We start from the raw sequence: 1,097,755 nt of genomic DNA, 5'->3' as shown, positions 1-1,097,755 counted from the left end.
AGAGAGATGGAACCATTAGAAAGACGAATTTGATAATGAACGGGAGAGGAGAAAAGTGATGGAACGACAACCTTGAGGCAGCCGGAGGGATGAGGTGAGAGCATCAGTCTTCAAAAAGAAAACGAACACATCTTTTGAGTCTAGAGAAAAAATATAGGTTTGAATGCACCTTGAACAGGACCCAGGGGCTTTAGAAAGGTAAGATTTGGCCAACTGCTACAGCTATCATGCTCTACGTCCACTGCCACGTTTGCAGTGGCCACACTTCCCATGGGTTGCTCGCAGCCAAGACGGAGCATGGCAGGGAAATGATTCCCAGGGAACCCACTCCCAGGAGATGGGGGCTGACTGCTCAGATGGTTCATCTGGACACAGGGACTCCCCAAAGGCCGTGCTGAACCTTCCTCAGGTACATGGCGGTCTCAAGATACTTTCACCCAATCTTCCCTCCTTCCTTTCTTTACTTGGGGTCAGCCCTGCATTGCATCTGCCGGCTCCTCCCACTTTCCCCAACTCCCTATTTTCTCTCAAGAGTGCCTCTTAATACCATCCTTGTACATTTAGTCCTACTGGCATCTGCTTCTTAGAGGACCCAGACTAACATAGCCACCCAGGCACACATGGATAAAATCAGAAAGGTTGAGTTAGGGAGACTCGGATCCCTCAGTGGGAGGTGATGAACCTAAGGAGGCTGTGACGGTTCTGCGTGTGAGGGCAAAATGGGCGGTGGGAGTGCAGGGGGTATCCTGGTCACCTTCTCACAGAAGCCTGCAGCTCACTGTTGACTGTCTGCCAGGCACAAGATAGATTCTCAGGAGGTCCAGGCAGATGTGACCACATGAGGATGGATATGAATACAGACAAATGGATGGGGGCTGGTGGGCACCGGGGGAGAAGCTGAAGGGGTTCCCACTCTCTAATTCTCAGAGAGCAGGAAGTGAGGTCAGCTCTGTGAATATGACCAGTCCACGGGGTGGGACCTTGCAAACTGGAGGTTTGGAACAGCTGCTATGGTGAGAGGGAGGGAGAGACGGCTGACAAAGACTGTAATGAAAAGAGAATGGAGAAGCGGCAGGGGCAGGAAAATGTTTTAGGGCCTTGTAGGCCTTGGGAGGGTCTCTGGATTTTACACTAACTACTAAAGGGAAACCTTGGAGGGTTTCAAGCTGGGGCCCTACAGGACTGGATCTGTAACTTAGAAGGACATTCTGGATACTGTGGGAGATGAGAATGGATGCAGCAGACCAGTGAGGAGGTTACAGCAGTCATCCAGGCAAGAGATGACATGCCCCAGAGCCGGGCAGGAGCAGTGCAGATGCCAGTAGCTAAGAAAGTTCCCCTCTGATGACTCCTATTCTCCCACTGAAATAAGAAGCAGGGACACTGACATCACCTGAGAGGGGGGCTGGATGGGTAGGTGGGATTGTGCTTTTATCTATATGTTGGAAGGGTAGAAGAAAGAGGCAAAGTTGTTAAAAGATAAGTAATAAAAACTTACTTTAATGTATAAAATAGGTAACTAATGAGTACCTACTGTCTAGCACAAGCAACTCTACTCAATGCTCTGTGGTGACCTAAATGGGAAGGAAATCCAAAAAAGAGGGGGTATATGCATACGTATAGCTGACTCACTTTGCTGTACAGCAGAAACTAATACAGCATTGTAGAGCAACTATACTCCACTAAAAATTAAAAAAACCCTGCGTATTTAAGAAAGAAAGAAGAGGCTTAAATCTTTCATTACATTCCATTTTGAGCATTGGCCATAAGACTTATCTTTGATAGCATAGATTTTTTTTTTTTTGATAGCATAGATTTTTAAAAATCCCTGTATTTTCCTTGATAAGTGATACCTAGCCCCTCCTCCCAGTGAAGTAACCACTTGATTTCTTTGCAACTCATGAACTGCTGCAGTTCCTGTTAGGATGGGGCAGTAGTTACTGATTCCTGTCCACCAGACCTTCCCTGAGTGGTTAGATCTGTAAAATTCGTAAGTGTGTGTGTGTGTGTGTGTGTGTGTGTGTGTGAGATGATCACATGCACTCACACAACATGCACTATGTATGACAAAACTGCTTTGACAAAGGTTTGCCTTTTTAAACAAAAAGTGTGTCATATATTTTTATTAAATCATAGAAAACTCATTTGTATACAAATTTTTCCACTTTGGGGACAACGGAATATTAAACAGCTGGGTAACAAAACAGTTGAAAGATACATCTCACTTTAAGCAGAGACAAATTTTAAGTTGTCACATTTATTTAAAAAAATGTTGAAATAATCAGTAACAGGTTATTGGCTTTTTTCACCTTTGGGTCAGAGGAATATAGTATCTCTTATAAAGCCCCAATTCTCTTTAAGGATGCTTTTCATTACTCAAACCAACCATGAGTTTAAAAAGGTGATCAACTTGAAGTTTTAATACAAAATCAATTTCTTTTTCCCACCCATGGACTTTTAGGGTATTGTAAATGCCGAATTTCAGGACAGGGTCTCCTGTCACAGGACCTATTATGCTTCTTTTCTACAACAGCAAATGTGTATAATGGTACAGAATATATTTCAGAATAAGTTAAATATTAAGACATACAGTATGGCAATAATGTCCTACTTTTCTTTCTACCATGTAAATTCAAAAGTTCATCCTAATCTTACACGTTTATAAAAGGGTGAAGACTGAGGGATCCAGTGATAATGAAAATGCACAACCACCATCAGGACCACATTCTCTACACACTCTGGCTGAATATATACAAATGGTCCTGCCAGAATCATGCCTGCGTTTGTTCCACAGGGGATCTAAATGAACAGACGCTGAAGGTCACCAAACAAAAATGGGCAGTGGTTTTGCAGTTTAGGTTGTCACTTGTTCTGCTTTTGAGCAGAGACCCAGAGGTCACACTGTGACATGTCTGCACTCACCACAAACACTCACAGAACATAAACACAAATTAAATATTAGCAAACATTTTAAATTAAATTGAAGACCGCTATTTTTAAGTGCATGAAGTATTTCCCCCTAGCTTCTTAACGCGTGTTACAGAGCGAGAACTAAGATCCCGGGTAACATTTGTGTTCCTACGTATTAGAGGCCAACGTGCTTCCTTTCAGAACTCCCTGGAGTAACACATGAGATCTTCAGGGGGAAAAAAGGCAATTCTCCAATCTAAATGGAGGGATAGTCTCAAACAGTCATTTTCCCAAACTCCAGTTTGGATTTCAGACTCATTAAAGCAGGGACTCAAAAATGTGATCTTTGGGAGTGGCTCCTGGTGTCACCCGTGGTGACAGTCTGTGTCCCAGGACACTCGACTGACCCTTAATACTACAAGCCTCACTTCAAGCTGCCCCCAGGTCCTGGGACCCTGCTGTCAACTTGCAGACCTGGAGCTCTCCCAGGGAATGTGTAAACAAATCTGGGGAAAACCACGTTTCTGCAAGTTTTTGTTATGTCAGTGGTAAACCTCCTGGGCTAAGAAAAATAATAGGAAACGCCACCCCAATGGCAACTTCTCACGAGGCTTGTCTTCTGCTCATCCTGCTGTCGAAGACTATGAAGTCAACTCAAATATTCTTCGCCTCGCTTGCCCCAAATGGTAACTAAACAGAGTTAGAAGCTTTTCTTTGGACTACCTTATTCCTGAATTACGACAAATGCTTATCTGAGCAAACGTGGTCCACTACCTTGTTACTGGAGGTGAGTTGGAGAGGAGGCTAGGCTTTTGTGCAGGTTGGGATTCTGGCTGTGTCTGTTTCGACTTCGAACAGACGAGAACATGGTGTTGCAGCCCGGGACTTTGCACTTGTGGAGCTGGCGGAGGTGCACAGTTTTGTAGTGAGCCCTGAAGGTCCCTTTATTACTGTACGTCTTTTGGCAGAGGTGACATGTTATGGGCAGCCCAGACGGCAGGCTGGCAAGGCTCTGGTCGGCCTTCTCCATCAGGACGCAGATGGGATAGTCATCCTCCCCGGGGACCAGGCTCGCCCCTTCACAGTTGCCATCGCTGTCCTCCATGAGCACGGTGCCTTCCTCGCTTGCCCCGTCTGAGTCCCAGGAGGAATGGCTGCTACTCTCCGATTTCATGCTCGAGGTAGTACTCAAATCCAGGATGGTGCCCTCGCTTGGTGGACCGGAGGTGTAGCTCTCCAGGCTGGCGCTGTGGACTTGGGCTACTGGGTAAACCAGGCTGCCCATCCGACTCGTTCCCTTGAAGATGACAGATGTCGGGGAGGCTTGCTGTGTGAAAGCCACATCCTGACAGGCCTCCTTAGCCATATCTTTCAACAAGTAAGCTGCATGGAAATGGTCTTCACCGCTCTCCAACACTTCTTGAGTCAACACTTTTTGGTGGAGGTTTAGGTTTGAACTGTGTCTACAAGAGTGAAAAGACGGTTAGCAACGGGTTGGGCTGTTGTTTCTGTTGTGTTAAAGACAGCCTTCATTCTGCGTAGAGACACTAGGCAGATACCAGGAAAGCTTGTGGCGTGCGAGAAGTGATACAGTGTGTGTGTGGTGGACACTGCTCACTGCCGTTCACCACTTGTCACAAGTTAGCATTTGACCAGAAAGGTCAACGGAATATGTAGTTCTCTTCAGTTTCCACGATCTGATTGACACGTAAGTTCTGGTACCTTATCTTTAGAGAATGGCTAGACTACTTCAGTTAGGCCAGTTCAACTGGGACACTGGAACCAGGAGATCCCAGAAGAAAACTGGTCACAGACAATAAGGAACTAAGCAGAGGACTTTATTTCAATGAAACCAGGACATTTTATCTTCTAGAGCTGCACTGTCCAGTATGACAGCTGCTCATAAGTGTATGAGCACCTGAAAGGTGGCTATGACATATACTAAAATGATAATATTTTGGATAGGCTGAGTGAAATAAAATATGTTACTAACACTTACTTCACTTGTTTCTTTTTACTTTTTCAATGTGGCTACCAGAAAATTTTAAATTTCCTATGTGGCTTGCATGGTGGTCTAGAGTATTTGCATGCTCACCCCCACGCAAGTTCTACAGGTGTGATAATCTGACTGGCTAGAAATTGTATGTGTGTGCATGAGTGTATGTGTGCTAAATTTAGTTCAGATCTGCAACATTTCACTATATACCAGGCAGAAATCCTGCAAATGCAGCACCGTGAGCACACTGCCAACCATCTACCCAATGATTACTCCTAAAGGGCAGATAATAAGTATCCATTAGGACACATGCCTTTTACTCATAAGATATCATTTGGATGTAACTTGTCAATCAATGTCGGCCTTGCTCGGAGATCCCCTAACTATTGACGAGCAAAAACACCCCTTACCAGAGGGTACAATCTTAAAGGTGATTGGAGAATTATTCCAAACAGGGAAAATACCTCCTCCAACACAGATCAGAATGCATGCCAGGGTCAAACTGGGAAAAACACCCTCACCTAAATGACAAGGAATCAAATTTTCTCTTCTAAATCTCCAAGGACATATGGAAGGGGTGTTACTCATAAAATGTATCAAATTTACTTCTGAACTTCTTTTTTTTTTTTTTTTTTTTTTTTGCGGTATGCGGGCCTCTCACTGCTGTGGCCCCTCCCGCTGCGGAGCACAGGCTCCGGACGCGCAGGCCCAGCGGCCATGGCCCACGGGCCCAGCCGCTCCGCGGCACGCGGGATCCTCCGGGACCGGGGCACGAGCCCGCGTCCCCTGCATCAGCAGGCAGACTCTCAACCACTGCGCCACCAGGGAAGCCCTGAACTTCTTTTTAATCCTCTTATACATTCTTTTCTTGGGACATAATCAGAATTATACTCCCAGATCACCCACTTTGCAAGCAGCTCTTCTCAACTGCAACTCTGCCCTGTGATTATGTCAGCACCCTGGGTTGAAGGGGCAGGTATGTCTCGGCAGAAAACCAGACATTAGATTGACATACAGGTTCCAGTATACACAAGTGGTCAAAAAAAACGTCTGACAAACACATTTACTGGAACACCTTGCACAGAAAGGTCCCTGATGCAACAAAGCAAACCTCTGGGCCCTTTGCTCAACTCCTGAGGATCCCATGAACACCAAGAGCTAACATGTGGGAAGCCCTCTCTCCTCCTTAACCATCCTCAGAGGGTTAGATGCACTTCCCAAGGTGCCATGTCCCCTGAGACCAGTGAGTACCACAGCTTCAAAAACCCTGTGGACCACGTGCCAGGCTTTCTGTTTCCAGGACTAATGCTGTGCCTACTGCCCAGGTCTGCATTTCTTCCCTTCAACCTCTACACCTCCCCCCTCCAACTCTTCCCTCCCGTTTGTGACTATTTAGATTAGCTGAGACCAGTGGTTTTCAAATTGCGGTCTGGGTACCCCTAGTGGTCCCTGAGATCCTTTCAGGATGTCCCTCAAGTCAGACTCCTTTCATGATGATACTAAGACATTGTTTTCCCTTTTCAGGCTCATTCTGTCACTAGTGTAGAGTGGAGTTTTCCAGAGGCTACGTGACCTGTGATATTGCAACAGATTGAATGCAGAAGCTGGTATGAGAACCCAGTCGTCTTCTACCAGACCAGACATTAAAGATGTTTGCAAAATGTAAAACAAAGCCACTTCTCACTAAGTTTTTGATCCAGAAAATGTAGTTATTTTTCATAAAAATGTAATGGTAACGCATAATAGGTTTTTTAAGTGATGTGATACGTATTTTTTCAATTTTAATTTCTAATACAGTAAATATTGATAGATATAAACCCAAATAGACAAAAGTTCTTGAGGGTCTTGAGGTTTTAAGAATTTGTAAAGAGGCTGTGAGACCAAAACTTCTGCAAGCTGCTGGATTAGACAGAACTCCTCTGGGAAACCATCCCTAACTTCTCAGAGAGTTTGGTTAGGCGCCCTCCCATGTGCCCGTAACAGAACACCCCCGCTTCTAGCAGCCACCACCTTCAGCTGTAATCACCTGCTTACTGCTCTGTCTTCCCCACTGGCCTTCGTGGGCAGGGACTGTGTCTAGAGCACCTAACACAGAAGGTTATTAACTATTTGTTGGATAAGTATCCACAGTGCTGTCCTCGTCCCTTTGTGATGGGTCCTAGGAACTGCTGTTGGCAGTAGCAGTGGCTTGAAGAGAGGACATCAGTTATCATTACAGCCATGCAATTCTCATCTCTGACTCAGAAAAATGGTGGTGGGCCCGGGACTGCTCACAACGTCCTGTTTAAAATAGTATCATTTTAATCACAGATTCTAGGGAAAATGCAGTCCAAGTTCTAGACTACTAGAATTAGTGGTTTACATTTAGAATGAAAGATGTTTTCCTGTGGTGGGGCAGGAGGTTTGCATCACAAATAGGTTCCAAAATAAGAAAATGTTAAATATATGAAAAATAAATATAAATAGTATCTTAAATTCAATATGTCTTCTAATTTAGTAGACAATGTAGGTCAGAACAGTATCATAAATATCAAGGATAACCTGACCGATATGACTATCTCTTCTTTATAACGACAGCTTATTCACGATCGAACACCCTTCCTGGAGGGTGGAGGAGGGGCACTGGCTCACTAATTTGGGTATCTTGGTGGTTTGGTGCAACATCCAGCAACAGAAACAGGAATTTTAACTAATATCACCCCTGCCGTACCCTCTCTGCTCAAGACAATGTGTGTGTTCTTAGGAGCCCTGTCCAGGAATGTGTGTGGGAGTCTATACATTTTCACCCTCTTAATAAATTAGGTGCTACAACTTGGACTGAGGCAATGGTGGTGTTGAGCTGCTCGAAGTCAAGCTTGTTTGAGAGAAGGTAACATTTTGATATTCTGTGAACCATTTAGCATCCACAATGCTACATTTCATCAGTGAGCTGGTTCTCTCCTTAAAGCCTCCTAGGGTCATCTTTTGGTAAGCTTCCTCTTCCCTTTACAGGCTGGGGAGGAAGGCGACCTGAAGAGTGGTTATGCGACTCAAGTTCATTAAGAAAAGCACAAGTAAGATAGTAACGCCAGTGCTGTGTCCCCAGAGCGATGAGAGATACTCTATACCCGGGCACTCTGTACAAACAGTCTGACTCTGTGTGGTGGGGTCATGAAAACCCGGCACTGAAAGACTTCTCATCTTTGAACCATACATCACAGACACTGAAATAACCTGTGAATTGCCTTTACTCTTTGATAGCTTAGTATTTCAAAAATCTTCAATCAGGCAGTCATTCTTCCTTTCAAAAATAGTGGTTAAATAGAAATCGGAGAAAACGTTTCATTCTGTGGACTTCATAGTGTGAAATGAAAATCAGACAAGTTTTGGGGAGCTACAATCCTAACTTTAAAAGCTCCCCCGCTTCCTCCCCCTCTATTGTGTGAACTAGTTCATGACGCCTTATCCCAAGCCCTTGGGGCCAGATGTTTCTGAATCCAGAATTTCTCAGGCTTTAAAAAGGCAGAATGATGCATATACTGTCATGTCATGGCAATGCCCCCATAATAAATCCATTAACATTTCTGTACGGAATATACAGTAAAAAAATCCACACAAAGGGAGATTTAAAAAGATTAAAATAGCCTCACATCATTTCAGGTCAGGTTTTGTGGCTAAATGAGTTTACATTCTGGAATTGAAAATCCAGGAATCTGGAGCTATAGAACACCGTTTCTCAATCTGTGGTCCCTGGAATAGCATCAGTGTCCCCTGGGAACTCAGCAATGCAAACTCTCACATCTCATCCCAGACCAAGTGAAGCAGAAATTCTAGGGGGAGGGCTCAGAAGTCTGTTTTAACAACCCTCCAGGTGACTCAGATGCATGCTAAAGTTTAAGAACCCCTGCCTTGGAAGAAATGATTGCCACCAGACGTCTTACCTGTCTCTGCTCCTGCGGGAGGGGAACGTGGCCTTACAGCCCTCCATCGTGCACGTGTGCGTTTCTTTGGCATGCAGGTTCTTGTGATGCATCTTCACACCGCAAGCGTTTTTAAAAGTCTTCTTGCAGATGTCACACTGGAAGCGATTTTCCTCCTTCGGCCTCGCTAATGTGTGCTGACCTGAGTGCTCCAGCTCTTTGGAATCTTCAAAACAAGGAAAAGCCATCCCCCCGCTGGACAAAGCACTGAGGAGGCCCCCAGCCAGCAGGCGCTGCTGCAGTTTGACGTAGTCAGGAAAAGGGACACAGGGCTCCACCCCGGGGGTGAGGTGAGGTTCACGGCCACCATCCTCCCCTTCCCGTGGCACCACGGTCAGCACTGACTTCTGCTCAGTCTCCCTCTCCGAGTTGTATGTGGCCTGCTCGGGGGTTTGGCGGAGGGCTCCGCTGGACTCGATCGCCGGTTTGAGATGGCAGGGCCTCTCTCCTTCAGGACCAGGCTTCCCTAAGCTTCCCAATGGGGCTCTGTCTGACCGGGGGCTGCAGGCCTCCAGCTCGTCTTCACTGACCACCTGCAGGGGCATGTCTTCATCTGAGCTGAGCGTGTGCCTCTTCTCATCCACTATCTCCACAGCCTCCTTCTCTATTTTGATGGGCATACTGGACTTGCGTGATTTCTTCTTGGGCAGGGCATCGAATGGCATTTCGTTGGAAACCAGTTGTTCCGGGATTGAAGAGGACAGCAGAGGGAGGGAAGGTAGCATCCCAGGTGTGTTTGCTAGCTCAGCCGGGGTGGCCGGACTGCGGTAGAAAGGAAGGACCGGCTGGACCGTCTTCAGGTTGGGAAAAAGCACTCCGTTTTGGCCGATGCTTGGGAAGGCTGGCTGGCTCCGGGAATCCTCCCCTGAACCAGTGTAGCCAGGGAAAGGTCGACAGTCTGGAGAAGTCACCCTGAAACCGGGGCGCTTATAGCTCTCAGAGGCAGCCAGGTTCAGGCTGTTCCTCAGGTCTTTGTCCCTGTTGTTTCTGTTCATTGGCATGTGCAGCCGGGGGTTGGGGTTGGCGCTGTGGCGGTTCCGGCTCCTCAGGGAGCTGAACACCATGTTACAGCCTTCGATGGTGCACTTATGCTTGATCTTCAGGTGGACGGCATTGTAGTGGATCTTGAGGGTGCCTTTGTCGTAGAAGGTCTTCTCACACGCTGTACAGAACACCCGGCCCTTCTTTGTGCCGAGGCTGTTCCTCTCAGACTTCACTTTGCCCTCTGGGGACAACTGTGTCCTTTCGAGCTTTGTGATGATGTTGTATGAGCTGGAGTCACTTAAATGGGCACTGTCTTCCTTTTTAGTAACAGGACCTGGACAGTTTAGACACTGCTCTTTTTCAACCTGAAATGGGGTGGAACTGGAAGTTAAGAAGCTGCTGTTGGGGAAGGGTCCGTGGATTTCCTGTTTGGGGTCCTGACTTTGGTCCTGACCCTGCTCCAGCACATATGGTTCGGGCACTGACCCTATCAGTGCGGGAGGCACGGGGTTGAAGAACTGAAAGGGCAGCATGAAGGTCATGTTGTTTATGAGGTTCTCAAAGGGGTGTATACTGCCGGGGTTTCCTTTGTCTACAGGAGGGGGGAGGCTGCCACTCCGGTGGCTGCAGCTCTCGATGAAAGCCCTGATATCTACGTTCGCCGTGGAGGGCGGGATGATGATGGACTGCTCTTCCTTCTCTTGAATTACCATGAGCTCAACGATAGACTTGGTCTCTCCAAAACGAAGGAACTGCTGCAAGGTGGCCACCTCTTCCTCACTGGTCATGATGCTCCAGTGATCCAACACCTTTCCTGATGCATCCTAAACCCAAACCAGAATTAAAAAGGGCAATTAATTTACGATTCCTTACCCTTTTCTCTAAGAAAGGAACCACGTATGTGGCCAGGGCCTCCACCAGCACCACAGGGCACTTTCGTACGTATTAGAAAAAGACACCCCTGTGAGCACAAGGCTTGATGAGTTCAGCCCTCGCTCACCCCACTGTCCTAGGACAGAAACTCTGTCCAGAAAATAAACTGCACAAAGGTAAGCAGTGGTCCAGAAGAGAGAAATAAAATGATATCACTCAAGCCTAAGGGAAGTTTGGTGATTATTTTCCATCTTATTTCAAACGAATTGGTTGTCTTGCATCAGGCATAATTTTCCTCCACTAAAATTAAAATATGTATCATTTGAACAATAGTAACTTCTTTATCTAAAGAGTATAGATGAGGCAATCAGGCCTAGATATAGTTCAAGTATTTATTCGCTGCAAGTTTAATAATCTTTCCCAAGCAACTAACATTGAAAAACAAATGAACCTGTATTGATCTATTGCCTATGTTCACAAAGCAGAGCTGTAATTACACTGGAGTGTTGGAGATCTTTCAAACTCTAGCAAGGCCTAACTTTTCCCAAAACTACAATAAATATTTTATCACAGAACATGTATTTGATGGCCTACTGAGATTTTTCACAGTGCATGTAAGAGTTCTGAAGATGATGAGGAATGTAACATCATAAATTTTTCATGCACTAGAGGTTCAAGGTAATTGATTCCATATTTTTAATCCTAACACTAGAAAGCAAGATTATTAGGATCATTAAATATTGATCTATGTCATAATGTAAGATCATAATGCTGCTCTACATAAAAGGTGGTTTCTAGCCTGCTGGGGGTCCTGCACTCGAGGTGAGCAAACATGTTTCCAGAGGAAGACTGGAGGCATTGTCAGAGTTCAAAAGAAGTGGGTTCAAATTCTCAGTCTGCTGCATACAAGCTGAGTGACTTCAGCAAGATTTAGAAGCACTCAGTCTCTGGTTTTCCAACTGGAAAATGGGGATAATCTACCTACCTTGTGAGATTACTGGAAGAGGGTCTAAGTCAATAAATGGTTGTTATTAGTGTTTGTTTCAGGGTTATGGCCCAGCTAAGTTAGACTGAAGTGTATGTTAGTCTTGGAAATAACATTCATCCGCCCATTTCGTTGAAATTTTTATCAAAGTTAGCTGACATTTTCTAGCGTAGTGACAAGAAAGAAAATGCTGTAGCTGTTTCATATGTCAGAGAAATGACAGAATTCACACCAGGGAATATGTTCTTTGCTGTTGAAACACCTTGATAGCCTCTCTGGATAGGAAGCATAAGGCCTACCCCCCACAGTATGGTACAGAAAAAGAGGTACAACTACTCTGCAAAGGAAAGAGATGAGAGAAGGGACGAAAGGCATGGAATGATGGAGAGACGTAGAGAAAATGCGAGGAGGCCAAAAGGAACTGGGGAGGCAGAGAGAGAATGAGCCAGAGCATGCACACAGAAATATCACAAGGTGATGGAGCCTGGGTAGGAAAATTAGCAGTAGGATGGATGGCAGAGGGCTTTAAAGAACAGGAAGGTGTGGCATGAAACTGTAACTGTTTGCTGTGCCGTTCTGCAATGTAAGTTCCCTTCCTCAACCCCACACTCTCAGTAAAATCTGAAACATGATGTCTTGTGTCAGTAAATAGTTTGAGGATAATAAAAGAAACGGAGGCAGCACCAAGGATGGGGCAAATGGCTGACTGTGGAAGAGCTGGCTGAGTGAAACCTAAATCAGAGAATATGTAATGCTCCCGCATCCTCAAGTCTTACAGATACCTTGAGGAAAGGCACTGGATTTCACCCAGAACATGAGGTAGGGCTTAAGACATTAGAAATGACTATGAAAGGGAAGGATGACTACCAATGGCTGTAGCACTCACTGTAGGCAACTGGGTTACATCAGTTCCATGGACACGAGCTTCGGAAGACATTCTAGGAGAACAGTGCCCATGGTCCCCATACCTGCAGCACGTATCCACGGATGTAATCCTGGAGGGTCCAGTCCAAGGCATGGAGGATCTGGAGAACCTCATCTTGCTTCAACACACTGAAGAGCCGGTCCAGTAGGATTTTCAGGCGAACAGGGATGGCCTGGGTCCCATACAGCATGAGGCTGCTGATAGCAAACACCACGTTGGACTGAACAATCTCCACCTGGCTTGCTGGATACACGGGGGGAATCCTTAGCTTACTTAGAGCTGAAAAAGTGAATTGAAGAAATATCGTTTTTCAAGATTCTACTTTTAAGAGAAACACTGCACAGAAGTAGGTTAGCGCTAACTCTCAGTTATTTGTTCCAGTAGAAAAACCACAAATATGCAAACAATTAATAATCTTAATAGCTATCTGGCTCCAAGTTATTCTCAGGAACTTCTAAAATAAAATGGACTAGCCTGAGAGGCTTCTTTTCTCCCTTTCCTGTGGCATACCTAAGGAGTAAAACAGCCGCAAGTAGGGACCGTGCACGGAAAACAGGTAAAAACGAAGGCGGCAGGTGCATAATCAAGAGGATGGAAAACCAGGAAGCATGGGGTCTGGGGAAGAACCTGGACTTGGAAATCCAACAGATCTGGGTTTGAGCCCTGGTCTGCCACTATCTAGTTGTTGGGCTGGGCAAGTTAAGCCACTGAACTCCATGCTGTCCAATGCAACAGTCATCAGTCACATATGGCTATTCAAATTTAGATTTAAATTAATTAACATTAAATAAAACTAAAAATTCAGTTCACCAGTTGCGCTAGTCACATTTCAAGTGCTTGCAGCCACATGTGGCTAGTGTAGGGCTGTCAGGTATAGCAAATAAACAAATAAAAATTAAACTTGAATATACATTTCAGATAAAAAATGAATAAGTGGTATACACTTAAACCAAAAATATTCATTGGGATATACTTAGGCTAAAAAATTATGTATAGTTTAACTGAAATTCAGATTCAACTGAGCATTGTTTTTCCATCTAGCAACCCTGCGTTAGAGGCTACTTACTATATTAGGCAGCACAGAACATTTCTATTGTTGCAGAATGACAGCCCTGAAGCACCATTTTCTACATCTTTAGAAGGGGGTTGATAAACACTTATCATATAGAGTTGTTAAGATTCAAAGAGATAACATATATAAAGCTCTTAGGCTGTTACCTGGCACATAGCAGTAACTTACAAATGTTAGCTGTCATTCTTAGATATTAAATCTGTTCCTGAATAACTGTAAGTTATTTAAAGGGTACACTAAAGGCCAAGAGAGGGGGCAAAATAAAGTTACCGTGGGCCACCCATCCATGTCTGCACTGCTCACACTGACGGTGGTTTATTTTCCCTGGTTTGAAGCTTTGGCAACTACAGTTCAGAGTACAGCCGATGGCCTGCAGAAGAGAACACAGGGATACCTGGCATGTTAGTGAGGTGTGGAACACACATCACATTTACATAACAAAACACACTCCTCCACTGAGCAACGTTCTTTGAGTGATGTGTGCCCACTCTGTGCCAGGCCCAGACCTGTATAGTGTATCCTGGAAAGCGGGGAAGCTGGCCCCAGACCTGGAGACGGTGAACATGCTACACAGATATTCTGCATGCGAGAATGGGCTAAAATCCCAGAACTCTTTATAAGAAAGGATTACAGGTGGGAAGGAAACATCTTGCTTGTTATTAAGGACACAGAAAGGGTGAAGAAGAGTCACATTCTCACTGAATCTCTAAGTTGACCAGAACAGCAACCCTGAAAGGTATACAAGGGCTACCCTGACACAAGTAAATAGGAGAGCAATCAGAACTGAGAGTAACACACATGTGTAATTCGTTACCCCCCAAAATGAGGCAGAGGCTGAATATCAAGATAGATTTGAGGACATGCAATGGCTGACCACACTGACGATGATTCCCTGACCCCGCTCACTGGACTGTGTGACCGACAGATGCACACAGGCTGGACAAGCCCTGCGTCGATGCCCAGGTGCAGTCGAAATGTCAGGTGTGGTGTGGGGGTGTGGAGTGTGCAAACACACAACTGAAATTGAAACTGGAGATGTACGTGACAACAAAGTTCTAGTATTAAGAACAAAGCTTCGTGTGTATTTTTTTTTTTTTTTGCGGTACGCGGGCCTCTCACTGTTGTGGCCTCTCCCGTTGCGGAGCACAGGCTCCGGACGCACAGGCTCAGTAGCCATGGCTCACGGGCCCAGCCGCTCCGCGGCATGTGGGATCCTCCCGGACCGGGGCACGAACCCGTGTCCCCAGCATCAGCAGGTGGACTCTCAACCACTGCGCCACCAGGGAAGGCCACTTCACGTGCATTTTTAAGATGAATTTCTCAAAAGGGGATAGAGGTCTGAGGAACGTAATCTATTATTAAAGAGAAAAAGTTCTCACAGGAGCTCTGTCAGTGAGATTCCTGGGAAGCACTGCTGTGTGGAATCTGTATGATTCAAGAGAGCTTTGACACTGGGGAGTGTCTCTGTGTTTGGAGGGGATGAAAGAGCCCTATGACTATGGGTTTAAACCCTCCATGTGACAATTAAGGGACTATGTGGCCTTGGGTGGGGACAGGGAAGAGGAGAATCTGGCCTAGGACACTTTAAGGAGTATATAACTAGTCCTCACTCAAAAATCAGTTGCTGGTGGGATTGTAAAATGGTGCAGCCACTTTGGAAAACAGTCTGGCTGATCCTCACAAACACAGTTACTATACAACCAAGCAATTCCACTCCTAGGTATAAGCTCAAGAGAACTGAAGACATACATCCACGCAAAACTTGTACCCAAACTTTAAAATCAGCATTATTTATATTAGCCCCGAAGTGGAAACAACCTCAATATTGATCAGCTGATGAATGGATAAACAAAATGTGGTATGTCCATACAATGGGATATCACTAGGCAATAAGAATGAAGTACTGATACCTGCTAAAACATGGGTGAACTCTGAAAATATTATGCTAATGAAAGAAGCCAAGTACAAAAACTCACAGGTGGAATGATTCCATTTATGTGAACTGTCAAGAACAGGCCAATCCAGAGAGGCACAAAGCAGACTAGTGGTTACCGGGGTCGTGGGGAGCAGGTAGGGATGAGGAGTGACTGCTAATGGGTGGTAGTGGGGGTAAAGGGTTATCTTTTTTGTTTTCATCTTTTAAAAAAAATTAATTAATTAATTTTTGGCCGTGTTGGGTCTTTGTGTCTGTGGGTGGGCTTTCTCTAGTTGCGGCCAGCGGGGGCTACTCTTCGTTGCAGTGCGTGGGATATACTCCTAGGAGTAGAACTGCTGGATCATATAGTAACTCTATGTTTAACTTTTTGAGAAAAATACCAAACTGTTTTTTAAAGTTTATATTCCTACCAGCAGTCTATGAGGGCTCTGATTTCTCCACATCCCCACCAACACTAGTTACTGTTTGCCTTTTCTACTGTAGTTATCCTACCAGGCATAAGTGGTATCTCATTGTGGTTTTGATTTGCATTTCCCTGACGGCTAATGGTGTTCAGCATCTTTTCATGTGCTTGATGGCCATCTGTATGTCTGTACAGATCTTTTGCCCATTTTTAAATTGGGGTGTCTTTTTAGCATTGAGTCATAAGAGTTCTTTATATACTCTAGGTACAAGTCCCTTACCAGATATACGATTTGCAAATATTTTCTCCAATCCTTGGCTTATCCTTTCACTTTCTTCACAGTACCCTTTGAAACACAGATAGTTTAAATTTTGACCAGAGTTTCTTTTCTTTTCTTTTTTTTTTTTTTTGCAGTACGCGGGCCTCTCACTGTTGTGGCCTCTCCCGTTGCGGAGCACAAGCTCCGGACGCGCAGGCTCAGCGGCCATGGCTCACGGGCCCAGCCGCTCCGCGGCATGTGGGATCCTCCCGGACCGGGGCACGAACCTGTGTCCCCTGCATCGGCAGGCGGACTCTCAACCACTGCGCCACCAGGGGAGCCCCAGAGTTTCTTTCTGAGGTGATGAAAATGTTCTAAAATCAGGCAGTAGTGATGGTTGCACAACTCAATGAATACAGTGAAACCACTCAGTTGTATACTTTATAAGGGTGAATTTTATTGAATTATATTTTGATAAAAATATTATTTTAAAAAATCAGTCCACTATACTCCTATTAGAATGGCCAAAATCCAGAACACTGACAGCATCAAATGATTGTGAGGATGTGGAGCAACAGAAATCTCATTCATTGCTGATGAGAACGCAAAATAGTAATAAAGCTACTTTGGAAGACGGTTTGGTGGTTTTTTTATAAAACTAAGCACACTCTTACCGTACAATCCAGTAACTGCACTCTTTGGTATTTACCCAAAGAAGCTGAAAACTTATGCCCACACAAAACCTGCACATGGATGTTTATAGCAGCTTTATTCATAATTTCCAAGACTTAGAAGTAGACAAGATGTCCTTTAGTTGGGAAATAGATGAACTGTGGTACACCCAAACAACAGAATATTATTCAGCACAAAAAAGACATGAGCTATAAAGCCATGAAAAGACATGGAGGAAATGTAAATGCATATTATTAAGTGAAAGAAGCCAATCTGAAAAGGCTACATACTGCATGATTCCAACTTTAAAACATTCTGGAAAAGGGAAAACTATGGAGACAGTAAAAAGATCAGTGGTTGCCAGGGGGTTGGCAGGGGTTGGGGAATGAACAGGAAGAACACAGAGGATTTTTAGGGCAGTGAAAATACTCTGTATGATACTATAATGATAGATACTTGTCATTGTACATTTTTCCAAACCCATAGGGTGTACAACACCAAGAGTGAACTCTAAGGTTAAACCATGGATTTTGGGTGATTATGATGTGTCAAATGTTGGTTCATCAATTGTAACAAATGTACCCTCCGGTGAGGGATGTTGAAAATAGGGGAGGCTATGCCTACGTGGAGGTAGGGGATATATGGGAAATCCTTGTACTTTCCTTTCAATTTTTCTATGGATCTAAAAGTATTCTAAAAAAATAAAGTCTTTTAAAAAACCAGTGACCTACCTTAAATACAAGTTAAACTTTACATGATTTGACCGTTATCTACAATTTCTTTTGGATTACAATGGGCCTGAACAGAACAACTAGACAGAGATTTTCAGGTGAAGGAATAGGGCTGTTTATAACTGAGGTGTACAGCAGACAGCAACAGTGTTACCTAATCCCTTCAACAGGCTATCAAAAAACAGGAAATACGGGTAAAAGGGTTTTGCTCTTTGTAAAGTCATAGAATATAACATAAAGAACTCCAGATGGTCAGAACAGTCTCTCACTCTAATAATGCATACATTCTCATCTGGGGTATACCATCCCCAAAGGGTGAAAGCTATTCCATTCTTTTTATGTATAGAGCACACATATACATACATAAACAGATATATAGTATATGGTGTGAAACTAAAATTTCATTGTGGTAGGCACAATTAGAAAAAAATTTCTAAAGTCTCCTTAGATGCGTGTGGGGGGGTGAATAATGAAAAATAAGATCAAGAAATATTGCTCTAATGACAGAAATTATTTTACTTTTTGGTTATAGAGTTTCTACTTGTGTACACATATACAAATGTATTATTGATAAATATACAAACACACACATCTATATACCTGCACACATAATTATATAGTTATCTTGACTGGAAGTTAAAGGATAAAAATGAGTAATGGTTTAGTTTCTGCTACACACTGTCAAAATTTAAGAGTGTCATTACCTCAGTTTGCAGCATTCTTATGTTGTCCAGCTTCTAAACTTCCCTGCGACTCCCTGAATGTCAGCTCACAGGCAAACCAATCATCTATACTCTCAATAGCTACCGGCACACTTAGTACTAAACCTCTGAAATATTTCACCACCTACATTCTACAAATATGACTGTTTTAATGGAAATTTTTAAAAGAAGAAAAGTTCTTATTTTGGATTATGTCCCTCAAGATGCTATTCATTCTTTAAAAACAAGGTATTGGAACTATATAAAGTGAATTCACATTTTATTTACTTGGAAAATAGGACCTGCCTGAATTAGAGAAAGATGTCCTTGAGCACATACTTCCTTCACTCCCTAAAGAGTCTGCTCAGAAGGCTGACTCATGGGAAGCCCCCAGGAAACTCTGAGTGACACTATCTCAGGCCCAGCACAGTGAAACTACAGAGGGAACAATTCCAAGCACATTTCATAGCCTAAGGTTGAAACTCATTTTTTTCTGCATCTCTGGACACCAACTCAGGGTTTCTCAACGTCAGCATTATAGACATTTTGAGCTGGATAATTATTTGTGGTGGGCGCTGTCCTGTGCATTGTAGGATGTCGAGCAGCATCCCTGGTTTCTACCCACCAGGTGCCACAGTAACACCTCCCTTCCCCAGTTGTGAAAACCAAAATGTTTCCAGACATTGTCAAATGCCCCTAGGGGCAAAACTGCCCCCAGTTGACACTCCCTGATCTAACCTGACTATTCACAGTTATAGCAGCTTCTAGTTTGGGGACTGAATTTTAAGCAGTTTTATCTGTAATTCCAATGTATGAATGCTGCTTTATAAGAAACATTCATGTGGTTCTATATGAACCTGTTTGAATAAGGCTTTAATAAAGCTCATTAAACATCTATGGAAATAAATCTCAGAAGAATTATTTATGAACTAAAAATGCTAATTACAGTGTCTAAGAAAACTTCCAATATTAAAGCCCTTGGGTTTTTTCCACCCATCTCAGAATCCCACGATGTAGTAAAATTATAGCACCATTATCTACAAATTAAAACTTCTAAGATGAAATCAAATCAAAAATTCTAATTACAGGACAAAAAGTACTCATGTAAATCAATAATGGAAAACTCTTAAAACTTACATCCTTTCTTTCAGAATCCTGATACTTGTTCCATTCTTCAGAAACATAAGACAGATAGATGTTTACAACATTCCGAACTCATCAAGACATGATTATTGCTTTTTACGCACTCATTTTAATCAGACTATTTCCGAGTTGTTATTAATCACTTTGATGTGCTACAAATCAACATTCAAAATTCTGGTTTGCCTTTTTGTAACTATCATTTGCTCATTCATTCACCCCAAAATTACTAATACACCCAGTATAGGATGGATGATTTGGTTTTTTTCAGTTTGGGGATGGAAAGTCATGACCTAGATTTTAGGTAGATTTGAGGGTCCCACTTCCTCTCCCAGATACCCTCTACCTTCAGCTTGGGGAGATGCTGCCATGGGCCTTTTGTCAGTAGATGCTGACTTGAACTCCTAGCAGTGGCCAGTGCAGGCACACAGTGGGGTAGATGCACAGACATCCACTGCTAGACAGTGCAGGCCTTTGATGGGATTTGAATTATTGAGCTTGAGAGTAAAAACTGTGCACTTCAAAGCTGTTTTCATCTCTAGTACATGCAAACATTTTCATATCACTGAAGATAAATTCAGGGGGATACTCTTGGGGGACCAGATGGAAGTGGGGAGGAGAAAAATCATAGAGGACTTTTGGGATTTCCAGATTCATGGTATTGACCCCTTTGAGGGAAGTCATTTGCGATCTGGCTCAGGAACAAGACTGAACTGCATACCAGCCAGACAACTTTGTAGGGTTAAGTTACTTAGTCTGCCTTGTCCAACAGTAGCCACTAGCCACATGTGGCTACTTAATTAAAATAAAATAAAATTTAAAAATTCAGTTCTTTGGTCACTTAGTCATATTTCAAGTGCTTGGGAGCCACATGTGGCTAGTGGCTATTGTACAGGACAGCAGAGAGGAGAACACTTCCATCATCACACAAAATTCTACTGGGTAGTTCTGAGTCCAAAGGCGAGACTAGCTATTCTTCCAGCGTCTGCCCTTCCACATGGTGGCATTCGTATGTAATAGGTGATCACATTCAATCCTCACTACATCACCGTGAGGAGGGAATTATTCTCAGGAAACGAACTTACGGAAGATTGTAATTTGCCCAAGGTTACATAGTTTATGATACTGATTGCTTATTTATTACGTGTGAGGCACTGCAGTAAGCAGTACCTATGTGTTATCTCATTTCTTACCACCACCCCGTTGTATAGATGAGGAAGCTAGGAACTTATAGGCTACTTGAGGGTGGTCTCAAATCTGGATATTGAGCATAGATTATATCTTGAATTATCAGTACCTGGTACTAACTGCACTTATATCTATGGTTTCATTTAATCTCGACAGAAACTATAAGGATATTAAAGTTCCATATGGTAAAGAAACCCCATTCACTGAATAAATATTTACTGAGTGTTTATGAGCCAGGCATTCTAAACTCTGGGGGCTAAAGTGTTGAATGAGAATGATGAGGTCCCTTCCCTCAAGGAGCTTATATTCTACAAGAGAGAGACAGAATAAACAAGTAAACAAACAAACAATACCTTTTCAGAATAAGGTAAGCGCTATTGAAGAAATAAGCAGAAAGCTCGGCTAGCAATTTTACTGGGTGGCATGGAGAGGCAGGAGTATTGGTAAGTGCCTTTTAGACAGGGTCATCATCAAAGGCTTTTGAGGAGGTGACACTTGAACTAAGTCCTAAGGCATGGCAAGGAGCCAGTGAAGAACTGGAGATTGAAGGAGTGTTTCGGGCAGAGCAAGTGCAAAGGCTCTGAGGCATAAAAGAGGCTGAAAGTGCTCAGGGAACAGAAAGGGGGCCAGGGTAGCTGGAGTGGAGTTAGTAAGGTTAATGGTAGAAAATGAGGGTCAGAAAGGTGACAGAGACCACTGTGCATAGGATCTTGTGGGGCAGGCCAAGGAGTATGGTTTTGTCCTAAGTCTAACAGTGAGCCTTTGAAAAAAGTATGAAACGAATATGATTTGCCTGTTAAAATGACACCTCTGGAGGCAGAGCTGGGGAACCTAAACTCCTTCCCCCTCATCACACTGAGCATCTTTCACTGAGAGGTAGTACAATCTATGTCCTCAGTCTATGTCTTACTTTTTGTTAAGCCATATAACCTTCAGCTCCATGCCTTGGAGTCTTTGACTATAAAGTGGGCTGGATATCTGTTCCTGCCTATCTCAGAGGCCTATTAGTCATATTAATGAGGATATACAGATGGAGAGTTGAAAAGACCAATTACCACAGTGAAACTGTTGTTGCTACCAGGTCTACAACAAGCAAGATCTTAGATCCTCTGGGCTCTAGTGATCTGACTCTGCACAGACAGAGCTACCAAAAATACCTATGATAAAGGCCTCCAAAAACTTGTTCTATAATGAATCATTCCCTAAAGAGGCAACAAAAGTGAAACTCCAAACCAATACCTAGTGGCTAGCACTGGGCCTGATACTTGGTAAGCTTTCCACTGGTATTAAGAGAATAATGAATGAAACAATGAGAAAGCCGCACCATGCTTACTAATCACAGACACCCATCCAATATCCTTTGCCTGATCTGCCTTAGTAAAGGAACCTTAATTTCCACGTTTCCTTTGGTGGCCAGGTGACTAAGGATTGACCAATGTGTGCAAGCAGAAGTGGCTGGGTGGAGCTTTACAGAAAGCTCCTTACAAATGGGAGCTGACACTATGGAGAACAGTATGGAGGTTCCTCAAAAAACTAAAAATAGAACTACCATATGACCCACCAATCCCACTACTGGGCATATACTCTGAGAAAACCATAATTCAAAAACAGTCATGTACCACAATGTTCATTGCAGCTCTATTTACAATAGCCAGGACACGGAAGCAACCTAAGTGTCCATCGACAAATGAATGGATAAAGAAGATGTGGCACATATATACAATGGAATATTACTCAGCCATAAAAAGAAACGAAATTGAGTTATTTGTAGTGAGGTGGATGGACATGGAGTCTCTCATACAGACTGAAGTAAGTCAGAAAGAGAAAAACAAATACCGTATGCTAACACATATACATGGAATCTAAAAAAAAAAAAAAAGGTTATGAAGAACCTAGGGTCAGGACAGGAATAAAGACGCAGACATAGAGAATGGACTTGAGGACATGGGGAGGGGGAAGGGTGAGCTGGGACGAAGTGAGAGAGTGGCATGGACATATACACACTACCAAGTGTAAAAGAGATAGCTAGTGGGAAGCGGCCGCATAGCACAGGGAGATCAGCTCGGTGCTTTGTGACCACCTAGAGGGGTGGGAGGGAGACGCAAGAGGGAGGAGATATGGGGATATATGTATATGTATAACTGATTCACTTTGTTATAAAGCAGAAACTAACATACCATTTGTAAAGAAATTATACTCCAATAAAGATGTTAAAAAAAATAAAAATAAATGAGACCTGACTCAGCTGGGGGAATTCTTTGCCTTTCCTCCTTCCTCCTTCTTGGAACAAGAACATGATGGCTGGACCTCATGGATGCAAACTTGAGGTCAACCTCAAAGTCACGCCCTAAGGATGGCTGAGCAGAAAGGATGGCAACCATTATTAAGGAGCTCTTTTACTAGCAGCCAAATGCTGTTCCTAATTTACACATTGACCTTCCTACCGACTGTGGAGAGTGACACATAAAAATCATGTGAAAAACTGCTAACTAGTAAAGATCACTGAGGCCAAGTTTAGAGTCTATGGTCCTCTCTTAAATATGAGATTCTAAGGCTGTGTCAGATTCTCAGTTCTGAGAATCATAATTTCCCGATTTGAAATCAAGGGACCCAGTCAGCTAAATCACAAATCACTTTTTAAAAGTCACCAAGCTTTAGAATAAAAATGATGCGGGTTTTTCCAAGTTGTATTTTTAAATGTTGAATATAGACAATGGCTTTTCATATGTTTGAGTCCTGGAAATCTACAGTGCATATCAAAAACTGCCCATCTATATAATAAAAAACATCTTCTAAAGCGGCTGGACCACCCTTAGCTTGTGGGGACAGAACTTACTTTCTTTTCATCTCCAGTGAAATTGTATTCCCATTCTCTCTGTGGCTGCAGAGTTATACTTCCTGGTTTGGGAAAATGCTTGATTCAAGGATGGGAGGTCTCTACCCCATTGCTCTTTGGAGCTACTCTGCCTCTTAACACACATTTTATACTTCTAACTTCTCTTACCAGAACTGGCTTTTTTTCTTGTTTTGTGCTCCCTACCTTCCCTCCTCTCATTTTGCTCTAACTTCTTACACTTTTCATTAAGTTTTTCATTGTTTTTCTAACATATGCAAAACCACAGAGGTACAACTAGGATTCTGAAAATAGTAACATCATTTTCCAGGTGTCCCAGGACAACTGGGATGAAGGGAGAAGAAAACCCATGAGGTCCTTTTGTGTGAGGTAGCTTATCTGCTGCTGGCAGCACTGGACTGATGTCCACCTGGAGAATTACACATGGACCAGATGTTCATCATGCCTTCACCTTCCATTAGTAGTGTGACAAAATGAAACCAATTTTTTTTTTTTTTTTTTTGCGGTTCACAGGCCTCTCACTGTTGTGGCCTCTCCCGCTGCGGAGCACATGCTCTGGACGCGCAGGCTCAGCAGCCATGGCTCACGGGCCCAGCCACTCCGCGGCATGTGGGATCTTCCCGCACCAGGGCACGAACCCGTGTCCCCTGCATCGGCAGGCGGACTCTCAACCACTGCGCCACCAGGGAAGACGTAACAAATTGTTTTTTTGTGGGGGTCGTTGTTTTTTTTTTAAAGCATCTACCATGTACAAGTAACAGTGGGGAGCCTCAGGGAGACACGAAGATGAGGAACTCCCAGTGTCCGCTCTAGGGGAGCACATGGCTTCATTGGGGAAAAAAAGTCAGACACCTTGATTCGTCAAGAATTGCTGAACAAGGACTTCCCTGGTGGCGCAGTGGTTAAGAATCTGCCTGCCCTTGCTGAATGGATACAAAAACAAGACCCATATATATGCTACAAGAGACCTACTTCAGACCTAGGGACACATACAGACTGAAAGTGAGGGGAAGGAAAAAGATATTCCATGCAAATGGAAATCAAAAGAAAGCTGGAGTAGCAATACTCATATCAGATAAAACAGACTTTAAAATAAAGAATGTTACAAGAGACAAAGAAGACTACATAATGATCAAGGGATCAATCCAAGAAGAATATATAACAATTAGAAATATATATGCATCCAACATAGGAGCACCTCAATACATAAGGCAACTGCTAACAGCTCTAAAAGAGGAAATCGACAGCAACACAGTAATAGTGGGGGACGTTAACACCTCACTTACACCAATGGACAGATCATCCAAAATGAAAATTAATAAGGAAATACAAGCTTTAAATGACACAATAGACCAGATAGATTTAATTGATATTTATAGGACATTCCATCCAAAAGCAGCAGATTACGCTTTCTTCTCAAGTATGCATGGAACATTCTCCAGGATAGATCACATCTTGGGTCACAAATCAAGCCTCAGTAAATTTAAGAAAATTGACATCATATCAAGCATCATTTCTGACCACAACACTATGAGATTAGAAATCAATTACAGGGAAAAAAACGTAAAAAACACAAAACACATGGAAGTTAAACAATACTTTACTAAATAACCAAAAGGTCACTGAAGAAATCAAAGAGGAAATCAAAAAATACCTAGAGACAAACGACAATGAAAATACAATGATCCAAAACCTATGCGATGCAGCAAAAACGGTTCTAAGAGGGAAGTTTATAGCTATACAAGCCTACTTCAAGAAACAAGAAAAATCTCAAATAAACAATCTAAGCTTACACCTAAAGAAACTAGAGAAAGAAGAAACAAAACCCAAAGTTAGTGGAAAGAAATAAATCATAAAGATGAGAACAGAAATAAATGAAATATAAACAAAGAAAACAATAGCAAGGATCAATAAAACTAAGAGCTGGTTCTTTGAGAAGATAAACAAAATTGATAAACCATTAGCCAGACTCATCAAGAAAAAGAGGGAGAGGACTCAAATCAATAAAATTAGAAATGAAAAAGGAGAAGTTACAACAGATACCGCAGAAATACAAAGCATAATAAGAGACTACTACAAGCAACTCTATGCCAATAAAATGCACAACCCGGAAGAAACAGACAAATTCTTAGAAAGGTATAACCTTCCAAGACTGAACCAGGAAGAAACAGAAAATATGAACAGACCAATCACAAGTAATGAAATTGAAACTGTGATTAAAAATCTTCCAACAAACAAAAGTCCAGGCTTCACAGGTGAATTCTATCAAACATTTAGAGAAGAGCTAACACCCATGCTTCTCAAACTCTTCCCAAAAACTGCAGAGGAAGGAACACTCCCAAACTCATTCTATGAGGCCACCATCACCCTGATACCAAAACTACACAAAGATACTACAAAAAAAGAAAATTACAGACCAATATCACTGATTAATATAGATGCAAAAATCCTCAACAAAATACTAGCAAACAGAATCCAACAACATATTAAAAGGATCATACACCATGACCAAGTGGGATTTATCCCAGGGATGCAAGGATTCTTCAATATACGCAAATCAATCAATGTGATACACCATATTAACAAAGTGAAGAATAAAAACCATATGATCATCTCAATCGATGCAGAAAAAGCTTCTGACAAAATTCAACACCCATTTATGATAAAAAGTCTCCAGAAAGTGTGCAGAGAGGGAACCTACCTCAACATAATAAAGGCCATATACACCCAACCCACAGCAAACATCATTCTCAATGGTGGAAAACTGAAAGCATTTTCTCTAAGATCAGGAACAAGACAAGGATGTCCACTCTTGCCCTAGCATGGAAGCCCTAGCCATGGTAATCAGAGAAGAAAAATAAATACAAGGAATACAAATTGGAAAAGAAGAAGTAAAACTGTCACTGTCTGCAGCTGACATGATACTATACATAGAGAATCCTAAAGATGCCACCAGAAGACTACTAGAGCTAATCAATGAATTGGGTAAAGTTGCAGGATACAAAATTAATGCACAGAAATCTCTTGCGTTCTTATACACTAACAATGAAAGATCAGAAAGAGAAATTAAGGAAACAGTCCGATTCACCATTGCAACAAAAAGAATAAAATACCTAGGAACAAACCTACCTAAGGAGGTAAAAGACCTGTACTCAGAAAACCATAAGACACTGATGAAAGAAATCAAAGATGACACAAAAACAGATGGAGAGATATAACATGCTCTTGGATTGGAAGAATCAATATTGTGAAAACGACTATACTACCCAAAGCAATCTACAGATTCAATGCAATCCCTAACAAATTACCAATGGCATTTTTTACAGAACTAGAACAAAAAATCTTAAAATTTGTATGGAGACACAAAAGTCCCTGAATAGCCAAAGCAGTCTTGAGGGAAAAAAATGGAGCCGGAGGAATCAGACTCCCTGACTTCAGATTATACTATAAAGCTACAGTAATCGAGACAATATAGTACTGGCACAAAAACAGAAACATAGATCAATGGAACAAGATAGAAAGCCCAGAGATAAACCCACGCACCTACGGTCAACTAATCTATGACAAAGGAGGCAAGGATATACAATGGAGAAAAGACAGTCTCTTCAATAAGTGGTGCTGGGAAAACTGGACAGCTACATGTAAAAGAATGAAATTAGAACACTCCCTAACACCATACACAAAAATAAGCTCAAAATGGATTAGAGATCTAAATGTAAGACTGGACACTATAAAACTCTTAGAGGAAAACATAGGAAGAACACAATTGACATAAATCACAGCAAGATCTTTTTTGATCCACCTCCTAGAGTAATGGAAATAAAAACCAAAATAAACAAATGGGGCCTAATGAAACTTAAAAGCTTTTGCACAGCAAAGGAAACCATAAACAAGATGAAAAGACAACCCTCAGAATGGGAGAAAATATTTGCAAACGAATCAGTGGACAAAGGATTAACCTCCATAATACATAAACAGCTCATGTAGCTCAATATTAAAAAAACAAACAACCCAATCCAAAAATGGGCAGAAGACCTAAATAGACATTTCTCCAAAGAAGACATACAGATGGCCAAGAAGCACATGAAAAGCTGCTCAACATCACTAATTATTAGAGAAATGCAAATCAAAACTACAATGAGGTATCACCTCACACCAGTTAGAATGGGCATCATCAGAAAATCTACAAACAACAAATGCTGGAGAGGGTGTGGAGAAAAGGGAACCCACTTGCACTGTTCGTGGGAATGCAAATTGATACAGCCACTATGGAGAACAGCATGGAGGTTCCTTAAAAAACTAAAAATACAATTACCCTATGACCCAGCAATCCCACTACTGGGCATATACCTAGAGAAAACCATAATTCAAAAAGACACATGCACCCCAATGTTCATTGCAACACTGTTTACAATAGGCAGGTCATGGAAACAACCTAAATGCTCATCGACAGATGAATGGATAAAGAAAATGTGGTATATATATATATATATATATATATATATATATATATATATTTTATACACACACACACACACACACACACACACACACACACAATGGAATATTACTCAGCCATAAAAAGGAATGAAATTGGGTCATTTGTAGAGACATGGATGGATCTAGAGTCTGTCATACAGAGTGAAGTAAGTCAGAAAGAGAAAAACAAATATTGTATATTAACGCATATATGTGGAACCTAGAAAAATGGTACAGATGAACTGGTTTGCAGGGCAGAAGTTGAGACACAGATGTAGAGAACAAACGTATGGACACCAAGGGGGGACAGCGTCAGGGGGTGGTGGTGGTGGTGGGGTGAATTGAGAGTTTGGGATTGACATATATACACTGATGTGTATAAAATGGATGACTAATAAGAACCTGCTGTATAAAAAAATAAATTAAAAAAATAAAGAAAAAAAATCTGCCTGCCAATGCAGGGGACACGGGTTCCAGCCTTGGTCTGGGAAGATCTCACATGACACGGGGCAACTAAGCCCATGTGCCACAAGTACTGAGCCCACGTGCCACAACTACTGAAGCCCACGCGCCTAGAGCCTATGCTCCGCAATAAGAGAAGCCACTGCAATAAGAAGCCCACACACTGCAACGAAGACCCAACACAGCCAAAAATAAATATATAAATACATTTTTAAAAATTGCTGTATTGTATCATAGTCACACAACAAAATACACACTTTAAAAATTTCATTAAAAAAAGAATTGCTGAACAGAAAATATGATTTGCTAAAAATTAGTGCGAGTCATTTACTATATTAAAATCTAGCAATTCATAAGGCAGTTAAAAACAAATGCAAAACTCACTGGCCCCCTTTAGAGGATGCTATGGAACCAAAAGATGTTAAACAAAGGGAAAGAATTAAGCATGTATCCTTTTTCATACAAATTGTAGTTCAGGGCAACCAAATCACTGATGAGGCAAAGATTCTCTTTATAGTATTCCAGTAAATAAATAAATGAAGAATTAGAATATCAGCATTCTGCAACTCTTAATGAAAAAGACAACAACTAGGTCACCTGCGCCTGCATTGGAGGATACACACTACTACATATGGGGTGTTCTTGCCCAAAAAGTTCAAATCTGAATTAGATCAAGCCTTTTGGTATAGGGGATAGAGGAATGCTTAAATGATATCACAAGGAAACAATCACCAAAATCCAGGCTGGGGAGTACTCCACAAGACAAATGACCCAGATTTTTCAACAGATAAATTGCAAGGAAAAAAGTAAAATGTAAACCTATAGATTAATAAACACAATTTATGGACCCTATTTGAATACCGATTTGAACAAACCAATGATAATATAAACTTAAAGGGACAATCAGGGGAATTTGAACACTTTAGAAATTTAATGACATGCATAGTTATTGTTAATTTTTAGATGCTATATGGTATACTGCTTTTCTTAACAAAAGAGCCTTTTATTTCAGAGCTACATATTAAAGTATTTATGAATGAATGCTCAGGATTTGCTTCAAAGGAATTTAGTGTTGGTGACGGTGAGGAGAATGGGTAGGGAAAACAGACGAAACAGGATTGGCCCAAAGTTGATCACTGCTGAATGCCCAAGCATGTATCACCAAGCTTCATTAAACTAGTCCAATTTTGCTTGAAATACTCTATAATAAAAAGTGAAAAAAAAAAGGGGCTTCCCTGGTGGCGCAGTGGGACATGGGTTCATGCCCCGGTCCGGGAAGATCCCACATGCCGTGGAGCAGCTGGGCCTGTGAGCCATGGCCACTGAGCCTGCGCGTCTGGAGCCTGTGCTCCGCAACGGGAGAGGCCACAACAGTGAGAGGCCCACGTACCGCAAAAAAAAAAAAAAAAAAAAAAAAAGTGAAAAAAAAAAAAAAATCAGGACTCCACCTCTCCCCCAAATTTTAGTTTTGAGTAAGATGGTGTAGAGGGAGAGAGCAGTGTTATGCAGAGAGCCCGGAGGAGGCTTTCTGCAGGAGGCAGCAGGCATGCTCTCAGCAGTGCATGCAGGAAATGCCACAGTCCTAGGCGTAAAGAAGGCTCACCCTGTACATGTCTGTCAAGCCCAGGAGGCTGGGCCACAGAGCACAGATTTCTGTCATGGGCAACAAGAGCCGACCGAGAAAGGCAAAAAGCGGGGGGGTGCTGTCCAGATGGGCAGCCATGAGTCTCTCTCTTGGGTTCATGGAACCATCAGCGTTCTGAACAATGGGAAGACACCATTTATCATGAGCATGGTTGAAAGAGGGGACCCTGGGAAGGCTCAGAAACCAGGCAGGTAGCATTTGCAACATAAAAATGACACTGAAGGAGAACTGACAGAATCTGGTTTCTTGCTGCAAGGATGGGGATGAAAAGAGGCCGGTCAAAGAAGACTGAGAGGGTGGAGAAGGGTCTGGCAGAGAAATGGCAGGTGGGAGGTAGAACTCAGGGAACAGATGTTGGGCCAAGTCTACCTGTTAGTAGAAAGTATGCATGAGGCACTTGTGGTGTTTTCTCTTGCTGCTTAGTTCAAAGAGGGAGATGGGGAAAATACTTGTTCTTTTGATCTCTATAAATCAAAGTATAAACTCTGTGCCAAAATAATTTAACAGCTGTGCCTTTTTCCTTAAAATTATTAGTTCTAAAAACAGAAAATATAAAAAGTAGGAAAATCTGCGAATCTTACCTTAGAAACCAAACCAAATATTTCTTCTTAAAAAAACTAACAACAACAAAAAAAACTATACAGGTATATAAATGATACGGAGACATTTTTTGCCTTTATAACCTAAGTTTCAGAGACCTCAGTTGTAATCTTCAGAAAACTTTGACAACAAAAAACAAAAGGACATTAACTATACACGTAGGGAACTTCTGGATACAACAGTCAGTCTAAGGAAAAAAATAAAAACCCAAACAAAAAAAGACATTTACACTTCAGGATAATTTCAACTATACAAACAATGTAACTTCACCATTGCTGCTGATGTAAAATAACGATGACATTATGAACATCGCTAAGTAAAATTGTGCAAATATTTCTTCTAGGAACTTAGTGAGAACTAGATTTTAAAAATGAAGTGTAAAAAAACCCCTAGATTTTCCAATTGAAATTTTTGAAAAGAAAAGATCAGACTTACTTATGACATCCTGATCACTGTCTTAACATTCAGCATGGTGTATCGTGAAACAGAGCTGTCTGTATAAAAATTTTATCCTCATAATGAATAACGAAAGAAATAATCAGAGGGCTACAGAGCAAGGACAATGCTTCTGGAAGCTGATGTAGACCTGGAAAATAATTTTGATGTTTGCTAGCATGTACTGAAGGCTCATACAAATAATGTGTAAGAGGAGACAAACTAATATATAACTCTATGAAAGAAGTTAGCAGCCTGAATTAACTTTACCTGAGACAACCATTTCCCTCCACATAGGTTGTTTGGACCTGGCCTTCACAACATTTTATTTGTCCATCTTTCTTTTCTCTCACATTAGCTGAGTGAAATTATCAACCCCCAAGGCAGCGTCCTCCTGTGATATGTTAGGCTGGTTTATAATAATGAGTCCATGTGTGGACGGGAACAGCGATAGCTGGTTTGCTTATTTGTGCGAAGTTTGAGAAGGCCCCAAGTTGGACCCTGAGTGAAGCAGGTCTGCACTGTTTAGACCCACCCTTTTTGGATAAAATAGGCATGTGTCTGAGTAGAGAAATGGGGCTGCACCCGAATCGTGGAATTTCCAGAATTAGGAAAAAGGGCTTCAAAGAATGACAAGATAAGAGGAAATAAGGTTTTCAGGTGGAAACTGATTTAAAAGGGAAAAAAAGACCAAAAAAACAACCCTTTCCAGATGCCCCTTCTGTGCAGAATCAGTTAGTTTTAATATCTCTCAGATAAGTCATCAAAAATAAAATATCTAAATAAATAAAATTTTAAAATCTACAGAATACTCAGAATAAAGTAAGTTAGAAAACTTATTGACTCTAGCACTGAGATTTCACCTTAGCTAAGATATTTCTAGTTCTTTTTAAACAGAACTGTTTCTGACAAAAGTAACTCATTCTAAATGACGTCTGTAGAGGTGAAAATTCACCCTGGGGTAAAGCATGCTCCTCCTGCAAGTAATTTACCTTGTGGAACCTTCAGGGCAACTCTTTAATGGCTACTGTCAAAACAACTTCTAAAGCCATACACAAAAGCTAGAAGACACTTATGCCCCTCACCCCATATGCTGTGGTTTAATTTTACTGACAAACTAAACGTTTAAAATGTTTTCCCATTTATATTTGTCCACAGGCATTCAGAAATAATAAGTGTATGCTTAAAGGACAATTATTACTTGTTCCACAGGGAAACCGATATGGCTTTTCTCACCCAATGGGTTGGTTCGTCCTTCTTTCCAAGCTGATGCTTCTGAGGTACAGAATATGGGCATGGGCTTGGGACGCAGGCCTAACTGATACATGGGAGAGGCATAAAAATTAAAATAAAATAAAGATAACCCTCTATGTAAACTTTATGCTTCCACTGCAATTACTCCATTTTTGTTAACATTTCTAGTGTGAATTATAACCAGAGCAAACAGATCATCGTTCCACATCCCAGTAGATGTCAACAGCCAAATAACCACTTCAAACTAACCACTCTCTCTGTCTGACTGAAGAAGGGGCACATTGCTAAATCCTTACTATTCTGAAGGGAATAGGAACTCTGGGTACAGGTGATATTCCAAATTAAATTATGCAGATGTCTGAACATATTTGAGTTCCCAGAGTATGAGCAGTACTTGTTCTAAGATCTCACCACCTCTTCTATAACAGAACATGTTCAACCACAGTTGAGTTGAAATAGTAACACTTTCTTGGGGAAATTAAAGTTAGCAAACTTATTAGATGAGAAATCAAATAATGACTCACATCTTATTCTTTTAAGTATGACAAAAAGCTATTTATCAAAATTTATTTTAGCAAAAGTTGTGGCTATCTTTTCACACCTATTTAAAGCAAAAATCAAATCCTGGACAATCTGTAACATTTGGAGTAATGCTCTTTTACATCATGCACAAAATTTTTATTTTGACGTATTCAATTTTAATGAAATTTTAGTAATATATATCAACAGATTTGGGGACAGCTGAGGAGCCAGTATATTTATCACTGAACAAAAGTTTTAACACGTAAGCACGTATTTGCAAAAAGCAATCTAAGAAATCTTATGAAAAGATCCCATGAAATCCAATATCAAATTAAAACAGCAAAGAATAAAAGGACACCAGAAAAAAAAAAGATCTGTTAAATGCTGTTTTTCAATTCACTTACTGTCCAACCAAAATCTTTGTTGCTTTGATGAGAAGAATATATTTTTAAAAAATTCTTGCTAGATCTGCTCTATGGGACACACACACACACACACACACACACACACACACACTGACAGGGATTCCCAGGACACCAGTGGGGCCTCTTTTAGGCCCCTTAAGTGTTAACAGCAGAGGCCTGGCTGCAACCAGGCGCGTCTGGCCCGATTTAAATGCCCTGTCTTCAGAGGACTGCGGTGAGCATGGCCATAAAACTAGGGGACATTACTGAACCTTAGAGTGTCTGATCCTCCCCCCAACAATACACACAACTTTACTCATACAATTAAGGCTGCTAGTTGGCATTCCATTTAACTGTCAAAGTCAGACCGGTGGCAGCCCCGCAGCCACAAAGAGATGCCTTAAATGAGAAGAACATGTTTCTACACCGCATTTGAGAAAGTTTGGCTCCAAGCTATGCACTGATTAATATCAGATCTCCTCCTTCATTCTCTGCTCGACAATCTTGTCACATCTGGCTGACAAATCCTTAGGAGGTTATGCAAAACCAGGCGGCCGGTGGGGCTCGGGGTCTGGCCAGCAGCACCTGAGGGGCAGCGGGGACCACTTCGCGGCCTCCTCCTCCGCCCTCGGGCACCCCCCACCCCCGGTCCCCTGCCCCACCGCCCGGTCGGCAGCGGGGACCCGCCTGGGCACTCGGGTGGCGAGCGAGCGCGGCGCCCCCGGGGCCGGGAAGCCGAGTGCGGCCGAGGTTCAACACCCGCGACGCGGGACCGGCTGCCCCGGCGCTTGCAGGCGATGCCGAGTGCGGCGGGGGTACCGCCGCCGGCTCCGAAGCCCGGTCCAGTCCTGTCACCTGCAGGCTGCCCGTCCCCAAGTAGCCAGAGCCCACTGTGTCTGGCTTGGACGTGGAAACCCTCGAGCCTGACCCCGATTTCTGGGGCTGCCTGAACCAGGGGGGAAACACCTAGCGCTGAACTGTTCCGCGCACCCGGCAGGTCAGCTGTAACCTTTATAAAAACCTGACCTTGCACCCTCGAATCTATCCTGTCCCGGAAGCTTCCTGAGCCGACCTGTCTGCGTTTTCATTTGCAGTTTTGTACAAAAGATTTGTAGACAACCCCTCCCCCCCCGCCCCGGACAGGAGGCCCCGTCACTGTCCCTCACCCAGCTCCGCAGTTCTCCGAGTGACCGAAGGCTACCGTACGTTTAATTCTCCGGAAACAAAATCCAGGTAAAAAAAAAAGGCCACTTTAAAAATCAGCTGTTTAATTAATTCTGAGGTAAAAGCGGTTGAAACAGTCCCAATGTCCTTGGACCGAAAGCCGAGGTGCTGAGGGGGCGGGAAGAAGTGCGGAAGGCGGCCGCCCAGTCTCTCCTGACCCCGCACTTTCGACGCGCCGGGGCTGCCTCGGGGACGCCGGGGTCCCGCCCCCGCCCGCCAACCCCGGTCGCTCACCCAGAGCGCGTCGGGCGGCTCCGGGACGTCGGGCGGCGACGGGTCCGGGCGCCCCCACGGGCCCTCCCCGCCGCAGAGACGCTCCCTCACACCCTGCCTCGGGGAAGGACTGTGCCGCCGCCGCGCAGGTGGCCCTCGGGGAGATGGCCCCTGGCGCACCCCCGAGTACCGACCTGCCCGGGGTCCGAGCGGCGTCCCCGGCCGCCCCGCCCTGCGCGCTGAGGGGGCCCCGCGCCCGGGGAGGGCGCCACGCTTACCTCGGCCATTCTGCGGCCGCTGCAGTGCCGGGGCTACCGGCGCGTGTCCCCGGCTCGGGCCGCCCCGCGTCCGCCTCGGCTCGGCGGGCGCCGCCGCATCCAAGCTCCAGCCGTCGGGGCCCGCCGCGGCGAAGTGGGCGGCTCCCAGTGCTCCCAGGCCGCGCGGCGCGGTGGCCGCCCCCGCCCTCCGGAGCGCCGCGCACCGCGTGTGCCCGCACGCCCGCCCCCTGCGCCCCGTGGGGGGGCGCCCCTCCTCCTCTCCCCTTCCCCTCCTCCTGGGCTGCCGAGTCGCCCGAGGCTCGGGCGCTGCTGCGCAGCACGGGAAGCCGCCTCCTGCTCCCGCGGCCCACTAACGCGCTAAATCGATGCAGCTGATGCGAGGCCGTGGCCCCCGCAGACAGCGGAGACCTAGCCGGCGGCCGGAGAGGAGGTGTCTGCCCCCGCCGGGCTTGAAGGCACTTGTCGGTAAAGACACAGACGTGTTGGTGTTTGCCTGTCCCGGGGAAGGGCGAAATGCTCTGAAGTTCTCTGGCTCCCATGTCGGGGGATGATTCTGCCGCCCTGCTTGCTCCGGGGCGCCCTCGGGTCCCACCGCGGCCAAGAAGAGGGCTGTGCTACCCTCGTCACCCAGAAGCTTTATTTCCAGAGGAAGTTTGGGGACGTGTCCCAGGATGTGGAGAAAGGGGGGCGCCAGGAAGTTTTATTACGAACTCCAACAGGCTTCCCCGCTTCCCTTCTGTGGTCTAAGGAGTTATAGTCTCAGCTTTACCACTTTCCTGGGACAAGTCTTTGCTCCCTGAGCCTCAATTGCTTCCGTTGTAAAATGGGATTAAGTTTTCACCTCTCTTATTGGGTAGTAAGGACGAAATGAAATTAAATGTCTTGGAAAACCAAACAGGAGCTTGGCCGCCATGAGCAGATGGGGAGGGGGCTGCCGGGAGAACCGGTTTCCTGTCCTGGGGACAGGGGATGCTTTACCCCTAGGGGCTGACAGAGATGGCCCACAGCTGCTGAAGCAGGACCCAGCTTTTCTTCTGCCCCGCCCTGGGGCAGACACAGAACCTGAGGAGAGTCAGGCCTCTCCCTTTACAGGTCCCTAAAAGGATTCTCTGAAGGCTGGATTTGGGGGAATCCTACTTCCTTCTCCCCCAAGTTAACCCACCTACCTTGCTGCTAGTGGAGGTCCTTGGAGGGAAACAAAACCCTTGCACATTGTGGAAAAAGATGTGAGATGAAAGGGGAAAAGAAGCGAGTTGCACTCATTCAGACGGAGGGTACTGGTCCTAGCTCTGAATAGCGCAGGTCTCTGAATGGAAGAGGAGGGAAAGGAGTGACCATGGTGCTTGTGGAAGAAAGTATCTGGGCTTCATGGGGTCCACAGAGCCCCTGTGAGAGCTGCCTGTGCCCTGCAGGCTGGACACACATAGCTTACGTTCTGGCCATGTCCTGGGTCTGCAGTGTGGTGCCCTTCCTTGCAGGTATGAGGTTGCCTGGCCTCATGTGATGGACTCTGCCCTCCCTGCCTTACAGGTGGTGGCAAGATTCATTTTCTCACATGGCTGACTTTATTATGAAGCTTCGCTTTGTGAATTCCAAACCTAAACTGCTTACCTTCCGTTTGTGTCCTCCTCCTTCCCACGCCCAGCATTTCGACCTTTCTCCTTGCTGCTCTTCTCTGCTTGTTGTAAACACAGTGCATCCTTCAAGACCTTTCTCAAATGTCACTGCTTCTCAGAAGCCCTCCCTGATCCACCAGCCCTCCACTCTGTGTGCTTTTGTCCTCTTCTGACCCCCAAGCACTTGTATCTGCCTCTCTAATTGTGCTTATTACATTCTCTAGCCTGGTTGTGATGTGTCCTTGTCTTAACTTCTTTGGTCATTACTCATCTTAGTGGCTTCTGTTATGAGTTGCTGCAGCAGACAAAGTTCAGGTTTTGAAGTTAGAATGGCTTGGGTGTAGCTGGTTCGCGCAACTGGAAACTGAGAAAGTCAGCTTTCTAGGCCTCATACTGTCCTCATCTTTAAAAGCGGGTATGAAGCCCTGTTTCTGGCTGGATTGGTAGAGCTAAATAGATAGTTTCTGTTCTGCAAACGCTGTTCTCCTTCCTTTGTCCTGCACGTAAAACTGATTTTGTAATTAATTTAAATTTGTTACCAGAGGAGTCCTTGGTTGTAGTATTATTGAATGGCCGTATATGCTTATTATAAATACACTGAAATGTCTAAGACCCAGACAATGGCCCACTTAAATACCTTTAATCTGTTCTGTCTGATTGATGGTTTTTGTCAGTATCTTTGTGTGTGTGGCAACTGAATTATATTTTAGTAAAACTTTTCACTAGCAACAAATATCACGATCAACCTGTTTAACTCTTTCTGGTTACAGACAAGGAGGATTTTTGGCAATACACAATTTGAAAAGGTGAAAATAGGCCACCTCTCCCAAGATGCACCACTGGGATCCACATACACATTTCTTCAAATATGACAGTTTGGACCCCCATATATGGAATCAGTAGGACTAGATGAAAATTGCGAATTAATCTTCTACAGGTTCATTTAGAATCCTATACCTGATAAATGTGACTCCTGAAATCAGTCCTCATATTTATTCCCAGATTTGATGGGCTTCTCTGCCACTCCTTGGAAACATGTAAGCAGAACCTGGGACGGAGAAACCATCCTTGAATATAGAAAAGAATGTGGCACCGGCTGGATAAAGATCGTCCAGATCACGCTTCTCTTCTCCTACTGGTCAGTAATGGGACCTGGGCATGACTTTCCTGTCTCTAGGCCTCAACTTCTTCATCTGGCAAGTGGGGCATCCTGAGGACCTACCCTGTTCTCACAGTCTTCCCTTTTTGCTTCTATGTGCTTCTGTGCTTCCACCTTGCCATTTTTCTTTTGTGTCCAATTTTTTGTTGTAGCAAGCACGAAAAACGGAATGTCTTCACTGATACCAGGGATTAAAAAGACCTTTATTAAAAAGGGTAAAAGTCGAAAAGGCACAAAATAAGAAAATCCCTGTGACCTGTTCTTATGGAGGCATAAAGCAGCTCTTCTTAAATGAGAGACTTGGTTGGGTTGCTGTCTTCCTGAGTGAGGCCTTTCCTGAGGTGGGTGTGCTGAGATTGCCCATCCTGAGAACCACTGGTGTATACTGAGGGGTGGGACAGGTTGCGTCAGGGGAAGCAGGGCAGGTGGGGGTTGTGTGAACCGAGAGCCAGTGCATGTGTGAAGTGATCAGTTGTTGTTCTGCTTGTCATCAGCTGGGAATGTGGGCTCACTTTTGCCAGATTTCCCGAGTTTGCAAGAGAAGCTGGAAATATTCTGATATTTAAAAGTTGGCAACTAATTCAAATTTTTGATAAATACGGTGTGAGTCAAACAAAATATGTTTTTGGGCTGAATCTGGCCTATGTGCTGTTCATTTGCACCCTCTGCTGTATACAGGGATGTCTTCTTGAGGCCTGGGCTTGTAGTATATAGTAGGTGTGCAGTAAACATTTGTAGAGTGAATATGACTCCTGGTGGCGAATGGCTCACAGCCCGCCTAACCGTTAAATGGAATTCTCAGAAGCCACACAGAGACGAGTAACAACCTTTGTGTGTTGGATTCAGAACCCACTAATGGGCTGGTAAACATCTATAATATTTATATCCTGATAAGTCTCCATCTAGTTGTTAATAGTTCTGTGAAGTTCAGAATAGCCTCTCGTTGGGAAACTAATTCTCACAAGAAAAATTTTCCCCAGTGGGGACAAATGAACTTGAAAAAAAATTGTTTTTAATTAAAAAAAGGGTATTTTTAATCATGGGATCATCGTGTTAAAAAGGGAAAAAGAAACCCCACCTTTACCTATGGAGGTTTGGGCACCACTGATGGGAACAGCGTATTACAGCAGGGCAGGTGGGTAGCTGTCTCCCTCCTGAGCTTACCAGTGGCCTGGAGGAGGAGCTAGCCCTGGGGCAGTTGGCAGGAGGACTATGTTGAGGGCCAAAGGGGCAGGACAGGGAAAGGCTTTTGACATGGCAGCATGGGCAGAGAGCTGTGGCTCTGTCGAAAGTCTTCTGACGGGCTTCCCTGGTGGCTCAGTGGTTGAGAGTCCGCCTGCAATGCAGAGGACTCGGGTTCGTGCCCCAGTCCGGGAGGATCCCACATGCCGCGGAGAGGCTGGGCCCGTGAGCCATGGCTGCTGAGCCTGCACATCCGGGGCGAAAAAAAAAAAAAAAAAAAAAAAAAAAGAAAGTCTTCTGAGGTGGCCTCACTTGGAGTCTTCCACATTCCTCTGAGGACAGTGCCGGGAAACACTGGAAGACAAGAGTCACATTTGCTCCGTCCCCTCCCAGCCCAGACACAGACACCTGGCAGGTCTGGGCACATCTGCTGCTCAGCTCAGCATTGGAGCCTGACTAAGCCGCATTGAGGCCAAGCTGCACGCCCCCCCCTTCCCCAGCTGCCTGCTGGGGGACAGGCTGGCTTGCCACAGGCCTGGCCCAGGTGTCGCAACTTCTTCCCTCTAGCCCCTGGGCTGCTCCCTATTGCGAGGAAGGAGATGAGGCCATTCCAGAGGTGGCACAGGGTTTTGGTGGCAGAAAACTGTTCCTGTTTCTCCACCTCTCACCCAAGGTCAGGGATTGCGGGGACCAAAATGCCCTGAAGGTCCTGCTACACCAAGGGGAATGCACTGTGTCTTGCATTTGGGGTTTTGGTAGCCAGGACTGCCAAATCTCAAGGAGGGGGATGTCAGTAAGGAAGAGTGATAAATACTGTTGTAAATTCCAACCTGCAAACAAACCCAGGCCTGATTCTAAACTGCTTCCCTGAGTGCGTCTGACAGTGATGCAGTTTGTGAGCATCCGTGGCACCCTCTGCAATCAGGAAAGAATATTCATTTCTGACGCGGACAGATTGAAGGCTTATGATGGTTCTTTCAAGTGTAATGCTTGGAGAAAACATTGCAAGTTGGGCTACCATTGTTTTGATATGTCTGGGATGCGTGAAGTTAGCTTCTCATTTATTCTGTCCTCCATGGCCTTTAAACAATCAATGACAATCATAAGAAGGCTGTGGCCTGCCTTCCAAACAGCTCATCCTCTCTTCACCAAGGCAGTGGAAAGAAAATATCACAGGTGGACTCCTCCCTGGACACTTTATTTAGTACTACAATAGCAAGTCTGAACTCAAGGAGCTCTATTTCTATGTAAAGTGTAGAAGAGATACTTAGTTGTTGAAAATCCCTTAGACTGGCACTTTGCATATTGAGTCGATGAATTTGGAGTGGATTTTATCAGGACAGGACAGTTTTGGGAGGCGGGTGAACATGTGTCAGAAGAAAACTTTTAAGGTTCATTATACCTTGGAACAGGGCATCTTCTGAAAATTTAACAACCTATTATTCAAGTTGAAGGAGAAAATATTTGGGTTACTATAACGGAGAATTCCAAGCTAGGTCATATTGCTTTTGGAAATTGGGAAGAAAGGGTAAGGGAAGATGGACTATAGGATGGACTTTAAATCATTCTCAATTACTACTGATAGCAAACTTCTAAAATATTTCTTTGGGAGTTTCAGTGTATTCTTAAGGGAAAAGAGAGCTATGAAAAAACAAACTTAGAGTTATGCATTTTATGATTTTGAAAAAGTAAAACCATCTTTAAATTTGATTTATCAAATTTAGAGGAAATAGATTCCTCTTTACAGCCCTCATTTCTGATACTGAATAAAAATTAATTAGTAATCCAGAGTCTAGGCATGAAAAAGGATTGCAGCACATACTATGCTGTGATTGTCTCCTCAACCTCCATTTCATTCCTTCTAAAGCATGTCGCAGCCATTTCTTCTGGGTGGGTACCCAACCCCAATCCCACAGGTAATTGGTTCAGGTGACCCAATCACAGGGTTTTTCCTAGTCCCAGGGATTGGTTCCAGGGTAGTCCAATGAGCGCAAAGCTCAGGATTTTGTTTGATGGTCATGGGAAGCCAAGTTCTTTCCCCATAGGCATGAAGAAGGAGATGTGTAATACCCGATGTTACCTGCAGCTTGAGTAGAGTTGAGAGAATTGTAAGGAAATTCAGCTGAAGCTTTGATCAAACCATGCGTGAAGCCTTCAGCCTTCTTAGATTTGTGAACAATTAAATCACTTTTATCATTTAAGCCAATTTGAGATTTTTTCCCCCTTATTTTCAATGGAAAGCTTCTCAACTGATACAGATTTTTAAAAAATAAATTTATTTATTTATTTATTTAATTTATTTTTGGCTGTGTTGGGTCTTTGTTGCTGTGCACGGACTTTCTCTAGTTGTGGCGAACGGGGGCTACTCTTCGTGGCGGTGCGAGGGCTTCTCATTGCAGTGGTTTCTCTTGTTGCGGAGCACAGGCTCTAGGCGCATGGGCTTCAGTAGTTGTGGCACACGGACCCAGTTGCTCCGCGGTATTACCTTCAGTTTTACTGGAAGATTATTCTGGGATAAAGGATAAATGAAATACCAAGTGCCCTATGTTGATAACAGTCTTTGTTCATTCTTTCGCTCTTAGATGACCTTGGTGATAGACTATTAGGAGAGAATCTCTGAACACAGGCCCTCAATCCACAGACCCTGGGCAAGTGAGGAGATCCTTCTAATTAAAGCACATTGATGCTGTAGTCATGATTATCTCCTTGATCTTAAGTAAAATATTTTCCAGAAATGCACTGACCACATACTTTAGTTATTTTTTTAATTTAAAATTTTATTTATTGATTTATTTATTTTGGCTGTGCCAGGCCTCAGTTGTGGCACGCAGGATCTTTGTTGCAGCATGAGGAATCTTTAGTTGTGACATGCGAACTGTTAGACATGCATGTGGGATCTAGTTCCCTGACCAGGGATCCAACCCTGGCCCCCTGCACTGGGAGCGCAGTCTTAGCCACTGGACCACCAGGGAAGTCCCCACATACTTTAATTTTTTTTTTTTTAATACTTTAATTTTTGAAGAGACTTTTCTTCTTGGCTTTTGAGATTCAGAGGGTAGGGACTGTTGACTTTTACTGTTCTAGAACAGTGTTCTTCTGTATGCAGTCGGTGCTTCTTAAATATGGGCTTACCTATAAATGTATATATGAAGAGATTTAAAAACATACTCCTGACTTGTAGCTTCTTAAAAGTACCTTCTTGTAAATGGCATAATTGAAGTCTTCTAAAAATGTAATTGCCAACTGCACTTGGGAATCCACTTTGTTCAACTGTGGCTTCTAACACCTTGTGTCTGACACCAAATCAGTTTTGATACCGACGTTTCCCAGAGGTGTGGCTTTAAATCCTCAAGTTACAACACAAGTTTTAACAGGCCAGTTTTGTCTGTTACCAGGAGTTTAGTAATTAACAAAATGCCCCGGTACTAATGGTTTATCAAAAGGTGAGTCAGTAAGTAAGAGACATTATACAGGAAAATAGACCTGTATGCTTATGAAAGAACTCATGTAAGGAGCATGCCAGTTACATGTTATGCTCAATTTGGACCCAGTCACTGAAGCTCAATCTAAGACTTCAAAGGGAGACCAAAATCAAGCTTTGGGCATAGATCCTATATATTAAAATCTACTGACCTTCATAACGTCCATCCTGGGATTCACACACCTCAGAATCATTTTCACAGCTGTGGGTATTTTGCAACAGCCTTTGTTACACACCTTCTAATAAAAGTTAGTGGTTTTCTTGGAAGTCTGAAACAGAGCACATAACAGCCAGTGAGTAACCTGCAAGTAATGCCGTGGTGACAATTTTGCTTTGTTCTGTGGGAGTGTAAGAAGCCGAGTCAAGACACCGATTGCTCTCGTGAGTGCTGGGAAAGGAAGGTCCACACGCTCCAAGAGGGGAATGTTCTCTTTATCTGAGGTGGCTGCCAAATCTTAAATACTAAAACATGTAGGTGTACTTGAGTAAAGAGAAGGCACTGACATTTCAGAGATAACGTGATGGAAGGAAAGGAAAAAGAGGAACTGGTTCACTGGGTAGAGATGTAAATTTACCCCTGTAAGGGTAACCTGTTTTAGAACCTCGGCGTCCTCAGATCCTGACAGAAGGGTCCGCACACGTCCTCATGCTTGTGTTTCTGCAAAGCAGGCTTTCTGCCTGAACCTCTCCTCTCACTTTCTCTCTTCAGGACACCCCTAATGGATCACAGATGTCCCATTTGGTTAGAAACACGTTTCAGATACATCTGCCCTTCTTGCTTTTATGCAAAAAACACCTGCAAATCTTTATCTTTGGTTAGATTAACCACACATTTGAAGCTTTGAAATTTTGGTCCAGTGGGAAAGAGGAGCATGTCACCACCCTCCTTCTTCTTCAGTTGGATTCCATAATGGACAATAGCCTTTGGGGGAGATGTTTTCATTTTTCTTTAAAGATAAGAGTTGGGAAGGCTTTAACAGCCCAGACCTACTCAGCTGAAGGCTAATTAATTTCTTTAAGCCTGTAGAGTCTATGGGAAAATCTATGGTGACTGTGGGTGGACAGCTATGGTGCGTGTGTGTCACTTCCTGATTTTCTGAATCTTAGCAGAGAAGATGGGACCACAGCACCTGAAGAAGACAGAACAATGAAATGTTGGCAAACTGGCGAGGATATGGTTACAGGACCAGCTTCCTGGAATGTGCCTTGAAAATGCATGTGTTGTATTTCTAATAAGTGAGTCCCTCTAGGCCTCAGGGAAGGTTTTTAGCCACTCCCTTTAGTCATTCAACTTTAAGATATTCCATCCCAGCACCCAAGGGATGACAAATGCCACTTCAGTAGTTTTGGGATAATAAAGTAATAAAATCATGAGCTGCCTCTGGGAAGGTTGAGAAGGAAATCCATATTTAGTGTGGTTTTGTAAGGAGGTGGGAAGCACTGGCTAGCTGAACACTAGCTGTATAGCTTTGGGAGCCTCAGTTTTCTCAGCTGTTAAGTGAAGAACGTAGATTAAAGTCATTTGTTTATTGCACAGTAATTATTGATACTGAGAGCCTTCTATGTGTCAGACACTGTACTGGTGCCTGAGAACACAACAGACCCAGTCTCTGTCCTTGTGAGCAGCCCCTCAGCAGAACTGTCACCTCCTGGTCACTTCCCATCGTTCACTGCTGACCCTGGGGATTGGCTTAGAACTTTCCACCCCAACTGGACCTTCATTCATTCCTGGATTTCAGTGTTCATGTGGCCTGCCTACCCAGTAATCTGACCCTACGATTCTTGGACCTCCTCGGCCTTCAACTTTTCTTCCCTTTCTCACAACTTTGTTCACACTTCAGTGTATTTTGAACTTATAAAGACCTCTAGTTTCCTGACTCTTCTATTTCCTCTATCAGTCTCTTCCTGGCCTCTGTCTCTTACCTGTGGAGTAAAAACCCCATTTCTATTATTCAAATTACCCTCTCCGGTAATCCATAATTTCATGGCACCACTATCCTTTTGCAGCATCCAACAACCAAATTCTAAACCTGAGTCAGGGGACTTCTCTGGTGGTCCAGTGGTTAAGACTCGGAGCTTCCACTGCAGGGTGCATGGGTTCCATCCCTGGTCAGGGAGCTAAGATCCCACATGCTGCACGGCGCGGCCAAAAATAAAATAAAATAAAATTCCTCTTTAAAAAAACCCCCCTGGATCAATACTATAATCAGCCTCCTCAGCTTCAACATGCAGACTGAGCACTGATGGAGAAGCAAAATGATGGTGGGGTTGGTGTTACCACAGATACCAAGTCTCTACCCCAGTGCCCCATTTCCATGGACAACTCCCCTTTTTTTTCCCCTCAGTGATTTAACCAAAATATATTTAAACACCTGTTTTATTTTATTTTTTAATTTTTAATTGTTTCTTCTCTCTCTCTCTCTTTTTTTGGCTGCACCATGCAGCATGCAAGATCTTAGTTCTCCAACCAGGGATGGAACCCATGCTCCCTGCAGTGGAAGTGTGGCATCCTAACCACTGGAGTGCCAGGGAAGTCCTAAACACCTGTTTTAAATCTCACCTCCTCCAGTCTCAGAGGATGCTGTTCCTCTTCCTTCCCCCACCAAGTGCACCCTCTGGGGTTCTATTAGTGATAATCTCTCTTTATTGTATCTTCAATGTCTCCCTTTCAGTTAGTTCTTTTGGGCCCAGCCTATAAACATTTTAAACTCTCTCCCATTTTAAGGGGAAAAGAAACACGATTACAATGAACTGTTATATCGATAGATTCATCCTTCCAAGTCTCCCGGTATTCACAGCCTCTTGTAGTCCCCTCCCACGTGGACTCTAGGCTTGACCATGTAGTTTGCTTTGGCTAAAAGGTCATTAGCAGGTGTGATGCAAGTAGAGGCTTGGCAACGCTGAGCTTATCTCTCTTAGATTACAATAAGTCCCCTACATACGACTGAGTTCTGTTCTGAGAGCGCGTTTGTAAGCCCAATTTGTTCATTAAGTCCAACAAAGTTAGCCTAGGTACCCAACTAACACAATCGGCTATATAGTACTGTACTGTAATAGGTTTAGAATACTTTTCACACAAATAATACATAAAAACAAACAAAAAATAACGAAAACATTTTTAATCTTACAGTACAGTACCTTGAAAAGTACAGTACAACAGATGGCACTTCTTAGCAGTACCATCTATATCACTGCTGCTTTTACACTTGCTTCCAGACGTCCTGGGCTTGAAATAAAGATACTGTACTACTGCATTCTATACAGTACTGTACAGTACACAAATGCGCCACCACTTGTAGAGGATGCATGCACGTGACAATGTATGACAGACACGTGAACTAACTTACGTGATTGGACCTGCGAACGCACGTTCCCATCTTTGAAAGTTCACAACTTAAAGGCTTGTATGTAGGGGACTTGCTGTATTCCATTTTGGAGCCCAGCCACCATGTTGTAAGGAAGTCCAGACTGTCTTGCTGGAGAGAATGGCCACATGGAAGAGGCCCTGTAGAGTGACTGACCAGTTTGGGAGAGAGGATCTGAGACCATGTGGAGAGAGAAGCCTAGTGTCCCAACTAGCCCAAGCACATGACCCACCCGTTGAATATAGCCCAAGGGTGACCGAAGGAGAGACCAGCAGAAGAGCTACTGCATCAATTGATAGAATCCTGAGAAATAATAAATCCTTGTTTTAAGTCATAACCTTTAGAGTGGTTTGGTGTGCAGCAGTAGATATCTGAAACAACCCTGAGAAACAAAAAAAAGAACATTCCCTTGATCTCACACCTTCTCCACTCTTTCTCTTCTTCTTGTCCAAGCTTTTCAAAGTAGGCTACACTTGCTGCTCGCTTCCTCAATTTCTCATCTGATGGGCATTCTTCAGCTGTCCACACCACTCTCTGCTGTATTAGTCTCTGTGGACCACAGTTTCCCTGAGTTCCATGGCATCTCATGCTCCTGGTTCTCCTCATTCCTCTCTCACCAGATGTTTTCCACGTCCTTCATGGGCTTCTTTTTCTCCACCTGCATTTTTCATGTTCCTCAGTCTCTGTCCTCAGCCTCCTGTTGTTTATACTTCACACTCTGCCTCCTTTGGTTTAGACCCTACACATACAGTATGAAAACCATCTGCACTGTCTTAGGCCTGTAGACCATCGTGGTGCATAGTCATTTTTCATTAGCAAGCTTGTCTCCATGCCTCCAATCCTATCTCTTTTGCCTGGAGTAACCCCACCGGCTGAGGTGGAACACTGCTCCCCCCACCTCCCTGTTGGCTAATTCCTACTCTTCCTTTAGGCTTGGTTTAAGCTCACTGTCCTCCAAGAAGTCTTTACTGATAGCCCTCTGTTTTCCTTTTCCATGCTGGGCTAGATGTCCCTATTCCATGCTGTACTCTGAGAATAGATTTCCTTTGCATTTAACACGTTTTAATTGTTTTTATATCCCCCCCCCACCACACACACAATTAGACTCTTTGCTTCTTGATGACAAGGACCATATCTTACTGATTTAGTATCTCCCAGGGTTTAGCATAATGCTTGGTGTATCATCTTTGCCCAGTAATAGGTGTTCAGTGAATGATTGTAGAGGGACTGAATGGTAGAGTTAATGTCCTTTGGAGTTCCATTCCATTTTAGGTTTTCATATCTCTATTTGTAAGGGAAATTGGCCTGTAATTGTGTGTATGTAAGTCAAAGAAGTTTGGAGTCCATAGACATGTTTATTTTGTAACATCAGTTGGTAGCTTCCCATTTTTCCCAGTGCTACATAACATGGAAATTATGTTCCTCTAAGATTTGACAGCATTCACCTGTGTATTCCCTTATTCCTGAAATCTGCTGGTAGGGGTAGAGAGGTATTTTTAATAGTTTTTTTTTATATTCATTTTCCTTTATTACTCTTTTCAAGTTTTCTGTTTCTTCTGCTTTCAATTATTTTATTTATTTTTAGGGAGAAATATCCATCTAGTTGCTATTTTTAAATTAAATAACATAATTGTGTGCAATGATATAATAATTAAAAATATAGCTATTGTTATGTCAATTTTCTCAATTCTAATTTTGTTTCCTTTTCTCTCTTAATCAGATTTGTCACTATAGTGTCTATTTTATTAGTTCCTTCAACAAGTCACCTTGTTTTATTTTTATTATCTTCTTGATCTAATTTTTCTTAGGATTCCTTTAGCGTTTTATATCTAGAACTTTAAGTTGAATGCTAAATTCTTTAAAAAAAAATTTCATGCTACAAATTCAACTCTGAATATATCATTAAACACATTTGCTATATTTTCTTATGTAATATATCCATAATTATTCTTTTCTGGATCATCTCTTATTGTACTATTCATATTTTTCTTTGAGCCAGATGTTATGTAAGGCTTTCCAGTTTATTAATGCCTTCTTTTTTGGTCTTAAACTTTACGGTTTATCACTTTACTACACTATGATCAGAGATTATAGCGAATGTAATTTCTATTTGTCTGTGTGTGCTTTAGGGTTAGGGCTTGGGAATCTTGAAAGGCTGTTTGGAGAGTGGTGCTGATATGTGGATTGTCTAAAATAAAAGGGGTTAAAAATACTAAGGTAGAAAAGGTTACATCAGTCAACTTTTCTTATGTCCTGTACTTCCCTCATTGTTGCATTTACTATCCTGTGTTATAATTGCTTGTTTGTATTTAATGTCAGATTGAATCAGGCTTGTTCATCAGGTATCCCAGTAGGGGCTCAATAGATATATTTGTTTACCAAATAAGTAAATATTGTTAGATTCTCTTTTTTAAACCAGCCTGAGATTCCTTGTTCTCCAAAATGGTACCTGGTCTAATTGCTATACTTGCTCTGACTTAAGAGATTTCCTTTCACGCTTTCTCAGTGTTTCTTTGCTATTTTCATGCTACTTCAACACACAAAATATGTTCTGTTTACTTTTGGCTATTTGGAAGCCAATCACCATATTGTTAATCCTAGTAATAATTTTCGTGAAACATTTAATAAATTTTTTGTTCTGTACTTAATCAAAGCTGGTATCTTTTGACTCCCTTTGATGGAAAAAAGAAATATTATGCCCTCCTGCACTTCCCTCTTCTTTCTCTTCCTCTTCCCATTCTTCTAAAATCTAAAATATAATCAGACAATACAGGACTTCCCTGGTGGCGCAGTGGTTAAGAATCTGCCTGCCAATACAGGGGACACAGGTTCGATCCCTGGTCTGGGAAGATCCCACATGCTGTGGAGCAACTAAGCCCGTGTGCCACAGCTACTGAGCCCGTGTGCTACAACTACTGAAGCCCACGTACTTAGAGTCCATGCTCCACAACAAGAGAAGCTGCCGCAATGAGAAGCCCGTGCACCGCGATGAAGAGTATCCCCTGCTCGCTGCAACTAGAGAAAGTTCACGTGCAGCAACGAAGACCCAGCGTAGCCAAAAATAAATAAATAAATTAAAAAATAATAAAATATAATCAGACAATAGGTATGATAGTTATATATTGCCGTGTAACAAATTATTCTAAAATTTAGTGGCTTAAAATAACAGACATTTATTGTCTCATAGGACATAGGACACGGCTCAGCTAGGACCTCTGGCCCAGGGTCTCTAATAAGACTGCAGTCAAGGTGTTGGCTGCGGCTGCAGTCATCCCAAGGCTTAGCTGGGAGAGCATTTGCTTCTCACTCACCCATGTGGCTGTTGGCAGGCCTCAAAAGATCAACTTCCAAGCTCACTCATGTGACTTTTGGCAGGCGCCAGATCCTGGCTGGCTGTTTGCCAGAGTTATCAGTTTCTCGCTGCATGGGTCTTTCTATAGGGCCGCTTACAACAACATGGTAGAGCAAGCAAGAGAGAACAAGAAATGGTGAGCAGGGTGGAAGCCAGAATCTTTTTGTAACCTAATCTTGGAAGTGACATCCCATTACTTCCTCTCTACTTTGTTAGAAGGGTGTCCCTAGGTCCAGCTCACATTGCAGGGTAGGAGATTTCACAAAGACCTGATTACTGATTATCAGATAATAGTATATTCTTTCCTTTGAGGTTTAAGAATACATGAGGATGCGTGTTAATATTGTTTCCTTTTTATTGATCTTATCTGGGATAATCCAGGGAGTCCTCTTGATTTCCAATGTCAGGTTTTTTTCCCTCCAGATTCTGCTTTGGTATATCCAAATTGAGCTTTGATAATCAATTCTTAACCAGCTGTTCATTCTTTATCAGGAACGTTTTTTTCATAGTTTGGCTATCAGATCTGTGTTCTGTTTTTAATATCTCTTGTCTTTTTTTGTTTCATTTAAAATATTTTATATTGATTTATTCTGTATTTGGTATATCATTCTTGACATTATCATCTATTTGAATGAATAGATTCTCTCTAGTTTTCATTCTGCTTTTATTACTTTTAATGAAGACCGAATTTCAGCTGTTACGGGTATAATTTTGTTGCATTCTTTTTATGCTGACCTGTTCGTTGACTGATGTAATGAATTCTTTTACATCATTGGAAATATAAAGCAGCTTTATCTTCAAGTTTACCTACTTGAGGAGGAAGGGTTTCCCTTGGGGTCTTACATATTCTTTAGTGCTACAGAATTTTTTCATAGGTCCCATGTTTCTTCTTCCTTTGAGTTTGAGTTTTTCTAAAAGTCTTTACTATGTTTGGAAGACTTGAGGGACTGGATTGCTTAAAAACCCACATCCCATGATTCATTTTAACATGGAGAGCCCTCCCTGGGACTAGTGCCAAAGGTTCAATCAAAAGGCTGCCAATGACTCCCTTAGGAAGTTCCTGGATCTGAAAATGAAGGATAGACCAGGAATAGCTGAAGGTTAGCTAACCTAAACCTTTCTTGGAATAAGATTGGAGTATAAGGCAATCAATAGATGCAGGTTACTCATTCCTCCTCTGCTGAATGGCTGAACAAAGAGAATCTAGGGCAGACCAATTGCTTTCTTATTAATGCTGGTGAATTATTTCTTTGTTTTGGCTCATGTTTCAACATTTCCTCTTTATCTTATGCATCTTCAGGTAACTTCTGGCCCAAACTTACAGTCAACAGTTAATCTACCAGTACATTTTTCCCTATTTTGGGCTCTGTTTCTTTGTTCATACCGCCTTGCCTCCCTTTGGGTTCACTCTTCTTCTTGCTGAAGTAAGTCCTTTGGTAGTCTTTCCAGTGAGGATTGTGAATGGCACATACCCTTAGACTTTGTAAATCTGAAAAAGCCTTTATTTTGCTCTGACTCATAAATGGTAGTATAGCTGTGTGAAGAATTCTGAACGGATGGTTGTTTATTCCATTAGAAGTCTTCTGGCTTCTGATACTGTTGATGAGTGGTTCACTGTTGATCTAACATAATTCTGTTGCAGGAAATCTGTCTTGCCTCTTACACAGCTATAATTTTTTTCTTTTTATCCCTGATTTTTTTTCAGTTTCATAAAGATGTGCCTAGGAATGATTTATTTTAAGTTATCCTGCTCAATATTTGGTGTACATTTCAATTTAAGGAAAAATTCTCAGCCAGCATTTCTTCAACTATTGCTCTCCTCATTTTTTCTATTCACTTACTCCAGACTCCTGTTAAACGTATGCTGGAACCTCTCTTCTGAACTGCTCTTTGTTATTTATCTTTATCTTTCTATGCTCAATTTGGGTAAATTTCCTGGTATTATCTCTCAACATTCTACTTTTCTTTTTGTGTTCAATATAGAAGAATATATTTTACATTAATAAATATATTTTTCAATTCTAAGATTTATTATAAGTTCTTTATCATATTCCCCTGTTCGTGTTTCATTTCTGCCTATTTTGTTTCATAACTTTTTGTTCTTTTCTTTTATTCTTTTATGGTTGTTACTCATTCATTTAGCTCTTTGAAGACCCTGAAACAGTCATCTTAAAATCATTTTCAGGTAGCTCTTTTATTGTTATTTCATCTGGATTGAATTCATCTACTCACTGTTCATTTAAAAAGCATGGGGACCAGATACGGTATCACTGTATAAAACTGAGATTAAGGTGGGACTCCCTTACCCATTAAAGAAGCCTGAAAAAAAAAGTAGACTAAGACTGCTTGCTACCTCTTAAAAAAGCCACATACTTATGGAGGTGAGAGAAGCTCCACCTAGCATCCAGGACCTGAGAAAAGCCATGTCATTGCTCAGTGTTTGGATCTGTGTGGTTCTGCAGTGATCCTGGCTTTGGTTGCCCATCTCTTGCGGGGTACTCGTGAACCCACCAAAAGTACCACTGCTTACTACTTGTAAGCTTGTATTTCTGATAAATATATAGTCCGTGGAAGTGCTTATTTTCTTTTTGAGCATGATTATACATTTTTAGTATTCTGTTTTTACATTTTATCTATCATTGTCATGTGGTTAGAGTTGGAGAGGGGCTTAAAGTGTAAACTTAACTCAATTTTGACTGTCCTGCTTCCAAATGTATAATCTATATTAGAAGTTCAGTATCAGTTTCATGTCTTCAGTGTCTCTACATTTCAATAGGTGTTCTGATTTCCAAGAACAATTTTATAGTTCACTTACAGCAAGCAAGCATTAGATATGATTCTTTAATTTTGAATTTCTATTTTATTACCTGTATTGAAAATCAGGCGGTATGCACAAAGTTATCTCCAGCTCACAGTTCTTGTTTATACAGATTTGGTTGGTTCTCTCAGGCAGAGATGTTTATTGATGACTTTGCTCCTGGCCCAGTGCAGTCCCGGGGCCTGGGGGCAATCAAATGCACTAGACATAGGTCAGCAGAGGCCCTCCCCACAGAGGCTCTGCACTGCGGTGCAGACTTACATCATGCTGTGTCCACCAAACGTCTGTGTAATGGCCAGAACGAAGTGATAACATGAAGGGCAGAGGGTGGTGTCCCTGCCAATGACTGGGGAAAGGATTTGAGGTGTTGCTTACCCATATTGTCTTCTTTCTATCCCATAGTCACCAAGGAATACTTGCAGCCTCTCTTTTCTGCTTTCTCGGCCCCAGGGTGAGTGTGTGTCTGTGCGATATGTGTCCTCCCCCACACTTGTGTACCTGTAGCTACAAGATATAAACTTTTCAGACAGCTGCCTTAAACCCCTATTGACCTGCTCTAAAGGAATAACTGTCTAGGGTTTAACATGAGTTTCTGGGAGCAAAGAACTGAAGGGTATTGGGAGGGAAAGGGCTCTAAAGCTCATACTAGGAGATAAATCCAGACTCCGGTGGCCAGTGGACAGAGGATTACAGTCTGGTTGTATGAGAGCCTCTAGGATCATGCAGCCAAGAGGACTGGTCCTACTCAGCCAGCCTATGTGTATTCTGAGACAGATACTGCCACAGAGTGAAGAATGCCTGGGGAAATGTGGCCTGGAGAACTAGCAGTTTATCACTCCTCATTCACTCACTGTGGTGGTTTAAAGTGAGAAGAGTCAGTACGTAAAGTCAGCAACACCCACCTTAACGCTTGTACTATGCACAAGATCAAGAAGGGGGGGCTTCCCTGGTGGCGCAGTGGTTGAGAATCCACCTACCGATGCAGGGGACACGGGTTTGTGCACCGGTCCGGGAGGATCCCACATGCCGCGGAGCGGCTGGGCCCGTGAGCCGTGGCCGCTGGGCCTGCACGTCCAGAGCCTGTGCTCCGCAGCGGGAGAGGCCACAACAGTGAGAGGCCCACATACCACAAAAAAAAAAAAAAAAAAAAAAAAGAAGGGATTTGTTTCATATTACTAAATTCTGGGCACATTATATAAATTTTATTTCCTGTATTGCTCATCTCATTATATTGGAGTTCTGATAAGCGACTCTCCCTCTCAATACTTACCCCTGTTACCAGAGTACACTCTGCTATTTTTATTCTGTTCTGTTCTGTTCTGTTCAGAGTTCATTGTATTTTTTAAAAAGTCTGCAGATGTACATCAACAGATGAATAGATAAACAAAATATGATATGTATACCATGGAATATATTTCACCTTAAAAAGGATGGAAATTCTGCCACGTGCTACCACATGCATGAACCTTGAGGACGTTATGCTAAGTGAAATAGCCAGTCACAAAAAGACAAATACTGTATGATTCCACTTGTTATATGAGGTACCTAAGAGGGATCAATTCATAGAGACAGAAAGTAGGATGATGGTTGCTAGGGGATAGGGGAGAAGGAAATGGGGCGTTGTTTCATGGGTACAGAGTTCCAGTTTTGCAAGATAAAAGAGTTCTGGAGATGAATGGTGGTGATAGTTGCATGAAAATGTGAACATACTTAACACTACTGTACTGTATACTTAGAAATGGTTAAGATGGCAAATTTTATGTTATATATATTTTTTCTAACACACACACACATACAACACAGTGAGGTAATTATAACAAAGCAAGTGGGCTTCTATGGGAACATATAGCAGGGGTACTCTGCCTAATCGGAAGTTGGTCAGGGAAGTCTCCCTGGAGGAAGTGGCCTTTCAGCCAAGACCTAAGGGATGAATGAAGTTAACCATGGAAGGGTGTGGAGGGTGGGGGTTGAAGAAGGCTCTAGACTGTGAATAGGTTAAGCAGCCACCTCCCAGCCCTTATCAAATGGTGTGTGGGTTACTACAGTCAACTGGCTTCCTGCTTTCAGTCTCTTTCCACCTGCACACTGGTGCCAGATTAATTTTTCTAGAACACCACCTGCATCATGTCACCTCCTACCTTCCTGGGTAATCCTTCCAGAACTTTTTCCTTTTTGCCTGCTGAATAATCCCTCTGCCTGGCACTCAAGGCCCTCTTCATGCGGCCTCGCCCTGGCTCTGCAGCCTTGCTTTTCCATTACTTTCCAGTGTGAACTCTGGCACCAGCCATGTTCCTCTGTTATTGTTCCCCGAATGCAGCTTAGTAGTTCCTGCCTGAGCACCTTTGCTTAGGACATTTCTCCTGTCAGGAACACCCTCCCTTTTCTCCTCCATGTCCTGGTACATTTTGTTCCTTCAAGCACCATCTTGAATGCTTCCACTCCCCAGGGATCATTCTTTCTGGATTCTGTAACATGTTATTTAGCATTTGCTTTCTTGTCCTTTAACTTCACCCCTCCTCTCCGCCACCTCTGCACACAGTACCTGGGAATGGAGTCTTACTCACAGTAAGTCCCTAGTGTTTAGCGCCACATCCAAGGGGCCCAAACAACACTTGTTGGTACGTAATAGCCATCATAGCAGTTAGTCCTTAGGGTCAGCAGCTTATCACCAGCCAGTGGGAGCTGGCAGACTGGAGACTGATGTCCAGCAGGGAAGCAGCCTGTTTACCCTCAGCCCTGAGCTGGGAGCCCACCTCCAGCACCATTCCATCTACTCCTGACATTCTTGAGCTGAACATCCCCTGACCAGGCCCTCCAGATGCTTAACAGGATTATCTACCTAACAGTGCAGCCCTCCCAGGCAAGTGACTTTATCCAGGGAGAGGCAGGGGCAGTAACAAGCAAAAGGCACATTTTCCTAAAACCCAGAGGACAGAGTTTGGGGCCGGGGCTGGTGGTGGGGAGGGCGGAGGAATCAGGCGGAGGCCCTGGTTTAACTCAGGAGAAAAGCCGCTTTCACAGACTGTAGTTTTGCACAGCAACTCACTGCCTAGCTATTCAACTGGCAAATGCAACCATCTTCGTGAGCCTGAGCGGGGGAAGTGGGGGCGTAGAGTGAGGAGGCGTGGGGGTTGGGAAATCCACCTGGATGCCATCAGTCTTGCCAGAGTAAACAGAGCTGACAGGAGTGCTTGCCGGCAGCCTGGTACAGGTTAGGGGGGGTCACAGAAGCGGCCTGGTGACCCGCCTGCCTTAAGGTAGAGACGCTCTGGAATCTGTCACAAAGGACAGAGCTGAAAGCTCATTCCTCGCTGAATGAACTCGTTTCCTGACATTCCACACAATTGGGAGTGCATACACTTTTAAAATGTTTTAAATGTAAATCTGAGCTGGGATCAAATACACACATTTAAAGCAAAACAAACAAAAAAGATCTCCCCCACCAACCTCAAAGTGGGACCCATATTATAGATGTCACTTGCAATAAAAAATAATTTTTTAAAAGCTCTCTCTTGGTTTTCTTGAAGCCTGAGAGTTTAGAAAAAAATAGCTGGATTTATGAGGAGAACCTACCACTTAATTATCTAGAACTCTCCAATATAACAGCAGAAGCTAACTTGAGCAAAGGACCTTTATTAAAATCCTGTAATATGGGAGATGGAAATCTCTCTTCCTAAGAACAAAAACCTACAAACACTTAATTCTTCATAGCGCAACTGTAAAAGAGATAGCAGCATATTTAGCATACTTCACAGGACTCTTCCACATGCTGTACAAAGTGGGAGAGAAATTGTATATAAAAGAGTTTGAGTAGCTAATAAGGAATTTTTGAATTGAAAGCACCAGTAAGGCTATCATTCATTCCTCCCTTCAGCAGGCACTGAGGTCCTCTTCTGTGCCTTGTATGTGCTGGAGTGGATGGGGGCCACCCAAACATTTAAAGTCATGGCCATGACCCTCTAGCTCAAAAGTCGCACAACTGGTTTCTTGCAAGGCTGAAGAAAAACAGTCACTGCCTAAACCTGCCTGTGCCCTCCAAGATGTCCTGCTGATTTGTTTTGTGACCTTGGGCAAGTCACTTCACCAGCCTGTGTCTTGTTTCTTCACCTATAAAAAACAAAGATAGGAAAACCCTGGTGCCTTCGGGGTATTCCTGGCACTAATGAAGGCTCATAAAACACTTTGAGATCCTTAGGATGAAAGTCTTTTCAGAACAGCAAAGCCTGATTATTATGCTTCGAACATGACATTCCCATGAAAACCCTGGTCAGGCTCTTACCCTACCTCTCAGTGAAGATTTAATAGCAGAGAGTTGTAATAAGTTCTTAAAGGATAGAGACCTCCATTACTGATACCAAATACACTGCAGTGAACTAGCATATTAAGGGCTATTATCATGAATAATTAAGGCCAGGTTCTACTTACAGATTAATGAACGAAATGTATGTTGTGATGTAGTGGATTTTCACTGGGGCTTCCCCCAACCAGCTACTGTCATGAAATTTATTTATTCTCAGTGGATCCTCCAGTTTGCATGAATTAGCAGGTTTACTTGACAAAATAGGTTGGCAAAGTAAACTTCTGAGGGATACTTGTATTTCTACTCTAAGAAATAAACCCAATTAGAGCTCTCTTCTTGGTACAGACGAAAAAGCTTCATTAATGATAATGAAGGGCTGAGCTACATTAGGCCCCTAAGTTTGTAATTAATCTTGCACAGATCTTCCAGCTTGAAAATATTGAAGATATCAAAGTCCTGTACATTGCTCTGGGCTAAAACACATGCACATGAAAAGGAGAATTCAGGCTCATGCACAGACATTTTGGCTGATCTTGGACAGTACTCCTGATGACACATTCACTTTGGAAGGTGGAACCATAATTAGATCAAATAAACCTCTAGATAACTCACGTTTGATTATTAAAAATCCATAATTTCTGAATTGAACAGCATCGATAGTCATCCAGAGTTAAGGGACGAAGTGTGGATTTTAAAAGACATGGCTAGGGCTTCCCTGGTGGCGCAGTGGTTGCGAGTCCGTCTGCCAATGCAGGGGACACGGGTTCAAGCCCTGCTCCGGGGGGATCCCACATGCCGAAGAGCGACTGGGCCCGTGTGCCACAACTGCTGAGCCTGTGCGCCACGGCTACTGATGCCCGTGCGCCTGGAGCCTGTGCTCCGCAACCGGAGGCCCGCGCATTGCAGTGAGGAGGGGCTCCCGCTCGCCGCAGCCGGAGAAAGGCCCGCGCACATGCAACGAGGACCCAACGCAGCCAAAAATTTAAAAATAATAAAAAATAAAATAAAAGACATGGCTAAGAGGAATTATAGACACTAATGTGTAGTAATCAGTGGGATGATTTAGGTTCTAACTGTCCCAAGATGATTTTAAGCAAATATTCCAAAGTATGTGTTTACATTGTGTGCTCCTTTTCTCTGATTTCTCTCTTTTCCTGTGATTTTTAAAATAACGCTGCTGTTGGAATTAGCTAACATAAGGTAATTAGCAATGCTTGTGTGCCCGTGACTGTAAGAGAGAAAAAGATTATTTTGTGCTGGAGCTAAGGGTCACGTTCAGATTTCTGGAATGCTATTTGAAAAGGGAAAGGTGCTAGGTAACAGATGAAGGATGTTACACCAGTGAGCTCTGTCTTTGCAGCTGGGAAACTCATCTGCAACTCACCTTGATGGGCCAAAATACTGAAAAAATAATTAAGGACATCCAGAACCATTAGGTTTATAGATAAGCAGGATAAACTAACTTGCAGGGGAACCTGAAATTCTTTTCCTGACTCAAAGCCAAGTTTTCCAAACATGGTGTGCGTGGGGCACCTCCATGCCTTTGCTCGGCAAGTACCTCCACCCTTAATCCCCTCTCTGCCTGGGAAACTCCTACTCATCCTTCAACATACAGGTCTAACTATCTTTTGCTCTGTGGAGCCTTCCTTGGTGTTTCCAAATAGAGATAGTTGCTTCCCTCTTGGTGCTTTCACAGCACTCAGTTTACACCTTCTTCTACCGTGCAGTAGATCCTATTATAAGTATTTCACAGTGTCTACTTCTCCCTTGAGGCTTGAGCCTTTAAGCACTGGGACCATATTTTAATCACCTTTGTTGTGGATCCAGCAACAGGTGTGATATGACAAAGTGCTTGGTGCCTAATACAAGTCCATTGACTCTAAGTTCAAATGTTTACCAACCAATGTGGCACAGACACTGACCAATCAGAGCAAATGCTGGCTGTTAACAGTCATTAGGGCTGTTCTGGAAGATAGCCCTCTGCAGGCGGCATAACAGGCACTGAATGTTTATTGACATAAATTCAACTGTGGCCTGAATTACAAAATGGGGCTTTTATGGCCCTAGAGCTAGGTATCACAGTTTGCCCACCTATAAAATGGGAGAGTAATACCTTCTTTGTGATGTTGTTGTAAATCTAAGATGAGGAATCAAGTGAGAAAGTCCCTCATGCCTAATAGAGGTCGGCTGATTCTATACTGCCGTGGCCCAGGTTCAGTCCCTGGTCAGGAAACTGAGATTCCACAAGCTGCCTGGAGCGGCCAAAATAAAAAAAATAAAAACAGAAGTTGGCTGATTCTGTATGTGCCTGTGGCTAAATCACCAACTATTAAAAGCTCTAGAAAAATGGCCCTAACTCCTTATTTCAAAAGGGATCATTATCTCTCAAGTCATCAGGGATCTTTTGAGGAGTTTGGCCTGGAGCCCCTTCAGAGAAGGTTAAATGCAAGGGTCTAGGTGAGGAAGTGCTTCTACTGGCCAGGTAGCCCAGCCTTAGGTAAAAGGAACCAGTTAATTTGGAGATAAGCAGTGCCTGGTGGGAAACATCCTGGGGTGAGAGCTCTCCAGCCAGTTTGCTTTCTTTTTTTTTTTTTAAATTTATTTATTCATTTATTTATTTTTGGCTGTGTTGGGTCTTCGTTTCTGTGCAAGGGCTTTCTCTAGTTGTGGCAAGCGGGAGCCACTCTTCATCGCGGTGCGCGGGCCTCTCACTGTCGCGGCCTCTCTTGCTGCGGAGCACAGGCTCCAGACGCGCAGAGCTCAGTATTTGTAGCTCACGGGCCCAGCTGCTCCGTGGCACGTGGGATCTTCCCAGACCAGGGCTTGAACCCATGTCCCCTGCATTGGTAGGCAGACTCCCAACCACTGCGCCACCAGGGAAGCCCCCAGTTTGCTTTCTTAAGGGCATTGGTTCTCAAATTTTGCTGCATATTAGAGTCACCTGGGGAGCTTTTAAAGCTACTGCCCAGGCTGTACCCCAAGTGAATTAAATCAGAATCTTTGAGGGTAGGACCCAGACATGGGTATTTTATAAAGCTCCCTTGGATTATTCCAGTGGGTAGCCAAGTTTGAGAACCAGAGTCTAGGGCATAGGGGTCACAGATCTAGGTGCCCACAGAGGCTTGGCTATGGACAAGACAATGTAAGACAATTGGGAGTGGTGAGGACTGTGGTAAACTAGAAAGCACACGTCCTATTTACAGATTTCAACTTTTAAAAAATGAATACACTGTTCAAGCCAAATGAAACACATCTGCGAGCTGGATTTGACCCATGGGACTTTGGTTTGCAAACCCTGCCTGTGCTAATATTGCCTGAGAGGCCACGGAAGGTTCTCAGAATAGGTCAAAGCCAGGCCTCAGGAAGTGCTGCTGAAGCTATCAGCTGCGTGCTTCCCAAGGATTTCCCCTACATTCCATTCTCTTTTCCCCAAGCAGCATCTCCCCAGATGCAAGTGTTAATTGGCTTTTATTTATTTTACATGCTTTTACATTTCAGGTGCTTAGAAAATATATTTTAAAAGTGCCACCTCAGCATATGCCCACGAAGGTTGAATTTCATCTTGGCAGAAGGTTTTTTTCACAGTGATTGCTGCTGACATGGCTCTCATTGAAATGAGTGTACACATTCTTCTGCTTAAAGGGGAGGAAGTAGATCAGATCAGCCACTCGTTTTTTTCAGTCAAAAGATTAGATGTTCTTCAGGACAGATCCTTCTCTCAAGACCATCCTTGCAGTGTGGGGCGTTTCCTGGTAGAGGATTGAGCAGGTGGACATTAAAAAATTTTAAACCCCAGGTACAACCTCCGCTGTGTCCCTTTAACATTCTTTGGGTTCAGAAGTTGTGACTAAACTGGGTGTGGCCTATACAAGACTGAACGAGTCCTGTCACGTTTTCCTCCCAGCTCATCCCCACCTGTTATTAGTAAGTAATTCCCTTACTGCACTGAGGCCTCACAGTCCTTATCCCCAGGTAGGCCTTGGGTGGGATGGCTAGGGCACTGTAATTCTCATCAGATTTGCCCCCCAGGGAGGATGACCCAACCTCCACTTCCTCTTCCACTCCTTCTGCAGGTCCCCATTGTCACCACAGGGTGAATGAACAGCATCAGCTTCCCATCTGCAATGTTTGAATTTCGTTCCAGAAACGTCCCCGCTTTGTATTGAATTGCTGTTCCTCTATCAGCTTAGGAAATTAATGTCTTTAACAAATGAAATTACTCAGATCAATGACAGTAAAGAAAAACAAACAACACCTAAGCATAATGATGATGACATAAGAATAAACAAGCAAAAAAAAAAGAATACACAAGTGTATGTGGAATGAATGAATGAAGGAATGAACGATGCCTCACCCCAGACCATATTTCTCATGGACCCATAGCACACAAGTTTCATGGGGCAAAATGAGGACAGGGTGTGATTCAATTTTCAGTTCCACTGGACATTTTTGAGCATCTGCTCTGTGTCAGTCGCTACGTCAGAACTGGGGAACAAAGATGAACAAGTAAGTTCCTGCCCTCAGGGAGCTGCCTGGAGAGTGGAGTGATCTATGAGTGCTCCAGTGTGCCCCAGCGCTCCAACAAAGGGGTGTAGGACGTGCTGTGGGAGCACAAGAAGGAAGTGACTAACTCTGCCTTGGGGCACAGGGAACGTCTAAGAGAAGCTGGGACATCAGGGCTGGGTCTCAAAGACACTCCCTTTCCCAGCATGAGCCTGACTCTAAGTTTGGGGACAACGTCTGCCCTCAGGGGAAAAGCCAGAGTTGGGCCCCATGCCTGGTTTCGCAACTCCTCTTTCCCAGACACCTTCATGGGGAGAAGAAGCGGACAGACACAGCCTTTAAAGGCCATCTTGTTCCCTCCCTCCCAAATAAAGCCTCTCATTCTCCTCACCCATTACTTGGGGTACCAAGAACCCCAGTGAAGAGAGAGGGTATGGGAGGTTGATGGTCAGCCTCACAAATAAAACGGTAGAACATCAGAAAAGCTAGGAATCAAAGCCATGGTGTACCAAGGCTTGTGGGTGGGGTCGGGGGGAGTGGTCCAGTCCACCAGGTTGGAGTCTTTTATCACTGACATTGTTTAGAATTGTTGGCGATGGAGATAATAGAAAGCAGATCGACTTTTAGTTAGTTCTGTTATTGTTTTTAAATTCTCTGTGGACAAGGCACCCCTTATCCCTGCACCGAAGGTGGACTCCTCCTGTGCTCCCTGCCCCATTTGTCACTCAATAAAATAATTTCCTGAAACTTCAGAAAAAAACTGAAAATTCAGACTCTTGCCCACACCTTGGGGTTTCGAACAGGTTCTGGCTCTGGATGTGCCCAGTGCATAGCATCTGGTGGGAGAGACTGGGACTTGATCTGCAAACTCTGAATCCCCCGAGGATACAGTGCCATGAGGCTCCATCATGCCAAAAGCCCCAGTGGTGGCTCACCCCTGTCTTGCTCTCTGGATGTGAACCTATGGGACAGTGGGGTTGGGGAACAGGAAAGGAGATCCAGGGGATCCAAGGAACCCCACATCTTTAGGATCAGGAAGGAGCAAATGGATATAGATGATACAGGACATTTCTCTAGGACCACCCTGACTCTCTCAGAAAGAGTAATGATAGCCCAGTGACAGGGTAAGAAAGCTTTCCCAAATGACAATGGCAAGATGTTTTTTGGACCCAGAAGTATAGATTTATTGTTAAAGAGGCCCTAAAAAGTCTGACAAGACTACAGCCAGAATGCTTAGATTTGAGTCTTGTGAGCTTAGGCGAGTTACCTAACCTCTCTGTGCCTCGGTTTCCCATTCTAAGGTGGGGTTAATAGTAGTACCTAGTGTATAGCGTTGCGGTGAGAATTAAATGAGTGCGTGGGAAATGCTTGGAATGGAGCCTGGCAAGTAGTAAGTGTTGAATAAATGTTAGTTATTATCGTTAGTGGAGACGAGTCCATTAAGCTGCTCTAATTTGATGTCATTACATCCTCCTTTGCTCAGTGATTTGGGGGGTCTCTGAATTCCGAGATAAGATATTTAGGGAAATAAAAATTCCTCTAAGAACACACGGTACTCTTCAAGAAGCATCGTTTCCTTGAAGTTGCCAAATTTTTTCAAGAGCAGAGCCCTTTTTATGACTTATTTTATTTTATTTTTGGCTGCATTGGGTCTTAGTTGCAGCACATGGGATCTTCCTTGTGGCATGCTGGCTCTCTGGTTGTGGTGCACGGGCTTAGTTGCCCTATGGAAAGTGGGATCGTAGTTTCCCGACCAGGGATCGAACCTGTGTCCCCTGCATTGGAAGGCGGATTCTTTACCACTGGACCACCAGGGAAGTCCCCAAGAGCAGACCCCTTTGCTTAGCAGAATCATGTGCTGTTATGGTAGGAAAACAGCATAAAGAATATTATTGTAGGAATACAGGGGAAAGAATATTGTAGAAATACAATGGAAAGGATACTATGGTGGGAATACAGCTGAAAGAGTCGGACCTCCAAGGCCATCCATATTTTACTCTGCAGTTTACGCATTGCTCTTGGTTTCCATTTCCTATGCATATGAGAGTGTCATCTCAGACAACGGAGTGTCCCCCTCAGTTTTACATTACATGCCTTTAAAAAGTGAAAAGTAATTGTTTCCTTATTACAAAAGCACTATATAGTACTTGCAGAAAAAATAGCTTAAAAGAAGAAGAATCCATGGTATTCTCCTCACCCAGAGACACCCTCTGTAATGCTGCGTATACAGCTTTCTGGATCTTTTATATCACATGCACAGCTTTTAAAACAAAAGTTGGTTTTTGCTGTATATGCTATTTGGTAACCTGTATTTTCCACTTGACAGTTTATTATGAACATCTTTCCATGGCAATAAATATTAATTCTACAACATTATATTTTAAAAAATAAATTTATTTATTTATTTTTTGGGCTGTGTTTGGTCTTAGTTGCTGCGCGCGGGCTTTCTCTAGTTGCAGCAAGCAGGGGCTACTCTTCGTTGTGGTGCGCAGGCTTCTCATTGCGGTGGCTTCTCTTGTTGTGGAACACGGGCTCTAGGCGCGAGGGCTTCAGTAGCTGTGGCTCGTGGGCTCTAGATCACAGGCTCAGTAATTGTGGCGCACAGGCTTAGTTGCTCCATGGCATGTGGGATCTTCCCGGACCAGGGCTCAAACCTGTGTCCCCTGCATTGGCAGGTGGATTCTTAACCACTGCGCCACCAGGGAATTCCCTACAACATCATTTTTAATGGCTGAATAGTATTTCATTTGCTAGATGGACCATATTTCAACATAACCTTTATTATTTAACACATAGCTCCTTTCTGATTTCCAAAATCTTAAGGTTGCTGATCAACCACCTGGTGGATAGTTGTTTGGACACACTCTTAACTATTTCTTTAGTATAAATTCATGTAAGTGATATTGCAGAGTCTCAAACTTTAAAGGTCTGAGATGTACATTGTCAGATCGTCCCCCCTCCCAGAAGTCTGGACTCTAACCTATGAAAAATTATTTTTTTATTCTTTGCCAGTTTAGCAGGCAAAATATATCTTAGTTTAACACACACACACGCACATATATAAAGTATAGTTTACTTACAGTATTATATTAGTTTCAGGTGTACAACATAGTGATCTGATATTTTTATATATTACAAAATGATCACCACTTTGAATTTAGTTACCATCTGTCACTGTAAAGAGTTATTACAATATTATTGATTATATTTCCTGTGCTGTACATTACATCGTCACAACTTTTTAATTTTATAACTGGAAGTTAGTACCTCTTAATCCCCTTCACCTATTTTGCCTATCCCCTTCCCCCTCCCCTCTAGTAACTACTAGTTTGTCTCCTGTATCTGTAAGTCCGTTTCTGTTTTGTATGTTTGTTCTTTTGTTTTTTAGATTCGATATATAAGTGAAATCAGTGGTATTTATCTTTCTCTGACTTATTTCTCTTAGCATAATACCCTCTGGGTCCATTCACATCACAGATGGCAAGAATTCACCATTTTAAAATGTAAAATGCAGTAGTTTTCAGTATATTCTTAAGGTTGTACAACTATCACCACTATCTAATTCCTAAACAATTTCATCACCCCCCAAAGAAATCCCATACCCATTAGCATCACTCCTCATTTCCCCCCTTATTCCAGTCCCTGAAAACCACTAATCTGCTTTCTGTCTCTATGGATTTGCATGTTCTAGATGTTTCATATAAATGAAATCATACACTACATGGCCTTTTGTGTCTGGCTTCTTTCACTTAGCATAATGTTTTCAAGCTTCATCAGTGTTGTAGGACAAATCAATATTTTGATCCTTTTTATAGTTTCCATTGTATGGATATGCATTTTGTTTATACATTCATGAATTGTTGTGATTTTATGATACATTTTCAGTGGTTCTTAAAGTGTGGTCAACCTTCAGTGTCACCTGGGAACTTGTTTGGAATGCCAATTTTCAGCTCTCACCCAGATCTACTGAATTACAACCCCTGGGGTGGGGTTTAGCCCTCCATGTTTTAGCAAGCTTTCCAGGTGATTCTGATGCATACTTGTTTAAGAATCACTGGCATACCTTATTACTCTTCTTTAACATTTTCTTGGTTTTCCTAGGTATATTAATTCCGCTGGTGGAAGTCTAGTGTTTTGGAACACGTACTCAGTTTTTAATTTTTGTAAGTTGTTAAAGTCTTCCTAAAGTTTTACTTATGCTTCTTTCATTGTTAGGGTCAATAGTTAACTGGTATTTCAGTCTTCCTCTCTTCTGTTTCTTTCATTTATAAACTCAGTTGGGGTTTTAGATCCAGATTATTATTATTATTTTTCAAAATGTTAATTCTCTTCAAGAAAAAGATGTTCACATTTGTATTCACTTTTACTTAATTTAGAAATTTCTTGTTTTAGTTGGTTTTAGGGCTCATGATAACTTCCCTGTTCTTGGGCTCTGAAGTACTGTAAAGCATAAAAACTACAATTCCCAGCATGCACTGCTACCTGGATCCTTTTGTCTCCACTGCCTCACTTGTGGAGACCGCATCTTGAGATACACAGTGTGTGTCACCATTTGCCTGACCTCTTTCTGCCAAGGTTGCTCTTCTCTGTGTAGGTCTGTAGACATGATTATACTGGGTGGTGTGGGGCAGGGCAGGCAGAAGGGCTCTTGTAGTGCAGTGCCCAGGAGGTGGGCTGCCTGGGTTTCTGGTCATGATAAGGAAGGTACAGATATCTTCCTTTTTTTCTGTTGATCTCTGTTTTGAGAAGTGAAGCCAGATCATTCCATGAGCTGAAAACTAAAGTAAGTATATAAAATTTCTGCTTTGTTTGCCTTATTATCAGTTCCTCCCAATATTTTCTTTTCTTTGTTTTTTGGTGGGGGCGGAGGGGGTGTCAGTTTTCAGCAATGTGAATTGAAAAAAACTTTTTCCCCCTGTTTTCATGGGTATGTTAGTGACAAGTTGAGAGAGGGTGTGTTGGGGTATGGTGGCCAGACACCAGTTTGAAATATAGTGGCACATTCTCTTCAGGGCCTGTGTCTCAGGAGAGAGGCTCTTGTATCTCAGGATCCGGAGCCATGGTATTGACTCCATGGCATTTTGGTTAAAAAAAAATTACATTTGGACAGAGAGGGACAGAGACAGTACAAAATGAATAGAGGCCTTTGGACTCCCAGAATTCTATCGAGAAGCAAACTGAGAAAACTACGCAGCTACAAACATATGTCACCTTTCATGGAAAAGGAAGGAAAACACAGAAGGTGGAGCCAACAGCCATGAGAATCACTTCTGAGCAGAAACAGGACTGAATCCTAATTAAGGAACTTCCAAAATTTGCCCAGCTGAATTTCAGAACTGCTACTTACTAGTGACTTCGTTGTGCCTCCTGTTTTAAGCCTTTTTGAACAGAAGCATTAATAGCAGTTATCTTATGCCTGTTACATCATCTTATGTTGAGTGTGTGTTTCTCTGGGTGGGGCAGATAACTTGTATATTTAGTTCAGATCGAGAGGAACTTTACTCAAGGAGCTGCACTTAAGGAGCTATATATACCTGAGGAGTTTCATCCGCACCTGGACTTGATTTTAATGATGGGATGCTGGGCTTTGAGCTGACCCTCAAATGGGATGAGACTTTTGGTGGCCTTGGAAGGGGGTGTCTTTTGCATATGGGAAGAATGTAAATTTTGGTCAGTGTGTGGACTTTGGTGGTTTCAAAAATATGTCCACAATTTAAAAATATTTTTCCCTTCCAGAGGTGAACCTTAATTCTCTTCCCCTGTGTGTAGGCTGAACTTGGTGACTTTTTAAAAAAAAAATAATTAATTTAATTTATTTATTTTTGGCTGAGTTGGGTTTTCATTGCTTCATGCAGACTTTCTCTAGTTGTGGCAAGCAGGGCTCCTCTTCGTTGCGGTGCACAGGCTTCTCATTGTGGTGGCTTCTCTTGTTGAGGAACACGGACTCTAGGTGCGCAGGCTTCAGTAGTTGTGGCACGGGGGTTCAGTAGTTGTGGCTCACGGGCTCTAGAGCACAGGCTCAGTAGCTGTGGCACATGGGCTTAGCTGCTCTGTGGCATGTGGGATCTTCCCGGACCAGGGCTTGAACCTGTGTCCCCTGCATTGGCAGGTGGATTCTTAATCACTGTGCCACCAGGGAAGCCCCTGGACTTGGTGACTTTTTTCTAATGAATACAGTGTGGTGTGAAAGATGTTATGTGACTTCTGAGGATAAGTGATAAAAGACATCATGGCTCTTCCTCACACTGCTTCTCACTCGCTCTGGAGGAGGCCAGCTGCCATGTTGTGAGGACCCTCAAGCAGCCCTATGGAGAGATCCACGTGGCAAGGGACTGAGGCCTCCTGCCAACGACCATGTGAATGAGTCATGTTGGAATTGGATCCTATAGGATCCGGTTAAGCCTTCAAATGCCTGCAGGTCCTGCCAACATCTCAGTTGAAACCTCATGTGAGATTCTAGGCCAGATCTACCCAGCTAACGTGCTCCCGAGTTCCTGACCCTCACAAGCTATGAGATAATAAATGTTTGCTCTTTTAAACCACTGTGTTTTGGGGGGGAAGGTAATTTTTTATACAGCAGTTGATAACTGTTACAAAGGCAAACTGTTATTCTGGTAGAGCTCGATTCCTGATACCTTTTGATTTTTGACATCTATCTGGAAAGAGGGATCCAGGCTAACATCTCTCCAAAAACAGTGCATGTGGCAGAGATCTGCTTAGAGACAGACACCTGTATGATAGATGTAATACTCAGTAGATGGTCACAAGCTGAAAACGTGTGCAGTCGTACCCAAATCAAGAAACAGTTCACTATCAGCATCGTAGAACCCCCCTCGAGCTCCTTTCCAGTCATTACTCCTCCAAGGGCAGTTACTATCTCTAACAGCAAAGATTAGTTTGCCTGTTGTTGTACGTAAATGGAATTACACTCTTTTGTGTCTGGCTTTTTTACTCAGTGTTATGCGATGCATCCAAATTGTTGCACACAGTCGTAGATTGCTCATTATGATTGTCCTGTGTGTGAAATTCCACAATTTATTATCCATTCTATTAGTGATGGGCATTTGGATGGTTTCCAGTTTTTGACTATAACAAAAAGTCCAGCTATGAACATGTAAAGATAAATTTTATGATATGTGTATCTAAAGATTAATAATCGAATATGGGAGTTACTTTCCACCGCTTGACTTTCAAACGTGGAAAAGAGGAAACAGAAGATTGTAATAATTGAAATCTCTGTTCCCCAAAGCTAATCTGAATCACTTCTACAAATGAACAGCACAAAGGGACTCCCATTGGAACCATTCATTCCTGCATATTCACCAACTGCCTACCATGTGCGATGCTGTTGGGGGAGAGCCTGGTCCTATTCTCCAGGAGTTTTCCACGTAGCATCAAGTAAGGGGACTGGGCAAAGATCCACGGGGCTGGGATCAGAGTAGAACTCTGTAAGAGCCAAAGAGATCCCTTAATAAAGTGAGTCTGGAGGGATCAAGGAGGGCTTCCTGGAGGGTGGATCTTGGATAATAGACATAATCAGACACCCAGAGTTGGGGATAGAGTAAAAAAAAAAAAAAGGATGTTTCAGGAGGAGGAAATAGGAGGAGAAAAGTAACAGAAATTGGCATTATTTATAGGTAACCCACCTCATAAAAAATAATTTGAGAGACTTCCCTGGTGGTCCAGTGGTTAGTATCCTGCGCTACCACTGCAGGGGACACAGGTTCGATCCCTGGTCGGGGAACTAGGATCCCACATGCCTCTCAGAATGGCAAAAAAAAAAAAGATTTGAAGAATCTCAGAGGTGGGAAGAACATATCTTCATTCCAGAGCTTCCTGCATTGACATCCCTATTGTTAAAGAGGATGGCAACTTTTTTCTGCAGTAAAAATCCTTCATTTCAGACACAGACTTCTTTTGAACCAAAGCTTATTTTATTAAAGATTAGTAGGTCTGCATTGGAGATTTGATTTAAGTTAAAAGATGCCAAGCTCATTCATTCATCCACTGAACATCAATTGTGTGTGTAAGTCACTGTCCCGCAACCACTGAGGGTTCATGTGAATGAGGGATGTCCTGAGACAAACCAGTTCCCAGTGATCTTACTGCAGCCCACATGGAGTGGTATGAAATGGTTAAGCAGCAAATTCCTGGGAAAGCTTGCCACAGGAAGCTTGGTAAAGTTGATGATATCTGCACGGTGGGGGAGACATTTTTAAGTTGTTCTCAGCCTGGAAATAGTTCCCTTCACCAAAAAAAAAAAAAAAAAAAACAGCCAGATGTTGTAAAAGTTCCCTCATGGCCACAGTGATGATCAGAGATGCAGACTGCTGGGTGGAGAAAGAGTTTATGGGCAAGAAGTGCATGGTCCAAAGATGTAACACTGATAGAGCCATGCAGGGGGCATTTTGTATTATATGTGCCAGAGCTCATAGCATGAGCACAGGTCTGTGTAGTAGCCGGTAGGAACAGGTCTACTCAGAGCTATATGAATTATGTTGATAAAGATGTGCTTACCGTGTAAACTCTGAGTAATGGTGGGTAAGAGAGAGAGAGAGCCCATCCCTATTGATTTGAAAACAATGAACAGCAAGAAAGGAGACCTTCCCATACAATCCGTGTTGAATATGGCATGGCATAGGACCCAGAAAGGGTCCTGTGGGTGAGGTAAATCCAAGACAGTGACAGAAGAAGAAGATATTTCAAATAGCATGTGAGAGAGTTTTCTTTCTCACATATGGCTGAGGGCCTCTGTGGTGCAGAAGTGGATGCGAACAACAGAACCCCTGATGTTGTAGGGTATTTGCATTACAGCAACACATACACACATATATGGTTAATTATTCTGGAAGCTGAATCTGGCACATTTTACAAGATGAACTCCATTCTTAGTAGTAGGAGGTACCTGGATGAGACCAGCCCAATAGATAAAAAAGGCCAAATGCAGTAATTCATCCTGCCTTTAAAGTCCTGAAAAAGAACCTTCTTAGCAGATTTCTGGACAAGGTGGACTCCACCCACAGACCAGAGACTGTTGTGTCGATTGGAGTGTCTGCAAGGGCTGCCCTGGTCTGACAGTGAGGGCCCCACGATGCGGCAACAAAGAAAACCCACGAGTGTTCTCTCCCAGGGATGTGTTCTAGTCCTGCCAAGGACCAGCTCTCAAAACAGGACAAGTCTGTGGAAAGTCACTCTGCTGGCAGTGGGTCTGCATGGACAGTGAACTTGGCCACCAAGAAGGAAAAGTCCACCCTCCTCATGCATGGAAAAGCACGTTCTCTCCCTCTTACCTGGGGGTCTTCGAAGCTACCTACAGAGTCCCACCTTGCCCAAGTCTTCCTGTAGGTGCAGGAAGGATGACCCATTAGACACACCCTTTGCTTGGAGCTCCTGTGGAAGGAATGTGTTCTCTCAGGCAACTGAGAAACCTCCTTGTCATCAGCATGGTTGAACACACAGGCCCTTGTGGGAGTGTGAGGGAGTTCAACCCCTCATCTTACAGTTAGAGAAGCTGAAGGACAGCTTAAGACTTAGACAAAAACCCACACCGTTAGACGCCACGTTCCCAGCAGGTCTCCCCCATCCGTACCCTAGGCAAGACAGCTCGGATTAGTCTCTTTGTACAATGGCCTGCATCATACAGATGGGGAGCTGGGGGCAGAGAGGCTGTGGCCTGTCCAGGTCCCATCGCGGGTCAGGGTTGTACCTGGGCAGAAGGTACCCCTGGTTCCGGACTCCTTTTCTAGGCTTCTTCCATTAGCACTGCCACTTTCCTGTGGCTAGCACAGCAACCCCCCCCCCCGCCCCAAACTTAAACGAAAATCCTTCCAAGTGCTTGTCTTCAAATCTAAAAATAAAAGTAGAGTGGCGGGCTTCCCTGGTGGCGCAGTGGTTGAGAGTCCGCCTGCCGATGCAGGGGACACGGGTTCGTGCCCCGGTCTGGGAAGATGCCACATGCCACGGAGTGGCTGGGCCTGTGAGCCATGGCCGCTGAGCCTGCGCTTCCGGAGCCTGTGCTCCGCAACGGGAGAGGCCACAACAGTGAGAGGCCCGCGTACCGCAAAAAAAAAAAAAAAAAAAAAAAAGTAGAGTGGCAAAGAGTCTAACCCTCCAGAAAAGGTGCATCCATGTTGCTGAGGCCAGTCTACCTGAGGTCAGGTGCTTGCAGCCATGGCTATTTCCAAGAGAGGGCAACTTGTCGGGCAAAGTGGGCAGGTATGTCCACTCAGTCCAAGGACAATGGCTGCAGAATTTAGAAATGGGATATTGGAATACTCAGAGGGTTTAATCTTCTCTCCGGAAGCCTTTTCTCTTGGTATTTCCTGAGGACAGTGTGCGGCCTGCAGCGACTAGCTTTGGGTCTGACTAAGTGTTTTCTCTGGAAAGGAGCAAGCTGCAACGAGGGCCTCATTCCTGGATGGGTGTAAGACCGGGGGAGAGGCAGAGCGAGGTCTGAGAGCCCGCGCTCTCGGCCTGGGGCCTGGATGTCCTTCAAACAGGGGAGAACCGGAAAGCATGTGGTTGTACATTTGCAAATGCGTGAACTCAGCTGCAAGATACGGATAGGCTTCAGGAACAAGAACAAATCCAGAATTCTCCCCAGTAAGGATAAGGAGTTTTCCTCTGGGAATATGTTCTTCCCCAGTTGTGAAATATCAGGTATAGGAAGACCCCTACATGCTGTAACATATGGGTGCTACAAAAGCATTTTATCTAAACCTTGACCTTGGGTCCTCTATGCAAGTTTGTGGCAATTTACAAAATTTCTATTGTTTGTGTATAGTGAGATATTTATTAACCTGTAAGAGCCCAAAATAAAAATGCCCTTTTCACTACTCTACAGTGATAGAGACCAGAACAGTGGGGACATTCATGGGTGGGCCATCGACAGGGAAGGGTACAAGGGAGCCTTCTGGGGAGTTGGGAATGTTCTAAACCTTGGTCTGGGTGGTGGCTGCGTGAGTATGTATATGTATAAAAATTTAAAAGTCATCAAAGGTGTACACTTAAGATTTGAAGATATTTGTGCATTTTTCTATGTAAGTCATGCCTCAATAAAAAAAGAAAAATGAAAAATTTAAATGCTGTTTTCATTGCTTTGATAAACTAGTCGTTTGGGAAGGATGCTTTCATTTCCAAACCTAAAACGTAAGTGACATATATTTCAAGCCATCTCTGGGCTCTCACTGTAATACCTTTTGTGCCCAAGCTCTTTCCTCGTAAAACATGACCAACTTTTAAGGGTCAAAGATGATTTTTCTCTATCTGTCATTCTTGCCTATGGCACATGTCATTCGTAATGTGGCACAGAGGCCCTGATGAAATTGGAAAAGCATGTGGAGATAAAAATCATTCTGGGATGAATCCAGACACTTCCTGCCACTCTCCAGATGTCACAGGGCTGAAAGCCACCCTCCCGGGGGAAGTGATTCAGCCAGCCTCAGCCAGATGTGTAGGAAGCCGCCCCGGACCCACATGCTAACACTGTCCTGATTGTGCGGAGCATATGCTTTCAGTCAAGAGTGAAAAATGCAGGCAGGGGCACATGCCAGGAGTCTTTCAAGCATGGCCCACCAGTCAGCCTACAGCGTGATGCACTGATCCGTCCAGTCAGCAGATGTGTGTCACCACGACGCAGGCTGAGGCTGGTTAAATGGTAACAGAGCTCAGTGACCTAATGCACACACTCAGCCCCTTCCTGAGAACCTCGCGCCGTGGTTGTCATGCTGTGGGATGCGTGTCAGCTTGATTCCGAGGCTGCCTGCCTGGAACATCTGCACCTGTACAGCACAGAGTGGCAGAAACGCCCTTTCCTGCACCTAGCAGTGTGTCAGAGACCTTGCCCAGTGGACAAGCAGCCCTCTGTTGCCCAAGTGCAGAGCTTTAGCTCCGAGTCACTTTGAATAATGTTGAATGCAACTGCAAGGCAGTCTGTTTTGGGAAAACTGTCTAGTCCCCAGGTTGTCTCTCCAGGTCTGGCTTTCCTGGGGCCCGGGGTGCCTGTAGGAGCCCCTCCCCACCAGCAAGCCTTCAAGGCTGCCACCTGCCCGTCCCCTCTGTAGAATGCCCTGAGTGTGGAATTTGCCCACATTTTCTAAAGTCTCTGAGACAGACTTTCAAGAGCCCTTCCTGGTCTGTAAAGAGGGGTAAATGTGCCTGCATACTCACTCACAGCCAAACGCGCACATGTCTATGGGTTTGAGAGGAAACAGGCCCCCACATACAGTGTCATTCAGGGGGAGACAGACTCGAGACAAGGACAGAGACCCCCCCCAGACGAAGCCAAAAGACCTCATCAGGAAGCCCGTATGTGCACACAATCCCTTGGGTGGCTAATAGCAGCAAATATTGTTCTGAGACAGAAGTCATGGTATGTAGTTCTCCTGGGCAAATATAGTTGGGCAGAAATAGAAATATTTCTCAACAGTTGTTCCCACCAATTGCTCAGAAACAGGCCTTGGAGAGCTGTGCCCCCCACCCCAGACCCACGCTTTTACCTGCATACCTCCCAGCCTCTATGGAACTCACTGATGCCGCATGAGGACTCTGTTCCCCGGCCGTTGATAGAGCCTGTAGGCAGGCTGTCATTTTGGGCAGAGTCACACATGTGTTCTCTTTCCACCCAGACACGAGGAAAGCCAAAACGACTTCAATCATCACTTCAACTCATCCAAAAAAAGAAAAGCTATTGCCTTTTTGTCCACACAAAGATCTTCCTTTTAATTTTATGTATTTATTTTTTTGTCCGCAGCACGCGGCATGCAGGATTTTAGTTCCCCGAACAGGGGTCAAACCCGCGCCCCCTGCAGTGGAAGTGCAGAGTCAACTTACTGGACTGCCTGGGGATTTTTAAATCACAGCTCTGGTTGTTTTAAAGCCGATCGTCAGAATGGCAAGACCAGAGGAACGTCCTCAGCCACGACGTATCTCTTTCCCTTTAGGTGTCGGCAGTACACGCTGGGACTGTGCGAACAGATCCATCTGCTAGTCACCATTTATGTACCAAGCTCTAAAAGCTGTTGCTCAAACATGGGCTGGGGGCTTCCCTGATGGCACAGTGGTTAAGAATCCCTCTGCCAGTGCAGGGGACACGGGGTCTAGCCCTGGTCCAGGAAGATCCCACATGCCGTGGAGCAACTAAGCCTGCGAGCCACAACTACTGAGCCCGCGTGCCGCAACTACTGAAGCCTGAATGCCTAGAACCTGTGCTCCGCAACAAGAGAAGCCACCGCAATGAGAAGCCCGCGCACCACAACAAAGAGTAGCCCCTGCTTGCCACAACTAGAGAAAGCCCGTGCAGCAACAAAGACCCAACACAGCCAAAAATAAAAATAAGTTAAAAAAATAGGGCTTCCCTGGTGGCGCAGTGGTTGAGAATCTGCCTGCCGATGCAGGGGACACGGGTTCGTGCCCCGGTCTGGGAAGATCCCACGTGCCGCGGAGCGGCTGGGCCCATGAGCCATGGCCGCAGAGCCTGCGCGTCCAGAGCCCGTGCTCCGCAACGGGAGAGGCCACGGCAGTGAGAGGCCCGTGTACCGCAAAAAATAAATAAATAAATAAATAAATTTATTAAAAAAAGAAAGGTCTGAACCTTACAGTTGAGGGGTGGATCCCCTACCCTCACAGAGAGACTCCTCAGGGAAAAGCAGTAGTCCTGATAATACATACCTGTGGCTCATCACCACCATCACCAGTCATTTACTTGGCTTTAGAATTTGTTTTTGTGCTTACGTTGGAACATGGGTCTGCCTGAGGCTGTGGGAATTCACAGAATTTTAGATAAGCTAAATGTTCTTACCCTTAAATACCTGACTCAGGCAGAACCAGAGGTGGTTTATTCTCCTCTTCTCCCTCCCTGCTCAGAACAGGCATCCTTCCTGGGGAACAGTCCTTCCTGGGGTGGCCCAGGAGTCTTTGGCTGCCATTGTGTCAAAGGAGGTGGCTGGCCTTGGGGAAGGCTACACTGTCCTGCCACTTGCCTCTGTGCTGTGAAATTGCCTCCTGCCTCCTGCCTCTGACACCTGGTCTCCTAAAAAGCTTCTTACTTAGCAGCATGGATTTTGAGGGCCACTAAGAGGGCAAAAAGGGGTGCCTGCCATTTTACCTAAGTGTTTATTTTGTAATTGTACCTTGCGTAGTTTTGCCTACTTGGTGAAAACTGTTGAGATGGTTCATTGTCTTCAGGGAAAAGGACTAGAGAGGTGAATATAAGGTAGGAAATTAGAGAAGAGAGTCAATATAGTACCCGAGAAAGAATGCCATCCCTAGAATGTAAGTGTCCCAAGGGCAGGGGCTTTGTCTGTTTTGTTTCTCCAGGATCTAAAATATAAAATAGCATTTGGTACATCAGGGATAGTCAACAAATATTTGCTGAATGAGTGATGTGAAACAGTCTGTTAAAAAGGCCTTCCCGGAACTTCCCTGGTGGCGCAGTGGTTAAGAATCTGCCTGCCAATGCAGGGAACATGGGTTCGAGCACTGGTCTGGGAAGATCCCACATGCTGCGGAGCAACTAAGCCCGTGTGCCGAAACTACTGACCTACGCTCTAGAGCCCGTGCGCCACAACTACTGAGCCCACGTGCCACAACTGCTGAGCCCATGTGCCACAACTACTGAAGCTCACGTGCCTAGAGCGCATGCTCCACAAGAGAAGCCACTGCAATGAGAAGCCTGCACACCACAATGAAGAGTAGCCCCCACTCGTCGCAATTAGAGAAAGCCTGCGCCCAGCAACGAAGACCCAACACAGCCAAAAATAAATAAATTAGTTTAAAAAAATAGAGTATTAAAAAAAAAAGGCCTTCCCCTCTCTAGAAATGCTGGGATGTTGTTTTCTTAAAAATAACAAACGGGCACCCCTCCCCCCCAATCAAAATCTAGAAACACCCCCAAACAAAAAAAAAAACCATCATTAACTCTCGATTTTGAGAGGAAAGAGTAAAGAAGGTCTTCTTGGGTTTATTTGTTCATTCAACATACACTTCTTACACCCCTGTCCTGTGCCAAGTGCTGGGCCCGGAACCTGTGGGACTTAAGCTGATGAAAGAGCGCACTCCACCCTCGAGGAACTCCCTGGCCAATGGCAGCCGGATGAGGGCCCTGATCATTACCGCACAATGTTAGGAGGGTTCTCTAGCCCTGGAGAGGGGCTCCAGGAGCTAGGGAGGGAGTGACTAACTTCTGACTTTGCCTGGGGGCCTTCAGGAAGGCTGGGACTTGAAGCCTTAACAGGAGTTCACATGCCTGGCAAGGGGTAGAGAGAGGGAAAGAATCCAAATTCTCATCTTGGACCACGGTTCCATCAGATTACACACTTACCAGAGTTGTTGACAAGGAGCCAAACGGACAAGCAAAAGTTGGCTCTTCTTTCCTTTTCTCTTTTCTCCTGGGAGAGATGCTAATGAACAATGGTGGCCAAAAGGCAGGTGAGAGTAAGGAATAAACTGGATAATGGGCCAACTGGATAGCCAGCCCCTTCTGAATCATGCAGCCTGGGCCATATTTGATGTCAGTGATGCAGATCAAGACCTGATTACCACATAGCTTCTCCATCAGGCTGGACCCTCAGAGGACAGAGGTCCTCACTATGACGTCGACCTGGTTTCCCACTTTGCAGAAAGCCAGCCTCTGGGGGCTGCTTAATCAGGACAAGTTGATAACATGATACACAGGGATTCTTGAGGCAAAGAGTAACTGCTCTTAAGAGAGTGGGTGCTGCTAAAAACCTGTTGCCCGTTAATTGCTGTGGAGTGGAATATGCCAAGGTATCTTAATTCAAATCTTACCTCACCGTCCTAGGGACCTTTTGTTGCTGTAAGTAAGGATGGTCCTTGGTTCCAAGAAGAAAATTAAAGGCTGCTCCTGAGATGAGCACAGTCATTTGGATGAAAGAAAACACATGGTTGCATTTAGAAATCAGATCTCAACAAGACGGGGCACCACCTCCTGCCCAGAGAGGAACGAGCCACAGGATGCAAAACTGGAATTTATGTGAGAATACTTTGCCCTTATTATACTACTAGCAGGGGATCTTGACACACATTTCAGGCGCTAATTAGTGCTTGCATCTATTGCCATGGGTGCACATTGCATGTGCCCATTTTCCTGATGGGAAGACAGACCAGGAGGAGATAGGTAGAAAAGATGTGCTGGGAGGAAAAGACATGGTGCCATGTCTGCTTAACTATGTTTGCTCAGGGAGAACTGTGCCTTGTTCCTTTTGCGCGAGGGTGTTGTTTCCTGCTGAGCTCACGGTCTCTGCCTGCCAGGGTTCGGGTCCATAATCCATCCCTGATTTTGGAATAAAAATGGCAAAGGCCTACATTGGAAGCTATTGTTTATCAGATCACTGCTTCTGAAGAGCAGGGTGGTGGTTAAGGGCATGCTATCCGGAGTCAGCCTTCTTGGGTTTAAACTCAGGCTATGGCACTTACCAGCTGTGTGACCTTGGCAGGTTTCTTGAGTAAGAAATTGTGCCTCAGGTTCCTCAGCTGTAACATGGCCTTGATAATAATTCTTTGCTCGTAAGATCATCATTAGAATTAACTGGTTATTTGTTAAAGCTTTGGAAACAATACCTGGCCCACAGAAAGAGTTAAGCATTAGGTTGATCCACGTGAAATTACCAACACATGACTGCTCTTGACCTACCAAAAGCAGCAGTTTCATATGGCTCATTCAGATTTAATTATAAAAAGGCTTTAATTTAAATATTATTATTATTATTTTTAAAAATATTAATTTATTTATTTGGTTGCGTCAGGTCTCAGTTGCGGCACGCGGGATCTCTGTTGTGGCGCACCGGCTTCTCTCTAGTTGTGGAGCACGGGCTCCAGAGTGCTCGGGCTTAGTTGCCCCGCGGCGTGTGGGATCTTAGTTCCCTGACTAGGGATCAAACCCGCGTCCCCTGCGTTGGAAGGCAGATTCTTAACCACTGGACCACCAGGGAAGTCCCTTAAATATTATTTATAAAATTATATTTATAATAATTTCATATTTTTATTATTGCATTAGTTATTGTCACTTAGTTTATAACTTGATTATTATATTTTTAATATTGGTTGGTAGTATGCCTGTTTTTCATTCACTCTTTCAAATATATTTTGAGAGCAGTGTGCAAATTCTCTTTAAAAAAAAAAAAAATTCACAGGATGGTGTGATTCTCATGCGCCTGAATTGGTAACCAAAGCCTACGGCTAGGAAACAAAGGCATCAAGGAGCCTGCACTCTGGGGTTGGGGAACTGTGGCATAGGGATGCTGGGGAAACCACCTCTGCAGAAAGTGTGGGCATCACCCTACCAGCCCCAGCCTCTCAACACTGGCTAGAAGAGGAGGCCTGGAGGAGGACAGACTTAGCCTGTCAGGGGACTGGAAAGGGCTATTTCTCTCTTTGAAGCCAAGGGAGGGATGCCTCAGGGGAAACCCTTGTCAAATTGGTGGGATGTGGGTTTGATGGAGTCCTGGCTCTGTCAGGAACCAATGAGCCCTTGACACAGCCTGATACAGCAGTGCCCAGGTGTGGGAGAGGGCCCGTGGGGTGAGCTGCGTGGTGGGGGCTATGGGTAGAGAGGGGGAAGGACTTACCTCCCCATTCCTTGGCCTCTGGCCTTGGAGTTTCAGTCCCAGGTGGAACATAAAATCGATTCTGCACAGGTCCGTGGGTTTAATAGTTGGGGGCTGAGGGTAGGTGAGTTTGGGAGCCAGTGACCCCTCCTGAATGGGACGTCAGAAGTATGTCACAGGATGCTGTGAACTGGGGCAGGAATATACAGGCCAAGAGTCTAAAGGGATCATCAATGGCTCTGGGAGGTGCCCGGGGGTGAGCCCTCCTTTGCAGGCCTATTGAATGCACCACCTGCTGGCATCAAGCCCATGTGTAGTGTATTACTGCTGTGTAGGAAAGAACGTCTCCCTGGCTGGGGCAAGTGGGACAATAGCTATCTTTTACTTATTCCTCCAGGCCCCAATGTTGGTCTCATTTTGGAAAGATGGAGAGGAAAGGCTGATGAGAGAGACCACAGAACTCAGACAAAGCCACAGATCTAGCCTTGCCTGGAGAAGAGAAGGGAAGGGTCTTTGAGTTGGGTATAATAATAGCAAAACTTACACACTTCGTGTGCCTGGCACTCTTCTAGGGCTTTGATTTCATTTAACCGTGGCAACAATCCTATGAGGTAGGTACTATCATTATTCCCATTTTACAGATGAGGAAAATGGGGGCACAGAGAGGTTTAGTAACTTGCCCAAAGTTCCCAGCTAGTAATTGTAGAGTTGGGATTACAACCAAGGCAGCTGGATCCAGAATCCGTCATCTTTCATTGAGCAAAACTAAATCTTAAGAAATGAAACAAGACTGTTTTCAAAGCAACAATAACAGAAAAATGGATGAACAAAAAGTAGCCAAGAAGTTATATTAGAACCAGAATGAAATATCATCAAGGGTGCTATTATCCAATAGGAAAAGAGAGTTTGACAGACCATGACTAATAATGGCAAGTTTTCAATAAATAAATCAATCTTATTCATTCACCCCAGTGCACTGAGATTCCTTGATAAACTGCTTTCCCACAGCCTTCTTTGCTCCTTCATGCAAGTCTGTGAGGCAGGCACTAATATTATTCTAATTATACAGATAAGGAAACCAGAGGTTCAGAGAGGTTAAACAAGGTGCCCAAGGTTACCCAGCTGCAAGGTGGGTGTTTGAAAGTAGTTCTTACTGGCTTTAGAACCTGAGCTTGGAATGCCTTTGGTTCTGTGGAGCCGGCCACAGGAAGCTGACATTCCACATGAAACTGACACGGACTTTTACTATGTTTTTGGTCTAGTTATATGGAGAAACCACGGTATAGAACTATGTTGTGAGGGAGAAAGGTGGGAAGACCCATGAGACAGAGGTGCACATCTGACCTTTTGAGTGGGTGGAGGAAAGAGGGACTCAAAGTCACACCTCCTCAAAGTAATTAGAAATGACAAGGACTAGGGACTTCCCTGGTGGTCCAGTGGGTAAGACTCCACGCTTCCACTGCAGGGGGCCTGGGTTTGATCTCCGGTCAGGGAGCTAAGATCCCACATGCCACATGGTGCGGCCAATAAAATAAAATAAATTAAATTAAAAAAAAAAAGAAATGACAAGGACTAAGGGCATTACGAACACAATGTAAAAGACAATAGCAGGGATGGCTGCCATACTGAGCCCTTTCACAGCACCAGGTATAAAGGGAGCTCCATATCCTTAGCCGAGCTAAGCTTCAAGGTAACCTGAAGGGAGGGGTGGTATCAACTCCATTTTGTGGATGAAAACTCAAGGCTCAGAGATATTAAGTGACTTACCCAAGGACACACAGCTTATAAAGAGACAAGCACAGATTAAAACCAGGTCTGTCTGATTTCAAGTCTAAACCATTTCTTCCAGCATATGATTTCTTCCAAGCACCACTTCTTCCCTCATTTTTTTTTTTTTTTTTGCGGTACACGGGCCTCTCACTGTTGTGGCCTCTCCCGTTGCGGAGCACAGGTTATGGATGTGCAGGCTCAGCAGCCATGGCTCACGGGCCCAGCCGCTGCGCGGCATGTGGGATCTTCCCGGACCGGGGCACGAACCTGTGTCGCTTGCATCGGCAGGCGGACTCTCAACCACTGAGCCACCAGGGAAGCCCTCTTCCCTCATTTGATTCTTGTGGGGATCAGAGGCAGAGGAGACACTGTTATTCCCACTTTACAGACAGAATAGCACGTGCAAAGCCTCTGCCCAGACTTCTCTCTAGAGCTCAGACCTGCATATGCAATATGACCTCCTGGACATCTCCACTCAGATATCCCACAGGTGCCTTACAACCACCATATCCAAAACCAAAGGCATCATCTCATCTTCCTTCCCAACTATCTCATTCTTCCATTGACTCATTGATTTAGTCAACAAATATTTCCCAGGGTCTGGGGATAAATAGTGAACATCTCAGTAGCTAGTGATACTCTCTTCCTAGTTGCCTATGCCAGAAACCTGGAAATATTCTTGCATTCTCTCAACTCTCCACTGCCAATCATTCACCAAGTTCTGTTTCTTCTACTAGATATCTCTAAAATCCATCCATGTATCTCAAGCCTTCATCATCTCTTGCTCAGAATATTGCATCATCCTCTGGGTGTCTCCCCGTTCCATTCCCCTCCTCCTCCCCCTCCCCCTCCTCCCGTTGCTCTGTCACAGCAACTCTCACTGCCAGGATTTCACATATTCTGCCCCCTCTGGCAGAACACCCTTCTGACTTCTTTCACCAGGCTGATGCCTATGCATTCTTCAGGTCTCAATTGAAATGTCTCGTCCTCAGGGTGTCTTCATCTACCCTGTGGATTAGGCACTTTTTTCTCCTGTCCTAGCACTGACTACATTCCCTATCATACCAGCCATCTCATTAGAGCATTAACTTATTTAACACATATCTGCAAAGACCTTGTTGACCTGCTCACCAATGGATACTTAATGACTCAATGAATCTATGAACAAATGAGTCAATGAATGGGTGGGTGAAGATGCAGAGTTATTAAAGATCATGGCAAAGTTGGGAAAGAAGAAGTGTCTCTGGGGGCTCCATCAGGGAATTTGGGGGGGTGCAGTGATGACAGATGAGGCTGGAGAAGTAAGCAGGGGCTGGAATTGGGGTGGCCTTGTGTGTTTGGATATTGTCTTGTAGGCAGTAGCATTTTGTTCTCACTGGAACAGACACTCACTCTGGATATGGATTTGCCTTCCCTATATGCAGTGCTTCTGTCAAAACTATCATCCATGGACTTTTAGGATGCCTTATCCACTGTCATGGTATCTCACACAGTATTGTTTCTGATCAAGGAACTCACTTGATAGCAAATGAGGTGTAAGAGTGGGCTCTTGATCATGGGATTTGCTGATCTTATCATGTTCCCCACCATCCTGAAGCAGTTGGCTTGATAGCATGGTGGAACGGCTTTTTGCAAACTAAGTTATAGCACCAGCTAGACGGCGATACCTTGCAGGGTTGGGACAGGGTTCTCCAGGAGGCCGTATATGCTCTGAATAAACATCTGATATGTGGTACTGTTTCTCGATAGCCAGGATTCGTGGGTCAAGGAATCCAGGGGTGGAAATGGGAGAGGAACCATTATTACCCCTAGTGACCCACTAGCAAGATTTTTGCTTCCTGTCTCCACGATACTGTGCTCTGCTGGCCTAGAGGTCTTTGTTCTAAAAGGGAAGAATTCTTCCACCAGGAGACATGATGATTCCATTGGACTGGAAATTAAGAGTGCCACCCATCCACTTTGGGCTCCTTATGGCTTTAAGTCAACAAGCGAAGAAGGGAGTTACTGAGTTGGGTGGGGTGATTGATTCTGACTATCAAAGGGAAATTGGACAACTACGGAAATTGGACAACTACTCCACAATGGGTGTAAGGGAGAGAGTGTTTGGAATATAGGAGATGTCTTAGAGCATCTATTAGTGTTACCATGCCCTGTGATTAAGATCAATGGAAAACCTAATCCAAGTAGGACTACTAATGGCTCAGACCCTTCAGGGTTCTTTACCCACCAGGTAAAGAATCATGACCAGCTGAGGTGTTTGCTAAAAGCAAAGGGCATATGGAATGCATAGTGGAGAATGTAGTTATAAAAACTAGCTATGAGCAGGTAACCAGGTACAGAAATGAGTATTTCTCCCTTATTTTGTTATGAATATATGTATGTGTGTGTGTGTATCATGTAACATAAGATGGATGTATTGACTTTATATCATAGTATTTAAGGGCTGTTTTAAAATTTTTTCCCCAGATCTGTTGAGATATAAATGATATATAACATGGTGTAAGTTAGGTATGGTTAACTTTACATCACAGTATTTGAGATACGAGATATTAAGGAGAAGAGTAAATATTATTCAAGGAGTTTGCATCCTCTTCTGGGAAAAGGGTTAGTGTGTTTTCAGCTGTTCACAGGATAGTGGTATCATGTTAGGTGGATGTATGGTCTTATTATTGTCTTTGTTCTGAGATTAACTATCGTTTAAGGAGATGTGTGTGGGTGCTGAGTCGACAAGGGATCGACTTGTGATGGTTAACTTCATGTATCAGTTAGGCTGGGCCACAGTGCCCAGGTATTTGGTCAAACATTGTTCTGGATGTTTCTGTGAGGGAGCTTTTGTATGAGATTCACAGTTAAATCAGTGGACTTTGAGTAAATCAGATTGCCCTCCATACTGTGTGTGGGTCTCATCCAATCAGCTGAAGGCCTTATTAGAACAAAGTCTGACCTACACTGATCAAGAAGGAATTCTGCCAGCAGAAGAACTTTGGACTTGAGCTGTAACATCAGCTCTTCCCTGAGTCTCTAGCTTGCTTGGCCCACCCTGAAGATTTTGGATTTGCCAGTCTCTATAATTTTGTGAGCCAGTTCCTTAAAATAAATCTCTCTCTATATGTATACATACACATCCTATTGGTTCTATTTCTCTGGAGTACCTCGACTTGCACAGATGCTTCTTAGACTATAGGGCAAGCTGGCACCCTCCTCACCTCTTGGACTTAGCATTCTCAAGTAGATAAATGGCTGGTGGCAGGGGGAGAGGGGAGGAAAGGGGAAGGGAGAGGTGCTTTAGAGTTACTTGATGGTATTCCTGCACAGCAGGATGTTTAAACACAAAGAAGAGGAGCCTTGTTTTCATATTCTCCAATCTGTCCCCCTAAGTCCAGGACCAACAAGGGGAGCCCATTTTCCCTGGGGCCAGCCCTAGGGAATGAGTCTCTGCTGCTTTCTCCGTAAACGGACGATGTGCCTCTGCTGCTTAGCCCAAGTAGACCCCTCCCTCAGAGATCAGCTGGACCATCAACATCAGTTCTCAGATGGGGAAACTGAGGCCCATTAGGGGAAGGGACATACCCAGAGTCACACAGTTCATTACATTTAGAACTAAATTAATTACATATTAGAATGACAACCTGGTTCCTGGGTTCTCAATCTAGTGCTCTTGACCTGAACTTGCCATACTGATCACCTATTTTATCTGTTTATTGTTTTCGTCAGAACAAGGCCCCTGGTCTGGAAAACACAAAGTGAGAAGGGAGCTAGTCCAGCCATTTTCACACAAAAGGCGAGTTTTTAAAAACATTCGAGAGATGGTTACTGATCTAAAGGGCTTTGCTGTCGCAGCAAGGTAAACATTTAGATTAACAGCATGGTAATAGGTTGTAATTCATAATCACAAGGTGGTTAATAAAAACTTGGGAACATAACCATGATGAGTGCTCTTAAAATGGTTATAAATCTAAACATTGTGTTTCCTTTTGTGTTCTAATTGCAGAGGTGTTCAAAGTCATGTAGCAGCGTAAAGATTTAATGCCATTTAGGCTATCACCCGAAATACATATGAGGCTATACTGACAGTTTAATTGGTGATTGAGGAAGTTTGGGGTTCTACCTTCTCTTCTCAAATATTTTCATGTATATTTCACCTTAAAGGTGAGGTCTAGGTAAGAGACTGTCTTGAGCATCTCAAGCTTCTAAATTGTATAATTCTGGAGATTTTCTATCTTTCCTAATATCGAACTGCTGAAATTCCAAGTTTACCAGACATTCTATGCTTGTGAGAGTTGTACTGAGTATTTTATCAAGCCAGGGTTAATGAGATCATGAAAATTTATTTATACAGGGTCCCATCTTAAAATAGGAAAGAAAGCTGGTAGAATCTGCAAGTAATTCTACCATTTTAAAATTGCTATTATAAAATGTTTTGAAATTTAGCATTATTATTTTATATATTTAGATTGAGAGATTCCCTTGTTGAGAAGTTTCATGCCTGTGAGAACTGTAGTGATGTATCCTTTTTCATTCCTGTTATTGGTTATTTATGCTTTTTCTCTTTTCTTCTTGATTAGTATTGCCAAGGGATTATCAATTTATTGTTCTTTATATAGACTCAGCTTTTGGCTTTGTTGATCCATTCAACTGTCCTTTTGCTCATTACTTCATTAATTTCTGCTCTTACCTTTATTATTTCCTTTCTTCTCCTTTATTTGGGTTTTCCCAACTTCCCAAGATAAACACTCAGGTAATTGACCTTCTGCTTTTCTAACATATATATTGAAGCCATAAATTTTCTTCTAAGCCTAGTGTTAGCTGTATCCCACACATTGTCATATCATATATTTATTATCATTTAATTCAAAATATTTTACAGTTTTCATTATGGTTTCCTCTTTGACCCATGGATTATTTAGAGGTATATTACTTAATTTCCAAACATTTGGGGTTTTTAAAAGTTATATTTTGTTATTGATGTGTAGGTAATTGTACTGTGATCTTGGAACATATGCTGTGTAATTTCAAAACTTTGAAATTTTTTGAGACATAATTTTTGACCCAGCATCATATGGTCAATTTTGGTAGATGTTCCCATGTACACTTAAAAAGAGTAGTGCATTTATTAGGTAAAGTGTGTGTGCGCTTGTAATCATATCAACTTTATTAAGATCTTTCCACATCATTGCTTATCTTTTGTCCAATTTTTCTATCAGTTACTACTGGGAGAAGCATGTTAATATCCCTTACCATGAGGCAAAGCTGGGCTTTAGTCTTGTGAGTGCTAGTCTCTCTCTGGTTTTCCCTTAATTCCTAGAGCTACAGGGGCTCCAAATGAAAGCCTGGGGTGTTTACCTCAGGTGGTCCCCAACTGTTCGTTTCACCATAGCCTTTTGAGACTGCTGAAAGCTCTGTTTGGCTTCTCAGCTGCCCCTCCACAGCTTTCTGCTGGGATCCCACTGTCTCAGCTGCTGCCTTATAATTGACAAATGCCCTCAGGAGAAAAGTGGTGCCTCCAGCAGACTCACCTCTCTGTGCTTCCCTGCTCTCCAGGATCTTGGCCCCCTCAGGTCAGCTGCCTGCATAGATCTCAGATGGCTTCAAATACAGTTTATTTCCCTTCGTATTTATCTAGTTTTTCTACTTGATTTTGACAGGAAGGTCAGCTGGCAACAAGCTAGTCTGCCATTGCTGGAAGTAGAAATCCTTTTTCAGAGAATTTTTATCTCTTAAAAATATATGCGAGGGACTTCCCTGGTGACGCAGTGGTTAAGACTGGAGTGCTCCCAATGCGGGGGGCCCGGGTTCCGTCCCTGGTCAGGGAACTAGATCCCACATGCATGCCACAACTAAGAGTTTTCATGCCACAACTAAGGAGCCAGCACAACCAAATAAATAATAATATAAATAAATACATAAAAATATATATGCGGATATAAAATTCAAAAAAATTAAGAGGAAACTGACCTCAGGCAGAAAGAAGTGCCTTCTTAATATCATTCAATTAAGAGCCTAAACCACAGGCATGGTTAACTGATAATATGTTCAGTGAGATTGTTCACTTTGTGTCCTTCCTCCCCAATTTTATTTATTATACAACCAACAGTAATAAAGAAAAGGAATTAATTATCCACAATCTCATTCTTCCAACACACCATTTTAAAAATGCTTATTCTGGGGGATGTACCCTTATGATATGTTCTTTGTGCATAAATTCTACCTATGATGTCATAAACTATATATGTATACGTAATTTTTTCACTCAACATTACTTCATAAAGACATTCTATCAGTCATTGCAGTCCTGATTTTAATAGCTACGTGCTTATGCTGAGTTACCTTACTTACTTTTTCAAAGCGTTTATTTCCCATGCAAATTGGCTATATATCTACTTATTTGACAGAGGTCTTTATTTTTTAAATTGAGTGTATCATATGTACTTTAAAATGGCTTTCTTTTAAAATCCATGCTGTTTTATTTTCTAAGCTTTTATTATTATTTTTTCACACAGTTAAATCTATCAAATGTTTCCCTTGTAATTTCTTTGATTACGGAGAAATCCAACCGTAGCAGGCCCTTGCATTTGCTGAGGATATATTTTTGAGTTCCCACATATCAGGAAAGTCTATGGTTATTGCACTAACGTACACTTAGTATATAATAAGGAGGAGGCAGGCGCAGGAAGCATACAAGGATGGAGACATGTTCTTGCCATCGAGAGGCTTGCCCTCTCCAGAGGGTGATAAGTGTTCCTTGCACATAGCTACTCGTGTTAATCCAACCGTGATGAAGGCTGAAACAGAGGCATCAAGAAAGGATCTGGAAGGACTTCCCTGGTGGTCCAGTGGTTAAGAATCCACCTTCTGGTGCAGGGGACGTGGGTTTGATCCCTGGTTGGGGAACTAAGATCCCACATCCCGCGGGGCAACTAAGCCCGCGTGCGGCAACTAGAAAGCCTGCATGCTGCAACGAAAGATCCTGCGTGCCGCACCTAGGACCTGGCGCAGCCAAATAAATGAATGAATGAATGAATAAATAAATAAATGCTAGAGTCTCAGTGATTAAAGGAAAAGAAAGGATCTGGGAAACAGTGGGAAAAGTTGTTAGGGGAAAGCAAGATAAGTGTTCTTCCTAACAGGTCCTTCATACTTGAGGGAATCAGGGAAGGCTTTGCTGAGAAGTTGAGTGAGTAGAAGTTGTCAATAGAGAAAGAACAGAAAGAATTCTAGGCAGAAGGAAAAGCACATGCCAAGATGTGGGAGCCTGTGAATGCACCAAGGAACATCCATCAGGGTCAAGAAACAGCAAGCAAGGCATGCTTCAAGTGCAGGGAATAGAGAAAAGAGGTGGCAGAGGTTGCCAAGTGATAGGCTGAATCCTTTCTTACCTCTTTGCCCAGTCAAAATGCCTCTTCTCTAGGTACTGACATCAGGAAAGGATTGTCTGGAATGAGGTTTGACTGTGTCTAAGGACTTCTGAATTTTCATCCAGATCAGTCTAACTGGTGCAGAGCTTATGGAGAATGTTTTTGAAGGGAACTTTCCATCCCTATTCCAGACCGCCATCCTCTCCTCTCTGGAGAAAACTATTTCTATCATCTACTTTCTTTTGTAGTTTGGACTCAGTAAAAATAAATATTTATTGCTTAAGGTGGCACAGAGAGCCATGAATGTGTTCATCAGCCAGTTAATGAGAACTTCCAAATAACCCTTTATGGAGAGAACTGAAATTGAATTTTAACACGGATCAGTGTCTTCAAGATGCACATGGCTGTTTCAAGAGCTCAAATATCTGCATGTCTACACCATTATGCTAGATGGTGCGGATCATGTAGAAATCGTTCATTTCTGTTAATTATAGTTATGAACCCTAGGTTGCAAAAGTTAAATCAACACTGCATTTCTTAATTCGTGCTTCTTTCCTGTTATTACTGCACTACCTGTGTCTCCATTCTCCCCTCCTGGGTCCATGGCAGACATCACCAACTGATCTTGAGGACTTTCCAGTTGAGCCACAGTATAGCCTCAGGGGCTTCACGACCTGACTCCCAAACATCACAATCAATAAATTGTGTTTGTTTGTGAGATGAAACCTATTTACTACCCAGCATCATCTCTGTATTTTCTTTATCTTTTCTGACACTGGATTTGCTTTGACCACAGATCTCCAGCTCTGTGATATTCATATGCTTTTTTTCCAGCTGCTGACCACATTTACAGTCTCATTTTCATCCTCATCCTTTAACAATGGAAGACTCTCCTCACATCCACATAACTGAAACATTGATGGCAAAATAGCCAGGTTGTGTATTTCTGTACCAGCAATGAATCACTGGCATAGCAGTCTTTCCTAAAACTGAGGAGAATGATTCTAAAAAAGAACTTGAAAACCCAGCCCCTTTCCCCTAGCTGTGGGATTCCCTGAAAGATTTTTAAGTGTAAATGATGATAAAGACATGGCCCTGAAATGGCCGCAACCTTCTGGCACAGGAAACTTTTCATTATAAAGCTTCCATTTGAGCTCATACCAGACTATTTATATTACAAAAATAGTTCATACGTGTTTATTGTAAAAATAGCCGCAAATATAAAGTAAAATGCAAAAGTCCCCTTACTCCTTTCCAATCCCCTAAGGGTAGTTACTGTTGAAAGATCTTTAAGACAGTCTTCTATGTATGTATAAATGTGTATGTATCTCTATGTGTAGTGATAATTTTTTTAACAAGTGTGAGATTATACCAAACATATTATTCTGAAATTTGCTTTATTTCCCCCATATGATTGATAACATGTATGTGTGTATAGATTCATATCCTTCCATGTCAATACTTATACTTCTACCCCATTCTTTTGGTAGCTGAATAATTTTTCGTGTAAGGATGTACTCCAATTATCGAACTATTCTATAATTATTGGATTTCTACACTATTACAAATAGCGCTATAAAGACTGGCTTTATGTATGCTTGTGTAGATACTTATGTACTTATGTGGTTGTTTTCATAGGAGAGATAACCAGAAATGAAATTTCTGGATCTAAGGATATGTTAGAAGATTTTCTGAGAATATGCCCTTTGCTTTTACTAACGTTGGATATTATCAGTCTTTGTGATTTTTGCCAAAAGAGCAATCTTTTAATTTTTTAAAAGACTTAAAAATTTTTTTTTAATTAAAAAAATTTTTTTTGGCTGTGTTGGGTCTTCGTTGTGGCATGTGGGCTTTATCTTGTTGTGGCGAGCGTGTGCTACTCTTTGTTGCAGTGCACAGGCTTCTCATTGCGGTGGCTTTTCTTGTTGCAGAGCATGGGCTCTAGGTGCACAGGCTTCAGTAGTTGCAGCACGTGGGCTCAGTAGTTGCGGCACCCAGGCCCTAGAGTACTCAGGCTTCTGCAGTCGTGGTGCACAGGCTTAGTTGCTCCATGGCATGTGGGATCTTCCTGGACCAGGGATTGAACCTGTGTCTCCTGCATTGGCAGGTGGATTCTTAACCACTTTGCCACCAGGGAAGTCCCAAGAGCAATCTTTTAAAAAAATGTTTACATTTCCCTGATCATTAGCAAGTTAACCATTTCCCCACATATTTATTAGCTATTTATATTTCTTCTGTAAACTGCTTGTTTTTATGCTTTCCCCATTTTCTGAGGTTTTCTTTTTATTGATTTGAATGTGCTTGAATGTGTTTAGTTTAGTGGATTTTGATTGTGGCTGCACATTGGAATCACCCAGGGAACTTTTAAATAACAGGTCCCAACTTGAGAAATATTCTAATTCTAATGGGCTATGGTGAAGTCCAGGCTTCCTGGGTGAGTCTGATATGCAGTCAAGGTTGAGAGTCCCTGGTCCAGGGAGTACATGGTTTAGGTAGGATGGAGGTCAACATTACAGGAAACAAGTGATTAAGGAGCTGAGAGGCCAGGCTGTTAGGAGACTTGTGAATGTAGTTGCTTTAGCCTGCTTGGGCTGTCATAACAAAATACCATAGACTGGGTGGCTTAAACAATAGGAATTAATTTTCTCACAGTTCTGGAGTCTGAAGACTGAGATTTGGACTTCTGGAGGTTGAAGGTCTGGCAGGATTTGGCTTCTGGTGAGGGCCCTCTTTCTGGCTTGCAGACAGCCACCTTCTTGTTGAGCCCTTACATGGCAGAGAGAAAGTGAGCTCTGGGGTATCTCTTCCTCTTCTTATTAAGAAAACTAATCCCATCGAGGGGTCCCACCCTCATGACTTCATCTAAACCTAATTACCTCCTAAACGTCCTACCTCCAAATACCAGTACATTAGGGTTTAGGGCTTCAACATAGGACTTTTAAGGGCCACAAACATTCAGTCCATATAGTGGTGTCCTCTGTTTCATCACTCATGTCGTTATTTTGCATTTACTATCTTTTTATCTTGGTGAGACTAGTTAAGGTTTGCTGTGTTAACCTTTCTGGTCTCTTATACAAAGCACAGGCTTCTCTGCTCTGTTCTCATCCCTTGTCCTGTATATTCACTTCACTTCAATTTGCTTCTCTTTCCACAGTCATGTCAAAGTCACAGGGTCAGAGGACAGCCAGTTTGTAGGGTCTCATTCTTCAGTGTTTACCCCCAAATTAGAATACATAATGCCATATCTGCTCATTGGAGATTAGTGGCTAAAATGCTTTTATATTGATTATTCTTAGTCACCCTCATTAGACCTATACAGTATCTAATTTTTTGGAAATCTTTGGGAGGCAGAGTCAGATAAGAGCAACCAGGTTTAGACTGGAGGTAGGTGCACATGTCCTGGAAACACAGGAGATCCTCAAATCTGATTTTATAATTTGATTAAAAATGCCATAAGATGAAGACAAGGAGGCCAAGAGCAGCAAAGTAAAAGGAAAAGGCAACGTGGGGAAGTGGGATGCACAGGTAATCAGGAGGATCATCCTCGACTGGCTCTGCTGCCAACTTTTTTCTGGCCTGACTTTTCCCATTGGTAATAGAAGGGGTTGGAGGGATTGCTGAGGTCTCTTCCAGCCCTATAAGCCTTTGGCCAGGAAAACAGCACCCACTCTTAATCCTGCATTTTGAATTTAATTGTCCAGTGATAAAGACTACAATAACATTTCCATGGTTCTTTTTTAGAATGAAATCCTGCAGTCAGGAGGAAAGAATGAGGACAATAGTGTCTAAAGTTGTAGCTTCCACATCTTTACATCTGCCTGTGGTCTGAGCAATGCAATTCCAAACATTAACCATTTTGTAGAAGGCCGTTTTATCCCATAATGGTGTTTAAAGTGCAGAATAGTGGCTTTTAAATATGAATGTTAAAACATTTACAATATGCACACGTAAGGTACCTTTTTAGAAAACTTAAAGGAAAGGAGAGTTTTGTGGTACCAAAATTTATTCCTGAATTTCCTGGAAGGCAGCGATGCTCACCACTAATGCTGCACTCTTCCTGAATTTCTTGCCTGTCTTCTTTCCTTCCACCAACATCTGAGCATCTTCCATGTGCCAGTAGGGTGACCAACCATCTCAGTTTGTCCTGGACGTTGTTGGTTTTAGCACCAGAAGTCCTGTGTCCCACGAACTCCTTAGTTCTTAAGTAAATGGGGACACTCTTCAAGGCACTGAGTATAAAGTGGTAAGCAAACAAACAAACAAGCAAACAAAAAACCAAGCAATTATAATAGTTCATATATCCCAGTTATTATTTTAAAGATAAAATGTACATGAATGAGAGAACTCATCCTTCTCTATATCATATAGTTTTCCATAGAGAGCTCCTAAATTTTACTTCAAATGCAAGTCTCCAGACTGCCAAAAGATGGTTCTATTGTATTTGACTATGGTAAAACTAAAACGCTGAGAATTATGACATAATGACTAACAAAATGTGAAGTTGTCTCAGTGAACCCAAATGGCGAGTTCCCTTACAAACTCAACATCGATTCAAGACTGTTAGTGACTTACAGCCAACTTTAAATCCTCCTTTCATCTTTTTCCTCAGTACACAGTATATAAACAATTGGAAATGTCTGTACAAAGTGTTACCTTATAAAGAACTTTTACTGGAGTATGATAGATACACACATGTTCTATCTGTGCGGCTTGATGATTTTCACACGGTGAACGCACTGGGGTAAACCATTTTAAAGCACTGGCACCTATACTATCTCATTTAACTTTCACATCCACACTGGAGGTAGGCAACACAGATATTATTATTTCCAGTTCACAGCGGAGCAAAATGAAGCTCAGGCGGATTAAATGGCTTGTGCAGGATCCCTCAGCCAGTAAGAGGCACAGCTGGGATTTGAACCCTGGTCTTCTGGATCTCAATGCCAACCCCCTTGTCTGTGTTATCTATGGCAGAGTAATACATAAACTGCAGAAAGAATGAAAGAGAGGGAAGATTGAGAGATCTTACTAAGTCACATTTCTGGGTGGTAGGACGCCAAGGAGGATCACTCGCCTTATTTGCTTTCAGCAAAGAAAAAATTTTGGATGTTCAGCACAGTTGGACTTAACATTAAGACCTCTTTCATTAAATCTCACCATTTTCTGTAAACAGTAATTTGTCCTCAAATGTTCCCAGGGTGGAATAGACACAGAAACAAACACATACCGAGTCCCTCTTCAGTGTGAAGACTGTAGGGGACAATTTGGTTAAGAATGCACGGGGTCTTCCTTTGAGGACTTTGAAATGTGCAGGCAAGATAATACACAAATGGCTGCATTTCAAGAGCAGTGAGAGGCCAGAAAAGAGGAAGAAATTACTTCCAGAGAACACCATCGGGCAGCCCTCAAGAGCTGGGCTAGCGTGTGAGCGGGGCCTGAAAGGCATTCAGTCTGAGAAGATGGGGGAATAGTGGTTCAGGTGACTTGAGGAGAAGAAAGCAAAGGACATTTGTTATGGAACGGTGACTGTCAGTTTAGCAGGGGAGCTGGGCTGAAGGAAGACCATGCCTTGGTTTTCCAGCACATCCGACTGCTTTGCCTAGCTCTCGGGCTAGAGCTGTCCCCACACACACCTTTGTTTATGCAATCTACCTTCTCCCAAGAAGCAACCTGAGGGAATCATGGAATTATATATCTGGCAGTTTGAGAACAGAGGTAAACAAAGGGCGGACACAACCTGAGGTCGCGGAGTGAGCTGGTAAGAACATCACAAATTCATAAAGGGAAGGGTTGCAGCTGCAAATGCCTACAGGGAGGAGGTAGGCGCTTGCTTGGGCTCCAACATTCTCCCTCTAAGATGCTCTTCCTGACCATAGTGGCGGATCTGGTGCACGAGTGAGTCCTTCCATGCGGCCTGATAAACCTACAAGGGTGTGCCTCTCAGGGACCCAAGGTCACCTCCAAACAGCCAATGTCACGGGCAAACAGACTTCCTCCCCTGGCTTACTGTGTCCTAAAACGGTTGCTGATTCTGGCTGTCTTTAGAAGATCACAACCTTTTTGGACTAAATTTGAGGGCATTAGTACAGGTAAGAATTTAAACAGCCATGCATGCAAGGGAGGTGACAATGTACGTGTCTACTAGGCAATGTGCATTTTGTTTTAAAAACAGAAACTAATATAGAACTCAAAGTTCAGTAAAGTGGTCCATCATAAAATGTTAACAAGTCTAAGTTTTAGCAGAATCAGAAACCAGATGCTGATAGCTTGTGTCTGTGCTCATAATAGAAAATAAGCTTCATGGGAGCATGGCGTTGACTACCTGGTTCCCTGCTGTATCCCCAATGCCTAGAATAGTCCTGCTTAGTTATCGCTTGAATTACTGAGTAAGTATAAGTAGTAGAAATGACCCTGGGGGCTCTTGTCCTCTCCTGACTCCTGAGACTGGCCAGAAGTGTTCAGTTAGATTGGAACACATCCTCTTACCCTCTGCTCCTGTTTTTTTTTAAACATCTTTATTGGAGTATAATTGCTTTACAATGTTGTGTTAGTCTCTGCTGTATAGCAAAGTGAGTCAGCTCTATGCATACATATATCCCCATATCCCTTCCCGCTTGAGCCTCCCTCCCACCGTCCCTATCCCACCCCTCTAGGTGGTCACAAAGCACCGTCTGCTTCTGTTTTAACTCAGTGGTTCACAGGCTTTTCCATGAGAAAACTGGTGTTTTAGCAACAGAAAGAAGCATGTACACACATAGATGCTCAATCACTCGCTTCTCTCTCAAATGTTTCAGAGACTGGTGACACTCAAGTCACTCTGCTTAGAGGTTTACATCAGATTCTGCTGCTCAGCGGGGAAAGCCTGGTAGGGATTCCTGTTCGCAGTGGCTGCAGTGAGAGAGCCTGACTCCCATGGTGACAAAAGCAGACGGAACCCTCAATAGCCAGCAGTTCTGTGCCCAAGTACTGGGCATCCAGGCGCTCATTCATGCCTCGTGCCAGCCAGTTCCTCAGATTGGTCTCGCCAGGCCCGAGAAGTTCTCTGCTCCCTATTTAAAAATAGTCCAAAAAAAAATACACTTCTCATTAGGTTTATTTTTCTTTCATATCATCCTGCAATTTGAGTTAGCACACAGAGCACAGAATAATTAAATGTGAAGTCAGACCGTGCCTGACGGTTAACCCTGTTGCTCTGAATCATCTCCCCTCAATTCAGCTAACAGACCTTCCTCAGATGAAGGATTCACCGGGGAGGGCTGAGACAGGAAGCCTGGAGAGGCGTGGGTCTGATTGGAGCTTCACAATCAAACCTCTTTCCTCCTCCACCACTCTCTCCTCTTGTTGGGACTCTCTTAAAGCAATCATGTCTTCTATGAAAGGCAAGGCCTGTCTGGACATGAAGCAGCCATGGAAGGTCCTCCATGCAAGGCTTCCCGTAGACAATTTGGCCAAATTCATGAATTAAGTTGAAAATTTGATCCTGCTTGCTGCCAAGCAGGGCTAATTAATTTCTGTAGAGACTGATGAACAGTAAGCACACTTTTCACATTATTTCATCAACAATTAATTCACTAAGCTCAGATTCATTAGTTTCCTGGCACTCACCATCCTAAACAGTGTTGGAAGGTATTTGTGGAGGGAGCTCCGCTATTTTAAGCCTCCTGGAGAACACCTGAGGCTGAGCTGCCTCCTTGCAGGTGATTTCACCCTCCCCTGCAGAGGATTCATTAAGGATTGTTTTGCAGCCCCGAGAGGCCGGCCTGAGTGGTGCTTCATTTCTTCCTGAGATGTTCTGGAACTTTGTGGCCTCTCTGGCAGGGAAAAGCCATGCTCTTGGCCTCATATTAATTGCTGCTTCACTATTGAGCTTCACGGATGCCCCAGGGTGCTCCCAAGGACAGGAATCTGGAAGGGATGGAGCTCCAGCCCAGTTGGGTTCAGGGCTTCAGGTTAGTCTCTTCAACCCCACTTGTCCTTCTCAGATTCTCTCCATACCAGAGGCACTGTGTTCTAGAGCAAAAGGTTCCCAAGTCAGAGCCATTCATCAGTCAGTAGGCACCCGAGGCAATCATGGGTGCAGTCAGGGAAGACTTCCTGGAGGAAGAAAAATATAACTACTTCACAAGAATGTAAGCTTAATAGGGACCCTATCTGTTTTGTTACAACTATATACCCAGCTCCTAGCACAGGTCCTGACATATAGTAGATGCTCAGTAATTATGAGAGACAGGGAGAAGGGGATGGAGGGAAAGAGGAAAGGAGGAAGGACAGAAAGAAAGAAGGAAACATAATGACTAAGCTGAAAACTGAGATGACTATGAGCTACCCCCAGATAGGAGAAACGGGGTGGAGAAGGCAGTCAAAGCCATGCGGTACAGTTGTACAGGCTACGCGCTGCACATTTCTGAAGGCACCATTTACATCTGCATACATAGATCTAGAACTATGCAGTATGCAACCTGCATTGCTACAGACAGCAGGCCTGGCAACAGAGGGATAAAGAGAGAGTGTTTTAGGCTGAGGGCACATCATGCAAATACCTGGAAGTAAACAAGGAAAAGGAGGAGTGTTGAGTAACTAAAGAAGCTCAGATTAACTAGAAATCTCCTTGAGGGTGGAGAATGTATTTTCTACTTCTCAGTGCCCTCGTATGGTACCTCACACATAGTGGCAGGTGAGGAATGGTCCCTGGATTGAAGTAAGCCTCGGCTTTCCTGTCAGTACAAGGCAATGGGCACCCAGGACTCCATGCCGATGTCAAGCCTTACGGCCATGCCTAGCACCATAAGCAAGGTGCTCACTCCATCAGGGCCCCCACAGATGCGAGAAGAGATTTATATCACTTCCAGGCACTGTGCTATGACCCTAGCAGGAGAAAGAGGACTTCCAAAGGTTCCAGCTTTCCCCATTTCCTCTGAGAACAGAGACTTTTTAGGTAATTGGCAGAGTTATTTTCACTGTACTATCTCAGAATGTCAGAGCCATAAAGGGCTGTAGAAATTGTCTTGTCCAGTCCCCATTTTACTCTTGAGACTGTGACTGGGAGAGTGAAAGAAATCACCTGGAGCCACCCAGCTAGTTGGCTTCAACCTTGTCCTTTGGAAGTTTCCCGCACATCAAAAGTCCTCAGGTTGGGACTTCCCTGGCAGTCCGGCGGTTAAGACTCTGCACTTCCACTGCAGGGGGCATGGGTTCAATCCCTGGTCGGGGAACTAAAATCCCACATGCTGTGTGGTGCGGCCAAACAAAACAACAGTCCTCAGCCAACATCCCTCCCCTCCATTACCTACCTGACAGTAAGCAAGGTATAGTCAGCAGTCCTAGTCAGCCTTGAGTCTAAGCCAAAGTGATGAGCCCTAAGTGATGCTCTGTGGTTCCATCCTACTCGTGTAGCCCCCATAGAACCTTTTCCTGCCAGCCTCTTGACCTCAAAGAACATATGCAATGCAGGTTGCCTGGATGGACATAGGAGGAAAATAAGATGAAAATGTTTGAAAGAGTCACTTCCCACACCCTCTCACCCTCCCAAGGAAGCTACAAGTTGTGTGTCTGCCTGGGACAGGAAACTTTGCCTGCAAACCTGGCTTGATGACAGTGGGCGTCCTCATCAGGCTGAGGAGGAACCATAGGAGCCCTGCAAGGACATGCTTCCACAAGCCAGCCACGGGCTCACACACAGGGCGGTGGTCAGGTTGGTTCACCTGGCTGGGCTCCACCCTTGTGACAAGGAAAGGCCGAGGAGAAGCCCGACCAGAGAGAGATTCTGGCTCTCATTCTTGGCAGTGGCCATACACATGACATTATCTCTGTTGATGTATTCCTTTTCTGTCTCTGCCATAGTAACTTGCGGCTAAAGTAGGCTTTGGCCCACAGGGCAGGCAAGTCAGAGCCCTTGAAGGCAGCCTCCTTCAGAAGCCCTGACTTACTCGGACCCTGCATCACCAGGAGAAACCATTCCCATTTCATCCTCCTGTGTTCTTTTCCCTGGGACAGTTCTGTTCATTACAGCTTCTCAATTTCCCTGGGTGGTCAGAGCAGGATTGACTGAGGCTCCAATTTGAACATTTTGCAAAAAAAAAAAAAAAAAGTTCAATATTGCCCTCTCTCACAACTACAAACAGGAAAGGAGTTGTGTTTCAAAGTTTGAAATTTCTTCACTGAAGAAAGGTTTTGAACAAGAAAAAAAATGGGACACTCAGTCTTTAGGGTAACAGGGCCCTTCTTTACAACTCTAAATTAAGTTATAGAAGACCCATAAAAATGGGGGAAGTCTGCATTCATGCTAGAAGCTGGGTAAGGGTGCCAAGCAAATGTCAGAAAACTTCAAGGAATTTCTGTCTGATTGAGAGTAAGTGGTACAGAATGAAAGAAAGCGGTAACTCAGATTCCTGAGAAAGTAGCAAAACCTCATGGGAGGAGTAGAGCAGATCCTGGACGTCATGAACCTCCTTCTAGTTTGAAGGGGTGAAAGTTGGAGGGAAGGAGAGGAGACCGGGGCTGGGGCCTGAGGGCTTAGAAGCAGCACTAAGTTGGAGGCTTGGGAGAGTGGGGGGAGATGAGGGGGATAGTATATACTGTCGAAACAGCAAATGTCCAGCCAGCAGCCCCTGGAGGGACAGCAGGCAGAATCTGGAGCAAAGGCAGTAAGGCAGTTTTCCTGCAAGGGCGGCTTCCTTGAGCCTCAGGCCCCTGGTGGCACAGAGGTGTTGTAGGAGCTGCTGGCGAGGCCCAGGGTTGGGGTCCAAGGAGAGCTCACAGTGTTGGCAGGAGAGGAGAGCTGTTTATGCACCAAGGACCAGGGCCCTGTGTGGAGAATCCAGGTGCAAGGATCCCCGCTTTCTCTCCATATACTTAGGTCCCTGGCCACTGAACTCTTCCCAGTTTGAGATCGAACGGAAAACCAAATCAAATGGCAACTTAAAGTCAAGCTGGGCCGGGAGTAGAGGGTCAAGACACAGTGAGCGTCCAGTTTGGATTTTTGTTTTGTGGGGAATGAGGAAACAGATCTGAAGAAAAGCCTGGTTGTACAAGGATGAAATACCCAAAGAGGAGAAGACTCTATAAAATAATGATAATGATATAATGATAGTAGCAGCAGCTAACATTTGCTGAACAGTTACTAAATGCCAGATACAGACTTCTAAGTGCTTTAATCCTCACCAAAAAAAACCTATGAAGCTTATTGTTATTATTATCCCCATTTTATAGATATGGAAACGGAGGCTCAGAGAGGTTTAGGAACTTATACAAGGTAGGAGAGCAAAATCACATTTCTGAAAAATATTTACTGCAAAAAATACATTTTACGTGGCATCCGCTTTATCCTCTCTATAAAATTCAGGAATGCTTTCCAGATACAGAACCTGAATTAAGATGAAAGAAAAAAATAGGAAGGAAGCCGGATGACATAATGATAAAATGATGTGAATCTGACATGTTGTGGTGGAATTTGAAGCCTTAGAAGCAGTAAAGAGCAGAATTTATACTGGAGAAAATGAGAATAGAATCCACTTCTTCATCTGTTGAAGGCATGGAGAGAAGAAGGGGTAAGAGGGGGTGGTGTTAGAGTTGAGAATCATGAGATGCCCAGGCTCAAGACTTGGTTCTTTCATTGGAAACATTTACACATTTTCATCCGCCTGGAAAGATCTGGATTTGATCCTGCCAAAAGAAAGAGGATCAAACCAGATGACTCCCTTTGTTTGCTTTCAGCTCTGCTATTCTGTGAGATTTTCTTCTACCAAATAGCATAAATGGGTTTCTATCAAAAGTTAGGTTTTTGATAGTGATTTTTTTGGGGGTGAGACTCTTAGATCTATTTACCTTTCTCCTATTAAAAAATTCCAGTATTTTGCTTCTTTCTGTGGGGGCCCATGCCTCCCCTACTCTGAGCCTTTGTGTTTTGGCTTGGGCCCTCCCTCCCGGCTCCCAGCTCCCAAGGTGGGCCCTGATGGTCTTCAGCTCCCTTTTCGTGGTGGGCTTTCAAGATGAGCTGCAGTGGCCGCCTTCTGACCCCGAGGGGAGATACTGTCTGAGAACAAAATCAACACACTGGAAGAACAGAGCTGTGCTGAGTACTAATAATATCGGTTGGCCCCTGCATTAAGTTGTAAGTTGTGCCTGACACTTAGCCCTACGCCAGGACTCTCCAGTAACATAAGCCAATAAATTCCCTTTTTGCTTAAGCCAACTTGAGTTGGGTTTTCTATCACTTGTAACCCAAAGTGTTCCAACTGATTCAGTTGGGCAGAGTAAATCAATAATACAGTCTAAAGGCAAGCTTACTTCTCTGAGAATCTGTGGCTGTTGGATATAGCATTAATATTAACATCTGGGCTCATGAAAATATTCTATCTTAAGATACCTTTTTAGAACAATCAACAGAAGGAAAATCAATGAGCTGTACATAATGGCAGGTACATAAACAGAACTTCATTCATGTGTGGTGTTAGTATTTTAAACTGTCCTGAGGGCTGCTGTCATAACCAGGTTACTGACCCTCAGGGCCTCAAAAACAAAGGAAATAAGAAATGGAAGAATTGAAGCCTACATGTCTTGTTTCGCTACCCCCAATGCCAAGCCCACCCTGTCTGAAGACAAGCCCGCTGGTTTCCAAAAGGGTAGAAACGCTCCATCTCGCATAAGACGTTTCTATGGTTGTGGTTAGGGAGAAAGAGGAAAAAAGGAGAAAATCTCTTTTGTTCATCTAACCACCTCCCCCCCACCCTCTCACCATGCTCTGGCCACATTGCCTCCTTCCATTTCCTAAAACTTGCCATGCTTTTTCCTTACATATGTTTTCCTTCATAGCACCTACCACTGTAGGTCATAAAATGCTTCTTGATATTTATTTGTTGAACGTCAGACTCTTCTTTAACTGTAAGGTCTGCACGGCAGTGGCCACATAGGTTTCAACCTCTATACTCAGAGGGCAGCGAAACAATAAACAAGCAATTGTTGAATAAATGAATGAATAGATGTATGAATGAGTGCTTGTGGCATCTTTAGGGTTAAGAGAGATGAAGGAGTGAGTTTTTTCATACATTATTTTTTTTTTAAGGTGTACACATTTTTTAAAAATTTAATTTATTTATTTTTCGTTGCACCAGGTCTTAGTTGCGGCAGGTGGGCTCCTTAGCTGTGGCATGAGAACTCTTAATTGCGGCATGCACGTGGGATCTAGTTCCCCCACCGGGCATCAAACCTGCGTCCCCTGCATTGGAAGGTGGACTCCCAACCACTGAGCCACCAGGGAAGTCCCTCGTACATTATTTTTGACTGAGATTTTTTTTTTTTCTTTCTAAAGCTTTTGCTGTAATAAAGGTTGATGTTTTGTCAACTGATTTCAATCTTTGATTTCGTCAGAGGAGGGGAAGGGAGGTGGGAATGCTCAGAGCCCAGGGGTGGGAGGAAGGTGGGACTCGGTGCTACCTAGAAACGGATTCTGTGAGTTGATCTTTCTTTGGATGTGGGAGTGGGCTGTTGAGAGGAGGGAATGAAAGCTATGTTGATTTCACTTCTGGAAGGGACTCTAAACAGCTGCTGCCAGGAGTCATGCAGGTGGTGGGTTCTGGCTGATGGTTCAAATTCTGATTTGGAGTAAAAAAAACATTAGCACATTTATCCTGCTTAGAATTTTCCAATTTGTCATTATCTGGAGACCTTGGAGAGCTACAAAGGGAGTGGAATGTGAAGCAAAGAAAAACAAGCTTTCTTTAAAAAAAATAATTAGGTAAATGATGCCTCATCCATTGGGGAAATATTATGTATCCATTAAAATAGTTTATAATAGGGACTTCCCTGGCTGTCCAGTGGTTAAGACTCCATGCTCCCACTGCAGGGGGCACGGGTTCAGTCCCTGGTCGGGGAACTAAGATCCCGCATGCCGCACAGCACGGCCGAAAAATAAAACTAGAAAATAAAATTGATTGTGGTTGCACAGCTCTCTGAATACTAAACAAACAAACAAACAAAACCCCAAAAAAACTGAGTTAAAAAATGGTTTATAATAATGTGAAACATGATTATGCTATAGCATTAAGTCTAAAAATAAGAACAAAAAGAGAAGCAGGACCCTATCTTGTAGCTACAGAAAAATAACAACTGGGTTGATAAAAACACCCTGCCTGGCAGGGCCTGGCTTCCCTCCCCAGAAGCATCTCTTATCACCCCTCCTCCTGGAGGCCCCTGCCCCCTGCCCTCCAACCATCCTAAACCCCACATTTCACTCATGCCTTCCTCCCATTGCCACCTCTCCCCTCTCCTGGATGACGCCTCTTGATTCTTCAGGTCTCAAATATCTCTTCCTTTGGAAACCTTTTCCTACACCCAGAGTCTGAGGAAGTGCCCTGAGGTCAAGTCCCTCCAGTGTGTACTTCCGGGTCATCACACTTCCAGGGTCTCTCTCCCTAGGCTGTGAGTTCTGTGAGGGTGAACGGGTCACGCTTTTCCCATTCCTAGCACTCAGCACAGTGCCTGGCATAGGGTCTCAATAACTATTTGTTGACTGTAAACCTTAAGGAAATAGGCCAAAACGTTGCCAGTGGTTGACTCTAAAGTGGGGCAACGAATGCTGATTGGTTTTCCTTTTTTCTACTTTGTTGTATTTTTCCAGCTTTCTATAAGAAGCATGGATTGCATTTACAATAGAAAAATAATAGCAACCCTTTGTAAAATATCTCGAGAGGGTATGAACAGGAGCAATATCAACCCTGTTTTCTTTCTTTTTCATAGAAAGAATGGTGGGATTTCATCTGTGTTTTTAGCTCTTTATCTAGGGCAAAACATACAGATCCAGGAGGAGTGTCATGAGGCCGGCAGGCTGTTCAGGGCCTGAACTTCTGACATTCTCCTGGCCAAGCTTCCTGTACTGGAGGGACTAACCCTGGTGGGGACAGGCTTTTCCACTCTATTTCCAGCAACCCGCTTAGGGCCTGGAACAGAACAGGTACCTTCTCAGTAAATGTTTGCTGAATGCCTTGATACCAGTTTTAAGAATAAAATGAACTTGTATTGATGCAGAGTACAATGTATTTTGTGCCAGTGTTCTAGAAATTTGGGAAGGCATGCTAGAGGAAATTTCACTCTGCCTTAGAAATAGTAGCACAATTGGTAGGTGTGTGAATGTACAGTTATACTCCATTCATCTAGAGGTAAGATTTAAAGCAACCTCAGGACTTCCCTGGCAGTCCAGTGGTTAAGACTCCGTGTTTCCAATGCAGGGGGCGTAGGTTCGATCCCTGGTTGGGAGACTAAGATCCCACATGCCATGCACAGTGCAGCCAATTAAATAAATTCTTAAAAAAAAAGCAAAAACTCATGTTTTTTTTTTTAAAAAAAAAGGACTTCCCTGGTGGTCCAGTGGTTAAGACTCTGCGGTTCTACTGCAGGGGGCACGGGTTCGATCCCTGGTTGGGGAACTAAGATCCTGCATGCCGTGCATGGTGCGGCAATTAAATAAATAAATTCCTTAAGAAAAAAAAAGAACATCTAGTGACATCCACCCCTCCTTTTACAGAGGAGGAAGCACAATTAACAAGCCTGCCCCAAGTCACACAGGAATAAAAAAGTAAAACTGTGATATGAAATTAACAAACAAAGAAGAAACTCCCAGGCTCCTGCCTCTCTGTGCCAAGGTAACTGTAATTTAGGGTCAGCATGACCAAATGAGATCAAGGCAGGCAGGGGAGAGAGCTCTATATTTTAGGGTGATTCCTAGCAAAAATTCTTTTATAATTTTTAATTGGTTCTGAAGAGAGATTATCCTCATTTATCTGAAGTACTGATTTCTGGGCTATGTCCCAATATTGCCAGACAGAAAAGAACTCCTTAAATCCTTATTATTTTTTAAAACATCTTTATTGGAGTATAATTGCTTTACAATGGTGTGTTAGTTTCTGCTTTATAACAAAGTGAATCAGCTATACATATATATATATATCCCCATATCTCTTCCCTCTTGCGTCTCCCTGTCTCCCACCCTCCCTATCCCACCCCTCTAAATCATTATTATTTTTTTCTATCTATTATTGCAAATGGATTCAGTACAACCCCCGCCCCCGCCCCCAATACACACAGAGTTTTCCATGTGATTCCACTGGGCAGACTGGGTGCTTATGAAGGCAGGGTCCAACTTGCCATTTTGTATAGTGCCTGTGGCTGTGCTTTTTCTGGATGAATGAATAAATGAATGAACAAATGAATGAATATTCAAGACTTAGTAGTCAGACTCTCCTGTTTAACTTCAGTGTAGCACACCCATTGTCTTGAGGCGAATCTTAAAAATCCATATTGTGGATGCATTCGATATGACAGGAAGTAATTAAAACACACGGTAAGCATTGAGGGAACGCTTGTCAACGCTCATTCTATAACAACAAACAATGTGGAAACCTGCATTTTCCCCTGTAAATGGGGTCGTGCTGACATGTGGAAATGCAAAAAAGCTCCAACACGGTATCTAAAATCTAGTCGGGGAAAAGAAATCACAGAAAGTAGTGTTTCTCCATATCTTTGATACAAGATTTACACACATGTGGTTTTGTATTTCTTTTGCTAACTTACCCTTTCCTCCATGGATAGCTGTTAACATCATTTCCCTACTCAGTTCTCTTATTTAGCACCTCCTAAAAATTCAAGCTATTATTACTTTTAATGAGCAAAATTTGGGGATATCGTCCTACTCATCTGTATCTTTTCTGAGACTACAAATTATCAGGATGCACCTCATGTCTAGACACCCGCAGGTGTCATTCAAATCACCGATTTAAGCTGTTTACACCCCACATTGTCTTATTATCCTTCAACATCAGGTCTCTGTTTAATTAAAATTTACTTTGGTTCTCCTGGTGAGCACCGGCACCATCTCCATGTCGGCACAGAAGTGGCTTTGTTCTTAATTCCATCTCTGCCTCTGTCTGCTCTAACAGAAACACACTCCGGCGGCCCAATTCCTGAGCTTGCTTTCCTTGAGAGTTGGAGTCTTGAAAACCACAGACGATTGCCAAGGATGTCTCCCATTTACGAGCTGTTCTCCAAAGGCTAACGCTGATCTTCCCCAGACGCTAAATCATAATCTTCATGTTTTTCGTATTTCACATTCTAGCCGCAATTTCAACATCCCATCCCCGTGACATTAGGGGATGATAAATCAGCGGGCGGGACAGCTCCCCTGTACAGACTGGTACGGGCGGACCAGGCTCTGCCAATGCCCTCACTCCTGCCAGATGTCGGCGCCCGCGGGGTTAACCCTTTCCCGCAGCTCTGCTTTCCCCTGCCGGCCAGAAGCTTCCCAGACAGCTATTTTTAACAACGTAACATAGCTTTTATTTCTTTTCTTTTAAAACTTTCCTCCTTTTTGTCTTTTCCCTCCTTTCCTTGCCCTGCCAAGCCTAACAGTACTTTGAGGCAAATAAAAATGCTATCAAACAGTGGGCAATGTAAATATATATTTTTTCTTAAATCAGTTAGTCTGCATTAAAACCGTTTTGCTCCCTCCTCTTCACTGAATAGTATTAGAGGAGGATGAGGGTGGGAAAACTTATTTTAAGGTGGAGAAATACTTAATGCTAATGTTTTGTTGTTGTTATTTTTTAAAGTAGCTTTATTGAAGTATAATTTACATATCGTGGCATTCATCCATTTTGCCAGGACAGTTCAGTAGTTTTGGGTATATTTATAGAATTGTGCAACTCTAGCCGTGATCTAATTTTAGAACATTTCTATTGCCACCCCCTCCCCCCAAAAAAACCCCTCAATGCTCTTTTGCAGTTACTTCTGTGCCCACCCCTGCCAGCCCCCTGGTAACTGCTAATTTACCTTCTGTCTCTATAGATTTGCCTTTTCTAGGCATTTCATACAAATAGAATTTTACAATAGGTGGTATTTTATGTCTGGCTTCTTTCACTTAGCCTAATGCTTTTGAAGTTCAGAGCTAATGGCTTTTATTAGATGGCAAAGCCGTTTGGAATGGCCAAACTGTCCGAGAAGACTACAGAATCTAATATGTACATGCTAAGTGTGCTCTCAGAATACATGCTGCATAGATGTGTCCCATGCAATAAGGTGAGAAACTCACTTCCCTGTTTAGGGTCAAGTTCTAAGGTGTGTGTGTGTGGGGGGGGTGTGTGTCAGTCAAGGGCCATATGCAAATACAAAGCATTTCAATTCATAGTTGGTATTCATTTTAGAGAGAGTAAAATCCAAACCATTCAATTCACCTGTTATTTAAACAACAGATCAAGGCCAGGTAACCTTATTAGATAAAGACTACGGTTTTAAAACACTCTCCTTTTCATATCATCTAATGAGATTATATATGTTAAAGCACTTTGCATACTGAAATTATGTGCTCATTTTTTAATGTTAATTAATATTATATATTGTTAAGGGAGTAAGAAAGAGGAAGGAAGACAGAATAGGTCAAAGCTAAACAAAAGGAAGAGAGGAGTGAAAAAGAGACTGAGGTTTGTGGGGCGAGTAGGGAGAGGCATGAAAGAGGGTAACCTGTCTGTCCCTTCCCCAGTTAAATTCTCAGCAGTTAGTGATGACTTTGCACCTTTTGGCTGCTCTTTCAAACTTTCATCATGGAATATTCACAACAGCTGCCCTGACAAGGAACCCTTCTCCCACCTGAGGGTTATGGCTAGCGCATTGGTTCACAGCCATGGCTGCACATTAGAATACCCTAGGGAGCTTTTATACCCGTGCCCAGACCAGACCCTAAATCAATTAGATCAAAGTCTCTGGAGGTAGGGCCTGGGCATAAGTATTTTTTTTTTGTTTTTTTTTGCAGTACGCGGGCCTCTCACTGTTGTGGCCTCTCCCGTTGCGGAGCACAGGCTCCGGACGCGCAGGCTCAGTGGCCATGGCTCACGGGCCCAGCCGCTCCGCGGCATGTGGGATCTTCCCGGACCGGGACACGAACCCGTGTCCCCTGCATCGGCAGGCGGACTCTCAACCACTGCGCCACCAGGGAAGCCCTGGACATAAGTATTTTTGGAAAGCTCCCCAAGTGATTCAATTTAGGGCCAGGATTGAGAATCAGTGGGCTATGTAGAGCAGTGCTTATCGAATTTATATGCATATGAATCACATATGATTTTGTTATACTGAAGATTGTGGTTCAACAGGTCTGAAATGGTGGCCTAAGAATCTGCCTTTAGAACAAGCTCGCAGGTAATGCTGCTGCTGCTGCCCCCAGATCACACTTTGACAGGTGAAGAACTAGAGAAAAATCCAAGTTTTTTTTGTGTGTGCGTGGTGTTCCATCATCTGCCTCTGTTCTGGACCAGCAGCATTAACATTGCCTGAGAACTGGTTAGAAATGCAAATCTTTGGGCCTTACCTCAGCTTTATTAAATCAGAAATTCTGGGGTCATAGCCCAGCAACAAGTTGTTTGAACATGCTCTACATGTGAAACTGGTGCACATTAAAGTTTGAGAGCCACTGACCCACTTGTACCAATATTTCCTAAACAAATGATGCCCCTATATATGTATTTCTTCTGGCTGGAATACTTTTTTCTTCCCCCTGACCCTCTTTTACCCAAGGATCTCCCTCAAATTCCTATTCATCCTCCAAAACATCTTTTCTGTGATACCTTCTATCCAGTGTTGCAGTGATAAGTGTTTAACCATGGGCTCTCCAGAACCCTGATTTTATAGCATTGGTCAGTTTCAGGCTATCAATGTGAAGATGCTGAAAGCTGAGCTGGGACAAGACGCGTACTTGCTAACAAGAAGGCTCTTGCCAGCTGGCTCCAGCACACCATCCCCTCTATCCTATACTTAACCCACTGTGTTATGTATTTGGTTGTCTGTCTTCTGGTTAGACGTTGTGCTCCTTGAAGGCTGGTTCCATAACATTCTGCTGCCTTCTTCCATTATCTCTCAAATGGGACCTACACCCAGCAGGTCCTTCATATTTCTTTATTGAATTGAACAAAACCTCTGTTATGACGACACCATATACCCACACCCACATACACAACAGAAATTTTCCAAATGAAACTTGCTGCATACTGAGATAATTGTTTTAACTTAAAAACATTAATTTTATTTTATTTTAAAAAAACTTTTTATTTTATATTGGAGTATAGTTGATTAACAGTGTTGTGTTAGTTTCAGGTGTATAGCAAAGTGATTCAATTATACATGTACCTGTATCTATTGTTTTTCAAATTCTTTTCCCATTTAGGTTGTTACAGAACATCGAGCAGAGTTCCCTGTGCTATACAGTAGGTCGTTGTTGGTTATCCATTTTAAATATAGCAGTGTGTACATGTCAATCCCAAACTCCCTAACTATCCCTCTCCCCCACTCATCCCGCCGGTAACCATAAGTTCATTCTCTAAGTCTGTGAGTCTGTTTCTGTTTTGTAAATAAGTTCACTTGTATCATTTCTTTTTAGAGTCCACATATAAGTGATATATCATATAAGCGATATTTCTGTTTCTCTGTCTGACTTACTTCACTCAGTATGGCAATCTCTAGGTCCATCCATGTTGCTGCAAATAGCATTAATTCATTCTTTTTTATGGCTGAGTAATATTCCATTGTATATATGTACCACATCTTCCTTATCCATTCCTCTGTCAATGGACATTTAGGTTGCTTCCATGTCTTGGCTATTGTAAACAGTGCTGCAATGAACACTGGGGTGCATGTATTATATGGTAGCTCTATTTTTACTTTTGTAAGGAACCTTCATACTGTTCTCCATAGTAAAAACATTAATTTTAGATTGAGGGTAATGTCCCATCTATATTTTATTCCAGGATTTGGGCACATGGTAAAGTCAATTATGATGGTGTCCATTAGAAACCTGGTGAATTAGAAACAGTGCCTTTGTTTAGTTTAAAAGTGTGCACAGATGTGGAAGGCTCCAGGTGGTGGCCTCACCTCAGGGAGGGACCTGGGAGCCTGGGAAGTGCTCCTAGCTCTGCCATTGACCAGGTTTCAGGGCTCCCCATCCCACACTGTCATCTGCAAAGGAAGGTGCTGCATTAGATCACTAGCTCTAAAGGTCATTCTATCTCTAGCTGTTAAATTATAATTTAGGACCCCAAATGCTCTTTATACTGAGAAGAAAGCCTGACTTCAGAGATGTTTTCTCCATTTAAAAAAAAAAAAAAAGCCTTTCTATTTTATGGAATGGGTTAAGTATCTAATATGCCCTAACGCATCAAGGGCTTGTCTTGGCATCTTGTCCTCCTTCCTCCTGATGAATTGCCTGACACTCCCCTGATCCCGCAGCTCTTTTCTTTAGAAAATAACATTTGGTTCCAGTCATGGCAGAAGCTGGGGCTTTGCTGATTTAAGGCCATAAAGGAATGTGACAGCAAATTTAAATACTTTCATATCTATAAAAGTATGGGTCCTGAAATACAAATGTTAATATAAAACACTCTACATTGGCTCCTTATGTACAATAGAATTATCTCTAATTGTCAGCGGTTTAGTTACTATTTGTTCATCCTTAATTCTCTTTAGGAACTGCAAAACTTGGATTGAGTTATAATTTTCTACATTGCTAGGCCATGTTAAGACAACTAATATGAATTTCAGTGAATTAACTTTACAGTTTGAACAATTAGGAAACACTTTTTCTCTCATTAACTTAATCTTGCATTTCAATGATCACAGCATCGATTCTGTAGAGAACTGAATACATTGTAATTGTATTTTAAAATACAAATAAACAACTGTGCCAATAAAAGAGACCATTTTCAAAAGAGTCTCCAAGAAGGCTTAAATATTTTTGGCAAGTGGAAGGTGGGAGTTCAGGAGTAACTATTTCCTTTGCAATTCAAAAACATAAATTAGGATAATTGTTTTAGAAAATAGAGCTCAAATGTATCAGCACATCTCCTTCTCTAATTAAGCAGCTTCTTTTTCAGCTCATGCTTTAATTTAACTCCAAATACTTTTCCCTTTCATTAGTCAACACTGACACAGACCCATCTACTTCAAAATCATTTGTATTATCCCTTCATTTGGGTTTCCAACTTGGGTTTCAACATTAGGTAGAGGAAAAGAATAAAAGCTAGTTTTGAATTTAAGCAAATAATGAATTTCAGAAAAGACCTCAGCAATGCATTTATTCATTTCCTGTTGGGGTCTCCTTAGCATGTTAAACTGAAGCTGTAACAGTGGAATGAAATACCTTACCCACAAAAATCAGTTCAGGGCTCCTATAGTTCACTTACTGGTACTTCATTCTCCTGGTTTCAAATTCCAAAGGGTTCTTCTTTCTTCCTTCTCCCTCACATTCCGTATCCAGGCGATCATTAAATCCTGCCAACTATCGCTTTTAATGTGTCTAGAATATATCCTCTCTTCTTTTGGCCCTTCTCAACTTGACTCTCAACTTGAGAGTGCATCATAAACACTTGGGAGCTTCATAAAAATGTACAATTCCAGGACATTTCCCCCAAGATTCTGATTCGGGATATCCGAGGTGGGTTGCAAGAAATCTGCCTTTCTAACAATGTAATAGATGATTTGGGGGCCTGAGAGATTGGACAGTAGGGACCAGATTAAGAGGGAGGAAGCATGTTCCAGACAGTGAGGCCAGGAGGTGAAAGCCCTGGGCAGGAGGGAGCTGATAAGGAGGGACAGAAAGAAGGATGGGGAGGCTGGGAGCAGCTTGATGGTGCTGGTCCAGTGTGGGCGGGGGGAGCTCCCAGGCCATATGAAACAGGTCTGCTTTGCACAGGTGGGATCTGAGGTTCCTGTAACTCTCCATTGAAAATGTCAGTTGGAAGCAGGAAAAGAGGATTAATAGCTGAGAAGAGAGATTGGAGCTGGATTTGATCATTAGATCTCTGGGAAAGAGCCTGTCAATTGCAATGAGAAGGGAGTCAAGAAGGAACCCCATTTATTTATTATTTAAAAAAAATTTAAAATGGGAGTATAGTTGATGTACAGTATTATATAAGTTACAATATAGTACAGTATAGTGATTCACAATTTTTAGAGGTTATACTCCATTTATAGTTACTATAAAATATTCGCTATATTCCCTATGTTGTACAATATATTCTTGTAGCTTATTTTATACCTAATAGTTTGTACCTCTTACTCTCCCACCGCTATATTGCCCCTCCCCCACTTCCTTCTCCCCACTGGTAACCACTAGTTTGTTTTCCATTTCTGTGAGTCTACTTCTTTTTTTGTTATATTCACTAGTTTGTTGTATTTTTTAGATTCCACATATAAGTGATATCATACAGTATTTGTCTTTGTCTGATTTATTTCATTTAACATAATGCCCTTGAAGTCCATCCATATTGTTGCAAATGGCAAAATTTCATTCTTTTTTTGGCTGAGTAGTATTCCATTGTGTATATATGTACCACATCTTCTTTATCCGTTCATCTGTTGATGGACACTTAGGTTACTTCCATATATTGGCAATTGTATAATGCTGATATGAACACTGGGGTACACGTATCTTTTTGAATTAGTGTTTTTGGGTTTTTTTGGATGTATACCGAGGAGTGGAATTGCTGGGTCATATTGTAGTTCTATTTTTAGTTTTTTGAGAAACCTTCATACTGTTTTCCGCAGTGGCTGCACCAATTTACATTTTCCTACCAACAGGGTACGAGGGTTCCTTTTCCTCTGCATCCTCGCCAACATTTGTTATTTGTGTTCTTTTTGATGATGGCCATTCTGACAGGTGTAAGGTGGTAGCTCATTGTGGTTTTGATTTGCATTTCCCTGATGATTAACAATATTGAGCAACTTTTTCATGTGCCTGTTGGCCATGTGCATTTCCTCTTTGGAAAAATGTCTATTCAGTTCTTCTGCCTATTTAAAAAATTGGGTTGTTTATTTTTTTGGCGTTGAGTTGTATGAGCCATTTATACATGTTGGATATTAACCCTTTATAGGTCATATCACTTGCAAATATTTTCTCCCATTTAGTAGGTTGTCTTTTTGCTTTGTTGATGATTTCCTTTGCTGTGCAAAAGCTTTTACATTTAATTAGGTCCCATTTGTTTATTTTTGCCTTTATTCCCTTTACTCTAGGAGACAGATAAAAAAATATTGCTATGATTTATATCAAAGAATGTTCTGCCTATGTTTTCCTCTAGGAGTTTTATGGTTTCAAGTCCTACATTTAGGTCTTTAATCCATTTTGAGTTTATTCTTGTATATGGTGTTAGAGAATGTTCTAATTTCATTCTTTTACATGTAACTGTCCAGTTTTCCCAACATCACTTATTGAAGATACTGTGTTCTCTCCATTGTATATTCTTGCCTCCTTTGTCGTGGATTAATTGACCATAAATGCGTGGGTTTATTTCTGGGCTCTCTATTCTCTTTCATTGACATTTGTGTCTGTTTTTGTGCCAGTACCATACTGTTTAGATTACTATAGCTTTGTAGTATAGTCTGAAGTCAGGACGTATGATTCCTCCAGCTCTGTTTTTCTCAAGATTGCTTTGGCTCTTTGGGGTCTTTTGTGTTTCTATATAAATTTAAAAATATTTGTTCTAGTTCTGTGAAAAATGCCATTGGCATTTTGATAGAGATTGCATTGACTCTGTAGATTGTCTTGGGTAGTATGATCATTTTAACAATATTAATTCTTCCAATCCAAATCTTTCCATCTGATTGTGTCATCTTCAGTTTCTTTCATCAGTGTCTTTCCAAGTACGGGTCAGAAAACAGTGACTGGAGAAGATGAGCCAGCAAACAATACAGGAGGAAGAAAGAAAAGTATTATAAAAGCCAAAAAAAAAAAAAAAAAAAAAGCGAGAGAGAGAATTTTAAGAGGAAGTGGTTGACTAGCATTCATGGCTGCTATAGGATTTTTTGTGCCCAAATAGAGCAGGTATAAATAAATGTTTTCTAAACTGAATGGAAATGGTACCCAGGCCAGGGAAGGTAAGAATTATGAGGAGGTTGCTGAATGAAGCAATTAGAGGGTCCCTGTGTGATGCTGGCAAGGGCGGTCTCGTTGGAGTGGGGGTGGCCAATCATAGGTGATTGAGGAGGAGCTAAGTGGTGGGATGTGTAGACAGCAAGTGTAGATGCTGAATAAGCATCACTGAGCAAGATAAGAAGAGATGGAATGGCAGTTGGATGGAGAAGCAGGGTGGAGGTGAGTTTGCCTTGAAGATGGGGGTGGTGGTAAAGAAGCAGAAATGAAGGCTATTTAATTTTTCCCTGGATAGGTGACCTCCTCCCATCTAAGGTACATGGGCTTTCAACAACTGAGCTAATGAGTGAACTTCCCGTGTAGCTCCCCATTTTGTATTCATGTGGATTTTTCAAAATGTTCAAGATTTCCTTTTTTGAAGAAATAGCTCATTTTAGGTAAAAACCATGGTTTAAGCCATGTTCTCTCCAAAGTGTTTGGCATTTGCTTTCCTGACCTAAGAGATTCATGACCTAATGTTGTCTGATCACGATGGGTGTTCTGAGTGAGGTGTCCATCTGCACTATCTCACAGTGATTCTATAAGATGGGTCTTACTATCCACCCTCCCCTATGAGGGAACTGGCCTGCCATGGCTTTCTGCTGATAAGTGGTCATGCTGGGATGCCAGCCTAGTTCTGTCTGTCTCCAAAGCCTCGTTACCCCACCCATTCTGCCCTTGCTTCAATTGCATAAATTCCAAAATGACATGACTGCCTTCCCTCCAAAGTTCCTGACCTTTTTACATTCCAGACAGTTCTTTCTAATTGAGGTGTAGTTTCTTCAGTGGCTAAAGGCACAGCACTTGCTACTCTCCCCCTACAGAGCTTCACTGTCTGTCTCACCCCTTTGCAAACCACACAGAGATCCAGCAGAGAGGAGCTGCTGGCTGCTCACCTCCAAGAACCATGCGTCTGCCCTATGTGGTACCATTCTGCTGTCTCTGCCTCACAAATGCAGAAGTGCGCCTGAGCCTGCCTCGTGTGTGGTCCAGCAGCTCCGACTGAGCCCCTTCCATCTTAGAGAGAAATCGCATCCACTTAGCACCCTTGTTGAAATGCTAGGCACTGTGGTAGGTGCCTGGTGGATGGTATCTCACTTCATCTAGCTGACGCCTCGAGCTAGATGCTGTCATCTCCATTGCCCTTGTGAGGTAACTGTACCTCAGAGAGGGGAGTGATTTCCAAGGACACCTACTCTGGGGTGTCAGAGCTTGGATTCAGCCCATGTCTACTTGCATCTTAAGACCACTTTATTACACCATCTCTCAGCACAAGGATGAAGTCACAGCAGAGGACTCTGTAGGCTCAGAGCTGGGCTGTTCCAGGAAGGATTCAGACAGGAAGAATTAGGAAAAGTGACTGGCTAAGATAATTGTCACTACTTGGCATATTTTGGTGAGCACTTAATGATTTAAATGATGAATCTATTAAATCTCACATATCCAGTAGTGAGGGTCCACTTAGCAGTGTGTTCTTTGTGTCTCTTCCATATTAGTGTTTAACCAACTAAAGACTTTAAATATATACTTCTAATTGGAGATGTTATGAGTGGCTTTCACTGCCAGACATACTTCTGACAGGTAGCCATTGATCCAAAGACCAGGAAACTTTAGCTTGAAGGACAGAAGTGAAACAAGTGGAGGGAAAAAGTCTTCAGGTCAACACAGCTGATCTGGGCTACCCTCAGCCTGGTTCATTGTGGAATTAAAGCAGAACTGCACGGCCCACAGCCATACAAAAATCCAGTGAAGGTGTGGCTTAGAGGGATCAAAAGGGTGCTCACGTCCCCTTCTTCTGGGAGGTACCTGTGTATTTGGTCTTAGGAGATGCTAAGTTTCCACCTGGCAGGCATGCTGCTGCCCCAGGACCAGAGCCCAGACTCCTGGCATCCCTGCCCACCTGGCAGCCTCTTTTCAGCCAGAAGTGCAGACACACTCAGAATATTCAGCACATTGATGGCTGGGAGGCCAGAGAGAATCCTTCCCATGTTGTCCAACTCATGTTGCTGGGGAGATGGGGGCAGGGCGGGGTGGTAGGAACTAGGGCACACCTGTGGCCAATTGGGAAGGAATCCCCAAACTGTTCCTTCCCATATGGAATCCCTCTGGATTTTAAAATGAAAAACAGAGTAAGTTTATGAATTTTATAGAAACTCCATAGGCTTTTTTTCAAGCAATGAAGGGGTTTCTCAGGAATAGCCCAGACAATGTGTAATAAGACACCTCTGAAGCAGGCACCCAAGACACCCTCTTTCTCACAGTAGTTCTAGAGTCATGACTCCTAGCCAAACATCTAGCCCTTGAAGCTCTAGACATGAGGTTCATGTGAGGAGCTTGGCTCAGGGTGCTCTTTTCAGGGTGTACTTTGATAAGCTGATTTTATTTCTGTTGTTTCAGGTACCAGAGAGGGGGGCAGAGGGGAAAGTGGGTAGTAGAAAAATGCTGGATGCACTTTTTTTTTTTTTTTTTGCTGTGTTGGGTCTTCGTTTCTATGCAAGGGCTTTCTCTAGTTGTGGCAAGCGGGGGCCACTCTTCATCGCGGTGCACGGGCCTTTCACTCTCGCTTCCTCTCTTGTTGCGGAGCACAGGCTCCAGATGCGCAGGCTCAGTAGTTGTGGCTCACAGGCCTAGTTGCTCCGCGGCATGTGGGATCTTCCCAGACCAAGGCTCGAACCCGTGTCCCCTGCATTGGCAGGCAGATTCTCAACCACTGCGCCACCAGGGAAGCCCTGGATGCACTTTTAAGAAATCTTCTTCTCTTTCTCTCTTCACGACAAAGCTTCTTCAAAGAAATGTCTATCCTGTATTCTCTCTGTTTCTGTTTCCTCATTCATCCCTCAGACCTCAGCGATCTCACCTTTCCTCTCACCAATCTGTTGAAACTGCCCTCCCCCAGGTCGCCACTGACCTCCATCTTAAGTGTCCTTAAGATGCATTTCAGTTCCTGCTCCACTTGACTTGCTTGTAGTTCTTTATATGGACTTAAATAATTAATTTTTATCTTAGTCAAAGCTTGCACTATCCATAACACTATTAACTGTCATTAATATATTCTCTAGGAAAAGCAAGGAATTTTAATATTTTAACCACAAAACCTGACCCAGATAAATAAGCTTGATATCAATATTCATACATTCTTTAAGTATTTATTGAGGACCTAGTGGCTGCCCGTCACTGTGCTGGGTCTTGATGATGCAATGGTCAGCCAGTCTGTGCCAACAAAGTAGCTTTCTACATGCTACAGGAAAGGAATGAGTGAGATCCGGGAGCTCTTAGGAGAATTACTCTGTGGTTAGGATTTCAGTTGCTTCTACTGGAACCACATTATTCAGCTGGGCTGGTCTAGGTCTCTGGAGAGTTTAGTCCTTCATAAAGTTAAGACAATCAAAAAGTACTTTTCCATCCTACACACACACAGTCAGCAGTAGTTCAGAAGTTGGGCCAAAGTAATCAGCAGGGCATCAATTTTCTAAAGTAGGATTAAGGGACCCAAGGCAAATGTATATAGAAGATAAATTTGGCTCCAGGTACTTGTAGTATAGTTGCATCTCCAACTTGCAAGGTTTCCAGTCTAGCAGGGAGAAAAGGCCGAACATGTAGCCAGTGTGAATTTGAATATATACCCACAGGGATAGAGGATGAATAATCAAGGCAGTAACAGGATGAGAGAGGGATTTTCCTGTTGGCTTGGAATTGCAGTTAAGTCAGTAAGCTACTAAATCTTGTGAGAATCCAGGGGTCTTCCAGCAGGAGTGGCCACTATCTGCAAAGCTTGCTGGGAGGTGCAAGGACAAATCTTGCTTCCATAGACCCACCTACTCCCCCGCCTCACAAGAGGAGAATCCACAAGAAGGTTGCTGGCCTTAAGGGGAGTTCATTATGCACGGGGCTATACCTCCCCTTCTCCATGTGGAAGAGGATGTCAAAGGGGTGCCTCCCCAAAGCCAAGGGATGGATACTCCAAGAGAAGCACCAGTGAAGACCCCAGGCTCTAGGCAAAGGGATCAGGGGTGGGGGCTGGGAGGATTGGCTTCCTGAATTCCTGCTGGCTGAGGTTTAGAACCTGTAGGTGGTCAGTGAGGGATGGAAACACAGGAGTGGAGGTGGTAAAAGTCCCCTGGGAAGAGCATCCTGGGAATCTAGGAGCTTGAAGTGTTGCCTTTTTGTCTTTTCACATCCTATAAACCCACTTTGCAAAGTCCTCAAGACCTTCAGACCCCTTTCCCAGGCTACCAGTCCTCTGCAATTGACAAGAGGCCACTCTGTAGAATTCCTTCCACACGGACCACAATGTGAATTGTGCAAATGGTAGATCTACCCATTGTGTCAGTTAGGATGTGTTCAGCTGAAAGAAAGAGTAAACCACAAATGGCTTAATCCACAGTGGCATTTACCGTTCACTTAACAAGAAGTCTGGAGTTAAGTGGTTCCAGGAGTGGCACAGGTCTGGCACGGCAGCTCAGCCAGTCCATCGAAGACCCGGCCTCTGCCTGTTTTTGTACTCTCCCATCCTCAGTGTGTTGGCTTTTTGTCCATTGATTATCTCCCTGGGGTTGCAGCAGGGCTGCTGCAGCTCCAGATGTCATATTTTGTCACCAGTGGCCCAGGATAGAAAGGGGCAAAGACAAAAAGCCATGTCTTTTGACTGTGAAGGGCTGTGGTCCAGAGTTCCTGTATATCTCATTGGCCAAAACAAAGGAGAACAGGATTACTCTAAACAGTGTAGGCCAGCCATGATGCTTGCCCTGAGGTCAAGGATATAGTAGGTCCTTTTATCAGTAGTTAAATAGGTTTAGAAGGCAATGACCAGAGGCTCCTACATCTGTCTTCAATTGTTTTCTTTGCTAAACTAGAACATAGGTTCGTTTCATGTATTCCTTCCTTCCTTCATGAATTCAGTGGATATTTATGGGATGAATTCTACATGGTAGGCTCTGTGCCTTGTCCTGGAATCACTGGTCAGTCTCTTTAAACAACACACTCAGGAGTTCTCTCTGTCTCGTAGTCCTGTCCCCTTCTCCAGCACCTCCTGACCAGCTCCAATTTCAGTCCAGCCCCATTATTTGCCTCCTTGGTTCTCACTCCTGGCCAGAACATTGTTGATTGACCCATTAAAATATTAGATTTTCAGCCTTATAACTGGATTTTTTGACAGATCCCATCAACTCTTATACTTTTCCCTGTTAGGTTCCTCTCCCATCCCAAAGGCAGCTATTCCAAATGTCTCCCACTTCCCACTCAAACCCCATCCTACTCTTCTCATCAGATATTTTCTGTTTCCTTCCTAGGGCAGAGGCCATGAATGCAGTTCTCCTGGCTCTCCTACCCTCTAGAGACAAACTCAGTTACCATAACTTCACTCATTCTCATCTAGAGCTACTCTTTTTTTTTTCTTGTCCTCCTTTAAGCCTCAGCTCAAATGTCACCTCCTCTTAAATACCTTAAGAATAATAATAATACCATCAGTAGCATGTATGAAGAATCTGGCCCTGGGCTGAGCAGTTAACAGGAACTATTTCAATTTCCATCCTCACACAAAACTATGAGGCGGAAATCATGTCCATTTGGTAGATAAGAAATGAAAACTTAGGTTAAGTAACTTGCCCAGTGTTAGACCAGGGTGGAGCTGGGATTCAAGCCTGGATCTGCCTGGAACTCAAAGTCCTACTCCCAAGCACTGGGTGCAGTCTTCTTGGGCTCACCCAGCCCTGTCACTTGTGTCCGCCCTGTGATGCACACACGTCCTCTCCCCACACAGCCACCTGCTGATGACATCCGTCTCCTGTCTGTTTCCCCCCACCCCCGACTGGGAGTGCCCAGAGGGGAGAGATTCTATCTGATTCACAATGTCTTCCCCAACACCTGCCATTCCTGTTGCATGGAAGTCACCAGTAGAGTTTTATTGACTGAGGGAATGAGGATTGACACCCAGCAGAGAGCAGGGCTGAACCAGGGACTGGTTCCCAGCAAAGTGGTTACTCTGCTATGAGGTGAGCAGTGGCAGGTTTGAGGTTTACCCCCTTGCATTATTCATTCAACAGATATCTATTGTGTGTCTTCTATGTGTCAGGCACTGTTTTAGTTGCTGGAGACACAGTGGTGAGCAAAGCAGACAAAAAATAATCCCCGCCCTTGGGAAGCTGACATTCTAGGGGTGCAGGCAAGTGCTTTCTCCAGGCACTTTGCCCAGGTTTCCAGTCCCCGTTTCTTTCCCTCTTTTTCCTCAAGGCTGGGGCACTTAATAGGTGTTCCTTGTCAAATGTTCTTGTATCTTCTAAGAGTTATATCTCCTATGCTTATCACTCAGGCTAAACAGCTCAAGAACCATAAATAAGAGCGGGTACTGAACAGTCTGAAGGCTTGAAAGTCCCCTCCCGCCAAAGCCTCTGCTGAAATGTCGTCTTCCACAGGGCTCCTTCCATAGTCTGGGACACGTAATGCTCCATTTCCCATTTTTCTGTGGCTGTTAAGTTCTGAGCTGAGTTCCTTGGGAGGGCAAGCAAGAGCACTTTTTTTTTTTTTTTTTTTGCGGTAGCGGGCCTCCCACTGTTGTGGCCTCTCCCGTCGCGGAGCACAGGCTCCGGACGCGCAGGCTCAGCGGCCATGGCTCACGGGCCCAGCCGCTCGGCATTATGTGGGATCCTCCCGGTCCGGGGCACGAACCCGCGCCCCCTGCATCAGCAGGCAGACCCTCAACCACTGCGCCACCAGGGAAGCCCAAGAGCACTTTTACTACCTTTCCTACTGTGCTAGGTGGCCTTCACTTCCCCTCTTCTGGGTGAAGAAGAGCACCTCAGGTTCTGGAGCTCACCCATCCCCTCCTCACCCCATGCTGGGGGGTGCGAAATTGCTCTTGACCTCTGGGTCAAGGACTGGATGAGGTGGGAGGCTGCTTCTGGACCCCTCCAGACCTGGTCTAGAGGCAGCTACTACAGTCATTCCATCAATCTATTCATCGGTCTCCAGTCTGACTACGGGTTCATTCACACCACACATCAGGAGAGATCACAGACAAGGAATGAAGCCCACACAACGTATATGACCCCCGCTCCCCCCACTTTTTTTTTTTTGAAGTTCATTACCTTTAAAAAAAATTTATTTAATTTATTTCTTTTTTTTTTCTTTTTCTGGCTGTGCCGGGTCTTAGTGGCGGCATGCGGGATCTTTTGTTGCAGCGCATGGGCTGCTCTCTAGTTGCAGCGCGGGCTCCAGGGTGTGCAGGCTCTCTCCTTGAGGCGCCCGGGATTAGTTGCCCCGCGGCTTGTGGGATCTTAGTTCTCCGACCAGGGATCCAACCAGTGTTCCCTGCATTGCAAGATGGATTCTTTACCACGGGACCACCAGGGAAGTCCCTATGACCCTTAAGCTTAAAGAGAGAAAGGACGGCTCTTTGCTCCTCCACGCCACCCAGCGCACCCATGCTGCCTGGTGCCCGGGGGCCTTGTCTGCTCTGCTGGAGGTGGGGGGAGGGAGAGGCTCACTGCAGTGGACCTCTGCCCTTGAGCACTGAGGATCACACACTACCCATGCCACCTGCGGCCTGGAGGGCAAGCTGGAGATGCTACTGCCTCTCGCAGCAGCCCCTGGCCTCCCCAGGACGATTTCAAAGCCCCGAGCCCTGGATTCTGCTACTGGTGGTGCATCCCAGGCTGAGTCACTTGCCCAAAGTGTGCAACCCTGCCCTCGGCCCTGGTCCCAGCCGCTATCCACTCCTTCTCCCTCTGGCCCATCTTGTCTCCAAAGGGAAGTTTGTACGCTGGGTGTGTCCTGATCGCTGATTCCAGAGTTACAAGAAATGACCGGTCCTGGGCGAGGGTTGGGAGTTAGTCTTGGTTACGGACACGTGCCCAGGGTCCTCCAGCTGTCACTTGACAGGCGCGTGCCCTGCCCGCTGGTCTAATTAGAGCCACCTCAGGTGCAATCTTCTCCCTGCTGCGGTGTGGTGTCCGGGTTTTCCTAGGCACCCGTGGGAGGGCCCAAAAAACCCAACACGAGGGGATACAGCAAGGAGTTGGGCTAGCAGGACCTGACTGTGCTGTATCCAGGCTCTGGAATGTGCAAATGGCTTAAGCCTCCGACTCTGAAGGCGCTCCCTGTGCCCTCCTCTGAGGACCCCTCTGGCAGTGGCATCCCGGGACAGGACGCTGCCTTTCCCAGACTGTGCCTGGGGCAGGCGCTCCCCAGCACCGTCAGCATGAGGTCATCCTACCAATAGGAATTTCCTGTCACTTAAATACCGACCGGAGACTGTCCCCACCCTCCACCCATCCATGGGCTCCCAGACTCACCAAATACCTCCGGCATTCATTACCAGGCAGTGCCAGGCCCCGCCCTTCAGGCTTCATCCCCACCGCAGACATGGGACAGGTTTCACCATCCATGGCAGAAAGCGAAGCCGTGTGGGCGAGCGTGTTCGGTGGTGGGTGTTCTCTGCAGCAGACAAGGCAGCTTTCCTGAGTACTGGGTCCCATCTTGGTTTCACCTTTCCAGTGCTTGGCAGAGTTGGTGCAGGGATCTCTGGGGAAACTCAGACCTGTTAGCAACAAGGTACCCTGGGGGCCACACGGGGGAGTACACAGCTTCCTTGAAGTGAGGAGACTGCACATAGCCAAAGCCCGACAGCATTTGAAGATGCAATTATCAGGTGAATCTTAGGCTAAGAAAGTGTGTATTCACCACAAAATCTGTCTCTCCCTAGCCAGATGATGGTGACAGAAACCCCTCCCTGCTAGGATGCAAGCCAGGGGATGGAAGAACCTGGGTGTGTGCTCACACTCATTTCCAACACGCTCTGCACATGGCAGGAACACAGTAAACCTCTGTCCTCTGTTAAAGCTGGGAGAATCGTGTGACTTTTCCTAGGGTTTATTTGCCCTATCATTTCTGGTAAGGGAGGAGGGAGGGAGGACAAGGTGTCTCAGAAACAGCAGGCTCTGATGGGACTGGATCAGGACTCTGTGCGAGGTTCATTAAGGGAAGGGCTGAAGGCAGGAGCAGAGGGAGTGTTTTCGAGAGGCGGGATAGGGGTGGGGGTAGTGGAGGGATTCTGGGGGATAATGGGGCCCAAGTTCAAAATGGGACCAGAATGGGAGAGGAGGACTTCTCCTTACCCTGGCAGGGGCTTGGCATGTGAGGATACCAGGCACCCTGGGCCGCACTCTGGCTTGCTATTTGGAATTCCAGGAGATCGTGTCCTGGGGCATGCATCCTGCCTGGGAAGGTCCCTTTGGTCACACTGTCACAGTCCCAGGCGCCCTCAAGTGGCTTCACAGCAGCGCACCTGAAGGAGGGGATGGAGCTCAAGATGGAGAGCACCTGTGATACTCTTCCTCCTCCTCCTCTAAGAAATAACATGCCAAGGCTTTGAGGGAGCCAGGAAGATGGCTCGAGATGGGTCAGGAGACGCTGAAACTGGAAGGATTTTTGATGATGTGTCCCCATTTGTATCCACAGGGTTGAGAGATCTGAGAGAGCTGGAATATTTAAGAATATGATATTTTATCCCCCTTATTTCTCACTTGTCCCCCAATAAAGTAACATTTACTGTCTTCTGATTACAAATCAGTATTTGGTTAAGAAGAACATTTGGACAATATAGAGAAGCCACCAAGGGAAAATAAAAATGACTTGTAAGCTTATCCTCAGAGGTGATGACTCTATATATTACACATGTTGTTTGTAATTTATTTTTATTTTTTCATTAATTTTTATTGGAGTATAGTTGCTTTACAATGTTGTGTTAGTTTCTGCTGTACAGCAAAGTGATTCAGCCATACAGATACATGTATTGCCTCTTTTTTAGATTTCCTGCCCATTTAGGGCACCACAGAGCACTGAGTAGAGCTCCTTGTGTTATACAGTAGGCTCTCATTAGTTATCTATTTTATACATAGTTGTGTGTAATTTACTTTATCCGCTTAAAAGTATATCATGCATCTCTTCACATCTGTAGGTTCTGCCCAAAATTATTTAATCAGTTCTTCTATTGGACATTAAGGTGGCTTACAACTGTTAGCCATAAAAGAAAGCTGTGATGAATGGCACTATAAACAAAACTATGTACACATACATAATGAGTTTCTTAGGATAAATTCCTAGGAAGGTAGTGGTTGGTCAAATAGTGTGCACATTTATTAAGGCTTTGATACACATTGGCAAACTGCCTTCCAGAAGGTCGTTTCAATTTACACTCACACCTACAAAGCATGAGAATGCCTGTTGCCCCACAACCTCACCCAAATTCGGTATTGTTGTTTTCTACTTGGTACGTTCGGCTTTTTCTCATTAATTTTCAAGAGCTCTTGATATAATATTATTAGCCCCTTGCTTCTCATGTTATGAAGACTTCATTCCTGTTTGTCCTTTAGCTTTAAGCTTTCTTTTTAGGAGTTTTAAATGTTTACGTAAGTCAAATTGTCAGCTTGGTATTACATCAAGAAAGGTTTTCTCCTTATCAAGCATATAACATATGTAATTTTCTATTCCCATTCATTTTTAAATTTTTTCACTACATTTAAGTCTTTAATTCCTCTTGCATTTAGTCTATCTAACATAGGTAAAACCTAAACTTATTTTTTTTCAAAAAAATTTTGGCCATTAACATGATCGATTGCACATGCTATCTTGTCCCTAAAGATCTAACATATGATTGCTTTGATGAATACTTTCTTGATTTTTCATATGTTTATTAACCATTTGCATTTCTCCTTTGGTGAATGTCTATCCTATGCAAGTCCTTTGTTTTTCTGTTACTGCCTTCATCTCTTATGGATTGGAAAGGATACTTTTATATTATTGAATCGCAAATACTTTTTTTTTTCACAAACACACACTGTATTTTATTTTTACAAGAGATAAATCAACTGACACCAAGCATTGTAAATGGATGACCACAACAAAAGCAACAATGATTACAATTACCAAACACGAGACACACTCACACTATGTCCATAATACTGACTGAATCGCAAATACTTTTTTGCTCATTACATTGCAAATATTTTCCCCAGTTTGAAACTCTAAGAATTAATTTTCTGGCATAGAAAAATTACATTTTCTATGTAATTAAAATTGTAAATGGTAATGTAAATTACATTTACATTTTCTCTAGTCATATTAATCTTTTAATTTATGACTTCTGATTTGGTTGTTGGGTTTGGAAAAGCCTTCCCCTTGCCAAGGTTGTATAAACTGTCACCTATAGTTTTACTTTGTTTTCTTCCTTCTTTCCTTACTTCCTTCCACCTTCAACTCTAACTATTTATAGTTTATTTTGATATGTTATATTAGGCAACAATCTGATTTTGTCTTTTCCCAAAAGAGTTACCCAATAGTCCCACTATTGTTTATTGAATAATTTTTCACTCTCTTATTTGAAATGTCACCTTTATCATAAATTCTTGCATGTAGCAGGTCCTGTTCCTTGCTAATATCCTGCCTCTGCCCTGCTGCAGTACGCGGGCCTCTCACTGTTGTGGCCTCTCCCGTTGCGGAGCACAGGCTCCGGACGCGCAGGCTCCGGACGCGCAGGCTCAGCGGCCATGGCTCACTGGCCCAGCCGCTCCGCGGCATGTGGGATCTTCCCGGACCGGGACACGAACCTGTGTCCCCTGCATCGGCAGGCAGACTCTCAACCACTGCGCCACCAGGGAAGCCCTGCCCTGCTTTTAATTCTGGATCATTCCAACCCTCCCCTCTTCCTGCTCCTCCTCTCTGGCTGCTGAGAGCTGCTTGGGAAATTATTCAATTCCGCTGGTTGGTGCTGCTCTAAATTCACAGTTTTCTGCCTTAGCTGGGCCCTCAACTTTGCCTTGCAATCACCTCCCTTTCCCAGTCTTGTAATAGCCATTTCAAACCTGCATCTGCTTCATCCTTTACCCCATCACCAGCAGATAACCTCACCTTCTATCTGAAGAGAACATATGTTCTATTGGATCTTTCTCAACTTCAACCCACCCACCAACCTTCCCTCCTTGAGGAATAATCATCGCCAGTATATACTGAGTGCTGGGCACTGTTTTAGCCACTTTACATGTGCTTTCATCCTCACAACAACTTTATAACGTGGGCCCTCTTATTATCCTCTGATAACAGGAAAAGAAACCGAAGCCAAGTTATGTAATTTGCTTAAGGTCACACTACTAGTGATGACTGAAAAGTGGGATTAGACTCCTAGTAGCGCCTTGAGAGCTCAAGTTCTTAATGGCTTCTCCATGTGATTCCTTTCAGTCTTGGCATGTGTTAACAGACGGGGAGAGTGGATTACCTTGGTTTTAATCTTTGTTCTCCGGTGTGGTAGTAAAATCATTCACTTCTTCATTTATTCGACTCTTCCACAAATATTTGAACTCCTTCTATGTACCAGCCACTGTGCTAAGGATACAGGAGGAGGCAAAACCAGACACAGTCTCCATCCTCCCGAAGCTGATAGTCTATTGGGGCTGACAGAAATTGACCAAAGAATCACACCAACAAACACAAAAGCACGTCCCAAATAAATGCTCCAAAGGAAAGGAACATAGTTCTTTGAGAGTAGACAGTAAAGACTTGAGGAGTGGGGGTGAGGGTGTTAGGAGAGAGCCTTCCTGAGAAAGTGACCAGTGAGCTAATCAGCTCAGACCATAGGATGCAGAGGAGTAAATTATGCAAGGGGCAGGGACAGGCAGGATCCAGGCAGAAGGCGGTGCATGTCAAACGGTTCTCTGCATGTTTTGTGAAATGTTGTGAGAGGTTGCGAGGCAGACACTCATAGACACAGGCCTTCTCTAGGATCCCCACCCAGGTTCAACCCATAGCTGCCCCAGGCCATGGTCCCTGAGTAAAGACCTTGGACCTGAAAGGTATGAAAGGAAAGAGGCGAGCTCTCCATCCAGTAGTGCCGTGAGTAACTGCAGCTCTTCTGCCTGTGGCTTGTTGTGCCCATATAGGATGCCAGATGATAGCATTCGACTACAGACTCTCCCGACTTTCACCATGTTAACAGCTCTTATTGGAAGAGCCATAATGATTCTCTGTGGGAGGAGGGATATCAGTTTACAGGGCAAACCTGGCTTTCACATGTTTTCAGGTGCAGGGACTTACATCAGTGAGGGACACTCCTCACCTCTAGTCTCACTCCTGACTCTCTTCATGGGACTGCAGTGAGTTATCTGATTAGAAAGGAGCTGACATACCCTGGTTTACATTTCCCCATTTAGAGGAGCTGATCTATCAACAGCCTGTTACTCTCCTTCCCTCTCACCTGGGACAGGTACCAGGCTGCCATCCTCGGGGAGGATGTGTCCGTTACTGACCTGAATTTTCCCTGCCTGGGCTCCCAAGGTCTGTCCAGGGGTGATATGGAGGGGGCGTATGTACTGCGAGTGTTGGCAAGCCCTTTTGGCCATGAATGTAAAGACACATTCTCTCATCAGCTTGTTAACAATAAAACTGATGGCTTAAAATCTCTATCCATCTGCTTCACATGTCTTATATTTATCAATTGGTTCCATATTTAGGAAAGAAAAAAAAAAGGAATATTATTTATCAACTCCCCCCCCCACAACCCACCTGTAGGACATGTATGGAGAGTATTTTCTCCGTTTAAGGCTTTGTGGTACTAAATCAACTTCTCTAACTAGATACAGGTGGAGACATCTTCCAACACAAGAATCAGTGCCCACTCCCTTCTTCCATTCCCTAGCCTGGGAAGTAATGGAGGATCTGAATGGGAAACAGGGAGACTTCAAAACTCAGCTCCAATGTGATGTCTGAAGCTAATTTCCAGGGTACACACAATTTCAAACATAGCAGCAACATACCTTACCACCACACAGAAATTCTATCCATTATCCACAATTCTGGATCATCCATGCCTCTGTAGGCCTCCATTGATGTGGGTAGTTGGGAGAGGCTATCTGGCCAGTGTTCCAGAGTTCACATTAGTTACAGTTACATTTTGGCTGGGGATGCAACCTCTCTGCTCTGCAGTGTGTCCTCCCTGCCCGTTAACCAAAGGCATCACATGGTCACTCAAGGGAACTGAAGGTGTAGAAAGAGCCTTCCCTTTTCACCGGGTCCTGCCTCCCCACATTTGTCAGCTGGTCCTCAGAGTTCTTATCGCTCAGCTGGTCCTGTAGCAGAGAGGGGGCTGGCAGGAAAGGCAGGCAGTCTTGTGGGCATGGCAGCTGCCAGGGGAGGAGAACAAGTCATGGCCTCCGAATAGACCTTATGAGAAGGGAACAGGCACAGAGCTCCAGGTTGAGGTGCCATAGAGGGACACGTTGCACTTCTCCTTCATCAGAGTCACCAGGTAGAGACAGAGGTATCGGTTGGCCAGGGGGTAGGAATAGCTCTGAAACCTTGAGAGAGGCTGGTTCACACCATTGTCTTTGGGCCCCTTTGCAAGGCTGCATTTTGGTGATTTACTGTCTATGGGAGAGAGTGAGGAGAGTGGAAGATGATTGACAGGTGTCAAAGCCACATGTGTGGGAAAAAACCATCAACGTGGAAGTGGATTCTTTAAAGGCTTTGTATTGGTACAACTGCAAGGGCAGATACCTAACAGCAATAATGGCTGGCACTTCTGAGACCTTAGAAGTGTGCTAAGCCACTAAATTCCAGATAGGGAGGAAGATGAGGGGTGAGGCTGAGGTTTAGCTGAAAATGCACTTTCAGGAGTAAGGGTCCTGGCCTCTACCTAGGGTGTCAGGGGCAACCTGTCAATAACTCTGTAAACGTCTCAGCACCCACCAGTCTGAGGCTGCATGAAGGAAAGCCTCCGGGGACTGTCAGGCAGGGAGGCATGATTGGGGGACGATGAAAGGCGTCTACTGAAGCCGGCATCCCAGGGGTTCTGAGCATCTCCTCTACGCTGTGCCCTCTTAGACAGAACCAAGGGGCTCACTGGCTGCGGCCTGATAAAGGCTTGCCAACCCCTCTCCTCAGCTTGCCGCAGAAGCACTCCCATCTCAGAGGAATCTTCTGGAGACTCCCGAGCTCCCCAACTCTGGTACCTGTTTGCAAGTGTGGACTTAGGAAGTCCAGAGTTTACAGAAGTTTTCTTGACACCTCCCCTACTGTGACTGCTGAGGCCTCTAATAACCCCAGGATTCTCACAGGCCCCCCCGAATTCCTTCTTGTAAGAGAAACAACAAACCTCATCTCCTCTGTCCATGCTCTGGAGGAAATATGACCTGGTGTTTCTGGAACAGTAACAAGCACACTTAGGTTCAATTTCAGGTTTAGGATTCAGCTCATCCTCTCAACCAGAGAAGGTAAAAGAGCCAAGACAGAGGGGAAATATCCACATGGACAGTCGTGTCTTTATTTATTTCCAAAATAATTATCTTGGATCCCAGAATTTACATGTTTTGAATCCGTTTCAGGGCTCTGGCATGCAACCTGGTGTGTAAAATACACATGGTGTGGATGTTGCCTACAGAAGTGGGAAGTCATCTTAAGGGATTTAGGGAAAAGGTAGACCATAGGCCTTCTGAGACCTTAATCATCATTTGTGGCTGGGATGCTGATGTGTCTGAGAAACAGCAGAGCTGCTGCTCCCAAACAAAAGCAAATTTATAAGCAAATAGGGGACTGCTATAACAGTCTCAAATACTGGGCAAATTAAGCGTATTAAGTATTGAATATCACAGGCCTTGCCCAAGCCTTTTCCTCCTTTTGTCTGCTCCCCAGACCCCATTCAGTCCCTTATGCAATATGTATTTATTTGAGGGGGAAGCATTCCTAATGCCCCTAGAGTCTAGGTTTCCATTTTAGCTTGAAATTAGGGTTAAATATGTAATTTGTTTGCTCAGCAGTAGTCTTTGATGGGGATGTTTATCTCGTCTGGGAAACGTTTGGAGGAATGAAACATCCTCAGAAGTCAGCTGGGCCTGTCTCTCTTCCAGAAGAGGAATCCCCTCTGTATAAGTTCTGTTCAAGGTCAAGAAATAGAAAACCCAACTCAAAATAGCTCAGACAATAAAGGGATTTATTGGTTTTTGTAACTTGTAGAGCAGAAGTTGGGCTGGTTTGATCCAGTGGCTTAGTGAGGAAATCAAGGATGGTGTTTCTTACCATCTCTATGCTCTGACTTCATCCTCTTGGAAAGTTTCATCCTAAAGCTGGTCTCCCTTATGGTGGCAAAATGCATTGCTGCAGAAATTCCTGGCTTCACATATGCACAGCGTGCCCTCCAGAAGATCAGAGAGTGTCCTTTTCTAAAGTGCTTTCAAAAAGGCGAGCAAGCATTTTTTATTTTTCAGAAGTGCCTCACCTTATGGCCCAGAGACCTGAATTGGGTCACATGCTCATTGAAGAGTGCTATGAGCTGATTGGCTCGGACGAATGTCATGGCAAAGATTTATGATCGTCATGGTTGACTTAGACCAAGAAGGACTCATCCTTGGAGCATGCATAGAATATGGCTGCTACACAGTGGGGTGTGGGTGTTGAGGACATTACTACATGGTCTACCACATTCTCCCTCACGTCCCTGGCAAGCTTGGTTACCCAGTTTTCAGTGCCTGGATGGAAAGCGTATTACCACTGAGGCAGCTCATGCTGTTGTAGATCAGTTGTGACATGGTCCCTTCTTGTATAAGATACGGGCTGCCTCAAGAATCTGCTGCCATCTCCACCATCTGATACCTCACAGAACAAAGCCAGTTCCTCTTTTAAGAGAGAGCCCTTCTTTTTTTCTGAGCAGAGGAGGGAGTGAGATACTGATTTTTCAGGGAACAGGAGGGAAATGAATGGACTATCCTTCCTTCCATGCCTTCCTCAGGGCTTTGCCTCAAGAAGGCAATTCTTGGAGTGGTGTCTTAGACCAACAGCTGTGGCATATTAATGATATCCTAAAAGTGAGGATGAAGAAGGTCTTTAAGACGTTTGCCTTGGTATGATCTTTGTGGGTTCCTCATTCCTGTGTAGGTTGCCCTTTTGGATGTGGCGTGTCTTGCTTGTTCCCGTGTATGAGATGGAGCTCCTCTCCCAGAGCCAGTTTAAGGTGCATGGGATTGAGGTGTATTTAGAGATTATAAATAACCCCCGAGGGTCAGTTCTCACCTGGCCTTGTGTGTGCCTAGTAAGTGGAAGGCCTGTGTCATGTTGTAAATACTATAATTTCAGTGACAAAATAAGCTACTTCTTGCCTCAAATATCAACCCACTGGCCTAAAAGTATGCCTTACTCCATGTGCTAGTACCAAAGACTGCACTTAAGCCACCTGAAAATAATAAGGTAAACTTTTATTCTAACCTTTACTCATTTCTTTTTCATGTCTTATTGTACTAGAAGAAACTTTATAAATTAATTCATAACAATGGTAACTACTAGACAGTAAACTCTTTGTGAGCAGACATCATTTTTATATAAGTTTGTGTCCCAGCACCTAGCATCTGGGACATAGTTGAGAGACTGAATGTACACATGGACAATGACCACATATAAAAACAGAACTTTTACCCACAACCTGCCCAGGAAACAAAACCCTTTATCTACAGTAATTAGCCCAGGAAGCTGGTCTGCTATAAGCCACACTTGCAGAAAGCCAAGTGATATCTCTAGCAACAATCCAGGAAACTAAACAATAACTTCTCTAACAATTGGCCCCAAATTGTCCAGGACATTAATAACTAAGAGTTCCCCTAATTTTTGTCCTGGTTTCCACCTTAGGATCAACCAGAGAAAGCCAAATATGCACCCCTAACCAATCACATAGGATACCCTGCTTCTAGCTAGCCCACCTCCAGCTCCCCCATGCCAACAGCCTCCAATCAGGGCACACCTGAAGCCTTCTGTTTTCCCACTGTATAGCTTACTCACTTCTCTGCCTGCCTTTGAGTCTCTGCCAAAATGCAAGCGATGGTGGTTGACTCCCTTATGACAGCAAGTTCAGAATAAATAGCCTTTGCTTTCTTCATTTGGTTGGGCTTCATTTACTTCCACAGAGTAGATGCTCAATAATTGCTGGGGGGAGGAAGAAAAGAATAAAATATAGTTAGGAAATCTAATCAGATACATTTCCCCCCCAGATTTATTGAGATATAATTGACATATCATTGTGTTAGTTTAAGGTGTACAATGTGTTGTACATAAATACATACAAATTTCATTTGCCAATTATACCTCAATAAAACTGGAAAAAATCCACATTAAAAAAAGAATGAAGGAAGGAAATAGGGAATCTCTGTTTTGTTCCTTTGCTTAGAGGGGCTACTAGCTTTTTGCCATTCGACATAGTTTTGGCTTTTGTTTTAGGGTAGCCACCTCTTTAGAGTGTTAAGAAGTGCTTTTCATCAATATTTGTTTAATTTTTTCTATAAAGGTAGTCCCTTGACTTCTTTTTTTTTTTGGGAGGCTTAAACAGAAGACATTTATTTTCTCACAGTTCTGGAGGCTGGAATTCTGAGATCAAGGTGCTGGCAGAGTTGATTTCTCCTGAGGCCTCTCTTCCTGGTTTATAGATGACCACCTTCTCACTGTGTCCTCACGTGGCCTTTCCTCTGTGCTTGCAGGACAGAGAGAGCAAGGGCGTGCACAGGCTCCAGCGCGCAGCTCAAGTGATCCGCTCTAATATTTCTTCTTCTTTTTTTTTACATCTTTATTGGAGTATAATTGCTTTTCAATGGTGTGTTAGTTTCTGCTTTATAACAAAGTGAATCAGTTATACATATACATATGTTCCCATATCTCTTCCCTCTTGCGTCTCCCTCCCTCCCACCCTCCCTATCCCACCCCTCTAGGTGGTCACAAAGCACCGAGTTGATCTCCCTGTGCTATGTGGCTGCTTCCCACTAACTATCTATTTTACGTTTGGTAGTGTATACATGTCCATGCTACTCTCTCACTTTGTCACAACTTACCCTTCCCCCTCCCCATATCCTCAAGTCCATTCTCTAGTAGATCTGTGTCTTTATTCCTGTCTTACCCCTAGGTTCTTCGTGACACTTTCTTTTGTTAGATTCCATACATATGTGTTAGCATACGGTATTTGTCTTTCTCTTTCTGACTTACTTCACTCTGTATGACAGACTCTAGATCCATCCACCTCACTACAAACAACTCAATTTCGTTTCTTTTTATAGCTGAGTGATATTCCATTGTATATATGTGCCACATCTTCTTTATCCATTCATCCGATGATGGACACTTAGGTTGTTTCCATCTTCTGGCTATCATAAATAGAGCTGCAATGAACATTTTGGTACATGACTCTTTTTGAATTACGGTTTTCTCAGGGCATATGCCCAGTAGTGGGATTGCTGGGTCATATGGTATTTCTATTTGTAGTTCTATAAGGAACCTCCATACTGTTCTCCATAGTGGCTGTACCAATTCACATTTCCATCAGCAGTGCAAGAGTGTTCCCTTTTCTCCACACCCTCTCCAGCATTTATTGTTTCTAGACTTTTTGATGATGGCCATTCTGACCGGTGTGAGATGATATCTCATTGTAGTTTTGATTTGCATTTCTCTAATGATTAATGATGTTGAGCATTCTTTCATGTGTTTGTTGGCACTCTGTATATCTTCTTTGGAGAAACGTCTATTTAGGTCTTCTGCTCATTTTTGGATTGGGTTGTTTGTTTTTTTGTTATTGAGCTGCATGAGCTGCTTATAAATTTTGGAGATTAATCCTTTGTCAGTTGCTTCATTAGCAAATATTTTCTCCCATTCTGAGGGTTGTCTTTTGGTCTTGTTTATGGTTTCCTTTGCTGTGCAAAAGCTTTGAAGTTTCATTAGGTCCCATTTGTTTATTTTTGTTTTTATTTCCATTTCTCTAGGAGGTGGATCAAAAAGGAGCTTGCTGTGATGTATGTCATAGAGTGTTCTGCCTATATTTTCCTCTAAGAGTTTGATAGTTTCTGGCCTTACATTTAGGTCTTTAATCCATTTTGAGCTTATTTTTGTGTATGGTGTTAGGGAGTGTTCTAATCTCATACTTTTATATGTACCTGTCCAGTTTTCCCAGCACCACTTATTGAAGAGGCTGTCCTTTCTCCACTGTATATTCCTGCCTCATTTATCAAAGATAAGGTGACCATATGTGCGTGGGTTTATCTCTGGGCTTTCTATCCTGTTCCATTGATCTATCTTTCTGTTTTTGTGCCAGTACCATACTGTCTTGATTACTGTAGCTTTGTAGTATATCAGGGAGCCTGATTCCTCCAGCTCTGTTTTTCGTTCTCAAGATTGCTTTGGCTATTCGGGGTCTTTTTTGTTTCCATACAAATTGTGAAATTTTTTGTTCTAGTTATGTGAAAAATGCCAGTGGTAGTTTGATAGGGATTGCATTGAATCTGTAGATTGCTTTGGGTAGTAGAGTCATTCCTTGACTTTTGTAGAAATTGACAGAGTAAAGTAAAAGCACATGGGCTTCCACTACCATATTTCATTAAATATCCATGAAGATATGCGAATAGAAAAACAAATCTCCCTCAGCTTCAGGAACTTCGGATAAAATTAAACGTGTCAAAATCTGGGTACTAAATACAGCTCCACGGGGTGCTAAATACAGCTCCGCGGGGCTGGATTAACAGCTAATTCCTCCATGCCTTTTAGTGTAATACAGTGCTAAGTGAGATCCAGCCTTGGCTGCCCTCCCCATCAACAGTCCCTAACTCATTGCTTTGCCAGCAGGATGAACCAGGCTTCTCTAGAAGTGTCTTGCCCTCTGGCGTTCCCAGCAGCACATGAATGACTACGCCCACCAGAGACGGGGGAGGTAAGCAGGGAAGACCTTTGTCCTCAGCAGAGGATGCCAGGGCTGAGATGAAGGAGACAGCTAAAATCTCTCCTTGAAGCTTCCTTTTGGCTTCATGCACAGGCAGGACTTAAAATCCAGAACTGTGTTCCACTTTCCCCCTCCTTATCCTCTGAAACAACATTCATAGTCACAAGGGGGAATTTCTTCCTGGCTTGCTGGGTTGAGGCTCTTTGAATTGCCTGGGGAATTGGGATAGAGACCTGTGTGAAACAAAGATCAGGAAACCTGCCCTCAGCCTCAGGCTTGTGAAAGGGAGATGGAGCCTCCTGAGGGGCCCGAGGACAATCCAGGCACACTGGGCACTCTCCACCTGGGACGCTGTTTGTTAATGGTTGGGGCACCTGAAAACAGAAGAGACATGGGCTTTTTGTAAAAAAACCTGTGAAGACACACATCACAGTGAAGACTGAGAAAAAGGGCTTTCTCAGAAATACGTCTATTGCAGTAGAATTTAAATTCCAAGGGGACAGACCCTTTTCCGTTCACTCTTTTATCCTAGCTCCTGGAACTGGGTTTCACACATACTCATCACTTCATAAATGTATTTTTAAAAATTTTTTAAAAATTGAAGTGTAATTGATTTCCAGTGCTGTGCCAGTCTCTGCTGTGCAGCAAAGTGACTCACTTATACACATAAAGACATTCTTTTTTAATATGCTTTTCCATTATGGTTTATCACAGGATATTGAATATAGTTCCCTGTCCTATACAGTAGGACCTTGTTGTTTATACTTCATAAATATGTTTTGAAGAATGAGTGTAACACAGAAGCAGTTTACAAAGTACCTGCTTTGTATTTTAAATAAATAACAAGACATCATTTCCTCTTTTAAGAATGATCAGGCCATGAAAGGAAAAGAAGGCACTGTCCAACCCGCCAGAACCATTGGTTCTGATTCAGTAGGTCTGGGGTGGGGCCTGGGATCCTGCATTTCTAACAATGGTCCACAGGAAGCTGGTGCTGCTGGGGTATATCACACGCTGAGCAGTAAGAACTTAACAGTCTGGGAAGTAGCTCCCTGCAGGAAGCATTAACTCTTCCTATGTCTCAGCACCAAGATGGATAGCTTACATCTCAAGAGATACAGAGAGTGCAAGTCATGGTCCAGTGTGGAGGCCAATTACTCTAGAAGTTAAAAAAAAATACAGAAAACAATGTATATTTGATTCAAATAAAAAGGAAATGACGTTCTTAGGCAGCCTTGCTATTCAGAAACAAAAGCTTTTCATCATGCTTTGATTAAAGGTAAGGCGCTTTCTTAATCTGGATCCATTGACTGAACAGCTGGACAAATCCCAGTTTGGAAAATTATTGCCAAATGTTGTGGAATCTCCCTTAACACGCCGGTTCTACAGTTTGGTTGGACTTCTGTGCTGGGGACAGATGGATGTTGGGGAAATTACTTTGCTTCACTTAATGTCACACACCCTGGGACTTGTGCGTGATTATTACCAAAACCACCGGTAACGAACACTTCTCCAAATTATGACTCATTCCCCTTAGCTGACTCTTCACAATGTCTGCTTAGCCGTACCGTCCTGATCACTCCTTTTGTCATCTGACTTGCAGACGGGTGCCTGATCTCCTTTGATATACTGTACATGACATCCTAACAAACTCTTCTCTTTAATCAAAGGAATCAGATGTATGCCACCGTCAGAAGTTGGGTGGGGCGAACACAGAGCAGATGTGTTCCTGCAGGTCAGATGGAATGAGTGGATTTGGAACATACACTTGGCATAATCTTTAAATTAACCCTAGGATCTAATTTTAAAATAAAACCCCGCATTTTTTCACAAGGCAGAGACATTGTAGCCAGCAGCTTTTAACAGCAGCAAAAAAGCAGAAGTCCTGAGATAACTTTCCATAAATCCATTTAGAAGGATAGCATTACATGTGAAAATTCTTGGGCCACAGACTCTCACCTTTTAAAATATCTAAAGAAAAAAACACTTTCACATTCAAACACCAGAAGGGATATGTATCTGTGAATTTTAAAGCAGCCTTGCAAATAAAGACAGATATACTACTGACCTATAAATATTAAGTTTTAAAAATCATAATGCCAGATGTATGTCCACAGTAGGATGGAAATAAGTATTATTTTTTCTAACAATTCTGCAGGATTGTTTTCTTTCAAAAGGGGAACAGGTACTCAACAAAGGGTCTGTACTGATGGACATGCTCAAGAAGTGCTGGGATGAGATGCAGATGGTGAGCCAGAGGTTGGACTAATTATCTGGCAAGGGCTCTTTTAAACCTGGCATATCAGAGATTCTGTGTCTGAGACAGCCACCCACTTCCTTCACTCCAGCTCGAGGCTGCTGCATGTGGTCAAGGAAGGGCCATACTGATATGTATAAAATAGATAACTAATAAGAACATGCTGTATTAAAAAAAAAAAAAAAGGAATGGCCATACTGGATGTGGCTGTCTGGGTCCAGTTCCCTCCCGCCCCTTAACCTGCCTGATCTGGATACCCAGCGCTGCCTGCCAAACCTTTGCATAGCAGGCTCCTATCATGCCCTGCGCTGGCTCTTCTCCCAGCTCACCTTCTCTGGCAAATGACACCTGCCCCTCCCAGCTCTTCCATGGTGGCCATCAATATCACTTCTGGAAAGGAAGAGAACAATCAAACTGCTCTCCTAGAATTCTCTCCTTTATCCCCAAACGGCCTCCTTATTTTCATCATTTTCACTTTTGGGAGACAGGATGAGAAAATAGATAGACTATATTCTTTGTTTATGTAGATTTGAATCGTAGCTCTTCCACTTACTCTCTGGTGACCTTGCGACACCTGTCTATACCCAGCTACAAAGCTGGGAAATGCTGTCTCTAACTTGCTGGGCAAGTGTTCATTCAAAACTCAGGAAGTTCTATTACTAAAAGGAAGAAGGAGAGGATGGATATTAGGGGACAATTAGCATTCTCTGCCCTAAACGTGAACCCGAACCCAGTCAGGAATAAAACTAATGTAAAATGTGCTTCTCAAAGATCTTTGTGGCCTTGCCTGAAGAGTAGAAGAACCCAAACTCTAGGGACAGGGCCAGAAGAATGGCTGTTACACTCATAGGGAACATGCCTGCTCTGGGCCTTCTGAATTCCCTCATACTCCAGTTAAAATTCTTAGTGTTTGAAACTGACTAACGGTGATTTCTCTAATGAGGGTGGAAGGAAAAGACACCACTGGAGAAGAAATATCGAGAAGATGCCAGACGCATCTGTCATGAAACTTACTTTTTGTTCTGTTTACTTTGTGGCAGTAGTGTACGTTTAACCCCACCAGTAACCTGCCACGAGGTGAAGATGGGCCCGCTTGTGTGCAGCAAAGGAGGCAGCTTACCGAGATTGCCCTGTTCCCTGGGCCTGCAGAGCGATGATCTTTTTGCCACAGGAAATTATTCTGAGGGTTCAGCGTGACCCTCAGATAAGCCATAACAGCAGAAGACACTGAATTGTTCCTTAATATTTTGAGGACAGACAATCATAGTAAGAAATATTTCAGGACCTCACAAAGTAAAAGCAACCCCAAATAAATGAACCCTCATAATATTTAACTGATAAGTCTTGCATGATACACATACTGTTTTCTACTCTCTGCCTTAGTTATTTGTATACACGTCTTCATTTCTTTTCTCTCATTAATTTATTTGAACGAATGACAGAGTAACAAATATATGAGTTGAACGATTTTCCAGAGAGAGGACAGAATGCTCAGATGTATGACCTTGTTGTAAGACTGGAACATACAGAACATGTCATGGAGTTTGTTTGTTTGTTTGTTTGTTTTATTGGAGTGTAGTTGCTTTACAATGTTGTGTTAGTTTCTGTTGTACAGCAAAGTGAATCAGTTATACGTATACACATATCCACTCTTATTTAGATTTCCTTCTCATCCAGGTCACCACAGAGCACTGAGTAGAGTTCCCTGTGCTATACAGTAGGTTCTCATTAGTTACCTATTCTATACGTAGTAGTGTATGTATGTCAATCCTAATCTCCCAATTCGTCCCATCCCCCCTTCCCCCCTTGGTAACCATAAGTTTGTTCTCTACATCTGTGACTCTATCCCTGCTTTGTAAATAAGTTCATCTGTACCATTTTTTCTAGATTCCACATATAAGTGATACTACACGATATTTGTTTTTCTCTTTCTGACTTACTTCACTCTGTATGACAATTTCTATGTCCATCCACGTCTCTGCAATCTTCTTTATTCATTCCTGTGTCAATGGACATTTAGGTTGCTTCCTTGTCCTGGCTGTTGTAAATAGTGCTGCAGTGAACATCGGGGTGCATGCATTCTTTCAATTATGGTTCTCTCCAGATATATGCGTAGCAGTGGATTGCTTATAGAAGAAATGGAAAGAAACAGCTGATTCAGAGGGAAGGCCTTTGCTAAATTTACTTAGTATTATAGGGAAATTAGCTGCTAAGCATATGTTCTTTTTTCTTCTCTGAGCAAAATTGGGAGGACCAATTTCTACCACATGGAAGCATTTCCAGCTTGCAAAGTTATTCCAAGAAAAGGAAAAAAAATAGTTTATTAATATGCAATACACAATATGGATTTCCAAACACTGCTAGACCCACAAAACCTGTCTGAAATTAGGAAGTATGCCAATGACTTGAAAAAGAAAACCCATTCAGAATGGAAGGGAGGAGGCAGAGATAGGACAATAATCTTTCCGTTACTCTCAGTCCAGAAGTCTACTTCCCGCTGCTGCTCCTGTCCTGCAGCAGCATCATGAGATATTGTCCGGTCAGCATCTCCAAGGGACTAAAATTGCAGACAAACGAATACAAACTCTAAATGCTCAATTATTTTGTTTGTAGACAAGATGACACTTGAAGCTTTGGAATAGAATGGGAGATCCAACCATACTCATGCAAAAGCAACATACTTTTTTCCAGAAGACCACGGTCAATAGTGGGAAATGCCTACTGGCAGGAAGCTTTTAAATTACTGAGACCATGATGCTTTTAAATTACCAGACATGATTTGTGCAAACATCTCTTAGAGTCAAAATACGAATAGATAATGGACTCTGTGAAAAGAAGGATCAATGAGGCACTGCAATTTACAAACACAGAGAGGTGGACAGATGCCTGGGGAGACAGTTGGATGTTGGGATTACACCTCACCCAGGTTTTTAGAAAAGCCTTGTATTGGGAGTAAACAGACAGGCTATAAAGTGTAGCAGTTATAAAATATTTGAAATCTTTTCTAATATTTCAGTTTAAGACAGTGGTTCTCAACCAGAGGCAATTTTGCCCCTGGGAGGACATCTGGAACCATCCAGAGACATTTTTGTCACAACTGGCAGGAAGTTGGGGTACTTCTGATAGAAGCGAGGGATGCTGCTAAACTTGTAATGGACAGAACCTCTTCCACTCTCCATCACAACAAAGAATTATCCAGCCCAACGTGTCAAGGTTGAGAAACCCTGTCATAAGAAAAAACCTGCATGAAAGATTTTTAAAAGGGGCAATAATCCACGACTCCTTGAAATAGGATATGTACCCTACAGCATGAAGCTGGACCTTCCTAAGGAAGAGGGAGAGGAGCTGCATTCATGCTGTAAAACTAGCCTTCAAGACAAAGCAAGAAGAAAAGACTTGGAAACTCAAGCAGTCCCTGTAGTGAGTTACGTAGTTCATCTTGGTCATGCTTTTCGTTGCTAGCTGGCTCTGATAAAATCAATCACTTTTGAGAATCTTGCATATACCGTAAAGTAATCGAGGAGAATTTATTAATAAAACATAAGGAATGTTGTTGTCAGTCCATGTGGGCTGCTACAAATCTCTTGGATCCAGGTTCAAAGGCACATGGGAATGCTACAAGAGCTGGGCTACTGCATTGTCCAGATTCCAGGACAAGTTGCACAGCACCATGATGTTGGAAAGGCTCATTCTTTTTGGTGTTTGGACCAGGAGCCCAGCTTGGGCTTGTGACAAGCCCACATTTCCACCAACAAATGCCAGGGGGTCTGCCCAGTATCACCTCTAGCTTTTTATTGTATCTTCTGCAGCACATGAAAGAAACTCATCTATGTTCATAAATCATAAAATAAACCGGGATTGGGAACAGCGCATAATTTTATCTCAATTCAAACATATCTTAGGTTTTTAGATGTCCACGAATAAGCTGATTTACCTGCTTACTATTTAAAAGTGATTTATCTTCACTTTCCTGCTTAGTTCAGAAGAAGCATATCTACATCTTTCTAAGTCTATCCTCACACCTGATTTGAATCGGGTCTCCCTTGAGATCATGTTGTATCAACTCTCCCGTTTTCTGTAACTTCTCTTGGGTTCCTCCTCCTTCCTTTGCTGTCATCCCATGACTGGTTCACGCAGGGATATAAAGGTCCAGCCCCCTCGTCTAAACCAGGGGCATTTCCCAAGGGCCATCCCAGCTCCAGAGATTCCCCAGGGGAAGGACTGAGGCTCTTATCAAGAGAGCATTGCAGTTCTTTTCCTTTCTCTGTCCAATCCTGTTTCCATGCCCTTTCTTCCAGAGGTATTGATTTAAGAGCAATCCCTGATAAAGGTCCTGCACTATCAACTTTCTCTCAGATTCTTCTTCCCTAGACACCCAGCTGGAGAAGCATGTGTTGGCTCTCAGCCTGATCTCTTGTCTCCATCCAGATTTCAGATTTGGACAGCTTCACCTCATCAGTGATCACATCTTCTATTTTTTTCCATGAGTTTTGAGGTCTGGGAAAGGAATAAAAATACCTTCATTCTTGCTATATTTAAAAAGAATACAGAGTCAAAATAACTAATGCATAAAACTTAATTTTGATCTAGTAATTTCAAACTTTTAGAAAAGTTGCAAAAACAGTACAAAGGACTTCTGTATACCCTTTATCTAGATTCACCAATTGTTTGCATATTTTCTCCCACTTGCTCTCTCTCTCTCTCTCTGTACACATACACACATACACATACCTATATATCATATATAAGTGCATATTATTGTTATTATTTGAACCACCTGAGAGTAAGTAGCAGACATTGGACCCTGTGATAGACTGAATATTTGTGTCCCGCTCCCAAGTTCATATATTGAAACCTAATCCCCAATGTGATGGCATTTGGAGATGGGGCCTTTCAGAGGTGATTAGGTCATGAGGGTAGAGCCCTCCTGAATAGGATTAGTGCCTTTAAATAAAAGAGATCCCAAATAGTTCCCTTGTTCCTTCTGCCATGTGAGGACACAGTGAGAACACGGCCATCTATGAACCAGGGAGTCCCCACCAGACACCAGATCTGCTGGCACCTTGATCTTGGACTTGCTAGCCTCCAGAACTGTGAGAAATAAATTTCTGTTGTCTATAAGCCACCCAGTCTACAGTTGTCTGTTATAGCAGCCCAAACTGGCTAAGACAGCCCCCCTTATCCCTAAATACTTGAGTGTGTATTTCCTAAGAACCACGACATTCTCTTACATAATCACAGTACAAGGATCTCAACTGGAAAGTTTAACACTGATACAATACTCTCTGTCAACCCATGGTCCATATTCAGTTTTGTCAATTGTTCCAATTGTGTCCTTTTTAGCTATTCTTTTTTTTTTATCTGTTTATAGATACTTGAGTTGTTTCCAGTTTGGGGTGATTACAAATAAAGCTGCTATGAATATTCACGTACAAGTATTGAATGCTTTCATTTCTCTTGGGTAAATACCTAGGGGTGGAATGCCTAGTCATATGGTATAGGTGTTTGTTTAATTTTTCAAGAAATGAAAAATTGTTTTCCAAAATAGTTGTACCATTTTACATTTCCACCAACAGTATATGAGTTCAAGTTCCTCCACATCTTCACAAACACTTGACACAATCAGTCTTTTTAATTTTAGATGTTCCAACAGGCATGTGGTGGTATCTCCTTGTAGTGCTTTGTCCAGAGAAGCACGTGGGTGTCCATGCCCCCTGCCCAGGACCAGGTTGTCTTTCTTTCTTTTTTTTTTTCAACTTTATTTTATTTATTAATTTTTACAGCAAGTTCTTATTATTCATCCATTTTATACACATCAGTGTATACATGTCAATCCCAATCTCCCAATTCATCACACCACCCCCACCCCACCCCCCGCCATTTTCCCCCCTTGGTGTCCATACGTTTGTTATCTATATCTGTGTCTCAATTTCTGCCCTGCAAACCGGTTCGTCTGTACCATTTTCTAGATTCCACATATATGCATTAATATACGATATTTGTTTTTCTCTTTCTGACTTACTTCACTCTGTATGACAGTCTCTAGATGCATCCATGTCTCTACAAATGACCCAATTTCGTTCCTTTTTATAGCTATTCTTTTCTGGTTCAGAATCCAATCCAGAATTATTCATCGCATTTAGTCGTCATGAATTGTTAGTCTCTTAAGTCTGGAACAGTTCCTAGAGCTTGTTTTCCTTTCATGATTTCAACATTTCTGAAGACTACAGGTCAGTTATTTGATAGCATGACCCTTGATTTGGGTTACTTTGGTGTTTCCTCTGATTAGCTTTAAATTTTTAATTTTTGGCAGATGTGCCCCAGGAGTGATGTCGTGTTATTGTTTGTGTATCATATTAGGAGGGACTTGATGTCAGTTTGTCATAATTTTGGTGATGTTAACTTTGATCACTTGGTTAAGAAGTTGTCCACCAAGTTTCTTCTCTGTAAAGTTCTATCATCCCCTTTGTAGTTACGGGAGATACTTTGAGATTATGTAAACACCCTGTTACTCATCAAACTTTCACCCACTAATTCTAGCCTTCACTGATAATTTAAAAACTATTATTCTTCCATTTATTATTTCTTCTATGCATAAGGAAGAGTTGTCAGCATATATTTATTTATGTCAGAATGGATTTGTGGATTCTTTATTTTATTCCGTGGGTTAGAATTCACCCAATTTGATGCTCAAATTGTTTCCTCATGATTATTTAATTGGACTCCCAAACTGTTTAAGGTTCAGCCAGTGGGAGCCTTGTCAGGTAGGCTCCTGTGTCCTTCAGACATGCTCCCACCATTTTTTTTTAACACATCCATATTTTCTGGTGGGATGAGATGTTTCAGGTTCATACTGTACTATCCCTGCCCTATTCCTGGAATCAACCCTTTCTTCAAGGAGCCATTCTCCTTTTAGAGAAGAATAGTATTTAGAAATCAAATCTGGGCACTGGGTGTGTTCATTGCTACTGGAGTCATTGCTTCGAGCCCCTCCCAGCTTTCAGGGCTAGGAAATATATCAATCTCTAAATAAAAACCTTATATTATAAACCACTCATACTGATTCCTCTATTCCAATCTAACACTCCAAGGTTTATTGTAGTCTTCCTGTTTCCATATTTCTAACGCCCTTCTTCAACAGTGAGAAACTTGGCTTTCATTATCCTCAATGAATTCACTCATTAGCTCCAGCTTCTGAATTACTAACATCCCACTGTGAAAAAGCAAACCGACTAACTAGAATGAAATGTGTGTTTAAAGGTCTTTTTCTTTTTTTTAGGTAAAATTTACATACAGTAAAATGCATAGATCTTAAGTATATGGTCTGATGAAGTTTGATCAGTGATTATGTAACTATCATTATAATCAAGACATAAACTATTTCCATCAGCCCAGGAAGTTCCTTCATGCCCCCTTTTAGTAAATCCTATCCCCCACGGGTAACTACTGTCCTGAATTCTATGACCACAAATTCATTTTACCTATCCTTGAACTTCATATAAATGGAATATACAGTATGTCCTCTTCTTTGTCTGGCTTCTTTTATGAAACATAATATTTTTGAGATTCATCCGTGAATCTCAAATTCATGTATGTACATTCATTCAATCATACATGTTGTTGCATGTATCAGTTGTTACATTTTTATTGCTAAAAAGTAGTTCATTATGTGAATATTTTACTATTGTCTATTCATTCTCCTATTGATGGACACTTGGTTTTTTTGACTATTATGAATAAAGTTGTTATAAACATTCTTATATGTCTCTTTTAGGAAAAATGTTTTCATTTTTCTTAAGTAAATACCTAGCATGTCATAGGATGGTTGTATATTTAACTTTATAAGGAACTGCCAAACCATTTTCAAAGTAATTGTGTACCAGCAAATTAGTCCATACCAACAGTATATGAGAGTTCCAGTTGTTCCACATTCTTGTCAGTACTTGGTGCTGTAAATTGTTTTAATTATAACCTTTCTAGTGGATGTGAGATGGTATCTCATAATGGTTTTAACTTGCATTTCCCTGATGACAAATGATGCTGAGCATCTTTTCATGGGCTTATTGGTCATTTGTATACCTTCTTTTGTGAAATATCTGTTCAAAGTCTTTTGCCCATTTTTACTTATACTGTTTGTCTTTTGATGTAGATTGTAGGAGTCCCTTATATATTCTAAATACAGGTCTTTCTTCAGATATATGTATTGTGATTATTTTCCCCCAGCAGGCGGTTCTCTGTTTAATTTTCTCAATGGTGTCTTTTGATAAGCAGAATATTTTGATTTTGATGCCATCCAGTTTATCAAAAATTTCTTGTATAAGAAATTTCTTATTTCTTATGTGTCTTTTATAAGGAATATCTGCCTATTCTCCTGGGTTTTTATCCTAGAAAATTTGTAGTCTTAGCTTTTATGTTTAAATCAATAATGCGTCTCAAATTAATTTTTGTGTGTGGTGTGCAATAGGAGTCAAGGTTCATTTTTTTCCCACATGTTTATCTAATTGTTTCAGCTCCTACTTATTGAAAGAATTTCTTTTCCTCCATTGAATTGCCTTGGTGCCTTTGTTGCAAATCAATTGTCTTTATATGTGTGGGCCTATTTCAGGACTCTATTCTCTGCCATTAACCTATTTATCTGTTCTACATTAATACCACATTCTTCTGATTACTGTGGCTTTAATAGTACATTTTGAAATCAGGTAGTGTGTGTCCTTAAGCTTCGTTCTATTTCAAGATTCCTTTGACTGCTCTAGGTCCTTTGCATTGCCACATATAATTTATAATTAACTCATCTATTTCAACAAAAAATATCCTTTGGGAATTTGATTGGAATTAATCTACAGATTAATTTTGGGGAGAAGTAAACTCTTAATAATAATGTGTCTTCTAATGTTTGAACTTGGTGGACTTTGATTTAGACTTTGGCCCTTTGAATTTCTCTCTCACAAAGTATGTGTGCATATATGTATATGTATATATGTTGGACAGCTCTACTCAATAGAAATTTCTTTACTCTTACTCCATTGAGCTGAGAATTTTAACGGCTAGCACCTACCTTCCTGGCTCAGAATCAGGGATATTATGTAGATAAACTGATTTTGGAAAGTTAGTGATAAGAATGACTAGGAGAGAGGTATGGATTCCTCTGTACTTGTCGGGAGAACAGGCTATGGTTTTCCTGTATGATGGTCCAATGTGGCTCATGGCACTGGTGGGAAAGGGGTTAGAAATGGGAGGGGGGAGCATCTCGAGCTAAGATCAAGGAATTCTGCGGGAGAGATAAATTGTATAAATTTGTCTAAAGTGACTGGTATTTGAAGAAGCTGAGAGGAAAAAGTAGCCCCCTTAGGCAGATACATCCCATGTAAACATATCTTCCCCAAAGGAACATATGTCCCAATCAGGGCTCGGCTGAGTCTTTGGGTCTGAAAGATAAATAGTCTTTCACTTCTCAGGTCTTGTGTGAATATTTCACTATAGCAGAAAACATGACAACTATAACATAATATAAAAATAGCTACTATTTACTGGGCACTCATTCTGTGCCAGGCCCAATACTGCCATTTAACATATGTTTCATTTCTTACAACAACCTTTTGGGATAGATAACATTAGCTATAGTTTATAGATGAAGAAGTGAAGGACTGGAATAGTGGAGTACACCAGCACCACATGGTTAGCAAATGGAAGAGAACTTGCTCTAACTCCCGCACCTCCTGGTCTCTCTGCATAGCCCTGATCTGTATTCACTTTAAATCTCACAACCTTAATGCTCCTGAGACCTCAACATCCTGGGGGAAGCCCTGTTGATGTCTAATTTACCTTCTTGGCAACTTCTCTTCTCCATAAATCTAGACCAAGGCCAGGGTGAGCTTCTCTGTCAGATTCTGTCTCCTGTGCCTTAATTAGCCCAATGGAGATGGAACACCATGGCCATCAGGCCTGGAAATTAGACCTGGGGAAATCCCTGGTGGTGTTTAGGCCATTATTACTCAGCCTGGGCTTGCTTCTGGGCTTTTAAGTGCATTAGAGCACTTTGCATTGACTTGACTGGCTGCTCCGTGCTGGCTGACTTGTCAAATTACCTCTCATTTGTACAGCTCACCTGATGTTGTTGAAGCACTTTCCTGGCATTGGGAGCTGCTGGTCATCCTGAGGGATCTGGGGACTGAGCCTAGTTTTACAGATGGGGAAGCTGAGACCTGGCTATATTGAGTAAGTGTGTATTTGGTCTCCTTCAAAAGCTTAATGTTTGCAACTGGAGTGATTTTTTTTTCATGTGGCTGGTTCTAAAGTTTCAATATGGCAGTTTAATGAACCTCTGAGTGAGGCTTTGTTTGGGGTATCAAAGTGAAGCAGAGAGGGAGCTGATTCTTTGTTGCATACAGGTCTTATAGATCACCCACAGGAATATCTTAGATTTGGGGGTTGACAGTTGTTGTCTCAGTTATCTGGATTCATGGGCTGGTGGTCTAAAGTTACACAGCTGTCCATGTATTCTAATGGGAACTGATTTACCCAGGGATTCCCAAGGGTGACAGCAGAACCAAGACAGACCTGTGGTCTTGTGATTTCACCTTAGATCCATGCTACCTCTCATAGCATTTACCATGTGCTAGGTTTGGAACTAGACAGACACTTGGGATGGGGCTGATTGGATGGAGTCTGAAGGGCATATACAACCAGGCACAAAGCAGAGTCTCCAGAAATGGTTGAGGCAAAATGAAACCCAACAGTCAGCAATTAGGGCCAGAGCCTCAGTTCCCCAAAGCACTAGCAGAGACACACTAAAAAATGGGAGTCAAAGCAGCCCACCCTGTGAGCTGGGTCTCATATTGGAGGTAGAGCCAAGGTTGGTGGGAATGCCTTGTCCTGAGCCAGTCTGCCAGGAGCAGTGACCTTATTTTAAGTCCCTACCCATTGGGGGAGGGGAGCCTGAGGACTTCCTGTCTCAAGTCTGTCATTCTGGGATATGGGAGTCATACTGAGCTTTCGAGTAGGGACAGTAGGAGTGGGGAGCTTGGAAGCGTCAAGGTGAGGTGATGAGACAGGGGCTCATGGGCCAAACTTTGCAGATCTACTAAGTTGGGGAAATAGTGCTTCTGACTGCTGTTCCAGTATCAAGAATACCTTTCCATCTAGTCATGTCTATTTACCCCTCTCTGAAGCCACAGATCTCTACTTCAGTAAAGTTCTAAAAATTAAGGTACATAAAAATAATGGTGGGGAGTTATGAAAAGGCTCTTTCTTCAGTACTGGCCCTATGGTTGATCTGGTAGGAAGAGGTGGCTCTGGATGAGGGGAAGCTGAGTAATTTGTATTTTGAATAAGCCAACCAGGAGATTCAGAGGCAGATGGGGGACCATGGAAACATTTTAATAAACACTACCAAATCCCACTGGCACCCAACTCTGGCCAGGGCCATATGCAGAAGGGAGTCTCTGGCATAGCAGCCTCTATCCAGGATCCTCAGACAGACTTGCTGCTGTGGCCCCAGGCCTGTTACCCAAGTTCCTTGCCTAGACATTGGCCCAGTCTTATGGTCCAGATTTTGTACTTTGGGTACCTGCCCATTGTTCCTCAAATTCTTAGCCTTGGTTCCTTTGACCCAACTCCCTGCCTACCCCCCTCCCCCCAATCCCCACCCCCTGCTTCACTATCACCTGTCCTGTTGCTCTCCTGGAACTTGACCACCTCTTGTCTTTTTTTTTAATTAAATTTTTTTTCCAATTATTTTGGCCATGCCACGTGGCATGCGGGATCTTCCCTGACCAGGGATTGAACCCATGCCCCTTGCATTGGGAGCATGGAGTCTTAAGCACTGGACCACCAGGAAAGTCCAACCACCTGTCGTCGTCTTGATCCATTCCCAGTCCTCTTTCCACGACTCCATCCTAGTGGGTGACTAGACAGCATGAGGTTTGGCTGCTACTTGTTACAAGTAAACCTTTGAAGTTGAGAAACTTCTAAAAGACAGTGACCCAGGGAAGATAGTGCTTTTGTGCCCAATTTTCAATTGATGGTGGAACCTAGAAGCTGGAATTTTGTGAGGTTTCTTTGACTTGCTCTTTTGGGGTACACAGTGAAATTATGGTACCTTAAGAGATAAATAATTTCAGAGAACCGTCAATTCTGTTTACTGATCTAAGACCCCCTAGATTAGGTATCACCTAAACGAGAAGTTCACATATTTATGTGGACTCTACATCTCACACGAAGAGTTCTTAGAACTCAAAGGGCAGAGGCTGCCCCAGCAAAAGTTTTAAGTCCATGAAACTTGTTTCTTTCCCCTCACTTCCCTCTCAGAACTATTGTTTGAACTTTTCCACAATATCTAGGACTCTCTGCTCAATTCATCTACAAAGAAAAAAAAAAGGAAGCAACCAAGAAATTAATAGCATAACAATTAATTCAACATGTAACTACTACCAGGAACATGTATGTTTTAAAAGAGGGTCCAGGGTCCGTCTGGATTTTCAGAGTCCACTGGTTAGAGTCTACCTCATCTGTCATGCAAGTGGCTCTCCTCAGGGCGATACTTTGGAAGGTCAGGGAGTGGGGAGCTTCAGGTAGGAAGTCTGGCTTGCTTTAAATTAGCAAGACCAGTGGCGGTGGCAGGCAGAACCTTTGATCAATTGAGACTGCCTGAACCAATCATCCTATACCACCCTCCTGGCCTCAAGTGATTGGTCTATTGATGGAGACTTGATTCCTGTTGGACCAGTCGGAGCCCTTCCCTGGGGCACCAAACCTTCAGTAGCTATGTTTCAGGAAGCTGGGCTGAAAGAAGAAAGCCAACAATTGGGAGCATCCTGAAGATAGAAAGAATCTTCTGTGATTCTCTGAGCACAAACAGAGCTGCTTCAGGGCTCTATTAGTTTGCTAGGGCTGCTATAACAAAGTACCATAGACTAGGGGCTTAAACAACAGGAATTTATTTTCTCACAGTCCTGGAGGTTGAAAATCCAAGATCAAGGTCTCAGCAGGGTTGATTTCTTCTCAGGCCTCTCTCCTTGCTTTGTCAGTGGCTGTCTTCTCCCTGTGTCTTTCTTTTGTGCAATGCCTGTGTCCAAATTTCCTCTTCTTATAAGGACACCAGTCATATTGGATCAGGACCCACCCCCATGACTTCATTATAACCCAGTTACCTCTTTAAAGACCCTATCTCCAAACACAGTCACATTCTGAGGTACTGGGGGTTAGGACTTCAACATATGAATTTTGGAGACAGATTTTTCCCACCTGTTCCTACACCCCAGCCTTTCTCTGGCACTCCAAAGGTTCAGTGGCTGCTACAAATAGTATCTTTTGTTCTTACTATATTTCTACTTGGATAATGTTGGTATGTAGAATTTTTAGGGTCTGGCTATATTAGGTATTGAAGTTCATTTTTTGTGATATAAGTTGCAAATACTGTCATCTATCTTTTTATTTGGCTCATTTAAAAAACCATACAATTGGTCTTCCCTGGTGGTGCAGCGGTTGAGAGTCCGCCTGCCGATGCAGGGCACACGGGTTCGTGCCCCGGTCTGGGAAGATCCCACATGCCGCGGAGCGGCTAGGCCCGTGAGCCATGGCCGCTGAGCCTGCGCGTCTGGAGCCCGTGTTCTGCAACGGGAGAGGCCACAACGGTGAGAGGCCTGCGTACCGCAAAAAAAAAAAAAAAAAAAATTATTGCTTCTGGATATTGAGTGATAGTTGAGTTTTCTCTTGTGATAGAGATGAATATAAATAAGGTGGCAGAGAAGGTTAGGGAGATCAGTGTAGCTGGCATCTAAGAATACCAGATGGAGGGCAGACATGGCTGAAGCAAGTAAGCCTCTCTGGGGCCTCAATTTCCCTCCTCATGGGATAAATGCTCTCCCCTCATCCACCTCCCTATCCTCTAGCCCACACTAAGAATAACCTTTGGGAAAAATTAGCCTTAAACTTTCCAGTGCCTGTATTTTTTTTCTACTCAGGAATGTATAGAAATCTGGGGTAAAAACCATGAACAAGAATATAGTTAACAACATGTCAAATCTTTCTTGTTTTCCACCCAAGAAAGAGTGACCCAGAATACAGGTTGGACGGAGGGGTGTTGGGGAGGGAGGGGCGGGACCGGAACTGGAAAATCATTAGTCGTCCTCCGCGTGCATCCTGTCTGGGATTGTTAGATCTCAGTAAAACTGGAGGAGATGCACTGCTCTCTGAAGTAGGCTCATCTTGGGGGAATATTGATTCTGACCACAGCCATCCCTGTTTCAAAAGTTAGTTCATGTTTGAAAGAAGTGATTTAGTTGATAAAAGAAGATAAAAATAACTCTACTTGCTATGCCTCAGTACTCATGATAACTGTCCTTAAAAAAATAACTGGCTAGAGTTTCCGTGACCGCTGCTGCTTCTAAAATAACCCCTTGGGAGGGGTCTGGACATTTATCCCAAGAGGCTGCCTGGTTTCTAAAACTCTTCCATAAGAGTAATGTCCTTTGAATAATGTCCACAACTTTTGAGGTTAAAGCAGAATTTCAGAAACGACCCAAAGTCCTCCGAGGACAGGTAGGAAGTCAGTTTTGCTATTCTGTAGTGGCAGAAGTGGACTGATGGTCAAATTAGTGAAGCTTAAGCCTCAAAGACTCTAGCTTGTTGGGGTCCCTTCCCAGGATCAGCAGGTTCCCCTCCAGGACTAAGTAGAGAAAGCAGCCACCCCAGCACACCTCTGCTCGGCTGCGCTGCTCGAGCTGGGTGTCCATCCTCTACATGTGCCCTGTCCCTTCCTCCTTCCCTGCTGGGAAGCCACCCCCGTGTCCCCCACTCAACAGCCAGTAGCACCCTAGGCCCTCACTCCAAGCTATTGAAGAGACCACGAGCGCAGTTGCAGAAGGGGCATTAACAAAAGCCTTTGAAGGTGGAGGCTACTATTTCTGAACTACCAATACTAAAAAAATAGATTTCCATCAAGCATGCTAGAAGAAATACTGGATTACTTTTCTAGTCTTACTATAGAAAACAGTGTCACAAAATAAGTGTCATATGAGCAAGCATTCAAAGTCAAAGAATATGAAGCCAGAAAGGGTAAGAAAAATGTATAATAAGGTTATATCGAGCAATTAATGGATGATGATGATGGTGATGAAATAGGTAATTTTCCTGGGTTGTGCCAGCCATCACCTTATGGCTTCTCAGTTCCTACCCACCCTTCTTTGCTCTGCTTTGTGATACTGGGGTGAGCCATGTACCATTTCCCCATTGCCTGCTGGCATCATATCAAGCTTTGCCGGAGGAGGGTGCTGAAGGGACGCTGGAGGACAAAGACGCTTCTCTTCTTTCTTCTGGATTTTCCTGCTTCTCTTCTGGCTTCTGGGGCTTTTGGCCACACCCCATGGTGCTTATCCCCATGCAAGTTTCAGGACCACCCCAACGGGTGGTTCCAGCAGTTACTGCCAGCACCACAGCCAGCTCCTGGCACATCTCCCAGGCACCCAGCTGGAGGATTGCCAACAAATCTCGCCTGATGGGCAACTTTCCAGTGCGTTTCCCCTGCAGAAGCTTTTCAGCAAATTCCGCTTGCACCCCAGAAGGGAGCTCCTGAGTAAGTCTAGTCCACACCCTAGCAGGTGGCTTACTGCTTGTCAGACCTGGCCTGAGACACCTCAGCGAACTTCTGCACGTCCACTGGGCCACAGCCATACCCTCTCCATCAAGGTCTGAATCTCAGCCCTGGGGGATGGGAGGGTGGGGAGCTCTTCCAAATTTGTTCCTTCCTTGGGTCCTATAGTTTATGGTTGCTCCGTTTATCTACTAGTCCTATATCATCTAGAGTTCTGTTTACCCTTTAAGTTAATCCACTGTTACCAATAAATCTTTTTTTTTTTAACCAATGAATAATTCTTTGTATTAAACATTTCTTACATTCCAGTTACTTTGTGGATTCTGCCTCCAGCCTGGACCCTGACTAATATAGGTGTTTATTAGCTCTTAAATTTGAATTCATTAACATTTCTTTTTCCACTCTAAAAAATATATTCACTTATAACTGATTTTGTGTTTGTTCTATGGTATTCTTTTTTAAGAGGGTCTACCAAATTACATAAGCTTCAGGCCCTGCAAAACTAGGCTAGCTGCTGTGAAGTTGGGAGGGACCCCAGGGACATCAGACTGTGCAGAGTGACTGCTGATCTGCCTGGGTGCCCAAGGTCATAGTTGGTGGCAGAAACTACAGGACATGGCTCTCAGGTGGGTCTTAGAGACCACAAGTCACATCACCTTGAACAAACATCCTGATATACTTATATTCTACCTCACACTACAAGCATGTGAGGTAGACACTGCATGAGAAAAGTGGGGCCCAGGGTGGGAAGGGGCATACCCAAGGTCACAGGGAAAGTCAGTGGTAGAGTCTGGGCTAGAACTGCAGTTGGGAGACCCAACTGCAGACCCAACTGCAGTTGGGTCTCCCAACTGCAAGAGCTCAGTGACCCTGTGAGGGATCAGGACGGGGCGGGGCAGAGATCAGAGTCTCTGAGGTCGACTGGAGACTGTTTCTTCCATTTCAGCTAGTGACGGGCCAAGCCTCCCTCAGAGAACAGCTAGAAAAGCGGGACAAAATATAAAGTCTTCCTGAGGCCTCAGAGACCCAAAATAAGCAGTGAAAAAGGACAGTGCTAAGATCCAGGAGGCAAAGGAAAACCCAAAAGATCAACTTAGCATTTGATGCTGCTTTTCCCTGGGGGGTCTGCCTGTTCCAGAAGAGGCAGCAGAGAAGGAGGAAAGCTGAGCTGAGCTCTGGGCGCTTCCAAGGCAGGAAGGTCATTGCTGACACCTCCTTCCCCGCATTTGGTCCGTCACCAGGTCTTGTCCCTTTTGCCCGAGGATGTCGCTGGAATCTGTTCACTCCTTTCTTCTTCCCCAAACCACCGTGGTTCAACTGGCCAGCGCCTCACGTCTGAAATGCTGCTTCCACACCAGTGCCCCTCCAATCTGTTCTCCACTCCAAAGCTCCTCCACAGATGCGCCAATGTGATCAGGCCACTCATCTGCTTCCTGCTTTATTAAAATTTCAATGATTTCTCATTATTTTTAGGATTCAGACCCAGATCTTTAACAGGACCTACAAGGCCCTGTGTAGTCTGATTCTAACTACTGCCCCAGCCTCTTCCACCCCATACTTCCTCTGCCTTGGCAGTCCAGCACCCTGATTTTCTTTCCGGTCTGTGCCCTCTCCAGCCACAGCGCCTTTGCTTATGCTCTTATTTCTGCCTGGAATGCTAATCTAATCTCTGTCCCTCAGATCTTGGATCTACTGCAGGAATGACATACTTGAAGTTTGGAAAAATGGGTCTTCTCTCTTATCTAACCAGCTTTCCATGGATATGTGAACCATGAAGATGAAACTAAGACACCAGCATCCACCTGGTACAGGGTATCTTGAGGGGCCTTAAAAGGAGAATACTCCCTATTGGAGTGAATTGTACCAGGCACTACAATATGAAAGATAGGAAATATATGAACCTGACCTTTCCCTTTCTCTGGAGAGGTCTGGTATTCTCTGGAAGCCAATGGTTGTTGCTCACAGAGTGACTTTTCCCTGCCCAGCTAATCAGATTTGTCTGAATCCTCCTCACCCCATCTGAATTTTCCAGACCCTATCAGGTTGTACATTGTAGGTAGAACAAAATGTTGCAGGGGGTCTGATGGTCCACCAGCCATGGAATGTTAAGGGAGAAAACAAAGTGAATTAAACACTCCTAGCTTGTTGTTCAGCTCATGGGATCTGGTTCACTGTTAAGGGATTTAGAAAAAGTATGGGGATTGGGAGCAAACTTCATATTGGGCAAGGGTTTAGCTAGTAAAACTTTGTGAAAGTTACCCTTTTGGAGAACTTGAACTCGTGCTGGGACATTGCTGCCCAAACCATGGTCAACAAAATTCTTCTAGATTGTGCAGGCCAAACAGGGTCCTCTAAGTTACCCTGAGAAACTACTGGGGGCTGAGCAGGGAGGCAGAGAAACTCGCAGGAGGAAACGGATGATCTCCCCAAACGTGCAAGGTGATCACGTGTGTTCCTCAGGGATCATGCTAATTTGGTTTCATGAATTTGGGTATTTTCAGCATGTTCATGTCTGCACATTGAGCATCCCTAATAGAAAGGCAATTGGCTATGTGTCTTCGCTGCCCAAATCACTCTTAGGGAGATGGCAGAAAACACTTGAAATGGGAAAAGTAGGGCTTCAGGAATTCCTGAGGCAAGAGGAAATTGACACGGTGTGGGGGAAAGAACAGTGCCATCTCTGAGAGCAACTATAATCGTTTCTAGATGCCACATTTTCCATTCCATCCTAAAATTTGGGTGTCTACATCATTTCTCTCAGACTACTAGCGACTGTTATACATGTGAGAGAGGAGCATTCAACCAGCACCCCTGCTCCATTCACTCTTCATTTGGGACATCACAGTCTTGGGTCCTCAGAGGCACATGGGTCAGTGCCCTCCCCCATAGTCATCTGCTCACAGCCCTGTGTGATCTAAGACCAAGGGAAGAGTCCACACAGCCAACCACGTGAGTGGCTGGCCCAGCACTGTAGTTTTAATCAGAAGAGCTTTCTCCAGTGGTATTTCAATGATCATCTAGACTTTCATTTCCTCAGTTAAGAGCCTAATTCCAATTTCTACTTCACTGGCTTTTCCCCATGGATTAAATCTCCTATCTAAGCAGTACGTACTAAAGAATCTGTACTGTGGGGTTCACCCAGATTAGGTTACATTAGATGCAATTAGCATGAACAATTCACTAAAGTTGAGGGATTACAGAACCCTCAATCTGGTCCTGAGCCTTCTTTTCAGCTTTCTCTTTCTGTGATCTATTTCCTTTTCTTCTTATTTTATTTTTTTCAGGCTTTATTGAGATATAACTGACATATAACATTGTGCAAGTTTAAGGTGTACAAAATGTTGATTTGATACATATATTCAATATATATTGCAAAATGATTACCATCATAGTGTTAACTAACTTTCCATCACATCACATAATTACCATTACTTTTTTTGTGGTGAGGACATTTAAGATCTACTCTCTTAGCAACTTTAGTGTATAATACAGTATTATTAACTATAATCACCATGTTGTACATTAGATTCCCCAGAACTTAGTCATTTTATAACTGGAAGTTTGTACTTATTGACCAATATCTCTCTCATTTATTTCCTCTACCCCCAGTCCCTAGTAACCACTTTTCTACTCTGTTTCTGTGAGTTCAGCGTTTTTTAAGATTCTAAATATAAGTGATATCATACAGCATTTGTCTTTCTCTGTCTGACTTATTTCACTTAGCATAATGCCCTCAATGTCCATCCGTGCTGTTACAAATGGCAGGATTTCCTTCTTTCTCACGGATGAATAATTTCCATTGAATGTACAGTTGTCCCTCAGTATCCATGAGACTCCCTGCAGATATCAAAATCCGGATGCTCAAGTCCCTTATATAAAACGTCATAGTACAGTTGACCCTCTGTATGACAGATGCAGAACCTGCAGATACGGAGAGCCAACTGTATATACCACACATTTTAAAATCTATTCATCTGCTGATGGACACTTGGGTTGTTTCCATATCTTGGCTGTTGTGAGAGTTCAGATATCTCTTCAAGATAATGATTTCATTTCCTTTGGCATCTACTGAGAAGTGGGATTGCTGGATCATATGGTAGTTCTATCTTTAATTCCTTGAGGAACTTCTATACTGTTTTCCATAGTGGCTGCACCACTTTATGTTTCCACCAACTGTGTACAAGTGTTCCATATTCTCCACATCCTCACCAGCGTTTGTCTTCTCTTGTCTTTTGATAATAGACACCCTAACAGGTGTGAGGTGATATTTCATTGTGGTTTTGATTTGCATTTCATGTATCTGTTGGCTGTTTGAATGTCTTCTTTGGAAAAGTGTCTACTCAGTTCCTCTGCCCATTTTTTTGATTGGGTTATTTGTTTTTGTTTCTACTATTGAATTGTATTAGTTCCTTGTATATTAATCCCTTATTGGATATGTGCTTTGCAAATATTTTCTCCCATTCTATAGGTTGTCTTCTATAGGTTGTTGATGGTTTCCTTTGCTCTGCAGAAGCTTTTTAGTTTGTAGTCCCACTTGTTTATTTTTGATTTTTTTGCCTTTGCTTTAGGTGTTAAGTCCAAAAAAAAAAAACATTGTCTAGATTGATGTCAAGGAGCTTACCCCCGTTTGCTTCTAGGAGTTTTATTGTTTTAGGTCTTATGTTCAAGTCTTAAATCCATTTGAGTTGATTTTTGTGTATGGTATAAGATAGAGATCCACCTTCATTTTTGTGCATGTGGATATCCAGTTTTCCCAGAACAATTTATTGAAGAGACTATCCTTTCCCCATTCTATATTCTTGGCTCTTTTGTCATAAATTAATTGACCATATAGGTGTGGGTTTATTTCTGGCTCTCTATTCTGTTCCATTGATCTATGTGTCTTTTTTGTTTGTTTGCCAATACCATATGGTTTTGATTACTGTAGCTTTGTAATATAGTTTGAAATTAGGAGGTGTGATGCCTCCAGTTTTGTTTTTCTTTCTAAAGATTGCTTTGGCTATTTGGGGTCTTTTGTGGGTCCTTACAAATTTCAGGATTGTTTTTTCTAGTTTTGTGAAAAATGTCATTGGGATTTTGATAGGGATTGCATTGAATCTGTAGAACATTTTGGGCACTTTGGGTTGTATGGACACTTAAACAATATTAATTCTCTACACTGAGAATTATGAGACATTGACGAAAGAATTCAAAAGACAAATAATTGGGAAGATACTCTGTGCTCATGGATTGGAAGAATTAATATTGTGTGTGTGTGTGTTTGTATGTACACATGTAACTATCATTTATCCTTAAAAAGGAAGGAAATCCTGTCATTTGTGACAACGTGGACGAACTTGGAGGGCATTATGCTGAGTGAAATTAGTCAGACAGAGAAAGACAAATACTGCATGACATTACTTGTATGTGGACTCTGGGGAAAAAGTTTAACTCATGGAAACAGAGCAGAAAAGTGGTTGCAAGGGTTGGGAGGAATAGAGAGAGGTTGGTAAAAGGGCATAAACTTTCAGTTATAAGATGAATAAGGTTTGAGGATTTAATGTATATATGTCATGATGACTGTAGGTTAGAACACTGTATTGTATAAATGAAATTTGCTAAGAAAATAGAACCTAAATGTTCTCATCAAAAAAAGTAAATGTGTGAGGTGATGGATAGATGTGTTAATTAACTCAATGGGGAGGATCCTTTCACAATATATATGTATATCAAATCATCACATAGTACGCTTTAAGTAATCTTACAATTTTATTTGTCAGTTATGTCTCAATAAAGCTGAAAAAATCATTAAAATATTTTTTATAAAGAAACAAAAATAAAAAATTCACCATTATATTGACTAATAATAGTGTAGAAACTCATTAAATGATTCTAAGAAAAAAAATAAATCACTCTAGTTAGAAGGCTGATTAGGTAGAGCTGGATTGAGAAAAAGCCTGAGGAATGTGTGATTGTAGTTCCAGAAAAGGGGAAGGCAATAAAAATTTTTCAAGAAGAAATAGCGACGTAAATTCCAGGCACTTCTGGAGGTGCCACCTGTGTGCTGAGCCCTGCGGCGGAATATGCGATCTTGTGGTCACTGCATGTAGCATACCAGCCATATGTATTTAAGCAAGTGAATGAGAAGGGGGAACTTAAAATGTCCCACTGCTAAGTACTAGGTGCTTTAGATGTGTGATGTGATTCAATAATCACAACAGGGGGACCTTGAAGATGGCGGAAGAGTAAGACGCGGAGATCGCCTTCCTCCCCACGGATACACCAGAAATACATCCACACGTGGAACAACTCCTACAGAACTCCTACTGAAGGCTGGCAGAAGACCTCAGACCTCCCAAAAGGCAAGAAACTCCCCACGTAACTGGGTAGGGCAAAAGAAAAAACAGAGACAAAAGAATAAGGACGGCACCTGCACCAGTGGGAGGGAGCTGTGAAGGAGGAAAAGTTTCCACACACTAGGAAGCCCCTCCGCGGGCGGAGACTGCGGGAGGCAGAGGGGGGAGTTTCGGGAACGCGGAGTAGTGCATAGCGACGGGTGCGGAGGGCAAAGCGGGGAGATTCCTGCACAGACGATCGGTGCCGACCAGCACTCACCAACCCGAGAGGCTTGCTGCTCACCCACCGGGGCGGGCGGGGCTGCGAGCTGAGGCTCGGGTTTTGGTTTTGGACGGAGCTCAGGGAGAGGACTGGGGTTGGCGGCTTGAACATAGCCTGAAGGGGTTGGTGCGCCACGACTGGCCGGGAGGGAGTTCGGGGAAAAGCCTGCACCGGCCGAAGAGGCAAGAGACTTTTTCTTCCCTCTGTGTTTCCTGGTGCGCGAGGAGAGGGGTTTAAGAGCGCTGCTTAAAGGAACTCCAGAGACGGGCGCGAGCCGCGGCTAAAAGCGCGAACCCCAGAGACGGGCGCGAGCCGCGGCTGAAAGCGCAAACCCCAGAGACGGGCGCGAGCCGCGGCTAAAACCGCGGACCCCAGAGACGGGCGGGAGACGCTAAGGCTGCTGCTGCCGCCACCAAGGGGCCTGTGTGCGAGCACAGGTCACTCTCCACACCCCTCTTCCGCGGAGCCTGTGCAGCCCGCCACTGCCAGGTTCCCGGGATCCAGGGACAACTTCCCCGGGAGTACGCACGGCGGGTCTCAGGCTGGTGCAACATCACGCCGGCCTCTGCCGCAACGTCACGCTGCCTCTGCAGCCGCAGGCCCGCCCCGCACGTAGTGCCCCTCCTACCCCCATCCCCCAACCCCCGGCCTGAGTGAGCCGGAGGCCCCGAATCAGCGGCTCCTTTAACCCCGTCCTGTCTGAGCGAAAAAACAGACGCCCTCCAGCGACCTACACGCAGAGACAGGGCCAAATCCAAAGCTGAGCTCCTGTGAGCTGTGAGAACAAAGAAGAGAAAGGGAAATCTCTCCCAGCAGCCACAGAAGCAGCGGATTAAAGCTCCACAATCAACTTGATATACCCTGCATCTGTGGAATACCTGAATAGACAAGGAATGATCCCAAATTGAAGAGGTGGAATTTAGGAGCGAGATCTATGATTTTTTTCCCTTTTCCTCTTTTTGTGAATGTGTACGTGTATGCTTCTGTGTGAGATCCTGTCTGTATACTCTTGCTTCCACCATTTGTCCTAGGGCTCTATCCGTCCATGACTTTTTTTTAAAAATTCTTTTTCTTAATAATTAAGTTTAATTGTAATAACTTTATTATACTTTACCTTCGTTCTTTCTTTCCTTCCTTCCTTCCCTCCTTTAGACAACGAATCACCCCAAATTGAGGAGGTGGTCTCAGGGAGCAGGATTTATGATTTTTCCCCCTTTACCTCTTTTTGTGAAGGTGTATGTGTATGCTTCTGTGTAAGATTTTTTCTGTATAGCTTTGCTTCCAACATTTGTCCTAAGGTTCTATCCGTCCCTTTTTTTTTTTTTTTTTTCTAAATATTTTTTAATTCAATAACTATATTATACTTTATTTTATTTTTACTGTATCATCTTTCTTTCTGTCTTTTTTCCTTCTTTCCCTCCTTCCTTCCTTCCTCCCTCCCTCCCTCCCTCCTTTCTTTCCTTCTTTGCTTCTTTCTTCCTTCCTTCCTTTCCTCCTTTTCTTCTTTCTTTACTCATACTTCTACTAATTCTCCCTACTTTTTCTCCCTTTTATTCTGAGCTGTGTGGATGAAAGGCTCTTGGTGCTCCAGCCAGGAGTCAGGGCTCTGCCTCTGAGGTAGGAGAGCCAACTTCAGGACACTGGTCAACAAGAGACCTCCCAGCTCCACATAATATTAAACGGTGGAAATATCCCAGAGACCTCCATCTTAACACCAGCACCCAGCTTCACTCAACGACCAGCAAGCCACAGTGCTGGACAACCTATGCCAAACAACTAGCAAAACAGGAACACAACCCCACCCATTAGCAGAGAGGCTGCCTAAAATCATAATAAGGCCACAGACACCCCAAAACACACCACCAGACGTGAACCTGCCCACTAGAGAGACAAGATCCAGCCTCATCCAGCACAACACAGGCACTAGTCCCCTCCACCAGGAAGCCTACACAACCCACTGAAACAACCTTAGCCACTGGAGACAGACATCAAAAACAACGGGAACTACGAAAGTGCAGCCTGCAAAAAGGAGACCCCAAACACAGTAAGATAAGCAAAATGAGAAGACAGAAAAACACACAGCAGATGAAGGAGCAAGATAAAAACCCACCAGACCTAACAAATGAAGAGGAAATAGGCAATCTACCTGAAAAAGAATTCAGAATAATGATAGTAAGGATGATCCGAAATCTTGGAAGTAGAATGGACAAAATGCAAGAAACAGTTAACAAGGACCTACAAGAACTAAAGATGAAACAAGCAACGATGAACAATGCAATAAATGAAATTAAAATCACTCTAGATAGGATCAATAGCAGAATAACTGAGGCAGAAGAACGGATAAGTGACCTGGAAGATAAAGTAGTGGAAATAACTACTGCAGAGCAGAATAAAGAAAAAAGAATGAAAAGAACTGAGGACAGTCTCAGAGACCTCTGGGACAACATGAAACGCACCAACATTCGAATTATAGGGGTTCCAGAAGAAGAAGAAAGAAAGAAAGGGACTGAGAAAATATTTGAAGAGATTATAGTTGAAAACTTCCCTAATATGGGAAAGGAAATAGTTAATCAAGTCCAGGAAGCACAGAGGGTCCCATACAGGATAAATACAAGGAGAAACACGCCAAGACACATATTAATCAAACTGTCAAAAATTAAATACAAAGAAAGCATATTAAAAGCAGCAAGGGAAAAACAACAAATAACACACAAGGGAATCCCCATAAGGTTAACAGCTGATCTCTCAGCAGAAACCCTACAAGCCAGAAGGGAGTGGCAGGACATACTGAAAGTGATGAAGGAGAATAGCCTGCAACCAAGACTACTCTACCCAGCAAGGATCTCATTCACATTTGATGGAGAAATTAAAACCTTTACAGACAAGCAAAAGCTGAGAGAGTTCAGCACCACCAAACCAGCTTTACAACAAATGCTAAAGGAACTTCTCTAGACACGAAACACAAGAGAAGGAAATGACCTATAGTAGCGAACCCAAAACAATATGTAAAATGGAAATAGGAACATACATATCGATAATTACCTTAAATGTAAATGGACTAAATGCTCCCACCAAAAGACACAGATTGGCTGAATGGATACAAAAACAAGACCCTTATATATGCTGTCTACAAGAGACCCACTTCAGAACTAGAGACACATACAGACTGAAAGTAAGGGGATGGAAAAAGATATTCCATGCAAATGGAAACCAAAAGAAAGCTGGAGTAGCAATTCTCATATCAGACAAAATAGACTTTAAAATAAGGACTATTAAAAGGGACAAAGAAGGACACTACATAATGATCAAGGGATCGATCCAAGAAGAAGATATAACAATTGTAAATATTTATGCACCCAACATAGGAGCACCTCAATACATAAGGCAAATACTAACAACCATAAAAGGGGAGATCAACAGTAACACATTCATAGTAGGGGACTTTAACACCCCACTTTCACCCATGGACAGATCATCCAAAATGAAAATAAATAAGGAAACACAAGCTTTAAATGATACATTAAACAAGATGGACTTAATTGATATTTATAGGACACTCCATCCAAAAACAACAGAATACACATTTTTCTCAAGTGCTCATGGAACATTCTCCAGGATAGATCATATCTTGGGTCACAAATCAAGCCTTGGTAAATTTAAGAAAACTGAAATTGTATCAAGTATCTTTTCCGACCACAACGCCATGAGACTAGATATCAATTACAGGAAAAGATCTTTAAAAAATACAAACACATGGAGGCTAAACAATACACTACTTAATAATGAAGTGATCACTGAAGAAATCAAAGAGGAAATAAAAAAATACCTAGAAACAAATGACAATGGAGACACAACGACCCAAAACCTATGGGATGCAGCAAAAGCAGTTCTAAGGGGGAAGTTTATAGCAATACAAGCCCACCTTAAGAAGCAGGAAACATCTCGAATAAACAACCTAACCTTGCACCTCAAGCAATTAGAGAAAGAAGAACAAAAAAACCCCAAAGCTAGCAGAAGGAAAGAAATCATAAAAATCAGATCAGAAATAAATGAAAAAGAAATGAAGGAAACAATAGCAAAGATCAATAAAACTAAAAGCTGGTTCTTTGAGAAGATAAACAAAATAGATAAACCACTAGCCAGACTCATCAAGAAAAAAAGGGAGAAGACTCAAATCAATAGAATTAGAAATGAAAAAGGAGAAGTAACAACTGACACTGCAGAAATAAAAAAAATCATGAGAGATTACTACAAGCAACTCTATGCCAATAAAATGGACAATCTGGAAGAAATGGACAAATTCTTAGAAATGCACAACCTGCCAAGACTGAATCAGGAAGAAATAGAAAATATGAACAGACCAATCACAAGCACTGAAATTGAAACTGTGATTAAAAACCTTCCAACAAACAAAAGCCCAGGACCAGATGGCTTCACAGGTGAATTCTATCAAACGTTTAGAGAAGAGCTAACACCTATCCTTCTCAAACTCTTCCAAAATATAGCAGAGGGAGGAACACTCCCAAATTCCTTCTACGAAGCCACCATCACCTTGATACCAAAACCAGACAAGGATGTCACAAAGAAAGAAAACTACAGGCCAATATCACTGATGAACATAGATGCAAAAATCCTCAACAAAATACTAGCAAACAGAATCCAACAGCACATTAAAAGGATCATACACCATGATCAAGTGGGGTTTATTCCAGGAATGCAAGGATTCTTCAATATACGCAAATCTATCAATGTGATAAACCATATTAACAAATTGAAGGAGAAAAACCATATGATCATCTCAATAGATGCAGAGAAAGCTTTCGACAAAATTCAACACCCATTTATGATAAAAACCCTCCAGAAAGTAGGCATAGAGGGAACTTTCCTAAACATAATAAAAGCCATATATGACAAGCCCACAGCAAACATCATCCTCAATGGTGAAAAACTGAAAGCATTTCCACTAAGATCAGGAACAAGACAAGGTTGCCCACTCTCACCACTCTTATTCAACATAGTTTTGGAAGTTTTAGCCACAGCAATCAGAGAAGAAAAGGAAATAAAAGGAATCCAAATCGGAAAAGAAGAAGTAAAGCTGTCACTGTTTGCAGATGACATGATACTATACATAGAGAATCCTAAAGATGCTACCAGAAAACTACTAGAGCTAATCAATGAATTTGGTAAAGTAGCAGGATACAAAATTAATGCACAGAAATCTCTGGCATTCCTATATACTAATGATGAAAAATCTGAAAGTGAAATCAAGAAAACACTCCCATTTACCATTGCAACAAAAAGAATAAAATATCTAGGAATAAACCTACCTAAGGATACGAAAGACCTGTATGCAGAAAATTATAAGACACTGATGAAAGAAATTAAAGATGATACAAATAGATGGAGAGATATACCATGTTCTTGGATGGGAAGAATCAACATTGTGAAAATGACTCTACTACCCAAAGCAATCTACAGATTCAATGCAATCCCTATCAAACTACCACTGGCATTTTTCACAGAACTAGAACAAAAAATTTCGCAATTTGTATGGAAACACAAAAGACCCCGAATAGCCAAAGCAATCTTGAGAACGAAAAAAGGAGCTGGAGGAATAAGGCTCCCTGACTTCAGACTATATTACAAAGCAACAGTAATCAAGACAGTATGGTACTGGCACAAAAACAGAAAGATAGATCAGTGGAACAGGATAGAAAGCCCAGAGATAAACCCACGCACATATGGACACCTTATCTTTGATAAAGGAGGCAGGAATGTACAGTGGAGAAAGGACAGCCTCTTCAATAAATGGTGCTGGGAAAACTGGACAGGTACATGTAAAAGTATGAGATTAGATCACTCCCTAACACCATACACAAAAATAAGCTCAAAATGGATTAAAGACCTAAATGTAAGGCCAGAAACTATCAAACTCTTAGAAGAAAACATAGGAAGAACACTCTATGACATAAATCACAGCAAGATCCTTTCTGACCCACCTCCTAGAGTAATGGAAATAAAAACAAAAATAAACAAATGGGACCTAATGAAACTTCAAAGCTTTTGCACAGCAAAGGAAACCATAACCAAGACCAAAAGACAACCCTCAGAATGGGAGAAAACATTTGCAAATGAAGCAACTGACAACGGATTAATCTCCAAAATTTACAAGCAGCTCATGCAGCTCAATAACAAAAAAACAAACAACCCCATCCAAAAATGGGCAGAAGACCTAAATAGACATTTCTCCAAAGAAGATATACAGAATGCCAACAAACACATGAAAGAATGCTCAACATCATTAATCATTAGAGAAATGCAAATCAAAACTACAATGAGATATCATCTCACACCAGTCAGAATGGCCATCATCAAAAAATCTAGAAACAATAAATGCTGGAGAGGGTGTGGAGAAAAGGGGACACTCTTGCACTGCTGGTGGGAATGTGAATTGGTTCAGCCACTGTGGAGAACAGTATGGAGGTTCCTTAAAAAACTACAAATAGAATTACCATATGACCCAGCAATCCCACTACTTGGCATATACCCTGAGAAAACCAAAACTCAAAAAGAGTCATGTACCAAAATGTTCATTGCAGCTCTATTTACAATAGCCAGGACATGGAAACAACCTAAGCGCCCATCATCGGATGAATGGATAAAGAAGATGTGGCACATATACACAATGGAATATTACTCAGCCTTAAAAAGAAATGAAATTGAGCTATTTGTAATGAGATGGATAGACCTAGAGTCTGTCATACAGAGTGAAGTAAGTCAGAAAGAAAAAGACAAATACCGTATGCTAACACATATATATGGAATTTAAGGGAAAAAAATGTCATGAAGAACCTAGGGGTAAGATAGGAATAAAGACGCAGACCTACTGGAGAACGGACTTGAGGGTATGGGGAGGGGGAGGGGTGAGTTTTGACAGGGCGAGAGAGAGTCATGGACATATACACACTAACAAACGTAGTAAGGTAGATAGCTGGGGGGAAGCAGCCGCAAGGCACAGGGATATTAGCTCGGTGCTTTGTGACAGCCTGGAAGGGTGGGATGGGGAGAGTGGGAGGGAGGGAGACGCAAGAGGGAAGACATATGGGAACATGTGTGTATGTATAGCTGATTCACTTTGTTATAAAGCAGAAACTAACACACCATTGTAAAGCAATTATACCCCAATAAAGATGTTTAAAAAAAAAAAAAAAAAAAAAAAAAAAGAAGAAATAGCCAAAATTTTTCCAAATTTGTTTAAATATATAAACTCACACATCCAAGAAGCTCATTGTTATTGACTGAATGTTTGTGTACCCCGCTCAGATTCACATGCTGAAGCCTTAACCCCCAACGTGATGGCATTTGGAGGTGGGGCCTTTGGGAGGTAATTCAGTTTAGATGAGGTTATGAAGGTGGGGGTCCCCCATGATGAGATTAGTGCCATTATACAAAGAGGAAGAGAGATCAGAGCTCTCTCCCTCTCTGCCATGTGAGAATGGCAGCCTCTTGCAGCCAGGAAGAAGGCTCTTCCCAGGAACCGAATCTGCCAGCACCTTGATCTTGGACTTCCCAGTCTCTAGAACTGTGAGAAATAAATGTCTGTTGTTGAAGCCATCCAGTCTACAGTATTTTGTTATAGAAGTCCAAGCTGACTAATACTCTCAGCAAATCCCAAGTAGAACAAACAGAGAAAACCACAGTAAGGAACATCAAAATCAAATTGCTGAAAATAAGAGACACAGAGAAAAAAAAATGCACAAGACAGTTAGAAATTAAAGGAATGGTGCATACAAATGAACAAAGAGAAATATTGTAGACTACTGGTCAGAAGAGATGCAAGCCAGAAGACAATGGAATGGCATCTTTAAAGCACTGAAAGAAAACTGTAAACCTAGAATTTTATACCTAGTGAAAATATCTTTCAAAAATATCTTTGAAAATATCTTTCAAATGAAAGTGGAATAAGAACTTTTCCACACAAAAAAGCTGAGATATTCACTGCCAGTAGATCTTAGCAAAAAAAGGAAGTTATTTAGGCAGAAGGAAAATGACACCAAATTGATACTGAGATCTATACAAAAGAAAGAAGAGCCCTAGAAATGTTAAATATGTGAGTAAATATAAAATACATTTTTTAATTTGAAATTTTGTTTTAAAGATGACTGACCTTTTAAAGTAAATACAATAATAATGTATTGTGGTATTTATAACATACGTAGAATTTAAAAGTATGATAAAAATAACACAAAGGATAGGAGGGGGAAATAGAAGTGTACTCTTTTAAGGTTCATGTATAATATGTATAATAAGTAAAATAGTATAATTTTATTTGTAGGTAGACTATCATGTTAGAGGTGAATGTTATAACCCAAAAGCAACTACTAAAAAAATACAACAAAGGGCTATAGTTAAAGCCAATAGTGGAAACAAAATGGAATCCCCCAAAGTACCTAATTAACACAAAAGAAAATAGGAAAAATGGAAAAGGGGAACAAAGAACAGATGGGAGAAATAGAAAACAAATAGCAAGATGGTAGGTATAAACCCAACCATATTAATGATTACATTAAATGTAATGGTTTAAACATTCCAATTAAAAGTCAGAGATTGTCAGCTTGAATTAAAAAAAACAACAACTATATGCTATCTACAAGAAACCTGCTTTAGGGCTTCCCTGGTGGCGCAGTGGTTGAGAATCCGCCTGCCGATACAGGGGACACGGGTTCGTGCCCCCGTCTGGGAAGATCCCACATACCACGGAGCAGCTAGGCCCGTGAGCCATGGCCGCTGAGCCTGCGCATCTGGAGCCTGTGCTCCGCAACAGGAGAGGCCACAACAGTGAGAGGCCCGCGTACCGCAAAAAAAAAAAAAAAAAAAAAACCTGCTTTAAAATAAAGACATACATGGGTTAAAACTAAAGGATGAAAAACTATACCATGCACACACTAATTAAGCCCCCCAGAAGCCTGCCTAGTCACTGCACCAGCACATGTGGAAGACCAGCTCCATTTTTTCCATGAATTCGCCGTCCCTCTAATTTCACCACACAACGAAGGTGTACACACTAGTTTCTAGGCCACCTCCCCTAGCATCTCCTCTGGGAGGCCTGAATAGGAAGTGTCTTCTATGTTGCAAAATAAGGTGTGATCCCAGTCCTCATTTGACACATCCATTCCAAATTGGGTGCCTTTCCAATAGCTCTAGCACAGATATCATTGTTGCTTCTACGTAAATCTCTTTTCCCCTCCAAGCTACATTACCATTTGTGCTGGGGATACTTATACCCCTGAAAACCATTGTTCAGCTGCCAAAGCAGGAACCTCTTGACTAAGTTTTATGGAATTCAAACGGGCATAGCAGGCACTGCACCACAGTTCCGTAATCCCAGACATCTATGGCCTTTAGGTTGGAGGGAAGAATGAAGCAGCCCGTAAAGCAAATCAGCCTCACTGGTCAGCTGCTAGGCTGCTGTCCATGTTGTGGTCTCTTATCATCCTTCTCTCAGACTCTGAAGAAATCCACACATCTGCTGGTGATTAGGGGAGCAAAGGGGTGGTCTAATTCCCTCTCAACCCAGAGCACACGCACACCTAATTCTAAAGAATGTCCAACAAATTCCTTTCAGAAATGTAATTTAATTCTTACTAAAGCAGTACGTGTACATAATTTTAGAAGTCAAATGATAGTCCCTGCCTTACAGGAAAGGAAGCAGTCCTTTACCCCAGGCTTCCTGTACCTCAATTTTTGCTCCCCATCTCCACCACTCAGAATACATGCTTTTAAATCTTTCAGCCTTTTCTTCTCTTTCTCTCTTTTTAAACTTTGTTATTTCTAGACAACATGCTTATATTACTAGTTGTGATTTTTTAAATTTTAGAAGTCATCTATTGACTTCCTACTGTTAAAATACTATTATGTTTCCTAAACCACCATACATGCCCCTCCCCATCTTCCCAACTTATATAGTTTTATGTCACATTAATCTTTTGTATTGTCATTATTATAATTATGCACATATTGCTCACAGCTATCCCATGTACTGGCATCATAATAGCACTACTATGATTTTTAAGAAATATTTATTTATTTATTTTGGCTGTGCCGGGTCTTAGTTGTGGCACGCGGGATCTTCGTTGTGGCCTGTGGGCTTCTGTAGCTGCGGCATGAGGGCTTCTTAGATGCGGCCTGCAGGCTTCTTAGTTGCAGCATGCAAACTCTTAGTTGCAGCATGCATGTGGGATCTAGTTCCCCAACCAGGGATTGAACCCAGGCCCCCTGCATTGGGAGCGCAGAGTCTTACCCACTGGACCACCAGGAAAGTCCCTGTATTATGATTTTATTTCCCTTATTATATCATTTCAAATAATTGCCTTATTTTTTGTTCACTTAGTTTTATAGCACTTATTTATCATTGATTCAGCCCCAAACATTCTAAAAGAACTCTAACAGTCTTCCTATGCAAACACACCAACTAATCTATCAGTTCCATGGTTTTCCCTTAGAGGCAGCCCTCCTGGAGCCCGCATTTTCAGAGCTGAGTGGGGGTGGGGTGGGGGAAGGAGGGCCTCACCCACTTTTACTTCTCCACTCCCAGTGTTTCTCTGGTCCAGCCTCTCTGGAGGATGAGTCTCCTGTTTTCTGCAGAGAGAGGCAGGGTCATTCCCGTGGCTTTGTGGCCTGGGCTTGGAATCTGGGGGCCCAGCTCCTCTTTTTTAGAGGTTTAAACCAGTTCTGCTTTCCGCCCTGCACTGCCAAACCCACCCTATTCTTTCTCTTTGAAGGTACCTGTGCCTTGATTTCTGAAACTTTCCAGGCTTCTGTACTGGGAATCAGTTTTTCACCAGTTTCATCTCCTCTGCAGGCAGTCAGATTTTTGTTCTCAGAGCTCAGCTAAGGCAGCACCCTTTATTCAACTGTTTTCAATTTCCCCAAATTTGGTTGACATCTCTAGTCTGTCATCTCTTCTCTTGTTCTCTTTCTAATTCTTTTAGTGTCCTTCTGTGTGATTTTGGGAAGGGGTGGAGATAAACATGTGTTATGTCTGCTTTGTTTAGCTGAAAACCTCCTTCAGTCAATTCTTAACTTATGTTCTAGTGATAGAATCAATCTGTTTGGAGTAAAAAGGGGTGGTAGGGATTCGTCTACCCAGCTCATGCCTATGTACCATTTAGGAGCAGTAGGCCATAGAGTTTTAAGGGACCTTTATGGACAATCACGTCTATTTGTCTTCTCAGTATATCTTCCATGCTTGACCTCAGTCTGTAATAACTACTCAGCGCATGAGTGGAAACAGTTTCCCTTGGAACTCTTCCTTGCCATCCCCAGTCCTTTTATTCCTCATATTCTCCCTAAAATGGCTGCTTTTGGCCATGACCTTGGGTGTACATTGTCAGTCTGTGGATTAGTCCTTTGGAGTGGATTTCTCTCTTTTGCCCATTGCTGCAGACAGGGTGGAGGGAGTCTCACATCCTGCTGGTTGGATGGAGAAAGGCCATTATGGTCATCTGGTCTCCAGGTGGATTATCTAAAATATATCAGATATCTTGTGCTGCTGGCATATCTCCTGTATTTTATTATCCTGAAGAGTGTCTGCCTTGAAGGAGAAAAACAAATACCGTATGCTAACACATGTATATATGGAATCAAAAAAAAAAAAAAGGTTCTGAAGAACCTAGGGGCAGGACAGGAGTAAAGACACAGACCTAGAGAATGAACTTGAGGACATGGGGAGGCGGAAGGGTAAGCTAGGACGAAGTGAGAGAGTGGCATGGACATATATACACTACCAAATGTAAAATAGATAGCTAGTGGGAAGCAGCCGCATAGCACAGGGAGATCAGCTCGGTGCTTTGTGACCACCTAGAGGGGTGGGATAGGGAGAGTGGGAGGGAGATGCAAGAGGGAGGAGATATGGGGGTATATGTATACGTATAGCTGATTCACGTCGTTATACAGCAGAAACTAACACAACATTGTAAGGCAATTATACTCCGATAAAGATGTTAAAAAAAAAAAAAGAGTGTCTACCTTCTTCCCAGACTCGGGTTATGTTATGAACATGCTTTTCAATTATCTTGGCCTTGCAAGGCATGGGCTCTAGGAAAAGAGTGGAGGAGAGGAAAACCACAAATATATTTTAAATATGTTGGATGTATTAATTAGTATTTTGTGATGCCTAATCCCTTTATTTATTTATATAGCTTTAAAAACAAGGTGCAGTGGAGCTGAGTATAACACTGATGTTATATCTCTTGCCTCTTCATTCTAACCATCTGGGCAGGCCTCACTAATTTGGCATAAACCTTCTATATGTTATATAATTTGATTAATAATTCCCTATGGTGTACCAAGTTCTGTAAAACACATTTTTAAAGAGTAAAGTGGAACTAAGACACTTCAAAGAGATAAATCTGATACCTTGGGTATAAATTCTGGGCATTTGTTAAATATGTACTATAAACATGAAAATAAAGTTGAAGTATCCTTAGAAGGAGTGGCTAAAAAATAGTTACTGATATGATCAAAAGTAGAGGAAGCAGAAAGATATCAAAATTTACCTAAAATATCTCCAAAAGAGTGGACAGGGGTGCCATGGGCAGTTGTGCAGGTTGTGTCCTGAAGAAGATGTCCAGTTGAGGAAACAAGCTTACACTCCACTCCCCAGGTTGGGTGCCCATAGGAATGCATAGATGCTGTAGGGGCTAGAGACTACTTTATCATATGTGAACTAAAATAGATCATACTACTATGAATTTTGGGGAAATGTATCATTAAGGGAATGGATATTTTAGCTTTTAGGCAAATTGGGCTTCTCCAGAGCCCTCCAGCAGGTTAAACCCAGATTGGGTGGCACCTGGTACTTCCCTGCTAGACAATTTATCTGGGTTTTATGGAGGACAGAAAGACCAGGCCTGGGCCTCCAACTCTCAGACTGTACAGCTGAAGCACCCAGTTTAAAGAGTTTAAAAGGTTCTAGGTTTTCAGAGAAACTTGAGCATTTCAGGCCTGAAATTAAATTATTTGCAAAAGCCTGAACATCTAAACTTCCAAAGCCACTTAAAATTAGGCCCCGCATATGTCTGGAAGTCAGGAAATATAAGACAAAAGTCAAAGGGTCAAGATTGTATAAAAGGTAAACTCAGATCTCAGGGGATGATTCTACCAATGTCCTCGGGGGGTGGGGAAGCAGCTCGGGCTCTTTTCCTGAAACTGAAGACCTTGCAAGTGGGCTGGGGCCAAGTCTGGAACATCCAGCATCTGCTGCCTGTGAGGAGGGGATGCCCCCCTCCTGGAGGTGTGTGTCAGGGCCAGACTCCTGGGGAGTGAGCTGCAGAGAGGTGAAGAGGAGGTGGGGCTCCTTTCCCTCACCACCAGAGGGAAGCAGGGGAGGAAAACGTGGGTTCCCAGGATCACATTCAAGTGGGCAGGAGGGGGCTGGAGGGAGCTAACACCAGATGGACTCAATTTTCTATATAAAAATCAGGTGAGGTCGTTCAACAAGCATCAGTGGGGGGAGAGCAAAAGCAGAATGGAAAACAGAGAAGAGATGGGCTGTTTTTGAAGTTTCTAGCCTTAAATGTATTGCATGGGGGTGGCCAAGATTAGGTAATTGGTGATTTGTTTTGTTTTTAAGAAGCAATGGATCTGCAAAGGAGAAACTTCAGGGCATTTGTTCATTGTCATTGATTTAAGCATTATGATTTAATTCCTGTTTGTTTTTTTTTTTTATAAATTTTTTTTTTTTTTTTTTTTTTTTTTTTTTTTATGCGTTACGCGGGCCTCTCACTGTTGTGGCCTCTCCCGTTGCGGAGGACAGGCTCCGGACGCGCAGGCTCAGCGGCCATGGCTCATGGGCCCAGCCGCTCCGCGGCATGTGGGATCTTCCCAGACCGGGGCACGAACCCGTGTCCCCTGCATCGGCAGGCGGACTCTCAACCACTGCGCCACCAGGGAAGCCCCTTTTTTATAAATTTATTTATTCATTTATTTATTTTTGGCTGTGTTGGGTCTTCGTTTCTGTGCGAGGGCTTTCTCTAGTTGTGGCAAGCGGGGGTCACTCTTCATCGCGGTGCGCGGGCCTCTCACTGTCGCGGCCTCTCTTGCTGCGGAGCACAGGCTCCAGACGCGCAGAGCTCAGTATTTGTAGCTCACGGGCCCAGCTGCTCCGTGGCACGTGGGATCTTCCCAGACCAGGGCTTGAACCCGTGTCCCCTGCATTGGCAGGCAGACTCTCAACCACTGCGCCACCAGGGAAGCCCTAATTCCTGTTTTTAAAATGGCTGTTCTATGTAGTGAAAATCTTTCAAAGTTATGAACTTCGTGTATTTTTGTGTGTGTGCATCTAGAGGAGTGCACATACTTTACGAGTACAGCTTAATGTATTTTAGCAAAGTGAACCCTCTCATGTACCCTGCACCCAGTCTGAGAAATGGAACATAAGTAGCCCCCAGAAGCCTCCCTGGGACGCCTTCCAGCCCTGACTGCCCCTCCCACAGGTTACCAGGATCCTCATTTCCAACAGCTTTGGTCAGTTTTGCCTAAAACTAATGAACTTAAACGTCAGTCCATTCATGATCTGCCAACCCACGGGTGAGATCTTAAGTCACTCATTTACTTCTCAGATTTTGTGGGGTGACAGAGTTCATTAGGTTCTGTACTAGTCAGTGTGTGTGTGTGCGTGTGTGTGTGCACGCCTGTACAGAGATGGGCCAGACAAAGCTTCATCTTCCAGCAGCTTGCTTGAGGTAAGCTTCCAGCCCACGAAGAGGATGGGGGGCAGCGTGTGTGTCAGTACCCCTGATGGTCCTCCGTCACCTCGGCTGCATCAGCTCTCTTGTTCCCCGGCCTGGGTGGGCAGAGGGTGCATAAGGGTCAGGAGGAAGGAAAAGTCATGAGAATGGAATGGTGCTAACCAATACACATGCTTACTAAGCTGTGTTTTCCAGCTCAGAGTCTGGTTGGGAGGAGAATAAAGTCACAGCTTACTGTAGAAATAAGGGTCACGTTAGGACACGAAAGAATCCAGCCTCTATGTAATATACCATATGACTGCCCTGGTCAGGGAAAAGCACCTTGAGGGGCCAGTGGTAGGGACAGACACCGGTCAGCTCACTCGACTCCAGCTTCTCCTAAGGCTGCATGAGACTCTCCTTGGAAACCTACTCACAAGTTTCAAATGTCTGCTCCTACAGGACAAATGGATTCATCTCTGCTGGTCCAGCCCCCAGCACAAGGCCAGGTGCCTAGCAGGTGCTCAATACGTGTGTGTTAACTGAATGAACTTTACCGAAGTGGACTTTAGAGCAAGGAGTATTTATACACATTAAAGTCCTGATTCTCTCCAGGCCAGTGGGTGGACTTCCGAGGCCTGAGTTTGAGAGATGGATCAATCACCTCTTGCTGGGGACGCGTTGTCTCTCTGAGCTTTGAATGACAGACTGTACGTATCTCACAGGCTTGCCGTGAGAGTTCACAGTGGCATGTACCATATACACTGTGACTTTTTTCCCTATGCACATCCAGGGGCCTGATATGGCCCGGGCCACAGAAGGTGGTTGCAGGCCACTGGTTCCATGCTTCAGCGGTGAGGGCACATTCTACTGTTTGGACAAAATCAGTTTCAGAATCCAACACCCACTTGGGCCAAGGTGATGACAAATAATACCAGCCTCTGACGTTTACCAGCAGAGTTGCTGAGCCACAGGAGAGAAAATGTTGCCCCCATGGCCAAGGGAAAGACATACCTGTAACTCAGTTGTTTTCCATCTATCCAGTTCGCTTAAACACAAGGAGCTGTTTATGGTGCATGCCCACTATTCATATAATGAGCGTGTGTTAAATAAGAAAAGCTGCCTCTGGGGTCTCTATAAGACTGTCATTTACAGCCTTGCTACTCAAAGTGTGGTCCCTGGACCAGTAGCACTGGCATCACCTGGGAGATTGTTAGATATGCAAAATCTTAGGCCTTGGGGCCTACTGCAGACCCAGGGCATCAGAGCCTGCATTCTGACTAGATACCCAGGGGATTCATGTAGACATTAAAGATTGAGAAGCACTGCTCTAGAGAGCTATGGAATCTCACATTTGACCATGCGTAAAGTTCTGCTGTTTCACTTTGAGGTCCCTCGCTGCCCCCTATAGACAGTAATCATAACAGCAATGAACCAACTTAAAAAATATTAATACAAATCAACACAGACACTGTGTAAACTTTTCTTGTATGATTACAAGAGGCACATACAGAACAAGTGGGAGATTCTTGAAATACCAGATGCTAAGGGCATTTCTGCTACATTTGTAAATGCATCAAATCCTACACTTAAAGGGAACCACAGTTTCTTCTCACAAGGGCAGTGGAAAGAGGATATGAATTCAACTGGGGATTGATTTATCCCCTGAAAAATGGGGGCTTGTAGGAAAATGGGTGGAGAAAAGCACACTTTTTAGTAGCCCAGCAAGCATTGCTTTCTTAAAATTGAATGTCTGTGTCTTTTTGGGTTTTCTTAGAATGATTCAGTGATCTACAATTCTGTAATTATTACCTCTAGGTCCTGAGAATCGATGTCTTAACGTCCTTCAGTGCTTCATTTGGCACATGTTATAAAAGGAATTTGACATTTTTCCCAAGGGGAATGGGGACACGGTTAGAGCGTTAGTCCCAGTAGGTGCCTGGAGTAGAGACGGGTAGAGGACACGTGCAAGCTTGGACTCCTGGGGTCCAGGGCCAGAATCTCCTGCCAGTGAGGGCCCACAGACTTCTGTGCAACTCTGAGCAGTGACCAGAAGAGGAATAAGCCATGTGTAATAATGATACTAATGAGACTGTCTCGTGCATTTGACAAAGCTTCCCTGAGTCCTACCATACCTGTCAGGTCATTGTTATCAACCTCATGGTCCACTTAACGAGCTGGGGAACTTGCAGGTTCAAGGACAAGGCCACAGCCGGGTGGGAATTCCCTGTCCTCCATGGCAGCACTGCTGTGGATGCCCGCCTAGATGTGCCTATGGGAAAACCCTGTTTCTTGTGGTCCCTCCCTCTGCTGACCATCCTGGCAGGATTCCTGGCCTTTAGTCCAGCCTCTGGCTGCAGAGCTGACTCTCGCCATTCCATGGGAGTCAGTTGCTCACATCACCTTGATGTGATGGCAGGACCGTTGCTCACATCACCTTGAATACGCAACACGAACAGCAACCTCTCACATTTCCTTGGCTTTTCAACTCCATCTACTTTGACCACAGCTCCTCCCTAATCACCCCCGCCCCCCAAACACACAACTTCTTGCTAAATCTAATACACTACTTTGCGTCTTCATCTGCCCTCTTCATAGTCATTTATTCACTAAATGAATATGTTTCTGGAGTGGCTCTAGGCCTCCATGTCATCTTCTGGTATTGGGAGCACGGCAGTAAATAGAGCAGAATAATCTCTTACCCTTCTAGAGCTGCTCTGGGCAACACAGTAGCCACTAGCCACATGTGGCTATTTAAGTTTTAATTAATTAAAACCAAATAAAGTAGAAATTGGGAGCCACAGTTGCCACCATTTAAGTGATTGATAGCCGCAGCTGGCCAGTGGTTCTCAGTATTGGACAGCACAGGGAGAGAACATTTCCATCATCATGGAAAGTTCTGTTGAATAGTGCGGCCATAGAGCTTTTTTATTCATTCTGGGAGTGGAGCTGGATGATACAAAATTTAAAAAGTAGGTATTATTAAAATATCTAGAGTAAAGAGGAAAAAGTAAATTGAGGAAAAGGGGATAGATAATGATAGAATTGGGATGCAGGGGGCTGCTTGGTAACCACTGGCTCTATTGGCCACTTCCTCTTTCTTGAAATTCCTCCTTTAGTACCATGACCATCATTCTCTATTTATTCTCCTCCTACCTCTCTGGTTAAAGTTTTAGTGACAGAACGGCTCTTCTTGAGATTCTTACACAGTAAGAACTGCAAGAGAACCCTTGATTAGCCAAAGTCCCAGAAGCGATCCAGGATCTCAGGGTATCCAAACTGCAGCAACATTTTGCATTCAACACCATTCAGATGAGCTTCTGTGACAAGACTAGAGGCGCTAGTGTGCTCTTAAAAAACTTTGAAATTATAAGTAAATGACATGCAACTGACCACTGTCTGATAAACTTATGGTTCCTAAAGGTTTACCTCTGCCACTTCTCAGAAGCACCACAAGGTGGCAGCAGTAGTTTACAAAAGCCATGAGGGCACCACTCACTAATTCCTCATCCCTGACATTTGTTTAAAAGTAAATCTTCTGGGGTAAAATGTGAAAATGAAAACTGCACCTATGCAATTAACAAATTCTAATTAGCATTACACCATGACCCAGAATTCTAACTGAACATTTTTAGAGTACAGAACAATGGAGTCATGCATTGTGTATAACTATGAAAGACATTAATTCACCAGTTAATTATATTTACTTTCACTGTGTGCTTATTGTAGCCCTTCACCCAGTCCTCATTTTTAAACACACAAAAATACTTCAGTGTTTTTTCTGTACATTTTAAAATGGAAAGATTTCTCTGGCCTTTTCTGGAACCCATCAATTGATTTTCCATCAGCTTCATGTAAAACAATAAGTGAAGAAAATCTATACATTTGTTCCCAGTTGTGATCTTGCAAGTTCAAGGCAAATTGCCATGTTCAGCATCTGGGATTCATCATGTCTGCTCTGTTACCTCATCGATGGGCACACATCTTTCCCAGATGTGCAAAATAAAAGGCCTGTGAAGTTACAAGGAACGCAAAATAATAGCCATGCTCGCAACTTTCTGCGCAACCAGGTATGTGGAGATTTTAAATTGAGGGAAGGAATGCTTCTAGGTCTGGTCTATCTAAATACTTGGCATAATGCACAAATGCCACATAATGGGCCAGAGCTCCACCCTTTCACGCATGAGTAAACCAGAGTGCCTCCCCAGAAAGCAGTCTGGGTGAGAGGTTTTTTTCAAGAAAAAAAAAAAAAAAGAGTAAAGCTGGAAATTGAGAGGCCATGGTTAAACTAACATTTTAGGATTATTTAAGACGTCAGTATTTGAACTCAGCTCTCCAAAGACTGCCAAGAACTGCAGTCTGGAGCTTATATCAGGCCACAGGCTTAAAGTCATGGAATTCAAGGCAAATGGAAGATGTAGATCCATGTCTCTTTGACACCCCCTCCCTTTTTATAAGATTTTCCTCTAATGACCATGGAGGGTGGGAGCAATTATAACTATGCTACATCAATGGCAATTTGCACTTAGAACTGTTCAAGTCTTTGATGCACTAATTTCACATCTGGGAATCCATTCTAAGGAACTATTCTTAAATACAGAAAGAAATCCTAATATGGAAAAAGATGTTTAATGTAGCGTTATTTAAGTGATGAAAAATTTGAGGGAAAAATCCTTTAAGTGAGTAGTAATAGAAAATGATCAAATATAATTTGACATGTCTACATAATTGGTTATTAAGTTGTCATGAAAATAATGTGTGTGAAGACTAGACAGTATAGAAAATGCTCATGTAATTAAGAGAATAAAGAAAATAAAGTAGTGCGCATAGTCATGACCCTGCTGTGTTTAAATTTTGCATGGGAAAAAGGCTGTAAAATAAAAATATTAAGAGCAGTTGTTTCAATGGTGATTCCAAAGGTAAAATTTCCTCCTTTTTACTTTTGGATAGTTTCAAATTCTAGGTGTTATCGTATCATGGAAAATATATACTTGTGAAAACTTTTATTTTGAATTTAAAATAATTTCACTCTTCTTTTATCTCAAAATTTCTGTTTGTTTTCTCTCCATCTTTGCCTCCCTGGCTTAAAACCAACACCCTGCATCCTAGTCTCAAACTGGTTCTTTTTCTGTATCAGACAAAGGAAACGACCCACTCTGGTCTTTGCTGGAGGCTTTTCAGCTGGCTGGGGCTAGAGCATGATCTGGTTTAAGTTGAAGGAGGTGACGAGGTGGCCCTAGTCCATGTGCCCTGGCCGCTGCTCATTCTAATCATGCTATGGCTTCCCTACAACATTTAATTATTGATGTTGATAGACAATATAAGTTCAAATATTTTATAGAACAATAATAACTGCTAGTCGGTAAAAATTTGGTACATAACTCACAAAAGTAGAGGGGAAGAAAAAGCAAAGAAAACCTTTGAAGCAAATAGATACTAGTGATAGAAGGAGCTATTTGAAGGGGGGAAAAAAACCCCAGATAACATGCCATAAAATGACAAAACTAGGACCAAATATATCCTTTTCATAATAAATATGAATGCTTTAAATCTCTCTAGGAAAATACATTTAAAACATATTTTGGCCCACAAACAAAATTAAATTTTATTCTCTTTATAAGAGCGCATGCCAAACAAAATGAAAGGTCAAAAGTAAAGGATGTATACTTAAAGTTTCTGAGAAAGTAGATCTTAAATGTTCTCATGTCACCAAAAAAAAAAAAGAAAAAGGAAGACAAATGAGGTGATGGAGGTGTTAACTAACCTTACTGTGTGATCATTTTGCAATATATATGTGTATCAAATTACACAGTACACTTTAAACTTATGTAATATGACACGTATGTTAATTAATCTCAATAAAGCTGGAAAAAAGAAGAGACAGGAGGAAAAGGACCAATTAGTACATATGAAGCACATACAAACAAAATGTAGGGATACAAAAAAATTACATGTGACAAAGTAAAACAGTAAAATAACGTATCTGTAGGACAGATATGTTATTTTATATGGATAAAATTCCAATCCACAAGGAAGATATGGCAGTCACAAACACAGGCAAAATGTGGCAGCCCTAAAATATTTAAAGGCAAACTCCCAAATGAAGGCACAACAGACATAATTATAATTGTAACAAGAGACTGTAGACGACGTCTCTCAGTCTCTGGTAAGCGAAGTAGAAGAAATCAGGACACAGAGCATTTGAACAATAAGCTCAGAAGACCTGATTTATGAGATACATGATGTGATAATATTCAGAGACATTAATCAGTAGGCTTCTCTCCCCCTCAGTCCCCTGCCCAAGGCTCTTCTGCTCCTGCCCACGCTAAGAAATGTGACACTCATGCCAGGACCAGACACAAGAGCTGCAAATACTAGATTCAGAAGCTGGCCCGACCACAAGACAGACAGATGTGAATGCACACTAGCATAGTACTCTGTGGACCAGGGAAGGGAAAGTGGAGGGGAGAGCCAAGGACTACAAAGAAAGGAACATAGGAGAACACCCAAGCCTCTGCCAGAACATGGGTCATCTGTCCAGAGTGCCAGAGACAACCACAGCATCCCTCTTGTCATTTACCTTGAAGACCACCAAGTGCCCAAAGATCCTTCAGTTTAGGGTGATGCTTGTTTGTGCTTCAGGACTCTCCCATTGGTTTCATACCAGGTAGACAACTCTGTCAGATAGCCCAAGACATTTGTATACTCTTTCCCTAAACAGATCGAGGAGCTATGGGCCCTTGGGTCCTGGAGGGGTGATGGTGATGTAAAAGGCAAGCCTTGAACTGGCCAATGTGGCTCCAGCTAGCACGTCTTTGAAATCTCCCTCTGAGCTAGGAGCTTTGGTAGAACACATGCTCCTGTTACCCATGAACTGAAAAACTGTATCCTAGAAACTGAGAATACACATTATTTCAAACCTCTGTGGTACATTTATAAGATGAAACATAATAGACTATGTTAAAAAAAAACCTTCAAGACGTGTTATTTGACAATAGTACCACAAGTCTCAAATTTCATATATCATGAATAATAGAAATCAAACCACCTAGAAAAGATTTAAAAAATTGTCTTGAATAACATTTGGATCAAAGAGTTATTTCCGCTTTATAATTGCAATTAAAAATTTATTTAAAACACAATCAGAAGAACTATACTACATAATGAAAACAAAGTGTGAAACCAAAGCTGTACTCAGGAGGAAAATTCATAGTTTTACATGTGTTGATTATAAAACAAGAAAGTATAAAAATAAATAAAACACATTCAACTGAAAGGATTAAGGAGTTCCCAGATAAACAATCGTGGGCATTCGTGTTGCTGTTGTTTGTAGATACCTTTTTTGGCTACCTGGCATCTGAAGCTTCTTCCTATATTGGGGAAATACACCATGGTGTGGGTCTTAGACTCTAGAGCCAGGGCATAACATCTAGACTTAGCTCATCAGATGCTGCCCCCGGAACTTTGAATCTGGAGTGAGTGCCTGAAAGAAGCTGAAACAGCTTAGCCTTCATTCTGGTAGCCACAGCCTGAACATGTGGTGGAACCAGCACATCCCAACAAGCGCCCCTGGACATGCTGGAGATCTGACCACTCAGATTCCTAGTTCCTGCTCATCCCCCCCTACCTGGTTCCCTACATCCCCTGAACCTCTGGGCTGCCTGATAATCCTTCTCCAATACATTCTTTTCCAGCTTAGGATCAGTTTCTGTTGTGAATAACTTCAATCTCCTGAACAAAACAGAAGGAAGGAATGTATAATAAAGATAGAAATTAATGAGAGAAAAAAAATCTATAGCAATGATGAATGAACTCAAGAAATGAAAAAAGAATTTTATTATTTATTTATTTATTTTGGCTGCACTGTGTGGCATGCGGGATCTTAGTTCCCTGACCAGGGATGGAACCTGTGCCCCCTGCAGTGGAAGCGCAGAGTCTAAACCACTAAACCTCCAGGGAAGTCCCAAGAACTGTTTTAAACGACCAACAAAATTGGCAAACCTCTGAGTCTTATCACAGAAAAAATTAAGAAAAACCACAAATACTTTTATGAAGGAAAAACGTACATGAACGATTCTGACATTAAAAAATTGATGAGAATACACTTATAATTCTATACTTGATGAAATGAAGAGATAAATTACCAGAATTAACTGAATTGGAATATGCTATTAATCAAGGAAAAAAGGCCAGAAAGTTTTAAATAAATCACCCCCTTTCCCAAAGGGCACAGTCAGACTCGTTTAGGGAGAAGTCCCTTCAAACCTGTTCTACTTAGACTACTCTTGGACACAGAGAAAGAAGGCAGGTGAGCCCCTTCCAGACGCCCTGGCCCCCAGCCATCCCTGCCTTAGTAGCAGTTCCCCTGGGGCAGAGCCTGCTGTTGGGTGGGGTTCAGCCTGTTGTGTGGACAGGTCATCTTGCTGTGCTATTTGGACCTAGCTGTTACCACCCTCATACCTTCTAGTTACCTATCTGTGGCTGATAGCAGCTGTATGTAGGCCAGTCAAGCCCACAGCACTCATGCAAGTCATACTAATTAATCCTCTGGATGGCCGCCTTTATCTTCTTCACTAAGTTCATTGTTTTCTCCCATATCAGAGGAAGAATGCTCCTGTTTGCACCCTCTAAAAGGAAAGTGAGGAAACAGGCACAGGGAGATGTAGTTACCAGCCCAATCCTCACTAGGATGAAGTCAGGGATAAGGGAGTTGGGAGCTAATGGCAAAGGAGAGCCCATGTGACTTTTATCCTGGAGAAATTCAGGATGCCAGGAGTGGACGCCAGGGAACAGGTGTAAACCGGGGCTCTTGGTCATCCCAGATGGGATCTGTTGAGGGTCCAGAGAAAGGAGCTTCTTTCTTTTAGGTGAAGACTGGAGGAGGAAGAGGGTTGTATCTTTCAGTGTTAAGCGTTGCTAAGAGTGGGTTCTAGGTCTTTCGGGAGCCCTAAGGACTTTTGGAGGCCAGATTCCGCTTAGATGCTGACCTGTTGGGCACAGCTCTGACACGAAGATCAGTGGGATGCTCCAGACCCCTGGCTGGACCTCCGCGCACATGGGCGCTCCGGTCTCTCTGAAAAAGGACACTCTGTAACTGACACAACTGGTAGGAGTTACCGAGGGAGCTGGGTTCGTCCTCCGGTGAATTCCCCTGGATACAGAGCGAGCTGTTTAAGGCTCCTTGGAGATAGCTGCTCTTAATACAGTTGACAGTGGGCTCAGCGCTCTATGGAGGCGAGCGCGGTATTTAACAAATTACCCAATAACTCTTGGGCTCCTAGAGGACCAGATTGTACCCAGAGTACCGAGTGGGGTTAAGAAGAGACAGACCAGCCGCCCACAGACTAATTCCTCCTACTGCAGGTCCTCTGCCCCGTTCCATTTCTCCCCACTTAGGCGTATTTTGGAGCGTCGCTTTTAAAAACCAGAAACCTACCGAAAATGCGCCTGAGGGAGGCGATATTGCCTATGAGCAAAAGCAGGTTTCGCACCAAGTCCCAGAAGCATAGAAAGGTGATCTCTCTCTCCCCATCTAGGGCAATCATAATGCCAGATGCATCCCGTCCAACGCCCAGCAGGCAGTCCTGTGTGGCTCTGCTCTCCGGACCCCAGGACATCCCCACGCCCAGCCTCCCAGGCCCATTTTCCCAGCAGCTCCAGTCTTCCCGGGTCTCCACGCAACAATGAAGCGTGGGCGGCCCCAGCGGCCTCATTTGCATACCGCCGCGGCTTGGCCAATGGGCTGCGGAGGGGCTTTGGAAGGCAGTGTTGCCATCAGCGTGTGCGCGTGTGTGCGAGTGTGACAGCGGCTGTGGCTGTGGCCGTGGCCGTGGGAGGCTGGCCCGGGGAGCCCAGCCGCGCGGGGACTGGCCCCGGCGCCCGCTTCCCCAGCGTGTCGCGGCCGCGTGGCCCGGCAGAGCCCAGAGACCATCCAGCCCCGGCCGGGCGCCGTCGAGATGTCGGTGGCGGGGCTGAAGAAGCAGTTCCACAAAGCCAGCCAGGTAGGGAGGCACAGAGGCGAGAGGGAGGGGGACTAGGGAGCTGCGGGCGCTTCGAGGCTCCGGGGCCTTTGGGGCTCTGGCGCCCTTAGGGGCCTCTCTTAGGGCTCCATTTCTTCCCGCCTAGGCGGGCGCGGGGGTGGAGTGAGGGGCCGCCTGCTCTCTCCTCCGTTCCTTGGCGCCTCCTCCTTCCCAGCCCCCGGCCCCCAGCTCCACCCCGAGCCAGCGTAATTCTGAGAGGTTCTGCGGAGGAGAGCACAGAGGTGGCGGGCCGCGGGGTCTCGGGCACAGGAGAGAGAGTGGGCGTCACGAGGCCTGGAGGCTCCGCTTGGTGCCTCTACTGAACCCGCGCAGAGAGTGCGGTGCCGGCCGGGCCTCCCTCCCGTTTGGTTGGGAGTCCCCGGGGCACGTCCTGCCGCTTGGGGGCGGACGCGCGGGCGTCGGCGGATCCCGGGATGCTGTGTACTTGGCGCTCGGCTGGGCCCCGCAGCGCGTCCCGCAGCGCTCCCAGCGCGCGCCTCGAAATGGACCCCGCCCTACTGCGTCCGGCTCCCGGGCTGGGACGCTACACAGCAGTCCTTCCTCTCCCCACCGTCTTCCTGGTGTCGGCCCGGGGTTGGGCGCCAGGCTCCTGCTCGCAAAGAGCCGCCAGTCTGGTGGGGAGACACTGAGACAGACACGTAAACAAATAGTGTTAGACACACCTCCACGCACAGGGGATGCCAGATAATACTGTAGGGGCATCAGGGAGAGCTTCCCGGAGGAAGAGTCGCGTCATTTGTGAATTAAGTATGAGGAGGAATTGTGGTAGGGGGTGTGGGTGGAAAGGATAGGAGTTCTAAGCGGAGGAAACAGGAAAACCCTCAGGGCGGCATGGAGTTGGGGTGTGTGTGTGTGTGTGTGTGTGTGTGTGTATGTGTGTGTATGTGTCTGTTGACAAGCAAATTTGTATTCTAAGATTTCAGTTTCTTCTAGCTATGGCAGAGCTGACATTGTAAAATCTATCCCACACCTGCACTGCTGGATCTGTTCTACAGATTTCATTCAGAATTCACATTTCAGGTCTCATCCTGCTTCTTCCACAAATTGGTCCCTGAAATGCAGCTGGAATTGGAGGATTCTCTTCTGTCAGTCTCAGTGCTGTTCCCTCACTTGCATCCCTTCCATGTAGAAACTGGGTGGTGCTCAGTTTCCAGCTGGGGGCACTGGGTGGACAGTGCTATTGGGGTGGACAGTACTATTGGGGTGATAAGGAGTCCTGGATGAGGGGCCAATTAGGTGACCAGGGCGATGGTGGATTCACTGTGGGGTTTGGGCACTTTGAGAGGTTTGTGAGACATTCAGATGTCATTGGCCTGGGAGCCAGTGGGTGAGGCCAAGATTGGAACTACAGAGTTTGGGGGGATTTCTAGCCTAAATGGAGATTTAAAAATGTAAGTGCAAATAAAAGTGAGAAAATGCACAGTGAGCTGCACATAGACTGAAGGGAGCACCAACATTTAGGGGCAATGTTTAGGCCAGGACTTGATAAACAGTAACCACTCAATAAATATTTATTAAATAAGTGAAACTTTTGGGGTGGAGGAGCACAGGAAGGAGAGAGAGAACTAGTACAACCCAGGAGAGAGGAGTGCCATGGAAACCTAGAGAGGTGGGCGCATTTAAAGGTGGGAAGAGTCAGCAAGTGCTGCTGTGAGCTCAGTACTGAGGGGTGGGCAGCCTGGAGGCGAGTGCAGCTGTGGTCAGGGCAGTGTCAGCGTACTTGCTGGCTTACTTAGCACTGGCAAGGAACTAACCTTTTTTGAAAAATACTCTTTTATTGGATATGGACTTCATGGGAGCAAATCTCAGAGATGAGCAAGACACAGCTCTTGGATGATTGAAATTGGTTTCTGACCACTAACCAGAGTGAATGGTTGAAATCCCAGGAAGTTATTGGCATTGGTGAAATAATGTGCTAGTGATGAGGTCATTTAGTTTAACTACCCATAATCAGCCCATTAAAAAAGAAATGAGCAGAGGGTCTAATTTAGCCTTTTTTTTGTGTGAACTGAAATCCTTTGTGACTTTATCTGAAAAGAAAGACATCACAGATTTTCTCTGGGCTTCATTTTGTGGTCAAAGTGCCCAATAGATACATTTTTATCTGTTCTGGGGGTCTTTCTCAGAAATCTTGCAATATGACAGATTTGGTGGAGAAATTAGACCAGGCTTAATATAATAAGAGGGAGCACCAAAAAAAAAATGCCAGATGTTCTTCTCAGACAACATTTTCACAGCAGTTTTTAATTCATGAAGAACTTTCCTAGGCAGGGGAAAGGGAGTCTGGATGATGTCAATGACTTAATACTTCCCAGGGATCCAGGACTGGCTCTGCCACTGACTAGCTCTGTGACCTGGGGAATGTGACTTAACCCATCTGGAAGTTAGTTTTCTCTCTGTATAATGAATTAGAGGATTTAGAAGCCATGTCTCTGTTCTAAAATTGATTGTGGTGATGATTGCACAACTTTGTGAATATACTAAAAACCATTGAATTGTATACTTTAAGTTGTGAATTGTATGGTATAAATTATATCTCAAGAAAATACATATCGGGCTTCCCTGGTGGCGCAGTGGTTGAGAGTCTGCCTGCCGATGCAGGGGACGTGGGTTCGTGCCCCGGTCCGGGAAGATCCCACATGCCACGGAGCGGCTGGGCCCGTGAGCCATGGCCGCTGAGCCTGCACGTCCGGAGCCTGTGCTCCGCAATTGGAGAGGCCACAACAGTGAGAGGCCCGCGTACCACAAAAAAAGACAAAAAGAAAGAAAATACATATCTATCTATATGTGTATCTATATAATATATCCCAGTTCTGAAATTGTTAAGTAATTCACTTAAAGTATTTCAGAGAAAGACAAAGATTATAAAGTGGACCTTTTACAAATAAGGGTACCAGTACCATGACAAATTGAGATGATTTTTCTCAATGATAGGCAAGGTAAAATAGCTTACAACTTCCTGGTTACCTATCCTTCTTTCTTGATACCTTACCTATCTCTGCAGGAAAAAAAAAATCCCCTTATTTTACAGAGAACGAAGAATTGTAAACCTCAGGGATTCTGCATCATTTTGGCAACATGTGGAGACTAACAGGAAAGGGGAGGAAATCAAGTAAAATGAGAAGAGTACAAGTTGAGTTAATAACGAGATTTAATTAATCCTTTCCTTCAGCATTTGGGATTATAACCCAGGTGTCCCAAGATCGTAATTAAATACCTTTTTTCTCTTGAAAAGGTTTCTTTTTTCTTAATTAAAATTTTATTTATTTATTTATTTTTGGCTGCATTGGGTCTTCGTTGCTGCACGTGGGCTTTCTCTAGCAGCAAGCGGGGGCTGCTCTTCATTGCGGTGTGCGGGCTTCTCATTGCGGTGGCTTCTCTTCTTGTGGAGCATGGGCTGTAGGTGCTCGAGCTTCAGTAGTTGTGGCACACGAGCTCAGTAGTTGTGGCGCATGGGCTCTAGAGCGCAGGCTCAGTAGTTGTGGTGCACGGGCTTCAGTGCTCCGCGGCATGTGGGATCTTCCCGGACCAGGGCTCTAACCCGTGTCCCCTGCATTGGCAGGTGGATTCTTAACCACTACGCCAGCAGGCAAGTCCCTGAAAAGGGGTTCTTAATCGAGTGGTTTACTTTTCTACTGGTAGGGATGCAGCTTGAGTTATTAGAGATAAATACCAATAGCTTAGAGATGGCATTGTGGTTTCTTGTTAAGCATTGTTCCTGACCAATAAAAATATAACTTACAATAATGATATGTCACCACTCATTGATTTGTATTAATTATGTTTATTTCATCATAATTTTCTTGACAGCATTTATTGTTGGTGTAGGATGCTTAGGCCACATCTGTGCTTGCGCTGACCTGGACGCTATGCTAATAGCCAGATTTATTCCCTTTATGGACTTCTAGGAGTCTTATATTCCCCATCCCATGAAAGCCTAGTTTTATTCTTTCCTCTTATTCTTCTCTCCCCTAACTAACCAGCTGGTGATGACACAAGATGGTGATGACACTTGTGGGCTTCATGTTAAATTTACTTCTTTTTGCCCTTATGTAGCAGTGCCCTATCACGTGACCCAGGAACACAGTAGGGAATGGGGAGCCCCTAACAAAGTTTTTTTTGTAACCTTCCCCCCCTTCTCTTTTGATGCATTAATCAGAAAAATGATGAGTGGTCATAAGGGGCCAAGACATTCTCCCTGTAATGACTAAATGCACAGGCTAACCCTTTAGGGGTAAACACTTCAGAGAAGGATATTCTTTGCAAATTATGAGAATCTCTAGGGATGCAGTCTCTTGTTTCACTTTCTCATTAGAGATAAAGAAAAATGCACTTTGCAAAATCCATAATGATTAACTTTTTTTACTTAGATGCATCAGAAAATGTATTAAGCTAAAACATGCTTGCTCCTTTCTACATAGACTGGTTGATAAATTAATCCATAAATCTATGTGTTATCCATATATTTTTAACTCAGGGTGCTAGAGTAGATGCTCAAACTAAATTAGTTTTTTTTTTTTTTAATATCTGAAGAACACAGTATAATCCAAGCATTTCTTACCACTGATGCCTTTTCTCTAAAGTAACTGTAATTGAGGCTATCACTTGGAATTTGATTAAAAATGCATTTAAAAGCAGGGATTTTTTTTGTGTGTATGTACTATTCTTTTCAGATTCATTTTTCAACTTTCCTAACAAACTGACTATAAATTATATTTCCCAGCGTTAAGTGTGTGTGTGGGTGTATCATGTGTATTTGGGGGACGCTATCATTGGCATGCTTTACCCAGAAAATAAAACTGCTGATAAACAGAACTGATACACGATTTTATTTGGCTAAATAATAAGTGAATTTATTCTGGAGAGTCTACATCAGCCAAATGTGGATAGCTAGATTTTCTTTTTCACTAGAAACCTGGGAAAGTGTTGAGTTGGGGGGAAGGTGCTGGAGGAAGCGCTGGGGATGATTGAGAAGGCATTGTTGCAATTCTAACTCTTGGAGTTCTTCTGTGAGATGCCTTCCGGATGAGCTCTTCCCTTGCAATTCCCAGGGTCATCCCATGTTTTTACCACAGCACCAGCAGCAGTGACTTTCCTGAGCCCAGTGTTGTTCCTTCTGACTTTGTAATTCATTGGATGATGGTGTCTTTCCCACCGGCATTGGCTAAAGCTTTCTCAAACACTGATGTCACCAAGTGCTTTGCCTGATCGAATCATCCATCAGTGGTAGAAGCTGCTACTATTTCAGGCTGGATGACTTGGGTACTCCCTACTCATGAACCTGATATCTGAGTCATATCTCCTCATCCACGTCTGTGTTCTTTCTTCCTTATGGGCCACGGTTCAGAAGTCTGGAGGGACCTGTCAACTAATGCGTGGGTGCTCTTCTGTTTCTCCCAGTGTAACAAGGACAGGGTACACCTGGCTGGTCTCTGCACTCTGCTTTGGACCCTGTCTCCTCTCCTTTTCTCAGGGATTTTGCTCCTGTTGCATCTCTCTTCTGCACTATATTTTCTTCTTTCCTGGATCATTTCCATCGGCATATGGAATGCTCTCTAGTACTGTTGCAGGAAGGGCGACCCCTTCCAGGGCCCGAGAGTGGGCTCTTGTCTAACCCTCAGAAATGAATTGTTGGAGGAGACACACATGCTGACAAAGCTGGAGACTTTATTGGGAAGGGGCGCCTGGGTGGAGAGCAGAGGGTAAGAGAACCTGGAGGACTGCTCTGCCACGTGGCTTGCTATCTCAGGTTTTATTGTGATGGGGTTAGTTTCCGGGTTGTCTCTGGCCAATCATTCTGACTCAGGGTCCTTCCTGGTGGTGAGCGCATCGCTCAGCCAAGATAGATTCCTGCGAGGGGGTTTCTGGGAGGTTGGTAGGACATATGGACTGGTGTCTCCTCTCTCCTTTTGACCTTTCCTGGATTCTTCCAGTTGGTGGTGGCTTGTTAGTTCCATGTTCCTGACCAGGACCTCCTGTTGTAAGATAACTCATGCAAGTGGTTACTATTGGGCCTGGCCAGGGTGGGCGGTTTCAGTGAGTGGTTCCCCTAACTATCACCTATCTGATAAAACAGTATCGCCTATCTGATAAAAAAGAAAGGAAAAAAATCCTTCCTTGGTCCGAGATCCCGCTTCACTTCCATCCTATTTCTTCTCTCCCCTTCCCAGCAAAATGTACTGAGAAAGTTTTTTGTTGCCCTGTTTCTACTTTCTCATCTCCCATTCTTTTCTCAACCCATTCCAGTTGACTTTCCTCTCCATCTGTCTGAGACCACCTTACCTAGGTGGTGATTGACCTACCTCCCAGTTGCCAAACTGGATGGGCACTTCCCCGTCTGATTCTCAGCAGCCTTTGACCCAGCGGACCATTCTCTGCTTACAACTCCTTCTACACTTGTGTGGTTTTCCTCTGGCTTCAGTGCCCGTTCCCTCAGATCTCCTTTAATGGCTCCTTCTCGTCCCCTTGAAAACTTAAGTCCTAGAGTGCCCCAGGGCTCTGGCTTGGAGTAATTCCCCTTTTTCTTAGCCTTGCACTCTGCCAAGGTGTTTTGTCCAGCCTCATGGAATTATACATGATCTATATGTTCATTGCTCTCTAAATTATGTTTCTAGCCCAGACACTCCTACTGAACACGGACCCATAACAAACTCATAAGTCTAACTGCCTACATCACCTCACCTCTTGGATATTTAAAAGGTTGTCAAATTTAAGATGTCCAAACCTGAACTCTTTACTTTTCATCACCCCAACCTGTTTTCCTGCTGGTGGTTTCTATTTCAGTCAGTTGTTCAACTGCTCAAGTAAAATAAGACAAAAACAAGATTCATCTTTGATTTTTTTCTTTCTCTTATCTCTAATTCATCAGAAAGTACTTCCTCTTGGTTCTACTTTAAAAATGTATCCCTCATTCACTTTACGTCTTTCTGGCTCTGCTACTACTATCCTTGTTCTATCACCTCTTGCCTGCATGGTTGCCGGAGCCTCCTTACCAATTTCCAGACCTTCTTCCTACCAGGTACAATTCATTTACCCACAGTGACCTGAATGCTCTTCTAAAAATGTATCTCAGACTATGTCATTCTGTCAATGTAATGTAGACTGCTTACAAGTCTTCAGTGCTTCAGTGGCTTCCAGTTGCTTTTAGAATAAAAGCCCAACTTCCTCCTCTGGCCTGTGAAGCCTCACATAACTTGGCCTCTCCCTTCCCTCTCCTGCTGCTGTTCAGCCACGCTGGCCTCTCTTTGTTCCTTTGATGTGCTAAGGTCTTCTTTTCGTTGGGCCTTTGCCAGAGCTGTTTCCTCCGCCTTGCATGCCTTTCCTCTAGATCTTTGCAAAGTGTTTCCTTATTGTCATTTAGATCATAGCACAGATTACAGGCCACTTTGCCAGAGAAGTCTTCCCTGACCACCCAATTCAAATAGGCCTATGCCCTCTCTATCACACTGCTTAACTTTTAAAAAACTGTATGATAAATATTTTGGTATTTTGATGACTAAGTTCAGTACAATTGGTTTCCTTTATAATCCCATGTATTTTTAAATTAAACTTTTTTATTTTGAGATAGTTGCAGATTCACATGCAATTGTGAGAAAGAATGCAGATACCTTATGCCCTTTGCCCAGATTTTTCCACCTTGCAAAACTATAATACATTATCACAACCAGGATATTTACATTTACATTATCTAATACATGGATATGGTCTATCCATGTATTATGCTCTTTGATTTATTTCATCAGGATTTTGTAGTTTTTAGCATACATGTCCTGTACATGCTTTGTTAAATTTACACCTGTGACCTTGCTGAGCTCATTTATTTACACAATACAGAACAGATTCATCACCATAAGGATCATGAATGTTGCCCTCTTATGGCCTTGCCCACTCCTCTTCTGCCCCTACCCGCTCTGTAATGCCTGGCAACCACTAATTTGTTCTCCTTTCTGTAATTTTGTCATTTCATAAGTGTTATATAAATGGAACCATATAGTCTGTAACCTTTTGGCTTGGATTTTTTATCTCAGCGTAATACTGTAGAAGTTCCTCCAGGTTGTTGTATGTATCAATAGGTTGCTCCTTTTTTTAAAAAAATAAATTTATTTATTATTTTTAATTTTTGGCTGCGTTGGGTCATCATTGCTGCACGCGGGCTTTCTCTAGTTGCGGTGAGTGAGAGCTACTCTTTGTTGCGGTGCACAGGCTTCTCATTGCGGTGGCTTCTCTTGTTGCGGAGCATGGGCCCTAGGCACGAGGACTTCAGTAGTTGTGGCGTGCGGGCTCAGTAGTTGTGGCTCTCGGGCTCTAGAGCTCAGGCTCAGTAGTTGTGGCACACAGGCTTAGTTGCTCCGCGGCTTGTGGGATCTTCCCAGACCAGGGCTCGAACCTGTGGCCCCTGCATTGGCAGGTGGATTCTTAACCACTGTGCTACCAGGGAAGTCCAATAGTTTTCTCCTTTTTATTACAGATATCGGTTTGTTTAACCATTTACCTGTTGAAGGACATCGGGATTGTTTCCAGTTTGGCTATGAGGAATAAAGCTGCTATAAATATTTATGTACAGGTTTTTATGTGAACATAACTTTGCATTTCTCTGGGTTGAATGCTTAGGAGTGCAGTTGTTAGATCACGTGGTAGTTACATGTTTAGTATTTTAGGAAACTTTCCCTCTTTTCTAGAGTGACTATCATTTTATATTCCTACCAGTAATGTATGAGGGTTCCAACTTTTCCACATCGTCTCTAGGATTTATTGTCACTATTTTTTATTCTAGCCATTCTATTAGATGTATGGAGTTACGTAATTGTGTTTTACTTTGCATTTCACTAATTGCTAATGGTTTAACAACTCTTCATGTACTTATTTGCTTTCTGTATCTCCTCTTAGGTGAAATGTCTGTTCACATCTTTAGCCCATTTTTAAATTGGAACTTTTTTTTAACTGTTGACTTGTGAGAATTCTTTATAATATCCTAGGGTATCCTCCTTTGTTGGATGTATAGTTTGCAAATATTTTCTCCCAGTCTGTAGATTGTCTTTTCATCTTCTTTCACAGAGCAAAACTTTAAAATTTTGATGAAATGCAGTTTGAGAATTTCTCCTTTTATTGATCATGTTTATGGTATCTAAGAACTCTGCCTAGTCCAAGATCTTGAAGATTTTCTCCTATGTTTTTTTCTAAAAGTTCTACGGTTTTGTGTTTTACATTTAAGCCTGTTGTCCATTTTGAATTAATTTTTTATAGGGTATGACTTAGGTTGAAGGTCATTTTTTTTTTTTTTGGTTTATGAATGTTTTTTTACCCCAGCACCATTTGTTGAAAAGGTTATCCCTCCTCCATTGTATTGCTTTTGAACCTTAGACAAAATCAGTTGGGCATACTTCTGTGGATCTGTTAATGCCTTCTCTATCCTATTCCACTGATCTATCCGTTGGCCAATAGCACCCAGTCTTGACTGTCACTACATGATGTCTTGAAATCAGACTGATTCTTTCCACATTATTCTTCTTTCTCAAAATTGTTTTAGCTATTGTAGCTCCTCTGTCTTTCATATATATTTTAGAATAATCGTATCTATATCTACAAAAAATATTTCTGGAATTTTTATAGGAATTGCACTAAAACTGTGTATCAGTTTAGAGAGCATTGACATGACTCTTACTTTGAATCTTTAGCGTAGAAGTCCTATACATGCTTCATTAAATTTACACTTGTGAACTTGCTGAATTTATTAGTTCTGGGAGGGATTTTTTTTGTGAGAGGGTTGTTTGTTTTGTTTTGTTTTTTAGTATATTCCTTGGAAATTTTTTTGCAAACAGTCATGTCACCTGTAAATAGAGACAGTTTTAGTTCCTTCTTTACATTTTATATACCGTTTATTTACTTTTTTTTTGGCCTATTTCACTGGCTAGAACTTCTGGCATTATTTTGAATGAGCGTTGACAGTGGAATCCTTGCCTTGTTCCCCACCCTTACGGAAAGGCTTTCAGTCTTTCACTATTAAGAGTAATGTTAGCTATAAATCTTTCGTGGATGCTTTTTAGCACGTTGAGGAAGTTCTCTAATTCTATTATTTCTGAGTGTTTTTTAAATCATGAATAGGTGTTGAATTTTGTCAAAGGCTTTTTCTACATCAGTTTATATGATTATGTGTTTTTTTTCTTCTTTAGCCTGTTAATATGGTGGATTACATTAATTGATTTTTGAAAATTAAACTAGTTGGGTGTCCTTAGAATAAAACCCACTTGATGATGGTGTATATTTCTTCTTATATATTGATGAATTAATTCTATTTGCTAATGTTTTGCCATGGATTTTTGTTTCTATATTTTTGGGATATTGGTCTTTATTTTTCGTACTGTGTTTGTCTAGTTTTAGTATCAGGTAATACTACTTTAATAAAATGAATTGGGAAGTGCTTACTCTTCTGTTTTCTGGAAGAGATTATGTAAAATTGATGTTAATTCTTTTTTAGACATTTAGTAGAATTTTCCAGTGAAAACATCTGGGCTTGGAGATTTCTCATTTGGGAGTTTTGTTAGTTTGTGTTTTTTAAGGATTGGTCCATTTCATTTAGGATAACTCTCCACACATATCAGACTTATGTGTGGAGAGTTATTCATAGTATTCCCCTATTCATCATTATCATCAGTTCCCTTATTACAGGTGTATAGGGTCTCTTTGACTTTTGATATTGGTAATGTCATGCCTTCTCCCTTTATCTTTGTCAGTCTTGCTGGAGGTTTGTCAGTTATATTGATCTTTTCAAAGAACCAGGTCATTATTTCATTTTCCCCAATGTTTTGCCATTTTCAATTTCATTGATTTCTGCTCTTATTTTATTATTTCCTTCCTTTTACTTGCTTGGGTTTATTTGTTCTCTTTATAGGTTCTTGAGGGAAGCAGTCTATTGATTGGAAACCTTTTCTCTTTTCTAACGTATGCAGTGAAGGCTATATATTTTCCTCTCAACACTGCTTTAGTTGTATTTCACTAATTTTGATATGTTGTATTTTAATTTTCATTCATTCAGTGTACATTTTGACTTCCCTTGAGACTTTTCTTTGATCCACGATTGTTTACGGTGTTTGTAATTTTTCCTGTTTAACCCTGTTTTTGATTTCTAGGTTGATCCCAATGTCATTAGAGAATACATTCTATATGATTTTGACTTTTAAAAATTTTGTGAGGTTTATTTTATGGCTCAAAATGTGGTCTATTTTGTTATATGTTCTGAAGGCACATGAAAATAGTGTGTATATGCTGTTGTTGGGTGGAATATTCTGTAAATATTGATTAAATCCTATTGGTCAATAGTGTTGTTGAATTCAGTATACTTATTGGTTTTCTGTCTAGTTCTTTTAATTGTCGAGAGAAGTCTCCAAATATAATTATCTATATCTATTGTCTATATTTTCTTTCATTGCTGTCAGTTTTACCATTGCATAATTTGCAGTTCAAGTGTTTGGTAAATACAGATTTAGAGTTTCTATGTCTACTTGGTAGATTTACCCTTTTAAATTCATTATCATTATTTAATGTCCCTCTCTGTCTCTGCTAATTTTATGTGCCCTGAAGTCTACTTTATCTGATACTAATATAGCTAATCCTGCTTTCTTTTGGTTAATGTTTGCATGATATGTATTTTTTCATTCTTTTACTTTCAACCTGCATATATCGCTTTACTTAAAGTGAGTTTCTTGTGGATAGCATATAGTTGGGTCATGGTAATTCACTCCACCAATATGTCTTTTAATTGGTGTTTTTAGACCATTTACGTTTAATGTAATTATATGTTAGGGCTAAAGGCTACCTTTTTTTTGTTTGTTTGTTTCTTGTCTTTTTTTCCTTGCCTTCTTGTGTGTTACTTGAATTTTTTTAGAATTCTATTTTGATTTATGTATAACATTTTTGAGTGTACAGGTTTCTCCCACTATCCAAAGTTGAGTGTTCCTATGAAACCTTTCATAAGCCGAAATGGAGTAAAGTAGAGACGTAATTACCTTAGCACACATCTTGCTAAGAGATGCATAAACTAAATTGAGGTAAACTACACATGCTGACAGATACAATTCAAAGCTCAGCTTGATATTGAGATGCTGAGTATAGTTCCCAGGGATTGAGCTTAGTGGTGCCACTCTTGCTGCTATTGATTTTCTGTCTGGATGATCTGTCCATTGATGTAAGTGGGTTATTAAAGTCCCCTACTATTATTGTGTTACTATCAATTTCTCCCTTTTTGTTTGTTAATATTTGCTTTATGTATTTAGTTGCTTCTATATTGGGGATACACACACACACACACACACACACACACACACACAAGTGTTATATCTTCTTGTTGAATTGATCCCTTTATCATTTTGTAATGTCCTTCTTTATCTCATGTTACAGTCTTTGTTTTAAAGTCTATTTTGGTCCAAGTATTTCTTCCCCAGCTTTCTTTTTTATTTCCATTTGCATGGAGTAACTTTTTCCATCACTTCACTTTCAGGCTGTATGTGTCTCTAGATCTGAAGTGAGTCTCTTGTAGGCAATATATATATGGGTTATATTTTTATATCCATTCAGCCACTCTGTATCTTTTGATTGGAACATTTAGTCCATTTACATTTAAAGAAATTATTGATTAGGTATGTACTTACTGCCATTTTGTTAATTGTTTTCTGTTTTTTTTTGTAGTTCTTTTGTGTTCCTTTCTTCTTCGTTTGCTTTTTTCCCTTATGATTTGATAACTGTTCTATTGTTATGTCTGGATTCCTTTCTCTTTTTTGTGTTTTTATTACAGATTTTTGGTTTGTGGTTACCCCAAGGTTTCTATATAACAACACATATATATATATGTATATACATGATTATTTTAAGTTGGTGATCTCTTAAGTTTGAATGCATTCTATCAACCCTGCATTTTTACTCCCCCTCGCCCCACATTTAATGTTTATGACTTCACATTTACATCTTTTTGTTCATCTTTTACCTACTTATTGTGGATATAGATGATTTTACTACTTTTGTCTTTTAACCTTCCTACTGTCTTTTAAAGTGGCTAATCTACTACCTTTATTGTATATTTGCCTTTACCATTGACATATTTCCTTTCATAATTTTCATATTTCTAGTTGTGGTCTTTTCTGCTTAGAGAAGTCCCTTTAACATTTCTCGTAAAGCCAGTTTAGTGATGCTGAACTCTTTTATCTTTTACTTGTCTGTAAAACTCTCTGTATCTCCTTCAAATCTGAGTGATAGCCTTGCCAGGTAGAGTATTCTTGGGTTTAGGTTTTTTCCTTTCATCACTTTAAATATATTATGCCACTCCCTTCTGGCTTGCAAAGTTTCTGCTGCAAAGTAGCTGACAAGTGTTATGCGAGTTCCCTTTTATGTAACTTGTTGCTTTTCCTTGCTGCTTTTAAGATTCTCTCTGTCTTTAATTTTTTCCATTTTAATTATAATGTGTCTTGTTGTGGATCTCTTTGGGTTCATCTTGTTTGGGACTCTTTGTGATTCCTGGACCTGGATGTCTGTTTCCTTTCCCAGGTTAGGGACGTTTTTCAGCTATTATCTCTTCAGATAAGTTGTCTGCCCCTTTCTCTCTCTCTTCTCCTTTTGGGACCCTTATAATGTGAATGTTAGTATGTTTGATATTGTCTCAGAGGTCTCTTAAACTATCCTTATTTAAAAAAAAAGTTTTTTTTTTTCTTTTCAGCTTGGGTGATTTCCACTATTCTGTCTGCCAGTTTGGTGATCCGCTCCTTTGTATCATTTCATCTGTTGATTATTTCTAGTATATTTTTAATTTCAGTTGTTGTATTCTTCAGCCTTGTTTGGTTCTTCTCTATATTTTCCAGCTCTTTGTTAAACTTCTCACTGTGCTCATCCATTCTCCTCCCAAGTTCACTGGGCATCTTTATGATCATTACCTTGAACTCTTTATCAGGTAGATTGCTTATCTCCACTTCACTTAGTTCTTCTTCTGGGGTTTTATCTTGTTTCTTCATTTGGAACATATTCCTCTGTCACCTCATTTTGCCTAACTGTTTTTATTTCTACATATTAGGTAGGTTGGTTATTTTTCCTGATCCAGAGAAATGGCCTTATGTAGGAGATGTCCTATGGGGCTCAGTAGCACACTCCCTTCTGGCCACCAAAGCTATATGCTCTAGCAGTGCCTTCTGTGTGGACTGAGTGGGCCCTTCTGTTGAGACAGGGCTGACTACTGTGGGTACACTTGTAGGTGGGACTGTCCCCTGGGCTGGTTGGCTTCCAGGCCCTGCCTCATGTGGATGCTGCTGGCCTGCTGGTAGGTGGGGCCAGGTCCTGGCATGGCTGGCTGAGGGTCCTCGGGGTCCCGGGGCTGGTACCAGCTGGCTGGTGGGTGGGTAAGCCCCAGTGCTAATAGGCTAGAAGGAGGGCTCCAACCTGGTGCTTGCCAGCATCTGTGCCCCCAAAGGGAATCCTAGTTGCCTCCTGCTTCTCTGGGAGGCTCTCCAAGGTCAGAAAGTGGGTCTGACCCAGGCTCCTTTCAAATTATTACCTCTGCATTGGGTCTCAGGACATGTGAAATTTTGCATGAGCCATTTAAGAGTGGAGTCTGTTTCCTGTAGCCCTCTGGTTCTTCTGTATGCAAACCAGTTGTTCTGGGGCTTGTATACCCAGTGCAGGACCCCCAGGCTGGGGAACCCAATGTGGGGCTCAGACCCCTCACCCCTAGGGTAAAACCTTTGCAGTTATAATTATCCTCCTGTTTGTGGGTTGCCTGGCTGGGGGTGTGAGTCTTGACTGTACCATGTCTCTGCCCCTCCTACCTGTCTCACTGTGGCTCCTTCTTTACATCTTTAGTTGTGGAAAACCTTTTTTGATGGTCTTCAGGTCATTCTCATCCATAGTTGCTCTGTAAATAGTTGTAATTTTGGTGTGCTTGTGGGAGGAGGTGAGCTCAGGGTCTTTCTACTCTGCCATCTTGGCCATACTCTCATGACGGTAGGATTTTTTAAATTGAAACTCTGGCATTTTAGGTATCATTTTATGAGACTCTGGACCTTACTTAAATTGTCTGTTTTTACTGGCTTTCTTTCCCACTGCCTTGGCAAGGAAAAGTGGTGGCATTGCCTTGTTACTTCTCAGTGGGGGTAAATGTCCAAGTTTCTCACTTAGACTGTTGACATTCAGGGTTTGTACCTCCTTATTGCTGTGTGAGAGTGGGAGTTCTGACACCTCAGTAGGCTTGCGCTGATACCTCTCTGGCTGGGATAGGTAGAAATGCCTTGTAGCTGTTTCCCATGTGGCCTCAACTCACACCATGGGTGGGGGTGGCCTCATTACTGCAGGGTGGTGGTAGAAGTCCTGATTCTCCACGAGGCCTCCTCTGATACAGCCCAGGAAGGAGGGTGAGAGGGTGCCTTACTTGTGGGAGTGGAGGTCCAGGCTCCCCCACATGTTGTCCACTGACATTGAAGGTGTGAGCAGGGTGGAGCTTGTTGCTACCTGGTGGGGATGAAAGTACTGGTTTCCTACTTGACTTTCTCTGGCACCATCCAGGGGAAGAGAGAATTGCGGGGGTGGGGGTCACCTCATTATAACTTGACAGAGGTGCAAGTTCCCCCATTCCACTCATCCTTTGCTAGTGTGGATGGGGGTAGGGGTCACAGTTCTTTCTGTGGCGTTTGGAGTAGAGCTGGAGTAGAGCGGGTATTATCTAAACACTTCTGTCTCGCTGGACTGCTCCTTGCATGATTCTTTGGCTGGAGAGAGCAGGCCTTTATTGAGGTTACTTATTTATTTATTTTCCTGCATCTGTTGGTATTTCCAGGTTGCTGCTATTTCAGCTCCAAGTCTTGGATGTATGAAGGAAAAAGAAAACTCAGGAAGCTCACCACTGTGTCATTTCTTGGGCCCTGAGGTGCCTAGTTAGTGTGCCTCCTTCTTTCCACCTGTTAGGGCCTTCTTGGGTTTGTGTTATATATAATGCCCAGGATTTTGGTTGTAGTTAGTGGGAGGAATAGAGAAAAGTATATGTACTCCATCTTCCCTGAAGCAGAAGTCCTTTGAGTTACCCAGATAAAATGCTTCTTAGCAGGTATGACTGTCTGGTCATTTCTTGTCCTGGTTGTCCCTTATGGAATCCTAAGCCTTTTGAACACTGCATGGAACCATCTGCTAATGTTGAATGAACATTCAGCAAGTTGTCATGATTGGAACCTGGATGGCTGCTTCTGTTGAACTCCAACATATTGTCTGCCTGGATGCTCTTGATTTTGGGGGAGGAATGTGCAAAATCCAGATGTTTTAAATGAAGTTTCCTAGTTTTGAAATATTGGCAATTAATTTAAAATTTTAAAAACCTCTGCAGGCCAAAAGAAACACATGTGATGAGTTAACATGGTCCATTGCCAAATGGTTGGCGACTTTTTTTTAAACGTCTTAGACTAGCACATATTGCTGAAACGGTTCATAGGCAGGTTGACATCTCCTCCGGTTTGAATAGTAGAAGGATGATTCCTGGTCGCCTGTGGTGTTGCCAGTGCTTGCTAAGGAGATAAATATGGTTTCTGTAGAGACAGCTCTTGGCTTTTCGCCTGGGACTGTTCCTGGAAACCTTGTTGGAAGGCAGATTGGATGCAACCGAGTTGAGCATTCGCCCATGTGCTGTTGTGTTAGGCTCTCTTCGAAGGAGCTTGGCCAGCGTAATGTGGGAACTGTGGAATGATCAGGTGTGAGGGCAGAGAGCTGTCTAGTCATGATACGAATTCAACAGTGCTGAGTGGGCAGAGCGGAAGAAGGCAGGCTTTGAAGTGAGTGGGCAGCCTCACACGACTGTGGGAACATGGGCAAGAAATGAGGGGGAGCGAGCCCTTTGCTCATAGTGACCTATTTGGGACTATTTTGAGAAGAGGATGCAAGAATAGGTAGTTTCTAGAATAGTCTAAGGCAGATGGGAGCTCTTCCCTGTTGCTCTCATTGAGCCTTCAGATCTCATAAGTATAAGTTATGTATCTTAAGACAGAATTTGATAAATTTTATGGAACTCGTAAAATCTGCTTAACAAAAGTTAAACAACATCCTTGAATTTTATTTATCCTGGATCCCTGCTATTCAAATTGATGTCTTAGATCAAGTGCTTTTTCCAAAAAAAGACTGAACCGTTGTCTAAACCTCGTGGTCATGTCTCTTCAAGGGTTGAGTTCTCAATAGGATGGCACGACATCCAGGACTAGGAGTAGTGTTAACAGCACGTAATGCAGAAATTTCAGAGCGAAACGACCTATACGATTCCATAATTTGGCCATAAATAGCAAAGACTTAGACCCTTAGGAGCTCAAAGCCCATAACTCACTTTTTTTTTTTTTCTTGTGGTACGCGGGCCTCTCACTGTTGTGGCCTCTCCCGTTGCGGAGCACAGGTGCCTGACGCGCAGGCTCAGCGGCCATGGCTCACAGGCCCAGCCGCTCTGCAGCATGTGGGATCCTCCTGGACCGGGGCACGAACCCACGTCCCCTGCATCAGCAGGCGGACTTTCAACCACTGTGCCACCAGGGAAGCCCCCATAACTCACTTTTATTTTTTCCTGATTTTCAGCGGTGGATTTCTTTCCTGGGGGACAGTGGATGGAGGCCCAGGTTTATTTTGAAGGAGTAGAAGCGGGTGTAGGAGCAACTGAGAAAATAAAGGAATTTCTCTTGTCTTTTTTTCTTTTCCGCCTGAGTGGGCATTGTTAAATCAGGTAAATTATTAAATGTACCTTTCATTCAACTCCATTCCATGATGTCTTGAAGCTGAACTTCCAGGAACTGAATCTCTATGGCTGTTGGTGGAAGGAACTGGGAAGTGCAGAGACTGGAGGCCTGTATTTGAACAGTGGTTGTGCCAAAAAGGGGGCGCTACGAGCCTCACCAGCTGGCTGTGGTGACTAATCGGGGGACCGGGGTCTCACTGTCAGGGGAGGTAGCAGGGAGTACTGGGAAGAGTAGCATCTGGGTTTGCGAAAACTAGGTTTCCCACGTTTGCCAAGAAGTGTGACTGGGAGAGTAACTTCACTCTCCTTGGCGTTGGCTTCCTCATCTCTAAATGGCAATAATGAAACCAATATTAAAGGTTCTTCATGGGCGTTTCCATTTATTGAACATTTTTAGTTTGTACAGACTGTAAGGAGGAACTTACACGTATGTAATCTTCACAGCCACCTGCTCAAGTAGTGGCTATTTTCACCGTTTTAACAAATGAGAAAAGATGAACAGCCCTTGAAAAGTGTCTGGACCCAATTCCTCCCTGTGTCCCAGTGTTTGGCCTGAAGTCTCATTCAGAAGTGTTATCAAATGAGAGGAGGCCCAGAGACGTAAAGGGATGGTCTCAAGGTCACAGAGCTTTCTCATCTTAGAGTGAGGGCTTGACCTCAGCAATTATGAAGGCCCCTCCATCTGTTGTGCCTTCCTGTGTGATGAACGTGATTGCTCAAGAATGAATTAACTGGGACTTCCCTGGTTAAGACTTCGCCTTCCATTGCAGGGGGTGTGGGTTCGATCCCTGGTCAGGGAGCTAAGATCTCACCTGCCTCGCAGCCGAAAAACCAAAACATAAAACAGAAGCAATATTGTAACAAAATTCAATAAGGACAAAAAAATATAACTAAAGTGAGATATATACACTACCCAAATGATTCCTAAGCACTGTGGAGGTAGAAAACATTAAAAAAAAAAAAAGAATGAATTAACTAATGCAGAGTCTGATAAATTAATTCCTCTGTGGAATAAAAAGAAAAGGTATGCAATATTTTTGTTTGCCACCATAATTACTTTAAAAAGATAACTGGTTAAAATGCAGTATTAAATCACATTTGAATCTGTTTGTTTATATGTAGTTTATTGTGTGTACCAAGTGTCCAGGAGCTACCTAAGGAACACGTAGGACGTATCCAGTGAATGTCTGATACAGCAGTGTATGCTTCCTGCTGCTTTGGCTGTTGGCCACTGTCTCCCACTTATTTGCACATGCTTGACAGTGTGCATAAGATGTGAGTGTTTTCCTTGCTTGCTTTTCTCTCCCTGTTCCCTGGCTGTTCTTGACTTTGAAGCTGACATCCATTTTGCCCCGACAATTATTGTAGATCAGCAGACCGTGCCACCCATCTCTCCTGGAATCTACCATCATTTCTTGCTTCTTGGCTATTTTTTTATGGCTTCTTATTTCAGTTTCTCCTCTCTTCTTCATTCCTCCCAGCCTCAACATGCAGTCAGTAAGTCCTGTGTAGATTCTGCCTCCTAAATATTTCTCCCATTCACCCCTTCCTCTCCATCCCCACCACATTCCCCTGTTCCACGGGGGCTTATGGCTCTTGCCTAAGTGAACACCGTACCTGGTTGCCACTAGTATAAATTTGACTTTGTCATTCCCCTTCCAGGCCTTGCCATGGAGTCCCTACAGGTGTAGGGTAGACTCTCAGTTCTTTAAGTTGGTGTGTGATGGTTTCAGCCTCTTTCTAGCAACGCTCAACCTCCGTTCTCCAGCAGCTTTGGGCTCATTCTGTCCTTTGCCTGTTCTGTTACTTCTGCCTGGAAAATTCTTCCCCATCTTCAGAGCCTGGAGAACTCTAGTTCACCCAACTTCCTTTCATTCTTCCTCCTTCTTCTCCAAAGCTATTGCTTGCCATCACTGCTCCCTGAACCCTGGGTGTACACACATCAATAATGTCACCTTTGTTGTATTGAAATCATTTTGGTTACTTTTTAGGCCCTTCTGCCAGACATTGCAAGCTGCTTCTCACACAGAAGTCTACTTTTTTATTAAAAATTTTAAAGGTAATTTAGTTTTAATTTATTTTCATCACTTTTTTTTCATGATCCAGATATTTTTAAATGCAATGAAAATTAACTTTCCATGATATGTCAGAGACTGGAACTAAAAAAAAAAACTTTTCAGACTGCAAATGAGTTATACAAATGAAAATATCAAGTGGAGATCCAGTTATCAAAATGAAAGCACTTGACATATTAAAAGTTAACAATGATTTGTTTAGAACACATAAAAAGTCAGTTTGCTACAGTTGTTGGATTTTCAAGAACTGTTGCAGAGGTTTGAAGAAAATAGATGTATTAACTTAAAAAGAACTTGAAACAAGTATTCAAAAGAAATTTGTGCCTTTATTAGAATGGTGTTAGGCTTCAAAAATGACCAATTAAATGATGAATTTTTTTAATAAGAAATGACACTATAGAACTGCAATACTGGTCCAACAGTCCTGTTTTTACCGCAAGAAACAGAATGAGAGGTAAACAGACAGCACTAGCAGGTATCAGTTAATCTAAGATAATAGCTTCTTCGTTCCAAAAGCACTTGCAAAGAAAAACATTGGGGGGCACAGGGTATGGAGGCACTTCCTAATAACTGGAATCCCATGAGTGTGTGTGTCTATGCCATGTGTCATAGGCTACTTTTTGAATTTGTCCTTTACGTGTTCACTTTTTCCCTCAAATACTAGTTTTCCCGTGACTTTTTCCCTCAAAGGATAAAAAGTATGAAATATAAGCAAGCTCTTGCATCTTACGCTTAGAAGTGTTCAATTCAAGCGTCATGTATATTTATCGGTACATTTATAGTGTACCGATAAACCCCATCAAATCTTGGCTAATTCAATAATATAGAACCTATCAGGGCACAGAAAGAATGAACACCTGCTTCTTTTTGTTACACATACGATTCAAATACTGAATCTGAAGAAAAACATTTAATCATTTTGGCTCTCCTTTACATTCCCATGTTGATAAACTTACTAAAATATTCCTGTGTAATTGAGTGTGGTCCTATTATCTCAAGTCAAGTTTAAAATCTCAAAACCAGCCATCCAGGCAAAAAAGGCAGTCAGAAAGATGATTTCTTCTTCATCTCCCTAACCCCAATAACTACGAAGTCAATTTTACATGATTCCAAACACTGAATAGTGATGACAAATGCTGAGCCCAATTTCTTCGTAATCCTTTCTGGTGTGGCATACGTGGTAGAATTCAGGTGTGGAAGCCAGCATGGATCCTCCAAACCAAATTGCCTGTGACTGCATTTTGGGTGTAATAACTTGTACATTGATAGGTTTTCGTGTCAATCTACCACCACTCAGTTCCTCACTTAATTTCAGCCTGGCATCTATAGTTCTTTTCAAATCTCTTTGCAAGTGATGTCCGATGTCCCTGAACATGGTTGAGCCTCCAGAGAGGACAATATTCTTGTAGAGAGGACGTCTGACATCAGTAGGACAGTTGTGAATTACTTTATCTACAACTTCTGAGATAGGTTGAGTATCTAGCAAACTAGATGAAAAAAATTTCAGGTCCCAAGAATTTCTCAATAACGAACACTAATGGAAAATTCTTTCTTTGAGATAGCACTGATTCCAGTATACTGCTTAATCCACTTTGCTCCATCTGTGTCATACTTGTTAAATTCTTTCACTAAATCTGGGCGGGCATAGCTATAGTTTAAAGTTTAAAGTTTCCTTTAAAGTTTCCAAATATTGCTCTGAAGGATTCTTACTTCTCCATCTCTCAGCAGTTGCTGAATAAAATATGTTCTTTTTCATCCTGAGTTTGGAATGTGCTTAACACAGCTGCCAGTCACATACCCTTCAGCCACAGGGGTGGCATGGGTGACACTGTTTCCACTGTCTATCAACAGATTGTTTTCCTACTTGTCTTGAGGTCCAGGATGCAGCTAAGGCAAGAATGGCCTGTGCAGAAATGTACGAGCCTAGAACATTATTTCAGCAGTATATTCCCTGTTTTCTGGAGTATTCAGTGGAGGTTCAGTCAAAAAAAAATGGTCTTCAGGTTCTGCTCTTAAATATTTAAAGATCATTTGATCCATAAACCTTTTCATCAAGCCCCATTCTTCAACAATGCCATGGCGGACTGGCCACTTTTTTACATATGAAGGTTTTTCTGTTGCTTCATCAGCAGTGAAGAAGTCTAGGTCATCAACACCTTTCATCGCCCTCCTTTCAGCTTTCTCATCCTTTCTTTTTGCTGACTCCTTAATAGCAATACCCTGTCCCATAGTCCAGCACACAGGCCAGCAGCCGTCCACCACCATCTTCCTTGTCACCTGCTGCTGCTGCTGCAACTGTCTGTTTGGTGCTGACTGGGGCCAGGGTTGAGCAGCGGGAGATAGAAGCTATTTGACCATCCACAGCTGGCCACTCTGTTTGTCATGGGGTGAGGGATGGAGATGGGAAGCAGAAGCAGAGGCAGGCTTGGTCAGTGGCTACCACTTCTACAACCCAGGCAGGTGGGCTGTCCTGGAAGTCTTTAGAAGTGCTTGTTGAGTGACTGAATGACTGTTTATGCTTACATTCTTTTCTCATGAATTCAAGCTTACAACTTTTATAGAAATTGGAGGTTTCCAGACTCCTAATAGCTGAATCATTGGGGTGTTGGTTGCACCAAAATTAAAATATTCTTTTATTGTATTAGTTTGATGTTTGCCTCTGGCATCTACTTTGTTTTGAGCTTTGACTTTCATAAATTAGGAGTCGGGACTTCTTCACATCCAGGAAATGTTATCTTCATATCCAGGAAAAATGTTTTGTAGTCAATCAACTAATCATTCCATGAGTATAATCATAATGCTAATTAGCTGCATTTAGTAGAAGTGCTGGGTGCTGTGCAAAGTATTTTTAGAGACAGCATCTCATTTCATCTCCTTGATACCTCTACCAAGAAGGTACTAACCTATAATGGAAAAGAATCTGAAAAAGAATACACACACACACACACACACACACACACACACACACACACATCTGAATCACTTTGCTGTACGCCTGAAGCTAACACAACATTATAAATTAACTATACCTCAATTAAAAAAATGATTATTGGAAAAAAAGAAGGTGCTAGTCTTATTTCTCCTTTTACAAGGGAGGAAATTAGGCTTGGCAAGGTTAAGTAAAACTTGCTCAAGGTCATACAGCTGGCAAGTGGTCTTGTAAGGACTCAAGGACAGGCCTTGAGTGATTCCAAGACAAACGCAGTACAGTACTTGTCACCATTGCATGAGATAAATCCGGTGCTACCCTCCAGTCTCTTCCTCATGATTTTCAATCTTCGAATAAATCCAAGGTGTCTTTATCATTCATTTGAACCATATGTCACCTATTTAGCCTCTATTAAATAGAAGCTCTAAATCAGGAGTTGGCAAACTGGCCTGTGGGTCAAATATAGCCCATTACCTATTTTCTTTTGTACAACCTGTGAGCTAAGAATGATTTTTACATTTTTTAATGGCTGAAAAAAATTAAAAGAATTCTATTTTGTGACACCTAATAATTACATATGATTAAAATTTCAGTGTCCGTAAATAAAGTTTTATTGGAACACGCACCCAGGCTCATTTTCGTGCATGCTGTCTATGGTGTAAAGCAGAATTGAATAGTTATGACAAGAGACAACATAGAGCACAAAGCCTGTAATATTGCTCTCTGGTCCTTTACAGAAAATGTTTGCCAACCTCTGCTCTGAGCTGTAAGTCTAGGGAATTTACGTATGCTGGTGTGCAACATTTCTGCAGCCCTGGACAGAACACTAAAAACGTTTTGTCTGCATCTGCAATTGGGTTGTGTGTTTTTTGGAGGATTTCCAATCACTTAACAATTCTGATTCATCCTGGTGACCTGGGAAGGGACTCGCTGTGGAATACATTCTTACTTTGTAATTCAGGAGACTTGCATACCCCAAAGTCACTTCTGGTAATGCCTCACCGTCTGGCACACACCAACGAACTCCTCTATCCAGAGTTTACAGTGCTGGTGAGGAATGGCCTTGATGTGTTTACTCCGATGGGGACATAGTGTTTTCTGTTTACAGGTTGTTAGGCATTCTGCCATGTGCCGCATTGTAATTCCTCACCAGGGAAACAGTGCTTACTCCCCTCGCTGGGTTCCCTCCACTCCCATCATCATTCCCTTCTTGTTTTAATTATTCCGACTTTATTTTGCCTTCTCCTTTGCTTCATTTTGAAAGAGTCCCAATTTGCTTTTCTTGCCAGTTCTCTACTTGCTTTTCCCAGGGCTCAAAAATGATTCTTGAGGGTGATGTCATTTTCATGTTTATCTTTCCTCTCTAGCATGACTTTGATTAAATATGTATATTTTAATTGGTGAGCCGTGTTCTAAGGGAGTTGATCGTTGCAAGGTCCATGGCCAATTTCAGCCACAGTTAACCTGAGTCGATTTGTACAATAGCAGTGGAATGTTTTGGCTCCTATTGCAGCAGGAGTGGATCATATATGTTGTGTAGGCTTTTCAGAAACTTCATGCAGAAATTATGTGAAGCAGATGGTACCCTTTTGAGTTGGCAAACATGCATATTTTAAAGAAATGTGGTGTATCTATTCTTCTTGGTAGATTTAGATGGGGGTTCTTTGGGAATGGAAATCAGCTGAAATTGCCATAATTGAAAAATTCTTGGAAGCTTATCATCAAAATAAGGAGTGTAATATCAGAAGACCAGCGTAGATTAAGGAACAAATATTATTGGATTTATTTAATTTACTTCTCCAAGGACGAAAAGCCCTGTAATCTCCATGATATGTCTTTTCTTTGATAAGGCTATTGATTCGTTCATTGAGATCTCTTGAGGGCATTTGGGGCAGTGAGAAAAGGTGGGTACGAGGCAGGGGAGATTGCATAGGACCAGAGAGCGCGGGCCAAGCCATTTAGCTGAAAGCTAATGGGATGGGGTGACGTCACTCTGAGAAGACAGGACCTGAGACAACTTGCAGGATAAGGAGTGGGCAGAGCCTTGGGAGGACTGCTGCTGGGTTTCTTCTGAGCAGGTAGGAGATCTCGATCAGTCATAGTTACCTCTAAGCATTGACCAGGCAGGGTTTGCAGAGGAGGAAGCTGGGTCTCCGCAGGTAAGATGAAGAGCATGATGGAATCCAGGAGCCCCACCCAGGTAGGAAGGAGAATATAGCCGGCTTGGCTCCCTGCACTGGCACTTGCTGGGGAAATGCTTCTTTTTTAAAAAAAAAAACAAACCTGAGTAGGGCTTCCCTGGTGGCGCAGTCGTTGAGAGTCTGCCTGCCGATGCAGGGGACGCAGGTTCGTGCCCCGGTCCGGGAGGATCCCACATGCCGTGGAGCGGCTGGGCCCGTGAGCCATGGCCACTGAGCCTGCGCGTCCGGAGCCTGTGCTCCGCAACGGGAGAGGCCACAGCAGTGAGAGGCCCGCATACCGCAAAAAAAAAAAACAGCCTGAGTATTTTTCTTTTTTTTTAAGTTTATTTATTTATGGCTGCATTGGGTCTTCGTTGCTGTGTGCGGGCTTTCTCTAGTTGCAATGAGCACGGCCTACTCTTTGTTGCAGTCTGCGGGCTTCTCATTGCGGTGGCTTCTCTTGTTGTGGAGCACAGGCTCTAGGCGTGCAGGCTTCAGTAGTTGTGGCATGTGGGCTCTGGAACACAGGCTCAGTAGTTGTGGCACACGGGTTTAGTTGCTCCGTGGCATGCAGGATCTTCCTGGACCAGGGCTCGAACCCATGTCCCCTGCATTGGCAGGTGGATGCTTAACCACTGCGCCACCAGGGAAGTCCCTGGGGAAATGCTTCTTAGTGCCTCAGTCTTCTTACCTGTGAAATGGAGATAACTCTGCCTAGGGCTAATGTATTTATTTGTTATTGTTTTTTTAATCATCTTTATTGGGATATAATTTATTTACAATATTGTGTTAGTTTCTGCTGTATAACAAAGTGAATCAGCTATATGTATACATATATCCCCATATCCCCTCCCTCTTGAGCCTCCCTCCCACCCTCCCTATCCCACCGCTCGAGGTGGTCACAAAGCATCGAGCTGATCTCTCTTTGCTATGCAGCAGCTTCCCACTAGCCATACATTTTACATTTGGTAGTGTATATATGTTAGTGCTACTCTCTCACTTCGTCCCAGCTTACCCTTCCCCCCCACCCCCGTGTCCTCAAGTCCATTCTCTACCTCTGTGTCTTTATTCCTGTCCTGTCCCTAGGTTCATCGGAACCATGGTAATGTATTTATGAAGCTTACATAGTATCTGGCTCAATTCTAACTTGGATGGTTGTGGTGAGGATAAGAAGTTACGTATCTAAAGTGCTTTGCACATAATATGGTTCAACAAATGGTGATTTTATTATAATAATCATTTAGAAGGGAGTTGTGTTACCTGTGGGTGAAGAGTTTGGGTTCAGAGTCAGGGAGACCTGGTTGGAGTCCCAGCGCAGCAGTGTAGTAGTGGTGTAATCTTAGGCAAGCCCCTTCCCTTCTGTAAACCTCAGTTTCCTCTTCTGTACAATGGGGAGAAAAACAGCTCCAACATGGTGGACTCAGAGGATTAAATGAGTTAATGCATTTGAAGTATTTAGCACAGGGCTCGGCATGTAATAAACATGCAAAAAACACTAGCTGTTACGTTTTTCCGCTGGCCTCCTGCCTGGGACAGAAAATCAAACTGCTCCTTAAAGCAGGATTTGGCCAAGCTCCACCCTCATAAGGTCCGTATGTGAGAACCCACTGTTGGGTTCCTGGGGAGCAGAAGGCCTGCTTGGGTGATGACTTAGGTCTCTCAATTCTCCCTCAACCCCTCCACAATGCTACATGTTTCCATACTGCATACATTAAGGTCTGCACTTAGTAATTTATGGTTTAAGGGCTGGGTGTGTATTTTCGAGATCCTTCAAAGATGAGCACATTTGGGATCAACACTGAAGGAACACCCTTGCTGCTTCACTTACATGGAGGTAGTATATTCTGGTGGTTAGAGTGTTTGGGGGTGGGGGGTAGTGTAGCTGGACTGTGTATATTGTTTCCTGGGTTTGAAGGTTCCCATAAGTAGACTTCGAAACAGGGATTTGTGGGGAGGCAGCTTTTTGGTTGTTGTTGGTTTTTTTTAAACATCTTTATTGGAGTATAATTGCTTTTTTTTACATCTTTATTGGAGTATAATTGCTTTTTTTTTTCTTACATCTTTATTGGAGTATAATTGCTTTACAATGGTGTGTTAGTTTCTGCTTTATAACAAAGTGAATCAGTTATACATATACATCTCAGAGACAGCGTGGAAGCCACGTCGGAGTTATGCCAACCAGAGGCAGGAGGCTGGGGCGTTTGTCTACCAACTTCCCCTTTAGCATTGGTTGAGGGCTGCTCCTGGGAGCATTTGTTAGCCACTAGCTACACATGGCTATTGAGCATTTGAAATGTGGCTAATGCGACTGTGATAGAATTCTAAAATGTTATTTAATTTTAATTAATTAAAATTAAAATGGTCACATGTAGCTAGTGGGTATGGATTGGATAGCGCAGCCACCATGAAGTTAGACACCAAGTGTGTTTTGTTTGCTGCTGCGTTCCCAGCCCCAGATTGATTCACGTAACAGGCACTTAATATTTGTGGAAATAATGAATGTAACTGGAGGAAATCTCTGGCAGGGTTTTCTTAATTGCTTTGCCAATGCTTCCTTTCCTCTTTGTGTGTGTTCCCAAGTTTAGGTAAGGCACTCTACCACCTTCATTGGTAGCTACCATGAGTGCTCTTTTCGGGGCATCTGTGGGACTTCCACCCTGTGGCCCTTTATTTATCCCATTGTGTGTGCCTGTCTGACCAGTGAGTGAGGGATCCATCCATCCTTGCTTCAGGCATTCTTGCCTGCTTTATGTTTTTCAGAAATTTCTCAAAGCTGCTGCCAGGTAGATTGGAGTTGCCCCAATTTGCAAAGAGGATCTAGATGATTCCAAATTTTATAGTCCTTTGGTCATTCCAGTTGTTCCAGCACCATTTGTTGAAGAGATTATCTTTGCTCCATTGTACTGCCTTTGCTCCTTTGTCAAAGATCACTTGACCATGTTTATGGGAGTCTACTTGTGAGCTCTCTGTTCTGTTCCATTGATCTATTTGTGTACTCTTTCACCAATATCGTGCTGTCTTATTTAAATGTAGCTTTATAGTAAGCTTTACAGTCTGATAACCTCAGTCCTCCAACTTTGTTCTTCAGTATCAATCTTGGCTATTCTGTGTCTTTCGCCTCTCCATGTAAAACTTTAGAATCAGTTTGTCAATATCTACAAAATAACTTGCTGGGATTTTGATTGGGAGTTTTTTTACCTTTATTATGAAAAAATTTAAACATATAGAAAACTAAAGAGAAAAATACAGTTAATATCCCGACCCCATCACCTGCATCTCACAATTGTTAACATCTTGCCACCTTTGCTTCATCTTCCATTTTTCCTGAAATACTTTAACAGACATCATAACATTTTGTTCCCAAATACTTCAGTGTGCACATCTGAAAGATAAAGGCATTTTTCTCCTTAACTATGCTACCATTATCACACCTAACAATGATTCTTTATATCATTCAACGCCCAGCCTATATGCAAACTTCCCTAATTATTCCCAAATGTCTTTGGGAAAGAGAGAGCTCTGGACTCTTCTTCATTTTATATGGATACCAATTGTTATCCATCCTCCTTACCTAAATGTAATTACCTCCCAAAGACCCCACCTCCAAATAACCATCACATTGGGAGTTGGTGCTTCAACATATGGATGTTGGGGCTGGGGAGACACAAACATTCAGGACACAATACTGTGTACAAATATTTGAGTACCTTTTCAGTTCTTTTGGGTATATACCTACGAGTGGAATTGCTTGGTCATTTTAAAATCTCTTATAATCTAGAAGAGTTCCCTTCACCTGATATTTTCTTTTTGTTCTTTTTTCTCTCATGACATCAGTTTGTTGAAATGACCAGGCTAGCTGTCCCACCTTTGGGCTATGTCTAATCGTGTCCTCGTGCTGTTTTTCAGCACATTCCTCTCGGCCTCGAATTTCCTATAATTGGGCTCTGATGTTCCTCAGTTCATTCTGTTGGATACATTTGCCTCCTCTATTTTGTACTTGGCCTATTTTGGAGGAAGGTGCCCTCATTTCCTATCACAGACCCAAAGCAGTTTTTACTCTTCCCCGCAGTAAAGTTATGTGCAAGAAGGTCTTTGCTCTTATTCCTCGAGGAATTATTTTTGTTCTCCTATGCTCCAGATTCTGGTCATTAGGCCTCAGACTGTTGTGTTTCTATTTACTTACCCATGAATAAGCCTAGTGTTGGCTCCTGGATGTGATACACTGTTCACTCACAGGGCCCTCCCTGACCTCACCGACCGAGGCCAGCGGCTGAGCCAGTGTCTCCGATGGGACAGTTCTGGTCTGTCACACATCTCGGGCAGCTGTTTTTGGCTGACATAGCTTCTTTTCCCCCAACCATCCATTTTCTGACAAGGGATAAAATGGACATTGGCCCTGCAGGGCCTGAGGCCACCTGTGATCAAACTTTCATTGCATGAAAATGTATACCTGCCTGCAGGCACTATTCCAGGGTCACCCAGGAATACAGTTGGTCTGGTCATCTCTGCACCTTGCTGGGTTGCTCTCTAGAAGCTGTTGCTTCAGGATGGATGAGGCAAGAAAGTTATTGATGAGACATAGGGACTCGACTTCTTCAGAAAGGGGTTCCCAACAGTGTCAGGCTGGTTATGTGCTTTGGATTGAATCCCTTAGAGTTTAGTGGAGGAGCAGCCAGTGGAGTTAGGGTATTGATGAGGTCACTGCTAGCCTATATGGTGCTCTTTGTGAATTAGAAAAAGGCACCTTTTCCTCAAGACCCTGACTTCCATGTGCGGGAACACTGTGGTGTTTGTTCTACATACTGAATTTGTTAGAGCCGGTCATGGGATTGCTACTGACTAGAAGACTGTATGGTAAACACAGAAATCTACAGTGTCTGTATGGATAGGGTGTGTTCTCTGAACGATGTACTCAGGTTCACCCCGCAGCCACTTCTGGTTTGGGGGCTGTTCACTTGTCAGTGACTGTATACCTGAATTCCTTCCCATCAGTGGAAGATCCTTCTGATTTTGGTATATGGTAAATGCACTCTTATCTTGTCCAGACCTGTTGCTATTTTTAGTTTTCATGGGGACTGTAGTGAGCATCTAGGCACTGTTAGTTATCTGCCTCCCCTGACCCAGAAGACTGAAGTTGACTTTTTGACAAAGATCCTGGCCAGTTCTGAAGCTATAATGCCGTGCACCGGGGTTGAATGTGGTGCCCTGAGAGTCCATCATGGCTTGTGTTAGTGGATGGGATGCCTTGTAAAGAGCTGGTACGTTTCATGGCTTAATGGAATGCTTTGTTTCTTCTGATGGCATTCTCCAGGCAGGTGTTATATCTTGTATGACTCCCAGGAAATGAGGCTGGCTTCTGAGTGTGACTCTAGGAATCAGGCTTATTGGTCTACTTTCCCTAATTATGATGATAAATACCTACTTGAGAAGAAAATTCAAGCATCACAGTAAAGCTAAGGGAAAAAGGCTAAAACCACTTAATTTCCATTATCCAGGGTCAACTACCATTACCTCTATTTCTCCATCCCTTTTTCCACTTTCGTCCAGTTTACTCTTCCAGGATGTTCACTGCTTCCTTTGATGGGGATGAAGACTCTCCCTCGTGCCCCCGTAGTAGTAGCTGTTCTATTACTCAGTCCTTAGCCAGTGTTTGATAGCCTAGGGGCAACTTTATGTATTTGCAAACTGCATTATTCTTCCATAACTACAAACACAAGCTTCCTGTCATATTGAATGGTCCAGTAACCCTGGGGCACAACCGTTTTAGATTTCAATCTGCCACCGCTTGGTGATCTTGGGAAAGTCACTGAACCCTTGTGGGCCTCCACTTCTGTTTAAAATGAAGAGGCTGAACCAGCGCGCCCTTCCCAGGTGAAATCAAGCAGGGGAATTACGCCTGTTTGAGAGAGAACAGCCTGTGGTACGGGTTTGTACCTGTTGTCAGTGGAGTCTAGTGGGAATTATCTAGAGATAAAGGAGATGGCTAGCTAGCTGGACAGGCTGGGCCTGGGCATTTTTTGGCAGGCTGGGGGAACGGGGTCATCAGGGACAGAACTGTTTGGCCCACAGAGGTCAGCTAAGACGTTGGGAAGAGACTGATGACCTTGTGTGAGAACTAACTTCAGAGAGAAGGACGAAGTTGGGACCCTCAAGACATCGCCACGCTTGGATATTTGGCCTCCCTTCTCTGTGGGTCTAGGCTGCCTCCCTCCTGCTGTGCCCCATTAATGAATGCTTTGTGATGGTTTGTTGTAGTTATTTTCTGAGGACCTTGATTAGCAAAGGCTTTGCTGTCTACACACTGCACTGTTCCAGGTGACTCTTAGATGCTGGTCACTGATGGATAAAGGCCAGAAGGACACTGGGAGTCATCAGAATGGCTCGGCCTCCACGTGGAGAGGAAGCCACTCAGGTGGTCTCCTGGGGATAAGAGTTTGTTTTTTTTTCTGGTAAATGCAGTGGGTAGAAAATGTCATTTATAGGTTTTGAAATATCCACCATAGGCATAGTGAAGAGGGAGAGGGTGCTCTGACACCTGGATCTTTGTCTCTGGTTCCTGGCACACAGCTCCCCAAATCCTTGGCACCTCCTAAGTGATGAGTGTCTTTTATATGCTAATGAGATTACTGTCGAGTCGGGGCTCCTAGATAGATTTAGGATGGGGGCTGGTCACCAGAAAGAACAAGGCATGAATAGAGGGTTGAGACTTTTAGCCCTACCCCCTGACTTCCAGGAAGGGGAGAGGGAGTGGGGATTGAGTTAACCACCAACGGACAAAGATTTAATCCATAATGCCTGCCTGATGACACCTCAGTAAAGACTCTTAAAAGAAGAGGTTCAGAGAACTTTCCAGTTGGTGAACGCATGGAGGTGGTGCGCCCGGAGGGGGCGTGGGAGCTCTTTGCTCCCTGCTTCACTTCCTTGCTCTGTGCATCTCTTGCATTTGGCTCTTCCTAAGTTGTATCTTTATAATAGCCTATTAATGGTAAAGTGCTCTCCTGAGTTCTGTCGGCTTTTCTAGCAAATTATCAAACCTAAGGAGGAGATTGTGGGAATCCCCAACCTTGTAGCCAAGTGGGACAGACGTGTGGGTAACTGGAGACTCGATACTTGTGTCTGGCATCTGAAGTGAGGGCAGTCTTGTGGGATGGAGCCTTGAAACCTGTGGAGTCTGATGCCAACTCCAGGTAATTAGTGTCAGGATTGAATTGTAGGACGCTCAGTTGGTATTGGAGAATTAGGGAATTGGTTGTTGGGTGGAAGAAGAAGCCACACATTTGGTGTCAGTGTTTTGAGTAAAAACAGATCACTGTCCCTGATGCCTTTTTTTTTTTTTTTTTTTTTTTTTTTTTTTATGCGTTACGCGGGCCTCTCACTGTTGTGGCCTCTCCCGTTGCGGAGGACAGGCTCCGGACGCGCAGGCTCAGCGGCCATGGCTCACGGGCCCAGCCGCTCCGCGGCACGTGGGATCCTCCCAGACCGGGGCACGAACCCGTGTCCCCTGCATCGGCAGGCGGACTCTCAACCACTGCGCCACCAGGGAAGCCCCCTGATGCCTTTTTAAGGAGATGTATAGGCTGGAATATTGTGAGTCTGGGATGACATTGAAGGAACTGGCATCACAGAGGAGATAAAGAGAAACTCTTTCCCACTGGAGCCTGGCACCCTTCCTGAGCTCCAACGGTCAGTGTTTCTTGAATGAGTGAATTGACAACATGGACTCTGGTCTGGAGAAGGTTTGATGGAGGCAAGTAGAAATGACCTTGGATAACTAAACTACAATGAGGTTCTTTACCAGACATCAATTACTGAAGATTTTCAACTTGTCAGTATTGTATGAAGCATTCCTTTGGGCTAGATCATTCTCTGAATTTAATTTTAGCATTTCTTCAAGAGCCTTAGCCTCTTTCTTTAGTGTGCATTCTATGTGCATTACAATGCAGTTAGGCAGACTTTTCTCATACAATGGTGTAGGTAAGATTGAGAGGGTCTAAGCATCTCTCCGCTTTGGAATTTGTTGAAGCTTACAGTGTAAGCAGATTCACACATGCAGAATTCAAAGTCAGAGAGATACATGTGGTGCTTGCACTGTTTTGGTATGGAAGTTGGTTTCAAAAGGAGGTTGGTATTTGAAAGACACTCTAAGGAGTGGGAGAAAAAATGACATCTTCGGGTGTGTGTTCTAAGTCACAAGCAAACCCTCCTTGAAATTTTCCAGCGAGGCCTTTGGATGACACAGAGCTTGACTTGTCTACTTCATATTTGCTCAGCTTCCATAGCATTTGGAAGAAGTTGGCCTGCTTGGGAATATGCTGAATTAAGGAACATAGCCAACCAATGAAAGAGGAGGAAAATTTGTTTAAAGCTAGACAAACCTTTAGTTGTTAGAGACCCTTACTTCCTGATGTGATTCAATGGGAAGGTCATGGCGTCACTAGATAGAATCGGGATCTGATCAGTCTCTAACTATTTAATTCACAGTAAACGTTGAAGATAGCAGAACATGTTAAATAACTCCATGGGAATGTAATACACCAAATCTGCAATGCGGAAATTCTAAAGGACAGATGACACACTTCTTCAGTAAATAAAGGGCAAAGAACAAGACAGAGAAGGAAATGTAGATGAAAGAAACTTTTAGTGGACTGGAGCAGCTACAGTTGATACCCTCCTGGGAACTCTGGTGACCCTCTGCCCGAGGGCTTTCATTCTGTCTGTAGGATTACGCATGGCAAGCAGAGCAGAGTGCCAGAGACTTTATTGTCTGGAGAGTTAATGCCCCTGGAAGCAGTCTTCAGCCAGGGATGGATGGGGAAGGTGCATAAATACCCAAGCTTCCTCCCCATCTCCCAGGGCTGGGGTAACGCTCAGGGGTGCCCCACACTGTCTCCCAGAGTTGTAGCCTTGGAACCTGTTTCTGGGGGAAACCAAACTAAGACAGAGACAAATCAATCCAATGAACACGTGGGCCTTATTTGCTTCCCATCTCAAACAAACCATCTGTAAAGAGGCATAAGTCTATTGAGGAAATATGATCACCAAGAGGGTGTCAGATGGTATTAAGGAATTATTGTTAAGTATTTTTAGGTGTGAAAATTATTTCTGTAATGTTGAAAAAAATGAAGAGCACTTACTTCTTAGAGATACATACATACTCAATTATTTGCAAATGAAATTATATGATGTCTGGGATTTGCTTTAAAATAATCAACAGTGGGGGTTGGGGGGTGGACCAGGAGGGGGATACTAGTGAAATAAGATGGGCAAAATTTTCAACAGTTGTTGAAGCTGGGTGATGGCTAACTGGCGGTTCATTACGAAGTTCTGTCTACTTTTGTGATATGTTCAACATTTTCCAAAATTAAATGTTAAAAGAACACAAAAAGAAGCACTTGAACACCCTTATGGTCCCTTCTCCTCTGAGTCAAGATTAAATTATCCTCTTCCCAGCCTTGGCACTGTGACACGCCAGCTTTGTTTTGGATGGGTCAGCTGATAAGTGGATGGGTTCTTGGCACTTCTCCACACTGGCAGCCTTCCTTTCCCCCGCTGTGTCCACCCATTCCCATAGCCATACTAGAGACTCTGGCATCACTCACTGCTTCACCTTGAAATCTTAAATTCCATCCTATCAGCTTCTGCTCTGAAACCAACTATTCCTCTGATCCTGTTACATCTACTCTCCAATTTGTAAGTGCCCTCCCTCTCCCAGTGTAGTCATACCCACATGGTCTTGACTGTTATAGCCCAGAACTGCTGGAGTTGGCAGGTTGGGAGGGGTGGGTCTGGAGACTGGGGGTCAGGCCAGGTTAGTGCTGTGGTCAGTAAGTCTAGTGGGCTGTGGTGACTTTGGCCTTGGCAGTACTCCAGGGGCGTGATAGTGGTGGTAAGGGGCAGGAGAGGGAGAAGTGCTGCCGTGGTTCTAAGAAGAGGAATGGAAACTCCCATCAGGGGAGGTTCCAACAAGGAAAGAGTTTAGTCCTCGGGGAGAGAGGGTTGGAGAAAGCTAGGGTAGTTGTCAGGGCATCAGCCAAATGGTCTGGACTTTTCCAGAGTGAAATCAGAGCATAATTGAGAAAGTGAAGCAGAAGCCCAATCTTGTATACTGAACACGTGGGCCAGGTTTAGGCTGGGTCTACCGCCCGAGGCTGGCCACAGATATTCCAGGCTGTGGGCCTCAAGTGGAACGGCAGCCTCCGCCCTGTGGGGCTGGTTTGTGATGCGCTTAGTCAGTGGAGCAGGGGGGGTGAGGGTGGCCATGGAGAACCTGCCGGCTGAAGGTCTTTCATATTTGTCTTATTTAAGGAGAGGTCTCAGCTCTGTACAAACGTAGGACCTGGTTTTATTTTTGCCGATAAGTGCTCTCCACTGTGCGGGAGCAAATTCTACTTTCCTTCTGCACATTATGACCCTCAGGATACCTTGATTAGAGCCAAAGCTTTCCTGCCAGTCTCCGTGTTTACAGCACCCTTCGTTTCTGAAACTGTGACCTAACCTGTTCCCTGCAGTGTGGCTGGAGGAGGCGGGATCCTGGCTGCTGGGGTGCAGGAGGGGCTGTGCTCAGGCTCTGAGGAATCTCTTCCCTCTCCTCCTTCTAGGGGTTTCTTCCCCTCGTGCTGGGTGCAAGAGGGACAGCTGCAGAGGCCGAGTTCTTCTGTGTCTCCGACCTGGAGGTGGTGTGTGTTGGGGGGAGGTCCTGGCCTTGCTCTGGTTCTGCTTGGGGTGAACAGCTTTGCCCTAGCCCCTCGACTGTGGAGGACCCCCTCCTCCAGAGTGAGCTGGGTCTTCTCCATTTGGTGCCATCAGTGGTATAGAATCCTACCCTCTTCTCCTGGTGCTGTGTTTCTTACTTAGCCCTGACGCTCCTGGAAAGCCCCATGGCTCCTCTCCTGCTTTTCCCTGCCTTGCAACTTCTTGTTGAGACAGGGGAACTAACTGGAGTCCTCTTTCTCTCCCTCTGAGGGCCAAAGAGAGCAGTGTTCCTTCTTTGAAGGCATCTCCAAATGTTGCAAGTGGTCCCCATGGGAGACCCTGTGACTTGGCTTTGGGGAAGGGAAAGCACCTGCATTGGTTTCCCATGAGAAGGGGAAGAAATAAGAAAAATAGCTAATACTTACATAGTGCAATTCTAAGCATGTTAAATAATTTAACTGATTTAATCCCTGTAACAACCATTTGGAGTAGGTATTATTATACCGCTTTTGTAGACGAGAAGTCTGAGGACCAGAGTGGATATATATTGCCCTAGGTCACATAGCTTACCAGTGGCAGATATGGGATTTGAACCCAACTCGTCTGGCTTAGGTGTTGCATGTCCCTTTCACCCTGAAGGACCCTTTTCCCCACAAGGCCGGCTACTACCTTCCTCTCCTGCATCCTCTCCTTCTATTGATTTGGGGAGTGTTCAGGTGGGAGGGGGAGCTGTTGGCGTGGGTGGGCGGCAGGACCAGTGTTGGCATCTCTAAGAAAGTGCAGGGCAGTGGAAGCTTGTTCATGGGTGGAAGCTTGTTGGTCACTTTGAACGTGGGATATTATGAGTTCTGGGTCTTCAGTTTGGACCTTAGCTGTGATTCCAGGTCAGTAGGAAAGTTCCACTCAGCTTATTTCTGATGTAACTCAGCAGTGTTGGCAGGTCCTGCTCTTTCCCTGAAGCGCATTCGGATATCTTATGGCTTCTCCTCCTTTCCTGCCTGCCCGGATCGCGTGCAGCACACAGCCCCTTTCTCACAGGCCCCTGCAAACCCGTCACTTCCTCGTCTTTCATATGTTTCTGGAGCAATCTGACATCTGTCTTGTCTCCTACCAGGGGCTGCCAGGAACTGCTGGAGAAGATCTTATAACTGTGCTGATGTTACAAATGTATGGCTTTGGCTTCAGGAGAAGTCACTAATCATTTATCATGTCCCCGAATGGCTTCCTCTTCCACTCTTTGTGGTGGCTCTTCCAGAATCATTGCGATCCTCAGACCTCACGGCATCAATCCTAGCCTCTCCCCCACCATCTTCAACCTCTCCTTTACTGACTCTTAATCAGCGTTGCCTCTTCTGCAAATCCTTCCCATGGCTCTGTCTCCCTCAAGCCTCTCCCATCTCCCTCTTGCCTTCACCGCTAGACTTTTACAAAGCGTATCTCTACCCTTTGCCTCTACTTCCTTATCGCATTATCCCCCTCCACCCAGTGTAATCTGCCATTCTCTCTCTGGAACTGCTTCAGTTAATTGAAGGTTACCCATGTCTTCTTAAAAGAATCCAATAGGCATTTCTGTCTTTATCTTGTTTGGCCACTTTGCTTTATTGTGCATTTTGACTCCCTCCTTCTCGAAGGCTTCTAATTCTGCCTTCTACTGTGGTTCCTGCCACACCACTCTGCTGGTGGAACTCTTACCTCTCTGACCACTCTATTTTATTTTCCGGCTTCTCTTTCTCTTCCCATGTCTTTAAAATCAGTGATCACTAGGAGTGATCAGTGATCACCTGGTCCTCTTTCTCCTTTCACTCTGTTCATATTCTGTGATCCCATCCACTCTTATGATCCATGGGACCTCCTATTGATAATTCCCATGTTTGTGCTTCCTGACATTTCTCTTGAGCTACTGACAGTTTTCCTAAACATCTGTGTCTAGAAGCCCTACGCACATCTTAAATTTTTGTCCAAAATTGTACTTTTTTTCCTCCACCCAAACCTTTTCATCACTCCAATTGCTAGAAACTGTAAAACTATCCTTCACCTTTGGGCAAAGAATTCTGGAGCTTGATTACCCAGGTTTAAATCCTGCCTCCTCTCCCGAGTAGCTGGGTGAGCTTGGGCAAGTAATTTAATGTCCCTGTGTCTTGGTTTCCTCATTTGCAAAATGAGGACAATAAATGTAACCTGCCTTAAAGGATTGATGTGAAGATGAGATTGGATAGTAAAGGCAAAACTCTTGGCAAAGGGCTCAACACCCAGTAACTTCCACTAAACGACACGTTTTGATATTGTTGCCATTATTCTATTCATCATTTGTTCAACACATTGAACAAATTTGTTGTTCAATTGATTGTCTATAGTTACTTCCTTGGCCCTGTGCTAGGCACACACTCCACAGCCACATCTCTCCAGGGCCCACATTCTGTAGATTTTACTTCCTGAATAAAGACTTGTTAACTCTTCTCTGTACCCACCATCACTGTACACTGAGGGCATACATTGCTTATACACCCACCTTTTCTCCCCCTGCAGGCCATCTTCCATACCCTGCCAGAAGGATCTGCCTAAAACACAAATCTGATTATGTCATGCCCACTACCAAACGTAAAATAGCTAGTGGGAAGCAGCCGCATAGCACGGGGAGATCAGCTCGGTGCTTTGTGACCACCTAGAGGGATGGGATAGGGAGGGTGGGAGGGAGGGAGACGCAAGAGGGAAGAGATATGGGGACATACGTATATGTATAACTGATTCACTTTGTTATAAAGCAGAAATTAACACACCATTGTAAAGCAATTATACTCCAGTAAAGATGTTAAAAGAAAAAATCCTTCAGAGACCCCTCAGGATAAACCTCTATTGGTTCCCGTTGCTGCCGGGCCCACCCCTCCCGTCCCTGTGTCTGCTGACCCAGCTGTAGCCATTCAGAACCACTTGCAGGTTCCACCCCCGTGCCCTGTTGGCTTACCCCGGTGGGCCACGCCCATGCTCCTCTGTGCTGATGTACGCTTCCCTTCAGCCTCCCTCCACTGTCCCCCTGCTGTGTTCCTTCTGTCCAAACTCTGTTGAAACATCACCTGCGGCTTTAGGAATTTTTGTCTCTGTTTCCTGCACAACCACCTCCCCTCAGAACTGGTTGCTCCATTGTCAGTGTTCTTATAGCATTTTGTACTTACCTGGCCTATGGTGTCTTTCTTGTCCCTTTGGTTTTTGATTTCTGAGGGCTCAGAAAGAGAAATTTATGATTTTATTGTGCTTCGTAGGCATTGCATTTTCTACAAATTGAAGCTTTGTGGCAGCCCTGCACTGAGCGAGTCTATCGGAACCATTTTTTCAACAGCATTTGCTTACTTCATGTCTCTGTGTCACATTTTGATAATTTTAACAATATTTCAAGTTTTTTCATTATTATCGTATTTGTTGTGGTGATCTGTGATGTTAACTATTGTACATCACATACAACTATTGTTACTAATTGGGTTTTTTTTTTTTGCTTTGCATTTTTAAATTAAGATATGCACATTATTTTTTAGACAATCCTATTGCACACTTAGTAGACTACAGTACAGCGCAAACATAACTTCTGTATGCACTGCGAAGCCAAAAAATTTGTGTGACTTGCTTTATTGTGATATGCTTTATTGCAGTGGTCTGGAACTGAACCTGCAATATTGCTGAGGTATGCCTGTATTTTATCCAATATCTAATTCATTAAAGTTATAAATGTAAGCTTTTAAAACTGTAAGCTTTTAAAAACTACTTGGAAATCTTGTAAATTTATTTGTAAATCTAGTAATATTTGTGTTAAAATGAAAAGCACTCATTTCACTTGCTCTTTGAATAGTGCTAAATTTATAAATTTAACCAATTAAATCCCACAAACAATACCATTTATATAGTCTGTTAATTAATTTCTCTTAAATATTTTAAAGTATAGTTACAGGTTCAATATGTATGATTTTCATAAGGCTTAAAAAAATACATGAAACGTGCACATAAAAATGCCTGCAAAAGTTATTACTATCATTACACCTTATTACAATCATTATATTCAACACAGGGATTGATTTCATCCCACACCCCAAATAAGGGACTGTGGCCACCTGCGGTCCCCTACAAACTATTGGGAACCAAAATGTAGTCAAGCTCCAGGTAATCGGTTGGAGATTGGGACCTGGACTCAGAATGTGGGTCCTTCCTCCAGAGTGATTCTATCTGAGCTGGCGTCCGTTCAGCGGGCCCCTCACTGGTAGCAAGTGGCTGCCACACCAGCAGTCAGCAGGACTTCCCTACCCCATTCCTTTCAGTGGGATCTTGTCTAATTTCATATGTCAGTTTTTTGCAGCAGACTGGCACCTTTTCCTGAAATAACACATCTTGCAAAATGTCAGGGACTTGCTAGGTTCCTGGATTCTGGTTCCATTTTCCAGGATTTTATCCAGATCTCCCCATTTAGTGCCCAAGCCCTGGTGTGTTGTATAATTGTTGTTTATTTGTCTGCTCTTAAACCTCTGTATACTGATGGGATTTCATATACTTGACTCGGGTCGCAGGACGACTAGTTAAAACACTAGTAATCATTTACTCAGGGTTATAATCAGTACCGTTCTCATTGTTTACCATTCTGTGGTCATTTTACTATTAATCCCTGAGTCTCCAGGCCTAGAGGAGTGTCTAGCACACGAACGAGGCACTCAATAAATAATTTGTTTAGTGAATGATGCGTGTTTCCTTGAGTAGATCTGGATCTCTGTGAGGATTGGAATTGTCTTATTGATTTACTGGGACCTAACACAGACAGGAACTGGATCGTGATAGCCACTCATTATGTACCTATGAATGAATGAATGAATGAGGCAGAAATTGCTGAGTGCATTAAAGCAATTGGACAGAGCTTTATTTCTTGAAAGGTCCTATATTGAACCCAAACCTGGAGCATCTAATGAGATTCTCTCCCTGCCACCTCCTTTTGAGCCTCTCCTCCCTGAGCACACAGCTGCCACTGTTGCTGTGACTTGCTGAGCTCTAAGGGCAGGCTGGAGTTCAGAGGTGAAGCCCTGGGCTGACGTGTCCTTTGGGCCCCACATGCCGAGCCCTATCAAGTGCTAAATCTCCCTCCACTTTTTGTTTTGGGTGGAGTGCCACACAGCGGGCATAGGGCCTGGCTGTGGAGTGGCCGCTAAGGCCTAGATGGTGAAACCCAGAAGTGTTCTATTGTCGGCTCCCTGTAGTAAACCTTAACCAATGGGAGACCATAGGAGGGAGCTGGGCAGATGGATTTCCCTTTCTTCCTCCCTTACATGGGCTACTCTGAGGTCCAGTTTGTTCTTGAAACTCTTTCTGAGAAGTCCCAAGTACCAAGTGGACACACCTGCCAGGTGACCTGCTGTCTTCCTGGCTTATTTTGAAAGTGTCAGCATGATCACATGCTTTATTGCACACTCTTTAGTATCTTTCCTTGCCTCACTCCCTTTTCCTCCTCACCTTCACAGTCCTGGGCTTGCACCTCTGGAATAAATTGTCAGCACTTTAATCCTTGCCTCAGGCTCTGCGTTCTAGAAGGCTAAGATCCTTTGGTAAAAGTTATAGTCGTAAATTTTGGAATATTTTTCTTTGCTCTCTCTCTGTTCCTGAGATTTACAACTTTTTTGGGACTGGTTTATGCTGTTCATGACCTTAAGAGTAGAAAATACTACTTTTTCTGCTTTGCAAATAGGTTCATCTGTACCGTTTTTCTAGATTCCACATATATGCGTTAATATATGATATTTGTTTTTCTCTTTCCGGCTTCCTTCACTCTGTATGACAGTGTCTAGGTCCATGCACATCTCTACAAATGACCCAATTGCATTCCTTTTAATAGCTGAGTAATATTCCATTGTATATATGTACCACATCTTCTTTATCCATTCACCTTTTTTTGTTGTTTCCACCTGATTTTTATTCAGTGTTCCAAAGTTGTTGTTTGCTTATCAAAAACAGGCAGGAACTATTCAATTTTTTGAAAGCCACCAGCTTGTAACACTGTTTATGGCACATTTAACAACTTTATGAAAGTAAATTGAATAAATTTGTCTAAAAAAACCCTGTGTTTTTACATTCTGTGAAACTTAACAGTAGAGGCATACCTTGCTTTATTGCACTTAGCAGATAACTGTTTTTTTTTGTTGTTGTTGTTGTTGTTTTTACAAATTAAAGGTTTGTGGCAGCCCTGTGTCAAGCAAGTCTACTGGTGCCATTTTCCCAACAGCATTTGTTCACTCTGTGTCTTGTGTCACATCTTGGTAATTCCGGCAATATTTTGAACTTTTAAAGTATTATTATATTTGTTATGGTGACCTGTGATCAGTGATCTTTAATGTTACTATTGCTAGTGTTTTGAGGTGGCATGAACTGCGCCCATGTAAGACTGAACTTAATCAATAAATTTGTGTGTTCTGACTTCTCTACTGACCTGCTGTTACCCATCTCTCTCCCTCTCCTCTGGCCTCCATAACATAAAAGGGCAAGGTGAAGCAGCAAGTGCTGATGTGGAAGCTACAGCAAGTTACCCAGAAGATCTAGCTAAGATAATAAATGAAGGTGGCTACACTAAACAACAGATCTTAAATGTAGATGAAACAGCCTTCTATTGGAAGAAGATGCCATCTAGGACTTTGATAGCTAGAGAGGAAAAGTCAATGCCTGGCTTCTAAGCTTCAAAGGACAGGCTTTGTTAGGGGCTAATGCAGCTGGTGACTTTAAGTTGAAGCCAGTGCTCATTTACCATTCTGGAAATCCTAGGGCCCTTAAGAATTATGCCAAATATACTCTGCGTTATAAATGAAACAACAAAGCCTAGATGATAGCACATCTGTTTACAACATTTTAAGCCCACTGAATATTTTAAGCCCACTGTTGAGACCTACTGCTTAGAAAAAAAGATTCTTTTCAAAATAGTACTGCTCATCGACAAGGTACATGGTCTCCCAAGAGCTCTGATGATGTACAAGATCCATGTTGTTTTCATGCCTGCTATTACAGCATCCATTCTGTAGCTCATGGATCAAGGAGTAATTTAGATTTTCGAGTCTCATTATTTAAGAAACACATTTTGAAAGGCTATAGCTGCCATCGATGGTGATTCCTCTGATGGATATGGTCAAAGTCATTTGAAAACCTTCTGGAAAGGACTCATCATTCTAGAGGCCATTAAGAATACTTGCGATTCATGGAAATAGATAGAAATAAGAACATTAACAGGAGTATGGAAGAAATGGATTCCATCCCTCATGAATGACTTTGAGGGGTTCAAGACTTCAGTGGAGGAAGTAACTGCAGATGTGGTGGAAATAGCAAGAGAATTAGAATTAGAAGTGGAGCCTGAAGATGGGACTGAATTGTTGACATCTCCTGATAAAACTTGAATGGGTGAGGAGTTGCTTCTTATGGATGAGGAAAAAAAAGAGTTTCTTGAGATGGAAACTACTCCTGATGACGATGCTGTGGAGATTGTTGACATGACAACAAAAGATTTAGAAATAAATTTAGTTGATAAAGCAGTGGAAGGATTTGAGAGGATTGACTCCAATTTTGAAAGAAGTTCTACTGTGGATAAAATGTTACCAAACAGCATTGCCTGCTACAGGGAAATTGTTCATGAAGGGAAGAGTCAGTTGATGTGGCAACTTCACTTTTGTCTTGTTTTAAGAAGTTGGCACAGCCTCCCAACCTTCAGCAACCACCACCCTGACCAGTCAGAAGCCACAAACATTGAGGCAGACCCTCCACCAGCAAAAAGATTATGACTTGCTGAAGGCTTGGATGATGATTAACATTTTTTGTTAATAAAGTATTTTTAAATTGATATGTACATTTTTTTTAGACATAATGCTATTGCATACTTAGTACACTACAGTATAGTGTAAACATAGCTTTTGTATGTGCTAGAAAACAAAAAAAAATTGTGTGACTTTATTGTGATCATCACTTTATTGTGGTGGTCTTGAACTGAACTCACAATATCTCCAAGGTATGTCTGTATAAACAACCCAAATTATGAAGGCTGTATCTTAGGGTAAATTCCAATTTTAGATTTGTAAAGTGCATCATAAAAGTACTTTTTGCTCTAATATTTTTGTCTCCTCCTGACTTACAAATTTTTTAAAAAAAAATTCACTTTGCTTATTATGGTCCTTAATGGGAATGTAAAGGTAGAATTCAGAATGGGATTATTGATATCACGAGGAGAACAGACATTTGAAGGTCGATTTATTCATTTTCTTGTTTGGTTACAAGATCTTAGTTACTTGTTCTAGGCATATGAGAACCTATCTTGCATTTAAGACTTACCAGCCTCCTTTTGGACAGTTTGTAGGAGAGGAAAGAAACCTGATGATTCATTAGGAAAATAGGTATTTTATCAGCAATGTTAATTGCAGTTATTTCACATTCAGACAAATGTAATAAAGATCAGATTTCTCTCTAGGAATAATGTAAACTTCTGATCTGGAGAATGACTTAAAGTCATCAGAAGATGTGGCTATGGTTTTAGACTGTGACAACTGTGTATCTAAGTTACAGCCTTCTCTCTGAGGGTCTGATTTGGTGTTCAGTAATCACCTTCTCCGAGGAGGATGCATTTTCCTCACCAGTGTGGAAATGGAAAGCAGAATTGCTGATCAAAGGTGTGGATCATTTACAGAGCATGATAATCACAAAAGAAACCTTTGGCACCTTCCTTGGGGCTGCCTCAGAGCTCCAGCAGTTCTGGTACCTAGAGTGAGTGAGGTCTGTAACAGTTACCACATTTCGTGGAATGTGAGTGTAGATAGGAAACACCCAGTAGGAGACAGGGTGAGGCTGCTGCACTTAACTGCACCTACTTCCTGGATTCAGTTTTGTGTTGGTCCTAGTTCTCAGCACACCTGTCTCCCATACTACTCAGGAATAGAGCTTAACATTTTATGTGTTTGTGTTTTATTGATTTCTAAGAACTTCGTTATATAGTTCGCACCCTTGTCAGCACTTGGTATTGTCAGACTTTCAGATTTTTTGCCCCTCTGGTAAATATGTAGTAATAACTCATTGATGTTTTATTATATGTTTCCTTGGAGACCAAGAGGTTGAACATTTTAATTTATTCATTGGCCACGTGAATTTCCTTTTTAGTGACATACCTGTTCAAGTACTGTGTCCATTTAAAAATATTTTTCTTTTTCTCATTTATTTGTGGCAGTTTTAAAACATATTCTGGGTACTGGTTTTTTGCTGTTATATGTTATGCACATATATTTTCCTACTCTCTGGCTTGTCTTTTTACTCTCTAATGACTGGATGGTGTCTTTTGACAAAAAGAAATTATTTTAATGTAATAGGATTTATTTATTTATTTATTGTAGTCAGTTTTATTAGTCTTTCTTATCATAGTTTCTGATTTTGAAATCCTTTTTATTAAGGCTTCTAACTGGGACTGCACCAATATTCACCTACCTATGGTGGTTTCATTTATATCATTTCATTTTTTAAATATTTAAAATATTTATGAGTTCATCAGGAATTTTTTTGAAGTTATAGCAATTTTTAAAAATTTTCTCATTGTCATCAATATGGTTAGTGAGTTTACTAAATAATTTGGCTTCTTCCTACTGAACTTAAATGCTACCTGTAATGTAAAACTAGATCCTACGTATTGGTTCTATTTCTGAACCTTCTATTTTGTTCATTGCTTTTTCTATTGATTTGGGCACTTTCTGTTTTTTACATTTTTATTTTCAAGACGGGTTTTAGGATCTCTTTGTCAGTTTACTCAAAATATTGACATAAGCATTGCTGTTGGGGTTGTGTTATGTAATTATCTGTGGAAAAACAGCTGGTTTGGGATTTTGAATCCTCCCACTTAACGAATTTATCATATCTTGCCATTTACTTTTGAATTCTTTTATGTCCCTCAGTAAGTATTTTGTAGGTTTTATTTCACTATAGGTCTAACAAATTCTTCTTAAGTATTCGAAGTACTTAATGTTTTTTGCTGCTGGTGTGAATTGGCTCTTTTCTCCCGTGCGTTTTTTAATGTGTGGCTTTTCAAGCCCCTTCTCCTTCAGAGATCAAGGGCTTCTAGGAGTGGCTGACAGGTGGGGAGCATCACAGTTCTGTTCTTACTTGTTTACCATAATAAGTTTTTTTAAAAAAATTTATTTAATTTTGGCTGCACCGGGTCTTACTTGGAGCACACAGGATCTTTAGTTGTGGCATGCTGACTTCTTAGTTGTGGCATGCATGCGGGATCTAGTTCCCTGACCAGGGATCGAACCTGGGCCCCCGGCTTTGGGAGCGCAGAGTCTTACCCACTGGACCACCAGGGAAGTCCCAACAGGTTTTATTTATATAAATAATTCTCCTGCTTAAAAATACGTAATTTTCCTGATTGGCTATTATTGAAATTTGAAAATCTATTTTTGTGTATACTTATTTTCAACTAACGACCTTTACTGATATCTTTCATTGGTTTGAATTTCTTTTTAGTGATTCATCTCGGATCTTTTCAAGTATTCATTTGTTCATTTGTAACATATTTATTGAGTACATACTATATACCAGACACCTTTCTAGGTGTTTGGGGTGTATCTGTGTCCAAAACTGATAAGTATATTACATGGTAAGTTCAAAAGTGATAGGGACTTTGGAGAGAAAGAAAGTGTAGAACAAAAGGAAGATGGATTGGGGCAGTAGAGGTAGGGCATGGGGCAGTTGCAATTTTAAATAGGATGGTCAGTGTACATCTCATTGAGAAGGTAACATTTAAGCAAAGACTTGGAGGCGAGGAAGTTGGCCGTGCAGATATCTGCTGGAATTGTGTGCTAGGCAGAGGGAACAGCCTGTGCAAAGGCCCTGGAGCAGGAGCCTGCCTGAGGTGTTTGAGTACCAGGGAGCAGAGTGGCTGGAGCAGAATGAGCGAGGGGGAGAAGAAGGATGGTCAGGGAGGATGAGAGGCTGTTTCTGTGGGGCCTTGTTGCAAAGACTTCGGCTTTCACGTTGAGTGAAAAGAGGAGCCATTGCAGGGTTCTGGAATATTGGAGGGGCAAGGTGAACTTAAATTTTAACAAGATCATTCTGGTTGCTCCTTTGAGAACAGACTTCAGAGGGGCAAAGGTAGGAGCAGGAGACAGGCTATTGGAAAGTCACCTCTCCCAGCATCTTACTGGGGATTAAGCACTTTGTGAACCTTTATGGAATGAATGTTTTTATATACACACTGAGTGTTTTAGTATGCTTTTTAAAAGAATCACACATTTAAGAAATACACATTTTTTTTTAGGAAAGGGTGGGACAGAATATGTGGGCAGTGGAATTGTCTATGGAACAGGCCATTTTGCTCAAGCCTGGTCTTGGGTGAAGGAGACAGGAAAATAAAGGTTGACCTGCTTTGGAGGTGAAGAATGGGGAGGTATGCCCTGCATGTACTAAGATTAGAATCCAATGATATTGTTGGAGTAAAATCCCTCCCATGAACACTGTAGAGGGCCGGGGGATGGCAAGGACTATTATGATGATATGCATGTTTTGCTTCCAAATGATCACTATGGATTCTAGCTTTAAATTAGTTTATATTTTCTGCTGTCTCACTTCTTACTAGCTATTCACCCAGGAGATCAGAACTTCTCGGTAATTTGTTGCTCAAAACTGGGAGTAATTAATGAAGAATTTTGTTTTTAAGTTAAGACTTCATATTTCAAATCCAGTTTTATTGGTATGATAAATGTTGGTTCCTGTTAAATTTAAGAACTACATTTACACTCTTAAGAAGATGGCTTAAACTTTTGGAGAAGAAAGAGTAAAGTTCTTTAAAGAATATGCTATTTTTATAATGTCTCCCTCATTATCCTGAAATATGAATAATTCAGGGATTTAACCCTAAAATAAGTAGAAACTATCCTTTGCTGTCTAAATGAGTTTGTAATCACTTTGGGGAGATTCCTCCCCAAGCCCCGCCTCCCACCCTGAACTTCACAAAACCTATTTAAAATTACACCCTTGGAAAAAATTCAACCAAAAACCGCTCCAAAATACTTGGTATGCAGGTTCACGTTTCTTTTATTTGGTCCTTTCACTATGGGCCCACACACTTTCTCCATCCTTATGGAGCACACCCAGTTCTAGGTTAGAAGTGAATGCATTAATGTATGGGTTTGTGTTGAAGGAAAAACAGAAGAGAGTGTCATGGAAAGCTTAAGGATTTTTTTTTCTTATTTGATAATACAAAGTGCTTTTTGTTATTAATGCATGTGCAATCAGACAACTTCATCCAGAGTGCACAACGGTTCTGTAATATGGCTCTGCCTGGTGCAAAATAGCTCATTTTGTATAGAAATGCAGAATTGCTTCATGTAGATAGAATAGAAAGAATCTTTGCTTTATTCACATATGAATAAAACGTCTTTGTTCATGGAAAAGAAAAGTGCCTCTTATTGTTTAGAAGCTGTGTGAATTTTAAATTAAGCTGATGGCTCACTATATTTTATCTTTCAGGGAAAGAAAATTAACTTTGCTTATACCAGTTTGGGCCCTAATGCCTCATCTGGTGGCATAAGTGATTTTTGCTTTGCACTTCAGTTATTATGTAAAAAACATCATGCTTGCCTCAGTCATCAGTGAATTACTTTAGCAAATTTTTATAATTTTAACCTAAACATTTTTGGGGTTTGTATTATTTACATTCTCTTGTACCACATAGGATTTGAAACAGTTTACAAGAAATTTTAGATGTAAAGTGTAAGAAAGAATAATGAATCGTGATTAGGGAAAATATAAATAGCTGTGGTAAAGGCAAGGCTTGTGGAGGTCTATGTGAATTTATTTACATGTAAAGACACAGGTAAGAAGGTCCGTGGAGTTGCTATTGTTGATCCTCAGATGTGTTGTTGGGCTTGCTGGCAGCCAAAGTGAAGAGGGAAGCAATCAGTTAATCCTTTCTCTGGCTCTGGGAAGGACTACTTAGAGCATGTCTACCACCAGGCAGGAGTATGGCATTTAGGCTTTCCCCAAAGAAAACTGGCCAATCAGAAGAGCAGATTGAAGGAAAGGGATGCTGGTGGGTGCTGGCACCGCAGTGTCTGGGCCTTAGGCCTTGCTCTTGTAGAAGGCACCTCCTCTGCAGAGCTACCTGCAGGAGGACAGGTAGAAATAGAGCTGGCAGGGGTGCCTGGTGTCCAGTCCCACCAGCTCTCCAGCTCCACGTGTGAACTACTGGCCTCCTTCAAAGTTCACTGGTCCTTAGCAAAATGAGAAAAGTATAAGGACAAATAAGAGAACAATGTGAGTTTCTATCAAATCTGAATTTACCTGATTTCCAAGATTATGTTCTTCCTATAATTTTGGTATTGAAAGGTCCTTATTCAAATGAAACAGCAATAAAAAAGAAGTGCCCTTTCTAAGAAAATGAAAACTTGAAAACACTTTGTTAGATGGTAAAAATAATAAATTAATAATATCATTATTATATTTTATATCTATTATTTTATTTGAATGTAACATATTTTGTAATATTTTATAATATAATTATGATTGGATAATTTATGATAAATATTATATTTTATTGTTATTATTACTACTACTGCCATTTTGGGTATTTACTGCCCATAAAATCCCAAAGTCTGGAGACGCCTATCCTCTTGGACTGTGAGCGTCCCCACCAGCTGCTTAGTCTCCAGGGTCCCAGTGAAATGTCCCAGTTTGCTCCCCCAGTACTCCTTTCCCCTGCCCAACTCACGTTGGCTCCTGAGAAGCCACACTCCTGATATTTCCCATCCCTTCTGGGATTTCCTCCTAGCACCCCAACCCTATAGGGCGGTTATGGCATGGCGCCCTAGCGTGGACAGCTGCAAGCTCGCAGGGGTCCAGGGTCAGAGGGGAGTTTGTCCCTTGGGCCAATGCTGGACCTAGTGGAGTCAGGCCCTTGGATACACAATCACTTGGCATGCAGTTCTGCACATTATCAGTAAGACAGACTCACTGCAGTGGGAGTTTCCCGTGGAAAAGCCTGTGGTATAGGGGTCTTCAGACCTGTGTCCCATGAAGAGGTCTAGGATGGCTCTGACAGGTCCTCTCAAGGGGAATAAATGCCACCTGTCACTTCAGGGGACTTGGCCCATCCCAACTTCTGTCCATTAATGGGGATTAAAAAAAACTCTTCAGGGACTCTTATTGCCAGTATCTTGGTGGGACTGTGGGTGAGGTAGCCTTTCTGGAACCCAGGTGTATTGACATTAGCTACATAATATTGTAAGAAGTAGAGATATATAGTTTAGCTGACTAAAAAAAAAAGCAACCTTGAATAAAGTGTGTTTAATATTCCTATTTTCTTAACTCTACATATGTTTATTTCTTTAACATCTTATTGGAGTATAATTGCTTTACAGTGGTGTGTTAGTTTCTGCTGTACAACAAAGTGAATCAGCTATACATATACATATATCCCCATATCCCCTCCCTCTTGCGTCTCCCTCCCACTCTCCCTATCCCACCCCTCTAGGTGGTCACAAAGCACTGAGCTGATCTCCCTGTGCTATGTGGCTGCTTCCCACTAGCTACCTGTTTCACATTTCGTAGTATATATATGTCCACGCCACTCTCTCAGTTCGTCCCAGCTTATCCTTCCCCCTCCCGGTGTCCTCAAGTCCATTCTCTACGTCTGCATCTTTATTCCTGTCCTGCCCCTAGGTTCTTCAGAACCCTTTTTTTTTAGATTCCATATATATGTGTTAGCATATGGTATTTGTTTTTCTCTTTCTGACTTACTTCACTCTGTATGACAGACTCTAGGTCCATCCACCTCACTACAAATAACTCAATTTTGTTTCTTTTTATGGCTGAGTAATATTCCATTGTATATATGTGCCACATCTTCTTTATCCATTCATCTGTCGATGGACACTTAGGTTGCTTCCATTCTACATGTCTAATATTAATCTAATCCTTGTCTTCTCTGAGATCCCGATAATTTTCATTTCTAAACTACTCCTGGGGTCAGAAATACCTAGAGGTGCTTATGTTCCAAAGGGTTTGCTTTTGAGCAGTAGCCGCAGCGAGGAAGCAGGAGCTCTCCTTCTTACTGGTGTCAGAAGATCTGTTCCTTGTTCTGTGGAAGCTGCTCACGTAAGGCTTTCCTGCAGCTTAGACTTAGAAAGCTTCTCTATCTTCCTGCTCTGTGAGGGAAGCCAAACAAGAGGCACCAACAGTGTAGTCAGACGCCAGCATCATCTCCCCGACCTTCACCCCTCCTCCTCTCTTCTTTCCTCCCTCCCTCCATCAGCCCATCCCCCTTCTCTTTCTCTCTCTCTCTTTCTCTCTCTCTCACACACACCCCCTCCCGCCCCCCCCCCACCCCGACACAGAGTCACAATGTGATCAGCACTTTGTTTCCACCCTTGGCCTGGCTGTCACCTCACTCCATCTCTCTCCCCACCAACTCCCTCCAGATAAGCTGTTATTCTGCAGAGAACACTTTAGAGAATCCTCATTAACTAGATAAAGGAGCAACTGGCAACATTTCTCCTGCCTTTCACATTTTTTTTTCTTGATATTGTTTTTAATGAATGGATGAAAGTTTTTTCCCTTTATTTAATATTTAACTTTAAAAAATATCTTTATTGGAGTATAATTGCTTTACAATGTTGTGTTAGTTTCTGGTGTACGACAAAGTGAATCAGCTATATGCATACATATATCCCCCATCCACTCCCTCTTGTGTCTCCCTCCCACCCTCCCTATCCCACCCCTCTAGGTGGTCACAAAGCACCGAGCTGATCTCCCTGTGCTGTGCAGCTGCTTCCCACTAGCTATCTGTTTTACATTTGGTAGTGTATATATGTCCATGCCACTCTCTCACTTCATCCCAGCTTCCCCTTCCTCCCTGTGTCCTCAAGTCCGTTCCCTACATCTGCGTCTTTATTCTGCTTTTCACATTTTAAAAAGGTCATATCTCTTTTCCCTCTAAACGTTAGAGCAATTTGAAAACAATCCTTTAAAAACATGTCTACGTAGCATTGGTTCTCATGACAAATCCAAATACTCCTTTTCAGACAGGTTTCAGCCACTGTGTAATGACTTAATCAGAGTTCAAGTTGCACAACAGTCGTGCTTTCCTGTTGTGAATCTGTACTTCTCTACTGGATGCACTGGTGATGTCTTCCCCGCTCTGCCTTCTACTAGGGGTCCATTAACCACAGCTCAGAACTCAGAGGCATGGGGTTGGAAGGGTCTTTGAAAAATTGTATAATTGAGATAGAACTAGGTCAAGGTTTTGAACATTAAACTTGTGGGGTGTTTGTTACTTGGTAAATGAAAAGGAAATTTATTTTCTGAAAGATCATGACTCTGGAATAAAGACCATGGAATAACATGACATGGTGTAGAGCTTTCATCATCTTATTCAACCCCCCTTTGAACCCCAAACCCTCCACGGTCGAGCCACATTGGAAGTGTCACCTTTGTCCCTACACAGGCTCAATATCTGCTTTTTGGTGCCTTGGCTTATGCTATTCTTCATCTGGGAATACCCTTTCCCTCCCTCTTACCTCCTCCAAATGCTGTGAATTCTCCAAGGCAAAATTGTCATCCTACTTCCTTTATGATGCCTTTCCTACCTGTCCAGAGCACCTTCATCATACTCTACTGTACACTTGACTTCACGCTCCTCTGCTCTCTGTGGTTTACACATCTGTCACAGTTGATTAAATCCTCGACCATTGATGATTGATTCTACCTCCAGCCACTCTGCCCTCCCCAGGAGATCAAGGGGGTGGGATGGTAAGTTTCAACCCTCTACTCACTGGGTCTTTCTGGTGGCCAGCCCCATCCTGAGGCTATCTAGGGGCCCCACCCTAAGTCATCATCAGCATAGACTCAGGTGTGCTCAAAAGGGACTCCTAAAGAATGACAAAGGACACTCCTATCACTCAGGAAATCCCAAAGGTCTTAGGATAGCTCTGTGTGGGAAACCAGGGATAAAAGCCATATGTATTTCTTTTTTAATTAATTAATTTATTATTTATTTTTGGCTGCGTTGGGTCTCTGTTGCTGCATGCCAGCTTTCTCTAGTTGCGGCAAGCGAGGGCTACTCTTCGTTGCAGTGCGCGGGCTTCTCACTGCGGTGGCTTCTCTTGTTGCGGAGCACGGGCTCTAGGCGCGTGGGCTTCAGTAGTTGTGGTGCACGGGCTTAGTTGCTCCGTGGCATGTGGGATATTCCTGGACCAGGGCTCGAACCCATGTCCCCTGCATTGGCAGGTGGATTTTTAACCATTGCACTACCAAGGGAGTGCCTGTATTTCCTTTTCTTTTTTTCTCTATTTTTAACATCTTTATCGGAGTATAATTGCCTTACAATGTTGTGTTAGTTTCTGCTGTATAACAAAGTGAATCAGCTCTACGTATACATATATCCCCATATCCCCTCCCTCTTGCGTCTCCCTCCCACCCCCCCTGTATTTCTTTTTATACCACAGTAATTTAGGATTCATTCACATAGTAACAAAATTGCTTTTAGGTCAGGAGTTTGTGTGCCTCTTTTGAACCCTTGAACTTTAAGCAAAGGAGAAGTGCGTTCCTCCTGTTCACAACTGTGGTAGGTCTGACTTCTGCTACCTGAGTGTGGTAGGTCTGTGTGCTAAGGCTTGGAACCTGTGAATGTTACCTTATATGGCAAAGGGACTTTGCAGATGTGATTAAGTTAAGGATCTTGAGAGGGGCCATTACCTTGGATTACCTAGTTGGGTCTGATGTAATCACAAGGGTCCTTAATAAGACAGAGGCAGGACAGAAGAGAAGGCAAAGTGAAGGTGGATGTAAGAGATTGGAGGGGCTTCCCTGGTTGGCGCAGTGGTTGCGAGTCCGCCTGCGGATTCAGGGAACACAGGTTCGTGCCCCGGTCCAGGAGAATCCCACATGCCGCGGAGCGGCTGGGCTAGTGAGCCATGGCCGCTGAGCCTGCGTGTCCGGAGCCTGTGCTCCGCAATGGGAGAGGCCACAACAGTGAGAGGCCCGCGTACCGCAAAAAGAGATTGGAGTGACGCAAGGAAGGGGTCAGGGGCCAAGGGATGCAGGTGAAGGTGACCTCCCGAAGCTAGGAAAGGCAAAGGCACGGATTCTCCCCTGGGGCCTCCAAAAGGAACCAGCCCTGTCGGCACCTTGATGGTAGCCCTGAAATACCAATTTTAGACTTCTGACCTCCGGGACTGTAAGGAAATAAATCTGTGTTGTTTTAAGCCCCTACGTTTTTGGTAATATTTTACAGCAGCAGTAGGAAACAAATGTACTGGGTGAGGACTTTCTGCGCTTGAGTTCATAATTAAGCAGCAGCAATGCCAAAGTATGAGCTACAGATGATTGTCACTAGCATTTCAAAGAATTGTCACCTGGCCCAAATAAACTGTTTTCACAGTTTGCTTAGTTGCTGGTGCCTGAATTTGGTCCCCGGCTTTGATCATCTGTATGACAAATGGAAACGGAATGAATTCCAAGGGTAACAGGCAGAGTGCCTGACATACTTCGCAGAGCTGACATGGGTGGTTTGGAAAGCATTCTGCCTGAATGTTCCTGGCTGTAGGTAGCAAGCTGTGGTTTTGTCTTGGGGGGCAGGCAGGAGGGTGAGATGGAAGAATGGGAGCCAATTCCTAGGCAGGGTTTCTCAAATCTGTGTGAACTAAGGACCCCTTTTTATAAGGGACTCCTTGTGTTGAGTTAAATCTAGTTTTATTATATTGTTACTTAAATATGGATGAACGTAAAAGTAAGTGTTAAAACTTATGCTTAGAGCTTTAAGACAAGTTATAAACTCCAAACTTATTTCAAATTAAATGCAGGTAAAACTACTAACCCAGTAAAATTCAAATTAACACCACTGAGTTTATGTCATGGATAATGTTCTTTTGCTTAATGTAAATTGGCGTTCTCATGATTTCACACACACTTGTAAAGTTCTAGCATGTTATCTCTGTTTCAACTGAACTATGTTTAGTTCACTACGAAGATATTATGTCCAAAGCAGCATATGCATGACAGTAATTAGTTGATTTATCAAGAGCAGTTTTCAGACTCAAATGCAAATATTCAATTGATTTCGTTTAGGTAAAAGTCAAAAGCAGACTGAGGTAAACCGTAGTATTTAATAATGTACACTTGGGGGTAAAAGTCAGGATAGTGACAACCGATGAGGGAAAGGAGGAAGTTGTGTGGGAAAGGAGGAAGTTGTGTTGGAAAGGAGTATGTGGGAGCTTCTGGTTTACTGGCAATGTTCAATTTCATGACCTGGATATTGTTTCCTCAGTCTTTTTGTGTTTGTGTTTACTAATTTTTAAGGGTATAAAACATAAGTGTACAGATTGTTGGTTTATTTATAAACTGAACACTAGTGTAATCCCATCAAGGACAAGAAATAGAACATTGCTAGCACCCGACAATAGAACATTGTCCCCATGGAGCTTTTCAGAGTTATGTACTCCTCTCTCACCCTAAAAGTAATTACTATCCTACCTTTTGTAGCAATCACGTGTTGCTTTTATTTATAATTGTATAACCTAAATATCCCTAAATACAGTGGATTACTTTTACCTGTTTTTTTTTAAAATAAATTTATTTATTTATTATTTATTTTTGGCTGTGTTGGGTCTTCATTGCTGCTCGCGGCTTTCTCTAATTGTGGCGAGTGGGGACACGTTGTTCTGTGTAGCTGTAGTTCATTCATTTTTATTGTGGTATAGAATACCTAATTTATTTATCCATTCTCCTGTTGGTGGACTTCTGGGTTGTTTTTAGTTTTCTGGCTGTTACTGGTAATGCTGCTATGGATGGCTGGATCATATGGTGTACATTACTAAACAATGGCAAACTGTTTTCCAAAATGACTTTCCATGGTGGTTTTCATTTTAATTTGTATTTCCCTGATTTTGAGGTTGAGCGCCTTTTTATATGTTTACTGGCCATTTGGCTTTCCTCTTCCGTGAAGGGTCTGCTCAACTATTTTGCCAATTTTTCTATTGGATTTTCTGTATCTTTCTTATTGGTTTATAGGATATATATTCATTCTGTATATAAGCCTTTTTCACTTGTATGTCAATATTATTTATTATTGTGAACATCTTCTTCGCTGTCCTAATAGTGTCTGTTGATGAATGGAATTTCTTCATTTTAATGTAGTCAAATTTATCTATTTTTTTCTCTATGGTAAAGGTTTTTGTGTATTCTGTTTAAGACATTCCAGATTATGAAGCTGTTCTTTATTTCATCTTCTAAAGCTTGATAGTTTTTGTTTTCACATTCAGTGATGTATACTAAGAACTATAGAGCAGGGGTCCCCAACTCCCGGGCCACAGACTGGTACTGGTCCGCAGCCTGTTAGGGACCGGGCCGCACAGCAGGAGGTGAGCGGCGAGCGAGTGAAGCTTCCTCTGCTGCTCCCTATTGCTCCCCATCGCTCGCATTACAGCCTGAACCATCCCCCCCAGCCCCCAGTCCATGGAAGAATTGGCTTCCACGAAACCGGTTCCTGATGCTGAAAAGGTTGGGGACCACTGCTGTAGCGGGTCTAAAATTTCCCCCTACTTGCAAGCTAACAAGTTAGCCTGTTCAGTTTCATGAATGCTGCAAAAGATACACGGTTTTTGGGTCTGAGACAAATGACTTTATTACTCACAAAAATAGCAGAAGCCAGAGTAGCAGAACTTTCTTGTGCGGCTCCCAAGTCCAAGGTCCCCCAGGACAGATGTGAAAAGGGCTGGGTAACTCCTGTACCTGAAGTAGATTGTGTTATAGGAGAGGAACCCTGAGCCTAGGGAACGTGAACCTTTTATTAAGGGCAGACCTCAGAACCTGAACCTTTTATTAAAGGTCTGCCTGACCTTTGCTCCAAAGGGAGATACCCTCTATATTTTACTGGAAAGTAAACAAACCTGTCCTTTTCCCCAGAGAGAAACATCATATCTTCTAAGACTGGTCACTATACAAACATCCTTGAAAAGATAGTCTGGAACCAAGGGAGTAGCAAAGCCTCTGCTTGCAAGACATGCAGAAGCAAGAGAGACCTGGGGAGAATTCTCTCCCAACAGTGTAATCCACCTGTTATTAATTTGTCTGTGGGGGGAGGTAAGCTTTGTCATTTTCCAGGCAGATTATTAATTCCATGCAATTATCCCAGCATCCTGTACCGGAAAAGTGGGAGGCTGCTGTCTTCCCAGGGACAGGTGCTGGTGAGTTAGACTGCTCCTGCAGCTGGAGGTACAATGGACAGGACTCCATAGGATGGTGACTTGTGGGGAAGGGGCCAAAGGAGGGAGAGGGGTCAGCAGTATTCTTTTTCATCAGATCTTAAAATGTATTTGTGTCCATAGAGGGAAAAACCAAACATTTAAAACAGGCCTGTGTTTCGCTTAACCTCACAAATACTTGGTATAAAGTTGAATTGAGAATCTGAAAGTTGAGTTATATGGATCATGGGCCTAGAATTATCTGCGGGTCCGGCTGGCCTCTTTCTGAGGTTTCAGTTTCCTCTTACTGATATGTGTTCTTCCATTTCCACTCTGGAAAGCAGTCTACTTGGCAGAATAAATGGTAACCAAAGGTAGAGACTTCTGCCATGGGAAAGCGATATTTTGTGAGCAAACTCTAAAATCTATAACAAAAGAAAACAAACCACGCAACAGAAGAAATTCTGTATCATAACTCAGAGTCCCTTTAGGATACAGAAATCATGCTAAGTATTTCAAATATGAGGGATTTCTGACTCTACAGGGATTGGGAGGCTGAAAGAATACAAGTGGATGCTGAAGTAATTGCACCTGCTACCTCTAGGTCCTGGGGGACAAAGGGAAGAACTGTGATCTCAAAAGCTAAAAGGTCAGAGGAGGGACTGCCACAGGTTGGGGCGGGGGGGCTGTGCCCTGAGGGGGTGGTGAGAGCTGTGCCTTGAATCCCCAAGGGGACACCCCAGAGCTGCTGCTAGAAGTGCCAAGACTAGGAGGTGGAGCTTTTTTGCTGCTGCTAGGTGGATGCTGAAAGCAGGAACAGAGCCTTTTTTCCCTCCTCCCTCGTTCCACCATCAGAACATAACTAGAAGCCAGTGGCACGCAAGCCTGAGAAATGTAGATTGCAGAGTCCCAGCCTCGGCATGGCATGACCGAGGAGATGCAGAAGGGTGCCGCTGGGGCTGGGAGTGAATAGACAAATAACCAGCAGCAAACTGTTCAGATTAGAACAACCTACAATAATGCGAAAACTGTAATGCTCATTCTGTTGCCAATTCTGGGTCAGTGTGGAGTGTTGGTCAGCTCCCTGGTCTCTCTCTCTGATGTCCCAGGGCCTCAGCAGGGGCTGTGTCCAAGCTGAGGCTAGTGGAGGCTAGTGTTGCTGACTAGACAAGGAGACTTTGGGGCAGTGTTTGCTCTTTGTTTTGTGTCTGATTATTTTCCGAAGTCAAGTTGAATTAGTTTGGGCTGTATATGCACTTTTGAGGTCAAAGCCAGAAGTCGTAACATGGGAGATTTTGTTGTAGCCTCTGCTCTTATCACCTAGGAAGTTGGTGCTGTCTGGACAGGTGGGCAAGGGAGGAGCAGGTGCAGAGGGACAGAGGGACATGATGAGCTCAGTAGGGAGCATTTGGATGGGGACATTCAGGAAGCGGCTGGATATGTGGATCTGGAACTCGGGGCAGTGATTTGGGGCTAAAGATAATAATTTGGGTGCTTGATGGTAAGTGAAGCTTTTGAGAGTGTATGTAATTTCCCAGGAGAGAATACAGGGGAGTGAGAAGAGATGAGGGAAGAGTTGAAACCAGACCTTGGAGGACCCCTAACATTTTCAAAGTGAGAGGAGTCTGCAGAAGCTGCTAATAGAAAGCTTTTCTTTTGACCTGTTTAGGTGCTTGCAACTTTCATCCCAGGTGTTACTTACAGTAAGTCCCCTATATGTGAACGAGTTCCGTTCCAAGAACATGTTCGTAAGTCCAATCTGTTCGTAAGTCCAACAAAGTTAGCCTAGGTACCCAACTAACACAATCGGCTCTATAGTACTGTACTGTAATAGGTTTAGAATACTTTTCACACAAATAATACATAAAAAACAAACACACACAAATAATAAAGAAAACATTTTGACCCTTCAGTACTGTAGCTGGAAAAGTACAGTAGCACAGTACAACAGCTGGCATCCAGGGGCTGGCATCGAGTGAACAGGCAAGAAGTGTTATTGACTGGAGGAGGGGGAGGAGGTGGGAGATGGTAGAGCTGAAGGATCGTCAGCAACAGGAGACAGAGGGCGAGCTGCAATTTCACTCACACCTGACGTTGCTGGTACAGGTTCCTTGCTGCAACCAGATGCACGTTCGTATCTTTGAAAGTTTGCAACTTGAAGGTTTGTATGTAGGGGACTTACTGTATTTGCCCTGTAGTAGAATGCGCCTTCAACAACCGTGATGTAAGTTGGAAGTGCAGATCCCAAAGTGTTGTTTTTTAGGGACAATCTCCTCAAATGACGTCTTCCACAAAAGTGATGTGGGCAGTCAGCCCACACTCCTCCTGTCCCTTCGCTGCAGGGCTGGTGGAGGAAGATGCTGGCCTTTGCTGTCCTCATTTCTGCAAGTTTCTTGGACCTGCCTTAGGCATTTCGTATGCTTTGTGATCACACTAATGTTGCTGCCTTAATTTGGTTCTGAAATTGAGTTTGATCCATTGATTTTCTTTCCTTGCTTTGTCATTATAGCTGCTTCTTAAAAAGCAAAATTACTAAATTTTCTGAGTCAATAATTTCAGTTTGGCAAAGAAGGGACAGAATATGTACAGGCTCTGAAATCTGCTTTGAGATCACAGAAAGGTCTTTTCCTGATTAAGGTATCCAATAAAACCTCCTGTGTGACTGTAGGAAAAAGTCTGTGTGGGCAAGAGCAAGTACAATTGGAAAAAATATTATTACTATGGATAGAATAAATAAGCTTCAAAGATATATTGTACAGCACAGGGAATATAGCCAATATTTTATAATAACTTTAAATGGAGTATAATCTTATAAAACATTTGAATCACTGTGTTGTACACAACTGTGTGTGCTAGTTGTTGTAAATCAACTATATCCCAATTTGAAAAACAAAGAAATAAAAGGGCAAAAAAGAAAAAAAAACTAAAAAGCCTAAATAGTTACCTTTTTTCCCTAAACCATAGAGATGGTCCACATTTTGGGAACAGCAGATATTCCCAAAGTTGAATGTACATTACAAATAGATATAAGGGTAATCTTTACGTCATTAGTACCCTTTCATTTTGCTAAAGGATTCTTTGATGATGCCTTTAAGTAAACAAGCTTCAAAAGTGAATTAAAAATATGTTTTGAGTTATGAAAAACAGATTTACACACAATTTTTCAGGGACAAACCCCAGAAAAGGGAAGTATCATTGTGAAGTGTTGAGCAAGGTCATGAAAGTTTTCATGGGAAGGAAAAGAATGTAACATTCCTTTTTACCTTTTCTTTTCCCCTTATCAGCATCTCAAAATAGACCAGCTGTACATTGTATTGTTACTATTTATTTGCTACAATATCAATGATGTCTCACTTGATTTTAGTCCTTTAGCCTTGAGCTCAAATGACACTGTGGAAACAAGTGGGTACTTTAAGACATCCTGAGAATAGTTTGGGAGGGCCGGGTTGTGTGTGAGGGTTTGTTAAGGAAGCGCAGGGTGGGCGCCCAGGAGGAGAGTGGAGGCTCTTTGGAGAAGAACGGAGAAGGTCCTGAGTTGCATCTACCAGGAACCTGCCCAAGACCAGCTTTTCTTATATGAGGGAACAGTATTGAAGGGGGCAGGGGTGGTGGACCATTACAAGCAGCACTGAGGCTTTCTCACCTTAATTTTTGAATTGTGAATGAGTTCACGTCAGCAGTTTTATTGTGTTCCTTGTGGCCAGGCTTGGGGAGCTTTTATGAAATCTGGCCCTCAGCTCTACATACGGACCCAACCTTGACTTAAGCATCTGGTGTGATCTCAAGTACTTGGGTTTATTTTGTTTTGTTTTGGTTTTGCTGTTATCCTTATCTCTCAATGGCCTCCGATCTCCAAAACCAACTGAATGTGAAATCAGCGAGGATTCTCCTCCCTGAGGCCCATGTGTTGGCAAAAGCAACAACTACCCCAGCAATCCCCAAAACCTTCCAATGAATGGGGAAGGTCATATTGGGTGTTCAGCAATGTTAAATTTAACCAAACAGCTGAGGCCAGAGGATGTGATGGCTATAGAAAGGGATTAGACTATATAAGGTGATTTCTTCTCCACCTGTTTTGAAGTTTCACATAAGTCTGGCTCTTGTTGGAGTATGGGGGAGTGAGTAAGTTCAGCATGAGAGGACGTGACAGTGGATCGTGTGCACAATTAGGGAGATCTACTGAGCCTCTGTGGCCCTGGAGGTTTTTATTTGCAACATGGTGGGTGAATTAGACTTTTCTCCTAAAAGCTTCAGCACTTACAAGTTGCTGATCTATTGTCTTAAAAAAGTCTAAATACTGTATTCTTTGTTGTTTTTTCATGAAAGAGGTATCTTCCCATTTCCAAAGAGAAGTCATATAGATTCATGCTTTTTACTTGTAACTTTCTGTTCAGCTGTTTTATTTTTATAGGAGGATTTTCTTTAAACTTTCTGAGATTACATTCCACATAACTCTTGTGAAGTGACCCAGGCAAAATCATGTTACTAATTTTTTTTTCTTATCTTGACGTTACTAAAACAACAGGTTTGCTTTCCTTCAATTAATCATCATGCTTTTCTTTTCTATTATTGCCATATAGCAACTGTATGATGAGAATTTTTTTTTAAATCTTCTTAACTTCACTGAAGGTCAGGAGATCACAGGCCAGGAGATCACATGGTTCGAGATATTATGATTATTTCCTTGCTATCATTCAAGACCAAATTTTACTGGACTTTTATTGGAGAAAAGTGTCACTAATAGAAATTCAAACAATATCCTTAACGTGTCCACAAATTATTTCAGTGACCCTTCAGTACATTTTGTGCGGGCAGTTATGGGCCAGGAGGCCTACTATTCCGTATGTACTGTGCTAGTGCTGGGGATGCCATCATGAGTAGGATGGACAAGATCCTTTTCCCAAGGATCTCACAGGACACTGCAGGAGGCTGGTGGACAGTGCAGCGTGATAAGTGCTGTGTTAGCACTTGCTGTGTTCAGGGGACTTGCAGGAGAGTCACCCAACTATGTCTCAGGGTCAGGCCGGACATCCTAGTGACACCTGAGCTGAGCCATGAAGCAATCATTAGGGGTTAGCTAGATGGGAGAAGGCTTCCAAGGGAATGGGAATAGCATGTACCAAGGCTGGAAAGAACAGGATGCTTCGAGGGCCTAAAAATTTAGGAATGGAGGCATGTGTAATGCTTATCAAGAGTGGCAGAGAATGAGGCTGGAGAGCCATGAGGCGGCCAGATCACAGAGGGTGTGGTACACTGTGTTAAGGAGTATGCGTTGGTTTTTTAAAAAATTAATTAACTTATTTTTGGCTGCGTTGGGTCTTCATTGCTGCTCACAGGCTTTTTCTAGTTGCGATGAGCAGGGGCTACTCTTCGTTGTGGTGCACGGGCTTCTCATTGCGATGGCTTCTCTTGTTGCGGAGCACGGGCTTTAAGTGCTTGGGCTTTAGTAGTTGTGGCACATGGGCTCAGTAGTTGTGGCTTGCGGCCTCTAGAGCACAGGCTCAGTAGTTGTGGTGCACGGGCCTAGTTGCTCCGCGGCATGTGGGATCTTCCGGACCAGGGCTCGAACCCGTGGGCTCGAATCCACTGCATTGGCAGGTGGATTCTCAGCCACTGTGCCACCAGGGAAGCCCCAAGTATGTGTTTTATTTTAAAGGCAACAGGGAGCTGCTGAATCGGTGTGGGGAGTGACATTATTCATTTGACATTTTGGATACCTCCCTGGCAGCAGTGTGGAGGAGGGATTAGAGGAGCCCATCTGGGAGGCACTTAGAGTAGTTCAGGGTTGAGATGATGGTGGCCTGAACTGAGGCTGTGTTAATGGAAATGGAGAGAAGGAAATGGAATCAAGAGATATTTGGGATGTATAGGACTTGGTGGCTGGTGAATTGGGGGTGGGGAGGGGAGGACTGTGTGTGGGATGAGAGAAAGAAATTACAGAGGTAATTAAGGAGTGTCCAGGGAGGAAGGGGAAGAAGCTTAGGTCCCACAGGCCAAGAAAAGAGGTACTTTGAGAAGGAGGTTGGTCAATAGAGTCAACATGCCTAGAGAGCCCATGTAAGTTAAGAGCTAAGATTTATTTTGAGGGTTCAGAAATTAAAAGGTAATTGGTGAGAGCAGTTTGAATGGAGCCAGTTAAGGTGTATCAATTATAAGGGACATCAATTAGGAATGAGTCTGGCTGCAAGTAACTATAGCTGCATGCAGATCTGGGCTTATTTTACTCATATAACCCAAAGTCCAGAGGTAGGAGGCTATCAGTGTGTGTTCAACAGCTTAATGTATCTCTGCAGTTCTTGAAGCCTTTTCTTTACAGTCTCAAGTTGGATGTGCAGCCTTATACATCACGGTCATTTCAGAGGGACCCTTCCCAGAAATCCCCCAGACGACTTCTACTTGGGTCTCATTGGCCATAGTGAGTCACATGACTACAGTAGTTGTGAGGAATGCTAGGAGAACAAGGGATGGGACTACCACTTCTGGAAGAGTGATCTTGCCTGGACTGGGCACATTGCCATCTGAGCAAAATCCGGGAGCCTTCTCAGGCAAATCGGTGGTGGGAAGGAGTACATACAGAGGTTGAGAATCTGGAAACTGAATCCCTTAAAACTGTCCATGCGCAGTCTCCACAAGTTCCCAAGTTTGAAGACTACTGCCTTAAATCATGTAACACAGCCTCAATCCAGCCATTGGAATTTCCAGGTCCACGTGATTATCAAAACTCGAGTGATGACTGGAGTTAATCTTCTCCCTTCCCCAGCTGGGGCAGGACTCAGGCAGGCCATGCCATCGAGGACAGTTTGTGCTTGCATTTTTCTCTCATTGAGTTGCCTGCCCTAGAGAAGCTGGCCCCTGGGGTTTGGAGTGTGGGGTGGGAGGAGGGGAAAGCGGGGCAGGGAAGCTTCTATTTGTTTGGTGACTGTGCAGGTGACTCTTCTTGGGTCCTGGTAGGTATTCAGAGCTGACTTCTTTACAGGTGCTTCATTTCCTCCTGGGCCTCTCTGGTTAACATTTGCTTGATTGGCGCAATGAATGTACTTAAAAATTTCTCGTGGCACTAAACTTCCTTTTTAGGATCCTCTTGAGGAGGATCCCCTTCATACCTAGGGCCCTACTTCTGGTCCCTGGGTTTTCTGACCTTTGATCTGCCCTGAGTTTGGGGGTGCAGTTACTTCTCAGAGCAGCAGTATCTCTCCTCTCTCTCTTCCTCCTATTAACTTAACCAAAAGACTCTGGTCCTTTGCTTCTGTCTGTATATTTCAAAAAAATTCACAGGCCTGTTGACCTGATTGTCCAACTTATAGGGGCTCCATGTAGACCAAGAAAAACGAATGAGGAAAAAACACTTGACTTTATAAAGTAGATAGTAAATTTTTTTCTAACATGAAGACTCCTAAAAATAAATGAGTCTGAAAAAAGTTACCAAAACTTCATCTCTCAGACCTTCCTTAGCAGCATTAAACAATGAATTTGCAATGTCTCCAAAGTACTGAGGAGGGAATAGATTAACACCCAAATACTATATTTAGCTTGGTGCCTAGAGGTCAGAATGCAAAGTTCTCTTCTCTGGGGGTGGTTGCAGATATATATGTATAACCTATTGTTACTTTTGTAAAGTGATGGGGAATAGGGGGAACCATTGCTTCTCAATTTTTATAATTAAGTCAAAATTTTAGTAAGATTTGGTAATATTTTATATTTTTCATTTTTTTTCAATTTTATAAAGTACCATCTATATAAAAGAAAAAGGCTATCACAGGTCAAGCCTTGGTTCTACAATTTTTTATTTAAAACAAGGGATCCCTGCTTATTCATTTAAAAAAACTCAGGTATATCATCTGTGTTAGAACTCTCTTTAGACTGGTATTTATTGGTGAGCATTAGGAATAAAACATTCTCAGTGTCAACTTCCTACCTCCTTTTTTTTTTGCGGTACGTCGGCCTCTCACTGTTGTGGCCTCTCCCGTTGCGGAGCACGGGCTCCGGACGCACAGGCTCAGCAGCCATGGCTCACGGGCCCAGCCGCTCCGCGGCATGTGGGATCTTCCTGGACCAGGGCACGAACCCACGTCCCCTGCATCGGCAGGCGGACTCTCAACCACCGTGCCACCAGGGAAGCCCCTCTACCTCCTTTTGAAGGTGGTGAAATTTTCCTAGGATGGCTTAAGGAGAATGAAATACATTTTCTTTGCTAAATTGGGTCTTATAATTTCAAGCTCATTTTATCATTTTCTCATCTGATCTTTTGTAACTTGCCTTGAGCTACTTGACGCTTAGCAGATCTTTGCCTACCTAGCTCAATGAAAAGGGTACCCAACAGGACAAATCCCACAATGGAAGAAAGGAAAAGAGTAACTCCTCCCAAATCCCAGTGAAACCTTGGGTTCCCACGCTGTCCTGTCTGGCCTGCATGCACGAGTGGGTTCTGGGAACAAAGTTTCCCAGAAGGAGTGTGACTTTCATGATTAATTGCGTTCCCTGAAAGACTCTGCCTTAACCATGCAGGGTCTTCTACAAAGAAAATTTTACATTTTGCTATGAAAGGATCAAATAGATAATACCAGTTAGAATCAAATTTTTTGAAAGGTCAGATTCATAGAAGTCTTCAACTAATAATTATTGACTTGAGTACATGTTGGCAAACTTTTAAAGAAACGTAAAGAAGTTTATGGGGAAAAATGTTAACCTCATCTATCAACCCTAATTGAAAACGGCCAGAGGAATATAAAAATGGATGGAAGCCAGCATTAGGGCTGAAAATTAGAGAAGTCTTCACCCACATGCCACCAACTTGGAGGAAGTTCTGCCCGATATAGTGCAAACTGCAGGAGGCTACCTTGGCCACATCACAGGTATCCTTTTTTCAGAAAAAGCTAGGGTGTGCAAAAAGTAAGTAGAAGAGATTCAACTAGTCCCCACCGTCAGTAATAACCTCCAGTTTCCAGGCATGAGAGCTGAGAGGGGTCCGCCTCTGTGCAGACTGGGAATATTTACTCTACTTGTAACCCCTTTTCCCAGAGTGGATCCACAATTCAGAATCAGCTTCTGCAGGAAGCCCAAGGCCAAGCTGGGCCTGAGGACAGCAGGCCTTCCTGATGCAGTGGTGGGGCATCCAGAAGGTGGGTGTCTGGGCCAAGAGAGGTTTGGGTCAAACCTCTTTCTGCTTCTCAATTTTTTTTTGTCTGTAGATTCTAGGACATTTCCTCAACTCTGTCTTCTCAATAAGCAGTTCGTATTTCAGTTGTGTCCATGAAATGCTCACACTTTTTTATTAAGCTTTTTTCCCCTTCTGACGGCTCCTTTTTCGTTGTAGCTTTTTCTTGTTTTATGCATGCAGTATCTTCTCAAGTGTATCTGTGAGCATTAATGAGAACTTCTAGAAGTTCCCCTCTATACCTTGATTCTCTCTGTTTTCTTTGGATCATTTTAAAGTTTCATCTTTGATGTTTGCTCTCATGCTCCTAGTTTTCCTCAAATTTCTGTGATTCCTGGTTGTCAGACAATGAGGATGAAGGACTGGGCCTGGCTCAGTAGGTAGGTAGCTTGCTTAGGTTTTTTGTTTCCCTAAGAGTCTTAGGGAAACACTGAAAGGAGTGGGTGTATGGGTGGGTGTGGGGACTGGTGGGTTTTACAATAGGGTGAGTGGCCATGGGGGACAAGACAGGGAGGTTGTTGGGATGTTTGGAAGGTTCTCTGGCTTCTCTGAGATTTTCACACCCACTCTGGGGCCCATCTCTTTAGAGTGTGGGTGCAGGACACACACCCTAGCTGCTTGTTGGTCAGTTGATAATATTAATGGTTAATATTTAATGGGGCTTAACAGTGTCAGATGCTGTTCTAAATGCCTTCCATATATTAACCCTAATATATGGGTTATAACCCATGTATATCTAATAGCCCTTATATCTCTACATTTTGCAGATAAGGAATTGGAGACACAGAGAGTTTCAGTGATTTGCCCAGTTACTTCTCTAATCAGCAGTAGGGCAGGGGTTTGAACTAAAATAGAGTAACTGCAGAACCTGCCCTCAGAAATAGATGTGGGAACAGGGATGGGGCTGGAGGGTTTCCACTGATCCTTGTTGCTTTCTATATAGTTATTTTATCAAGTCTCCTGATGAGTCCCTGGGGGCTCACTCTGTTTTTTCTATGTTCACTTTATTTAGATTTGGAATTTCTCTGTATTAATTTTTATCTTGGGAGCAGTTTTCTACCTTGTCCATATTGGTCTATTTCTTCAGTTCTCTGATCCCATCTGCTTTCTGTCTTCTAGGAATTTCTCACCATTTCTGATCTGCTGCTGGCACCCTTTTTGTTTTTCAGCACTGTTATGGATGTGTCATACGCCTCTCTCTCTTTCTCTCTCTGTCTTGATATATACACACACACACACACACACACACACACACACACACACATATATATATTCAGGTTTATTTAAAGGTATTTGGTACAGTGGAGAGAAAGATATGTGTATTCAAGCCACCATCTTGATTCAATGTCTGCAGTATTTTCTATATGTATTTATCTATCTAGTTTCTCTTCTTGACATTAATTAATTTCTTCATCCTGCTGCTGTAATGATTAAACTTGAAGTGACATTTAGGGTACAGGGAACACAGTCACCATATAATAACCCCCAGGCTTTTTGTTCTTTTGAATATAGATTATTTAATTTTGTATGGTTTAGTCACAATTCTACTGAACAGAGACTTCAAGACATGGATAATCAGACATGAACTTTATTTCTACTATTCAGACAAAGGAGGAAGAAGTGGACCAGCATTGTTTGTTAAGCTTCCTTGTAGGCAAATAAATCATGATAATATGATATATGCACATATTGACAACACTAAATGCAGGGCTCATGGTAGGGTGAATTAAACATTTTCTTATTGAAATAAAATATATATACAGGGAACTGACAGATCATACATACATAGCTTGATGTATTTTAACAACATGAACACATCCACAAAACCAGTTCCCAATATAGAACATGACCAGCTCCCTGGAAGGCTCTCTGGTAACCCATAATTAAAGGTAACCACTACATTTACTTCTATCATCATGGGTTAGTTTTTCCTGTTTTTAAGTTTTATGTGAATGGAATAATACAGTATGTTTACTTTTATTTTTGAACTTTATATAATTAGAATCACACAGCATGAGCTTCTTTCACTCAATGTTATATCTGAAATGTACCCATGTTGTTGCATGTGGCAGGTGTATCTTTTTTAATTGCCGTACAGTATTGCATTATAGAAATAGCCATGATGTAGTTTTCATTCTACTCCTAATAGACCTTTGAGCTGTTACCAGTTTTGGGTTATCATGAATAATGCTGCTTGTACATGAATTTTGGTGTGCATATGAAGAATTTCTGCTGGGTGTTTACCTAGGAACGGAATTACTGAGTCTTAGGGTATGGCTCTTTATATATTCAGTTTTAGTAGATTCTGCCAAACTGTTTTCCAAAGTAGTTGTACCAATGTATACTCCCACCAACAGTGTATGAGTGTTCCAGTTGCTCCATTAATCACTGGAAGCATTTGTATTGTTGTTTTAAAATAATTTTAGCCATTCTGGTAGAGATGTATTGGCATCTCACTGAGGTTTAATTTGTATTTCTGTGATGGTAATGAGGTGAAAGTATTTCCACTGCTTTTTATCTATTTGGATATCCCCTTTTTGTGAAGTTGCCTCCAGACGGCTTTTGCCTATTCTAAAAAATATTGAGTGTGTTGCTTTTCTTTTAATGTAGGAATTCTTTTAAATATCTGAATGTGTATTTTTGTCAGATAAATGTATTGAAAATATCTTCTACTCTGTGGCTTGATGTTCCACTCTCCAGTCTTCTCTTATTTTTGATGAATTTTGACATATCAATCTTTTTCTTTATATATAGTTAGTATTTGGGGAACTGGTTGAGTTATCTCTTATCCCAAGGTTATATTCATGCTTAGAATCTTTAGCTTTACCTTTGACGTTTATTTTAAGATCAGTGAAGGATTGTTTTTGATGTATGGCATGTGGTAGGGATCCTAAATTACTTTTAAAAATATAAGGGAATTCTGAAATCAAAGAGTTTGAGAACTGATGACTTATAGAGCTGTTCTCCTCTAAGAACACCTGTAGTTACATCACACAAACTTATATATATCTGTATATTTGGTATTATTTATTTAAAAATATTTTCTAACACCCATCATGATTTCATCTTTGATTTGGGTTATTTAGATGTGTTGCTTAATTTCCAAATATTTGGAAAATTTTCAGGTATTGATTTCCATATTAATATCACTGTAGTCAGAGAACATATTCTGAATGGTTTTAGACTTTGAAATTGTTGGAGACGTGCTTTATGATTCAGCATATGGTCCGTTTTGGTAAATGTTCCATGTTTACTTGAAAACAATCTTTATTCTGTCATGTTTGCTGCAATTTTCTACAAAAGTAAATTAGATTATTTAAGTCAAGCATTTTCTTGATGGTTTCCTTGGCTGTGCAGAAACTTTTTAGTTTAATGTAGTGCCATTTATTTTTGCTTTTGCTTTCCTTGCCTTAGGAGTCATATCTAGAAATATATTGCTAAGGCCAGTGTCAAAGAGTGTATTGCCTATGTTTTATTCTAGGAGTTTCATGGTTTCAGGTCTTGCATTAAAGTCCTTAATCCATTTTGAGTTCATTTTTGTGTATGGTGTGAGATAGTGGTTTGATTTCTTTTTTGTGTGTCTGTCCAGTTTTCCCAACACCATTTATTGAAATGATTATCTTTTCTCCACTGTATACTCTTTGCTCCTTTGTCTCATATTAGTTGTCTATGTATGCGTGGCTTTATTTCTGGGCTCTCAATTCTGTTCCACTGATCTATGTATCTCTTTTTCTGCCAGTACCATGCTGTTTTGATTACTGTGGCTTTGTAATATAGTTTAAAATCAGGGCATGTGATACCTCCAGCTTTGTTCTTTTTCCTCAAGATTGCTTTGGCTATTTGGGGTCTTTTGTGATTCCATATAAATTTTAGAAATTTTCATTCTATTTCTGTGAAAAATGTCCTTGGGATTTTTATAGGGATTGCATTGAATCTGTAGATTGCTTTAGGCAATATGGACATTTTAACAATGTTAATTCTTCCAATCCATGAGTACAGAATATCATTCCATTTATTTGTGTCTTCTTCAGTTTCTTTCTTCAAGTCTTACAGTTTTCAGTGTACATATCTTTCACCTCCTTGGTTAAATTTATTCCTAGGTATTTTTGTTGCTGTTGTTGCGATTGTAAATGGGATTGTTTTCTGTGTATTTTTTTAACATCTTTACTGGAGTATAATTGCTTTACAATGTTGTGTTAGTTTCTGCTGTATAACAAAGTGAATCAGCTATATGTATGCATATATCCCCATATCCCCTCCCTCTTGCATCTCCCTCCCACCCTCCCTATCCCACCCGTCTAGGTGGTCAAAAAGCACTGAGCTGATCTTCCTGTGCTATGCAGCTGCTTCCCACTGGCTATCTATTTTACATTTGGTAGTGTATATATGTCAATGCTACTCTCTCACTTTCTCCCAGCTTACCCTTTCCCCCTCTTCCCCGTGTCCTCAAGTCCATTCTCTATGTCTGTGCCTTAATATCTGTCCTGCCCCAGGTTCATCAGAACCATTTTTTTCTTTCTATCTTTTTTTTTTAGATTCCATATATATGTGTTAGCATATGGTATTTGTTTTTCTCTTTCTGACTTACTTCACTCTGTATGACAGACTCTAGGTCCATCCACCTCACTACAAATAACTCAATTTCGTTTCTTTTTATGGCTGAGTAATATTCCATTGTATATATGTGCCACATCTTCTTTATCCATTCATCTGTTGATGGACACTTAGGTTGCTTCCATGTCCTGGCTATTGTAAATAGAGCTGCAATGAACATTGTGGTACATGACTCTTTGAATTATGGTTTTCTCAGGGTATATGCCCAGTGGTGGGATTGTTGGGTCATATGGTAGTTCTATTTTTGGTTCTTTAAGGAACCTCCATACCGTTCTCCATAGTGGCTGTATCAATTTACATTCCCACCAACAGTGCAAGAGGGTTCCCTTTTCTCCACACCTTCTCCAGAATTTATAGTTTGTAGATTTTTTGATTATGGCCATTCTGACCAGTGTGAGGTAATACCTCATTGTAGTTTTGATTTGCATTTCTCTAATGATTAGTGATGTTGAGCATCCTTTCATGTGTTTTTTGGCAATCTGTATATCTTCTTTAGAGAAACGTCTATTTAGGTCTTCTATCCATTTTGGGATTATGTTGTTTGTTTTGTTGATATTGAGCTGCATGTGCTGCTTGTATATTTTGGAGATTAATCCTTTGTCAGTTGCTTCGTTTGCAGATACTTTCTCCCATTCTGAGGGTTGTCTTTTCATCTTGTTTATGGTTTCCTTTGCTGTGCAAAAGCTTTTATGTTTCATTAGGTCCCATTTGTTTATTTTTTAAATTTCCATTTCTCTAGGAGGTGGGTCAAAAAGGATCTTGTTGTGATTTATGTCATAGTGTTCTGCCTATGTTTTCCTTTAAGAGTTTTAAAGTTTTAAAGTGTCTGGCCTTACATTTAGGTCTTTAATTCATTTAGAGTTTATTTTTGTGTATGTTGTTAGGAAGTGCTCTACTTTCATTCCTTTACATGTAGCTGTCCAGTTTTCCCAGCACCTCTTATTGAAGGGGCTGTCTTTTCTCTATTGTATATTCTTTCTTCCTTTATCAAAGATAAGGTGACCATATGTGTGTGGGCTTATCTCTGGGCTTTCTATCTTATTCCATTGATCTATATTTCTGCTTTTGTGCCAGTACCATACTGTCTTCATGACTGTAGCTTTGTAGTATAGTCTGAAGTCAGGGAGTCTGATTCCTCCAGCTCCGTTTTTCTTTCTCAAGATTACTTTGGCTATTCGGGGTCTTTTGTGTTTCCATACAAATTGTGAAATTTTTTGTTCTAGTTCTGTGAAGAATGCCATTGGCAGTTTGATAGGGATTGCATTGAATCTGTAGATTGCTTTGGATAGTATACTCATTTTCACAATGTTGATTCTTCCAATCCAAGAAAATGGTATATCTCTCCATATGTTTGTATTGTCTTTAATTTCTTTCATCAGTGTCATTGTTTTCTGCATACAGGTCTTTTGTCTCCTTAGGTAGGTTTATCCCTAGGTATTTTATTCTTCTTGTTGCAATGGTAAATGGAAGTGTTTCTTTAATTTCTCTTTCAGATTTTTCCTCGTTAGTGTATAAGAATGGAAGAGATCTCTGTGCATTAATTTTGTATCCTGAAACTTTACCAAATTCATTGATTAGCTCTAGTAGTTTTCTGGTGGTATCTTTAGGATTCTCTATGTATAGTATTATGGTACCTGCAGACTGACAGTTTTACTTCTTCTTTTCTGATTTGGATTCCTTTTATTCCTTTTTCTTCTCTGATTGCTGTAGCTACAACTTCCAAAACTGTGTTGAATAATAATGGTGAGAGTGGGCAACCTTGTCTTGTTCCTGATCTTAGAGGAAATGGTTTCAGTTTTTCACCATTGAGAATTATGTTTGCTGTGGGTTTGTCATACATGGCCTTTGTTATGTTGAGGTAGGTTCCTTCTATGCCTACTTTCAGGAGAGTTTTTATCATACATCAGTGTTGAATTTTGTCAAAAACTTTTTCTGCAGCTATTGAGATGATCATATGGGTTTTCTCCTCCAATTTGTTAATATGCTGTATCATGTTGATTGATTTGCGTATATTGAAGAATCCTTGCATTCCTGGGATAAACCCCCACTTGATCATGGTGTATGATCCTTTTAATGTGCTGTTGGATTCTTTTTGCTAGTATTCTGTTGAGGATTTTTGCATCTATGTTCATTAGTGTTATTGACCTCTAGTTTTCTTTCTTTGTGACATTTTTGTCTGGTTTTCGTATCAGGGTGATGGTGGCCTTGTAGAATGAATTTGGGAGTGTTCCTCCCTCTGCTGTATTTTGGAAGAGTTGGAGAAGGATAGGTGTTAGATCTTCTCTAAACGTTTGATAGAATTCGCCTGTGAAGCCATCTGGTCCTGGGCTTTTGTTTGTTGGAAGACTTTTAATCACAGTCTCAATTTCAGTGCTTGTGATTGGTCTGTTTATATTTTCTATTTCTTCCTGGTTCAGTCTTGGAAGGTTGTGCTTTTCTAAGAATTTGTCCAGGCTTCCAGGTTGTCCATTTTATTGGCATACAGTTGCTTGTGTAATCTTGCTTGCCTGTGTAATCTCTCATGATCCTTTGCATTTCTGCAGTGTCAGTTGTAACTTCTCTTTTTTCATTTCTAATTCTGTTGATTTGAGTCTTCTCCCTTTTTTTCTTGATGAGTCTGGCTAATGGTTTATCAATTTTGTTTATCTTCTCAAAGAACCAGCTTTTAGTTTTATTGATCTTTGCTATCATTTTCTTCATTTCTTTTTCATTTATTTCTGATCTGATCTTTATGATTTCTTTCCTTCTGCTAACTTGGGGTTTTTTTTGTTCTTCTTTCTCTAATTGCTTTAGGTGTAAGGTTAGGTTGTTTATTTGAGGTGTTTCTTGTTTCTTGAGGTAATATTGTATTGCTATAAACTTCCCTCAGTACTGCTTTTGCTGCATCCCATAGGTTTTGGGTCGTTGTGTTTTCATTGTCATTTGTTTCTAGGTATGTTTTGATTTCCTCTTTGATTTCTTCAGTGATCTCTTGGTTATTTAGTAGCATATTGGTTTTTTTTTTTCTTTCTTTCTTTCTTTTGTTTTTTGTGGTATGCGGACCTCTCACTGTTGTGGCCTCTCCCGTTGTGGAGCACAGGCTCTGGAAGCGCAGGCTCAGCGGCCATGGCTCACGGGCCTAGCCACTCCATGGCATGTGGGATCTTCCTGCACCGGGGCACAAACCCATGTCCCCTGCATCAGCAGGCGGACTCTCAACCACTGCGCCACCAGGGAAGCCCAGTAGCGTATTGTTTAATCTCCATGTGTTTGTAATTTTTACAGTTTTTTCCCTGTAATTGATATCTAATCTCATAACGTTGTGGTTGGAAAAGATACTTGATACTATTTCAATTTTCTTAAATTTACCAAGGCTTGATTTGTGACCCAAGATGTGATCTCTCCTGGAGAATGTTCCATGAGCACTTGAGAAGAAAGTGTATTCTGTTGATTTTGGATGGAATGTCTTATAAATATCAATTAAATCCATCTTGTTTAATGTGTCATCTAAAGCTGTGTTTCCTTATTTATTTTCATTTTGGATGATCTGTCCTTTGGGGAAACTGGGGTGTTAAAGACCCCTATTGTGTTACTCTCAATTTCCCCTTTTATGGCTGTTAGAGTTTGCCTTATGTATTGAGGTACTCCTATGTTGGGTGCATAAATATTTACAATTGTTATATCTTCTTCTTGGATTGATCCCTTGATCATTATGTAGTGTCCTTCTTTGTCTCTTGTAATAGTCTTTATTTTAAATTCTGTTTTGTACTCCAGCTTTCTTTTGATTTCCACTTGCCTGGAATACCTGTTTCCTTCTCCTCACTTTCATTCTGTATGTGGCCCTAGATCTGACGTGGGTCTCTTGTAGACAGCATATATATGACTCTTATTTTTGTATCCATTCAGCAAGCCTGTGTCTTTTGGTTGGAGCATTTAATCCATTTACACTTAAGGTAATTATCGATATGTATGTTCCTATTCCCATTTTCTTAATTGTTTGGGTTTGTTACTGTAGGTCTTTTCCTTGTCTTGTTTTTTCTGCCTAAAGAAGTTCCTTTAGCATTTGTTGTAAAGCTGGTTTGGTGGTGCTGAATTCTCTTAACTTTTGCTTGTCTGTTAAGGTTTTAATTTCTCCGTCAAGTCTGAATGAGATCCTTGCCGGTAGAGTAATCTTGGTTGTAGCTTTTTCCCTTTCATCACTTTAAACATGTCCTGCTACTCCCTTCTGGCTTGCAGAGTTTCTGCTGAAAAATCAGCTATTAACCTTATGGGGATTCCCTTGTACGTTATTTGTTGCTTTTCCCTTGCTGCTTTTAATATTTTTTCTTTGTATTTAATTTTTGATAGTTTGATTAATACGCATCTTGGCATGTTTCTCCTTGGATTTATCCTGTACGGGACTCTCTGTGCTTCCTGGACTTGATTGACTATTTCCTTTCCCATGTTAGGGAACTTTTCAACTGTAGTCTCTTTAAATATTTTCTCAGACCCTTTCTTTTTCTCTTCTTCTTCTGGGACCCCTATAATTCAAATGTTGGTGTGTTTAATGTTGTCCCATAGGTCTCTGAGATTGTCCTCAGTTCTTTTCATTCTTTTTTCTTTACTCTGCTCTGCGGTAGTTATTTCCACTGTTTTATCTTCCAGGTCACTTACCTGTTCTTGTGGCTCAGTTATTCTGCTGCTGATTCCTTCTAGAGAATTTTTAATTTCATTTATTGGATTGTTCATCATTGTTTGTTTGCTCTATAGTTCTATAAGGGCCTTGTTAAATGTTTCTTCTGTTTTCTCCATTCTAGTTCCAAGATTTGGGATCATGTTTACTATCATTACTCTGAATTCTTTTTCAGGTAGACTGCCTATTTCCTCATTTGTTTAGTCTGGTGGCTTTTTACCTTGCTCCTTCATCTGCTGTGAATTTCTCTGTCTTCTCATTTTGCTTAGGCTGCAGGTTCATAGTTCCCATTGTTTTTGGTGTCTGACCCCAGTGAGTGAGGTTGGCTCAGTGGTTTGTGTAGGCTTCCTGGTGGAGGGGACTGGTGCCTGTGTTCTGGTGGGTGGGGCTGGATCTTGTCTTTCTGGTGGGCAGGGCTGCGTCTGGTGGTGTGTTTTGGGGCGTCTGTGAACTTAGTATGATTTTAGACAGCCTCTTTGCTAACGGGTGAGGTTGTGTTCCTGTCTTACTAGTTGTTTGGCATGGGGCGTCCAGCACTGGAGCCTGCTGGCCGTTGGCTGGAACTGGGTCTTAGTGTTGAGACAGAGATATCTGGAAGAGCTCTAGCCTATTGATATTATGTGGGGCTGGGAGGTCTCTGGTGGTCCAGTGTCCTGAACTCAGCTCTCCCACCTCAGAGGCTCAGGCCTGACACCAGGCTGGAGCACCAAGACCCTTTCAGCCACACGGCTGAGAAGAAAAGGGAGAGAAAAAGAAAGAAAAAAATTCATGTAAAAAAAAAATAAATAAAAAAGAGAGCAACCAAACCAGTAAACAAATCCACCAATTATAAAAAGCACTAAAAACTAAACTAAGATAAACTAAGATAAACATAAATATCAGAAACAAATCAGTCACAGACAGCAAACCCCAAGTCTACAATTGCTCCCAAAGTTCACTGGGACTGTCCGTTGTCTATTCAGGTATTCCACAGATGCAGGGTACATACATCAGGTTGATGGTGGAGATTTAACCCACTGCTCCTGAGGCTGTTGATTGTGGGGATTTAATCTGCTGCTCCTGAGACTGCTGGGAGAGATTTCTCTTTCTCTTCTTTGTTCACACAGCTCCCAGGGTTCAGCTTTGGTTTTGGCCCCATCTCTGCGTGTAGGTCTCCCTCAGGCATCTGTTCCTGCCCAGACTGGAGGGGTTTAAAGCAGCGGCTGATTAGGGGGCTCTGGCTCACTCAGGCTGTGGGGAGGGACGGGTACGGTAGTCATAATTGGAATGTGCGGTGAGCCTGTGGTGGTAGAGGCCGCTGTGACATTGCAACAGCCTGAGGCACCCCGTGTATTCTCCCGGGGAAGTTGTCCCTGGATCACAGGACCCTGGCAGTGGCGGGCTGCACAGGCTTCCGGTGGGGAGTGTGGATAGTGACCCATGCTTGCACACAGGATTCTTGGTGGCTGCAGCAACAGTGTTAGCGTTCTCTCTTGGACCCATCTCTTGGGTCCAAGCTGATAGCCACGGCTCATGCCCGTCTCTGGAGCTCGTTGAGGCAGTGCTCTGCCTTCTGTGGGCAGACGGGGAAGGAATCCTCTCTCCTCATGCACCCCAAAACAATGGTCTCTTGCCTCTTCGGCAGGTCCGGACTTTTTCCCGGACTCCCTCCCGCTAGCTGTGGGGCACTAGCTCCCTCAGGCTGTCTCCACGCAGCCCACCCCAGTCCTCTCCCTGGGGTCTGACCTCCAAAGCCAGACCCTCAGCTCCCAGCCCCCACCCGCCCCAGCAGGTGAGCAGACAAGCTTCTCAGGCTGATGAGTGCTGGCTGGAACCGATCCTCTGTGCGGGAATCTATCCGCTTTGCCCTCTGCACCCCTGTTGCTGAGCTCTCCTCCATGGCTCCAAAGCTTCCCCCCACCGCCCACCCACCATGTCCGCCAATGAAGGGGCTTCCTAGTGTGTGGAAACTTTTCCTCCTTCGCAGCTCCCTCACAGAGGTACAGGTCCCATCCCTATTCTTTTGTCTCTGTTTTTTCTTTTCTCTTTTGCCCTACCAAAGTATATGGGGATTTTCTTGCCTTTTGGGAAGTCTGAGGTCTTCTGCCAGCGTTCAGGAGGTGTTCTGTAGGAGTTGTTCCACAGGTAGATGTATTTCTGATGTATTTGTGGGGAGGAAGGTGATCTCCACGTCTTACTCCTCTGCCATCTTGAAGGTCCCCTGGGATTGTTTTCTTAATTTCTTTTTCTGTTGGCTTGTGGTTAGCATATAGAAACACAACAGTCTTTTTTATGTTGATAATATACCCTGCAACTTTACTGTGTTTGTTTATTATTTCTAATAGTTTTTATGTGAAATCTTTAGGGTTTTCTATATATAAAATTGTGGCATCCACAAATTGTGACAGTTTGACTTCTTCCTTTCCAATATGGATGCCATTTATTTCTTTTCTTTGCCTAATTGCTCTGGTTAGGCCTTCAATACCATGTTGAATGAGAGTGGGGAGAGTGGGCATCCTTGTCTTGATCCTAATTTAGAGGGATAGCTTTCCATTTTTGACAACTCAGTATGATGTTAGCTGTGGGTTTATTAATCATAGCTATCTTAAAGATAGTTTTGATGTCAGTATTGGGATTGCCTATTGGATTTTCTTTTTCTTAATTTTCAGTTGTTTGGTTCGGTCTTCTGGCATGCTAGATGATTTTTTATTTTAATGGCAGATACTATACGTGAAGATTTCCTCCAGAGAGAAATTTTATTCTGGCACATAATGAGGGTAAAGGTCAAGAATCTTGATGCAAACAGGGATTGTAATGATTCAAGTTTACATATCAGGCTTTGTGAGGGCATGTCTCTTTCTACCTTGCAGTTAGTCCTGGGCCTTAGGCCTTCAGGGTTTGAACCCAAAACCCATTTACTGAGGTTCCTCGTTATTGGGCATCGTGAGCTCTAATTTTGTCTCTTGATCACTGTGATAATGCAGAAATCTCCGCTTAGATCTTTAGCCTTCTAGCAGCCTCTTAGTACTGGTAGCTTAGCATCTTGCTTTGTGCATATACAGCTTAAGAATTATCAAAAGCCTTGAGAGGAAATTGCACAGAACCTGTCGGGTTTACTTCTTTATGTCTCCTTATTTTCCTGGAATTTTGGCCTCTTCTATCCTGGTTTCCTAGGTTGCAGCACACTTCAATTTTCCTCTCCCCAGCCCAGTGAGACTGCTGCAGGTTCTAGGCTAACGCTTTCTGTTCAGATTTTTTACATCGTGTGTTGCAAGGCAGGAATTTCCCCAAAGGGGAAAAGCAGCTGTGAATGCATGGCTCTTCTCGGTGCATTTCCCTTCTTCATGATTTTGGCCCCTCAGATCCTGATTGCCTTGGTTGCTCTCTGAAGCCTTCAGAGATTTAAAAAAATTTTATATTTTGACATAATTTTAAACTTACAGAAAAGTTGCAAAAATAGTACAGAGAGCTCACAAATACCTTGTGCTCATCTCCTAATGTTAACAACTTACAAGTCTCCTTAATTATTTATATTTATACTTGAGTAGTGCCATATTTTCCAAGCTGATAAGAGCAGAGCATAGCTACTAAATGGTTGAAAGAAGGAAAAAAAAAAAAAGGAACTAGTAGAGAAGGTGAAATTTTTGTTTCAGGACTTCTCAAAATCTCCACTGAGATTTTTCCTTGTATGAGACATCTCCCATGACCACATAAGGTTGGGAAATGCTCTATCTTATATGCACCCCCTTGGAAATCTGCAATGCCCATTTACATTTTAAAGTCTCGGAAAAGTGTTTTAGTAAAGAAATCTGCTTAATTTTGTTTATCCCCATGTTTCCAAACTTATATGGTGAAAGAGCTGTTCTTTTGTCTGACCTTTACTCATACCCTGTGCCGCTAGTGTTTTGTGGAACACATATTGGAAAATACAGTTCTAGAGCACATTCTAAAATCCTGAGCTATAAAATTTGCTTTTTTACATTTTCTCCTAGGTTCTGGCTTTCTTGCTGTTTACTTTCTTGCTTCATAAAAGGGTAGAAGGTAGAGAAGCCAAGGTCTTTGAAAACAGATTTTTGCACAAGAATAAAGCCAAGGCTGTGTTAACATTTACCACTAAAACCCCAGCACATCTAGATGAAAAGCCAAATGCAAAAGCTCCATGTCCCCCAAATAAATTTCTTTTACATCACTGCTTGATTGTAGTCTTTGAAAATGGTTTTTATTTTCCTGTTATTGACAAAATTGGAGCCTACCAAGAAGTAGATAGTGAATGAAGATTTATCTCTGATTATAGCAACCCGCAATCCTGGGATAGGTCTAATTTGCAGCATAATCCTCTTTCTCACCAGGGGAAGACCACACGAGACACATTCCCTTAGTTATGTGTATTTTAGATTCGCAAGTTCCATCTAGTAAGCCCAGGTCAGAGGCAGTGTTTGGGCATGGAGAAGCTGAATAGGTGAGGGCAACTTGTGTTTAAAGTTGAAGAAGATAGGAGAGTTTTAGAGTGAAATTTGGACACTATTCCCCAGTCTACCTCTTCATCTTGTGTGTGTCCCGTCTTATCTCCCAGTGGATCTCCTTGTCCACCTTCTGGTTCCCCTGCAGTGTATTCTCCCATGGACCATTCAAGTAATATTCCTGAAATGCAGACCCAGTCATATCACTCACCTGCTTAAAAATCCATTGCCCACAGGATTGAATTCAGCCTCATTATCTGACCTCTGCCTATATGCTTGTATGTTCATTTTCATTTGGGGTCAGATTTCCATTTTCATTATCTTTATTGTATTGTTATGCTGTTTCCTAAGTGCCTTCATATATATATATATATATATATATATATTTTAATTAATTTATTTATTTTTGGCCGCTTTGGGTCTTCGTTGCTGTGTGCGGGCTTTCTCTAGTTGCAGCGAGCGGGGGCTACTCTTCCTTGCGGTGTGCGGGCTTCTCATTGCAGTGTCTTCTCATTGCAGAGCCCGGGCTCTAGGCGCGCGGGCTTCAGTAGTTGTGGCACCTGGGCTCAGTACTTGTGGCTCACGGGCTCTAGAGCGCCGGCTCAGTAGTGTGGCCCATGGGCTTAGTTGCTCCGCGGCATGTGGATCTTCCCAGACCAGGGCTCAAACCCGTGTCCCCTGCGTTGGCAGGCAGATTCATAACGACTACGCCACCAGGGAAGCCCATATATATATGTATATTTCAATAAGGTATGCCTTTGCCTATGCTATTCTCTCTGCCAGAAATGCCACTTCTTCTCTAGTCTCCTTGGTGCACTCCATATATTCTTCTAGGCTCATTTCTGGAAATTTCTTGGCATCTTTTCATCCATTTAATTTGCTTTCTTGCACCTGAGTTTGAACAGCAAATTCTGCATCTCTATTATCTGCATCTCATTGTGTTGTGGGCATTTAATTTTGCTTCTCAATGGGCCTGTAAGTGGCTGGAATGTAGATTGATTGATCTTTGTATCTCTAGCGTATTGACCTAGTTGGTAGACTTTCAGATATTTGTTGAATTAGATTGAATGATATGTGTCAGTTTGAAACACTGAGGTGTTTTTTTAAAAAAATGAATTTTTAAAAAAATACAGTAATACAGTGCTTTCTCAACACTGCTTTCGCTGCATCTCTTTGAAACTCATCGTAATTTAGGACTGAATTCTAAAATTTTATACCTACATAGTTATTTATATTGTAGATTTCTAATTTAATTGCATTATGGTTAAAAATATGTTCTTTGTGGTACTGACTGATTTGTGACCTAGTAAATGGTCAGTGTTTCTGATGTTCTATCTATACTTGCAGAGACTCTACATTGTCTGTTTATTGACCGGAGGGATTTATGTATTCGTGCATATTTGATTAGGGTTATTAATTTGATCATTCAAACCATCTATATCCCTTCCAAGTTTTTTTTTTTTTAAATCTGTCAGTTTTCTAATAGAGTTGTGTTAAAATCCCCATAATGATTGTGGATTTGTTAGTTTCAGTTATTTCTTTCAGTTTTTGCTTTACTTTTTTTTTTTTTCTGAAGTTATGCTGTTAGGTGGACTATATTATAACAGAACTTTGGTGGATTGCTCCTTTTATTATTAGGTTAAGTCTCTATCCTTATTAATGCTTTGCCTTAAAGTCTTTTTTGTTTGATATTATTGTTGTCCGGGTTTAGTTTGATTGGTATTTTCCTAGTATGTATAATTTATCTGTTTTCACTCTTTCTGTGCGTTGTGTTTTAGGTGTGTCTCTTAAAAGCTTTATATAGCTGGATTTAAAAAATCTACTCTATTAATTATCCTTTCATGGGTTGAATTGAATTGATTTACATAGGTAATGATTACTAATTTATTTGGACTTCTGATTACTGTCTTATTTTGTAGTTTCCACTGGTCATCTTTTATGTTCCCCTCCATATCCTTTGCCTTTGTTTTCTTTTGGATTGGAAAGCACTGATTTTCCAAATGTGCTGGTATGGATACTATGTTATAACCCACATAGTATTATATGTATATTATTTTTTTGTGCTTTTAGTAGCTACCATTAATTATATAAAGCAGATACTTCTCATACATTATTATAACAGTGTTACATTTATGCCCATTTCCCACCTCCTCCTGAACACAGACAAACCTTAGCCTGTTCAAAATATCCACTGAGGGCTTCCCTGGTGGCGCAGTGGTTGAGAGCCCGCCTGCCGATGCAGGGGACGCGGGTTCGTGCCCCGGTCTGGGAGGATCCCACATGCCGCGGAGCAGCTGGGCCCGTGAGCCATGGCCGCTGAGCCTGCGTGTCCGGAGCCTGTGCTCTGCAACGGGAGAGGCCACAACAGTGAGAGGCCCGCGTACCGCAAAAAAAAAAAATATATATCCACTGAACACCCTTCCCACTCCTTGTGTTATTATTGCTTAAGGATTTAATTTTACCTTTTGCTTGTTTGTTTTTTAATCAATAGTTACATTTACCACCATACTTTTTCAGTTCCTGTTCTCACCATTGTTTCTTGTGATCCATACTTTCCATTTTGGTTCAATTTTTATTTCCTTGATGAAGTATTTTAGCATTACTTTTATTAGTGACTGTGATAGTCTGTATATATCTTTATTTTGTTCTCTTTATTAAACAACAGTTTAGGGAGACATAAAATTCTAGATTTTCACTTACTTCTTCTCAGCACTTTGAAGCTTTACCTCCATTGTATCCTGGTGTCTATTCTTGCCAAAGAGAAATCTGTCATTTTTATTGTTGCTTTGGTTGTTTGTTTTTCCCCCTGTGGTAGTTTTAGAAATTTTTATTCTTGAGATCTTGATGTGTCTAGGTATGAGTTAATATTTACCTTGCTTAGCACTTGAGTGCACTTTCAAACTGTAGACTCATATCTTCCTTTAATTGTAGGAAAAAAAGAGCTATTAAGTCAAAATATTGATTCTCTCATATGATGTCCTTTTTTCTGGAATGCTTATCAGGTATATCTTGGAGCCTCTCACTTATGCTCCATATTCATTGACATTTCATATTAAAAAAGTAAGACTTCTTTGTCCTTTAAAATGTTTTGTTCTTTGATGAGTTTCCTTAGTAATATTTTCCAGTTTACCAGTTCTCTCTCTGATTATGCCCAGTCTGGAGTTTATATCATCTCTTGAATTTTTCATTTTCATGACTATCTATTTTTTTATTTCCAAGATTCCTAATTTTTTAGAGCTATTTAAGAATCCCCTCCTTTTGTGTAATTACTTGCTCTTTATTAATGGAAGTTATTCCTTCATTTATCATATTGGTAATGTCTAAACATATAAAGTCTTTGTCAGATTGTTTCATAGAAGTATTTTCACCAGGAGTAAATTCATGTTGTGATCTGTGATTTTGTTGGCTATCTTACTTGATGTTATATTGATTCATGGGCCTTAGAATTTAGATTTAGAGGCTAACTTTTAATTGGGGAGGGGGTCTTTTTGTCACTTGTAATCCCTCTGTGCACCCTTCTATCTAGTGGTTGTGATTTCTTCCACCTCGCTTCCTAAGGCCCAGATGCTGAATGATGGTTTCTGCTCTATGGTGATATTGGGAATATCTCAATCTAGCCACAGAGCTGGTGAGGGGTGGAGGTGGTGACTTGATTGGTTCTTTACTCTCCAGTCTCCATGAGCCTGCAGATTCCCAAACATACTAACCTCAGACAGTGGTTTGCATCTGGATATTTTTTCCAGCCTCCTTTTCCTGCCCATCCCCTGGCTTTGAGCAGGGCTTGATTCCAGGTTCTTGTCTCATGGACCACTTTAGATCCCTTTTTACCCAAAAGGAACCAGACTGCTGGCTGCCAGAGCCTGTGGCAGACAAGAAGCTCAGCAAGAGTGAGGCTTCAACCCTGCTCGCCATATTGTGTTTCTGTTCCTTTTCTTGTCCATACAAAAACTTTATTCTCTTTTTAAGCATTGCTTATCTTTTTGCTTTTCTCTTTTGATACTTAATCTTTCATTGCTATGTATTGAGAACATAGGCCATGTATCATAGTTGAGTTTATCTAGTCATTTTGACCAGAAGTAGAAGCTTCAGTATTTATATATAGTTTCCAACACTTAAAAGAAATAGGACTGCAGTTTCTGTAACTCTGGAATGAGGTCAGGAGCCCTGTAGTGATCACCCCTGTCTTTCTTATCTTTATGTCTCCCTATCACATAGTAGATGCTCAACAATATTTCTTGAATGATGAAGAATTAAATATCAAGTGGTCTAAAGAGCTAATATCATGCGACTTTTTTTTTTTTTTTTTTTTGCGGTACGCGGGCCTTTCACTGTCGTGGCCTCTCCCGTTGCGGAGCACAGGCTCCAGACGTGCAGGCTCAGCAGCCATGGCTCATGGGCCCAGCCACTCCGTGGCATGTGGGATCTTCCCGGACCAGGGCACGAACCCGCGTCCCCTGCATCGGCAGGTGGACTCTCAACCACTGCGCCACCAGGGAAGCCCCATGCGTCTATTTATGCTGACTTTTCAAAACAGCTGAACATCACTGGGGAATTCAGGAAAAACAGAGGAATGATCATGACTCTTAACCATGACTCCTGTTGAAAAAAATCCCATATTGGTGTCTTCTTCCAAATAAGAAACAACTATTAATCTCATTAGTTTCTGTTCTTAAAAGTGGGAGCACTCCTTCTATTAGACACTCTGATTTCTAAAAACAGAGCAAGTATAACCTGAACCAGTGAGAACTGATTCAGGCTGGGTAAGTTTCAGGTCTAACTCTCAATACTAGAAGGATTTTCAAAGGGATATTTTAAAACAAGGATATATGCATGGGCTTCTGTGGTTCCAGTAGCCCTCTGAAATTGTATCAGTCAGTTTTGCTGTGTAACAGACTGCCCCCAAACAGTGACTTAAAACCCATTTATTTAGTTCACAACTCTGTAGGTCAGCAATTTGAGCAGGGATTTACTGGGTGGGTCTGTTGGTCTGGCTGATCTTAGCTGGGCTCAGGCTCACTGACCTCTTGGTGGTCAGTGGTCAGGTGAGCTGTGGTTTTGGTGCTCTGGGATGGCTCAGCTGGGATGGCTATCTCTGTTCCAAGTGGTCTTTCATTCTCTAGCAGGCAAGCTCAGGCTTATTCACATGGAGATGGTCACAGTGGACCTCAGAGAGTGAGCAGAAGTATCTACCAAGTCTCTTTATAGCTGTAATGCATCTATAAGGTCCAAAGTCAATATTCACACAGGGTTGTTTACATTCTATTCAATTGACCAAAGCAAGTTATGGGTGGAGAAATAAAATCCATATCTTGATGGGAGGAACTGCAAAGCATTATGGCCATTTTTGCAATTTGCCATGCAACAGAACGTGGAGGGTTTTTCCTCAGGTGTGGTTGTGTAATTTTCAGAAAATTACCTCCAAAGTTAAGAACCAATATTTTAAATGATTTCACTACTGAACAAAAAGAGATTTGGGGGACTTAATTGATGGATATCTGTTTCAAACACTGCTTGGTGTATGGCAATGGGATTCTCAATTGTTCTTGTTGAAGGTTACCCCTGGTATCAAGGCATTAGAATAATCCTCTCTGACTTCAGTACTGAGCCTGAAAACAAAAACTGTTGTCTTAGTGTATCTGTCAGCTTCTGTTGAGTAACAAAGTGCTCTACCATTTAGTGGTCTAGAACAATGACCATGTAAATGACCCATGCTTCCATGGGTCAGCAGATTAAGCTGGTATCAGCTGGGCTTTCACAGTGTCTGCAGTCAGCTGCAGGTCAAACTAAAGAGCTCTGGTTTGGGGAATTAACTGGTTGTCCTGACTGAAGGTGTTGGGACCACTTGTCTCTCACCACCTAGCAAATTATCTCAGGCTGTTCACATGGTGGCAGCAGGGTTTCAAGAGAACGAGTGAAAGCACACAAGATCTTGTAGGGCCTAGGCTTGTTTTTAATGGGTCAAAACAAGTCACATGCCCAGCTCGATTCATTAAGGTGGAAATAGACTCCAGCTCTGTCTAGGAGGGATGGCAAAGACATAGAAACAAGGAAGATGGGGAGTTGTAGCCTTTTTTTGGTAATCTTTCATCTCTCTTCAAGTAATTCCCTCTCACACCTCAAATTTAAGTTAAATACTGTCTGCATGTATATTCTTCCTATTAAACCGTAACACTGTGTGTCTGATAGTAGTAGTGTAAGTAGTAGCAGAAAACCACACTTAACATTTAAAACAACCTACAATTTTTTTTTACCATTAATTGGTGGTATCCACCTCCCTTTACTACTGAGTTTTATATTCATATAAGTATTTTAAAGGTGTAAACAAATCCTGTAGATGTGTACTTTTCTAAAGAAAGTGACTTAACATATTTTCTACTGCTCATCCAGTCTCCTTGTTTTCTAATCCAACCCACACTGGAGCCAAAGTTGGTTTTCTAAAAGGTTTCCCAACTGCATTGTTTGATGCAGAAACTCTAGGGACTTCTCAATCATATTCTTTACCTTGGCATTTGAGAATCTGTGTGGTCTGGCCTCTGCCTACCTTTCAGCTTTTATTTTCCTTCATTCTCCCTTGAGTACCATTCATTACAGTTAAACCAAATTTCTTGCTGTTTCTTGAGTACACTTGGTCCTATATCAGTAGTTCTCAACTGTCCAGAGACATTGTTGGTTTTCACAAAGGGGTTGTGTGTGCTGCCGGTCTCTAGTAGGTAGAGGCCAGGGATGCTGTTAAACATCCTACAATGCACAGGACAGTCTCCTCAGCAAAGAATTATCTGATATAAGTATCAGAGTGCCAAGGCTGAGACACTGCCCTACGAATTGCTGCCTCTGGGTCGTTTTTCATGCTGCCTCACACCAGAAGGCCTTCCTTCAGTCCTGCCCGTTGAAATGTCCCCTGTCCTTAAAAAGCCAGTTCAGATGCCAAGCCTTCTAGGAAACAAGTCCTGGATGGATCCCACCCTTACCTTTTACACTGTAGGTTCGCAGAATCCTTTCTATGAATCACTGAAATGCTTATCACTTAAGATGTTTACAATAATTTGTGTTCTGTACTATTATTTTGTATTCTTATTGTTTCTCCCTTGTATTTTATAAGTTTATTTATTTATTTTTGGCTGTGTTGGGTCTTCGTTGCTGCACGCGGGCTTTCTCTAGTTGCAGCGAGCCGGGGCTACTCTTCGTTGCGGTGCGCGGGCTTCTCATTGCGGTGGCTTCTCTTGTTGCGGCGCCTGGGTTCTAGGCGCGTGGGCTTCAGTAGCTGTGGTGTGTGGGCTCAGTAGTTGTGACTTGCGGGCTCAGTAGTTGTGGCTTGCGGGCTCTAGAGCGCAGGCTCAGTAGCTGTGGTGCACGGGCTTAGTTGCTCTGCGGCATGTGGGATCTTCCTGGACCAGGGCTCGAACCCGTGTCCCCTGCATTGGCAGGTGGATTCTTAAGCACTGTGCCACCAGGGAAGCCCTCTCCCTTGTAATTTAGTTGACTGTTGGTATATGAACTCTTTTGCTGAACTGTGGGTTCCTGGATGACCAGGATTAATCTTATTTATGTTTCTACTAGAGCAACTACCATGTGTTTTACATATAGTAGGTGCATAATAAATATCTGTTGAATGAGTGAGGAATGTGTATCTTCCCATGTTCTTAGCTATGGTTACTCCTTCCAACAGTTTTCTTAAATGACTTAATTCAAAAAAATCCAACAAGCTGAACCTGAGTTTTTTTGTTTTTGTTTGTAATAATTTGGGTAAAATACTATGATAACAAATGATTGTACAGTACAATTACTTGTGTTTATTTCTACAGCTGTTTAGTGAAAAAATAAGTGGCGTTGAAGGAACGAAACTAGATGATGAATTTCTTGACATGGAAAGGGTAAGAGAACATTTTAATGTAAATTATCTTATAAATTTGACTTTCATTGTGATGTGATATATACTGATACTGTAAAGGATATTAGAGTGGGGATCTAGGATGTTTGAATTCAGGTGTGGATTATGGAATCCAAAAGGCAGTTCTTTCATACTTCAAGATCCAAATAAAGACCCTGGACCTTGGGAGATGGGATATTGGCTAACTGGTTCCCTCTGGTGGACAAGAGTCAGAATGCTCAAAAGATGGTCCATCTTGGCAAACAGTGTAGGCCAAAGTGATTGTGATTTAATATCTTGGAGAGTCGAAATGTATTACTGGGAGGAGGCTCTTCGAATATATAAATATTGATTTAATGTGTGGAAGACTCTGACCCTGTTCCCATGTGTTTCAGCAGCTGCATAACAAGTAAGTTTTATCCACTGGAACCAGCCATGTCAATCAACTTGGATAAGCTGGTTTCAGAGTTTCCTGACGGGTGACACAAGGATGGTAATATGTGCTCTGCTTGCCTCATGTGGATGTTTTGAGAATTATGCAGAAAAATTAACGTGTATGAAAGCATTTAAAAAATACAATGAGCACGTCACAGACGTGATTGTTAACACATGACAAAGGAAGACTGTAGAGTCTCGGTCCCTGAACAAGCTTCCTGGTCAACTGTGTGAAGTAGTTTAGGTGGAGGCAGAAGTGGGACCATCACTAATTATCAGCTTCCTCAGGTCCTTTCCCCTTTGTTTTGGGACCTTTAAACATAGCCTAGTTTTAATAATTAGAGTCCCCAGGTGAGAGAGGGCAGAGAGAAAGCAAAGCATCTTTCCTCAGGTGTAACATGGACGATACAGGCTATAGCAGGTAGTAGAGCTTTCAGCAGATTCTGGGGAAGAAAGTCCAGCCCCAGACTGTGCCTTGGGGGTGTAGGGGTTACTGTCTTCAGGATACCCTGGATCTGGCCACACTGTCCTCCAGGGAGCTTCTTATTTTCTGGGTGAGCACAATTAATTTTCTAGAAATGTTAAGGCCTTGATAGAAAGCTTATTTTGTTTTGCTTTTGGAAAAAGTTAGTTTCTGAAGATTGAAAAACATAGAACATTTAAACATCATTGGCATACCTAAAATTACTTTAAAAATCTCTTGATAGATAAAGATATTTGTGTAACTTTATTACTAATAAAATGATTCAGTTGAGATGTTAAGTTTAAAAGTACATTTCAATAATTTCAGTTTCGGTTGTTGGACTGAGACCCCTCTTGTTTACTTCCTTTCCCTCCCAAACCTGAATGAGTGACAGAAAAAATACAAAAAGAAAATCTATTATCTGTTTTATTACAGTAGTGAAAAGCATGGAAATATTTAATAGGTCAAGAAGTTTTAAGGACTTTCTAGAAGAGGTGAATTATGAGACCACTAAAAGGAAAAAGAAGGTTTTAAAAAATTATAGAAAGATGTATCATGTAATCTATCAGGAAATTACAGCAGTTATGAACCATTATGCATCATTTAACATGGCATCTGAATATGTAAGGTAAAAGCTGTCAATGCATAGAGAACTGACAAAAATCAGAGTAGATTTCGCATACCTTTCTCATAAAATAACAGATAATTAAATAATAGGCTCATAGAGAATTTTCATAAAGTATGACTATTAACTTTGATTGTAAATCATATAGATATTTGCATTCCTCAAATTGAGAATTAATTTCAAATTTCTTTAAAACAATTTCAATAATCAGTTATTTATTGGGATATGGGAAAAAAACCCAACAGATTTCTCAAAGTAAAATCATAGAACACAAGGATTACAAGGAAGGTATAGTTGCCAAATTCTGGATGTTTGGAAATGGGAGAACATGTAAAAATAATTCTTGTTTCAAGAGGAAATGAAAAGTAAAATTAAAGATCACTTAGCCATGAGAACTGTCTATGTCAAAATCTGTGATATATGGCTAAGTCTTCAATGCATTTAATAGAAAATAAATTGTTGGAAGAGAGTGAATAAATCATTCAAGCCAAAAAGCTAGGAAAATAACAGCAAAGTAAGGCACTCTAGGTGGAAGGAAGAAATCAATACAGATAAATGAGAAATTAATAAAATATAAAGCCATAATAACAAAAAGGTAGAATCAATAAATAAAACCAAGAACTCTTTTTTTTTTTTGAAAGACCACCTCTACTAAGTGTGAGCAAGAGAGGGAAAAGGGAAAACACAAACTACATAAGGAATTAGAAGGATATAATGACAGATGTGGATTTTTTTTTGAATTTTATTTATTTTTTTGTACAGCAGGTTCTTATTAGTTATCCATTTTATACCTATTAGTGTATATATATCAATCCCAATCTCCCGGTTCTTTGAATTAAAAAAAAAGAGAGATTATTATAAACAGGTGTCAGAAATCAGGGCTGCCAGCAGCTCTCTAACCCAAGGGCTGAGGTCTGGGAGTGTCAGTGGCACAGGCTTTGGGCACCTCAGGGGTAGGGTACCAACACAGATGGAAATTCCAGATTTAATCTACCAACTAAGATGCCCTCACACCAGGTAGGCTTTACAAAAATAATTTTCACCTCTCTGCTTTCCCCTGTTTGTCCTGATGGTTTGCTGAGATACTTGCATTGCATTTTCCTAACCTGAACACACATACCCACCCCCCGATGTCCTCATTTATTCTAGAAGGGAGGTTTTGTTTTCAATTTTTTTGTGTTTAAACTACGTGAGTTATTTTTTTCAGTGTTCAACGTGATTGCCTATTTTTGCCAACATGTTTGGTGGCATCCTCTTTAATTTGTAAAGGGTTTATTCCTTGTATTGATTCCCGGGCTGTCCTGGAAGCACCACCAGTTTGTGTACATCAAGGCCTGTGAGTTTTAGGCCATTTGTTTCTTGGCATTTTTTTCCCAAAAGAAATAGAAGAGTCTAAGTGGAAAGTATTCCCGCCTCTACCTCCTCTCATCCTCACCCCTCAGAGGTGACTCCTAGATACCTGGTGGCTTTTCATGTCCAAAGAGGGTTGTATACATGGAATGACCACTCTACGTTGTGTTTTAATTAATATTGAATATATATAAAGTTATAAATCTAAAACCTAGGTTTTTTTCTTTTTCTTTTTTTAAAATTAATTTTTATTGGAGTATAGTTGCTTTACAATGTTGTGTTAGTTTCTGCTGTACAGCAAAGTGTATCAGTCATATATATACATATATCCCCTCTTTTTTGGATTTCCTTCCCATTTAGGTCACAACAGAGCACTGAGTAGAGTTCCCTGTGCTACACAGCAGGTTCTCATTAGCTATCTGTTTTATACATAGTAGTGTATATGTGTCAGTCCCAACCTCCCAATTCATCCCATCCTCCCATCCCCCCTTGGTAACCATAAGTTTGTTCTCTACATCTGTGACTCTATTTCTGCTTTGCAAATAAGTTCATCTGTACCATTTTTCTTGATTCCACATATAAGCGATATTATACGATAAAAAACCTAGTTCTTCTTAAGCCTTAAACTGCACATATAGATTTTATTTATAAATTAGTAATTTCAGTATAAAAGTGATGATCAGTTTTAGTTAATCTTCATTTTAGTTTCCATTAAGTCATAAGCTGAACAGATGAAATCCTTATACGTTTGTCATCAACTAGTTACATAATTAAGCAAATTCCCTTAATGCAAATTCCTGCAATACAAATGCAGTGCATAGGAGTCCCTCAAACTTAACATCAAATCTAAAACAGGATGTTCCTATGCACTTACATTTCTTGTAACTCTAATAAAATGTAAACATTAAGTTATCAAATTTTCTTAAACATTTCAAAGATCTTCATAAACAATCGAACATACTGAAGAGAGCCCGAAGTTTACAAAACTCGTTACCAGGTCAAGTACACATACACACAGGCACATTCCCACACACACAGCTAGCACACGTGTATCAGTAATATGGGTTTGATTCATTTCTGTACTGTCTTTTTAAACCTTCCTGGGGCCCCAAATTTAAGCATTCAGCTAAGGGGAACAAATACAATTTCAGGTTGGATGAGAGTGCTTCGTTGAAAGCTTCTGACCCTGAACAGATCATAGATTTTTAAATGACAAAAATGAGTTTTTTTGTATTAGACAGCAGTCCCAGCTCGCTGTTTTCCTTAGCAACGTACAGTGGACGTCTTCCCAGTACCTATAGATCTTCTGTGTATTTTCCCCCTGTGATTAAAGAGTATTCCTTACTTGGATGTTTCACAATTTATCAAGTCAATCTCCTATTGATTGTAATTTAAGTTGTTTTCAGTTTTTATGACTACGTAAAATGGTCTAAGAAACATCTTCTTACCTCCGTGCAGTTTACTGGTATGTTTCTAGATGCTAAGCCCCTGGAAGTATGATAGATGGTACATTAATAGGTACTTCACCTTGATCTCAAAAAGATTGTATCATTTAGCACTCCTGTTGTATATGAAAGGGCCCATTACTCCATACCTGTATAATACCTTATATGGCGTCCAGTCAATTAAAAAAGATTTTTGGAGGGTCAATCTGGTGAATGGAAAGTATCTCCTTTTAATTTATAATCTTCCTGAATATTTTGTCAAATGTTTATAAGCAACTTGTATTTCTCCTCTTTTGTGGATTGCCTTCTTTCTAGTCAGGTTGCTTTTTTTTTCTAATGGGAGTACGGAGTATAATAGATACTAACCCTTTATTTTTTTGCATTTTAGTTTCTGTTCACCACTTTTATCAAACTTCGTGTATTGTGTCTTTTCACCGTTCCATTTGAAATTTTATGGAGTCAGAATTTAGGTCTTTTCATCTATGATGCTTGGATTTCGGTGATGCCTGGAATATCCTTTCCACCCCCATATTTCAAAATATTCTCCTGCATAGTTTAGTACTTTTACAGTTTGTTTTTAGGTCCATATTTTTAATCCTGTATGTAGTGTGATGTATGAATCTAACTTTATTATTAATTTGACAAGTTTTAACCAAAAAAAGAAAAAATTGAAAGTGTGATAGGCTTTGAATTACTTTTACATGTTAATTGGGGGAGGATTTATATATTTCCAAAACTGAATTTTCCCATCTAGGAATGTGGCTTTTCAAGTATGTATTGTACATTTCTCATAATATTTCTTCCTCGTTATGGCTTATTTTTTAATTGCTGCTCTTATGAGCGGGATCTCCTTTTCCTTTAAAACATTTTCTTTTGGGCTGTTGATGGTATAAAGTAAAGCTATTGAAATGTGCATAGTTAACTTTTATTGTATAGTCTCACGTTCATTTTCTGGTTAACCAACAGCCAGAGTATACAGGAATGGTTTTGAGGAAGGAAAGATTCAGCCTTAACCTGGCAGGGAAACCTTTGTTGTTAGCATCTTCTGCCCACAGAACCGAAGAATATGTATTTCAGTGATAATATTGATACCAGTGATGATGATTCTTTTGTCGTTGGCTTACTGAGGTAGTTTCTCACCTGAATCCTTATTATGGCATCCTTATACAAGTATAGAAATTCAAGTTCACCCAGCAAATAAGGAAAGTTTGGCTCAGAAATGTCTAGTCTTGGTTTTGAGAGACCTTCAAGCATAACCGGTAATCTAGTGGAGCATAATAACTTGTCCAAGTTTCCTAAATATTACATTAATATTCATTTTAGTGTTGAATAAGAAGTTAGTGTTCTCCACCATCATTGGGAGGAGCAAGTATTGGAAGGATGTCCCAGAATCAAAAAGTTAAGAAAATATTACCTCTTCCAAAAATGTTGAAAATGTCCATCTGGATTAAAATCATTAAATGGTGTTATAAATATTAAATTGAGCAAATTTATTTCTCTGTTTTTCTGTAGAATTCACTGTTTGTCATTTACCAATATCTTCATGTGTTTCTCTTTTTTTAAGAAAATAGACGTTACCAATAAAGCTGTTGCAGAAATTCTTTCAAAAGCTACAGAATATCTTCAGCCGAATCCAGGTAAAGTTAGAAAATGTCTTGAAATATTCGATTGTTCATTCGCTGTCACAGATTCTAATAATCTAGGTTTACTGAGCGTATGGTTGACGTGATCTAGAAACAATGTCCTCTGTGTCCGAATAATGAAATTCAGTTTTTTTAAGTTGAGTGACGAAAGGTAGTTGCAGTGAATCCTAGCTGATGACAAACAGAACAGACACTTCTGTGAACTATGGTGACGTTATTTGGGTGGAGTCTTGGTCTTAGCAGCAAGACACTGCTAAGCAAAGACATTTTTTATGAGATGCTTTGGAAACCCACTAAATATTTTGTCCATGTTTTCTTATTCAGCTGTTTCCTCTTTTTTTTTTAAATTTCTGCCATCCTGTTCTAACGGTGCCTGTGACTTTGAAATGGCTTTCACTTCATGGCTTAAATGCTGATGAAGTGAGGTATGGTAAACATGAGAAACATGAGAAGGTCCAGTGTTACCGCAGCTTCTGGACAGGAGGTCTTTTCACTCCTAGGTATTGAATGAAGCAGCATCCCTTGATGAAGTTTTCCTAAGTTCTAAACTATAGAAACCAATAGAGGGCGCCCAAGCTTTGAATTCTGTGGCTTTCCAAATCTGCCTTTACTTTGTATGAATTTGTTATTTGCACATAATTATTGTGATTGCCTCGGCTGTAGGAATCAGCACACATCCAACCATCTGAAAATCTAGAAAATAAATTTAAAAACATACATTGAATAAAATATTATGTCTAGGCAGGATGGCAGGTATAGAATTCTTTAAAACTGTACAGCTGATTATAGTTTTAAAAAGCATAATTATATATCTCTTCCTGGGCCTTGTCAGTGATTGAACCATACAAGTCCCTTTTCCTGATGAATCAGGCAACACATCTAGGCAAGGGGGTTTCCTGGGTCCTGGGATATACGGTTGAGTTGGAAGGGAACCTGCCCTCAATGAGCTGACACTGGAATGGGGTAGGGAGGTACTGGCCAACAATGAAAGTGTCCACTTGGCCAGACACCTCTGGTTATTCCTGGAGAAGAGGAAGGGAGGCCTAGCAGCCTCTCATTCCATTTAGTGGCCCTCAGTCACAGGACTGCTGTATCCCATGTCCCGCCCTGACAGTGGGGAGAGGAGCAGAGTATGTGTGTGTGTGTGTGTGTCTTTGTGACGGGAGAGTGAAGCCTGTGTGCCTGGGGACCAGGAGGATAAGTGCTTCAAGGATGAGGTGGGCAAGATTCAAAAAGACTGGCACCGTGAGTGTCTAAAGCTTTGCTCCTCGAAGTGTGGTCCATGGCCCAGGAGGATCGGCATCCCCTGAGAGACTGTGGGAAATGCAGAAATTTGGGCTCATCCCAGACTGACTGCATCAGACTCTACATTTTAACAGGATCCTTGGTGCTTTGCATGCACAATAAATATGTAATTATTAAAATAAAAGACAATAAAAATTTACCCCTTTACAACGTAAAATTATCTCAACCACCTAGCCTACAGAATAAATTCCCAAATCCTTAGCTTGGTGTTCAGTTCATAGTCCCATTTCCCCCTAGGTATTTCCTGATTTGTCCTGTATTAATTTCTTCTTTGGTCAAAGCAGCCTACTCTTTATCTGTTGGTTATAAACCATAATAAGCATTCCCCCTTCTTCATCTTACACTATTTCTGCACTTTTGGGGGGCATCTTTCCATCTTTATTCAGCGTATTGTTATATTTTCCTTTCTGTACACCACATCAGACTTTATTTGCATAATTACATCTTGTATTTTCTGCCTTCCAGTAACTAGACTGTGAGCTCCTTGAGGTCAGAGGCTGTCTTAGGTCTCTCTGGAGTCCCAGTAATTAGCATGGTGTGTCACACAGAGCTGGGATTAGTAAACACTCATGGCCTAAGTCAGAGAAGGGACTTAGTGGCCACCTATCATTTCCCTGGGGTCCAGGAGTGGAGCTGCACCTGAGGGACCATCAACACAGACTCCGGTTCCCCACGGGGGCATCTGTCTCCTACTGGTTAGGCTTCCTAGACAGGAGTGTGCAGTGCAGTGGCCCTGTACCATGAAGTTAAATATAATCAGTCTGGATACACTCTTGGGGGTGGGGGGCTGTTAACCACCAGTTGGTTTGCAACACCCACCTCAGCAATTCTGTTGTTAGTTTGCAATTGGTCCCCAGGAAAATTTGTCTGCCCAGGTGTCAGTGTGTGACTCAGTGAGTAAGCTGTGGGTGGGGTAATGAGAGCCCCGGTTACTATTATTTGGGAGTCCACAGTGTGTGCCATAATTTCTATTTTTCATCATGTTTGTGCAACAGTGCCCTTAGCACCCACCCTGGTTAAGAATCTAGAAAACCATGGGAGTAACTTGGTGACACAAGTTACCTTCCTGTCTCAGGGCTCTGACATTTTGTCTAGGGCGACCTTGATTTCTCCAGCCCCGTTTGTTACATGCTATGTACCTGTCACTCCGCCGTGCCATTTTAAGGAATTACAAATGATAATGTTTTTAAGCATACAGAGCTAAGCTAGGAATGCTGAACACTGTGTCGAAGATCCGAGGACAGGTGAAAACCACGGGGTACCCACAGACGGAAGGCTTGCTGGGCGACTGCATGCTGAAATACGGGAAGGAGCTCGGGGAAGGCTCCACTTTTGGTGAGTATTCCCACATCACCCGGGAGAGCTGAGAATGCATCCTTTGTCGATTTTAGGTTATGCACAAAACCTTCATCTTAACAACGCTTGTTATTTTTTTCATATTATCAAAGCAATACATGTTCGGGAATTCCCTGGCGGTCCAGTGATTAAGACCCTGGTGCTTCCAGTGCAGGGGGCGCGGGTTCGATCCCTGGTTGGGGAACTAAGATCCTGCATGCCGAGTGGCACAGCCAAAATATAAATAAATAAATAAAAATTAAAAGAAAAGTAATACATGTTTATCGCAGGAAGTTTAGAAAACATAGGCAAGTAAAATAAAGGAAAATGCCAACATCACCCATAGTTCCCTACCCAGTGATGGGCCCAATTACACACTTTGCTGTATATCCTTTATACCTTTCGTTTATTCTTATATATATATTCGCATACACCTTTAAAAAAATTAAAATGGGGTTATAGTATACATACCCTAATTCCCTTTTGTAATCTGCTTCTTCCCACTGGCTGTAGCACGGTCCATGTCGTAAGACAGTCTTATGCCACATTGTTTTTAAAGGCTGCATAATAGTCCATGTATCCAGTTTGTTCCATCAATCCCAGTTAGGATATTTAGATTTTTCTTCTTTATGTGAAAAAAAAAATTACATAGCATTTACGATAGGCACTTTCATGGATAAAGCTTTGGGAATATCCAAGATTATGTTCTTAGATGAAATTCCTGGTAGTGAGGTTGCTGAGTCAAGAGTATGCCCGGCCGGGAGGCCCACGGGAGCGGCGGAGATTGTCAGTCCGGGAGGCGCCGGGAGGGCTTCCTCAGGGTTGTGGGCTAGGAAGGCCGCCGCGAGGTGCCTCCTCACATACCCCTCGCGGGCCCAGCAGGCCAACAGCGTGGGTCGGCCGCGACGTCGACGACCGGAGCTGGGAGCTCTGGCGGCCAGGGTCCCAGCCATGGCCGAGTCTGTGGAGCGGCTGCAACAGTGGGTCGAGGAGCTGGAGCGGGAACTGGCCCAGGAGAGAAGTCGCCGGGCCCTGGGGGGCGGCGATGGGGGGCGGCGATGGAGGAGGCGGTCGGGCCTGCATCGAAAAGATGAGCCCCGAAGTGGTGGATTCCAACCCCTACAGCCGCTTGATGGCATTGAAATGCACGGGAATTGTAAGTGACTATGAGAAAATCCGTACCTTTGCTGTAGCAATAGTAGGTGTTGGTGGAGTTGGCAGTGTGACTGCTGAAATGCTGACAAGATGTGGCATTGGTAAGTTGCTACTCTTTGACTATGACAAGGTGGAACTGGCCAATATGAGTAGACTTTTCTTCCAACCTCATCAAGCAGGATTAAGTAAAGTTCAAGCAGCAGAACATACTTTGAGGAACATTAATCCTGATATTCTTTTTGAAGTACACGACTACAATATAACCACAGTAGAAAACTTTGAACATTTCATGAATAGAATAAGCAATGGTGGATTAAAAGAAGGAAAACCTGTTGACCTAGTTCTTAGCTGTGTGGACAAGTTTGAAGCTCGAATGACAATAAATACAGCTTGTAATGAGCTTGGACAGACATGGATGGAGTCTGGGGTCAGTGAAAATGCAGTTTCAGGGCACATACAGCTCATAATTCCTGGAGGCTCTGCTTGTTTTGCGTGTGCTCCACCGCTTGTAGTTGCTGCAAATATTGATAAGAAGACTCGGAAACGAGAAGGCGTTTGTGCAGCCAGTCTTCCTACCACTATGGGAGTGGTTGCTGGGATCTTGGTACAAAATGTGTTAAAGTTTCTGTTAAATTTTGGTACTGTTAGTTTTTACCTTGGATACAATGCAATGCAGGATTCTTTCCCTACTGTGTCCATGAAGCCAAATCCTCAGTGTGATGACAGAAATTGTAGGAAGCAGCAGGAAGAATATAAGAAAAAGGTAGCAGCACTGCCCACACAGGAGGTTGTTCAAGAAGAGGAAGAGATAATACATGACGACAATGAGTGGGGTACTGAGTTGGTACCTGAGGTTTCAGAAGAGGAACTGAAAAATTCTTCAGGTCCAATTCCTGACTTACCTGAAGGAATTACAGTGGCATATACAGTTCCCCCAAAGCAAGAAGATTCTGTACCTGAAGTAACAGTGGAAGATTCTGGTGAAAGCTTGGAAGACCTCATGGCCAAGGTGAAGAGCATGTAAATAATGGACTGGCCTGTATTTTATTTCCTGTGTCTAAACCTGTTCCCTAGCAATTAAAAAAAAATCATTTAAAACTGAGAAAACTTAGGGCAACATCAGTTGATGTATAATCTTCACTGAATTATTATATTTTTTAAAAATACTGTGACTATTGCTTGTTACCCGCCCCCCCCCACTTCAACTAAATCAGAAACTCTCCTAAAACTCATGTTTCATTCTAGTAAGAAAACTTCAAAGGATTATTGCAGGCAGTTATAAATCTTATTTAAACCGTAGCCATTGAACGGTTTTGGCCTTTTGGGAGGGGTGGGAAGAAAGGACCAATCTGATTTGCCTGAGGCCATGGACAACAGAATAGTGTGTGGTCAAATATAGGGAAAGGACAAGAGGTACAACCTATTGATTCGAGCCAGCAGGCATCTACTCATTGTGTTTGGAATTGCTCTCTACAGGAAAACTGCCCACGACTACTAACTTGAGCAATAATGAATTTCAAATAGTAAACCTGTAAAATAAAAACATCCTTTCAAATGTTTCCTGATGAAACACAAGCTGAAATACAGTCATTGGAAAAGTCTGTAAACCTCTGAATTATATATTCAAAACAAGACAGAGGCAAATAAGAGGAAGCTTTCTTCATGGATAGACAGATAAACATATTTTCAGGATGTACAAATTCTATTTCTGCACTGATTAAGAAAAAGCATATCATCTGTGGAACATATATCTGAGTCAGTGTGCTTTATTGAGGAGCAAAAGATAAATTTAGGCTAAGATCATCTAAATTATACCCATCATATGGGCTACCTTCTAATACTTTATTTTATTTAAATTTGATTCTGTGGGTAATTAGATATTGGCAAAGGTTTGTCCTCGTTAACAGACAATAAAAGAGGTCTAAATTGCCCCTGCAACGACTGACATGTATTTCTTCGCAGGGAAGAGTATCATTTTCCCTGATCATGACCACGAAGTCATAATTTGATAAACTGGGTTTCTCTGGATTTTGCATACAAATAATGAAGGCTTAGAGAACCTTGTTTGAAATAAATTCCTAATGGTTTGGAGACTAATAAAGACACATGCATGTGTAGCCATTATCTGTAGGCTGGTACTATGCTAGTCTCCTGTTTTGATGACTTTTTTGCTCTGAAAATATATAAATGTCTAAATTCTATCTCTAGGGGGAAAGTGTCATTAAAAAATTAAAAGTGCATTTCCCACTTGTAAAGTAAAATTCTAAAAATAATTTCAGAAAGCCCCAAATATCAAATATGTTTAATATATTAGCTTTGAGATTTTAGCATACTGCGATTCTTATGTTTAGAGTGATGTCAGGAAAGTATGGGGATAGTTTTTCTAGCCTTGAAACATATTTACATTGCCTTAGTAGATCATTTGTTGTTTAAAATTTTAGTGTAGTCATCTGTAAAATAACTTTTCTAGTTCCTAGAGATGCTTTGAATTTCAAAAAAGAAATGCGGTCTTTCTAAGTCCCACTCCTTTGGTATACAAATTTGGTACCTCTGGTACACTAATTTGGTAGGGCTTTACTTATAAGTTTATATAGTTTGATAAATAGCTAGAACCTACTATCCTTTTTTAAAAAAATTTTTATTGGAGTATGGTTGACTTACAATATGTGTTAGTTTCAGGTGTACACAAATTGAAACAGTTATACATATACATATTAGAACCTGCTATCTTCTAAAGACCTTTTTTCTGTTCTTAATTTGGCACTGTACCCTGCTGGTGTCTTATACTGTACCAAATCTTATCTAATTTTTTGGTCATATCTTCCATTAAAGTTATTATTTTAGCAGAAAAAATCTGGTAATAAGTATCTTTTGTAACCTAGAGAGCTCTCCTGACAATCTGTATGCCATGAAAACTTGTATATGTAGGCAGCTATGAAAAATTAATCATCACTGGAGTTTACATTACTAAATAAACTCATAGTGCTTGACCAGAAAAAAAAAAAAAAAGAGTATGCCCGATTTTTCAGGTGTTTGAAGCATAGTCCCAAATGACCCTCCAGAAAGGTTATATACCATTTTGACACTCCTGCCAGGAAGGTATGAGAGTGTGTTTCTCAGCACAGGTACTAACTCTGGGAATTATCTTTTCAGTTTCCTTTTAAATAACTGATAATTTGATTTATAGCAAATAAAACTGATATCTGGGTGCTGTTTTAACTTTATTTTTTGGATTATGTGTGAGGTAGATTTTGTTTTTCACGTTTGTCATCATCTTTGTGAATTGTATATTTGTGTCCTTTGCCTACTTTTCTATTAAGGTGTTCATTTTTTTTTTTTTCTTACTGGTTTATGAGCTTTTTCAGTGGTCAGGATACTTGCTTTTTGTCTGTCTCATATGTTGATGAAGTTTTGCCCCAGGTAGGCATGTAGATGTTGTAGGTGGAGGTCATTTTAATGGAACAAGATTTTTGCTTTTTATTTAGTGGGGCTCATTGGTCTTCTTTTATGGTTTATGGCTTTGGTATCATGTTCAGAAAAACTTTTCCGCTCCTCCCCGCTTCACTAATAAGCTGTGTAAATGTTTATTTATACTTTATTTTCATACATATGTTTTCTTTTCTTACCTTTAAATTCCCAAGCTCCTGAATTTAATGGATGAGTGCTGTGCAATAGGGTTTTCATTTTGTGTTCTCACAAATACACAGCCAGTTGCCCTAACATTTTATTGAAAAGTTCAACCTTTTTCTGCTGATTTTCTATAACGTTTTTGTTATAAAATTTTATATATTTTAAGTTTGTTTCTGGTCTTTCTCTTCTGTTTTCTTGGTCTGTACCCTGTTTTGATCAAGTGTCATGTTGTTTTAAATATTGTCATTTAAAAATATATTTTAATATATTTAACTAAAATTTTCCCAAGATGTTATAAAAATTTCATGGACATACTCATCTGTTTTATTTTTCCAGATGAAACTTAGAGTCATTTGAAGTCCCCTCTACTAAAAAACAAGAAACTTATTAAATTTTTTTTTTTGCTTGTAGGATCTTAGTTCCCCGACCAGGGATTGAACCCAGGCCCTTAGTAGTGAAAGCACTGAGTCCTAACTACTGGACCCTCAGAGAATCCCCAAAAAACTTATTAAATTTTGATTGAGATTACTTTAAATTGATAAATTATATTGGGTGTGAGTCGAATTTGATATGTTAAATCTTCCGGGAGAATTTGGCACGTTTGCTACTCATGTAGTGGTAGCAAAGCAAGATATGGAAATTGACGATTCCGGTATTAGGCCATAGTCATTCATCTAGGAAAGTGGGGGGAAAGTCTTTTGAAAAGTTAAAAAAAAAATCCCATATGTTAAAACACTAGTTAGTCACAGAGGGTAACGGTATCCTTCAGAGCAGTATAATGTGAATTTTATTTTATTTCCTGGGTGAATGGGGCCAAGATGGCCTATTCCTTGTCCTGAAGGCTGACCAGTGGAGGGAACAGGAGAGACCGCCAGGCAGGCCCTGACATGCATGGACAGTCCTGCAGTGCGTCTGGTCAGGTGACAGGGCAGGGGATTTGAAGGGCAGACAATTTGGTAGCTTCCTAGGTACCCAGCGAGAGAGAGCTGACATCAGGAGGGCATTAGGAACAGAGGGGTTGCTTGCTGTTCTGAGGAAAAGACTGTGCTGTAGGATGCTTTCTTCTTGGGGCCACACAGAAATTTCCTCAAGGGCAGAGACCTCCACTGGTGGAGGCTGAGTCCCACGTCCTCGTGGAATTGGAATCTTGAGCAAGGAGAGGGGATATCAAACCCATGGAGGTGACAGCTAATATTCAGAATGTCACCTTTGGCGCCTTCTAAGAAACAAATTTAGAAATGTTTTCGTCAAAGCTAAATTAACTGACTTTCTGGGGTGTGGGCACTGGTGGCAGAGTGAGCAGTGGGGTCAGAAGCCATATCCTCCATTTCTGACCAGCTGGGCAGGAAAGAGTCCTCAGGCCAGGAAAGGACGTTCTCATTTCCATCTCAGAATGAGTTAGAACCAGACTCTGGGGAGTTAGTTAAGGAGACATAGCCTCCCAGGAGGAACAAAGATACCCATGTGCCAAAACAGAGTCTCGGGCAGTTGTGGTTTGGAGTAATGGTTTCCACTTACATTTTGCAAGGTCCTATAACATACACTGTCTAGCCTATTTCTTAAAAAAAATTAAAAGTGAGGTGAGGTGATATTGCTATCCCTGTTTTACAGATGAATAAACTGTACATGCCTATGACTCGTAGGTGAAACAGCTTGAAGGTCAGAATTAGCTAGAAATGCAAATTCTTGGGCTGGGATTTCAGGTCTTCTTCAAGCCTGGGAGTTGAGAGACCCCAAGCTCTAACTTTTTATGAGATTGATTTGGAAGACCCCAACTACAGGAAGAAGAGTTCAGTTTAGTGCAGCATTTCCCAGAGATGTCTTCTAGAAAACCTGCAACCCTCATAGTGCTCAGCTACCAGGATGCCTGCTTTCAAATTACTGCAGGTTAGCTGGTGCCGAATACCAGGATTTAATCCAGCTAAAGCTGCCCATTGCTGCCCAAGTCTGGCATGGCTGGCCTGGACCTCACTGCAAGAGCAGACCCTTCCCACCCTGCTGAAAGGCTGTCCTGTGTGACACTGCCAGACTTTCTTTGACATCAGAAGGGGTAGGGAAACTGAGAACCATCTCAAGAATACAAGGAGTGGCCTCAAGAAGACCTAGCAGCTAGAAGCTGAGATGAGGTTTTGTTCATTTATTTCTGTTGTACTCTTTATTGGTTAATACTTAACCCCTGATGAATGAATCCTTTTATTGTTTACAAAGACGGATTTTGTTCTTGCGCCTCTAAGGAACCCTTGGTGCCAGTTCACAAAACTACCAGTTTAAAAAAGGAAGCTTTAACCCCATCTAGTGGCTGATACGGTAAGTGCCTCAGTCTGTCTGAGCCTCAGAGTTTTATTCTATGCGGTGGAGAAAGTGCAGAAGTAGTGAGGAAAATGTGGAAAATATTTAGAAAGACTTTCTCGTTTTTACATTTTCTTTTCTCTGGGTCAAGATTCAAAGGTCCCAGAGTTGAGGACCTTGTTACACACCATTGATCATCACAAACTTTTGGGAAAAAATTCAATAAATATCACTGTTAACTTAGAGTGAGGTCTGCTAAAGAACCTTTTTTATTTGTATTTTCTATTGAAGGCAATGCATTGATAGAAGTTGGCGAATCCATGAAGCTAATGGCTGAGGTGAAAGACTCTCTTGATATTAATGTAAAGCAAACTTTTATTGATCCACTTCAGTTACTACAAGACAAAGATTTAAAAGAGATTGGGGTAAGTTTTCTAGGCCATAAATCTGCCTGTTGCTATTGAGTATGATGTTTATACTGTTTAAAATCATTAGAACATTTCTATAGCAACTCAGTGAAAGCATCATCTTATCGTGGGTGATAAAAAAATAACTCAGTTATGTTTACCTGGCTCATTGGGAAAGAGTCCCAGGATCAATTAGCCCTTGATTTTGTATCTTATTGAAGCCAGCTAGAAGCCAAGTTCAAGATACATATTTCTACAGTCATTTCTCACATAACAAAATGACTGCATAACTTTGTACTGGATTTTTTAAAAAGCAATCTTTATTTTTTAATACCTTTTTTTTTTTTTTTTTTTTTGCCACACCCCACGGCTTGTGGGATCTTAATTTCCCGACCAGGGATCGAACCCGGACCATCAGCAGTGAAAGCACAGAGTCCTAACCACTGGACTGCCAGTGAATTCCGTGTATTGGATTTTTGATGATCAAAATCATACCATACTAGCTGCATCTTTTTTTTTTAGCATCTTTATTGGAGTATAATTGCTGTACAATGATGTGTTAGTTTCTGCTGTATAACAAAGTGAATCAGCTATACATATACATATATCCCCATATCTCTTCCCTCTTGCATCTCCCTCCCGCCCTCCACCCCTCTAGGTGGTCACAAAGCACTGAGCTGATCTCCCTGTGCTATGTGGCTGCTTCTGTTTTACATTTGGTAGTATTTATAAGTCCATGCCACTCGTTCACTTCATCCCAGCTTACCCTTCCCCCTCCCTGTGTCCTCAAGTCCATTCTCTATGTCTACGTCTTTATTCCTGTCCTGCCCCTAGGTTCTTCAGAACTTGTTTTTTTAGATTCCATATATATGTGTTAGCATATGGTATTTGTTTTTCTCTTTCTGACTTACTTCACTCTGTTTGACAGACTCTAGGTCCATCCACCTCACTACAAATAACTCAATTTCATTTCTTTTCATGGCTGAGTAATATTCCATTGTATATATGTGCCACATCTTCTTTATCCATTCATCTGTTGATGGGCACTTCGGTTGCTTCCATGTCCTGGCTATTACTGGACAGCTACATGAAATTAGAACACTCCCTAGCTGCGTCTTTTGATACGTTGCACTAGTGATCGTTATTTTCCATTACTTCTTAAGGAGATCAGTACCTAGGAATCCACATTTTGTATCAGGAAAATGTTAAAATGGCCCTGCAGAGCATACACGGGAGCTTTCAGGGGCCTGTAGGTAATCACATGCCACTTGCTTGCTGGTGTTTTTGCAGATATGCAAAAACAGTCTTGAGGCTTCTACCCTGCCAGGGACTTCTCCTCTGGAGGGACAGGCTGTGTCGAGACCTTCTTTGGGCACCCCCTGGAGAAGCTGCCCAGAAGACCTTCCTGCTGGTGCCTTGAGGAGTGATCTGAATGCAGCCTGGACCAGCTTGGAAGTCATCCAAGCCTTGGGGATGTCCCCTTTTCCTTTCTTCAGGCCCAGATTCTCATGGTGTGGTCCCCAAGCAGCATCGGCATCACATGTTAGAAATGCAAATACTTGGGCCCTATTCCAGAGCTTCCTAATGGAAAGTCCTGGATGCCCGTATAGGCATTTAGAATTTACACCAAAACCAAAGGCTATGGAGGGGAATTCAGGAAGGTTGAAAGAAAAATGAAAACAACTGTTCAGGAACTCCCAGGATATTCTGCTACCCGACCCCCCCACCCAGCCTTCCCCCCAGCACCCTCCTCAACTCCTTACTCCCATTGCCCTCTTCCCCTCAGGCCAGTCCTCCACTGGGCCCCAGAGTCCATTATCCTCATCTCCTCAGGGCCTTTGCCACATCCGGCATCCTCTCTCCGGAATCTCCCTTCTTCCCCTTTCTCTCTATAGGCTTCTTCGGGTTAACGTTTAAACCCATCAGCACAGCAGCCCTTGACTCCCGGCTTCACATCTCGGCCCCTCCAGTCCACTCTCCACACCACAGCCAGAGTCTTCCTAAGGTACAAGCCCCCAGTAACTGCCCACTGACTTTGGGGGTAAAGATCCAGCACCGTAGTCGCTAATTCCTGGCCCCTCCTTCTCTCTACGGGTGGATCGCTCACCCCTTCCCACTTGAACTCTCTACCTGGCCTCAATGAATTACTTACAGTCCCCAGGGGATGTTTTGCTTTGTGCTCTCTTTTTATTCTTTGTCTTTCTCCTTTTCCACCTTCTCCTGGCTAAGTCATCTCATGTTGCAGATCTCAGCTGAGATGTTCGGTCCTTTGGGAAGCTCTTGTTCTCTCCCCGGCTTAATCATGTGCTCCTTCTGTGCTTCCTGTGCTGTGAGCATCACTGCTTCTCTTTTTCTGTTGTTTGGCAGCAAGCGCTTTGGCGTAAGGAGGCATGTTTTGTTCACTTTTGCATGACTAGCGCAGCCTTTGTGCTCACAGATTATTATTGAACAGATGATTCTAGAGAAGAGACATTCTGTGTTGTGGGGATGCCAAAACATCTTTCCCAAATGCAGAACCTTAGAACCAAATACCTCCTTTGCTGAAATACATAATATGCCATTTCTTCTTGTGCTGCTGACCTTGAAGAAAGCTGTACAGAAAGTCCACTGGATGACATTGCTCTTCCACTTGACCTGGTTCAGTAGGGTAGCTAGTCATGGACACAAATGTGGATCCTGAGCAGTGAGTGGGAGAAATGTACAAAATACACATATCCTTAAATGTTTCTCCCTATGCAAAAAAATAATTTTCTAAATGATGTCTCTTGTTCTTCAACTCTGGTTTGATAGAGAAACTGTATAAATTTAAACTTAAATCCTATAGATGATCAAGAATTAAAGAGTCTAATATTCAGAAGGCTTTTCATAGTCTCAACTGTGCTCTATATATCTTGGACATCTGGAGTGGAGAGCCTGTTCATTTAACACATGACTGACATATCTGTAAAAGGTCTTGTGGACTCAAAGGGCTTCTATAAATGTTTCGTCACCCATATGTAGCCAGACTAAGCCTGGTTGTGCCCATTTACAGCCACATATGTGGAGGCACAGAGGGATTCAGAGACTTGCCCAGAGTCAGAAGAACATGTCAGAAGACAGATGATTCTGACTCTTTGTCCCATATACTCTTCACCCAATCATTATGGAGGTTAGAACCAGTGCTTCCCACTAAAAAGAATAGTCAAGTTACCCACGTGCTTCAGTGGGACAATCTGTTTTCACATACACTTTGAATATCAAATATCTGTTTTCCAGGGGTTATGGTCATAAACTCCCTTGCCCTGTGCAGTTATCCCTTCTATAGTATTTCTGACATGGGATCCCTCTACTTGAACACAAACTGTGATGGGGAACTTACTACCACACAAGGCACTGCATTCCACGAATGGACACCTCTAATATTTATAATTGTTTTACTTTGTTAAAGAGATCATATTTTTAAAAAGAAATTCCATCATTTCAGAGGTTGCCTGTGAGTATCTGTCCTCTGTATCACATTCATCGAGGGCATTTATTCAACTTGTTCTGTAATTGTTTGGGAACTTTATGGAAGATGCATAAGTATTCTAGAGGATACTAGAAATTTGTGTTTTTATAATCTACTTATTAGTGAGGAGTTGACAATAGTACCAAAAGAAACATACTTTTTTAGGGTATATTAATTTGGTTGGAAATTATCTGGACATTAATGGAGCCTAAGTGAGGGGTCCTATAGAGAACCTTGGAAAATTAATCTGCATACTGATACTGCATCCTTATGTTCCATATAGACACTCATTCATTCTGTCTTCCATCCATCCATCTGTCTACCCATTCATTCATTCCACAAATATCCCTTGTAGACCGGCAGTGAAGGGAGCCTCTAATAGATGATGAGTGCATGCAAAAGAAGTGTAAGGTGGGATCCTGCCCCCTAGAATTTATGCCAAGAAAAAGCAATGACTATTTTCACAGAAATGCTGAATATTTCTTTGTGCTGTGTTTGAGCATCACAGTTGACCCCTTTGTCTCTTAGCACCACCTGAAAAAGCTGGAAGGCCGCCGCCTGGATTACGATTATAAAAAGAAGCGAGTAGGTAAGATACCAGATGAAGAAGTCAGACAAGCAGTAGAAAAATTTGAAGAGTCAAAGGAGTTGGCTGAAAGAAGCATGTTTAATTTTTTAGAAAATGATGTAAGTATTTAAACCAAACAGGAGACTTTAATGTGAATGAAAACATTGACTGTATGACTAGGGTCAGCATGTTGAGAAGCTCTGGAGCCTTAGTTGTTACACAGTTTCCAGAATTTTCCATAACCATTATCTCCTGCCTAAGAAATAGCTTCAGATACCCAGCAAGTCCTGACTCAAATCTCAGATCTGGAGAAGTCCTGTTGATCCTGGAATTGCTTCAGAGATGTGCTCAGGTTAGCCCTGGGGAGGTGGGGTTGTCTTAGAAGTGCATCATAGACCAACCTTTGTATTTGAGGCCATAGCATTGGTGGTTTTGCAGGAGAATAGAAAGCCCAAGTCATGTGGTAACTTGCAGTTTTGCTAAGACTGTGAAGAGCGCTCAGTGAGGCAGATGTTTGAGGAGGAGCAGCTCTCTTGGCTAGTGGGAGAGCCTCACTCATCACCCAGCTCTCTGATGCCTTTGCTTGTCATAGTGAACCTTTGGGATATAAAAGCATGACCTAAGTTTTTCAGCTGTACCATAGTGGTGCTTGTGAACTTGGGGATTGTGGAGGTCTTGACACATACCCCTCAGAAATGCTAACATCCTATTGTACCGTGACTCCTGCCACCAGCTCTTATTTTATTTGTCCAAGTAAAGTTAGATTAAATGTAACTAAAGAGGATGGTAACCCCCAGTTGGGCACCGTGAGGGCTGAAGGCCACCCTTCTTTGCCTTGGCAATGAGAAGTCACTTGGCATTTTTTACTGCCTGATGGGAAGGGCCCTTGGCCACCTGCCCCGTTTGGAGTTCCCACCCTAAGTCCAGCCTCTGTGATGCCACGAGCCACCTCAGCCCAGCATTAGCTTCGGACCTATTTGTTGGACCTTCAAGCCTGTTGGAGCAAGTCAGAGGGTTTATTTTTCTGCAACACTGTGTTCTACTTCTAATAATTGATTAAAAGGTACATTGAGGTCTTGCATCTTTCAAGTCAAGTCAAACCAAATGTACTGAGCACCTTTTATCTGCCATGGTGTTGTGGGGGAATTATGTCCACTGTTGCCGAGACATTAACCCTGGAGGAAACAATGTGAAATCCCCATGTCCATTAAACCTCAGTACCAAAAAGTGCAGTCTATTATGCTTCTCCTTTAAATATCTTACCAGGTTTTTTTTCTTTTACATCTTATGAGAAACGGGAAGAGGGATAACAGTTTTCCCTGTTTTTCTTTGTTGTTTGCTTTCCCTTAAAAATAGAAATTTCCTTGAAATTATCCCCTAGCAATAGGCCATTTGGTTTGGTTTTGTCTTGGATTGCCATATTTGATTTTTTGAAGTGTGAGGTATCAGATGCATGTATTCCTTATCAGGCTGCAGCAAACATTGCCCTTCCAGTCCTGGGTACTTTAGAGGTAGATTTAAGCTCTGAAGTTAAATCTCATGTGTCAGACGTGCTGTCTAACCCACGTGCTTTATTCATGACCTTTATTCACGATCTGTGATGAGCTATTGCAAAGTAATCAGGGAAGCCTGTCTCAGTCTTGGCAGTTGACCCAAGAGACCTCAGTTTCCCTTCAGTATCAGTCAAAATCAGAAATGATCCCTTCCTTATAAGAACTCAGTCATTTGTCCATCTGTTGACAGTGTTCTGCTTGTCACAAATGAGTTAACCCCTGCCCACCCCACCCTGGGAGAAGTAAGAGCTAGCTTATAGCTCAAGCCCCACGGAGGTCCTGGTGTTGGCCCTGCAGAGGCATGAATTGCAGTGTTTCCCCTAAAGTTTCCTGGGGTGGGTGGGGGGTGCCTTCATTCAGCTCTGAGGAGCATGGGCTGCTCCCTCATTTTAGGGCCTGGGCCCACGTCTTTCACTGGCAGCCATGGAAACTGGCCACTGAGATGGGAGGAGATCAGAATAATGGAATGGTGGAGGACTTTCAGAGGCTGCCTTGGAAGTAGGCTCCACCTCTTTCTCTTCCCACCTTTCCTAGCGCCATTTTCAACTGTTGTGGTTACCCTGTGTGCTGTGGTTGCTGATTCTTGAGATAATGGCAGTGCGAAGGAGACTGATGGTGGTGAGACGAGGATGACAGTGACGAAAGCTACCATTTACTGAGTGACTTATGGTAGGGAGGCTGCTCTTACCTTTGCCCCTCCCAGGTTTATAGTTGAAGAGACTCACAAGTTATCATGGAAGCTCCAGAAGACTGCCTTCTTTCTCTTCTTGGGGTAACAGCAAGTAGACCTAGAAAGGGACAACCTTGTCTTTTCCCATGACAGTGTCTGGCCATATCCAGGTGGTCTGGCAGTCCTGTTGATGAGGCAAGGTCTAGAAAATGTTCTCCAGTTCCCCTTGGACCTGACATGCTAATACTGAAACTGCCTGGTGCTTGGGGATAAATAGTGGGTGTGACTTATTGGGGGAAAGACAAAGAAGCAATACATGGTGGGATGAGGCATGCTTTGAACCCTCAGGCCTGTCCTTGGCCCTTCTCCAGCAACCAGGCCAGGCCCAGTGGCTCTGCAGCTCACAGAACCCTGATTTCCTGCTCCCTCTGGGTCACCAACCTCATGTCCATCCTTCTTCACTCAGACTTTTGTATCCATGTCTGCTTTTTTTCATGGTGAGGAAGCTCTGAATGAAGAGCTGTGCTTCAGCATGGCTGGTGATGGCTGGGTTTTCTTCCAGGAACTAAAGATGGCTGGGATCTTTAATTCCCAGATTAAACACAGTGGGTCTGCAGGCCCTGCCTTTGCCCAATGGATTGGACATTCCACCTGACCTGGTACCTGCTAGAGACCAGGTATATGCCTGCTTCTTAAGGACAGGCTCTGTCAAACACGTGGCCTCAGGGACATGGTGGCAGGCAGCAGAGGCCCTGGCACTTTCTCCAAACACAAGTGGGACATGCTTATCTTATTGTGGGTTACAGGTTTGGGGTATCCGTCAGAACTGATCATCCTTTTGGGTTCTGACTGATTGAGGAATTGACCCAAAAACCAGATTGGAATCAAGGGGAAGCCCTTTCAACTGATGAGAACACCCGATGACTGTAAGATACAGGCCTCCTGGTCACCTGTGTTGGAGGGGATGGCATGACCAACCCACGTCCCGATTGCAGTCTCTGCTCATTGCACCCTCATTGGCAAAAGCCTCCCCGGTGCAGAGCCAGCCTGACGCTCGCCAGGCTGAGACTCTCAGCCTCTGGCCATGCAGAGCAGAGAACCCATCCTACTAATGAATGAACATTCCTCGATCTCATCCACAGGAGAAGGAGTGAAGCTGGACTGGGGAGAGGGCTTGCAAGTGTTCCCTCCAAAGAGAAAGTGAAAAGCAGAGTAGCGGGAAGGAAGGGAGACCATCTGAGGTGGCGTGTCTGAAGCTCTGGGGCCACCTGCCCAACTCTGTCTGGCACTAACAATGCAAACCCCAAAGTCTCGCTCTCCAGGCAACAGGCGGTATCTTCTCCAGCCCTCATGTCCTATAGCCCTGGCTAAGACACGATAAAAGCTTCACCAGATACTGCCGACAAAATCTGTCTGCCAGAGATCTGTCTGATGTGAGAACTCCAACCGGAACTAACAGGCTTGGTCTTTCCCGGGTCTCTAAATGCAGGTCATGCAACTCTTCCTAGGATTTTCTGGAGGTTTCTAGGATGTGGTTGTTCATCTGTCCTCACATCTGCATTCTCCCAACTGAGAGACAAACAGGGCAGCCAAACAAGGATGACAAACCAGCCTCCTGCCTAGAGGACAGGACTGTCTGGAAAATCGAGTTGGCAGCTTGGGCCTGGGTCCACACTGGCCTCCAACTACTTACCCCAGACCTCGTCTAGACCTTAGAGCCACCTTCAGGGAGAGTGAGGTGGGCAGAGCAGAAAAGCTGCTTCACAAACCCACTTTCTTCAAGAATACAGACCCCAGGGCCAGGCCCCTCTTGCTTTTCCGGCACAGGGTCCAGTCGCCCTGGGTGTCAGGGTCCCCTAGTCTCATCAATCAGACGGATCACTCCTCCTCCTATCACGTGGAAAGAAGGAAGGGGTGGTGAGAAGGCCCTGAGTTGTTTACTCCAACATTCATTCCTAAGGGCGGGTGGCATCTGTTTTTCTACCTATTTTTGGCAGAGTTGGGGTTGGGGTAATCAAAGAGAAGAGTCTCCTTTGGCGCCATGCTGTCGTCCTTCGGGGTCTTGTCAGTAAGTGCTGGATTGGAGCCCTTGAGCATCACATCACCTCTTGTCTGGAGCTGTGTAGCTTCCTATTCTACACACAGATGCAAGCCAGCAGGTGTTTTGGTCCATGAGATTTCCCAGGAGCCCAGAAGGGCAGGTCTAGGGCTGGTTCTTTCTGCTGTGCCAGGCTGGGATGAGGCACCCAGAGCAGCCCTCCCCTAGGAGAGGGGCCCCTGTGCCCCCCACAGTTAGCTCTGAGGTGGGGGTACAGGATATTCAGCAGTTGGTTCCCAGTCTCCACCGCCATTTCTTGGGAATGCTAAATCACCCCTAGGCCTGTTAACACTCTCCTCTCCTGTCTTGGCAGAGAAGTTTATTCCTCACCACGCGACATAATGGAATGTAGGTCTTTGACATTGGCAGGGGCCAGAAATATCACACAGAAGATGCCACTTCAGACCGATGAGGCCAGGCACCTGCAATATTCTCTAAGCTCTCCTGATACAAATCCCCAGCCTGGGGACCCTCCCTCTGTCCATGGGCTCCCAGAACAAGTGGAATTACTAGATTCCGGATTCCTGGGTTCTTTCCATGGGTCTAGAGTGGTGTTTCCCAAAATTCATTCCATGGGATGTAGTGTGTGTTGCATGACTAATGTCTTTATGGTCAAAGAAGTTTGGGAAAGCCTGGGTTAACCAAAATGAAACAGGTTTGCTTTATCACAAGACTTTTCAGAGTCTTTATATGAATATATGAAAAATTAATCTCCAAGAGATTCCTACAAGAGGATACACAAGGCAGCTTCTCAAAGTTATTTGACAATAGCACTCTTCCACACCGCTATTATTATTATTATTTTATTATTGACGTATCAAGGGACTTGTGATGTATCGAATAAGGCACTTAGGAAGTATTGGACTAGTAGAAAGAAAGCACTCCTGCCACAGAGTGAAAGACCTGAAACCTGCTTGTGGTTTTGCCTCTGTTCAGCTATATGCCCCTAGAAAGTAACTTTCACCTTTACAGTGTCAGGCAAATGAACCCCTGCATGCAAGAAATTCTTTAGAAGTATAAAGTGGAGAATAAGAGTGTAGAGGATTGTTATCCATGTTATTAATTTCATACGAATTTAATGGCCTGACTCAAACTTTCTCAGAAACTCTAAATAAAGGCCTTTGCCTTATTGGAAAAGGCATCTGTTTAAGACCAGACTGCAAAATTCCTGAGAAATTTTCCTCCAGCTTCTCTGAGGAATCCAAAAAGAGTGGAGTCTTTGATATGACAGAGCCAGAAATCAGTTGGATTATCACAATTCACGTCGAGAGTGGCCTCCATTGGAAGTACGTCATTTCAGTTGTGAAAGGGGACGACTTGCCAGGTCCCAGGAGATGCACATTTCTGCATTCATGCATGCTGTGTGTACTGTATACTCCAAGGATCTGGGCGGGGCAGTACCTATTCACGTCAAGTTCTCTCTGTTCTCTCCGTGGTCTTCAGAGTGTGCCTCTGTGCCCATTTACCTGGCTACCGACCAGTCCCTTGGTAACTGATTGTTGGAAGGTCTGAGGAGATTTCACAGCCCTGCTCCTTCTCTGCCACCCCAATTTCCATATCCCTGTTGCAGAGAGTTGATCTTAGAGAGCCTTTACTATGTAGTCCTTTGAGCCATTCTTCCTTTGGTACAACCAAAATTCCACAAGCCTCCTCAATAGCTGTTGGTCCACAGGCTCCCCCAGTGGCTCAGATCCCACCCAAGTGTCCCTGGACACTTTCCACAGCTCTTGGGAACTTCTCCCGCTCTTAGTCTCTGCCCCCATCCCCAGAACTAAGGTACTTCCCAACAGCCTCAGTGGGTTCATTAGCACCATGAGTTTGGTTCCTATGAGTCTCAAGGTAACAACTCCCATCCCCCATAAACAGGGGTCCCTGAACAGAGCTAGTCCCATTGTTAGATTTTGCTTCATTTGAGAATAGGCCAAAGCAGCTCTGAAATGGCAGTGTCCTATTGCTGCTGAATCATCACAAATCTGTGGCTTAAAACAACACAAATCTATTATCTTGAAGACTGGAGGTTTTAAGTCCTAAAATCAAGGTATTGGCAGGGCTGAATTCCTCCTGGAGGCTGTAGGGAAGAACCCATTTCTTTGTCTTTTCCAACTTCCAGAGGCCACCTGCATCCCTTGGTTCATAGCCTCTTCCTCCACCTCAAAGCCAGCAGTGAAGCATCTTCAAATCTCTCACTCTGGTTCTGCTTCCACTGACGCATCTCCTTTTCTTACTCTAACCCTCCTGCCTTCCTCTTAAAGGACCCTGGAATTATATTGGGCCCACCCAGATGATGCAGGTAATCACCTAATCCCAGATCCTTTACATAAATCACATCTGCAAAGGCCCTCTTGCCATCTAGTAATACATTCACAGATTTGGAGAAATAGGACTTGGACGTGATTGGGGGCCACTTTTCTGTCTACCAAAAGCTCCTTCTGGTTTCATGGTTCCGTGTACCTCCCAGGTAGCATCATGGTCCTCACCCCGCCCGTTTGTCGGTGAGCATTGCCTTTGTCTGGCCTCTGCCTCCTTCACCTCTAGCTGCCCCATAGGGAAGTCTGTTTGCATCATGAGTTTCTCACTTGAGGTGTCTGAGCTGGGTGTGACCTCATCTGTAACAGCAAGTGCACTTTACTTTCAGAGACCGGAGCTAATTCTCTGGTAATTCTGTTCCACTGTGTGTGTCATGGGAACCCTTGCAGGGTGTGAGGTCACACTTTACTCTCAAGACGGCACCAGCCAAGTGGCAGCACAGGTCTCAGGTGGCAGTGGAACTAGGTTTTTCTTCTCATCCCAGGTGATGTTTCCTGCTTCAATAGATGAATTTGCCAAATTGAGTGGTGTGGCCAGTGGAAGAAATGTTTTACCTTCTGGACAGGTTTTGACTCTTGCCAGGCCTGGGTTTATTGCAACCTTGATTCTGCCAGTCCAGGTATTGAATTCTCATTGGGGTTTGGGAAGCAGAGGCCACCTGCATACAGCTCACTGCTCATGGCCTGGGGACAGCTGGAAGCTTCCATTTTTCTGGCAGGGAAAGGCAGATAATCCACTTGGGGCACTACATGGCTTCACTGTCAACAAGAGACTTATAGCTTCATAACCACCTCTTCAGCAGTTGCATTGAGCACCTACTACGTGCAGGCGCTGTACAGCACTGCTGTTGTCTTCCAGGTTTTAAGGGAGCCCAAGATCCATTTCCTTCCCAAAGTCAGCCATCCAATGAATCCAAATGCCTCTCTGGAATACATAATCTACTATTTTAGCCACATCAGAGATGACAGCTGGTGATCCCCCCTCCCAACATCAAGTGTGTTTCAAGGAATATTCATTCAACTACCTTTCACTGTTATAAGATGTCAAGCATATTTCAAAGTGGGTATTAATATATAAATTAACTTTACTAAAGATAGAGAAGTGTGGTGCAGATTTTAACCAGCACACAGCTCTTACACTGTAAGGAATCCATAGCAGATTCTACTGTGATCCTGTTAGGCTGTGGTGCTGGACTTATTTAAAAGTACGTGTAAAAGCCAAAGAGGTGAAACTTAAGAAATCCTTAGGATTTTGTAGGGGCCAGGCTGTCTTTGTTTTGTTTATTGGGTTTTTGGAAATTTAAGGCTAGGCTTGTTGCTCTTCCAGCCACAGAGTGTGGTGAAATAAATGTGATACAGTGGGATTTCATCTTGCAGACGCTGATCACAGTACGGCTCAAGTGGGAGTCCACGTATATCTTACATGAACATGAACCCCTGTTTAAAATGGTGTACGTGGGCAAGGAAAATGAAAGTATAGACAGCTAAAGCACAGTCAATAATAGCAAATGAAAATAGCTTAGATCTTTGAAGGCAAAGGAGTCCATGATTGGTTTTGCAGGGTGAGGGTGTAAGGGTGAATAAACAGGCAGACTTTCCGCTAAGCTGATTAGGAAACGAAGTAAGGAGGTGATGCATAGACTATGAGGAAGCTTAGGAAAGAGGGGGATTGATTTTGATTTGTGCCTTTGTCTGGTTCTGGAGTTCACGGGATTCACGCTGCCTCCCACCCCCTCCCTGTCCCATCACCTCAACCCAGTGGTGCTGCCTCTGAGGCTTGTGGAAATCAGCTTAATGAATCCTTCTTTTCTGTAGCAGCCCCTCAAACACGTAGGGAAGCAGGGAAGGGAGCTCCAGTGCCCTACTGGAGATGGCTCTTCCTCAAATTATGCATGCCCAGGCCTTCCAGGCTTTTTTATGTAACATAACTTTTTCATTTTAGTTTTTTACGTCCACTGTAATTTGGTCACTGATTTCATGAATGTCTTGGTTCATGGGAAAGAGAGCTGCCAGAGTCTTTCTAGTTCATTCCTTTGGGCTGTTTTTTTCAGGGAAATGATTTTGCGCTGATAGCAACAAAAACATATAGGGGGCAACAAAAACATATAGGGGGCTGGCAGGTCTTCGCCTGGTGCGTGCCCTGCTTCCTGGCTTCCCTTCTTATCCAAGAACAGCTTAACTTACTTAGTTTCTTTCTTTCTTCTTCTTTTTTTTTTTTTTTTTTTTTTTTGCGGTACGCGGGCCTCTCACTGTTGTGGCCTCTCCCGTTGCGGAGCACAGGCTCCCGACGCGCAGGCTCAGCGGCCATGGCTCACGGGACCAGCCGCTCCGCGGCATGTGGGATCCTCCCGGACCGGGGCACGAACCCATGTCCCCTGCATCGGCAGGCGGACTCTCAACCACTGCGCCACCAGAGAAGTTCTACTTAGTTTCTTGATGTGACTTAGCTAGAAAGTGCCCGTAGAGACACTTCGCTAAGGAAGCAGTTCATTTACTAAACCTTGGCTTCATTTGTAATTGGAAAAGCTTTATCTCTCCGTTTTCAGATCCATGAACTTTATAGCATAAACATCTCCTGAGAAGATCATCTAATTGGAAAAGTAGACCTTTTTTTATTGAGTTAAATCAACTTCATAATCACAAATAAATTTGAACATGTTTTTCCAGCACTTATAGCTCTATACCATGACCTGTGTGATTATTACTTCGTGATGAAATGAAATGAAATAGACCAGAACCCAGGCAGACAGGGCGCTTCCCTGCAAAGCCGGGTCTTTGTTGCTGGTCTCTTCTCTTTCTGAACATTACACAGGCGCTGGCTTCCATGGAGTAATTTTCCACTTCTGCTGCAGGTAGAACAAGTCAGCCAGTTGGCCGTGTTTATAGATGCAGCTTTAGACTATCACAAACAGTCCACAGAGATTCTGCAGGAGCTACAGAGCAAGCTACAGATGCGGTAAGAGCCTTTGCATTCATTGTAAGCCTAGGGCTGCAGAGTTAAAAATCAATCGAAATCAGTCTCTCTCTCTTTCTCTCCATCTTCCCCTTCCCACTGCCCCATTCTGTTTTGAATTTTCTTTAGCTGGCTTTCATGGTTGGGTGTGGGATAGCACTGAGATAATAAATAAATGGCTTTGGCCAATAGGACAGAACTAGGAACTGGGAAAAGGGATCTGGAAGCTTTTCTCCTTTTTCTTTTCACTCAAGCCTTTACTCATGACCTGTGTTTAGGGCAACCAAAGTTTCTCACTTGCCTTCGAATTCAGCCCTTACAGAGCTGTCCTGGCTTCACTGCTGACTGGATGAGGGTTTAGCTGAGGGTGGGATGGCATATACTCCCTCCCCAACATCTAGGGATGTGGAGAGGAGTGAGATGATATTCAGTTAGTATGTAAATGTCTCGAAAAAGATGTGTTTTTACTTCACCAGCATAAATACCAGCCCATGTTCATAACATTGACTCTGAGAGATACTGAAAGAGTCAAAAATACCCTCTGAATGGTCAAAGAAACATTGCTGGGTTCCCTGTGACTTTACTGATAAGTGTATTCTCTACTTTTCTGAAAATCAGTGATATATGTAGTGTGCATGGTAAACCTATCAATTAAAATACTGGGTTAAAAAACTACCCTAATTTTTGACCAGGTTTGATAACAGAAAATTGGTTTACACAGGATGATTATAATGAATAAATTTGGAGAGATTTTTGCTTAAATCAATGCAGTAATTATAGAGGGAAGACAAAAGGTGTGTACAGTCTCTGAACTATCCACTTTTGTAGGCAGGTAGTTCACCTACTGCTCACATGAGCATCTTTTCTTAATTCTATCTTTATATGAGGAAAAAGAGAAGGAAGCTAACATTGTTGAGTGCCAGTTCATCCCTGGTACTTGCTAGATGCCTCAGAGACTTTATGAGAGACAAGTACTTTACAAATATAGGCATACCTAGGAGAGATGGGGAATTTGGTTCCAGACTACCACAGTAAAGCAAATATTGCAATAACGTGAGTCACACAATTTTTGGTTTCCCAGTGCATATAAAAGTTATATTTTACACTTAACTGTAGTCTGGTAAGTGTGCAATAGCATTGTGTCTAAAAAAAAAAAAACAATGTATATACTCTAATTTAAAAATACTTTATTGCTAAAAAAAAGCTAACCATCACCCGAGCCTTCAGCAAGTGCTAATCTTTTTTGCTGGTGGAGGGTCTTGCCTCAATGTTAATGGCTGCTGACTGGTCAGGGTGGTGGCTGCTGAAGGCTGGGAGGCTGCGACAACTTCTAAAAGAAGACAACAGTGAAGTTTGCTGCGTTGATTGACTCTCCCTTTCACAAATGTTTTCTCTGTAGCAGGCAATGCTATTGGATAGCATTTTACCCACAGTAGAACTTTTTTCAAAATTGGAGTCAATCCTCTCAAGCCCGGCTGCTGCTTTATCAACTAAGTTTTATAATATTCTAAATCCTTTGTTGCCATTCCAACAATCTTCACAGCATCTGCACCAGGAGTAGATTCCATCTCAAGAAACCACTTTCTTTGCTCATCCATAAGAAGCAACTCCTCATCTGTTAAAGTTTTATCGTGAGGTTGCAGTAATTCAGTCACATCTTCAGGCTCCACTTCTAATTCTGGTTCTCTTGCTATTTTCACCACATCTGCAGTTACTTCCTCCACTGATGTCTTGAATCCCTCAAAGTCATACATGAGGGTTGGAATTCTTCTTCCAGACTCCTGGTAACATAGATATTCTGACCTCTTCCCATAAACATAAATGTTCTTAATGGCATTTAGACTGATGATTCCTTTCCAGAAGGCTTTCAACTTACTTTGCCCAGATCCATAAGAGGAACCACTATCTATGGCAGCTAGAGCCTTATAAAATGTATTTCTTCGAGAATAAGATTTGAAAGTCGACACCACTCCTTGATCCATGGGCTGCAGAATGGATGTTGTGTTAGGAGGCATGAAACAACACTGATCTCATTGTACATCTCCATCAGAGCTCTTGGATGACCAGGTGCATTGTCAATGAGCAGTAATATTTTGAAAGGAAATCTTTTTTTCTGAGCAGTAGGTCTCAGCAGTGGCCTTAAAATATTCAGTCAGCCATGCTGTGAACAGATGTGCTGTCATCCAGGCTTTGCTGTTCCATTTCTGGAGCACAGGCAGAGTAGATTCAGCATAATTCTTAAGGGCCCTAGGATTTTCAGAATGGTAAATGGGCATTGGCTTCAACTGAAAAGCCACCAGCTGCATTGGCCTCTAACAAGAGAGTCAGCCTGTCCTTTGAAGCTTTGAAACCAGACATTGACTTCTCCTCTCTAGCTATGAAAGTCCTAGATGGCATCTTCCAATAGAAGGCTGTTTCATCTACATTGAAAATCGGTTGTTTAGTGTAACCACCTTCATTAATGATCTTAGCTTGATCTTCTGGATAACTTGCTACAGCTCCTACATCAGCACCTTGCACTTTTATGTTATGGAGACGGCTTCTTTCCTTAAACCTCCTGAACCAACTGCTGCTAGCTTCAAACTTTTCTTCTGCAGCTTCCTCACCTCTCTCAGACTTTGCTGAATTGAAGAGAGTTAAGGCCTTGCTCTGGATTAGGCTTTGGCTTAAGGGAATGTTGTAGCTGGTTTGATCTTCTACCCAGATCACTACAACTTTTTCCATATCAGCAATAAGGCTGTTTCACCTTCTTACCATTTGTGTGTTCATTGGAGTAGCACTTTTAATTTCCTTCAAGAACGTTTCCTTTGCATTCACAACTTGGCTGTTTGGTGAAGAAGCCTAGCTTTTGGCCTCTCTTGGCTTTGGACATCCCTTCCTCACTCAGCGTAATCATTTCTAGCTTTTGATTTAAAGTGAGCAACATGAGACCCTTTCACTTGAAGACTTAGAGGCCATTATAGGGTTATTAATTGGCCTAATTTCTATTTTGTTGTGTCTTAGGGAATAGGGAGGCCTGAGGAGAGAGAGAGAGAGAGAGAGAGAGAGAGAGAGAGAGAGATAGGGGAACAGCTGGAGGTGGTAGCTGCAGCAGTCAGAACACACACATTTATCAGTTAAGATTGCCGTCTTACATGGCGCAGTTTGTGGGGCCCATAATAATTACAAGAGTAACATCAAAGATCACTGATCACAGATCACCACAACAAATATAATAATAAAGAAAAAGTGTGAAATATTTTGAGAATTACCAAAATGTGACAGAGATACAAAGTGAGCAAATGCTTTTGGAAGAATGGCACCTATAGTACACAGGATTGCCACAAACCTTCAATTTATAAAAAACGCAATATCTGTGAAGTGCAATAAAATGAGGTGTATCTGCATAGAGTTGAAAAACTACATTTGGGATATCAAAGCTATCACTTTGGGCTACTCACGAATCAACGTGTAAAAATCACCCCCTTCACGACCATCACCTAGGACCTAAATTTGTAGGCTTATTACAGCAGAGCAAACGTAGGCTTGGAGGCTTTGCTTTCCTCATCAGCTGTCTGACTGACCTTCAAATCTGTATTACAGAATATCGGCTGCATCCAACGTCCCCAAACGAGAATACAAGCCACGGCCCATGAAAAGGAGTCCTAGTGAGCTCAATGGGGTATCCACCACCTCTTCAGCAAAGGCAACAGGTGAGATGACCATTCTGTGGGTGCGGTGCGCCCTTCGGTACAGCTCTGCTGGAAGCGTTTACTTACTGCTTATTGTCGTATTCTGTGTGATTATCTTGAGACCTCAGATTTCTCTCTTATTATTTGGAGAATTCCCTTTTCCCCCTAGTAATGCCCCTTTTCCTACTTCCTTGTTTCGAGTACTTATATCAAGGAAGAATTCCATCACTTTACTTATTGCCTTCTAATGCGTCAAACCTTGGCCATACAAACATCATGCTACATTATCCCTTATATTTACATTTTTAACACTTTCCAAATATTTTACTAATTTTAAAAAAGTTTGAATTAGCATATGTTGAGCACCTGCTATATAGTAGGCACTGCCTTAAGTGCTGCCTCATTTTCTAATTAGACAAATGGCACAAATATATTCCTAAATAAAACGATCAAACTGAGAAAAATAAAATTCAAGTGGTATAAATCATGCTCTAGTTTCCTATGACCACCCACTCCATCCCAAGCCCCTCTCTAAGAGTAGCCATTGTTAAAAATTTGGTACGAACACTGTCATATCTATTTATGTGCATAGATAGAGACACGATATACACACCGTTTTAGATTTTTTGCTGTTTTTTAAATACAAGATCATACTAGATGTATTGTTCTGTGGTTAGCTTTTATAACTGTATCACTATTTCTTGGAGTTATTTCCATGTCATGCATATAGATCTATCCCACTACTTTTTAAAAATTTTTATTGGAGTATAGTTGATTTACAATGTTGTGTTAGTTTCAGGTGTATAGCAGAGTGAATCAGTTATACATATATATACATTCACTGTTTTTTAGATTCTTTTCCTATATGTCATTACAGAGCACTGAGTAGAGTTCCCTGTGCTATACAGTAGGTCCTTGTTAGTTATCTGTTTTATATATAGTAGTGTGTATATGTCAATCCCAATCTCCCATTTTATCCCTCCCCCGCCTTCTTCCCCCTGGTAACCATAAGTCTTTTTTCTACATCTGTGACTCTATTTCTATTCTGTAAAAAGTTCATTTGTACCATTTTCTTTAGGTTCCACATATACACGATATCATATGATATTTGTCTTTGTCTGACTTACTTCACTCAGTATGACAATCTCTAGGTCCATCCATGTTGCTGCAAATGACATTATTTCATTCTTTTTCATGGCCGACTAATATTCCATTGTATATATGTTATCCCACTATTTTTTAATGGCTTCCTAGTTTTCCATTATATATACCATTTCCCCATTAATGGACATCAAGGTTGTTTCCAGTTATTTGCTAAAAAGAATGTCCTTTATCTGCCTCCACATGCTGATGGGCAAGTCTTTCTTGGAAATGAAATTACTGAGTTAGAGTGAATGCATTTAAGTGATCGTAGATATTGCCAAATTACCTGCTAAAACGGGTACACTACCATGAATGGAGCAATACATGCATCCCCATACCTGTGTCATTGGACTTCAATTTTTGCCAAGCATTAATGGATAAACAATGATTCTTGGTTCTGTGCACAACTGTTAATTTGAGATTCCATGTTAGTTTGCCTATGGTGCCGTCTATTACTGCTGCCTATTTTCCATGGTTTTGAGGGATTAGGGATGCTCCGCCGGGGGAGGTGCACTGGTTTCTAGTTGTCTGTCTGGTTACATTCCTCATGGCACTGTTTCAGGTCCCTGCACGCAATACTCCTTCCTGGAGGCAGACGCCTGGGCTCCCAGGTACTTGGTACAAAGCCAGGATGGGAGGACTTAACCAAGCTGCTCTTTTCCCAGAATGCCAACCAGTCATCCAGCTCCCCAAGCCGCTTACTCTGAGTTTTGGGCATCCTCCAAATCCACTTTTGTTGCATCTCTCTTTGGGAACCATTTTGAGCTTCATTTCCTCCATCTGCTGCTTTCCATCTTTCAGGTATTCCTTGTATCCCTCATAATTTATGGTCTACCAACAGTGCTCTTTCTTGTTCATCCATTGTTTGGAATTAAAGACATACCCATTTTATAATCATTAGTGATTCCATACATGAAAGGAAGTCTGCGATCTTGCACTCAGTCTGCTGGATTAATGCAAACTTCAAGTCATTCAGTGTCGTACGTCCCACTGGCTGCATCTCTCTGCTGTTTGTTACCCAAGATGGCTTTAGGTGCTAAATGGATATAGAGCTGGAGAACCTTGAATCACATCATGAGAAAATTATTCTTTTTTTCAATTCTCTTTTAGTCATTCTAATTTCAAGGAGATAAAGCTACAGCTTTGTGCTGGAATATTTTTATGTCCAGCTTTAACAGAGAAGATAGACCTCAGGCTAAAAGTCTTCTACAGGCAAAAGTACCTACCTTGAATTTAATAAAACTGTCTATTTTTCATCATAATTATGCGCATGGTTACAGTCTCTTTATAGCATGTAGTACTGCTTTTTAATTTACATTTTGATGTAAAGTTTTTTGAATAAAATTGATTTCATTAGAATATTATCAAGAGGATACTCAGGTACAGTTCTCTGGGAAGTTCTTTTGTAGTGTATTAGGGTAACACTAGTTTCTGTTTAAAAAAGAAGAGACACCCAAAGTACAACGGATGCTCGACAAAATAAGATTTTCTCACTCATGCAACAATCCAGGGAGGATATTCCAAGAGGATGGGTGGTTCTCGTCCGTGGAGTCACTCAGGAGACACAGCTGATGGTAGCTCTGCCATCTTCATCCCTGTGGCTTCCAAGTTGTCCTAGTTGTTGCCACTCCAGCCAGAAGGAAGGGGAGAAAGAACAGAAGGCGAGGCTAGACATTTCCTCTTAAGCCAGTGAGGCAGGAGTGACACACTCACATTCCAGGGATGAGAACTCAGATCCAGTGACCACAGGTCGTGGCAAAGCAAGTTGGGAAGTGCAGTCTCTAGCTGGGCAGCCATACCTAGTTACCTCGGGAAATCCAAAGCAGCCACTAGTCTATAGTAACGATGGAATTCTGCTGGACAGGAATGGCAAGGATTATGTCAGTGAAAGAAGATTAGACCCTGGTTCTGCTCCCTTGGAAGGTGGCAGGAGGAATCGCTCCTGTCCTTTAGCCTGTAGGTCCCTAGATTTGCCTTCTCAGAAGTCCTTCATGGCCTCCACATCTTCACTTCACATCCGAAGTGGCCTTTGGAAACCTGCCTCCTGTGAGAATTGTGCTTACTGCTGCTTAGGGGCCTTGAGGGTTCTTCGAGTTTCAATAGATGCAGATGTTTTCAGGTTAGACCTGCACTTCCTTTCACAATTCAATGCCTCCAAAAACGGAATAGCTTCTGATCTGTATCTCCCAGGCAGTTCCATGTGCCGGTAATCACGTCCAAGTTTCTTTCTTAGATGTAGCTCTTAAGACTGCTTTACTTCTTTCCTTTCTTGTCTAACCTTTCTTAACTTATTGAGGCTACCTCGAGGCCATCTGAAACAGCAGACTTGAGTGAGAAGGCAATACTTTTAGATTAATCTTTGCTGTGGAACTAGGTGCCTTCACTGGGTTGAGAGAAGTCTCTGAGAATGATTTGGAGCTCAACCTGCTGACCCTCTGTTCCTTGGGGGTACAGAAGCTTTTCTAATATGCTGGGACCCAACGTCTGATTTTTCTCTCTTCTCTTTTATCTTTGCTTGCAAACTGGGCAGTTCTTCTCTTTCGTATAATAATTTGCTAGATGTACCAAGGATGGGAGGTAACATCCACTAACATTCTGTTTTCTCCAGTTCCTTCCTTTAGAGCCCCTGGTGTGTGGTATGCTTTGAAAGTTATCATAGGCAAACGTTTTACCATATGTTTTTCCACACCCTAACAAGGGTCACCAGGTTTCACACCGATTATATCTGTTTCTTCTTCATCACTACCTGGCCACTGAGTCAGAGCCACTAATTTTAGCTTTTTTCATGACAATACCCCACTTCTGGTACCAGTTTTTGCTTGGTAGTTAGGGTAATAGTAGTTACTGTCATACAGAAACTCAAGAGAGCAATGGTTCAAACAAGATAGAAATTAAGAATGGAAGTCCAGGGCTAGAGATTTCCTCTTAGGGAAATGAGCCAAAGGTGGTTCACATCACTTCCACTCCCATCCCACTGGGGAGAGCTTAGTCACAGGACAACAACTAGCTGCAAAGGTTGCGGGGGAGGTTCGCTGGAGAGCCACATCCTAACATTATATTACTGTGAAGAAGGAAAGAGAGGGTTTTGATGGCCAGCTTGCAGTTTCTAGCATGAACATCTACTACAAATAAGTTGTGGAAGAAAATGTCTGACCCCACATAATTCATTTCTGTTAGAATGTGGTACCATGTACAGGCGGTATGGGAACGTACATTAGGATAATCTAAAGGTTAGCAAGCTCTTTTTGTGTTGGGACAGGTCGTAAATACTGGTTTGGCCAAAAAGTTCGTTCGGGTTTTCTTACGAAAAACCCGAACAAACTTTTTGGCCAACCCAATAGTTTACACTTCGTGGGCTATATGGTCTCTGTTGCAACTACCCAACTCTGTTCTGGTGTGAAAGCAGCCACAGACAATATGAAAATGGATGGGCATGGCTGTGTTCCATTAAAACATTACTTGGCCTGAAGGCCATAGTCCGCCAACCCCTGGGGTGACTCATTGGGAAATCAACTTAGCAGTATATATCAAAATTAAGAAAAATGTTTATATACTCTCAGTGGCTTCATTCCTGGAAATGTATCCTAAAGAAATAATTTAAGCAAAAGCATATTCCTCTATCTATTACAGTACTATATAGAGGAAGAAAAAGTTGTTAGTGGGAACAGCCTAATGACCAATATTTATTTATATATATTTGTCAACAGTAGGATAATGGTTAAGTAGGCAGTGGTATATCAAATGGGGTAGTATGCAGCTATTCAAAGTTACTAACATGGAAATTAGGTAGTAGCATAAAAATGTTTAGGGTTTGATATTAAGTTGAAAAGAAAGACACAGAGTTATAAGTGTTCTATGATTACAACTTTGTAAATCAATATCTGCATGTAGACCAGGCTAAATGGTAGGATTATGGGCAGCATTTTCCTGTTTTCAAGATATTCTCTAAGTTGCATTTCAGTAAGCATATTTGAATAAACAGAAATGTATTTCATAATGAGAAAATTGATGGCCTTTGAAGAATAGGTGTACTTCCTTCTTTAAAGAAAATTGTGTGCCCCATTATATTCTCTATTCTCCCTGCCCCCAGGAAGCTCAATGCCAGATGTGAAGTGCAAGCACAGCAGTCATTAAACTAGAGAATGGACTTGAGGATATCGGGAGGGGGAAGGGTAAGCTGGGACAAAGCGAGAGAGAGGCATGGACATATATACACTACCAAGTGTAAAATAGATAGCTAGTGGGAAGCAGCCACATAGCACAGGGAGATCAGCTCGGTGCTTTGTGACCACCTAGAGGGGTGGGATAGGGAGGGTGGGAGGGAGGGAGACCCAAGAGGGAAGAGATGTGGGAACATATGTATATGTATAACTGATTCACTTTGTTATAAAGCAGAAACTAACACACCATTGTAAAGCAAGTATACTCCAATAAAGATGTAAAAAAAAAAAAAAAAAAGCAAAAACTATAAGAATAAAAAAAAAAAAATAAAATGACCGCAGCTAGTGCATGTGCCCCTCCTCCCCTTTGTCGAGGGCGACCATGCACCCTAGTTTGCTTGGGACAGTCCCAGTGTATGTCTGTTGCTCTAGTATCATTTTCAATAGTCCCCTCCCACCTTTACTCACAGGTTCTCACGTTTGGATGAAAATATGTTGTTTCCCTACTTTTGATGGCTTTACTTTTCTATTTCTGGTTTGTAAAACCTCTATTCTGAATACATATGTCATTGTAATCCATTTCAAAATTTCTGTTTAGAAGGAAGCTGAATATAAACAAACTAACTAAAAACTTTGAAAATGAGTCCCAACTCCAGCCCACCTCCCTCCCTGTATTATATCTGAATGAAGCAGAATCAGCAGACCCCAGGACCCCAGGGCTCAATCCCTACCCCACCTTCTCTGCCCTTACAGCCTGCATCCAAACAGGGGGGTAGTTCTTGGAGATGAGGCCTCCAGTCAAGCTTCCAAGATACCATGCTCTCATTTGCTATGAGAGAGAACTCAGTTTTCCTTTGATGAAGGTGTTTTCATCTACCTATACTAAATTTGACCTCGCAGACTGGCATAAAATAAAAATGAAAAAGTATTTTAATTAAAGTAACATTTACGGGCATAAGGACATAGCATTTGAGTACCAAAAATAAGCCAGGTATTATTATTTGATGCTTTATATACATAACTCATTTCATACTCGTAACAATGTTGTGAGGAAGTGATAAAAAATAAAGCAGTAATAAATAATAATTTAACAATATAGCAGTTACACGTCTTGAGTCCTTACTAGGGGTCAGGTCATGTATTAAATACTTCAGACACATTTCTAGTACCATTATTATCCCCATTTTACAGATGAGTAAGTAGAGGCTCAGAGAGGTTAAGTGAGATTTCCCTGAGGTCACAGAGCCTGTAAGTAGCAGAGCTGGGCACTTCACCTTATAGATTTTTTATTTTATATCTTTAAGAAAGAATACTGGGAAGTGTTAGCGAATGTTCAAGAGCATCGGGAATGATTTCTTTCCAAGGTTCTTGATCAGAGGGAATTGGGGAAGGAAGTGGTTGCCAAGGGAGTCTGTTGTATTCATCTGACTTGGAAGAAGAAAACACTGATAGGACAGTGAGTTCCTTGGCTTCCTCATCCAGGCTGTGCGTGTCAGTGCTTACGTCCCCTCCTTCTCGGCCAGTAGCTCAGTCCCTAGGCAGATTAAGTTGTTAGAAGGGTGATTGTCAGTCAGAGATCACAGATGTGCCAAAGATGGCTTTTAAGAAGGCTCAGTGTCCACAACTGGATTCTCCACTGCGGCAAACTCCATGACATGCCTCTGCCTTTTCTAGGCTGCCTCTAGAAAGTTCCCTTGGTGGTAGCTTTCGTCCCCATTTCAGCATCGGGCTTCGTTGATTTGTGGGGAGAATCTGCAAATGTGCAGAGATCTTGTACTGTTTGTTTCTAAGGCACAGTTTCAGAAGAAAATGGCATTTTTATAGCCTGCGTTAATGGGAAATCACCTTCCATTAGGATTCTGAATGATTTGCACATAATGTTTATAAAGCGAAGGAAAAATGTCAAGCATTTCACTAACAATTTAAAGCAAAGCTCACAGGACTCTGCCAGAAGTGAATTCCAAGAACATTTTCTTCATCATTTCTTCTTTCTAAAGAAAAAAAAGGGAGATGAAAGGACATAGATCAATTAGGCAGAATCCATTGTGGGACTGAGATGGAATCTTCGATAATATCATTTCTAGGTACTTAGGAGAATGAATGAAGTGAGCCAGAAATGGAGAAGGGGTTGTGGGGGGGGGGGTTGGAAATCACATCTTGAAATGATGGATTGCAGACAAAAATCCAAGTTTAGGCCCTGGCTAGGAGAAACCACCGCCTGTCCAAGCCCCTGAGTGTGGGGTCATGACGCCTCCGCAGCGTGTGCTGCCTCTGTGTCCCCAAAGAGAAAGGGAGGCCGAGAAAAGTCTTCGTGCTAAAATGCGTGCCCGGGTCGTTCCCAGAAAACCCTTGGTTTTGAGGAAAATAGTATAGGAGCTTGTGACCTATGCTCAAGTATCTTCCCTACCCTGGGTGAGTTATCGCTTGCTGAATTCTAAAGGTAAAGACTAGAAGACAGAGTATCTTTTACATTTTTTCAATCAACTCATTTCTTTGTGAAGGTTTTCATTTTCACTGCTGTTCTTAAAGAGGGCACCACTTTATATAATCACAACTGAGGGTTAATATGGACCAAACTGAGATGGACGTTAAGAATGTGGAAGGCTGGGCTTCCCTGGTGGCGCAGTGGTTGGGAGTCCGCCTGCCGATGCAGGGGACACAGGTTCGTGCCCCGGTCCGGGAAGATCCCACATGCCGTGGAGCGGCTGGGCCTGTGAGCCATGGTCGCTGAGCCTGCGCATTCGGAGCCTGTGCTCTGCAACGGGAGAGGCCACAACAGTGAGAGGCCCGCATACCGCAAAAAAAAAAAAAAAAAAAAAAAAAAAAAAAAAAAGAATGTGGAAGGCTGAGATGAGTGAACAAATGTGGTTTCCAAATGTGTGCTACAGGCCTTTCAGAGCGAGGCAAAATAAATCTCTCAAATGGCTTATATTAAGACGTTCTAACTCCCTGTAGGTACAAAGAGACTTTTATAAATGCCTTCACACTTCTGAGGGGGCTCGGATATAATGTTGAGAGCCTAAGTCGTTCCCCTCAGCGGAGTGAAATCTCTAGGATTACATTAGAAAATAAACGTGTATTCAAAAGTAAAGTGTGAAGTGTGAAACTTAAAGAAGACGAGCACTCTGTAAATAGAAATAGATGTATTTTTAACCTAAATTTCCAAAGAGGAAATTAAAATTTCACACAGCAGTGACAATGATGATTGCTCAGTCAGCAGCTATTTTTCATTTTTTGTCTTCTGTTCTTTCCACTTTTTTCTTATTTTTTATTTTTTCCCCCTGCCACCAGCCCTCCCCCAATATCCATTTCTGTATATGATCGACTGTGGTTCAGAGTCAGAGTTATAGACAAAGAGAAATAAGCAAAACACAGGAGCCCCACATTGGAATTCAGACTCTAGCACTTATTCGCTGTGTGACTTTGGGAAGAGTTTCTTAACATCTCTAGACTGATTTCTACTTGTCCCTAAATGAAGTGATTGGACTTAGTACATTCCAAGTTTCTTTGCCAGCTCTAAATTCTGTGGCTGCAATAGTTATCTTTTCTGAGTGCTCAGCATTCGTAAAAATTTGAAAAGTGCAGATTGAACATTTTTATATTTTCTGTATTTTAAAAAATATTACTAAAACTTAAAATGTGAACTCTGATGAGTATTGTTGATCAGTAGCCATTGATGTGCGAAAGGGGGAGAGTACTTGTTTTATTTTTCATCTCAAGGAAGCTTTAGAGAGAAAGGTTTTCTCGCTGCAGGGAATGGTTTCCTGTAACTCTTCTAAATAGTCTGCAAAAAGAGTTTTTGAAAAGCCTGTAGGACGTAATTTCTAACTTAGTTGTAGGAATTTTAATACTTCTTGGCTGAAATGGTTATATTGTCTCAAATGCGTATTCAAAAATCTTAGTATATGTTCTACAATGGTATGCTTGGTCTTTAAGCTAAAATTTAAAATACTGTTATCTAAATAGTAATATATGTACTTACGTTTTTAAAAATAGCCAGTAGAATTCAGTTTCCAGGGATTACAAACAGGGCAGCCATGCACCACAATCCCAGAGGACTTTTCGTTTGAATCCTGGACTTGTTTGTGATACCTCCTGGGCTTGTCGAGTGGGTGTGGCCTCAGGTGCAAACCCTAATGCCAGATCATGGGAATGAGAGAGGTAGGAAAGTGTAAGAAAACAATGCCAGGCCAGTGAAACATGTCTGACGACAGACCTCCAAGTCAGGAGCACCACAGGCAGAGGAGTCTGTAGCCACCTAGAGAACACTTGCCCTGTCCAAACAGCAGCTGCTTGTTGCCTGAGAATGTGGACCTAGGATAGCCAGCCTTTATGATTTTCCGAGAGAAGCCAGAAATCATATATTTATGTGCAATCTCCTTATTTTTAAAATGTTGTCAACTAATCCACACTGTACAAAGCAAGGAGCAGGCCAAGCAAAACACCATCTGCAAGCTGATCCCCATGCCAGTGGCCAGGAAGCCACCTCTGATTAAGGCTGTCATTTGTCTTCCCTTTTTCCTTAGTTCAGAGTGGCAGAGCCAACCCACAAGCACTGGACCTGGCTGTAGTTGAGGAGTCACCTCCCAGGAAACTTTGTTAAGTAAATGGGCCGTGGCTTCTGAGAAATGTGCAAAAGTCATCTCTGTACACAAGGGAAAGCTTTGTAAGGGGGGTGGGCACAAACTTTACTAGTTAAACCCATCTCATATAACCTGTGTAAGTGGTGGAGGATTGGTATCAAGGTAAAAACAAATTACACATGCTTATTTTTATAGATTGTAATGATTAAGCTTGAGTTCCATTGACAAGTCATTTTAATAAATCACATCTCCTATGGATAAATACAGATTTCTTATTTCTAGAAAGGTAGTTCATAGACTTTTACTAGACTTTACTTACTAGTTTATTACTTAACTGTCTTAGCTTGAGCTGCTATAATGAATACTAGACTGAGGGGCTTAAAACAACAAACATTTATTTCTCACAGTTCTGAAGTCTGGGAAGTTCAAGATCAAGGTGCCAGCAGATTCGGTGTCTGGTGAGGGCCCTCTTCTTGGTTTGCAGATGGCTGTCTTCTCGTTGTGTCTGTACGCAGGGTGGCACTAACCCCATTCATGAGGGCTCCACCCTCATGACCCTGTCACCTCCCAAAGTCCCCACCTCCAAATACCACCACTTTGGGGATTAGGACTTCAACATCTGAATATTGGGGGGACACAAGCATTCAGTCCATAGCATTAACCATAGATTAATACTTAAAATTTTCAGGTAAGGAAATCAGGGCCCAGAGGTGACCTAACTCAGGGCTAGAACCCAGGGATCTGAAGTTTTTGTCCCATATGTTCTTACCAAATGGACAAAAATAGTACTTACAGATGTTGAACAAAATGGGTTTTGTGGTATTTATCAGAGTTATATACCAATGCTTTGTTTGGGTCAGCTCAAGGAGAAGTGTTAGCTTAAAAAAAATTTTTGCTACAAGAGCTTGAGATTTTAGATAGGAAAAAAAAAACGACACCTTTTGAAGGGAACTTGAACCAGATACGCTCGTTCTAATTCAAGAGAGATGGTGTCTAATATGTTGGGCATGGTGCCTGGCCCATAGTGTACACTCGGTGTTTGAGAATGAGTGTGAACCAGAAATAGACTTGAAAGTTCCAAGTTAGTGTTTTTGCCCCAACACGTTAAGAGATGAACTGTCTAGTTAGATGGTACAGGTATAGTAAGTCTCAGGGTGATTGCCGATTTTACCTGTTCTCAGGTACATTCCTCTCTGTTCCTTAGCTGCCCCTGGGTAGCAGAAGTCATGGAAATACCTCTGCATTCCAGATTTGAGACCAGGAAGTGAGCAGAAAACAAGCTCACCCAGCCAAGATAGGTGTCACCTGTCTTGGTGACAGTGGGCTTCGGAGTCAGAGGAAGGGCCAAATTCCGGCTCTCACCTCTGGGTCAAAATTCTGTCATCATAAGAACAGGAAGTATCACCCCAACTGCATAGGGTTATTCTAAGGGTTAAATTAGATCACATAAATAAGAGGTGCTGGGCACGCGCGGTACTTGCTGCAGAGCAAGAGCCCACGACACAGCAGCTGTTAATGTTACATAATTGGTTATCTGATTTCCCAGCCTACAGCAGACTGGAAGCAGCAGATTAGAAAGGCCTTGGGGACTGCTTTCGGAAGGCCCACTGTCGGCAGGAAAAAGTGACAGGTCGCAGCCTGACTACAAGGGAGGCAAGAGAAAAACTATAAAAAGCAGGAACAAAAACTCAAAAGGCACAGCCGTCTGGGGCATTTACTAAAAGACAAAGAGCCCTCCTCAGGTCAGTAGCTTCCGTAGACTCCATACCTCGTACCCTGATAGGCACTCATGCGGACAGCAGTTGTGTGAATTTTCCTTCTCTCTCCAGCCCCTTCCCCACCCCAACCCAAAAAACAGGAGTGGGGGTTGTAGCTTGCCTTTCAGTTGGGATGCTCTGACCAAATGCTTCCAGGTAACGAAATCCACAAAGTCAGGGCCAGCAGAAAAGAGAGTACAGTGGGCTCCTTTGGGGATCTGGAAATTAGCCAAGTTCAAGTACAGCAAAAGAGCTGTGATTTTTAGTGCTGCGGAGAGAAGAATGTCCCCTGCCCCACTGACCACTCCTACCTCCACCTTTATCTCCTTCAAAGTCAGGATGAGAAACACAGCCTTGGAGAACAGGCTCCCAGGTCCTGGCACATGGCAGAGAGAGAGAGAGGGAGGGAGCACAGGAGACGGCTGGGCTGCAGAAACGCCAGCCTTATCTGATGCCACCTCCACTCTAGTGTCTGGTCCACCACCTGGAGTAGACACCTGTTTTTGTTTGGTTATTATTATCATGTTTTGATTGAAGCCTGAGTTGCTCACTTTGAAGCAGCACAGAGAATAAGTACCTGAAGGACATCCCTCAAGTGATGGGCAGGGCGAGCTGGGATGTGGGCAGGCCTTCCAGGATCAGAGAAGGATTTCTAAAGAGCATTCCTCACACATCCCCCGAAACGTTGTCTTTATTTGTAGACTATATGGATCGAATACTGAGCTATATTGTTACATACATCAAAAAGACACACACACACACAAAATTAAACACGATGAAGAACTTAGTCACACTCCACACAGATATAACATTGAGTGAAACAAACGAGACACCAGAGTGCATACTGTATGATTCCATTAACATTAAACTCAAAAAACAGACATAACTAATGTGTAGCATTAGGAGTCAGGCTAGTGATTACCTTTGGGGGAGTACTGAGCTCTAAGATGGAAAGAACATCTTTCTTAAAGAGGAAAGAACATGACTGAGCTCTAAGATGCTACTAAAGTTTTATTTCTTGATCTTGATGCTAGCTGCACAGATGTTTCAGTTTGTGAAAATTCATTAAACTCTACACTTATGATATGTGCACTTATCTGTATATATTATACCTCATTAAAAAAGATTTTAAACAATATTTTTCTCAAAAAAAATAATAAATAAAGAGCATCCCAAGGCATGGGAACTCCCGGAGCCTGCCCAGCTGAGGACCCACAGGCTCTTTCTAACCTAGGTGATGGACCATCCCCTTGGCTGGGGTTGGCTCAGAAACTGAGTGGGCGTAAACTCACCAGCCAACAATTTTCAGAGTGGCTGCATGAAGTGGCGATCAAGAACACAGACTCTGGACCTAGATGGAGGTCAGATATCAGCCCTGCTGCTTAATTGCTTTGAACCTAGGTTTCCCTATCCATCAAATTGGGGGAAATAATGGTACCTCATCAAAGGGTTTCTCTGAGAATTAAATCTGCTAAAAGGCACTTAGAATATTGTCCTGGCACTTGGTGTTCACTGAAAAATGGAGGGTTAGTATTTCATCCCCATAGCTGACTGGGACTGCAGAATTAATTCACTGTGGGGCTATCGCTACCAGAATAAAGTGTGCCCAGCAATTCCGTACACGTGAGTAGCCCTTGGCAGCAGGGACTTTGGGAAACAAAAGGCGGGGTTGGGGGAAGGGCATCCAAAGAATTTTCCTGCTGTTAAAACAAGAGGGGGCCCAATATTATTAAAAACCGGTCCACATTATTGCCAAGAGGGAAGTGAAATTTCTTTTAGGGTTTCCTGACCTATTGTGTGTTGCCGATGTAGTACTGACTGACCGGCCACCTTACCATTCTTGTGGTAGGGTCTCTCTTTTTTTTTTTTTCTTCCCCAAATGGGGTGGAACAGAGCTTGAATAATAAATATTTAACAGGGACACTCCCTTTTCGCTGCTAAAATAATCTTTGTTTTAGTGCCTTAACAAGGAAGACTGGGTTGGGGTTTCGGCTGCCAGAAGCTCACATGCACAAATTCTCAGCAGTTTCAGGTGCCAACTACCAAGCACGAGAAAGCATAGAGATGGAGGTGGTGGAGCAAGACCCCAGGGGAAAGGGGAGTGGGTGTTCAACAAAGATGGGGTGCTGGGTAGGACCCCTCCTTTATTACGGGAAGATCTGGGCACTCAGGCACCTCGCCCACGTTTGTGCCTAGTCCAGTTTGAAAAGGTCTCACTGAGGGCATGTCACCTTTTCTGCCTGCACTTTTGGGTTCCATCCGTGGTGACACTGACTTGTCTTTTGTGGAGAGGGAAAATTCACACACCATCACGCAAATGGGCACAAACTTTCTTTCTTTTTAACTGAACTTGCTTACGAGCCTCCGTTTAGACTGATGGCGGAAACAACTTAATCTTTTTTCCATTTCTACTGTTGGCCAAAAAAAAAAAAAAAAAAAAAAAATTTAATCTTTTTTCCATTTCTTCTAATGGTGGAAAAAAACGTAATCTTGCCATTTCAAGGTAATGCAGTCTCTTCCAATAGAAAGTGCAGACTATCCATTTATTGCTTTGTCAATTCGGGATTTAAACCTAGTCATTCGGTTGAAATTTCCTGCAAGGACTATTGGTTTTCCTCCAAGGTTCTCTCCTACCTCCTTCTGTACCCCGAGAGGTTGCCTGGGTGCAGGGGGAGTTTAGGGAACGTCACAGTGGCAGGTGGGGAAGCGTGTCGGGGGTCTTAACTGCTTCCACAGCCGAGATAACTTGTCACTCCAGGTCCAGGCCTGGGTCCGGGGCCTGACTCTCTGCCTCTGGGTTGCTGGATCTCTGCATTCAGAGCCTGTGTACCCACCACCAGGCCATCTCTGGTCCAGCTGCCCCTGCAGCACTTCCTCACTTCCTGCCGGGACTTGACACGTGTTCACAGTTCGTGGGGAGCCAAGGGCGGCCCCCTCAGACGCCGTCTCTGTTTAATGATACCATCCACCATTTCCACTGTGCTCAGTGCCCCCAAGTCTAGAGCACTTTGGGGGCCTGCCTTCCCCCACAGTTCCAGTGGGAAGTGGGGCTAAGACCCCCCACCCAGGGTGGAATCCAGGGAGCAGTTCAGCCTTCTTCCCTGCCCTCTTCTCTCACCAGGCCTCCTCCCTGACTCCAGAAAGAGCTCCTATCTCTTCTCTGGGTGGCAGGAAACAGCCCTTCCCCCCCCCACAGCTTGTAATACAAACCTCTATGCTCTGGAGTTCTTCAAGCTCTGCTTCCTTGGAAGCAGAAGTCTCTCCGCCCCAGAAGTCTCCCCGCCCCCCCCCACCCCACCCCTCCGCCCCACTTCTCAAATCTCATAAAAGCCTACCTGGCTCTGGCATGAAAGCCTGAAAGCCTTGGCGTTCAGACCATTTCACAACTGAAATGGCATTATTTTGGAATTTACCAGCTAAACATTGATTGCTCGCGTGCAGGTTCCACCTTCTCCCTAAAGTAAGGGCAGCCATGGCTACTTGGGTTGAGGGGCCCAGATGGCAAAAACGACCCAGCGTGACAAATGCATTGGACGATATTGGAGGATATTGTCCTGCTGAGGGTGTAGTTCAGGACAGCCAGACCAAGCTCTGCTGGGTGTGGATCTGCCGGGTGCCCGCATCGTTGAGACCTGTGTTCAGTGGGTGGAGGGGACGCAGCGCAGAGATGGGGGAGAGCCCGGTGCTCGTGTCTTATTACCTGAGTCAGGGAACCCTTGCCCGGGGGCTTTCCACTCAGGGGTCTCAGGAGAGATGCCAGGTTTGGGGTTCATTTGCTGATGGAGTGTGATGTGAGTGCTTGGTCACTTCGAGCTCTTAGGAAATCAAAGTGGGCGGTGTGGCAATGGTCCCTCGCCTGGAATAAATGAAGTGAGAAGTGAGTGATGTGTCTTACCCCCGATCTGTTCAGTGCATGTGTGCAGGGGGTGCACACGTATGCACACATAGGTGGTGGTTGGGATAAGTGCATGCCTGCCATTTAGTATTTATTTTAGTCATTGTAGGTAGCTTACAAAGTAAATGGGAGGGGGAAATATATATATATACACACACACACACACACACACACACAATTAGCCCTGTAAGTCAGTGTGATAGCCTGTGAAATTTCTTGGCAACCCTTAGCAGTGGCATAGATCACATAGGAGGTGACATCAGGTGGGTAGGTCATGGGTTGGGGTCTGGAGCCCTGGTGTCTCTTTCTGCCTTTGCCATTAGCTCTGAGGCCAGGCTGCTGTGACCTCATCTTCAAAAAGAGGAGGGTTCACTGAAGACCACCAGAGACCCTTCTAGCATTGACATTTTGTGTTCAAGGAAATGCTTCCCAAGACCACTATGTGCTTTGGCACCTGACTCCGTCTCTGTTAAAAACTGACAGTGGGAGAAATGATAAAAGAATACTAATCATTTTAATAGACCACATGGAAACAGTTATTCATTAATAAAATTGACTTTGACTCAGAGGCTTGAATTGCTGCAGGGTTTCAGTGCCCAGCTCCCAGCCCCCCTGCCCACCCAGATAGGAGCTGTATTTCCAAAGGAAAATGGAAAGTTCTGCTTGGAAACGCACAATTCCCCAATGTTTTGAAATCACTGAAGGTTATTCTGTTCATATTCAAGATCATGAACTGGGCCCCCTATTTAAATCCTTCTACTTCCCAATTACCATCATTATGACAAGGGGAATATACAGACTTGGGGTGGGATGGGGGCGTCTGTCATGGAAGGAGCCATCTACATGCTAGAAACATCAGGTAGATTCTAGAGATAATAGTGCAGGGGGCCCAAATTTTAAAATGCTGACCTACCTGGAAGCACCACCTGGGAAGGAGCTTCCCACCTGCAGGGGAAGAAGAACCTCCCCCCCCGCCCCTGCCGACCCGCCACCACGCTCTTCCCTTTCCCCAGGAGCTCCTTGACACTCCCGGGCTCTGGTCAAAGGAAATGGAGGGAAAGAGGGCCATGAGTCTGGTGGTTCGCAACCTCCTTTGGAAATTGGAAACACCTGAGAAATTTTTTAAATTTCCCCCTTGTCTGGGTCCCATTGCCAGAGCTACTGATTTAATTGGTCTGGGGTCAGCCTGGGCAGTGGGCCTTTTAATGTGCCGCCAGGTTGAGAACCACTGCAGCAGAAAGGCAGTAGGTGAGAAACGCTCCCTATGCCAGTGGGGGGGGTTGGCTCTCACTCCCACGTGGGGCGGACAGTGTGCGTGGAAGTTTAGCAGTGGGGTGGCACCGAGGGAGGACTGCCCCCAGAGAAAGGGGTGCTGCATGGTGAATTTGCTGCCACCTCCCGTCCCTTCCCCAGGACAAAGGGGCTTCTCATTTGACCAACCCAAATCTATCGTCTCTCTTTACTTGGATGGAAAAGACTTGGTGAGGAAGGAACACAATCTCTAGCAGAGCTTGTTTCAACTCTCAGTTGAAGTCTGGACAGGGAGAGAAATAAGAATGTTTCATAATAATAGAAAAAGGAAATAGAAATGGAAAACATAGGATGGCAGAGGTCACACGTGTGCCGATATTTCAGTCATGGGAAAGGATTAAGCCCTCTTCTTAAGGCCAAAACCCGTGAAACTGGCCTGGTCTGGCTCTGGGGTGCTGCATTCCCTGCTTTGCAGACCTCACTCTGCTCGGGTGATGTAAAGAGGAACAAGTGTCTGCTATTGTGGTGTGCAGGCTTCCCTGGTCTCCTCCTGGATGGCCTGTTCCGTCCACTGGTGGTGGCCTCTGTCCATGTGGTGGCCTCATGTGGATGCAGTGTGTGGTTTTCCTGGGGTGGGGTTCAGCCTCCTTCCACCTCCATCTTGACTGGGACAATCAGGTCTCCCTCTGAACTCACCGGTGGTCCTTGCCCTCCACCCCCTCTGCGAGGGGCATCACCTCACTTGGCCAGGGCAGCCCCTCAGCTCCTGCCCATTCTCTCACCTTTGGCTCCTCTGCATGGAACCATGGGAACCACTGGGGCCACATGTCCCCTTTAGGATCTGTAGGGAACTGGACTGGGGTGACCATATGTCCTTCCCAGACACACTAAGCCACTATCATAAGCTATCCTAGAAAGCCTTCTGTCTTCAGAAATCCATAGGCCTAGATAATTAGGGGCATTTTAAAATCGAATCTTCAAGTTTGAATGTTTTAGAGAATAGAGAAAAGAGTTTAATTTACTTTATAAATGCTCTTATACCAAAATATAAAAAGGAAGTAATTTCATTTTAAAATACAGAGGTAAAAATCTAAAATAGTAACAAACCCAGTCTAGACGTAGCATAAATGTACAACACAGAAACAAGTGTGGTTTCCTAAAGGCATGCAATGGTCATTCATTTAAAAATAATCTTGTAACATTAATCTTACTATTACTCAAACAATATGACCCAGTTAAAGTCAAGATGAGGGTAACTCAATACACTGATACTAAAATTTACCTGGTTGAATGATTTTGTGGGAATAGGAAATTTTTAAATACAGGCAGACCTTGTTTCATTGCACTTTGCAGATATTGCATTCTTTACAAATTGAAGGTTTGTGGCAACCCTGTATCGAGCAAGTCTGTGGACACCATTTTTCCAACAGTGTTTGCTCACTTTGTGTTTCTGGGTTACATTTGGGTAATTCTCACAATAATTCAAACTTTTTCATTATTATTGTATTTGTTGTGGTGATGTGTGATGTGTGATCTTTGATGTTATTATTGTCATTGTTTTGGGGGGGACACAAATTGCCCATGTAAGGTGATGAACTTGAAAGACGTCTGTGTTCTGACTGCTCCACCAACCTGCCACTTCTCCATCTCTCTCCCTCTCCTCACCCTCCCTATTCCCCAAGACACAACAGTATTGAAGTTAGGCCAATTAATAACCCTACAATCGCCTCTGAGTGTTCAAGTGAAAGGAAGGGTCGCACGTCTCATTTTAAATCAAAAGCTAGAATTGCTTAAGCTTAGTGAGGAAGGTATGTCGAAAGCTAGGATAGGTGAAAATCTAGGCCTCTTGCACCAAACAGGAGCCAAGATGTGAATGCAAAGGAAAAGTTCTTGAAGGAAATTAAAAGTGCTACTCCAGTGAACACACAAATGATAAGAAAGTGAAACAGCTTTATTGCTGATATGGAGAACGTTTCAGTGATCTGGAGAGAAGATCAAACCAGCCACAACATTCCCTTAAGCCAAAGCCTAATCCAGAGCAAGGTCCTAACTCTTTTCAATTCTATGAAGGCTGAGGTGAGAAAGCTACAGAAGAAAAGTCTGAAGCTAGCAGAAGTTGTTCATGAGGTTTAAGGAAAGAAGCTGCCTCCATGATGTAAAAGTGCAAGGGGAAGCAGCAAGTGCTGATGTAGAAGCTGCAGCAGGTTATCCGGAAGATCAAGCTAAGATCATTAATGAAGGTGGTTACACTAAACAACAGATCTTCAATGTAGATGAAATGGCCTTCTACTGGAAGGTGCCATCTAGGACTTTCATAGCTAGAGAGGAGAAGTCAATGCCTGGCTTCAAAGGACAGGTTGACTCTACTGGTAGGGGCTAATGCTGCTGGTGACTTTCAGTTGAAGCCAGAGCTCACTTAACATTCTGAAAATCTTAAATCCCTTCAGAATTATACTAAATCTACTCTGTCTGTGCTCTAGAAATGGAACAGCAAAGCCTGGATGACAGCACATCCGTTTACAACACGGTTGACTGAATATTTTAAGCCCACTGTTGAGACCTACTGCTCAGAATAAATGATTCCTTTCAAAATATTAGTGTTCATTGACAATGCACCCAGTCACCCAAGAGCTCTAATGGAGACGTACAATGAGATCAGTGTTGTTTTCATGCCTGCTAACACAACATCCATTCTGCAGCTCATGGATCAAGGAGTAATTTCAACTTTCAAGTCTTATTATTTAAGAATATATTTTGTAAGACTATGGCTGCCACAGATAGTGATCCCTCTGATGGATCTGGACAAAGTAAATTGAAAACCTTCTGAGAGGGATTCAGCATTCTAGATGCCATTAAGAACATTCATGATTCATGGGAAGAGGTCAAAATATCAACATTATCAGAAGAAGTTGATTCCAACTCTCACGGATGACTTTGAGTGGTTCAAGACTTCAGAGGAGGAAGTAATTGCAGATGTGATGGAAATAACAAGAAAACTAGAATTAGAAGTGGAGCCTGAAGATGTGACTGAATTGCTGCAATCTCATGATAAAACTTCAACAGATGAGGAGTTGCTTCTTATAGATGAGCAAAGAAAGCGGTTTCTGGTTTCTTGAGATGGAATCTACTCCTGATGAAGATGCTGTGAAGGCTGTTGAAATGACAGTAAAAGATTTAGAATATTACATAAACTTAGTTGATAAAGCAGCAGCAGAGTTTGAGAGGATTGACTCCAATTTTGACAGAAGTTCTACTGTGGGTAAAATGCTATCCAATAGCATTGCCTGCTACAGAGAAATCACTTGTGAAAGGAAGAGTCAACTGATGCAGCAAACTTCACTGTTGTCTTATTTTAAGAAGTTGCCACAGCCCCCCAGCCTTCAGCAGCCACCACCCTGACCAGTCAGCAACCATCAGCATGGCTGACCCTCCACCAGCAAAAAGATTAGGACTCGCTGAAGGCTCAGATGATGGTTAGCATTTTTTAGCAATAAAGTATTTTTAAATTAAGGTATACACATTGTTTTTTTAGACAAAATGCTACTGCACACTTAACACAGTACAGTTTAGTGTAAACATAACTTTTATATGCACTGGGAAACCAAAAAATTTGGGTGACTTGCTTTATTGAGATGTTTGTTTGCTTTATTGCGGTGGTCTGGAACCAAACCTGCAATATCTCCAACATATGCCTGTAGAAGAGTAATAATGAGGAACTTGCTTTACTAATTACTAACCTTTACTTCAAAGCTACAATATTTAAAGTAGTGTGGTACAGTTACTGAAACGGATCAGTGGAGCAAAGTAGAAGATCCTAAAATAGATCCAAGTGCACATGATAATTAAATGTATGATATTGATAAAGATAAAAGCAGTATTTGAAATCAGTGGAGCAGAATGGGTTATTTAATAAATCGTGTTGTGATAACTGCTTAAACATTATTAAAATACAGGCATGATTCATGGGAAGCAATAATATTTGCAAATAATATTAAAAGCAAATAATACCTTTATTTGCAAAAATGCAAATGGGTTGAAAGAAAAAATTTTCACATTAAAAATTAATTTAAAAAGAGTACTTGGATAAATTTAGTTGAATATTCACGTATAACTGTAGAAGGGAAACCATGAATGAAAAGTTTCATCAGTTTGACTGCTTATGTTGTGTAAAATTTCTGCATGTATGCCAAAACAAAACAGAAACCCCCATCCCTGCCCCATCCCCAGTACACACTCCAAAAACAAAATAAAAGAAAAAAAAGAAACATAATAAGCTGGGAATACTGCTTGCATCAAACATGACAGATATAAGGTCAATATTTATAGTATAAAAGTGTATAATATATTAGGGGCTCCTAGTACTTTTAAGACAAAAAAATCAGAAAAAATACATTGATAGTAAATTTTGAAAGTCTTGGAAAAATTTATGTCTATGAACAGCCAATTTCCTTCTAGACGTTTACCCTCAGGAATTAATTGTACATATTTGTAAATACACATACATTAGGATATGTTTCAAAGAGTTATCAATGAAAGCCAAGAGAAAACAAACAGGAAAATGAAAAGGAAGGAATGGAGAAGGGAAGAGAGAAAGAAAGAGGAAGGAAGGAAGAAAGAAAGGAAAGAAGGAAGGAGGGAAGGATGGGAAGAAAGGGAAGAAAGGAAGACCTTTAAATATCCTATAATAGGAGATCGGTTAAAGAAATTATGTTATACTGATAACAGTTGACAACTGGTCAGTAATTAAATGTAACCTGGAAAGATGTTCACAGTAATATATACAGGAATTCTTTTATGCAAACAGCTATATGTAAATACGTACACAAACAAATTCATAAAGATATCTGGAAGCTTCTATGCCATAATGTTAATTTAACATTGGTTACCTCTTCATTAGTGGTTTACAGCTAACTTTTCTCAATTTTGCATGTCTCTTCTCTCTTTTTACCATGTTTAGTTTTAGTTTTGAAATGAAAAAGCAATTATTTAAAAGATGTTATTCTGAGAACTTCTGGCTTAGTACAACAATCCCAAGACTGCAGGCTGGTCTGTAGAGATTCTCCTCATCCCTCTCCAGTCTCACACCCTGCCATGTTCCAGCTCCTGGTCACCAGCTCTAGGAAAATGTCCCTGACCACCCAGGCCTTTCCTGCTTTCTTCTTCTCTGAGCTATAGGTGATACAGTACCTCATCTTTGTTTTTTAAATGTTTCCCATGTGTTTTCCAGTCTCCAGAAAGAAACTATGAGCTCCCTGAGGGCAGGGGTTGGGCCTTGTAATTCTGCACCTCCCTCGGGCTCCTGGCAGAGCTGAGTAGCTGCTTCAAGGACAGGGGCTGGGCCTGAATTCTCTGGCCGGGAGAACTGATGAGAAAAGCCATGGGCCCAGGAGGTCATCTAGGGCAGCTGGGAGAGCTGAGGAGGGCAGAGGCCACAAGTACAGCACCTGTGAGGTGGGTTGAGCCGGCCTTGTCCTGGGAAGGAAGGCAGGGGCTTGCTGTCGTGGTCTCTGCAACTCTCCACCTTTGCAATGCTCCCTGGGTGATTTGTCGTGTTAACCTGTGCTTTTTGTCTCCATGTGATGTGGACAGGTTCTCACATTCCCATGGACCAGCCCTGCTGTCGTGGTCTCTATGAGTTTGAGCCAGAAAACCAAGGAGAACTAGGATTTAAAGAAGGGGATATCATTACATTAACCAATCAGATAGATGAAAACTGGTATGAAGGAGTGCTCCATGGGGAATCTGGATTCTTCCCCATTAATTACGTGGAAGTGATTGTGCCTTTACCTCAGTAAATGTGTAACTCAAACTTTGGACGTACTTTCATAACGGAAATGAATTCACACCAGTGTTCTCTCAGTGTGGTGTTCTGTGGCATTCTTGCTCTTTGACCAGCTTAATGACTTTTGTATGTGTGTTCTCTTTATAATGTATTTTGTATCCATTTAATTTGTATAAATGCTTTTCTTGTCTTAGCTACATGAAAATACCATCTTCTTTTTTTTGCTGACTGTCCTAAAAGTCATTGGTTAAATAAACGTATGTGCTCCTTGTTGCTAAAAATAAATGGCACCCACTGCAGTTTTGTTAGTGAATTGCCCATATTCCTCAAGCTGTGATGGAATGCGACACTTGAAACTAAGAACTGCTAAATACTTTGTTTCCTGACATTACTGATGGCATCTGGTCTTTTCCCTTCATGGTGTTTTAGCTGACCTGTGAATAGCCCAATAAACATGACACACTGTGTTGGTAAAAAGGCCTTGGTTATTCTTAATGTTGAATTGATTTTTAAGACAGTCGTGCACAGCTGCAAACTCCTCCTGTGCCCACTCTGACTCGGGGTCCAGCTTGTGACTTGTTTGGCCTGTGGGATCGTAGCAGGCTGGATACAAACGGAAACTTGAAATAGCACTCAGCCTTCCCACCTGTGCTCTTGCAGCTGCATCTTCACCAGGAGAGCATGCCCAAGCTAGCCTACCAGAGAGAGACATGGGCCAGAGCTGAGTCACCCTACCAACCTCCAGACCTGTGGGACACTAATCTACTGCAGTTCTAAATATAAATAAGTACTAGATATTCTTAAATGGATCAAGTTTATTTACGTGGCTTCCTCTTCCTTGAGGATATGTTATTCTGAGATTTCTCCATCCCTCAAACGAAGGGACTCCTGACAGGCACATCTTTCAATTCAATAGGTATTGCCAGGTGTATTTGACCCTTAGCATGGACACTGCTTAGCTTCAAGTTGGGATCCCATCCTCACTTTTGCCTACTCCTTATCTCTTGTTTTGCTGTAGAGGCAAATGGAGTGAGTCCCAGGAGACTCACCTGGTGTCTGTCCTTATGAGATCACGCATGGCCATGTGCATGGGCTAGGTCCCAGTGGATAACTGGGTTTTGTTCAAATCTCCCCTTGGGGGTACCGAGCAAGGCCAGCTTGAGATCTGGCCTTTGGGCGTCACCGGGGGTTGGTCTCAATGGGCTGACAAGGGACATGTGATCCTACTCAGTGTAAGTAAAAGTACAAAGAGCAGGAAGGGGGAATAAAAAGCCAAGTCTGTTCTTAACAAGAGATCAGCAAAGGAGATCAAATATTAACCTCAAGGCCAAGTCTAGAGGGCCGAAATAGGAGCATTAGAGAGATGTCAGAACATAGAATCAAGGGAGTATTCGAGGGCAAGCCCTAACGAAGCGTGTCCAGTAGAAAGGTGCATGGGGAATTATCTGCCTGGAAGAGGCCCCCAAACTCAAGCCAAGTTCCATTGACATAAAGGTTCTTCTCTGCCTCAGAGGTAAACCGTGGAGAGGGGGGCTAAGAATCAAAGTGGATGTTATGGCTCCTTTAGGAAAACTTGTTCCAGTTCCTGGGATTGTCCTGGGACCAAGCATTCTTGGGGACATTCCTTTGGACTTGGAGTAATTCAGGCTTAAAGTGTTCCTCTCAGGAGCCACTTCCATTTCCCACCCCACGAGCAGGAAGAATCGGTTATGTCCACCTCCATGGAGGTGGAAGAAAGACCACCTTCCTGGGCCAGCTGTGTCATTTGCTTTACGTGCATTTTCTAGTTTAATCTTCATTAAAAACACTAAGGCAAGTTGCAGTGTTCCTATTTGCAGGTGAAGAAATTGAGACTTAGAGAGGGCAAGTGACTTGCTCAATGAATATCACAGAGCTCAACTCTAAAGGCTGCGCTATGTCTGTACCTGTCAGATTGATCTTTTAGCGTGTCTGCCCCACATATAACTTCTACTTTACCCACTGTGGAGGGACCCATCAGCCACCCTGAACATTGTGACCCTATCCACTGGCCACAGTTGATTGGACCAGGGATGTGCATCCACTGTTTCTTTTTCAGTAGTGATAACTAGAACCCATTTGCTACAAGTTAGGTGGTCAGTGTCTTAGTCCAGGGCCCCACCCTTGTTAATGTCTCTGGGAATGTGGCTACCCTGGCAACTAGAAGATCTCTTATGTAGTGTACAGCACTGTAAGTCTAAGCCCCCTTGGTGCCTCCCACGGGCCAGTCCCCGATGATAACTAACGACGTTGAGCACCTTCTCATATGCTTATTGGGCATGTGTGTATCTTCTTTTGTGAAGCGTCTCTTCAAATCTTTTGACCATTTAATTTAATTTATTTATTTATATATTTTTTGGCCACACCACGCAGCATGTGGGATCTTAGTTCCCCGACCAGGGATCCAACCCGCACCTCCTGCAGTGGAAGCGTGGAGTCTTAACCCCTAGACCACCGGGGAACTCCATCTTTTGACCATTTTTAATTGCCTATTATTCACTTGTGAGAATTCTTTATATATTCTGTATATGTCTATATGTCTACATTTATATTAGTATGTTGTTCTTAGAGTATCTTAATGTTGTTTGGTCTCAGTGGTAGAACCTCTGATAAGCTATGTCGGACAACATCGTTGGACATAATTTCAGGTGGGAAATAGAATATATAGTAAACTTTAGTATTGGTGGCTGGAGTGGATTGATTAATGGCCTCCAAAAAGATATGTCCCAGTCATAACCTACAGTACCTGAAAATGTGAATTTGGAAATCAGGTCTTTGCAGATGGGGTGTTAAGATGAGATCATCCTGGATTAGGGTGGGCCCTAAATCCAATGACTGGTGCCTTTGTAATAGAAAGGAGAGGAGGATTTGTCACAGAGCCAGACACTGGGCAGGAGGCCATGGGGAAAGCATGGGAAAGCTTCCGTGGGAAAAGCAGAGAAAGATTGAAGTGATGCTCCCAGAAGCCAAGGAAGAGGCGAGGAAGGATTCTCCCCTAGAGCCTTCAGGTGGAGCACAGACTTGCTGACACCTTTATTTTGGACGTCTGGGCTCCAGAACAGTGAGAGAACTAGTTTCTGTTGCTATAAGTCACCCAGTTGTAGTCATTTGTTACTACAGCCCTAGGAAACTAATACAGTGGTGTTCATTTAGTTATTATACAGTTTCAACTCATTTCAGAGCTTTCTAGGGGCAAAATCCACCCTGTCAATGAGAACACCCAAAAATGTAGTAGTTGGTAAGGCAGAAGTAGCCTCATGAAGATGGGAAATGTCTTCTTCCAGTTGAGCATAGGCTTAATGACTAAGCCCAAGAGATTAATGGAAGAAAAATCCAAAGAGTGCTGGGGTATGTGTGGTGGACACTTCTCTTCCACTTGGGATGCCTCCTCCATGTAGACGCAGCTCTTTTCGTATGACTTTCTTTCCCTCTTTACACCCTCTAGCTCATGAGCCCTGGGTCCAGGGGGAACTTCATCTGACTGATGAGTTTAGAAAGAAGAACTGAGCAAACGTAGCTCAGCCCCTCCCCGCCCCTTCTCGGGAGCTGCTCATCAGTGGAGAGCACACGGAAAGCTCAGGAATAAAGGTGATGTGTGGTCTTCCTACACTTGGTTATTATTGCTCCATTGGTTCAAGATTTGGACAGAGGAGTTCCGTTTCTTGGTCCCCCTTGAACACCGGCACTTACTATACTTTTCATCTCAGTGAGGTTTATTATCCTACCATTTAATCCCATTTTAGTCTACATATATTTATTTGATCTATATGTCCATATTTATAACTGTCAGTGTGAAGCCACAGGAATGGTAATAGCTGAGAGCCCACAACGAGAGGACGCGGGGCTGCCTTGCTCTCAGCTATACTCCCTCTGCCTCTTGGCTCTCCCAATGCAGCTGGATGCAGCTCAGAAAATGACCGTTCTTCAAAGGCTCTTGTGACTCTTGAGATTCCAAAGATGGAGGGGTTAGTGCTCCCCAGAACCTTCACCAGAAAGGTGACACATCTTGTATACGTTAAACTGATCATTCTAAAAACCATAGTCTCTGGTTTACATAGCCAGGAGGAAGCCAGAGGAGGAAGCTAGCAAGAGGCAGCCAGGAGGGTACCACACAGGGAGATACACCTACAGGGGGACCATTCCTGTGAGATCCCAGGCCAGACGTGGTAAAGGTGATGCTGAGTCTCCCACAAGATACCCATGGTTTCCTTAGCTTCCTGGCAGGGTGAACGGAGGACATTCACAGTGCACAGCTCTCTTCCTTCATCACGAGGGCCATTGTCGCCAGAGCAATGGCTACTAGTGTATCTCATCAACCCGCTGAGTTTCAGTTATGGGGATAATTCCCTTCCTCAGTTTCCAGCATTCATATAGACTTTTATATAATATCCATTTAGTGATTTCAGTGGGGAATGGGTAGGATGAGTGAAACATTTGAGTTCAAATCATCTTGGATCAGAAGTCTCTACCTGACCTGACGTTGCATGTCAATATCAGGGTTTTTTTTTTTTGAAAGGAAAAATTCTTTTCCATTTTCTTTCTTTATGCTTTGCAGAACACTAGTCATTTTGTTCTCAATCTTCCTGACACCATACGTGAATTTGGGGATACTTGTTTCATGGAGTTTCTTTGGTTTCTTTCTTGGTTTTTAAAAACAACAATAAAAATACACTGCTCTAGCACATATTTAATGAAATAGCATTTAGCAGTTTCATGGGAAAGGCTGAATAAGTCCCTCTCTTGCTTTGATGGTAAACAAGAGACCCAGGCCCGGATTGAATGTCAAACTTGCCTTGGAGGATTCAGGGGTGGGTGTGTCTTTCAGGCGGAAGTTCACAGTGAAAGAGCAAAGGAACAGAGCTGAGAGAACATCCTTCAGGCCGGAGCCACTGAACCATAAGAGCAAATGGTGAAGACAAAGGCCGAAATCAAGAGTGGCTCCCAGTGATTGCTCCTTGGTTTTGGTTTTTTGAGAAAAAGAAATAAACTTGTGATATTTTCACTGTTTAGGAGAACTTATAGACATACTACATGCACATTAGGGAACATTTAGAAATTCCTTTCCTGATGAACAGATGTATGGATAGATGGTGAATGAGCTAGCTAGCTGCCTGTTTTCACCCACACTATCAACTTCCACGGCTTCAAGTATCAACCATATGCCGAGGAGTCACAGATCTAAATCTCCAGCCCAGGTTGTCTTCCTGATTCTAGACCCAGAGGCATTTCCAGCTCAAAACGTTCCAGGTGAAGCCATCATCTCTGCACTGCCTCTCTCCAGCCAATATACTCCTCTTCTTCTTATGTTCCCAGTGTCTACGAATGACACTGCCATCACCCATGGCCCATGGCAGGAATCAGGGTATCAGCCTTGACTGTCTCTCCTCTCTACCCTTTAAGTCATTCACCAAGTCTTAACAATTCTACATCTCTTACAACTGTCTCAAATCCGTCTGTTTTCTTCTATTTCCACTACTACTTGTACCAGGTTAGGCCATCATGAGCTCTTGCTTAGATTATTAAAAATACAGCCAGACAAAACATTCTGTGACATAAATCATATCAATGTTTTCTTAGGTCAGTCTCCCAAGGCAATAGAAATAAAAGCAAAAATAAACAAATGGGATCTAATCAAACTTACAAACTTTTGCACAGCAAAGGAAACCATAAACAAAAAGAAAAGATAATTTACAGACTGGGAGAAAATACTTGCAAATGATGTGACTGACAAGGGCTTAATTTCCAAAATATACAAACAGCTCGTACAACTCAACAACCAAAAAGCAAACAACCCAATCAAAAAATGGGCAGAAGACCTAAATAGACATTTCTCCACAGAAGACATATAGATGGCCAATAGGCACATGAAAAGATGTTTGACATGGCTAATTATTAGAGAAATGCAAATCAAAACTACAATGAGGTACTACCTCACTCACACTGGTCAGAATGGCCATCATTAAAAAGTCTACAAATAACAAATGCTGGAGAGGGTGGGGAGAAAAAGGAACCCTCTTACACTGTTGGTGGGAATGTAAGTTAGTGCAGCCATTGTGGAAAACTATCTCATTTGCTCCTTCAGGCAGGGCTGTATCTTACCACACCGTCGTTTTCCCAGGACCTAGAACATAACCTGGCAAAAATAGATTGTCACCTAATATATATTGCATTTTGCTGCATTGAACTGAATTGTTCTCTAAGCCTAAAGCTGACTGGACATAGATGGTGGCATCTGAAGGAATTTGGTTCTTCACACTCATCCATAGAATATTTTTTGCCTGAGTCTTGGTAAAGAAGGGATAAAAATGCTTAATTGGCTATCCAAACTCTCCCAAAGTTAAGTGTGTTTTGCAAAACTTAATACATAGAAATGTTTTTATTGAACTTATATTTGAAAAAAAGACTTTTCAAGTATTTCTTTGTGGTGTTTCCAACCCAAATATTGCCAGTCTGACAGAGTAAGGGACACGTAGGGAAGTAGACTAAACAAGTGGGTCTCATTTTGTGGTGCAGGGTGAGTGACATGCCATGCAGCATGGGAGAAAATGCTTTTGTGCACAACTGTTCTTGACGACTTGTAAGAAAACCGATATCACATTTTTAAACAAAAAAGTGTACAGAGTACTTTGCACTCTGTTATTTTTGCTCAAATTAATCAATTCTGGAGAAAAACCTTGGACTCCTAGAGTTGTCAGAGATGAGGTGCTAGGTGTGAATTTTTCAGGAAGCTAAGGGTGAATCGTTAAAGGAATATATGGTGCCTGCTTTTGTTTTCCTTTTCTTACAATCTAACCCTTTGGTGAGTTAATATTTTTCTAAAATGTAGCCTGTACTTCCATACATCCATCAACAGAATCTAAGGAACAAGTGAATTCATAGATAACCTGGATTCATGAGCATAAACACAGCCCTGTACAATGATACTGTGATACTCTCAGGCCCCAAGATGAACAAAACTGTACCAGACTTATGGTGTCTTTTATTTCTTTTGTGCCTTTTACAGTTTTCCTGTAGCACCTTTATGCTGTTAGTATCCCTTTTCTCTGGAGGTATTCTGTCCCTTTCTAATTCTAGCCTCTAATTTACCCTTGAAAACTAGATGACAGACATGTGAGAATTATGTGCAAAGAAAGAATCAATAGTCTCAAATGAGACATAAGTATTTGCTTATATGCAATATGCTTAAATCTGATGTCAGTTGGACGCTCAGAGGCCTTTTTTGTTCTGGTTGTGGGGAAATGAGGAGAGACTTCCAGAGCTGGGTTCTAGATTAGGAAGATGTTTCTATGTTATACAAGCAAAGTATAGAAACAATCTCTGAAGTTAAAGTGGAAGGACCTCTTAGAACTTTCTGATTTTTATATTTCACAAAATAATGGAGAAAAGTGATGCTAAGAGAGGTGAAGTGACTTACCTGGAGTCCCCCAGTGTGTGGCCAAGCCTGGACAGGTAGCACATTTCCTGACCACAGCTCCAGTGTTCTCTACACTGGCCTTGTGCCTCTGAGGGGAAGAAGATAAGGTTCTTGTCAAGGGTAAAGGGGATGAATTCAAAGGCACTAGTAAATCCACTCTTCCTAGAGTACCTATGGTTTGCTCATGTTCCATGGTAGAGTCTATGTGCACATATATGTCTGTGTATATGTACAGGTTTATCAGAGTATGAGATGCACATAAAACTAAGGTCAGCACCTTCCTAGCCCTGGAGACCACGTGAAAATCAGCCTTGGGTCTGGGGCCTGGAGAGTTTTCTGGCCCTGAGAAGGGTCAACAAATCCCAACTCTATTCCTTTGCAGCACTTTGGGGGACTATAGCTTTCCTTTGACCAATCCCAAAGATTTGGAATTTTCTAGAAAGAGTCTGTCTAACACCACCTCACCCTCCTGACACGAGATTTTGACTGGCTCAGACCTCCAGTGCTGCAGCAGTCGTAACTCCTAAGCCTCCTGACTTGAAATGATGGGTCTGGCACCTCTAAGAAGGCGTGAAATCACGGATCTGGTATGATCTGATCCCCAGCTCCTTGGAGATCTGGGTGCAGGATGAGAGGAAAAACCAGGAAGGGGGGGTGTGCCAAAGCACACAGAGCCCCTCACCAAGTAGAACCACTCCTGTCACACCTCCTCCCAGGGGCTTTTTTTTTTTTTTTTTCTTATGAGGCAGAAGCCTTGAACACGTTTTATAAAGCAAATTTTTGTTCCAAAGAAGTACTCTGGACAGGCAGAAAACTATCACCACTGGCTGAGCCTTGTTTCCCATGTGGGGCGGGGCACACCTGAGAAGCCAGTTGTGGTAGATGCTGTTGGTGCCGGAGCCCTGTCCAGACCCTCCTTATTGACAGGTACACCCATCTCCCAGCTTACGTGAGTGTGGCAGCCCAGGGCTTATACCTGAGACCTGCTCTGGAGCATTGCCTTTGGCTTATGAGAACTGCTTAGGAGGTTCCACCGCCATCCAGTTCCAGTGGAAGCAATGACCATCATGTGCGTACAACAACCCAGTCCTGTTGCCTGGAGACAGGGCAACTCTATGGTGTAGCTTCGGCTCCAGGATCCCTGAGGATCGGGAGAGGGCTAGACCTTCCCTGGGGCACGGGCTTGCTCTGCTCTCTGCCCTTCCCTATCCTGCATCCCTTGCTCCCTTACAGATCTTTCCTGTGAGAGCACTCCCTCGGCAATGTCGCACCCCTAAGACACCATGCTCACCTGACGTTTCCCCTGATGCATCCTTCGTTCCTACTTCAGTCAGCTCTAACTTCTATAGGATTTGCCTCCAAGGGTTCCTTTTCTCCAAGCCTCCGACACAGTCTTCTTGAGTGTGCTTTCCAAGTCCATCTCATGAGTTCTGCAACCAGAAAGAGTAATTCTGTATCAAGAACAAATTCAGGCCCAAGCCCTGAAGGGATGTCACCTCTCTCTTAGGGTAAAATACACACATACCCTAACAGAAGCATCATAAGTTCACTAGTAGGAACTTCCCTGGTTCTGTCTCTCTCTCATACAAATGTTGCATTGTTGTGCTTGGCTGGTTGCAGCCAGTAGGCCATACAGGGAGTAGGGGTAGGAAACTCTGAGATAAGGGAAACTGGGAACTCAAGAAGATGGATTTTAGGGAGGAAATAGAACTTGGTTTCTTAGACCTCTCAGGATTGAAATGCACTGCCTTTGTCCCCAGGCGGTGGGGTTCTCATGCGGAGAGGTAGTCCAGGAGCTAGGCAGGGAAGGATCTGAGCCCCGTCCCCCATCAGAGATAGATCGGTTGGGCAGTCACACCCAGTGGCCTGATCAGACACTTTTTGGGGGTTCGTTCTCTTCTGTTCTTCCCACTCCCCAATCTTCCCCCACCTCCATGCCTTTGGCAATGTCTTGTTTAAATATTTGGGCAGGCTTCAGGGAAGAGGGGAGAGTGGGTGCAAATGACTGAGGGATGGCTCTGCATCTACACTTGGGCAGGGTGATGGAGAGCCCTCTGGGGTAGTTAGATGGTGAATCTGAGGACTGCACGTGTGAGGTCCAGCCCACACGTAGAGGAGGAGTAGAGGAGGAGTAGAGGAATTTGTGATCCTAACTCACAGTGCCTTAGCTACACACGTAGGACTGACTGCAAGACCTGCTAGGGTGAACAGGAAGGCAGAACTTCCAGCAGGGAACTGGTGTTTTCCCTTCTGCTTTTTACTACCGACCAACTGTTCCTTGAGGGGGCTGGCCTGATACTCAACGGCACTTGTGGGAGAGCAAGCCTCAGCCCTGGCCTCCCTATGTGATGTGGGTACTCCCTAGAGGCTCCAGAATCAAAAGTGCCCAAGGGAAAATGAGACAGGAGCCACTAATACTTTAGAGCAGAGCAGCTCAGATGTTTCCAACACCCCCACCAGCCCCCACTCCAGAGGCCTTCTCAGTGCCTTCCTGAGTCACAGGAAGTGCAGGGCTGCCACTGCACAAGCATGTCTCTTTGAATTCTCCATTTCATCTTGAATATGCATGTAATTTTTGCAATGGACTCCATTTGGGAATGTGAGTGACGTGAGAAGCGGTATAGTCTAGTTGCTAAGAACATGCAGTGTTTAAATCTTTCTACATCAGTCTCCTCATTTGTAAAGTGGAATAAAAGTTATACCTACCTCATAGGCTGGTGTGATGACTGAGTTAATACAAGCAAAGTACCTGGAACGGTACCTGGTGCATTGTGTTTGGAAATGTTAACATCGTTATTCCTCTACCCTACCTTGATAGGAGAAGTGCAAAGTCAATCCTCATTATTTGCAGATTCCATATTTGCGAACTTGCCTATTTGCTAAAAGTTATTTGCAGCCCCCACATCAATGCTTGCAGCACTTTCATGGTCCTCTGATGAGGGGTGAACATTTTGAGTTGCCTGATATGCATTTTCCCAGCTAAGGTCCATCAAGGCCACGCTCTGCCTTCTTGTTTCAGCTCTCATACTGTAAACAAGTACCCTTTGAGGGCCTATTCAGTGCCACTTTTCACATTTTGGTCTTTTTTCTTGGTGATTCTGCTGTTTAAAATGGCCCTCCAGAGCAGTGCTGAAGTGCTGTCTAGTGCCCCTAAGCAGAAGGCGGCTGTGATGTGCCCTGTGGAGAAAATCCTTATGTTAGATAAGATACCCGTGTTAGATAAACTTCATTCAGGCACGCGTTGTGGGTTCAGCGTTAATGAATCAATACATATTAAGCAAGATGTCTTTAAGGAGAAACACACATATGTATTGATCGGTTCACGAGAATGTGGTGACCAGAGGCTGGCAGGAATCTAACCCTGTATCTTCCCCAGGATCAATGGTCTGGTATTCCCAAATTCACTATAAAGTTCCCTTTACTTTCTAAGAACATAACTGATAATGAATAGGAGAATCGACTGTACATGGGTGCATTCTTTCTGGTTTAGCCCAGCCCCCCCCGCCCCCACCCAATGACTAGTCTCCCCACGGCCGCCCGCTCCTCTGCCTCCTTCATACTGAATGTCTTCTGCTAACTTCCCGCAAGATTCCAGCTGTTTTACATGGACCGCCCTGGAGATCCTCCTCTTGGCCAGAGGAAGTCACCGAGTTAAGGAAGGCAAGATAGGGGAGGTAGGCGTGCAGGGCCAGCTCCTCTCCGTAAAGCTCTAACACCACCTGTAATGTACCAAACACAGAACAGGCAGGAAAGCAACTTCAGAGATGAACAAATGGAGGCTTTAGAGAGAAGAGAGATATGGGCTCCAACCCTGACTTTGCAACTCGCTGTGTACAAGTTATGTTATCCCCTGGGCCTCAGCTTTCCCATCAATGAAATGGGTATAATGTTACTGTCACCACGGGGCCCTTGTGAAGATAAGCTGCACATAAAGAGCTTGGCACGTGGCTGGCACACACTAGGCACCCAAGGAAATGATGACTGTGGTAGGACTTAGCCGGGGGCATAGTGAGACTTTCAATCCCGGGCCCTTGGATTTATACCTCTGAGATTAGGCCAAGGCCAGGGACAAGCGTTCCACCTTACTTCACTTCCACAAGTCCACGAGGAAATTCACCCCAGTCCCGGTGCCTGACACCCCCACCCCAAATCCCAAGCCTGGGCACCCCATGGTTTGGGCAGCTGAGCAGCTCTGTTACCCAAGCTCGGTTCATAGGAAGTGGCACCAGGTACCCGCTTACGAGGCACCCCTACTGGTCGGTCGCTGGTGGTCCCTGGCAGCCAAGAGTCCGGGTGGTGAGTCCACCGGCACCTGCACAAGATCTGCGCTGGGCGCCTCCGGAGGCAGAGGCGGCGCAGGCCGGGTGGGGCCACTGGTCTCCGACTTTGGTCACGCCTGGCCGGAGCTCCGGAGGCTCGCAGGCACGAGCCAGCGGTTCCGGGCAAGCCTCCGTGTGGCCGCTGGGCCTGACTTAGCAGAGTCGGCGCCGGGGCCCTGGCGGGGCGGGTGGAGGCTCGGGGAAGTGCGGGGGTTGGGGTGGGGGGGGGGCGATGGCATCCCCGCTCCCAGCTCCGGCTGAGGCGGAGCGCCCCGGCTGGCTCGCGGCGCAGCGGCCGCCTTTCCCCTGCGCGCCTGCCGGCGGCGGCGGTGGCGGCGTCGGCAATCCCGGCTCTTGGCACCACGCCTGGCGGCCGGCCCTAGGCGAGGAGTGGCTTCCAGGAAGCGGGCGGCGGAGCGTTCCAGCCGAGTCTCGCCGTCGCCGCGGCCCCGCGCGCTCCGAGCGGCCCGGCCCGGCCCCTCACGCACTCTCTTCGCGCCCCCGGCGTCCCCTGCACGGGCGGAAGGCGCGGGGCCGACGCGAGGGCGGGCGGGCGCTCGGGCACGCCGTGCACTTGCCGGGCGGTGCAGGTGGCGGCGCGCGCCCTCCGCCTCTGGGCCCCCGCCAGCGCCTAGCTCCGCACGCCCGGAGGGGGCGGGAGAGGCGGGGCGGCCCCGTCCCAGCCCCATTTAACTTCTCGGCGGCGGCGGCGACTGCGGCGCCGCGGGCTGGAGGCCAGCGTCGGGGAGGGTCCCGGTCCCGGATTCCGCACGAGGTGTTGACTGGGCCGCTTCTGTCCGCCTCTCCTCCGCGCGCGGCGAGCCCGCGCGGCCCGGGCTGCACGTCCCAGACGCTTCTGCGGCGCCAGGTGGGTGCTAGGAGCTCGGCGCCCGGGGGTGGGAAGGCTCTCTCCGGGGGAGCAAGACGGGGCGGTGGCCTCTGAGCGGGGTTGCGGGGCTCCGAGCGGGAGGGTGCACTGCTGTGTTCCCGGGAGTTTCAGAACCGGGGCGCTCGGCAAGGCTCGGAGATCTCGGGCCAGGCAAACTCCCGTGGGGTCCCGGTGGTTTGGGGGAGAGACATTCAGGGGCGCTTGACTGCGGGGAACTCCACCGGGTTGGGGGTTTTCAGATTTGGGGCTTTCTAGGTAGAAAACGGGGTGACAGCACCTAGTGGTCTTGGGCGTCGGAAGGTCCGGCCGGTTGGCTAGTGGGATGCGAGCGCCTAGAGCGCCAGGGACTGAGTGACGCGCCCGCTGTGGCAAGTGGACGTGCGGGACTGGGACGCGGCGGCGGCGGGGGCCCGGGGACTGCGAGGCGGCGGGTAGTCGGGGGGAGTGCGCGCCGGGACGGCTGCTATGAGCGAGCGAGCGAGCGAGCGAGCGAGAGAGGGGGCCGCACGGTCCCAGGGCCCCGCACTGGCCGCCTCCCTTCGGCCCAGAGTCGCCGCCTCAGGTCGGAAACAGCAGCACATTTGCGGATCGCATTAGGCCAGGCCCTTAATGCTTTCTCCAGATGGAGAGAAGCCACCGACCCGCCCCCGGACACCGGCTCCGCCAAGGCGCCTGCGAGGCGAAGCGAGAGGCGAGGGTGACCTCGGCTTTTCGGCTTTTCCAGGCTCGCCTCGTTCTGATTTCCCTGCAAACTGTCAGGAGAACTCTGAAGAAAGCCCCTGCTGCCCTCCTGGTCTCAGAGGGCCTCTGCTGGTTTGCCCTCATCTACTTTTAGGAGATTGCGCTAGTATGGCTCTGAGGCTGTGCCCTCCGAACCTCCCTTAACTCAACTCTCAGGCCTCTCTGGCTGCCGGGCTGAGGCTCCGAGGATGAACGGTGTCCTCTGGTGGGGAAAGCCTTGAACCGTCAGAAGACCTACATTCCAGTCCTAGAAAAGTCAGCGTCTTGCTGTGTGACCTTAGGCAGTTCCCTTCCCCTCTCTGGGCTGGCTTAGTTGGGCTTAGACTCAGTTTTGCCTGAAGCAGCGAAAGCTGGTAGGTGCCCTAACCCTTGGCTCCATGCAGGCTTCCTGAGTGGGATGCCGATAGCCACACCCTGCTGCTGACAAATGGGCTGGGAAGTGGCTGGTGAAGAGATGGCTCAGCTTCTGGAGGGCTGGAGGTACGGGTTGCACACTGGAGGCTGGTCTGGCTGCCCTCCTGACTTTGATGTGGACTCCTCCTAAAGAGAGCCCCAGAGAGCCTGTACCCTGTAATAGGTAGCTCCATCCTGGGCCAACACAAACCTTTCCAAGATATTATGTGGGGCTCAGGGTTCCTCCCTTTGGTTGGTCTGTTAAGTCATGAGTGCTGCCACTGGGTCCAGAGCTGATTGGAAACCAAATCTTTCCTCCTTTTTAGGCTGCAAGTGAGCTCCCCAGGAGACCGGACTCCATGGCTTCCTGGAAGAGCCCCTGGTGGCTGCTGATATGGATGGTCTTCATGCACTCTGCCCTCCTGCAGGTAATCGGGAGGGGAAGGGGAATGGTAGGCATCCCTCTGTTTACTTAGGAGTTTCATTCTAGATCACCTAAGATGTGGTATGATTAATGTTAATCTTATACCAAAGAGAATCTAATTGTTTCTTACCTCCAGCAAATGGTATTTCTGGTTGGCTTAGCTGTAAGCATAATCCAATCCCTTGGGTCCTCTCCGAGTCCTAATACCACTGTGCCTTGATACCACTGTGGATGCTATATATGAGTGATAACTTGGGGCTGTGGTGGATCCTGTCTTTTTCGGTCTGGAACGGCTGTCTGCATGTGTACTGTAGAGACTTGGCTGCTATAGGCCAGGACACAATGACTGGGCAGAGGCCAGGCTGTGGCATTAGCTCAGCCACTAAATAAGTATTGTGTTCATGTCTGTCAACACATATCACGCTGTTTTGCAGTCCTCCCTCCCTCCCTCCTCTCTCCCTTCCTCCCTCCCTCCCTCCTTCTCTCTCCCTTCCTCCCTTCCTCCCTCCCTCCCTCCCTCTCTCTCTCCCTTCCTCCCTCCCTCTCTCTCTCTCTCTCTCTTGCTTTCTTCAAATGCTCTTTTTAATAACTGTCACCCAGAGCCACGGGCCCATGGGTTGAGCCCCTGGGCAGGGCTGGTGGCCAGACCCTATCAGCTTCCAGTGGCACTACAGGGCTTTCCTAAAATGAAGCCTGGAGTGGGCTGGCAGCGGGTCCCTGGAAGGTCCTGCCTACTGGGGCTGCGCATGGTCCCAGCTGCAGCATCTCTCGGGCGCCGGGTTACAACGGTTACAACGTGGAATACTTCCTCAAGGGCACTCATGGTCAGGAGTCTGGCTGCTGCCTCGTCCAGGAACCAGCAGAATTTCCCAGCTCAGGGCTGGACCAGGGCTGCGGGGAGCGGGTTTTCCTGCTTGTCGCCCAAAACGCTCTTCAGAATGTCTGCCTTGCCTGCTGTAGTCGCCACAAAGACGACACTTGGAGCTGCCTTCAACACGGGAAGTGTGAGGCTTCTGGGGAGTCGCCGATGGGGGGGCCACCAAATTCCCCACTCCTGCAGCAGGGGAGTGGCCGGGGAAGAGTGAGCAGGTGTGGCCATCGGGACCCACACCCAGAATCAGCAGGTCAAAAAGCAGAATGGAGTCCCCTCGGAAGTACTGTCTCACCTCCTAGGCATAGTCCTCAGCCGCCTCCTCCACAGGCAGCGCGGGGTTAATGGTGATCACCTGGTTGGCGGGGCTGGGCAGTGTGGAGAGCAGGTGGGGCTGCTGGAGGCCATCAGTGCTCTCGCAGTGCTCCAAGCGCATGTCGGAGAAGCCCAGCGTCCAGCGCGCAAGGCCGGCAGGCCCGGTGGAGGCAGTGGCAGTGGGTAGCTTGTGGGCCCGCATCGATTCGAGGCTGCTGCTGGACAGACCGAGCGCCAATTGGCCTTGGCCCCGTGCCAGGCGCTGCACCACCAGTTGTGCCAGTGACGGACCCAGCTCCTGTGGGCTTGAGAAGACCAAGAAGAGGCTGCCAATGCACCTGCACTGCAGTCTTTACTTTAGCATCCTGTCTTTCCCACCAGCCCCAGGGGGACCCAGCTCAAGCATCGCATCCTCATTTACCCACTGGACAGACTCAAATGAATGGAGCTAACGTTGCCTGAGAGACAATAGGGAATGGCGGGGACTGTGGCAAAGTTGATGGTACATTCTCCATCTATTAAGAGCAACCTCTACTCAACTGCAGCTGATCATTGCCAAGGGAGAATGCAAACTCAGGATTGCTGGATCGTACTGTTTTGCAAGATAGCTGGTTATCCAGACTTCCTATGCTATCTCTCAGTTGTTAAAGCATTGAAAGCCAGACATATATATTTGTAGACTAGATTCAGCCAAGCAGTTTGTACCCCCAGATCTAAAGGTACAGAGCACATCTTAGTATTGTGTCCTGAGGTATGCTGCTAGCCCATACCGTACCTTGTGTGAATTAGAACATGCTGGTCCATACGGTCTCTTGTGTGAATTAAAGCAAGGCAAACCCTCCTTGCACATGTAACTTCTCATTACATGGCTTGGTGGCCTCTGTACTCCCAGGGCTGGCAAAGGGCCTGGCGCGTAATAAGGGCTGTAACGTCTATTAGATGAGCATATACACATATATAAAGAGATACACCCTGGGATAGATTAATCAGACTTCTCTGCTTCTCATTTCACTCTTGTACTTAGTGTTTCTAAGGCCTCTTTCAGCTCCAGTGTCCCATGATTTCAGTGACTCATGCAGAGCTGGTTAGTGAGGTAAATCTTCTCCCCCATTATTCATTTTATTGGTGCTATCCCATATTCACATTTCAATAGATAGCTTTTATTAGAACAAATGTTAATATTTTCAGGGTAACTTTAGGATTTCTGTGGTCAGCGAGGTATAGTGTTGGGGCAAAAGGATGGAGACTTGCTTTTCCATCCCATCAGCAGATCTGAAACAGGCTGTGAGAGCTCCAGAGATTTGTTCCTGGTCAAATGAGGCTGAGGCTTCAAGGCACCGAGTTTCATTTTGCCTTCTTCCACCCTATAAAATTTAAATGTGTTTTGAGGCAGTCTGTTGACCTTTGGCCAAGGGCAATGTTTGCCCAGCTTGAATCACGCACTGACCTCTTTTGCATTTTTCCATATCTTTGTGCCGCTGCAGTGTTGTTTCCATGTATTGGGGCAGTGTGCACAGCAGGCTGTAAACGGAGATTTCAGGCCAGCGCTCTTCATCATCCACAGCATCAGCTGTTGGAATCCCAGCTCCACCACTTCAAGGCCTGTTACACAAACGTCTCTGCATCTCAGTGTCCACATTTGTAGAGAGGGGGTGTCTACCTCATAGAATTTTCTGGAGGAGTTAATCCATTGTGAAGAGGAAAAAAGTAACAAACAAAATGAAAACTGTCTGGCATGTAGTAAGTGTACTAAGTCAGTGCTGTTGCTGTATTAACCCTTTGAAACAAGCGAGATGCCTGTGATTTCTGCTGGGGATGTGGCTGGTCCCATCACGGGGCCTGGAGAATGTTCTAGTGAAGGCTAAGTCAGTTTGGGGCGCCCAAGGGTTGGACACTTGGTTATCTCCCTAGGGTCAGCCTGAGTTTGAGTCAAAGCTGCTCCTCCGAGGTATCTTGGGATTTGGGTGTTTGGGGGGCCCTTGGGGATCTTCTTTGGTCTCTCCCCTTCCTTGTAAGTGCTGCCACCAGGAGGCTGGTGGAGAGTTAATAGCCGTGTAAGGCTGAGCTGCAAGGAGCAAGGACTGTGCCAACTCATTTAATAAAAACTAGATTTTCTTTATTAAATCAGCTAAAACTGAAACCTTTATATTCACTGGCCGCAAATAATTGTGATAGATTGCAGAGCAAGCCATGAGGTCAGCAGTCTTGTGTTTCACTAACTCGCTCTTGACTGTTTCTGGAGGAGCTCACCGTTTCCCTCACTCAGGCAGCTGGAAAGGCCTCCCATCTTCCGGTTACACCCTGGCCCTGGAAGCTTCCTGTTGCTCTGGGCCTGCTCCTTAGGGACCCTGATCTTCCCTGAGAAGACAGGTGCTGCTGTTCCAACTCTCTCTTCCAGCCTTCTTCATTGAGAAGTCTCAACTCGGGGGGATATAAGTATGGAGCAAATCTTGGGCTCCAGCCCTGCTTTGCCAAATCCATTCCATTTCCATGCCTGCATGCAATCTTGGGCAGATTCCCTTTCATTTATTAAAAGTCCAGTCCAATTTAAAATTTTGATTTCCTGCTTGATTTAAATCTTATCTCCCTTCTGTCTAGTCTAGCCTTGACACGTGGCTCCAGGTACCTGAAGTGGGGTCGTACTGTGGTCCATTCTCTTCTCACCTCAACCAGTGGTAAGGACTGGTGTGGGCCTCTTTCTTCCTTTTAGTTATTCTCGGTCCAGCTTTCCTGGGGTTGGGAGCAAGGAGAGGGGATGGGGAGAAGGTCAAACAGCTCTTGACTTAACTGGATGCCTCTCTCTGGTAGTTGTTACCGTCTCTAGCTCTCGTTGACTCTCTGCCCTCTGGGTAGCACTTGTACGTTCTTCAGAGGGCTCTGCAGGACCTGCCTTTCCTGAAGCAGGAGGTCCAGCTACGGCTTGCCTTGTGCTGCTGGGATCTTCTTGCCTCCGGGCAACCCTGTTGGGTGGGGTGCTGGCAGGATGGTTTAAACCCGGTTCCTTTGGTGTTGTCCACTTAATCCACAGGAAGTGCTCACATCCTTGCTGTGCAGTTGGTGGGGGTGTGGGATGCTCCAGCGCTGGCTCCTCTCTCTGTCCTGCCAACTCCCTTCAGTTCTCTGGTCCTTGCTCTGCTAGGACAGATCAGTGGATCCAGTCTAAGCTCATGCCCGTCTGGAGGGTGGATTGCCAGTCTCTCCTTGCAGGCATCCCCAGTCTCAATGAGTGATTCTTTTTTTTCTTCAATACATCTCAGTCCTTCTTCTTAGAGGGGAAGGAGTGAGGTGGTAGCTGGTATCCCTTCTTAGGGAGCTCTCAGGGAGAGGTCACCTTATGTTGGTAGCCCTCTTTAGAATGTGTGTACTTAGCTCCTCTTTATCATGAGCTTTGCCCCCTAAATTCCAGTGTTTTGGCATTGGGAAGGGTCAACATCTTGATACTAAAATTAGACATGTTGGTTCTGGTCCTAGGGCCATGATGGTCTTGGTGGTAGTTCTGGTCTCTGATTCCAGTGGTTCTGGTCTGATGTTTTAAGTATTGTTACGTTAGGTGGTTCTGGTCTCAGGGTTTCTCTCTGGCATTGTTCTTGGTCTTGTCGCTGTTTCTGATCTTAATCATTATGGTTTTCATCAGTCCTGGGGTTGGGAGTGATTCTGGATATCTTGGTGGTTCTGGTCTTGGTGTTTTTGTCTCCGTGGCTGTTACCACAGTGGAAGCTCCAGTATTAGTAGTTCATGTCTTGGTGTTGGCTGTGGTCTTGGTGGCAGTTCTCCCGCTGTGACACCACCAACATTAATCCCAACGTTCACTTTCACTCCATCTCCTTTAAATCAGAAGTCAGAATCCACACTTGGGTGTTTGTTGTGAGTTACAGAAATCCCCTGCCTCCTCCAAATCACTCTTCTGACCCAGGAGAAGGAGGTGGCACATTCAGTCTGAGACGGTGGCCTGTGTCAGTTCCCTCGTGACTGAATCGGGTTCTCCATGAGCCTTGGTTAGAGATCCATAAACACTTGGATTCACCCTTTACAATAGCTTCTTATGATATCAATTAATTTGTGGTAGGACCTTTTGTTTTTTCATCCTTTTCATCTGTTTCTCTCTTTGTTCTCATATGCGTGATCGCCGTATCTTCTGATCATCCTTCCACAGAACTCTCCAGGCGAGTTTTGTGACACTTTTCCTGCTGTTCCCTATGCAGGGAAGACGTTTAAGAGAAGAACAATTGATTGAGCTCATTGTCATCACTTGACACTCTGTGTCTAGAGGCCCTGACTGCTAGCAGATAAATTATGCAAATAAAGCATTTAAATTGTAGAAAAATTGGGAGCTTCCCTGGTGGCGCAGTGGTTAAGAATCCACCTGCCAGTGTAGGGGACACGGGTTTGAGCCCTGGTCCGGGAAGATCCCACATGCCACAGAGCAACTAAGCCCATGCGTCACAGCTACTGAGCCTGCACTCTAGAGCCCACGAGCCACAACTGCTGAGCCCGCTTGCCACAACTACTGAAGCCTGTGCGCCTAGAGCCTGTGCTCTGCAACAAGAGAAGCCACCGCAGTGAGAAGCCCCGCGTACTGCAACAAAGAGTAGCCACCTCTCGCTGCAACTAGAGCAAGTCCGCACGCGGCAACAAAGACAACAGCGCAGCCAAAAATAAATAAAAATAAAATAAATAAATTTATTTAAAAAATTTTAGAAAAATAGAAGACATAGATAAATGAAAGGAAAATCAGAATTCAAAAAATTGCCTTAATACGACTGCCCAGATAATAATTATTAACATTTTCATTTCCAGACTTTTTTAATACATAAATATGATATAAATATATGTATATGTTTCGATAAATGGAATCATGCTAAACATACTGTCTCATGCATCATTTTTTTTAGTCATTATGTCATGAACATCTTTCCGCATATATAACTGCATTTTTGTTTGCAATGGCTGTGTTCATTGCACTTTTGGATATACCACAATACTGTAATTTGTTTAAACGCATTCTTTCATTACTGGACAGTTGGGTTGTTTCCAGGATGGTTTGTTCACTTCTGCTTGTTATCAGCCATCTGTAGTGACCTTTGTATACTCGTATTTTTGATCACTTATTTGAATATTGCCTTAAAATAATGTTTTCTTAGTGGAATATGCTTTGCTGCACACTTGGTAGACATTGTGGTCTTCTTCCTCTTCCCCCTGTTTTATTTTGGGTAGAGTTTTCCAGCACTCTGGGTTTTATGTTATAAATGGACTTCCGGTGTGACCGCATCCTCTACGGTGATCTTGGTTGCGTATTCCAAACTGCTCTGACACCAGAGGTGGAGTCCGAGCAGAAAGGCCTAAACTTGTCCTGGAGGCAGACTCCACCTTATTACCAAGTTGCCGGAGTTATCCGATAGTTACAGAGTCATTGCATAGAGCTGGTGAGAATCCAGTGGGAGAATGAAAGGGAGCTCTTTCCTTGTTTGTTGTCTGTGACACCTACACTCCCTTTTCTCTTCTACCTCTCTGACCTTTCCATCTCAGGCTCTCTTTTTGGCTCGTCTCTGGCTCTCTTTAAAAGCTGCTTTATTCCAGAGTTCTGCCCTTTGCCCTCTTCTTCTCTTTCCACGTGCTCTCCCCAGGCAGCCTCAATCACTCTGCTGGTTCTCTCTCCAGAAGCTCCTGCCTGGGGTTATCACCGGAGGACCCAGGTCTCATAATGATTCAGGCTTTCACATTTAGGCTTTTGATTTTCTCTTCAAATAAGATTATATATACATTTAAAAGATAAAAAAACTGTCTATTATTCTACATCAACTGTTAAATGTAAACATTGAAAATAGAACACAATTTTGATAGCTTAGTTTTGGCCTTCCTCCCTCCCTCTCTCTCTCTTTTTCTTTCTTTCTCTGTCTCTCCCTCCCTCCCTTCCTTACTTCCTTCTTTCCTTTCTTTCTTCCTTCCTTCCCTTCTTTCTTCTCGGTAACCTCACTAAAATGGAAGATGCCCAGTATCTCTGAGAGGTTTCTGTCAGCCTCTTCCATGAGCTGCAGACCAGTATATCTGTGAGCTGCTACTTACCTCCACCAGGATATTCCTTGCGGGCCTCAGACACAATATTTCCTAAATGGAAATCCTCACCACCCACCCAGCTCTGTGTCAGTGCCTGGATTCTCCATCTTCTAGTCATTTGACCCAGAATCCTGGGGCCACTCTAGATGCCTTCTTCTCTGTTGCCCCTGCCCTGTACCCATCCGGCCACTAACTTCCATTTGTTCCATCTCAGAAATATCTCTTAGGGACTTCCCTGGTGGTCCAGTGGTTAAGACTTCACCTTCCAATGCAGGGGATGTGGGTTCGATCCCTGGTCAGGGAGCCAAGATCCCACATGCCTTGCGGCCAAAAAACCAAAACATAAAACAGAAGAAAATTGTAACAAATTCAATAAAGACTTTAAAAAAAGAAAGAAAGAAATGTCTCTTCAATCTGTTTTGTCCTCTTTGTTTCCACTGACACTGTATGTCTGAAGAGTAGGGTATTTGACAGCATGGGGTATGAAATAAGGATGAACAAAGATAGTTTGTGGCTACACTGGGGACGACCTTGCTGAGCACTAAATAAATTAATGATAAAGAGGACTTGATTCAATGGGCAGCATGGAGTCCTGTGGGCGTTGACCAGGAGGTGATGGGAGACACCAGTAAGACTCCATTGGACCACTGGGAGCACACTTGAGTGAAAGATACTTGGGATGCCGCTGGCACCAGTGCAGGTTGGGACTGATGAGAACTTCAGCTCAGTTCGCAAGAGAGCATGGGGCCATGGGGAGGGGGGTGTAGTCCTCAGCAAGAGGATGTGATTATGGGCACCATTTTAGAACCTGAAGGGATAGAACTTGACAAGTGATTATGTGGGACTGAGAGAGAAAGAGGGAAGAATTGAAGATTCCTTTAGGTTCTGAGCTAGTTTTAGGGACACACGAAGGTGAAAATTCACCCTGATCTTGTGAAATTGTCAGTTATGTTTGAGAGAGTAGCTTCAGGGGAAGCTGTGGATTGCAAAATGTGAGGAACTGAATAAGCCTCTTTAATAAGTTGTGCTGGGAAAACTGGGCGGTTACATGTAAAAGCATGAAATCAGAACACTCCCTAACACCATACACAAAAATACACTCAAAATGGATTAGACACTTAAATGTAAGGCCAGACACTATAAAACTCTTAGAGGAAAACAGGCAGAACACTCTATGACATAAATCACAGCAAGATCACCTCCTAAAGAAACAGAAATAAAACCAAAAATAAACAAATTGGACCTAGTGAAACTTAAAAGCTTTTGCACAGCAAAGGAAACCATAAACAAGACGAGAAGACAACCGTCAGAATGGGAGAAGATATTTGCAAAGGAAGAAACTGACAAAGGATTAATCTCCAAAATATACAAGTAGCTCATGCAGCTCAGTATCAAAAAAACAACCCAATCCAAAAATGGGCAGAAGACGTAAATAGACATTTCTCCAAAGAAGATATACAGATGGCTAACAAACACATGAAAGGATGCTCAACATCACTAATCATTAGAAAAATGCAAATCAGAACCACAGTGAGATATCACCTCACACCAGTCAGAATGGCCATCATCAAAAAAATCTACAAACAGTGCTGGAGAGGGTGTGGAGAAAAGGGAACCCTCTTGCACTGTTGGTGGGTATGTAAATTGATACAGCCACTGTGGAGAACAGTATGGAGGTTCTTTAAAAAACTAAAAATAGAACTACCAGACCACCCAGCAATCCCACTACTGGGCATATACCCAGAGAAAACCATAATTCAAAAAGACACATGCACCCCAGTGTTCATTGCAGCACTGTTTACAGTAGCCGGGACATGGAAGCAACCTAAGTGTCCATTGACAGTTGAATGGATAAAGAAGATGTGGCACCTATATACAATGGAATATTACTCAGCCATAAAAAGAAACGAAATTGAGTTATTTGTAGTGAGGTGGGTGGACCTAGGGTGTGTCATACGGAGTTAAGTAAGTCAGAGAGAGAAAAACAGGTACTGTATGCTAACATATATATGGAATCTAAAAAAAAAAATGGTTCTGAAGAACCTAGGGGCAGGACAGGAATAAAGACGCAGATGTAGAGAATGGACTGGAGGACACAGGGAGGGGGAAAGGTAAGCTGGGACGAAGTGAGAGAGTAGCATTGACATATATGCCCTACCAAATGTAAAGTAGATAGCTAGTGGGAAGAAGCTACATAACACAGGGAGGTCAGCTCAGTGCTTTGTGACCACCTAAAGGGGTGGGATAGGGAGGGTGGGAGGGAGACGCAAGAGGGAGGGGATATGGGGATGTATTTATATGTATAGCTGATTCACTTTGTTATACAGCAGAAACTAACACATCATTGTAAAGCAATTATACTCCAATAAAGATGTTAGAAAAAAAAAGGAAATATGTAATACTCTTTGAGAAGGAAACAGGATCATTAGGAAGTTTCTTCTGAGCAAAGTGAACACTTCAGTATATATGCACTGCAAAGGGAGGCAGCAAGGAGAAAGGGAGGGATTAAAGATCCAGGAGGAAAAAACCAATTGTATGCAGTTATTTCATAACAGAGAAAAAAAAAAAGTAGGCAGTGTTTCCCCTCTGCATTGCTAATGGATCCTAAAGCAGCAGAGCTAACATCTTTTGGAAACCACATTTCAAGGTTTATGATTGTGATTGCTCTCAGTTTATTTTTACAAAGATGCTAATTTCCGTAAATAGCATGGAAGCGTAAAGCAATTTCCTCTCCCAAGTATTTTATGCAATTACTTTCTGGAATTTGTCAGCACTGAACAGCTCCAGCTAATGTATGCTATAAATTATTGTGGTCAAATGCTCAGAAATTCATCTGTTCTCCAAGCCTTCATTTACAAATATAATAGCATGTTAGTTTGAAAAAAAATTTTTAAAAGGAAGAATTACTCTATTTTATTAATAAAAACTCATTTATAGTATTAAAGGACTCTTTAAATTCTCTTTTGAAATTTTCATTTTCCCCCTGATTTAAAAACATAAACATATTCATTATAAAAAAATGTGGAAAACACAGGAAAGGACAAAGATGAAAAAAACCACCTTTCATTCTAACAGTTGTTAGGATCTTGTTGCGTACGTTTCCAATATTCTTCTTAGAATATTAACATTTATATGTATCTTTTAAAAAGTGGTTACACTGTATTTTGATTATAGCTTTGTAAAGATTTAACAACATGAGGAATATTTCTACATGTCATTAGATATTTTTATATTTATTATAATATTTAATGTCTTCATAGTATTGCATCATTTGGTGTGCTGTATTTTATTAACTAATTCTTTTACTGCTGAACATTTAAATTCATCAGTTTTTTGCTGTTGCAAATAATGCTGCTATGAAAATATGTTTGCAGATCCATCTTTGCTCGCATTTATGATTATTTCCTTTGAATACATTTCTAGGAAAATATTTATTGACGCATAATCTTGGGGTCAAAAGCTATGTGCAGTTTTAAGACCTTTGATTTATACTATCAAGTTGCCTTTCAGAAAGCGTCTATCAATGTGTACTCTTTGCAATAGCTGGCAATATAAGATTTAAGGCAATCTTAGTATTGAGAGATTCTTAAAAATACTTTTGGGCCATTTGTATTACTGCTTTTGTGTATGGTCTCCTTGAGACATTAGAAACAGAATAAAAGATTTTATCTTCATATTTTTGCCTATTTTTCTACTGAGAATTTCTCATTAATTTGTATGTGGCTTTTTATATGTAAAGAATATGAGTCTTTTGTCTTTAATATGCTGCAAATAATTTCCCCATTTTGTCATTAATATTTTAATTTTATTTATGTTTTTGATAAATTGACATTTAAAATTTTCAAGTCACCTAGTCTAGGAGGTCTCAATTTAAGAATTCTTTGCCTTTGCATCATGCTTAGAAATAAACTCCTACTGAGAGAAAATAGGTGTAATCTATGTTTTCTTCTAGTCTTATATTTCTTTTTAAACATTAAAATTTCTGTCAGTTGCTTCCTGTGCTAATATCATACTTTTAAAGTTCTTATAGCTTTGTAATGTGTTTAGTAACTACTAAGGCATGACTCTTCTCTTCAGTATTATAGTTTTGACCAGTCCAGAAGGTCTTTAAAGTTATTTGGGCAAGTTCCAAGAACAAAAACCCTGTTGTTTTCAATGGCAATGGCATAATGGAGGTGTAACACGTTCCTTCCCTCAAAACTATATAAAACAAACAAACAGCAACAAAAAGAATGAAGTTTATCTCCATTAAAACAAGGAGATGGTACCTGTTTGTAAACATGAACTCTGAAGTACTGTTTTCTGAGTACTGTGAAATCTAGACCTGAGTGAGAGAGGACCCTGCAGGCTGACATGTGTCTCCTTGCATTCTGAGCAGGACAGAGGTTTCCCTAACGATGACTGTCACAAATTGTGCCTATCTAGTAAACTTTTGGTAAGAAGAGTGAAATTGGGGGCCTTGATGGGACACAAAAATAAATGGGTATTGTCTCCAAAGAGGCCTGGTTTGACACCAAAAAAGGCAAGGGACATAGAGTTGAAGGGGAGAATTGCTGACACAGAATTTTTATCATCTAGTTGTACAACATAACCTCCTACAGGGAGAGACCACAGAAGGTGGAGTGGGATAACGTAGGGAGGAAGAAAACAGCACTTTTCTGACCAAAATGCTGTGGAGTAAGGGGGTTTCTCGAGAACCTCCCTGACTGTTGGATGTTGAAAATAAAAGGAAGGTGTAGCTCTAGAGAAAAGGAAAGCACGTCTTTAGTAAGAGAAAGAGCCCGACAACGGTGCAGAATCGAAGCTGTGGACTAGTCTAGTTCACCCCCTGTCTCATACCTCATGTCCTCCTCCTGCCGTTTTTCAGCAAACAGCCGATCCCATTACAAACAACAGAAATAGAGCGTGTGCAATGGAGTAAGCAACTGGGGACACGCTAGACAGAGTGGGTCTCCTATAAGATGAAGTAGAAAACAAACATACACGTGATTATAGAAAAATGGTAACAGAGGAGATCTAACATACGTTAATATTTCTTAAAAAGAACAGGAAAGAATTCAACAGTATAATCAAAGAAAGCTTTTTCCAGTCTTTTTCTTAAGCTCTTTGTCAATATTGATTCTGTATTTTTTGTCATTGAGTATTGCTGAAGAGAACTCTGGCCAGTCTGATTTTGAACCCTTGTGTGTGCCTCACTTTGTCTGCCATGATGCGTACATGACTTCTTCCTTACTCCAAAGTCCATATTTTCATCTGGACATATTGTAAATAATTTTTAATCTTCATAAGCATGTGTGCATGTGTTTCAGGAAAGGTTTTTTAATGTGGTCCTCAAATCTGTAATGTTTTTACAGTTTTTGCCATTTTTTTCCTAAGCTTACTTTTTCTGTTGTCTTAAAATGTTTTCTTTAAATTCTTGTATTTCTTCCTGAACTTTTTTAAAGCAAGATCAGGTTGTTCATAATTTATTTGTGATTTTTTTTGGAGTAACTTATCTAGAGATATGTGTTCATTGATTGCATTTTGCGTATATTTGTTTCTGTTTTTTACAATTTGTATGCATTGATCTTGTGAGGGTTCTGTTCTGATAGGGATCCTCTTTTTAATGGGGCTCTGCTCCATGGGTCTCTCATCCTTCTTCTTAGATGAGCAGGCTGAGAAGAACATGTTCTTCTCATGGTGATGAAAGAGACACATGAGAGCAAGTCCAAAGGCATAAGGGTCTTTCTTATGCAGTCTGCTTGTGTCATTTCTGTAAAACCCCACTGGCTGAAGCAACTCACATAGCTGAAGACACAGTCAGAGGTAGGGACAGAGCAGGTTGTATGGCCAAGTCCAAAATTATTGGGGTGGGCTGGATAAAGAAGATGTGGTACATATATACAATGGAATATTACTCAGCCATAAAAAGGAATGAAATAGTGCCATTTGCAGAGATGTGGATAGACCTTAGTGTCATACAGAGTGAAGTAAGTCAGAAAGAGAAAAACAAATATCATATAATATCACTTGTATGTGGAATCTAGAAAAATGGTACAGATGAACTTATTTGCAAAGCAGAAATAGAGATACAGATGTAGAGAACAAACTTATGGATACCAAAGGGGGAAGGGGGGTGGGATGAATTGGGAGACTGGGATTGACACATATACGCTGCTACATATAAAATAGATAACTAATGAGAACCTACTGTATAGCACAGGGAACTCTACTCAGTGCTCTGTGGTGACCTAAATGGGAAGGAAATCTAAAAAAGGGGAGATATGTGTATACGCATAACTGATTCATTTTGCTATACAGCAGAAAGTAACACAACATTGTAAAGCAACTATACTCCAATAAAAATTAATTAAAATATTAAAAAAATAGAACTGACTAAATTATAAGCCTCCCCCCAAAGAACCCTCACAAAATTATTGGGGTGGGCAAGTCTGCTCCTCCCCTAGAGATCATATGTATGTGTGGGGTGAGGGGTAGGAGTGAATATTTTTTTTTTTTTTTTTTTTTTTTTTTTTTTTTATGCGTTACGCGGGCCTCTCACTGTTGTGGCCTCTCCCGTTGCGGAGGACAGGCTCCGGACGCGCAGGCTCAGCGGCCATGGCTCACGGGCCCAGCCGCTCCGCGGCATGTGGGATCCTCCCAGACCGGGGCACGAACCCGTGTCCCCTGCATCGGCAGGCGGACTCTCAACCACTGCGCCACCAGGGAAGCCCGAGTGAATATTTTTGAATAATTAATCTACTCTAATCTGGCAAAGCCAGGTTTTTCATTGAGGCAGTATAGTGCCAGAGAGCATAGTTGAGTTGCTACACTCACACCACCATCACAAACTAACATTACTGATTTGGGAAGAGTCGGCACTAATGAGGAATTGTAGCCAAGTCTCACCTCGTGACGTGAAGCCAGCTTTACTTCGTGAGATAGGTGTTCCTCTTGGATAGGGAGGCTATGGTACATTCCTTCCCATCTTACTCATAACTTTAACTCTAGCCTTAAATCTTAGTCTGTTGCAAGTAGAAGTCTAGAAATTGATTCCTCTCAATCCCCTAGTTCAGTGTTACTTCAGCTTTTTGACTGAAAAAACCCACAGGAGGAAGTGCATTTTACATCATGACTCAATGCATGTACACATCTATGCATTCATATTTTTGGAACAGAAGTTTCAAGAAACAATGCTAATTCTTTCCATGAGTGGTTCACTGTGATACCTGTTTTTATACCCACTCCATTCCAGTTGGTTCTATGACAGAATGACTGGTTAAGACCCAATTAACTTCATCACCTACTCATGGGCTATATTTACAGTTTGAAAAAAAACACTGCCCTAGTTAATAGACCCCATTCTCCATCGACTTTTGTGTGTGTTGATTTTCCTCCTCTGATATTTGGCTGGAGGGAGGGGGTTGATAAATGAGGCTCCTAGTACAGCTTCCGAATTCTGATTGGCCATCACCTAGTGTAGCTCTGCTTTCCTGGGGCTCTATGTTCCCCCACGCAACCAACTACTGCCAATAGTGTCCATTTAAAGCTACAATTTCCAATACGCTTGGTCACTAGGGTTCTTCAGAGCTATCTAGATTATCATATTCTTTTACTTGTATGACCTGCTAACATGATGAATCATATTAATAGGTTTCCTAATATTGAATCATCCTTGTGTTCCCGGCATTAACTGTGCTTGGCCATGATATACTGTCTCTTTAATATTCAGCTGGATTTGGCTTGCAAATATTTTGTTGAAAAGTACTACATCTGTATTCATAAGTAATGTTGGTTGGTACTATATTTTCCAGGTTTTTAATATAAAAATTTTTGTTAACTTTATAAAATGGATTGAAACATTTTCCATCTTTTTCTCTTTTCTGGATCAGTTTAGCACAGGGATAAGCTATTCTTTGAAGGTTTGAAAGTAAAATAAATAGTAAAATTTTACCTTGATAGTAAAAATAAATGGGGCCCAGAACATTTTGGGGCAAGTAATTCTTTGACAACTTTTTAAAGCTTTTTATAGGATTATTGGATTATTCAGGTTTTTCCCACTTCTTTAATCAATTTTGGTAATTAACCTTTTCCTAGAAACCTTCTATGCAATCAAAAGTTAAAAATTTGGTAGGACAGCAAAGGGGAGTATTTTGTAATTTTTCAAACTTCTTTTTATTATTTTGCTTTAATTTCTGATTTATTTTTCTTGAGAGTATGCAGAAAGTTTTGTTTTTAAATGCTCAATTTCATGAATGTTGCAAGGATACTTAACAGTTTGACATTTTTCTGAATTTCCATGGATAATGGACAATACATTTTATTCTCTGTATTAAGGAATGTTGTTCTCGTATCCCCACTCTCTTTCTTCATTGTTCCTTTCTGTCTGCTCACTCCCCACACCAATTCCTATTTAGTTCTAGGCGGGAACAGTCTATCTTTTCTTTTTCCCCTTGGCTATTACTGATCTTTGTCTTTAGGAACTTAGCAACTTCTTGTCTAGCCGGTTTTTGTAAACACAGATGGTTCTCTCCTTAAGAGGAATAATAGGTCCAGGTGTTGGGTAAGATTGAACTAAGCTTCCGCATTTTCTGATCTTGCCTCTGGGTTGTTTTTTTAGTTTTTCCAATAGGATCAATAATGAAATCTTCAACATTTTAATACACATATATTTTTCTTTATTACCAAGTTGTGCCAGTTCACACTCCCGCTAGTAGTCCGGGAGAGTGCCCTTCTCTCTACATACTCACCAGCATTTGATATCACTCAAAATTGTTGTCAGTTTAGTAGCAGTCCAGACATTTTAAACTCTGTCACCCTTAAATCCGGATAGAAATGGCCACCTTGGTTATCAGAGCAGGGAATTCTGAGGGTTGGTGTGGCTCATTTAGAGATACCTTTTAAGCTAGTTATAAAGTGAATAAGAGATGAGTCTATAATTTATGAAAAGAGAGACCCATATACATTAAAGTCCCCAAATAAGGCACCAGAAAGGGAGGGGGATAAAATTATAAGCAAAACTTGGTGGTGCTCAGTGGTATCTGGGGGACAAGACTCCAGGTGAGATTGGCAGGGAGAAAGCACTGTCCAAATCCTCTGTGGGGGTGAAGGCAGGGCCTGTGAAGACGCTCTTCCTGCTTGGTTTGGTTCTCCGTGAGGCTGGAGGATGACCTTCCCCTTTGCTGGGATGGAAGGTTGAAGCCAGCGGTGGAAAGGAGCCAGCTGTACGTGAGGGGCATGTCTGCCTTTCTGGAGGAAGCGTTGCTCATTTGTTGGCAATAATTGCAGTCACCCTTCGCTGAGGTTGAGAGAGAAGAGGGGGGAATTTCTGGGATGGGCAGAGTGAAGCAGGTCCAAAGCCCTGTGGCTGTTCAAATGAAATTCCTTTCAGTGCACACACTTCACACTGAGAATGCAGAGCCTCCTTTCCATGGAGCAGTGGTTGGTAGGACACCAGCAACTATTACTCCCTCCCCCGATGGCCCTCTGATGAAAGCAGGCCCTCCCAGGACCCCAGCCAGGCCTTTGCCTCGCTCCTCAGGACAGGCTTGATGGCGTTGCATCTCAGAGGTAGCCCAGTGGCTCTGAACTGACCTATAAGCCCTGCTTCCCATCCTTGGGAGGTCCAGCATGTGGCAGGCATCATTGTTCACGGCTTTTGGGGTGGAGCACTTGTGCTGCACACTCTGTAAACACTTTCTGGGATGCATTAGCAGCTTCCATTGTCAGAGCCAGGAAAACATTTGGTGCATGGAGCGGGGAAGGAACACGTGGAGTGGCAGGCAGCCGTGCTCTGGCGGGCTCTGTTCAGTCCCTGATGTGGGGAGGCTGCTTACCTCGGTGGTGCCCACTATACATCTGGCTGATGCCTGGTGGATCCTTAGTGAGGTACTTAGCAACCAGACACGTTTTTTCTGCTTTTTAAAATTTTTTATTTTGTTGTTTTTTATTTTTTTAATTAATTAATTTTTTTTGGCGGTACGCGGGCCTCTCACTGTTGTGGCCTCTCCCGCTGCAGAGCACAGGCTCTGGACGCGCAGCCTCAGCGGCCATGGCTCACGGGCCCAGCCGCTCCGCGGCATGTGGGATCTTCCCAGACCGGGACACGAACCCGTGTCCCCTGCATCAGCAGGCGGACTCTCAACCACTGTGCCACCAGGGAAGCCCTGTTGTTTTTAAAATTAATTTTTATTGGAGTATAGTTGCTTTACAATGTTGTGTTAGTTTCTGCTGTACAGCAAAGTGAATCAGCTATACGTATACATATATCCCCCTCTTTTTTGGATTTCCTTCCCATTTAGGTCACCACAGAGTGTTGAGTAGAGTTCCCTGTGCTATAGAGCAGGTTCTCATTAGTTATCTATTTTATACATAGTAGTGTATATATGTCAGTCCCAATCTCCCAGTTCATCCCACCCCACTGCCCTTACCCTCTTGGTAACTGTACGTTTGTTCTCTATGTCTGTGTGTCTATTTCTGCTTTGCAAATAAGTTCATCTCTACCATTTTTCTAGATTCCACATATAAGTGATATTATGTGATGTTTGTTTTTCTCTGTCTGACTTACTGCACTCTGTATGACAGTCTCTAAGTCCATCCACATCTCTGCAAATGGCACTATTTCATTCCTTTTTATGGCTGAGTAATATTCCATTGTATATATGTACCACATCTTCTATATCTATTCCTCTGTCGATGGACATTTAGGAGCAACCAGACACTTTGAAAGACAACTGAAAGATTTGGCTGGGGGGAAGGAGAATAGCCCAACCCATGCTAGGGAATGAACCAGCCACACTTTATTATGTAGTTAAGTGATAAAAGTAATAGATAGGCACATACACTTATGTGTACACAGACAGAGCAGTACAGATGATATGCTGATATAACCCTCAGTCTTTCCTCAGTGGGTCTTTGGTGAATCCCTTGACTGTGACAGGCCACGTGCCTCTGTCCTTTTTGGCCTCACTGCTAATTTGTTCCTATCTTGTCAGTTGATCTTCTTTGATGCCCACCCCAGGACACAAGGTGTATCAAGGAAGCCTTGGCTCCCAAGGTTCTTCCTTGGCCAGCACAGATAGATGTTGAGTTCTTTCCACTTCAGCAATTACCAAGGGAAGCTTGTCTTTCAAAAGACACATGGCACACAGGACACGGGTATCTTTTTTTTGACTGTCATGTGGAAGTACTCACTGAGCTCAGAGCTTTGTTGTGTAATATAAGACTGTGGGATTAGCACATAATTCTGAGATTCAGTGAATGAATCCATCGACTGACAATCCCTGATGAGGTCAAGAAAGAAAGTGATCTTAATGAAAACTAATATGAGACTAGAGTTGGCAGTAATAGTGCAAATGGAGCCCTAATCTGTGTTCAGTATTTATAACTCATAGATTCTTTTTTCGTTGATAGGAGTTTTCACTTCTTTGGTATGTTAGAATTCCTTTTATGGGATATGTGGTTCATGAATATTTTCTCCTGGTCTATAGCTTGATTTTTTATCCTCTTATTAGCATCTTTTGAAGAACAAAAGTTTAAAATTTTGATAAAGTCCAACTTATCATTTTTTTCATTTGTGGATGATGGTGTTTGGTGTTATGGCTAAGAACTCTTTGCTAGGTCCTGAAGATTTTCTGCTGTGTTTTGTTCTAAATGTTTTATAGTTTTACAGTTAAGTTTGTGATCCATTTTGAATTAATTTTTGTGTAAGGTGTAAGGTTAAGGTCAAGACTCAGTTTTGCCTGTGGATGTCCAATTGTTTCAGCATTAGAGCAAGACTGTCCTTCTTCCACTGAATTACTTTTTAAAAAATATTTATTTATTTATTTATTTATTTATTTATTTTCAGCTGCATTGGGTCTTTGTTGCTGCGCGTGGGCTTTCTCTAGTTGCAGCGAGCAAGGGCTATGCTTCGTTGCGGTGCGGGGGCTTCTCATCGCGGTGGCTTCTCTTGTTGTGGAGCATGGGCTCTAGGCGCACGGGCTTCAGTAGTTGTGGCACGCAGGCTCAGTAGTTGTGGCTCGCGGGCTCTAGAGCACAGGCTCCGTAGTTGTGGCGCATGGGCTTAGTTGCCCTGTGGCATGTGGAATCTTCCCGGACCAGGGCTCGAACCCATGTCCCCTACATTGGCGGGAGGATTCTTAACCACTGCGCCACCAGGGAAGTCCCACTGAATTACTTTTGCTTCTTTGTCAAAAATCAACTGGGAGTATTTCTGTGGTTCTGTTTCCAGACACTTTATTTTGTTCACATTGAACTATGTGTTTACCCCTCCTCCAGCACCATGGTATCTTTATTACTGTAGCTATATAGTAAGTATTAAATTTGAGTACAATTATTCCTCTCACTTTACTCTTCCTTTATCAAAATTATTTTAGCTATTCTTTTGCTTTTTCGTAGAAACTTTTGAATAAACTCGTCTATGTATACAAAAAATCTTGCTGGAATTTTGATAGGAATTGTGTTAAACCTATTGATTGGTTTGGGGAGGATTAACATCTTTACTGTGTTGAGTCTTCTAACCCATGAACATGGTCTGTTTCTTTATTATTTAGATCTATTTTGGCTTCTTTCATAAGTGTTCTGTAAAATTCTGAACATGTCTTTTTATATGTGTACCTAAATATTTCATATTTTTTGGAGTGGTTATAAATGGTGTGGGGTTTTTCGTTTCATTATCCACATGTTATTTGCTAAAACACAGAAATACAATTGAATTCTGTGTGTTGCTTTTGTGTGCTGCAACCATTCTAAACTTACATGTTAGTTCTAGGAGGTTTTTGGTAGATTCCTTGGGATTTTCTATGCAGACAGTGTGGTGTGAGGCCTAAAATTAAGGCCCAGTATTTTGTGCTGCCTTGATATCTGGCGAACCAAGGGTGGCCTTGAATGCATATCTGCCAGTTCCCCTCCCCACTCTGCTCTCATGGATATGGTCTCCTAGACAAACAACCTTCCTTATGTAGGGGTCCAGGCAGAGTTCCTAGTTATAACTGAGTAGTGAGTTTCAGTTCCCTGCAGCCTGTGGAATTGTTCAAACAAGCCAACCACATCCTCCTGAGAGAACCAGAGGCCACCTCACTCTCTTGATACTACAAAGCCTGCCTCCCTTGTTCCTGCTTGTTTATTCTGTCCTGAGTGAAGTACTATGGGGCCCTGTATGGCATGCGGTATGCTCTTCCCTTGGGCTGTGAGTATATGTGATTAACAGACTGTTGTCTGTCTCATCTGTCCAGTGTCATATGTTGTATATTTGGCCGTTCCTATAACCATAGGTGGGAATCCCTCCCTCATGAATAAGGTGAATAGGAGGTGATTAAACAGACAATGATGTCATTTATAAATCAGGACAGTTTATTTCTTTTCAATCTGTATGCCTTTGTTTTCTTTTCTTACCTTATTGTGCTGGCTATCACTTCCAGTTCTGTGAATAAGAGTGGTGAGAGTGGGCATCCCACCTTATTCCTGATCTCTGGGAGAAAACATTTAGCCTTTCATCATTAAGTATGACATTGCCTGTAGATCATTGTTCTTTATTAAGTTGAGGAAGTTCTTCTCTGTTCCTGGTTTGCTAAGAATTTTTATCATGAATAAGTGTTTAATTTTGTCAGATGCCTTTTTCTTTGTCAGTTGATAAGATCTTGTGACTTCTTCAACCTCCTGATTTGGTATATTCTACTGATTGACTTTCAAATAATAAAACAGCTTTGCATTCCTAGAATAAACCACACTAAGTCATGATGTATCATTCTTTTTTATATTGCTGAATTTTATCTTGTTAATATTTTGTTTTGAGGATTTTTGCATCTAAATTCATGAGTTATTCACCTGCAGTTTTATTTTTCTGTACTGTCTTTGTCTGATTTTGACATCCAGGTAATAACTGTGTTCATAAAATGAGTTGCAGAGTGTTTCCTCCTCTTCTGTTTTCTGGAACAAATTGTGTAGAATTGGTGTTAATTCTTTAAACGTGTGGTAGAATTCTCCAGTGAAAGAAACCGTGTGATCCTGGAGCTTTCTTATTTGACAGGCTTTAAACTATGAACTCAATTTCCTTAATAGTTATAGCACTATTTAGATTATCTTTTTTATGTTGGGTGAATTTTGGTAGTTTCTGTTTTTCAAGGAATTGGCCTATTTCATCTAAATTGTTGGATTTATGCATGTAGAGTGGTTTGTTGTATTCCCTAGTTATCCTTTAATGACTGCAGGATCTATAATGATATCCTGTTTCATTCCTGATATTGGTAGTTTGTATCATCTCTCTTTATTCTTCGTCAGTCTTGCTTTATTTCTTTGTCAATTTTTTTTTGTTGTTGACACATTTTGTTGATTTTTTTCAAATTATCAGGTTTTTCTTTTCATTGATTTCCTCTACTGTTTTTCTGTTTCAGTGATTTCTGCTCTTCATTATTTTCTTTCTTCTGGTTGCTTTGTTTTTTATTTTTCCTCTGTTTTCTATTTTCTTGGGGTGGAATTAGATCATCAATTTGAGATCTTTTTTCTAATTTAAGCATTTAATGCTATAAATTTTTCTTTCTGTAACTTGTTTTGCCATATTCCACAAAATTTGATTTGTTTTAATTTAATTCATTTCTTTGAATTTTTTTGTTTCCTTTGAGCAGTTCTCTCTGACCCATGAATTATTTAGAAATATGTTATTTAGTTTCTATTTGAAGAATTTCCTGTTACCTTTTTGTTACTGATTTCTAGTTTGATTCCACTATGGTCAGAGAACACAATGTATGATTCCAGTTCTTTTAAATTTGTTGAGGTTTGTTTTATGTCCAAAAATATGGTCTATTTTAGTGAATGTTCCATGGGCACTTGAAAAGAATGTGTATTCTGTTATTGTTGGGTAGAGTGTTCTTTAAATGTCAAATAGATTTTGTTGGTTGACAATGTTGTTTAATTCTTTTATAGCTTTGCTGATTTTCTATATAGTTATCAATCAGTTGCTGAGAGAGTGGTATTGATATCTCCAACTATAAGTGTGAATTTATCTATATTTCCTTTCAGTTTTATCAGTTTTTGCTTTAAGTATTTTGGAGCTCTGTTGTTCAGTGCATACACATTTAGTATTCCTATTTTTTTTGGTGGAATGTTCCTCTATGTCCCTGGGAATTTTCTATGCTCTGAAGTTTACTTTATCTGCTTTAATGTAGCCACTCCTTTTAAGAAATTACTATTAAATATGCTATTAGCATAATATATTTTTCTTTTACTTTAATATTCTTTTACTTTCAACCTGTCTATGTAATTATACCTGAAGTGATTTCTTATAGAGAGCATATCATTGAGTTGTGTATCTTTTTCTTTTAATCCATTCTGCCAGTCTCTATCTGGTATATGGTGTATTTGGTGTATTTCAACCATTTGCACTGGAAGTGGCTATTGCTGTATTTTAATTATATGCTATATAATTACATGGTATTGTTGTTATAACTATATGTTATATTTGTAGGGTTTTAGCCTGCTATTTTATTGTTTGTTTTCTATGTCTCTTATTCCTCTGTTTCCTTTTTATTGCCTTCCTGTGGGTTTCTTGAACATTTTTTTTAGAATTACATGTTGATTTATCTGTAGAGGTTTTGAATCTCTCTCTCTTTCCCCCACCCTCTCATGGTTGTGTTATCTTATCACAGACACTTTGAGTGAAGTGTAGAAACTTTACCTCCATTTAGGTTTTACCTTTGCCTGTTTTTAATATGGTAATTGCCTTAAATATGTTCTCTTCATACATTGAGCACCACATCAGATGATATAATTTTTGTTTCAACTTTCACACATATTTTTTTAAAAAGCTCATGAAGAGAAGGATATTCTATTATCTTTACTCTATTTGCACCCATTACACTGTGATTTCTTCCTTCTTGAAGTTCCAGGTTTCCTTCTGTTATCACTTACCTTCTTTTTTTTTTTTCACATCTTTATTGGAGTATAAATGCTTTACAATGTTGTGTCAGTTTCTGCTGTACAACAAAGTGCATCAGCTATATGTATATACATATCCCCATATCCCTTCCCTCTTGAGCCTCCCTCCCACCCTCCTTATCCCATCCCTCTAGGTCATCACAAAGCACCAAACTGATCTCCCTGTGCTATGCAGCCACTTCTCACTAGCCATCCATTTCACATTTGTTAGTGTATATATGTCAGTGCTACTCTCTCACTTCATCCCAATTTCCCCTTTCCCCCCTGTGCCCTCAAGTCCATTCTCTAAGTCTGCATCTTTTTTTTCACACACACACACTGTATTTTATCTTTACAAGGGATAAATAAACTGACACCAAACATTGTAAATGGATGACCACAACAAAAGCAACAATGATTGCAATTACCAAACATGAAACACACTCATACTATGGCATAATATTGTAAGTCTGCATCTTTATTCCTCCCTGCCACTAGGTCCATCGCTACTGCTTTTCAAAATTCCATATATATGTGTTAGCATACAGGATTTGTTTTTCTCTTTCTGACTTGCTTCACTCTGTATGACAGATTCTAAGTCCATCCACCTCACTATAAATAACTCAGTTTCGTTCCTTTATATGGCTGAGTCATATTCCATTGTATATATGTGCCACATCTTCTTTATCCATTCATCTGTTGATGGACATTTAGGTTGCTTCCATGTCCTGGCTATGGTAAACAGTGCTGCATTGAACACTGTGGTACATGACTCTTTTTGAATTATAGTTTTCTCAGGGTATGTGCCCAGTAGTGGGATTGGTGGGTCATATGGTAGTTCTATTTTTAGTTTTTTAAGGAACCTCCATACTGTTCTCCATAGTGGCTGTATCAATTTATGTTCCCACCAACAGTGCAGGAGAGTTCCCTTTTCTCCACACCATCTCCAGCATTTATTGTTTGTAGATTTTTTGATGATGGCCATTCTGACTGGTGTGACATGATACCTCACTGTGGTTTTGATTTGCATTTTTCTAATGATTAGACATGTTGAGCATCTTTTCATGTGTTTGTTGGCCATCTGTATGTCTTCTTTGGAGAAGTGTCTATTTAGGTCTTCTGCCCATTTTTGGATTGGGTTGTTTGTTTTTTTGATACTGAGCTGCATGAGCTGCTTGTATATTTTGGAGATTAATCCTTTGTCAGTTTCCTCGTTTGCAAATATTTTCTCCCATTCTGAGGGTTGTCTTTTCATCTTGTTTATGGTTTCCTTTGCTGTGCAAAAGCTTTTAAGTTTCATTAGGTCCCATTTGTTTATTTTTGTTTTTATTTCCCTTACTCTAGGAGGTGGGTCAAAAAGGGATCTTGCTGTGATTTACGTCATAGAGTGTTCTGCCTATGTTTTCCTCTGAGAGTTTTATAGTGTTTGGCCTTACATTTAGATCTTTAATCCATTTTGAGTTTATTGTTCTGTATGGTGTTAGGAAGTGTTCTCATTTCATGCTTTTACATGTAGCTGTCCAGTTTTCCCAACACCAAGAGGCTGTCTTTTCTCCATTGTATATTCTTGCCTCCTTTGTCAAAGATAAGGTGACCATATGTGCGTGGGTTTATCTCTGGGCTTTCTATCCTGTTCCATTGATCTATCTTTCTGTTTTTGTGCCAGTACCATACTGTCTTGATTACTGTAGCTGTGTAGTATAGTCTGAAGTCAGGAAACCTGATTCCTTCAGCTCCATTTTTCTTTCTTAAGATTGCTTTGGCTATTCGGGGTCTTTTGTGTTTCCATACAAGTTGTAAAATTTTTTATTCTAGTTCTGTGAAAAATGCCATTGGTAATTTGTTAGAGATTTCATTGAGCTTGTAGATTGCTTTGGGTAGTATAGTCATTTTCAAAGTATTGATTCTTCCAGTCCAGGAGCATGGTATATCTCTCCATCTGTTTATGTTGTCTCTGATTTCTTACATCAGTGTTTTATAGTTTTCTGAGTACAGGTCTTTTGTCTCCTTCGGTAGGTTTATTCCCAGGTATTTTATTCTTTTTGTTGTGATGTTTAATGGGATTGTTTCCTTAGTTTCTCTTTCTGATCTTTTGTGGTTAGTGTATAGGAATACAAGAGATTTTTGTGCATTAATTTTGTATCCTGCAACCTCACCAAATTCATTGATTAGTTCTAGCAGTTTTCTGTTGGCATCTTTAGGATTCTCTATGTATAGTATCATGTCATCTGCAAACAGTGACTGTTTTACTTCTTCTTTTCCAATTTTTATTCCTTTTATTTCTTTTTCTTCTGTGATTGCCATGACTAGGACTTCCAAAACTAGGTTGAATAATGGTGGTGAGAGTGGACATCCTTGTCTTGTTCCTGATCTTAGAGGAAATGCTTTCAGTTTTTCACCATTGTGAATGATGTTTGCTGTAGGTTTGTCATATATGGCTTTTATTATGTTGAGGTAGGTTCCATCTATGCCCACTTTCTGGAGAGTTTTTAATCATAAATGGGTGTTAAATTTTGTCAAAAGCTTTTTCTGCATCTATTGAGATGATCATATGGTTTTTATTCTTTAATTTGTTAATATGGTGTACACATTGATTGTTTTGCATATATTGAAGAATTTTTGCATCCCTGGTATAAATCCTATTTGATCATGGTGTATGATCCTGTTAATGTGTTGTTGGATTCTGTTTGCTAGTATTTTGTTGAGGATTTTTACGTCTATATTCATCAGTGATATTGGTCTGTAATTTTCTTTTTTTGTGATATCTTTGTCTGGTTTTGGTATCAGGGTGATGGTGGCCTCGTAGAATGAGTTTGGGAGTGTTCCTCCCTCTACAGTTTTTTGGAAGAGTTTGAGAGGAATGGATGTTAGCTCTTCTCTAATTATTTGATAGAATTCACCTGTGAAGCCATCTGGTCCTGGACTTTTGTTTGTTGGAAGATTTTTAATTACAGTTTCAATTTCCTTACCTGTGTTTGGTCTGTTTATATTTTCTAATTCTTCCTGGTTCAATCTTGGAAGGTTGTACCTTTCCAAGAATTTGTGCATTTCTTCCAGCTTGTCCATTTTATTGGCATATAGTTGCTGTAGTAGTCTCTTATGATCATTTGTATTTCTCTGGTGTCAGTTGTAATCTCTCCTTTTTCATTTCTCATTTTATTGATTTGAGTCCTCTCCCTTTTTTTCTTGATAAGTCTGGCTAAAGGTTTATCAGTTTTGTTTATCTTCTCAAAGAACCAGCTTTTAGTTTTATTGATCTTTGCTATTGTTTCCTTTGTTTCATTTCATTTATTTCTGTTCTGATCTTTATGATTTCTTTCCTTCTACTAACTTTGGGTTTTCTTTGTTCTCCTTTTTCTAGTTGCTTTAGGTGTAAGGTTAGATTGTTTATTTGAGATTTTTCTTGTTTCTTGAGGTGAGCTTGAATTGCTATGAACTTCCCTCTTAGAACTGCTTTTGCTGCGTCCCCATAGGTTTTGGATTGTTGTCTTTTCATTGTCATTTGTTTCTAGGTATTTTTTATTTCCTCTTTGATTTCTTCAGTGATCTCTTGGTTATTTAGCAGCACACTGTTTAGCCTCCATGTGTTTGTGTTTTTACTGTTTGTTTTTTTTTTCCTGTAATTGATTTCTAATCTCATAACGTTGTGGTTGGAAAAGATGCTTGTTATGATTTCAGTTTTCTTAAATTTTCTAAGGCTCGTTTTGTGACCCAAGATGTGATCTATTCTGGAGAATGTTCCATGTGCACTTTTGGGAGGAATGTCAATTAAGTCTATCAATTAAGTCTATCTGGTCTACTCTGTCATTTAAAGCTTGTGTTTCCTTATTTATTTTCTGTCTGGATGATCTGTCTTTTGGGGTAAGTGGGTTGTTAAAGTCCCCCAGTATTATTGTGTTACTGTCAATTTCTCCATTTGCTAACAGCAAATGCTGTTACTTGCCTTATGTATTGGAGTGCTCCTATGTTGGGTGCATAAACACTTATAATTATTATGTTTTCTTCTTGGATTGATCCCTTGATCATTATGTAGTGTCCTTCCTTATCTCTTGTAACCGTCTTTATTTAAAGTCTATTTTATCTGATATGAGTATTGCTGTTCCAGCTTTCTTGTGGTTTCCATTTGCATGGAATATCTTTTTCCATCTCCTCACTTTCAGTCTGTATGTGTCCCTAAGTCTGAAGTGAGTTTCTTGTAGACAGCGTATATAAGGGTGTTGTTTTTTTAATCCAATTCAGCCAGTCTTTGTCTTTTGGTTGGAGCATTTAATCCATTTACATTCAAGGTGATTATCTATATGTATGTCCCTATTACCATTTTCTTAATTGATTTGGGTTTGTTTTTGTGGGTCTTTTTCTTCTCTTGTGTTTCCTGCTTAGAGAAGTTCCTTTAGCATTTGTTGTAAAGCTGGTTTGGTGGTGCTGAATTCTCATAGCTTTTGCTTGTCTGTGAAGCTTTTGATTTCTCCATCAAATCTGAATGAGATCCTTGCTAGGTAGACTAATCTTGGTTGTAGGTTTTTCCCTTTCATCAGTTTAAATATGTCCTGCCACTCCCTTCTGGCTTGCAGAGTTTCTGCTGAAAGATCAGCTGTTAACCTCATGGGGATTCCCTTGTATGTTATTTGTTGCTTTTCCCTTGCTGCTTTTAAGATTTTTTCTTTGTATTTAATTTTGGATAGTTTGATTACTATGTGTCTTGGTTGGCATGTTTCTCATTGGGTTTATCCTGTATGGGACTCTCTGCGCTTCCTGGACTTGATTGACAATTTCCTTTCCCATGTTAGGGAAGTTTTCGACTATAATCTCTTCAATTATTTTCTCAGACTCTTTCTTTTTCTCGTCTTCTTCTGGGACCCCTACAGTTTGAATGTTGGTGCATTTAATGTTGTCCCAGAGGTCTCTGAGACTGTCCTCAGTTCTTTTCATTCTTTTTTCTTTATCCTGCTCCCTGGCAGTTATTTCCACCATTCTATCTTCCAGCTCACTTGTTCGTTCTTCTGCCTCTTCTGCCTATTGATTCCTTCTAGAGTATTTTTAATTTAGTTATTGTGTGGTTCATCACTGTTTGTTTGCTCTTTAGTTCTTCCAGATCCTTGTTAAACTTTTCTTGTATTTTCTCCATTCTGTTTCCGAGATTTTGGATCACCTTTACTATCATTATTCTGAATTCTTTTCAGGTAGGTTGCCTGTTTCATCTTCATTTATTTGGTCTTGTAGGTTTTTATCTTGCTCCTTTGTCTGTAACATTAGTTTTTTCATTTCTTTTTTTTTTTTTTTTTTAATGGGTTGGGCCGTATTCCTGTCTTTCTAGTTGTTTGGCCTGAGGCGTCCAGCACTGGAATTTGCAGACAGTTGGATAGAACCAGGTCTTGGTGCCGGGATGAAGACCTCTAGGAGGCCTCACTCCAGTTAACATTCCCTGGGGTCTGAGGTTCTCTGTTAGTCCAGCGGTTTGGACTTGGAGCTCCCACCACAGGAGCTCGGGCCTAACCTCAGGCCTGGGAACCAAGATCCTGCAAGCTGCATGGAGTGCCAAAAAAAAAAGAAAAAGAAAAACAGGAGCAGTACAATAACAAAGAATCAAAAACAAAATAAAATTAGAAAGAAAAACATATATTAGGAAAAATGAAAATATAAATGACTCAACAATGAGTCAACAACAAAGTAAGGCAGAACCCCAATCTGAAAGAGGAAAAAAGAAAGAAAAAAAGCCTTGGCTATGGGGTGCTGAGTTTAGGCAGGGGTGGAACTTAGGCAGGGGTGGGGTTTAGGGTGGGGCAAGACCTAGGCGGGGTGTGGGGGTGGGGGAGTGACCTTTCAGTGTGGAGCGGGGCCTAGGCTCAGGACCCTCCAGCCAGAAAAGGCCTTGAGGGGCAGGACCTAGGCGGGGCAACATTCGAGCGTGGGGCGGGGCCTCTGGTTAGGACCTGCCTGGAAGGGGAGAGGCAGCATGTCCAAAGGGGGACCTCTGGAGTGTGGAGTTCTGGAGTTTGGAGGTAAGGCCCTGGTTGAGGGTGTGTGGGTGGGGTTTAGGCCCAGTGGGTTGGAGGGGTTCTCAGAACGGGTCTCCAAGTGTAAAGGTAGGGCCCTGGGTGCAGGTGTAGGGGTGGGACTTGGGCTCTGCACAGCAGGAGGGAAGCTCCGAGGGCAGAGAATTAGGCCCAGGAGACCAACAGGCTACCCGGTGCCTAAGTGGACAGGGAAAGCACTGGCCGCATTCCCTTCCATTCCTCCATGCACCCCCTCCGGGTCTCCCCCAGGGTCTTCCCAATCCCTGCTGGACCCCTAATGGTGGGTGGGTCTTCTGGGTATAAGAACTCCTCTCCTGCCCCAGCCTCCTCTCAGGGGAGCCAGTCCCGTAGGTCCGGCCTTTACTTTTGCTCCCCTTTCCCTCCCTCCCACTCCCTCAGGACCCGCATAGCTGAAGGGGGCCTTTGTGGGCAGAGAATCAGGCCTGGGATCTCAGCAGGCTCCCGGCGGGGGGGAGCGCAAGTGGGCAGGGGAAACCTGGCCATACTCCCTTTTGATCCTCTGGCCTCCCAGTCGTCCCCTCAATTTCTCCCTTTGGGCATGGGATCCCTTGCCCTCCCCCAGACGCCCCTCAGGGGTGCCAGTCCCATCCCGCCACTTCTCCTCCTCCCTCACTCCCCTCCATGCTCCACATCCTACCCGGTCGCTGGGGGTTCCTTCCGTCCCCTTAGGTGTCTGTGGCCCCCCACCGGTGCCTGGTAGGTGCCCTAGTTGTGTGGAGACGCAAATTCCGTGTCCTCCTAGTCTGCCATCTTGACTCTGCCCCTACCTTCCTTTTAGAGCACTTTTTTTAACCTTTCTTTAAGGGTAGGTATTCTGGTGACAAATTCTGTTTTCCTTCATCTGAGAATGTCTGTATTTCCCCTTTATTCCTAAAGGGTATTTTTGCTGGGTATAGAATTCTGGTCCAAATGTTCTTTTATTTCAGCACTTGAAATGTCTGCTACTTCCTTCTGGCCCCTATGGTTTCAGATGAAAAGTCCACTATCGTTTGAATTGTTGTTCCCCTAAAGGTAATACATTGTTTCACTCTAGTTTATTTTTAGATTATTTGTCCTTAGATTTCAGATGTTTGATTATGGTATGTCTTGTGTATTTCTTTGGTGTTATTCTGTTTAAGGAGTCAGGTTCTTGAATCTTTGGTTTTGTGCTTTTCCCCAAATTTTAGCCATTATTTCTTCAAATATATTTTTCAGCCCTATACTATTTCTCTTCTTTCTGTACTCTGATAACATAAATTTTATATCTTTTTTTATTATACCATAGATCCTTGATGCTCTGTTAATTTTATTTTCATAGTATTTTCTGTGTTGTTTAAATAGTTTCCCTTGCTCTTTCTTTACTTTTATTGAGCTCTCATCTTACTATGCTAAAAAACTGCATGCAGTTAATTTTCTGTAATTTCTACTCTTTACTCCTTCTAATGCATTAAGATTATTTCCTTACATTGTTTTCTTATGCCAGCTCCCTTTTCATTTAAAACTGTTGAGTTATCAACTCATCTTTTATATCTTGTTTCTCAAAGTTCATGTTTACTTTAATTTCCTTAAGTGTTCACAACAAATGCTATCTAAAATTTAGAGAGCAGAGTAAAACTAGAGTAAAACTTTGTTTCCAAAAAACAGACTTTGTTTCTAAAAAATTATCTCTTGCATGTTTCTGGTATTTTATTTTATTTTATTTTTTTGCGGTACGCGGGCCTCTCACTGCTGTGGCCTCTCCCGTTGCGGAGCACAGGCTCCGGATGCGCAGCCTCAGCGGCCATGGCTCACGGGCCCAACCGCTCCGCAGTATGTGGGATCCTCCCGGACCAGGGCACGAACCCGCGTCCCCTGCATCGGCAGGTGGACTCTCAACCACTGCGCCACCAGGGAAGCCCCTGGTATTAATTTTTAATGCTGCAGATGCTTGTAGTTTCCAAGTTGGTTTCATTTATTACTTATTTTTGGCCACATTGGGTCTTTGTTGCTGCATACAGGCTTTCTGTAGCTGTGGCGAGTGAGGGCTACTCTTTGCTGTGGTGTGTGGGCTTCTCATTGCAGTGGCTTCTCTTGTTGTGGAGCACGGGCTCTAGGCATTGCAGGCTCTAGAGCACAGGCTCAGTAGTTGTGGCGCATGGGCTTTCTTCCTCCGTGGCATGTGGGATCTTCCCGGACCAGGGATCAAACCCGTGTCCCCTGCGTTGGCAGGTGGATTCTTAACTACTGCGTCACTAGGGAATTCCCTCCAAGTTGGTTTTAATCTGTTCACTTGTCCTTGAATGAGTGTTTGCAATGGCCCTATTGCCTTTTGCATTATTCCCCAAACTAGTGATGCATCAGTCAGGATAGGCTAGATCATGCTGCAGTAACCTTCAGAAAAACTCTCAGTGGCATGATACACAAAGGGCTTTTTCTCACTCGTCTGTATATCTGTCATGTTTCTCCTCAGTGCTGTTGCCATCTGAAACATTGCTGGTTACCATTTCAGAGGAAAATAGAAAATGTGGCAAGCTGAGCATTGGTTCTTTACAGGTGCTGTATAGAAGTGACACTCACATTTTGTTAGCCATTTGTTGCTTTGTTAGCCAAAGCAAGTGACATGGCCACACCTAAGTTCAAAGGGTTGGGAACATGCACTCCTACCATGAACCCAAGAGGAGAACTGGAAACATTTAGTGAACAGCGCTAATGGCTACCACAGGTTCCCTGATGGTTTGCTTGCGTACCCTAGAAATCTATCTTTAAGATTGTCAGGAATGGATCTGGGATTAGTTAAGCAAGTACCTACCAGCCAACCTACCTACTGGCTGATCAATAGTTACGGCTGCCATCTGTTTTATTGGTTGGTACCTGTGCCTTAGCAATTGTTAAATACTTTAAAATATCACTCTTGATCATATAGTTTTTTTAAATCGCAACTTTATTCATCCAGCATCCCAAAGAACTAATTGTGGGAGCTGGGGCCATAGTCCTATATACAGGCTCATTTTGGTATGGCCCCTCTGCCAGCTACCTTTGACCGCTGTTGGTCCCTGGTAAGAGAGAGACTTCAAGTGAAGCTGTTCCTGGCTTCCCTGTGCTTTGTCATGGTCTCCAGCTGTCAACCCTCCACATCTAGAAATTTTTGTACAATTTCATTAACATACTCCCATAACAATCCCATGTACCACTTTCTTAAGAAGGGATATTTAAAAATCTGTCCTTAGTGACTTATTCTTTATTGGGTCCCGCTGATACCTGATGTAACACCAAAAAAATCCTTAAAATTTTTATCATATGGTTGGCATCATTTCAAAACGATTATTCAAAACTTGGTATTCCCCTGTTCTGTTTTCCTTTGGCCGTTTGGGACAGTTTCTGGGTAGGGCGACTTGGTTACCTCAGTTATCTGAATGCTGACATCTTGACCCTGGGGCTCTGGGGGTGGAGTCATTGTAGCAGGCTTCTCTGCATCCTCTATGGCATAGTATGTGGTAGGCCAGTTGTGTTTGAAAACTCAGGGACAGGATAAACAGAGCCTCAAAGATCATGGAGCCTCAAACAGACCTAACCAAGGTCTCAGAACAAGTGAGGGTCAGAGCTAAGATAAACTTGCTTCTCTAATTCACTTGATGCCTTTCTCAGACAGTGTATGGTAGCAGTGCCAGTGGCTAGTGGCTGAGTCCCTCTACCTGTCACTACTTTAGGCACATCTTCCTTACTCATTTTACTTCTTTTCTCACTTTTTCACTCTTCTCTTCCATCCCTTTTTACCCTTCCTCCCCAGTATATGTTAGGTCGGCCAAAGGAGCCTACCAAAAATGTTCATCCTTGCTGTTGGCACTGAGTACTGACTAGATTACAGACGGGTGTGTTGGAAGAAGGAAGCATTTGGTGTCTAGTTGGAGAACATTGGAGTTACAGAGTAGAGAGATTCAGTGATTGTTTCTTGTACAAGAAAACATGATAGTGATGTAGTCTAAATAATACTAATTGGTCTTTCCCTTGGCTTGGTCTGGATCATGCTGTTTTCCTTAAATTTTCCATCAGAGAGCAGATGTCATCTAATGACTTGCCTACAAATGTTTGCTTTCTTAGAGCTATGTTTATTTCTACAGTTACAAAAATGTGTTGTTTATAACTTGTAAAGAAATGTGAATCTATTCTGATTTGCTTCCCATCCACTTTTCTTACTGACTCATTACCCAACCTGTTGTTAGTTGGACCAAACTGCCTTCCTTATATTCTGGTAGAGGAAGACATCCCAAGCAGGCCTTGTCAGGTTGCCCAATCATTATCAGAGGTATTGAAGTATAAGGGAATTCACTTGGAAATATTTGAACTTTGGCCACAAATTCAGATTAAGCTATTGCTAATAAAACTGGTCATCCTTTTGAGTCAAGATGAAACTTAGCGTTAGTGGAAGAATGAAAGGAAGTAGGTACATAATCCTTCAGTATCTGTGGGGGGATGGTTCCAGAACCCCGTGCAGATACCAAAATCCAAGGATGCTCAAGTATTTACATGTAACTTAGGCACATCCTTTGTATACTTTAAATCATCTCAAGATTACTTATACTACGTAATACAATGTAAATGCTATGGAAATAGCTGTCGATACAATATAAATGCTATGGAAGTAGTTGCTGGTGCATGGCAAAATTCAAGTTTTGCTTTGGAACTTTTTGGAAAAATTCTTCCTGAGTACTTTCTCTCCGCAGATGTGGAACCTGTGATGGGAGGGCCGACTGTACTTGGTCAGAACTTCTGTTTATGATTGAGATAGGTATTGCTGAGTTCTTACTCTGCCCTTGTATGTGGCTTACTGGTTCCTCCAAATAGTGTGGTTGGTCGTGTATTCACACTCTTGTCAAAAAGGACTGCTGCCTCTTGCTTCCTCTACTTGTTCTCCCCTCCTCTCAAGCCTTTCTCCACTTGCCCCTCTGTTCTTTTTTTTATTAAAAAATTTTTTTTAATTTATTTTTTGGCCACACTGCACGGTATGTGAGATCTTAGTTCCCTGACCAGGGATCGAACCCGCGCCCCTCTGTGTTGGAAGTGCGGAGTCTTCACTACTGCACCGCACGCCAGAGAAGTCCCACCCCTCTGTCCTTAATCCTAGCTCCCTAGATTCAATCCTCTCTCAAGATTCAAGATGTTTGGTAAGTCTTTCCCAATCCTCTCACCACCGTTTCATCTCTCCCTTATCCTGTTTGACGTTCGCAACTGAGTTTTTCCTGTACACACCCTTCTCCTCTGTTGGACTTCACCTTTGACTCTTTCTCCCTCACTCCTTGAGGTCTATGTCTGCTTTACCTTTGGGCCCCTCACAGTCTAGCACAGATCCCTGGACACTGTGAGGACTCATTTGAGGACCTGCCCTCTGCCTTGGAAGAAGTTCATACCGAGTTGGGGAGACAAGTAAATAGCTTGAGAAGCACAGAACGGTTCCTGATGTAGCCTTGCTGGGTCCCTGATCCAGCCATGCCCTGAATGCATCCAGTAATGAACCCTGTGCTTTTCCCATACCCTCACTCTCCAAATTCAGGAGTGCTTCATTCCCCTGTGACCATTCCGGCCTTTTCCACACTTGCGCCATGTTTTTAAAACTGGGCCTCTTATATGGGACAGCTTTTGCCCTGAGACATCTCCAAGGCCTGGCTTAGGCTTGACAACCTGACACCATTTGATCTAATTTTTTGTTTTTGTTTTATCATTCTGCTTTTAGGAAAAACAGTTAAGACGTCTCCTTCACAGAACAGTGCTTTATGTCCCTGGCTGCACACTTTGTGCTGATCTTCCAAGTTAGGCTTCCTGGTGGATTTGAAATCCAAAGCAAAGATGAACTGTTTCCAACTTATAAAGAACAGCATTAATTTATATTTTGGGAATCCTTTCTGATTTCTCATAAGTATGTTCTATTTTTTTTGAGATTTATGCTTAGTTTGCTAATTTTTTATGTAATAATTAAGAATTAGAAAGGATTAACTAGTAATACAGGCATACTCATGTACCTCCTCCCAGCTTAGAAATAAAACATTATCAGTACAAAGAACTAGGTACATTTTCCTCTTTTCCTTTCCTTTTGTCCCCAGGTGTAGTAACTATCTGAATTTAGAGTTTATAATCCCCTTCCTTTTCTTTATAATTTTACTACATATTCCTAACAAAATATGTCGTATTGTTTATACTTTTAAAGCTTTATGTAAACGGAATACTGTGAATACTCCTAACTTGGTTGTTTTGCTCAATATTATGTTAGTGAGATTCATCCATGTTGTTAAATGTAGCTTTAATTCATTTATTTTTGCTATTGTGTAGTATTCCATTGTATGAACAACATCAGAAATGTATTTTTTCATCCTCCTGTTGCACATCTATCAATATTAAGGTGTTTCCAATTTTGTTTTATGGACAATTCTATTACATGTTTTTTTTTTTTTTTTTTGCGGTACGCGGGCCTCTCACTGTTGTGGCCTCTCCCGTTGTGGAGCACAGGCTCCGGACACGCAGGCTCAGCGGCCATGGCTCACGGGCCCAGCCGCTCCGCGGCACGTGGGATCCTCCCGGACCGGGGCATAAACCCACGTCCCCTGCATTGGCAGGCGGACTCTCAACCACTGTGCCACCAGGGAAGCCCTACATGTTGTTTTTATATGTTAATTTCTTTAAGGTCTGTGCCTAGGGAAGGAATTGCTGAGTGAAATGATACACCATCTTCAACTTTACTAGCTATTGCACAAATTGTTATCTAAGGTCGTGGTACCAATTTATAGTTTAACCAAAAATCTAGGAATCCTTGTTGTACCGTATCATCTCCAGTACTCGATATTGTCAGGCTTTTTCGTTTTTGCCAGTTTCATATTTATGAAAGAGTGTCTCTTTGACGTTATAATTTGTATCTTCCTGATTGCTAGTGAAATATGCAATTTTTTCACGTGCACTGGCATGTGGGCTTCCACTTCTGTAAATTGCTTGTTTGTACCTTTTGCCCGTGAGTTTCTTTTTTGTCTTCTTCTCACTTATTTGTAGACATCATTTATATATGCTTGATACTAATCCTTCGTTGGCAGAGGTTTTGGTCTCTTTCGTTCGATGATGGATCTCGAGTGCCTAGAGCAGTCTATGGCAGATGGCAGATGTTCAGAAATATTTATTGAATGCATAAATACTTGGCTATTTATTCATCTTATCATTTATAGTTTGCCTTTTTGTGTGTCTTTTAAAAGAAATCCCTTCTGACCTTGATACCACACAGATACCCTCTTATATTTTCTTCTAGGTGTTTAGCCTCATATATTTTTTGCCCAAGAAAATGATTTTGTATCCTGTACGTCTCTGTGAGGAGGAAATAAACGAGTTTTCCAACAGGTTCTGCCACTCACTAACCATGACGCTAGACAGCTGTCTTTACCTCAAGAACCTCAAATTTTCCCCCTTATTTAAAAAAATTTTCCCCCTTATTTAACTGCCTTGCAGGGTTGATGTGAGATTAATTTGGATGAACTATGCCTAGCATCTAATACGTGCCTGGCACATAATAGCCGTTCAGTAATGTGGCTGTTTCTTCCTTCTCTTGTCTTTTTTTTTTTTGTGGTACGCAGGCCTCTCACTGTTGTGGCCTCTCCCGTTGCGGAGCACAGGCTCCAGACGCGCAGGCTCAGCGGCCATGGCTCGTGGGCCCAGCCGCTCCGTGGCATGTGGGATCTTCCCGGACCGGGGCACAAACCCGTGTCCCCTGCGTCAGCAGGTGGACTCTCAACCACTGCGCCACCAGGGAAGCCCCCTTCTCTTGTCTTTTTACTGAGGACAGCAAAGCTAGAGTGAGGCCCCAGGAAGATGAAACCATCTCTCCCTGCGAGCGACTTCCCCATGGATGTGTAGAAACCCATGATGAGCTCTTTCCAGCTTTCTCTTGGCAGCTAGCTCTTCCTCCCTCCGCTTTCCTCCTGGTCTGGCCTAAGCCAGGGTCTCCACAGCCTGGGTTTCTGCCCTAAGCCAAGTAGCAGACGCCTCTCTTTTACAACCTGTCAGACACCCCTGAGTAGATGCAGGCAAGCCTTTGAGGCGCCACACCATTTTTCCTTCTACACACTTAAAGACACTTTCATCAGAACAGAACTGCTTTTCCATAAGGAAGATTTGTGATTCATTTGCATTTCACTTACTCCTAAACACAACCAGTGACATTAGTCCATTATTTACTGTTAGCATTGACTCGCTATGGGAGGGGACAAACAGATCTGTAGTAATGGTCAGCATCCACGAAATGTAAGACTTAGATGTAGTCACAGTGAATTATGTTTGAATGGCAGCTGCTGAAAATGGAAGATGTTTCATGTCTTAGGTGGCAGGCAGCATCATGGCTAGAACGTTTGTGCTGTCTTGTGGTTTCTTGTTTAAGAATTAAGCTGAATTTAGTTGCTCAACTTCATTTTGGCACTGGAACGTGGGCCTTTTAAAATGCACTCTTGCAGTTAAGCTTTTCATGCTGGCTTAAGGTTGGTGGCCATTCTCATCAGAGCCAATATTTGATGAGTGGATAGGACCTCCTTCTTAGGCATGGAGTTTCTGCAATGCCTCGAGATCTTGATTATTCCTCTCTGCAGCCCGTTTAGGGATCATCTGTTTAGTCTTGAACCCAAGACTGCATCCTGGTGAGTAAGGAGTATTGGAAACGCCCACCTGTTTTAGATCAGTGGGGTTTCTTCTCAGGACTTTCAGGGAAGTAAGAACTACTCCAAGATCCTATATACTGCCATTGTTCAATAGAAATGTAACACAAGACACATATGTAACTTTGAATTTTCTAGTAGCCACACTAAAAAAATTAATTCTAGTAACATACTATATTTCATTTAACCTAAAACCCCCAAATATTATCCTTTCAACATGTAATCAATATAAAAATTCTTTTTAAAGTTGAAGTATAATTTACTATGTTGTGTTAGTTTCAGGTGTACAACAAAGTGATTCAGCCTTATATATATGTGTGTGTGTATATGTATATAGATGTGTATATATGTATATAGATGTATATATGTATATAGTTGTATATATATGTATATAGATGTTTATATATATGTGTATATACTTTTTCAGATTCATATAAATTCTGAATGAGATACTTTACCTTGCTTTTTAAATACTGAATTTTTGAAATCAGGAGTTTATTTTACACTTATAGCCCGTCTCAGTTCAGACTACTCACACTTCAAATGCTCAATAGCCATGTTGCCTGATGGCTACGTTATTGGGCAGTGCAGCCCTAAAGGACCTCTAGGGAAGAGATGGGATCAGCATACCTTGCCGCATCTTTCCTCCCTTACTTAGACCATAACCAGCTAATTTCCTCTGTTCTCTTCTCCTTGCCAGAAGATAACCAATGTGGAGTTGAATCTTTACAAAGGCTGGAGCAGGTGAAGCTCTGTCCCTCTTCCCCTTACTGTACTGATAAGCTACTTATGATTTAAATGTGTTTTGAGTAATGTTTCAACATACCCCTCAAAATTAGTTTTTAGGTGGGGAGGTTAAGTAACCATATAATTTGCCTGTTTTAAAATTAGCGAAATTTGGGCTTCCCTGGTGGCACAGTGGTTGAGAGTCCGCCTGCCGATGCAGGGGACACGGGTTCGTGCCCCGGTCCGGGAAGATCCCACATGCCGCAGAGCGGCTGGGCCCGTGAGCCATGGCTGCTGGGCCTGCGCGTCTGGAGCCTGTACCCCACAACGGGAGAGGCCCGTGTACCGCAAAAAAAAAAAAAAAAAAAAATTAGCGAAATTTGTCTGAAATGCTCTCATAATAATTTCTTTATTATGAATTAAACTTTATTTATTTATTTATTTATTAAGAATGTAAACTCCTTGAGGGCAGGATTGCATCTGTCTCCTTTACCACTGTGTCCTTAGTGCTTCTTCTATGGCCTGGCACAGAGCTGGTGCTCAAAAATAATGAATGAATCTGCTAAGCCTGAAACTGCTTCTTCATATCCCCAGTGTTCTATCTGTATTGTAGTTTTAGCCATTTAAACTTTTAAACATGTATTTGTTCTGAGATTTTATTTGGGGTGTAGCAATTTTGGTGTACATTTTTAAAGTTAAGATTGTCACTTGTTCTTCATTTGAATTTAAACATTTGAAAGTCCAACTTGCTAAAATGTGTTTCAACCCTGATCCCTGCCAGCAGTGGGTAGTGTATTTTTAAAAATCTTTGCCAATCTGATAAGTGTTTTAACTTTCTTTCTTGTTGCTAGTGATATCATAAGTTTATTAGCTCTCTTCATTTCTTCTTTTGTGAGTTTCCTGTTCATGTCTTTTGCCCATTTTTAAAATTAATCTCTTCCTCATCTCCTTACTGGTTTGCAAGAGCTATTTTTATATGTAGAAGTTAAGAATCTTTTGTTATGTGTGTTTAAAGTATTTTCCTGTTTGATTACTTGCTTTTCAATTTCAAGTTTAATATTAGCTCTATAATATTTGTATGGTTTCTGCCTTTAGAAGTATGTATACTTCTAAAGATTTTCACCACATCACGATCTGATATGTATATAAATATATTTCATTCTGTATATCAGAATGCTATATCAGAATAATTCAGGGTCGCATAATCCTACAGCCATCTAAAGCCAGCTGCCCCTCTGGCAAAGGATAGATAGGTTCTGGGGCTGGCAAGCAGGCTGGTCTGGAGAGAGGATTCGGGCTTTCCCAGCCCCTAATGAATGCTGAAAGGTGGCTCAGAACTTTTCTCCGTCTGGGAAGAGAATAGGGCTTGGGAAGAGAGAGGTTTTCTCTCTCTCTCTCTCTCTTTTTTTTTTTTTTAAGATTTTTTTCAATGTAGACCATTTTTAAAGTCTTTATTGAATTTTTAAGATTTTTTCGATGTAGACCATTTTTAAAGTCTTTATTGAATTTTTAAGATTTTTTTTGACTGTGGACCATTTTAGTCTTTATTGAATTAGTTACAGTATTGCTTCTGTGTTATGTTTTGGTTGTTTTGGCCACGAGGCATGTGGGATCTTGGCTCCCCGACCAGGGATCGAACCTGCACCCCCTGCATTGGAAGGTGAAGTCTTAACCACTGGACCACCAGGGAAGTCCCAAGAGAGGTTTTCTCTTGGTGCCTTGATAGGAGACTGCTATCTAGCCAGCTGGGTCTCTAAGGTCCCTCAGGGGCATTGATTGTGCTTCCTCCCTGCCATGGCGGGATGGTGGCCACTTGGTTCTAGCATATTTGAGCACCGATGTGTATACGCAAAAAAGTATAAAAGCAGCACATCTAAGGGGGCTCAGCAGCCAGAAAGAGAAACAACAAGCAGCCCACTCAGATCAAACACCTCTTACACAGAACTCTTATATAGAGTGTTTCTCTTGTATAGAAATAGAACTGCTCTGAAGGAGACAGAAAGAAACTGGAAAAACTACCAACTAAGAGAATGTAAGGAGATTCCACTACAGCCCCAAATGGCTTTCCTCAACTAAAAGCAAATGAGATTTTCAAAGTAAATAATTCAGTGAGTGAGCTGAAGGACATCCACGTGGGGGAAATACCATCTACAACAGTGGAAACCCACACAGTGTAAATCATGAGGGAAAAGCTAAGGGACTTGGCGAACAGATTTAGGAGACCTGGTATTCAAACAATAGAAACAGCAGAAGGAGAAAAAGCAATGGATGGAGAAGGGACAACAATGAAGCAACTATTGGTAGAAAGTTTCCTTGAATGAAGACAGACTTGAGTCTGACAGGGCTCACTGGGCTACAGTCAGGACCAATGAAAAAAGACACAAACAGAGAAGTATACATATTCTGGTGAAATTTCTGACTTCTAAGGGTGAAGGTTAAAAGATTTTTTACAGTTGCTACATTATATTATTTAAAAATGTCCAGTTTTCAACAAAAATTTGACACACAAAGAAACGGGAAAGTGTGGCCCACACACATGAAAAGAACACAGTCAGTAGAGACTGTTAAGGAAGCCAGACTTTTTTTTTTTGGGCCCTGATACACGGCTTGCGGGACCAGGGACCTGAACCTGGGCCCTCAGCCATGAAAGGTGCAGAGTCCTAACCACTGGGCCACTAGGGAATTCCCTAGACTTCTTAAACAAATAACTTTATTTTATTTTTTCTTTTTTGGATTATTAAATTTTATGTTTTCTTCCAGTTTTATTGAGATATAATCGACATACAGCCCTGTATAAGTTTAAGGTGTATGGCCTAATGATTTGGCTTACATGTATCGTGAAATGATGACCACAGTAGGTTTAGTGAACACCCATTGTCTCCTATAGATACAACATTAAAGAAATAGAAAATATTTTTTTTCCTTGTGATGAGAACTCTAGGATTTACTCTCTTAACTTTCATATGTAATGTACAGCAGTGTTAATTGTATTTATCACGTTGTGCATTACATCCCTAGTACTTATATGTCTTATAGCTGGAAGTTTTGACTGTCTCCATCCACTTCCCCTGCTCCCCACCCTCCGCCTCTGGTGACCACAAATCTGATCTCTTTTTCTATGAGTTTGTTTGTTTCTTTGTTTTTTAAGTATAATTGACCTACAGCACTATGTTAGTTCCTGATGCACAACATAGTATTTCAATATTTCTATATGTTTTAAAGCGATCACTGTGATTAAGTCTAGTTGTGGTCTGTCACCACAAATACTTTGTCGACTGTTATAAATTTGTTCAAAAATTCCAGATGAAAGGTAAAGTAGCTGACAATGGGAAACAACCAGAATGATATCAGACTTTTCTTTCACAATTCTTGATTCTACAAAATTCCACCACTTTCTAGAATATATATATTCTAGAATGTATGTATACACACACATTCAGACACACATACACATAAATATGTGTGTGTGTATATATATATATATACACACATGCCTATATATTTTAACATTTAACATTTTTTTATCCATATGGAATTGATTTTGATGCATTGATTGAGGAGGAATCTGAGTTTTGCCCTTTTTCCTCCTGTTGTCCCAAAGAATTTATTGGCTAATCTACCACTTTCCCATTGATATAAAAGGCTATATTTATCTAGTGTTAAAATAACATGCTTACAGGTCTGACTTGAAACTTATTTTCTTATTACATTACTATTATATAAATTATTTGATTCTAATTATTTTGCATACATGTGTATTTAAGTTTTATAACATTATTTTATTATGATGATTATTTTGCATACACACACAAAGTACTTTATGTAAACACAATGCTGTAGGAAGATGGCCATATGCAGGGTGTGGTGCCCCAACCTGCACAGCCACACATGAGGTGGCCCCAGGCATGGAGCTTATGAAACAGGATGTTATCAATACCACTGCAGCCTCTTGTGTGTCCCTTTCTTACTGCATCCTCCTCTCTGCTCAGACACCACCACAGCAAAAGGTGAATTATTTTTAAATCTTTTTTCCTTAAATTTATTTATTTTTGGCTGCTTGGGTCTTCGTTGCTGCGTGTGGGCTTTCTCTAGTTGCAGCTAGCGGAGGCTACTCTTCGTTGTGGTGCGCGGGCTTCTCACTGGTGGCTTCTCTTATTGTGGAGCACGGGCTCTAGGCACACGGGCTTCAGTAGTTGTGGCACGCAGGCTCAGTAGTTGTGGCTCGCGGGCTCTAGAGCGTAGGCTCAGTAGTTGTCGCACACGGGCTTAGTTACTCTGCAGCATGTGGATCTTCCCAGACCAGGGCTCGAACCCATGTCTCCTGCAATGGCAGGAGGATTCTTAACCACTCTGCCACCAGGGAAGCCCACAAACGTGAATTTTGTTTTAGCCATTTGAGTATGTATCCCCAAATAACGTATTATGTGGTGTTAGCCTTTTCTGAATTTTAATATGAATGAAAATCATACTGTGTCTATTCTGCTCAGTGTTATGGTTTAAAATGTCATCTCTGTCGATGTGTGAAGCTGAGATCATTCATTTTCACTCCTCTCTTGTGTTCTAGGGTATAACTGGACCACAATTTATTGATCATTCTACTGTTGATGGTTTCTTTTTAAACGATGTAGATTTATTTTGCTTATATCTTATATAGGAATTTTGCCTTCATTTCAAGAGTGAGATTGGTATGTAATCTCTCTCTCATATTGCTCTTGTCTGGTTTTGTTATCAAAGTCATAATCTCATAAAAATGAATTATGGGGGTTCCTGTTTTTCTGTTCTTTGCAAGAGTTATTTAAAGATTGGAATTATTTACACTTTGAACGTTTTGTAGAGCTCACCTTTAAAACATCTGAACCTGTTGTTTTCCTCATGAGAAGAATATTAAATACTGATTCTAATTCTTTAATAGTTGAAGGACCATTGAGATTTTGTTTTTGTTTTTTGAGTCAATTTTGATTATTTAGAATTTTTCTAAAACTTTTAAATTTCTCCCAAGTATTTCAGATACGCTGGCATAATTGTTTTCTTAGCTTGAGTTCTGAGATACATTATTTTGTTATGGCTCATTTTCCTCTCTCTATCCTCATTGCCACTGTCATCTCTCTCCTGGAATAATAGAGGAGCCTAACTAGCCTCCCCGACTTCTGTCTCACTCCCCCTCCAGTTTGTTCTCTGTAATAATAGTTTCACTTCTTTACTTAATATCCCTCTGGTGCTTCCTAGGGCACTGGCTTTGTGATCTGCCCACCAGACCCCCTTTGAGATCCAGCCTATGTCTGCTTCTCCGACTTCTCTCCTCTTCCCTCCCATGCCACGCTCCAGATATGCAGGCTGTTCATCCAGCTTGCCGTTGTTGTTCATTACACCCATGTTGTTCTAGAAGGTTCTGTTCCTCCATCCTTCTCTCTGTTTCCTGATGAGTGCCTACGTGTTCTTTCCATCACAGCTTGGCTGTTGTCTCTGTGATGCCTTCTGGGACCCTGACTCCACCCTCCCCGCCTCGAGCGTGTCCCTCTCACGTGCTCATGTAGCATCCTGTCCTTCCCCCTCCTCAATGGCCCTCATCACATGGCTTTGAAGGGCCTATTTACTGATCTGTTTCTCAGTCCACACCCAACCCTAGACAGTGAGCTCCCTGAGAGCACGGACTGTCTCTCGTTCAGTCTCTGATGACCAGCACAACACCTGCAGAGAGGAGATACTCAGTACATGCTTATATTACTACTAATATTAAAACTTGCTTTTGGAACTTTGTTTTTGTTTGTTTGGGTTTGTCTGGTCAAAGAAAATTCACTTTTATTGGGAAAAGTTTAAGAAGTACATTTGAAATGCAGTGGGATTGTAACAGATATTGTGCAAATTAGATTAAGATTGAAAGTTAAGCTAAGAAATTTGGATATTCATCAGTGGACTTCATACTTTTTTTTTGTAATATGTCACCATTTAACACTTTTCTTTCAGAATTTCCTTTGGTGTTTTTTTTTTTTTTTTTGGCTGTGCAGCACACCGGATTTTAGTTCCCGACCAGGGATTGAACCCATGCCCCCTGCAATGGAAACGCGGAGGATTAACCACTGCACTGCTAGGAAGTCCCCCATACTCTTTTTTTTTTTTAATTATTTTTTTTTTTAAATTGGAGTATAGTTGATTTACAATGTTGTGTTAGTTTCTGCTGTATAGCAAAATGAACCAGCCATACATATACATACATCCACTGTTTTTGGAACTTTTGTGATAACAACAATCATAGTAGCATACATGTGTATAGCTTCTTACAAATTAAGTAATTACAGTTATACAAACCATATGCATTATTTTATTAAATGGTCACAGCAATTTTGGGAGGTATAAGGTTTTTAGCCCTATTTTAACAAGTGAGTCTTTGCGAGCACGAATACACCTTATCGAAATACACTTGTTACCTCTCTCAGAGACCCCTTCTCCCTCTCCATGCTGGCTGTTAGGGGGAAGACAATGGTTAAAGTTTTCCACTTTGACTCTTTATCCTGAAGTTATTCTGTGTTTTTTTTTTTAACCCTGGCCTTCATGGGCAGCTGTCTCTGAGGGCCCTTTCCGTTGCCAGGGGATCACTCTGCATGTCTCTCCTGGGACTGCTTTTGGTTTAAGAAACTGCAGTGACCCTCATTACAAAGGCTACCAGAGTTTTACTTTTTGACTACTGGGTATTTTTCTGCTCAGGAGACTTTTTCTAAGTTCATACCAACACTATTAATTTAGTAATATAAAAAAATACAGTAAAGAAACAAAAGCCCTGCCCCTTCATCTTCTAGTCCAGTTTTCCTCCTACCCTGGGGTGTTCTGGAGCTCATCTAGCCCGGTCTCCCCCGTTTAATGATGTGGTAAGACCTGGAGACGTGAAGAAGAACATGCTGGAGCCACAGAGTTTCTTGTGGAGGTGGGCTGGACCCCTGGGCTCCCCACCACAAATTTGGCCCCCTTTCTAAACTTGAGCATCCATCACCGATTGTAACAGGTGTCCAGTTGTCTCCAGGTTTGGTCTGGCTTATGAATGTGACTTTCCATGTATTCCGGTACCGTTTGTAAAACTAATCCTATGTTTATTCAGGATTAAAACAAGTGACATTTTCATGTCAAACAAATAGGGGATGATGTGATTGCATTCTAAGCATGCAAAAAACTTACGTGTCATTCCATATATCATTAAGAAATTAAAATTATTCCTTAAAAATATACCAACTTAAATCCCTAAACCTGTATTACACCCAACACTTCGCTTGGATCAAACACTGTAGTTTGCATTTCTCCTTTTTTTTGTTTTTAAACAGAAGACAGTCTGTAACAATTTCTTCTGATTTATGCCTCCAGTATGGCTTTGGTACCAGTGAATTGTAGGGGTTAATGTTAGCATTTTAATTTTATAAAAAGCATCACCTTTTGTTTTCAAGAAGTCCTTAACATTTTATGCTAAACCCTCAGAATTTTTTGGTAGTTATGGAAATTAGAGTGATGCCATTTTATACACATGGAGCAAAGACATCCTGACTGTAAATCGCTATCTTCCTATCGCCTTGCTTGTTTAAGAATTCTGAAAGGCAGGAGCATCCAGACAGCAAACTTGGCAGCTCTGCTGATGCGTTAGCACTGAAGACTTCCCTGCCATGCTAAGCTTAGAAAAACAAACTGGCTTAGGCTGAATATAAATGTTTTTCAGAATATGTGCAAACAGCACATTTCTGTCTTTCTCTTCTCTTGGAAGCCTACATTTTGAAAGCCTGTAGGATTTCAGCCACACAGACAAGCTGTTTCCTGAAAGAAAGAAAGCCGTGAGGGTGAGAAAGACCTTGAATAAACATGACTATGTCCCCGACATGTTTCTGGACTGTGTCAGGCTGGGTGGTGTCTCATTGGCAAATTGGGAAGAGCTGGTAATGCTTTTTTTCTTTTCTCTCTTTCCTCCTTTATTTCTTTCCTTCTTCCTTCCTTCCTTCCTGCCTCCCTCCCTCCCCCTTCCTTCCTGTCTCCCCTCCTCCCTCCCTTCCTTTCTTTTTCTTTCACTACTGAGTTTGTATAAGCTCGTGTACTGGGATATACGCAGATTTGCCTCATGCTTAGTAATGGACTCTGGCGTTGGCAACAGACACCATGCCCATGCAATCAGTCTGTTGTCCAGTAATGGTGTTTTCTGCATACTTATGCCCGTGCTTGTACTATTAGGGCCTGGGCGGGGTGGGCTGTGGCTCAACGGGAGCAGACGTTGGAACAGCCAGGGTGGAGTGCTGAGGCCTGGGCTGGCTGTAGTGCAGGGTGGGTGAGAGGCAGACAGGCAGTGGGGCCAAGGAGCAGAGGGTCACACCGGTGCTGTAGGTAGAAGCAGATGACTCCAGGGCCTGGCAGATCCCAGCCAGGTTCCTAGAGAGACTCGATACTTTGAAGCCTCCAAAGAAAAGGGCAGGCTCCAACTTGTCTCTTTAGAAAACCAGAAAATAAAACGTGATTCCCTAAGGAACCCTGACCTACCTTGGCTTCCCCGCTCTATTTAAAAGTGCACTTTATACCCCAAGCCCCCAGCACTTCCAACCTCTTTTTCCTGTATCACATTATATACTTATTTATACTATATTATGTTCATTTTCTGTTTCCTCCGAATTAGATATAAACTCCTTGGAAAAGTGATTTTTGTCTGGTTCGTTGACTGATGAATTCTCCATGTCAAAAACGGCCCTCGGTGCCTAGTAAACAGGTGCCTGGTGCTTAATAAAACAGTATGTTGATCAGGTGATTGAATAGGCCCCTGGAATACCCTCAAGAAATACCTGAACAGTTGATGCTTTGAGGAGTCCCTCCCTCCGCCACCTGGGTAAAGTTACAAATACTGATTTGTGACTCTATTGACTTTTTAATTTTTACTTGTTTATTTATTTGTTTTGGCTGCAGTGGGTCTTAATTGCTGCACCCGGGCTTTCTCTAGTTGCGGCGAGCGGGCGCTACTCTTCATTGCGGTGCGTGGGCTTCTCATTGCAGTGGCTTCTCTTGTTGCGGAGCACGGGGTCTAGGGTGTGTAGGCCTCAGTAGTTGTAGGACGTGGGCTCAGTAGTTGTGGCTCATGGGCTCTAGAGCGCAGGCACAGTGGCTGTGGCGCACGGGCTTAGTTGCTCCGTGGCACGTGGGATCTTCCTGGACCGGGGCTCAAACCCGTATCTCCTGCATTGGCAGGCGGATTCTAAACCACTGCACCACTAGGGAAGTCCCTGTACTCTTATTTTAAAAGCAAAGATGCCTTGTCTCTGCAGAGAGGTAATCATGAGTGTCTGGTGAAGAGGCTGCGGGAAAATACGTATTTCGCTTTGGGATCAAAGTGCAGATTCCACTGCCCAGATTGGGCCTCACGAGACTGTTTCTCCCTCAACCCTGAATCCCTGTTGGAGTGGAAGTGATGCCTGGGAGGGAATAACAGAGATTCCACCCAGGAAGCACCTCACTTCTCCACGGCACTTTTTCTGGGCCGTTCTCACTTACAGCACTTCACAGCGAACAACAGTTGCTCAGTCCCTCAAATAAATGATCATTCCCTTCTCTGCTGGCTGGCTTTTGGCTGGGAAGAGCATGACCCCTTACCAGTGTGGCTGCACCAGGAGGAGGGGAGAGACTGGGAGAAGGAATGAGTGGGTAGAGGAGTTTACAATTAATTAAGATTTGCGATGACCATCCATCTAGCTTTTTTTCTTTACCAGTGGAGCCCTGTCATGGAAATGCAATTTTCAATTTTTCCCCCTGAGGTGTTTTAGAGTATTTCCACAGGACATTTTGCTCACTGAGTCTCTTTCCAAGGGGTCAGCTTCCTTGACCATCCATCTAGCTTTTTTCTTTACCAGTGGAGCCCTGTTCATGGAATACAATTTTCAATTTTTCCCCCTGAGGTGTTTTAGAGTTATTTCCACATGACATTTTGCTCACTGAGTCTCTTTCCAAGGGGTCAGCTTCCTTCAAGTCCTTGAAAAATGGACTCTTCGATAAAATTTTGTGGGAGGGGTGGCCTCCAGGGAAAGAGGATCTGTATTGTGTATATGTCGCAGGGGCAGGCTTTCTTTCCTCTCCCCATTCAGAGTAATGGTCAAGTTTTTAAATAACCCCTTGTGAAATGCCAGCATGTGCTTCAGCCAGAGCTTTCTGGTCTTTCAAAGTGGCAGAGAGAAAATCAGGCATCAGTCATGCAGGGCTCTGTGGGGGTGGAAAGGGCAACCTATGTCAGTTTTTCTAGGAAAGAAAATTAATTATTGAATGTCTCCTATGCACAAAGGCTGGTGCTGAGGGCTAAAGACGGTTCAGATGTATAAAGAAGTATTGTGATTTCATTTTCAGGTTTTCTCCTTTCAGGGAACTGAAAGGTGAAATCTGTTCCAGCAAGATCTTTTCACTGATTACTTTTGGCCCTGCTTGCCAGGGCTGATTAAAGATGTCTGTGTGTGTGTGTGTGTGTGTGTGTGTGTGTGTGTGTGTGTGTGTGTGTGTGTGTGTGTGTGTAGGGGAAGGGGAGGGAAGGAGAGAGAAAGAGAGAGAGAGAATTTGTGTTTAGTGGCAGATGGAAGAGTAGTGCTATGAGTGACATTTGTCTTTCTTTTTTTTTTTTGCGGTACGCGGGCCTCTCACTGTTGTGGCCTCTCCCGTTGCGGAGCACAGGCTCCGGACGCGCTCAGCGGCCATGGCTCACGGGCCTAGCTGCTCCGCGGCATGTGGGATCTTCCCGTACCGGGGCACGAACCCGTGTCCCCTGCATCGGCAGGCAGACTCTCAACCACTGCGCCACCAGGGAAGCCCTATATGAATGACATTTGTAAGATCCACATTCCAGTTTGCTAAAGAGAGTCTTAATATGATAAATTTAAATTCAAGGAAAGACCTTCTCCATGGAACAGCTTGTTCTGAATATGCACACCCACAAGGCATCACCCACCTTCCAGCACTAAGAGGGATCCAGAAGGGTCTGCTGAAAATGTGACTCAGAGTGAAGTTGAAGTTTGAAACGACATGAAGTTTGAAACGAAGTTTGGCTGAGATGTACTTACACTCAGATGTTCATTCAAATGTTAGGCCTTTCAACCCAACAAGTTCAAGAGAATGTATTCATTAGTTGATGGTAAATAGAAAGGATGAATCTTAAATTCCTAGCATTAATTTTTTTTAAAGACTCAAAAAAATGTGAAAACTCATTTTCTTTCAGCCTACCCTTTCAACCTTGGCAAAGTAAATATATTTTATATTTAATCAGGAAGTTTGGGGACCCCCAGGACTTTGAAACATATTGGAATGACAACATCCTACTTGAAAGACCAAAATGATCCCGAAGGTTTCCTTTTGAGTCTTTGTTTCAGGTTCAGGAAACAAAATGCACATCCTGCTTCTTGGAAGAAAAATGTGTTTGGTATGCTGAATTTAAATAATATTGGTTAACTTGATTATTCCCTCATGGACTTTGGAGGGCACAAACTGTAAAGTCCCATGTGTAATCCAGGCCGGGAGGAACAGCCCCCAGAGACCCTCCGGAGAATGTGTTCCTGGCAGACTGTCCCTAGAGCCTGGGGATTCTCCTGTTCCACCTGGAACACACACTTTCCGACTCACCAAATATTATCATTTAAAAGGACCTTCCCCCAGTAGGAGTGGTCTGCGCCTCCCATCCTGGTGCTAACTCTCTACTGCAGATCTTGGTTGCCATTAATTGAGATTGACTTCTTATGCATTCGTATTCCTGACCGTGACCATAACCGTCCTCTGCTAAGCCCTGGTGTCACGGGGAATTGTTCTGCAGTAGTGGCTCAGTGTTTGTCCCCTCTTAACCTTTAGCTTTCGTCCTGACCTAGGAAGATCCGTTGGAATCTCAGTTCTTCCATCTAGCGTCTTTACTTCCATGTGTTGTCTGTGTCATGGCAGAATCGGACAATGTGTTTCTTGAATCCCCAGTGTGGCAAGTTGGGGATATAGAAATGAGAGGACCCTAAGTGAGTACAGTCACTGTCAGCCTGGAGACAGGCTTCTCTTGGCCTAGTGAAGAGCCCAGTTTCTCAGCCCTTGTTTCCAGCTCAGTGTTTGTGGCAGTAACAAGGAGACAGATAGAGAGAGCACTGCTCAAATTTGGGCTGATGAGAAGCAGGGAGAGAGTGATGCAAAAATTGGTAGATGGGAGTCAGGATCCAAAAAGAGCCTTGACAGGCTGAAAGGATGGGCCAGATCTAAAGAGGGCGTGAATGACCGGGATGTGGTACAGTCCGGCTCTCGGTCCCGAATACAGGTATGGCTTAACAGTGGCAGGTAGGAAAGAGAACTTAGTGATCTTTATTGACCACAGTTCTGTAGAGGTCAGGTGGTGTGATGTTTGGCTGTGTTCACGCTCTGGAGAGAGACAAACGTCCACCTGTAGTGCTCAGACAAGGCTGGGAGAAGGGTTTAAAACGGCTTGTTGAAATTCAGTGAGAATCCCATTGTATTCTTTTTCATGGTGACTGCTCAACCTTCGAGGAGTATTGGGTTCTGTTCTATATATAGGAACACCCACTTCTCCTCTACTTGTTTCTCCTTCCTTCCATGCCATCAGCCAAGTCTTGATAGACATCCTCTGTCCTTTCCAGGCTGTAGATGGAGGCTAGGACGCTGAAATCCTGTCCTTGAATCCCCATCCCATACTTCCTTCCTCCTGCCAAAGTCAAAGCCTCAGCTGGAGGGGGGGATGTGGATCAGCTGCATCCTCAGGTCCCTGGAGAAGCCGTCTCTGGATTCCTTCTGACCCTGTCCCCGATGACTCGGACCCCATCCCCAGTGATTCGGCAGCTGTGGACAGCGGCTGGTGGGATGATGCATTTTGGCAGCTGCTCTCCTCGGCCCTGGATCTGCGCCCTGGGAAGACTGCACACTTCCTGGTCCGGCCTCCCTCCCCGCACCCTGCCGTCAACTCTTGCTGCTGAAGGGGCCTGGTCTTTGGTCACCCTGTTGTGTGTGGAGGCGCCTAACGCCGAGTCTCCCTGACATTTAGGAAGTCAACCCCCATGTGGTGAGAATGTCAGCGCGTGTTCTTTGCTGCCCAGGGTGCTTGCTTTCTGAAGCCATGAGTCAACTTAGCCATTTCTCCTTCAAGGAAGGTCCAGTTTTGCCAAGACTGTTTTCCACTGAGGGAGCTGGGGGACTGGGATGGGGGTGAACTTTCACTCAGCAGCTGGGACTTTGTGTGTCCCTAGTTAAATGTCCTGATGTCCTGTGTCTTGGTTTCTTCCTGTGCGAAAAAAGGCTGGTGACACATACCTCACAGCTTAGCGGTGAGGACAGATAGAGGCAGTGTTCACAAATCCTAGCTCACGGTAGATGCTCAATAAACTTGAGTTTCCTTCCTTCCCAGCTTTCTCTTCAAAGGGCCTCTGTTGAGTCTATGTGCATGACTGTGGAAGATGCTGCAGGAGAAATTCCTGCTCCAAAGTAGGGGTTGGGATTAGACTGTCTCTAAAATTTCTTTCAGTTATTTAGCTCTGTGACTCAAATATTTGTCTCTTCCCAAATTCCACTCTGTTCAGATTCTAGAATTCACTTCCCTCTAGGGAGAGGGAAAGGCAGGGGAAGGACATGGGGGAGGATGACAGAGGAAAGGTACCTCATTCCACCCTTGGGGAGCAATGGGCCACTTCAGACTAGGTTGGTATCTCTGAACTTCCTAGATTCTTTTGCCCTTTTGCCTTGTAAGAGAGTGAGCTCCCCGTCACTAAAGGAATTCAAGCAGAGGCTGCAGGGCATCTGGCAGGATTGCTGAGGTGGACAGGCTGGATTAAATGACTGAGACGGTCCCTCCCAGCACTGAGCTTTCATGATTATGGGATGCTACAGGACGGCTCTTCAAACAAGCATGGAGGTGCACCCTCGCTACTATAGAGGGAGAGGACTTGGATGGCACCAGGCTGTAGCCTCGACTCCCAAAATGATTGCAAAATTGACTCAGGAGTAAGGATTTTGATAAAAAGAGGTGCATGTGAAATCAGTTATCAGTAACGCGGAGTGTGATGTGAGCCTGGAGAGAATCTGGGCTAGCCCAGGGATTAGCAGCGTTTAACTCCCACAGGAGAATGGGGGTTGGTGAGGAAGAAGGCCCCCTAGTCCATAGCTCAGGTAGTGCAGGCCAGCAGTCTTTCACTCTCATGACCTTACACCAGGCATCTCCCCTGGGGAACGCAGACATGATGGAGACAGTCCTCAGCCCTGTGGAACTTCCTCCAAAATGCTGCACTGAGATGCCTTGGGGGAGAGACAGAAGCCTGGGATAGGAACACAATGAACAAAATGTAGGGCAAACATACATCATTTTACCCAGTCGAATTTAAGCAGAGAAAAAAAAAGCTCATTGACGCTTATGAAATGTTTGTAGTTGCTGTTAATAGTATAGAAGCACAACAGACAAAATACTCTGGGGATTTCCCTGGTGGCGCAGTGGTTAAGAATCTGCCTGCCAATGCAGGGGACAAAGGTTTGATCCCTGATCCGGGAAGATCCCACATGCCGCGGAGCAACTAAGCCCGTGAGCCACAACTACTGAGCCCACGTGCCACAGCTACTGAAGCCCGTGAGCTTAGAGCCCGTGCTCTGCAACAAGAGAAGCCCCGCGATGAGAAGCCCACGCACCGCAATGAAGAGTAGCCCCCGCTCGCCTCAACTAGAGAAAGCCCGCATGCAGCAACGAAGACCCAACGCAGCCAAAAAAAAAATTCTGGTAGTTCGAAGAGAATTAAAAAAAATAAAAGAAGCACAACAGACAAATACTCTGATTACAGAGGCTTAGGACAGTCCCCCCTTGCCACAGAAGGCAGCAGTTTGGGACGAAATGTGGCTGCACTTTCTCTCAGCAGTAGGGCGGCTGCAGCTGCAGTGGAGCCCAGGAAAGAGAGCCAGCTCAGAGGTGAGAAAGCTGAAAGGAGCCGGGGTGGGTGAGGGGTGGTCGGAGAGGGTGATAGAGACAAACGGATGATCTTGGGACCAGGAGGTCCCTGAGACCTCGCAGAAGGGTATCCAAGGAATAGGTGCAGGGGAGATGGAGGCTCCAAATCGGCTAGGGAGCATGGCCTGATGAAGGCTTTTGTGGGCCAAGGGCCCTCATCTGGACAAAAGCCAGAGCCTCCGCAATCAATTTGGATCCCATTCCTCTTCCTTCTCAGGGGTTTTGCACCTGTAGTTACCTCTTCTGTCTTCTCCATTCTCTCTCTTGCTACTGGATGATTCCTGTAAGCAAACAAGCGTGCTCCAGTGTCTCCTATCTTTAAAAATTCTACCTGCGATTCTACGTTTCCCTCCAGCTATGGCCCCTTTCTGAGTCTCTCATCACGGTCTCTACTTCCTCTTCTCCCATTCACCTCTCAAAACCATGACAGTTGTCCCTGCTGCATCACCGTAACTACTCTTGTTAAGATCAACAGTGACCTCCTTGCTGTCAAATCCAATGGACACGTCTGTGGCCTCATCTCAGTCTCTTAGCAGCATTCAAGACCGTTGGCTACTCTGATGCTGAATCCTTCCATGACCCAATATTTGTCTTTTTTTCCTTGATTCTACTCTAATTGATTATCATTTTTAGTCTCTTTTGCTTGCTCCTCCTCTTCTACTCACGTTCAGATATTAGACTTATTTATTTTTTTAATTTTTAATTTTATTTATTTATTTTGGCTGTGTTGGGTCTTTGTTGCTGTGCACAGGCTTTCTCTAGTTGCGGCGAGCGGGGGCTACTCTTTGTTGCGGCGCGCAGACTTCTCGTTGTGGTGGCTTCTCTTGTTGTGGAGCACGGGCTCTAGGCACGCGGGCTTCAGTAGTTGTGGCACGCGGGCTTCAGTAGTTGTGGCACGCAGCCTCAGTAGTTGTGGTGCACGGGTTTAGGTGCTCCGCAGCATGTGGGATCTTCCCGGACCAGGGATCAAACCCGTGTCCCCTGCACTGGCAGGTGGATTCTTAACCACTGTGCCACCAGGGAAGTCCTCAGATATTAAAATTATTGAGGGCTCCAGACAAAGCCCTCTTGTCCGCCAAACTCATTCTCTAGGGAGGGTCCTTTCCAGTATGATGCTGTAAATATATATGTGTAGGAAATGAAAACAATGTCTTCCAAATTTCTGTCTTCAGCCTTAGACCTCCCTTATGAGCTCCAGACTTGCATATTGAACAGCCAGCTCAAGCTTTCCACATGGATGGATGTCTCATACACATCTCAGACTTCATGTGACCCAAATAGACCCAAACTCTCTGCCCCTCCCCAGCAGATCCTTTCCTGCCTCAGGGCAACCCACCCATTGAATCTTTTTTTTTTTTTTCCTTAAAGAACTTTTCTTCTTAATACTCAAATCTCTTATTTATTTATTTAAGCTGTGCTGGGTCTTAGTTGCAGCACGTGGGATCTTTGTTGCAGCATGCGGGATCTTTAGTTGCGGCATGCGGACTTTTAGTTGTGACATGCGGACTCTTAGTTGCAGCATGCAAGTGGGATCTAGTTCCCCCACCAGGGATCGAACCTGGGCCCCCTACATTGGGAGCGCAGAGTCTTACCTACTGGACCACCAGCAAAGTCCCTCATACTGAATCTTTTGTAGCCTGTTGCTCAAGCCCAAACCCGGAAGTTATCCTTGATGCCTTGCTTTTTCTCACCCGTCAGTAACTTCTAGTCTATCTACCTCTCCCCTTCACCACGGCCATCCTCCCAGTCAAAGGAATCATCCCTTCTCAACTGGATTAGTGCCACGGCCTTCTAATTGACCTATATGATTCCATCTTGCATCCTCCTAACCTATCTTCCACAAAGCAGTCAGTGTTAGCTGAAATCTATAGTTCTTCAACTCCTTGCCATGGCCTGTAAGGCTTTGAATATCCCAGCTCCTCCTTTCTCTCTTATTTCCATTTCATGCACTCTCTTCCTTGTTCACACCGGATCCAGCCGCACTGACTTCCTTTCTGATCTTCAGTCCCACTGACCTGCTTCTTCCCTTAGGGCTTTTGTACTTGCTCTTCTTTTCATCATGAATGCTCATCCTTGGCTCTTTGTGTGACTGGTTCCTTCTTACCTGTTAGATATTAGCTTAAATCTTGTCTTCTCAGGGATGCCTTCCTGATCTTCTTATCTAAAGTTAAACAACCCTCTCCCAACCTTATTCTCACATCCCCCTGTTTATTTCTTTTATAGCACTTAGAGCTTTAATTTTCTTGTTTATGAATTTGTTTGCTTATTTTATTATGTATCTCTTCCCACTAGAGTATAACCTTCATGAAAAGAGGGACCTTATCTTTCTTGTACGTCATTGTATTCATAGCACTTAGAACAGTTTCAGGCATGTAGTAGGTGCTCAATAAATATGTGTTGACTGTATGGTCAACTAAAGATAAGCATCATACTGGGAGGCCCTGTGTATTCGGGGAGCTGATTTCAGGTGTTGATCCTAGGCTGCTCCCAGCCCCCACTCTTTGGTAAAACGATCTAACTGTGTCTTTGCACATGGCCACTAACATGTTCCAGCCCTGGCTCCTGCTCTGTGGTGTCTGGCAAGTTTCTTCACTTTCAGAGCCTTAGTTTACTCATTTCTAAAAAAAGGAGTTTGACCTGTATGACTTCTAAGGCCTCTTCAGGCCTTTAAAACTATGATTCTACCATCTGTGAAGCCAATAGAGGCAAACAACAACTAACTTTTATCGATTCTTTGCTAAGCATTTTGGTAATCAGTGTCCATGAATTACGTTAAGATAGAATCCATTCTTTACCAGCAGTTATATAAAATTTGGCCCTGAGGTTTACCTAGATGTGTTTTTTTTTGTGTGTGTGGTACGCGGGCCTCTCACTGCTGTGGCCTCTCCCGTTGCGGAGCACAGGCTCTGGACGCGCAGGCTCAGCGGCCATGGCTCACGGGCCAAGCCGCTCCGCGGCATGTGGGATCTTCCCGGACCGGGGCACGAACCCGTGACCCCTGCACCGGCGGGCGGACTCTCAACCACTGTGCCACCAGGGAAGCCCTAGATGTGTTTTTATCCTTGGAGAGAAGAATGATACTTTTACACATACTCAAACTTCCTGGGAAACATACAGAGACATACATTTTACCATCAAATTCACCTCTTATTTTCACGTGGAAGTTTTTATTCCCGCCTCACCTTTTTAAACCCTGATAAATACAATGTAAAGTTTGGAACAGTGGCTCACAAAGTGGAAGGTAATCAGCTATAGTTATAGTCAAGTCATAAGTGTCTGCTGTTTTTTTCCCACCCTAATGAATACTGAGGACTGGAAAGCTTTACTACCAGGAAGCCTTTTTGCTTTTTCTGATACTTCATGCAGAGCCCCATAGAACACTGCTAAAGCGTGTGAGAGTCCGGTTGTCTCTGTGGAGGCTGTGGCATGAGCTCCCCTTCCTTTTCCTCCCAAGGTCACTTAGGAACAATCTCCAGCCCTTATCAGAGAGCTGGCTGGCCAGTTCTGACAGATGTATTCTGTGCCCTTGCCTGGGCCTGATCAGACCTCCTTTCCAGGCTCTTGACACCGTGGCTTTGCTGTGGACCTCAGGGTGACCATGCTTACTTTCAGAGCAGAGCCTCCCCACAGGAAGGTGACATAACAGAGAAAACCTCCACAGAACACCCGGTGGTGGTCTGAACACTGGGGTGACAGACCCATGTCAAGGGTGGCTTCACAGTGTAGCAGGTAGGACATCCACAGGTGTTTTCCCAATTTCCCGCACTCAGGTAGGAGTCACTGGGCCTCAAGCAAGCCATTCAGAAGGAGGGCAAAGGAGCTCTGGGGCTGCAGGGCTCTGGGAAGATTCCTGTCTCTCGCTTGGCGCTGAGCCCCTCATGTGAATGAAATTTAATGAGAAAATCTTGAAATTCTTTGAACAGGGTAGGGCTAACCAAAGCACAGACTTATCTGTTCGAAGTGCCTTAACAAAGCTATCACATCTTGATTTCTTTTTTTTTAACGTGTAGCATTCAAATGGCTGTTTTAGCTTTAACCGCAGTTCCTGCTGCAGTTTGGAATTGTGACCCTTGGAACAGAGGTGTTAGAGGGGTACTTTTATTCCCCACTCCTCCTGTTTGCAGAAAATGATTTCCTCGGAGTTACACCCATGGCCTCTCACTCTGTTTCTTGCTCAGTCCTTCTGGAGCAGGGGGAGTGAGGTACCCTGTTGGGGGCAGAGTCGTGGACCAGTGTTTTTGATCATGTGGGGCTAAGCACTGGGGGTTCCATCTCCTTTATCTCGTCCCTCCTTGAACCAATCAAGGCAGTGATCCGGATAAGCCCTCTACATGCTCTAACTTCCCTTGGATGGGGACGTGGCAAGTGTTGGTAGCAAGTCCATTGGGCCATTGTGTCCAAGCCATATTCTCCAACAGATGGTGTCCTTCCTGTCTCCCCTTGACCCCAACAAATTGGGCTTACGTCTACCGATTCAGACGCCAGGGCATGAGCTTTCCCTGAATCCAATGGAGTCTTTCTGCAAACTCCATGTTTATTTAATCTTGGATTTTTTTATATAAACATACAAAACATTATGAGAAAAAAGTCTCAAAGGAAATACATCAGAACAATTAAAAGTGGTTATTATAGGTTGGAGTATTTATGGGCGGTTTTTATTTTCTTTTGCACTCATCTGAATTTTCTAAAGTCTGCAAGGAACGCACACTTCTGTTACAGTATGGAAAAAATAAGTTTGTTTCTCACTCTTTCACCAAACAATCAAAAACAGAAAGAAAGAAAAGGAAAGAGAAAGAAAGCACGTCCTAGAAACAGTGGATTTGTAACAACAGAACTTAAGCAAGTTAACCTCACTGTGGCTGCATTGCTGGAAGGTTGTGGGCAGGGGGAAGAAACAGGTGTCAGGGGGTAAATACTGTGTGAGCTGATTTGAGGTGGCCCAGGGTGCTATCCTGGTCTAACAGCCCCTCAACACAGATACCTGGTGTGTCTTACATGGCCTTTGCCAAGACAGGGCACTTCCCTTTTTAAAAAAAAAATTTATTGAAGTAGAGTTGATTTACAATGTTGTGTTAATTTCTGCTGTGCAGCAAAGTGACTCAGTTACACATATGTATACAGATATATATGTGTATATATACACATATCTGTATATACATGTGTATATATATATATATATATACATATCTGTATATACATGTGTATATATACACATATATATACATTCTTTTTTATATTCTTTTCCATTATGGTGTATCACAGGATATTGAATACAGTTCTCTGTGCTATACCGTAGGACCTTGTTGTTAATCCATCCTATATATACTAGTTTGCATCTGCTAATCCCAAACTCCCAATCCACTCCCCTCCCCCTTGGCAACCACAAGTCTGTTCTCTATGTCTTGAGTATGTTTCTGTTTCACAGATAGGTTCATTTGTGTTGTATTTTGGATTCCACGTATAAGTGATATCATATGGTATTTGTGTTTCTCTGTTTGACTTACTTAGTATGATAATCTCTAAGTCTAATGCCATTTGAAATAATGCAAACGGCATTATTCCATTCTTTTTTATGGCTGAGTAATATTCCATTGTGTATATGTACCATGTCTTCTTTATCCATTCATCTGTCGAGGGAAATTTAGGTTGTTTCCACGTCTAGGCTACTGTAAATAAGCACTTCCCTTTTCTTGGTACAGCCTTTTGGTGGGTGGATTCTCTTGGACCCACCCTTTTCAGAGACTGCCTGTTGGGAGTCCTTACTGGGGCCTTATTTGTAACCAAGTGATCTTGCCTTTCAGACCACAGCAGAGAAGTCTCCTGGGGCCTATTTCCTTCCTGAGTTTGCACTGTCCCCTCAGGGAAGTTTTCTGGAAGATACAACAGGGGAGCAGTTCCTCACGTATCGCTATGACGACCAGGTAAGAACTTCATTAAAGAGCCTATTTTTGGCTTTGCCATTTGCCAATGGGCAGGAAACAGTTTCTCAAAAATAACTTCAAAATAATTATATTTCCTCCTTGGCACCACTTATATAATAGACCCATTACACCAGGAAGGACCCCAAGACGCTGGGCTGCTCACACTTGCATGTATCTGCCTGCACAGTGTGTGGTTCTCGTTCTGGTTGGGGCATTGCCTTGAGTGACACATTGTCTTATTTTCATCAGAAATATTTCCATATTAATATAAATATTTAAATTCGTTCACTTCAGCTATTGCCAAATTCATCATGTAATTCTGAAGTTTTCCAAAAGTTCTGTTTTCTGATTAAGCTTTACTTTCTTTGCCCTCTTAGCTCTTACTTTCTTTCTTTTACCAGCACCGAAACTTTTCTTTTCCAAGCCCATTTTCCAGAAAGGGAAAATATAGGCGTGCCTCTGGGTGAGGGCGCGTGTGTGTGCACGTGTGTGTGTGTTTAAATCACTGCACGAAACCCAACTGGAGAGTGAGGCCATGCTTGGCTGAGATGCAGAAACCGCACACTCGGGACTGTGACTCTCCATTCTCGACTTACATTGATGCCCTAACAGCATGGAAGAGTACATATGTCTCTGACATCACTCACAACTTGTTTGAAACAGAGAATTTTGCCAAAGGCAGAGGTTTCTAGCTGATGGGGCCTGAACTTCTGAGGCAGTGGTGCAAACTGGGCTAGGATTTAGGATGATGAGTGACGTTGAAAGATGTTGGTAGACCTTGGCACCTAAGGGGCCAAGTGTGGGTGAGGAATGGGGCAAGAGTGTCTTCTCATGGGACATGACGGGGTGGAGGAAGATGGCCCAGGGACCGAGGTCCGCTGTGCTGTCCTGATCTGTGTGGTCAAGGCTGGTTAGTTCTGGCTTGAGTTGCGCAGGGCCTAGTTAGGGGGTGAAAAATATTGCTTGGAAGGAGGAGCTCTGGGCAGGTCAGTCTGCCGACATGGGTAGATGTAAGATGTGACAGAAGGGAGTGGTACGCGGCTCTGGGGCTGGCTTGGAGGTGGGCAGAGCGCAGATGAGGCTGGGAGGAGGATTAAAGTCTCAGGCAACGTAACTGGTTGATGAAGGATAGAGCATGGAGGGCGAGTAGAGACATCTATTGCAGGGTTCTCTGTATCCCCCTACTCAGGGGGAGGCACCATTGATTTTGATCCTCAGCTTCTACTGCGTGACTTGTGCTTGGTACATTGAGCTCTGGAGCTGGGACTGGGGTGAGGGGCAGGCTGTGAGCCAGTGCATCCAGCTGTGAGCAGGATGCTATCCAGGTAGTCAGGGGCAGGAGTGGGATGAGACCAGTTTTTTTTTTTTAATCAAAATTGTCAACATCAGGGCTTCCCTGGTGGCGCAGTGGTTGAGAGTCTGCATGCCGATGCAGGGCACACGGGTTCGTGCCTCGGTCCAGGAAGATCCCACATGCCACAGAGTGGCTGGGCCCATGAGCCATGGCCACTGACCCTGTGCGTCCGGAGCCTGTGCTCCGCAACGGGAGAGGCCACAACAGTGAGAGGCCCACGTACCGCAAAAAAAAAAAAATTGTCAACATCAATCATTTAAGTTCCCCGAATAGCGAGTCCACAAATAGTTATTACGGGGAGCAGGGGTGGGGTGGAAGATGATTCGATATTCATGTTATAGACCCCAGTTAATCCTTTGGACAGGCATTCGGGCCTGGTTTCTAAGAGGGCCTAAACCATCACATTGCTTTTGGACCTTCTCCCCGATGGATTTTTAGAGGGCCTATGATTTATGGCTCCTTTTAATCAAGAAATTAATGCTCTAACAGGTTTTCATATGAGAGCATCAGAGAAACTAACGGAGGAGGCAGTAAAGGATAGAAGAGAGTGTCTGGAAAATCACGAGCTCTGTGTTTTTTAATTAAAGAGTGGTTGATGCCTTCTCCAGGTTCTGCAGATAAATGATATTTAATATAATAACAATATAAAAGCTAGCAAAAGAGGAAAGTAAGCCCCTTTAGCCTTTCCAAAAGGCCTAAAGCAGATCTTAAAAGTGTGTGGCACGCCTTGGAAATCTTGTCCTGGGACACAGTGTTCTAGAGAGCCCCAGTGAATAGCATATGAAAACATTCTGTGTTGCCCCCACTGTGTATTTCTTTTAAGGGAAAGGAACAAGGTCAAACTATAACAAGCCAATAATAGCACCTACCCTCTGCTACTAAAGGCAAAGAAAATAGGCCTTTGTACCAAACTAGGTGTATCTGTTGAATGAATCTCAGGAATGTAATCATCTAGAGGCTGTTAACCCATCAGCCCAAGCCTTGATTCTCTTTTCTCTTAATGCTGAGTGTGCGGACTGCATTGTAATATCAGGGAGCTTCTTAGGCTCAGGGGAAAAGTTAGATCAGATATGACTCAGTTTGAAAACTCCCCCTATCCTGTAACATACCATAAAATGTGAAGAACATCTAAGAATATAGACTCAGGAGTCAGACTGCTTTGGATTTGAACTCCATTTCTGATGTTTTATTTGCTGTGTGACTTCGGACAAGTTACTTCACTTCTCTGTGCCTCAGTTTTGTCATCTGTGAGATATATGATGGTGTCAACCTCACGGAAATGTTTTAAGGATTAAAGGAGATAATTCATATGTCTCCCTGCACAGGTTCTGGAGCATATAAGCCCGTACTCTAGCTATTGTTATTGCTAGTAATATTATTTGCAAAGACTCAATTCAGAGAATCTGAGATATTCTTATGCTAAAGAAAAGGAAGAAGCATATTCTCCATTAATGTCAAAGGACCTCACACAATATGTTTAATTTTATTTTTCTATAAACTCTTTTTTTTTACCTCTTTATTAGAGTATAATTGCTTTACAATGGTGTGTTAGTTTCTGCTTTATAACAAAGTGAATCAGTTATACATATACATATGTTCCCATCTCTCTTCCCTCTTGTGTCTCCCTCCCTCCCACCCTCCCTATCCCACGCCTCCAGGCCATCACAAAGCACCGACCTGATCTCCCTGCGCTATGCGGCTGCTTCCCACCAGCTATCTACCTTACTTTTGGTAGTGTATATATGTCCATGCCTCTCTCTCGCTTTGTCACAGCTTACACTTCCCCCTCCCCATATCCTCAAGTCCATTCTCTAGTAGGTCTGTGTCTTTATTCCTGTCTTACCCCTAGGTTCTTCATGACATTTTTTTCCTTAAATTCCATATATGTGTGTTAGCATACGGTATTTGTCTTTCTCCTTCTGACTTACTTCATTCTGTATGACAGACTCCAGGTCCATCCACCTCATTACAAATAGCTCAATTTCATTTCTTTTTATGGCTGAGTGTAACAAGCATATAGGTAAAGTACACCCATATCTGAAGTGTAGAACTTGGTAAGTTTTTAAATAACTTTACACCTCTGTAGCCACCACCCAGATCCAGCAATTAAACATTCCCAGCACCCTAGGAAGCTCCTTGGACCCCTTCTGGTCCGTATCCCTCACCCAAGAAGTAACCACCATCCTGACTTCTGTCACTCTTATAGATTCGTTTTGATTTTTACTTTTATATAAATGGAATCATAAAGCACATACTCATTTGTGTTTGGCTTCTTTCACACATCATGATGTCTGAAGGGTTCAACCAAGTTCCTGGATGCAACATAATTTAGGGTTTAATGTCTGTCTGTTGCGCTCTTTGGAACGAACTGTCTCATATTGGAACAGATCGCAGCATATTGGGTGGCATACAGCTTGTTGCAGTTGCTCTTGCACAGAAGTTCCCAAGTTTTCCCTCTAAGGTTTTCAGGGCAGCCCCTCCAAAGATTCCATACCTGGGGTGTGGTGGAGGCAGTGTTCCAGAGTAGCCTTTGTTCCATCCCAGCAGCTGCTGGCATTCCATGGTCAGAAATAGGTCTAGGTCTGTGTGAGTTGCCACCCAGGGCAGTCAGTGTCTGTGCTGTCATGTCGCTTAAGTACACCTACCTGTGGAGTTTGCGGGTCTGTGCCAGAGGCACTGTCCTGCTGTCCCAACGGCCTGAAATCAGAGACAAAGTGCTTATGCTGCAGGCGCTGCTGTCCGGTTACTGAAGTTGTTGGGTCAAAACTGGGTTCGCTAGGAACTTCCTGCCTATCATACTCATTTGGTAAAATGGGAAGCAAGCAGATGGTGTGTTTGCTCTCTTCGACGACCCCTGTAGGACTTTTTTTTTTTTTTTTTTTTAATTTAAGAACATTTTTATTGAAGTAGAGTTGATTTACAATATTGTGTTAGTTTTAGGTGTACAGTAAAGTGATTCAGGTGTATATATCTATTATTTTTTTCAGGTTATTTTCCACTAGATGTTATTACAAAATATTGAATATTGTTCCCTGTGTTATATAGTAAATCCTTTTTTTTAAAAAATTTTATTTTGTTTATTTTTTTTATACAGCCTGTAGGACTTTTTAAAGTATTTTATTCTGGTGTATTTTCATGAAGACCTTCAGGTCACTCTTCAAATGTCTCCTGGATTAGGTGTCTGGAAAACTAATAACCCTGAGGCCAGTAAAGCACAGCTGTGATGTAGGTTGTGTTTAATGAGTCACATAAAAGGCACACTGGGGGTTATACAGGGGGCTGAGACGGCTTCTAGTGAAGAAAGCTGTTCTGAAGCCAACTGGGTAGCAATGCGGTTCAGTGCATGCAGGACCAGTCAGACAGCCTTCGTCTTGCTTCTGCCACTAATTAGCTTGTAATTTAACGAAGTTATCCAACATCTCTGGACCGCAGATGCCTCATTTGTTTTGAAAAACAAAGCGACCGTATTTCATGATCCGAACTCCTTCCCCCGCAAATAGTCTATTTCTCGAAATTACAAAATGATTATTCTACATTGCAGACTGTTAATTGGATCGTTCTGATTATCGAGGCGGGCTTGCCAGCGTTGCAGTGAACTGTTACTTAGAGAATCATAGAATTTTACAACTGGTGGAGACTTTGGCTCAAATGCCTCATTTTACAAGTCAAGAAAACAGAGCCTCTGAATGTGCAAATGACTTACTCAAGGGCACCCGGATGGTCATGTGAAAAAAACTAAAACTTACACTCCACACCTCAGACTCCCCCACTCTGAGATACATCCAGTTGCTTCTCGCAGAAGAATCGCCTAGAAAATTATCTCTTTTCCCAAAAATCCCGATTCCACTGTTACAGTGAATAGGGCTTTGGAGACCTTAGTCCATCCAAGGGGACGATTTCATATTCATGGGTTTCTTCATCAGCTCATTCTTAACTCCTTCGGGAATTTGGAATTAACCATTCTGATAGCATTTATAGGGGGAATTATTATCACAGTAGGAATGACATTGTTTTCAAGGTCTGGGTGAAACGTGGTAGCGGAGATGGAAATGGCACCGACTTCCCATGTAGTGAGCAGATCCTTGGAATGAAAGCGTTCTGACGTTCGGTTGTATCCGTGGTACAAGGTAGTTAAAATGTGTTAGTTTGGGATGACTTGCTAAGGAGCTTGTGGTGGAAAGCCTTGTTAGGCAGCCAGCCTCTGGGGTAGACTCTTTGGTCATTCCTCATGGTGGTTTTAGAGTTTTGTCCCCCAGAGGACCTGTTCACAGGCAAGCAGCTGAGTGTTGGCCGGTTCTAGGAAGTGGAGTCTTGAATTCTGCAGTTTGTTCTTTCTCCATCGCGGATGAGGCAGAACTGAGAGCTGCTCAGCGTCTGCCAAAGTCTCTTTCTGGGAAAGAGGATGGCGAGTCTTCCTATCCTGCCCTTTAACTCACTGAAGCTTTAGACGTGGGGCTTCATGAGTTGTCATGGGACTGACTTAAAAGTCTGTCCCAGGATTCGTGTTTCTCCATTGAAAGTCATTTCTTTTCTTTTTTTTTTTTTAAAAAAAAAGTTAGGGGAACTCTTTGTTTTGCACAAATATTCTTTTCCTTTTGTGTTTTATTTTTTAGCATTTGTTAGGTGCAGGGAAATGTGGAAGGTACGTCTTCCCAGATTTTGTGGATTGGCTATAATGTGCTTCCTCCTTGTGGGCAGCCATGGTGGGATAAAGGGGGTTAAGCACACTTAGAAATTCATGCCCATGTGCATTTTCCTATGGTCCAAGGATTGTCTTTTCGTGTGCACATGTTGATGTAATGTCTACCTTGCCACCTTAGGCTACAAAGCACCAAAAGGCTGAAAAACAAAAACAAAAACAAAAGACACCCAGAGCGTTAACTTGAATTCCAGGCATGTGGGATAAGGCTGGGTGTTAAGTTAGTGGTGGGTTCTGACTTTCCTAAAACTAACCTAGGGTAAATTCTAACATAAGCTTGCAGACACTTGGAAGAGAACCACCTTGATTTCATGTCGCAGAGGTCCTTTTATACTGTCTATACCCATCATCCTTTCTCCCCTGTTACCTTCTGTCTCCCCTGTAACTCCAGGTAAGGAGCCCCTGGCTGATCTGGCATTTGTTTCGTCTCTTTCTGCCCACGTTTAAGTGGATTCAAGATGTTTTTTCAAGTTAACGTTGCTGTTAGCTATACTCTGATCTACCGTTGCTTTCAGCGACCTTGATTTCCAAATTATTGTCTCCTGCTGCTTCCTCCTCCTCCTTTTTTTTTTTTTTTTATTTATTTTATTATTGGCCACGTTGGGTCTTTGTTGGCTGCGTGCGGGCTTTCTCTGGTTGCGGCGAGCAGGGTTGACTCCTCGTTGCGGTGTGTGGGCTTCTCATTGCGGTGGCTTCTCTTGTTGCGGAGCACGGGCTCTAGGCACGCGGGCATCAGTAGTTGTGGCACGCAGGCTCAGTAGTTGTGGCGCACGGGCTTAGTTGCTCCGCGGCATGTGGGATCTTCCCGGACCAGGGCTCGAACCCGTGTCCCCTGCATTGTCAGGTGGATTCTTAACCACTGCGCCACCAGGGAAGTCCCCTCCTCCTCCTTTTAGCTCTTAAAATCTGACTTCCAGTATCTCCTACTTCCACACACCCCCTCACCTTAGACGGGCATCCTTTTCAAGAATTTCACTTCCTTTCCTGGAGTCAAATCCAGGGTTTGGTGCGAATCATTCTACATCTGTAAAATGCTATGTTTGTAAAATTCTGTGTTTGTCAGCATTCTAAGGCCTTACGACGTCATCAATGGAGTCATAGTTGACTCTTCGCTTTCCTCCCCTGGATGCCATCGACTGCCTACTTGTGTGATTTCTCATTTCAGAATGCCTCTCCAATTTGTATTTTCTTTACTGTTTCCATCACCGGGGAGGTAGAGGGCTGGATGTGCGGCCCAGCCCTGACAGGCATCTGGAATTGTAGCATGACAGAGTTGGAAGGAAGTTTAGGGACTCTGTTTTTTCAGGTGAGGAATCTGAGCCCCAGAGAGGAACAGTGTCTTACCCAAGATCACACAGCCAGGCAGTAGCAAAGCCAAGTGCCTGTTCTTTGCCCTGAAGCTCAGTTAAGACATTTTTACATCTAATCTGCGGGTAGGAAAAGTATGAGAGCAATGTTTGAATGAATTTTTAATACGAGTCGTAACAATAATATATTAATAATGAAGCCTTTGGGTAGTCTTCTTTCTAGACGTCTTTTAAATGTCTTTTTTTCTTCAATGATTATGACAAACCAAATTTTCCTCTTCCTTATTTAATTATTGATTTATGCATTCTTTATAAGGACAAGAAATCTGTTTGCTGTGAGTCCATCTTTCTCAAAGTAACTTCTGAACTTTTCATGAATATGTTGGCCGGGAGCTTCATTGTGGTTAAACTGTTGGCAGGCCTCAGAAATATCACTTGATGTTTCCAAGTTATTTATGTAATAGTTTTTAACTTGGGAAGTATATACCAACTTCTGAAGTTTCTAGTGAAGGGAAATGGCCTTCGCCCTCGGACATATAGGGTGTTGTCATTGTCTTTGAGGATCTAGATCACACATTCTCCACAGAGGAGAGTTTTCTGTGTTGTTTCTGGCCTATGTGTAAAATGTTTTTAAGCAGCGAGCCATTTGAGTTTGAATAGCTCATTCCTTTGTTAGTGAGTAATGTTGGTCGAATGTAGTTACGCTCCTTCAGTATTCCAAAGATTTAGCTATCTAATGAGGTGAGCTCACGGTCTGTCAGGAGAAGACAGGAACACACTGATTGGAATGACTTGTACTCGATTCCTAGTTCAAGCGTGCTGCAAATTCACGAACACTGCACACGCGACTGTACGTGCTGTTCTGATCGACTTTGGCACATGTGGAGTCTGAATTTCATTATCCTCGAGCTTTTCACACATCAGCTCGTTCTCAAGCATAAAAGAATTAGGTCTGTTAAGTGGAGAATCAGTTCCAGCCTCTGAAACATGCACACATTTTCCTCTTCGAACGCTGTCTTTCTTGACTCATTTTTGGGATACTGTGTTATTTTTTAAATCATTTTCATCAGGTGGGTTAAATGGTAGATACAAGCTGGTGAAGTTCAAAACGGTCCCAAATGCAGTATCCCCTACACGTCCCTCACTGCAGTCAGGATTGCTGAGAGACAGGGCCCTTGCTGGCTGTGCCCAGACTTCTCTTCTCTCTGAGATCTGGCCAGTCCCTGCCCAGAGATGTTCTAGGTCTTCTAGCACTTTGAGACTAGGTCACTTCCAGTCGTTCTACTGTGTCATCCTCAATCCTTGGATGAAAGAAAGCAAGTGGGCCCCCCTCTCTGCTCGGCTGCGAAATGCGTGCTTCTCTTCAGTGAATGCCAGGACTTGCATTCTGTTGTGGTCTCTCTTCAGGCATAGCAAAGGGAGTGGATTTTGGTGGTGTCTTGCTATCTTGGGCCAGTGCCGGGCTAGGGCCAGGAAGCTGGCCTTGCAGGCTTGCTGTGAGGGTGGGGAGTACATGGCAAGTGGAGGACACACTGGAAGCATGCTATTTCTTTCTCTTGTCAAGGACGACAGAGATTGAGAGAGCTACAAAGCAAAGGTGAGTTGATTTGCTTGCCGGCCGAGACAGAGCCATGTCAGGCAAGAAAAGACCACTGATCTTCTCCAAGCTGAAGTTGGAAGGGCTGGATGTCGAGGCAATAATGGAATTGTTTCCCTATCGTGAGGGATTTTAAGCATTATGTTTTGATTGGCTTATTTCGAGTGTGGAAATGTTTCTTTTTGCTGGGCCAGTTCTGGCCTATATCACAAAAGTACAGGCTTGCTTGCAAAGAGGCTCCTGATGGGCTAAGGCTCTGTGAGGTTTGGGTCATTCCATGGATGCTTTAGTCTGCTCGTGTTCGAAGCTTCCTCACTCTGCACTGTGTTTTCTTGGGTGTGGACTTTGGGTAGTGAAGGCATTCTTGAGGGCTCTTCCAGGTGGTAGGGAAATGGTTCTGGCATGTGGATGCCTTTGACCAGTTGGAGAAGTACCTTGGAAGTGTCTATAGTGTTATTCTCTAGATTACCTTTTATGAGACTTGTAATATGAGTCTCGTGTCAACTTTCGTAGGTGGCCAACTGTCCTAGTTTTCTTGGGACTGAGATAATCCAGGCAAACTGGAACAGTTGATCACCCAACTTTCCAGGCCAGACTTTTCTGTGCACTCTTGGGCTGGAGTTACCAATGGGGATCAGTGGCCCTGAGGTCGAGGTGCTGCTGGCTACTGTGCTTGGTGGGACATTCTAAGGGCAAGTGGGGGACAAGGGTGTAGGTGTTAGGGATGTCCCATTTGGACATTCTCTCGGCATTGCCTTCCAGTGAATTTCCAGGTCTGGTTTTATCAATGAAGCTTTCATGTGTCCATTCACTTGGGTCTTCTCCATCTGCTGTCTTTGCACAAATTGTCCCAGTTGCTTGGAACGTCCTCCTCTGCTTCTTATCCCCCCGCTCCCTCCCCTCACCTCTCCCTCCCCTCACCTGGCATCTCTGTTGAACCCTTGTTCATCCTTCAGCTCAACTATTACTTCCTCAAGGAAGTCCCCTGATAACATCCTCACTTTTACTGCCCACCCAGGTGAGATTAGGTCTGCTTGCTTGCTTCCTTTCTTTAGCATCCTGGGAGCTTTCTTCTTGTAGCATTTTCTGCCTCTCAAGCAGGCTATCACTAACCTTCCCGGGTGGCAGGAGGGAGTGAGGAGAGAGGAGTGGGTGTAAAGAGAGAGTGTGCCTGGTCAGTTTGAATTTCTAGTGGTGGTCTGGGTGACTTATTTATCCAAACAGCAAATCCCGTGGAGATGCTGCATCATGAACTATTTCAAGAAAACATGATCCAGGATCTGAGGTTTGGAGCACTTTCGACGAGCCCCATGTCCCCAGGGTTGGCAGTGATAGCCCAGGACAGTGACGGATGGCTTTTAATATTGCCTCTTCCCAGAAACCGTTTCAATTACGTTCGTCATTCTGCACATGCACAAATATCATTTTGGACAGGTTTCCACTTCTAAAAGTTTGTAATATGTGGCTGCTTTCAGGAATACATTTGAGTTCTGTGGAAATTAAAGTACATAACATAACAGACACCTCCGTTTCCCGAACTGGATCTAACTCATTAAGGATGTTACCGAGTCCTTAAAGAGGACTTTAACCTCTCCTTCGAGGTTCTGACATTAATTCCCCCTCTTGTGCTCCCAGCACAGGGATTATTTCCTCCTCTGACTCTCGACTGGGCTCTGAGCCTCTTCGGGGTAGGGACTGTGTCTTTGCATCACCATAGGCTCAGATCTTACTTCATGGCCTGGCACGTAGTAGACGCACAATGAACGTTTGCTTGTTGAAGGTTACATCCCTTGTCAAAAACCTTAAGTGGGTCCCACTGGTTTCCTTCTCTGAAATAGCTCATTCCTGACCGGCATTCAGGTCCCTACATAGCTTGGTCCCTTAGCCCCCATTTCTTTTTGTATGCCCAGTGCTCTGGCCAAAATGGACCGCAGGTTCTTTCCAGCCTTTGCCTGTGCCAGGCCCTTGGCCGACCAGGCTCCTCACTGAGTGTCTGTGTTTCCTGCAGTGCCCAGCTTAGACAGCATCTCCTCCAGGTAGCTTTGAGAGAAGTCCTCAGGGTAAAGCGCTTTCTTTCTGTTCTTTGGAGAGGAGCAGCTCATCCTTGCTTAGGGCCCCAAGACTTCATCTGGGTTTGTAATTATTTATGTGGATGTCTTATCTCTTCTACTAGAATAAGAGCAATTCTAGAGCGAGCCTGTGTAACTTCTCTGTGTCTCCCATGGACACCGACTGGATAGAAGGCCGACTTCCAGCAGTGATAAGACTTGGAGAAATTCTAACTATACCTTTATTTCTGAGTTTTCTTTAAGGAATGGAATAAATGCTTCAAAAATGTTATTTATCCTTGGTTATAGCAAAGAGTCTATCCTGATTTCTTTCTTGTGTGCATGTGTGTGTATATTCATTTCTATTTTTTACTCTCTACCTGCAGCTGTGGGGAAATATGTTCTTTCTTTCAAACACTGTTAGCCCAAAGGCTTGGTTGGAGAATCAGATTGTTCTCTTTTTTGGACACTGGCTTCTCTGCTTTCGATTCTCAACTTTTTCCATGTGGCAGACCACCAACAAGGACAGAACTCCCAGTCCCTTTGAGTGTATCCTTCTCTTAACCTCTTCCCTCCGGGATGTAACACTGACAAGTTTTCAATTCTGCGAAGTTTAAAATGGTTGAGAAATTTTTCCTTTCTCATTAAAAAAAGGCAAGATTTTTGACTCAAAAATTTGCCTTTGAATTAGGTTTCTGCTACATGAAAATACACGTGTATTGAATAGAGCTGTGATACATTAAATACGTACATTTAATACAACTATGCTCTCTATAAAAACCTAATCCTCAACACACCATTCCCATGAAAGATTATAGTGCTGTGAACTTAGGCGTTTCATATTTGACATCCGTGCTGGTAGCAGCAGTAGGGTAAGGAACAGTCATTCATTCATTCCCTCAGTAAATGTTGATTGAATCTCTGCAGCATGCCAGACAGTGTGCTGGGTGTAGGATGTAATGATGTGAAACAGTATTGCATCCATAATAACTCCTGCAATTCCAATCTCGAAAGCTAGGGAAGAGGAAGCTTTTTTCTAGTTCAAATAAAACTAAGATTGGGGCTTCCCTGGTGGCGCAGTGGTTAAGAATCCACCTGCCAATGCAGGGGACACGGGTTCAAGCCCTGGCCCGGGAAGATCCCACGTGCCTCTGAGCAACTAGGCCCGTGCGCCACAACTACTGAGCCTGTATGCCTAGAGCCCGTGCTCCACAACAAGGGAAGCCACCGCACTGAGAAGCCCGTGCACCACAACAAAGAGTGGCCCCCGCTCGCCGCAACTAGAGAAAGCCTGCACGCAGCAACGAAGACCCAAGGCAGCGAAAAATAAATAAATTTAAAAAATGAATGTATTAAAAAAATAAACAACTAAGATTATAGCTGCCTTTATTAAGCAGCCTCCATATACAGGAACTGTATCAGATATTATATGTGAGTTATAATTAGTTACTCCTCAAAAAAAAAATCCTCTGCGTGTGCTCTGTGCAGCACGTGTAGTAAAACTGACAATATGGGAAGGATTAGCGTGGCCCCTGTACAAGTTGGGATGAAACTTGTGAAGAGTTGAAAAAAAAAGTGGGAGAGAATAAGGTACAGGGGCGAGGGATAGAAGCTAAGCTTCTCTGTATCCATTTGAATTTGGAATCAAGCAAATAATTTACAAAATTCTAAAACAAAATTAGATTTAAAAAGTACGATTCCTAAAAATAAAATAACACAACTGAAAAAAATCTGTGTTTTCAGCTGAGGGCAGTAACCGCATAGAGAAGAATTATTCCAAGTAACTTTAAGACATATTAATTTGACTGTAAGTGGGTATATCCAAGGCCAAAAAGAACTAAAAATAAAATCATAAAATTTTTGTAGGGATCACATTGTTGACGGTAGCATTGGCAGTGCTATTCTGAGACTTCTATGGGGGTAATGTGGGATAAAGCAAATGAACAATACAGGTGGATAATCTAATTTTTATTTCTGGCATTCTTGAGAACCCAGATTCTCAGTGAAGGAGCGAGGGGATACAAATATAAGAGAGAAGAAATTAAGTAAAAACCCTATAGTCCTAAAATGGAACTGTAAGTCTCTGTAAAAACTCCTGAGGTGTTTTATCTTAAACAAAAACAAAATGGAACATATTTTCTCACTCTATTCACTGAAAAGTCCTAAAAACAGTGACCAAATGGCCAACTTACTAGCAACTTACCTAATGTCCAGATTATGGTCTCTAAATACCATTTTCTACTTAAAAGGAACCAGAACTCCATGGAAAAATGGCTTATTCCAGGTCTGTGGGGGGTGGAAATATGCAAAATTAACCTGGGACATCATGTAATTACCAGGTAGTAAGGAAGCTGTCCAGACTAATAGTCCGATCGAAAGGGCTCAGCCAACTTGTAGAGACGCTTACGAGCATAAATTGGGACAATCTGAGCATCAGTAAGAATAAAAACTGCAGGGCTTCCCTGGTGGCGCAGTGGTTGAGAGTCCACCTGCCGATGCAGGGGACACGGGTTCGTGCCCCGGTCCGGGAAGATCCCACGTGCCGCGGAGCGGCTGAGCCTGCGCGTCCGGAGCCTGTGCTTCGCAATGGGAGAGGCCACAACAGTAAGAGGCCCGCCTACTGCAAAAAAAAAAAAAAAAAAAAAAAAAAAAAGAATAAAAACTGCAAAGGATATATATATATATATCAACTATATTTAAATTCCTAAGTCAACAATGACACTAGAATGTATTAGTCAATGTTGGCAGGTGTTAGGGTATCAACTCATGACACTGGAAACCAATAAGGGGAGAAAAAACCCCAAACATTTATCCTTTCTTCTCTATATGACTGTGACCAAATAGTAGAGGAGGAGATTTTGTCTTAACAGAAATACTCCTGCTAGTAAATAAAGGCGGGGTGACAGAATGAGCATGTCATCACGGTGCAACCCCTAATGAATGTGATGGTTCTAGGCATGGAATATCAACAGCTGCGAATATCACAAGAAGAGAGACAACCAAACGTGATGCGTCGCATGCTGGAAGAGCACAGTACCATCTGTGCTTCCCACCACCTTCCTAAAAAATAAAGGCTCTAGGGAATTCCCTGGCAGTCCAGTGGTTAGAGCTCGGCGCTTTCACTGAGGGGCCCAGGTTCCATCCCGGGTCGAGAAACTAAATCCAGCAAGCCGCACCCCGTGGCTAAAAGAACAACAAAAAAGTCAAGGCTCTAGATCCACCTGCCCATTTATAAGAAGTAACAGAGAAACAGGTACAGAGAAACGTTAAACTCATCCATGGGTCTGCAACACCAGAATCCAGACAGGAGGAAACTTTACAGGACAAAGAGCACAGTTTCTTCGACAAATATGTTGTTAAAGAAAAAAAAAAAAAAAAAAAAGACTAGACGGAAACCAAAAAGATGAAAGGAGATGTAGAAGATATATCAACCAGTTGCAGTATGTGGACCTTATTTAGATCCTGATTTCAACAAACAAGAAACCCCAAATGACAATACCATTTATGACATAAGAAAATTGGAAAATTAATATTTTATTGCCAATTGCTAAATTTTAAGATGTGAAAGCAGCATTGTGATTATGTTTTAAAAGAGTGTCTTTTGTAGAGGCACATGACAATGTTTACTGATAAAATGACATGATATTTTGCATTTGCTTCAAGATAATGGGGAGTAGGTGGGTGGTGGATGGATCAGAATTGACCTTGGGTTGCTGATTGTGGGGTGGAATGAGGGATTATGGGGAGTAGGTGGGTGGTGGATGGATTAGAATTGACCTTGGGTTGCTGATTGTGGGGTGGAATGAGGGATCCTTCGGGTTCATTTTACTATTCTATCTTTATGTATATTTGAAAATTTCCATAATAAAAAGTAAAAGGGTAACAATTACCCAACAACAAAATGAAACAACATTCCTGTGAGGTGGCTAGTATCATTTCATATTATTAATAAGGAAGTTGCAGCTTGGAAGAATTAATGACCTCATCAAACCTAGTCTTTCTCAAGGGAAGAGTTCATTTTTTCCCATACTAGGTTGCATACCTAAAATTAAATAATGCAAATTAAAAAATATCAAATTCACAGGAAAGAACTTGATTAGAAAAATATTTTGCAATTAGATGTTTATTCTATAGATGGTTCTTTAGTGTTTGGCTCCTGACCTCTTTGCCAGATTAAAATATGACATAAAATAGTTTTCAGGGGCTTCCCTGGTGGCGCAGTGGTTGAGAGTCCGCCTGCTGATGCAGGGGACACGGGTTCGTGCCCTGGTCCGGGAAGATCCCCCATGCCGCGGAGCGGCTGCGCCCGTGAGCCATGGCCGCTGAGCCTGTGAGTCCGGAGCCTGTGGTCCGCAATGGGAGAGGCCACGGCAGTGAGAGGCCCGTGTACTGCAAAAAAAAAAAAAAAAAATAGTTTTCATTAGTCCAAAATTATATGAACAATAAACTAAAGTTTAATTTATGAGTATTCCATGGGGCTTTGTAAAAGCATCCCATGATGTTTCCCACATTCTGAAACCAGAACATGTTTGAGAAGCATTGATTTAGAGGTTGGTGACAAAAGGTATTTTGGAGTTCTGGCATTTACAAAGATAAGAATGTGTCTGCCAGTGGGCATTGCATTCTGAATGACTGTGTTCAGCACTAAAATATTTCAATAACACTAAGTATGCCCTGCAATTGCAAGTGAAACTGTGTTACCATTAACATATTTTACAGGTTGAGTCTATTTTGTGTCCTAACTTGGAGCAGCTTCATTTCCTGCCCCATTACAGGATAGTGCTCTTAGTACACAAGCATCCCAAATTCAACCCATTTTAAGACGTGGATTTATTAATGCCATGAACTTGGGGTAAATTCTTAGCAGAAATATTTTAACAGCGTATTTTCTCTTAGTTTTAAGACAAAATAGTCACAGTTTTTAAGTTAAAAAATACTTCATTAAGCTTGCCAAATTTTATTGCAGAATATTAGAATAAGAAGCCTAAAAAATAAATGCAAAAATCCTTTTGTTCTTTCCCAGGTTCAGATGAAGAGTATAGGAAGTCTTTTTTCTATACAGTTTAGTTATATATATCGATACAGATACATCGATGTATGTAAATGTTGCAATTTATTTAGGAGCGTAAGTACTTCTTTTTTTTTTTTTTTTTTTGTGGTACGCGGGCCTCTCACCGCTGTGGCCTCTCCCGTTGCAGAGCACAAGCTACGGACGCGCAGGCTCAGTGGCCGTGGCTCACGGGCCTAGCCGCTCTGCGGCACGCGGGATCCTCCCGGCCCGGGGTACGAACCCGCGTCCCCCGCATCGGCAGGCGGACTCCCAACCACTGCGCCACCAGGGAAGCCCCATAAGTACATTTTAAGTTAGCAAAGCTGACCCATTTGGCAGAGCTATCAGAGGTTGCCTTGAAGTTTCATTTTGGTCTGCCATGTGTGATCTTGTAGCGATGCTCTACATCTCTCTATTAGGCCTCCCTCTTGCCACACAGTGCAGGAAATCTTGTTTTAAACGACCAGAATTCAGGAATTCCCTGGCGGTCCAGTGGTTAAGACTTTGGCAGGGGGCGTGGGTTTGATCCCTGGTCAGGGAACTAAGATCCCATATGCTGCAATGTGAGGCCAAAAACAAACAAACACACACCAGAATTCATCTGATCATCAATATCATTAAATACCTGGCATACTCTAATGCTTATGAGCATTTAGTGGTGTTGGACCCCACAGTCATTTTGCCCCATATGCACCTGCTGGTGACTCAGACTCAGAGATTCCTTAGTAAAGTATTGGGGTGAATAAAGTGTCTTTCCCTACAGGTCTCTGAGAGACCTCCCCACCACCACAACATACCCTCGTTTAACTCCTGCTCGGTTTTAATCTGATTCTAGATGGATTACTCTCTCTAAAAAAGTATAAGCACGGGATGTCACAGAAGCGAAAAAATGTTCTTCAGTTTGAGAGAAAGGGAACCTCCAATTCTCTTAACACTCTTAGATATTGCCTCCCTCCAAAATAGATTTGCAACAAGAAACCTAAGAAATACAGCACACTGACTGGTTTGTTTTTAAGTCATTACCTCTCGGAAACTCACTTAGACCATCAGGCGGTATAGCAGGCTGAGGTGAACAAAGACTAAAAAAGAGGAAAAGCATAGTTTCAAAGGAAATCAAGATGCAGGAGGTATTAAGCATTCTGGATTCAGCAGAAAATTGAACCAGTGAAAACAAATTTCAGAAATTTAGTAACAGGGGAAAAGGACAGGGAAATAAAATCGATGAGAAGGAGATTGTAGCTATGTTATACACATCTCAGAGAGCTAACCTATGTACTCACAAATGACAGAAGAGATCAGGTGGAAGAGAAGAAGAAATTAAATATATGCTATAAGACATGTTTGATTTACTAAAAGCTTTTGTGAAAAAAATCCAAAAATATCACTAATATCTATGTTGATTGTATTGCATTCTGATTTTTAAAAAAAAGTGGGAAGCAGCATCTTAGAATTTAGGAAATGCAGATATAGAAAAAATGAACACACGGAGATGAATATAGCCCATGTTCTCTGAGTCTAAGTAATCCAAATAAACATTAAGAAAAGATGTTTTAAGCCAAAAAACTATAAACACTTAGAAGTTTAAAAATATTCTCCTAAAGCAATGATTTATCAAAGAGGAAATGAGGAGTGCAATTACACACTTCGTAGGAAATAACAAAAAAGAGAATACTACCTCAAAAATCATAATTAACTATAATCTATATTGAGAAGTAAACATATAGCCTCAAATACTTTCAGTAAATGTAAACATTTAATAGAGTCAACAAGTGGTATTAGAACAATTGGTTAACCATTTAGAGGAAGTTAAAAGTCTTTTCCATATGACAAAATAAATTCCACATGGATTGGAGAGTTAAATAAAAATTAAACCATAAAAATATAATAAGACTGTAAAAATAGATGTTTCTCAAATTTGTGATGGAGAAACTCACAATGAATGGAAAATGAAGTGTATTGATGACTTTGACTACTTAGAAGGCTTAAAATGTATACTTATTGAAAATCATTCAAATGAAAAGTTAAAGGAAAATACATAATACAAATTAGGTTAAAATGCTTACTGTTTAAAATACTTTGTAAGAAAAATTAAGGAAAACAGATGGTAAAGGAAAATAATTTATTCTTCTAAAAGGAAAGCAGAAGATCCACCAAGTCATATGGAAAGATTCAACGTCCCTTATAATCAATAAAATGTAAATCCAAGCAATGACCAAATAGCATCACCCCCAACTTTACTTAAAAAAAGAAAAAGTATGAAAACCCAGTGCTGGTGATTGTGATGGGAAAGATTAGGCTTATGTGATGCTATTGAATAATAATAAGTGCAATGCTTTGGTAAGCAGTTCTGCAACCTTTATTAGGAACCTCAAAAATATGTTTACTTTTAGACCCAGCTAATGTCTTTTCTGAGAATTACTCGAGGGAATATTTTAGGTTTAAAAAAAAGGTTTATTCAAAAGTACATTAATCTCATCATTGTTTATAATATGTGAAAACCAGGACCAATCGAAATATCAAACCATAAAGAAATGGTCGAGTAAATTATGGGATTTCTAAGATGGAGTATTACAAAATTTTTATTACATATACACTTTCAAAATAACATGGGACACATTAATATTATATCCATAAGTTGAAAGATTAGGTCACAAAATCATACAAGTCTCCAATTTTGTTCATATGTGGATGGAAATAAGAACATCAAGAAATACCCCAATACCATTGTAAAGCAATGATACTCCAATAAAGATGTTAAAGGAATACCCCAAGCTGTTAACAGTGGTTATCTTTGGATTGTAGAATTATGGATGTTTCAAATTTTCTTTTAAATATATTTTCCAGGTTTTATGCAAATAAGAGTATAATACTTTGATCGTTAAAACATGATAAATATTCTTTTTTTTTTTTTTTTTTTTTTGCGGTACGCGGGCCTCTCACTGTTGTGGCCTCTCCCGTTGCGGAGCCCAGGCTCCGGACGCGCAGGCTCAGCGGCCATGGCTCACGGGCACAGCCGCTCCGCGGCATGTGGGATCCTCCCGGACCGGGGCACGAACCCACGTCCCCTGCATCGGCAGGCGGACCCTCAACCACTGTGCCACCAGGGAAACCCCAATATTCTTTTTAAATAGTGATGAAGGACCACTCAGGGCGAGTGGCTACCAATACTGGGATACCCTGAAGGTTGGGGGCAATTTTAATAAATGGAAAGGATTGGGGAATGGATGTCCAAGACTCACACTTATTTAATAAGCGACCACCTTCTTCTATGTCTGGTGGGTCATTGCTCTTGTTTTTCTTTGAAGAACTTCACTAATGAGATAGAAGACCTCACCTTTACTTTTGTCTTCTATGGAGAAACTTTATTTTCCTGTGGAAATCTTTTCCTTTTTTCACTTTTTAGAGCAGAGAAGTCTGCAGGATTCAGCCTTGGGGCATGCATATGTTTAGGTGTTCAATTTCACCTCCACAAACACACACACAATGATTCCCCTCCCTCTACATTTGGGTGAAATGCATACTGTAATGTGAATATGAATACCTGTCTGTCAATACAAACACTAATCAATAAAGTGTTAGTTTGAAACAGTAATTTTCATTACTCATTAAAGTTGCTCATGTTAAATCATTTAATAGAATAATTTTGTGATTAAAAAGGTATAAAAAATTGAGGTTGGACATGTTTGACAAAGGAAGAGAACCCCCTAGAAATGTTCCCTTGCAGTTAACACTCAAAACCTGAGAACTTGCACCCTGGTTTGAGAAAGATTTCCTTGAAAGAAAAACCCAATCACTTTGGGTGATCCATTGGCTTGAACACAATCATCAACGTAAATACAAAAGGGAACAGGGACATCATTTGGCTATAATGTGTCCCCACCCTCAGATGAGCCTCAACATGCTTAGATTAATTTTTTAGATTATGTCTGCAGTGGAAACTCAGCATAGAAAATTCAAAAATACTGGACCTCTATGGATCTCAGTTTGAAAAAGACCACCCAGGTCTGTGGTTTTTGCATTAATTTCAGAGGAACAGAATTGTCACAGAGCAGGTAATCTAGTGGTGTGGTATCTGACCTGTAGGTCCTAATTTTTTTTTTCTTTAAGAGATGGATAACATCTAAAAACTGACATTAAAAATCTGATGTTTAGGGCTTCCCTGGTGGCGCAGTGGTTGAGAGTCTGCCTGCCGATGCAGGGGACACGGGTTCGTGCCCCGGTCTGGGAGGATCCCACATGCCGCGGAGCGGCTGGGCCCGTGAGCCATGGCCGCTGGGCCTGCGCGTCCGGAGCCTGTCCTCCGCAACGGGAGGGGCCACAGCAGTGAGAGGCCCGCGTAACGCATAAAAAAAAAAAAAAAAAAAAAAAAAATCTGATGTTTAAAAATGACATGGGGGGGATGGTAGTGGTGGGATGAATTGGGAGATTGGGATTGACATGTATACACTAATATGTATGAACTAGATTAATAAGAACCTGCTGTATAAAAAATAAATAAATTAAATAAAAAAAAAATAAAAATACAGGAACAGATGAGGGTAGAGTAGGGGATAGGAACCCAGGCCTGAGGCCTGAGGAATGCCGCGGATGAAGGTTAGGTAGAGAAGAAAAAGCCAGGAATGCAGGGAGTGTGAAGAGGGAAGGACACTGCAGGAAGATGACCACACTTTCCCATTATCTTGTTATCCTAAAGTTTCCCATGGTTTTGCCTCCATTCCGTAAGTTTGTAAGATTTATTTCCTCATTTTTCTCCAGTGCCATTGCAAAAGAGGAAGTTTTTCTTCTTGTTTTACAGGGAGAAAACTCTTTGGTTTATCTCAGCTTTATATTTCTGTTTAACTTTTCTGTTAAAATAAAATGAAATTCTGATATGTGTTGCAATATGGTTGAATCTTGAAAACACTTTGCTGAGATAATCCAGACATAAAAGGATAAATATTGTATAATTCCATTTATATGAGATACCCAGAACAGGCAAATTCATAGAGACAGAAAGTAGAATAGAAGTTTCCAGGGGCTCGGCAGAGAAAGGAATGCGGAGTTGTTTAATGATATAGAGCTTCTGTTTGGATGATGAAAAAGGTCTGGAAATAGATAGAGGTAATGATTGCACAACATCGTGAATGTACCTAATGCCACAAAACTGTACACTTTAAAATGGTTAAAATAGTAAATTTTGTTTTATATATATATATACTATAAATATATAACATAAATATTGTATATTATATATGTGCAATAAAAATATAAATAAAAATTTTAAATAAAATACGTACAGTAAGAGGAAAATAAAAAAAAAATAAAAATGACATGGAACATTTTAGAATGTGCTGGGTCACTTGCAGGTACTGATTACCCAGAGAAGGTGCTAGTGATAAGGCCAGGAGAACTGGCCACCTAGGAAGTTCCAAACCAATGCATTGTCCAAGTGGGAACTCCAGGAATAAGGCCTGCAGAGTTGAATCTGAAATGCTGTCCGAAGCCTGGAATGGTGAACTAAGGACTGAGGCTGGAGCATCTTCCTCAGAATGGTGCCTAGGTCACTCTGTATGGCAAAGGGGAAAGAAGGGAGAAGGGGGTCAGAAGCTGGGATGGAGATTGGGGTTTGAAAAACCATAGCTCAGTTTCACAACCAGCCTTGAGGGCTCAAAAACTTAGTGGTTGGGAGCAGTTAGAATCACACAAACTGACCCATTGCTTTTATAGTAATGGGTATTCCCTGAAATAATGCTGAGTACGAAGAAGGTGTAAAAGTATTGTCCTTAATTTAAAGGCTTTAATGTGTGCTTTCCATTTAAAAAGAATTAAGCTAAACATGATACTCTGGAGGGCATCCTTCTTTACCTGGAAAGTTACTCATTTCCCTAATGGTGTCAGATAAATGAGTCATCTCTGTATATTTTATCCATTTAACAGATGCTTCCTTTGTCAGATCAAAACATATGAGTAAAACTGGGATTTAAAGGAACAGGTTGGGATCAACGTTCTTCCTTAAAAATGGATTTTCCAAGAAAATTCTATTCTGTTTGAATAATTGGCAATAATATATACCAGGGCTATTGCTTTTACACTTGATAATAAGTGTGAATTACAAGAAGTACTGGTAGAAACTGTATGAAGAAGCTATATAAACAATGTTCAGCTCTGTTTTAACCAGTTCGTTATATTCCGTAAAGCCGTTATTTTTATTCCATTGACATTTCACAGAATTTGTTGAATTTTCCTCATTTGGGCTACATTATCTTTCTGCTTCTTAGATCGGCTTGGATTTTCATCAGAACATCACACATTCCTGTTTATCTTTCGTTGTGTTTGTTAAAGGGGTATGTTTCTTTAGAAATAGCCAGCTTAGGATACAGTGTTACCCTGAATGTGATTGCTGTCAGACTGCAGTGAGCACAGGTAATGGATATTGTCATATGTGACATTTGGTTCATTAGAATCTGTCCAAATGGGTTGGCTAAATTATGGCCCTTGGAAAGAGCCCAATACGGCATTGTATTGGGGAAACACACTTTTAAGGAATTCCTGAGCGGGCAGGCATTTATTATGACCTGCCACATTATTTCCATTTTCAGCCTTTCGTTAAATTTACTGTCTGGGTGTAATCACAAGACTGAAATGGGGAAGGTAATGTAAAATGTCTCCTTACACCCTCCTAAACAAAAATGAACTGGATCTTTTATTCAATCCAACAAGTTGAGCACCTACTGTACAGCAGCTGTTGGTGATAAAATGACTAACAAGACAGTTTCTGTTTTCAGCTAGCTCGTAGCCCGGCGGGGGAGGCAAATGGTCAAAAGTAATCCTAATGTGATGCTATGGTAGAGGTGTCGATGGAAAGCAGAGAAGTAGAGAGGAACGTTCTCTTCCTGGGGGTGAGGGACTTAGGTGGTACCTACATGTTAGGTACTGACCTTGATGGAGAGAAACTGTGAGTCACAGCTTCTAAATGTGATTGGAATTCTGGGGCTGGTGCTAATAAGTTCATTGTCCTTTGGCATTTTTGTGGGTTGCGCACATGTGAGTGGAATTTAATGTCATTTTAACTCACCAGAGAAAGTTCGTGGGTCTAGAGGTTTGGAAAATAACTTGCTTGGCAATATGCTACATTTTAGTGCAAATCTTTCAAATGATTGTGCCATACTCGCTATGCTTTGTCTGATGGAAGCTATCTCACTGTCTGGAGAAAATGGTGTTGATTAAATTTACAGGGGGATGACTTTATTTAAAAATCTCCTCTAGTTTGTTGACAGCATTCATACTTCATAATACAGGGTGCATGATCCTGAATTTCATATGAGTAAAATTTATTAATTTTGACGTCTATTTTGAATGCTTTAGATCATTTATTTGGCTTAGTGCCCAGTAAAAGCAGGAAGGTAACTCAGACATCAACCACAAAACGGCCCAGGGACCCCTTCCCACTGGATAGACATCTGGAATGGTATATGAGGAATAGACATTGCAGGCGGACATTTAATGAAAGGTTGGTATTCAGACCGGAGGGAAGTGTGGTGAGCCTCCTCGCATAAACGGAATAGTGAGTCTCTGAAACAAAAATGGTTAATATATTTTGTTTTATAATAATGCTTTACAGCTTGAAACTGTTTAACTATAAAATATAGACTATGAACTCATAACGATATTAAGTCCAGACAGTAATTTTATGGCAACAATTTATGGTGCATCTGTGTGAGTTCTTTAAAGGGGAAAAAGTTTTTGACATATATTTTGCAGTTTGCAGGAGAAAAAAAGAATTCTTTTTTGAGTTTTTGTGATCTGAGTGATTATAGCAATTGTAAGGATTTTGTTGAGTCACCTATTATGCTAATTTGGATTTGTAGACATTATTCCATAATTAATGGCATGGGCAAGAATCATAGCGTAAAAAAAAAATTCTGTTAATTAAATTATTTTTCATCCTCAAGCTGTCAGTAAGTTAGTATGGGCATAACAAGGGCAGAGCTAGGAAAGCCAGGGATGGGAGTCAGGTTCCCTGGCCATGGAGATGTTCATATAGTAGTTCCTTGACTAAACTGCTGTAACTGTTCAGCATCACAACACCTGTGTGCCTGTTTTGTATCAAGTTGCCTCTGCTCATTTATACCTGCCAGCTCAGGTACAGGTGTAGCTATTTCTGGGAGGAAGAGATGTTCAGCAAATAGTCTCATGGTTTATAGATATGAACACACCAAGGCACAAAGGAGTTAGAACATTTCTCCAAACCATGCAAGCACAAATCATTGTTGGAGCTGAGGAGAAAGGAGTCACCTTTTCAGACCCCAGAAAGCATCAGGGGCAGCTTGCCCCTGGGTAATTCTCATCTCACCTGGGGAATGATGGCTGCAGATGGTAGAAGTGTCTTTTCTCTAACTTCTCCTCTGCTGGTAGGGAGGGCAAAACATGTCATGTTTGATATTACATCTCTGTTATGAGGTCGTCCAGCTTCTCTTCGAATGTCTCCAGAAGGTGGGGAGTCTGTACTCCCCATACTGGTTTTATGGTCTGAGTATGCTATTTTCTGAGCTTCACCTGTAATTATGTATATCTAGTGGGGAGTAAAACTGTATCAGGCAGCCTCACTATGCAAATGTTGCAGAATAAGGGTTTTTATTTTTAAAAAGTTATATCTAATTTTAAACAAGACAGCCCATAAAGAGATAGAAAATCTGATATGAAATAAACCAGAAGTAGGTGACAAGGAAAAGACAAGGATAAAGGCATATGTTATAGCCAAGAATGAGACTAAAATAAAATACGTCATAGACAAGAATAAGACCAAAATAAATATGTTATAGCCAGAAATAAGACTAAAATAAAAATGCACACCACACAGGTCTACATACTTACTACAGGAGAGGAGGGGGTACATATTTATTGATAATTCTGAACTTTCTAGCAGCCAACTTGGAGGGATAAACCCAATCAGTTACACAATTCACAGGGTCCATAAGATAATAAGCTAACAGTGTTTCTCAGGAGCAAAAACATATTCCTTACTATAAGATGGAAAAAGCTACTGATTTTATAAAAAAGTAGCTTTTAGTCCACAAAGATCAGGATATTTGACTTTGAAAAAGAAGCATTTCAATGTTGGGCTTCCTTAATCTGCTTACCAGAGTCATATGAATGATTATGTTCCTGAAGCTTCTCCCATTAAGAGTCTTCTTATAAGATTTATAAGGACATTTTTGGGGTCAATGAGAGATTTTTCGTAAACTAAAACATACGTATGTTTGTTGGCATCTCAGTAACCTAAATGTTTGTTTGTTTGTTTGCTACTGAGCAGTGCTTGTCAAACCAGCTACCAAAGGACTCTTAGTAAATTAAACCGGGTTTGGGTTATTCATAATCTGCTGGTGACAGAAGGAAGCCTCACCTTTAAGACATACAGTAGAATTTGAAAGAGTCTTTGCCTAGAAAGAGGGTACCAATAAAGCTTGCAAGTGCCTCGGTCCCTCTTACTTTGATCTAATTACTTGGCAGAAGGGATTTGGGGAAGCTATGCATATTGTGAGAACAAGGGAGAAACATTCCCTTTTGACTTGATCTGCAGTAGGCATTCTTAGGACAGGAAGATGCAAAATTGACTAAACTTTATATTGCTAAGGCACAAATTAGCAATATTCGCAAAAATTTCCCTCAGGTTTGTCTAACGTATCATCTTGCATAATAATCTAGTATCCATAATAGGGGAAAGCAGTCCTTCTATTCGTTAGCAATCCTGCTGGGATTACATTGGATTTTCTATCAATCCTGGCATTGAGGTCCTCCCAATGATTAACTGCACCATGGAAGATGTAGAACATCTAATGGTCAGATAATTATATTAAAAAAATTAACCCCCATGTGAAAACAGTACTGAGAGAAATGTTTTGGCTTAAAAAGCAGGGAACATTTAAAATAAATGAACACAAAGAGGGGAAAGTGGTGGGGCATTGGGGGTGGTGGTGTGATGAATTGGGCGATTGGGATTGACATGTATACACTGATGTTTATAAAATTGATGACTAATAAGGACCTGCTGTATAAAAAAATAAATTAAATTAAATTAAAAAAAGAAATTTACATTCCCAGCAACAGTGCAGGAGGGTTCCTTTTTCAAAGAGAAATACTGTATGCTAACACATACATATGGAATCTAAAAAAAAAAAAGGTACTGATGGACCTAGTGGCAGGGCAGGAATAAAGACATAGACATAGAGAATGGACTTGAGAACAAGGCGGGAGAGGGGGAAACTGGGGCGAAGTGACAGTAGCATCGACATATATACACTACCAAATATAAAATAGTTAGCTAGTGGGAAGCAGCAGCATAGCACAGGGAGATCGGCTCGGTGCTTTGCAATGACCTAGAAACGTCGGATAGGCAGGGTGGGAGGGAGGCTTGAGAGGGAGGGGATATGGGGATATATGTATGCATATGGCTGATGCACTTTGTTGTACAACAGAAACTAACACAGTTTTGTGAAGCAATTATACTCCAGTAAAGATCTATTAAAAAAAAAATGAACACATGTTCAACTCAAACACATAAAAGGATGTCAGAGTAACACAAAGAAAGTAAAGATAAGAGCAATAACGTTGAAATAGAAGAGTAACATTCACAAAACAATATACATCATCAATACAGCTAAAAACTCTTCCTTTGAAGAAAACCAGTAAAATACACTGACTTCTGACAAGTCTGATTAAGAATTAAAGAAGACACAAATAAATATCAGAAACAGAATCACAGATATAAAAAGGATTATAAATTATGAGCAGTTACTATGTATAATTTTATAACAAAATTGAAAAATTGAATACAATGGCTAATCTTAAAACTCAACCTCCTAAAATAAAAAATAGAAAATATAAATAGACCAATATCCATTGGAAAAGTTGAAAAAGTGGCCAGTTATCTATTAAAGTCATCAACATATTTTTCTATATGAATTTTAACAACCATTGAAGGGAACATGTATTTCCAATGTAATATAAACTATTCTAGGTTGTAGAAAGAGATAGAAAACGTTCTAAAACACTAGTATAATACTGAACTAGCAAAGATAGCACAGAGAAGGAAATTATACTTTAACCTCATGAGCCAAAGGCTAAAATCCTAAACAAAATATTAATCAATGAAATCCACGAGGGTTTTGTTGGTTTTTTGGTTTTTCTCTACATCATGATCAAGTGTAGTTTTTCTAGGAATGAAAAAATAGTTTAGATTTCAGTCATTATCAGATGAAAAATTTAGTCATTAACAGACTGAGGAATTGTCTCAAAAGTTGTCGTAAAGGGATGTGTTGTATTCAATATGGAATACCAATAAAATTTTTTTCAGTTCACTAGTACTTTAAGGAAAATATGTTAGTGAATATTGTCAACCAGCATCCTATTAGTGATAAAACATCTTATTGAAATAAGGAAGGCGTAATAGAATCATATAAAAATACTAAGTATTAAACAAGAATACCTAGCCAATGCAATAAGAAAAGAAAAATAAGTGGTATAAAGACTATAAAGGAAGAGACAAAACTATAATTATTTGAAGAAATTATGATCAATCTAAACATTTGAGAAAATCAACTCAAAAACTATTGAAAGTGAAAGGTGAAATCAGCAAGGTGATATAAATTGAAATATATTCAACGTAGTTAATCTAATAGATGTATACTGAGCCCTATGCTTTCCAAACAGAAAGCATGTCTTCTTTTTAAAAAAACCCCAGGGGTCAGTTCAAAAATACAATATACTAGCTCACAGAGAAAAGTCAGCAAATGTCCCATATTAGAGTATATACTACATTTTTTATCACAATGCAATAAAACTAGAAATATGTAACAAAAAGTAGAAATTAAATAAGTCCAGTCATATTCAAAATGAAATAAGCCTCTTTCCTAAGACAATAATTATTTGATCAAAGATGAAATAAAATCCATGATTGTAGGTTATCTGGAAAATAATGAAAATGAAAAATAAAAAGAATGTGTTATGTTAAAACATACAGCCTAAGCTGTAATTAGAGGAAACTTCGTAAGAAAGAATGAATAGAAAGGAACTAAATAAGCATTCAACTCCTGACATTAGAAAAGCAAAATATACCTAAGGAATTCAGGAGAAAAAGTTAATATAAGTGAAAGCAGAATTTTGTTAATTAGAATAGTTAAAAACATTTGAAAGGCTAAATTTAAACATGGTTATTTGGAAAAAAACAGCAATAAAATGAATAAACCTCTGGTTAGCCTTAGCAAAAAAGAAATGAGGAATAACACAAAATTTGGAATAACAGAGTAGAATAACAGATTAAAAATAATAAAGTAATTCTTGGCCAGTAGGATTTTTCTTAGTTTGTAATCATGTATGTTTCTCCTGTCTAGAAGCTTGTAGGATTAGTTCTAAATCTTTGTACTTCAGACAACTGTCCTGGATGTGTTTATGTGAGTGGTGCTTTTCAGTGATTTTGCCTAAAATGAACTTCTGCAACCTTGGTGTGGCAATCTGATTTCAGCTCAGAAAAGTTTCCCTCTATACAATTAAAAACACAAGTTACGTGTTAGAACATTGTTCTTTGATCTCCACATGTATTATTTTCTCTCTCGTTGTTTGAATTTCCTTATCCTTTTCATCAGCATTCTGGGAAGTGCTTTAAAAATTTTCTGCTCCTTATGGGATTTTAATTTATGAATTACCTCTTCTGTTTGTTGCTGCTTGTACTTACTTTTTAACTCTCCTATGGTACTGCGACTGTCCTTACGTCTTACTTTATGTATATCATCTTCCTTTTGGTAAGAGTTTGTTACCTCATCATTCCATTTTTATCTCTTCTACCATTGTGTCCATTTGCCTTGAATTTACATGAGTGAAAACAGGAATCTAACATTCATCTCTTTTGATTTTAGTACATTTATTAAAAAGTGTGCTTTCCTTTGCCTTTTGAGTGATATATTCATTTTTTTCCTTGCACAAAAGCACCTGCTTTTGTAATGAGTTTAATGTTTACAACTATCTAATCTCTCTGCCTGTCATAGTGTGGGGGAAGGGAAACTAATTAAAAGGTAGATATGTGTTACTAGTGTCTAACTAACACTAGCCTGAAAATATAACACCCAACTTTATAATAGTTGTGTGAGGAGATTGGATGAGGTTATTAAAAGTGTTGTATTTCTATCTAGTGTAATAATAATTATTGTTTATAATACTGTTTATAATAATATGTTTATAATAATACTGGATTATAATACTGTTTATAATAATAATGGATTTAACAAGAAAAGATTTCTTTAATTCAAATAGTACCAAAAGGGGTAAACAACTTTTTTCATGTGGAAAGTTCATTTATGTAGCACAGTTCATTCTAATCATCCTAGAAAAGCAGAGCACTGCCATATAAAGATTAAACCACATTCATGATTTAATATTTGCCAAGGACACCAAAAATATTTTGTTCAAATTTACATACTTTGGAATACTTCAGATTCCATGATTTTCTCCATTCCCACTCTGTGTAAGGTAGAATTCTTTCCACCTCCATTAGATATCCCATATGTGTCTCTCATGGACACTCAAGTAAATGTTGTCTCTGAGCATTAATTTTCAATCAGTGGTTTGTCAGCAAGATTTTAGTGCTTGGGATTTCCTATATATGGCTTTCTAGGGAAGGCATTTGTGTAATGTCAAAAGAGAGTGTTTGCTTCTTATATGAAATTATTTGCATTAATAAATGAAACAAAAAGTACATAGAGTGACACTTGATATATCTAGTGTAATTGGGCAATATATGTTAAGGATAAATGTAATTTTCATGGCAGGGGGCAGGCTTTGAAGCCAGACAAATCTAAGATGTAACAGATGCTTTACCAAGAAACTTTCATAGAGTATTTTCTTTAATCTTCACAACAACCTTTATCAGTTATGAGGGTTTTCGATTGCCAGGAACATAGCACCACACCAATAGTTGTTTAAACAAATAGGACTGGTACAGTAGCTCAGTACCACAATAGAAAATGTAGGCTCCCTTTCTTCTGTTCTCTGTACTCAGTGCGTTGGCTGTTCCTCTTATTGTTGCAAGATGGTTATTGCAGCTTCAGATACCACACTGAGCTCCAAAGAGGAAAGAAGGGGAGAAGAGGGATGGGACCACTGATGTCCCATTAATCAAGAAAGCAGTGTTTGCCCAGAACACCCAGAGCAGATGTCCCCTTACCTGTCATTGACAAGAACTGGGTCACATGGCCACCCAGAATGCAAGGGAGGCTGGGAAAGTGGGAACAGGCTTAGTCATATTGAATTATGGTTGACCACTTGGGATTCTGTTAGCAAAAAAGAAGGAGGATATGGATATTGGGGGTCAATCTTAGTGTCTGACGCAAGTCCTGTATTATTTATACCCATGGGCAAGTTTAGATTGAGATAGGATAACTAATTGGACCAAAACCACCAGCTCTTGTGTGACAGTACATCAACCAAGGTCTATTTCACTTTTTTTAAGCCCATGCCCCTGACTCTTATCTAGTAAACCAGGGTCATTTTATGAAGGGCATTGTGTAATGTGAATGATATTTACAATGGTGGTTACACGATGAAGCTAGTAGCCTTAGGTGAAAACAGTACACTTCAGGTTTAAAGTAATTTCTCAGTTTTTAAAAAAGTGAAGTAAAATAGGAATTTTTCTTACTTAACATGCAATGGAATAAATAATTTTCAGTAAGACAAAGCTTTGTTGTGGATTTTTCTGGGGGAAAATGAAAGGACTGGAACTGTCTCATAATTTATCTGTGTTTGGACACCAAGAAAATGTCCAAAGCTCACAGAAGTGACAGTCTAGATTGGCTTTCAAAGGACGCTGCCCACAGAATGTGGTCTAGGTGCAATCTGGAAGTTAAGTTCTATAAGGAAGTACTGGGCTGCCCCCTTGCTGCAAGCCTCTGAAATCCCCGTCAGCTAAGAGCCATTTCTGACCATTCCTGAGGTTTTCTGCTTCCCTGATTCTCCCCTTGCATCCTGTTCCTGTTTTGCTTTCCCCTGCTGTTCATCTTTCACTTCCTCTTTCCTCACTTGGAAAGAGCATTGAAACAACATTTCATTATTTGGCACTTCGAGGCAGTAGTATTGTCCCCACTTTAGACTGTTTCTGCCCCAGCAGGAGAAATGGTTTCAGTAACTTTTTCCATTTCCCACGTGTTAGATTTCCTGTCAGCTACCTGGCCAGATCTGTCCACGCGTGTAAGAGAAGGCTGAAGTGGCAGTGACCTTGGCTGGAGGACTTTCTCCGAGGTTAGCTTTTAAGATTTCTCCTGGAGGATAGGAGATTTCTCTTTCCTTTTCAGAACATGCTCATATATCACAAAATTCAAGCCTCGGCTCTGACGGCTCATAATGGGTTTTTGTTTATTTTTTGTCTACTTTGTAAGAGTTACTGTGATCCAGTTTTGTTTTAATTAAAGCAAACCCATGGCTCCCAAACATCCATTGTTCTCCAGGAGAAGGAGACAAAAGGAATAGTTTTGCTTGGCTGTTTCAAGGATGGAGAAGGGGCTCCTATTTCAGACTATGGGTCATTCTAGATGGATGAGGGCAGCTTGCGGTAGGGCGGTCATCAGATCTGGCAGACCCAGACTCGCCGGCACCAGAGCGGCAGCTCTCAGCAAGTGTCTGCTCAGCATCTTCTGGAGTGTTCTAGGCCTGGAAGAAAGACCTTGTATGACATTCCTCATATGTCATTCCCCTTAAGCAAAACATGTCTCCTCCTTCCCTAACCTCCTCTCTCATGTCTGAGAATACAAAAGCAAACTTATTCTCCTTCATTTTAAAGGGAGTACTGCATCAGAGTTGTGTTGGACATTTATTCAGTGCCTGCCATAAGAGGCCTAGGGGGATAGCAGTACTCTGCTCTCTGGGAATTTTGTCAAGTAGGGGAAGGAGAATGACACATGAGTTCAAATGGATTGTCCACTCAAGGTTTGTTACATCTTCATTATCACTGACATTGTCTTCGTGGGTTGATCACTCACTGTATACATGCCATGGTGCTAGTTCTTAGGGATACAAACAGGTGTAAAACATAGTGGATGCTTTCAACTTCAAGTGCCTAGGATATAATTAACAGTGTGCCGTGGTTCATATTAATGTAAAATAAGTGAAATGATCTATATGTGCTATAGAATTTCTGAAAAGGAGTGGCCTCCATTCTTGAAAGAGAATGGAGGAAGGCATTTTTGGAGATGAAATGTTGTGTGTCGGGTTTCCTGGGGAGCAGACGCTGAGCGGAGTTTAGGATGCAAGATGTGTATTTGGGAGTTCCCTTGGGATTGACACCCGTGGAAGAGAGGGAAGGAAGCAGGATGTGTGGAGGGAGAAGTTCAGCTGTAATGCAGACCCAAACACAGCTTCAACCCACCTCCAAGAACTCTGGAGCAAGTAAAGCTTTTAGAGTTGTCCCAAGTTGGACCGAGATGGCCAGGACTTTATATCAATTCTTTGATTAGTCATTGGATGTGGACTGCCCCTGGATAGGGACATGGTCCTCAGAGAGATGCTTTTCTGTAACTGAGTCAATTCCTGAAAAGACTGAAGGTTGAAGGCTCTTTGATAACATACTCCTGCAGCTGAGGTCCCAAGAGTGCGCTGACAGGGATTCTGGGCAGCCATCAACGTGTCACCAAGGGGAGAATGGCATCAGCAAATGTATGCATAGCCAGCGTGATGATCAGTGATGACCAGAACAATTGAGCTGTAGTGGCTGTTACATGTGGAAGCATAGAGGGAGGTAATATGGGGATGCCGGTGGAAGGCAGAAGGGGAGGGTCGTGATGGCCGAGCTGAAGACTTTGGATTTTGTCCTGTGGGTAGTAGGACAAAAAATGTGGGTAGTGGGCACTAAATAGTTTGAGCAGTGAGTGGGTGTGACAGATGTGAAATGATGCTTTAAAGGGACACATCTGGCTTAGATGTTTAGGATGAAGAGTGGAGAAGGTAAAAGATGGGAAGATGGCGGTAGACTAGCAATTCGTGAGAGCGAGCTTTGTGCTTAGTGAGCAAGCGTCCTGGGTTGCAAGAGGAAATAACCGAATTCTCATCCAAGCCCCTCTGTCACTGGATTGACCGTGTAGCTTTTCCACTTGGGCCTTTGTTTTACCATCTGTAAAAGTAATAAGCCTGAGGGTCCCTTTCCAGCTCTAACACTTTGTGATTCCACGTTAAATTGTCGATATTCATTTGTGTTCCTTCATTGTATCCTTGGGAAAGATGCTGAAGGCTCGTTTAGTGTAAAACCAGACTTCTGGAAGCTTCGGTTTGGATGTTTGTATGTTAATTGGTTCCTCCTCTTTCATGGCCTTCCAAATCCCCATATTTCCACACAAATTTTGAAGCCAGTGGATTATGGATTTAAGCTGAACCAGAATCAGGTATCAGCTATTACAAGCCTGAGGGTTTTGTTTCGTAATCAATTACAATGAACATATCTGCTAACTCAACCCGGCTCCACAGAAAACTGAATTAGCTTTCCTTAAGCTCCTGCTTAGTCATGAAAAGAGGATTAACACTGGCAATAAAGAAACGAACCAGTCTGAGCCCATGCTTGGTGAGAACGTGGGTAGGATATATTTCTTTCTCCCTTGTGGATTCTGCGACATAGCTTAGTGTTGTGACCAGAATCAACAGCTATTTTAGAGAAGGATAAATGTCAGACAATAAACAAAAGAGATAAATTCACCGGTCAGGGCTCTGGCCCACTTCTCTTTCAAAATGTTTCATAGAGAAATTTTTCTGTATTGGAGAAATTTTAATTCCCTGATTTATTGTCTCAAAACATGACTTTTTATCCAAATACATTTATGATTGAAACTTTATGCACTTGTTTGTTTATTAACTAAATTATTAATTCACGCCTTCATTTAGTAAATACTCTCATTAAGTGCCTCTTGTATGTCAGGTACCATGCTAAGTTCTGGAGATACACTGGCAGATGAAACCAGATCAAATACCAGACTTTATGGAGCTTACAGTCTAGTTGATGAGACAGACATCAATCAGATAATCACATGGTTTGCTCTATAATTACAGACTGAAGTCAGGTAAGGTTCCTCTGAGGAAGTGACAACTGAGCTGAGAACTGAAGGACTAAGGTAACTAGGTGAGGTTGGATTGTAGCTTTGAGTCATTGATGAATGCAACCTCAAGATCATTAAAATTTTGGCGTTTTATATTATTATGGGAAAGAGGGAAAAACTAATATACTGACTTAACCAAGTGTTGGGGATCATCCAGCAGGTTAGAAGCAGAATCAAATTTAAAGTGGCCTTGAAATAAAGTCTAGAAATGACAGGGAGACAGATATGATTCCTCTTGGAACCTTGTTGGCTGTTGTGAGTTAATATTCGGAAGCTCCTCGTCCAGGTAAATCAAGCACAAAAGGAGCCACACCAAACATAAACCTGTGGGTATGTGTACCTTTCTCTGATGTAGATTTTCCCCCAACATGTTCGGGTCCTTTCTAAGAAGGTGAGCAGCTGTGCCAGGAGGTTCACTTGATATGGTGTGGAGACTGGTATGAACAGGAAACTACATATGGAAATTTCATTCTTTGATGCAGCATCTTTTTTTTTTTTATGTTTAAAGGTTTTTAATTAAAAAAAATTCTACAATTTTAAAGGTTACTTTCCATTTACAGTTATTACAAAATATTGGCTTAGCAGAATGCCCTCCAAGTCCATCCACCTTGCTGCAAATGGCAAAATTTCATTCCTTTATATGGCTGAGTGGTGTTCCATTATATACATACATAAATGTGTTCCATTATATATATATATGATATCTTCTTTATCGTTCTTCTTTATCCATTCATCTGTTGATGAACACTTAGGCTGCTTCCATATCTTGGTAACTGTAACTAATGTGATGCAGAGGTGATATTCTTTCTTTGGGATCACTTTTAGTCTTGATTCACTACCTACTTCTCATGTATCACCTAAGCCTAGGTGTAAGAAATTTGCCTGTAGTGTCCAGGTAAGAAGTGAGAATCTGTCCATCCAACAAGAATTTGCCCCAGCACTTTCTGAGGCAACACCAGCTGAGAATAGATCTTTCCTTGTACAATGAGTAAAAATCAATAATAATAACATGAGAAACGTGAAAAGATTCTGCATCATAACACAAAACTATATTCTAAAGTAGGACTACTTAGAAGGTAATTTATTGCAGGAAACAAATAGTTTAACATTTGCTTTGGCTATGGATAAAATTGAAGAAAACATTGAGTGTATGAAAACACAAAATGAGATGATAAAAGGGCTTAAAAGTTAAGGAAAGAATGTAAACAGATGATGCAACAGCAGGATTTCGATAGCATTAGAAGCAACAAAGAACAAAATTGAAATTGTAGAAAACAGAATCAATGACATAGGATATAAAGAAATAAAAATGCTGAAAAGAAAATGCCCTGTTTTGTTTATACTTACTCTCATTTCTGTTACTTTTGGTTTATTTCTTTATCATGTTCATAGATTTGGGTACAGCCAAAATCTGGGATATGTTTCTTTATTTTTGGTACTTTGCTCTACAGATCGTATTTTGCTTGAGTTCATTGTCTCTGGTGATTCTGAAAGTTTAAGTTCTATTATTAAAAATTCCCACTGGATATTTTTAAAGTTAATTAAATACACGATCAAGTCAAATAAATGATTGATTTAATGTAAGATTGTATTATAAATCCATATATGTATGTATATGTGTTTTATCTTCCAACTAGATGAATCTTCTTGAGGGCAGTGACTAAATTGGACTTGGTGAATGTTGTTGAGTGGGTGAAAAAATTTTAACTTTCCTAAACCTGCCCAAACTCTGGCTAATGTTCATGAAAATTCAGTGGATCCAAACCGCAACCATTTAGCAGTGACCTACACAAGGCCATTGTTATCCAACTAGGGAGACTCTCCTTACCATTTTTAGTGAAGGAATTAGGAGTTTGCTGTCATCTCTTCCAGTCACAGGGCCACCAATCTCAGATATGTAGAATGTCTCAGTTTTCTCTCTTTACCTGGGGTGACCACAGGTGGCTCAGGACATGCAGACCACCAGCCAATCCCAGAAGGAGAGGCATGAGATAAAAACAACATGCTGGCTTCTTTTATTACTTACTTTTGTAACTGTCAAATAATATTTCTTGTGGGAGTTTGTTTCAAGCCTATGCCCCTAAAATGTGGTCTGGGCAATATTCTTGATGAGTTGTTGGCACAAAACCTGTGTTTTTCTATGTGAAATGGCTAACCATGGATGGAAGTAAATCACTGAGAAAAGTCAAAAAAGAATTTTTTAAATACTTGATATCATTAAACGTGAAAGTCTATGCTTATTTTTTCCTTGGAAAGAAAAGTCTACTGTGGATTTTCAAATATGAATGCTTTGAATATGGTTTGAGTTATGTTGAAATTAGGAGCTCCTTAAGACTAGTTTGCGGTTCTTAATGTAGGGCAAGAAAATATATAAAGTCATCTTCATGAACCTGCTTTAAAATGGTAAGAAGCATTATACATATGCAGGGTATTATTTTGTTCCAATGTGGGGAGTGAAAGTAACGCATTTTGCATTGTTAAGACTAGCTGAAGTTTGAGGATTTTAATGATGCTTGGTTGTTAAGTTGGTTTAAAAAATAGGTGTTTTTTTTTTTTTTTTCATTTTAACCAGTATAAGTCATTATGAGAGTAAAGAATCTGGGTTGTATGGACATGCATCCTTCTCGAATGGGTTTCTCAACCTCGCCACAGTTGACATTTTGGGTCAGATAATTCTTCGTTGTGGCGGGCTGTCCTATGTAGTGTAGGATGTTTAGCAGCATCCCTGGCCTCTATCCATTAGATGCTAGTAGTAACCCCCTTGCCCTAGTTGCAACAACCAAAAATGTCTCCATTGCCAAATGCCCCTGGGAGATAAAAGTACCCAACTGAGAAATATCCTTCTGTTAGCGACCAGGGTTCTTGGCCTTCCCCAGTCAATAGAAATTGATAAGAGGCCAGACAAGGTATTCCGGCAAGGCTTTATTGGGGCTTCTGCGGCCACAGGAGGGAGTAAAAACCAGTAACAGTTTCCCTTGCTTGCTTCCTGATGTGGGGGGTGAGCTGATTCCTTATATGGCGTGAGGGTAGGGGTGTGTCCAGGGGTCGGGCTGGAGCGTTGGCTTAGGTGTTTTGCCCACCCCTTTGGTGGTGAGTGCAGGGGGCATGCTTTTGCTAGTGACACCCTGTCTTTGCTCCCAGCTCTTCAGAAGTGCCGGTTGGGTTTTTCTGGTCTTTTTGTATCTTGTTGTCCATATTTTGCCCCAACTGTGCATGCACGCAGTTATTTTTAGTCCCTTATAGTTTCTTGGTATTTTGTTGCTCCAGGAGACGTATGTCCAGGTACAAGCACTGCAGCACTGCAGCAAAGTGTCCCAGGTCCCAGGTCCCAGCCTGTCTCACTTCTAGAACATTTGTTGAGTTGTCTAAGGCTGGAAGTTAAAAATCCATAGCCTCTGACTGTGGGCCTTGTTCACTCAGCCTTGAGACGCCCTGAGACAGTTTCCATAAATATTGCTCACAGGAATACCAGACACCAATGCAGGCTTCTTGGCAAGCGTTAACCAGAGAGACCCTGAATTGCCTTGGGTTTTGAAGCCACAGTGGAATGACTTCTTTGGATGCAGGTTGGATTTATTTATTTATCAGAATAACATTAAAAAAAATTGTATTTTGTTATTTAAAAAATCTAGCAGTACAGAAAACCACAAAGAAAACTACAGATCACCCTATATTCCACTTTCTAGAAATAACTAGTGTTCGTATTTGGTAAAGAGCATTTCTAGACATTTTCACACACATGTATGAATAGGATTTTGGATAGGATAAATAAACTGACATAATTCGATAACAGTGCCATCACATGATGCGTGCCGTTTTATACTTAAAGTATTTAAATTTTGTGAATTTAATAGATAATAAGGAAATGAAGTGAAACTGAAGGACTTGCCAAACTTGGCATGAATGTTCCTTCACAGAATAATGATAAAGTATTTCTTCAAAGATATCTCTTAGAATATGACAAAAGATTATGAAAAACATTTGGAGGTTGGAGTTATTATGTTTTCAAATTTCATGTTTAAATTTTAGTCAATATTTCTTGACTTCCTTGCAACTTCCCTTCTTTCACCTCCCAATTTTTATCATATGCATACTAATTTAATATAATACATGTTCTGTTCTACAACCTTAATTTTCTGTTGTTTATTCATGGTTCAGTATTTGAATCGATTAAATACACACCTTCATTCCTTTTATGTGACTTCTGTAATTCTGTTTTTAAAATTTTGAATCAGCCCTTGGTTGGTTAGAGGTCTTCATCTGTTTTTTTAAAGAAAGGCTCCATTTCCTGAATGTTTTTTCCTACATTTAAAACTGTTAGTGTTGCCTTTATTCTTTCTATTTTATGTAAAATACACATGATATAAAATGTATCATCGTAACCATTTTTAAGTATACAGTTCAGAGGCAGTAAGTACATTCATATTGTTGTGCAAACATCACCACTATTCTTCTCCAAAAGTTTTTTATCTTTCCACACTGAAACTCTGTACCCATTAAAGAATAGTTCCCCATTTTCCCTCCCCCAGCCCCTGGCAACCACCATTCTACTTTCTGTCTCTATGAATTAGAGTACTCTAAGTATCTAATGTAAGTGGAATCAGGCAGTACTTGTCCTTTTTTTGTCTGACTTATTTCACTAGTATAATGGGCTTCAAGTTTCATCCATGTTGTAGCATGTATGAGAATTTCATTCTTTTTTAGACCTGAATCATATTCCATTGTATGTATGTATTACATTCTGTTTATCCATTCATCTGTCGATGGACATTTGGGTTGTTTCCACCTTTTGGCTATTTTGAATAATGCTGCTGTGAACATAGGTGAGCAAATGTCTGAGTCCCTGCTTTCAGTTCTTTTGGATTTATACCCCAAAATGGAATTACTGGATCATATAGTAATTCTATTTAATATTTTTTTTTAGGAACCACCAGACTATTTTCCACAGGGGCTGCACCATTTTGCATTTTCATCAGCAAAGCATAAGTGTTCCAATTTCTCTACATTTTCCTCAACACTTGCTTTTTTTTGTTTGTTTGTTTTTGTTTTTAATAATAGTCAACCTAGTGGGTGTGAAGTGTTATCACATTGTGGGTTTTCATTTCCATTTTCCTAATGGTTAGCGATGTTGAGCATCTTTTCACGTGCTTATTGGGCATCTGTATATCTTCTTTGGAGAAATGTCTATTCATGTCCTTTGCCCAGTTTTAATTGAGGTGTTTCTTTTTTGTTCGTTGACTTATTTTTTTGCACTCTGGATATTAATCCCTTATATGATATATGATTTGTAAATATTTCCTGCCTTTCTTGGATTCCCTTTTAATTCTGTTAATAGTATCCTTTGATGCACAAAAGGTTTAAATGTTGGTAAAGTGTGCCTTTATTCTTGAATAGGTCTTGGACGAGTGTAATACAATATTCTTAGATGGTTCTTTTTTTCTTTCTCCCTCCCTCCCTTCCTCCCTCCCTCCCTCCCTCCCTCCCTTCCTCCCTTCCTTCCTTCCTTCCTTCCTTCCTCCCTCCCTCCCCTCCTTCTTTCCTTCTGTCCTCCCTTCCTTTCTCCCTCCCTTCCTTGCTTACTTCTTTCTGCCCTCCCTCCTCCCCTCCTTCCTTCCTTCCTTCCTTCTGTCCTCCCTCCCTTCCTTCCTTCCTTTTCTTTCTTTTTTTGTAATATTTAGGGATTGCTGCCCTGTCTTATGTCATTAAATGTTATTGTAGAGAAGGCAGACATTTCCCCTGCAAATGACTTGCTGTCACTACTTGAATGCCTCAGAAATTCTCCCTCTCCATAGCCTCCCAGGAGTGCTTACTTTTTGTTTTAATTGGAAAAAAATATGTAAAGAAAAAGAAAAATGCAGAGACTAGTATAACAGATTCATATATATCCACCATCCAGAATTAACTAATGCTAGTATTTTGTCATGTTTGGGTCACAGTACTTTTTTATCAGTATTTTATGTGTGTAGAGTCTTAGAAGTTACTTGGCTTGAGTTCTGAGAGGCAGAGCTGAGATGAGGATTCACATCCAAGTGATTTATTCAGGAAGCATCTTCAGTGGAATCCAGTTAGGGAGTGGGAGAAACAAGATAGGGAAGGGGAAAGGAAAAGAGCACAGCCAAGGGGGGTTTTCAAGTGAAGTCCCAGCCTTGCCTTATCCTATGGGGCCCACTGGAGGGTAAATTATACTGTGCAGAGTTTGCCCTGCCTCAAGGCTGGGGAGCTGGGCCTGAATCTAAAGTCTGAACTACATTACCATAAAGATATTGGCTTTCATCCTCTTAGCATTTCAGTACTTGCAGAATCTGTAGTGATGTTCCACATTTCATTCTTGGAATTGATTTTCTCTCTCTTTTTTTCTTCAGTAGTCTTGCCAAAGAATTTAGCCACTTGTTTTCATAATGAACCCATTTTTAGATTTGTTGATCTTCCTTTTTATATTTTTGTTTTCTATTTCATAATTGCTGTTTTTATTTTCATTATTTTCCTCCTCTACTTTCTTTGGGTTTTGTTTGCTGCCATTTTTCTAATGTCTTGAAATAACTGAGATCATTGATCTTTTTCACCTTTCTTCTTTTCAAGTATATGTATATGAAAAACTACAAATTTCTTTCTAAGCACAGCTTTAACTGCTTTCTCTAAGCTTTGATATGTAATATATTCACCTTCATTTGTTAAGAATATTTTCTAACTTTCATGATGCTTTCTTTTTTGACTTGTGGGTTATTTAAAAGAAACTCTATTAATGGCAACCTATTGAACTGGAGAAGATATTTGCAAATCATATATCTGATAATATATCCAAAATATATAAAGAACTCATACAACTCAATATTTAAAAACAAACAAACAACCCAGTTAAAAATGGGCAGAGGGCCATCATCAAAAAATCTACAGACAATAAATGCTGGAGAGGGTGCGGAGAAAAAGGAACCCTCTTACACTGTTGGTGGGAATGTAAATTGATACAGTCACTATGGAGAACAGTATGGAAGTTCCTTAAAAAACTAAAAATAGAGCTACCATATGACCCAGCAGTCCCACTACTGGGCATATACCCTGAGAAAACCATAATTCAAAAAGATACATGTACCACAATATTCATTGCTGCACTATTTACAATAGCCAAGACATGGAAGCAACCTAAGTGTCCATCGACAGATGAATGGATAAAGAAGATGTGGCACCTATATACAATGGAATATTACTCAGCCATAAAAAGAAACAAAATTGAGTTATTTGTAGTGAGGTGGGTGGACCTAGAGTCTCATACAGAGTGAGGTAAGTCAGAAAGAGAAAAACAAATACTGTATGCTAACACATATATATATGGAATCTAAAAAAAAAAAAAAAAAGGTTCTGAAGAACCTAGGGGCAGGACAGGAATAAAGATGCAGATGTAGAGAATGGACTTGAGGACATGGGGAAGGGGAAGGGTAAGCTGGGACAAAGTGAGAGAGTAGCATTGACTTGTATATACACTACCAAATGTAAAACAGATAGCTAGTGGGAAGCAGCCACATAGGACAGGGAGATCAGCTCGGTGCTCTGTCCACCTAAAGGGGTGGGATAGGGAGGGTGGGAGGGAGATGCAAGAGGGAGGGGATATGGGGATATATGTATACATATAGCTGATTCACTTTGTTATACAGCAGAGACTAACACAACATTGTAAAACAGTTATACTCCAATAAAGATGTTAAAAAAAATGGGCAGAGGACTCGAATAGACATTTTTCTAAAGAAGACATACAGATGGTCAACAGGTACATGAAAAGATGTGCAACATCACTAATCATCAGGGAAATGAAAACTATCATGAGATAATCACCACACACCTGTCAGAATGGCTATTCTCAAAAAGACAAGGGACAACAAATGTTGGTGAGAATGTGGAGAAAAAGGGAACCCTTGTGCACTGTTGGTGGGAATGTAAATTGGTGCAGCAAATTATGAAAAACAGCATGGAGGTCCTCATAAAACTAAAAATATAACTACCATACAATCTGGCAATTCCACTTCTAAATATTTATTGAAAGAAAATGAAAATACTAATTTGAAAAGATATAAGTACTCCTATGTTCATTGCACTGCTGTCTACAATAGCTAAGATATGGAAGCAACCTAAGTGTCTATCAACAGATGACTGGATAAAGAAGATGTGATATATATATATACAATGGAAAATTATTCAGCCATAAAAAGAAAGAAATCTTGCCATTGTGACAACATGGATGGGCCTGGAGGGCTTTATGCTAAGTGAAATAAGTCAGACAGAGAAAGATAAATACTGTATGATTTCACTTATATGTGGACACTAAAAAACAAAACAAATGAACAAACAAAACAAAACAGAGACAGTGTCATAGGTACAGAGAATGAACTGGTGGTTGCCAGAGGGGAGAAGGGGAGAGAGACTGATGAAATAGGTGAAGGGGATTAAGAGGTACAAGCTTCCAGCTATGAGATAACTAAGTCATAGGGATATAATGTACACATAGGGAATATAATCAATAATATTTAACAACTTTGTATAGTGATGGATGGTAACTGGTCTTATTGCAGTGACCATTTCATAATGTATAAAAATATTGAATCACTATGTTGTATACCTGAAACTAAATTAATATTGTATGTTAATTATTACTCAATTTTAAAAGCCCAGCTGGGGGCTTCCCTGGTGGCGCAGTGGTTGAGAGTCCACCTGCCGATGTAGGGGACACGGGTTCGTGCCCCTGTCCGGGAAGATCCCACATGCCGTGGAGCAGCTGGGCCCGTGAGCCATGGCCGCTGAGCCTGCGCGTCCGGAGTTTGTGCTCCGCAACGGGACAGACCACAACAGTGAGAGGCCCGCGTACCGTTTAAAAAAAAAAAAAAAAAAAAAAAAAAAAGCCCATCTGGGTTTTTTGCAGAAATTGACAAGCTGATCCTAAAATTCATATGGAAATACAAGGGGCCTAGAATATCAAAAAAATCTTGAAATGGCAGAACAAAGTTGGAGGACTCAGTTCCGGATTTCAGACCTTACAGCAAAGCTATAGTAATGAAAACAGTGTGATGGTGGCATGAGGATGAACATATAGATCAATGAAATAGAATTGAGAGCTCAGAAATAAGCCCTCATATTTATGGTCAACTGATTTTTGATAAGGGTATCAAAACAAAGAATAGTCTTTTCAACAAATGATTTGGCTGCATAACTCTGTATACTAAAAACCATTGAACTGTGCATGTTAGGTGAATTTTATGATATATAATTATATGTCGATAAAGCTCTTTAAAAATTATAAGAAAAGGGCTTCCCTGGTGGCGCAGTGGTTGAGAGTCCGCCTGCCGATGCAGGGGACACGGGTTCGTGCCCCGGTCCGGGAAGATCCCACATGCCGCGGAGCGGCTAGGCCTGTGAGCCGTGGCCGCTGAGCCTGCGCGTCCGGAGCCTGTGCTCTGCAACGGGAGAGGCCACAACAGTGAGAGGCCCGCGTACCGCAAAAAAAGAAAAAAAAAATCAAAAGAAAAGAATATCTCTTAATTTCTGATTATTTAGACATTTTTAAGTTTTTTATTGACGTTTAGCTTATTTGATATGTGGGCAAAGAAAATACTTGTATGATTTCAATCATTTGAACTCTTAAGATTCACTATATGGCCCAGCTTATGATCGATTTTTACAAACGTTTTATACATACAAAGAGTATATAGTCTGTAGTGGTTGGTTATAGGTTTCTATACATGCGTATTCATTCTATTTGTAATTGAATTGTTTCAATATCCTATATGCTTAATGATTTTTCATCTCTTTGGTAAGTTAACGTGTTAAAACTTCCCACCATGATTGTGGAATTTTCTCTTTCTTCTTATAGTTCTGTCAGTTTTTGCTTTATATATTTTGAGGTGATTTTATAAGGTACATCCACTTTTAGAATTTTTGTTCCATCCCAGTGAATTCAAACTTCCAACATCATAAAGCATCTCTATTTGTCTCTTCATCTTTAAGTCTACTTTAGTGTAACTAAACTAGACATATTTTGGTTAGTAGTCTTATGGTATCATTTTTTTTCAATTTTTTATTTTCAGTCTTTGTGGTCTTTATATTTAAGGAATGTCTCTTTTAAACAGAATATAATTGAATTTTCAAAATTCATCCTGATAATCTTTGTCTTTTAGTTGGTGAATTTATTCTATTTGGGTTTAATGCAATTATTGTTATATTTGCATTTAAATCTTTCATTTTGCTATGTGCTTTTAAAATGTATCCATCATTTCTATGTTATTTTTTCCTCTTCATTTTTGCTTTCTGTTGGATTCATTGAATATGTGTCCTTATTGTATATTTTCCCACCTATTCAGTTCGAAATGTACACTCTTTTCTATTCTTTTAGTGGTAACATTAGAGATCAAAATAGGTATTCTTTTAAAAAAATTTTTTTTTATTGAAGTATAGTTGATTTACAGTGCTGTGCCAATCTCTTCAGTACAGCAAAGTCACTCAGTTATACACAAATAGACATTCTTATTTTTATATTCTTTTCCATTATGGTTTATCACAGGATATTGAATATCGTTCCCTGTATATACACTAGGACCTTGTATATCCATCCTATAAGTAACAGTTTGCATCTACTATTCCCAAACTCCCAATCCTTCTCTTCCCCCCAACCACTGGCAACCAAAAGTCTGTTCTCCATGTCTGAGTCTGTTTCTGTTTCATAGATATGTTCATTTGTGCCATATTTTAGATTCCACATGTAGGTGATATCATATGGTATTTGTCTTTATGATTTACTTCACATAGTATGATAATCTCTAGGTTAATCCATATTGCTTCAAATGGCATTATTTCATTCTTTTTTATGGCTGAGTAGTATTCCATTATATATATGTACCACTTTTTTTTTTTACATCTTTATTAGAGTATAATTGCTTTACAATGGTGTGTTAGTTTCTGCTTTATAACAAAGTGAATCAGTTATACATATACATATGTTCCCATATCTCTTACCTCTTGCATCTCCCTCCCTCCCACCCTCCCTATCCCACCCCTCCAGGCAGTCACAAAGCACCAAGCTGATCTCCCTGTGCTATGAGGCTGCTTCCCACTAGCTATCTACCTTACGTTTGGTAGTGTATATATGTCCATGCCTCTCTCTCACTTTGTAAAAGCTTACCTTTCCCTCTCCCCATATCCTCAAGTCCATTCTCTAGTAGGCCTGTGTCTTTATTCCCGTCTTACCCCTAGGTTCTTCATGACATTTTTTTTTCTTAAATTCCATATATATGTGTTAGCATACGGTATTTGTCTTTCTCTTTCTGACTTACTTCACACTGTACGACAGACTCTGGGTCTATCCACCTCATTACAAATAGCTCAATTTCGTTTCTTTTTATGGCTGAGCAATATTCCATTGTATATATGTGGCACATCTTCTTTATCCATTCATCCGATGATGGACACTTAGGTTGTTTCCATCTCTGGGCTATTGTAAATAGAGCTGCAATGAACATTTTGGTACATGACTCTTTTTGAATTATGGTTTTCTCAGGGTATATGCCCAGTAGTGGGATTGCTGGGTCATATGGTAGTTCTATTTGTAGTTTTTTAAGGAACCTCCATACTGTTCTCCATAGTGGCTGTACCAATTCACATTCCCACCAGCAGTGCAAGAGTGTTTCCTTTTCTCCACACCCTCTCCAGCATTTATTGTTTCTAGAATTTTTTGATGATGGCCATTCTGACTGGTGTGAGATGATATCTCATTGTAGTTTTGATTTGCATTTCTCTAATTATTAATGATGTTGAGAATTCTTTCTTGTGTTTGTTGGCAGTCTGTATATCTTCTTTGGAGAAATGTCTATTTAGGTCTTCTGCCAATTTTTGGATTGGGTTGTTTTTTTGTTATTGAGCTGCATGAGCTGCTTATAAATTTTGGAGATTAATCCTTTGTCAGTTGCTTCATTTGCAAATATTTTCTCCCATTCTGAGGGTTGTCTTTTGGTCTTGTTTATGGTTTCCTTTGCTGTGCAAAAGCTTTGAAGTTTCATTAGGTCCCATTTGTTTATTTTTGTTTTTATTTCCATTTCTCTAGGAGGGGGTCAAAAAGGATCTTGCTATGATTTATGTCGTACAGTGTTCTGCCTAGGTTTGCCTCTAAGAGTTTGATAGTTTCTGGCCTTACATTTAGGTCTTTAATCCATTTTGAGCTTATTTTTGTGTATGGTATAGGGAGTGATCTAATCTCATACTTTTACATGTACCTGTCCAGTTTTCCCAGCACCACTTATTGAAGAGGCTGTCCTTTCTCCACTGTACATTCCTGCCTCCTTTATCAAAGATAAGGTGACCATATGTGCGTGGGTTTATCTCTGGGCTTTCTATCCTGTTCCATTGATCTATCTTTCTGTTTTTGTGCCAGTACCATACTGTCTTGATTACTGTAGCTTTGTAGTATAGTCTGAAGTTAGAGAGCCTGATTCCTCCAGCTTCGTTTTTCATTCTCAAGATTGCCTTGGCTATTTGGGGTCTTTTGTGTTTCCATACAAATTGTGAAATTTTTTGTTCTAGTTCTGTGAACAATGCCAGTGGTAGTTTGATAGGGATTGCACTGAATCTGTAGATTGCTTTGGGTAGTAGAGTCGTTTTCACAATGTTGATTCTTCCAATCCAAGAACATGGTATATCTCTCCATCTATTTGTATCATCTTTAATTTCTTTCATCAGTGTCTTATAATTTTCTGCGTACAGGTCTTTTGTCTCCTTAGGTAGGTTTATTCCCAGATACTTTATTCTTTTTGTTGCAATGGTAAATGGGAGTGTTTTCTTGATTTCACTTTCAGATTTTTCATCATTAGTGTATAGGAATGCCAGAGATTTCTGTGCATAAATTTTGTATCCTGCTACCTTACCAAATTCATTGATTAGCTCTAGTAGTTTTCTGGTAGCATCTTTAGGATTCTCTATGTATAGTATCATGTCATCTGCAAACAGTGAAAGCTTTACTTCTTCTTTTCCGATTTGGATTCCTTTTATTTCCTTTTCTCCTCTGATTGCTGTGGCTAAAACTTCCAAAACTATGTTGAATAAGAGTGGTGAGAGTGGGCAACCTTGTCTTGTTCCTTATCTTAGTGGAAATGGTTTCAGTTTTTCACCATTGAGGACGATGTTGGCTGTGGGTTTGTCATATATGGCCTTTATTATGTTGAGGAAAGTTCTCTCTATGCCTACTTTCTGCAGCTTCTTTATCATAAATGGGTGTTGAATTTTGTCAAAAGCTTTCTCTGCATCTATTGAGATGATTATATGGTTTTTCTCCTTCCATTTGTTAATATGGTTTATCACATTGATTGATTTGCATATGTTGAAGAATCTTTGCATTCCTGGAATAAAGCCCACTTGATCATGGTGTACGATCCTTTTAATGTGCTGTTGGATTCTGTTTGCTAGTATTTTGTTGAGGATTTTTGCATCTGTGTTCATCAGTGATATTGGCCTGTAGTTTTCTTTCTTTGTGACATCCTTGTCTGGTTTTGGTATCAGGGTGATGGTGGCCTCGTAGAATGAGTTAGGGAGTGTTCCTCCCTCTGCTGTATTTTGGAAGAGTTTGAGAAGGGTAGGTGTTAGCTCTTCTCTAAATGTTTGATAGAATTCGCCTGTGAAGCCATCTGGTCCTGGGCTTTTGTTTGTTGGAAGATTTTTAATCACAGTTTCAATTTCACTGCTTGTGATTGGTCTGTTCATATTTTCTATTTCTTCCTGATTCAGTCTTGGCAGGTTGTGCATTTCTAAGAGTTTGTCCATTTCTTCCAGGTTGTCCATTTTATTGGCATAGAGCTGCTTGTAGTAATCTCTCATGATCTTTTGTATTTCTGCAGTGTCCGTTGTAACTTCTCCTTTTTCATTTCTAATTCTATTGATTTGAGTCTTCTCCCTTTTTTTCTTGATGAGTCTGGTAATGGTTTATCAGTTTTGTTTATCTTCTCTAAGAACCAGCTTTTAGTTTTATTGAGCTTTGCTATCGTTTCCTTCATTTCTTTTTCATTTATTTCTGGTCTGATTTTTATAATATCTTTCCTTCTGCTAACTTTGGGGTTTTTTGTTCTTCTTTCTCTAATTGCTTTAGGTGCAAGGTTAGGTTCTTTATTCGAGGTGTTTCCTGTTTCTTAAGGTAGGATTGTCTTGCTATAAACTTCCCTCTTAGAAATGCTTTTGCTGCATCCCATAGGTTTTGGGTCGTCGTGTCTCCATTGTCATTTATTTCTAGGTATTTTTTTATTTCCTCTTTGATTTCTTCAGTGATCACTTGGTTATTAAGTAGTGTATTGTTTAGCCTCCATGTGTTTGTATTTTTTACAGATCTTTTCCTGTAATTAATATCTAGTCTCATAGCGTTGTGGTCAGAAAAGATACTTGATACAATTTCAATTTTCTTAAATTTACCAAGGCTTGATTTGTGACCCAAGATATGATCTATCCTGGAGAGTGTTCCATGAGCACTTGAGAAAAATGTGTATTCTGTTGTTTTTGGATGGAATGTCCTATAAATATCAATTAAGTCCATCTTGTTCAGTGTTTCATTTAAAGCTTGTGTTTCCTTATTTAGTTTCATTTTGGATGATCTCTCCATTGGTGAAAGTGGGGTGTTAAAGTCCCCTACTATGAATGTGTTACTGTTGATTTCCCCTTTTATGGCTGTTAGTATTTGCCTTATGTATTGAGGTGCTCCTATGTTGGGTGCATAAATATTTACAATTGTTATATCTTCTTCTTGGATCGATCCCTTGATCATTATGTAGTGTCCTTCTTTGTCTCTTCTAATAGTCTTTATTTTAAAGTCTATTTTTTTTTCATCTGAGAATTGCTACTCCAGCTTTCTTTTTTTTTGTTTTTTATTTTGCGGTACACGGGCCTCTCACTGTTGTGACCTCTTCCGTTGCGGAGCACAGGCTCTGAACGTGCAGGCTCAGTGGCCATGGCTCACGGGCCTAGCCGCTCTGCGGCATGTGGGATCTTCCCAGACCGGGGCACGAACCAGCGTCCCCTGCATCGGCAGGCAGACTCTCAACCACTGTGCCACCAGGGAAGCCCACTCCAGCTTTCTTTAGGTTTCCATTTGCATGTAATATCTTTTTCCATCCCCTTACTTTCAGCCTGTATGTGTCTCTAGGTCTGAAGTGGGTCTTTTGTAGACAGCATATATATGGATCTTGTTTTTGTATCCATTCAGCCAATCTGTGTCTTTTGGTGGGAGCATTTAGTCCATTTACATTTAAGGTAATTATCGATATGTATGTTCCTATTCCCATTTTCTTAATTGTTTTGGGGTCATTATTGTAGGTCTTTTCCTTCTCCTGTGTTTCTTGCCTAGAGAAGTTCCTTTAGCATTTGTTGTAAAGCTGGTTTGGTGGTGCTGAACTCTCTCAGCTTTTGCTTGTTTGTAAAGGTTTTAATTTCTCCATCAACTCTGAATGAGATTCTTGCTGGGTAGAGTAATCTTGGTTGCAGGTTTTTCTCCATCACTTTAAATACGTCCTGCTAGTCCTTTCTGGTTGCAGAGCTTCTGCTGAAAGATCAGCTGTTAACCTTATGGGGATTCCCTTGTGTGTTATTTGTTGTTTTTCCTTTGCTGCTTTTAATATGTTTTCTTTGTATTTAATTTTTGACAGTTTGATTAATATGTGTCTTGGCGTATTTCTCCTTGGATTTATCCTGTATGGGACTCTGTCTGCTTCCTGGACTTGATTAACTGTTTCCTTTCCCATATTAGGGAAGTTTTCAACTATAATCTCTTCAAATATTTTCTCAGTCTTTCTTTTTCTCTTCTTCTTCTGGAACCTCTATAATTCAAAGGTTGGTGCGTTTCATGTTGTCCCAGAGGTCTCTCAGACTGTCCTCAGTTCTTTTCATTCTTTTTTCTTTATTCTGCTCTGCGGTAGTTATTTCCACTATTTTATCTTCCAGGTCACTTATCCGTTCTTCTGCCTCAGTTATTTTCCTATTGATCTCATCTAGAATATTTTTCATTTCATTTATTGTGTTGTTCATTGTTGTCTGTTTCATCTTTAGTTCTTCTAGGTCCTTGTTAAATGTTTCTTGCATTTTGTCTATTCTATTTCCAAGATTTTGGATCATCTTTAATATCATTATTCTGAATTCTTTTTCAGGTAGACTGCCTATTTCCTCTTCATTTGTTAGGTCTGGTGGGTTTTTATCTTGATCCTTCATCTGCTATGTATTTTTCTGTCTTCTCATTTTGCTTATCGTACTGTGTTTGGGGTCTCCTTTTTGCAGGCTGCAGGTTCGTAATTCCTGTTGCTTTTGGTGTCTGTCCCCAGTGGCTAAGGTTGGTTCAGTGGGTTGTGTAGGCTTCCTGGTGGAGGGGACTAGTGCCTGTGTTCTGGTGGATGAGGGTGGATCTTGTCTTTCTGGTGGGCAGGTCCATGTCTGGTGGTGTGTTTTGGGGTGTCTGTGGCCTTATTATGATTTTAGGCAGCTTCTCTGCTAATGGGTGGGGTTGTGTTCCTGTCTTGCTAGTTGTTTGGCATAGGGTGTCCAGCACTGTAGCTTGCTGGTCATTGAGTGAAGCAGGGTGCTGGTGTTGAGATGGAGATCTCTGGGAGATTTTCACCATTTGATATTATATGGAGCTGGGAGGTCTCTTGTGGACCAGTGTCCTGAAGTTGGCTCTCCCACCTCAGAGGCACAGCACTGACTCCTGGCTGCAGCACCAAGAGCCTTTCATCCACACGGCTCAGAATAAAGGTGAGAAAAAGTAGAAAGAAAGAATTAGTAGAAGTAGAAAGAAAGAAAGAAAGAAAGGAGGGAGGGAGGGAGGAAGGAAGAAAGGAGGGAAGGATGGAAAAAAGGAAGAAGATAAAGTAAAATAAAATAAAGATAAAATATAATAAAGTTATTAAAATAAAAAATAATTATTAAGGAAAACAAAAACAAAAAACGGATGGATAGAACCCTAGGACAAATGGTGGAGCAAAGCTATACAGACAAAATCTCACAGAGAAGCATACACATACAAACTCACAAAAAGAGGAAAAGGGGAAAAAATCATAAATCTTGCTCTCAAAGTCCACCTCCTCAATTTGGGATGATTTGTTGTCTATTCATGTATTCCACAGGTGCAGGGTACATCAAGTTGATTGTGGAGCTTTAATCCGCTGCTCCTGAGGCTGCTGTGAGAGATTTCCCTTTCTCTTCTTTGTTCTCACAGCTCCCAGGGGCTCAGCTTTGGATTTGGCCCCGCCTTGCTTGTAGGTCTCAGGAGTGCGCCTGTTCTTCGCTCAGACAGGACGGGGTTAAAGGAGCCGCTGATTCGGGGGGCCTCTGGCTCACTCAGGCCCGGGGAGGGCGGGGCACGGAAGTCCGGGGCGGGCCTGCGGCGGCAGAGGCCGGCGTGACGTTGCACCAGCGTGAGGCGCGCCGTGCGTTCTCCCGGGGAAGTTGTCCCTGGATCACGGGACCCTGGCAGTGGCGGGCTACACAGGCTCCCCGGAAGCGGGTTGTGGATAGAGACCTGTGCTCGCACACAGGGTTCTTCGTGGCGGCAGCAGCAGCCTTAGCGTCTCATGCACGTCTGTGGGGTCCGCGCTTTTAGCCGCGGCTCGCGCGTGTCTCTGGAGCTCCTTTTAGCAGCGTTCTTAATCCCCTCTCCTCGCGCACCAGGAAACAAAGAAGGAAGAAAATGTCTCTTGCCTCTTCGGCAGGTCCAGACTTTTCCCCGGACTCCCTCCCTGCTAGCCGTGAGTACCACATCTTCTTTATCCATTCATCTGTCGATGGACATTTAGATTGTTTCCATGTTTTGGCTATTGTGAAGAGTGCTGCTATGAACATAGGGGTGCGTGTATCTTTTTGAGTTGTAATTTTGTCTGGGTATATGCTCAGGAGTGGGATTGCGGGATCATATGATAATTCTATTTTAGCAAAACATGGATCCTTGACTTATCGAGGTCAAGTATTAATTGGTCCTTTCAGCCTCTTTTTAGGTGATACAGGATCTTAGGGTACTTTAATGTCATTTATCACTCTTCTGATTCACATGCCATTGTTGTCAGATATATTAATGCCATATAAATATTTTAAACTCCACAAGCCACGATAAATGCTGTTTTATATAGTTGCTCTTTATTTAGAATTACCCACATTCTTCTTTACCATTTCATTTTTGCTCTTCATTCTTTCCGTATCGCCAAGCTTCCTTTAACCCTAAGAACACCTTTAGTATTTCCTTTAGGACTGGTCTGCCTGTGTGAATGTCTTTTATTTCATTTATGGAGGAGATTTTTGCTTTTCTAGTTGCTCTTAGTGGGATGGTTGGTCCATATTACCCAGCCTACCATTACTCTCTATCAGACTTTTATATTTGGCTACATCTGCTTCTCCTTTCTATTCAGTCTTACCTGATGTTGTGCCGTACATGCTTCATGATGACTTACCAAAGTATCATCGATAATATCCTATTAAGTCTGTCTTCATGTAAAGTAGCTTTATATTTAGGAATTTCTTTTTAACAAAAAAAATACAGTCAAAACAAAACTAAACTAAACCCAATTGTATTAGGTCACCTTTATTTATGCCTCTCGCTACAATTGGAGGCTATGGTTGTTTTCTAACTTGTCTAGTAGCCAGGAACATTGCACTAATGGAAAAAAAGTAACCTAGATGTTCTCATCCTTAATATAGGATTGTGGGGGGGGTGCTGTGCAGAGGTGGTCTGTGTAGTTCCTGGGATGGGCTCCCTGGGGACAGTGATGATCTGTGTGTTAGTGATAGCACAGGCGTGTTCTAGAATACGATTTGTCTATGCTTCGGGCATTTTTATTTGAGCTTCTTAAATACACTAATATTTTATATCTGAAATACCCCAGAGACAAAGCCCAGGGGTGCAAAGGGAGTAGAGTTTAGACACTGAGCACCATGGAATAACTTCTTAAACGCTGCTTCTCTGTGCACATGGGTGAACTCAGTGTCCAGTGAAGACAGCAAAGCATCCTGTTTTGCTTTATTTTTGTTATTTGTGTGTATGTTTCTTACTCTCTAGAGCGTGATGTTCTGTAGCGAGACTGAAGAATCTGACATCAGTACAAATACACATGTCTCTTGCTTACCTTCAAACCAACAGTCATTCATCACCAGCAAGCTCCCCGTTGGACCCCCGGGGGTCAGGCAGGTACTGTGAATCCTCATAGTGGCTGGATGGAGACTGTACAAATTGGAGGGCATATGCCCCTTCAAAACTGTGTGGCCACCCTTAGTTTGAGTTATTACCATGTTGGGATGTGGCGCCTATATTGATTTCCTCTTTCCTTTTCCCGAGAAGTCAGAAATCGAGATTTTTATGTGAAATCTCCATATCTTTAAACATTAACAAATAATTCCCTTTCTTTGGTAAACCATACAATTATAGTTAGATGGATCAGACCCACAGGCCAGATTCCTCCTGGGACCACCAGTATGCTCCCTTTATCTTAGCTGTAATCTAGGCACTGCTCGCATTCTGTACCCAAGGGCACTGAGCATCTCGCCTCAAGGGTAGCGCTGAGGATGGTTGTGAGGCTGAGATGAGCATCTCCCACAAGTCACTTAATCCGGAAGCCCAAGAGTCATCCTAGCGCCTCCTTTCTCCCTGCATCTGGTCAGCACCCAGGTCCTGTTGGTTCTAGCTCCTTCAAACCTCATGTCTGAAAGAGTAGGTCTAAAAGTTTTCCTCACAAGAAGAAAAAAATTCTAACTATGTATGGTGATAGATGTTAACTAGACTTACAGTGATCATTTCTCAATGTGTGCAAATAACGAATCATTACGTTGTACACCTGAAACTAATGTAATGTTAACGTGTCAGTTATGTCTCAATTAAAAAAATTGAACAAATAAACAACAACAACAAAACCCCTCAAGTCTATGTCCTCCTCTTCCAGACACTGGCAGTGTCTAGCCTGGGCTCTTGTGTCTTGCCTGTCCTATACAGTGGCCTTCCAGCTCTGCACCCTCCTCCCTCAATCTTTCCCCACAGTCCTGCCAGAGTAATTTTTCCAAAATACAGTTTGCCGAAGTCACTCCTCTGCTCAAAAATATTCCAGGAAGTCAATAAATTGCTGCGTTGGAAAGCTTCCCTTTGTTCTCCAGATCCGCTCTCCACCGCTCCCCACCCTGTGCTGGCCCCACCCGGGGGGCTGACCTGGACGGACTGCATCAGTGGTCTCCCTTGCCCTCGGGCTCCTGGTCGGGTTTGGCCAATGGTGAGCACTGCAGGGGATTGGAGAGAGGGAGGAGAGAAGTGTAATTGTTTCCCCAGCTCCCACTTGGTGAGGCTGCTGTGGGCTGTAATTCTTGACCAAAGGCCTTAGCTTCTGTCAGCCAGCCCTTTACCTACAGCCTCTGCCTGCCCTCACCGCATCTTGCAGACAAGGCCCAGGCAGATAATGTGAATTGTCTGATTCACAGGGCCGGCCTGGTACCAGACCCGGTGTGTTGCACCAGCCCTGTGGTTTCCCTGTACCGTGTTCTCATCTTAGTAAAGAGTGTGTGTGGGTTTTTTAAAAATTGAGGTACAGTTGATTTACAATGTTGTATTTCTGCTGTACAGCAAAGTGTGTTTTTAAAATGCTTCTCAAATTATCCCCATCTGAATCTGCCCTCTTTCCCCCTGGGACCTAGTTCTCTGACCTAATATAATGGACTAGATTGCTGTATGCAGAAGGCCTGTCTCACTCTCAGAAGTCTAGAGTGTTTAGTTGGTGTTCCTTCATCTTGATGTGGAGAAGCCTTGGTTGCCATGATTTGGAACCTCTTCATAACATTTGTGGGAGGTATTTTTTTCTTTTACTAGAACAATAGGTGGAATCAATCTCTAATCCAGCAATCTGAGAGCCAGGGTGACTGGGGTACATAACCAGGAGTACATAAAAGCAGGTCAGTCTATGCCTGGCTAACTAGGGGAGGAGACTCAAGGAGGTGAGGAATCCCAGAACTGGGGCCAGCCTCCTATATAGCGGGGCTGGCAGGAAAAATCCAGGGAGCAGGATGCTTTCTCAGAAGCAATCCTGGACCATACTGACCTCAGCCTCAGGGAAGCAGGGCTTGTTAGTTAGTTCTGTATCTTCACTCACTGGTCACCTGCAAATAGAGCTGCTCTAAGAGGAGGGTCTTGGTGTTGTTTTGGGGTTTGCCAAAGGAAGCAGGACTTAGCAAACGTGTTTGTGTTTGGGGAATAATGAGAAATATCGTGCGCTTGGAATATGGGATGCAGTGTGAGCCTGAGCTGCAGGAGGATGAGACAGAGCAGGTCATGGAGAGCCTGGACATACAGAACATGTGTCCTGAGGAATCAGTGAAGGGCTTTAAGAAGGTGGTAAAGTAATAGGTAACACATTGGCTAGGAAAGGGTAGACCAAATCCTAGCAAGTGGTCATTGACCATCAGGGTAATGACGTGTGGATATATGTACCTTCCATTAGAGGATAGAATGGACCAAGAAGACAGAGGTGTATGCCTAGCACGTAGCTTTAGCTATGTTAGTGTTTTAGGTATTCTGGTTGAACTGAGTTGTTGAGTCTCTGTGACAGCTTCAGTGACATTTTATGTCATTTACCTAATTCATATTTTTAAAAATTTGTTGTTAAAGATCTTAAGGTAATATTGACCTGAAAGAATGTATTTACTGTTAAAATCTGGGTCGTTTGTCATTTCCTTAAATAACCTTTGTGGTAATGCTGGAATAAACCTTTATTTGATGTCTGGGAAGTCACATCCCAGTGGAACCTATTTTATTTTGAGTTGTTTTTAATATGGACCTGTTAATATAGCATTTCCGATAAGTGACCTTATACGTGAAATCTGTGTTTAATTGCTGACGTTTTTGCAAGACTGGTAGAGCTGTGCTGTTCATTATAAGTCACAGATTTAAGAGCTGTCAGGGAAATATTTTATGATTTGATTTATGCATGGGGATCCAAGAAGGCAAGAAGTCCTCGAGTCTTTATGAGAATGTGAGCACACTTATTCCTACAATATTTTTGGCTTCTACCAGTCCTATTATATAATGAATAAACAATATCTTTTCTGAATTTTTCATCCAAAATATACTCCCTAGCTAGAACTTTACTTAGGAAAATATGACTTTCTAAGAGATCTTTAAGCCTGATAGTTTTAACCAAACAGCACAAAGTACATTTTACCTCTTTGGATATGTTTTCATAAGGTTCCTCTTTAGTGTTCCTCCCACCCCTTATAAAAAGAACTTTTATTGGGTGTTTTATTGCATAAAGTATACATGTTCATTGTATAAAACTGGGAAATATAGATGAGCAAAAGGAAGAAAATAGGAAAGTGTTGTAATTCCATTATAATTAGAAAATAAAGAAGAATCAAAACTAAGAATGCACTTGCAATCCCATTACATGAGAGAAGCTGATGGGGACCTGTGAGGCTCTGCCAGGTGCTTCCAGCAGAATTAGTGTGTTCCCTGGAAAGTATGTGCCCTGGCATTCCTAACCGAGGTAGAAATTACTTCTGTCATCTCCTTGCTCTGGGTCCTTGTGTCTGGTGCTCTCAGTGACCGAGGGCTGATTCTGCCCAACCCTTCAGCCTCTCTCACGTGCTACTCACTGTCTTGCGGGCCTGATCCATGCTCATCTTCCCCGAGCCTTGAACTTTGCAAGCCCTTGGTATACGTTTGTGTGAGAAAATTAACAAATGGGTCCCGGTCTGTGAACGTCGGTCAAGAACGCGTATTCCTCATGGAATAACTTAGATAAAATCAAATATTTTTTGAAAAACAGAAGTGTAGCTCTGCTTGCAATGTAGAGAGGGGGAAAAAAGTAAAACGACTTCATTGAGATATCAAAAGAATGTTGTGGTCAAGTGAATCACAGCAGCAGCTGTATTCGATCTAAGATGTGAAATGCTAGCTACGAGTGATGATAGGTTGGCTGCTGCCCTTGACTGGATTTCTGGTCCACAAGGGCAGGGGAGGAGCATCCATGAGCGAAAGGCAGGCCTTGTCTGGGTCAGACAGGAAGGAGTTCTGCCCGGGCTCCCCCACACCTTGGACATGTCGTTCTGGAAGCTACAGTTGTTCAGCTATAAAATGGGGATTGGTAGTATCCACCTCAAGGGTTTGTTGAGAAGGTTAGAAAGAATGTAGGAAAAATATTGGCAAGGGGTGCTCACTCTGTACATACATGGTCGCCGCTTTGTGCAGGGCCAGATTCTTCAGTTCTTTCTCCATGCCTACTTCAGAGTCTGGCCCAGAACAGGGTCACTGAGTGATATGATGTTGGTTGACTCAGACTTGGGGGAAGAAGTCTATAGATAGGGTTCAGATAACAACTTACCTTATAAAATATTAATAACTTGGAGTTTAAATAATTACTTACGACAGCTCATGAGGATGTCTGAAAAGAAGGAATTGGGAATTAGTGGTACCCAACTTACAAACATAGAAGTTGCCTCTGCAGGGTGACCATCAGGTCAAACATGAGGCTGATATCAGTCAACCATATTTTATTGTCACTAGATTTCAGAGCTGGGGCTGGCCAAAGTGGGGCTGCTAAATACAATACCTCTTCTCTCAGGAGACTCACCACCAGCCCAAGAATATAGACCCCACCCTATGGTCCCTGATCCAGTTCCTCCTAACGGCTGGTTTCTTCCCACCCCACCACTCTTTCTGCCTCCCAACACTTGGTGATGGTGATTGGTTTTTATTTCATATTTTTATTGTAACATTAAACTGTGTTCACCGATTCCAAGTCTGATTAGTTGGCTGCTTACTTGGCATGAGGGTCCACTTACTATTTTCAAAAAGCAGAAATGTGCACATGGAATCCTGTATGATTAGGGAGCTGTGTCCAGATTAGGGAGCTGTGTCCAGCATGTTTATCAGGGACTTGGGTGGAGCATGGGAGCTGCACAGCTGAGCAAAGTGGCTTGTAGATGGGGTGACAGGATCAGGGTGCAAACAGATCTCAGCAGGCTGGTATTCTGGGCCAAAACCAACAAGAGGAAATTCAGCAGTGAATAATGTTAAGCCTTGCTTAAGTAAAAATGCAAGAGAGCTGGCTCTCCTGTCATTGTTTGGAAAAAGACATTATCTTGAAGAAAGATACCTTATGCTTATTGAGACATTTGCTTATTACATTTACTGAGATGCTGTGTGATTCATTCTATAGATGGCATTTTATTTAAATCCTGTTGGAGTAAAAATGTCATCTCCATTTTATAGATGAGTTTTAGAAAGGTTAAGAAACTTATCCAGAGTCACACAACTTTTAACCATTATGTGATACTGCCTCCATCATGAAATCCAATAAATGGTGTGACTAAAAAGGTAGGAAGGGAGGAAGGAAGGAAGGTAGGAAGGAAGGAAGGAAGAAGGGAGGAAGAGAAGAGGAGGGAAGAAGGAGAGATGGACACTTAGATTTCATCAAAAGAAACCTGGGTAATAGGGACACTATGTAGTCTGTATTATTCTCAGATACACTGTTATGTCCTGGATGCTACATTTTAAAATAAAAAATGTGCAGACTGCAGAGTGCGCAGAGAGAGGAGATATTCGTGAGAGAGCTGGGACAACTGAAGGTACCAGATCGTTTGAGAAGGCTTGAAAAGGTTTCTTCTGTAGAAGAGGACAGAGACTCACTGTCCACTGCTCTAGAAGATGTAAGTTCCAGGGAAGCAGGTTCTGTGTGGCTATAAAGAAGAATACACAAATACAAATGTTCAGAAATGACCCTGGGGACTCTTTGCTCAGCTCCATGGTGATTTTTTTTTTTTTCTGAATGTTTGTGTTATCATCATGCTGCTGGCATCAAAGGGGAGAGATGAGAACTGGGTAGAAATTGGAGATATTATTGCTACTCTTTGGAAGACGAAGAATGATGAGAATGGCAGGAAGACTGGCTGGTAGGAAATAGCAGTGGGGTTTCAAAGCAAAATCTGACCATCTTCATGGCCAAGCAGAGGAGAAAAACTCAAGGAACCCTCTTGAGATGTCAGTTTCTCTCTGTTTTCTTAGGGGAAAAATATCTTACTGATTCAACCAAAGAAACCAAATGTCTGCATTTATAACTTGCCTATTTTAGTTATTTTAGAATAAAGCTTCTTTTTTTTTTTGTAAGTAAAGGTGGAGAAGTTATGGAAAGAAACCTGACTCTAACTATAAACTGGACAGATGGGATAGTGGGAATAAAAACAAATTAAAACAATATTGCAAAGAACTCTCAACTTTCATTTTAAACTATATATGATGATGTTTTTCAGCTTTTCACATTCAACCTATCAGTATATCGAGTGACAAAATGAAAAATCAGTTTCAGCTGTGTGTATTTTAAACGTTTACTGAAATGATTTGGACTCACCAACCTAAAAGCCCAGATGAGTGTATTAAACTGCTTATTGTATTTTTTATGAATTCAAACTTTATTTTATATTACATTATAGACAGGACACAGTTCTGTTTGGTGACGTTTAGTGTAGAAAATCGAACTGAACAGTGGTCTAATTAGAACAGTAAATAGTATGGGTTTAATTGGCCCTTATTCCCGATGACAGACTTGATCAGTTGCCAGGTATTTATTCTTTCCTTTCACTTGACTGTTGCTGAAATATTGCCTCTAGTAGGGCTGCTTACTGTGCTATAAATAGGTAGCTTGGTAAGAAGCCAGAAAACCCACCGACCGGTGAGATGTGGATGAAAATTATTGGAAAATCTCCTCCTTGCTTCCAGTCATTATTTATTCATTTCACATTTGAAGGTCCTTTCTACAGATCCCTCTCTTAATTTAAGTTTTTTTTTTTTTTTTTTTGGTTGGATGAGGTAACTTGGCCTAAGGGCTTAAGGAAATCTGTGCAATATCTAGTTGAGTCCCATGCTTCGGTTTATTAGTATGTCAGGGTTTCCTTCATAAACTCTCCTGGTTTCCAACTTAGAACTCACCTATTAAGTCCTGTCTGACTTGAGCTTTTCTGTATGTCAACAGGATATGGTTTTGTTTGTTTCCTTGCTTGTTTTCAATTAAAATATTAAAGTGTTGGCTTAAAAAAAAAACTTAAAATTCAGAGACAAAAGAACAAAAGAATTTTAAATTTCGTAGCACCTGGAAGTAGCCACTGCTAACATTTTAATTAACCTCTTACTCATTTCCCTAGGCATGTACACATTTACCTGTATTAAATATGATATAGGCTTACATTCTTCTCTAAAGATTGCCTTTTACCCTCAAAGGTTTTTTTTGGCTGCGTTGGGTCTTTGTTGCTGTGCGCGGGCTTTCTCTAGTTGCGGTGAGAGGGCTACTCTTTGTTGCGGTGCACAGGCTTCTCATTGTGGTAACTTCTATTTGTTGTGGAGCACGGGCTCTAGGCACCTGGGCTTCAGTAATTGTGGCACGTGGGCTCAGTAGTTGTGGCTCTCAGGCTCTAGAGCGCAGCCTCAGTAGGTGTGGCGCACGGGCTTAGTTACTCCGCGGCATGTGGGATCTTCCCGGACCAGGGCTCGAACCCGTGTCCCCTGCATTGGCAGGCGGATTCTTAACCACTGTGCCACCAGGGAAGCCCCCTCAAAGTATGTTTTAAAAGAAATTTCAAAATCCATAAAAGTTCAGATAAAACTAACATCTATTATAGCACCACCTGGCTTCATCGAGTTGAACTTTTTGTCATAGTTGCTTCAGATCTTTTGGGGGAGGGCTGGGAGGGGAATAAAACGTTCTGTTGGCATTTCTTTTGTGTCCTTCCCCAACAGGGTGCATGCCGAGTCATGCTCCCTCCATCCTTAGAGGCAATTTGGTGGGTTTTCTTCCAGCCCACATACCTGTACTACAGCATTTTCGTGTGGATGTTCATATACTTACTCCTTTATCTATAGGTGAAGAGAGAGAAAATGCTATGTGTGTTTTTATTTTAATGTAATTCAACCTATCAGTCTTTTGCTTTAGGGTTTTCTCCCTTTGTTGACACATCTAGGACACTCTTTGCTACATCAAGCCTGTAGGACTTTTAATCTATAGCTTTTTTAGTATTTTATGGGTTCAGCATTCAAAATATTAATTTCTGGAATATATCTGAATTCATTTTGGTGTCTTTTGTGAAGAAGTTGTCTATTATTTTCTTTGAAACCATGCATCACACCGACTTGTGGTTCTCTGTGATGTCCTTATACTTGGGTCTGTTTCTGGACTCTTCTCTGTCTTACCTTAATAGATCTGAATGCCTATTGCTATGCCAATTCTATACTGTTTGAATTGAGGTAATTTCCCTCTAATTTTCCTTCTTGTACAGTTTTTTCTTGGCTCTTGTAGACATTTACTCCACCAGATGAACTTTAGAATCATTTTGTTAGGGTCTAAAAAAAAATCCCCTTTGGGATTTTGATTGGAGTTATCATAAATTTATAGATTAATTTGGAGAGAATTAACATTTTACAGTATTGACTCCATCTGTTTAGGACTACGTGTTTCTCCATTTATTCGAGTCTCCTTTAGGCCTCTTTGTAATGTTTTGTACATCATTTCTTTTCATATCTAAATCTATCTATATATTTAAAATTTTTTAACTACCCCTGTTCTCTTTTCTTTAGAGTATCTTGATATAAGTCAATGGTGGCAAGTTCAGAAGACAAATTAATACAAACAGCATTCATAATTGAACTTTCTCTATTTTCTTGGACCCTGAAGCTTTATCTACTTTGTTTTCTTGGGGTGAAGCCTCTCTCAGGAGGTTCCACAAATCCTCCTGCAAAATGGTTTCTTTAGAGTAAGCACCAGTCTATATGACAAACAATGGAGAGAATTTCTTAGGTACAAGCTGGGACCCTGCTATGTAAGTTACAAAAACAAAATAATAGTAATGAATATTATTTATATTTAGCCAATTTATTTAAATTTTGGAATGATAAAATTTCAACTTTAAAACTGAGCTTGGAAGCCATCTGGATAAAACCTTCATAAGATGGAAAGGTACTCATGTGTCACGAGTTTCCATATAAAACTATCTTGTGTGTGTGTGTGTGTGTTTTAATGTAGCCATTCCAAAACAATGCATTTTTAGGCAACTTTAGTCTTTGTGAACAGCTTAGAGTAAGACTCTGGAAAAACTGGGAAAGCTTTTGGGATATTTCTAGCATTTTGTCGATAATTTATTGCATTTTTTTCACTTTACAGACTGCAAGAAACACTCGTTTGGATGAAGACAAAGATAGCAACTGGGATGCTTGGGGTGACTGGAGTGACTGCTCCCGGACTTGTGGGGGAGGAGCGTCCTATTCTCTGCGGAGATGTTTGACTGGAAGGTAAGTGGTGGCTTTTCCTGTTCTTCTCTGTGGGGTGTCAGCACCTTTGGATGGGTGAGGTTGGGAAGACAACTGGGCTTCTTGGCTTTGGAAGGTACCATGATGGTGGTGTAAGTTACCAAGTTACCATATTTAAATAGTAATGGCCGCATTTTCATGAGTGTGGCCATACCCCTCCACATGAGACTCCCAGCTTGCAGCAGCTGGGGCACTCCACACTTTGGGCTTTAAGGGAGGGGAGGCCGGCATGATAAGTCACTGACCCAAAGTTGTTGAGACCTGGGGTAAGAGGTCAAGTCTTCTGTGTTCCACCCTTGAGTTGTTGCCATTTTAATCACTTTCGGTTCACTTTCTCTGAGCAACCCATTGATTAAGAAGGTAACGCAAGGTCTGTGCTCCCAGCTTAGAAATGTTTATGTTAAGCAACATTTGTTAAAATGTAAGATCAGCTTCTTAAAAAATAAATGTACATTGTAAGAAACCCACAGTTATCATTGCTCTTGAGACAATTTGAGGTAATTCTTCAAGGGGTAGTGTCAATCCCAGCCAAAGATTTTTACCTGAGCTCTCAGGTAAGACAGAACCCCAAGTGGATGGAACCGGATGTGCTGGTTCTGGACAAAAGAAGACTCCAAGATCATGGCAGCCAACTTCAGTTTGGGGATGTTGTCCAGTGAAAGAGGGAATGGCCGTTCCCTGAATGTGTAAGGTGTAGAGCAGAAATGCTCTGGATTCCATCAAGGTCGCTATTTTATGGCATATTAAAGAGTGACCATGTACATTCTCATTTTTCCTTGAGACAGCACAGAGCAGGGCAGATGTGAGACTGTAGACATGGCCTTTGAGAAGGAGGTCTCTGAGTCCACTCCAAGAAAGCATGGGAAGGCTTCTGGAGTTAGTGTTGGTGTCATTATCTTAGGGCAAGTTCTGACTCAGAGCTTGGAACCCTAAGTAAATGGTTGCAGAATTGAGTCCGGGGATTAGTCTCGCAATGACAAAGTGGTATAGCTGCTTCTTCTGTGTTACCTTGGTGAGGAAATAAAGGCCCTCTAAGTGTGTCATACCGTATGGATGTTGCATCGTACTGGGATGTATTTATCCTGGTGAGGTTTGTAATAGGGGGCCTTTGTTCCTGTGGGCAAGGGTCAGGGAGGGCCTTCTTAGGTAGGGAGCAAGTTCTTACCCACTGCTGGTCAGTCATTTGAGGGAGAAGTTTCCAGCATGGAGACTGGCATGGAAGGTGGGATTTTGGCATCTCAGTCCAAATCTGAGGGATCTGAATAATTTGCAAAGAATGGTAGGGTTCAGGTGGGAAAAGAGTGGGGTTTATTTGTGTTTGTCTTTTCTTTATGGTATGTACCTCCTCAGTCACCAACTAAATATAAAAGCCAAACCCCTTATATTAGAGCATTTTATGATTCCTTGACATTCATCCCTCATGCCCTGCCCTCAAAATATAAAAATCCATATCCTGTGATAAATGGCAAGGTAATTATCAGGAGTAATAGAAGGGATGAGACTACTTAAGCTCAAAATTTTGAGCTCAGTCAAGGTTCTATTTGAATCACCGGTATAAATGGTCCTGATTCAGCATCAAGCATCACTTAAACAACAAAAATTCCATAAATTCTACTTATCCACTGGCAAAAGAGATAAAGGCAAAATTTTAAAAAAGGTGGTATGTACTTGTATCTGTTAAAAGGATTTAGAGGAATATATCAATATTAAGGACCATGAATGGCCACTTTCATCTTGTTGTCATACAACCAAAATGCTTCCATGTCTGTTATTTTATTAATTTAAAAACTTACTTTGATTTTGCCTAGAATATGACTTTGCCAAGTGATCTATCTCAGTGTGTGTGTGCATTTGTGTCTTCTGTTTCCTAACCGGGTTTGGCTGCTACTCAAAAGCCCCTGGGGTAGGAAGGGCTACTGCTCAGCCCCTTCTACCTTCTCTGTACTTACTCAGAAAAGGAGATTTGGGCAAGAGGAAAGGAGAAGGAGGAGGGGAGTTCTGCCTTGATTTTAGTGACCAGGTATTGACGTTCTCTGGTTTAGTAGGTGTTTAAAGCCAGCTTCATCTGTCGTGAGCACTTTGATGGATTTTTCTGAGACAGTGTCTCCTCCTTCCCCCCAGTCCCTTGGGATCCTTGCCTGCAATTCGCTTGAGATGTGGTATTCGCAATCCTCTGACTTGGTAACATTGCTCTTTCCTAATCTTGGACACCTAGGCATACTCCCAGCTTCTTCCTGTTTATGTCTACTCACCCCCTCAGCGGCTGTCTTGGTATGTTCGTTCCTAAGACAACCCCATGCTGGCTCTCTTGCATGCGGCCCACATCTGGTTCACTGGGAACCCTCCTGTGAACTTTGCTAAACAAACTCTCCAGTTCTAGGAGCCAATGCAGCAACACCTGCTCCGCTTACACAGGCCACTGCAGCTGAGCTCTCAGCCCTTAAATTTCTCAGGTGTGAGTTAGACACCAACCAACTGCAAGAGGCACGTGTCAGCTGGTGTCCCTAAAATTTCTTCCTCTCAATTGGGGGTTCGCAGATTGAAGCCCTCATCCCTTCTCTTTCTGTTGGAGCAGGATGAGGGGGTAGGATCATAGCATAGATTTCTCAAAGAAATCTTCAGAAATCCTTATACTATCTATGTCTCCAGCTCCAAGATGCTTTTTATGCCTTGGTGTGGGTAAGGAGTTTAACAACTGTGAGTTTAACTAACACAGAGCCTGACCTCATGGTTCTTATAATCTAGGGGGACAAACAGTAAACAAGTATGTAATCAAATTATGTGTAATTAAAATTTGTGTCAAGGGGGTAGATAACACCTATCTAGGGAAGTCCTTTGTGCCGAGGGTCTATGCTGAGACCCAACTGCTGAGAGGAAGTCAATTATATTAAGGGTGGAGGGTTATGGGACATAAAATCCAGATAGTGAGGCCAGCATAGGTAAAGGTGCTAGAGCAGGAAATGAAAAGCAGCTTTTATGCCTAAAAGACAATAGACAGGGGAGAAAGCAGAATGGGCCAACGTTGAAGAAGAAGGTAAAGAATCTGGATTTCAAATACTAGTAAATTGTTCCAAAAAAGCATATTTGGAACTAATATAGGTTGTCAGTTTTTTATTTGGTCAAATAAAGACAAAAAGTAAAAACAAACAAACAAAAACTCACCTATGGTCTACCATCACAGACTTTTCAGGAAAGAATTACGATCAGAATCTTTTCATTTTAATATTAAAAAGTAGGACATAATCTTAGATTGAAAGACCTGCCTTTAAATTGAATTCATGTAGCTTTATAAAAATTTACTTTTTTGCCCTTACTTGTCTCACTCCACTTTGGACCATACTTTAGATGTAATAAAAACTATTACAGATATTAACAATCTAATGATGGGTAGTTGGGAACCAGAAATTGAGGAGTAAAACATAATCATGGACTTAGAACTTGAGACTGCAAGATCCCTGCAAATAAGCGATATGCAGAAAAATGACTTTATCTGAGCCACATTTTTCATCCTAGTATTCACCAGGTTTTAAGCAGTAAGAGGCAGAAAAGCCAAGCAGAAAGCAGCTGCTAAGAGGCTGAGAAATTAAGCAGATTTATTGGCAGTTTCATAGTCAGTTTCAAGTTTGAGTTCAAAGCCCTGGTAAACATCTCAGGTGATCAGTTTGTATCCATGAAGGACTATACCCTAGGAGAAAGGGAAAACCAATCCTAAATAGACTAGATATTACAAAGACTGAAACCTAGTCTTGAATTAGCTCAACCCTAATTTGAGTAATAAAATTTGTTGTTATTCCAACCTTCTCCAAGAAGCTTTAAAAAAGACACCCTGGAGGAAGATGACACCAACCAGAGATTATACAAGTTTTTATAGATCATGCCAATGATTCAATAAAACATTGCCAATCTTACCATGATACAAGAGCAAGAGGAAAAACAGATTATAGAAACAGGTACTAGAGTTATTGGACCTGTGTGTTAACAAAACAAAACAAAAACCCTGTAATAAATATTTACAGGATTTCACCAGAGAACTGGAATCCATAAAATTGAATCATATGGGAATTTGAGAATAGAAGCAAGTGATAACTAAAATTATGAAATAAATAGTTGGCCATAATAGCAGATTAGAAATAGTAGAAGAGAGTATAGGTTTGTAGAAATGTCCAGGCTAAATTATAGGGTGGGGGGAAAACACAGAACATAGAATAAGGGATATATGGAACAAGATGAAAAGGTCTAAACCATGTATAATTGGAGTCCTGAAAGGAAAAGAGAGATAGAGAATAGGGTAGAAGTACTATTTGAAGTGATAGTAACCAAGAATTTCCCCAAATTTCCAAAAGTTATTGCTGTAAAGATATCAATCCACAAATTCAAGAAACTCTGCACACCCTAAAGAGAATAAATATGCATAAACACATTATGGTAAAATCTTAAAAGAAGCCAGAGAGAAAAGACACATTACCATCAAAGGAGAAAAGATGATGTTGACTGCTAACTTCACATTAGAAGATAATGAAATTACCTAACATCTTGAAAGAAAATAACTATTACAATGGAATCCTCTATCTAGCAAAAATATCCTTCGAGTGTGAAGGTGAAATAAAGATGTTTTGAGACAAACAAAAACTGAGATAATTCTTTACTATCTGGCTTGTGCTAAAAGAATTGCTAAAGGGAGTTATCCAGGTAGAAGGAAAATGATCCTATAGGATCATTATTAAAGAAATAAGAACAATTTTAAAAAAATCTACTAATCTACTAATATGTTTATATGTATAATTACTTGCATGTATGTGTATATGTGTGTGTGTGTGTGTGTGTGTGTGTGTGTGTGTGTGTGTGTGTGTTTATCTCCAAATATCAGGGATCTAGTCCTTTGTTAATTGAGTTCTCACTCTCCATGGGAAAAATGCCTTTCTTCTGTTTGGGTAAGAACCATTGCTTTAAATCTTTTGCAGCTTTGTGTCAATATGGAGAATGAATAGAAGCTGCAGTGGAAGGCATTTGTGGGAAGGAACATTGCCTTTCTGCTAATGAATTTTTGCGGCTTTCCTTTATTTGGAGATAGTCTCTGCAGTACCTACATTTCCCTTATCCCTTCCAGAGTACCCCAGCCCATACAGGCACTGAGTGTTTCACAGGGCCCCCTATCCAGTTGGATCTTATATGCGTCTACATTTTTGTCTTATACTAGCCACTCCCACGGCGTTGATTGCCAGGAGTTCTGGCTACATCATCTGTCAATTTGATTTAGTGAGTATTGGTGCGTTCTCCCGTGGATCCGTTCCACTTACTTCAAAGGCAGCCTTCTCTTTTGTGTACAGTGAATAGTATATTTGTATGCCATCCTTTAATTTAGTCTTGTTCACATGCATGGTGAAGTTTCTGGCTTGTGTATAGCCTGTATGAATTTCCAGCTATGATGGAGAGTTGTTGACCTATTAGTATACTTTGTTGGTCATTTCACTAGGCATTTATAAGGGGGAAAGAGCTCAATATATGTGCTTGACTTACCATCACTATTTAAAATCTTTCATTCTCTCTTTTCTTTTATTTATTTATTTATTTTTTGCTGAAATTTTACCTCTGGTAATTTGGAAATATATATATATATCTGTTTTTATATTACTGATGATTAAATTTAAGATGTTTGAAAGCCATACTTTAATAATTGCTTTATAACTGTCATTGCCAATAATAAAATGCTAGTTTCTTTTGATTTCTGTTTGTAAGCTGATGTGTATTTTATGCTTTTCTTCTTCATTCCTACTCTTTGTTATTATAATCTGGGATCTTATACTCAGTTTCTTGGCACCATTTATTCCCTTTATATCTTTTCTTTCATAATCATATTTCAAACTATCATTGAAACTTGTGTTTGTGTGCATACATTATTTCAGTGTTCATTGTCAGTATTTTCAGTTCTTAATTCCGAATCATCACTTTGTTTGCAGGGATATGTTTTGAGCTGTGCTTCTGGAATTTTAATGCACATATGAATCACCTAGGGATCTTGTTGAAATATAAACTTTGATTCAGTAGGTCTGGAGTGGGATCCAAGATCTTTCATTTCTAACGAATCCCCAGGTAATGTCAATGCTGCTTGTCCATGGACCACACTTCAAGCAGCAAGACTTTATAGCCTTCTTAATTTCAGGAAAAAGTTGTGGGTCTTATACTTTATGAGTCCTTATATAATATATCTGAAAATGTCTTTCTCTTGACTTTACACATAAACAGTGAATGGCTTATTTGGGTCTAAAATTCCCGAGACACAAATTTTCCCTCTCAAGACTCAGAAGTTCTTTTTCCATAAAGTTTGATATACAGTGTTGCTCCCAGACCTCTCAAGCTGGCTTAATTTGTTTGTCTTCTTTGGTAGATAACCTATTTGTTCTGCCTGGCTGCCTACAGAAGGCTGTATTTTTCCCTTAGGAGTTTTACAATGTTGCATCTAGCTATCAGTCTCTTTTCATTTATTTTTCCTTGGCACATGGTGGCCACTTTTGTTGTACAGATTTAAATCTTTCTTTATTGTAGGAAAAATTTTCTTCTCTTGTAACATTTACTGTTGGTTCTTGCCTCTTTATTCTGTCCTCTTCTCCATGAACACTTGTTATTTCTGTTTGTCTTCTACTTTTACTCTAGTCACTTTCATCTGTTGTTTATTTTCCTGTGTGTTTAAGAGTGCTTTTCAAGATCCTTGCCACTTGAATTTTTCTCTGATTTATTTTCTAATGTTTCAAAGTGCTGCTATGGTGTATTTGTTACCTTACCTTCTTTCCTTCATTTTAAACCTGGCCCTTCTTTGTGCACCTATTGTCTTAATCATCTGCATCTTATCACGTATACTTTTGTGTCTTTTTTTAGTGTGGTATCTGGTTAATTCTCACTTATTCTTCAAGGTCATCCTCATTTAGGAAACCTATCTTGACATCTTGGTCTAAATTTGATGTTCCTCTTTTGTGCTTCCTCTTATTATACTCCTTTTAGGGAAGGGACATTTACTTCACCACTCTAAGGTCTAACATCTAACATATGATTAGGACCCACACATTATTAATTGAATGAGTAAATAAGTGAATGTGTGCTCACCTGTCACTTCACATCTTTTGCCAATGCTCTTATTTCGGCCTAAAGCATCCTTTTTCTCCTTTTGGTTGTTAACAACACGTAGTTGAACTTGGAAAGTCCTTTGAATCTCCATTTCTTCCTTAAAGCATTTGTTGGCAGTTTTTACCATTTACTAGGTTAGGTGCAGTTCTTCTGTGTTTCTGTAAGCATACTTTTATCAGAGTGTTTATTTCATTGTGTTGTTTTGTTATTTTTCTATTTCCACAGTTGAAAAAACAATTTAGGTGGCATAGGTGGTGTCTTTCTTCTCTTTATTCTGTGTCCAACATTACTACTGATGTTTAGAGGAAATTTAGTATATTTTATTCCATAAATAAATAGACGAATGAATTAATAAATGCCAAGACTGATAAAAAAGCCTGCTTGACTATAGTATGGGTCTGTGGGATAGGTAAGGATGCATAATTTTGTGGAGAATATAGACTTTTGATGAAGATTTTTTTTTAATTTTAATTTTTGTTGATTAGTTTTTAAAAGATGTTTATGTATATATTATTCCGATATTAGACTTACTGTTTTCCTCTCTTTGCCCATTTGCCCTACTTTCTGGGAGATTTGCCTAAACTTATTTTCCAATTCTGTAAGTATTTTATCTCTCTCTTTTTTCCTCTTTCTCTATTTTCTTCTTATATATTTTTTGTTCCTTGAATTATTTTTTTTAACAAAAACAGTCTGTCCCTGATTCTCAGATGCAGCATCTTCTCTTTTATCTCTGAGCATATAAAAAGACTTTTGTGGGGCAGGGTTGGGGGGAGTTTTCTTTTCCCTGCATAGTCTCAATTCTTTCCAAATTACTGTATTCTGTTTTGTTTTTGTCACTATCTTTCATGTAGAGACCTTTCTAAGATTTCTGGTGATCCTTATTTTGTTTTGTTTTGTCTTGTTTTGTTGTTGTTGATGTTTAAGGAAAAGAGTTGCCAGCTTAATTTTAAGGAGATGTGGCTGGTCTATCTGACTGCCTGATGATGGTTTTAGGTATTTTATTTTGGACTTCTCTGATTTCTCAGACAAAGATCCTCTGATTCCAGTATTCTGGGAACCAAGTGGGGAAGAAAGCTGGGCTCAAATTGATTTATAGGTTTATTTCACTCAAAATTCTAGCAAGGTTTTTTTATGTAGATTAAACAAGATTATTCTAAAATTTATATGGAAAGGCAAAGCCACAGAATACCTAAAACAATTCTGAAAAAAAATAGAGTAGAAGGAATCAGTCTACCTGTTATCAAGACTTATACAGCTACAGTAATCACAACTGTGGTATTGGTGGTAATGGCACCTAGATCAATGGGAGAAAATATTTGTAAACCACATATCTGATAAAGGACTAGGATCTATATTAAGGACTTTAAAAAATTAACAATTAAAAAAACCCAATCCAATTAGAAAATGAATAAAAGACCTGAACAGATATTTCACCAAAGAGGATACACAGATGTCAAATAAGTACATGAAAATGTGCTTATTGGGCTTCCCTGGTGGTGCAGTGGTTGAGAGTCTGCCTGCCGATGCAGGGGACACGGGTTCGTGCCCCGGTCCGGGAAGATCCAACATGCTGCGGAGCGGCTGGGCCCGTGAGCCATGGCCGCTGAGCCTGCGTGTCCGGAGCCTGTGCTCTGCAACGGGAGAGGCCACAGCAGTGAGAGGCCCGCGTACCACAAAACAAACAAATAAACAACCAAAAAAATGTGCTTATTATCACTAGCTGTTAGGGAAATGCAAATTAAAGCCACAATCAGACATTTATTACATACCTGTCAGAATACCTTTTTTTTTTTTTTAAATGACAACATGAAATGCTGGCAAGAATGCAGAGAAACTGGATCACTCATACACTGGTGGTGAGAATGTAAAATAGTACAGCCACAGGCAGTTTCTTAAAAAAATAAACATGCAACTACCATACAACCCAGCAGTTGTATTCCTGGGCATTTATCCCAGAGAAATGAAGACTTGTTTTCCCATGAAAACCTGAATGTTTTTAGCAGCTTTACTCATAATATCCCAAAAATGGAAACAACCCAGATGCCCTTTAGTGGGTGACTAGTTAAACAAACTATAGTATATCCATACCATGGACTACTACACAGCAGTAAAAAGAAATGAACCACTGATACAGGCCATGACCTGGACGAATCTCCAAGAATTATGCTGAGGTACAAAAAGCCATTCTCCAAAGGTTACATACCATATGATCCCATTTATATAATATTATTAAAATGGCAAAAATTATAGAAATGGAGAACAGATCAGTAATTTCCTGGTATTAAAGAAGAGTTGGGGGTGGTTGGAAAGAAGGTATGACTTATAAGAGGCAACTTGAGGGATCTTTGGGGTAATAGAAGTGTTCTGTATTCTGACTGTATTAATGTAAATATCCCGGTTGTGTGATTGTAACACAGTTTTGCAAGATGTTATCATTTGGGGAAACGGTCATAGGATTTCTTTTCATTATCTTACAGATCAATGTGATTTACAATTATTTTAAAATAAAGTATTCAATTTATTTTTAAAAACACCTAGAAAGGCCAGGTAAAATAGGACATAAATCTTTTTTAGGTAAAGTTGAATGGAGCAATATTCCATTTTCATGGATAGGAAGGCTAAATATGGTCAAGATGTCAGTTTCTCCCAACTTGATCTTTAGATCCAATGCAATCTCGGTCAAAATCCCAGCATATTTTGTGGATAACAGCAAACTGATTCTAAAGTTTATGTGGAGAGGCAAAAGACCCAGCATAGTCCACACAATACTGAAGGAGAAGAGTCAGAGGACTAAAACTACTCGACTTTAAGACTTACTATAAAGGTACAGTAATCAAGACAGTGTATTAGTCTTGAAGGGATAGACAAATGGATCAATGAAACAGAATAGAGAGCCCAGAAATAGACCTCCATAAATGTAGTCAACTGATCTTTGACAAAGGAGCAAAGGCAATACAATGGAGCAAAGATAGTCTCTTCGACAAATGGTGCTAAAACTACTGGACATCCACATGCAAAAAACTGAATGTGGACACAAACCTTACATTAACTCAAAATATATAAAAGAACTAAATGCAAAACACAAAACTATAAAACTCCTAGGAGATAACCTAGGAGAAAACCTTAGATGACCTTAGGTATGGCAGTGACTTTTTAGATGCAACACCAAAGGCATGATCCATGAATAAAATAATTGATAAGCCAACTTCATTAAAATGAAAAACTTCTATTCTGCAAAAGATAATGTCAAGAGAATGAGAAGACAAGCCATAGACTTGGGGAAAATATTTGCAAAAGACATATTTGATAAAGGACTGTTATCCAAAATATGCAAAGAACTTGTAAAACTCAACAATAAGAAAACAAACAACCCAATTAAAAAATTGGGCAGAGACCTTAACGGACACCTCACCAAAGAAGGTATGTAGATGGCATATAAGCACATGAAAAGATGCTCCACATCATCTGTCATCAGGTAACTGCAAATTAAAATAATGAGAGACCACTATACACCTATTAGAATGGTCAAAATCTGGAACACTGACCACAGCAAATGCTGGTGAGGGTGTGGAATAACAGGAACTCTCATTCATTGCTAGTGGGAATGCAAAATGGTACAGCTACTTTGGAAAACAGTAAGACGGTTTCTTACAAAACTAAACATACTCTTACAATATGAGTGAGTGTTCATGTTCCTTGGTGTTTGCCCAAGGTAGTTAAAAACTTATGTCTACACAAAGACTTGCACACAGATGTTTATAGCAACTTTATTCATAATTGCCAAACTTGTAAGCAACCAAGATGTCCTTTGGTAAGGTGAATGGATAAATAAAATGTACATCCAGACAAAGGAATGTTATTCAACACTAAAAAGACATGGTCTATCAAGGCATAGAAAGACATGGAGAAAATTTAAATGCATATTACTAAGTGAAAGAAGCCAATCTGAAAAGGCTGCATACTATATGATTCCAACTATATGACTTTCTTGGAAAGGCAAAACTATGAAGACAGTAAAAAGATCAGTGGTTGCCAGGGGTTAAGGGTCGGGGGTGGGGGTGATGAGTAGATGGAATACAGAGGATATTTAGGGCAGTGAAAATACTCTGTAGGATACCATAATGATGGACACGTGTCATACATTTGTTCAAACCCATGGAATATCCAACTCCAAGCATGGGCCCTAATGTAAGCTGTGAACTTGGGGTGGTTAGGATGCGTCAATGTAGGTTCATCAATTGTAGCAAAGGCACCACTCTGGTGGGGAATGTTGATAATGGGGGAAGAAGCTATGCATGTGTGAGGGCAGGTGATATATGGGAAATATTGGTGCTTTCCCCTCAATTTTGCTGTGAACTTAAAACTGTTCTAAAAAAATTGTCTTAATAAAAAAACAGTAAAGTTGAACATACAAGAAATTAAATGAAATCTACAGAGCCAAAAAACAAAGAGGAAACTGAGGGCCAGACCAGTAAGTGCATAACTGATTTTGTGCCTACCCTGGGGATGGAGATGGGATTTACTGGTCTCTAGAACTCAGGCTTTTGAGTTTTAATTCCTTCACAGTCACAGGAGATCAAGTCTTGTGTGTATATGAGGCACAGTATAGGAACTCCAGCCCTAATTTAAAGACAGGACTGTTGAGGTCTATATACTTACTAAACAGATGGACTGGAAAAAAATAAAAGCCATACACCGACATAGGGAATTTAAATATATTGGTCTCAACATTAAATGAAAACAATTTTCCAATTTGGAACAATGGACCTACTCTCCCAAGAATTTGAGGTGCATGCATATTGACCTACATATGTTGTATATATTGAGTTGGATGTTTATATCCCATTTGATTGTGGAAGCCTTGAGGTGAGAAGTTAATATGAAAAGTAGTTTTGTTACCCTTGACAGCCCTGAGGTTACTGCAGTAGTAAAAGATATGGAGAGACGGGTCACCAAGCCAGGCTACATAGGATTCCTATCCCTATCAATAGAGCCCTGCTTATGATAAGCTTGCAATCTAAAATAGATAATACACCTGAAAATATTTGCGATGAATAAGCACCAGCCGGCACTGCATGGAATATTTAAGAGAGAAAAGTCATACAGTTATCTAAATCGATGCAAAGGTGGCATTTGATAAAATGAACACATTCATAATTGAAATGAAAAATCTTCTCACGCTAGGAATAGAGATGTACTCTCTTAGTCTATAGAATGTTACTGCATTTTCTTTAACATTAGATATGAGATCAGAATGGCTACTGTCTTTGTTCATATTCATTATTGTACATGAGGTCCTAGTCAGTATAAGGCAAGAAAAAGAAATACAAAGTATAACAATTAGAAAGGAAGAAGCAAAACTCTCATTATTCATAGACTACCTGATTGTCTAGACAGAATATCCAAGAGTATCTACACATAAAATAATAGGACTAATGAAAGAATTCATTAAGATTATTGGAAACAAAGTTAGTGCACAAATAACTATATGCTTACACAGTAGGAAAAACTAATAAGAAAGCAAATTTCAAAAGGACACCGTTTTTGCTACTTAAAAAATATAAGGTACCTTGTAATAAATTCAATAAAAGATATACAAGGCCTTTATGAAATATTTAAAAGCTCACCTAAATAAATGGAGATATATAATATGTTCATATTAGGAAGCCTCAATATCATAAAAATGCCAGTTTCTCCTAAATTATATTTAAATTAAATGTAATTTCAAGAGTCATATGGAAGTGCAAAGATAATAAAAACAGTTTTGAAGGAGAACAAAAGACTTGCCCAAACACTAACATTAAAAAAAATTTAACTATAGTAGTAGGATGGGCGCAAATAGGCCGATGTAGCAAAATCAAGAGCCCAGAAACAGAAGCATGCATATGTAGGATTTCAAGATGTCATGAAAAATTTGTGTAATTACACCTGAAACTAATCTAATGTTATATGCCAATTATACCACAATTTAAAAAATGGTGGAGAAAAGATGAATATTCAATACATGAGGTTCAAATATGATTGTTAATATCCAAAGGAAAATATTAGAAAATGTCAATCTATTAAAGGATAAATTCCAGGTGGATTAAAATCTACTTATAAAAAGCAAATCTTGAAAACATTTAGAAGAAGAATATATAGGAGAATATCTGTATGATCTCTGGGTAGTGAATTATGCCTTAACTAAGACAAAAAGAGCATAACTTGGGAAGGAAAATATTTATAAGTTTAAGCAGGCTTTGTATTGTAAAAATATATACTGTAAACCAAAAGAAGAGCATAGAATGGGAGAAAATCTTGATAATGAATATAACCAATAAGGGATTAGTGTCTGAGATATTTAAATACAGTAAAACAAAAGCAAAACAAACTAGTAGAAGAATGGGAGAAGGATATGAACAGGAAATTCACAGAAGGGGAACCTGCATAGTCAAAAACAAATGAAAATATTAACCGCATTAACAAAAAAAATGCAAAAAATACAAAGTGAGATATTTCATATTCTTCAGACTGGGAAACTTTTTAAAGTTAAAAAATGCCAAATATTGCCCTAGATGTGTAAATACAAGAACTTTTCTGCACTACTAATGGGGGTGAAAATTGGTATTCCCACTTTAAAGGGCAGTTTGTCATTATCTGGTACTAGTGAAGCTGTAAATGCCCACAACAGAACAGTCCCACTAGGGTATATATCCCAGAGAAACACGTGCAAATGTACCCTAAGTGATTGTATAAGATTGCTCATTGCAGAACCAACCTAAATCTTCATAGACTTTTAGGAAAATTGATCAATAAAAAGTAGAAAGAATTGATAAATTGAGCTATATTTATAAATTGGATTACTCTAGAGCCATAAAAATGAATGAATTAGAGATGTGTCTATCAACATGGATATTTTCAAAAACATAGTGTTGGGACAAAAAAAAAATCAAGCTGTGAAAGGTTATGTAAATTATGATACCATTTACTTAGTTACCTCTAACCAAAGGGAGGGAGGCAGGAGAATAAGATTGAGGAGGTTTGGCAGGGGGCTTCCACCATATTTGTAATGACACATGTCTTAAAAATAAATCTGAAGAAAACTTTCAAGAAATGATGACGCTTACTGGTGTGTACATGAGTTTGCATCATTCTCCCGACCTTTTTTGGACTTAAAACATTTCATAATAAAATAATTGTAGGAACCCCCAAACAGCTCTATCCTAAATATTGCTACTGTGTTTCGAGTCACCATTCCTGAAGTAGTACTTGCTTGATTTTTTCATTTTTTAGGACTTAACGCAGTATTCTTTAGTCTATTTGTGTACACATCTTAACCTATATTTTAAAATTTACCTCTAGGCCCGGGAATCTCCAAATTTTTGCTTGCTCCCTGAGCTCATCTAGTTTGAATACATATCTGAAGCTAAGGAAGATCTTAAACCAAATATAAAGATAAAATTAAATGAGAGAATAGTGTGTTCTGAGGTATGTACATTAAGGAAAGTGTATGGTGAGGCAATATTTGTACTCCAGCTTGGTTCCTGGCATAAGGCCAGGCCTGTGGTGCACCCACTCTTTCCATGATTCTGATAAGAAACAGGGACAGTAACGTTATTTCTCTGCATAAAAATTAAATTAGATTACTTCAAAGGAAAGGCAGTAGGGTTGTTAATAATTCTGTCTTTCCTGCTCCCCACCTTTTAGGCAGCCCCAAACCTAACATACCCACTCCCATATTGAGACGTTTCACTGTAATTTTGGAAGTACTCTGTGATTGTTAAGAAGGAAGCCTACTTCCCTTGGAAAGCTTATCAGGTCTCCTTATCCTGGAACAGCTTTAGAGACTCATTAAATTCTTCATAAATATTGAGCTTTTGTGGTCGAATTTTCTTGGAAGAGGTACGTGGAGGTGGTTACATAAAAACCAGACAAAAAGCTCTCCCAAAGCTTTAGAAGACCTTTCAATGCCTTCTCTTTTTATCAGAGTGCCCCTTTAAATTTATGATTTAGGAAAGGGAGTGAGTGTGGCTATTTTGCTCATTTCTTTCTTTGTGGATAAAGTTATTTCAGAATTTGATTACATTTAAATACACACTCAGTTCTTTTGCACTGTAAACCATACGCCAGCCAGAATGTCTCTTTCTCTCGCAGAAATTTGCAATTTGATATTCTAGTCAAGTGCCAACCATGGGAAAGACAGGTTTAACTGCTATTTTAAAAAATTAATATATTTCTATTCTTCAAAACATATGCTTCTTAGTTTTTAAGACACTAGTGTTTGAGTCAGTACATCAGCGAATGAATGCAATAAATTATAGTGCTATAAACTCCAGGGAAATTTTATTAATGTTTTTAATGTATCCTCATGTGGAATCAACATATGTTTTTTATATATTCATAAATTTATGGCTTCAAAAATCTTCAGTTTCAGGGTGTTATGAATGTTGTAGTGGATAGAAAATACATAATTGTGAAATGATGTTCTTGAATTTTCATATACTTCTGATAACCATTAGCTCTTGCAAATAATAATTAGAATGGAATTAAAAACTTGGAAGTGATATTTCTGCAGCTCAGTTGCTTTGAGCCAAAGGAATTATTTCCAGAATAAGCTGGCAGGTTCCTGCTTGGGGAATTAGGACTCCAGTGTCCTTAACTTTAAAATAACTTGCATTTCATTTTATGCCTGTTTCATAAAGTGGCCATTCATTTTCACACTAAATTGTAACCAAAGCATCCCACATCAGTAGAGGCCAGTCAGTGGGTTCAGTGTGTGTTAGGTTGGACAAAATGAAGTAGAACATGAAAAATGTCCACCAGATGGTTGGGGTAAAAAAAAAAACCTTACTGCTGACTTATTAAAGGAATTGAGGGATAATCCTACTGCATCTTTATATCCACATCCTAGTACATAGTAGGTTCACCATAAGAAGTCATTGGAGAAGGAATGTGTCCAAAATGGTACTTTATATTTTGAGAATTCATGAAATGAAATGTTCCTTTTTTCATATCACTTTACTGCAGTTATTGTAGCATTTTTAGTAGAGATATACTTACATTTTAGGTTTAGATTTTCAGGCCCAACACTCAAGATGCAAGTTAGTGCCTCACAATTAGGACATAGCAGATGGCAGTGGGGTGTAGACCACGACCATATGGTCTACACGGCAGGCCTGAGACACAAGCTGCCATCAGCAAATATGTTCTTTTCTCTTAGTGTTAAATTTTTCGAAATTGGTTTTGTTTTTCATTTAAATAACTAAAATTAAACAATTACTAAAAATGCATCTGAAAAATTATTTCTGAAGTTCTAATACACTTTTAAAGAAAATGTCATTCTTTGTAAGTTTCCACAGTTTTTTTATTCCAGTATTTAGATCAATTCAGATACTCTCTTAAGCCATGTTTTTTGTAATTTACCTGCCCCCTTGAAATTGGAATCAAAAGCTTTTGGGTTATAAGTCAGCATAATACAAGAAGATTTTGGTTATCACTTCCCCAATCTATTAGCTGCTTTCCTCAATTGGGGCTTTTCCAAAAAAAGCAGAGTACTTCAAATTACCCTTTCACTTTTTCTGTAATTTATTTTCTTCTTTTATCCACACATAATAAGCACAATGAAATAAGTCATGTAAGTAAATGACCTTGTCCACTGGCATAGCTGTTGTTTCCCAGGAGAATAGAGTCATATCCTTTTGACCAAGAGAGGTTGGTCAAAAGGATATGACTCCACCCTAATAAATTTTCTCCACCCTAATACATTTTTCCTGCCAGACTCCCAGTTTGGTGCTTCTGGAATGTTTAAAATTTAATGTAGCCTGGCTGAGAGTTTAATAAATTTGCAAGTCCTATACCTCTGATGAGTCACAGAGATGGAAATATACAGTGTTAGAAAACACTAAGACTGGGTCAGACTATTGCGATAATCTAGGAAGATGTTCTAAACTACAAGTCAAGAGAACTATATTAAAAAGAGGCAACTAATTGGACACTTCGTCTGTATTCCAGTTCAGAAATTTAAGTATCATTTAGGTAATGCTTTTGGAGGCAGCCGTAGTGCTGTTCTTTTCACTCCAAAATGCCTTTCTCCTGTATACTTTCTAAATCCCATTAGGGACTGCACCTCCCAGAAAACAGATATGAAGAGACTGAGGTACATGATGCAATTGGAGCAGAAAGTAAGCTGAGGATGGTATGAGATGTGGACGGAGAAGGGTGAGTTTAAGGATTGCAAAGAAAGAAAAGGCAGTATCAAAAAGTGTATCAGTGGAGTTCCTTGGTGGCCTAGTGGTTAGGATTCTGGGCTTTCACTTTCACTGCCATGGTGCAGGTTCAGTCCCTGGTCAGGGAACTGAGATCCCACAAGCTGCGTGGCATGGCCGGAAAAAAAAAAAAAAAAAAAAAAAAAAAGCGTACCAGACAATAAAATACAAAATAATCACTGCAGGAAAAAGAAAATCAGTCATGTGGAGGGATATCTGTAGGAGATTTCTTGGAAGTATAAGAGAAGGTCAAACAAATGAGATGTATATTAGAGAAAATCATAGATCAATAAGGAAATAATAGGAGCAGAGAAAGGGGCCTCTAACTTAAGAATTACAGATATTCTTGGAACAAGAGCAGTAATCAAAATTATAATCTGAGAATAAAATGTGGCACTGCAAGTAAAGACCTTGAGTATTCTAGTCAAAAAGGCCAAGCATTTTTAGTCAAAATCAATGAAAATAAACACACAACTAGGTACACCCTGACTATAATTTTTACTTCAAATAGTAACAAAACAAAACACTATATGCTTCCAGGCAGAAAAATAAAACACATGTGCAAAAGAATAAAAATCAGACTTCTCTTCTGTGAGTCTAAATGTCAGAGGTCAATGAAGTGTGTCTACAGTTCTGAGGAAAAAGGAACATGAAAAAAGTAATATATCTTGCTGCATTGCCTTTCCTATGTGAAATACAAAGTTTAATAATAATATGGGAGACATTTACCCTTCTTGAAAAAACAACCAATCAAATAATACTTAGCCAACCAAGAGTTAAAAACGCATACATGAAGAAGTCATAAGATAAAAGGAATGGCATTTGTTATCCATTTCTAGATACGTATCCTAAATGTGAACAAAAATGAAAGCATAAAGATGTTTAGCAAAGCATTATTATATAAAATAAGCAGCTCAGCAATCCTGCTTCTTAGTATTTGCCCAAGAGAAATGAAAAGTTTTGTTCACACAAAACCTGTATGTGAATGTTTACAACATTCTAGTTCATAATTGCTAAAAGCTGGAAACAATCCAAATATCCAGTTGGTGAATGGGTAGATAAACTGTTGTACATACACACAGTGGAATACCATTCAGCAATTAAAAAGGAGCAAACTGTGGATACACGCAACAACATGGGTGGATTTCTTACGTATTATGTTAAGTGAAAGGAGTCAGTCTCAAAAAACTATACACTGTATGATTCCATTTATGTGGCATTCTGGAAAAGGCAAAATTAATGGGGCAGAAAACAGACCAGTGGTTGCCAGAGGCTGAGGGTGGAGAGAAGCTGACTACAAGGGAGCAACCTGAGGGCATTTATGGGGTGATGGAGCTGTTCCACATGTTGATTGTGGTAGTGTTTACACAGTTGTATGGGTTTGTGAAAACGCATGAAATTGTGCACCCCCAAAAAGTGAATTTTAATGTATGTAAATTTTAAAAGTAGGGAAAATGAAGAGGCAGCACAAATACCCACAAAAGGTAATGTCTGTAGAACAATGTGAATATACTTACAACGCTGAAGAGTATACTTAAAAATGGTTAGGATGGTAAATTTTATGTTACGTGTATTTTACCACAATTAAAAAAATTCAAATTCAAAACTACAAAAAGAGTAATGTCTGTATTATGGACTATTACGTAGTCATTAAACAATTTTTTTCCAAGGAATTATTAATAAAATGGGAAAAGGCTATAATATTAGATTGAAATGAATACGAAGTTGAATGGGCTGTATGATTTCACAACTGTAAATAAATCAGGGCAGAAACACTGGAAGATGAAATGCAAGATTATTAAGGGTAAAGGTCTTGATGATGGGATTTTTAAAATATTTATTTATTTATTTATTGGCTGTGTCGGGTCTTAGTTGTGGCACGCGACATCTTTTGTTGTGGCACATGGGCTTTTGTTGCGGTGTGCGGCCTTCTCTCTAGTTGTGGCATGCAGGCTCATTAGTTGCCATGGACTCCAGAGTGGGCAGGCTCAGTAGTTGTGGCAGTTGGGCTTAGTTGACCAGAGGCAGGTGGGATCTCAGGTCCCCAACGAGGGATCAAACTGGTGTCCTTTGCATTGCAAGATGGATTCTTAACCACTGGACCACCAGGGAAGTCCCAATGATGGGATTAATGCTTGGTTTTCCTTCTTTATACTTCTTGGCACATTAGTAGTTTTCACTTACTCTTTTTGTAATTGATAAAAATAGAATCGTCAGAAAGTATGTGCAGTGAGTTATATACTGCTAAAATAGACTTGTTCAGTCATTTCATATAGGCTCATATTTAAATCACACCAGCAAAAAAGGATCTCTTTGGATCCACTTTTTAAAAGTTCTCTTCTTCCAGGGACTTCCCTGGTGGCACAGTGGTTAAGAATCCGCCTGCCAATGCAGGGGACACAGGTTTGAGCCCTGGTCTGGGAAGATCTCACATGCCGCAGAGCAACTAAGCCCGTGCGCCACAACTACTGAGCCTGCGCTCTAGAGCCCGCGAGCCACAACTACTGAGCCCGAGCACCACAACTGCTGAAGCCTTCGTGCCTAGAGCCCGTGCTGTGCAACAAGAGAAGCCAACGCAGTGAGAAGCCCGCGCACCGCAACGAAGAGTAGCCCCCGCTTGCCACAACTAGAGAAAGTCCGCACGCAGCAATGAAGACCCAACACAGCCAAAAAAAAAAAAAAGTTCTCTTCTTCCAGGACTAACTATTCTAAAACAAATTAACACTTGACTTTTAATTCAAGATGGCGAGATAAACCTGTGTTTAGCGTTTCTTGCTCCAAATTTGCAGTTGAATTGGCCAGGGACACATAAAGGGTAAAAACATAACTCCGTGGAAAAACTGGGAAAGATCCCATTCACAGATGAATTATCTTTAAGGAGTTAATGTAAAATACAGAGCAGCAAGCACTGCACTGAGGAGAGGACCTGCCAGATGGAATTCCAAACATCCAAAAGGAAAGCTTGCCTGGAAGATGAGTGGCTGGGTCCCAAAGCAAGTGGTTGGAGGAAAGGATAGTGTGTGGTCATCCCTGGAGGATTCTCAAGCATATACATACATGCGTATATGACTGCAGATCCTAGAGGGTCGGTATCCTAAGAAGTCCGCCCCAACACTATGTTTTGTAGCATTTGTTTAGTAAGGCTGGTGGCTGAAGTAAGATATAAGCATTGCCTCAGGCAAATTTCTGACAGAGACCATTGTACTGATTAGAGAGGGAGGTTTTAGAGGGCCCAGCTAACTTGGTGACCTCAGTGAGTGAGGAAGAGAAATTCCCTTTCAGGGACGTGCTACACAAATACTTCTACCTGTAGTTTTACCTTCTTTTTCATAGCAAAAGAAAACATATATGCACATATTACACACACACATACACAGTGTACATTAATTTCAGTGGTTATATAGACCCTAGGGTAAAAACCGTGCTTAAGTAATATTATTACATTAATTCAACTAAAGAATTCACTGTGTTTAATGTGACACTTCCATGAGACTTTTTGGCCTCCTGATCCTTGAAAGTTATTTCTTAGAATTTAAACTTTGAGTCTTTGAGGTAATGGGCACTAATAAAAGTTTTACGTGTGCCTCGTTTTTCACTTGTATTTTCTTTCCTGCTTGCAACTTCCATGAAATCCTTATTTTCTTTTTTTTCCTCAGGAATTGTGAAGGGCAGAATATTCGATACAAGACGTGCAGCAATCATGTAAGTTCCGTATGTAATAAAAATATATAATCGCATAAAATACATTCATGTTGGAAGTTATTATGTACCGTAAAGCTGATGGCCTCTTGGTACTCATTGTGGAAAATTGGAATATTCATTTAATTGATGACAGGTTTTGTATATCTCATACCTGCCATTTATACTACCCTTTTAGGCCACTTCGCATGTATGATCTAATTTGGTAAGCATTTAATAATTTCTGAATTCATAGAAACAATACATAATACTTGTAAATGCCTTCAAAGTTCAAAGTGCTCTATGTGTAGGATTTCACCTGACCCTCACAACTGTCTCTGAGATATTGGCATACGAGGTGTGGTTATTTCTTTATTTCAAATGAGGGGACTGGGACCGAGGGAGGTGAAATTATTTTCCAAAGGCCGCAAAGGAAGCATTGAACTTGAACTTGTCCTGTGCTGTTTCTCCTGCTCCAAAACACCTGTCCCACTCCCTGCAGACTGTGTTAAGGAGTACTGTAGGTGACTCAAGAAAACCACACCTGAGGAAGGGTTTGTAAACCTTGCTCTCATTCTACAGTATTCAACACAAACAAAAACTAAAATTCAAATATACAAATGTGCAATGCAAAATAAAATGTCAGAAAGCACCAATCCTATTTTCTACGTAAAACATTTCGGTTGTTTGTGATATATACCCAAATCAAAATGACAGGAATTCAAAGGAAATTCTGAAGATCTAAGTGAGATTTAGGCGTTTTTATTTTTAATTTATTTATTTTTTTTGCGGTACTCAGGCCTCTCACTCTTTTGGCCTCTCCCGTTGCGGAGCACAGGCTCCGGATGCGCAGGCTCAGCGGCCACGGCTCGTGGGCCCAGCCTCTCCGCGGCATGTGGGATCTTCCCGGACCGGGGCACGAACCCGTGTCGCCTGCATCAGCAGGCGGACTCTCAACCACTGCGCCACCAGGGGAGCCCAGATTTAGGTTTTTTATTTAAAAAATCCATTTTTCTCAATTAGCTATGTCATTTATTTTAAATGTTTCACTTACTGGAGGGACTGCCCATCTCTGTTCCTTCTCTGTCCTGGGCCAGTGTGAGACAGCAGTCCTGGGTAAGCATTTCTGTTCTATGGACCCAAACTTTTCCTCGTTGGACAGCCTCAAGCTCTAGACTTGGGGAGTGGAGAACAGGCAGTGTTAGCAGGACCTTTTGTCTGTGGAGCTCGAGCCACGTTTTCAGTCTGTTTTAATCAGTGGCGAAGCAGAAATGTTTCTCTCTCAAACTTTGGTGGGAAAAATCGTGCTTATTTATAGGGCACTCAAAATCCAATATCACCCAGCCCTGAGGTAGCCAGATTTGTGGCCACTATGTCCTAGGAGGGATTTTGGGAGACAAAGCAAATAGGTTTCACATGTCCTATGACAGGATGGACTTGAGGAATCGAGAGATACACATGCACGTGGTTGCACAATTAAATGAGCTGGAATCCAGGTGGGGATGAAGGAGGGAGAGAGGTTGACCGAGCACAGACACAGGCTGGCATTTAGGTACAAGCAGAGTCTAGCATTCGTTCTTTTTTTTTTTTAAATTAAATTAATTAATTTTGTTTATTTATTTTTGGCCTCACCACACAGCATGTGGGATCTTAGTTCACCGACCAGGGATTGAACCCGTGCCCCCAGCATTGGAAGCGTGGAGTCTTAACCACTGGACCACCAGGGAAGTCCCCTGGCATTCATTCTTACACCAGCACGTGGATGTATTAGCAGCCTCAGGGTTTTACACACAAGACGTTTCCATCTACTACCTTTTGCCTGGGTACATTTTATTTTTTAATTGCTGCTGCAACACATTACCACAAACTTGGCTTACAGCAATACAAATTTTTTATTATCTTACAGTTTTGGAGGTCAGAATTTGATATGGGTCTCACTGGGCTAAAATTAAGGTGTTGGCAGGGCTGCATTCCTTCTGGAGTCTCTAGGGAAGAATCCATTTCTTTGTCTTTTCCATTTTCTAGAGGCTGCCCACATTCCTTGGCTTGTGGCCCCTTTTTCCAACTTCAAAGCCAGCAACATTGCATCTCTCTGTCCATTTTTATGTAGTCACATCTGCCTGTGATCACAGCTGAGCAACGTTCGCCCACCTGGATAATCTCCCCCTCTCAGGGTCCTTAACCTTCGTCAAAGGATGCTTTGGGCAAAGCCCCTTTTGCCATGTAAGGTAACCTATTCGCAGGTACTAGGGATTAGGTTTTGACCATCTTTGGGGAGGTTGCATTATTCTGATTAACACAATGGGACAGCTCGGCTTCTCAGACAAATTGGTCTGGCAAATTCCTTGCAGTCATTCCAGAATAAATTTCACAACAGTATGCTATCAAGGAATATTCTGTGAAGCTATCTAGGGGAATTCATTTTAAATGTCCAGATCAAGATATTACATTCTGAGATTTCATTCTAGGGTTTCTCTCTCTCTGTCTCTCTCTCTGTCTGTGTGTGTGTGTGTGTGTGTGTGTGTGTGTGTGTGTGTGTGTGTGTGTGTGTATGTGAGAGAGAGAGAGAGAGAGAGAGAGAGAGAGACACTGCTCTAGCTAGTTCCATTCTGAGGTTTCATTCTAGGGTTTCTCTGTGTGTGTGTGTGTGTGTGTGTGTGTGTGTGTGTGTGTGTGTGTGTGTGTGAGAGAGAGAGAGAGAGAGAGAGAGAGAGAGAGAGAGAGAAAGAGACTCTGCTCTAGCTAGTTCCAAAAAGGCAGCTCTTTTCAACACAAGTGTTATAAGGGTCTAGGAGTGTTGCGCCATGCAATGTAGAGAGAAAAAATATAATCTACTAAAATTGGTGCATACTAGTTGCAATGGTTAGAACTTCGGTGCGCTTGAGTGAAGATCTGATGCCCCTGAGGCTCCAAGGGTCTTGGGAGTACACATGGTCTCTAATTGTTGTCCCCTTGGAAGAGTCTGCAGAAACCTTTACAACCTCCAGGCTGGTGAGAAATAGATGCTTAGGAGGTGGGAGCTAGTGGGGGAGGACAGCAGTGAAAATTTCACCATCTTCTATTTCTCAGACTTGGTGTCCTAAGAGAGTCCGTAGAGAGATTTCATAAGAAAATGACATTAATTTCTGTGCTTGCCATTGCAAGTGCAGAGTTTCCAACAAAATTCCTTACAGGGAAATAAGGGAGCCCTGTGGCAGGTCTTTCACATCTGTAGTGTTCAGGACACCCCTCCATCTCCATGCGCCAAGTGTCTGCAGCCGTGATACTCAAGCCCTGCTGTAGACCATATGTGGATAAAGGCAGTCCCAGCTGCAGTGTCCATGATCTGTAAGAAGTCTGTTCCTTTACAGGAGTGATTATACGGGTATATTCCATGGAATATAACATAGAAATGTTTCAAGGGCGTCAAGTGCCGTAAGTGGTTGTAACCACAGTGAACTCAGTGTATGAATATGGTCACATCTTGTTTTTTCTTTTTTTACATATAATTACTGGAGATGCTTCCTGCTTTATTAGTTAGGGATTTAGAATAACCCTCTTGAAATCTTCATCTCTCTTATCACCCCGAGGAGTCCAGAGAGCAGGGGTGGGAACTACTCTGCAGCCTATCTCAAGTGGAGAGAGAACTGAGTTGTCAGCCCTGCTGTTGCTTCTCCCTGTCTTCCAATGGCCTCACTGAAGATGCGCCACGCTCGTTCACTTTCCCTGGGGATGGGGCTCATCACCCACTCTTCTGAAGGAAGCTGCCTTTAGTGATTCCCAGGTCAGGCACTCTTTTGAGGGAAACTTGCTTCGTGATTCAAAGATGCTCACACCTATACTTCTGGGGACCTGAGCATCCCATCTGATGGGAGCGCAGGATCTCCCATTCCCATCCAAGCGATGTCACCATCAGTGGCCACATAGGGAGGTGAACTGTGCTTTATGGAGAAGCAGAAGACACCGCCGGTGAGCCCCAGAGACCTGACATTCAGTCCTATTCCCGAGGTTGCTAATTCTTCTGTTCCTCCACCTGATTATTTGAAGGCTCAGGCTCTCAGCCTCCCTCCGGACCATGGAGTTTGTCACATGTGTATCAGCTTTCTAACCCCTAACCAAGATCAGTAATAATATTAATAGCAAACAATAATAGCTCAGAGTTATTAAGTACTTCTTAAATGCTAGGTAGGCATTGTTCTGAGTGCCTTTTCATGAATAAATAAATTTAATGCTCATAATCCCTACAGAGTAGGTGTTATCTTTATCTCCACTTTTACAGGGGAGGACATTTAGGTAACCTGCACAGGATCACAGAGCTGAACTTAATCCCAGGCAGTCAGGTTCCAGGCTCCTCGGAAGTGTGCGCTCTTGATCACTCTGCTACAGCATCATGCTTCTTTTTATTCATTCATTCATCCATTCATTCGTTTATTTATTTACTTTTTACATCTTTACTGGAGTGTAATTGCTTTCCAATGGTGTGTTAGTTTCTGCTGTATAACGAAGTGAATCAGTTATACATATACATATGTTCCCACATCTCTTCCCTCTTGCGTCTCCCTCCCTCCCACCCTCCCTATCCCACCCCTCCAGGCCGTCACAAATACATGGAATTTAAGAAAAAAAAATGTCATGAAGAACCTAGGGGTAACACAGGCATAAAGACACAGACCTACTAGAGCATGGACTTGAGGATATGGGGAGGGGGAAGGATAAGCTGGGACAAAGTGAGAGAGTGGCATGGACATATATACACTACCAAACGTAAAAGAGATAGCTAGTGGGAAGCAGCCGCATAGCACAGGGAGATCATGCTTCTTGGAAAGAAGTGTGAAGAGGTCTCAAGCTTTGTCAGATAATGACATGACACCCAGACAGCAGCAAGGTCACTTCTAACAGCCCAGGAGCACATGAATTGCAGAGGTAATTGCAGGAACATTACACTTTCCTATACCATTATAGAAACTTCAACCCCAAGAACAGTAGGAAGGGCCTTCTGAATATGCACAGCTGGCCAGGGACAAAGGTCAGAGAAGGGCAGGGAGGGAGCTGGAGACAGAGGCAACTGAAATGATCTCCTCCATGCCCCTGGGCCTTCCGCTCCAGCAGCCCAGGAGGGATCCCCAGCACAGGGGAGGATCTGGCTTAACGACCCTGACAGATACATTTCTGACCTCTGCCCACGTCAGCGTCAGCGGAAGACAGGGGAAAAAAAGCGGAAGACAGGGAACCTGGGGAAAAAGCAGGTTCCAGGCATTCAAGGGACGATTGAAAGTTCTTTTGTTTTGGAGTCTGGATGTGTTAGGGACGTGCATTCAGAGCTCATAGACGAAGAAATTCCACTCGTGGTATGTAGGAACCCATGCTTCACGTGGCAGAGTGGGAGGCGTGACCAGGAAACGAGGACCACACTTCCCTCCCTGAGAAATCAGGCATCGGTTCAGCGGCTCTCCCTGCATTCATTCTGTCAGGGGAGATGGGACTTTGGGCTGAAGGGCCAGGGAGATTAGGGGAACAGAACATGCCTATGTGCAGTACTGGGGCTCCAGGTAACCGCCATCTTCAGACATGACCCTCTGATCAGCACTCAGCATGGGCTCTTCCAGCCAGGGCTGGGCCCCAGAGGCCTCAGGAAAGAACTATCCTTATCAGGGGTATATAGAGCAAGTGGAGAAGTTGCAAGGGCAGTCATGCATGTCAGCAAGGAGGCCTAATGCCTGAATTCACTCACTACTTGTATGTTTTTATACCAGGGTATGTGAAATTAAAGGTAAAGCTGGGAGAAAGCAAAGGGAACATATTTTAAAAAATAAGTGTATCGTCATTTGGTAAGAGTGTTTTTGTAGCATGAACGCATTTTTTATATGGGCACAGAGGGAGGCATGGTTAATTCTGCACAGTGGGGTCCCTGGGCTCCCTGACAGCCTTCCAGAAGAGGTGACATTTGATGTGACCCTTGAAAGATCTTTTATACTCTGGATCCCATGAATGGCTAATTTCTGACAGTTTTCTCTTAGAGGATTTTTATTTTTTTATTTTTTTCCATTGCCATTTCTTCTACTCTGGGCTAGGGCCACTTCCTCTCAAATCTATGTGCAGAACTCCAGTCCATCCTGCTACCATACTGGCCCTCCTAAAATGCTACCTATTCTATCCCTTTTTAATGTTGCTCTCCTCTGTGGATCCCTGTTGCTTTTAATTCCTCTTACTTGCATTTCAGGACCTCCAAAAGATGGTAAGATTTACATCTTATTCAACTCACAAGTTTCACCCTGGCTGGACAAGGCTGTGCCTCATAGATACTGAATTTATTTTTGCTCTTTCTTTTTTGCTTATATCGTTTCTCATATCTTGTCCTATTCACATCACATCATCCTTCAGATCCCTTCTGAAATGTTACTTATTCATGATGCATCATTTGCTTATTCTAGCTGATAGTAGCCACCTACAATAATTTACTTTTATGCTAGAAAATTTGGCATTTGTTATATAAGAGGATCACGAAATTTAACTCATACTATAACATGGATATGAAGATAAAATGTTCATATTTGCTTATACAGAAATGGTGTTTCTCCTGAGTCCCTACTCACTGCTTATCTAGGAGGAAAATTAAATATCTAACCCAAATTAAAGCTTGGTCCACTCCTATTACATAAATCATCTCTTAGGTAATGGTCTGTCTCTCTTAAATAAAATTACTCAGTTTCAGGGCTTCCCTGGTAGCTCAGTGGTTGAGAGTCCGCCTGCCAATGCGGGGGACACGGGTTCGTGCCCCGGTCCGGGAAGATCCTACATGCCACGGAGCGGCTAAGCCCGTGAGCCATGGCTGCTGAGGCTGCGCGTCCGGAGCCTGTGCTCCGCAACAGGAGGGGCCACAATAGTGAGAGGCCTGCGCAACACAAAAAATAAAAAATACTCAGTTTCTTAGATAATCCTCCTGTCTTGGCTTCTCTCCCTAAGTTGTCCATACAGGTTTATGTATTCTCATGGCTTTAGGGAGGAAAGGGGGAGGAAAGACCCCTGTCTTCAGAATGGTCCTCAAATGGGTGCTGGTTGTTATCTGCTGTGTTTACTCCCTTTTCCCCTCCCTCTCCTTCTTCCCCTCCCCCTGTCTCTTCCCCTGCTCCTCCTCCTTCTTCTTTTCTATGCCTCCCAGGCTGGCTACCCACTCCTGACTGAGTCAGGTCTTCCTGATCTAGGATTTATTGTTTCCTTATTAGATTTACTCTTTCCTTATTAGCTCCATTTATTCACTTTTCAGTCTAACTCTTGGATAACAATTTTATGTCCTTCATTGCAAAGTCCTCCTGTAAGTCTACAAATTCCAGTAATAAATAACCCACTGTTTCAATGCATTCCATGCACATAGATGGGACATCTCCAATAAGATAACAAGCTCACTAGGGAGCTGATGGATTATATTCTTCTTTTGTGTTCCTTACAGCATGTCACCTAGGCAAAACCCATAAAGTACATTTAATAAATAAGCGTTGTCTTGAACTTAACTAATAGGAAGAAATGCTTCTCAGGGAAAGGAAAGCAGATGGATGTTTGGCATCCAAGATTCCTGAATGTCAACTAAACTTTAGACACAAGAATCCCTAGATTGTCTTGAGCCAGGGCATGCGACCCATCTGAACCAGACTAGACAGACGTAGTGTTGACAGTGGAAGAATGCCATGTAAATGGAAGCATTTAATGTAAGTAGTCAACGTCCCCCAAGATTACTAGAAAGCAGTATCATATAATGGAATGCTTGTTTCTTTGGGAATCAGTCTTGGCTGTGTCATACTCTAGTTGTATGCCTTTGGGCTAGTGACTAAAGACTTTTTGTATCACAGTTTTCTCCATTTATACAAACGAGGGTAATGATAATCCTCACCTACCTCGCTCAAAGGGTGGTAGTGAAGAGAGAATGTCAGTAATATTTCCTGGTAAACTAGAAAGCATGGGCTAGATATACGGCGGTCTTAATCAGGGATCATCATTTGTAAGGAACAGAAACCCACTCAAATTAGCTCAAGAAAAATGGGATTCACTGGATGGGTGAGTGGATATTTAGCGGAATTTAGGAATGAGCATATCTTGAGGGCCTGGACCCGGGAATCAGAAAGTGAAGCCCAGGTTACTTACTCCTTCAGCTGAAACCCATGTTTTATTATCTGACCTTTCATGTCTAATTCGTTGCTCTTGCTGTGGGAACTGGCTCACTTTGCTTCAACATGCATCACATAAAAGAAATGGCTAGCCCAGCCCAGATTGATGTGAGTTTTCACCTCCAGCTCTTTTGTTGCGATTCTGAATTCCTGGGAAATATTGACCTGGCGTGGACCAGATGTTTGCCTCTGATAATCAGCTGTGGCCAAGGAGGCTAGGTCGCACATACAAACCTGGCCACCCCTTCACAAGGGCTCAGTTTAGGCTGGCTTCTGTTAATTAACCATAGTTGATTTTGTGAAACTTCTTTGGTTTGAGGAGTTTAAGACGTTCAAGAGTCAGACAGCTAGCACTTGTATTTCCTCAAGTGTGCAAGTGAGCCTAATGCAAGGGAAGTTGTTTTTACCCTGCTCTCTTATACTCTCTGGGTTTCAAAGAGTCAGATACAGAAGAAATTGACCCTGATTGAGGAAAGAGGAGGTGATATAATTTTGTCACTCATGATCTTCTCTATGGCTAGATGGAAGATGTCCTCATTCCAAGACAGAAATGGCATCCAGTTTTAATCTTCTGCAGTTTGATACTTTCTTCCATAGGTGTGACCTAGCTTAAGGGTTAATTTTGTGAAAACAAAGAAAAATGTGGATGTAATAGAAGATTTTGAAATGATTCACAGGAAAGTAATACAACTAATTTCAGGGGAAAGTCTACTAATTATATTTTACTTACTCCCTACCTACTTCCAAAAAGGATTTTAGGCACTTTATCAAGGCCCAAAGCATAAACACAGTAAAATACAAAAGTTAAGTAGTAAAAATGGGATAAATAGAAGAAATTATATTTTAAAATTCTGGCTGATAATTTGTTAATAACTATTTGTGGAAAAATAAAGTTAGAGTTCTACCTCACCCCATAGATCAAAATACATTCCAAATGTAATAAAGAGTTAAACATAATTGCTAAACTATAAAGGAACTAGAAAAATACATTTAAGTATTTATCTGTTTTCAGGGCAGGGAGGGAAAAGCATATCTCATTAGTAAAGAAAGAAACCTTAAAAGGAAATATGAATAGAGCTGACTACATAAAAATTCAAAACTTCTTGACTTCACAAAGCACCAAAAACAAGATTAAATGGGGAAAATATTTCTAATACAAATGACAAAAAATCAATAACTTCACTATGAAATTTAATAGCTTTATCTGTTAAAAATAATAAAAACACAAACCTTCCAATAGATAAATGAAGGACAGAAAACAAGAAATTTTTGAAGAATGAATACAGAAAGCAAATATACATGAAAAGATATTAAACCTAAATAATAAGGAAATGCAAATTAAAATGTTGAAATTCTATGTAACACGTATGATTGGAAAAAAATTTTAGAAAATTATAATACCCAAACTGAGAGGAGGTACTGAGAAAAGGGAACTTATATAGCCTGATGATAATAATAAGACCTTCCTGGACGGCAATGTGGTAATATTTTGAAAAGCTCATGAAACACACTCTTTTTCTCAGAAATTTCATTTCCAGATTTCATTTCCAGAAATTTGCCCTTGGGAAATAATCAAAAATTTGTGTAAAGATTTATGTATAAGCAAAGAATCTTTGTTATTTATTCTTTTTTTGAATAGAAACTATTCCCAAAGTTTTTACAATGAACATTTATTTCTTTTGCAATAAGAAAAATAAAAATAATATATTGCCTTTCTGTATCTATTTTCTTTAATTGGGAAATTTGTATACAATGAATTCATTCCCATTAATTGGGAAGTTTGTGCTCAACTTTGTTTTGTTTTTGTTTTTTTTTAATTGAACATTTATTTGAGATAATTGTAGATATACATACAGTTGTAAGAAATAATACACAGACGTCCCATGTTGCCTTTATCCAGTTTCCCACAATGGTAAGATTTTGCAAAACTATATACAGTATCAGGACCAGGATATTGATATTGACACAGGCAAGATAAAGAATAACTCCAGGGCTTCCCTGGTGGCGTAGTGGTTGAGATGCTTAAGATGTAATCATGTGAGCAAGATTGGGGGTTTGGCATTTTTCACTCAGCTTTAGTTGCTACGTGGCATGTGGGATCTTCCCGGACCAGGGCTGGAACCCGTGTCTCCTGCAATGGCAGGTGAATCCTTAACCACTGCGCCACCAGGGAAACCCTGACTATTTTAAATAATCTTTACGCTGAATTGTCTTATTGTTTTGCTTTGTTTGTTGCTGAGCTTTTAGAATTAATTGGCTTATTTGGAAGAATAAATGAAAAACAATTATTAGTATAATATAATCTAAAACAAGTGTCTTCTAATAATTTTAAGCTAACATTATTGTACTTTGGGGGTGATTTGTCCTTCTGGGGAAACTTGTAAAAATAATAAGCTCCCTTATCTAAAGTTTCAAAAGTACTTTACCCCTGTGTCTATTTGCAGCCCTGTATTGAGTAGCCATTATTTCTTGTTTATCACCTTCTAGTTTGGATTTAACTAGATTTGAAGTCATTATTAGGTACTGCTGAATGGCCATTACAGCTTTTTGGAGTTGCTTCTCAATTTTTATTCTCTATGCCTAACTTACAAGGACTCCTTCCTCTTGTTTTTTTTTTATTGGAGTATATTTGCTTTAAAATGTTGTGTTAGTTTCTGCTGTACGACAAAGTGACTCAGCTATATGTATCCCTTCCCTCCTAAGCCTCCCTCCCACCCCACCCCCCATCTCACCCCTCTAGGTCATCACAGTGTGCTCAGTTTTGAAGAGTAAAGTAACATTTTTATCATCCAGCATGTTGCTTTGGAAATATCTGATGAGATTGATTAGTAATTAAATAAAAAGACCCTTGAGTCATCAAGACTTGTACAAACACTTTGTCCTATTATTATGAGAACTCCTTGGGGTATTAACTTGGGATTTATTTGCTTTTGTTGTAGACAGAATTTGAAAAAGCCTCATTATCTCTTTCCATTCTAGAGCCTGTTGAATGCAGGCACTGGGTACCAGTAAAGAGCGATGGCTGGGGGTCTGAAAACAAGAGAGGAAAGGTGATGAACTAAATAACAACGACAAAAGCAATGAAACAAACACAAGTCCCCACAGAGCACAGCAGTTTGGGGCCAGTTAGTAACAATCCTTTACATTGAAATGGCCCCTAAAGGCATGGAAGATAATTAGTATTTCCTATGAAGACCTTAGGTCACCTGGAAAAATCAAAAACATTCCATTTTCCCTTGTCTCAGAAAGCAGGAGGTTGTGTAATGCATTTGAAAATTTATATTCAGTATGGTTAAAATAGAGCACAATTTGGCATTTAAGTATGGTAAACTTTAATTAACTGGAGAAAACAACCTGGGTGGAAAAATAATCAGAATAAATGAGGTGATCCCCTCCTTTATCACAGAGGTACCAGTAGAATTCCATACTACAGATTCTGTTTTGAAGGAAAAAAAAGGAAAAAGTGAAGGAATGAAGTGACTTCTGGGAGAGAAGCAATTGGGGTCTGCTCTCATGGGACTCAGGTACACTTGTTCAGCCTTCTGCTGGCCCATCTCACTGGATGATGTACAAGTGGCCCTTTTTCTCTGCCCCCAGGACTGCCCTCCGGATGCGGAGGACTTCAGAGCCCAGCAGTGTTCAGCCTACAATGATGTTCAGTATCAGGGGCGTTATTACGAGTGGCTTCCAGAGTACAATGATCCTGCTGCCCCGTGTGCGCTCAAGTGCCACGCACGGGGACAGAACTTGGTAGTGGAGCTGGCACCCAAGGTCTTGGATGGAACTCGTTGCAATGCTGACTCCTTGGACATGTGTATCAGCGGCATCTGTCAGGTAAGCCACACCTACTTCCTGTACCCCCTGGTTCAAGGATGTGCCACGACCACTCTCCGTAATCTTTTTCTTCTGCACTTTTGTTCACACAGATGAAATATTGTCTTTGATCGTTTTAATGTAAAATTTTTTTAGGGAGTGTTACTCACCTGTAGCTTATGTTTTACTTATTTAAAATAGTGTAAATTTTGCCCCTGTAGAATCAAAAGATTGCAATATATGACTTGTGGTGTTTCTAGATCAGTGGTTCTCCAACTTGAAAGTGCATCGGAATCCCATGAAGGACTTGTTAAAACACAGTGTTCTGGGCCCCAGTGACAGAGTGTCTGATCCAGTCGGTCTGGGGTAGGGCCTGAAAATGTGCATTTCTAACAAGTTCCCAGGAGATGCTGATGTTCCTGGCCCAGGGACCCCACTTTGAGAATCACTGCTTTGGAAGGCTAATATTGATAGGTTCTCTGACCTTTCTTATTAAAACTAATTCATTGTTTTGGGTCTTTGGGAGCAGTGACTTATATATTAATTAATTAGCATGAATGTGTTCCAGCAGACTTTTTCAGAGTGGACTTTGGAGAGCTGCAGTGAGTGTGTCTGAGGTATAATCCCCCACGGCTTGTAATGGGTCTGAGGATCCAGGGGACTATGACAGGCTGCTGAGACAGTATGGGGATAGTAGGGAAAGGATAAGATTCCACCCCATTCCTTTGATCACTGGAAAAAAAAAAATGTAAACATAATGAATGCCTAGTATTCCATCTACCCTATTATGTTCATAACAAAAATGGTAGTAACAGTAGCAAATGAACCTAACCATCTACTAAGTGTCAGACACTGCCAGGCATCTCTGACTTCATATGCTTTGATGAACTGTGGTCTTGTTCCTCAGACTAGTTTCTCCTTCCTACATCTTTTCATCTAGAAATCGGCTTCCAGTTGCTCACCACAAAACCGTGGAGTCATTCTTGATTCTTCTCTTTCAATCCACACACCTCATCCATTGTCAAGTCCTGTCAGTTCTACCTCCAAAGCCTCTTTTGAATCCACCATTTCTATCTCCACTGATTTCCTTCCTAGTCCAAGCCCCGCATTAGCTCTGACCTAAACTACAATAGCCTCCTGTCCTGATCTCCCAGCTTCCAACACTGTCCCCATTTGATTCATTCTCCACACAGCAGCCACACCGATTGTCTTAAAGCCTAAATTAGTTTTTAACTCCTCCCACCAAAATCCCTAAATGGCTTGTCATTGCATTGATGACGACATCCAGGATCCTTGCTTACCTTGCCAGGCTCTTCCTGAACTCTTCTCTCCCCTTCCCCACCTTTTTAAAAAAGGACTTAAAGCTTTTTAGGTTCAGAGCAAAACTGAGTGGCAGGTACTGCTGTTTCCCATACACCCCCTGCCCGCACACATGCAGAGCCTCCAGCATTTTCAACACTCCCCCACCAGAGTGGTTCCTTTATTACAAATGATGAACCTACATTGGTGTATCATAGCCACCCGAAGTCCATAGTTTCCATTAGGGTCCACTCTTGGAGTTGGATATTCCGTGGGTTTGGACAAAAGTATAATGACATGTATCTGTCATTGTGGTATCATACAGAGTATGTTCACTCCCCTAAAACTCCTCTGTGCTCTGCCTACTCATCCCTCCCACTCTTAACCCCTGGTAACCACTGATCATTTAACTTCCTCCATAGTTTTGTCTTTTCCAGAATGTCGTATAGTTGGAATCATACAGTGCAGGCTTTTCAGATTGGATTCTTTCACTTAGTAATACGCATCTAAATTTTCCCTCTGTCTTTTTATCACTTGATAGCTCATTTCTTTTTAGTGCTGATTAATATTCCATTGTCAGGATGTGCCACATTTTATTTATCCATTCACCTACTGAAAGACATCTTGGTTGCTTCCAAGTTTCGGCAATTATGAATAAAGCTGCTATAAACATCACGGGCAGGTTTTTGTATGGACGCAACTTTTCAGTACATTTGGGTAGATACCAAGGAGTGTGATTGCTGTATCATGGTAAGAGTATGTTTATTTTTGTAAGAGAGTCTCAAACTGTCTTCCAAAGTGACTGCATTTTGCACTCCTACCAGCAATGAGTAAGAGTACTGTCATTCCACATCACCTCCAGCATTTGGTGGTGTCATTGCTCCAGATTTTGGTCATTTTAATACGTGTGTAGGGGTATCATATTGTTGTTTTAATTTGCAGTTCCCTAATGACATGTAATGTTGAGCATCTTTTCACATGCTTATTTATCACCTATATATCTTCTTTGATGTGGTGTCTGTTCAGGTCTTTTGCCCATTTTTTAATTGGGTTGCTTATTTTCTTATTGTTTAGAGTGATTTATATATTTTGGATAACCGTCCTTTATCAGATGTGTCTTTTGCAAATATTTTCTCCCAGTGTGACTGGTCTTCTTGTTCTCTTGACAGTGTCTTTTACAGACCAGAGGCTTTTGATTTTATTTTATTTTCATTTAGTTTTTTAAGATTTTTTTTTGATGTGGACCATTTTTAAAGTCTTTATTGAATTTGGTACAATATTACTTCTGTTTCATGTTTGGGTTTTTTGGCTGCGAGGCGTGTGAGGTCTTAGCTCCCCAAACCCGTGGGGATCGAACCCGCACCCCCTGCATTGGAAGGCGAAGTCTTAACCACTGGACCACCAGGAAAGTCCTGAGGCTTTCGATTTTCATGAAGTCCAGCTTATCAGTAATTTCTTCCAGTGATCATGCTTTTGGTGTTATATCTAAAAAGTCATCACCATAGCCAAGGTCACCTAGGTTTTCTTCTAGGTTACCTTCTAGGAGTTTTATAGTTTTGTGTTTTACATTTAGGTCTATGATCCATTTTGAGTTAGTTTTTGTGAAGGATGTAAGTCTGTGTCTAGATTCATTTTTTTGCATGTGGATGTGCAGTTGTTCTAGCACCATTCATTGAAGAGACTATTTTTTCCATTGTATTGCCTTTGCTCCTTTGTCAAAGATCACTTGATTGTATTCATGTCAGTTGATTTCTGTGCTCTCTATTCCGTTCCATTGATCTATTTGTCTACTCTTTTTCCAATACCATACCATCTTGATTACTTTGGCTTTATTCATAAGCCTTGAAGTTGGGCAGTGTTAGTCCTCTGACACTGTTCTTCTCCTTCAGTATTGTGTTGACTGTTCTGGGTCTTTTCCCTCTTTATGTAAACTTTAGAATCAGTTCGTTAATATCCACAAAATAACTTTGTGGAATCAAGTTGGAAAGAGCTGACATCTTGATAATATTGAATCTTCCTATCCACAAAAAAGGAATATCTCTCCATTCATTTAGCTCTTCTCAATGTTTTCCACCTGCTGGATCTGTCCTCTTTCTGATAGAGAGGTGTTGAGGTCTCCAGCTGTAGTAGTGGATTCATCTACTTTTCCTTGCAGTTCTGTAGGTTTTTGCCTCGTGTGTTCTGGCATTCCATTGTTAGGTGTATGCACATTAAGAATGTTATGTTTTCTTGGAGTATTGACACCTTTATCATTACATAAATGCCCTTGATAACTCCCCTTGCTCTGAAGTCTGCTCTGTCTGAAATTAATATACCTACCCCTGCTTTATTTTTATTAATGTTAGCATACTGTGTCTTTCTCCATCCCTTTACTTTTAATTTATAGATGCTTTTATATTTAAAGTGTGTTTCCTCAGACAACAGATAGTTGGATCTTGTTTTGTGATCTGCTATGACGTTCTCTGTCTTTTGAATTGGTACATTTAGACTCACTGCCATACCCCAGTACCCTGACAACGTCTGGCCCCATCAAAGGTCCTCACTTAAAAACTGGTTGAATAAATGAGTCTTATCTACTCGCAGATGCGGAGGCTTTTCGTAACTCTTGGTCGTTCTTTCATTTCTCTCTCAGCCTCCAATCCTGAATTTTCTAGTTCAAGCTTGATATCCATTCTGGGAGATTCCGCAAATTCCTCCAATACACCGTCGGAATTCCTCCAATCCCCACCCCTTCTCAAATGAACTAGTATTGTTCTTCCCAGATCCACTGGTTATTCTAACTGCTACTTCTATTCATGTCTGCTTATGACACCACAATTCTCAGTGTTACCTTCCTGAATTCATATTGTAGTCACCGAGTGTATTTGCTTGCATGTCCTCTATCCCGGTACCTCTATCAAATCTCTCACATTTTACTCTTCTTTCCTCTCTCACTTTCACCTTTCTACCCCAAGACTAAACTAGTCAGTCTCCCTTGGTAGCCTAACCAATCTCTCTTCCTTTCTTTCCTACTCTTAAACCATCTTATTTGATGTTTGCTGTTGCTTAATCTTCCCTAAGGTCAGAGTTTACTACTTCATTTTTCTATCGCATATGCTGTCAATTTTTTTTTCCTTTGTAACCACCAGTTAACTTTTGAGCTCTTCCACTAAATGATAATAATAGCTATTATTTGTCAGTGGAATTATGCTTTCTTGCCTTCCAAGTTTTTGACAATGAGTGTGTATTGCTTTTATAATGAAAAATAATTGTTACCGACAAACACTTTAATCTGGGCTAAGGAAGAGCAATGTGATCAAGGTAATGTTTTGACACTGAGGTTTTGAAAAGTTGAGTAGAAGTTACATATATCAAGATGAGGAAGAGAATCCCAAGCACAAGGAATAGCGCTGGTGAAGAGATGTGATAGTAGGTGTGTTTAAACATCTTTGACTCATTCTGTAGAGCTGAGGTGAAAAATACCTGTGGGATAATGCTTGAAATTGAGGCAACAGATGTAGGTGGAAACCAATCATGAACTTATTCTGATAGTTATAAGAGGAGAGGAAACATTGAAGAATTTATAAGAAATAACTGAGTTGGGATTGTTTTTAGAAAGATCACTCAAGTGGCAATGTGGCAGATTATTTGGGGAAGACAGGGTTGGAGCAGATAATAATAGGTCAAGTTGGGATAACAAGGGCTTAAAGTAAGGTGGAGATAGGGTGACTGAAGAAGGGGAGACAAATTCTACAGATTAAAGAAGCAGATCTTTTAGGGCTGGATGTTTGATTGGATGTGGGAAAAAAAGAGAGAATTTGAGAATGATGTCTGGATTTCTGACATAATAACTAAGTAGATGATGAAGCCCTTCACCAAGACAGAAAATACTGAGTGAGGACCAAGTATGTGGGGAGAAGATGATGAGCCTGCTGTACCTGTGGATATCCAAGTTGATACATGAATCTAGAGCTTAGGAGAGAATTCTAGATGAGGAATATAGATCTGGGGGTCGTCCCATGGTTAAAGCTAATGTATGTCCTTAGGGACTGAGTGAGAAGGGCAGATTCCCAAGGACAGAGTTCTGGCCCCATCATTTCAGGGGCAAGCACTGGAAGAGGTACACATGATGGAGACTACACAAAACAGTCTTCTGTTTAATAGAAAACTGGGAAAAAACAAGATATGGGTGGGTGAGTGTTTAAGAAGGAAGTTCGCAGTGCCAAATACTTCAGAGAAGTCAAGAGGGAAAAGAACTGAAATATGCCTGCTTCATTTCGACCAAACAGAGATCATTGGTGACCTCAGCTTAAGCAGTCTCAGTGACATGGTTGGAGTGAACACTGCTTGGTGCAGCAGATGGCCAAGAGGCACCTGAAAAGATGCTCAACATCACTAATTATTAGAGAAATGCAAATCAAAACTACAGTGAGGTATCACCTCACCCCAGTCAGAAAGGCCATCATCAAATAATCTAGAAACAATAAATGCTGGAGAGGGTGTGGAGAAAAGGGAACTCTCTTGCACTGTTGGTGGGAATGTAAATTGATACAGCCACTATGGAGAACAGTATGGAGGTTGCTTAAAAAACTAAAAGTAGAATTACCATATGACCCAGCAATCCCACTACTGGGCAAATACCCAGAGAAAACCATAATTCAAAAAGGCACATGCACCCCAATGTTCATTGCAGCACTATTTACAATAGCCAGGTCATGGAAGCAACCTAAAGGCCCACTGACAGCCAAATGATGTGGTACATATATACAATGTGGTACAAATATACAATGATGTGGTACATATATACAATGGAATATTGTGCACCCATAAACAGGAAAAAAATTGGGTCATTTGTAGAGACGTGGATGGACCTAGAGACTGTCATACAGAGTGAAGTATGTCAGAAAGAGAAAAACAAATATCGTATATTAAGGCATATATGTGGAATCTAGAAAAATGGTACAGATGAACCTGTTTGCAAGGCAGAAACAGAGACACAGATGTAGAGAATAAATATATGGACACCAAGGGGGGAAATGGGGGTGGGATGAACTGGGAGTTTGGGATTGACATATGTACACTAATATGTATAAAATAAATAACTAATGAGAATGAGCTGTATAGCACAGGGAACTCTACTTCACTTCGCTGTATAGTAGAAACTAACCCAACATTGTAAAGCAACCATTCCCCAATTGAAAAAAAATAATGTATTGAGCAAAAAAAAAAAAAAAAAGAGTTGATTTTGCTATTAAGGACAAATGTAAATAGATGGTTTTATAGTGTTTTTTTTAGTTTGTAAGGCAGCATGAAAATAAGTACAACTAGTTTATGTGATACATTTAAAAAATATTAAAGTTCATTTAAAAAAAAACAAATTCGTTCTTTCATGAACAACATTTCAGGAGCCCAGCCGAACCGCTGTCACACAGGAGCCCTGTAGGCTACACTGGTTCTCTTTCCCTGGTTTCTCCTTGTGGGCACTGACCAGAGCTCCCTCTTGTTTGTCTGATGTGCATAGTTTGCTCCAGTAGTTTCCAAGGTTTGAAGGGGATTGCAGGATAAAGTTGGTTTTCAATGCCGAATTAGTTCCTTTAAAATGTGTGCTTCCTATCATGTTTCTGTTGAGTCTCATGAGTAAGTGGATTCTTTGGGCAGTCATAGGTGATACCTCTCTGAAAGCTGAGTGATCTTCTGGCAAAGGGTATTCAGGTCAAAAGAATTGCATGCCCTTCTTCAAAAGTGATTCAGACGCTTCTAAGTTGAATTCAGTATCTTTCCTTCCACCGGACAATGTTCACATAAATTCCCTTTCCCATACAATGTGGCTGTGGCTGTCCACAGCCATTAGGATGGGAGAAAGTAAACTGTGTGATTCTCTCTGATTGCCTTAGGATCAGTGAACTGAGCCCTGATGTTCACTTGACAGAGACTACAAATAATTTTTGCAAGTGTGTTTACAGTTTGCTCATTTACATGACCCTGTCACCGTGCTCCTGGGAAGAACCTGCCATGAGTCTGAGCACAGCAGACAGCATGAGACAACTATACACACTGAATGAAATTTGCTTCTGCTTTGGAGGTCTGATTTTTATCAGAAACAGGACCTGGTTGGAACCAGATCTGCAGAACAAGTCTGATTTATCATTCACATTTATTGAATTCCTTGACAACTGTGTAAATGAAGAAATCACTTTGTATTTCTAGTAAAAAGAATAGCATCTATCTAACACTTACTGGGTGCTTACAAGGTGTCAGGCCTTGTCTAAGCTCTTTACCGTGTTAGCTCATCGTACACTATGAAGCTGGGATAGTCATTATCCCCACTCTGTCTATAAGGAAACTGGAATTTGAAGAGGCTAAGTCATTTGCCCAGACGGCACAGCTAGAAAGTGGTAGAGCTGGAATTTGAACCCAGGAAACCAAATTCCAAAATCTGTTTTCTTAACCATGGCGCTATACTGATGATATTTGTACGTTTTGTATTGCTACAAATATAGCCAACTTTTCTAACTGGAAGTAAGATGTGATTCTAGTAGACAGCAGTCAGCACGATAGGTGAGTGATGCTTAGACAGTTTAGTATAGAGGCTGAAACTCAAATATCTACCCTCCACTCTGGAAGAAAACTGCTCAAGTCTAGTCATAGTGAGTGATGAGGGCTGTCATGAGCTGGAGAATACATATCTGCTCATTAATATGCTCAAGGGGGCAACCGTGTATAAACATGTCAGAGTTTTCATTTGTCAACAGGAGCCAGAGATCTGGATTTTAATGTGAAATGGCCAGTTTCGAACAACCCTTTGATGTTAATGACCCTGCTCTATCCATTAATAGTTAAATAGTACTCTAGTATAATACAGGCTAGGTTTCTCCTTCAGTAACCGACAACCCCTAAAGCTCTGTGGCTTCAAACAATTAAAGGTGACTTTTAGCTCACGCTACTTGGCCAACGTGGGTCAGCAGGAGTCTTTGCTCTTGAACGTCTCAGAGACCCAGACTGAGGGAGGCTTTATTGGAACACGTTTTGCATAATAACTACAGCAGTGAGAAGGGGAATGTGTGACTCACACACTGACCCTTGAAGCTTCTTACAGAAGTGACACAGACACTTAGACTCATATTTCGTTGGCTAAAGGCAGTCAATGACTACACTTAATTTCTAAGGGGGTGGGGAAGTGCAATCCTCCATGGGCTGGAGAAGCTAAATATTTATGAATATTCCTAATGATTACCATAGCTCCATATCCTCTGATTTTTCAGGCAGGAATGTTAGAATTTTTTGTAAGGTAGAATCCAATTTTCAGAGATCTCAAGCAGAAGTTGACTCAAAAAATTTGAAGGATTATACTTGACTGAGCTGGAAAATTCATGTTTTGCTTCATATGGAGTAACGACCCTTATTTAAACACTGACTTCTATGAGCTGATTAAGAAATCATATGCCAGTACTATGAAATAATCCTTAGCTGAAGTGATGTTTTATATATGTGTATTTATTCCCCAAAGCACTGCTCATATATCTTAAATTTTTGTTTATATTATCCCCTATCTTGTATAACTTGTCTCATTAACTACACCGTAGAATATAAATCTTGTCTTACTAATTTATACTCTGTAGTGCCTGGCTCTGTAGAAATTGGTTGTGTATGGATGTTAATAAAGTTTATTGCTATGTTTATCGATTAGTGGTTTTTAAATCATTACCACTAGAGATCTTGACTTCAGGAAAAGTCACAGAAGTTGAAAGTACTTGAGGCAATTCTTAGAAAGTTGCTCAGTGTTCATTATGATGTGAAGTGAGAGTGAAAATTCGGTAGTCCCTCAAATTCAAGGGCAGTTCTGGCTTATACCCTATTAATCACAAGGCAACCAGACCTTCTTTTCAGATATTATTTTTCTGTGATGTTTTCACATGCTTATTTTTGGCTGTAATATTTGGATGAACTCTAGCTTTAAAAATTATGAAATAAATGTCAGTGCTCAGGGGGGTATTCGATTGCCCAGGGTCTTGCAAGGCTCCAAACACTCTTCAAAACAAACCCATCCTAGCTCCTAAACCCACACCCTTCCTGGCTGACCAGATAAAGGATGATTCTCATTCTCATGAAATGCAAAGTGCTCAGGGACACAGATGTGTGAGGACAGAGCTTGGCCGAGGAACAGTGTTTCTATAATTTGATGGTAGAATTACTACCCTTTGAGAAAGTTGCATGAGTACAAGTTACTCACTGATTGAATCTCAACCACGCGAGTGTGTTTCCAAAATCAATCACTCGTAAGCTATTCCACATGTACTTGTAAATATTAACATAATGGCCTATGTACCTGGGTTCATTGTTGTCCATCTGCTGATACTAAAGGTGAGGAAGGTATAGTATAGTGTTAGGATTCTGCTGTCAGATGAACTGGGTTTTAAAACAGGTTTTAAAACAATACACTAGTTGTGTAATGTAGGAAAGTCATATAACCTCAGTGACACTCGGATGCCTTATTTGTAAAATAGAGATAGAAGGTATCAGAAGGTTGTTATGAAGATTAAATGAAATAATGTGTATAACATACTTGGCATAATGCCAGGTACGTGGTATGCATTCAATAAAAATCAGCTATTATTATTAATATTTTACTATTATCTTTATAAAAATCATATAATCAGGATGAAAGGGTCTCAAAGGATTCAGCTGCTCATCAAATAATTTAATCCCCTCTCCAATTTTCCTGCCAAAAAGTCTCCTACCTAGCCCGTGGTTGAATATTTATTGTTGGATAACTCTGACTTTAAAAACTTTCTCATATTGAACTAAATTATGCCTAAACCTGTAGCTTTCACCATTTGAAAATACACAGAACAAATGTAAACCCTTTCTTCATGACAGCCCTTTGTGAATTTGAAAATATCTCTAATCATAGGCTTTTCCTTAAACTTCCTTGGAACTTTTCCTACCTCTCCCTGAAACTTTCATTTGATCTTTTTCCTTCCCTTCAGCACCAGCATTTTGGAAAGAACAGTCTATAGATGTGGTTCCAACTTCGTCCTGTTTTATATTCTCTTCAACACCTTGGATACAAAATCTGATCCAGCAGTTCTCCAAACCAAAGCATAGGGGCTCAACCCAGCAGTCAAAACAAAATGAAAAACAGAGAGAGATTAAAGGGGCTCTCTTTTGATGAGCCCTTTGAGTATTCTAATCACTGTACTAAGAGTTTCACATATATTTTCTCATTTCATTCTTAGTAGACCCTACGTGGAGTATGTATTATTGTCCCTATTTTACTCTTGAGGAAAATGAGTCTCCTAGAGTTTCAGTTGTTCAACACCCTGCAGTTTGAAAGGGGTGGTAGGACAGGGCAGGTTTTGTAAGTGGGCTGTTTGCCTCTAAGGTCTCTGCACTTACACACCAGGCCTGTAAATACAAATAAAGTTGAATGTGTATGCAGAGGTAGAGATAAACTAGCTCATCAGTTAATATTATTGGGCGCACATCATGTAAAAGACATATTTGTAAAATAAAAAGAAATATAAGACATAGCCCTTTTTCTCATACAAGGAAGCTCACAGTCTAGCAAATACACACACACAACTCACAAAAGCAGTAATTCACAAGAGACTGAAGGATATCAGTATAAGCATATTCTATGAGATAGCTCTCTCATTAATTCCTTATATTTTAAAAATTGTTTATAAAAGTTTTTATAAAGATTGTATATATACACACATACATATATAATGACATACAGGTAGAGATAGGTATAGGTATAGATAATGATAAACAGAAGGAAATGCAGAGATACAAATACAGAATATAGAGAGATGTGGATATATCGTCAGTATTAAGATACAGGTATAGATTGAGATTAAAAACAGAAAAAATAAAATAAAATAAAACTATGGACCAGAAGGATATACATCAACTTCAGAATAGTGGTCATTTGGGGGAAGAAATGAGAGAATAGGACTAGGGTAGGGATAGAAAGAGAGGGAAGGGGTGGGGAAAGAGGAGAGAGGAAATATCTGTAATGTTCCATTCATTTTATGTACATAAAATATCTGAATAAAATTATAAATAAAACAGTAAGAGTGGGAGTGTCAAGGGAGAGTCTCAAGTCTTTTTTAATTCTTTGGCCTTTGGAGAAGAATCATATAAATGACAGGGTACTGTCAAGCTTTATATATTATTTTATCTTTTAAAAAGTATATCCTCATAAAAGAGAGCCAACTCATACATTTAAGAAGGATAACACCATAAATACGGTTTCTGACATACAGAAGGTCTCACATCCCCGTATCTCTACCCGCTCCTGACCGCCGTGCTTCTGTCTGTCTGCAGGCAGTGGGCTGCGACCGACAACTGGGGAGCAACGCCAAGGAAGACAACTGTGGCGTCTGTGCTGGTGACGGCGCCACCTGCAGGCTGGTGCGGGGACAATCAAAGTCACACGTTTCTCCTGAAAAAAGTAGGTTTTAAACTCGATACGATGTTACCATAAAACATGTGCTTTAGACCGTCTGATACTAGAATAACATTTTCCCAACGCTAAGCTTTTTCGTTGGAAAGAACTTTTGACCCGTGTTCTAAAAGACAAATTTCTTCCAAAAAGTGTAGTATATCAAATTTTTATTCCCATTACCTCTTTTTTTAAGATTTTTTTTTGATATGGACCATTTTTAAAGTCTTCATTGACTTTGTTATAGTATTGCTTCTGTTTTATGTTTTGGTCTTTTGGCCAGGAGGCATGTGAGATCTTAGCTCTCTCACCAGGGATCGAACCCACACCTCCTGCATTGGAAGGCGAAGTCTTAACTACTGGACTGCCAGGGAAATCCCTATTCCAGTTACCTCTTCTAAGACTACCTGTTTCTTTGAACATATGCCAATACAGAGGATAACTATTTTTTTTTAATTTGCTGATTTTTTTAAGGTAAACTATGAGTCATTATTTTTTTTGCCCCCTTCTGATTGCTAACAAGGTAGAAAATACCATCATGCATTTTTTGCCCATTTATACTTCTTCAGGTTTCAGTTAGCTGCTGAAGTCATTTACTCTTTTTCCTATTTGGCTGGTGATCTTTTCCTCACTTGTATCATGAATATATACTATTTGTTTGTCTGTTGTACCTATTTCTAATGTTCTCTGTTTGTCATTTGACTTTCAATATTGTTTGTGTTTGTAGAATCAGTAGTTTCTAAGTTCTGCATATTCAGACTTTTCCATCTTTTAAGTTCAATAATATCTGCTTTAAATTTTTTTAAAAAAATTTGGGGGTCAGTCAACTTTTTCTGTAAAGGGTCAGAGAGTAAATATTTTAGGGCTTTTCAGCCCATATGGTTTCTGTCTCAACTACTCAACACTGTGCTGTTGCCAGGCAAAAGCAGCCACAGACAACCCGTGAACCAATGGGCACAGCTGTGTTCCAATAAAACTTTATTTACAAAAACTAGCCTGCAGGCTGAATTTGACCCTCAGGTTGTAGTTTGCTGACCCTTGCCTTAAAGGGAAAAAATGATACATGTGCGTCTTCTGCCAGTGCTTTTTTTTGTGTGTTCCTACTTTTAGTTTTTTATAAATTTATTTATTTATTTTTGGCTGTGTTGGGTCTTTGTTGCTGTGCACGGGCTTTCTCTAGTTGTGGTGAGCGGGGGCTACTCTTCGTTGTGGTGCGCGGGCTTTTCATTATGGTGGCTTCTCTTGTTGAGGAGCACGGACTCTAGGTGCATGGGCTTCAGTAGTTGTGGCTCGCGGATTCTAGAGCACGGGCTCAGTAGTTGTGGTGCACGGGCTTAGTTGCTCCACTGCACGTGGGTTCTTCCCAGACCAGGGATCTGACCCGTGTCCCCTGCAATGGTAGGTGGATTCTTAACCACTATGCCACAAGGGAAGTCCCTGTGTGTTCCTACTTTAAACTCTTTTATTTCTTCGTGTTTATTTGGATGTAACTTATGAAATAGGGATTTTACTTATTCTTCCAAAATGGGGAGAACCTTACAGGAGGGGTGGAAGGTGGAGAGGATTTTCCAGGCAGAGGAAACACAAGAGTTCATGGTGTGACCCTAGAGGGAAGCCTGGACTTTGTTGAGGAACTACTAGGATTGCACATTGGTTAGGGTTGGGGGAGTAAGACAGCAGGCAACCATAAAGGCCTTCATCATTGTGCTTCACATTTCAGGTTAAATGGAGTCATTGAAGCCATTTAGGCAGTGGAGTGGCATGGTTAGATTTGTGTTTTAATGAAATAATTCTGGCTGCATGTGGAGGTGAGCCAGGAAGCAAGGAGTCTAAGCAGGATGCTGTTTTTAAATATTCCAGGGCGTTTGAAATAATGAGGCCTTGGTCGGGAGTAGTGTGGTGGGAGAGGCAGAGGAAGAAACAGATGGGAGAGAGATTGAAGAGAGTCAGTGGAGTTTGATAATTCTTTGAATGAAGACTGTAAGAGAGAAAAGAGAGGTAGGGTGTTGCAGATTTTCCAGCTTGAGCAGCTGGGTGGGTTTATTTGCTGTTCATCAGGGTAAGGAATGCATGGAGAGGAGATGCATATCAAAGATAATGTTCATATACACATGTTCCCATTTCTCTTCCCTCCTGCGTCTCCCTCCCTCCCACCCTCCATATCCCACCCCTCTAGGCGGAACATGTGTGTATGTATAACTGATTCACTTTGTTATAAAGCAGAAACTAACACACCATTGTAAAGCAATTATACTCCAATAAAGATGTTAAAAAAAAAAAAAGGACAAACGTTCACCTCCCTGGGTTTTTCTTCTTTCCCGAAATTTGGCCCCTTAAGTATTCAGTGCCTTGGTACCTATCTGATACCTTCAAACAGATGTTGATTGTCTTTGGAGTGGAAGAGTTGATCTGAAACATGTTAGTCCGTTGTTGCTAGTGGCAAAATCCCCATCTTGGTGCTCTTTAGCTATAAATTAGCTGAGTCCCTCCAAAGAGAGTATATAGAATATATCAGGAAGTCATGACAATTTAGCCAGGGAAAACGTTTAAGGGAATTCAAGTGAAAAGATAATGAAAAGAGTAGGTAAACTCAGAACTTAGCCAAAGCAGTATAGAAGCTGAAGGAATAAGTAATTCCAAAAAGGAGGTAATAGTCGGCCATGTTAAATGCTGTTTTGAGGTGAGCTGGAATTAAGGTCCAAAAATTTCTCTTTGGCAATTTGAAACCAAATTTGTGACCTTAGCAAGAGTGGTTTCAACGAACTTCTGGCTGAAACCAAAGCCTGAATGCAGTGGGTTTAGGAGTGAACAGAAGGTGAGAGAATGTATCAAGGGAAGGATTTTCCCAGGAATAAGGGAGGGGTACACACCCACACCATGTCAAGAACTGGATAACTACAGGCACCCTTGAGAAATTAACTGTGTTCCAATACAGTGTTTTGTCTTTTTTTTTTTTTAAAAAACTCTGTTCATTAGGAGGTAGAGTCAGCTGCTTAAGAGTGAGGGCTCTGAAACAGATTCACAAATGGGAATAATAATTATGCTCAGCTCTTAGGGTCATTGTGAGGATCAAATTGGACTATATATGAAAAAGTGTCTGACACATAGTTAACACTGACTGAAGGATAAAGACGAGGCAGATGACCCTGCTCTCCAGCCATCCTTTTCTTCATTGGAAGCTATGATCTCTACATCACTTCCTTCTTCTTTAGGATAAAACATTGGCAAAGGGATTAACAGTAGAAAAAACAAAATTTTAAGTACAACAAAATATCTGTGCAAGCTTTCGGAATAGTTGTAGCAGGAGGGTGCTTAGTGACTTGAGAAACAGGTTTAGTATTCTTTCATTGCAAAAAAATACTATCATATAAATCGTCTGTTGCAGACAATAAGCACGAGTGGGTGTTTTGTGAGCTAATACTATGGTGCCAAGGAATTATGAAAAGATTTCAGGCTCCCTAAAATATAAATAAAAAATAAATTAAAAATATAAAAAATAAATTAAAAAAATGAAACAAATTCACAGATGTAGAAAACAAACCTGTGGTTACCAAAGCGGGGGGGACAAATTAGGAGTTTGGGGTTAACAGATACAAACTACTATATATAAAATAGATAAGCAACAAGGATATACTGTATAGCACAGGGAATTATACCCAGTATCTTGTAATAACCTGTAATGGAATATAATCTGCAAAAATACTGAATCAAGATGCTGTACACCTGAAAGTAACACAGTATTGTAAACCAACTATATTTCAATAAAAAAAGAAAAGAGTGAGGGCTATCAGGGACTCGAGAATGCTCGCATCAAGGAAAGGAGGATAAGGAACTCATCAAAGACAGTAAGGAGGGGAATTCCCAGCGAGACTCCGTGCTCTCACTGCTGGGGCCCGGGTTCAGTCCCTGGCAGGTGAACTAAGATCCTACAAGCCACGCAGCGCAGCCAAAAAAAAAAAAAAAAGGCAGTAATGAAGTAGAGGAGTAGCTGCAAGGGGGCCTAGGTGAGACTGGAAACCATGAGATCCATGGGCTTCCTGAAGGAGCTGGCTTTGAGTGGTGGGGTACCAGTGAGAGATGCATTCTATGGGAATTCACAGAAGACCCAACTTATAGATACAGGAGTTTACATATCTCTTCTAACAAGAAGTCTGGAGCTGGCAGTCAAGTTTGGGGAAGCTGTTTTACTATGTTTTTGAGGAACCAGGCTCCTGTCTCTCCTTCACCAGCTTAGAGTATGGCTTTCATCTGGGGTTGCTAAGTCACTATTAAATACTCAGACAACACATCCACACAGCAGATGATAAAGAAGAAGGTGGTGCAGAAGGCATTCTTTTAATACCGTGCCCTTTAGTCAGGAAGGGACGTCTTCCCCAGGGAGTTTTGCCTTGCTGACCAGAACTGTGGCATATGACACACTGGCTTCTAAGGAGCTGGGAAACCAAGTATATCACATTCCATCCATTCTGTTATTAGTAATAGTGATCTAATGCTTTATAATTCCCAACATTCTCTTCAGGCATATCATTTAATTCCACCAGCCCCCTTACATTGTGGTTTTGACATTGTCCGACCCATTTTACAGGTGAGAAAACTAAGGAATAGAGAAGTTAAGGAATATGGTTAAGAAATTGGAGTCTGGGGCCAGACTGCCTGGGTTTAAATCCTGGGCCTGTTGTTTACTAGCTCTGTAAACAGAGCAAGTTTTTGAACTTTTCTGTGTATCTTGACTTTCTCATTTTAAACTGGGAACAGCGGTTGTACCGCCTTTGTGGAGCTATTGTCAGGATTAAATAACTCAGTCATGCCGAGCATTCCAAATAGTGTCTGGCACCTAGAGAGAGCTCAGTAAATGCTAGCAATATTTTTATTAGAAATATTGCTCATATGGGTACCAAAGGATGTCACACCTCTAACATAACATTAAATGTAAACAGATTTCGAAATCAACACTTGGTCCGCCGGGGCATTGTTTTTGAGAGAGCTACTGATGGGTGTGGAGGGAAGTCTTGTCAAAGGTGTCAAAACACAGAGAATTGTACGAGAAACCAAAGATAGAGGAAAGAATAAGATCCAGAGGAAGACAGTGAAGAACCAGGCAGGGCTGTGAAGAGTTAACTAGGACAGCTTTGGGATGAGAGGACTAATGGGGGAAAATCATCACCAGCTCAGGCCTTGGGGGAATCCGCCTGCAGTTACTGTTGGCTTTAAAAAGTGTGGAAATCTCATCAGAAAAGATGTCATCTTGTCAGGGTCTGAGAGAGATTAGAAATTGAGAAAATTCTAATTGAACCAGAGTAGAAGCTGAGTGAAATTGGGTCAAGAAACCAGTCTTTTTGGAGAAGTATGTGGAGGAGGCCCTGGGGTGGGAGGGGATGGGATGGGGGCTGGGCTGGCTGAAAGGGGCTTACCTGCTTGACTGCATCGTTCCTCACTCTTGATAAGGTACTTCATATCCTCTCTCTCTCTCATTGAATTTCAGCTTTGGGATTATAGATCCTTTCGAGAATCTATTGATAATTATGCATTTTCTCTCCAGAAAAATGCATGTGTCCCCATAAGCCCCAAATTTGCCATTCTGATTTTTTTGAAGGGGTCTCAGACCCCTGATGCCAGTTCAGGACAATCCAGGAGAAGGGCCCCTAAAAATCTAATATTTTTGATTAATTTCTGCAAAGGAAGGGCAGCTGGAGCTCACAGACAGATCCCTGAATGCAGCGAGGAGAGCTATGCGGTGAGAGCTGGGGGCATCCCGCCGGCTGCTGACGAGTCTTCAGGCTCTATATGCCTGTACTGGGGCTGAGGCCAGACTTAGCAAAGATGCCTGCCTGCATGAAAACTCGGTGCTTCTCATCCTCGCTTTTCCTTACGGCCCCTTCATGTCTGTTGCTGCTCTGAATCTGGCCAGCTGAAGCTGTTTTTTGGCTGGGGTTTTCCACGGGCCATATGGAAGCACTTCCCTATAATCGTGCTTTGTGTGAAAGAAATGTGGGAAACGAAGCCACGTCAATCCCTAAGTGTGCATCACCAGACCTGTGGGGTCCACCAGGCTCCTCCGTCCTCACCTTGCCAAGCAGTAATTCCAATCTTCCCCGGGACTTACACTGTAGGAGGCCGTGGCCGGGAGACGCTATTGGCACAGCCCTGCTCTGGAGAAAGAGCACAAGGTTGCTCAGGGGCCCTCGTTTCCATCCTGCAGGGAGGCAGATTCAAGGTGTAAGAGCCTGGAGCCAAAACCTTTGCTATGAGAAGTATCAGAAATTAATCCACATACAGCATGCATATTTCCTGTTCACAGGCAGAAGGAGAGAGACTGAACTAACAACTGGCATCAATAACTTTGGCTGTTGGAACAGGGAACGGGAAGCCACTCCGTTTTGAAAGAGGGAAAACTCTAAAAACAGTAACACCCCTATTTGGAGCATCTTGATTTGGTACTTAGGGACTCACTTGTTTTACCAGGTTTGCCCATTATTTTGGTCTTGTCCACACAAGGGCATGCACCCATGAGACAAATAAATAAATAAGCTCAGCTTGTCTGATATGAGCTGTTTATGTAGTTGACCCTTGAACAACACGGGTTTGAACTGCATGGTTTTGGATTTTCTTCAGCAGTAAATACTACACGACTAAATGATCTGTGGTGGGTTGGACCCACCCACTCGGAACCGCGAACGGATATGAGGAACTGGGTATAAGGAGGGCCAACTGTAAGTTATACTCAGATTTTTTTTTTTTTTTTTTGGCCACACTGTGTGGCATGCAGGATCTTAGTTCCCCACAGGGATTGAACCTGTGCCCCCTGCATTGAGAGCATGGAATCTTAACCAGTGGACCGCCAGGGAAGTCCCTATACTCAGATTTTTGACTGGAGGGGGTTGTCACTCCTAACCCCGCGTTGTTCAAGGGTCAACTGTACATTTTTCCCTGGTGGCAACTAAGCCTACTGATACAGTGATACCTAAGGCTGAGCTGGAACACCAGCATTATGCTTAACTTTGGACATTGTGAAGATAACCACACGTTCTTACAAAGCATCCCTGTGTACTCCCGACAGATACAGCATCCTGGGCTAGGCGGACTGTGGGGCTGCCTCACAGGGTGATTCTCACAAGGTTTTCTCTTCATACACTCTTCATTTCTCCTTTGACTGTCATTTCCAAAGATAATCTGTGCATTTAACTTATTCCATAACAAAGAAGACTGTATTGGCTTGCTGGCATGCTAAACAGATTGGTTTCCCTTCCTCCTGCCTTCTTATTTCATTTTTTTCTGCCTCCTTTTTCATCTTTCTTGGGCAGGATTCTGATGGATAAAACTCTTATGCTAGACCTGTGTGTGGCAAATGAATATTCAAACCAAAGACCCTGTTCATTTTATTTAGTTTTGACTTTATTACTTTTTAAAAATATTTCTTGGCTGCGCCGCACAGCTTGTGGGATCTTAGCTCCCCGACCAGGGATCGAACCCGTACCGCCTGCATGGAAGTGCAGAGTCTTAAGCAGTGGACCACCAGGGAAGTCCCAGACCCTGTTCTTTTTAATGGGATGTTTCCCCATTTAATTCACGAGAGAGAGCATGGCATGGAAGAAGATCCCAAGACTGAAAATCTAGAGCCCTGGGCTTTCGCCCTTGCCTTGCTCTTTCCCATGTTTTTATGCTTCTTCTATGTCCTCTGCATGAAAAAAAAAAGAGGAAAATGACATGCAGGTGCTCTTGAGAAAGAGTGTCATTGAGGCTGATTTTCACAGGGTAGCCGGACTGACCAGGAACTCCCCAGCTTAATACCTCTTTGTGAATTGCCTTTAGTTTTACACTTATAATGAAATCCATACCCCTTTCCATGACTTTCAAAGTCTTGTGGATCTGGCTCTTATGTTATGTCATGTGTACCATTTTGCCCCTCACTCACTAGTCTCCCCTCATTACTGACTTTCCGGATGATTTTAGAATACAAGGTGCCCTTTACCTCCATGGCTTTTGCATCGACCAATCCCTGAGCCTGGAACATGCTTCTCCCAGCTCTTAACTGGGCTACCTCTTTTTCAACCTTGAGTTCAAGTGTCACCTCCTCAGAGAGGTTTTCTTTGACCAATCTACCTAAAGTCAGCCCTTCTTTTTTTAATTTCCTTCTTAGCCTTTATTGCCAGAAGTAATTATTTCATTTACAGTTGTCTCGTAAATAACATGGGTTTGAACTGCACAGATCCACTTATACGTGGATTTTTTTCAATAGTAAAGACTACAGTACTATATGATTCTCCGTTGGGTGAATCCCCAGATGTGGAGCCTTGGATACAGAGGAAACACGGATACGGAGAACCAACTATAAATTATACACGGGTTTTCAACTGCGTGGAGGTTCAGTGCCCTTAACCCCCGTGTTGTTCAAGGGACAATTGTATTTATTTGTTTAATTGGTCTCTCCTACTAGTCAGGCATTGCAAAAGCAGACACCATGTCTGTGATTTTCACCATTTTATTCCTAGTGCTTGTACAGTACTGAGCATGTCACAGGAGCTCAATAACTGTTGCACGAATGAATACAGGCTCTTTGCTGGAGACAGCTCTGCTTCCTATTATGTTTTCGGTGAGACTAAATAATATTGTGCAACAGAACTGGACTGGAAGCCAAAGCCTAGGGTAATAACCTCTGCTTGGCCACTATCTGCGATCTTAGGCAAGATCACAGGAACTTCGGCTTTTTCATCTGCGTCCTGAGACTGTTAGCATAGATGATTTGTAAGACATCTTTTATTTCTGAAAGTCTATTAAATATATTTGTAATTTATTCCTTATTTTCAAACGCAGAGATCTTGGGATTAAATGGAGGTTAGAGAAGTAAGTCCTAGGATCTCATATGAAGAATTTTCCAAAGCTTTAATGAAAAGGTTCCACAGAGATGGCTTGTCTTCTTAAAGAGCACAGGAGATTTTACATATTTATATTTGTTTACACAGCCTTCTTGGCCCCAAATTCCCTGTCTTTGGTGATAAGGATGCCTTCTACCCACCCTGGTACAGGGAGGGTAGCTTCCCCTGAGATTTATCTTCTGCTTTCCTCCAGTAGAGGGTCAGAGTGTCCTTCTTGCACTAGCTGTTTCTCAAGTACCTTTAATTCAAAATAATCAGTGTGCCAAAGTGGCATATTTGGGGGTGACATATTCTGAACCTCTGCATCCCATTACAGAGTCAGAAGGCAAATGACCCTTTAGTCCTCACCAGGCTCTTGATTCCTTAGATGCAGTATGAAGGGCAGAAAAGAACTGTTACACCAGGATGCTGGGGAACATCTGGACAGGAAGATGTTGTTAGATGCTGTATGTAACATAGCCCCCTCTACCGCATGTTATTCAAAGCTAGTCCTGGAAACGCGCACCAAAGCATACGCTGTTAGGCACTCGGCCTGTTACCGTGCTCTTTTGGGGTAAAGGCATTTTGAGCCCTTAAAGAGATATACCTCCAGGTTGTTTCTACAGAGACACCAGGGCTAATAGCTAAGGACACTCATTTGCAGATTCAGCAATAAGAGACATCCATGATGTAGCACATGAGGAGCTCAGGGCAGGAGTAGGGATGTCATCGCAGGGCGGGTGTAGGTATGGGAATCGGTTTTCAGCGTGCAGCCGGTTGCTCTCACCAAGTCAAATCCCTGCCATGTCCCTTCTCTACTTTTGAAAAGACGGTTCTTAATTTCTGATTTTTACTTTGCCCGTCTTTGTTCCATGGCATGACTCATTTATCCCACCTCTGTGTCAAAAGGCATTATGTGGACAGTCCTCCAGCTTCAGAATCCGTGTAGTACACACTGGCTTTCCCTTCTTTCGCCCCCTCAGTCCCCCACCACACCCACAGAGGGACGGATAGACTCGAATCAAACTTGGCTACCCGAATTTGGAAAGTTGTCAGCCCCTGTTCTACACAATGTCGTTTTAGGTTAAATGATGCCAAGTGGTTATGGGTGTGTAAAAGCATTCATAAACACCATTTTTGTGTTTATATGTTTTTCAGTTTACAAAATGAATGCTTTCACACCCATTATCTCGCTTTAAAGGAAAATAAGTATTATTTTTCCATAGGGTTATTATTAGCATCAGCATTTATTCAGGTACTTTTCTTCCTTTTTTAAAAAAATAACTCCTTTGTTTTTTGGGAATGGAGAGGAGATTGGAGGGTGTGTGTGTGTTTGAGCCTAAAAAAGCTGAAGAAGATACATGCAGGGTCAAGAAAGTAACAGGAAATATGCTTTTGACCGAAAGTTTTGTTCGGCCAAATACCCAACCAGATTTAAAAAAAAAAAAAAAAAAAAAAAAAAAACCCAGGCATGGAAAAGTGGAAATGAGGTTGTTGAAGTGAGAGTAATAAAAGAGTCCATCTCTTTTCTTGTGTTACCACGGAATGTGTATATTTAGGTTGGTGTAGTTCTAGTTTGACTTTATAGTGAAAATAAGCGATCTGGTATAAATTACAGTCCTTCTGGGCTGAAACTGATGTCTATTGATTAGTTAATGTTGTGTGGACAATTTATTTCCTGTACATCTTGCTACTTAGCAAAACTGTGATTCCGCGGCAGGAAATGAGACATAGAAAAAATATGATGGAACAGCTGGACTTGAGCGTTTATGGGTGGGAGGGAGGTTAGTGGAAGCAAACTTCGTAGATCCTTGGGTCAGCCCAGTGATTGCAAAATCAAATAAGTGAAACCCATAAAATCAAAGTCTGTAGAGAGTATACTTGTGATGGGAGAGTTTGGGTTTATACAGTTATAACTTGGTCTCAACAGTAGAAAAGTTGAGTGCACTTTTTGGTTCTGACCCCAGCCCTACTAATTAGGAAGTCTGTGATCTTGGGCAAGTCACTTAAACTTGCAAAACTTCAGTTTTCTTAATTGTAGGAATGGGTTTTTACTAGAACAAAGGAGGCATGTATCTCAGGTTACCTAGGGTTGTGCCTGGGGGCATAGTATGTGCTCGGTGTGGTTTTAATAACTTTTGCTTACCCAGCCCTACTGGTGGTTAAGTTCTCTTCTAAGCCCTTTGCGTGTATTATGTTATTAAATCCTCTCAACAACCCCTTGAAACAAGTATTCTTATTATCCTCATTCTACAGATGTAACTGAGACACAGGGAAGGTAGGAACTTGCCCAAAGTCATACAGCCATTGTAAGTGGCGGAGCTGGTATTCTAACCCAGGTTGTCTGGCTCCAGGGTCTGTGATCTTAACCACCATTCCATATTGCCTCTCCCAGTAGTTTGTAGAGTAAAAATAATGCAAATGACATTAAAATTGTGATGAGAAGAAGCCCTGGAAGATGGCACAGTGCGTAGCAGTATCAAGGATCTCTTACCCCAAATTTCAATGAAAAAATTTTGAAATAGTTCCAAATAATGAAAGTGTTCCCCAGGAACCAGTTCCCAGCACCACCACTAAATCTGGGTGTTCCCAGATGTGGACTTGCTGTTATGAACATCGTAGGATGGGGTAGAGAAGAAGCCTTCCTCCATCTGGTATGTTCTCAACCATTGGATTCTACACCATTAGAAAGTATAATATTTTAAAGCAGCCTCAGAATCAGACCTGATTGGTGGCCTCATATGCAGACTTGTGAGAGGAGGTTTTAAGTGGTCTATGCTTAACCTGTCCTGAAGCACAAGAAGCAGCTTGCTCCTATGAGATCTGGGTCTAGCTCCAGACTGAGGGGGAATTAACCTGGAGGCCATTTGTCTGGGGCTTAAAAGTGTCCCATTGTAACAGGGGAGACAAGGAAAGCATGATAGCAGTATTTATATCAGAACTAGTAGAATCTCAGGCCAAAAAAAAAAATAAATAAAAGAGGAGTATTTCATATCCACCAGTAATCAAAAAACAGTCTTAAAAATTTGTGAATACCATTACATCAAAATGTATAAAGAAAACAAAGCCCTATGGGTCTGTAAGAAGAAATTGAAGCAAATAAAACTATGAAAGACTTGAACACACTTCAGTCAGTAGGAGCTGCACAGCAGAATTAGTAATGTTACATTAACAGGTATTATTGAGCATTGAATTTTGACGGAATGTAATGTCTTTTCAAGCACTTATGGACCATTTACAAAAACTGATTCTATGCTAAACTCCAGAGAAGATTGTAAAAAAAAAAAACAACCTCAATAAAATAGAAACCATCAGAAGAGACCTCGCCCTGCAGCTGCACCCATCCATTCTTTGCTCCCTCCCATCACAGAGTCACAAGTGTCTGTCTTCCTTTCCAAGGCTAATTAATCCCTCCATCTGTGTCCTGGATTCCAGCCCCCTCTACTTCCTCAGGGATCTCATCCCACCCATCATCCCCTCTCTCTTCTTTATCCTCTCTTGTCTCCTTTTCCCATCAGGGTTAAATGTGACCAGATGTCTTCCATCTTAAATAGAAATATAATTTACAAAATATGTGTGTGTATATATGTATACATAATATATGTATACGTATATTAGTATGTGTGTGTGTATATATATATATATATATATATATATATATACATCTTTTTTTTTTTTTTGCGGTACGCGGGCCTCTCACTGCTGTGGCCTCTCCCGTTGCGGAGCACAGGTTCTGGACACGCAGGCCCAGTGGCCATGGCTCACGGGCCCAGGTGCTCCGCGGCATGTGGGATCCTCCCAGACCGGGGCACGAACTCGCATCCCCTGCATCGTCAGGCGGACTCTCAACCACTGCACCACCAGGGAAGCCCCATCTTTTAAACTCCATATCTCCAGCTACCACCCTAATCTTTCACCTACCTTTATTGACAAGTTTTGGAAAAACTGTTTACATTTCCTGTTTCTACTTTTTTGCCATCATTTATTCCTCAAACCACAGCCTCCTGTGCTTACTACCCAGTTGAAACTGCCTTTACAAAGTCCATTAACAAGCTTTTTACTGCTTCATCCGTCAACACTTTAAGCCCTCATTGGTAGAACATTTGGTACAGCTGGCCCCTCCCTCCTTAAAATTGTCTACCTCACAAGGGTTCTCACTTTATTTCTGGTCGGACCTAGAATTGTGCCATTTCCTGCAGAACAGTAAAGAAATGCTGAAGAGTTTGTGACTACAGAGCCATCCCTGCTTCCTGGACCTGGAGTTTTCCCTCACCCTGGGTGAGCGCTGTTGGAAACATAGCTCACAGATGCTCTGTAGCAGCATCGTATGGAGGCTGCTGGATGGGCAAATTCTTGGGCCCCACCCTAAACTTCTGGGTCAGGATTTCTGTGGGAGGAGCAGGAATCTGTGTTTTAATAAGTTCTCCAGGTGATCCTGGGAGGCACTGCCCTGTAAAAGTACCACAGGGACGTCAGATGTATCAAACTGTTCTGTAGGAGAGTTACAGAAACAGAAGGGAATTGCAGTTTAGGAGGAGAAGGCATTTAAAACTATACAGCATAGATTACTTTTCCATAATCTAAGGACGTTGAATCCTTTCCCTGCTTCTTTTTTTTTTTTTTTTGCTACACCGCAGCATGTGGGATGTTAGTTTCCCAACCAGGGACTGAACCCGCTCCCCCTGCATTGGAAGCGCAGAGTCTTAACCACTGGACCACCAGGGATGTCCTAATGACATTAAAGCCTTACGCGGGGACTCTTATAGGTTGCTCCAACTTAGCCTTGCCCAGCTGCCCTGCAATGTGCATTTCCCCACAAGTTAGTACTGTAGGCGACTGGGGGTTCATTGCTCTTTACACACATTTCCCCCGAGTTTGAACCATCTGGCTAAAATAAAGTGCCAGGGGTTCTAGTCTAAGAGGTTTCACTTAAGTGTATAATTGTCAATGGATGGTAGTTGGAACACACACACACTCACATACACACACACACACATACATGCATACACTTACACAGGATAAATGCTTCTCAAAGACACTATAGCCTAGTTCACAAAGATTTTCTAAGAGAGCGCTTAGCCCAGTTGATCTACCCAAACAGGATTCCTTCAGCTCAAGAAAGCTTTCTAATTTATTATTTTCAAAACAATTTTTGTTACATAGATGTCTCTTTTATTTAGACCATTTATTTTTTCATAATATTGACTTTTTAAAGCGTTCATCCCAGTTGTCTTATAGCATTTCCCATATTCTGTGTTTGTCTGATTGCCATTTAATTTGTTGATCTCCCTCAAGTATTTCCTATAAACTGAGCCGCGAGGTCCAGGGCTTGATTAGAACTGGATTGAACATCTGTGTGATGTCAGCCTTCCCAATATTAGTAATGCTATGTTTGATCACTTGTCTAAGGTGGGGACATACAGATCACTCTGTTACGTAGATCCATGTTTCCTTGTAAGAAACCTGCAGGGTGTTATCTTAAGGTGTTAAATATTCTGTTTTGCAACAATTTCTCACATGATAGGTTTAGCATCTATTGTTGCTCCTGGCTTGAAATAGTACTTACACTGGGGTTTGGTTGCAAATGGTAATTTTCTAATTCTATCATTACCTCTACATTTACTTGCAGACATTCTTCTGTAAAGAAGCTCCCCAGTCATTTATTTCATTTCTCACTCTGTATTCAGGGATTTTTATTTATTCAATGTTTTATAATATTATATAGACAGTATTCATTTGGGGCCTCATATAGTCCAAAATGTGGCCAGTGGGGGCAGTTCAAGGTGACTCCTTTTGACATAATTCCGTTGGATTTTAAGCACTGCCTTGCATTCTAAAACAACAAGGTGTTTTAGGCTCTCTTTGAATTTTTTTCCTTCTCCAGACCTAGAATTGCCTGTATTTTCATGGAGCCTTGGTTCTTTTCAGTGGGGAATGGTATTTAGAGCCCAAGATATAGGCAATACTTATTATTCCTGGGGGATCATTGCTTCCAGGCCCTTTTCATTACAGAGAACTTTGAAAGTACAGAAGAGAGAAGAATGAAGACTTCACATCTATGGGCCTATTTAAATTTATTTTATGGTTTCTTTATTTTTATCATTTTTAAATAGAGGTATTTCTTGACAGAAGTCAGAAGCAAATAAAAAGTTAAAAAGTTGTCTGTACTCTATGTTATTCGTCAACATAATATTATTGACTCTTCTACCTTAAATAATGACACAGTGAAGAACATGTGTTTGGTTACTGTCCTTAGCATTTTGGTCAGCCTCAGCTTACTAAGAATTGTAGTCATTCTGACTCTACTTGGAGATCCTTGTCACCCTCTGTTATTGTAGATGCCATCTTAAAATCTGAAGCCCCTGGAAAATTTCCTGAATAATTAAAAAAATAACATTATAGAAAAAAATCAGCGCATTTTTTAATTGTATAAAATTTGGAAAATACAGAAAAAAACATAAAAAACACATTGAGTATGATGTTAGCTGTGGGTTTGTCATATATAACATATATGCCCTTGTTATTTTGAGATACGTTCCTTCTATGACTAATTTGTTGAGAGTTTTTAATCATGATTGAATTTTGTCAAATGCTTTCTCTGTGTCTAATGAGATGATAATATGATTTTTTTCTTTTATTCTATTAATGTGATGTATCATATTTGTTGATTTGTATATGTCGAACCATCCTTGCACCCCAGGGGTAAAGCTCACTTGATCATGATCATTTTAAAGAGCTGCTGAATTTGGTTTGCCAGTATTTTATTGACACTTGTTGCATCTATAGTATATTCATTAGGGATATTGGTCTACAGTAGTTTTTTTCTTCTTGAATTTTAAAGTAGTTATATCATTTACAAATAAGGTTTTAAAATTTTATTTCCAATATATATTCCTCTAAGTTATTTATTTTCTAATTACATTGACAAGGATAAGAATGTGGGGAAAAAAATGATGATGATAATCTTTGTTTTGTTCCTGACTATGGTGGAAATAATTCTAATGTTTCACCATTAAGTCTGCTCATGGCTTCTGATTCTTTATTAAATTGAGGGTGTTTTTTTCTATCTCTGGCTTTGAAAGGAATCATTGTAATGCATGCTGAATTTTGTTAGCCACTTTTTTCTTTTTAATTTTAGAATTTTATTTATTTTTTATATAGCAGGTTCTTATTAGTGTTAGCTACCTTTTTATATTCATTACAATGATCATAATGTTTAACTCATTTGATCTGTTCATATAATCAGTTATATTAATAATTTTCCTAATGTTGACTCAATCATTCATTTTTATAATATGCTCTATTTAGTCATGATGTATCATTCTTATGATAGAGTTCTGGAATTTACTTGTGTTATTATTATTTTTACATCCACAGTCATAATTCAGATTTAGTTCACATATTGATTTATGTGATCTCTGTGTCTGATTTGGGTATCTGAGTTATTTTAGCTGTGTATCACTACTGGGAAACTTTCATTCTTCCTATATCTGCAACTTACTTGTTTGCTTTAAGGGTTTGCAAACTCATCCAGCAAAACATTTGGGCCCTGGTTCTTTATTTTCTTCTTTCTCTCTTTTTCTTTTGTGAATAGTGTTTTTAGCTTTTTTAAATGGTATTTTAAAAGTAACTTATCAGTACATTTCATTATAGAAAACTCAAAATGTGTAGAACGATGTTTCTCTTCACGCACTCCCAGAACTCTTTTCTTTCCTCAGAGGTAACCACTGTCAATGGTTTGGTGAAAGAGAATGGAGACTTTTTTTTTTTTAAAGTATTGTTTATTTACTGGACCTGGGGCAGATTAGATACACAACCCATTTTAAATTTACATCTTTTAACTCAATTTTGAAGTGTTTTCACACACACATGCACACAAATTGGCATGCAACAGTTGTCCTAGGGTAAAACACAGTCACCTTAAACTGTTGCAAGTATTTTCACCCAAGGTTGAAAAATTGTTTATCCTGAACATGAAAACCTGTAACAAATTTAAATTAATTGTATAAAACTCGTTACTTGTAGTTTTCCCCTTGCAAAGATCCAAAAATAATGTACAAGTAGCTAATATACATCAGTCACAACATAATCCTGGATCATCCCCACACCAAAACTAGATGCTCCTTTAATTTTAAACCCATCATCAGAGGCCAAGAGAAAGTCATTTCGTTTTATACAAAACAAAATTCACATGTGCCAAAAAAGAAAGACCCAAGAAAAACAGAAACGAACACCCTAGTACTGACAGTAATGTTCAGTGCACTAATTAAACAGTGACCAAACTGCCAGTGATCAAAAATAAAATAGTGGCAAAGAAATCCAAGAGGCTTTTAACCCTTTGGCATCAGAAATCCAGATTTTTCCAATTATGTGAATGCATACCTCCTCCATGCCAAGAGTAGAGAAAGTGGATGAGCCAGCGTAGAAAGAAAAAGAACCACCATTCACTGCAACACCCAGAGAATTGGCTTTAATAGACACTTCTTACAAGGTTAGGCAGAAACCGAAAAATGGTTATTAGCTGCTTGTGTCAGCAATTTTAAGTGGAGGCGATTGAGTGCTAAGGTTCAAAGTAAAACTTTAAAGGGGAAAAAGGTTGTTGGTTTAAGTCTTATCTTTAAAGCAAAAACAAGATAGACAAAGTATAAAAGTACCAACCTGGTAGCATCCTCTAGTCACAGAGCTCTGCCATTAGGCTGGACAAAAAATGTCAGGGTTCAGATTATTGCTTCTCATAAGGACTGAACAAAGTGAATCTTTAATGACTTGAACTGCAGGATAAGGGATCCCAAGAATGCAGTCATTTTAGTAAAGTGCTATCAGTAAAGTCCTATCCTGAACAAGCTGCGTTTTATGATGAAAACAAAAGTAAAGAAGATATCATAAGGACTATGCACCTATATTCCACTTACAGTGTTTGAGTTCTGGAAGGACCTGTATAATGGAGGAAGAATTCAAATATGAAGTCATGCCAACCACATGTCAAATTTCACTATAACTTTCCTAAGAAAGTGTTTTCCCCCAATATCTGTTAATCACAAAGAAACGGAAGCTGTGAATATACAGTTTAGAAAATAAAAACATAGAAACTAATGACATTATTATGACCAAGACGTTTGGTAAACAGTGAATTATGAGTTTGGGATCATCAGCAAAAGGCTTTTTAAACAACCCTCCGGACTTCAAAAAATCTCTTCAGGTAGTAGATCCGTCCCAGTGTCATGGCAACTAGAACAAGAGCTTCCAAGAAGGACCAAAGGACCACTCTGCTGTTTGTGCTGTCATTGACTGCTCTGTGTACTCTCTCCCGAACTTCCATGTATTCCTGTTCATGCTTTACAGCTGTCATCGCCACTGCGAGCTCATTAATCATTTCTTCTAGCTTGTTCTGGTGAGCTTCTCTTTCCATGTCTTGTTGTTTGGGGGCCTCCCCAATATCAACGGTGAGCGTCACTATCTTTGGAGTCATGACGGACATCCTACTGCTAAAACAAAGCTTATATGTTCCATCCATGTGAGCAGCAAATGTGTATTTCCCACTGGACTCCCAGTCTCCTTTATAAATTCCTTTATTATCAGGCCCTGTAATCTCCACGTCAACGTCCAGGAAGCCGCCCTCAGCCACCTGGAATATGAGGCCCATCTTGGTCCCCGAGGTGACCCGCTCGAAGAAGCACTCCTCGGCATGCGCATCGATGCTGACGGAGTAGCCCGAGGCTGTGGCCAGGAGGGCGGCCCGGAGCACCTGCAGCTCAGCGAGCGTCACCACGGTGGGGCAGGGGCCGAAGCCAGGACCGGGACTGCGGCCTCCAGAGCCGCCGTCGCTGCCGCCACCGCTGTTGTCTCAGCTGCCGCCACCTCCAAGACGTATTGTTTAGTGGGCTCAGGCTTTCAGTTTTGCAAAATGAAAAAAGTTCTGGAGATAGATTGTGATAATCTGTCTTACCCCATCCCCTGGCAAAATCCATTCTACTTTCTGTCTCTGTGAACTTGACATACCTCATATAAATGGAATCATACAGTATTTATCCTTTTGTGGCTGACTTATTTCACTTAGCATAATGTCTTTGTGGTTCATCTACGTTACATAGCATGTGTCAGAATTGCCTTTTTAAGGCTGAATAATATTCCCTTGTGTATATTTACCGCGTGATTTCCACTCATCTGTGGATGGACACTTGGGTTGCTTCCACCTTTGGCTGTTGTGAATAGAGCTGCTGTGAATATGGGTGTACAAATATCTGACTCCCTGCTTTCAGTTCTTTTGGGTATACCCAGAAGTGGAATTGCTGAATCATATAGTACTTTTATATTTAATATTTTGAGGAACTCTTTTCCACCGTGGTTGAACCATTATTTTGTATTTCCGTCAGCTGTTCACAAGGGTTCCAATTTCTTCACATCCTGACCAATACTTGTTATTTTATCTTATTTTTAAAATAATGGCCAGCCTAATGAGTGTGAAGTGGTATCTCCTTGTGGTTTTGATTTGCATTTCCCTAATGATTAGTGATGTTGAGCATATTTTTATGTGCTTATTGGCATTTGTATATCCTCTTTGGAAAAAAAAGTCGATTCGAGTCCTTTGCCCACTTTTAAATTGGGTTCCTTTTTGTTGTCATTGTTTTTGAGTTGTAGGAATTTTTTTTTTTTTTTTTTTGCGGTACGCGGGCCTCTCACTGTTGTGGCCTCTCCCGTTGCGCAGCACGGGCTCCGGACGCGCAGGCTCAGCGGCCATGACTCACGGGCCCAGCCGCTCCGCGGCATGTGGGATCTTCCCAGACTGGGGCACGAACCCGTGTCCCCTGCATCAGCAGGCGTACTCTCAACCACTGTGCCACCAGGGAAGCCCTGTAGGAATTCTTTATATGTTCTGGATATTAACCAGAACATATCTGATATACAAATATTTTCTCCCATTCCATGTGTTGCCTTTTCACTGTATTGATAGTACCCTTTGATATGCAAAAGTTTAATTTTGATGTAGTCCAATTTATTTATTTTTTTCATTTGTTGCCTATGCTTTTGAACTCATATTCAAGAAATCATTATCCATATAATTGTTTTTTAACTTTCTTTTTTCATTAATCAATATATATGTTGGCAGTCTTTCCACATCAAGTAATGTGGCTTCTACCAGTCAGAATGGCCATCACCAAAAAAATCTACAAACAATAAATGCTGGAGCTGGTGTGGGGAAAAGGGAACCCTCGTGCACTGTTGGTAGGAATGTAAATTGATACAGCCACTATGGAGAACAGTATGGACGTTCCTTAAAAAACTAAAAATAGAATTACCACATGACCCAGCAATCCCACTACTGGGCATATACCCTGAGAAAGCCATAATTCAAAAAGAGTCATGCAACCACAATGTTCACTGCAGCTCTGTTTACAATAGCCAGGACATGGAAGCAACCTAAGTGTCCATCAACAGATGAATGGATAAAGAAGATGTGGCACATATATATAATGGAATATTACTCAGCCATAAAAAGAAACAAAATTGAGTTATATGTAGTGAGGTGGATGGACCTAGAGTCTGTCATACAGAGTGAAGTAAGTCAGAAAGAGAAAAATACTGTATGCTAGCACATATATATGGAATCTAAAAAAAAAAAAAAAGGTTCTCAAGAACCTAGGGGCAAGACAGGAATAAAGACGCAGATGTAGAGAATGGACTTGAGGACATGGGGAGGGGGAAGGGTAAGCTGAGATGAAGTGAGAGGGTGGCATGGACATATATATACTACCAAATGTAAAATAGGTAGCTAGTGGGAAGTAGCCGCATAGCACAGGGAGATCAGCTCTGTACTTTGCGACCACCTAGGGGGTGGCATAGGGAGGATGGGAGCGAGATGCAAGAGGGAGGAGATATGGGGATATATGTATATGTATAGCTGATTCACTCTGTTATAAAGCAGAAACTAACACACCATTGTAAAGGAATTATACTCCAATAAAGATGTTTAAAAAAAATGTGGATTCTTGGGCTTCCCGGGTGGCGCAGTTGTTGAGAGTCCACCTGCTGATGTAGGGGACATGGGTTCGTGCCCCGGTCCGGGAGGATTCCACATGCCGCGGAGCGGCTGGGCCCGTGAGCCATGGCTGCTGAGCCTGCGCATCCGGAGCCTGTGCTCTGCAAGGGGAGAGGCCATGATAGTGAGAGGCCCGCGTACCGCAAAAAAAAAAAAAAAAAAAAAAAAGTGGCTTCTTATCATTACTTTTATCAGTTGTAGCATATTCCTTAGTATGGATATACTATTTATTTAACACCTCCCCAAATGGTGGATATTTAAGTAGTGTTCATTGTGCTTTTTTTAAATGTATGTATGATAAAAACAAACAGAAAATCCAGAAAGGATATTTCTCAAATTGTTAGAAGTGATGATCTCTGGAAATAGTTTCATTTTGTCTGGTATGCTTTTTTGCATTTTCTAATTTTCAGTAATAAATAGGTATTTTTATTTAATAAAACTTATGAACAAGTCAACAAACATAGTGACATCCTTTGATCCAACAGTTTCACCCCAGAGGCTCTCAAAACAAATGGTTCTCTGTAAGTTAAACAAACAAAACACAACATCTGCTTGAAGTAATTCATATTGTTGATACTGTACTAATATCATTTAATAATACACTTAATGATCAAATCGGGGACTGGGGGATAGAATTTCATATGCCCTTAGATTATTATGTGCCAATGAAAATTAATTTCAAAATGTGTAACGGCATGAAGGAAAAGTCGACAGGGACCAGGATTTCCACTAGGTAATTATCTAGGCCAGGCATTATGGAAATTTTTCGGTGCAGGACCAGATAGTAAATATATTAGGCTTTGTGAGCCGTATTGTCTTTGTTGCAAATACTCACCTCTGCCTTTGTAGGGCAAAAGCAGCCTCAGATGAATGGGTATGACCTGAGGGCCCTCGTTTGTGGACTCACTCAGTTAGACCAGTGCATTTATTTAAACTTTTCTTGAATGTTTTTTAAAAATGTATTTAAATGAAATTATGTGATTAGTATTAATATTCCTTATACACAGTAGCTGCTTTCCACAGATTTCTTGACAGAAGATGGAAATGAAATATAGTTAAGAACACTTGACAGATGCTCCCAGTTTTGAGTTGCTTATTTGGATGGCCCTTTAGTGCACAAGTTTCATTACATTTGTCTTGTGTTCTTTCTTAGGGGAAGAAAATGTAATTGCTGTTCCTTTGGGAAGTCGAAGTGTGAGAATTACAGTGAAAGGACCTGCACATCTCTGTAAGTAGAATTTAATCTTAACATGTTTTTCTTTCCTGAAGATTTATTTAGCCAAAAACATATATATATTTCTTTGTGTTAACAGGTAGGTAGATGAACTTCTACCGGTCTGAAATAGTCTCTATCACTAGGGAATGATCTATGACCCTGAATTTTTTAGTTCTCATGCCCTAGTGGGAAATTAATCTCCTCATGGGAGAGGAAATCAAGTTATATGTGAAATAAGCTATTTTTTATGTGGAGAGTAAACTAGGAGTCTAGAGTCTTCTGGAGATCTTAGCAGTTTGGGATAAAAAATAACAAAACGAAATTTAAAACACAGAGCTGTATCAGTGAATATAGCTGACAAGTACGTGCTCCGTTGCCAGCATATCACAACCTCAGGTCTAGGGGGCACTGAAAGTAAACACTGGTTTCCCAGAATACTAAGAGTCTGAAACAATAAAGGATTGAAATTGTATTGTTTCTTTGGCCAAAGTCACATGGCATCTTTCTGTCTTAGCTTTTCTGGTCTCTTAGGACCCAAAGGAACTAGAAATACCAAAGTTGGTCTGCTTCTCTCCCAAGGTTTCCTGTCGCCATAGGCAGGGCTTTCTTTGTCTTTTTCCCAGGAAAATGAATTTTTGTCAAGACTGAGACCCTGGCCTTGAAGAAGCTTACTGTGTTCAGCTCTATCTTTCTGTAAAAAGTACGAAACACTATTTGTAACTGTTTTAAAGCCACACAAATCAAGGTCTAACGGATTAAAATGTGACATAGTTTTTGCCATTGTTTTTTGAGCCACCATCTTAGATTTTTCAAATCATAAAAGTTTCTCAGAGACACAAGCATTTTGGGTAGCTTTTAAATGTGTTTGTCCATGTGTGTTATATGTGTTTGTATATTGTGGCTGCAGTACCGATAGTCTAACCAGAAATGTCCTTTGAGAAAAGTTTATATCAAAATGTTTAAGGTCACCAAGGGTATAGATTAAAATCTTGGAAAAAGAAAGAAATTCTTTAGTAAATTATGACCTAAATTAGGGAAGCAAGAGAATATCTTTAGGACAATGAGGTGAACAATTATTGGAAAGTCTTTTTCAACCCTTACTTTATTATATGAATTATGACTAAAAGAACGTGACTGATGTATTTAACTAAAATATTGAAGTGTTTATAGCCATATAATGGTCAGTTCACTCAAGGCTTTCTCTACAATGAAGCATCAAAACATTTTTTGGGCTTCTTTTTAAAATGGCTTAAGGCCCACAGCTCTTGATGAGAATAGATCTTCATCCTTGTAAATGCAAACTTGATGTTTGAGAACAGGTGAAAATCATTTAGATCCCAATTTTGTGAATCATTTGAGTGATCACATTGGAAAATAGCGTTCTGGATTCAAAACTGTGAAGTGCTGAACATTCATAGCAGCATAATTCATAATAGCCATAACGTAAAAACAGCCCAGATGTCCATTAACTGATGAATGGATAAATAAAATGGGCATGTGTGGAATATTATTTGGCTCTAACAAAGAATGAAGTACTGACACATGCTACAATAGACATGATCCTTGAAAACATTATGCTAAGTGAAAGAAGCCAGTCACAAAAGACCACATATTTTATGATTGTCTTTATATAAAGTGTCCAGAGTAAAGCAAATCTAAGGAGACAGAAAGTAGATTGGTGGTTGCCTAGGGCTGGGGTGAGTTGGGTTGGTGGCGGGTCTGGGGTTGTTAACGGATATGGGGTTTCTTTGGGGGGGGTGGCAAAAAAGTTCTAAACTTAGATTGTGATGATGGTTTCCCAATTCTGTGAATATGCTGAAGCCATGAAACTACATTTTAAATGGGTGAATTTTATGGCATATCAAAAAGATATTTAAAAAAAAGTTTTAAAAATTGCAGTGACTGGGCCTGATTTTCTCGTGATACTACAGACAGTTCTTTAACATTCAGCTCTAAAAAGAGTTTTATAAGCTCTAAAAACAGAATAAGTACACAGTAAACAGGTTAGGTAAAGATGAATACTTTGAGGTAGAATATTCATTTACATACAAATGTGTTCTGGCATATTAAACATAACTTTATACTCAAGACTGGCATGGTTCCAAGAACAGAGCTCAAATATATTCCCTTTTCTCCAAAGGTGACAGATCTGTTGCTTGGATTCTATCTCCTTCTGAACAATCTCAAAATTGGCTCTAGAAGTGTTTCTGAAAGTCACCCTTCTCTGCCAGTGAATAGAATGAACTGGCTTCATTTACAAAGGATTTAGTTACCATTTCTGAACACCTAAATATAGAAGCGGCTTTATTTTCTTGATTTATACAAGTGTTTTCTTAATTTTTTATTCAAAGATATATTCCTGAAATTAAGCTCACTTTGCAGTAATAAATCGTTCTTTTTAAGATCCATATATGCACCCTCCAAAAGGCTGCATCGTTAAGAACTGAGAACACCCAGTAGCGTACTTAGTCTCTTTGCTGTGGAATGGAATTTAATTACAGAATGTCCATCTTGCATATCGCCTAGAGGTGTTTAAATACTGAATTTCTAGTCCTTTCCCAAGCTTGGCTTCAGCATTATATCAAGCACACAGCTCCAGATTTCCCTAAAATTTCAAAAATGGAAACAATAAGAGGGTTCCTGCAAAAGAGATTTTATTGTAGCAAAACTTCAGCATTAAATGTGTTTTGACTAGCAATAAACTCAAGAAGCCAAGATGCCATAAACTGAAAACCTCCATTATCAATTGTAAGAATTGGGATTTTTTTGGTCCTCTAAGTGCGGTCTGACGACCATATGTAGAGATGTATTAATATAAACATGAACCCTGAACATAATGACTAATCAAAGGAAATGAATACTGAGTAAAGTATACATACACTCTAATATACAGCTCGAAGCATAAGCTTGATGTATTTATAAGCAAGTCAGCTGTGCTAAATGCTCATTACATGTTTACCTAACAATACTTTTGTGGCCTTCTTAGAATTTAAGGAGACCTCTTGGGATGATTAGCATGACCCTGTCTCTTTCGAAAGAAGCCTGGACGGATACTTGTCAGGGCAAGCCCTTCAACTAGAAGCAGTTAGCAGCATTCATCATTTTTCTAGTCATTTCTTTTAAAAATAACAAGTGTGGATCAAAATATTTAAAGGTACCATGGTAAACTTGAGTTGTAAAGGTTTGGGGATTTAAGAGGGTCTTGATTTCTGCTCCTGTTTTTCTTTGTATGTGATTTTATTTATTCTCACAACAACACTAATTTCATTTTTCAGATTAAGCAACAAAGATGAGGGGATTTCCAATATGTTTCTTTGTTGAGCCAGCTAATAAATGCCAAAGCTTGTTTGTATCATTTCTTTTTTAGATTCCGCATATAAGCGATATCATACAATGTTTCTCTTTTATCTGTTTGAGGATACAGATCATCTCTTCCTTGGCTCCTTGCCACCTCCATCATTTTAAGCCTGAAGAGGAGAAAAAAGGCAGCAGTGGGTAGCAGGAAAGGAGGCTCTTAGCCTCTGCTGTTTATAGATTTCCTGGGGTCTCCACTCAGCACTGTCTGTCTTGCTATAGAAACGGCAGAGGGTCTGTGGAAGCTCTGAGAATTGAAGGGCTGTGTGTGCAGCTCTCATGAGCTGTGAGTTGCACATCACAATACAGGGCTGCAGTACACACATGGGGTGCTAGACACTAATAAAAACTTTAAAAACGTATCCATAAGTCAACACATCATCTGAATTGTTGATTTTCAAAAACTCCTTTTCTGCCAGTTTAAGAGGCACAGGCACTAAGGAGAAGCAAGTTTACCACTGATAAAAATGACAACTTTTAGGGGACCTTGAAGATGGCGGAAGAGTAAGACGCGGAGATCGCCTTCCTCCCCACGGATACACCAGAAATACATCCACACGTGGAACAACTCCTACAGAACTCCTACTGAAGGCTGGCAGAAGACCTCAGACCTCCCAAAAGGCAAGAAACTCCCCACGTAACTGGGTAGGGCAAAAGAAAAAACAGAGACAAAAGAATAAGGACGGCACCTGCACCAGTGGGAGGGAGCTGTGAAGGAGGAAAAGTTTCCACACACTAGGAAGCCCCTCCGCGGGCGGAGACTGCGGGAGGCGGAGGGGGGAGTTTCGGGACCGCGGAGTAGTGCACAGCGACGGGTGCGGAGGGCAAAGCGGGGAGATTCCTGCACAGACGATCGGTGCTGACCGGCACTCACCAGCCCGAGTGGCTTGTCTGCTCACCCGCCGGGGCGGGCGGGGCTGCGAGCTGAGGCTCGGGTTTTGGTTTTGGACGGAGCTCAGGGAGAGGACTGGGGTTGGCGGCTTGAACATAGCCTGAAGGGGTTAGTGCACCACGACTAGCCGGGAGGGAGTTCGGGGAAAAGCCTGCACCTGCCGAAGAGGCAAGAGACTTTTTCTTCCCTCTTTGTTTCCTGGTGCGCGAGGAGAGGGGTTTAAGAGCGCTGCTTAAAGGATCTCCAGAGAAGGGCGCGAGCCGCGGCTAAAAGCGCGAACCCCAGAGACGGGCGCGAGCCGCGGCTGAGGGCGCGAGCCCCCGAGACGGGCGCGAGCCGCGGCTGAAAGCGCAAACCCCAGAGACGGGCGCGAGCCGCGGCTAAAACCGCGGACCCCAGAGACGGGCGGGAGACGCTAAGGCTGCTGCTGCCGCCACCAAGGGCCTGTGTGCGAGCACAGGTCACTCTCCACACCCCTCTTCCGCGGAGCCTGTGCAGCCCGCCACTGCCAGGTTCCCGGGATCCAGGGACAACTTCCCCGGGAGTACGCACGGCGGGTCTCAGGCTGGTGCAACATCACGCCGGCCTCTGCCGCAACGTCACGCTGCCTCTGCAGCTGCAGGCCCGCCCCGCACGTAGTGCCCCTCCTACCCCCATCCCCCAACCCCCGGCCTGAGTGAGCCGGAGGCCCCGAATCAGCGGCTCCTTTAACCCCGTCCTGTCTGAGCGAAAAAACAGACGCCCTCCAGCGACCTACACGCAGAGGCAGGGCCAAATCCAAAGCTGAGCTCCTGTGAGCTGTGAGAACAAAGAAGAGAAAGGGAAATCTCTCCCAGCAGCCACAGAAGCAGCGGATTAAAGCTCCACAATCAACTTGATATACCCTGCATCTGTGGAATACCTGAATAGACAAGGAATGATCCCAGATTGAAGAGGTGGAATTTAGGAGCGAGATCTATGATTTTTTTCCCTTTTCCTCTTTTTGTGAATGTGTACGTGTATGCTTCTGTGTGAGATCCTGTCTGTATACTCTTGCTTCCACCATTTGTCCTAGGGCTCTATCCGTCCATGACTTTTTTTTAAAAATTCTTTTTCTTAATAATTAAGTTTAATTGTGATAACTTTATTATACTTTACCTTCGTTCTTTCTTTCTTTCCTTCCTTCCTTCCCTCCTTTAGACAACGAATCACCCCAAATTGAGGAGGTGGTCTCAGGGAGCAGGATTTATGATTTTTCCCCCTTTACCTCTTTTTGTGAAGGTGTATGTGTATGCTTCTGTGTAAGATTTTCTCTGTATAGCTTTGCTTCCAACATTTGTCCTATCCGTTCTATCCGTCCCTTTTTTTTTCTAAATATTTTTTAATTCAATAACTATATTATACTTTATTTTATTTTTACTGTATCATCTTTCTTTCTGTCTTTTTTCCTTCTTTCCCTCCTTCCTTCCTTCCTCCCTCCCTCCCTCCCTCCTTTCTTTCCTTCTTTGCTTCTTTCTTCCTTCCTTCCTTTCCTCCTTTCCTTCTTTCTTTACTCATACTTCTACTAATTCTCCCTACTTTTTCTCCCTTTTATTCTGAGCTGTGTGGGTGAAAGGCTCTTGGTGCTCCAGCCAGGAGTCAGGGCTCTGCCTCTGAGGTAGGAGAGCCAACTTCAGGACACTGGTCAACAAGAGACCTCCCAGCTCCACATAATATTAAACGGTGGAAATATCCCAGAGACCTCCATCTTAACACCAGCGCCCAGCTTCACTCAACGACCAGCAAGCCACAGTGCTGGACAACCTATGCCAAACAACTAGCAAAACAGGAACACAACCCCACCCATTAGCAGAGAGGCTGCCTAAAATCATAATAAGGCCACAGACACCCCAAAACACACCACCAGACGTGAACCTGCCCACTAGAGAGACAATATCCAGCCTCATCCAGCACAACACAGGCACTAGTCCCCTCCACCAGGAAGCCTACACAACCCACTGAAACAACCTTAGCCACTGGAGACAGACATCAAAAACAACGGGAACTACGAAAGTGCAGCCTGCAAAAAGGAGACCCCAAACACAGTAAGATAAGCAAAATGAGAAGACAGAAAAACACACAGCAGATGAAGGAGCAAGATAAAAACCCACCAGACCTAACAAATGAAGAGGAAATAGGCAATCTACCTGAAAAAGAATTCAGAATAATGATAGTAAGGATGATCCGAAATCTTGGAAGTAGAATGGACAAAATGCAAGAAACAGTTAACAAGGACCTACAAGAACTAAAGATGAAACAAGCAACGATGAACAATGCAATAAATGAAATTAAAATCACTCTAGATAGGATCAATAGCAGAATAACTGAGGCAGAAGAACGGATAAGTGACCTGGAAGATAAAGTAGTGGAAATAACTACTGCAGAGCAGAATAAAGAAAAAAGAATGAAAAGAACTGAGGACAGTCTCAGAGACCTCTGGGACAACATGAAACGCACCAACATTCGAATTATAGGGGTTCCAGAAGAAGAAGAAAGAAAGAAAGGGACTGAGAAAATATTTGAAGAGATTATAGTTGAAAACTTCCCTAATATGGGAAAGGAAATAGTTAATCAAGTCCAGGAAGCACAGAGGGTCCCATACAGGATAAATACAAGGAGAAACACGCCAAGGCACATATTAATCAAACTGTCAAAAATTAAATACAAAGAAAGCATATTAAAAGCAGCAAGGGAAAAACAACAAATAACACACAAGGGAATCCCCATAAGGTTAACAGCGGATCTCTCAGCAGAAACCCTACAAGCCAGAAGGGAGTGGCAGGACATACTGAAAGTGATGAAGGAGAATAGCCTGAAACCAAGACTACTCTACCCAGCAAGGATCTCATTCACATTTGATGGAGAAATTAAAACCTTTACAGACAAGCAAAAGCTGAGAGAGTTCAGCACCACCAAACCAGCTTTACAACAAATGCTAAAGGAACTTCTCTAGACACGAAACACAAGAGAAGGAAATGACCTATAGTAGCGAACCCAAAACAATATATAAAATGGAAATAGGAACATACATATCGATAATTACCTTAAATGTAAATGGACTAAATGCTCCCACCAAAAGACACAGATTGGCTGAATGGATACAAAAACGAGACCCTTATATATGCTGTCTACAAGAGACCCACTTCAGAACTAGAGACACATACAGACTGAAAGTAAGGGGATGGAAAAAGATATTCCATGCAAATGGAAACCAAAAGAAAGCTGGAGTAGCAATTCTCGTATCAGACAAAATAGACTTTAAAATAAGGACTATTAAAAGGGACAAAGAAGGACACTACATAATGATCAAGGGATCGATCCAAGAAGAAGATATAACAATTGTAAATATTTATGCACCCAACATAGGAGCACCTCAATACATAAGGCAAATACTAACAACCATAAAAGGGGAGATCAACAGTAACACATTCATAGTAGGGGACTTTAACACCCCACTTTCACCCATGGACAGATCATCCAAAATGAAAATAAATAAGGAAACACAAGCTTTAAATGATACATTAAACAAGATGGACTTAATTGATATTTATAGGACACTCCATCCAAAAACAACAGAATACACATTTTTCTCAAGTGCTCATGGAACATTCTCCAGGATAGATCATATCTTGGGTCACAAATCAAGCCTTGGTAAATTTAAGAAAACTGAAATTGTATCAAGTATCTTTTCCGACCACAACGCCATGAGACTAGATATCAATTACAGGAAAAGATCTGTAAAAAATACAAACACATGGAGGCTAAACAATACACTACTTAATAATGAAGTGATCACTGAAGAAATCAAAGGGGAAATCAAAAAATACCTAGAAACAAATGACAATGGAGACACAACGACCCAAAACCTATGGGATGCAGCAAAAGCAGTTCTAAGGGGGAAGTTTATAGCAATACAAGCCCACCTTAAGAAGCAGGAAACATCTCGAATAAACAACCTAACCTTGCACCTCAAGCAATTAGAGAAAGAAGAACAAAAAAACCCCAAAGCTAGCAGAAGGAAAGAAATCATAAAAATCAGATCAGAAATAAATGAAAAAGAAATGAAGGAAACAATAGCAAAGATCAATAAAACTAAAAGCTGGTTCTTTGAGAAGATAAACAAAATAGATAAACCACTAGCCAGACTCATCAAGAAAAAAAGGGAGAAGACTCAAATCAATAGAATTAGAAATGAAAAAGGAGAAGTAACAACTGACACTGCAGAAATAAAAAAAATCATGAGAGATTACTACAAGCAACTCTATGCCACTAAAATGGACAATCTGGAAGAAATGGACAAATTCTTAGAAATGCACAATCTGCCAAGACTGAATCAGGAAGAAATAGAAAATATGAACAGACCAATCACAAGCACTGAAATTGAAACTGTGATTAAAAACCTTCCAACAAACAAAAGCCCAGGACCAGATGGCTTCACAGGTGAATTCTATCAAACGTTTAGAGAAGAGCTAACACCTATCCTTCTCAAACTCTTCCAAAATATAGCAGAGGGAGGAACACTCCCAAATTCCTTCTACGAAGCCACCATCACCTTGATACCAAAACCAGACAAGGATGTCACAAAGAAAGAAAACTACAGGCCAATATCACTGATGAACATAGATGCAAAAATCCTCAACAAAATACTAGCAAACAGAATCCAACAGCACATTAAAAGGATCATACACCATGATCAAGTGGGGTTTATTCCAGGAATGCAAGGATTCTTCAATATACGCAAATCTATCAATGTGATAAACTATATTAACAAATTGAAGGAGAAAAACCATATGATCATTTCAATAGATGCAGAGAAAGCTTTTGACAAAATTCAACACCCATTTATGATAAAAACCCTCCAGAAAGTAGGCATAGAGGGAACTTTCCTCAACATAATAAAGGCCATATATGACAAGCCCACAGCAAACATCATCCTCAATGGTGAAAAACTGAAGGCATTTCCACTAAGATCAGGAACAAGACAAGGTTGCCCACTCTCACCACTCTTATTCAACATAGTTTTGGAAGTTTTAGCCACAGCAATCAGAGAAGAAAAGGAAATAAAAGGAATCCACATCGGAAAAGAAGAAGTAAAGCTGTCACTGTTTGCAGATGACATGATACTATACATAGAGAATCCTAAAGATGCTACCAGAAAACTACTAGAGCTAATCAATGAATTTGGTAAAGTAGCAGGATACAAAATTAATGCACAGAAATCTCTGGCATTCCTATATACTAATGATGAAAACTCTGAAAGTGAAATCAAGAAAACACTCCCATTTACCATTGCAACAAAAAGAATAAAATATCTAGGAATAAACCTACCTAAGGATACGAAAGACCTGTATGCAGAAAATTATAAGACACTGATGAAAGAAATTAAAGATGATACAAATAGATGGAGAGATATACCATGTTCTTGGATGGGAAGAATCAACATTGTGAAAATGACTCTACTACCCAAAGCAATCTACAGATTCAATGCAATCCCTATCAAACTACCACTGGCATTTTTCACAGAACTAGAACAAAAAATTTCGCAATTTGTATGGAAACACAAAAGACCCCGAATAGCCAAAGCAATCTTGAGAACGAAAAAAGGAGCTGGAGGAATAAGGCTCCCTGACTTCAGACTATATTACAAAGCAACAGTAATCAAGACAGTATGGTACTGGCACAAAAACAGAAAGATAGATCAGTGGAACAGGATAGAAAGCCCAGAGATAAACCCACGCACATATGGACACCTTATCTTTGATAAAGGAGGCAGGAATGTACAGTGGAGAAAGGACAGCCTCTTCAATAAATGGTGCTGGGAAAACTGGACAGGTACATGTAAAAGTATGAGATTAGATCACTCCCTAACACCATACACAAAAATAAGCTCAAAATGGATTAAAGACCTAAATGTAAGGCCAGAAACTATCAAACTCTTAGAAGAAAACATAGGAAGAACACTCTATGACATAAATCACAGCAAGATCCTTTCTGACCCACCTCCTAGAGTAATGGAAATAAAAACAAAAATAAACAAATGGGACCTAATGAAACTTCAAAGCTTTTGCACAGCAAAGGAAACCATAACCAAGACCAAAAGACAACCCTCAGAATGGGAGAAAACATTTGCAAATGAAGCAACTGACAAAGGATTAATCTCCAAAATTTACAAGCAGCTCATGCAGCTCAATAACAAAAATACAAACAACCCCATCCAAAAATGGGCAGAAGACCTAAATAGACATTTCTCCAAAGAAGATATACAGAATGCCAACAAACACATGAAAGAATGCTCAACATCATTAATCATTAGAGAAATGCAAATCAAAACTACAATGAGATATCATCTTACACCAGTCAGAATGGCCATCATCAAAAAATCAAGAAACAATAAATGCTGGAGAGGGTGTGGAGAAAAGGGGACACTCTTGCACTGCTGGTGGGAATGTGAATTGGTTCAGCCACTGTGGAGAACAGTATGGAGGTTCCTTAAAAAACTACAAATAGAATTACCATATGACCCAGCAATCCCACTACTTGGCATATACCCTGAGAAAACCAAAATTCAAAGAGAGTCATGTACCAAAATGTTCATTGCAGCTCTATTTACAATAGCCAGGACATGGAAACAACCTAAGCGCCCATCATCGGATGAATGGATAAAGAAGATGTGGCACATATACACAATGGAATATTACTCAGCCTTAAAAAGAAATGAAATTGAGCTATTTGTAATGAGATGGATAGACCTAGAATCTGTCATACAGAGTGAAGTAAGTCAGAAAGAAAAAGACAAATACCGTATGCTAACACATATATATGGAATTTAAGGGAAAAAAATGTCATGAAGAACCTAGGGGTAAGATAGGAATAAAGACGCAGACCTACTGGAGAACGGACTTAAGGATATGGGGAGGGGGAAGGGTGAGTTTTGATAGGGCGAGAGAGAGTCATGGACATATACACACTAACAAACGTAGTAAGCTAGATAGCTGGGGGGAAGCAGCCGCAAGGCACAGGGATATTAGCTCGGTGCTTTGTGACAGCCTGGAAGGGTGGGATGGGGAGAGTGGGAGGGAGGGAGACGCAAGAGGGAAGACATATGGGAACATATGTATATGTATAGCTGATTCACTTTGTTGTAAATCAGAAACTAACACACCATTGTAAAGCAATTATACCCCAATAAAGATGTTTAAAAAAAAAAAAAAAAAAAAAAAAAAACAACGGGAACTACGAAAGTGCAGCCTGCAAAAAGGAGACCCCAAACACAGTAAGATAAGCAAAGTGAGAAGACAGAAAAACACACAGCAGATGAAGGAGCAAGATAAAAACCCACCAGACCTAACAAATGAAGAGGAAATAGGCAATCTACCTGAAAAAGAATTCAGAATAATGATAGTAAGGATGATCCGAAATCTTGGAAGTAGAATGGACAAAATGCAAGAAACAGTTAACAAGGACCTACAAGAACTAAAGATGAAACAAGCAACGATGAACAATGCAATAAATGAAATTAAAATCACTCTAGATAGGATCAATAGCAGAATAACTGAGGCAGAAGAACGGATAAGTGACCTGGAAGATAAAGTAGTGGAAATAACTACTGCAGAGCAGAATAAAGAAAAAAGAATGAAAAGAACTGAGGACAGTCTCAGAGACCTCTGGGACAACATGAAATGCACCAACATTCAAATTATAGGGGTTCCAGAAGAAGAAGAAAGAAAGAAAGGGACTGAGAAAATATTTGAAGAGATTATAGTTGAAAACTTCCCTAATATGGGAAAGGAAATAGTTAATCAAGTCCAGGAAGCACTGAGGGTCCCATACAGGATAAATACAAGGAGAAACACGCCAAGACACATATTAATCAAACTGTCAAAAATTAAATACAAAGAAAGCATATTAAAAGCAGCAAGGGAAAAACAACAAATAACACACAAGGGAATCCCCATAAGGTTAACAGCTGATCTCTCAGCAGAAACCCTACAAGCCAGAAGGGAGTGGCAGGACATACTGAAAGTGATGAAGGAGAATAGCCTGCAACCAAGACTACTCTACCCAGCAAGGATCTCATTCACATTTGATGGAGAAATTAAAACCTTTACAGACAAGCAAAAGCTGAGAGAGTTCAGCACCACCAAACCAGCTTTACAACAAATGCTAAAGGAACTTCTCTAGACACGAAACACAAGAGAAGGAAATGACCTATAGTAGCGAACCCAAAACAATATATAAAATGGAAATAGGAACATACATATCGATAATTACCTTAAATGTAAATGGACTAAATGCTCCCACCAAAAGACACAGATTGGCTGAATGGATACAAAAACGAGACCCTTATATATGCTGTCTACAAGAGACCCACTTCAGAACTAGAGACACATACAGACTGAAAGTAAGGGGATGGAAAAAGATATTCCATGCAAATGGAAACCAAAAGAAAGCTGGAGTAGCAATTCTCATATCAGACAAAATAGACTTTAAAATAAGGACTATAAAAAGGGACAAAGAAGGACACTACATAATGATCAAGGGATCGATCCAAGAAGAAGATATAACAATTGTAAATATTTATGCACCCAACATAGGAGCACCTCAATACATAAGGCAAATACTAACAACCATAAAAGGGGAGATCAACAGTAGCATATTCATAGTAGGGGACTTTAACACCCCACTTTCACCCATGGACAGATCATCCAAAATGAAAATAAATAAAGAAACACAAGCTTTAAATGATACATTAAACAAGATGGACTTAATTGATATTTATAGGACACTCCATCCAAAAACAACAGAATACACATTTTTCTCAAGTGCTCATGGAACATTCTCCAGGATAGATCATATCTTGGGTCACAAATCAAGCCTTGGTAAATTTAAGAAAACTGAAATTGTATCAAGTATCTTTTCCGACCACAACGCCATGAGACTAGATATCAATTATAGGAAAAGATCTTTAAAAAATACAAACACATGGAGGCTAAACAATACACTACTTAATAATGAAGTGATCACTGAAGAAATCAAAGGGGAAATCAAAAAATACCTAGAAACAAATGACAATGGAGACACAACGACCCAAAACCTATGGGATGCAGCAAAAGCAGTTCTAAGGGGGAAGTTTATAGCAATACAAGCCCACCTTAAGAAGCAGGAAACATCTCGAATAAACAACCTAACCTTGCACCTCAAGCAATTAGAGAAAGAAGAACAAAAAAACCCCAAAGCTAGCAGAAGGAAAGAAATCATAAAAATCAGATCAGAAATAAATGAAAAAGAAATGAAGGAAACAATAGCAAAGATCAATAAAACTAAAAGCTGGTTCTTTGAGAAGATAAACAAAATAGATAAACCACTAGCCAGACTCATCAAGAAAAAAAGGGAGAAGACTCAAATCAATAGAATTAGAAATGAAAAAGGAGAAGTAACAACTGACACTGCAGAAATAAAAAAAATCATGAGAGATTACTACAAGCAACTCTATGCCAATAAAATGGACAATCTGGAAGAAATGGACAAATTCTTAGAAATGCACAACCTGCCAAGACTGAATCAGGAAGAAATAGAAAATATGAACAGACCAATCACAAGCACTGAAATTGAAACTGTGATTAAAAACCTTCCAACAAACAAAAGCCCAGGACCAGATGGCTTCACAGGTGAATTCTATCAAACGTTTAGAGAAGAGCTAACACCTATCCTTCTCAAACTCTTCCAAAATATAGCAGAGGGAGGAACACTCCCAAATTCCTTCTACGAAGCCACCATCACCTTGATACCAAAACCAGACAAGGATGTCACAAAGAAAGAAAACTACAGGCCAATATCACAGACGAACATAGATGCAAAAATCCTCAACAAAATACTAGCAAACAGAATCCAACAGCACATTAAAAGGATCATACACCATGATCAAGTGGGGTTTATTCCAGGAATGCAAGGATTCTTCAATATACGCAAATCTATCAATGTGATAAACCATATTAACAAATTGAAGGAGAAAAACCATATGATCATCTCAATAGATGCAGAGAAAGCTTTCGACAAAATTCAACACCCATTTATGATAAAAACCCTCCAGAAAGTAGGCATAGAGGGAACTTTCCTAAACATAATAAAAGCCATATATGACAAGCCCACAGCAAACATCATCCTCAATGGTGAAAAACTGAAAGCATTTCCACTAAGATTAGGAACAAGACAAGGTTGCCCACTCTCACCACTCTTATTCAACATAGTTTTGGCAGTTTTAGCCACAGCAATCAGAGAAGAAAAGGAAATAAAAGGAATCCAAATCGGAAAAGAAGAAGTAAAGCTGTCACTGTTTGCAGATGACATGATACTATACATAGAGAATCCTAAAGATGCTACCAGAAAACTACTAGAGCTAATCAATGAATTTGGTAAAGTAGCAGGATACAAAATTAATGCACAGAAATCTCTGGCATTCCTATATACTAATGATGAAAACTCTGAAAGTGAAATCAAGAAAACACTCCCATTTACCATTGCAACAAAAAGAATAAAATATCTAGGAATAAACCTACCTAAGGATACGAAAGACCTGTATGCAGAAAATTATAAGACACTGATGAAAGAAATTAAAGATGATACAAATAGATGGAGAGATATACCATGTTCTTGGATGGGAAGAATCAACATTGTGAAAATGACTCTACTACCCAAAGCAATCTACAGATTCAATGCAATCCCTATCAAACTACCACTGGCATTTTTCACAGAACTAGAACAAAAAATTTCGCAATTTGTATGGAAACACAAAAGACCCCGAATAGCCAAAGCAATCTTGAGAACGAAAAAAGGAGCTGGAGGAATAAGGCTCCCTGACTTCAGACTATATTACAAAGCAACAGTAATCAAGACAGTATGGTACTGGCACAAAAACAGAAAGATAGATCAGTGGAACAGGATAGAAAGCCCAGAGATAAACCCACGCACATATGGACACCTTATCTTTGATAAAGGAGGCAGGAATGTACAGTGGAGAAAGGACAGCCTCTTCAATAAATGGTGCTGGGAAAACTGGACAGGTACATGTAAAAGTATGAGATTAGATCACTCCCTAACACCATACACAAAAATAAGCTCAAAATGGATTAAAGACCTAAATGTAAGGCCAGAAACTATCAAACTCTTAGAAGAAAACATAGGAAGAACACTCTATGACATAAATCACAGCAAGATCCTTTCTGACCCACCTCCTAGAGTAATGGAAATAAAAACAAAAATAAACACATGGGACCTAATGAAACTTCAAAGCTTTTGCACAGCAAAGGAAACCATAACCAAGACCAAAAGACAACCCTCAGAATGGGAGAAAACATTTGCAAATGAAGCAACTGACAACGGATTAATCTCCAAAATTTACAAGCAGCTCATGCAGCTCAATAACAAAAAAACAAACAACCCCATCCAAAAATGGGCAGAAGACCTAAATAGACATTTCTCCAAAGAAGATATACAGAATGCCAACAAACACATGAAAGAATGCTCAACATCATTAATCATTAGAGAAATGCAAATCAAAACTACAATGAGATATCATCTCACACCAGTCAGAATGGCCATCATCAAAAAATCTAGAAACAATAAATGCTGGAGAGGGTGTGGAGAAAAGGGGACACTCTTGCACTGCTGGTGGGAATGTGAATTGGTTCAGCCACTGTGGAGAACAGTATGGAGGTTCCTTAAAAAACTACAAATAGAATTACCATATGACCCAGCAATCCCACTACTTGGCATATACCCTGAGAAAACCAAAACTCAAAAAGAGTCATGTACCAAAATGTTCATTGCAGCTCTATTTACAATAGCCAGGACATGGAAACAACCTAAGCGCCCATCATCGGATGAATGGATAAAGAAGATGTGGCACATATACACAATGGAATATTACTCAGCCTTAAAAAGAAATGAAATTGAGCTATTCGTAATGAGATGGATAGACCTAGAGTCTGTCATACAGAGTGAAGTAAGTCAGAAAGAAAAAGACAAATACCGTATGCTAACACATATATATGGAATTTAAGGGAAAAAAATGTCATGAAGAACCTAGGGGTAAGATAGGAATAAAGACGCAGACCTACTGGAGAACGGACTTGAGGGTATGGGGAGGGGGAGGGGTGAGTTTTGACAGGGCGAGAGAGAGTCATGGACATATACACACTAACAAACGTAGTAAGGTAGATAGCTGGGGGGAAGCAGCCGCAAGGCACAGGGATATTAGCTCGGTGCTTTGTGACGGCCTGGAAGGGTGGGATGGGGAGAGTGGGAGGGAGGGAGACGCAAGAGGGAAGACATATGGGAACATATGTATATGTATAGCTGATTCACTTTGTTATAAAGCAGAAACTAACACACCATTGTAAAGCAATTATACCCCAATAAAGATGTTAAAAAAAAAAAAAAAATGACAACTTTTAAAGAGCAACACTGACCTCCACTTCACTGTGAATTCATCACAGGGGTTTTGTTAATCCAAACTATCAGAATCGTTTGCGTCCATAAACCATAAAAAGGTGGCTTCATCAAATCACTTCCCTTGTCTTTATTGACCACCCACTTCTGACTCAAGTTACACAGTTGAGGTCAGAGCACCTGCTTTTGACCTCCTATGTATGCAGCCAGGGTTTGGGACCCAGAGAGTGGGAAGCCTTTTGAAATAATTGATATAAAGATATTTTATGAGAATCGGAGAAGGGTGGTTTGGGTAATTCATATGCACTTGAAAACTGGTTTTGCTCCTGTGTTCTCACATCCTTGCCACTAAAGATCTTGGACACCTTTGAAGTAATAGAATAGACTCAACATCAGAAAACAAAACATCAAAACCACACTAACAGGTTTAAAAGATGGATGTCACACTGGTCTTCCCTTCCCCCCAGATGGCATTTCCAGATTCTGACACCCCCTGCCATAGCTCTGCAGCCGGATGAAACTTGGAAAGCTTTGATCCAGAACGTTAGCGCAGTGGTAAAACAGTCACAGCCATCGAATCCATTGCACTCTATTTGAATTTAATCAAGTCACTTCAGGCTAAATCTCGGTCTAGAAGCAGTGTTTTGCACGCCTTCTTCTTTGCGTGGATGGATTTTGTCCAGCTTCGTGTTGTGTTTTGATATTACCCGAATGCTCATGATTTTTCCTCCTTTACTTTTAGAGGGCTAATTCATCCAGGATGGATCCCTCCTACCATCTCCAGTTTGCATCTCATTTTTACTGACAGTTCACTTTCTAACACTCTGTTTTATATCTTTATTGGAACTAGGAAGTGAATTTAATCTCACACTTTCCAGAAATCTACTGCGGTCATGGAGATCAGGGCCAAAGTGGTAGGGGTTTTGTGTGCCTGAGAGGACCCAGCATTATTCTTTGACTGCTAATGACTCCTGCAGATCAAGGAGCTTATGTCCAGCCTTTGAATTTTCCCAGAAAAGTTCCCAGCCTGCCTGTCAGGGATAATCAGGGATGTCTCCTAATGCCTGTTATGCAATCTGCCCAGGGCGCTTGAATTCCTGCAGCTGCTCCGGTGGCAGAGAGAAATTGACAAAGGAACACCACCGAAGCACAGCACATGTGGATTGCAGCCTCATAAAATCCGGATCATTTTGTTGTGTTTTTATCAGCTTTTTAAGTTTGAGACGGAATGGAGTTCTGGTTCTGTTGTGTCCTTTGTTTGAGATGGTTAAAGAACCATTGAATACCAGTGAGTCAAGTGTTTCTGAGGAGCAGAGGACCTGGGAGATTGTCCGCTCTGACTCCTCATTTTAGAAATGAGGCAATGAAAACCCAAGGCAGTGAGTTAGGAATAGATCTGGAGCCAGAAATGCAGGTGGACCAGGTCCACTAAGAATGGTGACATTTACAAACTGAAAGAAAAGAAAAAGAGAGAAGGGAAAGAAATAAATCACTGAAATAAGGTAGAAGTGTTATTTTAGTTAAACCGTCGGCATTGTTCTGTAAGAGATCTAAAAGCAACTACTGTTCATTTAAAAGCTAATGTGAGTAAAGAGGTGACACATGAGAGAGATCTTTGTGGTGATGGAATAGTTCTGTATTTTGGTTGTGGTCACGTGTGACAAAAGAGCATAGGACTCTATGCACACATTGTACCAATGTCCATTTCTTGGTTTTGATATTGTATTATAGGTGGGTAAAATGTAACCATTCCATTGGGTAAAACTGGATGAAAGGTACACACAACCTCTTTACTGTTCTTGCAACTTCCTGTGAATCTACAATTACTTCAAAATAAAAAAAAATTTAAGCAAATTTAGAATTTATTGTGGTTTTGTCTAAATAAAAGTCTAGGCTTACTATCTGAATGGGTGAGAAAACGAGTAACATCGCTTTATTTTAAGTAATAGCTACATCATGAAAAAATATAAAGAAAGAGATGTTTTCTTCTTCCCCTTATTATAGAAATGACTCCAAAGAGTTGGGTAGGCCTAACTGGACCTAGCACTCCTGTTTGCTTCTTTTTATAGATAACTAAGAAGCTTATATATTTATTCTACCAATTTGAATCAATGTTTGTAAACTGAGTGGATGTATTGATATTGTGTTGATATCAGATGCTATTACTTGTAGTAAAATATCTTTTGGAATAAAATACTTTAAAGATATTCTCTCATTGAAACTTTATTTTAAAATTTTAGTCATTGAATCAAAAACACTTCAAGGAAGCAAAGGAGAGCACAGCTTTAACAGCCCTGGAGCCTTTGTTGTAGAAAACACAACAGTTGAATTTCAGAGGGGCTCCGAGAGGCAAGCCTTTAAGATTCCAGGACCTCTGATGGCTGATTTCATCTTCAAGGTAGGATGAGCCTCTTCATAAATGTCATGCATCTGGGGCCCCGCACATCTTGAATTTTAAAAAGAACACATTTGTTTAGTAGGCAGCCAGTGACTGTTTTTATACAGGGCATGTGTCATTAATATTTTCACCTTGACAGTCAGTTCTTAAAAACTGTTCATCTCTCTAAAGTTCTCTCTGTTCCCCAACCCCAGTAGTTAAGAAACAAGCTTCACTTTTATAGGGGAATGATTGTTTTTGCATGTATAACCTCTAGTTGCTGTGTTCAGTTTTAAACCTCCAGATGGATTTCAGTGAAAATGGTCAGTGGTTAAATGCTCCGTGTCTTAAACCACGACTGTGCTATTGCTGTCCTTGCAAAGGGGAGCAGAGAAGACAGAGGCCCCCTTCCGTAACCCCCTTTCCTGTTTCCTCAGCAATGTCTCATAATGAGCCCTTGTCCGGACACCTGTCACGAGGTCCCCTCACAAGCATTATTCTTCCCTTGTAACCACGACTCTGTGTTTCCTCTCTTGGGTACATTGGGGGCATCTTCCTTCACTCAGAGGATATGAAATGTAGTGGCCAATATATTTCCAAGGTGACACAATCTGAAATTCTTCTGATAAAACTATAAATACCTAAGATGTGCAAAAAAGGGCATTTCAGTGGATGGTTTTGTCCTATCCCTTTTTGGAAACTTCAGGATGGAAAGGGAAGAAAGAAAAGAGCTCTAATTGCCAGGGATTTCTTTACCTGTGAAAAGACCCAGTGCCTTCAAAAGAACTATCTGTGTTCCACATTAATTTGTCAAAGAGTGTTTCATTGAGACATCGGTTGTGCCAGCAGAGAAATACCTTTGGAATTAGATGAGAGTTGCAAACTGACGTCCTGTTTGCCTACGGTGTGACCAGCCAAGGGTCGGTCTGGGTGGAGTTGTTGTTTTGAATCTTTGGGTTTTAAATAGTCAACCTTGAAAAAAATCAAGAGATTTTAATATACAAGTATTTTTACCTGCGTCTTTTTAAAAATGGGAAGATCTGACAACTAGCTTGCATGTTGCCATAGCGATAATTGACTGCAGCTGGGTAACAGCAGCCTTTTCATTAGGGCACACGTCCTCATTTGCCAGGGTCCACACCAGGCCCTGATGTGTTCCTGACATTGAAGGTGTAAGTGTCAGTTGCCGTTCGTAGACATTTAAGTTGCCATTCCTGGACATGACTTGCCATTCCTAGACATTGAAATGACTTCTGTGTCAGACCCTTGAAGTGTCAACCCAATGTAATTCTTTGACAGTAGCTTTGTGAAAGGCTCTTGGGGAAGCCAACTGTCATCTCTCTTTCCTTCTGTTCTCTCTCATCCATTGTTATACATAAATTCTGGGCTTGGTTTGCTTCTCTTAGGGTTTTCCTATTTGATGCTCAGGTGATAAAACACACACACACACACACACACACACACACACACACACACAACCTTTTTAAAAATTCTCTTCTCATTCCTACTCAGAAGATCTGTGTTCTTCTCAAGTCAATTTGGAGATATCTGACCAAGTAGGAGACATTAGTACAGTGATGGGATGGGAGAAATAGCCACAAAGGTTAAAATTTTAAGATATTGTTTGGTGAAACTATTAGCATGGAAAATGTACTGTTTATTGATCCCATGCATAAAAACACATATACACATAAACTGTTTACTTCTACAAGTGTGTGTGTACACACACACGTGTATGTATATGTGTGTGTATACATTTTTTTTTTAATTTGAGAGGATACATTCCTAACTGAAAACACTGAGGAGACAATGGCTATTTTAGAGGGAATTGGTGCTTTGGGGGAGTGAACTTAGTTTTACTTTATAATATTTTAATACTTAAAATAGTTCTTAAAAAAATACAGTCATATATCACCTGTGTAATTAAAAATCACTTTACACCTTCTTGCCCCAATTATATATTCACCTCTTAATAGAATGCATTTTAGCAGCATGTTGCCACTGTCTGAATTTGTACTCAGCCTTCTGTTTTCCTGTCTCGGAGTTCTAGTTTCCTCAGATTTAATAAACAATTCCAGGCTTTAACTTCAATTTCTGTAAAGGTTTTGATCTCCCTTGACTGGAAAGGTTTTCTTTTAAAAAAAAAAAAATATATATATATATATATATATATATATTTTTTTTTTTTTTTACTTATTTATCAAAGAGGGTGTTACACACAGCTGTCAGACTCATGCATAAATAGGAACTCATTTTTGTGCCTACAGCCATTTTCTTTCATGAACGTGATGTGCGTGGTAGAAGAGAAATTGGCACAGAGACACTCTGATGAAACAAGAATGACTCTGATGGTTTTCCCTGCCTTATAAGCTTGTCCAAATATTGTGGGTTTCTAGGAAATATCCTTTTCCATTAGTTACTTTTTTTTTTTTTCCTCAGAGCACTGTAGTATTACCCAGCCTGTGTTGTTACTAAGATAAGGAACTCTGCTTCCATTCGTCTCTGCTTGGCCCAGGATGCAGTCAAGGGATTGCTGTCCTTTGAGTGGGAGGTTAAAAGTGTGTGTTAGGTCCCTGATGATGGTCAGCCATGTATTTCACTGTATCTCTTTCCATTCCAATCAACCAAGAGCAGCTGAATTAAAAAAAAGGAAGACCTGGCTTCAACCTGAGAGAGAATGTGAAAACCAGCTCTGCCCCCGGGTGCTAAATTTGCTCAGCCATGGGTGCACTGAGATATAAAGGCACCCTCTTTTATACCGTTCCTAGATTAGACCTCATTTCATGGACTTTTAATAAATGGACTGTTGAAAACGACTAGATTCTGACGTAGGGAGTAAAATATGAAGTCTTCCATGGGATGTTAGAGTCTTTTGTGGTTTTTGTGTGGATTCTGAAATCTGGCAACTCACTGCACCAATGAGACAAAACTTTTTTCTACTTTTTCAGAAGCTATATTTTCATGATTGGACCATTCTTGAAAAGTGCACTTTTTCTTCTTCCCAGTGGGTTTCTCACTGTACGTTCTTATTTTCCTGACTGATCTGTTTCTCATGGATGACTCTTGTTACTGAGTCACGGGTATTTTTCATGAGAGCCCCTGAGGTATTATTTTGCTTCTGCAATATGTGCATGTTGCCACCAGGGAGCGGTAGAGAGTCTTGAGCCAGTGGTTGATGCTGTATGCTTTGTTGATTGGACTGTAAGAGGCACTATCCATTCAGTGAGAATCTACTGAATATCTGTGAGTAGATACTTGTGCATATCAATTTTAAGTATATGCTTATGAGAATAATCTAGTAAAATAAACTTAAATGGCTTTGAGAAAGACAGCTGTTTCTGTGGTTAAGTATTTTAATTATTGCTGGTGGCTTTTCCCCTCTTTAAAAAACATGTCCATCTTCAAGGAAAAAAAAAGTTTCTCTTCCTTGTGGTCTGAAGTCTTCCTCTTTCTCCCATTTGGATACTTTGTGTTTCTGTAGGAAAATGTTTTCTGATTTCTTTTCCCATTAGTCTTCAGCTAGGCAAGCCTCTGTCTCTGGTTTCCTCCAAACACAGCTCCAGATATTTTGTATATTTTCTACCTACAAAGTCTTTCTTTTCTTTCTGGGGAGTTATGATAGCATATCTAACTTAAACAGGGCCGAGAGGATTTGAAACTGCCTGTTTTCCTCTCTCTCAAAAGAGAAGATTTCAGCCTTGCAATGTGATGCAGACGCTGGCTAAATTCATATGTTCACAGGTGCTTCAAAACACAGCAAGACAGTTTTTAGAGTCTGTGCATGTATTAGTTTCCTGAGGCTACTGTAACAAAGCACCATAAACTGGTTGGCTTAAACAACAGATGTTTATGTCTCACAGTGTTAGAGGCTAGAACTCTAAAATTAAGGTGAGGGCCGGTCTGGTTCCTTGTAAGGGCTGTGAGGGACAATTTGTTTCCTAGCCTCTTGGATCCTCAGGTTTTCTCCCTTTGTCTTCACACCACCTTCCCTCTGTGCATGTCCACCTCTGAGCCCAAATTTCCCCTTTACATAAGCATGCCAGTCATACTGGGTTGGACCCACTTTAATGACCTCATCTTAACTTGACTAGATCTGCAAAGACCCTATTTCCAGATAAGATCATATTCTGAGGTTCTGTGAGTTAGGACTTAAACATATGTTTTGGGGATGGATCCAATTCAGCCCATAACAGTGTCTAACAGAAAAGAAAATTTACCTGTTTCATCATGCCTCCCAATCAGAATTCCACCTCATTTTAAGCATTTGCCATGAATCACAAAGGTAGAAACTGTTGAAATATTACATGATAGTTACTGTAATGTGGTCTGTTGAGGGAAATTTCTTGGTTAAAGCAGTTCAGATACTGTTCTAGTAGTTACGTAATTCACAGCTAAATTATTGGTGTAATATATACACAAATATGAAAAAAAAGTTTTACAGAAAAATCTATTCCATAAATTTTGGAAATTATTTAGAAGTGGCCAAGTAAGGCAGTTGAGTTTGAATTCATTTTCTTACCATTGTTATAAAATCATTTTCCTAACCAAACAGGAGTAGTATACCTTGTAAATGTTAATGTAATTTACATTTGTTAATTTTCCTTTTCTGCCATTCTGTACTTGACCATCTCCCTTGTCAGTGGACCTATTCACCCTGGGGGTTTGAAAGTAGTGGTTAATGATTGGGCTGTTGTTAGCAGGACTGCAAAGAGCATTCATGTTCAACTTTTGATTATTAAGGTAGGATTTTCTTCTTTTTCTTTAGTTTAGTTTTGTCTTGAACGTCAGGCTTATGGAAGGAGATAAGCCTTCTGTAAATTGATTTAGTTCCCATAACATTTCAAGGACCAAGGTTGGGGACTAAATCAAAGTGTTTCTTCTGCAATATAGAGAATGCCTCTACCCTCAGTAAGGCTGAGCTGTGGGCTTAGTGTCCTCAGCGCCCTACACTCAGGGGGAGCATCTATTGTAGGGAGACCCCAGCCAGGATGTGGAGAGTCGGCTTCCTCTGCCTCAGGTCGTCGTGGGTAAAAGAAGAAAACTGGGGACAGGATGGAGAAAGCAAGCCAATGAGACGTGGATCATGACAGCAGTCACTCTGCAGAGCAGGGAAGCATATTAAGTAGGTTTCAAAGCTAAAGGCAGAGGAGGAGATTTGCTTCACTTTTCATTTAGAACCCAAGAGGAGAACGCCTCCTAGGGTGGCCATCTCCATCCACCACTGGGGGAAGCTACCTTGGAATGGAATTGGCATGAGTGCCGTGAAATGTTTAGTCACAGGTTGCGTCTGAGTTCAGCTCCCCGGAGTCTCCCTCAGCTCCTGTGTGGCATGGAAGGTATCTAGAAAATTCCATGTACTCTTGGCTGGCCAGCCTTGACGTGGTGGGGGCAAAATGATCCTGCAGCGGAGGGGTAAATGTAGAGTGACCTGACATCCTAGTTTGGTCAGAAAAGACCCAGTTTCCACCTGCAGCCCCGACTTAATTCTTAGAAGCTCCTCCTTTCATCCTCAGAAACGTCCTGGCTTGGACAATAAAGCATCTGGTCTCCTTGGTAAGGGGCTGTGAGCCAGGCCAGGGACTGGGGAGGAGTCCCAGCCACACCACCAAGAAACTGAGCACAAGAGTAATGTGGACTGGGCAGGGCAACAGAGGAGCCCACCCGCCCTGGCTGGGGAAGAACACAGCTGAGTTCACAGGCACTGAGGCTCCCTGTGGGCCTCCCAGTGGCCAGAGGGACAAGGGACACAGCTGTGGGCCCAAGGACAGGATGAGGACCTCCAGGCATGGATCCAAGGCCTCTTTCCTTTCCCACCTCTGTGAGGTCCTACATCAAAGACCACCATAGAGGAGATTGGTCTGGATGAGGGCACAGCAGAAAGCCTGGATGCTTCCCCACTGGAAACAGCGGTACCTAAAGAGAACTCTTTAAATGGGTGAACCAGACTGACCTCCTAGGATTGAACTCTATTTAAGCTGTTTTCCCCTCCCTCCCTAGTCAGGAGGGGGCTTGTGAAGAAGATCAGAGCAGTTACAAGGAAAGAAGCTGCATCTTTGCGATCGTCTTCATAGAGTACGAGCACTTGTTGTGACTCTACTGCCCGGTCACAAAACACAAAAGCAAAAACAAAATCTCGGGGAAGAAAAAGTTCCCTGCAGATTTAATAACTTCATTTTTCTAAAGTTTTTAGGATTGGAGGAAGGGGCATTATTATTTAATTTGTAGTTTTTATTTACTTTGAAGAAAGAATCCTTTATGTCCCTTTTTGCCTATTTTGCTCTCTAAAATCATACGATATAATGCCAGTGTTCTTGGAATTGAAGAACAAATACCCAAGTATGACTCCTTCCTGGAGTTTGGATTAAAATTCTCCGTGGTAGTAACATGGACTTTTTCCAAGGAAGAATGATAATACTGCATCATGTTTTAATGACATTTAAAGACATTATAATATTAATAGACCTCTAAACAATTGCTTGTCTTTTAAAATGACAATGTGGAGAACTAGAATTGAATGAAGTTTCATCAGTATTATAAGTTTAAGCGACGAGTAGGGTGTAGCTTGAGGAAAATATATGGATTGATTGATTCTTTTTTCGGATTGTGTTATTACCAAAAAAAAATAAAGAAGGACAGAGGACCTGAATAGACAGTTTTCCAAAGAAGACATACAAACGGCCAGCAAGTACATGAAAATGTGCCAGACATCACTAATCATTAGGGAAATGCAAATCAAAACCACAATGAGCTATATCACCTCACACCTGTTAGCTTGGCTATTATCAAAAAGACAAGAGAAGACAAGTGTTAGTGAGAATATGGGAAAAACAGACCTCTGTGCACTATTGGTGGGGATGTAAATTGGTGCAGCCACTATGAAGAACAGTATGGAAGTTCCTTAAAAAATTAAAAATAGAGTTACCATATGATCTAGTAATTCTACTTCTGGGAATGTATCTGAAGGAAACAAAATCACTGTGACAAAACGATATCTGCATCCCCATGTTCATTGCAACGTTATTTACAATAGCCAAAACATGGAAACAGCCTCAGTGTCCATCAGTGGATGAATGGATAAAGAAGATGTGGTATATATATATATACAATTTTCTTATATGTACATTTACACACACACACACACACACACACACACACACACACACACAGGAATATCATTCAGCCATAAAAAGAAGGAAATTCTACCATTTGCAGCAACATGGATGGACCTATGAGGGAATTATGCTAAGTGAAATAAGTCAGAGAAGGACAAATACTGTATGATTTCACTTATATGTGGAATCCAAAAATAATCGGAACTCACAGGTACAGAGAACAGATTGGTGGTTGCCAGAGGCAGGAAGAGGGTGAGGCAGGTGAAATGGGTGAAGGGAGTCAAAAGGTACAGATTTACAGTTACAAGATAAGTAAGTTCTGGGGATGTAATGTATAGTACAGTGACTAAAGTTAACAATATTGTATATTTGAAAGTTGCAAAGAGAGTTATCTGAGACACCTGTGGGGGGAAGGAACTTTGGAGCAAAATTAAGCCTCTGGCAGAAAGGGAAAGGGAAATGGATATTGGTAAGCAAGTAAATGCATCTGCAACAATAAGGATTATTTCTTTCTGTAAAACATTGGGGCTTAATGCCTTTTCTTTCCCTCCCTCCCTGCCTCCCTCCCTCATTTCCTCTCTCCCTCCCTCCTTTCCTCCCTCCTTCCCGTCCTTCCTTCCTTCCTTTATTCTATTTCTTTTTGGTGGTAATGAACAAGACTTAGAAAACCATTTCAGTATCTCTTAGGTTTATTGATATAGTTAGGGTTCTATTTCTGAGTCAGTCTTGCAATTTATTATTTTCTTGAAAAGTGTCCAATTCATCTAATTTTTCAAAGTTAACTTTTCAAAAGTAATCATAGCATTCCTTTATCACTAAAAACAAACAAAACAACAACAGCAAACTCAACAGTACCTATGTCTCTTTCATTCCTAAACTTGTTCATTGGCTCCTTGTCTAATTTTTGTTTTGTTCAAACCATCCAAAGATTTGTCTGTGAGACATTTAAGAGCTAGATTCGAGGCTTGGTAACTCTCAGAGTTCATTAAAAAAATTCTATTTTGTAAATTTAAATTTTTGTTTCCTTTATCTTTACATGGTTTTATTTTGGTATTGTGTTTTTAGCTTCTAGAGCTAAATTCTTAATTCATTTTATTTTCAATTTTTGTTCTCCATTAAATGTATTTAGGGCTATCAGTTTCCCCATACAGAAGTTCTTAATTTTGTTGTGGTGTAGGTTGTTAATTTTAAATTTTATGTGTAAGCTATTCGTATCCTGGCTAAAAAATCTTTGCCTTATTTAGGACAAAAATATTCTTGTATGTTTTCGTCTGGAAATCTTACTGTTCTACCTTTCATACTAAGAGCTATGATCCAACTAGAATTGATACTTGTATATGTTGTGAAGTATAATCAATATCTTTTCCCCATGGCTATGCAATTGACCCAAAACCATTAGGTAAAAAGACAATGCCTTCCCCATTTCTCTTAAATCCCAAACTATATATGTGTGGGTCTATTTCTGCACTCTGTTCTGTTTCATTGACCTATTTGCACCAATACCATTGTGACTTAATTACTGTAGCATTAAAATAAGTCTTGATATCTGGTAGTGTAAGTACTTCAGCTTTGTTCTTGAAGATTATCTTTGATATTCTTGACTCCTTCCATTTCCATATCAATTTTGAAATATGCTTCTAAATTTTTGTAAAATTCTGCTGATTTTGATTGGAATTGCATTGAATTTGTAGGTCAAATTGGAGAAAATTGACTTTCCAATATCAAGTCTTCCAATCCATAAATATGGTATATTCATCCCTTTGTTTAGTTCTTTTTAAATTCTTCTCAATAATGTTTATAATTTTCAATGTATATGATTTGCATATCTTTTGTTAAATTAATTCCCAAATGTTTGTTATTTTGATGTTATTGTAAATGTTTTTAAATTTTTTTCTGTTTGTTTTCTGCTAGAGTATGAAAATCTAATTGATTCTTGTATATTGACATTATATTCTCACTATATTCACTTGCTAATACTAATAGTTTGTGAATTCTCTTGGATTATGTACATACACAGTTATGACACCTGCAAATAATGAGCTCTGTTTCTTTTTTCCAATTATTCTATGCGTTTAAAATTTTTTCTTGCTATATTCCGTTACTTAGGACATCTAGTATACTGCTGAATAGAAGTAGTGATGACAGCTATGCTTGTCATGCTTCTCACTTTCAGGACAAAGATCTCTATAATTCCCCAATTGTGTATGATGTTTTCTATAAATTTCTTGTAGATGTTTTTATCTGATGAAATACATTTTTTCCTAGTTTGCATCATTAACATATATAAGCATGAAATTTTATTAGATGCCTTTTTGCATTTTTTGAAGTGATCATATTTTTTCTTTTTTTCCTTTTAATATAGTGAATTACATTCATTTTCAGATGTTAAACCAATCTTACCTTCCTTTAATAAACCTCACTTGGTCATTATTATTTTTTATTAGAATTTATTATTAGTATTTACTTATAAGTATTTATTTTATTAATAAAAAGGATTATCCTTTTATATATCACGAGGTATGATTTTTTTAATTTCAATTTTATTTTATTTATTTTCTACATACAGTAGTTTCTTATTAGTTATTTCTAAAAATAAATATTAATGTGTATATGTCAATCCCAATCTCCCAATTCATCACACCACCACACACACCACCCCCCACTGCCCCCGCTTTCCCCTCTTGGTGCCCATACGTTTGTTCTCTACATCTGTGTCTCTGTTTCTGCCTTGCAAACCAGTTCATCTGTACCATTTGTCTAGATTCCAAATATATGCGTTAATATATGATATTTGTTTTCTCTTTCTGACTAACTTCACTCTGTGTGACAGTCTCTAGGTCCATCCACATCTCTACAAATGACCCAGTTTCGTTCCTTTTTATGGCAGAGTAATACTCCATTGTATATATGTACCACATCTTCTTTATTCATTCGTCTGTTGATGGGCATTTAGGTTGCTTCCATGACCTGGCTATTGTAAATAGTGCTGCAATGAACATTGGAGGGCATGTGTCTTTTTGAATTACGGTTTTCTCTGGGTATATGCCCAGTAGTGGGATTGCTGGGTCATATGGTAATTGTACTTTTAGTTTTTGAAGGAACCTCCATACTGTTCTCCATAGTGGCAGTATCAATTTACATTGCCACCAACCGTGCAAGAGGGTGCCCTTGTCTCCACACCCTCTCCAGCATTTGTTGTTTATAGATTTTCTGATGATGCCCATTCTGACTGGTGTGAGGTGATACCTCATTGTAGTTTTGATTTGCATTTCTCTAATAATTAGTGATGTTGAACATCTTTTCATGTGCCTCTTAGTCATCTGTATGTCTTCTTTGGAGGAATGTCTATTTAGGTCTTCTGCCCATTTTTGGATTGGGTTGTTTGTTTTTTTAATATTGAGCTGCATGAGCTGTTTATATGTTTTGGAGATTAATTCTTTGTCCGTTGATTTGTTTCCAAATATTTTCTCCCATTCTAAGGATTGTCTTTTTGTCTTGTTTATGGTTCCATTACTGTGAAAAAGCTTTGAAGTTTCATTAGGTCCCATTTATTTATTTTTGCTTTTATTTCCATCACTCTAGGAGTTTGCTCAAAAAAGATCTTGCTGTGATTTATGTCATAGAGTGTTCTTCCTATGTTTTCCTCTAAGAGTTTTATAGTGTCTGGTCGTACATTTAGGCCTCTAATCTATTTTGAGTTTATTTTTGTATATGGTGTTAGGGAGTGTTCTAATTACATTCTTTTACAAGTAGCAGTCCAGTTTTCCCAGCACCACTTATTGAAGAGACTGTCTTTTCTCCACTGTATATTCTTGCCTCATTTGTCATAGATTAGTTGACCATAGGTGAGTGGGTTTATCTCTGGGCTTTCTACCCTGTTCCATTGATCTATATTTCTGGTTTTGTGCCAGTACCATATTGTTTTGATGAGTGCCACTTTGTAGTATAGTCTGAAGTCAGGGAGCCTGATTCCTCCAGCTCTGTTTTTTCCCCTCAAGATTGCTTTGGCTATTCGAGCTCTTTTGTGTCTCCATACAAATTTTAAGATTTTTTTGTTCTAGTTCTGTCAAAATGCCAGGGGTAATTTGATAGGGATTGTACTGAATCTGTAGATTGCTTTGGGTAGTATAGTCATTTTCACAATATTGATTCTTCCAATCCAAGAACATGTTATATCTCTCCATCTGTTTTTGTGTCATCTTTGTTTCTTTCATCAGTGTCTTATAGTTTTCTGAGTACAGGTCTTTTACCTCCTTAGGTAGGTTTATTCCTAGGTATTTTATTCTTTTTGTTGCATTGGTAAATGGGAGTGTTTCCTTAATTTCTCTTTCTGATCTTTTGTTGTTAGTGTATAGGAATGCAAAAGATTTCTGTGCATTAGTTTTGTATCCTGAAACTTTACCAAATTCATTGATTAGCTCTAGTAGTTTTCTGGTGGCATCTTTAGGATTCTCTATGTATAGTAGCATATCATCTGCAAACAGTGACTGTTTTACTTCTTTTCCAATTTGTATTCCTTTTATTTCTTTTTCTTCTCTGATTGCTGTGGCTAGGACTTCCAAAGCTATGTTGTATCAGAGTGGCGAGAGTGGACATCCTTGTCTTGTTCCTGATCTAGAGGAAATGCTTTCAGTTTTTCGCCATTGAGAATGATGTTTGCTCTGGGTTTGTCATATATGGCCTTTATTATGTTGAGGTAGGTAGGTTCCCTCTATGCCCACTTTCCGGAGAGTTTTTATCATAAATGGGTGTTTTGTCAAAACTTTTTGTCAAAAGCTTTTTCTGCATCTATTGAGATGATTGTATGGTTTTTATTTTTCAATTTGTTAATATGGTGTATCCCATTGATTGATTTGCGTATATTGAAGAATCCTTGCGTCCCTGGGATAAATCCCACTTGATCATGATGTATGATTTTTTTAATGTGTTGTTGGATTCTGTTTGCTAGTATTTTGTTGAGGATTTTTGCATCTGTATTCATCAGTGATTTTGGTCTGTAATTTTCTTTTTTTGTAGTATCTCTGTCTGCTTTTGGTATCAGGGTGATGGTAGCCTCATAAAATGAGTTTGGGAGTGTTCCTTCCTCTGAAATTTTTTGACTGAGTTTGAGAGGGATTGGTGTTAGCTCTTCTCTAAAAGTCGATAGAATCCACCTGTGAAGCCTCCGACCCTGGACTTTTGTTTGTTGGAAGATTTTTAAGCACAGTTTCAATTTCATTACTTGTGATTGGTCTTTTCATATTTTCTGTTCTTCTTGGTTCAGTCTTGGAAGGTTATACCTTTCTAAGAATTTGTCCATTTCTTCCAGGTTGTCCATTTAATTGGCACAGAGTTGCTTATAGTAGTCTTTTATGATGCTTTTTATTTCTGTGGTGTCTGTTGTAACTTCTCCTTTTTCATTTCTAATTTTATTGATTTTAGTCCTCTCCCTCTTTTTATTGATGAGTCTGGCTAAAAGTTTATCAATTTTGTTCATCTTCTCAAGGAATCAGCTTTTAGTTTTATTGATCTTTGCTATTGTTTTCTTTGTTTCTATTTCATTTATTTCTGCTCTGATCTTTATGATTTCCTTCCTTCTGCTAACTTTGGGTTTTGTTTGTTCTTCTTTCTCAAGTTACTTTAGGTGTAAGGTTAGCTTGTTTATTTGAGATGTTTCTTTTTTCTTATGGTAGGATTGTATTGCTATAAACTTCCCTCTTAGAACTCCTTTTGCTGCATCCTATAAGTTTTGGATCATCGTGTTTTCATTGTCATTTGTCTTTAGGTATTTTTTGATTTCCTCTTTGATTTCTTCAGTGATCTCTTGGTTATTTAGTAACGTATTGTTTAGCCTCCATGTGTTTGTGTTTTTTACTTTACTTTTTTTTCCCTGTAATTGATTTCTAATCTCATAGCATTGTGGTGGGAAAAGATGCTTGATATGATTTCAATTTTCTTAAATTTACTGAGGCTTAATTTGTGACCCAAGATGTGATCTGTCCTGGAGAATGTTCTGTGTGCACTTGAGAGGAAAGTATAATCTGCTGTTTTTGGATGGAATGTCCTATAAATATCAATTAAATCTATCTGGTCTATTGTGTCATTTAAAGCTTTTGTCTCCTTATTAATTTTCTGTCTGGATGATCTGTCCATTGATGTAAGTGAGGTGTTAACGTCCCCCACTATTATTGTGTTACTGTTGTTTTCCTCTTTTATAGCTCTTAGCATTTGCCTTATGTATTGAGGTGCTCCTATGTTGGGTGCATATATATTTATAATTTTATAATATATTTTTATAATATAATTATATATAAATATAATTTATAATATAATTTTATAATATATCTTCTTGGATTGATCCCTTGATCATTACGTAGTGTCCTTCCTTGTCTCTTATAACATTCTTTATTTTAAAGTCTATTTTATCTGATGAGTATTGCTACTCCAGCTTTCTTTTGATTTCCATTTGCAGGGAATATGTTTTCCATCCCCTCATTTTCAGTCTGTATGTGGCCGTAAGGTGTGACTTGGGTCTCTTGTAGACAACGTATATATGGGTCATGTTTATGTATGCATGCAGCGAACCTGTGTCTCTTGGTTGGAGCACTTAATCCATTCACATTTAAGGTAATTATTGATATGTGTGTTCCTATTACCATTTTCTTAATTGGTTTGGGTTTCTTTTTGTAGATCCTTTTCTTCTCTTGCGTTTCCCACTTAGAGAAGTTCCTTTAGCATTTGTTGTAGAGCTGGTTTGGTGGTGCTGAATTCTCTTAGCTTTTGCTTGTCTGTAAAGCTTCATCGAATCTGAATGAGATCCTTGCCAGATAGAGTAATCTTGGTTGTACGTTCTTCCGTTTAATCACTTTAATATATCATGCCACTCACTTCTGGCTTGTAGAGTTTCTGCTGAGAAATCAGCTGTTAACCTTATGCAAGTTCCCTTGTATGTTATTTGTCATTTTTCCCTTGCTGCTTTTAATAATTTTTCTTTGTCTTTAATTTTTGCCAATTTGATTACTATGTGTCTTGGCATGTTTCTCCTTGGGTTTGTCCTGCGTGGGACTCTCTATGCTTCTTGGACTTGGGTGGCTATTTCCTTTCCCATATTAGGGAATTTTCAACTATAATCTCTTCAAATATTTTCTCGGATCCTTTCTCTCTTCTCCTTCTGGGACCCCTATAATGTGAATGTTGGTGTGTTTAATGTTGTCCCAGAGGTCTCTTAGGCTGTCTTCATTTCTTTTCATTCTTTTTTCTTTATTCTGTTCTGTGGCAGTGATTTCCACCATTCTGTCTTCCAGGTCACTTATCCGGTCTTCTGCCTCAGTTATTCTGCTATTGATTCCTTGTAGTGTCTTTTTCATCTCAGTTATTGTATTGTTCATCTCTGTTTGTTCATTCTTTAATTCTTCTAGGTCTTTGTTAAATATTTATTGCATCTTCTCGATCTTTGCCTCCATTCTTTTTCTGAGGTCCTGGATCATCTTCACTATCATTATTCTGAATTCTTTTTCTGGAAGGTTGCCTATCTCCACTTGATTTAGTTGTTTTTCTGGAATTTTATCTTGTTCCATCATCTGGTACATAGCCCTCTGCCTTTTCATTTTGTCTGCCTTTCTGTGAATGTGGTTTTCGTTTACAGGCTGCAGGATTGTAGTTCTTCTTGTTTCTGCTCTCTGCCCTCTGGTGGATGAGGCTATCTAAGAGGCTTGTGCAAGCTTCCTGATGGGAGGGACTGGTAGTGGGTAGAGCTGGGTATTGCTCTGGTGGGCAGAGCTCAATAAAACTATAATCCACTTGTCTGCTGATGGGTGGTGCTGGGTTTCCTCCCTGTTGGTTGTTTGGCCTGAGGTGACCCAGCACTGGAGGCTACAGCTCTTTGGTGTGACTAATGGTGGACTCCGGGATGGTTCACGCCAAGGAGTACTTCCCAGAACTTCGGCTGCCAGTGTTCTTGTCCCCGTGGTGAGCCACAGCCATCCCCTGCCTCTGCAGGAGAACCTCCAACACCAGCAGGTAGGTTTGGTTCAGTTTCCTATGGGGTCACTGCTCCTTCTACCTGGGTCCTGATGTGTACACTACTTTTTGTGTGCCCTCCAAGAGTGGAGTCTGTGTTTCCCCCAGTCCTGTCGAAATCCTGCACTTAAATCCCACTAGCCTTCAAAGTCTGATTCTCTGGGAATTCCTCCTCCCATTGCTGGACCCCCAGGTTGGGAAGCCTGATATGGGGCTCAGAACCTTCACTCCGGTGGGTGGACTTCTGTGGTATAATTATTCTCCAGTTTGTGAGTCACCCACCCAGCGGTTATGGGATTTGATTTTGTTGTGATTGCACCCCTCCTACCATCTCACTGTGGCTTCTCCTTTGTCTTTGGACATAGGGTATCTTTTTTGGTGAGTTCCAGTGTCTTCCTGTTGATGACTGTTCAGCAGTTAATTGTGATTCTGATGCTCTCGCAGGAGGGAGTGAGCGCACGTCCTTCTACTCTGCCATCTTGAACCTCTGTTGTTCCCTTTCCCAATGATTTTAAATTATTTTATTTACGATTCTTTTTCGGTATTTGTTTCCAGGAGAGGTTTCTGTTTTTAGGGTTGTTTTTTCCTGTAACGTCTTTTTTGGGTCTTGGTATTAATTTTACACTAGGTTTATCAAACAAATTGAGAAGTATTTCCTCTGTTCTTATTTTCTGTAACAGTTTGTGTGAGATTGCTATTACTTGACTAATCAGATGTTTTATTCCCTTATGTGTCAGTTTTGTTTCAAGGAATTTGTCTATTTCAACTAGCTTTTTGAAAGTTATTGGCATAGATTTTTTATAGTATTGTCTTATTTCTTCATTGTGTGGAGAATCTGTAGTGAGTCTTCTTTCTCATTCCTAATTTTGATTATTTGTCCATACTCTTTTTTTTCCTTAATCAGTCATGTTGGACGTCTATCAGTTTTATGAGACTTTTCACAGAAACACTTTTGGCTTTATAAAACCACTTTAAAGTAGTTTCATTCTCATATCATTAACGTTTGCTCTTATCTTTATTGTTACCATCTCTCTACTTTCTCTGGATTCAATATGTTATTCTTCTTCTAACCTTTTTTTATATAAATTTATTTACTTATTGATTTATTTTTGGCTGCATGGGGTCTTCATTTGCTGCACCCCGGCTTTCTCTAGTTGTGGTGAGTGGGGGCTACTCTTCGTTGCAGTGTGTGGGCTTCTCATTGCGGTGGCTTCTCTTGTTGTGAAGCATGGGCTCTAGGTGCACATGCTTCAGTAGTTGTGGCAGGCAGGCTCAGTAGTTGTGGCTTGCAGGCTCTAGAGTGCACGCTCAGTAGTTGTGGCGTATGGGCTTAGTTGCTCCATGGCATGTGGGATCTGCCTGGACCAGCGATCAAACATTGGCATTGCCAATGCCAATCCCTTGCATTGGCAGGTGGATTCTTAACCACTGTACCACCAGGGAAGTCCTTTTCTGACTTTTGGGGATGGCTGTTTAGATCAGTGATTTTCATCCAATTTTTCCATAACATATGCTTTTAACTCTGTAAATTTCTCTCAAAGTATGCTTTAGATTTTGTTCCACAGAGTTTGATATGAAATCTTTTTCTTCATCATTCAGTTAAGTGGTATTGTAATTTCCATAGTGGTATATATGATGTGGTGATATAGTGACTTATAGAATATTTAGAAGTGTAGCATCCAAGTATGTGGGAATTTTCAAGTAATCTCATCATTTTATACCTTAATTCTACTATAGTCAAATAACATTATATTATTTTAATGTTTTGAAATTTGTTAAAACTTAATTTGTGGCTCAGAATGTAGCAAATTTTGGAGGACTATGATATGTAATCTTCTGATGTTGGGCACAATGTTCTACATATGTCAATTAGGTCATATTTATTAATGGTTTCATGCAAAATTATAGCCTTACTGATTTTTGTCTGCTTATTCTGTTAGTTACCACAAGAGACCTGGTAAAACTACCACTATGACGGTGCATTTGTCTATACTTTTTCTGTTTCTTGTCAATTTTTGAATTATATATTTTGAGGTTAGGTGGTTAGGTACACTCACATTTAGAATCATTACCTCTTCTAATGACTTGACCTCTTTATCATTGTGAAACTATTTTCTTTCAGCACTTTGAAGATATTGCTTCATTGTCTTCTGGCTTCCATTTATTCTGTTGAGAATTCAGCTTTCAGTCTTATTTTTGTTCCTTAGAAGGTAATGTGTCTTTTTTCTTTGCCCGCTTTCAAGTGTTTTCTCTTTGTTTTTGGTTTTCATCAGTTTGACTCTGATATAATTAATAACTCTGCTTGAGGTTCCTGGTGCTTCATGGATCTGTAGCTTGATATCCATCATCAGTTTTGGAAGATTTTCTCATTTATTACCTCTTCAGATATAGCTTCTATCTTATTCTCTTTGTTCTCTTTTTCTGGGACTACAATTATACCTTTATCTCAAATGTCTAATTTCCATTTTCTTTTTATCTGTCAGTTTGCTAATTCTCTGAAGAGGTGTATATAATCCAGAAGTCAGCAGATTATGACCAGCAAGCTGACCAACTGTCTTTGTAAATGGAGTTTACAGCCACCCTCATTTATTTATATATTACTTGTGGCTGCTTTTGCACCACACCAGCAGAGTTGAATAATTGCAACTGAGATAACGTGGCCTGAAAACTCACTTTTACTATCTGGTTCTTTAAGATAATATTTGCTGAACCCCAGTCTAGTCTACTAAGTCTATTCATTGAGAGATTTATTTAAATTATTTTGCTTTTTATTTGTACAATCACATTTTATTTTTGTTATAGTTTCTTTGTTTCTGGTGAAATTCTCCATCTTGTCATTTAATTTCTTGAACATTTTAGTCACAGTATCTTTGTCTAAGTTTTCTTAAAAACAGAGCCTGAGGCGAAAGCTATGTGCTAACACATGTTTTTTGACCATGGGAATAGAATGAGGTGTTGCTAGGCCCTCAAGCCGGGAAACAAGACATGAAGGCAAGGCCAGAGTTACAGGAAATGGTAGTGGTATACTTAGATTTTTAAGTTTCTATCAGTTAATGCCCATATCTGGATTTCCTATTTTTCTGATTATTTGTCTATTTTCCCACCTTTTTGGTTGGTGTTAAAATTTATCTTTGTTGTATATCTAGGGTTAAAGTTTTGCTGCATATAGTAGAGGAAAGATTATAGATACCATTTGAGACTGGATTAATTATTGCTTCTAGAAGACAGATCAGCAGCTAATCACCTTCATCCAAGGGACTGAAATAATTTGAATCTGGGCATCATTCCCTTTGAAAACTGGAATATTTCCAGTGTATTTTTTGGCTGTGTTGGGTCTTCATTGCTGCACACAGCCTTTCTCTAGTTGTGGTGAGTGGGGGCTACTCTTCATTGCAGTGTGCGGGCTTCTCACTGCAGTAGCTTATCTTGTGGTGGAGCACAGGTTCTAGGCATGCAGGCTTCAGTAGTTGCAGCATGTGGGCTCAGTAGTTGCTGCACACGGGCCGTAGAGCACGTGGGCTTCAGTAGTTGTGGTGCACGGGCTCAGTAGTTGTGGCTCATGGGCTCTAGAGCACAGGCTCAGTAGTTGTGGTGTACAGGCTTAGTTGCTCCGTGGCAAATGGGATCTTCCCAGACCAGGGCTTGAACCCTTGTCCCCTGCATTGGCAGGCAGATTCTTAACCGCTGCGCCACCAGGGAAGTCCTTTCCAGTCTACTCTTATTCCTAGGATACAGCTTTCTGGGGTCCCAGCTGGGAGCCTGGACTGTTTACCAACACTCCTCACCTTGGCGGGCCTGGAGCTCCAGGTTTTGCTGCCTCAGCCACTTGAGTCTGATGACAGGCCTGCTCAGCTTCTCAGCTGCTCAGTCACCACTTGTAAAATGGAAAATGTCTTGAGCAGAAGGGTGGTACTAAAGGTGGTACCAAACGTTATGCTCACACGTCTGGGCTTCCTTTGTGTCTGGGATATTGGCCTTGCACATCCTCACTACTACGGTTGTTTTCTGATGCCTTCAAATACATTAAAAAGTATTTTATGCAGCACTTTTACTTATTCTCAGTGGGAGGATTCATCAGAAACAAACCGTTCTTCCATAGCCAGAAGCAAAACTACTTAGAAGTCTTTTCTGTGCTATCCTCATCCCATCACTGTAACCCTGCCCCTCCCTCCCTCCACACACATCTCGTGTCTGGAATTTTTCACCATTTTATAATTTTACGATTTCTTTTTACTATTTTATAATTAAATACATCAAAGTTTTCTTTTTCGGTCAACCCTTATTTAGATTTACTAATAAGCTTTACTGATTTATTTCATCATTACTGCTTCTTGCATCTCACTACTTTCTTGTGGATTTATATTACTTCCTTTCCAGTATATCCTCTCATAGTTTTTTCTTTTTCCTAGTGAGAGTTTCTGAGTGGTAAAGTTTCTGTCATTTTGTGTCTGAGAAAAACTTTATTTCACTGATTACTGATTGATAAGTTGATCATAGATTGTTTATAAGTTGACAACTGATAATTGATTAGCAATGAATAATTTGGTTGTAGAATTCTAGATTAAAAAACTATTGTCCCTCATCACTTTGAAGGCATGCTTTTGTTTTCTTGCATCCATTATTGTCTGTGAGAAGTCTGATGCCATTCTGATTCTCACTCCTTTGTAGGGAATCATTTTTTTTCTTTCTGATAACTTTCAGAATTTCTCTTTATCCTTGTTGTTGTATTTTTTACAATGTCTGCTCAGAACTTTATGAATATTTTTAGACTGAGTACTTCTGTTTTTCTTAAGGTCTAGGAAATTCTCAACAATGATGTAATCAAATATCACCTTTTCATTATTTTTTCTATTCTTTCTCTTGAACTCCATGTGACGCTGGCATTTCTGGATCTATCTCCCACAGCTTAACCTTTGTTTTCCCTCTCTTTTTCTCTTTGTGTTGTGTTCTGGGACTTTTCCTCAATTCACTCATTTGTTCAATCAGGAGGGAAGGGAAAAAAAAGTAGGGAGAGGACTTACTGCCTGAGTAAAATAACCTGAAAGTAAGCTTACCTCTGTCTGTAACTGCTTGCTCACTCTCAGTGGTACCCCTCCTCTATTTTAATTAGATACTGAAAGGCAAACACCATGCAAATCTATGCAAACACCATGGATTTGTGTACATTTGAGTTTCTATAGTTGTGCTTTCAGAAGGATTTTTCGGAAGGATCTGCTTAAAGATGCTTAAAGATGTTGTTATTATAAATGTAAGAGTCGCAGTTTGTGCCATGTTGTAAGCAAACCCAGATTACATTTCCTGTCTCATTTCCTGTTCTCATGGAACTTAAAAGTACTGGGAAGAAAAATAAAACTTAAATAAATAAACTAAAAATGCACCTACGTTTTCATTTTTGTGAACTCGTTCACAGGCATAGAATTATCTGGAAAAATGACTCCAAGGAGATTGGTCAAAGATCTTCTGAGATCCCATTTATGACAAATCTAATCGAAATGCTGTCACATCTTAACATTCTGGGAATCTTCATGTACCAGAGTTTATTGTGATAGGTGTGTTTGTCTACGTAGGTGACTTGTGTTCACCTGATGTTGAAAGATGTGGAAGGCACTAGCTCCTTGCATGCGAATATGTTATCAAAGTTGTCTCCGTCCAGACCAGGTACACTGCGGCCAAGGACAGCGTGGTCCAGTTCTTCTTTTACCAGCCAATCAGTCATCAGTGGAGACAAACTGACTTCTTTCCCTGCACTGTGACATGTGGAGGAGGTGAGGCACAGACTTTGTTCATGAATATTTAGAGCTCAGAGTTAGAAATGACACGTTTGCTGTTTTGAAGCTGACTTTAAAGTTAGCGTGGTACTATCAAATGTAAAGTAGATAGCTAGTGGGAAGCAGCAGCGTAGCACAGGGAGATCAGCTCGGTGCTTTGTGACCACCTAGAGGGGTGGGGTAGGGGGAGGGTGGGAGGGAGGGAGAGGCAAGAGGGAGGGGATATGGGGATATATGTCTATGTGTAGCTGACTCACTTTGTTATCCAGAAGAAACTAACACAACATTGTAAAACAATTATACTCCAATAAAGATGTTAAAAAAAAAGTAGCGTGGTAATTAGAGATGTGTAACCACACAGCATCTTACTCAGTGGCTTGGAATGCAGTGGTTTTAGTGAATGTGCGTTTGCTTTATTCTTGAACATAGGTGAAAACTGGATGTAGAAAACACCCTTTACTTTGGGCAAAGAGCTGGAAACATGTTTGCATGTCTCTCATGGACTCCAAAATAAAAGCCAAGAGATAGGGGGGATTTTTAATTCTTACCCATCAGAAAAACAAATGTCTCTTTCTTTTTAATTTATTCCCTAGCTCTCACACACAGAGAGACGTTCTCATTTGGACACCTAAGTTAAAAGAGAAGCTTTCCGTCTGGGAGGGACATGTGTAATGGGACTAAGCTTATTAGTTCAGTTGGTTCAGTTCTTGGGAGGAGAATAGATGTTTCTCATAGCTGGTGCCCAAGGAAAGACACGATCAGTCCTGCTGGAACCTTCAGTGGAAGCTCCTGGCTGTGTGACTGTCCACCAAAGATAGCGTTGGCTGTAAGGACAGAAGGAACATTTTAGGCTCCTTTTGGGGGTCCCCCAATATCCTGCCACCTTCTATACACTGGCAGAATTTCAATACATTTGTTCATAATGTAGGAAGGCAGTCTGCCTTATTTCTTTCTCTTTTAGATATCTCTGTACTGCTACAAAATTAAAGAGGAAAATTAATTGTCTCTCCCCAAATTATAAACACCTGTATGCTCCTTGTCTCCTCCTAGAAATATGTTTCCATTTAGAGCAAAGATTTTTTTCTTTAACTCAAGGAGCTGTAATCTCATTCTCTTATTGTCTTGGGGAAAAATAAAAACATACCCATAAAACCCACAAGGAAAGCATTACCAAAATTCAATTATGTTAGTAATCAAATCTACATGATTTGTGTTAAGTGGCATTTCAGGGTTTTTGGTGTAATCAGGAAAATTAGCTCGCTGGTCTCCAAGGTATTTGGATGGACTTTCCTGGTCTTGTCTGCAATCATCTATGTGGGATACTTGAGATTAGTTTGGAGAAAGTACCGAGATTGCCACTGTCATCTGATATTGCAGACTTTCTAGCAGATATTGGCACCCAAGTAATACTTTATTGACTCCATTTGGATTTTCGTTCCTGTGGTTTTGACCTTGCTTTTTATAATGCATACCAGTCTGTTCTTCTACACTCAGCTTACATTTAAGCCTTGACTTGTAGAAGCTGTCTATTGGTTTATAAAATCAGATTCCTCTCAGCAATTGGACCTTTAAATGTATTTTTAGAACTTTAGACCAGTTGGCTGAGGCTGAGAACTTAACTTTGGGGGTTTTTTTGTTTGTTTTTTTTGTGGATGTTTTTTTGGTGAAGAGCTCATTCTGGTTTTGAAAAATTACTTTTTTCAAAACTTAACATGACACTTATGTAGTGACAAGAAACCTGGAATCAAATCTTTCAGGAAGTTAGAAGCATCATTTTGTGAGTTGTTTTTTAAGTCTATAGCACTCATCCTTGTGGAATGTTCACTTTCCTCAGAGACTGTACAAATTGAATTTAATAGAATCAGGAATAAGTCTTCATTCCTTCTTCTTTGAAGGTTTATGAGGCAGAGGCAGATGTAGGCGGGGAGGGTTTTGTTCCTCTCTGTATAGACAATGCTTATTTTCCCAGTTAGAAAGTTCATTGTCATCAGAGGTACCCCTAGGTACCCCAGGACAGGAAATAAGTAAAATGTACAAGCAACGGAATATTATAAAAAAGAAAGAAGCAACAGTACAAGGGTAGTTCTCAGAAATGTAATGTTGAGTGAGAAAAGTAGAAAACAGAACAGGACTTAGAACACAGTATCATTAATTTAGTCAAAACAGATATACACAAAACAAAATTACATAAGACAGATGTATAGTTAAGGGCATATAAACAATAAGTAGATGTCTCTGGGGGATTGTAATGGGAGTGGTGATGGGAGAAGAGAAAGTATACGGAAACAAGAGAGCCTTGCACGGTGCCAGGATGAGGAGACGTGACAATGAATAACTACGTTCTGTACCTGAGCTCCAAACATTTTCAAAGGCGTCTATTGTAACTTTTAGTTATAAGTGCTAAGAGTAACACAATGAGTTCAAGTAGTCATTCTCCATCTTGGCCACACACGTTAGTCATCTTAGAAGAACCTGAGAGTCTTTTTTAAAAAGTCTTTTTTTTGCTGCTGCTGCTGTACCATATCACCTAGCATCTGTCTAGAGATTTACATTTTTAACAGAGCTTTGACACACATGATCTTATTCGCTCCCCACAACAACTCTAAACCTAAAGTAGTTCGGGAAACTGAAGATAGCACTCAATCCAATTGTTAGCTCTCCATAGGTGCTTTGGCTAAAGAGCCTTACACCCCCTTGGGATTAAGCAGTGGGGATCTGCTGCTTCTACTACCCCGCAGCCTGGGGATAAAGGAACAACTTTATTTCTTCGGTCTCAACACAATCATGGCAACAGAAAGCACCCACTCCTTCCACTTGGACCAGTGGAAATGCTGATTTCTTGGCTACAGTGCTTCTGATTTAATTGGACCAGGAAGGGACCTGGGCGTTGGTGTAATAAAAGCCTCCCAAGTGGTTCTGTTACACACCCAGGGTTGAGAACCACTGAGTTAAGTTTCTTAAAGAGGAATAAAAAAGTGTGTGGCAAGTGATAACTTTGCCAAGTAAACCCCAAACGGATGCGATCTTCAGACTTTCTTGTTCTGCTGCTTTAGGGTATCAGCTCAATTCTGCTGAATGTGTGGATATCCGGTTGAAGAGGGTGGTTCCTGACCATTATTGCCATTACTACCCTGAGAATGTGAAACCAAAACCAAAACTGAAGGAATGCAGCATGGATCCTTGCCCATCAAGGTTTGCATAACTGCCCATACCCTTTTTCCTTTAAAAAGAAACAAATCAACTGCAGCTGTGACTGATCCACCGTTGCCAGGCAACACATTGCCATGGCGTGACCTTGAACGTACACTGGTGGCGGGTACCTGTCTTCACATTTATAACCGTGGTCAGTAGGAATTAGGCTCATAGCTTACTCAGTCTAGTTCTCTCTTGCGGCCTATGTGTCCATGTGCTGTGATCTTTGACTGTTTATAATGAACCTCTTTGAGCATCTCCTGCACATACAGCATGAACGTTCTCTTTATCCAAGTACAGTGTCTAGTCCATCCGACAGCTGTAAATATCAGTAACTGACCATTTTAGCTCTTTAAACTGGGTCACCGATCACCACGTTTTGACTTTTGAAGTGTACACATTAAGTTCAGTATAAATAATGCACGGTGCAAGGAAGTGAAGAGTTTTAATGCCAGAGCAGTAAAGCTATGCATAAACTATCCTGCTGCATAATTTAGTACCTGATGACTTGGATTGTCTGGGGAAGTTTCCTGGCTTTACTACAGTATCTTAAAATAACAGCATACTGTCAAGCCCCAGAATCCCCCACTTATCTGCCAGCTGGCTAAGGCAGAAGTGTGCAAGTGGAAAAGGAAGCATTCTCAGTGGATTTCATTTCCTATCACGAAGCAGTGCATGTCCGGTAATCCCAGGTGTATGTAATTATTAATAGAGGCCTTTTCAAAAGGCAAATTCTGTGAAACAAAATGGTTTTCTAAAGATCCTGCTAATGTGACAGTGTGTTAATATATTTTATCAGACTAACCTGCTAAGATGATAAAAGGGAATAAATAGATTTATCTAAATTAAGAGAAACTCTTTCCTTTGATGAATACATATTACTAGTTCCATTTTCTACATTTTCATATAGAATTGGGGATGTTGTGTGTCAGAGATTTTCCTAAAAATTAAGGAGATCGTGGCTGAATTTGGGGGGAAATGGTTCATAACACTCGGCATATTTAGTTTTTAATTTGAAAGAACTCTGTCTTTCGGGATATCACACCTGTACTAGTCAAATTAATAAATGTGTTACTTGATTAGAAATTATATTCTCACAATGATTTCATTTGTAGCGATGGATTTAAAGAGATCATGCCCTATGACCACTTCCAACCTCTCCCTCGGTGAGTTACAGGTTTCCTTTTTCTTTCTGTAATATGCTCTAATAATTTGCAAGGAACTGTAGTATCTGTAGCAATAGACTAAAATGTAAGAGGGGCAGTTATTAGACCTTTCACAGAGAGATAAGGGAACACAGACTTCAAGTCCGTAATAAGAAAGATCTTTCTAAGAATTATATGGAATAGGCTGGCTCAGAGGGTGATGTTCTCTGTCACTGGAGATGTCAAGCGTATCTTGATAACTGGGTGTTATAGAGGGACCTCAAGCATTGCAATTGATCAGAAATTTGCATTCCCTTTTATACCTAGATGACTAGGATGGTTCTTTCCGACTTTGAGATTCTATGATTCCCTAGTAGTGTTGTCCATTGGTGTTTTATAGTTTAGAGACTGTTTGAAGATGCTTTCACACTCTATAGTTTAATTTATTTGATTCTCACAATGGCCCTGTTGTGGTAATACATGAGGGCAGGTGTCTTACTCCCATTTGACAATAACCTTCGGGTCAAAGGAGTTAAGTACCTTGTGACTGCAGATTGTGTGCAGCAGTTAAGATTAAAGTCTTAAGGTTCCAATTCTGTGCTCTTTCAACTGAACCACAACTGTTATCCCAAGGCTGTACTTTTTGCAATCAACTTTGCAAACTTGAAACAAGCAACAAATGAATAATGTGTTTTTGTTTGTTTGCTTTTGAGCTGGGAACATAATCCTTGGACTGCGTGTTCGGTGTCCTGTGGAGGTGGGATTCAAAGACGGAGCTTCGTGTGTGTGGAGGAGTCCATGCATGGAGAGATACTGCAAGTGGAAGAATGGAAGTGCATGTATGCGCCTAAACCCAAGGTTATGCAGACCTGCAATCTGTTCGACTGTCCCAAGTGGGTTGCCATGGAGTGGTCTCAGGTAAGATTTGAGTACACGCCAATTTTTTTAGAAATTTATTAATTTTAGGCTGCATTGGGTCTTGGTTGCTGTGTGTGGGCTTTCTCTAGTTGCAGCGAGCGGGGGCTACCCTTTGTTGCAGTGCGTGGGCTTCTCATTGCGGTGGCTTCTCTTGTTGCAGAACACAGGCTCTAGGCGCGGGGTTCCAGAGTGCAGGCTCAGTAGTTGTGGTGCACGGGCTTAGTTGCTCCGCGGCATGTGGGATCTTCCCCGACCAGGGCTCGAGCCTGTGTCCCCTGCATTGGCAGGTGGATTCTTAACCACTGTGCCACTGGGGAAGTCCCGGGTACACGCCACTTTTAAATTCAATCTCAGATTTGAATGATTATTTGCTATGCTCCCAACACTGTACTGGGCAACCTGGGGGAGGCAGAAGTTGTATATGAACAGAGTTCCTACTCCCAAAGAGCTTGGGAAGAGCCAGTTGGAGGACAGTGTAAGAGAGAACATTGCAGGCATCAACGCAGGTAAGAACAATTAATTAAGAACTATGATACATCTGAACGGAACAGGCATTGGAGCAGAGTTGATCGGGAAGTCTTTGTTGCCCTTGTAGTGCTTGACCCATCTTTAAGATTTAACCAAACGAGAGCCTAGTGAAGACATCACTGTGAGGTAGGGCCAAGCCAAGACGGCTGAGCAAAGGCAGAAATGACACAGAATGACTAGATGTTGAAAAAGACCCTAATTCATCTGGATTAAAGAGAGAACCCGTGTTACTAAGAATTGGAAGATTGGGGCTTCCCTGGTTGTACAGTGATTAAGAATCCGCCTGCCAATGCAGGGGACACAGGTTCGATCCCTGGTCTGGGGAGATCCCACATGCCGTGGAGCAACTAAGCCCGTGTGCCACAACTACTGAGCCTGCGCTCTAGAGCCCGGGAGCCACAACAAGAGAAGCCACCGCAATGAGAAGCCCGCGCACTGCAACGAAGAGTAGCCCCTGCTTGCCGCAACTAGAGAAAGCCTGCGCGCAGCAACCAAGACCCAATGCAGCCAAAAATAAATTAAAAAAAAAAAAAAGAATTGGAAAATTCAGATGGAGATGATAAAACTGACATTAGAGGTATGTTCTTAGTCTGGTGGTTACTAAGAAGCTTCGCTATTTTTGTTGAAGAAAATAAATGTAATATATTTTAAGTAATTGAGACAATAGACTGATGCTGGGAAAGACCAGAGGCAGGCAGCCTATTTGGAAGCCATTGAGGTGTCAGGTGGTGGGAAAAGAGAAAAGGGCAACATCACAGAGGTATAACAAGGCCTCGTGTTAGATAAGCTTAGTTTCCTCTCTAGGGAGATGAGCAAGTAAACCTCTAGAGCCAATGAAGTGCAGTTGGATTAGTCAAAAAATTGCAAGTATTGGTATTTAATATTTTAAACTTAAACTTTTAATTTGGTAGGGGGTGAGACATAATTGACTCATGTTTCTTTAGCTCTTTTGAGTGATCCCTACATATTTAGTTCAACACACACATGCATTTATCTATTTATTTATTGAGTGTGCCAGCTGCCATCCTAGGGAGTAAATAAAACCTGCTTCTACCCCCCCACCAAAAGCTCATAATCCAGTTGCAGACACCATATACGCAAATGAACAGCTGTGATGCAGTGTGACGCTGCAGTGAGCTGTATGATGTCCTGTATGGCCGGCACACAGAGGTGGGGTGATTCACTCTACCTGAAGGTGTCCGAGCAGGTTTCCGAAAGGAGGAAGCACTTGAACTGAAACTTTAAGAGTAGAGATAAGTGAGTTTTCTGGGTGAAAGGCCCGCTTCCAGCCCCAGTTTACAGATGCTATCTCATCACAGTCCTTTTCTGATATCCCTGGCTCAAAATCATCACCCACTACTGCTTCATTTGTACTTAATAAAGGGCAGTAGTTATCCATCCTTTTTTGTTCACATGCCAAAAGAAGTTTGGAAAATTACATACCCCTTCATATATATTTAGGTTGACATCTAAAATTTTTATCACAAGTTTAAATTAAAAAAAATCAAAGAATGTCATTTCTAACACGTCTCGAAGGCTGACATTTTAAAATAAAAGTGTTATATCATTAAAAAAAATATGTCCAGTAGAATGTAAATGCCATGATGGTTTCAATCCTTGCCATCTTCCATTTTTAAAAAACATATGAACAAGCTCTTGAATAATTTGAATGTTTTGCATTATTTTCCCCTTGAACTCACATTTTAAAACCACTCCCCCCCCACAGAATTTATCCTAATATAATGTACTTTTATGCTTTAACGTCTTTTATTGGTTACCCTATACTGCTTTTCTCTAAGAAAATACATGTAGCCGTTGAAATTAATTTATTTTAATTTCCTATAGCCGTAAGGCTTTAAGTATTAGAATTGTTCCCCTGGATTAAGTTATTATTAAATTTAACTTCAGTACACAACCAAAATAACAATTAAATGTATTTCGATTTCTCGTGAATGATTATTATACATAAAAAGTAAACTTTCCTTTGAAATGAGTCTTCCAAGAAGGTGAGTGGGGCTTTAAAAATTAGTCCATTGCCAGAATGAAACATGGGATCAGCAGTAATTTTATTCTTAATTTTAACTGTTGATTTCTTGTTTTAGTTTGTTTTGCATGTACACACTGGGAAGCCTTGTTCACGTAAGTCAGTAGACTGAGATGGAAGGATTTTATTATGGCAAGGTCGTTCAGTTCTTTGAACTCGAGTTATATGCCAAAAATCATATTGTGATCTCTCCTCAAAAATCAACATTACTTCTACAACCCGCAGAGCTTGTTTTCCACTCTTACAGGTCTTACCCATATGTTTTGTGCTGTCTTTAGAGCTTTTATTACCACCCCCACCTCATCTATATCATGACTTTATTGTCACTTACAATACCCAAATGAAGGATTGTTAACCAACGCATCTCGTTCATCCTTCTTGCCTCTTCATACTTTCCACTTTTTAAAAATCAAACACATTCTCAGTGATGAGAATTTGCTATCATTAAGGATGTATACAGCTTGAAAGAGGAGTTCTGAGAATGTCGTAAACACTGACCACATCATTGGGGTAAGTGTCCAGCTTCTTGAGAAGCTACTGAGGAAATAATATTCCTTTGGATTGACCAGTTCTAGGGTAGTTATACCTTATAATCATATTGTTTTCTTTCTCTTTGGGGCAGAATTTTTTTTCTTTCTTGGCCAATATAAAATAGCCTCTTAAGATCACATATATTTCAAATAGGTGAATGTGGGGTTAGGTGAATCAGTTTCCCAGACGTCAGATATAATCTCAAACCTCACTAAGTTCATTCAGTATTTGTTCAGTGGTCATAAGAGTGGCATGAGGGAATAAGAGAGGTTTCCTGCTATTCTGCTCTTCTTGGAGATGGGTCTGTGCTGTAAAAGGCCTCCATATCCTCTGCAACTCATCTGTGACAATTGAAGAAGCATCCATGGACTCAGGAAAGAATCTTTAAGCTTTATGAAGCAGTGGTGAAGTCATTATTTTGACAACAGGAGGCTCTAGGAAGGATTTCCACTCTGCCTCTTAGGAACTGCATGACCTTGAGCAAGGTCCTTAGGTGGTGGGCTGTTCATTTGCTCATCTGTTAAATGGGAGTGAAGCTGCTAAGCTGCCAGTGTGTCAGGACGGTTAGTGAGATCACATCTGCAGAACAGTGTGTGTTCTCTAGCACATGCCCAAGGCTTCTTGACCTCTCCCAGGGGTGGATCCAGGATTGGTGGGGCCTGAAGTTTATACCATATGGAAATGACTTTTTAAAAAATCTATTTTATTCAAGTATAGTTGATTTACAATGTTGTGTTAATTTCTGTTGTATAGCAAAGTGTTTCAGATATATATATATATATATATATATATATATAATACATTCTTTCTCATATTCTTACCCATTATTGTTTGTCACAGGATATTAAATATAGTTCCATGTGCTACCCAGTAGGACCTTGTTGTTTATCCATTCTATGTATAATAGTTTACATCTGCTGATCCCAAACTCCCAATCCATCCCTCCCCTACCAAGGAGGTGACTTTTTAAGAAGAAAGAATACAAAACACAAATATTGGGTATATAAATAAATGCTTATGTACAATAATGAAAGAAATTGTAAGAAATTACAAATTTTTTTAAGCTGACAACCCTAATGTGAACTCTGGACTTTAGTTAGTAATAATGTATCAGTATTGGTTTATCAGTTGTAGCAAAGGTACCACACTAATGCAAGATATTAACAATAGGGAAAACTGTATGTAGCAGAAAGGGGGCATATGGGAACTCTCTGTACTATCTGCTCAATTTTTCTATAAACCTTAAATAGTCCTAAAAAATAAAGTCTTGATTTAAAAAAAAAACACACAGACATATACATACATATATGCTCACCAACATAATGTACATAAATTGAAACAGATCTTGGATGTTCATGACATGAAAATATTCCATTCATAGACAAGAGTACCTTCCAAATCATAAACAAATAATTCAAGAAAAAAAAATCCTGACAACACAAAGTTCATAAAAACTCAGAGAAAATAGCATAATGTTTTTGTTAATTTTTAGTGCCTGATACATCTAGAATATATTTTTCCTAAACTTTTTGGCTGAATACTCTTCGATGGCCCTTTCATATGACAACAATTTTGGAAGATCAGTTTCTATACACAGAATAGAAGGATAATCCTCTAGCATGGTTGAGCAAAATTTGATATTTTTTTTAATTAATAGTTTAGAAAAGTTTCTTTTGTCTTCACAAATTGTTTTGGATGATGTCATGTGAATTTTTAATCAAATTTGAGAAAACCTGTATTAAGTTTCTTTCATATTTGCGTAGAAAGATTTCAGGGCATTTCAATTTTTCTTGCACTGTGACCTCACCTGAAATACTTCTCGAATGGAGAATGGGAAGGAAGCCTTGCAAGGGAGGGGCCCTGAAGCATAAGCATCATGGGAAATCAGCCTCCACCCCCTTCCTTACATAATGTTTATCTAACGGTCTTTTGTGTTTAACATTCATGTAGATTAGTGACTCTCCTGTGCCTGAGACCTTAGTACCTTTGTGGATCTCTTCATGAACAAGAATTTCATTGGCTTCTCTTTTCATCTTTGAAGTGCACAGTGACTTGTGGCCGGGGGTTACGTTACCGGGTTGTTCTGTGTATCAACCATCGTGGACAGCACGTTGGTGGCTGTAATCCACAGCTGAAGTTACACATCAAAGAAGAATGTATCATTCCCATCCCGTGTTACAAACCCAAAGGTAAGTTTGTGGTGCATTTTAAAGTTAAATCAAACGGTGTTTTCCAGCTCTCTTACTAATATTGCAGCATTTGAATTTCAACATACTAACTTTCTTATAAAAATTGTTTGGGTTTCCCTGGTGGCGCAGTGGTTGAGAGTCCGCCTGCCGATGCAGGGGACACGGGTTCGTGCCCTGGTCTGGGAGGATCCCACATGTCGCGGAGCGGCTGGGCCCCTGAGCCGTGGCTGCTGAGCCTGCGCATCCGGAGCCTGTGCTCTGCAACGGGAGAGGCCACGGCAGTGGGAGGCCCGCGTACCACAAAAATAAAAAAAAATAAAAAAAATAAAAAAAAAAAAAATTGTTTTACTGACAGATTACAGTAGACCCATCCACCTAGATAAGAAAGTTAGGGGCTTCCCTGGTGGCGCGGTGGTTGGGAGTCCGCCTGCCAATGCAGTGGACAGGGGTTCGTGCCCCGGTCCAGGAAGATCCCACATGCCGCGGAGCGGCTGGGCCGCTGAGCCTGCGCGTCCGGAGCCAGTGCTCCGCAGCGGGAGAGGCCACAACAGTGAGAGGCCCACGTACCTCAAAAAAAAAAAAAAAAGAAAGTTAGACCTATGTGACTAATTGGTCTGGAGAAGAAACTGAGCTCTTATTGATTCAGTACATATAGAGTGGCTCCTGTCTAGGCTTATATTAACATTTCTTGGTGGGCATAAAATAATTTGATGCAGTCCCTGCTTTGAAGAAAAAGGAGAAGGAAAATTCCCACATGCCTTCCACCAGAGTGTACATTTCTTGAGGAAGGAACAAAGCCAGCTTCATCATATGTCCTATTGCCTCCCATGAATGAATGAAGACTTACAGTTCCCAATCTAGATTTATAGATGCACTTAGAAATTATTTTGTAGTTCCCATTTGTTCCACATTGAATTAGCAGAAATGGGGAGCATCCATGGGTAAGGAAGTCTTGGCATCATCTTTTGGATGTATGTTCCTCTCTAGACATGATTATTTCCATGTACGTACTTTAGTAAGGTATTACCAGTCCTCGTGACAAGTATTTCCTTTTGGAAATGGAAAAAGAATTACTCCCAAGTATCAATGCCAAGGAGTCTTCCTTAGTACTTTGGAGAGGATGAAAAAATTCTTCTTCATTATTTCTGGGTGCATTATTTACGCAGATAGCCTCATAGGCAACTAACTATTCAAAAAATATTTGATGATGTCTGTCTTCCAGAAAAATCACTGGTTTCCATGCAAGGTACAAACACTGATTATATAACTTCTTTAGTGAAGTCTTTTCTCCGTATTTCTGTAGTCAGTGGTACTTTTATAGCCACTTTCTTAGTGTCTGTGATTTCCCTGAAGCAGTCCAAAATTATTTCCTTTCTCATTTCGTAATTAGATTGTTTCTTTCTTCACATCTTAGGAAGCTTCAAAGGACAGAGAGGGGCACCAGCTTGCTCCTGCAGGCCAGTGGTAATTAGTAATCATTTCCCTCAACAATTATAACAATTAAAGTTTGAATAAACCATAGCACTGACTCTCCTCCTCCCAACTTTCTAAGCCTTCTATGGTATTTGCTTTTCTCTATTAATTTCCTCATTCAATGGGCAAAAAAAATGTGTGGAAAAAGAAAACAAATGGATAACGGTTGAAGTAAGAGCTTTAATATGTAAACAACAGATATTGGTACTGATTTATAAAAGGCATTTTTGTGCTAACTTGGAGAATGTATTCAACTGTGTCATGGGGTTGTTTGGTTGCATTTTGATAATGTGTTAATTAAAAAAATGTATGACAAATTTTTGGTTCCATCCAGAAGCCACTTCATGTACTGTGCATTTGAAAAGCGTGACCTCTTAATTGATGAAATCTTCAGCAAATAACAATCACATATCCAACTCTTGAATGAGTAACAATAATTAAGCTTGTTGTTTATGTTCCCTTTTTGTCAGAAAAAAGTCCAGTGGAAGCGAAATTACCTTGGCTGAAACAAGCACAAGAACTAGAAGAGACCAGAATAGCAACCGAAGAACCAACGTGAGTCCAGGACCTTTTATGGAAGTAATCAGAGCATAGCCAGCTAACATGATATATGTAATTTTTGTACTCATTGGAGTACAATGATATGTTTCAAATCCAAATGACCTGGATTTGTAGACTCTAGAGAGCTTGAGCTGGCTAGAATTCTTCTTTATTTCACAATTCAGCAGTCCTGCTTTGGCAGTATCTGTGAGAAGCCCAGAAAAGAACAGTGCTGTTTAACTCGAAGCAGACCCAGTGGTCTGTAGTTAAGAGACTGAGGATAATTCCTAGATCTAGATTAACACATATGATTTGACCAAAGACCATCATTAAACAAACAGACAGTATTAAACAAATAAACCAAGTCATTCCATGGTTAAGTCATGGCCAATGTCTATAAAACCAGTTAGGCCGAAATGTATCAGGGTGGCCTGAGTGCTTAAAAGAAATTCCAGAGCTGCTGTGGTATGGGGCAATGGAAAGAGTATGGCACTACAAATCTTGGAGCCTAGTACCACCACTTTTAACTATGTGACCTTAGAGAAGTCTTTAATTTTTCTGTGTCTCATTCTCCTTACTTATAAAATGAGCAGGCTGGGCTTGATCTCTCTAGGGTTCGTCCCAACTCAAAAATCCAATGACTTCTATCCACATGGGGTTTGGCAAGTCTGGATTGTAATGGTATCCATGGAAATAAAGTATTAAGAGCATATTAAAGAAACATTCTGGAGGTGGAGGTATAGGGACCTAAAAAGAACAAGGAATCAAAGATGTTGAATCTAACCCAGCAATCTAGAAGAACAACAGCGTGAATGGTAGACTTGAGGAATTGGATGGGACGGCTGATTCCCCATCAGGCATGTGAAGTCCTGGTGCTGACAGGCTATCACAGGGAGAGTGATTCACAGGGTGTCAGAGGAAAGGGGATCTCAGAGATGATATGGCTGGTCTCCCTCTCAGAGCAGGCATTTCTTCTTCAACACCTTCAGCAAGGGCAGAGTTCACTGCATTGAGAGAGAGCTCATTCTTGGGTTGAACAACGTGAGTTATTTGCAAGAATTTTTTTTCCTGTTGAGCCAAAGTACAACCTCCTGCAAATTTCTGCTTTCTGAAACAGAGAAAAACACACCTATGCTGCATCCCACGTGACAAGTTTTCACAAATTTGCAGAAAGCTGGGTCCCAAGAGCACTGTCTTTCCCAAGCTCTTCATTCTTAGCCTTTTCAGCGGTTTTCACATGTTGTTTTTAGATCCCTTACCAACCCCATTGCTTTTTTTCAGAACATTCTCTCATTTGTCAGTGTCCCTTTTAACTGTAGTTCAGCCCAGCAGTGAGCCCCTCCAGGAGCACATGAATTCCTTGTCTTTGAGAAGGCTCCGTGCCTCTAGTGATGCGGGCCAAGGGAATTGGCACATCACACTTACGACACATGCACAACTTTTCCACATGGACTACTGTCCGATCTGGATGTGAACCCGGAAGACACTGTGGACACCGTGAGGTGAATGACCCCAGCGTAAGTGATTGAAAAGAGAAGCGTGTTTGGCTTATGATGGAAGCATGGAGATCTAGAATTGGAGTCAGAAGAAGTGGAGCATGAAGGAGTAAACCCAAGGAAAGCTCACTGTTAGAAAGACCAAGGGAGCAAAGCATTTAAGGAGAGGTGTAGCAGGTAGTATTCAAACCTCACCGAAAGCCAAGGAACAACGGTGGGGACTGAGAAAAGGCTGTTTTGTTTGACAAGAAAGTCTTTCTCAGTTAATTTTAGAGCAGTAGCATTCAAAGCGTAGAGAAGTAAAACGTTGCAGAACTTTAAGTAATGAATTCTGAATTGGAAGGAAATGGGGCAATGGGTATTTGACTACTAAAGAAGGAAGACTGGTGGTCAAGTTGATGGAAAGGAATGGTTATATGTATGTGTTCGATTTTTGTTGTTGTTTTTCATCTGAAGTTAGGACAGCCTTAAACGTATTAAAAAGATAATAAGGATTTTAGACAAGTCAGTTACCGTCTCTAGACTTCCCAGCTGTACAAGGAGGGTGTTAGGCTAAAAGCTAAAACCTTCTCCCAGCTCTCATCTCCTATGATTCTGTGAGGGAAGGAACCTATAGAAGGAAAGGGACTTTTGAGACACCTGCAAGGGAGTCTGTAGCTGTCATATAAGGACGGTCATGGAATTCTCAGTCTTGAATGATGCATCCTACCAGGGTCTCTTCTCAAAACACAGTTAGATCACAATTGCTCGTCCTTCTGCTTGTCCTCTCTTGGTTGAGTGGTTTGCTCTCAGTTCCCCAGACTAGAAGCCTGCAGTCATCCTTGCCTCTTGCTCATTCTTCCTTTATCTGTAATTAACTACTGAGTTGTGCAGTCGTATCTACTAAAATCTTTCTCTGTTGCAGCTCCTTCTCTCCATTCCTACTACCATCCTGTCCAGGTCCTGAAATCACTAGCAGGACACTTACAACAGCCCCACTTGGTCCCCTGAAATCTATGCTCTAACCCAAAGTAGTGTAGCTAAGGCACAAATCTGATCTTTCTTACAACGTTCAGAATATCCCAGTGTTTCCCCATCCCCCCGAAGACTTAACGCTCGTTCACCAGGCTAACAAGCTGTAGCAGGGTGTTAGCCTTCCCAGCTCCCAGCCTCATCTCTGACCTCTTCATTACTTTGCCTTGAATGGGATGCTCCAGCCACACTGGACTGTTGGTTGTTCCTTGCCGGCAACAAGCTGCCACTCACCTCAATCCCTTTAATCATGTTTTCCTCTCTATTGGGAATGCCCCTCAACTGCTGTGTTTTTTTTTTTTAATATTTATTTATCTATTTGGCTGCGCCGGGCCTTAGTTGCAGCATGTGGGATCTTTTCATTGCGGCGTGCAGGATCTTTACTTGCGGCATGTGGAATCTAGTTCCCTGACCAGGGATCAAACCCAGGCCCCCGGCATTTGGGAGCACGGAGTCTTAGCCACTGGAACACCAGGGAAGCCCCTCGCTTGTTTTGTTGTTGTTGTCACTGTTTACTCTTTATTTTATTTATTTTAACATCTTTATTGGAGTATAATTGCTTTACAAGGGTGTGTTAGTTTCTGCTTTATAACAAAGTGAATCAGCTATACATAAACATATATCCCCATATCTCCTCCCTCTTGTGTCTCTCTCCCACCCTCCCAATCCCACCCCTCAGGGTGGTCCCAAAGCACCTAGCTGATCTCCCTGTGCTATGTGGCTGCTTCCCACTAACTATCTATTTTACATTTGGTAGTGTATATATGTCCATGGCACTCTCTCACTTTGTCCCAGCTTACCCTTCCCCCTCCCTGCATCGTCAAGTCCATTCTCTACATCTGCGTCTTTATTCCTGTCCTGCCCTTAGGTTCTTCAGAACCTTTTTTTTTGTTTTTTAGAATCCATATATATGTGTTAGAATACAGTATTTATTTTTCTCTTTCTGACTTACTTCACTCTGTATGACAGACTCTAGGTCCATCCACTTCACTACAAATAACTCAATTTTGTTTCTTTTTATGGCTGAGTAATATTCCATTGTATATATGTGCCACATCTTCTTTATTCATCTGTCGCTGGACACTTAGGTTGCTTCCATGTCCTGGCTACTGTAAATAGATCTGCAGTGAACATTGTGGTACATGACTTTTTTTGAATTATGGCTTTCTCAGGGTATATGCCCAGTAGGAGGATTGCTGGGTCATATTATAGTTCTATTTTTAGATTTTTAAGGAACCTCCATACTGTTCTCCATAGTGGCTGTATCAATTTACATTCCCACCAACAGTGCAAGAGGGTTCCCTTTTCTCCACACCCTCTCCAACATTTATTGTTTACACATTTTTTGATGATGGCCACTCTGAAGGGTGTGAGGTGATACCTCATTGTAGTTTTGATTTGCATTTCTCTAATGATTAGTGATGTTGAGCATCTTTTCATGTGTTTGTTGGCAATCTGGTATCTGCTTTGGAGAAATATCTGTTTAGGTCTTCTGCCCATTTCTGGATTGGATTGTTTGTTTTTTGGATATTCAGCTGAATGAGCTGCTTGTATATTTTGGAGATTAATCCTTTCTCAGTTCCTTCATTTGCAAATATTTTCTCCCATTCTGAGGGTTGTCTTTCATCTTGTTTATGGTTTCCTTTGCAGTGCAAAAGCTTTGAAGTTTCATTAGGTCCCATTTGTTTACTTTTGTTTTTATTTCCATTTCTCTAGGAGGTGGGTCAAAAAGGATCTTGCTGTGATTTATGTCATAGAGTGTTCTGCCTATGTTTTCCTCTAAGAGTTTGATAGCGTCTGCCCTTAAATTTAGGTCTTTAGTCCATTTTGAGTTTATTTTTGTGTATGTTGTTAGGGAGTGTTCAAATTTCATTCTTTTACATGTAGGTGTCCAGTTTTCCCAGCACCATTTATTGAAGAGGCTGTCTTTTCTCCATTGTATGTTTTTCCCTCCTTTATAAAAAAAATAAGGTGTCCATATGTGCATGGATTTATCTCTGGGCTTTCTATCCTGTTCCATTGATCTATATTTCTGTTTTTGTGCCAGTACCGTGCAGTCTTTATTACTGTAGCTTTGTAGTATAGTCTGAAGTCAGGGAGCCTGATTCCTCCAGCTCTGTTTTTCTTTCTCAAGATTGCTTTGGCTATTTGGGGTCTTTTGTGTTTCCATACAAATTGTGAAATTTTTTGTTCTAGTTCTGTGAAAAATGCCATGGGTAATTTGATAGGGATGGCACTGAATCTGTAGATTGTTTTGGGTAGTATAGTCATTTTCACAATGGTGATTCTTCCAATCCAAGAACATGGTATATCTCTCCATCTGTTTGTATCATCTTTAATTTCTTTCATCAGTGTCTTATAGTTTTCTGAGTACAGGTCTTTTGTCTCCTTAGGTAGGTTTATTCCTAGGTATTTTATTCTTCTTGTTGCAGTGGTAAATGGGAGTGTTTCCTTAATTTCTCCTTCATATTTTTCATCATTAGTGTATAGGAATGCAAGAGATTTCTATGCATTAATTCTGTATCCTGCTACTTTACCAAATTCATTGATTAGCTCTAGTAGTTTTCTGGTAGCATCTTTAGGATTCTCTATGTATAGTATCATGTCATCGGCAAAGAGTGACAGTTTTACTTCTTCTTTTCTGATTTGGATTCCTTTTATTTCTTATTATTCTCTGATTTCTGTGGCTAAAACTTCCAAAACTATGTTGAATAATAGTGGTGAGAGTGGACAACCTTGTCTTGTTCCTGATCTTAGAGGAAATGATGTCAGTTTTTCACCAGTGAGAACGATGTTTGCTCTGGGTTTGTCATATATGGCCTTTATTCTGTTGAGGTAAGTTCCCTCTATGCCTACTTTCTGGAGGGTTTTTATCATAAATGGGTGTTGAATTTTGTCGAAAGCTTTTTCTGCATCTATTGAGATGATCATATGGTTTTTCTCCTTCAGTGTTTTAATATGGTGTATCACATTGATTGATTTTCATGTATTAAAGAATCCTTATATTCCTGGGATAAACCCCACGTGATCATGTTGTATCATCCTTTTAATGTGTTGTTGGATTCTATTTGCTAGTATTTTGCTGAGGATTTTTGCATCTATGTTCACCAGTGATATTGGCCTGTAGTTTTCTTTCTTTGTGACATCTTTGTCTGGTTTTGGTATCAGGGTGATGGTGGCCTCGTAGAATGAGTTTGGGAGTGTTCCTCCCTCTGCTATATTTCGGAAGAGTAGAAGGATAGGTGTTAGCTCTTCTCTAAATGTTTGATAGAATTCGCCTGTGAAGCCATCTGGTCCTGGGCTTTTGTTTGTTGGAAGATTTTTATCACAGTCTCACTTTCAGTGCTTGCAAGTGGTCTGTTTATACTTTCCATTTCTTCCTGGTTCAGTCACAGAAGGTTATGCTTTTCTAAGAGTTTGTCCATTTCTTCCAGGTTGTCCATTTTACTGGCATATAGTGGCTTGTAGTGATCTCTCACGTTCCTTTGTATTTCTCAGTGTCAGTTGTAACTTCTCCTTTTTCATTTCTAATTCTGTTGATTTGAGCCTTCTCCCTTTTTTTCTTGATGAGTCTGGCTAATGATTTATCAATTTTATCTTCTCAGAGAACCAGGTTTTAGTTTTATTAATCTTTGCTATTGTTTCCTTCATTTCTTTTTCATTTATTTCTGATCTGATTTTTATGATTTCTTTCTTTCTGCTAACTTTGAGGGGGTTTTGTTCTTCTTTCTCTAATTGCTTTAGGTGTAAGGTTAGGTTGTTTATTTGAGATTTTTATTGTTTCTTGAGGTAATATTGTATTCCTATAAACTTTCCTCTTAGAACTACTTTTGCTGCATCCCATAGGTTTTGGGTCATCGTGGTTTCATTGTCATTTGTTTCTAGGTATTTTTTGATTTCCTCTTTGATTTCTTCAGTGATCTCTTGGTTATTTAGTAGTGCATTGTTTAGCCTCCATGTGTTTGTATTTTTTACAGATTTTTTACTGTAATTGATGTCTAGTCTCATAGCATTGTGGTCGGAATAGATACCTGATATGATTCAATTTTCTTAAATTTATCAAGGCTTGATTTGTAACCCAAGATATGGTATCTCCTGGAGAAATTTCCATGAGCACTTGAGAAGAAAGTGTATTCTGTTGTTTTTGGATGGAATGTCCTATACATATCAATTAAGTCCATCTTGTATAATGTGTCATCTAAAGCTTGTGTTTCCTTATATAGTTTCATTTTGGATGATGTGTCCATTGGTGAAAGTGAGGTGTTCACGTCCCCTACTATGAATGTGTTACTGTTGATTTCCCCTTTTATGGCTGTTAGTATTTGCCTTATGCATTGAGGTGCTCCTATGTTGGGTGAATAAATATTTACAATTGTTATGTCTTCTTCTTGGATTGATCCCTTGATCATTATGTAGTGTCCTTCTTTGTCTCTTGTAAAAGTCTTTATTTTGAAGTCTATTTTGTCTGATATGAGAATTGCTACTCCAGCTTTCTTTTGATTTCCTTTTGCATGGAATATCTTTTTCCATCCCCTCACTTTCAGTCTGTATATGTCCCTAGGTCTGAAGTGGGTCTCTTTTAGACAGCATATATATGGGTCTTGTTTTTGTATACATTCAGCCAGTCTGTGTCTTTTGGAGGGAGCATTTAATCCATTTACATTTAAGGTAAATATCGACATGTATGTTCTCATTACCATTTTCTTAATGTTTTGGGTTTGTTATTTTAGGTCTTTTCCTTCTCTTGTGTTTCCTGCCTAGAGAAGATCCTTTAGCATTTGTTGTAAAGCTGGTTTGGTGGTGCTGAATTCTCTCAGCTTTTGCTTGTCTGTAAAGCTTTTAATTTCTCCATCAAATCTGAATGAGATCCTTGCTGGGTAGAGTAATCTTGGTTTTAGGTTTTTCTCTTTCATCACTTTAAATATGTCCTGCCACTCCCTTCTGGCTTGCAGAGCTTCTGCTGAAAGATCAGCTGTTAACCTTATGGGGATTCCCTTATGTGTTACTTGCTGCTTTTCCCTTGCTGCTTTTAATATTTGTTCTTTGTATTTAATTTTTGACAGTTTGATTAATATGTGTCTTGGCATGTTTCTCCTTGGATTTATCCTGTCTGGGGCTCTCTGTGCTTCCTGGGCTTGATTACCTATTTCCTTTCCCATATTAGGGAAGTTTTCAACTATAATCTCTTCAAATAGTTTCTCAGTCCTTTTCTTTTTCTCTTCTTCTTCTGGGACCCCTATAATTCGAATGTTGGTGCATTTAATGTTGTCCCAGAGGTCTCTGAGACTGTCTTCAATTCTTTTCATTTTTTTTTTTCTTTATTCTGCTCTGCAGTAGTTATTTCCACTATTTTATCTTCCAGGTCACTTATCCGTTCTTCTGCCTCAGTTATTCTGCTCTTGATTCCTTCTAGAGAATTTTTAATTTCATTTATTGTGTTGTTCGTCATTGTTTGCTCTTTAGTTCCTCTAGGTCCTTGTTAAATGCTTTTTGTATTTTCTCCATTCTATTTCCAAGATTTTTGATCATCTTTACTATCATTATTCTGAATTCTTTTTCAGGTAGACTGCCTATTTCCTCTTCATTTGTTTGGTCTCATGGGTTTTTACCTTGCTCCTTCATCTGCTGTATGTTTCTCTGTCTTCTCATTTTACTTAACTTACTGTGTTTGGGGTCTCCTTTTTGCAGGCTGCAAGTTCGTAGTTCACTTTGTTTTTGGTGTCTGTCCCCAGTGGCTAAGGTTGGTTCAGTGGGTTGTGTTGGCTTCCTGGTGGACGGGACTAGTGCCTGTGCTCTGATGGATGAGGCTGGATCTTGTCTTTCTGGTGGGCATGACTGCATCCGCTGGTGTGTTTTGAGGTGTCTGTGACCTTATTATGCTTTTAGGCAGCCTCTCTGCTAATGGGTGGGGTTGTGTTCCTGTCTTCCTAGTTGTTTGGCATAGGGTGTCCAGCACTGTAGCTTGCTGGTTGTTGAGTGAGCTGGATCTTAGCGTTGAGATGGAGCTCTTTGGGAGAGCTTTTGCCGTTTGATATTATGTGGAGCTGGGAGGTCTCTGGTGGACCAATGTCCTGAACTTGCCTTTCCCACCTCAGAGGCACAGGCCTGAAACCCAGCCAGAGCACCAAGACCCTGTCAGCCACACGGCTCAGAAGAAAGAGAAGAAAAGAAGGAAAGAAAGAAGGAAAGAAAGAGAGAAGGAAAGAGAGAGAAAGGGGGGGGGGGAGGGATGGAGGGAGGAAAGAAGGAAAAGAAAAGAAATAAAGCTATTAAAATAAAAAATTAAAAAGTAATAAAAAAAAGAAGAGAGCAACCAAACCAAAAAACAAATCCCCGAATGATAACAAGCTCTAAAAGCTATACTTAAAAAAAAAAAAAAAAAAAAAAAGGACAGACTGAATCCTAGGACAAATGGTAAAAGCAAAGCTATACAAACAAAATCACACAAAGAAGCATACACATACACACTCACAAAAAGAGAAAAAGGAAAAAAATATCTATATTTTAAAAATAAAGGTAGAGAGCAACCAAATCAATAAACAAATATACTAATGATAGTAAACTCTAAATACTAAACTAAGATAAATTTAAAACCAGAAACGAGTCAGTTGCATACAGCAAACCCCATGTCTGCAGTTGCTCCCAAAGTCCACCTCCTCAATTTTGGGATGATTGCTGTCTATTCAGGTATTCCAGAGCTGCAGGGTACATCAAGTTGATTGTGGAGATTTAATCCGCTGCTCCTGAGGCTTCTGGGAGAAATTTCCCTTTCTCTTCTTTGTTCCCACAGTTCCTGGGGCTCAGCTTTGGATTTAGCCCCGCCCCTGCGGGTAGGTCGCCAGAGGGCGTCTGTTCCTGCCCAGACAGGATGGGGTTAAAGGAGCAGCTGATTAGGGGGCTCTGGCTCACTCAGGCTGGGGGGAGAGGGGTGTGGAGTACGGGGTGAGCCTGCGGCGGCAGAGGCCGGGGTGATGTTGCACCAGCCTGAGGCACACCCTGCGTTCTCCGGGGGAAGTTGTCCCTGGATCATGGGACCCTGGCAGTGGCGGGCTGCCCAGGCTCCCGGAAGGGGAGGTGTGGGTAGTGCCCTGTGCTCGCACACAGGCTTCTTGGTGGCTGCAGCAGCTGCCTTAGCGTCTCATGCACGTGTCTGGGGTCCGCGCTGATAGCTGCGGCTCGCGCCCGTCTCTGGAGCTTGTTTAGGCGGTGCTCTGAATCTCCTCTCCTGGTGCACCCTGAAACAATGGTCTCTTGCCTCTTCAGCAGCTCCAGCCTTTTTCCCAGACACTCTCCCAGCTAGCTGTGGTGCACTAGCCCCTTCAGGCTGTGTTCACACCGTCAACCCCAGTCTTCTCCCTGGGATCTGACCTCCGAAGCTGGAGCCTCAGCTCCCAGCCCCCACCCGCCCTGGCGGGTGAGCCGACAAGCCTCTCGGGCTGGTGAGTGCTGGTTGACACCCATCCTCTGTTTGGGAATCTCCCTGCTTTGCCCTCCGCACCCCTGTTGCTGTGCTCTCCTCCGCGGCTCTGAAGCTACCCCTCTCCGCCACCCGCAGTCTCTGCCCACAAAGGGGCTTCCTAGTGTGTGGAAACTTTTCCTCCTTCACAGCTCCCTCCCCAAGATGCAGGTCCCGTCCCTATTCTTTTGTCTCTGTTTTTTCTTTTTTCTTTTGCCCTACCCAGGTACGTGGGGAGTTTCTTGCCTTTTGGGAGGTCTGAGGTCTTCTGCCAGCGTTTGGTCGGTGTTCTCTAGGAGTTGTTCCACGTGTAGATGTATTTCTGATGTATTTGTGGGGAGGAGGGTGATCTCCACGTCTTACTCCTCCACCATGCTGAAGGTCTCCCCCCTCACTTGGTTTTTAAGAAGGTTTTTTTTTTTTCCTTGTTACAGAAAATTTCAAGGCTGTATAAATGAGGTGAGAAGAGTGTAACGAACCCCCATGTGTCCATCACCCACCTGCAACAGTTATCAACTTGGGGCCACTCTTGCTTCATCTACACTACTACCTCCAGTCCACTGGGCCATTTTGGAAACACACCCAGACAGCATACCATTTCATTCATAAATATTTCAGTATGTAGCTCTAAAATAGAAAGACCTTTTTTGATAACCACAGTACCACTTTTTAAAGTGTGGTTCTCAAATTGCTTCCTGTAGAAGCATCTGTGGTGCTATTTAAAATGCAGATTTCTGGACCTCACCAAGTCAGACATTCTGGGAGTGAGTCCCAGTCACCAGCACTTTTTTTTTCTTTTGGCTCTGCCAGGTATTTTTTAAATTGTGGTAAAATGTACATAACCTAAAATGGACCATTTTAACCCTTTTTAAGTGTACAGTTCATTGATATTAAGTACATTGACATTGTTGTGCAACCATTACCACCATCCCTCTCCAGAATTTCTCATCATCACCAACCCAAACTCTGTACCCACTAAACACTGACTCCCCACGCTCCTGTTCCTACCCCCAGCCCCTGGTAATCTCTGTTCTACTTCCATCTCTATGGATTTGTCAGCAGCATTTTTAGCAAGCACGCTGGGTGACTGGGGGTGGGGTGCATCCAAATTTGGGAACCATTGGGTCAGATAGCCCTGAGGGTCCCTTTTAAGTTCTGAAAATATGGTTTGTTTTACTTAACTGGAAAAGGCCCATATCGTGTAAGCTAAGCAGTTTCCAGCCCCGTATCCATTCCCAAGCCTGCATGAACTGTCAGCCCAACCCGACTTTGCTGGTGGCTCTTCCAGTCCGTATTCACTGTGCAAAGCTGGTTCACCCTTTCCTCCTGTAGGACACCACTTCTTTCTTCCCATCATGGAAAACCGAGGCCCCGGCACCTGTTCCCGGGCCTGAGCGGCTGCCTCTCTCCACCTTCCTCCCTGTTTCCCTCTGTGGTCTCTCTGCAATTTTCCTTTATAATTCACGCTGTCTGGCAGCTTCTGGCCTGTTCCTGGCTGTCTAGTGTGAAGTTTATGGTTTCCTCCTACCACTTCTGACTCTAGTCATTCCCTTGATTTCCAAACAAAACCACAACATATCTCAGCTTCCAGTTCATCCTTTTATTACCCCTGTCTCTTGTGGTTTGGGGATGCTTGCTTGTTGACAGTGAGCTGTATTTCAGACCCCTCGGGAAAAGCCTCCCAAACCCTCCTGGAGGAGCTAAATATTTCTGCCTCTGTGGTTAACTATGGCCCGAGCTTTGAATTTACATAGAAAGTGGATGTTCAAAAGGCTTTTCTTTTTAATTAGAAAAATAAAAATTATAGCTTATAAAGCTAAGCCAGGGAACTGCAGTTTTGACCTTCTTAACTTTCAGCTGTGGAATGTGTTGACAGTTGATACGGTTCATTGTTGTTTTAAGAGTTCTTCCCTGGAGCCTTCCTAGTTTCTACGGGATTCACAACACTTCCTTAGTCATGCTGCCCTCCCTCCCATTTTTCATATATGAGAACCAAGGATTTAGAACACTTTGTGTATTTTCTTCACTGTTATTTTAGCTTCTGCATTTGTGCTATTTGTATTTGCTAAAATCAAATTAGGTTATGTTTCAGGCAGCTGTTTTTCTCACAACAACTGCAGTAAACAACTAATATTGAGGACTTCTTTTGTGCCAGACTGTGTTCTAAGTGTTCCATGTGGATTAACTGATTTAATTCTCACAGTGACCCCATAAGGAGGCATTATTATTAGCTTCATTTTAGGGATGAGGAAACAAAGGCATAGATTAAGGAATTATCCAACATTTCAGAGCTATTAAGTGGTGGATGGTGATTCTCTGGCATGTCATACTAGGAAGAGCTCCAACTTTATGTTAGGAGACCTGAATTCAAGTCTCTCCCATCCTTAGGTTGGTCTAATAGGGCAGATAGAGAAGTTAGTGATTATATTACGGTATTGTAAGGCTTAGGAGGTCAGGGATGGCTTCCTGGGAGAGATGGTACGTGAAATGATGCCCTAAGATGTACACAGATGTCAGAACAGCATGTCAGGTATCGAGGTTGCATGTTGGCCAACTGGCCTATGGGGGCCACACCTGGACATTGAGGTACTAAGCGTGGAGAGGGGGCTGGAGGAGAAGTAGGTGGTAATGGCAGCTAGGAAAGTAAGCAAGTCTTGGAGGTCTTCCATGGTTCATAAAGGAATTTGGACTTCATCTGGAGGCCGTGAGAGCCATTTAAGGATTTTTAACAAGTGATGTAATCACGATTACATTTTTAGAGAGATCTTTCTGGATGTCTGCAGTTTGTTTCTAATTATTTACTATGCTAAATAAAACTGTAGCAAATCTCAAATTGCCCATCTCTTCATCTCTAATTGTCTCCTTGGGACACATTTGCTGGGGTGGAATTTCTGGGCCAGAAGATAGGCACGTTGAAGGCATTTAATTTCTACTGTCAAATTTCCTTTTTAAAATTTAAACCAAAGATACTATAGTGTTCAGGCAGTGCTGAATCTTGTTTTGTTTTTGGTTTTCCCCCATAGTAATTTTAAAAATGAAATTCTCATTAAATTGGAGGAGATCTTTGTGCATTTTTTTCTGGGAGATTATACAGATGGCATACTCTCTAAGACCCTCTATATTTAAGGATGCCTTTCTTATACCCTCAAATGAGCAGGAATATGAACTCTTGTTTAATAAGCTATCTTCTTTTTTTTCCCTTAAAACTGTGGACATATGGCTCTGGATATTGAAAAGGAAATATTTGCGCCTAAACTGTCCTTCCTCCTTGTGTTGTGAACCATTTTTTTTTTTTTTTTTCTGCTTAGATATAAGATTTTCCCCATATACTTAAAATTAGAGGATTTTTTAAGAATAAGTCCAGGTTCTATTTTCTTTTCAATAATTTTGGTAAACAGTGAGGGCTTTTAGGACATAGATTCAAATCTTTCTTGGGTGCATGAAAGTTTTCTTCTGTTGTATTTGTGCCTCTTTTCTGTTATTTTTCTTATTTATTTTAAAGGTTCACCAACTGTCTGTATTGCATCTCTTCTCTATTTTTAACATGTGATATTTTCCCCCACCTCTTTGTCTTTTTTCCTCCATGTTTTGGAAGCACACCTCCCCTTCAAACAAAAGCACTTGCCCTCCTCCTCATTGAATGTATTTCCTACTATTCATTTGGATTTTCTTCTATCATAGAGCAAACTTTGAATTATTTTTGTATTTTTCAGTCTTTTCTCAGCCAAGCCAGAGGTTTTTTTTCCAGCCATGTTTTGACTCCTTAACCCCCTCATTTATCTTTTGTTCTGTAGAATGCTTCCTTGAATTTTATTGTCATTAAATTTTAAGGAGATGCTATACATTTCCTTCTGTTTCTGATAATATTTTCCCCCAAATATGCTTTTCTTTCACTAATACAGGTTACATTCTTCTTCTTTTAGAGTGAAGAATTATTTTATCAAGTGGGTATTGGTGTTTGTTTATTCATTTTTGAAATAAGAAAAGTAAATGCCCCCAAATAGTATTGTTGAATTTTCCTGGCATCCTTTTATTGTCATCTTGGATGATCTTAAAATGCATCTCTCACCTATGATCTCTCACTGCTGAGGCAGGGTAAAATAATGCCAGTAGCTACTTTGTAATCTTTGACAAATTACCCTCAGTTTCCTCATCTGTAAAATGGGAGTAATAACAATACTTCCTGATGGGGTTGGTATGAGTAAATGATAAAATATATGTGAAGTACATGGAACAGTATCTCACACGAATAATAATGCAATGAATGTTAGTTGTCATTTTTTATTGTGTTGTAATTATTGAACTTTTCACTCTGACATCTCATTTAATCCTTACCTAACCCCATTAGGTTGGTACCATTACTGTTCCTATTTTACAGAAAATTACGGCCTTTGTATTTGAATAACAATTTGACTGGACATAATATTCTTGGGACCCAGATTCTCTCTCTCAAAACTTTTGCTCCATCCTTTTCTGGTTTTGAATGTTGTGAGTCTGAAGTCCACCTGACTTTTTATTCTTATAAGGGACTTTTTTTGTAATGCTTATACAATTCTCTCTCCATCCTCAAAGTTTTACTTTTTTAAGCCAGGTATATTCATCTACACAAACGTAGTGCTTTAAGACAACACAAATTTATTATCTCACAGTTCTGTAGGTCAGAAACCCAATAGATTCAACTGGTTTCTCTGGATCCCACTAGGCTGAAATCAAGATGTCTGTCAGCCTGAACGCTCCTCTGAAGGCCCTAGGGTGGATGGAATCCACTCCCAGGCTCATTCAGGGAGTTGGCAGAATTCAGGCGCATGCAGTTGCAGAGCTGAAATCTCCATTTCCTTGCTGGCTGTTGGCCAGGAGTTGTTCTCAACTTCTGGAGGCCTCCTACATTCCTCAGCTCCTGGCCTCTTCCATCTTGGAGCCAGCAACAGCGGGCTGAGTACCTCTCATGCTTTGAATCTCTCTTGCCTCTTGTTCTGCTGCATCTCTCTCTAACTCCAGCCAGAGAATTTTTTCTGTTCTTAAGGACTCATGTGATTAGATTAGGCCCACTAGGATAATCTCCCTATCTTGAGGTCATAACCTTAATCACATCTGCAAAATCCCTTTTGCAATGTAAGGTAATATATTCATAAATTCTAGGAATTAGGGTGTGGACATCTTTGGGAGGGGCATTATTCTGCTGAAAGCTCTAGGTTTTTGTTAATCATTTTTTCATCACTTTTTCCTAGAAGACAATGTACCTTTCCAAGCTGTATTTTAGGCACATTTTTTGCATATTTTATTTATGAACACTTTTTTTCTGTTTCATGTGTTGAAACCTCTACTTGAAGAATCCAGTTGTCTTCAATATTGGATTATTTAGGTTCTCTCTCATTTTATCTCTAAAATCTGCATTAAAAATCAATTTTAGAGAGGTATAATTTACATACAAAAACTGTCTATTCAAAGTGATGAGTTTTAACAGATGTACACAACCATAAAACCCCAGCCCCATTCATGATACAAAACATTCCCATCACCCCAAAAGCTTCCTTTGCAGCCCATCCCTCCTTTCACCCCTCTAATTGCTTTAAAAGCTTCTCTTTTTCTCTCTCTCAACACTGCATTCACTTCCAAGTCTTGCTTCTATGTCATTAATTTGATTTTCAGCTATATTTCTTCTGTTTTTCTTCTTAGTTCTGAATTATTTGTTAGTTTCTAATAATGTTATGTTTCATAGTTTGTTTCTTCAGCTCTATAGTTTTCCATTTTATTCTGTTGTTTTGTCATCTTGTGTCTAAGCTCTCATGTTAGTGAATTGCTCTTCTTTTAAGTTCTTCTATTGTGCAAAGACATAGGGAACATGCTCTGTTTCTCGGGTTTTGTTGTGCCCAGACATTGCTCTTCAAATGCTTGTGTGCAACTGTGCTCCATTCTTTTCTTTAAAAAAAATTACTGTGGGAGAGAAACAAAAACAAAACAAGATTCAGAACTGCATGAACACTATACTATCTTTCCTTTAAATAAAAAATAATACATAGAAGAAGATCATGCTAGAAGATGCATACATTTTGGAGTTGCTGTGGCTCCCCACATCACCTCCCCCAAATCATTCATGGCTGATTTGGACAGCTCTGACATTTGTTTTTTAAGAGGACCCTTAAAAGGATCTTTGAAAACCAACTTGAGGAAATTCCCAGGTGGTACAGTGGTTAGGACTCTGTGCTTTCACTTTTGAGGGCCCGGGTTCTATCCCTGGTCTGGGAACTAAGATCCCACAATCCCCCCAATTTTTTTTAATTAAAAAATTGAACAGAAAACAACTTGAAAGATCCAGGACACCTAGAAACGTATCAAGTGTAACCATCATTTGCCCTGTTGGGAATTGAGGTGAGCCTTCCTCTCAGGATTCTGAATCTACAAGACACAGGAGTCCAGTCTGAATGAAAAAAATCTACTTCCCATTAAAACATAATCCCAAATTTTAAGTTTTTATTACAAAGGCAAAAAGAGAAAAATATTAATGATCATAGACGTACCGTATTCATATGGTGAGAAAGTTCAAACATTTTAAAGCTGCAAAACAAAAAGTAAAAGCCTCCCTTTTACACGCTCCAGTTCCCAACTCTTGCAATTGCTTCCTGAAAAGAGAAATTATATGTAAATCAGCATATATAGACATATAGCTATAAATATATACTATATATAGTATATACACTATATATGTGTATATATATGCCCTTTTGTGTATTTAGACAAAAGATCATAGTATGTATATCCCATACTTATTTCATTTAACAGTCTTCAAGAGAAGACTATTTCTTATCAATCATATAGACTCACCTCCTTCTTTTAAATGACCTCATCTTATTACATTCTGTGGATGCATCTAATCAGTCTCCTCCTTTCCAGTTCTACCGTGGGAAAGCAACAAGCAGAGAGTAAACGTGCAAATATTACTCCAGTACCACCCCATCCTGAGAAGTTAAGCAAAACTTTTCATGGAAAATGAGGATTAGAGAATAGAGTTTCCCACTAACAATTTTCAACCCAGGAAACAAAATGAGGAAAGGGAAGAGTTATTGATATTTCTTTATTGGGCTCATCTAAAGCAGTGGTGTTTCAATTCTGCGGATGGGTATGTGCTGTTGTGTACAACTGTAATGAAGCCTTATGTAGGGAAAGAAGCTTAAATGACTCTGAGAGACCCTTGTAACCATATCATTCTGAGATTTTAAACATTAAGCCTTGGAACTGCATTTTAAGCAAACATCTCAGCAGCATTTTCTGAAGTTAGTTAGTACAACATTATCCCATGAATAGAGGCGTGTATTCACTTAAGTTTAGGAAATGATGCCCATCATATTCCCCTCTTAAATATGTATGGTATGCATTCATATCATAGTTTTTGGAAAAGTTTTGCAGTAAATAAACCTATTCAACCTTATTGAAAGCAAAGTTTCCCAGACTTACTCTATTACTGCACTCTTTCCAGACTATTACTTATTAATATCTTATGATGCAAATGTTCCTTCAGAGTATCTTTAAAATATACGTCCCTATTGAATCTATGTTTTAAATTCAGTGCAGGAATCAGTAAACATTTTATGTAAAGAGCCAGATAATAACTATTTCAGGTTTTGCAGACCAAACAGTCTGTATTGCAAATACTCAGCTCTGCCATGTAACACAAAAGCAGCCATAAACAATGGGTGAACAAGTGATCGTGGCTGTATTCAATAAATCTTTAATTATGGACACACATTGAATTTTTTGTCATTTTCACACGACACAAAATATTATCCTTCTTTTTTTTCCCCCAGCCATTGAAAACTATAAAAATCATTCTTAACAGGTAGGCTGGCTTTGACCTTTGTAGGCCTTTGGTCTACAGACCAAAGGGTGACGCCCTGTGATTTAGTGGATAATGATTCAGGATAAGAAATAAATGCTTTATGCAGTCAGAGTGGGCAACACCTGGGATATTTTCAAGAAGATTCAGAAGTTTTGTGTATTTATATATTAAATAGAAAAGAATATTAAAGCTTCATCCACTCTTCAGAAAGCATTTGTTATCCTACAGTCTAGCTCCTAAATATCGAGACATTTTAATAAAACTCTGTTAAGAAAGGGTAAGCTCAATAAAGATTTCTTGAATAAATACTGGTGAACATCTCCATATTATAAAAGAAATCAGAGTCGAAATGATCTCTACACAATGGTTTATTTATTACCAGATCTTAAAGAAAACCTTTTAGTGATGATCCACAAAGGTCAGAGCACAGAATTTGAATTATAAAATGGGTACAGAAGTTCAGTGTATCTCTGGTGCAAATTTCTTTCCATGGCTGACGGGGTTGGAACGTTTGTCAGCGACACATTTTTGAGCACCAACAAAAGGACAGCATTCCAAATATATTGAATTCCCTCTGGATGAAGTTACTTTTTTCCTTCATAGAATGTTTGTCACTCCTTTTGTGACCTCTCTTGAATGACTGCCCGTGTCCTCCCCCGACCCGGGGCTCCCCCGTTTCACGCAGGTTCATTCCAGAGCCCTGGTCCGCCTGCAGCACCACGTGTGGGCCGGGCGTTCAGGTGCGAGAGGTGAAGTGCCGCGTGTTCCTGACATTCACACAGACGGAGACCGAGCTACCCGAGGAAGAGTGTGAAGGCCCCCGGCTGCCCACCGAGCGGCCCTGCCACCTGGAACCCTGTGATGAGAGCCCCACCTCCCGTGAGCTGGCCGCCTCCCAGCAGGAGCAGGACAGTGAGATGACTTACGACTGGGAGTATGCTGGCTTCACCCCTTGCACTGCCACGTGTTTGGGAGGTATGTGATTTTTTTGTTTAGGGGACAGTTAGGTCTTGCATTGCGGATGGTTTGAGAAATCACTAAATCGGTTAAGCCAAATATGCAAATTAGTAGAAGTCAAAAGGAGGTTAAGGTTTTGAAATAATAATTGAAAACTATGCCTTTTCTTTCTTTCAGTTTTCATCGTGATTATTCTAGAAAGATAAAGGACTAGTGGCACTGTAGCCTGTGCTCCTTGGCCTAAGCATCCGCCTAACTGAGATGGAGCGAGAGGTCACTGATTAATAGAGAATAAATAGGAAAATGCAGAAATGATTAGTTAAGGCAGTCTTGTGCATAAAACAGAATTACAGATTGAGGCAGCCTGGGATTGCCCTATCTGATGCAACTCTTGGTCAGAAGCCATCCTTAGAAAATATTTAGGTCCATACCTGCACATTGGACCAGAAACCAGTGCAGAGCACCCTGATCACCATGATTTATGTGTGTACGTGTGGGGTAACATGCATAGCCAGGGGACCCTGTTAGGATTAGGAAGTGGTAATATAGTCAGGGGACCCCACTGGCGTGGAAGTTGGCCCCAAGGCGCTTTAAGCATTCCAGGATCCAAAAGGAAGTGGATGAGCAGGGCGTGGGAGTCCAGATAGTCATTCTCTCTCTGTTGGAAGGAAAAAGACAGAAATAATCAATGGGAAACCTAGATCCTCTACTAACATGAAGGAGACTCATCTCATCAGGAATCCAGGCCCCTGACATCCTATCACTGACTCTTGACTGCGCCTTCCTGCCAGCTGTCGTGGCTAAAGTTGGGGGCTAGAAATGCTCTGACTTCAGTCCCAGCCAACGGTGGAAAAGATAAGGAAGCTATTGCTTTAGGAGGCCGTTGGCTCAAGAGCAGGCTCCACTCCTCCTGGCGGCCCCGCACCCATTAGGAGCTCCCAATCGGGTCTTAGAGCTCATGGACCAGTCATTGTGCCCAAGCCTCTCCTCTTTTGCCCCTCAGGCTCTTGAGGACATTCTTAATCCTTGCCGTCCAATCACTGTGACTTCATGGTATCTGTCTTTCTCCTTTCTTGTCTAATCAACCTGTAAACCCACCTATCCTAGACACCAGCCTGTCAATAGACCCAGATGAGGTGGTGTGTGCTTTACCCCCAGGTTTCAGCTAAGCTACTGCCTTTCGCCTGGAGGTACCATGTGCAAGTTAGGAGAAGAACCCGTATCTGCCTCCAGGTTCTCTCTATCTCTTACTTGCTTCTCCCTGGTTCCTAGAAGCCCATCCCAACTAGCCAGGAATTTAGCCTGGTTCACCCTAAATGTCTGCTGTGTCTCTTCCCTTCCGGGCACGTAAGTCTCAGTTACCTGCACACTGCCACGTGTCTGCTGTTGCCCCAAAACCTAACTACTGCTCCCTCTGGGTTCACGGTCCTGGCCACATCTTTTGTTATATCTTGGAAACCTTAAGACTGATATGCCCGTGGCAGTCTGGGAGCTAGTACTTTCTTGATGAATCTGGGGAAACCCTCTAGAGATAGTCACTGGGATGCTAAAATGTTCTCCTATTCAATTGCAATTATAGATGTCTGGAACTTTCTACTACATGACTACAGAATGCAGCTATCTCTACCACTTCTGAGCCACTACATTGCTGTATTTTCACCAGAGACTTGGAGCTTTGTCTTTCATTATGAGAGCAGAAATAAGCCCTGCTATTGCTTGCATACCCCAAAACTACTGTGTTAATCTCAGGCTTTTAATACTGCCATTGATAGAATTACTGTTGCATCTAGTACTTTGTCATCCTTGACTTCAGTTCTTTTCCTGACTGGGAAGGCCCTCTCCAGATGGGAAAATATGGCTTGTTGGGTCCTTGGAACTCAACAGGCTACTAGGAGTTGCCCAAGGAAAATTGACCAGGTAAATTCTGATTCAGTTGGGAGAGTCTATTAGACCTCATTTTTGGAGCCTGGTGCCAAAATGTTAGGATCTGCTGTGTTCCCAGTGTCCACTAAGACAGCCCTAGTTTCCACCTCCAGGATGCCTGGATCCCCCTGGAATGATTTTCTGTTTTTTTGGTAACAACTTTATTAAGATATTAATTCATATACCATACGATTTATATATTTAAAGTATACAATTTGGTGTCTTTACGTATATTCACCAACTTGTGCAGCCATCATCACGATCAGTTTTATAAAGAACACTTTCCCCCCAAAAGAACGCTGTATCCTTAAGAAATCACTCCCCATTTTCCCTCAAGCCCCCATTTCCCTGCTAGCAGCAGCCTCTGGCAACTACTAATCTACTTTCTATTTATTCTGGACATTTCATATAAATGGAATCACACAACAAGTGATCTTCTGTGACCCCTTTCTTTAACTTAGTGTGTTTTCAATGTTCATCCACGCTGTAGCATAAGTCAGTACTTCATTTCTTTTTAGGACTGAATACTATTCCATTGTATGGCTATATCACATTTCACCATTCATCAGTTAGAATTTGGATTATTCACATGTCTTTGGTAATTATGAAAAATACTGCTCTGAACATTCATGTTCACATTTTTGTAGGGACATATGTCTTCATTTCTTTTGGGTATATACTTAGGAGTAATAGCATGACCAGGATCTGTTTAAAACATAAAAGTTTTTGTGAAACTTGACTAATGCAGTTTATCCTTATGGGCACTGTGGACCTTTTGGCCTATTGTGAGGAGAAAAATGCCTTGCTCATGTCAGAAATGCATTTCAGTATTCAGATGGTTGATGGGAAGGTGTCCATTTATCTCTGACATCCTCTTGTGTATCTGGAATGCACTTTACATATTTTAATAGCCCTCAACTTGGTAATCTTTCAACTTTTAGTTAAACAGAATTTAGCCTTGTGAGGGTGCCTTGAGTTGTGTAATTAAGAATTATATCATTGGGCTTCCCTGGTGGCACAGTAGTTGAGTCCGCCTGCTGATGCAGGGGACGTGGGTTCGTGCCCCAGTCCGGGAAGATTCCGCGTGCCACGGAGCAGCTGGGCCCGTGAGCCATGGCTGCTGAGCCTGCGCGTCCGGAGCCTGTGTTCCACAACGGGAGAGGCCACAGCGGTGAGAGGCCTGCGTACCGCAAAAAAAAAAAAAAAAAAAAAAAAAAAAAAAAAAAAAAGAATTATATCATTAAGATGATCCTTGGATACCCACTAACCCAAATTTTACAGTTGGGGAAGCTGAGGATCAGAGGGCATCACACAGTCCAAAACAGAAAACGAACAGCTTAATTGTTGTTCTTTAGAGAGGGTTGATTGAACTGTCAGCGCTTATAATAAGCCTCTTAACTTTGTAAAAAGTAATGTTTTTAATTTCTTGGGTTCAAGCTTAAAATTTCCTTTTAAATACATAACTAAATTCTATAAAAACTGGAAAGCTTGGAGGATTATAAAATCCTCTATAAATGCAGGAAACCGGACACCTGCTGTGTGCTGGACTCCATGCTCTGCACTTGCTTCTGGGCTCAGTATCAGGGTATAAAATGAAGGCATAGTCCTTGTCCTGATGGAGTGCAGCTTTTGATTATTTTGGCTTTACTGTCTCTACTCCATTACTTACAGGCAGTGATACTTGCCTCTCCATGATCCATTTTAATGTGGTTTTAGAGGCTTGGCCTCTACAAGTCCACTTATGTGTGGTTTTGAATGTGGGTTTTTAACCCTCACCCTGGATAATAGGCAGGGTAAGTCTGCAGTGACTGAAAACCACAGGAAAGTAGAATTTCCACAGGCATATAGTTATTTCTTCAACATTCCTGTTTCTGTAGAAAAATAAGATACGCAAATTATAGATTTCCAGAAAGATAAACTTTCGGTCACATCTTTTTTTTTTTTTTTTTTTTTTTTTTTGATACGCGGGCCTCTCACTGTTGCGGCCTCTCCCGCTGCGGAGCACAGCCTCCAGACGCGCAGGCTCAGTGGCCATGGCTCAAGGGCCCAGCCGCTCCGCGGCATGTGGGATCTTCCTGGACCGGGTCACGAACCCGTGTCCCCTGCATCGGTAGGCGGACTCTCAACCACTGCGCCACCAGGGAAGCCCACGGTCACATCTTGATATTGTGTATTTGTATATTCTAACTTGCCTTCACATCATACAGGGAATAAAAGTAAATCCGTTTGTTGTCATTACTGATGATTAAGAACGTTTTACAAATCTGCTTTCATACTGGAGTGGCAACAGAGAATTCTTTTTCAATTCCCAAAAGTATGAAGCATGCAGACGTATTCAATTTCCGTCTTCCAGAGTGTGTGTATGTATGTATGTATACAGCATTGTGTTGTGTGTATGTGTGTGTGTGTATGTGTGCGTGTATACATACATGTGCATTCTGGAAGTTATGCTTACCTTTTTAATACCCTCTGGTAAGGTTTTGTAATTTACATCATAAACATTCCTCACTAAAGTTTTCTTTGGTATCTTATATTATTTGTTGCATTTATGACCTTTCATTTTCACCCTTGTATTTTCTAAAAGCACAGGCTAGTAGCATACACATGGACTTTGAGGCCTGGCCCCATTTTTGAACCCTAGTTCTTTCACTCTCTTTGGGCTAGTTATTTAAGTTTGTAGAGGTTTATTTTTGTAAAATGAGAAGAGCCATATCTACCTTATTAGGAGTAATGAAAGGATTAACTGTTATTCTTTTTTTTTTTAAACATCTTTATTGGACTATAACTGCTTTACAATGGTGTGTTAGTTTCTGCTTTATAACAAAGTAAATCAGCTATACATATACATATATCCCCATATATTACTTAGCCATAAAAAGAAACGAAATTAACTGTGATTCTTAAACAAGGTTATGTTGGAGAGGTGTTTAATCACAGTGCCTGACACATGGTATATGATAAATGTTGGTGGGGTGATTGGTTTATAATATAATAATAATAGGTTATTCATCTTATATTAGAATACTGTTTTTTTCCCCTTTTTAAAAAAAATCTGACTAAACTGCTGAAGCCCTTAATGCATCTAACAGTTTCCGAGTGCATTCTTTTGAATTCTTCAAGTAAATAATCATCTGCAATTAATGATGATTTTTCTCTTTCTATTTCCAATAGTTATTTATCTTGTTTATGTTTTATATCTTACTGCATTGTCCAGAATTTCAAAAACGATAGTAAATAATGTGGATAATGCTAACTTTGCCTTGGTCTTGACATTAGCAGGAATCTCTCTATTGTTTCATTCAAAAACAACAGCTTATAAATGTTTAGTGCACGTTTCTTTGTGCCAAGCACTTGGCTAGGTGATACGGACTCAGTAGTTCCTACCTTTGGAACTCAGATCTAGTGAGGGAAATGTGTTACTCACATAATCACACACACATGTATGTACAGTTACAGCTGGTTATAGCAGCTACAGAAGAAGTATGTGGTGCTATAAAAGCATATAATAGGAGGAATTTGACCTAATTAGGGAAGTCAGGGAAAGCTTCCCTAAGAACAGTTACACTCGAACTTAAATCTGAAAGGTGAGGAATTAATTAAGCAAAAGAGAGGTTGGAGATGGTGGTACAAAGAGAGTTAACAGCAGAAAAAAGATCATGTGGAAGGGCCCTACGTGGCGGGAGGGCACATGGGACATTCCAGGAGCTGAAGAAGTCGGTCACAGCTGGGGTACTGAGAAAGACGGAGTTTAATGTGAGATGATGCTAGAGCGGAATGCAGGGGCCAGACAGTTAAGGCCTTACCGGCCGTGTTGATTTGGGTCTTTATCCCAAGATCGATGAGAAGCAATTCAAGTCATTAAAGTGGGAGTTAATGATCAAATGTTTATTTATTTCAAAAAGGTTAGTCTGGTTGTATTGTAAAAAAGGGATTAGAATGGTTCATAGCAGATGTAAGAGGGACCATCAAGGAAGCTTTTGCTGGTCCAGGAAAGAGCTTGGGCTGGAGTGGTGATGATGATGGAGATGGAGTGAGCAGGTGACTTTGAGAGATGTTGAGAAGGGAAAAAGTCTGTCAGTGGAGTGGCCAGTGGGAGTGAGGTGGCGGGTCTGAGTCCTAAGATTCTTTTCTGAGATGATGAGTGCCGACAGGCGGTCCAGTTTGGCAGAAAGAAATCATGACTTCAGTTTGGACATAATGATTTTAAAGTGCCTTTAGACTTCCAAATGGAGATGCTAAAGAGAAGTTGAATGTGTGAATCTGAAGCAAAGTGGCAAGATCTAGTCTGGAAATATGCAGTTACGAGTCATCTGTGTACGGAGAGGATTGAAGCCACGGGTATGTATGCAAATCTTCAGGAAGAGAACACCTGTGAGCCGTGGGGAGGATCTAAGAATGATCTTTGAGGAAATTCAACATCCGATGGCTGGGTGGAGGATACTGAGCCACAGATGTCAATGCAATGAAGAGGTCAGCCAGATAGGAGCAAAACCAGGAGGGAGTGGTGTGGTGGGAACCAGAGTCGGCTACATTGAGGCCACTGAGAGGTGAAGTGAGGTAAACTGAGAATCAGCACCGGGTCCAGCAAGGGGAAGTCACTGAGGACTTACAGGGTCAGTTCCATGGAGTGATGGAGACGAAGTCAGACTTAAAAGGATGGAGGAGAGTGATAGGTGATGAAATGGAGACGAATAGATACGATTTTCTTGTGGCAAAACTTACGATAAAGAAAACAGAGAGAAGTAGAAGGCTAGAAGGCACAGTGGGTTAAGGGGGAGGTGTGTGAGTGTGCTGTCATTTAATGACAGAGAGCCTTGGGTACATTTAAAAGGCAAGGAGAGGGGAAATTGACAATAACACAATCATAGTAGCGAACTTTAACACCCCACTTTCCGCAATGGACAGATCATCCAAAATGAAAATAAGTAAGGAAACACAAGCTTTAGATGACACATTAAACAAGATGGACTTAATTGATATTTATAGGACATTCTATCCAAAAACAACAGAATACACTTTCTTCTCAAGTGCTCATGGAATATTCTTCAGGAGAGATCATATCTTGGGTCACAAATCAAGCCTTGGTAAATTTAAGAAAATTGAAATTGTATCAAGTATCCTTTCTGACCACAGTGCTATGAGACTAGATGTCAATTACAGGAAACAATCTGTAAAAAATACAAACACATGGAGGCTAAACAATACACTACTTAATAACCAAGAGATCACTGAAGAAATCAAAGAGGAAACCAAAAAAATACCTAGAAACAAATGACAATGAAAACACGATGACCCAAAACCTATGGGATGCAGCAAAAGCAGTTCTAAGAGGGAAGTTTATAGGAATACAATACTACCTCAAGAAACAAGAAAAATCTCAAATAAACAACCTAACCTTACACCTAAAGCAATTAGAGAAAGAACAAAACCCCCTCAAAGTTAGCAGAAAGAAAGAAATCATAAAAATCAGATCAGAAATAAATGAAAAAGAAATGAAGGAAATGATAGCAAATATCAATAAAACTAAAACCTGGTTCTTTGAGAAGATAAACAAAATTAATAAACCATTAGCCAGACTCATCAAGAAAAAGAGGGAGAAGACTCAAATCAACAGAATTAAGAATGAAAAAGGAAAAGTTGCAAATGACACTGCAGAAATTTTAGAAAAGCACAATCTTCTGAGACTGAACCAGGAAGAAATAGAAAATATAAACAGACCAATCACAAGCACTGAAATTGAGACTGTAATTAAAAATCTTCCAACAAACAAAAGCCCAGGACCAGATGGCTTCACAGGCGAATTCTATCAAACATTTAGAGAAGAGCTAACACCTATCCTTCTCCAACTCATCCAAAGTATAGCAGAGGGAGGAACACTCCCAAACTCATTCTACGAGGCCACCATCACCCTGATACCAAAACCAGACAAAGAGGTAACAAAGAAAACTGTAGGCCAATACACTGATGAACATAGATGCAAAAGTCCTCAACAAAATACTAGCAAACAGAATCCAACAGTACATTAAAAGGATCATACACCATGATCAAGTGGGGTTTATTCCAGGATTACAAGGATTCTTCAATATACGCACATATATCAATGTGATAAACCATATTAACAAACTGAAGGAGAAAACCCATATGATCATCTCAATAGATGCAGAAAAAGCCTTCGACAAAATTCAACACCCATTTATGATAAAAACCTTCCAGAGGGCTTCCCTGGTGGCACAGTGGTTGAGAGTCCGCCTGCCGAGGCAGGGGACACAGGTTCGTGCCCCCGTCTGGGAAGATCCCACATGCCATGGAGTGCCTGGGCCCATGAACCGTGGCTGCTGAGCCTGTGCGTCCGGAGCCTGTGCTCCGCAACGGGAGAGTCCACAACAGTGAGACGCCCGCGTACTGCAAAAAAAAAAAAAACCCTCCAGAAAGTAGGGATAGAGGGAACCAACCTCAACATAATAAAGGCTATATATGACAAACCCACAGCCAACATCGTCCTCAATGGTGAAAAACTAAACCATTTCCACTAAGATCAGGAACAAAACAAGGTTGCCCACTCTCACCACTATTATTCAACATAGTTTTGGAAGTTTTAGCCACAATAAAAGGAATCCAAATTGGAAAAGAAGAGGTAAAACCGTCACTGTTTGCAGATGACATGATACTATACATAGAGAATCCTAAAGATGCTACCAGAAAACTACTAGAGCTAATCAATGAATTTGGTAAAGTAGCAGGATACAAAATTAATGCACAGAAATCTCTGGCATTCCTATACACTAATGATGAAAAATATGAAAGAGGAATTAAGGAAACACTCCCATTTACCATTGCAACAAAAAGAATAAAATACCTAGGAATAAACCTACCTAGGGAGACAAAAGACCTGTACTCAGAAAACTATAAGACACTGATGAAAGAAATTAAAGATGATACAAACAGATGGAGAGATATACCATGTGCTTGGATTGGAAGAATCACCATTGTGAAAATGACTATACTACCCAAAACAATCTACAGATTGAGTGCAATCCCTATCAAACTACCACTGGCATTTTTCACAGAACTAGAACAAAAAATATCACAATTTGTATGGAAACACAAAAGACCCCGAATAGCCAAGGCAATCTTGAGAAAGAAAAACAGAGCTGGAGCAATCAGGTTCCCTAACTTCAAACTATACCACAAAGCTACAGTAATCAAGAAAGTATGGTACTGGCACAAAAACAAGAATATGGATCAATGGAACAGGATAGAAAGCCCAGAGATACACGCATGCATGTATGGTCACCTTATCTTTGATAAAGGAGGGAAGAATATACAATGGAGAAAAGACAGCCTCTTCGATAAGTGGTGCTGGGAAAACTAGACAGCTACATGTAAAAGAATGAAATTAGAACACTCCCTAACACCATACACAAAAATAAACTCAAAACAGATTAAAGACCCAAATGTAAGACCAGACACAATAAAACTCTTAGAGGAAAACATAGGCAGAACACTCTGTGACATAAATCACTGCAAGATCCTTTTTGACCCACCTCCTAGAGAAATGGAAATAAAAACAAAAATAAACAAATGCGACCTAATGAAACTTAAAAGCTTTTGCATAGCAGAGGAAACCATAAACAAGACGAAAAGACAACCCTTAGAATGGGAGAAAATATTTTCAAATGAAGCAACTGAGAAAGGTTTAATCTCCAAAATGTATAAGCAGCTCATGCAGCTCAGTATCAAAAAGCAAACAACCCAATCCAAAAATGGGCAGAAGACCTAGATAGACATTTCTCCAAAGCAGATATACAGATTTCCAATAAACACATAGAAGGATGCTCAACATCATTAATCATTAGAGAAATGCAAATCAAAACTACAATGTGTCACCTCACATTGGTCAGAATGGCCATCACCCAAAAATCTACAAACAATAAATGCTGGAGAGGGTGTGGAGAAAAGGGAACCCTCTTGCACTGTTGGTGGAAATGTAAACTGATACAGCCACTATGGAGAACAGTATGAAGGTTCCTTAAAAAACTAGAAATAGAACTACCATATGACCCAGTAATCCCACTACTGGGCATATACCCTGAGAAAACCATAATTCAAAAAGAGTCATGTACCACGATGTTCACTGCAGCTCTATTTACTATAGCCAGGACATGGAAGCAACGTAAGTGTCCATCGACAGATGAATGGATAAAGAAAGTGTGGCACGTGTACAATGGAATATTAGCCATAAAAAGAAACGCAACTGAGTTATTTGTAGTGAGCTGAATGGACCTAGAGTGTGTCATACAGAGTGAAGTAAGTCAGAAAGAGAAAAGCAAACACTGTATGCTACCACATCTATATGGAATCTAAAAAAAAAAAAATGGATCTGAAGAACCTAGGCGCAGGACAGGAATAAAGACACAGACGTAGAAAATGGACTTGAGGACTTGGGGAGGGGGAAGGGTAAGCTGGGACAAAGTGAGAGAGTGGCATGGACGTATACACACTACCATTTGAAAATAGATAGTGGGAAGCAGCCGCATCGCACAGGGAGATCAGCTCGGTGCTTTGTGACCACCTAGAGGGGTGGGATAGGAAGGGTGGGAGGGAGACGCAAGAGGGAGAGGATATGGGGATATATGTATACATATAGCTGATTCACTTTGTTATACGGCAGAAACTAACACAACATTGTAAAGCAATTATACTCCAGTAAAGATGTTAAAAGTAAAATAAAATAAAATAAATATACACATACAAAAAAAAGGCAAGGAGAAAGTTCCAGAATGAAAGCAAAAGGCAAAGAATCAAGAAATGTCCTAAGATGCCAGGGAGTGAAATTCATGGCCTGGTTGTGGAGCTCAGTCTTAAATAGTTGCAAGAGCAGCTCCTAATGGAAACTGGCAAGGGAAAGGCGAGGATGGATGTGAGGGTGGGTGGGTTTATCTGCTTGATCGCAGGAAGTTCCTATCTGGTTGTTTCTGTTTGAGTGTGTGTGAATATTTGTGTGTGAGTGAATTGGTATGTGAATGCCCAGTTGTTTGAGGTCACATGTAGTATTCTTTTATTATACTTTTGACTTGATTACAATGTGCTAGTATTTCATTTTGGGTTTTCCATGCATGTATGGCTGATATTGACGCACGTAGGTGTCATCTGTTGAGCGTGGTGGAGTACAAGAATGCCTTCCTGCAAAGGGGAAGGTAGGACTGCAAGCTGATTTGGCCCACTATGGGCTCATTTTAGCATACTTCCTATGGAGATGTGTTCCCGACATGGTACATCAGCAATACCTGTTTTGTTCTCTTCAAATCCCTGCAAATCATAACAGGCCTCTAGCTGTAGTTTCTTCCAGCTACTCTTGATATAATCGGTCACTTCCTTTCAGGCTCCAGTGATGTTTATGATGCCCTTCATAAGGCCAAATGGCTTTCAACAGTCCTTAATTTTTACCAGCTGTCTTCTCATCTGGCTCCTAAAAAGAACTCACCTATTTGGAGTGCTATAACACTTGCATTTTCATTACCAAAGTGGCACTCCTCTGGGTCCATACCATATTATGGTTCTACTTTTTTTCATTACCTGGGAGCTTATAGTAGTATTTATTCTATCATACTGGCTAATCAGCAGAGGGAAAAACCTATGCTAACTGTTCTTTTCAATATGGCCCTAGGCTTGCATCTGTCATATAGTATTGTATAAGGCAACACTATATGAAGTAGATCTGGGTTTTTTTTTTCTTTTCTAGATTTTTGTCATCAGTTTTATACTAGTTTTGTGAGATGACTTGGAGTTTTCCATACCTTTTAATAATCTTAAATAGTTCATATCATAGAAGCTATCTGGTTTAAAAGTTTGAAAGAATTTGTGTCTATAACTGTCTAAAGTCAGTTCTTGCTTTTCCCTCTTGGGGGCAGGATTGAGGGGGGAGCATCGTGGCTGGATCATTAACATCATTTTCAAGTTTCCCCCCTGCTTATTGTTATATACAAGGTCTTAATTTTAAAGTGGATTTCATAATTTAGATTTTCTTGGAAAAACATCATCTATTTCATGATATTAAAACCATCATCAAGAGATGTTCATCTAGTCTCAAGTTGCTTTAAGGCTTCCTCTTCTCTTTTTTTCTTGTCACAAATAATGTGTAACCTAGTCACTCTTTTTGACCTAGGAGTTTTATAGGAAATGACTTTTAAAAAATTCTAATGTTTGGATTGGGGGGTGGGTTAATTGTTCATTATTCATTTATAGTTGGACTCTATTATGGTCAAGAATGTTACTTGCATAATTTCTGGCTTTTGGAATTTAGTGCAGTTTTCTTTATAGACTCATATAGGATCAATTTTTGTTAATGTTCCACTGGTGCTTAAAAAGAGCATATTACATCTGTTTCTAAGGGCCAAGGCTATTTGGTATTTTATCAACATAATTTTCTTATTCAAATCATTTTCCCACTTTGAAAAATAATTTGATATATTAAATAGTGTGTGTCATCTTAAAGGTTCTGACTATAGATTTTTTTATTGCTCCAAGTATTTCTTACTGGGTGTGTGTGTGTGTGTGTCTGTGTGTGTGTGACGTTACTTGGCATGTTGAATTAGTCAAGATTTGTTTGCAAGAAATCCAACTCAAACTAACCCTAAACCAACAAAAGGGAATGTATTAGCTCATTTATTGGCTCTGCTTCCCATCATAGAGTCTGTGTTTTTACCCTTTAATTATGAATCCATTTCTTGATGTAGGCTTTGGATATTTTTTTGCCAAAGAAAAAACAACCCTCTTACTATGACATTGTAGAAGTCAAATGTGAAGTGAAGGATGTTGCCTCATGCTACCAAAGGAATTTATTAGAAAAATTACATCGAAATTTCAACACTTGATTTATTTTATGACTTCTAAATGCCTATTTGCGATTACTATCCACATTTTAAGTATAAGATGAAGTCAACTTATTTTTATAATTTTACTTTTGAGGATAAAGGTTTACTCAAACCTCTTGAAGTGAAAAGTGGTGAAGTCATATTGTAGGCCCAGTACGTGGGAAGGGACATACTCTCGTGGCCGTCTTTGGAAGATGCATTCTACCTCAATAAGTATCCTAAATCGCCTATTAAACTTTTATATTTTTTGAGTAAAGTTGCTTTAAGACCCAAAGATTTGTCACAAATGTTGTGAAATTCCATCAAAATGGTTAAAATGAGATAACTTTGGTGCTTTCAGACTCACCCCCTCAATCTCCAGAAAACATTTCAAAATAGTCTCTAAGTGTAGTTTCTAAATAATTTTGATTACAAATTAAAATATATGTGAAAGATAACTGAATTTTTCTCAGATTAAAAAGAAATGAAACCTGCTAGAAAATGAACATCTGTAAAGTCACTAAGAAAGTTTGACATTTGCTGGTGAGAACCCAAGGTGTGATGCTGTAGCAGTGTCTCCTTGTATTTCAGGTTAGCCACTGTTTATTTAAAAAAAGAAAAAGGTTCATGGAAGATGCATGGAGATTTAAGACTGCATCCTGCCATGGATGGGAGCATAAGATTACAACTGAAGAAAGCAAAAGAAAATTTAGTGAAAAGAACTGAACATATCAAATACATATTTTATATATACTTTTGGCCTGTACTGCATTCTGCGAAATATTGTAAAATGGTTGAATTGAAACATGGCATTTGGAAAAAGAACCACAATCTTATAACATAATGGAACACACATTTTTGCATGAAACTGAATACATTTGCGTATTTCAAATAGCATAGTCAGTCGCTATTACAATTTTCATTTGATTTTTTTCATCAAAAGTTTCATTTATATTTTGTTCAGTTCTGATTTTCCAATAATTTTTTTTTTTGTCTCAACAAAAAAAGAAGAGTGGTTGAGACATGGGCTTTGGGGTCAGACAGACCTGTCTAGCCTCAAAGGAAAAACGTGCCTGTGAAAGTTCATATTTGAACAGGGAAGCTGGTTGGCTGTATTGCATTTTGGAATCCCTCGGATACAAAAGAAAGACCACTGAATTCGGAAGCAGGAAATCTGATTTCCAGTTTTGAATCTACCACTCTTTTGCGGTCTTCATTTCTCTCTCAACTGCTTCCTTATGATTAAATTAATAAAATGGAGATAATGATACCATTCTTTTGACCTCACAAGATTATGGTGGGCTCAAGTAGTGTATTTGAAAGCACTTCGTACACTGCAAATCACTTTCCCAATGGGAGGCATTGCTGTTGTTTTTGCGAGTAATAGAAATATTACTAATGATAGTATTAGTGAACAGGAACTCCAACTCTAATGAACATTTTAATAAGGGTTATACACCAAATTTAGCACATATTCAATGATATAAAGAAAGTGTTATTCTTTAGGAGCTGATAAGAAAATTCCTCTTGGGAAATTATTGTATATGTTTGGAAGGAACACTTTGGTGATTCACTTGAGGGACCTCCTAGCTTTGAGTATATTTGGAATGCAGGTCAGTCTGAAGGTGGATGGGGAGTCGGGATGCTCCTTAATGTCTTAAAGTGAGTACATTTGGGGGAGGGACAGTAGAGGGACTGAGTTGAAAAGGCGACAGAGAGAATATCAAAGACTGGGAGACGTTGCAAAATGCAAAGTTGTTTGCTCCACGTGTACCCTGAAATGCAGCCTGCAGCCACATAATATGGTCAAAAGGGCAGTAGCTTAAGAACGAGAAGTCTCAAGACCCTGTTTTCTTTTTTCCCCACAATGAGTTATTCTAAGTCATTGGCACTTTTTCTCTTTCCAATCTCCAGGCTATCAAGAAGCCATTGCAGTGTGCTTACACATCCAGACCCAGCAGACGGTCAACGACTCCTTGTGTGATATGGTCCACCGTCCTCCAGCAATGAGTCAGGCTTGTAACACGGAACCCTGCCCACCCAGGTATGTGCTGTCTCATGCCCCCAGGACACACCGTCTGAATGGTAACACCCTCCCTTGCAGAGAAACACGTGTGTGCATTGAGACTGGCAGGTCGACCCAAAGTAGATCAGCCTGGCCTACGTCGGAGTTCTCCCTTCTCTGTTCAAGTTATGCCCCAGCCAAATTCTTGCTAAGATGCACAGGTGCTGCCAGGTTCAGCAGGAAACCCCTTTAGTCTGACTTTTGTTTGCATCAAACGTGAATGAACACGAACTGGCCTGCTGCTGACAAAACCATGAGGTCAGCAGTTTTGTCCTGTCTCCTGTCTGTCTCCTCAAGAACATTTCTGTGCCCAGAGCCACATCCAAGAGCACAGGATCTGAGGTCGGGTTGGCACTGGTACACAGTAGGTGCTCAATCCATATTTGTTGAATGACTGAGTGACCTCCTATTTGTTACCTAGAACTCACACCAGTGTGTTCTTACCTTCCCACGATTTACCATAGATCTCAGATTATGGGGTGTAATGTTACAGGCCCCAAAGAGTAGGCGAGGTTGACTTATTTTTGGTCTCCAAGTTTGAACTTAAAAGTTAATCTGCTTCCTTTCACAAGTCCTTTTAAGATCCTGGGGAATTTTATCAGAAGGAAGGGTAGGTTTTCCCCCTGTTCCTCTATCCCTGCGTGTTGCTGGCTACAGAGGATTATAACTCAACATCACTGGTCTCTCACACAAGACCTTCCAAAATCCAGGCACCATTTTTTTCTCTTCTCTATCCTTTACCTTTATGATCTTGACCACTCTTCTGTGATAAATTTAAAACCAAGAATTTAAATCCCCTTCCCAATCACCTCCTCTCTCTTGTTGCCAGATTCTCTTTCCTGCCTCTTAGTAATTATATAACCCATCTGATGAGGTACCTGTATTCACTAAAGGTGAGTTTAGTTATGTCTAGGACCCTAAGTAATTGAGGAAGTTTGTGTCCCGTGCCATACGGGAGTAAGGGTAGGTTTTTATGTTTATTCAGGAAATAAGTTGTGCTTCTGGAATTCTCTTGATCTTTCTGATTTTGATTCCATGAGATGTGTTGGCTATGAGGCAGAAACTCCTGCCTTCCTGGTCTGAAGTGGTGTGGGTGAGGATCAAATAAGTCAGGGCATCCTGGAGATCCAGTCTTATGTATCCCACAGATGGGCCCTTTCCTTGTGGGTCTTGCTCTCTAACCTGCAGAGTCTTGGGAAGAGGCCAGCTCAATGCATGCTTCGTCCCTGGGGAGACCACACCTGCAGTGAGCCAGGCACAGGGTTTTATCTAGCCGTATTTCTTTAAAAAAATTTTTTTTTTGGAGTATAGTTGCTTTACAGTGTTGTGTTAGTTTCTGCTTTACAGCAAAATGAATCAGCTATACGTATACATATATATCCCCTCCTTTTTGGATTTCCTTCCCATTTAGGTCACCACAGAGCATTGAGTAGAGTTCCCTGTGCTATACAGTAGGTTCTCATTAGGACATGGAAGCAATCTAAATGTCCATCAACAGAGGAATGGATAAAGATGTGGTCCACTGCAATATTTCTGACTTAAGTTGTTGGCTAAGGAAATACGGGGAACGTCTTGACTTGCGTTAGAACCGTCTTGCTGTGCTCAGCTGAGAGGAGGCAGTAAAGACCTACAAATGTACTTTGGAGAGCAAGACCCAGAAACAGCATAGGGAAATCTTCTTTCCTGGACATCTCATTTCCACCCCCAGGTTTCTGAATTCCAGAGTCATCCGTACCAGAACACTAACAGAAAATTGCAGAAGAGACAATACAGTAAGACTATTAGGATCTAACTGGGCGTCAGGTTGCCCACTTTGTCAAGTCTGTCCGGAGCTGTCCAAGAACATCAGGTATATGGGAGGTGGTGCTGAGGCTATATCCAACTGGAACGTCCCTTTCATCTTTTTTTTTTTTGTAACACCTTTATTGGAGTATAATTGCTTTACGATGATGTCTTAGTTTCGCTTTATAACAAAATGAATCAGTTACACATATATCTCCATATCACTTCCCTCTTGGGTCTCCCTCCCTCCAACCCTCCCTATCCCACCCCTCTAGGTGGTCACAAAACACCGAGCTGATCTCCCTGTGCTATGTGGCTGCTTCTCACTAGCTATCTATTTTACAGTTGGTAGTGTATATATGTCCATGCCACTCTTTCACTTAGTCCCAACTTACCCTTCCCCCTCCCCGTGTCCTCAAGCCCATTCTCTAGTAGGTCTGCATCTTTATTCCCGTCTTGCCCCTAGGTTCTTCATGACCTTTTATTTATTTATTTATTTTAGATTCCATATATATTTGTTAGCATATGGTATTTTTCTCTTTCTCACTTACTTCACTCTGTATGACAGACTCTAGGTCCATCCACCTCACTACAAATAACTCAATTTCGCTTCTTTTATGGATGAGTAATATTCCATTGTATATATGTGCCACATCTTCTTTATCCATTCATCTGTCGATGGACACTTAGGTTGCTTCCGTGTCCTGGCTGTTGTAAATAGAGCTGCAGTGAATATTGTGGTAAATGACTCTTTTTGAATTATGGTTTTCTCAGGGTATATGCCCAGTAGTGGGATTGCTGGGTGGTATGGTAGTTCTATTTGTAGTTTTTTAAGAAACCTCCATATTGTTCTCCATAGTGGCTGTACCAATTTACATTCCCACCAACAGTGCAAGAAGGTTCCCTTTTCTCCACACCCTCTCCAGGATTTATTGTTTGTAGATGTTGTGATGATGGCCATTCTGACCCGTGTTAGGTGATACCTCATTGTAGTTTTGATTTGCATTTCTCTAATGATTAATGATGTTGAGCATGCTTTCATGTGTTTGTTGGCAATCTGTATATCTGCTTTGGAGAAATGTCTATCTAGGTCTTCTGCCCATTTTTGGATTGGGTTGTTTGTTTTTTTGATATTGAGCTGCATGAGCTGCTTGTAAATTTTGGAGATTAATCCTTTGTCAGTTGCTTCATTTGCAGATATTTTCTCCCATTCTGAGGGTTGTCCTTTGGTCTTGTTTATGGTTTCCTTTGCTGTGCAAAAGCTTTGAAGTTTCATTAGGTCCCATTTGTTTATTTTTGTTTTTATTTCCATTTCTCTAAGAGTTGGGTCAAAAAGGATCTTGCTGTGATTTGTGTCATAGAGTGTTCTGCCTATGTTTTCCTTTAAGATTTTGATAGTGTCTGGCCTTACATTTAGGACTTTAATCCATTTTTCTTTTTTTGCGGTATGTGGGCCTCTCACTGCTGTGGCCTCTCCTGTTGCAGAGCCCAGGCTCCGGACGAGCAGACTCAGCGGCCGTGGCTCACGGGCACAGCCGCTCCACAGCATGTGGATCTTCTCAGACTGGGGCACGAACCCGTGACCCCTGCATCGGCAGGCGGACTCTCAACCACTGCGCCACCAGGGAAGCCCTTTAATCCATTTTGAGTTTATTTTTGTGTATGGTGTTAGGGAGTGATCTAATTTCATTCTTTTGCATGTAGGTGTCCAGTTTTCCCAGCACCACTTACTGAAGAGGCTGTCTTTTCTCCATTGTATATTCTTCCCTCCTTTATCAAAAATAGGGTGACCATATGTGTGTGGGTTTATTTCTGGGCTTTCTATCCTGTTCCATTAATCTATATTTCTGTTTTTGTGCCAGTACCATACTGTCTGGATCACTGTAGCTTTGTAGTATAGTCGGTAGTCAGGGAGCCTGATTCCTCCAGCTCCGTTTTTCTTTCTCAAGATTGCTTTAGCTATTCGGGGTCTTTTGTGTTTCCATACAAATTGTGATATTTTTTGTTCTAGTTCTGTGAAAAATGCCCGTGGTAGTTTGATAGGGATGCATTGAATCTGTAGATTGCTTTGGGTAATAGAGTCGTTTTCACAATGTTGATTCTTCCAATCCAAGAACATGGTATATCTCTCTATCTATTTATATCATCTTTAATTTCTTTCATCAGTGTCTTATAATTTTCTGCATACAGGTCTTTTGTCTCCTTAGGTAGGTTTATTCGTAGGTATTTTATTCTTTTTGTTGCAGTGGTAAATGGGAGAGTTTTCTTGATTTCACTTTCAGATTTTTCATCATTAATGTATAGGAATGCAGAAGATTTCTGTGCATTAATTTTGTATCCTGCTACTTTACCAAATTCATTGATTGGCTCTAGTAGTTTTCTGGTAGCATCTTTAGGATTCTCTGTGTATTGTATCATTTCATCTGCAAACAGTGACAGCTTTACTTCTTCTTTTCCAATTTGGATTCCTTTCATTTCTTTTTCTTCTCTGATTGCTGTGGGTAAAACTTCCAAAACTATGTTGAATAAGAGTGGTGAGAGTGGGCAACCTTGTCTTGTTCCTGATCTTAGTGGAAATGATGTCAGTTTTTCACCATTGAGGACGTTGTCGGCTGTGGGTTTGTCATATATGCCCTTTATTCTGTTGATGTAAGTTCCCTCTATGCCTACTTTCTGGAGGGTTTTTATCATAAATGGGTGTTGAATTTTGTCGAAAGCTTTCTCTGCATCTACTGAGATGATCATATGGTTTTTCTCCTTCAATTTGTTAATTTGGTGTATCACATTGATTGATTTGCGTATATTGAAGAATCCTTGCATTCGTGGGATAAACCCCACTTGATCATGGGGTATGATCCTTTTAATATGCTGTTGGTTTCTGTTTGCTAGTATTTTGTTGAGGATTTTTGCATCTATGTTCATCAGTGATATTGGCCTGTAGTTTTCTTTCTTTGTGACATCCTTGTCTGGTTTTGGTATCAGGGTGATGGTGGCCTCGTAGAATGAGTTGGGGAGTGTTCCTCCCTCTGCTATATTTTGGAAGAGGTTGAGAAGGATAGGTGATAGCTCTTCTCTAAATGTTTGATAGAATTTGCCTGTGAAGCCATCTGGCCTTGGGCTTTTGTTTGTTGGGAGATTTTTAATCACAGTTTCAATTTCAGTGCTTGTGATTGGTCTGTTCATATTTTCTATTTCTTCCTGATTCAGTCTTGGCAGGTTGAGCCTTTCTAAGAATTTGTCCATTTCTTCCAGGTTGTCCATTTTATTGGCATAGAGTTGCTTGTAGTAATCTCTCATGATCTTTTGTATTTCTGCAGTGTCAGTTGTTACTTCTCCTTTTTCATTTCTAATTCTGTTGATTTCAGTCTTCTCCCTTTTTTTCTTGATGAGTCTGGCTAATGGTTTATCAATTTTGTTTATCCTTTCAAAGAACCAGGTTTTAGTCTTATTGATCTTTGCTATCGTTTCCTTCATTTCTTTTTCATTTATTTCTGATCTGATTTTTATGATTTCTTTCCTTCTGCTACCTTTGGGGTATTTTTGTTCTTCTTTCTCTAATTGCTTTAGGTGCAAGGTTAGGTTGTTTATTTGAGATGTTTCCTGTTTCTTAAGGTAGGGTTATATTGCTATACGCTTCCCTCTTAGAACTGCTTTTGCTGCATCCCATAGATTTTGAGTCGTCGTGTCTCCATTGTCATTTGTTTCTAGGTATTTTTTATTTCCTCCTTGAGATCTTCAGTGATCACTTCATTATTAAGTAGTGTACTGCTTAGCCTCCACGTGTTTGTATTTTTTACAGATTTTTTCCTGTAATTGATATCTAGTCTCATAGCGTTGTGGTCAGAAAAGATACTTGATACAATTTCAATTTTCTTAAATTTACCAAGGCTTGATTTGTGACCCAAGGTATGATGTATCCTGGAGACTGTTCCATGAGCATTTGAGAAGAAAGTGTATTCTGTTGTTTTTGGATGGAATGTCCTATAAATATCAGTTAAGTCCATCTTGTTTAATGTATCATTTAAAGCTTGTGTTTCCTTTTTATTTTCATTTGGATGATCTGTCTATTGGTGAGAGTGGGGTATTAAAGTCCCCCACTATGATTGTGTTACTGTGGATTTCCCCATTTATGGCTGTTAGTATTTCCCGTATGTATTGAGGTGCTCCTATGTTGGGTGCATAAATATTTACAATTGTTATATCTTCTTCTTCGATTGATCACTTGATCATTATGTAGTGTCCTTCTTTGTCTCTTGTAATAGTCTTTGTTTTAAAGTCTATTTTGGCTGATATGAGAATTGCTACTCCAGCTTTCTTTGGATTTCTTTCTTTTGATTTGCACAGAATATCCTTTTTCATCCCCTCACTTTCAGTCTGTATGTGTCTCTAGGTCTGAAGTGGGTCTCTTGTAGACAACATATATACGGGTCTTTCTTTTGTATCCATTCATCCTTCCTGCCTAGAGAATTTCCTTTAGTATTTGTTATAAAGCTGATTTGGTGGTGCTGAATTCTCTTAGCTTTTGCTTGTCTGTAAAGGTTTTAATTTCTCTGTCAAATCTGAATGAGATCCTTGCTGGGTAGAGTAATCTTGGTTGTAGGTTTTTCCCTTTCATCACATTAAATATGTCCCACCACTCTCTTCTGGCTTTCAGAGTTTCTGCTGAAAGATCTGCTGTTAACCTTATGGAGATTCCATTGTGTGTTATTTGTTGTTTTTCCCTTGCTGCTTTTAATAGTTTTTCTTTGTAGTTAATTTTTGATAGTTTGATTAATATGTGTCTTGGCGTATTTCTCCTTGGATTTATCCTGTATGTGACTCTCTGTGCTTCCTGGACTTGATTAACTATTTCCTTTCCCATATTAGGGAAGTTTTCATCTATAATCTCTTCAAATATTTTCTCAGTCCCTTTCTTTTTCTCTTCTTCTTCTGGGACCCCTATAATTCGAATGTTGGTGTATTTAATGTTGTCTCAGAGGTCTCTGAGACTGTCCTCAATTCTTTTCATTCTTTTTTCTTTATTCTGCTCTGCAGTAGTTATTTCCACTATTTTATCCTCCAGGGCACTTATCCATTCTTCTGCCTCAGTTATTCTGCTATTGATCCCTTCTAGAGAATTTTTAATTTCATTTATTGTGTTGCTTTTCATTGTTTGTTTGCTCTTCACTTCTTCTAAGTCCTTGTTAAACGTTTCTTGTATTTTCTCCATTCTATTTCCAAGATTTTGGATCACCTTCACTATTGTTATTCTGAATTCTTTTTCAGGTAGACTGCCTATTTCTTCTTCATTTGTTTGGTCTCATGGGTTTTTTCCTTGCTCCTTCATCTGCTGTATGTTTCTCTGTCTTCTCATTTTGCTTAAGTTACTGTGTTTGGTGTCTTCTTTTCGCAGACTGCAGGTTTGTAGTTCCCGTTGTTTTTGGTGTCTGTCCCAAGTGGCTAAGGTTGGTTCAGTGAGTTGTGTAGGCTTCCTGGTGGAGGGGACTAATGCCTGTGTTCTGGTGGATGAGGCTGGATCTTGTCTTTCTAGTGGGCAGGTCCACGTCTGGTTGTGTGTTTTGGGGTGTCTGTGACTTCATTATGATTTTAGGCAGCCCGTCTGGTAATGGGTGGGCTTGTGTTCCTGTCTTGCCAGTTGTTTCGCATAGGGTGTCCAGCACTGTAGCTTCCTGGTCGTTGAGTGGAGCTGGGTCTTGGCGTTGAGATGGAGGTCTCTAGGATATTTTCGTTGTTGGTATTATGTGGAGCTGGGAGGTCTCTGGTAGACCAATGTCCTGAACTTGGCTCTCCCACCTCAGAGGCACAGCCCTGATGCCTGGCTGGGGCACCAAGAGCCTGTCATCCACATGGCTAAGAATAAAAGGGAGAAAGAAGGAGAGAAAGAGAGAAGGAGAGAAGGAGAGAAAGGGAGGAAGGGAGGAAGGAAGAGATAAAAATAAAATACAATGAAATAAAATAAAGTTATTAAAATAAAAATAATTTTTTTTAAAAAATTTAAAAAAGTATTAAAAAAAAGAAAGGAAGAAGAGAGCAACCGTACCAAAAAACAAATCCACCAATGATAACAAGCACTAAAAACTATACTAAAAGAGAAAACAAAAAAGAAACAACAAAAAAAAACCCAGACAGATAGAACCCTGGGACAAATGGTAAAACAAAGCTATACAGACAAAATCACACATAGAAGCATACACATACACACTCACAAAAAGAGAAAAAGGGGGAAAAAAAATATATATCATTGCTCCCAAAGTCCACCTCCTCAATTTGGGATGATTCGTTGTCTCTTCAGGTATTCCGCAGATGCAGGGTACATCGAGTTGATTGTGGAGATTTAATCTGCTGCTCCTGAGGCTGCTGGGAGAGATTTCCCTTTCTCTTCTTTGTTTGCACAGCTCCCGGGGTTCAGCTTTGAATTTGGACCCGCCTTTGCATGTAGGTCGCCTGAGGGCATCTGTTCTTCGCCCAGACAGGACGGGGTTAATGGAGCAGCTGATTCGGGGGCTCTGGCTAGCTCAGGCCAGGGGGAGGGAGGGGTACGGAGTGCGGGGCGGGCCTGCGGCGGAAGAGGCCGGTGTGACGTTGCACCAGCCTGAGGTGCGCCGTGTGTTCTCCCAGGGAAGTTGTCCCTGGATCCTTGGACCCTGGCAGTGGCGGGCTGCACAGGCTCCCAGGAGGGGAGGTGTGGAGAGTGACCTGTGCTTGCTCACAGGCTTCTTGGTGGTGGCAGCAGTAGTCATAGCATCTCATGCCCATCTCTGGGGTCCACGTTGATAGCCGCGGATCACGCCAGTCCTCTGGAGCTCCTTTAAGCGGCGCTCTTAATTATCTCTCCTCGAGCACCGGGAAACAAAGAGGCAAGAAAAAGTGCCTTGCCTCTTCGGCAGCTCCAGACCTTTTCCTGGACTCCCTCCCGACTAGCCGTGGTGCACTAGCCCCTTCAGGCTGTGTTCACGCCACCAACCTCAGTCCTCTCCCTGGGATCTGACCTCCAAAGCCCGAGCCTCAGCTCCCAGCCCCACCCATCTCGGCGGCTGAGCAGACAAGCCTCTCGGGCTGGTGAGTGCTGGTTGGCACCCATCCTCTGTGCGGGAATCTCTCCGCTTTGCCCTCCGCACCCCTGTTGCTGTGCTGTCCTCCATGGCTCCGAAGTTTCCCCCCTCTGCCACCCACAGTGTCCGCCCGCGAAGGGGCTTCCTAGTGTGTGGAAACCTTTCCTCCTTCACAGCTCCCTCTCCGAGATGCAGGTCCCGTCCCTATTCTTTTGCCTCTGTTTATTCTTTTTTTCTTTTGCCCTACCCAGGTACGTGGGGAGTTTCTTGCCTTTTGGGAGGTCTGAGGTCTTCTGCCAGCGTTCAGTAGGTGTTTGGTAGGAGTTGTTCCACATGTAGATGTATTTCTGATATATTTGTGGGGAGGAAGGTGATCTCCGTGTCTTACTCTTCCGCCATCTTGAAGCCTGCTCCCTTTCATCTTTAGGGAAATTGCACTCATGTTAAGTATTAAAAACCTTAGTAATCCAAATTACTTATCTTAGGTTTCTCAGTTTTTTCTTATTCTAATATTGGAACCAATGATTCAGTTATTTTTGGAAAAGCTGGAGTTTCTGTTTTCCTCCCCTGCCCCATCCCTCCTCTGAGGCCCTGTAAGATGGAGACTACCCATGTGAACTGGGGTAAGAGACAAGGGGAAATACAGGAGGTGAAAAACATGGTTTAATATCTCAACATATTTTCCCACGAAATTGGAATCATGCTCTATGTGGTTTTGTAAACTGGTTCCTTAAACTTGAGTCTTGGAATGGGGTAGAAGGAAGAGTTAAGCAAACAGAAACATAAATAAGTATATTACTTAAATTATAATAAATGCTATAAAGAAACAGAAAAGGTCTCAGGAACAAGAGTAATGTGAGGACCTAATATAGATTGGTGGGGGCTGAGGGTTGGGTGCAGATGGTCAGAGGAGGCCTTTCTGAGGAAGTTCTATGTGAGTTGAGATGTGAAAGAGGAGTAGAAGTTGGCCAGGGGAAGTGTAAAGGAAGGAGTGTTCTAGGCAGAAGGAACAGCATGTGCAAAGACCCCGAGGAAAGGAGGAAGTTGCTGTGGTCAGGAAACTGGACAGAAAGGAAGTCAGTGTATCCTGAGATGAGATCAGACACGGCAGGGCCACGGTAGGCATTTAGATGTGATCCAGAGAATCAGTGGGGAGCCATTGGAGGCTTTTAAACAATGAAATGATAAAGTCACATTCTTAAAAGACTGCTCAAAACCCTGAAATGGGGAGCATAGTGACAGAGATGATGAGGTCAATTACAAATTTTTAATAAATGTCCTTAAATGAGGTACCCAACCTGCCACAATTCCACTTGAGTATCCCCCATTTAAAGCCTGCTTCCATGTGAACCTGCAATAGTTTTTCCTCAGCTTGTCATTTCCTTTTTACTGCTTATATAGTGCCGCAAATATTCTTCATCAAGATGTTGACTCTGCCTTTAGATTTGTAGTCATGAATATCATTGCACCTCTGCTGTCTGTTCCAGAAATGCTCAGAGCAATCCTTCAAAAATACGGCTTCCCAAATCATGCCCCTCTGTGCTCCAGGGTTTTGCAGAGGTGTTTCTGTTTTGTTTTTAAATTTTATTGAAGTATAGTTAATTTACAATGTTGTGTTAATTTCTTCTGTACAGCAAAGTGACTCAGTTATACGTATATATATATATATTCTTTTTCATATTTTTTATTATGGTTTACCACAGGATATTGAATATAGACCCCTGTGCTGTACAGTAGGACCTTGTTGTTTATCCATCCTATATATAATAGTTTGCATCTGCTAATCCCAAGCTCCCAATACTTCCCTCCCCAAACCCTCCCTCTTGGCAACCACAAGTCTGTTCTCTATGTCTGTGAGTCTGTTTTTTGTTTCATATATATGTTGATTTGTACCATATTTTAGATTCCACATATAAGTGATATCATTTGATATTTGTCTTAGTATGATAATTCCCAGGTCCTATCCATTCCTAACTACCTTGATTCAGATGTTTTGACGGAACGGTTTCTTAGTTCCTAAATAACTCCTGCTTCTAATGTTTCCCTGATCCATATGCACACATGTGACTATGAAAGATCCTTCTAAATTGTAGAATGACCGTGTGAACTTCCACAAAAAACCATTCAATGACTTCCCTTTACCTGTGGAAAATCCACATTCTTTACTTTGGCATAGGTATTTGTTTCCTTGGGCTGCCATAACAAAGTACCACAAACTAAGTGGCTAAAACAATAGAAGTTTATTGTCTCACCAGTCTGGAGACTAGAAGTCCATAAACAAGGTGTTTTGGCAGGGTTGGTTACTTCAGAGGGCTGTGAGGGAAAACCAGTTCTGTGCCTCTCTCCTAACTTCTGGTAGCTTGAACGTTCCTCAGCTTGTGGATGGCATTCCTCATGTGTTTTCATATCCTCTTCCCTCTGTATGTCTCTGCATCGAAATTTCCCTTTTATAAGGTCACTACTCATATTGGATCAGGGTCCAATATCTAATGACTTCATCCTAACTTGATCATCTATAAAGACCCTATTTCCAAATAAGGTCACACTTCTAGGCACTAGCAGTTAGGACTTCAACATCTTTTTGAAGAAAAGAGTTCAACCCATAACAGCAAATAAAGTCTTTGTTACCCTGGTTTTAGGTTCTTGAACCACATTTCCTGTCATGACCACTCTCACCTCATCACACGCTACACACACAGACACCACACACACACACCACCACACACACACACACACACACACACACACACACGGGTGCTCACGCTGAGGAACTTGCCCAGCAGCCACACTAAATTATTCACTGTGACCCATGTTCATACTCATTCATGGCTTCTGGGCCTTTGCACATACCATGCCCTCTGCCTGGAGCCCTCCTCCAGGAAATAAACTAATACTCTCCCATAAACGTAAGCAGTGGCTCACTTCTCACTGGTATAATGAAGTCCAACAATGTGAAATGGGACCCTAACCTTAGATACTTGATAGGGGTAAGTCTTAATAATCCAGAGAGAAGTGGGAATGGGTCAGGGGAACGGGATAGAGCCCTAGTTCTACCTCCATCAAGGCATTTCAGACATGTCCCTTAGCTCTCTGGGCCTAGTTTCTCAATCTGAATGTTGACGAAAAGTGTCAGACTTTATGATCACCAAGGTCCCTTTCAGCTCTAGTCTTTCATTGTTGAGTCATGCTTTCAGGTTGCATTTTTCACTCACATCTCTAGGACTCTGCCTAGTGTCTTTGCAATTATCCTCATATCTGCTCATGAGTTGTTTGAAATGCTCAGGGTTTGTTTTAGTTCTAAGAATAACAGCCTTTGCTTGACCTGCCCAGGCGGCCAGGCAGGGTTGAGTTTGTTGTTGCAGAGGCTGTCCTTCCTTGGCTTACCAATCAGGCAAGGTTTGACAACAAGTCTAGAAACCGTTCCTTAAGGCTGCTGATGGGAGCACGCTGGTTTACACGCACCAGCACCACGTGCAGGATCCCTTCCTTCCCTCAGCCTCGGCGAGAGATCCTGCACAGTGTCTTCTTTAGCAGCATCTTGCTCACAGAGGCTTTCACGCTAGGCCTAAGGCAACACACAATATATCTTGGCCACTTTGCAAAATTAAGGGTCTGCTTTTATGTGAAGGGAAATCGTATTCCTCATTTTGAAGTTGCAAATTTAATAAATTTTTTGAAGGTTGAGAGTCCTATTGGAAAAAAACCAGCAGAGACAAAGGTTGATGCCAAAATAAAGGTAATCTTACAAAAATGTTTTAGGTTCTAGAAACCAGTGGTGTAGGAATAACAGGAACAGGTGTTGCACAATATTTACCTACAAATACTTACTGACTCCAAGGGCAATAGCAGTAAAAATATTACCGCAGGGTGAAACTTACCAGTGAGATTGGATTGGGACGGTCAGCAGATCTTTATTTACCCAAAGGCAAATGTATTTGATGTATTAGCCCTGAACTCTCCAAGGTGGGGGTGTTATATATTTATTTGCTTTTATGGGGTTACTCCCCTTGGTCTATCCTATAACTGCTGAGTGTCTGCTATTTATGGAGTCTGCTTTTTCCAAGAGAGAGCCAGCGGTTCATAGAAACATGCGGGGTTACTTAACGGTCCCACTAGTCCGAGAAGAGCCTTCTTCTATGACAGGATTCAACACAGCTAGACAGGGAAGTAGGGAAACAGGAGCAAGAGTAAATGTGTTTCTGTACCGACTTGTTACCCAGTTCTTGAATTAAAAAAAAAAAATTCTGTGTTTAGTTCACTGTCTGTTAATAAGAAACTGTTATCCATTTCTTGAATAAAAATGGTTCCACTTCTGCTTCCTTAGGGCACTAATTGATTCTTCTAGTTACATACTTTCTTGAAAGACTAATCATCCTGAAGTAACTTCAAATAACTTACATAGTTAAGCTGAGTTTGTTTTAATAGTGTGACAAAAGCCTTCTAAATTATTTAGCCATGTAGTCTGATTGTCTTCAAAAGTATGACCTATATATCTACTATTGGTGATTTCCCTCACCTCTAAAGCTCCTGGAAATTTAGATATTAATAGGCTAGTTAATAGGTTAACTTATATACTTCCAATTATATCCAATCCTATGGAGAGCAGTGACTTAACATCTTCCTTTAATTCGTGGGAAAGGACCCATGTTCGTTGCTTCTTTGTGAAAAAAAAGAAAAAAAAGCTGCTGCTGATCACAGCCTGAAGCCATTGTTTACCTGAGGCTGCTCACTTGTGAAGAGGAAGGACAAACACAGATAGAGGCCTGGGACCAGATACCGCCCCAGGTCACCTGTTGGCTCGGTGGTTGGATCGTCAGTGTCCTTATAGTGTTTCTTTGCCACGTTGTCCATATAAGACCTCGTTCTAGACTGGAGACCCTGGAGGGCTAAACGGAGGCAAACAAAACTGAGACAGGAAGGGTTCAGAGACAGAGAAAAGGATTGAAGGAGGTGGAGGGAGAGAATACCCTCTTCCAGTTGAGGCTGCAAAATGAAGTTCCAAAGCATGTAAAAAAATCTAATACTTAGGAAGATAGCCCACAGATTCAATAGTTGAAAGATGAATTCACTCCAGAAGAAATTAAAATATAAGAACAATCTGAAAATACTTTCAACTAAGTATTATTGGGATCTTTGGAGAAATAACTAATAAATAATATCCATGTAAAGGACTAGAAATTTTGAAATAGAAATAGGCAGGAATGTGGTAAGAATAGATGTGTATTATAAAGAAAGCATTAGAAAACCTAGCAATGAAAAACAGTCAATGAAATAAAAGAATAAGCTATAGACAATTGAAAGAGTTGGTGACTTGAAGATAGTGTGAGGGTGTCAAATGAATCAAACCACAGAAGGTTGGTGATTTGGGGAAAAGAGAAGAAAGTGCAGAAATAGGGAAATCATGGCAGAGAAGCAAGATATTAAACTGTTGACTAAAACTCAGGAAAAAATACTTCTAGTATCAAGAGAAATGAGGGAAAACAAATCCCCACTTTGATAGGGCATAGTGAGACTGCAGAAAAATCAAGGATGACAAGAAATTCTTCAAAAGCTATAAGACATGAACGACATATTAACCCCAAGCACTTATTAACAAGTGGAGTTTCCAGAAAACAAAGGAATAACGTATTTAGAGAACTCAGGGAAAGTCATGATCACCCTAGAGCTAAACTTGCTAAACTTTCAAGTATATGAATGTGGGTGTCCATTTTTAGCCTTGTGATGGACTAGATATCCTGAATGCCCTTTTGTTAAAGCTCCTAAAATACTAGGTAGAATATGTAAAAATAACTTGAAATGTAGAATTAAGCTTGTAAGAAAGTAGGGGAAGTCCTCAGTAGCCAAAACGAAGCTGAGGCATGAATCTAGAGTGGTAACCCTGTATAAAAGTTAGTACCTTCCTGGGGACGGCTACCAACAGCCCTTTATGCAGGAGGGGGGGTTTATATCCATCTGACTATGTGATCTGAAAAATTAATTCACATTCGTTTTGACAGACGTAATGCAAATTCTGTGTAGAGGAGTGATGTAACTTCCACCTAGAACTTAAAATTCCCACCAAGACCTAATAGGAATGACCTCATAATCAAAAATCAAAATACTCAGGAATAAACAACATGGGAGAATCAGTGGGGAATCAGATAGTTGGAATTATCAGATACAGAATATAAAATAAGTTTGTTTAAAATACTTAAAGGTATAAAACTGGAAATGAAAACCTAAGCTAGGAACAACCTATCAAAAATACTTGGACAGTTTTTTTAAAGAACCAAATATTAGGTTGAACCATATAAAACTTAAATTTCATTGGTTAAAAATGGTCAAATATTGGCAAATTCATATGGTTCAACCTAATAGACTATCTAGAGGTTAAATATAAAATCACTGACATTTAAAAGTTATGGAATGGGGCAAACAGGTGAAGTAGAAGAGAGATCTGAAGAAATTACCTGGAAAAAAGCACAGAGAGGGGCTTCCCTCGTGGCGCAGTGGTTGAGAGTCCACCTGCCGATGCAGGGGACGCGGGTTCGTGCCCCGGTCTGGGAAGATCCCACGTGCCACGGAGCAGCTAGGCCCGTGAGCCATGGCCGCTGAGCCTGCGCGTCCGGAGCCTGTGCTCCGCAACGGGAGAGGCCACAACAGTGAGAGGCCCGTGTGCCGCAAAAAAAAAAAAAAAAACACAGAGAGCAAACGAGGTATGTAAAATATGCACTGGAGATAAGAAATACAGAGGATATATTGAGAAGGTATGTATCTAAATGAAGCTGCAAAAAGAGAGCAGGTAATATTCAAAGAGTTAATGGCTGAGAATATTTTGGAGTTAATGAAAAATATGAATCCTGAGAATCTGGAGTTACAACAGATCCCAAGCAGGAAAAATGAAAAAGAGATACACACCTAGACACATGGTTGGGAAGCCTTGGAACTCCAAAGACAAAGAAAATATCTCAGAAGCAATCAGAGAGAAGAGATGTATAAGAGGAACAGCAAAAACTGACAGTATTCTTCTCATTAGTAATAATGGAATATTATCTTCAGATGGTTCAGAGGAAATAACTGTCAGCCTGGAATCACATACTTAGTGAACAATATTTCAAAGATGAAACAAGGATATTTTCAGATTGTAATGGGGTCAGCAAACCATGGCCTTATAGGTGATGTGAGGATTAAGTGTGTTAATACATGTAAAGTACTCTAAAAAGAGCTTGGCCCATGGTAAGTGATCGATAAATGTTCACTACTATTATGTTAGAAATTTTAGGTGAGCAAAACCAGGAGACTTTACTATCAGCAAACTTTCACTAAAGATAATTTTTTTAAAATGTGTTTATTAAGCAGAAAACTGATCCTAGAGGGACGGTCTGAGATATAAGAATGAATACTGACCAAAGTACATTGTAAAGACAGCTATCTAAAAAAGAATCACTGACTGTGCAAGTCAATAATAATATCTGAATGTGGATTTGAAATAGATATTGGACAACAAAGCGTTGTAAAACTGGGTCAAATGTTGATTGTGGAGTTAAAGTGATTTAAGCCCCTTGTACTATTTGTGAAGATGGAAACAATTTTGATTAACTCTAGAGATGTTAAATAGGCCCTTTAAATTTCCAAGGGTAACTCTAAGGATAAAAGATAGCAGAGGAGAAAGCAGAATAAAAAAATATAATGAACTCAACCAAACCCGTGGAAAAACAAAACAAAACAGGAATGATTAAAATAAGTATGGAAAAGTCAGGAGAAACAGAATTCTAGACAACAGTAACAGATGTGAGTAGTTCAAGAAGCCCTTTCATCTTGATCAAGAAAAGGAATAGAGATACCAAGAAACTCTAGACTTTGTTATCAGCATTTATAGTGATATATGCTATAATTTAAGGGTAAGTGCTAAAGGAGTATGAATGCTGGTTTATATATTCATTTGTCTTTTTGCATGTTAATTGAATTTATTGTAAAGTTAAAAAAATCCAATTTTTAAATTTATTTATTGTTTGACATAATGTTTTTCATTTTACACCTATTATACTTTTATTATTTTTAATGCCTTTGAGACTCCCCTTAAATTCCTTATATTTATGCTGTCTCTATTTTTGTTCTTCATAGTTCACCATAAGTTTATCAATTTTATTTGTCTTTTGAACAGCCAACTTTTGTTTTCTAGTTTACTCATTTCTGTACTCATCTCTTTTTTTGTTTCCTCTCCTTTACTTTTTTTGGTCTAATATACTGTTTTTTTTAACTTCTTGAAATAGATTATTGTTTTCAGCCTTTCTTGCATTTTAATATGTACATTTAAGACACTGCTTTTCTTCTAATCATGGCTTTAGCTGCATCCCACAGATTTTGACATTTCATGTTTTTTAACATACATTTAAAAATACTGTCTAATTTTCATTGTGATTTCTTCTTTGACCCATGAGTAATTTAAAAGGTTATTGCATAATTTCTAAATATTTGGGGGATTATCTAATATAGTTCCACTGTGGTCAGAAATGTGATAGACTAGGTGGCTTAAAGAACAAAAGTTTATTTTCTCACAGTTCTGGAGGCTAGAACTTTTAAGATCAAGGTGCCAGCAGGGTACCGTGTTTGATGACAGCTCTCTTCCCAGCTTGCTGACAGCTGCCTTCTCACTGTGTCCTTTTATGGCAGAAAGAGAGAGAGAGAGGGAGAGAGAGCAAGCTCTCTGGTTTATCTTCTTACAAGGGCCCTAGTCCCATCAGGAAGGCCCCACCCTTATGGCCTCTTCTAACCCTAATTTTGACCTAAAGGCCTAATTTCCAAACACTATCACATTGGAGGTTAGGGATTCAACATATGAATTTGGGGAGGGATACAAACATTCAGTCCATAGCGTGTACTGTGTATTATTTTAATCCTTTGATTGACTCGCTTCCATTTTACTTAGGATTTATATTTCTCTTTTATTTAGAATTCAGAATACATAACCATACATAAAAAATATTTTCTTTATATACATTTGTCAGATTTTGTGCTCAGGTTTTACCGAGCTTCATAATATGCATTAAAATATTTCATCCTCTTCTTTACTTTGGAACATTTTAAATAACATAGGAATTCACTTGTTTCTTAGAAACTTGTAGGCACTCAATCACACAATTAGCAAGCTCTAGTCCCTTTCTTGCATAGAACTTTTTGTAGTTGCCTAACAACATGTATTTCATCAAAATTTTCAAATGTATTATTTAGTTCTCTATGTTCTTATTAAAATTCATATTTTTGATAAGCCAGGAGCTTAGAGAAGTATTTCACAGCTTAAATTTTTTTTATTACATATCCTTACATTTTTCTTATATCTAACATCTCATATTTCATACATATTTTGTGCTTGTTATTCAGTCTCCGTATTTGTTATATCATCATGTGAACTCTTGCCTTCATAAATTAAGATTTTACTCTTTTTGCCCTATTTGTCTTTAATACTGTTCTTCATTTTTTCTCTCAGTCACATAAGTAAAACATGTTTATTATAGAAAGTTAGAAGTCAGAAAAACTGAAAAATCACCTTTAGATAAACACTAATATTTTTCAAAGAACTAACTTATTTTTTCTGATAATGAATGTTTATTATAAGAAAAATCAGGAGAAAGATACTAGCAAGAATAAAGAAAATAAAAATCCTATCACTTAGAGATCATCACTGTTAACATTTCAATGTGTAATTATCCATATTCTTTTTCTGCATGCGTTTATAGTGCATAAAATAGCATGGCAATTTTATGACCTATTTTCTAATAAAAATGCATGGATGTATTTCCATGTCAGTAACTATATATCTACTTTACTTTCAATGGCTGCTAGCATGGTGCTTTATGAATAGACAATTATTTATTTTGCCCTTTATTATTAAATGTTTAGATGGCCTCCTTCCACTTTGTAAAATTTAATTAATTAATTAATTATTTTTTTGCTGTTACAAACTACCCTGGAGCAAGTATTTTTTTATTAATGTACATTTTAAGCATTTAAAAAGTTTTTCCTCATGATATATCTTTACAGTAACTAGTTAAAAATTCATGATTACTAAGAATTAAATATCCACAAATTAAAATAATCATTGTATACAAGTTTTTACCCATCAGACAGGCAGAGACTTTTTAAAATGATATTGTCCAGTGTTGGTGTGGCTGTAAGAAACCAGGCCGTCTCACTTGCTTTTGGTGAGAGTGTGAATTGAGAGAATCTTTTTTGAAGGCAACTTGGAAATATGTGTCATGAGCAGCTGCCCTGGGTTTTAATTTTTACAGATGTTTCATGAGAAAACCTGATTTTTCCAAGATCTTATTGGAAAGGAATCACATTTCATATATATATATATATATATATATATGTTATCCTAACATAAAAGAATTTTCTTAGGGATATTCTAAAGAATGAATCCAGGTGCCCTGAAAATTTCCTGAAGTGTGCTTTTAAGCATTTAAAATTCTTTTGGCACCTATATAATTCATCCTTGCCTTGGGGCTCTATTCAAAACAAAACTAAGATTTTATTATTGCTGTATGCAGGGTGGTAGGTTAGGATGGAGAGAAATGTACTCTGGACTTTCCCAACACAGGTAAAATCTTTAAACCCTTTCCTGACACTTCTTGCCTGGAAACATTGTATTTCTGGACTTGAATTGCATATGTTGATGCTGTGACTCCAGGATCTGGATGTGGCGCGTGGAGTCTGGAAGTCCAGAGAGGAACTTGTCCATGCTCTGGTTGTTGCACAGAGTCCACTGGACACTTAATGTTGCCCACTTGTTTTTTTGGTACAGGTGGCACACGGGCTCTTGGGGACCCTGCTCAGCTACCTGTGGCGTTGGAATCCAGACCCGAGAAGTGTACTGCCTGCACCCTGGGGAATCCCCCTCCCCTCCTGAGGAATGCCAAGATGAGAAGCCCCATGCCTTACAAGCATGCAATCAGTTTGATTGCCCTCCTAGCTGGCATATTGAAGAATGGCAGCAGGTATGGTAGACTGATGACTCCACGGCCGCCAGGCCGATGATTGTAAGAGCCCTGCATTGCACTAAGTTGAAGAGGGCCAAGCCCGTTGACTCACCTCCTTCTGTCTTCTCAGTGTTCCAGGACCTGTGGTGGGGGAACTCAGAATCGCAGGGTCACCTGTCAGCAGCTGTTAACGGATGGCAGCTTTCTGAGTCTCTCAGATGAATTGTGTCAAGGACCCAAGGCATCTTCTCATAAGTCCTGTGCCAGAACAGACTGTCCTCCGCATCTAACCGTGGGAGACTGGTCAAAGGTAAGGGCCATTGCAAACTTTACAGTCCCTTCTTTTCTGCGCCTCCCTTTTTTCAGCCTTTCGATATTTCCTCCCTGAGATGAGAGCTGGGGCTAGTTTGAGGTGAGTGGAATGTCTAGGGTGCAAAATTTCAGGAGGCACTTACTCACTGTCTGGGTTGTGTAAGTGCCCTGGTCCAGACCTACACATAATGATCCGTTTTCAGTTTTTACTCAATATTACTTAAACTGTACTCAACACGTTCCTCCTAAACCAAATCCCATTACTTCTTTCTTTTGGAAGAACCAAAGTCATTGTATCCCAGGATTAACTCAAAATCGGTTTGGTTCTTCTCTGCCTTAGGTCTCCTTATATAGAAGTATTTATTAAACCCTGACATTTCAACTTTCTGAAAATTTTCCACACCTTTACTTCCTTTGAATTCCGTTGATACCATTGCTGATTTTACCATTTACCCTCTCAAGTTCACGTTAATTGCAATAAGCAGAATTCCAAACTATCATTTTAGTGCTGCCAGGACTTATTAGAGTCTAGTAGCAATGCCTCATTTTTCACGTGGGGAAAATTAAACCCAAATAGCTGAAATAAGCTGCAAGGTAGGAGCAGAATCCACGCCTTTTAACCTTATCCCAAGGGTTCTCTCTTTGATATTACACTGCCCACCAGATTCCTGGCCTCTGTACCACTCTCTCATCTCCACACCATCTAACACCTCAAAGTATTCCCATCACTGCGTCCATCAAGTCACCTCCTACAGGTTGGAAAAATCAACTTTCAGTTCCCCAGAATACCTCGCAGGGCTTTCCTTGAACTGATGGGACTCATGTCCCAGCCCCCTTTATTCTTTTTTTTTTACATCTTTATTGGAGTATAATTGCTTTACAATGGTGTGTTAGTTTCTGCTTCATAACAAAGTGAATCAGTTATACATATACATATATTCCCACATCTCTTCCCTCTTGCGTCTCCCTCACCTCCCACCCTCCTTATCCCACCCCTCCAGGCGGTCACAAAGCACTGAGCTGATATCCCTGTGCTATGCGGCTGCTTCCCACTAGCTATCTACCTTACATTTGGTAGTGTATATATGTCCGTGCCTCTCTCTCGCTTTGTCACAGCTCACCCTTCCCACTCCCCATATCCTCAAGTCCATTCTCTAGTAGGTCTGTGTCTTTATTCCTGTCTTACCCCTAGGTTCTTCATGACATTTTTTTTTCTTAAATTCCATATATATGTGTTAGCATACGGTATTTGTCTTTCTCTTTCTGACTTACTTCACTCTGTACGATAGACTCTAGGTCTATCCACTTCATTACAAATAGCTCAATTTCGTTTCTTTTTATGGCTGAGTAATATCCCATCGTATATATGTGCCAAATCTTCTTTATCAGTTCATCCGATGATGGACACTTAGGTTGTTCCATCTCCGGGCTATTGTAAATAGAGCTGCAATGAACATTTTGGTACATGACTCTTTGAATTATGGTTTTCTCAGGGTATATGCCCAGTAGTGGGATTGCTGGGTCATATGGTAGTTCTATTTGTAGTTTTTTAAGGAACCTCCATACTGTTCTCCATAGTGGCTGTACCAATTCACATTCCCACCAGCAGTGCAAGAGTGTTCCCTTTTCTCCACACCCTCTCCAGCATTTATTGTTTCTAGACTTTTTGATGATGGCCATTCTGACCGGTGTGAGATGATTTCTCATTGTAGTTTTGATTTGCATTTCTCTAATGATTAATGATGTTGAGCATTCTTTCATGTGTTTGTTGGCAGTCTGTATATCTTCTTTGGAGAAATGTCTATGTAGGTCTTCTGCCCATTTTTGGATTGGGTTGTTTGTTTTTTTGTTATTGAGCTGCATGAGCTGCTTATAAATTTTGGAGATTAATCCTTTGTCTGTTGCTCCATTTGCAAATATTTTCTCCCATTCTGAGGGTTGTCTTTTGGTCTTGTTTATGGTTTCCTTTGCTGTGCAAAAGCTTTGAAGTTTCATTAGGTCCCATGTGTTTATTTTTATTTCCATTTCTCTAAGAGGTGGGTCAAAAAGGATCTTGCTGTGATTTATGTCATAGAGTGTCTGCCCATGTTTTCCTCTAAGAGTTTGATAGTTTCTGGCCTTACATTTAGGTCTTTAATCCATGTTGAGCTTATTTTTGTGTATGGTGTTAGGGAGTGATCTAATCTTATACTTTTACAAGTACCTGTCCAGTTTTCCCAGCACCACTTATTGAAGAGGCTGTCCTTCCTCCACTGTACAGTCCTGCCTCCTTTATCGAAGATAAGGTGACCATATATGCGTGGGTTTATCTCTGGGCTTTCTATCCTGTTCCATTGATCTATCTTACTGTTCTTGTGCCAGTACCATACTGTCTTGATTACTGTAGATTTGTAGTATAGTCTGAAGTCCGGAAACCTGATTGCTCCAGCTCCGTTTTTGGTTCTCAAGATTGCTTTGGCTATTTGGGGTCTTTTGTGTTTCCATACAAATTGTGAAATTTTTTGTTCTAGTTCTGTGAAAAATGCCAGTGGTAGTTTGATAGGGATTGTATTGAATCTGTAGATTGCTTTGGGTAGTACAGTCATTTTTACAATGTTGATTCTTCCAATCCAAGAACATGGTATATCTCTCCATCTATTGGTATCATCTTTAATTTCTTTCATCAGTGTCTTATAATTTTCTGCATACAGGTCTTTTGTCTCCTTAGGTAGGTTTATTCCTAGACATTTTATTCTTTTTGTTGCAATGTAAATGGGAGTGTTTGCTTGATTTTACTTTCATATTTTTCATCATTAGTGTATAGGAATGCCAGAGATTTCTGTGCATTAATTTTGTATCCTGCTACCTTACCAAATTCATTGATTAGCTCTAGTAGTTTTCTGGTAGAATCTTTAGGATTCTCTATGTATAGTATCATGTCATCTGCAAACCGTGACAGCTTTACTTCTTCTTTTCCGATTTGGATTCCTTTTCTTCTCTGATTGCTGTGGGTAAAACTTCCAAAACTATGTTGAATAAGAGTGGTGAGAGTGGGCAACCTTGTCTTGTTCCTGATCCCAGTGGAAATGCTTTCACTTTTTCACCATTGAGGATGATGTTGGCTCTGGGTTTGTCATATATGGCCTTTATTATGTTGAGGAAAGTTCCCTCTATGCCTACTTTCTGGAGGGTTTTTATCGTAAATGGGTGTTGAATTTTGTCAAAAGCTTTCTCTGCATCTATTGAGATGATCATATGGTTTTTTTCCTTCAGTTTGTTAATATGGTGTATCACGTTGATTGATTTGCATATATTGAAGAATCCTTGCATTCGTGGGATAAACCCCACTTGATCATGGGGTATGATCCTTTTAATGTGCTGTTGGATTCTGTTTGCTAGTATTTTGTTGAGGATTTTTGCATCTATGTTCATCAGTGATATTGGCCTGTAATTTTCTTTCTTTGTGACATCCTTGTCTGGTTTTGGTATCAGGGTGATGGTGGCCTCGTAGAATGCGTTTGGGAGTGTTCCTCCCTCTGCTATATTTTGGAAGAGTTTGAGAAGGGTAGGTGATAGCTCTTCTCCAAATGTTTGGTAGAATTTGCCTGTGAAGCCATCTGGTCCTGGGCTTTTGTTTGTTGGGAGATTTTTAATCACAGTTTCAATTTCAGTGCTTGTGATTGGTCTGTTCATATTTTCTGTTTCTTCCTGATTCAGTCTTGGCAGGTTGTACATTTCTAAGAATTTGTCCATTTCTTCCAGGTTGTCCATTTTATTGGCACAGAGTTGCTTGTAGTAATCTCTCATGATGTTTTCTATTTCTGCAGTGTCAGTTGTTACTTCTCCTTTTTCATTTCTGATTCTGTTGATTTGAGTCTTCTCCCTTTTTTTCTTGATGAGTCAGGCTAATGGTTTATCAATTTTGTTTATCTTCTCAAAGAACCAGCTTTTAGTTTTATTGACCTTTGCTATCGTTTCCTTCATTTCTTTTTCATTTATTCCTGATCTGATTTTTATGATTTCTTTCCTTCTGCTAACTTTGGGGGTCTGTTGTTCTTCTTTCTCTAATTGCTTTAGGTACAAGGTTAGGTTGTTTATTCGAGATGTTTCCTTTTTCTTAAGGTAAGATTGTATTGCTATAAACTTCCCTCTCAGAACTGCTTTTGCTGCATCCCATAGGTTTTGGGTCGTTGTGTCTCCATTGTCATTTATTTCTAGGTATTTTTTGATTTCCTCTTTGATTTCTTCAGTGATCACTTCGTTATTAAGTTGTGTATTGTTTGCCTCCACGTGTTTGTATTTTTTACAGATCTGTTCCTGTAATTGATATGTAGTCCCATGGCGTTGTGGTCAGAAAAGATACTTGATACAATTTCAATTTTCTTAAATTTATCAAGGCTTGATTTGTGACCCAAGATATGATCTATCCTGGAGAATGTTCCATAAGCACTTGAGAAGAATGTGTATTCTGTTGTTTTTGGATGGAATGTCCTATAAACATCAATTAAGTCCATCTTGTTTAATGTATCATTTAAAGCTTGTGTTTCCTTATTTATTTTCATTTTGGATGATCTGTCCATGGGTGAAAGTGGGGTGTTAAAGTCCCCTACTATGAATGTGTTACTGTCGATCTCCCCTTTTATGGCTGTTAGTATTTGCCTTATGTATTGAGGTGCTCCTATGTTGGGTACATAAATATTTACAATTGTTATATCTTCTTCTTGGATTGATCCCTTGATCATTATGTAGTGTCCTTCTTTGTCTCTTCTAATAGTCTTTACTTTAAAGTCTATTTTGTCTGATATGAGAATTGCTACTCCAGCTTTCTTTTGGTTTCCATTTGCATGGAATGTCTTTTTCCATCCCCTTACTTTCAGTCTGTATGTGTCTCTAGGTCTGAAGTGGGTCTCTTGTAGACAGCATATATATGGGTCTCGTTTTTGTATCCATTCAGCCAATCTGTGTCTTTTGGTGGGAGCATTTAGTCCATTTACATTTAAGGCAATTATCGATATGTATGTTCCTATTCCCATTTTCTTAATTGTTTTGGGGTCGTTATTGTAGGTCTTTTCCTTCTCTTGTGTCTCCTGCCTAGAGAATTTCCTTTAGCATTTGTTGTAAAGCTCATTTGGTGGTGCTGAACTCTCTCAGCTTTTGCTTGTCTGTAAAGCTTTTAATTTCTCCATCAAATCTAAATGAGATCCTTGCTGGGTAGAGTAATCTTGGTTGCAGGTTTTTCTCCTTCATCACTTTAAATATGTCCGGCCAGTCCCTTCTGGCTTGCAGAGTTTCTGCTGAAAGATCAGCGGTTAACCTTATGGGGATTCCCTTGTGTGTTATTTGTTGTTTTTCCCTTGTTGCTTTTAATATGTTTTCTTTGTATTTAATTTTTGACAGTTTGATTAATATGTGTCTTGGTGTATTTCTCATTGGATTTATCCTGTATGGGGCTCTCTGTGCTTCCTGGACTTGATTAACTATTTCCTTTTCCATATGAGGGAAGTTTTCAACTATAATCTCTTCAAATATTTTCTCAGTCCCTTTCTTTTTCTCTTCTTCTTCTGGAACCCCTATAATTCAGATGTTGGTGCATTTAATGTTGTCCCAGAGCTCTCTCAGACTGTCCTCAGTTCTTTTCATTCTTTTTTCTTTATTCTGCTCTGCGGTAGTTATTTCCACTATTTTATCTTCCAGGTCACTTATCCGTTCTTCTGCCTCAGTTATTCTGCTATTGATCCCATCTAGAGTATTTTTTATTTCATTCATTGTGTTGTTCATCTTTGCTTGTTTCCTCTTTAGTTCTTCTAGGTCCTTGTTAAATGTTTCTTGCATTTTGTCTATTCTATTTCCAAGATTTTGGATCACCTTTACTATCATTATTCTGAATTATTTTTCAGGTAGACTGTCTATTTCCTCTTCATTTGTTAGGTCTGGTGGGTCTTTATCTTGCTCCTTCAACTGTTGTGTGTTTTTCTGTCTTCTCATTTTGCTTATCTTACTGTGTTTGGGGTCTCCTTTTTACTAGCTGCAGGTTCGTAGTTTCTGTTGTTTTTGGTGTCTGTCCCCAGTGGCTAAGGTTGGTTCAGTGGGTTGTGTAGGTTTCCTGTTGGAGGGGACTAGTGCATGTGTTCTGGTGGATGAGGCTGGATCTTGTCTTTCTAGTGGGCAGGTCCACGTCTGGTGGTGTGTTTTGGGGTGTCTGTGGCCTTATTATGATTTTGGGCAGCTTCTCTGCTAATGGATGGGGTTGTGTTCCTGTCTTCCTAGTTGTTTGGCATAGGATGTCCAGCACTGTAGCTTGCTGGTCGTTGAGTGAAGCTGGGTGCTGGCATTGAGATGGAGATGTCTGGGAGATTTTCGCTGTTTGATATTATGTGGAGCTGGGAGGTCTCTTGTGGACCGGTGTCCTGAAGTTGGCTTTCCCACCTCAGAGGCACAGCACTGACTCCTGGCTGCAGCACCAAGAGCCTTTCATCCACTCGGCTCAGAATAAAAGGGAGAAAAAGTAGAAAGAAAGAATTGGTAGAAGTAGAAAGAAAGAAAGGAAGAATGAAAGAAAGAAAGAAAGAAAAAGAAAGAAAGGAGTGAGGGAGGGAGGGAGGAAGGAGGGAAGAAAGGAAAAAAGGAAAGAAAGAAAGAAGATAAAGTAAAATAAAATAAAGTTATTAAAATAAAAAATAATTATTAAGAAAAAAAAATTTTTTTAAATGGATGGATAGAACCCTAGGACAAATGGTGGAAGCAAAACTATACAGACAAAATCTCACACAGAAGCATACACATACACACTCACGAAAAGAGGAAAAGGGGAAAAAATCATAAATCTTGCTCTCAAAGTCCACCTCCTCAATTTGGGATGATTCGTTGTCTCTTCAGGTATTCCACAGATGCAGGGTACATCAAGTTGATTGTGGAGCTTTAATCCGCTGCTTCTGAGGCTGCTGGGAGAGATTTCCCTTTCTCTTCTTTGTTCTCACAGCTTCCGGGGCTCAGCTTTGGATGTGGCCCCGCCTCTGCGTGTAGGTCACCTGAGCGCATCTGTTCTGCGCTCAGATAGGACGGGGTTAAAGGAGCACCTGCTTCAAGGACTCTCGCTCACTCAGGCCGGGGTGGGGGGGGGGGGAGGTAGGGGCACGGAGTCCGGGGCGGGCCTGCGGCGCCAGAGACCGGTGTGACGTTGCACCAGCCTGAGGCGCGCCGTGCGTTCTCCCAGAGGAGTTGTTCCTGGATCCCGGGACCCTGGCAGTGGCGGGCTGTACAGGCTCCCCGGAAGGGTGGTGTGGATAGTGACCTGTGCTCGCACACAGGCTTCTTGGTGGCGGCAGCAGCAGCCTTAGCGTCTCATGCACGTCTCTAGGGTCCGCGCTTTTAGCCACGGCTCGCCACCATCTCTGGAGCTCCTTTAAGCAGCGCTCTTAATCCCCTCTCTTCGCGCACCAGGAAACAAAGAGGGAAGAAAAAGTCTTTTCCCTCTTTGGCAGCAGCCCCCTTTATTCTTATTCCAGCTCTTTCTTCCAGTGTTGCTGCATCCTTATTGTCTATAGGCTGAGGTTTTAGCAAAGGTTTTGAAGCAGGTAGTTGAGGTGTGTAATGAGGGTCCTCTAATCTCCAGTCGCTGCCCCAAATGTGTATCTTCTGGGATCAGAGGGGCAGTCTAACCTTAGAAATAATCTCAAGAAATAAGAAAGGACAGTAACTGACATTTATGAACTTCCCTGAGTCCTAAATTCAGTGATGGTATGGTTGCAACCTATTGTATGATACCACTCCCATCTCATCCTAACGACGGCCCTGGGAGCTGATGTATCCATTTCTGTAGATGAGAAAACAGAGGTACATTCAGACTGAAGTCGCCTTCCCAAGGGTAGAGCTGGGATTCAAACCTGCGTTTGTGTGACCCAAGTTTAGTATAAACTGTGTACACTCATGTCTCTCATGCAAGAACAGGAGCTTTTGAGCCAAACAGACCCATGATGGAACCTACAAGCTTTAATGCCTGCAGGTGACCTCGTTCCATATCCTTAACCTGTGTGAGCCTCCATTTTCCCTTCTTTTAACACAGTGGTTGTTCTGAGGATAACATGAGGTATTAGGTATGGAAACACCTAACCGAGTGGACCCTTCCCATCCCCCTGAGCATCCTTCTAGCATAGGTTGGATTGACAGTACTTTTATCTGCATGTTCTACAGTTTTATATTTTTCCTGTTTTAACTGTCTAGCTCAATTAAGTGCTAGTATGTATAAACTATCTTAACTGACAAGCCACAAGTCATGGTCCTCGTCCAGGTCACTGAGGGTCTACCTAAATGTTTCCCCAAACCCTCATTAAATGCTTCCGGTTACTGTCTCCATAAGGTTAGGGGCAGAACTTCAGGGAGGGGATAGCCACGCATTTGTGGAGAGAACTCTTGGCATCGTGAATGCTTGGTCACCTTACTGCACTCAGTGTGACACCGGGACCAGCCAAATGGGCATCTTTTTAGAAGCTGGGAACTTGTGAGAGATGATGCTCTCAAGTCCCACCCTGACCTGAGGAATGAGAACCTGCATTTGAACAAGGTCCCCAGGTGCTGTCAGGCACATTACCTTTTGAGAAGCATTTCTCCACCTGCCCCTCATCCTTGGGAGGGCTGCTTAGCCCTTCAGTGTGTCCAGAGTAGGGATGGCTCTGGGAAATAACTTCTCTGAGCAAGTGCTACCATAACCCAAGAGGAAGAGGCAGGAAAAGGGAAAGACAAGGCGTGAGCGGATGCAGCCCCGGAGCACCTAGAACCCCTGCCGTGCTCTAAAATACCACACCCTCCTCACCTCTTTTCTTATTTCCTCTGAGAGAAAAGAGGCCTTCGCAGTTCCATCCTACCTCCTAAACAAACTCTTCTCACTGGCCTTTTAGAGGAGAGGCTGGGGCTGACATCCTTGCTTTCCTCTCCTGTCCATTCCCTCTGTGAAGAACGGAATTTGTAGTTGCTGGGTATGTTTCACTGAATGAACACCCTTTACCACGTTGACGCAGGCTTGCCTTGTGTCTTTGCTCTTGTTACCCTCAAATCCTGGGCCCAGCTCTAAGCTTCCCTCCTCTGTGAAGTCTTCCACTCCCTAAAATCATACAGCATTTCCCAGCTTTAACTCGTAACGACCCCAGGTTTTCTTTTTTATTGCGTTTTAATGGGGAGCTACTTCCTGAGCATCCACGTGGTCTTCTCATCTGGCCTATAGCGTCCTTGAGGCCAGCGGCCATGAGATTGCTGACAGGTCCTTGGGCCCTATAGACCTCTGAGCAGGTAAATCCTCTTCCTCAAGAGCGTTTGCAAAGACAGGGGAAATGCAAAATGGTGTTGAAGTAGTGAGCTGTAGTAAAGCTCAGGCCAGCTAACAGAGGACAGGAAAATCATTCACTGGAAGAGATTTTGCTGGAAGAAAGAAGAGGAGACAGAAGAGTTTAGCCACGTGAGCTGGGCTGGACCTGAGGCAGATCAGTTTCCTAGGCGACCATTCACCAAGGCGAGAGCAAGCTTGTGCACACTCCAAGAGGTCAGCCCAAGCACCGTCAGGACATCTTCCTGCTCCTAGCCAAGGCCACATCTCCAGGACACCTGCATGTGGGAGGAGGAGCAGGTGTGCCCACGTGCACAGGAAAGCAGAGCCAGCGTTCAGACTTGGGTCCAGTTAGGCCCACGTGTCGCCCAGCAGTTTGTGTTTCCTACGGAATTCAGCTTTTCTCTTGATGGTTGAAATTTTCTCTCATTTCTGAGTTGCTTTGTTTTGGCAGAGACTCTGATGCCAAATTGCCACCATCCCTAAAGCTTTTTGCCAGGCTCGTCCCTCTGGCATGGGATGGCTCATTCCAGGGCAGCCATCAATCTTGTGGTTCTGGATGAGGCCCTTCCACTTTGGAACTGGCCACTACCCCTGAACCCAGAAAGACTGAAAAGCCACACCAGAATTTCTGCTTTTCGCCGAGCCAGGCCTCTTAGGCTGCATCTGGAATACTCCTCTCTCCCCGACACTAGCTCTATTCATGACATGTTTGGGCTTTGTTCATTCATTGGCTCATTCCTTTTCCTTGATTTCCTTAGATCTGAACCCAGTTTTAGGCAGAAAGGAACCTTCAATTCTTACACTGCTTTTCTAGTTACCAAAAAGGAGCATTGGCTTCCCTGGTGGCGCAGTGGTAGAGAATCTGCCTGCCAACGCAGGGGACACAGGTTCGAGCCCTAGTCCGGGAAGATCCCACATGCCGCAAGGCAGCTAAACCCGTGTGCCACAACTACTGAGCCTGCGCACTAGGGCCTGCGAGCCACAACTACCGAGGCTGTGTGCCACAATTGCTGAAGCCCACACGCCTGGAGCCCGTGCTCCACAAAAGGAGAAGCCACCACAATGAGAAGACCGTGCATTGCAACGAAGAGTAGCCCCTGCTCGCCACAACTAGAGAAAGCCCACGCACAGCAACAAAGACCCAACGTAGCCAAAAATAAATAAATTACATAAATAAATAAATTTGAAAAAAAAAAAAAGGAGCATCGACACTTATATGGGGCAGTCTTCCCTAAAGGTGGATTTCTGCAATCCCTTGTGGACGGTTTTGTGACCCTATTCCTTTGACTGAAATCCAGTAGCCTCTCCTCATTCTTTGTTCTCTCTGCTTTGATGGAGCATTTGGCCATTTTGTCCACTTTCATCATTCTCCTTCAGGGCGTTTCTTGGTGTTATTTATTTTTCCTACTTACCTGACTGCATCTTTTCTATTGGTTTGCCTTCTTCCAAATCTCCAAGCTCAGTATTTGACCCTTTGATTTTTATCACTGCATTTTTCCTCCATCGATGATTCTGTGGTGGGACTTCTTCTCTGACTTCTGTACGTGACTCTCTGTCTCCAGGAGCAGTTTCTGACTTTCTCTTCAGTACCTGTCCTTAGCTCCCCAAGTAGGATGTATCCTCATTATGGGAAAGCAAAGGGACACCCTCTTCATTCCCAGCCAGCTCCGCCACCTACTTCCTGTCCCCATCAGTGCACCAGCATCTTTCCAACACTTCTGATCATCTCTGATTTTGCCTCCTGTATTCAGTTACCTATACCTGCCAACTCTTCAATTCTTGAAATATGTCCATATGCTAAGTAAAAAGGGAAAGATCTCTATACATGAGACATTTTACAAAGTACAGCTCAAGATATGTCCAGGACACATGGATTTCCAAATATGGCTTTCCAGTTTTCAATAGATTTATTAATTATGACTCAGCAAGGCAGTAGTGTGTTGGAGCCAGTTCATACTAGCTTTCGAGAACCAATTGTGATCTCTTCCTACCTTGTATTCAATGACATTTGGACGACAGCTTGAAATCAGCCCTGATGGGAATATTTACACCACAGAAATTGGCAAATGTTACAATCAGGGCCCTCTTTTCCATGAACCTGTTGTGAAACATTTACTAGCACACAACTGCATGAAAGGGATATTCACACACACACACACACACACACACACACACACACAATCTTATCAACAAGACAGTTTCAGCTTATTGATAAATCAGGTACTTAGGATAGAAATGCTCTTATTTGTTGACTGAAATAAATAGACTTGTAGAATCTTCTTCTAAATGAGTATGCCTATTGCCACAGCTCAGCATCTTCACAGTCATTTACTGAGCACTGCTATGATTGATTACTCCAGGTACCAGGAATCTGAGACAATCAAGAATACAGTCTTCAATGAGCTCACAGTTGAATGAGGCAGACCGATGAAAAAAATTGTATATAAAGTCCAATAAAGTTGTCCCGTCTACAGAAATAAGTGAAAATTGAGGGGAAACATCTGAGTCTGCCTGAGTCCCAGGAAAGTGTTGTAGAAAATGCAGCTTTAGAGTTTGGTCTAAAGGATGAGACCCGATTAGAGTCCTGAGAAAAGAAAACCGAAACAATGTAACAGAACAAAACTATAAATCAAAGATTCCAAGCACCACACTGAAAGGGCACACCATATACCTGGGAAAATTGACCCAGAATGGTCAATATCAAGACATACTCTACTAAAGACACTGGATGTTAAAGATTAAAGAATAATGTGTTAGTGTTTCTAGGCAAAAGGACCAAGTCACTTACTAGGGAAAGAAAATCAGGTTAGCGTCAGACTTCGCAACAATACCACTTCACAGTAGAAAACAATGGAGCAACATCTTTAATGTACTAAAAGAGGAAATGTGAACCAAGGATTTTCTGTCCTGCCCAACTGATCTTCAAGTTTGAAGGTCGCAGGCAAATAGTTCCAAAGTTACAAGAACTCAGGGTATGTTGTTCCCATGAGCTCTTCCAGAGGAATCTACCATATTTCTATGGAATAAATCATAGAAGCTTTGGCATAAAGTTGCTGTTTTGTGAGTCATAATTAATGGCACTGGTTCTGTCCTCTCTGCTGTCTCAGCTGTGAACCTTCTCTAATGGCACGCTAACCTTGAACTTAGCAGATACAAGGTCACGTGAGACCTCCATCCAGAAGAGGGGTTTACAAATGGTCTTCCCATTCATAATGGGGAGAAATGGCTTATGAGTAGTGATTGGCAATTATGTAACTACTGTTTTTATATTCTATGGAAAACTCCTAGATGATGATTTGATGTGTTAAAAAAATACATCATAAGTTGCTAAATGGTAATTTTTAATTATTTGTTCAAAAGCTTACAAAAAGCTTCCCTCTGTACTGAAAAACTATTATTATTATTATTATTATTTTTTTTTGCGGTACACGGGCCTCTCACTGCTGTGGCCTCTCCCGTTGTGGAGCACAGGCTCCGGACACGCAGGCTCAGCGGCCATGGCTCACGGGCCCAGCCCCTCCTCGGCATGTGGGATCTTCCCAGACTGGGGTACGAACCCGTGTCCCCTGCATCAGCAGGCGGACTCTCAACCACTGCGCCACCAGGGAAGCCCTGAAAAACTATTAATAATTAGGGCTTTCTGTTAAAGAGGACAATAAAGGCATTTAAAAAAATTCCATTCCCCTTCTGTGAAACCCAACAAAATACCCACAAAGAGGATGAAAGAGCAGGAACATCCTGTCTTTAATGAACAATGAAATGGCCACAAACCCAAACTATCAATTATGAGATACACCTGCCAAAGACCGTAAAATCTGGACCAAAATGAGGGAGGGAAGGCTGAGGGATGACAAAGATTTCCTCAGGCACGAGCAGGATATAGATTTCCCTAGGAGTAAGTGTGATGGTCCTGAAAGGCCTACTCAACGGTTCTTTGATTACAGACACTAGATGGGGGACCATGCGCTGCCCCTGAAAACACTGTGATTGTCCCTGCAGAGCCGTGGGGGAGATGGAGCTGCAGGAGAAGCCACATGTTTAGGCCTCCCAGCCAAGGAAGGCTGCAGAAATGGAGTGATGTGGAGGAAGGAGGGCAGCAATCACTGGATGATTACACAGTGAACAAGTTACTTAAGAGGCTGTTCCCTGAGTCACACCGACCCTTCCAATGCCAACATCTGAAGAGATATATGGGCAAAGGAAATAAAAATTTGGTGACAGACTGTTGAAGACAGCCAATTTACAGAAATGCCCTAGCTCGTTCCCCAAACCCGTGGTATTCCCAAACAGCCAGCTGCGTTTAAAAAGCTCCGGCAAGAGGGAGGAGCTATGGGAACGTATGTATATGTATAACTGATTCACTTTGTTATAAAGCAGAAACTAACACACCATTGTAAAGCAATTATATGCCAATAAAGATGTAAAAAAAAAAAAAGCTCCAGCATAAAAACTATGCATCAAAACTGGGGGAAAAAAATTGAAGGGGAAGAAAGAAGTTAAGGTGTGGGGAAAAGAACAGGAAGCAAGAGTCATATGAAAAGCATAGTATCACAAAGGTATTACCCAGAGAAAAGTTCTGAAAAACAGACTCCATATTCCCAAGGAAATTATAGTCATGATGTCTGGGGGGAAAGTGGCTTTAAAATGAGGTTTGAGTTCAGAAAGAGATTATGAGTCAACAGAAGGAGATGAAAAGACAACTTGGAATAGTCAGGGAAAAAAAGTGAAAAGAAGAACTTCAGACAGCAGACGTAAAAGTTACTTTACAAGCAACAAAAAGTAATTAAAACGACTGGAAACAGAGAGCTATGGTATACAAGCTGGAATAACTCATGTAAAATGATATGAAAAAGAGTAAGATGTAAAATTGGTTTTTAGAGGCAATGATGGATATGGAAAGGCAGAGAGAGGAGGTTAGACATAAGTGTGATTGGTATTTGTGAGAAGAACAAAACGAATGGAACAGAAAAATATTCAGAGATAAGGGGAATTAGTTTCCTTTAATAAAAGCTTTAATTTGCAAGTCATAATGGTATACCACGTGCCACTAAAGTATGACCCACTAAGACATAGCCTGCTTAGGTGCTGAACTTCATTGGTAAAGAAAGGAGCCAAAGGCCTCTGAGCATAAAAGGCAAACAAATAAACAACAAAAATTCCCTGCTTGGCCTCCTCCACCTTCACAGTAGCATTAGATGCAAGAAGACAGTGAAGCAGTGTCTGCACAGTTCAGAAGGAAAGGAAGTGTGACCCAGGTGTTTTCTCTTCATCCTGTTTGTTCTTCATGTGGAAAGGCAAGAGAGGCAGTCAGAGCACACATACCCATAAGCCCGTCTCGAAAACCTTGCAGGGCCATGATGAAGCATCAAGATGACTAAAGATAAAAAATCCAGGAAGGCACAGATGCTGGTGAAAAAAGATGGAAGATGGATCGTAAATTCATTTACAGAATTAAGAGTAATCAACCAGCAATTGCATCTCAGAACAGAACGTAAATATCAGAAAATCTTGACGTTAGCTAAATAATTTAACAAAAACAAATTGAATGTTGCACAGGAGAGATGGGTGAGAGGAAATGTAAATGTGCTTACCAGATACTCTCGTTAAGTCAAAATATGTCAGTAAAAATAACTACCCAAACCTCTTGTTGGTTTCTTTCATCTTCTTTCTTAACTTTGGAGAGTTCTTTTGGGAATTAATCACTTAATAGTGGAAAAAAATCTGCCATTCAGCAACTCTTTTAATCTTATTTTAGTTTATTTTTTTCTAATATACCTAATAAAATTGCAGTAAAATTTTAAATTAAAATTGCATGTACACATGTAATTATGACTACCAGATATCAATGTTATAGATACAGTGATTATCAAATATTAATGTTCTTTTACGTAGAGCAGTTCGGGTGTTTTTTAAAACAAAAACTTTCTTTTATACTTTCCTACTCCTTGAATTCTTGATCATGGGTGTATGTCATTTTTTAATTTTAATTTTTTTTTAGTGAACTATAATTGGCATATAATATATTCGTTGCAGGTGTGCAACATGGTGATTCAATGTTTGTATACATTATGAAAAGATCACCACAATAATTCTAGTCACCATACAAAGTTAATACCATATTATTGTCTATATTATGTCAGTTTTTAAAAAGCAAAGTCATCCTACTATATTAATAAATAGCTAAAAAATAAAATAGATTAGACATCTAAAAAATAAATTAGACATCAATTACAAGACCATAAAACCGCACGATAATAAATCACTAGAAATTAGTTACTATCTCAGAAAGAAAGAAGAAAGTAAGGAGGAAGGGAAGGAAGGGAGGGAAGAAGGGGAGAGAGAAAAGAAAAGGCAGAGGGGAGGGGAGGGGAGTGATGGGGAGTGGTGGGGTGAGGGAAAATCTCCATCTCCTAAAAGATGTCCAAGCCTAGGAAATGCTTACTTATTGGTGCACCCATACGTAACACCCCTCCTGTTTCACCGTAGGAGACGTCGCTGTTGCTGCAGGGGATGTGTCTGCTCACACTCCGTTTGACTCTGTCGCCCAATTCTCATTACAGTGTTCTGTCAGTTGTGGTGTTGGAACCCAGCGGAGACAGCAGGTATGCCAAAGGCTGACGGCCAAAGGCCGGCGTGTCCCCCTCAGTGAGACCGTGTGCAGGCATCTTCCTGGGCCCCCTCTTGCGAGATCTTGCCGAATGCCTGTGTGCAGGAGTAAGTATGGAAAGTCCACGCTTCACCAGATATGCCGATTCTGTTCCTCTCCCCGAGTGGCTTCATCTTCCATAGAGCAACATGTTTCTAATCTGTAGGTAAAGCAAATCAAGCAGAATTCAGGTTTGTTATAAGCGGCAAATGGTATAATATTGAAGACCAAGATACAGCTCTAAGAAAAGTCAGTTTGAAGAAATATCCATCCGCTTAACAAATCCTGTGTATATACATACATATACGTACATATATGTATGTACGTATATGTATGTATATATACTAAGTTTACCAGAAACTTTCCTGAAGAAACTTACCAAGTAAGAAAAATGATAGTAACTTTAAAAAATGTCATAGCATTCATGGCATTTATTGAGCACTTACTCTGTGGAGTTCCTTGCAGGCATTATTGCACTGTCTTATTTAGTCCCCAGCAACATTGTGAGCCAGGTATTATCCCCATTGAGAGATGAGGCATCCAAGACGTAGAGAAGGTCCGAGATTTGACCAAGGATCTGTAGCTGCCAGTTGGGCCTCTTGGCCTCTTTGACCACAAATCTGTCTGATTCCTGAGCCCACGCTCTTAGCCACCTCTCTGTGGTGATTCATAGACAACATTCTTTCTTTTTCCCCGGGAACTCTTTGAGAACAAGTTTTCAAAATCTTGAGATTCCAAAGATTCGAGATCCCCAAGTTTTATCGTATCCTGGAATTCAAGGATGTCTGTGGCGTGTGGCTCAGTGTCATGCTTCAAGCTGCTTACCTGTCTGATTTTTATTAATTGTGGGTGGTTGCATAGCAACGTGGCTGGACCGTAAACTGTCTTAGAGGAGAGTGAGATTAAATTCTGGCAGCTTCCTCTAAAATAATAACAGAATAACATGTGGGAATACATCGTGGTTATTAGGGCATGCAATATGGTAGAAGATGAAATTGTAAATTGTTACGGCATACGGTAGAAAGCAGAGTAAAAGGATAAGTTTTAGGGAGGAAAAAAAAGCAGGAAAAAAAGACAGTCATATTTCCCCTTGACCCTGTCTCATTCTCTAGCTTGCCAACATGTAGGTCATGGAAGCAGACAAGAGACAGGAATGCATTCTCCCAGCACAGCCAAGTCACCCCGAGCTGGGCCTCCACTTCAGCTGTAGCCTGGCCTGATGCCATCCCCTTGGATCGATGGCCCTGGCTTGCATAAATTTGGCTTCTCCCTCTGCACGCTCCTATGGCATCCTCTTCCCCCCACCACCGTATCAGAGCCAATGGGATGAGCTTGGCACAGACCCATTCTCCCTACCCCTCCTGCCTCTGCACAATTCTCCCTCTGTCATCACACACTTAGCACGTACACCACCCTCATCCCACCTTCAAATGCATCGTGTGCTGACCTCCAGCATCCTTTCTGCCTTTCACCAGGACACACCACCACCAGGTCCATTCTTTCTCTCCAACATCTGCCAACACGTAGGACAGCCAGCATCCATGCGGTTGACTTTCTCACACCCTGATATCCCAATTTCCCAACATGGTCAGTTTCACTGACAGCCATCCCCTTGGCAGGGTGACACCCTAGACTTCCTCATTTCTTGGTACTTAAATAGCTTCCTGCTCTTCTACCGTTCCCCACCTGGCCCCTGCTTGTTTAGTTAATGCTTCACTGTGCCCTCTGGTTCTTCCTTCCCTGTTGTCCCCAAACTTCCTGCTCTTGCACTAGAAACCACTCCTCTTGGCTGGCATTTCCTTATCACTCACTTAACCAATTCTAGAGTCAGATCACTATGCCCTTCCTTAACCCACTACCTCCATCACCCTGCTCACCTTCAACCCTGGTGGGTTACCTTTTAGGTGATCTTTTTTTACGATGTCATCATTTTTAACTTTAATTACAACCATGTATATAAATGATAGCACACAGGATAAGTTGAGAGAACAAGGGGATGTAAAGGAACTAATGATTTTATCTTGTATCACAGATCAGATAACAGCTGAGTAGGGCTCCTATTTCACAGAGTTGACTGTTTCAGATAATAAAGCATGGTCATTTATCACATCCACATGATTTTAAAACCTAAGCAACCTCTTTTATATTTTAACCAAAATAACGCAAAGAACAAACATGATACAAAGATCGGTTTGTGTGCGTATTTAACAAATGTGCATACATAATATTTTTAACAGTGTACAAAATCAGTGCATTTCACCATGTCAATTCAAGCAGAATTCCATCTTTCTAGATATAAACTGAACATCTCTTTTCGTACATACTTTCTGACCTACCACTGCAGATCACACGCAGGCTTAGGTACTTTATGAAATCTCCTTTAAAAGAATCCATAATGTCATGTCTCAAAGCAATTAGGATGACATCACCTTTTAGGTGATTTTTATTTGCTTGTTTTTTAGTTCCCTGACCTGAGCTACTGGGATCGCTGAAGAAAATACTACCACCATCCTTATTAGACATACTTCATATTCACGCTATCTGATTTACCTGGGCAATAATGTGTGGGTGTTTTTCCTATTCCTAAGAATTCCCAAGAAATTCATCATAGCAGCTATTTCATAACCACTCTACTGGCCCCAAGTTCCCATCTCTCTGTGGATAAACTCATCTTTTATCCCTCTATTCTGACTGTCCTCTCTCCTTCATGTCACATCCACCCCCTTTGCTCACCAGACTGGAAAAGTGTGGTCTTCTTTATAGGCATAATCCCTCAGTTATGGAAGAGGTGTGAAGACAAGAAAGATCAAGCCCAGATACGCTGTGATCTTTATTCCCTGTCAAGGCTCCACTTCTAGAAATGTGTCCTAATCAGTGCCTTGAGTTTAAGTAAAACCCATCCTCTATGGAGGAGAGAATCTTCTTGCTCCCCGTTTTGACCCTTTTAATGTGCAGTGGGATGGAGGGCGGGGAGAGGGGGGGCAAGATGTCTTGAGCTCCCCCTAGAGGCCGGTGGTGCACCATACAGCCCCCCTGCCTGCTTCTCCCCAGACCTTCCCTGCATTCTCCCACCTCCAGCTTTTACCCCTTGCTTAAATTCTTCCCCCCGCCATATCTAGCAACTGACATTCTTCCCATTCTTGAAGGACCAGTACAAACCCTACCTTTCCCAGGAATCTTTCTCAGTTGCACTTAATCTCTGAAAAGTAATATGACAATGTGGTTAAGCCAACTTGAGTTCAAATCTCATTTCTATCAGGATCTCATCATGTGACATTGGGCAGGTTATTTAATCTCTGTGAGTCTCAGTTTTTTATCTATAAAATGAGAATAGTAGTTGTACCTACCTCATAGAATTGTTTTGAGAATTAATGCCTAGAAAGTGCTTAGAAACAGTGCTGGACACATACTATAGGCTCAAAAGTATTAGTTATTTTTAATGTCGTTACCACTTTAATTCCTATTATAGCTTTAAGATAGGATAAAATGTAACAGAGTAACTAGTGTTGTGTCTTCTGGCTTACTAGGGTATAAATTTATATGGGGTAGCTAGATAGTAGCTCTGGACAGTTTTTCAGTGTAGGCCTCCAAAGCACTTATAATGAGTTGTACCCAAAGACATACTTTTCAAATATGTCAGGCTTGGATCATCCTCAGATTGCTGTTAAAAGCCTACCTGTCTTGGCTTCCAATCAGGCATCTAAAGAAAACAAAAGATAATAGGAATATAGTGTTTGAGTTTAGACTTTTTTCAATTATGGCTCCTGGTTTTAAAGAATTCTTATTTTTCACCCAAGTACTGACATCAAAATAGTTGGAGGACTTCCCTGGTGGTCCGGTGGTAAGACCACGCTTCCACTGCAGGGGGCGCAGGTTTGATCCCGGGTCGGAAAACTAAGATCCCACATGCCACACGGTGCGGCCAAAAAAAATTTTTTTTTTGAGGGAAGGGAGGCACCCGGGCACGTACTGTATGATGAAAATGTCAAGAAACATATGCCTCATCCCCTTCCCAGGTTATCTCAAACCCACTCGCTTCTCTTCAGCTCTTGGTCTTCCTCCTTGTACCAGCCCACCGTCTGCCTCTTCAGCTCTCATTATAGAGCGCTTCTACTCTTCCTCTATGCCTTCTCAGATTCCAGTAGCACCCACCCCTGCCTGCCTGACATAGCTGTAGCCCTTGGAAACCCAGACAGGCACAGGGCTACCTCGCCAGCACCCCTCTTGGGCTTGTGTCACCTCCTGCAGCATCCAACAGCAGACATTTATTTTATCTTTTGCTCAGTCATTCATTTGTTATTCATTCAATAAACAGTAAGAGTTTTCTCTTACTGTTTACTCTTACTTACTGTTTACTCCTGTTTACATGTACCAGACACTATGCTGTTCCCCAAGGACAGAGATGATCTCTCTGCCTGGGCATATATTGTTTTCAGTGTCAGGGGATAGCATTTCCTTATTAATTCTTTCAGGACTCATTCATCAAGTGCTACTGTGTTTTAGATGTTATGATACAAAATGAAAAGGATCCCTTCTCTTGTCTCTAAGAACTCATAGTCTGGTAGGAGAGAGACATATATAAACAAATAAGGAGAATAAAGTGCCAATGATATCATAAAAGGATGCAGAAGTGCTCACTGCAGCTGGGGGATGTGAGGAAGAGTTTCAAAAAGGAGGAAGCTTTGAGCAGAATTCTGAAAGCTGTGTCCATTCATCAGATCCACACGGGACACAGGAGAATCTGGGAAAAGAGAACAGTGTCGGCAAAAGTGGGGTATGACAAATGGAGTGGTATGTTTGGGGAAACTGCAGGCAATTCCATAGGATTAGAACTGAGGTTGAAGGTGGGTTATGGTGAAAGGGAAAGCTTGAGAGGTGAGCTGTAGAGCATCTTGAGCCCCATAATGAGGAGTTTAGATTTTATCAAAGAAGGAAGTGACATAGTCAGATTTTATTTTGGTTTATTTACTCAGACAGCTGTCTAGATATATTTTTTACATTAATTTTTATTGGAGTATAGTTGCTTTACAATGTTGTGTTCGTTTCTACTGTACAGCAAAGTGAATCAGCTATACGTATACATATATCCCCTCTTTTTTGGATTTCCTTCCCATTTAGGTCACCACAGAGCACTGAGTATAGTTCCCTGTGCTATACAGCAGGTTCTTATTATATCTGTTTTATACATAGTAGTGTATATGTGTCAGTCCCTGTTTCTCAATTCATCACAGCCTCCCTTCCCCCACTGGTATCCACATGTTTGTTCTCTGCATCTGTGTCTCTGCTTTGCAAATAAGTTCGTCTGTATCATTTGTCTAGATTCCACATATAAGCGATATTATACGATATTTGTTTTTCTCTTTCTGACTTACTGCACTCTGTATGACAGTCTCTAGGTCCATCCACGTCTCTGCAACTGGCACAATTTCGTTCCTTTTATGGCTGAGTAATATCCCATCGTATATATGTACCACATCTTCCTTATCCATTCCTCTGTTGATGGACGTTTAGGTTGCTTCCGTGTCCTGGCTATTGTCAATAGTGCTTCATATATGGATATATTGGAAAAATATGAGAGTGCAGGCAGGGAGTCTAGTCAAGGGGATATGACGATCTCTAGGTGAGAGAGAGTGAGGAGAGAAGCAGTGAGGCCACATTCTAACAGTGCTTCAGATGTCCCATCTAAGTACCTGATGGCTGGCTAGAGTTGGGAGCGAAAAGGACAGTGGTGTGCTTGTCAGTGTTTAACAAGCAGCTCTGGGGCAAGGTGGGTGGCGAGGAGGGAGAGGTTGCTGTCATTTGTTACCTTTGCTGATTTCCGTGGTGTAGATGCTCCCGTCATGGTTGGTTTCTGGCTGCCGACGTGGCATCATTGAATGCAGAGTTGGGAATGGATAGTAACAGTCTCACCGACCTGTGAGTCTGTGAGAGGAAGGGCCAGCATGCCAGTGGACAGGGAAAAATCGAGATGCCTCTAGAATCTGCCTGGAGGAGGTTGGTAGAAGATGAAGCCATTAACTTAGGGCATATAGGAAGAGGAGGACTGTTGGGATGGGTTAGGGAGGCAGAGATAAAGTGTTTAGCTTACAATATTTTAAACTTGAAGTAGCAGGAAGAGATTTCCAGTCAGCAGTGGACTATTAGATCTTGTGCTCTAGAGAAAGGTCTAGGTTAGACAGATCAACTTGGGAGGCATCAACCTAGAGTTGTTAGTTACAACTACAGGATCATCCAAAGAAAAGTTTAGAGCAAGAAGAGAAAGGGAGGAAGTGGCCAAGCACTGACACCTGAGGGGTGGTAGCGACAGCCAGCAGCATGCTGGCAACGAACAGTGGTGGGAAAGGACCAGAAGGAGGGTTGAAAGAAATGGCAGGGAGGCGAGACTTCTCCATGAACTGAGTGATTACGGGCGCCATGTGTCCTAGAAGGGTCAAGTACGAATACTGAAGGGACATTGTATTTGTCACTAGGGGACCATTGGTGGCCTTTCCCTGAGAGCTTTTAGTGCGGTGCTGTGAGCAGAAGCTCATCTACCCTCGGTTGAAAAGTGCATGAGAACTAAGTGTGGAAGCCATTCCTTCAGCCTGATGAGACACTTACGGTGTGATCTTCATGGGACTTCACAGCCCATTTAACCAGTCCCGCCTATAGCATCCCTTGTAGCCTCCTCTCAGCTGCCTGTGTTTCTACCCTAAAGAGAATCTGAAAAAATGCTGCCCGGGTTCTTGATAGAGCTCCAGAGGGGCTTATGAGATCCTCCATGCCAGTGGAAGCAATGCAGGCCAGCACCAACCAAGCAGCCCCATCCAGGGCTGGGTTCTGAGGGGCCTGGGTTCCACAGGGTAATAGGAAGGCTTAGAGGCTGCTTTGCAGCCAAAGCCCATTCGGGAGTGGCAGGAGTCAAGTGATGGTGAGACCAAGTGGAAACATCCAGCACAGATGGCTTGGGGCAGAAACCTGGCATGGCGCCAAGACTTAGCATCATGGCAGGGACACAACTGGAATTAGGGCTGGACACGAGCAGGCAATTGCGATAAACGGCCTCGGGCACCAGGGCTGGCCTTTACTGGGTAGGGCAGGCTGACACTGAGGCCAGAAGGAGGACCTCCAGAAGAAAGATCTCTTCGTTTTCTAGAAACGCCAAAAGATGTGGCATTTCTCATATCCAGCACAGTGGGAGAGTGGAGGGATGGGTTGGTACCCTCGCACTGGCCGCAGGCCCTCCAGGAGGATGCCATCGCTGCCTGGCCACTCTCTGTCTCATCAGGCTCGTCCAGTGTGGCAGTTTGGGGGCGTATCCAGATGCAGGAGGAGGCAGTCACCCAAAACCAGACCAGTTTCTTGCCCAAGAACTGTGTCTGATGAGGCCACGCTCCAGGCACTGCTCCAGAGGAACTCACAGGCGTCCCAAGAGAGGAAGTGGCCCACGCCGTGGGACATGGCAGAGCCTGATCCCAGACCCCTCCCCAGGCATACATGCGAACTGAACTGCTGCATACCCAGCGTGAGGAATTGCTAAACAGGCCTGGTTGGGAATGGAGCTGGGGCCACAGGGCCTGCCTTCCAGCAGATGGGCATGCAGCCAGAGGGAGCGGCTGAGCTGCTCATGGCTCACCCAGCCATGGGCAGGGCCTTTACCAAGGCTGAACACTGCCTGTCACCTGCAGACTCCCCAGCCTGCTTTGGAAGGAGTCAGGTCCCATCTGCTTTAAGCCCCAAGCTCAGCTGAGGGACATCTGGCTACCAGTGGACCTGAATGTAATTAGAACCCTTCTCCGTGGTAATTAGAAACCATCTCCATGGCAATTAGAACCCATCTCCACACAGGATGTTGTGTGGGCTTATACCAGCCTCAGATCATCTCCAGCCTGAAGCATCGAGCCAGGCCTGTGCTGCATTCCCCATGTGGGCTTCTGCACCTTCCCAGTAAGAGCAGGAACGTTCAAGCTATGGCCTCATCTGTAGCAGCCCTCAGAGTCTGTCTCCACACCTCTCTCTCAGTTGCATGAGTTCAAAAGTCTGACTTTGACCCAGCTTAAACTCTGATTTTGAAGAACAGGTTGCAAAGCCATCCACGTGCACATTTATCTTTCCCATTGTCCGCCACTGAGGGATTAATGACCAGACAGGGTGTTCAACTGAATCCTTTTAAATGATAATAAAAAGAGATCTTTATAGGTGCATATAAACACATTATGTAGATATCATGGATATGTATGTGTGTAGACATACATACATACCGTGCATTGTGACAAGTAGTCATAAAATGCAACCAGATAAGTAAAATTAGAAACCAGTGAGTAATAAAAAAGGAAAACAAACAAGGCTAATATAGGATTATGTCTTGAATTTTGCACTTCTGTTACGTGTGGGCACAAATTTAGCTCTAAACTTGATAACATAACTATCTTGGAAAAGGCAACCTGGTCGATTACACGGTTCAGTGTTTATCGGGCAGGAAATGGACTAATTACTCAGAGGAAAGTATAAGAGTTCCTGATGGTGAGACCACAGAGAAATCCTCCTGCCTCCTCCTTACAGAAGACATCACAAGGTGTAAAGGCTTCGGCAGGGTTCACACAGAAGACACAGATGCTCTTTCTGATTTTCCCTTCTCTCTCCACCAGTAGCGTCCCCTCAGATTGCCTTTGAGTTAATGCAATGGGACGCTCCGGGGCAGTGGTTCTCGACCTTTGCTGCCCATTTCAGTCACCTGGGGAGCTTTTAAAAAGTCTGATGCCCAGGCTGTTCCCCATAAGTCAGAATTTCTGGAGGTGAGACCCAGGGTATTGAGATTAAAAAACAATAATAGCAGGTGTTTTGAATGTGCAGCAAAGTTTGAGAGCCACTGCCTAGTCAGAGTTGATATTGAAACGCCACACACCAGAGTTGTGACTGGTTGTTAAAGTAGGGACATACTTCCCAAATGGTTAGTAAGTAGCCTCTGCCTGAACCCCACGACTGTCTCCCAGCTGCTGGGACCCTCCTGCCAGGAGCCGTCTGACCTCCTCATGGTGTAACAATGTTGGGAGAGGGAACACTGCAAAGACCTGGTCCAGTGCTACAGCTGCCATCTGCTCTGGTTGACTGCACCCTCACCATGCAGATTGTGAAGTATTTGGCATAGCATCTCTGCCTATAATAATAGATGAACCGTCAGTTTACCAGGAATCCTCCTGCTTTTGATCATTGTTGAACAGTGGTAAGTCCAAAACTCTATATTGCCAACCGAAAGAAAACCTGTATGCCTTAACTGGCTGAGGGGAGCTTGACACCCTCTGTGAAGGGTCTGCGTCCCACTAGGGAAAGGTGTATACATGACAGGCCACCCCGCTCCACTTAGAGATGAGCCGAGGGGAGCATTCGCGGGCAGAACCGTGGACAAGGGGCCTGGCCTATTAATTGCATCTCTGTGGGATTTGCATGCAAACTCATTATGCCTGTCCCTCACTTAGAACATTCTCTACCACAACCCTGTTGTTACGCACCCAACCCTGTTGCTTTTCTGAACTTACGGGCACCACCACACCCCAGCAGGCAGGCAGACTCTAAAGGGATCATGAACCACCCGAGAGGAGTCCAGGAGTTATTCTGGCAAACCAGGGTACTGGTGAACACACTCTAGTTCGCGCCCAGGGCCTGAGAAGTCCGTCTAAGCAGAGTCTTAATCTGGTTCTCCTCCCAGCGTATCCCTGCCAGTGCTACAACCAGGAGGAGCCGTAACCGGGGTCCTCCAAGGTTCTGATTCCCACCCTCCCCCCTACCCCGTCTCATGACCTGAATTCCACAGTGCCGTTTCCATGGATCCAGTCTCTCTTCTGTCACTTCCTCCTTCCAGGCCCTCTAGCCCACGCTCCACCATCTGCCCATGGACCTAAGTACATCTTCAAAGAGGAATCAGTCTCCCACCTGCATCAAGCCCCCCTACTCACTTCAGAATCACCCTAGGACGCATTGAGGCCTTCCTTCCCGCAGGTGGACAGAGCCACGGCTCTTGGGGGATGGGATCTGAGGAGTGTCCTCTTTGGCCTTAGCCCATTAACTGCAGCCAGTGCCCAGGAACAAGCAAGAGTCAGCTGACCCTTGATCCGTCTCAGCTTGCCCTGTTGTTTGCTGGCTGGACCTGCCTTTGTCCGCTGACATTAGTCATATATGAGAGCTTTTAAGTGCACTTGATATAAACGCTCTAACCTGTCACATTCCTCTGACGAAGGTGCTAACATTACCCACATTTATGAGTGAGAAAACTGAGGCTCAGAGAGATTAAGTGACTTGTGCAAATGGCGCTAAGATCCAAACTCAGATTCATCTGGCTTCCAAGTGCCTGTCCTACCTTTTCTTTGATCACTTGCTTCTTTAGGCCCCCAAGCTAGTTGAACTGACCCGCTTGGGTTATATGCTGCAGTTGGCCGGCTTCATCCTCCTTTTCAGATCCTTCACACGCATTCACTCATCTCCCCAATCACTGCCTCCCTCAGATTTGGGGTACCCCTGGCCAAGCCATACTAGATTCTCAGGGGCCTCCTCCCCTAGGTGGTGGAGGCCCCACATATCAGACATCCCCTTACTGATGGAAACATTTAACCACTTAACCTCATGCCTCCCCAAGCCAGAGCTTTGTAAAATAATTTACATGCTTCCATGCAATTCATTCAAACGTGCATTCTTTGCTGCTCAAGTACTAGATAGTTGTGAAATTTACCCCCATCTAAGGATGTATAATATATATATCATTACTTACGTTTTAGTTCTCAAATGTTTTAAAAGAGGAAAAAAATTTGTTGACTTGTGCCAGCCTTGGAAGATTACAGTCAAAAAGTTTTCATCATTGAGATGTTTGTGTTTTCTTTTCTCTCTTTTTTTTTTCCTACAGAAATGCAACCAGAGATGAAGACCAACCTTGGCAAGCAGGGTCCTCAGATCCTTGGTGTCCAGAGAGTCTACATTCAGACAAGGGAAGAGAAGCGCCTTAACCTGACCGTCGGGAGCAGAGCCTATTTGCTGCCCAACACATCTGTGATTATTAAATGCCCAGTGCGACGATTCCAGAAATCTCTGATCCAGTGGGAGAAGGATGGCCATTGTCTGCAGAACTCCAAACGACTCGGCATCACCAAGTCAGGCTCACTAAAAATCCACAGCCTTGCAGCCCCCGACATCGGCATGTACCGGTGTATTGCAGGCTCTGCCCAAGAGACAGTGGTGCTCAAGCTCATTGGCACTGACAACCGGCTCATTGCACCCCCAGCCCTCAGAGGGCACACAAGGGAATATCCTGGGATGGACCACAATGAAGCCAATAATTTGGGAGCCACATGGCATAAGATGAGGCAGAAGTGGAGTAACAAAAATGAGCTTTATTTGGACGATGGCCAAATTCATCATCAGCCTCTCTTACGAGCTCTGTTGGGCCACTGCAGCCATTCTGCAGGAAACGCCAACTCCTGGGAGTTTGAGAAAAAGCAGTTTGAATCCGCAGTTAAACAGGGAGCCTACAGCATGGATACCGCCCAGTTTGATGAACTGATAAGGAACATGAGTCAGCTCATGGAGACCGGAGAGGTCAGTGATGACCTTGCGTCCCAGGTGATATATCAGCTGGTGGCCGAGTTAGCGAAGGCGCAGTCTGCACACGTGCAGTGGCGGGGCATCCTGGGAGAGGCGCCTCCCACGGCTCACCTAAGGGGGGAAACGGGAAGTGTGCCCCAAAGCTCCAATTCGAAAAACTCAGGCAAGCTGACATTCAAGCCAAAGGGACCTGTTCTCTTGAGGCAAAGCCAGCCCACCTCGATTTCTTTTAATAAAACAGTACATTCAAGGATTGGAAATACAGTCTACATTACAAGAAGGACGGAGGTCATCAATCTACTGTGTGAGCTTGTTACCCCCGGTGAGGCCACATATACGTGGACCAAGGATGGAGCATTGTTACGACCCTCCGAAAAGTAAGTAAAACAAGAATACGGTGTTTCCTCTGTAATACCATCTTAATGGTTCTGCTTCCAGCTTTCTTGAAAATATTTTCAAATCCCTTCTCCCAAGAATGTGTTTCCAACAGGATTCTTTGGGAGAGAAACTCAAAAATGTTAGGGTATGGAATGTAAAATGGTTAGCTAGTGGGAAGCAGCAGCATAGCACAGGGAGATCAGCTCAGTGCTTTGCAACCATCTAGAGGGGTGGGATAGGGAGGGTGGGAGGGGATATGGGGACATGTGTGTGCATATGGCTGATTCACTTTGGTGTACCACAGAAACTAACACAGCATTGTGAAGCAGTTATACTCCAATAAAGATATATTGGAGTATAAAAAATGAAAAGAAAGAAAATCAAAGTAGTCTTTACTTCACCATCATTTTAAAGTGGAGGGCTAAGTGGCTACCAGTTCAAGGAGAACAGTTACTTTCTTCTCAGCCTATTATAGATAAGATTGTTTTCTGGCTTCCATTTTTGTTGTTGAAAAGTGTGTTGTCAGTGTAATTATCATTCATTGGTAGGTAATACGTTCTTTTTCTCTGTTTATCTTTCAAAATTTATTCTTATCTTTGGTGCTCTGCAGTTTTATGATGGTAAGTCTACGTGAGTGTCTTGTTTTATTTATCTTGCTTGAAATTTGTTGCACTTTCTGTACTGAGGATACATATATTTTATCAGTTCTGGAAAATTCTCAGCCCATTTTCTTTTTTTTTTTTTTTTTTTTTTTTTTTTTTTTGGCGGTATGCGGGCCTCTCACTGTTGTGGCCTCTCTCGCTGCGGAGCGCAGGCTCAGCCGCCATGGCTCACGGGCCCAACCATTCCGCGGCATGTGGGATCCTCCTGGACCGGGGAACGAACCCGTGTCCCCTGCATCACCAGGAGGACTCTCAACCACTGCGCCACCAGGGAAGCCCCCCATTTTCTTTTTGAATATAGCTTTTTCTTCTTTCTTTCTAGAATATCAAATAAATGTATGTGAGAATTTCTCTGTCTCAATCTTCCCTGTGTTTCAAACTCTCTTTCATATTGCCTCTTTTACTTTCTAGTTTGCTACTTGTCTCTTCAGCATTGTAAAAAACTAAGTGGATATTAGCCCACCCACTTAGTTTTCCATTTCAGTGACCACATACATAATTTTTAGAAGTTCTGTTTGGTTATTTTGTGGATTGTTGAATAACTTTTGATAGTTTGTCAAGGTGTTCTTCTATTTATGTATACATTATGTAAAGTATAAGATTATACATTAAATATAAATAATCCAAAAGCTCTAACTAAAAGCCAGAGATTGTCAGAGGATAACAAAGCAACAACTAAAATATAGGTTGTCAACAAGAAGTGCACTTCAAATGTAAAAACACAGATAGGTTAAGAGTAAAAGGATGGAAAGCAGCATATCAAATAAATGCATACTTGAATGTTTCTAACAGCCTTATTCATAATAGCCCCAAACTGGAAATAGGCCAAATGTCCATCACCTGATGGCTTTGTAAACAAATTACGGTATGTTCATAAAATGGCAAATGCTCATCATAGATAAGGAAGGAGCTACGGATATATATACATCAATATGTATGAATATCAAAACCATTATGTTAAGTGAAAGAAACCAAGCATAAAAGACTACATACTTTATAATAATTCCATTTCTATAAACTTGTAGGAAAGACAAAATTACAGTGATAGAAAGAAGGTCAATGGTTGTCATAGTCCTAAGGTTTTGGGGGAGGGGACTTGGCTGCAAGGGAGCAAAGGGAACTTTTTGAGGTTATAGAAATGTTATATATCTTGCTTGTGGTGGTGGCTACACGAATGTATACATGTGTCAGAAGTGAAATTGTACACTTAAAGTTAGTGAATTTTATTGCCTGATAATTACAGTTCAATTTATAAAACGTGTCTCAAAACAAAAAATCTTAATAGTATTATACTTCCTTTTCCCCCTCTCTCATGTGCTATTTTTTATCATACATTTTACTTCTACTTACATTATATACTCTAAAATGCATTGCTACTCTATGTATTCTATACAATCACCTGTCAATTAAAGGATTTTTTTTTTTTTTTTTCCTGGTACACGGGCCTCTCACTGTTGTGGCCTCTCCCGTTGCGGAGCACAGGCTCCGGATGTGCAGGCTTAGCGGCCATGGCTCACGGGCCCAGCCGCTCCGCGGCATGTGGGACCTTCCTGGACCGGGGCGCGAACTCGTGTCCCCTGCATCGGCAGGGGGACTCTCAACCACTGTGCCACCAGGGAAGCCCCTAAAGGAATTTTTAAATGAAAAAAAAAAGTCAGGGTATGGTTTTCACATGTGCATGGGAATTCTCAAAATGAAATCGTACTGTCCCAATCGTTATCACATAGCTGTGATACAAGACTGGATACCGTTAAGACTGAATTTAAGCATGTACAGACTCTCTCTTTGCAGGTCACTTAACATTTAAAAATAAAATCAACATAAGGCCGTTAAAAAAGCATACTTATAGTAATCTTACCTTGTGTAGGAACTGTAAATCAGAATCTTCCATATCTAGGAGATGTGGTACCTCATTTGAACTCACACCAGCCCCATGAGTTTGGCAGGGTAGGGGTTAATACTTTTCTGATGAGGTCGTTGGAAAACAGAATCTCTTTTGCAAATATTTTCTCCCATTTTGAGGGTTGTCTTTTGGTCTTGTTTATGGTTTCCTTTGCTGTGCAAAGCTCTTAAGTTTCATTAGGTCCCACTTGTTTATTTTTGTTTTTATTTCCATTTCTCAGAATGGGAGAAAATATTTGCAAATAAAGCAACTGACAAAGGATTAATCTCCAAAATTTACAAGCAGCTCATGCAGCTCAATAACAAAAAAACAAACAACCCAATCCAAAAATGGGCAGAAGGCCTAAATAGACATTTCTCCAAAGAAGATATACAGATTGCCAACAAACACGTGAAAGAATGCTCAACATCATTAATCATTAGAGAAATGCAGATCAAAACTACAATGAGATATCATCTCACACCGGTCAGAATGGCCATAGTCAAAAAATCTACAAACAATAAATGCTGGAGAGGGTGTGGAGAAAAGGGAACTCTCTTGCACTGCTGGTGGGAATATGAATTGGTTCAGCCACTATGGAGAACAGTATGGAGGTTCCTTAAAAAACTACAAATAGAACTACCATATGACCCAGCAATCCCACTACTGGGCATATACCCTGAGAAAACCATAATTCAGAAAGAGTCATGGGGCTTCCCTGGTGGCGCAGTGGTTGAGAGTCCGCCTGCCGATGCAGGGGACACAGGTTCGTGCCCCGGTCCAGGAAGTTCCCACATGCCGCGGAGTGGCTGGGCACGTGAGCCATGGCCGCTGAGCCTGCGCGTCTGGAGCCTGTGCTCCGCAGCGCGAGAGGCCACAACAGTGAGAGGCCCGCGTACGGCAAAAAAAAAAAGAGTCATGTACCAAAATGTTCATTGCAGCTCTATTTACAATAGCCAGGAGATGGAAGCAACCTAAGTGTCCATCATTGGATGAATGGATAAAGATGTGGCACATGTATACAAGGAATGTTACGCAGCCATAAAAAGAAACGAAATTGAGTTATTTGTAGTGAGGTGGATGGACCTAGAGTCTGTCCTACAGAGTGAAGTAAGTCAGAAAGAGAAAAACAAATACCGTACACTAACACATATATATGGAATCTAAGAAAAATAAAATGTCATGAAGAACATAGGGGTAAGACGGGAATAAAGACACAGACCTACTAGAGAATGGACTTCAGGATATGGGGCGGGGGAAGGGTAAGCTGTGACAAAGTGAGAGAGTGGCATGGACATATATATACTACCAAACGTAAAAGAGATATCTAGTGGGAAGCAGCCGCATAGCACAGGGAGATCAGCTCGGTGCTTTGTGACCACCTAGAGGGGTGGGATAGGGAGAGTGGGAGGGAGGGAGACGCAAGAGGGAAGAGATATGGGAACATATGTATATGTATAACTGATTCACTTTGTTATAAAGCAGAAACTAACACACCATTGTAAAGCAATTATACTCCAGTAAAGATGTTAAAAAAAACAAACAGAATCTCATGACTAATTCATGGCCAGTCAGAACCAGGGACCTTATCTCCTGAACACTGCCAGCGATGTTTGAAGATCACACAAATAATAGCTTTGGTAGAAAGATTGAGAATCTGAAGTAATTTTCTATATCATGCAGTTTTTCATGTCACAAAATCCAAAAATAAGATGATAAGGATCAAAGTTTTCTGAGATGTTCAAAACACAATATTAAGTCACCTTATTTTATTGTGATAGTTATCCATATCAGTGCAAAAATATCACATTTCATTCATTTTACACAAAATAACAGGGGATAACGGAAATATTAATTCACTTTTGTGTTCTTTTCTGTCTCCAAATCTTGCTGTTTGTACACATAGGGTTATAGACCTTTTGCTTTCTTTCAATTTGAGTTTAAGAGCTCAAGCTGCACCTTATCTGCCTCTAGGGATTGTTGAGAGACACAAAACACCAGATGTTAAATTGTTTTGTAAACCATAAGTTACTTTAAAAATGCAAGTTTTATTTTTATCATGTCGTTTTTTTTTGTGCATCACCTAATATGTGAAACATTAAAAGAAATGTAGGTAAATTTTAAATTAAATTGTTAGGCTGTGTCTTAGAATGAAAAGATATAACAAATCTAATTTTTTATTGTTTTGCCTGGAACCCTGAGCACAAGAGTATAATGAAGTTTTTGAAGTAGAATTAACCTTCCAGATCAACTAACTTAGCAGTTCTCAAATCTTTGGGTCTTAGGACCCCTTTAAACTTAAAACAATGATGAGAAGCCCGAAGAGCTTTAGGTAATATGAGTTATATCTAGTGATGTTAGAAATTAAAACCATGAAACATTTAAAAGAGCTGTTTATGGGCTTCCCTGGTGGCGCAGTGGTTGAGAGTCCGCCTACCGATGCAGGGGACACGGGTTCGTGCCCCGGTCCGGGAGGATCCCACATGCCGTGGAGCGGCTGGGCCCGTGAGCCATGGCCGCTGAGCCTGCGCGTCCGGAGCCTGTGTTCCACAACGGGAGAGGCCACAACAGTGAGGGGCCCGCATACCGCAAAAAAAAAAAAAAAAAAAAAAAAAAAAAAGCCTAATTTTTGAAAAGCAGTATTTGAAAAATTACTGATAATGGCATTGGTTTACATCTTTGCAAATCTCTTTCATGTCTGGCTTAATAAAATATAGCTGGATTCACCTAAATGCTTCTACATTCAATCTGTTGTGATAGGTTGTGGTTTTTTTTTTAATTTTCAAAGGATAATTTAGTTCCCAGCTGGTCAAGTAACGAGGATCATTCTGACTTCACACCCATTTGAGAAACAGTTGGGGGCATAAATTATAAATGGAAACAAAAAAATTAATGATTTTCTTTCCCTTCTCAGACCATTTTTCCATAAGATTGTGGTTTAAGAAGGCTACGAACAAATGCATCATGACATTACACTAGCTTCACCTTTCATTCCTACAGCCCAAGTTAACGAAAGGGAAACAAGACGATTTCTAAAAAACACATATATTCTAGGAAAATCTCTCTAGTAAAAAGTGTGACTAGTATGACGGTTTATGTGCATGTGAGCACTTTTGGGGTATTTCCATGCCTTTGTGGTGCCATAAGGTTCCCCTTTAGAATTAGTAAGATGGGGATCTATCACCTCACATTGGATTTCCTGGTGGTTTTTCCCATAGTTAAAAAGAAGTTATGAAACTAATATACTATGGTAAATCAACTATACTTCAATTAAAAAAAAAGAAGCTACACCCTGTTATTCCTGACACTGAGATCTTCCAAGTCCAAGTGCAAATACAGATTTAAAACCTGTTTTTCTTTGGTTTCTTTTTTTTTTTTTTTTTTCGGTACGCGGGCCTCTCACTGCCGTGGCCTCTCCCATTGTGGAGCGCAGGCTTAGTGGCCATGGCTCACGGGCCCAGCCGCTCCGCGGCATGTGGGATCCTCCCGGACCGGGTCACGAACCCGTGTCCCCTGCATCGGTAGGCGGACTCTCAACCACTGCACCACCAGGGAAGCCCCTTTCTTTGGTTTCTTCACTTGAAAATTTTATTTCCCTGAAATATTCTGTTGGCTTTCTCTTTCTCCTTAGGTGTGCTATTTCTTCTTTTAAACGTGGGCAAGTGGATTATCAGAAAAAGCCAGCACAATGGATATTTTCCTTAATTTGCATTTTTGGTTTTTTGTTGCATACACTATTTCTTTTGTTTTGAATACAAATTATTATTATTATTTTTTTAACATCTCAGCTCGGTTCTTTGTGTCCACCTAGAGGGGTGGGATAGGGAGGGTAGGAGGGCGACGCAAGAGGGAGGAGATACGGGGATATATGTATAGCTGATTCACTTTGTTATACAGAGAAACTAACACACCATTGTAAAGCCGTTATACTCCAATACAGATGTTAAAAAAAAAAAAGATATGTTGTTTTGGTTGACGTTTATAGAGAGAATTTGGCTTCATACAGATATGTCAGTTGGAAAGAGAAGGAATATTTTCATAGCCCTTTCAGGTAATTGTGGCTATTCCTTTTTAATGCTACACTAAAACTAGACAAGTGGCAGTTTCTTAAAGTTTAGCTGGAACATGGAATCTAAAGCCATATTAATGAGATTTTGGTTACTCTGTTACAATGAAATCTATTGGTTTCTCTTGCTGTTTGAATGGATCTTGTAACTATACTAGATTTTATAACATCATACATTGGTCGTTTGGAAAATACTGGCTGACTGAGTTACACGCATCTTCCAAATGTTGACACATTTCATTATACAGTACAAAAAAGATGTTCTTTAATATTACTACCCAGCTTTTCAGAAGAGTCTTTGAGTTTTCGAAAGCAGTCAAACTCGCAATGAAGGTTACTGATTTTCCAAAATTCTAATTTTCCCTTGAAAGCTCGAATTTTATCATTGGCAACAAATACTGTCAGTTGCTTTCCTTGAAGTGGCCAGCTTGTTTTTGTTCATTTAAAAAATTATCTTCCAAATACCCAAGTCCGAATAAGCATGGTTTGTCTGTCAGTCATTCTTGCAAGTAAAGTGGTATGCCATGAAAAAGCAGCTCGTTCAGCTAGCAGTTCACACAATCACACCAGCACACTTGGGCGTGCAGCAGAAGCGCTTTGTATTTCCTGTTTTGTCGTACAGAATATTTAAAAACTTACACTCAAGGGTCAAGTTATAGTAAAATTAATAAGTTCTACTGCTTCGTTAAGGACATTCTTAAGGGAAACTGGCATTTTTGTTTTTATCACAAGTGTGTTGTACTAAGAATACAGTGACTACTGGTACCCTTTGGTGCCACTGCCTCGGTTCCAGTTGAGGTACCAATAGTTTTACCCACCACTGCTTTTACTATGAGTGCAAATGTCAACACAGTGAAAAATGCAAGTAATGGCTTAGTATTTACTGTTTTGAGGATAGTTTTGAGCTCACGGACCCCTGGCGTCCATGGACTACCCTTCGAGGACAGCTCAACAGTTTCACTTTAGAATTATAAGGAAACAAGAGGCTGAGAAGGTTGATCAGTTGACTTGTGGCCATAAAGTACTACAGGGATATAGTAGAGCTTGGTCAGTTTAAGTCAATGTTTGTTGAATTGAGTTGATTTTAGATTGTTTGACTTGTTCAAATGGAATTAACTTTCTTTCTGAGGCTGAGACTCCTGGAAACCCTATAAAGGTTCTGACATACCACTCAGATGTGTTTCTGCATACTCTGAGGATCAACCATTTGCTATTGAAACAATCCTATATGGCTATTAAGAGTTTTAATGTTTTAAGGGAATTTTTAAAACATCTATTTTTATTTCCATTTTTTCCTCAAATTAACCTAATTAATTTTTTCAACTTATGTTTAAACTCCTGTATGCAACGAAGTTCTCACTTTTAGATATATTTTTCTGAATTTCACAAATCTTTTCAACTGAAGAAATTCTGAAATGGAATTATGTTTCTGAGAGCCTCTCTCCCTTAAGAGGAAACAGTGTGGGCGTGGAGTACGTTTGGACGCCAGCTGAGTAAGAAATCTCAGCTAGGAAGGGAAGGCTGTGGGTAGGTTCACTAGGGATGATGTCTATGGAAAGATCAGCCTTGTTATTACTTCAGGTTAAGAAAAAGGTTATGCAGCAAAGGCCAAGATCAGATTCCTTAAAGAACTTTCAGCCCACGGACTGGTCCAGGCTGGATACTGGGTGGCACCACCCGGCAGGAAGGTTCACACATGCTCGGCTATTTCTAATCTCAGTGATTTCTCACTGCGCTGTAAAACTGAGGCCAAGAAAACCAAGGAATCATCTGAGAAGCGCTAAGTCATACAAACGTACATACGAAATAATTTAAGAAAACACTTCAGTGTATACACATTTGTCACGTAGAGTTATTAGTTATACTTTTATTCTTAATCAACTATTCCTTAATAGGGATTTGACAGTGCAAGTCTAGCCCTAGTAATAGCTAGGTCTGCCATATTCCTGGTTTTGTTCTGGGCGATTCAGCTGTTTTCGTTTCTGCCCACCCTTGATTATTTCATTTGTGGGCTGCAGGAGAGCTTGCATCCTCCTAGTGCATTTATTCTCTCCCATTATTCTGTTCTGTTCTAGTCATTCATGCATTTAGTCATTGAATGTTTTTGAAAACGTGCTGTATACAAGGCACTGTGCTAGGCATAGAAAAGGCACAGCCGTGAATAAGATTTGGTCCCTGCTCTTGACAAGATCACAGTCTGGTGGGAATAAAAAGATTTTATAAATATTTTTTTAAAATATATGAACCAGAGCAGAAGAAGCCCAGAGGGGGCAAAAGATAACTCTGGGAGTATTGGGGAAAGCTTTACCGGGGAAATTACATTTGCTCCAGGACTCAGCGGGTAAGTCAGAGTTTGCCTGGAGTGGGGAAGGGCATTCCAAATAAAGTGAACAACGTATGCTAAAGCTCGGGGTGATGACAGATCATGGAATGTCCTGGAACCTGTTAGAGGTTCATCATGGCTGGAGCATAGGATGAGCCAGCAACATGAAGTGACAGGAAATGAAGTGGCCCCGTTCAGTTCATGAAGAAACATACAGTGTTTAATGGTCAGAACAGTCCATGTTGCTAAGATCTGTAAAGTGCGAAGGGGCAGGGGAAAAAAATAGTATATGGACCACTGATCCAGACAACCTATTAACAACTTCAAATCATTAAGAAAAAATTAAAATAAAATGAAAGCAGAACAAGTACTCTTTCTCATTTCCTGAATAATTACGTCACCTGTGAGGATACACCTGACCGACTCTGATTCTCCAAGTGGTATTTACATGCAGGTGTTTATGAATATCAGGTGGTATTTACATGCAGGTATGATATTGGGAAGCCATAAGGAACTCACACAGTGTAGTCCTGATTCTTAACAGCATAGTCAAGATCCAATATAATGCAGCTTGAGACTTCTTACCTCCACTGACTTTTTCATACCGTGATAGTGAGATAATAACCATTGCCGGGCAGCAGTAACTAAAGGTCCACTCACTTCCAGTGTGAAAATCTGAAATGAAAAGTCCACGTCTGCAGTTCGTTAAGAAGGATTGGGGCAGAAAATGAGGGCTTAACATCTGGCAAATTAAGGTTTGCTTGTTTGTCTTTTTTTATTTATTTTTAATTTTATTTAGTTTTTAAACATTTTAGTATAATTTTAAAAGCCTTTGTGTGGGAAAATGTTGACACACAGAAAGTGTAACATTGATTAAACGTTACATATGATATAGATCTTTGGCATTCTAAATAACACCGTAAACTTATTTTTTAAACGTTCTTATTCACTAAACAAATTAGTTTCAGGAATCACAATACGGTTAGCCCATAAATTCTTTAGGAGATTGGGTATTGTAAACATTGGAAAATGAAACTTACAGATGTTCTTTATTTATTATTATGAGCTATAATAATGGAAGCCAGTCTGAAGAGAGTTTCAAAATTATGTATTTCTGAAGGTTAAAATGGATAAAATTGGATAAAAATGAGTTTATAGGAGTGACATAAGACTGGACTTAATCCTTTGAGGACTCAAGAGCATAATTTAAGCGTGACAGATTTAGAAATGAGGACTTTGTTCTCATTCATACAAAAACTAAAAAATTAATAACTTATTATCCAAGTTTAGGCATATCCTTAACAAAGTAGAATCCATTATCTCTGTTGTCTCACTTGTGACTTCAGGAGAAAGTGAATTTAAGTTCTTTATTTTCAACGACTTTTAAACTGCTATAATAAAAAGGAAGTGAAATTTTCTTAAGTTTTCAACATTTATTCTGAAGAAATTTGAAAGAATATAAACAATAGTGAAATCATTCTCTACTGACAGTCATATAGGATGGTCCTCTAGTCTCATAAACCAAAAGATTTATTATTTCACATAGAAGAGAAACCCCAGTTAAAATAATATGAAGCGAAAATTGCTATAGAATATAATAATTTATGGCACAATGTTTATTTTCTGTTCATAAGTGGTAGAGTGGGTCAACCCTGAATTTTAAAAAAATTAATAAAGGAGATTCAATTGGCCATTGACAGATTTTGCTGTCTTTAACTTCTCCCTTTCAACTGTTTCCTTCTTGTTTTCTTTTAAAAACCTCTTCCACTCTCTTATAACTAATATTTCACTGAACACTTGGGAATTTTCTATTTCTCCCTTTCCTTCCATAGCCAAAATCGTGTTCAGGAACACCATGCATGTGTATACAGTTTGTACTTTGCACAAAGGTACCCAGCTGAGTGGGCAAATCTCTGGCTGAAATTGAGCTCACAAATTGCCCACAAAGCTGTGAAAGGCATTGTCTCTCCAGAGGAAGGGAAGGAGGTGGACAGAAGGGAACCCTCTGCTCACCAACCCCTGAACTTTGAGGCTACGTTTGCCAAGGGTGAGGGTCAACTTTTTTTCAAATTCATACAGATATCCTGTAGCCTAGAAGCAGCCCTAGTCTTCAGAGTTGCTACACCCACTGCAAATGTTTCTAACATTTTCCAAGGAGTCGTACCTATTAAAGTCAACTGTAACACAGTAAGGTGTGGGTCAGTAATGAGGACAGACAGGTGAAATTCAGTATGTGTAGAACTGAGAAATAGAGAAGCAGGAGACACAGCATCACTTAGCATCTCTGAACTATACACAAGGGAATCAATGCTGATCCCTGTTTGAGATCATCTTTCCCAGTGAACCATACTATTGAGGAACAGTAGCGTGGAGACTGTGTGTACCTAATAATCCCTGCTACACTTCTTCTGTAACTTCACCTAGAGTTTACCTTACTTGGACTTTTGATTTTCCTGTAGAGAATGACACACGTGTCTCATGTGGATTTGTAAGGTGCAACATTAGTGAAATTTTAATAATGACTGACAAATTACAAAAGAAAGGGAACGATCAGATGATTTAAACTCACTATTAGTATTCAGTACTATATTTTTCAACTTGAAAGAAAAATATGTAATGTACCAAGAAAAATTGCAGTTGCGTTTTCTTGAAATGTATAGTCTTAAAATTAAACGAATCTTACACTTCGTTTGCAATCTCATTTGTCTTCTTTAAAACGTGGTAGATTAAGCATTGAGTCCATCCAGAAAAGTCTGTTCTCATGCAAAGTGAGATAGGGTGATTGGATCTCCAAGTACATTCCAGCTCTACCATTTCCCTGAGTCTCAGCCAAGAAGAAGGACTTTTCCACCCTCTAGTCTATATCGTTATCCGCTTATAGGCAGGAAGCTTGACAAGATCATCTTCTGGGATCCTTGCCAGCCCAAAGTCAGTCATTTTGCTGTCTTCATTCTCTGTGAGTTGCTGTGGTTCTAGAAGAGTTCAGTGTGTTACACGAGCGCATCCTCTTTCTGACTGTTCTACAGAGTCATTGTGGATGGAATGGGGAAAATACAGATACAGAAACCTACAAAGAAAGAACAAGGAATATATGGATGTTCTGTCGCTAATCATCTGGGTTCGGACGTGGAAAGTTCTTCTGTGCTGTATGCAGGTAATGCCTGTTGTTGACACCTGGAATGCCTGGGTTTTGTTTTGTTTTGAACATGAAACTCTGGAGCAGCAGTTTGCATGCAGCAGAGTAACCGGGAGGTAGGGTTAAAACCCAAATGTCTAGACCCCATTCCCAGAGGTTCCGACACAGCAGGCTTGGGATGGAGTCTGAGAATGTGCATATTTGACATGTCCCCAGGTTATGCCAGTGCTGCTGGCCTGAGGACCACACTTTGAAAACAGCTGCTCTGGAGTTTGCTTTCTAAGAATTGGGAATTAATGAGACAGGGTTTAATCGGCGGTGTTGATAGTATGGACTTTTCATTTTTAAAGCGCCACCAGCCGGCGAAAGAGAGTAATGATCCTTTAAAGGTTGATGTATACCTCGCAATGGCATACCCCCCAATCCTTAGAAACACTTTCAGGAAACTGTCATTGTAAATTAGTGTAAATTGTTCCAGGATGTAGAGAAAGTCACTTTAATATAAAAGTGTGCTTTTTTTTTATGAAGGAACATTTTTAGGTGGCAGAGTTGTAAGCAATGCTTCCTTGTGTCAGGCTCATGTTCTGGGATTAAAACTAAAATAAGTTATCCTCCAACTCTCTGCTGTGTGGTTTCTGGTATCTATGGCTCAAATAAACTAAGGTGAGGAGAAAGACAATATCAGGGATTGCAACCCAGCATTTAGACAACTAAGCATTGATGTAGCCAGTACATCACATCTCTAAATAGAGGAGGTTGGACCAGTTGATTTTAAAAGCTCCGTGAACATGCCAGGCTTGATGCTAAGTCCCTCTCCTGGCTGCATTCCCAAGGTAGGGCCTTCAGGCCTTGATTTTCTGTGCCTTGATCCTCCTGGACTGTTCTCTCCTGTGAGCATCAGCTCTTTTCCAGAAAACCTCAGTTCCAAGGTTCTGGACTTGCTGGGAGGAATAGAAGTCTCTCTTGCAGCTCACACATTTCCCCGTAAGTCCATCCCAGAACAGCTCAGATTCATGAGAGAGCTGGTGCAAGGTCCTCAGGGGCCAGAGGACATAGGACAATGACAGCCCTTTCCCAGCCCAAGAGTTCCTATCTTTTCAATTCTCAGGATAGCACTTCAGTGCCCCAAGCACTCCAGGAGCAAATGGAACATTTTGTCCCCCAGACATGGTCATTCCCAAGTTCTCTTCTCCAGAATACATGGTTACCAAACACCAAAGTGTTATTCTTTCATGTCCTATGCGTTGGTGATAAAACAGATTAAAGAAATACGATGTGGCCTCTCCCTCCAGGAGCTTACCTGCTAATGGGGTGGAGGAGGGAAACCAACCACGGCAACAGTTCTGCAGTAGAGGAAGGTGGCCTTCCCTGACCCCCCACATGCTCCTGAGAGACACCTGGGCAACCAGCACCTTTCTCTACCTCAACAGCCATCACCCTGTAATGGTAATGGTGTCTCCCACCAGTCTATGAGTTGCTTGAGGGCAAGAATGGTTGTTTTCCAACTTCATATTCCCATTCTCCAGCCCAGGCACAAAGTATGTTTCCTGAGTGAGTTCATAAATGAATCTGGTAGAAGTACATGGTTCTTAAAGTCCAGGAAAATAAAAGTCTGTGAATGAATTCCTGATTCTTTATGACCTTGTTTTTATGATTCATCTTTTCCATGCAAGTGTTATGCAGGTTTGTTTCAAATTTTCCTTCCAGGAAGAGAGTCAGATGGTCCCAAGCCCTCCTGTGTTTTGGTCCTGCTTTAACTCATCCAAGGCTGCACTGCAGAGATGTTATTCCTGCCGTGCCATGTCTTGTTTGCATGAACTTCTGAATTTCTTCTTTTTCGAAGTATCAAAGAGGACTTTATCCTCAATTTTGGTTATAAAACCAAACTATCCTCACAGTCTGTATATGGTTGTTGCAAAGCCTCTTTGTAGATATCTCTTTGAATGCATCCATCTGTCCATCTGTCCCCTGAGCACCTCCAGGCTGTGGATGTGCAAGTCCCCATGGGGCACCACGAGGGATGCGGAGAGAGCCAGGACTCCGCCCCTGCTCTCAAAGAACTCAGCAAAGCTTACCAAATGCAGCATGGTTTACTCAGAGCAAAAGCCTGAACCTAACATAGTTCCCTGCTCCCTTTGAATTAAGAGGCACCTGCCATCTTGTCTATTGGAAGAAATATCACCAGACCGGAGCACAGCCATCTCTCCGTCGTGATTGGAGGCATCGTGGAAGCACCCCAGCGAGCAAACGTGACCATCCAGTGTCCTGTAAGAGGTGAGCGTGGTCATTCCCAGTGGGAGAGCACAAGGCCAGCCCAGTGTGGCCGGGAGTCGCCAGCTGTCATTTTGGTAGCTCAGACAGCCCTGCAAGCTTAAAAATCTGATTGTCCAGCACCCGACAGAGGATATGTCTCTCAAGGGTGAGCTGACACCAGCTCATGAGACCAGTGTGTAAAACAGAATGCAGTTTAATCATTCTCATTGAGGACTATGAGGACAGGTTCAGGACCTGCCCTGTACACTGGCATGCTCACACTGGCAAGACCAGAATACCCTGTCCCTGCGGGCAGATCTGCGCAAAAGGCCAGCTTCTAGCAGGTGATTGCTTGGTGAGTATGGAGTTGGAGCAAGGAGGTTTGTTGGAAATCATTAGCTGTGTCCTCCAGCTGGACAAAGGCTGTGCTAGGCAAGGCCAGGTCGGAGAGTGGGGATGTCAGGGTTCTGTGGCCTAGACTGTCTGTCCTGGACTGTCCTTGGGTGAGCATCACCAGTCTGTGCCCCAGTGGCTCTTTCTGCTTTGTTTACAACAGCAGCCAAACCTTCTTTCTAACTGACTCATTCTTTCTTTAATAGAAATGCCATTTTCAGTCTGACGTTGTCTTCATCTAGGGCCATTCTATCTCTTTAAGCCATGGATTCTTAAGTCTTAACCCCGGGCCCATGCGTGCCCCAACTGAGATTAATATTATACGCTGTACACACGTACATTTTATGGGGGCCAGGGGGCCTGTGTGAATAGCTTTGATCAGTTTCTCAGAGAGACTTATAAACTCCTCAAAATTAAGATCTACTATGTTAGGGTGACCTTGCATGTGCCTGTCATTTACTGTGCATTGATTTAATTCTCTGGGGAACTGTATTTGCCTGGTTTCCTAGTTCTAACGGGGTACCTGTAGTTGCAGCCCCTTAAGATGAATCTTGCTGAGGCCAGAGAGCCCAGGGTAACCGGAGGAGCCCTCACGGCTGGTCTCGGTACCAGAGTAAAGGTGCACGTAATGACAGGATTCCAGGACACAGCCATCCAGCTCTAAGGCTCTCCCTCCCCGTCATTGTCAGTTAGTTACTTGCCATGTTTCCAGAGCTGCACCTTTGGCTTTACAAGCAGTGGAAAGTTGCTAACCCCCAAGGTATTATTTTTCACCCCTTGGAAGTCCCTGCAGTGTTTGGCCTACGCAGACTTTTGAAAAATCCCTCCAGCCTCCCAGCTGACTCCACCCACAAATATGTGAGTTTTCTGGCAAAACACACCTCCCATCACAGAACAGGCGGCGTTCTCTGGCTGCAGCAAGGAGAGAAGCAGAACGGAACTCTGTAGTTGCCAAGCCACAAATGTCTAGAGTTTCTACAGCTCTACACCTGCAGAGGATTCTCAAAATAGATCTGACTTCTATTAAGAGAAACCTCAGCTTTTAACATTATTTCTAAATTTCTTACTTCCCCACAATAGTTTACAATTAGGCTTTTGGGGCGACGAGCCATTGAAAGGACTGTGGGGTATTATTTGCCGTCGTAAGTCAGGGACTGGATTCAGTGGAAACTGTTTTCGTGAGTGAAGCCTCCAGCTAAGATCATTAAGCTTGTCTTGGTTTATTCTCTGGCCAGGCCCAGTCAGCGTGTGTGCCGTCTCTGACCACTCCTTGACTCTTGCAGTCCCTTGGACCCTGTGCTGTGCCCCCTCAGGCCCGCGATGCAGCTCGGTGTTGGCAGTCTTCCTCTGGCTCTCCCCCCCACCCCGCCGCCCCCGCCGCTTCAGCTCTTACTAGGAATGGGCCCATTTGGTCTTGCTTTACTTGGCAGTCATCCCCTATGGCCTGCACCCCAGGAACTCATCAGGAGGTCTTTCCTTTTCAAAATAAACACCTCATTTTGAGTTATGTGCCATCTTAAATAAGCCTGCAGTGAACTTACTGTGTTTTCTTATGGGCAGAAGTCATAGCTAACTTTGCTTTTTATGGAGATTCATCTTTTTAAGTGAAGATGAAGTAATGATGAAGTTGATGAAGGGTCGGAAGACTTGGGTTTTACAGACAGATCCGTCACTGGCTAGTATATGACCATAGGTGAGTCCCGTGTCCGTGCTACTCTCATGTCTAAAATAGGAAATACACTATATGAGTGGAAGAAGGGACCTGGGCTATCATCTAACTCAGCCCCATTTGATAGAGGAGGGCATTATAACATTTACAGACTTGAATACTGCTTTCCAAAATTACATTTTCATATTGCAAACTGAGATTACATTATTACTGTCAGTCAGTGGCATGTATCAATTTTTTCTCTTATGTTTCAGTTACCCTTAAAATGTTTTCTACTAAGCAGAGCAGAGTGAGCTTATCTATTCATACCTTTTAGACAGATTCATAGTTCTTTGTTATAGCCAAATATGTTTTATTTAAAGCATGTGGTATAGATATCAATAGTGGTTGTCCCTAGTCACTCTTATATATTTCTAATCATGATATTAAGTAAAAGAACCTGAGAATCTGCATTTCTAAGGGTTAAAAGTTCTAAGTTATTTGCGAGAGTTGTTTGTCTTATTCTTAAAAAAAAAAAAAGTTTCTTCTAAAAACGAGAGGGGTAGGGAGTTTAAACTGCACCCTCTCTGCCACCTTCTGGTAAGAAAGGAAAGCTCGTCTGAGGAGAATGACCAGTAAATATCAAGAGCTGCATATTTTATTTGTTCGTGTGTTAATGCTTAGCAAGAGCATTGTTTATTCTATAATTTCGTGTTAGGTGTGTATTGGGTTGCTTGTTTTTCTTATTCCTTAAGCTCATTAGAGGTGCAGCTGATCTGGGTCTCTGCTCTAAAATGTTCTTGTGTGTTGGGCTCCTCTTTAGTCTCCAAGAAACTCTCTTGGCCCACAGGTTGGGATGAGGTTAAGCTAGGAAGATGCTTTGGAAAGCAGTTCGGCAATTTCCCTCAAAGTTAAACATTTGACCCGATAATTCCACTCCTAGTTATATACCCAAGACAAATGAAAACATATGTTCACACAAAAACTTGTACCCGAATGCTCATAGCAACTTTATTTCTAACAGCCAAAAAGTGGAAACAACTTAAATATCCATCAGCTAATGGATGGATAAAGAAAATGTAGTATATCCATACAATGGGGTTTTATTTGGTCGTAAAAAGGAATGAAATATTGATACGTGCTAAAACATGGATGAATCTTTAAAAATGATGCTAAGTGAAAGAAGCCAGACACAAAAGATCACACAGTGTATGATTACATATCCATGAAATGTCTAGAGTAGGCACATCCATAGAGACCGATTAAAGGCTGCCAGTGGCGAAGAGGAGAGGAAAATGCAAGAGAATGAAGAGTAATGACTAATAGGCACGGGTGTCTTTTTGCGGTGATGAAAATGTTCTGGAATTAGATAGTACTGATGGTTGCACAACTTTATGAATACACTAAAAAAAACACCACCACCAAATTGTATACTTTGAGAGGGTGAATTTTATAGTATTTAAATTATATCTCATTAAAATCATAATCTATTAGCATGTAAAGTTAAAACTTACGGCACAATCATATATTTTATTTATGGGTGTATGACTATATGGCAAAAATATGCAAACATTCATGGGAAGGACATATACCAATGTCAGGATTGTTGGTACTCCTGGGAGAGAAAAGAAGAAAGCACAGTTTAGGGACAGAACTTTAGCTGTAGGTGTAATGCTCTATTGCTTAAACAAGAACTAAAGCAAATAAGGCAAACTGCTTTCTAGAAAGTCTAAACTTTCTAGTGATATAGATTTAAGCCCTACACCTCTGTCATTTCTGAGTTCCCCATTGATAGGAGAGGTTGGGGGAATAAGTAGGTAGAAGGTACAAAGCTGAGTGCACACAGTGTGTGTACAAGCAGATGGTGGGAAGCAAGGGTCTAAGCAGGTAGCAGCAGGATGCTTGGTGCTCCATGAGATGAATAGGGAGAAGGTAAGCCATTCATACCTAAGAGATGCTGGTCAGTTTCAGAAGAAACATATTACATAAATTTAAAAGTATCTTCTTAATCCAGAGAAGTTTTTAGGCTTAAGATGCTGTGAAATATACCGAGAGTTTTGTTGATGTCTAAGTGAATTATTAGCTTTCTTTACTGGCTTTAATGATTTCCCTTACAGGGGAGGACTTTGAGAAAATTTTTGTGGTGCAATAAGATTATATGCTTAAATTCCTGAACACAGCCTCATGTGTCTGACAATTATTTTCCCCCGACAACTACTGGTTGACATTATGCAGTGTGGAACTCAGTCGCAGTGATTTAACATCTTTAAGTCACAAATCCCTTTGACCACCCCCCACGCCCCGCAAAAAACTCTCTCTCCAGAAAAATACATTTACCCACAACATTTTCCATATAACTTTCAGAATACTTAAAGTGAAAACCTGAGGATAATCTGCTTCCTCTTGTTTTATGAACCGAACATTTTAGTGCTTTTGACCATATTCTAAATTAAAGCTAATTTACTTTGCTTCATCTCTAGTTTTTGAAATGTATCCCCTATTCTGTACTATGTTTATCTCTTATTTACACCATATACAATCCTTGAAATAGCTAATTTTTTTATAGTATGTTTAAATGCTCTTCTCCCACTCAAAAAGCCTATCCCCCCTCCCTTGTTTTTCCTACGTCTGCCTATGATAAAGACATTTTCTCACCATTCTCCTCTCTGAACCCTATATTCAATCAATCAATCAATCACAGATGGCTGGAAATTCCATCCATCTTTCCATCCATTTAGCAAGCATTCACTAAGCATCTACTAAGCCCAATCTGGTTCCTTAGTGTACAGAGATGAATAAAATCTTGTTTTTCCAGATATATAGACAAGGAAACTATGATATAGCAAATGCAAAGTATAAGTTTTTATGAAGCCACATGGAGGAGAGAATAGTTAAGGCTCCCAAAGGATCGGAGAAGGTTGACAGAAGAGATGACACTATAACCAGGCCACTTGGAACAAAAAGGAAGGCCATTTTTGTTGAAACAACGTATGTGCGAAAGCACAGAAACATGAGAGCTCCGGGCTTATTTGCAAAACCATAAGCAGATCCACGTGACTTAAAGCAGAGGGTGTGAGGGAGGTGGGAAGAGGTGGGTTTGGAAGTACACATTGGGACCAGATTGTGAAGGGCTTTTAATGCCACGCTAAAACCCTTGGACTTCCTTTTATTGGAGGCGGGGAGGCAAAAATTTTTTGGTTTTATTCTTTGGCTCCGCTGCACGGCACGTGGGATCTTAGTTCCCTGGCCAGGGATCAAATCCGCACCCCCTGCATTGGAAGCGCGGAGTCTTAACCACTGGATCGCCAAGGAAGTCCCAAGAAATGTTTTAAGTAGAGTGATGGTATGACCCAATCTGTGTTTAAAGAGAACGTTCTGTCTACAGTATGGATGCAAAGTTGGGGGGAAAAGAAACTGCAGAAAGCCATAAATTAAGCTCAGTGAAATCGCATCGCTGGTCATTGATTGGATTGTGGAGCCAGGCACTCAAGGTATTAAATTAGGATTCCGTGCCTCTGGAGAGCTTATCCAAGAGAGAGCAGGCGTATCAAGCAGTTAGCAATGGATGTGTCATTAATTGAGGATCTGGGACACAGTCGTCCCCAGGCTAGGGCTGGGACGTTGGCACAGAGGTAAGTCAAACATGGAGAGAAACTACATTGCAAAGAGCTAAGGATTATATGCTGACAGGCAGCATCTCAGTAAGAAACATATTAAAAAACCATCAACACTCATCACCCCAGATAACAATCGGCTCGCTACTGTTTGAGCCGATTGAGTACCTAATATGTGTCTGCTTGAATAGGCTATGAGGTGGATATTATCTTTGTGTTGCTAAAGAGTAAACATGCTCAGGGATGTGCAATTACTGTTTTTTTAAAGATTTTTTTTTTTTTGATGTGGACCATTTTCAAAGTCTTTATTGAATTTGTTACAATATTGCTTCTGTTTTATGTTTTGGTTTTTGGGCCACGAGGCATGTGAGATCTTAGCTCCCCGACCAGGGATCAAACCCGCCCCCCTGCATTGGAAGGCAAAGCCTTAGCCACTGACCGCCAGCGAAGTCCCTACGTGCAGTTACTTACCTGTGTGTATATATGTAATGAGTGTGGCAGCTAAGATTTAATCCCAAGTCTGTGTGACTCCAAGGGAACTGGAGGGAGAAGGAGGCTCTGGGCTTGAGACAGCAGAATGGGCACCCAGGTGGTCTAATCAGAGAGGAGAGTGTCAAAGCAGAGGTCTGAGGCAGGACTTAGGAAGTGCTGCAGCTTAGGGACAAGGTGTCAGAGGCTCAGGTATGAGCAGCAGCCAGTGCCCTCTGGAGAACTGTCCCATGGTGGGAGGTCTAGGATCCAGGCAGAGTCCACGGAGAGGCTGGCCTCTCGCCAGCGTGTTAGGCCAGAGGTCTACCGGAGTGTCCCCCCTCTGTCCCCAGGAGGACCGAGGCCCCACCTTGATGCATGCCTCGCCCATCACTGCAGTAGCAGGAAAGGAACATGGCGAGTCATGCACCATGCGGTAGTGACTCCCCACTGCCTCACCTAACCCTTGATATACTTGCCCCAGACCTCTTTGTACTCATACTTGGATTATGTAAAGCAATTGTCTGTTCTTTGAAGATCCACTGAAGATTCTGAATGCTCCTAGGAACATGATTTTCTTCTCCTTTGATCCATCTCAATTTCCTAGTTGGAGGAAACGTGAATCTCTACACAGTCAAGAAGTAGAAGGAAATGCTGGCATAAGGTAGCTAGAGGGCTTCCCTGGTGGCGCAGTGGTTGAGAGTCCGCCTGCCGATGCAGGGGACACAGGTTCGTGCCCCGGTCTGGGAGGATCCCGCATGCCGCGGAGCGGCAGGGCCCGTGAGCCATGGCCGCTGGGCCTGCGCGTCCGGAGCCTGTGCTCCGCAACGGGAGAGGCCACAACAGTGAGAGGCCCGCGTAACGCATAAAAAAAAAAAAAAAAAAAAAAAGAAAAAAAAAAGGTAGCTAGATGTGCAGAATGAAAAACAGAAAGGGCTATTCAAGCACCTATCAAATTTCATACTTACTGCAAAAAAACCATGTGCTTGGGCTTCTGTTTCTGCAGAGACTGAGTCCCGCCTTCTCTTGAAGCATTCAGACCACAGCTCTCGTGGGCCAGTCCTGTCATCAGCGACACTTCTTTCCTCCCCAAATATCTATTCCCCACTCGTGTCGTCAGTCCCACCAATATGTTTCTCTGCCCTGAAAACTTAACGGACACCCAGCCCTGTGTTAACCTTCACCCCTTCACATTGTAAAAACAGCTGACCCACAAGGCCTTTTATCATGTAATTTCACGTTGTGTCCATTTATTCTCTGTCCTCCAAATAACCATGCACCTTTCTTCTATGCGCCATCAACAGACCAGTGGAGAAACCGAGTTTCAAACTGTAGGTTCCATGGAGCCTTGTCAGGGACCCCAAACTTACCTTTCAACCCTACCTATCCTCTCCCACAGCATAGAGTACAACTAAGAGACCTCCACGTTTCTGCAGTTTTGTGAATTGGACTTCCTTATATATACATAAAAAAAGAAGGTTAAGAATCGGCTCGCTACTGTTTGAAAGCCACTGGTTGGAACACTAGAATAGGGCTTATGACTCCCAAACTAATATATAAGCTCTCTGCCATGATAGCTTTTACCCCCATGGTTTTTTCATTACCACAGTTCTGATATGAAGACGCATTAAGCCCACCTAAACTGTAATGACTCGGTCCTGGGGGAGCCTGCTGGATGCTGACTCCGTAGGCAGGGTTCCTCCTGGGCTCCTCCTCTTTGCTTTCCAACTTCAGGTCTTCTCTTGGTGATCTTCTGAAGCGTAGGTTTCTAATGTGACAAGTTGCTTCACTCCCCCGGGTCTCCGAGTGGTGCCTGGGGTGGGCCCTGTGTCCTCTTGGCTCCTCAGATGCTGTCGGAGCGGAAGCCAGAGTGGTCGGTGCTGAGCTCCCCAGACCTGTCTGAGATCTGCTAGGGAGCAGTTGGGGAGCTTTCCTTTAAAGGCCGTAAGAGGCAATGCCTCAAACCAATCGTATCTGCTTATCTTGTTAGAAAGGCCCTACTTGCTCTCTGCCCCCCAGGGGTCTCAACTTTAGGTCTTTTATGCTCTGAGATCCCCTGGACATGGATGGAGAGCTCAGGATAGCTGTGGACTCTGGAGGAATCCTTCTCGTGTTAAACACACAGCACCATCAGAAGCCCTCGGATGACTTGTTTATCCACGTTCACTCCTCTGCCCTAATTGTGCCTTCCTAGAGAGAGAGCAGGGTGCACAGGACCCACAGAAGGTAGGGACTTGAGGAGAGGAAATTTAGTTGGAATTCAACCTCCAGAAATTTTAAAAAGCTTCTCGGTACAGCCTGAAAAAGGCATTCAGGAACTATTGATGTTAGAAAAAGAGTCACTGTCAGGAGAACACCCCACATTAGGGTGCGATAACAGAGGACTGGAATAGAATTTCAGCATCTTTAGTAACATCCCAATTTAGGAGCCCCTCTGTTTCTTCTTATTTTTCATTCATTTATTCCCACCAGTTATGTATTTGATAATTGAATACCCATGTGTTCATTTTCATGACTGACAGACAATCTGCTCAAGCCATTTTATTACCATGGGTAGTGTCAGTTCAGGCCTAGGCCTGGACATCACCTCCGACCCCACCCCACCCTGCCCTGAGAGAGTCTGATTTAATTTGTCCGCGGTATGGCCTGAGAATCAAGGTTTTTTAAAGCTCCCAAGAAGATTCTAATGTGTAGCCAAGGTTAAGGTTAAGAGCCAGTGCTTTAGCCAGTAACTGGGGCCAAAGTGTCTCCTGGAACTTATCTCAAATGTTATCTCAAAATGAGAGACTCTTCCTCAGGAAACAGTGGGTAACAAGGAGTGAACCAGAAACTGGGGTTAAATGGCAGAGCCGGGGCCATGCTCTGGGCTCATTCTGAAGGTGGAATAGGCATGTCAGCATGTTCAAAGGTCCACAAAGGAGCAATCAGCTTCAGTGTCAGAGGGGGTCATGGAAGAGTGGCCTTAAGGTGGCTCTTTAAGAATTAGTAGAAACTTTCCAAGTGATAAAAGAGAATAGCAACTAAGTCCCTAGTGGAGAGAAGGCACGTAGAAAATCTTAGCGATTACCCACAGTGAGGTGAGAACGGTGAGGTTCCCGGGGCCGGAGGATGAGCTGTTGTGAGCAGTGGTACCCGTACATTGAAGGGCTTTTGTGCTTTTCTTCTCCAAGAAGTGTCAAAGCTATGGAGCTAGGAAAACCGAATCTTACTCCCCATCACTCCTAAGGAGAGAGGAACTGCTCAACAGGGTAAGTGGGGCAGCTCAGAGACACAAGAGAAGCGTCAGTGCCTTGAGGGAGGAGGAAAGGGAGCCTTGGGGAGTCAACCAAACCTTGAGAGATCACCCCGGGAGCTCCACTGACAGCAGCCCACACGTAGTTCCCAGGGTTTGCTGGTGGCCGCAGCAAGATCAACTTGTAGGTCATGGTGTATGACTTCCAAACAAGCCATACATTGAATGTAGCTTTTAAGGAACGTATCAAAGCTCTTTGTCGATCCACGTCCCAACGTTACACTGATAGATGACCAAAATTGATGTTGATCAGGAAGGGCCTCCGAATGTCCCAAGATTATCCCCATTTGAGCTGCTGTTGAGGAATTCCCTGTGCTGGGGTCAGTGGTTGTCACCACTTGTAAACTCCAGCATGCATCCCTGCGCTTGATTTGCACCAGCTTTGGCTTTGAGTCTTGTTCTTCAGGGAACCACTGGAGGTTTTCGGTTTTCAGGTAATATATAGAATAACTCTCAGGGGTCCTTTCTAGCCTGTAAACGAGACCCCAGAGGACACTATCCAGCAGTGAACTGTGTAGTGCTTGTGAGATACGACTGATGGAGTTAAAGAGAACTGCTCAGTCCCAAGCCAAGCAGGAGTCCAGGGTTGCTGAGAGGTCAGGGCTGACCACACCAGGAAGAGGACTTGCTGGCACCCTTCCTCTATGGCAAAATAAACACGTTTTAAAGACCTTTGAGGAAAGACTCTGGATTATGGAATTGGGGCTCGATGCTATGACCCAGATTGTTTCTAAGGTCCTCAGATCAAATTACTTGGGGACCTGATTATGCCCATCTGTTAACATAATTCTACTAAAGAGGAAGTACTCCCGTAGCTATTCAAGAGAATTCTGTGAATGGTAAAAGCCAGAGCCTTATATCTGGAGGAAGTTCTGGATACAGCCTCATTGAAGGATAATCTTTTATATCCAAAAAACATAGTTACATATCTATTGCCAAAAGAACAAAAGGGTATGCAGTTAACTCAAAAGAGGGAAATGCCTTGCAAAATGTACTGCATTGTGAAGACTGACCCACCAGTCAAGAAGGGTATGTACCTTTTGTGCTAGTAGCTTTGAGATATTCTCTTCGACACTGAAACTGTGAACTCTTGTTCATTTGTTTCATCGATTAGTAACGACTCCCTTTGTGCTTTGCCTACACTGTGTTCAGTTTGCCTCTAATCTTATAAACTGGCAACATCATTTCTTCCCATGCCCTGGAGGTGACTAGTGGTAGCTTAAATGTTCAGTTTTCATCTGTGAAAAAAAGACAGTATGAGTGTTGAGTAGCTGGAGGAAACAAACCAATGAACAAAACATACAAGTGTAATATATGTGATACATTGATAGAAAAAGCTAGCATTTTAGAGCAGTCTGAAGAGGCCAAGGATTTTATAGTATAGAATATTTCATGAGCCCTTCAAGGGTGAAGGAAATTTGTCTTTAAACAGTGACGATTTTAAAGACACCCCAGAGGTGCAGACTTTTTCCAACACGTGTTTTTCACAGCCCCTCCAGATCTGAACATTTTTCCCATAACATTTGCCTTTCAAAAACGATTTCAGCATTGTGGAAACAGAACGTTGAATATTTCAGAGCTGTAAGTCTTGGGGGAAATAGCCTGTCTTTGAGGTTAGATAAATAAGTTTAAACTATTTCTGACATTTTATGGCTGTTTCAACATTTGTAGGTTTGAAAGACCATAAAGAATTCCATTTGAGTTTCCTCTGGCCTCTGCGGTTCTTTGAAAACATTCACAGGTGCAATGATGCTCTAGGTGTTGAGTTGCAGGGTCAGCTCCTTTCCTCAGCACTGGAGACCTTTGTCCCCCCCTTTACATCTAAAAAGTTGCCAAGTTTAGTTTTGTTTTCTGAAATTCCTTATCTGTGTAGAACACTACTATCTGTGTAAGCTCAGTATCATACCCTTGCCATGTGGAGGTTTAGGTTTAAATTGTCTCTGGCCCCTGTCAGTTCCAGAAGGGTTTGGAGATTCCAAAGCCTTCTGGAAGTGACTTCGGAGAGTTCTTGGGGGGCTTACACTGCCCTGGACCCTCTGCTTCTCACTCTCTCTTGCACCGACCTGGTATGGTCTCTCTTTTGCCCTCCATCAACCAAGGATGAAAAACTCACTTCCTTGACTGGTTTCTGCTCATAGGACATCCATTAATACCAAGCATTTGGCAAGGTTTTCAAGCAAGGCCGAAGATGCAGGGGTCATGGCAATGGCATGTCATGACTCAGCCCTTCTTCTCCCTGTTCTCCTTCACCCTCAGCCTTCTTGTCCTCACCCCTAACCTCCTGGGATCGCCATAGGAACTTTAGATTCTTCTCTCCCTCTTACGCAACCCCTGCCTACAAATGCATGCATCTAAACCTTGCAAGATATTCTGAAGGAGAAGCATCACCCTCTTTAGAAGACAACCAGAGGGACTTCCCTGGCGGTCCAGTGGTTAAGAATCCGCCTTCCAATGCAGGGGACATGGGTTCGATCCCTGGTCGGGGAACTAAGATCTCACGTGCCGCGGGGCAGCTAAGCCCGTGCGCCACAACTACTGAGCCCGTACACCTAAGCTAGAGAGAAGCCTGTGTGCCGCCACGAAGAGCCTGCGCACTGCAGCTAAGACCCCGTGCGGCCAAAAAGTAAAAATAAATAAATTTTAAAAATAAATATTTTTTAAAAAATGAAATGAAAGAGCTCTAAAGCTTAAAAAAAAAGAAAGAAAAAAGAAAACCAGAGTTATATACTGTAGATCAGAACAATTTCTCCGACCTGTAGTTTGTTCCATTCAGTTTATTTCAACACTCCTGCTGTGTGTAATGCACTGCTCTGGGGTTCCTGAGGTCAATCTGCATGTCTCAGCCCTGAGGAAACTCACTGGCTGATGGTTGCCTGAGGCCTCATACGAAGTGAGAGGCCCATAGAGTGTGTCTCCTTAGATTGCTGAAAAAAGAGGCCGACTCCCGAGAGGAGTCTTACCCTCCTTGTACTCTGCTGAAAGCCTAGCGGTGGGAGAAGCTGATGTTCAGCATTCCAGCAAAGCTAGGACCCCAGCACCTAGAGGAGTGCGGGCACATAGTAGGCACTTCCAGAGCATTCAGTGGGTGTGATGGATTCTTGTCTGCCTAAAGGTGTAGGCAATTGTTGGTGGGGGGACAGTCTGAGTGGCAGATGTGTCGTCTCCTACACCAAGTGATGTAAGCACAGGCACGGGAGACTGAAAGCAACTAGGAAGTCATAGAGAATCAGAATAACTAGTGACCAAAATGGACTCCAAAAAGATCATGCTGGGAGGTTTCACTTTTTTAAAACATTTCCGCTGAACGGTAAGTTCTGCTGAGATGAACCGCAGAATTCCTGAGCACAGCGTTCACACCACCATCCTCACCAGCCCCTGCCCTGCATTTCAGAACGACTGAGATGGGGTGCCTTCAGGGAGCACCCTGAAACGGGAGCTCATTCCCCTCGTGGAATCATCTGCAGCTCAGACTTCGGGTCGGCTGAACTGCAGAGGCTCTGGAGGTTGTCAGGAGCCCTGCGTAGCCGGAGGAGCCTGGTCTCTCCGAGCTGGTGCGGCCAGAGCAGGATGGCACTGCAGGAATTGAGACTGCGCCCCCTAGATGCTCGAAGGTGACGTCCTTCCCTTAGGGTCTCAGCCAGCCAGGGGTGTGAATGCAGCAGAACCTGTTTCCTAAGGCCTTGAGGACGGGTGAGCCCTGTGACAGGCAACAACCCCAAAGTCAAGTCCTCCTCTACAGCTGCCTTAGCTTAGGCTGTTATACCAAAATACCACAGACTGGGTGGCTAAAACAACAGACATTTATTTCTCCCAGTGTTGGAGGCTGGGAAGTCCAAAGTCAAGGTGCCGGAAGGCTCGGTGTCTGGTGAGAACTCCTCCTGGCTACAGACAGCCATCTTCTCAGTGTTTCCTCACATGATGGAAAGAGAGAGAGATCTCCACTATCTTCCTTTTTTTTTTTTTTATAAGGGTACTCATCCCATCATGGGAGATGCACCCTCATGAACTCATCTAAAGCTCATTACCTTCCCAAAGCCCCGTTTCCAAATGCCACCCTATGGGCGGTTAGGGCTTCAACAGATGAATTTGGTGGTGGAGGTGGGAGGAATGAAGCATGAACATCCAGTCCATAACAAGAGCCTTGAGCGCTTTTTTTTATTATTATTATTATTGGAGTATAATTGCTTTACAATGTTGTGTTAGTTTCTGCTGTACGCCGAAGTGAATCAGCTATATGTATACATCTCTCCCCTCCCTCTTGGACCTCCCTCCCACAGCCGCCCCCATCCCACCCATGTAGGTCATCACAGAGCTCCGAGCTGAGCTCCCTGTGCTATATAGCAAGTTCCCACTAGCTATCTGTTTTACACATGGTAGTGTATATATGTCAGTCCTAATCTCCTAATTCATCTCCCCCTCCCCTTCCCCCCTCGTGTCCGCATGTCCATTCTCTCTGTCTGCATCTCTATTCCTGCCCTACAAATAGGTTCATCGGTACCATTTTTCTAGATTCCACATATATGCGTTAATATACGATATTTGTTTTTCTCTTTCTGACTTACTTCACCCTGTACGACAGACTCTAGGTCCATCCACGTCTCTACAAATGACCCAGTTTTGCTCAACATCACTAATTATTACAGAAATGCAAATCAAAACTACAATGAGGTATCACCTCACACCGGTCAGAATGGCCGTCGCCATAAAGAGCCTTGAATGCTTTCAATTCAACACACTCTTCTGAGCACCTCCTACACGCCCAGCTGACAGCAAGGAGCTCCCAGAAAGATGCGATACTGACCATGACATAACGTGGTCAATGCGATAGTGTGCGCACGAATACAACGCTGTAGGAGCTGGGAGGAGACAGGCAGCTCAGTGTGGGAGGTCCCAGGAGGTGTGACCAGACCCATGAAGATGAAAAGGTAGGAACATTCCAGAGTGAAGAGCATGAGTAGGACAGCTGGCATGCAAGGGCAGGCTTGCTGCAGGACACGGAATTGGCTACAGTCTGAGGTCTGTGCAAGGAGAGACCTGACAGGAGGGTTGGAAAGTCAGGCTAGGAGTGTGGCTGGAGCTAAGTGATGTGGAACTGACAATGCCAGGGCCACGAGCTTCTGAAGGCAGTCAGGGCCCAGCACTTTGCTCCCTCTGACTTTGCATGAAGAATTGTTGGCCCAGGAGTGGGATTGCTGGATCATACAGTAGTTCTGTAATTAGTTTTTTTAAGGAACCTCCATACTGTTTTCCATAATGGTTGTCCCAACTTACATTCCCACCAATGGTGTAGGAGGTACTCAATACTCTATAATGACCTATTTGGGAAAAGAATCTAAGGAAGAGTGGATATACATATATGTATAACTGTTTCACGCTGCTGTACACCTGAAACTAACAGAACGTTGTAAATCAACTATCCTCCAGTAAAAAATTAAAAAAAAAACAAGAATTGTTGGGAAGTGGGGAATCCAGCTAAGAGGTTGCTTCAGTAACTAAGGCAGGAACTCTGGCCCTGAGCCACAGCACTGACCGTGAGAATGGAGAAGAAGAGATGATCCAGGAACATCCTAAGTTAGAAGTGATTTTTTTTTTCTAACTTGGTGGCAAATGAAACATGGAGGATGCAGAGGCGAGATACGGGCGTGGCTCTGAGGCTTCGAGGTGGGGAGGTTGGATAGATGCGGTGCTGAAATGATGATGCGGAACAAGCCTACAGGGAGCTAAGAGGAGAGGGAGAACAAGTTTGCTGTGGGACTTACTGCGTTTGAGGCACCTTTGGGACTCGCGGATGGGAGACGTCCAGGAACTGTTGGTGTTGAACTCGAGGGATGGGTTCAGGTTGGACAGGCAGACGTGGGCATTGTCAGCATAGGAATGATCACTGTGTTCTTCAAAGCTGATGCGCTCGGCCAGGTCGGCTGTGTAGAGTGAGGAGGAGGAGGTCGGGCCACATTCTGCTGTGGTCTCGTCCTCCTCACCGCAGACTTCTTATCTCCGGCATTTTCTTTTGGAATACGATGATGCCAGTTTGTTCCCAGAAGTGCGTGCTGCTGTGGCATTTGGCCATCTGGGTTGTTTTCATACCTACGTTTTTAGTCCAGACGCCCATGGTTACAAGTTTCAGAGACCCACCTCGAACTGGCTCAAGAAAAATAGAGAAGTTACTGGCTCTGGAAACTGAAAAGTCCTAGGGTGCAGCTAACTTTGGACACATCTAGATTCAGGAACATAAATGATTTCATCAAGAATCTGCCTCTCTCTGGCTCTCAGCATTTTTTTTTTCTGTTTTTTTTTTTTTTGAGATGATAGAGGCAGATCACGTAGCGCCATATAAGCCATCATAAGCACTCTGTTTTTTATTCTGAATGAGATGGAAGCCATTGGAGGAATGACATGATCTGACTTATGTTTTAGGAGAAACACTCTGGCTACCATGTTGAAAATAGACTAGGGAATCAAAGAGTGAAAGGAAGGCCAGTGTGGGAGCAGTGAGAACGGTTAGGAAGATTTTGCAAATTCCAGGTGAGTGAAGCCACCTTTAGACAGCCTGACCTTGACTCCACTCCCCGCTCCAGCTACTGCCTCATTCCTCAATTTCCATCATAGCAAAACGCCTCGAGTAGTTTGTACAGTCTCCAATTTCATCTCCCCTCATCCTCTCGTGAGCTCACTCCAGCCAAGTTTATCCACACCACTCAACCTTCAGAGCTGTCGTCAAGGTTACCAACAGGCCCACCATGTAAGTCTGTGCATTGCCAATTCAGTGGTCAATCCTCAGACCTTTTACTTGGCCCTTTGACAGTGACTGCATTTGACAGTGGCTATTCCCTCCCTCCTTCGTGAAATACTTTCTCATCAGCTTCTGGGAAACCACGCTCCCAGTTCTACACCCACCGTATCGCCTGTTCCTTTTCAGCCTCTTCCACTGGCTTTGCCTCACATCTCTGATCTCTAAGTTAAGGTACCTCAGGACTAGTCCTCAGACGTTTTCTGCTCTCTAGCTGTACTCACTCCCTCATCGATCTCATTCATGCTCAAGGATTCAGATGTCATCTGTATGCTGACAACTCCTAGATTTGTATTTCCAGCCCAGACCTTTCCTCTAAGCCTAGGTGAATAGATCCAAGTGCCTGTTCAGCATCCCCCAGTGAATATCAGATGTTTCAAACCTAACTTATCCAAAACTGAATGCCTGAGTTTTGCTCCCAAAATTGCTTCTTCATGGAGTTTTTCTCTGAGTCTCAGAGAATGGCAGTGCCTTTATTTCAGTTGCGTGAGCCTAAAATCTTGACATCATTTGTGACCTGCATTTCTCTCTGACATAACCCTCTATCCATCAATCCCCCATTCCCCAGAGAAATCCTTCAAAATATATCCACCTTCAAAATATATCCAGAATCTGAACATTTCTCACCACTTCAGTTGCTACCAAGCTGCTCCAACCCACCATTATCTCTAGGCTGGATTGTAATCACAGCCTCCTCACTGGTCTCCCTCTCTGCCCTTGCCCCCTACAATCTACTCTCAACGTAGCAGTCAAAGTAATCCTTTAAAATCAAAATCACACAACTCTTCAAAGCCTTTAGAGTAAAAACCAGAGCCTTACAATGACCTGTAAGGCTCTCTATGATCTGAGCCCCCACCCATTTCTCTGACCTTGCTCACATCCCTGTAGCCACAGTGTTCTTTTATCTTTTTCCAAAATAAGAGAAGCATGCCCTGGAGTCTAGTCTGATGAAGCCTAGGGGACTGCTTCTCAGAACAGTGCTTTCAGATGCAGACTATATATTATAAAGAAAACCAATTATAATCAAAATACAGATATCACAATATTAATAAAGCAAGTATGCGATCTAATAATATGTTTCTTTACTAATGCATTCAATTGAAAAGCTAACATTCAACCAATAAATACCATAGTTTTGAAGTAGTGATGGTATAAAAGATATTGTGAGATATCTGTAAGAATTATAATGTGATATGAAAATATCTGTGATTTCCGTTGGCTTCAGCATCCAAGGTACTGCTACCTTGGGTGGTTGCTTATGTTCACAGTTGATGGAAATGCTAAATCTCAGCTGGAGTAAGTGGAAAGGTCACAAACCCCTGAATTCCGTCTATGGACCTACATGAGGTTCAGGGACCCCATGGTAAGAACCCTGCTTCAGGGCTGAAGCGTGAGCTGTTCTCTCTGCCTGGAGTGCTCTTCCCCGAGAACCCCGTGTGGCTTGTTTTACCTTGCTGAAGGGCTTTAGAACACCTCTTTTCAATTTAGAATTGACAGCACTGTTGCTTGCATGCTTCTTATGATAGAGGCATAATGAATAAGCCCATACATGTGAAGTGCTTCAGGGTCTCTCACTGCAAGAGGTTTTATAATTTGAGAAAACGCCCCTTAATTGGGACTAGTTGCAGGAGATAAATCTGAATATCCTTAAATTGTAAAATATTTTCAAACTTAGTGTTGCTTTAAAAAATGTTCAGTTACTCAAGAGAGAATGACTTAGCAGAGGCCTTAAAGGAATTCCTTTAATTAATAACAATTTAAATTCACATATATGGAGGCTAGTTAAGTGTTTAAAGGGATTTCTGAAATGTTTTACATTTTTCGCCTCAAAATATTTACGGAGGTTATTTTCCTCCCAGCTAATACCACCCTTTTCTAAATTACCACAGATTCCAAAATAATAGTGTCTGAATTTATGAAGATTTTTAATAATAGAGTCAGCATTTTATCTTTGCCATTTGGAAGAGAACGCTGGCGTGAATAACCAGGAAGTCATGCTGACGTATATTTGGGATATAATTTTCTTCTAATAGGTCCATTCCCTAGTTCACTCATTCATGCATTCAGCAAATATTCATTTGTCTACCCTTTGCCAGGCGCTATCCTCACGATCTACTGGAGAGGTGAGAGATTAATGCAGTCATAATGCTCAAGAAGAGTGCTGGTCATAGGAGGTACATAATAAAAGTGAGTTGAATAAATATATAAAGTGACAGGTGGGTGGATGGATGAACGGATGAATTTATCTCTCACATATCCTTCAGCTGAAAGGAATCCCAAGAGAAATTTAACCTAGTCTCTCATCTTTACCCTTGACATTTTTGAGCAGTATGGTCTGAGGCTTTCAGGAAACCGCAGATTTACTTCTGTGGTCTTCAGGCAAAAAAGAGGGAGACCTGATTTGCTCTTCCTAATGTTACCCTTTGAAATAAAAATAAAGTGTGTAAAAGAGATACCAAGTATAGTCAGCACTGGGAGCAGAGATGCTGGTTGGGATCTACCTTGATGGGCCAGGAGGAATTTCTGCTCATTAGAGCTCTGAGTCAGAATGCTGAGGTTAGGCGGTAAAAATGGCATTGAACTAGCACTCAAGAAGCACAAGAGAGCATCCACTGCATCACCAAGGTCAGTCTTAGGTAGTGTATGTGCTGTGTCCCCAAGAAAATCTAGAAAAGCAAGATGATCCATTGGTTGTTCAGTGGCATGTTTTTCAATCTCCACATCTGTGTGATTTTCCAGGTTTCCTCGTGAAATTAACTTCTAGTTGCATGGGATATCTTTTTGCATCCCTTCACTTTCAGTCTGTGTGTATCCTTACATCTAAAGGGAGTCTCTTGTAGGCAGCATGTGGATGGGTCTTGGTTTTTCATCCATTCAACCCCTCTGTGTCTCTGTGTTGGCTTCTATAGAGATGAAGCAACAACCTTTTCCAGTTTTGAAGGAGTAGCCTCATGCAGGAGATGAACCTTGTCATTCAGCTCTGCCTCAGCTCCTGTTTGTCTCTCTAACCTTTGTGCTTGTCCAAGCAGCCTACTATAGTAAGTCCCCTGCATATGAACGAGTTCCGTTCCAAGAGCGCGTTCGTAAGTTTAATTCGTTGGCCAGTCCAACAGAGTTAGCCTGGGTACCCAACTAAGACAATCGGCTATATAGTACTGTACTGTAATAAGTTTATCATACTTTTCACACAAATAATACATAAAAGACAAACGCAAAAAATAAAGAAAACATTTTTAATCTTACAGTACATTACCTTGAAAAGTACCAGGTATATCACTGCTGCTTTTACACTTGCTTCCAGACATCCTGGGCCTGAAATAAAGATGCTGTACTACTGTCCTCTATACAGTACTGTACAGTAAAGTACACAAAGGCATGACCACTTGTAGAAGATGCATGCGATGTGACAATGTACTCTAGACACGTGAACTAACTTACATGATTGGACACGCGAACGCACGTTTGCATCTTGGAAAGTTTGCAACTTGAAGGTTTGTATGTAGGGGACTTACTGTATGTACTTAATAACTCCTCATAGTTGAGGATGTGCTAAGACCTGTCAGTGTCTCAAACGGGAGGCTCTCAGAACCTAGATTCAGGCTGACTGCAAGCTAGACCCTCAGGATCAGTTTTTCCTTTAAGTATGTAGATATATACAGTCCTGTGGGACTGTTAAGTGTAACCCCTGATGCCCACCAGCGTCGGAAGATTTGGAGGGGTCCCCTGGGTGGCAGCTGCTGAAATCAGGGCTCCAAATGAGTGTGTAAGTTCCTTTTCTGGGTTATAGTGGTGAGCTGGCGCGAGGCGGAGGGAGAGTGCCAAGGGGTGCTACGTTCTACAGCCTACATTCCTTGAAAGCAGCTCTATAGGCCACTAAATGTGAGCCAGACCTGAAGCCAGCCCCTCAGGCCAAAGCTCCAGGACAAGCAAAGAGACCTCCTTCGTAGAAAGACTGGGGGTGTGTTTCAGTCCGTTGTCTGTGCAGTGCCCTGGCGGTGATAGCCTGCCAAGAACTACCTCTCTGATTGCCACAGTCCTGTGGGACCCAGGAATGCAAGCCGCCACCCCCCGCCTCCTCCCTACCCTCCCACCCCTCCATCCCACCGCTAACCCTACACCCACCCCTTCCAACCCTGGCCAACAGAGCCACCAGATCAAGGAGCATCCCTTGGGTGGCAGCCACAAAAACCAGGGTACCAGATACAAATGAACTTACTTACAAAACAGAAACAGAGTCACAGACTTAGAGAATGAACTTATGGTTAGCCTGGGGAAAGCGTGGTTGGGGGGGAGGGATAGATGGGGAGTTTGGGATTGACATGTGCACACTTCTATATTTAAAATGGACAACACACAAGGACCTACTGTATAGCACAGGGAACTCTGCTCAGTATTCTTTAATAACCTAAATGGGAGAAGAATTTGAAAAACAATAGATGCACGTGTATATATAACTGAATCACTCTGCTGTACACCCAAAACTATCACAACATCGTGAATCAGCAATACTCCAATATAAAATAAAAATAGAAACAGGACACCAGAGGTAAAAAGCAGGGCACTGGATGCACGTACAGCTTGCCTGCAGGAAACACTGGCACCCCGGAGCATGGCAGAGGGTGAGCATGAAGACAGCTCCCACCCTCAGAGGTCTCTGCGAGGGATCACAGTCAGCCCCAAGATGCATGTTTAATCAGAATCCTGCCCCTCGGGCGCAGTCATGATGCTTAGCTAATAGGCCTCCTTCACAGAAAGAAGGAGGACCTGGGTCTGTGGCCTCGTGCTGTGCCCTGGGGGGTGGTACCTATTTAAGTACTCTTTCTCCATTGGCCACAATCCTGTGGGACCCGCAAGTATAAGCCCCATTGGCCACCAGAGCCATGTGATACAGAAGTGTCCCCTGACAGCAATCACAAAAATCAAGGTGCCAAATAGGAGTGTGAGCTCTTTTCTGGGTGACACCAATTATTTAAGGTCTCAAGGGACCAGGAACACAAGCTCCCCTGTCCTCCAGAGGCATCCGCAGGTGGCAGCCACAAAAATCAGGGCAGACTTGTGTAAAAGCTCTCTTCTGGGAGATTCTGAAGCTCTGGAGCACAGCAGAGGGAGAGCATGACAATGGCGCCCACCGGTCCTCGTCCCCGCAGGCTCCTAGGAGTATGTGTAAAATTCGACACCTGCCTCTCAGGCTGCAACATGCTTATAAGAATTTATCATGCAGGTCTGCTCCTCCTCTTATTTTCCCTGTTTCAATGAATGGCACCACCCTCTATCTGCATGTCATCCTTAAATCCTTTTTCTCCTTCACTCCCGCATAGAACATCAGTCACCAAATCCTACTGATTTTTCTTCTTTAATATTTACTAAGTGAATCTATTCTCTCCAGATCCCTCACTCCCACCACTGTTTCAGCACTCTTTGCGTCTCACCTCAATTGCTTCCGTAACCACCTAAGTGGTCCTACTGACCCTTGCCTCCCTCGTCCCTGTTTTACATCACATCCAGAACGATATTTCTGAAGCAGCAATCTGATAGTTTTAACCACTGCTTAAAAGAATGAAACTATTTCCTATTTCCTTTAGGATAAATGCCACCAAACTCCTTACTGTGGATAATAAATTTTCATTTTATGGGTACTTGCTGACCTACTGTAGTCATCTCTCCTCACTCCTACTCCATGTACTTTAAGCTCCAGTCATAAAAAAGCAATTTATGATTCCCCAAATGCACTATATTTTCTTTTGTGTCTGTGCCTTTTTGCACGCTGTTCCCTCTAGCTAAAACAGTCTTACCACCACATCCACCCCCTTCACCTGACGTGTTTCTACTTGTCCCAAAGTATTAGCTTAGATGTTCCTTCATGGGAGAATCTTTCCCCTCTCTCCAGTCTGCATTAAATACAGCTTTTACGTGCCAGTGGCATCCAGTGTTTACGTTTATCATAAGCCCTCATGTCCTTTTATTGCAATCATCTGTTTCCCTCCAAAGGAGGGAATTAAAATTTAAAAATTAAGGCTGGGACTTCTCAGGGAGCTTGGAGAAGGCACTCAAGAATCAGACAGGTTAAGCCTACCCCATTTGTTGACAATCTTCCATCTTAAGATCCTAGAAGACCACAAAATTAAGGCTTCTAAAATCAAGTTTCTTAAGGAAACTTAGTTCACATATCCTTAGCGCCAGCATAAAGTCTCACATATAATAAGCACTTTGTAAACATTTTTGAATGAGTGAAATAATGGTAATGGTTTATTTCATCTCAAAATATATATAGTCAAAGCTGTACTCAAAGGAAAATTAATAACTTTAAATACTTTAATTTTTAAAAAATCCAATTAAAATAAATATTAGCTCAAAGGTTTAGAAATTTCCATGTGAGTTAGAAACAGAAGGAAATTTCTTTGATTTGACAACAGCTAACAGAAAGCAAACGACGTGCTTGAGGATGAAACATTAGTAATGTTCCCTTTAAAGCTGGAAACAAGGCAAATTTGCCTGCTGTAACATGATTCAGCATTGTTCTAGAGACATTAGCTAATACAATGCAATAGTTAATAGAAATTATAGGTATAAATATAGCGGAAAAAAGATAAAATTATCATTACATATAAGTGATGTGATTGTTTACATTTGAAAAACAAAATCATTTGAAAACTATTCAAAATAATAAACTTTAGTAAGATGATTAGATACAAGATAAAGACGTGAGTGTTCATTGCTTTCCTAATTGTCAGGAATAAACAACTATAAAATATATTTTAAAAGAGCCTGCTTACTATGGCCATAAAAAGTATAAGATGCCTAGGAATAAATCTATCAAGAAATATATAAGACCTACCTACATTGTGGTTAAAAGGTAAGTTCTGGAGTAAACTGCGTGGGTGTGAATCTCAGATCCAGTGTTTACTAGCTGTTGACCTTAGAAAAGTTTAACCTCTCCATGTGTTTATATTTGTAGAAGAAACTACAAAACTGTATATATGCACTTGTGATTAGCACTTCTCTGTGTATTTAGGTTCTGAGCTAGTTTTGACTTGACTAGCTTCCTCAGCTGTAAGACAGAGCTAACAATGACTGCTTCCCAGGAGTTGGGAATAACCGTGAGAAAGTGTCTCAGTGTTCATGGAGCATGTGTTTTGCCTCTTGTAAGGTGCATTGCAGATGTCATGATTAGAGCGATGCCATCTCTTTCTTGTCAGAAAGCCTTGCCATGTCTGCCATAGCCTCTCTAGCGAGAGCATTGCAGGAAGAAAGGACATCCTCAAAACCAGTAACCCTGCTGGATCACTGGAGGCTGCCCCAGCTCTTAAGAACAAAATGAGATTCCTCTTAGTTTCACATCCCACAGCCCAGCAAACGGCTAAGATTTCTCAAGATGTGGGGGAAGAAATTCTTTCAATTCCTCACGCTCCTCTGTGTCCAGAGATGTTGCTTGCAGTCTGCTCACCTCTACGTTGACCCAAACTTAAAATGCAACACTTCTTTTTGTTCCCTGAAATTATCCTTTCACAAAAGCATGGATGAACAAAATCTGCTTCCCTAAAGATTTTGTATTCCACCTGAAGGGAGGAACGTTGCATTGCCTTTTGCACAGCGAACCACTTAAACATCCATATTCGATATTTTTGTTTCCAAAAGTCTTTTTTGTGACAACCCACTGCTAGGAATTTCTGTGTCTCTGCCTCCACATTCATCCGGCCTGATCAGCTCCTCTTTTCCAGCCACTCTCTCGTTACCCCCATTCAACTTCAAATTTCTCTCCCTTCCCAATACAGAGCAAGCCCACCCTCTTTGGCTCCTATTCCTTGACTTATACACATAAACCAACCTGGTGCTCAGCAGACCAAAGCCCTTTGCTTCAGCAGCATCCCCCATCTGCCATAGAGGAGCTATAGAAATAGAAAGAGCCGTTTTTCCTATTATATGTGATTAAACCCATTTCCTGACTTGTGGTCAAAATGCTAAATGGTATTTGCATATGGTCCTGTGGCCCTATTCTTAAAGGAGTTTGCCTTTGTCATATTTGTTTTTCTTCCAAAGGTGTCCCTCAACCTAATGTAACTTGGTTGAAGAAAGGAGGATCTCTGAGTGACAATATTTCCTTGCTTTTCAATGGATCCCTGTTGTTGCAGAATGTTTCCTTTGAAAGTGAAGGAACCTATGTCTGTACAGCCACCAATGCTCTTGGAAAGGCGATGGCAACATCCATCCTCCACTTGCTGGGTAAGCGTCAAATTCTTGTTGTCCTTCAAGTGCTTCTATAATATGTACAAAGTAGGACCTGGTTTTGTTGATTCTGGGGTCAAGGAGTAAACAAGTGGACATTAAATGGTTTTAACTATTGCTGCCACTGTCCACTTACAAACGAGCACTAAATCTAATACTCTGTCTTACCAGTTCTTCTCTTAGAAGGTTGTGACTTTCTTGCTGTTCCTTCTCTGCCTAAGAACCTACATTGGGATATAAACTTTCTGCCCAGAATCAAGATCCTTCATATTCTGCCTTTACACCTGCTTAATTCTTTTCCCTGACCTCCATTGTAAGCTAGCACTAAACTCTGTTCTAGGCAACGTGGTTTCCTGCCCTGTGTTCCAAACCCCCCTCCACACACACCCCCCATGTTGCTTCCCTGGAAGTGTGGCTTCCATTCATATTGCTTACCCAGGAAAAGTGCTCATTGCACTCATACTGCTCACTGCCTTTATCATGTTGCCCCAATACCTCCCATCCTGTAGGGCCAACTGAATTCCTATTTCCTGTGTGAATCCTTCTCTGATTTTTTTGGCCCTCTCCTTTCTGTGGTCTCACCCCTTGGTCCCTAAGTCCTAACACACATTGGTCTCCAGTTGTTTCCTCTTTCATGTATGTCTCCTCAGCTAAATTGTGGGTCCCTCAATGGTACAGACCATGTCTAGTATTTCTTTTGCAGTCCTAACAGTATAATAGAGTATGAGGCACACAGTAGGTGCTCAACAAATACTAATCAACTGAGTCTTAAGACATCTTGTAGTGGGGTCAGTATTGTAATTTGGGGAAGGTCATTGCAGTGAGCCCCCCGCACAGGGTGATAAGCTGGCTTCTGCTGCTGCTGTCTGTCAGGGATAAGATCTGGAGCTCACGAAGTCTTGTCACCAGAATGAGCTTTAACTTGCAGGGGTTTGAGGACTCATTAAATAATACTTCTCTTTCCCCCCCAGAGTCTGGAAATGATTGAGAGTTAATCACAGAAGTCAGTTAGACTGACGTTAGGCATCATTTATTATTGTCCTTTGTCTCTCCAGCACCTAACACAGGTGTAAGTATTAAATAAGTGTTTCATAAATGAATAACACTGAGTCACTGGCAGAACTGGTATGAGATTATAAAATCCACAGCCAAACTAAGAGGATGATGGAAAGAGCTTTCTCCGTGGCTTTTCTTGTTGGCAGTTAGAGGAGCCCAGAGACATAAATAGATGGGGAGTTGGAATAGGTGTCATGCACAAAGTACTTTGATATTCCTGAACTCTTTAGATATTTACAATAGCACAGTGTAGGGGGCAGTGATCTTTTATCCCATTGTATAAATTGAGGAAACCTGCTACTCATTGAAAGTTTGTACTAGAGGACTTCCCTGGTGGCGCAGAGGTTAAGAATCCGCCTGCCAATGCAGGGGACATGGGTTCGATCTCTGGTCCGGTAAGATCCTGCATGCCGCAGAGCAACTAAGCCCGTGAGCCACAACTACTAAGCCCACATGCCACAACTACTGAAGCCTGCGTGCCTAGAGCGTGCGCTCTGCAAAAAGAGAGGCCATCGCCATGAGAAGCCCACACACCACAACGAAGAGTAGCCCCCACTCGCCACAACTAGAGAAAGCCTGTGCACGAAGACCCAACACAGCCAAAAATAAATGAGTAAAGAAATGAATAAATAAATAAACTTATTTAAAAAAAAGAAAAAGTTTTTACTAGAGCCCAAATATAAAGTCATCTCTTTCAGTGTTCTCCATACTGCCCTCCTTGACTCTCAGTGCTGATCAGAAAGGCACTGGTGTACCTCCATGTGGCCCTTCCCAAAGAGCCTCTGTGGTCCTCTAGGATCTTAATATGGAAGATTGTCAACAAATGGGGTAACTTAACCTGATTCTCGAGTGCCTTCCCCAAGCTCCCTGTGAAGTCCCAGCCTTATTCCTTGCCTCTCCCCCTTCTCCACTCATGAGTCTGTGTGGGTGTCTCAGTTCTGCCCTGCACGCCTCTTCTCTCAGAAGTCTCTCTAGTCAAGCAGCTTGTGACTTTGATCACATGACTGAGGAATCAAGAATGTCTTACATCACACAATACACAGCATTCCTACACCATCCTTCTGCTCTTACACTCATGCACTCCTGTAAAACATCACCCCTTCTTCTGTTCCCAAAGCTGTCTGGAAGGGAAGAGCCCTATAAGCCCCAGCTGCTTCCTCCAGTCCCTTTTGGAATTCTGGTGAATGTATTTTTTCCTAGCTTGTTAGTTAGGCTGTAAACCCTGAAAACATGCAGAGATGCTACATGTTAGCGTAGTTAATAACTCTAACTAAGCCCCTGTGGCTCTCCGCACACCCAGCCCCACACATAGCTCCCAGATCTGTGTGAGCCTGAGTGTCCTGGGACAGAGTATTCTATTGGAAAGGAATTATTTCCCAGGAGTTGTCGTCTTTCAGAACACCCAAGATGGAACAAGAATTAGATAACTTCTAATTGGTAAACAAGTGTTCCTTTTTTTTTCTCAGAACAAAGACAGTCAGGCAGTAAACTTCTGTTTCCCAAGGACCATAAACAGCATATGCTCCAGACATCCACACTGAAACCAACAGTAATGGGCCAACAAGAGAACCCCTACCTTCAGGTCTGGGATTTGGGCTTTTTTTGGGGGATTTGCTGGTGGTAAGGCATGTGCTAAGAAAAGGAATTAAAAGACCCTCCATGTTTTGCACTTTGCAATAAGTAAAATTATTCCTAGGCGTCCAGCCAGCTTTTCCCTTCCCCCTCAACCTTCTGGGGTTCAACTTTTTCCTTCCATATTGAACGTTTTTTTTAAAAAATTCACTCCTGAGGAAGCCCACAGAGGTCATATCCCAAATCTGCACCATTATTTGTGGTAATGCAGACATTGGTTTTCCAGTTGCAAAACAATTGCTAACTTGGTAAATATTAACAGAGGGAAGATTTGCTAAGAACTGTGCAATCAATTCTTTCATTTGTCTTCTTTCACAAATATTTTTTTCTACACATATCAGTACTTGGTCACAAGAACCTAATCTAGGTATTTCCAGCTTGCAAAACTCTTTAGGAGGCCAAGGGAGAGAGGTAGAGTTAAGAAAATCAAAAATACTTATGAGAATAAGGTGTAACTTTGTGGGTGTATTCATACAATGAAATATTATTCAGCAATAAAAATAAAAGAATGAATGACTGATATACAGGACAATATGGGTATATCTCAAAAACATTATGTTAAGCAAAAAAAGCCAAACATACAAGAGTACGTATCATATGAAGTCCAAGAACAGATAGTACTGATGTATATTAACAGAAATGAAGAAGTAGTTGCCTGGGGCTTCCCTGGTGGCGCAGTGGTTGGGAGTCCGCCTGCCGAGGCAGCGGACGCGGGTTCGTGCCCCGGTCCGGGAGGATCCCACATGCCGTGGATAGGCTGGGCCCGTGGGCCCGTGGGCCGTGGCCGCTGAACCTGCGTGTCCGGAGCCTGTGCTCCATGGCGGCAGAGGCCATAGCAGTGAGAGGCCCGCGTACCGAAAAAAAAAAAAAAAAAAAAAAAAAAAAAAAAGAAGTAGTTGCCTGGAGGAGAGGGAAATTGATTAAAAAAGAGGCAGGAGGAAATTTTAGGGGTGATGAAATGTTATATACCTTGCTTTGGATCACGGTTACATAAGTGCATACAATTGTGAAAACTCATAAAACCACATGCCTGATATCTGAGCATTTTATTGTAAATGAATTATATCTCAGTAAAATATGCATATATTTTTTTAAAGAAATGCATGTGTGTCCTGCCTTGAATCATCAAGGTGTCTTTGTGAAATGTGACAGAGTAGAAAAAGTTAGATTTGGAGACAAGACACACTGGGCCCCAATCCAGCTGAAGGATCTTGGGAAAGTCACTTAGCTTTTTGAAGTGTCCACCTCTGCAAGTAAAACTAATCTAATTCACAAGATGGCCATAAGGATTAAATGAAAATTGATGTTAAAGTGTTTAACTCAGTACCTATCACCTGGAAAATTCTCAATAAACTTAGCTGTTTTTTAAATTTGTTTTAAATAAACTGTAATCCTGGTGGGGGGCAACTAAAAATATATTCTCTTCTCCTTTGCAAATGATACCATATGCAACTTAGGACAAATATTCCAAAATCAAAAGGAAAACCGGGAAAACAATTAAGTTAGAGAAATCAGTCCCTCTGTGAGGGAGCCTGTGGACACAACTGGTAGCTATCAATTACTTGTGATTATTACAAAAAATCTGGCACTTTCTGTGATCATACACAAATGTGTCATCATCGTGTCCTACCTCATCTTTTTACCAAGTGTCAAAAGTGAAGGAAAAGGCTGCTTGGAAGGGGGATTAAAGTAAAAACCGTTATAATTATTGGAGGGGGTCAGCTTCAAGGTTTCTAAAGGAAACTCCCATTTTCACCTTTCCAGATGTCTCCAGGACAAATTATGTATGCAGTTTCAGGAATAATCTGAAATTTCGATTCAGAATTAATGGAAAAATAAGAATGGAATTGAAATGCAACATTAACATTTCTGCTTAATCCCTGCTCCCTGCTAAACATCTTTCATTTCTCGGCCTGATCCACTTTGGAGAAATAGAACCCACTGGGCATCCTTAGGGCATCCCCTGAGAGACCCTCCACTCTTGTCCTGTTGGCTCTGCTTGGAGAGTCCTGAGGAGCCAGCGCACTGCACAGGATACCTCCGCCTTCTCTCTGGGCTTTTTCTGGCAGATCCAGCTGGTCTGCAGTAGCCCCTCACCCAGGCTGTGGTCCAAGGGCCCCGTTCTGGCTGCCATTCCCACCAGTTATTACAATAAGCTATCTGAGGGAAAAGGAGATTTAAAGGACTCCCTTGCACTGTATGATGGCTTATTCTCTGTGTGCTACTCAGAGCACCAGACAGGCAGGTAACCAGAAAACAGCTGGCTTTTGGCCGGGGTGTCTCCAGCCCATCATCATTTCTCATCTGTCATGACATTCATTTTCTTTCCACAGAGACTTTCTGGGAGCTTGGTAGCTGGACACATTGTTCTGCCACTTGCGGCCACTTGGGAGCCCGAGTTCAGAGACCCCAGTGTGTAATGGCCAACGGGCAGGAAGTGAGTGAGGCCTTCTGTGAGCACCTCCAGAAGCCGCTGGCTGGGTTCCAGCCCTGTAACATCTGGGACTGCCCCTCGAGGTATGTGTAGTCATCTCAGCAGTACCAGGTTTGGGCTTGTTTTAAAATGCCCAGTCATTTGGATTTAATAACTCGACCACTATGATTTGTTTAGCATGTACCATACAAGGCACTCTGCTAAGTACTTTATGTGGATCACTTCACAGTCACCTCTGAGGTCGATGTCGTTCATTTTCTATTTTACAGATGGAACAACTCCCCTAGGCCGCACAGTTACAAGGGCCAGAATTCAAATTGAGGTAGTCTGCTTTCACAGCATCTGCTCTTAATTGCTACCCAAATCTGTTTCCTGCACTCACAATGTACCTTAAGAGCACAGTGAAGCTGATTTCATGGGTTTACCCAGGAGATAAGGCAGCGGGCCAGATCATGAGAGGTACTAGTTAAAAGCACAGTTCCGTAGACTCTACCCCCAGGGGTAAAACCATTACTAACCTTTCTGTGTCACAGACAACACAAATCAATGGTTTTAAAAATGTCCAAAGTCAAACTCATGATCTCCACCGAATCTGATCCGTCCCCAGTGTTCCAGATCACATTGGCAACATCCTGAACTCCCACTTTCCTCTCACTTCCATCTGTTCTTGTCAATTCCCACTGTTACCAGTGGAGTCCAAGCCATCATCATTCCTCACTAGGACCACTCCAGGAGCCTCCTGAGTTTTGTCTCCTTTCTAGAGTGCCTTGTCCACTCTATAAGAAGAACCATCTTTGAAAACACAAACCCATGGGACTTCCCTGGCAGTCCAGTGGTTAAGACTTTGCCTTCCAGTGCAGGGGGTGTGGGTTCGATCCCTGGTCGGGGAGCTAAGGTCCTACATGCCTCAAGTTCAAAAAACCAAAACATAAAACTGAAGCAATATTGTAACAGATTCAATAAAGACTTTGAAAACGGTTCACATCAGAAAAAAACCTTAAAAAAAAACCCTAAACACAAACTCATCATGATGCTCCTCACTTGAAAAGGGAACCCTCTTGCACTGTTGGTGAGAATGCAAATTGATACAGCCACTATGGAGAACAGTATGGAGGTTCTTTAAAAAACTAACAATAGAACTACCATATGACCCAGCAATCCCACTATAGGGCATATACCCTGAGAAAACCATAGTTCAAAAAGAGACCTGTACCACAATGTTCATTGAAGCTCTGTTTACAATAGCCAGGACATGGAAGCAACCTAAGTGTCCACCAACAGATGAATGGATACAGAAGATGTGGCACCTATATACAATGGAATATTACTCAGCCATAAAAAGAAACGAAATTGAGTTATTTGTAGTGAAGTGGATGGACCTAGAGTCTGTCATACAGAGTGAAGTAAGTCAGAAAGAGAAAAACAAATACTGTATGCTAACACATATATATGGAATCTAAACAAAAAACAAAAAAAATGGATCTGAAGAAACTACGGGCAGGATAGGAATAAAGACGCAGACTTAGAGAATGGACTTGAGGACACGAGGAGGGGGAAGGGTAAGCTGGGACGAACTGAGAGAGTGGCATGAACATATATACACTACCAAATGTAAAACAGGTATCTAGTGGGAAGCAGCTGCATAGCACAGGGAGATCAGCTCGGTGCTTTGTGACCACCTAGAGGGGTGGGATAGGGAGGGTGGGAGAGAGACACAAGAGGGAGGAGATACGGGGATATATGTATACGTATAGCTGATTCACTTTGTTATAAAGCAGAAACTGACACAGCATTGTAAAACAGTTATACTCCAATAAAGATGTTTAAAAAAATAAACAACCTTCCATGCCTTCCCATTGTTCTTAGGACAAAGGTCAAAGTTCCTGGCATAGGGACTGTGTCTATCTTGTTCATTTTGTCCCCCAATGTCTAAAATAATGCCTTGCACATAGTAAGTGCCCAGTACCTATTTGCTGCCTGACCGAATAGGTGAGTGAAAGAATAAAAGTCCCTGCGTGCTTGGGTCTCAGGCTGCCTTTCTGCCTCATTGCTGTGTCTCCCAGCCTGGTTATTGGATCTCCATCCACAATAGTCTTTTTCGTCCCTTCGATATACCGTTCTGTCTCCTGACTCAGGGCCTTTGCACATACTGCTTACTCTCTTTTCACTTAGTTATTCTTATTCATCTATTTTCAGGAAAACCTTCTAGTCCCCAAACTAACCCAGACCCCTGTGCTATATGTTTTTCTATTTCCATGTCATTCTTCTGCACAGCTCTTACCACAATCTGCCTGTCTTGCTCACATACTGGACCATCGGTTCTATGAGACCCAAATCCACAGCTGGTGTGTTTAACAAGTTATCCCCAGCACTCAGCACAGTAATCACCCCATTGTACACTCTCTAAAAATATTTGTTAAAAAAATGAATGAATGATTGAATAGCATAGTCCCTAGCAGATAACTGACCAATGATGCCATCGACTGAAAATAATGCACAACCTAAAAGTTGAGAGGTATGTTTTATTCGACGGACATTCTGAGGACTTCAAGCTTGGGACATAGCATCGCAGATAATGCTGAGAAACTGTTCTGAAGTGGCAAGGCGGGGAGTGGGGAACCAAGATATATAGGAGTTTTTGCAACAAAAGACCAGGTAGTTGGAATATCAAAAGATTACTCTTAATTAAAGAAAACCAGCTATCTCAAGTTAAGGAATTTAGCGCCTTTGTCTGTATGGGAAGATGCAAGAGTCTGGGCTTACCGAAATCATTCCTTTGATGTGCACCTCCACTATCTGGGGCCAGTGTCCTGTGCTTTCTCATCCTGAGTCTCCTCGGGGTGGTGCACCGTCAGGGCAGCTGTAATGTGATGGCTTGATGGCTGCAACATCCTTTGTTTACTGACATGACAGGCAATATTTTAGTTCACAATGACAAAATTCACAGTAAAAACAAACAAAAAAAAAACCAAGACAAAAACCAAACAGTAGTGATACTTACTGAGCACAAACCTGTGAGGCAGACACTATTAATCAACCTCATTTTACTGAGGAGGAATCGGAGGTGTACATAATGTTGTACAGCTCACTGCTCTGTGCAAATGCCCACCCCGGATCCATGATCTGTGCCTTGGAGGAGAAGTGGGAGGCATGGTCACACCGTGAAACAAAAGAGATGCCTCGGAACACGTTATTAGAAGAGCCGTGGATACCGTGGGCACCTTGACCTCTCTTGCAGTGCCGTAGGCACCTTGACTCTTGCATGAGCTCTTCCTATCCTTCAAAGGAAGAGCTTGTGCAAGAGTCATCTGTCCCTCAGGAAGCAGCAAACTGATGCTAGAATAACTAGGAGGAATTTGATCCAAGAAAACTGGTTTATATCAATTGTTGATTCTCACAATGAGAATTCACATTGGGAAATTTATCCTTATTTATTAAGTACTCTCAAGCCTTTAGCCACTCCTAGAAAAAAGAGTCAAACACTTTCATACCTAGAAGAAACAGTAGAGATCATCTAACCCTAGATCCCTCTACATCAGGGGTCCTTCACATTTCAGTGCCACGGATCCCTCCGTAGTCTAGAGAAGCCTATGGCTCCCTTCTCAATCAAGGGTTTTAAATCTATAGAAATAAAATATACTTGACTACAGAGGAATCCAATTAATTATATTGAAATATAGTTACTGAAGTAGTTTTAAATGTGTGATGTAATAGGAAATTTGCTTCTCTATTAACACACTAAATAATAGGATCTACTAGTACAATTGATTTTGAAATGGTGATGAATATAATTGCTGTTTTGGATGCCTGCCACAATTCTCATGTCATGTGAAAGCAGCTATGACTTCTATTGCTAACAAAATCACAGGTATTGCTATTACTACTAGATGTTGTTGCCTACATTTTTACAATTGAAGGCAATACTCAATTGCCGTTAGAGCTTAGTGGCAATGAAGATGTAATCCTTTTCCCATCCAAGTCCATGGTTCCCTTGCAGAACAATGGGGCTCAGGTTAGGAACCCCTACTCTTCAGTATCCTGGTGGCAGCTCGAACATCTTGAGTGACAGAGCACCCAATATCTCCAAGGTGTCCACTTCCAAGTTCAGTCTTCTATAATCAATATGAACTTTAGGGTCAGATAAATCTAGAAGCAGTCCCAGCTTTCTTGGCATGTTAGTTATGGGACCGTAGCTATTTAACCCTGTGGACATCGCTGTCTTCATTGCAAGAATGGGAACAAGATGACAATTACATTAGAAAACATGCGAATGTCTCAGAGCACAAAGAGCACATAGCTGATTTAGTAATATTTAGTAATATTCCCTTTGCTTTCAGTGAGTTGAAATCCACCTTTTTGAAGTTTCCACCTAATTTTGCCCTAGCTGTACTCTATGAAGCCACACAAGTCATGGCTCCTTACCTACTTGAAGACGGCTCTCTCCCACCCCTATGTTGGTTGTCTCTACGTGGTGATTCTGTTGCTTCTCTGAGTAAAAGAAAATCTGAGCATATGGCTGGGAGTTATCTGTGCTGCTGCCCATTCCCAGAGAGACGTGTGAGGGCCCTGAAACAGTCATCATCTTAGGATCAATTTTTCCTTTGGAAGGCACTCCCTGTTGGATCTGTCCTACCAGTCCTTACTAAGCTCCTGTAGTTTTTGTTCTTAGGTGGTTCACGGGCACGTGGTCAGAGTGCTCTGTGTCTTGCGGTGAAGGATTCCGCAGTCGGCAAGTGACCTGTAAGCGGACAAGAGCCAATGGAACTGTACAGGTGATGCCTCCGAGAGCATGTGCCCCCAGAGAGAGGCCTCTGGGAAGAAGCCCCTGCTCCAGTCACCCGTGTGTTCCAGGGCTTATTGAACCAGGGAACCAGGTAATGCTGACAAATCTAGTGTTTTGAAAGTATGATCATCTACTATAATCATACACTTCCTGTGGTGAAACCCATGCATCAAAAAAATAAAATTAAAAAAGAGACTTCCCTGGTGGTCCAGTGGTTAAGATTTTGCCTTCCAGTGCAGGGGGTGCGGGTTGGATCCCTCGTCGGGGACCAAGATCCCACGTGCTTCGCGGCCAAAGAACCAAAACATAAAACAGAAGGAATATTGTAACAAATTCAATAAAGACTTTTAAAATGGTGTACATCAAAAAAAATAAAATAAACCCATGCATCAGGGCCCCTCCGCACGGGGGAAGAGGAGAGCCCAACTGCTGCGTGACAGTCGAAACTCAGCTGCACAGGGACCTTACCACACCGCGCACAGGCTGGTTCACGGGACCTTCTTATCCTTTCATGGGCCTCTCTGTTGTAATTAACACAGGCTCCAGGGACCAAAAGTTCCCCTCGGCCCTTCTGAAAATGTTCGGTAATGTTAGTGCAGGAAGGTACTTCACACTTCCTGCGTTTCTGCCCTGCAGTGCAGCAGTTGTTGCTGCTGGGAGTCACTGTGCTAATTCTCTTAGGTCATTTTCCCCTTTAGTTGTTCTGATTAACTCCAAGCACTACATGGCTACACACTTGTCTAACTGGAAAATGCACAGCCCCAGTTCTGTGCAGGGATGATGCAAAGCAGAGTGTGATACATCTTTCTGGAGCATCAAGTTTATTAACTAGAATTGGAAGAACCAAGGATTTCTTCGAACAAGAACTATCCCCCTCCCCCACCAACACGGAAGACAGAAGAGTGGGGGAGGGGAGACGTGCCCCAGGAATGACAGTCCAGTCTCTGAAGTTTCACCCAGGTGGGGATTGAGGGGGTTCAGATGGGCTCACTTTATTATGATGCCTCTTGCTGGGAAGCTTGCAACAAAGGTGTTTTAATATCAAGTTCCAGCTCATCATAGAGGGAAGAATAGTTCAAAAACAATAAATAGTATAAGACTACAGAAAGTTTTTTTTTCCAGACATTAAAGAAGATCTAAATAAATGAAAAGACATCCTATATTTATGGATCAAAAGACTTAATGTTATTCAGATGACAGCACTCCACAAGCTGATCTACAGATTCAACACAACCCCTTTCAAAATCCCAGCTTCTTTGCAGAAATTGACAAGCTGATCCTAAAATTCATATGGAAATATAAATAGCCCAGAATAGCCAGAACAATCTAGAAAAAGAACAAAGTTGGAGGGCTCAGACTTCTCAGTTTCAAAACTTACTACAAAGCTGTAATAATCATGAGAGTGTGGTCCTCGCGTAGCATAGACACATAGATTGATGAAAGAGAGTTGAAAGTCTGGAGATAAATCCATGTATCTATGTCAACTGATTTTCTGCAAAGGTGACAAGACCATTCAATGGGGAAAGAATAATCTCCTCAACAAATGGTGCAGGACAACTGAATAGCCACATACAAAAGAAAGAACTTGGATTCCTAGCCTACAACATATACAAAAAATTAAGTCAAAATTTATCAGAGACCTAAACTCAAGAGCTAAAACAATAAAGCTCCTGGAAGAAAATTTAGCTATAAATCTTCATGCTTTGGATTAGGAGATGGTTTCTTAGATATGACACCAAAACATAAGCCACAGCAACAACAAAAATAAACTGGACCACATCAAAATTAAAAACTTGTTTTGCTACGAAGGACATGATCAAGAAAGTGGACAGCCCACAGAGTGGGAGAAAGTATTTTAAAATCATATATATGAAAGGGAACTTGTTTCTAAAATATATAAAGAACACTCAAACTCAATAATAACACAAATAAACTAATTAAAATATTGAAAAGAATCTGAATAGACATTTCTCCAATGAAGACTTACAAACGGCCAATAAGAACAGGAAAAGAAACTTAGCATCATTATTCATTACGGAAATGCTAATCAGAAAGAGAGACAGTAGTAAGTGTTGATGAGGACATGGAGAAATTGGAACCTTAATACTTTGCAAGCGGGAATGAAAAATGGTCTAGCCACTTTGGAAAACAGTCTGACAGTTCTTCAAAAGGTTAAATGTATGGGTTACCATATGACCCAGTAATTCTACTCCTAGGTATGTACCGAAGAGAAATGAAAACAGGTTCACAGAAAAACCTGTACGTGAATGTTCATAGCAGCATTATTTATAAGAACCAAAGAGTGGGAATAACTCAAGTGAAACCCATAATAAAACTCCAAAAATTGGAAATAACTGACAGATAGATGTGGTGTATTTGTACAATGGAATATCATCTGGCCATTAAAAAGAATAAACTACTAATATGTATTACAAGGTGATGAACCTTAAAGACATTATGGTCAGGGAGGGAAGGCAGACACAAAAGACCACATATTGTATGATTCTATTTATATGAAGTGTCTACAATAGGTAAATCTCTCGAGAAAAATGTAGCTGAACAGCTGTCTAGGCCTGAGGGGGAGAGGCCATGGGAGGAATTGGGAGTAGATGCTAAAGGGTTTCTTTTGGGGATGGTGATAATGTCTTGAAATTGATTGTGGTGACGGTTGCACAACTCTAAAAACCATTAAATTGTATACATTAAACAGTGACTTGTACAGTATGTGAATTATATCACAATATTGTTGTTAGGAAAAAAAAAGATTGTATGAGGGAAATTGGTCAACTAATGTAAGAAAAACAAGTAAAATGAGAGCCCAAACTCACGGCATACATCAGAATAAATTCTGACTTGATTAAAGTGCTCAGTGTAAAAGTAATTAAACTGGACTAGAACTATCAGGATGGGAAAGACCTTTTCAAGCATAAAACAAATTACAAGAAAAATTAATAGGTGTTATGAGTACAGAAAAATTTAAGAACTGCATGTCAAAATATTTTTTTCTGTAATTGAACTCACCTCAACACATAGCCTTCATTTTTGCTCTAAGCAGGAAAACCCAAACTTGCCCATGGCTTATGGTTTTAAGCATAGTCATTTCTGAACCTAAGCCTGGTCAATTACAGATTGGCCCTGTCCTTTCCCCTTCTGCCCAGAGGTGGTCTAAGTTTCTGGGGGAGAAGAGGAGGAAAGGAAACTTCTGGCTCTGAAGGAGGGCTGTCTGGTCCTTAGAGCTGGGCTTACATCCTCCCGAACTTCCCTCGGGTACAGCTGATCCCCTGTAGCTAGTCCTTAGCAATGCCGCCGCAGCACATGGTTTTGGAACCCCAGCATGCGTGAGCTCCCAGTGTTGTTTATACTGCATTGTGCTTTTGTTCCAGTGTCCTGGACGTTGCCTGGGTCGCGCTGTGAGCATGCAGCAGCAGCAGCATATAATTTGTCAACACCCCAACCGTTCTGAGTCCGGCTGTGATGACAGGAGGTACCGGCCCCGCCCTAGGGCAGCACACAACCTCTGCCACCTCAGTAGTGACTATGACCGCCTGAAAGTGGCATCATCTGTCCTCTATACCACCTCTCATAATGGACAGTTCCTACTAAATTATGATTTCTCATGGTGCCATCCTCAATAGTATGTATTATACCAAAATACTCATTAACATGTACTATTTATCATCACACATTATTTGGATGTTCAACATATAGAGACACCCCAAAGAGAAAGGAAAAAGTAGCATTGAGAATAGACAGGTATTTTCCCCTCTATATACAAAGTTGATGAAGCCTAATATTTCATTTAGGCTTACAGATTAAATCTGTAACCTAGTGTTTTCTATGAACTACATTATTCCTTTGTTTAGAAACTGTTTGATTAGGACGTTGGCACAGAATAACGTCCAACATTATTAGCAGAGAATAAAATTTACTTTAGCAGAGAATAAAATTAACTTTTATCTTGTTAAGGGGCTTACACAAGAAAAAAATGCTTCCCTCTTTTATAAAAGTCTGAGCTGATAGATGATTTAGGGGTAGAAGAACTCAGAGGTCACCCAGACCCCTTCCGTCTGGCGACTCCACCACCCCAGAGGAGCGTGCTCCAGCCAAAGAAAGTGAGGAGAAAGCCAAGAGGGCACACTAATGGGGAAATTTGGAGTTCTACCACTCTCTTCTTGTGTAACCTTGGACTACCTAACCTCCTAGTCTGCACAATGGGGTATTACTGTCGGTGTGAAATTTTGCTAGGTTTTTTTTTTAATTGAAGTAGAGTTGATTTACAATGTTGTGTTAATTTCTGCTGTACAGCAAAGTGATTCAGTTATAGACATATAGACATTCTTTTTTTTAAATAGTCTTTTCCATTATGGCTTATCATAGAATATTGAATATAGTTCTCTGTGCTATACAGTAGGACCTTACTGTCTATCCATTATATATAAAAACTTACATCTGCTCATACCAGCCTTCCACTCCATCCCTCCCTCAACCTCCTCCCCCTTGGCAACCACCAGTCTATTCTCTTATGTCCGTGATTCTGTTTCTGTTTGAAAGACAGGTTCATTTGTGTCGTATTTTATTTTACTTTATTTTATTTTATTTTTTGGCAGTACACGGGCCTCTCACTGTTGTGGCCTCTCCGGTTGCGGAGCACAGGCTCCGGACACGCAGGCTCAGCAGCCATGGCTCACGGGCCCAGCCACTCCGCAGCATGTGGGATCTTCCTGGACCAGGGCACGAACCCGTGTCCCCTGCGTCGGCAGGCGGACTCTCAACCACTGCGCCACCAGGGAAACCCTGTGTCATATTTTAGATTCCACACATAAGTGATATCGTATGGTATTTGTCTTTCTCTTTCTGACTTACTTCACTTAGTATGATAATCTCTTGTTGCATCCATGTTGCTGCAAATGGCATGATTTCATTCTTTTTATGGCTGTGTAGTATTCCATTGTATACAGGTACCACATCTTCTTTATCCATTCATCTGTCAGTGGACACTTAGGTTGTTTCCATGTCTTGGCTATTGGGTGCATGTATCTTTTTGAATTATAGTTTTCTCCGCATATATGCCTGGGAGTAGGATTGGTGGATCACATGATAATTCTATTTTTAGTTTTCTGAGGAACCTCCGTACTGTCTTCCACAATGGCTGCACCACCTTACATTCCCACAAACAGGGTAAGAGGGTTCCCTTTTCTCTGCACCCTCTCCAGCATTTGTTATTTGTAGATGTTTTAATGATGGCCATCCTGACTGGTGTGAGGTGGTACCTCATTATAGTTTTGATTTGCATTTCTCTAATAATTAGCGATGTTGAGCATCTTTTCATGTGCCTATTGGCTATCTGTATTTCTTCTTTGGACAAACGTCTGTTTAGGTCTTCTGCCCATTTTTGGATAGGGTTTTCTGTTTTTTTTCTTGTTGTTGAGTTGTGTGAGCTCTCACTTTATCTTGGAAATCAAGCCCTTGTCGGTCGCATCATTTGCAAATATTTTCTCCTAGTCTGTAGGTTATCTTGTTTGGGGGAAGCTTTGATTAATTGGTTTAGTGTGAAGCACTTAAGCAGCCTTGGTCATAGAGGATGCTCACTCTATGGCTCTTCCTTCCTCCTCCACATCCTGAGTCTTGCTGGAGAAAATGAGATGACCTTGACAACTGGCTCTGTTTCTATTTTGAGCCTTCAGTAAGGTTTGGCAATGTAGGGTCAGCTGCATTTCCTATTCCCAAAACAATTCCAGCCAGAACCATTCTCCTCGAATGGAAAATGTCTGGAACAGCTGCCCTTATTCTCAACAGAAAACCCAGTTTCCAATTTTGTTCGGAAGATGGAGACCACACACAGATTGATAGGTATCATCCCAGATGTTTTACTTTGCACGCTCAAAGATATATTTCTATTACAAACACCTACGTGGTTTGAGCTTTCTTTATAACATACTGGATATATTTTTCTGAAACTTGTTTTTTCTGCTTATCAATACATTATAGAGCTATTTCCCATCCAAGTACATGAGTCACTTTATTCTTTTGAATTGTTGTACTTAATGTTACATCACTCCATTGCTAATGGACATTTGATTGTTTCCAGTTTTTTTGCTATTACAAACAAATGCTGCGGTAAACATCCGGAACATCTTTATGCACAAAGGGTAATATTCTTATGGGATAAATTTTAGATATGGACTTGAATTGACAGACATGCTCATTTGGACACTACTAAATAACCATCAAAATGTCTACACCAACAGTATTTGAGAGTCCCCCTTTTCGTCAACTTTATATAGGTTTTTCAGTATTTTAAAAATTTTGCCAATCTGATGGATGAAATATCTTATTGTAATTTGTACTTTTCTGGTTACTTTTTACATGACTTTTGGCTCTTTGTATTTTTTCTCCAACCCATCCACCTTTTTCCATCTTTACCACCATCACCCCTGGCCAAGCCGTCCAACTGGTCTCCCTCCATCCATCCATGCTCCTTTCCAACCCAGTCTCCCTACTGCAGCCAGAGTAATCTTTTCCAAAATGCAAATCTGATCATACCACCACCACACCCCGTCTTCCTGCTAGATTAACATCACTTTAGAGGCTTCACTTGCTCTTAGGGAAAAGGTTGACTAAAATCCACAGTGTGCCCTATAAAATATTGCACGGTCAAGTCCTACTTCCCTGCACACCCTCATTTGAGACCTCAGTCTGTCTCACTCTTCCAGCCACTGTCCTTCTTTCAGTCCCTCGGATACGCCATGAACTTTCCAACCAAAACAAGAAGCAAAAAATAGAATAGAAAGGATAAAAGGCATGGAAGGATCTATCACGAGGATATCTGATTAAGTGGGGTTTTAGAGAAAGAGATATGGAAATGAACTGAAAGGGTAGACATAAAAGAAGTAATAGAAGAAAAATTCCTAGACCTGAAGGGGGAAAAGAGTCAAGTTGCCTTTCATTTTCTCTATTGTTTCTGCTTCCTGCAGGGTTGGCTGTTCAGCTTTTAGTACTAGTGTCCTAGTACTTTTCTTTCATGCTGTTAATTTTCCCCAAATATCTGGTGGTTTATGGAAGAAGGACTAGGTTACTTTAGAGAGCTTCTGTGGGTCTCTTTTGCAGTTTTCTGGCCTCATTTTCCCCCACAGACCTCTTCTGCTGACTGGGCATGCTTCCTGTGAGCTCGCTGAAGGTAGGTGAGGTACTAGATCTCACTTTACAATGCAGTGGGTGGGCTGGAGACCCCCAGTTGCCATAGTACGGCCTCAGTAAATATTAGAGGGTGTGTTACAAGGAGTAACATTGTTAGTGGCCACTGGTAGAGAAACAGTGGTGAGCAGGTCATCTGCTAGCCTCTATTATTGGCCCTGGGAAGGGTTTGGGAGGTGTGGCTTCCACTGAAAAGAGTTATAAAGGGAGTGAGAATTATCAGGGTAAACTAACCCACATTATGGCAAGAAGACAACACAGGGATCTGAGGACGTGCTGGAGGACCCAGAGAGTTTGTTCCCCAAAGAGGTAATTCCTAACCTCAGCCATGAGTCAGAATTCCCTGGGAAGTTTCTTTAAAGATTCTTGGGCCTCAACTGGGACTTAATGAATTAGAATCTTGGGGAGGAGTGGAACCTGGCAATCTGTATCTCTTTTGTTCGTTTGTTTGTCTTTTGTTTTTAATTCTTTCCTAATCTATGTCTTTTTAAAGCTGCCTACATACCTCTGATAGTAAGCCAGACTTGAAATCTACTGCCCTACAGAATCAGTAGTTCCATCTGGCTGATGATGAAACGGGTTATTTGAGGTAGGAGCAGAGCTGGACTGAATAGGAATGAGAAATTAAGAAAGACTAGTAGAAACAGGGTTACTGTTATGATTTCTGCTGCCATTTCTACTTTCATGTTTTGCATAGAAAAACACAAGTTCCAATTGTGTGCACAGTGTTGGTGCCCAGACTGTGTCCCCCTAGCTCAGGCATCCCCATCCCCAGTCCCATCCCTGCCCGGAAGGAAGTGATGCTCTCTGCTGGACCGATCTTGCATTCTTTTACTGGGTCCTCAATGACCAGCCTCTTGGGTTTCAGCATCTGCCTTGGTCTCTAGCTCCTTGCGCCCCCCTCAACTTTCATATTTAGGAAGCTAAACAGTTTCTTCTGACTTCCCACTGGCCCTGTCTTCTAACAAAGCAGAAAAAGAGGCTGTATTAGTTAAGGTCCTTTGGGCTGGAAACAACAAAAGTCAACTTGGAATGAGTTATACAAAGAGGGTGGAAGAGTTCTTATTAAGATAGGACCACCATTCTCAGAACAATTTGGTATCTTTTAAAATGTCTTCTTTGAGTATCCTTGGAATATTTGTTCAACTGTTTTCAGTAGAAAAGCTGATCTCTGCATAGGGGATGGCTGGAGAGTACTCACAGTCTCTGCCCTCTTGTCCAAAGCAACCCAACTTTTGGCCCCCTAAGCTTCATACCCACTGGAGAAAACAAAAACCCTGCAGTTAACAGGACACCCTCATCCCTTTTCCTCTTACAAATCTTATAAACAGTTTGATGGGACAGTATTAAGTAAACCCTTTGATAGAGTCTCCCCCTACTGGCTAATCAAAGTATTGCTTCCAACTATGTGTAATAGTCTCTTAGAGCAGTTCAGGTGATCAGAATTTTCTCCACCTTATTACATTTCCAGTGGTGTTTCAACACTCCTTATGGATTATGTGCGCTGATAGGGAGCCTTTTATAGGAACACAAAAATGTCTCGATCCAAAGGGATAATGCTGTGAGACCTCAGGAAGGACTGTAACCAAGAAATGAAGAGTTATTTCTCCTCTCAGCTCTGCAGCTCTGTGTGTTTCTGCTTCATTCTTTGTTCTTTCTGAATGTCATTTTATTCTACTTCTCTGGCCCATGTGGCAGAGCATGGCCACCACTACTCCAGCCTTCAGGTTTATATGTCTTGTTCCAGCAACTTCCAAGTTCCTGGGAGAAAGACAGTGATTGAACCCGCTCAGGTTAGGGCCCTCTTCCAGTCATCTTAGGGGATGGGGAAACACTCTCATGTGGTACGAGTACATCAGTTCCACGAACCCTGCCCGAGGGAACAAGAGCAGATACCCCAAAGTGGGTCCACTAAGGTGGCTCACCCTCCAGGGTAAATATCTGTTCAAAAATCAGAGGGCATTCAACAGGCACATGAAAAGGTGCTGAACATCACTAATCAGCAGGGAAATGCATATCAAAACCAGAATGAAATATCACCTCACACCTGTCAGAATATCTGTTGTCAAAAATGCTGCTGAGGATGGGAAAAGGGAACACTTGCACACTGTTAGTGGGAATGTCAGTTAGTGCGGCCACTATGGAAAACAGTATAGAGGTTCCTTAAAAAGTTAAAAAGAGAACTACCAGATGATGTAGCAATTCCACTCCTGGGTATAAACCTGAAGAAAATGAAAACACAAATTCAAAAAGATTGGGCTTCCCCGGTGGCGCAGTGGTTGAGAGTCCACCTGCCGATGCAGGGGACACGGGTTCGTGCCCCGGTCCGGGAAGATCCCACATGCCGCGGAGCAGCTGGGCCCGTGAGCCACGGCCGCTGAGCCTGCGCGTCCGGAGCCTGTGCTCCGCAACGGGAGAGGCCACAACAGTGAGAGGCCCACGTACCGCAAAAAAAAAAAAAAAGATATATGCATCCCAATTTTCAGAGCAGCATTATTTATAATAGATATGGAAAGATATGGAAACAACTTAAGTAGCCATCAACAGATGAATGGATAAAGGAGATGTGGTACATATACAGTGAAATATTACTCAGCCATAAAAAATGAGATTTTGCCATTTGCAACAACACGGATAGACCTGGGGTGTATATATGCTTAGGGAAGAAAGTCAGACAGAGAAAGACAAATATCATACATATGCTGTCACTTATACGTGGAATCTAAAAAATAAAACGAATGACTATAACAGAAACAGACTCATAGATACAGAGACAAACTAGTGGTTACCCGGGGGGGGGAAGGCATGGAGGACGGGCATGACAGGGCTAAGAGACTGAGAGGTATCAACCAGTTGGTATAAAATAAATAAGGTACAAGGATGTAATGCGCAGCACATGGAATATAGTCAGTATCTTATAATAACTTTAAATGGAGTATAAAGTATAGAAGTATTGAATCGCTATGCTGTACACCTGAAGCTAATATAATATTGTAGATCAACGATGCTTCAATTAAAAGATTAAGTAGCTACTGTGTAGGGTAGTTGTGAGGATTAAAGGAGTCAATCTATGTAAAGTATTTGGAAAATTCTCTGGCACATGGTTGTCAAATAAATATACACGTACAGTGGACCCTTTTTGACAACAACAAAACAGAGGGCATTAACTTTCTGTTCTGTTTTAAAGAGTAAGGAGGCTAGAAAGAGATCCCTCTTCCCAAAAGGTCTTTTTTAGCTCTCACTACGAGTTATAGTGTGTCCTAAATGTAAACTAGAGCACTCCTCTTAGCAGAGAAGATTGCTCACAAATTCATACTCATACCAGAATATATTTCAAGTGCTTATATAAACGGAGCTTACCGTTGGTTAACAAATGTGTCATTCTTCTCTTCCTTGTCTAAATCGATCTGCTCCAGCTCATCAGGAGTGTGTCTTTTGAGGTGCGCGCCTTGATGTGGTGCCGGAGGCTCACGGAAACACGTGGTTTGCTTGCCTCTATTGAGGCTGTGATTCCTCCACCACTTGCTTAGTCAGCCAGGAACAATGCAGATGAGTTTCCTGTTGAATAAGGTCGTAATTGTCAAGCCTTTGCTATACTGAAAGTACAGTACAGTAAAAGGCTTGATCCCAGCAAGAAGTGACACCCCACTTTCTCCCATTGTCCACCTTTTTGTTTGTTTTTCTCATTTCAGACCCACCTTTTGGAGGAACTGCTCGTCGCGGGCTTGTGACACATGTTGGCACGCAGGCCCTTGGAGGCCCTGTACGTCAGCCTGTGGTCAGGGCTTCCAGTCTAGGAAGGTGGACTGTGTCCACACGAGGAGCTGCAAGACGGTGGCTGAGAGACGCTGTGAGCCGGGAAAGAAACCCTCTTCCTGGCGGCACTGCTTGGGGCCTTCCTGTGATAGTACGTACCCCTCTCAGGTATTGCAACCACCCCGAAGCCTTGTGCAAACTGGACCGCATGGAGCCAACCTTGTCAGGGTCTCGTCCACAGGGCCATTCTGAACGGATGTGGTATCTTGGGACATCAGGAGATTAGCTGCTTTGATGTGGGTGCAACTTGGTGTCCTTTAGAGAAGAAAATAGTTGACTGAGTAGGGTGGTCGGTGGCCTTCTAACAAGCACTGCGAGCCTCTCCACAGCCTCTTTCTGCCTTGGAGTTTCAGCCCCTCAGACAAGGCTTCCTTGGATGGGATTGGGCAGGTGTGTAAATGCCCTGAAGTTATGTGGGAAATGTCATCATATATATTTTTCTAGGGAGAGTTCCATTGCTTTGGTAAGTTTTCCCTGGGGTTCATGACACCCCAGAAGCTAGTGCTGCTGTCAGCACTGGGAGGAGCAGGTGGCCTGAAGGGCTGTGATGTCCCCTGAGGGCATCGAGAAGCCACATGGCCCAGCTAAGAAGTGAGTCCAGGGCACTTCTGACTCCAGTGCCAAGCAGTGGCCCTAACCCAAGCCGAGCTTCTTCGCTTCCCCCTGTGATCTCAGTTTCTGCTTTTCATAAAATCATGTACTTCCTTTTAAACTAGGTCTCTAATGAGCTATGTGTTAAATGGATATAGATATATATATATATATATATATATATATATATTTTTTTTTTTTTTTCTGCAGGAGGCTGCACAGACACAACTCACTACTGTACGTTTGTAAAGCATCTTAATTTGTGTTCGCTAGACCTCTACAAACAAAGGTGCTGTCAGTCGTGTAAAGGAGGATAAAACTTTTAGGGGGTCCTAATGCCACTGGGAAGATGAAACAAAATGTAAAAGCTCTCTTCCCTATGTAGCTGGCACAAAGACACGTATTTCTTTACAAAAAAAACCCCTCTAGATTCCACAATCAGACAGAAGAAATCACCACTGTTAAAATTTGGGACTGTCATTTCCCCATGGCCGGTTTTTAATTCCAACTCTTTTAAATGATACGTTCCAGGACTAACAAAAAATACTGCAGCAGGCACACCATTGCACGTGGGACCTCGTCCTGTCCTTCTAATCAGGAAATCACCAAGATCATCTGTGCATTGTCATGAGCTGCCTCTTCCTGTTATTTATAGACTAGTAGAGAGTACGACATCCTGAAGGCTTGAGAAACACGGCAACTGATGACTTCTCTCAGTTTTAGGGTTGCAACAGGTTTATAAGGTATTTACATTTTAGAAGCTCTGGCCAATAGTTGTTAAGATGTTGGCTCTAATGGCATTTTTATGGACCCTTACGTTTAGTCTGTGAAAAGGAGACAATCACTCTGGACAGGCTTGTGACCCTGACTGATCCAGACATCCTGGGGGAATGACATCTTTTCCTTGCTCTTAGAGAACTTAGGGGAGAAAACACTGAGTAAACATTGCTGCCGTTCTTGCAACTACGGAAATCGATCTGTGACCAAATGAGGCATCTTGGAAATTAAAGGAGATGGAAAGTTAACCTCTTCTACTGATTTTGAAGTATATTCAAAGCGTTCTTTTAAGAGCTGTGTATGAGATTTTTCTCAGCACTATTCTCTTGCACACAAACAGAAAAACCAAAGCCTTGTTAGAATGAATTTATGCATAAGACAGTATTCCTAAGGATTTTTATTTTGGAAAAATTATGAGAAAGTAATCTAACTGTGAAACATGATAGCTGAAAAGAGCTGTTTACAGTAAATAACTGTTTTAATTTGAACTGATCTGTCAGTAAATCCAAAGCGAATTAGCATTAGGCTGGAAGGTACAGTTAGGATGAGAAGTTGAGTTAGGATTTGGTGACTAAGTTTAGGGTTCATTTTAGTTTTAGCCTTGGGTTAGGTGAGAGAAATGGAGGTTCACTTATTGTTAAGGCTAGAGTTGGCTTTATGGATTAGGGTTAGGTCACAATTGGTTTGGGTTTGGATCGTGCCAATGCTGGCATTAGTGACGGCGTCAGGGTGGAGGTAAAGTTTGGAGAAGATGTTGCTGCGGAAGGAGTTGGGAACTAGTATTTAATTGTAAGTTCTAAAGCTGATTTGGTTAGGGGGCTCTTACCTTACATACTAGCAGTTATGGCTTTGGATGGCGCACAACCCCATATAGTGGTCACACTTCTTATTCAGGGTCCCAGCTGCCTGTGCGCATGTTGCCTATAGGCTGTCGGCAGCAAAGTTAACTGAAGCAGGTGTGCTGGCCCTAGTCCCTGGTCACTCATAAGTGAGCAGTGCGTTCTGGCTTTGGATTTGTCTGTGGACAAGCTTGCTGAATCTCTCTGCCATGCCATATCCTGAGCACCAGGTCTCTTGTTCTAACTGCAGCCTCACTGACACTGGGATGAGCACTACTGTACGTGGAGGGTTTGGTGGTTGGGAATGGGTGCGGGAACGTGACGAGGACACACTAGCCTGTGAGCTGTTCATCATCAACCACACGTGATTGTTGAAGGCTTTTTAAATTAAAAGAGAGATCATTTGTACAATACTCTTTGTATATATTTATTATATGACTTAAAGGTGCAATATTTTATTTTGTACAGTATGTAATAAAGACAGGGGACATGTATTTTTCTGATTAACAAAATTTCTTATTAAACTGCTTCACTTTGTATTTAAAGTTGCTATTTTTCATTTGCTGTTGTACCTTTTGTCTTGTTATCATTCAAATGGCCTTCCTGTGTACTGTATTTTACTACTGTTTCTATCACCTAAGAGTTACTATTTCTCTTTCACAATCCTGACTAGGAATTCAGAAATAAATGTACTTTGATTATTCAGTGGCATCCTTACAAAGGCAGGTGACTTATTTGCATTCGGGTTTTGGTGGCCTTGGGTATGGTCACCTTGGCTGCCTCTCTGAGTCCAGGAGCAACCCTGCTGGGCTCAGTGCCCTGGGCTGTCTTTGGGGTATGGGTTACAGGATTCAGAGCGGATCACACAGAGATTCACTCTCAGTGCCTCATCCCAGTCATTTACTTCCTGTGAATCAATCACACCTAAAAGAATGTCAAGGGCAGGAAAGAGTGGCAAGAAGTTCCAAGCGGACAGCCTGAAGCAGGTGTGGAAGTGGGTGGTAGTTGGGAGAGCAGGAGCAGGAGGCACTAGCACACTTTTATTTCTGGCTATTGTGAGGAGGTTAGTGATGGATTTGAGATGTCTGCACAGAGAGACTTTTTAGCAGCGGTTGGTGAGTAACTGCTTTTAATAGCTTTCTTCTCTTATACAGTTGATGGGTTTGAACTGCTTGCGTCCACTTATACACAGATTTCTATGACTAGTAAATACTGCACTATCCAAGGTTGGTTGAATATGTGGATGTGGAACCTCGGATACGGGGGGCCAACTACACGTTATACGTGGATTTTCCATGGCGGGGAAGGGTGGCGCCCCGACTCCCACACTGTGCAAGGGTCAAGTGTATAGTGCTTCAAGATTAGCAGTGAGTCTTTCTAGAAAACATTCGTGGTGCTGGAATTGAAATTCCCCTTCATTTGCTACAGGCCTTGGAGTTTCCAAGGTCACTTGATGAAGACAAAAATCAGCCATTTTACAGTAACTTGTAAGACTGTGTTAACCTAATGAGGCTGAGCCACACAGAAGATAAGCAATGGGACACCTCAGATATCTCAACAGTGTACTTCCTTCTTTCCTTTTCTTTCTTTCCTTCCTTCTGTCCTTTCTTCCTTCTCTCCTTGACTCATTCCCTCTTTCCCCTTCCTTCCCTCCCTCCCTCCCTTCCTTCCTTCTCTAAGGCCTACGTAGGTTACAAGGAGTGGACAGCATTATCGGGACAGTGGAAAAGTTACAACTTTATTTCCAAAAATTCCTTCTATTTTCTTGGCAGTTTGAAATATTTTGTACTCTTTAGTAACTATGCAAGGACACCGAAAAACTCCAGATTTTACAATCTAAACACTAATGTAAGGCTTGGGTCCACTCTCATGTACAGTGTGATGAAATCCCAAATACTCTGTCTTTTACATATCAACATTTTGGGATTTTACCATTTTTTCACTATTGTCCTTTATTCTGCCCGAGTTCTAATCCAGGATCCCACATTGTGTTTTGTTGCCTTGCCTCTCTAGCCTCCTCCAATGTGTGATGCTTCCTCAAATTTCTTCTTGTCTTTCATGACCTTGACACTTTTGACCATGACACTGGCTAGAGGTTTTACAGAATGTCTCTCGAGCTGGGGTTATCTAGTGTTTTCTCAAGATGAGAGTGAGGTTATACATTATTGCCCTTCTTAATGCATACTATCAGGGGGAACAATATGTCAATAAGTCCTATTACAAGTGACTTGATCCTTGGTTCAGGTAGTTTCTGCCAAGTTTCTTGTCTATTAAGTTGCTATTTTTATCTTTGTAATTAATAAATACTTATTGTAGAGACAATACATCAACACTGTGCAGATATTCTGCTGCTGCTTAAAGTATTGCCCCTTAATTGTAGCGTCCACTGTGGATTGTGCCTACAATTATTACGAAGATGTTCTAATTGTAACCTTCTATTTTCTTCACTCTGTCTACTTTTACTAATTGGAATCCTCTGGAAGGGAAGAGTTGTCCCTGCTTCCCCATTTATTCACTTTATGTATACGCACATGGACTCCAGGGGATGCATATATATCTAGATATCTATAGTTATAGATATCTATATCTATATATAGATATATATTTAGGGGGTGAAATCCAACACTATCATTACTTTGCTGCTCAAAGCATACTTCCTATGGACAAATTCTTAGAAATGCACCACCTGCCAAGACTGAATCAGGAAGAAATAGAAAATATGAACAGACCAATCACAAGCACTGAAATTGAAACTGTGATTAAAAATCTTCCAACAAACAAAAGCCCAGGACCAGATGGCGTCATAGGCGAATTCTGTCAAACATTTAGAGAAGAGCTAACACCTATCCTTCTCAAACTCTTCCAAAATACAGCAGAGGGAGGAACACTCCCAAATTCCTTCTACGAGGCCACCATCACCTTAATACCAAAACCAGACAAGGATGTCACAAAGAAAGAAAACTACAGGCCAATATCACTGATGAACAAAGATGCAAAAATCCTCAACAAAATACTAGCAAACAGAATCCAACAGCACATTAAAAGGATGATACACCATGATCAAGTGGGGTTTATTCCAGGAATACAAGGATTCTTCAATATACGCAAATATATCAATGTGATAAACCATATTAACAAATTGAAGGAGAAAAACCATATGATCATCTCAATAGATGCAGAGAAAACTTTTGACAAAATTCAACACCCATTTATGATAAAAACCCTGCAGAAAGTAGGCATAGAGGGAACTTTCCTCAACATAATAAAGGCCATATATGACAAGCCCACAGCCAACATCGTCCTCAATGGTGAAAAACTAAAAGCATATCCACTAAGATCAAGAACAAGACAAGGTTGCCCACTCTCACCACTCTTATTCAACATAGTTTTGGAAGTTTTACCCACAGCAATCAGAGAAGAAAAGGAAATAAAAGGAATCCAAATCGGAAAAGAAGAAGTAAAGCTGTCACTGTTTGCAGGTAACATGATACTATACATAGAGAATCCTAAAGATGCTACCAGAAAACTACTAGAGCTAATCAATGAATTTGGCAAAGTAGCAGGATACAAAATTAATGCACAGAAATCTCTGGCATTCCTATACACTAATGATGAAAAATCTGAAAGTGAAATCAAGAAAACATTCCCATTTACCATTGCAACAAAAAGAATAAAATATCTAGGAATAAACCTACCTAAGGAGACAAAAGACCTGTATGCAGAAAATTATAAGACACTGATGAAAGAAATTAAAGATGATACAAATAGATGGAGAGATATACCATGTTCTTGGATTGGAAGAATCAACATTGTGAAAATGACTCTACTACCCAAAGCAATCTATAGATTCAATGCAATCCCTATCAAACTACCACTGGCATTTTTCACAGAACTAGAACAAAAGATTTCACAATTTGTATGGAAACACAAAAGACCCCGAATAACCAAAGCAATCTTGAGAATGAAAAACGGGAGCTGGAGGAATCAGGCTCCCTGACTTCAGACTATACTACAAAGCTACAGTAATCAAGACAGTATGGTACTGGCACAAAAACAAAAAGGTAGATCAATGGAACAGGATAGAAAGCCCAGAGATAAACCCACGCACATATGGTCACCTTATCTTTGATAAAGGAGGCAGGAATGTACAGTGGAGAAAGGACAGCCTCTTCAATAAGTGGTGCTGGGAAAACTGGACAGGTACATGTAAAAGTATGGGATTAGATCACTCCCTAACACCATACACAAAAATAAGCTCAAAATGGATTAAAGACCTAAATGTAAGGCCAGAAACTATCAAACTCTTAGAGGAAAACATAGGCAGAACACTCTATGACATAAATCACAGCAAGATCCTTTTTGACCCACCTCCTAGAGAAATGGAAATAAAAACAAACAAATGGGACCTAATGAAACTTCAAAGCTTTTGCACAGCAAAGGAAACCATAAACAAGACCAAAAGACAACCCTCAGAATGGGAGAAAGTATTTGCAAATGAAGCAACTGACAAAGGATTAATTTCCAAAATTTACAAGCAGCTCACACAGCTCAATAACAAAAAAACAAACAACCCAATCCAAAAATGGGCAGAAGACCTAAATAGACATTTCTCCAAAGCAGATATACAGAGTGCCAACAAACACATGAAAGAATGCTCAACATCATTAATCATTAGAGAAATGCAAATCAAAACTACAATGAGATATCATCTCACACCAGTCAGAATGGCCATCATCAAAAAATCCAGAAACAATAAATGCTGGAGAGGGTGTGGAGAAAAGGGAACATTCTTGCACTGCTGGTGGGAATATGAATTGGTTCAGCCACTATGGAGAACAGTATGGAGGTTCCTTAAAAAACTACAAATAGAACTACCATATGACCCAGCAATCCCACTATTGGGCATATACCCTGAGAAAACCATAATTCAAAAAGAGTCATGTACCAAAATGTTCATTGCAGCTCTATTTACAATAGCCCAGAGATGGAAACAACCTAAGTGCCCATCATCGGATGAATGGACAAAGAAGATTTGGCACATATATACAATGGAATATTACTCAGCCATAAAAAGAAACGAAATTGAGTTATTTGTAATGAGGTGGATAGACCTAGAGTCTGTCATACAGAGTGAAGTAAGTCAGAAAGAGAAAGACAAATACCGTATGCTAACACATATATATGGAATTTAAGAAAAAAAAAATGTCATGAAGAACCTTGGGGTAAGACAGGAATAAAGACACAGACCTACTGGAGAACAGACTTGAGGATATGGGGAGTGGGAAGGGTGAGCTGTGACAAAGCGAGAGAGAGGCATGGACATATATACACTACCAAACGTAGTAAGCCACATAGCACAGGGATATCAGCTCGGTGCTTTGTGACCGCCTGGAGGGGTGGGATAGGGAGGGTGGGAGGGAGGGAGACGCAAGAGGGAAGAGATGTGGGAACATATGTATATGTATAACTGATTTGCTTTGTTGTAAGGCAGAAACTAACACACCATTGTGGAGCAATTATGCCCCAATAAAGATGTTAAAAAAAAAAAAAGAAAGGGAAAGCATACTAGCTTTGGCCATTGGGAGGGTTAAAAAGTTGATTGCATATACACTAATCCTGGAATGTGCGCGCACACGCACACACACACACACACACACACACACACACACACACACACACACACTTTTTTTCCTGTTATCTATGCATTCATACTGAAACCTTGAATGCTAGTCCAGCACATAGGGTCATTATTATAGTCTGTACCTTTTTCTTGTTTGTAAACTTCTTTCTCTGATGGGGAGAAGCCTGGCTTTCATTATCTGCAATATATTTTCTTCGTTTGGCCTTATTATACATGTAGTTTCAGAGCTGCTAACACATACCCCTGTGAAAGGAAAAAAAGAAATTACCAAGTAGAGTACAGTATTTGTATAGTATTCTTTTTGTCTACTGCCTTATGGTGTCCAGTGAGAACCCTCTTCCAGAGTGACTTAGGTCATCCCCTTCCTTCCCACCCCCTGCAGTGTGGTTATGTGATTCATTTGTAGTACAGTCATCCTCATTTGTCACAGTCTGCATTCCTCCTTGCTTTCTCCCCACCTCCTGGGTCATGGTTTTTATAATTTTACATGCAGTCAAATTGCCTCTGTGCTTTACAGTTCCAAGAGTTTTGACAAATTCAGAGTTGTTTGTCGACCAGCGCAGTTTCTTACATAACGGTTCCATCACCTCCCAAATTCCCTTACCTTGATTCTTGGTAGTCAATAATTTCTCCACCCCCACCCCCTGGCATTATTTATTTTCTGTCCGTATAATTTTACCTTTTCCAGAGTTTCATGCAAGTGGGATCATACATTATGTGGCCTTTGAGGCTTCTTTCACTGACCAAAAGACATTTAAGATTCATGCGTGATATTGGGTGAATCAATAGTTTGTTCCTTGAATTGGCTTCGTATGGGTATACTATAGATGTGTATCATTCTTCCAGTTAAAAGACCTCGGGGTTGTTTCCAGCGTGGGGTGATTATGAATACAATTCTATAAACATTCACGTACAGGCTTTTGTGTAAAACTAAGTTTTCATTCTTCTTTGATAAATACCGAGGAGTGGATTTGCTGGCTCATATGGTATGTGTATGTTTATAAGAAACTAGAAAACTGTTTTCCAAAGTGGCTGTTCCCACTAACGATATATGAGTGTTCCAGTTGCTCCAACCAAATCTGTGTCATTTGTCATTATAGTTCCATAATGGCTACAAATAAAGTAGTATTGATGGGGACATTGGAGGTGATGGAAAGATAGCCCTGGCAGCTATCAAACTGTGTACCCTGTTGAAGGGGATGATGGGGAGGGGCGACACTGGTCAAAGTCCTAGGTCTGTGACATAGGGTGAAAATCTGCCCATCCATGTAAAACACCACTGAGTGGAGAGAGAAGAAAAGCTAAAGCCTTAACAAAATGGACGTTTCTTCATGTTTTATTGGACACTGTGACCCTTTGAAAGGTACATTATCAGCACTCTTTTTAAACAGCCTTTTTGAAGTTTACTAACTTATGATGACAAGGTTCACCTTCCCCTTCTCTGATGAATGTTCAGAGGTCTCCTCCTCGCTTCATATTACCAGACTCCTCTCACACAGCAATTCTCAGAGAGGGCCTTAGATAGTTTTGTATGAAAGGAAGTCTGTAAATCTGATGTATTCAGGGGCTGGGGTACGGGCTTCCCAACCTCTGACTGCTGAACACTCCCCTCCTTTCTTCCTGCCATGCAGTCTTTGTTTTTAATATTCTTTGATTTTTAGAGCAGTTTTAGGTTCAGAACAAAATTGAATGGAGAGTCAGAGAGTAACCCTGTACCTCCTGCCCCCACAGATGCACAGCCTGCCACTATTAATTGCCCGCACCAGAGGGTACCTGTGTCACAATGGGCAACTTGACACTGACACAGCATAATCACCCAAAGTCCATAGTTTACATTAGGGTGCACTCATAGCGTTGTTGTCCCTGCAGGGTTTATAAACTACAAAGCCTTTCTGTCTCATTCTGTGGTCCCATTCTCCACAACAAGGACATGCAGGGAGACAGGATGGAGATGGGATGGGGTGGGGGCGGAAATTTTGTCTCCAAATGCCCTGCTTCCTTCATCCGATTTATCCAAGTTTGGCTTAGTGGAAATTCACTCTAAATCTGGCAGATAGTTAAATAATAATATTACTAGTTTCCAGTGCTGTTAAAATGCTGTGTGACTCTGTGTGTGTGTGTGTGTGTGTGTGTGAGAATTATGTAGAGCTTATCCTGGAAAATACTTTATTAACAAGATCTCTTTTCCAGAGAAGATTTGTTGCAGAAATGATTTCATGAAAATTCATTTAATGATGCTCTATTACTATGACTAATATATCAATTCAACATAATTTTCTCTAATTAATATGAAAGTAAATAAAAACAAACTACTTCCACATAATGAAAAGTATTTTAACCAAATGATGACGGACTTGTTCTCAGTTAAGTATATATTTTGAAACAGTTCTAAAGCTACTAAAGACCGAAAAGATAAAATAAATCATATTATCCCATAATGCATCATTGATCAAAGAAAAAACACCCACTAAGATTTTAATTCATTAGGAAAGTCTCAGCATTTATAATTGCAGTCTGTTCTTTCTACTTCACTTAATGGCACCATTCCTTCCCTCCTTCCCTTCTTGGCATTTGTATTCACACTGGAGGAGGAGGAGGACATAATTGTGCCCATACCAAGCCTGATTCTTCTTCTGCACCTTGATTCTGGGAGCAGCAATTAGGTGCATAATTACCTGAGGTTACCATGAAAATTTTCTTCAGAGCTGTCAGTCATTCCTTAAACTACTCTCGCAAATGCTTTTTCCTTTTTGGAAGTACTGTCATTCGAACCACATTATTCGCCCCATCCAAGCTCTCCATTCTCTATAAGAACTTCTAGGGTGCTTGTGAAGCTTTAGAGGGCAAGTCTCATCTCAGAAATCATACTACTTGTAAGCTCGAAGCAGATTACGTTATTTTACAATCCTTGCTACAGGACAGAAAGTGAGTGTTGAGTAGGTAATTCTCCTAATTTGAAAACAGAGAAACAGGTACAGAAAGAGATGGAGCAACTTAGTAATAATCCCTGACCTTTGGTTAGCACTTTTACTTTATGCGTTATGTTGTATCACATGACCTGATGTTCAGAGCAAAACTTTTGAGAGGTAGGAAGAGCAGATATTCTTTGACAAATGAAGACACTGAGGCTCAAAGACAAGAGTCACTTGCCTAGGATGGCACAAGTAGAAACTGGTTTCATTGGAACTTGAACTCAGGTGCTTTGATTCCCAACCCACAGAGCCTTTACTTGTCACACCACAATGCCTCTTTCTAACTTGAACACAGCGAGGAGCAGTGTAGCCATCTTGACACTGCCAACCAAAACTTGACTCAGGGTTCACTATGCAGATGCCTTGAAATCTAAGGGAAAAAATACTGTTGTATTGAAAAAAGAATCCATGCATCATTTTCAATGAAAATAATCCATGTATCATTTTCAATGGTGTTCTATTAGTCCTAAGGCACTTATAAATAATTCATATATGAATAACCCTATAATTTCCATAATTATAAACACACGTACAAATGATAGTAGATTGAGGCAAGCTACCAGAAAGTATGTTTGGATTAAAATAGTTCGGATGGGAATGTACATTATGCAACTCTCAGAACGCATATTAAAGAACAAACTTGGTTAAAGTATTAATACAAAATGGGTTTTAAAATCCTGATTTCCTGGGGCTTCCCTGGGGGCGCAGTGGTTGAGAGTCTGCCTGCCAATGTAGGGGACAAGGGTTCGAGCCCTGGTCTGGGAAGATCCCACATGCCGCGGAGCAACTGGGCCCGTGAGCCACAACTACTGAGCCTGCGCGTCTGGAGCCGGTGTTTCTCAACAGGAGAGTCCGCGACAGTGAGAGGCCCGCATACCGCGATGAAGAGTGGCCTCCGCTTGCCGCAACTAGAGGAAGCCCGTGCACAGAAACGAAGACCCAACGTGGCCAAAAATAAATAAATAAATAAATAATTTTTTTTAAAAATCCTGATTTCCTGTAACAAATTTTCTAAATCTCGTTTAAAAATTTAAAACATGATTTTTTTCAGCTCTCATAAACTTTTTCTTCTACCATAGAAAATTGTTTTTGCCCTTGGGAAACCAACATTCTGTTAGTTAGCTTCCTTTTAAATATGATTTGATGATTAGAAGGCCTTCAGCCGTGGGAGCGATCGTGTGGAAGAATTTATGACCTTGGGAATTTGTATGTTCAAAGGTATAACCTGGAGGAGAAGGATAACTAGGCAGGGCAGATTTCCTGTTTCTTTGGTGCACACTTGGGAGAGTACACGGTTACGTCATCAAATGGAATAGAACTCTTAAAGGGAACATTTACAGGTTTGCAACTCTCTGTTGGAATCAATTCATGTGGCACATAGTGAGATCTGAAAGTGCTCAAACCATCAAATTTCCCAGATAGGTTGGGGCTCTGCTGCTCCTGCTTAATATTAATAAATCTTTGACAACAACTTTCCCGTGCTGGAAAATCTTCCTTCGTGGTGCTTTCTCCTTGGGAAGGAAAACTGTTATTTTTTCTACGAGAAGCTGGCCTGATGGGAGGGAACAACACATCTGGCCTCATATGGAACATAATCGATGTGGCTTGTGCTGTGTAATTGCACGATACCTGCGGGAGGGACATACTCTTTTACTTTCTTGACTTCGGGTGGTGGGATTTCCCATAGTTGAAAACTGTCACGGAATTCAGTGCTTCTTTCAAATTGAGCATTTTGGGACACTCTGGTGTATGGAGGTCTGCAGATGTTTGCATTTTCACCAACAAGCCCCTGGAAGTCATATCAGTGAGTTGTGAGATCCTCAAAAGGTTGGTTGGTTGGTTGGCTTGTAAACTTCTTTTGGCCTCGCAAACTTGAATTCTAGCTGATGAGGTACGTAATCAAGGTGATGACTTGTATCACCATTAAAGGGGACTGTAGAACGTTTGACTGCAGGGCTGGGTTTAAAGCTTTGCCTAGGCTTTATCTCACAAGGTACACAGTCATCCTGAAATGTTGTTTCCAAATTTCACAGTAGGGGGATAGTAATTTTGTTCTTGTTTATAAAGTTCACTTTTCTGAATGTCCCAAGCTCTATAATCATCTTGAAAATTAAAAAACAACAAAAAAATAGCACGTGTAAATACTGAAGAAAGCAACCACCTTCTAAAAATCATGACTGACTTTTCTCATTGCCATCCTTTCATTTCTTTTAGAAATCTGAACACCAATCAAGTATGAAGTTTCACTGATTCCCCTCAGATTTACGCTTTTTTCTTCACTTCCACTTTCCTTTCCCTATACTCCAATTTAATACGCGTAACTTCCCACTTTAAGATTCTTGTGATTACATCAGGGAATGGAACATCTGAGCCTGATGGTTGATAGTTTTTGAAAGCCAAGAAGGTTGTGTTTTGGGTGAAGACAGAGTTTAGGAGATTATGGTTGTGTTCCCAGGAACTGGTTGGGATTTTTGCTCTAACTTACAAAATGCTAAAGTAAAACATGAAATCTAGGGATTACCATAAAATCAAGGGCCCTCATGTGTGGGCAAAAATGATGTAGGTATTACTCCTTGCTTCGAAGGGACTCCTCAAAGAAGAGAAAATTTCAACTCCATTGTACCCTAGGAAGCCTACTGGACTCCCTGAGCAAAGACACAGGCTACAGGGTAACTGGTACTGTCCCAGAAAGATCACTGGCTTCAACTTTTCCTCTGGAGAAAACGGGCTTCAAGGCATTCCTGAATGCTAAAGGGTCATCTAGAGGTAAGGGGCAAAAACTGAGTGCTTTCTAAAATGTTAGAAATTGTACGTGGAATTTAGAAATGAATAGCAGAGCTGAGTCTGGGATTTAGTGTTAAATACCTTAATTCTGCTTCTTGCAGCTTACCTAGACCATGGATGGAAAACTGAAGTGCTTATATTTCAACTGAGGGTTATTTAGGTTTTCCATTTCTAGATAAGAAAGGTGGAAAGCTGAGAAGTACTACAGAATTGACTTCACCCCAAAATATGTATTTCTAAATACCAAAAATTAATTTATAAAAGACAGAAGATATGCAAGATAAAGAATTGGAGTCTAGGCTAAAGTCCATGCACTGTTTATTGGAAAGGCCAAAACTCAAATGCTTGTTATGTGGATACCTCCTTTGAGGAGACAAATTCCTCAGCCATAGGCATTTCTGCCAAGATTGCCAGGTCTTCAACCAAATGATTACTCCCACCACCCTCAAGCTACAAATGTGTGAATGAGAGTGGACACCTGACCTAAGAGCAGGCGATCTGTAGGGTAGTAGAGACCTGGCAAGAAACAACTTGGCAAGAAAAGATGACCTGGGTCAAGCACATTCTCGTTCTTGTGAACCTAAATTTGAAAATACGGAGCCAGATAAAAGTGGGAGAAGAATGTAAAAGGATGCCATGAAGCAGAAGTGGAGAGCTATGGTAAGTTGAAGACTTCACAATAGACTTGTAAGGAAACAGAGATGATGCATGGTCAGAGGAGGCCAGTTAGTAGAATGGCAGTCAGAGAAGACGTGTAAAGGGAAGCGAAGATGCTGTGAGAGAAGCCATGTAGCTCATGGCAGAGATGAAGGGAGCAGCTCTTCCCTCAAGCTTCCTCTGTACCCGATAGCTTTCCGTTTCCAGTTCACATAGAGCTTTACCATAAACTCACTTTTTCTTGAGGCACCAAGAAGGCATCTCTGTTGTTTGCCATCTAAAGTATAAAATTATAGCACTATTTTTCAGTAACTAAAAGGAAACCATAGGATGTTATTGAAGACCTATGGTTCCTTATAAACATACAGGGAGAGCCTTTGTTGCCAAAATGTCTACAAGAAAACGATGTTAATTTCATGAGAGAAAAAGAGAACATTTCTCCCTTAACAAACAACTTTGGTTTTCAAAACGGAAGCAAGAATTTGGAGACTGAGAGACAAGGTTTGACAGCATGTGTCAGCAAGAATATCAATTTCAGATAACTGCAGAAAATTGATTTGCCTCTCATAAATATTCCTATGCTCATATGCCTAGAAAATTATTTGCTCTAGAATATTTATTAATAACATTCTATAGCAATGCCTTAAAACATCACAGTCTTTATTAACATCATCTATTCTTACTATCTTATGACACTTATGGAAAGAAAATATAATGCCATCCACATCTAACAATGCAGTCTGCTCATTTGGCAGCTACAGTATTACCCTTGTTAGATAAGGGCAATCCAGTTGCCTCAGCTCATTCTTTTGCTTTCTAGCCACTAAAATCTAGACAGGAAGCTTGCTTTCTCCTGAACAGTTTTAAGTCCATGAGGTGCTTGCATGTGTTTGCTCACCATGAACATTTCTATGCGGAGCTCCATCTCCATCCTTATATAGCGAGCTGTTCTAGGTTCTTCTTTGAGGACAAAAGTCCTCAGCTGCATATGTGAGTTCTTTTAGTAGTTGGGACTCTGTTCCCTGTGTTGTCTTATGGCACTAAGGAATTGGGGCCAATTTTTATAAAGTCAGAGGGCTCTATCCTTTCTTTCTCAATCTACAGATCATCAAACGAGCCTCACAGTTTTACCCCTACCTATAAGCTGATGACTCCCAAACTTGAATCTCCACTCCAGACCTCCCTTCAAATCCAAACCAACATACCTATCTTCCTACTAGACACCTCTATACAGATGTACAAGAGGTAAACTGAAGTTTAGTATGCCCCAACTGAATTCACCATCTTGCTCAGACTCATATTCCCCACAAATAACACATCAACAAGAAAACACTATTTTGAATTTGGTATCTCAGGTAAAGGTTTCACCCAGCTAATCTCCTCTCCCTCACTCCCTTCTCCCTGTTTCAAGTCATTTTCCAATCCTGTCAATTTTACTTCCTAAATTTTCATTTTTGCCTTCTTGAGGCAAACATGGAATGAATAGCAACCTGATGAAATCATCAAAGAAAAGAATAAGGAAATAGAAGAAACAATAATGTAAAATAAGGTTCTACAGAGTCTATAGTGAGATCCTTATTTTCATTCTTTATATCTGTAGTTAGCGTCTTTTTTTTTTTTTTTCTTGGTCAGCGTGGTTAGGGTTATTCAACTTTATTATCTTTTAACAGATTCAGCTTTTGGTTTCATCGATTTTCTCATTGTTTTTCTGTTTACAGATTCATTGATTGCTGCTCTTCATTATTTCTTTCCATCTACTTTGCTTTGGGCTTAATTTGCTCATTTTTCTAGTTTCATAAGATGGACCCTTAAGCCATTAATTTAAGACTGTCTTCTTTTCTAATACAAACATTTCATGCTATAAATTTCCCTCTAAGCATTGCTTTAGATACATTCCACACATTTTAATATCATATTTTTTCACTTTCATTAAATAAATATTTAGGGCTTTGTGGGCCATATGGTCTGTGTTGCAACTACTCAGTTCTGACACTGTAGCCTGAAAGCAGCCATGGATAATATGTAAATGAATGGCATAAAATGTTATTTTTGTGCAATTTATAATTTGTATTTGAAAGCTGGATATTGTGTGTAGCACAATAGAGACTGGGATAAATAGTATTTGTGTCCAGAAATGGATATACATCTTCATTTGCCAGGGCTTTAGTGAAGGAGGTTAAGTCAGCTCAATCAGTAGCTGAGCTAGATTTGGCTTTTGTTGTTGCTAGGCTTACCTTCAGCGTACCATCAGCTTTAAATTCCTTTGGCATTATCTTGTGCTTTGGAGCGGGGGGAGAGGGGGGCTGGTTTTCTTAATTTCTGCGCCATCCTCAGCTTTAGGCATTCTCTTTGCACCTGTACCTCACAGAATGTCTCTCTGTAACCTTGCTCCTCTCCAACGGTACACTGTTGTTGCTTGTTATTCAGTGCTCAGTAATCTGGTGGGTGTGTGTGTGGAGGGGGTGTTCCTCTGTTGTCCAGGTCCAGGCTCAATCTTTTTTTTTTTCAATAAATTTAGTTATTTATTTTAGTTTTGGCTGCGTTGGGTCTTTGCTGCGCGTGGGCTTTCTTTAACTGAATTTATCTTTAGAATTTATAATTTAAGAATTTATCTTTACTTGGTTTTCAGAAGTTTGACGACAGTTGCCAGACGTGGCTTTGTGTTTATTCTGGGGTTGGTTGAGCTTCTTGAATCTGGAGCCTGATTCCTTCATCAATTTTGGAAATTTCTTGACCATCACCTCTTTAAATATTTCCTGATTCTTCATAGTTCTCATAATGTTTTACTCTGTGCTGGATGTCATGTATAAGAAAACCATAGAAACTAAAATCGATGTTATTTTCAACAGAAGACAGCTTGCTCTTTCCTATGTTACGCAGGTAGGATATGGGGCAGGTCACCTCGATCCAGTCAGGAGCTGAGCGCGGCTGGCATTCAGCGGCACCTTCAGTTAGACATAGTCTTCCTCTAGTTACAAGTTTCAAGGACAAGACCTGTGATGTGTTTGTGGTTGAGCCTTCATTTTAGTGGGACTTTCTCCCCTAAGCACCTGCTCCCAAGTGAGACTGTGGGATATTTCTGTGGGCTCTTTCTAGCCCAGTCCTCTAGCCCACCATGCCCCCTAATCACTCAGCAGACATCCCACAAGGAAAACCAGTCACACTTCAGGGGTATTTACAGATTCTAGTTGGTCACACTGGCCTACATGTCAGTTGCTCCTTCCCCTAGGAGGGTCTCGCTGCTGATGCTACCCTAATCTTCAGCCTTGGCCTAGACTTGACAAATGCTCCCAGAGAAGTACACAGTTGGCCATCTCAGCTCATCTAGGAAGGGCTCCCCTGTCTCTGTAATTTTAGTTATTTGCTTCTATTTAAAAAAGGTTTTTAAAAATTTATGTATTTTTTTAAACTGTTTCAGTGGAAGTAATGGCTCTCTGCCATCTGCTATATCCTATCTGGTAGCAGAACTCAGAAATGTTAGTGGCTACCAGAAAAATGTTAAGTTCCTCAGTCTGACAACCAAGACTTCACAATCTGATCTCAACCTACATTTTTGGAACTATACACCAATCTCTCAGATCCTGAAATTCTCTGGTTCCCACCACGTTCACCGAACAGCTCTCTTATTTTTCTGGCTTTATGATTTTTTTGCTCATCTCATCCTAGCTTTTAGGATATCCCTCCTCTTTCTATATATCAATACTTACTAGTCTGTGATGCATTCCCAGACTAGCCTGGAGTGATATCTTGCTTAGTCTAAGTGTTTGAAGCCCTAATTGTTCCATTAATTTTCTAGTGAATTATTCGCCCCTTCTTGTGATATCTCATATTTTTATTTCTCGGATGACTATTTAATTCTTCAGGCTATTATTGCTCTTTTTTCTCATCTCAACTGTAAAGTTTCTAAATGTCAACAACCATGCTCAATTCAGATCTCTATTCCTTATAGTGCCCTGCACACAGAAGAGTAATCCCTAAAAAGTATCAAATCAAATACTGACCTATTTTCATTATCTACATTTTAATCTGAATGAATTTCTAAAGCAAGGCTGCTAGGGGTAGGTATGTTTCTGTCTAAGAGCCACCAGTTTCACAGAACCACATCTCCAGAATCTAGATGTCACCCTTCTCACCATCTTGTAGAGTTTTTCGTTTTTGTTTTTAATCATATCCCATTTCTGCCTTTGCTCTGTTCTCTCATTCTTTGGTGACAGTGACAGTCTCTTCCCATTGTGACTTCTCTTCAGCTACAGACCTGTCCTTCAGTAGGTATCTACAAAACCTGCAGTACAATCATCACGCAGAATGACGAATTATTCCCTTGGCCCTTAGTATTTGTTGTCTCATGCCTGATAACCTGGAAATACAAGGATCACTTTTCCTCACTAGGGAAGATGAGGAGAGAGAAGGCCAGAAGGAACCCAGGAATCCTCAACATTGGATTACGGGAGTGGAAGTACAGGCATCTATAGGAAACCCAGGTAATGAGAAGCCAGAACTAGGGTTGGTGTGTATGTGTGTATGTGTCATACGTAAATAGTCACAGCATCAAGGAATATCAATATTGTTGTATTTTTAAATAGACTTTGTGGGGCAAAAAAGAAAAGAAAATCTTACTACGGTTGTTTAAAAGACCTAGTACAGACATTTCACCAATTATCTTTTATGTCAAATTATTACACAATACACTATCTCCTCTGCATACCAATAAACATATATCTTAGCAATTACTATATGCTATATTAGATTATAACAATATATTTGTTCACCACATGCATTGTCTTAAAAATGTGTCCTTTGTATAGATCTCCCTCCTGGGCTGACATATAGATCACAGCATACTGATACCATATACTTTAGTTACCCATTAAACTGGTAAGTGACATTTAAAGAAAAAGTATGTATTCAGTTATTACCGGTTTAAAGTATAAATCATTACTTTTATTGTGGATGGCATCACTCGTACAAAAGGGCTTTATATTAGGACATACCCATTCAGTTATATCACATAACTAGTGAAAAGGCTTTAAGCCTAAATATGCAATTACATTATTAACAAAAAAAATACAGAAAAAATATGAACAAGATAGCCTATTGTTTAAAAATAAAGGACCCTACTCCCTGCCAAAAAGCAACAGACTACTATATAATCAGATTGATTTTTGGAAAGAAACTGGCCGTACGTTGTACAGTCCTTACTCTTCCAAGTCAGTTGCCAGGAGGCAGAAGGTATTCCATGCTGGAAGTCTCGGAGGAGCAGGTTGCCTATGTGGTGCTCCAACACTGTCTCACTGGGTGGACAAGCCTATTGTATTCTGAGGTTCAGTATCAGGGACCATCTGCTAACAGATTCAAGCTTCATCCTCTATTCCAGCCTTTATCAGTATAAAGGGAGTATTTTGGTTCTCTACCTGCTAACTCTTTTGCTTTATCGGTTGGTTCAGAACTTGAATGGAGAAGAGGGTTGCTCTTTATTTGACTTTCTCAAAGGCTCCAGTATGCTCAGTAAAGTTTCAACTCATTCTGGGATGGAAGGAAAGGAACGGTGCCGACTACATGTAGCATAATGTGACAAATATGACATAATGCTTGTTCAGTGGTATCCTTTGTTTTCATGGTTTGAGATAGAGAAAACTAATTAAGTGGCTGAATTTGGACAGGAATCCAGGTCTCTTAACTCTCCATCAAGCAAATAGTCTGTTTTTTTCTCACTATACAATACTATTTAGACAACAGAGAAAAAAGTTTTTCCTAAGCCACGGAGACTTAAGTTTGGCAATGCACCAAAATCATGATTTGATGTTAGATCTCAAAGCTGGAAGTAAGTTTTTGCTTTATGGCTCTTTAATTTTTGAAATGGCAAGTTACCTTTATAGGCTGGGACAGTATCCAACTTCCCTTTTTTAACTTGTCTCTCCAAAGGCCGAGCTATTGCCACACGCTGCACTCTACAAGAATTAAGATGCCATTTGTAGGTAGTACCAAGATCAATCTCCCCCTGCTTTGGTTTATATTCTTCTGGTGCATGGCGAGGCTGTTTGACTATTTCATAAGGACGAGAATCCGACCTGAAATATATAAATTTGAAACATAGCTTCACAGATTCTTTTATTTCTAAGTATTTCAATGCAGTATTAAAATTTTCCAGACTTTTTTTTACTTTAAAAGTCTAAGAAGATATTAAAATGGTGATGGTTGATAAGCTACCTGAAAGAGATTATTGAATTCCTTTATGTCCTATCCAGTGACTACATATAAGAAAAATAAATGTCAAAAATCCTAGTTTTCAAAACAGCTTTACAATGGATCCTCAGTTAATTGGATCTTACATAAATAAAATCTTCAAATAATTGAATTTTTTCCTAACCTGGAAGGAAATCTTAGGTTAAAGATTTAATGAATCTGAAAACAATTTTAACTATATCACCTGGGTCCATTTTGTCAAAATCCTTATTCATCCTATTAAAGACTCTAATAAACTATTTGGGCATGCTCTCTTCTTGAAGTCATGCTGTCTTTCTGCTCATCATTAAGTAATCAATTAAAGAAATAATTTATGTCTAAACTCTGGCCTTTAGACATAAATCATGTTCATAGTGTTGATGTGGGTCTTATCCATCTTCAGATCCCCAGAAGCCCTTGCCAGGGATAGGAGTCATATGGTACCCTAGCCACCCTGGGCATTATATAACATTATGTGGCAGAGGTAGTACTGCAGACACTGAGGTTGTCTGGTGGGGTGGTGAGACCACAGACTCAGACTGATCAGACTACCTGGGTCCAAATCCTGGCTCTGTCATTCACCAGATTTATGATGTGGGGTAACTTACCCTGTCTATGCTCCAGTTTCCTTAGATATAAAATAGGACAATAATACCATCTACCTCATAGGGTTGTTTGAAGGACTGACACATGCATGTATGTAGAGCATACACATGAGTGTTTAGTACACAGTAAGGATGATATGTTAGCTCTACAAATTACTAAAAGTCATCAAAATTGCTTTTTTTCTTTGGGACATTATGGACTGTTTCACTCATTGTATCATTTATTTAAACCAACTTATATTAATCAATATTTTCTGTATATGTCCATAAGCTCCAAAAACCAAAACTCACTGAATCCCTTCTCTAGTCACGATATAACCTCTTAGACTTGTTAACTCCATTTCCTCACCCCCATCAACCCACTTCAACCTGGTTTCCAGCACTGTCACTTCTCTAACACAGCTTGAAGGTGCACCATGACTTCTATGTGATTAAATCCACCAGACCTTTTTAGTCCTCATCTTACTTAACCTCTCAAGTCCTAATTGACATTATTGCCCACTCCCTGTATTTCTGAGAAATTCTCTCTCCCTGCCTTCCTCATTATTTCTTCTTGGTCTCCTACGCAGCTTCGCCCTCCTATAGTCAGTCATGAAGTTGGGCAGTTCCTCGACACTGGGGCTACCCACTCTCCTCTTCTCACCCAACGTTCCCTCTTGAGGACAACGCCTCTACTCCCACAGCTGCAATTACTAACTATATGGAAACACCTCTCACACGTACATCTCCACTCAGACCTCCTCTCTTAGCTCCGTACCAGTTTTTACAGTGGCCTGTCCGATATTCAATGGTACCTCAAAACTTAGTATACCCCTAATCAAACTATTTTACCCCAACAAATCTGGGCCTATTGGCTTGTTCCCTATTTTACTGACTGGCATCACCATCTCTTCAGCTGTACTCAGAAACCTAGGACTAACCCTTCATGCCTCACCTCCCTCCTATATTTTGTTCATCATCAACTCCTGTCAATTTTGCCTCTTAAATATCTCTTAAATCCGCTTTTCTCTCTCTCATCACCATTCCAAGCTTTCATAATAGCTCATTCAAATCAATTCAATACCTTCCTAAACTCACTTACTAGTTCTCTCTCCAATCTTTTCTTACATTGCACCCAAAGTAATCCTTTCACACAAAATTTGATCAGGTCATTCTTGTCCTCATCTCCCTAGCCTCTTCCTCAACTCTCTTTCGTACCCCCCTCAACAAACAAACATACAAACAAAAAACAAGAAAGAAAAGAAACCTTCAATAGCTTCTTATTGCTCTAAGGATACAGAAAAAACTGAACATGGCCTCTTTCACTAGCTTCAAATCACACTGTGCTTCCTCTTGCTCCCTCTGCTCCTGCTGGCCTTCTCGGACAATTTCCTTCTTTCCATGCTCCTTCCTGCTACCTGCTGCTCTCTCTTTGGAAGGCACTTTCTTACAGTCTTAATCCAGTTAATTGCTTTACAGCCTTCAGATTTTAGCTCATTTTTCTCATTTCCCTGATAAAGTCAAGCCTCTTATTCTGGATCCAAAGTTACCTTGCGCCTATCCTTCATAGATTTGATCACTGTTGCAATTTTATACTTATTTTGAGTGATGTTTTTGACTGCCACCTTCACGAGACTGCAATGTCTGTGAGCACAGAGATCATGACTGTTTTGCTCACCACTGTATCCCAGGTGCCTAGCATAGCACCTGACACTTAACGAATGCTTATGAAATATTATTTAGTGGATAAATAATAGTAGAAATCCCATACCTCTGCTTCTCAAGACATCTGAGTTGTTCTTTGCTCTTCCCAAATACCAGCTAGAGAGGAATAGGCTAAAATGCAATCAGGAAGTAGAGAGGACAGAGAAAGCTTAGAAGTCTTAGTTTCTCTAGTAAGATTAGTTAAGAGTTAGAAAGTTTACCTCCAAACCCAAAGCAACTTTCTATGGAGAAGCAGTAAAGGGTAAATGCACTCTTATTCATCTGATATATCCTAAAACATTTTTTTTTTTTTTTTTTGCGGTACGCGGTCCTCTCACTGTTGTGGCCTCTCCCGTTGTGGAGCACAGGCTCTGGACGCACAGGCTCAGCGGCCATGGCTCACAGGCCCAGCCGCTCTGCGGCATGTGGGATCTTCCCAGACCAGGGCATGAACTTGTGTCCCCTGCATAGGCAGGCAGACTCTCAAACACTGCGCCACCAGGGAAGCCCTCCTAAAACATTTGACATGTCTGGAATCATACTTTCAGGGCAGACTTCCTGCCAACTCTGGCAATCATCTACTGTGCTACAGCTGTAATGCTATAAAGGATCAAAAGTCCGGTACAAGTCCAGACATCTGCTCTTTACACAGTCTCTTCCTATATTATAGAAAAGTATAAAACAGAATGACACATGATTCTTTGTTTGTACAGATGAATCAGCTGCTTTCTACTGCCTAGTCAACATGGTCACCATGAGGGAGTCAAGCAAGAGTTCCGAACCCCTTGGATATGGCTCTTGGAAATACTGCTAGTTCCCTAGTCAAACTATGAAGAAAAGATCTAATGTTTTAGTAAGTGGAAAGATGATGATTTAAGAAATGGAAGTTTTACTTTGTTGGCGTATTTGAACCTTTTGGGAGTTGGGACATTTCTTTATTTTATTTTATTTGTTTACTATTACAGGCTACTTGAACAAGGCAACTGAGAAAGCCCAGAATTGAAAAGCAATTGCCTTTTAAAGAAAGATGTAGCAGTTAAACTTTCCTGGTTTTAACACTTCGAGTTGGTTAAATGAAAAATCTTTATTCAATAAATATGAATAGTGTGAAATTTATTTCAAATTTCCGTTATGAATCATTAAGGCATCAAGAAAGAAAGGAATAGGAGCTTCCCTGGTGGCGCAGTGGTTGAGAGTCTGCCTGCCGATGCAGAGGACACGGGTTTGTGCCCCGGTCCGGGAAGATTCCACATGCCGTGGAGCGGATAGGTTCGTGAGCCATGGCCACTGAGCCTGCGCATCTGGAGCCTGTGCTCCGCAACGGGAGAGGTCACAACAGTGAGAGGCCCTCGTACCGCAAAAAAAAAAAAAAAAAAAAAAAAAAGAAAGAAAGGAATAAAGGTGAAGAGAAAAGACCAACCATTCCCATTTGCTCTATCTCAACCAACTGCTCAATTCCTTCATCTCATTTACTATAATGTGTAGTTATCTTGTTTACCTGATTTTTGTTTTGGGACTATCATTCCCACAAGACTATAAACATGGTGGGAAAGCCCTTCTTTCTGTTCCCTGTCATTCCCAGTGAACAGTCCAATACCTGCCCATTGCATTGTGTCTGTAGCAATAGAATCACCAGCAATGCTGGTTAAAAATGCATATTCCTGGGCTTCCCTGGTGGTGCAGTGGTTGAGTCCACCTGCCAATGCAGGGGACACGGGTTCGTGCCCCAGTCCGGGAAGATCCCACATGCCACGGAGCGGCTGGGCCCGTGAGCCATGGCCGCTGAGCCTGCACGTCCAGAGCCTGTGCTCCGCAACGGGAGAGGCCACAACAGTGAGAGGCCTGCGTACCACAAAAGAAAAAAAAAAAGCATATTCCTGGGATCCACTTCATTGTCTACTGACTATTTTAGGTGGAGCTCTGGAATCTGCAATTTTAACCTTTCTAGATGATTCCAAATCACACCAAAGTATGAGGGAAGTAACTGGAATCACCAAAGCACTGCAAGGGTTGTCTGAAATGTTAAAGGTATAAGTACTGCAGTAAAAGTTTGAAGGTCTCCACCTTAGCTAGATAAGTAAAATAAATATCTGAAATGAAAAGAAAATGGATAGCACTAAAAATTAAAGTTGTTACAGAGCATTTCAAAAACCCTAAATTATAGAAGGCTGATGTATGAGTTCCTGGAAAGCAAGAACCTCTCTTTATTGATAATTTTATACTTAACACCTAAGACTGTACCTTGAATACAGTGTACACATTAAGAAAATAGAGAAAAGAACCCATGAGCTGACAAAGATCAAAAAAGCTGAGTCCAAACGAAAAGTTTAGGCTTAAATGGACTTTTTTGTCTTTCACACACTGAGTAAATAGTGAGTGCCTACTATGAGCTAGTAGGCATTGTAACAGGTTTCTGGAAATAGAATGCTGAGATAAGAACAGACATAGTTCCTGCTTTCATGGAACACTGAAACTAATCTAATAATAAATAACAGGCAGATGCTTTGAGAACTTACATAGGGGACTTTTACCTAGCCTGGAAACTGGATGAGTGTCAGTGAAGGCTTTTCAGAGTGATAACTGAGTTAAGAGGTATAGGTTGAATAGGCATTAATTAGGGTAAAGAGGCAGGAAAAATTCCACGCAGGTAACATAGTATCTTGGAAGGCTCTGTGACAAGAGAAGCCTGGTACTTCCAAGAAATGAAACATGTCCTATGAGATGTAACCGTAAGAGTGCAAAGGGCATTACAGTGAAAATAAATCAGAGAAGAAAGCAGGGAGCAAACAATGAAGGGATTTTGGTATACATTAAATATAATGGGAAAATATAACAGCAGTTTTAGCAGGGAGGTGACACGATTAGATCTGCATTTTAAAAAGGTCATCTTACTCAACATCGCTAAGTATTTAGAGAAATGCAAATCAAAACTACAATGAGGTACCACCTCACACCAGTCAGAATGGCCACAATTAAAAAGTCTATGAATAAAAAATGCTGGAGAGGGTGTGAAGAAAAGGGAAGCCTCCTGCACTGTTGGTGGGAATGTAAGCTGGTGCAGCCAGTATGGAAAACAGTGTGGTACTTACTCAGAAAACTAAAAATTGAATTACCATATGATCCAGCAATCCCACTCCTGGGCATATATCCAGACAAAACTCTAATTCAGAAAGATACATGCACCCCTATGTTCATAGCAGCACTATTCACAATAGCCAAAACATGGAACCAACCTAAATGTCCATCGACAGATGAATGGATAAAGAAGATGTGGTACATATATACAATGGAATACTACTCAGCTATAAAAAAGATCAAAACAATGCCATTTGCAGCAATATGGATGCGACTAGAGATTATCATACTAAGTGAAATAACTCAGAAAGAGAAAGACAAATACTAGTCGTATCACTTATATGTGGAATCTAAAATATGGCACAAATGAACCTATCTACAGAACAGAAACAGATTGACAGACATAGAGAACAGACTTGTGGTTGCCAAGGGGGGTGGGGGATGGGGAGGGATGGACTGGGAGTTTGGGATCAGCAGATGTAAACTTTTTTTTCTTTTTCTTTTTCTTTTTTTAAATTTATTTTGGCTGCACCGGGTCTTAGCTGCAGCATGCAGGATCTCCAGTTGCAGCATGCAGGCTTCCCAGCTGCGGCATGTGAACACTGAGCTGTGGCATCCACGCGGGATCTAGTTCCCCGACGAGGAATGGAACCCGGGTCCCCTGCCTTGGGAGCACAGAGTCCCACCCACTGGACCACCAGAGAAGTCCCAACAGATGTAAACTATTATATATAGGATGGATAAACAACAAAGTCCTACTGTATAGCATGAGGAACTATAGTCAATATCCTGTCAATAAACCATAATGGAAAAGAATATAAAAAAAGAATGTCTGTATGTGTATAACAGAGTCACTTTGCTGTATAGCAGAGATTGGCACAGCATTGCAAATCAACTATACTTCAATAAAAAAATAAAATAAAAAATAAACAGTACATAAAAAGGTCATCTTGGCTAAAGTTAGAAAACAGATCAGAGATGCAAAAGCTAGAGTAGATACAAACATAACCATTAGGAAGCTGCTGCATTCCTCTAGGTTCTGGTCACAATGGAAAACAGATAAACTCAAGAGATTTTAGGAGGTTAACAAAAACAATCAATAGAACTTTTTATATATCCCCTTTCCTTCTCATTTTTCTCATTTAACTTAATTCTCATCTTTCTGTTTTCCTCAAGCTGTGGCTCAACTAGTCAACTGGTTCAACTTAAATCAACTAAATAGTTTAAAGAGTTTAAAACAAAAACACCTTATTAAAACCAGAAGAGTGGGACTGGGATTGACATATACACACTCATATGTATAAAATGGATAACTAATAAGAACCTTCTGTATAAAAAATATAAAATAAAATTCAAAAATTCAAAAAACAAAAAAACCCAGAAGAGTGGGGAGAAAAATAGGTAAAGCAAACAGTTTCTTGATACTTACTTAAATGTTGTTATTCCTTCCATTTTACAACGATATGCTGGAAATTCTTCCTTGGGCTTCAGACTCTGAGGTGGAAGAACACTGTCATACATAGGATAGTTTTCCAAATATTCAGCTGTGGGACAAGACAAGTCAGAATTTTCATAAATCCTTGTGGTTCCACGTGGGCAATGATGTCGCCTATGCAAACATAAATAACTTATCACAGTTTAACTCACATGAGCAATTGTATATACACATTGCAGAGAAAACGATGTTCTGAGATAGATGGTTGTTTTGACTGATAGAGTGAAAGAAATAGACATTTGAAAAGATTTAGTTACATAGTATGAAAAAAAAAAGATTCAAACAGCAAGATGAAAAAGTAGCAGATGCAGGTCAAAGTTTCCCTGAAGTGGTCTCTTTGACAATCTTGATCCTCCTAAAGAGAGGCAATGTGTTGAAATATTAATGAGTTTGTTCTCCTTGTTTTTTTCCCCTCCTTTATTTCAAGCAGGTAGTCAGGACCCTGACATTTCCTTCTTGCAGGACTTTTGGAAGGGCTGAGGATATAAGCTGCCTTAAGTCAACACGTTCTCCTGTCTTTTTAAACACAATTCATGAAGAGATGAAATCAGATGTCCTGCTGGAAATGAGGTCCTAAGAGGAAACAGATGGTCCTGGACTGCAAAAGAGGGAAGAGGGGACGATTCCCCAGAGAGAGGAAGGAGGTAGAAGATGAGGGGGAAGGAGTTCATAGAAGAGTGGGCGTCTTTGCCCCATTCTATCAGTGATCCAGGAGGTGGCCAGATATCAAGAGTTGGCTAGGTGGAACCCTACAACAATGGCTCCCAGCTTTGCCAAGATTCTTGTACCTCAAACATAAATTTCAAAGCAGCGGCGGCACCACTCTTGAAGGGATTATGTGAACTCCAGCAAGAGACATTTCAGTGGGAAGCATTACCAATGTTTAAAGCCCAGAGAGACTCCTCTTGCATTGGCAATGCCTCTGCTCCCTGGACCATTTTACTGCTTGGGAAAAAGGAAGCCTCCAACATAATGAAGACTTAAATTTCCTGACAGCTGGATGGGAAAGGAACTTAGGTTGGATAGAAATTAATTTAAAGATTAGAAAAAAAATTAATCAATTTTTTTGCCAGTCAGGGTTTTCAGATATGAATCAAATCCTCAAAGGCTGACTTATCTTCTAATCTACATCCGATTAGTAATTTAAAACAACATTTACCATGAAACTACGGGGAAACTGCTTTCCATCACCATGTGAAGTGTTTTTCCTTTGGAGGGGATTACAGTACGACAGGATTGACATATTCATAATATTTATTTAGCAAATAGTCGTCTAATCCCTGGGTCAGCAAGGAAGCTGAGGAAGGAGATGACTGCTTACAGTTTAGGCAGGACTCACTGACCAATTCTGGGTTTCAGGAGACTACCTACTACCTTTTCAGTCCGTCAGATCCCAAAGGAAAGCAGTCTGGATGGGACTGGGAACGGGAATATGGTTAGGCGGGGATGGAAAGCTAGGAACAGAAGAAAGCCTAACACAGGTCGAAAACTCAGACTTGCACACCGGTCTACTCTCCTTCCGTTTCCTTTTATTTATTTATTTTAAATTTTGTGGGCATAGGGGCTTCCCTGGTGGCGCAGTGGTTGAGAATCTGCCTGCCAATGCAGGGGGCACGGGTTCGAGCCGTGGTCTGGGACGATCCCACATGCCGCGGAGCAACTAGGCCCGTGAGGCACAACTACTGAGCCTGCGCGTCTGGAGCCCGTGCTCAGCAACAACAGAGGCCGCGACAGTGAGAGGCCCGCGCACCGCGATGAAGAGCGGCCCCCGCTTGCCGCAAATAGAGAAAGCCCTCGCACAGTAACGAAGACCCAACACAGCCAAAAATAAATAAATTTAAAAAAATTTTTTGTGGGCATACACTCTCCCCGTCGGATCAGGTCTCCACACTTGGCAGCCTGACATCCAGCCGCTGCTACCACAGGCGTATATCATCCCCCTGGCGCCATAGCATTTCAGTTTGCGCCCGTGGATAGGAGCCGACAAAGCAGAACTGCTTAACCCGCGGTAGCTGGCGGCTGAACAGCGAGCACCTGCGGACTCGGGGATAAGTGGGACGTCGCTGGGCCCGCGTCCTCCACCTTGGCGGGGCGGCCACTCTGAGGGCTCCGTTCCCCGAGACCCCAGCTCGCTTCCAAGCCCCGGCGGCCGCCACACCGGCCGTTTCTTACCCGCAGGTACAAATCTGACACAGACACCATGTCCTCATGCTCCCGGCTCGCGGGACCAGCTCCACAGCTTTTCCGCAGCCGCAGCTTCCACAACTCCACCGCGCCGGGCTCAGTCCCGGTAACCGGCGGGGCGCGGCTAACGGATGCTCCGCCTGCTTCCGGCGGCGCCAGAGACGCAGGCGGGTCAAAGGTCGTGCGTTCTCAGCCCCGCCCCCGGCGCGCGGGCGTAAGGTGGACGCGGAGGTCAGGGGGCTTGTGATACGCGTGGTGTGGTCGGCGCTGTGGTTCGAGCTGGGCTGGCTGGGCGGCGGCAGCCGGTAAGTGCGGGCCTGCAGGCGTCCGGGCGTCCTCTTCCGCCAACTCTAGGCAGTGGGGGTCCCGGGTCGCCGCGGCGGCAGGGCGTGGACGGAGCTAGGAGCGAGCCCGGGCTGAGAGCGGCTGCCGTGCGAGCGTAGTGTCCGGGCCGGCCCGGCCGTTTCTCAGTGCGGACCCGGGATCCTCAAAGAAAAAGGGAGTGAGGATAAAGGGAATATAGAGTTGAGGGTTTGTTTTTTCTTGGTTTCCCCAGTGTGGAAAAGAATGGAAGACGTTCAGTGCACCTGCACGTGACCCCAAAATGTAGTCGGGAAGCTGGGTGTTTTACCTCCAGTGAAAGCAAGTGGGAGTGATAGGAGAGGCTTGGGAAAAGATCGAGCAGGGGAAGAGAGAGAGATGTCGGCATCTTCTCTCCCTCCTGCATAAGACCCTTCCAGTATGTAATCACTGACCTGGAGAAATAATGCCCGAGTACACAGTACGGGGCAGAGTTCCAGGTGTCATTGTGCACCCAAACCCCACGAGCTTTGTGATTCATCGCAAAGGGTCGATCCGGAAGGATGAGTAAACTCCGCAAGTACAGTCGTGGTACAGTATTTGTTGAAGTGCTCAAATTGGACTTGGGCCTGGGTGGGTCTGTCCCTTCAGTAAGCATCCGTTGGGTTATTACTTTAAGGGACTCGAGAAGTCTTGTCAGCTCCCAGCAGTAGAAACTTTTATCTTTTAACGCCCCGATCTTCAGCCATTTGTAATACATGTTTAACTATTAGTCACAGGAAATAAGTGACCATGGTGCTGAACAGTTTGGATAAGATGATTCAACTCCAGAAAAACACGGCTAACATCAGGAATATCTGTGTTTTGGCTCATGTTGACCATGGTAAGAATCCTTTCTAAATGGCTTATTTTCAGTAATTAAGGGGGTGTGTCTCCGCACGTGTCAGTGGAGTGATGCTGTGGGCAGTTGAGAGTGATGCTTGCTAAGTTGCAAGTCTTATTTCCTTTAAAACTTTGCTGTGGGAGGAACACAGCTAACTAGTGATTGTTATTCTTCTATGTAGTATATTTTGTTGTCTTTTAAACGAGAAGTTGAGTTTTTTAGTATTTGTCAAGTATTTTGAAATGGCTTTGTAATATAACACGTCTGTAGCCTTGACATAATGTCCTCAGAGCCTGTGTTATGTGATTCTGTTTAACTCGTCCGATGTTTGTTGAACATCTGCTAAATTCGAGGTATTTTGCTAGCTATGTCAGAAGGTAAGGATTTATGCACAGGGCACCAGCCCAGCTATATAGAGAGGTGATTTGGGGGTTGAGGCAGCACAACATGAGGCAGGCAAAAAGTAGACTCTAAGGGTTGAGAGAGCTGGAGGGTCGGGAAGCTAGTAATGGGTTAAGAAAAGGGCTTTATAACAGTGTTAGAGATGACCCCCTGGAAGGATGATTCAAGATGGCAGATGGGGGCACACATTTCAAGTGGGAATAATGTCAGCAAGGGGAGAATGAAATGTATGTGACCAAAGCACGGGACATGAGAGGGGGACAGGGATGCATGGTGCTTAGCTTCTCACAGACATTGCTTTCATACCAGAGCATTGCCTCCTGCTAAGCCCGTGCTTGGTTTCACACTCCTTCTTAGTTCACGTAGCCACAGCAAAGTGATAGGATTGGGAGTGTGAAATAAAACCTATATACCATCCTGAAGGTGAGGGAGTAAGAGAGAAAAGTGAAGAGGTAGGCTGGGCTGTATCTTAAAGAGCCCTTCATGCCAGCTAGGCACAAGGATATGGGTTAAGTGCTCCAGCTCTGGAGTTAGACAACCTGAGTTCAAAACTCCATTTCAAGTTACATTGCCTTTTTGAGCTTCAGTATACAGCCTCTGTGTACTGGAATAAAAACCAAACCTACCTTATAGCATTGTGAGGATTAAATGATGATAAGGAGAAGCCCTTGGCAGGTACGTGCTTTATCATGAAGATGATCATTGGCATTTATTATTAGGTAATAGGGACACATTGGGAGAACAGAATAAAGCAGGGATGTTGTAATCAAATAGTACTTTAGTAAGAATGGTCTGGTGAGAGTGTTTCGGATGGATTGAAGGGCAGAAAAGAGGTTAGGTGGCTATTGCCATTGGTAAAATAGTTGAAGTGAAGTAGTTACGGGAACTAAAGGAAGAGGTGATGGATCACTTTGTAGGTGAAGGCAACTGAGAATGAGTTTTGTATACAAATCCGGTGGCTAACCCTACCCCATGAGTTTCTATCATTATGCTGCTCACGTTTTGAGGACATGATGTTTGACAAAAGTATTTTTTTTGCTTTGTGAATTAAATCATGTGGCAAGTCAGTGGCATGTGTGTGTACAGCAAATTACTTTAAAATTTACCATTTAAAAGTATATTAAGGGCTTCCCTGGTGGTGCAATGGTTGGGAGTCTGCCTGCCAATGCAGGGGACGTGGGTTCGGGCCCTGTTCTGGGAGGATCCCACATGCCGCGGAGCAGCTAAGCCCGTGCGCCACAGCTAATGAGCCTGCGCTCTAGAGCCCGCATGCCACAACTACTGTAGCCCGCACGCCTAGAGCCCGTGCTCCGCAACGAGAGAAGCCACCGCAGTGAGAAGCCCGTGCACTGCAATGAAGAGCAGGCTCACCACAACCAGAGAAAGCCCGCGTGCAGCAATGAAGACACAACGCAGCCAAAGATAAATAAAATAAATAAATTTATAAAAAAAACAAGTAAATAAATAAAAAATAAAAGTATATTAAGATAATACTATCCTAGAAAACCTGTGATTCATTTATTCATTCAACAGATAATTCATTGAATGTTTCTTATATGCCAAGCCTTGTTCTGGTCCTAGGGATACAGTTGTGAATAAAGCAAAGTCCCTGCTTTCTTGACACTTGCATTTGGGGGGGATATATGCTCTCCGTACTTACAATGTTCTACTCCATTGGAAGCAGGAAAGTGACACTCTAGGGTTATATGCTAATACATAATATTTACATGACAAGCACGTAATACAGTATTAAAGGTCCAAATGGGTACTTGAGTATCATAAGAATTTCTTTTATTATTAGAGTAGATTCCTGGGTTTATGTTTGGATACTAGGTAACATTGGTCACTGCAGTGTAGCTGATGCTCTCCATTGGCTTGCAAACAGTAGGCGATATGGATAAATTTCATGAATTTCTTTACCAAATGGGTATTTTCTTCAGACAGTTTAACTGGCCAAAGCCAACTGAGGCCATACATGGGGAAATATGGCAAAAGATAATGTTCAATTGTTTTTTGGTGATGTTTTACCCAGTATATCATCCAGAGGAAAAAATGATTGCTATCCAAAAGTGCTATCCTTTTGTCATGCTGAGCTATCAAGAGTTTAAGTTTAGGGCTTCCGTGGCGGCGCAGTGGTTGAGACTCCGCCTGCCGGTACAGGCGACACGGGTTCATGCCCCAGTACGGGAAGATCCCACATGCCGTGGAGCAGCTGGGCTCGTGCGCGTCCGGAGCCTGTGCTCTGCAGCGGGAGAGGCCACAAAAGTGAGAGGCCCATGTACCGCCCAAAAAAGTTTAAGTTTATAGGCCAGGACACAGTTATGGATATCTGATGACTGATGTAATAATTACAATAAACTTGATCAAATTCTTTATCGGACAGATTTGAGTAACTGTAAAAGTTGTTTGTCAGACGTTTTATATTTGATTGGCACAGTGGTTTTTCTTATCACTTAAGAGTCTGTGCATTTTGCTCTGTGTAAATTATGCCTGAATTAAAAAACTTTTTCTGTCCTTAAAAAAAAGTGTTGCTTGACGGATTTTAAAGTGAGGTTGATCCGCAGGGTTGGCAATACAGATTACAGCACTGTGGAGTGCTGGAATCTGTGTCCTTCCAGATGACATTTTGTTCAAAGTTCTAATTAAAATGCCTGTTGTATCTTGCTTCACTTAGTATAGGTAAACAGGAAATATTTGCTAAATCAGTTCTATGGTTAGATGTTAAATTTGTCGATACAATCTACCTACCTCACCCTTTAAAAAAAAGAAATCGATTTAAATTAATATTGTTACTTTAACAGGAAAAACTACTCTGGCTGACTGTCTTATATCTAGCAATGGCATTATCTCCAGCCGCCTGGCAGGCAAGGTATGTTATATTTGATATATACTTGCATTTCAGTTAGTATTAGCAAATCTACAATGTGATGAGTCCTTCGTTGTGTTCTTAAAGATCGAAAAAGTATGAAGCATAGTTCATGCACCTAAGAAGCTGCCAGTCCATTTAGCAAGATAAAAGAGATCATTGAGAAAAAGTTATTTCTATATTGCTTTATGTTACTTTATATTAATATTTTATAAGTGCAAGAATGAGTTTTTGCAACCAATCATTTGATAACCTCCCATGATTGTGGAAAATTTCACAGGTGGAAGAGATGCTTCACGGTGGGAAATAATGTGGATAAAATGCATGAAGGCTAATTTGTGGGTTGTGCTTGATTTGAGTGGAACGTTTGCCTATACTTATAAGGAAAATGGTGCAGGTAGAAAAAATGTATCAGATTACAAAGACGTTGAAGGCTAACCTAAGTACCAAAGGAAGGCTTCTGAAGCTTGAGGGTCATGACGAAGGAAGATCATGTTTTAGGAAATGAAATGATAGAGACCTTTGTTTTTAACTGTGAACTGAAAGAAATTGGAATAATTTATTTGCAGTAGAAAGATAGAGATGTTCCTCCCTTCAGTGAATTTACGATATAGTCAGTAGGATTTATCAGGTGACTGGTAATATAGAGAAGAGGAGGTAGAGAAGCAAAAATGAATTAAAAAAGTAGGCCTAAGAGACTGAAGGAAGACTTGGGCATTTGAGGCACGTTGGGTGGGGAACTGGCCGAAGATACTGTCTATAGAAGGCTAAAAAAACTGGGTTGAATGAAATAATAAAGTGCTTTTATTATTCCCAGTTGAGAAGTGAGAAAAAGTACAATAACTCTAAAGTGAGTAGATGAAAGGAAATAATAAGCCATAAATTAATGAATTAGAAAAGATCAATGAAGCCACAGTTTGTTCTTCAAAAAGATTAATACAGCTAACAAATATGATACAGTGATGGTGGACACGTCATAGTACATTTAAAGGTTGAATCCTAATGTAAGCTATAGATGTTAATTAATAATAGTGTATTGATGTTGGTTCATTAATTGTAACATGTACCACACTACGCACTAATATAAAATGTAAGTAATAGGGGGAACTGTGTGTGTAGGAGGGGAGGGGATGCTTGGGAACCTCTTTACTTTCCAGTCAATTTTTCTATAAACTTAAAATTGCTCTAAAAAGATAAAGCCTATTTAAAAAAACACTAGCAATGTAAACAGTTTGTGATTGTCTTGTATTACAACTGATAAAAAGTTAGAAATTGATCAGGAGAAAGGAAAGGTGGAAGAAATAAGTGGTACTAGGAAAGAAAAATGTTGCAGAGATTAAGAAGGTAATAATGGGACATAACGAACAACTTCATGGCAATAAGCCTAAAAGTTTAAGTATTTAAAACAAAAATCCAAATCAGTCCATTTTAATATTACATTTTAATTCATTGGGAAATACGGATGCATATGTTGCATTTTTACAGTTAAGGTACATGGACAGCAGAGAGGATGAACAGGTCCGAGGGATCACTATGAAATCCAGTGCCATTTCACTACATTATGCAAAAGGTAAATCGATCTGTGTTTTAAAGAACAATGGTTTTGTATCTTTTGTGTCCTTCTTTCTCTTCCTGAATTAGTTTCAGGCCTCAGGTTTTTTGCTTTACATTCCACAAATTTCATTCTGGCCTTTCCAGATGATCTGTTGTCAGATCAGAGTCAGGCTGTCCAGATTTGAGTACAGACGGGGACCTCTGACTGGCTTGAGGGCAGAAGAACTGGCAGCTCACACTTGCCCCCATCCACCCAGGTGATTGTATAGATTTCTTCAGAGGGAAGGTCTGGAGTCTTAGGACCTTGCTGGTTCAGCCTTACTGTCCCATTTCCTTGCTAGGTCCTCCTTCTGTCCTATGGCCTGCCTATTAGATCTAGAGTCTTATTTACTTGACTGTGTACGCATTGCCATGATCGCTATAGTTTTTATCCCCAGATCAGGATGCCATTTTTTTTGTTGTTGTTTTTTGTTATTTTGTTTTTTTGTGGTACGCGGGCCTCTTCCGTTGCAGAGCACAGGCTCCAGACGCGCAGGCTCAGCAGCCATGGCTCACGGGCCCAGCCGCTCCGCGGCATGTGGGATCTTCCCAGACCAGGGCACGAACCCGTGTCCCCTGCATTGGCAGACGGACTCTCAACCACTGCGCCACCAGGGAAGCCCCAGGATGCCATTTTGACAGTAACACTTCTAGGGATTTATCTGACAGAAACAGTCATACAAGCACATGAGATATATATTCATTGACAAACACTCAAAAGTTTGTATTAGGGAAAACTTTTGTTTAGGGAAACTTGTATTAGGGAAAAGAATGCCAACAACCTTACATAGTTAAGGAAAATAGTTATGGAAAATAGTTAAGTAAACTGATACATCCATGCTGTGAAATGCTATTCAGCTGTTCAAACAACTGTTTGACCTATATGTAATTATATAGAAAAGGTAAAGTAGGAGACAAAAAGCAAGTTGCAGAGTAAATACTTATAAGATTTGAATGTGTTTTAGTAATAAGAATATATTATGTATATAGATAAAGATGTCTGGAAGGACACATACCAAAACCTTAACTGTAGTTATTAGTGGCTGGATTATGTGAAACTTACACGTTTCAAAATATTTATTTTGCACTGTTTGGAAATTTTACACAAAATGAATTTTTATAACTAGAAGAAAATAATAAAGCTATATTTCATTTTCCTAATGGACTGACCTGTAATTTATCCTTCATATCTCTGGCACTGACACCAAGGGTTGTACTATGTGGGACATGACTGTTCTCTTTGAGGTCAGTCTTATAGTGTTTTTGAACTAAACCAGTTTTGAAGCTTTTAGGTACATGAATTCCCAGTGTTTAGTATTTAAACTGATGCCTTATTTTTTAAAATCTACCTCTCACCTTTTAAACGTCGTCATTCTGTGATCCAGTGAATGGGTCAGTGGTCAGTTTATTTCTTTTCTCTCCGTATTTTTATGGAGTTCAAGACATTTGTAGCCTTCCTTTCTCCACACTCATTAGTCTGTTTTCATTTGAAGATTACTTTAGTGTCAATTTTAGCTGCTCTCTGGACTTTGTCTCCAGTTCCTTCACCCCTTTTTAAACCATTTTATTAAGGTTTACTTTATGTATCATGACCTTCAGTCATTCCAGTTCCCTTTTGTCTTTGTGGTACAGTGTTGCAGGAAAATGGCTATAGGTCCCAGGGAATTGCATGGTCTGATCTTCATTTTGTTGAACTGTGTGACCTTGGGTAACTTGCTCTCAGACTGTCCTAGATATACCTTCTTGATTGCACAGAGCGGAGGCTTAAGCTAGCTTGGGATGGGGTGGGAGGGCTTATTGACAGAATATGTGTGAAATGATACTGGAAACAATCTTCATGAAAACCCAAAAGCAGGAGCATTATTGGAGTGACATCTCAAAGAAATTGAAGGCGGATGTTGATTCTGGATCCAGGATGGCTCTAGAGACCATCAGTGAAAGTTAACGGATCTTCCCTCTGGAACTCCACTGTCATCCTTGGGTTGAGTTCTCTGTTTTTATCTGTTTTTACCCTGTAAGTCTTTTCTCTGTTTTATAGCTTTTGCCTACCCTTAGTGCCTCCATCTTCATGAACTCCCTTTTCCCTGACCCCTCCTCTCAGCTCCTGTTTTTTTCCCTTAGTTCTCTTGCTTACTGCTGCTTTCTCCTACGTTTACGAGCATACGTCTCAAGAGCAGGATGTTGCTCAGCTTGTCTTTTGATGCCAGGCTATGGCAGAGGTTGCACCTATGGACTGCCAGTCTGTGGTTGGATGGTCATCTCCTAGTCTGATCAGTGGTGATTGGAGTGGAGCCATAAAGTATTCAACATGTTTCTTTGTGACCGTGATGGCCTAGAAGGGGCTGTGGGTTAGGCAGTCACCACACTTGACAGTTAGAGCCTTGCTTTCCACATCTGCAAAATGGGGATGGAAGTTGGGGATGTTGACTGAGACATGTTCTCAAAACATCCGAGAGATGAGGTACATTCTCATCCTTATCTCAGCGTTGACTCTCTGGAATGGGGCATTTCCTGCTGTGAAGGTGGGACAGCCTGAAGGGGGTCTCCCTTCTGGAGGAGGGAAACGTGATGGTTGAAGAAACTCCACAGGTGATTTTTGTGTTTACCACTTCTTCCCCTCCTTCCCATGCCCCTCCCAAATGCCCTGTTAGTTGAGGATCTCTGTACTAAATGTTAATGAAGTGCTTTCTTGTTTTGACTCTTAATTTAACCAGCTTTCAAAAATTTTTTCAAATCCTCACATGGATTGAAAGATAGGGTATTTTTCTAGTTTAAGGTAAACAAATAAGCTTACCAAAACTATGCATATTACAGATAGAGTGTTGAAAAACATCAAGGTGATATTCTTATCTTAGCATTTTCCTGGGCCCCAGTTCTCCCTTGAGAAAATGGAGCCTCTCTCATCTTTCCATTTGTGACTAAAATTTGGAACAAATGTTGGGACCATATTGTTAAATCTTGTTAGTTTCCTATTTCTTAGCCACCTCTCTTTGTGCCCTTCCCACAAGGATACTATACATTTATCTGGTCATTTCAAGAGTTAGGAAATAATCCCAATCCCAATATACATTCTATAAAGAATCCTAAGAGGATGTAATACCTTTGAATCCTTTAGCCTAGGATGCAACTATAGATGAGAGAAATGTATTCAGATGGATGAAATACTTAGAAATTCCTGGACTGTTGTTGTCAGAAGGCCTGTTGTTGTCATTTCTACCTACTCTTTATACCTGTGAGCAAATACTGCTCTTGCAGAATTTCTGAAATGAAGTTTTCATTCTAACTCGTCTTTTTAAACATTTTAAATAAATTTATAAGTTTATATGTATTATAGAAAATTCAGTATGTTGTAGAATATACATGAGAACTCAAGACTGAAATACAAATTACTTCTAGTTTGCCACCAGTTCTTTTATACTTTCAGTTTTTACATTTAATCCCACCATAATTGTACACGTGTATGTGTATACATGCAAGCTGTGAGGTAGATGTCTAACTTAAATTTCCCCCCAAAGAGTTAACTACTTATTCCAACACCAGTCTAATTTGATTATTAAGTACTATATTATTAGTTCTTGACGCGGTGCTGGTGTCAACAGCTCTGCATGAATGAGGTGGTCTGGGTGGGACTGTTATGAGCTAGAGAGCAGACTCTGCCCACCCATGAAACACCCCCCACTACCTGGCTGGGGGCTAGTGCTAGTCAGCTGCAGCTGACTGATGCCCTGTATTTTTCTGTTTTGTTTTTTTTATCAAGAAAAGTTGGCATCAAGATTTTTGGTAAAATCCTCCAATTTTTAAAATACTGGCAACTTACTAAAAATTTGTAAAACACTATGTAGAACAAATTGCAGTGGGCTTTAACTTACAGGCTTTCAGTTTGTACTTCAGGCATATGTGCTAGCTAGCTAACAACCTGGTTCAGTGGGATACTCGGTATTTACCCAGGTGGCAGCCACACTGTAGCTTGGATGTACTCCAGATGTGGAGACCAAGGATATGGCGGGGCTTTCTGCAAAGAGATCCATGTGCAGGTTCACCTCTTTGTAAACACCTCCATAGGGGTTTGTGGTTGTGGGCAAGTGGAGAGTTTACACACGTGTTGGTTTCAACTCTGTGGCTCTCTGGTCTTAATCTCTTAAGATTAGGCCGTGGGGAAACTGATTCATGCCATCCAGATTCACACAAGGCCAACATGTATCAGTCACTTCCCTTCCCTTCCAGATATGTGAACGTTAACCCGAGGTTCTGATTTCTGTCCTCTTCCTTTGGGACCAGGGCTGGGAGGGAAGGGTTCCATTGTCCCTTGTTTGACTAAAGATCAGATTATTTCCTCTTAACATAATGAATGCTTTACTTTGTGAAGCATTCAGTTGATGCCAGATCTAAGAAAATGGGTGCACGATAGTTGGATTCTGAGCTAGGTGCTTCATATGCGTGATTTTGTTTAATCCTCACAGCAATCCTGTGAGATGGATGTTATCCTCATTTTACATGTGTGCAAAATGGAGTTCACAGGGGTTAAGAAACTCCCCTGAAGACAGAGTAGTTAGCATGTGGTAGTAGTCCTGGGAGCCAAGTAATTACGTTTGCAGACTCCTCGTTTGCACCAGGAGTCTTTGGAAATCAGTCAGTCCTGGCCACGGCTGATTCCCCCTGAAGCGTAAGTGTCTCCTGTCCACCAGGGATTGCTGCGACTACTTACAGACATCTTCTTGTGGCCACCATTACCTGCATCCCTGTTGTCTTTGGTCACCGCCCAAGATGGAAGTCCTGTGATCTGGCCTCTCAGCAATCTCTTCCCCATGTTTCTCTGTGCTTCTAATACCTCCTCTGCCCTCAACCTCTCACTGTTCCCTTCCTTCTCAAAACTTTCTCTGAAAACATCCCAAGGTAAAGAAATAACCCCTGTATCCGCAACATCTTTTGTTGCTGTTCCCCCCTCCTCCTGCTGGCAGTTTTCTGAGGACACTGCTTTTCTTGTCCTTCTTTCAAGTGAGTGCTGGTCATTCTTTCATGCTCCATCTGTCTCTGGGTTAGGACATGGGATTGCTGTTCCCCTTGTTCACTAGTTCTGGTTCAAAGCTTAATTCTTCCACCCTTGCTTTAAAACTCTACCTCCTTTGAGACTCTTACTGTCCATCCAGTTATTTTTGACCCTTTCTTACCACTGTCACCTCCTGGTTACAGTCCTCAGTCCCTGTTCATTAATGACTTTGCACCTGGCTCATTGTTTTCCTTTTTGCCCAAATCCACCAAGGTAGCTTTTACCGTTTCTGAAAATGACCTCTCCAACGGCATGGCTTCATCAGTAGTGACGTGTAGATCTCCACTTCACCCTCCCTCTGGCGTGACTACTTGCTGGATTTTAGCATCATCCAGAACTATTCATCTTTGACATTTGAAATTCAAATACTCCCTTCTCCACCATCTTTACTCTTCCCAGCTCTCTTGCCTGTGTAGCGAGGTCCCCGTTCTTGGATTTCAGAAAGCCCTTCAGTCTCTTGAGCCTCATCACTGTCCGTCATTTACTTCCCGCCTCATACAACCCAGATTTGTCTTTTTGCTGACAGTCTTGCCAAGGTCCTCAGGTTGCTTTCTTCGCCTTCTGTCCTCCCAGTAAAACTGTAACCCTTGATAGAGCTAACTCTCTACATTTTTTTCTCCTTATACTTGGGCTGGGTTCTCGGCTGGTCGTTGGGCTGCTGGCAGACTTCCACTATGTTGTCTGTCAGGCCTTGCTCACTCTCTCCAACAGCTCTCTTAAACCTTCTAGTCTCTTCCAGTCTACCTCTTGGTCCCTCTCCCACAATCTCAGCAGGCATTTTTATGTTCCATTTCACAGAAAATGGGAGAACTCTCTGTTTGCCACTGCCCCTCAAAATGTAACATTACTAGTATCTTTGCTTGCCTCCTGTCACTGTGAAAGACTTGTGCTCTGTACTTATCTCCTTTGTCCTGGTGCCTAACTGTCAGCTTTTAAGCATGCTCAGGTCTCTCATCTCAAGTGTGTGTGTGTGTGTGTGTGTGTGTGTGTGTGTGTCTCTCTCTCTCTCTCTGGGTCACTCTGAGTGTTAGTCAAAGGTGCACTGCTGTTACCGTATTGCTCTGACATTAGGCCCCATGCCTTATGGTAATGGCACATATTAGCCATGTGAAATTGAATGAAAGATAGTTGGTCCTTGATCTCTAACTTTCTCTCCAGGGTGATGTGAACATAGAGAAGTTCCGAGTAGGTTGCAGCGGTTTAGAACCCTTATATTGGTTCCAGGAAGTGAACATCAGTCTTTTTTCACTCTAGGGTTTCTTATTCTGGTTCTTAGCCAAATGAACAAACAAGTGTTGTTTCCTCAGCTGCAAAGTGTAGAGGCATCTGTGACCTTCATAGGAAGTGACTAAGTGGTAGATAGACCCGGGTGTGTTTCTGTCTTGCAACTGCTTTTGTGACCTTGGGTAAATCTCTTCCCTTTTGGGGGCTTTAGCATGTTTATGAAATGAAGGGTTGGGCTGCAAAAATGCTGAATTATTTCAGGAATCTCATAACTTTGGTTTTATGTGATGGGAGTGGATAGAACTCTGAGCCTTTGTAGCTCTGCTCACTTTTCTCTGGTTTATTTTGTTGGGACCCTGGTGCTTATCCTGCAGGGTAGCTGTGAGACTGGTGCTGTGAGACCTGACAGTAAAAGACTCGATTAAGGAGGCACACGGGGCCGTTGTTCTAGGGCACTGGTTCTTTGACTTTGTTTAGAGATGTCCACAGTCCTCTCTGGTTGGAGTCTTCCCTGGTGGGTGCATCAGAGCCAAAATTCCTTACAAAGCCATTTGCATGAAAAGAGGAAGCAGGGGAAGGAGTGGTATTGAAGAAGGCAGTCTTGCTGATTGATGGCAGTCTTTCCCACTGAGCCCATTGCATTTTGGAATCCTTAACCTACTGTTCAGAAATTCACTACTAGTGGAATCTTGGCATGTGAGATTAAATATATGCCATCTTGAGGATAGTGGGTAAAAGTATGACTTTGGAGGCAGATGGGTTTGAACTTTCACTCTACCATTTTTTGACCTTAGGCAATTTACCTTAGAGTTGGATTCTAGCTGGATATTCCTCAGAAAGATATTTTACTTTTCCGTGCCCTAGTTTCCTGCTCTGTAAACTTGGCCTAATGGTAGTAACTACTGCAAGGGTTGTTGTAAGTAAACATTAGATAATGTCTATAAAACGTTTAGAACTGTGCCAGATAGTGCCCAGATAGGCACTTCACAAATGTGAGCTCTGGCTGTTGTTTTATCATTATCAGTGTCACACAGGGCACTAATCAGACCATCAAGTTGTTAACCTCACACTTGGGGAATTCCTTTAAATGGCCCCATAAGTTATACCATTCAGCCCTGTCGTAGTTCTGGAGCACACAAAAGTTGAAAAACACTGAGTTAAGAGGAGGAGCAAAAGTAAAGTATAGGTATATTCAGGTGTTTGATCATTTAAGTAATTATTATGCCATTAAAAGAGAATTCTATCAAATTTAGCAGTGAATGGGGAATGAGTGTAGAATTCTAATGAACTACAGGTTTTCTGGCTGGTTTACTTAATTATATTTTATTGATAATATGATGTCTCTGTAACCTAGGGTGGCCAGTGGTTCTGGTTTTCCTGGGACTGACTTAGGGCTTAGTGGGACGTGGGACTGACGTTGGCGTTTGATGGGATGTGAGACCTTCAGTGCTAAAACAGGACACATAGGCATGAGTCATGCTCTGAGCTTACAACTTTGTTGTGAGGATTAAAGAATACAGTATATCAAATGTGAAAGCACATAGCACACTGCTTGGCACACAGTAGGTGCTCTTTAAATTTGTGACTTAGAATTGACTGTTAAGTCTTGCTGCGCATATCCACACACTGCTCTTTGAGAAGTTGTAGGGAAGTTGTTGGCCACCTGCTTTGTGTCTTTTCCATTAATTTCTTGTAGTCCCAATTTCCTCATCTGCACAGTGAGTAGAGGAATGTTTATGTTGTATGGATATTTTAAGGGCGGAATCATGTGTGATTAGCACAAGTGTTTAGCACAGTGCCTGGCTCACAGTAGCTCTTGATAAGTGGTTATTAGATTATTAGAATAATAAAATCCTTTAACCTTTTATACCAATGCTATTTGGAATCGATAGTTCCATTGTTGGGAATTCGTAAAATGGAATGGTGGCTGTTGATTGAACTACCATTTTAGCTTTTGTCTTCTTTAGCTTTATTCAGTCATTTCTTAGAAGCTCTCTTACTCTGGGTTGCCTGAGGAAGAGTACTGTATACCTGCACAACTGAAAATGTGTGTCTTCCATTTCAGGTGAGGAGGAGTACCTGATTAATCTGATAGACTCTCCAGGACATGTGGATTTCTCCTCAGAAGTATCGACGGCTATTCGCATTTGTGACGGGTGCATCATTGTAGTGGATGCTGTGGAAGGGGTCTGTCCACAGGTAGTGGATTGTAACATGGAAATATTTAACTGGTTAAAGAAGGTGGGAGGAGAGAAGAGGAACTGACTGCCGATGACTCTGTGACACTTGAGACATTTCACTGACCATCAAAAAGCTGGTTTTACATTTCACATTTGGTAGTGTTCTGGTCTGTGATGGAGTTAAATCCCCCAAGTTTTGAAGGGATAGTAGAGAGAATGACTTCAAGGTGCCTTGATGTGTCTGTCATGTCCTCTTGGAGAGGGACTCAGCAAAAATGGGAGAGGTGTTTAGGAGGATCTGGAGGTTTCACTCCAGTGGAAAAGTTTCTGAACTGTGAGAGGTAATTGATAGCAAGATACTGAGTCTCTTCTGTTGGTTTGTCAGTCTGTCCCCCTCCGCCCCTACACACGCTGTCTCTCTGCCTTCCTCCTCCCCCCTCTTACTCTTCCAGATCCTTAACCGAGACTTTCTTCTCTTTCCCACCAAAGTTCAAAAAGTTCACCCCTAAGGCCAGAGTGAACATGTAACTCCGGTCGACGTGAAACTCAGAGTGGCTTTCTAAATTCAGTTTTTAAAATAATTTTTCTTGGAAACCTTATGTGTTATCTTTAAAAATGTTGTCACCTTTGTGTCCTAGTTCTTAAATGCCCTTATTTGTTTTAATGTTTTTTAAAAAGAATAAGGAACGGTTTAAATTGCAGGCATACCTCTGAGATATTGCAGGTTTGGTTCTGAGCCAGTGCAGTAAAATGAATATCGCAGTAAAGCGAGTCACATGAATTTTTTTTGGTTTCCCAGTGCATATAAAAGTTATGTTTACAGTATACTGAAGTCTCTTAAGTATGCAATAGCATTATGTCTAAAAAACAAATGTATGTACTTTAATTAAAAAAATACTCTATTGCTAAAAAATGCTAACCATTTCTGAGCCTTCACTGAGTTGTAATGGTAACATCAAAGTTCACTGATCACAGGTCACCACAACAAATAGATGAATAATGAAAAATGTAAAATATTGTGAGAATTCCCAAAATGTGACATAGTGACATGAAGTGAGCAAATGCTGTTGGAAAAATGGTGCTAATAAACTTGCTTGACGCAGGGTACAAACCTTCAGTTTGTAAAAAATGCAACATCTGTGAAGCACAATAAAGCAAAAGCACAATGAAATGAGGTTTTCTTGTAGAAATGGAGAAAGTTTGATAATTCCAAGAAGATATGCTGTAATTATTCTGTAACTTCCCGTCTGATTGCCTGTAAGGGCCCGGGTCCCCCAACTGGAGAAGCACAGCCTTAGTCTTTGTAGTGTCTTAGGTGTCCTGACAAGACGAGTAAAATGAACAGACCTGACTTTAGCAGAATAGTGGTTAATGCTGAGAGGTTGTTTATGCTCGGGAAGGTGTACACAGGGGACTTCTGGGGGAATGTTCTGTTGCTCGACCTGTGTGTTGGCAACATGAGTGTTTGTTTTCTGATTATTTACTGAATAAAATTCGGTAAATTGTGTGTTGTGTGTGTGTGTGTGTGTGTGTGTGTGTGTGTATAATTCCATGAAACTGTTCACTGTCTTTTACATAATTTTATTTATCCTTCTTAAATAAATTGACAGTCCCATAAAGGCAAGGACAGTTTCTTGTCTGTAGTTCTATGCTTCTGTGTTATATACTTTGTGAATGTCTGGTAAACACCTGTGTCTGACTGGCATGGTCTGAGTTGTGATCAAGGAGTATGGAAATGAGCTGCTTATTAATCAGAATTTTCTAATGTGCTTTACTTATTTCAAGTCATAAGCTTTACATTTTCCTTTCTTTTTTAATCAGACACAGGCAGTTCTGCGACAAGCCTGGCTCGAAAACATCCGTCCAGTTTTAGTGATTAATAAGATAGATCGCTTGATAGTGGAACTGAAATTCACCCCACAGGAGGCCTATTCTCACCTCAAGAATATTTTAGAACAGGTATTTTATCCTTTACTTCGGTATTTGAAAAATTGTGGCTCAAAGAAGAGTTGTAAGGAAGTTTCTGAGTTGAGTATGAGGCATTGCTACAGAAAATTCACTTACTTAGATCGACATGTGTCAGAGTCATCATACCAGCAGAGAGGCAATAGAACAGGTGTCATCTTAGGAGCCCCCTCCATCTCCTGGAAGCATCCTTGAATATAAAGCTTAGACAATAGGTTTCAATGTTCTCTTGTTTAAAATCCTGTAGTTTGGTTTCACAATGAAGCAATATTAGGAGACTCTTTGTTTTTTTTTATTACTTATCTTTAGATGAAATTTTACCAAAGCATTCATTCGTTTATTCAGCAAACATTAACATAGCTATATGTTGAATAAATGAGTTCTTGGATGTTCACTTTGTGCTAAGGATTATGACTATAAAGACAGGTCAGAGTCCCTATTTTCAAAGCTCTCGCAGTGTGGTAGGGGAGACAGACAATTAAAAGAGATATTTGGAGAACAATGAGATAACCCCTGGATGTGATTTGAGAGCATAAATGAGGGCTGCTTCACCCAGATTGGGTCAAGAGGAAAGGGAGAGTTAGGAAAAGTCTCGCAAAAGAGGCCTTGAGATGGAAGAGAGGTAGCGTTTGCCAGGTAGAGACTTATGGTAGTAAAGTTCTTCAAGAGAGAAGGAATGAGATATACAAAGTTATAAAGGAAAAAAAGCATAGTACAATGTTTCATTAAAAGAACTGCAAATTATTTGTTATAGCTGAAGAATTAGATCCTGTTAAGTAGTGATAAGAGGCGGGAGTAGAAAGGAGTGTAGGGTTTAGATTATGGTGAATCTTGTATGCCATGCATGGAGGTTTGAAATGTCTTCTTCAAGACGGTGGAGTACCATTGATGTGACCAACTTGAAAATATTTATTTGCTAAAGAAAGGAAGTGATAAAGGTAGAGCAGTGAAAAAGAATGGATCAGTGGATCTAGTTCCCTGAAGAGATAGTCAGGGATGGGTTCAGATGAAATACTCCCACCGCGCAGCGGAAGGAGAAGGGCCAGGGGTAATTGTAGATATAGATGGACCTATAGGTTGAATTATTGCGAGCTTGCAGGATTTCTGAATAATAGGTTCCATTTTCTCTTGGAGGTAGGAAATAAGATTACCTACTTGAGAGTGAAAATAGTTGGGGGTTAGAGGTCAGGAAGAGGGCATGAAGAGAGGGGCAAACAGTTCAAACATCTGCTGTGAGAAATGGTGAGGGAGTTGACTAAGGTTATAAACGAAGATTGTGGGGGTTGGAAACCACGAGTTCTAGTGACACCTGGCCCTGGTCCTGGAAAACAAGTTGAAGATACGACAGATTAGTGTCTGCTTTCAACTCTTGTGCACAAAAATGACCTTTCAAAAGCCTTCCAATTTAGCTTTGCTGGGTGTGGAAAGCATGGGTTGATGGCATATAAGTTAATGATTGCTATAAACGTCATTGCCATCCATGTGTGCTTAATATGAGCTCAAACTGTGACTGACGATTCTAGGCTTAGCAAGGCTTAGACAGTGTGTCTCCTGTCGTGGGCGTGCAAAGCATCTGAATGACATTCTGCCATTTTACCATCTCTCCTAGATTAATGCACTCACAGGAACTCTTTTTACTTCTAAAGTGCTAGAAGAAAGAGCAGAGAGAGAGACTGAATCCCAAGTGAATCCAGATTCTGAGCAAGGAGAGCAAGTGTATGACTGGAGCACTGGCTTGGAGGACACGGATGATTCTCACCTTTACTTCTCTCCAGACCAGGGAAATGTGGTATTTACAAGTGCAATAGATGGGTGGGGCTTTGGGTAAGTGTTTCAATGTAATTAAATCTCTTTGTGGATTTTATATGCAATTGTTTTTTGTTGTTGTTTTTTTTTTTTTGGCGGTACGTGGGCCTCTCACTGTTGTGGCCTCTCCTGTTGTGGAGCACAGGCTCCGGACGCGCAGGCTCAGCGGCCATGGCTTACGGGCCCAGCCGCTCCGCGGCACGTGGGATCTTCCCAGACAGGGGCACGAACCCGCGTCCCCTGTATCGGCAGGCGGACTCTCAACCACTGCGCCACCAGGGAAGCCCCTATCCAATTGATTTTTTAATTAAACTTTTTATTTTGAGATATTGTAGATTCACATACAGTCATAGGAAAGAATACAGAGAGTTCTCTTGTTCCTTTACCTTGTGTCCCTCCAAAGGTAACATCTTGCAGAACTGTAGTGTAATATCACAGCCAGGATATTAACATTGATATAATCGATCACCATGAAGAGCCTTCATGTTCCGCTAATATAGCCACACCCACTTCCCTCCCAGTTCCAACCCCTCCTTAATGACTAACTCTTCTCTATTTCTATAATTTGTCATTTCAAGAATGTTATAGAAATGTAATTGAAAAATATGTAACCTTTTCTGGATTTGAGTTTCAGAATAATTCTCTAGAGACATATCTTAAGTTGTTGCGTGCATCACTGGTTGGTTCCTTTTTATTGCTTAGTACTATTCCATGTGTGTTTGTACCACAGTTTGTTTGAGTATTTACCCATTGAAGGACATCTGGGTTTTTTTTAGTTTGGGGCTACTATGAGTAAAGCTGCTGTAAGCATTCATCTGTAGGTTTTCATGTGAACATAAGTTTTCATTTCTCTGGGATGAATGCCTAGAAGTGCATTTGCTGAGTCATAGGGTAGTTGTGTGTTTAGTTTTTAAAGAAACTGTCAAACTGGGGTACCATTGTATATTCCCACCAGCAATGTATGGTGATCCAGTTTCTCCACATCTTCACCCTCACTTGGTATTGTTCCTATTTTTTTTTCTTTTGTCTTTTTTTAGCCATTCTGATAGGTGTGTACTGATATGTTATTATGGCTTTAATTCGCATTTTCCTAACAGCTTGTGATACTGAACATCTTTTCATGAGCTGATTTGCCATCTGTGTATCCTCTTGCGTGAAATGTCTTTTTTTTTTTTTTTGGTATGAGGGCCTCTCACTGCTGTGGCCCCCTCCTGTCGCGGAGCACAGGCTCCGGACGCGCAGGCCCAGCGGCCATGGCTCACGGGCCCAGCCGCTCCGTGGTACGTGGGATCCTCCCAGACCGGGGCACAAACCCGCGTCCCCTGCGTCGGCAGGCGGACTCTCAACCACTGCGCAACCAGGGAAGCCCTGAAATGTCTTTTTATGTCCTTTGCCCATTTTGTTTTTGTTCATGTATAATTGACATATTATATTGGTTTCAAGTGTACAACATTATGATCAATATTTGTATATTGTGAAATGATCACTACAGTAAATCTAGTTAGTTTCTATCATTATACATAGTTACAAAATTTGTGTGTGTGTGTGATGAGGATTTTTAAGATTGACTCTTAAGAAATTTCAATTATACAATATAGTGTTATTAACTATACCATGCTATGCATTACATCCCATGACTGATTTATTTTATAACTGGAAATTTGTACCTTTTGACCCCCTTCACCCACTTTGCCAACCCTCTACTCCCTGCCTCTTGCAACCACCAATCTGTTCTCTGTATCTGTAAGCTGCTTGTTTACTTGGTTTTGTTTTTTAAAGATCGTACATGTAAGTGAGATCATGCAGTATTTGTCCTTGACTTTCTCTGTCTGACATATCTCATTTAGCCTAATGCCCTCGAAGTCCCTCCATGTTGTTGGAAATGGCAAGTTTGCGTTCTTTTTTATGGTTGAATAGTATTCCGTTTTGTGTATATATACTGCATCATCTTTATCCATTCATGTATCAGTGGACACTTAGGTTGTTTGCATACCTTGGCTGTTGTAAATAATGCTGCAATGAAGGTGTTGTGCATATATCTTTTCAAGAGTTTGGGGGGTTTTTTGCGTAAATACCCAGAAGTGGACTTGCTGCATCAAATGGTAGTTGTATCTTTAATTTTTTGAGGAACCTCCATAATATTTTCCATAGTGGTTGTACCAATTTGCCTTCCTACTAACAGTGCACAAAGGGTTTCCTTTTGTCCACACCCTCACCAATACTTATTTCTTACCTTTTTTGGTAATAGCCATTCTAACAGGTGTAAGGTGATAGCTCATTGTCATTTGACTTACATTTTCATGATAGTGATGATCAATATTTAGTGATGTTGAGCATCTTTTCATATACCTGTTGGCTATCTGTAGGTCTTCTTTGGAAAAATGTCTGTTCACGTCTTCTGTCCTTTTTTTCAGTTCAATTGTTTGGGTTTTTTGCTATTGACTTGTATGAGTATTTCATATATTTTGGATATTAACCCCTTATCAGATATATAATTTGCAAATACTTTCTGTTATTCAATAGGTTGCCTTTTCATTTTGACTACCTGCTTCGTTGTATAGTCCTTTGCCCATTTTCTGATTTTTATTTATTTATGTTTTACTTTTGAGCTTTGAGAATTTTTTATATATTCTGGATATTAGTCCTTTGTCTCATACGTGTTTTATAAATATTTTCTTCCAGTCTAGAGTTTCGCTTTTCACCTTAATAAGTGTCTTTCACAGAGCAAAGTTTTTAATTTGAGTAGAAGTCCAGTTTATTGATTTTTCCTTTTATGAATTATACTTTTGGCATTAAGAAGTCTGCCTAGCCCTATATCCTGAATATTTTCTCTCATGTTTTTTCTGGAAATTTTATAGTTTTCCTTCTTACATTTAAATCTGTGGTTCATTTTGAGTTAAGTTTTTGTATAAGATGTGAAACTTGGGTCGAGGTTCATTTTGGGGGCTGTGGGTGTCCCAGTTACTTTGACACCATTTATTGAAAAGCCTATACCTGCTCTGTTGAATGTTTTTGTACCTTTGTCCGAATCAGTTAGACATATTTATGTGGGTCTATTTCTGAGTATTATATTCTGTTTCATTGATCTCTGTGTCTGTCTTTCCACCAATACCACATAGCCCTGATTACTCTAAGTGTATAATAAGTTTTGAAATTGGGTGGATTATTTCCATCACATTCTTCTTTTTCAAAATGGTTTTAGCTGTTCAAGGGTCTGTGCCTTTCCATATACATTTTATAATAATCTTTGCCTATATCTGCAAAAAAAATTTTGCTAGGATTTTGGTGCAAAATGCATGGTACACTTGTATATTAATTTAAGGAGAATTGATGCCTTTACTATGTTGAATCATCTAATCCATGGAGGCTGTATGTTTCTCCATTTGTGCAGATTTTCTTTGATTTCTTTAATCAGCATTTTGTGGTTTTCAGCATTTAAGTCCTGTACATATTATGTTAGGCTTGCACCTAATTTTTCTTTTTTTCTAGAAATTATAATGGTATTTTTTATTTTGGTGTTCACATCTTCATTTCTACTGTATTGAAATATAATTACTTGATTTTTGTGTGTCGATCTTGTATACTGTCACCTTGCTAAACCTATTCATTAGTTCTAAGAGTTTTTTGTAGATGCCTTGGGATTTTGTACAAGGTAGTCATGTCATCTGCAAATAAGGCCTTTTATTTCTTCCTGTCCTGTGCCATTTTCCTTTCTTTTCTTGCCTTATTGCACTGGCAAGAACTTCCAGCACTGTTTGAATTAATGGGGAAAGTAGACATACTTGCCTTGTTCCCCATCTTTCAGTCTTTCACCAAGAGGTATAATGTTAGTTCTAAGTTGTTTCTAAATGTTCTTTGTCAAGGTAAGGAAGTTCCCCTGCACTCCTTTTTTCTGAGTTATTACTATGAATTGGTGTCAAATTTTTTCAAATGCTTTTTCTGTATCAATTAATATAATCCTATGATTTTTGTTCTTTAACTATTAATATAGTAGATTACATTGATATTTGAATATTCAGCAAGTTTTGCATCTCTTTGTAGATTTTATATACAATTAACTTTTTAAACCTTATTCTTTGAATAAATTCAAATTTCAGAAGGTACAAAAATGCGTACAATGAAAAGTCTCCCACACTATCCCTTAGCTTTTTAGTTCATTTCCCCACAGAAAACTAGTTCGACCCAGCAGTTTCTTGTGTATCATCTGGAGGTTATTATGCATATATGAGCAAATACATTATCAACTTTTATTATCTACACTAGCAGAAGTTACTGTGGAAAGAAACTAACTATTGAGGGTGTGCATATGCTAGGCGTTGAGCTAGTCACTTAAATTATTTTATTGAATTCTTAGAACACTCCTTTTATTTTATTTTTTTCCAATTTTTTTTTAATTAATTATTTTTGGCTGCATTGGGTGTTCATTGCTGTGTGCGGGCTTTCTCTAGTTGCGGTGAGCAGGAGCTACTCCTCTATGGGGTGTGCAGGCTTCTTGTTGCAGTGGCTTCTCTAGTTGTGGAGCACAGGCTCTAGGCGCATGGGCTTCAGTAGTTGTGGCATGTGGGCTCAGTAGTTGTGGCTCACAGGCTGTAGAGCACAGGCTCAGTAGTTGTGGCACGCAGGTTTAGTTGCTCTGCTCTGTAGCATGTGGGATCTTCCTGGACCCGTGTCCCCTGCATTGGCAGGTGGATTCTTAACCACTGCACCACCAGGGAAGTCCCAGAACAATCCTTTTAAATAGGTCTTAATATTTATTATTTAAGGTTCAAATACATTGATTGATTTGTTAAGCATCACTAAGCCACTGAGTGGCATAGCTGTTGTTAAGTTTAAAGTCTGCCTGGCACTGAAGTTCATGCTTTTTTACCATAGTGCTTTTGTGGGATCTTCACTATGGAATATAGGGACCCTTGTTTTTTCTAATTGCCCCTTCTGGGTATGTACACACTCAGGCCAAGTAGTAGTGATATCAGTTTTGAATGTGCTAGGTAATTGATTACATTTCTAACCACAACCATCACTGACTTGTGAAATCAGAAAATTCAGCGGATTTTTACTTTGAGAAAAATGTCTTCGGCCTGGTTAAACAGTTGTGGGGATATAATGAAATTTACTTTAGTTGTAGGCTTAACCTTACATATAATTTGCAGGGATAATAGAACCAGAAATAATGCACCAGGTGAAACCACCCTTGGCTGTTCCTTGTCTTCCTTTTTACAGGAACTTGCCCTTCAACTTCCTTTTGACTGAACACATTTTGCCTTGGGCAGCATAATAAATTATAATACCATAATTTTTCTCTGCTAGTTTATAATAAATTATAGATACCTTGGTTTATTTGGTGCCTATAAAGGTTATAACAGACAAATAAATTCAGATAATGGATATATAGTGAAAATGGAAATTACAAACTTGAAAATTTGCACTTTTCATATGTAGTTGATGACTTACCGTTGTCATCTTTCTGGGCCTTGTTTTCTCATCTGAAAAATAAGAATATAGGTCTAAGATAATTTCTAAGAATTTCTTTGAGCTAAAATAAAATGTACAGTGATTCATTCAGTCATATAACAGGGTCAGACCTATTGATTTCTTAATTTGTAACTTTTGCTAGTGAGCTACAATGTAAGGGGCTTGCCCTTTTCTTGTAATGATTTTCATAAAAAATTGAATGTTTTATGTGAATTTTAGTCTAAATCTCACAAATTAGGGAAAGTTTATTGTGGAAGAAGGAATGGGGAGAGACTTGAATGAACAGAATGAGGGTAACTTCTCACAACTTTGGACATTTTTACGTACTTTCAGTCAATAAATGAATTCCCCTGTATTAGACAAAGTCATCTTTATAGATCTGCTAGTGCCTGTTCTCAACTAGTTGACATGTTAATTTATGGAAAAGGGTTGGTGGAAATGAAAGCACTGGAGACCCATTTCCTTCCAATTTTCCTCTAACATGTCAGTGAATGGGGAAAGTTGGCAACTTCAATAGGGAAAGTTGTCACAAAAAGTGGGAAATGAGTACATTTCAGAATTTAGCAGATGGTTCTATAAACTCTTATGTAGTGGGACAGGATTGAGAAGTGTGACTAGTGGCTGTGTGGCCTACATCTGTCCTGTTAATAGTTGTTACTCCAGGAGAATCTGCTCGGAAAAAGCAGAAACACATTGACTTGTGTGGGTGGCAGCAACAATCTAGTTCCTGATTAAGATAAATAGAGCTGAGGCCCCAACCCTATAAAACAGGGGCAGGAAAGAAAAGACAAGGAAAAGCCCTTCCTTATAGTTTTGTTTGTCTTTGTGCAGCAGTGTCTTAGAATCCTGCAATTAACATTAATCCATTGGGTACCTTGGACACAGAAGAGTATGTGGCCCAGAAATTTCATACTTGGCCAAACTGTCGTTCAGGGCGAAAGATTGATAGGTCAGTAGTCTTGGAAAACATGTTCTGCGAATCTTTTCTGAGAATCTTGTTTGAAGTTATTTGGTAGAGGAAATGAATTAAAATAGAATTCAAGAATGGAGAAGTTGTGCTAGAATCTGTCAGTATTTTAAAATGATAACTAATGACAGACACAGGAATAAAAGCACTAAGCAATAATCAAGAAAGGTTTGATGTTTATAAGCAACTTTTGTGGTAACTGGGGGATTGAAAAGAATGTAAAGGATGAAAAACAAGATTTTCAAAGATTTATGTGTCTCTATGTGTATGTATGTGTAAATAAGTGATGGACTAGAAAAGGGTTTGAAGACAGTGGTCTAAGCAAATGGCCAATTTCTTACTATAATTTATGATTTTATAGTATGTTTCAGTGTTTGTGAAAATCTTTGTTTGCCACTTTTTGAGTTAAAAGCAAGACATATATCTGACACATTGTTGTAAAGGATAAAAGAAAACATAACGGACTGGGTAGCACAGATCAACAACAACAACAAAAAAATCCTGGAAGCACGAAGAGAAATCTACCTAATCAGAACAGTTATGACAGTAAATGTTTGAATCCCCTGTTGAGGAGATACTGTCTTTTATAAGAAGGAAATTTCCAGAGATTTGCTAAATAAAATAAACATAAAGCATAAGGGACTGAGGGTAAACACCAAAGCTTTGGTTCAATATGTCAAACAAATGTGAATAAAAAGGAAATAGGTTTGGCAATCTTAATGATAAGCAGAGCAGAATTTATGGCAAATGTGGCATAAGGATCATTTTTATATGGGTAATTGGCACATTTCTGTAGTAAAGAGATTAATGATCATAACAGCAAAGTTCATGAGACAAAAATAGAAGTATAAGTAGAAATCCACAGTCATGTGGTTTGGGGGGATTGCATCATATCACAGTTTAACATCAAATAGCAACAAACCATATGAATAGTATTATAATTAAAGTCCGGATTTGTTTTAAGTGTCAGTGAAGGATATATAAAAATTGATCCTATGTCAGGCCAACAAACAATTCAAGTTCAAGGAATATAAACTATGTTGAAAGCTTATACAAATCATTCAGTCATTATCTCCAGCGCTAACCATCTAAGAATGGACCCAAGTTGCCAATATGATGATCAAAGTGTTGGCTGTATTTATTGAGGACCCAGAGAACATCACTGTAAAGAACAGGGCTCCCTGGTAGAGATAGGCTGGAGAATGTGCTTGGGACCTCAGGCCACAGTAGTTGCCTCCCATTGTCTCCCTCCTGTAGGTCCTGTAATGGATCTGCAAATCTGCATGGAGGATTGCAGCCTGTCTGGAAAGATCAGGTGTTGAGAGATGGAAAGCCTAGGGTGAGATAAGGGTCTGCTGACTTGCCTCTGGAAAGAAGGTTCTGTGCCTTGTTCTAGGTGTACTTAACTTCAGGAAGTCAAGGAGGAAGCTTGGCTCTTTTTACTGATCCCTGGAGTAGGGAGCAAGACAGAGCTTGCTTCCTTTTTGAGGCATAGGAACTCTGCCCAATAAGTGTTGGCCATTGGCCTTCTTTTTGCTTGTTGAGTAGCCATTGAGGTGGGAGAGAGACCAAGAGTGCTCCTTTCAGCCCTCCAGAGTAGGAAAGCTATGTCTATGGAGTGAGGTAAAAATTGGTAAAGAGAAGATGGGTTCCCTCCAAAAAGGCGAAAAAGATTATAAATTAATGATATAGTGATACTGGGCTTCCCTGGTGGCGCGGTGGTTGAGAGTCCTCCACCTGCCGGTGCAGGGGACACGGGATCGTGCCCCGGTCCGGGAAGATCCCACATGCCGCGGAGCGGCTAGGCCTGTGAGCCATGGCCGCTGAGCCTGCGCGTCCGGAGCCTGCGCTCCGCAACGGGAGAGGCCACAACAGTGAGAGGCCTGCGTACCGCAAAAAAAAAAAAAAAAAAATATATATATATATATATATATATATATATATATATATAGTGATACTTACATATATAAATAATGTATAAATTATATATTATATACATGTTATATATACAATTTATATATAAATTTTTATATAAGTATAAATAAAATAATAATAGAAACTAAAGTTTTAGAAAAGTAAAAAAATACTCTGCTAAATAAATAGCTGTTGGATCAAATGGGAAATAAAGCTTACCATAGTGAATTACTTTGGAAGTGATGGACCTTTGAGCCCATCTCTTTCAGAATGTTAGTAGCTTATAACTGTATGATGTGAATTTTGATTCCTGATGGGTGTTTTTCTCTCCCTTGGACCTCTGAGAGGGGGCAGTGGTTATTTATCTTCAGCAGTTTCTGTAGCATCTGTTTTTGCTTCTAAGCTGCTGCCTGATGCTCTTCATATTTCTGGTTCCAACCATAATTATTAGCTTCCACTCCTGCAGCTTTTTATTGCTCCCACCAGGCTTCTATTATCATAAGAGAATATCAGCTAATTGGACTTGGTTGTAGTTAACCCCTGGATTCCACAGTTGTTGAATGACAGGTAAAGGATTGTCTAGAATCTGTTAACTTTGGATTCCTTCTGCATTGGAGAATATAGCAGGCGTCTTTTAAGTTGCTGGTACTTTGAGAGTTGGACTCAAAACTTAGATTATGTAGGAGCATACTGTTCCCTGTAGAAAAGGTATTTTTTCTAGGTCCTTTACCCAGACACTGCAGATGCTGTAATATACAGCATCATTATTTGTCAGGTGACCGCTCTTGTGTGGCTGGGGTTTCCAGTAGAGCAGACCTGGTGCTAACTGGCTTCTCTAAGGGCTGGAGAGAGTTAAGTAAGTGTATATGTATCTGTTTCCTGTTTAATCCCGGATGCTAAAAAGCCTTTTTTTGGCAGGTTCTGGCTCTAGGGTTTGTTTTCTTTGTGAGCAATAGGTATCTATAGCAGTGAAGGGCTGAAACAAAGTTTATTGTTGGCGTGGCTGCAGTGGGCAGCTGGAGCCTCCATTTCCTTGGCCATTATTCCTCTTGTTTTACACATGCAGTATTAAAAAGGGGAGGTATGGCATGAATTCTAATTCATATGAATTTAGGGGAAGTTGGACAGGAAGCTGGGCTCTGGAATGAGACTGCTTGGGTTTGAATCCCAGCTTCACTTGTTACCTGTGTGATATCTCGTGCTTCATTATCCTTTTCTGTAAAATAGGGGAGATAATTAGTACTTACCTTGTAACATAGTTGAAATGACATTTAAAGCACGTTGAACAGTACCTGGCACAGAAACACTCAAGTGTTAGCTGTACTCATTTATGTTGTTATTAATAACGTGAACACTTGCTTTTCTTTCAGAATTGAGCACTTTGCCGAAATCTACAGTCAAAAAACTGGCATCAAAAAGGAAGTTCTTTTGAAAACCTTGTGGGGAGATTATTATATAAATATGAAGGCTAAGAAGATTATGAAGGTTGATCAGGTAATGTGGCATATGTCCCTGTTGATAGTTGGTCCCATTGTTGCCCTATGAAAACCTGTACTGTAACACACCTGTAATTTGGCCTTGGTTTATGGGAGTCAGTTTATGAGGGATTTTCTACTGTATATATTTGGCTAAAGTTCATGTGTCTTATATCCAAGTATTGCTTAAATAGAGTTCTTTAGGACTGCCTGGGTTTTTTTGTTTGTTTGTTTTTTCTTTTTAAGAGGAGCAAAAATCTCAGATCCTGTGCATGTGAACTTGAAGACACATATTTTGCATCAGGCATTTGTGTGTCCCCTTCATAAAGAGACATCTCTTTCAGACATCACTGTGTGGCCCACACTTTATCCCTAGTCTCAGCTGAGGCCTTCTCTCATTGAATGTCAGTCACCATGCTTTGCTGATGTGGAGAGGGAGGTGCTCCCTGGAGCACTTCATTCTCTCGATTGAGGTGATATAAGGCTGCTGAATCACATAGCCTCAGAGAATGCTTTTCTTGAAGATTTTTTTTAAATGTAAAATTCAGGATTTTATAAATTCATTCTCATTGAAGAGCATATATATTCCCTTAAGAAGGTATTTATAAGTATAAAGCTACAGGAAAGAAAAAATATCAGAAGCCAGCACTGCTAATGCTGTGGTTTTCATTTCTTTCATTCTTTCTGGATAGATACATACATCCCTCAGTTGAGATTTTGCTGTTTATATAATATAGCTGCTTTTCTGCTTGACATCATATTGTGAACATCTTCCGTTGCCATTAAAATCTTTCTATAAACAGTGTATTTAAGAAGGAGCCAGTGTATGAAGTGGGAAAGAGCATGGTTTGAGAATCCAACTCTGTTTGAATCTCAGCTCCACCACTTACTAGTTCCGTGACATTTGTCTCATTTTTTTCATCTGCAAATTGGAGATAGTAATACTTACAGGGTGGTTAGGATAATTATATGAACTATCCAAGAAAAGTCTTTAGAACAGTTCCTGTCACATAAGGACCCTATTACATCATTTACATAATCATTCTACATGAATGTAGAATCTACATAAATCCTGTAAGATTGGACATAGTTTATATTTCTGTTTCACAAATATTTCGATATTTTAAGTAAAGCTGTGGTGGGCATCTTGATAAATACATTTTTATGTCTTGACAATGAGCTTTTTTTAACCAGGCATTCAAAGGTAATGGCCTAATTTCCCAATACCTTGCCAATAGTTCTTGAGAAAGAGGGTATCAGTTTATATTCCAGCTCTTGTATATTATCCATCTCAAAGTGCTCTTGCTATTATTCTGTACAGTTTGGTAAGAGAAATAATAGGGGTTTTTTTTTGTTTATTTTTCATATCTTCTTCCTTGAAGTTGAACATTTTTCATGTTTAAGAACATTCTTTAGAACAAAGTCCATGGAAATTTTAGAGTGAAGTTTTAGCTCTCAGCTTGGGTATCATGTATTTCTTTGATGGCAGTGAAAGGACAACTGCAGTGATATATCCCCCAAATGGTCTTGTTTGTGAAGTCCATGGTTCCTGGAGGAAGAGAACAGTGGGTTGTTACTGATTGTGGATTATTGGCTTTTTAGAGCATTCTTATAGCTACTTTCCTCCACTTTTCTGTTGAGTAAATATTTTCTGGTAGAAATGAAACACTGATAATAAAACATGTCAAGAATGAATATGTAAGATACTGATGAAATATTCAGAAATTTAAGCCCATTCATCCTTTTTTACAGGCAAAAGGAAAGAAACCTTTATTTGTACAGTTGATCCTGGAAAATATATGGAGTTTGTATGATGCTGTCTTGAAAAAGTAAGGCTGTTATAAATTGTTACATAAATTGGGCAGTATAATTTGCCTCACTTTTCAGTTTGATGAGTCACACTTCAGAAAGCTGAGACAGACTGAAAAAATGAACAGAGCCTTTACAGAGGAGTTGACTACAGGGCTTGGAAACAATTTAAAGGAGTATGTGTAACCCAAGTAAAGGGTGACAGGAGGGGGAGAACAGCCATATTTTATAGAGTGCTGAGGTGAAGAGATATAAAGGATGGAAAGAAACATTAGACTTTTGTTTATACAAACTCAGTTTAAAATAAAATAGTAATTGTAGTAGAAAAGATGCTTGATATCAAGGATCACTAATGGGGCACTTGGGGGAAAAACTTGCCTGATACAAGTGGAAAAGAATGTTTGCTTCAGTAAATTTCTAAGTTGTTCCAGAGATGGAATAATGATTTTTTAGTATTTATTTATACAATTGCTTTACCAGTTGACATAGCTTTTTTAGGGAGATTGTGGAATGGTGCTTCGTGGGACGTTTTAAAGAAAAGTTCATTTGGAAGTGTATGGGTAGAGGTTGAGCAGTTTTCTCCTGTGGCAGGAGCCCCTTCAAGCATTTTTACTTTTTTGTAGTAAAAATAATACATTAGGAATAAATGTGTCAAACAATGTTGAGTCCCTTTTCCTCACTACTCCTTTGTGTCTTTATGTGATCTTTCTCTCTCCTCACCCCTCACCCCCCCACCCATCCTGTACGTTTACTATAGGGACAAAGAAAAAATTGATAAAATCGTGACTTCTTTAGGATTAAAAATTGGAGCCCGAGAGGCACGGCATTCAGACCCTAAAGTTCAGATCAATGCTATTTGCAGTCAGTGGCTTCCCATATCTGAGGCTGTTCTTGGTATCCTTTATTTTAATGGTTTTTAATGAAATCATAGATTTGACTAAACAAGAAAAACCAGTGTGTTATTGGCAATCTGGAAATCCTCTGAAAATAATGCATTTCCATCCAAAGTCTTCTGGGGTTATTTAAGGTTCCACCATGAAACTGTATTAAGTACTTTAAAAATGAATATATTAATATTAACTAGGACTAATACTAATATCAACCTGAATGTTCTTAAAAAATGTTTTTAGTTTTTGTTTAGTAATCTGTAAAATAAAAACTTTTAGACTAAGATTTACATATAAGTAGATAATTTAGATGTTTGTGTTAGGATCACTGGTTCATTTTATTTATTTATTTTTGAATTTTATTTTATTTATTTTTTTATACAGCACTGGTTCATTTTAGACCCATATTTTCCTTAGCTTGTTGATACTTCCTCTCACATTAGTGATTCCAAAAGGACTTGATTTTAAATGGCTTACATTAACTAAAGTGATTTTATAGATGAATTTAGACTGTCTTCTCTTCCTTGACCTGTGTGTACTCAGCCGTACCGCTGCAGTGGGCTGGGGGTGCAGTGTCCTGGGAGTGAACCAGCAGTGGATCTCAGAGCTGTGATAGACACATACCCCTACAGTGGCACTCGCTCTGGTGGGGGACCTTCTTGTATCATAGCTTGTGGCTGATGGTTGTTTTGTACCAGTTTATGAAACCACATAAAAGATTTTGAGGACTTAAAAGGTCACAGTTAGCCGTGCTCCTAAGTTCTGTTGTCCTTCCTCACTTGTTCCATAGGATGTCAGTGTTAGAATATCTATCATGAGGATCCTTTCTGGGCTCTAGAGTGTCCATGAACTCCCTGAAATTGTATCCATATTTTGAGATGTGATATATGGCGTAGTGCTGCCTTCTAGCCCAGGCATCTTATAGACGTACATCGTTACCTCAGTATTTAGTGCATACTGTGACTGTCTGCCGTGGTGGAGGGCACTTGCTCAAGGTTTTGAGTCCTTAACAGCAGACTTCAGCTATGGTGTGTCAGAAACTTCCTAGTCCCCTTGATATTACAGCCGAGAGAGTGGAGAAACTGATGTGCGCAGCATCGCAAACATTTGATTCTCTTCCACCGGAAACCCAGGCACTGAAAGCAGGTGAGGTAAAGATGAACACAGCAGGTAACATATTTTTGAGTCCTAAGTCCAGACTACTCTAGACCAATTTGCTAAATGCTAGTTTGCTAAATGGCCAAATGGCCAATTCCACAGACAAACAATTTCACAAACATTTCACCAGTTGCCTTTTGTTTTCTAACATTTCAGTTTTGCTAGAGCCATTTTGCTCTGCCAGTGGAGTGGGTATACCAGAGGCTCTGAGACCGCTACCTTTTGACCTGATCACATTTCATAATCTTATAATCATGCTGTATTCCATCCTCCTAAATAGCCAGGAATGTGTTCCTAAAGTGCCATATCACCACCATGGCTGTGTCCCCAGGGACTGTGGAAAAGTGATTTCAGGGGCTGTGCTGCTCTTTTTTTTTTTTTTTCTTTTTCTTTTGCGGTACGCAGGCCTCTCACGGTTGTGGCCTCTCCCGTTGCGGAGCACAGGCTCCGGACACGCAGGCCCAGCAGCCATGGCTCACGGGCCCAGCCGCTCCACGGCATGTGGGATCTTCCCGGACCGGGGCACGAACCCGTGTCCCCTGCATCGGCAGGCGGACTCTCAACCACTGCGCCACCAGGGAAGCCCAGTGCTGCTCTTTTGAAGCCCCATATATGCGCTCCCCATGAGAGGGATCCTCCCATTCCAAGCTCCGTGTGGCTCCATGAAATTCATGTGTATGTACTCACTTTCTCCTATCCTTTTTCTCCCAATCTACTGAATTTGTAGCCCCTGCCCCCCAAGTCACTGCTGTTCTCAGGGCCACTGTTGACTGTCCTTTGTTATATCTTTCAGCCAGTTCTCAATCCTCATCTGACTAGATCCGTCACTACCATTTGACATGGTCGATCACTCCTTCCTCCTTGAGTCATTTTTTTCCTTGACTTCTAGGCTTCCACATACTCCTACTTTCTCCCTGTCTCCCTGGCTATTTATTCCTTTTTTCTTTTTTTTTTTTTAAAAAAAACAGAAAAGTCAAACAAAAGTTTAATAACATATATACATGGGACAGACCCGGGAAAACAGAATAACTGGCCGAAACCCTCACTTTAAATACTGTGAGTGGTTTAGGACTTCAAAGGGGAGGAAGGCAATTCACATGAAGATGGAAAAGCAAAAGTTTGGTTGAAAAGAATGTTTGCTGGTCTGTGCAGAGACTCTGGGACACAGAGTGGACTCTGATCTCTAGGTCCTTCCAGTTTTCCCCACCACACCTGTCCCATATTCTTTGCAGTGATAGCTACATATTCTTTTCTGGTGATAGCTCTATTCCGGGACCAGGTCCTTTATCTAAATTCTTTAGACGGCTAAGGGGACATAAAAAGAAAGACTTCCTGAGTCTTCTACTTCTTAAAAATAATCAGCCTAAATTAATCCTCATGCCAGAGAAACACATTCTGGGGTGGCAAATTTTGCTCTTCAACAGTTCTCCCTTTGAAATGTCTTCAAGGAGTGTCACAGTCCAGAAGCTGAGTTCGTAGATTGTTCCATCTCATTAAACCAGTCTCAGGCCTGACAGTAAGTCTGTCTAGTTAAATTAATTTCTGGAGGCAGTGATGCAGGTGGGCTCTCAAAGTTAGGCTTATAAGGTGCAAGCAATCGGGTATTATATATAAGAGGCATTTCTGTGGAGACAGAAGAAAAAGGTTAATGGTTGGAGCAAATTATAAACCAACTTCTGAACCTAGGAGGCAGCCAGTCAAGATTTCTAGATGTCCGAGTCAAGTATCATCTGCACTGTGAAGTGTCGTTGATGATGTCGTTGAGCGTTCAGGTAAACTTTCTGAGCGGCTTACACAGCAACGGGCCTGAAGATTGTCTAAACATGGGATGTTGTGTGGTGGTCTCTCTCAAATGTATTGCAGGTTGTTCAGCTTCAGTTTGCAGGGCTTCAGGAAAGGGGCAGCTTTGGTTCTCAGTGATTCCGAATCAAAAGTGGGAGAAAAATTGGAAATGTGACTTCGGAGAGTTGTAGCCAAATATTTGAGGAAACAAGAATAATTCAGGATCCAGTCCAGTTTACCAGCAGAAAAACAAAACCTCGAAGATGATAACAGAACTAGAATCGAATATCCACAAGTGTGTATTATAGTTTCTATTGAAACATAATTTTTTTTTCTCTGAAATCACCCTCATTTCTACCCAAGATAGCCAAATTAAGACTAATTAGTTTGCAAAGTAAGTTTAGTTTCATTAAACTTGGCCTGATTATTTTTATAGGTCCAGCAAGAATAGCAGCTGACCATATAGGCTCTTTTAAATCTGCTTTGCTGGAACTTTTCATAAGGAATTTCCAGATTGAACTTCCAGTAGCCTCTTGAGGCTCCGGACGCGCAGGCTCAGCGGCCATGGCTCGCGGGCCCAGCCACTCCATGGCACGTGGGATCTTCCCAGACCAGACACGAACCCGTGTCCCCTGCATCGGCAGGCAGACTCTCAACCATTGCGCCACCAGGGAAGCCCTGGCTGTTTATTCTTAATCTCTTTTTCCAGTTCCTCTCCATCTCCCTGACTTTTTAACTGTGGGATACCCCAAAGCAAGGCTTAGTCTTTGGACCTCATCTGTTTTCTGCCTGCTGATCTTGTCCAGTCTCAAGGCTTTACATGACAACGGCATGCTCTTAATTCCCACAGTTATCTCATGCCCCTGCATCGAGTCCATCTGCAAATCCTGTTTACTCTTCCTTTGAAATATATCCAGAACAACTACTTTTCAACATTTCCACTTCTGCCTCCCTGGGTCCTCCCTGGACCATGATCTCTCATCTGGTTATTACAATAGCTTTCCAGCTGGTATCCCTGCTGCTGTTCTTGATAGCCTTTCGTGTTTTCTCAACACTGCAGCCAGGGTGATCCTGTTAAAAATTGAAGTCAGGGCGTGTCACTTTGTTCCTCACAGCCTTTCAAAGTTTTCCCTGGCAAGACTTCTGATAGATATTTAATTCTTGCTTCCTTTATTCCTTATTTGAATTTTGTTTTTGTTTTTTCTCTACGTGGGCCTCTGACTGTTGTGGCCTCTCCTGTTGTGGAGCACAGGCTCTGGACGTGCAGGCTCAGCGGCCATGGCCCACGGGCCCAGCTGCTTCGTGGCATGTGGGATCCTCCTGGACTGGGGTATGAACCCGTGTCCCCTGCATTGTCAGGCGGACTCCCAACAACTGCACCACTAGGGAATCCCCCTTATTTGAATTTTACTGTTGAATTCTTTATGTGTGAATTATTTTGATGTGGGGTGATTTTTTAAAAAAATTACTAACCGATGGTTTTTTATCTTAACCAATGGATTTTTTATGTAGGTTAAGAAAAATGTCAATATGTTGATAGGAAATTGTGTTAAAATTTATAGATTTAGGGGAAATTGACATCTTTATAGTATCGAATCTTAATTCATTTCTAAGGTTTTTGGTTATTATCATGATAAGATATTTTTGTCTGTTTTATTTTCTAACTTGTTTTTGTGAGGGATTGGAAAAGCTACTGCTTTTTATGTATTTATTAGTAAGCTACCTATTGACTGTTGACCTTTGGTAAAATTTCTCAGTTCTATCCCTTCTCCACAGGAAACATTTCTGAGGGCTTATGGTGGGTGGTTAAGCCCATTTCCTAGCTTTAGTTCTATGTGGGAGTTCCTCCAGCCCTTCTCCCACCCTATCAGTTTTGCTTTTCTTTCCTCATTTCTGCCAGTTCTCTTGCTCTTGCTCTACTATTTTTCTAGCAATTTTATACTTTTCCAGATGCAATTTTTATCATAGTGGTAAAAGATTATAGGTTGCTTATGTATTTAGACGATGCCATGTTCTAAACTTCGTAATTGTTCTCAGAAAAATCTGGCTCTTTAATAATGGGAAAAAACAGTAACAGTTTTATTTCCGGTCTCTTTAGCTTTTATGAAATGTGGAAGCGAAGACACTGCTCCGGTTATTATCTTTGTTTCCAAAATGTTTGCAGTTGATGCTAAGGCTTTGCCTCAGAATAAGCAAAGGTAAGGATAAAGGCAAAGTTGGGCTGGGCCAGGGAAGTGGTGTAGGTTCGTGGAGGCTGCAGTGAGGGTGTGGGTGGGAAGGTGCAGATAATGCTTTCTCTCCTCAGCCTGGAATTCGTACGCCGCAGCCCCTGCGGGAACATAAAATTTGCAGGGTACTTTATCTTTTTGTGATACCTCTGTGGGAGATGGTTGTTGAAATCAGCTCCGGGACTGTTGATTTGAATTCATGTCAGTTTGAAGAGCAGTAAGAGTAGTGGTAGCCACAGTTAACTTTTATTGAACATCAGGCAGGGTCTAATCTGAGCCTGTCTTGTCCGCCCCAGTAGAGATTGTTGGATGGGTGAGTATCTCTGCTGATCTTCATGTGTATTGTGTGTGTGTGGAGGGAGATGGCTCATTTCTCAAGTTTCCAGAGTCTTGGAGGATCTATTCTACATCGTATGAGTTGGTCATGTGTCTTCCCCTCCTTCCCACCTGCACTGCCCCTCACCCCTCACTAGTATAAATGATTAGATCTCGATCATTTCTTGTGAGAGTTACTGCAGCAGTCTCCTAGCTGGTTCCCCTGCCCCAGTATCTAACTCTGCCAGTCCATTTGCCATCCTTCCTTCAGTATGATTTTGGTGTCTGGAATGAAAAGATTCACTCGATATAGGAGCTTGGAAGCTCCTCTTCTGTGCTATCCACAGCTACTCTGGGGGCATTCTGTGTAACAATTTTTCAAGTAACCTGAGAGAAAGGGTATAAATATTACTTCTGAAGAAGGTCCTGGTACCTCCGGCAGCATCTCAGATCTTACTCTTTTATGTTATAATTAATAATGATGATAACACTAATAAGTGGCTGCAGTTTATTAAGCTTATAATATTCCTGCCTCACCATTGATTATGCCACTTAGATCTAGCAACAGTCCTGCAATGGAACTGTTTAATGTTTCAGCCTTACCTGAGGAAATTAAGAGGCCTTAAAAAGATTAAGTAGTGCGCTCAAGGTTACATAGCTAGAAGGAGGGCAAAACAGTATTTGAATCTGTATCTGTTGAGCTTGAAAACCTATGGTCTTCTACTTCGCTGTGTGGAATCTGGCCTACGTCATCCTGTGCAGTTTTTAACCTCCACCTCTAAATCTAGGCAGGCAGCCTTCCAACCTGCCTGCCCTTTCTAGATTCTGGGCCTTTGCTTTTGCTGTTCTCAACTGTACTCTTATCAAATTCTTGCTGAATACTTACTTGCTGATAAGTACCTGTTAGGTAACATCCTATTAGGAGTTTTTGAGGCAGTTCCTCTCCCTCTGAATCCTGAGTCTTTGTGTTCCTTTGGCTTCCTTCTTGAGAACCGACTTCTTGTAGTAACAAGACGTGATCTTCAGATAGAAGCCGCGTTCCTTGGTCCCTTGGTTCCCATCATCTCAGCTACCTGGTGGTGTGGTTACTGATCGTACCAACTACGGCCAGCTTTCCAGCCCTTTCTCTGACACTCTCCCAGCCCACCCCTTGGCCAGCTTCACAGAGGCCAGAGCAGGAACATTCAGCTTGGATTCCTGAGGGTGGGTGGTTTTGTGTGTTGCCTCTTTTCCTTTCTTCTCCAGATTGATCTCCCCAGTCTGCCATTTGACGCTCCAGTCAGCATTCTCACCTCTGGTCTCCTTCATCCCTGCTGTTGCTGACTGCCGTCCCCTCAGAACTGTCATCCATAGTTAGCTCAACTACAGCCTCAATAACTCACCGCCCACAGATGTTCCTTGACTAGTAGAGCTCTGTTTTCTTGCAAATAAATTCCTCTTTATTCTCAATAAATACTAGTTTACACAATGGGTTCTTCATATAAAACCTTGCTGACTTCTCTTCCGTCTGCTCTGTTTACCTCTGCCACCACTCCTGGTACTCACAGCAGTGCCTGGCACATAGTAGACGTTAACTGGATGGATTGGATAAACATGTAGATGGACAGCAAGCCTGCATGCATTTGATGCTGATTAGTAAACATAAAATGCTAATCATGTTATGAGCTCAGGCAGAATGAGGATTTAATATATGTGAACAGGTATGCTTCTTTCTTAACCAAAGCTAAAATAAAACCACATTTACTTAATGTGATGACGATTTTATCGTCTTTAATTCCTTCTGGATGGGAGACATAGCCTGATGATAACGAGTACAGAGTTTGGAGTTATCTGTATTTGAATTACGGCTCCTCCATTTATTGTCTATGTCACTTTGGGTCGTTATGTAAATTTCCTAAGCCTCCAGTTTCTCGTCTGTAAACTAGGAGTAATAATACCTGTGTCACTTGTTTTGATAAATATGTGCTATAATATATGTAGAGTGAAGAACACAATGTCCGTATCATAGTGATAAGCCCATTGGAAGAGACCGTTTCTCTCCGTGTGCTAACAAGTTCATCGGGGGTGTTTTTCCCACCCTGTTTGTAGTAATAATAATGTATTCTGCATTTATATTTTAATTCATACTTTTCAGATACTCTTATAAAAGATTTTAGCAAAAGTCCAGAAACAAGGTAAGTTATCTAAGGATCGATTGAAGGAGGAGCTGGAGTGTGTAGCCTGAAGAAGAGAAGGGGGGGGGAAGGGCATGAATGCAGATGATTGAAAGGAAAGCAGAGGGAAGAAGGTTTGTTGGATGTTGCTCCAGAAGACAGAACAAGAGCCATGACGAGAAATTATGAGGAAGCAGCTTTTGTCCTTGTTTGAAAGACCTTTAACATGTAGAGCTTCCAGTAAGGAGGAGCTTATCTCTTGTAGCGAAACTGCCAACAGGTTCGATTGCCTAACGACACCTGAGCAAGCCATTCTCAAAGATCGCGCTCTCATTTTTTTGTGTCTTACGGCACAGCCCTACCACCTGCATTGGGATGGGTCTGACTAGAAGGGGCCGACTCCTAGAACCGAATTCTTCGATTTCGAGGGGCAGGTGCTAAGGGAGTAGCATTGGTGTCCAGCCCTAGTGGGAGGTCTTGTCTAGCAGGCAGATGTCTGAAGAGGATGGCGGTGGACAGTCAGTGACTTAAGCGTTCACCTCCCAGGGTGGCCCACACAAAGTAAAAAGGGGTCTTAGGGTACCTGACATCAGGATGTCTACGAGCATGTGGCCATTTAGGATGCGCGTGGACAGTGCGCTCTCAGAATGGCCATCTGAATGGATTCTAGTGCTTAAGGAGAGAGAAGGGGAATGGGGGATGGCAGGTTGGGAGACGAGCTTATCAGCCAGGTGTCAAGTCAGAGACCGGGGGTGAAGCAGGAATCATAAAATCACAGTGGGGGACAGCAGGGGAGGCAGGCACAAAGTGACAGGATCAAGCAACGTGACGCACCCCCCAGATGAACCCCCCAGCAGACAGCCAGACACACCCGCGCACTGCCTTTTCTCTGGTGGTGCTTGGGTCTAACACAATGACTGATAATCACCATTTGACCTCTTATCCTGATGAGTCGCCAGCGTTCAGCCTGACCCCAGTTCTCCATGAAGATATATTTTTGTACTTGAGGAGGAAACCTCAGTTTCTCATTGAAGTCTTATGCTTGTCTCTCTACAGGGGTATTCTGAGCCCCGGTGCCTGTTACTCACACCCTTCCTTTTCCTGTCCTTTGCCTTATTGAGGAGGAACATCGGTACCTAAGAAAGGTTCCATGCTGTTGTGTGTGGCTCTGTGTGGAGACATGGGCTCTCGCATGTCAGTTCATAAGCTCAGACTAGCTGAGGACGCAGCATTCTCAGAGAAAGCCCGATAGGCCTTCTCTCCTCTTGCTGCAGTGAGGGAGAGAACTTGGAGAAACCTTCCGCCCAGAAGGGACTGGGGACCAACCATCATCTTCTCCAGCCACGTTAATACTTGCTGTTTCTCTACTTGAAGAGACTGAGAGGTGCTTGATGTTGCCAGGTGTTAACGTATCTGTGGTGTCCTGTAGACCTCTCACTCAGGAGGAGATTGCTGAGAGGCATGAGCGTGCAAGACGAAGGCACGCGGAGAAGCTGGCAGCCGCGCAGGGCCAAGCACCCTTGGAGCCCACCCAGGACGGGAGTGCCCTTGAAACGAGTCCACAGGGAGAAGAGCTGAAAGGTATAGCTTTCCTAAATAGGCTTTGGTGAGACGGGATTTTTACTTAACTTAGGACACTCATCCTTTAGCTCTTGGGCTTTTTAGCTTTAAAGGTAGCTTTTATCAGTATACTTTCATTCTTGGTGTTTCCTTGCTGAAACTGGGCTGAATATAGCATATTCCCTGTTCCCTCTGAGTTTCTCAGCAGTCCCTGGATTGGAGAGAGCATTCCTGGCACTCATTATCCTTTGGCTTCTGGCAGGTGATGAGCAAGAGGTGGAGAGTGAGACCCGTAAACCTGTGGCCCAGGAAGGAAATGACCGAGAGCCTTTTATTGCATTTGCTCGAGTATTCAGTGGCGTGGCTCGAAGAGGAAAGAAAATTTTCGTCTTGGGGCCCAAATACAGTCCTCTTGAGTTTTTGCAGCGGGTAAGAATTGGAAGTAAAACGTTAGTTTATTGTTTCAGGGTTCTGATACTTTGTCAGATTGGTTGAGATTGGTGATTACCTTATTAGTAGATTTATTTTGTCTCTAGAAAGGCACATTCAGGTGAATCCATGTACTTCCTCTCGTGTTAATTCAGTAACATTTGGTAAATCTGTCTCGCTTAGTAGCATTTAGGAAATTAAACCAGTATATGAACCAAGTTTTCAAACCTTATTTGGTTAATTTTAAGGCTTTTCTGCTCAAGACTAGAGGAAGGAACTGGTAAGAACAGATGTCATGTTGGAGCCAGGGCAATAGCAGATGTTCAAGAAATATAAAGATCCAAAAACTAGGTGGTACAGGCCAAAGGCATGGGCAGTGAGCAGGTGATAGGCAACAGTTTCTTGGCAGGCAGATCCCAGAAATTGATCAGGAGGGTCTGAAAGTCAGTGAACAGCCAGCATCTAAATATGTCTGAGCCAAAGGGCAAGTAAGAAACCACAAGCTAGAGCCGTCAGAACATTTTTGGACATAAACAAGGTATATATGTAGTAAATACATGATAAAGGTCATAGGATGAATGCCAGAGGTCCAGGGAGCCAGTCAGGATCAGCAAGAAGCAGTATGTTAGGAGCTTCTAAGACGTGCAGCGTCACGAGCAGAAAAGCACGTGCTCCTCTCCTTGCAGGTTAACCAGGGGAGCTGCTGTATGAATGAGAGAGAGGGAGATGGCAGTTGATGGAAGTCTGTGCCGTCAGCTGCCTTGCTTTGAATGCTGATTCCATCAGTTTTAGCAGTCTGATCCTTGGACATTGCAGTGCTGAGTGGTGGCTAAGCAGTTCGTGCTAGTCTGTAACATGTTTGGATTTAGCAAGAAGGAGCGCAGCAGTTGGTGTGTATAGGGTTAGGTTTTATGGGAGGGAGAAAGTGCTGTGATGGCATGTATAAAAATCCATTGATGATCATCTTACAATCTTGGTTTACACATAATTGATAGTTTGTTATTTATCAGAAAGGGTGCTCTTGGTTAATTTTTTTCCTTTTTTACTCTCTAAACTGTCAAGAGGAGTAAGAAATTGTTATTTAGTGAAACACTGATTTATTGGGCATTAGAAATTCCACGAGGACTCCAGTTTATCTTCTGTACGTAGTGTATCTTTGCTCTTGTGGGGCTCAGGATTGAAATCAACTGCTTATGTGTCAGATGACTAAAGCAGGAATGATAAAATGAGTTGACAGCACAAATGACTCCTTATTTCAGTAATTGGATCCCCGTAAAACCTAATTTCAGCTACCTAAAAAAAAAAAGTATTTCAGACATATCCCTTCCTGGAATTTTGTGTTTATCCTTTGTATTATTTTTTTCTATTGCTGCATGTTACAGATGACCACAAATTTAGCAGCTTAAAACAATACGTGTTTTCTCATCTCACAGTTTTGTTTTCGTTTTTTAATTGGTCCTGCCTTCCAGTGCAGCCCAGAGCAAAGCCACTCTGCCTTATCAAGCACACACTGTGTACTTTACTTAATCCTTACCACCATCATCACTCAATCGTCCTGCCATGAGTTTAGTATTATTTTACTATTTTCTTTTTACAAATGAGAAACCGGAGACTCAAAGAGTTTAAAAAACTTGCCCAAAGTCACACAGCTAGGAAGTGGTGGGTCAGGGCTTTGAATTCATATCTGTATGGCCCCCAAAGCCTGTGCTTTTCCCACTACACCAGTGGTTCTCAAAGTGTGATCCCAAGACAAGACCAGCAGTACCGGCATCTCCTGTGAACTTGTTAGAAGTGCAGGTTCTCAGGCGCTGCTCCAGAGCTACTGAAGAAGACATTCTGGGGGGTTAGACCCAGGAATCTGTTTTAATAATCCTTCCTGGTGATTTCCTTGCCTGTTCAAGTTTCAGAACCACTGCCTACCATTCTGCTTCGCCACCTGGCTGCTGCTTCTGTTCACATCTGACTGAGAATTTATAGGTGACTTCTCTAGGGCTGGACATTACTATGTCTCTGGAGCAGAAATGTGCTGCACACACACACCCTTCCCCCAAACATATACACACATGTACTCGGTAACCAGAGTCTTTTTTTTTTTTTTTTTGCGGTACATGGGCCTCTCACCATTGTGGCCTCTCCCGTTGTGGAGCACAGGCTCTGGACGCGCAGGCTCAGTGGCCATGGCTCACGGGCCCAGCCGCTCCACGGCATGTGGGATCTTCCCGGACCGGGGCACGAACCTGCGTCCCCTGCATCGTCAGGCGGACACTCAACCACTGCGCCACCAGGGAAGCCCCAGAGTCATTTTTAAAACTGCAGATATGATGTATCCCTTTCCTACTTAAAGTTCTTCAGTGTCTCCCCAGTGCACTAAGGAGGAAGCCCAAACTCCTCAGTGTGGCTTTTGTGTGATGTATCCCTTACCTGTTTTCCAGCCTCCTGTCTACACAGACCTATTCATGTTTGCCACTCACATGAACTAGAAATGTTGTCATCACCTGGGAGCTTGTTAGAAATACAGAATCTCGGGCCCCACCCCAGACCTGCTGAATCAGACTCTGCATTTTTTTTTAAATGTCAACCTTAAGTTTATTTCTTTTTGAATTTTATTTTATCTATTTTTTTATACAGCAGGTTCTTATTAGTTATCCATTTTATACTTATTAGTGTATACATGTCAATCCCAATCTCCCAATTCATCCCACCGCCACCCCCCCCACCCCCCCAGCCACTTTGTCCCCCTTGGTGTCCATACGTCTCTACATCTGTGTCTCTATTTCTGCCCTGCAAACCAGTTCATCTGTACCATTTTTCTAGGTTCCACATATATGCGTTAATATATGATATTTGTTTTTCTGTTTGACTTACTTCACTCTGTATGACAGTCACTAGATCCATCCACGTCTCTACAGATGACCCAGTTTCATTCCTTTTTATGGCTGAGTAATATTTCATTGTGTATATGTACCACATCTTTATCCATTCGTCTGTCGATGGGCATTTAGGTTGCTTCCATGACCTGGCTATTGTAAATAGTGCTGCAGTGAACATTGGGGTGCATGTGTGGTTTTGAATTATGGTTTTCTCTGGGTATATGCACAGTAGTGGGATCGCTGGGACATATGGTAATTCTGTTCTGAGTTTTTAAGTAACCTCCGTACTGTTCTCCATAGCGGCTGTATCAATTTACATTCCCACCAACAGTGCAAGAGGGTTCCCTTTTCTCCACACCCTCTGCAGCATTTGTTGTTTGTAGATTTTCTAATGATGGCCATTCTGATCGGTGTGAGGTGATACCTCATTGTAGTTTTGATTTGCATTTCTCTAATAATTAGTGACGTTGAGCAGCTTTTCATGTGCTTCGTGGCCATCTGTATGTCTTCTTTGGAGAACTGTCTATTTAGGTCTTCTGCCCATTTTTGGATTGGGTAGTTTGCTTTTTTAATATTGAGCTGCATGAATTATTTATATATTTGGAGATTAATTCTTTGTCTGTTGATTCGTTTGCAGATATTTTCTCCCATTCTGAGGGTTATCTTTTCATCTTGTTTGTAGTTTCCTTTGCTTTGCAGAAGCTGTTAATTTTCATTAGGTCCCATTTGTTTATTTTTGTTTTTACTTCCATTACTCTAGGAGGTGAATCAAAAAAGATCTTGCTGTGATTTATGTCAAAGAGTGTTCTTCCTATGTTTTCCTCTAAGAGTTTCAGAGTGTCTGGTCTTACGGTTAGGTCTCTAATCTATTTTGAGTTTATTTTTGTGTATGGTGTTAGGGAGTGTTCTACTTTCATTCTTTTACATGTAGCTGTCCAGTTTTCCCAGCACCACTTATTGAAGAGAATGTCTTTTCTCCATTGTATATCCTTGCCTCGTTTGTCATAGATTAGTTGACCATAGGTGTGTGGGTTTATCTCTGGGCTTTCTATCCTGTTCCGTTGATCTATATTTCTGGTTTTGTGCCAGTACCATATTGTCTTGATTACTGTAGCTTTATAGTATAGTCTGAATTCAGGGAATCTGATTCCTCCATCTCCATTTTTTCCCTCAAGACTACTTTGGCTATTTGGGGTCTTTTGTGTGGCCATACAAATTTTAAGATTGTTTGTTCTAGTTCTGTAAAAAATGCCATTGGTCATTTGATAGGGATTGCATTGAATCTGTAGATTGCTTTGGGTAGTATAGTCATTTTCAAAATATTGATTCTTCCAATCCAGGAACATGGTATATCTCTCCATCTATTGGTATCATCTTTAATTTCTTTCATCAGTGTCTTATAGTTTTCTGCATACAGGTCTTTTGTCTCCCTAGGTAGGTTTATTCCTAGGTATTTTATTCTAGGAATGCAAGAAATTTCTGTGCATTAATTTTGTATCCTGCAACTTTACCAAATTTGCTGATTAGCTCTAGTAGTTTTCTGGTGGCATCTTTAGGATTCTCTATGTATAGTATCATGTCATTTGCAAACAGTGACAGTTTTACTTCTTCTTTTCCAATATGTATTCCTTTTATTTCTTCTTCTTCTCTGATTTCCATGGGTAGGACTTCCAAAACTGTGTTGAATAATAGTGGCGAGAGTGAAATCCTTGTCTTGTTCCTGATCTTAGAGGAAATGCTTTCAGCTTTTCACCATTGAGAATGATGTTTGCTGTGGGTTTGTCGTATATGACCTTTATTATGTTGAGGTAGGTTCCCTCTATGCCCACTTTCTGGAGAGTTTTTATCATAAATGGGTGGTGAATTTTGTCAGAAGCTTTTCTGCATCTATTGAGATGATCACATGGTTTTTAAGATGTTGTTAAAGATGGTGTATCACATTGATTGATTTGTGTGTATTCAAAAATCCTTGCGTCCCTGGGATCAATCCCACTTGATCGTGTTGTATGATCCTTTTAATGTGTTGTTGCATTCTGTCTGCTCGTATTTTGTTGAGAATTTTTACATCTATATTCATCAGTGATATTGGTCTGTAATTTTCTTTTTTTGTAGTATCTTTGTCTGGTTTTGGTATCAGGGTGATGGTGGCCTCCTAGAATGAGTTTGGGAGTGTTCCTTCCTCTGCAATTTTTGGAAGAGTTTGAGAAGGATGGGTGTTAGATCATCTCTAAATGTTTGATAGAATTCACCTGTGAAGCCATCTGTCCCGGACATTTGTTTGTTGGAAGATTTTTTTTTGTTTTTTTTTTTTTTTGCAGTACGTGGGCCTCTCACTGCTGTGGCCTCTCCCGTTGTGGAGCACAGGCTCCGGACGCGTAGGCTCAGCAGCCATGACTCATGGGCCCAGCCACTCCGTGGCACATGGGATCCTCCCGGACCGGGGCATGAACACATGTCCCCTGCATTAGCAAGCGGACTCTCAACCACTGCGCCACCAGGGAAGCCCTGTTGGAAGATTTTTAATCACGGTTTCAATTTCATTGTTTGTGATTGGTCTGTTCATATTTTCTATTTCTTTCCGGTTCAGTCTTCGAAGGTTATAGCTTTCTAAGAATTTGTCCATTTCTTCCAGGTTGTCCATTTTATTGGCAAACAGTTGCTCATAGTAGTCTCTTAGGATGCTTTGTATCTCTGCAGTGTCTGTTGTAACTTCTCCTTTTTCGTTTCTAATTTTATTGATTTGAGTCCCCTCTCTCTTTTTCTTGATGAATCTGGCTAATGGTTTATCAATTTTGTTTATCTTCTCAAAGAACCAGCTTTTAGTTTTATTGATCTTTGCTGTTGTTTTCTTTGTTTCTATTTCATTTATTTCTGCTCCGATCTTTATGATTTCTTTCCTTCTGCTAACTTTGGGCTTTGTTTGTTCTTCTTTCTCTAGTTCCTTTAGGTGTCAGGTTAGATTGTTTATTTGAGATTTTTCTTGTTTCTTGAGGTAGGCTTGTATAGCTATAAACTTCCCTCTTAGAACTGCTTTTGCTGCATCACATAGGTTTTGGATCATCGTGTTTTCATTGTCATTTGTCTGTAGGTATTTTTTGATTTCCTCTTTGATTTCTTCAGTGATCTCTTGGTTATTTAGTAACGTATTGTTTCTCCTCTATGTGTTTGTGTTTTTTACGATTTTTTCCCTGTAATTGATTTCTAATTTCATAGTGTTGCAGTCAGAAAAGATGCTTGAAATGATCTCAATTTTTTAAAATTTATTGAGGCTTGATTTGTGGCCCAAGATGTGATCTATCCTGGAGATTGTTCCGTGTGCACTTGAGAAGAAAGTGTAATCTGCTGTTTTTGGATGGAACGTCCTATAAACATCAATTAAATCTATCTGGTCTGTTGTGTCATTTAAAGCATGTGTTTCCTTATTAATTTCCTGTTTGAGTGATCTGTCCATTGGTGTAAGTGAGGTGTTAAAGTCCCCCACTATTATGTTTCTGTTGATTTCCTCTTTTATAGCTGTTAGCGGTTGCCTTATGTATTGAGGTGTTCCTATGTTAGGTGCATATATATTTATAATTGTTATATCTTCTTCTTGGATTGTTCCCTTGATCATTATGTAGTGTCCTTCCTTGTCTCTGGTAACATTCTTTATTTTAAAGTCTATTTTATCTGATATGAGTATTGCTACTCCAGCTTTCTTTTGATTTCCTTTTGCGTGGAATATATTTTTCCATCCCCTCACTTTCAGTCTGTATGTGTCCCTAGGTCTGAAGTGCGTCTCTTGTAGACAGCATATATATGTGTCTTTTTTTTGTATCCATTCAGCAAGCCTGTGTCTTTTGGTTGGAGCATTTAATCACATTTAAGGTAATCATCGATATGTATGTTCCTATGACCATTTTCTTAATTGTTATGGGTTTGTGTTTGTAGGTCCTTTTCTTCTGTTGTGTTTCCCACTTAGAGAAGTTGCTTTAGCATTTGTTGTAGAGCTGGTTTGGTGGTGCTGAATTCTCTTAGCTTTTGCTTGTCTGTAAAGCTTTTGATTTCTCCATCGAATCTGAATGAGATCCTTGCTGGGTAGAGTAATCTTGGTTGTAGGTACTTCCCTTTCGTCACTTTAAATATGTCATGGCACTCCCTTCTAGCTCATAGAGTTTCTGCTGAGAAATCACCTGTTAACCTTATGGAGTTCCCTTGTATGCTATTTGTCATTTTTCTCTTGTTGCTTTCAGTAATTTTTCTTTGTCTTTAATTGTTGCCAGTTTGATTACTATGTGTCTCAGCATGTATCTCCTTGGGTTTATCCTGCCTGGGAGTCTCTGCGCTCCCTGGACTTGGGTGGCTATTTGCTTTCCCGTGTTAGGGAAGTTTTCAACTATAATCTCTTCAAATATTTTCTCGGGTCCTTTTATTGTCTCTTCTCCTTCTGGGACGCCTATAATGCGAATGTTGTTCCATTTAATGTTGTCCCAGAGGTCTCTTAGGCTGTCTTCAGTTCTTTTCATTCTTTTTTCTTTATTCTGTTCCGCAGCAGTGAATTCCACCATTCTGTCTTCCAGGTCACTTATCTGTTCTTCCGCCTCAGTTATTCTGCTATTGATTCCTTCTCGTGTATTTTTCATTTCAGTTATTGTATTGTTCATCTCTGTTTGTTCTTTAATTCTTCTAGGAGTTAGTTAAACATTTCTTGCATCTTCTCGATCTTTGCCTCCATTCTTTTTCTGAGGTCCTGGATCATCTTCACTATCATTATTCTGAATTCTTTTTTTGGAAGGTTGCCTATCTCCACTTCATTTAGTTGTTTTTCTGGGGCTTTATCTTGTTCTTTCATGTGGTACAAAGTTCTCTGCCTTTTCATTTTGTCTATCTTTCTGTGAATGTGGTTTTCCTTCTACAGGCTGCAGAATTGTAGTTCTCTTGCTTCTGCTCTCACATCTCACAGTTTCTGTGGATTAGGAGTCCGAGTTCAGCTTATCTAGTCCTGCTTAGGGTCTCACAAAGCTGCAGTGAGAATGTTGACTGAGTTGAATTCTCATCTGGAGGCTCAGCTGGGGAAGTATCTGCTTCCAGACTTCCTTAGGTTGTTGGCAGAATTCACATCCTTGTAACTGTGAGCCTGAGGGCCCCAGATTCTTTTGGCTGCTGTCAGCTCCTAGAGGCTGGCTGCAGTTTCCTGTCATATGGACTTTCCCAGCCTGGATGCTTACTTTGTCAGGCCCGAGAGGAGACTGTACAGTGAATTTACTGGCAAGACAGAGTCTTGTGTGACCTGAGGTCATCGTGGGAGTGACATCCCATCACCTTTGCCATATTCCCTTGGTGAGAAACAAGTCACAGGCCCCACTCACATTGAGGAGGAAGGGATTGCACAAGGAGGTGAACACCAGGAGGCAGGGATCATACATAGGAGGACCGCCTTTAGTCTGTCTGCTCCATCCTTCTGTTGCTTTTCCCTATAGTTTTACAACCTGTGTGTGCATTACTAAAGAATATCCTGTTTGTGTACTTTGTTTAAATGGAATCTTACTGTAGTTATTCTCCAGTTTGCTTTTTAACTTAACATTGTGAGGTAAATTTATGTTGATGCTTATCCTGTAGTTCATTTATTGTTCACTGCTGCATTGTATTTCATTGTAGAAATATTTATCCATTCTCCTTTCAATATGTATTTCGGCTGCTTTCCTTTTGTGCTAATCGAAACAATGCTACATTGAATATTTGTGTACATCTTCCTTGTGCATTTTTGCAAAAAATTCAAGGTAATGTGCCCATAGTGGAATTGCCTGTGTATATCTTCAGCTTAACTGGATAATTCCAAATTGTCTTCCAAAGTAGTTCTGTCCTACACTCCCAGCAGCAGTGTTTAACAGTGCCAGTTATTCCGCGTCCTCTCCAAAATTTGGTATTGTCAGACTTTTAATTTTTGCTAATCAGATGGGTATGATATGGTGTTTTGTTGTGGTTTCAATGTACATTTTCCTTATTACTCTTTTAACATGTTCAGTGGTCATTTTTGTTTTCTTTTATGAAGGTATCTCTGGGTCATTTGCATAATTTTCTGTTGTACAATATATACTTTTAATATTGGCTTTTATATATTCTGTATATTAATTTTGTATATTCTTTTGTGTATTCTGAATACTAATTCCTTGTCATTTTTACGTTTTGCAAATTCCTTCTTCAGTTTGGGACTTGTCACACGTCTTATTTAGTGTCTTTCAGTGGACAGTAGTTCTTAATTTTAATGTAGTTGAATTCATCAGTCTTTCCCATTATGGGTTTTATTTTTTGTAACTTGTTTAAGAAAATTAAAATTATGACTACACTGAAGACACAAAATTTTCTGTTTTCTTCTAAAGTTTAATGTTTTGCCTTTCATGTTTAAATGTTTAAGTCAGTGTTTGTATTATATATGGTATGAAGAAGGGATCCAATTTGATTTTTGTCCGCATACAAATAACCAGTTGTTCCAACACCATTAACTGAATAATTCTATCTTTACCCACTAATCCTCTTTGTCAATTCTGTAATAAATCAAATTTCACATGTACATTGGTCTGTTTCTGGAGTATTAGACTTCATCTTTTCTGTTTGTCTGTCACTGTCTCTATTCAGTGTTGTCTTCTTTTCTACATGTTTTGACATCTAAAAGGCCAAATTCCTCTACCTTGTTTTTCTTTGTATCTCGTTTATTCCTAACTCTCTACTCTTCTCTATAAACTTTACAGTCATCTTGTCAGGTTCCATGAAAAGTCCTGTGGTATTGATTTAAATCGGTACATGTATGGCACTAGTCAACATTTTGCAATGCTGAATCTTTCTATCCATGAATGTATTAGGTATAGCTCTTCACTTATTTAGGTCATTTAAAATGTTTTTTATTAAAGTTTTATCATTTTCTCTATAAAAATCTTTAATCACTTTTGTTACTAATTCCTAGCTCTCTTATATTTTGTTGATATTGTAAAAGTTAGTTTTAAAAATTATATTTTTTCTGTTGCTGATTTATAGACATACAGTTAATTAAGTTTTGTATATTGGTCTGTGGCCATCTTGCTAAATTGTCTTAGTAATTATAATTTATCTGTAGTTTGCTTTAAGTGAATGATCATACTGTCTATGAATAATTCTGTTTCTCCCAATTTGATCCTTATATTTTAAATTTCTTCCACCCTATCTTTAGAGCTCCCCTACAGAGTTGTCACTGAGTCAGAACATGTACATTTAAATGTATCAGGTACCTGAAAGGTCATCATTTTCATGAAGTTTCCAGGTCTACCCTAACACATTATCTTCTCCCTCCTCTGAGATTTCATGAATTTACTTGCCTGTACTGCTTTTGTGTCACTCACTCTAGGTTTGCAGTGGTAATTATCTTTGTATATGTTATGTCTCGGACGTTTTATTCTCCTCCTGGCACTGGCACAGTGCCTTGGACCTTTCGGTATCAAAGATAAGTTGGTTCCTTGGTTGAAATGCTTTCAGGGCACTTGCATTTATATGGAGATCACTGAATAATTCGAGACAATATCTTGAATAATTTGAGACAGTATCTCCATAAGAATAAATGTGATGTAGGGGGAGTTCATAAATCTCTTATCCCTGTAGCATATCTTTGCATGTGAGTGTGCTGTGTCTTCTCATGAGTCCCTAATATTTCACAGCATGCTCTCTTCCAGATGAACAGTGTAGCATATAATATCAGTAGCAGCTGTTTGGCCATTACATGGCATGTTTATTACGTCTAACTGCTCTTCCAAAGTTACTCATTTTCATGTCTTGCTCAGCATTAGGACCAGCCCTTGTTGAATGCTTAAAGGATATTATAAGATTATAATTGGCATGACATTATAATAATATTATTACGATTTTAAGTGGTAATAGTAATAATGAGCGTTGAAATAATAGCATAGTGGTCACCAGAACTGGTGTTTGACATGGTTCATGTAAATACTAGCAAAGGGCTATGGGGATTTTTGTTTGTTAGTTAATGTGGTGCTACCAGGTCACAACAGAATTTATATTACTTAGCCATAAAGCTTATGATTATGTGGAATTCTTGACAATTTTTGAATATTTGAGAGGTTTCACTATTTCAGAATTTATTCATAAACTGAGACTTATTTTTGTATCGTGCCGTTTCAGATTTACATGTTTCAGGTTTACATGCAATATGACTGCACTATATCTTACTTTTGAATAAAGTAACTTTGTAGGTATTAACTAATCTTTTCATTTGATGCCTTCTAACTTATCTTCCTTTATTTATTTAATTTTTTTGCCTAGGTGCCATTAGGCTTCTCAGCTCCATTAGATGACCTTCCCCCCGTCCCCCACATGGCATGCTGTACCCTGGAAAACCTGTATCTTCTGATGGGAAGGGAACTGGAAGATCTAGAGAAGGTACCTCCAGGAAATGTGCTAGGTAGGGTGGTGCTATGTATTATATCTGTAGTCCATTCTGAGAGATTACCTGTCATACAAACTAAGTGAAGTCTTCAAAGGAAATGACTTTGACCTTGTTTTTGGTTTGTTTATTTTTGTCCGGTGTCCTTAGGCTTTAACTTAGTGCGTTTGAGTAATTAGCACGCACAACAATAGCTTGCTGTAAATTATGGTAGTTCTACTTTAAAAAAAAGTAATCTGTGAATGCTCTGTCCTAAGCTGGGGTTCCATTTGTTTGGGAGCAAGAAGGAGAATTCCTGCTCACATTAAAGTGAGTCTAGATGAACAAGACACTTCTGGTTCTAAATTATCGGAAACTATTCTGATGTAGAGGTCTATTTTCTCGCAATATTTTTTATCCATTGAATGTTGCTTTATATTATATATCCATAAATACCACTCCTTATCTCCATAATGTTTATTACTTGCTTGGCTTCTGCTCTTTGTGTGCAGAATTCACATTTAAGGTCCTTAGTGCAATCCTAAAGACTTAGCCTAAGGAATTTCCCTTGGATCATCACAGGAACCTGAGTGTTGTGGAATGTTGTATCCCATTCTGAACCCTTAGGGTCCCTGTCAGCTATAGAGCTATTTGTTGGGTGATTGCTTGGGCTGGGGATTCTTTTTATGTTTTAGAGAAATGATCTAGACTACTGGTCCAGAACAGCTGGATTTTGTCCACTTCAGTCCAGGAAATATGCCAAAGCATTTTGACGCTCCCTTGCTGAGACACATTCTTTTTTAAATTTTTTCATTCCTTTTTTGTTGTTGTTTTGTGCTTTTGGTATGAAATTAGTAGAATTCCTAGCTTCTCATCAGTATTACCCATTCTTTTCACCCCTTTGGAAAATGCTATTGAACCTTAACAATTGATATAACTTTACGAGCTTCCGTAGCCAGAAAAATATTTTATCAGGAAGGACATGGGAAGATGAATGGAAAACACCCTAGTTTTGTTTATAAGCCTTCCTTGGGATTACTGTATTTCTCTTGATTCAATTAATTTTGTTTCTTAAATGGAAGGTGAGGTGGAAGATCTCTTAACACAATGTTCAAGTGAAAGAAGAGGTATCGAATAAAGGGTTGAGTGAATGGTTTTTATAATATCCCCTCCAGTTAAGGCTCATTGTTTGTGCTCTTTCCCCGGTAGAGGTTAGGAACTTGACATGTAATAGTTCTGGTTTCCTTCTTTCTGTTTCTAGATTTCCATATGCTGTTCAGGACTGAGGTCAGCTAGGTTATGAGTAGGGAAACCATCTCTCTTTCATCTGCCTCCTAAGGCAGCCCTTAACGCTGCCATCTGCTACAGGAGACCTACTACAAGTTAAAACTGTCTTCATCTTGGAGAAAAGAGACATGCCTCATTCTCTTTTACTGATCTTTTAAAACATTTTGAGGGGCTTCCCTGGTGGCGCAGTGGTTGAGAGTCCGCCTGCCGATGCAGGGGACCACGGGTTCGTGCCCCGGTCCGGGAAGATCCCACGTGCCGCAGAGCGCCTGGGCCCGTGAGCCATGGCCTCTGAGCCTGCGTGTCCGGGGCCTGTGCTCCGCAACGGGAGAGGCCACAACAGTGAGAGGCCCGCGTACCGCAAAAAAAAAAACAAAAAAACATTTTGGGGTGGTGCTACGAGCTAGGGTGGTGGAGGTGATTAAACATTCATTTACCAAATTCAGTGATAAAAAAATAACATAGATGGACACCCAACTTTGGGACAAAATGGATTAAGGAGAAAAGCCAGATTTATTTTGTTTAAGAATTAGGATTGTTTTTAGCTGCAGGTAACCAAAAAACCGACTGCATAGTCTTAAACTTCACTCAGTAGGAAGTTTAAGATAGAGGACAGAGAGTTGAGGGCTGATGGGATGGTTCTCCTATGTCATCAGGGAGCCAGGTTCCTTGTCTTTGCCTGTTTGCAATCCTCAGCATGTGGCTTTTGTCCCCATGGAACCAAGATGGCTCCTGCATCTCCAGGAATCACATCACCATTCCTGGCAGGAAGAGGGCACAAGGGCCAAAGTCCTTCTCATAGCACTGATGTTTTTATTTGGGAAGAAATGCCCTCTTAGTGACCAATGTATATATCCTCATTTCTTTGTAATTTTGTCATATGATCACCCCTAGCTGCAGTGGACACCAAGGATTGAGTCTCTTATAGTCTCTACAATTAAGGCAAGGGATACTGGGGTTGTGAATGGCTTTTGAATAGCCAGTCCATACTGTCAGCCACATTTCCTCCACATTGCCCTGGTGTTGCCTGAGGCCCCTTCATTAAGGTTCTGTTTCTTTACATTAGGAGGAAGATAGTCTTCCAGAATGATTATAAATGTAACATTGAAGGGGTTGGAATCCAGCCAACCACTTTGACTTACCTTCTGAATTGAAGCAGTTAGTAATTGTTTTCCTTCTATTAATCCAAATCTAATGGAACCCCATGCCTGACTAGAGAACATGAGTATACCAAAATTCTGGTCATAGTTTTGCCACTAACTAGTTATATGGCCTCAGGCCAACTGTGTAACCTTTCTGGTCCTCAGTTTTGCCACATGATTTGGACTAGAGTAATTTTTACCAACATTTCTTATAGTAAAAATAGAACAGCTACTTTAATTTCTTTTTCTTAGAAGACTATTTATGGACTCCCAGGGCTTCTTTTGTTATATTTATCATATATTCTAAACTTTAAGGATAGAGCATTAAATAATATCGTATGGATACATTTTATTGCTGTAGCTGTAAAATATAAACAAAATCATATTTTGTACATCTTGTTTGTAAAATACATGCATACAAATGTAAGAATAAAGTACAAACAAAATTCAAGTTTAAAACTGCCATTATATTATGGCAGGTTGACATTTCAGTGAGGATGGAGTAAGATACAAATTCTTAGTACTTTTGTCATGAAAATCTTCCCTGGTTTATGTCAGTATACCACTGGTTGAAAAAGTCCTGAACTAGATTATCTCCAGGGTTCCCTCAGGCTTTAACTTTTCAGACTTGTGTTTTTTAGAGAAAAATCTTATTTTAGTTATTAGGATATTTCCCTTCCTAGTATTTCTTAGAAGGAACAGTACATTTTTGATATGGTTTCTTGGTTGGGTTGAGAACCCATTTCAATAGCTCTATCAGAACATCTTGAACTACTTACTAGCCTGAGAGTCAGAATTGCCTTTTGTAAGGCAAATTTCACTTGTTTATTGATTAAAAAACTGGAGCATATGTAGCAGTAGTAGCAGTTTCATAAGCCAGGTGTTTAATAAAAGCAACCTTTCAAAGCTAGGAGTAAGTTTAAGGCAGGACAGAGGAAAAGGCCAAGAATTCTGGTATGTTAAGAGGTGAGCAGCAAACAGAACAAGAGAAAGCTAATTGCCAGCAAGGGTAACACATGCTGGGATTCTAGCTCTCAAGTTTCTATGTCAACACTGTTGTTGTTTACTTAAAACAGGTTTGTCTTCCTGGGGCAGGGGTTGGGCAGGGGGTGAATGGAAAGAATAAGTTGAGTGGCTGAAGGTGGTTGAATTAATCTGCATGTTCCAATTATCTGTTGCTGCATAATAAACCACCCAAAGCCTAGTGGCTTAAAACAAAGGCACTTGTAAATTTTTCATGAATCTGCAATTTGGACATGGTTTGGTGGGACAGCTTGTCTCTGTGCCACATGGTGTCGGTTGAAGTGCTCAAAGCCTGGGCGCTACAGTTATGTGAAGGCTCTCTTCACTCACTTGTCTGCTGTTTGATGCTGGTTGTCGGCTGGGACCTTTTCTGGAAGTGGAACTGGGGCTGGAGCATGTGGCCGCCTGGCTTCCGCACAGCATGGTGGCTGGGTTCTGCAGGTGAGCATCCCCATAGGGAGAGCCAGGAGGGAGCTGTATCAACTTTTATGACCCAGCCTCTAAAGCCTTCAGTCTCAGCCACCTTCCCTTTATTAAGAAGTGAGAGTCGCTAAGACTGGTCCATATCAAAGAGAGGGCACTAACTCCACCTTTGATGGGAGATATGTCAAGGAATTTGTGGACATGTTTTAAGATGACCACACCACTAATCATAGATAATTTCTTGTTTCCTTTTGTATTTTAGCAGGCCTGTGGTAGGACACATATTGCAAATTAAGACATAGCGATTTTCATCGTGATCAGGCAGGCCTGTAAACTTCTTTTTTACTCTTCCTAACTTAGATAAAAAGTTACAATTCTCATTTTAATAAGAAAATAGTAGAGTGATATGACCAATACCCATATGCTTTTCATCAGAAACGATACCAAGTCAGATTTATCAGGTGCAGATGAAAATTTTTGTTGGAGAGGGAAATGAAAACATTATATGGCATTCTTGAACAAGTCAGTGTATATAGTCAAAGTCTAAAGGAAAGTTCCTTTATTGGCACTTGAAAAATGCAGATTTCACACTTGAACTCAGCTATAACTCACTTGGAATGCTTACACCGACTAAGTGTGGTTAGATTTTATGGTCTGGAAATAGTCAATTTAAAGTTTAAAATCATTTAATTCCAACCTGATGTTTGAAAAGTTGGTATAGATGGGACCAGAGAAACCTTACTGTGTTGAACACACAATAGTCTTTTGTTCAGTTCTCTACTGAGAATTTCTCTAAAAATAAATGTTTGCTACAGGCTCCTATTAAAATGTGAGGGGAAATTGAATTAGGATTCCAAATCTTTAGCCTTTTCTTACACACTTTTAGATCTCTTCCATATGGTTAAATCTTTAAAAATTTCAGGGGCGTATTCTAAGAGGAAACATGATATTCCTCTTTTTGCAACATGAAGAAAATAATAAATATTAATTAGCCTTTTCCTGAAATGGTTTTAGTTTTGCCATGGTTGGTTGCTGGGTTGATAGGAAATCAGTGTGGATTAAATGGAGAGAGTGTATGTGTTCTCCTTAGTCATGTGGGGTGACTGAAGAGGCAGAAGCCATTGAAGGGTTTTACTAGCAGATTTGATTATTTCAAGGGAAAGCTCAACGGTTTGTGACTCTTAAGCCTTTGTAGTACATTTGTAATACTTTAAATTCACTTACTAGTGAATTTCTTTTAAATATACCTTACCATCAACATTTCCACTTGGAAAGACTCTGTTTTAATCATTAAATAACCAGCAGCCTTGCTAGGCATTTCTTAGTATTAATAGTTCCAACTGATTTTAGTAAGTTTTCTTTGCAGATGTAATGAATTTGTTCTCCTGTTTCCTAAGAGTTATGTATCTTATTTCTTTTTATTTTTATTGCCTATAAAAGTATGATAAATAATAGTTATAGCTGCTGTTCTGTCTTGTTACTTCCTGACTTTAATGAAGATATTTCTAGTATTTTAGTTTCAGGTTTGCTGATACCTATTGATTCATATCTCTTAATCATGCTAGGAAAGTTTTGGGTTTTTTTAAAAATCAGGAATAGATACTTAATTTTTATTGATACATTCTCAGCCTCTGAAGACAAGGTTATAGAGCTTTTCTCCTTGCTATATAATTGATATCATGAATTATATTTATTTCCGGGTTATTAAGATGTCCTTGTGTTTCTAGAAAAAACAATATTTGAACATTTTCATATTTTCTCCATGCACTGTTAGATGCAATTTTCTAGTATTTCATCCAGACTTTTCTTGTATTATTAATAAAATTGACATTATTTTCTTGGTGTCATGGTAGTTCCAAAATGGGAAGCTTCCATCTTTTCTACCCTCTAGAGCTGCACTGTCATTAGCCGTATGCCATTATTTAAATAGATTAGAATCAGATAACATTAAAAAAAGTTTACTTCGGGGCTTCCCTGGTGGCGCAGTGGTTGGGAGTCCGCCTGCGGATGCAGGGGACACGGTTTCGTGCCCCGGTCCGGGAAGATCCCACGTGCTGCGGAGCGGCTGGGCCCGTGAGCCATGACCGCTGAGCCTGCGCGTCCGGAGCCTGTGCTCCGCAGTGGGAGAGGCCACAACAGTGAGAGGTCCGCGTACCACCAAAAAAAAAAAAAAAAAAGTTTACTTCATTCAGATACACTAGTCACATGTCCAGTGCTCAGTAACCACATGTTGCTAGTGGCTACCATTTTGGACATTGTTATTCTAGAGAAATTTCTGTAGAATGTGATAATCATCGTTTCTTTGAAAGTTTTGAAATAGTTCACTTGTAAATCATCTTGGCAGGGCACATAAAAAGTCTGATTCTTCCAATCTGGTAGACTGTCTTTCTCATGATCAATTCTATGTTTGTGTTTTCTTTATTTCTTCACTATATAAGTTTGTCTTTTTTATTTTGAGGTCATAAGGCTTATATGTGAATTCTAAGGGTTATGTTTTTTTAGAAGTTCTTTTTAAAAGATGGTTTTCAATATAATGTGGGTCATGATAGAGATATATTTGAAAAGTTCAGGGAAGCTAAATAAGAAATATCTCTTACCATAGGGATAACCACCAGTCTTTTTTTTTTAATCTGTATATGTATATTTTTAAATTGTGATAAAAATGTAATAACACAACATTTACCTTCTTAACCATTTTTAAGTGTATAGTTCAGTAGTATATTTTTAATAAAAAAAAAATCACACTTTCTCTCCTGTTTTGTAACCTGTATGTTTTTCTCTTGGAGATAATCTCTTCTCACAATATTTATAGCTTTTTCCCTTGTGTTTAAGTATATTTGCTGTAACCCTTAGAACAGTGCTTAAGAGTGGTGTCTTAGGGCTTCCCTGGTGGCGCAGTGGTTGAGAGTCCACCTGCCGATGCAGGGGACACGGGTTCATGCCCCGGTCCGGGAAGATCCCACATGCCGCGGAGCGGCTGGGCCCGTGAGCCATGGCCGCTGAGCCTGTGTGTCCGGAGCCTGTGCTCCGCAACGGGAGAGGCCACAACAATGAGAGGCCCGTGTACAGCAAAAAAAAAAAAAAAAGAGTGGTGTCTTACTCCTTTTATAGTATAGGAATTCCTGTAAACATTTTAGTGTTTCTATGAGATTTGATCTGGATAGTTTTTATGATGAAAATAAAGTATCCTCCTGTTTCTGTTTACTAGGTTAATTTTTAAAATGTGGATAGATATTGAGATTTATCACGTGGTGTTTTCCACACCTTTCAGGTGATACATGTTTTTCTCTTTTGATCCACTTATATTGTGAATCACATTAACACGTTTCCTAATATCAAACCAGCTTTGTATTCCTGGAATAAACTATTTGATGAGTATATTTCAATATGTTAATAGAGCAGTGAATTCAATTTGCTAGTAGTTTTTCTGTAAAGTGTTTATAGTATTTGTAAGTTTGCCTGATCTATAGTTTTTTGTATATTTTATATTTGTGGAATTTAGATATCAGCTTTCTACTAGCTGCATGAAGAAATAACAAATTAGGGGATATTTTCATTGCTTTTTGTTTTGCAGAACAGTTTAAATGACACAGGAATTTTCTGGCCCTTAAGAAATTTAATGAGCACCATGAAAGCAACTATACCTGGTTGGTTGTCAGTTGTGATTTGATAATGTTATCAATTGTTATTGTCCCTTTTTTATTCAAAAGAGTTGGGTCATTTTTTTTCAAATGAAACTATTTATAGCCTGAATCTTACTTATAACTTTGGCTGGATTTCTTTAGTTTTATATGCATTATTCTTTTTATCGTTACATTTTTATACACACTCTAATATCAACACTTTTCAACCAGTGTACTGCAGTTGCACTTAAATGCGACAAGCTGTTGATCCCTTTAGTCCTTAAGGCAGCTGAGCAGGTTATGGAATAGCTGGAGCCCTCTTGTCTGTTACCTAAGATCGAATTGTTACCATATGTTTTAGTAAAATGCTTCTTTTAAGATTTGTGTGTTGAATCCTCATTTTCACTCACTGGAGTAACTGGCTAAAACTACATAACTTCTTTTGAATAGATAGACTAATACAGCTTCATAACCTAAGAATTGACTATTAGTAAGTTTATTGCCACTCTAGATATTATATGAGAACAAATGATTATGTGATGGGAATTTTTTTTCCCTTCCGTCTCCAAATATGATAGTCCTCTTTTACTCTTAAATGGCACTTATAAAATAGAGACCAGCTTGTCAGAGGAAATAAAGGAAGAGATAATTGAAACAGTTTTTGCTGAAGTTTTTCAGTTGAAGAAAGGTGCGACATGGGTTAATGGTTTGAAGGAGTGGTTGGGTCAAGGCAAAGAGAGAAGGAAAGTGTGTGTGTGTGTGTGTGTGTGTGTGTGTGTGTGTGTGTAATAGAGTTTGATAATAGTTGTTTGTCAGAGAGAAAAAGAGGTAGTGAAAGGGGAAAGATGAGGGATGCAGTGAAATGTTCAAATGGTTAGTGGTATATAGAATATAACCTCTCTCAACTCAACAGTGTAAAAAACATGGTCGGCTGGTGAGAGTAAAGGCTTGGGAGGGAATAAGATTTTGAAGATGTGATAATGCATGGAGAAACCATAGTGAGCAGTTGCTAGCAGATCATCAGGTTGTACCTTGACTAAAATAAATGGGATTGCAGTGAGGCTTTGGGAAGACATGGAGATGGGAAGTCCAGTGAGTATTGCTCAGACATGGAAATATAAGACTGTCTTGAGTCGAGTGCCCGTCATAGAGGGGACTGTATATTGGCTATTGTTAGACATTTTGCAGCTGCCCCAGGTCTAAACATGGAGGAAATAACCACTGAGACCTGGTTGGCCGGGAGGGGGCAGGCTCACCTGTTACTGAGCCACCTCATATAAACTCAGCTTATAGGCTTGTTGCAGTTTCCTCATCTCCATTTGTTTTTGGCCCTACCAAGCCTATTTCAGATAGAATAGTTGAAAAAGTGAACAGTTGTATTTAGAACTTACACATAATAGTAAACGTACTACAGGTCATATTCCATTTCAAGTGATATTGGAATCACACTTGTGAGTTGAATAATTATTTGTATAATGGTCATGCCAGCACTGGGGAGGCCAGAGCCTGGAATTTAGCTAAACTCATAACACTGACAGATCAAATGTCAGATATAGGAAGCTGAAAGAGTAGGTGGTAATGGATAAAGCAGAGGTCAAGTTTAAGAAGCTGATGGTGAGACCTTTGACCTCTTTTCTTAGAATTTTTAATGCATGACAGAATGGGGAAATAATTTGACTTCCGTAAATGGTTAAATGAAATTTGGGAAGCAGTCCTTGATGATTCACACAATAGTCTTGTTGACAAGGCCAAATTTGGTTTTATCCATCTGACGACTGACTGTCAAGATACTCTCTTATACCCCCTAAATTGATACCATCCATTGGAGTACAACTTGGCATTGTATATCAAGAGTTTTAAAGATAATTATATCTTGAAAAATAATCATATCCTTTGACCCAAAAGTGCTACCTTTAGGGATTGATTCAGAGGGAAATAATTAATATTGTACACAAAGATTTGGCTATGAAGATATTTATTATAGTCTTGGGGGAGAGGGTAAATGGTTAAATGGAATTTTAAAAAATTTTTCCAAAAAGAAAGGTATTTCTGCAAAGACTATGAAGATAGTTTGAAGGAAGCTGATTTATGGATTTTGAGTGGTGGCAGTAATTAAGAAGGCTTGACATCTCTTTTGGTCTTTTCAGAAAAGATGAAGTATGTGGTTTAGAGGAAGGTGTGGTGTTGGAGGGAGAAACACGTTTCTAGTATGACCTAAAATGTGGCAGACCCATTAGATGTGAAAGTAATCAAGGAAATGCATGTATTTTAAAATCATGAGATATTGTTTTATAACAGAATGGTGGAATTCTTAAAATCTGGCAGTATCCTGTGTTGTAGGGATGGAGCAGTGGAAACATTTATAAACTGTTGGTGTAAATTGTTGATTGGTACACCACTTTGAAGAATAGGTGACCACAAGACACAGCAATTCCGCTTTTAGGAATATATCTTAGAGAAACTTTTAAATCTTGCAAACAAGGAAACATGTACAGGAATTTTCATAATAGCACTAATTACAATAGCAAAAAAATGGGGGGAGGGGAACAACCTAATTATCCATTGACAGAAGAATGGATAAGTAAATTATGGTGCAGTAGAATATTATACATGGATGAAAATGAACTACACTATAAATATCAACTTGGGTCAGTCTCACAAATAGTGCATTTTAAAAACAAGCCAGTTGTCAACCATTTATGTAAAGGTTAAACACATGTAAATATTGTATATTGTTTAGAAGCAGATACATATATAATAAAAAAAATACATGAAAAGATAAACAGCAAGTTCAACAGAGTAGTTCCCTTGAGAGAGGATGTGATTGGAAGGGGTAAAAATTATTGGTAATATTCTCTTTCGTCAGGTGAATAGTGAGCCTATATTGTCTGTTTTATTTTTCTTTTTACCTTTTTTATACCTGAAATATCATCTAATTTATTATTTTTTTTTGAGTCAGAAGGGAAGACCGTGTTAATATCTTTCTTTGACACCATTGGTGCTGTTTTATGGAATTTATCCTGTTGAATTGAGTGGAGAAGTACGAAGTATATGGATTGGAAATAGGATACTCTGGGTTAAAATTCCAGCTGAGCAACTCTAGCTTTGTAGCTTTGGGCGAGGTACTTACTGTGATCTTTCACTTCATCTTGCAGATGAGGATAATGGGAAGCAACAGGATGATGCCTCTTATTTTGTTTCAGAAAATATCAAAAGGCAACAGGTTAATTAAGCAACATGGTTATTACCATTGATTTCCATGGGAAATATTATCGTTAATTAATTGACTCCCAGTTGTCACACTTGTTAAGAAAATAAATCATAAGTGAAGCACATAATTGTTAAGATTAAAGAACACTTTTCTAATTTAGCATGTCACTTATTTAAACGTAACTCTTTTGATCTAATTGAAAAATTCAAGTTGGCCGCCATAAACATTCTGGGGAAAGTACTCTGTTGTTCTTATGAAGTCTGTCTGAAAAATGTCCTCCAAAAAATGTAGGTAGAGAAGAAATCAGATGCTTTGGCTCTTACTGAAACTACTTCTCTGACTCTCCCTTTCATCCTTAGTTATTCAGAGTTAACAAAGAATCAAAACTTCTGGTAACCTCTTCAAGAGAAAGCTTGAGCTAAGTAGAGATGATAGAAGGAATCAGTTTCCCGGAGAAGCAAGGCAGAAAAGGGTGAATTCTTGAAACTTCTGAATTGCCAACATGGATGCTAGAACTCCATTCCATTTGGGTCGGAGCCTGACCCCAGAAGTGTATGTTTTAGAGGAGGAGAGTGGCTGAGGCAGAAGGCGGTGGCTTGCAAGTTGGAGGAGGTAGAGAATTTTCTATTGAGAAGCATGTATACAAGCTTGAACACAAAGTGAAGACATAAGCAGACGGGTGATGGTGTCCCAGATACTCTGTGAGAGGCCGTATCACGTGCCTGGTCAACAAAGCCATGAGCTGTTCGGGGTAGATTCAGAGTTAAGGTTTGATTTTTTATTTATTTATTTATTTTTTGCAAGAAGGTTTTAACTATAAAAATAGGTATATATTCTTCTGAAATGTTATTCTGAAAATATAGTGATTAATAAATATAAAGCATACCACAAAATAGCAGTATAATTTGTTCTCTTAAAATAAAAGGAAATATATTAATTTTTTTAAGCTGTCATTTGTAAGGTGAGTCCTTAGTTGGACCTCTACAATTGTATTAAGAGCAGTAGGAGCTGAACGCAACTACGTTCTGCCCTGGAGTAAAATATATGTTGGTCTTTTAAGAAGCACTTGGTCTTTTTCCAGTTTTATAGGGTGGGGAAGAGAGTCAGTACACCTTCTATTAGGGAAGGAAGTCCCTTTCTCCTTCAGTGGTGGGCACTTAGCTTATACCATCCTAACACTTCACACAAGCTAATTTGGGGGCGGGGGACTGACTGCAAATACCTTAAGGGGACTGGGCCTCATAAGTCTCTGCACTTCATTCAGTGACTATTGGTTGAATGAATGCATGAATTAATCAAATAATAAGATCACTGAGCTTAGGTGAGAGAACACATGAGCAGCCAGAGCTACTTGGGGTTTATCATTTATTTCTTCAAAGTTTAAAAAGTTCTCAGATACAAAAGGAAGAGTGTGGAAAACATTTCTTTAGAAGCGAACACATTTGCTTTTCATCATAAATATTCTGGAATTTCGTAGGTGAGAGCAAAATCCTGGCTTGGTCCTAGCATTTCTTATTTAAGGATAACAGGATAGTGATGTTTTAATGTGATACGATCATCCGGAGCCCCAGCGGCAAGGTGATGTTATCACTGGAAATTCTTCGTTTGGCTCATGTAGACACTGAAACGAATTGCTTCTTCCTCCACTCAGTGTATCCCAGGTGTTCTGGGAGATTCAGAGGGCACATTCTGGGCTGAAAAAGGCTTTTTGATGTTGGAGAAGCAGAGATATTGAGTCTTTTTCTGTTCTTTTCTGTGTGCCTTGGTCCAGTCAAGAGAAAAGCATTGTTCTAGGCTTCGTAAAGGCCAAAATTGCCCCCAGGAGCCATTTGAGGCCCTTTTCTAGCCTCCTGAGCTAAGGGAGTTCCCAAGGGAAGGCAGAACTCAGTCGCCTCATAGCCTAGAGAGCTTGTCTATCCCCACTTGTTATTTTGTACCATATTCTCAGAGGTGTGATTTGTAGGAACTTAAGCTCCACTGATACTTTTCCTCTTTTTTTTTTTTTTCTTTTTTTGTTCAATTCTCTTATTCTCTTATTCTCTACCACAAACTTTGGCAGTTGTACTCTTTCTTGCGTTGTTCTTTGACCGTTTTATGTTACATAACTCTCGTGTGCCCACCCAAGCTCTGCCATGGACCAGGTTACCCGTAGGCCAAATATTCCAGGTTTTTTTTTCCAGATGTATAACTGTTGTGTCATCACAGTTTATTAAATAAGCCTTCCCCCCACCCCCAAGTTTTACTACTACTTTTAAATTCCTACACTGTTAAATTCGTACAAATACTATAGTAGTCTGATTCTGGGCTCTATTTTCTATTCTGATGTATTTGCCAGTCTGTATTGTTTGGTTTTGATGGTTTCAGTCATTCTTTCTTAATCTGGTTTTATCACTTTTCATTTTAATAATTTTTTTGGCTCTTCTTGGACACTTATTTTTCCATATGAACTTGAGATCATTTTATTTAATTCCAGTAGATTAAATATCTATGTTGAGATATTTTATTTACAGAAGTAAGTTGTCATCACCTTCTTTCACTGTAAAGCTCAGTAAATATAGAAAATACTAGGTGAACTACCTTCCCAGGGGTATTCACTGTAGATGTTTAGAATATGCAGTGTAGTGTATATTTTTCCAAACTTCTGTCCAGGCATAAACACACATTCATATATACACGTGTTTTATAGTAAGAAATTTTGTGTGTGTGAATTTACAAGTTCATTTGGGAAGGATTGACATCCTTTTCATATTAAGCAATTTCTAGTGATGGGGGAGCTAAGGAAGTGGCTGCGACTTAACCCAGCTCTGTGTTGTTCTGGTCTCCTAACTTTATTAATACCGAATCATTTTAAACCATTAAATTGTACCAATGCTAGTCTGTTTTGGGGAGAAGCCCTTTCCATTTTCATTTGTTGTGGGCCCCGGGCCTGGCTGTCTCAAATGGAGCCAGCTGGCAAGCAGCCAGAATTACTGCTTGTGCCCCAGGGTCTTCCCTGACATGAAGACGTCTGCCCTGGTCCTTCTTACTCCGGGGTATTTATGAGGTCCAGGATCTCTTTTATTTTTTAATTTGTGGAGAGACCAGTTGCTCTCCTAGTGGTATATGAATTCTAGGATGCCTGGGTGACCTTTAATCTAGCTCCATTTTTCAAATTTTCTGGCATTTGGATGAGACCTTTTCCTATGTTGAAATAGTCTTTCCCTAATTTTTATCTTTCTTTGGACATTTCACTTGAGATTTGGGGGTGGAGGGATTTGGGGAAGAGAGGAAGGGATATCAATATCTCTGATGAGCCTTCCTTTCTCAGGATCCAGAGTCTCTTAAAAGAAAAAAAATAAGATGGAGTTTTTTCTTTTTCTTTTTTGAACTGTTTTTTGCTCTGAGAAGACAAACCTTTGTTTGCTGAATTTTATAGCTTAGTCATTCTCTCACATACATGGATTTCATGCTTACTGTATGTTTGGTTCTGTATTATCCAGTAGGTTAGATTTCTTATGCTGAGTGCTTAAATTTAATCTTCCAAATTATTTATAGGTCCTTCACACTTTTGATCCCATACTAGTCAATAAGGTAGCCTCTTACATGAGAAAAAGCACTAGGTATGCCAGCTGAGACCTCTGGCAAGTTGGCTACTTTTGTGGGAACTTCGAGACCTGAAAGCATATCCATAGAAAATAAGGTTGAGTTGGGTGATCTCTTTTTTTTTTTTTTTTTTTTTTGCGGTACCCGGGCCTCTCACTGTTGTGGCTTCTCCCATTGTGGAGCACAGGCTCTGGATGCGCAGGCTCAGCGGCCATGTCTCATGGGCCCAGCTGCTCTGCAGCATGTGGGATCCACCCGGACCGGGGCACAAACCCATGTCCCCTGCATCGGCAGGTGGACTCTCAACCACTGCACCACCAGGGAAGCCCAGGTGATCTCTTATGATAAGCCTTTCCTTCTCTCTTAGTTGGTTTTCTGGGAACCTTCCTAATTGCTCCTATCTTGGGCTCTCCTACCTCTTTTAGTTGCTATGCTGTTCTCAGTACCCTCTTTGCCCTTCCTCCTATCTGTGGATTTCTCTAGGTGTCATTCAGAAAGCCAGAGGTCCAGAGGCCATTTGACAGATAGGAATTCCATCCCTCTAAAGGTCTCTTCTAACAACTAGGAGCGTTGTAAAAGCGCTTCTCATCCTAATTGTATGTACAAGGACCAGCTGCACATGGCTGTGCCTTAATAGAGGTCCAGAATGGTTTTCTTGGACTTGAACCAACTCAGAAGCAGTGCCACTTTCTCTGAAAGCCCAAGCGATGATCATCATTTATACCAGCCTAGATTTCTGGGCAGAGGTCGAGTGGGCTAATAAGTCTGCTCTCTGAAGCCATCAGGGGATATTGAAAGGCATCTGTGGCCAGTTGTTCCTGCTCTAGCAAGGTCCACGGCCGCACTGAGATGAACACAAGGGGGCAGCCTTTCCCACGGATTTTCATCATATTGGAAAACCGGAACAAAGACTAGGGTGTCTGTGTGTGAGCGTGTGCATGAGCCCGTGCTCTGCGCCAGAGCCCCTGTGTAAAATTTGTAGCCTGTGCCTCTGTATTTATAAAGAGTATTAAGCTGTTGGGTGAAGGGCATATGAGTGCTGAGTAGGTTTTGTGCTTTGCTGGACTGAAGATTGTTAACACAAATAGGATTCTTCCGTGTAGGCACTATGAACTATATATACCCTGTGGTGCAGGCCAGAGTCTTGCAAACATTGCAGGCAGGCATCTTTTATTATCAGAGGTTGAGATGTCTGAATCATTAAGATAAAGAAATTGAAATTAGTTTAGCTTGCTGTTTGAACATGAAGAATGATTTCAAAGCAGTAATTTAAATTTATTTTGGCCCTTTCTTTCTTTCTCCTGCCCCTCCTACCTCTCTTCCAAATGCTAAAGGCATTGTTTCACTGTATATTTTTTTCCATTTGGTTTCCTCTTCACCTTGGAAATTGAGTTGTGACTCCTTGGGTTGTTTCTAGTTGAAAAAAGCATTGCAATGAAAATGTATGCTGCTTGGTGGGCAATGAAGGAGCATATAAAATATCACTAATATCCTGATCTCCCATGCAATTAGAAGCCTTCAATTTTTCTAAAATAATAATTTCACTTTCTAAACAGTTTACACAACCAATGTCATTGTATTTGCATATTTTTTGTTAACTGATACTAATACAGATGGCACATATATAAATGTACTTGAAAGATAATATATCAAACTAGATTTAACCAATATTTACTTAGCACCTATTGCATGCCAGGTGTCCAGTGACTTGTTTTTGTTTATGTTTTCTTATTTAAGTCTCACTGCAAACTTGAGTGTGAACTTCCTGTCTTCATTTTGCAGAGGAGAAAACTGTGAGGTGGTTTTGACTTGCCTAGCAAATCACACTACCCAGCCATCCCCGAGTAGGCAGATGTTGTGTCCCGCACCGTTGTGTAGCTGACATTATTTAGAATATGTCTGCTACTGATTCTCCTCACTTTCTATGATTGTTAAAATGAAAATATGCTGTAATGATTTTTGGCATTTCTGCTTATTGAGTCCTTGAGTTTCATGGTTCATGTAGTCCAGTCTCTTCCTGTAAAAAGCGAGTCTGAGACTCAGAGAGAGACTGGGTCTCCTCTAAGCTTGGGTAGTGAGAGTTGAAACTCGAACCCAGGTCTTTCATTTTTATAAGCGGGGTAAAGAAAACTGTTGGGAAAGACAGGAGGAGAAATAGCTTGGCTCCTCTCAAAAGGGAGAAGAGAGAAGTTGTGAACAGTGAGACTTTGTCAGTTTTACCCAGTTTGGAAAGAGAGACCATAAAGAGGTGAGATAGTGAGACACCCCCCTTCTCCATCCCCCTCATACTTCCTCACTGCTGATGTCACACACCTGGGAGCCTAGGCTTGTTTTGTATCCATACCTCATAGAGTCTTCACTGTCTGCTTCCCCCCACCTCAAATCCTGTGCTTCACTTCTCACCACTCCTGAATACATCAGGATTTTTAAAAATTTTATTTTCAGATATAATTGACATCTAACGGTTTTTACGTTTAAGGTGTACAACATGTGGGTTTGCTACATTTATATATTGTAATATGATTACCACAGTAGTATTAGCTAACACCCCTGTCATGTCACATAATTATCGTTTCTTTTTTGTGGTGGGAGCAATTAAGATCTAGCCTCTTAGCAGCTTTGAAGTTTATAATACAGTCTTGTTGTTTGTAATCACTATACTGTGGTTTAGATCTCTAGGACTTATTTATCTGCTAGGTGCAAGTTTGTACCTTTAAATACCATCTCCCCAATTCCCCCTGGTAACCATTCTATTCTCTGTCTCTCTTAGTTTGGCTTTTTAATATACTACATATAAGTGATTGTCTTTCTCTGTCTGACTTATCTGACTAAGCGTAATGCTCTTAAGGTTCATTCATACTGTTGCAAAAGGCAAGATTTCCTTCTTCTAATGGCTGAATAATATCCGTGTGTGTGTGTGTGTGTGTGTGTGTGTGTGTGTGTGTGTGTGACAACTTCTTTATCCATTCATCTGTTGACAGACACTTAGGTTGTTCCCATATCTTGGCTATTGTGAATAATGCTGCCATAAACGTGGGAGTGCTGATTTCTCTTCAATATCCTGTTTTCATTTCTTTTGGATGTATACCCAGAAGTGGGGTTGCTGGATCATACGGTAGTTCTATTTTTAATTTTTTAAGGAACATCCGTACTGTTTTCCATAGTGACTGAACCAATTTACATTCCCACCAACAGTGAATATATCAAGATTTTTATACCTCTGTGTTTCAGCACATGTTGTTTCTTTTCAAGTGTTCTTTTTCCCTTTACTACCTGATAAACTCAGATTCAAGACCCAGTTCAGATGCAGCCTCTCTGAAGCCTTCCCCACCTTCTCTAGGCTACATCTGGCTCCTTCCTTCGGGTTCCTATATCTCTTTTAATACATTTCTCTTAGAACATTTGTTCCATTACATTGTTTGTGTTTTCAGTTGGTGTATCTAAGCTTCTGGGCCAAGGATCGTCATTCTTTGGGCATCTCTGGTGTTGAGCCCAGACCTGTTACACAGTGGGTGCCCTTTACTAGGACACATGTTCCAGTGCATGTGTAAGTGAATAGACAAATGGCTGTGTGCTACACAGAAGGTGTGTTGCACCTTCTGAGCACAGAGATGGAATAGAATTTTGAGCAGGAGGAAAGGAGAGTCTATGGAAGTTCTAGGAGCTATTATTACAATTATTCATTAGTTTGCGGGCAACTTAGCTTTTAGATTATATATGGGAAAATTGAGGGACTACAGATCAGAAAGGGAGAATGGAAGACCAGAGTACTAAGAACTTGAATTTCCAGCACGTGACCACCAGTCCTATGCTTCTGGTTTGCTTCTTTGTTGCCTCTGATATTCAGTGTATTCACCAGGAATTAATTTCTCCCAAGGACCTGCATTAATTTAGAGATGTACAACTTGGAGTAGACAGTAGGCTGGGTGTCATGTGAGTAAGTATGGCTGTTTGTCTTTCATTTGTAGGCGTATTAATCTGCCCAGATGTGGGATACCTTAGGGCTGTTCACAGCCTGAAATCTCATAGCTGTAGAAGAGTTTGTAAGTAATGTAACATTGGTCTCTTCAGGTCTTACAAGATATCTTCATTTTTTTGAGTAACTTTGTTTTCTGGATTTGTTTGGCCTGTCAAAGTCTAATTTTCTACATAAGTCTAGTATATCCAAAGCTTTTTTTTTTTTGGTAATAAATTTGGAAAACAATTCCCTTTATGAGGTTAGGCAAGTTTATAACTGAACCCAGTATGTGAAACCTATGTTAAAATATAGAATTGTCTTTAAAAAATAAAAAGCCTAAACAAGTAGAAGCTGTTAGTTTACTGGTGTAATTATAGATAAGTTGTATATATTCACTTTAAATGATATAAAAATATTTCTAAAACTCACAATATTTGACTAAATTTATTTTAAAATGTAACAAGTCTGTAGCTTTGTTCTTTGCAAAAATTGTAGAAAGAATATTTTTGTGTATCCTATTTTGTTTTCCATTTTTTTCAGTATGCTTCATGATTTTCAGATTCTGAAAGGAAGATGACCATTTGAACCCATTAACTCCATCTGCCTTTCTTAGTAAAGCAAACTATTTATTTTTATAACTAGGGAGAAGTCACCACCTGGCTTGCTCAGGACATCCTGGTTTATGCCTGTTGTCTCGGAGAAGTTATTAATAGCGCCCCTTTCACTTTTGTAAATGATAGTTTGGATGATGAATTCTGTTGTCACTCTAGTTATGACTGATATCCCTTGTCCTTAAATGTTTTTACTTTATGCTTGGTTTTAATGCTGCTTTAGTGCATATTTACTATATTTTACTATATTTACTATATTTTACTATAAGATACTCTTATGTTTTAGAAGGCATATCCTATTTTTAATTCTATTAATGGCTGCCCTTTATGTTTTTCAAATCATCCTTTAAAAGAGTCAACACTGAAATGTTACTTGTGTATCCAACCAATTTAAGACTGAGACTATATGTTCTTTGAGGATGGTGCCTGATCCTTGTATCTCTGGCAGTATCCAGCAATGTGCTTTGAACTAAGTGAGTGCTCAAGAAATACTTGTGGAATGAATCTGAGAAAACAGTTCAGCCTGATAGAAGGAAAGCTGAATTTCCATCTCGTCTGAGAATAATGTCCTTCAGGTAAAGGAGCTGGGATTGAGCTGGGGCTGAGGATCCAGTCAGTCCCACAGCACCACTGACCAAACCCAGTTTTGGAAGAGATTCCATTTATCTTGTTTTGTTACCTGGAGACTCTCAAATAAGTTTTCAGTGAACTCTTTTTCAATTAAAGTCCTTTCTGGAAGATGACATTCCTGCTAAATATGAAGGCAAAGGAGTTTTCCAGTGCGAGGCAGAGAGAGAGCAGCTCAATTCAGCCACCATGGCCACCAGCAGTGTTGGCGACAGCACTGTGTCTAGAGTTAGGAGAGTGGGCTCCAAGTTAGGTGGGAGAGACCCAGTGGGACAGTAGTTGGAGAACCACACAAGGAACTCACAGAAGAGATTTTTGTGAGCACATCCAGTTGGTCGGGCCATGTGTATTTCTTTTTTTATTTAAGAATTCTTTTTTTTTACTTATTTATAATAAATAAATTTATTTATTTACATTTTATTTTTGGCTGCGTTGGGACAAGCGGGGGCTGCTCTTCGTTGCAGTGCGCGAGCTTCTCGTTGCAGTGGCTTCTCTTGTTGCGGAGCACAGACTCTAGGCGTGCAGGCTTCAGTAGTTGCAGCGCGCGGGCTTCAGTACTTGCAGCACATGGGCTCAGTAGTTACGGCACATGGGGCGTAGAGCACACAAGCTTCAGTAGTTGTGGCACGTGGACTCAGTAGTTGAGGCTTGCGGTCTCTAGAGCGCAGGCTCAGTAGTTGTGGCGCACGGGCTTAGTTGCTCCGTGGCATGTAGGATCTTCCCGGACCAAGGCTTGAAACTATGTCCCCTGCACTGGCAGGCGGATTCTTAACCGCTGTGCCACCAGGGAAGTCCAGGGCCATGTGTATTTCTAAAGAATAAGTTTGGCTTCTTAATTTGAAAGCTAGGTGTATTTAGTAACGGTTAACCATTTATGAGCCATAAGAGGGAAGAATGTCCTTTTTTAGAATTTGAGTTGCAAAATATGCCGTGTACTTTATCATGATAGGCAGCTGACAACACCAGAAAAAATGAGTCTTTCTAAAGGCTTTGCCAAATTTTACTCTAGCTAAATGCCTCCAAATTTAGGCAGAATATGGACAACTTAACTGAGCTTACATGTAATAATGCTGTAGACTTTCATGACTAAAAACTTTTGATATTTAGAAAGTGTAGTAATCTTTGAGTTTATATTCAGAGTGTAAAGTTGCTTATCTGCAAAGCTGGAAGGCGATCTCATTGGGTGTAAATAAGGAAGGCTGTGGATAAACTGAGTACAAATATTCTCTGAGTCCTAAGTTATTAGGTAACTGCTTAGCATGTGATGGTTAGTGCTCAATAAATACTGGTGAATCTGTGTTTTTTTCCCCTCTAGCAAGTATATTTGATCATAAAATTCACTATTCAATTTTCAGGATCCAAAAACCATAGCATAATCCTACAGTGTTTTCTTTTTCTTTTATTTAAAAAGATACATACAATTTGAATTGTTTTCTGTTTTAAAAGTTGCATCCATCCTTTGTTAGCAGATTTAGCTGGTACATTTTAATTTTTATTTCATTCATTTGGGCTTCAAAAGTAATACATGCTTATCGTAAAAATCCAAACAGTATAGAAGTGTCAAAAATTAATAGTTTCATTTCTGCAACTGCTTCTCTGATATAATCATTGCTAACAAACCAGCATGTATCCTTGCATAGCTTTTCTTTATACAGCGTGCCCTCACGCGCACACACGTTTTTTGCTTCTTTCCTTTGCCTTATAAAATTACTGTTGAATATATTATTAGTTTAGTAAAGTTCAGCAGATGTGTATCGGGCTGTTGCTCACACAGTGTCAAGAGGCACTGCACTATGAGTGTGCGTAATGTCTTCTGATACATTTTCAAATTCACTGCTGTTGTTAATCCCCGGTCAATTCATGTGGGGGCTTCCTGCCCATAGTGTCGTGAAACCCAAATAAGGTAATGTTTATTAAAGCACTTACTTAAGCATAGAGCACTTATTTAGTAAGCATGATGATTGCTAGTAATTATTTATGGGTAATTCTAGTTTTTGTAATTCCTAAAGGACAAAATGGTACATCTGCTTACATTTAATTTATTTTAGTAGGTTGCATACATTTCTGCACCTGGTTTTATTGTATTTGTTACTTTAAGATGCAGTGTGCCTAACCTTCTTTGCCTCAACAGATGTTTAAAAAAAATCCTATTAGTTGTATCTTCAGCCATCCTTTTCTTCCATGTTCTTGGCTGTATCTTGGCCATATACTCCTGGATGGATGAGAGTGAGGCCATAAATTTTATTCAGTTAACATGCATGTGTTAGAGTGTAAGATTCTTTATGGTTTGTATTCCATGTCCATTGTCATTGTGATTATTTTATCACCAGCTAATTAATTACAGCCAGAGATTTTAACTTTGCCACAAGTATAAAGCTATTCCTTGTGAGAAAGACCGCACGGAACTCTTGAAAAGTTACTTTCAAATTTGATCACGTAATTTCCAAATGTCCTCCAATAAAGTGAGCATGATGGCTTTGTGAGAAAAACTGTGGCACTCGACCAAAACCTCTCAGTTTGTTTCTAATCATGTATGGATGGAGTGTAATTTGATTACAATTGACTGGACTGAAATGATCCCAGTAAGGTGCAGAACTGGATCCGGATTAAAGTCTCACTATTTTCTGCCTTTGTCAAGATTTAAGGGAATCACTGAAGTGAATGAGTTTGGGATTTCATGTCCAAATCTATTTTTAATACTACCACCATATGTTTTTATAGCACTGTATGCTTTTCAGAATGCTTTTATCTATAGTATTTGATCTGTCAGTCTGCTTTTAGCTTCTATATTTCAAAGGCCAGTAATGGTAAGGTTGGAAGTAATACCTATTAGACTAGTGACTTTGAAATCATTTCCAGGTGTTTTAGATAGGCTACATTTGAATGATGAAACTTTAAACTTTCTTTTCTATAAAAGAAAACTTTACTGCTTGGAGTAATCTTAGAAATTAGCAGCTCAATTCTTCTGTTGTTCTCCTTTTTTACAATGAATATATGTAATTTACAGAGATGTGGGTAATAAGTAATATGCTTAGGGAAAGCTGTGGATGCAGCCAAGGAGAAAAGAGGGGGCAAAGAAAACTGTCAGTTTTCCTTAAGTACCTAAGGAGGTGGAAATATGTTTTAAATAATTTTCATGACAGATAATCCTTTTTTTTTCTTTTTTAAAAATCACAGTAGGCATGCAAACTAGGATGGAAAAAGTCTAGGTGAATCAGAGAATCAAATAATAGCTGTGCAGCATATATTTTGGGTACTTTATTGAGATTTTACTTGTGCTCTAGTATCCATTTTTAAAATGTTCCACAGACATTAAAGATAATTTGTGCATGCCTGTGCACAAACACACCCACACCCTACACCCCTATTAAATCAGTATTATTGCTTATATTACTCAGGACATGAGAAAGATATTATTTGAGACAAAAGTTAAGCCCTCTTCTTTGATTCTACTTGCTGGCCCTTTCTTAAACCATAGAGATAATTGCATCACCAAGATGGCAAAGAAATTTTCAATAACTCTAAACTCCTCCCTCCTCATTTTGTGAAGACTCAAGATGAGAACAGAAAACCTGTGTACTATCTGTCACAGTTTATCACTCAGAAAACTAACATGGACGCTTCCTCCCTTCGAGTGAACATAGAAGACACCAACGGACATATAGAAAGATACGACATTTCCAAAGAAAAAGACCACTTTGAGCGACAAGAGTAAATAGGACCGTCTGACCTGGAGAAAACTTAGAAAACTAAATAATCCAAAGTAAGATTAGGAGGGTATTGCATTGATAAAACCAGAGTTGATAGTCATAAAAAAATAAATGAGAGGAGGAAAAATTACTGGAAATTAAAAACATGGTTTTAGGATTTTAAAACAAACTGGTGAGGAACAGATTCAGTACTGAAGAAACCTGAATCAGTGAATGAAAAGAAAGCTAAAGAAATTCTAATAGAACTAAAAAGGAAAAAGATTAAAATTCTGAGTGAAAAGATTGGAAACATGGAAAATAAACACAGAGAATTCAGTATAGATGTGTATACGAGAGTGTGTGTGTGTGTGTGTGTGTGTGTGTGTGTGTGCGTGTGCGTGCGCGCGTCTACACTAGAAAGAAAGAACGGGAGAAAATTTTCTGTGGACTTGGGCCCTAATGGTGAAAGGACACCCTGAGTAATGGGTGTAGTTACGGATGGGGGGGCAGGGCGGGAGAGAAAGACTCTTAGAAATATTTCAAGAATAAGGAAAATAGTCCAGAAAATCCAGGTAGTTTAAAGCAGAATACCCGCTAAAAAGAGAAAATGGAGTAAGCATCAAGCTTCTTTTTCTGTCTCTGGCACTTTGAGAGGGAGAAAAATGTCATGACTTCTCTAACCTTCTCGGCTTATTTATTTAGTTCCCCCATTAGAATGTAAGCTGGATTCACTAGGTATACGTAAAACATTGTACTCTATGTATAAGTCAGATTTTAAAATCAGATTCTAGGTCACAAGTAAAATCTTAATAAAGTCCCTCAAATATAAACTGTACTGGCTGTTTTATACTATAAAATAAACTAAAACTTGAAATTAGTAATAAAAAGTTACTCAAAATAATTCTCACCAGTTAGATATTAAAATACAATCTCTTAAATCACCTTTGGAGCAAAGTAGAAATTAAATTTGCAACTAACTATAGGATATAGGTAACCCCTTGATTTAAAATATTTGCATTTTATCTTAACCAAACGGCCTTAGTGGAAGTGATACCCATTTCACAATATTTTTTCTTCACTATTGGGGAAAAAAAAAAAAAAAAGAAACTTGAACTCCAAATATATGACACAGTGTTTGCTCCTTAGCTCACTGACAAGTGCCTCCTCTGTAGAAAAGCACTGCAGTTAGCCCTGGTGCTTGTCATCATCCCCTTGCTAACTTCCTTTGTAAGGTGATGTAATAGAGAACATTTGTGAAATCACTCTTAAAAATAGATCAAAAATAGCTCACGTAAGAAGGTAAAACAGAGCATCCAAGTGGTATGGTGACCTCTATTCAGAGTTCAAGGAAATGATAAACAACATAGCTCTAGAAATTAGCTAAAATCACTACAGGCTGAGGCTCCAGTGAGGTGGGGGGTGGAGGGAGGGGGAGGTGCCCAAAAGACTACCTAGCAAGCTCCTGCGTTACTGGAGTTAGTTGCACATCATCATGAGATGTCAGTTGCAGGGGGTACAGGGTGGGCATGCAAGTAAGAGCAGAGTCAGCCTTGGTACCATGAAGGTTATAGACTGTTTCTACAGGAACTCATATAAACTGGAAGCTCCAAAAAGTTATTTCTAGAAAGCTTAGGTGTAGAAAATCTACAGTAGGCCCTACAGGACACAGAAAAGGGAAAGGGTCAGCTTACAAGGGCCAATTGTTAAATTTTCAGGAATTTTGCTAACTGATTGTTAAACTCAGCCATCTTTAACAATTAAATTATATAATTTAATTCATTTTTCTCTATTTAGGGAGATAAAACATAATGAATTAAGCAAAACAATGGCATATAGAGAAAAGTTAATAGTCTTGTCCTTTCCCCTGATAAACACTCCATTTTTGTTTAGTATGTATTGCTTACACAAACAAAATGCATACATATGTCACTTTTAAATCCACGTGGATTTTTATCTTGGCTTACCGTGTTGGGTAGAGATGTAATTTTAATCTTTTATTTTTGAAAATAGGTGACCTAATGTCCTACCTTGGAGGGTGGTTGGGAAGGGTGTGTGTGTGTGTATACACACACACAGCATTACTAAGAACTACATGTCTTCTGGAAGAGGGATTTATATATATACATAGTGAGTTCATGTGTATGGTCCACAACTCAAACTGGCTTTGTCTCTGAGAGCTCATTGTGGCGGGGAGTTTAAAGACAGTTGTCTTTTCCTTTTCCTTCGCTGACACATTTGCTTCATGTTAATAACACAGTCTGGGGAAGTGAAGGTCTCCTAATTTTTTAGCTGAGCAGTGGACTTATTATTCACCCCCTTCTTTAAGTTGTTCTTGTCCCAAAATCCTCAGGTGAGAAGACTTTACATTTCTTTGTTTTTATGATTATACTTATTTTGGCTGTAGAGTAGATTGTTGTACCCCATTTCATCCAGTAATCCCTTATCTGTCAATCTCTGAGGAATTTGGGAGTTAGGAACTTTCAACTTCTTCCTTACAGTCTGCTTGGCTTCCATTTTCTTCCAAATGTGGGAAAAAATTCCCCACATACCAGGTAGGAGACGAGATGCTGGAGAGACTGTTCAGTAGGGCATGGAAGAGCACTGCAGAGTGTCTGTGCTCTCTTGGGCAGTTTGCTGTGCCTCCCATTTTACAGCCTGGGTGTCGTTTATTTTCGTGGTTGGTCCTGCTGGGATGGTGTGGCTGGGCCCTGATTTGAAGTAAAGTGTGACCTGTGGTGCAGGAGGAGGACTGGGTTCCTCTTCAGGGAGAAGAGCACTGCAGTCAGTAACCCCCACCTGCACCAGGAAGCTGGGCTCAGTGCTTCACAAGTCATCCTGATGGCAGGGTTTTGTCTTCTCCATTGCCAGAAGAACTCTCTTGAATGCTCCTAAATCACTCTTCAGAGGTTGCTGTGAATGTATGTTATAGTCATGATTTGAATTTTCTTTCGGCTTCTGCTGTTTCCTGTGGGTACCAGGAGTATTTACTGTTGAGAATCCTGGATATCTCAACTGCAGATCTTTTGCATAGTAATATAGCAGTCATTGCTTTCCAAGATAGATATTTATAATGATGACTTCCCTAACAATATCAACAACAAGATATTTAGATTAAAAATAATGATTTACCACCAATTATAATGACAGTTGTAAGATTGGGTCGCTTTTCTTAGCCCCTATTCTAGCCTGTTTCACATCTCTCCTCACCTCTGAGGTCCTGGAGTGCCACAGCCCTATAGAGTGTAAACCAAAAACCCTGGGGAGGAAAGCATGACTGACACTAGCCACCCTGGAAAGGTGAGCCCTTCATTAATAATATGTACTGCTCGAGTATTCTGCTCTTGGACTCATAAGGTAACCTGACATTGTTCTTCTGGGCACACTTCCCGGTGCTTTGCACTTTTTAGGGAATCCTGTGCTTGGTTTTGTTTTAATGTTGGCTTCAGTAACTCCCTAAGAAATTTAACCAGCTGCCAGCTGACCCTGTTCACAAACAGAGAACACAAGGGCCTATTGTAAACCCAGTGATAATATTCCAAACGCCTAAAAATTCAGTGCTAGACCATCCTTAGAACCTCTGTTATTACATTTTTCCAGCTCCTTCCATCAGATTTAGGGAGGGTGGGTGCAGTTTATCACCAACCCTATTCTCCTCAGCTAGCTTCTGCTGCAGTCAGTGGAGTAGTAGTGTTACATGATCAGTAGAGCAGGGACAAAAGGGCCAGTGACCAGTGATGACTAAAAAGGGAAGGTGCCCTCAGTGGTGGTGTGACACCACATCCTAAGGAGCAAGTATTCTCCCCGCCAAAAAATAATGAGATGAACTTACCAAAGAAGCAAGTGAGAGAGCTGCCTGCTAAGAACTGCGGAGCACAGGCTCCGGATGCGCAGGCCCAGCGGCCATGGCCCACAGGCCCAGCCGCTCCACGGCATGTGGGATCCTCCCGGACCGGGGCACGAACCCGTGTCCCCTGCAACGGCAGGCGGATTCTCAACTGCTGCGCCACCAGGGAGGCCCTGACCAATCTATTTTTATCCCATGTGCTTGAAGAATTAGGCAGATATACCCTGGCATATATAAAGCTTTATCTGAGTTACTAAAGAAAACAGAGTTTATATTAAGGGCAAAATTATTATAAAATATGATTATCAAATTTTCTTCCTCCCCACATTTGAGAAATTGATAATTTTAATACTTAATGTATAGCAAAGGGGCTTCTATAGTAAAATTCCCTGGACAAGTCCTCACTTAGTTTTGCCATCTCTCCCCCAAACCTGGGTCATAAGTGGGCTGTCACCACCAAGTCCTCTTTCCTGCTGGGAGATCCTTTTTACCTGCAGATCTCATCATTGTCTTTCCATCCCATGCCCTTTACAAATGTCCCAGGCCAGAGAAGCTCCAGCCTTGATAGAAGGTTGGATGCCCAGTTTTTTCCTCCCATGTGTTTGTCTGCCGGTACCTTTGCAAGCTGACTGCTCTGGTGATTAAACCTGACTTCAAACTCCATTTTGGCTCGTTATGCTTCATGACTGTAACATACGGTTTACAGGCAGCTTGCCCTCCTCTTCTGCCATTTCTAGGTGGACTCAGTTTTGTCCTTACCCTTGCTAACAGAATAATACTTCAAATATAGGTGACTGTTGTTGGAACCTTCTACTGGTTCCCAGGCTTCATGAAGGAAACCTAAGATTGAATTAGCAGCTACCTCAGACTGTTAGTTTGCAGCAAACCTATTGTCAACCACAAACTGAAAACCTTTGTGAAACTGAAATGACTGCCTAAAAATATACCTGTGTGGGCAGCTGATTTTTTGACCTAAATGTTGTACTTTTCTCTGTTAAATTTATATACGGAGCAGAGAGGGAATAGAAGTTTTTAGGGGGTTTTATGAAAACAGCAGTGGTGCGGAAGGTGTGATAAACTCGCTTTCAAAAGTATTTAAAGGCTCGTGTTTTTCCAGAGAGTACAGCTAGAGGCAGTGGTATAACAGGGAATGTGATTTGAATACAACACAAGAAAGCCAAGAAGAGCCTGCCGGGTAGAGGCAGTGCCATATTCATGTGCCTACCAGAGGACTTGTCATGCAGTAGATGTTCATAATGATAAGTGAATTCGTACACACACATACAGAAATTTGAATTCATGTTCCTCCACCAGGGAAGTGGACTGCTGTGACCATCTTCTCTTAGGGATATTATGAAGGAGATTTCACATTGCAGCAGGTTGTTTTAAGCAGACAGGCTGTCAGGGATCTTCCACTTCTGCAGCTCTTTTGCATGATTAATTGTGATTTTCTGTGTTGTCACTGAGGATAATAAATCTGATATGTATCAAGTAACCGGTTTTTTTTTCTTTCCATCTTCAAGTATAATCACAATGAAACTGTTTCTTAAGTGATATTCAGAGGCTTTAAAAATTGTTTTCCTGGACTTGTATGCAAAATGCAAAAATACAGATTAACTCAAGTCTTATTTGTCATCTGGGGATCATTTTATCAGTCAAATTCAGGACAAAGTCGTATATTAAGTTTTTATAGATTGTGCCATATTCGTATGGAAGGGAAACTTGCTCATAATAAATCATAAGACCCTAGATGTTTAGAGCTTAAAGGAACTTGGGATATCATTTTATCCATTCCATATTCTTTAGGAAGGGCCAACTTTAAGAATCTAGCTGTTGTTCTTGACAATTAGTCAGGTTTACCCATATACCATGTATATCTTCTTACCAAGTATACCAACATATTCCAAGTATATCTTCTTATATTAAAAGGGGAGGGAAAGAATCTCATTATTAATGTTGTTTTACTCTACTTTGCTTTTTTATCATAATATATCTTAGAATATTTTATCAGTACTGTATCTTCAAGTGTTATCACATTCTAATTTACTATATTCTTTTTCATGGCTAAATAAATTTTATGAATGTACCCCAAGTATTTTTTTTTTTTTTTTTTTTTTTTTTTTTTTGCGGTACACGGGCCCCTCACTGTTGTGGCCTCTCCTGTTGCGGAGCACAGGCTCCGGACGCGCAGGTTCAGCGGCCATGGCTCACGGACCCAGCCACTCCATGGCATGTGGGATCTTCCCGGACTGGGGCACGAACCCGTGTCCCCTGCGGACTCTCAACCACTGCGCCACCAGGGAAGCCCCACAAGTATTTTAAACCAGTTCCTTCCTAATGAATAATTAGTTTGTTGTATGGTGGTTTTCCTGTTTCAGACAGTGCTATGATGACAATCATTGTATTATATTTATGTTGTAGTGGCTCCGGGTTTTTTGCCAGTCTAATCACAGCTATTGCTTCATTTTAATTGACATTTAACACAAATGAGGTTCATTCATTCATTCAGCAAATATCTATTGAGGGCCTACTAGATGCCAGACATTCTGGTGACTCTCGGAGTGGAGAGGTAGTACAAGCCATAGCAGGAGTGGGAATGGGGAGGAGATACGAGATCAGAGAAGAGAAGACAGCACAGCTAAATGATGTTCATGAACACCTGAGATTCTAAGTGTTGCCAGTGAAGGGGTAGGAGCTGGGATAAAATACAGCTAGTGCTCTCTCCCCATTTCCGTATCTGAGTGTGTTTACATTGGCCAGGCACTTTCCTCTCATTTGTCCCTTGAAGGTTTCAGCTGATGTTCATTGTAAACCAGTTTTCCCTATTTGGAGATATTTGTAGACAGGGCACCAGGTGTTTACTTGCCCAGCCCTTTTGCCCCTCCATAAGGATGATCCTGGGCGTAGGCACTGGAGACTTCAGGAATTATTGCCTCATCTTCTCCACCCTGGTGCACTCTGTTCCTGTGTGCTAACCAGCTCTACAGGGGATACATAGGGTGACCCACTCCCTCCTTGTCCCCACCAGTTCTTCCTCCTCTCTTCTTCTTCTTTAACAGATTTGGCATTTTTACTTTTCCTTCACTGGATGAAAGGCATGTGAATGAGATTTCAGTGATTTTGGAAAGGAGCAGAAATATTATAACTATTTATTGGTCCTGGAAAAATGTAATTCATCTTATCTGGAACACATTGAGGAAGCATGACATAAAGGAAAAAGCCCTCCTCCTGGGAGTCAGGAAAACTGGGATCTTTCCAGAACTGCCAGCGACTGGGATCTGGGATCAGTCTTTCCCCACTGTACCCCTCAGATTCTTCACCTGTGAAAGGGAGGAGCTCTAAGGACTTGCTGAAGTATACATTTTATGTTTCTGTCATTAAATCAGCGACAATGCTGTTTTACAAACAAGCTATAAAAGTTGTGTGCAAAGTTTGAAAGAAATCCCTTGATGTTTACTAAAACGTAGACTATTCTAGAGATGATTTTGTTTTCTAGATGAGGCATTTACCAACCTGATATGGTATTGGATCTGGAAAGCTGGCTGCTTCCATATCTCCCTGAAGGCTTTTCTCACTGCCTGAGGGTGCTCAGTAGTGTTGCTGCTGTCTTCTGCTCCTGAGCCAGATACCGTGAGCCATTTTCTTAATGTTGAGTAATAACTCAAACAGTTAAGTACCAAGGATCAGCTTCAGCATGGACTTCTTACCTTCTGGGGAGCATATCCAGATATTGGTAGAAAGGGCCCTTGAAGATGATTGGGGTACCTCCTGGAAGGAAACTTCTCCAAAAGAACAAGAAACCAGACATGACAGGGTAATCCAGTAGCCAAGCCTTAGTCTCTACGGGGAGGAATGGCATGATACCTGTCACTGGATTTGCCTTTTGGCCCAGCCCTGTTGCTCCCATGACTGAGACCTTTGGAAGGTAAGAGTTGGCCTCTGTAAGACATTGGGTCACAAGCATTATCTATGCTCTAACAGGGTATAAGCATACAGAAGAAGCATTCTCCCTACATCGGAGACCCCTGCAGAGTTTTTGCACTATGAGAACACCAGTGCCTAAGTATCTGTCGTAAATGTGAGCTCATGAGCCCATGAGAAACAGCCCCTGGGATTCCTAGAGAAGATGATGGACAGGAAGATGAAGGCCCTATATGAACTGGTGGGGTCAGGGAGCCAGTGGGATTTTGTTATTGCCCATCTAACTCTACTTAGTAGGCACAGACTGGGAAGTCTTGAGTAAATTGTTCACATTAGTTTGTCTTATGAAAGCTTCCTTACAGATGCTGTATTAGCATTTCTGCATTTTGTTATAGTGGAATTCTTTAGTTTGCAACAGGTTTCACTAGGGACAGAGCTTGTTAATAAATCAGAAGGACACCTGTGGCTGTTTGAGAAAACATACCCAAGTGCCTTGGTAGAGTAAAGGAGGGTCGCCTGACATACCCTTTTTGTGGGTCTCCTATCACTTAGAAACGATAATCTTGCCTCAAAGTGTTTCTGGGGTGTTTGCTGAAGAGACCCATATACACAAGGCCACCATGGACAGTATTATGGAAATAATCAGCTGTAAACAACTTTCACATTATTTTGCTGACCTACTTTTTCACAGCACTTATTCTCTGTTTTTCTTAAAGCCAAAGAAACATTTCCCATGATGTGAGCTGAGATTATTTTTCTCTAATGGTGGCTAGATTTCAGCAGTGGTAGCTGGTAATGGAATGGAATGAGACACTTGGAAAATCTTGGGTAATGTGCCGGACGTTTTTTATACATAAATAAAGGCAGCCTTAGAGAATTGTGTGATGTTTGCTGGGGATTGTTTTGTTTTCCCCCAAAATGAAACAGACCAAAACCCAAAGAATAGTTTTCTAAACCATTTATAGTATCTTCCAGTGGGTATTTAAAAGGACCGTCTTCTGAATGAATGAACTGGAGAGCATCAGGAACCAGAGAATAGACAGAACTGTGCCGCCAGGAGGAGGCTGGCTGCACTTACTTGAATAGAGAAGTGATTTGCTCAAGGACAGACATGTTCAGAAGAATCCGTGTAAGGACACTGCGGTGAAAGACACCTTTCACTCTTCCTTGGATGATGTGGAGGGAAAAGATACAGGAAACAAACCACGCGCTCACTCTTTTGCTGCCAGTTCTTTTTTAAAGGCTCTGAAACGGTTTATCTTTAATAGTTGCAGCTAATGGCGTCTCTAAGAGACTCAGAAGTGCTTTAAATACCCATGTAATTTTGTGCCAAATAACACTTTTAAGTAGCTTTTATTGATGCATAATAGTCGTATAGAAAAATATGCAAATCTTAAACCACAGGTTGATGGATTTTCATAAACTGAACATTATGCATGTGTTACTAGCATCCAAATCTGGAAACAGAACACGACCCACATGCCAGAAGCCAACTGCCTTTCCAGTTACTGCCACCTGCACCCTCCACCCCTAAGAGTACCAACTCTCCTGGCTTCTAACATCATAGATTAATTTTACCTGTTTTTAAGCTTTGTACAAACGGAATCATAGAGAATGTGCTCTTGTGTCGGGCTTCTTTCATTCATCATTCTGGTTGTGAGATTCATCCATGTCACTGCACATCGTTGTGATTTGTTCATTCTCATTGCTGTATTGTGTGACTACCACAATTTATCCGCTCTTGTGTTGGTGGACATTTACTTTATTTCCAATATTTGGCCATTATGAATATTGTTGCTTTGAGTATTCTTGTGCATGTCTTTTGCTGAACATTTGTACACATGTCTCTTGGAAGAGAAGTTGCTGTGTTATAGGGCAGGTTTATATTCAGACTTAGTGAGTGTACCGATTTATGCTTCTACCAGGAGGACCTGAAAGTTCCAGTTGCTACGTATCTTTACCAACACTTGTTTTTGTTCTTGCTTGAGCCATTCTGGTGTGTGTGGAATAGTAGTTGGTTTCCCTGATGACTAGTGAAGTTAAACTCCTTTTGACTTATTTATTAACTATTGACTTCTACTCATTTATGAATTATCATTAAGTCTTTGTCTACTTTTTTAAGATTCTCTGCCTTTTTTGTATTGATTTGTAGGCATTCTTTGTATATTCGGCATAAAAGTCCCTGGTTGGATATACTTACTGCAGATTTCTCCTACTCTGTGAGTTACCTTTCTGTTCTCTAATGGTGTCTTTTGATGAACAGTAGTTCTTAATTTTAATATAGTCTAATATTTATCAGTTTTTTAAGATTAGTGCTTTTTGTGTCCTGTTTAAGAAATCTTACTCCAAAGTCATGAAGATTTTTTTTTTTTTAACTTATGAGATTTAGACCTGTAATCCATCTGAATTGGTTTTTGTACGTGGTGTGAGATGGAAGTCAGATTGATTGTTTCTGCCAGTGTGGATACGCCATTGACTTAAAATCATTATCAAATCCCCACTATACTACAGTGTCACCTTTGCCATATATCAGTTTATATAGTTTATATCCATTTGATTCTGTTAATGGCAGCTCTTTAAAAAGCTTAAATTTTTAGTTCTTGTAGCTTGTGTCTAGTAACTTTTCATAGTAAAAATCAAAATACTTTTGATCTAGAGATGATCACTTTTAATCTCACCACTATTATAATTTTCATTTTTATATTTCTCTTCATTTTATCTATAAATCTTATCTATGTAGAATTTTATATTCTGCTTTATCTGTGTCTCAGTAGTCTTCAAAATTCAATTTAGGGCTTCCCTGGTGGCGCAGTTGTTGAGAGTCTGCCTGCCGATGCAGGGGACGCGGGTTCGTGCCCCGGTCCGGGAGGATCCCACATGCCGCGGAGCGGCTGGGCCCGTAAGCCATGGCCGCTGAGCCTGCGCGTCCGGAGCCTGTGCTCTGCAATGGGAGAGGCCACAACAGTGGGAGGCCCGCGTACTGCAAAAAAAAAAAAAAAAAAAAAAAAATCAATTTATTAGTGGCTGTATGGTTTTTTTTGACACGTATGGCATATTTAGTTAACCAGTCCTATACTGATAGGCATTTAGAGTGTTCTTAGATAGTAATGAGAACTGCTTCCTCGTAGAAATTTATTGATCTGTCATTTTACAAGAGGGTAGCAAATGAGAATGGGTGTATTAATCTGGGGCCCCATCTTTAATTGTTTTCACTTTTTTTTTTTCACTTATTTTTTTAACTGAGTCTACATTAATCCAACTCTTTAGTATAGATTCCTTTGTCCTTTATAAAGAGGTTTGATTGCTTTACAATACCAGTACTAACCAGATGAGCTTTCATAATATTATAAAATTAAAACCCATTACTACTATAATGTAAAACCTCATTAACATTTTTTTTCATTTTTTAAAAATTTTTTATTGAAGTACAGTAGATTTACAGTGTGTCAATTTCAAGTGTACAGCAAAGTGATTCAGCCATATGTGTGTGTGTGTGTGTGTGTGTATTCTTTTTCAGATTCTTTTCCCTTATGGGTTATATTGAGTATAGTTCTAGCACAGATTCATTTAGAGATACCTTTAGAGTTGACTTTTTACTGAAGTATATATTCTTTGCACCAAACCATACCCAGTTTTTATATATCTTCATGATTTTTAAAAAAAAATTTTTATTGCCATACAGTTGATTTACAATGTTGTGTTAGTTTCATGTGTACAGCAAAGTGAATCAGTTATACATATATCCACTCTTTTTTTTTTTTGTTAAGATTCTTCTCCCATGTAGGCCATTACAGAGTGTTGAGTAGAGTTCCCTGTGCTGCACAGCAGGTTCTTATTAGTTATCTATTTTATATATAGTAGTGTGTATATGTCAACCCCAATCTCCCAATTTAGCCCTTCCTCCCTTTATCCCCAGGTAGCCATGTTTGTTTTCTACATCTGTGACTCTACTTCTGTTTTGTAAATAAGTTCATTGGTACCCTTTTTTTTAGATTTCACATATAAGCGATATCATATGATATTTGTCTTTCTGTGTCTGACTTAATCTCTAGGTCCATCCATGTTGCTGCAAATGGCATTATTTTGTTATTTTTTTTGGCTAATATTCTAGTGCAGCGGTCCCCAACCTTTTTGGCACTAGGGACTGGTTTCGTGGAAGACAGTTTTTCCATGGGCAGGAGGGGATGGGGGGTGGAATGGTTCAGGCTGTAATGCGAGCAATAGGGAGCGATGGGGAGTGGCAGGTGAAGCTTCGCTTGCTCGCCCGCTGCTCACCCCCTGCTGTGCGGCCCGGTTCCTAACAGGCCACTGCCTGGCACTGGTCTGGCACTGGTCTGCAGCCGGGGGGTTGGGAACCCCTGTTCTAGTGTATATATGTACCACATCTTCTTTATCCGTTCCTCTGTTGATGGACAGTTAGGTTGCTTCCATGTCCTGGCTATTGTAAATATTGCTGCAGTGAACATTGGTGTGCGTGTATCTTTTTGAATTACGGTTTTCACCAGATATATGCCCAGGAGTAGGATTGCTGGGTCATATGGTAGTTCTATTTTTAATTTTTTAAGGAACCTCCATAGTGGCTTTACCAGTTTACATTCCCATCAACAGTGCAAGAGGGTTCCCTTTTCTCCAAACCCTCTCCAGCATTAATTGTTTGTAGATTTTTTGATGATGGCCATTGTGACTGGTGTGAGGTGATATCTCATTGTAGTTTTGATTTGCATTTGTCTAATAATTAGTGATGTTGAGCATCTTTTCATGTGCTTTTTTTGGCCATCTGTATGTCTTCTTAGGAGAAATGTCTCTTTAGATATTCTGCCCATTTTTTGATTGGGTTATTTGTATTTTTTTTATATTGAGCTGCGTGAGCTGTTTGTATATTTTGGAGATTAATTCTTTGTTGGTTGCTTCATTTGCAAATACTTTTCTCCCACTCTGGGGTTGTCTTTTTGTTTTATTTATGGTTTCCTTTGCTGTGCAAAAGCCTTTATGTTTAATTAGATCCCATTTGTTTATTTTTGTTTTTATTTTCATTAGGCGGTGGATCAAAAAAGATACTGCTGCAATTTATGTCAAAGAGTGTTCTGCCTATGTTTTCCTCTAAGAGTTTTACAGTGTCTGGCCTTATATTCAGATCTTTAATCCGTTTTGAGTTTATTTTTGTGTATGGTGTTAGGGAGTGTGCTAATTTCATTCTTTTACATGTAGCTGTCCAGTTTTCCCAGCACCACTTATTGAAAAGACTGTCTTTTCTCCATTGTATATTCTTGCCTCCTTTGTCATAGGTTAGGTGACCATAGGTGTGTGGGTTTATCTCTGGGCTTTCTATCCTGTTCCATCGATCTATATTTCTCTTTTTGTGCCAGTACCGTACTGTTTTGATTACTGTAGTTTTGTAGTAGTAATATTAACATTAAAAAATTCAACCTGTAGTATTTATTCTTACTTCATTGGTCTGTGAAGTGATTGGTCCACAATAACAGAACTGCTTTGAAAGCTGCCTCTCACAGGGAAGTAATGCATGCATTGGAAAAAGTATTGGCTTGAATTCAAATAACCTATATTTGCTTAAAATTTTGTTAACATTCTATCATTGTTATTTTTTCCCCTTCGGAATTACATTTCTTTGGTAGGTTCTAATACAAGTAAGTTGTGTCTGTGCCATGCCATAGTAACTGCGCCACATCAAGATGCAGACGCATGGCGATGGTCACAAAAATCTCAAGCTCTAAGGTTCAGGGATTGGAATAAATTATCAGCAATAATGCGACTGAGTTTTAAAAGTGCTTTAGGAGCACTTATAATACTAAAATGAGAGAAAGTTATAGGATCTTGGTCTCCTTCATCTCTGTCTCCTCCAAGGTGCTCAGCACAGACCTGTAAACATAAGTGTCAGTAGAAATGTATTGACATAAATCTAAAAGGCACAGGAATTGTGTGAAGTATTCCTTCACCCACTGTTTTGAGCCCTACTCGCAAAGAAATCACAATATATTAGAATATAAGGTTCAGTAGGACCCTCTAAATTCCATAATTCCTGAATTGACTTTGAGGAAAATATTTACCTTTGGAAAAATGATCATTACAAATGGTAAAGGACACAGGGGTGGCATCAGGTGATGCATTCTCACATCTAATGCCAGGGTGGCCTGTGAGTGGACCCGGAGATGAGGGTCTTTCCATGGAACTAAGATTGAACAGGGCCTTCAGTCTGAGGCTATCAGACACCTCACTCCCAGGACCTTGATTAACCTCAAGAAACATTCCAGCTCCCTATCAGATAGGAATCCAAGACTCCCTCTGCGGACACCAGGAACCAGGGAAATCCAAGTCCGGCAGCCGAGAGGTGAGAGCACAGTTTCAGTTTTTAGGGCCTAAACTGATTAATTCAAATGTAATGCGTTTACAGCATAATGCCAGGGTTTATTGCTGTGTGATAATTCAAACAATGCAAGCATTCAAGGCGCAGGACTAACAAAAAGGCTGTTTTCTTACCTTCTGGTTAAAAAAATGTTTTTTCAATAAAATAAAGTACCCTGCAGTGTGTAAATGTTCCAATTTGACTATACTAGATGGCATAATCAAGTTAGATACATAGTTGTAGTCACCATGAATGTGACAGCTACAGATGCAATTTGATGCAGATGTATGGTACTGATGACTGGGGTGCCACGAGTGGCTGTTGGTAAAATGGTGAATAGCTCATTTTCAGAACAAAATTCCTGAAAATTCAACATGTGTTAAATTGTGCAAAAAATACTTCACTTTTAAAATGGAGTTAAATCTAAACTCGGATCATTATTAATAGGTTTGTCCAGCAGAATACTCAAAAGCTGTGTGGTTTGGGAAAATTCTTTGTGTGGGACATTTGCACACATTCCAAGGCACTGGTCCGTGTGGTGCTGCCCGCTAATGCCTGTGGTCGGCCCCAACCAGAAATGTTCCCAGCAATTACCAAATCACCTAGATTTGTACCACTAGAGTTGTACCACTGTTTGTGGTATGTTACTGGTACACTATTGTACCCGCTGCTCGCACTGATTTGAGATATACGAGTAGAAATCAAACTGCCAAGTTGCACAGTCTGTGTGTATTTGGCTCAACATCACAGAATCGTTCTCCTGCATAGTTGTAACAGTTTTTGTTCCCATTTCCAGTTCATAAGACCTATGATTTCTGCACATACTTGCCAAACGTGGTTTCTTTTCAGACTTATACCAGTTGTATTGGTGTGAAATAGTATCTCATTGTTCTAATTTATATTTACCTTATTATTAATGAGGTTAAGGGGTTTTTTTGTATGTTTTTTGAATGTTTAGAGCTTCCTTTTCTTTTAGTGTCTTTTCTTGAAACTATATTCCTTGCCTATATTCCTGTTGGTTGCATGTCTCTTTCACTGATTTGTACTAGTTCTTTATATATTATGCTTACTAATCCTTTGTCTTGTTTAAACATTGAAAACATCTATTTTATAACTTTTTACTTTGTTTATGGCATTTTTGTTTTGTAGATTTTATAATATAATAAGACATTATCAGTCTTCAGTCTTATGATGTCATCTTATGACTTGTGCTTTCAATTCCATGTAAAATTTATTTTTCTAGATGGTGTATGATAGAGATGCAGTTGTATTATTTTTTCCATTTCATTAGGTGTTCTACCTTTACACATACATGTTTCTAGGCTCTTCATTTCCATTGGTCTGTTATCAAATAGACCACCACTAGTATACTACGTATGTAATCATTTTTCTTAAGTTGTGTTAATTTCTCAAGAATGGAGTTATGACCTGACACTTGCTGTTTTTCTTTAATTTGATCTACAGTTAACAGAAATAGCTCCAAGTTTGAAGTGCCCTCTCTAGTTTCACTATTCATTCACTTTTTCCTTAGTTTTCTTCCATTGATCATTTCAACTAGGATCTTTTGTGTACTTGTGATGAAGTTGCCATTTCATCCAGAAGTGACTCTGCTTCCTGTTTTTATTTGGAAATATTTCGAGTTTAAAGGTAGAAGAAATCTGGTTACAATTTCCTGGTTGTGTAAAGCCATATCTCTTTTTTTTTTCTTTTTAAATCTTAAAACAAATGTCCAGCATTGTTTTAAACTATACTAGGCATTTTATTCCTCTTATGTGCTAAACATTGTACACTTCTTCCCTTTTACTGAAATCATTTGAATTGGAATCACATCTTTGAAGGAGCATCATTTAAAACCATGTGTTACTATATAAAATATAAATTTAGGTCAGTGGGACAGGATTCAAAGCTTATAAATGGATATGATTAGTACCTTATAGAGAAGTTATTATAACCTCCTTTACAGTTAACTAGTTAATAGTATATATAAAAGTTAAATATGCACTTCATACCATACACAAGAAAACCATTTTGATTAACAAAACTATTACTGACAACTACTGTTACCACTACAACCAATTATAACCACCACTGCCACCACCTCCTTTTTTTGAGTGCTCACTCTGCCAGCGACGGTAACTCTTTATTTGATTATCTTACTTAAGGCTCACAGTAACCCTGTGAAAGTACCACATGCTATATATATGGAAACTAAAACTAGGGAGAGATTAGGTAGCTGGCATAAGGTTAGAGCTTTAATTAAATTCAACTCCTTCTGATTCCAAATCAAACATCACAAGAATGCATGTTGACTAAGGAAAGAAAGTTGATGGCAGTTGCAAGATCTCAGAGAAGTGGAAATGAATGGGTTGAAAATGTCTTTTCAGTCCTGCCATCCGCTCCACACTGCAGCTGTAGATAATGACTTTGGGTTCTCACTTGGACCTCCAGTGGTGCCATTTCCCCCCCTCTACACTCTCCTCCCACAGCATCTGCATAGTTATCTCAGATACTCCTACATGTTACTTTGCTAGGAAGTCTAACCTCTCAATTTCTCTTTCCACATAAACCTCGTAGTTTTCCTGTTATGACATTTATCACATTATATTGTAATTGCCTGTTTATCTGCCTTTGTCCCCCTCCAGATTTTAAGCTCTGAGGACGGGAACTGTGCTCAGGTTCACTTGTTCATTGAAGAAACTTTATGAAAGTGCCTAGTTGTGCCCCTGCCCTTAAAACTAAATTCTTGGAAAACTAACAGAAAGTTGAATAAGTATCAGTTCTTTGAGAGCACTGAAGTTTGTAAGCTCTGAAGTTTAGACACCAAATAGAAAAAGCTCAAAAAGATACTAAAGAGAAAAAATAGAAGCAAAATCAAAAGGGAAACTATAGTCTGGAGAAAAAAAATATGATAAGAGTTAAAATGTTTATTACATGAAGAACTAATAAAAACGATAGGAAAAACTTACGAACCTAAAAGAAGGGTAGAGAAATGCTTAGTTTTCCAAGTTAGAAATCTGGATTTCATCCTCGTTTCTTCCTGTCCCTTCTTTCCAGCTCCTATATAACCACCAAGACTGCTAGCTTACCTCATTTCTCTCTAATTTATCTACTTGTTTCCATATCCACACCCTTCAGAGTAAAGTCTAAGCTTAGCTTGATATCCACATCCCTTGATAATCTCTCTGTTTTCCTTCACCCTCCTGTTTTGCCAGCCCCTTGGTGTATTCTATGCATAAGGTATTCTGAACTACTTTGGGTTCCCACAACACTCCAGCACTTTGTATGTGTTGTGTCCCTGGCCTGGTATTCCCTTCCCCACAGTCCTTCACATCTATTTCTGTTCTAATAGAAAACATTGTTTTCAAATATTTTAATTAATGTGCTTCATCCTTTCTCCTGGGCTAGCATTAGTAGATCCTTTATCGTGGTATAACACACCAAGAGACAGTCAGAAGTAACTTCCCTTTTATTCACTCTGAGTGAATAGTAGGCACCATTCAGGTACTCTGCATTGCCTCCAGGTCCAAGGTGAAATTCCTTCCACTATTTTAATCCTAGACCCTTCCAACTGTGTTAATTCCCTTGGTGACAGCCAGCTCTACTGAGTCATCTGTTTCGCAGGAATGGTGGTCTGGCATAAATGTAAGTGGTCTTGATGCATAAATTGAGACTCCACAGTGACACCTAATTATAGCTCCCTTACCTGGTTCTGGACCCTGAGGGCCACGTTTCCACCTGTTCTGGAATGTAGACGAAGATAGCAAGTCTAGACGGCTCTTTAAAAAAAAAAAAAAAAAAAGGTTTTGATTCTTAAGGCGTTACATTTTCCATTTACTGTAGTCTCTCTTCGGAGAAAAGGACCCCAGATCTTGATGTAACTGTTAGCTGGTTATGAGCTCCATCTGTCCCTACGAGAAGGAAAAAAATCCTGACATGGTGATGTCATTGTTGCAAGAGTTTTCCCCGGGGCCTCCTATTTCACCAAGAAGGTAAAGGGCAGTTGATTTAAGGAACTTGTTTAGCATCATGGACAGACTGGACCAGTCCTCTGAAAACTTCAGCAATACTGGTCTGCATTGGGGATGCTCGGCAGGCAGGCTTGGAAAAGGCCCATTTTATATTTATTGTACCTACCTGCCTGCTCCCTCCATGACAAGAATTATAAAGTGCATGGATCCCCTGATATCCTATGTAGTTGACTGAAAGAGAGCAGAATCTGAGTTTCCAGAAAGGTGCAGAATAAGGGCGTAAAATTAAAGTCAGAGGATATGGGCTTCTTTGGTATTCAAAGACAGAAGGGCCTAGAGCAGAAGGTAGTCTTCTGAAACCAAAGGTTTTCTAGGTTCTCACCAACTACTCTGGGAACCTGTACTTTAAAAAAAAAAAAAAAGGTTTGGTTTGGTTTGGTTTTGTTTTAGTAGTTGTCTGAATCCTCATATCTCTTCTAAAGTAGTGTTTATTGCTCTCATAGGCCTGAGGCCCTGTAGACATCCATGATACATAACTTGCATTTACTATGAAGATTTAAAGGAATCCATTAATTCAGTCTTATTAAACAGTTTAAGAGGAACAGGTTGATGGTTCTGGGTGTAGTAATGTTAAAGTTGTCTTGAAATAAAACTTTGGCAATTAGGAGACCATATTCTAGCTAGAGCAGTAACATGTTTTCCCACGAATTTTTTTTTAATTCCAGTATTATTTTTATACCGGCAATGAAAGAGCAGTTTACGAATCGAAACTTTCCTGAAGATAGTAATGCTCCTCTCTCTCCAGACAGCTAACAGACTCCTCCCCAGGAAGCAGTGTTAGAATTCAGTAATGATTTCACCATCTTACTGCTGCCGGTGTGCCCTCATCCTAGATTGATTCAACTGGTGCAGCAGGGGGTTGTTAAAGAAAAAAAGTTGTCGACAGAAGACCAATCCATCTCTCAGGGCCCACACAATATTCTCAGTCTCATATCATAAAAGATGTGCTCCTTAATGTTGCTTGTTTCTGGAATACTTAAAGTTTTTTTTAATTTGTATATAATTTTTAAAAGTTACTTTCCATTTACAGTTATTATAAAATATTGGTTATATTCCCCCTGTTGTACAATAAATCCTTGAGCCTATCTTACACCCAATAGTTTTGTACCTTCCACTCCCCCATGTCTGTATTGCCCTTCCCTCTCCCTACTGGTAACCGCTAGTTTGTTCTCCATATCTGGGAGTCTGCTTCTTTTTTGTTATATTCACCAGTTTGTTGTATTTTTGAGATTCCACAAATAAGTGATATCATATAGTATTTGTCTTACTCTGTCTGACTTATTTCAGTTAGCATGATGCCCTCCAAGCCATCCATGTTGCTGCAGATGGCAAAATTTCATTCTTTTTTATGACTTAGTAGTATTCTATTATATATATATATATATATATATATATATACACACACACACACACACACACACACACCACATCTTTATCAATTCGTTGATGGGCACTTAGGTTGCTTCCATATCTTGGCTGTTGTAAATAATGCTGTTATGAACATTGGGGTTTATGTGTCTTTTCAAATTAGTGTTTTTATTTTTTTCGGATATATACCCAAGAGTGCAATTGCTGGGTCATATCAGTCACATATGCAAATGATGCGACTGATATGACCACAAGGGGTTAATATCCAACATATATAAACAGCTAATACAACTCAACATCAAAAAAACAAAACAATCTGATTTAAAAATGGGCAGAATATCTGAATAGATATTTTTCCAAAGGGGAAATGCCAGTGGCCAACAGGCACATGAAAAGATGCTCAACATCCCTAATCATTAGGGAAATGCAAATCAAAACCACAATGAGATATTACCTCACACCTATCAGAATGGCCATCATCAAAAAGAACACAGATAACAAATGTTGGTGAAGATGTAGAGAAAAGGGAATTCTTCTACACTGTTGGGGTGAATGTAAACTGGTACAGCTACTGTGGGCAACAGTATGGCAGTTTCTCAAAAAAATAAAACCTAAAAATGGAATACTTTGTAAAAAGAAACATTAGAGAGAACCTGGAAAAAATTTTGGTCTGGCAGTGTTTGCAAAATGCTGATTTTTGATTAAGAAAAGTTTGAAGGGTATGGTACACATCCTGGTGAGGGCCTGTGTACCCAGTGGAAGAACTTAGTATTTACTCAGGTGTCACCCCAGCCTGTAAGCTAGAGTTCGCTCACTCAAAATGTCTAATACTCCTTGTTATATAGAGAAGAATCAGGACCAGAGAGGACTTGGATTGTTCATCGTCAGTCAGACAAAAGTTACTGGCGTTTGTATAAAAACAAGCTAGAATTCTTGGTGTTTAGTAAATTCCTTTTGCTCCATATTCATCAGCCTGTTTATTCTCTATCTTTTATTTAAGTCATATGCCTTTTTTTAAAACATACATGGAAAAAGCTTTGCACCCTCTTTAATCCTTGAAACAAATTCATTCCATGCTAATTTTGCATATTTTTTTTCTGACCTATCAACTTTTCCCATCCCAAAACTTCTAAAATGATTCCCTGAAGGGAACACATTCTGCAGCTCCAATCCCAGTTGAAAAATGCTTTAGCACGTGAACTTTATGTGAAGGAATTATACCTCCTTGATTGATATAATTGTGATTTAAACAACTGAAGTGAAAATCATGTGATTTAAATAGAAAAAAAAAATGACACAGAATTATATGGAGATTATAACAGTGTAAATTATGTGTGCCAGTAGAGGAGGGAATAAAAAAGGTAATACATCAAATGAATATGGTGACAGTATTCAAATGGTGTGGTCATGGGTTTACGGTGATCTGTTTTGTTTCATTTTTTTTTTTCTAGATTGTACCTGATGGCACTATTTTAAAAACAGAAAGTTTGTTTTAAAGTGTGTTTTGTATAAATATCAAGTTGTACACTTAATAATTATCTGATAGTACATCAAGAAATTCTCAAAGTGATTTTTAAATCATTTTATTGTGATTCAGCCAAATAACTAATGGTTCCTTTCTTAGATTTTTTAATTATATTAAAAAATTTGTTAAAATAGTGGCATGTTACAGATAGTGACTTTTTTACTATCTTTGGAGCATAACTTTTTCCATAAAGTCTTAATCTTGACTAGGAATACTGTGGTATTGACTTCTTTTGTTTCCGTTTTTTCATGTTTTTAATCGGTTCACAAATCTGGGCATATCTAAATAGCAAGAATAGATTTGGTGATTTGAACAGCAAAATGTAAACCAGAAGTTTAAAGAGACAGTGTTCAAAATATACCGAGCTTCTGCAGCCTGCATCCCTGGTGAAACAGAGGAGAGACCAGCATTTACCTTTTCATTGAAACCATGTGCTGTGTGTGCAGGAAGGAAATGCATGCTAGTCAGAGGTCAGAAGCAGGATGGATGAGGTTTGAAAGAGAATATTTACTGTGGGGTTTTCCTAAACCCCTAGCCTCATGGGAGATGTTGTTATTTCTAGTAGACTTGGTGGAAACTTGGGCAGACCCAGATGTGTTACATCACGGTACATGGAGGACATTATCAAGAAGCTGTGGCCAGATACAGGTCTCTCTGTGTGCTGGGCTAAGAGGGACAGCAGTGAGTTTAGACCTTGACCAAATAGATAAACCAGAGGCACTGGGAATGAATTGAGCTCCTTGGAAACTTTAGTCTGAAGAGGATCCCCTGCACACAAAAGGTCTAGAAATCATGTCATGAGCTAAACAGTTAAAGGAGCTAATGAGGTTTAGTGTGAGGCAGGAAAGGATTAAAAGGATCTGACAGCTGCCTTTGAAATCCAAAGGGTAGTTGGTAAAAGTTGAAGCACGTTTTCTGTGGACCTTTGGAGAACTGAACTAAGAACAATGTGTAGAGATGGGGGAAACACGTTTCAGCCTAATGTAAGGAAGGTGTTCTTACAGTTGGAGCGATCCCTTAATGTAGTGGGATGGTGAATTCTGGAGGCATTCGGAAGGGGCAGTGGGAGGGGGCTTTTCACACTGTGTGGTTAGATTCAGTTCCCCTCCACCAGGCTGAATGGTCGATTGTGTGGCACCCCGGTGCCCTGTACCTGTACATCCGTTTGTCAGCTGAAGGTAGCAAAGCTGTTTTCTTTGTTTCCTTTTCGTAGTTGTTGCTAAGCTCGAGATACAAAAGCAGACTGCCGATTAAATATCCCTGCCCCTTTCTCCTATGTCACCTTACCCTAAAGCAGGTAGCCTCCCCTTCCACACCCTCTTCAATTCTTAATTCTTTAACCCCAAAGCACAAAAATCGCCCTTGTGTTTCTTAATTTGTTCTAAAATGTTGTCTGCTCTTACTCTGGATGTGAGGTTCAATATGACCCCTTCATCTCACTTTTTTGGGGCATTCTCTCTGCTCCTATCTGCTCAAAGACAAATATGTATGCTTTAGAGCCTTATGCAACTATCAGCCGGGAGCCTGAAGTGGAGAGTGGGCAAGAGAGGGAGGTGGGGGAATAACTGATACTCTCCTCTCTAAATCCCCTTTACCCACAAGCAAGTAGATTTGGCAAAAGAGATTATTTCAGTAGAGACTCGTCTTCATCAAATTAATGTATTTTAAAAACTAAGAGTTACAATTTAAAAAGTAATTAGTATTTTCAGACATATGTTTCTGGACATGATCATTTCTGTGGTCAAAGTAGGTATGTTTTAGCCCAATTTGTTTAGTGTTTTTTCTCTGTGACATATATACTGGGTTGATGTTGTTATTTTTCTAACATAAATTCAGAATTTATCATCTTTTATTGACTCCATGGATCTTTTCCTCCCTGCAGGAATAGGAGGCCTTCAAGACTTTGTGCTGAAATCGGCAACACTGTCTACCTTGCCCTCCTGCACGCCATTTATACCACTCAACTTTGAAGCCACCCCTATTGTGAGGGTTGCTGTTGAACCGAAACATCCAAGTAAGATGACCTTGTTTTTAAAAGCCTGTGATGTTCATTACATTTTTTAAATACTTGCATTTAATGCTTGGTTCCTCATGATTTGTTTCAGTAGTAGACTATGAATTTTCATGAAGGTATATAATAGGAGTAACCTGCCCAGCCATGAGGCCATACAGACCACCAACATTTTGAGGGGAATCTAACCTCTGTCTTAGGAACCGGGAGTCTTTAGGCACCTCCGCCCTCCAGGGAGACCGTATTCTTCTTTATGGCAGAAACAGGGTCATCTCTGCATCCCCCAGAACCCTGGCACAGGGTGGCGTCTCAGCAAAATTCATGTTTTATGTGAATGGTTCTTAGAATCTTATCCCAAGCTCCTTGGTTCAAAATTCATATCCTCTTCCCTCTAGGTTTGCTAGATTATCTGGACACTGAGCATTTCCTCTTTGTTTAGAAAGCACTTCCTGCCTCTTTCTGTCTGGCTGTGTGACACCTACATATGCCAGTCCCTATAATAACTAATTCTTGGTCTTTGGTTTATACCATTTGCCTGGCCAATCTTCATTGACTCTTGTATTTTCCTTCCCATGATTGTCACTAACCCCCCTAGTCCCTGTGACTTGGCTGTTCCCAGTGCTTAGTGGTAGTCAGTGAAGAGTCTCCAGACTGCTTTAAGGAAACCAGAGAACAAATGCGTAAAGTGGCAGTTTAGTTGAGGTATATAATGGCCTCGTTGCCCCTGCATCTGTATATCCCTCCTCTCCCCAGAGCTGGGGCCTTTGGAAAGCTTGTCTCTGCCTCAGTTCCTAAGACATATTCTAGCCATTGAAGATCCCTGGGACCCTTGAGCAGATATGTATTTGGAGGACTGCATCTCTGGCCTTTGGGCTCAGTAAATAGCTGTCTGCCTTGGGCCTCAGACAGGCATGCTTTCTGGGCTGTCATTGTGGACTGACAGTGCCTTTGGTTGTTGCATGGATTTACCCCATTCTTTGTAATGCCTGCTTCCTCTTTGTGGGTTTGTCCAGATCCCGGCCCCTCATGGTTTGTTCTTTTATTCTCCTTGCTAACTGCCTCCAACCCTAAGAAGCACATACAATAGAAGAAAGCTCAGTTTTATTGAAGTTGTAACATTTGAGTCTGGCAACCATAATTTATTCTTAGGCGTTTCTAGTATTTATTTAAATCTTATTTCTTACTTTTAAAACAGGGATTAAAGAAGTTTAAGCTATAATGTTTTAAGAGAAATGTATAAATTTTTGGAGTCTGTTTGACAGTTGTGTGCTATTCTGTGCTATTATCCAAGCCGAGTAAAAGCCCAGTCCTAAAGGGCCACCTTCTGTACAGCTCTGGCTACATGAGATGAGAGATCCTAGTACCTAGCTTACTTCCTGTCCCATAGCAGACTCAGTAAGATTAATTGCTGTCTCATAAACAAGGTAATCTAATAAACAGAATTACTTAAGATTGTCCATCTGAGTGCCAAAATTTATTTCCTCATATGTGTTGCATTAGATTTTTCTGGACTTTGTAAAAAATAAACTAAAATGATAGAAGGGGCACCCGGTTTTCTTCATAATTTTAAAAGGAGTATTGCTACTTTTCCCAATCAAGTATATTGTTTTGCTGAATTTGCCATGCGTATTCTTGATTATGTTATTGAAGTGTACGCCATTCTGTATTTCCATGTCTGAAGTTTATACCCATTGTTCTGTCTTCTTGTTATTACAATGTCAACATCTTATTTTACATTTAGAATGTCTGGGAATACGTCTCTTGATGCTAGTCTCATTCCTCTGAGCCCTCAGAGGATATTTATTGTCCCTTTACTCTTTGCCCTAGTTTCTTATGCCCATCCTTACTCTGGGGCGATAGCGCCTCTCTTTACGGATTACATGTCTAATGACTATTGGGATGTCCCACCCTCCTGTACCTCAACTTCCCTGTAGTACTGCCCCTGAGAAGCACTGGGCAGTTGCATTGTTTATTTCTGAACAGAACATGTGTCCCCAGGCCCTCTTTTCATTTTCATGCTGACAAACTGGGTTAACTAATCTAGAAGACAGCCTTTTTACTCTTCTTTTGGTGTGAAGGCGTTCCGAGCATTTGTTCTTCCACTTTTCTTTCTCTGACTTCCTAAGCTGAGGTCCAGATGTCATGGTGGCCGCCACTCTGCTCCATGCCCACGGGGTCTACTCAAAATCCAACACCCAAACACAGAGAACTCCACGTGCCCAAAGCCATTATTATTTTCAGCGTCATCACTGATCCTGACTGTGTGCTACATTCTGAGGATTTGACATTATCTCATTTAATCTTCTCAACAGCCGTGTGCTATTTTTTATCCTCATCTTCACATGAGGTAAACTGAAGCTTAGAGAAGCTAGTTAACTTGCCCATGGCCTTACAGTTAGCAGTTAGTAAGTGGTTGAGTCAGGATTCAGACTCCTGCCTCTGGATCTTTATTTTTAGGAATCCAAGAAATTCTGTTTACCTGAGAGCAGAGTTACTGGTTTCCAGAATTTTTCCATCCTTTATCCATATCAGTTAAGAGAAAAGAGCCCTCTCTGCATATGGTTATATAGATACATGAACTTCTGTGCTGATGTTTTCTGTACCATATGAAATACACACAAGCATAGAAGTTACTGTAAAAATTGAGATGAAAATGAAATAACTGTCTTTAAAATATTCTTATTTGTATTTGATGGAGGTATGCACTGTATCTATAAATAGGTGAATATGTATTATTTATTTATGATTGTGGTTTATAGTTGCATTAGTTATGTAATACTGCTTAACATATTACTCCAAAATTTGGAGACTTGAAAGAACAGTAATCACTTCTTATTTTTCACAGTTCCTTTGGTCAGGAATTTTGGAAGGGTTCAGTTTGGGGATGTCTCACGCAGTTGTAGTCATATATCACAGCAGGCTGCAGCCGTCCGAAGGTTTAACTGGACTTCCACGGTGGTTCACTCGCAGGTGCTCATAAGCTGGTGCTTGCTGGGGACCTCAGTTCCTCCACAGGGACCTCTCCTCGTGGCTGCTTGATTTTCCTAGAGCACCGTATGGTTACTGGCTTTAGCCAGTAGTCCAAGACACTAAAACAGAAGCTGCAGTACCTTTTGTTAGCTAGCCTTAGGAATCACATATCACTTCTGCAGTATTCTATTGGTCAGACAGGCCAAATTTCTTTTGAAAAAGCTTCTTCTTTGCTTATTGCTACACTGTCGCCTTTGCCTTGAAGTGACAGATTTAAGTGTGTATGTGAATGTGAGTGGGTTTTTTGTTTTTGTTTTCTTAAGAATTTGTGGACTTCCCTGGTGGCGCAGTGGTTAAGAATCCGCCTGCCAGTGCAGGCGACACTGGTTCAAGCCCTGGTCTGGGAAGATCCCACATGCCGCGGAGCAACTAAGCCTGTGCGCCACAACTACTGAGCCTGCGCTCTAGAGCCCGTGAGCTACAACTACTGAGCCCACGCACCACAACTACTGAAGCCCATGCACCTAGAGCCGGTGCTCTGCAACAAGAGAAGCCACCAATGAGAAGCCCGTGCACCGCAGTGAAGAGTAGCCCCCACTCTCTGTAACTAGAGAAAGCCCACACACAGCAATGAAGACCCAATGCAGCCAAAGATAAACAAATAAATTTATAAGGAAAAATTAAAAAAAGAATTTATTAGGTCCTCATACTGGTAACATTGTTTTGTAATTTGGTGATGGAGAGCTGACAAAAAGCTTTGTCATTTTTTTTTTTTAATTATTCCCTTGGGCTTGTGTGATATGTATTATTAGTGGTCTTCGTGCAAGAATCTTTTTAAGCCATATTTCAAATTCTGTGAAGGTTAACTTAACACTAGATAATATCTGTCCACGGAATTAGGCAAAGGAAAACTACAAATGCTGAAAAGGAAAACATGAGGGTACATCCGTCACCTCCACAAACAGTGAAATCCCACTCCCTGTCTTCCGTCAGCATTTCACGCATCCCACATGTGGCTCATGACCACGACCTGTGAGGGTGCCGACACCCATTGTGGAGTGTGGCTCTATGGCTGTCTGCCTGCAGGCTTCAAAACCAGTGTGTCTGTGACCTTGAGCACAGGTTCCTTAAGCTTCTCTATGCCTGTTTGCTCATCTATAAAATGAGAACAGTAATCATGCCTGCCTCCTAGTTAATGGGTTCATATATGTAAAGTGCTTATCTGGCACACTTAGCACTATAAAGTGTTAGTTATCATTAAGAAAAGCTTATTTAAAGAATAAACAGATATGGAATAGATATGGGTAGTCAACTTGGGTAGAATATGTTGAAAAACCACTGATTGCAGAAAGCTCCCGTGGTTTGGTTTGTTTGGCATGTTGAAAACCAAGCATTGAGGAATTAACTGAGTCCTTCCTTCAGACATAGAAGTGAAACAAGACTGCGTAACAATGCCTTCAAAGCCAATGTCTCTGCTAAAGTAGTAACAGGAGAATTCCTGTGACCTGCCTTGAGTGAATAGTGGCCACCACGCATATGAAAGGTGTGAAAAAGCAGCAGCAGAACTCAAGATGTGGATCCAAATCCCTACCTGTACCCCAAGAACTGTAGGGAACAAGCAATTAGATACTGAAAGCACCAGCAGAGTGGAATGCAGAAGGTACCCATAGCTCACGGGATAAAGTGGCTGCTTAGTGTATCCCGCCTGTCACCCAAAGGGCAGCTTTATTCTAAAATCCACAGTTCTGTCAAGCAGTTTCATAAATAATTATTATTTATTTAATTTTTTGCGGTACGCGGGCCTCTTACTGTTGTGGCCTCTCCCGTTGCAGAGCACAGGCTCCGGACATGCAGGCTCAGCGGCCATGGCTCACGGCCCTAGCCGCTCTGCAGCGTGTGGGATCTTCCTGGACCGGGGCACGAACCCGTGTCCCCTGCATCGGCAGGCGGACTCTCAACCACTGTGCCACCAGGGAAACCCAATAATTAATTTTAAATATGAGCTTCTGGTACAGTTTCTTGAATTGAGTATCATATTGAATGCTTCCTTTGCTTATTTGTTGCTTTTATAGTTTTATAGGTACTGTTTGGGAAGAGTTCTGTTACATTTCTAGATATATATACATGTGTAATACATTTAGGTGGATTTACAAGTGTAACGATGGTAGTTTATATTTGCTGAGTGTTTGAAGAAGTGGCATAGATCAGCTTTGGGAGTCTCAGTGATATGTGACACGTGTCTCGTGAGCTATCTGTACAGGTAAATTACTAGAGGGTAGTTTTCTTCACATTGCTATATTATTTGGAAGAACAATAAACCATTATTTTAAGAGTTTATTTCATTATACTTTTCCCTTCAGTTTTCTCACAGGTGTTATCTTTAGATTATATTAGTCCTTATCTTGTATTTAATCAGTATTTCATTTTGTTAACCTAGGTGAAATGCCTCAGCTCGTCAGAGGAATGAAACTGTTAAACCAAGCTGATCCCTGTGTCCAGATTTTAATTCAGGAAACGGGAGAGCACGTTTTAGTCACAGCAGGGGAAGTTCACCTTCAGCGATGCCTGGATGACTTAAAAGAAAGGTTAGGTGATAACAGAGATGAAGAAATGATAGCCCCAAAATCGGTGGGATGCTTTAGCGTTTCCTAAACCCATTGAACTTACGCTGTGGTTTGTCTTTGGAGAAAAATTAAGTGCCCTCAACTTAAACATGAACTGTTATTGTGTTACTGGATCATAGATTTAATTTTTAATAACTGACAAATAGTATTCACTGCTATACTTGCATGATTTTGCATTTTTAGTTTAGTTTAGTTTAGTTTAGTGTGCCAGATAAGCACTTTACATTTTGCATTTTAGTTTATTTATTTTAGATAATAAAGTAATAATATTTTATTATCATAAAATATTTTCATTTTACTTTAAGCATATACACACACAGCATATCAGGGCAACAAAACAAAATTGTATTTTGTAAACATAGGCTGTAATTAGGATAGACTTCCTTTCCTTATTGATGTGGTCTCTACAGTGTAAACCTTCGGTAAATCTTTATATTTCTCTATCATGGTGATACATAAGTGTCATAAAATAGGCATCCCAAATAACTTTTTGTAAATTATGTTTTTCCTCTTTATTCCAAAGGTAATATATGTTTATTGTAGCAATTAGGGAAATACAGAAGAATAAAAAGAATCATTCAGTTACCATGCAGAGATAACTATGACCGTTACACTTGGGTCCATAAATCCCTAGTCTGTTCTATGTGTATTCAAATACCTACAGATACCTATACACAGCTCTGATTATTTGGTTAAGATAAACTTCTGGAAGTATAATTGCTGATTCAAAAGGTGGCATATTATATTACTGGCATATTTTTTAGGCTTATGATCCATATTATCCTTAAGAAAGGCTGTTCCAGTTTACACTGAAACTAGCAAGATGTATTTGAAAGTGTCTCTTTTCCCAAACTTTTGCCAGCCTTGTATATCATAATTTTTAAAAATTTCACCAACCTGGAAGACGAATAAAAGGTGTGCATTGTTAATATACACTTTCTGTGCTTAGTAATGATACTGAAACGTTTTTTTTTTAATTAATTTATTTATTTTTAGCTGTGTTGGGTCTTTGTTGCCGCGCGCAGGCTTTCTCTAGTTGCGGCGAGCGGGGGCTACTCTTCGTTGCGGTGCACAGGCTTCTCATTGCGGTGGCTTCTCTTCTTGTGGAGCACGGGCTCTAGGTGCATGGGCTTCAGTAGTTGCGGCACGCAGGCTCATTAGTTGTGGCTCACAGGCTCTAGAGCACAGTCTCAGTAGTTGTGGCGCACGGCCTTAGTTGCTCCGCGGCATGTGGGATCTTCGTGGACCGGGGCTCAAACCCGTGTCCCCTGCATTGGCAGGCGGATTCTTAACCACTGCGCCACCAGGGAAGTCCCTGAAACATTTTTTACTTTGTTTATTGGCCATTTGTTTTTCTTTGATGAATCACCCTGTAATGGCCTTCCTTCCTTTTATTTTTCAATTTTCTGGGACTTTAATAACCATAATTATAATTATAGCTAAAATAATAATTATAAAGAATCAACATGATTACATACTAAATACTACATGTTAGTCACTGTGTTGAACTCTGTGTGTCTCATTTAATCCTTAAAGCAACCTAGTAAAATTGGTAGTGGTGGTGGTAGTAGTAGTAATTGTTGTTGTAGTACGGTACTACTCTACTGCTACTACTAATAGTACAGTAGAATAAGAAGAGCTGCTCCTGCAGCACCATCCATTTGGGTTTCTTTAAATGTTTTTATAGCCATAATTAGTGCAAAATTGGAAGGTAGGTTTCTCCATCTCTTTCATGTTGTCACCATTTTCTTAGAATTTCTGAAGGTATAATTACAATGTTGATTAGAGAATAATCCTAATTGGATAAATCATAAGGCCTCATGTATTTTAAAATAGTAACTTAATTCTCAGGGGTTTTTTCTTAACAGTATTGAAATGGTATGTTATTTTTTGGAGTTTTTGAGCTAACTTATTTTTTCTCTTTTCACACTCTTTGCTACCAAATTAAAATTCAATGTTAAATAACCTTACGTTTCTCAGGCCATTAACTCCTCTTTAAAAATAATGCTTTATGGTACTTAGAATTATATTTCAAGTAAAATTCCCCCTTTAAATCTAAAACTGATTTTAATTGAATTACTTATTTGTGGTTGAAATTTTTTAAAGTGACAGCATCAGATGGTGGCAAGGATGTAGAGCAAAGATGTAGGAATTTACCTACACAGCGAGTGGGAGCGTGAGTTGGTACAACTACTTTGGAATGTAGTTTGGGTATTATCTACTAAGGTAGGAGATAATTATTTCCTATGGCTTGGCAAATCTATTCCCATTTCTATTCTATATATACTTAACACAAAGCTGGACAAATGTGCATCAATAATATTCATAGCAACAAAAATTTTAATAGACCAAAACTGGAAAAAACTCAAAATAAAGTGCATAAACAAATAAATTACGGTAAATCCATACCATGGAATTTTATAGAATAATCTCAGTGAACAAGCTAACTACGCAAACATGGATGAATTTCACAACATAATATTGAGCAAAAGAAGACAATTGAAGAAAAAAATGTTTGATTCTATTCATATAAAGTCCAAAAAGCAGGCCAAACTGAACTATATACAGTATGGGGGTTTTATGTTTAGGTGATAAAAAAAATAATTTAAGGGCTTCCCTGGTGGCGCAGTGGTTGAGAGTCTGCCTGCTGATGCAGGGGACACGGGTTCGTGCCCCGGTCTGGGAAGATCCCACATGCCGCAGAGCGGCTGGGCCCGTGTGCCATGGCCGCTGAGCCTGCGCGTCTGGAGCCTGTGCTCCGCAACGGGAGAGGCCGCAGCGGTGAGAGGCCCATGTACCACAAAAAAAAAAAAAAAAAAAAAATTAAATGAAATTAAAACTTTGTTTCCCCAGTTGCACTAGCCACATATCAAGTACTCTGTAATCATAGTACAGATAGAGAACATTTCCATTATTTCAGAAAGATCTTTTGGAGAGTGCTACTCTAGACAGACTCCTAGGTCTTGCCAGCCTCACCATGAACCTCATTAAAGCCAAATCCACTGTCAGGATTTTTTTTTTTTTTTTTTTTTATCTCTTAAGAGTTATAATCATTGAGCTTTTCTTCGCCAGATTCTTAAAGTGGCAGATAATATTTTAAAGAATTCATGTAAAACCTTATTAAAACATTTATTCTCCACTCAAAACATTCTTTTTAAAAAATATTTTAATGCCTATTTTACTTTATTATTTTTTTTTTTACATCTTTATTGGAGTATAATTGCTTTACAATGGTGTGTTAGTTTCTGCTTTATAACAAAGTGAATCAGTTATACATATACATATGTTCCCATATCTCCACCCTCTTGCGTCTCCCTCCCTCCCACCCTCCCTATCCCACCCCTCTAGGTGGTCACAAAGCACCGAGTTGATCTCCCTGTGCTATGCAGCTGCTTCCCACTAGGTATCTATTTTACGTTTGGTAGTGTATATATGTCCATGCCACTCTCTCACTTTGTCACAGCTTACCCTTCCCCCTCCCCATATCCTCAAGTCCATTCTCTAGTAGGTCTGTGTCTTTACTCCTGTCTTACCCCTAGGTTCTTCATGACATTACTTTTTTCTTAGATTCCATATATATGTGTTAGCATACAGTATTTGTCTTTTTCTTTCTGACTTACTTCACTCTGCGTGACAGACTCTAGGTCCATCCACCTCACTACAAATAACTCAATTTCATTTCTTTTTATGGCTGAGTAATATTCCATTGTAAAACATTCTTATCTAAATACATGGTTTATTTATTTTGAGAATGAACAAAGCAGTGAGATTCTAGTATATGCAAAGAACTCCCTGAAGGTCTGTTCCCATTAGAGGTGGTCTTTTGAATCTGAAATGAAAGTGGTTTTTGAATTCTGATATAACGTAAATTACCAATATTTCCTAGTAAAATAATTTTTATATTTCTATGTTTTTGCAGAATATTCATTATGTAACATTTCTACATGGGCGTTTTGATGCCAATTTGATTATAACCTTGTGTTATTTCTCTTGACTCTGTAGGTTTGCAAAGATTCAAATCAGTGTATCTGAACCCATTATTCCATTCAGAGAAACAATCACAAAACCCCCCAAAGTTGACATGGTCAATGAAGAAATAGGCAAACAACAAAAAGTTGCAGTCATACACCAAACAAAAGAAGATCAAAACAGAATCCCTGAAGGAATCCAAGTTTACTCTGGTGGGCTAATCACCATGACAACCCCCAATAAACTTGCCACACTCAGTGTTCGAGCCATGCCCCTTCCAGAAGAAGTCACTCAGATTCTGGAAGAAAATAGTGATGTGATTCGTTCTATGGAGCAGTTGATATCCTCTTTGAATGAGGGTAAAAACACTCAGATGATTCACCAGAAGACCCAAGAGAAAATTTGGGAATTCAAAGGAAAACTAGAGCAACATCTAACAGGGAGAAAATGGAGGAACACTGTTGACCAAATCTGGTCGTTTGGCCCAAGAAAATGTGGGCCCAACATATTAGTAAATAAAAGTAAAGATTTTCAGAATTCAGTATGGACAGGCCCAGATGGCAAAGCATCAAAAGAAGCCAGTAGATACCGAGATTTGGGCAATAGCATCGTGAGTGGCTTCCAGCTAGCAACCCTCTCTGGCCCCATGTGTGAGGAGCCTCTCATGGGTGTCTGTTTTGTTCTGGAAAAATGGGACCTAAGTAAATTTGAAGACCAAACAGCAAGTGATAAGCAGAATCAAGAACAAAGTGATCTGGTAAAAGAGGGACAGGGGGAAGGTGAAACCTGTTCTGGTAGAGATGAACACCAAGACCTACAAGGTGGCTGCTCCGAGCCCTTTGAGAAGAGGGCTTCCCAGAAAGGAGAGTCTTCACTCACCGACTGCTATGGACCCTTCTCAGGACAGCTCATTGCCACCATGAAGGAAGCCTGTCGCTATGCACTGCAAGTGAAACCTCAGCGTCTGATGGCAGCAATGTACACGTGTGACATCATGGCCACCAGTGATGTTCTCGGTAAGGCAAGAAAGGTAAAGACTGAGAAATACCATGAATAACAGTGGAAGTCTCTCAGATCAGAAAGCTTAAACTCATTTAATATTTTTTTTTTTGCAGAAGCTACCTTATCATATGATTTTTAGGAACTAAGATCTTAGAAAGTCAGAGGCCTTAAATATTAAAATCTTGGGGGCAAGGGAGCGGAAGTTTTGCCAACTTAGGATATTTTGTTTTGCAAAAATAGAAAGACTTTTCTGCAACAGAAGGTCTGGTAAATGAGGTTTAAACTTCTCATATATTTTACCATCCAAACCCGTGCAGTAGTTTTTCACAAGGGAATAACCATATCAGTCTGGGTAACCAAAGTCGTGATAGCCATCAGAGAATAAGGTGACATTCTCATACTCCTAACACAAAGGGCTTCTGTGAATTCTGGGTGTCTTCTGAAGAAGAAAATTATTTGGGACTTTATCCACTGCTAACTATTATATCAGATCCTACTGCTGATTTTTCTCTCTTTGGGAGAAGAACCTTTAAGATCTCAGGAGACATTGAACCCTGGCACTTGGTAGCTGTTTTGACTTTTGACAGATTGTACTTCAGTGAGACTTATTTTCTTCACCTCTGAAAAAGAAGGTAATAATTCATTGGAGGTTGTGAAGAGTAGCATGAGAACACAAATATGGGACCTGGAACCATGCCTGGCCACACGGTAGTTCTCTTTACCCTCTTGAGATTGTGGAACTGCTTCAGCGGTGAGGAGGTTATAGAAGGGGGAATTGAGCACTGGATGAGCGAGTGGACCAAATTGTTGTGTTTTCTCGAGCTCTGAGGTCCTTTGAATCAGTATGTGGTTCCTTTACATTCTGTTTGGTAAAGTTCTTTTGCCAATTAATTCCTAAAAGCATAAATCTAAATTGTTGGGGGTTTTCTTCCCCAAAAAGAAATTTAGGCTTGCATCACAGTAAGGTTCCTGTGAGAGGAACGGAGCACCCATAGCAGCATTTCAAAAACAGTTGAGTTAAACACAGGTACATAGGTTTGGTTATTCTGGGACGGCTTAAAGCCAGTATGTGCTGTGAGTCAGATCTGCAGATACGGCCTGGAATATGTGGTGTTTCTCAACCTTACTTGAATACAGCATCCTATTAACATCTCACGGAATCCGTAGCTTAGTTCGAGGAACACCGATCTAGACCATTCCCGGGTGTTCTTCACATTTCCATTGAGAACCTTCTTAATTTAAGAAGGCAGAGGTAGAATTAGAATCAAGCAGTCTTAATTCCTTCAAAAAAAAAACTCAGAAGTCTTCTCCAGTCTTTCCTACGCTGACAGATCCTTATGCCACCTCTGTTTGAATACTTCTGTTGATGGGCAGCTCACAGCCAGTTCCGGGATTAAACTGTCTTTCTCATATTGAGCAAAAAAGTCTTGTCTCCTGCTAGTTTCTCACCATTCATACCACCATTCGTCCCTCTTACATGCAGTAGCACTTCATATATTTGAGGAGAGCATTCGTTTTCTAGCTTTATATGTAGGGGAAAACTCTCCACATCCTTCAGCTGGTTTTCAGGATATGATTTTTTTTAATCCTTCAATTGTTCCAGTTGCTGTCCTTTGGACATACTTCCTTCGGTCAGCCTCCCTCTTAAATAAAGCAGCCATAAACAGCACCCCAGATACCATCTCACCCGTACAGACACAGACACACTGCTACCTCCCGCATGCGGTACAGCATTCTTCTTTTAATGCAGTTCAGCAGTTGCATCTTGTCATTCACTTGTGAGAAGTCAGGATCAACCTCATTTTTATTTTTTTAAATAAGTTTGTCTTTCTATTTTGTTCCCCCAAAAGCTGGATTTAAATCTTAGTGACTGAAATTATGTAGAACTCCTATATTTGCATATGAGTAAACTGAGTCTATACAATTAATTTCTTACCTTAGGTTTTGTGTGTGTGTGTGTGTGTGTGTGTGTGTGTGTGTAAAATACATAATAAGCATTACAACAATAGTGAAGAAAGTTTTGGGTTTTTAATGCCAAGAAAAAGAAGTCTCAACACCATAATTTTTTTTTTTTTTTTTGGCTGCGTTGGGTCTTCGTTGCTGTGCACGGGCTTTCTCTAGTTGCTGCGAGCAGGAGCTACTCTTCATTGCTGTGTGCCGGCTTCTCATTGCGGTTGTGGGGCACAGGTTCTAGGCACGTGGGCTTCAGTAGTTGTGGCACGTGGTCTCAGTAGTTGTGGCACATGGGCTTATTTAGTTGCTCCATGGCATGTGGGATCTTCCTGGACCAGGACTCAAACCCGTGTCCCCTGCATTGGCAGGCAGATTCTTAACCGCTGCGCCACCAGGGAAGTCCCTCAACACCATAATCTTCACACATTGATTCATTTTTTTATTTTTTTTCATGTGTCCTTTTCTTGTCTGGTGAGAAGTGAAACTCAATAAGTAGTGAATTGAATGTTGCGATGAAGTTGAGGTCCTTTGTGTATATAGCATTCCCCTGATTATCAACTTACCAACCATCTTATAAGAAGAAATAAGCTTAGGTTGATAGGATTTTGTGTTAGAAAGTCCGTGTCATCTCCAAAGGTTTACCTCATGCTTCTATAAATATATACAAATCTTTATAATGTTTTCTTAAAATTCTGTAGGAAATTAGTGTATGGCTTTCTAGTCTGTAGTTTATGGAAACCAGTGCTTTTATCCTTAAAAAAGTTCATTTATCATTTGCCTTTTACCTGTAGTTTGGCAGTTACCCTGCTATCCACAAGTTCTCAAAAGGGCAAATTTCTCTAGGGCCATGAGATAGAATTCTGGTCTTGGAGACTTGAACTCGTTTAAGAAGGCCAGTTACTTGCTTATCAACTGCTCGGCTATCTTGAACTTCAGCATTCTTCTATCATGTTTGTTCTACTTGCTGTAGTTTCTTCCTCATTCTCCTCACTGAAGAGAATGGAGGTAACATAGGTGTTGAGAACCAACCCTGGACTTCTTGCTGTCCTGTATTAATGTTACACTGGCCTCTTCAAGTTGTAGCTGTGACCCTTTTTGTTGTCTTTAACTCTGTTACTTGGTAGGCTCGCCTTACTCTAGTTTTCAACATCCAGGACATACTACGATCCTCCCTTAGTTGTTTGCTATCTTCTTCTTCTGTCTACTGTGCCTGTCCTCTTAAAATAGGAGTCAGAAGGTACAACAGAGTGCCTTCCATCACCCAACAGATTTATTTTGGAGCTATTTATTTTGGGTGGGGAGGATCTCTCCTCCTTTTTTCTCATTGGGATCATTCATGATTGATATTTTCAGACTCTTGTTACTCCCCAAAGGAATTTTATCATAGGGTTTGTTATAAGCCTGTTTGGTTTTTCTTTTCCTTTATGTGTTTGAAATGAGCCTTTCCAAAGTCTAGGGTCCATGTAGATCTATCTATGCCTGTCTTTCCCTCCCTTATTCCCAGCATAATAGGAACACATATTTCCTCCCCAAATGGCCATCTCTCCTTACATAATCCATTTGGAGCGGCATTTGTCCTTTCTGAGAAGACAGCTTTTCAGCACAACACACGAAGCTAGGTTCAGCTGTTGGCATTTATTGGAAATTCCCAGCAGACTGTTGAGTCACCTTTGTTGAGTCAGTCCTCTGTGTCCATTTTTCCATCTGTGTTAGGAAGTCACCACTAGGACCGGACCCTGCATGTGACCAGGCAGTCCCTTGAATATCACTTGTCATCCGGCACTTTGATCTTCATCCTGGTACTTTTCACCTGGCCAGCTGAGTCAGTTCTGGCACTTTCTAGGAATAGATGCTTATCTTAGCCTTCAGGGTTATATGCCCTCTTCTCCCTTAGGAGCAGAATATGTCTTTGCCTTGCCTTATCCAGGTACAAATCTCAACCTTTTATATGTGGATTGGTTAGTACAGGTGACCCTTGAACAACACGGGGCTTAGGGGTGCTGACTGACCACACAGTTGAAAATCTGTATATTACTTTACAGTTGGCCCTCCCTATACATGGGTCCACATCAGTAGATTCAGCTGCGAATTTTGTAGTACTATAGTATGTACTTAGAAAAATCCACTTATAAGTGGACCCACACCCACCCAACACAGACCTGTGTTGTTCAAGGGTCCACTGTACACAGTCTGTACCAGTGTCGCTGGTCAGCCTTCTTAATACATTTCTCAGAGATCAACTGGCTACCACACCCACTGCCTTACAAAGAAGCTGTGTTTAGATTTGATCTGGAATTTTTTTTAGTCCCGAATTGGTTTGAGGCCTTCTTGCTTAGACTAGAGAATCTCCTCCTAAGCCTGTTTTCTCTTGTTTTGAGGGATTCTTTGATAATGGTGACCAGTTTTTAGTATCCAAGGTCTATCAGGATACTCAGCTCTTCACTTGTGTTTTCCTTTTTCTTTCTAAATCACCACCTTCACCTGGAAAAAGAAATGAAGAGACCTCTATGTTCCTGAGGCTTTTTGCTTCCTCCCTGGATATTCAGAGATCTTCCAGGAAAACTTCAGACTGCTGCTGGTTCCTTTAATTCTCCAAGAATTGGCACCAGACAAATAAAAGGACAAGTCAGGTCTTTTTTATTTAGTAAGATGAGTTAGTCTCTTTTTAAAACTCTTTTCTACACAGATTTTTAAAATAAGGAATCCTTTTATAAATGTATAGAATTGCTTATGGTCAAAATGGGAAATTTTGCAGAAAAAATAATCATCTTAAAATTGTTTTGTCTGGGGAAATAATCCCAAGAAAATGACCTCCTTTACTTGTAAAACCTGCTTTCCTAACTGTGGTTTTATTATCATTCTTTACCCATGAAAACTGCCTTTTATGAGCTTGAACGGACATAAGACTTGGTCTGTGTTTTTAATTGATCATCATGTGACTAGTAAATTGTCTCTTTTCATATTTCTTCTAACCTGTTGACGTCTTTCATTCTTGCTCTCCATTGTTTTTACCTTTGGCAGTAGCTTCACATATAAAATATAACGTCTTCTGTTACTGTTAGTTTTACTCACATCTACAGTTATTATAGGGCTTCTATTTTATTTGTAGGGATAAATGCTTATATTGTTAAAACATAGGTGTTTTAATGTATCAGAAACATTCTTAGTAAGTATTACTGTCTACTTTTAAAAACCTATTCTTATTTCGTACTTGGAGTTCTTTTTATATTTCACCAGCATTTCATTAATTCAACAAAAATTTATTGAGCTATATATGCCAGCACTACGTTAAGCATGGTTCCCGCTCTGAGAAATAAGTTAAGGTGACAAAGCTTAAGTATGTAAAACAATTAGTAAAATACAATTGAATTTAGTGAATAAATATGGGTTTTTAGTGAAATTTTATGAGAAATTTGGATTAGCAAAATTCAAAACAGGGTAAATCTTTTGAAAGTGATTGTACTTTGAAATGGGCTTTGATGATGGATGGAATAATTTTGAGTTCATCAACGAGGTATTAAATTGGCTTTCTTTGTACCACAGCACTGAAGACCTCTGTTGAACTTAAAGTAAACTCCTTTCCAGTTGGTTTTATAGACACTGCTATGCAGCATTACCTTTCTAATCCTGGACACTGGTTGGTTGAACCCAACAGTAAAACCTTGCATTTACCCATACTGTGTCTTATTAAATTTGGGTCCTTACCTAGTTATCCTGATTCTGTCAAAGAATTTATTACCTTTGCCAGCTTCGTGTCAACTTTGGATTTGATCACCATGCCTTCTGAATTTTTAAGTGGCTGATTATCATAGTAAGGACACAGAGCTGTGAACAGAGCACTGACAGTTCACTAAGGACATCCTTCCAGGGTGGGAGTGACTTGTTAACATCCATTTCTATCTAATAGCCACCAGCCCACGTTCCCCATTACGTCCACAGCACACTTTATCTCATATTTGGTTGAAGACCACCTGCATCCTGTCGACCACATTTGCTTGATTTAGCAGTCTGCTTGTTCTGTGACAAAAGGAAAAGAGGTTTGTGTGACCTAGTTTATAAGCATAAGAAATGCCCACCGATTTCTTTGTGTGTGTGTGTTTTTAATTGAAGTTATACCGCAAGTGTTACCGACAGTAACAGAAACCACAAGATGAAAGAAAAATCTTCCACCTTGGAAGTCAGCCTATCATTTTTCATTTTCTTTTACCATCTTTGTCCATAAGAGTACATTTTGCATAGCTATTATGCATTATGGTAGAGGCAGTTTGATGTTTTGCTTTTTACATTTATTATTTGTTTTATAAACACACTTCCATTCGGCTACTTAGTATTCATAATTTTCATTTTAACCTCTGCATAATATCCTATCAATTTGATGTGCTGTAAACTTCCCATCATCCCCAAATTGGAAATTCACATTGTTTCCTGTTTGTTTACTATTAGAGAAAACATTGCTGTGGACAGCTGCTTCCTTTCCTAAATTCTGAAAAAAAAATAACATACGTTTAACTGCCAAACTTTCAGCTCTAAAGATGGTAGAATCTGCAGACCAATCTTAACTGCCTATTATGGAAGAAGAAAATGTGTATATAAGAATCTGTAATGCCACAAAAGAACAGATTAGGTTCAGTAAAGCCCAAATGGTGAAGAGATTATTTCGATCTTGGGATCTCACAGAGCACTTTGTGGAACGAGTTGTGTTTGAATGGTCTTTAAATGATGAAAAGGATTTGACTATAAAGCTGGGCTAAGAGTATTCTGAGTTGGAGAAGCTGTGAGCTCAGAGTGGAAAAACCTCAAACGTGTCCTGTGGGCAGTGAGGGGTTTACCTTGGCTTAGAGTGTACAGTCTGTGCTCTGTGCTCTAGGGTCTGGCAGTTTCAGGAGCTGGAGTGGTAGGTTCCTGCCAGGTCATAGAGGGCCTGGAGTACAGGCTGAGACATTTATAGTGTAGTCGTTAAAAGTGGAGCCCTGATCAAAACCAGTCAGGCAATTAACCTTTCTGTTGCCGCTTCTTTCCTGACGGATGCCTCTCCCCTGGTGCCTTGCGTACGGTAGGGCGCACCGTGATCCTCCTTTGAGTGAGTGAGCAAATGCCTGAGGTGTTATGACCAGTTGAAGGGGTATCAGAATATTGTGTCAGGGGCCACATGATCAGAAATCCTCATTGATAGGACTGCATTCATTTCTCAGTGTAACCTCAGCAGTGGAGAAGGGTCCCTGAGTGCATCCAAGCATTGGACACACCTGTCATGAGCGCCAAGTGTATTGGAAGGTTTTGTTATAGCTGGTGTCCATTGTTCAGTGATCCATCACTGTGTCCCAGTTTTAAGATTTAGTTTTAGTGGAATTAAAATGGAATGGCCCAAAATTACATGATTAATTACATTCAGTTCCAATTATAATGATTGATCCAAGCCTGCTGGCATGACCCGTGAAGCAGGGGAGGAGCAGCCAGCCTCTGCAGCAGCAGCCAGGTGGCTCGTCCCTGCTGGCCCAGCTCCTCATAGTCTCTTTGCCCCAATTTACTCATTCTTTCTCTCTCCCCACCCCATTGTTTGGTATTTACTTCCATAAACCACCTTAAAACTTTCCTTAGAGTGAGGTAGAGGAGTAAATAAAGATGACTAGTTCACACATGGTAGTTATTACAGTAAGTTTTTTTTCTCACAAGAATCTCAGGCAAGTCATATATAACCTAGAGGGGATCACTAATAAAGACACTAATTATTCTGCTTTTTTCAAGAGCTTTTCAGACTGTACCTAAAATATGGCTTTCAGTTCTAGAAACTGCTTTCCAAAAGCAATGTAAATAAATTGTAGTCGTTCAAATAGGAAAGCGGTCAGGGTGAAACAGGGAGGGAAGGTCGTGACAGAGAAAGAGGAGGTGTTCAGACTGGAGAAGAGAAGGCTGAATACTGTCTTCAAGTAGCTTAAAGGCTGGTCTGTGGATGAGGGGTTAAACCTGTCCCATAGGACAAAAACTGGGCCTGATGGTTAGAAACTTGGGGCTCAAGAATTGTCTACCAGTCAGCGCCGTCCAAAGATGGAATGGCCTGCCCTGGGAGGAAGTGAGTTTTAGACGTATGCAAGCAGAATCTAAATGACTACTGTGGTAGAACTTGACCCCTGAGTTCCCTTCTAGCCCACTGTTCTGTGATTCTCTGACTCTGAGATTTCTAGTGTGAATGACAGGAGAAATGACTTCAAAATTGAGGAGTGGAGTTGCCTTTTGCAATAGGAAATGTATTGTGTCTTAGACACGTTGAATTTAAAAGGAAGTTGCGCTCCACCGTGGAGATGCCCTGGCAGCCACAGTCCCAGTAAGTGTGAGATTGGAGGTCCATTGAGAGGCCAGGCTTAGAAACAGAGTCCCAGGAATCCCAGACATAAAGTTAATAATTTAAACCACACAAATGAGAAATGAATGGGCTTTCTGAAAGGAAAGTTTGTTTGGAGAAGAGTATTGAGCCTCAAAGAATACTCTTAGGAAGAAGTCATACCCTTAAGAATTATTGTAGTAGACAGTAAGTAGAATGATGGTTGTTAGAAGGCCAGGGGTCAAAGGAAGGTGACACTAAGATTGGAGAGATTTGTCAGAGAGGGTGTTGATCAGTAGCTGCAGAAACCGCAGAGAAATCAGAGAATGAGGATTGAGAAAAAGACATTTAGGATAGGAATATGAAAATTATTGTGAAGTTTCAAGGAAGCAGCTTTAATAGAGCTCGGCAACCGGTAGAGCCTGGGTGTTAAAGAAAGAGCACACAGTGAAGACGCGAGAGGCAGTCCCTTAGGGCTTGTGGGGCAGGAAGAAGGCAAAACTGTGGAGGCCGGCGTGGGAGTGGGGAAGAGGACAACTGTACCTGTCATCACTGGTGGAATTTTTAATTTATTTGTTTTGATGCTAAGCCAAGAGAAGCAGAAGGCCCTGCGGAGTTTTTAAGGCTTTTTAAAATTTTTAAGCCTTGCGACACAGTGGGTTTCCTGGCATTTATTTTCCTTTATCCTACCCAATAACCACCACCAGGGGGAAATCTGAGTCAGAGAGAAAAGTTTGCCCTGTGTCCTCAGTGCCTAGTCTAAAAAATAAAAAATAAGTAAGGTGGGTGGCATCCACACCAGATCACCACCCAGTTTTTTAGGACAGAGGGCAGAGTCCAGAGCTCAGTGTGGTAGTCAGAGGAGACTTGCACTCTGCTTCACTGCAATGTGTAAATTTGTAAGGATAATATATTTATAGATCACTTACGTAATTAAAATTATTTTTTCTAAATGGAAGGTGAAAGTGGGGGCTTTAATGAGTGTACCCATTAGCTAAAGCAAGTTCCTTCCAGTTGTCTGTGACCTCCAGTTTATCTCTGTTCTCTGCAGTCTGTTCTGCTTACTAGCTGAATGGTTAGTCTGAGCGCCCAGAGGCAGTCATAGAGAAGCCAGTTAGAGGGGAAGGGGTCTCCCTCGTGAGTGGAAGAAAGAATTGTGCCTAAAGATGAAATAAAAGTGCTAGCCAAGAGGATTTGCTAGAATTCCTGTGACGTGGCAGTAAAAATTGTTACCAGACATTAAAGATTCCAGACTATCAGTTTTCAGGTAATAAAACCCTTATATTTGTACCACTGAAATAGTATCAGCTTAAAACAAATACAAGCAAGCATATATATGTTGCGGCTTTAATTTTTAGTATAAAAATGTCATTGAGCCAGTTGATTGCTTACTAGTCCCAAATAGCTTGTCATCATGATAATTATTATCACATTAATAATGTCTTGAAATTATTAGAATATTTTAACATTTACAAAGCCCAGTCACACTCATCTCGTTGGATTTCAGACCCAAAGACACCTCGTAGTGAAATTATATCAAAAGGTCCTTTTAAAGTCTCCTGCTTCTCACGCTGTGTTGAGGGGATTGTCCTTGGGTAATGCAGTTTGGGGTGATTTCACCTTTTGTTATCATTTGTTTCTAATTTTTCTATAATTGTCATGCTTTACTGTTTAAATAAACACTTGAAAATTTCCCATGCTTTTGTAAACCAAAATTATTGGGAACAAAGTTAATCATTAGTTGATTGTTACAGGGTACAGGAGTAGTCCCATCTTTGTGTCGCTCAAGACATGTAACTGGTCAATGAATTTAAAAGGTGTATATGGCTTTGCAGGTCGGGTCTATGCGGTCTTGTCAAAGAGAGAAGGTCGAGTGCTACAAGAGGAAATGAAAGAGGGGACGGACATGTTCATCATCAAGGCTGTGCTGCCCGTGGCCGAAAGCTTTGGCTTTGCTGATGAAATTAGGAAGAGGACAAGTGGCCTGGCCAGCCCGCAGCTGATATTTAGCCATTGGGAGGTAAGAATCCAAATCCTCGTTCCTTCCTTTGCATCTACGGATGTGCTTCCTTATAGATGGCGCCAAGAGTAGCAGACGACTTCCCAGGCCATGTGGCCTTCCTCTGGCTCTGCTCAGTCAAATGGACAGGACAAAGCAGATGGCATTTTTTCATCCAGATTGAATGAGCCTTAGGTTATATGCGCTTTGTAATACACACACACATATATGTTCATTTTTTTTTTCATTTGATGTAAAATTTAAGACAGAACATTTAATCCCTTTTTTCCCTCCAAAGGTAATATTGTAGATAAGAAAACCACAGATATTTTGAAAGTGAAACTTTAAGGTATTGTTTCTTCTGGGGTAAAAGTACTTCTAGCATTTAAAGGCAAACAGTTATGCTTCTTACAAGGGACACCTTTAAATTATTACGTGTTACATATTCTTCAGTCCCCATTATAGAGATTCGAGGCTCCTGTGGCTTTCAAGTGTTGTGAAATAAAATGGCTCATCAAAACACTTCATTGTCAGTGTAGGAAACGGTAGGTGAAAGGCAAACCTTATCTGTAATCAGAAATGCAAACTTAACAGGTCCACATTGCTTGGGAGAGAAGACAAGATTGTGAACACATTGTTTTTTAACTTAGGGCAAGAAAATAATAACAAGAAAGGACGGGGAGGTCAGACCGGCCTCTGTGAACAGATCCTGAAAGGAAAGGTAGAAGCTAGCAGCTAAGCAGGAGAGAAGGACATTGGGTTGGAGGGTGCCTGTGTGAGAAGCAGTGAAGAAAAGCTGTAGGGCATGAGCAGAAAGCATTGTGTTATGTTTCAAGACAAAGCCTTAAGGTCAGGAATAGCATTTTTAAACTGCAGGTTGTAAGTTTGAAAGGTGGTTTTAAGAAAGTTCTGTTGTTGTCACTGTTTACAGGGAACCTAAGTAACCACATTATTCTCTTGTACTGTGGAGGTGTATAGTTTAGTGGAAGGAGCATTGACTTTGGTGTTGAGAAGTCCTGGTTTCAAATATTAATTCTGCCACTTATTTGGACAAATTGTGGAACCTCCTTGAGTTTGTTTTGCCCCTAAGATATAAGGTATATGGAATATCTAGCCTAGTGCCTGACACTGGTAGGCCCTCCCTGGCATGAAGATTGTTTTCTTGTCAACATTCTTAGAGTCCGTGTCATGTTCCTTTTGGCTCTCTCTCAGCAGTGTGGCATTGCACTCAACTTCACACAAATCCAGACTTTTTCCTTAAACTATTTATAAACAAAGCTCATGGTTTGGGTTCAGTGCTAAGCTCTTTTTACTCCTTTCGCTTTCTTTAGCCAGCTGGGTCCCTTTTTCTAGAATGCTTCCAACGAGCAGTTTAAATTTAGACAGTATAGAGGAATGGGAATAATTGAGGGAGAACTTTCTCTTTAAAATGAATTCTATAGTCAAGTGAATCTGGCAAAGTAAAGAAAGGTGACACTTCAGCAAAACTAACTTCGGACAGGGCAAATTTGATTTTAGTTGGGCAAGTTCATATCATCTAAATTGATACAAGTGAAGTTGCTAGTCCAAAACACTCAACTGTGCCTGCTTCTCCTTGAAAAGAGAAAGTTACGTTCTTCGTACTTGATAGAACTAAAGTTAATATTGTTCTAATTTAGGTTACATTTTTTTTGGTTGTCAGTACAAACTACATTTTAACACTGATTTACTATGAAATTTTTCTTGCATCTTTTTCTAGAAATAAAATGATGTTTTGATGGTTTTATTGGCCTATATCTGAATAGACGCCATTGCTGTACTTCATTATGTAGAAAACAGTAGCACAAAACATTTAAGTTATTTGTTAATGCCCACACTTATGGGTAGTAATTTCCCACTTATCCAAACCTCTAGCTTTTTGGTTTTGCTTTTTGGCACTCAACTTTTACATAAAAACACAAACCAGTAAGAAGTAGAAGGAATGGATTTATAAAGGCAACTTCTGAAGAACTACGTCTATAGTGTAAATATATTACTGATGTTCCTAATGGTAAACATTAGCGTTATCCCCCACGTGTTTTAGTGACCAGATGTGTGATTACAGGACAGTGCAGCTAAATGATGCTTAGAACTGAAGAGAGACTTATTCCACTTCAAAGCAATGACCTTGAGAAGTGAAACACTTTCTTCATTTGTGCTGCCATTGCTGAAAACTGCCTTCAGAACTTGCAGCTCATGCTTCTGAATATCTTAGAGATGACAAGTCGTCCATCTCATTCAGATGGCCTTGAGAGTAGAAGGACGTGTGCTCACTCCCTCTTGCCAGAGCACTGGAATCACAACTAACTGCTGAACAGTCATTGACAGGAAGGCACTGGAACTCACCAAAAAAGATACCCCACGTCCAAAGACAAAGGAGAAGCCACAATGAGATGGTAGGAAGGGCGCAATCACAATAAGATCAAATCCCGTAACCGCTGGGTGGGTGACTCAAAACTGGAGAACAAATATACCACAGAAGTCCACCCACTGCAGTGAAGGTTCTGAGCCCCACCTCAGGCTTCCCAACCTGGGGGTCCGGCAACGGGAGGAGGAATACCTAGAGAATCAGACTTTGAAGGCTAGCGGGATTTGATTGCAGGACTACGACAGGACTGAGGGAAACAGAGACTCCGATCTTGGAGGGCACACACAAAGTACTGTGCACATCGGGACCCTGGGGAAGGAGTAGCGACCCCATAGGAGACTGAATCAGACGTACCTGCTAGTGTTGGAGGGTCTCCTGCAGAGGCGGGGGTGGCTCTGTCTCACCATGAGGACAAGGACACTAGCAGCAGAAGTTCTGGGAAGTACTCCTTGGCATGAGCCCTCCCAGAGTCCGCCATTAGCCCCACCAAAGAGCCCAGGTAGGCTCCAGTGTTGGGTTGCCTCAGGCCAAACAACCAACAGGGAGGGAACCCAGCCCCACCCATCAGCAGACAAGTGGATTAAAGTTTTACTGAGCTCTGCCCACCAGAGCAACAACCAGCTCTACCCACCACCAGTCCCTCCCATCAGGAAACTTGCACAAGCCTTTTAGATAGCCTCATACGCCAGAGGGCAGACAGCAGAAGGAAGAAGAACTACAATCCAGCCTGTGGAACAAAAACCACATTCACAGAAAGACAAGATGAAAAGGCAGAGGGCTATGTACCAGATGAAGGAACAAGATAAAACCCCCAGAAAAACAACTAAATGAAGTGGAGATAGGCAACCTTCCAGAAGAAGAATTCAGAATAATGATAGTGAAGATGATCCAGGACCTCAGAAAAAGAATGAAGGCAGAGATCGAGAAGATGCAAGAAATGTTTAACAAAGACCTAGAAGAATTAAAGGACAAACAAACAGAGATGGACAATACAATAACTGAAATGAAAAATACAGTAGAAGGAATCAATAGCAGAATAACTGGGGCAGAAGAACCATAAGTGACCTGGAAGATAGAATGGTGGAATTCACTGCCACGGAAGAGAATAAAGAAAAAAGAATGAAGAGAAATGAAGAGAGCCTAAGAGACCTCTGGGACAACATTAAATGGAACAACATTCACATGATAGGGGTCCCAGAAGGAGAAGAGAGAGAGAAAGGACGTGAGAAAATATTTGAAGAGATTATAGTTGAAAACTTCCCTAACATGGGAAGGCAAATAGCCACCCAAGTCCAGGAAGCGCAGAGAGTCCCAGGCAGGATAAACTCAAGGGGAAACACACCAAGACACATAGTAATCAAATTGACAAAAATTAAAGACAAAGAAAAATTATTGAAAGCAACAAGGGAAAAACGACAAATAACATACAAGGGAACTCCCATAAGGTTAACAGGTGATTTCTCAGCAGAAACTCTACAAGCCAGAAGGGAGTGGCATGATATATTTAAAATGGTGAAAGGGAAAAAGCTACAACCAAGATTACTCTACTTATGAAGGATCTCATTCAGATTTGATGGAGAAATCAAAAGCTTTACAGACAAGCAAAAGCTAAGAGAATTCAGCACCACCAAACCAGCTCTACAACAAAGGCTAAAGGAACTTCTCTAAGTTGGAAACACAAGAGAAGAAAAGGACCTACAAAAACAAGCCCATAACAATTAAGAAAATGGTAATAGGAACATACATATTGATGATTACCTTAAATGTGATTAAATGCTCCAACCAAAAGACACAGGCTTGCTGAATGTACACAAAAATAAGACCCATATATATGCTGTCTACAAGAGACCCACTTCAGACCTAGGGACACATACAGACCAAAAATGAAGGGATGGGGAAAGATATTCCATGCAAAAGGAAATCAAAAGAAAGCTGGAGTAGCAATACTCATATCAGGTAAAATAGACTTTAAAATAAAGAATGTTACAAGAGACAAGGAAAGACACCACGTAATGAACAAGGGATCAATCCAAGAAGAAGATATAACAATTATAAATATATATGCACCCAACATAGGAGCACCTCAATACATAAAGAAGCTGCTAACAGCTATAAAAGAGGAAATCAGCAGTAGCATAATAATAGTGGGGGACTTTAACACCTCACTTACACCAATGGACAGATCAACCAGACAGAAATTTCATAAGGAAACACAAGCTTTAAATGACACAATAGACCAGATAGATTTAATTGATATTTATAAGACATTCCATCCAAAAACAGCAGATTACACATTCTTCTCAAGTGCACACAGAACATTCTCCAGGGTAGATCACAGCCTGGGTCACAATGCAAGCCTCAGTAAATTTAAGAAAATTGAAATCATATCAAGCACCTTTTCTGACCACAACGCTATGAGATTAGAAATCAATTACAGGGGGAAAAAACATAAAAAACAAACACATGGAGGCTAAACAATACGTTACTAAATAACCAAGAGATCACTGAAGAAATCAAAGAGGAAATCAGAAAATACCTAGAGACAAGTGACAATGAAGACACAACTATCCAAAACCTATGGGATGCAGCAAAAGCAGTTCTAAGAGGGAAGTTTATAGCAATACAGTCCTACCTCAAGAAACAAGAAAAATCTCAAATAAAAAATCTAACCTTACACCTTAAGGAGCTAGAGAAAGAAGGACAAACAAAACCCAAAGTTAGTAGAAGGAAAGAAATCATAAAGATCAGAACAGAAATAAATGAAATAGAAACAAAGAAAACAATAGCAAAGATCAATAAAACTAAAAGCTGGTTCTTTGAGAAGATAAACAAAATTGATAAACCATTAGCCAGACTCATCAAGAAAAAGAGGGAGAGGACTCAAATCAATAAAATTAGAAATTAAAAAGGAGAAGTTACAACGGATACCACAGAAATACAAAGCATCCTAAGAGTACTACAAGCAACTATGCCAATAAAATGGACAGCCTAGAAGAAATGGAAAAATTCTTAGAAAGGTATAACCTTCCAAGACTGAACCAGGATGAAATAGAAAATATGGACAGACCAATCACAAGTAATGAAATTGAACCTGTGATTAAAAATCTTCCAACAAACAAAAGTCCAAGACCAGATGGCTTCACAGGTGAATTCTATCAAACATTTAGAGAAGAGCTAACACCCATCCTTCTCAAACTCTTCCAAAAAATTGCAGAGGAAGGAACACTCCCAAACTCATTCTATGAAGCCACCATCACCCTGATGCCAAAATCAGACAGAGGTACTACAAAAAAAGAAAATTACAGACCAGTATCACTGATGAATATAGATGCAAAAATCCTCAACAAAATACTAGCAAACAGAAATCAACAACACATTAAAAGGATCATACACCATGTTCAAGTGGGATTTATCCCAGGAACGCAAGGATTCTTCAATATATGCAAATCAATCCATGTGATACACCATATTAACAAACTGAAGAGTAAAAACCATACGATCATCTCAGTAGATGCAGAAAAAGCTTTTGACAAAATTCAACACCCATTTATCATAAAAACTCTCCAGAGAGTGGGCATAGAGGGAACCTACCTCTACATAATAAAGGCCATATATGACAAACCCACAGCAAACATCATTCTCAATGGTGAAAAACTGAAAGCATTTCCTCTAAGATCAGCAACAAGACAAGGATGTCCACTCTTGCCACTATTATTCAACATAGTTTTGGAAGTCCTAGCCACAGCAATCAGAGAAGGAAAAGAAATAAAAGGAATACAGATTGGAAAAGAAGAAGTAAAACCGTCACTGTTTGCAGATGACATGATACTATACATAGAGAATCCTAAAGATGCCACCAGAAAACTACTAGAGCTAATCAGTGAATGTGGTAAAGTTGCAGGATACAAAATTAATGCACAGAAATCTCTTGCATTCCTATATACTAATGATGAAACATCTGAAAGAGAAATTAAGGAAACACTCCCATTTACCATTGCAACAAAAAGAATACCTAGGAATAAAGCTACCTAGGGAGATAAAAGACCTGTATGCAGAAAACTATAAGACACTGATGAAAGAAATTAAAGATGATACCAACAGGTCGAGAGAGATACCATGTTTTTGGACTGGAAGAATCAATATTGTGAAAATGACTCTACTGCCAAAGCAGTCTGCAGGTTCAATGCAAAGCCTATCAAATTACCAGTGGCATTTTTTACAGAACTAGAACAAAACATCTTAAAATTTGTATGGAAACACAAAAGACCCTGAATAGCCAAAGCAATCTTGAGGGAAGAAAACAGAGCTGGAGGAATGAGACTCCCTGACTTCAGACAATACTACAAAGCTACAATAATCAAGATAGTATGGTCCTGGCACAAAAACAAGTACAGATCAGTGGAACAGGATAGAAAGCCCAGAGATAAACGCACACACCTATGGTCAGCTAAACTATGACAAAGGAGGCAAGGATATACAATAGAGAAAAGGCTGTCTCTTCAATAAGTGGTGCTGGGAAAACTGGACAGCTACATGTAAAAGAATGAAATTAGAACACTCCCTAACACCATACACAAAAATAAACTCAAAATGGATTAAAGACCTAAATATAAGACCGGACACTATAAAACTCTTAGAGGAAAACATAGGAAGAACACTCTCACAGAAATCACAGCAAGATCTTTTTTCATCCACCTCCTAGAGTAATGGAAATAAAAACAAAAATAAACAAATAAATGGGACCTAATGAAACTTAAAAGCTTTTGCACGGCAAACTACAAACAAGACAAAAAGCCCTCAGAATGGGAGAAAATATTTGCAAACGAATCAACAGACAAAGGATTAATCTCTAAAATTTATAAGCAGGTCATGCAGCTCAATATTAAAACAACCAGTCCAAAAATGGGCAGAAGACCTAAAAGGACATTTCTTCAAAGAAGACATACAGATGGCCAAGAAGCACATGAAAAGCTGCTCAACATCACTAATCATTAGAGAAATGCAAATCAAAACTACAACAAGATATCACCTCACACCAGTTAGAATGGGCATCATCAGAAAATCTACAAACAACAAATGCTGGAGAGGGTGTGGAGAAAAGGGAACCCTCCTGCGTTGTTGGTGGGAAAGTAAATTGATACAGCCACCATGGAGAACAGTATGGACGTTCCTTAAAAAACTAAAAATAGAATTACCATATGACCCAGCAATCCCACTACTGGACATATACCTAGAAAAAAACATCATTCAAAACCACACATGCACCCCAGTGTTCATTGCAGCACTGTTTACAATAGCCAGGTCATGGAAGCAACCTAAATGCCCATCGACAGACGAATGGATAAAGAAGATGTGGTACATATATACGGTGGAATATTACTCATCCATAAAAAGGAACGAAATTGGGTCATTTGTAGAGACGTGGATAGATCTAGAGACCCTCATACAGAGTGAAGTAAGTCAGAAAAACAAATATAGTATATTAACGATATATGTGGAACCTAGAAAAATGGTACAGATGAACTGGTTTACAGGGCAGAAATAGAGAGACAGATGTAGAGAACAATTGTATGGACACCAAGGGGGGAAAGTGGCGGGGGGTGGGTGGTGGTGGTGGGATGAATTGGGAGATTGCAATTGATATGTATACACTAATATGTATAAGATGGATAACTAATAAGAACCTGCTGTATAAAAAATAAATAAAATAAAATTCAAAAAAGAAAAGAAAATGTCCTTGATCAGCACTGGTGCAGAAAACTGGGTTATAGTATGTTTGGTCAGAACAAAGAGCGTATAGGTTAAGTGATCCCTGGGGTTCTCTGTAAATACAGATCTAAAACATATTCAGAGCTCTTGTAATGGCATCATTATTGGAAGAATTATATATTTGAATTCATTTATTCTATTGTTTGTTTAAAATACCTCATTTTATTTTTTATATAAATTTATTTTTTAATTTAAATTTTTGTCTGCGTGGGGTCTTCGGGGCTGCATTGGGTCTTTGTTGCTGCTCGCGGGCTTTTTCTCATTGTGGCAAGCGGGGGCTGCTCTTTGTTGCGGTGCGCGGGCTTCTCATTATGGTGGCTTCTCTTGTTGTGGAGCACGGGCTTCAGAAGTTGTGGCTCGCAGGCTCTAGAGCACAGGCTCAGTAGTTGTGGTACACGGGCTTAGTTGCTCCGCGGCATGTGGGATCTTCCTGGATCAGGGCTCGAACCCATGTCCCCGGCATTAGCAGGCAGATTCTTAACCACTGCGCCACCAGGGAAGTCCCCTCATCATTTTGTAGTCACCCTTGTCCTTGAAAGTGACTTTATAAAGCACATTTTTTTAAAGATCTATAAACTTCTCACCATTTCCCAATTGTCAGCTATATATCTGGAAACAGATAAGGCTGCTCTATCAAAAGGATCTCAAAGTGGAGTGGCTCAAATTAAGCAGAAGATTCTCTTTTGAGTTTCAGGAGGCAGTCCAGGGCTGGTGTGCAGCTCACTGTGGAAGGAGCCCAGGCTTCTGCTCCTTTGCTGCCTTTCTCAACACCTGGATAGTCCAGAGTGGCTGTTTCACCTCCTACTGTCACCTCTGCATACCGGCCATTAAGAATAGGCAATGGGAAGAGGACATACTCCGTTAAGAGGGCATAGTCCCGTTAAGAGGATGCTGCCCAAGTCCATTGCCCAGAACACATCATCCCACCACATCTAACAAGGCTCCATCTGACAAGGAGGCTGGGCAATATAGTCTTTAACTCATTCAGGAGTCAGCAAACTATGACCCATTACCTGTTTTGGTAAATAAAATATACTCAGATATAGCCATACCCATTCATTTACGTATTTTATATGGCTGCTTTCAAGCAGACTTGAGTAGTTACAACAGAGACCATGTGGCCCACAGTCTAAAATATTTACTGTCTTGAGCTTTATAGAAAATGTGTGCCTACCTACCCCTCCCCCCAGAACCTAGGTCATCTGTATGCCCACCTGAAATACTAATACCAAAGAAAAAGAGGATAATAAGTACTTAGGAACCGTTAATATAAAACAGCAAAGTTTTACAAAGCAGGCAGTTTTTGTCAATGTGAAAACCATGATGGTTTTTCAGTCTCCTTTCTTTCTCAAAATTAAAAAAAAAAAGGGGAGGCTGAAAGTTAATCTGACATACTTAGTAGTAGTTTTAAAAATATATTAGTTTTTGACTTAGTTACAGCTAATCATTACAAATCCGCCCTTTAATAAATAACTTGAGAGAAAAATGTACTCAAGGAAAGTTTGCTCCAGTTTTGTACCATCCTTCTGTCATCCCCTTGCCACCTGTCATGGTCCTGTTCCCAAAAGCTTCAAATCTTTTGAAAGTCTAGAAAACTACATTATAATTAAGTGTCATTGATCTGATCTTTTCTGGCTGTCTCAGTTTTCCCCCATAGTTAGGTTTAGAAATAACACAGTTGTTGAGATCTGGCTTCTCACTCCAAGGCACTTTTTTCCATTTGTATTCTACCACACCATGTAATTTACAATCAAGAGCTTTTGAGAGAAAGTGCTTCAAAAAATAGAGAAAATAAAATTACAGGCATTTTCCATGAGGAAACCTTTGAAGTCAGCAATCTCATAATTTCTCTTTCTATGTTTTACCCTTCTATGAAAAAGGAAGAAAAGGAACTAATAACAGACACAGAAGGAAAAATATTACCAGCCAGTGCTGATCTACATGTATGTCAGCATAACCTCAAGACTCGCTGCTGAGGGGTGGGCTAAAGTTCACGTTAGGGTAAGGAAGAAGTGATCACAATCGCACGGAAGAAGTGTATTTTGGACATGGTGTTTGCCACATGCCAGCCATAACCATAGGGAAAATTGGGCAAAGTATTGAAAGAGAGCTCCCAAATCTTTTTTCTTCTAGGCTTTTTTTTTTGTAGTAATGCTCAGGACAACAGCTAGCACTTGGGTGCCTTTCTTCCTGTGAGTTAGAAAATGGCATCCTCTTTAGGCTGTGGAGTTGCCAAAAAAAAAAACATTCTCACTGTAGGCACGTGAATCCTGGGTGAGCCAGTTAGAAGAAAGCATCTTTTCTTCCAAACTGATAGCAAGCTCTGCTCTGTCGCCTCAAGGATGCCTTTCTGTGGAGCATCACCTGGACAGCCTTTGGGGCGGCCTTGTCATCACCCCACTGGGAAAATTCAAAATGACCCTAACACGGTCAGGTGGGACTGGACCAGGCCAGTCACTTTCTGGTAAAGTGTACCCCATTGCCCCTTTTCTGAGACTTTGTTTGGCATGTCGAGGCAAGAAGCTTCCAGATGTCCACACAGATACAGGAGGAGTGAAGGTGAAAACAGCAGCTGCCCGTGCTGGACAGAAGAGGTGTGGGCAGTGGGCCCGCATCGGGTCGAGTCCCCCGGGCAGCTGGAGATGGGCACAGGAAGTGGCCCTGGCGGCTCGGGAAACGAACTGAGCAAACCTCAGAAATATACGCTGAGGGCCCAGGCAAAACTGGACCCTTCTGAAGCTCTGAAGTTACATTTTTGAAAAGAGGACACTCTGGTCTTCAGTTGGCCAGTCTGATTCTGATATCTCCCAACTAACACCTCACTTATTTCTCTTTATAAAATGTGTCACTTTTTTTTAACTGGATTAAAGATGTGTTCACTGCTACCACTGAGACCTGCTAAGAACATGTGGCTTCTTTATATTCTGTGATGGGTTTATCATCCAACTAGTTAGAGGAGGGCACTGATAACTGGCTTAAAACTAGTCTCTTACAAGTATAGTCTTTGTGGATGACTGCCCACGTAAATGTTCCATTTCCTGACTTTCTTCCTCCCCTCTCTAAGCAAGAGGGGGCCTTCTGTGGAAAGGGGGAGGGGAGCCTCAGCTTCAACACAGTACCCTAGATCCTCAGTGGCTTTGGCCGGGAAATGGCTTGACTGGTCCAGCCCCATCTGGCTGCTGGGGCCAGTATGGTGGCACCACCCAGTTTCAGGAATCTCTCCTACCAACCACTTGTCTCTAGCCACAAAATCCCCACCTGCAACTGCCTTTGTCCTGCCCTCAGGCTTCCACCAGCCTCTCAGCACCCTTGAATCCACTCACCGGTGTGTGGGAACTTCCAGGTCAGCAGTATCACCCCACTACTCTGGTACCTTGTCAGATTAGACTTGGGGGTGGCAGGGCCCCAGCAACTTGCTAATACTTGGCTAATGGCACCTTGGAGATTTTGCTTATCCTCTGTAGACGTATACCCTGATGACACTTGAGTCCTCATACCTAGCATGTCATCCATCTTCAGCCTGAGGGCACCGGTCTGTGCTTTGACACACTTAGGAGGTTGTGACATGTGGTTGTGGCTGGGGGTGGTGGAGGAGAGTGGCAGACAGGGTCTCCAGAGGTGACTGTGGAAGCAAAGGGATTCATCTCCCGGGGACAGAATGCAGTAGCAGTTCTTTGAGTGGGTCTGTTTTTCCAGCCACAATAGGCTGGTGGTTCATAAGAGCACGCAGAGACACTATCCACTTTCCAGACTCACCCCTTCCACTTCCATTCAACTGTGCTTGCACTTGTAGCCCTAGTCTTGAATTCAGCAGTGTCAGAGAGAGTGGTGATGTGCTGTTACTGCATCCCTGGCATGACTTGACATAAATTGATGATCTCATTTAGTCCTCATACAATCAAAGGAGATTAGGACTTTTTTAATATTACACCTTTACAAACGAGAGAACTAAGGCACAAGATGCCTTTAAGTAACTTGCCCCAGTCATGCAGATCTGACTTCAGCACCAGCACCATCAACCCCTGCGTTACATTCGCTCCAGCCTCCGCGCCTGCCTTGGATTTAGAGATGTGCCAAAGCCTTCCTGGATCTGGGCTTACACACAGACTCCCCTACCAGCCCTGGGTAACCGTCAGTCTGCATTCTATGTCTGTGGTTTATCTATTCCGGACATTTTATACAAATGGAATCATATAATATGTAACCTTTTGTGTCTGGCTTCTTCCACTTAGCATACTGCTTTGGAGGTGTATCCACATTTAGCATGTATCAGTATTCTTCGTATGGCTGTGTGACATTCCGTTGTATGTATTGTGTACCATAGTTTGTTCGTCCATTGATGGACATTTAGGCTTTTCCACCTTTTGGCTGTTGTGAATAGTGCTGCTGTGTTCTTGCATGTATATGTATTGATACTTGTTTGAGTTCCTGTTTGCAGTCCTTTGGGGTATCTACCTATGAGTAGAATTGCGGAGTCGTGTGATAATTCTGCGTTTAACTTTTTGAGAAACCGCCAGACTTTTCCACAGTGGCTGTAGCGTCTTACATTCTTATCAGCAATGCATGAGGCTTCCAGTCTCTCCACATCCTCACCAACGCTTTTTTTCCATTTTTTTTTTTTTTAAATAATAGTCATCCCAGTGGGTGTGAAGTGGTACCTCACTGTGGTTTTGACTTAAATTTCCTTCATGACTGATAATGTTGAGCATCTTTTCAATTGCTTGTTGGCCATTTGTATATCTTTCTTGGAGACATGTCTATTCAAGTCCTTTGCCCATTTTTTATCGGGTTGTTTGGGTTTTTTTGTTGTTGAGTTCTAAGAGTTCTTTATATGTTCTGAATATCAAATGTCTTTTTAATTTACTTATTCTCGCTTCAGCAGTTCTCTGTTTAACCTACCCACCGAGTTTCTTTGTTTTTTTAAAATTTTAATGTCTAAAATTTTAATTTCTGGGATTTCTAGTTCTTTCTTTTTCACAACTGCCTAATGTATTATGGATGCTCTTCCCCACCCTCATCTCCTTTATTTCTTGGAGGATTTTTAAATGAACTCTCTAGAATTTTCTCTTCAGATTACCTTATTATCTCTATTTGATTATTCATTCTCCCTTTTGTTGAGTCTGGCACCTGTCTTTCATGGTGCTGGATTTCCTTTTGTCTTCTGTATATCTTACTGGTAGGGTCATTTTCAGCAGGAATTCTCTCCTCCTCTGTCCTCCTGAGTGCCGTAGCTCTAACTGTAGCATTTGCAGTGGCTCAGCTTGGTGCCTTCACCAGTGTGGATGGTGCAGGACAACAGACTCAGCACAGGCCGAGTCTGATCTTCAGAAGGTGACAGCTTTTATCTCATGACCTACAACTCATTTTCAGCCACAGCCCTTGGCAGACATGGTTATTCCAGCTCCAGAGAAGAGTGGATGGTTCTGGTCCCCACACACCTGGTTTATGTGGCTTTGGGCCCATCCTAAGTGGGCAGTAAAAGCCTGGCCCTCCTGGTGCACAGCTGTCTTGGCTCCCTATGGGAAGTGGATGGGGCTTTTGCCCTCACGTATTACTGTGGGCTCTCTTCTCTCCCTCCAAGAACCTCTCCCTTCCTGGTCCACAGAAATTTCCTTTTTTTATGTTGAAGAGTGACTATTATAAAATAAATTTTTCTTTCATTTCTGCATTTTAAATTGAAAAGTGTTGGGATTTGAGACCACTTGAGAAATAGCACCTCTTTCCTCCCAACTGAGAAATAAGAAAAAACAACGAAAAGAACAAGGCATATAAAAGTCAGAATCTCACTGTTATTACTGGTAAAGCTGATCTTGTGGAATGTGGTCTTCATCTGTAGGCAATACCGTGCTCCTAATACTGCACTGAATTTTGGAGCAAAAAGCTCAGAATAATCAAGAATGGACTTACGTGTGTTGGTCTTTGCTGAGGACAAAGGCAAAATTAGTGAAGTGACACTGATACCCAGGTATATCCTAGTGAAAGGGAGAGTTTTTTCTATGATATTATTCAAAATTAATAGTTTTCTTACTTAGTGTTATGTAAAGGCTCTAGGAGTAAAGAATAATATGTATGTCACAAGTTTTGTTGAATCTACTTCCATTTGTCCATACCGCCTGTGATCCTTCATATTTGTTTATTACCATTTCTAGCAAGCTTAACTCTTCATTGCCTCACTTTTATTCTTAAGCTAAGACTATGAGTTGGCATTTGAGATGAAAGTATACTTGTCTAATCTAGCACATTCTGTCACCTTCTTTTACAAGATCATTCCCAGCGACCCCTTCTGGGTACCAACCACTGAGGAGGAGTATTTGCACTTTGGGGAAAAGGCTGATTCTGAGAACCAGGCCCGGAAGTACATGAATGCGGTACGAAAGCGGAAGGGTCTTTATGTGGAAGAGAAGATTGTGGAGCACGCAGAAAAGCAGAGAACCCTCAGCAAAAATAAGTAACTGCTACTGTTGGCAGATTCTTCTCTTTGTAATAAGTTAGGGAGTATCACCCAGGCTTCGATACTGGGGAAACTTCTTTATGCCGCATCATCTCTGTGCATTCACTTTCAATGAAGCTGATCCATATCATATTTTAAAGAGGGCGTTCCAAAATGCTTTTGTAACTGGTTCTGGTACAAGGCAAGAAGTTATAAATATTGCAGTGGTGCCTTCTTCCTACCCTATGTATAACCCCTTGGCAGCAAGACTCGTGCTGTGATGAGGGCAACCTGCTAAGTGCCGGGAGCAGGGTGTGCAGCTCCCCCAGTGGGCTGGGTCCCCTACACTGAGCACCCACCCCTCTGCCTGTCATCAGAGTGTCGCTCTTCTGATTACATCCTCCACTTAAACATACTTCATATTTCATCATTGAATCACAGCATTTAACATCATTTGGAGAGACCGCATACTCGAGAGACCAGCTCCCTTTAGGTTAGTTAAACCAAGTCACTGTTACAGCTGATTCATCTTGCTACACATCTTTATTCGTGTAGCAAACCAATGTAATGTTCAACTGTTAGCCTTTAAACCTTCTGTTTCTACACTCCCTCATAAATTGCATCACTCATATTTAAATAAATGTTAATTAAAGTTATGCCCTATACCTTTTTCTTTTTTTAAAAAAAAGGTAAATTTCTGTAATTCTCTCGGCTGTTTCCTCTTAGCCTTACTGAAGGGATATTAGCTAATATGATGAGATTATTGCCTTGATTGTAAATACTTTCCCTAAATCTCCTCAGTTGCCTCATTCAGGGAGATCCCCATGTAAGGTACAAATGCAGTCCAGTCAGTAATAGCCTTTTATAGCCACTTAATACCTTTTATACCACTTAAAAGAAGGATTCTTTTTCAAAACACCTAAAATTATCAGACCAGGCTTGAAATGCTATTAATGTTTTTTTGTTTGTTTGTTGTTTTTAATAAACTCTGTCATTCTTTTTTTTTTTTTTTTTTGCGGTGCGCGGGCTTCTCACTGTTGTGGCCTCTCCTGTTGCAGAGCACAGGCTCCGGATGCGCAGGCTCAGTGGCCATGGCTTACGGGCCCAGCCGCTCTGCGGCATGTGGGATCTTCCCGGACCGGGGCACGAACCTGTGTCCCCTGCATCGGCAGGCGGACTCTCAACCACTGCGCCACCAGGGAAGCCCTAAACTCTGTCATTCTTAATACCAGAGCCCTGGCATATCTGGTCAAGTCTAATTGACCCAGACTTTGGGGAAAACGTAGCTAGATAATTCACTGTCTAAGTGGAACAGATACTGATATCTGAATTAATTTAGGAGAGTTATACCACGTATTGGTTTATCTGAAAACTTTGATAACACAGGAAAAGCTAGCACATCGATTTATAGCATTTGTAAATAATATCATTCAAACTGCCAGATGTGCTATAAAAAGTATTCTTAGACTGTACACTTTATCAGCAAATGCTACATTTAATAGAGAAAAGAGGCATAACCCAGAAAGAGTCGGAGCTCTTCCTGCATTCTCTTGGGCTCTGCCAGATGTGCTGGTCAGTGGGGAGGTGGCGTGTCAAGTTGATAGATTGCCTCTCTTCCTTCTCCACGTTTGGGGAGACAACAACAAGCAGGAATGACCACGAGCAGGCAGGCCAAGGGCTATAGCTAATCTGCCATGCGAGTAATCTGCTGTGGTGTGTAATTGGTGACGGGGCCCCAGCCATGGATACGCCGTCCACATGTGACGGCATAGTGAGACTGTGTCTCTACTTCGTGTCCCTATGGCACGCTCAGACCCTAGCCTCAGTGTACTGAATTCAGTGGAAGTGAACCAAGGAGTTATCAGTCCCAAAGTGGGATGGGGGTGTTCGTATTCTTACATAGGGATTGGTTTCTGGCAGTCATTTACAGACAGGCCTCAGGGGCAGTGAGTCAGCCACAAAATCAAGACCCTCACTCCTGGAGGATTCTTGGCATTGAGGTCCTGAGGTCTCAGAGGACAGGCATAGGCAACATCAACCTAATGCCTTTTCCAAGGCAACCCCAGGGCACAGGTGGGCCAGGGGCGCGGGGTCTGGAAGGGTCAGAGTTTTCATAGACTTGAGGGGAAATACCCATCTCCTATTATGACCCTGGGTGTATGGGGTGGGGGTGTGTGGTGTGTGTGTGTGTCTGTGTCTGTGCAGAGAGGGAGAGAGAATGACTGGATCCTCACACCTGTTGTATGGGAATAGGAGTAGGAAATCATTACGGCCTCGTAGAAGTTACATTCACAGCCCATGGTCCCATATCTCATTTAGTTGCACCTCTGGGTAAGCCCTGCTCTGAGTACATCTCAAAAGGATTCCAGGGACTGTTGCCTGATTTGTGTTAGGTCAGGGAAATCATCAACAGAAGCTGAATCTTCACTATAGCAGAGGACGAGGTGAGGATTTGGGGCATCTTTATATTTATGATATTTATATTCTGTGCCTCAAACTTAGGTAAAGCTACCAGCGTCCAAGATTCAAAATCATTATCTATATGGCTCAGATTTATGGCTGGTAAGTTTGGAAAAATAATTGATTTCAGAAATCAGATTAAAAAAATTAGATTAACCTGTGCTCTTGGAACTGGGAATAGGGAACTGGATAAGAAATTTCCCTTCTCTCCTGTCTTACAACAACAAATAAGGCCCAGAGCCATAGAAGGCTTGTCCTGGAGCCAAAGCCCTCCAGGTGAATAGATTATTAAATCCCAGAATTAGAAGGTGTGCCATTGTGAAGCAGTCCAAGTAATCCTTTCTTTTTAAGGCAAAGAACACTTTAAACTTCCTAAGCTAGAAAAAAAAGATAAAATTAATAATAAAAGCCAAGAATTTAGATCAGATTCTAAAAACAGGATTATGAATGTCAACCTAAAAACATAAACCAGACCACGGGAGTAAGAAAACTTTCCTTTGATGCTGTTCCATAGACAGAACCCGCGGCACAGAGAGCATCTTCTCGCAATTTAGGAATGAGCAGTGGGGAGGCTTCTCACCCTGTGGCATGTCTGCCCTGCAGGGAACGAGCAGAGCCATATGCCGCAGACTCCAGGGAAGCGAGGGAGCACCGACCAGAGGAGACGGGAGGGAGGAGGGGGTGGAACACGAGGAAGGGCTCTGGAAGTGAAGGGGCCAAGGCCCTCCCAGCTTGGCCATTCCTGGCCCAGGGCTGGAAGGCCAGAGACTTGATCTTGAGTCACGGGGATGGGGTTTCTCCCAGCCCATGTGTCCCCTCCCTCCGGTGTTCCTGAGGAAGTTCCAGAGGGCCAGGCAGTTGTATTCCACCCCGCACCTCAGCCTCAGGGCTGGGCGCGCTGGGAACGCACGTTTGCTTTGGGGGTGGCCCTTTGCACATCTCTGCCAGGCCTTTGGGTCTGACAGATTATTTTGTATGATTTTGGTTCGTGGCAAAAGGTGTAGCAGCTTTAACTCTGCTCTCCCAGATTTCGTGTGATTTCTCATAAACAAACAGCCTTTCTTGTCCAATTTAAAAGGCCTTTTTTACCACAGCTGCAACTTTTACCTTTTTGCAAATCAGTGATCTTGAAGAATTTTTATTTCTTAATTTTGAATGACCATTTGAAGCATTTTTTTCCAAAAAGTTATCTGTTGTCTTTTTGAAAAAATAAAAAACGTTTCTGTGAACCACAGAGCCCTGATATCATCAGACAGTACCACAGCGGGGTCAGGAGCAGGGAGACAAGAGCTTAGGGTCCTGTCACTCCTACCTGGGTGACCCTGGGCAAGTCTCTGGAAGCCTTACATCCCTCAGATGTAAGGTGGTCGGTAATTTATCATGTGGAAGGGGTTGTTGGGAGGAGGAAACAAAATAACCCATGTTGGGACACAGTACCTGGTGTATCGTGCCCGATATATTAAAAGCACAGCACCTGGTGTATCGTGCCGGATATATTAAAAGCACAGTACCTGGTGTATCGTGCCGGATATATTAAAAGCACAGTACCTGGTGTATCGTGCCCGATATATTAAAAGCACAGTACCTGGTGTATCGTGCCCGATATATTAAAAGCACAGTACCTGGTGTATCGTGCCGGATATATTAAAAGCACAGTACCTGGTGTATCGTGCCCGATATATTAAAAGCACAGCACCTGGTGTATCGTGCCGGATATATTAAAAGCACAGTACCTGGTGTATCGTGCCGGATATATTAAAAGCACAGTACCTGGTGTATCGTGCCCGATATATTAAAAGCACAGTACCTGGTGTATCGTGCCGGATATATTAAAAGCACAGTACCTGGTGTATCGTGCCCGATATATTAAAAGCACAGTACCTGGTGTATCGTGCCGGATATATTAAAAGCACTTATCATTGCTTTTTTATTTTTATTACAATCCTGAGGCAGTGCACATGCACGGAGAGGGAAGATACCTGATTTCAGGCTGATTACACAATCAGTTGATCTGATCAGACAAAAATTCAGGCTGCGTATTTCACTTTAATTTTTCTCTAGTGAGGTCTTCCCATCCTGCTGAGTGAGCTTGAGCGCTCTGGACCTGAAGTGGGGAGGGCGGCAGGACTCGAAATTCCAGGGGTGCTTGCTTTCTGGTTTCTTCACTTTTCATGGTCTTTCCTTCAGGTCAGGTTTTACACTGTAGCCAGCGCCCCTTGTCAGAGTATGTGCTGTCCCCAAAGCATAGCAAGTGGGGACTCTTTACTTTCTTCTCTCCCCAGCCTGGTCCCCAGGCAGCCACATCCACCGAGCATAACCATCCCTGTGCAGACCTGCTCTGGTCGAGGCACTGACGTTGCCTTTGTGGCCAGAGCCAGGGCTTCCTCCAGCCAGTCCTCTGGGCTGCTCCAGTACCTCTGGCACAGGGGCCCATTCCTTCCACTTTTCAAAGAGCAGGTGGGTCAAGAGAGCCTTGGAGAAAGCAGTTCACGGACCGGTGACGCTGCGGTTACTCGGGAACGGGCTCCCCGGGGAGCCCACCGTGGGGGGAGGCCTGGCGCCCAGCAGAATTGGGTGCAGCGGGAGGAACTTGAGCAGCAGGGGCTCCTGCTCTGGCCACTAAGTGCACAGCAGCATCCACAAGGGACAGGAATGATCCAGAACCTTCTAGGAAAGTGGCAGTGGGCTTCAAGGCTGGTGGGAGAAAGATGCATGGTAGCTGAGCTGACCCTGCCCTGATAAGACATTTGGAGACAATGGATCCTCCAGAGATTGGCTTTGAAGGCCTGGTCTACAGGGGCCACCACTGCAATTGTCTCCTCCTCCCCCCACCTGGACAGTCCCCCTTGCAGGTTCCTGCTGCTGTAGAGAAGCTCGAGGCAGAAGGGACAGAGGACCACGGAGTTGCCCTGGACCAGACCCCGGGAATGGAAGCCAGGTTGTAGCAAGTCCTTTGGCAAGGGACCGGAGAGGTGGGTAATGACATTTTGTTAAATTGGCTCCCCCTCTGATAGTGACCTGTTGGATCCCATGTTTGGGCTGTTCACATCTATAGTAGTTCTTGGCTGTTTTCTCCTATGCAGTACCCAGTAGACAAAAGCCTTCTAGAAATAACACCCTGCTTTTCTTTGGGGAAACCACCTCATTCCTACTTGGTCCATGAGGTTAGAGTGGGTTTGACCTCACCACACCTGCATGTGACCCAGGATGGGACAGTTGGTGTATTCAAGTCCCTTGGCCTCTTTGGAATGGATGAGAGACCAATTTCTGAACAATTTTGAGCATCTAAATTCTGTACCTTAAACCAAAGCTATCCCTGGACTTCTCAGGTACATGAGGCAGTAAGCTTCCTCGCCTTTTTCTGTCGAAGTCAATTTGAGTTGACTTAAAATTACAAGCACTGAACAGCCTTGACCAATACAACACCTTTGATCCTGACACCCTCCTCTGCTCAAGAATGTCTTGTGGTTCCCGCTGTCCCCCCACCTTCACACTGTGTCCTTCCCATCTCTTAAAACCTGGGCCCAGTGCCATCTCTATTAGGATGTCACCTTTCTCATTGTCAACCAAATGAGCTTATCTTTTTCTGATGCCCATAATATTATTTGCATCTCTTTTATGGTACCCAGGGCATTCTGGTAAGTGTGGTTTGGGTACAGATCCTGCCCCATTTACTTATGTGAAAGCTTGAAGGTGAAGATTTTCTATACCATCTGTGCCTTGCACATAGTAGATGCTCAGTAAATCCTGGTGGAAGTGTATGGATTAGCCTAAGAGTGTACACTTAGTCACGTAGAACCACACTGAGAACATAGTTCTCCTGGCTCTCTTCCAGTGTTTCTGGAATGCCACACTTCCTCCTTCCTGAGAGAGAAGTCTTAGTGGCGTGGATGTGTCCAAGAGCAGTGCTTCTCAAAGTGTGGTCCCCAGATAGCATCACCTGGAAGCTTGTGGGAAATGCACATTCTCAGCCCCCGCTAAGACCTCCTAAATCAAACTGGGGTGGGCTCAGTAAGCTGTGTTTTAACAAGCCCTCCAAGTGATTCCGATGCATACTTCAGTTTGAAAACTACCGCCATAGAGATTTCAATTGACAATTATTTAAAATTATACTTTGCTCTTTTTGAAATTTATCTTAACTTCTTTGTGATTTACGAGTGAAAATGCACCCTATACATCTTAAGTCTAACTTTAAGTAACATTTGCAAGACCTCATTTGGATAATTAACTTTCTTCCACCTTACAGTAGATATGGAACCTCTTAACTCTTTCCAAGTGTGTACACTGTTCTTTTAGGATTGGGAGACTAAAGGTCAAAGGAGAGAACTCACCAAAAAGTATTCATCCATATGGTGTTCATTCTGGACAGAACATTTTTGGAGGAAGAAGTTATTTGCCTTTCAAACCCAGAAGGAGCAAAGAAAGGGAGGAACCAGCTCAAAGATCTGGGGCACTTATAAATGGACTTTTAAGGTGAGAGGATTGGATCAAACTGGAAAGGTTGTTTGAACATAAGATTTAGATGTTTCTTTTTTTATTTGCCCTCATTCAAAAAAAAAAAAAAGCAAGAAAGAAAAAAGAAGTGACCTTATGAGATGTCTAGTTATGAATGTTTACTTCCCTTCTTTTATCTTTTTTTTTTTTTTTTTTAAAGAGTGTCTAGAAAAATCAGGGCTGGGAGAATTCTTCTGTTAAGTGTATCACATGAGATCATTGAAAATACACACTTTTCATTTTATATGCTACCCTTTCCAAAGACATTTTTGTATATTAAAACAACTGCACTTTCGAGCCTGTCAGTCAGAGGTGAATTCATTTGGCTGTTTTCAGAGGCTTTGAAATGTTTTAAAATTGCCACTGCCACCACCTTCAATCCTTCAAAATAAATAGGATTTAGCATTTGAAATGGAATTTGATGTAGAAAAGGCGTGCTTCCTGGTCAAATATTTCTCCAAAGAAGGCAAAAGTACCCTCAAGTCTTTTTGAGTCTTTTGAGACTCTCCCTGGGCTTCTCCCTTGGAGAGCTAACTCCCTTCCCCAGAAAAGGTTAATATTTCTTAAGTGATGTGCAAGGATCCATCCAGCCTGGAGGGATCACCGTGCTGATGGCCCTCTTCATACAGGACCTCCTGCTGCTTCCTCCTTTCCCCGAAATGCTGCGGGAGGCTCCCAGGGGGTGGGTTTGGGGGCTGGGGGTCTCACACAGGCCCCCAATCAGACCCGCTTTCCCTGGGCACTGCTCTGTGGGCACCACAGCTCCCTTTCCTCTGAAGCTGTCACTTCTTTGCTGCCTCTCACCTGCACCCCAGTCCCCTGCCAGCTGCTGCCACCGCTCACTGAGCCATGCTCCTGCCACGGCTGCAGAGATGGATTTTTTTTGCCTCTTCCTTTCTGTGTCGTTATGTCGGAAAGGCCTCAAAGCAGTGGGCCCTGGTGTCCTGGAGTTTTATGGAGTTTTGAGTGAATCAACTCCTTGGCACCTTGCTCTCCAGCAGACCAGACAAGTGTCCCTGAGGTCTAGCTTGGGATGGATTCAATTGGCCGTCACCGGCTGTACTCAAAATTATTACCCTCTTCTGCTACCTACTCGACCAATTGCGTTTGCTGCCTTCTTACAGGATGTTTCTCTCCAAGAAAATTCCCCAGATCCCCTACACATAGCTCGGTCGATCTCCTTGTCATACCCATAGCTCCTTCTAAGGAGACCCCCACTGCCATTATTTTTTGTAATATGCTGGTAGCCGTGGCAGAATGCCATCGAATCTATCCGTAGTTTGCAGCAGGGTGAGATCTGAGAAGTGAGCTAGAGGGGACATGGCATCCTCTGGAGCTGTTGACTCTGACGTGGACAAGCAGCTTTGAGAAGTGGCCCAGCCCAATTTGGTACACAGTTGACCCTTGAACAACACAGGGAGTTAGGGACACCGAAGTTCCCTGCAGTCAAAAGCCCAGATATAACTTTACAGTCAGCCCTCGGTACACATGGCTGAGCATCAGCCGATTCAACCAGCCACGGATCGGGGAGCACTGTAGTGTTTACTACTGAAAAACAGGTCTAATTGGACCCACGCAGTTCAAACCCGCATTATGGGTCAACTGTATGTGTTACAATGTAAATTGGTCATACACTTTAATCTAGACATCTTTCTAGAAATCTCCTCTACGGAAACATTCACACAAGTGCACAAAAACACCCAAACAAGGCTGTGAGTAGCAGCCACCATGGGGAAAAGTCCTAACAGCCAATGAAGAATTGCTTATGTAAATTATGGTGTATTTGAACAGTGGATCACTCACAGCCATTAGAAAGTTTGAAGAAAATCTTTACTTAATGACATAGAAATTTGAGATCTGTTGGAATATTTTTTAAAAAGCTACAGAACTATACTTTGAATCCATTTTATTAAGTATTTATAATGCACGTATGCCTCATTAAGAAATGCTCAGAAAGAATCTGAAGACATTTACAAGCCTTTTAAATTTACTCTCCCTGTGGATTTCGTTACAGACCATTTGTTCTTTCCACATTGTTTTCCTAGCAAGTGTTTCTTTTGCACATCCAACATGTATTGCTTTAGTAATCAGAAAAAAATAATTAGATGAGATAAGATAGATAACTGGGTAGCCCTCCACCCTCACTCGGGGCACTGCCGTCTGGTTGCTGAGAGGTTGGCTGAGTGTGTGGTATCTGCGCACGAACTGGACGGTGTTAGGGAGGGACCCTGTTGGAACTCTGGTGAGAGGAGGAAGGTTTTGAGAGCCTGGCACGCAGAGCCTGCCCTGCTGCAGGCGGGAGTGGAAGGACAGGGGGAAGGGGCAGAAGAGGAGCCCCACACCTGGCCGCCAGCGCAGAGAGCTGCTCCTGGCAGAGCACATGGAACACCTAGGGGTCTGTGGGGCACAGCTGAAAACCAACAGCTATAGGTCCTGCTCAGCCGACACCCTCAGCGTCCCCGCTCACACACCCCCATCCCCTTTGCTGGGCTCCCGGAATGGCACACGCACACACCGTGCTCAGTTCCACTGCCAGCTCTGGGGTGCAGCACCCAGCTCAGCTGCCTGCCGACTCCTCACCAAGGTCTCTACATCTGCAAGGATGGGAGGAATTTAGGTGACTTACAGCCACTGTCCCAGGTCCCAGGAGTCCTACTCTAGAAAGAGGACTTGGACAGTCGCTTGGATTCTATTTGGAAGCTCTCGAGCAGGGCTTCTCAAAGAGCGGTCCCCAGACCAGCAGCGTCAACACCACCTGAGGACGGTTCAGAAACACACACGCTCAGCCCTACCTCAGTCCTACTGGATCAGGAACTGGGCGTGCGCCCCATCATCCTTCCAGCTGATTCTCGTGCACTCGTATATTTATGAACCACTGCCCTAGACAGTGGCAAGGAAAAGAAGGCGGGAGCGACTCAGTTCACCGAGGATCTGCATTTCAGATTTGTCTCCCTGACCCCATTGCAGGCTGTGAGTAAACACTGAAAAAGCTGCCGCACTAAATCTCTGAGCCCCAGACACGTAAGACCGTACAGTTTCCTTCCTCCTGGTCCAAAGGGCAGCTGAGGAGAGAGCAAAGACACCTCTCCCACTAATGCCCAGAACACAGTTTAGTCTCAACACCCCGAGGGCTCTAGGGAGCATGGCTCCGTTTTCATACCTTGAGGGTGCATCTCAGAGATACTCTCAGGGAACTTCAAGAAGAAACTCTGGGGCGCCCCTGTCTGAGAGCTAAAGGTCATGTAATGGCAGGTGGACAAGACCCAGAGGGGTGGGATTCCATCTGTTTTCCTGCGATGGTGGCCCAAAGAAGCACTGCTTATTCGTAAATGGTATATTTTCCAAATCTTGTGGGCTCTTGGGAAACACACACACACACACACACACTGATTACTAATTCTTTCATGAAATGGAGTGCCCCTTGGTCACCTTCCCTCTGGGTTTTAACATTATTTACACACAAGAATTAAGGTCTCAGAATGCAGACGCTCTCACACCAGACCTCATGTTCCCAAACCCTGTGCTAGGCTGCCTCCCCATCGACTCAGGTATGGACTAATTATATCCCCATAAATTCCTAAAGGCCACACAGCTAAGAAGTGGTGCAACAGAATCTCAGACTCAGCCCGTCTCGTTCCTGAGCTTGGCTCTCAACATGGCCCCACAGGGCGTTGGCATGCTGTCTCTCTGAGGAAAATGAGAGCCAGAAAAGGCAGAAAAGCACAGCTAGCTGGGTACCTTCAGCCAGACCAAGAAGAAGCTGCTGAGAAACATTAAACTTCATCTCTTTCGTAAGAAGCACATTGTTTCCAAGAAATCCACCCAATCTAGTGTTCAGTGGGAAGATTTTCAAGCCTTTTGGAAAGACTGGGTAGCAGCTGTAGAATCTACCCCATGCATCCTTGTGGTTGGCCTCAGAGGGACTGTGAAGGCACGAATGTCCATTTCTGACGTGAGAGCCCGGCTGGGTGCGTGGTGAAGGGAACAGCGGTGGAAAGAGTTCACCTCTAATGGACTCTTCGGTGTGGGGCGTGGGTAGAGGGGGAGAGGAAGAGAGAACGGGGACTTCCCTGGCGGTCCAGTGGTTAGGACCCCACACTTCCACTGCAGGGGGCACGGGTTCGATCCCTGGTCGGGGAACTAAGATCCTGCAAGCCGTGAGGTGCGGCCAAAAAAAAAAAAAGAGAGAGAGAATGGGACATGGTCCACTGAGAATGAAGGATTGGAGGTGAGGTTCATTCAACAAAGACACATTTATTGAGTTCCAACCATGTGCCAAATACTGTGCCAGGCACTCAGGAGCTATTGGTGACCCTAGTTGGGGAGGAAGACATCCCAGTGATCTAGGATAAGTGCCTTTGAAGGAAGGAATGTATACAAAGCAACCTGACCTACTGGGGGGACCAGAAAAGTTTCTCTTGAGAAAGTGACCTTTCAGCATATCTAGGCCAGGATGGGAGAGGAAATCGTGTTCCAGAAAGAACAGCATGTTCAAAGGCCCTGTGACAGGGGGAATCTTTGTAGGTCTGAGGAACTTAGACAAGGCCAGCATGGCCAGAGCAGAGACAGCCTGGGGGAAAGTGGTGCTAGACCAGGCAGAGCCCGAAAGGCCATTTGAGGAATTTGATCTTTTTCCTAGGAGCGATGGAAGTCTTGGAGGATTCTAGATGGTGTGACGTGAGCTAACTTATGGTCACTCTGGCTGCTCTGTGGAGGTGACATGGGGAGTATCATGGTGCTTCTGGCAGGAGGTGATTGTGGCTTGACCTGGGTGGCAGCTGTGAAGATGGAGAAAAGGTTATATTTGAGACAGAGCAAGTCCTCTGATGGTCCTTGCTTCATCTTGTTTTGCTTTTCAGGGAAAGGAGGAAGAAAGATCCTCCTGAGAAGGTGAGGCTGGAGATGGTGCTGGCGCCCTGAGAGCAGCAGTGAAGGTTGAGGATGCAGTCATGGAAAAAGGGGGCGGGGCTGCTGGAGGACTTGTAGCATCATGGAGGGCTGCCCGGAGGGCTTGGGTGACCTCCTTTACGAGAAGGTCAATCAGCACATTGGCACTGTTTCCCCACCCCACCCACCCCCTGCCCCGTGAAGCTCCCAGGCAGGGCAGACAGAGGACATTGCTGAGCTGAGCAGGCCAGGCATGGAGATTCAGGTGAAGGGCCATGAGAGCAGGTGAGTTTAGGCTGCTGGGAGATGGTCGAAGAAAGAACTGAAGCCAGAAGGGGCCCGAGAGACTGAGAACCAGAGGCCTGGCCCAGCGGGACGCTCAGTGAGGTAGGGAAGTGGGTTTGGCGGAAGAAGGGACTGGGAGGGGCAGGAGAGCCAGCAGGAAAGGATCTCCTGGATCCTGAGGATCTTGACCTCCTCTGGGGAATCCTTAGCAGAAGTGACAATAAACAACCACCCATTTATGGGGGAGCCCAGCACCCCAAACCTTCTGGGGCAGGAGGAGAGGGATGTAGTCTGTGTGCCGACAGATCTTACTTACAAGGCCGTCAAGCACCCACAGACGATGGGAAGAGGGGATATGGTCCAGCCCTTTACATCAGAGTCTGTTGCGCGGGGGCGGCGGGCTAGGACCGCACGTGACCCTCAGCTCCATCCCAGGGGCTCCACCTCCGCCAGGCGCTCCCATGGGTGCAGAGCCTCGGGCCTCAGCCCTCTGCTCTCAAGGTCACCCAACAGGGCTCTCAGAGGCACCGCTTCCCCTTGACCTCCTGTGTCTTTTCCCTGGTCCCCTCAGACCCTTGTCCTTTTATTCTCGCCCCTTCTTCTCCGCTTGGTCCATCTGAGTCTTCTCTCACCATCCCCTGCTGGATGAAGAGAGAAGCAGGACATGACCACAGATAGATAAAATATATATACTGGCGGGACTTCCCTGGCGGTCCAGTGGTTAAGTCTCTGCACTCCCAATGCAGAGGGCACGGGTTCCATCCCTGATCGGGGAACTAATATCCCACAGGCTTAAAAAAGAAAAAAAAAAAAAAAAAATATATATATATATATATTAAGATCCCCCCCAATAATATCCTTATGATATCAGGACAAGCCTCCTTCTTAACACATCAGAGCTCCGAGGTGAGCTGGGTGCCATGCTCAGAAGTTACGTTCATCACCTGAATTCCCTGTGTTGACCTCTGGGAGGACCAGGGGTCAGCCCAGGGATCGGCAAAGTCCAGATTCAGACCCAGGCCCTGCAGATCTGTCAACCAGGGCTCTAAGGCACCTCCCTGATGCAGCTCCTCTGGGACATGAGAGAAAGGAGGTGACAGCGGTAAGAGTGTTGGGAGAGCCACGGGTGCAACCTAGGGCCATTCTAGCTGTGGCCAGAGAAGCCGCCCAGCCTGAGTCCAGCTCAGGGTGGACAGAGCCAGAGGCCTTGGTTGGGGGATGAGGGTGTGAGAAGGAAGGGAGGAAGAAGGGAGAGGGTGGGGACGCAGGGCCTCGGTGGCTGGAAAGCATTCGTGGGTTCACACTTCCAGGGGGCAAACGCCCCATTCATCCTATCTCAGGGACAGCACTGTTCCGCAGCTTCCCGAGCATGAGTAGAGGGACACCTAGGGGACTCGACTGGCCCGGCTTGGTGGCCACTCTCCCTCCCCAAGAAGAGAATGGGGGCTCTCCTGAACGCTGCTGAAATGCACGGTTTGAGGTTCTCTCAACAAAGAGTGAAACTCTCCGCTGGTATACACAGCTCTGCAACTTCCCTGGCTTTTTAAACGAGATCTAAACCAGGGGTTCTCCAGTGAGGATGATTTGGGTCCCTAGGGGACATCTGGCAACGCCTGGAGACGATCATGGCATCTTGTGGGTAGAGACCGGGGCCGCTGCTAACCATCCTCCTGTTCCCAGGACAGGCCGCACAGCAGAGAAGTATCTGTACCGAATGGGGAGGGAGGGCATGGTGAGCAAGGAGTCTCTTCCAGCCTGTCTGAGTCCCACAGCTGTCTGGGATTGGCACCCTGTCCTGATGGGCAGGGAAGGTGGTGGCCGGATGGGAACCAGGGCCCAGGCTGCAGCTCGGGGGCAAGGGTGTGATGGATGGTGGCCTGGGTGACCACGTCTGCACCCACCTGGTGAGTGGGGCTCCTGCAGGCAGTGAGGATGCTTCCAGGTTGCCCCCAGCTTTTCTGGAGCACAGAGAGTGACCGTCCCCATAGGACTGAGTCTAACGTGTATCAGTCTGTTCAAACCCCATGGTTTCAGGGGGAAGGTTCGGGGTAACTCTCTTTAGGGGTGGAATTTCCCAGTCTTTCCCTCATCTTAGAGGCAAGGAAGCCAAGGGTAGGGGGCGGGGAAATCTGCCCTCCTGCAGTGGCCCAAGGGAAAAAGTATAAGTTGGAAAGTCAAGAGAGTCATCTAAAGGACAATTCAGCAGCTACATACTTGAGGGACTATGAACCAAGGTCCTATTTTATCCCAAGGCAATTGTGAAAACCACAAAATTCCCATCAAGATTAAACAAAATCTCACTGGCACAGCCAAGTCCCATGTCTACCCCACAGCTTGACCTCCACGCATTCTGGTGACACACGCCTGTCTGCAGCCTCTCTGGCCGACCTCAGGCCACCAGGTCAGCACTGGGGTCGAGAGCCAGAGAAAGTGCTTTGTCCCTTAAGTGGATGACTTTTCAAAGGTCGACCTCACCACTCTCCCCCAGGACCTGCCTGCGGGGCAGCACCTTCCTTCAGAAGTGGTAGCCAGATTTCTCGGGAGGGCTTGGCAAGTTCGGAAAAAGAAAATACTTTCTTTATGGCTCATCTTTCTGCTCCTCCACAGTGCGGCTTGCGTGTTGCCTCCCCTGGGGGCTGCCGTGGGCTTCTGGAATATGCCTGAGGCGCCTTGTGTCCCCAGGGATCTGGGCTCCAGGGATCTGTGGCGATTCCTTCCTGGACTTGCCTGCCATCCAGGAATGGATCAGAATGAAGAAGGACTGAGGATACCGGAATGTAAATGGGAGATGTCTGGTTCTGTGTTCCACTGCTGGTCAACATATGGTCCGAATTAAGACATTTGAGATGGTTTTCAAAACATGCTGCTCTGTGCAAGGACTTTGTTTGGCTCCTGGGTCTAGGAAACCAAGTGTAGAAGACATTTTGGAGCCCACAATATGAACAAGGCCTGAGTGTGAGATGATAATAAGAAATTCCGGATCACTCTGTTAGGTGTGATAACAGTATTTGGGTTACGTAGGGAAGTGTCCTTATTTTTCAAAGATGCAAAGTGAATTCTTTGAGAGTCAGTTGCCATGATATCTGTAATTTACTTTCAAATATTTATTCTCCAATGGATATGGTACAGTCCTCCTCACTTTTCTTGTCTGCTGAAAATTTTCATCATGGGAAGTAAACACAAAACCGAAAGACCCTGCAAATCCTCAGGTTCTTCATCTGAAGAAGAAAATGCTGCTCTGACTTGGGGGGGGGTAAAGGAAAAGCTTGTGTGATGTGGGGAAAGGTCTGCTTCTTTCAGCGAGGGCAGGACCTGCCCCCTGCCGTCCCCCTCCCCCCTGCCGTCCCCCTCCCCCACCTTCTGTGCTGAACACAGCTCGCTGCTCACCTCCGTTCCTCCTGCCAAAAATGGAGACAAGGTTGGGGCCACACGTTCGCTAATTCAGCTGTTTGTCCGGTCATTCAGCAAACGCCGATGGAGGGTCTGTCATTGCCAGTGTCTGCTGGGTGCTGGGCACACGGTGATGCGTGAAAATAAACACGGTGGGACTTCCCTGGTGGTGCGGTGGTTAAGACTCCATGCTCCCAATGCAGGGGGCCCGGGGTTCGATCCCTGGTCAGGGAACTAGATCCCACATGTGTGCCACAACTAAGGAGCCTGCCTGCCATGACTAAGACCCAGCACAACCAAATAAATAAATATTTTAAAAAGAAAGGAAAAAAAAAAAAAACCGTGGTCCCTGCCCCCATGGAGCTTATAATCCTAGGGGGGAAGGTGGGTGTTAATCAAAGATAGATGCAAAATCACAACTCAATGAAATGACAAGTATTATAAAAGAGAGTATGGAAGAGAAGAAAAGGACTGAGCCAGGAGGCCGGGTTTGGAGGGAGGAGAGAAGGGATGTCCAAAGGCCCTGTGGCTGGAGGAAGCACGGCAGCATTGAAGGCCTGAGGGGGCCACAGCGTGGCCGCAGCGTGGCTGCTGTGAAGGGGAATGGGAGTGGCTGGGGCTCGAGAGGCAAAGCAGACTCAGAGGCAGGGATGCCTGCCCCGTGGGCTACTTCTCCCTGGGTGCAGAGATTAACACGAAGCTTGTTTCCTTGTTTCGGTTGGGGTCCAGTTGTTCTCCCTTGCTGACTGGCCCCTCCCCCAGCTCTTCAGGGTGCTGCTCAGCCTTCTGAGTCTCAGGCACACCCTCCACCTGCCCCCTACTAAGCTGGGGACTCTGTGGCCTTTATGGTGCAGTCACCTCACCCCTTACCATGGCAGGCCCCTGGGTCTCAACCTGTGGCTGTCGCACGCCGGCTCTTCGGGGGCCCCTCCAGGCCAAGAGAGGGCTGGAGAGCTCTAACCCAGGCCTCCTCTCCACTTCACGCCTCTGGGTCTCCGTGTGTACCCGGCGTGCCTGCTCCATGCCCGGCACCAGCAGAGCACAAACCCCCCTCCCTCCACTTTTGGCTTTTCCTTCATGTTAACATCCAGCCCCACCACATCCTGGGAGCTGGGCTGCGCGGGGCACCCGAGACCCACGCGTCTGACCCACTGCCTCTCCTCCCCCGCCTCTCTTCCTTCCACGCTCCATCAAGAGGAAACAGCAGGGTTTCCATTTCCACTTCCTGTCTGGGAGAATCTCCTTGTACTCAGTACCCTCCTCCCGCCCCAGGTCCTGAAGCCCATGACTGGGCTTCTCTATGTTCCGGAAGAATCTCTATGGCCCGAGTCTACCAGGTTTGACATTAGAGATGACCACAGATAAAATATATATTGGCGAGACTTCCCCGGCAGTCTAGTGGGCTCGGGTTCCATCCCTGGTCAGGGAACTAAGATCCCTCATGCCACGGCCTAAAAAATATATATATATAAACATATGTATTATATTTGTACATATGTATATAAAGATCCCCCAATAATATCCTTATGATATCAGCACATTTGGTTAATAGCAGCTATTATTACTATTACTCCCCTGATTGAGAGGGTTTCTACTGGACTCTGTAGAACTACTTCCTCTTATTTTTTTTAAAGAAATGGCCTTTGATTAATTAATTAATTAATTAATTTTTGGCTGCGTTGGGTCTTCGTTGCTGCATCCAGGCTTTCTCATCATTGCGGTGGCCTCCCCTGTTGTGGAGCACAGGCTCTAGGTGTGCACCTGAGCAGCTGTGGTGCACAGGCTCAGTAGCTGAGGCTCACGGGCTCTATCAGTAGTTGTGGTGCTGGGGCTCAGTTGCTCGTGGCACGTGGGATTTTCCCGGACCAGGGCTCGAACCCGTGTGCCCTGCATTGGCAGGTGGATTCTTAACCACTGCACCACCAGGGAAGTCCCAGAACTATTTCCTCTTTAACCTAACAGCCATGCTGGGCTCACACTCACCTAGGTCTTTGCCTCTAGAGTTTCAGTTTGGTGACACAGCCCATAAACGCCAGACCTTCAGTCTCTAATGACAGAGCCTGGGAAAGTCTCCCTGCTCTTGAGGTCACCTGTGCAGACCCCAGCCCCGAGCCTGGGAGCCCGCAGAGGCCGGCTCTCTGCTGCCTCCTGGTGGATCCCTGCCGTACTGCCCTGCCCGCCCCTGGTTGATTGATTGACTCTTGCAGGCTGCAAACAGCCGCCAGGTCCAGCCCTTTGGTCCTGTAAGAAAAGTGTGAGGGAGGTGAAAGCCCCACACTAGATGGGCCTTATCGTATAAAATGACCACTGCGAGGTGTTTTCACCTGTAATCCGTTAAAGGTATAAAAATAAGGAAAGGGGGATAGTGAATATTTATCGATTCCCTGTTGTGTGCCAGGCCTTTACGAAACACTATGTTTCTGGTTTCAGGAAAGACTTGTGAGGCAGGTAGTAGTGTTGATGGAGCAGGGAAGCAAGAGTTTAAGTGCGTGAGTGGCAGAGCTGGGATGCTCGGCGTGCTGCTTCTGCTAAAATATAGCGGTAGCATCAGGCAAAGAGATGACAGGGAGGGAGCAAAGAAGATTCCTGCTTTGTCTCCAGAAGAAATCAAGATCCAGGATGTCAGAAAAACCCCTGCAGTTCTCAGAGTTCCCAGCAGGGGCAGCAGGGAGGCCGCTCTCCTCCAGCTCAGGAAGGGTGGAGCAAGGAACCTCCTCCACCCCGCTACCTCCTCGCTCTACCTGCTCAACATCTGGACATCAATATGAGTCACCTCTAGGACCAGCCGTGGCCCGGTCAGTGAGAGCAAATGAAGAGTCTTCTGGGAAGGCTACAACTCCAAACACAGCTGTGCCCATCTGTCTGGGTCCTAGTGCCTGAGTCACACCATCCCAGGGCTTCAGTAGGACCATATCCTGTGTCTGATCCAGCCCAGTCGGCTGACCAGTGCCGCACCCCACCCCCACCTCGATCCTTTGGAGGAAGCTGCTCCTAAATGGGGCTGGGTCATGTAGATGAAGGCACAGTGGATCCCATATCTGAAGACACCGTCTTTCTCCTGCCCCAAGATTGCAAATCCCAGACCCAGACCTCACATCCTTGCCCCTCAAGCAGAATCCTGTTCCCGCAGGACAGTGAACCAGCCTTCTGATCATGGTAGAAACACTCTGAATGTGGTCCTAATTTCTGATGGGTTCTGCTGTGTTGCTTTTCCATAAGTGTATATTCATCCACCATGGCACCAGCTCTGTGGGTATAAATTTCACCAGTACCTCACCAGCAATGGAACTGAATAATAATTTTTAAAAGTGTTAATTAATTTAGTAGGTGTAAATGGCACTCAGATAGTCATTGAATTGAATTTGTATAGTGATTACAGTTTCAACTTTTAGCTATCTATTTTCCAGCGAGAATTGGATTTAATTAGGCAACTTGGATTTAAATTCCAATACTGCCTTTTACCAACTACGAGAACCAGGAAAATTTACTTATCCTCTCAGTACTTCAGTTTCAACATCTGTGAAAATGAAAATCATAACGGTTCAGAGCTCAAATGCCAGTTGTGAGGATTAAATGAGATAGAATACATAAAGCATTTAGTACAGTTGCCAGCACATAGTAAGTGCTCAATAAATGGTTGCCAGTTGTGCTAGAATAGAAGACCACTTCTCTCTTAAGCTCAAGTTGTTTTTCTTACATACTTACACGAAATTAATCAATTTGAACTCATGACCACTTGTAATGCAAGTATGTTTTGCAGACAACTTTTTCCCTTTAATTTTAGTTTGGTTATATTTCACTTTAAAAAGACTAGCATCTCTGTTGTTGATTCCATTCCTTTCTGTTTTCTTTGATTGCTTGAAATCTGAGAAAATATTCCTCCACAAGCCTGATGCATCCCCATTTTATATTCTTTGCTTTGAAAGATAAAGTGATATGTAAGTGAGAAACTGGTGGACAGGGCTGGGAAATACGATAAGCTGGGTTTCCCAGCCACGTCATGGGGACCTCAGCTGGCAGGTTTTTCTGTGGAGCTATAAACATTCTTAGAATATTCTGAGAGACTTCTTTGAGTGATGAAATTCCATAAAATATCTGAAAATTAATCACCAGACATACTCACCAGCTAATGATGAACGATTCACTCACCAAATATTTATTAATAACCTACTCTATTATGCAAAGCCCAGGCTTTTCGTGGATCCTGGGGACAATTCTGACGTGGATGCTATAACTCTGGGATTTCATAGTAGGGAGAGAAGTCGTGTGCTGGAGACCCTCTCTTTGCCCCACTAGGTCCACTCTCCAACCTTCTCTACCTGCTCTGAGCCTTGGGAGGCTGACGTCTATGGGCTGCATCCTGTTCCCTTTGCCTTCTGTTTTCTTATTGGGTTTAGCCCGTGGGAGGCACTGGCAGGTACAGCAGGGGGTGCTGGAGAGAAAGGCTGGGGTATTTATTCCCCGGACTCCCTCCCTGCCAGGCTGCCCTCTAGTGGTGTCTGTGCTCCTCTTCCCAAGCCTGCAGCTCCTATCAGGTGACCCTCTCCGGATTCCAGTGACCATTTCCCCACCTTGTCCATCGCAGTGGTCATGGCTTCCAATAAGTGGTCATGGCTGGTCATGGCAAGCCTTGGGGTGCTTCAGCATACTTGTTAGTTTCCCTTAATCCTGCCCACATCTTTGTAAATAGTCCCTTTGATTAAGCTCTCTCCAGCTACTCTTCCGGAGCATGCCTGGCTTGTAAAGCATGCATTTAAATACAGTAAGCCCCCTACATATGAACCTTCAAGCTGCGACCTTTCAAAGATTCGAACATGAGTCCCATCAGCGTCAGGCGTGAGTGACATCGCAGCTCGCCCTCCGTCTCCTGTTGCTGACGATCCTTCAGCTCTACCATCTCCCACCTCCTCTCCCTCCTCCAGTCAGTAACTCTTCTTGCCTGCTCACTCGATGCCAGCCCCTGGATGCCAGCTGTTGTACTGTGCTACTGTACTTTTCCAGCTACTGTACTGAAGGGTCAAAATGTTTTCTTTATTTTCTGTGTTTGTTTTTTATGTATTGTTTGTGTGAAAAGTATGATAAACCTATTCCAGTGCAGTACCAGGGAGCCGATTGTGTTAGTCGGGGACGTAGGCTAACTCTGTCGGACTTAGCGAACAAATTGGACTTAGGAACGTGCTCTCGGAACGGAACTCGTTCCTGTGTAGAGGACTCAGTGTAACTGTCAGTGAAAGAAGAAAGTAAGTGTCCACGGAGATGTGCACAGTACTGAAAGAGGGCCGAGGCTGGGATAGGTCTTCCCTTGGGCATCAGAGGAGGGCAACTGCAGGGTGGAAGTGGTGTTTGATCTGGACCTTGAGGGTAGAACTCGGGTGGGTAGAAGGACAGTAAGCAAGGGCATCCTGGACAGAAGCAGAGGCTGGGGGACAGGATGGGAGGTGAAGAGAAGCTGGTGTGGGGTGGAGGTTCTAGAGCGTGGGCCCCAGCCCAGCAGAAGCAGCCTCACCTAGAAGAAATGCACATCCTGCAGCCCCCCGTCCAGACCTACTGAATCAAAAACTCTGGGGACGGAGCCCAGTAACCATGGTTTTAACAAGTCCCCCAGGAGATTCTGATGCAGTGTCAAGTTTGAGAGTCACCAGCACAGAGACTTTAGTTCAGAGACTGGAGTGAGATGGAGAAAGAAAAATGGAAAAACACGTGGGCCCTGGGTGTGCAGAGCTTACACAGTGGGTGGAGTTTGGACTGTAGGTGACTGGTGCTGTGAAGGGGTGTGCGTGTGTGTGTATGCATGCGTACAGTTGTGGCACGAACAAAGATGCTTTTAAGAGTGAACTTGGAGGTAGAGAGGCCATCAGGGAGGTGACTGTGACCGCCAGGGAGAGGAAGCCCTAAGTAAGACAGGGCTTTTCTACCTTTGTTTGTTGTGGGGACTCTGTCCTGTGCGTTGAAGGATGTTTAGCAGCATCCTTGGCCTCTCTCCACTAGAGGCCATTAGATCTCTCAGTTGTGCCAACCACAAATATCTCGACATTGTCCAGTGTCTCCTGGAAGGCAAAACTGCCCCACTTAGGAACCGCTGCCCTAGGTGTAGCAGTGGGACCGGACACGCAGGGCATCATGGCTGTAATATCAGCTGCCCTCGGCCACTGGCTGGAGCAAAGGCCTTCAGTGCCTACAGGGGACCAATCAGACAGCACTCAATCTAGGATCTAATTGAAAACTGCCCATTAGAAATTAAATATTGATCTGTTCTGGCAAAACTGCTTTCAGGAATTTCCCCCAGCAGTGAATTTGTCCAGGTGACACTGTTCCTGCAGACAGCCACTTGGGGAGCTCTAAAAACAGTGAGTGAACCAGGCGAGGGCAGGCTGCTTGAGGTGGGAGGTGATCACTTAAAATAAGCCCCACCCTCTGCCTGCTCCTTCTGCCTGTCTCACCATGTGGTTTTAACCACTTCCCCTAACATCTTTTCAGCGTAGTCCTAACAGTCTCCACTTTATCTTAAAGGGCAATCATTAAACAGACGCCCCTTTTGGAGAAGGAGCCTCCTGCCTTTCCCCCCAACCTCCATCGAGGCCACCCCCTTTGGAGGCCCAGGGCCCCAGGACCCCAGGACCATGGCCTATTACTGTACTGAGACTGCCTGACAGCGAGGTCCCATGCTGGACATGCGAAGAAGAGAGAAAGGTCATATAGTACCGCCTCTGAGGAGTTCAGTGTCATGCTACTCTCATGACCTCATCATCTCCCAAAGGCCCTACCGCCTGCCCGTCTTTCTGGGGATTAAGTTTCAACACATGAACTTTGGAAGGACACATTCAGTCTATAGCACAAGCCTTGCTTGCCTACATGTTCTGGGTTAACAAATGATGCCAGGGGGTTTGAGCCCCCAGTTTCCCCTCCGTGTGCTTTAGAGCCACAAACTGTTAGTGAGTAGCGAACAATAACAATGGTAGTAATAATAACAGGTGCTTGTGATGTGCTAGGCGCTGGGCTAAAGGCTTTACTTAACCTCATCCCACTTAATCCTTACAAAAGTCCCCAAAACAGGGATATTATCTTCATTCTACAGATGAGGACATTTGGGCTCAGAGAGGTTAAGTGAGTTGTCCAAGTTCATCCAGCTTATAAATGGCCCTTCAGGATTCAAACATTGTCCTCTTTGACTGCAGAGTCCAGTCCTCTAATCACTTTGACATAGGAACACACTCACCCCCGTATCTATTTCTTTGTGTGACATATGAGGAGACATAGGTTTACAGTGATTAAATCAGGGATTAAATCCTGAGGTTTCACCATCAGTGATTGGCGGAACTTGGACTCGAATTCCTGCCTCCTGGCTTCCTATTGGCTGCTTTATCACAACACCCTCCTCTTCCAGCCCCTCCCTGAGAGGCTGGCCCAAGGCTTGAGAGCTTTGCGATAGGATGGCAGGGAAGGGGGTGGGACTGTGGAGCAGGGTCCACCCAGCGGAAGAGCAGCCCAGAGGATACTGGGAGGGGATGCGGGAGCACCCAACTGTGTCTTGGTTTGTCCCAGACTTCACCAGTTTAAGCACTCAGGCTCTGGACAAACCCAGACCATTTGTCACCCTACTGGGACCTGAGCTGACAGCAGTGTCTTGGCCTTAGGTCCAGGCCTGAGGCCAAGGCTTCAGATATCCGAGGAGTCTTTGGAGCCCCAGGACCTGCCTGCACCCAATGAGAAGCCATGAGGTAGCCCAGGTCCTGGCTCTGCAGGCCAATATCAACCAGCTCTCCAGGTGAAGGGTCTTCAGGGCTAGAGGGCATTTTAAGTAGCCCGTAGTTATACCCATCATTTAACCGATGGGGACCCTGACATTCTGAAACCTCTCTCAAGTCCCTACAGCACATGCAAGGCAGAGATGGACTGAGTCTCCTGGTCGTGAATGGGGTTAGTGCCCTTAGAAAAGTAACCCCAGAGAACTGTCTTGCCCCTTCTGCCATGTGAAGACACAGTGAAAGATGGCTGTCCAGGAACCAGGAAGTGGCCCTTACCCAATCTGCCAGTGCCTTGATCTTGAACTTTCCAGCCTCCAGAACTATGAGATATAAATTTTCATTGTCCTATGGCATTCTGTTAGAGCAGCCCGAATGGCCTAACACAAGCTACTCAAGTAAGCAAGCCACTCCACCTCCCACCCAATGCCACAAAATCAGGGGTCGCTCCTGAGGAGATTACTGGACTCTGGGGACTGAGATGGCTCTTGCCTACTAGGAATTCAGAGACATGGGAGGTCACTAGGAGGTCATTCTAAAGATTTCCAGAGATGGCTTCTGATGAAGATCTAGAAGAATAAACGAGAGCCCTATCGGAGGCAAGGATTGAATTTCCAAATTCTTGACTGGGGCCCCTCGAAGACTGTCAAAGGAGAATTTCACAATTCACAAATCCTCTCTCCCCATTACCGTTGCTCTTTACAGCTCTCACTTGCCAATGAAGTGACTCTTTCTTTCTCACTTCCTCACCTCAGTGCCTGAGAAAAGCTGTCCTCGAATCCAGCTTTGGTTGGCCTTTGACTCCCTCACTCCTCCTCTCCCTCTTTAAATCTTTTCTTCTTTCCCATAAGCAACATTTCTGCCCTTTTCCAAATCAGTTAAGGAAATCAGTTTGCCCTCTGTTTCACCTCTTGGAGGTATGACCACGTTTTGTCAGAACCGGAGCCCAGGAACCAAGATGGCAGACCCAGGTTCGCCCATGGAAGGAAGGGGAGGGGAAACGTGGCCGGATATGGAATTTGCTGTGTTAGGCTGTGGGAGGGGCAAGTGTCACAACTATCTGTGTTAATATTTTGTCCTTGTATGTTTTCTGATAAACTGATTTTTGTTTATGATTTATTGTTGTCTGGATAGGAGAAACGTCAAAAGAATCATACATCAAGTGTCAGCGGTGTCAGGACGCAAGGTAGCACCAGCACAAGAGGATCCCTCATTCCCCTTTCCCCAAGTTTCTTCTCCTTTTCTCCTCACCTGTGCCGTGCAGTCTCTCTTTCATTCTCCTGCCTATACATCCTGAAAATAAGATGAATGACTAGTAAAACCCAGACAGGCTGGTAGCCGGGTGCGTGTGTTTCTGTGAGGGTTGTCGGGGGAGGGGGGGCTACAGTAATTGCTTCTATGCTGTGAGACAGGGAACGCTGCAAAGTCCGTCTCCCCCGGACAGTGGGGAAGTCCTCTAAGCCTCGAGCACCCGCAGCTCAGAGGGATGCTAAGGGAAACTGAGGCACAGCTAAGCGTTCCCCAAGCATTCTTAGGAAGGTAGCATCCTTTCCTGCCAGACTGTCTGTGCTGACGCTTCTGACAAATCCTTGAGATGGGTCGTGAGTCATGCCCTAAAAATCTTAGGACTGAAGCTTGATTCCGTTAATTTTGCAGCCCAATAATAGAGGAGACCTTGGCTGACCTCGTGACCACAGGTGACGTTCAGCGGAGATGAAGGATGTGTCAGAGCTCCAGAAAGCACAGAGTGAAGGAGGGATGGGAGCCCAGATCAGAAGTGCCCAGTGGACAAGATGAGCTGTGATTTGGTTTGCAGTATTCCTGAGTAAACTAGGGTTGTTACTTGATCTCCCTGACCCCAATTCCTCCTATTCCAACACATACGTGTGAGAAAGGACACGGAAGAGGGTGAAGAGGTTTTGAGAAGGAAACTGCTGCTGCTGCCCCTGCAAAAGGTGGGGAGGGTGAAGTGGGCCACGGTCGGCTTCTGGGGGTTCATCTGAGGATCGTTGGCTGGGCCCGCCTGGGCCGAAGGCCAGCTGTGGGCTCAGCAGTGATCTGGGCAGAAGGCTTTTCTCTTGGCCCCTTGGTGTGTCTGTGACTAGAAGAGAGCTCAGTTATTTCCTCTCTTTTACATCAAAATACAGGATTGTGGCCGGGTAATTAGAAACTTCGCTCTTTTTCCCTCTGCTGTACCACAGGATGGCCATGTATCGGCCAGATGGCTCCCTTTCTGAGCCTGGGTCGCTCCCAGGTTCTGAAATGTTATATATTTGTCTTTGTGATGCTGCCTTTGTGGTGGTGAGTGTGCAGCTATCTGTGAAGGTCTCGCATTATTTTCTTTAAATTTCCATCGTGAGGCTGGAAAGAATTCTGCCCTCCCCCTACCAACAACTGCATAGCTGGGGCCTGACAAGTAGTGAGTGAGTGGAACCGAGTAGGAAGCCTGGCCTCTGGGGGGTGGGGCGTGGGGGGGACGGGCAAATTGGAGCTTCTACAGGGGCATTTAGTGCCTGGCGAGCGGGTCAGATAAGAGGCTAAGCGGGTGGAGGCCCTTTTGCAGACGCTCGGGCGTTCCTTCTTGGGGCAGTTTGCATCCCATGCCTCGTGTTTTGGTTCTTGAGTGTGTATAAGTATCTCAAGAGTGTGAGCTTCCGGGGATAAGCAGTTATGCCAAACCTTATATGATAACATCATAGGATATTAGAGTTGGAAGGGCTCTTTGAAAGCAAGTTGTCCCCAAAACCATGATTTTATAGGGGAGCAAAGAGAAGTTCAGAGGGTACCTAACTTGCCCAATATTATACAGTAGGTAATGAGCAGGACCAGAACCGGGACTGGGCTGCTGGTTCATGCTTTTCCCCGTCATCTGCTCTGTCCATTAGTAACGGGGAGAGAGAGAGTGGGGGAAAGGGAAGCAACTTGCACTGGATGAGCACCTACTATGTGCCAGGCACTGGGCTCAATGTTTTCCAAGTTCATTCTTCACTTAGTTAGAGGTTCCTAAGTGCTACCAACTGATGCTAAAACTCCAAGTCAGCAGCCTGCAGATGTACATCTGGGGACCTTAAATAGCTGTTGGACGTTACCACGGGACAGACGTCCGTGCAGCATAGAAAAGTCAACCCATCAAAACAACAACCCCTTAACCATTCAGACGCTGTAACTTTGAACCTGGAAGGGTCAGGAGGGTTCAGGGGCTCCTGGAAGAGCCAGTAAAGCAGGTCAATGCTGGATGTTACATAACAAGCCTGAGACCCGGCCCTGCCGTGAACTCCTTTAAAAGCCTCGCGTCTCGTCCTCAGCGGTTCACTTTTGGACACTGTGTCTGCCCTTTCCGCACGTCCTGGTGAATCAGAGTCTCTTTGAATGTGGTCCTCAGTAGACCGGGTTTCAATAACAAAACAACCGTCTAACAACCGACATTTACTGAGTGCCCAGGAGCGGGCATTTTACACACAATATCTCATTTAATGTTCACCACGACCCTATCATTATCTTCTAGTTTACTGTTGAGAAAATTGAGACCCAGTGTGGCTGACTCACCCAGAGCCACCCAGCGGAGCCGGGACTCAACACCAGGTTGGCCTGACCCCAAAGCCTGTGCTCTTTGCCACCAAGCTACACTTGCTTCTAGGTAGTCCTCTTTAACCTGAAGACCTAACACCACAAATTAATTACCAGTGGAGCAATTATTTACAACTATATTTACAAGCATGTGACAAAATTACAAACACAAGTATAAATGTACTCTGTTTATAAATAAAGGAAAGCTATTTGGAAATTAAAAAAAAATAACCACAAAGGAAAGGAAAAACAAGAAAGTACTCAAAACTCAATTCACAAATTGTTCATCCAATAATAACAATAAGTACTGTATGTTATAACAAAAGGTGGAAACTCAAGGAAAAAGTAGCAAAGGATATGATTAGGAAACTAAAGAAAAGAAGTTACGTAAATGGTCCAAAATATATGCAAAAGTCAAAATTTCTAACTAAAGGATTACAAATTAAAGCAAGAAAAGATTTGGGGAAACGACAAAACCCAAAGCTGGGGAGGGTGTAGGGAGACAGATGGTGAAGTGGGCCCCTTCACACGCTCTGATGGGGAGCGTAAGTTTGACCAAAGCTTGTGAGGACAGAGCCCCTTGAACGACATCTTTTATCCTTAAAAGTATTCATAGCCTTTGTCAATTCCAATCCTAGGGATTCACCCTCAGGAATTAGTCTTTGGTATACAAAAAGAATTATTTACAAGAATATTCGGCATCACATTACTCATGGTAGGAGATATTTGGTAAAATGTTCCAATTTGGCAAAATTATAGGAGTTATACTAAGTAAATATGATGTGACAATGGAAAACTATGCATCTATTAAAATGATTCTGTGTAAGAATATTTAAAACATACCAAACGTTTGCAGTAAATTGTTAAGTGAAAAAGCAGTTTATAAAAGTGTCCGATGCAACCCAATTTTCTTAATATCTGACCATCCCTTGGTGCGAACGTTATCATCACCAATAGCTGGATGAGTCCACTTCATTTGCATCCCGATAGGACGTACTGAGGACACATCACTTCTGGGGTATTTGTACCAAAAAAGTTTATAACCCAAATGGAATCACGAGGAGACATCAGATCACCCCTCATTGAGGGACTTCTTGTAAATTAACTGGCCTGTATTTTTAAATATGTACCAAGGTCATGGAAGGTAAAGACTGAGGAACTCTTTTAGATTAAGGGAGGCGAAAGAGACATGAAAACTAAATAAATTGTGACGTTCTGGGTTAGCCACTGATCCAGGAAAAAAATTTACTATAAAGAAGATTATTAGGACAAATGATGTCCTTTGAATACAGGCTGTGGATTAGATAATAGCATCAATGCTAAATTTCCTGATTTTGATGCTGGCACTGTGGGTATGAAAGAGAACTACCTTATTCTTAGGAAATAGACACTGAAGTATTTAGGGATAAAGGGCATAATGTCTGCAACTTAGTCTCAAACGGTTCAGAAATTGTGTCTGTCTAAAATATATAAGTATACTGTTAAAATTTATTATTATTTTAATAGTCACAATACCATTTAATATATTGATAAAGATATTAGAATGTAGTTGACATATTATAAAAATAACAATATATACGTATATATGGATCTATATACATCAGGGGAGAAAGGGAAAAAATAAACGGACAGTAAAGGGAAAAAAATAAAGAAAATGAGGCAAAATGTGAACAATCGGTGAATCTGGGTGGAGAGTATATGGGAGCGCCTTGTACTCTTCCTGCAACTTTTCTGCAAGTTTGAAATGACATCAAAACAAAAAGTTACAAAGAAACTACATTGAAAACTGTAATGTTATTCACAAAAATATGAATAATACTTTTCTTTCCTTATCTAGTTTGATTTGTATGTCCATCTATCTACAGACAAGTGTTTTCTAAACTTGTCTGCATGAACATCTAGAACTATATAACTGGTTCACTGAACCATCTGAACTCAAGGGGATACAGACAAGGAACTGCCTTAAAAAATATCCCAACTGCAACCATGCAGTTCTTTTCAGTTGTTTTGATGACATCCCAGAAAGATCTAAAAACTTACTGGTCACATGTCAGTATTAAAAGGTCTGGTCCAGATTAAAACATCTGTCTCACATCCAACTGAGAGCTCGTCCTCCTGTGGCCAGCATCAAAGGTGATGCTCTAAAGCTTCTGCTTTTCCAGAACCCTCTACCCGCCTTCACTCTACCACTGCAGAGATCGATGCTCAGGCCCCGCCATCTCCCCCCCACCCCCACCCTTCAGTGCCTCCTGACAACAGTACAGCAACCACAGACACCACTTATTGAAAGCCTAACCCACGCCAGTTGTTCTGTGCCAGGCAGCAAGCTGTGGCTGGTGGGGGAGATTTTTTTTTTTTTTAACATCTTTATTGGAGTATAATTGCTTTACAAGGGTGTGTTAGTTGCTGCTGTATAACAAAGTGAATCAGCTCTACACATACTTATATCCCCATATCTCCTCCCTCTTGCGTCTCCCTCCCACCCTCCTTATCCCACCCCTCTAGGTGGTCACAAAGCACTGACCTGATCTTCCTGTGCTATGCGGCTGCTTCCCACTAGCTATCTATTTTACGTTTGGTAGTGTATATATATGTCCATGCCACTCTCTCACTTCGTCCCAGCTTACCCTTCCCCCTCCCCGTGTCCTCAAGTCCATTCTCTACGTCTGCATCTTCATTCCTGTCCTGCCCCTAGGTTCTTCAGAACCTTTTTTCTAGTTTCCATATATATATGTGTTAGCATACGGTATTTATTTTTCTCTTTCTGACTTACTTCACTCTGTAGGACAGTCTCTAGGTCCATCCACCTCACTACAAATAACTCAATTTCGTTTCTTTTTATGGCTGAGTAATATTCCATTGTATAGAGGTGCCACATCTTCTTTATCCATTCATCTGTCGATGGACACTTAGGTTGCTTCCATGTCCTGGCTATTCTAAATAGAGCTGCAGTGAACATTGTGGTACAGGACTCTTTTTGAATTATGGTTTTCTCGGGGTATATGCCCAGTAGTGGTGGTGGGGGGGGAGATTTTAAATAGTCACTTATTGCTGTCTCCCTGCTCTCCCACTCCCCACCCCGCCAACACACACACACACACACACACACACACACACACACACACATGATCAGTTTAGCTACTCAGTGATTTCTATTTCCAAATATCAAGCAGAAAAACAGATGTTTTCTGTGGCTGCTAACTAGTGATTGGTGTGTTCCTCGTTACCCATAAGAGATGGCCATCAGCAAAGGAGCAAACACACACCCACATGAAAGGAATAGCACTGCACTGTGTCCTTTTGGCACAATCAGGCTGGCGTGTTCTTTAAGCAGAGCTTTACTGGAAAAGGAACTAGGGTATGCTGAGGACCTACTGGGTGCAGGGCTCCATGGTGAGAACTGAGTGCAAGCTCCGGGTACCTGTCTTCCCTAGAAAGACTCCGGGCACACTTCCTTGGACATGTGCCCCCCGCCATGCTGCCCACATGGATCCAATTACCCTTGCAAGCCCTCCAATGCTGAGGTAGAGTATTGCAGGCAGCCCAGATGTCAGCGGGCATCTCCTGGCCCCTGGTGGTCCAGGAGATACTGGCTGACATCCCTCTTCCAGGCAGACCCTCCCCAAAGGATGCATGGAAGTCTCAACTCTCCCCAAGATGCCTGGGTTCCCCCTAGCGGGGAGTCTCCATTCTCACAGTCAGCTCCATATCCAGCGTCCCACATCTACTGAATTATTGTTTCCCGCTCTGTGCGCTGCAGTCGCCTCTTTGTCTCCATTCAAGTGATTGCCCACGTAAACTCTTCACGTTCTTTCTCTCCCAGGGAAGCCACCGGGGATGTCCTGGGCCATCGCTTTAGTGGAACCTTCTATGGGGGAGTTGTGGGTCACCAAGGAAGTTCAGGTGGTGGGGAGGAATGCAAGCAACTTACAACAGCACGTCTGACATTCCTGTTATAAAAGTCCTTTCCGCTGACTTTCCAGGAGGGCTTCTCACTGCCCCTTTCACCCCATGGAGCCCTCGGCTTTCTGCCACTTTGCTGATTCTTCTCCATCTCTTCTCTCCCTCCCTCTCCCTTTCATCCCCTTGAAGTCAGCTCCAGGCGGGTCTGAATCCATAGAGGTGCTTGGCAGAACAAAAGGGCCTTCGTTGGATGGAGCGCCCCTTCCTTAGAAGGCTCTTGGGGTTATAAATAGCAAAGACATTTTCCTCCCTTACAGAATCAAGTTTAATGAACCAGAAATTCCCCACCTTGGGTGTTCCTATTGAATTCCCTGGCACATGGACAGCCTTGGACTCGGTTCCCTGACACCAGCTCCTTCCCCTGGCTCATCTTGGAGGTTCACCCACCACCCCGCAACTTTGAGGGGTATGAGGATACCCCATTTTCCCCTCCTCTGGGTCACCCTCACCTTATGTGCTGACCATGCCCTCCCTCAGGTCACCTCTTTATAGAGGAGTGTGCTAAGAATTACCTTTCCTTCTCTCCTCCTCCTTCTTCTTTAAATTAATAGACTTTTTTAGAAGAGTTTTAGACTTAGAGAAACACGGAGCAGATAGGACAGAGTGTTCCCCTATACCCCCTTCCCCCCACAAAACTTCTCCTATTATTGTCACCTTACATACCAGTAAGGTCCATTTGTTAGAATTAATGGAACAATAGCGGTCCATTATTATTCATTAAAGTCCACAGTTTACTTGGATTTTCCCTGCGTTTTTCCCCATGTCCTCTTTCCGTTCCAGGATCCCATCCAGGACACCACATTACATTCAGTCCCTGCATCTCCTTAGGCTCCCTTGGCTGACGATTTATCCAACTTTCCTTGTTTTGGGGTGGCCTAGATGGTCTGGAGGCGTTGACCTTCTATTGGAATTGATCTGATGTGTGACTCACGATTAGACTGGGGTTATGGTCTTCCTTTTTCGAGGAAGACCAAAGGGGTAAAGTGCCATTTACATCCTATCACACCAACATCACCAGTACGTACTGTCAATGTGATTTATGGCTGCTGACGTTGACCTCGATCGCTTGGGTGAGCAGTGTTTGTCAGGCTTCTCCATGGTAAAGCTACCCTTTCTGGCCCCCCCCTTTCCATCCCGTGGTCTTTTGAAGGAAGCCAGGACACACAGCCCACACTTAAGGGATGGAGAGTTATGCTCCAGCTCCTGTAGGGGGAAGCATCCAACAGGAATGATTTGGGATTCTTTTGCACGGGGCATTTGTCTCTTCTCTCTCATTTATTAATGTATGCAATCTTTTATTTCCATCAGTATGGAGGCATACATATTTATGGTATACTTTTGCTTATAATCCAATATTCCTTTATTTATTGTGTTGCTGAGATTGTTCCATCTTTGGCCATGGGAGGGGGGGCTCCTTCAATCTGCCCTGCAGTCCTTTGACAAACCCCCATCCATGAATGTGCCTGTGTGTTTAATCACTTACTTACTTTTTGGTACTACGAGATGCTTTCTTCTTGTCTTTTCATCCCCACTCGTGGCTATTCTTGGTCCTGTTCTTAATTCTTTGTTCTCGTGAAATAAATGCTTCGACTGCCAGAGCGCCAGCCACGTCCGGCCCTTTTCCGTGGGTGACCCAGTGACTGCCCACATCTTTTCCTAGCTGAGCAAGCATGTTTTCAGTTAGTCACTCCAGCACACCTCTGCATCAGTATCATCCATCTCAGTTTAGAGTGAGTCAGGGATGTGAAATAACTGGGCCAGAACCACACAGAGAGGGAGCAGGACCTGAACACAAGCCTCTTACACAATGCGGTTGCCTCGCCTCCAAGGAGATGCTCCCTTAGCTTAGATGCTCCCTTAGCTTCTCCTTGGGGCAAGCGTACTCCCAGCACCTCGTTGAGGGGGACACGGACCTCTGAGTCTTCTCCACCTTCCCCTCCTTTGAAATGCTCCCTGTGGCCCCTTCAGCACCATCTCTTTCAGGCCTCCACCCATTCCTCAGCTCTGTTTGGGGGTCTGGAGACACACCTCCGTGTGAGGTAACGGAGACGGGTGACTGGATAACTGTTGCATCAACAGACCATGTCCCTGTAAGCGGCTCTAAGATCTATTCTCCGGATGAACAGTTGTCTCCATAAGCGGGGGAGGGATGTGACCTGCTAACTCACCACAGGATGGCTTTTGGTGGATTTTCAATTACATTCAACCAATGAAGGGAAAAAATAACATATACTGAAACCACTCTATTTTTATGAGAGGGTATGCATATTTATACATCAGTCTCATATTTAAATGTTCCAGTTTGGGCTATGGTTTTTTGAAAAAGTACTATTTTTTTCCTTTTTATAGAAACACAGTTCACTTTGAATTGTGGCAGATTTGTTTTTTTCTTTTTGGAAAAGAAAAGGCTACATTTGAACTTTAGAATTAAAAGAGTGTCTGGTCCATAGCAACCCCATGAACAAGATTTCAAGAAATCCTATGGGACCTTACCAGAAATGGGACAGTGGGCTTGTCAGCTGGGTCACTTACGGTTAAGTGCCCTTGTCGCTGGGGCCTGTGGTCCCGACCATGAGCATGTGACGAGAGCCCAGAAGAAGCAGCTGGGTTGAGTCAGATCTTCCGCTTGCCTTTGGCACAGACTGTGCAAAAGGCAGAGCCCAAAGACATGCTTCCCCCACCCCTCGCTGGACCCCTCTCGCCTGCCCTGCCCACACCCCTGCCTGAGACCGGGGCTCTGATCGCTGCCGCTGAGTCAGGCCGCCCCACTCCTGGGCCCGACTCCACAAAGCCTAACTCCTAGACGGGGAGGACCGGGCAGAAAGGGAGGAGGAGGGGGACTGGTAAGTGTGGACCGAATCGCTGAGCCCAGTGGGTCCACAAAGGAGGCTGGCCTGTGTCTGCCCGAAGTGTCGTACGCTGCCTCAGGCTAAGTCAGGCCCACCAGGAGGGTGTTTTGTTTTTTTTTAATTAATTAATTAATTCATTTTATTTTTGGCTGTGTTGGGTCTTCGTTGCTGCGTGTGGGCTTTCTCTAGTTGCCGTGAGTGGGGTCTACCCTTTGTTGCGGTGCGCGGGCTTCTCATTGTCATGGCTTCTCTTGTTGCGGAGCATGGGCTCTAGGCGTGCAGGCTTCAGTAGTTGTGGCACATGGGCTCAGTAGTTGTGGCTCGCGGGCTCTAGAGCGCAGGCTCAGTAGTTGTGGTGCACGGGCTTAGTTGCTCCACGGCATGTGGGATCTTCCCGGACCAGGGCTCAAACCCGTGTCCCCTGCATTAGCAGGTGGATTCTTAACCACTGCGCCACCAGGGAAGTCCAGGAGGGTGGGTGTTAAATTCTCCCTCCAATCCCAGTTGGGGACCAGACTCTGGTTTGCATGTAGCTTTGGAGGGAGGATGAACTCAGCTTTTTTGGATGCTGGGTGTAAGAAAAACCACCCAGTGGAAATCCATGTTCCACTGATTGACTGACTCCCTGGCCTTGGGTCGTGCCCACCGAGCAGGGTCCCCTCTAGTCCCCTTATTAAGTAACGGCAACAGTGGAGTAGCTCCAGGGCATTATCTCACTCAAGCCTCATAGCACCCCTGTGCGAAGATGCAAGCCTTACAGTCAAGTCACAGGTGACAAAGCAGAGGCTCAGAGAGGTTAGTAAGAAGGAGAATTTGGAGTCAAACCAAACTCCAAAGTCCATGGGCTAACCACTGGGTGAAACTCCCTCCCTGGATCTGACCCAAGAATCACAAGACCTGGAACCCGATGCTCTGTTTGTTTGTCACTAACTGGCTGGGTCACCTTGAGTAAGTTACTCTCCATCTCTGATCCCAGATTCTTTATGAGTCAAATGGAGCTCATTCTAGCACTTACCTATGGGGTTTTCTGAAGAAATACATTCCTTGTTGCAAGTGACAAGGAAGTCTCCATATAAATTTCCCCCTGCCTCGCGCCTGCCGGGCTTTGAGGCGTCTCCTTCTTACATATGGCACGTTATGCTCACGAGGGGAACCTTGCATGCATTTACTGTAGAGACAGCCCTCTTTTGTCTTCAGACCTATGGGGCAGCAGAAGAGCGGGAATCGGCTGCACTTCCCCAACTCTCTCCTGACTCCCGGATCTGATCGGAGGGAGGGCTTCCCGAGCTGACCCACAAAACCCCCCACTCACAAAGACAATCTCTGGACGCATCTTTCCCCTGCTCAGAATGTGAGTCTGGGACAAAGTCACCCAGTCCCCACACCAGGCTGTCCTCCTCCATGGCTCCTGACTTCCCACCAACACCCCATCACTCACCAGTGGTTATCGGTTTATCTCCTTGGCAGCCTGTGCATCTGTCCCTTCGCCTCTAGTGTCCTGACTAGTCTTGAGTTCAGGTTCTCCTTCCTAGGCTGTTGCCTGACTGCCGGGCGGCCCAGCTCCAAAACTGTGCTCCGCGCAGCCACGCCGATCTTTGGTCCTTCCTTGCTTCACGTACCTTGGGCCGGAGCATCCTCCTCCGGATAGGGTGGTCCTATTATCATGGCCCCGCCCATCCAGCCCAGCCTCACCTTGTACCACCCCCATTCCCCCAGGGCAGACCGGCAGCCACTGGCCAAGCTTAGAGAGCCCCACCCCAGCTCCGTCCAGTCTCTGCTTGCCTGATCCATCCTTTGGAACTCAATTTGGGTGAGCCTCTTCCCGGAAGCTTTCTGTGCTCATCAACCCAACTGGAGGGCTTCTCCTTGACCTCGTACAGCGCCCTCCTTGGACCTTCTACTTCCTCCCGCCCCCCGGGCAGGGATAGCGTGTCTAGTGCCTGGTTTAGCGCCCAGCAGAAAGAACGCTCCTAATTAAGGCTGAATGAAAGACAACCGGGTCAGACACACCTGCGCTGATGTGCGACTCATTCTCAAGGTTGTCGGGGTGTCTGTGGGGCCCTGCTCTGCTCCTCCTGTGCCCCCCACCCCACTTCTCTTGCGGACTCCCCAAGGCCGTCTGCGGTGCCCCACCCTCTCTCAGGACCACGCCCATCATGACGCTCCCACCTGCCGCCGAGCCTCTGGGTTGCCTGTTGAGCAGTCAGAGGGCAGTGGCACAGGTGAATGGCAGAGGTCAAGGTGACAGCAGTGGGTGCTCACCGCCAGGCTTCCGGCTCCGGGTTCCTCTGTTCTTAACTCCATCAGGGGAAATCCCCACCCCAGGCCGAGACAGAAATAGAAGAAACCGGCTTAAAATCCACCCCCTCCCCTGGGGGCAGAAAACCGTCAGAGCCCGCCACATTGACTTTATCTAAGAAAACAAGGGATCTGCTCAAAATGAAATAGAAAAATTGGGTCTCTCCTGGGTCTGGAGTTAAAGCCACATAACGCACAGAGGGTTTTACACCCTCCCTAGTGGAATCCCTCTCTTAATAAAGCCGCAGCCATTGGTGCCCACAACCTGAATATGATTGGGATAAGCCTAAGGGAGGGGGAGGGGACAGACAGGACTGCAGCACCTTCTGCGTCTAGCTGTCATTTGTCTTTCAGGGAAATCTGCCCAGAAATTCTGTGGACATTTGCTATTAGCAAAAAATTCTCCCATTTCCTACCACAGAGCTGTGGGGAACATAAATGCTGGTGGATAGGAGCAGGGCCCAAGCAGATTTCAAAGACAGAAACACAATTCTTAGTGAACGAAAACAAACAAACTCAGCAAAATTCTCTGCAGTCTAGAATCTTCTGGGATAATGCCATCCTAAATTACAGAGTCTCTTTCTCGAGATGAAAGTTTATGTCTCAAGATGTAATTATTCTTTTAACCGTTTTGGAAGGAAATTTTTCTCCCTGAAGCCTGAACTCCTTGAGGGTAGAGCAGGGTCTTAATCTCTGCATAACCCATGGGGCCCAGCTGTGAGAAATGTCTTCTTAGTATCTCTTTTTTTTTTCCTTCCTTACTGACAGAACCTCTGTATTGTCAGGAGCTGTAGTAGAAACCTACATTTCCCATTCTCCTTGTACATAGAGATGGTCAATGGGATACAAGTAAAATTGGGTAAAGTTTCCATTAAAGTTGTTTTGAAAGAGATTGATTCATATGGAAAGTATGCCTTTATTGTCATTTCCTTTTCCTCCTCCCTGCTGACTGGAATTTAGGTGTGATGACTGGAAGTGCAGCAGCCATATTGTGATCATGAGGCAATTTTGAGACTGGAAGCCACATGATAAAAATGGTGGAAAAAAGATAAAGCAGAAATATAGAATGTTTTTAATGAAATCAAGAAGCCACCATACTAGTCTTGGACTCCCTACCTCTGGGTTCCCTATTATGTGAGAGAAAAATACCCCCTATAGCTTGTTTAAAACACTCTTATTTTGGGTCCCTGTAACTAGCAGCCAAAAGCAATAGCTAACTAATATACTAGCAAAGAGCCTGGCATAGAGTAAGAGTCTTGGTAAAAGACTGGAGGAATGCATGGTATAGTCTTGTAATAAGTCCTCAAAATCTTGATGTGTACAAGGCTAGCAGGTGCATTTAAGAAGTATGGTCAGGGCTTCCCTGGTGGTGCAGTGGTTGAGGGTCCGCCTGCCGATGCAGAGGACACGGGTTCGTGCCCCGGTCCGGGAAGATCCCACATGCCGTGGAGCGGCTGGGCCCGTGGACCATGGCCGCTGATCCTGCGCGTCTGGAGCCTATGCTCCGCAACGGGAGAGGCCACAGCAGTGGGAGGCCCGCGTACGGCAAAAAAAAAAAAGTTTGGTCAGTTGCTCAGAGACGGTATGATCTTAGGCATTGGTCCAGCACCCATGTCATTTTTTTGTGGGTTTATACAGTTCATTAATATTGCGGTTCTAGATTCTGATGTTCTGTATGTACATGTGCTATGTTAGAAGAGAGACTTCGTGAGAAGCCAGGCCCCAGGAGTGATGCTGGCTGGAGGAAAAAGGGAGATGTCTGCTTAGCATATGGGACAGTGATGGTAAGAGGACAGTCAATGACAGAGAGGTTGCCTGGTGAAGGGCAGAAGTGGATCAGACACGTCGGTTCCTAAAACTCCATCTCTCGGTATGGGCTGTCTTCCCCTTGCGGGGCCCCCCTCCAGCTGAAACTGCAAAACTTTGTCTCCCTCACCACTCACCACTGTCCAGCAGCAGGAGGCACTGACTTGCTGCAGTTCCTGCCTGCACACCTGCCCCCTCAGTTCAGGCTCTCAGATCCAGTGGGTGGGAGGCCCTGTGGGGAAAGAATGGAGCAGATATTTTATTAGGTTTTACTTAATTTAATTACAGGCCAGTGTCTTCTTTGTATTTGTTTCATTCAAGAACGTTTTAGGGACTTCCCTGGCGGTCCAGTGGTTAAGACCCTGCACTTCCAATGCAGGGGGCTTGGGTTCGATCCCTGGTTGGGGAAGATCCCACATGCTGTGCAACGCGGTAAAAAAAATTATTTTAAATGTTTTAAATTCTAGTTTTACATGTTTGTTGCAAAACTTTGAAGCAACCCAGAAGCGTGTGTAGTAAAAAGCGAAATCCTCCCCTTCCCCCCACTTTGCTTCCTCCCCTATGTAGCGTCAACCCTTACATACAGTTTGAGACATACTTTCAGATGTTTTCCTGGGCGAACACACACACAAGCACAATGAAGTTACACTCTCTATATTTTAACCTACAGCTGAAAAAAAAACCAGTTTATCATGGTTACCTTTCCATGTTGATATATATGTATTTAACTCATTCCTTTTTATCAGCTCCATCATATTCCATTGTATGGATGTTTGATAAGTTGCCAAGTAATTCTTTGGCAAAAAGCATTTGCATTGTTTCCAGTGTTCCAGTATTTCCAAAAAAAAAAAATGCTGAGCTGAACAAGGAGCATTCCTGTAAGGTAGAGTTGCCGGATCAGAGGGCAGCACATCTATAACTGATCAGCAGGTACAGTCAAAATTCCCTTCTCTGTGCTCTTATTCTAGTAAACAGACTTCATGAATAACAAGCATGAGTGCCTAAGTCATGTGTACGCCTGTCACCTCACCTCTGCTTGTTATTAGCTGACAATTTGACCTTTGTGATTAACACCCCAAATCACCCCACACATGTTGACATCTCTGAGCAGTGCAGGCCCCAGGCCTGGAGTTCCACACCCTCTGTTTCTTTCTTTTTTAAAGAAAAATATTTATTTATTTATTTATTTGGCTACCCTGGGCCTTAGTTGCAGCACGTAGGATCTTCGCTGTGGCATGTGGGCTCTTAGTTGCGGCATCTAGTTCCCTGACCAGGGATCAACCCTGGGCCCCTTGCGTTGGGAGCGCAGAGTCTTAACCACTGGACCGCCAGGGAAGTCCCCGCACCCTCTATTTCCAAGGTGACTTTGCCTGGAAAGCCCTCCCCATGTTGTCTGCCCCCTCAAACTCCTCCAGAACACTGGCCGTGACACCTCTGCAGACCCTCGCTCTTCCCCCTCTGTGCTCCCGTGCATTAGTGTCTCTTTGTCTTTTTTCTCCCAATGGACGGGGAATTCCTGGAAGGCGGGGACTGAGTGCTAGCTAATTATGGAGCGAATTTGACATTATGGAGTGCTCTTTGACAATCAAACGATGATTTCTGAGCATCTTTTTGTTCCTGTTGGTTGCTTTCTGATCACCGCCCCCCCCCCCCCCCACACACACCACCTCACCCTGAGCCTGGTAGATGTTCAAGCAATGCTCATTGCTGTATTCAGTCATCCCAGAACCTTGTGCACCTAACAGTGATGAAACTGCCCTGGGGGTAGAAATGGGGCAATGGAAATTGGCAAGTGGGTCAGCTAAGGCCATAATATTAGGACTCACCAGCAGCGAGTGATGAAGGTTGAAACCTTGTATGTGGGTTCTGCGGAGGGGGGAGGAGGAGAGATCCCAGGGAGTGGATGGAGAGAGAAGGAGGAGAAGCCTGAGAGGAAAGGTGATACCTGAGAGAGGTCAAAGGTCAAGGGGGTAGACTTCCTAGATAGTCAGGGGAGACATAGTCAGGGGAGACTCCCTGGAGGAAGGGGACTTGGTTGGCAGGTAGGCGCAGGTTTGAATCTCAGCTATGCCACTTACAAGCTTGTGACCTTGAGCTTGATATTTAATAAGCAGCTTTCTCAGGTGTCAGATGAGGATAACAAGACCTACCTGCTGGAGTTATCCTAAGGACTAAATGAAACCATGCCCCTAGCATGGTGCCCCTAGCACAGAGAAAAGAGCGAGAACATCTCTTTTCTCTGCTCAGAAACCTGTTCAGAGCAATTAGCCATATAGGTAAAATGTCTATCTAATCTCTCCCCTATAAGGTGACCCTTAAGAGGTCCACAGAGATCCATCAGCACTGCCACTACTTTTTGTCCAGACTCAACACTCCCCGCCCATGCCATCCTGATCACGCTGCTCTGAACCCCCTTCCTAAGATAGCACTTGGAGGTGAACGCTGGTTCTTCAGCACTGTGGGCACCCTTAGCCACCCCCGCTCACTCTGTGTCATTCATGAGCATTTACATTTTTATTTTTAATATTCCAATGAGCTTGTGGTTATCTGAAACTCTTAGGCATTTACTTTCACAAATAAATTTTGGGGCACCAGGTAATTTTTTTTTTTTTTTTTGCTGCCAGAGTCCATCCTTATTGTTTGCGATCTACCTCGTCATAATTTCAGCCTGGTGGCTTATTTTGAATCCTCATCCTTCTGTCCAGAGAAATGTCAGCTAATATGGTTTCCGTAGACAAAGACAATAGTTCGTCACCATTTCTGTCGCTTTCCTGGTGTTCCCCTCTAGACAATATCCCAATGTGTTGCCCCCATCCCTGGACTGGCGTGTGATTCCCAGGGCCAAACATAGTGGGACACTTACTTTCTTGATATGAAGGTCCCCTTCTATTTGTCCAGCCTAAGACTGTGATAATTCATGGTTCATGTGGCATTTGTTGTTTAGCAGAATTCTGAGATCTTTTTCATGTAAAATCTTCCATTCATAGAAGCTGCTGCCTGGAATATCATGGGCAGTTTTGAATTTTTATTAAGAATCCAGCGATTGCATTTCCCTATTGCCTGCAGTAACCGTTGCTTGTCGTTTCCAAAAAGGGAATGGGAGAGTTTGGCCGTGTCTGAGCACAGCCCTAATTGGCTAAAGGGGGCTGTCATCTCTGTGGCCAGGCATCTCTCCTGAAGGAGTGGACCTTCAGATGGTGATGGATGAGCAGAGCTTAATATCAAGCCCCAGGGACAAACACACAGCACACTGGAAAATGTCCTGGCAAACATTGCCCAACAAAGAGTGCTTTGGGATCGGCAGGGAATGCGTGCACTCCACGAGGGCTCTCCAGGCAGGCATTTGTGGTTACAGCATGCTGTCCACTGACGGTTTGCTTTTTGGCCCCTTCCCAGCCTTAAATAAATAAAGATGATTTATCATGTGAGACATGGGAGTTTCCCTTTATAAATCGAAAGTATAGAGTAATGGGAATATAATGGAAGGCTTATTGTCTGGGAAAGGAATGAAATCCTGTCTAACATCATGGCAGTTGGGTCTCCCCTTGCATCCTGATCTCTAAGAGGGCTTGAAGTAGGGACTAGAAGGTGTCTAGGAGCAAAGGCATCCCCTTTTACTTCCTCTAGAACTTTTTCTTCTCCCCCCACCCCCGTCCCGTCAAAAGCGGTGGAGCCCTACGTATCTGGTAGTGACTCAGCTAAATCTCTTGCAGTGAGATGGCCCTCCTTGTAACTCCACTGGAGAGTCCCTGCAATTCCGTCGTGTGTGTGTGTGTGTGTGTGTAATACAGATAAGAGTTTGGACTGGCACTGTCCAAAAGCACTTTCTGCCATGATGGAAATTTTCTGTAATCTGTGCTGTCCAATACCGTAGTCACCAGCCACGTGTGGCTATCGAGCACTTGAGATGTGGCCAGTGTGATGGAGAAACTGAGTTTTTATTGCATTTAATCTTAGTGAATTTTAGGTGGCCACATGTGGCTGGTGGCTGCCATATTGGACAGCATAGCTCTACACCACAGAGCTGGTTTCAAGCCATTTACTCACCTACTCACTCTCTCTGTCTCATTCACGTATTCAACAGAAGTTCTCTTACCAGCTGCTACCTGCCAGGTGCTTAGCTGGAGGCTTATAGCCTTACAGAGGTCATAAGCCACAGCCCCACACTACAGAGAACTTACTGTCTCATGGGGACAAAGGACAAGTAAAAAGATAATTCAGGTGAAGTGTGGAAAATAAGGGAACAGAGGTGTATACAAAGTAGCATTCAGGAAGTCATGCGAAATTCTGTGTCTGAAGGACATTTGGAAAAGGTTCACAAAAGAAGTGATGTTTAACTATGTGTTCAAATAATTATTTCTAAAATCCTGGACTTGACATTTGTTTTTAGAAGGAACCTGGAAGATCCAGCTCTAGCCCAGCCTCAATTTTACCCCCCTTACATTGCTTTTCATCAATGCCTGGCAACCACACCCACAGAAACACATTTCTCTGTTTTGGTATCATCAACAAATCCATTAATCAACCAGTTAATACCAATAGGAAGTGTGCTTTCAACATAGGTCAACATCCCCACAAGTTCACGGCAGTCATCTAGTCCAATGACTTTTTAATCAATAAGAGAACTAAGGCTCAGAGAGGAAAACCATTTATGTAGAGTGCAGACTAGGCACTGCTCAGGAGGGTGGGACAGGTGGCGCTCCAAAACAGACAGGAGATATTTCTTGCCAGAAGACAATTCTTGGTCCGTCTTAGTTTAGAAATTAATCAAAAGCATGAGAGCTTAAAAAACAACCATTTTTGGCTATCAGGATTAAAGAACATTTAGTACAAAAATGATACTTAGAATCATATTTGTGTACTGCCCAATGTTCTGATTCCTAAGGAAGGTTAACTTTTTGTCAAAACTGAACGTGGATTTAACAACCTAATGTCTGTATCAGTTACAGTGGAAGAAACCTTCCCTATCAACTCCCCGACCTCCACCTGGGACCATGCCTCCTTTTCACTGTCATCAATAAAGGATTTCATGGAAACTCAGCTGTCTTTGTACCTCTGGCTAAGCTTAGATCACACTCCCATCAGAACCCCTGATTTTCCCTTCCAATGACAGATGGAGGATGAGTGTTTGAAGCAATACAAAGATCAGACAATGTAACTGGATGGGAAAAATAAATAAGAGGAGTACAATATTGGAAAGAGAGACAAGGATGTCATCATTTTAAGAGGGCATAATAACGTACATTATTAGATGCTAGATAAGTATAGCTAAAGGAGCATTCTTGAATGCACTGCGATGAAGAAACTTGAAAGAAATTATTAAAAGAGAAATCATCCTTATGAATTTAATAAAAATATTTCATTACACGGGAATAAAACAATTGAGATATTAAGATCTTTTTTGTTTTTTATTTTGAAATACTTTATACACATGATTGAATATATATATATTATATACACACACAAAGCAAAATATATATACATATTACAAGGCAAAGTAATGAAAGGGCACATGGTACCCAGAAATACAGAATCTCTAGAAAGAAAACAATATATAAAATATTTTTGGAATATATAAATAAAGATTTGAATAAATAATTATACTATGCTTCATATGGGAAGGCTAAATGTTATTGAAAGAGGATTTTTCTCAGTGAGACGTTTTATAGACAATATAATCAGAATAAAAAAGCCAAGAGACTTATTAATGGAGCTACACAAAATAATTTCAAACTTTATTTTAAAAAACAGAGGAAATATTTATAATAAAATTATTAAAAGGTCGGTATTTGAAATACATGAAAGTTCAAAATAAATAAACATAGGTTAACGGAGCAGAAGAAAAGACCCAGAAATAAACTTGGCTAAATATAAAAATTTATTGTTTAGCATTTTGGAACCAGGAAACAATGAAAGATTATCTGATAAGTGTTGCTGGGCACCTAGAAAATTACAGGGGGATAAGTCCATTGACACAACATGCCAAGTGCTTTCAGGAGCTGTGTGTAGAGTGTTTTTTAAACCCAGATGTGTCCCTTCAGGTGTTCACCATCTTGGAGGGGCCATGGGCTGAACAGGCAACCACAGTGCAATATGAGAGGTGCTCCAGCCAAAGTAAGCCTGAGTGCTCTGGGAAACACCCAGGAGGTCTCATCCCAGACTTGGGGGCCAGCAGAGTCTTCTTAGAGGAAGAGAAAGCTAGGTTGGGAAGCTAAAGGTGGTGGAATTACCTAGCGGAAGGTGTCGTTTCAAGTGGATGGGTGAGACTGACACCAGGGTGCCTCTGTGACTTCAGGGGTGAAAGGAGGAGACACAGGCGACAGTTCTTTCAAGAATCTTACACGACAGAGGAACGGATAAAGAAGATGTGGCATACATACAATGGACAATTACTCAGCCATAAAAAAGAATGGAACTGGATCGTTTGTAGAGATGTGGGTGGACCTAGGCACTGTCATACAGAGTGAGTCACAAATATCATATATGAACGCATATATGGGGAATGTAGAAAAATGGTACAGAGGAACCTATTTGCAAAGCAGAAATAGAGATACAGATGTAGAGAACAAATGTATGGACACCAAGAGGGGAAAGGCGGGATGGGATGAACTGGGAGATTGGGATTGACATGTATACACTACTATGTATAAAATAGATAACTAATGACAACCCACTGTATAGCACAGGGATCTCTACTCAATGCTCTGTGGTGACCTAAATGGGAGGGAAGTCCCAAAAAAGAGGGGATATATGTATATGTATAGATGATTCACTTCACTGTACAGCAGAAACTAACACAACATTGTAAAGCAACTATACTCCAATTTAAAAGGTAAAAAAGAATCTCACACCAACGGGCAGAGAAATAGGGCAGGAACTGGAGAGAGGTGTGGAGGGAAGGAAGGAAACTCTTTATGAAGGAGAGGCTGGAACAGGCTGACATCGTAATGGGAAGAGAGCATACGTGAGGGAGAATTTGAAGGTACAGGAGAGAGAGAGAGGGAGAGAGAGAGAGAGAGAGAGAGGGAGATAAATGATGAAGCTAGATCTCTACAGAGGCAGAAAGGAAGGGATCCAGGGCAGAGGTAGGAGAAATATGTAGACAAGTCGGTTTTCTGTTTTTGTTTTTTCAGGGGAGGCTGTTTAATGAGCTCTGGGAACACGGCACAGCCTGTACAAAAGCATCAAACTTTGCTCCGTGGGAAAATACAGGAAAACAGAAAACCCGGACTTGCTGGGAGAGAGGACAGTGTTTCAGTTGGCTGTAGGAAGGGAGGAATGTTCCCAGGGCCTCAGGAGGGCAGTGGGGGCCTCAGCACCGAGAGCGTGGGAGTCAGGGGGTGCACCCTAGGATCTGAAGGGTGAACTTCAGGAGGCTGGGGGTGGACCCCAGAAACAGATGGGAGGATGAGAGGGAGGATGGTTCTGGGAAGTGGGTAACTGTGTGTGGGTGTTTTGTTGAGGTGAAATTTCACAGAGCATAAAAGTAACGTTTTAAAATTTTTTTAAAATTTATTTTTGGCGTTGGGTCTTCGTTGCTGCACGCAGGCTTTCTCTAGTTGTGGTGAGCGGGGGCTACTCTTTGTTGTGGTGTACAGGCTTCTCATTGTGGTGGCTTCTCTTGTTCTGGAGCACGGGCTCTAGGCAGGCGGGCTTCAGTAGTTGTGGTACATGGGCTTCAGTAGTTGTGGCATGCAGGCTCAGTAGTTGTGGCACGTGGGCTCAGTAGTTGTGGCGCACGGGCTTAGTTGCTCCATGACATGTGGGATCTTCCCGGACCAGGGGTCAAACACGTGTCCCCTGCATTGGCAGGCGGATTCTTAACCACTGCGCCATGAGGGAAGTCCAAAGTAACTCTTTTAAAGTGAACAGTTCAGTGGCATTTAGTACATCCACCCCCTCTATCCGGTTCCAAAACGTTTTCATCTCCCCCAGAAGAAACCCTCTACCTGCCAAGCAATTGCTCCTCATTCCCCCTCACCCCTGTCGCTGGTTACCACCGATCTGCTTCTGTGTCTGTGGATTTGCCTGTTCTGGACATTTAATATAGATGGAATCATACACTATGTGACCTTTCTTGTCTGGCTTCTTTCACTGAGCATAGTGATTTTGAGGTTCATCCATGTTGTAGTGCATTTCAGTACTTCCTTCCTTTTTGTGTCTGTTTTAGGCTGAATTATGTCTGTCCAAGACTCATATGTTGAAGTTCTAACCACCAGTCCCTCAGGATGTGACTATATTTGGAGATAGGGCCTTTAAAGAGGTAATTAAAGTAAAACTAGTTTATATGGGTGAGCCCTAATCCAATATGACTGGTGTCCTTATAAGAAGAGAGATCAGGACACAGACAACAAAGATGGGGACAGACCGTCTGAGGACACAGCAAGAAGCCACCATCTCTGAGCCAAGGAGAGAAGCCTCATAAGAAACCAAGCCTGCCAACACCTTGATCTTGGACTTCCCACCCCCCAGAGCTGTGAGAAATAAATTTATGTTGTTGAAGCCGCCCAGTCTGTGGTGGTTGTTATGGTAGCCCTGGGAAACCAATACAATGGCTACAATTCTATGGTATGGACAGACCACAATTTTTTATCCACTTATCTGTTGATGGACATTGTGGTTGTCTCCATCTTTTGTGTTGGTTTTTGAGGAGAAGTTGATAGTTTTTTTTGATGGTTTCTTTCTTTTTTTTTTTCTTGGCCATGCCATGCGGCTTGTGGGATCTTAGTTCCCTCACCAGGGATTGAACCCTTGCCCCCTGCAGTGGAAGTGCCGAGTCCTAACAACTGGACCGCCAGGGAAGTCCCTAGATAGTATGTACCAATACTAATTTCTAAGTTTTCACCAATGGACCATGGTTATGTAAGATTCTAACACTAGGGGAAGCTGGGTGAAGGGTATATGGGAACTCTACGTTCCATCTTTGCAACTCCTCTGTAAATCTAAAACTAGTCCAAAATAAAAAGTTTAAAATAATAAAAAAAGTCAATCACCAAAGAGGAAATACATTTAGGAAATAGATACCTGCAAGGTGTGTATAACAATTTAAAAATCACAGATTTGGGTGTCAAATGTACCAAGTTTCTAATTCTGGCTGCGCTGATTACTAACTGCAATATTGGGCAAGATCCTTTATTTCTCTAAGCTCATTGTTCTCATCTCTAAAATAGGTATCCTAATTGTATATACTTCAAAGAATTCCTAGGAGGAGTGAATGAGGAAATGCAGGCAGAGCGTTTTATCATAGTGCCTGGCATATAAACACTCAATAAATGGTGGGTTTTTTTATTATTCTTGCAGGTGATCAAAGAAATGCAGAGTAAAGCAATGTTGACAGACCATCTCACACCTACTGAATCAGCAGATATAATAGCAGCAGCAGCTCTAATCCTCAGTGGCTGAGAAAGTATAATGAAATGGATACAGTCGTAAATGGTAAACCAGTGTAGCTATTTGGAAAAGCAATGTGGCAATATAGACATAGAAGAGACTACAAAAATGGTCACAACCTTCAACCCAGCACTCCTCCTAATAATTTCCAGGGTTCCAAGTAAGAGTACAGTTGGAGCCTCGTATCCCATATGCTTAAATAGTTTTGAGTCATAGATCAGGTTACAAACTGTTAAATACAATGTGTTCTATCCTTCTACTGTGTCAAATGTATTTTCACAACCACCCAAGGTCAGGTTCATGTTTAAAGTTCTCAGACTCCTCGGAGTTCCATATTGGAGTGTGATGACATGGGGAATGCCAGTCGCTGGTCTCCAGACCCATTTTCTTTCTAGTTTCTAGGTCATCTGTCATTGGGAGGGACCTCTTGTGGATGTGTACGGACACCACAGCCCACATGTCCAAACTCTGACCACTATCCCAGGTCCCCTTAGCCACTTCTTGCGTCCAGCTCTGTGCTCGCTATTGATAAACTGGACCTCAGAAGGAGAGACCCAGGAGCAGGTCTGGAGATGAGCTTAGGGCAGGGACTTCTGGGGGTCCCAGGTACCTGGAAGGGGGGTTGTGGACTTCAAGTGGGCATGTTCCTTTGGTCTGGGGATTCCTTACCCTATGGGGAAGGACTCAGCCAGAGGAGTGCTGGAGAGACACCTCTTGCCTGATCCAAGTGTAGTACTGCTTTGATCCTGTCCTTAGAATCTCTCTAAAGGAAATCAAAGAAAAAGATTCAGCAGAACAAAAGAGCTTTGGGCACAAAGATCACTGCATTATATTTGACATTGAAAAAACCCTCTAACCTGACGTCCTAAAGTCGGGAAATGTTAAGACCATCAATGACGGTTAAGCTATCCTGAGAGATAGTATGCTGCCACCAACACTGGTAACTGGGACAACAATGCAGCCACATCCGATAAGGTGCATGTAGATGGAGAACACTAAACAAGATCTGGCAGCTGCGTCAACATCTGTATGCGCTGGGGGAGACCTGGAAAGCAGTCTGCAGAAGTGAGAGCGGCTACCCAAGTGGGGCGTGTCACACTGGGAGGGAATTTCCTCCCCAAATTGTTTCTTTTCTGTGATTGGGAAGAGGCAGGGACTCTGAGGGGCTGGAGGGTAAGAGCTGGCTGGTTGCATTGGCGTCTTTGTTCACACTCAGTTTACCATAGCTGGAGATACAAACCTGCTACCCGCCACACGGAAGCCAAAAAAGCGCTTGAACCCATCATGCCACTCTGCACAGGTTGGAGATATCTGTGAGCTCCCCCAGCCTCAAGCCCCTTCCTGTCACGTGCCGCCTTGAGGTGCCAGCCCACGCCACAAACCATGCATGCAGCTTTCGCTTTGGTAGCTCATGATCATCTCCGTTGCGTTTGTTGAGCATTTATGGTGGGCTGAGTACCGAATGTGCCTTATCTCGCTGAATCCTCGCAACACTCCGGTGAGCTGGGAGCATCAGCCTCACGGGCTTGGACACCAAGGAGCTGCTCTGACGTCACGCAGCCTGGGAAGTAGAGGAACTGGACTTTGACCCTCTGTGTTACACTTGGGCACATTCACCAGGAAATCACCAGACAAATGCTCCCCTTCTCTGCCAGGATCGACTGCCAGTGTCCCATGGGGCCAAGGGGCTCAATCAAAGCGACATCTCCATGGTTGTGAGAGAGTGATGGTGCTAATAAATAAGTTAACAGTTGCATTTCTGGGGACTGGACTCTCCCTGAGGCTCTAACAAGGAAGATAGGCTGGTACTTAATTTCCATTTTAAGGCGTGAGAAAAGATCTGATATTTTATATATAAAGAGTTCATTAAAGATAAATAAGAAAAAATATTAAGTCAGCGAAATTAAACAGGCAAGAAATAGGATCAAAAAATTCTGAGAAAATATAATTATAACTATATATTCCCACAAACATAGGAAAATGTTCAGTCTTAGTAGGAATCAAACCAATGCAAAATAAAGCAAGGAATTACATCAATGGACGGATCATCCGGACAGAAAATCAATAAAGAAACACTGGTCTTTTTTTTTTTTTTTTTTTTTTTTTTTTTTGCGGTACGCGGGCCTCTCACTGTTGTGGCCTCTCCCGTTGCGGAGCACAGGCTCCAGACGCGCAGGCTCAACGGCCATGGCTCACGGGCCCAGCCGCTCCGCAGCATGTGGGATCTTCCCGGACCGGGGCACGAACCCGTGTCCCCTGCATCGGCAGGCGGACTCTCAACCACTGCGCCACCAGGGTAGCCCAGAAACACTGGTCTTAATGACACATTAGCGCAGAAGGACTTTATATATAACTTCCAGTTATAAGATAAATAAGTACTAGGGATGTAATGTGCCACCTGATAAAGAGAATGAACACTGCTGTGTTATTGTTAAGACAGTAAACCCTAGTTCTCATCACAAGGAAAAATCTTTTTTCCTATTTGTTTAATTTTGTATCTATATGAGATAATGGATGTTCACAAGATTTACTCTGAACGTTGTCATTTCGTGACATACATAAGTCAACTCTATGCTGTACGCCTTCAATTTACACGGTGCTGTGTGTCAGTTATATCTCAATAAAACTGGAATAAAAGTAATGCAAGGAGAGAAATATTCAATTATACGATGAGGGCCATTTAAGAAGTTGTTACTGCTGTTGCTGAGGGGGTGAAGTGAAACAGGTGCTCCTCTCTGCTGATGGACTGGTATAGTCCTGTTGGAAAGCAATTTGCTGCGCTTGGCCCAGTAATTACACTTGTTACATACATTCTAAAGAAATCATCTGTAAGCGGAAAAACAAACTTTTTAGAAATCATCTATATAGAAGTCAGTTAAATAATCCTTGATAAATTCATTAGAACGTCCCAGATTTTCCTGTTAACAATCGCTCGAGGCACTGGTTACCCATACAGATTATGGTCTCGGTCCCTGGAAAATTCCGATTCAGTGGGACTGGGATGGTGCCCAGGAATCTACACCCCAAGGCGATTCTTATCGTCAGATGGATTTGGAAAACACTGATAGAGGAAATATATGAAATGTCATTGAAGCTAATGTTTATAGTGATAATGTAATTGTATTGAAATACGCATGACATTTTAAGCACTAAGAATGTCGAATGAAATAACAAGATATGAAAGTCTGTGAGGTATTTGTCTAATTCAACAAGTATTTAGTGAGCACCTACTTTGTGCTAGGCCGTGGGGAGATAGAAAGCAAAACAGCCACCATCTATCCTCAAGGAGCTTAGAGTCTGATGGGGAGATGAACAGTAAAATCAAGTAAAAGATAAACCAAAACTAATTCCATACTCATCCAACTGGATGATGATTCTCTCTACATATGTGTCTCTTTCACTAGGTCAGAGAGGCCTTGGAGAACTAACTGCTTATTAGCTCTGTGTCTTCAATGCCCAGCAAGCGTTTATTACACTGCAGTTTTGAAGGAAGGAATGTGTTACATGGATTTGGCAGAAAAGTAAGGAAAATAGGAGCAGGAAGAGAGTTAATCAATGTCCACAGCCATTGCTGCATTTTGCATAGCGGGGCAGAAAATATTTTCTTTAAGGTGACCTCTGGGTACCTGTAACCAAAAGCGGGGTCTGGCTGCTTGCTGCTCAAAAACCGGTAAAGAGGCAAAGTTGGTGGAAAGGAAAGTTTGCTTTATTTTAGATGCCTGCAACCAGGTGGGGAGCGGGGGAGGGTGGAAGCCTGTCCAAAGACCCACTCTCCCCACTGACAACCAGAGGGCAAGAGCTTTTATAGGCGGAGGGAGGGGGCCACACGCAGAAACAGCACAGTCAGCTCTGACAGTCATCTTGAAATTGGTCATCGGTGGTCCGACCAGCATCATCATTTTGATTGTTTTAAGTACCGTTAGTCTTCAGTTCCAGGGTCGGTTTGTTTCCATTTCTTTGAGGCCAATTCTTGGAATTGTGGCAGCTTATGTCATGGCTACAGTCTGGTCATCATGTAGTTAACTTCTTCCACCTGGTGTGGGTTTCAGCATCTATAAGACAGCTCACAGGATATGGCTCAGAATATTATCTGCAGCCCTTAAGGAGGAACTAAAAGTCCTTGACTATGCTTAATGACTAAACTATTATTATTTGGTCTCCTTTGACTGTTTTCCTTTGTTTCTACATTTTCTCACTTCTCTGACTAAATCTATTCTTTGGCTAAAGTTTTTCCACAGACAAAAGGCAGGCTGAGGACATCGGGGGGTGGGGGCGGTGGGCAAGGACCATAGTGTCCTGCTCTGTTTCATACCTGCAGACAGAGGACGGCAAACCCTCCAAGGTGAATAGCAGCCCTGGGCTGGAGGGACCATGTGGGTCTCTGGAAGCTGATATTCCAGGTCAGAGGTCAGAGCATCTGCCCCAAAGCCAAGATCACTACTGACCTAGGACCAGGCACATGCTTGGGTGGGGATAGAGGGGCATGTGACTTGGCCTCCCATTCAGGAAGAGCCTCTAGTTCCACCTCAGGGTTATCTCCAAATGAGGTTATAAATACAGTCACAGGGATACACCGATAGGATTGGACAAAAAGTTTGTCTGACACTTTGGTGCTTGTGTATCATGACTGGACTGTATTGCCTCTGATGTACTATAAATAGTTTTTAATAAATCCTACAATTATCCGTTACACACTCCAACACAGGCCTTCCCATCTGTGTACGAGCCTCCAAGTTGCATTTGCTGAATCCCATAGGTCCTTAACATTATGTCCATTTTTCTTCCAAACTCTTATTCCCACCAGCAACATATTGGATTGGCCAAAAAGTTAGTTCGGGTTTTCCGTAAGATGTGGTGGAAAAACCCGAATGAACTTTTGGGCCAACCCAATATTATAATAATCCCGAGTCTCTTGAAAATAGCTGCAGATGCCAATATTCTCATAGAAGAGCCCATACAGGAAACTTTTGTTTACATATGTTCACCATGCAAAGTGCTTTGAGAAATCAGGAAGTAAATGGGTTGTAATTCTGCCAGTTGTTCAGCCCTCTCAGGCTGCCCCACGGTGGGTAGTCTGTGCCTGGGCAGGATCATTCCTGTGAAAATGAACTTATAATGCAAACATGTCTTCAGCTGATGGGATCACTGAATTTCATCTTGCAGGAAGACACAGTCAGAAGGGCCGTGCAAACACCTTTCCCTGACAGCGTAAGTTCCCTGCAACCCAGTAGCCCTGGGCTTAATCAAACAGTAAACCAGATCCTAAATCGTCAATACAAATTTAGAAAATAGAAATTCTAGTCGGACAAAAATACCAATAATGAGGTAGAAACCGGTACATGGCTTGGGGCCTGCAAACTAAGTTCTAGTCACTTGTGTGTGACCTCCGCCTAGAGCTATCCTTAGACCTGGACAGGAGGGGCCCTACCCTAGGCTCCATGCTTTCAGAGGCCTTGTCCTAGCTCTTCTGCAGGCGTGGTCTTCCTCTCAGGGGAGGAGTCTAAAAGGGCCAAGGAACATAGCACTCAAGGCCTGCGCCTCCCCATTTTAGGCCATTCTCTGGGGACCCAGGTTGCTGGAATTTTCTGCCCCCCAAACTCCAAGGCTTGATTCTGGGACCCGCTCGGGCTCCTTTGCTGAGTCCGTCCTCCTAAGGGCAGAACACACTGAGTGTGGGGGGAAGGGCAGATCTGCAGAGCTTGGTCCTGTGGGCTGAGATGTGAGCCTGCAAGTGTGAGGTTTCTTGCAGTGAAGACGTAGCTTGAGGGAGTGAGATGGGAGGGGAGGTCGCCCCCATGCTGGTGGTGGGCTTTCCTACGCCCATCTGCTCCAGTGCAGAATTCCAAGCAGCCTGAGAATCCTAAACTTGGGTCTGCCTTGCTAGGTAAAAAAATGAAGGCGTATATGTCAAGGTAGAGGGGTAGAATACATTATTTATTTATTTAGGCTGCTCCAGGTCTTAGTTGTGGCATGCGGGATCTTTAGTTGCAGCATGCAGACTCTTAGTTGTGGCATGCATGAGGGATCTAGTTCCCCAACCAGGGATCGAACCCGGGCCCCCTGCATTGGGAGCACGGAGTCTTACCCACTGGACCACCAGGGAAGTCCCGACTATATTGTCTTTAATAGTTTGTTAGCTTGATTGGTAACCTTTAAATATTTAGACATGTGGTATGTGGGCCTCCACTTGTCCTCTCATTCTAGGCCACAAACGTCAGGGGTCAGCCTGCTTCAGGCAAACTTCTCCAGCCCTTGAAGCGCGAAGCTTCTCTGCACCATAAAGCCTTGGGCTCCATCATCTCTACTGGCTTTTCATTCTTTGAGTGTTAGCTGTTGAGGCTGAAACCGATAAAGAAGAATGCAAGTAATTTCTTTCCACTGGTGTTTTAGGTGGGATTCTTTTGGATGTAAGGGACAGAAATCCAACTCAAATTGGCTGAAGCAAAGAAGAGATTTTGGGGGTCCACTTGCTTCAGACATGTTCAGCTTTAGTTGTTCAAACCCACGTTGTCACAATTTGTTTCTGTTTCTTGGTTCCGCATTTATTCTGTGTTGGCTTCATTTGGGGGCAAGCCAAGATGGCCACCAGCAGCTCCAGGCTTGAATTTGGCAACCGCAGCAAAAAGAGAACGGTTCTTTCCCTGAATGGTCCAGCAAAAATCCTAGATAAGATTCTCAGTGGCCCTGCTTGTGACACATGCCCATCTTCTGAACCTGAATCATTGTGACCCACTGGCCAGGCAGTTGGCGGAGTGCAAGATGCCGTTTGGGGCAAAGGTTTTTTCCAACAGGCAAAGGCGGGTTCTGATGCCAGAAGAAGGAGTAATAGACGTTAGGTAGGCCAAAACAACAGGCCCTCCAGCAATGCCTATTACAGGGACTGCGAGGACAAAGGCAGCAGAAACGTACAACAGTTGATGAAAGTTAGAGCCAGGGATGAGGTGATGCCGTGGGGAGGCATTCTAGGGCGGTGGGTGAGGGGTACCCAGCCTCCTCTTGTTACAGCTAATTGGACTCCAGCTGAACCAATCAGATTTTTTCTAAAATAAACTTGTGACTCAGAGACTCTGGAAAGTTCTGTATTTGGATTGAGGAGCTACATGGAGATAAGCAGAGAAAGGTAGCCTGTGAATGAATGAAGCAGAAATGCAGAGAACGCCAGGGACTGGGCAGCCCCAGAGAGACGAAAAGTGTGAGCTACAGCTCTTGCCCTCCAGCCAGCGGTCCCGGCCCCTGGCGAGGCGGGGCTGTATTTTCTGCCCTTGGCAGAGAATCCTGGGTCCTTCCAACACATTTCCCTGGTGTGGGGGTCAGTGTGGGTATGTTTTAAAACTGGGTTGAATAGTTTGCTGTTCTGCAAACCACAGATAACACCAAACATAATCAAAACACAAAGGCAGGGAAGGAAGGAGGTTTTTCCTTCTAACTCCTCCTAAGAATTCATTCAGGTATTTCTCAAGAGCATTTTGATTCTTGCCTTAATTTTTCACAGACGTTGGGAGAAGGGGGAGGGAGAGGTGCACCTTTAACAGCAAGGCCTGGTTGTGCTCAAGGTCTAGGACAAGAAGCTCTGATGGGCAGAGCTATTGGAAAAGGCCATCGCTCGCTAGTCTGTAGCCCTTATTCAAAAGGTGGACCGTGGAGAGCTTTGGACACCCAGGCCACGTTTGTGGCAGCTGCGCCTCTCCGACGCATAAACTACATTCCCCAAGAATTTTATATAAAACCAATGGTGATAAACTAAATCCGATTATCAGTGCTTTGGGGGAACCTACGCTCTTCTCTTATAACCTCTTAAAATCCCTTTGTGAAGGGGACCACAATCCCTTCATGAGCATTTGTATAAGATCATATTTTGAAAATCAGAAAACAAAAGCAGTACTTTGGAAAAGACCCAGTGAACAGGACAAGCAGTCTAAAAAAATCCAGTTTCTGTTCTGTGCTGTTTTCACTAACTGCTGTTGGAGCCAAGTCGAGGCCAGATTACAGAACCTGACTTCACTGAGCAAATCTATTACTGGAAAAGTGGGAAAAGGAGATTAAAGACATACTTTTGCAATCATCTGTAATGAACATTATTCATTTTACTGTCAGAAGAAAATATTTCTCGTGAAAAAGCATCTGGCCATCTTGAGCAATTAAAAGGGAGGGGTGAGCTGGCCGCGCACCCCTCCCTTTTAATTTTGTTTTTTCTTAATTTTGGAGCTTCATTTTAATTTTGTTTTCCTTTTAAGATGCTACATAGTCAAACAGGATTGGATTGGTCTTTTATGGCATAAAACTAATTCACAGTCCAACTCTCGATCACTGCTTGGTGGATTATCTGAAGCTTCTCTCACACCCCCTCCCCGCCCCCGCCGAGCGGGTTCCCTCTCTCCTGACCCCTCTGCTGCCTGACTCGCTTGCCGTGATCCCCAGCTAGGGCCACACGGGGAAGGTCAGGACCACGCTGGGGCTTAGTCTGCTCAGCTCTAGCCTCACCTGGTAGCCTGTGCCTCATTGCTGATGAAAGGCAGCGTGGTTGATTCCATTAGCGTGTGATCCTTCGTGGGAATTTTACCCGCATATCACTGGTACCGTTGGGCCCCCTGGTCATTTTTCAGCCTCGCCTCCTAGTGACCTACCCCTCTGGCTCTGGGGCCAGCCGCAATGAAGTAATTTGTTGTCTTTTGGTCGTCCGTGCTTTGCTCATGCAATTTCCTCTGCATGGGACGCGGACGACCTCCCCTTCCTGCCTTCTTACTTCCCTTCAGCCTCCAGACTCCCTCCGGTCAGCTTATACGTCACCTTTCCAGTCTTGGTTCAAATGCCTCCTCTGAGGACATCTCTGATTCCACTTGAAAGACACAGGGCTTCCATCTCTGGGGATCCCTTGGTGCTCTAGACCACCATGATAGCAATAGGTTGATTGTATTGATATAATAATTGCATGTTTATGTGCCTGTCTCCCCACCAATCACACCAGTGAGCACTTACTGAGTACTTCCATGTACCAGGCACTGTACTAGCTTCGGACCGATGTTCTCACTGGATCAGCACAGCACCCCTGCAAGGGAGATTTTACTATCACCCCCATTTCCCAGCTCAAGGAAGTGAAGCTCAGAGCTTGGTAATCCGCCCACATCTCACAACAAGTAAGTACAACCCAGGTTCATCCCGCTCCTAAGTTTGTGCTCTCAGCTGTCATGTAAGCAAATTTGGGACAGAGATTGTCTCTGATATTTGTATCTTCGATGCCCAGCCTAGGGGAGGTGCTCGATGGCTCACTGTTGAAAGAATGAGTACATTTTACAGGCTTTGCCAGACCCCACTCCATGTAGATCATTCCCTGAGGTGTTAATTACCTGCCGGGGCTCCCTTCCTAGAACACCTGTGACACCAGCCTACACAATAGACACAGGATGCTGAAGCAGTTTGTCACAACGATAACAGAAACATAAAAGGATATAAGGCCAACCAAGGTGGTCTGCTTAAAGCACTGCCAGTTGTGTGTGTGTGTGTGTGTGTGTGTGTGTGTGTGTGTGTTTGTGTGTGTGAAGATTTACTCCAAAAGCTGAGGGTTTTAAAATAAATATGACCCTATTCAACCTATCTGAGGTTTTCATCTTTTTTTATTTTGAAGAGAATTTTAAAAGTGCTGACCCTTATCGACAACGTTGGAATAGGACAGTAGAGCTGATAAAAGTATTGTATCAATGCTGAAGTTGGAAACTGTAGCATGGGTTTGTAAGAATATACCCCTATTCTTAGAAAAATGTATGATGAAGTATTTAGTGGTAAAGGGCCATGACGTACACCCTATGATGTACACCCTAGTTTTGTGTATATCTATATCCATCTATATCTGTACTTATACTTATATTGAGAGGGAAAGACAATGATAAAGCGGATGGGATAAATGTTACCAATACGTGAATCTGGGTAAAGAATATATGAATGTTCTTTGCACTATTCTTGTCTGTGCAACTTTTCTGTAAGTTTGAAATTACATCCAAATGAAAAGTTTTTAAAAAGTGCTGACCTTGGGAAAAATCAACACTCCAGAGAAAAAGGTGTGATGAATGCTTTTCTTTGAAATACAAGGAGCAGGGGCTGGTGAGGTTGAATGAGAGTTCCTTTAGACTGACTTGTCATGGCTGGGTTTCCTTCCTGATTTCTATGCCTTGAATCTGTTTCAAGTTCAGCTGGCCCAGTTCTGTGAAAGGCAGTTGGGTTTCCTTGCAGATGTGACGCTGGGAGAACAGTGACGCCTGTGCCTTGGAGGAGCCACCCGACACATGCTGGGGCAGACGCCCGGGTGGTGTCAGGCCTGCAGCCACAGATGCGGCTCCCCTCGGAACAGTGGGGCTGCAGTCGGAGAGCCCCGGCCTCCGCATCGCAGGGCCGTGGGACAGTAGCGTCTGTGTGGCTGCAGACTTGCGCACTGTGAGTGGCGACAGCTAGGGCTATCTGTGGCCCTCACATCTGCTGACTTCATTCGCCAAGGCGACCCTGTGTCCCTCCAGTTGTAGACCTTCTCACCCTTCAATACATCAGCTGCCATAAGAATCCCTCCACGAACATTTTCTAAGCATCTACTTCCTTGTTGCTGGGGACCGCATGATGTGATTACGTGTAGCATTTTAAAAAATTCTTGTGCTAAATCCATGGGCATCGTGCAATGAATATCCCCCCCTGCCCCCATTTTCCAGAAGTGGAGACTGAGACACAGAGGTTAAGCAGTTCCTGAGGTAACACAGTTAGAAGAAAGTGGTGTAGAGATTTCCCCAACCAACCTACAGCCTCGCAGGGGAGGTAAGAGGATCCACGAACATTAATATCAGGCTGAAGGAAAGGGGTGCCCAAGACAGACCCTAACTCTTGGCTGGGAGATGAAAAGGGAGAGGAATCGCTTTTGATGCTGGGTCGGTGTGGGAAGCTTCATCGGGGAGGTGGCCTTTGTATGGCGCCTAAGAGCATGATGGAAAATTACATAAGGAAAATAATTTTAAAGAGAAGGGGATTCGAGGCAGAGCTATGGAGGGCTGCGTTGGTGGAAAAACTACGCGGGGGTTGAGAGGATAACAGCTGGCCTTGACTGAACGCTTTCTACGTGCTGGGACACTGTGGGATCTACTTTAGATCCATCAACTCACTTAAAGCAACAGTTCTCCGAAGTGAGCTAGGACCACCCTCATTTCATAAATGAGAATGGAAGGCATCACGGCATCACCCAGGGTTATACACATCTAGTGTGGCAGCAAACCTGCAAGCTTAGAAAGTGCTTCATGATAATAGCAAAATGATCATGATAATGACGAGGAAGAAAGGAGAGGGAGGGGGAGTACTAGTACAGTAAGCCCCCTACATGTGAACCTTCAAGCTGCGACCTTTCAAAGATTCGAACATGAGTCTCATCAGCGTCAGGCGTGAGTGACATCTCAGCTCGCCCTCCGTCTCCTGTTGCTGACGATCCTTCAGCTCTAGCATCTCCCACCTCCTCGCCCTCCTCCAGTCAGTAACTCTTCTTGCCTGCTCACTCGATGCCAGCCCCTGGATGCCAGCTGTTGTACTGTGCTACTTTTCCAGCTACTGTACTGAAGGGTCAAAGTGTTTTCTTTATTATTTGTGTGTGTTTGTTTTTTTATGTATTCTTTGTGTGAAATTATTATAAACCTATTACGGTACAGTACTATAGAGCCGATTGTGTTAATTGGGTACCTAGGCTAACTTTGTTGGACTTACACACACATTGGACTGGCAAATGCGCTCTTGGACTGGAGCTTGTTCGTATGTACGGGACTTACTGTAGTAGTAACAGGAGGAGTCGTAGTAGCTGTAGCTGTAGCAGTAGCAGAATAGTAATACAGTAATAATAACAGTAGCGGTAGTGATAATATTAGTAGTAGCGATAATAGTAGCAGTGGTTGTTGGTGGTGGGTTGGGTGTTAAGTCCTGGAGCACTTCAGAAGCTGCACTAGGAGTTTGGTTTCTATCCCACTTGCCTTGATCAAGCTGGTGATCGCTCCCTGCTTGGGGGCATATGAGAGGTTTTTTAAAATGTTGCAGGCTCGTAGGATAAAAGATGCTTTGGAGACAAGACAGTCTCCCCTCCCCAGCCATTTCCTTATTCTTCTCTCAGCTCTCATTCTGGTGTTGGATGCTTTCCCAAATCCTGCAAAACAAACAAACAAACAAACAAAACAACCCCCCCCCCTCCTCTGCAAAACCCCTCTAAAACAAACTTTTACTTGCTGTGCAGTCTGTAGGTAACTTAGTGGAAAGGCCTGGCGGGCAGACACCACAGGCAGGATGGAGAACGTGGAGCAGACCCAGCGGTCCCAGGGGCGGGGGCAGCTCATTCGCAGTAGCCAGGTCAGTCCTCCGGAGACCGTTTGGCAGGAGAGGACACAGTAGTGAAGGGCAGAAAACCCATCCCAGGTTGTGCCAGTTCCCGTGGGCACCCCCCAACCTGGGGCACCTGCACCAAACCTGAGAAAGGTACAGGAAAACGTGTGTGTGTGTGTTGTGTCTTGTGGGTGTACTAAAATACAACTTCTCAAATGAGGTTTTCCCCTGCAAGGAATACAAATTTTAAAAAACTTGACTGTTCAGTACGGGGCAGGGGAGGAAGAGAGGGTAAGACCAGCTGCTTTTGCCTCTTAGGGAATGTTTGTCTAAGTGACCCTTTGGTATGGTAAAGATATAATCATTCCTTTCCCAAGGTAAAGTTCATGGGGATTTATTTCCTCCTTACCAGAAACCATGAACACCGTTAGTGAAAAGATGTAAGGCCGATGGGCGATCAGAAATCCAACTTGCCAACATTAAAGGCACAAGCAGATTTTCCTTCTAGGATTCTCCTCCTCGACACAAAGCTGTTTAAAAATAATAAGCTTCTAGGTCTTCTCTGCCTAAATCCACACGGGGAGTATTAACAGTTTCATTACACCGGCCGTACAGAACTGGGAAGTTTGTGAAAATATGTAAGGCCTCTGGCTTTAAGAGAAAAACAGATTTACATTCCGTCCCGCCTCAGCAGGAAACCTTAAATCAGAGGCAACCAACAAATCAACACATGCTTATCTGTCAGCACACTTGTCCCCGTTTGTAATTATCCATTTATTTGTGTGTGATCAATGCTAGTCCCCTCATTAGGTTGTAAACTCCCTGAGAGCATTTGTCTTGATCAGCCTTGAACCCCAGGGCCCAGGCAGTGCCTGGAACACAGGGCACTCTCTAAATATTTGTGTAAAGAAGGAAGGAAAGGAGGGAAGGAAGAGAGGGAGGAAGGGAGGGGGAGAAAGAAAAAAAAAGCAAGGAAAAGAAGCGGCTAGTGAGAAATGTTACAAGTGGAAAGATTCTTTACAACCATTCTGTCCCCCAGCATACAGGTTTACTTGTCATATGCTCCTACATAGAAAATGGGGATAATAATAGTACTTATCTCAACTGCTATTTGATAACTCAAATTGTTGTTTTAAATATTTTAAGTTATTTTATGTCAGACGAGAGCGGCCACTGCCCTGGGCCCCATGCTTTTGCTGTCCTCTGGCTATGCCCCTCCCCTGAGTACGAAGTCACAATGGGACTTCCCTGCCCAGAGGCCCCAGTACACTCCCAGCGTGGACCTCTCCTGATGGCCCACCCAGGTCTTGCACTGAAGTGTGTGCACCTCTAGGCCCAAGGTGCATCCAAGGGAGTGACTGTCTGCAGGGAACAAGGTGTGGACGGAGCTGGGAAGTCCACACACTTGTGCTTGAGGTCCCCTTGTGATGTGGGATGGAGTCTGAAACCCATGGGGGTGGGAAGAGAGTGAGAGTCACAGGGTCATGGCCAAGGCTACCCCTCCCTGTGTGACCAAGGTCCAGGACAGAACCCCAAGGAGGCTGAGAATTCGAAATTCTAACCTGGTCTCCCAGGCCATTTTGAAGGTCTGTTTGTCTAGATAGGAGGTTAGAACACATTTTATTCAACAGTTGACGGCTTGATTTATAACTTTGAAATATTTAGATATGTGGCATGAGAGCAAATGTTTAGGACATACGTACATACATGAATGTGTGTTTGTGTATAATCCTAAAATTCAGCTGGTATCACAGTGTAATGATTAAGAGGGAGAAGTGTTTATACAAGTCCTTTGCCTGTTTTTCAACTGGGCTATTGTTTGTTGCTTTGTTTTGTTTCTTTGCTATTGGGTTGTAGTCTTTCCTTATATATTTTGGATATTAATCTTTTATCCGATATATGGTTTGCCAATATTTTCTCCCATTCTGTAGGTTGCCTTTCATTCTGTTGATGGTTTCCTTTGCTGTGCAGGTATCTTACTTACGCTCTTGATGACTGTGCTGTTCATGTCATATCCATGATTTCATTGCCAAGACCAGATTAAAAAATGGGCAAATGACTTTATCTCTCCAGAGAAGACATACAAGATGTTTAGCATCACTAATCATCAGGGAAACGCAAATCAAAACCAGAATAGGATATTACCTCACACCTGTTAGGATGGCTATTTTATTTGATTTTATTTTTTTAATATCTTTATTGGAGTATAATTGCTTTACAGTGGTGTGTTAGTTTCTGCTGTACAACAAAGTGAATCAACTATACGTATACATATATCCCCACATCCCCTCCCTTTTGCGTCTCCTTCCCACCCTCCCTATCCTACTCCTCTAGATCATCACAAACCATCAAGCTGATCTCCCTGTGCTACGATGGCTATTTTAAAACAAAACAAAGTGTTGGCAAGTATGTGGAGAAATTGGAACCCTTGTATACTCTTGGTGGAAAGGTAAAGAAATAGAACTACTGTATGATCCAGGAATCTCACCTCTGGGTATATACCCCCAAAGAATTGAAATCATACTTTCGAAGAGACATCTATACTCCCACGTTCATTGCAGATTTAGTCACTAATAGCTATGATATGGAAACAACGCAAATGTCCATAGACAGACGAATGAATTTTTCAAATGTGGTATATACATACAGTGAAATATTATTCAGCCTTAAAAAAAGGAAATCCTGCTAATGTGGATGAACTTGGAGGACATTATGCTAAGTGAAATAGACCAGTCACAGAGGGGCAAACCCTGCATGAGTCCACTCATATGAGGTATTTAAAGTAGTCAAACTCTAGAAGCAGAGAGTAGAACGCTGATTACCACGGATGGGGTGAGGGTTAATGGGGACTTGCTGTTCGATGGGTATAAAGTTTCAGTTATGCAAGATGAATAAGTTCTAGATTTCTGCTGTCCACATAGCCTATAGTTAACAATATCGTAATGTGCGCTTAAAATTTTGAGAAACTAGATCTCGGGTTGGTGTTCTTACCACACACACACAAAAGGGACACAAGAGAATTTTGGAGGTGATGGATACATCTATTACTTTTACTGTGGTGGTGGTTTCACGTTCACGGGTGTGCTGTGTGTCCAAACACATCAACTTGTAAATGTTGAATATGTGCAGATTTTTGGTATGTTGATTATACCTCCATAAAGCTGTTGAAAGAAAAAAAGAGTAAGGGAAAACTCTGGCTTTGGACAGCCCGGGTCTGCCTGTCACATGCAATGGAAAATATGATGGTCTCTATTTCACTGGTTTACTGAGATTATTAGAGCGGCTGGCCTGATGCTGGTGTATAATAAATGCTCCAAAAAAATGTTATAAAGAACAGTTGATCCTGCTTTTGTCACTTTATACAGGAAAACATGTTCTTGTCTCATTTATTTCCAGGTCAGAGATTAAGTCCTCTATGGGATAAGAAGAAGCCAACTTCCCCTTTTTATAAACTCTCCTTGCACCACGGTCCCCTCCTACATGGCACTTGTCACAGATGCGATTTTACAGAGTCGTGGGCCCTGCCCTGTGATTTCACGAATGCCACCTTCCCTTCTAGACTGCACGCAGAGCCGGGGCAGGGCGCACGTCTCTCACTGGTTCACCATTTTATTCCCATACCCCAGCCCGGTGCCCACAGGACGGGCACTCCGAGTATCTGCTGAAAGGATGGTGTCTCTACCAAAGCTTTACACACTCTTGGGTCTATTCCTGAGTTTCCTGTTTCAATGCAGTGATACCACATTGTTCTGTTTGTTTGTTCAGTGGAATAAAATGTGCTAATACCTGGTATTGTGAAGGCTTACTCCTTACTCCGTTGGTTCTTCTGTGTTCTTTCAGATGTACTTCTGAAAGACTTCCCCTCAAAAGCAGGTGTCTTAATCGGAATTATATAAAATTCTAATTATAAATGAAGTTTTAAAGAATTAGCTTAATTAGAACATCTTCTCATCCATAGTTTCCATCTCTAGTCATCATTCACCCATACATTTGTGATTTTATTGCTATATATATATGTATATATACATAGTAAAGCAAACTGATTCAGTTACATACATATATATATATATATATATATGCTTTTTCAAATTCTTTTCCGTTATAGGTTATTACAAGATATTGACTATAATTCCCTGTGCTACACAGTAGGTCCTTGTTATTTATCTATTTTATACACAGTAGTGTGTATCTGTTAATCTCAAATTCCGAATTTATCCCTCCCCCCTCTTTCCCCTTTGGTAACCATAGGTTTGTTTTCTATGCCTGTGAGTCTATTTCTGTTTTGCAAATGAGTTCATTTGTAACATTTTTTTATATTCCACGTATAAGTGATATCATATGGTATTTGTCTTTCTCTGTCTGACTTACTTCACTTAGTATGATAATCTCTAGGCTCAAGCATGTTGATGCAAATGGCATTACTTCATTCTTTTTAATGGCTGAGTAACATTCCATTGTATATAGGTGCCACATCTTCTTTATCCATTCATCTGTCGATGGACATTTAGGTTGCTTCCATGTCTTGGCTATTGTAAATAGTGAACAGTTGCATTATATATTTTTACAATATCTGAGAACAAACTGTAATATTATTTATCTAATATTTTGTTCAAATTGACTTCCTTCTAAGTGTACATACCAACTTTAGCTTCTTTCTTGCCTTGATATCAGTGAATTCTAAGATTTGGTAAACTAAGATCTTATAATACAATTAAAATAAATATATAATAATTAAAACAAAGTAGACTCATCTGTGTACCTTCCAGTGTCACTGCTGGTACCTCACATTTCGGGAAGCCCTGCTGTACATTATTTTGCCCCGCAGTACAGTTTCTTAGTTTCTTTATATAAGCCTTCCCCTAAATAATTTCCACCATTAGGGTCACACTCAGAAAGCCCTTTTCCAACTTCAAAATTATAGAAACAGTGATTTCCTTTCAGTTCTTTTGTGATTTCATTTTTCATACTTAACTCCTCAACCCACCTGGAATTTATCCCATTGTATGCTGTGAGGTTAAAAAAAAAAATCAACCCAATGTAGTGCTTCTAAAAAGCCAGCTATCTCAGCATCATTTTTGGAATAATCTTTTCCTCCACTCATTTGCATTTCTACCCTTGTCATATAGTAAATACTTTTCAGTTTGGGTTTGTTTCTAAATGTTTATGTCCATTGGAATTATCTAGCCCTCATCTGATGCCGTTATATGCTGTTTTAATTTTTTACAGCTGCGTAACGTAAACACAAGAGAATGCAAGTGCTCCTCATTTTTTTTTCAGAGTTTTTCTTATCAGCTATGCGAGCATCACCATGTGCCTCTGCAAGCATCACTCCTCACGCCTAACATCAGCCCAGGGAGGGAGGTGCTATCACCACTTGTATTGAGGAAACTGAGCACGGGAAGAGGAGACATGCTCTCAAGGTCACAAAACTAGCAGGACCGGAAGCTCTCAAACCCACGCAGTCTAGCTCCAGAGACCATGACCTTGACCTTTACAAGGTAAAATCCAACCTGAGAATCAATCTCTTTTCAAGAAGGAATATATTCTCCTCATATCTGTTACTACCCCAACTTGTTGGTATTTGCTTTATTTGGTTGTTTAATGCTTTTGTATGCTTTATTGTGTTTTGGTTTTTACTTCCTATTTATAATGCTTCCAGCTAGAGACTACATTTCTTTTTTCCCCCTGAGATGTGGAATTTACTTTATGACCTCTATTTTAATTCTTTGGCTAGGTTCACTAGTGATTGTGCTTACTCAAAAGCACTCTTTCACTTGATTTCTTTGGTTGTCAGGGTTAAGGAATCTTCTTTATATGGCAGCGTATACATTTTACTACAGTGATAACGGTAGAATTTTAATAAATAAAATTGCAGATTTGTTTTATTAACGTAACATAATGGATTCTATTATTAGCTAAAATGTCAATAGCCCTGTTGACATAATTTTTATTGTTTGAACTGAAATGCATGGGAAAAAATGCTCTTATCACGAGGATAAATTAGATGACAGTTCAGAGTTCTTTGTGAGAATATCACAGCTGTATATCATTAATTAGCATCTTGACTTTGGGGCTGACGTTTAATGTACACACACAAATTCTCTAGGTTATAGAAGTATTCCTTACTTTGAAAAACAGTTATGAGGGCAGAGACAATGGACTCATATAAAGTACTGAAACAGACTTAAGAGCTTTTACTACTTTTTTTCATTCTGTTCTCTATCACTTTAATAAGAGGTCTGACGAGAAAACCCTCATGTAGACTATGTCTACATCCCACTGGCAAGAAAGACTATCCCACATTTGTTACCTGCCTATGTAAGGACTAATATTCCTATTTTACTGATGAGAAAACTGAAGCTCAGAGACTAGGTGACTAGTTGAATGTCAACAGACCAGCTGAAAAAACCTCGAAATTTCACCACTGATTAAAGTTACCTGTCTGCCCAGCCAGTGCATGAACCCTCTGTAGGTGTCTCCTGGTCCTCAGGCGTTTGTGAGCATCGCCTGGAAGTGGCCCACCCCACCCATCTACCACTTATGCAAGTTCTTATCCTCTGCCGGTACACCTTCCAGTAGCTTCTGTCCTTGTTCACCTCACATAGTTTCGCAGAACCCGCCGCCCACTGAGTAGTTCTTTAAATATCAGAAAACCGTCCATTCCCTGCCTTGTCCCTTCCCACTTTTGATTTTTTTTTTTTAAATCTCTGTTTACTGAGCACTTATGATTGTGAGACACTTTATCTTTTATTTTATTATTTTAATCTGTTTGTCATTCTCAACTCTGAGGGATAAATATTGTTAGCCTGAAGCTCCTCTTGTCCAAAGAGTCATAATTCCTTCAATTATTTCTCTTACATCAAGATTTTGAGGCTTTTCACTATCCTGGTTTGTCTTTTCCTGGACACACTTCTATTTGAGAAGTTTGGCTGGAGTTTGGATTCTGGAGTGGCTGGATTGCAATCCTAGTTCCAACTCTTCTAGAAATGTGACCTTGAGAAAGTCAATTTCTATAATAGAATCGACAGTACATACTTTATGGGTGTGCTGTGAGAGTTGATGACAAAGTGTACAGCTGTTTAGCATTGTGCCTGACTTGTATCATATGCCAATACGGAGCACTCATTTTGTTTATTTATGGTATGGAAGTCCCTCTAAGAAGGTATAGCACCACTGTGATGACTGGAACCTTCACTGCCGGTGCATCACCTGTCTCTCCCGAGCAGGGCTGCATAGCTCCTTGAGACAGTACCTTCACTAAAGAGGCACTATTTAGCTCAGAAAAGAGAGGCTGGGGAGGAAAGGTGAGTGGCACTGCCTTTAGATCTTCCCCAACACTCCCCCTTCCTTATTCTTTACTACCCAGACTTGGGGAGCAAGCGTAGAGTTCCTTTTAGGTTTGATACCAGCAGTTTTGACTGTAAGACTACTGTGAAGATGGCCCATAAAACATTGAAGGGGCTTACTAGGGGCCATACCAGATTTCCTAAAATAAGAGAACAGAGCACCTCACATTGGAAGTCAGGACTCTGGGTTGGGCAATTGACATTGGGTCAGATTATCTATTTCTGGCCCTCAGTTTGCTCACTGTCTAAGGAAGGTTTTGGACCACACACTAACACCTAAGATCTTAACGTTCGTTTGTCAATTTCATAGATAGGGGTTCAACCTAAGACTTTGGGGAAAAAAGGGGATTCAACTGCAAAAAAAAGTTTGAATTCCACTGATTTATTTCATCTCTGCTCAGAAAGAAGATTTCCTTCTTTCTGGAGATCGGTGAGCTACCAGGCTCTTTGAATTCCAGTATTATCAGAGATTTTAAAATTACTTTCTCTTATTCTTATTCCTTTCTGATATTGTAGGATGGTTATTACTGATTATTAACTAAATGATGTTTAAATTTTAGAAGTCAAGCTACTTTTAAAAGCCCATTAATAAAATTTATGAAACTTTCCCCTTTCCTCTCACAATTCCAAAAGCTTTAATAAAAATAAATGAATAAATGTGTGCTAGGATTAACTTAGTTTTTTTTTTTTTGCTTCTGTTTACAGCAGGGATGGGGTGCTTTCTATTTTATTAAGACTTTTAGCACTATTCAATTTTTTTTTTTTTTTTTTTTTTTTTGGTGGTACGGGCCTCTCGCTGTTGTGGCCTCTCCCGTTGCGGAGGACAGGCTCCGGACGCGCAGGCTCAGCGGCCATGGCTCACGGACCCAGCCGCTCCGCGGCATGTGGGATCTTCCCGGACCGGGGCACGAACCCGTGTCCCCTGCATCGGCAGGCGGACTCTCAACCACTGCGCCACCAGGGAAGCCCGCACTATTCAATTTTTAAATTAAGCATGCATAACTTTAAAAAATTAATTGAATAAAGATGAACTTGAAACATACAGAAAAATAAAATGAAAATAAAATTGTGACCTGCTACTTAAAGAATATTCATTGTCAAACATTTTTTTTTTTTGCAGTACACGGGCCTCTCACTGTTGTGGCCTCTCCCGTTGTGGAGCACAGGCTCTGGACACGCAGGCTCAGCGGCCATGACTCACGGGCACAGCCGCTCCACAGCATGTGGGATCCTCCCGGACCGGGTCGTGAACCCGTGTCCCATGCATCTTCAGGCGGACTCTCAACCACTGCGCCACCAGGGAAGCCCCCACTATCAAACTTTGATGTATTTCTTTCTAGCCTATTCATTTGCTTTTTCTTTCATTTTTTTTTTTTAACATCTGTATTGGAGTATAATTGCTTTACAATGGTGTGTTAGTTTCTGCTTTATAACAAAGTGAATCAGTTATACATATACATATACATATATCCCCATATCACTTCCCTCTTGCGTCTCCCTCCCTCCCACCCTCCCTATCCCACCCCTCTAGGTGGTCACAAAGCATGGAGTTGATCTCCCTGTGCTATGCGGCTGCTTCCCACTAGCTATCTATTTTACATTTGGTAGTGTATATATGTCCATGTCACTCTCTCACTTTGGCCCAGCTTACCCTTCCCCCTCCCCGTATCCTCAAGTCCATTCTCTAGTAGGTCTGCGTCTTTATGCCGGTCTTGCCCCTAGGTCCTTCATGACCATCTTTTTGTTTGTTTTTTAGATTCCATATATATGTGTTAGCATACGATGTTTGTTTTTCTCTTTCTGACTTAATTCACTCTGTATGACAGACTCTAGGGCCATCCACCTCACTACAAATAACTCAATTTCGTTTCTTTTTATGGCTGAGTAATATTCCATTGTATATATGTGCCACATCTTCTTTATCCATTCATCTGTTGATGGAAACTTGGGTTGCTTCCACGTCCTGGCTATTGTAAATAGAGCTGCAATGAACATTTTGGTACATGACTCTTTTTGAATTATGGTTTTCTCAGGGTATATGCCCAGTAGTGGGATCGCTGGGTCATATGGTAGTTCTATTTTTAGTTTTTTAAGGAACCTCCATATGTTCTCCATAGTGGCTGAACCAATTCATATTCCCACCAGCAGTGCAAGAATGTTCCCTTTTCTCCACACCCTCTGCAGCATTTATTGTTTCTAGATTTTTTGATGATGGCCATTCTGACTGGTGTGAGATGATATCTCACTGTAGTTTTGATTTGCATTTCTCTAATGATTAATGATGTTGAGCATTCTTTCATGTGTTTGTTGGCAATCTGTATATCTTCTTTGGAGAAATGTCTATTTAAGTCTTCTGCCCATTTTTGGATTGGGTTGTTTGTTTTTTTGATATTGAGCTGCATGAGCTGCTTTTAAATTTTGGAGATTAATCCTTTGTCAGTTGCTTCATTTGCAAATATTTTCTCCCATTCTGAGGGTTGTCTTTTGGTCTTGTTTATGGTTTCCTTTGCTGTGCAAAAGCTTTTAAGTTTCATTAGGCCCAATTTGTTTATTTTTGTTTTAATTTCCATTTCTCTAGGAGGTGGGTCAAAAAGGATCTTGCTGTGATTTATGTCATAGAGTGTTCTGCCTATGTTCTCCTTTAAGAGTTTGATAGTGTCTGGCCTTACGTTTAGGTCTTTAATCCATTTTGAGTTTATTTTTGTGTATGGAGTTAGGGAGTGCTCTAATTTCATTCTTTTACATGTAGCTGTCCAGTTTTCCCAGCACCACTTATTGAAAAGACTGTCTTTTCTCCATTGTATATTCTCGCCTCCTTTGTCATAGGTTAGGTGACCGTAGGTGTGTGGGTTTATCTTGGGCTTTCTATCCTGTTCCATTGATCTATATTTCTGTTTTTGTGCCAGTACCATACTGTCTTGATTACTGTAGCTTTGTAGTATAGTCTGAATTCAGGGAGCCTGATTCCTCCAGCTCCATTTTTCTTTCTCAAGATTGCTTTGGCTATTCGGGGTCTTTTGTGTTTCCACACATCATTTGCTTTTTCTAATGCTTATTGAGTGTTTAGTCACACAGACACACAGACACACACACACACACACACACACTCCTATCCTTTTCTGTGTTCGCTCAACATAAGGAGAACATTTCCCATATTATTAAAATATTCTTAAAATATGTGTGTTCCATGTCTTATATGTCACATACACGTTAATGATATAAAAACCACAGAACATCAGAAAAACAAAATGCTTTCAAGTCCCCTCACACATGTGATCGTTACAGAAGCAGGGCTGGAAATATTTCCTCTCTGAGGAACCATGGCTCAGAGATGGGAAGGAACTTATGGTTGATTAAGATCACAGGCTCTGGGGCTTCCCTGGTGGCGCAGTGGTTGAGCAGTGGTTGAGAGTCCGCCTGCCAATGCAGGGGACGTGGGTTCGTGCCCTGGTCTGGAAGGATCCCACATGCCGCGGAGCAGCTGGGCCTGTGAGCCATGGCTGTTGAGCCTGCGCGTCCGGAGCCTGTGCTCCGCATCGGGAGAGGCCGCAGCAGTGAGAGGCACGCGTACCGCAAAAAAAAAAAAAAAAAAAAAAAAAAAAAAAAAAAAAAAGATCACAGACTCAAGTACCACTTACTAGCTTCAAGACCTTAGGTTCAATAGTGGATCTAATATTTGAAGATTACATCATTTTAGGGGTACTCCTTAAGGAAAAGAATAAATGTGCCTCTCCTTGGGCAAGTGACTTAACCTATTTTCATCTGTAAAATGGAGATAATAAAAGTATTGACCTCAGTAGTTAAGAGGATTAAATAAGAGACTGCATTATAAAACATTTGGTAAAACTGCCAGGCACATAGTAAGTGCTTAATAAGTATTACCTATGGTTATTATTATTCAAAATCATGTAGTTGTGGCTGAAGTAATCTGAGCTGTTTCCCAGAGACTGTTATTCATCCACATACTTAAGAAAGTTATACCTCGAGCCTTCTCAATCTGGCTCACTCATTCATGTAATAAACATTAACTGAGTTCCTATGAGATATCATATGCTATGCTAGGCACTAGTCTCAATTAATGTCATCCTTTGAAAGTACAACTCAAATGTCCACATCTCTGGGAAGGCTTCCTGGGACCCTAGGCAGATTCACTACCCTCTGGGCACTTACCCCTGCTGGGAACTGGATTTGGACAAGACCGTGTTCAAGGGAAAGCCTTCCTCTGCCTTTTTCATTTCTGTAGCTTCAGCACTTTCCTCTGTGCCTTTAAAAAAGTATGTAGGTGCTCGATAATGTTGAATGAGTTGATTGAAACTGTGCTTGTTTTCCCACGAGGATTTTAGTTTCTTTTGCCAGCTACTTAGTTTGCAAGAGGAAGCAAGCTGTGTGCAAAATAGTTTGTTTGGAGCCTCTGGAAACAAGAACAAGGTAGTCTTTTGCTAATCTTGGTTTGTTTTTACCTTTTCTTATTTTATGACAACTGAACTTCTCTATTATCTTACCAGATCACATTCTGCAAGCTTCTCTCTTGTGCTAATAAAAAAAAATAATATGGCTACATCGGGGACGTCCTTAGGGAACATGTCCTGTATCAGGAAAAGTAGTTAAGCTCTGGGGTCCTAAAGGCGCCTGGGAAAGTCTAACCAGAAACTTTGGGGTTGGGTGTATTATCTATTTAAAAACAGAACTGGACTTTGCAAGTTTTATGATGTCTTGGCTTATTCAAGCCATTAACTGTGAATTAAAATCTCCAGATGATTACTTTTATAATAGCGTTCAAGTGTCAGAAAATAACCCTGACCAGTCAGTACTGGATACAAGTAGATAAGAAGTGGCAGTGGGGAAAGTACCCACTTACCAGTACATCTGCTTAGGACTTTGCAACGTACCATGAGTCACCTTTTACATTCATTATCCATTTGCTAAACCACCCTCCACCCCGGAAGCAGATGGAAAGCGGGACACAACCTTCTTTTTGCAGGCAAGAAACACTGGGGAGAGCTGGACTGGGAACCGGATCCGTCAGCCATCTCAGCTCCTGCCACCACAATCATCCCCCTCCTACCCTCAGGAGGGGCTTTGATTTTGTGGGTGTCCAGAAAACCATGCTGACCTCTGTATAGGTTTAACTGAAGCATTCTGGTCCTTGGAGGGTGACCTGGGCTACATGGAAGGTCGTGGGCACCTCGCGATTGGCAGCTTTCCATGAATTCCTGTGGTCAGAGTTTTAGCTTATCCTTCATGGGGTGGAGGTGAGATGGGTGATTTCATTGAACATTTGCACTTACAGGCAGGTAGAGCTCCTGTCTTCCTGATCTAGTAGGGAAGAGAGATATGAAACATGTCACTTCCACAAAGTGCATTCACCTTCCTGGGAATGACCCAGAGACTCGGAAGTATCCAGTTCTCCAAATCAATTTCTGAATTGACCATCTGAAAGCTTAACACTGCAGGTAGGAGGGGGAGGATGTATGGCAAGCCTGGTCCCTAGCACAGGCAACCTTGGGGAGGAGGGCCCCCATTTACCTGGGTACAGCCCTCATCAGCTGTGGAAGCTGAAGAACAACTTTACCTTCATCATGTGTGTGATTTGAAAAAAGAAACCTCAGTTGGTGCAATCCAGAGTCTATGAAGTCCCTAGAAACAGAGTTGAGAGGCCAAAGCTAGCCTGTTGTGTCGGCAAGATACAAATGCCAAGGACTCAGGAGGGCTTTTCCTGTCTGCCTCGGTGTTTACAGGCCCTTAGTGAGGGACTCCAGGCTGGGCCTCCTCTATGGCCCTCCCCAGCCAGGACCCTTTATTCCCAGCCCTCCATCTCGGCAGGAATCCTCAAGGGCACTCCCTCCTCATTCTCAAATTGGTAGGACTTGAGTCCATAAACCAGGTTAAAAAAAATACAAGAATTCTCTACTGGAGGTCTAGGTGGTGGCTGTCTCAGAAGACTCAGCACGCCCACCACCCCAATCCCTGCCCCCTCACCAAGCTTTCCCTTTGAAGAAAAACACACACCAGGAAGCTGATGTAAACATCCTGAGGAAGTAACCACTGTAAGTGGCTTCTAAGTCTCATTTCCCTAAGGAAATAATCAGCACCTCTTTGCCAAGACAGCTCCAGGTGAGCAAGGAAGGAAAACCACGTTCGTTTTCTCAAAAGGCGTTTGCCTGACTGCCTGCAAAGCGCGCTCCCACCTATTGTCACATTTTATTCCCAGAACCCACAGGGTGGGGAGGGCTGGTTTGGTTTCCCCTATTTTATGGATGAGAAACCAAGGCCCTGGGCGCTCCCTCACTCTTCCCTGGGTCACGCAGGGAGCACTTGGGGGAGCCGATGTCTTCGAGTGCCGAGATCGCCCCGCGGCACCACGAGGATTCCCGAGCAAGCCTGTCTGCGGTTGCGGCCACATGGCCTCATTGTCCTCAGCAGGAGTCCCGCTGCGCCAACGTTGGTCGGCTCCGCGAACCGCGGCCCCGGCCGCTCTGCGGAACGGCCCCGGCCAGGCGCAGGGGACCCGGGAGCCAGGCGGCGCCCGGAACAAGGGAGGGGAGCGCGCGCCGGGACCCGGGGGCATCCGCCCGGGTCGGCGGCGGAGGGGGGGCTCGGGCGGAGAGGGATCGAGTGGCTGGCCCGGCGGGCAGCGTGCCCCGTTCCGGCCCGCCCCTCAAAGCCTCCTTTCTTCTCTCTAGCGCTCGGAGGCGGCCCCCGGGAGATCCGGGAGGGGGCGCAGCCCGCCGTCCCTACCGGCCGGTCCCGTCGCACCCTCCCTCCGACGCCACCCCCACCCCGAGAAACGCACAAAGAGCGGCCGGGAGGCAAGCGCACACCTCCCGTTTGGGCGGGGCTGCGGGAGGGGCCGGCGCACTCCGCCGCGCCCGCCTTAAAGGGACCGCCCGGCTCCTCGCGCGCACTGCGCAGGCCCGACCGTGGGGCGGGGAGGGCCCTGAGAGCAGCGGGCGCGCACGCCCTCACCGCCCGCTGGAGGTATGGCCGGCGTCCTAGCGGTGCCGGCGCGGCGCTCGTGCGCGTATCAGCGCCCGCGGGGTCTCAGCTGGCGCGCGTGGCATGTGCAGGACCCCAGCGCGGTGCGTTCCGGAGGTCGCCGGAGGCGGGGCCGGCCAGGTCCGCGCTGCAACCCGTTTCTGGCTTTCTGATCCGCAGTTTCAGGGCCAGTTGGGCGAAGTGTTGCCCAAGGGGACAGAATTGCGGGCGCGCGCGCGCGCACGAGCGGCGATGCGGCCGGGCGTTTGCCTTTGTGTCTCCTGCGCTCCCGTGCAGGTGGGCAGCCCGCGCCGGGGGCCACTTTGCCAGTGCGCCCCAGGACCTCGAGACATGCCTTTCGTGTACGAGGGCTCGGACCGCCTTTTGGGCAGACAATAGACGCTTCTCCCAGTGGCATCTTTGGTTCTAGGGGTGGTTTATTTGGGGGACACTAACGGGACTTTCTAAGGACCAGTCTCTTAGAGCCGGGCCCCTGGCATCAGAGTTGGGCGCGTTTCCTTTTCTCAGTCTGGTGAGGGAGGAGACCTGGGGACAGTGACCGTTCTCAGCTGATAGGTGCAGGCAAGTGTCCCGAGCCTGCCGGTCCCGCATTAGACAACAAAGAGAGGCGTTAGCGGCGGCGGGGGAGGGGCGCGGCCGGGAGGAGGACGGGGCGGGCTGCGGCGAGCGCGGCGGTGTGGGGGGGGGGGGGCGCTCGCTCTCCGCTCGCTCAGCCTGCGGCCTCCGCCCGCCCCCGGCCCGGCGCGCGCCAATCGCCTCCCCCAGCGATAGTGTCAGTAGCATTGTAGAGTCAGCTCCCGCCGGTGACGTTGCGCCTCCCTCGTCCCCCTCTGGAGCCGTCTGGCTGCAGAGGCTCAGTCAAGAGGCGGGGAGGAGAGGAGGAAAAAGCGCTGAGTGAGGGCTGGCGGGCGGGCGGGCGGGAGGGAGTGGAGGAGCCGGGGAGGGGCTCCTTAAAGAAACGCTGCTGTCGCTCGCCTGCTCGCTTCTCGCTCGGCATTGTGGCCAGCCAGCCGGGCACTTGGTGGGCACGCGCGGCCGCCGCTCGAGCTCTGCCCCCACCCCACCCGCCAGCAGATCTGGGGTGGGGACCCAGGCGGGGGCTCCCGCAGCCACTGCCCGGCGTGGACCGCAAGGAGCGACCCACTCTTCCCGGCGCCGAGAAAGGAGCAACGGAGCCCTCTGCAGCCGGCTGGCCTCTCCGCCCCTGACCACTCGCTTCCCGGCTGCCTTTGTGGCCGCAGTTTCTCGCCGCCGAGCAGAGGGCCGGCGGGGGCGCGGTGCGCACGGCCGAGCGATGCCCAGCTCGCTGTTTGCAGACCTGGAGCGCAACGGCAGCGGCGGCGGCGGGGGAGGCGGCGGCGGGGGAGGCGGCGGCGGCGGCAGCGGCGGGGGAGAGACCCTGGATGACCAAAGAGCCCTGCAGCTCGCTCTCGACCAGCTCTCCCTGCTGGGGCTGGACAGTGACGAGGGCGCGTCTCTGTACGACAGCGAGCCGAGGAAGAAGAGCGTGAACATGACCGAGTGCGTGCCGGTGCCCAGTTCCGAGCATGTCGCCGAGATCGTGGGGCGGCAAGGTGGGTCCGTCAGGGATGGGCAGCTGGAGGTGAGAGGGTTTCGGGCCACCGCCCCGCGGGGAAGGCGGGAGAGGAATCGAGATCCGCGGCGCCCGGGAGCCTTGGGGAGGGACGAAGAGCCGCGCGAAGGGCCGGCGCCCCAGACAAAGAAAGTGCAGGCAGGCTGTCTCCCAGAGCCGCGCCGCGGCCACGGCGGGATGCACTTTCTCCTGCGAAAATCACTGCCTTCTCCCCTAGCGCCCCCCACCCAGCCCACCCGGGAAATAGAATTTAAATATAAGATGCTTGGGGGAGGGGGCCTTTGATCGGTCCTTTGGGAGGGGGGAGGAGGAGGAGTGAGCATCGGATGGGAGGAGGATTCTGGATTTCTGCAAAGCGGAATGGAGCCCAGAGGAGGAACAATGGGTCCCGGGACTGCCCCCCATTCCCACCAGTCCCCCCCGCGCTGGAGGATCTCGGCCTTCGGTCGCCTTCCCCGAACCCTTTGCCTCGTCTTCAGGGCGGACGGCGGCGCGTCCCGCTGGATACCAGCGGCATCTCCCCAGCAGACTTTTTCTGGGATTCTCGGGTTTGACTCGGGACGACCGCAGTCACTGGGGGAGGGCTGGGCAGCCAACGGACTGTTCCTCGAGCGCCTCGCGGGTGGAACCCGCTTTCCAGCCCGTGGAGCGGCCCGGGGTCTGTGAGGGAGCCGCCCCCTTTCCGCCCATCGCGCGTTGTGCCTTCCCGCTGCCCCGTACGCGGGCAGTCCCAGGTCCCCGCGGTTACCCCGGGGTAATGGGCGTGTCTATCTCTCTCTCCCACTCCCTCCCCTGCACTCTGGCTCCCAGGTTGTAAAATCAAAGCACTGCGGGCGAAGACCAACACTTATATCAAGACCCCAGTTCGTGGGGAGGAGCCTGTCTTTGTTGTGACGGGCAGGAAGGAGGATGTGGCCATGGCTCGGAGGGAGATCATCTCTGCCGCCGAGCACTTCTCCATGATCCGCGCCTCGCGGAATAAGAACACGGCGCTCAACGGCGCAGTGCCCGGGCCGCCTAACCTGCCGGGGCAGACCACCATCCAGGTGCGGGTGCCCTACCGCGTGGTGGGGCTCGTGGTGGGGCCCAAGGGCGCCACGATCAAGCGCATCCAGCAGCAGACGCACACGTACATCGTGACGCCCAGCCGCGACAAGGAGCCGGTGTTCGAGGTGACCGGCATGCCTGAGAACGTGGACCGAGCTCGCGAGGAGATCGAGGCGCACATCGCCCTGCGCACTGGCGGCATCATTGAGCTCACAGATGAGAACGACTTCCACGCCAATGGCACTGATGTGGGCTTTGATCTGCATCATGGGTCCGGCGGGTCCGGCCCAGGCAGCCTGTGGAGCAAGCCCACCCCCAGCATTACGCCCACTCCGGGCCGCAAGCCCTTCTCTAGTTATCGCAACGACAGCTCCAGCTCGCTTGGCAGCGCCTCCACAGACTCTTACTTCGGCGGGGGGACCAGCGGCAGTGCAGCTGCCACCCCGCGCCTGGCGGACTATAGTCCCCCCAGCCCCGCGCTCAGCTTTGCTCACAATGGAAACAACAACAATGGCAATGGATACACCTACACGGCGGGGGAGGCTTCTGTGCCTTCCCCTGACGGCTGTCCTGAGCTACAGCCCACCTTCGACCCGGCTCCCGCCCCACCGCCTGGGGCTCCACTTCTCTGGGCCCAGTTTGAGAGGTCCCCGGGAGGCGGACCTGCAGCTCCCGTGTCCTCTTCCTGCTCTTCCTCTGCATCTTCGTCTGCTTCGTCTTCCTCTGTGGTCTTTCCCGGGGGCGGCGCCAGCGCGCCCTCCAACGCCAACCTGGGGTTGCTGGTGCACCGCCGGCTGCACCCGGGCACCAGCTGCCCCCGTTTGTCCCCGCCCTTGCACATGGCTCCGGGGGCGGGCGAGCACCACCTGGCGCGCCGGGTGCGCAGCGACCCGGGCGGAGGGGGCCTGGCCTACGCCGCCTATGCCAACGGCCTTGGGGCGCAGCTGCCGGGCCTGCAGCCGTCGGACACATCCGGCTCCTCGTCCTCGTCCAGCTCCTCGTCCAGCTCTTCATCCTCCTCCTCTGGGTTGCGGCGTAAGGGCAGCCGTGACTGCTCCGTGTGCTTTGAGAGCGAAGTAATCGCCGCACTGGTGCCCTGCGGCCACAACCTCTTTTGCATGGAGTGCGCCAACCGCATCTGTGAGAAGAGTGAGCCTGAATGCCCGGTCTGCCACACCGCGGTCACTCAGGCCATCCGCATCTTTTCTTGAAGGCGGCGCGCACCACGCGGGGGATGGAGAACCCGCTTCCCTCCATCCTCACTCCCCAGCGCCTCTTTGCCTACTTGGTGCCCCACCTTCTCCTCCCCGCCTCCCTGCTCACACTCTGAGATCCGAAGAGGAGCTTGGAAAGCTGTAGTATCCGCTCATTTTTTAAATTTCAATTTTTAAACAAAGGAACTTGCCAGGATATCTGCGTCAAGAGTACTGTAGCCTGGGAAACCTCCGAACCACCTTAAATGCATGCTCTATAAATAATAGGAACGGCGACATTCTAGTAATGATAGTTTTTACACTGTACTTAATAGGAAGCTTCCAAAAGAAGAAAACCCCACAAGTTTTCCATTTTCTTAAAGTAGGAAAAAATGAACAATAATTATTATGATGAAGATGGTAATAATAGTGCTATGGGATGTGTGGACTGTTTTAGTGTGTTCCCCTTTGTGGCTGGGTTCCTACGATGCTTATTATAGAACACAGTGGATCCTTTTTGAATGTTCGTGGAAGGGCCAGGAGTTCCTGTGAAACCAGGATACTGCAGCTTTATTAAAGTTAAAGAAACTGTAACATATCTCTTATATATTAAAAAACGTTTAAAAGTTTTAAAGAGAAATTGCATTATACAGATTGAAGTATTTTATTCTTTTTTGACTTGAAAAATTATATTTCATATTGCAAAGATGTTTACAAGTATTTTAATTTAAGTTCAGTGAACTTTTTTGTAGCTGGGTTAAATCTTTTTATTTTAGTATGGCCTTATGGCAAAGAACACTGTATTATTTTAATAATCACACAATTGTGACGGAATTACAAACCATAAAATGTGTAATGTTTTGAACAGTATTCTGTTGGGATGGAGATTTTATAGGTTCAGACAAATCTTCTAGATCTGCTTCACCCAGCATATTTTCTATTCAGTGATATAAAGCATATTTTATTCTATATTATTACAAAAAACGGAAATGTATAAACATGTCAAAAGGAACTGTTGATGCTTTCTAACATTTGTATAAATAGAATTCAGTGCAAGTTACAAAAATTCTGTTGCACCACTATAGTTTTAGTATTTCTATTTTAATACATTTGTTTACCACTTGTTTATGTATATGTAGGTGATGTTACTTGAGCTTAAATGTACTTTACTGAGCAAAGTTTAAAAAAACAAAGTATATTTTATTTTATGATAAAGGGCCTTTAACCTCATGGTCAAATACTAATATTATATTTGCTGAGACAAGATTTGAAATTGTATCAAGAGTTTTATTTTTCTGACATTTAAAGTTCTACATAATAAAGGTAAAACTTAAGTAATGGTGCTACTTCATTTTTTAAGTATTTCTATATAAATAAAATATTGAAGAAAATCTATCTTGTGTGGTAACTTGATTTTTTTTTTTTTTTTTTAAGCTTCTCGGAGTCTACCTTTATAAGGAATCACTCTGAAGTGACAAATTGAAAGATGCAACTTCCAGGCGTATTATGTCAGTATTTTATCAATAGAGTGGACTTTCAAAAGAGGCCGAGGTTGTGTTTGGTTGGATGGTTAGGCCGTGGGTAACAGTATTTTTTTTTTTTAATTGCAAGTTATCTACCGAATCAGAGCTTCCTCATTAGACATTTGTGGGCACAGTGCCTAGGATCTGTGATTCTTTTAGGGTCCCAGGAAAAGGTTTAATTTCTCTTAAAATTAGAAGAAAATAAAGCAAAGGGAATGAAAATATTCAAAGACAATGTCTTAATTTTCAGGCCCACCAAAACCTATTCAATTTTACCTAGCACATTAAGAAAACAAGGTATCAAAGTATTGAAAGTTATATCAAAAATAAATTTGAGTAATATTATTATGGAGGAGGGAGCAGAAGCGCCTAGGGCCTAGGAAGGTCATAATCCCACCCAGCAGGGCCCTCAAGAGTTTAAGGAGCCTGAGGGCTGTGCTTGCTGTGGTGAAGGTCACTTCCTTGGGGGAAGCCCAGAGATGCCAGTTTCTGCTTGTAGAGGACTGGGCTAGATTTGAGCACTGGTCCTAATAAGCTTCTGCTCGTCAGGCAGGCTAACTGGTGTTGACAGGCTGCAGGTGTTAACTGTCTGTTGTTGTTTGGGAGAAGTTTTTGTTTGTTTTTGGCAGGCTACACCTGCTCCCTGGCTGTGGGGCTTTGTCAAGGGATGGAGCCTGCATGCTTTCACTTGACAGGAACTCTGCCTTCTAGAGAGTATTTAGGAATGACCAGACCATACCGCTGGATTGCCAACGACTTCCAGGCTGAGCTGAGCTGCCCCTGGAGAACGGTGTCTGCCTGGAATGTGGGCAGCCTTTTATTTTAACCTCTGCTGATGGGTAACATATAGCAGGTGAGTTCAAAGAGTAGGCTGTAACATATATTGGCTGTTCCTCTTTTCCCCTTTGTATTCATTTTTATTTGTCCGGAAATTTAGTCACTGCCTACGTCAGAGCTCCTGATTTGTTTGGTTTGAATGACTCTCTGCAAAGGCAGGAGACAGGCCTTTGGGATGGGAGGAGAGAAAGGAGTGGCCCTGCTTGGGAAATTTCTGGCATCATCTTCAACTCTGGAAAGTTCCCAGGCAGTGTTTACCCCCTTCTTTGCTCCCTCAAGGACTGGAGGTTAGTTGAGGCCTGGCAAGGAGCAATATTACAGTCCAATCCCCGCTTTCTTTCAGCTGTTCCGAAGTGCCTAGAACAGAACCAAGAGTCTTTTTGCGCTGATTTCTTTAGTGATGCAGCTTTGCTTTGCTGCTTTAGCAGAATGATTCCAGAGAAGGCGAGGAAAAATCGAAGCCTTGATTGGTTGAATTTCACATGGGCTCTTACTCACTGAGATTTTTTTGCGGTCCATATGCTGCTTTAGAACATGAGAAAAAAAAAATCAGGTTTCGAGGCTACTGACACGCCCTTGGATGGCTTGTATTTCTTTGCGGTGAGAGGTCCCCTTTGTTGACATGACGTTTTGGAATATATTAATAAAAACCAGGATTCTTGAGAGGAGAGAGAGCTTTTCACTATTGGTTTCCTCTGCAGGGCAGGCCCTTGTCACCAGCGGAGGATATGGACACATGCTAGTGGCATTAGATGGCATTAACTTTTGATCCAAGGCAGGCTTTTTGTCCCATCCCCCAGGTCCCACAAATGACAACTGTGGAGGTGGTCACTTGCTGTGGAGGTTCTCCAGCTGGAGAGATGAGAGGTACCACTTTTATGCCCTGCAACTACTAGCAGTTTCCCTTTCTACTTTCTGCTACCCAACTGAAATCCGTCTTTCTGCAGCAACAGAATACCAGCTAACAGACATCTCTGCCCCGAATTATTGGTCCATGTTTCCTTTCTTTATGTGGACTACTGGTTCTCAACTGGGGGTGATTTTGCAAACCCCCTCACCCCTGACTTGACAATCTCTGGAGACATTTTGGGCTATGACAACATGGGGTAGTGCTACTGGCATCTCGTGGGTAACAGCCAGGGATGCTGCTAAAACCACAACAAAGAATCATCCAGCCCAGGGTGAGAAACCCTGATGTAGACAAAGAAAATGGATCTTCCCTGCTGTCTTTTCACCGCCTTGAAATTGGTTATATTGTTCTGACATTTAAATGCACAGAGGTTGACCCTCGGTGGTGCTCTGGGATTGCCCACTACCCAGGGTAGCTCTAGTGGTATCAGGAATATTGCAGGGGAAGCCAAGGCTGATGTGTGAGTACGGGAGGTCAAAATTAAGGAAATCATTTTTCTTCACCAAAGAGTGGTAGATTGCACTCAATCAATAATAATGTTTGCATGGAATGTTCAAAGCGCTTTCTTTTCGATTGTCTCCTGTGATCCTTTCTACAACCGTAAGGGAGAAACCATTGAGATTTTGCTGTGCGTATTTGTAGTAAAACACACTCAAAATGTAGTCCTACCAACATTGGCTCTTGGGAAAAGCTCTATTATTGTCAGTGACTATCAGGCACTAAGAGATCCAGAGCTTTTATCTCTTAAGCCTTATCTTTCCAAGAAATATGAACAAATTTACTCCATCTCAAGGAGGTTTTGAGCCTGCTGGCCAGGGTGATGCTGGTAGTAATTGTCCTTGAAGCTTTATGCGGGGCAAGGCAACTTGGGGAGAGATACAGACCCTCTCCAATACAGACCCTCTGCAATACAGACCCTCTCCAATACAGACCCTCTCCAATACAGACCCTCTGCAATACAGACCCTCTGCAATACAGACCCTCTCCAATACAGACCCTCTGCAATGCACACCCTCTCCAAGTTGAATCTTCAGATGAGACTGTAGCCCTGGCCAACATCTTGACTGCCTCCTAAGAGACATTGAGTCAGAAATACCCGGCTAAGCCAAACCCTGATTCCAGACCCACAGAAACAGTGAAATAATAAATGTTTGTTGCGTTAAGCCTCTAAGCTTTAGGGCAATTTGTTATGCACAAATAGAAAATGAATACAGTTATGTAATTAACTGTTAAAACGGTGGTCATCCTTGGAGAATAAGGCTGGTATTTGGGGGTGATAACAGAAAACTGTTTCTGCCATTTCCTAGCTGTGTATCTTGGGAAAGTTACTAAACTTCTCTGTGCCTCACTTTTATCATCTATGAAATGGGGATAATAACAGTAACATACCTCAAAGGGTTGCTCTGAGGAGCATTTAGGATAATGCATGGCTTATGGTATGTGCTCTCTATCTCTGTCTATCTGTCCTTATGTTTGCTATTATTATTTTTTCACTTAATATCCTCATGACCTTTGGGGTTTTTTTACTATGTGATTATATTACTTTCATAGGTCAAAAATAATTTTAAAAATTTAGCATCGGAAGCATGAGGGGTGTTTGTCGATTTTGTCTGGGCCAGATCTTCTACGTCTGAACATTTTGATGGACATCATATCTTTAATTCAATGCTATTATTTTATCTTGTGTAGGAGACACTACACTTTTCAAAATACTTTCATATGAATCATCTCACAGACACCCCGTGAAGTAGTGAATAATCTGGCTATCATTTTTATCCTCATTTTACAGCCCAAGAAACTGAGCTTAAATGCTTTGCCCAACAGGCAGTCTTTGGTGACTGGAGACTAGAGATCTCTGGAAACCTAGTTCCTTTTAAACATGCCCTGTGCAGACATACGGAAGACTCCTGCTTTTACAGAACAGCCCAAAGTGACTCCAATGAGTTATGAGTAAATTTAATAGACTGCTTACTGAAAATATCCAAACCTACCACCCATGGACTTAGAGGCCAGTAAAACACGCTTCTCATTAAAAACCATGATGACCTCACCTTAATATTCCTCCGATGACTCAGAAGGCACTTCACCATCAGTGAACTGTACAGCAAGAAAATGATCACTTAAAATCTCTTGATAAAAAGGACTATGATATTTGGGGTTACTTATCACAGCCACACTTTTATGGTGTACCTCCCAGATCTGTTCATTCATCCACTCTTCCTATTCAGGGAGCACCGCTGTTGTTCTGTTAACTCTGCCTTTGCTCTGAGACTTCGGGGAATTCACTATACATCTTCCATCTCCAATTTTCTTGGCATATTAGTCCCTTGAGATGCCTACATGAGAGTAACCTGGAAAATGTATATGAAATAGAACTTCCTGGGTCCACCTTTTGGAATTCTTATTCAGTACATTTGGGATGAGGCCTGGAAATCGCAGTTTAAAAAGCTCCCTCTATTGCTTCAATAGGGGATGGTTAGTTAAAGATATAAATACTAGACTTTAGACAACTCTGCGGAGTGCTGTTCAAAAGAGTTAAGCAGATTGATTTGTGTCGATATTGAACAATATGCATTCTTAAGAGGAAAACGTTAAGGTACATTAGAGTACCTACAGTATGCTACACTTGTATTAAGATTGTATATGGAGACTTACCTACAAGTATAATTGTATATGCATGGAATGGACCTCTGGGGAGGGAGACTGGGGGTCAGGGGTCAGGGGCTGGAGAGAGACCTACTTGTCATTGTATATCCTTTTGTGGTGTTTGGATCTTTAAAGAAATTTTGTACGTTACCTATTCAAAATATTTTCTATAGTTGATAATGGTGCATCAATGTTGGTTCATTGATTGGAACAAATGTACCACACTGATGGTGGACGAGGCTGTGTGTGTGGCAGGGTGGGTGGGGGCATCGGGGGAGAGGTGGGAACTCTGTACTTTCCTGAATGTTGGTGTGAACCTAGAAATTCTCTAGAATTAAAGTCTATTCATTAGAACAATTTTTTAAAGTGCTAGGCATGGTAAAGCCGTGTGTAAATGAATGTAAGGCTAGACTGATTGACTGATTAACAGGCTGACGAAGTAAAAGCTCCCCCTGAGATTCTGATGTGCAGCCAGGTTTGGGAATCACTGGACGTGGTGGGCGTAAGGCCCCTTCCACTGACGGTTCCAGGTGAACAGAAGAGTAGAGGGTAAGATTGCAAAAGCAGGTCAGATTAGGTTGTAGAGAGCCTGGAAAGCTCAACTGGGGGTTTTGGGGTGTGTCTTGCAGGCATCAGGGGACACTGTTTGTGTAGTGAGCCAGATGGGCTGGGAAAAGGCCAGGACAGGCTGGAGTGGGGAGCCTGGTGAGGAGCCATGGCCATGATCCAGGAGGTAGATGGTGAGGCATGAGGTCACGGAGCATCTGGGATGATGAGAGAAGAGGAGAGAGTTGTGAGGGCCTTGAACAAGTATTAGGTTGAATCATGTGAAATTGCTGATATTGGACCATTGTGATCTACATTAATCACAATTTCATGCGGTTCAACCTAACAGAATTGACACTGTGAGGTGGCAGAGGGCATCTCTGGAGAGTGAGGATGGACGGGGAGACCTGGGGATTTAAGTCTCAGTGGCTAGAACACCGTTCTTAAAAAGAGAGGAACGAGGATGTTTGAGGTGATGACTAAATGGAGTGTCATGGAAGTTTAGACCATGGGAGTTTAGAGCAAACGCTTTTGCTTATGTTTCCTGAATATGTCTTGTGTTTCTACATATTTATGCCTTTGCCTGAACCATTCCCTCTGCCTAGGAAATGTGTTGATTTTTTTTTTTTTTTCTTTTTAGTAAAGATCCAAGTGGAAGCCTGGTAAAATAGAGAAAAGAAAGGTCTACCTGGAGCAAAGTTTATGACCTCACTGGGGTGGAGGAAGATTATCAAAAATTTGAAAGGTAGAAAGAATCATGAACACTTGACGGGGTTGGGAATGGGCCTTGGAACAGAGAAGCACCCGAAGGAATGTGATATTTTAGGAAGAGGATGTTGCTGGTGGTAGTCAGGATTGATTCCCCGCAAAATTGTCAGTGACCCAAGATGAGATGGTGAGGGCCTGGACCCAGGAGATAGCAGTTGGATTAGGAAGGAGGGGAATGAAATGAGGTGCTTCGTGGCTTAGCGAATCTTAGCACAAGAAGGGAGTTTAAATAGAATCTAGTTCAAACAGCACCTCCACCAATGCTGGAACCACCGTTTCCTTGAAGAGCTTGGGAAGTCATCACTCTTTTTATATCTCAGTTTTATTGAGATGTAACTGACCGACAGCACTGTATAAATTTAAGGCGTACGGCATAATGATTTGACTTCCATACATCATGAAATGATGACCATAACAAGTTTAGTGAACGTCCATCATTTCATAGAGATACAACCTTAAAGAAACAGAAAAAAATATATTTTCCTGGTTATGCGAATTCTTAGGACTTATGCTCTTAACAACTTTTGTATATAGTGTACAGCAGTGTTACTTATCTTTATCATGTTGTACATTACATCCTTAGTATTTATTTATTTTATAACTGGAAGTTGGTACCTTTTGACTGCTTTCACCCAATTTCCACTCGCTCTCACCCCCCTCGTCTGGGATCATAGGTATGATCTCTTTTTCTATGAGTTTGTTTGCTTGTTTTTTGGAGTATAATTGACCTACAGTACTATATTAGTTCCTGGTGTACAACGGAGTGTTTCAATATTTCTATACGTTTCAAAATGATAAATCTAATTGTCATCTATCACCGTCCAAAGAAATGACACAATTAATGACTATATTCCCCATACTCTACATTTCGTACTTGTGACTCACTTATTTTCTAACTGAAAGTTTATACCTCACCTATTTCTCTCCTCCCCCCACCCGCTTCCCCTCTGGCAACTACCTGTTTGTTCTCTGAATCTATGACTCTTTCTGTTTTGTTACCTTTATTTATTTATTTTCTTTAGATACCACATACAAGTGAAATCATACAGTATTTGTCATTCTCTGTCTGGAAAATCATCACTCTCGTGCCTTTGGGCAGGTCTAACTGTGAGAAAGCTGGTCCTTGCCCGGAGTCAAAAGCTGAAACTCCACCGGGCAGATTTCATTTTATGGATCAAGTCACGTTATTCTTTTTTTTTTTGCGGTACGCAGGCCTCTCACTGTTGTGGCCTCTCCCGTTGCGGAGCACAGGCTCCGGATGCACAGGCTCAGCGGCCATGGCTCACGGGCCCAGCCGCTCCGCGGCATGTGGGATCTTCCCGGACCGGGACACGAACCTGCGTCCCCTGCATCGGCAGGCGGACTCTCAACCACTGCGCCACCAGGGAAGCCCCACGTTATTCTTTTACCTGACAACTCGTCAGTGATTTGAAGGCACTGACCGTGAGACCTCGAATTTTCTCGCTTCCATGCTACGTAGCTCAGGGGCTTTAACTTTTCTGTAAATGATGCGCTTTGGGCCCGTTTACCTTAAGCTCCGGTAGCTCACGACTGGACAATTGTACTCTAGGTGTGGACAGATAGGAGCAGAGCAGGGACACCTCCTTCCATTCGCGTGGCCTTGGGAAGCATTCACCTTCTTGGTGGCCTAATCACACTGGCCCATGCTGGAGTGAGTCCTGACACAAACCATGAGGGTGGCATCACACTTGCTGCCAGGTGTGTGGCCAGCTTTGGTGAGTGGCTGGGTGTGGAGGTCGGTGAGGATTGGACCCGCTTTCCAAGCAGAGGCTCTGTCATGAAGATTGGCTTTGGGCCAGCTGAAGAAGTTGTCTGTAGGGTCCAGGTCTTTTTCCAAATCCCTAAGGGGACTTGTTGGAGAGCAGTGGAGAGTGGATTAGAAACCATAAGCAGATTGGAAATCCAGAAAAGGCTGCGGAGCCCTTTTTAAGAAACCACTTTATTGAGGCATGATTGACATAAAAAGCTGTACACATTTAATGTATGCATTCCCATACATGTTTATGTACAAATTTAGTGTATTTAATTCAATGAGTTTGGGGATCAGTAGACACCTGGGAAATCATCACCCTTAAGGCCATAGACATACCCATCACTTCCCAAAGTTTCTCCCTGCCCCCCTCAACTCCAAAAGTTATTTATCTTACATAACTGAAATTTTATACCCTTTGACCACTACGTCCCCCTCCCCCTTGCCCCCAGTCCCTGATAATCTTTGTCCTCCTCTCTGCTTCTATGAGTTTGACTATTTCAGACTGCACATATATGTGAGATCATGACGTATTCGTCCTTCTGTGACTGGTTTTTTTCATTTAGCATAATGTCCTCTAGGCCCATCCATGTTGTCCCAGATGGCAGGATTTCCTTCTTATTTTTCAGGCTGAATGGTGTTCCATTTTAAAATACCACATTTTAAAATATATATCACAGGGCTTCCCTGGTGGCGCAGTCTTTGAGAGTCCGCCTGCTGATGCAGGGGACGCGGGTTCGTGCCCCGGTCCGGGAAGATCCCACATGCCGCGGAGCGGCTGGGCCCGTGAGCCGCGGCCGCTGAGCCTGCGCGTCCGGAGCCTGTGCTCCGCAACGGGAGAGGCCACAACAGTGAGAGGCCCCGCGTACGGCAATAATAATAATAATAAAATAAAATAAAATAAAATAAAATAAAATATATACCACATTTAAAAATCTGCTCACCTGTTGACGGACACCCGGGTCGTTTCACATCTTGGTTATTGTGACTAGCACTGCAGTGAACATGGGGGTGCACGTATGGTGGAGTATTTCTGGACTTTTCTCAGGGAATCTCCTTCCAATTCATACAAAGGCTACCTCTGATGGGTGTGCAGTTTCCCCTCCACTTTCTTATCTTCCTCGCTCTTCCTTCACTGCCACGATCCTCTTGGTATTCTCTATATGGTCCTCCTATGAAGTTCCCAACTCCATCCTAGAGAGTGGGCGCAAAGTCTTCAAAGTTCTAACACCCTACCCCCTACCCCCGTGGCAGGAGGCATATTGAGACCGCGTACTGTGGGAGAGAGTGTAAGCCTTTCTGTGTCAACAGAGAGGAGCATCTACAAGACAAATCTTTCTAATATTGACAGCTTCTCCTAGTACAATGTCTAGATGTTATTTGACTAACATGCCCTTCTTTTTTTGTTTAACTTAAAAAATAAACTGCGGTTAAAATATACTTAACACAAACTTACCATTTTAACCACTATTTTTGTAGCAGCCCTAGCCTATACCCACTAGATACCAGTAGCATATTCCTAAATGTGACAACCCAAAATATGTCCAAACACTGCCCAATATCACTGGGGGAAATATCACCCCTGCTGGAGAACTACTGCCTTAACCTTATTCTTCAGATCATAATCTAAAAGTAGAGAAAATTAACTTCATCATCTGGGAGTTGAAACTTACTGCCTTGGGCTTATATTTACCTGATACAGTGGTTCTCAAAGTTTACTGTGTGTAAGAATCACCTGGCGGAACATGTAAAATACAGATTCCTGGTTTTTGTTTCCACTGAAAACTTGGTGCAATAGGTCTGGGTTAGAACCTAAGAATCTGACTTTTAAAAGGTACAATATATCTTTGCAGCTTATTTATTTTATACATAGTAATTTGTACTTCTTAATCCCCTCCCCCTATCTTGCCTCTCCCCACCCCTCCCCCACTGGTAAACACTAGTTTGTTCTCTGTATCTGTGAGTCTGTTTCTGCTTCTGTATACATATTCATTTGCTTTTATTTTTTCTAGATTCCAAATATAAGTGATAACATACTTGTCTTTCTCTGTCTGACTTATTTCTCTACGCATAATACCCTCCAGTCCATCTATGTTGCTGCAAATGGCAAAATTTTATTCTTTTTTATGGCTGAGTAATATTCCATTGTGTGCGCACACACACACACACACACACACACACACACAAGTGTACAATTCAGTGGTATTAAGTACATTCACCTTGCTGTGCAGCCACCACCATCATATATCTCCAGAACCTTTACATCATCTCAAACTGAAACTCTATATCCAGGAAACAATAAATAACTCCCCATTACCTCCCTTCCCCCAGGTCCTGGCAACCACTGTTCTACTTTCTGTCCCTATGAATTTGACTATTTGAAGTCAGAGCCCTCTTTTTATATTCCTGTTTATCACAGACTTCTTTCCCACCAGGGGAAGGTGGATAGGAAAAAAGGTCATCTGGGGAAAAGAAACTTTTATACCTAGTAATATTCTGACCACGTTAAGAAAGCAAACCTTCCTCACCTCTACCCACAGGCTCACCTGAGAATCAGGTGAGGACCTGGGGAGGGGTTCTATCTGTTGAGGATGACTTCAAAGAAGAAAAGAACTGCTCTTCAGTAGGAGGATTGCGGACCAGGGTTTCTATACAACTTGAAACAATTTGTGCTAGGTTTATCTTGATTATGTCTATTAAAAAGTCTATTTCCATATCCTTAGGCAAACGATGCATTTAGAAGCAAAGACATGACAGGCATATAAAGAAGTGACTATCAAGAGAGAGCCTCAGTGCGCTTGCTTATTTCAAAATGGTGTGTGTGTGTGTGCGGGTGTAGCTTAAGAATTTTTCCCAGCCTTCTCATGGGTGTGGTTTTTACATAATTGTTTTAACCAATGAATATACAATTTTCAGAAATTATCTGAAAATCTCCATTGTTGCTTTATACACATATTGATACTAATAGATGACAGGAACAAAATTTCTGCTTATAGGGATAATTACATTTCAGAAGATTCATTTATTTAATCTTTTTTGAAATTGTTTAGAAATTCTACAACAGTTAAGGTTAAACATTTGTCATCGACTTTGGATTTACTGCAGTGAATAACAGTGTTTTTAGAAGAATCTTGTGTTTCTGAGCACTTATTACATAAAGGTTGAAGATGTTTAAGAAGTATAGAAATGTAGCTTCTAAAACTTGGCCTCTGTCTGAGGCACTTTATTATAAGAACTCACAGTGTAACCTGTAAGCAGGTTTACATACAATACTACATATACGATAGCATAGTAAGCCGTAAGGCACATCATGGGAATATATTTGACCCCCAGACTCACTAAATGATTGATCTGAGAAGAAAAAAAATCACTAACTATATTTAAGTGACACACCGAAATAAAGAAATGCACTCTTTTAGTAGTAACCATTAGAATTTGCTAAACAATGTATCTTACGCTGGATCAGCTTGTGTTAATTAAATATCCAAGACAAACATTTGTTACTAGGAAGATTTTATGATCCATTTATTATTAGTAGCAGTGTTTCAAATCTTCTGTTTGTATGAGCATGTACATCAATGTGTTATTGTCATAAAAGTTTAATCTCAAGAGCTCAGTCTTCATTCATATATATTTAGAACTAAGTACCAGCTAGATTCCAGCAATTCCACTGCAAAGAAGAGATCAAAATGAATGAAAACCTCCAGTCTGTATTTCCCATTTAGGGAGAAAGAATGCCTCACATTTCACTCAAGCATTTATAAGACGTTTGGGGCAGAGGAAATCATAGCAGGGGTGGGATGTTGAACATACTGCCTCAATATCTTGCCCTTTGCTTCGTAAATTTGGGGCTGCCAAGTAGCTCACTACAAAAGAGTGAAGCACACTCCAGGTGTCCACGTTTTGGGTGGAATGAGGCCATATATCAAATTTGGAAACCAGAATGAAGTCCCTTCCAGGGCAGCCCAATTAATCCTTCTTTCATGGTCAGAATATTGATACTCCTGCATCCAAATTGATGTCCAAAATGAATCAGTCAGACTTAGAAACTTCTCAAAATAGAGAAGTAGGCAGGTTTTAGAGCCCAGGACAGTCAGAATACAAAAACAAGTCATTGTGTGGCCCTATCTTATTGAATCAAGTCTGTGATAGGACCTTGTGGCCACAGGCAGTCTGTACACAAGTTGATGCCTTTCAGAAAGTGATGGGCCCTCTGTGAGTGGTGGGAACTCGATTCCTGGCTTTTGCTAAGAGCTCTGAGAATCTCTCTGGTGGTTGTCTTACAGTTCTGGAGGTGAGAAGCAGAAAGCAAGGTGTCAGCGGGGTTGGTTTCTTCTGAGGGCTCTGAGGAAAGGATCTCTTTTTGGCTACTTTGATTTGTAGATGGTCATTTTATATGATCTCGTCACATCATCTTCCCTCTCTGTATCTGTCTCTATTTTCAAATCTCCTCGTTTAATAAGGACACCCGTCATATTGGATTAGGGCCTACCTTAATGACCTCATTTTTACTTGATTATTTCTGTTAAGGACCCTATCTCCAGAGAAGGTCACATTCTGAGGTCCTGGGGGCTAGGACCACAGCGTATGTTTTTTTTTCATATGTTGAAATTCAATCTGTAACACTTCCTATAGTGGCTTAAGCAGAATTTGAGTGGATTTACATACAGGGAGCCCCAGAGTAAGCCGATCAGCCCTTGTCTGGTGGCTCAGAGACACAACCAGGAATCACAGCTGTTTCCAGCTTTCTGCTGTGTCATCGGTTACGTGTTTAATGCCTCAGGGTCACAAGACAGCTGCTGCACCCTCAGGCCTCTTGTCTGTGGTTCCAGCATGAAAACGGGGGTGAAAGGGTGAAGAAGACCATAAAAAAGCGTGTTCCTGGTGCGCCTTTGCCTTTTCATTCAGGGACTACCTCTCATTGGCCAGAACCATTCCTGTTGTTGGGAAATCAAATATTTTTAGCTGGACACCATGTTACCTTGAATGAAATCTGTATTTTTCTGGTAAAGATAAAGGATAAAGTTGAGGGAGGGGGCAGTAAATATTAGACAAATAGCAGTAGAACTACTTCAGGAGCTAAGACTGCAAGGGCCAGGAATTTGCCGAAGTCAGACTTAAGGCTGAGCTCACCAGCCAAGTAGTTTAATAGGATCTGTCTGAGTCTGGCAGAGACCAGTCTGGGGACAGGGTATGGGACCTGAAGCTTAGAGAGAGGATGGAGGGGCTCAAAATAGTCAACTTGCCACTCTGTGGCCTGTTGTTCTCAAGGAATAGGGCCATTTCCAAGGCCTAGTATTGACCTCTATTGATGCTGGTTGGACATGCAGAGGTGGCAGTGGCTAGATTGGCCATGGTGGTGGGAGTCCATGCTGTTGGGCCCATGCATAGCCTCCATCTCTCCATTTGTGGGCTCATTTTGCAAGTTCTGGGGTAGCTGATGACGAAGGCTGGCTGAAGCCAACTGGCCAAGTCATTTTGTCTAGTTGGCTGTCCAGCGCCTCTTCCATGGTGGATTCTTCCTGGTGGGGTGATTTCCGTCAGCCTCCTACTCTCATTCGTACATGCCTTCTTCTGATTGCAGATGTTAAGCAGTCCCCTTGTTGGCTGGTTGTCTCTTTTGCTCCTCAGAACGCTGTGCTCTATAAGCAAACTCCACAACTCCCTATGGGTGCTCCTCGGATGTGCAGTCATTGTGCCCTCTTGGCTTCTGGGAGCGAAGCACTGCCTCTATTGTTCTGGGGCCCCGTCAATACAGATTGCTATTAACCTGCCCAGCTTTGTGAGTATCTTACCTATAGCCGGCTCCAGCCTGCAGAAGAGAGCTATCAATGCGTTGCTTAGTGTTTTTGGTGCCCCTCTGGCCAGCTCTTTTCTGGTGGCCTTGGTGCATGCCACCCGTGGAACATAATCCTCTAGTGGGTCTATTGGCCTCGTAATATATCCATTCCAGCATGCCCACTGACCTGATCTTTTTTTTTTCCCCTTCCCCTGTTGTTTGCTAAAGTAACTCAGCCATGTCCTCTTTGCTTAGTAAGTGGGCCAGTTCCAGGATGAAGGAAGTCGTCAGGGAGGATTGAACTGCCTGGGGTCTGGGGCAGGAAACTCTTGTCAGGGGTTTACTCTGACATGAGTCCTGTGGCCCAACAAAGAATCCTCAAAGGTCATGTGCCAAGAAGAATCAGAAATTTACCAGTGAGTGAAAGGCTTGTGGGACCTTATTTCTTGCCACTCTAAGATGGAAAGAGAGCTCTTGATGGATGGTGCTTGGCGTGGGGGATGGGGGTGGGCGGGGGCAGAGATGGAGTGTCTCAGAGAAAATGCCTGGGCTGAACAAGAAGGGAAAGAGGTTCTGAGAGTCAGGGTATAGGTGGCCGGGGGGCAAGCTGGCAGCACGGGATCCCTGGATTAAGAAGCGCTCAGGGACTGAATGGGTCTGACCTCCATGCGAATTCAAAAGGAAACCAGAAGATCATAGGAGTTGGGTGGGGAAAGAGTGTATGGCACTTCAGACAAAACCCAGAGCCCTGATGATGCTGTAGTTTTGAGGCCGGGGCCCGCCCACCCTGCCTTTGGTCCCTCTACCCCTCTCTGTCCTTCCCATCTACCCTACACTCAGGGATCAAGGAACTGGCAAGGAAGAACTTCCTATTTTTCTTATTTAAAAAAGTTTGCTTTGCCTAACTCAAGAATGTGGAATTTCTTGTTCAACCTTGGGGCCCTGCCACATTTCACTCTTTGCACATCTTTCCTGGCCCCTCGTCCCTGCTGTCGTCTGTTATCCCCCTTTGCTTTCTCCATCCTCTCATCTTTCTGTCCCATGCCTTCTCCTGACAGATACCGCACTTCCTGCCACAGCCCTGCCCTCCTCACACACCACAATCACACACACAAACTTTCACAAACTCTTCTTCCCTTTGAGTTCCCCGGGCCCTGCTTTTGACTGAGGAATTGGCTTCTGACTTCAAAGATTTCAGACGCAGTAGATGTCAATTATTTGACTTCGCTCTAGAGGTTAATCTGAATTCAAGAACTTTGACTTGAGAGGCAAATGTTTAGAGAGAGGCAATTTCATTACTTTCAAGTCTATAGATAACCTACTGGAACATTGTCAAGGGGAGAGAACACCTCTGTATCAGGAAATCTTGTAAAAGCCTCAACAGAAATATAAGATTTTTTCTCCTTCCTTAAATATATTTGCTGATGTAAGATGCCTTACCTTTAAAGAGGTCAATATTTCTCCTACTTAAACTAGAATGTCACTAAAGAGAATCACGTATTCCTCTATTGACACAAAACTGCATTTTGAAGGTTTAGTAAAAATATTTTTCCAAGTTCTGATGGACAGCTTCATCCAACAGTCAACAAACAAATGCTGGAATTAAAAACAAATTAAACTGGTAAGTACTGTACAAACACAAAATGCACAAAATGTGCCACAGTATATACAAACAAGGCAGGCTTTCTTTAGGTTGAATACAAGTTTGTCATTAGGTATTACTATTATTAGTCTGTTTGAAATCACACACTAATTGGATATTCCCCAAGTACTTGGGACCCAGAACTTGAAGTGAGGGTAGAGTAAGCCTCTGGGGTGGGAGTGGGACAAAATGGATGGGATTTCATAGACTGCCAGGCTGGAGAGAACCTCATGGATCCCTTGAGACCAAAGCCCTTAGGGCAAGGTTTCTCAACCTCCCACCACTGACATTTCGAGACAGGTAATCTTTGTTGAGGGAGCTGTCTTATGCATTGTGGGATGTTTACCAGTGTGCTTGACCTCTACCCACTAGAGGCCAGCAGCAACCCTTCACCCTTGTGTGACAATCAAAAATGTCTTCAGACATTGCCAAATATTCCTTGGGGGGTCGAATTGCCTCTGCTTGGGAATTTGCCCTACATTATAGACAAGGAAGGGGATCCAGAGACCTCATGGGGATTTCCACTATGGAAGAGGAAAAATGTTCTCGGCTGGATCCTCCAAACAAAGAATCCTACCAGATCCAGGAAGGGGCAGTGGGTAGCTGAGGTGGGTCTTTCTTAAGACCAAAAAACTGGACCCCAGGGGGCATCAGAGAAGCAGTGGAGGACCCTAAAGGAGGAGCCAATTGAACGGGAAGCAGGGAACATGTTTTTAACCACTGAGGATCCCCTTCCTCCATGCCTAGCTTGCAGGAAAGGGCAGCGTTTGTTCTCCAATAAGCAAAACTAGCACAGGACCCCTGGAAGTCCCAATGGGACCCTTGAAGACAAGATAGAATCTGAAATAGCAGAACTTGTTCCTGGGATAGATGGAGGAGAAAGAAAGGCTCCGGGCGGTGACCCCGGCTGGAATAGCTGGTTACTATTAGTGGCTTCTGTTGCTTGGCCTGATGCCAAGAGATAAGAGAAGGCAAAGAAAGAAACAAGTCCAGTCCTGCAAAAGCAGTTGGGTGAGCAGAGACAGCAGCTGCACAGGCTGGAAAAACAGCTGGACAGGATGCAAAAAAGCAGGAGGCTTGGAAGGAAGACAAGGCATCCCCTGCTCCTAAGATGAGACTTAGGATAAAGCTCTTCAACTTTGGAAGAGAAATCAACCAAGTGGAACGTTTTGTCCTGTTTTTCGAGGCTCTCCATCAGGGACCTTTGAATCTGCCACCCATCCCCCCACTCTGGATTGCCTAGCAGGACTGGCCCCAGGAGCAGGTGTTCTGGGAGGAAGCTCAGAATAGCTGACCTTAGAGGGACACCCATGCCCAAGAGAAGAGGGTGGAACCAGGGCCTAATCGGGAAAGCAGAGTTTAGCACCCGAGTGTGAGCCTCACTCTTACATGGGAGAGAGATTTCTGTAGGTAATGGGTGGATGGGAGAGGTTCTAGGAATGTCAGCCGTGGGTGTAGGGGATTGACCTTTGACACAGGGAACCAGTTCTCCGTGACATGAAGAAACCAGAGCAGCCGCCAGGCTGTGTGGAAACCTTACGGGCAGGAGATATGGGTTTACATCCCTTCCTCTAAGGACCACCGCCTTCCCCTTTCTTCCTAGCAACTCCCGCCGAAGCAGGGAGAAAATGTGTCTCCTGAGATCCTTGCAGAGTTGAGGAGAGCCCATGATTCACGAAGAAATGCATATTCAGAGTCCAAGGCTATTTGGCTTGAACAAGACTGTTTTTATTTAAGTTCCTCACTCATACCTCCGGGGGTGGGGGGGGAAATCCATTAAAATTCTAATCTCTCACTGTTGCCCGGTGTATTGAGAAGGGGCCTTCCAGACTCTGATTTAGCAAAGGGATTATGCTAGAAAGGACCAAGAGGCTTCTGGTAGAAAAATCCCCTGGCCTGGGAGGAGGGACTGTGTGAGTCATCCTGTCCTCATTGCCCAGCACCGGGCCTGGCAGAGAGAAGGCGTCAGCATATGTCTGTAGATTGATCAGATGAATTAGATAATTAGCGAGAGGCGGTGAATGCCTCTTTGCGGGGTTGCATCAGTGTACTCTCCGTTGGCTTCCAGAGGCTGTAGATTCCTCTCACAGGGAAACAGGAGGCTGGGTGGGGAGGATGACAGCCACCGTCCTTTGCTTCCAGCTCCAATTCTGATCGTTCTCTGGACACTGAGGCAAAGGTAGCCCCAGGGTGGGGAGGAGCTTAAAAGCCAAGACCAGGACCAGAGGCTCATGGGCGGGCTCAGTCTGTCACTGGAAAAGCCAAGGGACAGCGTGCTGAGCAGTAGCAAAGAACGAGTGTCTTCATGTGGACATTGGCTTTATGACACCATCAGTCCGTGGGCTCTTCTATGAATGCTCTTCCCTGGACCGCCCCACAGGGAACCCCCAAGGAGCTCTATTGAGGACTGAGAACATTTTGTGGGTTTGACTGGCTTTGGACCTTGAATTGGTCATATTTGAGGCTGCTCTTTTCATTCGGGATGACTTGATCAGTTTTGAGATGTAATGTCTAGAACAAAACAAGCAAACTTATGGTTACCAAAGGGGAAAGGTGGGGGGGGGGGCGTAAATTAGGAATTTGGGAGTAACAGATACACAATACTATATATAAAATAGATAGGGCTTCCCTGGTGGCGCAGTGGTTGAGTGTCCGCCTGCCGGTGCAGGGGACACCGGTTCGTGCCCCGGTCCGGGAAGATCCCACATGCCGCGGAGCGGCTGGGCCCGTGAGCCATGGCCGCTGAGCCTGCGCGTCTGGAGCCTGTGCTCCGCAACGGGAGAGGCCACAACAGTGAGAGGCCCGCGTACCGCAAAAAAAAAAAAAAAGAAAAAAAAAAAAGATAAACAACAAGGACCTAGTGTATAGCACAGGGAACTATACTCAATATTTTGTAATAACCTTTATGGGAAAAGAATCTGAAAAAGAATATATATGTGTATGTGTGTGTGTGTGTGTGAGTGTATAAAATCAGTTACATATATACATGTAACTGAATCACTTTGTTGTACACCTGAAACTAACACACATTGTAAATAAACTCTGTTTCAATTTAAAAAATGTTTAAAAAAAGAGACGATGTGCTCCCAAACAAAACACACACACGCGCACGCACACACACACACAGAAAGCAAGCTGTGTGTGAAGGACTAGGGGAGAGGGAGGGAGGTGGGCTGGGTCCTGGGGTGGGGGACCTCAGGAGAACTTAGAGGAAAGGATAGGGACACATATCCCTTTCAGTGGGCTCCAGCCTAGAGGGTGGGCAAAGATTGCCCAGGTTATAGTTGCCAGATGTGCTAGGATGCTCTGGAGCTTGCAGTATCTGTGACACAGACCTTGGGAATCAAATCTGAAGAGGCTCAGGGAAGCCATCTTGGAGGGCACAGGGTTTCTAACGCGGCTGGACGGAGTGGCAGAGGTAAACTGTAGTATAGTCGTCTGCCTACGGCCAAGTCTGAACTTCTCATGATAGTGCTGGCTGCGTGGGAGAAGAAAGACGGGGAGCTGCCTGGATATCTCTGAGGATCAGGCAAGAGAGTATCGATGGCCGGAAGTACAGGGAGGGAAACTGGCATCTCTGGGGTGGGCAGAGGTTCCCTTGGAAACCAAAACTGCCTGAGGGATATTTAGCCAGCGCATCCTTTTCTCCCCACTGAAAACTGGCCTCCATCAACACGACTGCTTCCATCTTCTCTACTGAAATAAGGCCCAGGACACAACAGGTATGTTTCCTTCCTCTTTTTGGAAAGAAGGAGGTTAACAAAGAACGCAACAGATATTACAGAGAATCTTCCACTGACATCCATAGTTCCAAGCAAATTTCATATCCTGCCTAGCCCACTCATTTACATACAGTATATGCTCAAAATATGTTTGAAGCGAAAGTGCTTTAAACAACCCATAATTATTTTGGCTATATCTCTATCTAGAAACCAGAAGAGAATGCTAAATTAAAATTTGGGAACTGGAGGGATGTGGCAGAGCTAGTTGATAACCTTACACATTTTCTCTTCTTTCTGGAACTGCAGCTAGATTACATTTCCCAGCCTCCTTGGCAACGAATGTGGTCATGTGATTGCGTTCTAGCCAATGAAATGTGAGTTAAGGGGATTTGCCCGATACTCAGGCCTCCCACACATTCTTCTTGACCTTCTGCATCAACCTTGGAGATGGTAGCTACAAGGTGGAAGCATTCTGGGTTCCTGAATTATCCCTGAGGGGGGCGGTGCTTGCTAATCAGAAATGCCTATTTTGGACTAATAAGGTGCAGAAATAAACTAATATTCTCTTATACCCTGAGATTTTGTAGTTTATCTGCTCTGTTGCAGCTACTGTGACTTATCTAGTTTGAAACTTGGTACCTGGAATCTTGGAGTGAGGTGGTGCTGTAACGAAAGCCTAAAATATAAGTCCTTGGCTTACTTCTTAATCACATAGCAAGAAAATGGCTATCAGATGATGGAAAGATGGAGACCCACATGATGCAGTGACAAACATTAGGTAAAACTGTTACCACTGATAATTTTAAAAACAGGATCTCTGTCTAATGAACCTGTGGCTCTAGGGACAATGTGTTGCTTTGACTTTTTACTTTACAAGCCCCTTAGGTCTTCCTCTTGCTCAGGACAAGGACTTTTTAAACACACACAAACATCAGTCCAGGTTAGACCATGAAGAGAATTATTTAATCCCTTTCAGACTAATTTTTCCCACCCCTTACAGAAGGATAAATACTCTCTCACAGGCTAGTTATGAGGATTCAATGAAATAACAATGAGCAATGTGCCTGGGTGGAGGACAAGACCCATAATAGTTGCTCAATAAACGCTAGTTTCAGAATCACCTGTCCTATAGAAGACATGTGTGGTGCCTGCTACGTGGATGAAAATGGATATAACACAATCCCATCAAGGAAAATCTGGAACCGGAAATAGAAAGTTGAGAGTCCATTTCACTCCCCGCACAATTGCTTCTCCATCTGTCCCTTTGCTCCCACCCAGGCATGGAGGGGAACTCCTGCTTCAGCATCTCCTTGGCCAGATCCGTTCCCCACACACTTCTCACTCTTGTTTTCTGCTGCTTTCCCCCCTTGCTCTTATTTCCCTTTCTCCTTCTTCAAGCTGCCACTTCTCCCCAACTACCTTCTCCTTTCCCCTATGTTGTTCCCACCCTCCTGTGACACTTACTCGGTCATCCCGGATTTGTCCCCTTCTTTACTTCCTGTCTGTGCTTCCCTGCCGCCCTTCCATTTCCCCTCTGTGCTCTGAATGCTCCATGGAACCGCTGCTGGCTTTTGTGACATTGCACTCCTTTGCCTTGATGGAAAAGGTCAGCCTGAAATAGGGGCAGGTGACTGTGTTTAGAGACAAGCAGTTTTCTGTTTCACACAGCTATAAAGTCCTGGCTGTGCGGTGGATAGAAAAGGAGAAACGGCTTTTTAACGACTAATTCTCGTAAAAGCTTTAACAAAAATATGATTCGCAGCGTTTAACTATAAATCCTGCTGTACAAAGCCGCCACTTACAAAGAGGTCCGTGTTCTTTTAGTTCAGCCACGATTGAACTTAGAAAAATTGTTCCATCATCAGTAAAAGTAAAATCCCATTTTGATCATTGTCAGAAGCAATTCTTTCTAAATTCTGTTACACGTGGTGGTTAGAAACGGCGGCTACAGCAGCACTAATAGCCGGCATGGGCTGCAGAGGAAGGTGAAGGATACAGAATGCTTGTCCTCAACAGCTCACATCCCTTTTTATAAATCTGCTTCCAATTAAATTTAATTACCAAAGCCTCTTAATGTCACCCTTCAGTCTGCATAGAGAAAATACTAAGTTTCATCCTGTTTATTTTGTAATTCAGGGAGGACAGATAATAAGTAAAGCAAGCCAGCCTCAGTTCCTTATTCTGCTATTAAGTAGCAATTAGCTTCCAATTTTCTTTCTCTCTTTCATCTCTCAGTTCATTCCAATTCTGGGTAAAATGGTAGCTGTATCTCTCTCTCTCTCACACACACACACGAAATTACTTTCTCCATCTCCGTTCCATTTTGATTGAAAATCAAAAAAGATATAAAACGGGAAATTCCGTCTCAGGGAAGACGCCACCCACAGGCGAAAGGAAGGTACTAGAGTGAAATGGACTCTCAACTTTCTATTTCCGGTTCCAGATTTTCCTTGATGGGATCGTGTTATATCCATTTTCACCCATGTAGCAGACGGAAGGAAGGTACTAATCTCTCGCCTGCAGCTTCCCTGCCAGAGAAGCTGTGGAGTGGTGAAGAACGCAAGGAAATACACCGTGGTTTGGAATACAAAAGGATGGGGCCTTGGGACAGAAGGGGAGTGCCACCCCTGGAATCCCATCTGCTGGACTGCCAGCAGCTGAGAGCAGCTGAGTCATGCATGGCTTCACCAATCAGACAGGGAGCTGAGGCGTGGGGCGGAGCCGGAGAAGAGCTAGCCCGCGCATCGCATCTGGAAGTCACCAGGGCTAGTTTCCTTTGGGCTAGACTGTCAGCTCCATGAAAGCAGGGACAGTGTTTCCCTCACTGTGTCCTCTGTGCCTGCTGTGTCATAGGTATGCAGGAGATATTTGTGGACTGAATGTGAGACCATTGCATTTATCCTGGAAATTTATTTCAGCCAGGCTGTTGAAACCTGCACTGCTTTTTTTTTCTAGGCCTGTTGCTTTAGTGTCACAAGGGATATCCCTTCATTGCTCTGTTGGGTTGGAGCTACTGTTTCCTGTCTCTCATTTTTTTTTTTTTCCAGACCAACCAGTTATATAAACTTCTGAAGGCACTGCTCCATCAGAAGAACAGGGTGTTCTATTGTCTTATATCATCCAGAATCACTGATGAGAATCTTATGTTGAATTCTTCTTTCTTTTTACGTGACCTGCTTTTCTCTCTCTAGAATCTAGGAGTTTGAGGATCATTGGCTTCATTCTTGATGTTCTGAAGTGTCACAGTGATGTCTGGATAGGGGTCATTTCTCAGTCATTCCACCCCAGCTCTTTGTGGGGACTTTTAATTTGAAGGTCAGTGTTTACTGTTGGCTGGGGGAAATTTTCTTTCATTTTTGTATAGGATTCTCCCTCTTCTAATATATCTTTCTGGAATTTGTGTTTTAATTATTTGACCTTCTAGATTTGATGCATACACCTAGGAGAGTTCCTCACTTTTATCTTCCCACACTTCTACTGAAAATTTAGAAACACATTTGGGCAATTATATCGTTAATATTCTAAAGCTTGCTCTTGTTTATTGGTTGTTGTTCTTTGTCGATCCCATCAGGCTTTTTGAGGAGGCGGTAGTGGCTGAAATATGTGCACTTGTTTCTAATGAAGGAAGAGAGAAGACAAATGAACTTATTTACACAACAGAAGTAGACTCACAGATATAGAAAATGTATGGACATCAAAGGGGATAGCAGAGTTGGGAGGGTTAAAGAGATAAATTAGGGGTTTGGGATTAACTGGTACACACTATATAAATAAGCAACAAGGACCTACTGTATAGCACAGGGAACTATAGTCAATATCTTGTAATAACCTATCATGCAAAAGAATCTGAAAAAGAATACATACATATATATGTATAACTTTTTTTTTTTTTTTTGCGGTACGCGGGCCTCTCACTGCTGTGGCCTCTCCCGTTGTGGAGCACAGGCTCCGGAGGCGCAGGATCTGCGGCCATGGCTCACGGGCCCAGCTGCTCCGCGGCATGTGGGATCCTTCCGGACCGGGGCACGAACCCACGTCCCCTGCATCAGCAGGCGGACTCTCAACCACTGCGCCACCAGGGAAGCCCTGTATATGTATAATTAAATCACTTGGCTGTACACCTGAAACTAACCCAACATTGTAAATTAACTATACTTCAATAGAAAAATGGTTAAAAAAAAAAGAGGTCTGGGATTGACATGTACACACTGCTACATTTAAAATGGGTAACCAACAAGGCCCTACTGTATGGCACAGGGAATTCTGTTCAATATTACGTGACAACCTAAATGGAAGAAGAATTGGAAGAAGAATAGATACATGCATAACTGAATCACTTTGCTATACACCTGAAACTATCAGAACATTGTAAATCGACTATACTCCAATATAAAATAAAAAGAAAAAAAAAAGAGGTCCTGAATGGAGACCCCAGTGTGACGGTCGAGGCAGAGCGCGGCTTCTACTGCGTGGCCTGCTGTTGCCGGTTCCCCTCCCCACCCAGGAGACCACCTTGGAGCACGTTGCCTTGGAGTGAAGGGCGGTTTCAGCTGCTCAGTCTTCTTCAAGGAGTTGGAGTCAAGACTCTTTGTCTCAGAACTTGGAGCTCAAATAGAAAACGAATATATTGGAGATGGAGTGGCATCAAATGTCAGCCAAGCTGAGAAAAACGAGATGCCAAAAAAGATATGTGTAAAAAGAAAGTAGGCCAGGCAAGAACAGCATTGCTGAGGTAGAGACATAAGGTAGCCAGTTCTCCTCAGCTGAAGGGAGACATCCAGGGAGAACTGACCCAGACTCCTCTATCTGATAGGAGAAGTAATACAAAGTGGATTTGGGTCTCTTTGTTAACGTCTCCATTCAAGGATATTTAAGACATTTCAAGGTACCAACTTCCTCATCACTCAGATGGCACCAACAGTGTAGGGCCCAGGAGAAGCTGCACCGGGAAAAGATGGAACAGCTGACCTCAGCGACCAGGACAGGCTCAGAGGGACACATCATCCCTGGAGAAGGGAGGGGAGCCAGGACCTCCCCTGCATGTTGAAACCTCAGGAGGTTGAGGGAAGCCATGCTGTAAATTGGGAGAAGGGGAAGGGGGGAAGTGTTCCAGAATGGGAAATGGTAGGAAAATACCTTGGGTGACATCTGGGGAGAGACTGAAGGAGTTAACAGATAAAGAAGTTGAGATAGTAAGGAATTTTGAATGAGAATAAGAAGAGATTCTTTGAAGGCCAGCTAAAGAGGGATGCAGAATTCATAAGTTTCCTATTGCTGCTGTAACAAATTGCAGAAAATTTATGGCTGGAAACAACCAAAAATTATTATTTTATAGTTATTGAGGTCAGAAGTCTGAAAAGGGGTCTTATGGGGCTAAAATCAGGGTGTCCGCAGGACCGTGTTCCTTTTGAAGGCTCTAGAAAATCTGTTCCTTGCCTTTTCCACTTTGTAGAGATTTTCCATACTCCTTGGTTCATGGTGCTTTTCCACCGATGGCATCACTGTGACCCATGTTTCTGTTGTCATATCACCTTGTCTGATTCTGACCCTCCAGGCTCCCTCTTATAAGGACCCTCGTGACTACACTGGACCCACCCAGATAATCCAGGATCATATGTCAGTCATCTCAAGATCCTTGGCTTAATCACATCTGCAAAGTCTCTTTTGCCATGCAAGGTAACATATTCACCGCTTCCCGGGATTAGGATGGACATGTTTGGGGTAGAGGGGACATCATTCTATCTACCACACAGGGTTAAAGTAGAAGTCTTTAAAAAGAATGGGAGAGTCAAGCATGCTTATATTTACTGAAGGGAAAGTGCCAGGAGAGAGGAAGAGATTTCAGAAATCGGGCAGAGAGGTCAAGACTGATGAAGAGTGCTTCCAAGGAACTGGAGGGGATGATGTCAAAGGCACAAGTGTGGGGAGAAGTGGTGGATAGGAAGAATGAAATTGGAGTAGAGATGGAGGATGGATGCAGAAATAATGTGATTGGTGATGGGATGGAAGAAGGCAATTTTCTTAGTGGAATCGGAGACAAGGTTTTCAGAGAGAAAAGGATGAAAACTGAGGCTGGAATGCTAATGAGAAATATGTAGGGGAGTTCAAGCCATCCACGTGGCTCATCCAGGAGCAACTGTGGCCAATGCTTTCTTTTCTACTTTGTGCTTCTCTCCACTATGCCTCAGTGCCAGCAGGGGCTCCCATAGTCAATACTCTCCAGCTTCAAACTATCCCTGGCTCTAGAAAGTAAAAGAAGAGAGAAGAGACGAGTCAGGGAACTCAGAGGTAGATTTTGGAAGATCTCATTGTGATGAGATCTCTGCTATGCCTGTTGAATATTAATATAATGTTATGTTTCCAGTTACATTTTTACAGGATGTGAACACCCTTTTCATGGGAGTACAGTATGCGTGCCTTGCAGAGAAACATGAGATGGTGATCATCAGTGGTTTCCAATTCTATCCATGACCATTCATTATTTTACTAAAGAGGAACCCAGAGGATGGAGATTCAAAGCTGAACCCAGTCCGATGAGGGTAAAGAAGAGGATCATGGGTCAGAGTGGAGGAGATGATGCCTGTTACTTTCTCATGCAAAGGCCGGATCAGGACATTTCTACTTACTGACTCAGTCTTTCTGGACCTGGGAATCGCCATGAGCAATGCTGGTTCTAGGAGGGGAAGTCTTCCCTGGATAGAGGGAGTCTTTGCTGGGGAGTGGAGGAACGCAGGATCATAAATGACGCATGGTTAAACTTTCTTCCATAGCTCTTTTAGGGCTGCCTGACTGCCTCTGAGATTTGAACCTGGAAGATGAGGTCCTGACAGTGGTTAAAACAGGTGAGCCATGAAAGTGGAAGAGACCGGGGATGGGGGACTTGGGTCTCAAGGGTAGGACAGGAACATGTGGCTTTTGGGGCTGAGTCTGACTTAGAGGGCAAGCCACAGCTGTAGCATAAAGTCAGAGGTTCTGGGCAGCCCTGGGGGTATCAGGGTCGGTGACCTCTTCCTACAAGATGAGATGTGAGGTGACTCGGAAAGTCACACAGCTACACTGATGAAGGGGTAGCTAGGAGTTCTAGAATTTAACATTTGTCAATGCAATGCCATTTGTCTTTTCTAGAATGAGAGTTATAGACTCTTGGTGAGGCAGGAGAGAAGAGGAAGGAAAAGTGAAAGCCTTGAAGAGGAGTCCATGATGGCTAAAATCATACAAAAGAGCCTGGAATCCCAAGGGTGGACAAGGGTTGTTTTGCAGACTCTTGACAGGGACATGTGGCCAAATTATATAATGTATATTTTTTCCTGTAAGTCCAGACCATTCATTAATATGCTCTACTTTTTACCTTGAAATAAGGAGTAGGAAACAGGAGTGTGTATTTTCTAGTAGAGGCTATTCCAGAAAGAACTTCGTAGTGGCACATCTGTTACAATTATTCTTGTGATATGACATCTACCATACTGCCTTGCCCATGTGCTTATGGCTTTGCTGGAGATTTATGAAGTACAGCACACTTATTTTTGGTAATTGAGTATTTCAGGGACCATAACTTGCCATTTTAAAGGGGCCAAAAGTTTGACATGCTGAAACATCTGTCTTTCAAGACATCTGGTGGCTTGGACAGCAGGCAAGGGAGAACAGACATTTAGACTTGAACATTAAGGGAATAATTACAACGTTACAAAACAACGTCTCTGTTTTGTTTTCACTCACCCACCCCTCATAACCTGCCTTCATATTCTTACTGGTAGCTATCTCCCCTCTTTGCTGTCAGCTTTAAACAGAACACATGGTGGCCAGTAGATTCCAAGGCGTGGAGATGCTTGTCTCACACTTCCTTCTAGCTATATGCCTTTTGGCAGTTACCTAACCTTTTGTACTTCAGCTTTTAAATTAGTAAAGTGAAGATAATAATAGTCTTTTCTACCTTTCTCCTCTGTTGTTTTGAGAAATGAGATACTATTTGCAAAATCACTTTCACGCTATGAGAAGGTAATGGGAAGCAGTGTAGGCTTTGGCCATTTTAAGTAGGAAAGTGCTATTGTTTTAGATTTTAAGGACATTACTTTCAACTCCGCGGAGGGTGAATTTCAGGAGAGCAAGTTGAGATGCAAAGAGATCAGAGACGAGATTGTTACAGTCAAGGTAATGAGTGTCAGAACTAAGACAGTGGTAAGTAGGTGGGATGGGCAGCAGAGGAAAAATAAACTTAGGAAGTAAAATCAAAAGCACGTTGGGCCTCCCCGGTGGTGCAGTGGTTAAGAATCTGCCTGCCAATGCAGGGCACACGGGTTCGAGCCCTGATCCACGAAGATCCCACATGCCGTGGAGCAACTAAGCCCATGTGCCACAACTACTGAGCCTGTGTTCTAGAGCCCCTGAGCCACAACTACAGAAAGCCCACGTGAAGCAACGAAGACCCAATGCAGCCAAAAAAAAAAAAAAAAAAAAAGCACGTGATGACTGAATGACCCGTGGAAGAGAGGGAGAAGCCAGGGGTGAGTGAAAGACAACTTGGGTTTTGGCATGGGTATTCGGGTAGAAGACCCCTAATTCAGAGAGGGCAATGTCAGCGGAGGGGCAGGTTTGGGTGAGTTCTGTTTGGATGCGCTGGATTTGAGGAATCATGGAATGTGGAGGTGGACATACCCAGTGAGCAGTTGGGTATAGAAATTTGAAGCTCGGGGAGGTTGTCAGAGCTGAAGATGCTGATTTGGGAGACATCAGCATACAGATGTTTTAAAAGTCTTGAAAACGTCCCCAGAGAAATATAAAATTTGAAGGTCAGTGGAGCATAGAGAGAGCCTCAGAAACACTAACATTAAGGGTGGTGTATTAGTTTTCTATGGCTTCCATACAAATTACAAAAGTGGCTTAAAGCAATGCAACGTAAGTGCATGTACTGCAGACATTGAAATGTAATGAGGTACTATTGTGAGCAACTGTGTGCTCAATTTTTAACAACAGATAAAATGCACAATTTCCTGGAAAAATATAACTCATCAAAACTGACTCCAGAGAAATGGAAAACATAAATTCCCATACAAACCTTTAAGGAAAGAAATCAATAGTTAAAAACTTTCTCCAAAAGAAATACTTAAGTCTAAAGGCTTTAGAGTTGGGTTCTAACAAAGAGTTAAGGAACATATAGTTCTGGTCTCGCACAAAATATTCCATAAAATAGGAAAAAAAGGAATTTTCTCCCACTCATTTCATAAAGCAAGCATCACATTGATATCAAAATCAGACAAAGACAGTAAGTAAAAGGGAAACTTCCGATCATTTTCAGACATGGACTAATTGAACAAAAAATTAGCAAGCTGAATCCAGCAATGTGTAGAGGTGATAGTACATTAACCAAACAGGATTTATCGCAGGAATGTAAGAAGAGTTTAACTTTAGAAAATCTATTCATGCATTCTGCTACATTCACTGATTAAAGCAGAAAGTCATATGATCATTTCAATAGATGCAGGACAAACTGGTAAAAAAATTAAACATTCGTTCATGGTAAATTTTTAACGAACTAGGAATAGAAGGGAACTTTCTTAACCTGTTAAAGACTATCTATAAAAAAAAATCTACTGCAAATATGAATAAGACATAACTCCTGCCCTCAAGGGGTTCAAAATCAGAAGGAGATAAGCACAGAAACAGTTATAGCCGTGAATCACAATCATTTATGAGTCCTCTTAACAGAGAAGAAAATAAGGGTCACCTCAATTAAATCAGTCATCACATTTTAATTTCTTTATATATATATAATTATATTGCTCAAACATTCCTTTTTCTATGACCTAACCATATAATCTTTCTGCTTTATTGCACTATTTTATCTGTAATTAGATCCTACAAGAGAGTTTTTAAATGCTTTGTTAAAAATCAAGCTATACTATGAGTAGGACACTTACCTAGTCCACATGAAATTTTGACTCGGAGTAAAATAAAAATTCTGGGGACATTTTGATATAATTTTAAAAGAATTTTTTTATTACCAAGTATCATATGTACACATCCATGGCTCTAACCGTCCCTGTACTTCAAGGAGATTGGAGGCTCACGAACGGGAGAGAAATGGAGTGAAGGTCCAGGACAGGGTGAGAAGAAACTCAGGGGAATAAGGTAAGAATATCTTTTGTGACCTTTATTCAGCAATAGAAATCTTGGCAGTTGAATATTCTTTTGTTTAAGGGTTAATCGGTAAGTATAAATGTCAAAATTTCCACTCTCTCCTGAGTTTCACTTCATTCTTGGGTACAATATTCTCAGAAAATTGGGTGACGCTTAGGGAGAAAGGCAGGGGTCTCTTGAATACATTGCTTGATAATAAAATGTTGAAAGTTTTTTGAGTGCCTTTTTAAAAATCTCATGTTTATATTCAGTCATTTTATTGTATTTTCAAAAATTTCAGTTTCCAGTTGATTTAGGGGGGAAAAGAAAGGTCCTTCACCACAGATAGTTTGAGAAACACTGAAATAGACTCCATTAAAATCAAGAAATGCGATTCACAAGAAGGCCCTGCAAAGATGAAAAGACACACTGCACAATGGAAGAAAATGTTTGCAACACATAGAACTGACAAAGGCCTAGTATCTAAAATGTATAAAGAACTCATTCAGATCAATTAGAAAAATGGGCAAAAACTTGAAGAGACACTTCATATAAAAAGAAATCCTAACGTCCAATAAACATATTAAAAGGCCTCCACCTCATTAGTCATCAGGGAAATGAGCATTAAAGCCACAATGAAAACCACGCATAGTTAACAGATTGGCAGAAACTTAAAAGCTCCACAAGCCTAAGCTGGTAGGGACCCTGCAAGTTACAGGAACTCTCAGATATTTACTGCTCTTCAGAGTGTAAGTTAGTTCAACTACTTTGAAAAAGTTGTTAGCAGGATCTACTAACTTTGAACGTATACACACCCTATAACCCAATAACTCCTAGGGACCCAACAGAAATGTGGTACATATGTGAACAAATGATGTGTACAAGGAAATTCACAGAGTCATTGTTTATAATAGCTCCTAAATGAAAACAACCAAGATGTCTGTCAAAAGTAGAAAGTACAGATCAATTGTGGTATAGTCATATAATGGAAAACTCTTCAGTAGTGGCTTTCAAAGCGTGGGCCACGGACTAGCAGCATCAGCATCACCTGGGAATTTGTCAGGAATGCAGATTCTTGGGTTCCACTTCAGACCTAGTGAATCAGAAATTCTTTAGGTGAGGCTCAGTGCTGTTTTGTTTTGTTTTTTTTTTTTTTGGCGGTACACGGGCCTCTCACTGCTGTGGCCTCTCCTGTTGCAGAGCACAGGCTCCGGACGCGCAGGCTCAGCGGCCATGGCTCACGGGCCCAGCCGCTCCGCGGCATGTGGGATCCTCCCGGACCGGGGCACGAACCCGCGTCCCCTGCATCGGCAGGCGGACTCTCTCTCAACCACTGCGCCACCAGGGAAGCCCCTCAGTGCTGTTTTAACAAGCCCTTCAGATGATTCTGATGCATGTTGAGTGTTGAAAAACACTGATCGACAGTGATAAGTGTGAATAAATTTTAGTTTTGGGCAGCAACATAAAAGAGTTACACAAATGTAAATCAACTTTAAGTGGAGTCTAGAATGCTTTCTTGGGGAGGAGAGACACGTGTTGATATTGCATGATCTAGGTTTGAGTTAGTTAAAACAGAGTTCAGGCAGGCATTTTTGCTTTTCTCCACGATTCTGGGGCTCTGAGGTACAGGCCAGGGGTACCAGACAGAGGAGGCCGAAGCAATGTTTCAGATGGTGTCAGGAACTGCCAATCAGAACTGGGTGGAGAAACCAGAGACCAACAGTCAGAGCCAGAGGACTGGGAAACAGGTGGTCCTCACACCCTTCCCTCTGGTGTCTAATTACCTCTTCGGTAGCACAGTGCATCTGACATCAGCCTCAGTTTACCCTTCCTGCCTTTAGTCCTTGATTGTTTGACAGTGAGAAAAGCAAAGAGGAAATGATGTCACGGTAAGGATTGCTATGTGAAATTTCACAATTTTTTGTTCTTTTCTACAGAATGTCCCAAAATTAGAAATGGGAGAGATTGAATTTATACATCAGGTGAAGAGATTTTGATTAAAATCAAATTACGTTTAAATTAGAAATCCTGCTTCTGAGAACACATGTCAAGGAAGCAAACCTAAGTATGAAAAAAATGTGCAATGAGATGTTTCTCTATTAGCAAAAATATCAGATAACTACAGTTTCAATGATGGGCAATAATTAAATAATCATGGTATATTGACTGGATGGAATGTTACTTCTCTGTTAAAATAATTATGAAAATTTTATAGCATAGAAATACTCATATTAAGTGACACAAATTTACACATAAAATAAAATTTAAACTCTATAAAGCAAATAAGAAATCTAAATAGAGGAAAAAATGAAAGCAAATATATCAACATGAAAACAGTTTTTACTTGGGTGATGGGCAAGATCGAACTTTTTTCTACTTTTCCATAGTTTTCAAATTCTCTAAAATGAAATTGAATTATCTTTAAAAAGAGGCATATCTAACAAACTTCAAATTCATATAGTTTAAATGATTACTCAGACAACTTTGGTTTAATCAGATCTGAAAAATGCAACTGAATTGTTTGATAAGATTACTTAGAGAATACTATATATTTTCTTTTAATTTGGATTTAGATACAGGTATAATTTTTAGGATGTACATGTCTATTTTGCAGCAGATTCATATTCTAAGAGCTAATTTTGCAGCTATAGCTAGGATTTGAATTTTGACTTATTGACCCTATTTATTGAGCCATGAGTAATTTTGGTCAGATGAACAAATCCATTTCAACAATAGTCATGGATCTCAGGGCAATAATTTTTATTATAATGATTAGAACTGCCTCCTGGACATTGCTACTTAGGCCTTTACATTTAATATTAAAAGTAATAAATTAAACAAAAAACCTCTCCCTTCTTTGCCATCCTCGGAACCAGACCAAACCAAACCACAGTTAGTGACACATGTCACCCTTCTGAAGTTGCGACCCACACGTTTCAGTTCTGGAGTGTGGCCTCCAGAATTAAACATCCATTAGGGAAAAATAATTTTAAGTGAATCTGATTCTTTGCTCTGTCATGTATTAAGGGATCAAAGTCATACCCCCTCTTTTGTATTCACTTTCTGTCCTCAATTCTCTTCTGTTCCATCCCCTGATTTCTCTCTCTTCTAGAGTCCCTGACAACTTTTCCTCTAGCCCTGTCAAGTCTATTTCTCCTCTTTCTTTCCTTCCAAGTCTGATCACATAGACACGTGAACACATGCACATGGCTGTACAGGCACACACACCCCTCCTTGGAAGGAATGGAGTGGGAGGAAGCTCAGTAGACAAAGCCAGAACCCTTTAGCTGGCAAGGGGATCAGAGTGCTGTTCTCTTCATGTAATAGCCATCAGTGTTGTCTTAAAATACTCCCCTGCCCCAAGACTAGTGCAGCAGGCCACCACGTCTTACCAATCACCCGTCTTGTACATCTTAAGGCCTTCTGCTTGCTAATCCTTATCCGGTTCCCATCTCCATTGCTTCTCACTAGGTGGTTTCCACCGGTCCCTGATATGACTCCCACTCTTCTGAGTTAGCCTTCCTACAGTAGACATTCCTCCAGTTGATCTTACTGTACGAGTTGCTCTTCTGCCCAGAAGTCTTCAGTCATTTCCTTTTATTCTCAGAATCAAGTCCAAGTGCCTCAGAATGGCATTCAGCTTCCTCTGGGACCTGGTCCCAATCTTTGTGTTACCCTTCCACTCCCATCCAACAACTTCCTGACTATCTTTCGCCTCTTCTCAAGCTCTTCTCTTAGCTCCCCAGCCTTAGCTCACACTGTGTCCCCTCCTTGGCGTGCTCTTCCCCATTCAACTTGTTAAAGTCTTCCTCATCCTTCAAGGTTCAGTTCAAAATATCACTTTTTCCATGAAGCCTCATTTGGTCCTTCCAGCCAGAGGACTTTTGCCTTTCCTGTGCTCCCATGGTTCTATTGCTTTCACTTTTAATTATTTGCATCTCTGCTTAGCTATTTGTATGTTTATCTTATCTCCTTGGAGGAAAGGATGATGTTTTGTTCATCTTGGTATCCTCATAGGACCCAGTACATTGTCCTGCACATAGTAGGTGCTCAGCTATTCAACTTCACAAAATAAAACGTAAGGAGATGAGAAGTCTTTCTGTTTACAAGGAATATTTATATTCTGGATATTCTCCTTTGACAATAATCTTACTCATTTGTCATGATAAGCATAAATTTCAGTGCAACTATTTTAATTTAAAAGTGAGTTTTTGAGAATGAAAAAGAGGAAAACCTGGGCAACGTGATATGATAAAGTGTTACATTTGCTGTTAATCCGGTTTTTATTTTCCATTCTGAGTTATTTGTCCTCTAAGAGGTGATAACGGGAGGTTGAGACTAGTGTCCCTGTTTCTAAACGCCTGGCAAACGATTTAGTTCCCTTCAGTGTGTCTATGCAGTTAATTCTCTCTGAGAACCCTTAAAATTTAGACTTTTACTATGGTCCATGGACTATAGTTTATTATCATAAAAATATTGAAACATTGACTATATATATATTCCCAATTGCTATATAATTATATATTATAGTAGAAAAATACTATTCTTATTTTTCATCTTTAATATATCTTGAACAATTTGAGATATAACTTGACTTAAAGAAAAATAAATTTTAATTTTTAAACTCCACAAAAACTAAAAATTATTTTTATTCATCATGGTATTGGAAAAACTTTCATTGAAAACAGATCAGCAGGTGTGTCCTGTATGCCCGGCATGTGTTGATCTTGAGTACGTTTTTAGTATGTGATCTGAGGCTGTGGTACCAAACCTCAGAGAAGAATACATAACTCATTACCATCATCATTTCCACAGAACAGTATTAATGAAGCTTTTGCTTGGGCTTGGGGCCGCCTTGGCGGTTTCAGAGTTTTGGTGAGCAGATTGAGTGATAATTTTGGGCTTCTAAAATCAGCCTGTGTCCCCTCAGCCACATGATGTCATAAGCAGCTGGTGTTGCCTTGGCAACTTTACAGAATAAAAGTGCTGCTTTGGGTAGAACTTTGGGTCATGTGACCTGTAGCTGGGGAAGACGACACAAAATTCTGACTTAACTTCTCCACCAAAACAAACCCAGATTTGCATAAGAGAAAAACAAACCCAGAACTCAAAGTCCCATGTGAATTAATTACCCGCCTTGCCGTCATCTGAAAGCCAAGTTTGTTTGACTTTGTAGTTTCAATGTGCTCTACTCCCTATAGTACTCCGAGATTTGTCTGTTCCTTTCCCTCATCCCCGCTATGACCCAGGAAGGTATGTCTGTTTCTAAGGAGTTAGCAAGGCCAGGAGAAGGTGACAAAGCAAATCAGCCCAGAGGAATTTTGATAGCCCAACTCTTAGTCCAGCGCTCTTTCTAGTGTTTGATGCTGTGTTGAATCTGGTTATGGCCATCAATTTGCTGTGTGATTTTGGGAGAGTTGATCCAATCCCCTGGTTAAGACCTTCCTCCTCTATTACAGATAAGGAGCTTACTGTCAAGAAATCACGGTGTCATCCAGTGAATAGGTAAATTAGTCATCCATGAAATACAAATAGCCCACAGTCATTATTTAGAGGGCCACTTTATATAGCAATCTATGACAGATTTACACACAGGACAGTCATGAGTGTATATATCTTTTGCAGATTTTATAAAAATTTTTATTTTCATTTTTCAGATATTTAAATAAGTATATCTTCAGCCTCAGAATTTAGTATATAATTTTCAAGCCACTGAATTGTTTTTTTCTTGAATCTACATGATTTATGTATGATATATAATTTCCTATCATATCAATTATATAAAAACTGCATTATATACCATTATTTTAGTTCATTATATAATTTATATTTTAAACTAAATAAACCATACATAAACAAGGTAGAAAAAAATAAAAAATTACTTTGTGTTTAGCTTTGGATGATTATAAGTACCAGCTTTTAAAAGAATTTTTGAAAAACAGAAAAAAATAGAATAAAAATTACATAATTCTGTCCAGAGGCCACTACTATTAACATTTTAGAAAATTTCCTTCCATTTTAAAAAATATTTCCCTATAAACAAATTGTAACATATATTTCAATACACACACACAAACACACAATGTTATTGTTCCTCATTCCCATAAAAACCATTTCCCTATGGCATCCGTACATTTACTTATCTATTTATTTCCCCGGCCATCTTATACAACAAATCATTTAAGATGGCTTAAACTTACTTTTTAATGACTCTTATTCTTTTATTTAACCATTTCCATGCGGTTTGACTTTTCTAATATTGTGCTATTATAAGTAATATAGCAAAAGTTTTTGCATTTAAGACATGAGAATATAACATTAAAGTCTGAATAAAAAGTCAAGGCCCTATAGACATTGAAAATTTACTTTTCCAGAAAAATTGTATCATTCACTCCATCAGTAATGGATGAAAACACCAGTTTTAATACATCCTTGACAGCATGGTATCATATGAGATTATTTTTTAAAAGTAGTTTCACACCTAGTGCCTAGATCTTGGTTTCTAATACCGTTTTCCAACTAAAGCAACCAGGGCTTCTTGGAGAAGTGACTAGGTGTGGGATAGAAAATATACAAAATGAGCCTGGATTGTCTTATAGTGCCAGAAAGTAAGGAAGTGCTGATAAAAGAAAGTGATGCAGACTGTATGTCAAAAGGTCAAAGGAACCAACTAAAGAGCTCCAGTGGCCAAAGGTTTAAACAGCAGAATAAAGCAGTATTTAGATTACAGGCTAAGCATAAAACAAATATCCATGACTCCAAACTGATGTAAATCATGATTGAATAAACAAATAAAGGAAGGAGAATAGACAAATCTCTCATGTAGAAGAATTCCAAATAAACAGTGTGATAACTCTGCCCTCAAGTAGGTGGAGCATAATTCCCCCTCCTTAAGCATGGCTGCGCGCAGAGACTTCCAAAGAATGCACTGTGGAAACAGAAGAGAGTAACTTCCTGCCTCAGCCCGGTGCTCAAGGTCATCATGTTGATGGTATGCCATCACTCGACGTGATGACAATGGCACTTTACCTCTCTGGTCCTCCTCCCTAAAGGAAATCATCCCAATCTGTTCCTGAGAACAGCATTGGAAAAATCTAAATTGAGGGCTAGTCTCCAAAATACTTAACCAGCATTCCTCAAAACTATCTAAGTCATCCTAAACAAGAAAGATCTCTGAAAGGAGCCTCAGGAAGATTGACAATGACACGTAATATAATTTTTATTCTCTTATCTGATCTCTTTTCTTTCATGAGTTCACGAATTCAAAATCTTGGATGGTACTTTAAAGGGCTTAAAATTCAGATAGTAAATTTGTTACCCCCCAAACAATTACAAAGCCATGCATCACACTGAAATTTTCAATTAAGTTGAATTTATTTTGGTGTAAGACTTGGGTAGGGTTATGACTTAATTTTTACCTAAATGAAGAGCTTACTACATCTGCATTATTTGTTATATAATTTATTCTTTCTTCACTGCTTTAAAACATGTATATTTATCATGTACTCAGTTTCTATATATATATTTGGATCTATTCCAAAAAAATGTTGTCTGTCCCTTAACTCAATATACTTTTCTCCATTCTCTCCGTCACCTCTAATGTACAACCCACTGTCATCCTTTTCTTATATTACTTCAAAAACCTAACTATTCTCTGTGCTTTGACTATGTTCTCCCTACAATCCATTCTTCACACAGCAACTAACCGAACATTTTAAAAGCACAAATTGGATCATACTGCCTCCAGTATAAAGTTTCTCCTCCTTATCAAAATAAAATATAATCCTTACCAAGATGAAGTATACGTCTTACCAAACTACAATCCATAGTCTTTACCATGGCCTACAGTCTCTTCATGATCTAACTCCTGTGCCTAGCTCTGGCCAGCTTATGCTACTCCTGTGATATAACCGCCTGATGAAGCCTCAAAAGCCTTCCCTATTTCAGGGTGTTTGCACCCATCGTTCCCTTTGTGTGGAACCCACTTACTCAGGTCTTCCCCACAGTTGACTTCTCATTCTTTTTTTTTTCTTTTTTTTGCGGTACGCGGGCCTCTCACTGTTGTGGCCTCTCCCGTTGCGGAGCACAGGCTCTGGATGCGCAGGCTCAGCGGCCATGGCTCACGGGCCCAGTCCCTCCGCGGCATGTGGGATCTTCCCGGACCGGGCACGAAACCGCGTCCCCTGAATCGGCAGGAGGACTTTCAACCACTGCACCACCAGGGAAGCCCTGACTTCTCATCCTTTAATTCTCACTTGTTATATGGTCTCCCTTCCATTTCCTTGACGATCTTATCTTGGTGGGATCATCCTTATTTTGTCAGTTCCTCTTATGTTATCCTGTTTATTTCCTCCATAGTGCTGACTTTAATTCTCTTTCCTTCCTAGGGGATCAAAATATGCCACCCCAAGAATGCCTCTGTAGCATAAAGGTTATTTTGGGCTGAAGGCAGTAGAGAAGAAGCAGACACAAGAAATGCTCTCTGCCCTCCTCCTACGCCTCAAAGCAGGACAAGACTTTGGAAAGGTGTCTCTCTTTCCTGCACCAGGAAGAGCAGAACTCACCAGGACTCCCGACACTTATCAGCCCAGAGCACGAAAACCTTACTAAAATAGCCCTTATCTTCCATTACTTAACCACATATGTTTACCTTCTCGTGGTTTGCTGCCTCTAAGAGCCTAAACCCCTTTTCCTTTGTCTTGCCACTTCTCCACAAATTTATTGTTCTTTGTTAAAGTGCTAAATAAACCCCCTATTATCATCACTGCTTTGAGTTATTCATCCCTGAGTTCTCCCACATGTACACTTGATGCTTGAGTTAACAAACTCTGTTTTTCTCTTGTTAATTCATCTTTTAAAACTCTAATCTGCAGAGCTACAGCCAATAAACCTAAGACAGGTAAAGGAAAACAATTATGTTTTTCCTTGCTTACACTGTCTCTCTCTCTCTCTTCCTTTCCCCAGGATTTACTGAATGCCCGCCTCCCACTGGTCCAAGAGGGTAGGAATTGGTCGTCTGTCTTGTTCATCACTGTATCCTTAGCACATCTCACATAGTATGTGCTGAATTATTTTTATGGCATAAATGTTAAATGAATTGAACAGCTGGCCTACCTTGGTACTAGGAACACATTTTAGATCGTTGTATCTTTTTATCTAGTGATTTTAGTACATTTACTCTTCCAGATGAATTTGTAAATTTGCTTTTTGTCAAGTTAAAAATATCAAATTCTGATAGAAATGTAGCTGTATTTCTAGATTACTTTGGTGATAATTGATATACTTACAATATCAAGCATACTTACAAACCCAGGAACATGATATGTTTTTCCATTTTTCAGATGTTCTTTTTAAGTCATTCAATAAAGCTTATAGATCTCTTTATATAAGGATGTTTTAGCTCTTTTCTTTCTAAGCATTTTATATTTTTAACTTCCTCTTGAAAATGGAACCTTTAATATATTTTATAAGTTACTGCTCTTGGTATATAGGAAATGATTGGATTTTGTGTGTTTACTTTGTAATTAGTCTTTTTACTAAACACTAGTATATTCTAATAATTTTTCGGTTTGTTTTTCTTTATTTTCTGGGCATACTATTATATCAGCTTAAGACAATAATAATAAATTTTGTTTTTCTATATATTTTTCATTTTTATTGTGCTATAATATACATAACAAAGTTCATTAAACCATTTTTTAGTGTATAATTCAGTGACATTAAGTACATTCGAAGTGTTGTGCTACAACACTATACCTTTCCAGAACATTTTCATGATCCCAAACAGAGACACTATACCCCTTAAACAATAACTCCCAGTTTCCCCCTCCCACTAACAGTAGGCAACCTCTATTTTATTTTGGGTATCTGTGCATTTTGCTATTCTAGGTACCACATGTAAGTGGAATCATAAATATTTGACCATTTTTTTCTGGCTTACTTTCCACCATATTTTAGGAATGCCTTTTATAAACAGCATGTTTAATACTCCATTAGTCTCTCCCATTTAAAAAAAGATTTTGGGTTAGCTTCTATCATCATCATAATTGATCATATCTGACCTTAGTTTTTTTGCTCTGTGCTTTTAAGCTTTTCTTTTGTTTCCTTATTAAATGGCTTTATTGTTTTTATATTTTATATCATTTCAAACATACATATATATTTAGAGATCTATCTATCTGTCTATTTGTAACCAAACCCATTCTGAGTAACAGAGAGGTAGGTGATTCCTTCAATCAGACATACACGTAATGTCTTTTTCCTCATATAAGGCAGTTGTTATCAAACATTGTGGTCTTGAGTTTAAAGATGTTTGAAAACCTCCCCTGCAAACCTGCCTTTGTGAAGGATATATTTATCATTATTTGCCATATTAGAAATTAAAAGTGAGAATTTAAAAATATTTATTAATTCATTAAAATATAGTAATAAGCTCATTAAAACTTATAAATAATACATTTTAATGAAAACTACCTGTATTTTCCAAAAAAAAATTCAGTGAGGAGAGTGGCATTGCTTTATATTTTTGCAAATCTCTTTAACAGGTGCTAAATAAAAAATAGTTAAATTCTCATATCTGCTTCTCTTCATTTGCTTTGTGGCATTATATTGTTTTGATTGAAGTGTATGAAAAAAAGTACAGCCAGAGAGTTATGTAGTTGGAAAATAAAGGAATATTTTGAGTCTTTTGGGATAGTTATGAAAAACTTTCTTTGATATTACACCAAAACTTGGTAAATGTTAGTTTCTTAAAGATGAGTTGCAATGTAGATGCTGAAACCACAGCAACGAACTCTTTGTCCTCTACATTAAAATCCACCGACTTAGGGCTTCCCTGGTGGCGCAGTGGTTGGGAATCTGCCTGCCGATGCAGGGGACATGGGTTAGAGCCCTGGTCCAGGAAGATCCCACATGTCACGGAGCAACTAGGCCCAGGCTACACAACTGCTGAGCCTGCACTCTAGAGCCAGCGAACCACAACTATTGAGCCTGAGCTCCACAACTACTGAAGCCCACGTGCCTAGAGCCCATGCTCCTCAACAGGAGAGGTCACCGCAATGAGAAGCCCTCGCACGCAGCAAAGAGCAGCCCCCTCTCGCCGCAACTAGAGAAAGCCCGCGCAGCAGCGAAGACCCAACGCAGCCAGAAAATAAATAAATAAAATAAAATAAACCATGGTAACTGTAGAAGAACGACTGATTATCCAAATATTAATAAATAAATAAATACATAAAAGTAAAAAAAAAAAATCCATTGACTGCAGTTCAAATGGATCTTTTATAACACCAGGCATTGGTCATTTAGAAAATATATTGTTTCTGAGTTCTATAGACTTTCCAAATGTTGACAGATTTCACTAAACCATATTAAAAAATCACATTAGTTAATATCACCACTGTCTCATCAGAAAAGACTTTATGTATTTGGAAAACTATGAAGACCCATGGTGGTAGATATAAATTCTAAAAAATTCTAATTTCCTTTTAAAAGCCCCAATTTTGTCATTGGCAACAAATGCTGTCAGTTGTCCTTGAAGTGTCAGGTTCACTTTGTTTATTTTTGAGAAAAAGTGTGCCACATGTCTGCTTCTAAATAACTATAGTTTGCCAGTTATTCATTCAGTAAAAATGCTACTCCATGAGAAAAGTGGCTAGTTCTGCTAACAACTATCTTGGAGCAACCACTGAACTTCTGTAGGTGACACAGAACTTCATGTCTATCTTTTGAGGTATAACAAATTACCGCTAAATTTACCAGCTTAATGCAAAAATAAACATTTATTGTATCTCACAGAGTTTCTGTGGGGAAGGGATTTGGGATCAGCTTAGCTGGGTGATTCTGGCTCAGGGTTTCTCATGAAGCTGTAGCCAGGTTGTTGGCTGTTGGCTGAAGGCTTGACTGCAGCTAAGATCCACTTCCAAGATGGCGCACTCACATGTGTGGCACATTCATGCTTGTCATTGACAGTAGATAGACCTCGATTCCTCTCCATGGGGTCCTCTCTGAAAGTCTTCTTGAACGTCTTCATAACCTGGCATCTGGCTTCCCCAGAGGGAGTGATCTAAGACACAAGGAGAAAGGCACCGTATCTTTATGGCTTAGCCTTGGAAGAAACACACCCTTATTTCTGCAGTATCCTGTTGGTTACTCAGGTCATCACTATTCAGTGTGGAAGAAGATGACACAGGAGTGCCACTCCTAGGAGGGGAGAATCCCTGGGGATGTCCTGGAGGCTCAGGACCATAGCACACATCTCTCAGACATAAATGGACATGTTTACAAGGGACAAGATATTTCATAATTAGCACTTTTACTCTTGCAGCCAGGACATTATTAAAGGAAACTAGCATTTTAAAAAAAGTGCATGAGAGCAAAGACTATAATGTCTAATAACACAGTTTGGTGCCATTGCTTTGATTCAAGCTTAGGTGCTAGAGCTTGACCCACCATTGCTTTTGTGCTATCACTGCAAATAGCGACACAGTGAAAAAGGGCAAATAATACCATTATATTATTATGAAAATCGTTTTGACTTTATGAATTATCTGAAAGTGTACTGGGACCCCCAAAGGTTTGCAGACCACATTTTGAGAATTACTTACTTAAGGGATGCTTTCTTTGATTATATTGTAGATGATTATTTTCTTATTTATTATGGTGTGTAATTCAGGAATCTCAATCATGTATATGTCAGAGAACTGTTCCATTATCTTCCATGTATCTTTTTTATCTTTTATCATTTTAGTCTACTCCTCCCTTTCTTTTCAATCTGAGGATGACTCTCTAGCTTTTTTCCACATTACTGATTCAATTTTCTGCACCATCAATTTTGGCATTTACCATGTCCAGGGTTTTTACTCTTTTTATGAGCTTTTCCCCCCCAATTAATCCTTCTCTCTCCTCTTTCCCCTTTACTTGCCTGTTTCAACTCTCCTTTGTTGAAACGTAATGATCTCTATTCTCTGATATGCTGAACTAATAGAGCACACAAAAACACAACACCCAACACGTACTTCTGAGACTCTTCTGGCTCTCCCCAGCAAGATCTACTTATGCGGACACCCCTTCACTGGATCACGTGGCCGTGGTGGTCACACTCTAACGGCCACCAAGAAAATGTACCTGCAGCACTGCCCAATTAGGAGTTTGGCACAGACCCTGTCTCTTTGAATAAGACAATGAGAGAAGTAAGACATCACATCTTTTTCCAGGCTGTGCTACCTGCTTAGATAAAGCCTGTGTTTCCTGTGAGGTAAGATGTGCTATTTTTCTCCGTTTACCTCCCTCTGCCTGGTAGTTATGAAAGATCTCGCTTGGATCCTGGCATTGACATGTTTGTTAGACCTTGGTTTTTGGTGTTGTGGAATTTTATATGTTTCTTTATGGAGGTTTCTTTATAGAGGAGGGGAAGTATTATAAACCATAGTAAATTTTCATTAAAAAGAATCTTGCTCCTGAAAGAATTTGAAAGATTATAAAGGTTTATTTTCTTGGTAAAAGTGACACAAAACTGCAGCATATTTTAAAATAGGTGAAGATTTAGAGGCTGCACCAATCAAAAGCCCTGTTTCAGCACTTCAGGGCATTTCATTTCTCTTATTTTCCTTGGTATTAGTTTTAAAAACTTTATCATAATTATTGCCCATGCAATGCTGGGATGATTTTAATAAGGGTGTAACTTCAAGGTACAACTCATGCCCAGCATTGTCATTTTATGCTCTGTACTGGGGATTTTAAAGTTTGAAAACCCTTGAACACTTTGTGGTAAAAAGGTCCACCGAATACTGGAAGAATGCATTCAAATATTAATTGTAGATATCTCTGGGCAGTGGGATTATAAGTGAATTTAATTTTCTTCTTTATGTGTTTTTGTATTTTTCAAAATTTTCACAAAGTTAGTGGGTTACTATTTTTTATGACACAAGTAATACACAAAAACATGTTTCTTGCATAAAAATCCCAACAATGTAGAAGAAATAGAATACTTCATTTTCAACCTTTTTCTTAATCTCTTTGCCCTTGGCAACCACTGTCAGTCTGGTGTGAATCTTGCCAATCCTTTTCCAATACATTTATACATTTATATATATATATATATATATTTTTTTTTTTTTTTGGCTGCGTTGGGTCTTTGCTGCATGCGGGCTTCCTCTAGTTGCAGCAAGCCGGGGCTACTCTTCATTGAGGTGTGTGGGCTTCTCAACGCGGTGTCTTCTCTTGTTGTGGAATACAGGCTCTAGGTGCGCAGGCTTCACTAGTTGTGGCTCGTGGGCTCTGGAGCGCAGCCTTGGTAGTTGTGGCGCATGGGTTTAGTTGCTCCACGGCATGTGGGATCTTCCCAGACCAGGGTTCGAACCCATGTCCCCTGCATTGGCAGGCAGATTCTTAACCACTGCGCCACCAGGGAAGTCCAGTACATTAATATTCTTACATGAATAGATGTATGTTTGGAATAAACCTCCTGCCATATACGTGTTTCTGTACCTTGGTTTTTTTCCTTTGTTGATATATCTCGGAGAGCTATCCATGTGAGTACATGCATATCTCATTCTTTTTACAAGCTATGTTGTACGCCATAATACGGATACATCATAATTTGGTTAACCACTTCCATGTTAATGGGTAGTTAATTTTTTGCATTATTATAAACTGGTGCAATAGACATCTTCGTATATGAAGTATTTTGGGAAGGTATGTATATTTTTCTAAGATAAATATCTAGAATAGAAATGGTGGGCCAAAGGACACGCACATTTTAACAGACGCAAATTGTCCAGTCTTGAATTTGGGTATGCAAGAACAGGCCTCTAAGCTCCATTTCAGACCTTGGCAGAAAACTTGAATCTCCTAAGTGTGGTAGTATGCACAACGCAAACCAAATCTGGAGGAACGCATGACGCTTTCTACCACGGTTACGTCTTCTACACCTGCTGAAGGATGGAGACACCTGCTATGGATGAATTTGCTACTTTCCCTCAGCACCTGGTGCTCAAGAACTCAGAGAAGGCCCAGACCAGCAGTTATGCCCTGATGGGGGTGGTGGTGTGCTGAGCTATGGGCTCTTCCCAACCACACTGGCTTTAGACATTTTGCTGTTGCCGGACAACTCCCCCAGGTAGATGAAGAGCGTGCAGGGCAAGACAGATGGAGAAGAAGGAAGTGGGGGGAAAATCAGCAGAGAACCAGAGGGTTTTATTTTTATAGTGTTTTTCCAAAATGTAACATAGGATAGAAAACATCGAACATAGGATAGAAAACATCGAATGGTTACTTTGGGTATTCAACATGGTAGTCTTATCCATTAGAGACAATGCTTGGCAAAGAGTTTTGCTTATTCTCTTCCTTCTTTAAGTGATGATAGAACAGTTGATAAATGTCATTGAATTTTTTAGTAGTGAAGATTGTTACGCTTAACAGTGTGCCTACCTCACCTACAAATACCCACACTCCAGCCTGCCACAAATACAGCCTATGGTCTCTTCACCCCTTTGCTCTTTGTTCTTTCTGTCTTTCCAGAGTGTCTTTGACTCTAATCAAATGAGCTCAGCACATCTTCTAGGCTTACACTGAATTTCCCTTTCACCTTGAATCCACTGATGTTCACCTTTCTGTGGATGAAGTTTTGTCTATCTCCCTCATGTGCTGGTGATTACACTCTTCCTTATAGTAAGTTATAGAATTCTTATTATTTTAATAGATGTAATACCTGTATGTGATACAGAAACCAAAAAGCATAGAATGAAAAGTTTATTGCCTTTTCACCCTTATAGAAGTCTCTCCCACTCTCTCTCTCTCCTCTCTCCTGCGCGCGCGTGCGTTTTTACTCACTTTGTGCTATACATACTATTCTTCTTCACTTTGATTCTTTCTCTTATTTTATATATTTATTTTACAGTATCCTAATGTATTGATTTCCTAATTGGCAGGTACCAGGACAGCCTGTTGAACCTCAGGTTTAGCTGGCTTGGGGGAGGACTGCCTCTCTGTCAGACATACTTGTAGGCTACTCGAAGTACATTTTATTTATTTATTTTTATCTAAAGGTTGTTTTTTTTTTTAACTCTTTCTTTTAAACATCTGTATTGGAGTATAATTGCTTTACAATGTTGTGTTAGTTTCTGCCGTACAACAAAGTGAATCAGCTATATGCATACTTATATCCCCATATCCCCTCCCTCTTGCGTCTCCCTCCTACCCTCCCTATCCCACCGCTCTAGGTGGTCGTAAAGCACCCAGCTGATCTCCCTGTGCTATGCGGCTGCTTCCCCCTAGCTATCTATTTTACATTTGGTAGTGTGTATATGTCAATGCTACTCTCTCACTTTGTCCCAGCTTCCCCTTACCTCCCACCCCCGTGTCCTCAAGTCCATTCTCTACATCTGTGTCTTTATTCCTGTCCTGCCCCTAGGTTCATCAGAACCATTTTTTTCCCCTTAGACTCCATATGTATGTGTAAGCATACGGTATTTGTTTTTCTCTTTCTGACTTACTTCACTCCGTATGACAGACTCTAGGTCCATCCACCTCACTACAAATAACTCAATTCAAAGTACATTTTAGATGTGCCATGGACTCTATATTATGCAGTTGACTCTTCCCAGCATTCTTACTAAATTTGCTGAAGTTCTATTCAGTCTGGTGTCATAAAAGAGTCATAGACAGAGGTAAAATTTATTTTACTCATACAGATTAATATTAGGACCACCAATACCATTAGAAAACAATGAAATAAAATAGTAGCTGCAGGGAGCATCTGATGAACAGAGAGAGCCTCTCTGGGGACCAATTCCAAATGAAGGCATTCATTTCAGTGTTTAGGTTTTAGCTGGGTCGCTCCCTAACACTTTCTAGAAACAAGGTACAGGGCACTCAGTAAATGTTTGCTGAGTTAATGACTGAAGGCCATAAAGTAGATCTGAAATGACCTTCAACAACCAAACTTAAGAGGTGTTCGTGTACAAATCAGATGGGAAATTTTCACTTATGAAAATCTGGAAGCAGGAAAAGTTCAACTCATGCTTGATAAAATTATGAATATGATCCTGGAATATTCCAGCTAAATAGACATTGGAGGACTTCCATCTTAAAGTGTGTAGCCAGGAAAACTGAGTCCAGAGTAGGGAAGAGACTTGCCCAAGGTCTCCCAGCTGACGTACGTAAACCTGTTCCCCAATCTGCAAGATTGCCTGACCTCCAAACAAAATGTGCTTACCACCTGCATCTCCTTTTTCCTTCCCCTTGGATAAAATGTCTTGTGTGACCTTCTGGATATAAACACTTTTAAACAGGTTTTAAAACTGTACTTTTGTAGTTAACCCTTATATGAAAGAGGATTGCATTTCTTTAAATCTGTAACTTGACTCCTTTTCAACAATATTCACCCACCCCCTGACAAAGGAACACTGAATACACCATATACGTGTTGCTTGCCTCCCACGTTTAAAATACCAAATCTAAAATAAACCCCCAAATCTTGGTTGAGATTGAGTTTCTGGAACTCACACATTTGAAGCTCAGAATCACTGTGAAACTTGCAGGTCCTTCCCTCACTGGTGGAAATTCACATGCGTTTGGACTAACATATTCCAGGTCTGTGTCTCTTAACTGGGGCATGTTGTCATTAAGTATTCATACCTCCATCTTTCTTCATGTCAGCTAAGCTTTTTATTGCCTTGCAATTGCTTTTATTAACAGCAAAGTGGATGTGTTTATTTACACTTAGACAGGAAATGAACCGAAGTTTCCTGGTGGTATGGGTCTCACACCAAGTCATGCACTATACTTAATTAGACTTAAGCAGATCTGAAGCTTGCTTTTCTTCCCTTTCCGAGGTAATTTCTGGAAAGGGCACAAATAAAATTCAGCGATTATAGAAAGAAGATGAAGGTCAATTTGTGGTGCTTATAGTTTATTAACTTTTTTTTTTTTAAAGAAGATGTGTTTTGATGATGGACACATAGACGATAGGCTGCAGCCATGAGCTGCAGTACATAAAATGGCTTCACTCAGCAGCATTTATGATAAAGAGAAATTAATAATTCTGACAGTGAAATAACCATGGCTTCTTCTATGTTAGTTTAAAGTCAATAGAACTGAAAATAAATAACTACAGTGAATAAAAGGAGAATGTTTAAACTGCTATTTTTATTTATTTATTTTGTGGTACGCGGGCCTCTCACTGTTGTGGCCTCCCCCGTTGCGGAGCACAGGCTCCGGACGCGCAGGCTCAGCGGCCATGGCTCACGGGCCCAGCCGCTCCGCGGCATGTGGGATCATCCCGGACCGGGGCACGAACCCGTGTCCCCTGCATCGGCAGGCAGACTCTCAACCACTGCGCCACAAGGCAAGCCCAAAATTGCTATTTTTAAATGCAGCAAAACACTAGTATCTGGTCTGGAAAAAAAGCCAAATGAAATTTAAAACAGGTATTTCTTTCGTATATGAATTTTCTGATTTTAAACCTTCCTTTTGTACCCCATGTGACGTCATTGTGTGAAGAATTCAAACACTGTAATTGAAACAAACTGAAACTCATCAATAAACCAAGTGAAGATTCTGAGAAATGAAGACAACATTGTATCGCCAACTTTTTTTTTTAAAATAGCGTTTGGAGAAGCTAAGAAAGCAGAGAGATTTCTCCGGAATCATACCTAACGTGTGAGAAAGCTGTGACTGGAAGCACGTTTCCAGACATCAGTTTAGTGCTCTTTGCACTGTCTCCTGCTGTGATTAGAACTCTGCTTTCCTCTCCAGTTTTATTCATTGCTAGCATGAGTCTGGCAGCTGGCCTCTTTTTAGGTTTATAGGAATCGACTTCTGGGGCTTAACACCCACGCAATATACTGAAGACATGGTTGAGCATGCAAAGGAGGGGAAAAAATTATCTTTTAGGTAAATGTGGGGAACAAAAACAAGGGCAAGTAGGTTGGGCTTCTGATTCCCTCTTTATTTAATCAGTCACCCGTTCATCCATCTATCCATCCATCCCATCCCCCATCATCCGTCATCCATCATCCATCCATCCATTCATCCATCATCCATCCACCCAGCACACATCAATGAGTGCCAACTATTTGCCAGGCTTTGTGCTGGTTAAATGAGGATGCAAAGGTGAACAAAATAGACATGGTCGATGCCTTTAAGGCAGAGGTTCCCAACCCCCGGGCCACAGACTGGTACTGGTCTATGCCCTGTTAGGAACCGGGCCGCACAGCAGGAGGTGAGTGGCGGGGGGGAGCGAGGGAAGCTTCATCTGTCTTTACAGCCGCTCCCCGTCGCTTGCATTACTGCCTGAGCTCCGCCTCCTGTCAGCATTATGGTGAGTTGTATATTTCATTATATATTACAATGTAATAACATAAAGTGCACAAGAAACGTAATGTGCTTGAATCATCCCGAAACCATCCCCGCCGACACCCCCCCTGACCCCGCCCCAGTCCGTGGAAAAATTGTCTTCCACCAAACTGGTCCCTGGCGCTAAAAAGGTTGGGGACCGCTGCTTTAAGGAACTTACCAACCAGCAAGTGATACAGACATGAATCAAATAGTGAAACAAACGCCTGAGGGAGATTAATGCCCTGAGGAAAAGAACACATCATTTGGGGGCAGAGAATTTTCTCTGAAACAATGAATTTGGTCTGAGATCTGAAGAATGACCAGGCACTAACTAGGTAGAGTGAGGGGGTAAAGAATATTCTAGGCAGAAGGAAGAGCCTGGGTGAAAGAAGGAGGAAGTAAGATGCATTGCAGGAACTGAAAACACAGTGTGACCGGCACCCAGCCTTCACCTGAAGAGTTGAAGGTTGAGGGAAGCTGACCCTGAGGAGTGTCGCAGGCTCTCATCATTAGGAATTTGGTCTTTATTCTTTTTTTTTTTTTTTTTTTTTTTGCGATACGCGGGCCTCCCACTGCTGTGGCCTCTCCCGTTGCGTAGCACAGGCTCCGGACGCGCAGGCTCAGTGGCCATGGCTCACGGGCCCAGCCGCTCCGCGGCATGTGGGATCTTCCCGGACCGGGACACGAACCCACGTCCCCTGCGTCGGCAGGCGGACTCTCAACCACTGCACCACCAGGGAAGCCCTGGCCTTTATTCTAAAAGCAATGGGGAGATATTAAAAGGCTTAGGTGATCAAATTCACTGTCGTTTTGGCTGCAGTGTGGGGAATGTTTTAGAAATGAACAAGAGGAGATAGAGGAAGGTGGAGAGGCCGTTGCAGGCATATCAGCAATATACACTATTGATACTATGTATAAAATAGACAACTGAGGGGAACATACTGTATAGCACAGGGAACTCTGCTTAATGCACTGTGGTGTCCTAAATGGGAGGGAAACCCAAAAGGGAGGGCATGTACATATATGTATGGCTGATTCATTTTGCCGTGCAGCCGAAGCTAACACAACATTGTAAAGCAACTGTACTCCAATAAAAATTAATTTAAAAATAAAATATTTTTTTATAATTAAAAAAAGGAAACAACGGAAGGTGGGAAAAGGAGATGGCCACGGAGATAAAGAGAATAGAGCGAATAAACATCTGTTTAGAAGCAAAACTGGACAACAAGCACATTACATTTCTTGTTCACTTTATGTTATTACATTGTAATATATAATGAAATATACAACTCACCATAATGCTGACAGGAGGCGGAGCTCAGGCAGTAATGCAAGCGACGGGGAGCGGCTGTAAAGACAGATGCAGCTTCCCTTGCTCCCCCGCCACTCACCTCCTGCTGTGCCGCCGGTCTCCTAACAGGCCACAGACTGCCGATGAGTTGATGAGGAGGTTGTTGCTAGGGGAAGGATGTCAATGACGTCTTCCTGGTTTCTGGCTTGACAGCTATGTAGACAGTGGAGCCGTCACTTTTTAATGGAGGGAAATCCTCTAACTTCTCGGTTCCTTAGCTTCTTTATTTGCAAAATAGTGCCAATAAAGAACCAACCGTTAGAATTCTTGTGCAAAGTAAGAGATTTATAGAAGTCACTTTTAATATGTGTGGCATGGCATTGGGGATCTGGTAAGCAGAGTGTCTGTTTGTTCTCCCTCTTATTATTTCTGAGGTTAACTGAGAGAAGGAATCTTGGAAGAGAACCAAGTTGGAAGGGTAGACAATATGTTCTGTCTTGGACACACAGAATAGGGATGATCTTTGAGATACCCGGGTGGAGGTTTAAAGTGTACGATCAGACAGGGCTCTTCGGAGCTCTGAGGAGCGTGCTGACATTCTGAATGGCAATGAACCTGGGTGCATCGATGGGCTGCTTGGGGAAGGGAAGCAGGGTAATATGTTGAGAGCCTAGCGTGGAGTCCCTGAGGAAAAATAAAATGGGGATGTAGAGGAATGTAGGCCTGCGACTAGGTAGAGAAGGCACAGCCAGTGGATTAGGAGGACAACTGAAGGCGGTGTGACATCATTGAAGTCGAGTGGGGAGGGGCCGATGTTTCCGAGGAGAGAGTGTCCCCACCAGCACGGAAGGTGGCTGTGAAGCCTGGTTAGCAGCAGGCTTAGGAATCTCCATGGAGCTTCTTGCTATCACTGCTGGGATGATGGGCTCATAAACAACTCTGGGAGTTTGTGAGTGAAGGGGAGATGAGGAAGTGCTGTGAAGGAGAGGGGACAGAGCTCATTCAATCCCTCCCCCAGCCATGGAAGCCTATGTGGTCTCTGACTCAGCTCCTCCCATTTATTTATTTTTTAAAATTTATTTACTCATTTATTGATGGCTGTGTTGGGTCTTCATTTCTGTGCGAGGGCTTTCTCTAGTTGCAGCGAGCGGGAGCCACTCTTCATCGCAGTGCACGGGCCTCTCACTATCGCGGCCTCTCTTGTTGCGGAGCAGAGGCTCCAGACGTGCAGGCTCAGTAGTTGTGGCTCATGGGCCTAGTTGCTCCGCGGCATGTGGGATCTTCCCAGACCAGGGCTTGAACCCGTGTCCCCTGCATTGGCAGGCAGATTCTCAACCACTGCGCCACCAGGGAAGCCCCCTCCCATTCATTTTTAAATGAATGGTGTGCTCTTGTGTCTTACCAGTGACATTGGCTTACAGCTGAAGAATTCATGTGGGGTGGGAGAAAGGGAGGGATTAGCTGTTTCATAAAGAACTTGCTTTCCAGGCCTAGGAGTATCAGAGATTTTTTTTTTTTTCGGCCAAGCGGGATGTGGGATCTTAGTTCACCAACGAGGGATCAACCCTGTGCCCGCTGCATTGGAAGCACGGAGTCTTAACCACTGGACCACCAGGGAAGTCCCCAGAGATTTCTAAAAATAATAACCAATGACAGCCAGCTGGTTCTGGACCCACATGTGTTTGCTGGAACCCCACTACTTCCCCACAAGTGTAGGCGTCCCCAGGAGATTCTGACATGTCCCTGTTTTACACTCTGTGCAATGCTCCTTCTGAGCCACTCCTAATATCGGTCATGGGGGCCCGCAAGATAAAAGGCACATTTTCCTTAGGAGGGCGTGGCACAGTTGTTTAAGTAACATTTGCCTGGATACTATGTTCTCAGAACTATGGAATCTCCGGGTTGAGGTTCTACTGAAAGCCAGTATGTCATATATATACACATACAAAACCTAACTATAACTGGGGCCCCATGTGGCCCCATCTTTGCATAGTATCAATTACAGGAATTAAAAGTCCCTCAGAATAATAGAATTGAAAACACTGCCAGTTTTTACTTAGTCTCTTGAAAAATCTCCAAGGGAGAGGCTAGGTAGAAGGAGGGGAGACATTGTTAATGCATAGCAACACTTCTTAAAAATTCTCTCCATGTCTCCTTTTCTGAGTATCCCCGACGTGGACTGCAGCTGTTCCCATGAAACAATGCTCAGCCCCAAATTCTCTTTGACATCCTATCTCTTCTCTTGCTCTCTTCCCTTTGATTTTCCTGAACCTGTTCAATGCAGATCTACTTTCTCCTCATGCCCTCCAGCTGCCGTAAGTCCCTTATCTTCCACTTGAACAGCTCTTCTCTTGATAATCCACGCTTCTCACTTCACTCCCTAAGTCCTGATGAATGAAAGATTTGTTTTTGGTTGCCTCTGCAAAGATGTTCCTGTGTACAAAGACCTTCAACTTGTTATCTCAAAGAGGAGAACTCCTACACTACCCACAGTAGCCTTGGGAATACGTACAGCAGCCTCTTATTTGTAGCAAAGATTATTTGTGCTGAAGAAGGAATGAAAGAGCTAAGACTTTCTTTATGCACGGCTGCTGTCCATCTGTGGGCCAGGGTGGACCAGAGCAAAAATTGGATTTAAGCTCTTGGGTCTTGATAGATTATTTGCAAGGTTGCTGTAGGGACTACAGAGAAAGAGGAAAGGGGTGTCATGACTGGGCCTAATTGGGACCAGCAGCTTGGAATTCTGCATGCAGTGCCGTGACTTCTGCTCTGCACTGAACATGGCTCTTGTTGCTGTGTGTTTGGTTGGGCTTGGCTACCATTCATGGAAGTGTCTCCAAATGCAGGCGGAGACCTCAGGGAGGCTCTGCTGTCTTCCAGCCTGGCCGGGCAGGGCAGCCCCAAGGCTCTTCACCTCCAGGGAGGCAGCACTCTAGAGGCCCGTCTGGACAGAGGCCATTCTTGAAAGCACATCTTCTGTCTCTGCCTTGACTAATCAGGGACCCAGTTCCCCAACCTACCTCTTCTTTCCAGTAAAAGCCTGGCCCAAGATCATCCAGATTTATAATTTTTTAACCAAACTTATTATGTACCAAATACTGTTCTAAGTACTTTGCAAATGTTAACTTATTTAATTCATATTAACAAGCCTATAAGGTAGGTCCTAGTATTACCCACATTTTACTATTGGGAAAAAAGGAGGCACAGAGAGGTTAGCATGTTAGCATGAGATCACACAGCTAGTAAATGACAGAACTAGCATCTGAACCCAGGCACTCTCTACGAGTATATGCTGTTTACCCTGACCCTCCATTGCCTCTCAGAGGAAAGCTTTCTTTGCCATCATATAAGACATAAATAAGCAAGAGGAAGGAGGCTTATATAATGGGCATAATAATAGGCCCTGTCTCACTGGGATGAGGTAAGGATCCGTGTCATCATCAATATAAAGCATTTTGCATACTCCCTGGCACGTTGTCACTGCTGAATAGCTACTGCTATTATTATATTGGGTTGGTCAAAAAGTTCGTTCGGGGGCTTCCCTGGTGGCGCAGTGGTTGAGAGTCTGCCTGCCGATTCAGGGGACACAGGTTCGTGCCCCGGTCCTGGAAGATCCCACATGCCATGGAGCGGCTGGGCCCGTGAGCCATGGCCACTGAGCCTGCGCGTCCGGAGCCTGTGCTCCGTGGCGGGAGCGGCCACAACAGCGAGAGGCCCGCGTACCGCAAAAAAAAAAAAAAAAAAAAAAAAAAGTTCGTTCGGGTTTTCCATATGATGTTGCAGAAAAACCCGAACGAACTTTTTGGCCAACTCAATAGATTAAACAAACCTGAAGCCAATAAGGGTTAACTGATTTGTTCAAGGTCACAGAAACAGTTGGCAACCAACTGGGACAAAAAAAAAAAAAAAAATCCAGTTCCCCAGATTGGTCTAGTGGACACGTAGGCCGTTACTTCTCCTCCTGGGATGTTTAAATAGAGACATTCAGCAAAATGCCACAAAATCTCTAAGCTTGTTTCTCAAGTTGTAAGAACAAATTACCTCGGGCCCTGCAGTGCCTCTCATTACTGTGGTCACCAACTGCAAACAGACGGTTTGGTTTTGTCAGTGCAAACAGCCAGCAGTGTGCAGGCACACTTGGATACTTTTTAATATGTAAAGAATTTTCCGGGACTTAATGCCGCCAGAATGTCAGAAGAGTTAATGGCAGACGTGGTTGTGGAAACGTTCTGTATTTTTAGACAACCTTTAATTAAAACACTTTGTATGTCTCGGGGACAAAATCATATGCTACCACTTGAAGGCTGTCAGAAGGGGAAAAAGTATACAAAGCTTCTAAAAGCAGCTTTGCTTATTTTTATCTGAGATGGAGTGAGGGAGCCTTTGCAGGGACAAAGCTATATCTCTTGCTACAAAATTATATGAATTTAATACACGGGGCAAATATGCAAAGTGTTCAACGTATTGTGTTTAAGTTGGTGCATTCAGTGCAACCTTGGGGTCAGTCTGGGGGCGGTGAGCTTAGCCTGGGCCTCCCCAAAGGCCCATGACCTGTAAGACCTTCCTAATAAGTCGGTACAATTGCTTATTAGCTTTGAGCACCCAAACAGAAGGTGGTTGACAGGACTGTGCTAATATGGAACCAGAGGTTCCTACAGTTGCAAGGGATGACACACGCTTCCGACGGAGTCGCCATTTTGAAATGGCTGTCGGAAAGCAACTGTGTGAGAACGTAAAAATAGTGTTTTTATTGCCAAATAATGGGCACAGCAGAAGTCTCCACCATCACTCCATTCCTGACTCCCCTACATACAAACCTTCAAGTCACGAACTTTCAAACATGTGAACGTGCGTTCACAGGTCCAATCGCATAAGTTAGCTCATGTGTCTGGCGTACACTGTCGCGTGCGCACATCCTCTACAAGTGGCTGTGCTTTTGTGTACTTTACTTTCAGGCAGCAGCGGGGAGCCAAAATGCACCCCTAACCCCCATCTTTCCTTCACTTTGAGTTGGTCTGTCACTCTTAACCGTGCTTCTTTTTTATCCCCTCAATGAGCTTCATTGCACCCTCGGGCATCACCCACACTTTAGAAAATAAAGCTGTGATGGTGGATAGGGCTGGGGGAGGGTAAGTGTCTTCATTTCTCACAGCCTTTGGTAATAATAATGTTTCTGATAAACTGCAGATTTGAAATTTGTTTTTAGAGATTTTCACGATGTACCCCGGGTGGCATCCAAACCTCCTGCTTCTCTCAGTGTTGGGAGGTCAAGCAGAATGCACCCGGCACATCATGGGAGCTTGAAGAATTTTAGTCCTTCCCTGTTGGCTACATTTTTCTGGTGCCATGGCTTTTATAGGCAGCCTGTCCCTGCTTTAATGATACCAAGTGACCATTATCCACCCTGAACTACAAAATCATCGGGCTTCCCCAGGGTCCCCAGGAATGTCCAGCTGATGCTTAGCCAGAATCCGAAAATATTTGGTTTTCTCTTCCCCAGTGTTTAAGCTGTGATAAGGGGAAGATGAACTGGGGAACCACCATTATGGCTATTTCTCATCATTGCATCCCTCCCCCTGAAGATGGATGTGTGCCACGTACACCAAATACCTACAGATGGAACAGGGTTTTTCCATGGCCTCCCACTATATGGTTGGACCTATGTTCCTTGGGAAATGTTTTGTTCCCAAGACAAAATATAATCACACTTGAGAGTGAAGAGAAACTATTTAAAAAGAGCACATAGAGGGAATTGGGAATTCTGTGACAAGATACTCATAATACTAAAATCAAGTCGTAAAAGGATCTCAGACTGTTTTCCCTTTTTCTTTTTTTGCAAAATACTTACATCAGGAAGACCAGTGGTAGCTGGACTGTACTAGGTATGGAGTTTGAAGCAAACTAAATTTATAGCTGATTTCCTCCTAGAAATGAATGACAGGATAACATGCATTTATCTTTGGTCTTTTAGATCCATCATTCCCGGCATTTAATAGAAGCAGGTAGAATTTTTAAAAAAATGAACAGATTGATCTGCAGTGAAGGAGGAGCATCAGAAGTAGGGATTAGAAATACAGTAGTAAAAAAAAAAAGCACTTGAGAAAATCTAGTGAAAGGATCTAAAAGTTATTTATTTCTTTTTTTTGCGGTATGCGGGCCTCTCACTGCTGCGGCCTCTCCCGTCGCGGAGCACAGGCTCCGGACGCGCAGGCCCAGCGGTCATGGCTCACGGGCCCAGCCGCTCCGCGGCTAAAAGTGATTTTTTAAAAATTTATGAATTTAGTTTACGGCATTGGGCTTCAAAAATCATTTTCTCTTTCTCAACTTTCAGCTTAGTTCTCTAAGTAGAGTAGGATTCATTTCATTTCCCAATTCAGGGAGATGAGTAGAAATAGTAATTTTGCTTCACTCCCACCAGGAAGACAGAGCGAGCCACTTGAAGAGCATTCTGGAACTCCTCAAGTTGGAAGGAAACTGAGCCGGTCATGCGCTGCAATCACCAGCGGAGCCTACAGACGCCTGATGGTGCAGCTCCAGGAAAGGGATGAGCCTGCTGCGTTTATGAGCACATGGAGGGTCCTAGGCATGTGGGTGTAAGTACTGGGAGAGCATCCTCAAGAGGAGGGACCAAATGTCACATAAAGTGGGAGTTAATATTGTAATTCGGGACGCTGTGGTGGGGCCATTCTCCTCATGACAAACTAGATATCAGGAAGCCCCAATTAAATAAAAGCTACAGACGCGGGCCCTGCCCCTGGAGGTTATGGTGGGGTCTGTTAGGGACGGGAGGCAGAATTTCTGTGCTCGCAGAGCTCCATGGATAATTCTGATGCACAGTTGGGACTAGAAACTACCGTGATGTAGGGTGGCGGAAGTTGACTGACAGCCGGAGAGTCAGCTAAGCTTTCCAAACCCAGCTGGTTCCTGGTGGATGTGGGGCTTGTGAGCATGTGGGGTGGGTGAAAGGGAAGGATTAGTCATTTCATAAAGAACTCACTTTCCAGGTGCAGAAGTTGAGCTAGAAGTCGCTTCTTTTTCCTCTAAACCAGTGGGTCCCTAGAGAGATCACGGCCTCACAAGTTGGGCGTGTGAATGTAGGAAAAGTTTAATGCCGCCTCCTGTCTTCCCTGACCCTGGTGGGAGGAAAGGGGAGGGTCCTGGGGGTGTTCCTGCAGCTCATGGGACCCCCTAAGAAACTGGCTCTTTCCCATGGAACCAGGGAAGACGTCACACTTTTGTCACTGGATTCTGGTAGGTGCCAGGGAAGCAGCTATTACTGGGAGAGCCACTGGGACCTCTGTTTTACAGAGTAAGTGGGTGCAGTCCTAACTTTCATTGAGAAAGGCCAGGTATTGTGTGGCTTAGTTGCCCAGGCAAAAGTGACCACCTATTCTTTATGAATACATAACTAAAAACCAATTTACATTTATATTTCCTATACAGCTTTGACCACTACATTCAAAGTGATGTGTCATAATCACCCAGCTCTATAGTGAAGGCCTATAGACGTCAACCACTAAAACGAGCAGTCTACTGGCTAAAGAAGGCTTGTTGCAGGTGGCATTTGCCTGGAGACATGAGGGCCCAGGGAGGAGATCCTGGAGGATGTCTTATCAGGACATGAGGGGATCTTGTGGAAGGAGAATTGTGTGCAAAAGCATGGAAGCGGGCAACAATGGGGAGAAGTGAGGCAAAAGCGGGTCCTTGATAATTTGGCTGGACTTTAGGGCATATGGAGGGAGTGGTAGGAAAGAAGGTAGCACAGGAAAGCTGGTGGGGGCTTGCAAAGGAGTTTGAAAACTAGGCTAAGGAGTCTGAATGTGATTTTAGAGGCACTGGGAAACTATAAGGCTTCTGGACAGGGGAGTGATGATACCTCTAAAATAGTAACCCAGGGCAGAGAAGCTGGAGGTGAAAGGCCATGGGGCATAGTATGTGTGTGGGATGCAGCAATGAACACTGATACCACTGATACAGTGGCCGTGAGAACTGGGAGAAGGAAGCCTGCGGGAGGAGGTGTTACAGAGGCAAGAGCTATCAGTTTAAGGGAAAACTGAATCAAAGAAGACTCCCAAGTTACTGGCCTGGGTGACTGGATACTGGCTGTGCACCATTAATAGAAACAAAGAAAATGGGAGACAAAGCAGACACTGGGGCAGGGCAGAGTTCAGCTTTGGATGTACTGAGTTTGAGACACGGCTAAGGCATCCAGGTGGAGATGCTTAGCATGCTCTGGGAAAATCAGGACCAGGAAGAAAGCAGCCTCGGAATGTGGATACAGGCGTCATTTGCATAACAGGGCTAGATAGAGCCCAGGGATTGGTTGGCATTGCAAAGATGGTGGAATGGGAGAGTTCATGTCAATATCAATATCAGAGCAATATTAGGTACCGTGCCAGGTACTATGCACTATCTCCACCTGTGAAACAGCTCTATGAGATAGACCTTATTATCCTCTTTTATAGAGAAGCAAACAGAGACTCAGCCCTTCTCAGTAACATGGACAGTGGGCAGCAGAGCTGAGATTCAAGACCAGGTCTGTACGAGTTCAGCAGACCTTGTTTTCCACCCCATCCTTCTATACTTCTATAAATTAAAAAATCCTTCTAAAAAAAAAAAAAAAAATAGGAAGGACAAAATCTCAGCATCGAGGACAGTCTTTTGAAGCGAGTATATTCAGCCACGTGGTTCTTTCAGTTGCGTCAGGGGACTCTCAACTGGGAAAGGACTAATGGATGAAAAAGAACATAAACTCTGCGGTTGTCCTGATGCATTTGAATTCCCACTCAACCACTTACAAGCCATATTAATTAAACGACCTGACTCTCAGTTTTCTCCTATGAAAATGGTAACAAATGCGATGCTGTAGATGAAGCATGTGACAGAGTAGCTGATACTCTCAATAAATGTCAGTTTCCTCTCTCCTTTTCTAGCTTTCCCAACATCAGGTGGTTTAGAAGTCAAAGTATTTATTCCTTATTTCAATGGCACTCACTTTTGGGGCTCTTGGTAGGTCAAGGGTAGGTGCTAGGCATGAAACATGATTATTATAGAAACAGAATTTTGTGTTATTGGTGTGGTAGGCAGAATAATGATCGCCCAGAGATGTCTATACCCTAATCCCCAGGATCTGTGCCTATGTGAGGTTAAGTGGCAAAGAGAAATGGCGGTCGCAGATAGAAGGTGACTTGAATGGAATCAGATGACTTTAAGATGGGGAGATCTTCCCGGGTTATCTGGGAGGGCCCAATGTAATCACAAGGGTCCAGAGAAATGGAGAAGGAAATCAGAAGAGAGAACCAGAGGGATGGCCGAGTGAGAAGGACTCAGCCTGACATTGCTGCAAAGAGAGGGAAAAGTAAGGAATGTGGGAGGCCTTTACAAGCTGGGAAAGGCATGGAAACAGATTGTGCCCTGGAGCCTCTGGAAGGAACATAGCCCTGCAGGCAAACTGATCTGAGCCCAGCGAGACCCATTTCAGACTTCTGCCCTATACAACTGCAAGTTTGTGCTTCAGTCGCTCCATTTGTGGTAACTTGTTACAGCAGCAATACAACTGCGATGCTGAAAGGGACTACACAAATGATGTTGTCCAGGCCATTCATTATATAAAGGAGGACTCTGAGGCCCAGAGAGGTGAAAGTGCCTTGGGAAGTTACTCAGGAAGGAATAAGCCTCGTTGGGGGAAGGGTGTGCTTACCTGGTCTGCCCCCTCTGGCAAAGCCTGTTGTCTGCAATATACTTCCCCTGGCTGTCCTTCTTAGGAGAGGTTTATACCACTGGCCTTTGTACCTCTCGGCTAGAGGTAAAGCCCTCTGTGGTCAAGGGGCCCTAGAGCTTAAGACCATCTGAACATTTGTCGTATCAGTGGACTGAAGTCTTTAGATAACACTACAGCTTCCTAAGGTGTCCTATGAGCTGCTCACCTTGATTTCCTCCACCTGGGCTTCTGTTGTGTGACAAACAGCTCAGTAGCGACTGTGTGCTACAAAAGGACCCATTTAAGCTTTCACAGATGTTGATTTCTGAGGCCGGTTCAAGTCCTGAAATGCCTCATTTTATGTGACAGCTATCCTGTTATTTCACTTACCACCTGCCTTCTTACAAAGAGGGTGACTTTCTACTGTAATGTTGAGGTGAAGAAGGGGTTTCATACTTTCCGAGGCCACAGACGCCACACCTGCGCCTTGGTCGTAGAACTCAAGACCTGAGAATTGTTTTGCCTGTGACATTATGAAAACATTGCTGCTTCTTAATGTTTTCACAACCTCTGGATTCCAAGCAATACAATGTTCTCCACCAGTGTCATAACCCCTCCTGCCCCAAAAAGCCCAAATACTTTAAAAAAAACACATAAAGAGCAAAAAAAGTTAAGAAACTTAATCAGATGTCAGAACAATGAAGGATTTTCATTATATGTAGTTTCAATAACAAAAATGCTATACTGTTAGTATATCAATTTTAAAAGCGTCAAGCCAAAAAAACCTAAGGAGTTCTTCACTCTCCTTTCTTAAAAAAGAGTCAGTGTGCTTGTATCAATACTACATGGTTTTGATTTAAATTGTTTTTTGTTCTAAAGTTGCTATATATTTCTTCCACCAATCATTTCGTTTTTATCCCTACATCCATCTTCTTTTTGGACGCACAGTTGCTTTCTTAGTTTCAGTGGCTCAGTATGAGAGACAGGGAGAGAGAGAAGGAGGAACTTAGACTACTCGGTGACGTGAAATCTGGCTATAATTCTGTGTAAGGACTAATGTCGGTTTACCATCTCTCTCCCTTTTCTGTTCAGCATCAAAGCAACTCTCCCTGCATTGCTGAGTTGGGGGCAGGGAGTCCAATGTACTTCTGGCTCACTTTTACCCCGAGGGTGTAGCTTTTCATCACTGTGGCAGAATGTGGGGTGTGGAAGGGCCATATCAGATTCCTCACTATGGGTGACCCTTGGCTTTAACTTCTGTGCTTTGGTCCTTGGCCCGGAAGGCCATGAAAAGAATAGTTCAGTTTTCCCTGCAAGAACAAATGGCTGGAGCAGGGTTAGATTACCTCACCGGGTCCTGGTCTTTTTCTGAGTTTTGGCCTGTGAATTGCTTGGTAAAGAAGTGTCTAAAGCCTAGTGGGGAAGTGTTTATGTGAGGCTCTGGATCATTATTGGAAACGATCATTGAATTGCATTCCCCCCAAGAGATGTTGAGGTCTTAACCTATAGTACCTGTCAATATGACCTTATTTGGAAGTAGAGTCTTTGCAGATCATCAAGTGAAGGTGATTAAGTTAAGGTCCTTAGGGGGCCCTGATCCAGCATGACTGTGCCCTAATAATAAGGGGAAACTTAGACCCAGAGATAGACATGCATAGAGTGAAGATGGTGTGCTCACAAGGAGAATGCCATGGATAAGTCAAATAATGTCTGCGGCTTATCCGAAGCTAGGAGAGAGGAATAAGACAGATCCCCCCTCACTGCCCTCAGAAGAAACCATCCCGGCTGGCATCTTGATTTCAGACTTCCACCTGCAGAACTGAGAGACAGTAAATTTCTCTTGTTGAAGCCACCCAGCTAGCAGTAGCTTGTTATGGTAGCCCCAGGAAATTAATATGCTGGCTGAATGGAGACTTGAAGGATGAGTGGGAACCTTCCAAGTGAATAAGTGGAAAAGACACCCTGTACAGAGAAACAGCTCAGGCCAACTTGCAGAGGTAAGAGAGAGCATCTGTGGAGCATCTGCATGGAGCGGGGGAGGCTGGATCACGAGAACTCACAGAGAGGGATGAGGCTGGTGAAACAGGCATGGGCAAGAGGATAAAATACATTTTTGCCCTAGGATCTATTCTGAGAACAGCTGGAAGCAACTTAAATTTTAAGTGGGCATGGATGGGTAACTCAATCACAATTATGTTGTGTTTTAGAAAGAGCACACTTGAAGGAGTTCTGAGATTGGACTAGAAAGGAGGTGGGAAGGGGAGACTGAAGACCAGTACTACCAGGGAGGCTGTCTTTGTGGTCCTCCAGGTGGGAAATGACAAAGGCCTGAACTAACACAGTGGCAGTGGTTTTGGGGGGAGAAGGATATAGTCTTGAGATGAACAGGACCTGGGGTTAATTAAACCGGGAAGCAGAGGATGGTTATCAGATGTCAAGCCTGGGATCCCGGAGGGAAGGATGGCGCCATACAGAGAAGAAGGGGAACAACTTTGAGGGCCATGGAGTAGGTGCTGAGTTTAGTTTGGACATGTTGAATTCCAAGTGCCTTTGGACATTGGAAAGGAGATAATCAATTATCAGTTAAAAGACTGGAATTCAAGAGAAAGATCTGTGTTGGAGATAGAGAGTCATCACTTAGAGGTGGCAATTAAAGCCAGGAATGTGGATATGTCACATTCAAAGAAAAGATATGGTGTGAAAAGAGAAGAGAGCTGAGGATGGAACCTTGGGGAGTAACACAATCTAAGAGAAGGAGAGAGGAAGGGGAGCCAGTAAAGGGCGCCAAGAACGGGGAGCCAGTAAAGGACGCCAAGGACGGGCAGCCAGGGGGATAGGAAGAGACCAGGAGAGAATGTTGCATGGAAATGTAGGATGGAGAGCCAGCCAAGAGAAACAAAGGCAACAAAAAAGCCCAATAAGGCCAAAGACTTCAAGGCACGGTCAGTTGGACAATTTGGAGGTTATTGGTGACGGGAATGAGAGCAGTTTCAGAATGAAGTGAAGGGACATAAATGAGTCTGGGATGGTTTGGGGAGGGAGGGGGAAAGGAGAACACAGAGCTCTCTCGTGTCAACTCCCATTTCATGAAATCTGACCACAAAGGGATAAAAAATAAGGTGCTAACTGGAAGAGACACCAGGAGGAAGCCCACGTGGAAAAGGAGAAAACGTGGTCGGTGCCCAGGGAGAAGCAGAATCCAGAAGTGTGCAGAGAGTGTACTCGGCACTCTCCACTTAGTCCTTCCCAGTTGGGCGAATGGAAAAATCCCCTCCCCCACCCTTTATTATTATTATTATTATTTTGCTTAAGCACGTTTAGATTTCTGTCACAGGAAGTTTGTAAACAGGGCTGGTGAAAGGCACCGGGATGAATGAACTTCCCTCTGATTCAGGACCCTCAAAGTTCAGTGCATTGCCTTGTCTGACTGCTCACACCTGCTCAAGAGAAGACCCCAAATAGCAAGGAAAGGCTGCCACTGACACAGGGAAGAATGAAGGGCCACTGTGATCTGCAGGCATTTTGTAGATAATTACAGAGCTACAATGTAGCTGTCAAGGATCTCGGCTTGTAAGTGAACTGAACGGTTTTGATAAAGCCTTGACTCTGTGGGGCTGTGGCACGTTTATACTGCCTGCATAGAACACCATCCTGTTCTCTTCCAGATTACAGGGTTTTACAGAATGAGGGCTGACCCTGCAATACAGAGGTTTCACAGTTAAAGCTTGACGTCTTCAAAGTCATCTTCCAACAAATTATTTAAATATCAGACTATTAGTTTCAGAGTTTGATATTAACCCTTCGATAAAGGGGGCTATTTTGCCTTAAGCCCCATCTCCACAGTTTAGAGTTTCCAATAGAAGAGGGAACCAAGCATTTATTGAAGAATTAGAGTTTGCTATGTGCCATACTAAGTACATCCACATAGGGGTCTCATTCAGTTGTCATACAGAACTACCATATGACCCAGCAATCCCACTACTGGGCATATACCCTGAGAAGACCATAATTCAAAAAGAGTCATGTACCACAGTGTTCATTGCGGCTCTATTTACAATAGCCAGGACATGGATGCAGTAGAGGTATCTTGATCCCATTTTTTAAACTCTTTTTTAAAAAACATTATTTATTTATGTATTTATTTTTGGCTGCGTTGGGCCTTCGTTGCTACGCGGGGGCTTTCTCTAGGGGCGGCAAGCGGGGGCTACTCTTCGTTGCAGTGCACAGGCTTCTCATAGCGGTGGCTTCTCTTGTTGCGGAGCACAGGCTCTAGGTGCACGGGCTCAGTGGTTGTGACTCGTGGGCTCTAGAGCACAGGGTCAGTATTTGTGGCCCACTGGCTTAGTTGCTCCGTGGCTTGTGGGATCTTCCCCGACCAGGGATCGAACCCACGTCCCCTGCATTGGCAGGTGGATTCTTAACCACTGTGCCACCAGGGGAGCCCACCATTTTTTTTTTAAAGATGAGGAATGACTTATAAGTGAGGAAGCTTGGATTCAAACTCAGCTCAGTTTCCATCTGTCCCCCCCTCCACCCCCTCCCCACTCCTTGCTCAGCAGCTTGTAAAGATCTGTGCAAGGTGTCTAGGAAAGAACACATCATAAATGCAAAATGCATTTCTGTGCATGAAGAGCAATCTCTTGCACAGTAATCTGATTTTACTTGAAACAAAGAAGATTTCAGCCTTTGCGTATTTGAGGAACAAACTGTGGTTCTCATTACAAATCTTGCAGAAATTCAAATTAAGATTTCCCTATGGGCTACTAGAGTCAAAATGACTTCCTGGAAGATGTGAGACTTGAACTGGGCTTTGGGGGACGGAGAGTTTGAGAAGGTAAATAGGCCATTTTACAGCCCAAGAACCCTTTAGGGAAATCCAAAGATTGGGTCTAGTACAGGATTTCTGCAAGATATTTAGAACATTGACTGGACCACAATGAAGGTTAAACTATGACATGGATTTGGTCGATTAAGTCAATCAAGATGAGCTAAAACCCAAAATGGTAGACTATAGGGAGCTATCGAAGAACTTGAGCATTTATGAGCCCATATATTTGGAAGTAAAAGCCCATGTGACTGAAGTTCTCAGAAGAATGTGAGCAAGGAAACTAGAAGGCAAAGATTTTTAAAGAAAAGAGAAAGCATTTTCTTATCTGTCTGTTGAAATTTATCTCCATCCTTTAAGATATACCTCCAGTGCCACTTCCTCGAGGCCTCTCTAAATGACGGTGGTTTCTTATTGTTCAGTTAGAGTTACTTTTGAACATGTCCCATCTCCTCAGCTGGGCTCTGGGCTCAGAGAAAGCAGGGAATGGATCTTGTTCAACTCGTAAATGTGAACAGTTTGCAAATCTTTATATCCAGTAAATAAATTTTGATAATCTATTGTGTTAGGCATGGTGCTAGTCGCCAGGGGTACATAATTTTTTTGTTGGATGGATGAAATTGATGTAAAGAGAGAGGACTAGATGTCTCAAAGGTCCATCCTTACTGTAGCATCCATGGATTTATGAATCACTGCTGGGCAAGGGAGAGCTAAGCCTTCTAGGGTTAGAGCAAGCCTTGACGAGGCAGTACATACTGGGGAACCAGGTGATACTTGGGAGGGGGTGTTGGCTGTTGGGCTGGGTGTGAACAGCAACAACAAGACTAAAATGGACAGGGGAGCATTCTACAGAGGGACCTTCAGGCCACACTTGGAGGCACCAACGCTTGGGTCTGTGGGATGCATGCACAGTTTTTCCTTCTCACTGTGCTTCAGTCTCTTCATCTGTGACTGTGTCCACATGGGCCTTTGCATGATGGGACCCAGATTGGGGATGCATTAGTTGCTTTAGTCCCATCAAGGCTGTGATCTCTTGGTTTTTTGCAATACTCTTGGTTTTGAAATCATCCATGAGAGGTGTTCCCTAAAATGCCTAATCTCTGAATTTATTCTTATCTTACACACTGATAAATTCTTGTTTAATGACTGAAAAATACCAGGAGCACCTCTGCAGAGGTAAAACAGGTAAGACAGGAGAAAAGAGCATCTCTTTGGGGCACCTTTCTCATTGTACCTCTGTGTCTTACCTCTGTTATTTTATTCATTTAAGGTTGGCTACTGAAGTAATTATGGAAAGAACCAAACATCCTATTCCCTAACAGTTCTCTCACAGATGTAAATTCTGAAATCGACATCACAGGATTGGAATTTGCCAGGATGCATGTGTCGAACATATTATAGGTATGTGACAACTTAGAAATACTTTAAGGAATTATATGACCCAGAATGTTATGTCTTGTATTTGCATGAGCCGACATGCTGTTTTTCTTTATTTTTTTGGAAAATAGTCAGGTTGAGCTGGAGGGTGCATGCTTTACTATTTGAACGCCAGGCCAGTTTCATGCATTATTCTTAAATGTTGCTAATCCTGTAGATTTGACATAAGTGCAATTCTGCTGAATGAATACATTAATTCGTGTTGTGTTATAAAGCCCCTTTATCTAACAATTGCACCTGTCACAGGGTATCCTCAATTTGCTTAACTAAAGATATTTTTCTGAGGTCATTTGTTTTTCTTTCTAGGGTTAAAAGTCTGCACAATTTTCCTTTTTACTCACATCAGCAGAGGTTCTCAGAATGCTTGGAAATGAACACTACATGCTCTGTTTTAAAGTCTTAGGTGATTTTCCCCATGGGGCATATACATTTACTTCTTAAGGTCTTGTAATTCACTTGAAAATGTACATTTACTCACACTAATAAAATTTTCTTCCAGCGATATATTTTCCTGTATTACCTCATCTCATTAAGCACTAGACTCTCTCATGCCTGGATTTCCCCCAAAGATTGTGGGAAATTTGTGGCTGGCTCCATGAAATGAGCTCTTATTCTGTGATTGCCTAAAAATAGTCATACCAAACCACAAAAACATATTGCAAGTGACTTAGATTAATGCCTTTCTTCTGTGTTCAGGAGCCATTAGGTGATGGGGCAGGAAGGAGCCTTAGAGATCATCTGGGCAAGACTTTAAGTTTACAGATAAGAAAACTGAGTCCCTGAGAAGTAAAAGGATTTGCTTGTGGTCCACAGTGAGTCCTTGGCATCTCTAGCACTGGAACTCACAACTGTGGATTTCCTCCTGTGAGGAGGAAAGGTCCAACTTTCATGCTTGGAAAATAGGAGAGCAGGACATTTGGAATCCTAGGGATCTGGATTAAAATCTCAACTTGATTAGTGTCTGTGCGGACCTTGGGAAATCTCTGTATATCTCAGTCTACTCATTTCTAAAATGAGTATAAGAATAGTGGAATCAGGCTTCCCTGGTGGCACAGTGGTTGAGAGTCTTCCTGCCGATGCAGGGGACACGGGTTCGTGCCCCCGTCTGGGAGGATCCCACGTGCCGCGGAGCGGCTGGGCTCGTGAGCCATGGCTGCTGAGCCTGTGCGTCCGGATCCTGTGCTCCGCAGCGGGAGAGGCCACAGCAGTGAGAGGCCTGTGTATCGTAAAAAAAAAAAAAAAATGAATAGTGGAATCCTCATAGAATTGTTATGAGTGGTAAATGACATAATTTATGCAAGGAGATTAATACAGTGTCTGGCATGTTGTAACTGCTCAATGATTAGTAGGTAATGTTCTTGTTATTTTTATGAGTATAGAATAAAGGTTGAATATTTATGTTACTAAGATAAGCAGCCTGAAGCAAAGGTGACTGCTTTCTATAAATGATTGCTTGAGAAAGAAATATTTGGTGTGTGTGGGGAGAACAAACAATTTTTTGCTGTCATCCTGCTTATTTTTTTTGGCGGTACGTGGGCCTCTCCCCGCTGTGGCCTCTCCAATTGCAGAGCACAGGCCCCAGACGCGCAGGCCCAGTGGCCATGGCTCACAGGCCCAGCCACTCCACGGCATGTGGGATCCTCCCAGACCGGGGCACGAACCCGTGTCCCCTGCATCCGCGGGAGGACTCTCAACCACTGCACCACCAGGGAAGCCCCATCCTGCTATTTTGAATTGGCAGTAGACTGCTTGGAAGTTGAATCACGCCCCAAATACCTGATCCTGCAATTAGGGCAGGAAACGCCTAGGTGGCAGTGGTTTCTTAGTCATGGTTCTTTGATTTTAGTCACCAAATTGGTGATAAAAGAAGAGGTAATTTGAATATTTTCTTATTCATACCCATTTTAAAGTAGACCTGCTTATCACCACCACAGACACACATTTATTAAAATAGTTTAATGAACACAGCTTTGAAGTCAGATATACTTGAGTTTGAATCTTTTCACTTTTTAGACCAACTTGGGCAGTCCCTGTGTAACCAACACCCAAATCAAGAAGCGGAATATTGTCAGCTGTTTGCTTTGTGCTAAAACACTGAGCTACTCATCTCTTAGGTTTGTGTCCTTTTCTGTTTTTGTGTCATGTTTCAAAACATTTAAAGTTAAAAATAAAAGGATCTGTTCACAAAAACAAGTGCTTAGTACAAACATGAAGACTTTGGTGACCTGGGGAGCAAAGCCCTTTCTGGGACTTAATGCAGAATATAAAGTGTCATCACTGGTTGCCCAGCTCTCCTTGTCAGCTATCCAGCCTCTAAATCATTAGGGATAAAATTTTTTATATAGTTGATCAATTCAAGAAACTAATACTGGGCTGTGGATGGGGTAAAGGGAAAACATTTTTTCCAGAGAATATACATATGACTACTATTTGTTTACCTAATGATTCAAGGCTCATCCACTGCAGAGTTCATCAGGATTTACAGAGTGCCTCTCCCAACATTTAATTTTAAAACTAATTTTAAAACCTGGAGAAATGAAATCTGTCAAAGTAAAATTTACTCCAATTCATAACAGAACTCTTTCTTCCCTAATCATAATCGGGTATGTTCTGTGATTTAAGTGTGGGTTGACTTTTAGGACTTATATAGAGTCCTTTCTTGATTCGCTTCAATATTAATATTTGCATTAATTTATTTATGAAATGGGGTATTCATTTTGCCCAAAATACACACACACACACCACACCTCATGAAACATACCTTTGTAATTATATTTTTAGCTAAAAGACTGAATACTGTCTTCCTGTACCACGTGTGACTCTTCAAAGTGAAAAACTCTTGCTCCTCTTCGTGTAAACGTTTAAAAATTTTCAAGGGCAAATGTTTCACCATTAAATTTAATGTATTAATTTTTACATGGTTTATAAAGTAAGAGTAAAAATTATAGATCAAAAGATTGTGCAAATTAAAAAAAAAAAAAAAGAAGTGGAATATTGGGACTTCCCTGGTAGTGCAGTGGTTGAGAATCCGCCCACCAATGCAGGGGACACACATTCGAGCCCTGGTCTGGGAAGATCCCACATGCTGCTGAGCAACTAAACCCGTGCGCCACAACTACTGAGCCTGTGCTCTAGAGCCCACGAGCCACAACTACTGAAGCCTGTGCGCCTAGAGCCCATGCTCCACAACAAGAAAAGCCACCGCAATGAGAAGCCCATGCACTGAACAAAGAGTAGCCCCCACTCACTGAAACTAGAGAAAGCCAGCGCGCAGCAACAAAGACCCAATGCAGCCATAAATAAATAAATAAATAAATAAATAAATTTATTTAAAAAAAAAAAGAAATGGAATATTACCAGCACCCCAGATGCCCTCCTTTGCCTTCACCAAGACATCATACCCCTCAAGAGAAACACTATCTTGACTTCTCTCACCATACATTTGTTTTGCATATTTTCGAGCTTAGTGTAAATGGAGTCATACAGTATGTACTCTTTTGTGTCTCTCTTCTTTTGCTTACTATTATGCTTTTGAGATTCATCCATCTTCCTGTGTGTTGGTTTATTTTTCACTAAGATATAGTATTCCACTGGGCAATTATACTTCTATCTATACAATATACTATTGATGAATATTTATTTGTTTCCAGTTTGGGGCTATTAAAATATGATACTAGGGATATTCTTTTTTTAAATTAATTAATTTATTTTTATTTTCATTTTTGGCTGCGTTGGGTCTTCGTTGCTGTGCGCAGGCTTTCTCTGGTTGTGGCGAGTGGGGGCTACTCTTAGTTGCAGTGTGCAGGCTTCTCATTGCAGTGGCTTCTCTTGTTCTGGTGTGCAGGCTCTAGGTGTGTGGGTTTCAGTAGTTGTGGCACGCGGGCTCAGTGGCTGTGGCACACAGGCTTAGTTGCTCCATGGCATGTGGGATCTTCCCTGACCAGGGCTTGAACCCGTGTCCCCTGCATTAACAGGCGGATTCTTAACCACCGCGCCACCAGGGAAGCCCTAGGGATATTCTTTTTTTTTTTTTTTTTTGCGGTACTCGGGCCTCTCACTGTTGTGGTTTCTCCCGTTGTGGAGCACAGGCTCCAGACGCGCAGCCTCAGCCGCCATGGCTCATGGGCTTAGCCTCTCCGCGGCATGTGGGATCCTCCCGGACCGGGGCACGAACCCATGTCCCCTGCATCGGCGGGCGGACTCTCAACCACTGCGCCACCAGGGAAGCCCTGGGATATTCTTATAATGTATTTTGTGCATATACGTATGCAATTCTTTGGGGTATATATATATATATATATATATATATATAAAACACTAAAGGGTCATATGCTATGTGTAAATTATAGCTAAAGCTGTAAATTATACTTTAGTACATATTGACAGTTTTCTGAAGTGGTTGTGTTAGTTTACACTTCTATCAGGTGCCTATCAGAGTTCCAGTTGTCCTATGTCTTTGACAACAACTGGCATTGTTACATTAAAATTGTTTTTAAATGTTCTAGCAGGTGTATAGTGGTGTCTCTGTGTTTTTAATATGTATTTTCCTGATGACTAATAATGTTGAGAACATTTCCGTATACTTATTAGCCATTTGGAGGTTCTCTTCTGTGAATCTCCTGTTTAAGACTGTTTTCTAGGGTTGAACAGGGATCTGTTAACTCTTTTTAAATTGATATGTAAGGGTCCTTTATACATGCTGGGTAAAAATCCTCTTCTCCCACTAATTGGCTTACCTTTCACATTCTCATTGGTGTCTTTGGATAAATAGGAATTCTTTAATGAAGTTCAATTTGCTATTCTTTTTTTTTATGTTTGTGCTTTTTTGGGGGAGAGGGCAGATGGTGTCTTTTTAAAGAAATACCAGCCTACCCCTAGGTCATGAAGACTTTGTGTTCTCTTATGCTACTGCCTAGAAACTTTATTGTTTTACTTATTATATTTGGGTCTATGACCTACGTGGAATTGATCTGTTTTATAGTAAGAGTAAGGGATTCAGATATTTTAATTTTTCTGGATGGCAAACTGACCCAGCAACATTTATGGAACAGATCATCCTTTCCTCAATGTATTGCAAGTTAGTCTGTGTCAAAATTTATGTGAACATATATACGTACTTCTGGACTCTCAGTTCAGTTCCATTAGTTCTTTTGTCTAGTTTCGTGCCAGTACCAGGCAGTGCTACTTACTGGAGCTTTATAATAAGTTGTCATATCTGGAAACATAAGTCATTTAAACATGTTCTTTGTCTTCAAGTTTGTTTTCCAACGTTCTTGCTCCTTTTGCATTTCCATATAAATTCTGCGATCAGCTTGTCAATTTCTACAGGAAGATCTGCCAGAATCTGATTAAGATTACGTTGAATCTATTGATAAGTTTGGGTGAACCGACATCGTTATAATATTGAATCTTCAAATCCATGGACATGGTGTACTTTTCCAAATATTTAGGTCTTTCAAAAATTCCTTTCAGTAACATTTTTAACATTTTCTGTATAGAGGGCTCTTATGTCTTATCCCTAGATTCTTTGGATGTTACATCATGTGTGCATAAGGATACTTATTTCCAATACTTTCTTTAATACTTTGAACTTTATTTTTTTCTTGCTTTACTTATTTATACTAACTAGGATTTCTAGTACAGTGTTGAATAGAAATGGTGATAGTGGCAGCTGTCTCATTTCCAAACTTAGGTGAATCGGTTTCAATATTTTACCATTAATTAAGTTTATTGTGTATTTATTTTGCAGATTCCTTTTATCAGGAAGTTAAAGAAGTTTCCTTTAATTCCCAATTTGCTAAAATTAAAGAAAAAATCACGAATAGGTAGTTAATTTCCTTAATGTCTTTCTTTCTCACTTATTTGAAAAAACCTGTTTTCTCCATTTTTACGTTAATCTGGTGATTAAGTTTTAAATGTGAAACCAAGTTGCATTCTTAAAATAAACCCAACTTGATTGATCCTTATTAATTTTCTTTTTCTTATATCACTGGATCATCTGATTTGCTAATTTTTTTTTTTTTTCCGGTTTGCGGGCCTCTCATTTTTGTGGCCTCTCCCGCCGCGGAGCACAGGCTCCGGACGCGCAGGCCCAGCGGCCGTGGCTCACAGGCCCAGATGCTCCGCGACACGCGGAGCACGAACCCGCGTCCCCTGCATCGGCAGGCGGACTCCCAACCACTGCGCCACCAGGAAAGCCCTGATTTGCTTATATTTTATTTTTGATTTTTGCATCAATATTCATTGGACTATATACTCTTTTTTTGTATAAATTTTTTAGGTTTTGGACTCAAAGAAATGCTGGATGATGAATAAAAGGGCTGGAAGGTATTCCTACTATTCTCCTGTTCTCTGGAAAAGTTTGTGTAAGATAGAAGTTCTTTTTTAAATATTTGAAGAACTTACTGTTGAAGCTATTTGAGCTTGGAGATTTCTTTATGGGAGGGTTTAAAATTAGGCATTCAGGGACTTCTCTAGTGGTCCAGTGGTAAAGAATCCACCTTCCAATGCAGGGGATGCGAGTTCAATCCCTGGTCAGGGAACTAAGATCCCACATGCCTCAGGGCAACTAAGCTTGTGCGCTACAACTACAGAGCCCACATGCTCTGGAGCCCATGTGCCACAACTAGAGAGAGAAAACCTGTGCTCCACAACTAGAGAGAAACCCACATGCTGAAACGTAGAGCCCACATGGTGCAAGCAAAAGATCCCGAGTGCGGCAACTAAGACCCAATGTCCCCCCCAAAATAAAGAAAATAAATTAAAAACAATTAGGCATTCAACTTCTTTTATAGATATAGGGATATTCTAATTTTTTATATCTCCTTAGTGTCAGTTTTGATAAGTTGTATTTTTTCAAAGAATCTGAAGTTTTTCATTGATATCTATGGTTTTCTACACAATATCATCCTTTGTGCCATCAAGACCAATTGGTGATGCACTAGTTTAAAAAACATATCCCATGACTATCTTTATGATTTTCTTCCAAGCTGTTATCCACTCTGCCCACTTTGCCAAATCTGCAAGTTTTTATGTTGTCACTTTTCTATTTGAATTAACTCATGACTTGATGCTTTCTTTAATTGAATCACATGTCACTAAAGTTAGATTCTATTCAAAGTCTGCAGGAAGTTTCCAGTGTTCAACACCTTAACTATAGTCCTGCTTGATGTGTTAATTTGTAGTACCAGCCTCTCGATGCTTTGAACATTTGGCAACTTTTTTTCTATTTTCAGTTACGTTACTTGGCCATGTAGTACAAATAATGAACAGACTCAGTTGAAGCAAAGGTAAGACAAATAGTGACAACCAAGCTGGGGCACATGTAAGTCATGACAACTACTTCAAAACTACTGCATGTCTGAAAATAATTTCATGATGTAATCGATCCCAATTTTAGAGCTGTTTAAAAATATCATATAACAGATGAAATATGATAGCTCTTTAAAATACAGTGACACTTCTCAGTCTTTTTTTCTCTTCTGAAATTTTTGTTTTCTTTTGTGTTTATAGAAGCATTTATCCATTATAAAACTGGAAAAATAGGATAAGCAACAAGGTCCTACTGTATAGCACAGGGAATTGTATTCAATATCTTGTGATAAACCATAATGGAAAAGAATATGAAAAAGAATATATGTATATATATATATATATATATATATATATATATATATCAGAATCACTTTGCTGTACAGCAGAAATTAACACAACATTGTAAATAAACTATACTTCAATAAAATAAATTTTAAAAATAATAAAACTAAAGAAAACAAGACTGGAAAAATATAGGGCTATATTGTCTCCTAGTTGTTTGATTTCATTTATTGTAACATACTTAATATAATGTAAATTTGTAATTTATTTTGAGGAATCATTTGAGGTAGGGATTTAATTTTATGTTTTCCCAAGTAGTTATACTAGAATATATCATGAAATACTGAACTATGGATGTCAGTGTTCCATATGTTTAAGATATTCATCTCTTTTAATTTATTTTCCATTTGTTATTTTAACAGGAATCTAGTTGAGCAAGGTGTATGGAAATGGAAAAAGCTGTTCATTCAATTTTCCAATGTCACATGGTAGTTTCTGAATGGTCATTTCTTTGGACTGAGAGTTCCCTGGAGGGCCTTATTCACCTTGCCTGCCCCCAGAACCTAGAATTGATTCTAACTCATGCTGCCATTGAAACTTTTTTTGTATCCACAATCCCATATGGCTCTTTGGAAACTCCTGCCTGGTGGGAGAATGAGAAGTGTTACCATCCACAATTGCACAGCTTGTCAACGGAAAGATCAGGGTGAGCCAGACCCCCTGACCATGTGTCCCCTTCTGTGATCTATCCAGAGGCCCTCCTGGTTGCCTCTTCACCAGTCTGGTTACTCCTAATAGGGTTGACCACTTTTTGTTCCTTTTTCTTACAACATCTGTGCAATAAATCCTACAATTTGGAGACAATTAGGTCACTGTGAGCATTGTAAGAAGGGATATTTAGTTATTTAGGCAGAGTTCAGTCATTTTCCAGAAGGCTGTTTTTCCTGTGCCATCATTGACAAAACACTTGGGAAGCAGTCTGTGAATCAGGTCTTAGGTTTAGTGCTAGGGACATAGGAATGTACCCCATAGGCAGTTGTCCTAGTACAGTCAGAGGAAATCTTCACTTACAGGATCAGTTACCTCCTTTTCTGTGAGAGGGCCCCCAAGAATACCCTGGATGGAAGAGTCAAAGATAAGGCAGGTACTCTTGCTTTGGGACGGACTATGGTCTCAACTGATGATACCATGTGTGCCATGAAATAGAAACCCCAGGTGACTGAAGTGATCACAAGGCTGTTCTCTGGGTGGGACAGCTGGCATGGTTCAGTCCAGCAGAGATGGTCGACACCCTGGTGCTGACCTCCACTGCTGGCTTCTCTGAACCACTGTGCTTTTCATTCCTTTAAGGCTAACCACTTTGGAAACAGATAGAGTGAAACAGCTGTTGTCATGTTTAAAGGAAGGAATACAGAGGTGAACATGACCCGTGATCCCTGAGTTAGTTGGGACTCTTTGTTTGGAGATAATGAAAATCCAACTCAAAGTGGCTTAAGTGACAAAAGCCATGGTTGATGGTTCATGAAACTGAAAATTCCAAAGGTGGGGTGACCTCAGGATGGGATCGATTTGGTCACTCGACAGTTTCTCAAGGACCTAGCCATTTTTCCCATTTCTGCTCAACTTTTTGCAGCGTCAACTTCAGGTTCAAGGTGACTTCCCTTCATGTTAGCAAATTGTCATCACTGTTCCAGGTTTGATATAGATACACCATATAACTAAAGAGAAAACATATCTTTCAGTATGTTCTCTCTTTTTTGTTCCTGTAATTCCTCAGCAAACCTCTCACATCTCACCAGGTCACCTGCTTATTTTAGATCAGTCCCTAAGGCTGGGGAAAGCCAGGCACTGATTGGTTTAAGTCAATTACCTGAGCCACAGGTCAGTTACCACAGGTCAATAACCCTGTGGTAGGGGAGATGGTCTGACCCTGAATGGATTAGATCAATTGGGATCCAAGCAGGGCACTGAGGGTTGCATCAACTTTCCCCAAAGCAGAAGGGAATAATAAAGACATTGAAAAGCTGAAATAAAACTGGGTAGTGTTAGCATGGAAGAAGTGAGTAGATGATGAGCACGTAACCTCTAAAAGCCCCTTACAATTCCGTGCACCAAGTAGAACTGGGTCTAGAGGGGAGATAAAATAAGTGACCACTAACAGTTGCTACATGGAATACCCCAGAAATTAGTAAACAATCTCTCCAATTTTAAATTCAATGAAATTTCTTGCTTGTCCATCCCTTGATTATTTTACCACCTCCACATCATGTGTACACATGTACATGTCCACATGCCACACATAGGCACACACATGCATATGTATACGCACAAGACCTCCACTGACTCCTTAGTACTCAAGGGACAAATTCACTCTCAGCACTACCAGTCATTCCAAATAATTTCAGGGACGATTGCAGTTTTGATCAGTGGCCTAATGCATTTGAATAACGGTACTCGTTTGTGGGTTATGATGGCAGGAAACCAGTGACTCTTAATTTACCATCCCCTAGTTTCCCACTGACATAATTATAAAAATATAGAAGGAGATTCAAATTTCCAACAAAGCTGGAAACCAGAAATATTATTAAAAATCTTACTAGAAGCCAGGAGGAATTTCTACTTTACTGAACTTAGAAGAAGTTCTAAGAAACAAAGTAAGGCTGTATAGGGGAAAAGAGGTCATAGGAAATTCTTCCTCATTATAGAGTCTTTCTTTCAGGCTCTCCCTCTCTCCAACTGACTCCTGGGCTACAATTCCCAATATGCTAATGGAGAAATGAGAATTTAGCAACTGGAAAAACTGTGGTATTAGTGCAAACAGGAGACTGTGTTTTTCATTTAATGTTTTGACAAGGAAGTAAATATACACTGCTTCAGACTAGCAAGTTGACCAGGCAGATCCTTCCTCAGGTTAAATGAACTGCAAATCACAGGCAAGTTGGTTTGGAATAGGCAGAGATGTGAAGTCCAACAGAAACCACAAAGATAGGGAGGGGGCCAAAGCAGAATCACACACACTTTTTATGAGCAAATATCAAGAATGAGATCTCTCTGTCTCATCAAAGGATTGAACATGGAAGAAAATGAACATGGGACTTAAGAGGCTGAGGAACAGTGTACTTTGGAAAAAAGTTTATGATAGGAAAGAGCAGAAAACTTTTAGACAATATCTAACTTGAGTTCTATAAACTTCAGGAAGCCAAGGATCAGATAAAAACACAATAGACTTTGATGAAAAGAGAGATTACTGTGATAAGTAGAGCTTTTAAGGAAACTAAAATTTAATGACTTTTAAAAATAGTTGATAACAGATCTGGACACAAAAACTTATAAAAATGCACAGAATATTGCATTCTTTTTCAATTTATGTGGTCACCAGAGCTGAATCCACATCTTGCACCCCTCCCACCTTGGGACAGATGTTTTCAGTAGTTCAAAATTTATTTTTAAAATGTATATTTAACTTTGTTTTAAAGGAGAAAATTATAAATTAAATTCCTCCTTTACTATTTTGGCTTTTCAAAGAGACCTAACATCAATGAATGCCAAATGTGCTATTAAAATTGCTCCAAATGTTAATAAGTCTGACTTTTAAACGTTTTGGCCTGTGCTGCCAATTAAATGTAGAGTTTAAGCTTTGTAAAGTTACAGATGTACAGAAGAATTAGGTACACAGCTTTACAAAGTTTAGAATGAGTCTAATAAACTAAATATAGTATTTTGCATTAAAAGTAAAATCATCAAATCAAAATCAATAATAGAAGTAGTAAAGGAACAAGTTAATGCTGGAGAAAATTTAATGAGAAATGCAGAGCAGTGGTTTTTGAACTGAGCACCCTAGGTCCTCATAAGGGTGTCCCAGAGGCTGGTGTAAGGGGTGTACATGTTTTAGGGAGTGGGGTAAGGGCTCCTTATCCCCACTTCAAACGGAGCAGGTAATCTTTTTTTTTTTTGAATAATTCTTTATAATTGGGTCATCTTAGATTTTGGTTGAAATTGTTTTCTATGGCTAAAGCCATCTGAAAACTCTTGATGTTGAATCAAATTGAGAAAAGTTCCCAAAATTTGGAGGAAAATTACAAAGAAATAAAAATAGTGAGAGGAGATGACATGGAGTACAATACCATATTGAAACTACATGTATGGAACAGAATCCCTGGAGAAGAGGAAAAGAGGAAAATAATAATAAAGACAGAAGAAAACCTGTCTGAAACTGAGTAAGTAAGCACTAAGTACAATTAATAAAAGAAAGGTAAGGAAAGACCAGATCCATCGTATGTCGTGGTACTTTATAAATAGACATAAAATCATCTACGTAGGGAGTGAAATAACAAATGGCAGTTTATTTATACTCAGGCTTACGGTAATAATAAAATAAAATAATAAATTAAAAAATTTATTTAATTCAAACTTCTTCAAATTATTCTTTTGAAAGAAAAATCTTTTAGCCTCTAATTTTTATATTAGCAAAATTATTCATAAGTGAAGGGCATCCATAAGATCTTTTTGTTTGTTTGAATTTTATTTTATTTATTTATTTTTAACATCTTCATTGGAGTATAATTGCTTTACAATGGTGTGTTAGCTTCTGCTTTATAACAAAGTGAATCAGCTATACATATACATATATCCCCATATCCCCTCCCTCTTGGGCCTCCCTCCCACTCTCCCTATCCCACCCCTCTAGGTGGTCACAAAGCACCGAGCTGATCTCTCTGTGTGATGCAGCTGCTTCCCACTAGCTGTCTACTTTACATTTGGTAGTGTGTTTTGGGGTGGGAGAGGGATACTGAAAGTTTCCAGAAAGTAAAATATCCATAAACTCTCTTTGAGGAATATTATTTCACAAAACAGTTAAGTTGGCCAAGAGATGAATCAAAATAAGTAAAAATGAGGTTGTTACAGTATGGAAGTACTGACTTGGAGAATTAAACTAGTTAAATAGAATTGTTTTATATATACTCTGCAAACTAAGTGCAAAAAACCAGAACAAACATAATGTAAAAATTATAATTTCATCATTATAATGTTTCAAAAAATTCTGAGGATTATTACCTAAACTGTGGAGAGGTAAGTGAGAGTCACAGACAGGTAATTGTGAACCAAATGTGCCATCTAATAGAGGAATAGTGAAAGAGGTTTTATTTATTTACTCATTCATTCATTAATGAATTAATTAAGTTTCCAATATTTTATTTCTGAACATTTTCAAACATAAAGTTGAAAGAATTTTACAGTGAACATCAATATACCCACCACCTAGATTCTACCATTAACATTTTACTATACTTGTTTTATCACCTATAGATAGGATAATTGGATAGGTCCATCTAACCATGGAAGAGATTTTATTTTTGATTTTGATCATTAGAGAAATATATATATGGTTTTACAAAATTTAGGAGGAGTCTCTGGTATAAATTTTTTAAATGACCAGTTTCAATAAGAAGACAAAATAAATGAAACATGGTGTAAAACTATATGAAAAACAGCAATAAAATGGCAAACAAAGTCACATATGTTACCTGTATAGGAAGGCATACCTCATTTTATTGCACTTCACAGATACTACGTTTTTGACAAATTGAAGATTTGTGGCAGCTGTGTCGAGCAAGCACCATTTTTCCAACAGCATTTGCTCACTTTGTGTCTCTGTGTCACATTTTGGTAATTTTCACATTATTTCAAACTTTAAAAATTATTATTCTGTTTGTTATGGTGATCTCTGATCAGTGATCTTTGATGTTACTACTACAACTCGCTGAAGGCTCAGAAATGGTTAAGAGTTTTTAGCAATAAAATGTTTTAAAATTAAGGTATGTGCCTTGCTTTTTTAGACATAATGCTGGTGCACACTTAATAGACAACAGTGCAGTGTGAACACAACTTTTATATACACTGGGAAGCTCCAAAATTTCTGTAACTTACGTTATTGCTGTGGTCTGGATTCAAAGCTACAACATCACTGAGGTATGTCTGTATCTAAGAAAGGAAGGAAGAAGAAAAAATGAGAAGAGTAAAACCAAAATGCCGGGCTAATATGCACAGGTAAATAAACTAACAAAAAAGCAAAAATCTCAGAAGACTGCTAGATTAGTACTATCAATATATAATTAAGAATTAAAAGTATAAAAACATTAAAATTGATGGAGGTTATTTTATTTCGAGAAAAAGTACAAGGCTCCCTACAGACATAAGGGAATATACATGCAATGACTAGCAGGTCATTGACTTATAATACAAAATATTTCTGTATAAGGTGCACAAGAAGAAAAAGTTTGAAAGCTAGAAGAAGAGAAAGACTTTGGCACAGTTTCCTACATCTCTGAAAGTTCAACCAGCCAAAACTAAGTGAGAATATAGAGAATCTGGATAATAGCACTACTGGCTTTAATTAAATAGACCAAATTGGAATTTGTACCTTACAAATAGTTGAATACCCTTTGGTAAGAGTTCATTGAACAACTATAAAATGTAATTAGATGACAAAGAAAATCTTAATACATTTCAAATGGGAGAAATTATATAGCCTATTTTCTGTGATCACAAATATCAATCACATGGAAAAAAATCGCAATGACCTAAAAAAAAAAATAGTCAACTTGAACCTGTGATTTCAAACATCTTAGAAAACAGTGAAAATGAGAATTCTCCATGTCAGACATAAAAGTGCTATGGAAGCAGTGATAAAATGGAAGGGTTATGGCTCAAAAAGGAAAGTAAATGATAGGAATGAGAAGTGAATTCAATTGATCAAAGATTCAATCCAAGTTAGAAAAGGAAAGGCAAGCTAAATCTGATGAAAACATGTGGAAAGTATAGTACAGGAATACATCATTTTATTGCACTTCACAGATGCTGAATTTTTTATAAATTGCAGGTTTGTGGCAACTTTACGTACAGCAAGTCTATTGGCACCATTTTCCCAACATCATTTGCTCACTTCTTGTCTCTGTGTCACGTTTTGGTAATTCTCACAATAGTTCAAATTTTTTCTTTATTATGATATTTTTTATGGTGATTTGTAACCAGTAATCTTTGGTTACTATGGTAATTGTTTTGGAGCACCATGCTGGCAAACTTCATAAATGTTGTGCGTGTTCTGACTGTTCCACCGACCTGCCGTCCCCCATCTCTCTCCTCCTCAGGCCTCCCTATTCCCTGAGACACAACAATATCGAAGTTAGGCCAATTAACAACCCTACAACAGCCTCTTAAGTGTTCAAGTGAAAGGAACAGTCGTGCATCTCTCACTTTAAATCAGCTAGAAATGATTAAGCTTGGTGAGGAAGGCACGTCGAAAGCTGGGATAGGCCGAAAGCTAGGCCTCTTGCACCAAATCGTTAGCTAACTTGTGAATGCAAAGGAAAAGTTCTTGAAGGAAATTAGAAGTGCTACTCCAGTGAATACACGAATAATAAGCAAGAGAAACAGCCTTAATGCTGATACAGAGAAAGCTGTAGTGATCTGGATAGAAGATCAAACCAGCCACAACATTCCCTTAAACCAAAGCCTAATCCAGAGCAAGGCCCTAACTCTCTTCAGTTATATAAAGAGAGGTGAGGAAGCTAGCAGAAGTTGTTCTTGAGGTTTAAGGAAAGAAGCTGCCTCCATGATGTAAAAGTGCAAGGGGAAGCTGCAGCAAGTTATCCAGAAGATCTAGCTAAGATAATCGATGAAGGTGGCTACACCAAACAACAGATTCTCAATGCAGATGAAACAGCCTTCTATTGGAAGATGCCATCTAGGACTTTGATAGCTAGAGAGGAGAAGTCAATGCCTGGCTTCAGGGCTTCAAAGGACAGGCTGACTCTTGTTAGGGGCTAATGCAGCTGGTGACTTTCAGTTGAAGCCAATGCTTATTTACCATTCTGGAAATCTGAAAGCCCTTAAGAATTACGTTAAATATACTTTGCCTGTGCTCTAGAAATGGAACAACAAAGCCTAGATGACAGCACATCTGTTTACAACATGGTTTACTAATATTTAAAGCCTACTATTAAGTCTTACTGCTCAGAAAAAAAGATTCCTTTCAAAATATTACTGCTCATTGACAATGCACTTGGTCATCCAAGACCTCTGATAGAGATGTACAATGAGATCAATGTTATTTTCATGCCTGCTAACACAACATCCATTCTGCAGCCCATGGATCAAGGAATATTTTGACTTCAAGTTTTATTATTTAAGAAATATGTTTCTTAAGGTGATAGCTGTCATAGATGTTGATTCCTCTGATGTATCTGGACAGAGCCACTTGAAAACCTTCTGAAAAGGATTCACCATTCCATTCACCATTCCGATGTCATTAAAAACATTTGTGATTCATGGGAAGAGGTCAAAATATCAACATTAACAGGAGTTTGGAAGAAGTGCATTCCAACCCTCACAGATAACTTTGAGGGGTTCAAGATTTCAGTGGAGGAAGTAACCACAGATGTGCTGGAAATAGCAAGAGAACTAGAATTAGAAGTGGAGCCTAAAGATGTGACTGAATTGCTGCAATCTCATGATAAAACTTTAACAAGGTGGGCTTCCCTGGTGGGCAGTGGTTGAGAGTCCGCCTGCCGATTCAGGGGACACGGGTTCATGCCCCGGTCTGGAAGGATCCCACGTGCCGTGGAGCGGCTGGGCCCGTGAGCCATGGCCGCTGAGCCTGCGCGTCCGGAGCCTGTGCCTCGCAATGGGAGAGGCCACAACAGTGAGAGGCCTGCGTACCGAAAAAAAAAAAAACAAAACTTTAACAAGGTGAGGAGTTGCTTCTTATGGATGAGCAAAGAAAGTGGTTTCTTGAGATGGGAGCTACTCCTGGTGAAGATGCTGTGAAGATTGTTGACATGACAACAAAGGATTTAAATATTATAAAACTTAGTTGATAAAACAGCAGCCGGGCTTGAGAGGATTGCCTCCAATTTTGAAAGAAGTTCTACTGTGGGTAAAATTCTATCCAATAGCATTGCCTGCTACAGAGAAATCACTTGTGAAAGGAAGAGTGAATAGATGCTGTAAACTTAATTGTCTTATTTTAAGAAGTTGTCACAGTCTCCCAGCCTTCAGTAACCGCCACCCTGACCGGTCAGCAGCCACCAACATCGAGGCAAGACCCTCCACCAGCAAAAAGATTAGGACTTGCTGAAGGCTCGGGTGATGGTTAGCATTTTTTATCAATAAAGTATTTTTAAATTAAGGTATGTAAATTGGTTTTAGACGTAATGGTATTGCATACTTAATAGACTACAGTATAGTGTAAACATAACTTTTTATGCACTGAGAAACCAAAGAAATTGTGAGTCGTTTTATTCTGATATCTGCTTTATTGCGGTGATCTGGAACTGAACCCACAATATCTTCTAGGTAAGCCTGTATTAAGCCAAAAATTAACAATGAAAAGACAGTAAACTATGGAAAGTATAAAGAAATTAATCTAATCTCTCTTCAATTCTTTTTTGGTGAAGGGAGAAAGAAAAGGATATAGAAAACTTTCTGTGTAATTAAAAAAGTAAATTTGAACATCTCAAAGTAGCCTAATTTTAAGGAAAGTATACCCATAAAAATTTACATTAGAAGTGAAACCTTGAAGGATAGAATAACCTAGGACCAATTTCCAGAGATGCCAAAATTTACACTTAAAAAAGGACCCGTGGGCCTAGATGGATGGTTTTATTGGTTGGTTTCATTAAATGTACAAGAAACAGAGGAAGGAAATACCTGGAAATTTTTCTTATTCATGTGTTAATAGCCTGGGTAACAGAATTGACATGATACCTACCTCAATACAAAAAAAAAGTTCAATTTGAATTATGAAAATAAGCAAATTTGAGACCAGCATTCCATTAAATGAAGATGAATTCATGACCAAATTAGCAACACTCCAGAAATACAATAATGATTTGATGTCAGAAATATTTTACTATAATATATATCTACAGGTCACAAAAAACCCCTCAGTGGTAGCAAAAATGGCATTTGTTAAAATTTAAATTCAATTACTGATGGATAATAATGAACTAGAAATGGAAAATTCTTCCTTAACATTATTAAGTTTCTATCTTATCAAGTTGCTCTCTCTCAAGCCAGGAGTCTTAACTTCTAGTCCAATGCAGTCACTTTAGTGGCTATTACAATGAATTTGGCTGGTGGAGAATATAAAGCTCTGTGTGAATACAGTGTAGGCACTTCTGAATTTCAGAGGAAGTTGATAGTGGAACAGGCCAGAATCACACAGAGCATTTTACCAATACAGGCTGATCTATCCTTGATGGACTCCTTTGCACCTGTGACTGTTGATCAGGAAGGTGGCAGAAATTAAGACAATAGCCATGACACCCACAGTGATGAGAGAAGGAGAAAGATGGAGAGGGTCCTCTATGAGGTTCCTTTGAAAAGCTATGATTTACTTCCACTGACAGACTTCCTTAGTGAAAACTGACGCGCCACGTCCTAGAAGAACTTGAAGAAATGCAGACTGGTGCTGATGACTTCTGCAGGAAGGAAAGGAGGGAAAGAGCCATTATTTATTGAGCTTCAGCAAGGTGACTTTACATACATAATCTCTAATGCTTACAATATCCAAGCACAAAGCCTTTATATCTGTAGCATGGTTGAATACTGACGCATACTATTATTTAGATATGCAAAAGATACTTTTCAATAAAAATTATCGGGCAATATGCCATACATACAAAAGAGTACATAAAACATCCTTGTGCAGCTTAGTGAATACTAGCAAAATGTACACCCACATGCCGTCTATCCAGCTGAAGAAGCGATTTCCAGTGCCTTAGTGCTGAGCTGTGGTGTGAGCTTCTTCAATTACTTCCCCACCCTCCCCCACAGACCAAACCACCACCTGAGTGTATGTCATTCATTTGCTCATCTCTTTTTGTTGGCCGTGCCACACGGCATGCAGGATCCTAGTTCCTGACCAGGGATCGAACCCATGCCCCCTGCAGTGGAAGCATGGAGTCTTAACCACTGGACCACCAGGGAAGTCCCTCATTTGCTTATCTTTATGTTTCATTACCTCTGCATAAATCAACAAAACTGTATTTAGTTTTGCCTGTTTTAGAACTTTGTGTAAGTGGGATGTATACCATGGGTGATAATGGTGGCCATGAGAACGTGCCTTGCACTTCCTTCTACAGGAGTGTAGTTGACCTAATGCTTAGCTCTAAACTCTGAAATTCATGGGTGTTAGTGCCAAGGCCACTTCCCACACACAGCTCGCTCATGAGGATACTAATGGAGACCTGTGTGGGAGACAGACACTTTGTGGGCCAACTTTGGCTCAAGGACTCCCTGGAGCACCTTTCTGAGATGGCATGGAGGCAGCCCAGGTTGTTTCTACCCAACCTTCTCTCTGCCAGACTTTCTCTCACATAGGCATTTTCCTTAACAAAAATCCTTGCACACTGAATTCCATCTTGGTGTCTGCCTCTTGGAAGACTTGGCTAGCGTAGTGGCATTTTTTGGCTTATTTCTTTTGCTGAACATTTCTTTGCTGAGTTTCATCTGTGTTGATGTGTCGATTTCATTCATTTTCTCAACAGTATAGTATCCATTGTTTATACCTCCCAACTTACTTAGCTATTTATCTGTTGATAGACATTGTATTGTTTCTTTTTACCTTTATCTTTTTTTTACATTATAAACAGAGACAGGAAAACAGTGTCCTGTGGGTCAAATCCACCTGATTCTGTATGGCTCTCAACATAAAAATGGTTTTACATTTTTAAATGGTAAAAAAAAAAAATCAAATGAAGTATAATATTTCATGGCATGTGGATATGTGAAATTCAAATTTCAGTGTCCATAAAAAAATTCTTTTGGAAGACAGTCATGTTCATTTGTTTATATATTGCCTAATGATTGCTGTCCTGCTACACTAGCTGACCTGCAAGGAATAAAATATTTACCATTTGGTCTTTTACAGAAAAAGTTGGCTGACCCCTGCTATAAACAATCTTGCTATGAAATAATCTTCTGGTGCATATGTGTGAGGATTACTCAGGATATAGTCCTGGGAGTGGAATATATGGGCCATATGAAATATACATGTTTATTAGGTGATGCCAGACTGTTTACCAAAGTGATTATAGTAATTTTCTCTTCTTCCAGTGGTGGATATAGATTTACAGTTGTACCACACTCCTGCCAGCACTTGGTATTGTCCAACTTTTCAATTTTTACCATTTGGGTGGATGTGAAAAGTTTTCTGCTTGTGGTTTTAGTAAGCATTTTTTTAATGCCTGATGAAACTAATGAAATTGAATATAGGCTTATGGCCCATTTGTATTTTCCTTCGATGACATTACTCTTTTTTATCCATTTTCTCTTGGGTTTGTCTTTTTCTTGATTGACTCAGGGAAGTTCTTTATGTATTTTATATATTAATCCCTTATCATTTAATTAATTAAATTAAATACATCATTTAATTTATGGCCCATTTTTATTTATCTTTATTGTGTTTTTTGATTAACAGAAGTTAAAATATTTTGTTATAGAATATTTCAATAATATACAAAAATAGAAGTTCTTAATTTTAATGTAGCTGAATTTTAAATATTCTACTTTTTGATTTTTTTTTGAGACTGTAAAATATTTAGTTTTTTTCTTTTGATTTAATTTACTGTAATGTTCATATTTTTTAAAATTTAATTTAATTAATTTTTTTATACAGCAGGTTCTCATTAGTTATCCATTTTATACATATTAGTGTATATAAGTCAATCCCAATCTCCCAATTCACCACACCACCACCACCACCACCACCCCTCCGCCACGTTCCCCGCTTGGTTTCCATACATTTGTTCTCTACATCTGTGTCTCAATTTCTGCCCTGCAAACCAGTTCATCTGTTCCATTTTTCTAGGTTCCATATATATGCGTTAATATATATTTGTCACAAATATTTTTTATTTGGGGAGACCCTTACTTATCCCCAAGTCAGAAAGATGTTCATGTATGTTATCTTTTGAAAGTTTTTTAATTTTCTTTTCATAATCAAGTCTTGAGTCCACTTGGAATTGATTTTTATGTCTGGTATGGTGTAAGTATCCAATATTATTTTTTCCATATGGATATCAGTTGTCTCCATGCCATTCATTAAAAAGTACACCTCAGGACTTCCCTGGTGGTACAGTGGTTAAGAATCCACCTGCCAATGCAGGGGACATGGGTTCGAGCCCTGGTGCAGGAGGGTCCCACAGGCCGTGGAGCAAACTAAGCCCGTGTGCCACAACTACTGAGCCCGTGCATCACAACTACTGAAGCCCTCACGCCTAGAGCCCGTGCTCCGCAACAAGAGAAGCCACCACAATGAGAAGCCCATGCACCACAGTGAAGAGTAGCCCCCACTGGCCACAACTAGAGAAAGCCCATGCACAGCAATGAAGATCCAATGCAGCCAAAAAAATAAAAATAAATAAATAAATAAAAAGAACAGATTTACTTTAAAAAAAAAAAGTACACCTCTTTTTTCTCCTAATTGGCAATGCTTACTTGGTCTTATAATAAGTTTCATATAGGTATAAGTATGTTCCTAGACTCTCTAGTCTTTTTATTTATTTGTTCTCACTGATTGCCTATTGTCTTAGTTACTCAGTTTAATAATACATTGTGACACATGTCTCTTGTCTTCTTCTTCAATAGTGCTTTGCCTCATAAAAGTTGTAAAAAACATCTGCTTGGATTTTAGTTGTGGATTGCATGGAATCTACAGATAATTTAGGGGAGAAGTGATATTTAAAATATTGAGTCATCCTATCCAAGAGTATGGTGTATTTCTCCAATCATTAAGCTTTTAAAAATTGTTTTTCAATAAAGTCTTGCAATTTATCCCATCAAAGTCTTGCCCATCTTTTGCTAGATTTGTTCCTATATTCTTTATATTTTTAGCTGCTATTGTAAGTGGCATCTTTTTTACTTTCAATCGTTCTATATTTTTAGTTTTAGCTGCCTCCTATGAAGAGGATGTTTTTATCAATATTCTTTGTCCTTTCCTTATATTCCTGGTACCATTGACTGTGTGTTGGTCATTTCCCTTGAAATGCCATTGACAGGGCTCCCCAAGGCCTGGATGTGCCCTCCTCTAGAGAGGCTTTCATTCATCTTCAAAGCACTGAGGGCAGCAGAATTGTTAATATCTTACTGGAGAATGGAATCTTTAATCATCTACAGTTTTCTTTATCTTTAGTGACGCTTTCTGTTTTAAAGTAAATTTTTAACCAATATACTTTTGGTTAGCGCTTTCTCTTTTTGTCTTTTTTCTCTCAAAATTTTGTGTCCTCCTGTTTAAAACATATGTGTTATAAACAACATGCAACTAAATCTTTTATCCTTCCTGACAATATTTGGTTTTAGCTGGAGATTTTAGTCCATTTATATTGTTCGTGCTTACTGGTGTGTGTGTGTGTGTGTGTGTGTGTGTGTGTGTGTGTGTAACACATCAATCACTACTGTATATTTACTGTGTACCTCTCTCTTTTTTTTTTCTTTCCTTTTTTCATTTCTTCCCTTCAATGAGTTACGAAGTTATAACCTCTTTGTGTATTCCTTAGCCAAGAGGTGATCCATTCACAATACAAGTCAGGTAAAGTCACTCTGCTGCTCAAAACCTGTCAAGTCTTTCTCTTTTCTCTCAGGATAAAAGCCAAAGTTCTTTTGAAAGCCCGTAAGGCCAACATGATTTGGCCCCTTGCTCTTCTCTGACCACCCCTCTCCCTTGCTCTGTCTGTTCTAGACACACTGGCCTCCTTGATTTTCCTTGAACATCCTCCTGGGGCAGGATCTTTGCACCTGCTGTCTCTTTTACCCAGAGCCATCTTCTCCCAGACATCCTTGTGGCCCGCTACTCATTTTATCAGATCTGTGCTCATATATCACCATTGAGGCCTTTCCTGATCACTCTGCATAAAACTGCAACCCCTACTCCCACTCCCTTCTTTGGCACTTATCCTCTGATATAGGACACATCTTGTTTATTTGCGGGAGGTGTGCTTATCTATCAGAATGAGAGGTCTCTGAGTGCAGGTTCTTTTCCTCATGGTTCCCTGCTTGTGTTCCCAGTGTCCACAGTATTGCCCTGCATGTGGTAGGAGCTTAATATCTGTAGAACGAATGGATGAATCCCTTTTAGATAAATGTTCAGTCATTCAGACTTTTTCTCTTCCCTCTTGCTTCTCCTCAAATGACCCCTCAGGAAGTGAGGGGGTCATCTTAGATCTGTGTGAGTACGGGACCTGATGCTGGCTTCTGTGTCCTGATTGATTTCTCTGTTGGGTGGCTGGCGTGGTCCTGCCCCTGGATCACTGCCCAGTTTCCACTCGGATGTGCTGGGTCCTGTGCTACTTTGAGACCTTGCATGAGCATCTGATGCAAAGACCATGGTCTGGGTCATTTTCCTTTGATCCTGAGGCTCGCGTTCTGCAGTGTCTTTGTCCCACGCCTATACCTCTGCCCTCATGACCTTCTCTGGGGCACATGAACTTCCAGATCTCCTTCATGGCTAGGCAATTAGAAGTTTTCACACCTTCTTTCTCAGTGCTGCCTTCTCATTTTACCCCCTTTCAGATGTGTTTTTAGGCTAAATGTAGGGCTTTTCCTAGCTCTGCAGGCTTCCTCAAGCTACACCCAGGGAAGCAGACCATTAGCCACAGTATCCTATCCTTGAACTCCTCCATAACCATCTAACGATATTGACCTTTTAGTCCCAGCAGTCACCCTAGAGAAGTTTGGCAAGTGCCTTTGCATCCTGGATTCACGTCTCATTTCATCTCTCTCCTCTCCACGTTCTGTGTACCAGAAAAGGTGGAATTCCACCCTTTCATTATGGCAGAAACTTCTTTACTTCATATCTGAATTCCATGGTTTACAGGAAAGCCCTATGGTCTACAAGGTGGCCTGGCTTGCCGCTAAGTAAAAAGAAGCATTTGGAGTTAAGATTCTCTCCCTGCCCCCCTGCACCCCCTTCTTATTTATTTACAACTTGGCTTTCAAAACCACTGTCTTGCTGTGGGATCAGAGGTTATATTAACTCTGTTTTTCTCTTTGCATTCCTTCTGGAACAGGGTCAGTAAATACAAACTGACCCACGCAATATGAAGAGTAAATGAGTGCAGTAACTAAAAGCTGCTGCAATTATGTGCAGCGTGAGTGTCTGATTTCTATCTGCTCAAACTGTTGTTTTAATCAATCAATGAGGCTTAGATGACATAATGACTTTAACACAATTAACCTGACACACAATAGGTGTGCTCAAGAGATACTGGCTGCTATTTTAATGTTTCTAAAGTCTTCCCAAATGATGTCCTCAGTTTGAAGGTGAGGCTATATCTGCACCCCTAACGAGACATTTAACAGCACATTGATTGTATTCTCTAAACTTAGTTTAATTACAAGTTCTTTGAGAGCAGACACCATAACTCACGTCCCCTTGTCTGCTGGTGCACAGTAGGTTCATTCATCCCACATTATTTATCTATTTTGAGCCAGAATCTTGTTGGGTACTGGGAACACGAGGTGGAATAAGCATCGGTCCCAGCAGATGGAGACAAGTAAGGGCACTCAAGTATTAGGACCTCTGGAATCAGATGCCAAGGTGACCAGGAAACAACTCATGGAAAAGTGACCTCAAAGCTGGGCTTTAAAAGATGCCTGATGTTTGCCAGGTGGACCAAGCATGAAAGAACTTTCCAGGAGGGGGAGCTGTGTGGACAAAACACTGAGATGTGAAAGAAAAAATGCGGACTCAAGGAACTGCAAGCAGTTCAGTGCAATCGGAGTGCGAGTGAAGCCTTGGAGAACAGCAAAAGACAGGGACCAGATCATGGCCATGGTGGCTGAACAATTTTAGACAGGAGAGGGGGCATGGTCAGATTTGTCTTTCAGAAAGATCTCCTTAGCCTGGAGGTGGATAATGGATTGGAAAGGGCCAAGACTGGAGGAAGGGAGACGATTTAGACTACCAAAGCTAAGGTGGGTGGCTCTGGGAAATAAAAGAATGTCAAGTCCATGGGTTTTGGTTCCTCATTGATTTTTTTTTTTAATGCTTATTTTAATGGAATGTTGGTAACATGAATAATTGAGCACCCAGTGTGAGCTGGGAATTCTGATCAGCTTTGTACTTACAGTTTAACATTTAATTCTTAGAAATACTCTGTTAGAAAAGGACTTCTATCATCTGCGTTTTACAAATAGGAAAACTGAGGGCATAGAGGGAATAAATGAATTACCCAATGTTACCCAGTTACTGAGTTTCAGAGCTGGGATTCAAACCCAGGTGGTCGAGCTCCAAGGGCCAGTCCTCCTAGCCCCTGAACAACATATTCCACAGAGAATGAACCTTGGGAGAATTGGGGTGGGTGCTGTATCCATCAGCTGCAATACTTCCAGGTTATGAAATCCAGATTAAGATGAAATAAAGAGAAGGGGGAAATGACATTGTGGGAGGATGTGGAATTGGGTTCATAAACTCTGTGAGCTTAGCCCAACACCAGCAAATCTGTTTTCTTTTTTCTTTTTTTTTTTATTTTTGGTAAAATATATGTAACATAAAATTTACCATCTTAACCACGTTTAAGTATGCAGTTCAGTGGAATTAAGTACATTTATACTGATGCCCAAACATCACCACCATTCATTTTCAGAACGTTTTTCATGTTGCAATTAAAGAATAACTCCCCATTCTCCCCTCTCCCCTAGCCCTTGGCAAACACCGTTCTACTTCCTGTCTCTATAAATGTGACTACTCCAGGTACCTCATATAACTGGAATCATATAGTATTTGTCTTTGTGATTCTCTTATTTCACTTAGTAAAATGTCCTCAAGTTTCACCCATATTGTATCATGTGTGGGAATTTCTTTCTTCTTTAAGGTTGAAGATATTCCATTGAACATATAGAGCACATTTTGTTTATCCATTCATCCACTGATGGATACTTGGGTTGCTTCCACTTTTTGGGTATTGTGAATAATGCTGCTGTGAACATAGGTGTACAGATATCGCTTTGAGTCCCTGCTCTTAATTCTTTTGGGTATATACCCCAAAATGGAATTGCTGGAGCATATGGTGATCCTATTTTTAACTTTTTGAAGTTTCTAGTTTCCCTTGTGATGTCTTCTTTGATCCATTGGTTGTTTAAGAGTATGTGGTTTAATTTCCATAAATTTGTGAATTTTCCAGTTTTCCTTCTATTATTGATTTCTAACTTCATTTTGTTGTTGGAGAAGATACTTTGTATATTGTCTATCTGTTTAACTCTATTGAGACTATTATTGTAAAATTGGCTATTTCTCTCTTCAGTTCCGTAAATTTTTGCTTATATTTTGATGGTCCATTATTATGTGCACAAATGTTTATAGCTGTTATATTGTTTTGCTGTATTGAAACTTTTATTAATATGTAATGTCTATCTCTTGTAACCTTTTTTTCTGATTTAAAGTCTATTTTGTCTCATTAATATAGCTGTCTCTGCTCTCTTTTGGTTATCATGTGCATGGAAAAATCTTTTTCAATCTTTCACTTTCAACCTGTTTCTGTCTTTGGACCTAAAATGAGTCTCTTATAGACAGCATATAGTTGGATCATGTGTTGTTTGTTTTTTTTTAATCTATTGTATCAATTTCTGTCTTTTGATTGCTCAGATAGTTTAATCGATTTATATTTAAAGTAATTATTGATAAAGAGGGAGCTCTGTCATCTTGCTAGTTGTTTCCATATGCCTTATAGATTTTTTTGTCCTCCTTTTCTTGAATTTCTGTCTTCTTCTGTGCTTAGTTGATTTTTGTGGTAATTTAATTCTCTTACTTCCTTCTGTGTGTAATTTTATACCTATTTCTGTGTGGTTATAATGGGGATTACATCCTAAAGTTACAAAGCTCATGTTTGAATTTATAGCAGCTTAACTTCAATAACATGCAAAACCTCCTTCACAGCTCTGTCCCCATCTCTTTCAGTTGTTTATGTCATAAGACTACATTTTCATTGTGTGTCCAAAAGCATAAACTAATAAGTGATTTTTTAAAAAAATGTATTAGTCTCTTAAATCATATAGAAAATAAAAAGCAGAGTTACAAATCATTGTTACAACCATTCTATCTTTTATGATTGTCCATGTATTTACCTTTACTGAAATCTTTATTTCTTCATATGGCTTTGAGTTTCTCTCTAGTGTCCTTTCATTTCAAGTCCTGCAGGACTTCTTTTAGTCGTTCTTACAGGGCAGATCTAGTGGTAACAAACTCCTTCACCTTTGGGAATTGTCTGGAAATGTCTTAATTTCTCCCTCACATTTGAAGGACAGTTTTGCCAAATATAGGATTCTTGGTTGATAGTTGTTTTCTTTAAGCACTTTGAATATATTAGCTCATGGTTTTCTGGCCTGCAAGGTTTTTGATGAGAAATATGCTGATATTATTACTACGGATCTCTTGCTTCTCTCCTGCTTCAAGATTCTTTTTTTATCATTGCCTTTTGATAGTTTGTATGTTTCAGTGTGGGTCTCTTTGAGTTCATCATACTTGAGGTTTGTTGAGCTTCTTGAATGTTTATATTTATGTCTTTCATAAAGCTTGGGAAGTTTTCAGCTACTATTCTTTCAAATAATTTCTCTGCTCTTTTCTCTCTCTCTTCACCTTCTGGGACTCCTACATGCATGTGTTGGTCTACTTGATGGTGTCCCACAGGTCCCTTAGACACTGTTTATTTTTCTTCAATATTTTTCTTTCAGTTCTTCAGATGCAATAAGTTCAACTGTCCTATTTTTAAGTTTACTGATTCTTCTGTCTGCTCAAATATGCCTTTGATTAGTAAATTTTTCATTTCAGTTATTGTATCTTTAGCTCTAGACTTTCTAGAATTTCTTTTTCATTTCTTTTTAGGTTTCCTATCTCTTTATTAATATTTCAATTTTGTTCATAGATAATTTTCTTGACTTTCTCCACATCTTCCTTCCGTTCTCTGAGCATCTTTAAGACAGTTGTTTTAAATCTTTGTCTAGTTGGTGAGTCATCTGGTCTTTCTCTGGGAGTTTCTGTTGGTTAATTTTTTTTCCTTTGAATGAGCCATATTTTCCTGTTTCTTCATATTCCTTGCGATTTTTTGTTAAAAGCTGGACATTTGAATCTAATAATGTGATAACTCTGTAAGTCAGAATTCTTCCCTTTCTCTAGGGTTTGCTATTTTTGTTTTACCTTAAAAATTTTTTGTAGGTTCTCGTCATGTTGAGGATCAGCCTGAGGTGTACACTTAAGGTCTTCTCAGGCCTTTTCTGAGCCTAAATCTTTCCCTGGGCATACTCAGTGACTTTCTTATTTCCTCTGTATATGGCAGTTGCTTTTGAATGATCTAGTCCTTAATGCCTGGTTCCCTAAAGGAGAAAAAGAGAAAAATGAATGGGGGAAAAAGTGTCAGCCTTTTAAGTTCTCTGGAAGTTACTTCAGCTGGATGGGGAGGAGCTTACAACAATGATGGAGGCATAACCATGGTTGCCTGCCTCTGTGTTTGCACCTTTATGACCAGAATCAGCAATCTGTGATCAGAGCATGGATACCTGATTGTTGGAGGACAAGGTACTTATTGCCCACTCTGGCTTCTGAAAACTTTATGCCAATTGCTCTAGGAATAGGTACACAGCTGCCTACCATGGGGCTGGGGTGGGAATGGGTAACTGCTGATGAGCTAAGATCTGAAATTGACAGGACTTAAATGCAATTTACCTTTTAAGGCTTCTTCTGGAAGTTGCAAGCTTTCAATAAACTCCAGAGTTCCAAAATAGTTATAGCAGACAAATTCTGCCAGTGCAATTTTTGTCTAGATGGGGAGACAGATTCTTGGTGCTTCCTGCACCACCATCTTCCCAGGATCCAGAAAATCTGTTTTGATGCATTTTTGTCCATCAACTCATGAATACCCTGTGGAGGAAAATGGTGGGGCCCTAGCAGATGCCTGGGCTGTAATAAGGGCAGGCTCACATCTGAAAGGTTAATTTTTTTTTTTAACTCATCCTGTTGACACAATTGATGTTTCATTCTGACTTCTTTGAAGTTTTGCACAGATAATTGTTTTGTGACGTTATAGAAATTCTGATTTGTTGTCATGAAAGCAGACAGACAATTATATCTCAATAAGGCTGTTAAAAAAAATGTCAGTATAGTGGACACTTGTGTGAGAGTGAGGGCAGTGAAGTGAGAGGAACAAGAGAGATTTCTGAAATGGTGTTAATATTCTGTTGCTTGACCTGGTTACTAGTTGTATGGGTGTGTTTATTTGAAAACTCATGGAGCTGTATACTTAGGATCTGCACACTTTTCTGTATGCATGTTATACCTTAATTTTTTTAAAGTGTATTAAAAAAAAAGAGATACTATCCAATAAAAAAAAAAAAGAAAGCAGACAGAGATGGGACGCATCATGATTAATTTCAATGGAGATTGCAAAAGTCCTCCTTTTTTTCCTCCTAACTGATATATTTTCCAACAGAAAATATTTCTGCATATTTCTCCTCTTCCTTCTTTACAGTTGTCATGTTTAAAACCTAATTCTGAATTCTTAAAAAATTCAGTGGGCCAATTCCCTCAAATTACTTTTTTTGTTTGTTTGTTTTAAGGGATTTGCTTCCTCTGTTGGATGTTGGATGTGAAAATCAGCCAAATCTCTGTGCACAGAGGTGTGATGCGGGTTCTCTGGTGCCTGGGTAGCTCCTGTAATAGCACCTTTGTACTTTGAGCTCAGCCACCTGGCTCATGAGCAGGTGAGAGAAGTTTTTGAGACTCAAGGTAGCATTAAAAGCTTCATACCTTATAAAATTCAATTACTACTTAAAGTGGATGGTAGTGTTAATATAGTCGTTCCTCTATAAAGGTATAAAAACATCCCTTAATTGGAATTGAATGCAGACTCCAAAAAATGCATCTTGATTAGAGGGGGAAAATAGCAAATGAGACTACTTTCCTTAGTTTCTTTAGTCTGATATATGTTTATAACTATATCTATAGCTGCACACACATATTTATACACACAAACATATTTATATCTATTGTTTATGTGGATCAGAGAAGGGATGTTTCTAATGTTGTTACAATCAGCTGCTTTCAGGCAATTTCTAATCAGAGGAAACGTGCTAATGCAGCTCCAGGTTTTATATTTTGTGCTGCTGTGAACGTTAGGGACTCTGACCCCAAATTTGAACATGGCTTGAACTCTCTGGAACTGAGAGATACTGCACCATGTAACAAAAGTCCCACATTCCCTTTTGGGGAAGGGTGGTACACTGAACCACTGATGTGGTTGATTTCCCAAGGCAATTCTCCCCTCTTTTCGTCCGAGTTGGTTGCTGTCTCTTAGAGACAGAAGGGTGGCTTGAGAGTTGGGGGCTGGGTTGCTGGCCAGATGGCTTTTCTTCCCAGTGATATCATCTAATTTTAGGCTGCTGGAGATCAAAATGAGGCTACAGATTCAAACTCAGGAAGCAGGTATCAGAGAATCTGCTTTTCACACTGTGAAACGCAGCTCAGAGTGGCACTGAGAGGGATTTCTCAGGGACAAGGAAGGTTCAGAAAGACACAAAAGGTACAAACGCCCAAGCAGAGGAGATTTGGCGCTCAGCAGAACTGAGCTGGGGAAGCCCTCGTCAGCCCAGCAACCCTGGCTGCACTTGAGGAAATGTCGACATTCCTGCCCACATCCCACAGGGCCAGGGAATCAGAGTCAGCTAGTCAGTAACAAATATTTTTTTGAGCACCCTTATTACTAGGTACACATCAAAAAAGAGAGAGGGGGCTTCCCTGGTGGCGCAGTGGTTGAGAGTCCGCCTGCCGATGCAGGGGACACGGGTTCCTGCCCCGGTCCGGGAAGATCCCACATGCTGCGGAGCGGCTGGGCCCGTGAGCCATGGCCGCTGAGCCTGTGCGTCCGGAGCCTGTGCTCCACAACGGGAGAGGCCACAACAGTGAGAGGCCCGCATACAGCAAAAAAAAAAAAAAAAAAAAAAAAGAGAGAGAGAGAGAGAGAGAGAGAGAGAATAAGAGAACTGGCAGTGGAAAGGAAGAAGTTTGTTTAATCTCAGTGACGTTGTTAAGTTTAAGTACTAAAGACCCTAAATTGGAAACCACATTGGGTGATTCTGATGAACAGAACAAGAGCATCAATGACATTTTTTGGAAAACATTTTTGTTAAGAAATGGTGTTCTCATTTACTGTGAGGTGGGAAGTCACCTGTAATTTGTCACTAGTCTTTTTTTTTTTTTAAATTGGGGTATATTTACTTTACAATATTGTGTTAGTTTCTGCTGTACAGTGAAGTGATGTCACTAGTCTTAAAAGTGGGTGTTTGTGGATTTTCTGTCTCCTGCAGCTCTTAGGGTCCTTTCTCCCTCCTTCCTTTCCTTCCCACAGAGTCATAATACAACCTGGGACACTGGTGGCCTTCCCGGCCCCCCTCCACTCTTGTTTTTCCCCCCAACCTTTATTATTCTTCAAAATAGTATGTGTTAAAGGAAATAAAAAGGAAAAAATAACCTTCTACCATCTTCAGTTTTCCATTTTTCTTTCTCTGTAAAGCACATTAAAAATTTTATCTTTACTGAGTCTTTGGTCTCCGAATAAAATAAGTTCATTAGAGAAAATTTAGAAGTTATAAACAACAAGCAGAAAATACTGTTTACCTGTAATCCCACCATCATGATTTCTGTAATGAAATGGCCGGGGACCCTGGTGGCCTGGTTATGACCTCATGCTGATCCTGTTCCTAAGACTTCCCACAGATTCAGTCAGAGTCAAATGAAGTGTCTCCACACGGGAGAACAAGCTGTTTATCTCTCATGGAAGGAGGATCTCACTTCCCCATTGGAGGACACACTAGTTGAAGTCAAGGACTGGTGTCTTTTTGTTTCATTCCTGGACCCGCCCTCCGCCACATCTTTGTATTGTCCTGTTAACCGGGATCCATGGAACTCAGATAGATACATTGGCAATGAGGTCTCAAACCTATCTTCATCCAAAGCTAAACCTCTGACTTTTCTTCCCAAGCGTGTTCTTCTGTTGTTTCCTATCTCATTGCATGGAACCACCACCCATCCAGTTCCACAAGCCCAGAATTTAGCAGTAATCCCTGACACCTTCCTCTCCCTCACCCTTGGCCCCATGACAATCCAGGACCATGAGTTGTTAACTTTACTCCTGCAGTATCTCTCACCTCTATCCTCTTCTCTCCATGTCCACCATTACTCTGGTCATCATCTCTTGCCTAGACCACTGTAGTATAAGGCCTTGTAATTGGTCTGCCCATATCCACCTCAGCTAAACTCCAATTCACCCTCCACCTTGTAGCCAGAATGATCTTTCTAAATGCAAATCTCCAAGCATATTGTCATTGTCTTGTATATTTCCCTTTTGTGGTTGACCAGGGGTAAAGATGAAATTCCGTATCGTGGCCTTTGAGGTCCTCCATGGTTTGCCTTATCTCATACCATGTCCCCCATTCTCTTTGTTGCAATTTTTTCTCCCAGTATGTACATTTGTACATTATCTTTTAACTTTGCTACGATGTCTCTTTTATAACAAGTTTTACTTTTGGGTTAAATTTAAATTTTGGTTAAATTAGTTAGTCTTATACTTAATGCCTTCTGGAGATTGTACAAATATTCTCATACATTTTTTTTTCCCAAAGTTTTGACTTTTACCCTTGAGATATTATTCTATCTTTTGTTCTATGTGTGGTGTGAGGTAAGGGTGGCCTCATGCTTTTCCAAATGGCGTTTATTGATTATTTTATCTCCCATCTTTAACCCGCTCACTCTCTACAGAATATCATAAACTAAGTTCCTGTATTGCTGGATTTCTGTCATAATTTTGTTCCACGGATCTCTTTGTCTTTTTCTGCTGACACAAAAAGACACACGTTACTATAATTTTGTAATACATTTCAATTTCTCATAGAACTGGTTCTGTCAAATTGTTATTATTTTCAAAATTTTCTTCATTATTTGTGTGTTTTTCTTCACTATGATTTCAGATTTATATAGACTTTTATAGAATTTCAAATAACTACATTCTATAATTAGTTTTGGTGGTGATGTTTTTTACTGGGATTGAATTGAATTCATAGATTAAGTTGGGGGATAAATTATCATCTTTACAATAATTCTTCCTATCCAAGAATTTGCAGTATTCTTCTGCTTCTTTAGTAAAGTGTTGTAATTTTCATGTAAGTCTTGTGTGCTTCTAGTTTAGTGTTAATTCTAAGCATTTACATTTTTGTTGCTTTTGAGGAGGCAATCTCTTTTTCTTATATTTTCTGTTTAATTATTGCATGTGTATGGATTGGATATAGAATTTTTTGTTTACTCATCATGTGTGTGATATATTCCTGAACTCTCTCACTACTTTAATAGCTTCTGAGTGGCTTATTTTGAACTTAAGAGCAACAACCATATCCTATGAAAATAATGACTCTTGTCTTTTCCTTTCTGATATTAATACCCTTGAATATCTTCTTTCTTGTTTTATTCGATTGTATTGGAGGTTGGAGAGAGTGGTAACTGGACCCCTATTAAGAAGCATGTGCACTCATTTGATGGGAGATAATGAATGGCTGAACTTTGTCGCAATCAATGGAAGCTGCCAAATGACCATCAGAGCTTGGAAGCCAATCCAGTGGGGACAGCGGCTTTGGGAGGGGAGAGAGGAGTGTGAGAAGGTGAACGTGAGGAGAGTGGTGCCGGAATATAAATTCAAGTGTTGGGAAGAGAACTTCATTTGGATGTTGGGAGGGGAAAGAAGGAGTTCAATTTTAGGTGAAGTTGATGGTCCCAGGGGATATTCAAGTGGCGAGTCCTCAGACTTCTGGGTAATTGCAGATTAGGACAAATCCTTACTTTATTTATTTATTTTTTAAAAATTTATTTATTTTTGGCTGCATTGGGTTTTCATTGCTGCGAGCGGGCTTTCTCTAATTGAGGCGAGCGGGGGCTACTCTTCGTTGCAGTGCGCAGGCTTATTGAGGTGCTTCTCTTGTTGTGGAGCACGGGCTCTAGGCATGTGGCTTCAGTAGTTGCAGCATGCGGGCTCAGTAGTTGTGGCTTGCAGGCTCTGGAGCACAGGCTCAGTAGTTGTGGCGCACGGGCTTAGGTGTTCCACAGCATGTGGGATCTTCCCGGACCAGGGCTTGAACCTGTGTCCCCTGCATTGGCAGGCAGATTCTTAACCACTGCGCCACCAGGGAAGTACCCAAATCCTTACTTTAGATAGACAGCTGCTCCCTTTGAAACCAAAGGTATTTTCAGCCCTCTTATACCAAGTCTGGGTTTGTATTGAACAAATACAATGTGTCCAGTGAAGTAGTACCGGGGAGCTGTGCAGGTAATGATTTTGCTGCCGGGAAGGGAGAGCTCTGAGCTCTTTTGGAGCTGGGGTCGTGAGCATATGGTAGACGTGCCTGTCAGCCAAATCCCAACCATGGCAGCCTATGTCCGCCCATGGGGTCATTCCAGAATTTAGAGTCTGCATGTGAGCTGGTCAGCGAGGGAGATGATAAAGTTTGCAACACTCAAATTTGTATTCTTTACTTCCAAACATCCACAATGTTATAAAACCACGTTTTCAAAAAGCTAGATAATTTTTTTCAAGTCTAAGAAAGGGTGATGGGTGGTGATGGCGGAACAGGGGAAAGGAAGGAGAGATTAACTGAGTCACCTGAGCCTTTGGAAATGGGACAGACTTGAATTTTGTAGAAAACTGGTCCTGTCCCCTCTGACACCCGCTAATGATTTGTCTCCATGGCTGTGTTTAGACCTCAGGCTGTCATCGCCTCTGAAGTGGTTCCTGCAGATCAAAGAGGGAGGCTGTGTAGAACAGTGTCACTGCCTGCTCTCGCCTGCACATAGGTCCTCAGCGCCAGCTTCCAGGGTACCTGGCTGGGGTTCTGCACATCATTAACCAGATTAATGAGGACAGATGGGTTTTTGTATAATCAGCCTTACTCCGCTGACAGTCTGATTTGGTCGCCAGGTGGAATACCTCCGTAATGGATTCTTACAAATACAGCAACCAATTCTGACTTAGGGGGGGGGAAAAAATAACAGCTTTGGGTGTTAAAGTGGGAAATAAGAAGATCCTGCATTATCATGCATGAGGTTTGCCCTGAGGGTGGGTGGGCATTCAGGATGAGGAGGCTAGTGTCAGCTACCTTAATAACAGTTAACAAAGGGAAAAAATGCGGAGCCTAAGTCTTCCCTTTACTTACCTTCTCCCCATCCTTTTGCTGCTCTCAGCATCCCAGGCTGTACCTGTGGTTAAAAATGCAGACACTCCAGGCTACTTCTGGGGTTCATTCATAAAGAAAATGGGAGATAGTCCAATTAAAAAGAATGAAATAATGCCATTTGCAGCAACATGGACGAACCTAGAGATTGTCATACTGAGTGAAGTAAGTCAGACAGAGAAAGAGAAATATCGTATGATATCACTTATAAGTGAAATCTAAAAAGAAATGATACAAATGAAATTGCTTACAAAACAGAAACAGACTCACAGACTTAGAGAACGAACTTATGGTTACCAGGGGGGATGGGTGGTGGGGGACAGATAGGGAGTTTGGGATTGACATGTACACACTGCTGTATTTAAAATGGATGACCCACAAGGACCTACTGTATAGCACAGGGAACTCTGCTCGATATTATGTAACAACCTAAATGGGAAAAGAATTTGAAAGAGAATAGATACAGGTATACGTATAACTGAATCACTTGGCTGTACACCTGACATTAACACAACATTTTTAATCAACTATACCCCAATATAAAATAAAAAGTTAAAAAGAAAAAGACACTGGGAGATAGTCAAGGATTGGGCATGTGAGGGGTTTACCTTCTATCTGCTGAGATTAGGAGGATAGATGCAGGACTGGGTTGGGAAGAGATGAAGACAAGAGATGCAGTGAGAGGAGGTAGGTGGGGGAAGGTGCTGGCTCTAATGATGGTGGGCTGTGGGCATGTCTGGCCAGGGTCATGTGAACCAAGCAGAGTCACCTGTCAATTCAATCTGTCAGTTCTGACAATTCACCCACTGTCGGTGCTTTTCTGGTAAGAAATCAGGCTAGGGATGGCAAGAGAAGCTACCGTATTTACCAGAGTAGGTGATAACAGCATTCACCTCATCAACACCTTTTCTGGTTGCTTGTGTGTCATCTCTTCTTAGCTGTTTCCTTTCTCTATAAATTTGCTTCATTCAAAATAAAAGATGGCTTTTTCCTCTCACAAATTCCTTCTCCTCAGTGCATTTATCAAACTTCCAACGCACTTATTTTTCTACCCAGCAATCTGAATGTGCTAATATAAAAAGATCTTTGAAATGGATTTTTAAGTGAAAAACGAACTGTGAAGTATAGCAGGATGAGCCCCTTTCTGTAATTTTTTAAAAGCTTGCATGTTTGAATGTTCCCAACAGCATTATTCATAATAGCCCCCAATGGAAATAATGCAAGTGTTCATCAACTGATGAGTGGGTGAATAAAAGTGTGGTATATCCATACAGGGGAATATTATTCAGAAATAAAATTATTATTCAGAAATAAAAAGAAATGAAGAACTGATACATTCTATAACATGGATGAGTCATGAAAACATTATGCTCAGTGAATTAAGCCAGACACAAAAGGCCATTTATTGTATGATTCCATGTATATGAAATGTCCAGAATAGGCAAATCTATAGAGCAAGAATGTAGATTAGAGGTTGCCAGGGCACGGGGAGAGGGGGAAATGGAGCGTGATGGGGTTTCTTTTTGGGGTGATGAAAATGTTCTAAAATTGATTGCAATATAGGTTGCACAACTCTGAATTCAAATTAAATGGGTGAATTGTATGGTTTGTAAATTATATCTCAATAAAACTGATAAATATGTGTGTAAGTGTTAGTACATAAATAATTTTTTTCCTGATAAGATATACAAGAAATTGTAAACACCGGTGACCCTTGGCAAAAAAGAGAGGCTGAGGAAGACTTGTACTTTTCATTTGCTACCTTCTAAGGTGTTAAAGTTTTTAAGCCATTTACTTTTATTACTTTTATTTATAAATAAAAAATTAAAAATATCTTAGTGCTATACATAATAATTTTTAAAACTTATTTTTTTTCCAAAATGTTAGTTTGTTCTTCTTCATTAGATTGTAATGTCTTTAAGGACAGGACTGTGCATGCACTTCGTATAGTGTCCTCAGGGGCAAAAAGGGTATCAGGTGGGCACTTAGTAAATGTACACTGCCTCTCTGTTTCCTTGAGCCAGAGATTTTATTAAAAATTAAAGAAGATGCTACCAACAGGAAAACGTTGAGATTTTTCATTATTGCCCAGAGCTTATGTTTACTGATTATGAACTTCGTCCCAGGCATTGTATAAAAACGTGCTTCACATGTATCATCTGATATAATAGCATATCTGGCGTATAGTAAATATAATAAGTGCTCACCAGTGTGGCCTCTTATGAACAAGAATCGGGAAGTTGATGGCCCCAAGGTTGGCCCAGCAGCTCAAAGTTCCCCTCAAGGACTCGAGTCCTTTCTGTCTTTCCATTCAGCCATCTTCAGCGAGTCATTGGTGGATGGCCTCATGATTGCAAAGTGGCTGCTGCAGCTCCAGCAGTATATCTTCATAAGACATCAAGCCGAGCAGGAAAGCAGTGGAAAAAAGGACAGGGAAAAAAGAATTCCCCTTGAGAAATTCTTGTCATTAATTAGGGATGAACATCTTTCCTAGAAGGCCCCAGCAGACTTCCCCTTTATAGAATTGTGTCATGTGCCCATCCCCCCAGCAGTTTCTGGCAAAGGAGAATGTAACTGACTTTGACCAATTATGATCCATATCTTGGGGTTGGGCACAAAACCAGTATTCTTTTGTAGGGGTTCAGGGGGACAACGATCACTCTCTACCTCAAATTATATAAAGTAGGGTAGTGTTATTACCCCCATTTTCCAGATGAGAAAGATGTAGTAAGAGGGTAAGTAATTTTTCCAAGGTCACACGCACACACCGTTATAAGCAGCCAGGATTCCACAGGCCGACTAACGAACTCTAGCTGTCAGCTCTTTAATACTACGTTGCAGTGCCTTCCTGGAAAACTTATCCAGTCAAGACCCCATATAGTCTTAGACTATAAAAATCCTAAAAGCATAAAATATAAATATTTAAAATATAATTATGTAAAATATAGAACATTTGAACTGGAAAGGACATTTAAGATCCAGTAGTTCTCAGAGTGTAGCACAGACCAGCAGTAGTATCAGCATCCCCTGGAAACTAGAAATACAGATTCTCAGGCCCCAACCCAGACCTTCTGAATTAGGAACTCTGTGGGTGGGCCCCAGACAGCCATGCTGACATGTGAGAACCACTGACTAGTTCAAGCCCTTCATTTTAGAGACTTGATCCAGGTCATTCAGCTTGTAAGTGGCAGAGATGGAATTGGAGGTAGATAGGGCAGTGAGGTCACCTGGATTCTGTGATAAACATTTAAATGATAGATTCTTCCCCAGCATGCACCTGGAGAGAGATTTTGCATTTTTGAACAGCATCAGATGCACACACCTCGTTAAAAATTTAATAAGAATAAAACCCCCCACTACAAGGTGCAAGCATTGTGTTATGCTCTTAACAATAGTTCAGCAGATCCTCAAGCAACCCAGCCAGGTAGGGGTTAGTACCTCTGTTTTACAGATGAGGGAATGGACGCGCAGAGAGGCTAAACAAATTCTCATGGTCCTCTAATTAGTAAGCCGGGGAACCAGGATTCAAATGCATCTCGTCCAAATGCAGGTCTGTGTGAGGCCACACAGGCGAGCAGGCCGAATGTGATCCTGAGCCTTGGCCTTGCCCTCCACATGGGAAAGGGGCCACCGGCCGGTGGTCCTGTCCTTGGCAGGGCTTCCCACTTGAGACTGGCTGAGAACGAGGACACCGCTGGTCGTGGTGGTTTCCCGAGACTGTGCAAGATGCAGGAAGCTGCGGCTGCCAGCAGGCTGCCGCGCCAGGTTCACCTGTCCCTCCCTGGGATGCAGTGGCTATTCTGGCCACCCCAGGAAGCCTCCCACTGGGTCTGTCTTCTAGAACTTTGCCGAGGTTCCATAGGCCAAGAGGAAGCTGACCTTGGCTTGGTGGCCTGGGTGACAATGGGGGAGGGGAGAGGATGAGCCATCAGGACCATGAGATTGCTGTCAGCATATGGCCAGCTGTTGCCCATCAGCTGGAAAGCTAGCCGGAGCATCCCTCAGGGCTGGTCCCTGGAGCATTGGCGTGCAGTGGCTGAGCCAGGTCCTGGTAGGGGCCAGAGAGAAATCAATACAGGCTGGCTGGTGCCGGCAGGGCCCTCACACCTGGTGCCTGTGATTACTGGCTGAAGGGACTTGTCATAGAAGATGGGCGGCAACAGCTGAAAGGGGCTTGTTGACCATATGGCCCAGGGGTTTTCAAACTCTTTAACAAGGTGGAGACCTTTCTTCAAGTGACATTGCAGGCAGTAAAAACCGGTATAGAGAAACTAAAAGGCGGGACTCACTCAAAGCCTGAGGAGCCCCTCGGAGTCCCCGGTCCTCTGGGGAAGCAATTCAAGCTTCTTACAGCCGTGCCCTTGAAAGAGGACAAAATCTAACCTCTTTTGAGATTGGTTAAAGAGTCTTGGGAGAGGGCTTCCCTGGTGGCTCAGTGGTTGAGAGTCCGCCTGCCGATGCAGGGGACACAGGTTCGTGCCCCGGTCCGGGAAGATCCCACATGCCGCAGAGCGGCTGGGCCCGTGAGCCATGGCCGCGGAGCCTGTGCTCCGCAATGGGAGAGGCCGCAGCGGTGAGAGGCCCGTGTACTGAAAGAAAAAAAAAAAGAGTCTTGGGAGAAAGCTGACAGATGGGTGATACCACATAGGCACCGGGTCCCCTTGTCCCCTTCTGAGGAAGATGTCAAAGGGATAGAGAGTTTGTTCCTGCCCCTGGCGTGGGGGGTAGAGCTTAGCTTAAGGTGGTGCCACCGGCCAGGCAGGAAGGGGGGACAGTGGAGACCCACAGCTCCTGGGGACCACCGTCCCCCAGGAATGATCTTCAGCTGTGCCCCATGGAGAAGAGCCGGGCTGTACTCGAGTCTAGACTTCACCCAACACCATCAGTCTCTAGGGCTTATCAGGCTTCATGGGTTCCTGGCCTTTAGCCAGAGTTTGGGCTCTATGTGGACCCCAGACTCACCGCAGGCCCTGGCTGTCTCTCACTTAAGATGGTGTGCCTCCCCTGTTATTTTCATCCTCAGAGTTTATCCGTATCCGGGTTTCGCCCAGCCCACTGACTTCTATTCGATGCTGTGGACTTTATATAGCTGAGGATTTGTTTGTTTATTTTCAGAGTTAAGACTTTATCCTGCTCCTGCTCGGTCGACCTAAGCTCAGAGAGTGGAAACCGTCCACCTCTTTTCACTTTCACCAGGCGTCTGCTTAGCACGCTGCTTGGCTGTGTTCTCTGAGGCTGTGCTGCGGTCAATCCTGTGTGTAGGTCAGACTTAGCATAATACGTCCTCATTTAACTATTTAAATTACCCTAGCACGTGCTTTAATTATGGATTTTATCAACAGCACATCTATTTCTGCATTTCCCAAGTTGCCTCGGATGAACTAGTAGTGTAACCGAAAGTGGGGTCCGGCTGCTCGCCACTAAAAAGCCAATAAAGAGGCAAGGTTGGTGGAAAGGAAAGTTTGCTTTATTTTGGTTGCTGGCAACCGGGGCAGGAGCTGCGGGTGGAGGGAGGACTTCTTCTGTCCAAAGGCTGACTCCCCCCACTGACAATCAGTGGGCAAGAGCTTTTATAGACGGAGGGAGAAATATATACATGCAGAAACAGCACAGTCGCCTCTGACAGTGATCTTGAAATTGGTCGTCGGTGGTCTGATCAGTGTCATCTTGATTGTTTTAGGTACACTTAATCTTCAGTTCCAGGGCTGGTTTGTTCCCATTTCCTTGAGACCAGTTCTCTGCATTGTGGCAGCTTATGTCATGACCACTGTCGGGTCATCATGTAGTAACTTCTTCCACCTGGTGGCTGTTTCAATATCTATAAGACAACACTCAGGATATGGCTCAGAATATTATCTATAGCCCTTGAGAAGGAACTAAAGGTCCTTGACTTTGCTTACTGACTAAACTATGACTGTTTTGTGTTTGCTTTTCTTTTGTTTCTGCATTTTCTCACTTCTCTGATTAAACTGATTCTTTGGCTGAAGTTTTTCTGCAGACAGAAGGCAGGCGGAGGACATGGGGGCCATAGACCATAGGGTCCTCCTCCATTTCAGTAGAGTGTTGACGCTCTAAGCATGGGCTCTGGAATCAGACAGCCTTGACTTTTGGGTAAACTCATTTCTGCTGTGTGACTTTGGGCAAGTGACTTCACCTCTCTGAGTGTCACCTTCATCATATGTAAACATAATAGGGATAATGCACACAGGACGCTAAGCGCAGTGCCGCACATAGTAAGCATGCCATCAACTTTGGCTATCGATGTTAGTGTAAGCCTCACAACGAATAGGCTGTGGAAAAGCAGGGTTAAGGGCTGGAGCTGGGCAGGTGATGAAGGGAAAAGTTAAAAGTTGGCTAACATAGAAAAAGCAAACATGAAATGGCAAATTTTTTTTCTCAGAAGAAATTATAGCTACAAAGTTACATGAACCTTCACGGCTGGCACTTAGGAGGCAAATCTAATAAGGACAGTGGTAGGGAGATCCAGTGAAATCTGCTCCATGTGCCCCGAAGGAGCTCAGACATGCGGGGCTCGGGGCTGGGGGGACAGCAGCACCTCACTTAGCAGGGCTGCCTTTTGAAGATGCCGCCTCTGCCCTGCCAGCAGGGGTTCCATGAACTGTTCCCAGCATCCGGCCCCCTCAGCTGAGCCAGGCCTTTCTTTACTTTCTTTTATGCACTTGTGCCACAGAAATGCCAGCTCTCAGAGCTCGGAGCTGGAGATGGCCAGAGGGCCTTGGGAGTGAGGGGAGGGCGTGGGGTCAGCGGGTATGTCAGTGTCTGTACAGGAAACCTGGGGTCCTGCTCTAGTTTGAGAATGGGTTATATCTGGATGTAGGTTACATGAGGCTTCATCTCCTGACTTTGATGTAAAAAGCCATGAAGAACTTGTGCGAGGTAGCGTGTGTGTGTGTGTGTGTGAAAGAGAGAGAAACAATCACTAAAACTTAATGGGTCCTCACCAATTCTATTCTCCTCCAATCCCCCAAATCTTAAAAACACACCTCTTTTTTAAAAAAAAATTTTAGCCACGCCCTGGTGCATGTGGGAGTTCCCCGACCAGGGATGAGCCTATGCACCTTGCATTGGAAGGTGGAGTCTTAACCACTGGACTGCCGGGGAAGTCCCCAAAACACACCTCTTTAGTGGGAACCCCTCACAGCCAAACCCTGACTCTGCCCGCCCCGTCTCCATGACACCCCAGGAGCTGTCTAAAGATGCTGACCATAATAAGAGGACTGGTGATGGCAGTCACAGCGAACCCTTCGTGAGTTCGTATTCTAACCAGGCGGTGTCCACACGTGCTCTTGTTCCATCTTCACAGCGACCCTGAGAGGCAGGTAATCATCCCCATTTTACAGATGGGGCAGCTGAGGCACAGAGAGCTGAGCTGACTCGCCCAAGGTCACCCAGCGACCTTGTGATGGTGCTGAAAGCCCGTTTGTCCAAGGGGCCCTGCAGAGCCATGCCCTACCTCCATCTGGAGCTGTACCCCCAGTGTCTGCTTCCTTCTCAAGATTGAGCAATGACACTGTGCTTGATGTCATAAATCAAACGTGGGGACCAAGTTCCCGATTTCACCCTGACATTCCACAGGCACCTCCCTCCTTCCTCTTTCTTTGTCCCCTCACCTTGCTGGGCTTCTTCTTTTTTCTTCCATCATCCATGGTCGACTCCTTGCTCTTAAATGGGGCCCTTCCGAGACCCCCCAGCTCACTTTGTGTGTTAGACGTTTGGATTGAGGGCCAGTTATTTTACAAAGCCCCAACTGGAAAGATATGCAGCCCTGTCTCCTCCCTTTTGGTGCCCAGGTCACACGTTTCTTTTATTTTTATAATGAGCCTGTTATAAGTATAATTGCCTGTTACAAGAGAAAGAATGCCAACTGCAATTTGCTGAAACCGAGCAAAATCATCCAATGACGATCTGCTAATTTCTTCCAAGCTATTGTTTATTTACTTGCCTGCTTTTCTCTTGATGACGGTGCAGGGGTTGAGATGGGAAGAGGAGGGGCAGTTTTTTCATTCCAATGTAGCTACCATTTCTGTGATGTTTTCCTTCCAGAGAGGCCTTAAAAATTCCTACAGAACATTATGTTTAACTTTCCATCTCTCAGGTGTGCAAAAACTAGATCCCTCTTTTAGGAATTTGCACCAAGCGTGGGGTCAGGGTAGGGACAAGCCCATCCCAGAAGGAGCTGACCACGGACAAGGGGCAGAGGTGGGCGGGGCTTAGGGTCTGATTCCCCATCAGGCGAGAGCAAGCCCAATGCCCGGGGCCCCTGATCATTTTAGGAGCCGTCGAAATACCTTTATTTCTTTTAAAATGAGAAGTCAGAAGAAAGATGATGAATATAATCAAAGCTAGATTAAATTTGTCTTTATACCAATGCAGCTGTAAAATAAAATTTTTAATATCATTTTTTGGAGGAAGGGGCCCAGGAAGTCAAAAGTGCCCAGGGCCCACGGAGGTGATAATACCGCCCGTGTTTTATCACTGCCGAAGGCCGCAGGCTCGCTCCCCTCTCCCTCTTTTCCTCCTGCCTGGCCCTCTCTCTCTACCTCCCTCTTTATTTCTCTCTTTCTTCTAATAAATCCTTGTTTAACACCCAAACAGGAGGTGCTAACCTCTCTAAGGAGATGGAGAAGCACAGGGCTGACCATGGCAGGGACCCCGTGCTGTTCCTGTATTGCGTTAGGTGTGTTTCCCATACTGGTACTGAATTACCTGGTTGTTGCTACGACACTGATTTAAAAAAAAAAAAAAAATCACCAAATGATAGAAGAGAAAGGGAATGCCAAAATCAAGGGTCATAGTTTCCGAACCATTTTTCAGCTGTAGAACATAAAAAAAAAATGACATGAAAGCATTTACGAAGTATGAGAGAGAGTTGCCGAGACACACACAGACACACACACACAGGGAGACACACACACTCAGGAAGACACACACACAGAGCCAGCCAAGCAGGAGCTGCCCAAGTGGAGAGGTGACACCCCTCACCCCATCCCCGCCCTCAGGGGTCTCTGCAGGTGACCCTGATCAGCATAATTTAGCCTGGCTGGGCTCTCCTCATCTGGGGGAGAAAGTCTGCAGAAAGGTGGCATCTTATTAGTGGCAGAGCCTATCTTGCTCCCCAGGGTGCCCTGCCAACATTCATTTTCCTGGACCACACTTCAGAGATCTTTAATTTGGTTTGGCCCTAAGGATCCATTGACGAGCCTTCAGGAACCACAGGTTAATGCACAGTAAGATGAATCTGGGCGCAGGGTAAAGGCTAGATGTCCAGAATTACACTCTGGTAAAATCCTCATCACCACACGATGAATCAGGCCTTTATTAAGGTAGACACACAAGCATCCACACCTGGGCCCTTCCACATATTTTGCTTCTTCTTTAAAGGAGACACTCCAAGGAAACACCTGGCCCTGCCCTCTGCCTCACCACCCCCAACTTCCTCACCTCCTTTCTCTCCCACAACCCCCTACTTCCCTCAAGGTCCTCCAGATCTGACAGGGCTCTCTGTCTTCCCTTCAGTCCTCATGAAGCCCAGGCTGGCTCATCCTCAGCGTGAACTCCTGAGCCAATAACGCTTTTAAAGCCCTTGAAGAATGTTTTCAATTATAATTCACAGGGCTTGGGCTTTGCTCTTTCGAAGTCTGAGTGAGCAAAAGCTGCTGGCAAGCTGCAAGCCAAGCAGGACCAGAGAGAGGGTCGCAGCGGAGGGAGGGATACGGGTTCTTTCGATACATGTGATCGTGAAAACATGCGTCATTATAAAAACCGCATTACATACGTGCAAGCAAAAAGACAAAAGATGTAAAATTGTACCACACATTGCAGTGTGTGCACTGTGTCTTAGAATATCATATATTTGTGGGTATAGGCTCATTTACATACACACACACCCTTATATTATAAATTCTGGGTTTTTAGAAGTGGGATATATTTAAATACATTTTTGTCACCCGATTTTCACCTTTCCTGTCCCCCCACCTTTTACTGTTTTTAAATAACTTTTTTGTTATTAAATCTTCTGTAGCATTTTGTTTCATTTCTTGCATACTATTTCTTGCACTGAATAAATGGTAACGCATTTAATAGTCTCACTTTGTAAATCGTATAGTTTATGTCCAGTTGCTTTGCTGTCATAAAGGTGCAGAACAATTTACAGAGACAATTTGGCGTGTTCTTTTTGCCTTGGTAGAGAATGTGAAAGGACGCAAGTTCTTTGTGTTCCTTCTCCCCAGTTTTCACTCTTCCTCCTTTTAAGAAGGGAGCCCAAAGCCCCTGAGACCCTTTGTGACCAGGCAGGAAGACAGATCTCTCTTCCTGGCTTTTGTTAGTTAAGTCTCAGTTTATTGAGGGGATTATGCAAAGAGCAAGGGCAAAGTGGCCTTGTGTGAGAGAGGAGTTTTGGAGTCATAAAAGGGAGAGGAGAGAGTGGAAGGATTGAGTCTGGGCCTGCCAGTGCCCCAGGGGTTGGGAGGGGGCGCAGGCATCACTGGGAATGGCTGCTGAGGGCTGATATTGGGTGAGGGCTGGGGCGGGGGGGTAGGCTCTAAGCCTGGGCAAGTATTCCCGTCTCCAAGCAAGGCACAGAAGCGGGGGGGCACGGCCTACACGAGGCCCTGCCAGCTTGGAAAAGGAAGTCACCCATGTCTACCAAGGTTGGACTCAATGTAAGCTTCCTGATTCCTTTGACTGGAGACCCCAAGAAGAAAGAGGAGTCTTCAAAAGGAGCCAAGACTGGTTTCCCCGCTTCCTGGTATGATTGGGTGGGGATGCCATGTTTATTTCTATTTATTTATGCGTTTAGTTATTTTTCTTAACTTTTTATTTTATATTGGAGTATAGTTGATTAACAATGTTGTGATAGTTTCAGGTGTACAGCAAGGGGATTCAGTTATACATATACATGTATCTATTCTTTTTCAAATTCTTTTCCCTTTTAGGTTGTTAGAGAATATTGAGCAGAGTGCCCTGTGCTATACAGTGGGTCCTTGTTGGTTATCCAAGTTAAATATAGCAGTGTGTACATGTCAGTCCCAAACTCCCTAACTATCCCTTCCCCTCACCCTGATTTCTATTAAAAATTATAAAATATATGGATATTTCTTGCATATTCAAGTCTGCACAGTAAGAAACTTGCTCCATGACTAACATTTCAGTGAATGAACATCTTTGGACCTACCTACAATTATTTTCTTGAGCTGCAACCCTAAAAGTGGAATTGCTGGGTTGAAAAAGATACATATATCTTAAAGGCCTTTTACATTATACTCAAATGATATTGTCATTTTTCCACACCTGTCAGTATAATTTGAGTGTTCCCTTTCCACACAGCAGTTTCTTGTCCCTGTCAATGGCGAAATCCTGAAGTCTCCTGCCTTGGTGGTAGAGGAGGTTTCCTAATTAGACCCAGGTTTGACTCTCTGGAAGGAACTCCCTGGAATCCTTTCTCAGCTGGGGTTCCAAGAGAGAATAAGCCACACAGAAAATGACTTGAGTGACTGTTTCCAATTCTTCCTTGGTTGGGTCATAGTTAGAACCATTGTAGATACATGGGAAAGAAATTAATTCACTCCTTACAAGGTAAGTAATGCCTTGGGGCTTTAAGACTTAATTCTGTCCTGGAAGGGAACCTAGCTGGGAAAGGAGAGAGAGAGAGAGAGAGAGAGAGGGTGCCTTGCCTTGCTTTGCTGTCTGGGGCCCCTGACTCCACCCTCTGGAAAACCTTTCCTTTTTCTGTTATGCTCCTTGGCCAAATAGGATGTGACCGTGGAGGTGATGGACTATTTTGGGAGCTATACATCTTTGCTGCCTTCTTCCTGTTCCTGCAACTCGAATCCCCAAGTTTTGTATCTTGAACAAAGCTCCTTTTAAAAAAAAAAATTAATTTCTTTAGCAATTCATAATTCCCTTTAAGACTTAGAAGACTTCTGATTTCTTTGCTTTCATTCGGTACCAGGTGCTAGCAATCTCCCCCACCCCCCATCCCCGACCCCCACCAATTTCTTTCTTGGTTTCTTTGCTTCCCCAACCATACACAGTCTTGATTTAGGCAGCCACCTTGAGTCTATCTAAAACAGCATTTGAGAAGAAGGATACACCTTTACTGCAATCACTGCCTGGGGTCATTTGCTTCCTTGAGAATTTTTCCTGGATTTTTGCCACTTAAAGATTTTGTCCAATCCCATCTTGTTCTTATTTGGAATCTAGAAGCAGTTGGCTTTTCACCCTTCATTGTTGCAAATGTTTGAAATCTTTCTGTTCCCTTTTGGTTTTGCTTATAAACTAGGCTCTTCTTTCCTGGGTGCAGCCCTTTCCTATCAGACCTTGCCAAAGTCAGCAAGCGACAACCAATGTACACAGCTAATGTGTCTTCTATCTTCTCCTCTGGGATCAACAGCCTCCTGGTCTATCTTTTAAGACAGTCTTTCCGAATATTTTGCCTCTGTATAGCATGGATATCCAGCCTCCCAGCCTGCTGTGGGCATCCTCACTGCCCCTGCCTGCTCAGCCAATCCCACTTTCAGCAATAATTGTATTCGTCAGTTAAGACAAAGTGCTGTAACAAACAACCTCAAGTCTCAATGGCTTAATATAAGAACGATTTCTTCTTTGCTCATACAGAGTTCCAAGGGGATGTTCATGGATAAGTAGCCTTCCTGGCTGGGCTCCTTCTCCAAGTGGTGACTGTGGGATCAAGTTTGCTTCTATCACGTGATAGCATCCTCAAGGTGTGGCTCCAAGACTGCTGCAAACAGGGGAGTGAGAGGAAGACTGAGAGGTTTGTTGCTTGTTCTTCAGTAGAGTCAGGCCGATGAATTGGCTTGCATCTCTTCCAGACACATTTTATTGTCCCAAATAGTCACGTGGCTCCATCCAGATGTAAAGCGGCTTGGGAGTAGAGTCTACTTACTTAGGGAAAACCCAGCAAGGCCAGTGTCGGGTACACTGCCTGACACAGTAGACATTCAAGAGGTAGTTGATAAATTAGATATTCAATTTTAAATCTGTACTTAACTTTTCCTTTATTATTTCTATTTTTGTTATCCTGCTTTAAAATCCATTTTACTTGAAGTATATGTGAACATATTTTTTATATTTAATTTTTGTTGAAAATTTATTTAAAAAATATGAGAAGATGGAGGGATTTACATTTCCTATTTTCCATATTAGTCAGTAGCCCCAAGACCATATTTAATTCAACACATTCGTTTTTTTGGTTTGCTTGTTTCCTTGAATGAAATCTTTTGGCTGTACTAAATTCGTAACTCTTTCTGTATTTTTTGTTCTGTTTCTGGTCTGTGTTCTTTGTCTCGTCCAGCACCAGTGTCACAATGTTTTAATTATTGCAGTTATATTAGATTTTAATATCTAGCAAGCTATCTCCTTTATTTATTTAATGTTTAAAGATTTCTTTTGGTCTTATTTACTCTTCAAGATGAATATTAGAAAATTTTTTGGACAAAATTTTAAAAATCTCTTAGAAATTTAGACTGGAATCATTTTGAATTAGTGAGTTATTTTGGGAAGAACTGATCTGATATCTTTACACTTAGACTCTTCCCAAAAAGGAATCTGGTACATATTCTAATTGTTTTTCAGGTCCTCTATGGTTTTTCAATAAAGGTCTGTAGTTTTTATTTATACAAGTCTATTTTTGTGATAGTCGTTCTTAGGTATTAATATATATATTGTTGTTATTATAGTCTTTTAAAATTGTATGCTATTACTGATTATTGCTGGCTTATAGGCACACACACTCTCTCTCTCTCTCTCTCTCTATATATATATATATATATATACATATATATATATATAACTATATATTTGTTCTCTAACTGGCCGTCTTCCTGAACTCTCTCATTAATTCTAATAAGTTAGTTTTTCTAGTTCATTCTCTGGGTTTTCTAGGTAGACAATCGCATCATCTCCCCAAAGCAGTAATTTGTCTCAATCTCCAGTATTTATTCCCCTTACTCTTCCTTATTCTATTTAGAAATGGATAAATAGTATAGAATAATAATAGTAGAATAGTAGGATAATGGACTTATTTGGTTTATTTTTGACACTGTGACATTCTGCACATTATTTTACAAAATGTGTTCAATGAGTAAATGTTAATGAGAAAAGTTTCTGTGGTCGAATGCTGTAAAGGTAAACAGATTTAAAGTTTTATTTATTGTAAGTCATTTTCTAAAATCTATATTGCATAATTCTGCATATGTTATCATACTCAAAAATAAGGATGTAACATGCATTTTTTTTCTAAAGTCTTTTTACCATGGAAATCATTCCCCCCCCCACCCCAGTTTGGTGGGGAAGAAGTGGAGGGTGGGGAGGTATGTGGATAACACAAGCACAGACCTCTCGCTTAGCAGAAAATACCTTTGGCAGTACAGTTCAGTGTTTCAATCTTGGGGTGATGTAGGTTTAGCCTATTATGTCATGCTACGGAAGTATCACTCTACCCCTAGTTTACTAAGAGCTTTCATCAATTATTAATGTTGATTTTTATCAAGTAACCATCTATCAAGATAACCATGTGATTTTTCTTCTTTGACCTGTTAATATAACTGGTATATTTCCCAACATCAAATCATTCTTTCATTTCTAGAAGAGACCTTAGTTTGGCTCCACACCCTGCTTTTGACATCTAGATTCAATATGTTTTATTTTTCATATTTATATTTTTTTTTTTTTTTTTTTTTTTTTTTTTTTTTTTTTTTTTTTTTTTTTGGTACGCGGGCCTCTCTCTGCTGTGGCCTCTCCCGTTGCGGAGCACAGGCTCCGGACGCGCAGGCCCAGCTGCTCCGCGGCATGTGGGATCTTCCCGGACCGGGGCGCGAACCCGAGTCCCCTGCATCGGCAGACGGACTCTCAACCGCTGCGCCACCAGGGAAGCCCCCATATTTATATTTATTAGAGAAATTGGTTTGTAGTTCATTTAGCAGACTTACCTATCCAGTCATAGGCAATGGACTTATGCGTGGAAGAAAGAGGGGAACTCCTATTTCCTTTGAGAAGTTTGATCCCAATAGGAAAAGGAGAGTCAAGAACGCCTGGTTTATTCTTTCTAAATCTATCAGTGCACTCACTCCATCTCTCTTGGGCTGGGCTGAGTTAAAGATTAGAGAGAGGCTAGGCATATTACTAATGGAATTTCTTCCCATGAGAGAAAACACCAACAGTAGGAAGAAACATGCCTCCAGACACCTACCCCTCCACTGTGGCTGGTTTTAGGCTTGAAAGCATCAAGTCAATGCTTTCTACACAGGGGAAAGGCATTTTCAGGCAAAACACAGCTTAGAACTTCACGTATGGGGCCCAGAGCAAGAGTATAAATGGAGAGCCACTTACCCTATGTCTCCATGTTAAAACATTATAAGTCAAGCTAACACATTATTAAATCAATGTTCTCTCTTCATACCATGAGAAATATTCCTTCATAATGAACTGGAAGGCCAGGTTAGAATTTAGAGTTGAAGGAAATTGGGATTCCTTGGATTGATGGTGTCCTCAGAACATGGCAGTCAAGATTTGGTCTCTAGACTTTGGCCTGTGACCCAGCTCTGCCCACACCTCTGGGTTTGACCTGGGCTTCCAAGCTCCACCCATGCCAGTCACAGCCCCACTTTGGTCACCTCTAGGGCATGGTGATTTACACACTGGTCCATGTGGGCTCAGGGACACTTGGGCAGAGAATTGTGTGGTGCTGGGTACCGTGTGCATGGTCTAGAAGGTGGAATACAAGTTCGGAGAAGGGGTGTGCCCCTGTGGTCCTGGGGACTCCTGTCCTCATAGGGAAAGGCGTGGCTAGAGAAGGGCTGGAAGGGACCTTCTAAAGCTCAGGGCTCTGGGCAGGGGCCCCTCTTTCCTGGGTTGAAGGGTGGTACTGGTTAGGGGCTAGGGCAGGAGTAGGACATAGAGGGTAAGGAGTAGACAGGATTTCATTTTCAGCATCACAGCAGCAAAGATAGGCTAAATAAGCCTCAAGCTAAAAGTTCCAATAAAAGCCCCTTATCTATGGGGAACTGCAAATAACATAGGTCTCAAAAATACTATCTTCTCCCTACTGTAAGATGTGACATCTATTGGTGATCATTAAAATAGTAGAGCCAAATATAAATTCTTTCTTTCTCTTTTGCTCTCTCTTCCTCCTTCCCTCCCTCCTTCCCTTTTTATCCTTCCTTCCTTGCTCCCTCCCTTCCTCCCACCCTCCCTCTCTCCCTTCTTCCTTCTTTCTTTCCTCTCTCTTTTTAGGTTGACAGAAACTAACTTTTGAATTCACAGGGTCAGGATGCCCTAGCTCTCGCTGTTAGCTGTGTGATTCTGGCAAGCCACCACTTTTCCCACAGCCTCAGTTTCCTCATTTGCCCCATGACAAGTTGCCACCAGGCATTCTATAAAAACGTCTACAAACATTCCAGTAGGGAAGGATGCTATGATTCTAGAAACAGGATTTCTTACCTTTTTCTTTTCTTCTCACTCTATCCTATAAAGACTCCTAGCGTTCTGAGAAAGAAATAAGAACAGTGAATGTTATATATACTGGATTTACCCGTGGTTACAGCCTCCTACGTTCTGTGGTGCAAATGAGAAGTGGTGTTGGCCCTACGCTATTCTCCAATCTGCAGAAACAGCTGTAAATCCTTGCCTTGGATTTTGAACCAAGCATAAAGATGAAAGTCAGACCAACTCCCCGGCCCAGACAATGTGCTGTTTATCAGTTTATAAAACAAATTTCTTCTTTCATTCTGTTTACTCTCCCACACCTTTAACAGCAGGTGTATACAAATGAGATGCATTAACACCCAGAAAGTTGCTGCATTCTTTGAAGAGAAATTGCGTCCCTGTCTTATCTCTGTTCCTTGAAGGTGAACTCTTGGAGAGCAGGGGCAAGTGCTAGGTGTAACTCGTATCCTCCCCAGAACCTGTGATGTGGGGACAGCCTGGGGAAATAATGGTTGAATGACTGGAAGGAGGAAGCCTGACTATACTGGCCCTTGGCTTTTCTTAGCTTCTCTTCATCGAGTCGGAACATTTTTTATTTGAATTAAATTACAGTTGATTGACAAGGTTGTGTTAGTTTCGGGTGTACAGCAAAGTGATTCAGATCTACATATAGATATTCTTTTTCGGATTCTTTTCCATTATAGTTTATTATACGATACTGAATATAGTCCCCTGTGCTATATAGTGGGATCTTGTTGATTGTCTATTTTATATACAGTAATGTGTATCTTCTGATCCAAACCTCCTCATTTATGCCTCCCACCGGCCTTTCCCCTTCAGTAACTATAAGTTTGTTTCCATGTCACTGAGTCTGTTTCTGTTTGGTAAGTAAGTTCATTTGTATCATTTTTTTAAGATTGCACGTATAGGTGATGCTATTTGTCTTTGTCTGTCTGAGTCGGAGCATTTTTGACTCCTCCAGCTACTTACCAACAGGCCTGCTCTGCCGAGTCTGTGCTTGTGAGAGATACTAACGTGGTAACAGCCCAGGGAGCCAAAGATCTCCAAGCCAGTATGACAGCTCAGACACGGAAAGGCAGAGGGCGCTTTTTTTTTTTTTTTTTAATTGGAGTACAGTGGCTTTACAACGTTGTGTTAGTTTCTTCTGTACAATGAAGTGAATCAGCTATATGTATACATATATCCCCTCCCTCTTGGACCTCCCTCCCATGCCCCACCCCCCATCCCACCCATCTAGGTCATCACAAAGCACGGAGCTGACCTCCCTGTGCTATGTAGCAGGTTCCCACTAGCTATCTATTTTACACATGGTAGTGTGTATATGTCAATCCCAATCTCCCAGTTCATCCTCTGTACCACCGCCCTCCCCTCCATGTCCACACATCTGTTCTCTATGTCTGCATCTCTATTCCTGCCCTGCAAATAGTTTCATCTGTACCCTTCTTCTAGCTTCCACATATATGTGTTAATATATGATATTTGTTTGTCTCTTTCTGACTTACTTCACTCTGTATGACAGACTCTAGGTCCATCCACCTCACTACAAATAACTCAATTTCGTTTCTTTTTATGGCTGAGTAATATTCCATTGTATATATGTGCCACATCTTCTTTATCCATTCCTCTGTTGATGGACATTTAGGTTGCTTCCATGTCCTGGCTATTGTAAATAGTGCTGCAGTGAATTCAGGGTGCATGTGTCTTTTTGAATTATGGTTTTCTCAGAGGGCACTTTTAAGAGGCCAGGACATTGCAGTCTCCCTGTGATACCCAGGCCAGAGTAGCACCCATGGCACCCGAGAGGAAGGAACAGTAGCTTTCTGTTGGAGTTGAGAAGATGATCGGAATGTGCAGGCTGGAAAGATGCCAGAAAGTTGGACCGTCTATAGACAAAGACTATTCCTTGCCTTCTTCATTGCTTGGAAATGGATAAAGAATCCTCATGTTTTATTCTGATAAAGATGCCTCCCCTATTATTGGCTATCTATGGGATGTCTTATGAAGGTATCTTCACAAACAAAACAACTTCTAGTTGTTCTAGACTCAACTAGGTCTGAGTTTGAGTCTTGGCTCTGCTTTTACTAACTAGCTGTGTGAACTTGGACAAGTTACTTTACCCTTCTGACTCTCTGTCTCCTCATCTGTAAAATGAAGAGAGCACTGTTGTGAGAATTAAAATGTATTTAAAGCACTTAGCTCCATATCTGGAACAATGGGAGATCATGTATTAAAGTTCCTTTTGAGTACAAGAGAAAACACAGATGTTCAGGATTCTCAGACGGTAAGAATTCCCCAAGGATGTACAGTGGTTGACAGTTTGCAAAATGCTCCCACTTTCACAGTCTCCGTTGAACCCCACAAAAGCTCTGTCATTAGGGCTGGCATGAATTCAAAACGTTTGGGTGACTTACCTGGAATTACTCAGTGAGTAGGGATGCAACAGGAACCAGAAGCAGAACCAGAAGCAGAACCAGATTTTATGATTACTTCCCTGTCCTCATCAGTCCCTGGAAATCATGATGTCCAGACTCTACGCTTGTCATTTAATTTCAGCCTGTGTTATTCAGCTTTAGATTTGAAAAATGTTCTGTGTCCTCAAGATGATGACAGAAGCCTGTAAAACCAGCTGGCCAGATTAAGAAATTACATTTGTGCTTCATTACTAATAGTTATCAGTTTTTTGGTGATTTATTCTATAGGAATTACGCATACAACTCATTCCATCTGGTTGACCATCAGATGCTTCCACAGTGGGCATTTTCAGAATTTGTCTGTGTTTTTTCCCCCTATATTCCTTAGACCAGAGGTAGAGAAACTCCATATTTAGTTCAACCTCATTTAGTTATAAACAAGTTTAAAAAACAAATGTTCTACCACTCATGTTCCATCTCAATTAACCTCAGCAAACATAATTATATCTGCATCTGAAAGAAACTTCCCTGGCTCAGAAAGGCACAAGTGTTCAAGTTGTTGGTACTAGAGGAACTTTGGGGGTCATCTCTCTCAGGGGGTTTGTTTTACAGTTGGGACATGGGGACCCAGAGAGGGAGTGTGACTTTTCCAAGGATGCAAAAATGTAAGAACCCAGAATTTCCGACTCCCATTTCTTTGCAATTTCCATCACAATATGCTATGGAGTCCTCTGAGATCTTAAGCAAGAGATGGGTAAAAAAGAGTTGGGCAGAGAAATCAAGGGAAGCTTTTGAGGGATACTTAAAAATTGGAGGGCAGGTAGGGAAGAGGGTAGAAAGAAAAGGCTGGGAAGTCTGTTAGCAGTAGAAATGTTGACTCCAAGGATTGAGAAAGATATGAGTGTTTTTTGGAATAATAGATGTCCAAAGTCCTGGGCACAGGCAAAGGAACGTGGAGGGGAAGTTACAAAATTTTTCTTCCTATTAGTAGTCAATAGATATTAAAAAAACAATAAAACAAAGAGCTCTTTCCCCTTCAATCTCAGAATGTCAGTTTCTCTAGGGCAAGGATCTTGCTGGGTTCTGGTCTCACACAGCACGTGGCACATTGCAAGTTCTTAGGAATACTTGTGGACTGAATAAAGTCTCTTTACAATTTTTATTTCATTTTCTTTTCTTTTTTTTTTTTTTGCGGTACGCGGGCCTCTCACCGTTGTGGCCTCTCCCGTTGCGGAGCACAGGCTCCGGACGCGCAGGCTCAACGGCCATGGCTCACGGGCCCAGCCGCTCCACGGCATGTGGGATCTTCCCGGACCGGGGCACGAACCCGTGTCCCCTGCACCGGCAGGCGGACTCTCAACCACTGCGCCACCAGGGAAGCCCAAAATTATACTGATTTGTATCTGAATATTAAAACAATGGTTAATGTCTCCTGTGCCTCTGCAAATGCTACTGCCTTTGCATAGGATTACTTCCTCCCCACATACTCTGTCTGGCCTCCTCACCTGAGAAACCCATACTATGGCTTCCTGGGATAATTGCTTTCTCCATCATGTTCCTGCTGTACAGTATTTGTCTTTATTAAAGCACTTATATTACATATTATTTGCTTTTGTTTTGTCTTTTCCACTGGTTAAAAGCTCCTTGAGGTGATGTCATTTAGCTACATGTTAACTCAGAAACATTTCTAGTGCCTAGCCCAGTTTCTAGATTGTAGAAGAGTTATGATCATATTTAGAGATATGATCAGATTAAAGTTGGCTGATTTTCCTTTCTCTTACTGTGAGGTAATGAAATGACCACTAAAATTGGAGTCACAAACCCAGCCTTCTATGGTTCATGCCTATGGTTTAGGCAAAGTGGCTTGTACCCTCCACATTGATGCGTCTTCTTAGTTGCAGGCAACTGAATCCTCTCTATTTAGTCTAAGAAAATGAGATGTAGTAAGACATATACATAGCTCACAGTATCATAGTGGGTGTGGAAGAAACAGAGGCTTGAGCTTTGGGGAACAACTCCAAAAACCATACCACTGAGCCACGCCACCAAAGGAGCTTCTGCCTCTATGTAGTTAAAAAGCTGCCCAATCTGGAAATTTCCACCACAGCTTCCCACTCCAGAATTGCACTCCTCTGTTTAACTGCACCAGGAAAGTGAATGCCTTCAGCCTTGCCTCTCTCCCCACTTGTAAATTCATCCGAAAGGTGTAACCAAAATCCTACTCAGGACTCTAGCCTAGTGAAATCTGGGAAATATTTTTAGCTTTCAGACTCTGACTTTGGGGAGACAGGCGAGAAGTAGGTTGCAATGGAAATTGAATGAGGCAACCCACAGCATCCACCACTCAGCCCCTCAGATTCCATACAACCACAGAAGGCATAAAAATAATGGTGGTGACACCAGTGATGATCATTGACTGTCATTAATGCACTTAGCATCGCCATGTGCTGTTTGGCATCCTTTACATGTCTTTACTCACTTAATCTCAAAAAAATGTTTCCATTATTATAATTTTCATTTTAGAGAGGGCGAAATTAAGGTGCACGGCAGTTATGTAACTGGTCCAAAGTTACAATGCTGTCAACAGTGGAGGAAGAGTATGAATCCACGTTCTCAGCTGTGTCTCCTCTCTACCACACAGAATTATTGAATCCTTGAAAAAGGAACGTGCATGTCATATCGCTTTGTCACCTGTGAAGGAAGCATCATGGAAATGTGCTTCGGTATTGTTCTTCACCATGTAGTATCTCAACTTTATTTTAGTTCCTCTCCATAACTCACTTTCTTAAAAAAAAATTGCAGAAATTGTAGATCTGCTAGAACAGAGCTCCAGAGAGCTCCAGGGAGCTGATCTGCTAGAACAGAGCTGAGAAGTTGGAATCCCTGTTTCACAGAGTAAGTGACTGAAGCCCAAGGAGCTTAGCCATGGAGATGGCTTGCTAAACTCTGAGTTTCCAACCCTCAATCATGTTTCCTCTACTGCATCACACATTTAGAAATGATCTTAGAGACTCCAGGAAGAAAATGCAGCAGTCACAGACCTATTGTTCCCCATCCCCTTCCCTCTGAGGCTATGTATGAGCCACTCTGTGTCACGGCTAGGTGAGGGTTTCCTTTGGCGAAATTAGACTCAGAAATAGTAACTCTAAAAGCTGAATTGTTTGGTAAAGACAGGAAAGACATGGACAGGCATTTCAGTTTTCCGAGATCAATGCTATGATGAAACCCACGTAAAAGAGTAATAGTTTGTAGAAATATTAACAAAAGCTTTTGGGCACAAATTATACCCTATGCAATAATACAGTAGAGTCTTTAAAATTGAATCCTGTCATTGTTACAAGAGTACAGTTCCCGCACACAAACTCATATATAGCGGGATATTTCCAGTTAATAGGAGGACTAAAGAATATAGTTTGGGTGCACTGAGTTGAAAAATGGTGCTAAATAAATAATATTTCATAACAATGATTGATATAAGAAGTAAAACATTAAATATATAGTTTAAACCATCAAGATGCCGTGCAATAATTTTCAGCCTTTTTATTAAAAATGGTTTTAATTTTGACTCTGTCTTTAAAAGTTCCAACTTTAAACTATATAATACATTACTGTGCTTAGGACTGAAAACGAAAATATGCTCAGTGACTCATGTACTGTAGCAACGGCCAAATTGTAAGGAATTAACATGGGAGTTTAACCAATTACAGATTTTTTTCCCTGCCACCATGGCATAAAATACTTGCTGAAACCGATTTCTGTGATTATACTTATTGTCGAAGAAGTACTTCAACCCATATATTTCAGCAATACATTATAGAAGTCTTATGTGATGCCTATCATTTCTTCATAGGCTGGAATCTGGAAGTCTCTATACTCTTTACCTCCATCAGAGGCTTTAAAAACATGGGTGTGTTTATTGTGTCTTGAGCAAGAAGAAATCTTACATAGAACACAGTGGCTCAGGGCCAGGCCTGTGGGATAGACAAGGAAGGCTGTGATGGAGTTACCCTTGGGTTTGTGCATTGGCTCTGTGACTTGTTAATTCTGTGACTCTTTTTTTAAGAGAGAATCAGCTCTCTGATTCCAACTCCCTCATCTGTTTACCCATTGTGTGACCTTAAGAAAATCCCCATTTTTGCTTTGAAACTCACATTCCTCATCTGTATAATAGGGATAAATATTAAAATTTTCCTTACTGGGTTTTCTTAAAGACAGAAGAGGTAATGCCCCCAAAGTTCAGGGCACGGTGCCTGGTATGTGCACTCAGAGTAGGACCATAGATCACCTCTTTCCTCCTTCTTCCCAGTGTCAATCTTCTCTACTTACTCTGATTTTCATTTCTAATCCCATTGACTGAAAATGTTGTGATTTTTACATTTCTCAGAACTACCTCACTCCTCCGAGACTTCTGCTAGTGTACTGGACTTCTGTGGATTTTGCCTGTTTGGCATTAATGACCCCATTTTTGACCATCACTGTTCCAACGTTCTTTTAGTTTTAATGGGATTGCCAAACCAGGGGTCCTTGGTGAGCAGGTGGGCATGTGATCCACAGGGGGCTGATTATGTGCTCCCCCCAGGCACTTAAATCTTGAAGGAAGACAGCTGGAGCTGATGTATTCAGATGAGGTCTCTTGCACAAAATTCCTATTAGTGTTTCTATAGCTGGAGGCTGTTCCTGTAACGTGCGCTCGAAGTGACATGACCAGAATCAGGCCTCCAGCTCTCCTTAGCTCCAAGGATGAGTGTCCAAGAGGAGGTCAAATTGTCTGACTGCCCTGGCCTTTCTCTACCACCTGGCAAAGCCAAAGACTCTGGAAGACCAGAGGGAGGTGGAAATGCCTCTGGATTCAGAGCACGATCAAGGTCACCCAGCAGCTCTTTCCACTTCTAGAACTCTCTCTGCACCTACCACTCCTTCTAGTTTTATTTTATTTTCCACAGAAAACTCTTGCCCCAAGCCCCTTCTTTATTATCCTCTCCATCTGCAGCCCCTCCCTCACAACCTCCTGTATCACAAGTACCATATATGAGAAGTACATCTTTCTCAAAATAAAAGTTTGAAGGCATGTGAACCCAGAACCTAATAAGAAATTGAATCGGTGAACTATTTTTACTGCATCCTTTATTACTGTTAATTTTTTTTTAAGGAGCAGCCTTCTTGTTCTGAGCCCACCTCACTCTGCTCCTGGAACAGTGTGTCTCACCATGAAACCAGGGCTTCAATCTGGACCCACGGGGCTCCTTCTGTTCTTGGAAATATTCTGCTGTATTCTCACTCGCCACCCAGTCCCCACTCCTTTGGTTAAATATTAGTTACACAGAACACCTTTCTTCTTTTCTTTCTTTCTTTCTTTTTTTTGAATGAGGTGTCACTGCACATACCTTACACGGTGGTAAAGGGTATCTCCAGTTTCTGCCTGTGCCGTCCCTCCTTGTCTATCCAAATTGGCTTGTCACTCCTGGCAAAAGGAGTCAGTCAGGGGAACATTAATTTGTTTGAGTGCATGTATTTCAAAGTCACTTTGAAAGAAAACATCTGTGATGGCATCTACCGTCTTAGAAAACACACAACCTTTGATATGACGGCAACTTCAGAAAACATTTTTATGTTTCCCCTGAAATGTTGACCTTTTTATAGCTTGCTTAAAAGCAGTAATTAGAATATCAGTGTGAAAATGAAAGCATTCTAGTCTTCATAGTCTTTTTCTACAGAGACCGTTTGTCAATAGTCATCAATCACCACTCAACGGTGAAGGAATAATTCATTTACTTATTATTTTCACAAAGGAATAGGAGCCGCATACACACACTTATCAATAAACACTAGAAGAAAAGATCAAAAGATCCATAGAAAATGCTAAGTTTGGTTTGGTGAATAAAGCAGTTAGCTTCAAAGATATTTTGTAAGGAGGTTTGCAGAATACGCTACAGGTTGGTTATTCCAAACCACTCACAAGCCCTGTTTTCCCTTTTTCCCTCTACTCTGACACATTTTCTCCATTCCCTTGCAGTTAGGGATGGCTCTGTGACCCATCCTGGCCAATGAGGTATCTTCTGCTGAGGCCTCTGATTTCTTTGCCGAGGCTTTGCCTTTTATATCCGTTTCAAGTGTGATCATGGGCAGTTGCTAGTTGGAGCATTTTTATCTCGCTTTAAAATCTTTGTCAGACAACTCACATTTCTTTCATGTCAGTGGGGGTATCTACTGATAGTCTTTTTCATCCATGTTGAGGTATTCCTGGTTGTTGGTGTGACAGAAGACTTTTGATTGACTCCTGGGCATTTGTGTATTATGTTACAAGACACCAGGTGGTCTTGTTTAAATCTGTTTTAGATGTCTTTTTCTGACACCATGCTGGCAGGGGAAGGAGGGCCCTCCTGGTTACAGTCGGGTGAAGGTAGGAATCCAGGTTCTCCCCTTGACCTCTGTTGACACCCAGTGGTTGTGGAGGGAGTCCTATTTACTGCTGGGTAGGCGGGGGGGGGGGGTGGTTCTGGCACCTGAAATGGTCCTCTCTGACACTGTGGGCTGGGGGCTCATGATCAGCTGGCAGTGATGGAGGTTGTGGGTCACGACTTGGCCTTCTCTGACACCATCCTGTGTGTGTGGGTTCATTGGGGCACCTTGCTGCCACTTTGTGACACGTTTTTCTTTTCTAGGGTATTTGGCTGGAGTAGAGAGGTTATTGTCTAAAAGATTTGTTTTTCTAGGTTGCCTTTTCCTGATCCTTTGGCTAGAGAGAACAGGCTTTTGTGGGGGTTTTGGTCTGTTCTTGTTGGCATTTCTTGGTTGCCAGCTTCTTTGGCTCCCAATCTGGGAGATACAGGACAAAAAGAAAACCCAGAGAACCCACCACTGTCTCGTTCCTTGAGTCCCGAAATCCCCAGCTGGTCTGTCTTCTTGTCTCCACGTTTTGGAGTCTTCTTACATTCATTTTAAATGCAGTAAGTCCCCTACATACGAACAAGTTACATTCCGAGAGTGGGTTCATAAGTCCTATTTGTTTGTAAGTCCAACAAAGTTAGCCTAGGTACCCAACAAACACAATCGGTTCCTTGCTGGAACCAGATGCATGTTCGCATCTTTGAAAGTTTGCAACTTGAAGGTCCCTACGTAGGGGACTTGCTGTACAACGTCCAAGATTTTTATTTGTATTTAGCTGGAGGAATAGGGAGAAATACATTTACTTCTTGGAAGCAGAAGTCCACGAGATGTCTGCTGAGGTCACGAGGAGAGCTTCATTTAAAAGTAAAGCTCAGCTGGTTGGACCCTTGGCTATTTGCCCTCTTCACTTCCATGAACCTGATGCTTGGAGTAGCCAGTCATCCTGTGACCATGAGCATGAAAGCCAGATGCAGCGGGTGACAGAGCTGGGACATAAAAGGGGCCTGAGTGGCCACCTTCTGGGTAGCTTGTCAATTCTCGTTACAAGAAAAAAACAAATCCTTATATGCTTATCATTTTTTACAGCCTAATTTAATTCTTTCAGGTACAAAACTCATTTGTTACATGAGTCGATGAATCAGTGAGTATTAATTATCCCAGGAATCTCATATTCTCTCTCGACTCTTCTCCCCTCGCTTTGACTATCTTTATTTTGTCCACAGGCTCAACGCTGCAGGGATATCTGTGAGCTTTGTCGAAAAACACACCCTTTGGTACGCTTGCCTTCCTTACATTGCTTCAGTTCAAAGGGCAAGTCATTACAGGTGATCTGAAAAGAAAAATAAACATGCTTTTTATTACTTTAATAAAGTGAGGGATGGGTGAAATGGGTGAAGGCAGCCCAAGGTATAGACTTTCAGCTATAAAATAAATAAGTCCTGGGAATGTGACGTGCAGCGGGTGACTCTAGTTAATAATACTGTATTGCGTGTTTGAAAGTTGCTAAGAAAGTAGATCTCAGAAGTTCTCATCACAAGAAAAAGAAAATATTGTGACTACGTATGGTGCTAGATGTTACTTAGAGACTTACTGTGGTGATCATTATACAATATCTACAAATACTGAATCATTATATGGTACACTGGAAACGAATATGTTATATGCCAATTATACCGCAATAAAAAAAGATGAAAAGATATAACGTATTTTTAAAAATGGGCAAGTCTAAAAAAGAATCTCATTTCAGACCCGATATTATGAGTTAAAATACCTTTATCTCTGTAGGACTTTACAGGTTATTTAAGTATATATATATATATATATATATATATGTAATCTAATTTATGTATATATGAAGATAACATAAATGTATTTATATAAATATAATTTATAGGTTATAAAAATATATACATATATATGAACATATATATAATCTCATTTCATCCTCACTGCGATCCTATGAGGCAGTCACTAGTATTTCCTCCATTTCATAGGTGAGAAAATTATGATTCCCAGAAGTAAAGCAGTTTGCCCACAGTCTGACAGCTCACAGATGATGGAGTCACTGAGGTTCAAACTCAGACCCACTTACTCTGAAAGCAGCACTCCTAACCCCTGGGCATCGTGTTTCCAAATATCACCCTTTACAGTATTTGAGAAGAGGTGTTCTGACAGACAAGGGGGAACTTGAGGTGCAAACATAGAGTCGGAACCTTGAAACTATGCTTGATAAATCAGTAATGAGCTGTAATCTACAGTGGGGTTGGCAACCTTTTTCAGTAAAGGGCCGGATAGTAAATATTTTAGGCTTTGTGGGCCATATGGTCTCTGTCACTTATTCTGTTTTATTTTTTTCCTCAACGCTTACAAAAATATAAAAATCATTCTTAGCTCACAGGCCTTATGAAAAGAGACTGCTGGCTGGATGCGGCTGCTGGTCTGCTAGACCACAGAGCGATCAAAGACGAGGAGCCTGTGCTTCCTGGATTTCTGGGGCAAGAGTTCACCTGACCGGGATGCCTGTGGGGGTCTTTGCTCCATTGGAAACAGTCCTTCTCCTCTCCTATCTGCATAGAGGTGGCAGGAAGTCCAACGTGAGGTGATGAGAGAGTGAATGTGGGACTTTGGCTAAGTCACACATCTTCTGTTGGTGAAACAGAATCTAACAGTATATGATTCTAATGCGTAGACTAATGGTTTCCTGCTTTTTCTCATTAGGGCACATTGCTCAGCTCCCGTAAGGATGTGTCCTTCAGGTGGTTACTGTTGTTGAGAACTGGGCCATCTCCAGGAAGGGTTACCATCTAGTGGTGGTATGGATGCCGCAGGAAGAGGAAGCAGCATGGGGACAAGCATTGCTTGTGGGTGGGTCTGGCCCTGCAGCTTGCCAGCTGGGCAACTGGACGAATCCTTTAAATTCTCTTGGTTTCATTTTGCTCACTTGCAAAAATGAGAACGTTTTGATAGATCATCCATGAGCTCTGTCCCACAGTGATGCTAACCTTATGCTAATAGTTGCATTGAAAATACTATGTCCTCTGCAGCCTTTCAACTGTTCAGAATTCATTAATTGGGCGCCCATGTTCTACCTATTGAGTACTTAAGGCTCCATAAAGTGGCTGGACGTCTTAGCTTGTAACTCTTCTAATTTAGGACAAAAGCATTTGGACTGCAAAATGTAGAAATAGTAGTTCTGTGCTACTGAGATTATGTCTGGAAATGAAATGTGGAGAATCAAGAAAATATTCAGACAACTCAATTTTCATTTTCGTTCACTTTCTGGATAATTCTTGTTAGCTGTACAGTTACCACTATTTTCCACTTCCTTTGTTATGTAGAAGGGAATGTGAACTTTGCCCAACTATGCATCTTTCATAAAAGAAGCCAAAATTGGGCTATTTCTTCCCATTTCTGATGGCCAATAAGAGATGTTATTAGCATCATTGTGAAATGTAAGGGGACCCTTCTTGGAAAATAAGTTAGTAATACGTACTGAATCTTAAAAATGTTACCAACTTTTGACCCTGTAAGTCCTCAGCTATGAATCTATTTTAGGACATAGTAATTAATGCTGATTAATTCATCCACAAATGTATACATTATAGCATTATTTACATAGGTACTGGGGAAATCTTCCATATTTAGCAATGAGGAATGGCTAAAAATTTATGATACCTCTACTCAGTGGGACATTATGATACAATGAAAATAATGTTAACAAAGATGTGTAAGACCACAGATATGATTTTAGTGACAACAAGCAAACTACAAAAACTGAGGGCATTTGTTTACAACTGTATGTATGTATGAAAGGTAACACGCTACCAGTTTATGTGCATTCAGGTGATATGTCACGTGCTTTATAATTATCTCATTAAATATCCACAGCAACCCTGAGGTGAGTAACGTTATTCCTACTTTACAGGTGAAGAAACAGAAGCTTAGAGAATTTAAGTACCTTATTCAAGTTCACAGAGCTAGGAAGTGGCACAGCCTAGATTTGAACCCTGGTTTCTTTGATTCTAAAGCTTAGGTTCTATGACCTCTTGTGAATTACTTCAAACACCATGAAAATTAATATTAGCAAAATCTAAGGAGGTGTGAGTGAGTTCCTCCATGTCCACTGAGATGCTACTGGTTCCAAGACTGGACCAACGGCTCCGGGATTGCTGGGCCCTTATGAAACCATCCCAATGCCCCCAATCCTTCAAATAGGCAAAGTTTCCTCTGGGTCTTCTCCAAAGAGCAATAGAATTCTTCTCCCAAGAAGAGATCGGGTGGCTGATGCCATGGCCACAGAAGGAACAAACTGCTATTCTTTGGAAAGCTCTTGGCCTTCAAGGATCATTTGGGAAAGGAGTGGTTCCAGCTTTAATACTTTAACCAAGCGCCTCCCAGTCATTCCTTTCTTCTTCCCTTTCACATCTGCATGTGGATGTAATAAAAGTGCACTGGGTCCTGGTCGGGCTCTGGGAAGAGAGGAAGAGCCTGAATGGTGTAATTGAACTGTTATTGCCTCTCACATTAGTTGAATAAAACATGGAGTCAATAAAACACAACAAAACAATACAACGAAGCCCTTTTGTGCTCTCTTATTGGGTGTTAGGCCAGCCAGAAACCTGTGGCCATAAAAAGGAGAATGAGGGAAACTTTACACATGTAAGAACAAAGACACTCAGGCACTAGGTTGAAAAGAGCGCCAGCTGAGCTCAGCTGAGCTCAGGTCGTATTCCTCGTTCGCCTGGACGCAGTTAGCTTTGAAAGCTGTGCAGGCTTCGGCTTCTCCAGCCTTCATAGGCCCTCCATGAGATCTCAGTAGGACTATGTCTAGAAATGTGCTTTTCATTAGGGAAGTCATTGATCTGGCCAACAAAGATACATCTCTTTTAGATGATACATGTATTAGCTATGGGCAGAAAGATCACTTGCAGCACTTCCCCTTTTGCAGGGCGGGGAGTGAAGACTCAGAGTCTGGGACCACCGTAGGCGCCAATACCTCTAGGCTGTCCTTTAGGAAAGTGGTCTTTTTGACCAGTGGAAAATTGCAAACCAAACCTCAACACTTTCCTAGTCTGGTGAAGACCAAAAGAAAACTACCAGTGTTTTTTTTTACTGTCGGTGCCTTGTTAGGACTTGTTGAAAATAGGCCAGAGCAATTTGTCTATTTTAGGTTTTAAAAACCTTCCCACAAGAGGTCTGGATTTTGTTTTCTGTTTTAAAATCTTTATTGGAGTATTGTTGATCTACAATGCTGTGTTAGCTTCAGGTGTACAGCAAAGTGAATCAGTTATACATATACGTATATCCACTCTTTTTTAGATTCTTTTCCCATATAGGTCATTACAGAATATTGAGTAGAGTTTCCTGTGCTATACAGTAGGTCCTTATTAGTTAGCTATTTTATACATAGTAGTATGTATATGTCAATCCCGATCTCCCAATTCATCCCTCTCCCCTACTTTCCCCCAGTAACTATAAGTTTGTTTTCTACATCTGTGATTCTATTTGTTTTGTAAATAAGTTTATTTGTACCATTATTTTTAAGATTCCACATATGCGATATCATGTGATATTTGTCTTTCTCTGTCTGACTTACTTCATTCAGTATGACTATCTCTAGGTCCATCCATGTTGCTGCAAATGGCATTATTTCATTCTTTTTATGGCTGAGTAATATGCCATTGTATATATGTACCACATCTTCTTTATCCACTCCTCTGTCGATGGACATTTAGGCTGCTTCCGTGTCTTGGCTGTTGTAAATAGGTATTTTAAATTCCTTCAGTACAAAGATTGCAACCCCAAACAATCCATTAAAAAAATTCTTTTGGCCTAACTTTAAAACAAATGTTAATACGATGATGTTGACTGGCAGTGAGAACTCAGTCTGAGCCTCAGCGATGCCCATCACTGGGCTTCAGACCTGCCCCTGCTCATCTAGAGAACTGCAGGGTAGCCCTGTCAGGAGCTGGCATGCACGAGGGATAAAGAAGCCCCCTGGCACAGAAAACACCCTAATGGGAGAGCAACCAATTTAAAGAAAGAGAATAATCTTGGCCAAGTAAGAGAAACTGTCATCAATGAGGAAGGTCCATTCTGAGTGAAGCCTGCTGTATTTTTACTTAGGCTTGTCTCCCGGTTCACTCAACTGAGTGCTAGGGAGGAAGGTTCAGGGCCAGCCATAAAATCTGAAAGCTCTGGTTCAGGCAAAGCTCTGCCAGACTTTTGGGGGCATAAACAGATAAGGGGGCGCAGCATAATTAGAGGGAGGGAGGACTTGTCTTCGTAGGTGCTGGGTGCATTCTGGACGTACTCACAGAGAGGGCCATTGCAGGACAAGAGGGCTGAAACTGCAGATGGCACATGGTAATGCCTGGAACATGTTGCAAATACCCATGAGAACCTTCCTGGGTTCTTCCAAAATTAACTGGGCATGTTGGGTGTGCAAATGTGTTTATGATGTTTGGGGAGGCGGGTGGGTAGACTTCGCCATGGGCTACAATCCCACATTAGTCAGGGCGGGTGGGAAGAGGAGAGAAACATGGGCCACATTTTCTTTCCTTAACATGAATCTGGTTTAGAATTGTAAGCACTTTGAAAAGAGACATATGAATATTTCACAAAGGTGTCAAAATAATTTGAGCTTGGATGGATAATAGCCCGGGGTTGTGGTTGAGCCTGTTCTGATGGATTTATCCCAGTGCTAAACTTTACATTTTATAATGTTGCCTGTGGGACTTCCCTGGTGGTCCAGCGGTAAAGAATCCGCTTTCCAATGCAGGGGACGCGGGTTCGATCCCTGGTCAGGGAACTGAGATCCCACATGCCACGGGGCAACTCAGCCCACTCGCCTCAACTAGAGAGCCCACGTGCCGCAACTAAGACTGACACAGCCAAAAATCATAAAAATAAATTAAATAACTAATAAACATTATAATGTTGCTTGCACATGGGCACCTGCCGTACTCACAAACCCTAAACGATTTTAGAGGAACAGCTTCACCGTGTTTCTGTGCTATAGCACATGTGGAAATGTCTCCACTACAGAAGAAGGGCCAGAGTATTCGTGCTATTTCCTCACAGAGAGGGGTGGCTGGTGACACATATTGAATTCCATTTCACATACACAGAAGTCATGAATTATGCTTCCTACGTGGTACCTGATCACGTAAGGTCAGTATTTACTTTGCAATACTCTCTGAAGTAATTTCTCCTTATTTTTTTCCCCTCCAGTCCATTCTGAATAAAAGAAAACATGGCTGTCCTTCTTGTACAGGTCAATGAAGTGTTTCTAGAGGTTACTTTCCGTTAGTGCTTGGAGAAGCTGTCTGTTACTAAATCAACAAACCGCTCAGTGAAAATGGCTCTGCGGCACAGGCAAGCAAGGACGGTGTAAACTGTGGTCAAAACTTTTGTTCTCAGGATTCTAAACTCGTGGATCCTCAATCTACAGTAGATGTTTTCCAAGTTTCTCTCTGTACAGTCCTAGTGCCTCATTTTATGAATGGAAAATTTTTAGTTTTATCTGTAAACATTTATCTATCTATCTATCATCCATCCATCCATCCACCCATCTATCCATCCATCCATCCATCCATCCAATCATATGGGTTTCCCGCATTCTTTCTGTAATTGTTGACCTACTATGAACTAGCAACTTAGGATTATATTCCTGTCTCTACTCCTTTTTCCATTCCCAGCTTTATTGAGA

General features: G+C 41.9%; 8 protein-coding genes and 1 pseudogene across 8 annotated transcripts; 5 read left to right on the top strand and 4 right to left on the bottom strand.

The window, feature by feature from the left end:
* Window positions 1-3,654: 3,654 nt before the first annotated feature.
* On the bottom strand, window positions 3,655-33,821 carry BNC1 (basonuclin 1). Its single transcript, XM_032624038.1, has 5 exons — window positions 33,744-33,821; window positions 13,975-14,074; window positions 12,676-12,911; window positions 8,827-10,673; window positions 3,655-4,373 (listed from the first exon to the last, which is right to left on the bottom strand). The coding sequence occupies exons 1-5, from the start codon at window positions 33,819-33,821 to the stop codon at window positions 3,689-3,691; spliced, it is 2,946 nt and encodes a 981-aa protein (XP_032479929.1). The 3' UTR covers window positions 3,655-3,688.
* A 148,217-nt stretch (window positions 33,822-182,038) lies between these two features.
* SH3GL3 (SH3 domain containing GRB2 like 3, endophilin A3) lies at window positions 182,039-326,396 on the top strand. The gene is made up of 9 exons (XM_032622847.1): window positions 182,039-182,389; window positions 269,902-269,970; window positions 275,849-275,921; window positions 278,424-278,567; window positions 285,933-286,066; window positions 290,064-290,222; window positions 299,583-299,686; window positions 303,266-303,375; window positions 325,733-326,396. The coding sequence occupies exons 1-9, from the start codon at window positions 182,345-182,347 to the stop codon at window positions 325,936-325,938; spliced, it is 1,044 nt and encodes a 347-aa protein (XP_032478738.1). The 5' UTR covers window positions 182,039-182,344; the 3' UTR covers window positions 325,939-326,396.
* On the bottom strand, window positions 203,331-204,439 carry LOC116749014 (annotated as a pseudogene).
* LOC116749012 (ubiquitin-like modifier-activating enzyme 5) lies at window positions 279,519-280,802 on the top strand. The gene is given in 2 exon segments (XM_032622846.1): window positions 279,519-279,614; window positions 279,616-280,802. Coding segments are annotated over 2 exon segments (1,227 nt in total). The 3' UTR covers window positions 280,747-280,802.
* Window positions 326,397-338,440: 12,044 nt separating the features above from the next.
* Window positions 338,441-725,503, top strand: ADAMTSL3 (ADAMTS like 3). The gene is given in 31 exon segments (XM_032622232.1): window positions 338,441-338,544; window positions 340,026-340,127; window positions 399,400-399,519; window positions 461,836-461,963; window positions 483,001-483,046; window positions 494,758-494,994; window positions 506,581-506,707; window positions 528,741-528,815; window positions 547,755-547,912; window positions 568,655-568,766; window positions 571,823-571,961; window positions 573,077-573,127; window positions 573,820-574,024; window positions 579,169-579,316; window positions 581,260-581,344; window positions 599,812-600,101; window positions 614,774-614,903; window positions 634,542-634,734; window positions 634,847-635,026; window positions 650,887-651,040; window positions 661,846-662,917; window positions 674,878-675,005; window positions 677,133-677,261; window positions 701,480-701,662; window positions 704,188-704,250; window positions 704,253-704,303; window positions 706,687-706,870; window positions 711,457-711,661; window positions 714,954-715,054; window positions 722,457-722,688; window positions 723,445-725,503. Coding segments are annotated over 30 exon segments (5,058 nt in total). The 5' UTR covers window positions 338,441-338,544; window positions 340,026-340,058; the 3' UTR covers window positions 723,508-725,503.
* On the bottom strand, window positions 524,714-525,501 carry LOC116749799 (transmembrane emp24 domain-containing protein 2-like). The gene is made up of 2 exons (XM_032624560.1): window positions 525,497-525,501; window positions 524,714-525,386 (listed from the first exon to the last, which is right to left on the bottom strand). The coding sequence occupies exons 1-2, from the start codon at window positions 525,499-525,501 to the stop codon at window positions 524,714-524,716; spliced, it is 678 nt and encodes a 225-aa protein (XP_032480451.1).
* A 9,015-nt stretch (window positions 725,504-734,518) lies between the features above and the next one.
* Window positions 734,519-752,214, bottom strand: SAXO2 (stabilizer of axonemal microtubules 2). The gene is given in 7 exon segments (XM_032621679.1): window positions 734,519-734,644; window positions 734,646-734,963; window positions 734,965-735,243; window positions 735,245-735,416; window positions 735,418-735,502; window positions 742,710-742,909; window positions 752,094-752,214. Coding segments are annotated over 7 exon segments (1,218 nt in total). The 5' UTR covers window positions 752,132-752,214.
* Window positions 752,215-752,303: 89 nt separating this feature from the next.
* Window positions 752,304-886,084, top strand: EFL1 (elongation factor like GTPase 1). Its single transcript, XM_032623746.1, has 20 exons — window positions 752,304-752,410; window positions 753,179-753,288; window positions 756,492-756,559; window positions 758,042-758,126; window positions 766,486-766,619; window positions 768,422-768,559; window positions 770,175-770,389; window positions 780,095-780,218; window positions 781,952-782,028; window positions 782,766-782,902; window positions 783,919-784,041; window positions 787,934-788,033; window positions 791,961-792,112; window positions 792,354-792,520; window positions 803,674-803,812; window positions 849,879-850,010; window positions 855,415-855,562; window positions 859,604-860,586; window positions 870,680-870,864; window positions 885,262-886,084. The coding sequence occupies exons 2-20, from the start codon at window positions 753,198-753,200 to the stop codon at window positions 885,448-885,450; spliced, it is 3,387 nt and encodes a 1,128-aa protein (XP_032479637.1). The 5' UTR covers window positions 752,304-752,410; window positions 753,179-753,197; the 3' UTR covers window positions 885,451-886,084.
* A 74,107-nt stretch (window positions 886,085-960,191) lies between these two features.
* On the top strand, window positions 960,192-964,451 carry MEX3B (mex-3 RNA binding family member B). The gene is made up of 2 exons (XM_032618120.1): window positions 960,192-960,802; window positions 961,633-964,451. The coding sequence occupies exons 1-2, from the start codon at window positions 960,523-960,525 to the stop codon at window positions 963,078-963,080; spliced, it is 1,728 nt and encodes a 575-aa protein (XP_032474011.1). The 5' UTR covers window positions 960,192-960,522; the 3' UTR covers window positions 963,081-964,451.
* Window positions 964,452-1,097,755: the final 133,304 nt, after the last annotated feature.

Source organism: Phocoena sinus, chromosome 2, assembly GCF_008692025.1.
Source record: "Phocoena sinus isolate mPhoSin1 chromosome 2, mPhoSin1.pri, whole genome shotgun sequence".
Classification (NCBI taxonomy): Eukaryota; Metazoa; Chordata; class Mammalia; order Artiodactyla; family Phocoenidae; genus Phocoena; species Phocoena sinus.
Note: the sequence above shows the minus strand (reverse complement) of the source record. Positions and strands in the feature narration are given on the sequence as shown.

Coding starts and splice junctions, on each gene's coding strand:
- BNC1 (XM_032624038.1), bottom strand. CDS start 33,821: ATGCGGTGTAGAAACATGTTCTTCTCATTTAAGGCATCTCTTTGTGGC. Junction 14,075..33,743: donor CCACCGGTCTGACTTTGACA/GTTAAATGGAAT, acceptor TCTCTTCTGCAG/GCCATCGGCTGTACTCTGAA. Junction 10,674..12,675: donor TCCGTGGATACGTGCTGCAG/GTATGGGGACCA, acceptor GTTTGGGTTTAG/GATGCATCAGGAAAGGTGTT.
- SH3GL3 (XM_032622847.1), top strand. CDS start 182,345: ATGTCGGTGGCGGGGCTGAAGAAGCAGTTCCACAAAGCCAGCCAG. Junction 299,687..303,265: donor CAGAGCAAGCTACAGATGCG/GTAAGAGCCTTT, acceptor TCTGTATTACAG/AATATCGGCTGCATCCAACG. Junction 303,376..325,732: donor CTCTTCAGCAAAGGCAACAG/GTGAGATGACCA, acceptor TGATGTGGACAG/GTTCTCACATTCCCATGGAC.
- EFL1 (XM_032623746.1), top strand. CDS start 753,198: ATGGTGCTGAACAGTTTGGATAAGATGATTCAACTCCAGAAAAACACG. Junction 766,620..768,421: donor TGGAAGGGGTCTGTCCACAG/GTAGTGGATTGT, acceptor TTTTTTAATCAG/ACACAGGCAGTTCTGCGACA. Junction 792,113..792,353: donor ACAGGGAGAAGAGCTGAAAG/GTATAGCTTTCC, acceptor GGCTTCTGGCAG/GTGATGAGCAAGAGGTGGAG.
- MEX3B (XM_032618120.1), top strand. CDS start 960,523: ATGCCCAGCTCGCTGTTTGCAGACCTGGAGCGCAACGGCAGCGGCGGC. Junction 960,803..961,632: donor CGAGATCGTGGGGCGGCAAG/GTGGGTCCGTCA, acceptor TCTGGCTCCCAG/GTTGTAAAATCAAAGCACTG.